This window comes from Hermetia illucens, chromosome 2, assembly GCF_905115235.1.
Source record: "Hermetia illucens chromosome 2, iHerIll2.2.curated.20191125, whole genome shotgun sequence".
Classification (NCBI taxonomy): Eukaryota; Metazoa; Arthropoda; class Insecta; order Diptera; family Stratiomyidae; genus Hermetia; species Hermetia illucens.
Window position 1 is genome coordinate 151,031,233 of NC_051850.1, and position 1,153,433 is coordinate 152,184,665.

Genomic DNA, 1,153,433 nt, shown 5'->3' on the forward strand with positions numbered 1-1,153,433 from the left:
TAAAATCCGATCAGATGTTCAGTTTTCCACCCTTTTTCTCCCGTAATAGAAAGGATGAATGATAAAGTCCTTTCTATTGATATGAATTTAAACTTAAAACAAATGGCGCCCAATGTGGGCACTAGGGCGAATAAGGAAAATTGCATTTCCACAAAAAGATTTTGAATGAAAACGTGGGGGTTGGCGACGACATACCCATACGCGATGAACTCGGGTTACCAATCGCATACGCATATGTGTGAGCTCACGCATCAACGTGTCATAAACCCAGCAAGTTTATTAAGTATTAAACTCTGCAGAAGTGATTCATTTATAGGAAAACGTCTCATATTTGGTATCACCACCAGATCTAGTCTAATGTCATTTCCCACGCCAGCTTTCATTGAGAGCGGCTCGGGACCCCAAACCACAAAACCCACAGACCTCTTCCACCGGCGGCTTAGTTGCGCGAGAATCACATCTGAGGCCGCTCGTTCTTCCGCGGAAGGCAGCTGAGTTGATCTGCGCGGTTTCTAGCGTACATCGAGTGTCACTTTCGATGCCTTCAATTCCCGCTGCGCCGAGGAACCTGTAGCCACTTCAAATCCCACGATTCGCACGCTGCATGCAACTTACGCACTTGCATCACCCAAACTGCAGGAATCTCACCAAGCACGTATCTGACCGGAACCGGATTAGAGGGAAGATAACGAATCGATCGGTCCGCTGGGCGCGCGATCGCGTTCAACTTGAAAGCGATCTGCGCGAGTCGCTTTCAACTGCGCCTGGGCCGTGGGTTTCCTCGCGTAGATTTTCATTCATTCATTCGAAAATTCAGAAACCAGACAGACGCCCAGTCGGAAGGTCGTTTCGTCTGTCTGCATCTGGGTTCCGCGAGACTTCTTGTTCCTCGTGCATCGGATAAAGCTATCTGGCGATCAGTCTGCGAGCAAAAAGTTGCATCTGCCGGGTCGGTTTATCTGCGGTTTCCTTGCGTACTTTTTGCAATTCGTCACTTATAAATAAGAGCGGACGCACGACAAATCAATTGCATGTGCTGCCAGTGCAATGCAACATATGTTCGGGCGGATGTGGCGTGAATGACCGTCAAATTGATCGCAATCTTTTTTGCGTTAGATCGTGCGACAAACGAATTGGTTGCATCAGCGTTGCGGTGGCGTTGGGTGCAATAACCGTTACACTCGCGTGTGTGGCGGGAAACCTTCAAGATCGGTTTTCGGTTTCGATTTCATCTTGAGAAATTTCCAATCCTGCTTGCAGTTCCAAGTGATCGATCGTGTATCTTAAATGATTTTAGATTTGTTTACGGAATTTTGCACGAGACCCTGTTCCATGCAGTTTTGAGAATTTTGGTCCAGACATTGGCATTAGAAGCACGTTTTCTTTCTCAGCGCGAAATTGCTAAAAATAATTTTACGAGTATTCAATGGATCGAGTGTCCCGTTTGTAAATTTAGATTTTTGAAATATCTTATCTTCTAAGTAAGCGTTTTATCGATTTTTCAAGGCTTTATTTGAATACTTTTGTCGGTAGTGATTCTTGTTATTCACGTCTGCAGGCGAACTGTGTAAATAAATGACCACTGCAAGTGTATATGGGCCAGAAGTGAAATAAAATTGGATAATAAAAGAAGTGTTGAGGCTAATCTTGCCGTTTCTTGAATTGATCTTACAGAAGCACCTATCGCCGAGTTTTTTTCATGCCATTGGTAAGTACTCATACACAGGTCTACATAATTTTAATTGGGATCAGGACTGGCACTTGACACTCTGAACGCAATATTGCTATTAACAGCATTTATCGAAATTGTCCGTGCACGAATTTGAAAAATTGCATGCTGACATACACGTTTTTATTAACGATTTAACCACAGGGCCCCCGACGAAATTGCTTGCATTTAAATTAAAATAAAACGCAGTAAATTTGATTAAATTTGCTTCGTATTGAATTTATTACATCGTATATTCTATGCTATTGACGATTTGAACAGTATCATTCAAATGACCACCGGGGTTTCTGCGATCCGTTCACACCGATTTCCAAGGACCACTCAGCGTAACAGGTGGTATAGTAGCTCGGTGGCTCGTTTGTTATGGTCAAATCCAACACCATTCTTGGAGTAACTGGCGTAAACCTCTGACTTAATATATGTTTATACCTTCAAAGAAAATTGTCCTGCGGTTTTAAATAAAAGTAATCTAGGTGGCCAAACCTTAGAGTAATTTGTTGAAATAACTGGGCTATAAATATTTCAAAGAATGGACCTAAATTTAGGCCAGCATTCTAGCCATTTGCGTGATTATTGATGACAATATGGCTTTCATTGATTTTTGAATATAAAAAATTAAACAACATATAATGATAGCGGTCGCTACTCACAAAAATGATCCATATTTCAAAGTTCTTCTGAAGATATGGAAAATCCTGTCAGCAATGCAAAACAGGTAGTTGATGGAACCTCATAAATCTTTAGAAACCTCGACATGCTCCATTAATTATTATTTTCCTTACTCACTTGCAATGACATTTGGTTGGGCGATACCAAAGACCGTCAGGATAGGCGGAAGTCAGTCAACAGGGCAGAGCTATCTCAAAACGCTGTAAATAATTACCATGTCTCCCGTTGACATATATGTACTTGCGAGCTCCTAGACAAGTCAGGCTAGGGAATGCTGCTTTATTCGCAAGTGTACCTGTAAAATCAACTTCGCCATCTATTTAAGTTTTTAGGAAAACTCTGCCCTCTTAGTTGAATTTAGTCAACTTGAATGGTTTTTCGGTCTATCATATACGTACTTGTACATACATATATCAGTACAGATAGCGCCCAACGTGGGGTCAGACATTTCTTGGGTTCCGGGACCTAAATTCCCTTTCTGGCAAATAAGTGAACTGGCGTGTTCCTGGTCCAAACATCGATATGTCGAGCATAGAAATATTCCCGGCTAGGCTGCAGATGTACTTTTTAAGATTTTGTGTAAACACAAAACCTTATTCAAATTGGTTTAATGTCTGTCTGTCTGTCCGTCATACGCTTTTTTCTCGAAGACGGTTATAGCAATTGACACCAAAATTGGTAGAAAGGTGGAAACTACCAACGCTCACATATATAGTGAGTTACATCCTTTTACGTTGAATTTAAGGAGGGTGGGGGGGGGGGGTCCCCATACATACAAAGGGTTGGGGGGGGGGGGGGTGTAAAATTTCATTTCATCAAATATAGTCATGCGGGATATCAAATTAAAGGTCTTGGTTATTACATTTCGAAGCCGGTCTTAGTTTTGATATTTGTTCGAAAGGTGGGGAGTGCGGGGGGTTGAAAGTGACCATTTCTTTAAGGGGGCCATTCTCAGAAACTACCCAACCGAAAAACTTGAAAAAACTCAGGAGGCTTCCACTATATGCTCCCTGAGATCCGAAATACCTTCCAAACCGATATCTGTTCAAATAAAGTTATTAATAGGTGGCGACGTCAGCACCGAGAACGAATCAACCAACAACATCAAACCGCACTGGTCAAACGGGAAGAATAAGGATAGGAGAACACAACTTTGAGACCGTTGATAATTTCTCCTATCTAGGGTCGAAAATCACAACCGATAACAGCTACGATGATGAAATCCGCGCACGGTTGTTGTCAGCCAACAGAGCCTATTTCAGCTTACAAAAACTGTTCCGCTCGAAACGTCTCACCATAGGGTCAAAACTTTTACTGTACAAGACTATGATCTTGCCAGTCCTCATGTATTCCTCGGAAACTTGGGTTCTTAGCAAAAAAATTGCGAACTCTTGGCCGCGTTCGAGAGAAGAATCCTACGAAAAATGTTTGGCCCCCTACAGGAAGATGGATGATTCCGTAGCCTACCCAATGACGAAATCTATGAGCGATACCATGACCGTCCGGTTATGGATAAAATCCGCCTCAATAGGTTACGGTGGGCGGATCACTTAATCCGTATGGATGAGGATGATCCCACCCGGAAAGTCTATAAGGGCAATATCTATGGTAGAAAAAGAAGATGAGGCAGACCCTAAGACAGCTTTTAGGGATATCGAATTGGTGGACCTCGGCGCAAAACTCGGATGTATGGAGTTCCTTATTAAGGCAGGCCTAGACCGAATACCTGTTGTTGCGCCGTTGATGATGATGAATAGTATATTATCATACTATAATTTTTTATAATTGACTGGAAACCCTTCCCCCTCCCCCCCCTTAAATTCATCCTAGCACGAAATTGCAGTGGTGTAGGCTATAATGTAGAGCATGACCTTACCAAGTTTGGTGGAAATCGCAATATTACTAACAAAGTTGTAATACGTCAAAGTTGTTGCTTCTTTGAAAATTGAAGACTATGAATGTCAATAACACCCGAAAGTGGATACTCCCACATAATATATGGATATATTACGCGCTACGTACTAAGAAATATACAACACCTTTTGTACCTGAAGCGTCCAGCTTCGGGTTTCCCGACTTGTTTGATTTAGGTTAAATTCTTCGAATTTGCTAATAATATTAAACTCGCGTATGAGGTTGACTGTTATCAATACAGGGCTTTCCATCAAATGATTTATTTAAATCGCTTTCTAAAAAATAGAGGACAATGGATTTTTTAGCTATGTGACACGCAGCTGTCATGCACACGTCGCTCCTCACAACTTCTTGTTTTTCTTCAGCCTATGTCCCGTTCACAAGCGGGGTCGGCTCATAGTGATCGGCTTCGTCATTTTATTTTATCAAACGCCTGGATGTAATCATGAGGCTTTTAAATCCCCATCCAGGGTATCAAGCCACCGTTGTTTCGGCCGCTTGGTCGCTTACGGTTGACTTCGATGTTCAGATCAATATTGGCAAGTGAATTCTCGTTGGCGCGAACTACGTGACCATACCATCGAAAACGCCTCTCTCGCAGTTTTTCCACGATCGACGTGACCCCATACCGATCGCGGATATCCTCATTTCGGATGTGATCAAAACGTATTACGACACCAGTCCAATGCAACATCTTCGTCTCCATTACCGTAAGATACCGTTCATTGTCTTTATAGTCGGCCAAGACTCAGAACTATAGAGAGCGGCAGACGGATGTCATTGCGGTAAATTTTAAATTTGAGACGTTCGCTGATACGTCCATCACAAAGAACACCAGTTGTGGAATGCCACTTCATCCGGGTCGCATTAATGCGCGAAGCAAATTCATTACGCAGTTCTCCATTGGCTGGTAACATTGACTCGAGGTATTTAATTCGCTCACTTCTGGGCAGGTTACTGCAGCTGACAGCACTGAGCAATTTAAATATTCGTGTCAATGCTACCAGCCAATGGAGAACTGCGTTATGCTCCTCGCATAGGGAAACACAAAACCTTTTATACCTGAAGGATCAAGCTTCCGGTTTCCCGACTTGTTTTGTTTTTCAAGCGGTTACACGCTTTTTCCCCAGAAGCAAGAGTTCCTAAATTTTATTTTCCATCCTACCTTGCTTTTTTGGTGGGTAGGGTAGGTGAATGGATTTACGAAGACGCTGTTGGACTCCCGTAACGGTACGGTATTGGATTACCAACTAAGCACTTTTCCGTCGCTAAAGAACTAATATGGAACTTTTTACCGCATTACTTTCGGCTAGCCTTCCCGCTTCCCCGGCTTAAGAGACCTTCAAGTTAGGGAATTCCTTCTAGAAACGGGTGGAGAGAGAAAGAAGAGAACTGTGAGTTCAAAAAACCACCTGCTATCCGGCCTCTCCACGAGTCGAGCTTGATCCTCTTCGCAACAAGAATAACCCGAACGTAACGCGTAACACGCTTCATTTGTCAGCATTCCTTAATTTCTCTGAGAAAATGTTACCTAATGAAAGCTCCCTTGTATATTCATAAAGTTTTCGTAGAATTCCACCCCACTTTCCACCAGAAAGAAAAGGTGTGGCATCATCTACACTCTCGACTCACTTAATCTGACAGCAATGTATGTTGTCCGGATAGCTCAGTGGTTAGAGCACTAGGCTGTCATATGGAAGGTCGCCGTTCAAATCTCGCTGGTGGCAGTGGAATTTGCATCGTGATTTGACGTCGGATACCAGTCGACTCAGCTGTGAATGAGTACCTGAGTCAAATCAGGGTAATAATCTCGGGCGAGCGCAATGCTGACCACATTGCCTCCTAGTGTACCGTTACGGTCTTGAATGAAGTGCTCTAACACACTTCAAGGCCCTAATCCAATATGGATTGTTGCGCCAACGATTATTATTATTATTAATGTACGAGTATGTTGGATACCGTGACCCTATGACTATAATTCCCTAATGGGCTACACCACATAAAAACCGGGCTTCACAAACAACGTAGTCGAGCCGTGCGGTCATATAGGATTCGCCCGTGTATTCCAAACGGAAGTATTGGCGACACTGGAAGCGGGCTAATGAAATAGACAGACTCTGCTCTGCTCTTGGCAGAGCCCCGAAGGTACAGTCTACTTCCTGCTGGCGACTGTTAATGGTGGAGTCTCACATTACTTAGCAGCCGCGCACCTTAGACGGTCAAGGCTCATCAACTGCACCAAGTCAAGGTGAATGCATACCAGATTATGGCAGTCTGAACTAACCTACAGCGGATCATACCGCCAGACTGGTTTTGCAAAGAGTTGCGACTTATTTAGTGTGTGATGCCGGTTTTCATAAGCAACCATCGAGCTTTCCCCCTTGCGTTTGTACATAGATTTACGTTCCATAGGAACAAGGACATTGGGAATCACTCCCGCAATCACAGCCGATTCAGAGTTAGCGCGACAGGCAGATGCCATTCGCAAAGCTCTTGCTAAAGCATTTACGATATATCTCCTTGCCCAGAGAAGCAGTCCTAGAGCAACACAGACTGTATTGCGCTTGTAACAAGGCGCTGTCTATTAGATGTGGGATTCTTTACGTTAGCCATTAGCCATTTGATTGCTCGCGGCTTATCTTTGATTCGAGTATTAGTTCAAGGTACTTAACCGTGGGTTTTGACTCGATTATCAACTCGCTGGTTGATATAAGCCGCAGGGTCCGATTTTGCGAGAGCAAAGGTGAAACCATGAACAATCAACAATTCGCTTACCCGTCGCATCAATATGCCAAATCAAATCATGAGCGTAACCGAGCGGGTGCGACTCTTCTGGCGCATTGAATCTTAACACACTATCGTAACAAGCGTTCCAGAGGTCCGACCTTAAGATGGATCCCTGTACTACTGATGAAGTGATCTCCTGGTTCTTTAAAGTCTCACAAAACGGGGAGTGATTTCTAACACAATAGCTCGGCAGGTGGAATAATTTGTCTGAGGTGCTTAGCATGTCTTTTTTCTTTCGCCGTTAAAGGCGTTTCTGACATCAAGCGTTATGAGGAACACTACTCGTACAAATTGGCGGCTGCGTTCCTCAGCTTAATGGATTGCATCCAGGACTTCCATGAGAGCATCCACCGTGGATCTTCCTATTCTAAAATCAAACCGTCTCGGAGGTAAGTTCCCAGTAGCAAATATCAGTTCAGTGAGCTTACTCCTGGGAAGCTTTTCGAGTTATTTCCCGGTCGAGTCAAGCACACAGAACGGTCGGTATGCATCGGTGGTAATCAGCGCAACTCTCACCACCTTCGAGCAGGAAGGAAAACGTCTTGTTTCAGGCAAGCGTTAAATATAGGGATACCATCTTAACCTGGCACAAGTTTTTCGTAGATAAAGCTGGCTCTTCCGACTCTTTCATAGTGAAAAATGGGCAATCCTCTTCCCCATCCAGGCCGCTGTCATCTATTCGTACCGGATATACAGGGAATTATGCCCGCCTTAGGTATACGGATTTCCAGCTGCACGAAGTGTTGTTTTCTCTTAATCTTCTTCGTCTTCTTGTTTTCACCAGTAGAGACTACCTCGGTGGAGTCTGCTTCAGATGAGTCTTCTTCTTTTCGCTTTCTTCCCAATTCCCTTTGCAATGAACTCCTATTTGCTGTATGTTTGGCGCTCACGGTGTTCTCAACGGAAATGCGGTGGCGTTTGTTTTTCGAGCATTTTCTGTTGGTCTCGATGTCCACCTGTAGAAGGAATTCTTCCAGCTCCATTATCTTGTTTTTCATGCCTTTACCCACGCTTTTCTGGCATAAGGTGGCAGATATGCATGCGCCTAACGCTGCGTCGCATTTTCTGATAAGACTTTCCTTTTCGGCTTCTGCAAGGACAGTCGACTGTATTCTTCCGAAACCATCTGCTCACTTTCAGCGATTGAATCTGCGCCCCTTTCCGAAACAGCAGCACTGAATGGTGCTGAAGTCGTGGTTCCTACCGCGGGTGTCGCATTATTTTACGAGTCTTCTTCTTAATTCGACTGTGTGCATCCCAATGTCTTATCGGGTATTTCAGCCAAGCTGCCTCTTTCACGGTATACTGCAGCGAGCGATGCATTTGCTGCTGCACTCAAACTCAGCTAACTTTTTCTCCGTCCCTACTATTGCATCATTTTAATTTCTTTCTCCATGCAAATTGTACCAGTACTTCGTGTGCAAGGGAGTGAGTCGCAATGGCCAGGACCTGCGTAGATAAAACCCCTACCATAGTTCCTTGAGGTCTGGCCTATGCTTAGCTTATCTCAATCGGGGCTACCAGTTCAATGCGCACTACTCGACCGGGGTCAGTAAGGGGCTGGCTCCTGATTCATGCCACAATTACAACCTTGGCAGAGCTAGGCTCAGACTACGCCTTGGAGGTTGGCAAAGAGTTGTTGTGCTGGTAAACTGATGCTAGTGATTTGCATCCCTTCGTATGGAACTTCTTAGTTTCCAGCTACTGCAATCCAATCGATCTAAACAGTTTTCTAATCCTGGCGGGAGGCAGCTTTTATTATGTTTTAGCCTTTACTTTAATATGTTGCTTCAGCCATTTCCCTGCCATTTACAGGAAGTCTTTCGCTACTTTTATGGCCGACTTTGACCTCCAACATCAATTTCCCTCTCGAAAATGTTTGATCAGCTCATCAGTACCGGGTTTATTTCTACTTCGCTTTTGGAAATAATGATCAAATCTTTTTGTTTTCATCAACGTTGCTCCACGCCTTTGCGCTTTTCTTTCGGCCGTTCTTCACGTTCATACCCACTTGGAGACCCTATCTCGCCCATCCTGTTTTTCTAATAAATTGTCTTCCTTTTACATTTTGTAATGTTCCAAAAGATATCATCCCGAAAGAGAGGCGGATGCGGCCGCAAGGCTCAGGCACTCCTAAGGCACATTGCAGTAGACACAGACTCCATGTCCCAAAAGATATGCTTGTTCTTTTTCGACTACTCTTGTATGCTTTTTTTGCACTTTAAATTTCGAGGATGCGTTATTCCTTTCACTCGCTCAGAGTAGGGATGAATAATTCGTGCCTGAATTTTGTTTTTTTGTCCTTTTTCTGTTCTCTCTCTTCAATCTTCTATAATTGATAATCTCCTAGAAATTTCAATGCGATTTTCCACTTTCACTGTCTCTGATTTCTTCCGTTGGCAAACCGCATGGACCTAGCCGTAATCCCCACGTCATCTTTCTTCTAGTGTGGTGACTCTCTCATCAACGTCAGTCGGTTATTTCTCACCCTTTAGGATTCTCTTCGGTGCTTTTGATGGGAAAATTCTAGAAACTGATTACTCTCAAACACTTTTTTCTTGAGACTATTTGTAGCATCCATAATCGACTATTGAACAACTGCACTGCAACTCAGAGAAGTCGGCATCCAGCAACGTGCAGACTCTCCCCTATAAGTTATACTAGAGTCCTGAGTTCCCGAATCATAAGTTTCATTCCCATTTCTTTCCTGATTATTATTTTCAGATTCCTTCCTTCCCTTGTACCACCCCAAAGTCCTCTTGGTCTATATGCCAAAGATGTGGAAAAAGTGTGTAAATTTTGTCTCTCTACTTTGTGGGGTATCATAAATAAATAATTTGGTAAGTACTGTTAACACCAAAAAGAACCTCCGAATCATAGTGGGAATTCTCACTGGTCATTGTCGGCTGAACTACCACCTAGGGAAGCTAGGGATATCTACGGACACTGCCTGCAGGTTTTGTGAGGAGGAGGACGAAACCTCTATACACGTCCTGGGACAGTGTCCGGCACTTGTGCAAAGTAGGTTGATACATCTGGGAGAACACTTAATACCAGATGCAAAGCTGAAATATCTGGAAGTGGGGAACTACTAAAGTTCCTAACGGTTACAGGCCTGCTTGAGATACTATGATCAACAGGTACACTGTAACCAGTAAAAGGGGCACAATAGTTCTTCAAGGACGCGGTGCGACTTTCCCTTAACAGAATAATAATAATAAGTACTGTTAACACATCTTGAAAAGCAACGTTGATGGTTTGACAAGAACGGACGGCTATCAATCACCTTGAGAAACTGTCCAACTGAAAACTTGAAAGTAATCAAGGAAGTGCTTCCGATATCTTCTGGATTAAAATAAATTCAAATTAAGATCGAATGAGAGAACGGGAAACTTTTGCTACCTGAACCACCCAATCTATTTTCTACAATATCTATTTAATTATAAACATTTGCAACTGACATAACTAATAATATCTATAAATTTGTGGTCAGACTCCTACGGCACACATTTTGCTTCCAATCCGAAGGTGTTTCCATTGGCATCCTATCAATTAGCAGAAGTTCTTCAATAATTTCTTTATAAAGGCAACAAGATATGCTCAAACGCCAAGATAGTCGAGGCTTTATTACCATATACTGTAAATGGCTGGCATTGTGTGGGCGCCTAGAACCACCTGAAACAAGATCTCATAAACCTCCAGAACGACCAGCAGAAATCGGACATTCCGAGAAAAGATATTCCTCCTTCATTTTGTCTCTGTGTTTCTGGGGCCAATTACATGCCGAACATCTGTTTTTCGGAAAAGGAGGTCTACTAAAATTACACCTTATTACAAATGAATATGAATTTTAAAATATTGTTCCTGTTCTGCCAGTGATTTATTGGCCAATTAAAAGCGAAATCCTCCCGAGTGGGGCGAATGTCTTCCGAAAAAGCCACTTCACGGAATATTTTACGAGTAGTCGTAAAAGTCAAAATTTTTGAGCTTAGTGGTATCTTAAACATCGACACTGGTCGCACTATTGATGGAATGGAGCCTTACGAGTCAAACGTACTATATTTACCAAACTACTGGATATCAATTCAATATTGAATTCAGGGGAAGCTATATTTAGGCTGGACCCTGATTGCCAAACCGTCAGAAGCCGAGACGCCGTCGTATCTTTCTGTAAACAAATCAGTGCAAAAAGATAGATGAGAATATTCACCAGAAAGTCAGAGGCCGGCATGGCTTGGAGGTAAACTGTGAAACATGTGCAGTATGAGAACATGAGCGAAAGCCAACCTTGCTAATTTCGATGCGCCCACAACTGAAATATATTTTTGCTAATTCTACCGATTTACCTTGTAAATTAGGAAAAAATAAATAAAAGATACGCGGATTTGAAAAGTGTTTGGCATGCGCAAATAAATTATTCTTTAGTTTTAGTCTCTCTGTCATCTGAACGATTGGCGTATTCGTATACTGCAAATCTGGAAGCCAGAGCGGAATGTAGGAGGTTTCCTGTTTAATTTGGCGATCAACTTCATTACTACATCGTGGTAGATGGAAGCTACTAACGAAGGCTGTTAATTAGCACCTGTCGTGTTACTTCCAGGAATATGTATCTTGTAAGCATAGAATCACTTCGACTATATTTAAAAGTTCACTGACTTCAGAAAGTATTCGTTGCAGCGAATTACGGTTCCTTATGTTTATGCTGAAAATTTCGGGACCTCAATATTTTTCTATTTGAAAATGCATAGTTTAGTTTAGCTTACTGGGGGGCCGCAGCTCCGAGCACTCAGGCCATTGTTAGGCCCATTGTACTATCCCTGTAAATCACTTATTCAATGGCTTCCCGCCTATGGCGTTCTTAGGCTTTAGCGAATCTGAGAACATTCTCTAGAGGCAGAGAGTGTTCAGATTCTTCGATGAAGAAAACCTTGCCTAGGTGTCTTCGTTTGAGATTTGAGGAGGCCAGGTAGCTGCATAGAAAATGCAGAGCCGTCTCCTCCTCCTCCTCATATTGGCTGCACATAGCCCAAACCACCGCCCAATTTTTTTCCATATGGTAATTTAAGGAGCAGTGTCTCGTTAAAAGCCTTACTAGGGTTTTCGTGTCCCACTTCTTAAGGAACAACAAAAATGCTGCTGTAGTAACCCTAGGCTCTTTCACAAGGATTTTTGCCGACCGGCAAGAGTCTAAATTTCTCCACTCGGCTGCGTGAATCCTTACAATTTCACCCTTCAGAGTAGACTTGACAGTAGATGGTCGAATTCCAAGAGCTAGTTCTGGCCCCACCATTGTCTCCACTCTAACATGTGAAGGATATAACTGATTAGATTCCATGCTGTTTTGTCGCATCCAAATTGCCACGAATGAGGCAAAATTGACGGCACCTTCGATGTCCATGAATACGCCTCAGGCGTATTCTTTTTCGGACATTGCCTTTTCCATTTTTGCCGTAAGTTCATGGAGTTCTGTTTCCATGCATTTGCCTTTCTGGCAAGCGTGTATATAGTGAAGTGGCCACTTAGGAATATGAGTATCGCTTATGAACCGATCTATTAGTCTTTCTAGTCCTTTTAGTAGAAAAGACGTTAGACTGATCGCTCGGGAGCTTTTTGCGTCTGCATAGGTGGGTTTCCCTGGTTTGGGAATGAATAACACCTTCACATCACGCCAGTTAATTGGAATATAAGCCTGTGCTAGGAATGCACGATATGTATTCCGAATGTGTAGACTCAGGGCATCCATTCCCTCTATTACTAGCGCAGGGATGATACCATCCGGACCTGTAGGCTTCTATCTATGGAACGAGTTAAATGTCTATTTTACCCGCTTCGGTGTTACTACTTTGCATGCCAGATTCCAGTCTCTCGGTTGAGGGTTGTATGCACTTGTTGGCCCCGAGATGGTGCACTTCAAGCAAATGGTTTGCCGTTTCTTCATCGCTTTCTGTTTACCCCCGTTCTTTGAGCAGAATCCGCTTCAGCTTTGAGGTTGCCTCAAAAGCGTGTCCATGATGATCGTTTAGCCGATCTTATGCTCCTCTTTAGAAGCTTCTGTGCCTCTTATAGCGATTCCAGCTAGCATCTGAATCATACTTCACTATTGAGGAGCATCCTTGTCGTTCTCCTCTGTTTTGCCAAAGAAGGGTAAAATACCATAGTGGAACTCGACACCATGGTGATTTATCCTTCTTTGGCATCTTGAGTGGACAGCTTTTTTCGAATGCTTCTCTCATGCTAGTTGTGATCATCTGGGTTGTCTTCTCAATTCCAATAATGGATTTGGTGCGCTTCCCAGGGATCGTGACTTGGGCGCTCAATACTATTTTATACATCAACCCATCTGTCTTCCGCGGATTCCCAAATGGAGTGGGTGGAGGTGGATCCATGCCCATTGCGAAATGAATGCGTCTGCGATCCGAGAGTGTGATATCGTTAGATACTCTCCACTCTCCGACAAGAGCCGCGATGTCAGTAGAGGCCACCGTGATGTCGATGACTTCTTGCCTGACCTTGTTGAAGAAAGTAGGTTCATTACCCAAATTAAGGATCTGCAAATCGGTTCCTACTAGATACTCCAGTGGTCTCGATCCCCTTGCATTGATGTTGGAACTTCCCCAGCATATGTGGTGAACGTTGCCATCACATCCTGACGAATGTTCCACTGGGAACGTCTTCTGCGTCAAATATGCAGAGGACCATAGTATCTCTTTATCTCCCTGTTGACTTTTTATGGTTTAGCCGATATGGTGTCGCCATCAAATACATCGTTAACCAAATTAGCCTGGAAATCGTTTGAGATTACCATGCAGGAACGGGGTCGATTACTGCCATTGGCAAACAACAGGGCAGCATGTTGGAAGTTTAGTCCCATGACTACTCCAGCAACAACCCACGGTCTTTGTATGAGGTATATGAAAATGCATAACTATTAACTCCCTTTTCTCTCACATTTAAAAGTGTAGAAAGTGGTATGGCGTAAGCATTTGAAATACTTTTTCACTTTCCAAATTTTAAATGCAGCCTGCCACTAGCATTCTTCATCAGTAGTTTTGTTAGGTAGATATTTTTTATTTCCTAACCAGTGAAATGAGATATCTCATTTCAAGCAATTCTGCAAGACAACAGGAGCTACGATGAACAGTTCCACAGGAAGGTTGTCAGCACAGTGACTTTGCCTCATGTGGGTGGCCGAGATGATTTCACTTACACTGCGCCTCCCGCAAATTGTTACGACCAAATGTATGACATTTGCCTTCTAGCATCAATAAAGATCCTCAGTTTGCTGCGATCACCTCACCATTTTCATTATGGGCTTCAAGACCTTGATTCCCCGTCATACCTTCGAGGAAGCTGTTACCAGAACTCACTTTGCTGTCACCTTTATGAAGTCTATCTTGGACGCCGTTAAGTTGCTCATAGATAGCCACCTTTTCCTTTGCATCGAAAGTCTTCGTTGGTACATAACGCTGTACTATTTAGATGTTGCACACTCTGAACCAGTATCCCGAACTGACCACCATGACATGACAGCGCGCCTTGTAAATGTAAGTATTAATCTGGCACCGGATACAAGTTTACCTCCCGAAGAACCTGTTGTTGCAGTTTAGGGAGTTCTCCAACCGAAAGATACACGCGAATATTCTGAAGATTTTCCTCTTCATCTTCATCTGAATTGGATGATATGTAGATGAAGAAACATCAATCCTGAACAAACCACCAAGCAATCAATTGGGGATAATCTCATGGTATGAGTAATATCGAGTTTTTGAAATTATAAATTATAACTCTGACTGTCGCATTGATATTACGTCCGTCCACCTAAATTACCACCCACGCAGCATACTTTTTCAGTATACTTCTAAAGTAGTATTTTCGATGTTTATCCTTATTTCTCTCAGCTGTTTTCAACATATATTTCTAATGTACGTTTTCTAGACCCGCTTTTAATTTAGAGTGATTTCCCCTCAACATCCTGTTTATTCAAGCCTGCGCTTCCTAGTGAGTTGAATGGATGATTTTCTCAAATAGAGTGTCCTTGTTTATAATCCTATATATTACTGTATTATCCGCATAACCTTTGACGCCTATCCTGGCATTGGTTAGTTTTTCCAAAAGCTTATCTATTGCGACGCTTTGAATTCGCTATAGTAATGCATCACCCTAAGGATCACCTGGGATTGTGAAAGATTATGGAATTTGTACTTATTTTACTCCTCCGGAAGGCCAGGGTATTCTCAATTCCATTCCAGAAAAAAGCATTCCATATTTGCCTGTGCGATGTGTTATCGAAGGCACCTATTTCTAGTACAGCTTACTTCTCTGGCCTATTTCATGACCTGCCAAAATTTTCTGAAATTATCCCGCTTGTATATGGACTTTTATTCATTGTGCATGTTTTCTTGTACCCTGATCAGTCCCCAGTTTGTTCTGAACCGTTTAAGAACCTTCAGAGATCTGTTCTCAGTCTAGCTGGGTTCATATTTCATCAAATTCTTTGATGAGGTAACAGTTGTAACCAGGAACGGAGCCCCACTTGCGATCTATGATGAAACCTAAAAGCTTGGAACTTGGATAGCTTCGAGAATTGCAATTAGAAACTCTGAAAGGCACATATATTTTTAAAATTGATTTCTAGGATGTTGCAGGCAGTCGGTTTTTTGTAAGTGGTATTCCAAATTACGTCTCATGACAGAAGACCCTAGATCTACTTCAAGTGTATCCAGCGTTCTTGACACAGCAGTATTCCAATTTCTTTCTTGGAAATTTCCCCCGCCATAACTGTAGACTCAACAACCAGAGGTTTGATCTGGTAGGACAGGAATAAAGAGAGTTCTCTGAAAAGAAAATTTCCGATTCGGTTGTTCGCTGCTGAACCTCCTTGATGGAGATTCTATCTGACTGAGTTTGGCACAACCAATTGCGGGATAGAGCTTTTTGAATTTTTCGCGGTGTTGCCTTTCCTTCCAACGGGAAATGCTTACCAAAAAGTTGGAAATTTTTATTTACTGTCTACCTTGTTATTTCCTCAACTCCGGCTCAGGGCTCTCATTTCGGAAGATCATGAAGCTTACCCGCTCCCCCATTTCTTTCGTTGCTACTTTCGGAAGATAGACGGCCATCATGTTTATCCGTGGCATATTTCTAATAACAAATATCAATTGGATCGCTAGGAAATAAGGGACTATGATCTTCAACCATAAATACATAGGTTGCGGTGGGCGGGTCATCTAATCCGCTTGGCAATATCTATGGTAAGAAAAGAAAACGGAGCAGACCCTGTCTGGGATGAAGCGATGGTGTACGTGAGGACGCCAGACAGCTTTTAGGTATTCGAGCTGAAGTGCAGTTTAATTGTCTAAGAAGTGAACAGGAAAAACTTTTGTCACTAAAGTGTTGAATCGTGCCTCGTTCCGGACTCGTTCCATACTACTCTCACTCTTGCTACCAGAGGCTTCCTTCCTTGGCTAGGGAGGGTACCATTTGGCTTTTGCACCATCAAAACCTGTTTTCTTCCTAACGTCTCAGAGACGAGCTGTTTGGTAGTCTTTGTCCTCGGATCGATCTAATTCGTCAGTTGGGGTCTTCGGGAAAGGGCAATGTTGGGCTCGATGCCGCCCCTTGTATAAGGCTTAAGAACGGTCATGTTTTACAGCTCTTACTATGTACCTTATGATTCGGTCAGGTATCAGTGAGGTGGTATTCGAATACAGGCTGACCCCCTGATTGCTGACTATCCATTGGGGGCGATTCGCATTCGCGGAGATCCCCCCGAATGTGAACTTTTCTAATGGGCTAGGAATAGAACTTTTTATATAAAAGAGCGATTAATAGGAACCCGCACATGATAATTTTCAGCGACCGGCCCGGTTTTTCGGCACATTTCCTGTTTGTATGGATTAGCGACTGGGTAATTCTCGCTAACTGCAAATCGAGTGCCGACCATTGATTCATTCCTTTGGATAACATACGTCTACCGTGAATCTCCTCAGGGTGGCTTTCTTTTTCACATTTCTGGATTTTTTTTGGCCTGTTTTGGTTGCTGGCGCATTTACTCTTGGGAACGTCCTCCTTAAACTTACATTCCTTGCCTTGCTGGTTTGACACCTTCTCCATTTTATTGAGGAAGTTGAATTCAGTTTTTATGAGATTTACTCAGTTTCAGCGTAAAGTCCTTATTCTGTGAGCGATTCCTACTTGCGCTCGTTGGATGAGATTCGAGACTTTTGTTTGGAACCACTAGTTACCGAACTTGTCAAAGAATGCCAATATACGTAGAAGGTATCTTTTTGGATTCACTATTATTTTCAGATTAGTTTTGCCTTTTTTTTGAATCTTTGAAGTCACCTTTTATTACAGGTTTTCGCAGAAAGGTCAACCAATCGGCTACGATTATGATTGGTTTTCACCTTGTTTGTTCTCTGTGGGGAGGCGAGTTTCTTCTTCTCAGTAGTTGGCTAGCAGTCGAAGAACTATCCCATCCACTTTTCCGAGTTCTTTGTCCTTCATATTTTGGTTGGGTTGGGTTTCGCGGGTGATGATATCACTTGTCGCTTGAGAGACTTTCTCCACCCATTGCTTTAATATTACGCGACCTAACATTTATTACCAAAGAACGGATATCTTAGGGGTGTTTCACCTTACCTTAGGATTATATATCAGAGAACAGGTGAATAGCACCAAACAGAACCCCCCGTAACGCCGCTTCCTGAGCTCTTCCCCAACTCCACCTGTGCCAGATCATCTGGTCATCTATGATCCATACATTTCCAGCTCTGACCATGTAATTAATTCTAAAGTCATTTTTATTTCTTTTTATTTTGACTATCAGCATGTTAAGAGGCTTAATTAAAAAACAACACGCTCGTAGGATGGAATTCATTCACTTTATTATAGGAGCACAATCCGCTCCAGTGTTAGATGTGCTGAGATACCGCCAAACCGGTTCCTCCTCGTACTCCTCGAATTACAATCATAGATGATGGCTGGCACGCCGCCTGTCTGCAGAGCTGACTTTTAAGCTAATGAAGCTGTCAGATCTGAAATTAAGCTTAATCTGAAGATATATTAAATGATTTTAAGAAAAGCTAAAGTACTTTCCGTCGTTTTTTTTCATGCTTTGTAAACTCTTCTCCGGAACACACTGGAATGAAGAAATAAAATTGGAAAAAAAACGCGGATGAGAATGAACTGGGTGCTTGCCTCGTTGACACCTCGAAATTACCCCAACTATCTTAAGATAAAGCTTTTTTGATGTATATAGATTAAGATCAAACCGCGGCATGAGGTCGCATTCAAGATAATTAATTATTTAATTAATTTAACGGACATGTTGAAAATTTAATTATTTCTTCGATGAAGTTAGTTATTCATGTCTACGGCGCAATGAAAAACTTTAGACATTTTAGATCGGTGGGAAATATTTTTTATTGTAATAAATTACAAATGTAGGTTTTTGTTACCTTGTGTTCTGTTTGGGGTCCAGATGTTTCTCATGTTTAATTGGTGATAATTTTGGTATAATTTGATCTGATAAATATTCATTGGTTAATTGATATTGTGTGCGGAAGATGTATCTTTTCAAATTAAGATATTTTATCTACTTCCTTGATTCCAAACCGGGTGTACTCAAAATAGCATTTGGCAAATATCAAGGAATTTTACATCTTACTTAATTGGAAAATATGACAACGATTTCGTCATCTTCTTAGTTATCATGATCTCGGCAGATGCATTATTCTACCAATTATTGGTGCTAACTACTATAGAATTATTTTGTAGTCAGTGGTTCATCAACTTATGGTAAAGTTTAGGGACAGGGAATCAATGTGCAATGACTGCCAACGAGGCATTACTTCCCCTACGTTAAAAAGGGAAAAAAGGGCATCACGTTTCTGAGCACGATATATATTCGCTATTCTTCACTATCTACATTGGCCCTCATCAAGAGGCTTTAGTCCAGGGAAATCGGCAACAGATTAGTTTTTCTGTTACCTTATCTTCTTACTCCACTCTGCTCTTTCAACATCCATCTTCCTGGAGATTTTTTTAGGAGTCTCGGTACACTTTCAACTCTTGCTTGCGCGAAAATCACTTGTGCCGTAGTATATTCTCGATAGCAAATGTCGAAGATTTGTCTCCGTAACTTCGTAGAAATTCGAAGGAATCACGGTTCTGAGCGATTCCGCCATATCCTCCGTCAAATAAGCCACCAGTAGTAGACCTGGCATTGCCATTTTCTTGTTTACTACTCACCTTTTCTTTCCCTCTATTGGCCTCTATTAAAGTATCAAGCCTTCTCTGAGATAAATCGGAAACTATTTAGCTTCTGCATCACTGAAACCCATTTTTTTCCTACCATCTGTTATACCAACATCGCGTTATTCATCTGTTATGGTTTTAGCCAGGCTATATTTGTTTTTGACAACTCTGCAGCCTACTTAGTAACCCTAGCCCAATCTGCGAGGACAGGTAAAACAACCAGGGTCACTCTCTATATCTTCCACCATCATGAACGGTCTAAGATAAGATGATGCTCTACCAAGCATATTTCCTAACTTGGCCTTCGAAAAAAGTGATCCATGATGCTGATATAACTACCAGAGACATTGCCCTCTTCAAGTCCACCCAGCTGCTGGTTTGTGCTGGCGATATTAACAAAATGGGAATAACAAACCGGAATATGAGCGGCATGTGTTCTACATGGTAATGATTGTGCCAGTCTGCACGTATTCCTCGGAGATATGGGTTATTAGCAAGAAAAATTGAAAAATTGAGCGATGCCATAGGCCAAAATGTTAGGAATATAGATACGATGTTTGGAGTTCCTAGGCCTAGGTCGGACTCTGGTTGTACTGAATGATACTGGAAAGTTTGGCTCAAATGTTATTATTATTAACAAAATTATACATAGGTATACGGATATACGGTTATCGCAAATCCCTATATGAAATATATCAGCCACAGTTTCGTGCGATGGTTTTCGGTTGCTGACAAAGAGCCTTAACTCCCTCGACGATTTTTCGAGAAGCTTGCCCTCTTCCTCTACTGTTAAGTGCCACGCAGTTGCAGAGCAACCTACTGTGGGTTCCATGGCATGACATAATCCGCTTTCCCATCAACACTTTATTAGCTATTTTCTGAGACCGTACCAGGTACGACGAAGCATGAGTTGATGGAAGCTTGGTATTTTCGAATAGCAGTCGCGTTCACTTTTCATGTGCATGTTTGAAATGAGTGTTTAATAGTAGCATATTCAGATTTGGGACAAACCAGCGAAGGTGATCCGCACATTACCCATATGTCGAGCGACATCAGTTTCGGTACCGCCGTTCGCACAAACAACGCTACCTTTATAGAAAAATTGTTCAATGTCCTCGATGTTTTGTTCTTCTATGCAAAGTGGAAGAGTAGGATAATCGGTCAGACCTCGAACCTTGGCTTTGTTAGTGTTTACCTTTCCGACTTGTTTGCTTCCTTCTCCAAATCCATAGCTATTTGGGGAAGGTCCATGACCCAGTGAAAGTCGCGGTATTTAATGAAAAGTTACACTGTCCATTGAACCTCTCCACGCACGATAATGTAAAGAAATTTTGTTGATAACAAGATGCATCTTTGGCGAATTTCGTTTGGGTTTCAAATTCCTCCAAAATTTTACGTCATCTACTACAACACGCAACATTTTGGGTCATCATATGTCGCTTTGATAATAGCCATTAGCTTCTCTGTTTCAAAAAAAAAAATGAAGAGGATGTGGAACACTCATGACATGTGACTTTAACTATTTTAACGATCATCCCCGTCTTTCGCTCACTAGGAAAGCTTTGAGATTCCCTACATTTGCGAATGAGTGGAAGCAACAGCCCTGCAGAAGCTGCAGTACTGGCACGAAAAAGTTTTACAGGGAGTCTCTCCTGAGTTGTACTTGTACTCATAGAAAGCATCCTTTCATTCTGTATCAGCAGCAATCCGACACCATTTCGCATGTACCATAGCAGAGTGCCACAAGGTGAGGAAAAAGGTTTCTATCAGAAATGGGATCTTTCCGGAGAAGAGTGCTTCTTGCATTAGCCGGTAGGAAAATTCTATCATCGGATTCACATCTACTAACATTAAACTTTTCGAAATACAAATTGAAAATTGTTACAAGAGGGAGAGGAATATTCTCCCGAATCTTCTATTTTCCTTCATTAAGGCTCAGAGTGCCCAGCCCATACCAGCGAAACTTACGCTCAAGGGAGAAAAGAAACCAGTCATAAACAGTTTTCGATAACCGAAGGTCGTAGCCCTCATTACAATTTCTATCCTACTTCTGTAACAAGACAGCTTCGCGCAGGGGCGGTAATCTCCTACTAGTTTGGCAATTACTCTCGCACGTCGCGACAATGATTGCCATACCAATAAGCGTAGGCATAATAATCGCAAGGATTCCATAACCTTTTAACCGAATATGGCCGCTCTAATTACTTAACAGTATTTGTGAAAGGGGACCTTTGACTTCCCTCTATATTCACTATCTTCCTCTACCCGAGTTGGAGCTGACAATTCAAAATTCCCCAAGATAATTTCAAAATATACCCCATTTTTAGCACCATAACTTTTTAAAGGGGATGACCGCCGAAATTTTTCGTCCCGACGTGAGAAAGAAGACCTCTTGCCTCTCCCTTTGTATCCGCCTTTACCCTACGAAGATAGAATTAAAAATTAAAGCTTACCATTTTAAAATGAAAATAACCCCACTTTGGGGTGCCATCATTTTTCAAAGAGAAATGGACCTCACAAATCTACAACGAAGTCACAAAGAGAGACTTCTACCATTTTCCTGGATATTGTCCTCCCCCAGACGCAGAGAGGTTAAAAAATCAAGCATAATAATATCAAAAAACACCCGCTTTAAGAGGTCATAACTTTGGAAAGAGGTTACCGCCACGAATTTTACCGGGGTAGAAGAATAAAGAAATTTCTCACTCACTCCGGGGTTCTCCTCATCTTTTTATTATAATATTGTTCATACCCTCTTTATCTTTTCCTTTTAAGTGGGGTAGGGTTGGCAAATCAAAGTTTATCGCAATAATGTGGCGGAGCGAGCAGCTTGCATGTCGAACGCACCCAACTGACTTCGAATTCATTCAGTGTTTGCTGCGATGCTTTTCCTTTTGTTTCGTTTATTTGGATGATGTTCTGGTCGCGTCATCGACTGAGCTCGAGGATTAAGAAAACCTCAAGTGTATTTTCAACGTCTCCTCGGGGCCCGCCTAGTGAGTGTCATTGAAAACACAAATTGCATCGCGGATGAGATTCCTCGACCACCTGATTACCCCTGAAGGCATCCAATCCCAGCTAGCTAAAGTGTAAGCTATTTCGAGCTTCTTGTTTCCGAAAACAATTGAGGATCTGAGAAGGTTCTTGGACATGTTAAACTTCTAAACTTCCGCCTATTATCAATAGAACCTTAACGCTTACCTTTTTGGGCCGAAGACCAAGGACCCTCGCCTGATTGTGAGGAGGATGTCCAGGCCTACAAAGAAAGCGTCCCCTCGCCAACTTCGCCACTTCAGTTTTACCAGCCACTTCTGACATTCAACAGGTGTCTGGAAAAGTTAACGTAGTTGCTGACACTTTGTCAAGTGTTGCAGAGGCCAATATCATCAACATAGGATCGCGATGATCAAACGACTATCCTGAGCGACCGAAGACGATCTAGAGGGAAGAGCTATCCCCAAAACCTAAAAAGTTGGCGAAATTGACCATGAAGGTACGCCCGTCCCAGGTTGCGCGCCGTTTGTAATGGCTAAAATGGGAATGCGATGGTCAAACGACCATCTTGAGTGGCGGAATACGAACTAGAGCGAAGGTAGCCTGTTCCGGTTCACCACTTTGTTTTGTTGTGTCGGATGGAGGATCAATAGATTCTCAACATAGTTCCTGGTTAGGCTCCACCCTCCCAGTTTTAGGTTTCACGGCTTTTCTCCCCCGGAAGCAAGTATTCCTAAACCTCAATTTCCTTACCCACCTTGTATGGTAGAGTTTCCTGTCCTATACTTGGTAGAATATCACCAGAACTAGTCGTTTATTATGTTGACTGGCCGTCTCGTAGGTCATTGCCTCCCAGAAAGCTTTGAATATACGGACCCTCTGCTGAAAGGTATTGCCGTCCAAGCTTCTGAGAAGTGTCCTTCCCTACCTTTATGTGGAACGGCTTTCTCTTCGTTTCAGGAATTGAAAAATTTAATATTCTTTCTTCTTTGTCGGGATACCCTCCAGAATAATAGCCTGACGATGTCGAGGAAGGGAGGGAACCTCAGAAGCTGCTCAAGAAGCTCTCAATAAAAATCGAATTCCCATGTTTGTGTGTGTAGTTATTTTTAGGATCCGGTGCTGATCCACGCACCGGTATAGACCCGTGAATTTTGTAGAATGAGACGTGAGGGATCGAAGCGCTCAAGGAACTCCCACACATCCCCGAGCCTGGCTAGCACAGAGGCGTGCAAGCACGTGTCGATGAAGGACACCGCTGGAGCTTCAGTATTTGCGTGCGGACCTTCACGGCCAATTTCGCCAATTTTTTTGGTTCTTGGGATAGCTCTTCTCTCTAGGTCATCTTCGACCACTCAAGATGGTCGTTTGACCATCACAATTCCGGAACAAGGATATTAATTTTTGGGCCAGACAGTTCATCGCATGCCAGAAGGGCAAGAATACGAAACATGTGAGGAAAGAAGTAGGCGTATTCCCTCAGTTCATCCCGCTTTATTTGGCCCTTGGCGAAACTCACATGGTTTTAGGTATTGCCTCACAATCATCGGTAGGTTCACGCGGTGGCCTGAGGCGATACTTCTGAAGGAGATTTTGGAAAATTTTGGGCCGACGCGCTCAGTCCCGAGTGGATTTCACACTTTAGTGTGCCAGCAATTATAATCACCGACCAATAAATGCAGTTTGCGTCTCCCCTCTTCTCAGAATCCACACTCCTCGTTTCAAACGATCCCCAGTCCAAAGCGATGGTTGAAAGGTGGTACAGGACGCTGAAGGCAGTACAGTGGCCCTAGACGACCTTTCTTGGACGCGAGCCGTGCCACTTTTTCTACTTGGTCTCTAGATAGTTAATTTCGAGGAATTTGCTGCGAGACCCGTGCATTTGGTATACGGGGAGAACCTGAGACTTTTCAGCGAGCCTCTACTCAACATTAGTTTGGAAGTTAACACCACCGGTTTATTGCGTCTACTCAAGGACCCAGTGCCGGAGCTAAACCCGCCACCACCAAAAAACGTGGCTGGCGTGCCCAGATATCTCGACTCCTGCGCATGTTCTAATTAAAATAGGTGCTTCCCATAGGACGATGCACGCACAGAGATCCTCGATTGAGGGCCATACCATTACAGTCTCAAGGTTGGAGGTTTCGAAGATAGAAAGTCAGGCAAGTTAGGAAGCGAGGAAAAGTAAGTCGGAAAAAAGTCAAAGTGAAGATTATTGTGTTTCTTGGTAATAGTAATTTGTAGTAAAGTTTAAGCTTTATAAACGGCATTAATGTTGTGACAATGATATGAAAATACTCCCCCTTTGAAGAAAAAGGGTTTGCGGGAAAGGATCTCCTGCTTCTCCTTTCCTACCTCATTTTCTGCCTGCGAGTGTTGGGTTCAAAATTAATCCTGACTATACCTTTTCAAGCCCGCGACAATTTTTCAACGAAGTTGGTGAAGGGTGGGGGGATTCTGCCCTTCCCCGTAGTCTCCCCACCATTACTCTGTAACCTAGTAGGGTTAAAAATCTAAACCGCCACGATGATATAAAAAAAATACTTTGCTATAACTTTTGAATTAGGAGGACCGTCACGAGTTTTTATCGGGATTAAAGAAGAAATAGTCCCCTTCAACCCCTCTCCCTCCTTTAAAATCCTCACCTCCTGGGATGGGGCAGAACATTCAACTTTCACCGAAATGTTTTTTCTTTTTAGATATGCATGCGCATACATATCCGTACTTCTAAAATATTAAATGAATTCAAAATCTAGACATGTTTCCTAGTTCAGGACGTTGAAGCACTGTTACAAAAACGCTCGTCATTAAAAAATGATTCATGATTCTTTTGAAACCCATTTATTCTCAATTAGAATTGAAGAAATATTGAATCATGGGGTCATCAATTCCGGGACGCTACAACCCATTTAATTCTAAGTCACTCAAAACAGTAATTATCCACGGCATCATATGTTAGACACTGACAAAAAGTATTCCAAGAAGGCTGATTACGTCTTATGATTGAGCAAACTAAGTCTGCCAGAAATACTTCCTAGAATATTTTTAATCACAAGTTCATAGGAAGCTTCAGTGAAAGCAACGTTGGAGTATCTAAAATCCAAGATTCTCTTTCTCAATAAATTTGCTTGGATAGTAAAGAATCCTCGAAGTTGCTCCAAGCGAAAGGTCAAGCCATGTGTGAATGTATAGCCATATGGGTATATGGCTGCGGATAAGACCCATAAATTCTGAAAAGCCTTCATTATAAACGCATTTGTGTACGTTCTTAACTCAACGCGCCTATCATGTTTCTTACCAAGAAATTGAAGAAAGCAAAAAAGAAATTTTCTAAAAAGATCTTCCAAATGGACCCAATACCCGTCAACGTGTACTTGTTCAAACATATGATGACCATATAAGTCGCCGTGTCCATAAATCAGAAATGCATGGTCACGGAGAGGAAAATTTTGATTGACATGCCCTGAAGAGTGGACGCTGTTGCAGTCCGGTCCAGCTGTATCGGACTGGACTTTTGCAGTCAGCCCGGCGACAACCAACGCCTGAACAAAGTATGGGCTGAGTAAGCGCTGCATGACACCTGAAAGGTAAGATCTCTTAAATGGAAGAATAGTGTAGGCATTTATGGACTATGAATGGAACTCGTACTACGGGTCGGACCGTTGACGGTCCAGCCAGTCATCAGTGAGTAAAATAGCGTAGGGACCAGAATGGCGGGACGGATGTCGTCGCTTACCGCGGGCTACCCAAGATTGCGGAGGTGACGAATAGGGTTGTCGGTGGTAGGCTATCGCAGTGCTTTGAAAAGTTGCAGACAGGTGCAAAATTGATGCTACGGGGAGGCTACTGTCCCTCTACTTCAAAGTCTTTAAATTTGGGCCGACACGTCTGAACCCACTGGCCAGCATTAATGTGCATGCATCGATCTTTCTTAGTCTTTTTAACTAGTTCTCCGCAAATATCTGTTCCTTAGTATGCATGCAAGTCTACACTCAATGTAACACCGCCAAGGCTGAACTGGTCATAGGCGACCACTCCACCTTTGTAACTGAAAACCTAACACAGGAAATCGGAAAAATTATGCAATTATTCATTGACTAAGTGTCCAAAGGTGTTTTCCGCTTGACTGGTGCATTAGGATTGAACTAGAGTAAATAACAGGTGCCAGAATTTGAGGTCATACCCTCAACCGAGCTGTCACCCAATTATAGACAAATCACTGAAGCGACAGATACAAAGTTCGAAAGATACTTTGTCTGACTGAGTGCTCAAAGGTGAGATAACACACGTAGACGGCAGGGAAGGTGTTAAGTGGTTGCTTCCATTGTTCGATACCACGGTGCATCGCCGTCATAACATGCTGCTGCGTTCTGCAGCCTGCACTCACTCGCTATCAGTAGGCGCATTAAGTTCTTAAGTGGTAAGTGGACAGGTAAACAGTCGCCCACTGCCTCTCGCAGCGGATTTAGAACGTGTTTGGTGACAGTTTATCACTCGGCGGTTTGACCATATTTTAAGTAATTGACCATTTCACGGGGCGAGTTTCGATCTACGGATGCAGGCGATCGGATAAGCCAACGTGCACGTGACAATTAGCGAACAAGTGTGTTTGTTTTATTGATTTTTATCTGCAATTACGATACGTACAAGGTAGCCTGTGTTTCGGGTCGGATTGTATGTAAATTATATGTTTGAGAATGTGATAATTTGCTAATAGATAGTTTGCGTCTGTGGTAATTGGTGATTGGTACTCTCATGCTAATTAATCCAACGGGTAAGTGTCCTGCTTTAAGATACTTGTTTTTGTTTGTTGATTCCAAGGTATGAGCAAAGTTCTAGCAGAAGTAGCGAAGTATGTTAAGGGGTGTGAAAAGGAGGCTGATGGAGCTGCAATAAGTAGCTCTGCTCATCAGCGGAATTTATCCCTTCTTGCGGAATATGAGGGATATACGTTACATATGAGTCTAGACCTATACGGGCTATCTTTGGCTATCTTTGTTTACAAGGTAAAGAGTCGACATGTGTATAGGGACAATGGGAAGTGTGCCTCTAATAACCCTAAAAAAGTGCCATTTCCTATTATCACGTCTGCCGAGAAACTATTTTTAGTGCACAAATCTGGGCTGGGTGGTCAAAGGGTAGTATAGGTCCCGGGGCGAAACGTGGATTGGTACCCACGATGGAGCATAAAACCTGGGAAATGCCTGCTGAACCAACACCAACAGCTCTACTACCAAACCCTATCTCCACCTCCACGTGGTGACCGCTGGGAGCTCTTTCTTGACGAAAAGCTGCAGATGGAGAAGGATGAAGGCGAGTCTCCCGCGCCTAAAAACGGGACAAATTGTACCAACGGGTCCTCCAGGTTGGGGGTTGGGTAGGGCTGACAACCCTACACGGAAAACAACCTGTTACGAAGCCACAACAGGAGCCTCGGATAGGACGGATATTAAAACGACGGACCCGGCAACGACAAAGGAACAACGATTTGCGCATTTTCTCATGGAACGTGCGCTTCCTGTACAGAGATGAAGCTGATAAGCAGCTAGCCGATACCCTGTCCCAATATAGGGCTGATGTAACAGCGTTGCAAGAGATGCGATGGACAGGGACCGGTTTCCTGGAGAAGAGCCACTACACCATATATTATAGCGGCCATCCAGTGAACCATGTGCTCGGAGTAGGTTTCTTAGTCAGCCAAAAAATGAAACCTGCTGTTATCGGCTTTGAAAGTATAAGCGAACGGCTATGCACTCTGCGCTTGCGAGGCAAGTTTAGAAATATAAGCCTCATAAACGTTCACGCCCCTACAGAGGAGACTGCAGAGTCGGAGAAGGATACCTTCTACGAGGCAGTAGAAAGAACCCTAGAAGCCTGTCCCAGATATGATATCAAAATCATACTTGGGGATTTTAACAGCCAAGTAGGGAAGGAGCCCGTATTCAGGCGATACGTTGGCTCCCATAGCTTACACGAAAAAACAAATGATAACGGACTGCGGACTATTCAATTAGCAGGGTCACACGAAATGGTTGTTGGAAGTACCTGGTTTGCGCGGAAAGCAGTCCACAAACATACGTGGGCCTCTCCAGACGGGAACACTTTCAACCAAATTGACCACGTGTTGATCGAACGCCGCCACCTCTCAGCCTTGATGAATGTCAGAACATATAGGGGGGCCAATATAGACTCGGATCACTATCTCGTTGGCATGGTGCTCCGAGCTCGAATAACAATACCACCTAGAATCCCCTCTGACAATCAGGTGAGAGTGAACACTGAAGCCATCCACAACACAACCCTCCGCGACACCTATAAGAGGGAAATGGATGCCGTAATAACCGCAGTCAATAGAGGACCTGGAGATGAAGCATCAACTAATGATCTTCACAACCACCTGAAGAACGTTATCATGGATACGGCCACAAATATACTTGGCCCCAGCCGCAAAAGGAGTCGGAACGGCTGGTTTGACGATGAATGTAAGCTAGCAACGGAACGGAAGAATGCCGCATACCGAGTAATGTTGCATTCTCAAAGAACGCGGGCACGCGCAGAGACTTATCACGAACTCCGTCGAGCGGAGAAGCGACTTCACAGACGGAAAAAGGAAGCCTGGGAGAACCAACAAGTCTGTGAACTAGAAAAGTACAGGGAGCAACCGCACCAGGCGCGGAAGTTTTACCAACAAGTCAGCAGGATGAAGCCTTATACACCTCGATGCTCATCCTGCCGAGACAAAGAGGGAAATCTGATTTCCGACAGAATGGGCATATTAGAGCGATGGGTTGAGTACTTTGATGAGCTACTGAACAACCAGAACATCGGCGAGTTGGAGGTCCCGCCAACTGAAGACGACGGACAAATACTGCCACCACCAAGTTTAGGAGAAACAGTCCGTGCAATTCATCGGCTAAAAAATCATAAGTCGCCAGGAGCCGATGGAATTACAGCCGAATTGGTTAAATATGGAGGCGACCAGTTACACCAAGTGGTTCATCAACTTGTGCTCAAGGTATGGGACAGCGAATCAATGCCTGACGATTGGCAACGAGGCATAATCTGTCTCATACATAAAAAGGGAGATATCACACAGTGCAGCAATTATAGCGGTATCACGTTGCTGAGTACCATCTATAAGATATTCTCCACTATCTTGCTAGGCCGGATAGCCCCATACGCCCAGAACATCATTGGCCCATATCAAAGAGGCTTCACTCCAGGCAAATCAGCAACAGATCAGATTTTCTCTCTGCGGCAGGCGATGGAAAAACTGTTGGAATATGGACAACAGTTGCACCATCTGTTCATCGACTTTAAAGCCGCCTATGATAGCATAGCCAGGGTAAAACTGTACACGGCCATGAGAGAATTCGGTATCCCGACGAAATTAATAAGACTGACTAGGCTGACCCTGACCAATGTGCGAGGCCAGATAAAAGCAGCAGGATCACTCTCAAGACCATTCGACATCAACAACGGTCTACGACAAGGGGATGCGCTATCATGCGTCCTCTTTAACCTGGCCCTCGAGAAAGTGATCCGTGATGCTCAGGTGAATGCAAGATGTACGATCCTCTTCAAGTCCACCCAACTACTGGCCTATGCTGACGATATCGACATCATGGGAAGAACCACCCGAGACGTTCAAACTGCGTTCATCCAGATCGAGCAGGCGGCGCGAGATCTTGGGCTGCACATCAATGAAGGCAAGACAAAATACGTGGTGGCAACGTCAGCACCGAAGACGAATCAACCAACAACATCAAACCGCACTGGTCAAACACAAACACGAACAAGAATAAGGATAGGGGAATACAACTTTGAGACCGTTGACAATTTCTCCTATCTAGGGTCGAAAATCACAACCGATAACAACTACGATGATGAAATCCGCGCACGGTTGTTGTCAGCCAACAGAGTCTACTTCAGCTTACAAAGACTGTTCTGTTCGAAACGTCTCACCATAGGGTCAAAGCCCTTACTGTACAAGACTATGATCTTGCCAGTCCTCATGTATTCTTCGGAAACTTGGGTTCTTAGCAAGAAAAATTGCGAACTCTTGGCCGCGTTCGAGAGAAGAATCCTCCGAAGAATTTTTGGCCCCCTACATGAGGATGGACGATTCCGTAGCCTACACAATGACGAAATCTATGAGCGATACCATGACCGTCCGGTTGTGGATAAAATCCGGCTCAATAGGTTACGGTGGGCGGGTCACTTAATCCGTATGGATGAAGATGATCCCACCCGGAAAGTCTATAAGGGCAATATCTATGGTAGGAAAAGAAGACAAGGCAGACCCTGCATAAGATGGAACGATGGCGTGGGCCAGGACGCCAGACAGCTTTTAGGGATATCGAATTGGTGGACCTCGGCGCAAAACCGGGATGTCTGGAGTTCCTTATTAAGGCAGGCCTAGACGGGATACCGGTTGTTGCGCCGTTGATGATGATGATGAAATCTGGGCTGACTGTTCTAATTCGGAAGTATTTCCCAGAAATTCATATCATAATCTACATAGATAATCTACATAGATGACCTTCGAGCCGATATCTTTCATGGTACGTCAAATATCAATTGCTCAAGAATTACGTCATCGCTTGATGCTAGTCTAGACGGTATTGTTTGTCATCAATCATATTATACACCCACCTAATGAATTTATCTCGATGTTTATTGCTTGAGGTGTCTTAGTATGGGGAAAGCATTTCGTGGTTATTGCAATATATTTCTCCATGGGTGGCTATGCCGTTATAATATGTATATACATATGTATATAGTCATTAAGCCCTACTCTACGAAAATAAGTTACTTGATTTACAAAAGTAAATTTTAATGTCTTTCATTTAGCAGGCGGATATCAATATTTTTATATAATCACCAATTCGTGGACGCTTCCTGTAAACCGTGATAGTATTCTTCCCAAACCCTGCCTGTGTCTATTTCATGTCTACTTCACTCAGGTAAGAGCAAATTCTACGTATTTATCTGTTTAGAAGCTCATGTTCCTTAAATGGACCTTGAGTAAAGGAAATAGGAAGGAATTATCATGTGCGATTCTGGTGAATAAGGTGTGATCGAATTAAAGTTTCAAAGGAGACTCTATGAATGAGCGCTTACTTATTTGCCCAACGAATCTAGTCTTGTCGTCCATAGTTTTCATCCGATTGTCAGTGAGAATCTTACGGATAACTCGTATTGTTGGTTGGTTTAAAGTGAGTACCTGCTGCGTAGGCATAACTCCGCGGTTCTCTTTGAACACAGACTGATTTGACAGTTGCAATCAGAATCCTGCCGTAACTGGCATCGCGGTACTGATTTATAGTGAGTACGTGTGGATGTGAAACCTGCCATAATTATAGGCTTGTAGAGCGCAACTCCACATTTGATCCCACAAGGAATTCTGTCAGGAATATGGGCACAACCACAAGCACCATGAAAATCCCGCTAGGGGTCCAACCGCAAATAACCGGGCCGGAGGCACATTTTCATAGAGCACATACCTTTAGGGGATCATTCTGGGTCCCATGATACCTGATAATCTCCTTTGAGGTTTCTTGGCAAGAGTTACTTTAGATGAATTTCACTGCAGAGTTGGGTCTAACCGTCATGCTCGGATGCGTGAGCAGGGCACTTCCCAATAGATTAGCAACAACATTGCTAAATATTTCATTTTGCAGAAGTAGGGAACCGCCTGCTTTCTAATTCATCAATGACTGTTCCTCGTCTTGCTTAAACTGCGCTGCCGTTTGTCGTATTTCGGATTTATATCAATCATGAGTGAGCGTTTGGCAAGAACAAGATATGAATTGTTTCTGACTCCTCAGTGTTGCACAGTAACACAATCAGGCCCACCATCTTGGGTGAACCATGATCTAAAACGATCTGAAAACACAAAGAAATTTTCTGAGGCGATTTCAATGCCGTCCATTAGGGACCCCAATCGAGATACCAAGTTAGGTAGTCCCCGACCACTATCTTCCTCCTCCCCTCATGATATAATGGCACATTTTGACTTATGGGCTGCTATAATGAGTAATTCATAAGAACGCACATAGCGTGGCGGTCCTCAAAGGATCAGAGAGAGAGAGATAAAGAAAGTATAGTTGGAATTATTCCACTACACTAAATCCTACGTGATCTCTCTTGGTGGCAGCTACCTTAACAATTGCATGCACAGCGTCAGGGCGTAAAGTTAATTAGTCAGAGTAAATCAAATACTTGCCTGCACGCTAAATATTGGCACCCTCACTGGAAAGACAGAGTAACTCGTAAGTGCCCTTCAGAGAAGCGCATCGATATCTGCGCTCTACAAGAAAACCCAATATAAACTTCTCTAGTTTGTTAGTCCACACACTCAATATTGTTTGCCATTGCCATCTCAGAGGGTTTGTGATAAAGCCATGATCATGTCCGAAGTGAAGATATTCGTGATAGATATGAGGTTGTACCGATGCTGAAAGAATTGCGAGGGAGGCGTCTTCGATGGTATTGCCAAGATTGGTCTGAACATCGATGACAAATGACCGGACGAACCAAAAGCGGTGGTGCGGAGTATGGGGTTTCCACCCTGCTACGCCATCCACACAAATTTTTTTTTTAGTGGTAGAACGGAAATGCCCAAACTCGACTCTCAATCACCCAGATTGCCGCCCTTAGTATTGCATACAGTTCAGCCTGAAAGACCGCTGTATATTGTTCCAAGGCCTGCTTCCTGCTTTTACTCGGGAGGTAGACTCCTGCTCCAAAACCCTGTTCTGTTTGTTGCCATCGGTGTGGAGGGCTCCCATATATCCCGCACTCTTCTAGTTCCTCCCAGTTTTCTCTACGTTTCAGGATAAATTCATATCCTCTACCAAACGGATCCATGGGGATCCGAGAATCAGAAGGCACTATTAAAACTGGATCCTGTTCTACCGATAACTCTTCCAGTGTTCTGTGCCCCCCATGTCCACTGTTTCCTCAAAGATCTAAGCCAATAACCATTTAAAGCTGCGTTGGATATAGTGCTTATGGCACTGATGCGGCTATTTCTCCCACCTTAACCTACCAAACTACAGATGCGTGAGCGGACAGCAACGTACATTACTACCTAAAGTCTGAATACCCATATAAAGGAAAAGGCCTGCCTTCAGAGTCCATAAGCTATGAGAGCTCGTTTCACATTTTTTTAAAGAAGCCTCTTGCTTAGAATAACCCCCAGTTTTTCACTAATTCGGATAGTGTTTGCAATTCGCATAGAGGGGGCACTAAAATTTTCCAGCAATCTCTGAATGTCACCAGAGACGAGCTGTTGAAGGTAAGTAAAATCCCGCGTTGAAGGACAGTAAAATCCCGCGTTTGAACGGTATTCTGAATAAACCCCTTAATCTTGGCGAGAAAAGTAGGTCGCATATATTTGCTGATCTGGATGCAATCGCGAGGCTTTTAAATCCCCATCCAGCGTATCAAGCCACCGTTGTTTCGGCCGGATTTTTGGTCGGTTATCATCGACTTCGATGTTCAGACTAATCTTGGCAAGCGAATTTTCGTTAGCGCGAATTACGTGACCATACCATCAAAGGCGTCTCTTTCACAGTTTTTCCACCATTGGTGCAACCCCATATCGATCGCAGATATCCTTATTTCGGATGTGATCAAAACGTATCACGCCACTAGTCCAACGCAACATCTTCGTTTCCACTACCCCAGGATGTGTTCATTGTCTTTTATAGCCGGCGAACACTACATATGTCTGCCTTGAGTAATTGATTCATGTATAATTGATTAAAAAACTAAAATAAAATGTTTCCCAACGACCCCCCATTTATATGAATTCATTTTATTGTGGTATTGACGAATTGATATGCGATTATGATGTCATAAACATTTTATAATACACGAAATTCACATAAAATATGACAGTTTCCCCTTCTATAACAATGTATTTACTTCAAACTTCCCACAGGCATAGAAGGCATCAATGTTGTCCCTTATACCACTGCCAAATTTTGTACTTCTAGCATGAACTTAAGGAGTTTCTGGCTAAATTTCTTAAATATGCTATTATTAATTTGATATGTGCAGATATCGAAATGGGATGTATTTTGAGGACTAGATTTGGTTTAGATACACCACTGTGATCTTTTTCAGATTTCTGGAATGTTACACTGTTACACTTTTGGTGGTCAGTTTTTGAGCCCACACTCCTAAATTTCACCCGATTATGGCACCAATTTCAAAAAGTACTAATTGAACTCTTTCATTTGATAACCCACACGGTCATATTCTGTGAAAAAAAATTGCACACCCCTTTCGCATGTGTGGGTAGCCCCCCCTTAAACTCAACATAAAATGGCGCCACTAGCTATATGAAAAGAGATTGACAGACCACACGTTCTCACCAAATTTCGCGACAAGCAGTCTAGCCGTTTTCTAATAAGTCGGGTGTGACGTAACGTAGGTACCTGTCGTGAGACTTAATCCTACGGTCCTCTTAAGACACGGATTGATTTTGTAACCACAATCAGAGCCCCGCTGAGACAAGCAACAATGATACCAGTCTATACCAAATGCATGGCTTATCATTCGTACTGGTTGATGTAAGACCTACCTAAATCTCTACCGACCTAAGGAGTACGGCACCCGTGTTGAAACGCAACACCACGCCAAGGCCAGAAGGTCTCTTCTCGCTTGAGCATCACCGCAACCCCCGTGAAGCTCCCACTAAGGGGCAACCGCTAACAACCGAGCTGTACTCTCATACAACGGGAGTTCACCCGAAGTATGAGAGTCCAAGAGCTATCCCGGTTCCCATGCTACCAGTATACCCCTGGTAAGGTTTCGTGGCCAAATTGCCACTTCAGATGAGTCCCCGTGCAGACTCGGGTTTGATCGCCCTAATTAGTCCTTTGGAGCATTCGCCTACTGTATCACGGCCGACAAGCCAAAATGAATACAGCGTCTCCCGGTGCCACCACTATGGAGGTTCTCCTCGGCCACTTGGTTTTGGTTCAGCCGACAGGGTTGCCGTTCCGTCTTCCTCACCGCCATCTCTGAGTACCAGGATGTGACAGACAGACAGAAAGGTAGACGGACAGGCAGACATCAACTCAGGGTGCTTTACAATAGATCGCAGGAAGAAGAAAGAAAACCCGAGGAAAAGCCGAACATCCCTGCCCAAGTGACACCAAACAGAAGGTCGTCGACCCTCGATCAGGTAGGAGAAGCGCCAAAAAGGAAGGAAGGCGTCTTGATCAGGCCAACAAACGGAACTAAAATTTTAGAGGGAGGAAAACATGTACCCAAATTGGGAATACCGAAGCGAAACCAAAGGAAAATAAAAGTTTACGTAAACGTGTAACCATTGATGCCATCAAAATTGTTACTGGCTTGGCCGAAAATGCAATTCACGGAAGGAAGAGTACTGGCGACACCGGCTGCGAAGAATGCATTCAACTCGGCCAATTATTTTTTGACTTTAACTACTTGCAAGAGCGGATGTTCTGGTATAATATTCGCTTAGGAAAAGACGCCTTAAGTGTGTGTTCTGGCATCAGGGTCGTCTCAGATGATGCAGCTTTCGTCATCTCGGGATTCCGCCGACTGACATCGAGATGATGAACATATATAACGGCAGGTCCATCCCTTCTTTATCGCAGGTGAAAGATGCCGAAAAAGGGAGATCCATAAGCAGATGACAACAGCGATGGGACCAGTTAGAAAAGGGTCGTTGGACTGAAGGGAAAGCATATAGAGATCAATTATAATCTCACCAAGTTTCTCACCGGCCATAGAGGATACCGTCAATACCTGTACAGGTTTAAATTGATGAAAAAACAATTTACACCCCCCTTTTGCATGTATGGAGACCCTCCCTTAAATTCGTCGTAAAAGGTTGTAACTCACTGTATGCGTGAGGGTTTACAGTTCCCAGCTTTCTACCAAATTTGGTGTCAATTGCTATAACCGTCTTCGAGAAAAATGCGTGTGACGGACAGACAGACAGACACACGAACAGACAGATAGTAAACCGATTTGAATAAGGTTTTGTGTTTACACATAGTACATAGTTGTAGGATTTCTCCAGGAGAGGCCACTGTATTACGATCCGGACGGTGGCCTAAGACGTATGGAACAATTTATGGGGTTCCACAAGAATCGGTCCTCAGTTCTCGGCTGTGAATAACAATGGATGGAATTTTGCAATTGCAGCTACCCAAAGGAGTGACAGTCATTGGCTTCACAGACGACAACGGAGTGACAATCTTGGCGCAAGATATTAAGGAGATCGAGGTCCTCACAAACGAAGCAACTTTTGAAATCAGATCTGCTAGTCTGACACTCGCAGAGAATAAAACCGAGGTATATTTGCATCCTCGACAAAGCTCAGGATTAGCAAACACATTGTAAATTCGCAATTAATGCTTAAATACGTTAGAGTCATGATTGACCAAGAAACTGAAATTCAAGCGGGATTTTGAGAATTTAACAGCAAGGCAAAATGGCAAAATGTTACCGCACCATAGGTCGCCCTAAGCAAAGTCGTTGGTTTGTTATCTCGAGGTCTGTCAGCTCAATATTGCTTTATGCTACAACATAAGGCGAAGATCTTGGCGAACGAAGACCGACGTCTCTATGACTTAACATATGCAATCGACGGGCCCTGTAACTATCGTCGGCAATTAGCACTAAGTGACGCTATTTTGGAGTGACAAAAGATATAACATGATTCATCTAAAGGACGCTATACTAGCGGGATTATCCCAGATATCTCAAAATGGATCAAACATAGGCACGGTGAAGTTAACTACGACCTAAAGCATTTCGTAAGCGGACACGGGCATAGCTCACCATGTTACCCAACGTGCGTAATTAATCCGGAGGATGTGGTGCATGTTCTTTTTAACTGCCAGGTTCGCCGCACACATGGCGGAGGTGTAATTTAGTGTCGGGGCGCTCTTGTCGAGAATATCGTGGATCACATGCTAGCCTCTGAAACAACTTGGAGGATGATGGAAAAATTAATGAAGTGTCACCATACAGACGAAAACCCAGACACATCCCTTCAGCGTGGCTGTTGATCGACCTCTTGACATTCGTGCCTTGACAGGCCCGGCGTAGTCCACGCCATAATCCAAGAATGGCGGGCCTGGTGTGATCCGGACTGCTGGTAGATCGCCCATTAGCTGCTGCTTCCGTTGATTTGTGTACCTCACGCAGGTAATACACCGATGTATATCGTCGCGTATCACTTTCTGATAATTCAGAATCCAGTAGTGCTTCCCTAATAGATTACGGACTGCCGTGGCGCTATCATGAAGAGTGTACTTGTGTGCTTTACGAATAATTAATTGCTCCCGAAGTAGTAGAATCGGATGTTTATGATCTTCGGCGATATTTGCGTTTCTATGTCTACCCCCGACCCTCAACAAGCCCTGCTGATCGACGAATGGACGTAATTTTCTTAGCCTTTTCTGCAGTAGGCCGTTTTTCTTAACCGCATCAATTTCTTCCGCTAAGGCTAATTGTTGGGTAGACAAAAGGAGACCTAGCAAAAGTAAGCTAACTCTGTCCCGTGATGTAGTACCTAATGATGGTTTCAGGGGATAGAGGGGAGTGGGGGTGGTTTTAGTGGGTAAAAATCCCACACTCTGACGTGCTCAGGCTAGAGTCTTTTGAAAATTTCCACCTCATTAACAAAAAAACCTTAAAAAGCCGGAAAGGAGAGATCCATAAGTAGATGACAACAGCGATGGCACCAGTCAGAAACAAGTCGTTGGACTTACAGGCTGACCCCTGCTACCAGGGAGTGGTTGGATCAGTTGGAGATCAGTTAGGTCACAGAGGATACATCCAATACCTTTACAGTCGGGGGTGGCTTTTGTAGGTAAATTTCCGCAACTATGGCGTGCCCAGGCCAGAGTCTTTTGAAGATTTTTCCACCTGCTCAACGTGAGATGCAAGCTTTTTAAAGTTGTTATTGTAAACGTTATAAATGAGCGTGGGTTGCAATTTTTGGAGTAAAATGTCGAAATTTGAAGCATTTGAAAGTAATTCAATTCGCCCGTTTTGCACTACTCTTTTACAATGGTCCGTACTGAACCATTCAATGAAAGAATAATATGAAACAACATAATCAATACTTGGATTATTTTCCCTAAGAAGCAGAGTTAGTCTATATTGCCAGTAACCGAGTACGAAGATTCTGATAGCATACCATGCCCACTCATAGGGTCGACCAACTAAATGTACTTCGTAGTACTTACTTCATTTATACTCTGTTTACCACGCTGACGAAATTTTCTCATGTTTCTGCTCAATTAGCGAAGTGCTTTTCCGTTTAAGTTTATGACTGAGCACATATCACATCAAAGGCTATTAAACTGAAATTCTATTTTTCGACACTTCAACTGTGAAAACATTCTTGAACTTCCGCATAACAAGGGCAAGGTCATATATTTTTATTCGAATTCTAGCCTCCGCAGACAACATGTGTAAAATTGAACTGATTACGCTAACAACTGCCTCTCTGTGCTCCATTTACATATCGTATTGTACCTATCTAATGAGCCCAATAACGATCCAGCTCCAATCATAAACAGAGTTTACAATCAAAATACTTCAAAGAGATTCCAATGAAACCCACTGAAGTTGCTCGCACTTAATCAATTAAAGTGTGAATAACAGCCCACATGTGAATTTTTCTAAATTTTAATTTAGGGGCTAATAATTTTCTTTATTTGCCTTTATTAAGTACTGCGAAATATGCCCTTAAGTAAACAAATTAGCTGGAGTACGGAGCCAAGTAAAGCAAACATACCTTCGTAAGCAATACCAATGAGTTCTCAATGTTTTTTGACGACGTCTAATTAAACATGATCTCCCAATTTGTTTACATACTCCACGAGGAAAAGATTTATTCGAGACTTAAATTTTCAAGATTTTTTCTTTTGATGCTACAGATCTAAACAGCGGATTATGAAGATTTGATCGGAATGCTTGGAATGGAGTTGGTTGAAAGAACAAAAGAGCCAACGTAGAAAGTTGGATGAATTATATCAGATGAGTGGCAGAAGCGAGTGTGTTTTGAGAGGTAATGATTTAGTGATTCCCTGACTTCAGATCGTGTACAATTGCTTGTACGACACGAGCTTCGATTTCGAAATGACTATTCAATTCCAAACAGTTCTTTTGTGCAAACCGACTGGAATGCTGCACGGCATTGCATAAATGCACATATCCATTTCGAGCCGGTCCCGTACCTTTCTTTCCAGCCCATAATGCACTGTGCACTTGAATATGCAGTCGTTCATCAATTTAAGTGAAACGGCATTCATTCTTTGACTCATTAGGAATAATTCAGATCCGAATCTTGACTTCCTCTTCCTTATTGGACTTCGACCATGTATTCCGGTCTCGCCTTTTTTCCAGCGATCACAACGTATCAGTCAGGCCGATAAATATAGAATGGATCAAGTGGATATTTCAGTAGCTTTTCCCAATCAAACAATGCTAAATGGCTCATCTTTCTTCATCATCATCATCATCATAATCCAATCGAGATGTGACGAAACAGCTGAGTGATGCTATTCTGGCCGTATTTTCTGTTTATAGTGGATACCGACTGCCATCCTATCTTTTTTTAAAGCGCAGCTACTTCATGCTATTGACCTACATTTTCCATAAATCCAAAACAAAAAAGATAGAAGGAAGAAGATATTCAATAAATATCTCGTGTTGGATCCACATCTACACCATAATTTGCATCTAAATTGATTTAGTGGATCTCTAAATTTATCCAAATCATTTATAGGTGCGGCATAGAAGAATTTTTTCTTCATTCTCAGTTTTCCGTCGTGTCTTCTGTGTGGTTTCTGACTCGGGGCTGGTTGGATTCACACGACGATCTGGATGTGCTCTTGGCTTGTTTTATGAAAACATACACAGATCGGAAAAATATTTTGATAAAACCTTGATTTTCCTCCGCCCTCTCGTGCTCGATAATTGTCCATTGAATCTTTTTTCTTCTAATGTGCTTCTGTTCTCGTATATGATTTACATATGAAAGATTCTGTGGGAAAATCGGTAACAAATGGGAGGTTGGCTCAGTTGCCAGGTTACTCTACATTTATTCAGGAGTCGGTATTGAACTTGCTCTCTATGTACGTACTGTTCGCGAATCATTGGAATTGGCCTTTAATCGGTGAATTGAACCAAATGAATTTGGTCGGAATGATGCTTCATTGTGCCCAAGCCTGACCTAGAAATGTTTGCCTTAATTGATATTGGTTTCGGAAGTAGCCATTAACATTGGAAATTTGATAATTCGAGTATCGTTATACAACGCTTCTGTTGAGACCTTGTCTAATGGAATGCGAAGTAGCCTCTGTTGCTCGGAATGTTGCTGCAATGAATGTCTCCCGTGTATTTCGAGTCCGATTGGTCAACTGTCGAAAGGGTATATTCTAGTTGGACGGCTAGTCATGAGTCAAGTCAATTCTATGTATCAACTTATAACACATCATCTTGATTTCGTTTCTCATTTTCACAATTGTTCTTAATAAACTGACTGAACTGACTTCAATGTGATATTCCCTCTTTCTTTTTCTTCAGCCTTTGTCCCATTCATTAGCGGGGTCGGCTCGTTGTGATCGGTTTCACTATTTCGCTCTATCGAATGCCTGCGCGAATCAAGCCACCGTTATTTCGGTCTGCCTTTTGGTCGTTTACCATCGACTTCGATGTTCAGACGAATCTTGGCAAGTGAATTCTCGTTGGCACGCAATGCGTGACCATACCATCGAAGACGCCTCTCTCGCAACTTTTCCACGATCGGTGCAACCCCATAACGATCGCGGATATCCTCATTTCGGATGTGATCAAAACGTGTCACGCCACTAGTCCAACAGCATCTTCGTCTCCATTACCGCAACACGCCGTTCATTGTCTTTTATAGTCGGAAAACACTCAGAACCATAGAGAGCGACTGGACGGACGACATTGTGGTAAATTTTAGATTTGAGACGTTCGTTGATACGTCGGTTACAAAGAACACCAGTTGTGGAACTCCACTTCATCCATTTTTGGACAAGTTGCTCGAGATCATTTTTCCTATTAGATGCTAGGAAAACATCATCTGCATAAAGCGGTGTCAAGAACAAAGAGGAGTGGGGAGAGGGCGCGTCCTTGATGAACACTAACAGAGATACGAAGTGGTTTTGATACACCCGTCATACTTCGAGCATACCTCGAGAAGCTCCCCCCCAGAGATATTTTATTGCCGTTTCTACTCTCCACTCTCAACGTTCAGCAACTCGGTTGATGCCTTGCGAGGATCCTTCATGGCACTGCATGATAGTATTTAAAAGCTTCAAATTGACTATTTAGAAACGTTCATCTAGGACAGAAGCAACTCTTCAGATCCTCTGGGGTTCGGGTCCTAATTGACCACGCAATTTTTTTATTCGTGGAACTAACTCACGCGCAGTTAAGTGTATTCTGTCTAAGCGGACCGGCTGCCTTGAACGCCAGATTGCTATTCCAATTCACGTGAATGTGCTTAAATCCCCTCCCCCCTTCCACGATTTTCTGAGAAGCTGCACTTATTCTCACTTATTATTCTTATACCAGATCAGATGGTCCGTACACCGACTAAATTCTTTAGTTCTTATTCCCCAGGCCAGAATACGTCGACAACACAACGCACACATGAATTGATGAGAGCTTGGTTTCGAAGTAACAGAGCTAATGTTAATATAGCTGTATTTTCAGGATTTGGACAAAACAGCGAAAACGAGTTCGTCGCCTTTTCCAACTTGCGTGGGAATTCCAGCAATATAAGCTGGACATTTTGAGCCTAAGCAAAGTAAGATGGTGTCATTCTGGGGAGCACTCTTTTCCTTCTGGCCACACTAATAGCAATGTGCTTTTTTACTCTGGAAAGCCAAGTGGTAGTAGAGGTGCTTCTGACTTCTATCATAAGGTGCACTCTCTTGATCTGGGACCGGTTTCTAACTACAAGATTGCGGCCCAGGTTAAGGAGCATTATAACTGTACCATGCTATCCACCAGCAGGGACTTCCGATATAATAAAGAAGGATGCTTTTTAAGTGCAATTAAAGGCAACTCAGAGAGGCTTTTGAATATCACCTTCAGTGATCGTGATGGGTAATCTGACAACTTCTTGTACGGACATGTGATGAGGAAACACGGTCTTGGCGAACGTAACGGTAACGGTGGGAGGTTCGTGAATTTCTGAAATTTTCACCGCCTTGTCATTGGTAACACATTGTTCAATCGCAGAGCCTATAATAAGGTCATTTGGGTTTCAACTGTCCAACACCGTACGAGCAATCAGATTGACCACTTTGCGATCAGCGATGGATTTACGAGTTGTCTTCTGGATGTGCGCAACAAAGGAGGCGCTAACATCGGTCTCAAAAGGGATAATCTGCTGATGGTGACATACGTTTGCTTCTCTCCGGGCTGGAGAGCTGTAATTCCTTAAATTCTTCCTAAATTCGGACGGCGTACTAGATAACCCGCCTGAGTATATCAATAAGAATTGGGAAGCCAGCAAAAATGCTCTTTTCTCGGGTCATCGGCCACGTCCTGAATGGGCGTCATAAGATCTGGCTGACTGCAGAGTCGTGGAAGTGGATTGATGATCGGAAGGGGTTGAAGGCTCTGATGACCGCTGCGAGTGATGGCAGTCGTGATGCACTCGAACTCCGATACTGAGCGAAATCTCGTAGCGCGCACCGTGACAAGAGAAAATATACTATTGCGCTGGTCAGGGAAGCGGAAAATGCTACAGAACGTCAGAATGCAACGATACATTTATAAAGTATACCTCATCACGAAAGAATTTGCATGTGGTCTCAAATCTTTTGATGGGCCTGTGAAGGACGTCAACGGTCACTTTTCATCCACAATGATGAACAACTGAAGACGTGGAAAGAACACTTCACCACGGCTCTTAAGCGTATCACATCCGACGAGGTTTTCCTCTTGTGAATGAAATGGCTAATCGACGTAACATGCGGCTACGGCCTGTTCTTCCAAGTAGAAGTGAAATCATTTCGGCATCAACGTACTCAAACGGAGTAAAACCGCTGGGCTTGACTGTCTCCCCGCACAGTTATTTACCGTTACACCTGCACTTACTGCTATACTTTCATTCGTACGGAAATTTTGGGAATTCATGACTTTTCCCAGAGAGTGGAAGAGGAGAATGATTTCCAAAAAGGTCACACGTAATGAGTGAGACAATTCGAGAAAGAGATGTGTGCTCCCTGCAGGTGGAAAGATCATAGCTAAAATATTCCTAGAACGTATCAGAGAACATCTCGAAAGCTCGACAGAGAACAGACTAGATCCTCCTACATCAACACCCTTAATATAATAATTTTGGAATAGTACACGGAATTTAGATCTTCGCTTCACTTAGTCTTCACCGATTTCGAAAAAACTTCCGACAGCGTGAATAGGAAGTGTATCTGGTGTGCGATGACACCTTTATCAAACACCTCGACTATGTTGATGACATCTGTTTGCTCTCTCATCGGGTCATGAATCTTCCCCAAATGACTCTGATTTGGAAAGAGAGGAAGGTAGAATTGAACTGAAGATAAACACAAACCCAACCAAGGTTCTCAATCTGATGGGTCATCGCACTCTACCTATCTGCATTAATGGGAAAAACATCGAAAGCGTCGATCAATTTGTATATCTAGGAAGCGGGGTTTCTGCCGACGGCGGTACTGAACTAGATGGCGCCTAACGCATTAACAGCGCTAGATTCGCAAAATCAAGTCAAGACTAGTGTTCTTTCTGGGAATACCACATGAAAAGTGAATTTCACTGTTAAACAATTCCAAGGTGTCGTCAATACTTATCTGCGCCGTATCATCGAAGTGAATTGACCCGACGGTATCTTAAATGAAGAACTAGGTCAGCGGACAGGCTTGGCATTTGTGCGCACGGTGATCGGAAGTGGCAGTGGATAGGTCACACATTAAGGAGAGGTGACAATTGCATTGTTGGCCATGCCGTGGAATCCATTCTCCCAAGATGGCCGACAAGTGGGTCACTTCAAGAACACTTAGCGCAGAACAGTAGAGGAATAGTGCGAGCGCCTCGAGAAGTCGTATAATGTCGGTGGCAAATCCAACTTGGACGAACTTTGTTTTGGACTTCAAATTCATCTGAGATTTTACCTCGATGGAATTAATTATCCAAAAAAAAATCGACAAAATAGCAGCGAAGGGGGAAGAGCTCACTGCGTTTTGGAGTAGCGCAAAAACGCGTCGCTCACCGCTGCGATGAGTAGTACGCAGTGTACGAATGCGGATAATCCCTATTAAGTGCTACAGCTGTGGACACACATCAGCGACTTGCCAGGGCTCGACAGGAGGACAGCATGCCGGAGATGCGGTCAGGTAGGTTACCAAGCGAAAACCTGGAATGAAAGCGAAAATTGCTTTCTCTGCCGCAGGCAGAACCTGGTCAACTAGGTGAATGAGGACCCGCGGGGACTTGGCGGAAAATCGGGGCTATGCCGAGGCCCTGTATATTAAAATCGAGGAGGCGCGCAGTACTGATGGTATCTCAGCATAAGTTTATACGTTCCACCAACGGCCAGACTTGCTGCTCGAGGCGTTAAACACTTGCCTGAATTAGAGCATTTTTCCTTGTCGCAAGAAGGTGGCGACACTCGCACTGATCCGCAAGGGAAAAGGTGACCCAAAGCTGCCGGCTGTACAAAAATCGTCGTGTATGCTTGACACAACCGGGAAAGTGCTCCAAAAGCGATCCGCGCTGCCGTGGACTTATCCCCAAGGTAGTTCGGGTTCAAAACAGGGAGATCCACAGTGGATGCTGTTATTGAGGTCGTGGATGCGGCACGCAGCCGCCGATCTCGACGCATAGTGCTCCTCATAACGCTTGATGTCAGAAATGCCTTCAATTCTGTAAGATGGACAGATATGCTAGGCACAAGATAAAACTCATTCCACGTGCCAAGCTATATCTTACGGATATTGAGCGATTATCTGAAAGACCGTTCCCTGCTCTATGAAACGCTAGAGCGCCAGAGGAGGATGTAAATCACGTCGAGAATAGCACAGCAATCGATCCTAGGGCCGGACCTCTGGAAACCTTCCTACGATAGTCTGCTGAGACTAGATATACCCGAAAAGTTGTGCCTGGTAGGTTATATAGACGTCGTTGTGGCAATTGTTTCCGGGCGCACTGTTGAACAGGCGCAAAGCGGACTTAGCATATTGATGCGGAACTGGATGAATGATTGCTTATGGTTTCATTCTTGCGCTGGAAAAAAAACGAAGTAGTCATCTTGACCAGAAAGAGAAACCCGTTCGTGCGTCCCTTATCGATCGGCGAGTTAACTATAGAGACAAAATCAATGGTTAAATAACTTGGTTTAATGCTCGACTCGAAGATGAGCTTCTTCGAGCAAAGCAACGCAGCAGCGGAGCCTGGGCCTTGGGTCGGCTAATGGCGAATGTTGAGAGCCCTATATCTACTAGGAGACGTCCTCTTATGTGAGCAACGCGCTTATCGCACTGATAGTGATCGCGGAAGTGATCTCCGTTGCCTTCCTTGTCAAGAAGCGTAAAGCTATCCACAGCCGCAAGGGCGAAAACTCAAGAGAGGTGGTTGTCCGTGAAGAACGTCAACGCCCCCTTACTGAGTGGCAACTCTCTTGGCAAAATGAGCGAAGATGCAGATAGACTACGCGGAATCTCCTGATTGTGTGGATTGGACTGGCGGGCGACGCTGAACACACTTTTTTCCCTTGTGCAAGGTGGGACTGCTTTCGTCAGGAGCTTTATGCAAAAATGGGGGTGCTCTCTCCAGACAACATTGTCAGAGAGATGCTGAGGAGCGCTGGCAGATGGAGTCGTGTTACGGATTATGTTCGGGCTCTTCCTATTGCGAAGAAGACTGAACTCGATCGGCGGAGTTACCGGAAGGCAACGGCTTCCCTGAGCTAACAGCTCTCTTCCTCCCCTCCCTTGGTGAAAGGATTTCCCTGACTTGAAGGCTCCCAAAGCCGGGAGAGCGGGAGGGCTAGCGCGAAGTAATGTGTCTAACGGTGCCAGGCTAGTTCTTTGATGATAGGGAGGTGTTTAATTGGTGGTTCGACGACGTACAGTTGCGAGAGTCCAGTTTTGAAGTTGTTTGTTTCAGCAATGTTCTCAATCCCAGAAACATATATGAAATGGATAGTCATTGACTTCAGCCTCTTAAGTTAGATAACATTCAGCTCTTTCCTGGAAAACGAAGTCTGCGGCCCAACCAATTCCATTATAGCAATCAAAATTTGACGGTGCGATACTGAGTTGGTTGAATGTTAGCCTTTAGATCCTGCTGTTATGTGGTTATCATTCATAGTGATAAGTAATGGATTCTAGTCTCGAATAGGAAATTAATATTAATACGATAAGGAAACTGTTCAGATGTCCGACAAATTAGTGTATAGAAGTATATCATTAAAATTTAATTACAATCCATCAAAGGATACTGAAAATGCATCATGGTAATAATCTAAAATCTGATCATGGGTTGTTATGATATAAACATTGTATCCAAATAGCTTCCGTCCTCGAAAGCCCCATTCATCGGCGAGGAATGCCAATTATTTAAGCCAACGACAACGACAGGATTTGCTACGACCTATTGTTTACCAAAGATCACATTTTCGATATTTGAAAATGGAAATATACGACCTGATCTTATGAGCTTGATCAAAGGGTCTGCCTCTAAATGGAACTTCCAGTATAATCGACTACATTATCTCTTGTAAGACCGAAATGCAATTTTTTACGAACGAATAACTTCAACCCATTATGGTTGTATCCTACAGTAAGAACATTCATTATGGCCAGACACCGAAAAGTATCTTGAAGAATGGAAGGTTACAGTGTTGCCGGAAAAGATAAAAGTTGGCAGCTCATTTCAGGGACGACTAAGGTATTTTGAATTAAAGGGTAATCCTAATTCAGTTTTTTTAATAAAATTTAGAACCAATAATAGTCAGAGTAAAAATCTTCAGAAAATCTAACCTTGCTGGAGCTTAAAACTTGTCGATGTATAACAAACAGGACGTTTAGAAAAATAGGTTAGTCGAAAACTCCAAGGCTCTGATTCTGAATAGCATACACTGTTCCTTATATATTTACCATCAAACCATTCCTCCCGGCAGTAATTCCATCAGCGAATCCCGCCGTACAGAAGCAGCAAACCTGCTCCTTAAAAGGAGATGATGTTAATGTTTTCCCTGTTCAGAAGACGATGGGAACTAATAAACCAGTAGTGGTCAGCGACAGCGTGCCCAATTTCGTCGCTTATGCACTTGTACTATATTCTACACAGTATCCCGCATAACATCTCCTTTGTCCGTTGCTTGTTACGTCTGTTGTGATTGTCTCGTTTACTGAGCCGGACCATGGATATGGCGGATGAATGTCTATAAATCAAAGTATGTTGCAAGTTGTTATCGATTGATTGAGGTCCGCAGAAGAATTCCCGGGTTGACAAGAAACCCATCAGGTTGCCAATTATGGATCAGCAATTTGTTGTATTTGGTTAGGGCTGCTCCATAATTCTGCAAATGGATGGTGGCTTTCGAGATTGTCTTTCACATCGAAACTGTGTTTGAAATTTCGATAAGTCTTGGAGCAAGCTGTTAAGGAGGAAGACAAGAATTTGAAATTGTAATCCTATTCGAGGTTCATGGTGGATTCTAGGAAATCATTAACTTTGCGGCATTAGAAGAAGAAAATGAGTTATTATATACCCGTTTGGGGAAGACTTGGCTGGAAATGGAATCACTTAATATGCCAGTAAAGAACGTTCAATGATAGGATAGGAGCTAAATGTTTTTATATTGTAAATATGAAGGTTCAGAAAATCGTGTTAGTTATGTTGTGGGACGACCAATGCATGTAATATACTTGAAAACCTAGGCACATTAAGTCCCAAGTTATTAAGTTCGAGATTTAGTTTCAATCAAAAACCGTCTTATTGAATTCGACCCCAATTTTGCTTACTTTCCTCTGATAAAGCAATCCAACCCGTTCCTTCATTTAGCCTCCTAGTTCTTCCTTTTAATTTCTGGGAGTTAATAAAGAAAGGAATCTAGATGAACAGGCTATATGAAACCCAAAGCACCCATCAACTCTTTTTCTCAGGAGAACTCCACTGGGGACGTCCATAGTGGAACTCCTACAGCTCTCTACTTTACCAGTAGAGTCATTGTCTGACGTTGTTAAATTTTATTCATTTTACCACTTTGATCCTCTACTGCTTGCTCATGGGACATTAGTGAGGGATAACGCGTCAACCGCACCTATGTTACTGATGATTTTTGGTAATGTGCTTTACTTCCTCCCTAAACCTTGTGAGAAGTTTCTTTTCTTCCTTTGAACTGAGCAATATAACTCTATAGTGACTCACTCGTCGACCATCCTAGAATAGTGGATTCCATCCCACGGCATAGCCCGCAATGAAATTGTTGCCCTTCCTTAATCTGTGACCTATCTACTGCAATTTTCGTCTTCTGATCACCATGTCGATAGGTATCTGACACGTATTTCAACGAAGTATTTCGTTTGATATTATTTCAGACCAGGGTACCCTAGTGCGACGCATTGATGATATTTAGTTTGAAGTTTTTGAGTAGCAGTAGCGGTTTCAATTTGAAGTTAATTAGAAATAATCAAAATTCAAGATTTTGGCCAAAATAGCGAAAGTGAACGTTGTCGAATGCGGGGCCATCGTCCGTAGAAGTCCGTTGATGCAAATAGAAAGCGTATAATAACTTATTAGACTGAGATCCTTGACTTTGCTGCTTCAGTGGGGTCATCTATACCTCCTTTTTTGGAGCTATTGCGCCAAGGTTCACGAATCGGTAGAAGGCAAACAGTGTATATGAAGTGTTTAAGGAAAGATGATAATATGATATTAGCTTCTCCGGAATGTCTTTCTTTCGCAGAACACTCCAGATGCACACCGTTTTGACACTGCCGAAAGTTTTTTCCAAATCGCATATGCGGAGGAGGATCGGAAACTAACCCGCTCTACTTCAACCAAGCTTTCGAAATGCACTTTGTTGAATTGTCATAGTGAAGCCGGAGAATTTTCTCCAGGATCTTAACGATTTTTTCCTCCTTACAGCGTCTAGGGAAGATGTCAGATTGCCAGAATTTCTGGGAAAACTAGAGCAGCAACTCTACGGAAATTTTAGGGGCTGCGGGAAATAGTTTCGGGGGAAGATTCGTTTGAGTGAGATGGTGGTAGAAGTCCATATCTGATTGTTACGGTGACGAATCATATTATCGACAGGAGATGGGATTTCATCGAATGTTATACAATTATGAATGATTGGGAAATAAACTTTTCACCTATTTGAGTTATTCACGATCTTGACGTTGCTCGGCCTACTTCTATCTCCAAGTTCATTCGTGATAGGATATACGGTAGCGGAATCTTTGTTACTTGCAGTACCTTCTAGTTCCCTACTAATTGAGACGATATAATTCCTTTTACCAGCGCGTATGCTTCCCTGTATTTCTCGTACTTTGTAACGATGGTGGAGCTCTACTCTTGCGACCAACAGAGCTTCCAGTTTCTTAGGTTCGTCGAACCATCTAAACGTCTCTACAGTCCGCTAAGTTTTCTACTGTCCTTTTTGAATGTGGTTGGCAAATTTTCCCGGGCCAAAGATAAATGTGCTTTTGATGTTCTTCAATATTCACCTGCACTCTTTTGGTTATGCAAATAAACCTGATGTCTACGAAGACGTGATAAATCTCCTTAGATGTCCGTTGCTGCGCAATGGCACCTCAATTCTCAATTCTACCAGGCTCAGTGGTCCAACAATGTGCAATATTTGACTGCAATATATATATAGATTTTACCAAATTTCCTACCGTTATTGCCCTGCTTTGTCGGTATTGGAGAAGTTTGAAGAATGAATAAGTCCGTTCCATTCTCCGATTTACGATTTACCTACACTGACTCTACTCTCTCCGTTTTCGCGTCAGCATTGGTGTCTGAATTGACAAGACTTTTACTACCTCCTGCTCCCAGTATTCCTAAGTGTAAATTTGAGGGATTTTCTATTCTAACTATTCAGAATAACCCACCTTTCTTCTTCGCCCAAAAATTACCATATTGCTTTACGATAAGAGCTTCCTAGCTTGACATTATCCTGTCTTCAAAGAAATCGAAATTACGAACCGTCCTTCCAAAATTCGTTCCATTTTAACAAATAACTACTCTTATTCGCTATCGTCAGTGAGGTTAGCTTCATCTTTACGCAGAGTCCTATACTGAAATTTCTCTTAGTCATACGAAAGCTTCCTTTTTCACTTCAGTTCCATTATCCAAATGTTAACATAAATAAGGGATGTAGGTCTGAAATTTAAGGAAGGTCAACAAGGTCCGGATCTCCTTTACTGCCAAGAACCGCGAATTTCTATATCATTGACTCAATGGGTCGCGTATTTGGTTATATTTTCCCCAATAGCTTCCTAAATGATCTAACAGTCGTTTCGCATTGCCACTCAATTCACTACTGAACATCATTAGCTCTGCTGAATTAATATTGGTGCTATCAAAAACCGTGTTGAATAGATTTCTGAACGACTTATAGTGACTAACATCTCTCTGAAATATATAGATTATCTGGCGCTGGTGGACTGGAAAGCCAATTTTCTATTGCGGGGGGTACATTCACAACGCCAGGATTTGACGGTATTGGCATAACAATTTCTTACGGAAGATTGTAGTCCATTGTACTGCATGTACCCCAATTTCCTAGAGCCGGACCTAACTTACTACTAATTATTTTTGACCGCAACACCATCCATGGCTGTCGCCTGCTCAGCATTATGGTTCAGCTCCTCCAGCCTTGAAAGTACACCTTTCAAAGTTTCTCCACCGTTTGCTTATGGGTTATGACTGATAAGACTTTATAGTCTCTTCGTCGCCGAGTACACGGACATCCTTTTGAAGACACTATCCAGCCCCTTAGATTCTCCTGGATCGAACTTCCCACAATCGCTAATCTTGCGTGGACCCGACTGATAAACTCTATCGCCTTCGGCTAGCTTGTCGTTGGCTAATTAACTGAAACTAAATTTAATCCCTACAGGAATCTTAATTTTATTCTGAAGTTAGGAAAATAGAAACAGATAATCGCAATCCGTTGAATACTTATCTAAACGTGCGTTTCCATTCTTCTAGTCCATCCTGCTGCTATTATATCTTCCTTTAGTACATCTGCAGGGTAGTCGTCTAATCTTGACCGACTAGAGCCCTTGGTCAGCTTTACAAAGAAAGACCTGTGCAAAGCGGCATAATAGTTTGATTTAAATAAAATCAGTTCTACTCTGAGAATGGAACCGAGTATTCCTAGAACAGTTGTGTAATTGCCTAAATATTTCTGGAAATAGTTAATTAACCAGAGGTGGCCATTTCGACACTGCTCAAATAGGTTATTTCTGATTATGTTACGTTATTGTTATTTGTTGCTTTTTTTGGATTTTACTCATCAAATAAATTTTTCACAATAAAAACAATATTAACAGCTCTTCTGCTCCACTTTATAATAATTCTAATTTATTCCATATTTTACAATTTATCATGAATTTACAAAAGGGTTTCTTTTTTTGCAGGTGAAATGAGATAGCATGTAAAGCAGCAAATCGACAGTCGAAGCGGACATATTTCTACCCCATAACGCACAACTGTGATATTATTATGAAGTTATTAGAAATATTAGTTATAGTTCTTATATTCGTGGCTGTAAATGTAAGTACCATTCACTTGTATCACCTTAATTGCATATTCGTTTCTAAGCGGTTCTATGAATAATTTTTCATGTCGCTTGTTTTGGTTCCGGCGCCAAATTGGAACTCCGGGGGTGATATTTTTCTGTCAGCAGGAATAAGCTCTATGTATAAGTCAGTCAATAAATCCCTAGAGAATTTAAGCGAGGACAGCCATAATTTCATAGAGAATTCTTTTGAAAGGCGTCGTCTCCCCGACGACTGTTATCAATATCTCGAAGTTTTAGTTGAACCCATAACATACCATTTCGACCAAATCGGAAATTGAAAGTTTAACACTTCAGATATGAAAGATTTAGTGGTTTTCATGTACTTAAAGGGAGAAACCTCCAGAAACCAAAGCACAAAGAACAACATAAACATCCATGATGGGACCGGGATTTGAACCTAGAGCGGGGAACGTAGGAACCTGAAAAGTTGATGTCCGACTAACTAAGCTATCTTATCATCTGTAATCACCATTATTGATTTCATTTGAGGAGAATAGTGAGCGACAGATTTCATATAGGGGTACTATGATGGCTTTTGGTTGTGTAGTACATTTCCAACTCATCAATTCAGTTTTGCATGCAATGAAGTTTTCGACCTTTCTTAAAGTATGACTTATCTTCTAATCAGGCAGACCCTGCCTAAGATGGAGCGATGGCGTAGGTCAGGACGCCAGATAGCTTTTAGGGATGTCGAATTGGTGGACCACAGCGCAAAACCAGGATGTCTGGAGTTCCTTATTATGGCAGGCCTAGACCGGATACCGGTTGTTGCGCCGTTGATGATGATGATCTTCTAATCAACACGTCTATTGATACCTAGCCCACACGACGGTCCGTTCTTCATTTGCAATTGTTTCAGACCAGAATATCCAGAATTGATGAGCTTGGAGCTGTCGAACAACAGTTGTGATTACTTTCCGCGTACTGTCTGTACACATATAGGAGCCCAGAGAGAACTTTAGCTTGAAGGCACATTAACTTGATTTTGGTGTTAAGCAGGCTGTCTTTCCAAACGTGGTCAAAGTCTAGGATTTTGAGGAAAAATGATATTATCGATTGAAATGTAGACCACAAGGTCTAAAAGGTTCTAAAAGGATTTAGAAGGGAACTAGCCTGTTCACTGATTAAGCAATCATCCTTCCAATTGTAGGAAGAATAGAAACGGCAACCCGGCTGTCTCATTCTAGATGGGCGTATTTTTTCAAAGTCTTAAAAATCATCTCTTTCTCCTACTTCCTGCGAAATTTCTCGAACTCCCTAAATTTGCGAGCAAGCGGGAGTAGTAGTTTCGTAGAAACAAGAGATGGTTGAATTTGCAGAAAACCATAAATTTTTTATCATTATCATTATGTACCTCAAGACCACATTTCCCCACCATACGTCATAGCAGGGAGTTGTCAGCATTCAGATTGCCCATCACGATCACAATGTGGTAGTTCAAGGGAAACAGTAGGAGTCACTCTGTATTGAAACCACTGTATGTATTCTTTTGATTATGTACTGTATGTATAATTTTAATTAATGATTATTATTTATTTTATTTTTTTTTTTAACTTTATTCAATACAAACTTCTGCTATGAAGGAATTTGCTAGACTGTAAAATTTTCGTTTTTCCACCGGCCTCGTGGCCACTCCTGCGCCTTTTCCGATTGTCGGCACGCCGCACTGCCAAGATGGTTTTGTGAAACATCGATCTCCTGTTTGTAACCTTCTAGCCTTTACCACCTTCATTGCTAAATGTCCCAATTCACGGGAAGAAATGCACTTCATTTATATCGATTTCATTACGTGAATCACAAAAGGCGCCACTCCAAACATGTTGTTTCTTATCGTTTCCGCAAAGGTTTTTCGTGGATACTCATCCCACTTCTTCTCTCATTCTTCTGGGGTTCTGCAAGGCTATATACTAGGTCTAGAAATGTCCCTAATTTTTATTAATGACTTTCCCTCCTTCCTCACCTGCCCGACCCTAAATTATTTGCTTGCATTTCATCCGGCGCGGGTCACTCTTTTGGACGATAACTTAGATACTCCGGGGTGTTTGTACTCTGCGAACATACTGAAACTAAATGTCATCAAATACTATTCAATCCGCTACTCGCTTCACTCCGTTCCAATATCATTTTCCTAGTCTTCTGATGGACAACTCTTATCACTTCTGAGCTTCTTTCAAGATCTGGGTGTAACCTTTGACCACCAAATTCGTTTCAGAAGCGATTTCGTCGATATCTTTTCTTATTCTACATTCCTCCTCCGATTTCACCTCAATCCAGTCTTTCTCAATTCTTTCATTGGGAAGATTTTTGAATATTGTTCTCTAATTTGGTTTCCCTTCCGGAACTTTCACTGCCTCGCTGTACAAAGCAAATTCAACCAATCCTTCTTTTCTGCACTTTTCCCCGTGGGGACTATTCTTCCCCGCTCCAGTCTCTCAATCTCTCTTATCTTCAACAATGATAAATCTTCCTTCATATGTGTACCCTTTTCAAGTTCTGTAATTGATTGATGGATAGCTTTGCCCCTATATATAGCATAGAAGCTTGATAGCTACTGTCCGATCCCGAAATTATTCCAGTCTTGCAAGGCTCCTTGGACTCTGTCTCTCTTTCTATTTTTAGACGAAGATTAAACCTCTTACTTGTTTGCTTCTCCCACTAAGGGCAATACTTAATTGGAGATTCACGCGTGCTTCTCCAACTAAGGACAATGCTTAATAAGAGATTCACTTTTCTATATATTGTTCCTTAAATTGCAGAACTGGTTAGTATCAACCCCATACCGGTTTCGACAAGCGATTTCTGCGATACAAAAGAACACTACCGCATAAGGGGGGAGGAATGTTTACTATAGTCCATCATCATATTCTTGTTTTTTTTTCTTTTTGAACCGAACGTGAGACCATCTGCTATCTAGGATCGAAAATCACAACCGATAACAGCTATGATGGTGAAACCCGCGCCCGGTTTTTGTCAGCCAACAGAGCCTATTTCAGTTTACAAAAACTGTTCCGCTGAAAATGTCTCACCATAGGGTCAAAGCTCTTACTGTACAAGACAATGATCCTGCCAGTCCTTATGTATTTCTCGGAGACTTGGGTTCTTAGCAAGACAAATTGCGAACTCTTGGCCGCGTTCGAGAGAAGAATCCTCTGAAGAAGTTTTGGCTGTCTACATGAGGATGGACGATTCCGTAGAGTACATAACAACGAAACCTGTGAGCGATGCCATGACCGTCAGGTTGTGGATAAAATCCGGCTCAATGGGTTACGGTGGCGGCTCATTTAATCCGTATGGGTGAGGATGACCCACCTCGGAAAGTCTATAAGGGCAATATCTATGGTAGAAAAAGAAGACGAGGCAGACCCTGCCTAAGATGGAGCGATGGCGTAGTTCAGGACGCTAGACAGCTTTTAGGGATATCGAATTGGTGGACCTCGGCGCAAAACCGGGATGTCTGGAGTTCCTTATTAAGGAAGGCCTAGACCGGATACCGGTTGTTGCGCCGTTGATGATGAATATTCCCTTTAAACCTCTAAGTATTCAGTAACTGCAATAAATTTTTCACATTAAATAATAAATGCGTCAAAAAAGCAATCTCATTTTAACCTAACTGCCATCATTTGTCAAAATTCTAGCGCTTCAATTCAAAGACCTTTCCAACCCCGTATGATTCATTCAAAAAACTCAAACATTACTCATTGGTGAATTGGTGGGCCTCGACGCAAGACCGGGATGTCTGGAGTTCCTTATTAAGGCAGGCCTAGACCGGATACCGATTGTTGCGCCGTTGATGATGATGATGAATCACAAGATTAATACTCACGAATAAGTTGAATTCCCCAAAAAAAAAAACCTTCTGTCAACGCCAATCCTCCTTCTCCCAAAGACACTTCACCGCTGGTCCTCCAGACTCACCACTTCAACTGTGCTTACCTCGCCACCGATCAGCTGTTCTTAATGAGAACCGCTCTGCATGCCACTACCTTTGCCTTGAATTCTCTAGAGTTTATGTTGCAGCGACATGCGGGTGCGCCTACGGATGCGGCAAATCATTCCCCTCTGTCAAAATTAATTTTGCCCGAATGCATTCAATAATGTGCAATCTGCGGCAAAAATTAGGATGAGTCTACATTATGAAATGCATTATTTAGGCAAATTAATTCAGAAAGAGACGAATAAGATTCCGCTCCCGTCGCAAAGCTGCGGTCACTACGACCTGTTATATGGTTACAATCGCGATCTATCTGCCTGTCTGTCACACGCATTTTTCTTGGAAACGGTTATACTGATTGACAACAAATTTGGTGGAAAGGTGAAAACTATGAATGTTCACGCATACAGTGAGCTACGTCATTCTATGTCGAATTTAAGAGGGGGGAGGGGTCCCATATATGCAAAAGGGGAGTGCGAATTTTTGTTCACCAAATATAGTCGTATGAGGTATCAAATAAAGGGTCTTAATTAGTGCTTTTGAAAGCTGGTGTCAGTTTTGATATTTAATTCACAAGAGAGAGGATCTACTCAACCCAAAAATCTGAATAAAATCAGAAAGCTGCCGCTATATGGTGCCTAAACTCCGAAATACCCTCCATACCGATATATAATACAATTAATAATAGTTCATCCTAAAATCATGAAATATATGCTATAAAATACATAGAGCACAATCCTGCCAAGTTTCGTGAAAACCGCACTATTACTAACAAAGTTATATTAGATCAAAATTGTCGCTTCTGTGCAAATTCAAGACTTTGAATGTCAGTATCGTGCGAAAGTGGGTATTCTGAAATAATAGATACATATAGATTACGGTCTACGTATTAATGGGACAATGTCCACTCAAATATTTTTATATAAGGAATACACAACCCCTTTCATACCTGAAGCGTCCAGCTTTCAAGTTCTATGTAGTGTCGACAATTTGAGACATTTAGGAATCTTCCACGTAGCATTGTTGCTATGGTTTTCAAGAACATATTTCCTTTCCACACAAGTATTCACTTTTAATGATTGCACCACTTTGAAAGATAATCGAGAATGTAAATTAGAATCTATAATAACTTGAATACTGAAATCCTAAAAATTAACTTGGGAAAAAATTCAAAAAGACAAATATGATTGAAATCCTACGTACAACCTCAAAACATAAAAATATTAAAGATACACTTGTTAAAGAACACTTCAGCCACTTAATTAAGATTTATTCAAAAACAAGATACAATAAATTATAAAAACGATTCTTTCCCGAAATTCAAGTCATTTGTATGGTTACGAGGGTACCGTCGCGTCGTAAAGATGCCAATAAAACCATGGTCCCATCAATTTCAATCTACATTTTCAGTTATGGAGTGTTTATTAAGTTATAGGTCATGTTTGAATTACAGCCAGAAACCATAGCATCCCAGCATACATAGGGAATTCGAGAGCACCCACTGTTGCAGGCGGCGTACTCGTATTTATCTTAATTCGTGATCGAAATGAATCTCTGTCGTGTTCCTTTTGAGTTCACAGATGGACACGCGGTACGACGTGAACTCACGCATCGACCTCTCTTTTGGGCAATAAACCAAGTCACCTACTTTCATCAATTATTCAGTTACGAACAATTTTATTGATTTAAATAGTCTTAAGTGTTTTTTAATATTTCTGAATTGTATCGGTTTGTAGTTTTCGGAGCATCCATGAATTGACAGCGGCCATTCATGTCCGTGTTGTAAAATTCTAGAAATGAACATGACGACAGATTCTGCATCTGTAACATTACTAGAATTCAGTGGGATGAGCTGCATGGGGATAGGAAAGATATCGCGAAATCTAGTATAACTGAAAATCACCAAAAAGCGAGAGTGGAATCTACACAAGCGAAACGGATTTCGTGCTGCATGGTATCAGCATTCACCACATCTTATAGTTTCTAAATTTCGCAGACTACGGGTACATACATACTTCACCTATTAATTATCTTGATGACTCTGTAACCCGTGTACAAAGGTGGTTTTAAGCTGCGCACCGTCGCTCCATTAACTGCCGAAGAACATGACGACCAACCACATGGTTTACGCCCTTCGACTCTGGATTTATTGTGAAGGTGATAAACTTTTCCGATTTCACCAGTGAAATTATCATTTTCGTGTTTAGCTGTCTGCTCGTATGGGGTACAAGTGCAGATGTGTAACTGCATTCATGTGCTCCAATGTTTACAAACTATGCGAGAAAACATCCAACAAATAAAGATCGAGTTACAAAAGAGCCATTACTTGCGGCGCTTTATAGCTTTTCCGTGAAAATTCACAGTCGGAGATTTGTTTATGATCTTGCAAATGATTCCTGAATCTGATTTAGGGTCTTTTGAGGTAATTATAGAGGAGATTTTGAGGTTTTAATATTCTAAGGTATTATCCTTATCACTTTTTCCATTATAGGCTATTATCTACTAATCATCTTAAAGCAAGTTAAATAAACGAATCAACGAATCATTTACCAACTAGGGCTCATCCCCTTAACCATATTTTTCCCGAGATAAGCCCATGCAAGTATGTGAGATTCTAATGAATATCTTATAATCGGAATTGGTCACGGAAATATCTGCTAACAGTCAATCATAAACTTCCTCGAAGGGGGCTCTGCAGTTTCATTTAAAACCACAGGTTTGGATGGATTTCAACAGCTGACTGGCATTGAAAAAATTGCAACATTATTCGATATTGAACATCAGCAATACAAGTTACACCGTCATATCCATTCGCAAACAAAAATGTGATAAAATGATCCTTTTTTGACAATGGACGGCACCAAACAGTATACTTAAGTCGGTCTAATACTAATAATAATAGTGCGCCGGTTTTGCGCCGAGGTCCATTAATTCGATATCCCTGAAAGCTGTCTGGCATCCTGACCTACGCCATCGTTCCATCTCAGGCAGGTCTACCTCGTCTTCTTTTTCTATCTTAGATATTGCCCTTATAGACCTTCCAGGCTGGATTATCCTCATCCATACGGATAAAATGACCCGCCCACCGTAACCTATTGAGCTGGATTTTATCCACAACCTGATGGTCATGGTATCGCTCATAGATTTCGTCATTGTGTAGGCTACGGAATCGTCCATCCTCATGTAGGGGGCCAAAAATTCTTCTCAGGATTCTTCTCTCGAACGCGCCCAAGAGTTCGTAATTTTTGTTACTAAGAACCCAAGTCCCTATGGTGAGACGTTTCGAACGAAACAGTTTTTGTAAGCTGACGTCTGACGATGCGTCTGAGTTGTAGTCTCCTATCTTTATTCTTTCCGTTTGACCAGTACGGTTTGATGTTGTTGGTTGGCTGGTTTTCGGTACTGACATTGCCACCATATACTTTGTCTTGACTTCATTGATGTGCAACCCAAGATCTCGCGCCGATAACCGCCTTCTCGATCTGGATGAAGGCAGATTGTATACCTTGGGTCGTCCTTCCCATGATATCGATATCGTCAGCATGAGCCATTAGTTGGGTAGACTTAAAGAGAATCGTACCTCTTGCATTTACCTCAGCATCATGGAAGACTTTCTCAAGGGCCAGGTTAAAGACGACGCTTTATAAGGCATCCCCTTGTCGTAGACCCTTGTTGATGTCGATAGTCTTGAAAGTGATTCTGCTGATTTTATTTGGCCTCGCACATTGGCCAGGGTCACCCCAGTCAGTCTTATCAATTTCGTCGGGATATCGAATTCTCTCATGGTCGTGTACAGTTTTACCCTTGCGGCTTTAAAGTTGATGAAAAGATGGTGCAATTGATGTCCATGTTCCAACAGTTTTTCCATCACTTACCGCACAGAGAAAATCTGATGTGTTACTGTGAGTGAAACCTCTTTGATATGGACCAGTGATGTTCTGGGCGTATGGGGCTATCCGGCCAAGTAAGATAGCTAAGAATATCTCATCTTATACTCAGCAATTTGATACCTCTATAATTGCTGCACTGTGTAATATCTCCCTTTTAATGTATGAGACAGATAATGCCTCTTTGCCAGTTGCCAAGCATTGATTCGCTGTCCCACACCTTGAACACAAATTAATGAACCACTTGGTGTAATTGTGTGCCTCCATATTTAACCAATTCGGCTGTAATTCCATCGGATCCTGGCGACTTATGATTTTTAGGCCGATGAGTTGCACGAACTGTTTTTCCTATAATTGGTGGTGGCAGTATTTGTCCATTGTCTTCAGATGGCGGGACCTCCAACTCGCCGATGTTCTGGTTGTTCAGCAGCTCATCAAAGTACTCAATCCATCACTCTAATATGCCCATTCTGTCGAAAATCAGATTTCCCTCTGGTGCAGTTGCTCCCTGAACTCTTCTAGTTCACAGACGTGTCACAGACTTGTTGGTTCTCCCAGGCTTCCTTTTTCCGTCTGTGAAGTTGCTTCTTCGCTCGACGGAGTTCGTGATGAGTTTCCGCGCGTGCCCGCGTTCTTTGAGAATGTATTACTCGGTATGCAGCATTCTTCCGTTCCGTTGCTAGCTTACATTCATTGTGAAACCAGCCGTTCCGCCTTTTTTTGCGACTGGGGCCAAGTATGTTTGTGGCCGTATCAATGGTAACGTTCTTCATCTCCAGGATCTCTGTTGACTGCGGTTATTATGGCATTCATTCGTCCTTATTGATGTTGCGGAGGGCTGTGTTGTGACTGGCTTCAGTATTCACTCTCACCTGATTGTCAGAGGGGATTGTAGGTGGTGTCGTAGTTTGAGCTTGGTGCACTATGCCAACGAGATAGTGATCCGAGTCTATATTGGTTCCCCTATACGTCCTGACATTCATCAAGGCTGAGAGATGGCGGCGCTCAATCAGCACGTGGTTAATTTGGTTGAAAGTGGTCACATCTCTTGCAACGCTGTTACATCAACCTTATATTGGGACAAGGTATCGACTAGCTGCTCAGCGGCATGAGAAAATGCGCAAATCGTTTATCCGTTTTCGTTGCCGGGTTCGTCGTTTTGGAATCCATCCTGTTCGAGGCTCCTTCCGTGGCTTCGATTTTCCGTGTAGGGTTGTCAGCCCTACCTGACCTCCAACCTGGATAACCAGTTCATATATTTTGTCTCGGTTTTAAGCGCGGGAGACTCGCTTTCATCCTTCTTCGTCTGCAGTTTTTCATAAAGAAAGAACTCCCAGCGATCAACATGTGGATATGGAGATAGAGTTTGGTAGTAGAGGTATTGGTGTTGGTTCAGCAGGCGTTTCCCAGGTTTTATGCTCCATCGTGGCTACCAATCCATGTTTCGCCCTGGGACCTATACTACCCTTTGACCGCTGGGTAGTTTAGCCTGCGGTAATTCGTGAGTATTTCCTCTATGATCCTATGGCTGGTAAGGTTTAAAGAATCTTGAAAGAGCTTCAGTTCGTATTTCGCCGGAAGCACCCTGGATTGATCTGGTCTTGATAGGTTCGCTAAAACTGATTTTTTGTTTTCAACAAAACCTCGGATTACTGTCTGTCCGTCTACCTGTTTGTCTCTCTGTCTGTCACGCACTTTCCTCAGAAACCGCTTTACCGATTAACCCCGAATTTGGTGGAAAGATGGGAACTGTGAGCGACCATTCATGCGCTGAGTTACATCGTCCTTCTTGGAAGTTAAGGGGGTTCCGCATAAGTGCAAAGTTGGGGAGGGGGCAACATTTTTTCACCGAGTGTAGTCATGTGGGGTAACACATGAAAGGTCTCGGTTAGCACTTCCCAAATCTGGTTCTGAAGTCCATTGCGAAACGGTGAGAGTGAGGGGGTCATAAAAGAGTCACTTAAATTAGGGGCCATTTTCAGAAACTACCGACCAAAAATATCTGAAAAAAATTATAATTCTGCCTCTAAATGACATCAAGGCTCCGAAATACCCTCCTTATCGATATCTCCCAAAATAAAATTAATAATAGTATATTAATATATTTTTAAAATTTACGGCGGACCTCCTTTAAGTTTCCGACTTATTCCTTATTTTTGAAGCCAGGAATCTTTTTCTGGTTCTATAGAGATTTTCTGGTCTATTTAACGACGTTTCTGCTCCTTTTCTAGCTATTCTGACCCGCTGCCTCATTCACCAGCCACATCTTATTGTACGAGCCTAGCGTCATACCAGTCAAGAGTTCACCAAGTTGGGCTTGAGTGAAACGATATCCGGTGGTCGGTTAAGATTATAATATTCCACTTTTCCCTCTGCTGTAAGAGATCCGTCAGTGTGCCAGATGATCAGTTGATTGCATACCCTCTTTCTGAATCGTATTTTAAATTTCTTATGAAAATGAAACTTTTGTGGGATGCTATTACTCGGTATCGCTAATTCAAGATATCTCTGTTCTCTGTTTCCCTGAGGATGAAGAGAGGTCAAACCCAGGAAGATTTCTAAAAGCGCCGTTAAACATATCCTCATCGTCCCAGTGGTACAAATACAAATCAGTCTTTCAAATTTGCGTAGTTTCCTGAACATTGTGACAAGTTGGATTCTGTCACATAGGAAGTTCTCATATTTATAAAAGAAAATCCAAGAAAAGTTTCTTTATACTTTACCGAAATTATTTATTAAAAATATGCATATTTCGGTGACCACTTGTCGCCTTGTTCAAGACTTCCACTACTGTTTTCAGTACAAAAGATATCTGACAAATTGGTCTGAAAAGGATGAAAAAGATTTTTTTAATCCGTTCTCGAAGTGAACACCACTTTTGTCCGCCTATATACTCAGGGTATGTATTCCAGGGTATACTGCCCTTTACCACCATCATGAGGGAGCCTCAAATCATTTCCCCCTTCCCTTGGAGCAACGCTGGAAAGACACTATTAATTCCAGGTGATTTAGATGGTTTAAAAGTCCCCATTGCCCATCATATTCTATCCGTGAGCATAGTTCCTTTGTTAGTCCCCAATTTTCCTTCTTCCTTCCTCTGCTTATTATTCTACATATTAGCATAAAAAAAAGTAGTTGCACCTTTCCTTCATCAGCTTAACGACTTGTTCCGGTAGCATCCGAGTGTCGTAACCTGGGAGGTAACTCTCGAGTACTAAAATGGAACTTATAGACCCATGAGATCCCTAATTAGAGAAGCAGCTAGACATTTAAATTTGGATGTAAGAATTGTGACACCTCTCAAGTTTTCAGCAAATTAGGTGCACTTATATTCTTAGTAGAGCGCCAATCTGCTCGGGGAAGCCCAGAGTTCTTAAACCAGCATTATTCCAGTATCATCCCTCGAAATTGCAAATGCAGCTTTTGCATAGTAAAAGTTAACCTCAGTCGTCCTACGACTGACCTCTGTCTCCAATTACGCGTTTAGTTTCTCTCCAATATCGGACTATGGTTCCCCGTGCCCTCCGAGGTGTAGCCTACCAGCATAATAGCTGGTCGAAAGTGGCACTCTATCCCATCTGAACGAATGAGCATTTGCTTCAAAAAGGAACTGGGTAGAAGCCCTTCCTCACGCTAACATATTTAACCCTGGGCTCTGGCTCCTACTTTCACAGCTAACCTATCTGTTTCCTCCTTTTTCAAATTTGAGTTTCCTGAAAACATTCCCCTTCGGTTAGGTGATCTTTGCTATTCGCCTTCTTCTTCTTGAGGAGGTCTTCTGGTTCCAGGCCATCTTTCAAACAGCATAAATACCGTTTAACGCCTGTGTGACTAAGGCCTGGTTTGTTTTTGACGTCTAGTCTGGGGCACATTTCTGCTATACCCTGCCTTTTTATCATGAAACTTTTTTGATTACGGTCTTCTCAGCTGATCAATATTCAACTTGACACTGATGGTTACATGTATTGCAGAGATGTAACTCCGTCAGATGCACCACTGAGGTAAGTGTGAATGATTACCACTACTGCTCTTGGTTTCTTCGTAGTTTATATTCTACAGGTCTTCCTTTGGTTGCCAATAGTTCTTAAATAACCTAAAACTGTTCTGAAATTGGGATTATTCCAGCGTTGGAGACATATCCTGGACTGTTTCTTACTAGTGGCTTTTAGAAAGGCCGCAGTCACCTCAGATAAATTTGGCCTCCTTCTCTGGTAGAGGTAACGCCCCTCGTTTGCTAGAAGATCAATAGATATCTCATCCCTGAGATGGTACATTCCGCTTACATACTGCATACTCTTGGCATTGGTGTCGAACTTACCTTCTATCGGTTCAAAGCGTCTCATACTGCTCCCGGGATGGATTTCAAACATTTCGGATAAACAAGCTGTGACAATAGTTTTGCTTCGTTCGTGCTAGGCATCATACTTGCTACAGATGAACATGAAACGCAAGCACCCTAGTACGGAACTTTGAGGAACACCTGCTAAAACAATGTGGTCTTTGTTGTCCATTTTGTAAAGAAGAAGCTCTTCCTAAAGCTAACTAGCTACATCTTTAGGATCAGAGTACACTTTGCCTAACACTTGCTAACTCAATTAAAAAAATCCCTAGTATCTAGTATCGTCAGCATGCAGCAGTTGTCAAACAAAATTACAATGGAAGTCCTATCCATAACCATTGTCATTGGATGCAATGTAAAACGAGCTCGCCAACATTTTTACTGTATCTCCGATATATCACCAGTTAGTTGGAAGAGCTAGAGCGGCCTGTTGTATATCATCCCCTCCAATATACCAGATGAACTTGGGGGCTTTCAAGGCAAGGCCAACGGCTGCCTCTACTAAATACATTCCTTCTACTATGCATGATTTAAGTGTGCTTATAAACTACTTTAGCTTGGTTTTACTATCCAACTAGAGAGTCTTTTTTCAGGTTTTGTGTAAAACAAAACCTTATTAAAATCGGTTTACTGTCTGTCTGTCTGCCGCACGCATTTTTCTTGGAAATGCTTGTGGCGATTGATACCAAATTTGATGGAAAGATGGGAACAGTGAATGCTCACGCATGCAGTGAGTTACATTCTTTCACGTTGAATTTTGGGGGGGGGGGGGTCTTTTTTCGCTAAAAGTAGTCATGTTGACTATCAAATGAAGTTCTTGAGTAATACTTTTCGATGCCGGTGTTAGTTTTGACATTTGTTGGAAATATGGAGGGTGGGAGGGGTAGAAAGAGATGATTTCTTCAACGGACCTATTCTCAGAAACTACCCAATCGAAAAATTTGAAAAAAAACCAAAAGGCTGCCATTGTATGGTGCCTAGGCTCTGCAATACCCTCCATACCGATATCTACTCAAATAAAGTTAATATTGAAATGAATTGTATTGAGCGTAAATCCGCCCATACTTTGGGGCAAAGCTTGGCTAGAGAATAGTCTCAATCTTTAAGCAACTTATAGTATGATTTAAACATAGACAAATTACCAACAAAAAATGAACAGGGAGATGAGTAAATACTTTGGTGTTTTCTTATTCACGGAGACGAAGTTCAAGACAGCGATGTTAATGCTCACTATTTTGTGCAAGTTCTCACATCAAAACGAGGAGGTCTGCACCATTTGAATATTTAGTAGGGACCGAACTACAAATACCCAACTTGTATAATGAATATACTTTCTTTCTTGAGTTCAATAACGATTAAGTCGGATTTTTTTTATTCACGCCCGGGTCTGGTGGCTTATTCACCCTTCTTGAGAAAGTTTCGGCAATTTCGGCAACATCGCCATTCGCGGTGTTCCACCGAATAGATATTTGTCGGATATTCAAACATTGGGAGGACCTGTTTATCACTTCCAAGGACATGTACTAGGTATTACTGTCCGTTAAATCTTTCAGTACCCGCCATAGTCATCAATCCTAGCAAAGGTCACGACAAGGATAGTCCCTCGTAGCCCGGAGTGCTACCTATATCTAGGACAATAAGCCTCTATCTAGGAAAATAATTCCGAAATTTGTGTGCCCCGAGAATCTAGTTGAGGCCTGCACCATTCGAGGGCTCCGGCGATCAAGTTTCCGCCAGCTTCAAATTCCCGTTCGTGTTTCGAATCTCGTTCTCCAAAGCGCTGTACGTATTCAGAAAAGTGGACATAGATTCGTTCGGTATGAGGAAATCGCTGAAAAAGACCTTCCCCTTTTATGTTAAACGTATCTTTTATCCAGATGAGAGTATTGCCAGATACACCGACATACCACGAGGTGAGCTCTTATCTCGGTACTGCTCACTGAGGAGCATCAATTCAGTTCTTCCTTCTGGCACCATCTGCTCCATCAGGTAATGAGCGCTTGCAGGATGTCGATCATGGTGATCGACTTCCACTTTTGCAAAACTTCTTTGAGGACCTGTCACTGCCTGGAACCAGGAATATGAGCCATATCTTCTTTTTGCAGACCGTGATCCTTGCATGGGTTCGTTACAATGTAACACATTCTTTCCTGCTTTCTTCAACCCCTGTTATATGCATATAAGGCAGCGAGTCGAAACTGTCCTTCGCCTTACCCTGCAAGTGACCCACTCGATCTTTATTTTTTCTCGGAATGAAGAACTTGGCTCGATATCGTGTAAGTGACGATGCCAACGGTTAATTTTTGTCCACTGGAGTTGACAGATGTAACTCCCACCTTGAAGTTGCTCACATCTGAGTTATCCACTTTCATCACTTCCTCCACCTCTTCCGTGTTCGTGAGAGAGTTCGAGGGTTCACTTGGGTTCTAGGCTCCAGTGCCTAGAATGATCTGGACTCTGGAACGTATTCTTCTTGTTAGTTTTCATTCCAATTTCGGCAAGTATACTGCCGGTTTGATTCCGCCGGATGATTTCAACGTTTTCCCCAGGGCATTTAAATTGGTCGTTGTTGCAAATTTCTTGAAGAACTACCGCGAAAGATCTCCTAGTGTTTTGCTTGATGAAATAGGCTGTCCGTTTGGCGGTGGTTTGCCCCTCCTCTTTTCTCTGGCGCGGTGTTGTCGTAGTTGACTTCGACTTTGCTGTAGTGGGGTCACTGCCATTGCTAACTAACGCTGTCGTTGTTGTAATTTGGCCTTTTTTCGATGCCTTTTGGTTATCATCTCCCGGAATCCTTCTAACTTGGAAGATTTTTGCTGTGTTTCATTTTATTAATTGTCTACCCCCATGCTGAGGCTGAGCATTTTGCACTGCTAGGGGTTGCATTAACCATTCGCTATTTCCTCAGCTCCTCTTTACCGGTGTTCCCGGCGTTTCGCTGGCGTTGTCGAGTAATGTTCACGAGTTCCTCTATCTCTAATCATTATGTCATTCTTGATATCCGTACTTCGTTGCAAAATGGTAGTGTCCTTCTTTTTCCGAACGACGACCCCATATTTGAGCAGCCTCTCTTTCTCTACCCCTGCCTTTCGTCTTCATCTTTTTTCGTGGTTCTTTTTCCGAACCCGAACACGTCTCTCCATTTTCGCTGCACTATTACCGTTCACCCACTTTCTCGCTATTAGTTGTCTTCTTCGCCGGGGCCTTTTGGTAGGTGACCGTCATAGCTCCGTGCTTCTTGCAAAGGAATTTCTTTTAGAATCTTCCATTTTAGTTAGTTAGGATCAGACGCTAGTCAGGAATCGACCACAACTGAATCTGCAAAATAAATAGCTCTGAATGTACTTGCAGCTCTGTTAAGATTATTATCAGGTCGGAGGTAGCTGTAACATTAACCTAAAAGGTGTTTCCATGAGATGTCACTATGCTATAGTGAGGTAACAGAATGCCTGGTCATGTGCAACCTATTCCAAATCGTTTCCCAAATCATAAGTCCGTGCAATGCCGGGTCGTCGTGCTTATCGCCGCTCACGTTAGTTCAACACCAGAATGACTGGACTATCCGTGACTACCTCTTGGGAGGTGTGCGTCGACTTAGTTCGGAATAAACAAGGATCATTATCATCTACTGACTTTGCCCTCCTGTCCAAGAGATGGTCGAATAATATGATATATATCTTTCCATGTACACCATTGCTAGGCTTTCACGTTCTTTCCCATTTCTCATTCACTTCCTAGACTTGGCAACGTATCAAAGTCCGAAAATTAGACGTCCCAACACCTGCAACTTTCTATCACATAATTATGCAATGCACCGCAGTCACCCAGAAGCAACAAAGAATGCAGAAACTAGGAAAAAGCAATTTCGATAGAATCACCCCTTTCAGAAAAGCATAGCATATAATTAAAGCCAACAAGGGAACTACTTCCCGCGAGTTGTATTGAAATCTCATCTGCCACTTTTGACCTGTTAAGTAATTACTTGTATGCGTCTTCTAGGCTACAACCATGATTCCATTCCAAACAAGAAGTTGTATCCCATAGCGCTCCAAATGTGGGATGTTGTCTCATGTGCTGGTTGCACAACTGCAGCGTGCATTCGGAGAACACGCCGAGATTAACATGGATTGTCACGTTCCATGCGGTTTAACCCGTTCCTCATTTGCACTTTCTTCGCACTCTCGTTTCTAGTTTAACCAAAGTTAATGGTCGGTTTGCAGATGGCTTGTAAGGAAGTGACCTTAATGTGATCTTCTAGTTATGAAGTTTGGTAAGAAATACGCCGATGTGTTTATGCGAGATTTCCAACAAAGTTTTAGGTATCTTTATTGAAAAATATTCCTTCAAGAAGCAACCAAGAGTACCAGGGTTAACTCATCAAATCACGAACTAGTTAGAGTTTTATCAAAACAATATCTTAAAGAAGATGAAATTCATTCCGCCTCCCATAGCCAACCTTATTGGATCACGATGCTGCTGCTCTCGGAAACGTTCCAGCGTTCCCGCGGGCCAGACGATCTGAACCCTTCAACACGGGTCCCGAGGAGTGAAACATATGATGTAGAACAAATTAATTAGTCATGCTTGGGGTTTTCGCTCAATCTGTTCTTAATCATAATTGTAGCCATTTATCTTCACATCAATATTACAAACGCTCGCAGCATTCAAAATGGGCCGTCCGTGGATGATTGCTGACTGGGGATCTGGAATGCGAGATTGGTCTCTTTTGAATTCCCGGTACGCGACTTTTCGGGCCTTACAAGCAATGGTCGGAAATCCACTAATCAATTAAAGTGGTCGTCACATATGAGCTATTAAAGACATATCGGCATGATTAATTCTGAAGAAGGCTTAGAATTCAATGGAACAACAATCCGAAGACGACGAGTTGGTATTATGTCTGGGGAGAGTTGATTCATGGGGCTCGCCTTATACAAACATGACTGTCTGGATATGATATCTTTTCGATTCCCTGAGCGTCCAATAGGTCTAATTTTCGAAAATATGTGTCCATGCAATAAAATTTTACACAACAAACCATAAACTATTCAGCGTGGTCTCCAAGATATCGTCCATTGAAATGTAAATATCTTTCGACTGCACTAGGATCGTGATTGAAATTTTTATATCAAAAGGTAAGCAAACAATTATTGAGGAATTATCATAATTTTACAATGTCGTTCCTCGACGTAAAATCTAAATACCTAGCTGGGATGGCCAAGTTATTTTTAAGTGGAATTCAAAAGCAATTCGTCTGGGGTCGAAATTTTTGCAATCTATGACTTCCTAAATTGGCCAAGTCATCGATCTCAAATAGAATCAATAAAGACTGAATTGAAGCTCTCTCCTCCAGATAAATCAGTCTTCTAAGGCCCCGATCCGCGTGGCATTCACTTGGTCAGTGCGAGCAGTTTATTTGAAATGAATTTTAATGGCACATTGTTTTTGAGCCCGATATAATCATCGACCATCATGTCGTCGGGGGAAGAGTTGCATTCCATGGCGCATCGGCCGGCGTCAATGAAATACGGAGAGTTTTATGAAGCGTAGAATCGAGGCAGGATGCAAATTAATTGTTATGATCATGTCGGCTATTGTTGTGGTAGCTGCGAATAATTGATAGTTCGGCTTAAGTGCTAACAAGACTTAACAGCTGCAACATTGTGGGCTGATAATTGATCGTAATTCTGCGGTGGTTCATATATTCTGAATTAAATGCATGTCGGCTTGTCTACAATTAGATATGGTTAATGTCAACGAGTTTGTCATATTTGATTATCGAATCGAGCAGCTCACAAGGTTTAGATAACGCTGATGAATGTGCATATAAAAGGAAGTGGGAGATCGAGAACTTTGTTCTCATGCATGTCAGTCCCATCCTGGAAAGAGTGTTGGGTCCAGTAATTTGCAGTTGGATTTTTAATAGTCCACTGGCTGGATACTACGGTTTAGTCCCGAGCAAGGCATTACATCCGATAAGGAAGTTGAGTAAATTTTATTATGAATTGTTCGTAGACAACCGACATGTGAGCGCAGCCAGATGGACTTATTTATAGTAAGGCTTTCCTGTCGTTTAAGAACAGAAATTGCTATTTGAAAAGTCAGTTTTGTCGACACGATGGACAGTCGCTAGAAAAGTCGCTTTATTGTAAATACAGATGATGGGATCGTTAGGAGTATTTCTTTTCTTCATGTAGTGTTTGATTTGTGGTGAAAGTCCCAATCACTGGAAATAGGCCATCAGTCCATGGCTGCATACCAATTTGCATATATTTCTTTCAATAAGGGGGGAGTCGGTGTCATCTAGCAGATACAGCCAATCTCCGGCTTTTTTCTTTCAACCTTCCATTTTGTCCAACAAACCATTTTTTCCTGCAGTATTCATTTATCTTCTTTAAATATTTCCAGTTTTCATAGAATCATCGGAATATGATGCCGGAGGAGATAAAAGCTGTTGGACGATCAGATCAGTCCTGGAGTTAATGATTCAAAAAAACTGGGATCGCTTGATAGTTGTCGGATTGGTCTGTTCTGCCTCTACTGGACACAATACGTTTGGGGGCGGGATTATTTGGAAATTTTCCATCAATTGTTGAGTCCTGCCAATCATGGTTTCTGGCAAAGAGCATTGGATGTTTTGCATTCTCTTTCAGATCTGAATTTTGTAATCTTCTCTCTTGCCCTTAGAATACCATTCATATTTACAAAGGGATGCAGGGATAACTCACCTAGATTTCGGTACTGATTTCCTCCTATCTAAACAGTCAATTTCCCCCGTAAAGAATTTTTGTTGCACCAGCTTTATGATACAGTCTCGGGGACGTCGTAATTCCTATGGATTGGAACATATCTTTTGAGGAGCGTGAAGATTGCAATTTTCTGCTAGGCGCGAACAGTAAACCACTACTCTTTGTTGCCCCGAAAAGCTGGAAAAACGATCACTTGTCGGAGTAACTGTTTTTTTTGGTGACCAGTTATCGTTGCATATTAACCGTTCTAGACCCTTTCTATGAATATAAATGGTTGCCATTTGTACCTTAATGTGGGGTAGTGCGTTAAGTACTTCTAAACATTGGCGGTTTACAGAAGTCTGTTCTAGCTCCGTCCAGGGCTTTCCTCCATCTCCACTATTCTTCTGCAGGTGTTCTTGGGCGACCCCCTCGTCGGCCATATTAGGATAGTGGATTCCACTGCATAACGTGGCCAACAATATCACCCTTTCTTATCCACATCAATAAATATACGGATAATTGGCTTATGCGCAATTGTCGCGCTCAAGGTGGCTGATCTTCTTTGAAATCTTGACGCTTAAGTTCTTTCGTGATGCGGTATACAATTCGGGAATCATTACTATCTGCGGCAGCTTTTGCTTCCTTGACCAGCGCAATGCCAATGTCACGCCACTTACTACGCTCGACTTCCCACAATTGGGCATGATATCGTAGCTCAAACATATTAGGCTTATCAACACTAGTTTCCGTGTTTTCGTAATAGATCTTGTGACATCCCTTCAGCTTTGAATGAGCGTCTGTTCATTTGAAGGTGTGTGCTTTCAAATTGCCTTGAAACAAGTTTGTGAATCCTGGATACTCTGTTGAATATGTATGAGTGACCGTTCACGGCGGAAGCCCCCATTTTGGAGTGATGTGGAGAACAGTGATACACTGGAACCCCACAAATTTGAAATATTGATTGCCGCAGTAGAATGTAATGCGATTGCAAGCGTTGGCTGTTCATTCTTTCCCCTTGAAGGGAAGGCATTGTTGACTGAGAAATGATTCGTTCTGCTTTTTTTTTCGATCCTTGTTTAGATGGATCAGAGAGTGGTGTCTCTTCTTGTAACAAAAACCTCAATGTTTTGATTTATATAGCTTAGATTTGTCATTGGGAAGGGGTTTTTTTTCTTGACAGCAAATGGTTGGCATTCTGTTGGTTTCATTTCTTAAACTTCCTCACATTTGTGGACTGCATAGTCTTTGCTGCTCAAGGCCCAAAATTTTAAAACTAAATCATCGTTTACTACGCAGGAGTCATTAGCCACAGAGGAATTTGGATCGTAAAGTGAATGTCGTATATCAGCTATTTGAGCTGTGAATGAGTAGCTAGGAGGAATAATCCCAGGCAAGCACAATGCTGATCAGATGTTCAGTCCAAGTGTTTTATAACCGACGTCCAACAATTCGATATCCTTAACAGATATTTATTATTCAGACCTACGCTGTTGCTCCATGTGAAAAAAGGTCTCCTACATTGTCCGCTTTTTACCATAGATATTGTCCCTATTGGCTTTCTGAAATGGATTATCTCACTCGTATATATTTCAGGACATCTTCTCCCTACACACCATCCCGTCTTCCTTATGGGAACCTAGATAGGCTCACATCTCGTAATTTTGCTTGGAAAGAAGTTAAGCCTCCGGACTGGCAAGGTAATCGTCTTCAATAGTAGGACCTTTGATTCTATAGAGTTATAGAGTCTATAGAGGAAAACAATTTTTTTTTAAACTAAAATATTTTCTCTTGGATTCCAATAACTGCACACAGATTTCGTCACCATTTGACCAATTTGAAAATTTAATAGGTCCAATTTCGTGGTGTTGCTGTCCTTGTTTTCAGTACTGACGTTGCCACTACCTATCTCATCTGGTTTTTACTCGTGTGCAGCCTAAGATTTTTGCTCAACCGGAATAAAGGCAATATATTTACAGTTTTTCTGCATAATGTCCACGATGCCCCGGAATTTCTCTCTACGCTTTAGGCGTAGTGATTGGCAATACTTTGTGTCCGCGGGTTCGCAACCGGTGCATTATTTAGTTCGTTTTGTTCTGTGACAAGGTGACGAGAGTTTTATTTGGAGGTAGGAAGCATTGGTTCATTTTCTTACTTGACTTCTTTCAATATCTCTATTACCCTCCTTTCCATTCCCTATTTCCTATTCTGACACATATTTTAAAATATTAATTTACAAATAATCATCAGTTCAGTTTTCTTTTGATACTTTTATTCACAAAATCCTTTCATCTTTTAAACTTTGCGAAGCCCTAAAATTCATTTAAATTTTTCCAATAATAACAATGAAATATTCAAATATTTAAAAATAATCATTTACCATTTTTGTTGTTGTTTTCGCCATTCGGGATAAGGTAAAATTTTATGCATACAAATGCTGGGATACTGCGGGGATCTCGTTGTTGGTAGGAAGATGCCGGTTCGATAAAAGACGATTTGACACCAAATTTAAAAAAAAGCATTGCCGCCTTTGTTGTCGTTCCAGCGGTAAATAAATTCTGGTTTCACTATTCGGGCCAAAAATTAATTAGCAGTTTTCCTTTTCCTTTCCATTATGCACCGGGCACTGAAGAAGGGATCAAGTAGTTCCCGAAATATCGATATATGCGGAAGAAAAATTACTTCTTGCGACGCCTGGTTGCCAGGATGTGATCCATCGTGGATCTTCCCTCCTGATCGCAGCACTCTTTTCTTATTTTCAATTTTATTTCGCGCATTAGGTTCGTTTTAGGTTCTGGTATGCACCAATATAAGGATACGTGAAGTCTTGGTAAATGAGACGTGGGGAACTGAAGTGTCCGAAAGGGTGAACACATTTTGCGATAGCTAACAGTGTTTGAAGTATTTCTTTAGAAATATTTTCTTGCGGAGTCTGCACATAACCCAATCTTCCCCGCGGTATACCAGCTGTCTACATATCTTCATATACTTTGTTCATTCTTTTTATGGCATTCTGTTCTACATTTCTAGAATTTAATTGCTTTTAGCTCAACATAAATATCCCTCTCCCAAAGTTTGCTTATCTAGATTCTTGCATTCGATTGTTATTTTCAGGCTCTAATTTCCGCAGGCACAGACATTGGTTTGACACAAGTACAGTTGTTTGACTGAGAGAGAGGTTTTTCTGGATTAGAAATTCACCCGAAGCGGACATTTGTCAAACACAGACACACACTTTTGTCTGCCTGACAGACGAGTAAATTGGTCTTTTTGTTGTCTAAGGTAAACAGAGAAGTTTTCCTAAGCCAAACATACGAGTAATTTAATACGAGTGTATTTAAAAAGTATGCCTTGGAAATACACCACACAGTATTCTGTAGTGGCGTGCGTGTCGTTCGCAGTGAGCGTTGATCCCTATGGTTTTCAAACCATGCTTAGCAAGCGGTTACATTTGCCCGTCGTTTTGAGTAGGTGTTGCCTAGAACTTTTATATGATTGCTGAGCAATTTACCAATGTAATCGGAACTCAAATTCCCCTCTTATTTCGACAGGAGGGCCATCGATTTATTCTCAAAACAAACTTGCCTGGAGCGGTTGTTCCCTGTTCATTTCGAGTTCAAAGATATTGTTGGTTTTCTTTTTTCATTCACGCGCTTCTCCGCTTGGCAGACTTCGTAATATCTCACTACTGATGTTGCCCTCCCATGAGATTACTATTGTATATTGACCGGTGTACAGAATTTTACCATTCCATTTGCAGCTTACAATCATCAAGAAACCAGCTATTCTGACTATTCTTGCAACGAAGACGAAATATACTTGCCGCTGCGCTAATGATAATGTTCAGCATCTATTAGCTGTGCTTACTGCTAGGTTGAATTTCAAACAAGAGGCGTGTAATATCAGAATGGTTTTGGCAAGGATGATGCCAAATGTTGAGAGACTGCGGCGCACCTGTAGCCAGCTTGTAGCTAGTGGTGAATTTTGGGAAAATGCACTACATACCGCATACAATGCTTAAAGGAAGAGTTCGGTTTATTGAAGTGCCTTAAAAGTGTTCTGTGAGTCTCCGACAAAATGGCTTATGCAGTCACGGCAATCAATTCCCACTATGATGGTATTCTGGAAGAGCATATCTTCTTACATTGTCCTGGATTCGCAGAAGAAAGGAAAAATGTAGAGAAGTCATTGGAACTGGAATGCAGTTAACCACATGGTAGGGCGGATTCTGTCGAGTCGAGAAAGGCGCGTTTGCAAATACAATCGATAGGTGACAAAAGAGACTAGAGCCATGTCCACACCGGGACGTAATAATCTACAGTGGAACCGCGGGATAGTGAAGAGGAATTAAAGGGTGATTATAATCCCACACGCCGCAAGAAGAAGATTTCCGCTTAAGGAAAAAAAACAGACAGAGAACCGACTTTAATAAAATTTGCCACAGGATTCTGCTTGCTAGGGTAAACAAAACAGACATTTTCTTTTTATGAATATTTTCTGCTACCTTCTTTCTGGAGAGGGATGTTAAGCTGATTCCGTAATACTTTCGGATCCGAAGCTTGTCAAGTTTTCATTTTGGATGACTTCTCAGGATTTTATGGGAGATATTTTGCCCTTAATATGGTAATTATATAGGACCTTTTAAGAGAAAACCAAATTTGATTGACTCTAGTGGAAAAGTTGAAAAGTCGTGTAGTTGGCTTAGTTAGAGGCATAAACTTTTGTAAGTGAATCCAGAGCAAAGATTAAAATCTTTTTGCATCCATTATAAAAGAGATGAATGGGGACTTTCCACAACTGAAATGATCTCTGTGGAAATTGTTTCCAAATAAAGCTACATTCTATGATTGCTCATTCACCTTACGTAATAACCGAGTGCATTTTTTCAATGTAAGTCATTTCCAAAGACAACATTCCATTCGTCGACACCGTCAAGTTATTCTGATCGACCTATTTGTAAGTTAACTTAATAAATGAGTGCATTCAAAAAAATGCACAACACAAAGCTATTCAGTTTCCAAGATAAAGTGTTGTTATTAAGGTTTGTGATTATGGCGACTGCACCCCTAAGTTATGTACATACTTATAAGCTACCATCAACACAATCAATAGAACAAATTTCATAACAAAATTCTTCCATCGAATGGAAAAGTTAGATCAAGATAAATAAATCCAGTGACAATTTTCGCCTTCTTCGGAGGCTTGACTTTGAATTCCGCTCGAAAATGATATATGGGTTTGTGCACTATAAATAGTTATTTGACTTCTGATTTTGCCTTGTTATAGGATCATTAGTTTCACTTTGGTCGCAATTGAATTTCAGTTTTTGCGACATTAGAGGCGCTTTTATTCAATTTGTTGAGTTGTAGGAATTGGGTCACAGAAATTTCATAACCCAAAGTGAACTCCGATTATTTTGTGACTATTTTTGGAGAGTTTGGACGGTTGAAAGGTCGTTGCTGTTGGAAGGTTTTAAAAATTGTGGTCAATTTGTGATTTTTTAAAAATTCTCCCAATATCTCCCAAGATTTTTATCCGGTTTCGAAAAAATTATAAGTAAAATAATAACAGTGAAATAAGGAAGATCGGTAAAACGCCGACGTAACTAAATCTCGATGTTCATTGTTCGCTTTCTCCGATGCCTTTTTGTAGCATACGCTTCCTGAACTTTCTTTATTTCAATTAAAACTGTCACCATTGTTATCCGAGCTTCTAGCACCACCTCTTCAACCAATTCAAAGACAGAAGATTATTGAGATTGTTTTCCTGTGAACCAATTGGTATTCAGCAAAAAAGGGATCATATAGGAACAAGAGGAACATACAATTCGCTTTTGGCTTCTCTGAAGACTAAATTCTAGTTCGCATCACTTTCCCATCACAGTCGAATATCATGTCAAATATATGGCATGCCGGAGTGACGAAAAAGGAATAAGAGGATGAGGTAAATTGTGTGTATTTGCCTACAGTGAATATTTTGAGAAGATGATCCAACACTAGCGGTTATCGTCAATGCTAAAGGACGGATTCAAAACGATCACTTAAGTGACACTGGAAGACCAAACTCGGCAAAGGTGAAATGAATGATTTGATCTGAAATGCCCGGAAGCTAGCGGCAAAAACTAAACTGGAAAGTGAAACATCATACATAGAATACAATACAAACCAGCATAAAAATTTATGACAAACTTCAGTAATTTAAAAAAAAAAATAGAATAATAACAAAACTACAAACATTGACGGGAAAGAAATATTTATGACCGAGAACAACTGTCAGTACAGATGAAATGGAGCAATTATCGGTAACATTAGCGATATTAAGACCAATACGATACAGTAGTTTCATCACTTTCTCAATACCAACATGGTCGAAGCAACCATTAAAAGGTTCAGTTCATAAGTGTCCATCCAAGGCCGACCGAATTAGCGAGGGCGTGTTTCATAACCGTGTCTGTGTTGTTCATCAGCTATCTCTCATGGAGCAAGTCTGGGGAGCTCTTGTAGTGACCGTGGTTTTATGACACATAAGCCATCTTGTCCCTTTATTGTCTTAAGTCTAGGCACTACAGAAATTCATTTGTCCTTTCCCTACTACGCAGTATTTTTATGATTCTTTCTCATCATCGCGTTTCCAATATGCTAAACATTATTGGGGCTCTAGATTGAGAAAAAAATTAATGTTAAAATATAATAAGTCGGGAAACTGGAAGCTTCAGGTATAAAAGGTTTTGTGTTTCCTTCTGTGAGGAACGATGAGTCCATGACAGTTCCGTTCCATTAGCAGGTTTATTTAAGCAGGTTTCGGAATGGGACTTATTTTGAGCCCTAGATTTAATATGAGTGTTTTCCACAGAACCTTAATGATGTTTCGAAATATTCTCCTCTATGCTGTTGCAAAATTTGATACTACTATGATGAACTTTAGGGGGTTTTCCAGGCAACTTCAATAAGTTGATAGTATACTTCCTACTTACCTATTTGAGGAGATATCGGAATTGGACATAATTTGACGCCTAAATTTCGTATAACCGCATCATTCTGATTTTTTTTCAGATTTTTGGGTTAGGTAGTTTCCGAAAATGAGTCTTGTCTCACTTAAAGTGCGCACATTTTGGTTCTTTATTCGCGCACTTTACAATGTGTGTTAAAACTAATTTCAGTCTCGGAAAGTACTCACCGAGGCCTTTCATTTGATACCCCACATAACTATATAAGGTGAAAAACAATTTACATTCCTCCTTTCAATGCATGGAGAGCCCCTTTAAACTGCACGTAAATTTACTATGGACCCTTTCTAATTGTCATGCTATTACCCCTGCCCCCTCCCCTCCCCCTCCCATGTTGGCCTGCAATTTCATGTATTTTATCTGAGGATTTCCTCTCAAACATTAACAACGCATTTATCTGTGTCACATTTTGAAGCTTTCGCCAATACCAAACTGTTAAACTCGGACGTAGGGTCTACTTAAAAAAGCTTTGGTGGCGGTGGTCGGTGGTAAATTATTCTGAAAACCCACCAAGGATTCCCCGCGACACCGTACGTTTACAAAATGGTATACTTTTCTTGGTTTGCACCAGACTGTGTGAGAACGGCAGGACATCTTGGGAAGGTATGAGAGATTTAGGTACAATACCTGTAAATGACACACTTACTTACATCGTTTTGTGGTCCCAAGCCCAGAGAAAGGAAGGGGATTTGAGGCAGTGTATTTTGTGGTATTCTCAGTAAAATAAAAATAAAATGCGGAGATCAGAAAAAGAGATAAATAAATTATAGTTGGGGTTATTCCACTATGCTAATTCCTACGGTCCCACGACTCGCCGACCAAAGAAACGCATTCAATGGCATTACAAAAATGATCATGTCATTTAAAAAGCCTTGAAAAAATGCTAAATCGTTCACCTTAGTCGACACAGTAGGATGGGCCCCGGTCAACGTCGAGAAATGGGTAAAGGTTCTTGAAGCAAGGGCGGCGTCAGGTTGTAAGTAAACTACTTGAAAGCAACTTAATACGTGCCTGTATGCTATGTATCTTCACTGGAAAATCGATGAGCCACGAAGGGTAGATGGCGGGAATAGTTCGAATAGATTTCAAGGGAGGAATTCGTCCACCCTCTGCTTCCACAAGTACTGCCGGCGATTAGAGCAATTACTCGTAAACTCATTAGTGCCACTTAAGTCGACGAAGCAATCTCACGAATGAAATCGGTGAAGGCTACAGAACCTGACGACATCCCAGATGAGCTCTAGAAAGATAAAAACTGGGACTCAACAGTTATGTTCAGTGAGTTCTTTAATCTGGTTACTGAGTAGGGTAGAGCACTACCGTTCCAATATACGAAAAGAAAAATGCTTCAGCAGAATATTCAAATTACCATCCAATCCGGTTTCTGTCCCATATCATGAAGTGTTTGTCAAGACTGGAATGCAAAACTTCAATGCAATACACGCTGCGCCGCATAGCCCTCTCTATATTGCATTTCTGAGAGAAGGCGTTTGTCCGTGAGCTACACAAACTCATCTGATATGCTCTGCGGTAAGACACCGGCCCAGAGGAACTATGTAATTTGCGCTAATGAAAACTCATTTGTCGACTGCACATTGGTCTGAATATCGAAGTCGATTGGAAACGACCAAAAAGCATTATATGCTTGATGATGATTTGACAGTTTCGCGACTCTATCCAGGGCATGCTATGGCCAAGTAAAATGGGGCATACAAACAAGAAGAGTTGAACCCCCAACTGAACGGGAGAAAGACTGAGGAAGACCTGTAACTGGCAATATTATGGGAAACTACAACCATCTCCTCGATTTTCTGAACCAGTGGTTCATAATTCACCCTTTTCTCTAACAATTCCCGCTCAAACCTACTATTATTAAGGATAACAACATCAATAATTTACGTGAAACGACTCGGGTTGTCAAATAACAGAACTATCGAGTACTTTCTGCGGCTCATATCAGAGGAGGTCCGAATTCTCTTTCTATAATCAACCAATTTTTGTGTTCAAGGTTCTGATGAATCGTTTTAATTACATAGTCAGAAATAAGATGGTCCTAAATATCTAACGCTAAATCACCAGCCAGGATTGTTCAATCTTTCCTCAACTCTTGGGAGGCATTTTTCAACCAAACCCACAGCTAGTGGTTCCGTAAATTGCACCCTAACTGTCTTAAGATCCTTGCAAAACCACATTGATCCTAAAAAGACTACTGGTTTCAACTTCATTTAACTCCGTGTTTGTCACGTCGTATCCGAGAAACTCTTACTATCCAAGGTGCAATAATACTTGGAGGACAAGGTCTGGCATGAAGGCTTCTTCTACAAAATCGAGAGAAAAAATACTTACGAATACCCATAAAATTCTCGAGTCGTATTTGACTGACAGCAGATTTGTTATAAAAAAAAAAAACTTTCACCTCACGAGAATCTAACATCAAATCGGGAGTAACCCAAAGTAGTCTCCCCGGCCCTCTGCTTTACTGGAAAATACTGCGAACCATTTACTATTGCTGACGATACAGCGGTACTCTGCGAACCTTCGAATCCTAGTGTTGGATGTCGAGACCTCGAGAATCACATGAAAGGGGTTGAGCATTGGTTGGCCCTCGGGAGAATCAAAGTCAACGAAACAAAGTGTAATCAAGTCACCTTCACATTGAAGAAACGAGCATGTTCCCAGTTCAGCTTAACTATGTATATGTAAGGAAGTAAAATACTTGGGAATACACCTAGGTAGAAGGTTTACTTGGAAGAAGCATACTGAACCCCAAAAAAAACTCAAGTCAATTCGAGGTTCAAAAACTTGCACTGGTTGCTCAACAAATTTTTGAAGCTGCACTCGGAATTCGAAGTAGCCAAACAAAAGTTATGGTGCACAACTTTAGGAATCTAGTCACACTTGAAATGTCCTTCACGAACTAAAGTAAGTAGCTGTCAACTACTCTGTATTCCCGAACGTTGGTGTAGGACGTAGACTGCTTTTTAGATTTGATATCTTTTTGTTATTTTCTATTTAGTAAAACATTTCGAAAATCAATGTAGTTCAATACATAAAAGAGATGTAGGGAGGGGACTTCAAAAAGCACGTCTCATTATCAACAGAAACAGAAGAGGTATCTAAAGAGGATGTGATCTATCGTGAATCTTCCGGCTGTCGAGCTACACACGGCCGAGCCGGAATTTTTATTTTCCAAACTTCTCGAACTTCTCACAATGTTCTCCGTTTAGTGTTTCAAGTTTTGGTGCGGTCACAATGTACCGGATTAAGGTCACGTGAAGTACTAAAGTGCCAAAGAAACCCCACGCCCACTTTTCCAATCCCAGTTTACCACAGGCTTTCGGCTGTGCAATTCACTGTTGCACTAGTAGATGCTGACGAACCTACACGGTTAATTTTGTAATTTTTTTTAGGTTTTTTTTCTGTCTGAGGGGGGTCCCCATTCATGCAAAAGGGGGGTGTACAATTTTTTTTCATCAAATATGTGGGGTATCAAATTAAAGGTCTCGATTAGTACTTTTCGATGCCGATCTTAGTTTTGACATTCGTTGGAAGAGTGGGGAGCGCGGGGGGTTGAAAGTGATCACTTCTTTAAGGGGGCCATTCTCAGAAACTACCAAACCGAAAAATCTGAAAAAAATCAGGAGGCTGCCACTATATGGTGCCTGGGCTCCGAAATACCTTCCATGCCGATATATGTTTAAATAAAGTTAATAATAGTATATTACTACAATTTTTTGTAATTGGTTAGAAACCCCCCTTAAGTTCATCCTAGTACCATGATGCAGTGATATAGGCTATAACATAGAGCATGATCTTACCAAGTTTGGTGGAAATCGCACTATTACTAACAAAGTTATAATACCTCAAATTTGTTGCTTCTTTGAAAATTGAAGACTATAAATGTCAATATCACCCGAAAGTGGATACTCTCACATAATATATGGATATATTACGTGCTACGTACTAAGAAATACACAAAACCTTTCGTACCTGAAGCGTCCAGCTTCCGGTTTCCCGACTTGTTATATTTTAGGGGTAGCTCTACCATCGGCGTTGACAATGATCAACGAACCATTGGAGAACTATCGAAACCATTCATTGTGTCATGTTCTCAAGCAAGGTATCAGAACTCACCTTAATATAGTGTTAAAACTCCCATAAGGTTACAATACTTGTTCCAGAGAGACGATGAAAACTGACAGGTCTCGGTTCTAAAGATCACCCTTTAAACGTGTGCAATATTCCCTTTAAACGTCTAAGTATTCAGTAACTGCAATAAATTTTTCACATTAAATAATAAATGCGTCAAAAAAGCAATCTCATTTCAACCTAACTGCCATCATTTGTCAAAATTCTAGCGCTTCAATTCAAAGACCTTTCGAACCCCGTATGATTCATTCAAAAAATTCAAACATTAGTCAACGAATGTGGTAGCTAACCAATGAATAATTCATTTGATAAGAATCGCATCTATAAATAAAATTTTACGATTTTCCTGGAAGAAATTTGTTTAACATTTTGCAAAATTTAGAATGATGAAAATAATAAGAACATTTATCTGCTTTGCTATTCACGAGAACCAAAAATATCGCATCAGGAAGAAATTTGGAGGCTCGAGCATCACATAAATTACAAAGCACTTAAATTATAGGATTCGTGCCAAAAATTTACTATAAACGTGGCATCATTTAATACTCGACAATTTTAATACTTTAATTCCATTAATAAATCATTACAAATCGGTCAATAATTCGTCCACCGACCGGCCAACGGCCAGTCTGAATCGAAAGCCTTCGTGCGACATTGAAAATGTCCATAAATTCATGAACTGTGAAAGTGAAAACAATTTGTCTGGAAACTTGTAAAACAACATGGTTTATGATATCCGGGATTTTGTGTGAAATTTTTGCTTAATTTTAATAGTTAGCGAATGTTTGGACATGTGAAACATGATCTAGAGCATGTTGAGGTGTGAAAAATATCTTAAAAGATTTGGCGCCGCTGTTTCGTCAATTTTATTAAAATTTTAAGATATTTCGCATTCTTAGAAATAAGTTGCTGTCGCATTTGTAAGAATGAACATTAGTAACTATGACTGTTTTTAGGAGCGAACGCATGCATGCGTCGAATACTTATCGCAAATATTTCATTTCAAAATCAACTCAACTGAATGACGAAAGTATGCACTTCTTGAACTCCCTCATGGCCGTAGATAATCGCAAAACATTGAGAATTACAGTAAACGATTTGTCCTAAAACATCGTCATCATAGCCAAGGAGAAAAAAATATATAACTTCTGCAAGTTAGGTTAAGATGAAAGATTGGGAGCGCAACTTCGAGCCCTCAGGCTTTACACTAGACCTATTGTACTACCCTCTAGCATCATCTATTAGACGGCCTTCTGCCAGAAACAGAGAGCGTACACAGATTGTTCATTGAGAAAACCTTTCCTTAGGCGAAGGTCTGAGGAGGCCGGGCCATATAATACAAGGTCGAGTTCTTTTCTTCCTCATAACCTATGCAACCTCTAATATTACTACTCGTCTTCGTCGCATGTTCATGGCAATATGGCATCAATCCTTCCAAGAGGACAAGTCTAATGGAATCTCAGTCATCCAAGGAACCCTTGAACTGCTGGCGAAAAGCCTCACGAAAAGAGGTCCACTCGATTCGTCCGACAGACTGGTTGTAGTTCCACTACCACTATCTGTTGCTATATTTTTGAGCAGGGTGTGTACATGATCACACAGTAGATATAAAACCCCCTGTAGAGTTGAGTGAATCAAAGCTCCACGCGGAAAGGGGTAGATGTTTCTGTGCCATCAAAAGCCAGCTTCAAGGATGCTATGATTGTTTATACGCAATCTACTATACGGTCCATCCCAAGGACAATTCATTACCGTCCGAGTCATCATAATTGCACATATAGTCAAATCGGAATCTGTCGTTATGTCCGTAAAAGTTCTCGGATCTGGACCTATCTTCGAGTCTGTAAAAATTGTCATTTCTACGTCCCTCTTCATGTCTGTCTAATACATACGCGATACTAGTTGAAGAATTCTTGCTTTGAGGCTTGATGCACTGAGTACGTTTTTGGCATCAAGAGTCGAAGGTCAGACAATTGCTCTCGAACCAATCAATTCAATCAATTCAACTCATGAAGCCATACATACGTCCTTCGCCCTTGCATCCTGCGTGGAAGGACCAACCCCACCCACAGGATCACCCTTTGTGGCCTCGTACTACCATCAATTGCCGCGGCGCGCTGAAGGGTCAAGCTCAACCAAGCTCCATTGACCTGGAGTGAACGTGGAAGGAGGAAGGCGACGCTGGTCATCTGGTTATCATTTTTGTTATGACATGAAACCGACCAAAAGCAATCAAATAGAAGAGCAATCATCAAAATAATTAGCAATAATCATAAATTGGTAAAAGGCAAAAGAAACGACAAAATCGGCCAAAAATAAGAAAATAACCAAAACGGATATATCAAAAGCGTTGAAATGAAATAACCCAAAAGCAAACTTCATTAAAAATATTGCAACTGGTGGAAAGATTAGATGAGAAATCAAAAGGATGGCAAAAAGATAAATGCTTAATAATCGAAATAACCGAAAGTTTGAGGACTCTTCCTCTTTCCCTAAATTTTCACTCTCAATTCACAATCTGCGGAATACCATCCATCCCCCAAAACTTGTGTCCACCAAGCGTTGGGAAACTTCCGCCCAAGTGCATTTTCAGATAGGCAAAGGTCAATCGAGACGCTCCTCCTCGCAGACTGTAAAATAACCTAAATCAAATCAAAAGGAATCGCGAGAATTCAATCTTCGACGCTTCTTCACATTCCATCAAGGCTTCGTTTTATCCGCACTGAAGCTCCAGCGAATTTTGTAAATTAACGCGTGAGGGACGCGCGGGGAAGTGACAAGCAAGCGCTTATCGACGAAACACTTCGGTGGAGCTTCAGTATTTGCAAGCAGACCTTCATGGTCAATTTCGATTTTTTTAGGAACTTGGAATAGAGCTTTCCCATCTTAGTCGTTTCCGGCCACTAAGGATGGTCTTCTGGCCGTGTCATTACAAACTTAAAAAGGTAGACATCTTCCTTGATTCGACTTCACCTTAAGAATCTCCTGATCCTAACATAAATCTTGCTTGCACCCTGGTGGCCGCCAAATCTGGATTTTTTGACACGCTATCATCCAAGAGCTTGGCGGGCTGGCCTAATCTTCCAGAGGACTGCGCCTAATTGACCACTTCGCTTTCTGAGCGAATCAGTACCAAACAATCGCACATCCCACTCTCCTCGCGGTCATTACTCACTGACCTACTTAAGGCATCTGCATTTTCTACTGAAGTTCCTGCCTGATAAATCACCCTGAAATCGTACTCCGACAATTTTTTTCTGCTGTCCTTTGCTTTTTACGCTTCGCTAAGCGGTTTGTAATCCGTCACAACTTTGAATGGTTTTCCCAGCAGGAAGCATCAGTAGTTATTGACAATTGCATAGCCAGAAGCTATCGCTCCATCGTACACAAATTTTTCTCGGCCGCGTTAAATGTGCTACTAGTATACGTAATCGACCTTTAGGGGTTAACCGCTTGCATCCACTACTGTGCCCGGATAGCTCAGTGGTTAGAGCACTAGGCTATGAAAGTTCGCGATTCAAATCTTGCTGGTGGCAGTGGGATTTGCATCCTGTAGTATATATTACGATATTGAATGAAGTGCTCTAACCCCTTTTAAGGCCCTGATCCTATCGGATTGTCGCGCCAGCGATTATTATTATTATCCGCTACTAGCGTGAGTTTCTTCTCGAAATTCGGGTATGCTAGCTTAGGCGTGGAAGTCAGTCACGACTAAACTCCTTATTCTGAGTGCATGTGAATTAGGTAAGCTACTACTTCTCCAACCCGTCGAAGACTTCCTTTAAGCAAATGCTGTTTTGATGCCAAACGGCAGTTTCTTAAATTGCACATGATACTAAAGTAAACTCATTGCTGTTTTCCCTCTATCCGCTTCATTGATCAAAGCCTGGTGATAGCCCTGTACCTAGTTTAACATGAACAAATTCCGGGAATTACCAAGTTTATCGGGAATACCATCTACCCTTGGTACGGCATTGAGGCGAGCTTAATATGCAGGTAGCAAAAATACCCACCGGAAACTTCCTTCACTCTGTTTCAACTGTTTCTACAATCACCCGGTTCTATTATGTCGTTATGGAGCCCCTTATTAAGTTATTTCCAGCACTCCTTCCAGTAAGCATGCGGTATTCGACACTGAGGCTTTTCTGCCATTGTCGCGTCTGGCACTAACGTTGTGGGAAAAGTATTGACAGGGGCAGATGTCAGCTTTTCCATCGATGGCAAGATTATGTTGTCAAACTCAAGATAGAGTTGAGTTATCGTATCCTCATTCTGTGTCTGATAACTCCAAAACATGTCTGAGCTTCTTAAGTCTTGCCGACCTTCCCTGTTTTTGCTGCTTCGCCCCTGAATTGTCAAGCTAATAATCTATGGCAATAATGACCTAGTTCAGACTTGAGTTAATGAGTTCTTATGTCGTTCTCATTGCGTTTACCATTCCCACAAAAATCTTAGTGTCACACGATTTCACCACCGCGTTATCAAAAAATATAGCTGGCATCACCTCAGCTGCAAACAAACTGTACCGCCCTTGAATGGTACAGTCATTTCTTCAATGTTTTTTTCCCTTGGGCCCAAAACTATGACCCCAGAATCGTCTGGGTCTCCAACCGTTGAACTATAACCGCCTCGTATTTTCTTCCTTCCTCAATATCCGCCACTGAACTCACTCTAACTAACCAATCAAGGTCACCAACTATTTATCATCTTCGCAAACCTTCTCTTCAAACAACATTTTCAATCCTATTTATTCAAGATCACCAATTTTTTATATCATTTTGACATTTCGGCCTTTGATTCTTTCCCACTCCTTGTTGGGAAACCCTCGACTACTTCCCAGTAGTCATTACCATCATATCATATACTAAACTCTCTTTATCTTTCACAAATCTGGAAAAACATTGAACTCAACATCAGGAAAGGACTACAGAGCTCAATAACTCTTTTTCGTCCCGATATAACACACTAATACTAACCCGCTTTCTTACATCTAATATTATTACTTAATTAAATTACATACCGCCGCTATGTCTACAAGGAACAACAGACTCTTTCTAAAACCCCAAATAAAGGGAACTTCGCTGATTAACCTTCCATCCAGCTTCGGCGTTGAAAATTCCTCTTTCAGAATTCCGCATTCTATTTTCTCATTTTCAAGGGAGGCGACTACTAGTTTTTTCTCGGCTCCAATTCCGTTAGATACTTACGATACAGAAATCACAGTAAGATCTACGTCCGTCCCGATGTGGATTGAAAAAGGAACCGTCCGTCTTTCCTGAATTTCTTTGCTGCGTAGAATGCACCGTCGTATGCCGTACTTTTTATACTGGGGGCAAAAAGGTTTAATAATGTACACAACAGCGATATGCCTGCATAGTTTTCAAAGTAGAATTTGTCACCTTTTCTATAAATAGGGCAGACACTTTTGTGTCAATCTTCCAGTACAGTACTGTCAGACTAAATAATGTATAAGAGCTCGTGAGGCTTCATAACCATCGGCGCATTTCTAATGTTTAGCAGCTCCGCCTATATCCCATCCACACCCTGCGCTTTTTTGTTTCTAAGCGCTTTTAGTGCATCCTTGCCTTCTTCGAATGCAGGTGGTGTGGCGGATTCATATACGGCCTCTGCTCATTCGTTGTGTGGATGTTGGGTTGTTGCATTGAGTAACCCCTCCCAATATTGGGTCCATCGATTTCAGATTCTCCGTTCAGTCCTGCGAAAATCTTGTTCTGGACTACAATCCTGCTTTTTCATCAAGTTGTAACGGGATCTTAAATTGTATGTCTAATCATCAGGACTAAGAATACACTCAAAGTTTTCCATGCCTGTCGTAAAAGACCTCTAAGGGTACAGAAATTGTGGGTTGTAAGGCTGTGGGTTACTAGTCTGACAGTTTGGAAATATTACTATTAGCGAAACGTCAACAACACCTCGGAAAGGAACTAACTTCATGCACACGACCTTTGACTATGGAAAACGGAGTATGATTGGTTTCTCGAATGTGTGCATGATCCTCGACAATGGTAGCGAGGGTCCTCAGAACGGTCGCTTTCTCCAACTCGAGCGAGAATTTCAACAACATAAGGTGATCATTCTGGGCCTAAGCGAAGTATGATGGTGAGACTGCACAAAAGTACTCTAGAAAGCCAAGTAATAGCAAACGCGACTACGGCCACCACAAAGCCCGCCCTCTTGAATTGGAAGCCGCTTTCTGAAAGGATTCTGACTGATTGCGGGCCAAATTAGAAGTAATACATTTGTACAGTGCTATGAGCAGAAGCTTCCAATATAACAGAGAAGGATACTTCCTATGAGCAATTAAACACAGCTTACGAGAGGCTTTCTAAAGATGACGAGCGGTAGGTAATTTGAATCTCGCGGCGGGTTCTGAAAACACCTTGTGTGGCCATGTGATAGGGAAACACGGTCTGAGTACGGACCGAATCGATAATTGTCGGAGGTTTGTCTATTTCTGTAAACTCCACCGCCTCGTTATTGAAGACATATTGTTCGAGCACGAAGCCTACCATAAGGTCTGTTGGGTTTCAACCCACTGACACCGTACTAGGAATTACACTGATCACTTTGCAATCAGCTGTAAATTTAAGAGTTGCCTTTTTAATGTGCGTAATAAAGAGCCGCTGACAACAGCCTCGAAAGAAATCACCATCTGTTGCTCGCTTAAACTCGCTTGCATTTGGCGTCCACCACTTCTCTCAGGGTGGAGGGCCGCGACCAACAAATTCACCATAAATCGTTTGCGTGATCCAGCTGTCGTTCGGCAGTGGGAGAGTTATCTTATTGAGAACACCCCGATGATCATTGGACCACCATGGACCACCAGTAAACATATACTTTTCTCGGGTACTACGCAGGTCACTTCATAAAGGGGTATCATAAGATCTGGCTGACTGCGGAGACGTGAAAGCGGATCGATGAACGGAATGGATCGAAGGCTCGACCTACAATACCGAGCAAAATCGCAGAACGTTCAAGGTGCACCGTGACAGAAAGGAATTCGTTATTACGCTAGCCAGGGAAGCAAAAGATGCCGCGGAAAGCAGAAGCGCATACTGCATCAACGCATCTCCGCAGAACTATTTATCACCATACTAGCAGCTTCTGCTTGCAAATCTGCCACTTCTACTTATATATAAAACAGCTTCTCGAAAGCTCGGTTGACACGTTAACGCCTTACGGATCATTTTGGAACAGTGCGCGGATTTTTGATCCTCGCTTTACCTGCTCTACATTGATTTCGAGTAAAGCGTTAGGCAGCGTGAACAGGAAGTGTATCTCGCCTCCTCTGTGCAGGAGTTACATTCCAGAAAAATTAATGGCTATTATCAGAGTAATATATGATAGCCCAAAAGGGCACGTGCTGCTCACGAGGTAAAATCTCAATGAAATTTGATGTTCAAAACGGAGCCCGCCAGAATTGCATCTCATCACCTATATTATTTCTTCTTGTTATCAGTGGCCTTCTTCATGCTGCCTTCTCTGACGGACGTGGAAAATTTCATTGGACCATGGCATCTTTCCTCAAATACTTCGACTACGTGGAAGATGACTGTGTGCTCTCTCAACATGCCATGGATCGTGGCGGAGAGAGGCAAATAAAGTTGGACTGAAGATGAACACCAACAAAACCAAGGTTTTCAGTCTGACGAGTCAGCATCACCTCTCTCTAGCTGCATTAATGGGACGCGCATCGAAGGCGTCGATCAATTTGTATATGTAGAAAGCTGGTTTCTATCAACGGTGTGACTTTAGTGTCATTCAACGAGTTATTAGCACTCGTTTCACTGTCGCTGCTTTACCTAAAATCTAAAAATACAGTTACCAAGATCAAGTTGAGATTGTCCTATGCTAGTATTTTTTCTGTGGTGCTACATGGGAGTAGTGCATGGAAAGTGACCACTACTGTCACTCAAAGCTCCAAGCCCACAAAGTCTGTCTGCGTCGTATCCAAGGAGCACACTGACCTTTTGCCATTGCAAACGAAAAACTTAATCGTCTCAAAGACAGAAGTGGCAGCGGTTTGGTCACACATTAAGGAGGGGCGACAATTGCATTGCTGACTACGCCACGCAGTGGAACCCACTCTCACAAGAGCACTGGGCGCAGAGCAGTAGAGGAAGAATGTGGGCATCTCGGGAAGTTCCGGGAAGACTTGAAGCTCATTTCAGCGAACCTCAAGGGATGGCACGTAGATGTGGTTGACCCAATACCCCACAACGGAGGAATAGCAACCAGCAGTTATCATCCATTATTTATTAGGAAATTAGTCGATGAGGTTACCATGCTGCCGTTGCAAGCAAATTCTTCAGCCTGTTTGCGTTCTCATTAATTGTATTATGCAGATTATTGCCCTGAGTGGTTCCACGGTGGACCAGCTCTATTCTGATCTTTAGATAAAAGTTACCGAGTATTATTTTCACGTCTTTCTAGGGTAATGAATTAAACATTGATTCGTCTTTTTCTGACGAGTCCCTGTCACCCTCGCCCCCGCCATTCACCCTCTTTCATACGCTGCTTCGCTGCTTCTCATCTAGAAACTACCAGAGTAGAGGTGAGAGTAAGCTTTGGTAGAAGGGCTGTAGGTGTTACATCATCGTACCTTACCCAGAATTACAGTGCCGAATCTGAAACGTATTTTACCGTTCAGTCCCTCTATTTCCTAAGGTTGATCAAAATAGGTTTTGCCAATTTTTTTTTCACTGCAAGTTCTGTAGAGAGATTTCGGGTCCGAGTGAAAATTACACAGAAAAACTGACCCCAAGGTGAAAACTCCATTACTCCATTTTTTATTAAAATTTCTATTCCTCCTGGGGGAATCAGAATCAGATACAGATAATTTAAGTTACTATAAATAAGTAATAGGATTCCAAATGATCCCAGAATTCACTTAATTTAATTTCTGTTTTTTCGTCCGGAATTGCTATGCTAGTTTTGGAACGGCCAAAAAGCATGCACCATTCTATTAACCTATTTATGTTAAAAACGAGTGTGAGCTATTTTTCAAGCGGTATTGAATCCGATGGGAAAATCTAAACATACTTTTATGCGGGAAACCGAATCGCATATGCTTCCGGATAATGTTTGATTTATTAGGCCGTTGGGAATCCTTCTTCCACTTATACTCGTACATTGACCGAAAATTGGTGTTTCGCAACAGTGCATTTGGCCTGGCCACATGCACTAATCGCGGAAACATATTGTTGGGCTGAAAACATCAAAAGAGACAGACTCCATTGAATGCTGAGGAAATTCACAGCACATGTACACCCCTGCCAGAAGCCGCGTAATGAAATCCAACTGAATGAAAAACAGTTTAGTACTCATAATTGCCTAATAATTGCATGTATAAATATTTACTGGCGTAAATTCGTTTCAAAGCACGAGCAAAATTGAACCTATGAAACATGTGTTAAACACAGAAAACATATCCGACAGCAGAGTCAAGCCCTTTTTAATTCATTGAGGGTTATTTTTAGTTGCTTCCATCTGCACACGAGAGACAGACATTTATAGTTGCTTTTTGGTATTAATATGCTCCTCACAATGATATTTATTGCTTACAGACATCGCGCGTTCAAGATGCCAAGTCACAAATTCGAGACGAGGTGCGACACGCTATCGGAAGACCCCCCAGACCACCAAGTCGCAAGGAAATCGCCGAAATAAGACATGATATAGGTCATCATCACAATTTGGATCAGCCGAGAAAATGGAGCCACCGACGCAGATTGGGAACGTATTTTACGCCATGGACAAAATGGAGTGCATGTGATCCATTGTGTCGACAAAGTCGCGAACGATATTGTCGAAATCGTCGGAAATGCGGTGAGACGAAGCATAGTGAGGAAAGGAAGTGCTCTAGGTAAGGATAGGTTTTAATTTTGACATCTCCGTTATGGATTCAAATCCATTTAAATGCACCTACTTGATTTGCCACGTTAATTAACTCCAGAATAAATGACACACCAAATATCTCCTAACAGATGTCATCCAGACCACTCCTTGTTCGAAACCTCAACCTTCAACTCACATTACACAACCTCCCCGCCACATCGAATTCCCGTGTATGAGGAAGTACCCAAAGTCGAGCAAGAGCCAGATTACATAGTCAAAAAATACAAAAAGAAACGAAAACCAATTGTCATCGAAGTCGAGGACTATGAAGACTTGGAAAAGGAGGAAGAAGAGGACGAAAGCGACCTGTACTTGAAAAAATTCAATAGAAGACAGGTGAAATCAATTAGGTCTAAGGAATGGAATGGCGATTTCCAAGTCTACGATCCCGAAGTAGCGAATGCATTTGATGCGATCATTAGCACCGGGAGAAAAGCTCTTCCTCAGGATTCTTCCTTTGAATACGAGGAAGAGTCAGACGTGAAGGATATAAATGGTCCGGGAGAGTTCAACTTCGAATATGATGATGACTATGACGAAGGAAGGAATTCGAGCCGAGTTCTACCCAGGGAGAAAGCCGTTTTCGAGTTACCACCGAGACATCGACGAGTTTATTCGCGATGGAGTAAATGGACCAAATGCTCGGCCAAATGTACGACAAGGAGATATAAGTAAGTATCTTATTCAAAAATACTTTTTCGATTGATTTTGTTTATTCAAACACTCGATGATAAGAAAATATAAAACAAAAATTATGCGAGCCAAGGTCAACTCAGTTTACTAAGCAAACCTAAATGCTTGCTCCCTGTCCGTCATCACAGGTGGTTTGCTTATTTTCTAAGCAACACCCAATCCTTACGCAAACTTAATAAAAGCTGCAGACATTTCATTTCAATGAAGACCATATGTGGGCGCCCATGGGAATCTATTTGTAAATTCACTAAAAAATACTCAAGTTCAAAGGTACTCTCACTTATATAACATTCAACATAATGAGTGTTTCTGGAATTGATAACAATTATTCCAAATTAACACATTATTTGTTCGAAATTAAATGAAAACACAATCTTATCTTGGAAGCAGACCTTCTGACGTCCCGTCGCGTCTCCGCTGAAAATAGATGGAAATTTAAGTTATACAATGTCAGTCAGTATTGATAACTAATGTACTTCGTTACATTCAACTAATTTGAAATAGTTAGTGGGTCAAAATCTGACACCGCCTGCCACATAGAAGAAGATTATTTGTAAGTTTTCACATAGCATAATGTTAAGATTAATGAATTACTGCGTGAATAATAACATCGGAAGCCAAATTTTAAATTAAAAAATTAGTGATAAGCTCATGATGGTATTTCTGGCTTGAGCCGGGTAGGTAAGTAGGTTGAGACGAAGGAGGAGCATTAGCTCCCAACTGCAAGGTCTCATATGTAAAGCCCATGTTGCTATCTCCTGGCGTCTCTATTCAGACTGCCTCCAGCTGTCATGCTGCCTGGTTTTTGAGAATCTAAGGACTTTTCCTAGTGGTAGAGAAAGCGCCGATTCCCCGTTGAAGAATATTTTCCAAGATATTTGGGGAAAAAGGACGTAAAGTGGGGGACTCTCTCGTCCTCTTACTCCCATTGGTTACAGATAGTCAAGCCCATTATACCGAATTTATATAAGCGATGTGCCCGTGTGTATGGGGTGAAGGAAAACCATAGCCTCTGAGCACTCAGACCGTAGTGGTCCATTGCAATCAATGCCCTCGTTTAACAGATTCGGTCATGTATGGCATGATTTCCGCTAATAAATGCGATCTTACCCACGGCTCTTGGTGTACAGAAGCACAAAAAATCTGACGCCTTATGGGTCCATAGGCAAACAGCCACATAAGAAATGCTCCGTGGATTCCTCTTCATCATTACATGATTCACGCGTATCATTTTTTGGAATTCATATCCTGATGGATAACAACATTATCTCTGCATGTCTTCCGGCTTTTGGACAGGACAAACTTTTGCATAATGCTTGTTTGATTCTGACAGAAAAAGTTTGGAGTATCTAATTTTTCGCCACTTGTCCATATGGAAAGGTTGTTCCCAGTTCCTGACAACAGCATCAGTAGCGTTGGCTAACTGACACCCCAATTGCTGGTTTGAGTCTCGGCATTGAACCCGGTTGAACTCTGTTTTGGTAAGAGATCCAAGATTTTCTATCTCTCTATCCAGGGTAGTTCCACCGCATTGAAACTAGATATAGAGTTCAAACGATTTCTATATTCCGATTTTTGTTGTGATCAAAAGACTGTTCAACGCCTTCAGGGCAGTTCGCCTATCGTCGCAGATCGCAACGTGGCTGTAATTCACTCTCCAATCAACCAGGTTGCTACTTTTGAAAAACTGTTCAGTTTTTATCCGAAAGGTAGACTCTTGCTCCAGAACCTTCTTCTGTTTTTGCACCATCGGTGTAGAGGACTAAGCACATCCCGCCACACACTCTTTTGGTTCGCCTTAATTTTCTACACATTTGAATATAAGTCCCCATCTTCTACCAGATAGATGTTTGTGGACCTGAAAATCAGAGTGCATCACAAAAATTGAATTTAGTTCTCCCAATATTCCTTCCACTACTCTGCACTCCTCGCGTCTTCCCAAACGAATTAGTATTTGAGTTGTCTTCATTGCAGTAGTCGAATTATATAAATCTAAGGCTGGGAATTGAGCATTAAGAGCTATACTAGATGAAGCGCTCGTGGGACCGGTAATACGCAGATATACAGTTCGTTGCAAGGAGGCTTGAAAACTCTTTTCATCATCATCATCAACGGCGCAGAAACCGGTATCCGGTCTAGGCCTGTCTTAGTAAGGAACTCCAAATGTACCAAATATAAATCCCTAAAAACTATCTCACGTCCTGGCCTACATCATCGCTCCATTTGAGGCCGCGTCTTTCTTTTCGACCAAAGTTATTACCTTGTAGGATCATCCTCACTCTTATATAGGATTATCCTCACCCAAATCTATTAAGTGGTCCGCCCATCGCAACCTATTGGACCGACAGTCATAATATCGCTCATAAATTTCGTCAATATAGCCTAGGGAGTCGCCTATTCTCCTGTAGGGAGATCCAACTTTCTTGGATAATTCTTTTCTCGCACACGGCTAAAAACCTAAATTTCCAAGGGATACATGAGGACGATTGCACAATAAAAGCTTTGATCATATGGTTAGGTGTTTCGGGCCGAATAGTTTTTAGTGAGCTGGAATAGGCTCTGTTGTCTGCTAACAACCATGAGTGAATTTCGTCATCACAGCTGTTATCGCTTGTATTTTTTGACCTTAGACAGAAGTAATTATCGACGAATCCAAAGTTGTGTCCCTCTATCTTCAATGTTCCGATTTCCGCCTGCTCGATCTGGATAAAGATAGTTTGTACCTCCCGGGTTGTTAATATCCTCAGCATAGAGCAGTAGTTGGGTGGACTTGAAGAGGAGGCATCGTAGATTATTATTTTCAGGGCCAGGTTAAAAAGGATATAAGGTATCCCTTATTCACTGTTCCACACCTTGAGCACCAGTTGCTGAACCGTCTCCATATTTAACCAGTTCGGTTGTAATTTCGTCGACTCCTGGCCACCAAAAATTCTTACCTCGATGAATTGAACAGATGCTTTCTTCCATGCTTGGTGGCGTATCTCCCCTCAACGGAGTTCGTGATATGTCTCTCGCTAGCCATAGCGGGCAGCTTCACGGGGTTCGGTTCGCATAAATTGATTTTCACATAATGGCATTACGCTGGTTGCGTCAACATCACAAGTTTCTATTTCTCCTGCTTTTCCTGATAAGGGAACAGTAGTGAAAATTTCTTTCTGTACTAAGTGCAAGCTTTCCATTGCATTAAAGGGTATGCCTTCACACACTTCCCCTGGGGGGAATCATGAAGCTAATGAGGCCTTGAAAATCCGCATCGACTTGACTGGTAGTGGATTTGAGGTCTGCGACTCCTTACAACTTAGAAATGCAATATGCTCAGATACGTCTTTCTTTTTGGAGGTGAAAATTTTCAGGACCACTAGCACAGATACTCATGTCGATAAGTCGAACTGTGCCCGCTAAAACGACTACATAAATCCGGTTCTATTCACCAGAGACAGACCGCAAAACATTACCCGCAGTTTGTACATCGCTCTAGCTACCTCTCCCTTCGCCTAGAAATTACATTCGCGACCATGTTCTTCTCGTTTCTTCTGCCTTTCTCAGCCTATGGATCCTCCTTACTATCTAGTCAACTGCATTGCAGTTCTCTTAACATGCAAGTACTGCCAATTAAGCTTGCCTGTGCTATGCTCTTTCGAATGGCTCTTCTAGAGTTTCCCTTTCCTCCTTTGGACAATGGAAGAAGACATACATCCAACTGGGACAGTTGGGTGTACTGTCCAGTATAAAGCTTTGCGCTATCTGCCATGCACTGTGAGAAATTGCTTAAAATTGTAATTGATCTCTCCCTGCCTTCTCTGCGTCCACACCTTCACACTGGGAATTAATCTGTCAGTCCATTGACCTTTTTCCTTTGTTCCTACCGTTATTGTCATTTGCTCAATGATTCCTCTCTTTCTTAATTTTTTACGTGACGATCAGTTGAAGGAGTAGGCCTTTTATAGATGAGCGTTACCTTATCGGCCAGAATATCGATTGGCATCATTCGGGTTCGGGACGGTTCTGAAGACAGAGCACACTGTTAAGGGCGGTGTTCCTCTACACCAGCAGTAAAGAGCCACTCCAGCTCTATAAGGAGGCTGCGGGTGCATCTCAGAACCCCCATACTTGACGCCATCCTTGCCAGGACCATGCTGATATGTTATAAATATTACCACCAATAATCGCTCTAAGGTATTTGTTTTCTGGTTTTGAAGTGAGCGGCTATGTTATGCCCCTCATTCTGATGTGAGCGATCATAGGACCCTTCGTGATAAGCACGTCCTTTGCTTTTCCTTCACGATAGCAGCCTTACTCTGTGTACCAACCGTACTGACAATCGCCTATCAAATATAGAACTCAACCCCAATATATTCATTCCAAACTACTAGTGACAATGATACCCTGCCCAAAACACCTTTCGTCCTGCAAAGGAAACAAACAACCAGTCAACCCGGTCTACCGCAGCACCATGCTGTAGGTGGATGAACCGGGTAATGACACCTTTGGATTGCTGTCCTGAAAGCCTTTCAGGATGACAGTCTAGTCTTCGAAGAGCGATCTCGCCGTGTAAACCATAAAATAGGTCACTAGCTTCACTACAAATGTCTAGGTAAAATTATTACATCAAATTTGTCCGACTGGAATAGACTGGACTGTGAGGTCTCTGTAGAGATCCAGATTTTCAGTTATCCTGTTGCTTTTCTTAACAGCTACCAGGAAGAAGAACAAAAAGAGTATATTTCCTCGGTGGGAATCCACCTGGCCATGCACTCCGCCTAATATTGTAAAATATAATGTATAATCATGTACTTTATCTTCAACGAACCACAGTAGCGGATCTACTTTTTCTTTGGCCTTTGTCAAGCGGAGTCGACTCGTCCTGATAGGTTGTGCCAATTTGTTCTTTCAAAGGCCTGATGTGGATGCAGTCGCGAGGCTTTGAAATTGCATAGAGCATTGTATAGGGCACTGGACGTTGGATGTCTCGTGTGACAGTGTCCATAACAAGAACAAAGAGGAGTGGTGAGAGGGCGTTTCCTTAATGAATATCAACAAAAACACGATGCGGCTTTGATACACCTGTCATATTTCGAATTTTACTTTTCGGATTGTGGATAAGTAATTGAACCTAGCGCACGAGTTCTTCTTCCACAAGGTGATGTTGTGTAGAGTATGCCAGTCAAATGCTTTCTCCAGATCCAGAAATGCACTGTAAAGAGAGCGATGCTTCTCACTGTGTTTCTTCATGAGTAAGCGTCAGTGGTTCTGCAGTTTTTGACAAACCCGTATTTCGCGAATGCGATACTGAAGAATGCGTGCAAAAATCTTGCTGGTATGGGACAACAACCGGATCGGACGGTAATTTGAACATTTTGCTGGACTTCTTTTCTTTTTCCACATTGGAACTGTGGTCCTTTTTTTGTGAGTCAGATGGTGTTCTACCTTCCTCAATAGACCGATTGAGGAATTCACCGAGTCGCAGTGTGGGTTCCAGCTCTTCGGTTTCAAGACCTCAGATGAGATGTCGTCAGGCCCTGTTGCTTCCCACAGTTTCATTTGTTGTTATCTTTACTTCCCGGTTGCCATTCTAAGTAAATTGGCCAGCGTTTTATAATCAAGAAACTTGTGGTAGAGGTACTTTTTTCGCAGACCTCCTTTAAGCCAAGTATATCGGTTGATGTACCGCTTGTTGATCCTGAATGTTGCATAGGGCGCTTTGTGGATCATGTCTTTAAATTGGTGCCACGATTCTTCTATAGTCGTAATGGTTGGTAATCGCATAAGTTCGATGATTTCTTATTATTATTATTCTGTTAAGGGAAAGTTGCACCGCGTCCTTGAAGAACTATTGTGCCCCTTTTACTTGTTATAGTATACCTGTTGATCATAGTATCTCAAGCAGGCCTGTAACCGTTAGGAACTTTAGTATGTTCCCCACTTCCAGAAGTTTCAGCTTTTCATCTGATATTAATTGTTCTCCCAGATGTATCGACCTACTTTGCACAAGTGCCGGACACTGTCCCAGGACGTGCATAGAGGTTTCGTCCTCCTCCTCACAGAACCTGCAGGCAGTGTCCGTAGATATCCCTAGGTGATAGTTCAGCCAACAATGACCAGTGAGAATTCCCACTATGATTCGGAGGTTCTTTTTGGTGAAGTTTAAGCAATCCTTTGTGCGCATGGGTTCATATCCCCCAATAAGCACCCTGGACTGCTCCATCCCTGGTAGACGTTTCTCTTCGTTTCTTAGATTCATAGCCATGAAACCGTTTCCGATTCCACAGATGATTTCTTCTTTCTTGTCACAAAATCGCCACCATTTAATGCGCTGCGGGCCAGGGCGTTCCTCCCGCTATTTTATCGGTGGCTTGATTCGCAAGAAGGTGATCAACGGCCGACACTGAAGTGCAATGGTCTCTTAGGGAAAGGCTTTGCAGTCAGTGACGGTGGTAAAATGTCGCCGTTTACCAAAAGGATGTTCGCAAAATCGTTCATATGCTCGCCATCCCCATTCCGCGCTCCAAACCCCTTTCCGCCAGGGCCGTTTGCTTTTTCACCCACATGATCATTAAGGTCGGTTGAAATGATGATATAATCATCCGCAGGCACGTTTCAGATTTTTGAATCGAGAAGTTGCCAGAAGGCAACTTTCTCGGCATCAAGTCGACCTGTCTGTGGTGCGTGCGCGGTGAAGAAATGAATAGTGCGATGAGCTAATATAATGGTCAGCTTTATCAGCTGGTCATCAGTTCGTTCGACTTCTTTAACGGCATCACTCAAACCCACAGAAGTAGTAATGCCAATGCCGTATTGAGTGTGCGGGCTATCAAAATAGAGAAGTTTATAACCGTTTTTGCTCCGTTCGCGTTCTATGTCGTAGCTTTTGGCACCGTACTATCGGATTTAAGAGCGCAGATATCAATGCCCCTTTTCTGAAGGGCTCTTGCAAGCTCCTCGGTCTTTCCAGTGAGGGTGCTAATATTTAGCGTGCAGACACGTATTTGATTTGTTCGGACTAATTTCCTTACGTCCTAACGCCGTGCCTGCGTCCTGTCCTAACATAAGAGGAATTATGTTTTCATTAATATTGGGAATCACATCATTGGTTTTAAGCCTCCCAATCCCACATTGATGAGAAGCGTTAAAAATAGACATGTTACAAAGTGTAAGATATACTTGCAGCCTACACAAACCTAAAGAGAAGAGCAGGAATGGTGATTTTCCTCGGGCCCAAAATTTTCGCCGGGATTAAGGTATTCAGCCAGTCCGGGTTCCTCCCTATGCACCTTCCGATCGGCTTCCGTTTTTTTCTAAACGCCACTAATTTGTTTGACAAGAGCTTGTGCAGATTTGTAAAAGAAAGCCCATATTATCGCCTCACATAAAAATGAAGTAGATGTTACATTCGCCGGAAAATATGGCTTGATATTACTCCCATATTCCATCTCCAAAATTATTTCAACGGCTGCGATCAAGACCGTAAATTATTGGGTTGACACCACCTGAGCAACTCTTTATCCCAAGATGGAGCTTACGGGTCTGAATTGAAAGAATATCCTTAGCTGCTTGGGTTGTCAAAAGGTAACTTTGAACAAAACTTCTCTGACATATGATGGACAATGATCTGAAAGGACACATTGAAACCGTAAAGGTTTCTCAAAATCTTATATTATGACTCTTTTTCCTATTGTTAATATACATACGATAAAGCAAGGGCAAATGTGACAGGAATAGAATGAAGGAACGATCGATCTCAGCAACTTGGGAAAAGCCATTGGACTGTGACACTGATCCCATTTATTAGGGATTAAGTTGAACGACAAAATGAAGAAATTAATTACTAGTTGAAAGAATTTTCATTGTTTATGAAGGGAAGAAGGGGCTGAAAGAAGCTCCGCGTCTGTTGTTACCTCCATTGATATTTCCGTTACCTTTTAGATACCTGCCTTTGAGGTTAATTTAAGTTCTCAAAATTATGACTATTTAGATTTTCAGTCTTTCTATTTTGCTAGAAGACAAAAGAAAATAAGCCAATTCTTTCTTTTTTTCGTTTAGGAAATGCCGTATCCGCGAATATTGTGGCAAAGAAGTACTTCGTGAGATAGCCTATTGCTACACGGAAGGAAGTTTCTGCCAAGCTTGGGTCGAGTCTCAAGTCCACAAGACGCCCCCTTTCGACTTGAAGCCTGTGGCTACAAGCCGAAAGGACGTTGTCAACTCAAATGCAATTGCCAGTGATTACATTCTTAGTGGAAAGGGCTACCGTGGTCCAGAATATAGCCCCCTCAAACTAAAGTGTGGAATTTCGTTAGTTCGAAGCAGTCGACGAAATAGCATCAATAATATGTTAAAGATCATTGGAGGCAAAACTGCCCGGAGGGGGCAGTGGCCTTGGCAAGTGGTCATTTTCAATAGGTTCAAGGTAAGATTATAACTCTCTCTGCTATCAACTATGTTTCGCATGATGCTCACCATTTTAGTAAAATTCTGTCGCAGATAAAAAACGGTTTTTTTTTAATAATTTATCTCGTATGCGGTCCTATTTAGGAGGCATTCTGTGGAGGAACACTTATTGCGCCTAACTGGGTGTTAACTGCAGCACATTGTGTACGCAAAGTGTTATACGTTAGAATCGGTGAACATAATTTAGATGTCAAGGACGACTCCGAGATCGAGATGAGGGTTGTCAAAAGTATTAAGCATCCCAGCTACGATAAGAAAACTGTTGACAGTGATGTAGCCCTTCTAAGGTAGGTGAAAGAGCGGAAACCGCTTTGAATAAATAATCATTTAACACTTCAGCTTTGAGAGCAATGTAGACAGCTATTCTTCCTACACATTCCAGTAATTTCGCTATGAATAAAGTTTTGTATTTATCTCCTCAACGCAGACTTCCAAAATCCGTCAGCCCAAGCCAGTGGATAGGATATGCTTGCATGCCGAAGCCATATCAACCTCTTCCCAAAAATATCCAATGCACTGTGATCGGTTGGGGCAAGCGACGAAACCGTGATCAAGCCGGGACCAGCGTCTTAAACCAGGCGGAGGTTCCTATCATTTCAATGGAGAACTGCAAGGCTGTGTACCATGACTACACCATTACCAAAAACATGTTCTGCGCCGGCCACAAACGAGGTAGAATCGACACATGCGCCGGCGATTCAGGCGGACCCCTCCTCTGTCGCGACTCCACCCAGCCGAATCATCCTTGGACCATTTTCGGGATTACTAGTTTCGGCGATGGTTGTGCGAAGAAGAACAAATTCGGAATTTATGCGAAAGTTCCAAACTATGTTGACTGGGTATGGTCAGTGGTGAATTGCAACGGGAATTGCAAAACGGGGACTGCCAACCGTAAACTCGGGTGAGACGATGCGCGAGGAACTCTAACGACTAACGAATCAAAGAATCTCTCTCTTAAAAGTGCTTTAAACATTTCCAATATCAAAGTAGAATATTAACTCTTTAAGACTATTTATTTCTTACTTTTGTAACCGTCGAATTGTCGGGGGGAGACACACGCGATAAATTTTCACTCTTTTCTTTTTCCATTGAAAAATTTGAGCTAGAAATTTTGTGCAATCGGATCAGAGGCAGCTATCCTTCATCAGACAGCCTAACTACTCAGCTCCGTCCGCTTTCAGTCAAAGACCAGAAGAGCGTCCTCCGATATTAAGGACTATCTCACTATTTATAATTTTGTTGACTCTCGCTTTTGTTAAAAAAAAATGCGAATCTTTTGCTTCTTACATAATGTAAATACGAAAATACGTAATTTAAATCGAAAAGCAATAAATACTGCAAAAACGATGATAATTTCTAGACTAGAATCGAATCTTTTTACTCAAGCACAATTTAGAGCCAGTCGTTTCAGATAATGTCTACTTCTAATTCTAATGATCATTTTCTAGTATTTTTTAATACTTGTACGTAAGGCATGCAGGATATTTTAGCATTTGTATTTATATGTAAATATTGCAATAAAGTGTTGAAAACTTCGATGAATCGTTTTGCGCTTATTTATCCTTTTTGGGGCAGAACAGTTGGAACTATGCTGGCGAAGGTAAGTACTTAATCAGTTTCTTTGGAGAGCAGCATCAGGGCGGGTTTTCCCTGATACTAACTCGTTTAAGCTATTGAGCCACCGATCAATGAAGAGAAGGTATTCCCGATGGTAAGTTTATTAAACTGAGGTATCTAAATTGCAGGCATAACGAGAGATTGGAGAAGAGGTAATTCCCCGCGGACCCGAGGCTTTTCGGACCTGCAGGAGAAAAAGGAAAATTAATAAATTGGAAGCTTGTGAGTTTACATAATTATCTAACTAGCTCAAAATGATTTGCCATATGCCCCTTTTCACCTAGAGGAGAAGATTTCTATTGCCGTGCGTTGAGTATAGCGAGCAGCAGATTAGGTTAGGCTTTGAAGTGCGTTGTCCTTATCCTTCGCCACACTTGATATATCAGAGCGCTAGGCAATGTACCAATGATCAGCAGCCCTTCTGCTAGGACTTTTAGTTCTTATTTAATGGTCACTTGCAACATTGATGCAAAATTTGTTGTTGTTCTATTTGTCACCTGGCACACGGCAGGATGCATTGTAGAATCGAGGGTGGTTGAGGTGCGGAAAACCAACTAGTCCTGAAATAAAAGGTTGTCTATATTCATCTACCGAGAGCAGACCGGGGACAGAAAACACTACCAAGATAGACAAATTAATCGGCAGTCTCGATGTTCTGGGCATTAATATAGGTAGCTCTTCCTACCTAACCTGCCATCACCAGTTAGACTAAGAGTCCTATAAATCCAAAGCTATTTTTCCAAAGGCCATGATTTGACGAGATATCAAACAGATTTCGTTAGTGTAATCGGGGTGTTTGAAAAAATCGGTCATTAGTGTCCTCAACTTTCTATGGACCAGGCATTATGGAGAATATCACCGGTAATAGGTAGGAATTGTATCGTCGACAGAATACAACCTTGCCAGGCACCACTTTTGAACTTTAAAATGCTTCAAAATTTGACCTCATAAACATGGGATATTTCACACCATCAAATGCCGCTCTGATTGTAGGATAAGTTTCTCCAAAATACCCCTCCGGCGTAGATCATTCCAGATTCACTTCATGTTCACGTTACCGGAATCTTTCTCAAAATCGAAGATGAGCAGGTAGTGCAGAGATGTTAACCCCATATGATCTTCCGAAGGGCTCCTGCTCTTTGTTGATGAAGCTTTCCAGGTGTTTCTCGGTGTGTATCAGGACGGCCTTAGGTATTTATGATGCGACGAGACGGAGTACGCAAGTACCGCCTCAGCAATTACCATCTTTGCCCTTCTTTGGAATCTTATATATCCCTTGTTCCACCCACAAACGAAGACCGCAGATTCGCAGGATTTGTGGATGAGTATAGGTAGCAGCTCTGCATAAACTGCAGGGATAATTATGTACAGTTCTATGGGAAGGCCGTTAAGCCCAGTATCCTTGATCTATTCGAATGCATTAATGGTCGAGATGATTTCTCTTCTATTTGTAGGAGCAGTTCCTATCCACAGGTTACATGACTAGTCATTTCATTCACAACTGGTGGAACTTCACCGGACATTACAAGGTTAAAAAATGGTGGTGCTCCCTTTACCTCTTAAGCAGCTCCCTCACAAGACCATCGAAATTCTGGCGACCACTTTCGTGATGCAGTATACCGTAGCTGAATCATTAATATTTGCGGCAGACACAGCTTCCGAACTGTCAAATTTGCATGCCCTGTTATCACAAAAAAATAGTTAGTCCTGAAACGCAAGAAGCAACATCTCAAAAGTGACATCGACAAAGAACAGGGTCTGCGTTAACCTGTGCCACCCATATCAACATCCTGCAGATCATTGTGAAGCAGTTTGCGGAGTTTAGATTCCCGCACTTACTATACACTTACTACTCCGACAGGGCTTATAGGGAACGTCGCTGTGGTACCGTATTTAGGCGAGGTATTCCACAGTTCGTGTCAGGATAGCTGAGTGGTTAGAGCACAAGGCTGTCGTGCGGACGGTCGCGGTTCAAATGTCACTGGTGACAGCGGGATTTTTATCATGATTTGATGTCGGATACCAGTCGACTCAGTTGTGAATGAGTACCTGAGCCAAATTAGGGTAATAATCTCGGTCGAGCTATTATTATTATTATTTCAGAGTTCTTAGTAGCTATTGGCAAAGCCACATCTAATGGCGCCAAAGGCTACTTTCAGCATTGAGGTAAGATTTCAAAGAAGCCAAATAAGTCGTTCGAACTCCAAAAAAAGCCCTCGCAGAGTGCCAGGTTGCTTGTATCGAGTAGTAACAATTGAAGGAATGTACAGGGTGCGGCAGCATAACTTCCTTTTTTCAAAACTCAATAAAAACTATTGTATGCATCGGAAAATATTTATTTATTTTTTATAATGTAGGTACATGTCTAAAGTTTTTATTTACATTGTTTTGAAGATCAAATCTGTTAGGTGACGTCCCCCATTCTCCATACATTGCGTAGACCAATTTCTGGCGTTTGTCATGACTCTTGTTAGCATAGCAGGTGTTATGTTGGCAATTTCTTCTTGGATGTTGGTCTTCAAATCTTGTAGGGTTCTTGGACGGTTCACATAAACACGGGATTTCAAAAAACCCCATAGAAAAAAATTACAAGGGGACAGATCGGGAGAGCGTGCCGGTCATTCCAAATCGCCTCTAATTGAGATAAGGCGCTCTGGAAAGTGTTCCCTCAAAACAGCCAACGATGCTCTTGAAGTGTGTGTTGTTGCACCGCCTTGTTGGAACCAAGTGTCCCCCAAATCCAAATTTTCAAGCCGTGGGAAAAAAAAATTATGTAGCATGTTTACATACCGGTCCGAATTCACTGTCACTGTAACCTCATTTTCCTCAAAAAACTAGGGACCAATAATTCCAGCTGAGGAAATTGCACCATACTGTGACTTTGGGTGAATGCAAAGGCTTTTGATGCAATTCTCGAGGGTTGGTGTCAGCCCAGTAGCGCATGTTTTGTTTTTTAACCGACCCACACAAATGAAAATGGGCTTCATCGCTAAAAAAACAATAGTACCCTCGGGAACGGCATCAAGAAGAAGCTCACACGCGTTCATCCGAGAATTGAAGTTACGTTCTGAAAGTTCCTGCACTATCGCCATCTTATAGGGATGAAAATGAAGATCATCACGAAGAATTCTTCTCACAGAACGATCGGATAGTCCAAGGGCAGATGCGTGTTTGCGCGCAGAACGCCCTGGCGATCGCAACATTGACGCTCTCACTGCTTCAATGTTCTCAGGTGATCTAACGGGCCAAGGGACTCCAGTTCTTCCTTTTGTCGCACTTGCAGTTTGTCTGAATGTAATGACCCATGTAACAATTGATTTGCGGTCTGGGACGGGAGCCAACGGGGCTAAATTAAAGCGATTCCGAAATGCACGCTGTGTTGCAATAACCGAACATCCGCTTGAAAAGTAAACCTCAACGGCAAAGGCATGCTACTCACTATTCCAACGCATGATGGCGATTGAACCGTGTCGGGACAAAACTTTACAGTATCCCCTCTTGAACGAGACCACTAGCGCTCCGTTATGACATCAACTAACTGAGTGGCGCGCATTTTAAAAAAGGAAGTTATGCTACCGCACCCTGTATATGGGTAGTATCGAACCACCCTTAAGAAAACCATTCAAAGTAGATAAAATTTTAAACCTTAATATTAAAACTGCAGAAGGCAAACGTTAGTTCAATCCACGTATTGAGTGGTCCTTCTAGGTACCGAGAGGGTATTCACTTCTTTGGTTGATATCATTGCTTAAGGAGTGCATCAGCTGCACGATCGATCAGCAATGATAGCGCCTTTTGATTTTGTCGACCCGGGCTCGTTTCCCATTTGATGATAGATGCTTATTTTCATCCTTGTTTGGCACTGTATGTGCAGCCTATATTCCACAAAAGAGTCAACGGAGATTTGCTGCGATTCCGCAACATTGCAGGGTTATCTGAACTACGCCAAGCCTACAGACGAGAACTCTGAAAGTAGCATTTTAGTTTTTCGCAAAGATATTTTCCAAATTAACTCAATAATTCCTTCTGGCTATATCGTGCTTGCTGGAGGTTTATTTAAGCGATTTTAGTGCCGACCATTCACTTCATTATAATTTGAAGTCTTAATTTATTGTCAGAGTATCTTCTTGGGACATACCATTTGTCTCTAACCTGTAATCTGTCTGGAACCTTAGGACGTGAAAATTCATATCGTACCCTCACCAAGCCTCAAGCACATATATCTCTTTACTACCTTCCATTCTTTCAACTTCAATTATTTTGGCCTTCTTTAATCTTGATAGGGTTTTTATCCTTTCTCCAGTACACTCCTTTTTGGCTTCTTCTCATGAACGGGAATGGGATGCTAACGAAGCTATATCTGATGCCGATGGCGTGGAATAATTTTTTTTTAAAAACAAGGCAATCAGAAGTGGGGCACATAATTTTCACCTTGGAGACCGATTTTTCAGCATAATTTTCACCTGGGAACCAGATTTTCTCTCTGCGTACCTATGTGGTGCACAAAAAGTCAAATAGGTTTACCTACCAATTTGTGACCTGAACATGGAATGGTCATTAATTTGCAATGTCCTAAATAGTTTCCTAGTGTCACCTACCGTTTAGCAACCCTCCGATTTTCCTCCGGCTGGTTTTTGAGACCTTCTTCTACCGATTGGAAATTTATCTCTTCCAGCCCTTCGTTGTTCTCGAACTTCGGAAGTAAGCTGCTTTTCTCAGCTTTTCTCTGCTTTTTCGCAGTTCCACCAATTTCCCTACCTTTTTGTTTCAGCGGTTCTGTCTTTCTTTCCTCCCGCCTCGTAATTTTATGTCTGTTTACTCGGATATAATCCTAAGTACTTTTCTGTTGCTTTTTCCTAGTTCACTTCTACGGTTTGCATTTTCCTCCCTTGGCCTTCCTGGGCATGATTAATAATTAAGGTTTTGTGTAAAACAAAACTTTATTCAACCTTCAAAGGTGTAATAGACAGACAGACAGTAAACCGATTTGAATAAAGTTTTGTTTTACACAAAACCTTAATTATTAATCATGCCCAGGAAGGCCAATGCCCAGGAACGCAGAAACGGTTACGGTTATTGATACGAAATTTTGTGGCAAAGTGGGGCATGTGAATCGCACTGCATACAGTCAGTAACATAGTTCCACGTTGAGTTTAAGGGATGTCCCCATACATGCAAAACGGGGGTGTAACTTTTTTCACCAAATGTAGTCATGAGGGGTATCAAATGAAAGGTCTCGATTAGTGGTATCAAATGAAAGGTCTCGATTAGTGCTTTCCGAAACCGGTATTAGTTTTGACATTGGTTTCAAAGGGGAGGATTACGGGGGCCCCAAAAGGATTAGGTACTTCAAGGACCTACTTAACCCAAATATCTGCAAAGAAATATAGTGATCTACGGACATGGTATCTAGGCCTCACAATGCTCTTCGTACCGATATTTGTTTAAATAAAGTTAATAATAATATATTACCAAGTTTATTATAAGTATATTTTCTAGAAATTGACTGCGAACCCCCTTAACTTTATCCTAGAATAATTAAAGTTGTCACTTTTGCGCAAATTTCTTGCATTCTGAAAGTCTTACACTGTCAGTATTACACTAATATGAATTGTTCGACAAACTAAAAGTATAAAGATTACGAGCTAGGTACAAAAGGGACCACTGTCCGCTTAAATATGTTTACATAAGAAATATTTAAATCTTTTAATATCCAAAGTGATTACCTTCCGGTTTCCTAACTTGTTTTAAAGGTGATTTTCATCAGAATATTCATTAAATTTGCCTTACAGTGGAACATGAACAATTTAAATAATTTAGGCTCCGTTTAGTAGTTGCCATCATTCAGGATAAATTAAACGACTGTAGGTGGTTGCGGCCGCTTTAGCAGATTTTTGTTGAAGCACGTACATTAAACGCACCACGATATTTTGTTAATTTCAGTTTCGCAACTTTCAACCCAACTAGGAAATTATCTGTTTATGCAGTTAATCTCTGTTGCACATGTACAAGACCAGTGAGCACGATTCGACATAAATTTGAGCCCCAATATTGTAAATCCTCCGTTTGAATATGGAACAAATAATTTAAGACCAGATGTAATGGAATAAGAGTGGAGTTTATGATCATCATTCAGACTTACAAGCCATTTCTGCTACTCAAATTCACGCACTGCACTTCTCGGCTACATTCTTATATAACATGTGCATGACATTAATTAAACGCTGTAACTCCTTGTAATCGAGACGCAAACGACGGATTAAATGTGATTCTCACACATTCGAGTTTATATCGCGAATGATCACAACAGCAATCCACATATCTCCATGGTAGTCCTCTAATCGGTAGTGTCTGAAGTGCTTCAGTGTTCAGAGCTAATGAACGTTGCAACGATGCCGACCTAAATTCAGAATGGACATTTATTATGCAATATTGATTATAAACGGTTTGTACTTCTAGGGTAATTCGCAGAGGATTGAGATTTTATAGTAAACATATTGCGAATTATTGTACATTCTCTGCCACGCTTCAATAGCCACTTGCCAAGAGCCGCACGATCTAAGTAGTCAATCGGAATGAAGAAACAAGCCGGGAAAGTACTAATCTAGGTCTTTCATTTGATATCCCACATGAGTATATTTGGTGAAAAAAAAATTACACCCCCCCTTTTGCATGTATGAGCCCCCCCTCCCCCCTTAAATTTGCCGTAGATTGATGTAACTCACTTTATTCGTCAGCGTTCACAGTTTCCACCTTTCCACCAAGTTTGGTGTCAATCGCTATAACCTTCTCCGAGAGAAATGCGTGTGACAGACAGATAGACAGACAGACAAAGAGACAGACAGACAGTAAACCGATTTTAATAAGGTTTTGTTTTACACAAAACCTTGAAAAGAAATGCATACCCCTGAGAATACTGCCCAGTGCAATTTTTGGATGTTACTTAGTTGAAGAAGGAAAGAATCTTTTCTACTAAAATTTTAATGGCTTCTCTAATAAAAGGTAAATACTCAGATCCAGTCATTTCGATGACTCAGATAGTCGGTATACTCCATGACAGTTGCATCGTTGGATGCTCTACCTAAAATATCACACGAGATATTATCTTATTTGTATGTCTCCATTTCACTCCTTTGAGGAGTGTAGGAAATCTATCTTCATTAACCGTCCGCAAAGTGGTATCCGAAAAAGGCTTGCTTGTCATCGCTCCATTTCAGGCCCCGTCTCTTTTTCTACCAAATTGTCCTTATAGACTTTTCGGTCATTCATAGACTCACAGTTTTCAATGAGATTGGGCTTCAGTTTCGTTATCACGGTGAAAAGTCTATAGCAGCGGAATAGCACAAAGATGAACACAAAATTTAATGACGACCGAGATTCGAACCCGAGGCGACGAGATCGAGGAGCTGACGAAAAGTTTACCTTAAACACGTTTTTGTATAATTTAACGTTATTTCAAAGGGAAGGTCATATACTCGCAGTCTCTCAGTCCGTGACTTGCAACTCCCTTCTACACATAGACTTCATCACATCATGTTTTTGTTTTATCTAGCAACAGTGAACAGAAAGCTGCTTCATAAGCCCCAATGATGTTCACAATTCAAGAGTTGTAAGTAGACTGACTTCTCCACGACCATTCTTCTGAACTTTGAGGGGGAAGATCACTTCGGTAAAAGAAGAAGATACTTAAAGTAGCTGAAGCCCTTAGTGGCTTTCGTCTTCCAGGTAAGACTCTGTAATTAATTAGCACCGGCGGTGATTGAGTGCAAGGACATTATGATGATTCAACTGGCCGTGTCGTGGCAGTACATAGCTGCGTATTTGTGACATTGTTGTACTGTTGATCATCATCACCATCATCAACGGCGCAACAACCGGTATTCCGTCTAGGCCTGCCTTAATAAGAAACTCCAGACATACCGGTTTTGCACCGAGGTCCACCAATTCGATATCCCTAAAAGCTGTCTGGCGTCCTGACCCACGCTATCACTCCATCTTAGGCAGGGTCCGCCTCGTCTTCTTTTTCTACCATAGATGTTGCCCTTATATTGCGCGATTGGTATAAAAAAAACTCGATGGTCCGAACTAATTCCCTCCTTATCTGGGGTTTAATTCCGTGTTTTTTTAATCGTTAGTTCGGTAGTTAGCTTGACAATTTCAGGACCAGCTTCGTTAAATGGGTTCTTGGTGTTTCTTATGTCTAACCTTACTTTCGCGATGCTTGGGTGGAGTGCAGTATAGAGCTTGTCAGGTAAGTCAGTCACAGTTTGTAGCGGTTGGTCATCTTTTGACGTGTCACCCTGAAGCGCAAATTCTGGGCCTCTCACCCATAGCTTTCACATCTGCGGCTCTGCAATTACAAAGGAACTGGGAAGGTCCTCGTGACCCATGAAAGGGCTTTCCATGGGTTGTCTCGTTTCTACTCTTGACTGGTACTCAGCCGCTTTATTATTTAATCACGTCAGCAATTGCATAAGCTACCTAAGATGATGTTGCGGACTTTGAAGATATACCGTGCCGCATCGTGATAATTTTGAACCGAAATTCAAAGTCGTGAAAATCTCGATGAACTACTCATCACGGTCGTAGTTATACTCGTATCTGCAGGCGTGTGACGACCTTTCGACATCTTCAAGATTGAATAAACTTCAGATATCGGTTTAGACTGCCCTGACTTTTCAGCTGTGTAGTTTCTAGGAATGGCCTCAACTGATATCGTAAGTAATACCTGCTTTGTAAAGTACTAATAAAAAAAATCAATCAAAAATTGTATACCGTCCTTTACATGTATAGGAACACCCCTTCAACTCAATTTAGGATAATGTTATTCATGCCTTTCACCAAATTTCGTGTAAGTAGGTATCACCGTTTTAGAGAAAATCTGCGTGCGGCAGATAGACCGATTGGCATGATGTCAAACGTTGGTGTACCCTTTCACTGAGGAGGGTATTACTAACCAGAGTGTATATCCGCACATACGTTAACATTTTCCTCTATGAACTTTATCTAAGCGTGACAAGCCTTCTATGTTTCTATGTACCTGCGGAAGCAGTGTCGTGGGCTCCGCTATTTGGCATAACATTTATACGCTCTGGAGAAGACATGCACCACAATAGCAGAGTACAGATAAGTTAAAAGGAGACTCCGATGAACAGAGGCAAAGTGCTTCTGGCAGCACCTAGAAGACTAGGTAAATGAGGATCCTTGAGGACTCGAATATTCACTTGTCAATCGGAAGATGGGGGCTCTACGGAATCCCTGCAAACTCAGTACCGACTACATGGACTGCATTATATAGAGAAAGGAGACCCTGAGCTGTCGTCTGCATGCAGACCGCTATGTGTACTTGACATAGTAAGGAAAGTGCTCCAAAAGATCATTAGGAGTAGACTCACTGAAGCGATTTCTGCTGCCGGAGACTTATCCCCAAGGTTGTTGGGCTTTAGAGCTGGAAGATCCAGGGTGGATGTTGTTATGGAGGTCGCGGATGTGGTTCATCGAGCCGAAACACACAGACGCCGATTCCGACGGTTAATGCCCCTCTTAACGCTTGATGGGAGAAATGCCTTTAATCCTGCAAGATGGACAGATATGCGAGGCAAATTAGCTGGCTCCTGGTTTCAGCGTTGCTTTGAAAAAAAAAAACGGAGGCAGTCATCTTAACTAGAAAGTGAATCCCAATCCTGCGTCCCATATCGATCGGTGAGTTGATTATAGAATATAGATTAATAGCAAACAGTTAAGTGTCTTGGTTTAACGCTCGACTTGAAGACGAGCTTATTTGAGCAAATCAAAGCAGCGATGAATAAGGCTGAGGTTAATTTCGAGCGTTGAGGACTTTATATCAAGCAGTCGACGTCTTCGTGTTGGTGCGAAGATATGGGCTGGTGCTCTTGGGAAGAAGGTGTAAGAACCTTCTGCAAGTACAGAGACCGAGACGTTTGCTCCAGCCTATCGCACTGTTTCAGAACCAACCGTGATGATGATCACGGGAGTGATCCCCTTTGTTCTTCTTGTTGAAGTATCTACAGATGCAAAGAAGAAGTCTAAAGAGGTTGCTCGTGGAGAAGGACAACGCACAATAACTGAGTGGCAAGTTCATTGGCAAAATGAACCTTATTAGCAATTTGGATCCGTGGTTGAATCGAAAGTATAATCAGATTCATTATTTCCTTACCCTACTTCTGAATGGACATGGAGAGTTTCGGCCTCACTTGTACGAAATTGGGCGCGCATAGAGGAGCTCTGTACAGACAACATGGTCAGGGAGATACAGAAGAGCGCTGGCGGGTTTTTCTTGTTGCGAAGAAGATTGAATTCGACCCTTCACTGGTCGAAATGACAAAGAGTTTTTTAGGGAAAGAATTGCATAATTTTAAGACTCCCTAATCCGGGAAAACGGGGAAACCTACTCGAAATGTGTCAAACGATTCGAGCTAGTTCTTTGATTACGGGGAGGTGTTTAGTTGGTAGTCCAACGGCGTACAAAAAAAACTTACCCAAACATTAAGAGTCGCTAGTGCATTCCGAACAACGTCAGACAGAGGTGCTTTCATAATTGCGGAACGGTGTGTATCAACATTCTTACTGTGGAGATGCAAAAATTGTACAACTGAAAGTTACCCGGTGGCCATAATGGCGAAGAGTAACGACGGGAGGGTATACCGCGCATAATCAGGGTGCAGCAGGAACGTTGGGACAATTCTCACAAATAGAGCTGGACGCACAGACTGACTACAAATATTCAAATTTAGGTTATACGCTGCTATCCACTGTCAGTTGACCCTGTTTCTCAACGGGAATTATGTATACCACCGGAATTGTCCAACATAAACATAACGATTCCCCTTTTTTCTTGAATGTCGCAGTGAATTTCGTCGTCTGGAGTAGCCAGCAATGCAATTGTCGACTCTCCTTAATGTGTCACCTATCTACTGCCAGTTCCGTCTTTCTATCACATCGCATACGAGGGTGAAGCCAGTGCGCCGATCAAGTTTTTCGTTTGAGATAGTATCAGGCCAGCGACGAGGGCGGATCTAGGGCTGTTAATACATCGGGCAACATGTAATTCTGTGCCGCCGTCGGTAGAAACTAGCTTCCTAAATATATAAATTGATCGACGCCTTCGGTGCTCTGCCCAATTATGTAAATAGGGAGAGTGTCGGACTGGTTTTGTTGGTTTTTATATTCAGTGCAACTCTACTTGCCTCTCCTTCCAAATCCAGAGGAGGAGAAAGATACCATCGGACATTGAATTCCTCCACGTCTTCCAGACAGGACAGCATGAACCACGTCACTAATAACAAGAAGAAGTAATATCGGTGACAGGATGCAACCCTGGCGGACTCCACTTTGGACCTCAAAATCCTCTGAAATTTGCCCTCGGTGCAGCACGCGACATTTTGTATCATCATATGTCGCTCTGATAGGAGCTATTAGTTTCTCCAGGATGCCCCTTTTTCATAAAGGAGATGAGGAACCTCAACAGGTGTTATTGGGTTATGTATTTTGGTGACGTGTTCTTTACACCTCTTCATCATCGTGGACGAGAAGTCAACCGTTGACGTTCTTCAGAGGACCATCGAAAGATTTGCGACCACATGTAAGCTCTTTCGTGAAGCAGCATACATTTCTGAAATCATTGCGATCTGTGGCATCTTCTGCTTTCCTGACCAACTTAATAGCAAATTCTATTTTGTCATGGCGTACACTACGCTGAACTTCTTGGGATTTCGCTTCGATTTCCTAAATCTAATGCCGATCGCGAAGAGGCTCTGTACTCGAACAGTGTGTCACCGATGACGAGACGGTGGAAATTGCAGAAAGCCGCGAACCTACCACTATTACTGTTACGGTCGCCAGAGCGTGCTTCCCCATCACATGTCCGAGCAAATTCATGTCAGATCCCACCTTGGCATTCAGATCACCTTTATGATGCTTCTCCTGAACCGCGTTTAATTACTCATAAAAAGCATCCTTCTCCACAACAGCGGACGTCCCGTTGATGCACAGCATTGAACAACTGTAATGCTCCTTAACCTGGCCCGAAATCTAGCAGTTAGAAATCTGTCAGAAATCGGCTCCCAGGTTAAGAGAGTGCGCTTTGCGGTATCCGGCAAAAACAACCCGACACTGGATTCGCGTCTGCTACCACTCGGCTTTCCAAAGTACGAAAGCACATTGCTGTAAGTAGGAGAGGAGTACTCTCCGAAGTCCCACCATCCTACTTCGTTTAGGCACAAAACGTTCGGTTTATTATTAGCGAGCATTCCACATTCTGCGGACCCTTGATGAAACCTTTCAGATGAAACCAGCATTTTCCAACCCTCAAGGTTCATCAGAATATCTGTAAATCCACCTAGAGAAATTGAAAATTGGCTTCTAAAGCAGGGAATTCGGTTGTCATATCTTTGGCCCCCTGAAGCGACTAAACTTTTCTAAGGTGTAAATCGATTTATCGAATTGTCCCACAATATACCGACGTGAGGAGAAGCATCATTGGCTTCTAAATAAAAATAAAAGCCTCGAATATAAATACAGCGTTAAATTGGCCGTAAGGAATCCAATTCTGGAGTTCAATTTGCACATTTGATATCGAGCTCTTAAGGAAAAGCCAAACAATAGTCCAATGAACAACTTCCGATATTCTTTGGTACATTAAAGATACAAATATTCTTTAAGGACAATAATAGGAAAGGGAATACCATTAAATATCTGTCAACGATGAATAACTGAACTTGTAGTCCATTGGGTTGTCCACCAATATCGAGTCTTACTCGGTGTCCCTTGGCCGGCAAAAGATTTTGTAGGAGTACCATACCTTGGATTTGGTCGAAAGTTCAGCTGATAACAATAAAACAACCTCCAGTATCGTGTTGAAGATGTCGATGAAAATACTAGAAAAAAGTATCGAAGTCGTAGTCACCTAGGGTAGAACAGTTTCCACTTTAGAGTCTTGATCACATCAACAAGAATGTCACCAGATTTTAATAGTACATAAGTTGCCATTCTCTCGAATAAAGGCGAAAATGACAGTAGATAGGTCCCTCATTAAGGAAAAGGGAACTTAAGTTAAAGTAGAATCTTGTGATAATTCTTTCACTTGATACTATATTGCGAAGGACTTTTAAACGAGGTGTTAATTTCTAGAGAGGAGAAATCTTTAAAGCATGCAATGTTGATAGTTGCACTGAAATTCAAAGCTGAATGATCAATGTGAAGAGGACTCGGACCTCCGATAATTTTATATATGATGCCAAGAATGCGTCTCGTAACGAATGAATTTCCATTTCAAATCAATCGTTCAAAACCACTGCCGTTGCCCCATAACTCACTATCTCATATTGAATGATCGCACATCTTTGTGCTCATTTGCTTGAGCCTCCATCTATAGATGCTTACATCTGTTGCCAACGAAAATGTCACTAGCAAAAAGTTATGATATGTTCTTTCAAATTTGACAAAAATTTATGGATAATGTCGGAAATTCTCACGACTCTATGTTCAATAAAATCTTTTATTGGACTTTTATGTGCCGTCGGCTACATTGAATCCATTCTATGTGATAAGCATCGTCTGAATGACCAGTCATATTGAATCAAAGTGCAACCGGTGTCCATTTGCTGTTGTTCTATGGCAGCTGGTTCCAATATCTGAATGAACTCATTGATATGTGGGGTAATCATTAGCATACATACATTATGGATTCATACATATGGCTACGATATATACGACGTGTTCAATTAATTAGATATCTTTCCTAGATGCACACGAATCTTAGCATTTAAGTAACCGGTTTTCACCGATGATGATTGGGAGCTGACGTTTTTGTGGCTTTTCTTATTCACTAATTATGATTTCATGTAGGCGCATTGATATTTAAAATAAATAACACTCAATCAAGTGGGAGCGATTAGCACTCATAACAATTTTGAAAACTGAAAGTATCATCCATTATGCTCGCACTCAGAACTCAGTCCGCAAGGAACGATATGCGATTGTAGCTTCACAGAAATCGTAATATTAATAGAGTATGAGCAGGTGAGGAAAGAAGGAATGCGATTAATGGAAAATAGAAATAAAAAGGAACTCCAGTGGATCCTTGTGGAACTCCAGAAGAAGGAGGAAGGAGCAGGATGCTCACCATTGAAAGAAACTGTGCGGAATCGGCTAGAAATGTGACTTTTTCGCTGTGATCATCATTCGTTTACGTATCTCTTGAAGATTTTACTGTTTGAGATTAAAGATAATAAGGCACTCTTTCACAAAGGTTTAAAAAGTAGCACTCTTCTTTAAAAATGTTTAAAAAATAGCACTCTTCAGGATTTTGTTTGAAAATTATTACCAGAAGGCGAAAGACGTTTCCTTTGCTTTTAACTAGGAAACGTTGTGGAAGCCCATCGGGACCAGGTCTGGTATTAGCGTCAAATTTAGGAATAAAGTGCTCAAACAACAAGGGAGTAAGGAGAGTAAGCGAAGAAGGAAAAACAAAATAAGTAACAAGATTGTTGTGGGAATTCACAGTGGTACAAGCAATAAGAGATGGAACTGGAAATCATGATATAAATGACACTCTTGGACATCGGACTGAAGTTTGCAACAACAAAGAAACAAGAATCAAAAAAAAATTTACAAGGTGGATTTGTGTTCGTTATAATTCATACAAATGACGTGTTTTTGAATTAAGGAAAGGAAGCAAATACCACCTTGTAACCACTTCGGTCACGCTGCTATGCTGTACGAAACCGCAAGTCATAACGAATCAAAATCTACCTTCCGACATTACCAATCAACAGCTAATGACATCGAGGAAAATGACACCTGGAACCTCAACAATACACAGGAGAGAAAGATAATCATGTGGTTCACAGGGAAGAAAGTTTACTATCATACATAAAACTGTACCAATGGAAAGGAACTAGATAAGAAAATGGAAATCGTTTTCAGGTTTTGTGTAAACCGTTATTAAAATTGTTTTACTCAGTCTGTCTGTCAGTCTGTTTGTCAATATGTTACACGCATTTTTCTCCAAAATCGCTGCACCGATTCGAAAGAAATTTAGTGAACACATGGAAACTATGAAATACCAAGCATATAGTGAATGAAAGAAATTTGCGTAAAGGTTAAGGGGAGACGTAAATTTTTGCTTTTAAGACCCCCGTTTGGTACTTCATTAGTTGAAATCTCACTGGTTGTAGGGACATTTGTTATCATGATTGGATTCCGTATACCAGTCGACTCAGCTACGAATGAGTACTTGAGTCAAATCAGGGTAATAATCTCGGGCGAGCATAGCGTTAAGGTCTTGAATAGAGTGCTCTAAGAAAGGTAAAACAATGTATGAAGCCGATCGGAATCTTCATGAACAATCTATTTTTAAGGCCGAGTATTATAAGCAGTCAACATGAGCTCCGATAGGAAAACCGCTGCATGCGTTCATCGGTGAAATCGTCATAGCCAAGCTATGAAAGAAGTTGGCTTCGACTGGTTTGATGGTAAGATTTTGGAAAAGGTAAGTGGATGACATCTGAAGAAATGAAGTAGAAAATACGCTCAAGGCATGAGACTTATAGATCTACAGGAAACCGACGGGTACCAAACGAGTCATTTCCAGCACTTTGCTCCACACTCATCAGCACTAAGTCGACTTTTTCAACTACATGATACACCAGATGCTAAGCGGGATTCTTGGAAGGCGGAGACCAAACATATTTGGGATGCTACCAAACTAAATGAATACGCTGTCCATACCATCAGCAGTGTGATCACAAAATCGAAGAGGACTCCTTAATGGCAAGCACTCACCAAACTTACTCCAGAACAACAGTCCAAAAAGAGATTAATATAATAATAATCGTTGGCGCAACAATCCATATTGGATCAGGGCCTTGCAGTGTGTTAGAGCACTTCATTCAAGATCACCAGTGAGATTTGAACCGCGACCTTCCATACGACAGCCTTGTGCTCTAACCACTCAGCTACCCGGACACAAGAGATCAGCTTTGCAATTTAATCGAACCTCCCCTCCACTGAAGTGAAAACTGGAGAAGCATGGTTTGAAGGTCATTATCAGCAACAAAAACAGCCAACTCAAAACGTTCTTGGGATCAGTCAAGAACCCAATCGAGCAAATGACCAAATCTGGGATACACAAGATTCCCTGCGACCATTGCAACAAAATATGCATCTAACAGTTGAGAATAAAAATGGAAACACGTCTGGCCGAGCACCTGAAAGAGGCAGAGTTGACGGGAAAAAAGGGATCGACAGAGTTGACGTATTTATATAAGATTATTGAAGCATTGGAAAATCAGCCGTAATTGAAAGTATGAATACATAAATAGGTCAAATTAAGATTTCTTTTCTAATTCGCTTTTCTACCTTTTATAGAGGCGACAAGTAATCCTAGTCCTAGTCGAGGCCTAATATGCTTACTTACAGAGAATACAATTTCTAGTAAAGCTAAAATTAGCTACGTGGGTGATTGAAGAGCCATTGCAGGGCTGGTGCATTACGATCTACATCAAAAGCCAAGCTGCATTGAGGACATCGAGATTTGATCTCCTCAAAAATCATTCAGAAATGTAGAAATCATTGGAACTCTATATGTAGATTCAATACAGAGGACCTACTCGGGCTACATGGTTACTCTATCTCAGATGCCTTAGAAATTTCAATTTTCTTCATACAGGATGGGAACCAACAATTGGAATGTCATTGGAATTGCTAATGCAAAAACTGGGAATAGGCCTTCTATAAGGATACATGACAGACACTAAGAGCCGCAAAACACATCAAAAGTTTCCCTCAGAACCAAACAAACTGGAAGCTTATTCCGTCGAAAAGCAGGCAGAATTGCAGAACTATTATATTACGAGCATTCTGACTGCCCATAATTCACTAGCTAAGCATATGTTCAGAATAGTAATTTTACAAGATGATACGTGTCCATCATGTAATGAGGAGGGGGCATCCATGAAGCCCCTTCAACGTTAACGCATCAGCCATAAGATTTTTTGTGCAGATGTGCTCCAGTTACAAGAGGTAGCATCACACCTAGCAACACATAAAGCTAGCTGCAGCCCACACTATCGTAACTTGACCTATAAACGCGGTAACAGCAGCCTGCATTGTTTCTGTTGAGTCTATGGTACCCTGATCAGCGTGTATTATTCAATGCGTATTCCACTTGGGCTGATAACAACTATGTGAAATGCACTGGAGATTGCGCACTTTTCATCATGAAAGAGCTAGAAGAAGCACTCTTTGAAAAAAGAAGACGTCGTGGCCCAACTGTATCCCGTCAGCAGTACACAATCGGCAGAAAAAAGCAATGGAGACACTGAATTACTTTGAATGCTTGACACTGGCGGGAAGATGCTCGAAAACCTCAGGAATAGATTTGCTAGAGCGCTACGTGCCACCAGGAACTTATCCCAAGCTAGTTCCGGTTTAAACCCTGCTCTATAGTATGAGGCGCAGAATTCGGATCACGTCGCCAGTGGCACAAGGGTCCATCGTAAGGTCGGATCTCTGGAACACTTCCTACGAAAGTCTAGTAAAGCTCGACATGACGCCTGGTTGGTTATACAGATAACGTTGTGGCACTTGTTGCCTGAGGCTCGTAGCTTCGTGATTATCAGGGAGTGAAGTCAAGCTTAGAGGTTGCTCCTGAAGAATGAATATACTCAGACCTGTCGAGAGGAAAGTGGAAAGGATTTCCCCGCGAGCTTACTTCTCTCGGGGTCAACAATGAAAAAAGAAGGATAGTAATTGGTTCCGTACAATTTTCACCAGTGCCTGATTTTTCCGCCTAATTTTTTTTCAGAAGGTGGGATAGGATTCGTCATTAACCAATTTAATCCAGACAATATTATCATAGCTGCTTATGGTGAGGAACACAAACAAATGGAGCTGTATTGCACATTATGTTCAGAGTTCGTTTCTTGCGAAAAATATTGAGTTCGAACGCGAAGAAACCGGACGGCAGGCACTCCTTTAAAGTGGCAACTTCCCTTCGTCCATACCCGTGAAATCTGCCGACTTCTATGTTTTGGTCCCTTTCAGCCATTTACATAACAAACCATCAGTGTATGATTGACGCGCTATCAGAGTTCCTTTCAACTACTTACAATATTTGCCTCTAATATTAAAGAAGTTTTCTAGTATCCCATTGTCGACCACTTCGTTGTCTTCACATAAATGAACACTAGGTCTTCCTCCTCCTCGGGTTTTCCTGACAGCTGAGGAAATGAGTGAATTCACGAGACTCTTAACTGATTTCGCCTCAAACTGTCGAACCAAATCTCTCCTGCATTGTAGAATCATGATTTGGACGTCTTTTTCAATACCAAGACTACCAAATTTAAAACTCTTCTAAGATTAACCAAGATTCCAATCGACAAATGGCCAAATCTTGGAAATACGAAATTTCGTGCATCCGTTGCAAAAAAGTATAAATCCGCCGGACTGGATGGAAGTCTTAAACATACCTCAGTGAGCACCTGGAAGGTTGTCAGAAAAAAGTGATTGAAAGACTTCAAATCGAAAATGGTGGAATATATTATCTTGGTGAACCACGGTATCCATAGAGGACTTAAATTAGTAAAGCCCAAAAAATAGATATAAAATTGGATGGAACAGAAAGTATGAAGATTTATAAAATCCTTGAACACCATTTCTCACCAATGGTCAGAGCAACTGGTATTCCCGTCTGTTCAGATTAACAGGGACCATACTGAAGACACCAATTATAACACCCCTTCTATCGACCAAGTAAAAAATCGGGAAGGAGGTATTAATGAAGGTTCAATTACGCTTTGGAAAGCGAAGATCTTGGGACCAACAATGTGGCTTAGTAAGTTCTTCAATCCGGTTATTGAGGAGGATACAATATTATTCGACTAGCAACAAACTACCACCGTTCCAATATGGAGAAAGAAAGATAATCCCCCAGAATGTTCAAATTACCGTCCAAACCGATTGCTATCTCATATCATGAACATTTTTGTTTTAACAACCGTATTCGAAACATCATTCAAATAACTGTGCGGCGTGTGGCGGGTATAGTAAAACCGTTTGGGTTTCTGTTGGTAATCATCAGGGAGGCATTCCACATTGAGTGCCTGGTAGACTGCTTTATGTAGATGATATTTTTCTAGCGTTTCATAGCAACTTGTTCAAGAATAGAATTATCGCCTCATGCAATACGGTCTCAGATTTGAATGAAACTGGGTTTTTGACGACCGATCCCCATGAAACAGGCACTATCACTATCAGTAGCAGTGACCTGCCCAGAACTGAATGATTTAAGTATCTCGGATCAATGCAATCTGCCAATGGTGAACGCTGTTATGAAATTACTTGACCCATTTGCCCAACTTGGATGAAGGGGCATTTTTGTGATTGACGCATCCGCAGTCTATGGCTCTAAGTGTTGGCTGACTATAAAAGACAATGAATGATGCTTTGCAGTTATGGGCAGACGCGTAACATGCCATGATCAAACCAGAAATGAGAATATCCGCGATAGATATGGGTTTACACCGATCGTAGAGGAATTACTTGGGAGGCACCATATAATTTGCGCCGATGAAAAATCAATTGCTAAGATTGCTCTGAGCATCGAGATCGATGAGAAACGACCAAAATGCTGGCCCTAACAACGTTGGCTTGATATAGTGATTTGAAAGCCTCTCGACCCCATTCAGATTAGGCTTATGAACAAGAAAAATGCATAATTAATCGAGAACAGGTTTTAATATGTTAAGATTAGATCTAGATTCTTCCACCTAAACCTCGTATATTTCTCCACCTTACAAATCAAAGCTACTCATCTCTCGAGTCTGGAGCCGTCTGTGTGGGTTCACCCTAATACTCCAGAAAACTAAAATGTTCAGATGTAAAAAACATATCTTCCCAAAGCGCATTCTTTTGTAATAACGTAATACGAGGAAAGATTGCGTCAATTGATGCCCAAATGCAGGAAAGTTATTTTCCGCAAATATAACATTCGAATTGGAAGCAAACATACATTCCAATTCAAATCCAAGAGAAGCTAGTCAATCGTGAAATGACTACTGTTGACTGAAAACAACCCATTCCGATTCATTCGCTGTATTGGATAATTAAACGCTTCGAGTAAATAATTACATACAAACATGCCACCCAAATGGCAGTAATTTCAATTGTAAGACTCTAATTGTAACAGCTGCCATTCGTGGACAGGTTAATGCACACGAGCCACAATCTGATGAAATGCCGATTGTGCAGAGGAAAAAGTGTATGGAGACCCACCGATGCGAGACTTCCAGCAAAGTACAATTGTCTGACCATGCTACATATTTAATAGGTTCATTAGGGAACATGCATTTCAGAGATCATGTCAGCCATTGATACGACGGAGACATTAGGGAAAATTAACTATTTGACCGAAACGTACTCGTATTGTACAAATCAGGTATCTTTTTGCAATGGTTGCAATCAGCTAATTGAGGATATGCAGAACAGAATGTAAGTGAATAGCAATACAAGGCTGGGGGCTCTAACTGAGTGGATAATTTCTGAGGCGCCTTTGGAGAAGTTCAGTCCAATTTAGCGTATCAGGGAAGCAAAATACGAGTAAGTGTTAAAGGGCTCACTCATTGGAAAACCGGAAGAGCTTCTAATTTCCCAATATTCAAAACTCTTTTTGGGTAGGTGAATACGTTTACGCACAAAATGTTCTCGCAACGGTACGCGTCCAAACCATCAACTATACACCTTCCAGCCGTCACAGAACAAGGCTGTAATCGTCTGTCGCATTACCTCCGACTAGCCCTCCCACTCTCCTGCCTTAGGAAGCCTTCAAATCAGGGAATTCGTTTCAACAACGGAAGGGTAAAGGAGGAAGGGAACTGTTTGTTCAAGGAACCTCCTACCCTCACTTTCGACTCAATCTTCTTTGGAACTGGATGAACCCGAATGTAATGCACAACACGGTTCCATCCGTGCTCTTGCGCCTGTATATGGCTTTACGCTCCTTCTTTAGCAAGAAAGACAAGAATCACTCCGCGATCATTATCACAGTTGGTTCAAAGGCAGTCAGATAGACAGATCTCACCTGCAAAACTCCCCATCTCTGTAATTCCACAAGGTGCTTCAAGACACCTTCCTTTCAAGGGCATCAGCCCATTCCTCCGGCCTGCAGAGCCGAACAGACTGCACTGCACTCATTAGAAGACTTCGCCTGATAGATGCCCTTAGCCGATACTTAAGAAAGAAAATCCAGCTGCAATCCTGTCCGATGCTACTTTGATTTGCTCGAAAAAGTTCATCCTTGAGTCGAGCCTCAATCCAAGGTACTTGACCATTGGTTTAGGCGCGACTGTTGACTCACCGTCTGATATGGAACTCAGCGTTGGTATTCTTCTTTTAGTAAAGATGACTATTTCAGGTTTTTTTTTCAGTGTGAGACTGAAACCGTGAGGATGGATGACTGCATCCGGTTATCCAACGAATCAATATGCCAAATCTACTATTCGCCTGACCTTCAAATGTCTCATTGATCAGGAAGCGCTCTCAGAAATAATCCCTCGATATCCGACTCGTGGAATAAATTGTCCAGTGTGTCTAAAATGTTTCTACATCGTTCGGAATTAAAGACATTATTCACAGCAACCGTTACGATGAGCACCACCTGTCGAGACCGACGGTTGTGTGTATCAATTTCATAAGGTGCATCTATGACCTACATGACATCATCCACCACCTACTCTAAATCTAAAGTTGAAATATGTTTCAGCATGTATCGGTTCAACGGATCTGCTCCTGATGAACTTTTTTAACACTTTCCGACCACGACAAGCATACAAAGTGATCGCCACCCTCCAGCGAGAAGAAAAAAATATTCGTTTTCAGCAGTAGATCTAACGATGGTGGAGCACAAGTTTATATACTTCTGCCGGGATACCATAGAGTGCTGGTGCCTTCCTCTTTTTCCTAGAGAGGACTTCCTCCAACTCTTTTATGGAAGAAAGCAGGCAATGTCCGGCGCCTTCCACGCTGGTGTCACCAACTCGTTTGGGATATACAGGAAATATTGTAGCTCCCATATAATACCGTTCATTATAATAATAACAATAATATCGGCATAGGAAATCGCACTAAATCTTAAAAGCAATGTTGTGCCCCTTACTGGTTATAATAATAATAATCGTTGGCACAACAATCCATATTGGATCAGGGCTTTGAAGTGTGTTAAAGCACTTCATTCAAGACCGTAACGGTACACTACAGGATAGTCTGTAGGAGGCAATGTGGTCAGCATTGCGCTCGCCCGAGATTATTACCCTGATTTAACTCAGGTACTCATTCACAGCTGAGTCGACTGGTATCCGACGTCAAATCACGATACAAATCCCACTGCCGCCAGCGAGATTTGAACCGCGACCTTCCGTACGATAGCCTTGTGCTCTAACCACTCAGCTATCCGGACTGTTACTGGTTATAGTATACTTAAAAACTATAGTATATCATTTAAAACTGTAACCGACAGAAACCTCAAAGTGATTCAAACTAGCATCTGGTAATGAATATTCTCCAAGGCGCCTAAACCTGCTTTGAACAAGTGGCGGACACTGCCACAGAACATGTGTGGATGTTTCATCATTCTCCTGACAGGGCATTGTCTGTAAGCCCGTAGATATCCCTAGCTTCCCTAGGTGATAGTTTTGTCTGTACTGACCAGTAAGAATTCCTACTATAATCCGGAGGCTCCCTTCGGTGAGATTTAAACAATTTTTCGAGCGCTTGGGTTCGTATTCCCCCTTGAACACCCTGGACTGTTCCATTCTAGGTAAGTTCGCCCGGTAAAGTTTCCTCAGCCGTTCTTGTTCATTTTTCAATGTCGATTTCCGACTGCACAAACTGGCTCTGGCTCGTATAGCAGCATCGCTGCTCCTTTCTTGGCCAGCTTGGCCGCTGACCTGGAACCCAGAGTATCCAGACTTTGTTGAGGGAGTCGAACGTGTTCAGTTTGTTAAGGCATTCCCATACAAGTTTGGATTTTACCTGGTAGGACCTAAGTGCCTTAAAAGCCGCTTGGCTGTCGGTTAGAACAGCAATGTCCTACCCCTATAGTTTCTTTCGAGGTGGAAGAAGACCGATGTCTATGGCATATATTTTCGTCCGAAATCCCGAAATATGTTCGTATGCTTAGCCTTTGGTTCAAAACCCATTTTCCGTGGACCAATGATCCCGGAACCTGCTTCCTCTACAGTAAAGGATCCGTCAGTGCACCAGATAATCAGTTGTTGGTTGTGTAACTCTCTGGCTGTTGTGCTGAGTTCCGTTCTGTGTGCCCAGATTACTGCTCCATTGGTCTTACTATTGCAGTATATATTATTACACCCAAGGTTCTTGCGCCAGCACTATTCCCATGTTATCCTTGGAACTCGCCCTTGCAATCACTATAGATGCAGATTTTCCATGGTGGAGATTTACCTGGGCTGTTTTAGTGCTAACCATCGGCTTTAGGAAAGTAAACCATCACCATGTGTGCCCCTGGTATGTCATCCCCACCATAAGTCGATAATTCTATTCCCTTCTATTCTGACAATTTAGGACAATTAGGAAGTCCTGATCCGTGTCATCCGTCGCGCAGAATACCAATATAACACCTGGTCGAAAACGTATGTCGGTAAACACAAGCTTCCTATTCCATCCCTCACACATCTCCTTGACAATGAGATCCGGAATAATTTTCTGCTTCTCACAAGTGAGCATTTGCTCCGGAAATACTTTCGACAGAATGACCAGTCGAATGCTTTTTGCCGCGTTAGCACCTGCGATGCTGAGGTCTGTTTCCTTCCTGACGTCTGATATCCTGACCTCAGATGTACCTCTCGTCGTCCCCGCAGTAGACCAATATTGATCCTGGCTCAACTTAACCTTAACCACCCAACTTCTTCCTTCTTGGGTGTAGTCGCCTGGCTCCAAAGTTGCGGCAATATCCCTCCCCATGATGGGCCAGTTTGTGTGCGGTATGGGGTCCCGCTAGTTTATTGTATGTCGTATTTGTGTCTTTTTTTGTACTCATTTAAATCTCACGAGAATGGGGGTATGGCCGTAGTACGGTAAGGTCAAACTTACTCACTGAGGTGACCAGGTGTCATTGAGACTCTGTTCAAATACAGTTAGTTACCACCGACTGCAAACTGAGCAAAGGGCACGGTTCGCATAACACCCTAGATTGAGGGAGGTGTTTTTCGACTCCTCAGTCTAAATCCGTAGCGTTTTGTTAATAGTAGGTTCACCTCGTGCAGAGTGTGGTTGTCACCAGCCACTAACGGTCTTGGTGGACAATAGGCTTGGCACATCAACCCCAAAGACAGATATATTGGTTCCCTCATGGTAGAATTCCGCATCAGCCTATTCTGCAGTCCACTCCTTGACCCTCTATTCGACATTCGGCGAACAAGGTTTCTGGAGGGCTATCATTTTTCGGGTTACCAGTTTATAACCGAGTCCCTACGGATCCCCATTTGCTTCTTTTTTCTGTGGAGATCTCTTTTGACTGATCCATTTTCTGTCACTGTGCTGCCTTCTCGCACCCGATCATTTCAACGTTATGTCAAACAACAGAGCGTAAGTCACTCCTTCCGAAGCTCGGCAATTCCTGCCTTCCACCAATATGTAGAAGCTATGTAGAATATGCCCTCCCGGACTAAGCATCTTCGCAGGTCGTGATCCGGTCCATAACCCAATTAACGACAGTGTCAGCTTCAGTGCCATCACCCCCGGAGTGCTTTTCAGTGTGGCTCTGCCCATTCCAAGAGCTTCTACGAATCTCCCATTGTTCAGTTTCGTGACGTTCCATAAGCAGGAAAGCATACGGCTGGTTCATACCAGGAGGTAGCGTCATTTCAACCGCGATGTTTTGATGGTTGCTTACCGAGAAATCTTCTAGAACTCGTCTCAGGTCCACCAGTGATTCCAACGTGACAGTTATGTCGTGAATGGTTCCTTTGCAACCTGGGCGCCGAAACATTGGCATAGATGCAGTGTTTAAAACCATAGGTCCCCCTCCCACCCTTGGGCAAGAGCCCTCAGGCAGGTGCCATCCCGAACCCAGATAGCAGCGGCACCTGATAAGTCAAAATGCCGTAAAGCTGGGTCCTTGTTCGAGTATTGTGCATTGATAAGCACTAGATCTATTTTTATCTGCGCAGCGAACGACGCTGCACTCTAGCGTGGCAGCAGGAAAGCACCTTTTTTGGTGATGGGTGTATAAATTGCTCTGTATTTCAATAACGATACTATCGAGCTGGAAACATTACTACGCATGGTCAAGATATTAATAAATATGTGGTGAAAAATTCGTATTTGTACCTTTGTCCAGTTCGTCACAACAAATTTCTAAAAAAAGCGAAAAAGAATGACCTTCACACGGGATGGCGCCCTTAAGTCTACAAATCTATATATGACAGCAATGGAAAATACCCGAATCCAAAAACGAGAAGAAATTCAAAAGAAGCATTGGCTTGGCTACAGCAATGCCCACATCTCTAAAATATTGGGGGCTTACAAGAACACCGTGAAAAATGATTTTCCTCAGAAAAAAAAAAACGTAGAGGATAGGAAAAATGGTGAACCAACGACACCTTCTTCAGAACGGAAAAGCTAGATCCGAAACGACCAAAAATAAATCGGGAGGAGGTACGCGCACAGTGAAGCTGTTGAACGACTTGAAGGGTACCAAATGGGGTCGAAAAGCGTATAGACAGCGTATGAAATTCCTCTTCATTTCTTAGAATCATACCCAAGAAACAATTTCCGATTCCGCAGAAGGATTCTGGCCCGCGTAAAGGCATCCCTGCTCCCTTCTTGGCTAGTTCGTTCGCTGCCTCGTGTCCTTCCAACCCAGCATCGTCTTGCTGGATGAGCCGAGCGTATTCAGCCTCGCTAGGCATTCCCATACCTGTTTAGAGTGCACCTGGGTGGACCTAAGTGCCTTGGTCGCTGCTTGGCTGTCGGTGAAAATAGCAATGTTCTGCCCCCTGTAGTTCCTTTGGAGATTAATCTGTCTATGGCGTATATTTTCGGCTACGACATGCTAGTGCAGCTACCCACTGGCTCGAAGTACATTTTCTTTGGACCAATGTCACCGGCACCCGCTCCTTCTGCTGTCAGGTATCCGTCAGTGTACCAAGTAAACAGTTGCCCCAGCCACGCTCTCCCAATTTGCCTTGTTACTCCAACGTGTCTCAAACTTCTTATCAAAGTGAAATCTCGTTGTCATGTTATCCCATGGTATCAGTGCTTCGGGATACCCGCTAGAAAGAATATCAATCTTCCTTAGATTTAGGCAGCTCCCCGCTTCACTGATACTTCCACCCATCCCGAATATTGCCTTCCTTACCTGCATCTGTGTGTGTAGATGGAGAGGGGTTAATCCCAGAAGGACCTCCAGGGATGTCGTTGGGTATGTCCCCATTGCCCCACTCTTACGGAGCGATGTCCGGCTAGCCCTTGGTATGTAAAACACTGTCACCAGACGCGTGACGATCCTTGGAGAAACCCCCCCCCCCATTCTTTTGGTGCGTATTCATATTTGCTTTATGACCTCAAGAATTCGCAGAGGTGATACCAATCCGGACATTCACGTTCAATGCCTCTTCTATTTCAGTATTTTCTGTGAGACAGTCAAAATCTCGGATTTCCAGAGAGCACGTTTACTCTAGGCTAAAAACCCGAGTCTTTTCTTGCAGCGGCCCCTTGACCGCCTCACATAGCGTAACTTCATTTGTTGCCTTCGCTCCTGATTTGACGAGACTGCACCATACTCCGGTTCCCGAATGGAAGGCATTTGTGCTACACTGTCTTCGGGCTTCTTCATATAGCGAATCTTAGGTCCTTCGCAAATGTCTTGCCTTCCGTCTGTTTGATAAGCAGAGCTGACGATCTATTAGTCCTTTCTTCGGCCCTCTCATCGTGTTCTCCTTTTGGGCCCTGCGTGTAGTTTCCTTCAGATGCCTGTTCTTTCTTTCGCTTTTTCCCCAGTTCGCTATGCAACTGACAATCTGCGGTCTGTTTGGCGTTTACAATGCTCTCAGCGGAAAATGCGGTTGCTTCCGCTTTTCATGCATCTTCTGTTGCTCCTTACGTAGAGGGGAATACAATCCAAGAATTTCTCCAGCTTCATTAGCCCATTTTTTACAAATTTAACATTTTTCTGAAGGAGCCTTGCAGACTGCCGCACATTTTATGATTAGCCTTTCTTCTTCGGCTTTTGCGAGGACAGTCGACTGTACTCTCACTCGGCTTATATTCAAAGTTATCCTGCCAGTTACTGGGATTTTTCTGGAACAGGGGCACTGCAGGTTACTGGAGTTCCCGTCCCTGCCATAGTCTTTAGGTGGGGCGGTGTATTACTGGGTGTTTCAGGTCTTGTTGTTGTGGCGAACGGCGCGTTTGTAGGCTGCACCGAAACGCAGCCAACTCCTTCTCTGTCCGCACCATTAAATCAATTTTGTAATTGTTTCTCTCCATAAAATATCCAAAACGTGCGGGATGATACGATGAACTTCACTTCAGCAATAGTAGCCACGTGCCGCATCTTTACCATAACTATCCTCAGTTTTGGATATTATACGCAATTTCGGATGGAAATGCTCAAATGGCTAATTTCCATCATCACGTTTTGCGAGGCGCCGTTTCTGTCCCCAGAACCAGTGTTTCCTTCAATGTATGCTAATCAAACAATGAAAATTCTGGCCAGAGAGTCAACGTTCATCAAAAGAAATGTACAATGAAAAATGATTACTTCCAATAAATTTAAAGTGAAGATTCATAAAATTCCAAGAAGTACCTACACTTACCAGACTAGAATAGAATCGACGCTTAGTAGGCGGCCCCTAGGTTGCACGCCTTCCTTCCATCCTAGTCTCGTCGGTGACATTTTTAGGCACCGTGCATGACGCCAAGGCAACCATTGTTGTAGGATGTCTTAATATTGCACTCGTGATTCAAATGCCGTATGGACTGCCTCGATTTAAGTGACTCTTAGGAGCAGCCTTCGTTGAATGCTAATTGCAATCCCTGTGAGGTCTTACTGAGCAAAAATAAAGCTCGCTTGGCGCCTGGCTAACAACATCAAAAATATGACCATTAATCAAATTTATGGAATTCCATTCAATCTGTCACGGATGAATTCGGTAGCCATAGTCCGTTTATTAAAAATGAAGCATTGTTGTTAGAGCTTAGTCACAGAATAATCCGGAGCTTTTCATGTGAACCGACACCATGTTCGCATTCTGTGCCACCGAAAATTAGAGGCCATTTGTATTCATCGCCACACTTGCACCCACAGTTGAAACAACAATTTAATAGAAATGAGACATGCAATGAAATATTGCAAGTGTTGAGTGCATAATTTACAACTGGCGCCCGTTGAAGGAGAATAAATTCAGAACGTACTCGTGTGCAAGAAGCCTTACCTGATTTAGAAATCCCGGCCAGGTTGCTCAGAATTTCGATGCCAGCCAAAATGCTTGGCTATGCAGGTGCCTTTTTTGTAAAAACCGTTGACGTTCGTTGCCCAAGTAAGTGACGCAATTACTAAAAAGAATATCCTATTCAAGAACATTGGCGCCTGGGAGTTTACCACGAACCTCGAATTTTCTCACTGTTCGCACCTTATTTTTGGTCAAGGTTCTTGCATTGCTGGGCTGGCATGATTTGTTCTGACCATATATGTAAGACGAGATAATCGCTCAAAGTGACGTTCTCAAGCAATGGCGCCAGTAATTATTATCATGAGAAGTTTTTTTGAAGTACCAGTTACAATACTCACATGACATATATCACATGCAAAATGATCCTTCCTTATTTTTAATGAAGGTGACGCATTTGTCTAACTCACTCAGACAACATATGCGATTTAGCGTAGGATTGCAGAGCGTGTTTTCCTGGGGGTAGGTTTTATCTTTTTATCTTTAATGCAAAAGATTCCAGGTTTTCCTTCAGCATTATTAAGTCATCTACGGGCTGACAAGAGGCAGAACATACCTACATAATTTCATTCAGTGCTAGAAGAGAAAGAAAGCATCGAGCGAGAATTAGTAATGTAAAACAATCGCTAGTGGTGGTCCAGGTGCAGCAAGCTTTTAAAAGAAATTCTTCCCGAAGGAGGTCAGTGATATTGAGATCACTTCCCATTAAAGCGGCGTGAGTTCCATACATATATATATATTTATTTCCGACTATAAGAGACCGACAATGAGGGAGGAATAAGCCAAGCAATTAGCACTCCTTTATCAGGTGGAGTAGCCAATGTTATCATGCAGGAACTGCTTGAATGTATCGGAAAAAAAGATTTTTGAAACATGCGAGTTTACCAAGAATAAAGCAAGTCGAGAAGCAGAAACTCGACACTTCAATGTGACACAGAGAGATAGACAGACAGACAGGCTTTGCTAATCAGCAAAAGAAGGAAAAACACGACCGTAAAAATTAAAGTTGGTGAAAAAACAATTTACTCCCAAGAGTCGCTTAAATATTTGGGAGTAATGATTGACAAAAGACTCAACTTTAAAAAACACATTGAGTGCGCTGCAACTAAAGCATCTTCCATCGCTGTAACGATCTCGAGGATACTACCGAACATTGGTGGACCAAGACAAAGTCGACGTCGTCTTATTTTAAGGGTAGTTAGTTCCGTGCTACTCTACGCAGCTCCAGTTTGGGCAACCGTTCTGGAAAACAAATCAAACTGCGGAAAACTAGGAATGGCGTATCGGCTAAGTGCACTCCGGGTATGCAGTGCTTATCGAACGACATCAGGAGAAGCAGCATATGTACTGGCAGGGACAATCCCCATAGACATCTTGGCGGATGAAGGTCGGCGTCTCTACGACAATATATATGCGATCGGTGAGTCTATTGTACTTCGACGGCAACTAGCACGGCGAGAATCCATCGCAAAATAGCAAAAGAGATGGAACGAGGCACAAACTGGCCGTTGGATCTACCGTATCATTCCACACATTCGAAGATGGATGGAAAGGAATCACGGGGAACTAAGCTACGAGCTAACACAGTTTTTAAGTGGACATGGAGGTTATCGGGCTTATCTTTATCGATTTGGACACGACGAGTCACCATGGTGCCCAAGATGTGGTAACGTGGCTGAGAATACGGAGCATGTTGTGTTTGAGTGCCCAAGGTTTACAGCACACCGAACTAGGCTGGAGGCGATCGCAGACAGGCGCTTAACACCTGAAAATATAGTGGAGTTTATGTTGGAATCAACGGAGGCTTGGAATCAAGTGGTAATTGAGCTGAAAATGATTCATGAACAGCTAAGGCATGAAGAACTGCGAAGAGAGCAAGAAAGGGAGCGAACAATAATGCGCCGCAGTTAAGAACTGATCCAGCCCCACGATGCAATGCTTATAGCAGTCCCATGGGGAGAGTGGAAGAAGAAGGAGGTGGTTTTAGTGAGTAGAAGTCTCACATAACTGTTTGGCAGGAACAAGCAGTAGGTTTTGAACCTTTCCACCTTCCAACGATGAAAAAAAAAAGACAGACAGGCGAACAGACAGACAGACAGACAGGCGAACGGACAGACAGACAGACGGACAGATTATTCTTCTTTTTTCTTTGTTTTTGTGTTTGTTCATCTCTGGTGCATGGACGAAAATGGCTATGGGAAGGACACTCAGAAAATAAAACCAACATGGACGAATTGGGGAGGAGTAAAGTTACGGTGCAGGGACTCGGAACCCCAGTATCGGCGACTTTTGGGAATGAGCAAGCGGGCTCCTGGCCCATCGATATCCCTCGACCGCAATGCCTCGGTGGTTGACAACTTGGCAACCGAGGCATCTAATGCTACAAGTGTTTTAGATTTCGAGAAGGATGTGTCCAAACGAAGCACAACTCTGCCAAGAACACCAATTGCAAAGGCAAAGAATGATGGGCTGAAAGGGGATAGCTGGCCAAAAAAGGCGATTTCGACACCCATCGGATCTGATCAACAGGTACTCCAGCAGCAGCAAATAGACCCATTCAGGAGAAGCTCATCAATTTTACGATCTCCTCCAATACCAAAGCCGGCAAAGAAAAAAGCTCATGGGAGCTCAGCAATTGCAAAAGGTCAAGGATTCAGTAAAAGGAGTTATCTGGCCAAGACTCACCGAGAACAGAACCCTGTCCCAGAAGAACTACCTTTTATGCAGGTTGTGACTAAAATAGTTGAGCTGTGCGAATTCATCAAGTACAAGCAGAACGTGCACCAAGCTATTAAGAACATGGTGAGAGATATCAGGGTGCTTTACAATAGGTCGCAGAAATAAGAAAGAAAGCCTAAGGAAAAGCCGGACATCCCAACCCCAACAGTGTCACAGGCGATCCAAGTGACACTAAAATACAAGGTCATCGACCTTCGATCAAATAAGAGAGTGCAAGATAAAGAGAGCTTTGGAGAATCAACAAACTCCAAACAGGAAAAAACGGGTCTTGACCAATCCAACGAATGGAACTAAAAGTTCAGATGGGCCCAAACTGCCCAAAATAGGAATGCCGGCTAGCGAAGCGAAACTGAAGGGAAATAAGAACGGTGGTTCGACTAAGGTCGTGAACTAAACAAGGAACAAGAAACCAACGGTGCCAATTTGCCCAGAGGCAATTGGAATCTCCAGCGGAGGACATCTAACGTATGTGGAGATTCTGAAAACGGTTAAATCTGACCCCGATCTAAAAGGCCTAGGCAGAAATGTCATCAAAATCCGGAGGACCCAGAAAGGGCATCTCATGTTTGAGCTGAAAAAATCCAGCGTGGGAAAAACTGACGGCTTTCGTAACCAAGTTATCAACTCACTTGGGGAGAATGTCGCGGTTCGTTCCCAAAACATGAGGTCTACATACAGTGCAAGGATCTCAATGAGATAATATCCAGAGAATAGGTCTGCCCTGCCTTGAAGCAAAAATTCAACTTGGAGGAATTCAGCGAAGAATCTATTTTGAGCCTAAGAAAAGCTTATGCGATACTCGAACGGCCACAACGCGACAGCCAGTAGAGTCAGTGCAGAAGTTATTGGCCGTGAGGAAGGTTTGAGTTGGATGGTTTGTTTGCCGACTAAGGAAACAGAGCTCTTTAGAAAGGTGCTACAAATGCCTAATATTTGGACACTTCGCGAAGGCATGCACTAGTGGCATCGATCGGTCCGATCGATGTCGAAGGTGTGGGCAGAAAGGACATATTGCCAAGGAGTGCAATAGAGACCCCAAATGCATTTTGTGCGAGGGAAAGGAGGGACGGGATAACCCACATATTGCCGGAAGCGGTAAATGCCCGGAATTTGAAAAGGCGTTAACTGCAGGAAAAAAATGACGTTAATACAAATAAACCTCAATCATTGCAGGGCGCACAAGATTTGCTCGCGCAGACCACTTACGAATCCGCAATGGCGATTGCTATCATTAGTGAACCGTGCAGAAATCTTGACGGTGGTGTATGGGTCACAGCCATACAATATAGCATGGGTCAGGTGGCAAGTGACTTTGTGTGGACAAAAATAAGCGATATATTCGTATACAGCTGCTACGCCCCACCGAGCCTCACATTGCCTGAGTTTGAAGACCTGTTAGATGATCTTGTTCACGACACAGGAGGACGAAGTCTAAAGGTGGGGGCATCGAGTGGGGCAGCAACTAGACTAACGCAAGGGGGGGGGGCGTTTATTAGAAGCATTCGCCCAGTTGGATGAAGTTCTGGCCAACGAAGGTAATGTAAACCCTTATCGGAAAGGGGGATCTGGTCCAATTGTATATCTGACTTTTATCAGCCCTGCGTTAGCACGTGACATGTCCTGGCAAGTTAGAGAGGACTTCACGTACAGCAACCACCAGGCAATCACTTTTGAACTAAGGACCGAGTAACAAGGCAGGAGACCCGCACCCCAGAAGCGGAAATCCAAAAGAACTCCAGGATGGTCCAGACGAACGGCTCAGAGGGCAATAGGTAGGATCGATCAAGGGCAAAAAAAGCATGCCTACAGGGAAGCCCGCAAGAACTTCAAGCTTGTCATCCAATGGAGTAAGAGGGAATGTTTTAAGGAGCTCTGTTTAGAAGCGGACATACATCCGTGTGGTAGCGCCTATAAAATCGTGACAGGACGATTCCGAGACCGATCATTTCCACAGGTCACGTGCCCTATGCTCTTGTTAAAAATAATCCATGGGTTATTTACTCAACAAGAGGGGGGATGTGACGCTGATTCCACCAGCCGCCAGGGGCGAGCTTCTGTAGATCTGCTGTCGAATAGGCGACAGCAAAGCCCCGGGTCTGGACGGCATACCGAATAAGGCCCTCAAATTTACCATCAAATGTAGACCGGATACGTTCGCAGAGCTGTTCGAAACGTCCATGTCCGAGGGTATCTTTCCTGCACCATGAAAGCGACAGAAACTGGTGTTGCTGCCTAAGGCTGGTAAACCTCCAGCGGAGGACCGTCCTCCCACATGTCTTCTAGACACTATGGGGCAAATGTTGAAGCGGGCTATTTATAATAGATTGCTCTCAGTCGCCGAGAGCCAAGCGGGCCTTTCGGATAGGCATTATTATTATTCCGTGAAGCCAGATCAACCATTGATGCCATTAAAATGGTTATTGACTTGACTAAAAGTGCAATTCATGGAAGGTGTTGCACCAGCAAATATTGTGTGGTCGTGACCCTGGATGTGAGGAATTCATTCGTCTCGGCCAATTGGAACCTTATACGGAAGTCTCTGGCGACTATTGGTGTTCCCACCTACCTCGCCGCTATTATCGATAGCTACTTGCAAGAGCGGACACTCTAGTACAATACCGATGATGATGATCATCATCATCAACGGCGCAACAACCGGCATCATCCCGGTTTTGCGCCGAGGTCCACCAATTCGATATCACTAAAAGCTGTCTGGCGTACCTACGCCATCGCTCCATCTCAGGCAGGGTATGCCTCGTCTTCTTTTCCTACCATAGATACCGATGATTGACCCAAGAACTACATTGCCTCAGCGGGTCTCCCACAGGGCTCTGTACTGGGACAACTACTGTGGAACATCATATATAATGATGTGCTTTACCTTCCGTTTCCAGAGGAGGCCACCGTGGTGGGTTAAGCCGATGATATAGCACTAGTTGCGGTGGCAAAATATCTCGAGGCTGCTGAATTGTACTCAACCGAAGCAATCAGTGTTATTAAGGCTTGGTTAGAGAGTGCTGTACTGGCACTCGCGAAGGAAAAAACGGAAGTGGTCTTCATTACTAAGCGCCGCAATTACGTCTGCCTTAGAATCCAGAATCGTGTCATCACTTCCAAATCAGCCATCAAATACTTGGGGGTGATGATAGACAATTTTAAGCACCACATAGAGCATACTTGCGAAAAAACATCCACCACGAATATGGCTCTGGCAAGGATAATGGCGAACATAGGGGGATCGTAGCATACTTGCAGGCTGCTCATAGCCAGGGTGCAGGGTGGTGAGTTCTATCATGCTGCATGCAGTCCCAGTTTGGAGAAAAGCACTGCATGTTTTAGGTAATGCGCATAAACTGAGTACGGTTTACAGAATAACAGCCTTAAACCTTTCTTGTGGAAGGTTGGATGGGATTTGTCAGCAGCTCTCTCCAGACAACATTTTCGAGGAGATACTGAGGAGTGCTGACAGGTGGAGCCGTGTTGCCCATTACGTTCGGGTCCTTCTCATTGCTAAAAAGATAGACTCGGCCGATGGGGGAGCCGGATTGCAGGGGGTTCCTTGAATTGACGGTTGCCTTCCTCTTGTCCCCTCTCGTTGGTGAAAGGAATTCCCTGATTTGAAGGCTCCGCAAGGCGGGAGAGTTCGGGGACTAGCCCAAAGTAATGTGACAACGGTCCTCTCTGACGATGGGGACGGGTTTAGTTGGTAGTCGGACGACGCACCGAACCGGGAGTCCAACACTGTGTGCGTAAATACATTCATCTACCCTACCCCAAAAAAAAGGACGCACTGCAACTTCCCTTAACAGACTAATAATAATAATAGGGGCCACTGGGATCGATTTCACCTCTGTTGTTCCTCTGACAACTGTTATGGTCTCGCGAGCTACGTTTTAATATCGCGCATCAGAGTGCTTATTATGCTCTGCACTTTAATGAAATTTGCACAGTTGTGTATTTATCATGAGCTGACGATGTTGTAGGTACTCACACTGTTTTTTTCTCAAAGTATGTATTTATTGTATCAAACTTAACATTTTTCACTTATTAAACAAAACATAGGTTTAACTATTGTTTTTTTCTGTTTTTTGCTAATAAAATCTAGTAAATTCTTAGCTAAGACCTTCATCAATCTTCTTTCCATATATTTATTTTTATGTGTGTAGGACGTCCAGTTGGTTGCTAATATTATCATTGGAATTAACCATGTTTTGGCTATTTCGCTTGTCAAGGAAGCTCGATCAGACATTTTTAGACCAACATAAAAGCAAAAATTTGCAATAAAATGTTATAAACGAAAGTAAAAGCTCCACAATGCTATGTCCGGAAACCGCAACTTCCATTAGTGTTTCCACCTTGATATTGTTTTAAGGCGACGAATGCGTAATTAGATTATGTATACAAATGAATCTTTGTCCGTCTTTTATCTTTTATGAGACATGGTCGTAAAAAAATTCAATCCAACATGTCACTTCTATCAATAAAATACATATTTTATTGTTCAGCATCCTCCAAATTAAGATATTTCACTTAGTGGAAATCCATTAGTAAGCTAATAATGAATTTTCTTCGACGCTCGCCTACAGATACATCTCATAAGTGAGCTACAGTTAATCAAGTTGCAGAATTATGGATGTATGAAAACTCCTTTGTAGTCCATGGGGATGTGTTGATTAGGGGCTATTAAATAAGACGTATTTTCTCCGGTAATTTGCGTTTACGTCCAATTACCGTTCCTGGTGTTGGTGGAGATCTTGACCGAAGTGAATGGATGAAAATCCTTTGGAATATTATGCGCACTGCATTCAATTACCTGGCAAAAGATTTATATCTGATTTCGACCCCAGTTGAAAAAGATGCATTGTTAAATATAATTTACAATTACTTCTTTTCAAAGATAATATGTACAATTTAGGGTAATTGATATATTTTCAGGTATTCATTTTAAAAATGAATTCCAGGACACTATGAAAATAGGAAAACTTAAAAAAAAAACCTAAAAATGGAAATAAATATGTTATCGATAATAACACCACTTTTAATTAAGTCAGGACTAAAGATTTTGACTGGGGACTTTAAAAACGTGATGACACTATTCTGGTTGAACTAGTTTTGTTTGATGTTGAATTTTGAAAAAAAGGATAAAATCCTTCTGAATTTAAAGTGCTCCTTTACAAAATTTTGTTTTTTGTTACAGATGACCCACTGGTGAAGTTTCTCTGGATTCGAAACCCTCTTGACCACGGATATTTATGTTCGTTTTTATGTTGTCCCACTGCTGTAAAAATTATTAATAACAAACGGAAAAGAAACTTTGTATTTTCTAGTATCCGTACTTTCGCAGCATGTATGTAGCTCATTTTGCTCGCCTTTGCCCTGCAATGAGCTGAAAACAAAATTCATTTGCTTGTGTGTGGCATTTTTTCTTTTCCTCTAATCTAGTATTCTTTGACACGTCCATTATCCTCCATTCAAATTCACCAATCCCATTCCAATTACACAAAGCCATTAACGTATTTTAAATACTCCCTTACAAATAACCATTTTAATTCCTTTTAAAATCCACTCACTTTTAAAATCCCTCAAAATCCTAAAACCTATTTAAATATTATTCAGTTATAATAGCTACATTTTCAAATATCCAAAATGATCATTAACCTTTTTTGTTGTTGTCTCTATAAATTGTATGACTCGGCCATGTACATACTTGCCAATACTGTGTACAAATAAACGATTTTTGTATATTCGTCTGGGGCGATTGCGTATATGAGGATTGTTTCGAAAACAGTAGATCAAATGCTGTATGAAGGATGATTGGGTGTGCATTCGAGGCCTATTCGTGGAAACTATCGCTAGCGCTGCTTTTTGGTTCTGATGGATTGCAGTTTTGGGAGGCCCAACTCAGGTTTATTTTTTAGCCCTGTTGAGAGTAAAAAATGCATCCTCGGATCTTTTATTATGGGATGTTTTTGGCTTTTCTAACGGTGAGGATTAGAATCACATACCACAATTGATTGGTCGAGGTTGGTCGATTACAACGCAGTGCAACGGAATCCTGATGGAAAAATTTTAACTAGTGATTCGCACTTTTAATGCTTTCATCTGCGGGAGACTTGAAATTTCGAACAATGTTCAGAAAGCGTCCTGACCAGGGCGGATTGTACACGAGATAAATTTCGATTCACCAAAGGGGTATTTGACAAAACGGAAACGGAGACTAATTTACATAAAGTGTGATTGTTTTTTTATGCCATGAATCGAGTGCCGATTGACTAACTACAATTTTCAAAAAATTAACACTTTTCGCTTATAGTTTTTTATGTAGTTGTTGTCTGTTCGCCTGTCTATCCGTCTGTCTGCCACACACACTTTTCTCAGAAACGATTATACCGATTGACACAGAATTTGGTGAGAAGGTGGAAGCTATGAACTCCAAGCACGCGGTGAATTACATTGATGTACGTTGAACTATTTGTAAGGAGGGGTCTCCATATATCGTAAAGAAGTGTTCAATTTTTTTCATATGAGATATCAACTGAAAGGTAGTACTTCGCGGGGGTCCGAGAAAGGACAATTACTTTAAGGACTCGTTCTCAGAAACAAGCCAATCGAATAACCTGAAAAAAATTATTTTCTCCGAGCATAAGGTATCTAGAATTCAAAATACTCTCCCTTACGATATTTGCTCAAATAAAGTTAATTTTTTGAAAATTTACTGCCAACCCTCAAGATCTGAGAATAGTAGATTTGCAGTAAGATATCTAGCTTTTTTCCGGTTTCAGACTTGTTATTTATTTATTTCCAGTTTTAATTATTATTGGTCATATAATAATTATTCTAATATTTTACTCCTATTCATCTAATTTATTTATTTTATGCTGGTTTTCTTGGCTTTATTTTACTTTTTTGATTTTATCTTTATATTTTCTTATTCTAATTTATTAAGTTTGACCATTTATTATTTGTAATTCACATTAACCCCATGGATGGGTCCAAGGACACGTCAACTTTGATCAATGCCGTGGGAGAAGTTGAAGTGTCGAAAAGGACCCTTCCCTTCATATCCTTGAACGTGACTAGCACGTGCAAACGCGTGTCGACAAGACAATTCAGTGGAGCTGTAGTAGTTGCGGAAGGACGTTCACGGCCAATTTTGCCATTTCTGTAGGTGGTTGTGTAGCTCTGCCGTTTCAGTTAGCTTCGAGAAACTCCAAGGTTCTTTGAATCATCGTTCAATTATTTAATTCACAGGATGTCATATATTCCACAAACGAGTGAACAAGATTCATAATAAGGAGACTATTCATAGGAAATTCCAAAACAGTGACTTCACTAGCTGCTCAGATGGCAGACGTATATGAAGGGACAATTGTTTCACAAAATATCGATATATGCCTATTAATATCAAATACTAATGAAAGAGAAACAAAAACCGTCTAGCCATTTCCACTAATTTGATCGCTAGAAAAACCGCAAGAATGCCCTTAGAAGAGTAAATACTTCTTCAAACTTACATTGTGATCATAATGTAATGGGAAGGCTTTTTGACCCCGTCGCAAACCAGACTGCAACTATTTGGAGTGTAAAATTACGCCAAATTTTAGCGGAAATCCAGAATGTGCGTGTAAATGCCAATTCATCATCATCATCATCAACGGCGCAACAACTGGTATCCGGTCTAGGCCTGTCTTAATAAGGAACTCCAGACATCCCGGTTTTGCGCCCAGGTCTACCAATTCGATACCCCAAAAAGCTGTCTGGCGTCCTGACCTGCCTCGTCTTCTTTCTATACCGTAGATATTACCCTTATAGACTTTCCGGGCTAGATCATCCTCATCCATACGGATTAAGTGACCCGCCATCGTAACCTATTGAGCCGGATTTTATCCACAACCAGACGGTCATGGTATCGCTCATAGATTTCGTCGTTATGTAGGCTATGCAATCGCTCATGCTCATGTAGGGGGCTAAAAATTCTTCGGAGGATTCTTCTCTCAAACGCGACCAAGAGGTCGCAATCCCTCTTGCTAAGAACCCAAGTCTCCGAGGAATACATGAGGACTGGCAAGATCATTCTCTTGTACAGTCAGAGCTTTGACTCTATAGTGAGACTTCGGGGGCTTAAACAGAGTGGAGAGCGACGGTGACGCCATCTGTCCGCTGCCGCCACATCACTCCGCCCCCAGATGAAACCGAGGGGTTTCAGCGACCGAAATTTCGAATGCCGCGAATCCTGCCGCGCCACAAGACTTTTCGACCGGAACAGTTTTGTAAGCTGAAATGGGCTCTGTTGGCTGACAAAAACCGTGCGTGGATTTCATCGTCATAGCTGTTATCGGTTGTGATTTTCGACATCTCTACCTCTGACTTCATGTTTTTTTAATTGACGGATAGAGATGACATCAGTCTCTAAACTTCGTTCTCGTCTAGTATCCACGAGCACTTAGCTTCATTTTCACAATTTTATTGGTTTCACGTATTATCGGCATAAACAAGTTCTTTGGAATAAATCCCGCAGTTTCTTCCAGTACAATAATATTTATTAAATTAAATTAATTAAATTTATAAATAAAATTATTTGAAAAAAAACTAAAAACATTAGCAACGATAAATATCTTTAAGTATTTATTGGACACACTTCCGTCCAACCTAGTATAACAAAATTTTGTATTACTCCTCGTAAGTGATTGTTTTCCAAAAGTTTTAGAAGATACGGGCCCTGTGACTACGTGCGGAAAGGGAATTTCAAACAGGATATCTTAGAAGCGTTTTTCCTTGGCTTTGTGGTCTTAGTATTTCAAGCTCCGGCGCGAAATGTTTTTGTGACATAACAGTGGCTAAATCGTCGAGAAAGACCCCACCTACTCAACCCCTTTTGTAGAGTGTGACTAGAAAGAGGTGTGAGAGCCCATGCCGGCTGGACCCCTCAGTAAAGCTACACTTTGCTACTGGTGAACTTAAACGGTAGTCCGTCGACTTTGGGTTTTGAGATAGCGTTATGCTAATAGTTGACAGTGGATTACCCGGATGGTGACCTTGGCCATTCCACACCCCCTAGCCCACTACAGGGATATAGCATTTTCTTTTTCCATATATCTGTGCAGGGTGTCAAATAAACAGTCTTCATTTGTACGTTCCTGAATAGATATTAATTTTGAAGTTCGTTGCAAAATTGGGGAATAAATGCCCAAAGGAATAAACTTAAAATAAGGCAAGCGTCATGTTCAAAAATTACACATATGAAAAATTTTAAAAATGTTACCATACATCTTATTATTAACATTTAAAATATATTTTATTTGAGTCTAATTACGCGGTATTTCTAGCCATTAAATTATTTAAAATAATAGAAACTTGTTTTTCCTATTCGCTAGTGTTAATCTATTGGTCTTCCAATTACCGATATTTCGGGAACCACTTGGGGGGGGGGGGAATAACCCCTGGATGAATTTTAGCAAGAGGAGAGGGAAGGTGATCTGCAGGGATGACCGACCTTTGAGGGTTGTGATGGAACAACAATTCTATTGTCCTCCACAGGTTTATATCCGCCTTAGGGCAGAGCTCCTTAAAACATTCCCTCTTGCTCTGCTGAATAGCGAGCAGAAGATTTTTTCAGGCTTTCTTGTGTGCATGTTCTGTTGGCACCACATCGATCCTACTTATCACTCTCTGAGCAGTTTGTTTGGCTCATTGGCAGACTGATCCAAGAATGGCCAGTTCATAATTCCACCAGTAGTTGGGGCTTCAATTGGAGAGTGCGGATCTCTCCCTGGGGCCACTCCCTTTAATAGGTTGATCTAACTACATTTCTACAAAAGTTTTCTCATTACTTGCTCTTGTAAACCAGCCTGATATCGTTAACAGTTTTGTGTATCCTGTTTTCCTACCATGTGGCTCTCTGGCAAAAATGAAAAATTTTAGATTTGCAGTGGGCAATGGTTCGTTTGAACGGGAAAGCGACCAAAGATTCACGAAGTGCAAGAATTTTCACGCTACGGGGCCGAGAACGCAAGAGATCGCGGGAAATCCTCGGCCAGTGATCCTAGCGGAAATCGAGAGAAAATGAAAATTTCCTCGACCCCAGAGTTATTAAATATTGGCAAAAATTCCAAATCGTCCGTTTGCAGCGGGTAATGGTTCATTTAAAGTAGGTGGGGACCCAGATTCATGAAATGTAACAATTTCCACGTTACAATGCCGGGAACGCGAGATATCGCGGAAAATCCGTGGCCAGAGGAGTAGTTCGAAAATAATGGCTTGGTGATCGCTGTGAATGTAGTTCTCACTCAAGTGCCAGGACATACCACGCACCAAGGTAGGGCTGACGAAGGACAGATCAACCATTGAGGTTAAACACCACAACGGTGTTTACATTATTTTCGTCGGTTAGAACTGGATTTACCTACGCGAAGCCCCTAAATGACTTCGGCCCTTTGCGTTTTATTCCTCTGCTTTCCCATTCGAGGGCCGAAGCATTAAAATCACCGGCAATCACCTTCGGACGTCATTACTTTGCGTAGTTAACAAGATTGTCCTCCAACTCGGATAATGTGAGACAGGGTAGGGCGTAGCAGCTTTAAACGTACATACCGCTTATTTTCACCCACACAAAGCCACTGGCTAACTAGTCCATGGTTCATTGTACAGTTTGGCCAGCACACACACGCCGGTCCACCGGTTGAATTTGTTACGCATACGTACCATGATTTCTATGGTTTCTATATGATTCACTTATGATGGCAATATAGATCTCATATTCGTGGGTGGTCTTCTCAAGTATGTCCTGAGCGGCCCTGTAATGATTGAGATTTATTTGAATAAACGTTATTTTTTATTGCAGTCAACGCCAACCTACCTTTCTTTCGAGCAATGGATGGATGATACTTGACCGAGATCCTTTCACTATATACGGATTTCATGCTTTTGGGCCCGTACTATGGCATTCTCACCAAGTGAGTTCTTGACTTGGTTGCGAAAGCCGTCTGTTTGGCCCAAGCTGGATCGGATCTTGATGGCATTTCTACTATTTGACCTTTTTTACAATCTTGGTGTATGACAAATTGTCCTTATTAGAGGTTGCAATTATCGCAGTTTTACTTTCTTCTTCACCTTTTTTATAACGAACTTAGCCCGTCCACCATTTCTGTTCCCCATAGGTTTCGCGTCGATTGCCAACGGCCGCACTTGGGATTGGGGTTTTGGAATGCTATGCCCAAAACGAGGAGTCCGTGGACCAAAAAACGTGGGAGTATTTTGCTCTTCATTTGGTCCGGATCAACATCATGTGGATGTGGACTTGGGATCCCCCATATCCCAAACAATAACCTTTAGCTTTAGCTTAGCTTAGGCTCAAACTATTGGCGTTTTAACTTGAATAAAGTTCGCAACCTTCTCGTATTTTTGCGATTATATAAAAGAGCGTTTTTTCACCTGTTGCCGCTTTCTGTCACGCTGCTCCAAGGGCAGAGGTGAGGCAGCGTCCAAAGAGTTGCCCCTTCCCTGCATGAAACCGTTAATCCTTGTTTTTTAGGATACTTTTAATTCCGTTCTTTGGAACTGCTCATGTGCCTTTTTACCTCTTAGATGCCTACAGGTTCCCTAGAGGATCACCATCCTTCTACCGCAATCAGTGTAGGCTTTTAAGAGAATTTCATTCTACTAGCATTGACGTCAATTTTGGGGCTTAAAAAAATGGTAAATCACAGAACTTGCAATCAAATGATAACGTTCGTGTAATTATGTATATTCATATCTATGTAATACAAAGCTTCCAAACCAAATAGACCCCAAAATTGTGTTAATATTATTCAAACCGAGTGAAACCCCATTGGGATTTCCTATTGGGACAATAGCTTGCAATGTTTATTACCATCGACTGGTTCGCTGATCAATTATGTAATCGTTTAATCATGATGTATTGTTGAGACGTGTAGGCAGGGCATCCTTAAACTCTGACCGAAATCATTTAGACATAACAATAAATTCTGCGAGAGATCATCATCGCCGCGGCACGAGACTGGCACAAGTCAAACCATATCTTCTCAAAGTGCATAATGATAGGCTCTCAAGGGGCGCAACGTATATATCCGGCGGCGGCAATCACTGAGCTTGATGAATTACCTGTCACTATTTATCCCGACAAGCAGAATTTACATTGTAATCACAATAGTCTGGGAAGGAACTATGCAACGAGGTGGCATTGTGCACTAAGGCTGCATTTCACGCTACACTGAGGACTAGTGGAATTGGACTTCTATTGTCATTCAAAGTTACTCAGCCCAAGATGGATATTACTTGGAGTTTGTTTACGGTTAATTTTCTTCAAATGTGATTACAAAGTACGCACCACCTACTTTGCATATGATAATTCACGTAATTGAACAAGTTACCATGCAGTTTACTTACAAGTTCAGGAACTCGTAGTTATGTAGTAACATGAAATCAATCTACTGGGGTTGAACGCTCAAGAGGCTGAAGTCTAGGAAATGTCGGTGATTATGCCGAACAAATTTCCAACAAGTGGAAATGTAGAAAAGTTTTCCACGTTTTTTCCCGGAATTGATGATAATACTTGAGAAATTCAGCTAATATCATCGTTATGCATGGAGTAAGCGGGTTCAATTTTGTCGCTTCCATCCACGCTTTCTAATGGAATCTAAATAAAATCAAATACAATTGATTTTTTCCCGAAACGGAATATATTATTTATTTGTACGTACGTTTTTTGGGTACTATTCTGCTCTATAAATATTACATTTAACATTGGGGTCTTATAATCGCTAACAGATTACTTAATTCAAAATTGTGGTGACATCAATGTTGTCCGGTGTCTACACTCACCCAGAAACTTGGATTGCACGTTGCCCGTGATGTGGTTCCATCTATTCCCTTCTGGCTCCCTTAGGATCGCCAAGCTCTTTTGCGCGTCCAACTTCCTACTGTTCCTGGATTCCTTAATGACTTCTACCTTATCCCATGTGATGCTATGTCTTTCTTCAATCATGTGCCGTGCTATCACAATCTGGACATGTTATTTTACATATTTATCTCCCACTGTATTGATGTTTTAATTTGCGGTACCTGGGGGATCCCAACCTGCTTTTGAGCTGTTAACTCCTACTCTATGGCACCTTGTCGATGTTTAGCCCTTTCATCGGTTTTATAAGTTTCGACGAAGCCGCAGAGTATGGGACTTCTATTCTTCTTTTCCCTTCCAAGTTATTAGCGAGGGATGTCATAGTCCCTATTTCTTGCCGTTTCGCCGTTTTACACAGTCTTTCAATAATTGACACTTGGAAGCCATTCTTCACTCCGGTGTCGATTATATAGTCATTTGCTTTCTTAAATCTTTCAGCCCCGAGGGGTACGGTGAACAATCGAAACAATCCATACCATGATGGAAAGGGGCCATTTTATGTGATTGTGAGTGATTCGAATTATCTGGTACCATTCGCTGCATGTGCAGGCATCCTTTAGACAGCAAAAGAAAACCCGGTATTTTATTTAAAAACAGTAAAAGGAAATGCGGTCATAATAGTGGAGAAGACGGGCAATAATGTTCGAAAAACTTCGGACGGGAGGATACTTTGAATTGAGGAAAGACCCTCATTGAGAATCCAGCCAAGCTTTGGAACTCCCTTTCACCCTTTTCGACTGACATATTCATAGACAAGATTGAGAATGATCTATATTCCAAACACCTGCTCCAAAAGATCTGGTTAAAGTATGTAGCTTACATTTTCACATTGTCCATGAAGGCAAAGTGCGGAGATGCTGGAGGTCCTGAATAAGGTACATCGCAACCTTAAATTCACAATGGAGATAGACGACAAGGGAGAACTCCCGTTTCTTGATTTAAAGATAATTAGAGATAAAAAATTGATCTCTTTTGATAACTACAGGAAGCCTACACACACGCCGCGAATGATAGCAAAAAATTTGAACCACTCACACTCACATACCATGATCCATCGATTGTTCACCGTGCTCCCCGTCATGTTAGTGATAGCAAGCCGCAGGGCATGGTGTCTTAGAACCAGAGCCGAGCTCGTTAGACCAGACTTACAAGGCAAACATCTTCACGGAAAAAGTCCTCCATATAAAATAATGCATCGCTAACGCATATTTCCAAGTAGAAAGCCGTCCACTGCTGCAATACTGAACTGGCCAGGTTTCCATCGATATGCCATCGAACCAGACAAGTGGCTCAGAGAGCTGCAAGCAGGACCGATTAAGTCTAAAAAAGCACGCCTCAGAGACGGACATAAACCCGTGGGGGAGTGACTAAAAATTTTGTAATTCAACAACTAAGAGACTTCCTATCTCTGCAGTTTAGTGACGAATTCACTTTCAAAAAATTATTTAAGGATTAGGCCCCAACCAGAAAGGGATTGTGGCGTGGCGCAAATATCTCTGCATGCTAACGCAATTTCGTCATCACCTGCAATTCAATATCGGCGAACAAAAATTCCGACATAGAGGGGACACCGACAAGAAGATAGAAATTCTCCAGCACGATGGAGTCTAGGCCAAAAGCTGTGTTTTCAAAGCACGCGCATTGAAGATGACATTTCCCGCATCATTAAAATGACCGAAGCTTTTCCTGCTGCCTCGGGCGAACCATTCTTCTATAAACTAAATATCTTTTAGACACAATGAAGAAAATGGATAACCAACAATTACTCCCAGTTGCTAATAGCCAAGCAGGCCTTCCAAATAGACAGTATTGGCTCCATTCCTTCAACCATTGATACCATCAGATTGGTTTCTGGGTTGGTCCTAAATTTAATTAAGAAATACATTCACCTTGGCTTGGTAGATAGGTGGTATCACTGGCCGCTCTAAAGATCCCAATTAGGTACGCCGTTTTGATGCCAAAAACTGCGGTGAGCACAGATAACAGAATCTAGCCCAGTCATCTCTTCTGAGTCCGTAGTGTTTACGAAGGATAGCAGCTCACCCATCCTGCAATCAGAAATCTCCTTGAGGTCCCCGAAAAAATTACTTACCTTCGCCGTATTCATATCGCAATTCTCTACCGAACGGGTCCTATTATAAGAGGGCCAAATCCTCTTGTACTTATCGCAAGTGGTGAGTCTTTGTCACCTGAGATCAACGGCTATAAAGTAGTGCGAAACTCCACCCTTCACAGTCGCCAGTGGTTGGCTGACTGCGCTCACCGAGGGACTGTTAAGAATAGAGCCCCGCCAAGACATTCCATCGACCCGTTCATTCCTTTCTACGTTCCTTGGACCGGGAACCGAGAAGGGCTCTGAGCGTGCCCCCAGACTGTTCAGTGTATTCCTACGTTGCCTCACCAGCCTGGAGTAACTCATCACTGAGTTCAAAACCTTAATGGCCCGTTAGGGGCTCGGATCATGCGCCAGTCTTCGACAGGCTTCTAGTTTGCCAGTAGTTTCATTTAGCATACACTGTCGAATTACGAAAACACATTGACAAATTGAAGAATAATACGGAGGTTCCCGTAAACAGCTTGTATTCCCAGCTATATTGCTACTATCCTCAGCAACTATAAAGCACAAAACGTCTTCGTTTTTTACGCGGTACCGGAAAGCGATTATGAATTATGCCCAATTAGCAAAGCATCATATCACTACCTCCGAGCCAATTATCAAACGGTGATAGACGTAAAGTTCAGTTTTAAGCAGCGCATGCAGTATGTTCGCAACAAAGCTTCAGCGAAGAAAATAACTCTGGTAAGGAGCGTGGAAGAGTCCATAGACTCCGTACCCTTTTGCTCTATATAGAGCCAGTTTGGGGAAGGGTAGTGCAGACTTCATATACCGCACATAAACTGAATGGAGTCGCGTTCAGTGCAATCTCAAGTGATGCAGCATTCGTCATATCGCGAGCAATGTCCACTAAGACGTTGGCCAACGAGACGATGAACATATATAACGTGAAGTCCATCCCGCCTTTATCAAAAACGATGCAGAAAAGGAGGGAAAATAGGGGTAACAGCGTTAGAAATGCGCAGAAAAGAGTCATCTTGTCATTAAAAAGTGGTTGGGACGAAAGCATATTCAGAATTCCTCGGGATGTGTATAAAAACGCTTGATGGAGAAATAAATGGGTTAATGCAGGAAGGCTATCGGCACGCTATAAATTGACAAACCGCACGTAATGATGAAATTGGGCATCACATCGAATTTCTTTTAATAGTTGAGCGTTAATCATATGTGAAAGTTCATTCGTGTCTTTCTCTCCCTCGTCCTTTCTTGCTCTGTTTTTTTTTTGCAAATACCTTAAAATTGTCAGAATCGATATAACCTCTTCGATTTTTTGTATATGACTAAGGTTGGGGACGGGTCGAAAGCTCATAAAAACGTGTTTTTCGATTGATTTTTTGGTTTGATATCTATTTGCTTACTTTGATTGCACTTAAGAGGTTGGTACTAGCCCGCACGTACTCAAGTAATACTAGGGACGAGAATGTCGACGAGATCCTTTAAACACTTCAGTCCCTTACGTGCCATTTGACAACAATTTCACGTGCCCTTATACCGACGCTTGAGTTCGCACTAGAACCGGAAAAACGTTCAAACATGGGACATCGGGTGTACCTATCAAAATATAACACGCAAACTAAAAATGAAAATAAAGACAAAAAACTGCAGCCATAAGACTCCGGACCCAGATGTCGCGATCGAGAGGAAAATTTCATTAAGGATCACATCCCCAATCAATGCTTCTCCTGCTTCAAATGTTCAAGACACACAGCCTTTGGAATTCCCTCCTTGAATAACTATAAGTTAATATGTTAATTTTTACGTGATATGAATTACTTAACTTTAGGCAGTTTTCTAGTCCTTACACTACTGAATTTACCTTATTTATTAAACATCTCGGCAGTGCAATGGTTGAGAGGGTAAAGCGTCAGCCTCTCAACCTTGTTGTTTTGGGTTCGAATCCCAGTGGTCATGGGTACCTGAATTCGTCTTGTATTTGTCTCGTTGCTGAAAGCTTATCACTTGTAAAGCGTCAAGTGTGATGATAATGAAACTGAAGTACACTCTGACTATGTGCGTGCCCTACACTCCACTGAAGAATAACAAACAAAGTTAATGATCGTCTTTGATATGTTGAAAAATTTAAATGAATTTCAGAGCTTCGTGGGATGCTAAAAAGTGAGAGAATTTTGTAAATAGAATTGAAAATAAAAATTACAACTTAAGTTAATATTTTAATATAAGTGGAATTTGGTAAGGAATTATAAAATTAAAAGGATGGTGCTGAAAGTAGTTGAATAGCAGACAAGAAAATATTTTGTATATAAGGAAATGAATCTCTCGTTCGCTGGTCACAGGATAAAAAGAGCAAAATGTTGGGAACGATGAGAAGCCATGCACACTACACGACACTTAAGTTCCGTTCCAGGCATCTAAGATTTTGACTAAAGCAAGGGCACCCAAAAATCCACCCCCGTAAACAAAATCTCCCATGCTTACCTGGCTCATTGAGCTAGTCTAACCCTGGAATAATCCTGAATTTTATTAATAGCCCCACTTCATCTCTACATAACTCAATCAAAAATATGTAGTTTTCATAGCGGATTTTACGGAGTTACCGCTTAGAAAGCTTAGTCAGTACATCCGTCTGAAATTCATGTTTTCTGAAGTCATCATATGGAAGTTCAAGAACGTAGACAATATCAACAGCCAAGGGAATTAAGATGGCCACAATGAGTCCTTTGGGAAATTATTAGGTTGTTGCAAATGAAATGGCCGTTTTGGTACTAAAATTTGAAACGACTGTAAAGCTTACAAAAATTTATTTATTTAATCAAAATAGGTGGCAGTCGATTCAAAACACTTCTCCCTGCGAGATTCAAGAGCATGTATGCCAGTTTCGCAGAAGTCCAACTGTTGGGTGTTGATAAATTTTAACAGCCTCTTCGTTCCTAAATTGTTTTTCCGTCAAAAAATGATCCAAATGCTTAAGAAAGTGTTAGTCGGTTGACGAAAGGTCGGATGAACATGGTGGCTGAGGCAGAGTCTCATACTGCAATTCGTTCAACTTTTGAGCCGTTGTTCTGGATACATGAGGTAGTGCATAGTCGTGAAAGAGTATCACACCATCTCTGTTGACCAATCTTGGCCGTTGGCATATACCGGTTTCGGTATATGCTTTGGTGGCTCATCAGCATCTAGCCATTGTGCTGATCGGCGACGTTTGTCGTATAATATCCACTGTTCATCACATGTGACTATTTTGTGCAAAAAGAGATCGCTTCTGTTGCAGTAGAGTAAAGAACTGCAAATTTCCATTCGAAGCGCCATGTTTTGCTCCGTAGGGGCACGCGGAACCCATTTGTCCAGCTTTTTCACCTTTCCAAGTTGTTGCAAATGCCGGGAAACTATCGAATAGTGTACGTCCAGTTTCTCTGCAATGTCTCTCACAAACTGACGTGTGTCGGAATCGACTAGCAAACGCAGCTTGCCGTTGTCAATCGATGGTCCTGGATGTCCACGTGACTCACTTTGAAGGTTTACGTCGCATGACCGAAATTTTTCGAAACACCACCGTGTGGTTCGTTTGCTTACCGTATCAGCTCTAAAGGCGCTGTTAATATTCCTGGTTGTCTCCGCTACTTTATGACCGAGTTTGAACTCATACAGAAAAAGTATACGTTCTTGGCTCTTTTCCATTCTTTTTTCCTTTTTACTCACTGCTATCATAACGACGGCCAAAACTGAAATGACTCCTTGGTTAAAGGTAGGACTATTTATACTTCATTATCCAACAGTGCCAACTGTTGGTGGTTTGAGTAAAATCGCAACTAACTTCACTTGACTGCCAAATCGACCATTTCATGGTCAACAACCTAATATAATGCAGGGACTTCATAATAATTAATAAAACTCTTTGATTCCATGTAGCTTTTGCACATAGTCCGGGGGTTCCGTACATATCTTATATAATCGGTGCTTTTCTAACTAAAACTCGAAACCATCAAACATTTCAAATCATCGAAGTCTAAATCAATTATTTTTATGCAAATCCCCCAGTAAATAGTCTATTCTACCTTAATAGTACCTAGAAGCAAACTATTTAATACACGGATCTCGATCTCGCAGTGCAACCATCCAAGCAAAATTAAGCTAATCTCATGTGAATAAGTACCCACGAATTGGCTGGCGACTTATAGGGCATAAATAGCTGAACCCAATCTACAATAAAATTCTTAAGTAAGGTTCGTGAATTGCGCAAATCAGATGGCTTTGAGCTTATATTGCACTTTGGAGTTCATTTATTTTTTATTGATAGAACTTTCAAGCGAATTATGTCAAGGAATAACATGCCCATAAATCCATCGTATAGCAAGCCAACCAATTGGGTCGGGTAATTACCGTACAATTACAGTCTTTACGGTCTTTAGAAGGCACGGATAGTGCTAAAGTGGTACATTCATCTACAGATCACCTGTATGGGATTCGCATCTTGAGAATACCCAAATTAAAAGTGATTAGCTTAGGTAGAATAGTTAAAAGTGCTCTCCTATCTCATTGCAAGAGATGCAACCCGCATAACATCCACCCACCTATGATGGTCGGAAAAATAGATACATTGCATGACCTGACCATAAGCTCCAACTGTGAGATCCCCCTTAGTATACTGTACCCAACACTGAATGCCTTAAATACAAATTGCAAACGAGCTTGCAGAAACTTAGAGTGCGAGTACTGATAGTAAACGTTTAGACGATGCAAGTGCAAGAATTTCTTAATGAGTTTTTAGGGTGAGGTCTTAGATTATACTCCCATAAACGGACGCTGAATATTAGATAAGTGCAGGCTCTATCACAAAACTAATCAATCAATCGATCAGAATTTCAGTTTGGAATATTTACACACTTAATAGTGAGCCAGAACAATAATAGTGCAATTTGCATGTTGTACGTCGTTATACGAAGTGGAGCGCGATAATGATGCATTTGTAATATTAATTCCGATCAATTTTTCAGATAACATCTATTTCTGCTCACATTCTGAAGTGCATTTCCACTTAACATGCAGCAATTGTAGGGGATTCAATATAACATAATAATTGGATCATGGTTAGGCATTTGAATTCAAATGAATAATTCAAGACGGGATCAATTGTAGAAATAACCAGGGAAACACAAATTCCTTTAATGCGATTTTCCCAAGTTGGAGTGAAAGTGGTGTCTTGGCTGTTACGTTGAAGAATTTGGCCCCATGCCCTATTCATAAGGAAAGGTGCCTTACTCAAACTGCAGACCTGCTAATAATGGCGTCTGGGATTATATTTCTTCATCGTTCTATCGTCCTTGTAGGCGTTTATATCTATACCAACGCCTAAAGTATAAAATATTGGGTTGGGGAAAAAGAAATGTCGTATTTGTGATCGAAATTTGAGGCTTTATTTAACATACTTAGAATTATCCGATTTAAGTCAAATATTCGCCATTTTGTTCGCAAACTTGTTGCCATTTAGAAGGCAATTTCATTATCCCCACCTTATAGACCCCACCCCTCCCCCCCCCCCCTCCTTATTTGCAAAAAACTCAAACAGCCAGTTTTCACAAGCCTCTTTTGAGGCCAACTAGCACTATGAGCGTTTTGTATGGACCGGAAGAGATGGTAATCACTTGGTGCCAGGTCCGAACTATATGGTGGGTGCGATAGGACATCCCATCCGAGCTCCCGTAGCTTCTGGCGGGTCATCAAAAATGTGTGAGGCCGAGCGTTGTCCTGGTGGAACACAACACCATTCCTATTGACCAATTCTGGCCGCTTCTGGTCAATCGCCTGTTTCAAACGGTCGAGTTGCTCCCAGTAGAGGACCGAATTGACGGTCTGGCCACAGTTGAGCAGCTCATAGTGAATGATTCCCTTCCAATCCCACCAAACACTCAGCAAAACCTTCCTGGCCGTCAATTCGGGCTTGGCGATGGTTTGGGCCGGCGCGCCGTGCTTCGACCACGATCTTTTTCGCTTGAGGTTTTCATACGTGATCCACTTTTCATCACCAGTCACCATCCGCTTCAAAAATGGGTCGAATGCGGTCCAAGAGATTTTTTGCGTCAACTCGTGTGATACCCAAACATCTATCTTTTTTTGGAATCCAATCTTCTGCAAATGGTTCCAAACGGTTTTATGGTCTATACCCAGTTCCTGGCCAATCGAGCAAATACGCACATGCCGGTCTACTTGGATAATTTCGACGATTTTGTCGGTTTCTACGACGATTGGCCTACCAGTACGGGGTGTATCTTCGACATCCACTACACCAGAACGAAATCGATCGAATCGCTACAGTATCGGGCACATAAACTTCACAAATTTTTTCGGCCGCCTTCGTTGCATACTTATCTTGAAAAGTACTAATAATAATAATAATCGTTGGCGCAACAATCCATGTTGGATCGGGGCCTCGAAGTGTGTTAGAGCACTTCATTCAAGACCGTAACGGTACACTAGGAGGCAATGTGGTCAGCATTGCGCTCGCCCGAGATTATTACCCTGATTTGACTCAGGTACTCATTCGCAGTTGAGTCGACTGTTATCCGGCGTCAAATCACGATACAAATTCCACTGCCACCAGTGAGATTTGAACCGCGACCTTCCGTACGGCAGCCTTGCGCTCTAACCACTCAGCTATCCGGACACGGAAAAGTAGACTTTTAGTTTGATACCCCACATGACTATATTTGATGAAAAAAAATTTAGACCCCCCTTTTGCATTTATGGGACCCCCCCCCCTTAGGTTCGACATAAAAGGATGTAACTCATTGTGAGCGTTTACAGTTCCCAACTTTCTACCAAATTTGGTGTCAATCGCTATAACTGTCTCCGAGAAAAATGCGTGTGAGAGACAGACAGACAGACAAAAAGAACGACCAACAAACGGACAGACAGACAGTAAACCGATTTTAATAAGGTTTTGTTTTACACAAAACCTTAAAAATGAGCAGTCCTTAGTCAATAACTGTCAAAGTAAACTTTTATTCAAAAGATCCAGCAGTGCGGAATGTGTACAGCACAGCACAGACGAGAGTATTCATACTATCCAGCAAATAACATGTCCAGGAAGAAATCATGAAATGCAGGAAATCAAAGAGATTAGACAAGAACAAATCGCGATGTTGACGAAAACCGTCAAAACGCTGGAATTAGAATTCAGAGCAGCGCTGCCATCTTTAAATGTCCAAGTGCCTGCAGCGCAACTGACTACAATAAGATTATTGGTGTCAACAGCATCTAGCAGCAACATTCGAATAGTGATCGATAATGTTGTCGAAGATCATATGGAAGTGAAAATGATTGAACAAGAAGATGGTGATCGATTTAATTTCATTCGACGTCGGAATCAGGTTAGTGTAAAAACTATCAGTGCCCCAAAGGCAGTATCAAGTTCCCCTTCTCAACCTAATCCTATTAAGCCTAAAATGATCCAGCAATTACAGGGTATAATATCAACGTACCGAAATTTTTGAAAACCCTCCAAAAAAAGGTCTTAAGAGGTCCTTAAAAAATACTCTCATCTTTGCGGAGTCAATTGATGACCACATCAAAATATCCATGCTCATTAGAGAGCAAGGGCTCCACGCCACCACTCGAACCTCTCCAACTCTGAGAACATGTTTCCAATGATCAGGGAAACAGAGGGTGAAGATTAACTAAGATATGTCTGAAGTAGCCGCGAAGCACCACCAATTAAAATTACGTTCGGTTGCAAACTTTTTGACCAGGTTGGACAAGACTCATCTCGGTCCGGACTTTTCGTAGCCATTTTCGAGCCCTCCCAAAGAATTCGTGAAGCTGTGAAAGTGAAATACATTCTTCACCAAAAAGTACCCTTCGTTAAGGCCAGAAATGAAGAAGTGCAATGCTATAACTGCCAAAACTTCGGACACATTGCCCAAAATTGCTCAATAGTGCACAGATGTATAAAGTGCACAAAGAGTCATTCGTGTGGGAAATCCCCAAAACCCACGACAGGGGTACTGTATTGCTGGAAGTGAGATCAAACTGGACATCCAGCTAATTATCGCGCATGCTTAACCTATAAAGAAATAGTAACTAGAAAAGAAGCTGCCAAAACCTAGAAAACCAAAAAACTTTCTCGAGTCAAGCAAACTGTGGCACAGCAGCACAAAGGTTGAACAGTCCCGGCATTTCATACGCTCAAACCGCTAAGAAAGCAGTTTCTATAACCACAACCCAACCTATCCCTATTTCAACTTCTACAGCTTTCAAACAGTTAGTCGAAGCCCTTACTTCCGCCCAAACAAATGAACAGGGGCAATTCGCTGGCCATGAAATGCATCTTGAATTTATGCAGTTAAATTTCGTAACATTCAACCCTTCAGCGCTGGCCTCACATCCCCAACGTACTACAGCCCAAGTTTTGGTCGATTTTCTGAAAGCAGAATTCTATTGCCTTTCCGAGACACACCCAACAGTAGGCATAATGTAAAATTCACCGGATATAACATTATCCGAAATGACACCAACAGAAGGAAATCGTCACCGACAATCTGATAACCTCTTCCACTGTGGCAGCGCTAGCTAAAACTACCGACAATAAACAGATATTAATAGTCTCTGTTTACATAAAATGCAACTTTCCAATGGAGCAACTGGAGCATGACTTAAACCTCATGGCCGATCTCCAGTTAAAATTCAATTACCTTATTTTTAGTGGCGACTTCTATTCAAGGGTGGTCAAAGGGTAGGATAGGTACCAGGGCGAAAGGTGGATTGGTGCCCACAATGAAGCATAAAACCTGGGAAACTCCTACTGAACCAACACCAACAGCTTTACTGCCAAACCCTATTTCCACCTCTACGTGGTGATCACTGGGAGCTGTTTCTTAACGAACAGCTGCAGCGGAGAAAAATGGAGGTGAATCTCCCGCGCCTAAAAACGGGACAAATTGTACCAACTGGTCCTCCAGGTTGGGGGTTCGATAGGGCTGACAATCCTACATGGAAATCCAAAGTTACGAAGCCACAAAAAAAGCCTCGGACTGGACTGATAACACAACGACAAAACCGATAATGACAACGGAATAACGATTTGCGCATTTTCTCATGGAACGTGCGCTCCCTGTGTAGAGAAGGAGCTGCCAAGCAGTTTGCCGATCTCCCGTCCCAATATAGGGCTGATGTAACAGCGTTGCAAGAGATGCGCTGGACTGGGACCGGTTTCCTAGAAAAGAGCCTTAACCAAAAAAAAAACCGGCTGTAATCGGCTTTGAAAATATAAGCGAAAGGCTATGTCCTCTGCAAATCGATACAAATTTAGAAATATAAGCCTGATTAACGTCCGCGCCCCTACAGAGGAGACTACAGAGTCGGAGAAGAATACCTTCTAGAGAGACAGTAGAACGAATAATCGAAGCCTGTCCCAAGTATGATGTCAAAATCATACTTGGGGACGGAGCCCATATTCAGGCAATAGGTCAGCTCCCATTGCTTACATCAAACCGCAAATGATAACGGACTGCCGATTATTCAATTAGCAATGTCACACGAAATAGTTGTTGGAACTACCTCGTTTGTGCAGAAAGCAGTCCAAAAACAAACGTGGACCTATCCAGACGGGACCACTTTCAACCAAATTAACCACGAGCTGATCGAACAGAACACTATCTCGTTGGCATGGTGTTCCGGGCTCCACAACATCACCCAGAATCCCCTCTGACTATCAAGTGAGAATTAACACTGAAACCATCCACAGATCAGCCCTTCGCAAAACCTAAAAGAACCCGAAGAACGTTATCATTGACACGGCCATAAACATACTTGGCCCCAGCCGGAAAAAAGAGTCGGAACAGCTAGTTCTACGATGAATGTAGGCCAACAACGGAGCGGAAGAATGCTGCATACCGAGTGATGCTGCATTCTCAAGGAACGCGGGCACGCTGCGGAGACTTACCACGAACTTCGGCGAGGGGAGAAGCGACTTCACATACGGAAAAAGGAAGCCTGGGATAACCAATAGGTCTGTGAACTCAAAAAGTACAGGGAGCAACGGCACCAGGCAGTGTAAGCGGAAGTTTTACCAATAAGTCAGCAGGATGAAGCCTTACACACCTCGATATTTATCCTGCCGAGACAAAACGGGAAATCTGATTTCCGACAGAATGGGCATATTGGAGCAATAGGTTGAGCACTTTGATGAACTACTGAAAAAGCAGAAGATCGGCGAGTTAGAATTTGTTGGTTGGTTAAATATGGAGGCGACCAATTACACCAAGTTGTTCATCAACTTGTGCTCAAGGTGTAGGACAGCGAATCAATGCGTGACGATTGGCAAAGAGGCATTATCTGTTTCATACATAAAAAGGGAGATATCACACAGTGCAACAATTATAGAGGCGTCACGTTGCTGAGTACCACCTATAAGATATCCTCCGCTATCTTGCTAGGACGGATAGCCTCATACGCCAAAAACATCATTGGCCCATAACAAAGAGGCTTCACTCCAGGCAAATCAGCAACAGATCAGATTTTCTCTGTGCGACAAGCGATGGAAAAACTGTTATGGACTGAATATGGACATCAGTTCCACCATCTCTTCATCGACTTTAAAGCCGCCTATGATAGCATAGCAACTGTACACGGCATGAGAGAACTCGGTATCCCGACGAAATTGATAAGACTGACTAAGCAACAGGACCACTCTCAAGATCATTCGACATCAACAACGGTCGACGACAAGGGAATGCGTCCTCTTTAACCTGGCCCTCGAGAAAGTGGTCCGTGATGCTGAGGCAAATGCAAAAGGCAAGTCCACCCAACTACTGGCCTATGCTGACGATATCGACTTCATGGGAAGAACCACCCGAGATTTACAAACTGCCTTCATCCTGATCGAGCAGACGGCTCGAGATCTTGGGCTGCAGATCAATGAAGGCAATATAAAGTATATGGTGGCGACGTCAGCACCGAAAACCAACCAACTAACAACATCAAACCGCACTGGTCAAACGGGAAGAATAAGGATAGGTGACTACAACTTTAAGACCGTTGATGATTTCTCTTATCTAGGGTCGAAAGACACAACCGATGACAGCTACGATGATGAAATCCGGGCACGGTTGTTGGCAGCTAACAGAGCCTATTTCAGCTTACAAAAACTGTTCCGCTCTAAACGCCTCACCATAGGGTCAAAGCTCTTACTGTACAGGACAATGATCTTGCCAGTCCTCATGTATTCCTCGGAAACTTTACGAACTCTTGGCCGCGCTCGAGAGAAGAATCCTCAGAAGAATTTTTGGCCCACAACATGAGGGTGGACGATTCCGTAGCCTACTTAACGACGAAATCTATGAGCGATACCATGACCGTCAAATTGTGGATAAAATCCTGCTCAATAGGTTACGGTGGGTGGGTCACTTAATCCGTATGGATGAGGATGGTCCAGCCCGGAAAGTCTATAAGGGCAATATCTATGGTAGAAAAAGAAGACGAGGCAAACCCTGCCTGAGATGGAGCGATGGTGTAGGTTAGGACGCCAGACAGCTTTTAGTGATATCGAATTGGTGGACTTCGGCTCAAAACCGGAATGTCTGCAGTTCCTTATTAAGGCAGGCTTGGGCCGAACTACGACGACAATAGCAGCACCAAAGGAAAAGACAAGGGGCAAGCCACGGTCAGAGCCCAACTCCAGAGGACAAAAATTGGACTTTGTATCAAAAGCGTGTCAAACCCAGGCACAGAGCGAACACTTGCGAGTCGGAAAAATACTTTGTTCTTTGCAAGAATCGTCATGTGCAAAAACAGAATGTCACTCATACTCTCGGTTCTGGACAGTATCAGTGTCTTCAGAGAAAAGTTGCAGAAGGTGAAAAGTGAAGCACGGTGATCCATACCCTGCAAGCGAACACGCATAGGAATGGAACTGCTCAAGACTTGGGGCAGATGATACAAGAAAGAAAAGCTGACATGTTGCTCATCAGCGAAGAGTGCCGAAATAGCCTGACTCTTCCTTTTAGCAAGACTTTCCCCGTGTCGACTACCCTAATCGAAAATTCAAAGATAGAGTCTCCCTTGAAAGCCTCCTCCTTTTCGTAAAGCGGTATAAATTCAGAACAAAACTACACATTAGCATCGAAACCTATCTGCCGCAATACAACACAGAGAAATGTTTATGGCATTCTCCCACATACTAATGATCACCTACGAAAAGAAGATACAATCCTTTTCCTATAAATTTTCATTAGCCATCGATTTCATGAATTCCTTTGATATGGAGTTGACTCAGCTTTTCTAGTGATACCTATGAATGGATCCACTTCGGATTTCTGATCAAAGGGAAATTCAATTGTGTTCTTTCCTATAACTCAATTAACTCGGTGCTTCTCACAAGGAAATGTTTCCCATGGGAAAACACTGAACACATCAACCACAAGACACCATCAAAGTCCTGATTTGTGTCTTCTATCAAATTTATAGTTGGGTCGATTGCTAGCCGCCGAAAATACCATTCATCCGTTAACACTTTGACATTGTACCAATTGCTGTTAGGGACGACATTCATGGGTGTATAGTGTTTCCCGCAAGTAAAGGTTATCTCAATATTTTTTCCCTTGACAATGCTCCTTAAGTTTTACGAGATCTTCTAAATTTAGTTCGATTCTGTTTACGATTTCCCATCTTGCATTCGTTTCCCGTTTTCCCTTGCCACTCACCATGCTTCGCGGAACAGCAATAAAACACCAGCGGATCCTCTAAAAATAACCCATACTCGCCGGGTACCAGTCCAACTCAGCGTCACAGCACTCGAGTCCCTTCAAAGCGGTCTGCCGTCTCCTCCTTCCATGGCAGCATCTTCTGAGATGCAAATTAACCGCGTTACGGGGATGCTATCAAGCGGCAAAATTGCAGAGGCGGATGACGAGGAAAAAGGAACAAGACCGTATTGTGTTTGAGTTTCCGAGGATATTTTTAGACCCCAAGCGTATCAAAAAGACGGGAATCAAACGATCTGTCGATTTGGACGTTAGTGTGATTTGAAGAATTTTTCAGAAGTAATATTTATTCGAGGCTTGGAAGGGGGAGGGGGCGTTTTACGTGGGAGCTGGAACTGTTTGGAAGCAGCAAATGCGTGCAACAATTTCCATTCATATTCAGTGGTAAACAATGAAACCACATTGAATAATGCCAGCAAACAGGCCACATGTACCGAATGTAATCGTTTGACGGCATTAATTCAAAAGTGGTCAATGGACTGAAGGAAATTCGCAGACCGATCAATGTAAAATTTGCAAAATTAGATATTCCAGTTGATTGGATCAAGATTTACCTCTTGAGTGTCTGTCCGCGATTTTCTAATATGTCCGGCTGGCTTGAGTCATTAACTTGAGAACTTGAGAATACACTCGAACCATCTTTAATAAACTGTGCATTTTGAATCTGGAGCAAATACCCAAATTAATCTTAGCCTTTTATTATATCTTGTTCTGCAGATATCCTACGAAATCGGGTATCTATAACTCTCACTGGCCCTACAGACGATACCCACACTTCAAATTATTTCCAAACTTCCTGAAATTTGTACATCATTCCCAATTAATCCTTAATTGAATCTAAAGTGCTCGATGACACCTTCCTGCCTACATATGCACATGCCAAGCGAGCCTGCCATCATGAGCCTCCCCCGCATTCTTAGGATTTATCTTATGCAGTCCCGAGCGGCTGAAGATCATTTTACAGTAAATCGACACCAATTATGAGGTGATCCAAATTTAGAAGAACGCCTAATAGGTTGTCGGGGAGCTCGTAATGACCTCCAAATTGCTCGTTTTAGGAGGACTGGAGCAATCATTGGGATTATAAAAATGACTACGCTTACCTTCCTCGCATGTTTGGATATCGTCGCTATTCTTGTCAGGAGTGCTAGGTATAAGCCCTGAAAAAATATCGTCGAATCTGGGCTATTTTTACGGAGATTTCATTAGAATAGAATTGATGGGATTATTTTTATAAAAAATGTTGTTGGCCATTCTGTTGAATCTATAGAAGGGTATTTGTCTTGAGCAAAACTTCTGTCGTGAAAAACATTCAAGCCCAGGACACCCTTTATCGATGTTGCACTTTGAATAGTAACGCGAAAACGGCTGGCGTATTGCTTGTAACTGCCTAGAGTGTAAGATACCATCCACTTCTGGTTTATGTTTTCTTGGAAAAACTTTCTAACGCCATCAAAAAGCACTTACAAAAATGAAAAACAACAATAAAACAACAACAACTCCGCCGAAGCCGGTCCCAAGCCCGGTTGTAAAAGGAGAAGGGATGGATAGCTTCAGTCTGAATGGCTTTACGCGACCACAGCGTCTCAGGGGGTAGCTGAGGAAAGTACAGGAACTTTGCAGTCTTGCAGATTACTCACTGAGGAAGCTATCTCAACACCTGGCAGTTAGGTATAAAATCCAAATCCATCCCATGCAAAGAAGGAGAAATTTGACGTCCGGTACGGATAACCGGCGGGAGTCGTCTGACTTAGTGACTGGGTCGGGCTCCTGTAATGGACAGCACGGCGTCGAAACAGCTAGTCGTGGGGCAGTTCGGCGTCTAGGCGCCACGACGACCAGGAGCATAACTCCGCCTGCTGCAGTTGTTTCGCCACAATCTGTGGCGACCACGTCAGTAGGCTCGCCTAGACAGCGGATGAAATGGACTGAAGAAATGAATCTCTTCACCATCCGCTCCTACTACGAAATAACGGCGGGAGCGGGTACAACATCTTACCGCCCATTATTGCACTAGAGATTCTTCGAGCGTTCCCCCAATTCGCGCACGTGACTGCGAGTCGCAGACCGGTATCACTTCATTACTCCCAGCGACACAATGCCGGCCACCATCAGGGAGCGTGTTCGACTTGAGGTTATCGGGGAAACTGATGACCGAGAGTCGATGGGGGCAGAGGCGGCGGCATCAACAACACCACGCCGCACTGCAGTTAACAGTTTCAGTAGTCGCCGAAGCACTCTTCTCCACCGTCCAGCTGAGCTTCGGCTGAGGTTCAGGACGAATTCCAAAGAGCGTGTATAGAATTTTTTCAACGCGCCCTTCGCAGAGCTCGAAGTTTACTTTCATTCCCCGATTCCTAGGCTTTGCCGAAATGATAATGCAGAACAGCTTGGTCCTTTTAACTTCCCTATTTTAAGTAGTTTTAAACGTAGGATAAGTTTTTTGCTTTCTCCTCCTCCTGAGGACAATAATTAATTGGAATTTACTCTGTTTGTTGTCCGTTAAATTAAATAAATAAATAAATAAATTCTCGGATATGGACCCTTTTCATAGATTAGGTATTCCCAGGCTCTGTGCATCTCCAGCAACTCCGGGAATTCTATCTCAAATCAATGATGAGATTGCATCTCGGCTGTGTGCTGACATGTCGCTGCTGCAACTACAATCATTTGTGTATTGTGGTGCAGTTACGGCTGTCAGCTTGCACGGTCAGAAGATTCGCTTTCGTGTTATTGGTTTGAGTGACCAAAGAGATCCACCATGGAAAATTTGTCTGGAACGTCGGCGGGACTCACTACACTGACTTAGATCAGCACTGGCAATGCCAGCAGACGGGTGAGAAATAAAGTGCAGAAGGTTTACCGGAACTATGCCATCCCCAGTAAGACACCCGTAGTTGAAATTCAGGGCAAACTAAAACAGAAACTTTCTGTCATATGCAGTCGGTTACGACGGTATGGTGAAAGTTATTCCAGACGTGTCCAGAATGCAACATACGCGAGGAACCAGCGGAGCTTTTTCAGATCTCTCAACGAATCCCAACAGAGCGTCCAGACAGTGCAGCTTTCGGTGACGGAAGCGAAAGAATATTGGGGTGGACTTTGGGGGTTACCCGCCCAGCATGCTGAGTGAATCACCGCCGAAAGTTGGCACGCAGTATAAATGAGGTCATGAGTCGGCCTACCTTATCCCTAAGAAGGACACGGTGCAGGACCCCGCAGACACAAGACCGATTACTTGCTTACCAACCCTCTACAAATTCATTACGTCCATTATTAGTGGAAGAATGGATGCGCACCTCGAGACCAACAACATTCTGTATGAGGAGCAGAAGGGCTGCCGAGTTGGGCCAAGGGGTTGCAAAGAGCAACTCATTACCTACTCGGTAGTTGTAGGACAAGCAACTAGAGCCCAAAGAAACCTCTTTAGTTGCTGTATCGATTATGCCAAGGCTTTTGATAGCGTTCCGCATACCTGGCTAATCGATATCCTACATCTGTATGTAAATCAATTGCGAGTTGTGTATTTCTACACACCATTCTGAAATCTCGACCAACAGCCAGCACAGCCAGATTTTGCAGCTCGCACAGTAGTGAGTTGAGCAGCATACTACGCTGAAGTGGCGAGAGCACACCTCCTTGAGGGCAGCCTTTCGCCGCTTCCGTTGTTAATTAGTGATCAACACCCACTTCAGCACACAACAATCTCTGCATTAGCATAGCGTAGATCCACTTTATTAGAGTTTCGTCAACACCATGCTCTCTGGAGGCATCACAGAGCTTTTAGAAGGGCGCACAGTCAGAAGTTCCTTCAATGTCCACGAACACCCCCATCGCGTACTTACCCTTCGGAGTTGCATCCTCTATCTTTGAAACCAAAGAATAAAGAGCAGACTCACAGGACTTTCCACATTGGTAAGCATGTTGGTTTCCATTTAGTGGGTGCGACCATAGCGCCTTCTCGCGAATGTGGCCCTCAATCAGGCTCTCCAGACATTTCAGCAAAAATGATTTTAAGCTGATTTGCCTGAAGTTCTTTGGATTTGAATAGTCATCTTTCCCAGGCTTTGGTGTGAAGACTACCTTCTCTTTCTGGCAAGAGGAAGGCATGTAGCCCAGAGCAGGACATCCTCGAAAAACATTTCTTAAAGGTTGCTCTAAGTGCTCCATACCCTCCTTTACCGTTGCCGGATTGATGCCATCCATGCCAGGTACCGTCGGGTTTGCTAAGAGAGTCCAACTTGGCCGATTCATCCCTTTTAAGGACCCTACACAGCCTCGAAGCCTCTCTTTCGCTTTCCAGTCCCTCACAGTACGCTCTAAAGGAGTCTCGTTTCGAACACCCAACGAACCTCTTCACGCTGTGAGTTCCTGAAATTTAACCAATCTTCGTTCTTATTGATTTCCTGAGTTTTTGCAGTTCCCGGTTCCACCAAGGAACCGTTTTACCGCTTTGGCCTCGAGAAATAGGAGAAGCCTCTTCATACCACTCTAAAAGTGTGCAGTTCAGAGTTTTTAATTCATCTTCCAGCGCCAAAGAAATCCATAGCCGCCTAGGGAACTGTACTTTATTGTCAAGAAGATCATTGAACTTTGTCCAATCCGTTTTCCGCCTTTGTACTGCAGACTGTTCCCCCGCAATTGTCAGATTAAATTCTAGGTATCGGTGATCTGACAGTGAGACCTCGTCTAACACTTGCCAGTATGTAATCAACTCTAATACTTTTGAGGTACAGATTGTTAAATCAATTACTTCGCTTCTTCTCGGCCCTACGAACGTAGGGGCGCACCCTACGTTTGCAATCATAAGACCAGCTGAAGTGATGAAATCAAATAGCTTCTCTCCTCTTGGATTGCATTTGCTACTGCCCCAACAAATGTGTTGAGCATTCGCATCACAACCTATGAAAAGTTCGAGACCACTTGATTCTGCATACCCCACCAGATCCCTAAGCTCTTGCGTCAGTAGAGGATACAAAGAATCATAAGGTAAATAAGCAGAGGCAACTATGATGTTTTTCCTCTCGCCATTTACCTGATATTGTATGATGACCATAGCTAAGTCCTGGGAACAGTACTGTCTCAGCATGGTCGCCTCTAACCGTCTTGACATCAGGATGCAAGCTATCGGTCTTATGGATCTTTCATCGTAGAAGGTCCTAGCTCCCTTTACTGATCCAATGCCACAGATTCTGTTAAATCGAACCCACGGTTATTGCACCAGGAAGATGTAGGGGAAACCCTGCTGCTCTGTCATTCTCGCTACCAACAGGTAGGAGGGAGCTTTGGCATGCTGCAGATTGATTTGACCAAAACTTTATGTTTTTCGACATAAACTTAGTCTATTATGTTATGGAAAACAGTTGGAAGCATATGCGGCAGTCCGCGTGTGATGGGGTTTCCCTCACACCGTACCGCCAGAGACTCGATCCCTTCGTGTTTGATTTCTCTGAGAAAAGCCGCACTTGGAGGTATCGCCGTTCCCATGTCCTCATCCATGAAAAATCTCATCTCAGCATTCGTCTGTTTTTCACTTGATTGGTTTGCGGTGTCCGGTTTGCATAGATTCGATCACTCGAACTGGCATCAAGTCAGTTCCGTTCATGTCTCTAGTTTCCCTTTCTTCCCCCCATACGGAAGTTCCGCCCTTGTATGCACTATCCTCCGCGCGCAGCTCCATTGTGGGAAAGCGCACCGAAGATGCTGCAATTTGCTCTATATTGGGTGAATCGAAGACCATCATTGTTCTTCGCTCTCAAAATGAAGATGATGCCCTACAGTTTCCTGATATGACTGAATTTCAGTCTATCTAAGAAAATGTGGAACACCATATGGTGACTTCCCCTGAGCCCATTCAGACTCTTTCGGTCCAGTTCGAATACCAAATTGAAACCCTCCACGTTTGTAGATTTGTTCTTCCTGGCATTCATGAACTTCATGTTCTGTCCTGCGTAGCTTAGCGTTCACAATAGTGAATTTGGGCTGACCGCCGGAACTCAAAGCCGGGATTACCTGTCTTAAAGTGGCTCCTTTAAGGCAGCCTCGTCAGTGCACTCCAAATGGGGAAGCCCATCGCGAAAACCTTGATTGCTAAATCGTGGCTTCGTTCCAGTTTCCGACATTTTTTTGCACAAGCATTCCCGGAGGATGGTAAATTGTCCCTCTGACATTTTGCCATCCTCGGAGGAAACTCCCACGCCAGCAGTCAGAACAGAGGTTGCAGCTTGCGCATACGTCCTCTTCCTTTCCGCCTTCCTGTCCGTATTCCTATGGAAGGGACCAGATTCATTGAAATCTCCCTCGTTGATTTGATCACCTCCCGGCACACCGGTCCGAACCCCCGCGAGACGCGTGGATGTAAGCCTTGGTGCGGAGCTCAATAAAGCGGATGTGTTGGCCTTACGCTTCTTGCACGCATTACCGCTGACAGAAGAGTCTGGTGCATCCAGTGTGGAGCTTACCAGGATTTCCAGTTTATCCCCACCTTCCGCCGGAGATTCCGCTTCATTTTGTCCGATTTATCTCCTCATTCCCAAGGTGCTTCATCTTCCCTCGCAGTGCTCTCTTCTGCTTGGGGCCTTTTCAGGTTCACGGTGTCCGGGTCGCTTGGATCCATTTCGACATACTGGCATTAATCCATGTCACCAGCTTCCCGTTCTTCTCGGTAATGCAAGCTTTCCACTGAGTCGGAAAGCATGCCTTCTACAGATTTATCTATAGGGGGGTATGAGTGTGGTGAAGCCTCCAAAATCCGCGTGGATCCGGGTGGATTCGAAGTCTGTGACTTCTTACCACTTGGAGAGTTTATACCCTTCGTTTCCATATTCATATTTTGGATATATTTAGTGCAGTAGTAAACTACTACAGACTCCTCCACCACGACAAGGTGGTGTCCGAGGGGGAGTTCGTTATCGGTACTGGATCTAGGATCTTTTTTCTCTTTATCTAATGGATTTGCATTTTACCCGCAATTACCAGGCGTGGTGATAGTTTCCTCAGTGAGTAATCTGCAACACTGCAAAGTTCTAACACTTTCCTCACCTACCCCTGAGACGCTACACTGGCGTACAGCTATTGAGACTGAGCTGTCCATCCTTCCTCCTTTCACAACCGAGCTTGGGACCGGCTATGACGGAGTTATTCTATTATTTCCTTTTCATTTTTGCTTGAGGATACTAACAATCTCTAATCTCTAAGTTTTGATTTGAAAACTCCCTTTCTCCTTCTTTCTCTCTAAACCCGCATAAATCACTTCAACACGGGGCATCCTCCAGGCTAATGGTCTGTCAGAGCAGAAAGGGAACCGCCAAGGTTGCGCCTCATGATACATCTGAAGCATGAGAAGCATCGATTAAGGATGCAATCTGTCATGGATCGCAAAACTCGCGTCTCGAGTTTACGACTCCACATGTGCGGTCGAGCCGTTATTTTTTAGAGCAATGCGTTGGTAGGTACACGTAAAGTTTTGTAAAACGACAAGAGAGGCAAGTAAGGGCGTGTCGACGAAACATTTCAGAGGATTTTCAATATTGTTTTTAGGTTTTTGAGATAGCTCTCCTCTCTTAGTCGTCGCCTTCCACTAGGGATGAGCTTTGAGATTTTCTATGAACACCGGAATGTAGTTAATACTGGATATAAAACAATGCATTCCCGGATGTCTCAATACATTAAACCGAAAAATGGTGGCAAAGCAAGCAAAGCAGATATGAAGCCCGGGCCAAACAGCGCTTCACGGCGCACCAAACAGCACAAACCTTGCAAATTCGTTCTAAATAAGAGCAGGGAGCTTATCTTCAGTGACGCCAGAAAATCGTAAGTCCTTGCAGAATTTTTTAAGTGACAAATCAACGCTCCTCCGCCGCCCCGTCTTTTCCGTTCAATATGTTCGTTCTAAGGGCGTTCCGATTTCATGACAGACATAGAAAATTTTCAGGCATGAATACTGGACTTTTACTTAAATCTAAGAATACTAACCATCAGTCAAGCCTTACGAAGATTCCATCAGTTTCTAGCATTTGCCTGTATCTAAATTAAAACTGATTTAATTACGTCCTGCTTCCAACGATTTCAGCAATTTCATCTTCTATTCGGTCACTCAACCGAAGACGTGAACCAATCGCCCGGTAATGCAGTTCTATTATCTTCCGTGTACCCGAAAGATGTCCCCATAACCGACAAATAGATACCCACGTAAACAAATCAAGATTTGACATTTTCTGATGGTAAATGACATTTCTTGGCCACGGGGAAGTGAGGGGTCCTCGTTTTCCAGCAACGTTTTATCTAAAAAAGTCTCTCGAGGTGGAATATTGCTGCCTCCAGTAACATGGGTCGAATAGCAGTCACTAGTCATTTAGTACAGGAGAAGTTGGGTGGTTACGTTGCCGAGAAAAAGTTTCGGTTTGGCCTCCTCATCGGACAGGTAAATATTTACCACGCAATTATCTCGCCAATTTGTCACGGAACCTTGGTGTCGTCACTTCCAGCCGAGCTCTGAAGGAAAGGATTATATTGTGTACGCGACACAAACCCAGAACCATGTCGGTGATCTGTACGACAGCGAGGACCAGAGGAAGTCGATCGTCCAGGAATACACAATCGAAACGTTGGATCCGCAGTTGCTGGTGAATCATGCGGTCGTGGTGACCAGGATGATCCCTGGCTGTTTCTTCGTTCAGGGTGAGTATCTAGAAAGATTTCCATTGGGATGTGCTTATTATATACGTTCCCCATCGCAGGCATGTTCGTCGTCAGCGAGGTGAACATTTTCCAAGACGAGGTGGCAGCGAAGAAGGTACGACAGTGCGTCCTGGAGATAAATAAGTAAATAGTTTCCATCAATATGGCAAGGAATAGGTGTGAACTAATGGGATTTAAATAGGATTCTTTCAGATAACTCGATTTTCCGGAGCAACACGGCGAAGTATGACAATGGCGATAAATTGATCCTGCATTGTCCCCCGACGGGTCAGTGGACATGTCGCACGATGAATGTAAACGAACCGTAAGTTTCTTGCATAAATGTTATTCTTTTATTCTTAGTCCATATATCCTCATGTTTCTAGTGTTTATTTCCTCTTTTGTGGTTTCACATCTAACAACGTCTGCCAACGCGTAGTTTTTACACGTAAATTATCAACTTCAGTCTTGTTGCTAATTTCTGTCAGTTAGTGTCGCTGACCCTAAGTGGAAGCCGCTGTTTTGGATTACCAGCATCCATCAATGGCTTACACTGTTTCGAAATCTGCCTTGAACATGCCCAAAAGGAAAAACGGTCACAAAGAGACGAGTCAGTTTCCCCGCCCCCTGTGCGTGCCTCCAAGATGTCCGAAGCCCACAGCTCCAGCTCCTGTTGAAAAAGTCCCCTGAAACGAAAGGGACGCGCAGATAGTCACTTAAGACAAAAGCATCCTTTAAAAGTTCTTTCCAGTTTAATTTGACAAGGTTTTTCGCCTAGATGAAACTAGCAAACGCCTGGATGGACTCCACTTTTTCGAAGCGATCAAAAATGTTAAATTAAATGGTCCTACCGACGCCAGTAAAATCGGTTTCTTGCATTTTTGTGTCACCCTTCACATTGTTAAAAAATGTGGATGATTTTGTCAAAATCGAAAAGTTGAAAGAGCAAAGCTTGAGAGCCTTTATTCCTCAAAACTATGTTTATCGCTTCGGATTTTAAAGAGAGTTCCGACACGAAGAAGTAAATCCTCGAAGGAACCCTCTCCTCAATAGAAGTTGTAAAAGTGCAACGATTAAACAGAAGAAATCGGGAGAATCCCGAGGATTATTTTCTGTCTTCTTTATCTTCAGCCTTTGTTCCGTTTATAAGCGGGGTCAGTTCGTAATCGGATTCGCCAATTGGCTTTATCGAAAGCCTGATCGGGATGCAATCGCGAGGCTTTCAATGCCCCATCCAGCGTATCAAGCCACCGTTGTTTCGCCGGCCTTTTGGTCGCTTCCCATCGACTTCGATATTTAGACCAATCTTCTAGGATAGGAGATAACAAAGCTCCGGGTCTGGATGGTGTGCCGAATAAGGCCCTTGAGCTTGCCGTGAAATCCAGACTGGACATGTTCGCTGAGTTGTTCGAAGCGTGCATGTCCGAGTGGATATTTCCTGCATCATGGGAACGACAGAAGTTGGTGCTACTGCCTAAGGCTGGCAAACCTCCAGGTGAGCCAACCTCCTACAGACCTATTTGTCTTTTAGACACTGTGGGCAAAATGCTAGAGCGGGTAATCTATAATAGATTACTCTCGGTTGTTGGGAGCCAGGGAGGTCTCTCAGATCGGCAGCCATTGATGCCATCAAAATGGTTACTGGCTTGGCCGAAGATGCAATCCACGGAAAGGGCAGTACTAGCAAATATTGCATAGTAGTGACCCTGGATGTGAGAAATGCATTCAATTCGGCCAATTGGAACCTAATACGGGAATCTCTCGCGAAGATTGTAATTCCCGCTTATCTTGCAGCTATTGTCAACTGCTATTTACAAGAACAGAGGCTTTGGTATGACACCGATGACGGACCCCAGGAGTACGTTGTCTCCGCGAGTGTCCCACAGGGCTCCGTACTGGGCCCATTGCTGTGGAACATCATGTGCAACGATGTTCTTAATCTTCCCCTTCCGGAGGAAACAAAGATGGTGGGCTACACCGATGAAATAACGCTGGTTGTGGTCGCAAAGCATCTCGAAGATGCGGAGTTATACTCATGCGAAGCGATCAGTGCTGTTAAGGGTTGGCTAGAGAGTTCTGGTCTGACACTTGCGGAGGAAAAAACGAAAGCGGTCCTCATCACCAAGCGCCATAAAAGAAATTATGCCCGCTTTCAAATTGGGAATCATATCATGACTTCTAAGCCTGCGATCAAATACTTGGGAGTGATGATATACAGGAAGCTTAGCTATAAACAACACGTGCAGTATTTTTATAACAAAGCATCCACGGCGAGTGTGGCCCTGGCAACAATGATGCCGAGCGTGGGAGGGCCACGGCATGCCTCTAGGTTGCTTATAGCTGGGGTAGTGAGTTCGATCCTGCTCTATGCAGCTCCAGTTTGGGGAAAGGCATTGCAGGTTACATTTAACGCTAACAAACTGAGTTCAGTCTACAGTTGGACAGCTTGCTGCGACGTTGTGCAAGACTTGCTAGTACCACCCCTGATGTTGTGCAAGACTTGCTAGCTTCACCCCGATGCATGCTATCTTTGCCATTACGGGCGAACCTCCCCCCAAACACAGAAGAATGATTCTCAATGCAAAAAAAAATCATCAAATTAAAAGCTTACAATAGGAAAGCTTTTGAGAATATCTATCCAAACCTTGAAGCTGAAAATGGTTACACGCACTGTTCAAGTGCCTTTGGAAACATCTTTCATTAGATCCAACCCCATCGAACACTCACCAAGCCCACCAAAATCCAAACCACATTGCAACACAGCGCTCCAATTAATCCGTCTCGGCCACAAATTGCACCACAATGTTGCCAACTTGTGGATGAGCTCACAAATCGTGGCTTCCATCTGCTTGAAACTGATGCAGCACGCTCGGCGGACTCCACAGGCAATGATGTTGTTTCTTCTATATCTGGGGAATGTTTACTTTTCAATGTCGGTGAAGCTTCGATCCTCCCTGCTGATGCCTCAAACACGAACCGCTGCAACACATGCGGCGAAGTTGAAACTACACAGGATACATCAGTCTCTTCAACCATAACCTTTTTGGAAACAAAGGTGAAACAACATCATCTTCCACCTACACAACCACTAAATCGATATGATTTCACACCAGGCCCAAATAAAAACACATGCTCACAGACAGATATGTAGACATAATCTAATGGCAGTCACATCAACCAAATCAAAATTATAGACATCGACAAACAATCAAACAATAATTCATATATTAATCGAAAAGTTACTGATTCCCTTACTTCGCTGATAGTAGATTTTCACAAAAAGGATTGAGAGAATTTACAGTATTTATTGAACGGCGAGGGAGTCCTTTATTATTTTTTTAGGTTTAAATTCTGATAAACTGTACTTCCGAGACATCACACTGTGGCACGTGTGAGGGCGCGCGTCTGGTAGTTGATGATTTTCTTGGTTGAAAGATTCTCTATCCGGGTCTGGAACAGGTATGCATTTATAACTCTTGAAGGCGGTACCTGTTCGTGTTAAATATTATATAACCGAACAACCCTCATGGATTGCTTACTTTTCCAATATGTGACCTGAGCGAAAAGGAAGAAAACGTGAGACATCGATGACCACGGCTCAATCCAAGCCGTGGTCATCGATGTTCTGTTGAGGGAATGCCAAAAGTGTAGCGAACACCAGCTGGGGTTTGGTGGTCCCAAACCCTTGGACGGCTTGTGGAAGCAACACAACCTTCTGCGATTCCTGGGTTTTGAGGCTCAGACAGAAAGTCGTTAAGGGCGAAGTGGTGAGCAGCTTTCGGTAGGAAACGAAAGTAATAAAATTACTATGCCCAAGAATCCTCTGAGGTCTTTTACCGTCTTAGGCAGTGGAAAGTGACAATCGCTTGTAACTTATCTGGGTCGGCTTGAAATTTCATCTGCGGTTAAAGGAATTTGCATTTTCAAGGTTGAAAACTCGACCAGCACTTAAAAATGCCCTTGGGACATGCAAAATGATCGGCCTCGATGGAGGATGCGATCAGAGCATCATCCAAGTACCCGAAACAGAAGTCCAAGTTTCACAGTGTAGAGTGGATGAATCTCTGGATTTCACATGGCAAAAGATATCTGCCAACTCGAAAAGTCCAAAAGGCATGCAAATGGTTGTCTTTGGAATGAGATACCAGTCCGGAATCTTGAGAACCAGATGAAGTGTAGGTGACCAACAGCTGCTAGAAGCTCTATATACACATAAGGCGTTGTTGCAACTCCTTCCGCGCAACAGCAAAATTCTGGGATGGTAGAGGACCCAAGAAAAGAATTAGGAAGCCAGTAGTATTGATGTGGTGCTGAATATCATACTTAACTGGCTGAAAGATATTACATTTAGTTATTTGCGGAGGAATGCGCGAATACGTGGATCGGCAACGTCCTCAGAAATAATTGAAAGAGTGTTATTTTCCCAGACGACATATGAGAGGTAGTAGGGTCTATCAGACACTTATGCTGCCTGTCCAACAGCAGCGATAATTACGCAGTATATATGCGGATGCTGATGTTCGCTGAAATGAAGCGGTACGAAAAAATCCTATGCAAGTCACTTCCATTTGTCTGTAGCCGTAAGTGCTTATGGGCGTCGTGCTGCCGTTATTTTTAGGTGTTGCGAAATTCAGTCGCTACAGTCACAAAAACTTCGCGTTCTCTGTGCCAACCTTGCCCACACTCAACTGCTTCATTTCCCGGTTCTCTAAATTGGCGAGGAGGCAGACGAGCAGCAAGCCTGTGACTGAGTCAACACCAAAATGGCCAAACGGAAATCTCCACAAGGTGGCACCGGGAAACACTGTATTCACAATGGTTAGCTAGTCTTGATGCAGTCGACGGATGTCCTGAAGTCTTGCACATCGACTAACAGCAGCTCGGCACAAGGCCATTGGTAAAGTCGTCAAGTGGTAGATTAATGTACTATAACGCTTTACATATTGGGATCATTTACTTCTTTGAACACAAATCAACCATTGGTACGGACATGCTGGACCAATAGCGCGAATAAACTGAGGGATATATGAGTGTTCGAGGGAGAAAGGTGAGTTTTGACAAGTCTTGGGTATCGTACTGTGTAACCACCATCATTTCGCGGTATCCAAGAATGCCACAGCGACCTCCAATTTATTGGAGGACGGTTCATCGGTTTATCCGGGTACGGCATGAGCTGTTCGAGCTTGGAATGCCTTCCGAATCCAGCAGATCCCTAAAGGGATTGAACGGACGGTTAGGAGGAATCTGTAGCTAACGCATGCCTCAGTGTTGATGGGGGGTTGATGCTTCGTATGCGCTCAATGGCGTAGTTGGACTCGAGGTGGCTGTGGTGTTAAACAAGTTAACCTGCTAGATTTGCACTCCCAGTGAGGGTCTCGGTAAGGGCGCACCCTTCGAGAATCTTCCATCCGTCTCTTCAAAAGGGAAGTTTGGTCGAAAGATTTAGGCATTCCCATGGCGCGTGCAGTAGACCTGCTTCATTTCCCGTAGCAGTTGGCTGGGAGCACATTGGAATGTGCGCACGTTCCTCGATAATGGTAGCAGGAGTTCTCGCTTTCTCCAATTCGAGCGGGAATTCATATAAGATGGTCGAACTCTAGAGTATGCTTCTCCCTTTTGCGGCATTGTGATTTTGCACTCTGGAAAGCCAAGTGGTAGTAGACGCGAATCCAGTATCTGATTGCTTCTGACGGCTAACGCAAGGCGCGCTCTCTTGACCTGGGTGCTAGTTACTAACAGACTTCTGACTACAAAATTCCGACCCAGGTTATGGAATATCACTGTTATGCATTGCTATGCACCAACGGAGATTCCGCAAATCATTCTTCTCCACTACATCTTCCGATAGGATGATTTCTACGAGCAATTACACGCAGTTCAGGAAAGACTCCCTAAAGGTGTGATCGTAATGGGTGATTAGAATGCCAAGGTGGACTCTGACAATGCCTTGCTCGGGTTTGTGACGGGGAAGCACGTGAATTACTGCAACTTCCACCGCTGTCATTGGTGACACATTTTTGGAGCACAGAGGCTGCCATAAACTCAGCTGGATTTCAACTAACCGACATCATAAGGGCAGTCAAATCAACCACTTCGAAATTAGAAGTAGATTTAGGAGTTGTCTCTGGAATGTGTGTAACAAAAAAGGCGTCGACATCAGCCTCGAAAGGGATCGCCATCTGGTGGTCGCTTACGCTCACTTGCGTGTTGCATATGCCATTTCTTGTAGGGTTAGGGAGCTGCGATCCTCCAAGCTGAACATTGACCGCTTGTATGAAGCTGTTGCTCGACAGTGGGAGAGCCATCTTGTGTGGAAGCCATCGAAAATGTTCTTTTCTCGGATGCTACATGGAACGTCAGCTACATCCTGAAGGAGCATCGAAAGATCTGGCTCACTGCGGAATCCTGGAAGCAGATCGATGATCGGCAGGGGTTGAAAGCTCTATTGACCGCTGCGAATGATGGCGGGCATTTCACGCTCGAACTCCGATATCCACCGAAATTCTTTCAGGGTAATATAACATATGGCGTGAGAGGACAGAATTTGCTATCGTACTGGTGATGGAAGCAGAAGATACCCCAGAACGCAATGATTTCAGAACCATAAATCGCATCAAGAAAGAGCTTGCATGTGATCGCGATTCTTTCGATGGTTTTTTTCGTCTGCTACTTGTAGCCTAGCCTAAAATTAATAAACAAAGGGTAGCTTCCTCTAAACTACAATTTTTGGTTTTAAATATAAATATATACTTCCTACCTAGCTTTGTACTGATGAAGGAAATAAGTCCCGAAATATATATTTACAAAAAAAGAAAAAGTTGACTGATGGTGTCGTCCAGGGCAAAGACAACTCATCAGACGCATGATGAGCTGGAAGACGTGGAAAGAATACTACATCGCGATTCTTAACCGTATCACAAGGTTCCTCCTCTTGTGGACGAAATAGTTAGTCACCGTAATTTGCGTATACGGACTGTTGAGTGCCACAATTGGAGGGGTATCTGCTTACTCCCTGCCGTCGCAAAGATAATAATTAAAATAATCCTGGAACACATCAAAGAACATCTCGAAAGCTTGATCGTCAGAGAGCAGGCTGGTGTCCGAACCGGATCCTCCACATTTACCACATCAACATCATACGGATCGTTTTGGAAAAGTGCGCGGAATTTAGATCTTCGCTGCATCTGCTCTTCATCAACTTCGAGGAAGCTTTCGATAGCGTAAACAAGGAGTGTATCTGGAGTTCTCTACGCAAAAAGGACATTTTGGAAAAACAAACAGCCATTATCAGAGCAACATATGATAGCGATCAATGCAAAATGTCATGCGCTGCATCGAGGTGAAATCTCAGAGTCATTGATTTTTGGTTCATTCTGTCATCGATGTTATTTCTTCTTGTTGCCTGGTGCGGAGGACGGGGAGGGATTCAATGGACTGACATCTTTCCTCAAATACCTCGAATACGTTGATGGCATCTGTTTGTTCTCTCGCCGGATCATGGTCCTTGGCCAATGGCTCTGGATTTGGAAAGGGAGCAAGTAGAGTTTGACTGAAGATAAAAATCCATGAAACCAAGGTTCAGAGCATCGAATGTGTTGATCAGTTTGTGTACATAGGAACCAACGCATTAATAGCGCTATATTCGCTGCCTTGTCTAAAACCTGGAAATGTAGTTATCTCAACACCAAGATCAAGTTGAGTCTGTTCTGTGCTCATGTTGTCTCTGCGTTGCTATGTGGGATTAGAACCTGGAAAGTAAACTCCATTGTTGTTCAAAAAACTCCAAGTCTTTCTGAACACCTGCTTGCGTCGAAATTGAAAATCGCCTCACTAACTCACTGTGCCAATGCTCCCAAAACCAGTTAATCCTCCCTTTTGTACTGTGATCAATAACAGAAGCGACTTGTTTTTCAAAAAGTAATCGAAGGCAGTAAACCTTATCTTAAAGGACAGTTTTTTTTTACTTTTATTTGAAAATTTATTTAAATGTTTAATTCTTTCAGTTCAGCGTCATTTAAACCGGCCGATTGGAAAGTGTATGACAAACCAGTTTCGTGGCACCTCTTCGAAACGAACTACGACATTGAGGAAGTCTTCCCGCTTTTTATCAACAAAAAAACTGCGAATTTAGAACAAAACTTCCTGGTATGCTTTATTATTGTCTCTCTTCTTCAAATCACTTCTAATCAATCACCATTTCCAGTTATCTCTGAAAAACCTCAACTCGTACTTAGAGAGCAGCGCAATATTCATTCATCACGATCATTCTGAGGACAATGTCCTACTGGAAGCGTTGTTGAAAGTCAGGCGTGAAAAAAAGGAGCAATCTGAACACTTTAGGTCGACAGTTTTCTTCCCGGCAACAATTCCCGACCCCGATCTAGGGCGAATCATTAAAGTTTACGGCACGATTCGCTATAGTGGCATTGTATATTCTCGCATTTGGGCACATCCCAAAACCGAGATAAAAGACGTCAAGGACTTTATACGTAACGATATACTACGTTCGTTGGCATCACGTGTTCAAATCTACTGCGACAGTTTAACGGAATCGAACGTCCACGAAGGATCTTTCATTGTGAGCGAGCCACCACGTCGTGTTTTCATAAAAGTAGCCGGAACAGGCGGAATCGAGTTTTGTGAGTACTTATTCCGTGGAGAATTGCCGGAGATTGTGGTGGATCAAGCCAAGGAAATGCTGGATTTGAAAATAACTACAAACGACGTGGAGACAGATATCGAGGCACTGCCGGTCTATGAGGATGAGTTGTCGACGATCTCTGACGAATCGATAACGTCTACTAATTCGCTGTTGCCCAGGCATGAGGTTCGGAAGAATATGTATTTAGCGGGAATTTTGGGTGCATTGGTCGTCCTGATTGTGTCACTTATCGTGCACTTCATTCGATAGCATGCGTGCAATAATTGAGGAATGCTAGGCAGATTTTGATATTTAATTTTGTGTTTTCGTTTCTTTTTCTACTTTTATTGCTTTTTCGGTTGCTAATTGTTTCCTTGTATGTCCAAGTACCTATGGTAAAACGTGAGATTCTATTTGTGAGAATATTTTTAAAAGGAACCTTTTGTAATAAAATAAATTGTACTATGAAATATGAAACAGTTTTTTGGTAATTGTTCCCTTCAAGAGTAGGAGGCAGTGATAGGCATTTTGAGTGATTCTCTTTAAATCAAGATGAAATCACCCAAGTTGGACTCGTATTGTGATAAAGACGTATGGCTGCCTTTGTTGCATTTTTTATATAAAGAAGCAAATGAAATTTCAATTAAATGGTTCTGTTCGAGAATGGGAGAGCTGTCTCAATCTATGACGATGGGAGCATCCCCACGGGGAATTTTATAGACCACCGAGATATTAAAATAATCGCCACAAAAATGTGCGAGGCGAGATAAAAGCAGCAGAATCACTTTCAAGACCATTCGACATCAACAACGGGATGCCTTATCATGCGTCCTCTTTAACCTGGCCCTCGAGAAAGTCATCCGGAATGCTGAGGTAAATGCAAGGGGTACGATCCTCTTTAAGTCCACCCAACTGCTGGTCTATGCTGACGATATCGACATCATGGGAAGAACCACCCGAGACGTACAAACTGCCTTCAACCAGATGGAGCAGGTGGTGATTAGCACGAGATCTTGGGCTGCACATCAATGAAGGCAAGACAAAGTATATTGTCGCGACGTCAACATCAAAAACCAACCAACCAACAACATCAAACCGCACTGGTCAAACGGGAAGAATAAGGATAGGAGATTACAACTTTGAAACCGTTGATAATTTCTCCTATCTCCGGTTGAAAATCACAACCGATAATACCTACGGCGATGAAATCCGCGCACGGTTGTTGGCAGCCAACAGAGCCTATTTCAGCTTACAAAAACTGTTCCGCTCGAAACGTCTCACCCTAGGGACTTGGATTCTTAGCAAGAAAAATTGCGAACTCTTGGCCGCTTTCATGAGAACAATCCTCTGAAGAATTTTTGACCCGGTCACGTGAAAATAATTTTCCTGGCCGCTTTCCTGGTTTAGATGTTCCAAGTTGAAATTTCAAATTTGAATCTTCAGGCTTCGGCCACGCAAGGTAAATTTATTGCTGTGGTTGCCTTGCTCTGTCGCCCTACATGGCAGGCGAATTGATTTCTAGGAAAAGGAAGGAAGAAGAAGAACAGGTGTGGTGATGAATGGTAGGTGGTGACTGAGCGTCGTTTTTAAGGTTTTGTGTAAAACCCCCATAAATGCAAAAGGGGGGCACGCATTTTTTTTTCACCAAATATAGTCATGTGGGGTATCAAATGAAAGGCCTAGTACTTTCCGAAGCCGGTCTTAGTTTTGACATTTGTTGGAAAGGGGGGGAGTGCAGGAGGTGGAAAATGATCATCTTTTGAACGGGCAGCTGCAGCTGTTTGGATCAAGATAACCTAATATTTCGGCATGTTAAACGGTTAATCGTAAAACTAAAAAAGCGGAGCCTCAAGTGGGTTGCCCGGTTGTGTACTTAGTCGTTTTCCATTCGTCCTATTTACTTGTGTTGAGACGTCCGTAAAGCGGATAACACTCGATGGCTTGAAATCAGAGGGTCGCCGAACAGACGTCCATCCATCAGCAAATACCGGTCTGAATAGAATGGACCTAGGCTAGGCCGCCCGAATGAAATTCATGGTTCAGACATAAAATCGAGTGGCAAAGGAGATGGTAAACCCCGCTGAGGTTAAGTCCTCGAACAAACGTTTTCAAAATACAACACAATTATTGTTATCTCAAGCTTGGCTAAACTAGAGTAAATGTCCGCTCTAAAATCCTGGGCAGGGTACGGCATGTAATGAATGTGCTACAAGATAACGTTTACTCTCCGAAATCCTTGGAATATAATGATCTTATTTTTTTAGTTATAACATAACAAATTACTTAACAGAATCTCATTATCGATATGGGAAAAGTAGCGGAGTAAGTAACCATATTATATTTTAGGAAGTCATTGAAGCAAAGGGAATCTTTCCCCATTTGAAAGCTCTTCAGAAAGACTGTACGAAACATTGGAAAATGTTGCTATATACCAAGCAGGAAAGTGGAAAAGATACTTATTATTGAATTAATTTTCTTTTTTATTGACATTTAATACATTTATTGAACATAATTAACTACATTTATATATGAATTTAATAAAGTAAAATTTTATCAAATACAAACGTAAATTCTGAAGGAGCGAAATTTGTTAAAACCTAGTAGAGCTCGCATAAACATTAAATAATTTATTTGAATTAATTGAATTAAGATAGGTAAGGATATACAAAAAAGACAAAAAAAATCCTGCGAGTACTTTGTTGCACCTTATATACATATTTTCTACATATCAATGAAGTACAATATATATAAAAAGGATAGTCACGAGTAAAAATCAAGTTGTTTGTGCTCTAACCTCCCCAGGAAAGCGTCGTTCCTTCCATTTTATTTAGGGTTCCTTCCATTATATTGGAAGAGACAGGGCGCAAACGTTTAGGTTGGGGTGGGCTGCCGTAAGGCCACCATATTATCTGGCCTCTCATGGTTCGGATTCTTCAACACTTTTTTGTATATCACAAAAAAGTAGTAATTTCTCCATTCTTGGTTTCAATACGATTGTCAAACTAACGCCAGACCTGTTTGGGGGTGTAACAATTGACATAACATTGTTTTCCAAAAAGTCTCATATCAAACATACAGACAGATTATCACAGTTTGCACTAAAAACCTACTACCCAAGATCACAATTGTTTTCGTATACCTTCCTCCGTCAACCAATGTATCTAGCTTTCGCGCAGAAATCTACAAGCTACTTCAATTTTTGTAGGGCAGACCAAACGTTGTTCTAGTTGGTAATTTCAATCCACATTTCCAAACATGGGGTGATACTATCAATTCCTCCAAGGCTCAAGTTCTTTCAGAACTCTTCTTTGGAACAGAGTTCCAAATTCTTAATAATGGGAAACCTACTTCCACCATCCCATCAACAAAGCATGGAGTCCTTTCTCGGTTCCGGACCTAGCAATAATGAACAGCCCCAGCTTAGGATTGATGTGGGATACGCTGATAGTCAATATCAGCAACAGCTACCATAGCCCAATCCACTTCTACCACCCAAAGTTCAGAATCCTATATAGCACGCAGTTTACTAAAAACAATCTAGTAAACACTTCCCACAGAAACAAACAGTATAACGTCATGCCTACAGCCTACCTTTCCCATTAAAAACAACTGAACTGCTTGTAGAACCCATGGCTAAAACCTTTTTTCGACGAAAAGTAACGTTGCTACAAAGTCTTCCGTGTCACATCAAATCCAAGGAATTTTAGCTTATTCAAAAACACTTCAGCCGAATTTGACTAAAAAGTCCGGGAGGCTCAGCCTCAGCATTAGAAATCCAAAATTCAGGAAATAACCCAATCGTCAAATCTTTTAGAATTCTGGACCTTCATCAAACGAATCCGGAACTCCTCGCAGGAATACGAATGCAACGGCAAATATCTTGATCTGCTTAGGGCTCATTATCATCTATCGTCGTGACTGCCTCCATCTGAGCCAACTTCGGCTAGTGTACCTCAACTTTTCCACTTGCGGATCTGATGAAAATATTTTCTAAACACGTTTCCTTATCCGCCCCAGGGGTGGATGGCATTAGACCGGGGCCGCTCGTCGCTTAGATGTCAAAATCGGCTCAGAGCTGATCTTTTCCCGTCCATCTCGCGCGGGTTAGGTTTTTGTGATTTAGCCCCCTCCTTTATTAGGCCGTTTGACAGTTTAGCTTCTTTGGGATTGAAATCTTCGGTGGTATCAATCCGCCTCGTGACTTCACGTCTCTATTAGAATACTTTACCCCGGGTGTGTTTAGTTTTGTTGACTCATGATTCAAAGCACGTGACAAAATCTCTGTGTCCTGACAGGGAGATAATATTAGAGAATCAAGAACCGCCGCCCTCATCTCACCGAACTGCTAGCATTCGGGTTAGTTCCAGTACGTGCCATCCAGTTGCATTATTGCGTATTATAGGGCAGAGTCGGTGTTTACTATTGGCAAACATGTTAGGGGAGTTTGTTTAGCGTTGGTGACTGCGTTAGAGCCAAGGTTATGCCGCGCTGGATTCTCACCGTAACAATACCCTACCGTCTGGTTGAGAATAAAATCCCGCTTAACAGATTGTTGTGGGTGGATCCCCTAATCTGTATGGGTGAGTGTAATCCAGCTCGGAAAATCTATAAGAGCAATATCTATGGTAGAAAAAGAAGACGTGCAGATCGTGCCTCAAATGGAGCGATGACGTACGCCAGGATGTCAGACAGATTTTAGGGATATCGAATTTGTGGACCTCGGCCGAAAACCGGCATGTCTGCAGTTCCTTACTAAGGCAAGCCTAGACCGGTTGCTACGCCGTTGATGATGATGAATATCATGTGGTTCAACTTCGGTTTTACTGATTCAAATGTCCTATTACTTGATCTCAGCCCCGTCCCTCCACGAGTTTCCAGATATCTTTGTTATATTGGGTAAATATTTGGTTTTATTTTTCTTATTTCCCTGACACCTTACACTATTGAATAGTAGGCACGTCTTCAGCTCAAGGTTTGGAATCTACAACTATTCTTACACGTGCTGACGATTGCCCCCGCCTTCTTTTCAACTTTATTTACAATTGCGAGGTTCTGCTTGTAATGCCCCTAGTTCGTGTGACTTGGTTTGCTCTTGGGATCGATAACATCCCGCTTCTCACTTTGGAGACTTACACTTTGGGTCTTCAACTTATCAACAGTTTGTTTCGACTATAGGCATTCAAGATATCTTTATTCGGTATAATTTTGACCCTCCCTGATCTTGCTAACATACAGAGTGCCATCATCGAGTGACAAGCGCTATCGTAGCCTGAAGAAATTCTGTAGTGATTCGCGCACTTTATTACTATATTGTCCATATAGCTGCTTATGAAGTGAAACTCACTGGAAGGTTCGCCTCCACACATCAGACAGAATAGAATTTTGCACTTGCGATCAAATTTTCTGTCGGGTATTACCAGCGTAACCTTTATAAGACTTAGCGTTTCCTAATAGGTTCTCTCAAGCGCTATTGAACTATCGGATCTTACCTTCGGGAACTTCGTCTTGGCCGTTTAAAGTGAGTTACTGAACTGCCGCCTGTGGCGTTTTTGAGTCAGACCTTCTTCAAGCAGTGCGATTGGCATAGTATGATTATAATTGCATTATAATTGGACTTAAGTTTATATCTTTCTGTCTATATACAAGTAACAGGTGTCTCCTTATTGTACCGGGCATAGCAGCTCACCTAAAGATTCTTGTTGTTATTTGTGTGCAATACAACGCTGAACTGAGATCTGTTCCAACGACAGTGTGGAACGTGGCAGGATATTCGAGTACTTAATAAGAAGGAACATATCTAAACACGGATGTAGATATATCTAATAGTGCAAATAACGTAGTTCTCCTTGACTACAAAACCATGAAACCTTTAACGTCTAACTTTATAAAAATATGGTAATTTCGACCACAAAAACTGCCTCCGTAATTATGCTTAAATGTGAACATATCAAATTCCAATAACATTACCAAGTGAACCAAATAAACGACAAATTGATTTGAAAGACCAATTTGTCAATTGACCCTGAAAATCGGTTGGTTCACTCATCAAATCAAAATTGAATGACCATTTTGAACCGTTTAGCAAAGAGTCGCAGTGTTTGCTCTCCGTTGTAAAAACACCTAAGGTAGTGTTTTCGGAGGAATTAAATCAATACCCGCCGTTAAACGCGGGCGCCAAGTATGGGTGGCGTTTTTACTTCCACGGAGCTAATCACTCAGATTCGACCTTAGCATAATTAATTTCGTGACAAAGCAAACCACCTACTTTAGAAGTGCCCAGACCTTTCTTGAGACTGCCCATGCAAGTGCAATTGATTGAAAATATTTAGAGAAAATAAAAGTGCTCAAGCCTGATTGGGACACCTATGGTACCTGCCGATATGGCCAATACATGGGTTGAGTTTGTTTGGAATGGTTACCGATTTTCAAGTGTTATTGGATTCACAAAAAGCATAGGACTAATTAGAAGCTGCAAGCGAGTAGGCAGGCGTAGTTCCATTCATGCATGGCGCGGGCCTATTGTGATGGGTTACTTGGAATGAACTTGCAGGGGGTCTTTAACAAGGTAATTGTTGGCAAAAAGTAATATAATTTGTGTCAATTTCGGGGCATGGGTTGACAATACTCTCGCAATGAACCCCGGCGTTTATTCTACCACAAAAAGTTGCAGACAGTATTTGACTTTGATGGGAAGTTAGCAGGTTTCTGTTTTTGCATTTCACTTTTTACTTAGAAAAAGATGTCTTGACTTAAGTTTGATTGACTTGAAGGATGTGGAGTATTGACTTTTAGACCGGTAATATGACTCACATTAGGTCACATTTCAAAGTGCAGCAAAAAGGTTTTTTGCCAAGTCGCCCACAGCCTCTAAATTAAAGTGGTTAGCCTCTAATAATTAGCAATTTACTAGGAAGCCCTGTGCTTTAGTTGTTGCTCTATTACTATGTTAGGGTACTTTTTCTCAAAGCGGCTAAGCTTCGTAAATGTTCCTTTCTTTTCAGGGATGGGGAAGAAGATGCCGACGTCTTCAAAATAGCTTTGGATTTTGAAATATATCGGTAGGTATTTTCTTAATTATTTACTGGTGAGTCAAGCTGAACAGGACAGGGGCTGTCCTCTCACTATTTGAAATCGACCTACGTTGGAAGCAGGTCAGCTAGATTGAATTTTAACTTGGAATGTGGTGATATGAATTAGCCTTGATAGGAGGGTGAACGAAAGGATGAGTTTGTATAAATAATTGCACCCCATAATGTCCAATGATTATTTACCTAGTCTCAATAGGATTCCTACTTTCATCCTCGTTAACTATAAGCCATACAATCTCCCTCCATCTCCATATAATCTTCTCCAAAAATCTCGAAGATGGCTACTTTCGAAAGAGGCTCTCATTACCCCTACCTTCAAAAGCAGAGACCCTACTTTAGCCACCGTTCAATATCTCTTCTCTCCTCTGGCTTCAAAATTCTCGAGTGGTAAGTCAAAGACTCACTGATCCCGCATTTCGGTCACCTCATAGTGATGAAGCAGCATACGTTTGTGAAACATCTTCATCTGCTTCAACTTCGTTCCTAAATGCCATAATTTACGATAGGAGGTACACGCTAACTACACCGATTTCCTCAAAGTCTGTTGACCACAATATTCCCTTCTCCAAATTCTCTCTGTCCGGATAGTGAAGTGGTTAGAGCACTGGGTTGTTATACGGAAGGCCGCGGTTCAAATCTCACTAGTGGCAGTGGGATTTGTAATCGTGACTTGACGTCGGATACTAGTCGACTCAGCTGCGAATAAGTACCTGAATCAAATCAGGGTAATAATCTCGGGCGAGCGCAATGCTGACCACATTGCCTCCTACAGTGTCCTGTAGTGTGCCGTTACGGTCTTGAATGAAGTGCTCTAACACACTTCAAAGCCCTGATCCAATATGGATTGTTGCGCCAACGATTATTATTATCATCACTTGATTCTCCTTCCATCTATCAAACCGTTCTTGTAGAGTTTCTTTTCATTTCTCCTTCATTTGGTGTTCCCAAAGGTTCTATACTTAGCCTCTTGCTATTTAAATTGCTCGCCTTTTCCAACCCTAACGAGAATTCCAAAGATAAAAGTTGGGCATTATGGGCCTAAGCGAAGTAAGATGGCGCGACTCTTGAGAATATTCCTCTCCCTCTACTTTATTGGCAATATGCTTTTGTACTCTGGAAAGCCAAGTGGCAGCAGACGCGAAGCCAGTGTCGGTTTGTTTCTGACGACTATGCGCTTTCTTGACCTGGGAGACGGTTTCTGACTGCAAGATTCCAGTCCAGGTTAATTAGGATCACAATTGTACAGTGGTATGCATTAACGGAGACTTCCAAAATAGTGGAGAATGATGCTTTCTACGAGTCATTACACGCAGTTGGGAGGAAACCTACTAAAGGTTACATTGTGGTCGTGATGGGTGATCTGGATGCCAAGGTGGGCTTCGACACCACCTTGCTCGGGCTTGTGATGGGGAAACATGGTTTTGGTGACCGCAGCTATAATGAGGTTTGTGGGTATCTGCAACTTTTACCGTCATTGGTGGCATATTGTTCAAATATTTCAACTGTCAGACACCATACTAGCATTCAGATTGACCGATCAGCAGTAGATTTAGGAATTGCCTCTGGATGTGCGTAACAAGAGAAGCGCTGACATTGGCCTCGAAAGGGACCACTATCTGATGGTCGCTTACGTTCGCTTGCGTGTTGAGTCCGACACTTCCTAGAGGCTTGGAGAGCTGCGACCCCCCGAGTTCAACGTCCTTCGATTGTATGATGCAGCTTTCGCTCGACAGTGGGAGAGCTATCTTGCCGATTGGATGGCGGATGCATTGAGTAACCTGCCTGAGGATATTGATCAGCCGCCATCAAATATGCTACACAGCTCGTCTGTCACGTCCCAAAGGGGCGTCATAAGATTTGACTGACTGCGGAATCGTAGCAACGGATCGATGAACTATAAGCTTTGAAGACTCTATTGGCCGCTGCGCGCGATGGCGGGTGTGACCGTTCGAGCTCCGACACCAAGCGAAATCCCGACGAAAACAAGCAGCAGAAGAAGTGAAAAGAATACTTCTCCATGGTTCTTAACCGCATCACATCCCCTTAAGAAATAGAAGAGAGAGAGAGTTATTTGTCGCTATTCGTGCAATCACTGCTGATCTGCCACTTCCTTTCCAAGAGAGTGGAAGAAGATTCGTTAAGGTTCCAAAGAAGGACGCCCGTTTCGAGTGATGGATAAAATAATCGTGGAACGCATCAAAGAACATCTCGGAAGCTTGATCGAGAGCAGACTGGTTTCCCTCCGTACCCTTCTGGAACAGTGTGGGGATTTTGGGTCTTCGCTTCACCTGCTCTTAATTGGCCTCGAGTAAGTTTTCAGCACAGTGAACGGGGAGTATATTTGGCGTGCTGTACGCAGCAGGGCTGTCCGGAGAAATGAATAGTTATTTTCAAAGCAGTATACGATTGCGAAAAATGTTACGTGCGTCATCAAGTTAAAATCTCGGAGGATTTTGAGGTCCAAAGAGAAGTTTGCCAGGGCGAAACAGAAGCAAATAATTTAAATTTGTCTGCGTAAAGCAAATACCGGACGATAGAGGGGAGGTCTTTAATAATCCTTGGGGAACAACAAAGGAAGGACATAAAAAACGAGATGAGTAGCTAGAAAAAGAAACTCTGGTGAAACTGTTCGATATGTAGAAGGTGAGCCATGAGATAATTGAGGAGGGGAAATTGAGTAGAGAAAGTTTGGCGAGGAGATTATTATGGTAATGGTAAGGGTAATAAAGGTCTCTTTCCAAAGATAAGAAAATTAACACTCTTCAAGACTTCTGCTGAAGATTCTACACAGAGGGAAAGAAATGTATTGTTTATAGTTAACAAAAGTGAGGTTAGGAAGCCCATCGAGACCACCACCACCGAGTCCGACATTGGTGTCAAAATTACCAATGAGGAACTCAAATAAGGAAGGGGTAAAAAAGGGAATGGCAAAAGGTTTGGAGCAGTCTGCAACTAGAAGAAGTGTAGAGGTTACAGTGGTCGAGGGAGTTAGCACGAAAGATAAGTAGGAATAGTGTAGGTTGCAGGATTGTTGTGGGAGCTGGCAATGGAGTCAGCAAAATTCAGCGGGGTTAGGGGAACAACGAGTGTGAGACCAATGGTCGATTGGTATCCAACCCACACCGCCAACTTCTGATGCGGTAGCTTAGCGCTACCATCTCTAAACCATCCTTAATATAAAGAAATGTTCAGTAGCTGGATCGGGCCCAAAGAGTTTGAGCGCCATTCGATTTGAACACACTGGTGTAGAGTGAGGCTGGCTTCAGTGGTGCAGCTTGGTGGAGCAGCATCTTTCTTAGATTCCCACCGACATCCATAAAAACCCATCTCGATACTTGTTAATTAAAGTTAATAATAGTGCATTATTTGATTTTGGAAATTTACAGAAAATTTATCTTAGACGTGCATTTCGCAACAATATAGAGCACGATCCTGGAAATTTTGGTGCAAATCTCAATACTTGCAACAAAGTTATAGTAGGTCGAAGTTGCCTCTTCAACGTTAATTTGCTGAACGCAAAGGCATATGACATATGCAAAATGTCAAAAGTGTTAACCTAATTTTTATGTTACTCGTCGCAAAAGAGTTGTGAGAAGTAGCATTTCACCCCGTGGGATATGAAACACATGCAAACGAACGCCCGAACATGCTTAAAAGTTTAGGGTCAAATTGGGCTGCTCTGTGATGGATTATTATCAAGCAAAATTTAAATAATTTTGCAGAGGGCACTTCTTAAGCAACCAAAGTCGTTATTTGCAGTCAAGCATTCCATTAAAACAAATAAAGTCGCTTCCTTGAACCTCATTTCGTGAAATCACAATTTTTCAATCAAATCACTGCTCTCCACCCTACTGACCTATTTGCGCCTTCAGCATTGAGGCAGAACAATATTAAAGATGAGAGTTATATGCCAAATGACCGGGAGCATTTGAACTGATTAACCTATTCAGCAGCATTCGATCTTTGTGGTGTGGCGGCCACTAACCATCAAAGCTTTCAAGGCGATGATTAGTTACAATTTCAAGTTCAATTTTTCTTCCAGACACTCGACCTCCGACTAATTGAAAAGCAATTGTACCAACACTTAGCCTGTGTACATCCATCTCAGTGAAGATGCAAGCGGGGCTGTAATTACTGTGATATACAAGGTTGGCCATTGGACACGTGAATTGTTGCCTTAATTAACATAAAGATCATCTTACGTACCGATAAGCCATAAATCTTGAGCACAGTGCGGTCTGAGGCACGACTTTACCACTTTAATTGATCAAATGATCCATAACGAGAATTAATTTCAATTATGCAATTGCTATCGCATTACACTCGTTGAACCTCAGGTTAAAATCAACAATAATAGCATTAGAATGTCTGGCATAGTATTCGGAACGCTTCGTGCGCGTTTCCATTCATCACAGTTCCAATTTCCATCGCGCCACAGTTGCAGAAACTACTGGTAGCCAGCATTCAAATTATTATTAGGAACGAGCGTGCGCTGTTTACGGTGTGATCAAGCTTGGCAGGTTGATGAAACACTTGCGCTAACACCTGAGATAGGTTGGCTTTAAATCATAATAACCCGGCGACAATGGCTTCAACTATTTAATGAGCACTGACTGAATTCCGCCATTGAGCTGTTAACTTGGGATTGTAGTTCAATGGGCTTCACCATGCTCTTAAGAACTCTTTGAAACATTGAGCCCATGGGACGGAAACAATGGTCTCCTAGTTAGCCCACTCGGCTCGAACATACACCTATCAAGCCACTTTGAAAAACTTTGAGTAAAGACCTTGCAGGTTCCATAGTCGGTTTCTAGATGCTCAATCATCCTGGGGGGAGTTGCTTCATATTCTCTGCCCACATTATCCGCAACTGCCTCATCAAACCCCTCAGCATACTCAGACGTTTAGGAACGCATTTCAACTCCAGTCCTTTTCAAGCGTATTTCACTTTATTGGCCTCATAATAATAAATTGTTGGTTTATCACGACCACCATACAATAAATTATTATCTGGAAAAGTTAAATATTATTAGATTGAATTCCAGCTTTGTGATGTTTGGCTCGAATCGTGATCGGATCTGCGATAACATTGAGAACGTCGTTTAATATGACAAATTGTAATAAATTTACCACACGCTCCTGTCCCATTGTCTTACGGATATTCTATTCTATTCGGTAAGTGGCACACTTTGCTTGAAGTGCCACTTTCCTCAGTCATGATAACGTAAATCGTGTAAAATTTCCATTGAATAATTATTAGCTTTCCTATTTTAAACGTATCCTTGCAAGGTGCTATTTAGGTAAATGGCCTATTACGGAGAGTTATTTGGGTTGTTCTCTAAAATACGTTTACACGGGAATTTTAAAACTACGGGAATGATGCGGATTGGATGTCATCTTCACACACTACTTCAGAGGGGCCTAGAAAATATTTGAAGACCTCTCCTAAAGTTGTTAAGGGAGACCATAGCTTTGGGACATATACCAAGCCCAAGGACTCGGGTAAAAGGGGTTTTCATCTCTCAGACCTATTTGCCAGACATCATTTGTATGGAAAACAGCAAAGGAGATCTAGGACAGCTACATTACAACCAGCGAGAAACGGATGCGATGCTATAAAAATCGAAGAAACAGCCAAGTGTGCGTTTTTATGTGTCGAACATGCTTTCCACACATCACATTCAGTCAAGGGACGTCACACTGTGTCCTAAAAGAGCTATTATGTCCCTTTATTGGTTATAGTATACCTATAAGCTAAATCATGTCGTTTAAACCTTAAACCGACTAAAACTTTACTACTTCCATGAAGCCACCTCTGTTTCGGTCGGCTTCTTGGTCGCTAACATCGATTTCGATGTTCAGAACAATCTTGACGAGTGAATTCTCGTTAGCGAGAATTACGAGGCCATACAAACTGGGCGCCTCTTTCACAATTTGTCCACAATTCGTCCGGATATCCTTATTTCGGATGTGATTAAAGTATGTCACGCCACTAGTCCGACGCAACATCTACGTCTCCATTACCGCAAAGACGTTCATTATCTTTTATAGTCGGCTAATACTCCGAACCATAAAGGGCGTCAGGACGGACGACATTGCGGTAATTTAAGATCTGAGACGTTCGTTGATAAGTCGATCACAAAGAACATTACTTGGGGAACAATTTCATAACGCAGTTCTCCAATAGCTGATAGCATTGACTCGAGATGTTTAAATCGTTCAGTTCTGGGCCTGTTTCATTGGGATCAGTCGTCAGAAATTTACTTTTATCCAGATTCAATCTGAAACTGTGTTGCATAAGGCGATCGTTCCATTTTTGGACAAGTCGCTCGAGACCATTTTTGCTATTAGATGCTAGAAAAACTTCATCTGCATAAAGCAGTGTATAGGGCCATGGAAGTCGGATGCCCCGTGTGACGGTGTCCATAACAAGATCAAAGAGGAGTGGTGGGAGGGCGCTTCCTTGGTGAACAGCGATGTAGACAATGACCCGATTGAAAAATTCACTGAGCCACAGTCTTGAGTCCCAGTTCTTTGCTTTCCAGAGCTCCGATGCGATCTCATCAGATATTAAGTATTTTCCCAGGTGCCTGACCTTACTTTGCACAAGTTCCGGACACTATCCCAGAACATGTGTGGAGGTTTCATCACACCTCTCCCAGAATGTACGTGTAAATATCCCTAGCCCTCTACGTGACAGTTTAACCTGCAGTGACCACTGAGTGTTCCTACTATGATCCGAAGGCTTTCCTTTGAGAGATTAAAACAATGTTTCGAGTGCTTGGGTACCCCCCATCACCTCCCTGGACTGTTCCATAGCTGGTATTTTCACCCCATAAACTTTCCTCAGTAGTTCTTCTTCATTTTTCAGTGCCGTAGCCATGTACTCATTTCCAGCTCGACAAAATGGCTCTGCCCCTTATAGTAGCGTCACTGCTCCTTTCCGAGGCAGCTTGTCCGCCACCTCGTTGCCTTCTAACCCAATATGACCTGGAACCTAGAGTATTAAGACCTTATTGAACGAGCCGAGCTTTCAAAGCGCGTTTTTCGTGAACCAATAATCCCGGCGCCTGCTCCCTCTGCCAAAAGGAATCCGTTAGTGTATCTGGCAATCAATTGTTGGTTTAAGCCGTATGTCAATATCACGCTTGCCCAGTTTGGCATATTGGTCTAACGTGTTTTAAGCTTCTTATCGAAGTGAAACCTTGTTGTCATATTATCCCTTGGTGTCAGTAATTAGGTTTCTCGCCTCACTGGTAGTCCCAGATATTCCGAATACCGGCCTCCTTGCCTGTATCTATATTTGCAGATGTAGAGGAGTCAATCCCAGAAGGGATGCCGGTGGGCAAGTTCTCATATACTGTGTTTACTTCTTGAAATTACGCTGGTCAAAAATCATCCCGAGTGACCGGGAACGACCTAGAGGAATTTTTCACCAGCGCACTCATTACAAATGGCGCCCAATGTGGGGCCAAAGTTTCCAAGTTCCAGGTTCCTTGAATTAGTGGAAGATAGCCTATTCCGGCTCAAAGCTTCGTTTTCTTGTATCGGATTTTGAGGTGCTCTGAAGTGGCGGGGAGGAAGTCGGGGCGGCAACCCTGTCGGCTGAACCAAAACCAAGTGGCCGAGGAGTACCTCCACGTGGTGGCACCGGGAACCCCTGCATCGCATTGGTTTGCCGGCCGTGATGCAGTAGGCGAATGTTCCAAGGCCTAATTAGGGCGATCAGCCCCGAGTCTGCACGGGGACTCATCTGAACTGGCTTCGGTCACGAAACCTTACCAGGGGTATACTGGTACCATGGGAACCGGGACAGCCCTTGGACTCTTATACTTCGGGAGAATTCCTGTCGCATGTGAGTACAGCTCGGTTGTTTGCGGTTGGCCCCTTAGTAGGAGCTTCATGGGGGCTGTTGGTGATGCTCAAGCGAGAAGAGACCTTCGGGCCTTGGTGTGGTGTTGCGTTTCAACACGGGTGCCGTACTCCTTAGTTCGGTAGAGATTTAGGTAGGTCTTGCATCCACCAGTATGTAAAGCCATGTACTTGCATAGACTGGTACCGTTGTTGCTTGCCACAGCGGGGCTTTGATTGTGGTCCCAAAATCAATCCGTGTCTTAAGAAGACCGTAGGATTAAGTCTCCACGACAGGTACCTACGTTAAAACCCCAAGTACTTTGTTCCACGCTAGGCTTCACGTGCACTTGCGTTCATCTTTAAAGTTTTGGGTTCAATGCCTTTTTCCCCAGAAGAAATTCTCCTTCTCACCTTGTAGAGTAGAGTTTCCTGGCATACCCCAGGTAGTATATAACAAGAGCGTTGCGTTTATCCTTGAGATTTAGTGTCTCGTAGTTGATTGCCTTCCAGAAGACTCTAGATCTACGGGGTCTTTGCGGCTATATGCTGAAAGGTATTGCCATTTGAGAGTCGCAAAATTTAGGAATAGAGGAGCGCTCAAGTTTATTTTTTTGCTCTGTGGATTACTTGATTCTTTCTTTTATTTATCTCTTTCCTTTTTTGCTGGTTGAGTTTTCAGGTTTGAGCTGATTAAAACTTGTCTAGTTTTGGAGGCGAAATGTCTCATAGCGGACGTGACGTCGGTCAGGCCGAATCCCTACGAACGGGGACCAGCGTGCGAAGTAGCGCTCAAACGCGACTACTGTCGAAGACTCCAACAGAGGACACTCAACGAGGATCTTCTAACACGGCAACCTATGTTAGGAAACCGTACGATGTGACTCCGGAATCGCCGTCGGTGTCGTATCTAGAAGCCAGATTGATGTCTAGGCTCAGCTTATTCGTCAAGGACGTGTTGGAGGAGAAGCAGCGCGCACATAATTACAATTCGTAAGTTACGTGGATGGGTCGGGATCGCTAAGCCGTTCATAAAATCGTTAAATGTTCGGCTCCAAAGCGTCCCTTGTCGGAAGTGGATCCAGCAAAAACTTTTTGGAAAAGGGCCAACCAGGATCTCTACGAGGACATCAGGTAAGTCGTTTTGCTACGACTGTGGAACTCCAAACATGATACCGCCACAATGCCCCCGCTGCGCGCTCCCAAAAACTGGAGGACTCGTTCCCTTGGGGAAGAGGTCCTAAATTTCCCGACTACCAGTCCGTCTATCGTGTTGAAGAGGTATTCTAAATATTAAATTTAAAATTTGTAATGACTAATAGACTCTCCCCGTCGATCGCGGAACTCAAGTCCGATTCCATGCACACGGCCGAGCCGTTTTGTTTATTTCATTTCCAGTTTTAGATCGCCTGTTGTTCATTCCGATTGGTGCAGTCGAATTTTCATGTTTGTGTGAACCCACGCACCAGAAAAGACACGTGAATTTTTGTGAAATGACACGATAAGGGATGGAAGTGTTCGAAGGACCCCCTCCCCATTCCCGAACCTGGCTAGCGTAGAGGCCTGCAAGCACTTGTGGACGGAGCACTTCGATGGAGCTTCAAAATTTGCGCGTGGCATTCAGGCTCAATTTTGTCATTCCTTTTTTTAAGTTTTCAGGATAACTCTCTCCTCTCGGTCGTTTCCGGCCACTCAAGATGGTCTTTTGACCATCGCAATTTCTATTAGTCATTACAATATATGCTAGCCAGTCTTTGAAGTTTGTGCTGAGTTCTGTTCTGTCCGTCCAGATTACCGCCCCATAGGTAATCATTGGTCTTTCTATTGCAGTTACGGTTGGCCATCCTGCCCGGTAAGCATGCTGGCATCAATGTAGGGAACTGCGCATTAGAACGGTAGTTCTAATATAGTTGTTTATGACGTTCTCTACCGATTAAAATACGAAGGATGTCAGGTAAATTGGTCCGAAAGATTTAGGGCGAATAAGATCGATTTTAACTGGTTTCGGAATATAAACGACTTTGCCCGTCTCCATGCTATGCATATCCCAAGGCTATATTGCCCCTTATCATTCTTAGGAGGGATCCTCAGACGATTTTTAGGCCCTTCTAAGGTAATGCTGGGAAAATGCTACCTAGTCCGGTTGATTTCAGTGGTTTGAATGTTGTCACTGTCAATTTAATTCTGGCATATCTCTTTTCGTAGTTTTCAAATCACCCCCTTCTGTCAGTTGTTGGGATGTTAAGTAGAATGCCATGCCTTCCGCCGTGGAGTGGGACTCCGAAAAAATAGTTCTGAGAAGCAGAAGTACCTCATGCTCCTCATTTTTGATAAATGTCCCATCTTGCTTCTTTAGACAGACAGAAGATATTTTCTTTGAGTTTAGTTTTGCTTCATCCCTTCACAGAATTCCTTGAAGTTGCTTTCTTTTGCTTTTGTGATCACGTTGCTATCCGTTATTAGTGCTCTTTTGCACCTCTGCCAGTCCCCGGTTTGTTTCGCCCAGTTGAAGAGTTTTCGCCATGCTGACTAGGTTCCCATTCCATCAGGGTATATTTCTTGATGACTTCACCATCTTAGCCGGATAGGTGGCCTCATATACGTAAACGACGACTCTGTTGAGGTCTCCCATCACTGCCTCTAGCTCTATTTCCCTTCTTATGTCACCACTGCCCTGTAGACGAGCTATGTTTCCACTCACGTGTCTTGTGTAGGAGTCAGAGTCTGTCCTCCTGAGATTCATTATTATTCTACTTTCAAGTTGCTTTCAATGTGGAATCTGATTATTTTGTGATCCGAGATAGAAAGCTCATCCGACACCGTCTAATTATTGACTAAGCCACTCATCAAAATGTTCCCTTGAGTTATGTTTTGCATCTCTTGCCTAATGCTCGTCACGAATGTTGGTGTGTTCCCTGCGTTATGTATTTCTAACTTATTACTAAGGATGAACTCGAGAAGGTACTCACCTCTCCGATTAATGTCGCTACTTTCCCAGATCTCATGGTAGTCGCTGCCAAAGCATCCGATAAGAAGTAGTAGCGTCAGTATAACGATTAATTCTGGTGGGATCCGGGTGTCGTCTCCTGAGATGAAGTCTGATGCCACAACTGCCTCTCGAGTTCATCCCTCGGCTTTCAGTCAGAATTGGATAGCGACGAGGTTTCCAGTTAGAAACTTTGAAAGGCATAAGTGTTTGAAGCCTCTTTTGAGATGATGCAAGCTCCTGGTTTTTCACAAGAGAAATCCCACATTATTTGGATGCCTCCTCCACGCCATGTTTTTGAGCCAGCATTATTCCAATGTTATCTTTGGAACTTGCCCTTACAATTTTGCATAGTGGAGGCTTACGTGGGCTATTTTATTGCTGACCATTAGCTGTGTTCTTGCTTTGAGCTTCTTCTTCCACCGACATGGCACTTCCCTGCGTTTCGCTGTCCGACGTGAGCCATAGAAAGTCTTGGTCAAGGTCCTCCAACTACTCTTCCTCTTCTGTGAGTAGCAGATCCACTTCCCTGCTCGTTCTTGCCCTTTATGCCTCTATGGCGGTTCTTTCAGGGACCACGGTAAGCTTTCCACCCGATGTGTCCTCTGAAGTATCCTTCCCTATTTGAAATAATAAACACTTGCTTTTTCTATTCGCTAGTGTCATTTATTGATCTTGCAAATACCAATATTTCGGAAACCACTTCTTCCCTTCATCTGTGCTAACAAGTTCCTCGTCGACCAATAAATGACACTAGTGAATAGATAAAGCAAGTTTTGATTATTTCAAATAATTGACCGCGTAATTTCACTCAGATATCCTTCTTTGGTTTCTCCCTGTGCAATCTACTACTGTACTACCAAATCTGTAACCGATGAGGCGGTTACGACTTTTAATTGCTTGCTAATATCCGCCATCTACCTATATTCTCTTCGCTTCTAAAAACTCGCCATAACCGTATGTGGAGATCGATATTTTGAATGAGTCTCAACCGCTGCGGCTTTGGGAAAATAAACCGTCACCATATGTGCCCCTGTTTTATCATCCCTAGTTAATGTCGACGGTTCTGTTCGCTTTCATCCTGGCAAGTTAGGGACTAAGCCAATTCGCCGTATCCTCCGTCCCGCTATCTACCTGCATAAGACCTGGTGGAGAGGATATGCTGGTGAACACGACCTTCTTATTCCATCCCTCATAGATCTCCATGACGATGAGTTCCTCAATTATTTTCTGTTCCTCACGATTGAGTATTTCCTCAGGAAATAATTTCAGCATCATGGCCAGTCGAATGCTCTTTACTGTATTAGCATAGTTAACGGCGGATTTCCTGGTCCTGCCTGCGTCTCTGGCCGCCTTGAGATTCCCTCTCTCTTGGGTTTAGGTTTCTTGGGAGCATTTTCCTTTTGCGGGCTGCTTTGAGTTGCTCCTCACTTCCTTGGCTCTGATGCTGGAGACTTAGGTTTGTCCTGGGCCTCCTTTGCTTTCAGGCCTTCCTTCAGATAGCGCAGATACCATTTAGCAACTGCCCCACTGATGCTTGTTTCCTTCCTGACGTCTGATGGTGGTCTCAGACGTACTAGCCTTTGCAGTAGGCCAATATAGACTTTGGTTCTACTGCTTGGCTTCCTTTTCTTGGGTGTAGTCACCGACCTTCTAGTATTACGGATGGGCCCGTTTGTGTGCGGTACAGACGCCCGCTTATTTGTTGTTTGGTTTTTTATTTTATTTTTTTAAAACAGGTGTCATTCCCACTAGTATGGAGGCTACGAGGTCCGCCGCGCCATAATGCCCGTAGCAAGATAATATCAGGCTTACCCACTGAGGTGGCCAGGCATCAGTGAGGCTCCGTTCGAATACAGTCAATTACCCTCAACTGCAAATTATCCAATGAGCACTGTTCGCATAATATTCTGGATTGGGGGAGGTTTTTTCCGTGGTCGAGATCCGCTGCGTTTTGTTAATAGTAGGGTCTCCTCCTATAGGATGTGACTGTCACCAACATTCTTGGTAGGTTTGGCTCCTGGAGAGCGACATATCAATCAAGGAATAGGTTCGCTCTCTGAAAGTTGTATTCCACATTTGTCTATCGTGCAGTCCACTGCTTGACCCCAAGGAAGCAATATGTCGCTCGTCGAAATTAGTGCGGTGCGCCGTAAAGCAGATGACGGAATCAGAACCATCCAATTCCTAAACAAAAAAATTAAATTTGTTAATTATTCACTTCTTCACTCATAGATAAAATTTAAATTTATCGTTTCCCATTTGATACTAACATAAATAACTAATATTCTGCGATATCTGTAGAAGCATTTCTGAAGATCATGTATCCGTTGCCAGTGGCTACAATTAACGAAAATACTGGCAAACGTGTAGTGTACACACTTCTTACACGAGTGGCATTTGCTCCCCATTGCCACAAATTCAGTTAATTACAAATCTAATGACTAAAATGAGTACTTCGTGGAAACTTAATTCTAGAGAACCAGATAGTTTTCACCTTGAACGTCGGTTCAAACATTACCATCGTGTTTCCTAACGACATCCTCCTGCAACCAGAAGGCACGTTTAATTATGTTACAAAGAGATCAATAAAGAACGATATGAAGAACACCTATCTAGAAATCCAATCGAATAAAGGAACTCCAAGGCAATTATTTGAAGTTTTCAAACCTCATCGTTATTTCCATCCAAGTGTGATGTTGGGGCCATTAGACCATTTAAAGAGGGAGTCAATTTTGGTGTTGGAAATTGCATTTTGCAGCTTTTAATTTAACTGGTCCTAAGATATATCTGGTTTTTTTTTTCAAAAAGAAAACGCGAATTGCACTTTCTGCATTATAACTTATCTTTCACAGAGGTTTCCAAGTTCAGACATCAACCTCCCTTTTGAATGACAATGACTTGGTTCAAACAACTCAACCGCCACCCTTAAGATTGAATGACGGGAAATCATTGAAACCTATCGAAATTTATATTGGAGTCATGTCGCTGTAACATCGCGTTTCACTTGCCATTATTAGACATAAATATTGATAAATTGACAGGTAAACCATAGTTTTATCTAAAACCTAATGAAGTTTCATGCATGAATCAATACATATGACAATCTACGCGTGTATATTACTATAAACGAGGGATATTAGGTCAAAGCAAAAGTAATCTCTTGTGTGGGTCTTATCAATAAATTACAAAAATGAGCATAATTCATTTGCAAAATTGTGTTGTGAGTAATGATTTTATCATAACTGAGCACCGTAATGTACAGTAGATTAAACAAATTGCTTTTATCGGATTCGCTAATACATTTCATCATTTAGTGTAGTACAAAAACTGTCAATGAAAAATACTATCCGTTTTGAATTATGAGCGATGGAAGTTATCATGAAGTTAATATGATTTAAATATTGTTGTTTAGCCAATTGTCATTTTGATAGAGACTAAATGCTTTCGCCCACATAAGCAATCTTCATAAGAATCTTTCCAGCAAATAATAAATCCAAATAAGGGTTGGAGAAAAAGAAATGTCGTATTTGTGATCGAAATTTGACGCTTTATTTAACATACTTCGAATTATCCGATTTAAGTCAAATATGCGCTGTTTTGTCCGCAAACTTGTTGCCATTTAGAAGGCAACTTCATTATTCCTCCCCCCCCCTTGACTTGGCGATGGTTTGGGCCGGCTCGCCGCCTTTCGACCATGATCTTCTTCACTTGGGTGATCCACTTTTCATCACCAGTCACCATTTGCTTTAAAACTGGGTCGAATTCGTTCCGTTTCAGCAGTGCATCGCAGGCGTTGTTTCGATCCAAGAGATTTTTTTGTGTCAACTCGTGTGGCACCCAAATATCCAGCTTTTTTTGGAATCCAATCTTCTGCAAATGGTTCCAAATGGTTTTATGGTCTATACCCAGTTTCTGGCCAATCGAGCAAATGCTCAAATGCCGATCTATTATACTTGGATGATTTCGAAGATTATATCGGTTTCTACGACGATTGGCCTACCAGTACGGGGTGTATCTTCGACATCCACTACACCAGAACGAAATCGATCGAACCAACGCTGTGCTGTGCGAATCGTTACAGTATCGTGCCCATAAACTTCTCAAATTTTTTCGGAGGCCTTCGTTGCATTTTTACCTCTCAGGTAGTAAAAACGTAAAATATGACGAATTTATTCTTTGATGGACTCTATTTTTGACTTGCTATAACTTGAGACTGAAACATACGATCACAACACTGTCAAAGAGACGTTTGTAGGACAGATTGTCGTCTTCAAATCGCCGTATAGTATGACCCGATGGGATACGTACAACATAAGATATGTTTAAGTGTCGCCATCTATTGACAAAATACGACATTTATTTTTCCCCAACCCTAATGTGTAGGTCAAATTGTTCGCGGGATAATTCATTTACTATATTGAACTCTAGTTCGCCAGTGTGCGAAGCATCTCTCTCAAATAACCGGAATTCCCAATAGGAGCCTTCGCGAGCATCTACCACTCGATTCCAAACTTCAAAGTTTTCTTCGTTTTGGTCAAGACAATCTAATTTAGTACGTATCACTTCGCCCTGTGAGTTGGGGCTTAAGAATACACTCAAAGCCTTCCCTGCTTGTTGTAAGAGGCGACTAAAAGGGATAAACATTTGAGGCTAGTCTCCGTAACATGGGAACATGGACTGTTTCCCGAAATAGAAGAGAAATCATTTAGGCCGCCAATGCACTCAAACAGAGTAAAGCCGCTAAGCTTTATGGTTTCCCCGCAGAGTTATTTATCGTTAGAGAGTGGAAGAAGGGGATGATCGATTCCAAAGAACTGCACCCATCGCTCTACGCAGACTCGCATTCCGGAAAAACTATTAGCATAGCGGAATGTCACGTGCTGTGCCGACTTAAAATCTCAGAGGAATTTAAGGTCCAAGCGGAGTCCGGCAGAGTTGCATCTTTTCACCGATATTATTTCTTCTTGTTATCGACTTCTTTCATCAAATACTTCGATTACGCCCATGACATCCATTTGCTCTCTAACCGGGTCATAGACCTTGGCCAAATGGCTCTGGGTTTGGAAAGTTCTCAGTCTGACGGGTCATCGCAATCACCCTATCTGCATTAATGGTCATCAAAGGTGTTGGTCAATTTGTATATCTTGGATGTGTGACTTCCGCCGACGATAGTACCAAGCTGGATGTTCCAACGCATTAACAGCGCCAGATCTGCTTTTGCTGCTTTATCAAAAAATATAGAAATGCAGTTATCTCATCAAGATTAAGTTAAGACTGTTCTGTGCTAGTGTTCTTTCATGGAACTCCAAGCGTTCGCGAGTACCTCTCTGCTTCAAATCATCGGCATACGTTGGCTTGATATTACTATTATACAAACTATGAATTTGGCCGGCGCATAGGTTTAGCACCCGTACGCAATGTGATAGGAAGGCGGAAATGACAGTGGGTAGGTTACACATTAATGAGAGCGACAATTGCATTGCTGGTTGCGCAATGGAGCGTCAGGCGGTTAAAGGGTATTATAGGTTTCAAGACGAAGCGTGAATTGGTACTCACAATAGAGCATAAAACTGAACCAACACCAACAGCTCTACTAACAAATCCTATCTCCACCTCCATGTGGTGATCGCTGGGACCTCTTTCTTAATGAAAGCTGCAGATAGAGGAGGATGTAGACGAATCTCACGGGCCTAAAAACAAATTGTACCAATTGTTCTTCAAGGCTGCGAGTTGGGTAGGACTGATGAACCCTACGCCGAAACAACTTGTTATGAAGCCCCAAAAGGAGCCTCGAGCAACGTACGAAGGCAAGGAAAACGGAATAACGATTTGCACATTTTCTCATTGAACGTGCGCTCCCTGTACAGATAAAATGTTGGCTAGCAGTTAGCCGATACCCTGTTCTAATATAGGGCTGATGTAACAGCGTTACAACAGACGCACTGGACAGGGACCGGTTTCCTGGAGAAGAGCCACCACACCATAAATTATAGTGGCCATTCAGTAAATCATGTGCTCGGAGTAGATTTCTTAGCCAGCCAAAAAATGAAACCTGCTGCAGCTACAAAAGATGTAGGAACGGCTGATTCGTCGATGAATGCAATCTAGAAACAGAACGAAAGAATGCTGCATACCGAGTAATGATGCAGTTTCAAAGAACGCGGGTCCACAAACAGAAAAAGAAAGCCTAGAGTCGAAGGAATTACGTCCTGGTTAAATATAAGCGGTAAGCGGTTCATCATCTTATGCTCAAGATGTGGGATAGCGAATCAATGCCTGTCGATAGGCAACGAGGCATTATCTTTCACATACATAAAAAGGGAGATATTACGTAATGCAGCAATTATAAATATATCACGTTGCTGAGTACCAGAGGGATAGCTCCATATGCCCAAAACATCATAGTCAGGCAAGTGAGCAATAGACCAGATTTGTTCTGTACGGTATGCGAAGGGAAAACTGTTGGAATATGGTCATCAGTTGCACCATCTTTTCATCGACTTAAGGCTGCCTATGAAGGTAGCGACGGTAAAACTGTACACGGCCTTGAAAGAATTCGGTATCCCGATGAAATTGATAAGATTGGCAAGGCTGACGCTGACCAATGTGCGAGACCAGATGAAAGGAACAGGAACACTCTCGAGACCATTCGACATCAACAACGGTCTAAGACAAGCAGATGCTCTGGCCCTGGAAAAATGGTCAGTGATGCAGAGGTAAATGCGAAAGGCACCATGTTTCTTAAATCCATCCTACTACTGGCCTATGCTGACGATATCGACATCGTAGAAAGAACAAACCGAGATGTACAAACTACTTTCATCCAGATCGAGCAGGCGGGGCGAGATCTTGGGTTGCATGTCAATGAAGGCAAGACGAATATATGGCGGCAACGTTAGCACCAAAAACTAAAGAACCAACAGCATCAGGTGGCGCTGGTCAACTGAGAACAATAAAGATACGAGACTACAACTTAGATACCATTGATAACTTCTTGTATCTAGTGGCGAAAATCACAACCGATAATAGCTATGATGATGAAATCTGCGCATGGTTATTGGCTGCCAACAAGGTTAAAGCTCTTACTGTCCAAGACAATGGTGTTGCCAGTCCTCCTCCAAGAAAAATTGCTAACTCTCGGCCGTTTTCGATAGAAGGATCCTCCCAAAATTGTTTGGCCTCTCGCATGAGGAGCCTTTTATTCGCAATTGTCTGTGAATGCTCCAGGAGGGGGGCGACAATAAGCTTCACAAAAGGCTTAAGTTATTGGAACAGTAGTTTTTTTCATAGTCAGCCGTAGTCTTCATTGTAATTGAATGCGGCTTTATTGCGATCGATTCTCAGTATTGATCGATCTCGTCGTGAGCGTGCAGCTTCACTACTTTGCCTATCTTGTTGTTCGGAAGTTACAATAGCTCTGAAGATATACGTTTTTGCTCGAAAATTTGGAAATCATACATCACGTTGTTGATATGTTTCGGACCCTCTTAAAGTGAAAGCTCAAACTCCCAGGCTGTTAAGTCATGAATGCCGCTTTTCTCATTTTTCAGCAGCTCTTGAAATAGGGGCTCAGATTCGTTCCGTTTCTAGTCGGTAGTCTTGTTGCTAAGATATTTCAGCAGCTCTATTGGTTGCCGTGTATTTCTGTTTTACCTCCCAATGTTCTAGTTTTTGGTTGACATTTTCAATGATTTTCAGAATTTCTACAGCATTCTTGAGGGAGTAAACGCAGTTTTACCGCTTCAAACCCGATGAAAACTCGTGGCGATTCAAAAATTCCAGCGCTTAGAAACTTTAGGCGCCACAAATAGTGTAAGATTTGATTTGCCAACCACGCCACCTGAAGGAGAGGAGGTAAACGGACAAGGAATAAGAAAGTCCCTCCTTTCTACCCTCGCGAAAAACCCCATAAGGGTGACTTCAGCACCATGCAGCGGGGCTACTTTCGTAACCTTAATAAACTTATCTTTGGGACAACCATCGTTGCGATGTGCAGGGGAGATTGCGGATAGGCCCTTGTCCCTCCAAACCTTTTCGTACAGCCTTGGTATTGGAAGAACACTAGGTAGTCCCCCTTCGTAATCTCTCTTGCACATGGCGACGATGATTTACCCTCCAATAAGCTTGTTAGCGTTTCGAAAATAGCCACTATTTGGGTCGCTCCAACGAAGGATCGGAGGTGCTCAAAAGGTAGTATAGGTCCCCACGATGGAGCATAAAACCTGGGAAACGCCTGCTGAACCAACACCAACAGCTCTACTACCAAACCCTATCTTCAACTCCAAGTGGTGACCGCTGGGAGCTCTTTCTTAAAGAAAAGCTGTAGACGGAGATGGATGAAGGCGAGTCTCCCGCGCCTAAAACGGGACAAATTGTGGTTCTCCTGGTTGAGGGTTGGGTACATCAAAATACAAATGATGCGAATCATTCAATTAGCAGTGTCACACGAAATGGTTGTTGGAAGTACCTGGTTTGCACGCAAAGTGGTCCACAAACATACGTTGGCCTCTCCGGACGGGACCACTTTCAACCAAATTGACCACGTGTTGATCGAACGCCGCCACCTCGCAGCCTTGATGAATGTCAGAACATGTAAGGGGGCCAATAAGACTCGGATCACTATTTCGTTGGCATGGTGTTCCGAGCTTGAATAACAACATTATCCAGAATCCGCTCTGACAATCAGGTGAGGGTTAACACTGAAGCCATCCACAACACAACCCTCCGCGACACCTATAAGAGGGAAATGGATGACGCAATAACCGCAGTCAACAGAGGACCTGGAGATGAAGCATCTACAAATGATCTTCACAACCGCCTGAAGAACTTTATCATTGATACAGCCACAAACATACTTGGCCCCAGCCTCAAAAGGAATCGGAACGGCTGGTTTGACGATGGAAGAGTGCTGCATACCGAGTAATGTTGCATTCTCAAAGAACGCGGGCACGCGCAGAGACTTATCACGAAGTCCGTCGAGCGGAGAAGCGACTTCACAGACAGAAAAAGGAAGCCTGGGAGAACCAACAGGTCTGCGAACTCGAAAAGTTCAAGGAGCAACCACACCAGGCGCGGAAGGCGCAAGTTCTACCAACAAGTAAGCAGGATGAAGCCTTATACACCTCGATGTTCATCCTACCGAGACAAAGAGAAAAATCAGATTTCCGACAGAATGGGCATATTGGAGCGATGGGTTGAGTACTTTGATGGACTACTGAACAAACGTAACATCTGCGAGTTGGAGGTCCCGCCAACTGAGGACGACAAGCAAATACTGCCAGTATTAAGTACAAACAGTCCGTGCAATTCATCGGCTTAAAAATCATATCACACAGTGCAGCAATTATAGAGGTTTCACGTTGCTGAGTACCATCTATAAGATATTCTCCGCTATCTTGCTAGGTCGAATAGCCCCATACGCCTAGAACAACATTGGCCCATAACAAAGAGGCTTCACTCCAGACAAATCAGCAACAGATTAGATTTTCTCTGTGCGGCAGGCGATAGAAAAACTGTTGGAATATGGATAACAGTTGCACCATCTATTCATCGACTTTAAAGCCGCCTATGATAGCATAGCCAAGGTAAAACTGTACACGGCGATGGGAGAATTTGGTATCCCGATGAAATTGATAAGACTGATTAGGCTAACCCTGACCAATTTGCTAGGACAGATAAAAGCAGCAGAGTCACTCTCGAGACCATTCGACATCAACAACGGTCTACGACAAGGGGGTGGCCTATCATGCGTCGTCTTTAACCTGGCCCTCGAGAAAGTGATCCGTGATGCTGAGGTAAATGCAAGAGGTACGATCCTCTTTAAGTCCACCCAACTAGTGAACTATGCTGACAATATCGACATCATGGGAAGAACCAGATCGTCAGGCGGCTATTGGCGCTGCACATCAATGGAGGCAAGACAAAATATATGGTGGCAACGTCAGCACCAAAAATCCACCAACCAGCAACATCAAACTGTGCTGGTCAAACATGAAGAATAAAGATAGGAGGCTACAACTTTGAGACCGTTGATAATTTCTCCTGTCTAGGGTCGAAAATTACAACCGATAACAGTGACGATGATGAAATCCGCACACGGTTATTGTCAGCCAACAGAGTCTATTTCAGGTTACAAAAACTGCTTCCCTCAAAACGTCTCACCGTAGGGTAAGAGCTCTTACTGTACAAGACAATGATCTTCCAGTCCTCACGTATTCCTCGAAGACTTGGGTTCTTAGCAAGAAAAATTGCGAACTCTTAGCCGAGTTCGATAGAAGAATCCTCCAAAGAATTTTTGGCCCCTTACATGAGGATGGACGCCTACATAACGACGAAATCTATGAGCGATACCATGACCGTCAGGTTGTCGATAAAATCCGGTTCAATAGATTACGGTGGTCGGATCACTTAATCTGTATGGATGAGGATGATCCAGCCCGGAAAGTCCATAAGGGCAATATCTATGGTAGAAATAGAAGACAAGGCAGACCCTGCCTGAGAAGGAACGAGGGCGTAGGTCAGGACGCCAGACAACTTTTAGGGATATCGAATTGAAGGACGTCGACGCAAAACCAGGATGTCTGGAGTTTCTTACTAGACCGGATACCGGTTGTTGCGCCGTTGATGATGATGATCCCATAATATCCGGAAGTAGGAGCTTTGTTTTCTGATCATTTCCGGTAAGGAAACCATATTGGGTGAATACTAATTGTTGGTGATGCCTATGGTGGTAGATATACCCGCGACCCGCACCTAATAGCAGTCAAAGTATTGACTTATTTTTATATTCTATATTGTAGAAGTTAGATACGAGAATTGTCTATCAGCATTTTAATGAATGTTCAATATAATGGATATTAGAAAATAGATCCTTCCACTGATATAATTTGTAGGACCTGACTCGTGCTTGACTATTTGAGAAAACAAAATCAATGAATACAGTATATGTCGTTCATTTATTGTCTAGAAGACACAAGCCTAACTGTCCCAATTGGAACCTAACTATTACATCAGATTTTCAACAAAGTACATAGTTGATTTTATCTGAGCATTCCAAGAAAATTACTCCTCAATCGTTCACACCTCAAATCACCCCGACCTAAAAGGCGTCAAGCGCGTGTTAAGATTTACAAATGCCTCATAAGATACATTCATTGTCGGCAACCGAAGCACCATAATGTCCTCATTGAGCATTTCATTGATTTGTTTGCAATTAGAAAAGTCATCTGTGATAACATCAACGAAATTAATTTGCAATACCACATAATCAATTAAAATTTGCCGAGAGCTATTTTGCTTGTTTAACTAATTTATGCTTTGAGATGAAATTAACTCTTTCATTTGTTGTGAAATTGTGAAAAAATTACTTTTGATTTCTACGGGTGGTATTTCGTTCATAGAAATAACATTTAAGACAGTAAATTGATAAATTTCTGATGAAGAAATCCAAACAATAGCGATATAAGTTACACGTGTATGTTTTGATATAATTCGGTTGATTAAATAATAATTGAGTAATGTTAAGAAATTCCAAATGTATCTATCAATTGCAGGAGCTATCTTCCACTGTAAAGGGTTAAAAACATTTGATTGTATCTTTTGGCTCCCATCCGCCGTTGCGGTTGCAGTTTTGCATACAATCACTTCTATCAACAAAAGATAAGCACAGTTCAACGAGGTTTCAACGACTACTAATTATTTAATCATACAATATATTGAAAAAGTACCGCGAGTATGTTTACCGACATTTTAATTTCGTTTCCAGCCTAAGAATATTAATTCGAGTTAGAAATAAGATTACTCATGTTGGCAGAGCGCCTCGGCGGTTACCATGAATGCCAAAGAGTGAATTGTAAACTATTTTATCGGATTAGAATGGAGTTTGAATTTTTTAACTGAACTGAACCATTTCATTACAAATATAGTTCCAGTTGAAATATCCCTAAAAGAGACAGTTGGGAGTGGTCAAACCCAGCACACGCGGAAGTTAATTGATTATGAATTATATTCTGAAATATTTCTTGGTTTTGACCCGATTTAGTTGCAAATGGGCCTTACCTTTCAATGCAAAATTCAGAAGTTTCTTTTGCTGTTTGCTTAAAATAAACGGCATATTGAAATTATTGCTCTTAGTCTAACTAAAGGTCTTGATTTATTTTCTTGTGCTGACCAGGAGGATAATTTCATTTTATGGTACTAAACACTCCCCTTCTGTTATTAATAGCCGTTTTTACATTTTTATCTTTCAAATTCCAATTTCAAATTTGACTATTTGCAGTGAAAAATTTAGTCATGATCCTAATCTCCCGCAGTCTTAAATCCTATTGAACAATTACATATATATATATATACTTTCGGAAGCAGATATGATTATTGACTTTTCTCTATATATTTGGCATCACAATGCTACATACATGACTATGTTAGCTTGCAATTAAATGCATTTTTAACTAAAGCATATGTAGACAATAGAGAATGTAGGCTTTTGATGCTGCGAAGATGCACTACAATATATGCATTTGAGAAAGTGCAGCCTGTATTTTTTTTATGTCGGGGGTGGTGCATTGTTCGTGCAGAAAATAAATTGGCCGACCACCTAATCGGTGAAGAGGAACGTGGTTAAACGAGGAGGAGTGCTTTGTGCCTATTTCAATGTAAATTGTAGTGTGAATTTCTGGCGAGAATGAGTTAATAAACGATGCGTAATGGATTTTTATATTATTACTTGCGCATACGTGGCTTACATTCATCTTAATGCTGATTTCACAAAAGTTTTTATTTGGGCTTTGAACCAAGGAATAATTTTAATGTTTATCAATAATGCATTAACGATATTCAAAAAAAAAAAAAAATACGTAGGTAGGAAAAAGAGAAAAATCTGGAGAATGCAATCGTTGGGAGGTTGAGTATGAATCAACGGTGTAACGAGGTGTCAAATATGTGTTTGATTAGTTGATAGTTGTTGTCGAATCTGCCGTAACGGTTTTATATATTGCCAAGCTGGTAGATTTCTTGTTTTCTCCGCATCAACGGTTTTTCTGGCAAAAATCGAGAAATTCTGTTCAAATTCTGAGAGAATCCATAACTTGTGCATTGAATTTCAAAGATAAGGTCGACATAAGACAGTTTTACATGGTACTGCGAAGAATAAGAAATAAGCAAGAAATTATGAACAATATTTATAGCAGTTATGCAGTTATGTTCGCGTAATCGGGTTTGACGCCACATTACAATAAACACAAAATGGGCCATCCCGAAGACGGTATGTTAAAAGAGAGACCGCGTCCCAAGCCTAGTTGAAAGCTTCGAGCTGACGGCTGTCGCCGGGTTTAGGTAGTTCGAAGTTACGATATTGTCCCCAAATTTAATACTTTGAATAACCAGAGTTCACAACAACCAAAATCATGAACATATGACCCTCTTGAGATTTTGGCTGCCATCGTTATATTTCTTTTGCGTGTTCGGTGTTAATTAAGGTATTTAAATATTAGTGGCTCAATAAATGAAGGCTATCAATAACTGTTTTTTTCTTATATATTTAACTTTAACACAGTTTAACACGAAATATAAGTATTAAAATAAATTCAATCTTTAAAGTTTCTTAAGGAGAATCCATTCTCTAATAATTCATGATAGCGAGACATATTTAGCTACGAGGGTAGTTCAATAAGTCTTCAGAATAAAGTGTAAAAACAATTTTTTTGAGTAAAGTTTCTTTTTAATCTTTCAACATAATCTCCTTGTAGCTCTATTCACTTGGTCAATCGTTTTTCTAGTTTTTTTAATCCTTCAGAAAAGTGTGTTTTCGGAAGTTCCTCAAAATAAGCACTTATAGAGGCAATGACGTCTTCGTTGTCCGTAAATCTCTGTCCACTGAGCCACTTTTTCAAGTTTGGAAATAAGAAAAGGTCCCCGGTGGCTAAATCTGGTGAATACGGTGGGTGTTCGACCAACAAAGTTTAATTCTTCAATTTTAGCCATTGAAACGAAGCACGTGTGAACTTGGGCATTGTCGTGATGAAAAAGAATTTTTTTTTCGCCAAATGTGGTGGCTTTTTTTTTAATTTCTTCTTTCAGCTTATAATAAGCTAATAAGCCCTTATAATGATACATAATACTCACCAGTAATTGTTTTACCCTTTTCCAAATAGTCAATAAGGATAATCCCACGGGCACTCCAAGAAACTGTAGCCATAACCTTACCAGCTGACTTTACGGTCTTCGTCTTCTTTGGAGCTGGTTCACTCATGCCGATCCACTGTTTTGTCTGTTCCTTCGTCTCAGGGGTGTAGCGGTGTATCCACAGTCACAAACCGACGAAAAAATTCCTCAGCATTCCGACTTATGCGCGCCAAAAGAGCCCCAGAGGTGACCACTCTATTTCGTTTATTCTCAGCTGAGAGCATGCCTAATTTTTCATGTATAATTGAAAAAAACTGTACCTATTGATATCCCTGTGGCCACAGCTAACTCGCGCACTTTTAATCTTCTATCCTTCAACACCATATCGTGGATTTTATTGATGATTTCGGGAGTAGTCAGTTCTAGGGGCCTTCCTGAACGTGGTTCGTCACTTGTTGATTTACGACTACGCTTAAATTCATTTACCCAATTATAAAGCCTTGCTAAGGCGGGGGCAGATGTGCCATGAACCGAGTCTAATTCATTTTTTATCTCATATAGAGTTAAGCCCTTTAAATGAAAATGTTTTATTAGCGCTCTGAACTCGTTTTTTTCCATTTTTTTTAACAAGCAATTTTTTTTTTCAATTGATTATAAAAACACGTAAACTCAGAAGATGTGAACTGTGACTGCACTATATATCTAGTCGGGAGTGGCGCTGACTAAAAACATATGATTTAGGGCGATTCGCGCGCCATCCGTTGGTCATTCTAAGGACTTATTGAACTACCCTCGTATTAGGTTGGTCAAGTTTTATTCTATTTGATTCCTTGACTTGAAAGAACCTCCGCGAGTCGGCGGACAGTCCAGTAGAGCTATTGTTGGAATTGCACTGCAACTTTCGGCCATTTTCTTTAGGTGTTGGGATATGTTGGGATATCTCTGCCAACTTATCCAAAACTCCTACTAGCGAATTTCGTGATGTTCAATATTTTCATCCACCTCTTTTTCATTATCACGAAGGTTGAATACTGTATTTCATTGGCTAAACTTTGTAATGAAGCGTTGAAAGGAAAATGCACATTTAGCCGGATGGAGATGCCTAAATGGATAATGCTTATTTAACCATTCCTGATTCGTAGGCTGAATTTATTAAAAGTAAACTTTGAAAGGTGCATTTTTCGCGTCTCCCGGTCCAAGGCAGCAAGACTGCGAATACAAAAGCATATCCCATCTCACCTGGAGACTTAATTGGCCGGAACCAAAATTTAAAAAAATTCTACGAAATTTCTATGCAAAATAAACCCCAATAGTAGTGTGTGATTACAAAATTTATAGTCCCGGATTACATATAAAATGTGACTCGATAATACTCTGTTTCATCGTAAGCTCCAACGAATCACGATACCAACTCCTGAAAACCGATAAACATATCTAGTTGCACAGGAGAATATCACAGTTCCATATGTGGGATTGCTTTTTTGGAACTGTCATATGGCTCGCGCTCGAGCTCCCATTCCTCTCTCCTTCCCTTTCCCGGCGGATTTCTCCTGCTTAACCTTCCTATGAATGGCTGTGATCGCCCTTTTCATCTCGATCTAAATCTTTTTTGATTTGCACATATGATCCATAATAACTTCGGGTATTAAGGGCGTGTCCGGTCAAAAGCTTTTCTGTGGTCCCGTTTGATTCTGTATGTCCACCAGTATTTTTTTGATTCATTCCACTTCATCTGCCATTCCACTGTAGAGAAAAGATTTTTCTATGTCCTATGCACCATCATAAAGATATTATCCTCCTTATGCCCTGCCCTTTACGCCTGCAGCTTTGTCAAGTATTGTTTGGTAAGCACAGCAGAATGCACTTTGGCGATATGTAATTTCCATTTATCTTCTGTTTCCTTATTTTCCCAGTGCATTTGCCCACACACTGAATATAGTAAGATTGAGCTAAGCACCTTGAAGACAAAAGGCTCGACGTTTGGCCGCCTACATTTGGCAGCTTTCTTGGCATCAGTGCTCTGGTGTAATGTGTCTTTATAGACGATATTTCCGTTTATGCTTTGCAAATGAATGACAGTCACTCTTCAACCAAATCTTCATGGCATAAATGGTTTTGTTCGCGTAAATCTCGACCTTTTCAAGAAGTTCAGCTCAGTCCAACATGATCCGTGAAACCAACGGCGGTGATCATAACAGGGGCAGCATTTATCCTCTTTGCGTGGATCCTTAGTAATGTAAGGTAGTGAGTGATTTGTCCGTACAATTTGTAGAAGGCACATCGGACTGTCCAGTTTCATCCAAGGGCGTATTTGGCTCGGGAAGGAGCGAAAAGTTCATTCGCTGTGCGGGATATGTTCTTTTTAAAAGTATGCGGTTAACGTTTGGGCAAACATATTTGGCACTTCCTTCACTGTTGCCTTATGAACTTTGTTCGGGACATTTTCCACGCCAGTTACCATTGAAACTTTTACGAAGACAACTTTGACAGTAGGAAGATAGGCACAGCACTCACACTTTATGAAAAAAGATTTGCCACGTGCAAACAATCGCCGTAACTTTCAATTAATCTAAACAACTGGCCAAATGATAAGGCCTTTGGCATTGTACTTTGTAGTAGAACCTCTGTGATATTATCACCTTGTCAAACCCGCTGACTGCTTACTTTTCAGTTGTTTCCTGGGACTCTTCTATCGTAAGAGATAACAACTGAGGATAAGTACACAACATATGTTCGCCCTTATGAAACTGTTTTCGTGGATTTTTAACGTTCCTCTTTTGACGAGATTTTGGTATGTTCATATTGCCGCTCATCCGCTGATGATTGGAGCGTCCTTTTTGTCCTCAAGTACATTCTGGAACATTCCTACATTCCTAAACACCAAACATTTACTCTTGCGTTTGTTGTAGGTGTTGTCAATATATTTTATTTGTTTACCGGGCAGACAATTCGGTTGCTTTTGCTACGATCCATAGCAATTTGACTTTATCTTCCATATTTACGGCATCGTTCGGATTTGTCCTGCACTCTGATACAATTTTCGCAGTTAAGACAACGTATCCTTTTAAAGATATTTGTTCTTGCAGATGGCAGACAATCCTCAATCCCTTTGCTGGCAGTGCTAATACTTACCGCAAAGTTGGGCGAAGGCTCACCACCTGTGTCAAGTGAAGAGGGACAAAACCCGATCGCGAAGACTGCTGTGCCAGATGCTATTAAATGCGTGCAAAATAATGGCGGTCTGGTTGGCTCATAGGGCACCATGCCGCTAGGCTCGGTATACCCTACAATTCGCACTGCCGAAGTTACGGAAAAGAGGGGAAAACCTAGGCTATGGACACTAGCTAAACCATTTTCTGGGGACCTCAGAGAAATTTCTAGTTGCAGGGTGGGAGAGTTGCTTTCTTCCGTGAATTCTATGAACTGCCTCTGAAGATCCGAGCCGGCTGGATTCTCCCCTCTTACTCTCGTAACGATAGTCACGATCTTAGGAGTTTATGGTATCAAAAGGCGCGCTGGAGTGCTATTTGGGCTCCTCAGAGCGGCTACTGATCCCTATTATACCCACCTGCAAAGCTATACACATTTTCCCTTCTGTAGAAATCGGATCGAAGTCCTTGGATTTGATCTTATGCAACCTGTCTAGACTTTGTGCAGAAAGTGAACGTAAATTAGTTCTCTTTTCCTTGATATTATGGAGCTGGCATATCTTTTGCAGTTTTCAGCCTTATTCTAAGTCGAGCCTTCAATGTACTTACTGTCTTTTTCTGAAAAGGCTGGTAGTCTTCTATAATACGGCTTGCTTGTTTGTCATGGAGATGTTTTTATTTTCATTTTTCACTTCTGATTTCCTTGAGATGGTTTTTCCCTATAAGCTCTTTTAGTAATTAACAGACTTTGATTTTGAGTGAAGTGGCTTAGCGCCAGCATCTCAATCTCTTTGTTTAGTGTTCAAACCGCCTGAAATGAGCTCTTCCTTATTTGTCCTTTTTTTTAGCTAAGCCGGAACGTGGAATCTTCCAGAGACATCAGCAAAACCGCTGACATAGACGATTCGTCGGCGTAAATCCGCGTTAAACCACACCGGGGCATCCTTTAACCGCTCACTTCGCGGAACTGCCGTTAGGTATTCCTTCACGGGGCCGGCTGGTTAGGAATTATACTGCTATTTCTGTGTGGGTGTCGCTCGGCTTTCCTTTCCGCTATACGGAGCTCTTTTTGGACATTAGTTACGAATGTGACTAATTCCTACCATTTGTCTTCTGCTTGAAGCATGCGCTCCACCAGGAGATACACGCTCGGAATGTTGATCTTCCACGCCGCAAAGCGACTGTAATCTAATATTGTTTGCTCCGCGAATTCTCCCTCTCCTGGGCAGGTTGGGGATGTTAACGAATTGTCATGTCCAAATCTCTGTAAATATTTGTGGTATCCGCCGTGACCACATAGAAACTGTGTTAGCTGGTAACTACAGGTTTGGTGGTGACGATTGACCCACACAAGGCTGCCTTTCGTTGAGCTACCCCATCGGGTTTGCCATCTCACTCATCGATGATACCCTTTCTTCGCTCTTGATCTTGATCTAGCGGTGTCATTCTCCTGATGTAAATGGCATCTCTTCATTCAAGATGCCTACCGGCAACAGCCTTACTATAACTAACGCCGCGTCGTCTGATGTCGTTCAAAAGTAGCAAATCGTTCTCAGGGCATATAATCTGTACGAGCGCGATAGGCATCTTCTGATTTCCTTAGTCGTTAATGCCCCAGCGCATATAAGAGCGGCATAGAGCAAGACTGAGCTAATGTCTCGAGAAAGCAACACTTTACTGAAGTATTTGGGACCGCCAATGTTTGGCAGCTTTCGTGAGAGTGCTGCCTGCAACAGTACTGCCTTTTTCTAAACATGCTCTAAACCGCCTTTGAATCTGAGTCTATTGTTGAACACCTTAGTATTTAACACTCCCCTTGCTTCTTATGGTCTGACTTTTGGCCATCTTGTTATCAGCATAGCATGGAGGGTGGAGTGTTCATTCGGATGAAGGACGTTTTGATTGCCGATCCGTTTAATTATTCCCTCCAGTATCTTCTCCATCGTATCTGGAAGACTTATTGGGCGATATGATGATCGCTAGGTTGTTTGTTTCCTTTTGGCAAGAAAACCAAATGCTACTGTTTCCATTTTTTTAGGGAACGTCCTTTCATTGAGGCATTTTTGCATTGCTTAAATAAATATGTCTGGTCTCGCATGGGCGGCAGTTTTCACTGCTTTATTGGAAATACCTTCAGGTCTCGGTGCTTTTTTTTCCTTAATTTGTTTGCATACTTGCAGCAATAATATTGGGTGATACGCGGTATGGTCTCTAAACTAGCTGCACCGATTGCTTCGATGACTGTGGTCGATCTTTGCGGGAACAGTGTCGTCATTATTGATGTCAGCATTGTCGGACCAATTACTTGCACTTGCCCCAGGGGTTTACGTCAGCTGTGTTGTTTTTAAAGCTTCTGTTTTTGCTTTGTTTGGTCGCTTTCTACGATTCGTGTTTCAATTGTTTGAATGTAGAAAGCAGCTCCTGGAAAGCCAATTTTTTCCTCGTACATTCGATGATTTGATGCAGGTATTTCACTCCACCAATAGTATGGTAAGCTTCTTGTGCTGGGAACTCTTCTCGGCATTGCGGCATCACGCGCGTTGACAACCGACTAAACTAGCGGTTGGGTCAACTTTTCTGTTAATCCTTTGTACATACTGACCGAATTCATCACCAAGTCAAACGCATCTTTATCGAAGACGCTATCCTTCTATTTTGGACCTGTCAGTTTGGGATTCTGCACCATTCTGTGCCCTTTAATTTTGAACATTATTGCCTGATGATAACTGTGGGTGAATTTTTCACTAACCCACCACCTCATCTTACGCAGAAAGGAAAAGCTGGTGTAAGTGATGTAAATGATAGAACCTATAAAGGCTTTACGATGTGTGTTTGTCTCGCCTTTATTTGCAATTCTTAATTCCAAAGACAAAAACGCTTGCGCATGCTCACATAGCTACATGCTTGATTTTCTCATGAATTTTGCTTTGCTGATTAGAATCACACCCGCTCTCTCGTCTACTACAGTTTATTCCAGGAGATACTGAGCCACCTCGTAGACATTGAAGTTTATCTGTATTACCTTCATTCGTCTTCGTCTTTTGTCTGATCTTTGTTAAAGAATATATATGATGGTGTTTTATTTCAGTCCTTCGGCTTCGCTGCCACCTCCGCATCTCCTGCATAACTTGGAAAGATCTTTCTCATTTTGACAATGTTTGGCAAAGTGTCTAAATTTCAGACATTTGAAACACTTTGTAATCCTCGCCTGTTCGCGGATGCGACATCCAGTCAAGCCTATTTTTATCTTTTCTGTTTCCTTCTTTGTCTCTAATGTTACTGCTTCCCGATTTCGAACTGAGAGCCAGTCGCTGCAACTATGTCCTCTTTGTAGTAATTTCATCGATGTCTTTATATTCGATGGCAATACGAGAGTTAGGGTTCTAGCTTCTGCTTCTCCGATGGTCCTTCCTTGTGTCCTTGTCTGTCACACGCGATTCGTGAATAGCCAACAACAAGTGAATGATAATATTTTATGTAGGGTTTAAGGGGGATTGAAATGGGCCTAGTATTCAGTAACTACGTAATGAAAAATTCTGAAAATAAATTTGAAGATGCAACAGTAAACCATTTGTTGTGTACAATAAAAACTACTTAGATGTGGTTCAATCTTTTATTGTAGAAGTTCATATCCACATTGTAGTATTGTGACCTTCTTCTTTTCCTTCAGCCTTTGTCCCGTTCACAAGCGGGGTCGGCTCGTCGTGATCGGTTTCCCCATTTGGCTCTATCAAATGCCTGATCTGGATGCAATCTCGAGGCTTTTAAACCCCCATCCAGAGTATCAAGCCATCGTTGTTTCGGCCGGCCTTTTGGTCGTTTACCATCGACTTCGATGTTCAGACCAATTTCGGCAAGTGAATTCTCCTTAGCGCGAATTGCCTAATCATACCATCGAAGACGCCTCTCTCGCAATTTTTCCACGATCGGTGTAACCCCATAACGATCGGGGATATCCTCATTTCGGATGTGATCAAAACGTGTCACGTCATTAGTCCAACGCAACGTCGATCACAAAGAACACCAGTTGAGGAACGCCACTTCTTCCAGGTTGCGTGAATTTCATAAGGGAGTTCTCCATTGGCTGATAGCGTTGACCCGAGGTATTTAAATCGTTCAGTTCTGGGTAGATCACTACTACTGGCAGTGATTGTGCCTGTTTCATGGGGATCGGTCGTCAAAAATTCAGTTTTGTTTAGATTCAATCTGAGACCGTATTGCATGAGGCGATCATTCCATTTTTGAACAAGTTGCTCGAGATCATTTTTGCTATTAGATGCTAGAAGAACATCATCTGGATAAAGCAGTGTATAGGGCGCTGGGCGTCGCATGTCCCGTGTGACGGTGTCCATAACAATAATAAAGAGGAGTGGTGAGAGGGCACTTCCTTGATGGACACCAACAGAGACACGAAGCGGTTTTGATACACCCGCCATTGAACTGTACTTCGATCGTGGTAGAACAACTGAAACCAGCGCACGAGTTCTTCTGGCACTAAGTTTTGTCGTAAAGCATACCAGATGAGTTCGTGTGGCACATATTCAAATGCTTTCTCTGGATCCAGAAATGCAATGTAAAGAGGGCGATGCTTCTCACGGTGTTTCTCCATGAGTAACCATGTATTGTGTCCACTTGTTGTAGTTAAGGCTAGGATAGTTTGGCGGCGTAACCGGAGCTCTAAACACTCCAAGGCCCAATATACTGTCTGTAGGATCGCCTACTTAACTGCATATCTCCTTCCTGCGGTAACCACAGGCTTTTGCGAATGTGAGAATATCTCCAGAGGAAAGAGTACGGAGATTCTTCACCGAAGAAAACCTTTCCCAGATATTTTCGTCTAAGAACATAGTAGGCCGAGCAACTGCAAATAAAATGCATCAGATTGGTCCATCTGGATCTGGGGTTTGAGATGAGTGATCATCTTACGGGCATTAAAAACAGATTTAAGCTTATTCCGCACGGTTTTTTTGAGGTATAATAATCCAGGATCGCCAAGAAAAAGGGTACCACCATCCTCACTGTGCCTTACTGTAAGTTTTCTTTAATTGCATAAGACAGTAATTCTAGGAATCTTAGATATCAGTTTGAAAACCAACCTTTATTTCAAAAGTTTGGTATTCATCGGATTTTAATGGCCCCGGTTCCTAGAAAATCAAAACTATCCCTTAAAATCCTATTGCAGCTACATTTTATAATTAAGATGAAATTGTCTGAGTTGATTAGCACTTAATTACTTTCCTTTGTTTCCAATGAAAGGACAATCAAGTTCATGAGCTTGATAAAATTATTTCTATTAAATGTATCATATGTATGTACCATATATCTGTACACATGTATATCAAATTGTTCAATCCTCAACCCTTTTTTTTGCCTAATATGAAATTCTAATCCGGATAAAAGCCTGATTAATTCTGTGGAATTGTGATTGCAGGAGTATGTAATCGTATATTATAAATGCATAAATATACATGTGTACATGAAATCGTATTTATTAATGAATTTAAAGAGAAATACACCACATGCCATGCCATTTTCCAGACAACTCGTTCCACTTGGACGTGTATTCCTTGAGCTTCTTCAGCAAGTTTTCGATTTCAAAATGACTGATCACGATGTCATGTTTGCTGATCACTCTCGGCATGTCACGTCTTTTAAAACCATTATTTCTTTCCGAATGTATGCATATATAATAAATGTAATAGCGCCGTGTTTATAGCACAATTAGAAAAATGGATACGTAACTAGATGCATATGAAGCCATAGTAGGGGCCGATCTGCAGACAAGGTTTCTGTTTTATCGGAAGTAATGGAAATACTCGGTACTGGTGAAAGTTAAAGCTTCGTTTTCACTCCCTTTCTTACCACATGATTTTCTCTTAAACAAACTGATAATGAAATCTTGAAAACAAATACGTAATACTTCCTCATTAATGGTTTTAACTAACGTCACGACATTCATGTGCTCCTTAACCTTGAAAAGCAGATTTTAGCGTAATGATGAATTTAATGGACCCAACTATCGTTACAACCAAATGTAAGTCAGCTCTCATACTGAATCTAAGTGGTTAAAGTCGGAAATATGTAGTACACTTACAATGTATTGATTTTAGTTCCACTTCAAATCAGGTATTTGGATGGCCAATTAAAATCAAATTAATATAATTGGTTTCATGGGTTTGCTAGTGTAAATCAAATGTACCTTCACCGTGTGCTATGGAAGGTAGATTTAGAATTCTAAGATAATCTTAATTAGCAGTTTGAGCACAACTAATATGCCCGTCGATATTTATTTCTTGTTTTATGACTCTCAGTTTCTTCTAATTTGCAGCGGAAAGCCCTTCACCTTTTTAAAATTGGAAGAATAGAAGAAAATGGTTTTTTGGAGCTTTTGCGATTATTTAGCAAGTTTATATTCGCGGAAGTTAGCTCTTAACTTTTCAGTATCCAAATTGTCGATTTATGCAGCAAATCTCTGTTAAGGATAGTTCGAACCTAGTCTGAAAAAGGAGCGAAACAGGAAAGGGAGTATCGCTAGTAGCCCAGATGAGTGAGAAACATGCAGGCGTTTGAAAGCCTACTTGCAAGTGAACACGATGATATGCTTCCGCATTGAATACAATACTTTGAGGACATATTACCAAGCAGATTTTGGTTAGTTTAGTTATCAGTAAGCCCCACAATGTTCGGTGCGAAGACAGTAAGAAATCCGACTTTACTGTTCTATCCAAAGTTTGAAAATGCAATTGCTTCTATCTTCTTCTTTCTCTTCAGCATTTGTCCCGTTCACAAGCGGGGTCGGCTCGTCGTGATTGGCTTCGCCATTTGGCTCTATCGAATGCCTGATCTGGGTGCAATCTCGAGGCTTTCAAATCCCCATCCAACATATCAAGCCACCGTTGTTTAGGTCTGCTTTTTGGTCGTTTACCATCGACTTCGATGTTCAGACCAATCTTGGCAAGTGAATTCTCGTTAGCATGCATTGCGTGACCATACCATCGAAGACGCCTCTCTCGGAACTTTTCCACGATCGGTGCAGCCCCATAACGATCGCGGTTTTCCTCATTTCGGATGTAATCTAAACGTGTGACGCCACTAGTCTAACGTAGCATCTTCGTCTCCATTGTCACAAGACGCCGTTCATTGTCTTTTATAATTGGCCAAAAGTCAGAACCATAGAGAGCGACTGGACGGACGACATTGCGGTAAATTTTAGATTTGAGACGTTCGTTGATACGTCGATCGCAAAGAACACCAGTTGTGAAACGCCACTTCATCCAGGCTGCGTTAATACGTGAAGCAATTTCATAACGCAGTTCTCCATTGGTTGATAGCGTTGACCCAAGTTAATTAAATGGCTCAGTTCTGGGCAGATCACTGCCGCTGACAATGATTGTGCCTGTATCATGGGGATCGATGGTCCAGAATTCAGTTTTGTTTAAATTCAATTTGAGACCGTGTTGCATAAGGCGATCATTCCATTTTTGAACAAGTTGCTCGAGATCATTTTTGCTATCAGATGGAAGGAAACTTCATCTGCATAAAGCAATGTGTAGAGGGCTGGACGTTGGCATTCCGTGTGACGGTGTCCATAACAAGAACAAAGAGAAGTGGTGAGAGGGCACACCATGATGAACACCAACAGAGACACGAAGCGGTTTTGATATACCTGCCATACTTTGAAGTTTACTTTTCGGATCGTGGTAGAGCAATTGAACCCAGCGCACGAGTTCTTCTGGCACGAAGTGTTGTCGTACAGCGTACCAGATGAGTTCGTGTGGTACACGGTCAAACGCTTTCTCTAGATCCAGAAAGGCAATGTAAAGAGGGCGATGCTTCTCACGGTGTTTCTCCATGAGTAACCGCACAGCGTGTATTGCGCCAGTAGTTTCGCAGTTCTTAACAAATCCGGCTTGATTCACGGTTATTTTAACGATTTCGCGAATACGGTTGTCAAGAATGCGTTCAAAAATCTTCATGGTATGGGAAAGTAACCGGATCGGACGGTAATTTGAACATTCTGCTGGACTATCTTTCTTTTTCCATATTGTAACAGTGGTACTTTCTTGCCAGTCAAATGGTGTTCTTCCTTCCTGAATAACCCGGTTAAAGAATTCACTGAGCCACAGTGTTGGGTCCCAGCTCTTCGCTTTCCAGTGCTCAGATGCGATGTCGTCAGGTCCTGTTGCTTTCCCCGACTTCCTTTGTTTTATTGCCTCCTCGACTTTAGTTGCGCTGATAGTTGAGCCCTTGAATGTTTAACGTAGGTACTTGTCGTGGAGACTTAATCTTACGGTCCTCTTCAGACATGGATTAATTTTGTGACCACAATCAGATCCCCGCTGAGACAAGCAACAACGGTACCTGTCTATACCAAGTGCATGGCTTAGCATTCATACTGGTGGATGCAAGAATTACCTAAATCTCTACCGAACTAAGGAGTGCGGCACCCTTGTTGAAACGTAACACCACGTCGAGGCCCGAAGGTCTCTTCTCGCTTGAGCACAACCACAACCACAATGAAACTCCTACTAGGGGGGCCAACCGCAAACAAACGAGCTGTACTCACATACAACGGGAGTTCACCCGAAGTATGAGAGTCCAGTGGCTATCCCGTTTCCCATGGTATCAGTATACCCCTGGTAAGGTTTCGTGACCAATTTACCACTTCAGGTGAGCCCCCGTGCAGACTTGGCTCTGATCGCCCTAATTAGGCCTTTGGAGCATTCGCCTACTGAATCACGTCCGGCAAACCAAAGTGAGTACAGCGTCTCCCGGTGCCACCACTATGAAGGTTCTCCTCGGCCAAATGGTTTTGGTTTGACCGACAGGGTTGCCGCCCCGTCTTCCTCACCCCAACCTCTGAGCACCAGTTGCGCTGACAGGTGGAACTGGTCCAAATGTCGGCAATGATTGTGGAAGTGGTGGATGAGTAAATTCTTCAGTTGAAATCTGCTCGAAGTATTCTCGCCATCTATCCGTTGCGGCTCTACCAACGGTCGCGTTCAATGTCGCAGCTTTTGGCAGCAGACCATCGGGTTTCTTGCAGAGCGTAGATATCAATGCGCCTTTTCCGAAGGGCTCTTGCGAGTTCCTCGGTCTTTCCAGTTAGGGTTCCAACATTTAGCGTGCAGACACGTATTTGTTTTGTTCGTTGTGTGCGGACTAGCTTGTTTACGTGCTGACACCGTCCATGCGTCAAGAACCCTTGGCCATTTCTCAACAGGACCGGGGCCCGCCCTGCCGCGTCGACTGAGGTGGACGCCTTAGCATTTTTCCGAGGCTTGTGACTCAATCCGATCATCATGTTTGTAACGACATTGTATGCATTTTCTTGATCGACCTGTCGCGGGGCCTGTCACCAAGAGAGATCAGGTAGGATTTAGTATAGTAGAATAACTCCAACTATACTCTATTTGTCTCTTTCCCTGATCTCAGTATTTTATTTTTGTTTTACTGAGGATAGTACAGAGTACGTTGCCTCAAACCCCTTCTCCTTTACTTGGGCTTGGGACCAGCATACTACGTTAATAGCATGAAATTAAATGCAATTGCTTCTATATCAGTATCAAACTGAGTCTGTTAGGTATTTATGTATTAGCCTTATTATCTGAGGTGGCGGCGAGGAAGACGGGGTAGCAACCATGTTGGTCAAACCAAAACCCAGTGGCCAAGGAGAACCTCTATACGGTGGTTATAGCGATTGTCCCCCTAGTGGGAGTTTCACGGTGGTTGTGGTTACGTTCAAGCGAAAAGAGTCCTCCCGGCCTCAAATATGGTGTTGCGTTTCAACACGGATGCTGTATTCCAAAGCTTGGTAGAGACTTAGGTAGACCTTGCATCCACCAGTATGAATAAATTGAGCCATGCGTGGCTCTGATTGTCACAAAGTCAATCCGTTTCTTAATAAGACCGTAGAATTAGGTCAGTTTGAACACTAAGCCACCAAGAGGTAACTGATATCATATATGGAATTATAATATTTGTTAAGGGAGGTAGCTCTCCGTGCTAAACGAACTTTTGTGCCCATTTACTGGTTATAGTATATCTAATAACTGTAGTATGTCATTCAAACCTAAAACCGATAGGAACTTTATGATTTTGCCTACTTCCAAGTGTTTTAACCTGGCATCTGATATTAAGTATTCTTCCAGGCACTTCAACCTACTTTGCACAAGTACCGGACACTGTTCCAAAACATTTGTGGAGGTTTCGTCACTCTTTTTACGGAATCTGTAGAAAGCGTTCGTGAATATTCCCAGCTGATATAATTTAGCCTACAGTGACCAGTGAATATTCCTACATTGATCCGGAGGCTCTTCTTAATAATAATAATCGTTGGCGCAACAAACGATATTGAATTAGGGCCTTGAAGCGTGTTAGAGCGCTTCATTCAAGACCGTAACGGTACACTACAGGATTACAGTACCCTGTAGGAGGCAATGTGGTCAGTATTGCGCTCGTCCGAGATTATTACCCCGATTTGACTCAGGTACTCACTCATTCACAGCTGAGTCGGCTGGTATCCGACGTCAAATCTTGGTGAGGTTTAAACAATCATGCGAGCAATCAGGTTCGTATCCCTCTATGAGCACCCTGGACTGTTGCATTTTCGGTAGGTTTGTCAAGTCTAGTTTCCTCAGCTGTCCCTTTTCCCTGGGTCGTGGTCATGGACTTATTTCAGATTCCATGGAAGGGTTCTCCTCATTCTCCATATAGCGGCTGATCAGCTTGTGCGCCTCACTAACTTCTAACCCAATGTGGCTTGGAATGCAGAATGTTCAAATTTTATTGATCGTGCCGAACGTGTTCATTTTTCCAAGGCAGTCCCATACCAACTTAGAATTCACCTATTTGGACCTAAGTGCTCTAATAGCCGCTTGGCTGTCAGAAAGAATAGCAATGTTAGTTGTAATATAGTTCTAATATGACTTTCTCTAACGTGTTGCGAAAAAATCTATGTGGGACAACTTTTTCTGAAATATTTGATATGAAAAGATTATTTTTGCCTTTGGTATATATTTTAAGACAATGCGACCCCTTACTATCTTTAGGAAAGATCCTAAGATGATTTGTAAGCCTTTCAGAAATAGTACTAGGAAAATGCCCTCTACTCCGGGTGTGCTTTAAAAGTTCTGATTGCCCATCTTGCTCTGGGTACCGAGCACACCTCTTTTATTTTTTTCCTTGTTGGGGTGTCAGGCAGGGTGTTGCTGCCTTCTATCGTGGGATAGGATTTCGGAAAAGAGTTCTGTGAAGCAGATTTACTCTGTTCTCCTCATTCTCGGTAAAAGTCCAATGTTCATTCTCCAGATAGACAGTCTTGTTTTTGACTATAGTTTTGCATATATGCTTATGTAGTTTGTTCGATACTTTCACAAAATTTCGTGAAGCTGTTTAGTTTTGCTTCCCTGTTCGCGTTGCAACACGTAGTCAGTGTATTTTCAATCTGGAAGTGCTTTCGGATCTCCGCTCCCATTCTGGCAAGGTTCCTGTTTCACTAGGGTGCATCCCTTGATGACGTTACTGTCTGAACCGGTAAGCTGGCCTCAAATCTTTCAATGACGACTCTGTTGATATCTGCCATCATTGTCTCGAGCTCAATTTCAATCCTTATGTTGATGAGCTTTGTTGACACTGATCTGCCTTGTCCAGTCTATTCTCCTGAGGTTCTTAACAATTCTTTCTATTATACTTCCAAATTGTTGTTGTTGTTGTTAATGTTAAATCTGACTATTCCTTCATCCGACTTGAAGCCCGACAGCCCGTTCATCAGAATGTTCCCAGAGTTATGACTATTACCTCTGGCATGGTGCTATTCACGAATGCTGGTGTGTTTCCCATATTATAATTTTCTAGCTTAGTATATGGTTGGCTTTCACCTTGGGATATAGCGCGCTAACCATATCTACGCGGCATCGCCTGCTGTTACTTTGAATGCGCTTCAGCTCTTCCAAGAACTTTCCGAGACGCTCGCACTCAGCCTGTACTGTTCTGCGCCAAGGGGGCACTCACCCACTCGTCGCTATCTTAGGCGAGTCGATTCCACTTCGGGGCATAGCCCGTAATGCAGGGGCGACAAGTCCCTGCTTAATGTGTGATCTATCCACTGCCACTTCCGTCTTCCGGTTACATCCCATACGAGTGCCAAGCTTGTAAGCCTACTAAATTCTCCTTTTGAGATTTTGTCAGGCCAGTATACTCTACTAGACCCATACAGCAACATAGAAAGAACATTAGTACAGAACAGTCTCAACTAGATGTTGTTGTTGAGATAACTACGTTTCCAGATTTTAGACAGGGCAACGAAAGTGGATCTAGCATTGTTAATTTGTCGTGCAAGATCCAGTTCGGTGCCACGCTAAGCAGGAACCACGCTTCCAAGATATACAATTTGATCGACGCCCTCGATGTTCTGCCTATTAATGCAGATAGGCAGAGTGCGATGACCCGTAAGATTGAGAACCTTAGTTTTGTTGGTGTTTATCTTCAGTCCAACACTATTTGCCTCTCTTTCCAAATCCAGAGCCTTTTGGGCAAGGTCCATGACCTGGTGGGAGAGCAAACAGATTTCAGCAGTGTAGCAGAGGTGTTTGGAGAAAGATGTCATCGTCCATTCAATTCCTACATGTTCTCCTGAGAAGACAACATGAAGAACGTCACCGATAACAAGAAGAAATAATACCGGTGAGAAGATCTCACCCTGATGGACTCCGCGTTCCACCTCAAAGTCCTCCGAGGTTTTGCTTCGGTGCAGCGCGTGACGTTTTGTATTGATTGCCATCATATGTCACTCTGATAATAGCCATTAATTTCTCCGGAATGCCAATTAGATGCATTCCCTGTTTACGCTATCAAAAGTTTTACTGAAATCGATGAAGAGCAGGTGCAGCAAAGATCTACATTCCGGACACTGCTCCAAAAGAATCCGTAAGGTGGTGATGTGGTCGTTGCAGGAAGATCCGGACGGGACCTAGCCTGCTCTTTGTCGATCAAGCTTTCGAGATGTTCTTTGATACGTTCCAGGATTATTTCTGCTATTATCTTTGTAATGGTGAGGAGCACGCAGATACCCCTCCGATTGCAACACTCAAAACAGGTGCCAATTTTTGGAATCTTCACGATCATCTTCTTCTCCCACTCTTTGACAAAGCTCGCGGATAATCAAGATTTCCTTACGAGTGGAAATAGCGAACCTGCAGTAACTGCAGATGCAACGATAAATAACTCTACTGGGAGACCATCAAATCCAGCGGTTTTATCCCGTTTAAGTGCATTGATGACGATGGTGAATAACCATTTCATCCACAAAAAGCGGAACCTAACCGTATGTAATACGATTAAGAACCATGGTGGAGTGTTTTTCTACCTCTCCAGTTGTTCATCATCGTTGATAAGAAGTTGACCCTCCTGCACAGGACTATCTAACGATCAGGTGATTGTGTGTTTTGCAATGGAGCTGGAGTGGACGACGCCCCCAAACATTTTTTTCATATGGAAGGGGTGGGATTCGTCGGCATCTCTATTTCAACACAGTCTCCAGACAACATTGTCGAAGAGATGCTGAGGAGCGCTCACAGGCGGAGCTGTGTTGTGCATTATGTTCGAGTTTTTTCTTTACAAAGAAAACAGAGCTCGACCGACGGCAGGGCCGGATGGCAGGGGTTGCTTGAACTCACAGTTTCCTTCCTGTTTTCCCTTCCCGAAGACTTCGTAAGGCGGGAAAGCTCGGGGGCTAGCCCCAAGTAAAGTGACAAGCGATTGCAAGCTAACTCTCTGACGATACGGAGGCGTTTATTTTGTAGTCCGACGGCGTACCTTTGTGGGGGTTCAACACTCCGTGCGGCCGCGGGGACTCGGTTACAAACTGGTAACCCGAAAAATCGGGGCTCTGCGGAAACCCTGTTCACTTGAGGCCGAGCAGATGGATTGCATTGTAAGGGCACTCTTCCCTGCGCACCCCGTATGGGATGATAACGTCGGCGGGGGGAGCGCAGAGGACTGCCCACTTTTCTCTATAAAAGAGTTGGAACAGGCAGTCCTTTCTATGAAAAACAAGAAGGCGCCAGGGCCCGATGGTATTCCAGCAGAAGTATACAAACTGGTACTCCAACACCGGCCAGACCTACTTCTTGGCGCATTCAACGCTTGCCTGAAAGAGGGTATTTTCCCTGCTCGTTGGAAGGTTGCGAGACTTGCGCTGATCCATAAAGGGAAAGGCGACCCCGAATTGCCGTCTTCATACCGCCCACTATATATGCTTGACACGCTGGGAAAGTGTTCAAAAAGCTCATCAGAAGTAGACTCACTGAAGCGATACGCGCTGCCGGTGATTTATCTCCCCGGCAATTGATGCTGTCATGCAAGCCGTGGACGCCGCTCGACAAGCACAGGCACATAGCCGCCGAACTCGACGGGTGGTGCTCCTTGTAACGCTTGACGTCAGAAACGCCTTTAATTCCGTAAGATGGAAAAACATTCTAGGCACACTAGACAATGCTTTCAACGTGCCGAACTACCTCTTACGGATATTTAGGGGCTATCTGCGGAATCGCTCCCTGCTCTATGAAACACTAGAGGGTCAAAGGTGGATGGAGGTCACGTCGGGGGTAGCACAGGGATCCGCCCTAGGGCCGGACCTCTGGAACGCTACCTATGACTGTCTACTTAAACTCGACATGCCAGAGGAGTCGCGCCTGGTCGGCTATGCAGATGATGTCACAGCGCTTGTTACTGGATGCACTGTCGAACAGGCGCAAAGCAGACTCGGCATGTTGATGCGATGGGTTAGCGGATGGATGACTACTCATGGTTTCAACCTTGCACTGGAAAAAACCGAAGTAGTCATCTTGACTAAAAAGAGAATTCCGACCCTGTGTTCCATATCGTTCTGCGAGTGGATAATCGAGTTAAAATCAGCGGTAAAGTACCTCGGGTTGACTCTTGACTCAAAGATGAGCTTTTCTGAGCAAATCAAAGCAGCAGCGAACAAGGCTGCGGCTAGAGTTTCAGCGTTAAGTAGGCTAATGGCAAACGTTGGGGGTCCTACGTCTAGCAGGCGACGTCTCCTGATGAGTTCAACGCAGTCTGCCCTGCTCTACGGCGCAGAGGTATGGGCTGACGCTCTTACCAAGGAATATCGTAAATGCTTTGCGGGTGGCGTCTGCGTACCGCACTGTCTCTGAATCGGCCGTGATGGTGATCGCGGGAGTGATCCCCGTTGCCCTTCTTGCCAAGGAGCGTCAGGCCATATACAAGCGCAAGGGAGATGAGCCAAGGGAGGTGGTTGCTCGCGAAGAACGGCAACACACTCTAGACGAGTGGCAGCTCTCGTGGCAAAATGAGACTAGAGGCAGATGGACTGCGCGGTTTATCGGCAACTTAGGTGCGTGGCTGAATCGGAAGCATGGTGAGACTGATTATTTCCTTACCCAATTTTTAAGTGGGCATGGAAGTTTTCAGTCTTACCTGCACAAGATTGGAAAGGCGCGTTCTCCGGATTGTGTGTTTTGCAATGGAGTTGTGAACGACGCCCACCACACTTTTTTTTCTTGTGGAAGGTGGGATGGGGTTCGTCAGCAGCTCTATCTAAACACAGGGGATCGCTCTCCAGACAACATTGTCGAAGAGATGCTGAGGACTGCTGACAGGTGGAACCGTGTTGGTAAGAAGATAGAACTCGACCGGTGGAGGCGCCGGATGGCAGGGGGTTCCTTGAACTGACAGTTCCCTTCCTCCTCTCCCCTCTCCTGCATTGAAAGCTTCGCAATGCAGGAGTATTCGGTGACTAGCCCGAAGTAATGTGACAAACGGTTCCAGGCCAGTTCTCTGACGATGGGGAGGTGTTTAATTGGTGGTTCGCCACGTACCGAATCGGGAGTCCAACACTGTGTGCGTAAATGCATTCACCTGCCCTACACTCCCCCCCCCCCCCGCGCTTGGCTAGGACAGGGTCATGCAAGGGCATCTTAACTGGACACTTTAGTCGAATTTCAGTATGTATATATGCGGGCGGACCTTTACAATCAATATCGTCATTTCTTTAGGTTTTTTTTAAGGTTTTTCCTATACGTCAACTTCGATGGTCTTTGCTCGTTGTCCAGTCTCTACGGGGTGTTAACGGATTTCATAATTCAATCATAAATCGTTGGACAAAGCTCATAGCCAGTAAATCAGTTCACTTTTAACGCTTGTTTAGTGTTTCTGAAAGATAATAAGATGCGAGATTTGAAGTTAGTCAATCTCTATTTCTTCGCTTTTTTCGATACGGAGGAAATGCTTTGAGGGAATTCTCAAATGCAAGCCACTTAATTTCTGTCCTAGAAAGTGCGCTACGACACATTGCCACTGCAAGTATACTTGACAAGTTCCAAGTTGATGACCTACAGATTTCTGCCTCTTAATCGCCTTTTATGAAGAGAAACATCATAACACTATGAAGAGGTCTGCCCTCATCATCACTGCTGCGGACATGAGTAAAATTTTACGATCCATGAAATTGGCGGCAAGCTGAGCTAAATAGCGACAATCAATTAAATTATTATTTACTTTTATCGAGCATTTCTTGACAGTGCCATTGACCATATTATGCACGTAAATCGCACACGATTCAAAGGCTTCCCGCTGATGTGAAAACTTCATCTACTACTTGTCTAGATGCACGACTACTTAATCATTTGATAAAATCGCAAGTAATCTTAGGTCAATTGAAAGATGATATCCAATTCAAAACCACTTCAAACGATATGCATCCAGTAAGGTATCGCCTCTGAACTTGAAGCCCGAGGCAATTCATGAATTCTCGGGTTACATGAAATAAAACCATCTTTTTTGAAATAACACAATGCGTCAGTTTATCAATAGAGAAGCATCTGAAATTTTAAATAGATATTTTTTGTTGTGTTCCTTTACGAAAGATTGCCCAAGACTTGTTGTCAATGACTTTGGTAGAAGATCATGGAAAAAAAAATCTCCTTCGACGGATGTAAAATTAAGATGTATCTGAAAATGGTAAGAAATTATTATGGAGAAGAAAGGTTTTTTAGGTTGTGTTGAGAATCTTTTTATAACGTGATTGACTGCCGAAAATATTATTTGCTTATGAACCTGTAACACGAACACCTCCCGGATATAGCCAAGTAGAGCCGGCAATTCGAAAATTTTCGCTATTAGTCATTAGTATAGAAGTTTGTCGCAGATAAGATCACTGATCAATAATTTTGAAAACACCTTCAACTGTTCTATTTTTAGATTAGGATTCGGCTATTTTCATTTATCAAAAGAGGTCTAAGTTTGGACACGCAATCTTTTCATATTTATCTTTAGTAATAAAGAGGTGTTATTTCATTATATCAATGAAAGATTCTTTTTAACTCCGCCATGCTATTAACATAGCATGCTGGTCCCAAACCCAGGTAAAGGAGGAGGGTTTGAGGCAATCTGAGCCTATCCTCAGTAAAACAAAAATAAAATGCTGAGGTCATGGAAAGAGATAAATAGAGTATAGTTGGAGTTATTCTGCTATGCTAAATCCTACCTGATCTCTCTTGGTGACAGGCCCCCCGACAGGTCGACCAAGAAAATGTAATAATTTCGTTACAAACATGATGATCGGATTGAGTCACAAGCCTCGGAGAAATGCTAGGGCGTCCTCCTCAGTCGACGTGGCAGGACGGGCCCCCGTCCTGTCGAGAAATGAGCAAGGGTTCTTGACGCATGGACGGCGTCAGGACGTAAGCAAGTTAGTTTGAACACAACGAACAAAACAAATATGTGTCTGCATGCTAAATGTTGGTACCCCAACTGGAAAGACCGAGGAACTCGCAAGAGCCCTTCGGAAAAGGCGCATTAATATCTACACTCTGTAAGAAATCCGATGGTCTGGTGCCAAAAGCTGCGGCATTGAACGAGAACGCGGTAAAAATGGCTATAAACTTATCTATTCTGGTAACCCACACACTCAATATCGTGTTGGCATTGCCATCTCAGAGGGTTTCCGTGATGCCATTAAAGAAGTCGAACGATTTGATGATCGGCTGATGAAGCTCACCATTATATCAGCTGATCGCACTATTCACTTCTTCACCGCGTACGCAACACAGACAGGTCGACCTGATGCGGAGAAAGATGCCTTCTGGCAACTTCTCGATGAAAAGACCTGTCACGTGCCTGCTGACGACTATATAATCATCGCCGGCGACCTTAATAGCCATGTGGGTGAAAAGGTAGACGGCAATAGGTGCCAGGGGGAAAAGGGGTTCGGAGTGCGCAATGAGTGTGGCGAGCGTATAATCGATTTTGCGGACACCCATGACCTTGTACTTACGAATACATGGTTCATCAAACGATTGTCTCATCTTCCTACATTTTATAGTGGGAACAGTAAAACGCAAATCGACTATATTCTCATAAGACGCCAACATTTTACCACTGTCACTGATTGCAAACTCGTTCCCTATGAGACCATCGCACCTCAACATAGGCCGCTCATTGCCGTCCTTGAAATTAAGCCACCGATAAAACAGCGTGAGGACCGCACTGGCCCGCGACGCACTAAATGGTGGCGATTTGGTGAGAAGAAAAAAGAAACGATCTCACTCATACAATTGCCGACCATTACGAATGTGGAAGAATCATGGAACGAAATGAAAGACACGATCCACAAAGCGGCCTCTGCAACCCTCGGGGTCACCAAGCCGGGTAAACGGTACATCAACTGAGATATTTGGCTTTGGAATGATGATGTTGAAATGAAGGTCCGTGAAAAGAAACGCCTCTACCACAAATTTTTCAACGATAAAACACCTGCTAATTGGCAAATTTATAAGAATGCCAACCGTGAAGCAAAGAAGGCGGTCACTGTCACCTGGGCGAACCATTTCAAAAAATTTTTTTATAAGATAAACGGGATGGCGAGAGAGATCTGTATCGACTTGTTAAAAGCCTTAATGAATACACACAGGATATCGAACACTTGCGTTAATGTTGCGTTAATGACAAGAACGGTACTTTGCTTACCAACCGTCGAGCCGCAATGGATAGATGGCGAGAATACTTCAGCAGCTTCCAACTGAAGAATTTGCTCATCCTCCACTTCCACAATCATTGCTGACATTTGGACCAGTTCCACCTGTCAGCGCAACTGGTGCTCAGAGGTGGCGGCGAGGAAGATGGGGCGGCAACCCTATCGGCCAAACCAAAACCAAGTGGCCGAGGAGAACCTCCATAGTGGTGGCACCAGGAGACGCTGTAATCACTTTGGTTTGCTGGTCGTGATTCAGTAGGCGAATGCTCCAAAGGCTGAATCAGGGCGATCAGACCCGAGTCTGCACGAGGACTCATCTGAAGTGGCAAATTGGTCACGAAACCTTACCAGGGGTATACTGGTACCATGGGAACCGGGAAAGCCCCTGGACTCACATACTTCGGGTGAACTCCTGTTGTATGTGAGGACAGCTCGGTTATTTGCGGTTGGCCCCTCTAGTGGGAGTTTCATGGTGGTTGTGGTTATGCTCAAGCGAGAAGAGACCTTCGGGCCTCGACGTGGTGTTGCGTATCAACATGGGTGCCGTACTCCATAGTTCGGTAGAGATTCAGGTTGTTCTTACATCCACCAGTATGAATGCTAAGCCATGCACTTGGTATAGACTGGTACCGTTGTTGTTTGTCTCAGCGTGGCTCTGATTGTTGTCACAAAATCAATCCGCGTCTGAAGAGGACCGTAGGATTAAGTCTCACGACAGGTGCCTACGTAAAACACCATGGGCTTCACACTGTCAGCGCAAGTGGTGCTCAGAGGTTGCGCTGAGGAAGACGGGGCGGCAACTCCGTCGGCCAAATCAAAACCAAATGGCCGAGGAGAACCTCCATAGTGGTGGCACCGGGAGACGCAGTACTCACTTTGGTTTGCCGGCCGTGATACAGTAGGCTAATGCTCCAAAGGACTAATTAGGGCGATCAGACCCGGGTCTGTACGGGGACTCATCTGAAGTGGTGAATTGGTCACGAAACCTTACCAAGGGTATACTGGTATCATGGGAACCGGGATAGCCCCTGGACTCTTCGGGTAAACTCTCGTTGTATGTGAGTACAGCTCGGTTATTTGCGGTTGGCCCCCTTAGTGGCGGTTGTGGTTGTGCTCAAGCGAAAAGAGACCTTCGGGCCTTGGCGTGGTGTTGCGTTTCAACACGGGTGCCGTCCTCCTTAGTTCGATAGAGATTTAGGTAATTCTTGCATCCACCAGTATGAATGCTAAGCCATGCACTTGGTATAGACTGGTACCGTTGTTGCTTATCTCAGCGGAGCTCTGATTGTGGTAACAAAATCAATCCGTGTCTGAAGAGGACCGTAGGATTAAGTCTCCACGACAGGTACCTACTTTAAACACTCAAGGGCTCAACTGTCAGTGCAACTGAAGTCGAGGAGGCAATAAAACAAATGAAGTCGGGGAAAGCAACAGGACCTGACGACATCGCATCTGAGCACTGGAAAGCGAAGAGCTGGGACCCAACACTGTGGATCTGTGAATTCTTTAACCGGGTTATTCAGGAAGGAAGAACACCATTTGACTGCCAAGAAAGTATCACTGTTTCAAAATGGAAAAAGAAAGGTAGTCCAACAGATGGTTCAAATTACCGTCCGACTCTGTTACTTTCCCATACCATGAAGATTTTTGAACGCATTCTTGACAACCGTATTCGCGAAATCGTTGAGATAACCATGAATCAAGCCTTATTTGTCAAGAACTGCGGAACTACTGACGCAATACACGCTGCGCGGTTACTCATGGAGAAACACCGTAAGAAGCATCGCCCTCTTTTCATTACATTTCTGGATCTAGAGAAAGCGTTTGACCGTGTACCACACGAACTCATCTGGTATGCTTTACGACAACACTTCGTGCCAGAAGAACTCGTGCGCTGGGTTCAATTGCTCTACCACGATCCGAAAAGTATGGCGGGTGTATCAGAACCGCTTCGTGTCTCTGTTGGTGTTCATCAAGGAAGCGCCCTCTCACCACTCCTCTTTGTTCTTATTATGGACACCGTCACACGGGATATCCAACGTCCAGCGCCCTACACACTGCTTTGTGCAGATGATGTTTTCCTAGCATCAGATAGCAAAAATGATCTCCAGCAACTTGTTCAAAAATGGAATGATCGCCTCATGCAACACGGTCTCAGATTGAATTTAAACAAAACTGAATTTTGGACGACCGATCCCCATGAAACAGGTACAATCACTATCAGCGACAGTAATCTGCCCAGAACTGAGCGATTTAAATACTTCGGGTCAACGCTATCAACCAATGGAGAACTGCGCTATGAAATTACTTTACGCATTGACGCAACCTGCATGAAATGGCGTTCCACAACTGGTGTTTTTTGTGATCGACGTATCAACGAACGTCTCAAATCTAAAATTTACCGCAATGTCGTCCGTCGCTCTCTATGGTTCTGTGTGTTTGTCTACTATAAAAGACAATGAACGGCATCTTGCGGTAATGGAGACGAAGATGTTGCGTTGGACTAATGGCGTGACACATTTTGATCACATCCGAAATGAGGATATCTGCGATCGTTATAGGGTTGCACCGATCGTGGAAAAGTTGCGAGGGAGGCGTCTTCGATGGTATGGTCACGCAATTCGTGCCAACGAGAATTCACTTGCCAAGATTGGTCTGAACATCGAAGTCTATGGTAAACGACCAAAAAGCAGACCTAAACAACGGAGGCTTGATACGCTAGATGGGGATTTGAAAGCCTCGAGATTGCACCCAGATCAGGCATTCGATAGACCTTAACGGTGAAGCCGATCACGAGGAGCCGACCCCGCTTGTGAACGGGACAAATGCTGAAGAAAAAGAAGAAGAAAAGAAGAATGAAAGATTCTTTTTCTTGACGTGACGCGAATTTATGTAGATTGTAATCCCACGCATGTAACTGAAAATTGTTGGAAAAGAGACCAATGAAAAAGTTAACAATAAAATGATGACTACATCATTGAATAGTAAGATACTGTAATTCACCCATAACTGAAACCAGTTCTAGTCATTAAACTTTAGAAAGATATCAGTTCGTGCCTAGAATATTTGCGACAATTCACGCTGAAGTAAACAAAACAAACCCTAAGCGCCTTATCCTACCCCCGATCGTAGAGAAAACCAATAACGTAAGACATTTAATTTGAATCAAATCAAACGCCGCGCCGTAAGTCAACAACCTACCCAACACTGACCATCTTAGAATTTCAAGTAGCACTTAAGATATTCTCAGCGACACACCTTCCATACGTAATCACTTACATCGAACTGAACAGGTGGTCGGTCAGTAGGTTCTATGGAGCTCGGGGATTAATTAATTCAACTAATCCGCACTACGTGCAAGTGAAATAATCATTAGAATTTCCCCATCAATTTCACTTTGCGGATTAACCCAGGATTTATTTTCGGAAAATTCCATTATCCAAAACTGACCAGAATCCGTTGCTGTGGGGCACGGGAGTCACAGTGGGTAGCGAATTCTGAAACAATAGCTTCCTCCAAAAATAGAGACCGGATTTTCCATGGATTTTCTACAAAGATTGTGATTCTTAGCGTACTATTGTTTGCAGATTTGATTATCTCATTAACGGGTGTTGAGAATTTATTTTATTTTTCAGAAATTCCACTTCTCACCTTTAGTAAACAATTTGCAAATATTTGGCGAGAAAAGTAAAGGTCATCGTGGTAAACGCTTGGAATGGTGGCACTTTTTGATATGCTAATTTCTGTGGTGTAAAGTACGCAAATGATTTGCAGCATCTACTTGTCTTCCATTAGAAGTTAGTGGAGATGAGAACAATTGCAGTCACAAAGGTCAAACAAATTGACGAAATTTTCCCGGTTCATATCGAAAAGGTCATTTATGTAAATTTTTTTTTGTGCCTGGATTTGCTACAATAGAAGAATGGAAGCCAATTGGGTTCATTTCAGTCCTGCTAGTAAAATATTAGATTATTTCTAATGAATTTATGGGAATAAGAGGATTAGACGATCATCTTAAATGCCCGAAAACGACCTAGAGGGGAGAGCTATTCCAGAAACCTAAAAAGTTGACGAAATTGACCGTGAAGGTCCATCCGCAAAGACTGAAGCTCCATCAAAGTGCTCGGTCGACACGTTCTTGCACGCTTCTGTGCTAGCCAGGCTCGGGAATGTAGAAAGGTCCTTTGAACGCTTTGATCCCTCACGTGCCATTATTATAAAATTAACGTGTCTTTTCCGATGCGTGGGTCATTTCATATTTATTTAGACTTGCTCTGTCTGACGTTTCGTTTGAGTTCAAGATGCGTCGTCCTTATGAAGCCAGATCACCTTAACTTCATTCTCACTGAAATGTCTGGAGAGACTGGTTGATTATCACATTCGGCAAGAAGGCGCTAACGTCCCACCCAATAACTGGAAACCATCATGCTTACCAGCGTGGAAAGTGCTGTGAGTCTGCTCTTCATCCGGTTTCAAAGAAGGGTGTGTTGGTCGACACTGAAGGAGGTTTTGACTCTGCCTCCTTCCAAAAACTTCGTGATACCGTCAGAGAGCTTGATCTTGATTATACTTTAGTTAAGGAGTAACACCACTATAAAGATCTAAACAAGTCGGGAAACCGGAAGCTGGACGCTTCAGGAATGAAAGGTTTTGTGTATTTTTATAAAGCGATTTGAGTGTGCATTAGTCCCATTAGAACCTAGCACGTAATATATATGCATATTATGTAAGAATATCCACTTTGGGGTGATATTAAAATTCACCATCGATATCCCTCGACTGCAGTGCCTCGGTGGTGAATTACTTGGCCACTGTGGAATGGAATACTACAAGTAGCCTGGAGAAAGAGATATTTAAAAGGAATACATCACTCCCGAGAACATCTGTTCAAAATACAAGGAAAGATGCCCCATAAACTGCTCATTCATTAGCCCATAGTGGGGTGGCTACACCTGGTCGAAACATGTCGTAAAACTTAGTGGTTGATCCATTTAGGAGGAGCTTGACGATCCTGCGATCTCCTCCGAAATCAACGTTGATGAAGGAAAGATATTAAGGAAACTCCTAAAGGCTAATAAATACGGAAGCGCCCAGTGCGAAAACCAAGCAGAGGAGCAGTGTCAGAATACGGACAAATCGTTGTTTGCCTTCCTCGGAGGAAAAATAATCGAATTGTCCGAATTCATAAAGGACAAACACAATATGCACGAGGCCATCAAAAACATGATCCGAGCCATTCGGGTACTGTACAATAGTGCCAAGGAAAAAAAAATGCCTTGAAGTTATCAGGCATCACACAGGCAACACAGGCGTTAAGCTTGAAAAGAGGAATAGAGAGGGGCGGACGATTCATTCGGGTCGTCGCTGGTTGGGAAAAGGCAAAGGCCTCTCACCGGCAAAGGGGAAGGCAAATAAAGTTACTGAAATCCTGGAAACTGCAACACTCACTCCAATCGACTGAAAGGAGGTAAAGCCCCAAGAAAGAACCAAAGTTGGTGGACAGAAAAATGCCACACATAAAAGAAGATTACGGCCTCAATTAATTCTTATCGCCAAAAAAGGTGATATGACTTCTACCGATATCCTCAGAAAGGTCAAATCCGATCTTGAGCTGATGGACCTTGGAGAAAATGTCAGCCGAATCAAAGGCTTCCAAAAAGGAGATTTGATGCTAGAGCTAAAAAACCTTCGCCCAAAAAGGTAGAAAATTTCCTCGGCAAGGCGGAGAAGTCTTTAGGAAAAGAAGCACAGCTACGGGTGAGAAAGTAAGAGATTGTTATACAATGTAAGGGCATTGATGAAATCATGACCAAGGAAGATATTTCCGACGCCTAAGAAAAGCAGTTCGGACTACTTGGCTTGGAAGACTCCACTATCAGGGAAGTGAGAGAGATATACGAAGGCACCCAAACGGCAACTATAAGCTTACCAGTTGAAGCAGCGTTCAAACTGCTGGCGGCTGGTAAAGTAAAAATAGGTTGGCTCGTTTGTTGACTCAGGGGCAGGTGTCCCTCAAGCGCTGCTTTAGATGCCTGGAATTTGGCCACATAGCGGCGAACTGTACCGGTGGCTCTAACGGTCAAAAAGTAGCAGAAAATGTGGGAGAGAGCCATATGTTTAGGGAGTGCAAGGCTGAGCCTGAATGTATGCTTTGCAAGGCGCCGACTGTCGGCATGTTGCAGGCAGCAGCAGATGCCCAGTGTTTAGAAGAGCTTTGGATGCAGTAAAGAAATGAAGTTAATACAAATCAATCTCAATCACTGCGAGGTAACGCAAGACCTTCTGTCGCAAACCATGTATGAGAAGGGAATCGAAGCTGCCATAATCAGCGAACAATGTAACTGGCAAGGTGGCAATGTAAGCGTGTGGAAATCAAGCCATTCAAAAAGTGATGGCGTTTCCAGTTGGATTCGTCAGGGCAAAAATAGCTGGTATCTACGTATATAGTTGCTACGCCCCACCAAGCGCGACGATAGCAGAATTCGAAGGAATGCTACATATGCTAGTCTCGGATGTAAGAAGTTGAAACCCCAATATCATAGCGGGTGATTTCAACGCGCGGGCTATGGATTGGGCAGTCGCACTACGAACACCAGGGGCTGCATCCTGCTCGAGGTTTTCGCGGAGCTAGACCTGGTGCTTACCAATACGGGAAATGTTTCCACTTTACGTGGGACAGGGTCGGGCTCAATAGTCGATCTGACATATGTGAGTACCACATAGGCGAGGAGAATGGCATGGTTTGTCAGTGAATATTATACTCACCAGGCAATTTTCCTGCAGATCGAGTATGAGCAATGCGGCGATGTGCGTTGGAAACCAGGGCTGGTGCGTCAAAAAGTTTGAAGAGGATGCATTTATAGAGGCCACTATCACGGTCTTCCGGTTACAGAAAAGGTAGAGCAAATGATGGGACGCATAACGAGAGCTTGCGACGCTACTATGCCAAGGGTGTGGAACGAAGAGATCCCAGAGTTACGGGATACATGTTTTCGAGCTAGAAGGATCTGCCAACGATCTAGAGGAAGAATGGACTTCGACGAGAGACGGCAGGTAGAGAGAGGGCAGGCAGGGTGTGAACCTTCGAGGAAGGCTGAAGCAAGCTATACGGACACCACAAGTAACCTGCCCGCATATTTTGCTCGATATAGTGATGCCTCTCTTCCCCCCGGATAAAGGGGAGCGCGAATAATACAAGCTAGCAAGTCTACACCATATCTGCGGTAACTGAGGTGGAACTTGCGCAAATTTGCCGGAGAATTAGTGATAATAAAGCACCCAGGCTGGATGCTGTTTCCAATAGAGCCCTTATCAACGTATTTGAAACACGCATGGTAGAAGGAGTTTTCTCCGACCGGTGGAAGAGGCAAAAACTAGTTTTGCTCCCGAAGTCGAATAAGCACCTAAGACACCCATCATCATACCGACCGATTTCCTTCATCGACACGGCAGGAAAGATGCTCGAAAGGGTCATCTACAACAGACTGCTCCCTATCATCGAATATAAGGATGGACTGTCGGAGCGACAATTTGGATTTAGAAAAGCCCATTCAACGATCGACGCCGTAGATGTTGTTTTGAAGCTGGCTCGAGACGCGTCAAGGGACACCTGGACTATGACTGCGAGAAAGCGGCAAATACCAGCGTGTCATTAGCGCGGAAGATGCCTAACATTAGAGACCGAAGATACAGTCGCAGATTACTTGTGGCCGGAGTGGTTCCCTTCAAACTATTATATGTGGCACCAGTTGAGGAGGAAGCACTAGCGCGTAGAGTAATCGGAGGAGGGTAAATATGAATTACCGCTTAGTGGCGCTAAGGGTGTGCAGCGCCTTCAGAACAAAATCAGGCGTCGCAGCGTGGGTTATGTCGAGAATGATCCCGATAGACTTTCTGGGTAGTGAGACACGCTGCCTGTATGAGAAAAGGAAAATGAATCCTCCTGAAAAGGATGCAGAATACCGAAAGGCAGTAAGGCGAGAGTCGCTGGAGAAGTAGCAGCACCGGTGGGATGACTTGAAGAGGGGTCGCTGGACTCACCCTTTGATTCCCCGTTTTGAGTAGTGGATCTAGCGACGACATGGCAAGATTAACTACCATCTGACGCGATTCCTGCCAGTTCATGTTGGTTACGGGAAGTATCAGCAGCAATTCAGGCTGGATGATTCTCCCTTTTCTCTGAATGTGTTCCTGTTCACGATCTGGCGCACCCAGGCATTCGGACAACGAATCCGTTAGTCACCGCAAAGTATTTCTGACCGTCCATGAACAAGGACATTAATTATTGGGCCAGACAGTCCAGAGGCATCTCCAGTAAATGTCAAAGAAGAGAGAAGACAGCAAGTGCCGTCTGAGGAAGGGGAGGTATCAGATAAAAACGCGATTTATCGTGGATCTCCCTTCTTCAATCGCGATTTTCAGGTCAGAAGCGCATGATCGAGCCGTTTTCTTTTATTGTTCACTCTAGTTTGCATTCGCTCCAAGATCTACAGATCAGATTAAAGAACACGTGAAATTTTTGTCAATAGCGGGTGATGAACTCCAGAAAACCCTCTGCACTCTTGAGTCTGGCAAACGCTGTTCACGGAACACTTCCGTGCATTTTAGTACTGGCCGACTAGCACGGTCCATTTTGACCAATTTCCTCTGGGTGTTTTGGACTGCTCTAGCCATAGCCAATCTACATCTGGGTTCATTACATTGCCCTGAGTTAAATATTTCAGTCCATCCTTAATTTCTCTTTCTACATCAGGTCATACAGTATCATACAGGTTTTCCTTCCCCTTTTTTCCTTCGAGTGAGCGTTAAAAGAAACAGGAATAGTGGGAAAATGTGGAAACATTCAATTGGCAAGACATTGCTCTTAGGATTAAAGAATTCGGTTATCGATAGTTTTATGATTAAAGGCGTTTTTAGAAGGCAGGACATGAATACGCTACAGCATCTAAAAAGAAAGTCCTACTGCGCTGGAATTCAAATTTTGTAGGCATAAAAATGGGAGGAAATTGGTTATAGTAGGTCATCGATCTCCATAGATTCCACAAATATTTCATGACTCAATTGACGAAACCCTTCGGCTTCCTTACTTCATTGAAGCTAAGGGTACACTGCTTGATTTAATCATTATTGTATAACAAAAACGGTATCTGATCGGCTGTCATTTCAATCTAATTTTGATAGAATATACTAAGGAAACTAATACTTAAGTTAAACGTTACGTTACACCGTTTTGTCATCCGTTTATAAAGTGTGACTGCGGGTTCCATTTCCTTTGATCTCTATTTTGATATGCATCTCCAAAGTTGAGCACGACTTTAGCATTACATGTACCAATTAAGAGGAAAGAGCAGTTGTGACACTGCAACATATTATTCCGATATTATCTCAGCAATGTGGCTAATTTTTTCTGATCCCACAAATTATTATTGGTACTCGAATTACGATCGAATCTAGGTGAAACTGACCATTGCAGCTCTCATATTAATGCTTTGTGACTTATTATGCAAATTTGCAGACAAATCTTAATCTTTTCAGATCGTGTGGTCAATAGACAGGTGCTACTTGCAGTAGTTCATGTCTGCTTAGTTTTCTAGACAATTGGGCCTTTTCTATTGGGGTCTTGCGCTGCATATAAATGAAGTGCAATGTTGTAACTGATTGTTATTTTTATCAAGTGGAAATAACCTTGAATTTGTGAACAATGTTAAACAATTTATTTAGTTCAAACACATTTTGCTTTTGCTGGGTCAGACACTTTTACTGGAAATACTTTTGCAACCCGGCCAATGTCAATTTTGATGTTGAATCAGAAGAGTCATGGAATCAAACCTAGTTTAGGGATGCGCAAAAAGTAACTTAGACGCCTGCAGCTTTTAAGCTTATTCCATATTTATCCCATTACTTGATTATGTATAAGGAGTGCAAGGTGAATTCACTCAAGTACTGCTATACGACCTTGACTACCCTCGCCCTTTCTTAGGCTGTTTTTAGTCAGTACTTCACAGAATTCACAGTTTTCAATGCCGAAATCTCACCTCTTGCGAATGTATGGTAAGTGATCGTCCTGAAAGTTGAGATCCAATATATATTTTTTTTGTAAATTGAAAGAGTTCTGACTATTCTTGTTTTTTCAGCCTTTATCCCGTTTACAAGCGGAGTCGGCTCGTCGTGATCGGTATCCCTATTTTATTTTATCAAATGCCTGACCTGGATGCAATCACGAAGCTTTTAAATCCCCATACAGCATATCAAGCCACCGTTGTTTCGGCCGGCCTTTTAGTCGTTTACGCCGCTCATCGTCTTTTATAGTCGGCCAATACTCAGAGCCATAGAGAGCAACAGGACAACATTGCGGTAATTTTTAGATCTGAGACTTTCGTTGATTCGTCGATCACAAAGAACACCAGTTATGGTAAACTTTAAAAATGTTGATATCTCAGCACCAGGTCGCAGTTGCTCTAGCCAAAATTCCTTGTGCTTTTATATGCTTTTATTGCGGATAGGTCAAACTTTAAGAGAGGGCAATAGCTGCATTTTTTGCGAAAACATGAAATGAATCCACCATCCCAGAGATGTCGACAAATGGGTTGCCTTAAAACATAAAGCACAGAACAGTGAAGGGGGGGTATTGCCTTCTCGGAAAGACCTGGGGAGAGCTGAAGTACATTTCAGCGAACTGGTGATGATGGTGCGTAGATACTCTATGCTCCTTTAAAGAAATATTGGCTATCATATTTAAATCCCAGCCGTTCACTCCAGATTACATCCAGAGGAAAGTAAAACTTTGATTCCTGGTCACTTTCGAATTCAGTGACTGCTCGATGGACTCCTCTTGGACGACCGCACGCAATGGAAAGCGTTTTGCAACTCTTTTATAGAGAAAAGTGGACAGTCCTCTGTACTCTCCGCGCCAGGAATACCCTCCAGCGCAGCCCCACCGCTTGCAAGAGTTTCGCCAAACCTCCAGGTGTTCACTTTCGCGACGTTCCATGCACAGAAAGATCGCCGAGGTGGCGCACACCGCGAGTTTGTGTCAACCACTTCGAAGGCAATGTATTGATGGTCGCTTGCCGAGAAGTCTTCCAGAACTCGCCACCCGTCCTCCAGCGAGACCAGCGATTCCGACGCGAAGGTTACGTCTGGAATGCTTTCCTCGCAACCCGAGCGCCGGTAGATCCGGTGTTTAGAACTACCAGTCCTGCTCTCGCAGCCATTTCCAAAATTCGTTTCCCTCTCGAGTCTGCGTGAGCTGTGCCCCATTCAAGTGCCCCAGCATTGAAGTCACTCCCGACCAGGATCCGCTCATTTGTGCCTAAGATAGCGTCCTCCAAAACATCCAGTTTGCACCGAAAGTTCGGCATTGTCTTACACGGCGGACAGACACTAAAAAACGTTATCCCTGAACACAGAGTCCAGACAAAGCCGTCCCCTCGCCTCGAAGGGTGCCGTCCCGAACCCAGATAGCAAAGGTACCTGATATGTCAATGTGCCATGAAACTGGGTCCTTATTTTGGTACTGTTCATTGATGAGTACTAAATCAGCTTTGGTTTGCGTTAGCAACTCGTGAGCGGTTGCATTCCGGTGAATATTGATTTGTAGGATGCGAATCATGTTGACCGCGTCCTAGCTCTTTCCAATTTTGCGCTGAAGACTGGATATCGCCCGAGGCCGCAGTGTGCGCAACGTTCACATCAGTCACGCCATGGTCCCTGCAGAGGACGCAACTTTCCTTTTCATTGCAGGTATTTCCTTTATGGATTGACCGCATTTACGGCATGTTGCCTTTCTGTCAGGTCCCCGATAGGTTGCAGATGTATTCCCATAATCCAAACATCTACAACATTTGGTTGGGGCGGCCCGGATTCATATCCTACACACTACCTACTGAATTCTTATTTTCCCCGCTGTTCAGGAGCTTCCTCGCATATTGCTCGGCAGCTTCCACCACAGCACCAATCCGGACATTGGTTACCTCCGGACATTCGTGTTTGATGGCCTCTTCTCCCTCGTTCTTTCCTGTGAGGCAGTCAAGATCTCGGATTTCCAGAGGACACGTGGGTGCCAGGCTGGAAACCAAAGTTGTTTCTCCCAGAAGCCCCTTAACTGCCTCACAGAACGTAACTTTATTTATTGTCTTCGGGCCTAGTTCGACTAGGACTCCACCACCCTTCGTTTTACGAATGGAAGACACTACTGTTCCGTTATCTTCGGGTTTGATATTCTAACTGAGGACTTCGGCAAAAGTCTTTTGGTGCTCCGTACTTCGTGTCTGCCTTAATTTAAGGCAGAGGTTTTTCTGATGGCGCAACGTGTTGTTGTCTCTTGTTTCTCTTCGCTTTCTTCTTTTGAGCCCAGGAGAGTACTTGAGTGAAGTCTCGTTCAGATGTCCCTTCCTCCTTTCGTTTTTCCCCCAGTTCGCTTTGCAATGGGCTGTCTGCGATCCGTTTGGTAATCGTAGTGTTCTCGTCGGAAGGCGTGGTTGTTTCTGCTTCCAGCGGATTTTCTCTTACTTTCCATGTCCGCCTGTAATATGAAATCCTGTTCGAGAGCTTCTCCAGTTTCGTTAGCCCATTTTTCATCCCTATGCTGACGTTTTACTGGAGGAACGTCGTAGATCGCATGCGCTTCACAACTGTCGCACATTTTTTAATAATCTTCCTTCAGCTTTCGGCAGAGTAGTCGACAGACCTTCCACTCGACTTATATTCGAAACCATTTGGTTAGTTTCGGCAGTTTCCACTGCAATCATAGCACTGCAAGGTAAGGTCTGGGTTCCTGCCTCTGTTGTAGGTGCCGCATCACCTGCGAGTCCTTCTCTCCGTCTGCGCGTCCCGGTGTCTCGTTGGGTATTTCAGCCTTTGTTGCGTCCTTCCCTGGACGCTAGGGTGAGTGTTTGATTTATTTTTGTTCGCCATTTAAGATGCGCTGGTAACATCGTGTGCAAGGGAGTGCGCCGCAATAGTCGGGAATGGATATACACTCGGGGACAAAGCCCCTACCCCAGTTCCCTGAGGGTTAACCTACAATTAGCTGATCCCGCAACTCACGGATGGATCAGGGCTCGTTTGGGACAACGCGGTCTACTAATGCCGGTTCAATACACACTACCCAACCAGGGTCCCGAAGGGGCTGGTTCCTGATACACGCCACAACTACCACTTGGGCAGAGCTAGGCTCACTTTACCCCATCGACGTCGAGACGGAGTTGTCGACGGCTCCAGGGACTTTCAGTGTGTCCCGTGCCGTGGGGCATCTCGGGGACACCACTCCCCGTATGGTAAGCGACCCATTAAGGATCGTTGCCCATCGTCCTTATAGCAGTAGATTACTACACTGGATGTGAAGAATTGTATCCACGCTATATAGACGAAGAGATCTCCTGAGTCTGGTAACAAAAAACCTTCTAACTAAAGCAACTCACAACCTACAAAGATAGAACTTTCATACGCCACCTTACGAACCCTATTGAAACAAATGTCTCTCTGTAGAGAGAGCAGTCATACGAGAATCTTCAGTTTTAGATACGGTGTTTGACCACACAGTATAAGCTGTTTCGCATAATAGCAATTCCGCGGTTTGACTGGATGCTTGATTAGTATCACGAAAAGTATTTTGATTTCAGTGCCTCAACAAAGTCTTCTTTTGTTCTCTCGAGGCCATAAACGGCATCAATGGGATCTCTAATTGCACTATTGATACCATATTTGAACTCTTGAGCAAAGCGACTTGCCCGATGCACCCTGTCTCGAAGTACCGGGCAATCAGGAAGGAGTTAACAACGGAAAATAGCTGACCATATGTCACCATCGGAACTATGATTATCTCCATAAACTACAACGAACAGTGCCGTAGGCTTGCTTTGAAAGGTGTCGCCATTATATAGAAGGAAGGCAACTGTATAATCCAGTCCTACGGTATGCACTCACAATCAACATTTTCGGAGGTAGGGATGGTACGTTCGACCTTCATGAAGACAATATCTACCTGGCGTCTCGGATCTTTCCGAAACTCTACTGCAGATAGAACTCACGCAAATCGAGGGGCTACAAGTGGGAAATCGTTTAAATAGGTGTGTCAAGAAATAGTAGAATGAGGAGGACTATGTAGTCTGATGGCAACAACAGACGACGATACAAAAACTAGTATAGTCGTCTTAGGCTTTTTCCATTCCGTTTTCTAAGTAAGACTGAGTGAAAAATATATTCACCTCTTCTGCGCGACAAGTGTCTGCTTCAGCCGAGGATAGTAATCTAGGCATTGAACCATCACAACGGTTAAAAACTGACACCACTTATGTTGACTGGATTTTGAATTCCCCTTCCTACTGAAACTATGTTCACCCTGCTTATACATAATTGCTAGGTAATATTTTGGTGGTCAAAGGGTAGTATAGGTCCCAGCGCGAAACGTCGATTGGTACCCACGATGGAGCATAAAACCTGGGAAACGCCTGCTGAACCAACACCAACAGCTCTACTACCAAACCCTATCTCCACCTCCACATGGTGACCGCTGGGAGCTCTTTCTTAACGAAAAGCTGCACACGGAGATGGATGAAGGCGAGTCTCCCGCGCCTGAAAACGGGACAAGTTATACCAACTGGTCCTCCAGATTGGGTAGGGCACGGAAAACAACTTGTTATGAAGCCACAACAGGAGCCTCGGACTGGACGGATTACAAAACGACGAACCCGGCAACGACAACGGAATAACGATTTGCGCATTTTCTCATGGAACGTACGCTCCTTGTACAGAGCTGTTGAGCAGCTAGACGATACCCTGTCCCAATATAGAGCTGATGTAACAGCATTACAGGGGATGCGTTGGACAGGGAACGGTTTCAGGCGATACGCTGGCTCCCATAGTTTACACAAAATGCGCGAAAAGCGGTCCACAAATATCCATGGGCCCCTCCAGACGGGACCACTTTCAACCGAATTGACCATGTGTTGATTGAACGCCGCCACCTCTCAGCCTTGATGAATGTCAGAACATATAGGGGGGCCAATATAGACTCGGATCAATATCTCGTTGGCATGGTATTCCGAGCTCGACTAACAACACCATCTAAAATCCCCTCTGACAATCAGGTGAGTGTTAACATTGAAGCCATCCACAACACAACCCTCCGCGACACCTATAAGAGGGAAATGGATGCCGCTATAATCGCAGTCAACAGAGGACCTGGAGATGAAGCATCAACAAATGATCTTCACAACCGCCTGAAGAACTTTATCATGGATACGGCCACAAGCATACTTGGCCCCAGTCGTAAAAGGAGTCGGAACGGCTGGTTTGACGATGAATGTAAGCTAGCAACGGAACGGAAGAATGCCGCATACAGAGTAATGTTGCATTCTCAAAGAACGCGGGCACGCGCAGAGACTTATCACAAACTTCGTCGAGCGGAGAAGCGGCTTCACAGACGGAAAAAGGTAGCCTGGTAGAACCAACAAGTCTGTGAACTAGAAAAGTACAGGCAGCAACCGCTCCAGGCGCGGAAGTTTTACCAACAAGTCAGCAGGATGAAGCCTTATACACCTCGATGCTCCGATTTCCGATAGAATGGGCATATTGGAGCGATGGGTTGAGTACTTTGATGAACTACTGAACAACCAGAATTTCGACGAGTTAGAGGTCCCGCCAACTGAAGACGACGGACAAATACTGCCACCACCAAGTTTAGGAGAAACAGTCCGTGCAATTCATCGGCTAAAAATCATAAGTCGCCAGGGGCCGATGGAATTACAGACGAATTGGTTAAATACGGAGGCGACCAGTTACCAGTTACAGTTACAAGTGGTTCATCAACTTGTGCTCAAAGTATGGGACAGCAAATCAATGCCTGACGATTGGCAACGAGGCATTATCTGTCTCATACATAAAAAGGGAGATATCACATAGTGCTGCAATTATAGAGGTATCACGTTGCTGAGTACCATCTATAAGATATTCTCCGCTATTTTGTTAGGCCGGATAGCCCAATACGCCCAGAACATTATTGGCCCATATCAAAGAGGCTTCACTCCAGGCAAATTAATAACAGATCAGATTTTCTCTGTGCAGCAAGCGATGGGAAAACTGTTGGAATATGGACATCAGTTGCACATTCTTTTCATCGACTTTAAAGCCGCCTATGATAGCATAGCCAGGGTAAAACTGTACACGGCCATGAGAGAATTCGGTATCCCGATGAAATTTATAAGACTGACTAGCCTGACCCTGACCAATGTGCGAGGCCAGATAAAAGCAGCAGGATCATTCTTAAGACCATTAACCTGGCCCTTGAGAAAGTGATCGGTGATGTTGAAGTAAATGTAAGAGGTACGATCCTCTTTAAGTCCACCCAACTACTGACCTATGCTGATGATATCGACATCATGGGAAGAACGACCCGAGACGTATAAACTGCGTTGATCCATATCGGGCAGGCGGCTATTGGCGCGAGATCTAGGGTTGCACATCAATGAAGGCAACACAAAATATATGGTGGCAACGTCAGCATCGAAAACGAACCAGCCCACAATATCAAACCGCACTGATCAAACGGGAAGAATAAAGATAGGAGACTAAAGCTTTCAGACCTTTGATAATTTTTCCTGTCTGGGGTCGAAAATCACAACCGATAACAGCTACGATGACGAAATCCGCGGACGGTTGTTGTCAGCCAACAGAGCCTATCTCAGGTTACAAAAACTGTTCCGCTCGAAACGTCTCACCATAGGGTCAAAGCTCTTACTGTACAAGATAATGAACTTGCCAGTCCTCATGTATTCCTCGGAAACTTGGGTTCTTAGCAAGAAAAATTGGTAACTCTTGGCCGCGTTCAGGAGAAGAATCTTTTCAAGAATTTTTGGCCCCCTACTTGAGGACGGACAATTCCGTAGCCTACATAATGACGAAATCTATGAGCGATACCATGACCGTCCGGTTATGGGTAAAATCCGGTTCAATAGGTTACAGTGGGCGGGTTACTTAATCCCTATGGATGAGGATGATCCAGCGCGGAAAGTATATAAGGGCAATATCTATGGAAGAAAAAGAAAACTAGGCAGACCTTGCCTGATATGGAGCGATGGCGTAAGTCAGGACACCAGACAGCTTTTAGGGATGTCGAATTGGTGGACCTCGGCGCAAAACCGGGATGTCTGGAGTTCTTTATTAAGGCAGGCCTAGACCGGATACCGGTTGTTGCGCTGTTGATCATGATGAGGTTTGCTTCACGTACCAGAAAATCGGACGGTTGACTGGGAAGTACGATATTTGGTTCCTGAAAACAATGTCCACACTATCGTCATCGACCATTATCACAAAAATTTTGTGAGCTCCCCGCCTGAACAAAGTTTTCTTATGATATCCCGAGGTTATAAAAGGCATCAATGAGATATCTAATTGTACTATCGATAATATAATATATTCGAACAAATAAATAAATTGACTTGGAGGAGAAATTAATGGCGGAAAATGGATAACCATATTCCGCTATCGGAACAACGATTGCTTTCATAGGCTGCAATGGATAGCGCTGCGAGTTTGCATTGGAAAGTGTCGGCATTATACAGTCGGATAACAGCTTTATCACCCAGTTCGAGGAAAGGGACGCATTTTCCGAGGAAAGGAAAGTATCTTTGGCCTTAGCGAAAGCCATACCGCTCGGAAAATAAAATGTGGTTTTCACACTAGCCACTACAAATTCACCGAGGTCGGGAATCAAATTCTTCTACTACAGGCCGAGATCGTCGAAATTATTTCGTTTATAGTGCATCGCCACCATCTGACCTCCACCACTGCTGGCCTAATTTCTTGACCTATTATCAACGGGTTGGTTGCAACACTTCTGTTACTTTTTTATCATCGCTCTAGAATCTACAGCAAATAGAGAAAATGGAGACCGAGTGGGGTTAAATTTAAAGCCTTTATGCTTTGATTTATGGGGACAAAGCGTAGATGGAAGACTATGGAATGTAGTGTGATGGTCACTGCAGAATATCCTACATAATCCCCGTTCTCGGCTTTGAAATTCCTCATCACAGGAGCGGAAAATTGATGCACCTCTCCTACGCATTGTTGTATGCAAGTGCTTTAAAGGAAGATTAGTAGTCGGAATTACCTCACCGGTTCAAAATTAACAACACTTATCTTGACTAGATTTTAAATTACCCTTCCTTCTGAACCATGTGGGCTCTACTTTACATGATTGCTAGGTAATCTTTTAAGGGATTACTTTGCATGACCTTAATCATTCAAAATCCAGCTGCCCATTTCTTCTTCCTTTTCAAAACGCGGAATTCTGAGCTACCAAAAACTCCGACATTAAAGCATGAAATCAAGTGAAGATGAGCTCCAATTATTAAGTAGCATTACTCATTGTTCGTTTTCAAATCGGAAACTCATGCATGAATTGAACCGACTCCAAACAAAGCGCTACCGAAAATTAATAGTTGATGTCTTGAAATAACTTAGCGGTATAACATTGTAATCATCTTCAAGAAACATTACGCATTTTTTTTCATTACCGCATAATTTCTGCGTTAACTGCCGCACTGGCCAACATAAAAAGCAATGGACGTACGCATATCATTGGAATGCTCACTTTCCAAAAAAACTGTTGCTGTAAACAATTACATAAATCACTGTGCACACGCCAACTTCTTTTCATTATTTTTTGTTTCGCTATGGACAAGTGCACCCTTGAAAATAATTCGAATTCAACAACATCCAAGGCGATTCTGAAAATCCGATACTCGACCCATTCATTTTTCATGATTTCAACTTCAACTCCAACTTAATCCAGATATAGGTGAGCAAGTCCTTCTCTTCTTTTGTTACCCGATCACCTGTTACTTGTTATGCCCGATAAAAAGATACAGCTTGGCTCCTACTCGGGCTGGTTGCAAATGCTTCTTACTAATTACCTACCTTGAGGCTGCCACCGACAATGGCTGGGAGACGAAAAAATCTGCGAACCGGAAGAAAATTAAGCAAAGACATTTACATCAAATAGTTTAATTAGAGGAGATTTATTTTAGTGATTACATAAAGGTTTTTAAACAATCTTTTGTGGTTCACACTCGCATATATGCGCGGTGGTGTGTGGACTTAATCTGGCTGCAAGGGGACATGCGATTAAATTCAGATCAAAACTAAGTATTGCAGTTTACCTTCGGCTCCCACTGAGAATAAAAGCAAATAAAGTTCTCTTTGAATTATGCATTAGTTAGTGTTTACTAATGACATTATTCAAAGGTAAGACCTCTTTGTTCCTGCAAAATGTTAATGAATTAATAATTCAAATTAAGACGCGCTGACATGTAAGCTTTGGGGAACAGAGATCATGGTTGCAAACGTATATTAATGAATGCTGAAAAAAACAATAAAAATATCTCATAATATTTTTGGTTTATATTTTATGGCTTGGATTACAAAATGAGGTAACTTTGAAAAGTGGCAACTACAATGGCTGTTAATATTTTTAAGGGTGATATTTCGTGACTTTGATACGAACCCCATCTTGTCATCTTTGTGGATTAATATATGGGAGCCAATAACATCCAGAAAGCGCTTCAGTCATGCAGCTCCTACGGCAGCGTTTAGTGGGTTTTCTCTAACATTGACAAAGCTGTAAGTGGTCAGCGTCTTTTAAAAATTGGATGCTAGCCTAAAAAGAAAGGTGGACCAAAAAGTGCAAGAAAGTTTCTCTCCAATTGGCTCGGTTCTTATTTTTATCTTTTGTTCTTGAAATGAGAGAGTGCATCTACTCGATTTCGAACTTTATCAGTTTCAGAATAAAAAGTTACTTTTAAGTTCTGTTTATATCAGCAAACTGTAAAGGGCACGCCTTGTATTTCTCTATGACTTCGTCATAAGCGGCGCTATTATCAGTTCAGGTAATAACACTATAATTGAGAAGTTTCTCCCTTCCCAGTGATCATTCATTTCTTTAATCAACTACTTCGAACAAACCTTAAGTGAATAGTTCAGAGTTTTATCGTTGCACGGATAACATCTAAAGTCAAATTTCCGAATTTTATTTCTATCCACAATGATGATTGCGGGTCACCCCACAAGAAGACAATATTTGCTTACTTGCTGGGTTGTTGAATACCAGCTTCAATATGGTTTAATAAAAAGCTATAAATAGATGTTTGAAAATTTATTTTTAAAATGGACCTGTCTGTCTGTCTGTCACACTTTTCTCAAAAACGGTTATATCGGTTGACACGAAATTTGTTAGGAAGGTAGGAACTGTGAACGCCCACACATGAACTAAGTTACATATTTCTACATTCAGTTTAGGTAAGATGGGATCCCCATATATACGAAGGAAGTGCACAACGTGCAGCAAGGACCATCGCAGTCAACAGTAGAAGAATAAAATTATCTCAGGGAACCCTCAAAGTACATGAGGATTGTCGATGAAACTCAATTAAAAATATATAAGCAAAGAGTTACAAAAGTGATCCAAAACGTGCAGGCTCCTATTTTCTATGGGGTCGATCGGCTGCCCTCTCCACAGAAGAAGTAAATTTGGCAGGTATCATCAACTAGCCATTGCAGTACACGCGTCAACATAAACATTATCCGGGTGACTGTAATCTTTCGACTATAAGCGTTGAGTAGTTGGGTTATGTAGCATCAATTCCCAAGTGCCTACAGCTAAACCACGGTCATGCGCCTCTTGGAAGTTATGTAGAGTACCTACATGTAGATGCGTTCTGTCGGACTTATTGCCATGCTTCGAGAATGCAAACTCTCTCTTCGTAGGCGGCTGTCTCCTCTCCTTATTCAACTTTTCGTAGATATATATTTTGGTCTCCGCTCTGTAGCATGCAGAATAATTCCAATAAATTTTGCTGTTATTAATACACAACTTGTATAGCCTTCAGGTGCTGCACTTTTACTAGGTGCTTACCGTACATTTGCTTAATGAAGACACCAGCTCACACTTCGGAACCTTAGAAAAGAACGGATCGAACCGTGCGTATAAGCGATTAACCTTTATGGAACGCATTTGCTAGCTGATATTTCAAATGCAGTCTCCTCGTTGCGTCCTTATTCATATTGAGATGACGGTACTATCGCGGTTGCTTAGCATCACCTTTACCAAAGGCTGCACGGGTTTTGTCTCTAACTAGCTCTCGCCAGCAACGTGCCTGCTTACTGATTGTGAATTTCAGATTTATCTCGGCTTTACCTCAGACGCGGTGTACAATGTGGTAAATCCTGAGAGAGTTCCTTCCTGTCCTGCAATACACGGGTGACTACCTTGGCATGATCTCCTTTTGAAAGATAGGACATCAAAAAATCCTCTGATAAGGCTTATTATTGAATCGCCTCAGCAGCGCCTGTTTTATCGACTTTCGGATCACTTATTCATCTTGTGAAAGCTCTAGATAATTTAGCTTCGTAAATTTTTCCATAGTTTCACCATGTACCAAACGTGAGGACATTTCGAAAGATCCTTTCTGCTTCGAAAGAAATCAAATAGTGAGCACTGACCGTGCAAAACTTCCACTTTTTACCGGTGCACTAGCATTAATCGAAGATAGTGTCTTTGCAGCCAAGGCGTTGGAACGTTGTTGGAGTGATATCGAGGGTTAAGACAGGAAGTCCCATCCCAGTAGCCATTTCTAAAAAAAGTGTGCCACCCGAAAGTGGTATCCGGCGATGGTATCTAGCTTCAACATACTCTTTACTCAACATAATATTAATATTAATACGCAGCGGATGAAGTGGACTGAAGAAATGAACCCATACATCATCCGCTCCTACTACGGAATAATGGTAGGGGGCATTCGTCGAGCGTTTCCCGCAATTCGCGAACGTGACTCTGCAGTGAGTCGCAGACCAGCATTTTCGGAAATGGATCCTTTGCATAGACCAGGTATTTCCAGGTTCTATGCATCTTCAGCAACTCCAAGACTTCTATCTCAAATCTGTGCTGATATGTCGCTGCTGCAACTACAGTCACTTGTGTATTGTCGTGCAGTTACGGCTATCAGATTGCACGGTCAGAAGATTCGCTTTCGCGTTATTGGTTTGAGTGACCAAAGAGATCCACCATGGAAAATTTGTCTGGAACGTCGGCGGGACTCACTAAGGCAGGACATTGCTAGATTGATTCAGATCAGCGCTAGCAATGCCAGCAGATGGGTGAGAGATAAAGTGCAGAGGGTTTAACGGGACTATGCCATCCCCAGTGAGACACCCGTAGTTGAAATTCTGGATACACTAAAGCAGAATCTTTCTGTCATATGTAGTCGGTTACGACGGTATGAAGAAAGTCACTCCAGACGTGGCCAGAATGCAACACACACGAAGAACCAGCGGGGCTTTTTCTGATCTTTCAACAAATCCCAACAGAGCGTCCAGATGTGACTCCCATCTTGAGGTTGATTAATTCCGTTTCAACGCCTTGTTAACGTCTCATCATCAATCCGTCAGTCCGAATCGTTTATTTCGAAGGTGCATATGGATTCGGAGCAAGGAACAAGTGCTTTCAGTGCTTGAATCCTATTAACTGCCTCATAGAATATTTTCTTGTTAGTACTCCCCAGGTTCGTTAAGTACAATGTCGAATTGAGTGCACTAGATAGATTTACCATTTATCCCAGCGTTTTCTGGTGCCTTTTTTGGACATTTTTCAAAGGACTTCCACAAAAGACATCCCATCTTTTCACTTGCTGGACGGACCTCTGCCCCTTCTATCTTCTTTTGATGAAGTTTTCGCTGCATTTTCATCTTTTATTGAGATTGCTTGGTTATTTTGGTTACGACTTTTCAGAAGTCCTTTTGCCGCTCATCTCGTTTCATCGTTAGCGTGTTCCTTCTACGAGCCGAGTTTTGCGCAACGAGGAGCTGCGCTAGCAATTTACCTTCCTTTTTTCGATTCTCATCTGCGGTGTTCCAGGAGCTTTTCTTTTAACGTTTTGGAGATATTTTGCTGAATTCTGCTTTCTTTTCTTAAGATCACTCTGTGATTGGCGAATAGCCTCTATTTCTCTGGTTTCATCCTCTAAATTCAGTCCGCCCTCTCCGTGGAGATGACTTATGTTGTTAACGGGCTGCATTAGAATGTGGTTTTAAAAAAAAAGCTCTTACTGTACAAGACTATGATCTTGCCAGTCCTCATGTATTCCTCGGAAACTTGGGTTCTTAGCAAGAAAAATTGCGAACTCTTGGCCGCGTTCGAGAGAAGAATCCTCCGAAGAATTTTTAGCCCCCTACATGAGGATGGACGATTCCGTAGCCTACACAATGACGAAATCTATGAGCGATACCATGACCGTCCGGTTGTGGATAAAATCCGGCTCAATAGGTTACGGTGGGCGGGTCACTTAATCCGTATGGATGAGGATGATCCCACCCGGAAAGTCTATAAGGGCAATATCTATGGTAGAAAAAGAAGACGAGGCAGACCCTGCCTAAGATGGAGCGATGTCGTGGGTCAGGACGCCAGACAGCTTTTAGGGATATCGAATTGGTGGACCTCGGCGCAAAACCGGGATGTATGGAGTTCCTTATTAAGGCAGGCCTAGACCGGATACCGGTTGTTGCGCCGTTGATGATGATGATTAGAATGTGGTACTCACTTTGGGATACGTAGAAGAAGGGCTGTCCACTGATTGTAATCGGATAAAAAGTTTTCGATAAATTATCCACAGAGAAGAGAGTCTACATAACTGCAATGAAACAGCAAGGACTAGCAATGTGAAGAAGTTAGAAGAAGTTACGCAACTCGTTGAAAAAAGAAACATTCCGGATTATAAATATGATTTGGCCGAGAACAAACGACGATATGCTCTAGGTTAGTCGCTGGAGATATTCCAGCATTATATCCAACTCAAATTTATTGGTATAAAAAAGCTAGGAGGCATGGAAGAGCCTGATCTTGACTTTGCCAGCTAAAAGCCGTTGCTAGAACATTATGAAGCATGTTTGCATAAGGGGGTTTGGAAGTAGTTACTAAAGGTTCTACAAACTTGCGATTCAAAAAGGCATGCAACTCTTGGCGAAAGAGGACTAACTTTCTTCTTTGGGAATAAAACATATTTACGCTGAAATCCAATGGCTACAACTAGCAATGTCATGGTGTCTCATCATTCCGGCGAAGACATATTTAATGATGATATAGTTATGAACGATGAGCGATGGGTTTAGTACTTTGATGAACTACTGAACAACGAGAACATCGGCGAGTTGGAGGTTTCGTCAACTGAAGACGATGTCCCAAAAGGAATACGCCTCGGGCGCATTCATGGACATCGATCCTACCTCCAACTATGCGTAGTCACATCGATTTGTGGTAGCATAGATGGCTCGATTATTGAGGGGGATACATCGCTTGCCTTTCTGTGTCATCGCCTTGAGTTCGAATCGCAGTTATCGACTTATCACAAGGATAGCATTAAGTTTGACGGTAATGAAACCGAAGCGCAGTATCGCAGTGTCGGATGTAAGGGCGGAATGACAGGTGCCCCATATTCCATGAAGGAGTGAACAAGAGACATACGATGGCTGAATGGAATTAACCCGCTATAAATCAGCTGTGGTCCTCGTAACGTTTACTGAGACAATATGTTCTACACTCGGCCCACATGAAGGGGTTCTCCGTCACTTGCTATGGGTCTTGGAGGACATAAACGTCATTGCGCAGGCATTTCCGGACATTCTAGCTGGCAAGTTTGCTTACACAGTATGTAATCGTTTGAAAGCAGCTTCGCTGAAAATTCACAATTATCCATGGAGGTATAATGGATTCGTGTCGAACGCTAGGCAGTGTGGACTAGTTATGGTCGTTCCGAAAGTTAGGTGAGGCAACCACCACTCAGGAATAGGAATCACGCTGACCTAAACTACCAAATATAAAATTTAGAAGAGCACCATGACTATAAAGTAATGTGAAAGCATCAGAATGGGAATGTTATCAGAGCAATCTGCAATTGCTTTGGTACTATAGAACTCCGGATTTTTCTCACCATAGGATCATCAAATGTTTCCTAAAGGGCCTATTGCGATTTATATATGCATCATATTTTAGTCGAGACTGAATTCTGTTAACACGAAGAGGCTGTTGCCACAAGTACAAAGGCTCGGCTACCTAAATGTTACTGCAACGATGAAAACTATACCACCAAGACCACTCGAAGCCATCTTAAATCTTAGCAGTGGTAACCTGCCAATCATTTGGAAGTGGAATGGAATGTAGGTAAACGACGCATATAGGTTAGATACCATTTGTACATGAAAAGATGACACATAGTACAGTCGTTCGTCGACCTGGAAATCCCTGGATAAACATCTGATGGGGTTCATGTCTGCTGATTATATGGTTTTCAAATTTGTATTTGAGAAAACATACCCTCCTGTAATCACCAAAAAAGAAATGATTGACAAAAATGATGATAATTAAGGAACGTTATAAGCACTAAATCGCAACCCAGTTGATTTGTAGTTGCCCACAGCTTTCCAGATTTGGGTGCTAGGGTAGTCGAATATAGTTGGGAAAGCAAAATCTAGTAAACAAGGGTCTGACTTCACAAACATGGGACTACTCTAAAGCGTCAAGTTACAAAGATTCGCACAACGAAATGGAGAAATATGAATTTCGGCCAGTAGGCGAACATCTTTGTGAAAAAATTGGAGCCTTTCTAGCAGCAGTTTCATTGTCCCTTGACATGGACATGAAAATGCTAGTAGGCCTTCTAAGGGGATGTTACTTTTTAGATTACCATATCGAATAAATTGCGCCGTGACCTCGGCTATATGTAGTTAATATGTGGAGGGGAAGATACTACAGAAAAGTCTGGAGGATGTTACAAAATTCTTAAAAGCCTGCGAACACCAAAGGTAGGAGGTCGTTGTGTGAATTTGTGGCGGAGCTAACAACTTTTGGACGCAGCGAAAAACTTTCAAAGATTCATCCATTCTGAGCTGCGGAACCTAAACTTCTGTTTCGTATATTTCGATGATGTTTTGGTTGGTCTTCCTCTGTGTCCGAGCATTTAAAGCACTTTGAGCGCATTTTTCAACGTCTCCTTGAGGTCAGCTTAGTATTCAACGTTGAGAAGTGTAAACTTCTACAATCGCAGGTGAGATTCCTCGCTCACCTGATTACCCCTGAAGCCATCTCACCGGACCCAGTCAACGTGCAAGCGATTTCGAGCTTTCCGCTCCCAAAAACTTTTAAAGAACTGAGAAGGTTCTTAGACATGTTAAACTACTATCGCTGTTTCTTGCCCAAGGTCGCCCGCCATCAGTCGATCCTTAACGCCTTCTTGTCTGGGCCGAAACCCAAAGACTCGCGTCTGATTGTATGGTTCCCAGAGGCTGCCCAGTCATTTGAGACCACCAAGCCATAGCTGGTGGATGCTGCACTTCTGGCGTTCCCTCAGCAAGATGCACCCTTACCAGTATTCATCGATGCCTTAGTCAATGCCGTAGGTGCTGTCCTTATCAGTATCCCCTTGAAGATAGGGTGTTCACATAATTCAGGGACTATAAGCCATTCACTTTTGCTTTAAAACAAAAGCCCAAAAAAGGTTCTCTTCGCCAAATTCGGCATTTGTGCTTTATCAGCCAGTTCACTTCCTAAATTCAACATGTGTTTGGAAAATATAACGCGGTTGCGGACGCTTTATCATGTATTGCAGAGGTCAAGATCCCCGCCTTCGTTGATTTTCCTACAATCGCCGAGGCCGAGAAGGACGACGCAGTTCTTCAGCGCTTGCGGATCAATTCCAAATACACTTTTTGGGAGTTTCCTATCTTCGGGTTTATATCCAGTACATACTGTGAGACCTCAGACAAGGGACTAAGGCCATATATTCTGGCCGATTTCCGAATGGAAGTAATTCACGGCGTTCACGATCTGGCGCACTCAGGCATTCGGAAAACGGTTAGTCACCGTGAAGTATTTTTGGCCGGTCATGAAAAAGGAAATTAATTTGAAGTGCAAAACTACAATACATATGAGGAAAGAGGTAGAACCAAGCATTTCCACATAATCCACCTCGATTTAATTGGCCATTTGCGAGACTGGCACGGTTTTAGATTGCCTCACAATCATCGATAAATTCACGCGGTGGCTTGAGACAATACCTCTAAACGACATTACCTCACAATCTTGTATTGAGGCCCTCTGTCGAGAACGGATTCCACTCTTTGGTGTGCCGGCAGTTATAATCACCGACCAGGGAATCTGTAGTTGGAGAATTAGAATTAGGCAAACTTCTTGGCTTTAAACGGACAGCCACGTACCCCCATTTCCAATAGGATGCTGGAAAGGTGGTACAGAACGCTTAAGGCCGGCATAATGGCCCAAAACGACCTTTCTTGGTCGCGGGTCCTGCCACTCGTTCTACTTGGTCTCCGAACAGGCAATTGCGAAGAATTTGCTGCAAGTCCTGCGGAGCTCGTATACGAGAAGAACCGGAGACTCGTCAGCGACCCTGTTCTCGACATCATGACGGCTACCGGTATGATTCGTCTGTTCAAAGACACAATGCCAAAGCTAAAGCCGGCACCACGCGAAAACCATGGTTGACATGCCCAGGGATCTCGAATCCTGTCTTCATATCCTAGTTAGGGCGGACAAAAACACTTTTGATAATATTGGAAGGTAGAGAGAGTGACCAGTCCATAAGAAGTAACCTTGTTCGCGTAAATCACCTAAACTGATATATTGATTGTATTTTCTTACTAGTACCAACATTTTTCATTAGGAGAAGTCACGAAACAAGCAGCTAAGATATCTTGGAGAGCTTCCTATCAGTGCTTAAAACGTACCATGAGAAACCCTACTCCGAAATTGTTTCAGAGAACAATTCTTGGCTATTTACGTAGGTCACACCAGAAATCCCCCAAATATTTTATCAGTTCTGTTAAAGGACTTTTGTTCTAGGTAATAACATTTACAAAAAACATTGGGAATAATTGCACGTGGATCTGTAATTTTGTGAATTAGTGAGGATAAAGAAGAGATCAAATTAAAAAAAATCTAAACGAAATACAAAGTAAATTCCCGAACCGCCTTCCCTGCAATAACACATGAATAAATAAACACAAACAAGACCTTGTTAATGTTTTATTCATGACTCTTTATCTGCGCAATCAGCTACGATTGTATTTCCCAGCTGGCCATATTTGAAAGAACTTTCATTTTTTGCTTATCGTAACCTCCCTTAAAGAGGTTTTCATTTAGGAACATTTATAGTGGATTTAAAATTAAGCACACAGAAACAGATATGATTTACAACCAACTTGAATCCTGTGAAGGAATCATCAGTATCTTTAGGATGATAGGATATTCCATGCGAGGTGATTAACTCCAATGGAAATAACTGACAAGGAAAACCTTTTTGAAATATTTAGGTTCAGGCGATCGATTCACTTTATAGCAAACGATAGTAACTTTGAGTCCTTGTCATTGGGACAAAGATCAATTGTAGAGTGTTGGTTACTTTTGATTGGTGCCGTGCTGTAATCTCATGAATCATGAAATCCTTAAAAAAAGACAACCATCAAAAACTGAAATATGTTAGAAAACACCGCTAAGAGATTAATAAAAATTTTAGTCATTCTAAATGAAATTTGTCTCTTAAATTCCATCACAAATTCGATCAAATGACTTTCATTACAAATATCTTCATTTCATCACTTTCAAATCCAAATCTTTGTCTTACGTCGCTAAGTGACCTTACATTATGTCATGCTGCTTTATTGTTAGATACACAAAAAGCATAACAATTTAAATGGTCATCAAGCAAATAGTCTTGTAATTGAGTCAGTTGAGCAATTCTGTTGAAGAATCAATGACCCTGACTTCAACCAGTGACCTCAACTAGGGCCATTACCAAAATTCAGGTGGTTTTACATCGACGCTAACATCCATGCACATGTGTACTTTAATCTAGATACATGCATGTTCGAAGTGCGGTGGTTTTTCTCAAGAAACAATATTGCTTACGATGTTAGCCATATGTTGTGCCTTATTGTCTCGCTTGGTCTTCCCCATAAGTGGTCCGCAAGTGGTCACCAGATAATGTTTTATGGGCTGTCCATCTAAAATCTAAAACAATTGTTTACTACAATTATTGTGTGGGTCTTACAGAAATGGAGCTACTTGATGCTACCGTACTTACTTAACCGCAAAGTATGGTAATCCCCAGCCAGATTTCCATAAATGACAACAATGAATTTGCAATTGGCGATGTTATTGTTAACCCTTGTTCCTGAGTTACATGGAGACGTTGTTACCATTTGAAATATTTTCGAAACGTACTTGTTTTGTTAAGTAAGATTTGGAATGATAACGCTTAGATCAAAGGTGGTATGAACATAGAATAAAAGAAATTTGAAGATAATAGAGTCAAACCTATTGCTCAAAGTTGCTGCAATCTGATTTTATGTGTATTTAAAATACAAGTATATTGTTTTTTGTTTAAGAACGGATGTTCAAGACACGCACTCTTCTATCATTGCCATTTGTAGCTCAGTTTATATTTGGACTTCAAGCAAACAAACTGGATGCACTCTACGCAGTTACTTATTAAGGTAGTATTCTCCCACAACATCCAGAACCGACAGACGGCAAGAGAATTAGACTTGGTAGTCTCAAGTGTCAAGTGTATCAGTTAAGATATAGATAAGATTAAGTTGGTCCAAAATTCCTTCTGACAGTCATCATTATCTCCCAGAAGACAAGTCAGCCTGGAAAGAGTCTTCTTCACTCATATTTCTACTCATTTTTCCCCCGCTCGACAAGCATCGAAGTTGTTTAGGATAAGTGAGGGATCCTAAGTCCATATCCACTTGATGTGGGCCGTTTGTCCCTGTGTAAGGCTAAGTCTAATATCTTAGTTAATCGATTTTCTTAATCGTAATTTCCATATCCGAGAAATACTGCAGCTAATTCGACTGTTTCTCTAGATTAAGCTTCGTCCAGCGATCGTTTTTCGTTATATGGCTCATCATTCACCCCCATAGTAGTTCTGTGCAGCACCGCAATTCTTTCTGTTATAGTAGGAAGGGCTCCAACTGGCATCCTTCCCAACATCCCATTGATGATCGCAATAGACTGCTACAGCTATTATCAACCTATGCTTCTCTTCGCTTCACCCTCCACCAATCCCAGGCTAGACATTTCTACACCTTTCAACAATATTCTTGATTACGCCAGAGAAAACAACCAGCTCATCTCCGGCACCTCTTTTGTGTGTGAAGCAGACAAAGGATTACATCCCTGGCAGTCTGGAGGCTTCGAACAAAGTCGCATATCCCCACGAACATGACGCCATTGCCTACCCAACGATCTGAACGCTTTTTTCGCCCAACATTCTTTTTGGATGCATGAGTTTTTCATCAAATCTCGTCATTTTCAGGAAAATTTCTGCGCCGCCCCTCTATTTCACCGAACTACGTGAGCTAATATTTTGTAAGCTTGAAAGGTATAAGAATGAAGCTTTTGCACATTAATCTGTATGTTATGGCTTCACATGATAGACAGCTTGATAGCTATTAAGCCCACTCTGCGTGCTGAATTCGTCTTTTCGTTTTGTCTATTCCCTTATAATACTGTTTCTCTGCCAAACGAACGTTCATTTGCTAATTTTGTGAATATTTCCTCTGATTCATCTCAGATTTTTCGGTTTTTTTTGTCTCTCTTCCCTTCACTGTTTATGGCGATTTTGACCTCACTATTCTTACTCGCGCTAAGGTTTTTGGCTTTCTACTCCTCCTAAGGGTCTGTTACCATTCTCCTGGTTGGTGTAGCTTCATGAACATCCACTCCGTTGTCCAGTTCATTCTCATGAGAAATCATTTAAATCGCTCTCTAGATTTTTCTTCTTTAACTATGCTTTATTTTTAGCAATTTCCAGATGCTCCTCCTTATAAAGCTCTTGATACGCATTATCTTTCAAATCGGTCGTTTTGACTACCAAGTTATCACAAACCTCTTAAGGACTTCAGAGAAATCTTTAATTGCAGGGTGGCTGCATTCTTTCTTGAATGCTACGGACTGGCTCTGGAGGTCTTACCCGGCGGAGCCCTATATCCCTTGCTTTTACTACAGCAGTCATGTCGTTGGGAGTTTGTGACACCAAAACGATACACCCCAGCGCTAATTGGTCTCATCGAATCGGCCACTGATACCTACCTAGTTACTTCAAAAATCGCCTTTCTCCATTATTTCCATACATCGTCTCTCCTTATATCAAAATTCTTGTGGGAGACGTTAACTGGACTGGTTGCCGCTTGCCGGCGAACTCATGACTAAAGAATGACCTGTCTTTGTGAAACATCGATCCATTGCTACTAACCTATTAGATCTCAACAACTTAACCTTTTCCAGTCAGTTTCAGGTTATTTCTTTTCAAACCCGCCTCACCCAACACTCCTCTGTCATTCATAATAATTGGCTTCCTGCTTTTCTAACCGATCTTGCAGCGATTCTTTTGATGGTATGCATCCCAAAGTGTGATTCAAAATCTTTCATGATTAATTTTTTTTCGTAGGAGGGCCAGACATTTCTTGATTTAGCGCAGGCGGTGAGCCTTTGCCAACTGGAATTAGCGGCTGTCAAATATTGCGAGCAGATTGCATTGTTCACATTCAGCTGCAGTGTGCAGCTTGCGCTTACTGAGGGACTGCTAAGAGCGGAGCCCCGCCTGGGTAGCGCAGTCAGCCTGCTCACTGTTCTCTACGTTTCGTGAGCCCAGAGGAGGGTAATTCTGAGCGTGTCATTTAGACTATTCAGCCTGAAGGATGCAGCCACTGAGTATAAGGCCTTGACGGCAACTTGGTTGCCAATCAGAATGAATATATTATATGTGGCTCTCGGATCATGCCCCACCCATCAGCCTCCAATATCCAGAGTGCCTCCATTTAAAATACATTGGCGTATTTTGGAAAACTGTACGATTCATTTATATTATTCGGTTCCGAGAATACTCCAACTTCGATTCCGCATACCATCTTTGACCCGTTGGTAAAGAACATCGTGTCGAACTCCGCAATTCATCGCCGGTTTTGCACTATGCTCACGTAGGAACTGCCACTCCTTCTTATACTTAACTTGCTATTGGTGTAATTCGATGCGAATATTCAGGGCTCACACTTCATCAAAGATATTACTATGGCCGTGGGACTTTGCTACGAAGCACACTGACCCAAGAAGTCTGACACGCTCACGGAGAAAGTCTACCCTCAGTTCTGTATTTAGTCTCCAATTGAACTTAACATTGGATGAAAGTGTCAATCTCTATCTGTTCAGTCGTGGCAAGTGGAATGCAGATATCTTTGTTTAGGTAGTAAATAGTATCAACCACATTTTGGTTGGTTTTATGCCAGGGATGTCCAGAATGTAGGTATTCAACACAAAAAGAAGGGACCAACTGTTCTTCGGTGTTTTATCTTCTGAATTTTTTTTGTTCAGAAGATAAAACCCTGAAGAATGTTGTTGAGGATAAGTGATGGATCCTAAGTCCACATCCACTTGATGTTGGACCGGACCAAATGGAGAGCAACTTACTCTCACGTCTTTTTGGTCCACGGATCCCTCGTTTGGGCCATGGTACCCAAGCATTAAAAAAATGTAGGGCAAACGGTTTCGTCCTTAGGATCCCTCACTTATCCTCAACAATAATTTAGCTTTAGCTTAGCTTAGGCTTGGATATAATTCGCACCCTTGGCGTGTTTTTCCAAATATATCAGGAGCGTTTTCCATCTGTTGTCACTCAAGGTCACGCTGCTCCCAGAGCAGAGGTGAGGCAGCGTCTGACGAGTTGCCTCTGCCCTGGACAAAACCGTTTGTCCTATATTTTTTATTGAATTAGATACCTTTGGCTAATAAAAAAATATTTTCCAAGGCAATATTTAAGACTTCGGCTACTAAACTATCTCCTAATTCAAACCAGGTAAAAAATGCTACAGTGGAATTCAGATTGAAAAATGACCCAGAAACAAGATCTAGTCAGGCACTAGAAGACCTCCTCCCAACCGTCTTTATTCTTCGAGCTGGGCAAACGGAAAATTAGTGCCCTTATTGCAACATGTTCGAAGAGAGGCTCATCTCTATTGTCGATTTCTGAGTTGCTCCAAAATATATGCCTCGCTAGTGCGAGGCCTATCAACAGACTGGGTTTTTTTCAATACAATACATCAGATATGGTAATTCTTCTTAGGATGTTGATTAGTCATAATTCAAATAAGGCGGAGAGATATACATGTTTTCCGCCTGTTCTAATCTGACCATGGTTAGGTCACTAGAAATCAGGTCTGGAGCCAAAAAGACGTGTAGGCACTTGTTCTGAAGGATATATGCTCTAATATCTGCTTTGGTTGATAATCCGGCTTCTTTCGATCCATTACTCCTGTATTAGTCGATGTCTTCCACACGGAAGTAGTCCATCTGGTTAGTCAAGGCACACTTTGAGTGGATCCAAGTCATCCTTCGGCTTTCTAAGTGATCATTCGATGTTCATCTGGAGCTCCTCCTTCTTAATCACTACCCAGTTGTTGATGGGGATCTTGATGTTTTGAAGGCGTATGGTTTGAACGATTCTGACCTTTTCCAGCCGGGTTTTTGGTCACTGGATATAAGGTTACAGATACTGTAGGAATCTAATAGGTTAACTTTCAGACGCCGGCGCTGAGAAGACCCTGGAGAGCTGATTCTCAAGTACTTTAATGTGATACCCACAGACCACTTGAGAGGAATCAAAGAAGAGGATACATCCCTACAATCCTCGCCTGCTGTGCCGACGAAACGCAATGATTAAAGCCTGGTCCATACTTTTGGCCAACATCAATATTAAAGGCGCAACAACCGATATCTGGTCTACGCCTGCCTTAATAGGAAACTCCAGACACCCCGGTTTTGCGCCGAAGTCCACCAATCCCACATCTGTAAAAGCTGTCTGTCGTCTTGGCCTACGCCATCATTCCATCTCAGGCAGGGTCTGCCTAGTCTTCTTTTTCTACAATAGATATTATCCTTATAGACTTTTCGGGTGAGATTTTCCTCATCCAAATGGATTAAGTGACCCGTCCACCGCAACATATTTAGCCAGATTTTATCTACAACCAGACGGTCGTGGTATCGTTCATAGCTTTCGGTCAACGCCACCCGTAAAGCACTTACGGAGGCCGTGTAGCTCATGCTCCGTTAGTCCGTCATTGCTATCTCCTTGTTTTTACAGGTTGCTTCACGGCTGAAACCTTGTAAACTCTTCTGATCTTACTCTCACCAATTTATTATAAGATCGGTTGCGTTATAAAGTGGTAAGTTTCGCCGTCTGCTGGTTTTTCAAGCTTTTGTTATTATATTTCTTCTTACCTGGTATTTAGTAATATGCCCTTTGTCCCCCTCATATGCAATACCGGTTTCCTTATTGTTCGTAATCTTATTCAGAATATGGATGACGTTCTTATACTGGATACTGAGCAGAGCTGTAAAAGACATCAGCTTCTTCGCTGGCATTCTTGTCAATTCTCTTCCCTAGAGTAACTTCTGATGTGGACGATGTGGACGGTTCGCGGGCAGGAGTGCTATTGCTGGTATTCGCTACGCCCACTTCGACGATAGCCGCCCCGCTCTAGCGGGTTTTTGTTGTCGATTCCAACACAGAGGTACTAGGGTTGGTACCCTCTGTATTGCCTTTAGCGGTCAATGCCCCCCGACTGGATGACAGCAGTTCGCCTTTCGATGATGTGCTCGGCATCCGCACTTCTCCTGCTTCTATAGTGGTCTGTTTTATAAAATTCGAATCCATATCTTGATCCTCCGATTAATCCAGTGAAAAAGTCCACAGTAATTAACCCAGTCAGCAAGATGTGGAAAATTTGCATACTAGAGACTAAGCTCCCCTTTGGCTTGACAGCCTACAATATGCTGTTCCATCTTTGCTTGTGGTCAGTCTGTCTGCCATAGACAGGGTGAACTGTTCCGGGCTGTTGCTTTGGTTTATCCTTAACCTGGTCCGCTTACCCCTAAAGCATGATTAACAGGCAAACAGACCCTTGTCTATTGGATGAACCTATTTCCAGCTGGACCCTTCACATTTGTGACTCGTTCGAAGGCAATTTACAGCAGCTACCGCCGGAAAGTCCTTTGGGGGCTTGCCCAATCGGCGACCTTAACTTGTAATGCAATCGGACTAAGCCACCGATTGACAGATATTTCTTGATAAATTAAATCTTCTTTAAGTTTGAAGAATTACGACCGATTCCAAGTTGAATGTGAAATACATCGACATAAGGACAGGCGCATCATCAAGAAGATTCGGTGCATCACGTACAAAGCTTCAACTGAAACGATTGCGTTTGGTCGGCTGACACCTAACGTTAGAGGTCCCATACCCAATAGGTGTTATTTGCCAACATTCTTTCCAAAGGTTGTGACATTTAGGTAGGTTCCTTCAGTAAGCAGCAAGCCCCCGGCGCAGGTTAAACGAGGATGAGCGTTGCCGGTAGCTTCCACCTATTGCACGGTTTCGGACCTGGGGGTATCTGTGATTTCCGGTCGTTTTGCGCGCCGAACCTGGGTGATTTATTTACCCTGAGAAAGGTACGGAAAACATGGAAGTAGTTGGTCTGGAGGCGAGGGTTCGGGAAGAACTGCCGAACTCATCAGAGACGTGCGACCGTAGCTTAGCCAGCGGCACGGTGAGATTTATTGTTACTTAACCAAACTACTCAGTGAACATAGGTATTTTTGCGTTTACCTGCCCAAGTCAGGAAATAGTCGCCCGACTGTATTTACTGCTAGGGGGATGGTTGCCGATGCACGCCTGACTTTTTTCCGAAGAGGACGGAAGCGTCATCGCCAATGCTTCTTCGTCGAAAGGGGTCAGGTTCTTCTCGCAACGTGGCTAATATTTCCTGAACTACAGGGGATGTGCTTCTAAATTAGATAGTACTAGGCGGACGTATTGTGACAAATTTTCCCAGGCGTGTGTCCCAAGTCGCTGCAATATAAATTGCATATGTAAAGTTTATCTTAGATACTTTATATTCATAGCAGTTCATTCTCTCGTTTAGCAGGCAGATCAGTAATAAACTATCAAATATTTTCTTCCAATGACGTGGTTCATGGATTGATAAACGTCTTCAAAAATCCCCTGCATTAATTTTCGTTAATGGTTTCAAAACCGGTGAAACGAGAAACAGAGGTCAAATATTTTGGAATTACGCTAGACCAAAAATTACTCTGGAAGACACATGTCGGAAACACTTGTCGCAAAGCCACGAGGGCTCTGATGACTTGCAGATCCATAGCACGAAAAAAATAGGGTTGCAGCCCGAAGATACTACTTTGGATATATACTGCAATAGTAAGGCTAATGATTACCTATGGAGCGGTAATCTGGGTAGAAAGAACCCAGCTCAGCACACAAGCCAGCGAATTACATAAGCTCCAAAGGCTGCCTTGCGTGTGTATCAGTGGGGCAATGAGGACATGCCCAACGGCATCCCCGGAGGTTCTTCTGGGATTAGCCTTCTTTCTAGGCGGTATCCGGAATTACTGATACCGAGGGATAACATGATAACGGTTTCACTTCGATAAGAAGTTTAAAACACGTTGGAGTAACAAGGCGAACTGGAAGAGCGTGGCTGCGACATACGGCTTAAATCAGCAACTGATTACTTGGTACACTGATGGATCCCTCACAGCAGAGGGAGCGGGTGCCGGTGTCATTGGTCCAAGGAAAATGTGCTTTGAGCCAATGGGCAGGTACACTAGCATATTCCAGGCGGAAATATACGCCATGGACAAATGTGCCTCCTTTGGTCTGCAAAGGAACTACAGGGGGCAGAACATAGCTATTCTCACCGATAGCCAAGCAGCGATCAAGGCACTTAGGTCCAACCAGGTAAACTCTAAACTGGTATGGGAATGCCTTGAGAGAGTGAATACACTCGGCTCGTCCAACAAGGTCTGCATACTTTGGGTTCCAGGCCATGCTGGGTTGGAAGGCAACGAGGCAGTGAACGAACTAACCAAGAAGGGAGCAGGGACGCCTTTACACGGGCTAGAACCCTTCTGTGAAATCAGAAACGGTTTCATGGCTATGAATCTAAGAAATGAAGAGAAACGGTTGAGGGAACTATATTGGGCGGGCCTACCAGGGATGGAGCAGTCCAGGGTGCTTATTGGGGGATACGAACCCATGCGCACAAAGGATTGCTTAAACCTCACCAAAAAGAACCTCCGAAGCATAGTGGGAATTCTCACTGGTCATTGTTGGCTGAACTATCACCTAGGGAAGCTAGGGATATTTGTGGACACTGCCTGCAGGTTTTGTGAGAAGTATGACGAAACCTCTATCCACGTCCTGGGACAGTGTCCGGCACTTGTGCAAAGTAGGTCGAGACTTCTGGGAGAACACTTAATACCAGATGCAAAGCTGAAACATCTGGAAGTGGGGAACATACTCAAGTTCGTAACAGTTATAGGCTTGCTTGAGATACTATGATCAATAGGTACACTATAACCAGTAAAAGGAGCACAATAGTTCTTCAAGGACGCGGTGCGACTTTCCCTTAACAGAATAATAATAATAAAAACCGGTGAACATTTATATTCTCGAGCATCGTCTTTTCGGAGAAGATTTAATTCTCTGATACCACTCCTTACTCTACGCGGCATTGACTTGTTATCCTAAACATCAACATATGTTAGCATTAGCTTGACATGAGGTATACTCCTTATTTACGCAATCAATTTCCAATCCACTCTCAAGTATATTTGAAAAGGTGACCACCGCTGGGCTTTGCAAATAGTAAATTCACCATGAAACACTGAGTAAACCTAGGGTTAAACAAACGGCAAACAACAATCTTATTCATCGTCCATTCGACCTTCAATGGCCTTGACTTAGTTATAATACACTTTTGATTTCAAGTCGACTCAAGCTTAGCTTTGAGTCTCAAGCTCACCTGAGTTGAGGTATGCATGCGAAACCCGTTCGTATCTGTGAGTCAGAGTTCTGTTCAAGTGGGCGGCCAGGTATAGCCTCACCTGTGAAGCTCGGCGCACTGAAGCTCACCTGAGCTTACCGCTGGAACAAGATTAAGATTTGTCTGTTAGAACTATCTAAGCCTTAAAATACTTTAATCTAGAATCTGAGTCTATTTTAAACTCCCTGTACTACACGTCTACCTGACCCGCAGGCGAAATGTTCAAATAACGAGCTTATAGTATGTCTGTCTGTCTGCCTGTGACGCAATGTTGAGCACATAAAACCGATGACATGTACCAGATATAATGCTCGTAAGCTCTAGTTGCTTGCATCCGCTTGGGCATAGTAAGAACCAACGCGAATCACTTTAATGCCGCGGAATTCGGACTTTTTCCCAAAGTGGATTTCAGCCGGAACCGATGGAATTCCCAGCCGGGCGTGCTGTTGAACTTTTCCATGTAGTTCCGTTAGAACTTGAGAAGATTATCTTTCAGTTCAGAGGTTGGACAACTGAGATATGAACATGTTCTTGAAAGTGATTGATTAATTTGATTTTGATTAGACAGGAAATTAAGTACGGATTAGATTGAAAGTACATAGCAGTAAAGCAAACATCCGTACTTGGTGTGCTTGGAATTATACTTGCCAGGCGATGTCTTCGCACTAAGTCGTTGCTATGCAAGCTTTCCACTTAACCGCTTCAAAGCGACTTAAGTGCGACCTATATTAAGTGACATTTTCCCTGTTCTAAGCATATACCATTTCCTTCTAAATTTACCTATTTTCATCTAATGGATAGTCATAGGAAAGTTTTTGAAACACTGCTAATATCCAATGCACAAAATAGATACAATTCCCGGACCATACCAGCTCAGATATTACGTAAGAACATCAAAGAAATGAAAGCTGGTAATTGACCTACTACACTATTGTATTCGAGTTGGATAAAGCTACGGAGTTTGCTGGTACGTAAATAGGGTAACAAGCCGGATTCGTATTGTCCGCAATGAGTAGCCGGATTAAGATCAATTACCAAAGCATCAAAACATAGTAGATAATAGATTGATTATATCAAATGAGAGTTTTTAGTCAAAACCAATAGATTCCTGGTAGAAATGATATCCGTATGACCCATCGTTATTTTTTCGAAGCTAATAACAATAATTGTGATAATAATACCGTGACGAGGATGCTGTCATGGTATTTATTTACTCATTTTAGTTGTATGAAGTATAATTGTGATGTCCTTGAGTGACCTATGGTAATATTTCAATTTAAGTCAGTCCGAAAGGTTTTGAACAATAGAAAGATTAGATCAGATCGTCTCATAGAATTTAAATTTTAAGAACTATTTATTAAAATAGTTCTGAGAATATTTTACTAAAAAATTTCTGGGAATTATTTACTAAAAAAATTGGAAATAATGCAATGAAATTTTTTCCATAAAGTGCTTTTATCTTTTTTGCTTAAAAAGTCCCCATTAGAATGAGGATTGAAAGAAACCTGATACGATATTTTGACTATCAGTAGGGCCTTTCTTATACTGATATGTTTGTTTTTTACTTCAATTCACATCGTTAATCTTCTATCTTTATTTTCTTGGAATTGGAACATTATTTTTAAGTAGATCTTTTCTTATCCTAAGAAAGTTCAAGCATTCGTTTCGAAGATATGATTCTTGTTTTTAAGGTTTTGTGTTTACAGTATTAGAATCGGTTTACCGTCTGTCTGTCTGTCTGTCTGTCCGTCCGTCTGTCTTTTTTTCCCCCCGATTGAATGTGGAAAGCTTCAAAAGCTATCGCAGGCTCCTGCCACACGGTTATGTGGGACTGTTACCAACTAAAACCACCTCCTTCTCCTTCCATTCTCCCCGCGGGGCTCCCATTTGGTATTACGTCCCGGGGCTGGATCAGAATTTATTCTGCGCTCATCTTAATATTCGTGTTCCTCTCGCGTTCATTCTTTCGGATGACTTCGTCCTGCTTAAGCTTCTTTCCGATGGCTGCAATCACTTTTCGACTTCGGCTCATATCTCCTTGGCTTTCACCATAAGTTGCATGATATTTTCGGGTGTAAAGTGCTCCCCAGTTGTAGTTTCTAATGTAGCCCTTTGGGGTTCGAATCTGGGGCAATGAAAAAAGACGTGTTCTGCGTCCTCTGCAAGATTTGGGCACTATGGGCAATATGGCGAATCATCTAGCCCAAATCGATACAGGTATGCTCGATAGCCTCCGTGTCCGCTCAAGAATTGAGTTAAGTCGAAACCTACTTCGCCGTGGGGTTGCTCGATCCATTTCCAGATATCCCATATGATTTTGTGAGTCCAGCGGCCTTTTTCTGACTCGTTCCACTTCTCTTGCCATTCCGCGACAGTTTCAGTTCGTGCGAAGTGTGGCCGACGGGCAGGAGATTCTCCGGTGAGGTACGTTCGGTCATAAAGTTGTTGTATGTCTTTCGCCAGAATCTCAATCGGGACCATTCCTGCTATCACGCAAGCTGCTTCATTAGATATTGTTCTGTAAGCGCAAAATGTTCGGAGTACACTTATGCGATACGCAGTTCCAATCTTTCTCTTATTTGCTATATTTTCCAGTGCGTCTGCCCCTACTGGGGTTGCATACAGTAGGATCGAACTGACCACCTTCGAAATAAGGAGTCAACGGCTTGGCCTTGGGCCACCTATATTTGGTAGCATTCTCGCAACCAGCGCTCCGATGTTATATGCTTTGGTTGCTGCACCCTCCACATGCAATACGAAATTCAACCTCTGGTCAATCATTACACCTAAGTACTTAAGTACAGGCTTGGAATGAATTGTTTGCGTTCCAACTTTGATCTTCATGGAAGTGCACTTTCTCTGCTTGGTAATAAGTACTACTTCCATCTTATGCTCTGCGAGCTGTAGACCAGCATTCTCTAACCAGGATTTAATCTCATAGACTGCTTCATTTGCATAAAGCTCGACTTCTTCGAGAAGGCGTGCAACAACCGCCACACCAACATCGTCTGCGAAACCAATGGAGGCCACACCAGTAGGAAGGTCTAACGTCAGTACCCCATTATACATAATAATCCACAAGAGTGGCCCTAGGACAGACCCGTGTGGAACTCCGCATGTCGTTTAGTATGATTTCCTTCATTCATCTGATTCGCAGCACAGAATCCTATCGATCAGCAACTCGGCAACGATACGCACCGGGTACTTCGCCACGCCTAAGTTGATTAGGCACTCAAGTATCTTGCTCCATCTAGCGGAATTGAAGGCATTCTTCATATCAAGTGTAATCACTGCACAACATTTGCCCTCGTCAAGTGCGGTCTTAGCTGTGTTAGCTACTAGGACAAGTGCATCCGTTCTAGACCTCCCCTTTCGAAAACCGAACTGATTTTCGGAGAGACTATCATCCTTTTCGGCAATTCGAATTAATCTGTTATAGATTACTCGTTCGAATAGTTTGCCAGTATTATTTAGAAAGCATATCGGCCTGTAGGACGAAGCTTCACCCAAAGGTTTGCTTGGCATGGGAACTAGAATTAATTTCTGCTTCTTCCATTGCATAGGAAACGCTCCTTCTTTAAGGCATGTGCTGAACGCCTCGGCAACCATATTTGGAGCTATTTTGACTGCTGCCTTGAGAGCTTGATTGGGGATGCTATCCAAGCCAGGTGCTTTATTTCCAACTATTTTATCGGCATCTTCGAGGACCTCCTTTTCGCTTACCATGGGAACTTCGGCGGTGTCTACCTCGACAGTGGAAAGGTTAGCGGTACTCACATTCTGTGGGAGAAGATCCGTTACTATTTCATCAAGCAGCGTAGGGGAAGAGATCGGTGGGGAGCGTTTACTTTAACTTTTGATATTATGGTTCAAGCCCTACGATCCCAGTTGGGAATACATTCTGTCCAGGAGCGAGATATTCTACGGCTGAGAAAGGCATATGGCGGCACACAAACTGCGTCCAGAAGTCTAACACTTGAAGCGGCCAAAAGGGCTATCACTGCCAGTAAAGTTCGTATTGGCTGGGTCGTCTGCCGACTACGAGAGCAGATAACTCTGAAAAGATGTTTCAGGTATTTGAAATTTGGGCACGTGGCGAAAAAATGTACTAGCGTTCACGATAGGTCCGACCTGTGTCGTAAATGCGGAAATAAAGGCCACATTGCAAAAGCCTGCGAAGAAAAACCCAATTGTCTGTTCTGCAGCCAAATAAACGACATTGACAGCGCCCATATCACAGGCAGCAGAACATGTCCGGTGTATAGGAAGGCGGTCGATACTATGCGCAAATGAGGTTCCTACAGCTAAACCTGAGCCATTGCCAAGAAGCTCAGGACCTACTCTCCCAGACGATATTGGAAAACAAAATCGACGTTGCTATTATCTGCGAGCAGTACAAAAATCTGTCCGTCACACGCATTTTTCTCGAAGATGGTAACAGCGATTGACACCAAATTTGGTACAAAGGTGGGAACTGTGAACGCTCATGCATTCAGTGAGTTACGTCCTATTACGTCGAATTTAAGGGGAGGTCCCCATACACGCAAAAGGGGGGTGTACAATTTTTTTTCATCGAATATAATCATGTGGGGTACCAAATTAAAAGTTATAATACGTCAAAGTTGTTGCTTCTTTGAAAATTGAAGAAAGTGGATACTCTCACGTAATATAAGGATATATTACGTGCTACGTACTAGGAAATATGCAAAACCTTTCGTACCTGAAGCGTCCAGCTTCCGGTTTCCCGACTTGTTTTTCTTCTTGAGGCATTGATTTGCGTTATATTGTGCCACTAGATCTGAACCAGATCACAACTTGCACTAATATACGTTTTGATGACGTAATAGGTGATGGTTAATCATAAGATAAATTAATAGCTTGAAACTTCATGGTTTTAAGGGTTGACCGGCGAATAAAGACAACGAACGATGCATCGCGATAATGAAGGTTAAGATGTTCTGTTATATCAATGAATACTATGAATATGCCCGAAAGGAGCGTATGCACCCATCGTGAAAACATTGCGAGAGAACTCACCGCTTGAGATTGGCTTGAACACCGAAGTTAAGAGGAAACGGCCAAGATTTCAACTGAGATGGGATACCGTGATACACAAGATGGTGATTTGAGAACCCCTTGACTCGCACCAGGACCAGTTTTATGACGCTTGGGCCCATTTCTACCCAGCTGTTCGATACCGGTAATGGAGAAACATACAGGTATGGTTGGAAGCGATTATATTTGCAAGCAGCAACAGTCGCCATAATTTTTTGCTCTGAGTGGGACTTGCAATGTTTTTCATTTTCCAGGACCGGTCGATGACCTAATGGAATAGGGGCAACTGGTAATGTGAAACAATGGATTCGCGGGTTTCCTCTGTAATAGGCAACCTTACAATCATCTGATCTCTGAGTGAGAGCTGGCTTCTGTACGGGCATGGAATTCAGGGTAGCTGAAGTCGGCTTCTCAAGAATTAAGGAATGAATTTAATTGAGATTTAATTAATTTCTGGGGTTGACGGATGTGGAATAGAGTTAACACTCACATTAACTTTGGTAAGGTTATAAATCATTAAGGCATCGTGATTACGTAGGAAACAACAATACTTTCTGTAAAGAGAGGTGTTTATTTGATACCACGTCAGAGCCCGAGATGGAACAAGGCAAAGTTTTTGGCTTGAAAATTATTGACAGAACCTGATATATCGGCGGAGGAAAACATCAGTGTCGTTTAATGACTCCAGTCCCAGAACTAATATTGGCAATCTTCCCGTGTCCATTTCAAAATGGTCTATAGAAATTTGGCCCTAAGCAAAGTGAATTCCAGTTGTGTCATCTAGTATTGGCATGCATACACTCATCATCATCATAAATGGCGCAACAACCGGTATCCGGTATAGGCCTGTTCTAATAAGGAACTCCAGACATCCCGGTTTTGCGCCGCAGTCCACCAATTCGATATCCCCAAAACTGTCTGGCGTCCTGACCTACGCCATCGCTCCATCTCAGGCAGGTTCTGCCTCGTCTTCTTTTTCTACCATAGATATTGCCCTTATAGACTTTCCGGGTGGGATCATCCTCATCCATACGGACTAAGTGACCCGCCTACTGCAATTTGTTCAGCCGGATTTTATCCACAACCAGATGGTCGATAACACGATAGATTTCATTGTTATGTAGGCTACGCTGTCGTCCATCCTCATGTAAGGGACCAAAAACTCTTTGGAGGATTCTTCTCTTCGACCACGGCCAAGAGTTCGCAATATTTTTTGCCAAGAAGCCAAGTCTCCGAGGAATACATAAGGACTGGCAAGATCATTGTCTTGTACAGTAAGAGCTTTGACCCTATGGTGAAACGTTTCGAGCTGAATAGTTTTTGTAAGCTGAAATAGGCTCTGTTGGCGATCTGGATGAAAGTATACTGTACATCTCGGGTTGTTCTTCTCACGATGTCGGTATCGTCAGCATAGGCCAGTAGTTGGGTGGACTTGAAGTGGTTGGTGCCTCTCGCGTTTACAACGGCATTGCGAATCACTTTCTCGAGGGCCAGGTTAAAGAGGACGTGTGGTAGGGCATCCCCTTCTCTTAGACCATTGTTGATATTGAATGGTCTTGAGAGTGATCCTGCTGTTTTATCTGGCCTCGCACATTGCTCAGGGTTAGCATAGTCAGTCTTATCAATTTCTTTGGGATACGGAATTCTCTTATGGCTGTGTACAGTTTTACCATGGCTATGCTGTCATAGGCGGCTTTCAAGTCGATGGAAAGATGGTGGAACTGATGTTCACATTCCAACAGTTTTTCCATCGCATTGACGTACAGAGAAAATCTGATCTGTTTCTGATTTGTGTGGAGTGAAGCCTCTTTGGTATGGGCCAATGATGTTCTAGGCGTATCGGGCTATCTGGCCTAGCAAGGTAGCGGAGAATATCTTATAGATGGTACTTAGCAACGTGATACCTCTATAATTTCTGCACTGTGTGATATCCCCCTTTATATGTATGAGATAGATAATGCCTCTCTGCCAATCGTCAGGCAATGATTCGCTGTTCCACACCTTGAGCACAAGTTGATGAACCACTTGGTGTAATTGGTCGCCTGCATGTTTAGCCAACCCGGTTGTAATTTCATTAGCTCCTGGGGACTTATGATTTTTAAGCTGATGAATTGCACGGACTGTTTCTTCTAAGTATACTTGGTGGTGGCAGTATTGGTCCGTCGTCTTTAGTTGGCGGGACCTTTCGCCGATGTTCTGGTTGTTCAGTAGTTCATCAAAGTACTCAACCCATCGCTCCAATATACCCATTCTGTCGGAAATCAGATTTCCCTCTTTGTCTCGGCAGGATGAACATCGAGGTGTATAAGTCTTCATCCTGCTGACGTATTGGTAAAACTTTCGTGCCTGGTGCGGTTGCCCCCAGTACTTTTCGAGTTTACAGACTTGATGGTTCTCCCACACTTCCCTTTCCCTTCTGTGAAGCCGCTTTTCCCCTCGCCGGAGTTTGTGATAAGTCTCTGGGCGTGCCCGCGTTCTCTGAGAATGCAACATTACTCAGCATGCAGCATTCTTCCATTCCGTTGCTAGCTTACATTCATCGTCAAACCAGCCGTTCCGACTCTTTTTGTGGCTGAGGCCAAGTAAGTTTGTGGCCGTATTTATGACAACGTTCTTCAGGTGATTGTGAAGATCATTTGTTGATGCTTCATCTCCAGGATGTCTGTTGACTGCGATTATTGCGGCATCCATTTCCCTCTTATAGGTGTTGCGGAGGTGGTCTTATGGGTGTTGTGGATGGCTTCAGTATTCAAGCTCACCTGATTGTCAGAGGGGATTGTAGGTGGTGTCGTAATTCGAGCTCGGAGCACTATGCCAACGAGATAGTGATCCGAATCTATATTGGCCCCTCTATACGTTCTGACATTCATCAGGGTTCGAGAGGTGGTGGCGTGCAATCAACACTTGGTTGAAAGTGGTCCCGTCTGCAGGGGCCCACTTATGTTTGTGGACCGCTTTCCGCGCAAACCAGGGACTTCCAACAACCGTTTCATGCGATACTGTTAACTGAATAATCAGCAGTTCGTTATCATTGGTATGGCCATTTTAAGATTTAAATTATTATGTCAAAACATAGCCATGGTTCTAGAATTCTTGATGGAAGACTAGAGTTTGCCACACTTTATGTAAGGGATTTTGACTTTCGTAATTTTTTCATGATGGTTAGTGTGGCTGTCGGCGTTGACCACTTAAAGAAAATAGAGAAGTTGATTGTTAGTGTTGGTCAGTAACGGCGCAATTCTACTGAAGTGTCCCATTGCCAAGCGTAGTTTTTGTTGGTTAGAAACCCAATTTGGGGTGAAGATTTCCTCATCTATAAAAAGAAAGACAGACAGACATTTTAGAGAATATGAGATTTTAATAAGGTTTTGCCGTGAGCTCCTGATCCAAATGCCAGGCTCAAGAGGGAAGATCCACCCTGGATCAATCACCAATCGATGCTTCTTTTGCCCTAGATCCCTACCTTGGTATTTTAGAAGCAGAAGAGTTGAAGGTTTTCCTTTGCCTCCACGGTTAGACTGTTGCGCGCATTAAAGCAATGAAGCACAACTAGTGAAGACTAGGAGCTTTGCAATCATTCGATCATGGAGGAAAGGTCCATGCGAACTAGGTGACTGTTGAGTTCTCTGACTTTTATCACTTGACCCCAATGATTTGATCCATAAGAGGTTGCATCTTCTCTACAATGATATTCAGTTAATCGAAAATTAGGTTTTTAGAAAAGAGGCAGAAAATCCTTCTTTAGGGAATCCTTTACAATCGCTCAAGACAGCCTTCCATACATGCTCCAGTGGGTCCTATATCAAGGTGCTGAAACGGGGGATTAAAATTCAGAGCATGTGGACAGAATTTCATACAATTTGAAGTCGTGTAGCAAAAATGGAAATACAAATGAACAAAATAAGGAGAAGTAGACTTACCATGAGAAACTCAGCGATGTCAACTTTGATCAATCTGTCCATAGGATGTCCTGAATGCGTATCTGCTGCACGCGCAAATGGAGTGTTCGCTGGCTGCGTACAGAAATGTGAGGGGCTTCGAAGAGCATTAGCATTGAATAAGATCTGAAAAAGGTTTGTATGGAGCAACGAAGTGTGTACGGTTTGTAAGGGAAGCAGGTCTGAATTTTAATTCTGTAGATCCCGCCTTTTGGGGTGTTGATCGTTGCTCACGATATACGCCCTCATAGAGTTTAGTTCCACATTTCTTTTATTTGCTTCTGCCTTTTAAAAACCTCCTATTTCCCATGTGTGGAAATGCGATGATTCATCTCAAGTGGCTACGATTCATACTTAGCATCCTACCAACAGATTTCCGACCTGTATTCGATATATCAAACAGTCTATCGATAAAATGAATCTAAGTATATCTCAACTGCATCCACCATTTCATAACTTTTCTCTGTAGTTCATATCGATTGCATAACCATCTCGTGCAGTGTTCAATCTTAAACTTTACAATTGACTCAATTGTAAGATATTTTTATTATTTGCCGATCTAATAATTGCCTAGACACGAGACCTGTCCACGTTGGTCATGTACCAGAAATGCATTGACCGTAACGAGTGTGAGTTTCCAACCGTGCAAGAAGTGATCGAGACCTAATAATAAAACCGCTGAGATGATATACTATATGTGCCTACGTGTATAATAAAAGAGATCAATAAGCCTTTCTCACCTGGCAATATTTTTAATTAGCTCAGCTCAGTGGTTGATCGGGTTACGAACATTATAAGTTGCCGGTGCACTATTGAAACTGATCAGGTGTAGATTGGAATTTTAAGTGGAAATTTTATGCAACTACGCTAATTTAAACGAGTGATCTAATGAGGGTGGCGTGGTTACTCTACTTTGAGAAGAATTGCTTTAAATTAGGTCAATAGACTGAGAAAATTAACAATCGGTTATTATGATCAGAAATACGTGATCTGGGAAACCTATGAAGCTTGAGAAACTTTATAATGGGCGAGAGTGCACAGAAGAATTTTAATAGAACTCTATAATATTTCTTGGAGTTTTATCAGTCTAAAGTCTAAGTCTAAAATAATGTAGTAATTCCCGAGACAACTGTCGATCGGGAATTGAAATTTATTTCAAACTATTGGATTCAAATGTTCTAACATTTATTGATCTTAGTTTAATTTCTAAGTTAACCACTACTCTTCTCTCTCCATTTAGTGGATAACCTGGAGAGATCTGATAAGAAAATTTATAAGATCGTAGGATAAAAGGTATTCCCAGTTAAAACAGCTGCTTACCGCAATGTCGTCCGTCATGTCGCTCTTCATGGATCTGAGTGTTGGTCGACTATAAAAGACAATGAACGGCGTCTCGCGGTAATTCAGACGAAGATGTGGCGTTAGACTACTTGCGTAGCATATTTTGATCAGGAGTGTTCATATGGCCGCGTAATTTGCGCTAAGGAGAAATTACTCGGATTGTCTAAACATCTATCAACTAAGCGATCGAAAGGACGACCGAAACAACGGTGGCTTGATATGCTGGATGCGGATTTGGAAGTCTCGCAATTGCAGCCAGATCAGGCTTTTGATAAAACCAAATGGCGAAACCGATCATGACGAGCCGATGCCGCTTGTGAGCGGGACAAAGGCTAAAGAAAAGGAAGTATAGAGTGATGTCAGCTTCCTTCTTCTCTTTTCTATTATGATTGCGGGCGGGGAGGAAGACCCTTTTCATCATCATCAACGGCGCAACAACCGGTATTCGGTCTTGACCTACCCTAATAACGAACTCAAGATATCCCGCTTTTGTGCCGAGGTCCACCAATTCGATATCCCCAAAAGCTGTCTGGCGCATCCCCTTATCTTAGACCGTTGTTGATGTTGAATGGTCTCGAGAGTGATCCTGCTACTTTTTACTGGTCTCGCACATTGGTCAGGGCCAGCCTAGTCAGTCTCATCAATTTCGTCGGGGTACCGAATTCTCTCCTGGCCATGCAAAGTTTTACCCTAGCTATGCTGTCATAGGCGGCTTTAAAGTCGATGAATAGATGGTGCAACTGATGTCCATTTTCCAACAGTTTTTCCATCGTTTGCGGCATAGGTAATCACTGGCCTTACTATTGCAGTATATATATAAAGTAGTATCTTCGGGCTGCAACCTCATCTTTTTCCTGCTATGGATCTACAAGTCATCAGTCATGTGTTTTCCAGAGTAATTTTTGGTCTAGCGTAATTCCCAAATATCCACCACTGTTTCTAGTTCCAGTTTGTTCCTGATGTCACCGCCCCCGCGAAGGTGGGCAATGTTGCTGCTCAAGTGCGTTGCGTAGGATTCCCAATCCGTTCTCCTGGGATTCCGTATTATTCTTTCTATTTAATTTTTATGTAACTCCCCTCAGTGTCGAATCTGATTATCCTGTGATCAGACATAGAGGGTTCATCCGATACCCTACAATTCCTGATCATTCCGTTCATTAGAGTATTTCCTAGAGTTATGTCTAGTACTTCTTGTCTGGTGCTGGTCACAAATGTTGGAGTGTTTTCTAAGTTATATATTTCTAGCTTATTGCTAGGAATAAATTCAAGAAGGTACTCACCTCTACGATTGGTGTTGCTGCTTCCCCAGACATCGTGGTGGGCATTGGCATCGCAACCGAGAAGAAGTTGTAACGCCCTCTTCTCGCAATACTTCGTCACTTTTGCGATTTGTCCCGGTGGGGCCCGGATTTCCTCTCCTGGGAAGTATCCCGATGCCACGATTGCTTCTCGAGTGCTCCTCCCGGCTTCCAATGAGACTTGGATAGCCGCAAGGTCCCCGGTTAAGAAGTCTGAAAGATATATGTATTTTAAATTACGTTTAAGAATTATGCAAGCTTTTAGTTTTTCACAAGAGGAGTCCCAAATTACCTCCATGCTTCCTCCTTGCAGCCCGTGAATCTGCCCCCGGTACACCCAGGGCTCCTGAGCCAGCACTATTTCAATGTTCTCCTTGGAACTTGCCCTTACAATTACTGCAAATACAGCTTTCGCATGGTGGAGGTTTATCTGGGCTATCTTAGTGCTGGCCATTGGCTCCGTTATTGTTTGTAGCTCTTCTCCACTGTCGGAGTGTTGTCCCTCTCCTCCAACATGGCGTTTTCCTGCACATCGCTGTCCACCCTGAGGGAGTCCTAGTCCTAGGCCTAGGTAGTTTAGCTTCAGCTCTTCACTGGGCAGCAGGTCTACTTCCCTGGTTGATCCAGTCCTTTCCGCCTCTATGGCTTTCGAGACTTCTTCGGGGACCTCGGTATGTTTTTCACCCGGTGTCTCCTCCGAGGTATCTTTCCTTGGCTTTTCCCTGTGCACATGCACGGGTATGTTGCCGAATCGGTAGTTGATATGGCAATTCCGACGTTTAATTACTTCCTGGGATCGGTCATCTACCCCGATCGTGAGGAGTTTACTCTTGCCCTCCACCTTGCTTCTAAAGACTCTTCATAGTCGAGTATGAAGATCTTCATTCTGAGCGATTAGGGGGAATATAAGGTCTTCCGTTTCTATTGTCGCGGCTTTTGGCGGAAAAACTGTCACCATGTGGGCTCCTGGTATATCATCCCCAGCACATGTTGACAGTTCCACCCCTTTCCAGCCTGACAATCAAGGAGCTATGGCTCTAATCCATTCTGAGGTGTCTTCCGTAAACCAATCCACCAGTATAAGGCCTGGTCGAAAGCGTATCCCGGTGAACACCAGTTTCGAAGTACATCCCTTGCACATCTGCCGGACAACAAGGTCCTGAATGCTTTCCTGCTCCCCACGAGTGTGTATTTGCTCGGGAAACCTTTTTGGTAGTATGGCCAGTCGAATGCCCTTGACCGCACTAGCATAGCTAATGGCGGGTTTCCTGGGTTCAGCCTTCACTCCTGACCTGCCCGGGGTTTCTCCTCCCTTTGGTTCAGGTTTGGATTTTTTGGGAGCATTCCCTTCAGGCGGGCTGATCTCTGCTGCTCCCTGCTTTCTCGGCTCCGGTAGAGATGGCTTAGGTATGTCCTGAGCCATCTTAAGGGTCTCTTCCCATTTAGCACCTCAGATCTCACTGAGACTTGTCTCCTTCCTGACGTCTATTATATTTATCTCAGACGTGCTTTTGCTGGTCCCTGCTCTATGAGCAGTAGTGTTCGTTGGCTGTTGTCCACGCAGTATACCAACGTTAACCTTGAATCCACTGCTTGACGTCCTAACTTCTCCCTTCTAGGGTGTAATCACCTGACCCTCAGTAATTCAGAGATGTGCTTCCGCCTGATTAACCAGTTTTTGTGCGGTACGGGGTCCCGCATTGTTGGCTTTCGTTTTCTTTTCTTTTTTTTGTACTCATATGATTCCCACGAGTATGGGGGTTAGGAGGTCTGCCGTATCATATCCTCCCATAACACGGTAAGGTCTAACTTACTCACTGAGGCGACCAGGTATCAGTGAGGCTCTAGCAGGTTGACTTGTTCAACATCAAAGCCACCCCGAGTTCAACTTCACCGTTGAGCGCATGCAAAGCATGCCTGGACCGCTGCTTAACTCCCAGGCATGCGTTCGTTAAAGATTCCTCCTAAGGTGATGCAATCGTCCGTTCAATTCTTTTAGGGATCTGCTGGATTCAGAGTGCATTCTACGATGATGATGACCGCGAACCACTGAAACATGAGGCCAAGAAGAAGTGAAGTAATTGGCCTAACAATCTGCACTTCAAAGTTCACAACTCTGAAAGGCGAGTACGGGATAGGGGTGTTTGATGGTGCTCCCTTTCAAAAGTTCTATTATGTAGCCAGAGAGCATGGTGTTGATGAAATTTTAATTAAGTGGATCTATGCTATGCTAACGCGAAGATTGTTATGTGGTGAAGTGGGTATTGATCGCTACCTAACAACGGAAGCGACGAAAGGCTGCCCTCAAGGAGTTGTGCTATAGCTACTTCTGTGGAGTATGTTGATCGATTCACTATTATGTGAACTGCAAATCTGTCAATACACGGTCAAGCTTATGCGGATAACGTGGCCATGCTAGTTGTTGGCCGAGATCTCGGAAGGGTGTGTAAAAATGATTTGATTGACAGTTGGTGCCTCAGGCATGGTCTTTCAGTAAACCCAAATAAAACCACAATGGTACTATTTACAAAAAGGAGGAAACTGAATAGTATTTGCCTTCTAGAGATGAGAGGTACAACCCTTCAACTCTGCGAAGAATTGAAATATCTGGGAGTTATTCTAGACAAGGAGCTTCTTTGGAGCAAACATGTAGAAATATGGGATGAAAGAGATGAAACAAACACCCTATGGGCTGGTAGGCAGACCTTTGTCTCGACATGGGGACTTAGACCCCAGGTAGTTATTTGGATATACAGATGTTGCTATCATTAGGCCGATGTTAGCCAATATATCTGTAGTGTGGTGGGTTAAGGAAAAATAAATGGGTTTTCGTTGTAAACTAGCCACACTACAAAGAACTGTGTGTCTGAGAATCGCCGGTGCCATGAACACGACATCCGGCGCAGCTCCGAATGCACCAATCAATTTGCAGCCCTTGGATTTGTTTATTCAGAGCACTTGAATGAGAGTAGATCATAAAGTAGTTCGATTCGTTCTTTGGGGAAACAATGGAAAAGGGGGAGGGGGCACAGAGCATTGGAACAGTTATTGGGAGAACTGAATCAAGTTTTGCAATGCCTTTTCATTCTCGGATCCCCATACAACTCTTTGGCAGAAGATATGAAGTTATATTGAAAGGAGGAGAAAACTGAGAGGAACCAGAAGGATGCGTGTCAGGATATACTGTCGTTTTTTACACCGACAAAACCAGAAAACGGTTCTGGAACTGGAGTCTACCTCTCGACTAAAAACTAGAAGTGAGCTTTTCGTTTGGAACAATATACAACGGTCTTTCAGGCGGAAGTGTATGCGATCCTAATGGCGGTAACCTGGATGATATACGAGCGGTTGAAGGGCAGGCGCATCGCAATCTGTGGCGATAGTCAAGCTTCATTAAGGGAGTTGATCAGTCCTTTGATTACTTCAAGAATCGTTCAGGAATGTAGAAATCGTTTGAACTCTGTTTCTAGATGCAATACCGTAATTCTGGCTACTCGACCATCATGATGTAGAGAAAAATGAAATCTTAGATGCTTTAGCAAAAGAAGGTTCAATTTCCTCCATACCCAGATCTGAACCGGCAATTGGGTTGTTAGAAGCATTGGGACTGTTACTATCAAAAACTGGGAACAAACTTCTCGTAATGACAGGTTGTTGAGCCTTAAGGCTGCTAAACACATCTAATTTTTCCTGTCAGAACGAAACAAATATACAGCAAAGTTTTTGTTGTCAAACAGCAGGAAAGCTTGCAGAAGTACTTTGGGCATTCTGATCAGATGATTCAAATGAGATTACTTAAAGTTACGGTAGCTAACTTCCAGTCGAGGTTGTTTGTGCTAGAGAATGTCTTTACTTCAGAACTGGGGATATAAGCTTTAAGAAGGGTTTTCAGGATTCCTTTTTCAGTTTTCTGTGTAATGCTTCGAGTGTCTACAAAGTCGTAGTGAAATTGACCTGATCTTTATCTAGAATCTCTTCTTCTTCCAATAATCTCTCCATTTCCTTGGGGAATCTGCACCACGAGTATCCTTTGCTATTTTATTGGATTAGATGAGTGTTCGGTTATGTTACTCACCACTCGCTTTTGGTCCTCGTCCTATTCGTCCTTATTTTCCATTGTAGGTTAGGAAAATTATGCTCCGGCCAGCCATATTATGTTTTTGTTAGGGATTCTGCCCTGTTTAGGGCAAAGCACCCAATTTCTCAAAACTAAATTTGGCTTTGATCGAAAACTCAGCTCAAATAAAATCATTTTATTTATTCACAGAAATAAAATTCAAAAAGTAGATATAATGATGATTGCAAACTTTACAAGGATATAGTTAGTATTTCCATTCTGCGTTAAGATCATTGAATTGAACAGAGCCATTCAGAAACATTCCAACCCCTTCATTCGGATAAACTCGATTATACCCAGCAGATATATTTTGGCATAATTGAAAAGGCCACAAAAACAATATTTTGCGAAAATAAACACATTTTAAAGCCAAGCATTGTTGTATTGTTCGCTATCTAACAAGCCGCTTAAGAACATAATGGACCTGTGCTTAGTAAAAATAAAAATTTTCACTGAAAACCTGTTCGAAGGACAGAATTCGACCACTGACTAGGCGAGCAACCTTCATTAATTTTTCTATTTCATTTCTTAGTAAATAACTTAAATGACCGTCGCGATCTTTAGATACTTATATTTGTGGAGAAAAGAAAAAAAAATCGCGGCGAATCGTAGTTAAATAGAATAATAGAATTCATCACAATCGCCTCGCTGACCCACGATGAGGTGTGCAATTCAAGGACAAAAATTTCGGTTGAATCAGGTGAGTGCCTTGCACTCTTCTTCAATTTTACTAAAATCATTGGAGAGTCCATTCATGGCAAACTGCGGAAGAAAAGTTCACTATGCGTTGTAGCCTCGGTGGGAATTAATGAATCAATAGAGAAAATTCAAATATCATTTGATGACGAACTGTGGTTTATTTTGGATTTCAGAAAATTCACTATGAGTAAATGAAATTCAGTGAAAAATAATAATAATAAGTTTCGAAGCAGAAAAACTGCTGTTGCTAATTTCTGAAGTGATTGGGGCCGTGGTGACGTGGTGACAAGTGACATTTTAATGTCCATTCGATTAGGCAATTTAGGGTGCGGGGAGAGGGAAAAGTATTCAACCTAAGTGCATATTACTGTACGTTTACTGGGAGATACAGTACTTTCTACTTTTCCGCTACTCGTATTTTGTCCATCTTTAGGTTAACTTCTAGGCGAATTGGATTGGATCTCAATTCTGTTGGGTTTGCTATCATATTTTTACTGAATTATGAACTTTATTTTTACTAACCTTATGGTCGATGTTTTCGATACTGTCTTTCAACATAGAAATATTTATTTATATGCAAAGCAGACCATATTATTATGTCGATATCATTTTTTGTGGAAGATCGAGCAAAATACATGGTGGCAACGTCAGCACCAAAAACCAACGAACCAACAACATCGACCCGCACTGGTCAAACGGGAAGAATAACGATAGACTACAACTTTACACCAATAGGTAACGGTGGGCGGGTCACTTAATCCGTGTGGATGAGGATGATCCAGCCCGGAAAGTCTATAAGGGCAATATCTGTGGTAGAAAAAGAAGACGAAGCAGATCCTGCCTAAGATGGAGTGATGGCGTAGACCAGAACGCCAGACAGCTTTTAGGGATATCGAATTGGTGGACTTCGGCGTAAAACCGGGATGTCTGGAGTTCCTTATTAAGGCAGGCCTACACCGGATACCGGTTGTTGCGCCGTTGATGATGATGATGATAATTTTTTGGGTAGAGCAAAACCTTATTAAGATCGGTTCAATGTCTATCCGTCTGTCGTACGAACTTTTTTAAGAAATGACTGCATCGATTAACATCGAATTTGCTGGGGAGTTGAAACTGTGAGTTACATCTTTCTGCGTTGAGATTTGCCCTATTACATGTAATGGGACGACTGAAATTTTTTTTGTTCATATAGTTGTTATCATAAATAAAGATTGACAATGATCAAAAGACCATCTTGAGTTGCCCGAGAGGACCAAGAGGGGAGAATTATCCCGAAAACCTAAGAAAGAAAGCACGCCGCAAATATTGAAGCTCTATCGAAGTTTTCCATCGACACGTGTTTGCACTCCTCTGTGCTAGCTAGGCTCCGGAATGTGGAGGGGGTCCTTCGAACATTTGGATCCCTCACGTGCCATTTTACAAAATTTCACGTGTCGTTTACGGTGCGTGGGTCTACGCCGGATGCTGAAAACAAGAGAAAATCATAAATACAGGAATTCACGTGCACTTATCGAAATAACATGACACGAGCTAAACCTGAAAACAAAAAAAAAAAAAAATTAATGGCTCGACCGCCCGCGTGGAGCCGTAAAGCATCGGAGTCGAGTGCAGCGATAGAAAAGGATGATTCACGACTGATCGCATCCTCGATCAATGTTCTTCCTACCTAAGATGTTTAGTGATTCCTTGGAGGTTTTCAACCTCCATTGGCATCCTTAGTCCATTCTATTGGATACGCCGCTTGGTTAAATGGGTTCTGCGGGGTTAAGGAGAAGAACGGAAGAAGGGAGTCCTCAAATTGAAGAGGGATTTAGTTAAAATTTGAACTAAAAAATATATTCACCAAATAAATAATAAAAGCTAGGACATGCAATTCAGTGTTCACAAAAAAAAACAAAGAAAATACCGGTAAATTATAACAAGAAACCGAAAACTGCACGCTTCAGGTATGAAAGGTTTTGGGTATTTCTTTTATAAAAACATTTAGGTGGACATTTGTCCTGTTAGTACCAAGCACTTTGGTTTTAATACTGACATTCAAAGTCTTGAATTTGCTCCAACGCGACTACTTTAACCTATTATAACTTTGTCAATAATAGTGCGATTTCCACCAGGATCATGTTTTATGTTATAGCCTATGTAACTATAGCCTATATATAAGGAGGTTTTACATTCAATTACTAAAAATTATAGTAATATACTATTATTAACTTTATTTGAACAGATAGTATAGAGGGTATTTCGAAGTCTACGCATTATGTAGTACCAGTCTCTTGATTCTTCTAAGATTTTTGTGTTGGGTAGTTTCGGAGAATGCATGTGATAGATAGACCGACAGAACCGAGTTTAAAAAAGGAATAACTGAAAAATTAAATAAACTGATATCAAATCAGCACTGGCAACGCCAACAAACGGGTGAGAAATAAAGTGCAAAGAATTTTCCATCCCCAGTGAAACATCCCTAATTGAAATGCTGGATACACTTACGCAGAAACTTTCTGTCGTATGCAGTCGGTTACGACGGTATGGCGAAAGTCCCTCCAGATGTATTCAGAATGCAATGTAAGCGAGGAACCAGCGGATTTTTTTCCAATCACTCAAAGAATCCCAACAGAGCGTTCAGACAGTACATTTTTCGGTAACGGAAGCGAGAGAATATTGGAGTGGGCTTTGGGGGCATCAACTTGTATGCTGGTACTAACAACCACCTTAGAAGCCTGTTGCGAATCATAGACATGTTGGACCGTGATATTCGGATGAAATTTGGATTAGACAAGTGTCGAATTCAAACCATCCCCAAAGGTCATCCCGAGCCGCATGCCGGACATTGCATTGGTGATCTCAACATCTACGACCGAGACAGACTTCTACAAATACCTGGGAATTCTGCAAGGAACCCATGCTCGAGTTGGTGATCTGAAGGATGCTCTGCTGTCCGAATTCCTGCGACGTATGAACCTAGTGCTGAAGTCGCACCTCTCGGGGAAGTATGAGATAGGTGCATTGAATGTATTCGCTATCCCTTCATTTGCTTATGCATTGGGGATATTGCCATGGACGAAGACCGATCTGGAAAACGTCCAGGGGGGGATGTGGACTACTATGCAAAAATTCCGAATGCATCATCCAAGCTCTGCTGTGGAGCGGATGAATCTGCCTCGTCACATCAGAGGTAGCGGCGTGGTTGACGTGATGGGACAACATCAACGCCAAGTCGACTCGCTATGCGCTTATTTTTACAGCAAAGAGCAGGCGAGCGGTCAAAGGGTAGAATAGTTCCAGGGCGAAACGTCAATTGGTACCCAAGATGGGAATGCGAAACGCCTCCTGAACCAACACCAACAGCTCTACTACCAAACCCTATCTCCACCTACACGTGGTGACCGCAGGATGAAAGCGAGTCTCTTCCGCCTAAAAACGGAACAAATTGTACCAAATGGTCCTCCAGGTTGGGGGCTGGGTAGGGTTGACAATTCTACATAGAAAACACAAGTTATCAAGCCACAGAAGGAGCCTCGGGCAGGATGGAATTCAAAACGACGAACCCGGCAACGACAACGGAATAACGATTTGAGTATTTTCTCATGGAACGTGCGTTCCCTGTACAGAGATGTAGCTACCAAGCAGCCAGCCAATATAAGGCTGATGTAACAGTGTTGCAAGAGATGCGTTGAACAGGGAGCGGTTTCGTGGAGAAGAGCTACTACACCGCCATTTATTATAGTGGCCATCCAGTAAACCATGTACTCGGAGAAGGTTTCCTAGTCAGCCAAAAAATGAAACCTGCTGTTATCGGTTTTGAAAACATAAGCGAACGGCTATGCAATCCGCATTTGTGAGGGAAATTTAGGAATATAAGCCTCATAAATGTCCACGCCCCTACAGAGGAGACTGCAGAGTCGTAGGAGGATACCTTCTACGAGGCAGTTGAGCGGACCTTCGAAGTCTGTCTCAAGTATGATATCAAAATCATACTTGGAGACTTTAACAGTCATGTAGGGATGGAGCCCGTATTCAAGTGATATGTCGCCTCCATAGGTTATATAATAGGGAATACCAACGATAGCGGTTTGCCGAATATTCTGTTAGCAGTTTCGCACGAAATAGTTGTGCCTGGTTTACGCGGAAAGCGGTCCTCAAACAAACGTGGGCCTCTTCAGACGGGATAACTTTCAACCAAATTAACCACGTGCTGATCGAACGCCGCCGCCTATTAGCCTTGATGAATGTCGGAACATATAGGGGGCGAAGATAGACTCGGATCACCATCTCGTTGGGATAGTGCTCCGTGCTCGAATCATACGATGGACAAATGGTAACACAACCAAGCATAGAAGAAGCAGTTCGTGTAATCCACCGGCTCAAAAACTATAAGCCGCCAGGAGCCGATGGAATTACAGCCGAATTGGTTAAATATGGTGGCGACCAACTTCACCAAATGGTTCATCAACTGATGCTCAAGGTATGGAGTAGCGAATTAATGCCTGACGACGATCAAAGAGGCATTATCTATCCTATACATAAAAAGGAGGATATCACGCAGTGCAGCAATTATAGAGGAACTACGTTGCTGAGTACCATCTATCAGATATTCTCCGCTACTTGCAAAGAGGCTTCACTCCAGGCAAATCAGCAACAGAACAGATTTTCTCTCTGCGGCAAACGATGGAAAAACTGTTGGAATATGGACATCAGTTGCACCATCCCTTCATCAACTTTAAAGTGGCCTATGATAGCATAGCCAGGGTAAAACTGTAAACGGCCATGAGAGAGTTCGGTATCCCGACGAAGTTAATAAGACTGACTAGGCTGACCCTGACCAATGTGCGAGGCCAGACAAAATCATCACTCTCGAGATCATTCAACATCAACAACAGTCTAAGACAAGGGAATGCTCGATCATGGGTCCTCTTTAACCTGACGCAGCAGAAAGTGATTCGCGATGCGGACGTAAACGCGAGAGGCACAATCCTCTTTAAGTCTTCCCAACTACTGGCCTACGCTGATGATATTCATATTACGGGAAGAACAGCTCAAGATGTACAGTCTACCTCCATCCAGATGGAGCAGGCGGCGCGAGATGTCGGGCTGCCCATTCATGGAGGCAAGACGAAGTACATGCTGGCAATCAACATCGAATCGCATTGGTCAACCAAAAACAATGAAGATAGGAGGCTACAACTTTTAGACCGTTGAAAATTTCTCCTATTTAGGGTCGAAAATCAATACCGATAATCGCTACGACGATGAAATTCGCATGTGCTTGTTGGCAGCCAACAGATCCTATTTCAGTTTACAAAAACTGTTCCGCTCTTACCGTAATAGACAATGACCTTGTGTTGAGGAATAAGCTATTATTCGGCGGATTAACGGCGGTGTGTCATAGTAGCATCTTGGATATGATCTTAGATCGAAAAGGCTAGACGATCATCGTTTCTGGATGAGGGTTTTCGTACTAGCTATTTGGTTGAATGTAATTCTGTGGCTCACAAGCATCTATAACAAAGCCCCTCATTTTCGTTTCATCGCACCCTTCTGAAGGAAAGTAATACTCAGGGCCTATCTATGCGTCTGTTACCAAAGGTACGGTCCAAAGCTGGGTTTTCATCGTCCATTCGAACGGGGAAAGCTACGTCAGTATTTTTGAACTTTTATTCTACTTCTTCGAATTTTTTCACAAGAAGGCTCTGATGGAAAGGATAGTAGCTCGGATTATCCTTTAGGACACGTTGCGCACTCGGTTTGCTGCAGAATAAACAAATCACTATTGGTTCTAACTATTCTTTTTTTGTTTCGTGCTTTGTTTCATTTTGAGGCATTCTCCGCAGAATCAATCGAATTTAACAAAGCTTCAGGATATTCTCCTCCTGCTTATTAGTGGCCTGATGTTTCATATGGAGGCTTTCACCAATGACTCAGGATTCACGAAACATGAAAAATTATAAGCAAGAATTAGATGGCGCCGCAGTTTAGCTAATAATAAATATCGAGCCGAATTCGATAGTGGTCTCAGCTAGGTATTCTGATATCTATTTCACGTGTCGAACAGTAGATAGTAGGTGCGACATCCAAAAAGTAGATGGGGCAATAGAAAGTAGTGAATCGAATAAAGTTTTGCAAATACATGAGTGGTGAAGACATTTAGGCCTTTTATGCAAGGGCATTAGCTTGTATTTGGGTCCCGGTGAAAGTGCATTGGTTCTCTTCGATGTCGTTTTTAATAGGACAAATATGTGGGCTTTGTAAAAGAAGTATGTACATACGATAAAGATCCACCTAGATTTCCCAAACTAGCTACTGTGGAGATACTGTATTACAGTAAATAGGGCCGTTGTAGAGGTACTTTCAGGTGTAAACCGCTCTAAGTAGTACAGCTTAATCTTTCGCTGACTGTTGCCACACAAAGCCCTTGCCAAGCGCTTCCAAGATTGCAAGGCCTATCCCTCTCTGCTGATATTTGTATTTGAATTGGGACATTTGAAATTAGTCGCGGTGATTTCCATGATTACCGCATTTTCTACGCTTCCCAACTTCCTCCGTTTAGAGCCGTGTCGGTCGAATCATTGACCCTAAGTTCCTGAAAAGGCAGCTCGATCTTGACTTACATCCAAGTTCAAAACATGACGAAATTCCTGGCATCTAAAATAATTAATGTAATCGACGTGACTCGATGCGAGCGCTATGAGTATCTTCAGGTAAATCCGGCAGGCACAGTGATTAATGAATGAGCATTATACTCAGGTACGAGTAATTCACATCCGCACGTGCACAATGCCCAGCAATTGCGCTAAAAACTTTTGCTCAAAATGCATGCGACGCGTCTTCGGTGGTCAATTCGTAACACATTTTTTTCGTTATCATTGAATCAAATGAAATTTGTATGTAATATGGCCCGGTGAGGGTTAGCCGGACAATAAAACAATACAAATGTCCCATAATGGCGCGCGTAATGGAGTAATTGTTATTCAAGTGCATTGATGATCTTATTGCCATGTAATATTTGTTTGTACGAGGCTCCGCCGATCGGCAATACCATTTTATTTTCTTTGGTATCAAGTATGAGTGCTACTGGAAAAAATGGTAGGCAGGCTGCGTTTAGAAGCTCATTTGCTTCGTACAATAATTGCATAGAAATGAAAACAATAGATTTCGGTATGGTGTTCGGTGAAGTGTTAGTCGGCGATTTCTTTGAGGTTCTTGCAGTTTTTTGTAAACGGCAGAGGTAGATGGTACCTATCTGCTTACGGGCATCGCGAATTAAAAAAAACTCCAACTTATAGTCGCCATCGAACAGGACAAATAATTTAATCTCAGCTAATTAAAGATGTTTAATTCCTTAAACGCAATAGTGAAAATAGTGTCCCGGGTCCTCTGTACCTCGAGTTTATAAAATTTTCGAATCGACTATTTGAGTAAAGTGTTTACGCGGTTATCCATCAAATGGTGTTTAACATTTCTTTTACAAGTGGACCATAATAATTAATCTAATTCAAAATTCTCTTCTGCCGACCACGAGTGAAGATTTTTTGTGCAGTTTGTGTTTATTGTTTGAATATTTGTTGAATCAGTTTTACTTACTTTCCACCACAGAAGTGAAAGATATTGATCAAAACTGAATAGTGTTACTTCAACGACCTTCACGATCCGATTTCTACACCGCTGAATTACCATTAAAGAAGGTAAGTAAGATTCATGGTGCATTATATTATTGGGACTAGTAACATATGATTGAACCTGAGACCATGAAATGGGTACTTGGTTGGAATTACGGAAAGTCAAGATGGGTCTGCGTCTTTAGTGTCCTGAAATGTTAATTGTTCATCTTTACTAGTGATGATTCTAGGGCCAAATCTCTAGCACGTGGCTTAGTAGCTGGAATTTTGGGAGGAAAAGTTAATATTTAAAACATATCTCAGAAATTGTATGTTTCAAAATTATGTAAAAATTGTGTGTTTGAACAATTTTTGACCATTTTTTAAGGTTTTCTGTAAAACAAAACCTTATCAAAATCGGTTTACTGTCTATGTGTCTGTCCGTCTGCCTTTTTTTTTGTTTCCGGCGTTGGAAGGTGAAAAGCTTCAAAACCTACTGCTGGCTCCTGCCACACAGTTATGTGAGACTTCCACTCACTAAAACCACCTCCTTCTAATTCCACTTTTCCCAGGGAACTCCTATAAAGTATTGCGTCGCTGGGCTGGATCAGCTTTTAACTGCGGCTCGTTATGGTTCCTTCGTCGTAGTTCCTCCTGCCTTAGATGTTGGTGAATAACTTGCAGTTCTTTTGCAACCTGGTTCCAGGCATCCGTTGACTCTAGCATGAACTCCACAATGTTTTCGGGTGTTAAACGCCTGTCTGCGACCGCTTCTATTCTTGTTCGGTGCGCGGTGAATCTAGGGCAATCAAATATGACATGGTCCGCATTCTCAGCCACGTTACCACATTTTGGGCAGCATGGTGACTCATTGTGACCAAATCGATGTAACTAAGCACGCCGTTGAATTGCGGTAGACTCCCCAGCGGCATACGTTTTGTCGTAGAGTCGCCGGCCTTCATTCGCCAAGATGTCTATGGGGAGCATCCCTGCTAGTACATATGCTGCTTCTCCTGATGTTGTCCGATACGCACTGCATACCAGGAGTGCACTCAGCCGATACGCCATTCCCAATTTTCAGTTCATTTGTTATCCAGAACAGTTGCCCAAACTGGAGCTGCGTAGAGTAGCATGCAGCTGACTACCCTAGAAAGCAAAAGACGTCGACTTTGTCTTGGCCCACCAATGTTCGGTAGTATCCTCGAAATCGTTACAACGTTAGAAGACGCTTTAGTTGCGGCGTACTTAATGTGTCTTTTGAAGTTGAGTCTTCTGTCAATAATTACTCCGAAGTACTTGAGCGATGGTTGGGAGTAAATTGTTTTTCGCCAACTTTGATTTTCACAGTTGTGCTCTTTCTTCTCTTGCTAATGAAAACTACTTGTGTTTTATGTTCAGCAAGTGAAAGGCCAGAATTTCTCAACCAGGAATTGGTCTCCCATATCGCTTCATTTGCATAGATCTCGAACTCGTCTTAGTGCTTTGCAACCACTGTTATTCTGACATCATCGGCGAAGCCAATCGTTGGCAAGTTATCCGGAAGGCGTAGCGTCACCACTCCATCATACGTAACTAGCCACAGCAAGGGACCTAGGACAGAGCCCTGTGGCACCCCGCAATTCGTCGGGAATATTTTTAGCCCATCGTCCGAGTCGCAGTAAAGTCTTATCCCGAGGAGAAACTCAACTACAATGCGTACAATGTACTTCGGGGCCTGTAACTTGTCGAGTGCCTCAATAATTTTTTTTCCATTTTGCACTATTGAATGCATTGTTTACGTCGAGGGTTATTACTGTGCAGCATTTTCCTGCTTGTATTGCAGCCCGAACCAAATCAGTCACCATGCTGATTGCGTCGACAGTTGATTTCGCCTTATGAGATCCGAATTGTTTGTCGAAAAAGCCTCCTTCCTTTTCCGCAACAGCGAGCAATCTGTTGTATATTACTCGTTCAAATAGTTTGCCAATGGTATTGACTAGACATATCCGTCTATATGAGGAGGGGCACCCAGTAGTTTACCTACTTTCGGTATGAGTATGAGCTTTTGTAGCTTCCATTGCTCGTGGAATTCTCCTTCCCTAAGGCATACCGTGAAAACTTGAGCAAACATACCTGGCGCTGTCCAGGCTGCTACTTTCAGGCAATATTAGGGATTCCATCCGGTCCTGGAGTCTTTTTTCAGTCAATCTTTTCGCTGCGTCCAGAGCCTCCTCATTTACCGCTGCTGGAACTTCGTCGGGATTTAAATGGACTGCAGGAAGACTTGTGCAGTTCACATCTACTGGGAACAGAGTGTTCACTAAATTCTACAACAAGTCCGGACAAGTAATCGGTGGGAGTGCTCGCCTTTTAATGATGACATCACCGACCTGTATGCGCTACCCCATGGGCCAGAGTCAGCTTCAGTGCATGTTTGAAATGTTCGGATTTGTTCTTTACGATAGCTGCTTGCAATTTTTTCCTCGCAATATAAACTTGTAGCTCCTCGAACTTAGGTCGATTTCTTCTACGCTGGGAAGGTCTCCTAGCTTTGAGGCACACTTTCCGGCATTCCTCAATTTATAAATACCATTAAAGACTAGGATTTCGCCTTCGGAAAGTGCTACGTCGAGGCATAGCGGCATCCATGCCCGCTGCAATTTTTTCATGACCTGTGAAACTTTTTTTGTGCGTTTCCCGATAGCAATGTATCTTCCAGAAGTACCTCCTTGAACATTTCTGTGTTGGAAAGTACCACGTTCAAGCGTGAGAATGTCTCCAGCAATATTCGTCCTCTTGCGTTGGTTTCTGTGCTATTCCATTCTTCTTCTGCCCATGCGTTGATGTCGCCGGCTATTACTTTGGGATTGTAGCGACTTACATTGAAGGATAGTTTCTCCGGCAATGATGCGAATTCCTCTAATGTGAGGCTCGGTGCTACGTAACAGCTATAGATGTATATCCCTCCAATCTTGGCAGGGATGAACCCGTTCTCTGGATGTTTTTTTCGCATCTCCTATAGCTTAACTTCCGCAGTTCCATATCGCCGCCTTACTGGTTTTGTCTGCTATCCATACTCTGCCTAGCAGATTTTCGTATTGTTCGGATACAATGGCAACGTCGACGTTGTTTTCGAATACGCTTTGGAAAAGTAGGTTTTGGGGCTCTCGACAGTGATTCAGTCAGTTGCATAAACTTCATTTGACCTTATTTGTGAACACCTTTCTGAACACTGGGCATTTACCGCTGCCTGTAATGTGGGCGTTGTCACTATTTTTTGCTTCCACGTAGAATGCGCACTTGGGCATTCTGTTGCAGTCCTTTGCACGCTTTTACATCGACTTTAAGGGGGGTCCCCATATATGCAAAAGGAAACCTGGTCTTAGTTTTGACATTTGTTGGAAAAGCGGGGAGTTCTCGCGGTCGAAAGTGATTATTTATTTAACGGGGCCATTCTCAGAAACTCCGGACTCCTCCTGGCTTTGGGAGCATTCAGACCATGGAATCTCTTTCACTAACGGGAGGGGAGGGGAGGAAGGGAGTTGTTAGTTCAGGGAATCCCTTACCATCCGGTCCCTCCGTCGGTCGATTTCAATCTTCTTCGCAATAGGAAGAGCCCGAACATAATGCACAGTACGATTCCCCTCTTCAGCATCTCTCTAAAAATGTTGTGTGGAGAGAGCTGCCCTGTGCCTGCATAGAGTTGCTGACGAAAGCTGTCCTATCACTCGCAAGAGAAAAAAGTGTGTTAAGCGTCGTCCACCACTTCATTCCAGAACACACTATCAGGAAATCGCAGCTTGCCATCCATCTTGTGCAGGTAAAACTGAAGATGGGTAAGGAAATAATCAATCAATCAATCAATCTGCGTTCGGTTCAACTACGAGTCTAAATTGTCGACGAGTCGCGCAGTCCATCTGCCCCTTGGCTCATTTTGTCAAGAAAGTTGCCGCTCGGTAAGGGTGCGTTAACGTTCTTTATGGCAACCACCTCTCTTAAATTCCCGCCCTTACGGCGGTAGATAGCTTTGCGCTCCTTGGCAAGGAGGGCAACGACGGGGATCACTCCCACGATCACCATCACGGCCGGTTCGGAGACGCTGCGATAAGCAGACGCCACTCGCAAAGCTCCTCGTCTCTGCACTTGAACAAGGCGCTTACGATTTACCTCCTTGTCAAAAGCAATAGCCCATACATCCGCTCCATAGAGCAGAACCGACTGCATTGCTTCCATTAGGAGACATATCCTAGTCGATATAGGCCCCCCAACATTCGCCATTAGCCGACTTAAGGCCGCGACTTCAGCTGCAGTCCTGTCCGCTGCTACATTGATTTGCTCGAAAAAGCTCATCTTCGAGTCGAGCATTAAACCAAGGTATCTAATCGCTGGTTTTGACTCTATAGTCAACTCGCCGATCGATATGGGGCGCAGGGCCGGGATTCTACTTCTGGTCAAGATGGCTACTTCGGTTTTTTCCAAAGCAAGGCTGAAACCGTGGGTCATCATCCATCCGCTTACTCGTCGCATCAGTATGCCAAGTCTGCTTTGCGCCGGCTCAACAGTGCATCCGGCAACAAGTGTCGCAACGCCGTCTGCATAACCGACCAGGCGCGACTCTTCGTGCATATCGTGTCTCAGCAGACTTTCGTAAGAAGCGATCCAGATGTCCGGCTCTAGGATGGATTCCTGTGCTACTCTCAACATGATTTCCATCCTCCTTTGGCCCTCTAGCGTCTCATAGGGCAGAGAGCGGTCTTTTAGATAATCCCTCAATATCCGCAAGAGATAGCTTGGCACGTGAAATGGGTTTTCTAGTGTGCCTAGCAAATCAGTCCATCTTAGGGAATTGGAGGCATTTCTGACATCAAGCGATATGTGGAGCACCATCCGTCGAGATCGGCGGCTGTGTGCCTCGGCTCGATGAACCGCATCTACGATCTCCATAACAGCATCTACTGTAAATCTCCCTGTTCTGAACTCGGACTGCCTTGCGGATAAGTCCCCGGCAGCGCGGATTGCTTCAGCGAGTCTACTCCTGATGAGCTTCTCGAGCACTTTTCCAGCGGTGTCAAGCATACACAGCGGTCGGTATGCAGACGGGAGCTCCAGGTCTCCTTTACCTTTATTGATCAACGCGAGTCTGGCCACTTTCCAGCGACAAGGAAAATTGCCCTCCTTCAAGCACGCGTTGAATACTTCAAGCAGCAATTGTAGCCGTTGGCGGAACACCAGCTTATAAACTTCCGTCGGGATGCCGTCAGCGCCTGGGGCCTTCTTGTTTTTCATAGTGAGAACCGCTTCTTCGAGCTCTCTCATTGTGAAAAGGGATCAATCCTCGACACTTTCCGAGCTATTTACATCAACCCGTACAGGGTATCTGGGGAATAATGCCCGCACAATGCGGTCTATCTGGTCGCGAGGTTTGCTTTTATTTATAGCGCTGCGGAGTCTCCTTTTTGCTAATCTATGCTGTGCCTTTATGACACAGGCCTCCTCGTTGGCGTGCAAACGTTGTGCCAAACGGCGGTGCTTGTGACACTCCTTCCGTAGGTCGGCAATTTCTGCCGTTCACCAGTACATAGAAGGCTTATCGCGCGTTATCAGGTTCATCACTGAATTCACGACGGTATCAGTTGCGACACTACTAACCCCCGGAGCATCCTCCAGCGCAGCCCTGCCTGCTCCAAGAGCTTCGGCGCACTTCCCGATGTTCACCCTCGCGCCGGCAAATAGCGTCAACCACTTCGAACGCGATGTAGTGGTGATCACTTGCCGAGGAGTCTTCTAGTACTCTCCACCCGTCCAGCGATTATGCCAGAGATTCCGACGCAAAAGTGATGTCAGGAATGCTTCCTTCACAGCCTGGGTGCCGAAACGTTGGCGTGGATCCGGTGTTTAAAACTACGAGTCCGGTTCTCGCCGCCATTTCCAGAATCCATTTCCCTCTGTAGTCTGACTGAATCATGCCCCATTCAAGACCCCTAGCATTAAAATCACCGCCTACCAGAATTTGTCCCTCCGTGCTCGAAACGGCGTCCTCTAGAGCATCAAGCCGGAGCTGAAAGTCCAGCGTCGTCTGGTTCGGCGTCAGGTAAACGCTAAAAAACGTTATTCCTAAACATCGGATCCAGACAAACCCGATCCCCCGGCCTTTGGCAAGAACACGAATTCGAACATCATCCCGAACCCAGATGGCAGCGGTGCCCGATAAGTCGAGATGCCATGAGGACGGGTTCTTTTTTCGGTATTGCTCGCTAATCAGCACTAGATCACCATTTACTTCCGCAGCGAACTGTACTAGCAACTGGTGAGCAGTTACACTTCGGAGCATGTTAATTTGTAAAATGCGGATCATGCCGTTCGCACCCTAGCCCTCTCCAATTCTACCCTGAAGATCGGACACCGTCCCGAACCTGCAGTGTGTGCGACGCCCTCACCAGACGCGCCACAATCCTTGCAGAGAACCCAACTCTCGCTTTCATTGCAGGTCTTCGCTTGATGACCCACTTGGCCGTATATCCGGCATGCTATCCTCCTGCCTGGACCCTCTCAAGTTGCTGACGTGTGTCCATAGTCCAGACACCTGTAGCACTTGGTGAGGACTATCCGCATTCGCACCCTGCATACTACCCATCCGATTCTCCCGCTGCTAAAGAGTTTCCTCGCATATTGCTCAGGGACTTCCATCACGGCCTCGAGCATTTATAGAGGTGATACCTACTCGGGCAATACAGACCTAGTGATGCCTAGCTAAATTAGGACCCCATAAGCTGCATCTTAATAAAAGTTAAGGTGGGATGATTATCAGGTAAGGTTTGATTCTTTCTGGATTGTTCCTTCTATCCTGGATGAAATTAAAATATGAATAATATGTGACTTCACTACTTTAAACGATATTTATTTAATTGTTTTTACAAACCCATGGACTCAGATAATGAGTCCCGGTTCAGAATGGCTAAAGCGACGGATGTTTCTTTCATTGAACGATAAACGAACGGAACTCTTACTTCTTTTATTGTTAATTTGAGCATGAAGCATTTAAAAAATTTCATTTTGGGTTATCCAAAGTTAGTTATTAACCCGTTCTGGTTACGTTACAGAGTTTCAACAAGGGTGGGTTTTCGAATCAGCTTGAACCACAAATATTTCCAATTAATAGCGTTCTTGACTACTTTTCCGAAGAGATTTAAGGTTACTAAAGTCTTTTTATCGTAAAACATATCAGTTTTCCAATAAATGAATCAATTGCAGAACTTAAAGAATGCCCTCCACTCTCGGGAAATTGTCATCGTATAAAGAAGTCTCTTTGCAAAAGAGAACAAGGAATGCCTATGGATTGCGTTTGATTATTAAGAGTTATTACTTAATTAATTTGCTGGAAAATACATTTAAAAAAAACACTTTTTGGAAAAAAAATCGTTAAAAGTGCAATAAGTATTCGAAACTCAATCAAATATTGAGCAAACCTTGATCAACTAGTAAATCACATGTCCTTCGTTTTTTATAGATTTTACACCATCTACTTTAGCTAATTACACAGTTAACAAAGCTGAACAAATACTTCCTAAATTGAATCTTATATGTTGTGGGAAAATTGAAAGCACATATTAGTAACTGTAGCGTATAATGATACGTCTGAATGATGATGTGCGTAATAGCGCCTCATGGTTCAGTGGTTAATTAGATGTTTCGTAGCTTTGTCAAGATTACTACTATAGGCTATAAGTGAAAGTCAGAAATGTTTTTTCGAATACAATATTTACGAGAAGTTTACTTTTGTTAAAGCCATCATCGGGGAAGCATAGATAATATGTAAGAAAAGAATTCCCATGGATCAGCACGTTTAGGGCTTTCAATCAAAACACTCACCTCATGATAGATCAAAATCTTAATTGCAGAGGATTCTATTTTTGGCTACTCATCAGCTTGTCTATTTATAACACGCGATTTATGGTATATAGAAATTGTTGCACCTACGGGCATGAACTTTGATGCATGCATGAAGTAAATTGTATGATTTTACGTTCAGTTCCAAAGGACTCCTAATACGTGTGAAAAGAGGGTGTAATATCTTTAGTACTTTGTGGAAAAAAATTTCGAACCCAGGCAATGGCAACTCATCAGACGCTACCTCACCTCTACCCTGGGAGCAGCATGACCGAAGAGGCTTGCAGGTGTTACACACTCCCTTTTATGATTCGCAAAACACGAGAAGGGCGCGAATTATATCCAACGTAAATCCGCCTACAGTTCAGGCCAAAGCTTGACCGGAGCTTAGGACTCCTCAATCCCTAAAGGATATAAATAGTCAATCTTTTGTTTAATCGATTGAGGAAGCTGTGTCCGAATCCATTGATATTGAACCTCATCAATTGGGATATGAGGCAGTGTATGAGGAGTTGCTTCTATTGCGGACGAAATTTTTGAAACGCTAGATTGGGTGTTCGTGCTCAAAACTGAAAGGTGCGCTTTTTCCTCAATTGGTCCATATCAGATGGATTTGTACTTACAGTATGTCAAGTAATTCTTTGCAAACGGAAAATAACTAGAAATATTTCTGTTTGACAGATGGTAAAAAGCAAAATAATACATTTTTTGGTAATTTTTTAAAGTGTAATGTTTTATTGGAATATTAGCTAATACTTTACAAATAAAAGAACATAAAACTTGTTTCGAGTAAAGATTGAAAGCGTTACAAATAAAAAACTACATTTCTTTCAGTGTCAAATAATTTTTTGCAAAATACATTATTGAATAAAAAAGTGAATAAAAAAAGTAATTAAATTAATATTTTCATTCTTAATATTTAGTATGGAAACCCTTAGCATCAAGCACAGCCTGCAGTCTCCTTTTCATAGAGGATATCAATTTTTTGACATCGTATTCGTTTGGTATATTTTCCCATTCCTCCTGAATAAAGGCTTTTAACTGCTCTTTTGACTTCGGACTTCTCCTTGCAACTCTTTTTTTAAGATGAGCCCACAAATTTTCGATTGGGTTCAAGTCCGGGCTGTATGCTGGTGTATCGATAACTTTCGCACAATTATAAAGCGCCCAAGATCTACACAAATACGACTTATGTTTAGGGTCGTTGTCTTGGTATAGTTTGAAATTTAATTTATTACGATTACTAGGATCGATAAAACCAAATTTTGTGGCACTTTGAACCAATTCTGTTTTCAGAATATCTAAATAATACTCTTTATCCATTGTTTCGTCAATAAATCTTAATATGCCTACTCCTTTTGATGAAATGCATCCCCAAACCGTGACCGACAATTTCCCGAATTTTACTGTTGGTATAATATTTTTATAACATAAAGCTTCAAGAGGCTTCCTCCAGACTCTATTTGGGCCCTCATTGTAATAGAGCATAATTTTAGTCTCATCGCAAAAAATAACGTCATCCCAATATTCGATGGGGTATAAAACATGCTCTTTTGCAAATGAAAATCTTTTATTTATATTAAATGTTGATAACAGCGGTTTTTTCCTGGCTACTCTCGAAGAATATTTATGTTCTAAGAGTACTTTTCTCACTGTTTCATGTGAGATTTGAACTCCACAATCCTTTTCTAGTTCAACAGCCAACGATCTTGTGGAAGTGTAAGGATTTTCATCGATTTTTCTTACCTCTCTAGGAGTAAGCTTATTCGGCCTTCCTTGTGAGCAACGTAAATGTATCCTATCTTCTTTTTCAGCGCGATTTATTATATTGTAAACGGTTCTCAATTTAACTGAAAACATTTCCGCAAGCTCCTTTGCAGTTTTTCCTTTACAATAATGAAAATACACTAACTGAATAATATTGTCGAGTGTTCTGCTTCCAGGCATTTTGACTTTAAAAAATTTTCAATGAACAATCAAACAAAATCCAACCGATTGCAAACGGATTTCACTTTGAATGCAGCAACATAAACATATCAATGCGATACCGAATAATACCATCTAGAATTCTGGAGAATTCTGTCGCTATATGCATGCGTGTACGTATTACAGTGTGTTTTGCAAAGAATTTTTTGACAGTGGAAAATGTGATCACGATTACTTTTGGCGTATTTACATTGCCTTTTGAAATGAAGTATATGTGTTTATTGTGTAAGTAGGTGATTGGCAAACTAACCAACAATTTCCCTTTTTTAAACTTTAAGAATTTTACCATTTATTCATTTTATTTCATATCGAAGTGAAATCTATATAACTGTTTTTTCTTTGCAAAGATTTTCTTGACATACTGTATGTCTCCTTCAATCAATGAAGCGTGAGTTAGCGGTTGCGATCTGCTGGATTGTAGTATCCGCGGCTTTGTAACGTGGACAGTTTTTCATTCACTATTTCTAAGAACAATGTGATAAGAGAGTGTATTTAATAATATAATATATTTTTAATTTTTCTCCCGTTTTAACACCTTTTAGCCTTTTCAATCTACTCCTCCCAATTTCATAATTCCCATCCCCTTTTATATCCCACATTTAACATTTGAAATGAAATTTTTTTTTTAAAACCTTCCTTAGCTTTTCCCTAAACATAAAAATCCATTGCCCTTTTAACAATTCCAATTTATATTTAATAACAATTTTCTAAAAATGCAAGCGGGGCCGGGCCAGGCAAGATTGATCCTTCCACTTGCATATAAATTTGTCCAAGTTACATATCAATGAATGTTGGCACAACAGTTGACCTTGATTGAGGACAGTGGAAAAATTTCTTTTGATTTTCGCTTTTGCTGCGCCGACTTGAAATTTGAAGTTCAAGGTCAGGGTCAGCAAAAGCCAAAATTAGCTGAGTTCGGACCGGCTCATGAAGTTTGAAAATTGGTTAGCTGGATTCTGCCAAGAATTCGTTCTGGGCTTGGCATTATGACCACCCAAAGTAGAATTCTAGAGATGAAAATGAGAGAGAATTTGCCATTGTGTAGCTACCATGATCCGCGAATCGAAAAACCACAGGACAAAATCAGGTTGATGCTAATTTCGCGAAGTTCAAGTGTTTTCTGTATTAATCGGCAAACGCAATAATTTGCGAGTTGGATTGACGAGTTGCGTCGATTATAAAATTAGAAGATTGGCACATCGTGTGTCACTGAAAATATCGATATGTGAGTGAATGCGTTCAGGTTTTTTGCGCCGAGAAGGTTAGTTTTCACTATATGACCTTGGTTCATATTCTGGACTATGGTTGAGGTGAAATACAAGTAGGAGACTAGTTTCTGGAGTACTTAGAGAGATTTGATAGTGTATTAATTAATACGGTCGTGTAAATATAAGCGCCAGTCGCCAGGAGCCGATGGAATTACAGCCGAATTGGTTAAATATGGAGGCGACCAGTTACACCAAGTGGTCTATCAACTTATGTTCAGGGTATGTGACAGTGAATCAATGCCTGACGATTGGCAACGAGGCACACAGTGCAGCAATTATAGGAGTATCAGGTTGCTGAGTACCATCTATAAGATATTCTCTGCTATCTCGCTAGGCCGGATAGCCCCATATGCCCAGAACATCATTGGCCCATACCAAAGGGGCTTCACTCCACGCAAATCAGAAACAGATCAGATTTTGTCTGTGCGGCAAGCGATGGGAAAACTGTTGGAATATGGACAACAGTTACACCATCTATTCATCGACTTTAAAGCCACCTATGATAGCATAGCCAGGGTAAAACTTTACACGGCCATGAGAGAATTTGGCATCCCAACGAAACTAATAAGACTGACTAGGCTGACCCTGACCAATGTGTGGGGCCAGGTAAAAACAGCAGGATCACTCTCAAGACCATTCGACATCAAGAACGGTCTACGACAAGGGAATGCCCTATTATGCGTCCTCTTTAACCTGGCCCTCAAAAAAGTGATCCGTGATACCAAGTTAAATGCAAGAGGTGCGATCCTCTTTAAGTCCACCCAACTACTGGCCTGGCTGACGCTATCAACATCATGGGAAGAACCATCCGAGACGTACAAACTGCCTTCACCCAGATCGAGCAGTCGGCTATTGGCGCGAGATCTTGGGCTGCCCATCAATGAAGACGAACCAACCAACAACATCAAACCGCACTGGTCAAACAGGAAGAATAAAAATATGAGAATGCAACTTTGAGACCGTTGACATTTTCTCCTATCTAGGGTCGAAAATCACAACCGATAACAGCTACGATGATGAAATCCGCGCACGGTTGTTGTCAGCCAACAGAGCCTATTTCAGCTTACAAAAACTGTTCCGCTCGAAACGTCTCACCACAGGGTCAAAGCTTTTACTGTACAAGACAATGATCTTGCCAGTCCTCATGTATTCCTCGGAAACTTGAATTCTTAACAAGAAAAATTGCGAACTCTTAGCCGCAATCGAGAGAAGAATCCTCCAAAGAATTTTTAGCGCCCTACATGAGGATGAACGATTCCGTAGCCTACACAATGACAAAATCTATGAGCGATACCATGACCGTCAGGTTGTGGATAAAATCCGGCTCAATAGGTTGCGGTGGGCGGGTCACTTAATCCCGGAAAGTCTATAAGGGCAATATCTATGGTAGAAAAAGAAGACGAGGCAGACCCTGCCTAAGATGGAGCGATGGCGTGGGCCAGAACGCCAGACAGCTTTTAGGGGTATCGAATTGGTGGACCTCGGTGCAAAACCGGGATGTCTGGAGTTCCTTATTAAGGCTGGCCTAGACCGGATACCGGTTGTTGCGCCGTTGGTGATGATGAAATATAAGCACGAACATTTCTGTAACGAACGATTCGTTTACCAATTCCGGGATTCCAAGTGAAGGATATTTCAACCTTTTTCTTTATTTTATTATTTTTTTTTTACTTTGTCCTTTTATTTTATTTTTTAATGTAAATTATTAGATATTTTTTTGTTTTTTTTGTTTGCTCTTACTACTTACTACTTACTTATTACTTATTTTATTCTATTTTGTCATTTTACTTTACTATTTTATTTTATATCTTCATGAAATTTTATTTTATTTATTTATTATTTTATTGTAATCTCTCTTTGATTTGAGCACTTGCTTTCCCCTTGTTTCTATTGTAACCTAATTTAGGAGCATCCTCCAACAGGATGACCTGTGGATGCCAAAGCAGGGCGAGAAGCTCAAAAACAGCGCCTGTTAGCACCTCTGAAGCAGGAGAATAATCGACTCAGGATGCGATCCACCGCAAAACTTCCCTTTTGATTGCAGCACTTAAGGCTGTAGTTTTACGGTCCCACGCGTAGTCGAGCCTTAATTTTTTTTTGTTCCTTCAATTCCTATTTAGTTTGCGCGTTAATCTTTCGGTAGGCACGCACGAGTTCCCATGTTTGATGAATTTTCAGGTTCCGATTCGAAAACACGCATCGTGAAGTTTCGTATAATGTTCAAAGGACGGACTCTACATTTCCGAGCCTGGCTTATATAGCGCGGTGCAAGTATATGGGGTCCTTCATTGTAAATTTTTTCATCTTTTAGAGGTTTTGAATAGTTCTTCCCTCTTGGTCGTTTCCGGCCACTTAGGATGGTCATTTGACCATCGCGCAATAGCCTTTATATATAGTAATTTTATTCTTTTTGAAGAAAAGTGGCCTTTCTACTTTATGTCATAAAAAGGGTCAATAATCACCCAGTCTCCTTCGGACGGAGTGAACTGAGCAGTTAGGTTGAAGGCTCACTTCCTTTGCGTGGTGCCCCACAACTGACGTTCTTTGTTATCGATGCATCAATGAAGGTCTTAAATTCGAATTCTACAGCGGTGTTATCATGCGTCCTCTTTAACCTGGCCCTAGAGAAAGTGATCCGTGATGCTGAGGTAAATGCTAGAGGTACGATCCTCTTCAAGTCCACCCAACTACTGGGCTAGGCTGACGATATCGACATCATGGGAAGAGCCACCCGAGACGTACAAGCTGCCTTCATCCAGATCGCGCAGGCGGCAATGGGAGCGAGATCTTGGGCTGCACATCAATGAAGACAAGTCAAAAAATATGGTGGCAACGTCAGCACCGAAGACGAATCAACCAACAACATCAAACCGCACTGATCAGCAGGAAGAATAAGGACAGGAAAATACAACTTTGAGACCGTTGACAATTTCTTCTATCTAGGGTCGAAAATCACAACGGATAACAGCTACGATGATGAAATCCGCGCACGGTTGTTGTCAGCCAACAGAGCCTAGTTCAGCTTACAAAAACTGTTCCGCTCGAAACGTCTCACCATAGGGTCAAAGTTCTTACTGTGCAAAACTATGATCTTGCCAGTCTTCATGTATTCCTCGGAAACTTGGGTTCTTAGCAAGAAAAATTGCGAACTCTTGGCCGCGTTCAAGAGAAGAATCCTCCGAAGAATGTGTTCCTCCGCAATGACGAAATCTATGAGCGATACCATGACCGTCCGGTTGTGGATGAAATGCGGCTCAATAGGTTACGGTGGGCGAGTCACTTAATCCGTATGGATGAGGAGGATCCAGCCCGGAAAGTCTATAAGGGCAATATCTATGGTAGAAAAAGAAGACGAGGCAGACCCTGCCTAAGATGAATCGATGGCATAGGCCAGGACGCCAGACAGCTTTTAGGAATATCGAATTGGTGGACCTCGGCGCAAAACCGGGTTGTCTGGAGTTCCTTATTAAGACAGGCCTAGACCGGATACCGGTTGTTGCGCCGTTGATGATGATGATGATGTGTTATTCACTCTGCCGTCCATATGGTTCTGCGGGTTGGTGGAGTATCCTAGCCAATGAACGACGCCTTGCATTAAGAAAGATGAAGATGTTCCAGTGCAACAATGATGTAATACACTATGACCATATTCAAAATGACGACATTCGCAATCGATATAAACTGTTGATGTTATGGTACTACAATCGCAAGGATTAAAAATATAATTCGTAAGAAGCAAATTGAAAATAGGTTTTTGGCGATCTATCTGAATATTGAATAACATTATTAAATAATTGTCTTCAAAACAGTATTTAATAACAGTAAACATTAAATGGAAATAGCGATTTAATAATTTTTGAGATTTGTTTGCTTGAAGAAAACAGTAATTTTGACTAAGGCCATCCAATCCAACTCGTATCTAAGATTTTGACCATCCACTTTTTTGTACTAATGACAAACCCTATCAGTCGAAGTCTCTACTTTCCTAGCAGAAGGCTGGCTCTAAATCGGATCGCAAGTAATGGTGTCCTTCAAAATCACGAAAGAATCATAATTTTAGAGAAATGCTCTAGGAGGAGAGAAAAAGAGGTCCACGTTTGTAGAAATTAATGCAGATGTTGCTTCATTGAAAATTCGTTTGAAAGGACATTGAAGGAGAAGGGAAATTTTTTTCAACGTGGTAACCATTTGCAATATACTGTGAAAGTTGAAAATACCGCTAAAAACAAAACCGAGATTAGTTGGAAAATTATGCCATGAAGTTTATCGATTGGGTGCCCGTAGATCGGGAGATGTTATTTTACCTTCATCTTCTTCAAGCTGTTCTCGGTGCGGCAATTCTATTGTTCTTATTGTACCAACAGCTCAAGGACGAAATATAAACCTCACCATGATGAGCAAAAAGTAGTCTACTTCAAAATCGTCAATGCAAGAAACTTCAATGATATTTGTTTTCATCACCTTTTAGGGGAACAAAAAGAAAAACAGAAAACAAAAACGATATTTCAGTGCTATAATGGAAAATGCTACCATTCATCGAGAAAACGAGATTAAAGAACCTCCTCCCTACTTATGGCAGCTGAATCCGAGAGAGGAGCATTTTTAAGGTTTTGTATAAAATAAAACCTTATTAAAATCGATTCACTGTCTCTGTTTGTCTGTCTGTCACATGCACTTTTCTCCAAAACGGCTAAACCGATCCCAACGAAATTTGGTGGACAGATGGGAACTATGAAATCCCACATATATAGCGAGTGTCATAAATTTTGGTGGAGTTTAAAGGGAGGCTCCCCACACATCTTCGAGAGATCTCTCATTCTAATTTCTGCTCAAATGAATTTACTAATAGTATATTATCAACTTTTAGAAATTGACTAAAAAACTCCCCTTAACTTCATCCTAGGTGTACTAAATTTTGTATCGGAATAGGGGACAGCCTCGTGCATACACATGCCAAGTTGAATCTAAGTTCAAACTTATCAACTTTGTGCGAATTAACAGCATCCTAAGTCATACAAATAAAATGCTGACGTCATAACTAACGAGAATAATTGGCATTCGAGTGAAATGTTAAAATTCCATTCAAGAAGAATCTAATTCTCCCTAGCCCTTTTTTATATTTTATGTTGGTTAAATTCTTGGCATTTGGTAATAATATTAAACTCAGAGTGTGAAGCGTATGAGTTTGATTATTATCAATACAGGGCTTTCTATCAAATGATTTATTTAAATTGCATTCTAAAAAGTAGAGGGCAATGGAATTTTGAGCTATGTGACTAGTCGCTCCTCACATCTTTTTCTTTTTCTTCAGGCTTTGTCCGGTTCACAAGCGGGGTCGGCTCGTCGTGTTCGGTTTCGTCATTTTATTTTATCAAATACCTGGTCTGGATGTAATCGCGAGGCCTTTAAATCCCCATCCAGCGTATCAAGCCACCGTTGTTTCGGTCAGCTTTTTGGTTACTTATCATTGACTTCGATGTTCAGACCAATATTGGTAAGTGACTTCTCGTTAGCGTGAATTGCGTGACCACACCATCGAAAATGCCCCACTCGCAATTTTTCCACCATCTTCGTCTTCATTACCGCAAGACGCCGTTCATTGTCTTTTATAGTCGACCAACACTCAGAACTATAGAGAGCGGCAGACGGACGACATTGCAGTAAATTTGAGATTTGAGACGTGCGCTGATATGTCGATCACAAAGAACACCAGTTCTGGAATGCCACTTTATCCAGTTTGCGTTAATTCGTGAAGCAATTTCATTACGCTGTTCTCCATTGGCTGATAGGATTGACTCGAGATATTTAAATCGCTTAGTTCTGGCAATGGCAGTAACCTGCCCAGAACTAAGCGATTTACATATCTCGGCTCAATGCTATCAGCCAATGGAGAACTGCATTATGCTCCTCACATAGGGAAACACAAAACCTTTTATACCTGAAGCGTCAAGTTTCCGGTTTCTCGATTTGTTCTGAAATCAAAACGTACTGGAGGATGCCCTTTCTTACCAATTAGTCCATATGAGATGGATTTGTACTCATGTCTCCTTCAATCAATGACCCATTGACCAAATTTCTAGGTTAGTATCAGTATCCCAATTCAACGAATGTTTTAAACTTTGTGTAACAGATCATTACTGTTAGTAGTGATTTTATGTTCATTTTGCAATAATCTAATCATTGTTAGATTTAATAATAACGGAAAAGGTGATGAAATCTGTATACCTCACGTGTTGGGTTTGAATATCCATTACATCGAGGGAACTTTCTTCGCATATCAGACACTATAATTTATGACTCTTCCTTAACAATTTTTCATCTACCAAGAAACTTCCTCTAAATGAAGATGCATCATCACATTAGCTAACCAAATCGACGTAAGTCCTATCTTCCTCACTTGATCAGATAAACAATCAAGAAATTTCCCTAATCGGCTTAATCTAATATTAACAATGTACACGCAATTGCATATGCAGACAGCCCAGCAGACATTTCGAAATGAATGTTAATCTGGTGCTAGCGCCATTTATCAAACAAAATCAACACCGTAGCGCCACAAACCATCCATGATGAAATTTAGTAGCCAAAATGAATTTGTATACTTTGACGTGTATTTAATTTATGATTTGCGCGTGTAAATATGAAAAGATGTCAATCATTTGATCATTTCGCTTCATTAAGATATGGTTATAAGTCACGGTGCGGACAAGAAGTGTGCAAAATTTATTTAAGTCACTATTGCCAAATGGTCTTATACTAAGAAATGTATTTTTTGACCAGGCTTTGTGGGGATTATTCATATTTCTTTCGGAATTCACCTTGAGGAAACAGCGTGGCGTATGGTTTTATGCTTGATTAGTACATTAATTTGCAAAATAGAATTTAAGTCTTTAGATCTTAATCAAATACCAAATGGCAACCTAACAAGTCAAATTAAAATACAATTACTGGGTTTGTGAAATTTTATAAGAATGAATATTTCATTGGGAGCATTTAAAGGACACTACATGATCAGCTTATGCCGGAGTTCAGATTTTGATAAATCTAAATTAGCAGCTATTTCGTCAGATTGGGTTTCGGAGAATATCGGGCGGAGAAAATGTACGTTGACCCTTTTTTGCTTGTATTTTAACTAGCTCTGGTCACATATTGTTGAATGCACATAGCCGCATCGGTTTACCTAGGCTAGAACAAATATGCATGCATTTAGCCATGCACAAGTGTGAGTCTTTTTGCTTCCGTTGAGCCGACTTGAATTTGAAATTCAAGGCCGGCGTCAGTGAAATAAAAAATGAACGAAAATGAGGACCGGCTGATTGGGGAGACAGCTGATGAGCTTGAGATGGGGTAGGAAGATCGTTTTTGGTCTTTAGAATAATAGGTTGTGGAGTTATGGGATTGGTCGTGGATCATACTTTACCCGAGTGAACATTTTTAATACGTTTTCGAATAGAAGTCGCTAAAATCCTAAATATAAAGATCTTTGAAAGTTTCTGATTTTAGTAAATTCATTCAATGTGTGGCTTTCCGTGTTCCGAAATTTCGTGAGGCGAATGTTTTTCTTGGGCCCCGCGTTGCCGAATCCGAGTGAGGGACCCAGTTCATTATTGCGCACTGCCCTGCTGCACTATATTGCAAAGAATAATATTGAATCTAAAAACAGGCAACTTTAGTGGAGAGATGGAAAACATTGAAAAACAGAACTTTAGAAGCGGAATTTCCTTCTCAGATTCATGCATATACTGAAATAAAACACAGACCTATTTATTCATTTAAAATTACTGGTTCCAAATTGTCCGGTGATACGATTCCGAACCGGAATTCTCTGTCGAAAAAGCGAGGCCATAAAGTTCCGTTGTAGTGACTTGTCGGCTTGCTTCCCAGGATTTAATTATTGCTCATTAGTCATCCGCAAAAGATTTGTAACAATCAAATAATGAAGATCCTTCGGTGATATTCAGCGAAGCCCCGATGAACGTAAACTATCTTTTTTCCGCGAATTATAACGGTAAAGACTACATACGGCCGTACGTACCCTTTTGTTGTTCTATATGCAAGCAACAAGCAACAGTGAATAGAGTCTTGAGTTTTCTTGAGGAAGGATAGTCGAAGTCTATGATCTGTATTTGTTCTTGTTTGTTCATCCGACACATCATTTCAATACAGCGACATCTCATGTCAACAGGAAAGAGAAATATTCTTAAGAAGAAGTGCAGAGAAGATTAAACAAGTGAACACTAATGCACTTCGCCCAAATTTTTAATTGTTACTTGAACTCGTGAACAAAAGAAAAAGCAACTATGTGTTTACTTATAAAAGGAAGAAACGAATGTGTAAAATGGCATTGTAATCATACAGATCTCTGGATGAGATTTTTTTCTTCCTTTTTGGTTGCGGTATTCTTCTGCTTTGGCTCCTTGGTTATGTGTATTTACCTGCAATTTTCTTTTTGTAGCCGTAATTTTATTTTAATATTTTCTTTTACATTATATTTCATTTATATTTTTATTTTCTCATATAATTTTTTTATTGATTATAAGCTGGTGACATGAATTGAAATTAGCACTCTAGCTCCCTTTTCTCCTCCTCCTCCTTAGTCAAATTTTTGCACAAGGGACATCCTCCATTACAGTGGTCTCAGATGTCAAGGCAGGGCTTAAACCTCAGAGGCCGCGCCTCACAAAACATCTGAGGCAGGGGAAACATGGATCGAGGATTAGATCCAACGTGGATCCTCCTTTTCGATCGCGGTACTCGGGTCCGGAGTTTTACGACTCCACGAGCGCGGTGGAGCCGTTTTTTTAAAACTCTTTTATTTCCTGGATTAGCTTGCGTGTTGGTTATTTCTTTAGGTTCGCGCGAATCTCCTTGTTTGATTTGTTTTCCAGGATCCGGTGCGGACCCACGCATCGGCGAGGACACGTAAAATTTTGTATAATGACACGTGAGGGATGGAAGTGCTCAAAGGAACTCCCCCCACATTCCCGAACCTGGCTAGCACAGAGACGTGTCGACGGAGGACTTCGATGCAGCTTCAAAATTGACGGCCGAACCTTCACGGTCAATTTCGCCAATTTTGTTTTGAAGTTTTTGGGATAGCTCTTCCATCTAGGTAGTCTCCGACCACTCAGGATGGTCGTTTGATCATCGCTATGTTCATCCGGTCATTGTAGTTTCAAGAAAAATTGGGCAAATTCATCTGTTTTTTATGAGAGCAGCGTCTGATGAGCTGCCTCTGCTTTAGACTAAGCCTCGTCTATTTTTTTGTTGAAAATGTTATTAAAAAAACGTGTTTAATTTTTTTTAACGGAAAATCATTGATAATTGCAGCTTACACCTAATCAGCAGTTCCTGCACCATTGAGCAGACCTTATTTGTAAATATTTTATTTTTGTTCACCTACTTCATTGCTTCTTCCGAGGAGTCAAAGCCAAATGGTTCGCAGGAGAAAGAGCGCAGAAAATCATTATAATTATATCTTGGAATCTTCATGAGGTTCTAGAAAGCACCTTAATTGACCAGCTCGTGGTTGATAATTTTCAATCCAAATGGTCTTTTCGGCCATTTTCAATCTTTATAGGCATAACGCTACCAAATTTCTTCAAACCTTTCAGGCTTGGTTCAATATTGTTTATTTTTGTCCTTCCTTAAGGGGTTACAGGAATCGATTTTTTTATTGGCTTAAAAGATAATTTCAACTCTGGAGAATACGCTACGAATAGGCGATAAGTGCAATTTCGAACAAAAAAAAAACAATTTTTCGATGGAATTTCGAGTTTCTCCTATAAGGAGAGGTTTTCCATGAATTTGGGGCTAGTTATACTACTTGTAGTCGAGCATCTCAAATTCGACAGGCTTTGGGAGAATTGCAGCAGTACCGCGTTTTTATATATATCTTTACAAAAATTTACTGGAATATATTTAAGCATATACGTAATAATTGCCCCCACTTGTTTTCTTCCACGGGTTTTTCTTCCACCACAAAAAAATACCAAAAAATCACCTTTTTTCGGGCTTTTATAGTGGGCTTATCCGTTTACTGGAATATATTTAAGCATATACGTAATAATTGCCCCCACTTGTTTTCTTCCACGGGTTTTTCTTCCACCACAAAAAAATACCAAAAAATCACCTTTTTTCGGGCTTTTATAGTGGGCTTATCCGTTAAATAAATAAAACGAATGCTTGCGGTTTTGGATATGGCTGCTATTAGTTCAATAATGGTTCGGTATCATAGCCAAACCTTGGTGCCGAGTACCAGTCCACTCAATTGTGAAAAAGTGCCTGAGTTAAATTAGGGTAATAACCCCGGGTGAGTGCAACAGCAACCAATGAATCCCACTCCGGCCCCCAAGGCACCGTTACGATCTCAACATGAAGTGCCCTAACATACTTAAAGGCCTAGATTGAAATCGATAGATTAGACTGTGTATCCTGAAGGGGGTAAAAATGATTTTAGCTGCTGAGTGCTCCTCGTTTTCATTTGCTTGCTTATCGATAGTTTGAGACATTGGATGCGTTCCTCATGTTTCACTCAAAACCCAAAATACTATCTTCATTTTTTTGCCAACTGCAAAAATTTCTTTTCCTGATCAGTCTAGTTTTGATAGGCCCTTGCTATTATATTTTTAATTGCTTTTAAAGAGCCGATTTATCGGGTCAACTTCGGGTGTCCTTCAAAGAACTCGACAAAACTTCGAGTAGCTTGGCCCAGTCGCAGTTTTAACATTTCTTCTAACAGCTTGTCGACTAGATTCACTACACAAAGGAGTTTGAATGTGAATTATATAACGAATGTTAGTGGTGGGAGTGGCCAAAATAACGGAAGAGTTAACACAAAAAATACGAAAAACGACGAAAATTGGCCGTGCAGATCCGTTCGCAACTAAGTGTCGACGAATTGAAGTATTCTGTTGACACGTACTTGCTTACCTCTGTGCTAGCCGTCTAAGTAGTTGAAGAGGATATTGTACTATTCGGTAGGGAGAAGGGAATATATGTTTTGCTTAAAGCCCAGATGCCAGACTTTACCAAAAGCTTATGCCACATCTGAAAACTATGTCACACAGTTTTTTTTGTATCAAGACCAATTTTGATTTTATCATGTTTGCTTTTGTAACCAACCAAACCAACTTGAGGTTCGGAATTATCCTTTTCTATCTTAGTGGTACAAACAAAAGTCGAGTAAGAATTGGTCAATGAGTTTCGATAGTATCGGGAGAATTGCGATTCCACGTTGATCCCATCTTGTCCCGATTTTGCGGTCATCATAATGTCGGCCTCTTTCTAACTTTCCTGATAGTATCCATTACGAAGGAGAGGGGAGGTTTTAATATTTTACTTATTATAAGGTCATATCCCGGAACCTTGTTTCGCCTCAGCTTTGGGCTTCATCTATTTATGGTGAATGTCACCCATTTTTCACCATCAGTGTGTTTAATGGGAACTTCAGCTTCTTTTGTTTTTTTGTTTCTTGCAATTATTATTCTCCCTGTCCTCTCTGTTATTATTCTTCCAAAAGTAGCTCCAACTTATTTTTTTAGTAACACCATCTGTGGGCACTTCTGCATTAGGTGATTTTTTGCCATGTTCAGCTTTCCTTTTGTTTGTTAAGAGTCCCATTATGGTGTTGCTGTATGCAACTGCTAAGCTGTCATTTGTGTTGAGTAATAATTGGGTTAGTGCCTCCACGGAGTTCTTGATTGAGTTATTTAAATATTGCAGCGTAGAATCGATATTCTCGTTAGATCTCTAGAAGTCTGATTACAGGCCAGAAATTTATCCCATAGAATTTGTTGCCCTTAACGAGCGGGCATGGTTCAGCAAACGTCAAACGAAAGCTTTCTAGTGGATGCGGCTTTCGATAACTGAGAAGACGGTTAACCAGAGAAGAACTTAGGCTGGTATTGAATGTTGGTATTGGAAGCTGTTTGCTTCTTGTAGTAAGTAAGTCGCGATCCTTAAATGGATAACAGAGCGATGGTATGCAAAAAAGCTGCTTCGATTCTTCACTGCTGATTGTAGGGAATGCTTTGGCACACTATAGGGTGTCATTGGATCAGGACCTTGAAGTGTGTTAGAGCACTTCATTCAAGACCATACCGGCACTGTAAAGATTACAGTACTCCTGTGGCAATGTGGTCAACATTACGCTTGTCCGTGATTATTATCCTGATTTGATTCAGCTACTCATTCACAGCTGAGTCAACTGGTGCCCGACGTTACTTCATGATACAAATTCCACTGCCACCAATGAGGTTTGAACCACGAGTTTCCGTACGACACCTTAGTGCTCTGACCACTGAGCTATTCGGACACATAAATATTTATAATTAAAGGACATTAAACTCGGGAGAATTTTACCTTGTTACGAATTATGCTTTGCATTATTATCTTTGGTACCATCAACATTCTAGCCACTCTTCTATGGTCCTGTAGGGTTGCATCTATTTTAACGTATTAAGGGTCCTATGACTAAGTTGTACGCTATTATTCATGGCATTGCATAAGGGAGGCCTAACACATAGCCGTGCGATACTCTCGGCAGAATCCCACAATTGTCAGATCGAATACAACACAAAATCCTTGTCAAAAGGTAACTTTGTACGAAGCTAGCTAACGGCTCTCTCACAATTTGTCCCAAGTAGAGCAGAGAACACTACTGCATCGATTGAAGATCGAGCTTGACGAAGCTTACATTGTTTTCCTAAGAGGCCATTTCAATTTTCGATGATTTGAATGAGCGTGTTAAAAATTAGTCTTTCCAGAATTTGTCTACTGCACCCAGAACTCTTTCGATCGATTATTAAGCTTTATTAGCAAAACCAAAACGTATGGCTGTTTCGAAGTCTTTAGCAAATGTTTCTGTTGGGAACGTCGTCTAGGCCCGGCACCTGGCCATTTTCTCACAGAAATTATTTAGCTCCTGTCCCATAACAGCGGGTATAACAAAGCCATTGACTTATATTGGAAACGGCAAACGTTTTGCTTCATAATGAGGGAAGTCTTCGATAATGTGTTCATTTTATAATTTGATGCTGATTGCCGAATATTAAATAGGAAAGGTACTTTGACCGTGAAATTCATAACATTTTATTTTCTGCCTGATAAAGGCTCCTGTACCTCCTCGGGTTTTGCCACTTGGACGCTTCGTATCATAAAACTTGTAACCATTAATTCTGAAGTTATTATTCCGACAGCTTTTTCTAGGAGATTTTTGCAGCCCTAGTCTGAATTCGCTAACACCATTGCTATTTCTCGATTAGTACTTTAAGAAACAGAACTCAGATTTGGAAATTGTAGCAAAGTAGGGAATTAAAAAAGTTCAAATTCGATGTGAGATAAGAATCATTCACAGGAAATAACCAATCCAAAAATCTAAATAATCATGACTCCCTCGAAATATATATTATATATATCATCCATTTTTAAAAGAATAATAGTAGTCTATTACTCTGTCCCTGAATTTTTCTGGAAAGTCCTCTTGTATTCATTCAAGGATTACAAACTTTTACAAACGAAGGCATGGAGAATATTGGAAAGTTGAAAAGAAATCATATCAACAATAACGTAGGTATAGTAAGTCAAACTTGTTTATTTCGTGTAAATTTTCTGAATATCAAGGAGGCAATGCTAGTATCGCATAGCATGACGTATTAAATTTATATTTTACATTTATATACAAATGGAATGATATTGTAACGACATATTACAAATACCAAATATACAAAACCTTTGATAACCGTACCGCTTTTCCAGTTTCTGACTTTTTATTTTTTGGCTGTGCTTCCTGACGGTAGAGTGGTTTCGTTTGTTCAAATCTGTTCGACAACGAAAACCATAGCCAAAACCCGCATGGCCTTTATTTTGATTCATATCTTTGGTTCGCACTAATTTCATTGCCGATGTATTAACCGCTGGGTATTACTATCACGACGTAATCAAGGAGGGCGTGGAGTCACCTGCAGGGGGTTCATCTGAAGTGCCGCTTGCCACGAATGTCCTTAGCAACTGAGATGGTTTTTTGACAGCATATACTCAAAAGAATTCCAGGAGGTTTTATTTTCTGTCCAGTGATTTGCCGTTGGTCCCTTTTGGCATGATGCTATCATGATACTTGTGTTTACACCCATATCGCGAACAGAGCTCCTTACGGGTTTAAGCCATTCAGATATCCTACTGTATTTTTCAAAGAAATTTAGAATCACATATTTATTAGCCGGAATGTCGACATATTCAATATTATATCGAAGGTCGTACGTTAATCCATACTCAGAGGTTAAACATATGTACACATTCCTATAGGCACCCGTAAGATAGCACCAGAAAGGATATCGGCTTAATTTTTTTCAATTTGCAAGTCATCTTGTAGGTATTCGTCAAGGTGATCAATATTTTACTATTCGAAGGTAAATTTATGACTTAATTATAATGGAATCCATTCCATATTTATAGTTTTATCTCTGGAAAAAAGATAGTCCATAATTAATTTGTTGGAAAAATTCAGGCAGACAGGAAAGATGATTTTTTTATGTCCATGTTTACAGCTCAAACATCGTTTCCGATAGGGATTAAGAGTTTATTTCAATCAGTGAGCAATTATTATGACTAATCGTCCTTGGCTTAATGCCACATATTTCTCACTTTACTCACGAGGCCCAAATGATTATTTCACCTATCACGCGAAGTTCTGAAAAAATCTTTCAAATTTATTCTTCCGTGGCTTCATTTGCATTTGAGAATCCAACGTACCATTGAGGGTTTCCTATTAATTAGAACTTTTTATCCATCTGCAGTTTTTTTCTTGCTAAATTCTTAGGTCATAAGGGAAGTGATTTAAATGTCTTAAAATGAAATCTTATCGCGGAAGCTTTCATTTGGAATTTATTAGAAATTTAAACAGCTGTCCGCTGTTGGCGAATTAAGATTTCCAATTTTGCAAAGGTCTATTAAATTCAAATTGGGTGTAAAGTCATTAAATGTTCACTGAAAGCGAAATTCTCGAGGAAGTTCTACAGATTTTCTTTGTTTAATAGGTTGGAATGTTTGTATTCAGAATTTTAGGAGAGAATAATTTATAACTAGACCTTGGTGTTAAGTGAGTAGCATGTTATGTGGACAGTGATTTATCTCTTCCTCTTAATTAGTCTCTTGGGTATACGTTGAAAATGTGACTTTAATTTAATAATTATAGTCTGGTGTGTTTTAAATAGTTTGCATTATTTAAAACATTCTGAACTAAAACGTTTTGCTGCATCTGAACCACTGACAATTTTCAAAAGTCATAGGTTAATCATTTCCTTCAGTAAATTTGGTTAGCATTTTTTGGAATTGCTGGTTCTTTCCATTGCATTGAAGGACAGCAGATTCATTTTCAAATCATTCTTTTATGGACGGTGGAAGAGAAACAAGTTTTTGGGGTCTATCCGCATATAAGCGAATTAAATACCAGGAAAGCCTAGCAGATAAAAGTTAAGGTTTTTAACTCTTCAAAGGTTACTGAAATTTGGGAAATGTACTACTAACTACGGCATTAAGTTTGTATCAACCTCTTTGCACCAGTTTTGTAAGTTGGCAATAGTTCCCATTGCACTCTGCCGGGAAATATAATTAAAAATAGAAAGCGCCTTTGCTCTGCAATGAGCTAAACGAAGAGGGCATTTCCTTGTAGGCCGCATTCTTCTCTTCCCTCCTATCTAGCGTCTTTTAGCACCTCAATTGTCATCCTTTCAAATTCCTAATACCCAACCAGACTTCACATGACAGAAGACTTTAAGGTATATTAAACCTCAATTTATAAATGATCATGTTAATACTATTTTCAAATCTGTGATTTTGTTTTGTGATAAAACCCTCTCACCTTTAAGTTCTCTGAAACAATAAAACCTATTTCAATTATAATCCAGAAATTTTCGAACATTGAAAAATTATCATTAAACTTTTTGTTATTATTTTTCCCTAAATTGAATGGCCCGGCCATATGGATCGTCACACAATTGTGAAAAATTGATGTATTTGGGAATTAGAAGAAAGTACCACAGGACTTGCATTTGTTCTGTTGGCGAAAGATGGTGCTGATTACGGAATGATCAAAACGAAATTTTGAAGGAAAGTACTGCGGATGTTATCTTTTTGGTCTTTTGGCGAGTCGAAAGGAAAGTATCGAAAAGTGGCTCCATGTATATATATATATCATTTTCTATCTGTATATATCATTTTCTATACACGAGAAATTGGTTTGATTCGTCTCAAGACATGAGAGGGACTGTAATATCAAGAAGGGAAGTTGCGCTGCGCCCTAGAAGACTTGTTGTGTCCTTTTCACTGGTTATGGTTTAATACATTTCCTACTTTTAAGTATAATATTTTAAACTTGGCATCTGGTATTAAGTATACTCCCAGGTGTCTCGACCTGCTTTGCATAAGTGCCCCGGAACATATATGGAAGTTTCGTCGCAATCCGTATAGAACCTGGAGATACCTCACGTCATTTTGGTAGCCCATGCACTTACTATGGTATGGACTTTGCCATCTCAGCATACTGTTAAGTATATTCCTTCCTAGTGTACTCGTTCGGTCTACAAACGTAGTAAGAAATCGAACGATTCGATGACTAACTAATGAAGAAAACTACTGTTTCGCCAGACCGCAATTCATTTCTTTACCGCGTATGTACCACAGATAGGTCAACATATGGTCGAAAGATATGCCTTCTGGTAACTGCTCAACATATAGACCGGTGGCGTAGCTGTCGACGATTATATTACCACAGAAATAATCTCAACAGTTTTGTCATAGAAAAGACAGATGGCAGCTTGTATTTCAAACATTTTTTAGCTGTATCAGCAAGGATGACCACGTGAGCCTCATTATTAATGATAACCAAGTGGTGCTATAGTTAGTGATGCAGCTTGACTATCGCTACAGATTGCAATGCGTCTGCCCTTCAACCACTCGTCAATTAACCAAGTTGCCGCCCTTAAGGTTACACCTACTTCAGGCTGAAAAGTCGTTACATATTGTTCCCTTCTCGTCCACTCACCTGAGAGGTCGACTCCTGCTCCCGAATCCCGTTCTGTTTTAGATCCATCATATAGAAGACCTCAGGATATCCTGTCTGGATCGTCCCACGTCTTCTTTTCAAGATCACTTCATATCTTCTACCAAACTGATGTATGGGAATCTGAGAATCAGACGGCACTGCGAAAACTATATTCAATTTTCACAATAACTCTTTCAACGCAATGTACTCTTTACTTCGGTCATTTCCCCATAGATCTATAAGAAAAAAGTATATGAGCTGCCCTCATTGTGTATGCAATGAGCAATATCCACGGGCTTGAAATTGAGAAACGCATCCACAGTTGCGCCAGGTTTTGTGCTTATGGCACTGGTAATGCCCAGCCACAGAGTTCTTTGCAACTTTAATGTTTCACCGTAATGATAGCAACGTATATCCGTATTACTAACAGATGCCTAAGTCCCATGTCGAGGCAAGGCGTGCAGGCACAACCCATACGCTGTGAGAGCTCGTTTTATCTTTCCTCTACATGTTTGTTGTTTCCTCTACATGCTTCTAGTCTAGAAAAAGTCCCAGATATTTCACTATTTCGAAGAATCATCTCCTCATTTCGGGAAGGCAAAGACCATTTACTTTCCTCCTTTTTGTGAATAATATATGCATATATCGCTGCCGCTTACTCTTTAGTGGGGTATAGCTCGCAATCTTGGTTACTTGAAATGCGCTTCAGCTCCCCCCAATACTTCTCGAAATGTCCGCACTCCTTCTCTTACGGTTCTGAGCCAAGTGGTGTTAGGGCGACCCACTCGTCGGCCATTTTCAGAGACTGGATTCTACAGCATGGCAATGCAACAGTCGCCCCTCCTTAGTGTGTGACCTATGATGATGATACGATGGAAACAGTTGGCGTAGGCTTGTGCTTTCGAGTGGCAGCGGGGGTCACGACATTTTGCGCCATCATATGTTGCTTTGATAATACTTTCTCCCGAATGGCCCTCCATTGTAGAGTACGCAGGTACACTCCCGAAAGCTTTCTCGAAATCGATGCACCGAAGACGAAAGTTTTCAAAATGGTTTTTGATGCATTTCATAATTATCTTAGCGATTATCCTTACGACCACGGTGAGCACGCAGATACCGGTCCAACTATTATACTCACAACAGCCCTTCTTTGGAATTTTAAAGATCATCTCCTCCTACTCTCTGGAAAAGTTATCGGATTTCCTTACGAGTGGAAGTATTAGATATGTAGTACCTGCAGGTACAGCGTTGAATAACTCTGCGGGGGACGGTCAAGCCCAGCTCTATTCCGTTTGATTGCATTGATTGACAAAATTATTTCTCTTCTGCTTGGAGGAACAGTCCGTATACGCATGTTACGGTGGCTATCCATTTCATCCGGAAGAGGAAGAACCTGTGATTTTATTTGGATTCTTTTTCTCTTCCTTCTCTTCCTCAAATTGATATATTGATCACTCTTTCAAATCCTTTTGCTACTCTCTTACCGGCCACTTTTTCTCATGTCGGAGCCCAATCCAAGACCGGTAGTCAGTATAGGTCCCAGGGCGAAACGTGGATTGGTACCCACGGTGGAGTATAAAACCTGGGAAACACCTCCTGAAGTAAGAGCAATAGATCTACTACCAAATCATATCTCCACCGCCACGTAGCGATCGCTGGGGGTTCTTTAAATGAAAAACTGCAGACGGAGAAAGATGAAGCCGAGTGTTCCGCGCCTAAAAACAGGACAAATTGTACCAACTTGTTCTCCATGTTGGGGGTTGGGTAGGGCTGGCAATCACACGCGGAAAACGGATGTTATGAAACCACAGAAGGAGCCTCGGACAGGATGGACTTTACAACGACGAAACCGTCAACGACAACGGAATAACGATTTGCGCATTTTCTCATGGAACGTGCAATCCCTATACAGACCCAATACTGCTCAGCAGCTAGCCAATACTCTGTCCCAATATAGGGCTGGTGTAACAGCGATAAATGGGATGCGTTGGACAGGAGCCGGTTTCCTGGAGAAGATTCGCTACACCATATATAATACCAGCCATCCAGTAAACCATGTGCTCGGAGTAGGTTTCTTAGTCACCCAATAAACGAAACCTGCTATTATCGGCTTTAAAAACATAAGCGGAACGTTCACGCCCCTACAGAGGAGACTGCAGAGTCGGATAAGGATACCTTCTACGAAGCAGTAGAACGAACCCTGGAAGTCTGTCCCAGATATGATATCAAAATCATACTTGGGGATTTTAACAGCCAAGTAGGGACGGAGCCTGTATTCAGGTGATACGTTGGCTCCCATAGCTTATATCAAAATACAAATGATGACGAACTGCTCATAATTCAATTTGCACTGTCACACGAAATGGTTGTTGGAACTACCTGGTTTGTGCGAAAAGCGGTCCACAAACTTACGAGGTCATCTTCAGACGGGAGCACTTTCAACCAAATTGACCACGTGTTGATCGAAAGCCGCCACCTCTCAGCCTTGATGAATGTCAGAACATATAGGAGGCCAATATAGACTCAGATCACTATCGTCTAGAATCCCCTCTGTCAGTATACAGCACTCGGCAACACCTATAAGAGGAAAATGGACCGACGCAATGACCGCAGCCAACAAAGCCTATTTCAGCTTACAAAAACTCGAAACGTCTTACCATAGGGTCAAAGCTCTTACTGTACACGACAATGATTTTGCCAGTCCTCATGTATTCTTCGGAGACTTTGGTTCTTAGCAAGAAAAGTTGCGATCTTTTGGCCGCGTTCTAGAGGAAAATCGTCCGAAGAATTTTTGACCCCCTACATGAGAACGGACGATTCCGTAGCCTACACAATGACGAAATCTATGAGCGATACCATGACCGTCAGGTTATGAAGAAAATCCGGCTCAATAGGTTCGGTGGGCGGGTCACTTAATCCATATGGATGAAAATGATCCAGCCCGGAAAGTCTATAATGGCAATATCTATGGTAGAAAAAGAAAACGAGGCAGACCGTGCCTGAGATAGCGCTGGCGTAGGTCAGGACGCCATATAGCTTTAAGGGATATCGAATTGGTGGACCTCGGCGCAAAACCGGGATGTCTGAAGTTCCTTCTTAAGGCAGGGCTAGACCGGATACCGGTTGTTGCGCGGTTGATGATGATGATGAATCGAAGAGCAGTCACTGATTGGATGTCAAAGATCGTGCTTTCAGGATGTCTGACTTTGTAATACGCTCCTCTTATGCCAATGACTTGATCGAAGTCTCCCTAACTATTTTCAACTCCCTTCTTTTAAGTTTCCCTGAGCTACTGAATTTGGTTCCTTTCTCGCAACGGTGATCATCTTGCCCTTGGAAAAATTTAGCGTCATTTCGCTCCATTCTTCTTCATTATAAAGAACTTCCCCGATGTGAACCATCTTCCTAACCTAAAACTGTACACACACTTACCGTCCAGCTTCGTATAGCATATGTGACCCCGAAAGGGTCGAAGTGCTTTTCGCAAAGCGCGAACTTCATTGCTACTCTCCAATTCCAAGGATATGTCGGAGCTATAATGCATTATAACTTATTTTCGTTAGACTCTTAGTTTTCTACTTTAGCCTTAGTCTGATTCAGAATGGAGTCGGCTCGTTTTGATCGATTCCGTCATTTTGCTCTGTCAAAGACTTGATTTGGATTGATTCGATAAGCTTACAATGCAACATCAAGTGACCCTTGCTTCGGTTGGCTTTGAAGTCCTTTCCCATCGAGTTCAACTCTTAACCAATCTTGACAAGTAAACGTCAGCACTAATTAGATGCTCATAAAATCGAAGATGCCTCTCACAATTTGTCCATTATCGACACAACTCCTTATCGACGACATCCATAATCGAGCACTGTGATATCACCATTACTTCGAGGCGCCGCTCATTGTCTTTCATAGTCGGCCGATATTCAGAACCTGTGAAACCTCATGGCATGCATGAATCTCCGTAAATATTGCTGGGATGTCCATCGTTTATCTATTTTTCTCCTTTAGTGCATTGAGCTGTCCATATTGGGGCTATTTTAATCTTCAGACCACATATTGATATCGCCAGCTATAATTTTTGAATGATGTTGACTTGCATCGCAAGCTACTTTTTGTAATAATCTGGCTTGGCTTTTCTTCAAAAGATTAAGGTAGCATAAGCATATGATAGCATTTTATTAATACAAATGTAAACTATAGAATGTGAGAAAGGACGATTTTCAGGAAATCAAAAAATCACCTTTAATTTATTAGTGCCTCAAATGCAATCGACGATTTGTATGAGAAAAAGAGAAGTATACCCCTCAATTTGGCAGAAACAGCTCAGAAGAAATTAGTGCTAAGTACTTAAATTCGATGGTTTCCAGATGTGTCAAAACAAAGCCAAAAGCCCACGTAAATTGACTCACCAAAGCAGCAGGCAAAAAATATTTTTGACGGTCATTTTTTATGTCCTTGTAAGAAATATAAAACCATGTCCAACTCCCTTAAAGCGATGCTTTCCATCATCGTGCGATCTTAACGGTTCCCTGGATAATAATCTCATTAAAGCACTTATTCACATAAATATTTTGTCAAGGTAGCTACTGCGTGAGCAGATACATTCATAATTAAAAAGAATCTTCTATAAGTTACTTGGTTTCGTTGAAGTAAGTGTCCAAGTACGTAACGAGCCGGATACAGTAAATAAGGTCTAATTAACCATTACCTGGATCTATCTTCGTTGAAGGACGAATAAGCGGAAGATTTCGTTGGATCTGATTGGTACTCTGGAGACACAGAGACCTAGTGATCTTGATGATGGACGCAGTGATTCCATGGAGGTCACTCAACACGGGTAATTAGTTTGTCTTGTTGCGCTATGGGATTTGTTTTGCACACTTTATTTGGATAATTTAGTAACACTTAATTTACACATGATGCAAAATAAAGTCAGTTGATTTGATCCGTAAGTAATAAATCGCCTTTGAACAATGGCATTGAAGGTCTTTCTAATATAGTCATTATTGCGTTGATATTATCAACTAGTTAGTGTGATTGTTGTATCAATTACTGGTAATAAAATTAATAGAGCATTTGAATGTTGTCTTATGTCAAACAATTATATTAAATGTGATTGCCATTTTCCATAAATATCTACCATTTGGCAAACTAAAAGAAAATGGTGTAAAAAATTGAATAAGTGACCTCGTTATAATTAGAACTTTTTTGGAGCTAATCGAAATGATTTCTTCCTAAGAGCAATGAAAAGTTGCTTTCGTTTATTGATTTGATTTTTCTATCATTTACTTTTTATTTAAAAACAAATTTTTGGCTAATAAGTGAGTATTTTCACCCAACAACAAAAGATATTAAGTAGCTATTCAACCGTTCTAGAGCTTCGTAGAAAAAAAATTGATTCATTTTCGGCCTGTCTGACTTCGCTGTCATAAGCTTGATTCATCAAGCAGTCAATCTATACAATCTATCATTGGCCCTCAAGTTTTCATTTACCACAGAACATACTATACTTGTTGTACGAACATATTCGTTTGTAACTAGAAAGTAGGTGAACAATTTTTGTCACATTCGATAGAGTACTTTCTGCTGATTTGAGGCATTTGATTTCGCAATGGGCAGCGTTCAAAGTTGACACAAATATTACATCATATTTTGTTAACTCAAGTAGCTGAAACAAATACCGCAACGGTGTACTTGAAAAGCTTACAAAGGTTAGCTCAATTCTTACGAAACTACTGATTTTTTTTAAATAAATCCCATAAATAACCAGATATAAATGTGAGAGTTGGAACTCCACCAAGTGAGATTCTTTTTTCGTTTTCTGTTATAATTTCTTATCTTCTTTTACGTACATATAATATAATATTTCACCTTCATTAACTCAGATTATTGAGAATTTTTGTAGTGAATTAGGTGCTTGGAGATGCACACAATAAACATTCAAGGTAGAGCTACATATCAAGCAAACCAAGATATTGGAGAATGTTTTAAGTTCAGATCTGCCAGAATTTATATTATCTGACCGCTAAAAAATTAAAAAGTACATAATAAGTGTATTCAGCGAAGGCTGTGCTTCACCACTCCCAATACTCCACTTTTGGTCATGCCAAAGTGAGCTCTCTCCACCTCCACGTGGTGATTGCTGGGAGTTCCTTCTTAATAGAAAATTGCAGACGCAGAAGAATAAAAACGAGACTCCCGCGCTTAAAAATGGGAAAAATTGTCTGTCTGGTCTGTCTGGTCGTCCAGGTTGGGGGTTGAGTAGGGCTGACAACCTTACATGGAAAACCAAAGTTACAAAGCCACGGAAGGAGCCTCGGACAGGATGGATTTCAAAATGACGAATCCAGCAACGCCAACGGAATAATTATTTCCAAATTTTCTCATGGAACGAATGCTACTGAGTAGCTAACCAATACCCTGTCTCAATATAAGGCAGTGTTGCAAGGGATGCGCTGGACAGCTTGCAGAAGAGCCGCTACACCATATATTATAGCGGCCAATTTCCTGGCTAATGTGCTCGGAGTAGGTTTTTAGTCAGCCAGAAAATGAAACCTGCTGTTATTGGCTTTAAAAATATAAGCGAAAGGCTATGCACTCTGCGTTTGTGAGGCAAGTTTAGAAATACAAGCCTCATAAACGATCACGCCCCTACAGAGGAGACTGCAAGGTCGGAGAACGATACTTTCTACGAAGCAGTTGAGGGAACACCACCCAGAATCCCCTCTGACAATCAGATGAAAGTGAATACTGAAGTCATCCACAACACCTATAAGGGGCAAATGCATGCCGCAATAACCGCAGCCAACAGAGATCTTGGAGATGAAGCATTAACCAATGATCTTCATAACCAGCTGAAGAAGGTTATCATTGATAAGGCCACAAACAAACTTGGCACCAGCCCCAGGACAAGTCGGAATGGCCGGTTTGACGATGAATGTAAGCAAGCAACGGAACGGAAGAATGCTGCATACCAAGTAAGGTTGCATTCTCAAAGAACGCGGGCATGCGCAGAGACCTACCAAGAACTCCGCTGAGGGGTGAAGCTACTTCACAGACGGAAAAAGAAAGCCTGGAAGAACCAACACATCTGTGAACTCGAAAAGTACAGGTAGCAATCGCACCAGGCGCGGAAGTTTTACCAATAAGTCAGCAGGATGAAGCCTTACACACCTCGATGTTCATCCTGCCGAGACAAAGAGGGAAATCTGATTTCCGACAAAATGGGCATATTGGAGCGATGGGTTGAGTACTTTGATGAGCTACTGAACAACCAGAACATCGGCGAGTCGGAGGTCCCGCCAACTGAAGACGACGGACAAATACTGCCACCAATAAGTTTAGGAGAAACAGTCCGTGCAATTCATCGGCTAAAAAATTATAAGTCGCCAAGAACCGATGGAATTACAGCCTAACCAATTTGAAGGCTACCAATTTCACCAAGTGGTTCATCAACTTATGCTCAAGGTGTGGGGCAGCGAATCAATGCCTGACGACTGGCAACGAGGGATTATCTGTCCCATACATAAAAAGGGAGATATCACACAGTGCAGCAATGATAGAGGTATCACGTTGCTAAATACCATCTATAAAATATGTTCAGCTATATTGATAGGCCAAATAGCCCCATACGCCCAGAACTTCATTGGCCCATAACAAAAAGGCTACACTCCAGGCAAGTCAGCAGTAGATCAGATTTTCTCTGTGCGGCACGCAATGGAAAAACTGTTGGAATATGGACATCAGTTGCACCATCTCTTCGTCGATCTTATAGCCACCTATGACAGCATAGCCAGGGTAAAACTGTACCCGGCCATAAGAGAATTCAGTATCTCGACGAAATTAATAAGACTGATTAGGCTGACCCTGACCAATATGTGAGGCCTGATAAAAGCAGCAGGATCACTCTCGAGAACATTCAACATCGACAATGTTCAAGGACGGGGGGATGCCCTATCATGTGTCCACTTTAAACTGGTCCTGGAGAAAGTGATTCCCCATGCAGACGTAAATACGAGAGGCACCATCCTCTTCAACGATATTGACATTATAGGAGGAACAACGCGAGATGCACAGTCTAACTTCATGCAGATCGAGTAGGTGGCGCCAGATCTCGGGCTGCACGTGGTGGCAACCTCAGCACCAAAAACCAAAGAGCGAAAAACATCGAAACGCACTGGTCACGCGAAAACAATAAAGATAGGAGAGTACAACTTTGTGAGTGAAGTGGTGGACCTCGGCGCGAAACTGGGGTGTCTGGAGGTCCTTATTAAGGCGGGCCTAGACCGGATACCGGTTGTTGCGCCATTCATAATGAAAGCGACTTCAAAGAACGTGCACGTCGGTTTAAAAGTTTGGAGGAGGAGATTCTCCGGTGAGATACGTTCGATCGTAAAGTCGTTGTATTTCTTTCGACAGAATCTCAGTCGGGATCATTTTCTGCTATCACGCAAGCTGCTTCATTGGATATTGTTCTGTAAGCGCAACATGTTCGGAGTACACTTTCTGCTCGATTCATTTCCGCATATCCCATATAAGGATATCCCCTATCTGCTTGTCTTTCCGTCTACCTGTCTGTCTGTCTGTCTGTCTGTTTGTCTGTTACATGCACTTTTCTCGGAAACGGTTATAGCGATTAATACCAAATTTGAAGGAAAGGTGGGAACACTGAACGCTCGCGGATACAGTGAATTATATCCTTCTACGTCGCATACATTCAACGGAGGAGCGTGAATTTTTTTTTTCATCAAATATGTTATGTGGGATATCAAATGAAAGGCCCTGATTGGTACTTTAAATCATGAAATCGTACTATTACTAACAACGTTATAATAGGTCAAAATTGTTGCATCTGTGCATTCTCATCTAATATATGCATATTCATTACGTGTTTGATACTACTGGGGCAAATATCCACACCCGTGAATCATCTGTAAGAAACACTGCATACACTACCCGACAAATTCAAAAAATTTGAAAGGTGAAGAAGCTTTATAAATGGGTTTCACATGAACTTATGGAGCAGAACATGGCATTTCGAATGGAAATTTGTAGTTCTTTACTCTCGCACAACAGCATTTCAAATCAGGAGAAGTAGGTATTATTCGACGATCGTCCCAAATCAGCCCAATGTCTAGATGCCGATGAGGATCTAAAACATATGACCCAACAGGGCCCTCACGCGAAGGAGGTAATGGGGACTATTTAGTTGTTTGGTGATTTGCAGCTCGAGTTATCATCTACTCTTTTTTGCAACGCAGTGCAACCATTAATCCACAGAAGTGCTGCGCACAAGTCGGCGAAATGTGTAGCGAATTAGATATGGATAGATGGAGTGATATTGTTTCGTGACATCCAGAATAATGGTCCAAAATTAAACGAATTTCATTATGAAATTTTGCCTAATTCACCGTATTCACAAACCTCTCGAGAACCCACTACCACTTTTCAAGGTTTTGTGTGAAATGAAACCTTATTAGAATCGAGTCGGTGTCTGTCTGTCTGTCTGTCTTGTTTTTTTCTGTTGCCGATGGAAGGTGGAAAGCTTCAAAAGCTACCGCAGACTCCTGCCACACGGTTATGTGGGATTCTTACCCACTAAAACCACCTCCTTCTCCTTTCACTCTCCCCGCGGGACCACCATTTGGGGGTTGGATCAGAATTTATTCAACGATCATGTTAACATTCGTGTTTCTCTCGCGTTCATTCTTTCGGATGACTTCTGCCTGCCTAAGCTTCTTAGCGATGGCTGCAATCACTTTTTCGACTTCGGTCCACTCCGCTGTGCTTTCACCCTAAGTTCCATTATATTTTCGGGTGTAAAGTGCTCCCCGGTTGTAACTTCTAATGTAGCCCTTTGGGCTTCGAATCTGGGGCAAGGAAAAGAGACGTTTTCTGCGTCCTCTGCAATATTTGGGCACTTTGGACAAAATGGCGAATCATCACGCCCAAATCGATACAGATATGCTCTATAGCCTCCGTGTCCGCTCAAGAATTGAGTTAGGTCGACACCTACTTCACCGTGGAGTCGCTCGATCCATTTTCGGATATCGGATTCCATTCCGCGACAGTTTCAGTTCGTGCGAACTATCGCCAATGGGCAGGAGATTCTCCGATGAGGTACGTTCGGTCATAAAGTCATTGTATTTCTTTCGCCAGAATCTCAATCGGGACTATTCCCCCCCCTAGCTGCTTCATTAGATATTGTTCTGTAAGTGCAAAATGTTCGGAGTACACTTATGCGATACGCAGCTCCAATCTTTCTCTTATTTGCTATATTTTCGAGTGTATCTGCCCCTACTGGGGTTGCATACAGTAGGATCGAACTGACCACCCTCGAAACAAGGAGTCGACGGCTCGGCCTTGGGCCATCTATATTTGGTAGCATTTTTGCAACCGGGGCTCCGATGTTATATACCTTGGTTGCTGTACCCTCCACATGTAATCTGAAATTTAACCTCTAGTCACTCATTACACATAAGTAGTTAAGTACAGACTTGGAATGAATTGTGTGCGATCCAACTTTGATCTTCATGGAAGTGCACTTTCTCCGCTTGGTAATAAGTACCACTTTCGTCTTATGCTCTACGAGCTGTAATCAGGATTTAACCTCATAGACTGCTTCATTTGCATAAAGCTCGACTTCTTCGAGAAGGCGTGCAACAACCGTCACACCAATATCGTCCGCGAAACCAATGGAGGCCACACCAGTAGGAAGGTCTAGGGTCAGTACTCCGTTATACATAATAATCTACAAGAGTGGCCCTATGATAGACCCTTGTGGAACGCCGCATGTCGTTTAGTATGATTTCATTCCTTCATTTGATTCGCAGCACATAATCCTATCGATTAGGAAGTTGGCAACGATATGCACCAGGTACTTCGCCACGTCTAAGTTGATTAGGGACTCAAGTATCTTGCTCCATCCAGCGGAGTTGAAGGCATTCTTCACATCAAGTGTAACCACTGCACAATATTTGCCCTCGTCAAATGCGATCTTAGCTGTGTTAGCTACTAGGACAAGCGCATCCGTTGTTGACCTCCGAACTGATTTTCGGAGAGACCGTCATCCTTTTCGGCAATTCGAATTAATCTGTTATAGATTACTAGTTCGAATAGTTTGCCAGTATTATTTAGAAGGCATATCGGCCTGTAGGACGAAGCTTCACCCAAAGGTTTGTTTGGCTTGGGGACTAGTATTAATTTCTGCGTCTTCCTCTGTGTAGGAAATGCTCCTTCTTTAAGGCATGTTGTGAACGCCTCTGCAAACATATTTGGAGTTATTTTGACTGCTGCCTTGTTTCAGTTGTTTTATTTCCAACAATTTGATCCGCATCTTCGGGGACCTCCTTTTAACTTACCATGGGAACTTCGGCCGTGTCTACCTTGACAGTGGGAAGGTTAGCGGTACTCACATTCTGATGGAAAATGTAACACACATGTAATTTCTTCCGTATCCAGATCGGTTTCTATTTGGCTGACTGCATCTTCTGGCCTTGATGCAGGCCTTGCGGCATTCTCCGATTTCAGAATTCCACCAAAAGTCCAGAACTCGCTTCTAGGGTACAATATACCTTGGCATGGATGGGTCACATGCTCGCCGCAACTTTTCGCCGATCAGTAAAGCCTTACTTTCTGCGCTTCCTTCAAGCGCTGTATTTTGCTGCAAAACTTATTCGAAAATCTCCTCGTCAAACTTATTAGCTTTCATTCATTTACCATGCCTGATAGTGTCTAATTCAGATAGATATATTCGTACATTAAACCATCCGTGTGCGATGGCATAGGCCAGCACGCCAAACAGCTTTTGGGGATATCGAATTGGTGGATCTCGGCGCAAAACCGGGATGTCTGGAGTTCCTTCCTTCCTTATTAAGGCAAGCCTAGACCGGATACCGATTGTTGCGCCGTTGATGATGATGAAAGAACCATCAAAATTGCCTTCGGTATACAAATTTGTTAAAAAGATCCTTTTATTATCGCTCAAAATTCTAGTAAGAAATTAACGATTTTGTCCACAGTCCACCTCCCCCAAATTTAATTTCCTTTACCTGGAATCAACACTATTATTTTTTGTGATTGAAGCTTCACCCATGGAGCTCACGGAGACATTTGCGCCTTTTGTACATTTCGCATGTGGATTTGCATTTACCACACACGCGGATATACCTAAATCCAATGAACTCAAGAACTACGTCCAGACTAGCCTCGACATCGAAAAATATACGTATCTAGATTGTTAGAATACCAGCAAGTGGGAGTTTCATTGTTGCTAGGTGGTGTTACTGGGCCTTAATTATTCCAATATGAAGAATGTTCAACTTTTAAAAGTCGACTTTCAGTTCGTAGAAGCCAATTGTATCTTACAATGTATAAGGCAGAAACTATTAAGATAATCTTTTGATACTAAAAACTTCTCCTCCGTCATAAATAAGATTGCGAAACCCTGCTTGCATGGAGCACTCAGACCGAAGTTCGGGGCAGTAGTTGCTTCTCGTTTTTAAATGCAATAATCTCGCCTTGAATAAGAACTTGCTGGAACTTTTTTGTTCAGAACAGGATTCACTTTAATAGATTTCACGAACGGAAGAAAAAATGCAGTCTACATCCGTGGAAAAGAACCATTTCTTTGGATGGTTTACGTTTCCCATTTATTAGGAATATACAGATTACGTACGATCCCCGTCATCAATTTTATGGCTTAGCAAAGAGGTGCAATATTTTACGAATGCCAAACGGATCAGGTATTAATCTTGTCATTCAGCATTAGATGCTCCCAGATAGTCGCAGATAGTGCTAACGAGAATATTGCGTTTTTTGCCGATATGCATTTTACTTATTATGATTTATTATTGAATCTAAACGAAGCCATTAGATGTTGCCAGCGTGTTTGTATTGTTGTTTTGGTTTTCTTCTCACGTATTGTGAAGTCACTGGCCATTATCGCCATGCTGAGATGGAACACTTGGCTAACGACCAACAATAATTTCTATTGGCATTTGGCCTTTTCAATTAGAAGGTTTTCGCAGTACACTGATATGGAATTGCAATTTATATTTTTATTCGTTTCTGATAGGTAAATAACACAACAATGTGTTCATGGGGGAAAGCTACGGGATGACAATGAGCGCGGAATTAAAGTTCAAAGTCACGGCCTTCCTCGTTATTATATTTCGTGTCATCTAATTCCAAAGGTGATGGTAAAGTGAAGTGGCTAGAAAAAAAGATAATTTACACTGCAAACATAGGTATAGAATCAGAAGAAACAAAACTGATTTTGAGATTGAATTATTACAATGATCTTTTTTGAGTAAAGGTAGCTCAACAAGAGATCATGGTTAAGATTTATTGATTCATTTAGAAAAATGAAAAAGTTGGTAGAATAAAAGATACTACGCAGCTCGTTAGAGCTACTGGAACATTAAGACCCGCCATTTGATGGTGAAGGACTCGACATTCAGTGATGAAAAAGACATACTTCCAGATCTATCTATGATAATGATATTGATATCTTGGTATGAAAAAAATCAATTATTAGCTGGGTGATGTCTTTATTATCATGCTTGCTAATTTCATTTCATTTGCAGTACTCGTTAATGATACAAACCTCGGTGAAGTCCTACTTCGGTGAGGTTGATGAGAATATCTATATTCTTTCTTCTTTTCCTGTATTGTTGAAAATTTGAAATTTCAAGAAATATCTAGAATTACTGAAATGTATGTCATCTCCACGAGTAGGAGTGGTAAGCACGAGACTATAAGCTGAAGTGGAAGAGTCGCCATTCGGTCATGGCCGCTCTCGCCCTTTCTTGGTTATTATCGCATCCGCTGGGCACGCCTATTCCTCGGTGCCGACAGGAACGTGAAGCGGGTTTCAAGTATAGCTCCATGGCAGCAGACGGACGTCATAACGGAAGTGAGGCTCACTGTTTCTCCCAGTCCAGCTGTCAAAGAAGACCATCTTAAACTTGTTCTTCAGACTCTAGGACCCTATAGGGGTTTTCGTATTACATCAGTCCTCATCAGAACCTGGGTGTAGATTTCGAGCTCCCTAGGAGTGCTAATTGCGCGTGACGAGATGACTTCAATTTGATCATGGTCTCCCGTACCAGGCGCAACAATCTAGTTTCTCCAAGACCATGTTCATTGTCGAGGATTGGGGGGTCGTAACACCCCCCCGCCCCCAACACCAGAATAGCAGTGCTGGCAGCAAACTCTTCACGTTGGGCTGTATGGAAACCAAGCAAAAGGAAGTGCAAGGCATACGAGCAAGATGGATCGTTGTGCACTCTAATGGCGGGCTTCAGCGTCCAATGCCAACGTTTCTGTATTCCATGGGACTGCGGATGCTATGCAGTCGACCGCTAACGCTTGAAATCAAAGAGTTCTCTGAGATTCGAACTGCATTCCCTGGTCTGTGATTAAAACGGTAAGGATACCAAAGCGCGGAATCCACTCGCAACAATATCCTTCAGAGTTATTGTCTTAGGCTACCGTATGAACTAATCGTGAGACAGTACTCGCAAAGGGTCTACAATGGCAAGGACCATGGTGTGGAAACGTTTTGCTAATCAAGGGAATATACCTACTTCCTTTTTAACATGCCTAGTGACCTTACACCAGAAATAATTGTTAGAGGTTAGTCGGTTGTGTTGGTGCATTGAGAGAAATACTTCTATACGGAAAGCGGTCAGAATATATGGCCTAAGTCCTTTTGCCGAAAAATCAATTATGGCAAGGATGTTGATCTCTGAGATCCGCGACAAAACGTCAGCGACTAAGCTGTCTTTACCGGACACATGCTGAATGTCCGCAGTAAACTGGCTAATAAAGTTCATGTGTTGAAGTTGGCGAGGGGATGCTTTGTTGGACTTTTAGCTTCAGGTGAAAGTGAAGGACTTATGGTCCGTGAACAAGGTGAACGACCTACATTTAAAGGAAAAACGGAAGTATTTGATTTAAGCGGGATTCAACTGCTTCGAGAAGAAATCCAACGGCTGTTAACTTCGGCTCACCTTCACCTGGCGAAGACCAGCGCCTACTAAGATGTCAGAGGTATCGACGAACATAGCTAGTGATGCATACTGTTGTGGGAATGTCAAAAGTGAAGCTGCGCCAGCTGGTGTTTGGTAGTTTCAAATGCCAAGACGACTTCTAGTTTCACTCAACCTCCCTCGATTCTTCGGTTTTAGGACCAGACAGGAAGGTGTGAAGCAAACCGTGGTGGTGAGCGATTTTGGGCAGAAAATGACGATAATAGTTTGCCATAACCAAGAACTTTTTGAAGTCTTTTATCATCTTATGCAGTAGAAAGCTCACGATCACTTGTACCTTATCCGATTGGAGAATTTGCACTTTTTAGCCTTGAGAACAAGACCATTCTTAAAAATGCGTTAAAAAATGCAACCAGGATGGGTCAAATTCTCAGACACAGTGGAAGAGGCGACCAGAACATCATCCAAGTAAACGTAACAGAAGTTCATGTTTCGTAACACAGAGTGGATGAATCTTTGTAAGGTTGCGGAAAGTTTACAGAAGTCACCCATGTGCATTCAAAGTGTCCGAAAAGTGTGCAAATTGCTCTCTTTGGCATATCTTCGGGCTACAGGGATTTGGTGACATGCTTTGGCAAGATCCAAAGCGGAGAAAATACGACAGTTTGCTAAATAATCCGCAAAGTCTGTGATGGGAGGAATGGCTTGAGAATTCAGGCCTCTATTACACTCACAAGTTTGCCATTCGCGATTACGATTGGGGACCAGATGGAGTAGAGATGGCCAACAGCGGTTAAGAGGTCTACATATACTTTCCTTAATGAGTTTATCAAACTGTTTTCGTACAGTAGCGAGTTTCCAAGGTAATAAAGTACGCACCGTCGAGACGATCGTCATAATCCTCAAAAATAATGGAAAGAGTGTTCTAGCAGGTTGACATTTTCCCTGACGACCTAAGGGTGGTTGTAGGGTTTAGCAGGGACCTATGCTGCATATCCATCAGCACCTCGTATTGACACCGGAAGTTGGCGCATAATATGGAGATACTGATGTCCGCTAGAATTAAGCGCCATGAAAAACCTCATGTCTACTTGCATGCAGTTGTAAGTATTTATAGGGGTGAAGTTTGCTCTCATCAATTTTAGTCCTTGCAAAATCAAGACCGAAACCTCCGCGCTCGTGATAGATGTAATTTTTTTTCTCCAAATGTATGGCTGTGAGGTGCCATTTAGTTGTTTCTCAAATAGGTATTAATTTCGACATTGGTTCAAAATAAGGGAGTAAAGGGTATAAAAGTCCAAACTTAAAATGAGACAGAACTTTTTCATGGCCAGAGCATTGATTCTAGAAATAAAGTTTAATCCGTTTCTAAATTCCTAAAGGATTTTTCAACTGATGGATGGACTGTCCACCGCCGTCAATGCAGCTTGATTATCACTAAAGATTACGATGCAATTGTCCTACAATTTCTCGTCATTTACCCAGGTTATACCTGTTAGGATCACATACAGTTCAGCCTGAAAGACTTTTACTTCCACCCATTCTCTTGGGACTCCCTGGATTCCTCTATGTTTCAGGATAACTTCACATCTTCTACCAAACGGATCTATTGGGACCCGAGAATCAGAGGGCATTGCGAAAACTAGATCTAACTCTCTTAATAACTCTTTCAATGCTCTTTGCCCCACGTTCATTGTTTCCCCACAGATCTAGTCGATGAGCTGCTCCCATTCTTCTTCTGTTGCTTGGTAGTATTCAACACTCACTTCAGCACAAAGCAATCTTTGCTAGATAGCATAATTCCACTTAATTAAAGTTTCATGAACACCATGCTCTCTAGTGGCATCAAAAAGCTTTTGGAAAGACACACACGGACACCTCCATCCCGTACTCGCCTTTCAGAGTGACGTCCTCTACCTTTGAAACCAAATAGTGACGAGAAGACTCACAGGACTTTGCATGCTGGTAAGCATATTACAGTATTATCCTGATTTGGCTCAGGTGTTCACAGCTGAACTGACTGGTATCCAACTTCGACGAGCCCCAACGCTCTAACAACTTGAGCTATCCGGACATTCACCTCTTAAAGACTTTCAAGTATGAAGACTACTTTAACCTTCTACCAAGAGGAATTCATGTAGCTCAGAGCAAGATATCCGCCAAAAATATTTCCTGGAAATTGCTCCATACCCTTTAAGATCGCTGGATAGATGCCATTTATGCCAGGTGTATTGAAATGTTCAAAGGATAGTGTAGCAGCTTTCGCTTTTTGATTGATAACCACAGTGATAATCAACTTCATCAACGGGGTAACAACCGGTATCCGGTCTAGGCCTGTCTTAATAAAGAACTCTAGACACTTGCCACTAATTCAATATCCCTAAAAGCTGTCTGGCGTGCTAACCCACGCCATCGCTCCATCTCAGGCAGGGTTTACCTCGTCTTCTTTTTCTACCATTGCCCGGCTGGATCATCCTCATCCATGCGGATTAAGTGACGCGCCCCCCCCCCCCGCAACTTGTTGAGCCGGATTTTATCCACAACCAGATGGTCATCGCATAGATTTCGTCGTTATGCAGGCTACGGAATCGTATATCCTCATGTAAGGGGCCAAACATTTTTCGGAGGATTCTTTCAAGTTCAAGTGTTTAGAAGAACAGACAAATCGCCTCCTTCCAATTCTGTTACCTGTTCTCTCAGATAATATACTTCCAACAAAGTTTCCACAGGCTCAATTCTGGAGTTCCTGAAAGTTCCATTCGATATTCTAAGAGAGTCCAACTTGACCGAATCATCCCTTTGAGGGACTCTGAACAGCCTTGAAGTCTCTCTTACGCCTTCCAGTTTTCCATGGTATGCCCTTGAGTCTTGTTTTGAACGTCTTACGAGCCTCTTAACCAGTCTTCGTTTGTATTGCTTTTACAAGCAGAATTGCAGGATTCAGAAGTCGTCGGTTCTACCAGGGCACCGTGTTACTACTTTAGGCTCGGGCAATGTGAGAAGCGTCTTCAAACCACTCTAGAAGTGTGCGATTTAGAGTTTTTACTTCATCGATTCAGAATTTTCAGTCGATCTCCAAAGGATTGAATAACGTGCGACGTTTTCAAAGGATTCTGTCTTGGTATTATTTTCTGCCAGCGATAGTCAGACTAAATTCTAAGCAAAGGTGATCTGAGAGTGAGGCTTCGTTTAGCACTCGCTAGTCTCTACTCGATTCTAAAAACTTTAAAGTGCTGTTTCTGTTTAAGGATTGAGGAGTTCTAACTTTGTATCCACTTGGTGTCCGACTGGACCAAATGGAGAGCACATTACTCCCACTCTTTACGGTCCAGGGACTTCTCTTTGAGGCAGCACCTGATGAGTTGCCTCTGCCCTGGTACGAAACCATAGCTGTCCTCGTCCCTCTCTTAATTTTGGTGGTTGGTGTTAAACCTAAAAAGACCCAAAGGACACAAAGAATCATAGGGCACGTAAGCGAAGGCAACTATGACGTTTTCCCTTTTCGATTAATCTGGTATTGTAAGTTGACTGCAACTAGGGTCTGAGAACAAAATTGTCCCAGCCTGGTTGCTTCTTACAATGTTGGCATCAGGACATAGGCTGTCGGTCATGAGGATGTCTTATCGATAAAGACCCTAGTTCATTTACTGATCTAATACCACAGATTTTGGCAAGCCTGTAATCCCCCCTCCTTTACGTCTGAAGTTTCCTTCTGCCGAGCCTTTCTCTATCATTTTCTGGAAGAATGAGGCAACAGTTCAGATTATGCTTTTACTAATACTTCATCCGCATTTGAATATTGCCAAAATCAGTTATCTGTTATGTATTAAGATTGCAAGTTCTTATAGAATAAAAAGTGAAAATAAATAAAATAAATAAAGTTCATGGTGAGACTCCAGTGTTGCATCTGCTTAAAAAAATGTACTGCCATCTAGAATTTACAAGAACTGCGTGATTCACAAATTTAGAAGTTGCGCGAATCGTTTTCATTTTAATCCTCGGCTCAACTCTCCATTGTACGAATTACAATACATTGAATGCACCTAACGCCAATTTTGATGAAACAATAAGTACTTTCTTTCCGCATAGCTCTCATAAACTTTGTGACATGTAAACGGTTTCCACAAGTGTGGCGCGTAGGACGTCTTCAAGCCTCAAAGAGCCCGGAACATAGTAGCCAGGCTAGAAAAAAACGCTTTCGTAAAAACTTCTAGTCAAAGGAAAAAATCATACACCAGCGTGTACCAAGCACCGAACTGTGAAGTCTTCATCATCAATACTTGAAATGATGTTCTTAAATCCACGAGTACACTCCAGTGAAGTTTTAGCATCTAGAATAACATTTCTCGAAATAATTAGATACCTTTTATCGGTTGATGGCGATCGCTCATCACCTCAAGATATTCGATTTTTTTGTCATTCCAAAAGGCATGTTGAGTGAATTTGTTAGTACAATACGTCATAAATCATTTGCAATTTAAGATATTTATCAATAATTTCATAAGAAAGAAAACTACATGAAAAGAATACCGAGAATGATTTAACGCACTAAAAATAACTTTACAGGCGCTCCTCATTCATCCTACTATGAAAAGTTTGGCGAATCTGTTAATATGTACATATGTATGCTGCAAGTTAACAAAGTAATGAAGAGTTAAATAAGAAATTAACAAGTACACAATGTGCAAAAGAAATTCGTTACAATATATTCCAGTATATAGGTACATCATGAAATTGAGATTGGATGAAATGCAATTTTTTCGAATGAATTGTTATAAAGTTTGGTGGATAGTTTTTGTTGGTCAAAGATACAAAGATACATTATGCATTATATAATGCCCTTAACTGGAGTGGTGTCCAAATGGACCCCACCGTTCGCATTTTGGCTCTAATATTTATATATTTTAACTTACGCGCACGCTGATCTAAGTAATCTCATTACGTCACGTGCTGCGGTGGTTGACGAACGTAGGGCGGATCTTCTTTGTTAGAAGCAGAAATACAAATGGCTTGAGGTGCAAACCCCCACGATACCAGTTATGTAAATTCTTTCTAATTTAAATTTATAAATATTCTTTCTGTTTTTTTCATTAATTTAAAACAAAAATTTCACGAAATGTAAATGTGCACGCAGCACATGTATTTCTGGAAGAAAAGTTTGATTTCGAGAGCAATAATGTCCTCAGTAAAAGGACTATGTGATGATGAACTTATTAGTGATAGAACAGAAGTGGGGAATGTTAGTTGCTCGAAGGACGGTGTAAAATAATTATCCATGTGGATTATTTTTACAGTACAAAAAGGAAATAACACGTGCAGTATGAAATGTAATCAATATATTAATATCAATATACACATAGATTAGTTGCCACCATTTATGTTCGAAAAACATATTAAATGCTCGGCGATGTCCTGATTTCAAAAGTCAAAGGGGAGTCTATGTGCCAGGGCGAAACGTGGATTGGTACCTACGATGGAGCATAAAAACTGGGAAACGCCTGCTGAGCAAACACTAACAGCTCTGCTACCAAACCCTATCTCCACCTCCACGTGGTGACCGCTGGGAGCTCTTTCTTAATGAAAACCTGCAGACGGAGAAGTATGAAGGCGAGTCTCCCGCGCCTAAAAACGAGACAAATTGTACCAACTGGTCCTCCAGGTTGGGGTCGTATAGGGCTGACAACCCTACACGGAAAACCGATGTTACGAAGCCACGAAAGGAGCCTCGGACAGGATGGACTTTATAACGACGAACCCGGTAACGACAAAGGAATAATGATTTGCGCATTTTCTAATGGAACGTGCGCTCACTGTACAGACCGAATGCTGCTGAGCTGCTAGCCGACACCCTGTTCCAATATAGGGCTGATGTAACAGCGTTACAGGAGATGCCTTGGGCAGGGACCGGTTTCTTGGAGAAGAGTCGCTGCACTATATAATGTAGCAGCCATCCAATAAACTAAGTGCTCGGAGTAGGTTTTTTAGTCAGCCAAAATATAGGGGGGCCAATATAGATTCGAATCACTATCTCGTTGACATGGTGCTTTAAGCTCGAAAAACAACACCACCCAGAATCCCCTCTGACAATCAGGCGAGAGTTAACACTGAAGCCATCCACAATACATCCTCCGCAACACCTATAAGAGGGGAATGGATGCCCCAATAACCGCTGTCAACAGAGATCTTGGAGATGATGCATCTACAAGTAATCTTCACAATCACCTGAAGAACGCTATCATGGATATGGCCACAAACATACTTGGCCCCAGCCACAAAAGGAGTTGGAACGGCTGGTTTTCACGATGAATGTAAGCTAGCAACGGAACGGAAGAATGCCGCATACCGAGTAGTGCTGCATTCTCAAAGAATGCGGACACGCGCGGAGGCTTCTCACGAACTTCGGCGAGCGGAGAAGCGACTTCACAGAAAAAGGAAGTCTGGGATAACCAGCAGGTCTGTAAACTCGAGCAGTACAGGGAGCAACCGCACCAGGCGCGGAAGTTTTACCAATAAGTCAGCAGGATGAAACCTTACACACCCCGAAGTTCATCCTGCCGAGACAAAGAGGGAAATCTGATTTCCGACAGAATAGGCATATTGGAGCGATGGGTTGAGTAGTTTGATGAAATCGGGACAACCAGAACATCGGCGAGTTGGAGGTCCAGCCAACTGAAGACGACGGATAAATACTGCCACCACCAAGTATAGAAGAAGCAATCCGTGCAATTCATCGGCTTAAAAATCATAAGTCACCAGGAGCCGATAGAATTATAGTCGAATTGGTTAAATATGGAGGCGACAGCTACACCAAGTGATTCATCAACTTGTGCTCAAGGTATGGTACAGCGATTTAATGCCTGACGACTGGCAACGAGGCTTTATCTGTCTCATACATAAAAAGGGAGATATCACACAGTGCAGCAATTATAGTGGTATCTCGTTGCTGAGTACCATCTATAAGATATTCTCCGCTATGTTGCTAGGCCGGATAGTCCCATTCGTCCAGAACATCATTGGCCCATACCAAAGAGGCTTCACTCCAGGCACATCAGCATCAGATTAGATTTTCTCTGTGCGCAAAGCGATGGAAAACTGTTGGAATATGGACAACAGTTGGACCATCTATTCATCGACTTTAAACCCGCCTATGATAGCATAGCCAGGGTAAAATTGTACATGGCCATGAGAGAATTCGATATCCCCACGAAATTGATAAGACTGACTAGGCTGGCCCTGACCATTGTGTGCGGCCAGATAAAAGCAGCAGGATCACTCACAAGACCGTTCAACATCAACAATGGTCTATGATAAGGGGATGCCCTATCATGCGTCTCCTTTAACCTGGCCCTCGAGAAAGTGATCCCTGATGCTGATGTAAATGCAAGAGGTATGATCCTCTTTAAGTCTACCCAACTACTGGCCTATCCTGACGATATCAATATCATGGGAAAGATGACGCGAGATCTTGGACTGCACATCAATAAAGGCAAGACAAAATATAAGTGGCAACGCCATCACCAACGACATCAAACCGCACTGGTCAAACGGGAAGAATAAAGATAGGAGATTACAACTTTGAGACCGTTGATGATTTCTCCTATCTAGGGTCGAAATCACAACCGATAACAGCTACGGCGATAAAATCCATGCACGGTTGTTGTTAGCTAACAAAGCCTATTTCGGCTTACAAAAACTGTTCCGCTCGAAAAGTTCACCATAGGGTCAAAGCTCTTACTGTACAAGACAATAATCTTGCCTGTCCTCAAGAAAAATTTCGAACACTTGGCTGTGTTCGAGAGAAGAATTCTCCGAAGAATTTTTGGCCCCCTACAGGAGGTTGGACGATTCCGTAGCCTACATAACACATAACATAAAATCCGGCTCAACAGGTTACGGGGGGGGGGGGGCGGGTCACTTAATCCGTATACATGAGGATGATCCAGCCCGGAAAGTCTGTAAGGGCAATATCTATGGTAGAAAAAGAAGGCGAAGCAGACCTTGCCTGAGATGGTACAATGGAGTAGGCCAGGACGTCAGACAGCTTTTAAGGATATCGAATTGGTGGACCTCGGCGCAAAACCGGGAATGTCTAGAGTTCCTTTTTTAGGCAGGCCTAGATCGGATACCGGTCGTCCCGGCTGTTCGAGGTGCAAATCCTTTTTAGAATCCCACCGGCCGTTGATCCGCTCCTCATGCCGCTACACTCGCCTTAAACTCCGAGAGTTCATGTTGCAGCAACATGCGCGTACCCCTACGGATGCGGCAAATCATTCCCCCTGTCAAGATCAATTCGCCCGAATGCATTCGATAATGTGCAATCTGCGGCGAACATTAGAGTAACTGCATATTATGGAAAGGATTATGTGAGCAAATTAATTCAGAAAGAGGCGAACGGAATTCCGCTCCCGTCGCGAAGCCGCGGTCACTACATGGCATCATGAGTGGACAGACTTCGAAAGCTTCTCTTATACTAGTCAGAATCAGATCATCTGGGTTCTTAATTCCAGCAATCGGTTTGATGCGTCTCCTAGGGATTATAACTGAGGCGCTAAGTTCTGTTTTGTTTGTCGCCTAATGTTTCTTACATGGATTCCGCGATGGAGTGGATGGACGTGGATCCATGCCCATTACGAAATGAATGCGCACGTGATCCGAGAGCGTAGTATCGTTTGATACTCTCTACTCTCCGACAAGAGCCGCAATGTCGGAGGATGCCGCCATGATGTCGATGACCTCTTGTCTGACCACCTTGTAAAAAGTGGATACATTACCCAAACTGAGAATCGGCAATTGGGTTCCTACCAGATACTCCAGTAGTCTCAATCCTCTCGCGTTGATTTTGGAACTTCCCCAGCATATAGGGTGGGAGTTAACATCATATCCTGCTATTATTCTCATGCATTTACTTTTGACATATTGATAAGATCTGAAGAATGTTCCACTGGAAACTTCGTCTACGTCATAAGGGAAATACGCAAAGTACCTTAGAATCTTCTTATCTCCCTGTTGGCTTTTTATGGTCAACTTCATCGTTCTGGTGTCCCCATCACATAAGTAGTTAATCAAGATAGCTTGGAGGTCTTTTGCTGGATCCATGCAGGAAGGGGCAGAGGCATACAACAAGTCAGCATGTGGGAAGTTTAAGCCCCTAATTGCCCTACCAATAACCCATGGTTCCTGTATGGGGTATAGTTTAAATGTATAAATCTAAACGAATAGCTTTTCTAACATATTCAAATCCGCTTTATACCTGTGCCTCCAATAAAGAGAAATTATTTTATTTACTTCCAAATTAGAGATATTTTTTTTGTGTCTCATCAAAACTGTGCTACAGTTGCTTCGCACTATAGTTAAAAGTAATTTACGATAAACATTGTGGTTTCACTGCAATCAATTAGATTTTTGACATAATCGAAACTTTTGACTGTTTTGGGGCGAGCGTTCTAATGTGTCTAATTGAGGAGGAGTTTGCCAAAAAAATCTAATGATATCGAATGGTCTGCAAAAAAAATTAAATTCTACGATTAAGTGTAATCGATTGGAATAGTGGCGGATACTCGACAATAGATGAAGAAGAATAAAAAGTTATACGACTTTTAAAAAAAAAATTTCGAAAGAAGCGTTATGTTGCTGAGCGGATTATGAACTTATTATGTTTCTTAGCGGTGATATTGCTTTATATTTTTTTGCTAATTCAGTGGATAATCATTTTATCAATGTGAGGAGCATATACGGAAGCTATCGTCAGTTCTATTTCTAACAATGAACTCATCGGATATCTAAGCGCTAAAAAATTACTGAAAAGGTAAACTTGAATTGTATCCTAATTGATGGATTAATAAAATATTTGTTTTTGCTTCGAAACGGTTTTGAAATAAAAAAAGTAGTCAGATGTACTCGAAGGTTTAAGTGGGGTCACGCTGGTTTGATTTTAGAAGAATTCGGCCATTTAGCAACACAAGAATTATATTAGGTACTGAAAATTTGTGAGCAAATTATGTGTTTGTATAAACATAATTATATGTTATAATGGCTAGAATACTGAGGGATATCTCTGCTCTCTCCATGTTTTCCGCCACAATAGTTTAAGGACTTTGACTTTAATGATCAAGCCTCCTCTAAAGTCTCAGTATATTACTAGAGCCATTTTCACACCTTTGTATAAAATTAACCCTTATCAAAATCGGTTTCTTTTTTTGCATAAACGGTTATACCAATTGATATAAAAATAGGTGAAAACGATGATGTTGGATTTAAGAAGGCGTTGGCCCTTAATGCAAAAAGAGTGTGTAACATTCTTTCGCCGAAAATTGTCATTTAGAATATTGTGTAGTATTGTTATAAAGAGTGGCCAAGAATTCATCCTCTGAAATTACCCAAAAATCTAAATAAATGGGTTAATGATGTCTTTATATGGTAACTAGGCCCTTAAATATGCAACGATATCACTCATAACTTTGAAGACGAGCCTTTTCATCAAGTTCGTACGGTATTTTATGCTACCGCCTATGGCACCTTGTAGAGAGCCAATTATTAGTAGAGATAATGGTTGAGAGGGAAGAAATTACTAGACTAATAGATGAATTTCACGTCTCGAAGGAGTAAGCAAAACCCCTTTTCAGATAAACACTTCGTTGACTTTGTTGCTTTGATTTTTTTGTCTAAGTCACCATAGGTCTTGTCCATCTCACAGAAATAATTAATTTGGATCTTTCTTGATCGGCGGAGTTGGAGATTCGATCGACCCACATTTTTGCAAGAAAAATTCCTAAAGATTCCCAGTCCCCTGTAATATCTTCTTAGTCTACTATGATCCAATATGACAACATTGTTATTGAGTGAACATACATATCATATATCGTCTTTGACTTAAGTCTAACAAAGAAAACTTAAACGTAAAAACTTAGTTAATCATAGTCGCTATGAAACACAATGGGTTCACGACACACACGCGCCATCGATATCAATTCCCCCTAATGCGCTTCAATCTCCTCCTCATCTCCTCAATCTCCTCCTTCATTGTCTTCCGATGCGTAATTTTAGGACGACATACTTGTCAGCTGTCCTGGGGTAGTAGGTTCCATTGCATTAAATAATCGGCAATGGACCCATCCTTAATGTATAACCTATTCAAGGCCACTACTGCTTGCGGGAATCTGCCCTGAATGCTGACCAAGCTTTTCATTAGTTATTATCTTAGACCAGAATACCCCAATGCTATAAAGCAGACAAGAATTGAAAAAAAGATTAGAGCTCTTGAGTAACAATGGCGGTCATTTTTTGCTTACTACTCCAATATAGTACCATAGAGAATGGAAACATTGATCTTGATGGTGTTTATCTTCTGTTAAAATCTACCTGCCTCTCTTTGCAAATCGAAGCATGTTGATCCTCAAATCGAAAGCGATTAGACTGATGAAGGTACTTGAGGAAAGACGTACTCCAAATACACTCCCTTTCAAAAGCCTTCTCGAATGAATGAAGAACAGATGAAGTAGAGATCGGAACTGTACACACTAGGCCAAAGTGATCTGCAGGGTGTTGATGTGGTCAGTGCAGGATGATCCAGTGCAGAAATCATCCTACTCTCTGTCGACCCAGCAGTCAAGGTCCATGATATAGTCCAAGACGATTGCAGCTAACATCTTCGCGAGAAGAGGAAGCACGCACATATCTCTCCAATTGTCGTCCTTTTTCATAATCTTAATAAACACCTCTTTCTTTGGCTCTCCGAGATTTGCAGAAATTTTTTTTTTAAGTGGAAGTAATAGCTCTGCGCAGACTCCTCAAGCTGCATGTACGAATTACGCAGAAATACCATTAAGGCCGGTGATTTAATTTTGCTTGAGCGCTGTGATGACAGTGAGTTACATTCTTTTACGTCGAATTTAAGGGGAGTCCTCATACATGCAAAAGGGGATGTAAATTTTTTTTCATCAAATATAGTCATGCGGGATATCAAATTAAAGATCTCGGTTAGTACTTTTCGAAGCCGGTCTTAGTTTTGACATTTGTTGAAAGTGATAATTTTTTTAACGAACCCATTCTCAGAAACTACCCAACCGAAAAATATGAAAAAAAACCAGGGGGCTGCCACTATATGGTGCCTAGGCTCCGAAATACCCTCCATACCGTTACCTGTTCAAATAAAGTTAATAATAGTACATTACTATAATTTTTAGTAATTAACAGGAAAACCCCCTTAAGTTCATCCTAGAATCAAATGCAGCAATGTAGGCTACAGCATAGAGCATGATCTTGCCAAATTTGGTGAAAATCGTACCATTACTAACAAAGTTATACTAGGTCAAAACGGTCGCTCCTCTGCAAATTCAAGACTATGAATGTCAATACCACTTGAAGGTGGATATTTTCATATAATACAATATAAATATATTTTACGTGCTACATGCTAATGGGACAAATACATACTCAAATCTCTTTATAAAAGAAATACACAAAACCTTTCATACCTGAAGCGTTGAGCTTCCGGTTTCCCGACTTGTTTTTACAGTACTCACAGGTCCATCAAAATGCTTACGACCACCCTGAAACTTTTTCGTAATGGAGTATACGCTAATAAAATCATTGCCATTTGCGGAAGCTCCTGTTTTCCTCACCAGCGCAATAGTAATATTTCTTTTATGACGGCGTACACTAGCCTGAACTTACTTTTTGAAGGAAACAAAGCTCAAGCGCGACGCATTCACATCCATTGACAGCTCCCAGCCCATTTTGGGGCGTGCTTGAAAATTTCATTCAAACCAAAGACAAAGGCCCTTATGATGGCGGTCTAGTGCTCATCAATATTCTCGGGTGAGTTGTTTTAGTTTGTGCTGTTTGACGACAACCGGATGGTGGATACGTGGGGCGGCAGGGTAGCGGTTCTTTGCCGCTCTGCAAGCAGACGCAGTAGCGACACACAAACAGAAATAAAAAATCATCAGATGATGTTCTATTTTGAAGCAGATGTCAGCGCCTCTCTTGTTACGCACATTCAGAAGACAACTCCTCAATCTATTACTGATCACGATACGGTCGACCTTCCTAGATGTTCATCACTGATTATTCGAAATATTCAGATCAGCCGTCACGGTGACAAAGTCACCTTTAGAAAGCCTTTTCTGAAATGCTAATAGAAACCATCCTTCCCACTATATCGGAAATCTCCGTTGGTGCGTTGGTGGTTTAATCTGGGCAGAAATTTACAGTGATGACCCTGTCAGAAATCATCCCTCAGGTCAATAGAGCGTGTCTTGCAGTGACCAACAATAACAGCGCGACACCAGATTGGCGTTTGCTACCCTTAGACTTTCCATAGTACCAAAGCACAGTCCAATAAATAGGGGGATAGGGAGGGGAGAGAAGTACTTTTGAGAGTTTTTCCAGGGTGCGCACGTTCTAAAACCGTTTTCAATAGCCAAAGGTCGTACCCGTGAAATCACTCTATTCGAAGCGTTGCTGACATTTCGGTAAGAGCAAAATTTTAAAAATTTCTAGTTGACATTTCTCTATCCTATTTAGTCCCCTTTTACGACAAGCAAGGAATATTTTGAGTGAATTCTTAAACTTCAACTTACAAGACGCAGGTTTAACTTAGTTGCATAATAATACTAGACGCTGAAGTTGATGACTGCTTGATGAATCTATTGATAGGAGGGAAAACTGAAAAGAAAACCCCACGCCATTATGTGTTGGTTAGAAGGCAGGGATGCGATGAGAGGAAAGATTGGAAAGCGTAGGCGGGGGAAGGTTTGAGTATTAACGATGGTGATTGCCACCCATCCCAGAGTTTTGTGTAAAACAAAACCTTATAACGATCGGTTTACTGTCTGTCCGTCCGTCTGCCTGTCTGTCTGTCTGTCAGTCAGACGCATTTTTCACGGAGATGGTTGTAGCGATTCATACCAAATTTGGTGGAAAGGTGGGAACTGTGAACTCTCAAGCATACTGTTATATCCTTTTACGTCGAATGTAAGGGGGTGTCCCATACATGCAAAAGGGAGCGTAAATTTTCTTTTCACTAAATATAGTCACGTGGGATATCAAATGAAAGCTGTCGATTGGTACTTTACGAAGCCGGTCTTAGTTTTGACAGTTGTTGAAAAGGTGGGGAGTGCGGGGGATTTAAAATGATCATCTCTTTAACGGACCCATTCACGGAAACTACCCAACCGAAAAATCTGAAAAAAATCAAAAGACTGGCACTATATGGTGCCTAGGCTCAAAAATACCCTCCATATCGATATCCCTTCAAATAAACTTAATAAGAGTATATGACTATAATTTTTAGTAATTGACTGCAAAACCCCGCTTAAGTTCATCCTAGCATCACGAAGTAGTAATATCGGCTATAATATAAAGTATGATCCTACCAAGCTTGGTGGAAATCGCACTATTACTAAGAAAGTTATAATAGGTCAAAATTCAAAACTTTGAATGTCAATATCACTTGAAATTGGATATTTTCACATAATGTAGGCATATATAACGCGCTACGTACTAATGGGACGACTGCACACTCAAATGTATTTATAAAAGGAATACACAAAACCTTTCATACTTGAAGCGTCTAGCTTCCGGTTTCGCGACTTGTTTTTGGTTTGGATGGAAGTATACTTTAAGGACCGAGATTGATTTAACTCATTTTTCAAATCTTGGGGAGATAAGTCTAGGTTTGCGATACACGTTTCAGCTTTCATAAACGTTTTGAATGAATTCTGTGAAACAATCAGCAACATTGGCGATATTACGTATTGAGAGCTGCTTTTGGAAGTCCGAAATTAGTGGAGATGGAAGGCGGTTGATGCCACCGGCAAATTGACATTCAAAGATTATGGGGTCGTTAACGATAGAAATAGCTTCCAGAATAGGAAAGGTGTTTATACTAAGAACTGCCTTGATATAAGGGGCCTAAAATACTTACAAAGGCTGGAATGAGAAATGTTTCGTGATTAAAGAGAGTTATCTGCGCATTTATGGCTTTTTTTAATGGAGCAGTAGATTGAGACCACCTTAAAGGTGCTTCTTGAAGTCTCCAAGGTAACGTTTGTTTGTTCGCAGGAGGGAAAAGTTGAGAAATTATTAATTTATCTGATGTAAAGGTTGCCATATTCCCGGCTGCAGATGGGCTTGGAAAGCGCTCATTAAAACCAGTAAAGATTAGAATTATCGGGAGAAGATCTTTGCCTGTAGTGCAGCTTTGTTTCAAAGAGCAAGACAAAGTGAGGCTTGTGCTCTTCCAAGAAGAGCTAGAATTCTTGCCTACGGTCACTAACTGAATTAACTTTTGATTCACGACATACTTCCAACGGCTATGATTGGTAGTAGCGGGTTTTAATTAGCGTATGAAACATTTCCAAAATCTGAGGAAATTTGGCTTCGAACAACACTATGCCACTCAGTCGAATTAAGAGAATGATTATTGCAGTTTTCATGGTGTTCCATGTCAGACTTCAGGCTTGAGACTAGTGCATATTTCTATCGTATTTCACGCAACGGTAATCTTGGATGCAGCTTGTAGTTGCGAAGTCTATACTTTGGCGATTCTTACACTAGAGCAAAAGTTTGTTGTTCGAAAGGGATAACGATGAAAGCACCACCTCGTATCTTTACGGGCTGATCATCACAGAAGGCAGTATCGTAGGTAGGGTAGGTAGGTAGGTATCAGTGGCCGCTCCGAGGGGCCCAATTAGCGCTTTGGTGCGCCGTTTTGATGCCACAAACTCCTAAGACCGTGACTGTTGTTATAGGAACAGGGAAGCAGAGTCCAGCTGGCTCGGATCTTCAGAGCCAGCCCGTAGCATTCATGAAGGAAAGCAGCTCTCCGACCCTGCAGCTAGAAATCTCACTGAGGTCCCCAAAGAATGGTTTACCCAGTGTCCGCAGCCTGACTCGAGCCAGAGCTGGGCAATCGCAGAGACCTTATGCATCGCGAAGGTGCGGTCTAAACATCCGATAGTATGGCGATGTTTGCTCTTAAGGGAGAGAGTTAAAAAAAAAAATATTTTCCTCAAGGAGCTCCTTTGTTACAGAATAGCCCCCATAATTTTCATGGGGGTCTGGTAAGGAGGATAGTCCTGATGTTTTAATTAAGTAATCAGTAGGGATTGATTTGGACATGAGGGTCTTACTTTGCTCGCATCCATTCGGTTGCCTTGCGGATTGGCGACTTTGACTTTTGGGATGAAACTAGGTCTAGCGATGATTTTTTGGTTGACTGTTATTCTCTTGGTAGTAGGTTGTGGCAACTTGTGAAGGAAATAGTTGATATTGCTGACGTTTCGAGAGCACTGGTATGGAGATATTATTTCACTACTTTTCTCATAAAGTTTGGTGCAGACCGGCTCCTGGTTTTTGCTTCATGCCGACGTCCGGAATCCTTACCGCGGTCGGAATCAGTCTTGAGTAATAAAACTGACTTGGTTGCCACGCCAACTTTCGTGGCTGCTATTATCTTTGTGGCTTAAGCGTAAAGAAAAGATTTTGTATGGTGTGCTCCTCCTACAATTGACTGAAAAGGAAAAGGTAATTTAGCTGGACAGTATTATTTCACAGTAAAGCAATCGTTCGACTAGAGTTGTTATGTTTGGCTGTGTCTTATTAACATTGGTATTATGATGGTTCGATGGCCGATTGGTCGACCGTCACCACCTCGATAACGTTGCTCCAGGTACTACCCCCCTGCTATGGGTTTACTATTGAAGCGCAGGACAATTAGAAGTAATATCGAAAAAAATAACATTTTCCCCTGGAAATTGTATGGATGAATTACATCGCAAAAAAGAGTGAACAGGATACATATTTATATTAGTATTCAATGAGTTGTGTCAGAGTAACTACATAGTTATTCCTTCAACAATATATTGTGCCTATTGATGCGTTTGAAGAATGTCTTTCCTGAGGCTGCACCTGACCGAGTGTTTTCTGCTAGCATAAGAGTACGAAACCCCTACTCTCACTCATGGGCTGAGAAATTTTTTTTTTCGGAAAATGTGCTTTTGGCATAGTTGTTTGTTATTGACCTTCTTTTGGAAGTTTCATAGTGATTGTGATTTATTTGTCTGTCAACTCCGATGACTTATTTGTTTGCCAACTCCTCCATTTGTGTGGAGTTTGAAGCTGTGCTTAATAAATACCGAATAGAACTAGGATCGGATATAATTGAATACATATATTCTTTCAAAAGTTTGATACACATGGTAGTATTACCCTTCCTTAGAAAAGAAATGGGCTGAATTCACACCCCAATTTCACGCTCTCATAAAATGTGAAGAAGCAAGGTGATAGTTGGGGAGTTAGAGCACTTGTCACTCGATTTCCTTGACTTGGGGTCGACTCCCAGCCTCCAGGTTCATCTTGTGCTTCGATGCACAGCATTAAGTGCGATGATAATTAAACTGAAGTAAAGTCTTACTGTGGCGATATCCTATACATACAAACCCTTCGGTTGTTCGCTTTTATATTTTCGACCAACATGTTAGCGTTTTGGACCGTAAGAACAGCGAGAAAGAAATATTATTATGCCTTAAAAAGCAGATGATTATTAAACACAGCTATGTGATTGACAATAGTGGGACCCTCTACGTGTTCTATTCAAATGATGTAATAGCTCCTGCGAACATACGCCAAGTTGAGAAATATTAATTTAAGGTTTCTTTTGTCTATTACAATATATTACCTTTATTGACCACTTCGACAAAACTTAATACGACCCATCAAAACTGCTGCCAGAAAATAATAAATCATATCCGTTTCAAGAACATTCGTGATTATAAGACATCATCTAGTCAAACAAACTAATACTCGTATTGTGAAGTAAATCAAGGTAGCGCAAATATGATACATATGTACTCAAAGTTGTTCACATTGTACTCATATGTGTCTAACAATCACGTAAAATATTTACTACAGTATCATAACCTGTGCTTCGTCCAGTGTGTATTTCTCGGCAAGCAAGGCATCAATCAAAATACGATTATAATTATAAATTCTGAGCACATTATAGAGAACCAGAGGAAAAGACCATTCCTATGGAACCAAATGTTACCTTACTTTGCTACTATTTGATAATTGACTTTTATTGAGCTATTGATTACCTTCGATATTCACCTTTGTGCTTTAAACTGGATTGTTTTGAACAATGTAATGATCATACGTAAACAGGTATACTTTATCGCCGTTAATATATTGTGTGGTATTGAGGTAACAAGTGTGGAAACCGTCATGGAGCCTTTGAAAGATTTCAATTAAATCGTTTATTTACTCTCTGATCGCAATCGTTATCTTTTTACTGTCATCGAAAAGCTTTGCTCGGTTTCTCCGGTTTAAGTGTGGAAGCTAAGAAGAATTTAATCGGATCAATGTCAATGTCGTTTTCAAGACCATGTCGAGGCTATTTTCAACTCTTTAAGTAGATCTCTATTCTGAGTATTAGGAATTGTGTTCTGAACTAACTTGGCATCAAATTAAGTATAGAAAATTCAATCATGACAAGAACCACCTACTAAGGTCAGCCCGATTCCATAGAATAGATCTAGTATGTGTGCCTTCAATTGGTAACGGGTGTATAGTAATTGGTAATCCTCTCATGAAAAGTACTAATTTGATGTACAATAACTTTGTTGTTTTCAATACTGTTACCATGAAATTTTCCAGTATCATGCGATATATAACCAGCTAATTTCAAGTAAATTTCTAAAATATAGTAATATACTATTATTAACTTTCGCATACATGGGGAGCCCCCTTGAAAATCAAAACAAAATGATGCCACTTTTTGCACGTGTAGCGTTTTATAGAGCACGTATCCTCACCAAACTTCGTGATGATGGCTGCAGCCGTTTCGAAGTAAATCTGTGACAGACGGGGAGACAGGCATGCAGACAGATGGACAGCCGGACAATGAGGGGTTGCCAGATCTTCCACCAGGTGCGTCTTATCGTGCGAATAAGCGAATTCCAGATAATGTACGAACATGCACTTGAATGCATTTGGAGGTGTGTGTGCATGCGCATGTCTATGCACTGGTGAGGTATATGGAGGCAAAACGCCTCCCGTGGGGTGATACCCAGAAGAGAAAATCAAAAATCCTTGGTATATGAAGACTGGTTGGCAGTAACTGCGTCTCTGGCACATCCTCATGCACCAGTTACAGACGCAAGCTGGTACGGTAACCACCTGTATCGTCTTCTAAGCGGACTTCTCACCCGTACGTGTCAGTGGGACGCCGATGTTCCTCCCAGCATGGGCGATACGGCGACCTGGGTAGGTTAAACATTTCCTGAGGGTTTCAGAATCCAACACGCCACTTTGTCTCAATCCCGAGATGGGTAAACCGCGGTTTAGTGGAGGTATCACGCCCTAAACTGGGGAAACGCCTGAGGAGAAGGAAACTATTACTGAAAGCCTACAGAATTTTGGCGGCTGTCTACCGTTTGGTAGGTGCGCAGTTCAAAGAGGGGAAAGGACGGCTGGATGAATAGGACCTTCTATAGAGTATTGGGGTAGCGGGAGGCGAAAAGCTGCCGACGGCTGGGTCCGTGAATGCCTGTGCCTCAATTTGGGATGAATACCCCAACAAAAAGATGGATGAAGGAAACAAAATGCCATTATTATTCAAGGAGAAAGAGGATGTTAACGCAATTCATGTTGATTATGGGACCATCGAAGTAGATACTGCAACAAATGATAAGAAGGAGGAAATAAACCTAGATCCCTTTAAGCGAAGTTGTAAAATGCTTCGCTCTCCACCCAAGTCCGTTAAGACGGAAGGACGACCAGGTATTGATTGTGATGAAGACTGTACCGGGCCCACCAAAGAAGAAGCCGTGCATGCAACGACGAGAGAACCGATTGGTGAGTTAGGCTCGACGAACCAACGCTCAGCGAATACAGGACAGTTACAAACTCCTACGGTAGCCCCATTGCGACAGGCATCTATTGCTACCACTCAAACAAGTTTGGAGGACACAAACCACCGAGGAGGCTGTTGCTAGTTAGAGTGTGTTCATCCATTTTACTGTATGTAGCACCCGTTTGGACAAAAGACCTTAATGTTCAGGCGTAAAGGAGAAAATTATCTTCAGTGAGTGCGCCATTTTGGCCATCTTGTTTGAGTGGAGGGACGTTCTGTGCATTGGAAGTCAAGGAGACTTTTAAGTCGTCGTCGCTCCACTCAAATAAAATAGCCAACGTCGTCTTCCGTCAAAATTCACTTTGCCTAAACGAGTGGTATCTATACTGAATGTGTGAGTTACAATCTTTGAACTGCACCAACTGAACAAAATTTGCAAAAATCTGGTCTGGATGTTTTCAAGAAGTGCCACTCCCTCCCCAGTAAAGTGGTTTTCGCCAACACAATACAAATATTTTTTGACAAACGGCTATAGTTTCGTCTAGGGCCGAGGAAGCTAATCTGACGTTATCCCTGCCTCTGCCCTGGGGGCAGCATTACCGAATTTTTTAACAGATGTAGTTCGTCATGGGCGCAAATTATATCCAGGGAATCCCCCCCCCTCCTCTTAGTAAAACGGCCCAAGTAGAAATAATTTCTGTTTGGAATCGAAGGAGCCCTTAGAGAAACTGCCTCTGACTTCCATAATCCAAAATTCCCCTTTTAGACTTACACCTAAAGTTAAAATTTTTGTTTTTCAGCCGACTACAGTTTTCTTTACTTATCCAATACCACAGATTTGATTAAAACGATCCCATGGCTCTTGAATCAGAAATAAATAAGGACAGTCCTGCAACTTTGGCAGTTTCACTGCCAGTAGATAGGAAAAGGCTTTGGTGTACTACAGGTTATTTTGATTGATTCTTATATTTGCAGACATAAGTGTAATCTAATATGAAAACCCCCGCTAACTGAAAAGTCTGCTGCGCTCAGTGTGGATCTCACCGGGGTTGCCTGCTTGCTCTCAACTTCCTCAAGTTCCGCTTTCTTCCGTCCGATTTCTCTGGATATCCTCACACTTGATGGTGTAGCCCACGTCCTCATTTCCAAGAAACTTTACCTTCTTTCATAGTGCCTTCCGTTGTTGTTGCCTGAAAACCCTCCAAGGTTCATGATGTATACGCTGCATGGATCTGTTTCCACATGCCGGAGTTAGACCAGTGGCGTCCAAATCACCATCTCCCCTTTCGTCCCCTTTTCTTGGTAGAGGCAGACGAAAAGTTACTGACTGCAAGCCTGCGGTCCCTTCTCCTTTGTGCCTGAAGTGCCGTTCAGCCGAGCCTTCCTCTCCCGTTTTTTAGAAGAGTTAGGCAATAGTGTTACCGACAGGCGGCCGTAGTCAGGTTTCTAGCTCCTCTCATTAAGGGAGTTGCTGTACTATCCATTCTGGCTGACCGCGCTGTAGACACCGAGTGCTGGTTTTCCACGGAAGTGGAGATCCTGTCTTTCACAGAGTTCTCCGTGAGGGAATATGGATTTGGCGAGGCCTTCAAAGTCCATGCCTCGGCTACGACTTAGTTTCGGGGTGGATTGAAAGTCTGCCTATGATAATTTAGAATTCGAACTCGAGGCAGCGAAGTTTGAAGACTGACCAACCCAACCCAGTACCATGGTCGACTAGGACTAAATATTTGAAAATGAAGAAATAGGCAAATGATAGTTTCATACAAATCGGGAAAGTAAGCATATGCAAAATAAAGTCTGTATGAAAAGATAAATGGATACAGATAAAATTCAAATAATTGTAGATGAAGAAAAAAATGTATAAGCTAAATTAGAACGTTCAAGTGATAGTCGTCGTTTGGGAACTTCGAGAAAGGTGATGTGATTTGCTAAAATAATGATGATGACTTCTGACGAATTAAAAATTTGTAAGTTCTTTTAATAGAAGAGCAAAACTAAAAAATGGTACATTTTAATTGGATGAAATAACCAGATGTGACAAATCCATTTCTACACTTACTTCTTTACCCGGAAGAACCTACACAAATCAACAAGTAAACAAGTAAGTGGGTAGAGCTCGTTCCCTCTTGTCCAAATTTGTGAACCAAATCAGTTGCAATAAATGAGCAAATTGTGGCAAATCAGAGTAAATTTAGGTGATGAGCTCAATATTTTTCAATTAAGTCGACATCAATGATTTTTACGAGTGAAAACACACTTTAAATTTTACATCTCAATTTAACTCAATTTAACGAATGTCTTGTGATATGGCCGCCAAAATTTTATTTATTTCCTTGTCCTATTAAATTTAATATGGAGCACATTAACTTAACAAAACGTTTGTGATGATAATCTTTGAATTTCAATAGAAATAGAAAATTGAATTCCTCTTCAGAGTGGACTGAGATTTTCACCAAAATAGGAAAAAGCGAAGTAGCAAAAAGAGTCAACAGATGCTTTGTCGGCATTTACACGATTGTTTCGTTTTAAATACAATAAAAGCACTGCCATCGTTCAGAATACAAAAGGAATAAAAATTGACTTGTATTAGTTTTCCTGTGAAATCATATTCTGTTATCATATTAACATTCTCAGCCAAAGAGAAATTGTGTAATGCTATTCTCGTTCCAAAACAAAAGACTTAGGCGAGAAACCTGCTTTTAGCGCGTGAAATTATATACAATGGAAAACCTTGTAGCGATGTAATGTTGCGACTAATAGTCCACTAGGTTACTTGCGACCATACATACTGTTCATTTTAATTCATATTAACAATAATCTGGCAGCTTAGCATGTTTTAAAGTTGTTGCGGTTATGCAACATTTGCAGCAAAGGCAATTGAGTTTATGCCAATTATGATTTCCTAAGATAATCTTTGTGTCTTTACGTTTGTGCTGATTTGATTAAGAATTCCTAGACAAGCATAGTAGTATGTCCGACAACATGTATCTATATGCATATGTACAATGCGAACTTGTTAATGTGTCTACATGCAATTAAGCGGTTTAGTGTGGTTTTAATAAAAATCTACAGCCGTGATGATGTTCGGTAGATATTGATTGCATGGCGGAAAATTATTTTTTTAAGCTGGATATGGTGGCTGCTGACGGTGACACCTTTTCGTAATAATAACTGCCGTGTGATTGATTCGAACGAAGGTTAACGAGATATTGCTATGGAGAGACTTGTAGGGTTATGTGTAATATTTCAATATTTTGAATTTTACGTCCAATTGTTTAATAAATGTGTCATACGATAAAAGAATAACTTATACTTCAAATATAGTAGTTGATCCACCAGACCTGAAACGCATCCACTGAAGAAAGATACTGATAAGAATTATTTAAGCTTATTTTTTTTATGTAGGGAGGTCAAATGCATTTATGCGTAAAGTGCTGGACTTCTATCCCAAACAGACTACCGGTTGACTACCCCCTGGTCTAGGAATAGGCTTATTGTTCAGTGTATGGGCTAAATTCCGTGGCTCAGGAAGTCTCTGCTACCCTAGCATTTCTCATACCCATCGTCCTCTTTTTCACCTTAAGAATGCCTTGAATGTAATGGGCCACTCTGTTCCACGGGTCCTCGGCCTGCAGCATAGCCTCAATTATGCTGCCCAGGGATACTTCCCTTCCATCGAAAGGTATCAAGCATTATTCACCCTATCCTTGCAACAAATGCTATGATTTCCGGATTGGTTGCAGATAAGGCTCAAAATACCCATCCCTGCTAGTTAAGTAATAGTCAACCTTGTCATGCTTACAACTGAACTACCTTCGCACGTCTTTGATGAGATGCGCTGTTTACCTAACCGATTTTCTTTTCCGCGATTGCTGCCATGGGCTCTCTCTTTACAAATGACTGCTTTCTTATCTCTTTCGCCTTTTCTGAGGTATATAAACCTCCGCTAAGTAGCATGGAAGGCGATTGGAATATCTCCTGCTATCACGATCACCGCTGGCTCTGAGACAGTATTATACGCACAAAGCGCCTCGCTGTTATATTGACGATGTGCTTGCGGTACATCTCCTTATTGAAGGAGTCAGCCCATACTTGGAACCGTAAAGAAAAACGGACGCATTAATCAGTATACGTCATTGATTGGATAAACGACCTTCGAAATTGGAAATTATCTGGTGAATTGCAAACATTCTTGCCGCGGCATTGTCTGCGATGTTGTAAATCAGCTCAAAGAAGCTCATCTTCTTCTTCATCATAACGCCGAAGTATTTCAAAATCGGCTTTTACAAGTCCATGGCTTCACCAACCTTAATAGGAAAGGCTATGGGCACCCTCCTTTTGATTAGGGCAATAACTTCGGCTTTCTCCAGAGTTAGGGAGAATCAATGATTACCCATTTGCCATTTACTAACTCGGCGCATTAATATTCCCAGTGTGCGTTGAGCTTATCCAACCGTGCGTGCAGCAGCCAGTACCGCAACATCACCTACGTATCCGATCTAACGTGATTCATCAGGTATCTCACTGTAGCAGACTAGTATTAGGAGTTCTAAAGGTCATAGCCGAGGAGAGATCCCTGAGTCGCCCCCCCCCCCCTTGTGACCTTCGTTTTGAGCTTTTTTCATGGGTCTCATAGAACATGGCGCTGCCCAAGCATGTGACACCACTTCATAGAATTGAATGCATTCCTTACGTCTCGCGTCACAAGGAACACCGCTCACTAACAGGGGAGACTGAGTGCCTCAACTAGTTTCACCGCTTAGGCCACTTCCTCAATAGCATTAATTGTGAATCGTCTCCCTTAAAAACTATATTTTGTAGGTGAAGTAGTCGCCGTAACAGGTATTGCATCAGTTAGTCTTAGCTTGATGCGCTTCAGAAGTAGTTTCCGCGCTATGTTCAACGTACTGACGAATATCGACCGCGCCTCGGAGTCACCTGTGCCCTTCCTTATCAGCACAAGCCTACCTACCTTCCAGCGAGAAGAAAAAACACCCGCTGTCAAACAGGCATTAAATGTTCTGAGTGATAAATCCGGCTTATTATTGCATACAATTTTCACTAATTTACTGCAAACTAACTCTGGTGCTTTTTTGTCATTCATGGAGAAGAGCGCTTCCTTTAGGTCCTCTCCAATGTAGAGTGGGCATTACTCAGCATCCTCCTTTTGTCGACAGCGTCAGTTCATATGGGGTGAGAAGAAAGAATGGCGGCGTGATTTTTCTACATTTTCGCTGCTTCTATGAAAGAGCCTGACCGATGGGCACCAAGTTCTTTTGGTAACCTGTTTTACCCAAGGCTCCATGGCTCCCTAATGTGCCTAATTAGCAGCCAGCGGCATGCGCACTGCCTGTTGGTTTCGTGGCGGAGTTTTGTTTTTTGCCTTATTATATTCTGCAGATCTCAAGGTCACCTCATCTTGGCCTTTTGTGCGCTGACCAATTTTTCGAAGTCTGAGGCACTTACCACGTAGACTAGCCATTTGAGTCGACCAAAAGTATAACTTCCCGTGGCGGAGTCTGCTTTTAGGCGCCCATCTTTTGCAAGATGTGGTGATATAATTAATTATTACATGTACCAGCGATTCAGTTGCGCCCGGTTCATGTGTTATATTTCACCTCCTGAGGGAATTTTCCAATATCGATTTTCCCGATGTTCTGGTTCCGGTTAGTACTTGTAGGACGTTAGAACATTGGGGAGAGCCGTTAATTATTTCGAGGAAAACTTACTGATGATCACCGAGCATGAAATCTTCGAGTACCCTACATCATTGCATTCTTGGCGCTAAGGAAATCATATCAAGGATTACGTCAAGGATAGTGCCCTCACAACATATCGGACAATAAGTTCTGCCCTGGCGACCATCTCTAAATTTATGTGCCACGAGAATCTGGTTGATAGCATTAAAGCTTCCTCCAACTAGAACCTTCAAATCTCGCCCTCTAACGCGGTGAGCCTATTCTGAAAAGCAGACATAGATTCATTGTGAGCCATTTTTATCGCTTCTTCCACCTTTTCTATGTTTGTGAGACAATTTATTTCACGGGTGCCCATGGGTTATAGCCTCGAAACCACTGCTTTCGTGCCTAAGATGCCCTGAACTGTTTCAAAAAAGGCATTTTCATTATCTGAGTTTACCGAATAGATTTAACGTCTCCCCAGCAGCAGCAGCAGGTTTGGTGTTGTTGCGCGCTTTTCGAAGAACTCCCGCGTCCCTTCATTCAGCTTGGTGAGAATGACCTCTAACTTTTTTTGCCCGCAGTTGTCATCGTAGGTGGCCTCAACTCTGCTACAGTGAAGTCACTTCCGTCGGTCTTACCTTACTCTACAGTTGTTGAATTTTCGAATTTTTTCAATGCTGCTAGGTCCGTTTGGTTGCCAACGCGCGGAGTTCTTTTTGCTGCGATTTTAGCAACAAATCGATGTTGTTTTTAACTCGTCTCCTTTGTTTCTACTCTGGTGGACTGAGAGCACCGTTTTTCATGTAAGTGGGGGCTCCGCTAGAGATTCTTCGGCCGCCTTCCAGTAGTGCCGCTGGTGTATAATAAGGTCCCGGAGCTCCTCCATCTTAATTATGCCATTTTTGACATCAATAGAAATATTTCACCGTTTCCAGGTCCGTGTTTTCCGGTGAGATGATCTGCGTTTCCGCAAGTCGTCACTCTTTTTTCTCGACAAGAGGTTATCACGCAGCTTGGAGCTTGCTTTATTTGAAATCTTCATCTACTCGAAAATGCTAAAAAAAATATATCTTATGCCTTGAAGGACACCACATCCCCTTACCGAAACATTCCTTTTACTGTATGCTTGGGTTTTTATAGTCTGTATCTCAAATTTCATGTGAATAGGTGCAGTCTATTTCCAGAAAAGTGCTAACAGATGGATAGATAAACTGTGAACCGATTTTAATAAGGTCTTAAATCTAATCTTAAATTTTAAAAATACCGGCTCAAAAATGCAAGCCAGAAAATTGAGATCCGGGCTTCATAATGAAGAGGGAGGACCCACAACAGATCGCGTCATCAATCGATATTTCTCGTGGCTCAGATCTAAATGAGGCACCGTCTTTGTTGCCGCCATCCACGATTACTTGCTTCTGCAAATTCATAAACTCCATTTGAATTGTGAGGATTAATGCTCATTTCGTCACACTCTGTCAGAGGAGTAGAAGAATTGAACCCAGTTGTTGTCAAAAATAATCCCTTACCGATACGTTTTGATCCGCAACTAGGAAAAAAAACAGTCATGTACCTTTTCAGTGCGATTATTTCAGAATTAAAACAGCTTTTAGCCTATTTTCCATGGGAATTCATTAGGTTCTTTCCAGTTCTGAATGTCACTGAAACCCCCTTTGATAAATACAATTAGAAGGCATGGTTTCGCTATCAAATATTGTTGCATCATCTTTTCGTCGACTTTAAAGCCACCTATGATAGCATAATAATAATAATAATCGTTGGCGCAAGAATCCATATTGAATCAGGGCCTTGAAGTGTGTTAGAGCACTTCATTCAAGAACGTAACGGTACACTACAGTGCACTATAGGAGGCAATGTGGTCAGCATTGCGCTCGAGCCAAGGTAAAACTGTACACGGCAATGAGAGAATTCGGTATCCCGATGAAATTGATAAGACTGACTAGGCTGACCCTGATCAATGTGCGAAGCTAGATAAAAGCAGCAGGATCACTCTCAAGACCATTCGACATCAACAACGGTCTACGACTAGGGGATGCCCTATCATGCGTGGTTTTTAGCCTGGCATATCGACATCCTGTGAAAAACAATCCGAGACGTACAAACTGCCTTCATCCAGATCGAACAGACGGCGCGAGATCTTGGGCTGTGCATAAATGAAGCCAAGATAAAATATATGGTGGCAACATCAGCACAAAAAACCAACCAATCAACAACATCCAACTGCACTGGTCAAACGGGAAGAATAAAGATAGGAGACTACAACTTTGAGACCGTTGATAATTTCTCTTGAAAATAACAGCTATGACAATGAAATCCGCGCACGGTTGTTGTCAGCCAACAGAACCTATTTCAGCTTACAAAACTGTATCGCTCGAAACGTTTCACCATAGGATCAAAGCTCTTACTGTACAAGACTATGATCTTGCCAGTCCTTATGTATTCCTCGGAGAACTGAGTTCTTAGCAAGAAAATTTGCGAATTCTTGGCCGCGTTCGAGAGAAAAATCCTCCGAAGAATTTTTGACCCCCTACATGAGGATGCACGATTCTGTAGCCTACATAACGACGAAATCTATGAGCGATACCACGACCGCCTGGTTGTGGATAAAATCCCGCTGAATGGGTTGCGGTGGATTGTCACTTAATTCGTGTGGATGAAGATGATCCAACCCGAAAAGTCTGTAAGGGCAACATCTATGGTAGAAAAAGAAGACGATGCAGATCCTGCCTAAGATGGAACGATTGCGTAGGTCAGGACGCCAGACAGCTTTTAGGGATATCGAATTGGTGAACCTCGGCCCAAAGCCGGGATGTCTGGAGTTCCTTATTAAGGCAGGCGTAGACCGGATACCGGGTATTGCGCCATTGATGATGATGTTATGATCAATTTATTTCAGACCAGTGTCGAATCCAAGCTATTCGCAAAAATTATCACCAGCATATTGTTTTTGACCTCCAAATTCAAGAGATGTCCGAGCGAGACTCTAGAAATGTCTTGAAATTCTGCAAGGAACCCACACTGGAGTTGACGATTGAAAGAATATTCTGTTCTTGGAGTTTCCTTGATGCGGAAATAAAATCTTCAGGGAAGGAGCAAAGAGTTAACTTACTACCCTTTCACGAGCATTTTCATTCGGAATATTTCCTTAGATACAAAAGATGTTAAAAACATCAGGTCCTCCTAACTTTCCCTTTGAAGTCCCCAAACGATCAAATGATCCGTCGCTTAACCCAAGAAGAAAGAAAATCCGCAAGCGACAGCCTACATTCTAGTAGTTTGCTAACCTGATGAGGAACAAAGGGAAATGCCAATATTTACACACATGGCTTGATATTCCATCCCCAAATGCTTCTCCATTGCAAGCGATGGTATGCTAGGCAAAATGCACCTAATTGTATGCTTCCATAAGTATTCTAATTGCATTATGATGATGACATTACAAAACAGCAACAGACCATTCCTGGTTTAAAATGCGAAATAGACAGTAAGGATATGATTATTAAATTCGATTTAGGGTTTCAGGAGATTTAAATATTGTCGTGTTTTAAATTGTGGAAAATGCTGTACATCAGGAAAAGGAAAAATGATGTATACACTGAAATTAATTTCCTCACCGGCAGAATATGAAAGAATGAAAAAACAAAAGCAATTTCATGCAATGAAATGTAGGAAATTGGAAAAGCAACTGGTGATTAACAACGACGCAATTACAAAATGCCGAAATGTAGTATGCGAACCGCCTTTTAATACTTCTAGATGTAAAGTTCAATTCTAACAATAACTGACTGAGTTTGATTATTTTAGTATTGCCCAATCTTCGAGTTTATTACGAGCGGTAGCTACTTTTTGGTCCCTTTTGTCGAAGGCAGAATCTTGCCATGACGGAAGTCAAAAAGGGACATTTTCTATAGCTCGAAATGACTGCCCTGTAAAAAAACATTTTTTTATTGGAAATTCAAGGCAAATATAAATTTAAAGGGGAATTAAAATGAATTAATCAATTCGATACCTTAACGTATTAGTTATTGCCTTGGAATTAAATTTAAAATTTTTCAATTCAACATGATTTCAGATTAATCAGCATTTCTTTCATTAATTTAACTTCACAAACATTGCATAATGTGGCTATATTTCCTCCTGTATAATAGCTTTATTATTTTGATACATCCATCAGAGACCATGAAAGAAAAAGGATTATTTTGGACGCTTTCTACCTTAATGTGCCGAACCTAGGGAAGAGAAGATGATCATCAGCACTATCCCGCCTTAATATAAATGTACCAGCATCAGTTGGGCACTAGCCGATGCTTGACCATTTCGGTTTTTGGAGAATTTTGTTTGTAATGAAATGAATCTGCCTGCCGGGCTGCGATTGGGATTAGCTGTCATTAACGCTCCTTTCCTGTTAAAGATATTTTATTGGGTAGACAATTTTAAGTGAAAGATTTGCCTTTGAAGATATTTTCCTTTTTATTGGCTAAAAGTATTTGGTATAGAAATACGTATTTCGGGGACCAACTGTCCTCTTCTTCAGTGTTTTATCTTTACTATTTGGGTTTTTTATAGCTATTCCTTTAATTATGGTATAATATCTTAATCATGACTCTATTCGTCTCCTAGTCTTTCCTCAAAGTTCCACCAAGGTGGAAAAATTGCTGCTCATGTCCGTATTTGGCTTTTTCTCGGGGGAAATTTCGAAATGTGGAGGCTCTCGTAGGAGGCTAGTTTTCTAACGTTGTTCACTGTCTTCAAAATATTGGCGTTGTCCAACCACATTATATTATATGTCTAGCAATCGCGGAATTTATGTCTGGGTTATTCTTGTTTTTAGCGGATCCGCCTTCTTTTATGTGTTTTAACACCCTGGTGTGAACCAGCCGTTTTGTTTGCCCTATGTAAATCTTGTCGGAGTCTGGACTGGAAATCTTCTAAATGCCGCTTTTTTTCAGTTCAACATTTTTTGTCCTTGACTGATTGTAACCGGGTCCTAAGTAGGTATCGTCTGCTGGTCGAGGTGACCCGGAATCCACGTTTGTATAGCCGCCTTTTGATGTTCTGCGCCCGACTCGAGTCGGATAATATTATCCATTGCCTAGGTTCTGTGTCCGTCACCGGGACGAGTGTTGAAAGTTACTGTCTTGAGGCCTGGTGTAGTTTCTTTTTGATCCGGTTTTCGATGAGGTTCCTGTGGTATCTGTTTTTCTTGACTGTTTCCAGGATGTAGTTCATTTCTTTATTTCTTCTCTCCTCATGTGACCATCATGTGAATCATAAAATTCTATGATGTCTTCTTATGATGGAAATCGGGGTTTGAGGTGTATGTGATGGTTCGTTGGCGAATTCAAAATCCATTCAAAGGTATTTTCTTTTCCTTTCAGATCTCCATGGTAAACTCGGTTACCCGGTTGAATTTCTCGAAGGTTGTTCCTGCTTCTTCCCTTTTGATGATTGCTAATACATCCTCCACGTATCGGATCCATAATTTCGTCAGTTTTCCAATCTTTTTGAGTTAATTCTCCAAGTTCGTCATGAATACCTAAAATAACAGCAGTGGGAGGGGTTACCCATTGCTGCCCCGGAGGGTTTTTAAAAAATTTATTCCTGAGTGTGAAATAGGATTCACTTATACACGTGAAGGTCAGTTTCTTATACACCTTAGCCTTTTTGTTCCATTCGGATGAGTATTTGTATTCGGTAAGAAAGGATACTAATATTTCATTACTTGTATCCCATTCCCACTCCTCTTCGTTGAGTCTCACGATGACTTCTCTGCTTTCCCCACTGCACGCTTTCATATTTTAAAGTCTAACCTTTCGACTTCTTCCAAGAGCACTTCGCAATATTTTGGGTCGGTGGATTCGTTGTTGCTAGTATCTCTCTGACTTCGTTGCCTTCTTTGTGTATTTAGGGGAAGCTTATCTTCTTATTACTTTTTGCGTACTAAGTCGTCGTATGCTCCTTTGTCAATGATGACCACTGCTTTTCCTTTGTCTGTTGGTAAGTAGAAAACAGGTTCCTCTTTCAACGCTTTAATGGTTTTGTGGTGGCTGGACGATGCTCTTTTACTTGTGGCCATTCGCTTGACGGGGGGTGATTCCTGCCTCGATGTCAATTACGATGCCGGCGAAGTTGAAGAGAGTGTGTTCGTTGGATTTGTTGATCACATAGTTGGGTATGAATTTTTCCTTCGTTTTCTGTATTACACCCTGGTTTGCTTGTGTTGTGGTGACTTTAAATGAATTTTAAAATATTCTACAGACGTAAACACCCTACCTCAGAAGTGCTTCATTAAATTTTGTTGGTCTAATTGTCACTGGTATCTCTTTCACAATACCTGCTTTAGTAGGTTGTCATTATCTTACCTGCTTCTTCATGGCGGATTTAGGTTATTGTAACATTTGCCCTTCGGGGATGGATCTGGGATATCTGCTTTTGGATTTCATTAGCGTTTCATTAACGATTTACTATAATATCACATTTGACATAGACTATCGATTAGCTGGCTGTTTGTCCAAGCCCTATCCAATAGACGCAGTAAAAACTTAGCCATCAATCATACATTTCATTGTACTCCTATGAACATGTGCTGATGCATCTGATGTAATGAATGAAAATCGCCAGCTGTGAGTAATGTCAATTGTATTTCCCAACAGTTTATAGTATCAATAATGTGTAAATATATCTCCTATTCCACGAACTCTATTCGTAGTTTTGTTGTCAACCATCGCACCCTTCAAATTCGTTAGCAGATTCATCGCGTGTCACATAGAAAAGTTTATTTAGGGTTTATAGATTCGCACTGGAGATAAATAACGTTTCTGAAGAATATCTTTTGTCGAATTTCTTTATAAGTCCATTGTTTGACTCCAGGCATCCATTACAAACGGCCAAATGACCGGAAATTTACTTTTACTTTTACTGTGTTCTGACTCGGTAGGTATGCTCGGTGTCAAAAAATCGAAATTTATAAAGTAATAATTTAAGCTCCATCCGGATGTTAAGCTTCTTTAAATCTTCACTACAAGAAAAAGTGAAATGGTGAACAATACTAAAAGCTTTTATTGTTCGCGCTGACGTTGAAGATAATTTTGTATTTCATACGACCTGTTAACTTTGGGAGAATCTCCGAAAAAGAACTAATGGTCACTTTGTGTCTGGTCCTTTGTTCTGCTTCTCCAAAAAAGTCATATCTGCACGAGATAAATCCTCTGTCCGGACCCTACGTTCCAAACCATTCTTCAAACAATTCGTTATAAATTTGGAAACACTATCAAAACGGTTGAGCGGATTTTCATTAATTTTTTCCTGAAACACCTCATGGTCGGAGGTAGATAATGTCGTGGAGTCGTAAATCGTGAATGATGGACACAGTGTCCTGCAGATAAATTTCAATAACAGTCGCCCGCGGAGTCTTTCTTTGACAACATTCTGCAGAAACCATGACTTTGGGCCTTTTTTTGCTCAAGCACAATAAACATTTACTGTATGGACCATTTAACCATCAACCGTAACTTCTTATTGGAAGAACGAATTTTCGGATGCGGGCATGATGGCGAGTTGTGAGTATAATTGCAAAAATTTTTGAAGGTGAAGCAGTTCATTAATGCAAAAATTCCAAGTGGAATGAAAGCAAAAGTAAGCGTAGCTAACAAGGATTGAGTCAGGTCATCTCTTGGTGTTTTGTATCTTAAGTATTATGTCTTAAGTAGATAATGATATTTGCCGTAAGTTTCGGTTGTTGTTGCTATTGTAACTGTGCTGCTGCTTTGTTGATTGCTGTTTGGAGTTTTTATTGTTGAAGGCTACTCAGTTTTTCCTAAGTTGGATGGGTACTAAAGTGGATCTGCTCACCCATTAGCGGAAATGTAGGTATTAAGTAGATGTTCCTATTATCTTCATCTTCACAATTTTTTGTTCTGGATCTGTAACTTAAATGTTAGCAAAGATGATGTGAAATAGATTACCGGCGTGAAAGAGCACTTGAACAAATGTGTATAGCACGGAAGTGGAGAATGCAACTCACAGCAGCCGATTTGTCATTGAAGTATGTAGTTAAGGTGATCTTCCGCACGACAAAAGATAATGTCACAAACATGCAGCATCCACAAATGCCACTTCTAGAAGTAGCTCACTTCAAAATGTTTGAGAGTTAAATACTGACGACCACTATAAATGCACCGAGAACTGAAATTGCGTAATTGGTGTAGGTGTACTTGCTTGAAGCAAGAGGTAATGAGTGAATGAATTCCTGGTAAACTACTCAATTTGACTGCAGTTAACATTCTTCTGAAATAGCCGTGAGTTATCCGGAAATATTTCTATCATCAAACAAACGAAGAATGTTATTTACTTCGTTAATTGCAAGGGTGCAACTATGTCTTATAATTCATAGCTTAGATCATACGAGAATGGTATTGCATAAGCTAAAGTTTTATTTATAATATAAGTAATGCTAGTCCCGATAAGGTTATTAACCGGGTCATCCACACTACTAAGATACAAAATTAAATAAAACATAAATTGACCTTGACGGCCTGCTAGCACTCAAATGGCAGTCGAAATAGTCAGCCTAGCTAGAAGGGATACTTTTTTAGTCCTTCAACAATATTCTACAAAAAACCATATTTATAATGCCGAAGTCTTTCATTAATGAAGCTTATAAGAACAAAATCTATTGTAAACACGTGATCTATTTTTATTTCTAGGCGATTGGAAGCTCTCCAATATAACATATAGAACCTCGGTTTAATCGTCCGTTCTCCTGTTCTTCGCGGTCAAGGGGTAGTATACGTCCTAGGCTGAAAGCAATCCCCACGGGTGGAAAGTGCTGCTGAACCAGCACCAACATATCTGCTTCCAAATCCTATCTACACCTCCACGTGGTGATCCCTGGGATTTCTTTCTAAACGATAAACTGCGAGTGAAGAAGGATGAAAGCGAGTCTCTCGTACCTAAAAACGAGACAAATTCTGCCAATAGGTCCTTCAGATAGTGAGTAGAGATGATAATCCCACAAGGCAAACAATTGTTATGAAGTCACAAAGAAAAAGGGCAAACTATTTGCGTATTTCCTCATAGAACAGGCTCACTCTGTAGAGAGTGGAATTTGCTTAACACCTAGCCGACACTTCTTCTTTTTCTTCAGCCTTTATCTTATTCACAAGCGGGATCGGCTCGTCGTGATCGGCTTCGCCATTTGGTTCTATCAAATTTTTGATCAGAATCGCGAGGTTTTCAAATCTCCATCCAACGTATCAAACCACCGTTGCTTCGGCCGTCCTAATATAAGACTGGTGTCCTGGCGTTGCAAAAGGTGAGTTGGACAGGCACCGGTTTTCTGGAGGAAAGCTACTATACCTTATATTATAGAGGCTTTTCAGCAAACATGTGCTCGCAGCAGTTTCTTTCTGCGTTTGAGAGGCAAATTTAGAAACATAAGCTTCATTGCCGTTCATAGCCCTATAGAGAAGACCGCAGAGCCGGAGAAAAATACCTTGTAGGAAGCAGTGGAACGAACCCTCGAAGCGTCATTGATAGTACCTGATTTGCGCGAAAAAAGATCCTCAAATAAACGTGCGCCTCTCCAGACGAGACCATTTTTAACCAACTCGAATAAGTGCTAATGGAATGCTGTTTCCTCTCAGCCGAGATGAATCTCAGAACATTTAAGGGATGAATGAAAAGATGACTCGGATCACTATCTCCTTGGCACGGTGCTTTAAAGTTGAATAATAACACTATTTCGGATCCCCTCTGACAATCAGGTGGAAGTCAACATTGAATCCATCCAGAACAAAGTCCCCCGTAATACCTACCAAGGATAAATGGTAAATTGCGGAACGATTAGTTCGTTGATGATTGCAAATTGACAACGTAATGGAAGCGACGAGAGGCTTCCTAAAAATGATATTGTGATCGTGATGGGTGACCTGAAGGCCTGTTGAGGAAGCATTGGCACATTGTTCGAGCACAAGGCCTGCCATAAAGTTAGTTGGGTTTCAACTAGCTGACACCGCAAGAGTTATCAAATTGACCACTTTGCGATTAACAGTAGATTTAGGAGTTCTCTTCTAGATGTACGTAACAAGAGAGGCGCTGACATCCGCTTCCAAAGGGATCACCATCTGATGGCCACTTGTTTGTTGCGTCCGCTACTTTTCGCAGTGGGAGAGCAATATTGCTGAACGGACGGCAGATATATTGAATAACCCGCTGAAGATATTAATGAGCATTGGAGTGCTATCATAAATGCTCTTTTCTCGGATCCAACGCAGGTTGTTGGCCACGTCTCAAAGAGGTGTCATAAGAGCCTGGCTGATTTCGGAATCGTGAAAGTGGATCGACGAACGGAGGGGATTGAAGTCTTTATTAACCGCTGTAAGTCACGTCGGGTGTAACGTACTCGAACTCCGGTGCTGAGCAAAATCCCGAAAAGGTCAGCGTGGTGTACGTCGTGTCAAATTGAAGTTTGTTATTACACTGACCAAGGAGGCGGCAGAACGCAATAATTTTGTAGGTATACACCGCATCACAAAAGAACTTTCATGTTGTCGCAAATCTTTCGATGGTTCTTTGAAAGACGTTAACGGGGGACTACTCATTCACGATGACAATAAACTGAAGAGGTGGAAAAAATACTTCACCAAGGTTCTTAGCCGTATTATAACCGGTAAGGTTTCCCCTTTTGTAGATTCAATGAGTAGCCCCCGTAACATGGGAATACGGATCGCTCTTCCAAACAGAAGAGAAATCATTTCGGGCATAAACTCATTCAAACGGAGTAAAACTGTTGAGCTTGGCGGTCTCCCAACGGAGTCGTTTACCGGTATTACTTCCACTCGCACATAAATTTTGAGATTCTCAGAGAGTGAAAGGAGAGGATGATCGTGAAGATTTTAAAGAAGGGCATCCGTTTTGAGTGTGAGAATTGAAGGGATATCTGCAGGGAGTACGCAAAATATCCTGGAATGCATCAAAGAACGTCTCAAAAGCTTGGGCAACACAAAGCAGGCTGCATTTACCTTATCGACACCCTACAGATCATTTTGGAATAGTGCCCGAAGTTTACATTTTTGTTTCATCTGCTGAACACACTGTGTTTAGCGCACGTAGGAGATGCATTCCGGGGAAACTAATAGCTATTATATGAGCGGCATATAATGTCGCTGTATGTCACGTGTTGAACTTAAATCTCACAGGGTTGTATCTTGTAACCGATATTATTTCCTCTTGTTATCGTTTGGTCCGGAGGACATGGAGGAGTTCAATAAACTATGACATCTTTTTTTAAACACCTCAACTACACTGATGACATCTAATTGCTCACCTGACCGGGTCATGGAATTTCCCCTCCGGATTTGAAAAAAGAGGCAAGTACAGTTGGACTGAACATAAACACCAACAAAACCAAGTCTGACGAGTCATCAAACTATCCTCATGTGGCTAATGGGCGGAAAATCGAAGGCGCTATCAATTTGTATATCTAGGAAGTGTCAGTTCTGCCGATGACGGCAGAAAAAGATGGAGAGATACAGATAGATAGAAATGAAGTATGTTAGTAGTTCTAGTGTTCTTTCTGCGCTGGAACATATATGGGAATAGCACATTGAAGTTGACCCCCACTGTCACCCGAAGGTTCCAAATTTTCCTCAATACCTGCCTGGGTCATTTCATCGGAATACGCTGGCCTGATACTATCCCGAACAAGGGACTTGATCTATACACAGGTGTGGTACCCGGACACAATGTGATCGGAAGGCGAAAGTGGCAGTAGATAGGTCACACATCAAGGAAGGAGGAGGGGCGACAATTAGATTGTTGCCTACAACAATAGCGGTGGAGTCCGGGTATATTGGGAGGAGTTGAAGCGCATTTCGCACAAACGATGGTGTATAGGTGCGATACCCCCCCCCCCCGCCCGGATGTTCTATGAACAAGTCAGCAAATCGATTTTCATTCTGTTGAAAGAAAAGAGAAAATATGATTTCCGACCGTATGGGCATATTGAGAGTCGTAAAATTTATCGACTTAACAATCATAAGTTGACTGGAGCTAATTGAATTACCGCTGAATCGGTTAAAGGTAAAGACGACCTCTAAGCTGTTCATCAATTTGTGATTGAAGTTTGGTGCAACGAATCAATACCTGATGTTGGGCTGCCTTTGCAAAACGAAACAATTGGTCGAGAGTCCACACGAGTTTTCCCTTTCTGCACACATGGTATACCATCTCACCCGCCTGTGTCCTTGTTGGGTTCTCCCGACGGTACCACTACCTTTCTGCCCCTAACGACGTAATCGGAGGAAGCCACAATTCGTATACTGTCACTGTAACGGTTCAACCGAACTGATTGCCCAATTTAGCTACCAGACCATTTTAGTATCATTTATCATTTTATTTTTTCAATTTCCAAACAATTGTAGTATTTTTACTACTACTTCTACTACTCAGGTTAGTAATATTTTTACTTTTCTTTCGTTATATTTCGCCGCTTTTTTTAATTTTTACTATTTTTGTTGTTCAACAGTTTAAGTCTAAATAGTCGATCATTATTAAATGATTTCAGCTTAGTTTAATCATTTAATTTTATGATCCCTCCCTCCTTATTCCCCGTGGAACTCACATAGTTTAAATACAACAAACAGTCAGCAACTTAAAAGATCGGAAGAGGATCCTATAGGACGCGCCATGCTGTCATATGAGGTAAAAGAGACGTCAGTTGCGAATACTCCCTACTGAGACTCCATGTTTCACAAAGGAGGAGGCAACACAGAACTTTGAGCAACTTCTCCGGCGAAAAATGAATTTTCTCGGCTCATGGTCTATTTCATACTACAGACATTATTTTGAAAGGTAACTTTCAATTGGTCCCAGTTACATAGATAGCTAACATAGGCAAATAGCGTTGAAGCCAGCCCCAGTTTGTCTAGTATTTTTAACCTCCAGTTTGCGCGACCACGGTGAACCGAATTCCAAACAAGATCCATGATCATTATTATACATACATCGCAAATTAGGTTTACTGAAACTCCTATTGCAGTTTGTTTTCCCAGTCACTTTTACGATTTATTGGCCTTAAATATCTTGAGGAGATTCCATTTGTATTTTCTGTGTCACTTCCCTGCTTATCGTCTTTTTCTCCTTCAGTACATTAATATAGGGGAATTATCAAGCCCGAAAAGCCATGATCATCTATCTTCTTGCTAAATGAGAGAGGTGCTACTTCTTTTTATTCTTAGTATGGTATTATTTTCCAAAATGTTCTCCCAATTCAGCGCTGTTATGGGTAATCTTGGGTCTCTGGCTACTATAAAATTTAAGCCTTTCGTATAGGGAACACTATGCTCGTATACATGCGCACTGTCGAAATCAATCAGGAGCAAGAAACTTTTTGGTAGAGCCTTTTTAAGGTTTTGTATGAAACAAAACCTTATTAGAATCGATTTAATGTCTGTCTGCCACACTCGGTTTATTCAGAAGCGGCTGAGGCTATTGTTACGAAATTTAGTGACGATATGTGGTCTGTGAATCCCTTCACATATAGCATATAATGGCGCCATTTTCTATTGGGATGGGGTGCTCCCCATACATGCGAAAGGGGGGTGTGCATTTTTTCACAGAATATGATCATACGGTATATCAAATGAAAGGCCTAAATTAGTACTTTTCGAAACTGGGTTCATTTCTTATATTGAGTGAAACAATAGGAAGTAAAGGCTGAAAGTGTATGCCCCCAATAATATAACACGTTTAGTTCTCGGAGCGTTTCTAGCCGAAAAATCTGAAAAAATTCACAATCTAGGCCTCAAAATACATTTTATTCCAATATACTTTCAAATCTTACTACTTAATAATAAAATATTATTATATTTTAGAAATTTACCCAAATGCCCTCTTAAGTCCATCCTAGTACAAAATATCATTACAAGTAATAATATAATACACAAATTTGACAAGTTTAGAGAAAACCCAACTATTATTAACAAAGTATTGAAGGCCAAAATTTTGCATTTCACGTGAATTTACCGTAATCTACGACATGCACGACGTCATCATCATATGAAGTGAATTTTTATGAACGGGGGAGTTGGATATATCAAGGAATGTTTTGAATTTTTAACTGTTGGCGAATGGAAAAACGTACATAGGAAATTTCTCAGACAGGATGAACATAAAACCTTTATACCCGAAGCGTACACCTTCTTCTTGTTTGTTTCACTGACCTGATTCTTTCTGATCCCTATTAAGATTCATCTAGAGGTCAGTTCAGAAAACTTTGCTTCCCCAATCGAGGATTTTGTAAACTGCATCATTATATGTTTACATTTATACACTTTTGCATTATTTTCCCGCAGTCAATAAGCACCTACAAGTCGAATAAGAAATTTACAACAAGCGGAGACTAATTCCAAATATGTCGTTTAGAAGAGATACACCGATCTAATAATAGAAGCATTCAGAAAACCTGATTTAAATAAAATTTACATATTTACGTACAAATGCTATACAATGACCACTGGTTAAATATATCTGGGGATTTTTCACCTCTCTGCCGAGCTTTATTATGGTTCCACCTGTTTGACTACTTTATATTTGTCAGATATCCTTCTTCCTCATATATTTGCAACTAAATCGTCAAACTTTCCCAAAAATTGGGTTTTCCTTCAAGTCCGTGATTTTGTAGTATAATTTTTTCCCGATTTTTTACTGAGTAAAGTTTTTATACACTTGCGGACATAAAAAATACCCATGCTGCATAATTTTAACAACTTGTGTTTACTAAATAGATCCCAAGATATGAGAATTATAAATTTTTTTAATTGACTTTAATTATCTAAGCTGAATATTGAAGGATATCAAATCGAATTTATTTTTCTAGAGTTACTTATTTGAAGCGTAAGGCGAACCACGAAAGATAAAGTGTTATGCATGAGTTTTTACCTTAGAACTGAGTTGGTTTTATCGTGAACCTTAATGCAAGTCTAATATATGGAGTAACCCAAATGGTCCATGCAAGATGATATAAAAATAATTAACACATTAAATCCTAGTATTTTTTCCTGTTCCTAATAAGATTAGCAACAACTTCTACATTGTCTCCCTCGTCATCTTTTTTAAATACACCACCACATCCAGATTTGCACCTATTTTAGTGTTTCCTTCTGTTATTGACAACTGAGCGTGGTTATAAAAATATTATAACTCCTCTTTGTTAGTATAAACATTTGTATCTTTCCTAATTATTGCAATGAAACATATTTTAATTAACTAATTTATTTTTTTTCCAGGTAATGCAAAAATACAATTTTTTGAGGAGATATCAGATTACATGTTAGCACTCCGAAGAGGTACTTAGATATCTGTGTATAATGATAATCACCATTAAGGATAGGATATAACAACAAAAGCGTTCTTGTAATTAAATAATTGATAAATTAGAAAAATTCCGTGTTATATTGTATTGATTATTTTACTTTCATTTTTTCCTTGTATGTCAGTCACATTAACCCCCCCCCCCTCTTCCAGAACCACCGTGCTTATACCCACCCCCGCTGTTCTATACAGCATGTTTCTAGGACGGCTCATTCATCGGGTGACATCGGGTAGTAGATTTCATTTTACGGTGAAGCTAACACGTAACAGCTAAAGTGTGACTTATGCAGTTCCATTTGCGTCTTCTAATCATGGTGTTTAGCGGCACCTGGACTAAATAAGAACATCGTTTTTTAACTCGCCTGCGGCAGGCCAGGGTACCTCAACGTTGACAAATGTCAAAATGGGGTTTGAGCTTTCGAGAACATTGGTGATTCATATTCATGTATTATTCGCCGGGTGATGGTCTGAAGGTGCTAGTATTTTCGGATTTTATGCAAAAGAGTGAAGGTGAATTTGTCGCTGATAAGGCATTGGATAATATCGACTTTTGTACCACCCTTAACAGAAACAATTCTACTAAGATAGTTAGGAAGGGTACGATGATCCATCAAATCAAGAGCCTTGGTTTTGTTGGGGATTATCTTCCTATTCATGACTCGCTGAGGAGCTCGATAAAAGATGGCATCACCCATTGAACCAATCGGCAATCATAGAAGGATCGAGATCAGAAACCAGCCTGTTCTTTGTCGATTTAGCTTTCAAAGTGTTTTCTGATAAGTGCTAAGATTGTTTTAGCTATTATATTTGCGGCGGCAGCAATCAGCCAAATGCACATCCAATTGCACACACAAGACAGGTGCCATTTCTCGGAAACCTCCGGTTCCAAGGATTAATTCCACAAAAATTGCAATGTTGCGGTGAACAGGTCTGCTGGAAGGTCCCTTCCGGTGACTTTACTACGTTAAACCACTTTCGTTATACAATTAATTCCACTTTTATTTCGAGAAGAATCTCCTGTTTGCACAACAGAAGTAGAACTTTAATCGATGTTGTACGGTTAAGAGCTGTTGTAAAATGCTACTTGTACCGCTTCACCTGGTTATGGATGAGACCTTTTTGAGCGAAGCATCGAAAGATGTATGTTTCTAAAAACATTCTTTTTATTGGCAACTTCTGCTGTTGATTAGCACAATAATAAGAAAATTCAAAATATCATGGCACACGCTATGGAGCAGCTCTCCAGATTAACCGTGATACCAGTGCAGCACAACATTAGCTTTTAGTTTTCATATAGTCGAATAATAATGGGAAAAGGAGAAAGGACCGTTTGAGTTAAAGAGATCTGATTTCTACCGTTACAAATAGATACAGACGCAATACGGACGCAAATGCAAGCTATTATCCTCTGCTTTAGGTTTCCTTTTAAGATTTTGTCTATAACAAAACTCGTTCAATGTCTGTCTGTCCGTTTATCTGTTTATCTGTCATACCCTATTTACCCGGAAACGATTGAACTTATTGTTATCAAATGAAAGGACCAAATAAGAACTTCTCAAAATTGGTCTAACTTTTCATATCAACTAGAATCAACTAGAAAAACGTTGATAGCTTAGAGATGTCTTTCAATACATACAAACCGCTTCGGTCACGGTGCTCCCAGAGCAGAGGTGAAACAGCACCTGGCAAGTTCCCTTTGCCCTGGTACCAAATCGTGAATCCGTCTTCAGTTTTTATTTGGATAAACTTATTTTTTTATTCAAAATTTAACTACTGCAGCAAAATTATGGATTTTTCCATTAATATTCAATATTATGAAGTTATCCGTCTTGCCCTACTCTTTATCATAAACATCTCTGCTTGACAATGTGCCCCTTGCATCAAATACTAAAAATTCAGAGTGAGATGTTTCGCAATTAATCGAGAACATGTAAAAACGAGGCCCGTTTTCTGTATAACTTTCGATTGGAAAGTTGAATAAAAGCCAACGTTTCTGTACGACAATGAACGTGAAAGTTAGCATTTTATTCTTTTTACTTAGGCGGAGGGTTAAGCAGTAAGTACTTCTTTAAATCACTCAGTTAAAATAGTAACTTCTTACTAAAAAGCAAAGAAACTCATTCAAAAATTTACTCCATTGAGGATAGCAGTGAGATGAATATAATATACTCCCCAAGTCAGAGTAACTGACTCGTCTTGTATAGAATATGCATGTTTTCGTCATCGAGTATCTGCCGTGCTGGAAGATATCTTCGGGGTATTATCTGTCTATTATAATGATGCAACCAGAATACATGCCCCATCCTTTGCCTTTACATACCATCTTCGTAACTTACTTATTTTGGTCATGTAGGCTACCTGCCTATTGCCTTCCCCCCAAAATTCAGAGCGCATATGTAGATGGTTATTGTGGTTAGAATTTTCATTAACGTACCGAAACCTATCGCAAATCAATGTATTAAGGAATTCATTCAAAAGATATTTCGTTCAACCTCCTCCTGTAAGTATTTATTTCATTAGTTAATTTTTTTTCGATTGATCCGGGCTTGCTAGCTACTTTGAACCTATGTACTTGCTACTGTATCAGTTGTGTTTAAACTCACTCACTTACTGCTGTCATATGTAAGCACCTCCTTGAGTTCACTCAGCGTGGTGCTGGCAGAAACTTAGTAACGGGTTGCTTTATTTCTGTCAAGCTCTCTTCCCTCCAGCGCCAATATGACTTCGAACCGATTTGTCCCCTTCACTTCTCTTAACACTCATTTCCCCAGCCCCAATTTGAGTTCCAATTGGTATCTTCTTTCAGAATCCCATCATTTTGTCTACGCCTTATACTTGGCATTTTGACAACAAATTAAAATTGAAGCAACTTTTGGCGTTCCGAAAGGTTCTCCATTTTTTATTCTTTTTATTTTCAACTAGCTTGTATGTGTCTCTACAATTAGGTATTACTTGTATTATCCTTCCCACTGCCACCTCTTTTGTAGCTGACTCCACCGAGTCCTATTATATCTCTTATGGTTTAGCACCCGCTTTTATTGGTGTTAATGAATCTTCTGAATTTGCAAACGTGAATTTTACGACCGAAATGAAGATATTCCCGATCAATATTGTATTGCGCAAATAGTAGTATATGGCCATTGCTCCACCAGAATTTCGAGAAAAGGAGCTTAATTTGTGTTATCTCTAGTTTAGAGGAGGTTGGTATTTACGTTGGTGTGTCTAGGTGCTAGGAAAATGGCCACAAAGATGGAGAATCTTTTGGAAAACTTTAAACACCTGTAATATTTGACCTCTAGTGCAGGCGCTGCAATGTGTGAACCGCTTAGTGGGTGGGTCACCAATTATTAATTAAACAATTTTAATTTATTTATTTTCATTTAAATCAATTCAATTTAATTCTAAGTCTAGAGAAATTGCGTAACAAAAAGACAGTTCCTTGTTTTATAATTAAGATACACTGTTAGAGTTTTTTGTTTTAATATTAATAATAACGACCAACACGGCCGGCAGCTGGCTGTAGACCGATTCGAGCCGGGTTCCTACCCCGAACTGCTGGCTGTTATCCTGCTACCGACAAGCCGGATGAGTTTGGAGTTGCTCAGTCGTGGTAAATTGTGCTGCGCTACTTTGGTGTGGAGGTCGGGTGAATCTCCCCTAAGCGGCCCACACATTGCAGTGCCTACATGAAAGTGATACTTCGACATTCAAATATTTTTTTAGACAAGACAAACCTGGGGCGGCAAACTTCCGGTTTTCAACTTGTTTCTAAGTAGGCATATTTTCGCTCATATGGATTTCTTGAAATAGCCACAGTTTACTGATTCACGGGTTGACATTCGTGGACCAAAAAAATAATGAGTAAGTTGCTCCTCATTTGGTCCGATCCGACATTAAGTGGATGAGGACTATGGACTCCATAATAAAAAAGGTGTTCAGCTCAGGCCAAGTTTTGGCCCAAAGTATGGGCAGATTTACGCTCAATATAACTCGCATACATGTCGTGTTCTGCGAATTATATAAAGGAGCATTTAACATCTGCGGGCCGCTTCGTTCACACTGTTTTTTGGACTCTTTTAACTGAGAAACTCGGGCATTAAAATAACACGTGCTCTGCGTTGTCTGCGATGTCCGGGCACACACATCATAGAGGTATGCTCGATAACTTCCGTGTCCGCTCAAAAGTTGCTTTAGGTTGAAACCCACTTCGCCGTGGCTCGGTTAAACAGCTTCGATTATAAAGACGTTGTCCTTCTATCGCCGGAATGCCAATTGGGATCATCCCTGCTATCACGCAGGCCGTAGGATATTGTTAGATAGGCGCAACATGTTTGCACTGCAGTTATGCGATATGCAATTCCAATTTTTCTTCTATTTACTTCCTTTTCGACGGCTCGGCCTTGGGCCACCTACATTCGGTAACATTCTCGCCAGCAGAATTCCGGCGTTATATGCCCTAGTTGCTGCACTCTACTCATGCAAATTGAAACGTAGTCTCTTCTCAATCATTATGTATTGTCGATGTCCCTAATTTGATCTTCATAAACGTACGTTTCCTTTGCGTAGTGATAAGTAACACTTTTGCCTTATGTTTTGCAAGCGATGAGTCTGCATTCTCCAGCCAAGACTTAATGTCGTAAACTGTTTCATTGGTGTAAATCTCAATTTCTTCGTGGAGGCGTCTAACAACCGTCAGCCCAATGTCGTCAGCAAAGCCGATAGTAACCACGCCGGTAGGGAGTTCTAACGTCAGCACTCCGTTATACAAAATTTTTCACAAGGGTGGTCCTAGGATGGACCCTTGTGGAATTCCGCATGTTGTTTGGTAAAATTAAACTCCTTTATCTAAATCAATTAAATAGACGCCAATAATTCGCACCAGGTACCTCGGCCCTCCAAATTTAATTAGGGCCACTAGTATTTTGCTCCATCTGGCGGAATTGAAGGCATTCTTTAAGTCAAGTGTTATCACTGCACAGCATTTGTCCTCTTCGAGGGCGGCTTTAGCTATATTAGCCACTAGGTTAACCGCATCGATCGTAGATATTTTTTTTTCGAAATCCAAAGTGGTTTTTAAAGAGACTGCCTTCGGCAATCGGATGTAAACTTTTGAAGATTATTCGTTCAAATAATTTGCCAGTATTATTTAGAAGGCATATAGGTCTGTATGATGATGGTTCACCCAGAGGTTTGCCTGGCTTGGGTATGAGAATCACCCCTCTCCCCTCTGTGGGCAATGCTCCCTCCTCACGAGGTATGGTAAATACCTCGGTAATCATATTTGGCATCATATTCACTGCTGCCTTAAGGACTTTTTGGGGATACTATCCAAGCCAGGAGTCTTTGAAAGTTTCCTCTTGAAACCTGATACAGCTGTCTTCCGGAAACAATTTATTTTAGTAAGTTGCTTGATTTCGAAAATTATGGCCTGATGAGGAAGGGGGCTCCACATACATGTGAAAGGAGGGTGCACATTTTTTTTTTCACAGAATATGGTCATGGCAGGTATCAAATGAAAGGGTTCAATTACTACTTTCCGAAACTAATACACACTAACTAACCCGCCTTTACGTGTATCCTAGACGTTCATCATAAGTTAAAATGCGATACACAATTTTGAAAAATTCGAAAAAAATCCAACCATTATTAACAAAGTTATTGAAGGTCAGAGTTATGTATTTCACGTGAATTTGTCCCAATCTAAGGCGTGGATAACGTAATGATCCTTTATATGATGAGTTTTGACCATCATTGGGATAACAGGGAGTAGAAAGGAAAAAAAGGATGGAAAAGGGCCAAGAACGTATACTTTTTCTGTATGAGTTCAAACTCGGTCATAAAGCGGCGGAAGCGACCAAGAACATTAACAACGCATTTCGAGCTGATACGGAAACCGAACGAACTACACGGCGGTGGTTCGAAAAATTCCGGTCAGACGACGTAAACCTTCAAAGTGAGCTACGTGGACATCGAGGACCATCAATTAACAACGACGAGCTGCGTCAGTCTGTGAGGGACATTGCAAAGAAACTGGGCGTACACTATTCGGCAGTTTTCCGGCACTTGCAACAACTTGGAAAGGTGAAAGCTCGACAAATGAGTTTCACATGCCCTTACGGAGCAAAACATGGCGCTTCGAATGGAAATTTGCAGTTCTCTACTCACCCGCAACAGAACCGATCCCTTTTTGCACAGAATAGTGACATGTGATAAAAGGTGGATATTATATGACAATCGTCGCCAATCAGCACAATGGCTAGATGCTGATGAGCCACTGAAGCATATGCCTCCTTCCGATCAATGCAAAAACGTCATCATACGAGCTCTCTAAAAAAACGACCTATCTGAATCCACTCTACAGAATAAATTCATTTCAATCAAATTTTAAAAATTAAAAGATAATAAACGAAAAGAAATATTTTTTTCTACAAAACAACAAAATCGTGCGTTACCATGGTGGTCACCATGACATCGTAACATCAAGCAATAAAATGGTCATTATGGCCCAATTAATTTTTATTCTAAAAATAAACAAAAACTCAGAGTGATCACTATAAGTTAATATTTCCATAATCTTTACTCTTTGAAATGGTCCAACCGACTCAGCATCTAAAATTGTCGAATAGAAGCATTGACCCACCAAAACTTTTTTCCCGTTCCACAAAAATTGGCCACCCGTTTACATTTTTCGGGAGAATCGCGAAAGATAATATTATAACTTTTAAATACTCTGACTTATTCACACAATCTATTCTCTCCCAGTTAACTGCATCTGATACGGGAACTGCTGGTTACATGTCATAATTTTCAATTTAACGGACCACGATCAAGGTGTTCTATTCCAGTTGGTGCATTTATATCTTTTTAAGGTTAGTCACGTAACTCAATTATAACTGCATCTGCTGAAGCGATTAAAATCCCAAACCAAAAGAAACAAAGGTCTTTAGCTGAATAGGATGGGAATGTACCTTAATAGCAGAACATCTATTCAGCTAAAAACGCCATAAATTGTAGTTAAGATGTGCATATCAATTAGAATACAAACTTCTCTTCAGAAAAGTGTGCAATATTCACCTTTTTTAAAGCCAAGCACTCCAGAAAAAAGCATAACCCATAAAAGTCCCCAATATATTTATGCATGAAGTGAATGTGAATCTGATGAGGAGGAATTTTGCACAAAAAGCGGTCAAATCCCGAATTCACCAGGATGACGTCTTTTTAATTAATTTAATTGGATCTTAAGATAAAACTATAATATGGACTAAGCGAAGATAATTTTTTACTTTCAAAATAGGCCAAAAGTGCTATTTTCTGGCGGTTTCGTGACTATCGGGCATCAAATTCTCTGATTTTGGTTTATGCAAAAATCATCAAGAGGTATCCAAACGTAAACAAACACTTTTTTACTAGCATATATTACAGTTAAACGCTTTGGAAAACATAAGATTAAAGATGGGAAGAATAAAAGTCAAGAAACGCATTCCAGACAAGGTGATATCATAATGTTTGTTTGCTTGTTTAGCGGACGAGTGTAATAAAATAGAAGCTTTAGACCTGATTTAAAATTGAATGAGTATCTTAGAAATTTTGAAAACTTGGGAATAAAAGATTTAATCAATTTCATTAGAATGACAATCTTAATGTGCGGCCTGAGTTTCATTTAAGTCTAATTTACAAAAGGTCAAACAGTTTCTATGACTAAACTTTACTTATATTCAACAAATAGGTTGATAGAACGATTTTAGCGTTTTGGATTTTGGACTGTGACGAAGCAAATCTTTAGATCGTAGATATTTTGATGTGTCAATATTTGCACTAATTGGAAGTTTGGACTTTGGGAACCTTTGAATATTAATAGTAGCAATGATTTTACATTGTGTGTATGACCTAGTGATATTCAGGGAATATGTCGCTTCGGATTCCAAAGCTTACATATGAATACCAATGATAACGGATCGTGGATTCAGTTGGCAGAATTACACAAAAGTGGTCCACAAACATATATGAGTCGCTCCTGACGGGACTACTTTCAACCAAATTGAACGCATTGATTGACCGCCGACACCTCTCAGCCTTGATCAATGTCGGAACATATAGCGGGCCAATATAGACTCGGATAGTGCTCCGCGCTCAAGTTACAACACCGCCTAATATCTCCTCTGACAATCAAGTGACAGTGAATACTGACGTAATTTTGACATCTATAAGAGGGAAACGGATGGACAGATGAAACAACAACAAATTATCTTCACAACTACATGAAGGGCGTTATCATTGATACGGCAACAAAAGTACTTTGTCCAAGCCTCAAGAATGCCGCATACTGGGCAATATTGCACCCTCATAGAACGCAATGACGCGCAGAGGCACCAAAAAAGGAAGCCTAGGAGAATCGACAGGTCGGTGAACTTGAAAAGTACGTGGAGAAACCACACCAGGTGTGTAAGTTTTACCAACCTCATACACCTCGATGATCATCCTGCCGAAACAAAAAGAGAGATTTGATTTCCTACAGAATGAACATAAACATGTTGGAGTGATGGGTTGAGTAAATTGATGAACTGTTCAACAACCAGAATATCGGCGATTTGTAGGTCCCGCCAACTGAAGATGACCGACAAATACTGTTACCACCAAGTAAGAAACAGTCCGTACAACCCACCGGCTTAAAAACCATAAATCCCCAGGAGCCGATGGAATTACGGCCGAAATGGTTAAATATGTCAATTTAAGATGCATGAAAGTCCACCGAACTACTGGACTACGCTGACGATATTAACATTATGGGAACAACAACCCGAGATGTACCATCTACCTTCATCCAGATCGAGCAGGTAGCGCGACATCTCGGGCTGCACATTAATGAAGGCAAGACGAAGTACGTGGTGGCCACGTCAGCGGCGAGGAACACTGAACCAACAACATCGAATTGCACTGGTCAAACAAAAACAAAAAAATAGGAGACTACAACTTTAAGGCCGTCGAACATTTCTGCTATCTAGTCGAAAATCACAACCGGTAACAGCTAAGATGATGAAATCCGGGCACAGTTGTTGCCAACAGCCAATAGAAGCTATTTCAGCTTATAAAAACTGTTTTGCTCGAAACGTCTCACCATGGGATCATAGCTCTTACTGTAGAAGACTATGATCTTGCCAGTCGTTATGTATTCCTTAGAGACTTGGGTTCTTAGTAAGAAAAATTGCGAACTCGCGGTGGAGGAGGAATTTTTGGCCCCCTACATGAGGATTGACGATTCCATAACCTACATAATGACGAAATCTATGAGCCGTACCATAGGTTGTGGATAAACTCCGGCTCATGAGGTTACGGTGGGAGGGTCATTTAATCCGTACGGATGAGGTTGATCTAGCCCGAAAACTCCATAAGGGCAATATATATGGAAGAAAATGAAGACGAGGCAGACCCTGCCTGAAATGGAACGATTGCGTAAGCCAGGGCCAGGACGCAAAACAGCTTTTAGGGATGCGAAATTGCTAGACTTCGAGGCAAAACTGGGGTGTCTAGAGTTCCTTATGAAGCCAAGCCTAGACCGGATACCAGTTATTGTGCCATGATTTATGGAGGATTCTTCTTTGCCTGTCTTTAGGAATTAGGGTATATCAAGTTTGCTCGACGGGTTAGTCATCATACATAAGCCAGGGAACGGGCTAAAAAAAAATAATTTGGGATCGCGCCCCCTTTCTTTTGCGCTAAGCCATTTCTTGGGGAACGCGCCGATTACATTTCAAGCAAAGGTATAAGTCAATTGATATTATTTGAAGTTGTTCCGACAGTCAAGCAGCGTATTGATCCATTGTAAAGATTCACTCAGCCGAGTGAAGAAGTTTGAGCAGACATAGTTTTTGTAAAAACCCTTGAAAGTCTTCATCTGTAAGAGGAAGATACATTAATAGGGTTTTGTTCAACAAGGAGCTTCTATTTGTGGTTTCCTTTATGAAGAAGTCATAGGGAAGATCGCGGTTCGAATCTCACTGGTGGCAGTGGGATTTGTACCGTGATTTGACGTCAGATACCAGTCGACTCAGCTGTAAATGAGTACCTGAGTCAAATCAGGGCAATAATCTCGGGCGAGCGCAATGCTGAACACATTGCACCTACAATGTATTATAGTGCACCGTTACGGTCTTGAATGAAGTGCTCAAACACACTTCAAGGCCCTGATCCAATATGAATTTTTGCGCCAACGATTATTATTATCATTTATGAAGAAGGCAGCTAAATAATAGTCTTCATGCCATGCCATGTCAAGATGGGTGACGAATGGTCGCCACAAGGATACTTAGTGCAGAAGAGTAGATGACGAGTGCAAGGGTTTCGGGAAATCGTGGGGGCGGGGTGAAACGCATTTCCGGTAAACGTGAGCGATGGCGCGTAGGCCTAATTGACGAGCTATACCCCGCCAAATGGTGAAAGGCAACCATACTGTTAAGTCCACAACGACATTTGTATACAAAATAATCTCTGGATAGCATAACAAATATTTGAATAATTTGATCACTGAGCCAGAAGTGGAACTTTGAAGGTCATCTCTAAGGAAAAGCAGAGATGTCTTGGCTGAATATACAGCATAAAATTAACTAATTGGTCTATTTTTCTTTCCAAGAACTGTTGAATGGAGGCATGCTGCTCTTGACAGCGGGCTGCACTTATTGAGGAAAAACTGAATCCTATGGTCTTTGGTTCACAGGCCGCTCATCGTGGATGGCACTTATTTTTTTTTTAAGAAAGGGACGACTTGTGGCTTCGTCGAGCGCAGAGGCAATTAACCACATGGTATTCCACCCCTGTTCTGGCAGTAGTATTATCGAAGTGGTTAAAAGGATTGCCCCCTTCTCCTAATTTATCTGGTCCGCCATCAAGTGGATGGTGTCTTCAGGACTCCCTCAACGGCAAGACAAAATTTTAGTTATCCTTCGGCTGGCTCAAACCTGAAGTTGTTAGTATACATTAACATGTATTCGCAGCACTTTTCAAGCACTTTAGAAAGAAAATCTGGTTAATCAGTGATTTTCCTCGCTGAGATCCTCCCTGTTATTCTCCGACTATATTTTGGGAAAGGTTTCAGCCTCTTTTCGATAATTTTTGGCAATACCTTACAAATCGTGCAATGGAAATCATATTAGCATGTCAGACTTCTGTGAAAATTTTCTGGTAAAAATTCTCTAGTCCAGATGATGCTCAAGGGTTCATACAGTTTCAAAGTCATAGCTCTATTTCTTGTTTTGAGTAACTCTGCTGATATGCATAACATCCCATCTGCAGGTCCACTGAATATAAGCAAAGGGAAGAAAGTGTGCGTTTCTGATTAATTCCCTTTCATTTGTTATGGAGCAATTTCGAGGGCAAATACAATACGCCTCAAAGTAACTTACATATAAAAGTGGGATTATTTCTGAGCATGCAGCCTTATTTACTCTTCGTTCTTCAGTTACCTTGATGTATCCTGCCACATTGCAGTAGTATTTGCATTTAATAGTCCCGTTTGTCTTCTATGACCGCTTGAGTAAATTTGACAATACTGGAAACTATTCATCAAAAGCTTAGAACCAATTGTCATTGTTGTATAACAATACGATCGCAGCCTTTGTAGTGATGTATCTATATAAAATCTTGGCCCCAAAATACATCCCGTTCCGATATCAGCTCAAATAAAGTTAATAATAGTATATTACCATATTTTGGAAATTTACTGGAAAACCCCCCTTAAGTTTCTCCTAAAAATTCTAAATCTGGCATATTGCGGAATGTTTCGTATTCTTAGTTACAAATGTACGAATGGAAAACGTGCCTAGTGAGTTAGTTACTCACATAAGATGAACACAAAACCTTTTACCTGAAGCGCCGAAAAGCAAACCGACCCGTTCGACAGCTCACAGAGGTTGGTCTTCTAACAATAAATACAACAGGACATTCAAAATATTGCTCAATCAATTCCATTCCACTAACAAGTCGGGAAACCGAAAGCTAGACGCTTCAGGTATAAAAGGTTTTGTGTTTCCCTATGTGAGGAACGACGAGTGCATGACAGTTACGTGTGTATGTAGTTAAATATTCAACTCTGCCCTATATCTTCAAGATCCATTTACACAAAAAGTTGATGTGGAAAGCACTGTATTAAAAATAGTCAACCTCATAGGCTTCACACTAGGAGTTCAATATTATTCGGAAATATGAAGAAATTAACCTACAACAGATACAACAAGTCGGAAAACCGGAAGCTGGACGCTTTAGTTATGAAAAGTTTTGTGTATTTTTTTTATTAAGCCATTTGGGTGTGCGTTTGTCCCATTAGTAGCTAGCACGCAATATATGCGTATATTATGTGAGAATATCCACTTTCGCGTGATATTGACATTTAAAGTCTTGAATTTGCACAGAAGCTACGACTTTGACCTATTATAATTCTGTTAGTAAAGATGCTATTTCCTCCAAACTTGGTAGGATTATGCTCTATGTTATAGCCTACATTGATGCTTGATACCCCACATGACCATATTTGGTGAAAAAAATTTATTATAAACTCACAGCTCCCTTCCCCTACACGCCCCTTTTGCATGTATGGGGACCCCCCTTAAATTTGACGTAGAAGAATGTAACTGACTGTATGCGTGATCGTTCACAGTTCCCACCTTTCCACCAAATTTCGTGCCAATCGCTGTAACCGTACATACACGTGAATAGAGGGTGCAATTTTTTTTCACAGAATGTGGCCTTGTGGGATATTAAATGGAAGTGTAGTGCCTAATTTATGTAGATATATTTGTACATTGAACATGCGGTATTCAATATACGATCAATTTGTATATGTGCATGAATATGTACGGTATTCGGTCATAGGCAATGTTTGGTTAGAATGAGTATAATATCTACGTCTCTAATTTGCACGTATTTCTTGTAGTTTGAAAAAAATATAAAGGCATATTTTGGGTTTTTAGCCATATACATTTGTTGAGAGGAAAAATGTGCGAAAGTTTCTCGCATAAGATGAACACAAAACCTTTATTCACGAAGCGCCAGCTTCCGATATTCCGATTTGTTTTAGTTAGTTAAAGTAGACGCAAAAAAATTCCTAAAATGGTTGTTAGCGTTGCTTGAGATTTACTGCTTAAACGAGAAACATTTGGCATTTTAAAGAGCAAGTGGGACAAATCCCGGGTGCGGATTGTTAAAGCTGGACCTTGGTGACAGTGCTTCATCAAAATCACCTAAATCATAGATAAAAAATGCACACGCATCATATCATCACAAAGTTTAAGTTTTTGAATGTATACAATCACCTCAATAACGATATTTTACACAGGGGCGGACACAGGAACATACAGAAGCCTCACCGCTATCAATTCCTGGGAATATCCTTTAACTCGTTCCTCATTTTCCGAGAAGGTTGCACTCTTCTTCTACTGTTCTATGCCACGTAGTTCTAGGGCGGCCCACTCGCCGGCTCTCCTGGGATAGTTGGTTTCATTGCATGGCATAGCCTGTAATGTAGTTGTCGTCCTTTCTCAATATGGAATCTATCTGCTGGCACTTCCACCTTTTCATCCCCAACAGGTTATTAATTAGTTTTTTAGTTATAAATTTCTTCGGAATGCCTCCTTCGTGATTCCCGATACACTCCCTTTTCACAATGTTGAAAGCTTCTCGAAATCGATGACGAGAAGAATCAGGTCTGGCGATGTCTTATTGGGGCGGGCCGACAACTTCATCTATACCAATTTTTCGGTGGCCCAGTCGTCATCATCATCAACGGTGCAACAACCGGTATCCGGTCTAGGCCTGCCTTAATAAGGAACTCCAGACATCCCGGTTTTGCGCCGAAGTCCACCAATTCGATATTCCCAAAAGCTGTCTGGCGTCCTGACCTACGCCATCGCTCCATCTTAGGCAGGATCTGCCTCGCCTTCTTTTTCTACCATAGATATTGCCCTTATAGACTTTTCGGGTGGGATCATCCTCATCCATACGGATTAAGTGATCCACCCACCGCAACTTATTGAGCCGGATTTTATCAACAACCACACAATCGTGGCATTGCTCATAGACTTAATCGTTATGTAGGCTACGGAATCGTCCATCCTCATGTAGGGGGCCAAAAATTCTTCGGTAAAGAGGAAAAGAGAAAAGACAATGATATTGCCGGTCTTCATGTAGTCCTAGGAGACTTGGGTTCTTAGCAAGAAGAATTGCGAACTCTTGGCCACGTTTGAGAGAAGAAGGAGAATCGGGTGGCCCAGTGCTTATCAATATTTTTCGGGTGGGTTGTTTAAAGTTTCTTCTCTGCTGAACAACAGTCAAATCGCGGGTGCGGGGTTCCGTTTTGAATTTGAGATGCCTTAAGCAGACACAACAGCAGCATGCAAGTAAAGATAAGATAATAATCCCGATATCCGCATAATTTTTGTAACACCTATTCAGCATATAATTCTTAAATCGACTACTCATCGCAATGAGGTCGATATGATTAGATGTTCTTTGCCCATAAGTTGAACCCGACTGAACTTGTGTGGCAGAGCCTGCGTTAAAAGGGTGTACCGACTATAACGAAGTGGTTAAAGTGGTGGAAGTCTACAAATATCCCAGCAAGGTGTTGTCAGAGCCCGCCTTGTCGTTCAAGTCACTCATCATTATCACAATGTCACCTTAAAGAAGCCTCTCCCGAAGTGAATATAGTTGCTCTTAGAAAACATCCTTCTCCTCTTCCTCTACAATGGAAGTCCCTGTTGTTACATAATACTGTACAATTGTCATATCATTAACCCTGGACCTGAATCTCGCAGTCAAGATCCTGTCAGAAACCAGCTCTCAAGTCAAACCGATTTGTCAAATGTAGAAATCAGTATGGGCTTAAAATATCCAGAACATGTCATGAAATGAGCTGCAAAATCACATGTAGGTGTGGTAGAAACGGAAGATACGCGACATAACTAAGGAGATTGTTGGCCTGGACATAACAACGATAACACAACACTTAAATGCCCCTGCAAGCAATACTACCCAGGACAAAAAAAAAGTGTACGTCAAAAGCCATCCTTGGGGATGACATGCATTTTTAAGCCCTTTGTGGGTGAAGCAAATAGTGCTGGCCACACAAATGGGTCGCCTGTAGAACTATTCCCTAAAACTAATCAATGGAATATGCAAATAAAAACAAGTAATTCCGCTACAATAGTCGAAATTGTAAAAAATTATTTTCGAGTTACTGGCTAAAGTCTTACGTTTCGATATTGCACCCTCACAGTCAATTCTCTTTTCCTCTCGTGCGTTTTTCTATTGATTTTTGGCCGTCCAGGAAGTTTATACCATTGCTATCGCAATCGATGTTTATCAGGAAGATTAGTCAATTATAAGAACTGATAATTAACAATTTTCTGTATGTAAAATTCAAATAAATTTTTCTGTGTTGACAAATTTTAGCCCGGCAAATTGTCAAGGCAAAGTACTTCTTTATGTTTGCTATGTCTATCAAGAAGAAATGCCCCCTACATAAAAAATTTCGTAGCAAACAATCCCAAATGTGGAGAAAGATATTCCCTAAGAGTTGACATTGTTCATTTCCTGCTTTTACTTTCATTACTCAATGAGCAAATTAAATATTTATTTGGTACTTACAAGAAAGCAATTATTGATACACAGCTCATTGGTTTGTCTAAGTAATTTATCCTAATCTTGTTGTAAATATTTGAAAACGTTCGATTTTTCGACAAAATTCCCCACACTTGCCGATGCATACCTTCTCCAAGATCACATGAATTATGTTAGACTATTAAATTATGACGTATTTAGCGTCTTTTCGAAACTGTATCAAGGGCGTACGTGCGACATATTATATTGTATGGGTTTATTGACAGAAATCTGCAAATACTGGATTTCAACATCAGTAGAAGGCAAGGGTATCTCCGGTCCACATGAACAATAAAACAGCAAAATCGATAAGATTATTAACGAATTACCATCTACGTATGTCCATTAATCCAAGCGTATTTTCCACGAGCCAGAACAATGTTTTCGGTATGCAGAGATATAGTATGTACTTGAAAGTGGTCACATGTCCGTTTAAAAATAAACTCGCAAACCAGGTAATAATATTGTCAGCTGTGCCTTGGTCACAGCATTCCTCGACTTGCCAGCATCCAAGACATTCATCCGGATCACCAGCTAAACTTTATCCATGTTCACATGCATACATTTATGATATAAGTTTGTCATGTTGCTAACTTTCGAACGATACGTGACAAATATCTTGAACTTGCCCTTGAATGTGTTCATTTGCAATGTCCCTCGTATTCTTGACTGCTATGTTGTCAATCTAGTGGTGGACATTAATTTGCTAATTCCCTTTCATTGGAATTTTAATGAGTTTAATGCATGCCAGATTTCAAATATATGCCGAAGATTGCGATAATGTTGAGTTGGAAAATTGATAAATATGGGGATGAGAAGCAATTAATAAAAATCGATATTGCGAATTGTGTAGGCGGTAAAAATGTTACTTTCATAACATCGAAAAGAACATATATCTAAAAATACTTATTTGGAAACAATTTAAGATAGCGTTCATTGAAACGGCTTTGTTACTAGAAAAGTCATTAATTCTCTAGGTAGTATCTATTACCTTCAGCCTTGAATTCTAATGCAAGTCATATATTATGTCCTAGAAATTTAAATCCAGAATATAACTTGGCTGAGTAAAGGATAAATCTTCCGAAAGCGGGTAAAAAGGATCCTTTTCACCCTAAATCTTTCAGACCAATCTGCCTAACATCGTTCGTTCTCAAAACGGTGGAGAAGGTCATAGACAACTATATTAGAACTAACGTTCTAAAGCGTAATCCCCTAGATCACTGTCAACACACTTACCGGGCAGGACGGTCAACTGAAACTGCTCTGTATCAGCTGACAGAGGTACTACGGGACGCCATAGAAACAAAAGAAATTGCACTGTGCGCGCATTTGGATATCGAAGGAGCATTCGACAACACATCGCACACAGAGATACAGGATGCCCTGAGCCGCAAAGGAGTGGGAAACACCCTGGCACTCTGGATGGGCAAAATGCTAGAAAGCAGACAAATAGAGGTACAAATAGGTACAAATTCTTTTATCATAAACACCACTCAAGGCTGTCCACAGGGTGGAGTACTATCGCCGCTGATGTGGAGTATGGTAGTGGATGAACTCCTGGACGTGTTAACTAATATTGGAATACAAGTCCAGGGCTACGCGGACGACATTGTTCTAATCTGTAGGGGCAAATATGAAGATACCCTATGTGATAGAATCCAAACGGGACTAAGGTTTACTAGTGCCTGATGCAGGAAGATGGGACTGCGGATCAACCCAACCAAAACCACCATGGTACCATTCACTAGGAGGCGTAAACTATAAACATGTTAACTTCATTTGAAAATGGTTGCTCAAAACCCGTCACTCTTAAAATCTTCTGCAAACCTAAATCTTATTTAGAAATTGTTCTATTATATGTTATGGAAACTTAAATGACCCCTGACTTCTTTTTGTGTAATTAGCATTACAATAGTATGTACCTTTACATACTGGTATGCCACCGATTACATTTCTGTCTAACGGATCGGTAGAGGCAATAGAGAAACATTTATTGAAACATGTATTGTGTAACAAGCGCAACGTGGAATTTTCGTTGTTGCCCGCGGGAATCAAAATTTTCGATTATTGTCCGAGAAAGGGAACATGCTTCCTTGATTTGGAAGCTCACCGACAATAATAATAATAATAATCATTGGCACAACAATTCATATTGAATCAGAGCCTTGAAATGTGTTAGAGCACTTCATTTAAGACCGTAACGATACACTACATTATACTGTAGGAGGCAATGTGGTCAGCATTGCGCTTGCCGGGATTATTACCTTGATTTGACTCAGGTGCTCATTCACAGTTGAGTCGACTGGTATCAGATAGTCACGATAACAAATCTCTCTGCCACCAGTGAGATTTGAACCGCGACCTTTCGGTATGACAATCCAGCCCTCTAACCACTTAAGCCATGCGGATACCGCCGATAATACACCACTAAAATCGGAGGATACTTTGTTATGGCTGATGATGTTATGATCCGGTGCTTATCATTTTAAAGGAGTAAGCTTTGCGAAGTCCTGATTTGCCCACAGTTAGATCGGCTCTAGCCAAATAGTTAAACTATCAGTTAGATTTAAATGACTTTGAACCGAGATTCGGAAGAACGATGAAGAAGAATGAAGATGAAGAAGAATGATCAGCTTAGGGGACAGGAAGGGTAAAAAAGAAGTCAAGGATGGAATGTAGTGGCTCGTAGAGTGCAAACTGCATTAAAATTTCACAGGCACTGAACCCAATTATCGTCAAGCTCCAATATAAAATTGCCCCATCTCATCTCTAGAATGCGGGAAATGGGAAAAGGCGTTCTCGAGCTTATAAAAAGGATAACGCCTATCGTACAGTAAATACCTCGCTGTTTCCTCAGGCGATTTCAATTCGAAAAGCGAGAAAAATGACTTTTTGACTATTTTGATACCAGTTAAGCAACTCTACTATCTAAGGAAGAACTCTCGAACGGAATAACGTTTCAGCTGTTCTACGCTTCGCTTAAGTTTGCAAGTATATGTTTAATTCAAACGCTTATACTATAAATATAGGGTTGAGGAGCTAATTAAGTTCGATGATAGCGTACGTCACCATTTCCGTACTGAATGCGTCTAATATCACGAAGTAGTCTTCCCATTTGTTTATTTCCATGTCTGATTGTAGGTAGTCGATCACTGATCCAATTAGTTCCGGGTGAATGTCCAATTGAAACTACCATACTTAAAAAAAAGACAAGGGAAATGGAAAGGAAATTCATCGAAAACTCCAGACAACATGGAAAATGTTGTATATCTAGGAAAGCCGATTAAGCTTTAAGCACTACATTTGTTCCCTCATAATTTTATAGGAATTACAACCACCCTCATGAGACACAAGGGACAAATTTCTTTGATATCTCCTGCGAATCGTACAAATTTCTATTGTTGCTGTTACGAAGGATAATAACTTTTTTTTGACTGGTTGCGGAAGTCTTAAAAAGAGGCTGCTATATCAAGTTGGAGCAATATGTGGGATACGCGCCCAATAACCCCCCCGTACGAGCCCCATGACGTATTACTTTGCGGGAAGGGCTCTAATCTATACCAGCACGGTTAGCGTCTGACACGCTTTTCGGGCTCGTTCCAGTTCAAAAAGTTTCTTTCTGCAATTCAATTTTTCTTTGACTTCAGCATCTCCTCTAAAAGGATGTGAGGTCCGATATCTGCATCGTTCAGCTTTCTTCTCAACTCCGTCAACCTAGGACAATAGAACCTTCGAGTGTAGCAGGGCATTCAGAGCAGTCGAAGCGCTTGTCCAGTCGGAATCGATGTAAAGACTTCCTACAATCATAAGGAGCTGTATCAGGTGCTTATAGTCGATGCATTTCTCAGTAGGGATCCAACGACCGTTCCCGAAATCAAACTACCCTTTGCTGCTATCTCCTTTACATATGTATACCGTGGAGAAATTTGCCTTCCTTCTCTGATTCGATGGGGTCATGCGCTCGACAAAACATAAAGTCTCACTCAATACCTACACGCACTGCATACCCTTAGCGCGACTACTCGGTACTCCGAACTTACCCTCCTTCGGGTCACAACGTTATACAATCCTCCCATCCAGGTAGGGACCTCATATAGTAGAATGGATTTCACAAAAAATTTGTAGCAGCTTGGCAAGCAAGTGATCGATCTTGTCTTTGCGGTGACCTCTGCACTATAATTTTTAGAAAGAAGTTGGATAATCCTCGTAGGGTAATTTCAGTGGTCGACAAATGGTCTAATATATTCTATACACCACCTGACCATGTATACTGCCAAGCTTCTTGTATCAACCTGATTAAGGCCAGGGTCTCTCCAGTTCTACGCGTTATAAATGACACGTCGGACCGCTTCTTCTGTAAGATTCAAAAAAGTCATGCCCGGACTAGTGCCAGTAATCTGCTTGACATCCTGACTGGATAACACCCACAGTCTACCCCCATATTCTTTTTGCTCCGCAATCCAAAACTGTCCTTTCTGGCCGCCCTTTTGGGATTCACTAGTTCAACGGGTACAATGCATTCTGATCCAGACTGAAGTGAATTTCGCCGTACCACCGCAACTGATTGCGTGTAACAAAAATATTCTGCTTAAGTATGTCCAGACTTTCAGCTACTGGTATTCTAGGGATCATTTGCCCGATCTAGATGCAGTCGTGAGGCTTGCAGATGTTCAGACAATTCTGGGTGAGTGAATTCTCGTTAGCGCCAATTACGTGACTACGCCATCGTAGCTGCCTCTCTCGTAAATTTTTTCACAATCGGTGCAACCCCATATTGTTTGCAGATACCCTCATTTCGGATGTGCTCAAGACGTGTAACGCTACTATTCCAACGCAACATCTTCGCCTCCTTTAACGGGAGATGCCGTTCATTGTCTTTTATAGTTCGCCAACCGTCAGAATCATAGAAGGTGATATTTAAATCGCGCCGTTCTGGGCAGGTTACTGCCACTGACAGTGATTGTTTTGTAGGGATCGGACGACAAAAATTCAGTTTTATTTAGATTTAATCTGAGACTATGTTGAATGAGGTGATCATTCCATTTTTGGACAAGTTGCTCGACATCCGCTTTACAATGAGTCGCTAGAAAAACATCATCTGCATCAAGGAGTGTATAGGGCCCTGGACGTTGGATGTCCCGTGTGACAATGTCCATAGGAAGAGAAATTGGGATAATGAACGGGTGCATCCTTGATGAGCACCGAGAGAACCGCGAAGCGCTTTTGATACAACCGACACACTTCGAACTTTACTTTTCGGACCGCGGTAGAGCAATGTAGCCCAGCGCACAAGCTTCTCTGATGAGATGATGCGTTTATGTGGCACACGGTCAAATGCTATCCTTACATTCAGAGATGTTCGATGCTTCTCACGATGTTTCTCAATGAGTAATTGCGCAGCGTGTACAGTAATTTCCTTCTTAACAGATCCCACTCGATGCACTGTTATTTCAACCATGCCGTGAAGACGGTTGTTAGCAATGCCTTCATTGTATGGGACAGGAACCGAATATTCTGCTGGATTGCCTTTGACAGTAAACCGATTGTAAAACACAAAACCTTATTAAAATCGGTTTACTGTCTGTCTGTCTGTCCGTCTCTCTGTCTGTCTGTCCGTCACACGCATTTTCCTCGGAGACTGTAGTAGCGATTGACACTAAATTTGGTGGGAACTGTGAACGCTCACGCACACAGTGCATTACATCCTGTTACATCGAATTTAAGGGGAGGTCCCCATACATACAAAAGTGGGATGTACATTTTTTTTGTTCATGTGGGGTATCAAATGAAAGGTCTTGGTTAGTACTTTCCGAAGCTGGTAATAGTTGTAGAAATCGCATTATTACTAACAAAGTTATAATAGGTCAAAGTCGTCACTTTCTGGGAATTTCAAGATTTTGAATGTCACTATCACCCGAAAGTGAATATTCTCACATGATACATGCGTATATTACGTGTTGCGTATTAATGGGAAAATTTCGCACTCAAATGTCAAAATAAAAAATATACACAAAACCCTTCATACCTGAAGCGTCCAGCTTCCGGTTTCCCGACTTGTTTCTATATTATCCGCCTCAATAACCGAATTGAAAAGCTCACTTAGCCACAATGTTGGGGCTTTTCGCTTCCCATAGCTCAGATGCGATGTTGTCCTGTTGCTGTTTACCAACATTTATTATGAATCAATCACCTGCTTCTGCAACTGGATGGTCAATTTCTCCACTTTTCTTTAGGCTTTCAGGATAGCTCTGCCTTCATTTCAAAATTCATTACAAACTTAATAACAACGTCTTGAATTTTAGAATATTGCATTAAGGCCAGAAAATGAATAAAAACACTTTTGGAAAGCCTTTTGAGTGTGGAAAAGAGAAACCTTTACGATGGAGCAGTAGAGGAAGTTTGGGTGACGCTTATAGATACTCTGAGAGGATGATTGATAAATAATAGGAAAGACACAGGAGACGGTAAAGTCGGCAACAACTCTACTATTCATCGATGACACTATTTGCTAGTGTAAGTCTTCCTTCATGCTTTTACATAATTTGCCCTTATTATATCAGGTTTATGCGTCATCAGAATAGAATCACTTTCACCTGACCTCTTCCTTTACTTTCCCCATTGTTATGTGTAAAACAAAACCTTATTAAAATAGGTTTACTGTCTGTCTGTCTGTCCGTCACACGCATTTTTCTCGTAGACTGTAGCAGCGATTGACACCAAATTTGGTGAAAAGATGGGAACTATGAACGCTCATGCATACAGCTAATTACATCTTGTTACGTCCACTTTACGGGGAGGTCCCAATACATACAAAAGGAGGGTGCACATTTCTTTTCACCAAATATAGTCATGTGGGGTATCAAATGAAAGGCTTGGTTAGTACTTTCCGAAGCTGGTCTTAGTTTCGACATTTTTTGCAAAGGCGGGGAGTTCCGGGGGGTCGAAAGTGATAATTTACTTAACGGGGCCATTCTCAGAAACTGCTCAACCAAAAAATATGAAAATAATCAAGAGGCGGCTATTATATGGTTGCTAGTCTCTGAAATACCTTTCATACCGATATTTCTTCAAATAAAGTTAATAATGGTATATTACTATAATTTTCAGTAATTGGCTGCAGAGCCCCTCTTAAGTTCATTCTAGCACTTTTTACAGCAATGTAGGTTAGGGCTTGATTCTACCAAGTTTGGTAGAAATTGCACTATTACTAATAAAGTTATAATAGATCAAAGTTGTCACTTCTTTGTAAATTCTAGATTTTGAATTAGAATATCACCCGAAAGTGGATATTCGCACATAATATATGCGTATATAACATGTTAGGTACTAACGGGGCAAATTCACACTCAAATGTCTTTATAAAAAAATACACAAAACCTTTCATACCTGAAGCGTCCAGCTTCCGGTTTCCCGACTTGTTTAGCTTGCGTTGAGGCTTGAATCTCCTATAAGGGAAAATGTTCTCTGTGCCCATGTCAATCCCTTATTTCCATGCATTACTCACTTAAAAGACTTTGGTCAATCCAGCTTCTCGCTCTACTACGAGCGCAGATAGCAGCCTCCACTGTATAGTCACACTCCGAGTTGTAAGTCTCGAAGTCTCGGCGAAAAATCAAGAAAAAAATAGGAAAATAATTGTAAGAAGAACCTATCAAGTAAGTGATTGTACATGTAATTAGGTTGTTACGTGCAATCAAAAAAGCAAATAGTCCACAATTACAACTTCCAATTCGGACCACGATTTCGACATAAAAGCGGGAAATGAAATTACTTTAAAGAACAAGATCAACATTACAAATTGGCCAAAGAATGATAATAAATTTCCAAAAAAGGCCAATAAATCTAAGTTAGAGTGTTTAATTCCGAACAGTTACTTGCAATTTCAACCGATACGAGGCTAGAGGAAGGTCAAGCTGGGAGCGGTCGAATAATCCGATCACTGCACTTTTCCTTTCTGCACTGCCTTACACCTCTTTTCAGCGGAATGTTTCCGTAATCTCTACAATAATGTCTACTACAATGTATACTGTCATGATTTCTACCGTGTTAACCGCTGCCATTTGCCCGTATGAACTCTAGCGCCTTTAACCGATGTTTATAAAAAAAGACTACCAACTGCATACCCATCCCTGTTTCCTAATCAGACAAAAACGTGCAGTTTGCTGGAAAATGCAAGTTTACGCTGCAAAGGTCACTAATTACAGGTCTCACACAACAGTGACACATTGTCAAGCTTGCAATTTGCACAGATACATAATTACAAGTCGGCTCCGTATTGATGGCGTTAAGCTTCGCTCGCATGGAAGCTAGAAGTTGGTATGAGGACGGCGCCATACCTTCGGCTACCAACATGTAGGATTGGAGTATCTTTATACATTACGGGTGCCCCATGGAATGGTGGTAAAGTTGTTTTGTGGGTACTATGGACACTTAGGTTTTCTGTTAAATATAGTATGAAGTGAAGCTGGAAAAGTCTACAGTAGGGTTCAATAATATTTTCTTGGATTATTTCCGTTTAATTTTGAGTTGATTTTTGAAGATTGGTATGAATTAGGTTAAGTACTCTTTCATGAAGAAATAGCAATCAAGAGCTACGTCCAAACTTTCTGGGAATGTGGAGGAAAAAGAAATATTTTCATTTATCTACATCCTTCTTCAGAGTGCTAGTGGTCTAAAGTGGAAATCCTTCCACTTTTCTACCGTACTCAATCCTTCTGTTAAATAAAAACTGAGGCAAACGCTTGGATTTTAAATGCTTAATATGTTCAGATTTTTATTAGTGAACCTCAGCTGAAAGATACATGGCGAAATGTGCGTGACATGCACGCAACATGCATAGTTGTGCTCTGCAAATAGCGCTTGGTTACTACCAAAAAAGTCAAAATATTTTCGCACATCAGTTTTCACTTGCATTTCACAGGCCTACCTGGTAGGCATGCTTCGCAAGAGAGGTCCGACTTTGGCTTGAAGCCGCGTTGCTCGTACATTTCAGCTCTTTTTCCCAACATCTCGGCACTCTTTTGAACAAATAGTTGGCGCAATGTTTTCATGGTAGCGTACTATGGTATGGTAATGCATTTCGATTGAAAATATTTTTTAGCATTTCTTTTCATATATCTTAGCCGGCATCGGTTTGGTACTAGTTAGTTTGAGCACAGCCTCATCGGAGTGTGCGCTTTAAGAAAAAACCTTAAAATAACATTTCGACTAACAAACGGACAAACAAACAGTACCGCGCACTTGTGGCAATATGAGCTTCGCATCTTAAAGTTTGCAACAAATCATAGTTACAATATCGTTGTTTTAACGTATTTTTAGATGGTTTACATACGCGAAATTTCGTAACTTTTCTGTTCCGACTATCGGGGAAGTAGACGCGAAACAATTTGTCGCAGGTTTGAATCGCTGGAGTTTGTTTAACACCTTCTCGATGGAATACTAACTGTCTCTCGGCGGTGCATAGTAATTGTTCGTCCGAAGAAAAGTTATATAACTTTCGTTTGTAATTATCTTTACGCCTCGTTTTTTCGTACGGAACAGAAATTAACTTTGAAGTCGAAGATTTTGTTTCTGGTGCATGATAGTGATATAATAATAACGGAAAATATTATAACACAGTAGAAAATTTGAAATTGGCCTTTGTATTGCGATATCACCGAAATTAAGTCGAAGAGTGCTTGGCAGATAATTGTTGTTGAAATTGTTTTCGAAGAAAATAGTGTTTGTTTATAAATCTAATTGGCTTGTGAAATTGGAAATATTACAATTGTCTTATCATTTTATTCTGAATATAGAGTTTTACTGATTAACGACGAGTAATTAGTAGAACGCAACCAACACATTCTGAGCATGGATACCAGGAAAGGATTAAATTCAAAATTAATGCAGGTAAGAGTTGAGAAAGTCGGTGATATTGATACCAATTCTGCTGAGTTGAAATGATTAAATTTAGAATAATTTTATCGACCCATTAAAAATTAGCTCTTTTTCTTAGAGTCGAAAAACAAACTTCAATTTTGGCTTAACCCGAAAAGATTTTAAATCAAAAAATCAGGAAGAATCGGCAATGATCCTAACGGCAGTATGTTATATCTCATTGTTAAGATAAATGACATTTAGTAAAAACTATAGTTTAAAACAAGGAGAAATCAAATTAGAAGATTTTGGTGACAACTGATTGGTGGTGAGAAAACTCCCCAACTTATTCTTTAGGCCTAAACAAATTTTGGAAAACTTAGTATTTAAAAAATTCATTTTATTGAAATACGGTCAAGAAGCATGACGTGGTATAATTTTTGGAGCGAAACCTAAACACTTAATTTTACTTACGAAAAATGTGTGAATTGCAAATATGTGAAGGTCTAAAGCCTAGCTTAAGATCAACCGGACATAAGCGCTCTTAGCAGGCTTCTGTACATTTTGAAAAACTTTTCTGGTTGGATCCATCTAGAGTACTGATTCTAAAGGTCACGAAAACTGTGCTTTTTGCTAATCATAGTAAGACGGTGCGATAGTTGAAGGTAGAGCGCTAGCCTCTCAATATTGTTGCCCGGATTCGAATCTCAAAAGTTAGTTTGATTGATATTTAGATAGGTGGGGCAAGCAGTTCTTATTACCATAAAGCCAAACGAAAGCTAGTTAAATATAAAATTTCGTTCTACTTGTTATTTTTTGTTTCGACAAAAATACTATTGAAGTGATTCAAAAAGAAATAACTTTAGTCTGGACGAAGAAGAAATAACGGAAGGTGCCATTTTTTAGATGCAAATGTTTGTTTTTCAAATGTAACTGGTAGATTTCGGCGCTAAACCAGGATGTCTGGGGTTCATTATTAAGACAGGCCTAGACCGGATACAGGTTGTTGCGCTGTTGATGATAAAGTGTAATTATAGAAACATTATTTTTCAAAGTGGGTAGAGACCTTTTGAGGTTGACTACCTAACTTCCGCCAAACAGACCATACTTATCTTCTAACTTAACAAGTCAATCAAGTACTTACCAGTCAAGTACAATAACAACACCTGCATCCTAAAAAGATAAAGAAAAAGACCCTGCCTTAGATGAAGCGATGGCGTAGACTGGAATGCCAGATAGCTGCCAAGGATATCGAACTGGTCGACCTTGACGCACAACAGAGAGATTTTGAAGTTCCTTACAAAAGCAAGTCTAGACCGGGTATCGATTATTGGGCCGTTAATGATGAAGCAAATTAATAAACATTGACAAGGGGATGACAGAGCGAAAATAAATGTTGTTTATTTACATTTTTCTTGTATTTTCCTCGGCTATCCGGTAATAAATACCAAGGCGAAAACTGGAGAAAAAAATGTTAACTTGTAAAAGGTTTAAACAACTAAATCAAGGAAAGTAAGAGCAAAAGTCTTAAAGTAAAGAAAAGATAAACACAATTTTATGGTTTGAAATACACTTTATTAGTTTTTGATAGTCTCCGTAAACATCAATGCACTTGTTCCAACGAGATACCAATTAATGAATTCCATCCCTGAAATAAGAATGGGAAGGGCTCCAAAATACGTTTCCACAACTGTTATAAACTCATCATTTGAAGAAAGATGCTTTCCATGCATAATTTTTTTTATGTATGGAAACAGATGGAAGTCGCTTGGGGCCAAAACTGGTGACTGCGGTGGATGCTCCAACAATTCGAACTTGAACTAATGGATTTTACCCATTGTGAAAATGCTCTTATGACACAGTGCATTCTGCTAATCAGGTCTTTTTCTCACGAACTTTTCCCTTTTCCAACTGCACTGGTCAAACGGGAAGAATAAAGATAGGAGACTACAACTTTGAGACCGTTGATAATTTCTCTTGAAAATAACAGCTATGACAATGAAATCCGCGCACGGTTGTTGTCAGCCAACAGAACCTATTTCAGCTTACAAAACTGTATCGCTCGAAACGTTTCACCATAGGATCAAAGCTCTTACTGTACAAGACTATGATCTTGCCAGTCCTTATGTATTCCTCGGAGAACTGAGTTCTTAGCAAGAAAATTTGCGAATTCTTGGCCGCGTTCGAGAGAAAAATCCTCCGAAGAATTTTTGACCCCCTACATGAGGATGCACGATTCTGTAGCCTACATAACGACGAAATCTATGAGCGATACCACGACCGCCTGGTTGTGGATAAAATCCCGCTGAATGGGTTGCGGTGGATTGTCACTTAATTCGTGTGGATGAAGATGATCCAACCCGAAAAGTCTGTAAGGGCAACATCTATGGTAGAAAAAGAAGACGATGCAGATCCTGCCTAAGATGGAACGATTGCGTAGGTCAGGACGCCAGACAGCTTTTAGGGATATCGAATTGGTGAACCTCGGCCCAAAGCCGGGATGTCTGGAGTTCCTTATTAAGGCAGGCGTAGACCGGATACCGGGTATTGCGCCATTGATGATGATGTTATGATCAATTTATTTCAGACCAGTGTCGAATCCAAGCTATTCGCAAAAATTATCACCAGCATATTGTTTTTGACCTCCAAATTCAAGAGATGTCCGAGCGAGACTCTAGAAATGTCTTGAAATTCTGCAAGGAACCCACACTGGAGTTGACGATTGAAAGAATATTCTGTTCTTGGAGTTTCCTTGATGCGGAAATAAAATCTTCAGGGAAGGAGCAAAGAGTTAACTTACTACCCTTTCACGAGCATTTTCATTCGGAATATTTCCTTAGATACAAAAGATGTTAAAAACATCAGGTCCTCCTAACTTTCCCTTTGAAGTCCCCAAACGATCAAATGATCCGTCGCTTAACCCAAGAAGAAAGAAAATCCGCAAGCGACAGCCTACATTCTAGTAGTTTGCTAACCTGATGAGGAACAAAGGGAAATGCCAATATTTACACACATGGCTTGATATTCCATCCCCAAATGCTTCTCCATTGCAAGCGATGGTATGCTAGGCAAAATGCACCTAATTGTATGCTTCCATAAGTATTCTAATTGCATTATGATGATGACATTACAAAACAGCAACAGACCATTCCTGGTTTAAAATGCGAAATAGACAGTAAGGATATGATTATTAAATTCGATTTAGGGTTTCAGGAGATTTAAATATTGTCGTGTTTTAAATTGTGGAAAATGCTGTACATCAGGAAAAGGAAAAATGATGTATACACTGAAATTAATTTCCTCACCGGCAGAATATGAAAGAATGAAAAAACAAAAGCAATTTCATGCAATGAAATGTAGGAAATTGGAAAAGCAACTGGTGATTAACAACGACGCAATTACAAAATGCCGAAATGTAGTATGCGAACCGCCTTTTAATACTTCTAGATGTAAAGTTCAATTCTAACAATAACTGACTGAGTTTGATTATTTTAGTATTGCCCAATCTTCGAGTTTATTACGAGCGGTAGCTACTTTTTGGTCCCTTTTGTCGAAGGCAGAATCTTGCCATGACGGAAGTCAAAAAGGGACATTTTCTATAGCTCGAAATGACTGCCCTGTAAAAAAACATTTTTTTATTGGAAATTCAAGGCAAATATAAATTTAAAGGGGAATTAAAATGAATTAATCAATTCGATACCTTAACGTATTAGTTATTGCCTTGGAATTAAATTTAAAATTTTTCAATTCAACATGATTTCAGATTAATCAGCATTTCTTTCATTAATTTAACTTCACAAACATTGCATAATGTGGCTATATTTCCTCCTGTATAATAGCTTTATTATTTTGATACATCCATCAGAGACCATGAAAGAAAAAGGATTATTTTGGACGCTTTCTACCTTAATGTGCCGAACCTAGGGAAGAGAAGATGATCATCAGCACTATCCCGCCTTAATATAAATGTACCAGCATCAGTTGGGCACTAGCCGATGCTTGACCATTTCGGTTTTTGGAGAATTTTGTTTGTAATGAAATGAATCTGCCTGCCGGGCTGCGATTGGGATTAGCTGTCATTAACGCTCCTTTCCTGTTAAAGATATTTTATTGGGTAGACAATTTTAAGTGAAAGATTTGCCTTTGAAGATATTTTCCTTTTTATTGGCTAAAAGTATTTGGTATAGAAATACGTATTTCGGGGACCAACTGTCCTCTTCTTCAGTGTTTTATCTTTACTATTTGGGTTTTTTATAGCTATTCCTTTAATTATGGTATAATATCTTAATCATGACTCTATTCGTCTCCTAGTCTTTCCTCAAAGTTCCACCAAGGTGGAAAAATTGCTGCTCATGTCCGTATTTGGCTTTTTCTCGGGGGAAATTTCGAAATGTGGAGGCTCTCGTAGGAGGCTAGTTTTCTAACGTTGTTCACTGTCTTCAAAATATTGGCGTTGTCCAACCACATTATATTATATGTCTAGCAATCGCGGAATTTATGTCTGGGTTATTCTTGTTTTTAGCGGATCCGCCTTCTTTTATGTGTTTTAACACCCTGGTGTGAACCAGCCGTTTTGTTTGCCCTATGTAAATCTTGTCGGAGTCTGGACTGGAAATCTTCTAAATGCCGCTTTTTTCAGTTCAACATTTTTTGTCCTTGACTGATTGTAACCGGGTCCTAAGTAGGTATCGTCTGCTGGTCGAGGTGACCCGGAATCCACGTTTGTATAGCCGCCTTTTGATGTTCTGCGCCCGACTCGAGTCGGATAATATTATCCATTGCCTAGGTTCTGTGTCCGTCACCGGGACGAGTGTTGAAAGTTACTGTCTTGAGGCCTGGTGTAGTTTCTTTTTGATCCGGTTTTCGATGAGGTTCCTGTGGTATCTGTTTTTCTTGACTGTTTCCAGGATGTAGTTCATTTCTTTATTTCTTCTCTCCTCATGTGACCATCATGTGAATCATAAAATTCTATGATGTCTTCTTATGATGGAAATCGGGGTTTGAGGTGTATGTGATGGTTCGTTGGCGAATTCAAAATCCATTCAAAGGTATTTTCTTTTCCTTTCAGATCTCCATGGTAAACTCGGTTACCCGGTTGAATTTCTCGAAGGTTGTTCCTGCTTCTTCCCTTTTGATGATTGCTAATACATCCTCCACGTATCGGATCCATAATTTCGTCAGTTTTCCAATCTTTTTGAGTTAATTCTCCAAGTTCGTCATGAATACCTAAAATAACAGCAGTGGGAGGGGTTACCCATTGCTGCCCCGGAGGGTTTTTAAAAAATTTATTCCTGAGTGTGAAATAGGATTCACTTATACACGTGAAGGTCAGTTTCTTATACACCTTAGCCTTTTTGTTCCATTCGGATGAGTATTTGTATTCGGTAAGAAAGGATACTAATATTTCATTACTTGTATCCCATTCCCACTCCTCTTCGTTGAGTCTCACGATGACTTCTCTGCTTTCCCCACTGCACGCTTTCATATTTTAAAGTCTAACCTTTCGACTTCTTCCAAGAGCACTTCGCAATATTTTGGGTCGGTGGATTCGTTGTTGCTAGTATCTCTCTGACTTCGTTGCCTTCTTTGTGTATTTAGGGGAAGCTTATCTTCTTATTACTTTTTGCGTACTAAGTCGTCGTATGCTCCTTTGTCAATGATGACCACTGCTTTTCCTTTGTCTGTTGGTAAGTAGAAAACAGGTTCCTCTTTCAACGCTTTAATGGTTTTGTGGTGGCTGGACGATGCTCTTTTACTTGTGGCCATTCGCTTGACGGGGGGTGATTCCTGCCTCGATGTCAATTACGATGCCGGCGAAGTTGAAGAGAGTGTGTTCGTTGGATTTGTTGATCACATAGTTGGGTATGAATTTTTCCTTCGTTTTCTGTATTACACCCTGGTTTGCTTGTGTTGTGGTGACTTTAAATGAATTTTAAAATATTCTACAGACGTAAACACCCTACCTCAGAAGTGCTTCATTAAATTTTGTTGGTCTAATTGTCACTGGTATCTCTTTCACAATACCTGCTTTAGTAGGTTGTCATTATCTTACCTGCTTCTTCATGGCGGATTTAGGTTATTGTAACATTTGCCCTTCGGGGATGGATCTGGGATATCTGCTTTTGGATTTCATTAGCGTTTCATTAACGATTTACTATAATATCACATTTGACATAGACTATCGATTAGCTGGCTGTTTGTCCAAGCCCTATCCAATAGACGCAGTAAAAACTTAGCCATCAATCATACATTTCATTGTACTCCTATGAACATGTGCTGATGCATCTGATGTAATGAATGAAAATCGCCAGCTGTGAGTAATGTCAATTGTATTTCCCAACAGTTTATAGTATCAATAATGTGTAAATATATCTCCTATTCCACGAACTCTATTCGTAGTTTTGTTGTCAACCATCGCACCCTTCAAATTCGTTAGCAGATTCATCGCGTGTCACATAGAAAAGTTTATTTAGGGTTTATAGATTCGCACTGGAGATAAATAACGTTTCTGAAGAATATCTTTTGTCGAATTTCTTTATAAGTCCATTGTTTGACTCCAGGCATCCATTACAAACGGCCAAATGACCGGAAATTTACTTTTACTTTTACTGTGTTCTGACTCGGTAGGTATGCTCGGTGTCAAAAAATCGAAATTTATAAAGTAATAATTTAAGCTCCATCCGGATGTTAAGCTTCTTTAAATCTTCACTACAAGAAAAAGTGAAATGGTGAACAATACTAAAAGCTTTTATTGTTCGCGCTGACGTTGAAGATAATTTTGTATTTCATACGACCTGTTAACTTTGGGAGAATCTCCGAAAAAGAACTAATGGTCACTTTGTGTCTGGTCCTTTGTTCTGCTTCTCCAAAAAAGTCATATCTGCACGAGATAAATCCTCTGTCCGGACCCTACGTTCCAAACCATTCTTCAAACAATTCGTTATAAATTTGGAAACACTATCAAAACGGTTGAGCGGATTTTCATTAATTTTTTCCTGAAACACCTCATGGTCGGAGGTAGATAATGTCGTGGAGTCGTAAATCGTGAATGATGGACACAGTGTCCTGCAGATAAATTTCAATAACAGTCGCCCGCGGAGTCTTTCTTTGACAACATTCTGCAGAAACCATGACTTTGGGCCTTTTTTTGCTCAAGCACAATAAACATTTACTGTATGGACCATTTAACCATCAACCGTAACTTCTTATTGGAAGAACGAATTTTCGGATGCGGGCATGATGGCGAGTTGTGAGTATAATTGCAAAAATTTTTGAAGGTGAAGCAGTTCATTAATGCAAAAATTCCAAGTGGAATGAAAGCAAAAGTAAGCGTAGCTAACAAGGATTGAGTCAGGTCATCTCTTGGTGTTTTGTATCTTAAGTATTATGTCTTAAGTAGATAATGATATTTGCCGTAAGTTTCGGTTGTTGTTGCTATTGTAACTGTGCTGCTGCTTTGTTGATTGCTGTTTGGAGTTTTTATTGTTGAAGGCTACTCAGTTTTTCCTAAGTTGGATGGGTACTAAAGTGGATCTGCTCACCCATTAGCGGAAATGTAGGTATTAAGTAGATGTTCCTATTATCTTCATCTTCACAATTTTTTGTTCTGGATCTGTAACTTAAATGTTAGCAAAGATGATGTGAAATAGATTACCGGCGTGAAAGAGCACTTGAACAAATGTGTATAGCACGGAAGTGGAGAATGCAACTCACAGCAGCCGATTTGTCATTGAAGTATGTAGTTAAGGTGATCTTCCGCACGACAAAAGATAATGTCACAAACATGCAGCATCCACAAATGCCACTTCTAGAAGTAGCTCACTTCAAAATGTTTGAGAGTTAAATACTGACGACCACTATAAATGCACCGAGAACTGAAATTGCGTAATTGGTGTAGGTGTACTTGCTTGAAGCAAGAGGTAATGAGTGAATGAATTCCTGGTAAACTACTCAATTTGACTGCAGTTAACATTCTTCTGAAATAGCCGTGAGTTATCCGGAAATATTTCTATCATCAAACAAACGAAGAATGTTATTTACTTCGTTAATTGCAAGGGTGCAACTATGTCTTATAATTCATAGCTTAGATCATACGAGAATGGTATTGCATAAGCTAAAGTTTTATTTATAATATAAGTAATGCTAGTCCCGATAAGGTTATTAACCGGGTCATCCACACTACTAAGATACAAAATTAAATAAAACATAAATTGACCTTGACGGCCTGCTAGCACTCAAATGGCAGTCGAAATAGTCAGCCTAGCTAGAAGGGATACTTTTTTAGTCCTTCAACAATATTCTACAAAAAACCATATTTATAATGCCGAAGTCTTTCATTAATGAAGCTTATAAGAACAAAATCTATTGTAAACACGTGATCTATTTTTATTTCTAGGCGATTGGAAGCTCTCCAATATAACATATAGAACCTCGGTTTAATCGTCCGTTCTCCTGTTCTTCGCGGTCAAGGGGTAGTATACGTCCTAGGCTGAAAGCAATCCCCACGGGTGGAAAGTGCTGCTGAACCAGCACCAACATATCTGCTTCCAAATCCTATCTACACCTCCACGTGGTGATCCCTGGGATTTCTTTCTAAACGATAAACTGCGAGTGAAGAAGGATGAAAGCGAGTCTCTCGTACCTAAAAACGAGACAAATTCTGCCAATAGGTCCTTCAGATAGTGAGTAGAGATGATAATCCCACAAGGCAAACAATTGTTATGAAGTCACAAAGAAAAAGGGCAAACTATTTGCGTATTTCCTCATAGAACAGGCTCACTCTGTAGAGAGTGGAATTTGCTTAACACCTAGCCGACACTTCTTCTTTTTCTTCAGCCTTTATCTTATTCACAAGCGGGATCGGCTCGTCGTGATCGGCTTCGCCATTTGGTTCTATCAAATTTTTGATCAGAATCGCGAGGTTTTCAAATCTCCATCCAACGTATCAAACCACCGTTGCTTCGGCCGTCCTAATATAAGACTGGTGTCCTGGCGTTGCAAAAGGTGAGTTGGACAGGCACCGGTTTTCTGGAGGAAAGCTACTATACCTTATATTATAGAGGCTTTTCAGCAAACATGTGCTCGCAGCAGTTTCTTTCTGCGTTTGAGAGGCAAATTTAGAAACATAAGCTTCATTGCCGTTCATAGCCCTATAGAGAAGACCGCAGAGCCGGAGAAAAATACCTTGTAGGAAGCAGTGGAACGAACCCTCGAAGCGTCATTGATAGTACCTGATTTGCGCGAAAAAAGATCCTCAAATAAACGTGCGCCTCTCCAGACGAGACCATTTTTAACCAACTCGAATAAGTGCTAATGGAATGCTGTTTCCTCTCAGCCGAGATGAATCTCAGAACATTTAAGGGATGAATGAAAAGATGACTCGGATCACTATCTCCTTGGCACGGTGCTTTAAAGTTGAATAATAACACTATTTCGGATCCCCTCTGACAATCAGGTGGAAGTCAACATTGAATCCATCCAGAACAAAGTCCCCCGTAATACCTACCAAGGATAAATGGTAAATTGCGGAACGATTAGTTCGTTGATGATTGCAAATTGACAACGTAATGGAAGCGACGAGAGGCTTCCTAAAAATGATATTGTGATCGTGATGGGTGACCTGAAGGCCTGTTGAGGAAGCATTGGCACATTGTTCGAGCACAAGGCCTGCCATAAAGTTAGTTGGGTTTCAACTAGCTGACACCGCAAGAGTTATCAAATTGACCACTTTGCGATTAACAGTAGATTTAGGAGTTCTCTTCTAGATGTACGTAACAAGAGAGGCGCTGACATCCGCTTCCAAAGGGATCACCATCTGATGGCCACTTGTTTGTTGCGTCCGCTACTTTTCGCAGTGGGAGAGCAATATTGCTGAACGGACGGCAGATATATTGAATAACCCGCTGAAGATATTAATGAGCATTGGAGTGCTATCATAAATGCTCTTTTCTCGGATCCAACGCAGGTTGTTGGCCACGTCTCAAAGAGGTGTCATAAGAGCCTGGCTGATTTCGGAATCGTGAAAGTGGATCGACGAACGGAGGGGATTGAAGTCTTTATTAACCGCTGTAAGTCACGTCGGGTGTAACGTACTCGAACTCCGGTGCTGAGCAAAATCCCGAAAAGGTCAGCGTGGTGTACGTCGTGTCAAATTGAAGTTTGTTATTACACTGACCAAGGAGGCGGCAGAACGCAATAATTTTGTAGGTATACACCGCATCACAAAAGAACTTTCATGTTGTCGCAAATCTTTCGATGGTTCTTTGAAAGACGTTAACGGGGGACTACTCATTCACGATGACAATAAACTGAAGAGGTGGAAAAAATACTTCACCAAGGTTCTTAGCCGTATTATAACCGGTAAGGTTTCCCCTTTTGTAGATTCAATGAGTAGCCCCCGTAACATGGGAATACGGATCGCTCTTCCAAACAGAAGAGAAATCATTTCGGGCATAAACTCATTCAAACGGAGTAAAACTGTTGAGCTTGGCGGTCTCCCAACGGAGTCGTTTACCGGTATTACTTCCACTCGCACATAAATTTTGAGATTCTCAGAGAGTGAAAGGAGAGGATGATCGTGAAGATTTTAAAGAAGGGCATCCGTTTTGAGTGTGAGAATTGAAGGGATATCTGCAGGGAGTACGCAAAATATCCTGGAATGCATCAAAGAACGTCTCAAAAGCTTGGGCAACACAAAGCAGGCTGCATTTACCTTATCGACACCCTACAGATCATTTTGGAATAGTGCCCGAAGTTTACATTTTTGTTTCATCTGCTGAACACACTGTGTTTAGCGCACGTAGGAGATGCATTCCGGGGAAACTAATAGCTATTATATGAGCGGCATATAATGTCGCTGTATGTCACGTGTTGAACTTAAATCTCACAGGGTTGTATCTTGTAACCGATATTATTTCCTCTTGTTATCGTTTGGTCCGGAGGACATGGAGGAGTTCAATAAACTATGACATCTTTTTTTAAACACCTCAACTACACTGATGACATCTAATTGCTCACCTGACCGGGTCATGGAATTTCCCCTCCGGATTTGAAAAAAGAGGCAAGTACAGTTGGACTGAACATAAACACCAACAAAACCAAGTCTGACGAGTCATCAAACTATCCTCATGTGGCTAATGGGCGGAAAATCGAAGGCGCTATCAATTTGTATATCTAGGAAGTGTCAGTTCTGCCGATGACGGCAGAAAAAGATGGAGAGATACAGATAGATAGAAATGAAGTATGTTAGTAGTTCTAGTGTTCTTTCTGCGCTGGAACATATATGGGAATAGCACATTGAAGTTGACCCCCACTGTCACCCGAAGGTTCCAAATTTTCCTCAATACCTGCCTGGGTCATTTCATCGGAATACGCTGGCCTGATACTATCCCGAACAAGGGACTTGATCTATACACAGGTGTGGTACCCGGACACAATGTGATCGGAAGGCGAAAGTGGCAGTAGATAGGTCACACATCAAGGAAGGAGGAGGGGCGACAATTAGATTGTTGCCTACAACAATAGCGGTGGAGTCCGGGTATATTGGGAGGAGTTGAAGCGCATTTCGCACAAACGATGGTGTATAGGTGCGATACCCCCCAGTAGTATAAATATGTATGTTCTAATCCACTTTCATATAAAAATCTTGCGGTTTTGAGACGGCATGTATGTTCGAATCCAGTTTCATATGAAAATGTTGTGGTTAGGGGCGGCCGGTTTGGCGCGTGCCGGGGGCGACTTTTAGGGAAGCGTAGTTCGTTGGGCGCCGTCCGCGGGGGTTCGGGGATCCTCGTTCCGGGCCGGGGCGGGTTTTGTTTAGGTATTGGTCGGTTCGTTGACCGTTGTTTTGAACTCCCTACAGTAGTATAAATATGTATGTTCTAATCCACTTTCATATAAAAATCTTGCGGTTTTGAGACGGCATGTATGTTCGAATCCAGTTTCATATGAAAATGTTGTGGTTAGGGGCGGCCGGTTTGGCGCGTGCCGGGGGCGACTTTTAGGGAAGCGTAGTTCGTTGGGCGCCGTCCGCGGGGGTTCGGGGATCCTCGTTCCGGGCCGGGGCGGGTTTTGTTTAGGTATTGGTCGGTTCGTTGACCGTTGTTTTGAACTCCCTACAGTAGTATAAATATGTATGTTCTAATCCACTTTCATATAAAAATCTTGCGGTTTTGAGACGGCATGTATGTTCGAATCCAGTTTCATATGAAAATGTTGTGGTTAGGGGCGGCCGGTTTGGCGCGTGCCGGGGGCGACTTTTAGCGAAGCGTAGTTCGTTGGGCGCCGTCCGCGGGGGTTCGGGGATCCTCGTTCCGGGCCGGGGCGGGTTTTGTTTAGGTATTGGTCGGTTCGTTGACCGTTGTTTTGAACTCCCTACAGTAGTATAAATATGTATGTTCTAATCCACTTTCATATAAAAATCTTGCGGTTTTGAGACGGCATGTATGTTCGAATCCAGTTTCATATGAAAATGTTGTGGTTAGGGGCGGCCGGTTTGGCGCGTGCCGGGGGCGACTTTTAGGGAAGCGTAGTTCGTTGGGCGCCGTCCGCGGGGGTTCGGGGATCCTCGTTCCGGGCCGGGGCGGGTTTTGTTTAGGTATTGGTCGGTTCGTTGACCGTTGTTTTGAACTCCCTACAGTAGTATAAATATGTATGTTCTAATCCACTTTCATATAAAAATCTTGCGGTTTTGAGACGGCATGTATGTTCGAATCCAGTTTCATATGAAAATGTTGTGGTTAGGGGCGGCCGGTTTGGCGCGTGCCGGGGGCGACTTTTAGGGAAGCGTAGTTCGTTGGGCGCCGTCCGCGGGGGTTCGGGGATCCTCGTTCCGGGCCGGGGCGGGTTTTGTTTAGGTATTGGTCGGTTCGTTGACCGTTGTTTTGAACTCCCTACAGTAGTATAAATATGTATGTTCTAATCCACTTTCATATAAAAATCTTGCGGTTTTGAGACGGCATGTATGTTCGAATCCAGTTTCATATGAAAATGTTGTGGTTAGGGGCGGCCGGTTTGGCGCGTGCCGGGGGCGACTTTTAGGGAAGCGTAGTTCGTTGGGCGCCGTCCGCGGGGGTTCGGGGATCCTCGTTCCGGGCCGGGGCGGGTTTTGTTTAGGTATTGGTCGGTTCGTTGACCGTTGTTTTGAACTCCCTACAGTAGTATAAATATGTATGTTCTAATCCACTTTCATATAAAAATCTTGCGGTTTTGAGACGGCATGTATGTTCGAATCCAGTTTCATATGAAAATGTTGTGGTTAGGGGCGGCCGGTTTGGCGCGTGCCGGGGGCGACTTTTAGGGAAGCGTAGTTCGTTGGGCGCCGTCCGCGGGGGTTCGGGGATCCTCGTTCCGGGCCGGGGCGGGTTTTGTTTAGGTATTGGTCGGTTCGTTGACCGTTGTTTTGAACTCCCTACAGTAGTATAAATATGTATGTTCTAATCCACTTTCATATAAAAATCTTGCGGTTTTGAGACGGCATGTATGTTCGAATCCAGTTTCATATGAAAATGTTGTGGTTAGGGGCGGCCGGTTTGGCGCGTGCCGGGGGCGACTTTTAGGGAAGCGTAGTTCGTTGGGCGCCGTCCGCGGGGGTTCGGGGATCCTCGTTCCGGGCCGGGGCGGGGCGGGGCGGCGTGCGTTTTTGTTGTTGTTGGATGTCATGTGCGTATTGCTTGGGTGATGGGGAATTGCTTATCAGGTTGGCATATTTGGGAGCGTGTGAATATTAGACCGCAGGTGAATATGTAGTAAGTTTGAAAATGATGGTTTTTTCTAGATTTTAAATGTACTTGGCTGATTTGTTTGTTGTTGTTGCTGAGGTTGCTGATAAGAGGCGATCGTTTGGGTGCCATGTGCTAATTGTTTGGGTGACGGGAAATCGCTTATCAAGTTGATGTATATTAGGGACTGTGTGAATATTAAACCGCAGGTGAATATATTGTAAGTTTGAAAGTGATGTTTGTCAGTTGTGAAGGAAGATTAGAAGTGTTAAGCGATAAGCCATGTTTTGGATTGAGCGGTTATCGCATAGAGATAAATATTGTATATGTGAACAAGTATGGAAGAGTTTTAAAATTATCAACGTGAAGATTGATTCGGGTTATCTGGAGGTTTATATGACACCTGAGGATGGTTCAAGGGGGCTTGTACTAAGCTTAAGGAATGGAGAGGATTGCAAACCTGGAAATTTCGATACGACATTTACATTTCAAATCTGGCAGCATGTTAAGATTGAAGTATTTGGTGAGTGGGATGGTGATGAAGGGAATAGTGTATTTTTATTGCAACTTTGGTGTTGTTGTTTCAGGTAATGGTGAAATTACTATAATGGGAAAAGTGTTGCCAGGTTTGACTAGATGTAACACGAAAGGCCGATATCCGAAGGGTTGTCCGTTCAACGACATAGATGGTGGTGATGATGTTGAATGGGTGCAAAAATATGGAATAAATGAATTTGAAAAAGGGGAAGAGGAAAGAATTAAAGAGGTTCTTCGCCGAAATGGAAGTCATCATGATTATTATGGAGATGATATCATACGAATTCAGCGGGAGTTTGATCGATTGATTCGAAGAAAACAAAATAAAAAATCTTTATCGAGTAAAATTATTGCAAAAGAGGAGGGGGAGAATGGAAGATCTAAGAAAACGTTTCGCATAAGGAGTGGTTATCTGGAGGCTGTTGATGAGGGAAATCTTGAAGTTGATTTAGCTGAAAGAGAATTTTAAATAGTCAATGATAAATTTTGAAATGTGTGTATATCCAACCTGTAAAATTTTACGTTTGTTTTCGTTGTGGGGATAAACATGCAAAATAAATAAAAAAAGATGATTGTTTTTTTTTTTGTAAATATTTGTTTATTGTTCATTCTTTTTCTTTATTATATAAGTTTGAAAGGCTTTCACTTGAGGATATTTATAGATGACATGACAATGTGGTTTTGAACAAAACCATCGAGACTTCAAAATGATTTCCTCAAATGTGTGTCCTCGTGTTGCGTCATCCCACTTTGGGGGATTTTTTAATGAGAACTTGAAGGCCTCTAACTGCAACCGATCCTTTAGGAAGTACACATCGGCATGATGAAACTTTTTGCTGCCGATCCATGCAGCTAAAGCGTGATGCTGCAATTTTGGCACCTGGTACTCCCTTTGTTCTTGCTGCTGCTGCTGTTGCTCCTGATTTCCTAACATATTGATGTTTAACGAACTTTACCAGCTGACTGACTGATTTTAAAAGGTTCGTTTGGTTTGGTTTAGTAAAATGTTTCTTTATCAGAAACTATATTCATGTTCGGATATATGCAGTTCATGGGAATGAAAATATTTAACCGCAGATAATTGTGTTGTTGTAAATTTGAAACTGATGGTTTTGCGTGCTTTAATATTTACTAATGTGAAATAATAATTTTGACGATAACGATGACGACAGGAAATATATGTAACCACATAAAATTGTTGTTTACGAAGAAAAAAAAACAACCGCACAAACTGTTTTCCTGAGAACGAAATATTGGACTACTGGTGATAATAAATTAATATAAATAGTGGACTTTATGAAAAGATTTTGTTATAAGTGAAAAGTTGTCGCCAACGATGGATTCGATAAATGAGTTATTGGGCTGCAAACCGCTCATTTACATCAAATCATCAGAATTGGAAGTGGGAAAGCGCTACCACATCACTGGAGGCGAAAGAATGGAAACACGGTAAGTTAAAATTTAAAATTAAACTTTTCTTCTTCTGCTAAAAAAATTAATATATTTTTTTGTTTTTATAGATATGGACAGGCCATCGTTGTAGATTTGGAGGGTACTATGCGGCTATTTTTACCATCGCGCTACAGTAAATGTAGCGATAAGGTGTTGGACGACTTCAATGCGGGGAAGTTGTCCTTAAGTTGCAGCGGTGCGGCCAATTCCAAAAACTTGGAATTTCACCTACACATATAGTAATAAAATATATATATATATATATATATATATTTTAAATAATAATAATAAAACTTGTAAATTTAGATTGTCACAATTTATTATTATTAATATTCACAATAAAGAAAAATTATTATATACAATGAAACTTCTTTTTTTATTATTACATTTAATTATTATTTTGAGTTATAAATTTTTTCAGAAGGAATGCGTTTTGTAGCGCGCAACATCCGCTGTGGGCATTACAGCGTAACATGTCGGGATAATTTTGTTTCAGTGATTTTAGATTCGGACAGCTGTGATCTTCCACATTGAATACTAGTGCAATATTTCCCAGCAAATCATCCAGCCATTTTTTCTTCTCTGTTCCTTTGACGTAGATGGTTGTATTTTTCATGTTTAGAAGTAAATATTCTTTCACTTCCCAAAATGTTGTTAGTCCACCTTCCCATTTCAATCCATGATGATTTTCGTATACCCAGTGTGCCTGGGATTGCAGCTCTCTTGATAGTGTTGAAAAACTGAAGGGAGGTTTCAGTATAAAGTGTCGATGAAAATTTTCGTTTACATTTACGACAGCTAACTCTTTGATGATGAAAGCATTGTTGCATCCTCTAAATCCTTGCATATCGATAACGAAAATCATCGTCATGGTGATGAAATGGTGCAGTTTGCTTGCGTGCAGAATGTAAACGTGATACTGGATTAACATTTATAGTTTCCATAGTTTTTATACAAGTTTTTGAACTGAAGAAGTGAGTGGGTTGTACTCTATCACACGATCATGTAGGAGCAAGCAGTAAGCTGTTGTTAAGGCAGGCACATCTACAGATGTTTTCATGTCTAACCTTATGTCCACTGAGCCAGATTTCATGGATTCATTTTGACGTGAACAATCAATTACTATAATTGGTGCAGATTCCTTATATTCGCTTCGTGAAAGTAGTGGCTGAGGTTGTACACCGTAATAAGATTGTTGAAAATTGCAGTACATATCATAGAGAAGAGCGAATCGATCACGGGAAAATTTAATATTCATATCGTCATAAGGATACGATTCGGAGTTTAAATGTATTTTGATATTTGTTAAATCACAGTGATCAAATTTGCTGGCATCTTTGTCTTTGAGATTTTTTCGATTTGTCTGTAAAGCTAAAATAACATATCGAGGTTTTTCGAGTTGACCTGTGGTTTTCACATTCCACACATGGTCTGTTGTTGTGGGTAGAACTGGATATTCGTACAGTTCCCAATTTCGAAAGCTTATTTGAATCGGATGTCCCGATTCAATATATTTCAACATTGACAATTTTTCAGCGCCATCGGGATTAACATGGGGCACCTTCCACTGTAGTTTAAAAATTTTGATGTGTACATTATCAGTGGATGAAATAAATGCATTTTCATCGCTTCTTGTGCGAACCAAAATTAGCTCGTGTTTAGCGTTTACAATAATTTTCTTGTAGTCCTCGGCAAATCCCAAAAGTTTTCTTAGCGGAATAGAAAAGTTGAAGTAACCACTTGACGGTGTGATAGATTCGTTCGGTGACCAAGCGGCATTATAAAGCATTTTACTTTCATTTTCATTAAGTGATACATAATTTTTTAACGTCGATGTTATTCCCACATTTTTGTTTCGATCGATTTCTACTCCATTCAGTTCATATCTTATCTCATCAAATAGGAAAGCTACGCTATTATTCGTCAATTTAGCTAGTGCTGATATTGTTCCATCTGTTTTAGTTAAGGCGCCTTCAATGTAAATGAAACTCTGACTCGGCAAAATACACAAATCCTGTTGTTGTATGGGTATTCGGATTTCATCACTGGAGTTGTATGATGATAAGAATGGAGAGTAGCTATGGTACTCGATTTTTGATATACTATTATCAAAACTGATTTTACGTGTAACGTTCAGGATATCGCTCATTATTTTTGTTTCAATTTGAATCCCAATAACTTTAGATACTGTTTATTTTGCAATGTTAATCGCGGTCTAGCTCGTTCGATTTTTCTGATTGAACTGGTTCTATCTACATTATCGGGCAGGTATTTATCATCGTTATATAGCAGCATCCTGGGGCTTCAAATGAAGTCTAATCGTTATTGTTTCCCCTTTGAAGTTTATTATATCTCCGTTTTGATCAATCAGCTTAAGAGTTAGCGTGCTTATTCGTTTAAGGCTTACCGGTAAATAAATGACGTTACTAGGAACCTCCACTATTTTATAACCTGGTCCTACTTCAGGTGAGAATTCATGGATTGTGTGTGAGGGAATATTGTTGATGTAAGAATTTCCAACTATGTTACACTCAATCCGTATTACGTTCACTTTACTTATACTCACAGGTAGATCAGAAGTATGTTTTTCATTGATTTTCAATTCTCGTTTAGCGAATCCCAACAATTGACCAATGGATCTTTCTTCATTGAAGTAAATTGGAGCATTTGACTTTATTTCACTTTTGAGTGTATTATTATTAGCCTGTATTAAAAGAATTATTTTGTCATTGATCTTCGCTAGTTCTTTATACAGATAGTTGGCAATATCATCAATTTCGTACGATCCAATGGGTATTTCTATAATGTGCTTCCCAATGTGAAATAAATTATTTTTTTCATCCACGTTAGGTATAGAATTATATGTTTGAAAATCAACAAGTCCGCATACGTAACCACCTTGTAAATCGATTGGTGGAAAATATTCAGTTGTAAGAATGGATGAATTTCCACTTAGAGTTAATGTAAGTGCCATGGCAGCATATAAAACAATGATTGATTTTCAGTTTTAAAAGTATTTATATATTTACATAGATGCATTGAAAATTTACAAAAGATTGTACAAAAATTTCAAACATAAATGTCCACAGTTATATGAGTCGTAGCTTTGATATGCATTGTAGTTGTATTTTATATTAGAACCTAGATAATCTATTAGCTCTTTCGGTGGAGGTAAATTTCCAAAACTATCAAAGTATTCCACATATCGATTCTGTTTTTTGTATGCTACCCAATGAGTACCAGAACCCTGCATATTATCCAGATTTACAATACCACATTCGTTTTGCTTTGCAGCTCCCCTCGGTAAATTATTTCGCATGAAAACTCCTCTGAAGTTTGACAAGAATCTGGCGAATCTCTTTAAATCATTCTCATTTAATGCTCTCTTGGGTAGCGTTTTTAAAAGTTTTTTGAAGCAGGATTCAAAAACAACCCTAATCCTTTTCTGTACGGTTTTAAATGCAATCCTCGACCTAATGTTATCTCCTCCATTTTTTGGTTATGACGCTGTTTTTCTTCTAAGGTCTTTTTGGCATTGGTAGCATCATTAACAGCTTTCGCTATTCCCGCAGCTCCACCTGATAAAGCACCAATAGCAGATAATCCTGCGAAAAGAGGAACTAGAAAAGGTAGAACTCCACCAACTTTAGGAATGGGTATTATCCTTGGAGTCTTGAGAGTCTTCTTCCGTCCCTTTGTTATATTCTTTGCAGCAGCTAAGGCTACTTTAATACTCGCTTTCATTGTGTCGGGTTTCTTTCTTTTGACAATCCTTCGGACTTTGGAAACAATTGTTCCAAATTTCGGTTTATTCTTCATTCCCATTCCTAATTTTACTTTAGCTTTCATCATGTTGGTTACAAGTAGTGCGTTAGCTCGTTCTGACAATCCTGCGTCTGCTGATCTGACTCGTTGCCATGCCTTTTCAGCTAATATTTTATCTAATATATGACGATCAGCCGTTTCTTTAAATTTTGAATATCCAATATCATGCTCTTTACAGGCTTGATCCAATAAGTTTATTCCTGGATCACCTCTAGCAAGCCGCTCGCTTAGTTTTGTACCAGGACCACAGTATTGATAACCGGGTAGATGCAGTTCAATTGGAAGTTTATTGATTAGGGTATTAATCACACCTCTTCCTTTCACCGCTTTTCGTGTTGTACTAGTATATTTATTTTTATGATCAATCATTTTATAGTGACCGTTCTCTTTGCGTCTATGTATGCGTATAATCCTGCTCGGTTCAACAACTCTCGCAGACTATAACACTTTTTGCAACAACGTAATTACTTTCAGTCTGGTTGTTTAGTTGCACTGATAATGCGGTTTATACAACAACAACAAAGGTTGGTGGTGGAAAACACTGACATTACAAATGAAAGCTGTATAGCTAAACACAGCAATTTATTGCCTAATAATATTCGGGGTATTATTACGGGTCCTTCTAACTGCGGCAAAACTAACGTTATGCTTTCTCTATTGAAGCACCCAAATGGTATAAAATTTGAAAATATTTACATCTACTCGAAATCATTACATCAACCCAAATATGAACATTTGAAGCAGGCTGTTAAAGCTATTTCCGGATTGGGCTTCTATACATTCTCAAATAATAGTGAAGTGATTTCGCCTGAAGAAGCCAAATCTGATTCTGTTTTCATTTTCGATGATATTGCCAGCGAGAAACAAGAGAATATTCGATCATATTTCTGTATGGGACGACATCATAATGTTGATAGCTTTTATCTGTGTCAAACATATACAAGAATACCGAAACACCTTATTCGAGATAACGCAAATTTTTTGATTATATTCAAACAGGATGATATGAATTTAAGACACATTTACAATGATCACGTAAACACCGATATGACTTTCGAACAGTTTAGAACCATTTGTGCTGAATGTTGGAATGATAAATATGGATTCTGTGTAATTGATAAAGACAGTTCTTTAGAGAAGGGTCGATATCGAAAGGGATTCGATATATTCATAATACTATAAAAGCAAATCCACAGTATGGAAAGAGCCCCACATCTATTAAAAGCATCATTACCAACTTAGCAGTTCAGGAGCAGTTCAAAGCAGTTCAGGAGCAGTTCAGGAGCAGTTCAGAGCAGTTCAAAGCAGTTCAAAGCAGTTCAGAAGCAGTTCAAAGCAGTCCAGGAGCAGTTCAAAGCAGTTAAAATCAGTTCACGAACAGTTCAAAGCAGTTCAATTCAAAGGACCAGTTTGATGCAGCTCAATAGCTGTTCAATACAGTTCGATAACAGTTCAATACAGTTTGAGTGCAGCAACAGTGAGGACAGTTCCAAACAATTCAAAAGAGAAACAACAAATCGATTTAGGTGCTGCAAAAATCAGTTCAAAATCAAACTAGAACCTATTGAAAGAATATTTCAAAACATTTTAGATATATTTCGAAATTTAACCGATTGCATCCGTTTGCATAAACAATGAAAAGAACAAAGCTTGACAAACAGTTGCTAAGTGATATTGTAAAGACAACCGATTCAATAAGGAAAAAATATCAACAGCTGAAAGCTAACAAAGCCGGAACAGAGATTCAGTTGGAAGAAACATTTAAGCCCATCACGGAACCCCTCAAAGAATTTGTTAAAAAAGCTAAAGTATTGCAGGAACAAGACATAAAAAAACCAAAGATCAAAGAAGAGTCTTCATCAGCTCGTATTAAATGTAAAGATGAGGAATTAAAGAGAGATCGTGTCTATGAAGAAAATGAACACATTTTTGAAACCCCTAAGTCAAAGGTTAACCGGAAACTTAACCTCACCAACACTTCTTCTTCTTCTACAAAAGCTGTTCGCCAATATGTTGCCACTCCGGAAGGACAAGAATATCTGGGAGAATACCTGAAGCAAAATCATTTTTCAGATATTGCTAAGCAATATCTAGATATCTATGTAAATCAACCATCTGTAATTGACAGTGTTTATGGGGTATATAGGGATGACAATAATGGAAATCAGTGGAAAATAGGAAATTCAGATTTCGCAATCGATGATAATCATATAATTGTAGATGAAAAATCTTACATTGGAAGTCGGGGTTTATATGAACTGCTTTTTATGAAGTATCCAGATGAAACAATATATTCCGACGATGATTTAGAGAATTATAAAAGTATTCTTCTACACTCTAATGCTCACAGGCGTTCTTATGACAGTAGCAGTCAAATCAATGGAAATCGAAGCTTTAAATATACAAGAATAATTTCTAAATTGTTAAATAGAAAAGAAGGAAAAGGGTTAACACGAACCCCTAATATTAAATGCAAAAACCCTAATTTAATGGAAACGTCTAACAAACAAATTGACTATATATATTGGGATGATCCCAATGAACTAGTAAGTCGATTGCGGTTACTCATTGCGTCACAGCAAGCCGGTCACAATAATCATAACAATGAAATTATATCAATCATTGAAGAATTGAAAGAATCACAAATAATAGAATAAACACGCAGCTCACATCATTTATTAAATGGGTGTTGATAAATTTGGTCGATTTTCAAACGATACTGGAGGAGGAAAACGTGGTTTGCAAGGACTTCAAGGACCCCCGGGTCCTCAAGGTCCCCAAGGTCCTATAGGTCAGCAGGGGCCCTCGGGTCCCCGAGGTCCGGAAGGAAAACCTGGTAAGGATGGCCTACAAGGTTTGCATGGTGCGGGATTTAATAAAACGGAAAGCGGTGATTACAACATCAAATTCAAACAACTCAAGAATCTTGGAGAACCCGTTGAGGATGCTGATGCTTCTACAAAGAACTACGTTGATATTAACATTGAGAAACTCAAAGAATATATAGACAGACAAATTCAACTTGAAATCGACGAACTTACAAAACTATAATGATGATGACAGTTCAAAGTCATACCTTGAAAACAACAACAACAAATACAACTATCAATCATATTACGAAATTCAGTTCATTCTAAAATGAGCAAACGGCAAGTAGTAAACGAATTACATAGGTCAGCTCGAAAAAATTTTAACCGACGACGAGTCATAATTAAAGGGTTGGATGACTTGTGGCAGGCCGATTTAGTTGAAATGGGAGCATATGTTAGCGACAATACGGGGTTCCGTTTCCTTCTTACGATCATCGACACGTTTTCCAAGTTTGCGTGGACGGCTTCCATCAAAACAAAAACGGGTAAAGAAGTTGCTATAGCAATTGAACAGATTCTCCAACGAGGACGCATTCCTAAAAACCTACAAACAGACGACGGAAAAGAATTCTACAACAAACATTTTAAAAATGTTATGACAAAATATCAAATAAACCATTATTCTACGTATAGTCCACTGAAGGCATCAATTGTTGAACGATTCAATCGTACCCTAAAGAATATGATGTGGAAAGAGTTTAGTATGAATGGAAACTACAAGTGGATCAATCAAGTCGATGATATAGTTGACGCCTACAATAATAAAAAACACCGAACAATTAAAATGGCTCCGTCTGCTGTGAATAGTTCCAATGAAAAATTACTCCTGTCTACCGTATACAACAACATTAAGGTGATGGGTCCATTTAAATATAATGTGGGTGATCATGTTCGAATCAGTAAATACAAGCATGTATTTGAAAAGGGCTACACACCCAATTGGACCACGGAAATTTTCAAGATTCGCGAAATTCGTATTACCAATCCCGTTACATATCTATTAGAAGATTACGAAGGAAATAAAATTGAAGGTGGTTTTTATGAGCCTGAACTATTGAAAGCTGAGCATCCATCAATTTATCTTGTGGAAAAAATATTGAAAAGGAAAGGTAACCAAGCGTTTGTGAAGTGGCTAGGGTTCTCAACGAAACACAATTCCTGGATAAATACCAAGGATATGATATATTAAGATTCACAATGAAACACTGTAATTTTGATTGAAGAATAAAATTTATTTATTAGTTAATCTTTTGTAAAACTGAACAAGGTTTTTCATTTCATTTATTCTCCTACGAACACTATAACATTCACAAGTGTCTGGTCCGCATTTTGCATCGTCATATGCCCACGGGCAGCTCACGTAATGTTTTCCAAATTGGCTGACTTTCTGCGACATTTCAGCGTATGGTTTCAAAAACGTATAGCTGCTTATAAATTGGTTAAAGTGCTCCGTAAGAATTAGCAATCTGTTGGTACAAAAAAATTGTTTCAACTCCTCAATAGAACGTTGAAGGTCGTCGTCCACATCGTTGTTATTTTTATTCGTCGTCGCCATTTTTTTAATTCGTTGTGCACAGGTTCGCGGTTCAAGCAATACTCATAGAATAGGTTTGCTTCATTTTCTTCAAGTCCAGAAATTCTATATTGCTCCTATAGTCTGGATCTGCCTGTTTTATATACTCAACCTCGCCATTACTGAGTATTCTTTCGGTTTCGAACTCATGGTATTCATAACATGCGATTTTCAGTGAGCGCATGGAATAGTTGCTATCATATGTACATCGAACTGTTAAAATTTTGTCATCATCAAACTCTAATTTAAAGTGCCTGTAAAAAATATTTTCGCTCTCGATAATTCCAGCTATTTCCATTTCCTTCTTAATCAAAGCTTGCCGAAATCCTTCTATTGCTTCATCGACTGTAACATATCTTCTAGACGGTTCTGTTGTTGTTGTTGTTGTTGTTGTTGTTGACGTCGACGTCAGCCATGATGATGATGAAATAGCAACATCGGCATCATTTTGAAACGACGTGTTCGTTTCTGTTGAAACTGTACTAACAGTCATAAGTCGAAAAGATAATGTCACTTGCGCTGTATTGTTATCAGGTAGCACGAGATTAAACGCTAAATTGTTTGTACTTTCGTTGGTATTAAGATTCACCACTGGTAATGGGCTACCTAAAAGAAAAGGCACACCAAAACCTAACACAAGAAGTATATCTAAAAACTTCATTCTATTCCAATCGATTTGCGAAAACCAACTAATTGTATATTTACCATCATGAGATCTATTTATACTGCTCTGAACGATTGAAATTACCTACCCTTTCGGCTGCTCCTATTCCATAAAAAGAGAGAGAGAAAGAAAACTTTTTTTTCTAGTCTACATTTATTTATTATTATCATATGAATCATTTTATTCTAGTTTACATCCATTCTTATATTAAAATGTCCCCAAGCATATGTCCTAACCCCGTCCTCTCTTATGAATCGCTTATCATCTAAATAGTTTAATGCAATTTTATTAATACATTCTGTATACAAATTATGCATCTTAGACCTAAATATAAACATGCTACCTCTAAATATTTTTTTTCTAAATAGACAATCCCGATAATCATCTAAACTTAAACCATCCATTATTATTTTCTTAACTCCTTTGGCTTTTTTAACAAAACCGTCATTTTCTACGCTAAATGAATACATTTTAGATCTTAATCCTATAAATTCTGTCATTATCTTTCCATTATTTTCATCTTTCATCAAACCCAAGACTTTAGCATTTTTTTGAGGAATATTATATATATTATCGATAGCATATTCTGATGTATCAAATTGTGTATCAATATCAGACAAAATATCTTTGTACACATCTTCCGTTTCGATAGTGTAAATGAAACTGTCCGTATCCATGTAATTTAGAATGAGCTTATCATTATACTTAGGTTTCATATAATGATAGTGAAAATCATACATTTTCAGTTTGGATAGATCAAGCACAGTAAATCCCAAGTAAATTGGTTTGTCGTAACAAGTAAATACTCTATCCATTTGGATAGCTGCCATGTTTGGTGTAAATACAGCTGCGCTGTGAAAATTGGGTTTTGAAATAAGCACTCGAGCGCCTGAATGTCTGCCTCGACTCTCCCAATCGGTAACAATTTTTACGTCCTTTCTTTTGTCAACGTTTTCCATGGTTTTGCCATAAACTGCATTATTCAAAAGTTTGAAAAAATTTTTCTCGAAAGGATTTTTACTCATTTTCCTGTAATGGGTATTTAAATCGATATATTCCTTCAACCAACTGGATTGTTTAAACTGTAAAATCCTGTAGATGCGAGTCAGTTTCAAACCATTTTGAATGCATTGCTGCAGATTCCGATAGTGGATAACATATTTTTGCTTGTCTGTTAAATCCACAATCAGTTTGTTAGTTTTCGAATTATGCGGGATTTTATTTTCTGGACATAATGGCAAATCATTGTGCTCATCATGTTTTGATATTGGATACTCCAAATCAACTTCCAATATGTATCCAATATCCGAATCTGCTGCAATATTCAAAACATCAAAATCAACTATATTTTCAACCCACTTGAATTCAGCATAGGGAAGCGGCTGTGACATTGCCCATCCGTATAGATTATTAGCATCTACATACATTAAATATTTGGAAGGATCCTCTTCTTTATAATTTTTCATATATTTATTATTTGCAGTTGAATGGCGATGCGAACATTGCGTAATACCCCCCCTAATTCCTCTTTTCACAAAGTGATGCATTTCGATATCTGTAAGAAGCTCCAGTTTTATGGATGTAATTTTAAGCATGGCATCCCATGATAAGCCAGGAGTCGTATAATATTGACAAGGATCAAGTCCATATATATTTTTACAAACATTTCGAAAGTTTTCAAAAACATCTGTTAGAAGCAAAACATCTGTTTTCAGATACAACTCCAAATAGTCCCACATAACACCACAATTGAATTGCTTCCAAACATTGAGCGCATGTTGATAATCTGCTTCTTTGCACTCAGTGTTTGACATCTTATTGAAAAATTTCTCTCGAGATGGTAGAGAAGTTTCATTAAGTCGATCCCAAGAGTTTATATATTCATAAGGAAACACACCCTTTCGCGTAAGAAGACTGAATTTTTCGCCATCTCCATATACCCCTGAAACAGTTTTCAAATCTTTATGAGCCAGATTGTTTACGAGTGCATCAAGACTGCTATGCATGAATCTGAACGAATCCAAAAATCTTAATTCAATGGTTTCAGAATCATTAAGGGGTATTTTTTTGGAAAGCGACACGTACAGTTCCTTATTAATGGGTATTATTGAAATATCTCCATCAATGCTTGCCAGCTCCTTGACAAACAAATGACAATCATACCCTGAAAAGTTATGAAATAGAATTGGGAAGAATTTAGGAATCTGAAACAAAAGATTGCATGAGCTATGAGCCGGACCTCTATACTTTCCGGTAAAGTGGCAATGTTCGCGAACTCTATCACTATCCAGCGTTTTCTTACAAATGCAACATAGAGTTGCTTCTCTTTGCGTTTTTTCCTCATCTAAAGTCAAAGTATTTGACGATTTGGGTTTCTGAATATGATTTATATAGAGCCATTTTAAATCAGATACTAACGAATTAATAAATTTTTTAGGAGAATCTGGTCCCTTGTATATTCTAAACCTATCTAAATTAGAATTGTAACAACACTTAATATAGTAAGCAAAAGCACACGGTATATGCTCTTGAAGAGTTGTTGTTGACGCTGATGCTGGATCCGGCTGACAACTTTGAATATCTTGAAGTAGACATTCGAAATCTGCATAGACTACAAAAGGCACATCTATTTGCCTCTCGAAATGTCTATACTCCAACGTTGATTTCTCCGGGGACACCATTTTCGTGACAATTTTGCTGCAATCGTTTTCATGACTCTTCAGCTTTTCAGTTGAATAGAAATGCTGAAGACATTTGTTACATATAAATATTTTTGAGCAGTGCGATGTTTGTTGCTCTCGTATTAATCTAAGAAAAAAATAAAATATATGAAAGGCTCTGAAAGAAAGACTAATCTGTTATATTCTCTTACCTTGACATATCTTTAATCCAAATGTAGTGGTTTTTTTCTCCAAATTGCAGCAGCAGCAAGTTGATGTGGTGCACCTTTTCCTCCTTCGACAGGTGATAGGGACCCACAATCTTTTTCATTTCTGAATCATACCCGAATAAATTGATGCTGATTGAGGGATTCAGCTCCTCGAACACACTAATGTCTTTCACTTTAAGGGGGAAATCAAGCCCCCAAAAGTTTATAATTCGTCCATTTTTTAGCACTATTACACTATCTGTGATATCATCGATTTCATATGATGATGTTTTTTCCAAGTGAGTGTTCACGGGGTATAGGGCAGAAATGATGCTCCACTTGAAGCAATAAATATCTTTATTTCTTACATTCACACATGCACGTTTTTGGGCTATATACTTTGGGGATGGAATAAAATTCGTTCCCCGCAGTGGTTTGAACTCATTTAGGTTTAATTCGCAATGCGTTAACCTCAATAAAGCCCATCCACTGTCCTTCTCCTGAAACCCTTCCATTTTTTCCACTATTTGAGCCGTCATATTGTTAAACGCGGGCTCTATCTCATTAGCACTTAATATTGCATGCATTTTGGTATTGAAAGACTTGATGCTCACAACACTTTCACTGTCCTCATCCATTATTTTTATAAACTCCGCGAAAAGTTCAATATTAAATTTGAATGCCATGCGCTGCTCTAACGCATTACGAAGGTATTCCATCAAAGGAGCCTCCATCCTCTTTAAAAACTCTGTAGCATTCAAAAGAGCCTCGTCCATGTTTTCGTATACCAGGGTTTCGATCCGGTTACCAAAACAACCTTTCACTCTTTTCAGGTTGGCATCAATTGCCTCGGTCGCGTTTCGCTTGTGCGAATTTGTTCGCAGATGAAACTGCCACGACGAACTCCCTACCTCAATTTTACAAAATTCACAATACATAGTTAATAGATTTAGTTAATAGTTAATAAATTTTACGAAAAAAAGTTTTATAACCCCCCGATAACAATCAATCAATCAATCAATCAGTTTTTTGTTGTTTTTATTGTCTACAAACACTTTGTACGCGCGGCAACACAAACACAGCCAGACACACACACGCAAAATCACTTTTATCTTTATTATTATTATAACTTCACGTAACTTAACACGCAAATTCCAATTTATACCGACGGCAGCACACAATCAGTTTTTTTCTAGTTCGTTCGTTCATCCGTATTGACTTGCGCGAATTCGTTAGAAATTAACGTAACTCAACTATTTATATTAGTTTATTTGATAAGCGATTTCCATCACCCCAAGCAATACGGACATGGTACTCCAACGATTACCACTTATCAGTAACCACAAGAAAATCAGCCCGAGTACATTTTAATCTACAAAACCATCACTTTCAAACTTACAATATATTCACCTGCGGTTTAATATTCACACAGTCCCTAATATACATCAACTTGATAAGCGATTTCCCGTCACCCAAACAATTAGCACATGGCACCCAAACGATCGCCTCTTATCAGCAACCTCAGCAACAACAACAAACAAATCAGCCAAGTACATTTAAAATCTAGAAAAAACCATCATTTTCAAACTTACTACATATTCACCTGCGGTCTAATATTCACACGCTCCCAAATATGCCAACCTGATAAGCAATTCCCCATCACCCAAGCAATACGCACATGACATCCAACAACAACAAAAACGCACGCCGCCCCGCCCCGCCCCGCCCCGCCCCGGCCCGGAACGAGGATCCCCGAACCCCCGCGGACGGCGCCCAACGAACTACGCTTCCCTAAAAGTCGCCCCCGGCACGCGCCAAACCGGCCGCCCCTAACCACAACATTTTCATATGAAACTGGATTCGAACATACATGCCGTCTCAAAACCGCAAGATTTTTATATGAAAGTGGATTAGAACATACATATTTATACTACTGTAGGGAGTTCAAAACAACGGTCAACGAACCGACCAATACCTAAACAAAACCCGCCCCGGCCCGGAACGAGGATCCCCGAACCCCCGCGGACGGCGCCCAACGAACTACGCTTCCCTAAAAGTCGCCCCCGGCACGCGCCAAACCGGCCGCCCCTAACCACAACATTTTCATATGAAACTGGATTCGAACATACATGCCGTCTCAAAACCGCAAGATTTTTATATGAAAGTGGATTAGAACATACATATTTATACTACTGTAGGGAGTTCAAAACAACGGTCAACGAACCGACCAATACCTAAACAAAACCCGCCCCGGCCCGGAACGAGGATCCCCGAACCCCCGCGGACGGCGCCCAACGAACTACGCTTCCCTAAAAGTCGCCCCCGGCACGCGCCAAACCGGCCGCCCCTAACCACAACATTTTCATATGAAACTGGATTCGAACATACATGCCGTCTCAAAACCGCAAGATTTTTATATGAAAGTGGATTAGAACATACATATTTATACTACTGTAGGGAGTTCAAAACAACGGTCAACGAACCGACCAATACCTAAACAAAACCCGCCCCGGCCCGGAACGAGGATCCCCGAACCCCCGCGGACGGCGCCCAACGAACTACGCTTCCCTAAAAGTCGCCCCCGGCACGCGCCAAACCGGCCGCCCCTAACCACAACATTTTCATATGAAACTGGATTCGAACATACATGCCGTCTCAAAACCGCAAGATTTTTATATGAAAGTGGATTAGAACATACATATTTATACTACTGTAGGGAGTTCAAAACAACGGTCAACGAACCGACCAATACCTAAACAAAACCCGCCCCGGCCCGGAACGAGGATCCCCGAACCCCCGCGGACGGCGCCCAACGAACTACGCTTCCCTAAAAGTCGCCCCCGGCACGCGCCAAACCGGCCGCCCCTAACCACAACATTTTCATATGAAACTGGATTCGAACATACATGCCGTCTCAAAACCGCAAGATTTTTATATGAAAGTGGATTAGAACATACATATTTATACTACTCCCCCCCCCCCCCCGCCCGGATGTTCTATGAACAAGTCAGCAAATCGATTTTCATTCTGTTGAAAGAAAAGAGAAAATATGATTTCCGACCGTATGGGCATATTGAGAGTCGTAAAATTTATCGACTTAACAATCATAAGTTGACTGGAGCTAATTGAATTACCGCTGAATCGGTTAAAGGTAAAGACGACCTCTAAGCTGTTCATCAATTTGTGATTGAAGTTTGGTGCAACGAATCAATACCTGATGTTGGGCTGCCTTTGCAAAACGAAACAATTGGTCGAGAGTCCACACGAGTTTTCCCTTTCTGCACACATGGTATACCATCTCACCCGCCTGTGTCCTTGTTGGGTTCTCCCGACGGTACCACTACCTTTCTGCCCCTAACGACGTAATCGGAGGAAGCCACAATTCGTATACTGTCACTGTAACGGTTCAACCGAACTGATTGCCCAATTTAGCTACCAGACCATTTTAGTATCATTTATCATTTTATTTTTTCAATTTCCAAACAATTGTAGTATTTTTACTACTACTTCTACTACTCAGGTTAGTAATATTTTTACTTTTCTTTCGTTATATTTCGCCGCTTTTTTTAATTTTTACTATTTTTGTTGTTCAACAGTTTAAGTCTAAATAGTCGATCATTATTAAATGATTTCAGCTTAGTTTAATCATTTAATTTTATGATCCCTCCCTCCTTATTCCCCGTGGAACTCACATAGTTTAAATACAACAAACAGTCAGCAACTTAAAAGATCGGAAGAGGATCCTATAGGACGCGCCATGCTGTCATATGAGGTAAAAGAGACGTCAGTTGCGAATACTCCCTACTGAGACTCCATGTTTCACAAAGGAGGAGGCAACACAGAACTTTGAGCAACTTCTCCGGCGAAAAATGAATTTTCTCGGCTCATGGTCTATTTCATACTACAGACATTATTTTGAAAGGTAACTTTCAATTGGTCCCAGTTACATAGATAGCTAACATAGGCAAATAGCGTTGAAGCCAGCCCCAGTTTGTCTAGTATTTTTAACCTCCAGTTTGCGCGACCACGGTGAACCGAATTCCAAACAAGATCCATGATCATTATTATACATACATCGCAAATTAGGTTTACTGAAACTCCTATTGCAGTTTGTTTTCCCAGTCACTTTTACGATTTATTGGCCTTAAATATCTTGAGGAGATTCCATTTGTATTTTCTGTGTCACTTCCCTGCTTATCGTCTTTTTCTCCTTCAGTACATTAATATAGGGGAATTATCAAGCCCGAAAAGCCATGATCATCTATCTTCTTGCTAAATGAGAGAGGTGCTACTTCTTTTTATTCTTAGTATGGTATTATTTTCCAAAATGTTCTCCCAATTCAGCGCTGTTATGGGTAATCTTGGGTCTCTGGCTACTATAAAATTTAAGCCTTTCGTATAGGGAACACTATGCTCGTATACATGCGCACTGTCGAAATCAATCAGGAGCAAGAAACTTTTTGGTAGAGCCTTTTTAAGGTTTTGTATGAAACAAAACCTTATTAGAATCGATTTAATGTCTGTCTGCCACACTCGGTTTATTCAGAAGCGGCTGAGGCTATTGTTACGAAATTTAGTGACGATATGTGGTCTGTGAATCCCTTCACATATAGCATATAATGGCGCCATTTTCTATTGGGATGGGGTGCTCCCCATACATGCGAAAGGGGGGTGTGCATTTTTTCACAGAATATGATCATACGGTATATCAAATGAAAGGCCTAAATTAGTACTTTTCGAAACTGGGTTCATTTCTTATATTGAGTGAAACAATAGGAAGTAAAGGCTGAAAGTGTATGCCCCCAATAATATAACACGTTTAGTTCTCGGAGCGTTTCTAGCCGAAAAATCTGAAAAAATTCACAATCTAGGCCTCAAAATACATTTTATTCCAATATACTTTCAAATCTTACTACTTAATAATAAAATATTATTATATTTTAGAAATTTACCCAAATGCCCTCTTAAGTCCATCCTAGTACAAAATATCATTACAAGTAATAATATAATACACAAATTTGACAAGTTTAGAGAAAACCCAACTATTATTAACAAAGTATTGAAGGCCAAAATTTTGCATTTCACGTGAATTTACCGTAATCTACGACATGCACGACGTCATCATCATATGAAGTGAATTTTTATGAACGGGGGAGTTGGATATATCAAGGAATGTTTTGAATTTTTAACTGTTGGCGAATGGAAAAACGTACATAGGAAATTTCTCAGACAGGATGAACATAAAACCTTTATACCCGAAGCGTACACCTTCTTCTTGTTTGTTTCACTGACCTGATTCTTTCTGATCCCTATTAAGATTCATCTAGAGGTCAGTTCAGAAAACTTTGCTTCCCCAATCGAGGATTTTGTAAACTGCATCATTATATGTTTACATTTATACACTTTTGCATTATTTTCCCGCAGTCAATAAGCACCTACAAGTCGAATAAGAAATTTACAACAAGCGGAGACTAATTCCAAATATGTCGTTTAGAAGAGATACACCGATCTAATAATAGAAGCATTCAGAAAACCTGATTTAAATAAAATTTACATATTTACGTACAAATGCTATACAATGACCACTGGTTAAATATATCTGGGGATTTTTCACCTCTCTGCCGAGCTTTATTATGGTTCCACCTGTTTGACTACTTTATATTTGTCAGATATCCTTCTTCCTCATATATTTGCAACTAAATCGTCAAACTTTCCCAAAAATTGGGTTTTCCTTCAAGTCCGTGATTTTGTAGTATAATTTTTTCCCGATTTTTTACTGAGTAAAGTTTTTATACACTTGCGGACATAAAAAATACCCATGCTGCATAATTTTAACAACTTGTGTTTACTAAATAGATCCCAAGATATGAGAATTATAAATTTTTTTAATTGACTTTAATTATCTAAGCTGAATATTGAAGGATATCAAATCGAATTTATTTTTCTAGAGTTACTTATTTGAAGCGTAAGGCGAACCACGAAAGATAAAGTGTTATGCATGAGTTTTTACCTTAGAACTGAGTTGGTTTTATCGTGAACCTTAATGCAAGTCTAATATATGGAGTAACCCAAATGGTCCATGCAAGATGATATAAAAATAATTAACACATTAAATCCTAGTATTTTTTCCTGTTCCTAATAAGATTAGCAACAACTTCTACATTGTCTCCCTCGTCATCTTTTTTAAATACACCACCACATCCAGATTTGCACCTATTTTAGTGTTTCCTTCTGTTATTGACAACTGAGCGTGGTTATAAAAATATTATAACTCCTCTTTGTTAGTATAAACATTTGTATCTTTCCTAATTATTGCAATGAAACATATTTTAATTAACTAATTTATTTTTTTTCCAGGTAATGCAAAAATACAATTTTTTGAGGAGATATCAGATTACATGTTAGCACTCCGAAGAGGTACTTAGATATCTGTGTATAATGATAATCACCATTAAGGATAGGATATAACAACAAAAGCGTTCTTGTAATTAAATAATTGATAAATTAGAAAAATTCCGTGTTATATTGTATTGATTATTTTACTTTCATTTTTTCCTTGTATGTCAGTCACATTAACCCCCCCCCCCCTCTTCCAGAACCACCGTGCTTATACCCACCCCCGCTGTTCTATACAGCATGTTTCTAGGACGGCTCATTCATCGGGTGACATCGGGTAGTAGATTTCATTTTACGGTGAAGCTAACACGTAACAGCTAAAGTGTGACTTATGCAGTTCCATTTGCGTCTTCTAATCATGGTGTTTAGCGGCACCTGGACTAAATAAGAACATCGTTTTTTAACTCGCCTGCGGCAGGCCAGGGTACCTCAACGTTGACAAATGTCAAAATGGGGTTTGAGCTTTCGAGAACATTGGTGATTCATATTCATGTATTATTCGCCGGGTGATGGTCTGAAGGTGCTAGTATTTTCGGATTTTATGCAAAAGAGTGAAGGTGAATTTGTCGCTGATAAGGCATTGGATAATATCGACTTTTGTACCACCCTTAACAGAAACAATTCTACTAAGATAGTTAGGAAGGGTACGATGATCCATCAAATCAAGAGCCTTGGTTTTGTTGGGGATTATCTTCCTATTCATGACTCGCTGAGGAGCTCGATAAAAGATGGCATCACCCATTGAACCAATCGGCAATCATAGAAGGATCGAGATCAGAAACCAGCCTGTTCTTTGTCGATTTAGCTTTCAAAGTGTTTTCTGATAAGTGCTAAGATTGTTTTAGCTATTATATTTGCGGCGGCAGCAATCAGCCAAATGCACATCCAATTGCACACACAAGACAGGTGCCATTTCTCGGAAACCTCCGGTTCCAAGGATTAATTCCACAAAAATTGCAATGTTGCGGTGAACAGGTCTGCTGGAAGGTCCCTTCCGGTGACTTTACTACGTTAAACCACTTTCGTTATACAATTAATTCCACTTTTATTTCGAGAAGAATCTCCTGTTTGCACAACAGAAGTAGAACTTTAATCGATGTTGTACGGTTAAGAGCTGTTGTAAAATGCTACTTGTACCGCTTCACCTGGTTATGGATGAGACCTTTTTGAGCGAAGCATCGAAAGATGTATGTTTCTAAAAACATTCTTTTTATTGGCAACTTCTGCTGTTGATTAGCACAATAATAAGAAAATTCAAAATATCATGGCACACGCTATGGAGCAGCTCTCCAGATTAACCGTGATACCAGTGCAGCACAACATTAGCTTTTAGTTTTCATATAGTCGAATAATAATGGGAAAAGGAGAAAGGACCGTTTGAGTTAAAGAGATCTGATTTCTACCGTTACAAATAGATACAGACGCAATACGGACGCAAATGCAAGCTATTATCCTCTGCTTTAGGTTTCCTTTTAAGATTTTGTCTATAACAAAACTCGTTCAATGTCTGTCTGTCCGTTTATCTGTTTATCTGTCATACCCTATTTACCCGGAAACGATTGAACTTATTGTTATCAAATGAAAGGACCAAATAAGAACTTCTCAAAATTGGTCTAACTTTTCATATCAACTAGAATCAACTAGAAAAACGTTGATAGCTTAGAGATGTCTTTCAATACATACAAACCGCTTCGGTCACGGTGCTCCCAGAGCAGAGGTGAAACAGCACCTGGCAAGTTCCCTTTGCCCTGGTACCAAATCGTGAATCCGTCTTCAGTTTTTATTTGGATAAACTTATTTTTTTATTCAAAATTTAACTACTGCAGCAAAATTATGGATTTTTCCATTAATATTCAATATTATGAAGTTATCCGTCTTGCCCTACTCTTTATCATAAACATCTCTGCTTGACAATGTGCCCCTTGCATCAAATACTAAAAATTCAGAGTGAGATGTTTCGCAATTAATCGAGAACATGTAAAAACGAGGCCCGTTTTCTGTATAACTTTCGATTGGAAAGTTGAATAAAAGCCAACGTTTCTGTACGACAATGAACGTGAAAGTTAGCATTTTATTCTTTTTACTTAGGCGGAGGGTTAAGCAGTAAGTACTTCTTTAAATCACTCAGTTAAAATAGTAACTTCTTACTAAAAAGCAAAGAAACTCATTCAAAAATTTACTCCATTGAGGATAGCAGTGAGATGAATATAATATACTCCCCAAGTCAGAGTAACTGACTCGTCTTGTATAGAATATGCATGTTTTCGTCATCGAGTATCTGCCGTGCTGGAAGATATCTTCGGGGTATTATCTGTCTATTATAATGATGCAACCAGAATACATGCCCCATCCTTTGCCTTTACATACCATCTTCGTAACTTACTTATTTTGGTCATGTAGGCTACCTGCCTATTGCCTTCCCCCCAAAATTCAGAGCGCATATGTAGATGGTTATTGTGGTTAGAATTTTCATTAACGTACCGAAACCTATCGCAAATCAATGTATTAAGGAATTCATTCAAAAGATATTTCGTTCAACCTCCTCCTGTAAGTATTTATTTCATTAGTTAATTTTTTTTCGATTGATCCGGGCTTGCTAGCTACTTTGAACCTATGTACTTGCTACTGTATCAGTTGTGTTTAAACTCACTCACTTACTGCTGTCATATGTAAGCACCTCCTTGAGTTCACTCAGCGTGGTGCTGGCAGAAACTTAGTAACGGGTTGCTTTATTTCTGTCAAGCTCTCTTCCCTCCAGCGCCAATATGACTTCGAACCGATTTGTCCCCTTCACTTCTCTTAACACTCATTTCCCCAGCCCCAATTTGAGTTCCAATTGGTATCTTCTTTCAGAATCCCATCATTTTGTCTACGCCTTATACTTGGCATTTTGACAACAAATTAAAATTGAAGCAACTTTTGGCGTTCCGAAAGGTTCTCCATTTTTTATTCTTTTTATTTTCAACTAGCTTGTATGTGTCTCTACAATTAGGTATTACTTGTATTATCCTTCCCACTGCCACCTCTTTTGTAGCTGACTCCACCGAGTCCTATTATATCTCTTATGGTTTAGCACCCGCTTTTATTGGTGTTAATGAATCTTCTGAATTTGCAAACGTGAATTTTACGACCGAAATGAAGATATTCCCGATCAATATTGTATTGCGCAAATAGTAGTATATGGCCATTGCTCCACCAGAATTTCGAGAAAAGGAGCTTAATTTGTGTTATCTCTAGTTTAGAGGAGGTTGGTATTTACGTTGGTGTGTCTAGGTGCTAGGAAAATGGCCACAAAGATGGAGAATCTTTTGGAAAACTTTAAACACCTGTAATATTTGACCTCTAGTGCAGGCGCTGCAATGTGTGAACCGCTTAGTGGGTGGGTCACCAATTATTAATTAAACAATTTTAATTTATTTATTTTCATTTAAATCAATTCAATTTAATTCTAAGTCTAGAGAAATTGCGTAACAAAAAGACAGTTCCTTGTTTTATAATTAAGATACACTGTTAGAGTTTTTTGTTTTAATATTAATAATAACGACCAACACGGCCGGCAGCTGGCTGTAGACCGATTCGAGCCGGGTTCCTACCCCGAACTGCTGGCTGTTATCCTGCTACCGACAAGCCGGATGAGTTTGGAGTTGCTCAGTCGTGGTAAATTGTGCTGCGCTACTTTGGTGTGGAGGTCGGGTGAATCTCCCCTAAGCGGCCCACACATTGCAGTGCCTACATGAAAGTGATACTTCGACATTCAAATATTTTTTTAGACAAGACAAACCTGGGGCGGCAAACTTCCGGTTTTCAACTTGTTTCTAAGTAGGCATATTTTCGCTCATATGGATTTCTTGAAATAGCCACAGTTTACTGATTCACGGGTTGACATTCGTGGACCAAAAAAATAATGAGTAAGTTGCTCCTCATTTGGTCCGATCCGACATTAAGTGGATGAGGACTATGGACTCCATAATAAAAAAGGTGTTCAGCTCAGGCCAAGTTTTGGCCCAAAGTATGGGCAGATTTACGCTCAATATAACTCGCATACATGTCGTGTTCTGCGAATTATATAAAGGAGCATTTAACATCTGCGGGCCGCTTCGTTCACACTGTTTTTTGGACTCTTTTAACTGAGAAACTCGGGCATTAAAATAACACGTGCTCTGCGTTGTCTGCGATGTCCGGGCACACACATCATAGAGGTATGCTCGATAACTTCCGTGTCCGCTCAAAAGTTGCTTTAGGTTGAAACCCACTTCGCCGTGGCTCGGTTAAACAGCTTCGATTATAAAGACGTTGTCCTTCTATCGCCGGAATGCCAATTGGGATCATCCCTGCTATCACGCAGGCCGTAGGATATTGTTAGATAGGCGCAACATGTTTGCACTGCAGTTATGCGATATGCAATTCCAATTTTTCTTCTATTTACTTCCTTTTCGACGGCTCGGCCTTGGGCCACCTACATTCGGTAACATTCTCGCCAGCAGAATTCCGGCGTTATATGCCCTAGTTGCTGCACTCTACTCATGCAAATTGAAACGTAGTCTCTTCTCAATCATTATGTATTGTCGATGTCCCTAATTTGATCTTCATAAACGTACGTTTCCTTTGCGTAGTGATAAGTAACACTTTTGCCTTATGTTTTGCAAGCGATGAGTCTGCATTCTCCAGCCAAGACTTAATGTCGTAAACTGTTTCATTGGTGTAAATCTCAATTTCTTCGTGGAGGCGTCTAACAACCGTCAGCCCAATGTCGTCTGCAAAGCCGATAGTAACCACGCCGGTAGGGAGTTCTAACGTCAGCACTCCGTTATACAAAATTTTTCACAAGGGTGGTCCTAGGATGGACCCTTGTGGAATTCCGCATGTTGTTTGGTAAAATTAAACTCCTTTATCTAAATCAATTAAATAGACGCCAATAATTCGCACCAGGTACCTCGGCCCTCCAAATTTAATTAGGGCCACTAGTATTTTGCTCCATCTGGCGGAATTGAAGGCATTCTTTAAGTCAAGTGTTATCACTGCACAGCATTTGTCCTCTTCGAGGGCGGCTTTAGCTATATTAGCCACTAGGTTAACCGCATCGATCGTAGATATTTTTTTTTCGAAATCCAAAGTGGTTTTTAAAGAGACTGCCTTCGGCAATCGGATGTAAACTTTTGAAGATTATTCGTTCAAATAATTTGCCAGTATTATTTAGAAGGCATATAGGTCTGTATGATGATGGTTCACCCAGAGGTTTGCCTGGCTTGGGTATGAGAATCACCCCTCTCCCCTCTGTGGGCAATGCTCCCTCCTCACGAGGTATGGTAAATACCTCGGTAATCATATTTGGCATCATATTCACTGCTGCCTTAAGGACTTTTTGGGGATACTATCCAAGCCAGGAGTCTTTGAAAGTTTCCTCTTGAAACCTGATACAGCTGTCTTCCGGAAACAATTTATTTTAGTAAGTTGCTTGATTTCGAAAATTATGGCCTGATGAGGAAGGGGGCTCCACATACATGTGAAAGGAGGGTGCACATTTTTTTTTTCACAGAATATGGTCATGGCAGGTATCAAATGAAAGGGTTCAATTACTACTTTCCGAAACTAATACACACTAACTAACCCGCCTTTACGTGTATCCTAGACGTTCATCATAAGTTAAAATGCGATACACAATTTTGAAAAATTCGAAAAAAATCCAACCATTATTAACAAAGTTATTGAAGGTCAGAGTTATGTATTTCACGTGAATTTGTCCCAATCTAAGGCGTGGATAACGTAATGATCCTTTATATGATGAGTTTTGACCATCATTGGGATAACAGGGAGTAGAAAGGAAAAAAAGGATGGAAAAGGGCCAAGAACGTATACTTTTTCTGTATGAGTTCAAACTCGGTCATAAAGCGGCGGAAGCGACCAAGAACATTAACAACGCATTTCGAGCTGATACGGAAACCGAACGAACTACACGGCGGTGGTTCGAAAAATTCCGGTCAGACGACGTAAACCTTCAAAGTGAGCTACGTGGACATCGAGGACCATCAATTAACAACGACGAGCTGCGTCAGTCTGTGAGGGACATTGCAAAGAAACTGGGCGTACACTATTCGGCAGTTTTCCGGCACTTGCAACAACTTGGAAAGGTGAAAGCTCGACAAATGAGTTTCACATGCCCTTACGGAGCAAAACATGGCGCTTCGAATGGAAATTTGCAGTTCTCTACTCACCCGCAACAGAACCGATCCCTTTTTGCACAGAATAGTGACATGTGATAAAAGGTGGATATTATATGACAATCGTCGCCAATCAGCACAATGGCTAGATGCTGATGAGCCACTGAAGCATATGCCTCCTTCCGATCAATGCAAAAACGTCATCATACGAGCTCTCTAAAAAAACGACCTATCTGAATCCACTCTACAGAATAAATTCATTTCAATCAAATTTTAAAAATTAAAAGATAATAAACGAAAAGAAATATTTTTTTCTACAAAACAACAAAATCGTGCGTTACCATGGTGGTCACCATGACATCGTAACATCAAGCAATAAAATGGTCATTATGGCCCAATTAATTTTTATTCTAAAAATAAACAAAAACTCAGAGTGATCACTATAAGTTAATATTTCCATAATCTTTACTCTTTGAAATGGTCCAACCGACTCAGCATCTAAAATTGTCGAATAGAAGCATTGACCCACCAAAACTTTTTTCCCGTTCCACAAAAATTGGCCACCCGTTTACATTTTTCGGGAGAATCGCGAAAGATAATATTATAACTTTTAAATACTCTGACTTATTCACACAATCTATTCTCTCCCAGTTAACTGCATCTGATACGGGAACTGCTGGTTACATGTCATAATTTTCAATTTAACGGACCACGATCAAGGTGTTCTATTCCAGTTGGTGCATTTATATCTTTTTAAGGTTAGTCACGTAACTCAATTATAACTGCATCTGCTGAAGCGATTAAAATCCCAAACCAAAAGAAACAAAGGTCTTTAGCTGAATAGGATGGGAATGTACCTTAATAGCAGAACATCTATTCAGCTAAAAACGCCATAAATTGTAGTTAAGATGTGCATATCAATTAGAATACAAACTTCTCTTCAGAAAAGTGTGCAATATTCACCTTTTTTAAAGCCAAGCACTCCAGAAAAAAGCATAACCCATAAAAGTCCCCAATATATTTATGCATGAAGTGAATGTGAATCTGATGAGGAGGAATTTTGCACAAAAAGCGGTCAAATCCCGAATTCACCAGGATGACGTCTTTTTAATTAATTTAATTGGATCTTAAGATAAAACTATAATATGGACTAAGCGAAGATAATTTTTTACTTTCAAAATAGGCCAAAAGTGCTATTTTCTGGCGGTTTCGTGACTATCGGGCATCAAATTCTCTGATTTTGGTTTATGCAAAAATCATCAAGAGGTATCCAAACGTAAACAAACACTTTTTTACTAGCATATATTACAGTTAAACGCTTTGGAAAACATAAGATTAAAGATGGGAAGAATAAAAGTCAAGAAACGCATTCCAGACAAGGTGATATCATAATGTTTGTTTGCTTGTTTAGCGGACGAGTGTAATAAAATAGAAGCTTTAGACCTGATTTAAAATTGAATGAGTATCTTAGAAATTTTGAAAACTTGGGAATAAAAGATTTAATCAATTTCATTAGAATGACAATCTTAATGTGCGGCCTGAGTTTCATTTAAGTCTAATTTACAAAAGGTCAAACAGTTTCTATGACTAAACTTTACTTATATTCAACAAATAGGTTGATAGAACGATTTTAGCGTTTTGGATTTTGGACTGTGACGAAGCAAATCTTTAGATCGTAGATATTTTGATGTGTCAATATTTGCACTAATTGGAAGTTTGGACTTTGGGAACCTTTGAATATTAATAGTAGCAATGATTTTACATTGTGTGTATGACCTAGTGATATTCAGGGAATATGTCGCTTCGGATTCCAAAGCTTACATATGAATACCAATGATAACGGATCGTGGATTCAGTTGGCAGAATTACACAAAAGTGGTCCACAAACATATATGAGTCGCTCCTGACGGGACTACTTTCAACCAAATTGAACGCATTGATTGACCGCCGACACCTCTCAGCCTTGATCAATGTCGGAACATATAGCGGGCCAATATAGACTCGGATAGTGCTCCGCGCTCAAGTTACAACACCGCCTAATATCTCCTCTGACAATCAAGTGACAGTGAATACTGACGTAATTTTGACATCTATAAGAGGGAAACGGATGGACAGATGAAACAACAACAAATTATCTTCACAACTACATGAAGGGCGTTATCATTGATACGGCAACAAAAGTACTTTGTCCAAGCCTCAAGAATGCCGCATACTGGGCAATATTGCACCCTCATAGAACGCAATGACGCGCAGAGGCACCAAAAAAGGAAGCCTAGGAGAATCGACAGGTCGGTGAACTTGAAAAGTACGTGGAGAAACCACACCAGGTGTGTAAGTTTTACCAACCTCATACACCTCGATGATCATCCTGCCGAAACAAAAAGAGAGATTTGATTTCCTACAGAATGAACATAAACATGTTGGAGTGATGGGTTGAGTAAATTGATGAACTGTTCAACAACCAGAATATCGGCGATTTGTAGGTCCCGCCAACTGAAGATGACCGACAAATACTGTTACCACCAAGTAAGAAACAGTCCGTACAACCCACCGGCTTAAAAACCATAAATCCCCAGGAGCCGATGGAATTACGGCCGAAATGGTTAAATATGTCAATTTAAGATGCATGAAAGTCCACCGAACTACTGGACTACGCTGACGATATTAACATTATGGGAACAACAACCCGAGATGTACCATCTACCTTCATCCAGATCGAGCAGGTAGCGCGACATCTCGGGCTGCACATTAATGAAGGCAAGACGAAGTACGTGGTGGCCACGTCAGCGGCGAGGAACACTGAACCAACAACATCGAATTGCACTGGTCAAACAAAAACAAAAAAATAGGAGACTACAACTTTAAGGCCGTCGAACATTTCTGCTATCTAGTCGAAAATCACAACCGGTAACAGCTAAGATGATGAAATCCGGGCACAGTTGTTGCCAACAGCCAATAGAAGCTATTTCAGCTTATAAAAACTGTTTTGCTCGAAACGTCTCACCATGGGATCATAGCTCTTACTGTAGAAGACTATGATCTTGCCAGTCGTTATGTATTCCTTAGAGACTTGGGTTCTTAGTAAGAAAAATTGCGAACTCGCGGTGGAGGAGGAATTTTTGGCCCCCTACATGAGGATTGACGATTCCATAACCTACATAATGACGAAATCTATGAGCCGTACCATAGGTTGTGGATAAACTCCGGCTCATGAGGTTACGGTGGGAGGGTCATTTAATCCGTACGGATGAGGTTGATCTAGCCCGAAAACTCCATAAGGGCAATATATATGGAAGAAAATGAAGACGAGGCAGACCCTGCCTGAAATGGAACGATTGCGTAAGCCAGGGCCAGGACGCAAAACAGCTTTTAGGGATGCGAAATTGCTAGACTTCGAGGCAAAACTGGGGTGTCTAGAGTTCCTTATGAAGCCAAGCCTAGACCGGATACCAGTTATTGTGCCATGATTTATGGAGGATTCTTCTTTGCCTGTCTTTAGGAATTAGGGTATATCAAGTTTGCTCGACGGGTTAGTCATCATACATAAGCCAGGGAACGGGCTAAAAAAAAATAATTTGGGATCGCGCCCCCTTTCTTTTGCGCTAAGCCATTTCTTGGGGAACGCGCCGATTACATTTCAAGCAAAGGTATAAGTCAATTGATATTATTTGAAGTTGTTCCGACAGTCAAGCAGCGTATTGATCCATTGTAAAGATTCACTCAGCCGAGTGAAGAAGTTTGAGCAGACATAGTTTTTGTAAAAACCCTTGAAAGTCTTCATCTGTAAGAGGAAGATACATTAATAGGGTTTTGTTCAACAAGGAGCTTCTATTTGTGGTTTCCTTTATGAAGAAGTCATAGGGAAGATCGCGGTTCGAATCTCACTGGTGGCAGTGGGATTTGTACCGTGATTTGACGTCAGATACCAGTCGACTCAGCTGTAAATGAGTACCTGAGTCAAATCAGGGCAATAATCTCGGGCGAGCGCAATGCTGAACACATTGCACCTACAATGTATTATAGTGCACCGTTACGGTCTTGAATGAAGTGCTCAAACACACTTCAAGGCCCTGATCCAATATGAATTTTTGCGCCAACGATTATTATTATCATTTATGAAGAAGGCAGCTAAATAATAGTCTTCATGCCATGCCATGTCAAGATGGGTGACGAATGGTCGCCACAAGGATACTTAGTGCAGAAGAGTAGATGACGAGTGCAAGGGTTTCGGGAAATCGTGGGGGCGGGGTGAAACGCATTTCCGGTAAACGTGAGCGATGGCGCGTAGGCCTAATTGACGAGCTATACCCCGCCAAATGGTGAAAGGCAACCATACTGTTAAGTCCACAACGACATTTGTATACAAAATAATCTCTGGATAGCATAACAAATATTTGAATAATTTGATCACTGAGCCAGAAGTGGAACTTTGAAGGTCATCTCTAAGGAAAAGCAGAGATGTCTTGGCTGAATATACAGCATAAAATTAACTAATTGGTCTATTTTTCTTTCCAAGAACTGTTGAATGGAGGCATGCTGCTCTTGACAGCGGGCTGCACTTATTGAGGAAAAACTGAATCCTATGGTCTTTGGTTCACAGGCCGCTCATCGTGGATGGCACTTATTTTTTTTTTAAGAAAGGGACGACTTGTGGCTTCGTCGAGCGCAGAGGCAATTAACCACATGGTATTCCACCCCTGTTCTGGCAGTAGTATTATCGAAGTGGTTAAAAGGATTGCCCCCTTCTCCTAATTTATCTGGTCCGCCATCAAGTGGATGGTGTCTTCAGGACTCCCTCAACGGCAAGACAAAATTTTAGTTATCCTTCGGCTGGCTCAAACCTGAAGTTGTTAGTATACATTAACATGTATTCGCAGCACTTTTCAAGCACTTTAGAAAGAAAATCTGGTTAATCAGTGATTTTCCTCGCTGAGATCCTCCCTGTTATTCTCCGACTATATTTTGGGAAAGGTTTCAGCCTCTTTTCGATAATTTTTGGCAATACCTTACAAATCGTGCAATGGAAATCATATTAGCATGTCAGACTTCTGTGAAAATTTTCTGGTAAAAATTCTCTAGTCCAGATGATGCTCAAGGGTTCATACAGTTTCAAAGTCATAGCTCTATTTCTTGTTTTGAGTAACTCTGCTGATATGCATAACATCCCATCTGCAGGTCCACTGAATATAAGCAAAGGGAAGAAAGTGTGCGTTTCTGATTAATTCCCTTTCATTTGTTATGGAGCAATTTCGAGGGCAAATACAATACGCCTCAAAGTAACTTACATATAAAAGTGGGATTATTTCTGAGCATGCAGCCTTATTTACTCTTCGTTCTTCAGTTACCTTGATGTATCCTGCCACATTGCAGTAGTATTTGCATTTAATAGTCCCGTTTGTCTTCTATGACCGCTTGAGTAAATTTGACAATACTGGAAACTATTCATCAAAAGCTTAGAACCAATTGTCATTGTTGTATAACAATACGATCGCAGCCTTTGTAGTGATGTATCTATATAAAATCTTGGCCCCAAAATACATCCCGTTCCGATATCAGCTCAAATAAAGTTAATAATAGTATATTACCATATTTTGGAAATTTACTGGAAAACCCCCCTTAAGTTTCTCCTAAAAATTCTAAATCTGGCATATTGCGGAATGTTTCGTATTCTTAGTTACAAATGTACGAATGGAAAACGTGCCTAGTGAGTTAGTTACTCACATAAGATGAACACAAAACCTTTTACCTGAAGCGCCGAAAAGCAAACCGACCCGTTCGACAGCTCACAGAGGTTGGTCTTCTAACAATAAATACAACAGGACATTCAAAATATTGCTCAATCAATTCCATTCCACTAACAAGTCGGGAAACCGAAAGCTAGACGCTTCAGGTATAAAAGGTTTTGTGTTTCCCTATGTGAGGAACGACGAGTGCATGACAGTTACGTGTGTATGTAGTTAAATATTCAACTCTGCCCTATATCTTCAAGATCCATTTACACAAAAAGTTGATGTGGAAAGCACTGTATTAAAAATAGTCAACCTCATAGGCTTCACACTAGGAGTTCAATATTATTCGGAAATATGAAGAAATTAACCTACAACAGATACAACAAGTCGGAAAACCGGAAGCTGGACGCTTTAGTTATGAAAAGTTTTGTGTATTTTTTTTATTAAGCCATTTGGGTGTGCGTTTGTCCCATTAGTAGCTAGCACGCAATATATGCGTATATTATGTGAGAATATCCACTTTCGCGTGATATTGACATTTAAAGTCTTGAATTTGCACAGAAGCTACGACTTTGACCTATTATAATTCTGTTAGTAAAGATGCTATTTCCTCCAAACTTGGTAGGATTATGCTCTATGTTATAGCCTACATTGATGCTTGATACCCCACATGACCATATTTGGTGAAAAAAATTTATTATAAACTCACAGCTCCCTTCCCCTACACGCCCCTTTTGCATGTATGGGGACCCCCCTTAAATTTGACGTAGAAGAATGTAACTGACTGTATGCGTGATCGTTCACAGTTCCCACCTTTCCACCAAATTTCGTGCCAATCGCTGTAACCGTACATACACGTGAATAGAGGGTGCAATTTTTTTTCACAGAATGTGGCCTTGTGGGATATTAAATGGAAGTGTAGTGCCTAATTTATGTAGATATATTTGTACATTGAACATGCGGTATTCAATATACGATCAATTTGTATATGTGCATGAATATGTACGGTATTCGGTCATAGGCAATGTTTGGTTAGAATGAGTATAATATCTACGTCTCTAATTTGCACGTATTTCTTGTAGTTTGAAAAAAATATAAAGGCATATTTTGGGTTTTTAGCCATATACATTTGTTGAGAGGAAAAATGTGCGAAAGTTTCTCGCATAAGATGAACACAAAACCTTTATTCACGAAGCGCCAGCTTCCGATATTCCGATTTGTTTTAGTTAGTTAAAGTAGACGCAAAAAAATTCCTAAAATGGTTGTTAGCGTTGCTTGAGATTTACTGCTTAAACGAGAAACATTTGGCATTTTAAAGAGCAAGTGGGACAAATCCCGGGTGCGGATTGTTAAAGCTGGACCTTGGTGACAGTGCTTCATCAAAATCACCTAAATCATAGATAAAAAATGCACACGCATCATATCATCACAAAGTTTAAGTTTTTGAATGTATACAATCACCTCAATAACGATATTTTACACAGGGGCGGACACAGGAACATACAGAAGCCTCACCGCTATCAATTCCTGGGAATATCCTTTAACTCGTTCCTCATTTTCCGAGAAGGTTGCACTCTTCTTCTACTGTTCTATGCCACGTAGTTCTAGGGCGGCCCACTCGCCGGCTCTCCTGGGATAGTTGGTTTCATTGCATGGCATAGCCTGTAATGTAGTTGTCGTCCTTTCTCAATATGGAATCTATCTGCTGGCACTTCCACCTTTTCATCCCCAACAGGTTATTAATTAGTTTTTTAGTTATAAATTTCTTCGGAATGCCTCCTTCGTGATTCCCGATACACTCCCTTTTCACAATGTTGAAAGCTTCTCGAAATCGATGACGAGAAGAATCAGGTCTGGCGATGTCTTATTGGGGCGGGCCGACAACTTCATCTATACCAATTTTTCGGTGGCCCAGTCGTCATCATCATCAACGGTGCAACAACCGGTATCCGGTCTAGGCCTGCCTTAATAAGGAACTCCAGACATCCCGGTTTTGCGCCGAAGTCCACCAATTCGATATTCCCAAAAGCTGTCTGGCGTCCTGACCTACGCCATCGCTCCATCTTAGGCAGGATCTGCCTCGCCTTCTTTTTCTACCATAGATATTGCCCTTATAGACTTTTCGGGTGGGATCATCCTCATCCATACGGATTAAGTGATCCACCCACCGCAACTTATTGAGCCGGATTTTATCAACAACCACACAATCGTGGCATTGCTCATAGACTTAATCGTTATGTAGGCTACGGAATCGTCCATCCTCATGTAGGGGGCCAAAAATTCTTCGGTAAAGAGGAAAAGAGAAAAGACAATGATATTGCCGGTCTTCATGTAGTCCTAGGAGACTTGGGTTCTTAGCAAGAAGAATTGCGAACTCTTGGCCACGTTTGAGAGAAGAAGGAGAATCGGGTGGCCCAGTGCTTATCAATATTTTTCGGGTGGGTTGTTTAAAGTTTCTTCTCTGCTGAACAACAGTCAAATCGCGGGTGCGGGGTTCCGTTTTGAATTTGAGATGCCTTAAGCAGACACAACAGCAGCATGCAAGTAAAGATAAGATAATAATCCCGATATCCGCATAATTTTTGTAACACCTATTCAGCATATAATTCTTAAATCGACTACTCATCGCAATGAGGTCGATATGATTAGATGTTCTTTGCCCATAAGTTGAACCCGACTGAACTTGTGTGGCAGAGCCTGCGTTAAAAGGGTGTACCGACTATAACGAAGTGGTTAAAGTGGTGGAAGTCTACAAATATCCCAGCAAGGTGTTGTCAGAGCCCGCCTTGTCGTTCAAGTCACTCATCATTATCACAATGTCACCTTAAAGAAGCCTCTCCCGAAGTGAATATAGTTGCTCTTAGAAAACATCCTTCTCCTCTTCCTCTACAATGGAAGTCCCTGTTGTTACATAATACTGTACAATTGTCATATCATTAACCCTGGACCTGAATCTCGCAGTCAAGATCCTGTCAGAAACCAGCTCTCAAGTCAAACCGATTTGTCAAATGTAGAAATCAGTATGGGCTTAAAATATCCAGAACATGTCATGAAATGAGCTGCAAAATCACATGTAGGTGTGGTAGAAACGGAAGATACGCGACATAACTAAGGAGATTGTTGGCCTGGACATAACAACGATAACACAACACTTAAATGCCCCTGCAAGCAATACTACCCAGGACAAAAAAAAAGTGTACGTCAAAAGCCATCCTTGGGGATGACATGCATTTTTAAGCCCTTTGTGGGTGAAGCAAACAGTGCTGACCACACCAATGGGTCGCCTGTAGAACTATTCTCTAAAAATGATCAATGGAATATGCAAATAAAAACAAGTAATTCCGCCACAATAGTCGAAATTGTAAAAAATTATTTTCGAGTTACTGGCTAAACTCTTACGTTTCGATATTGCACCCTCGCAGTCAGTTCTCTTTTCCTCTCGTGCGTTTGTCTATTGAATTTTGGCTGTCCAGGAAGTTTATACCATTGCTATCGCAATCGATGTTTATCAGGAAGATAAGTCAATTATAAGAACTGATAATTAACAATTTTCTGTATGTAAAATTCAAATAAATTTTTCTGTGTTGACAAATTTTAGCCCGGCAAATTGTCAAGGCAAAGTACTTCTTTATGTTTGCTATGTCTATCAAGTTGTCTCTATACAAGAAGAAATGCCCCAACATAAAAAATTTCGTAGCAAACAATCCCAAATGTGGAGAAAGATATTCCCTAAGAGTTGACATTGTTTATTTCCTGCTTTTACTTTCATTACTCAATGAAGAAAAACAAATATTTATTTGCTATTTACAAGAAAGCAATTATTGATACATAGCTCATTGGTTTGTCTAAGTAATTTATCCAAATCTTGTTGTAAATATTTGAAAAAGTTCGATTTTTCGACAAAATTCCCCACACTTGCCGATGCATACCTTCGTCAAGATCACATGAATTATGTTAGACTATTAAATTATGACGTCTTTAGCGTCTTTTCGAAACTGTATCAAGGGCGTACGTGCGACATATTATATTGTATGGGTTTATTGACAGAAATCTGCAAATACTGGATTTCAACATCAGTAGAAGGCAAGGGTATCTCCGGTCCACATGAACAATAAAACAGCAAAATCGATAAGATTATTAACGAATTACCATCTACGTATGTCCATTAATCCAAGCGTATTTTCCACAAGCCAGAACAATGTTTTCGGTATGCAGAGATATAGTATGTACTTGAAAGTGGTCACATGTCCGTTTAAAAATAAACTCGCAAACCAGGTAATAATATTGTCAGCTGTGCCTTGGTCACAACATTCCTCGGCTTGCCAGCATCCAAGACATTCATCCGGATCACCAGCTAAACTTTATCCATGTTCACATGCATACATTTATGATATAAGTTTGTCATGTTGCTAACTTTCGAACGATACGTGACAAATATCTTGAACTTGCCCTTGAATGTGTTCATTTGCAATGTCCCTCGTATTCTTGGCTGCTATGTTGTCAATCTAGTGGTGGACATTAATTTGCTAATTCCCTTTCATTGGAATTTTAATGAGTTTAGTGCATGCCAGATTTCAAATATATGCCGAAGATTGCGATAATGTTGAGCTGGAAAATTGATAAATATGGGGATGAGAAGCAATTAATGAAAATCGATATTGCGAATTGTATGGTCGCTGAAAATGTTAGTTTCACAATATCGAAAAGAACAAATATCTAAAATACTTATTTGGAAACAATTTAAGATAGCATTCATTAGAATGGCTTTGTTACTTACTTCCCAGATAGATGCATTGTTTCAGTAACCAAATTTTCTATGTAAATCTTATTTTTTCAAAAACAATCTATACTTTTACAGATTACTTACAGTTTGAGGAATAAGCATTCACACTCAATACAAGTTTTTATATAATTTGACTGACCATATACCAAATACTAACAAACATAAAACATAGTTGGGGTCACTTGATAAGCCATCTTCCAATTTATCACTTTGTGGCAAAGAGATGATGGTTTACTTTAAGCTGTTCCGCTGAAAGCGATAGATGGTAAACCTTTCCGACCACCACACGCCATTTCCGACCCACACGCACGGATGCGGCCTTGCTTTTCTCTTCAGGAATCAAAGTGTTGAAGACTCAATCCACATTCCCGAAGTAGCTGGCAAAAAGCTGGAAAATATTTAGACTGGTTGACAGTTTTGAATCATGGATGAGGCTTGAAAAGAATGTAGAAGTATAACACAACAAAACTGTCAGTAGGATAAGCACTTGTATGATTTTGCGGTATTTAGTTCAGGTACGCAGTCTTCTCTCTTCCTCTTCATTTAAGAAATTGTCACTTCCCTGGAACATACAGTATTTCAAGTTCCAATTGATCGATCTAAAAGATCAATCTGGAATCGCGAAAAGTTACCCTGAAGCAACATGGCGGAATGGGAAAACATGTATAAGGCTGAACCCACGCCATTTCCCAAATTTTTCACAAACTCAGATTAGCAGGTGCAATAAATACAGAAATTATGACTAGTCCTTCTTTTGAATTATAGTCTCCTAAGCCCCGGATAAAGTAAAATAGGGAAAATAGGAGATGCCAATTTGTTCAATAAAATCGCGCGGAAGAATAAGAAAGTAAGGAGAACAACATCGGCACACGGAAGCACGACCTCTTCTATTTCATCAGCCTTTGTCCCGTTCACAAGCGGGGTGGCTCATCGTGATCAATTTCGCCATTTGGCTCTATCAAATGCCTTATCTGGATACAGTCCTGAGGCTTTTAAATTCCCATCCAGCGTATCAAGCCGCCATATTGATCGCCAATATCCTCATTTTGGGTGTAATCGAAACATGTCACGCCACTAGTCCAACGCAGCATCTTCGTCTCCATTACCGCGAGATGCCGTTCATTTTCTTTGATAGCCGGCCAGCACCAGAACCATAGAGATCGACAGGACAGATGACATTGCGTTAAATTTTAGACTTGACACGTTGGTTGATACCACGATCACAAAGAACACCCGTTGTGGAACGCCACTTGATCCAGGTTGCCCTACAATGTGAAGCAACCTCAGAACGCAGTTCTCCATTGGGTGATCGCATTGACCCGAAATATTTAAAACTCTCAGTTATGGGCAGGTCAGTGCCGCTGTCAATGATTGTGCCTATTTCACAGAGACGCGAAGTGGTTTTTATACACCCGCCATATTTCAAACTTTATTTTTGGGACCTTGTAAAGCAATTTAACCTAGCACGTGACTTCTTTTGTTACTAGGTGTTGCCGCAGAGCATATTGCAGATGAGTTCGTGTGGCACACGATGAAACGATTTCTCTAGATCCGGAAATGCAACATAAAGAGGGCTATGCTTCTCACGGTGTTTCTCCATGAGTAACGACGCAGCGTGTATTGCGTCTGTAGTTCCGCATTTCTTAACAAATTCGACTTGATTCACGGTTATTTCAATGATTTCACAGAAACGATTATCAAGAATGCGTTCAAAAATCTTCATGGTATGGGAAAGCAACCGGATCGGACGGTAATTTGAACATTCTGCTAGACTACCTTTCTTTTTTCATATTGGAACGGTGGTACTATCTTGCCAGTCAGACGGTGTTCTTCTTTCCTCAATGACCCGATTAAAGAATTCACTAGCTCTTTCCTTTCCAGAGCTCAGATGCAATGGCGTTAGGCTCTGTTGCTTTCCTCGATTTCATTCGTTTTATTGCCTCCTCGACGTCAGTTGCGGTGATAGGTGGAACTGCTCCAAATGTCGGCAATAATTGTGGAAGTGGAGGCTCAGCAAATTCTTCAGTTGAAATCTGCTCCAAATATTCTCGACGGTTGGTAAGTACCGTTCTTGCCATTACCGAAACAGAAGTATTCGATATCCTGTGTGCGTTCGTTTTGGCTTTTGGCAGATCATTCTCGATATTCTGAATGTCTAATTTATCGTAAAGATCTTGTAATCGACCGGTAGAATGACGGCGATCGCTTACTTTGCTTCCCGGTTGACATTCTTATAAATTTGTCAACTGGCCAGTGTTTTATCGTCGAGAAATTTGTGGTATAGGCGTCTCGGGACCTTCATTTAAACATCGTCATTCCAAAGCCAAGTTTCTCGGTTGATGTACCACTTACCGGGCTTGGTGACACCGAGGCTTGCAGAGACCATTTTGTGGATCGTATCTTCAATTTGGTCCCATGATTCTTCTACGTGCGTTCTTCACTTTGTTCTATCGGTGACTTGATTCATAAGGCGGCAATCAACGGCTGATATTGAGGTGGGAAGGACTCATAGGGAACGGTTTTGCAATCAGTGACGGTGGTAAAATATCGGCGTCTTATGAGAATATAGTCGATTTGCGTTTTCGTTTGATGAACCATGTATTCATAATTACAAGGTCATTGGTGTTCTTAAAATCGATGATATGACCATTAAGGTCGCCTGCAATGATGATATAGTCATCAGCAGGCACGTTGCAAGTAGAAATTGCTAGAAGGCATCTTTCTCGGCATCAGGTCGACCTGTGATGCATACGCGATGAAGACGCATTTTATTTTCGTTTGCTGAGGATAGCACAAAATACGTTACCTCATACCCTCCTCCTTTACCTGGGCTTGGGACCAGCATGATATGTTAACAGCACGACCCACTGTTTGTAATTTCGTTAATTTGACTGTAGCATCAAAATACTTACTAAACATAAAGGTATCTGTAATATAGAGGTTAATCTTGTTTAGAGGCAAAATGCAACTGTTCGGAAGGTATTTTTTTTCCTAGATTTCCAAAATTCTGCGAATTTAACGATTGCGGCAGCGCTTCTGTGCTAAAATTTCTCTAACATATTTAAAATATCATACTGAAACCCTTAAACTCTGGAATTCACCAAATCCTGCAATCAATTCATCATGACCAAGGCGTTTGCTCCAAGGAGCATATTTTTCCCGAGCACTGCCCACGGTAATCAGACCATTCTTCGGATAATTAATGAGTTCAAATGTGCAAATTCTGCCTATTCACTCTATCTCTTCGTCGCGGCTTGTTGGCCTGTTGGCTTGTTGGATATCCTGACTGCATCCGTTTCACCTTTGGATAAACTAATACACATCTCTTTTTTCGTTTCTACTCTTCATTTACGTTCCAGCGCTCTCGTCACTAAAATTTTGTCTCACAACAACCTTATTTAGTTGCTAGCTCAAAAAATGAGAAACCTCTGGAAGGAAGTTGTAGCTGATGTATCCTTTTCACGGTTATATAATTGAAAAGTTTCTTCAATTGGGAGCGTTGAACGGCCGAAGAAATTGTTTTTGCCTACCGTTCACACCGTTTTTCTGAAAACCGTCTTTTCCTATGGAGTGTACAACCTGTCATAGTCCCACGGGGTTCCCACATTCGAGAGAAATCTTAGGCCCCTTAGACACAATGCCCTTACTCGATTTCTGGACCCATATTACCTTCATGGGAGGCCTATTATCGACTTGAGTAGGACTGCTTGAGAGATTCGTTTTTGATACGCGGTATTCTTTTCTTTTCCTGCAACGCAGAATGTTGTGTCATTTCAACCATCTCATTTTTAATTTTCTGTATCCCATCTCGACCTCAAGATATTAAACTTTAACGACCCCTAAATATTTAGTTTTCAATAAATATGAAAATTTTTGCTCAAAACCCGTCACTATTAAAATCTTCTGCAACCCTAAATCTTATTTAGAAATTGTTCTATTATATATTATGGAAACTTAAATGACCTCTGACTTCTTTTCGTGTAATTAGCATTACAATAGTATGTACCTTTACATATTGGTATGCCACCGATTGCATTTCTGTCTAACGGATCGGTAGAAGCAATAGAGAAACATTTATTGAAACATGTATTGTGTACCAAGCGCAACATGGAATTTTCGTTGTTGCCCCCGGGAATCAAAATTTTCGATTATTACCCGAGAAAGGGAAAATGCTTCCTTGATTCGGAAGCTCACCGACAATAATAATAATAATAACCATTGGCACAACAATTCATATTGAATCAGAACCTTGAAATGTGTTAGAGCACTTCGTTTAAGACCATAAAGATTCACTACAGTACACTGTAGAAGGCAATGTGGTCAGCATTGCGCTTACCAAGATTATTATCTTGATTGGACTCAGGTGCTCATTCACAGCTGAGTCGATTGGTATCAGACAGTCACGATAACAAATCTCTCTGTCACCAGCGAGATTTGAACCGCGACCTTCTGCTATGACAGTCCAGCCCTCTAACCACTTAAGCCATCCGGACACCGCCGATAATACACAATTAAAATCGGAGGATACTTTGTTATGGCTGATGGTGTTATGATCCGGTGCTTATAATTTTAAAGGAGTAAGCTTTGCGAAGTCCCTATTTGCCCACAGTTCTATCGGGTCTAGCCAAATAGTTAAACTATCAGTTAGATTAAAATGACTTCGAACCGAGATTCGGAAGAACGACATGAATGATCAGCTTAGGGGACAGGAAGGGTCAAGGATGGAACGAAGTCGATCGTATAGTGCAAACTGCATGAAAATTGTACAGGCACTGAACCAAATTATCGTCAAGCTCGTATATATAATTGGCCCATCTCATCTCTAGAATGCGGGAAATGGGAAAAGGCGTTGTCGAGCTTATAAAAAGGATAACGCCTATCGTACAGTAAATACCTCGCTGTTTCCTCAGGCGATTTCAATTCGAAAAGCGAGAAAAATGACTTTTTGACTATTTTGATACCAGTTAAGCAACTCTACTATCTAAGGAAGAACTCTCGAAGAGGAATAACGTTTCAGCTATTCTACGCTTCGCTTAAGTTTACAAGGCAATCGTATATGTTTAATTTAAATGGTTATACTATAAATATAGGGGTGAGGAGCTAATTAAGTTCGATGATAGCGTACGTTACCATTTCCGCACTGAATGCGTCTAATATCACGTTCTTGAAGTAGTCTTCCCATTTGTTTATTTCCATGTCTGATTGTAGGTAGTCGATCACTGATCCAATTAGTTCCGGGTGAACGTGCAATTGAAACTACCATACTTAAAAAAAGACAAGGGAAATGGAAAGGAAATTCATCGAAAACCCCAGACAACATGGAAAATGTTGTATATCTAGGAAAGCCGATTAAGGTTTAAGCACTACATCTGTTCACTCACAATTTTATAGGAATTACAACCACCCTCACGAGACACAAAGAACAAATTTCTTTGATATCCCCTGCCAATCGTACAAATTTCTCCTTGTTCTATTGTAGCTGTTACGAAGGATAATAACTTTTTTTTGACTGGTTGCGGAAGTTTTAAAAAGAGGCTGCTGTATCAAGTTGGAGCAATACGTGGGATTCGCGCCCAATAACCACTACGCCCATTACTCTTTTATCCATTTCCTTGTAGGAGGAAAGACTCTAATCTACACCAGCACGGTTAGCGTCTGACACGTTTTTAGGGCTCGTTCCAGTTCAAAAAGTTTCTTTTAGATTGGCGCTTTCTGCAATTCAATTTTTCTTTGACTTGAACATCTCCTCTAAAAGGATATGAGGTCCGATATCTGCATCGTTCTAGGACAATAGAACATGGCTTTCCTTCGAGTGTAGAAGCGCATTCAGAGCAGTCGAAGCGCTTGTTCAGTCGAAATCGATGTAAAGACTTCCTACAACCACAAAGAGCTGTATCAGGTGCTTCTAGTCCAGCCATTTCTCTGTAGGGGTCCAACGACCGTTTCCGAAATCAAACCAACCTCTGCTGCTAGCTTCTTTACAAATATATACCGTAGAGAAATTTGCCTTCCTTCTCTGATTCGACGGGGTCATGCGCTCGACAAAACACAAAGTCTCACTCAATACCTACCTGCCCCCTCCTTCGGGTCACAACATTATACAATCCTCCCACCCAAGTAGGGACCCCATATAGTAGAACCCCTGCAGTAAGAAGCTGTCGACAATATTTTGCCTCCGATGTTAAGCAGCAACCTTGTTTGTTTGTTGCCTTCTCTTATGCATAGTGCAAAAACCAATTATGAGTCAACTTAAAATCGATCATTCTTCGGGGTGTTTCGCAACTATAACTACTACTAGGTCCGCAGCAAAAGTAGCCAAAGTTGAAACTTTTAAAATGCGATCGTACATGACATTCCGTAGAAAATTTGTAGCAGCTTGGCAAGCAAGTAATCGATCTGGTCTTTGCGGTGACCTCTGCAGTATAATTTTTAGAAAGAAGTTGGATAATCCCCGTAGGGTAATTTCAGTGGTCGACAAATGGTCTAAGATATTCTATACACCAACTGACCATGTATACCGCCAAGCTTCTTGTATCAACCTGATTAAGGCCAGGGTCTCTCCAGTTCTACGCGTTATAAATGACACGTTGGACCGCTTTTTCTGTAAGATTCAAAAAAGTCATACCCGGACTAGTGCCAGTAATCTGCTTGACATACTGACTGGATAACACCCACAGTCTACCCCCATATTCTTTTTGCTCCGCTACCCAAAACTGTCCTGTCTGGCCGCTCTTTTGGGATTCACTAGTTCAACGGGTACAATGCATTCTGATCCAGACTGAAGTGAATTTCGCCGTACCACCGCAACTGATTGCGTATAACAAAAATATTCTGCTTAAGTGTGTTCAGACTTTCAGCTACTGGTATTCTAGGGATCATTTGCCCGATCTAGATGCAGTCGTGAGGCTTGCAGATAATCCTCCAGTGGTTCAAGCAAGCTTCGATTGCTCAGGCTGGGGCCTATTCCCATCGGCTTCGATGTTCAGACAAATCTGGGCGAGTGAATTCTCGTTAGCGTCAATTACGTGATCACGCCGTCGTAGTTGCCTCTCTCGTAAATTTTTTCACAATCGGTGCAACCCCATATTGTTTGCAGATACCCTCATTTCGGATGTGCTCAAGACGTGTAACGCTACTATTCCAACGCAACATCTTCGCCTCCTTTAACGTGAGATGCCGTTCATTGTCTTTTATAGTTCGCCAACCCTCAGAATCATAGAAGGTGATATTTAAATCGCGCCGTTCTGGGTAGGTTACTGCCACTGACAGTGATTGTTTTGTAGGGATCGGACGACAAAAATTCAGTTTTATTTAGATTTAATCTGAGACTGTGTTGAATGAGGTGATCATTCCATTTTTGGACAAGTTGCTCGACATCCAATGAGTCGCTAGAAAAACATCATCTGCATCAAGGAGTGTATAGGGCCCTGGACGTTGGATGTCCCGTGTGGCAGTGTCCATAGGAAGAGAAATTGGGGTAATGAGTGGGTGCATCCTTGATGAACGCCGAGAGAACCGCGAAGCACTTTTGATACAACCGCCACACTTCGAACTTTATTTTTCAGATCGCGGTTAAGCAATGTAGCCCAGCGGACGAGCTTCTCTGATGAGATGATGCGTTTATGTGGCACACGGTCAAATGCTTTCCTTACATTCAGAGATGCTCGATGCTTCTCACGGTGTTTCTCAATGAGTAATCGCGCAGCGTGTACAGTAATTTCCTTCTTAAGAAATCCGACTCGATGCACTGTTATTTCAACCATACCGTGAAGACGGTTGTTAGCAATGCATTCAAAAATCTCTATTGTATGGGACAGGAACCGAATATTCTGCTGGATTGCCTTTGACAGTAAACCGATTTTAATAAGGTTGTGTTTTACACAAAACACGCACCCGTTGGGGAGTTCCATCCCCATGTACTCGAGGAGGGCGAGCAGACCCGAGTCTGCAAGGGACTCATCTGAAGTTGCTCTGCCACGAAGTCTCACCGGAGGGATGGCCCTCTGAGAGCATATGCGCCAGGAGAATTCCTGGAGGATATGTTCTCGGCCCGATTATTTGCGGTTGGCCCCCTAGTGGGAGTTTTATGGTGGTTGTGGTTATGCCTACATCGCGGGCAGTGCTCCTCAAAGCTCAAGCGTGGAGTTGCGCTGTACAACTCGGGTGCCGTACTCCTTAGTTGTGGCAGAGGTGTTAGATAGGCCTCGCATCCACTGGTATGAATGCTGAGCCTGCACTCAGTATAAACCAGGACCGCTGTGCTTGCATGGCGGGGCTCCGATTGTGGTCCCAAAATCAATCCGTGTCCGACCGTGGGACCGTGGGATTATGCCTTCACGCCAGGTACTCACGTTAAACCCCCAGGACTAGCGATTGACACTAAATTTGGTGGTTAGGTGGGAACTGTGAACGCTCACGCACACAGTGCATTACATCCTGTTACATCGAATTTAAGCGGAGGTTCCCATACATACAAAAGGGGGATGTACATTTTTTTTCTTCATGTGGTGTATCAAATGAAAGGTCTCGGTTAGTACTTTCCGAAGCTGGTCTTAGTTACAGAAATCGCATTATTACAAACAAGTTATAATAGGAAAAAGTTGTCACTTCTTTAGAAATTCAATAGTTTAAATGTCACTATCACCCGAAAGTGAATATTCTCACATTATATATGCGTATATTACCTGTTGCGTATTAATGGAAAAATTTTGCACACAAATGTCTTTATAAAAAAATACACAAAATCTTTCATACCTGAAGCGTCCAGCTTCCGGTTTCCCGACTTGTTTCTATATTGGAACGGTAGTGCTTTCTTGCCAGTCAAATGATGTCTTACCCGCCTCAATAACCGAATTGAGAAGCTCACTTAGCCACAATGTTGGGGGCTTTTCGCTTCCCATAGCTCAGACGCGATGTTGTCCTGTTGCTGTTTACCAACATTTATTCTGAATCACCTGCTTCTGCAACTGGATGGTCAATTTCTCCACTTTTCTTTAGGCTTTCAGGATAGCTCTGCCTTCATTTCAAAATTCATTACAGACTTAATAACAACGTCTTGAATTTTAGAATATTGCATTAAGGCCAGAAAATGAATAAAAACACTTTTGGAAAGCCTTTTGAGTGAGGAAAAGAGAAACCTTTACGAAGGAGCAGTAGAGGAAGTTTGGGTGACGGTTATGGATACTGTGAGAGGATGAATGATAAATAATAGGAAAGACACAGGAGACGGTAAAGTCGGCAACAACTCTACTATTCATCGATGACACAATTTGCTAGTGTAAGTCTTCTTTCATGCTTTTACATAATTTTCCCTTATTATATCAGGTTTATGCGTCATCAGAATAGAATCACTTTCACCTGACCTCTTCCTTTACTTTCCCCATTGTTTTGTGTAAAACAAAACCTTATTAAAATAGGTTTACTGTTTGTCTGCCTGTTCGTCACACGCATTTTTCTCGTAGACTGTAGCAGCGATTGGCACCAAATTTGGTGAAAAGGTGGCAACTATGAACGCTCATGCATACAGTTAGTTACATCTTGTTACGTCCACTTTACGGGGAGTTCCCCATACATACAAAAGGAGGGTGCACATTTATTTTCACCAAATATAGTCATGTGGGGTATCAAATGAAAGGCTTGGTTAGTACTTTCCGAAGCTACATTGGTTAGTACTTTCCGAAGCTGGTCTTAGTTTCGACATTTTTTGCAAAGGCGGGGAGTTCCGGGGGGTCGAAAGTGATAATTTACTTAACGGGGCCATTCTCAGAAACTACTCAACCAAAAAATCTGAAAAAAATCAAGAGGCTGCTATTATATGGTTGCTAGTCTCTGAAATACCTTCCATACCGATATTTCTTCAAATAAAGTTAATAATAGTATATTACTATAATTTTCAGTAATTGGCTGCAGAGCTCCTCTTAAGTTCATTCTAGCACCTTTTACAGCAATGTAGGTTATAATATAGAGCTTGATTCTTCCAAGTTTGGTAGAAATCGCACTATTACTAATAAAGTTATAATAGATCAAAGTTGTCACTTCTTTGTAAATTCTAGATTTTGAATTAGAATATCACCCGAAAGTGGATATTCGCACATAATATATGCGTATATAACATGTTAGGTATTAATGGGGCAAATTCACACTCAAATGTCTTTATAAAAAAATACAGAAAACCTTTCATACCTGAAGCGTCCAGCTTCCGGTTTCCCGACTTGTTTAGCTTGCGTTGAGGCTTGAATCTCCTATAAGGGAAAATGTTCTCTGTGCCCATGTCAATCCCTTATTTCCATGCATTTCTCACTTTGGTCAATCCAGCTTCTCGCTCTACCACGAGAGCAGCAAAAAGTCCACAATTACAACTTCCAATTCGGACCACGATTTCGACATGAAAGCGGGAAATGAAATTACTTTAAAGAACAAGATCAACATTACAAATTGACCAAAAAATGATAATAAATTTCCAAAAAAGGCCAATAAATCTAAGTTAGAGTGTTTAACTGCGAACAGTTACTTGCAATTTCAGCCGATACGAGGTTAGAGGAAGGTCAAGCTGGGAGCGGTCAAATAATCCGATCACTGCACTTTTCCTTTCTGCACTGCCTTACACCCCTTTTCAGCGGAATGTTTCCGTAATCTCTACAATAACGTCTACTACAATGTACACTGTCATGATTTCAACCGTGTTAACCGCTGCCATTTGCCCGTATGAACTCTAGTGCCTTTAACCGATGTTTATAAAAAAAGACTACCAACTGCATACCCATCCCTGTTTCCTAATCAGACAAAAACGTGCAGTTTGCTGGAAAATGCAAGTTTACGCTGCAAAGGTCACTAATTACAGGTCTCACACAACAGTGACACATTGTCAAGCTTGCAATTTGCACAGATACATAATTACAAGTCGGCTCCGTATTGATGGCGTTAAGCTTCGCTCGCATGGAAGCTAGAAGTTGGTATGAGGACGGCGCCATACCTTCGGCTACCAACATGTAGGATTGGAGTATCTTTATACATTACGGGTGCCCCATGGAATGGTGGTAAAGTTGTTTTGTGGGTACTATGGACACTTAGGTTTTCTGTTAAATATAGTATGAAGTGAAGCTGGAAAAGTCTACAGTAGGGTTCAATATTATTTTCTTGGATGATTTCCGTTTAATTTTGAGTTGATTTTTGAAAATTGGAATGATTTACGTTAAGTACCCTTTCATGAAGGAGTAGTAATCAAGAGCTACGTCCAAACTTTCTGGGAATGTGGAGGAAAAAGAGATATTTTCATTTATCTACATCCTTCTTCAGAGTGCTAATACTCTAAAGTGGAAATCCTTCCACTTTTCTACCGTACTCAGTCCTTCTGTTAAATAAAAACTGAGGCAACAACTTGGATTTGAAATGTTTAATGTGTTCAGATTTTTATTAGTGAACCTCAGCTGAAAGATACATGGCGAAATGTGCGTGACTTCCACGCAACACGCATAGTTGTGCTCTGCAAATAGCGCTTGGTTACTACCAAAAAAGTCAAAATATTTTCGCACATCAGTTTTCACTTGCATTTCACAGGCCTACCTGGTAGGCATGCTTCGCAAGAGAGGTCCGACTTTGGCTTGAAGCCGCGTTGCTCGTACATTTCAGCTCTTTTTCCCAACATCTCGGCACTCTTTTGAACAAATAGTTGGCGCAATGTTTTCATGGTAGCGTACTATGGTATGGTAATGCATTTCGATTGAAAATATTTTTTAGCATTTCTTTTCATATATCTTAGCCGGCATCGGTTTGGTACTAGTTAGTTTGAGCACAGCCTCATCGGAGTGTGCGCTTTAAGAAAAAACCTTAAAATAACATTTCGACTAACAAACGGACAAACAAACAGTACCGCGCACTTGTGGCAATATGAGCTTCGCATCTTAAAGTTTGCAACAAATCATAGTTACAATATCGTTGTTTTAACGTATTTTTAGATGATTTACGTACGCGAAATTTCGTAACTTTTCTGTTCCGACTATCGGGGAAGTAGACGCGAAACAATTTGTCGCAGGTTTGAATCGCTGGAGTTTGTTTAACACCTTCTCGATGGAATACTAACTGTCTCTCGGCGGTGCATAGTAATTGTTCGTCCGAAGAAAAGTTATATAATTTTCGTTTGTAATTATCTTTACGCCTCGTTTTTTCGTACGGAACAGAAATTAACTTTGAAGTCGAAGATTTTGTTTCTGGTGCATGATAGTGATATAATAATAACGGAAAATATTATAACACAGTAGAAAATTTGAAATTGGCCTTTGTATTGCGATATCACCGAAATTAAGTCGAAGAGTGCTTGGCAGATAATTGTTGTTGAAATTGTTTTCGAAGAAAATTGTGTTTGTTTATAAATCTAATTGGCTTGTGAAATTGGAAATATTACAATTGTCTTATCATTTTATTCTGAATATAGAGTTTTACTGATTAACGACGAGTAATTAGTAGAACGCAACCAACATATTCGGAGCATGGATACCAGGAAAGGATTAAATTCAAAATTAATGCAGGTAAGAGTTGAGAAGGTTGATGATATTGATACCTGTTCTGCTGAGTTGAAATGATTAGATTTAGAATAATTTTATCGACCCCTTAAAAATTAGCTCTTTTTCTTAGAGTCGAAAAACAAACTTCAATATTGGCTTAACCCGAAAAGATTTTAAATCAAAAAATCAGGAAGAATCGGCAATGATCCTAACGGCAGTATGTTATATCTCATTGTTAAGATAAATGACATTTAGTAGAAACCATAGTTTAAAACAAGGAGAAATCAAATTAGAAGATTTTGGTGACATCTGTGACATTCTCTAGCAAAGAAAACTCCCCAACTTATTCTTTAGGCCCAAACAAATTTTGGAAAAGTTTGTATTTAAAAATAAAGATACACTTATAGAGTTTACGGACATGTAAATTCATTTTATTGAAATGCGGTCAAGAAGCATGACGTGGTATAATTTTTAGAGCGAAACCTAAACATTTAATTTTACTTACGAAAAATGTGTGAATTGCAAATATGTGAAGGTCTAAAGCCTAGCTTAAGATCAGCCGGACATAAGCACTCTTAGTAGGCTTCTGTACTTTTTTGAAAAACTTTTTTGGTTGGATCCATCTAGAGTACTGATTCTAAAGGTCACGAAAACTATGCTTTTTTACCAATCATAGTTAGACGGTGTGATAGTTGAAGGTAGAACACTAGCCTCTCAGTCTTATTGCCCGGATTCGAATCTCTGAAGTTAGTTTGATATTTAGATAGGTGGGGCAACCAGTTCTTGTTACCATCAAGCCAAACGAAAGCTAGTTAAATATAAAATTTCGTTCTACTTGCTATTTTTTGTTTCGACAAAAATACTATTGAAGTGATTCAAAAGAAATAACTTTAGTCTGGACGAAGAAGAAACAACGGAAAGTGCCATTTTTTAGATGCAGATGTTTGTTTTTCAAATGTAACTGGTAGATTTCGGCGTAAAACCAGGATGTCTGGGGTTCATTATTAAGACAGGCCTAGACCGGATACAGGTTGTTGCGCTGTTGATGATAAAGTGTAATTATAGAAACATTATTTTTCAAAGTGGGTAGAGACCTTTTGAGGTTGGCTACCTAACTTCCGCCAAACAGACCATACTTATCTTCTAACTTAACAAGTCAATCAAGTACTTACCAGTCAAGTACAATAACAACACCTGCATCCTAAAACGATAAAGAAAAAGACCCTGCCTTAGATGAAGCGATGGCGTAGACTGGAATGCCAGATAGCTGCCAAGGATATCGAACTGGTCGACCTTGACGCACAACAGAGAGATTTTGAAGTTCCTTACAAAGGCAAGCCTAGACCGGGTATCGATTATTGGGCCGTTAATGATGAAGCAAATTAATAAACATTGACAAGGGGATGACAGAGCGAAAATAAATGTTGTTTATTTACATTTTTCTTGTATTTTCCTCGGCTATCCGGTAATAAATACCAAGGCGAAAACTGGAGAAAAAAATGTTAACTTGTAAAAGGTTTAAACAACTGGAACGTTATAACTAAATCAAGGAAAGTAAGAGCAAAAGTCTTAAAGTAAACAAAAAATTATCCGACATAAGTACTAGGTTGTTCAATAAATTTTGCGGTTTGATAAGAAAAACACAATTTTATGGTTTGAAATACGCTTTATTATTCAGTGTAGTCTCCGTGAACATCAATGCACTTGTTCCAACGAGACACCAATTAATGAATTCCATCCCTGAAATAAGAATGGGAAGGGCTCCAAAATACGTTTCCACAACTGTTATAAACTCATCATTTGAAGAAAGATGCTTTCCATGCATAATTTTTTTTATGTATGGAAACAGATGGAAGTCGCTTGGGGCCAAAACTGGTGACTGCGGTGGATGCTCCAACAATTCGAACTTGAACTAATGGATTTTACCCATTGTGAAAATGCTCTTATGACACAGTGCATTCTGCTAATCAGGTCTTTTTCTCACGAACTTTTCCCTTCAGCTCGTCTTAAAGGTCACAATAATATTCAGAATTTATTGTTTGCAAGTAATCCACAAATAAAACTCCCTTCGCATCCCAAAAAACTGATGCTAACACCTTCTTAGCCGATTTCTGACCACGAACTCGTTTTGGAGCCGAAGAACCAGGTTCACTCCACTGGTTAGTCTTTTGTTTTGATTCAGGATCATGGTAATAGGCCCAAGTCTCATCTATAGTGATGAACCGACGCACAAAATCCCCTTTCTTCTTTCGAAAACGCTCTAAATGTTGCTGAGAAAATCACACTCGAAAATATTTTTGTTCCATTTTTAGCGAATGCGGCACCCATTGTGAAACCCAGTCAAAATATTGCTTACACTGGCCAATGAGATACCTAAAGCTTCTACAAAATCCCTTCAGCCACTCGGTGAATTTCCAATATGATACCCTGTATTTTTTCTACAATTTCTGGTGATTTTAGTTATGCTTTTTTTCTCTTAATCTTTCCTAAAAGTTCCACCAAGGTAGAAAAATTGTTGCCCATGTCCTTTTTTTAGCGTTTTCCGGGGGGAATTTTCGAGATGTGGAGGCTCTCGTAGGAATCTAGTTTTCTTACGTCGTTCACACCCTTCAAAATATTGGCGTTGTCCAACGACAAACGGTGTCCCTGCTCTATTATATGTCTGGCAACAGCAGACCTTATGTGTGGGTTATTCTCATTTTTAGCGGATTCGGCCTTCCTTAATTGTTCTAACACCGTGGTGTGGACTAGACGTTTTGTTTGCCCTTCGTAAATCTTGTCGCAGTCTGGGGAGGAAATCTTATAAATGCCGCTTTTTTCAGCACATTCTTTTTTGTCCTTGACTGATTGTAACCGGGTCCTAAGTAGGTGTCGTCAGCTGGTCGAGGTGTCCTGAAATCCATGTTTGTGTAGCCGCCTTTTGATGTTCTGCGTCTGATCCGAGTAGGTTAACGTTATTCATTGCCAAGGTTCTGCGTTTACTTCCTGGAGGATTGTTGAAAGTTGCTGTCTTGAGGCCTGACGTAGTTTCTTTTTGATCCGGTTTTCGATGAAGTTCCTGTTGTATCTCTTTTCTTCAAGATGTAATTAATTTCTTTATTTCTTCTTCTCTTTATCCTGTGAATCATAAAGTCGTATGCCGCAATCTTATGGTGGAAATCGTCTTTGAAGGTGTATGTTATGGTTCGTTGTATCTGGGTCGATTTCCTGTAGATGTCGAATTCACAATGCCCTCGGATTATTTTTAAGTTCAGGAACGATATATCTCCTTCCTGTTCCCATGTGTCCGGTTAAGTTTCTCGAGGATCGGTCCTGATTATTCCGTTTTGATGATTGTTAATAAATCGTCCACATATCTGATCCAGTGTCTCGGGAACGCCCCAGCTTCCTCGAGTCCATTCTCCACATTCTCCAAATACCTTTCATAGCAACGGTGAGAGGAGGTTGCCCATTGCTGCCACGGAGGCTGTTTCATGAAATTTATTCCTGAATGTGAAAATACATTCACTCATGCATCAGAAGGGCCAGTTTTCTATACAGTTTAGCCTTCTTCCTCCATTCGGATGTGCGTGATCCATTTTTCGAACAAATATAGAGCTTCCTTCATGGGTGTTTTGCCTTTTTTCGAAGGAAACTTTTAGGAAGGACTAGCAAAAAACGCACATACGTTCATATGAACAGTGTACCAACAAAACAAAAAAAATTAGGGTAGTAGCAACGCCAGGTAGTTGTGTACAAAAAGTAAAAATTATTAAATAAATCGGACAAATGAAGTCAAACAGAATAAGAAACCGATTAGAGAAAACTCCAATAACCAAAAGCTTTCATTACCCCTATGTTGAACCCTCATTTCTACAAATGAAGTCATTGTCGCCAAAAGCACCCAATGTCCCTACGAATTATAACAGTTGGGCTGTTGTTGTTGGTTTGGGTTGTTGTTGTTGGGATTACATAGAAAAAAATTTATTTGATAATTTAATTTTATTATTCAATATAGTTGCAGCGAGGGTGACACAATGATTATAGATGTCAAACAATTCTTCGATACCTTTTTTATAGAACGATTTGCCTTTAGCCTTAAAATAGGCCTCACTTTCACCTTTTCATCGGCGCTAAATTTCTTTCCAGTAACCATTCTCTTGAGATCTCAGAATAGGAAAGAGTTGCTGGGGGCCAGATCTGGAGAAGAAGAGACGAGACGAGACCAATTCATGTAATTTTATTACCGTTTTTATTGATTTGTGACACGGTGCACTGTCTTGATGAAACAGCACTTTTCTTTAAATGGGGCCACCTTTTTCGCAATTTCATCCTTCATACGCGCCAATAGTGCTTTATAATAGTCGCTTTTGATAGTTTCACCCTTCTAAAGATAATCGATGAATATTATACCATACGCACCCCAAAATGTTGATGACATAGCCTTGCCAGCCAACTGTTGTGCCTTTGCATGGTTTGGAGTCGGCTCATCACGTATAGTCCACTCTGATGACGATCGTGTGAAATAATGGAGCCAAGTTTCGTCCAATGTCACATATCGATGAAAAAATTCAGATTTTTTATTGAGAAAGAGCTTCAAACACTGCTCAGAATCGTCAACTCGTTATTATTTTCATCGATTGTGATCTCACGTGGCACCCATTTTGAAAAAAAGCTCTCTCATACCTAAACATTGTAAAATAAGTCCAACACGTTCCTTTAATATCTATAAAGCTTCACTTTGCGGTCATCCAAAGAAATTCTATTTGCGTCGCTAACAGCCTCTTTGGCGCGTCCCCTGCGGACATCGTCATCGGTGCTCATTTCGCCTCGTTTAAACTAAGCAAACCAATTCTCAACGGTTGATTTTCATGATACAAAGTCCAAATAATCTTTATCTAGCCAACCCTTGGCTTGAACAGTATTTTTTTTTATCCAAAAAGCAATGCTTTATTAACACACGAAAATCCTTTTAATCCATTTTCTTCAAACCGATGAACGTTGTTTCACTCAAAATGCTCTACCCCACAAACTAATAGTCCGACAGGTGTCAAATTTGTACACATGTCTTTTGAAAATTAGGGTTAACCAAAAATCACATGCATTTAATACTAGTTACGCTATCTGTGTGTTAACTTACGAACTTTTCAGCCCACTATCCTTACACAAGAAATGTACAAAACCTTTCATATCTGAAATGTCAAGCTCTCGGTTTTCGACTCGTTGAAATTTTTTATAAATTTGAAGTTTTACATTAATGTTTTTTAAATCTGACAAAAGAAGTATACCTGAATATGTAAATTAGCGGGTATTGATCGTGACCCTCATTACCTTAATTTTTGATGGTCAATAAAAACAGTCGCCCTTTTTAGGAAATTATGGTCTCACTGAGAATTAGGAAGAAAAGTAGTAGTGGTCCTCAATTTTGTTTTTTTTTCTTTTTAATTTATCCATTCCAATGATAAAAGAAAAGAGAATTTTTTTTCCGCTAGCTATGCCAACTATCATAGATATAGCGGGCTGAATGTTAAAATAGCACTGGTACGATAGAAAAGCACTGTTAAAAGCATTGTGTACTGTATTCGGCTCGCTTGTACCGACTGTATGAAAAATTGAAAATTTGCTATTATGACGGTGTTTCTTATCCTTTCTTCTAATGGAACAACTTTTGTAAGAGGACAATTTATTGCGTTTAACTCCTTTAAGGATGGAACCCGCATTAGAAGGCTTTTTTTCACATACTTTTCTTTCAGATATTTTTTCAAGTAAGAAAAAGTAATTAAAAGTCTATCAAATTTAGACATTATGTTGGTATTATTTGGCATAACTTTTCGGATTTCTTGAAAAATTTAAGACAAAAATGAAAAAGTTACACGACATTATTTTGCTGGAGGTCGTAACGAAAGTTCTGCAACTGTGGGACGTGTAGCGACTCCAATTTTTATCTGAAAGCAAAGATTTTAATTTTACATCACTGACTAATTTTCTAAGAATGTGAACCTTAATGCAGTTGAAAATAGTCAAAATAAAAATTTTGCAAGTGTTGAAAAAATATATTTCAATTTTCACCACTTTTATTTCACTAATTATGCAAGAAAAAGGACACCTAAAAATATGATATCATCCGAAATTCAGAATGATCCGGTTATTACCTTTTAAGATAGAATTTCCGCGAATGTGACAAACGACTTGTTTGAAAAGTCGTCTTTCGAATATGAAGCCATTTATAACTCTTAATTTCGAACAAAATACAGTTATAGCAACTACAAATGCACTCGCGCAAGGGACGCGCTATCTAATTACTGCTATAAAATTTCATCAGGACATAAAGCGACTACCCCCTGGACAATCTGCATAATTTTAAAGCCCTGGATCCTACCACCTCAATACCTTCTTTGGCCTTGATGTATCGTATAGGGAAAGGAGTTTCTACCCTAATATATATACCAGCTCATTTGTATAGTGTATACTAGTTGGTGGATAATGGGTCCTCAGTACTGTTCCTTTGGTTATCTTAAAATATCTATCACTAAATGCGAAACAATTTTTTGACACATAGATCATATTTGGGACAACTTTAACGTGTCGAACTTCTTTTAGTCCTAGCTCATGGTAGTTTTCGTTTTTAAGAACAAAAGCAGTATAATGGTTCCTATATGCCCTTACGTATAGTTACTAGATGCCACCCGCTTTCAGTTAAGGTTTAAGTTAATGTTTACTGTTATTGTTGCTGCCATTCGTCCACGTCTCCATTAGGAAGCTTCAGCTGTTCTTCTTGTTGCTCGATGACGTTACAGAACGTTGTTTGTTCAACTCATGCTCCTGCCAAAAAACGCTTCTGTTTTCCTTTACATCGACTTATTGCCGACCACCGCCCACACGTTTTTGCGTGAACTTATATTACCATCTACTGATCATTATAAATTGCATGCACCCAATGCCTGAACTGCACATCCAGTTTACTATTGAGCGACCAGTAGCATACCAACAATGCTAATGAAAAAAAATTTCAAACAAATATTTTTTATGCATTGGTGACATTAGTACAGTTAGGATGAGGGTAAACATAGAAAATTTTGCAAAATAGATTTCAATATTATAATTCAAACTATAAGTTGAATATTAGGAGTTTGGCGGAAAGGAAATCATACAAATGCTATGTTCTGGAAGGAGAAGTAAATGATGCCAAGTAGATGTATGTTTCCGAAGATTGTGAAGTTGTCTGATGGGATGGTGGCATTTCTGTGAATGACATAAATAATAATAAAATCATGTTAGCGTCAGTTACAGATATGAATGTAGAAATTCTCACTTTATTGTAGCTATTGTTTTTAGGATTTGACAAATATCGACCGCAAACCTGATGATTAATTAGAATCAAAGTTCTACTACTGTAATTACCAAAAAACTTCCTTCTCTTAATAGAAAGATTTGATTTTGGAGATATTTTCCTTTACTGGGTTATAGTATTTTGAAATGTATACAAATACGTATTTTTCTCTTACTTCACTTTTTGTTACCTCGCTACTGAATAAATCAAAACAAGTGGCCTAGACGTGCCTAGACGTTGACCTGAACCTCTCGACTTTTATCTTGAATTTTGCGGTGATTTGGACATATTCGTTACTGCGTATTTTATCAATAATATCTCTTTACGATATTTTCCACAATAATCTTCTTATCATCAATACTTTTGACTAGAGTTTCAATTGAAAAATCGACGTAGAAAGGCCGATATTCAAACTACTTGACCATCTGAATGTCACTAGGACATTGGGCTAGATATGTTTTATTAACTGCTTCATAGATCTGATCGCATTAAACATTCGAATTAGAATTCTAATGAACCTCATCGGTTTTAGCCTGAGAATTAAACTAATTTAATAAACTACGAAAGGAAGTCGAGTTAGATTTAGGTGAGTAGCGAGTAATATGAATAGATGAAGTCGGTTGGGGACTGCTAATTCTATTCCACATAAGCACATCAGCTTACTCACTGCCTAAATTTTCTTAATACAGTGGTAGGTTCGAGGGAACTGTTGTAGCTAATTGGTTAGTCAAAGAAAACTAGCTACTGTAACTTCTGAGTGTAATTCTGCGGTATTTCTAGCGATTAAATTATTTAAAATAATAAAAACTTGTTTTTCCTATTCGCAAGTGTTAATTTTTCTTTTGCAAATGCCAATATTTCGGGAACCACTTGTTCCCTTCATCAGTGCTAACAAGACTTTGACCACCGAATGCTTGAAGAAAAACTCGAAAAATCTACATTTTCCTGCACTTTTTCTGCTAATTAAATTTTTATTCTTTGGCGATGTTCTGGCAAAATGTTTTGGTATTATCCAATTTTATTCGTATTAATTAAATTAATGCACGGGAAGCAAATAATCTATTTTCGGTATAATCCACAAGGAGATAATATTTTAGTATTTAAGAAACAAGAACAAACGAAGTGTTCCGTGTCGCGGTTGGGAACAGAAGAGACCGACTTATTTCCATGCGGTCCTTACTGTCCCAACCAACGGCACTTTTTTACCGCTGGCTCTCCACTTCCCCGGTGCGTTCTGAAAACGCGTGAGTGGAGAGTTTCCACGTTCAGCGCCATCTACCCGTCCGCATCCGCAACATCCGAAATAAATTTCGAATGCTGCAGATCCTGCCGCGCCACATCACTCCGCCCCCAGACGAAACCTAGGGGTTTCGGCGACGGATCCCCGAACTTCGTTCGCCGTTAATCCACAAAGCGGACACGACGTTGCTTCGGGGCGCACACGGGTTTCAGCCTGGCCAAAGAGACCGCCTTTTTGTGACCACCGATCTCGAGCTGGAAGAAATGTTCTCCCCTCTCGAGAACGCGGTACGGGCCCTCATAAGGAGGCTGCAGCGGCTTCCGGACGGCATCCGTCCTGATCAGCACGTGCGTGCATGTGTCCAGTTCCTTGGGCGAACAAGCAGGTATGGACGAGTGTCGAGTGGGTGGTGGCGCTTTGATGCGTCGGAGATTGTCCCTCAGCAGACGCACCAACCCCGACTCCGTGAGACCCGATCTCTTGTCGAAGACCGGATCGCTTGGGAGTCTTGGGTTCTCCCCGTAAACCAGCTCCGCGGGGCTGGCAGCAAATTCCTCTCGGCGGGTTGTACGAAGGCCGAGAAGGACGAGAGGCAAGACTTGAGTCCAGGACGGGTCGTCGCGTGCCATAATGGCGGCTTTCAGCGTCCGGTGCCAACGTTCTAGCATCCCATTGGACTGCGGGTGGTATGCAGTGGTCCGCTGGCGTTTAAAACCCAGGAGTTTGCCTAACTCGGAGAAAAGGGTGGACTCAAATTGCATTCCCTGGTCAGTGATGATCACTGCAGGGACGCCAAAGCGAGGTATCCACTCTCGGCAGAGGGCTTCGGCACAAGATTGCGCCGTAATGTCCTTCAGAGGTATTGCCTCAGGCCACCGCGTGAACCTGTCGATGATTGTGAGGCAATACTTGTAACCGTGCGAGTCTCGCAAAGGCCCTATTATGTCGAGGTGTATTGTGTGGAAACGCTTGGTAGTGCGGGGGAATGAGCCCACTTCTTTCTTTACATGCCTGGAGACTTTACACTTCTGGCATGCGATGCACTCTCTGGCCCAGGAATTGATATCCTTGTTCATGGAGGGCCAGAAGTATTTTCCGGTGACTAACCGGTTTGTTGTCCTGATGCCGGGGTGCGCCAAGTCGTGAACTGCGTGGAACACTTCCTTGCGAAATGTGGCCGGAATGTATGGCCGAGGTCCCTTTTCCGAGTCTTCGCAGCAGAGCGAGAGGTTTGAGCCGAAGATGGGCAACTCCCGAAATTTGTATTTGGGGTTGGACTTGAGGCTCTGAAGTGCTGCGTCATCCACTTGCGCCTTGGCAATAGCCGAGAAATCGAGTGAGGCGGGGATGTTGACTTCGGAGACACGAGACAAAGCGTCAGCAACAATGTTGTCCTTCCCGGACACGTGCTGGATGTCTGACGTGAACTGGCTTATGAAGCTCAGGTGTCGAAGCTGACGAGGGGACGCTTTGTCGGGCTTCTGTTTCAAAGCGAACGTGAGAGGCTTATGGTCCGTGAACACTGTGAACGGCCTGCCTTCTAGGGAGAAACGGAAGTATTTGATGGACAGGTATGCGGCGAGCAGTTCGCGATCGTAGGTGCTGTAGTTCCGTTGAGCGGGATTCAACTGCTTCGAGAAGAAGCTCAACGGCTGCCAAACTTGGTCCACCTTTTGGTGAAGGGCAGCACCTACTGCGATGTCAGAGGCATCAACAAAAACGGCTAGGGGTGCATCTTGATGAGGAAATGCCAAAAGTGTAGCATCAGCCAGTTGCTGTCTGGATTTATCGAACGCGCAGACAGCCTCTTCAGACCACACAATCTCTCGTGTGTCTTTTGTTTTGGGGCCAGACAAGTACGCGTTCAAAACGGACTGGTGATGGGCGGCCTTGGGCAGGAAACGACGATAAAAGTTTAGCATGCCCAAGAACCTCCTCAACTCCCTCACTGTTTTTGGACGCGGGAAGCTTGTTATTGCTTGCACCTTGTCTGGGTCGGGCTGTATTCCTTCAGAGGAAATGGAGTGGCCGAGGAATCTCACCTGTTTTTGAAGGAATTTGCACTTCTCAACGTTTAAGACTAAACCGGCCTCAAGGAGACGTTGAAAAATGCACTCGAGATGGGCTAAGTGCTCAGACTCAGTAGAAGAAGCGACCAAAACATCATCCAAATAGACGAAACAGAAATCGAGGTTTCGCAGGACTGAGTGAATGAACCTTTGAAAGGTTTGCGCCGCATTGCACAATCCGAAAGTCATTCGGGTGAACTCGAAGAGTCCAAAGGGTGTGCATATTGCCGTCTTTGGAATGTCTTCAGGAGCTACTGGGATTTGGTGGTATGCCTTGGCTAAGTCCAAGGTCGAAAAGATGCAGCAATTCGCGAGGTGATGCGCAAAGTCGTGGATGAGTGGAATCGGATATCGGTCAGGAACAGTCTGTGCGTTTAGCCTTCTGTAATCCCCACAGGGACGCCATTCGCCATTTGGCTTAGGGACCATATGTAAAGGGGAAGACCAACAGCTGTTTGAGGGCCTGCAGATACCCTGTTGAACAAGTTGTTCAAATTCTTTCCGCGCGATAGCCAGTTTCTGGGGTGGTAGAGGACGCACCTTTGAGAAAATCGGGGAACCAGTAGTATTTATGTGGTGCTGCACATTGTGCTTTACTGGTTTCGAGAGACTACATTCGGTAGTTATCTGGCTGAACTTTTGGAGGAGTGTCCGAACACGAGAGTCGGAGATGTCTTCCAAAAGAACGGAAAGGTTATTGTCAGCGTGAGATACCATTTGGCCCGACGAATTTAGTTTGGTTGTGGGGTCTATAAGGGACTTATTTTGCAAGTCCACCAGCAACCCATAGTGACACAAGAAGTCTGCGCCTAATATGGGGAAGCTGACATCCGCCAGGATGAAACGCCACGGAAACGTCCTACGCAAGCCAAGACTCACGTCCACTTGCCTGTACCCGTATGTATTGATGCGGGAGGAATTTGCTGCCGCCAGTTTGAGGGGTTGAGGAAATAGTCGATGATGCTGGGGTACGGGAAGAACCGAAACCTCCGCACCCGTGTCGACGAGGTAGTTGCGCCTGCTGAGGGGGTCGAAAATAGTTAGGCGACGTGGCGCTGCGCTCTGGGTGGCCGTCGCCAAGACCCCCCGCGGACCTAGTTTTTTGTGGTAGGCGCGAATTTGCAAGGTAGCGTACATCTTGTCGCTTTATCTCCGAAGTTACGATGATACCAGCAAATACCCTGGTCCGCAGGCTGTCTTGACGACCTGCTACCCGAACGCCCTTTTCGTGTGGCAGACCGTGAGCGAGCTCGCGGCCTGGCACTCGAACGCTGAGCGTCCAACGTCGCCCGCATGTCGGCCACGCTGGCAGTTAAGGCCGCGATCTCGCGCCGTAAGTCGCCGACCTCATCCGACGGTGGTTGAACGGCCGCTATGGTTGGGCGAACGTACACCTCCTGTACTTGATCGGCCGTTGCTGCTAGTTCCTCCAAGGAACCGGAGACGCATGCTAGGATCGCCTGGGTGCCCTCCGGGAGCCGACGCAGCCAGAGCGACTTGATCAGGTCGTCGCCGATCTTGCTCCCACCCAATTGCCTCATTTCACGAAGCAATTGGCTGGGAGTTCGATCACCCAACGTTAAACCCGCCAGCAAGTGGTCTAATTTTGCCGACTCGCTTGCCGACAGGCGCCTGATCAACTCGCTCTTGAGCTGAGCGTACGATGCCGACTTCACCACGTCGGACACCAGAAGTATGGACTCTTCGTCCAGGCCGACCACCGCGTAGTTGAAACGGGTCGCGTCCGATGTGATGCCGGACATTTGGAACTGTGCTTCCAAATGCACGAACCACAGCTCGGGGTTCCGACGCCAAAACGGAGGAACGCGTACGGCGAGGGCGGTCACTTGTGGGTCCGATGGGCCTGCCGCGTCTTTATTGTCAAACGACATTTTCCTACCGAGAAGTACGAGATTGTGATGCAGACGCGGTGAGTTTATACTGAAACGCGGTGAAATTTACACCGACACGGCAGGCCGCACCCACAAATGCACGCACGAAACGAGAAAAAAGAAAACGACGACCGAAGCGGACGCTCTCCAGCGCAGACCAAAAACACCGGGAAAACAGAACTTGCGAACTTGAAACACCTCAACGCCGTCTCTTGCAGCGTTTTTTTGGTTATTATTGTCACAATTTAACTTTAAATATAATTAACAATTAGTGCGATAATAATTTCACTTAATTTAGCACTTTAACTAATCTTCACTTGATATAACAATAAATAATAATAATAATAATTAAATAAATTTGAAATTGATATTACTAGCTGTCCTCGACGGCGGCGCTGGTTTGAATTCGTCGGGCTGTAGCTGCGGCGTTGGCGGTGCTAGGGACGGCCGTTTGCTGCTGTTGTCGGGTATAATTGTCTGCTGATCTTTGTGCTGCTTTTGCTGGGCAACTGGCTGACTGGACCCGTAGACGGACGGGGATGTGTGCGCTTATGCGAAGTGCCTGCCTATGCCCGTCGTAGAGTGCGGAAGGTTTGCTATGCGACGTTATTTACGTCGTCGGCTCGTAGCACAATTGTATTGTGCGTAGAAAAGATGTTGATGAATCGCAGCTATTTCCTGCCCTTGGTGGCCTTTTCGTCTTGATGGTGGCGATGATTGTGGCGGCGGCGCTTGTGCGTTTTCCTCGACGGGCTCTAGTATCGGGGTCACCACTTTGGTATTATCCAATTTTATTCGTATTAATTAAATTAATGCACGGGAAGCAAATAATCTATTTTCGGTATAATCCACAAGGAGATAATATTTTAGTATTTAAGAAACAAGAACAAACGAAGTGTTCCGTGTCGCGGTTGGGAACAGAAGAGACCGACTTATTTCCATGCGGTCCTTACTGTCCCAACCAACGGCACTTTTTTACCGCTGGCTCTCCACTTCCCCGGTGCGTTCTGAAAACGCGTGAGTGGAGAGTTTCCACGTTCAGCGCCATCTACCCGTCCGCATCCGCAACATCCGAAATAAATTTCGAATGCTGCAGATCCTGCCGCGCCACAATGTTACGACGGACACCCTAATAAAGAAATCCCAACAAAATTGATTAAAACAGGTCTAATGAATCCTGAGAATAAGTGTCTGCAGTTTGAAAAATATGAACTCGAGAAAAATGCATGTAAAGTTGTTTTTACTACCTATTTAGATAATATTTAGAAACAAGTCGTGAAACCGGAAGCTGGGCGCTTCAGGTGTGAAAGGTTTAGTTTGCTTCTTCTGTGAGTATATTTGAGTGTAGAACTATCCCATTTGAACGTAGCCTATTAAGAATATGCATTTACCATGTCAAATTTAGTACTTCGGGTTGTAAATTTACACGGTGAAGAAAACTTTGAGTTACTGTAACTATGTTACTAATAGTATGATTTTGATCATTTAGGGATAATATGCCTTATATTATATTTTATACTACTACCAACTTTTATAACTCTGGGATAAACTCAAGGGGGTTTTACTCAATTTTCCCAAAAATATGGGAATATACTATTATTAACTTAATTTGAACAGATATCGATATGGAGAGTATTTTGAGGCCTGGACACCATATAGAGGCAGTTTCGTGATTTTTTTTTTAGATTTTTCGGTTTAGTAGTTTTTGAGAATGGGCCCGTTAAAGAAATCGTCACTTTGCACCCCTCCCACTCTCCGCCTTTTTAACAAATCTCAAAACTAGGGCTTCGAAAAGTACTAATTAAGACCTTTCGTTTGATACCCCGCATGACTATATTTGGTGAAAAAAAATTTTACACCCGCCTTTTACCTGTATGGGGACCCCCCTAAATCTCATTGTAGAAGGGTATCAGTCACTGCATATCTGGTGGTCCACAGGTCCCACCTTCTCACCAAATTTCGTGTCAGCCGGTATAGCCGTTTCTGAGAAAAATGCCTGTGACAGGCAGACAGACAGACGGACAGACAGACAGACACAAAAAAGATAAGTTTATTTTTTTATAGTTTTATTAATTTGGTATCCTTGGATCATACAAAAGTCTCTTTTTTTTGTTGGGCCACTTTTTTTGGATGAACCTGCTTTCTTCGTTGTAGTTTTTTCAGCCATTGCGATCCTCTCTTCATATTTTTGTACCAATTGGACAGCCCATTATGTTTGGAAATTTTAGCATTTTTAACATTTATCCATTCTTTATTGAACACGACCAGTAAAGTATGGACACCCAATTTTACGATTTCCTTATCCGTAAATGTTTGTTTGGGAATGATTACTCAAAGCGGCTTGTTATAGCATTCGTTGTTATTTTGAGTCTGAGTGTAATTACGCGGTGTTTCTAGCGATTAATTATTTGAAACAATAAAACTTGTTTTTCCTATTCGCTAGTGTTGACTTTTACTATGCAAATACCGATATTTCGGGACCCACCCGCTCGCATTGGTATTTTCGAGAAAACGACTCTGAAAAAAATTGGTAAACTTTACCATAGCACCACCGCGGATGATCCGAAATAAATTCCTTCAGGACCGCTGATAACAGTAAAATGATTTTAGAATGCCTAGAATTAACTTCCGGGAGTAGACATCCATGCGATGCAGATATGCACTTTTTTTCCGAATATAACCATCCAGGATAGCAGGGACCCGGTTAATTTTCTAAAGCAGTTCCCAGTTTTGAAGTTGATTACAACAGGAAGGTAATGGAAACTAGCAAATGCAGACTAGGCTCAAGCTGAACCAATAAATCTAAAAAAATCAATAAATATAAATCGTAGATTTCAAAATAGACACCGCTCCGATATTTCTTAGTGACCCTCCCAAAAGAATAAGAAAAAAAACTTATATATGATATGTTCACACGGAGGTAAGAAGGTAACAATAAGGCAGATATTCCATACCTCGGTGCTATTTTTTGGATGGAAAAAAACCATCACAATCTATCGAATGCGGGAATACCTTTTCCATATTAGATATATCCTAGAATTATCGGTATTAAAACGTCAACTAACACGAACATAATGAATTTCTCATCTTCTTGAAGGCTATTATAGGCGGTGCCATGCCCAAGTTAGGCGAGTGCCAATCATTCCATATCATTCCTTCAGATTCAAATTACGGTGACATCTACTAAACTATTTTTTCTTATGTAGTTACCAACATTACAAGGTCAGTGCTTTCAGACATCAGGATAACCGAGCAGTATCATGATTACCTGGTAGTCCAGATCAGTTAGGAATCAGGTTAATTTGCACGACTTTAATTTATACTTTGCCTCAAAGAAGGACCCACTTGAAACCATCAAAATTGCACCTGGGAATAATGGCACCATAATCTGAAATCTCACATTTTTAGTGCTTTCAAGCATTTCTCATATAGTCATACACATAAATTACAATTCAAACCCTACAGAAATGGCCTTTCCGTCATTTTCAAAAATAGTTAAGCTCAAATCGGTTCTTGGCCTCCAAGATACCCAGCATAAAGACCGTGACTTCTGAACAGTCGCTGCGCTGTTGGCATCAATTAAATACTCCTAACGTTTTCGTGATTTCCCCGGCGGTCGCTTTCCTTGAGCTCTCCCGCTCAGAGGGTACTTGGGAGCTCTTACTTCATCCATGTACTCCATGTGGCCATCATATTGTGATTTAAATAACTTTATTATAGCAGCTTGGTCATTATATATGTTTTGTAACCTAACTAATCCTAGCGAGTTCTGTACACCTTTTTCGATTTCAATGCCAAAAGGACTGAGAAAAGTGACACATTTGCTACCGCTACTGCTCAGTTTGAGCAACGGTATCCATACACTAATGGTTGTACTTTCCAATCATCAGTTGTGTGACAGTCATAAATTTTGTTTCGTTTCGTTTTCACTAATTCTGAAACTGACCTTTTTCTTTGCTGACTCCTGGTCAAGAAATGTTGATTTCGCAGCAAGCCAGGTTATCAATGTTATTCTACTGCTTAGATCGACTGGGTGAGTAGGGTTATTGGAGTACTAATTTGAACAGGAAGGAGGCTGACACTTTCTTTTCTTAGGCCTGAGTTAGTGAGATTTGTTCCTCACAAATATTCTAGAACGTGAATATGCTCCTCTTTTCATTGTTTTCGCTACAAAGGCGAATAATATAATATGGATCCACTGGCCCAAAACTGCTGACTATACTTCCCAGGATTAAAAAATTCTGCATTTCATGATAATCAAAAGATTTTAAATTCTTTCCTTTCCTTGGTTGCTTTTTCTGGCACTTCTTATCGCTTTGACATTTCCAGTTTTTCCTCTTTAATGAAGTTTCTAACACAATTATCCCCTCTGGTTTCTTAACAGTCGCAAAAATATGCCTGAATAAGATGTTCATCGTAATGGAACCGGCTTAATAGAGAAGGGCTTGTTTGAAATCGGAAAACGTTAAGTAATTTACTTCCTCATAACTAAACTCCTTTTAGTTAGGTACTTCTGTAAAAATCCTCAGTGCTTTAGTTTCTGCTCATTTTAGTTCCCCGAATGACAGAAGTCATCTTACCAATTTCTGCCTAGGTCAACCCAAAATCCAGCACGTAATTTTCCGAAAATATCCCAAACGAACAGGTAGGTCATCCCCAGATAGAGTTTGTTCACTTATCCTACAAACTAGTTTCAAAGGTATGGTCAGTACTGGTTCGACCATATACAATGGAACCAGTATCTTATTTTGATTGCGTCATTCATTTTCATTAATCAAACGATTTGCGGCAACATGTACATCTTTGGGAATCAATGCAGTAAGACACTATCAAAAAATCACTCAATGCAACACAAAAAGATTTAGTTGTATGTAATTGCCGCAGACTGTTGACATGGTCAGATACTTTTAAAAAGTGAATGACACTCAAAAATTTATATGCGCGTATTTTTTGCTCATTGAAGCAATCGCCACCTTCTCATTGAAGAGTGCTTACGATACACGAATAAAAACGAAAAAATGTTCAAATTTCAGGCATTCAATTCAATTGGTCTTTTTTCATGAATCCACCTCGCATTGATTTTATTTAAATTTTAGTTTTGCTGTCTGGTCTCGACTCAGAGCAACAATGTCGTCATTATCAGACAGGATTGGTTGATTCAAAGTTACCGGATCCTTTCATACTTTCGAATGAAAAATTCGGTGGATGCATTGCAGACTATAAATGCATTAGTCAGGTTTTTAGGTGATGTAAATTTAGTAGTTTTAAACCACTTTACTGTTCATTTTAGTATCTTATCGTGGATTTCAAAATAAGCTCGGCTTTTTGCAAACTAATTAAGCTATTATAATCTGGTCGAAACACATGCACCTTTTCGAATGTAATGTCTCCTCTAAACGGGACAAAAAGTTTACCCAGTCATTGAATAGTTTCTTCACATTTTATTGTATTTTTTGCACTCTATTTTGCATGATATTTATTTATCTTAATTAAAAACGTCAGCATTTCATCTCCTCAGAAATTAAGTTAGTATCTATCCATAGAAAAGTTTCCATGCACTTAGTGTGCAAACAATAGTGAATAATTCACTTTGATATGAAACGATTTAATTAATTTATGATGCAATTTAACTGGAGCTGCAGCCTTGACCTACATTCTACCATCCACTTTGTGTTATTTCTGTGTTGGGAGCGTAAAATATTAAGTAAGCTATCAGAATTGTTAAATAGAGGTTGGCGTGAAAGTCGTTTTGCGATTTTATAGGGGCATTTGAGTCGGAAAGCAAAGGAGAGTGAAAACAAGAGTTCGCAATTAAACTACAATTCATATGGAAATCGGTGAATCTTCAGTGCCAAAGTTTGCTTCCTGGTTTGCGCAATATGTGTCGTCCTCTGATTGATGGAGCGGATACGTTATTGATTCGGCAATTAATTTCGATTCCTTTTGTGTCAGCAATCAATCAAGTTTGAATTCTGAATGAAGGTTAAAAAAACCATAAAAGACGAAGACGCGGTAATGTGTTTCAGATATGCAATTTCCATGGATGTTACATCAAATCAATGTTTGTTTGTAAAATATTTTATTATATAAAGCGAACATATCAACAATAATTACATTGTATAAGGTACGCATGTAACGAATTTGATTATTCGCAGTGCATGGTGTAATTTTTTACTGCTCGGGCTCAATCAACCTTTTCTTACGGTCACTTTGGGTCTATATGACTCCATCCTTATGTTAAGAAGCTAATTGTTATTATGTATCTGGAATGAAGTAATCGTAGATAAACGAAAATAAATCTAGTTTTATGTATGCCTTCAATTGAACACTTCATCTGCTATAAGGTGAGCTTCAGTATCAATAACAGTGATATTTAAGCTTGGTTATTTATCTGTTTTCCAACATTAGCAATTGAAAAACCTGGTATTCACCATTAGATATTTTTAATGGATCTATCAGTAATTTTGAGTAATATTTTTATTACTATTTTTCCATATCTCAAGTCAGTCATTAGCTTTGTTATTATATAGTATTTCCAATCTTTTGTGAGGGGCTTTTCTTTAAAATTTGTTGCACTCAGTTCTTCAGACTGGACTTAGAGTAACTCAATCTCTCCTGCTGCGGAGAAATCCCGATCAGGATCAGACCTTGACTTGCCAAATACATAAACTCTGATCATCCCCTTTCAATCACCGCATCAGTTAATATTTTTCAATACACTACATCGGGGTTTCTTTGGTTCGTGTGGGCTGGTGCGAGCTCATGAGTTTTCCAATTTTGCGGACGTTCTATAAATTTTCAATATTTTTACACGTCTGTTTTAGATGGCAAAACTCTTTGGTGGAATACCCTCGTTCAAGGATTGCTTTAAGACATTCCTGTATAAGGTCTTACTCGGTTTTTTATGACGGTTAGGTATGAATAACAAATGAAAGGTCATTTCATAGCTGTCGCATAGAATGATTTTAACTATTCTTCTTTTTCTTCAGCCTTGATTTATTTCATTGCTAAATTGTACTCTTACATCGGTTCCATGTCTACGAAACCCATCCTCACTTCCTAGATTCGAAAAACGCGGCTGTTTCTAAATTGTATTCACGACACAGTTGGGGTTTGTTTTCCGGTTTATCTATTCATTTATTTACTAAACCGAGAGCAACTCCAGCTATGAATTGATTCCCAGAGCAACATGGAAACCGCATGATAGAAGGCTACCAGCACCTCAAAAATCCTTTGAGTTTGGACGTTTTAGACTGAGCTTTCTTCCTTTTTAGCCTTTGTCCCAGCGAAAAACTCTCAAATCACCGTTTAGTGTGTGAAGCCAAAGTTATTTTGATCAGTTTTTATGATTGTTTCCCATCGACTTCAATTCTTAAACAAATCTTAGCAAGAGGATTGTCATCAGCGCCAATTTCATAGCATTTTTTCACGATCGGTGCAAGCGGATATAGATTGCGAGTATCCTCATTTCCGATGGGATCGCAGCGTGCGTTCAAGATAACATCTTCGTCTTCACTATCGCGAAGCGGCGATCATTACCTTTGATATTATGCCAGCAGTCAGAACCACAGAAGGCAATAGCGCGAATGACACTGCCAGTTGTGGGACGTGACTTCATCTTCAGGTTCGTTGGCCGATACCATTGGTCTAATAAACAAAGTAAACTCCAGTTACTTGTTGCCCTCAGAAAGAGGGGAAAGCAAGAACCTTAACCTATGATTAAAACTTAAAAGTTTAAGGGACCAAGCTTTAGTGCCACAAAAATTTGGAATTTATTTATAATAAGTAATAACTCAAAGTCAATGTCATCATCACCCGCCATCCTTACCTCATTCAATGAAATATGATATGGATGATGTCTGGTGTGAATAGAACTGACGTACAAACAATACTAAAGAACGTTATCGGCGACTTTCGCTTATCATGTGCAAATGCACTAAACATTCCGCGTATACACAAACGAAACTTGATCTGCATACCGCCTGGGAACTGATTAATGTAAGAATTGCGGATAGTACGGTGAGAAAATTAGATTTGGAGTAAAACGATTCGTAAGCAACTTTTCTTGTATAAATAAACTTAAGTAATTTGCTAATAAACACTTGAACTCAATCACGCCCTTTTCGTTAGTGGAGTTAAGCGATCTACGCTGCTCGGACCAACTCTTCCCTAGACTTCCAAGTCCTTCCACCGCCAGGGATTAGCTACACGTGAATACCACAGGCAGTGCAGCCTATTAGACCAGAGGAAAGTTTGAAAAGTATGCATAAATCCAGATTGGTAGAACCACTGTAGGAGGTTCATAAGGCGGAGGCAGGAAGGGTAGTCCACATGAGGAAAAGTATTTCTCTTCAATGAAGAATGAACCAAAAAACCACAATTAGGGGAGGGTGGCCAAATCATGGAGCAATACTCATGGATACTTCTCACGAGGGAGTTGAAAAGTGTCAAGAAGAGTTGAATGGAGTCAAAATCAGAGAAGCCCGATAATTTGACAATCCGATTGATGGTTTCGAGGTAGTGGGTATCGAAGCGGAACTTATTATCAAAAGTTACTCCGAGACCCTGAGTGTAGTTCTGACTTGAAATTGCCAAACATTAGCAGAGCTCCAGCAATCCAGAATGTCTAGGTTTTATTGAGGGGAGACACAATTCATAGAGTAAACAGTCACAAGTAAGAGTGGTGAGATCGATGATAAACAATAAAAATAATAAAGGGTTCGGAATAGAGCCCCGCGGATGTCAGAGGAGGTGGAAAAAGGAACAGGATGTGCAGCCATTAAAAGAGTTGCGGCAGGATCGGTACAAAGGATAAGACGAAGGTCATGTAGCGTCATGAAGTGATATGGGAACGCTGAGATAGGTGAGTTTGAACATAAGTATCTCCGGGACTGTATTTCCGAAGTGTTGAATGCTAATTTCTCTATTTCTTTTCTAAATTATATTAAGTTTTTAAGGGTATGTGGGAGTCCTGAGTGATCCATCTATTTGATGGCGAACCGTTCCAATTAGAAGCCCTCTGTTCTGAGCAAGAACCCTTCTTTTTATAAAAAATAGAAGGTTTGTGGTTTCGTCCAGTCCAGAGGCACGCTACTTCTAAGGCAGAGACAGAGGCAGTGTCTGATGAGTTGCAGTTGCCTTTGTCTTGGACGAAACCGCAAATCGTCTAGTTTAATTGATTTATGTTTTTGGGTGTCCTCCTCCTTTTGCCCTTCATTGGCAACAATCCATCAGGAATATCATTTGGATTCATGAGAATACCCGGCCCCATACTGCTCACTTGGAATGCAAACAAGTACGAGCAAAATAAGGAGGAATGCGTGAAGGTAACTAAGTATCCTATGAATCATCGGATGTGGACAATGAAATTGGTTATCATACCTATCAAAAGGGCAAGGGTTCAATTGATAAGCGCCTTTTTCTCAAATAATGTTATGGAGCGCAGTCAAATGGCCCAAAAATTTGTAAAGGGAAAGGTTGAACTGAAAGTAAGTCACGCATTTTTAATATGAAGAGCAAATTGCAATTCAATTTGGGGACACTCAGCACAGTTATGTTTTAACATCTGCATCTTCTGCGAAATTAATTTGCTAGTAGTTTAAAGAATTCCAGTCATGTTAGTTGGTGTCCGTAGTTTTCTGAAGATTTCCTGATTTATATGCAAAGCTAGATCCGAGCCAGCTAGACTCTGCCTCCCTGTTCTCATAACCGCAGTCATGGTCTTAGGAGTTTTTGGCATCAAAACAGCGCACCACAGCGCTAATTGGGCTCCTCGGAGAGGGCACTGATACCTACCTACCATGCAAAGCTAAAATACTTCTTTACTTTGCGACTCTGCCAAATAATTGGCTTTTACCTTTCTCAGATGTTGGAATTAAATTTATTAAACTATTCGTTTTCTATTTAAAAAAACATTGGAAACTTATCAGAGTAAAGCAGTCTAGACGCTGCCGACTGCCTTTAGTCACCACTGGGTAAAAAATTATGCAAGGCACGAAAGGCTAAACGGTCATTAGGACGTTGTATTCTGCAGTGGCATCCTCCAGATTGGAGAGGTGGGGTCGGTCAAGATTATGCCCCTTCTAAGTCCCGGTCATGGGAATGTAGCGACTGAGCAGGATGGCGGATTGACCAAGAGAGGCTCTGCTTTTGTCGTCCTTTGATGGGCGCGGTCTGTGTTTCGGTGGCGACTCTTAATGGTAAACTCTACTCGCACTACTTAGCAACAGCGGACCTTAGATGGCAAGGCTCTCTATCTGTGCCAAGTCAAGAAGGATTTGCCTCACTTATAACGAAACCCGATCGCGAGAACGCCTGTAACGTAAGCTTGCCAAAGTTGCTAAGAAAAGGGAGAACCCCTCTAGCACTTCCTTTCGATTCCCTATATCTAGTAATCAGGCTGCGGACACGAAGGACACCATTCTTTTGGAACCTTAAGGAGATGTCTAGTTGAAAAGGGGGAGGTACTTTCCTTCGTGAATGGTTCGGGCTGGCTTGGAAGATCTGAGCCGGCTGGACTCTGTCCCCTTGCTTTTACCACCGTCGTCATGGTCTTAGGAGTTTGTGACATCAGAACAGCACACCACAGCATTAATTGAGCTTTTCGGAGAGGCCACGGACACCTATCCCAACAAGTTCACCGAGAGGATGGAGGAGAAGGAGCCAAGCCAAGCCTAGGATTTTCTTGTGGGACCGGAATAGAGAGATCAATTATAAAATTTGAGAAAGGCCGTCTGATTTTTGCCCTGGATCCGGCTTTTTCTGCGTACCACTAGGGTCAAGCCATTCCTCAATATTAGGATCTCTGAACTCACGCAGTTTTCAAAACTCATATCATCGCTCTTACTAGTAATTATATGATTCTGCCACTATCACATACCAAAGTTTTGTATTCACATCGCATATGAATCGAATGGACAACCCCCCTAACCCCAACAGAACGCGATAAATCCTCTGAGTATCTAAATTTAAATTCGTTTATGCTTTGTAAATTTGCCAGGGCGTGTTACATGCGTGGCAAATGCAGCACTACAGATCGCGATTTTCCCCTATTCTATTTGACAAGCATATATGCTGGTACGTTCTGAGGTCTCCTATATTTTCCCTTTGGCGGGAGATATTCCCTCAAGACAAAGATTGTAGTTATAATCTTCTCCTAAATAAGAGGAGGGAAATAAAAATTAGGCACGAATGGGTGGCCTAAGATGACTCTTTTCGCAGTGTTTCAGTTGCCACCTTTTCTCTCTCCATTACTAAATGGCCCTAGGATTCCCCATTATCAGGCTTTACTGCCCGAATTCTTCCAGCGGCTAATGGTATCTAGTTCTTATCGAAAGCTCTCTATCCTTCGTCAGTGGACTGTCCTCCTGAAGAATACAAGCCCTAAAATTCAAAAGCAAAACTTTCGGGGTAAACTCTTTTACATCTAATAAAAATGTGAAGTATCTGTGTATAAGGAGCACAACCTCTATAGGTGCGAATTTCGTTTGCCTTTGCCCCTCAATACTTCGAAGACTTCACTGATGATTAAGATATTTCGGAAGATGAATTTCAAAAAGACTAAATCATAAAAATCATCCATTCTTGTTCGCCGACAGAGGTCGACTATGGACCTATTCCATATATGATGGAGACACTCGGAAAGGATACGTAATGCAGAAACTCACGATCGGCAGACTCGCATCCATCTTTCATGCTTGAGTGCATTGTACGAATCTAAATCCAACTGAAAGCCATATGTTCAGATACAAATTCACCTTCAGACTAGGAACCGGACGTGCATGCTTGAAAAATTTCAAGAATTTCACAATCGTACATGAAATGCACGATGTGGAGTTTCAAAAACGGAAAACTGCTGCCGCTGCTGGCAAACAACGACCTGTTGCCCACGGTCTTAGCATTTACGAATATACATTTGCGGATATTTCGAATGAGAGATATTTAATTGTATTTCCATTGTAATATCTATTCATACATTCGAATAGAAATATCATGTTTCATTTATCTTATTTTATCGGGCAATGGATTTATGTTGAACCGACAAGTGGTCAAAATAGTTAACGTACAGAAACGTGTTGGGCCAATGGTTTGGCACTAATGCCATTTCAATTGCACAATTCGATCGTTAATCAATTGTTTTCCCTGCTCTTGGCTATACAAATGTTATTGTTATCAAACATTTAAATCAAAACCATTTTATTGTTTTAATAAGTCCGCAAGAAATGGGTGGAGGGTGATGCAATTTAAAGTTCATTTCAGTGCGTACAGAGCGGGGACGGAATTTTCGAATGTGTAAAAACGATTTCTATACAGAAACCGTACTTCTTGGTTTATGGACAAGCAGATCTTTTCGTGCGATACTTGCTAATCTTAATAGAAATTTACCTTATTAAATTGGAATACAATGGAGCTGCATTCCACTCTATATTTTGTATCAGGTGCTCATCTGAGGAAGAAATCGGGAACATTCATAATAGAAAGTTCGCTAATGAAACACTTTTACTTAAAACCTTCACTGTGGATCAAAGAGCCCCGAAATCGAAATTTTTGGCTATATTACATTAGTATCCGTTTCCAGTAAATCTTTCATTCCAATTTGTTGCAAGATCGCATATATAATGCTTGATTAATACCACCAGCAATGTGCGGCGTTTCTACTGTCAACAGTCAAATAACTTCTAAAAAGATATAATGAGATAAACTATGCGGTCAACAAGATGTATTCGAATTTCCAGTAGGAATTTTAAAAGAACGCATCTCAATTTTCGACAAAGGAGATGTTAATTTGATGGGGATACCCCTTCCTTTCTAGTGAACCAGGATAAGTGTGAGCCTGGTAGCTCCGAATTTTTAATGGTCAGTGCCCTTTTGTCTTTCAGGACATATTAATACGTCACTTTTTCTATGATGATGAATGTGAAGGTATAATATAAACAAAATTTGAACAAGCAACTAAAAATCAGCTCTGGCATAAAACACGAGGAAAACATAATATGGGTAAAGAGGCATGCAAGGGGTGAGAACGAAGACGGGTAATGAATGAAAGCTCCTTTGACTAGTATCGATGGAGCAACTAACATGCTCCGAAATATGCACTTTGGGCCATGATAGAACGGTTTGACTTAATTGAAATAATAAAACTTGTTGTTTCTTTTTCGTTGGTGTGGATATTTATTCTTGCAAATACCGATATTTCGGGAACCACTTGTTCCCTTCATCAGTGCAAACAAGTTTTTCTGGACTTGTTTGCACTGATGAAGGGAACAAGTGGTTCCCGAAATATCGGTATTTGCAAGAATAAATATCCACACCAACGAAAAAGAAACAACAAGTTTTATTATTTCAATTAATTAATCGTTGGAAACACCGCATAATTTCACCCCGGTTTGACTTAGCAGTAGATAAGTAGCAGATAAAATTGTGTGGAGCATGATGAAAAGGTTTCTCTAAATTAACAAGGGCACTGTAGAGAAGGCGGTGTTTTTGGCAATGTATCTCCATGAGCTATCACACAGTGTGGAAGTACCTTCCAACACAATACATACAGATACTTGACAAGCCTGGCTTAGTTTATGTTAGTTTTATGTGAAAGAAGATGCAAGGTTAAGTTCAAAAACTTCTGTACACGCATAGTAATATAGTATTATATCCAGGACTTAATCCCCTCACAATTGTGCTTCAATTATTATCCGTATTTTAAGTGACGACTACTTGTTGTTTCACTACCGCAATTAGTAATTGGGGTAGTGGATCTGTTTCAATTCGGTTTAGTTATATCGTTCGATGTTTGGTCAGGAGCCTTAAGATAAGCAACCCACTTCTCCACATTATTACGCATCATTTTCTAAGGATAGAATACTTGGCTCTAGAAAAACTGAACCGCTGGGGTAACAGCTTGTCAAAATGTAGATCCTCCAGTGTTAACATTAGGCCAAGATTTCATCATAAATAATCTATCCTATCATTATGATGGAAGCACTTTCTGACTTTCCACTTTGCACTTCCTTTTAATGCCCCTTATCAAAACATTATACCCTTCTCAAATACTTTTAAATGTATCTTCAGATCCCTCTGCTGTTATCCTTGTTCAGGTTACCTAGTCGTCAAACTCTAATGCAAGATCAGTTGTACGGCCAAAAAAATTTTTCCTTAGATAGCAACTGCTCGTAGTTTGCTAGTGTTTGCAATGTGCATATAATTGACCATAATACCAGCAATAGCACAATAACAAAAGCGGATAATCTTTTATTTAACATTAATAGTTGATAAATTAAGGGCACGAGAGGTTTTCCAGTTCAAAGCCCTCAATTCCACTAAATGTGGGTTCGGACAAGAAAGGAGAGAGCTAGAAATTTAAGAGAAGGAAATAAAAAAATTGCATTTTCTGAAAGAAATATATGCTAATTGGACAAAGCTAAAACTGAAAAAAATACAGGAATCCTGAAGAAAAGACAAGGAAATCTTTTGATTTATATTTAGTTTGTTAAACTACACCAGTGTAATCTACCTTAGTATGAGCTGAAATATAACAATCACAATTTCCTTTTATTTGTAGGTGAATAGTCGTCTTTGTTCCTCTTTTTAAGGAGAAGCATGAGATTTTTTTAAGCATATTCCTTTATGAATGAATCTTTAATTTAAAATTGTATCTAATAAGAAATTATCAAAACTTACAACTTGGGTACCGAAGATATCCCTTCTAAAAAATGGAGGTGAGAAGGGGTATTTGAATATTTTATCATTTTTAAAGTTTTCCCAAACTATTACGGTTGCTTCATTCTTTTATTGAATAAATAGAGCGTCTTAGGTCTACAGGTTTTGGCGCTTTTTGAACGATAATTTGCCAGGTTGTGTTCAAATTGCAGTATTAGGGGCTTGCTTCCCGGCTTCCTGTCAGTTGACGTATATACCTAAAATTAAATACATCCTGCAATCGTAAACGGTAAAAGCAACATTAGTACTGCCAATTAAATTCCTATTGCCGTTCAAAGAGTAATGTTTGCTCGGCGGACGATATCGCCACTATATCGTCCTCAGTATGCGAAATACTTTTCAAGGCCTTTGGCAGGATCTGTATGGGATTCTTCATATCACCCTGATCTGCACCCGATACGCTTTTCTGATAGCGGGTTAGTTTCACGCCTTTTTGGATACGGAAATGATAACCAATATACAAAAATGCTACCACATAGAGTGCGAGCGCTGAATAACACAGGAGCCCAAAAGGCAGGACAATCGCAAAATCAACCGCAGTTTCCTTGTCGCTTGCAGGAACACTGTCGTTCTTCGCAGCTTGGAACATCTCTTAATGTAGTGACCAGGAGCTGTCAAGGTTGGGTGTGAGCCCCACAAGTCGCTTCTTAAAACAACTGAGGCTTGAAGATGAATGAGGTGGTAGCTGCAATTCGTCATAGATTTCCTTCCCTTGCGGCTCTGGGTTCTAGAATTTTATGGTTCCAAAATCGAGCCTTCATTGTAGTATCCTTCCCAATTTCATATCGCCTCGTTTTGATACTTTAAACGATTTCTTCTAATTTTTATTCAGATTTTCACCTTCGAGGTGGTTTCAAATGGCGTGTGAGGGACTGAAGTGTCCCAAAGGCACTTTTGTTTTTACATGATCAATATTGGGTTAGAATCTTTGGAGTAGTCCTGTAGCTCCGATATTCCGGCCTATCCACATACTTGGATGTACTATGAGCCAATAGACATCGATCGACAACCGAACTGTAAAGAAAAACTTCGCACTCCATTTTAAGCATATTTAGTTTTTACCTTCTCTGGATTTCAATATGTCTTTTCATGTTAGTTGTCTCCCTAAATGTAAAACCAGATTTTCGATCCTATTAAGGAGGCGTCCAGATTTCCCATAGGAATAAGAATATTACTTTGATTATTTCTGGAGGGCATCTCGACTCTGATTTGCCAAGTGGTTAACAATTTCCCTATTCAATTCAAATATTACTATGACACGCGAAACGCAAATTTAGATTCGATGTGGTAGTATATTAAAATTGATGGTATAGTAAAGCATGTTTCACTTTCGTACCGAATTCTAAATTTATTTCCAAAAGGAGGGAGAGGCTCTATTCTACCCTGGAACAAGAGATCTATTTGAAGTCTTCAAAGAATTATTTATCTAATGCAGCCTGGCACTACCTAAAACTGACAAATTTCAAAGGAAATACTTGAGGCTTCCTCCCCCGTCTCCGCACTTTGGCAGTGCGAATGATAGGGTATGCCGAGCCTGCCTGCATGGTCCCCTATAGGGCGTGGCTCGTGCAGATGGCCATAATTCTCTCCTAATCCCGTCTGGAATACAAACTCGCGCCATAGAGTCTTATTATAGATGGATCAAATCATACTCAACTTGACTCAGTTAAGCGCAAAGCCCCGCCTGGCCGGTCCGTCAACCCCATCACTTTCCGGCATGGCTTGCTTAATATTCGTGCTAGTATATCATCCACCACACAAGTTGTGGCATTGAAGCTCTCTCTTTGCTTTTAGGGCTAATGACAGCATTGTAGGGATTGCGGAATACACAAACACCCTCTAGCCCATAATACACCTTTATATGGCGAAAAGTTTGGCATTTTTGGCTTTGCACAGGTCAATTTTTTTATTCATTGATTCAAGAAAAATTTTTAACTGACAGATATAAAATTACTTCCCTAACTTTGAGAATCCTCAATAACCTTTCTGAAATTACTAGTTTCATGGAACGCCTTATTCAGTTACTCTAACTTATTGATGAGGATTTAGTTCTTTCATTCTCGAAAGTATGTTGGCAGTAGCTTATATTGTGGTGAAGTATTGCTTTCGTACTTGATTCCCTGCCAAGGAAAGCAAGCCTATTGTTGCTATTGCTGGCTTCAATCGGTTTGGCTATTTTAGGAAATTTGCTTTTGTCGTTTATTTATTTTGCACCTCGTTTGTTCTTGGCCACTAAGCCAATCCTACCTTAACTTGTGTGTTCACTTTTTTTATTATCCTCGTTTCTCTCCTTACATATTTTTCGTCACTGTAAAAAAATATTCTTTGCCGAAAAAGCCATCTCTCAATGAACCTACTCTGGACAGGATAGATATGAATCTTTTCGATGCTACTGTATAACGCTGAAATGGAACTCGTCCAGATACAATATTATTTTCACTTCGAATTTGAATGAGATTTAAAATTCGCGAAAAGAACATCGACATTGGAGTTAAATCCTACACATAGTGCCAATGATCCGTGGCTTGTCCGGAGTGCTTGAGACGCCGCGGGAGGGTTAGCTTTAAATATTGACTGCATCAATGTTATATTGACTTACGCGGCAATGAATGGCGAGTGGTTCATTTAAATTCTAACTAAAGAGAACTAGTCATCATCAATAATCAACGGTGCAACAACCGGTATCCGGTCTAGGCCTGCCTTAATAAGGAGCTTCAGATATCCTGGTTTTGCGCCGAGGTCCACCAATTCGATATCCCTAAAAGCTGTCTGGCGTCCTGGCCTATGCCATCGCTCCATCTTAGGCAGAGTCTGCCTCGTCTTCTTTTTCTACCATAGATATTGCCCTTATAGACTTTCCGGGTGCAATCATCCTCATCCATACGGATTAAGTGACCCGCCCACCATTACCTATTGAGCCGGATTTTATCCACAACCGAACGGCCATGGTATCGCTCATCGATTTCGTCATTGTATAGGCTACGGAATCGTCCATCCTCATATAGGGGGCCAAAAATTCTTCAGAGAATTCTTCTCTCGAACGCGGCCAAGAGTTCGCAATTTTTCTTGCTAAGAACCCAAGTTTCCGAGGAATACATGAGGACTGGAAAAAGCATTGTCTTGTACAGTAAAAGCTTTGACCCTATGGTGAGACGTTTCGAGCGGAACAGTTTTTGTAAGCTGAAATAGGCTCTGTTGGCTGACAACAACCGTGCGCGGATTTGATCATCGTAGCTGTTACCGGTTGTGATTTTCGACCCTAGATAGGAGAAATTGTCAGCGATCTCAAAGTTGTATTCGTCTATCTTTATTCTTCCTGTTTGACCAGTGCGGTTTGATGTTGTTGGTTGATTCATCTTCGGTGCTGACGTTGCCACCATATATTTTTTCTTGCTTTCATTGATTTACAGCCCAAGATCTCGCGGCAATCACCGCCTGCTCGATCTGGATCAAGGCAGTTTGCACGTTTCGGGTGTTTCTTCCCATGATGTCGATATCGTCAGCATAGGCCAGTAGTTGGGTGGACTTAAAGAGGATCGTACCTCTTGCATTTACATCAGCATCACGGATCACTTTCTCGAAGGCCAGATTAAAGAGGACGCATGATACGGCATCCCCTTGTCGTAGACCGTTGCCTAGTGCCAAAGATAAACCAAATGCTGAAATTGCTTCCTCAGGCTAGCATAACATTTCTTTAGCAGCACATCTATAGATTGTGCAGTCATTGTAGCATAATTGTCCACCATTTGTTGGTACTAACCACACTTTCCAAAAAATCGCCGCAGTTGCCTGACTGTCTTCTGTTGTGAGAAATCGGCTATAGCTAATACTCTCTAAGAATGGTTCCATTACCGATAATGGGGTCATGGAAGTTCCTTCATAACAAACTCCCCCTTTCGTACGTTCAAACGAGTCGCTAGAAGACATCTTTTAGGTTTAGGTAATCTAGCCTCCGGAAGACTGTTGAAGATTACTTCCATCAGAGACATGCGAATATGTATCACTCACAGTGACCTTATTCCCCTTTTATGTATCAACGTTAATACGAACTTTAACTAATTTCGCCTCAAGGGTCACCGGCGAGGAACAGGTCATTTGTGACTTAATAATAACTCCCTATCAATCACCACATAAAAGAGTTTCTCGATGACGGGAAAGACTTGAAAGTGCCACCACATAGGACCTCCGACATTGATAGCATGTGTTGTTTTGTGTGACTTTTGCCCCTTATCGTCAATGCCAGCAGTTAATGACAGCGTCGATAGTAGTTTGCTCAGAAATTTACATTAGAATGAGAATCATGAGGAAATGTGGAAAAAAATCCATCTACGTTTTGATTAAACGTAGTCCCTCGGTTCACCGCAGGCCGCACTTTTTCTGGTTTGATGCGCGGTCAAGGCGTTATAATTTTTTTATGTGTTCAGTGTTAAATTCTGTCATATAAATAACATCTACCAGTCTGCTTCGTACATGAACGAAGAGTCAGTTTTGGTGCTACTCTTCTTTGCGCCGTGGATAAAACACGTGATTTTTTTCTCTGGTCGCGCAAGAGAGGTTGGAATACTCAACGGCCCTGCCCATATCCCCGAGCCCAGTTAGCATTGAGGTATGCACGTGTTACCGGGATTTTCAGTTGAGTTTCAAATGGGTACTGATCGACCTGTAGGGGCAAGCGAAAGGAACAGGTGATCCCCAAAACATTCACATTTAAAGCAAGATAAACAAGATAAACTTTAATAGTGAAATAAGAGGTTCAAACAAACAACTAAACAGTTAAAACATATTCCATTAAAGTATTAATATTTAAAAAGGACCCCGACCACATTGAAATTTTAAATCAATTTGAAAAATATGCCTGAAGGATGAAATGCCCAATGTTCACCAAACCAATTTCTGGTATCTTATCATAAGTAGTCACTGCAAGTATCCAAGTAACATTAGTTCCAGCAAATGATGCCAGAAAAGGAGTGTCAGCTTGTGTGAATCCCAGCCTATTTAAATAGTATTTTCCAGCAGGAATAGGGCAGCAGCGCTTGAGGTTCGAAAGTTCCTCAAATTTTTTCAACACGATAGCGACTACTGGATGAGTTAATTGATAGCGTTTAATTGTGCAGATTGGAAAAATCTTATTCAGTTTGAAACTCATGCGATTTTTGAAGTATCCTTCTAACACTGTTCTCAAATGAGGTGCGTTCAAGGCTTTCTTTATCAGTATGTCGACATCTAAGAAATGTCGTGAAGGATCAAGAACTATATTCGTTTGAAGGAATTCCGCATTGAAAGTTTGGCTAACATTTGTATATATGATACGCGACACCTATAAAATTAATTTACAAATTTTAATTGTCTGTCTGTGCTGGCTTATGTACATTCTTAACCTACCTTTTTTGGTAAAGTTTTACTGATTCCAAGAGTAATTGCGAAGAGAAGTCCATAAAATATTCTCATGGTTGGTTCCTATTTACATCAAAACACTACTGAATCAATTAAAAAATTGTTGGTGAGGGCAACGGAGCTCACATTAATGTCACATCAATGGCAGACGATGGATCAAGTTTTATTTTCAGAAAGTAATAATTACATGCATGCAAGTTTTTATGGAACATTGAACGCGAAATTATAATTGTTAACAAATGGAATTTTATAAATATATTCTTCGGTCTAGGAATCTGAAAACGCTTAAGTGAGGTATCTGTGATTGTAAGCTATCAGTGAGTCAAGTAATTACCGATGCTCTGAGGTATGGAATTACCACACCATTTAAACCAACATGAATACAATCTTCTCCCATAACCTACCCCTGAACCATGGGACCCCATGGTCAGTCAATAACTTTTCGAACAGATAAATTTTATATCTGTGATAATCTGGGAAAGTAATTTACATTTTACCTGATATGTAATAAAACCATCATCATCATCAACGGTACAACAACCGGTATCGAGTCTTGGCCTGCCTTAATAAGGAAATACTGACATTCCAGTTTTGCGCCGAGCTCCACCAATTCGATATCCCTAAAAGTTGTCTGGCGTTCGGGCCTACGCCATCGCTCCATCTTAGGCAGGGTCTGCCGCATCTTCTTTCCTACAAAATATATTGCCCTTATAGACTTTCCGGGCTGGATCATCCTCATCCATACGGATTAAGTGACCCGCCCACCGCGATCTATTGAGCCGGATTTTATCCACAACCGGACGGTTATGGTATCGCTCATAGATTTCGTCGTTATGTAGGCTACAGAATAGTCTATCCTCATGTAGGGGGCTGAAAATTCTTCGGAGGATTCTTCTCTCGAACCCGGCCAAGAGTTCGCAATTCTTCTTACTAAGAACCCAAGTCTCCGAGGAATACATGAGAACTGGCAAGATCATTGTCCTGAACAGTAACAACCTTCAACCTATAGTGAGACGTTTCGAGCAGAACAGTTTTTGTGAGCTGAAATAGGCTCTGGTGGGTACCAACAACCGTGCGCGGATTTCAACGTCGTAGCTGTTATCGGTAGTAATTTTCGACCCTAGATAGGAGAAATTATCAACAGTCTCAGAGTTGAAGTTTCCTGTTTTTATTCTTTCAACTGGACTAACGTGATTTGATGTTGTTGGTTGGTTGATTTTTGTCTTGCCTTCATTGATGTACAGCCCAAAATCTCGCGCCAACCGCCGCTTGCTCAATCTGGATGAAAACAGTTTGTATGTCTCGGGTCGTTCTTTCCATGATGTCGATATCGTCAGCATAGGTCAATAGTTGGATGGGGGAGGAGGAGGATCGTGCCCCTCGCATTTACCTCAGCATCATTGACCACCTTTTCTAGGGCCAAGTTAAAGAGGACGCATGATAGGTTATCAGTTTTGTCTTAGACCGTTGCTCGAAAGTGATCCTGTTGCTTTTATCTGGTTTCGCACATTGGTCAGGGTCAGCCTAGTCAGTCTTATCAATTTCGTCGGGATACTGAATTCTCTCATGGCCGTGTACAGTTTTACCCTGGCCATGCTATCATAGGCGGCTTTAAAGTCGTTGAAAAGATGGTGCAACTGATGTCCATATTCCGACAGTTTTTCCATCGCTTGCCGTACTGAAAAAATCTGATCTGTTGCTGATTTGCCTAGAGTGAAGCCTCTTTGGTATGCGTCAATGATTTTCTGCGCATATGGGGCTATCCAACCTAGCAAGATAGCGAAGAATGTCTTATAGATGATACTCAGCAACGAGATGGGACAGATAATGCCTCGTTGCCATTTCTAAGGCATTGATTGAAGGAGCTTGAACCAGGTGCTGGGCAGGAGCGGGACTCCGGAGGGCTTGGTTACTGAGATGCTGGAGTCCAAGGAGAAGTGGCATGCGGTTATCTCCGCAATCATCCAAATGCAGGAGGAGTTGCTGAAGGAACAAAGAAGGAGGAAAGCTGCAAATAGGAGAAGGATGAGTGCCTATGAGCAAGCCTACCCCGTGAAGTAATACCTCAATTGTGGTCCCGCGGGACTGGGGCTGGAGAGACCGGGGATGGTTTTTAGTGGGTGTGAATCCCACACGCGCCCGCTGTAGTTCCGCCGTTCGGGCGGCGGACGTGTCTTTCTAAGATTTTCCACCTCCGTGTACACACACAAAAAAAAAAAGGCATTGATTCAATGTCCCACACCTTGAGCATAAGTTGATGAACCGCTTGCTATAATTGATTGTCTCCATATTTAACCAATTCGGCTGTAATTCATTAGAACTCCTGTCGGCTTATGGTTTGTAAGCTGATGGATTGCACGAGGTGTTTCTTCCATGCTTGACGGTTGCACCATTTGTCTGTCGTCTTCAGTTGGGAAGACCTGCAACTCGCCGAGATTCTGGTTGCACAGCAGTTCATCAAAATACTCAACCCATCGCTCCAAAATGCCCATTCTGTCGGAAATGAGATTTCCCTCTTTGTCTCGGCAGGATGAGCATCGAGATGTTTAAGGCTTCATCCTGCTGACTTGTTGGTAACACTTGCGCCTTCCGCGCCTAGTGCGGTTGCTCTCTGTACTTTTCAAGTTCACATACTTGTTGATTCTCCCAGGGTTCCTTTGTCCGGGTATGAATTCGCTTCTCCGCTCGGCGGAGTTCCTGATAAATCTCTGCTTTTGCCTGCGTCCCTTGAGAATATAACATTACTCGGTATGCAGTATTCTTCCGTTCCGTTGCTCGCTTATATTCATCGTCGAACGAGCCGTTTCGACTCGTTTTGCAGCTGGGGCCAAGTATATTTGTAGCCGCATTTATGATAACGTCCTTCAGGCGATTGTGAAGATCATTTGTTGATGCTTCCAGGCTCTCCAGGATGTAATAAAACCACTACGACAAAATATAAAGTTTGGCAGTTAGTAATTTACAAACGATTCTCAGCATAGTATTTTGATACCTCGCGTTAATAGTAGCTTTGCCAGGAATTCTACGGCTACAGATACTTCTTTTCTGATCAGGGCATTTGCAGCCCTGTGTGTTATTGTCGACTACGTCAATATCCTTTCACTGAAATATATGCCAGTATTATTGAAAATCCGAAACGAAGCTTGTTAAATTAAGAAATACTTCATCATTTATCATCATGATGTGGATAAGGAGGCACTTTTAATCAAATTGTTCCCGAAGTACAGTATACGTTTCTAAATGAAATACTTTATCATCAAAAGGAGAAATCTTGAAAATGGGAGGTCGTAAACTGATTCGTGAAAACTATAAGGCTAGGGTGAGTTTAAAAACATTTTAAGGAAACGGCAGCGATGGTACGTAGGCATGGTTGATGCCTTATGCCCTACATAGGGGTCTGCATCAAACAAATATAGATATACTATACATTTTCTACAAAGTATTCACTGAAACTATGAAGAAGAGATCGATTTAAAACTCAAATACAGACTGGACCAAGTTTCTAATCGGGACCTTCCATTTGATACCCCACATGACTATATTCGGTGAAAACAAAATTTACACCCCCTTTTACATGTGTGGGAGGACCTTCCCCCCCCCAAATCTCAGCGTAGAAGGATATCACCCACTGCATGTCTGGGCGTTCACAGTTCCCACCTTCTCACCACATTTCGTGTCAATCGGTACATCCGTTTCTGAGAAAAGCGCGTGTGACCAGATCTCCCATCAGGCGCCCCCAGCTGGCGGATTGGGGCATACCTATTGATGTGTAAATATGTGTTCATGCATTTTTCATTTCTGACTGTGCATGGGCTAGTGTTTGTTTGAACATAAAACCACCATGAAAGTCGAGAGAAGGAGGAAATTTATGGTGAAGGGGCTTGGAACCCCAGTACCGTCAGCTTTTAGGAGTGAGCAAACGGGCTCCCGGTGCCGATATCCCTCGACCGCAGTGCCTCGATGGTGGACAACTTATCCACCTTGGCATATAATGTTACAAGTGATTTGGATTTGGAGAAGGAAGTATTCACGCGAAGTACGACCACACGGAGAACACCAGTAACAAGACCAAACAAAGATGAACTGAAGGATGATCGTTGGACAACAAAAACCGTGATGACACCCACTGCATATGTTCAAGATGCGCGACAGCAGGAGGTGCTCTAGTTATATCTTTGAGGGATTAACATGAGCACCTGTCTGGACAATTTAATCCCACGACTTTCTTAAGACACGGATGAGACAAGCAACAACGGCACCAGTCTATACCAAGTGCATGGCTTAGCATTCATACTGGTGGATGCAAGACCTACCTAAATCTCTACCGAATTAAGAAGTACGGTACCTGTGTTGAAACGCAACACCACGCCGAGGTCCGAAGGTCTCTTCTCGCTTGAGCATAACCAACAACCCCCATGAAACTCCCACTAAGGGACCAACCGCAAATAACCGAGCTGTACTCACATACAAGGGGAGTTCGCCCAAAGTGTCACGGTTTCCATGATACCAGTATACCCCAATTTGCCACTTCAGATGAGTCCTCGTGCAGACTCGGGCCTGATCGCCCTGATTAGACCTTTGGAGCATTCGCCTACTGCATCATAGCCGGCAAGCCAAAGTGAGTACAGCGTCTCCCGGTGCCACCACCATGGAGGTTCTCCTCGGCCACTTGATTTTGGTTTGGCCGACAGGGTTGTCGCCCCGTCTTCCTCACCGCCACCTCTGAGCACCGGGCTGGGGTACATCACAACAATGACGACCACACGCATCTTTGGTGACCCGTCAAAAATTATTGGAACTTGGATGAGATATACTGGCCTGACATTATGCAATCGGATTTCCACTTCGTTCAAAATTCCTTGAATCGGCTAATGTTAAGTTCAGATCAGGTGACAAATCAGCACATTCTTTATTTCAGTCGTTAATCTTCTTCTTTATGGAAATAAATCGGGAAACCGAAAGCTGGACGCTTTAGGTATGAAAGGTTTTGAGTATTTCTTTCATAAAAACATTTGAGTGTCCATTAGTATATTATATGAGAATATCCACATTCAGTCTTGAATTTGCAAAGAAGCCACAACTTTGACCTATTATAACTTTGTTAGTAATGGTGCCATTTCCACCAAACTTGGTACGATTGTTGCATAGTCTTAGAATGAGCTTAATTAAGGAGGGTTTTGCAGCCAATTACTAGAAATTATAGTAATATAATATTATTAACTTTATTTGAACAGGTATCGATATAAAGGGTATTTCGGAGCCATACACTGGCAGCCTCTTGATTTTTAATAGATTTTTCAGGTGGATAGTTTCTGGGAATGGGTCCCTTAAACAACTTTCGGCTCTCGCACTAACCACTTTTTCAACCAAGTTCAAAACTAAGGCCGGCTACCAATCAAGGCCTTTCATTTGATACCCGAAATGGCTATATTTGATAAAAAAAATGTACACCTTCCTTTTGCATGTATGGTAACGCAGCTCTTAAATGTATGTATGATGTAGAACTCACTGTATACGTGAGGGTTCACAGCTTCCACCTTGCCACCAAATTCAGTGTGAATCGCTAGCACCGTCTCCGAGAAAAATGCGTGTGACGGACAACCAGACAGACAGACAAACAGCAAACCGATGGCTTGTTACTTAACTCGAATCTTCATACCTTTCGTGTTGTGGGGCAGTAAAAATAGCATTCCTGTGACCTGTAGGTCCTTCACAAGAATATTCGTCTCTCCATTTGGCTGCTTTAGTCTTTCACAATCTCTAGATTCAAAAGAGTCCTAATAACGGTGGGTATGACATCAAATACCAGGTTTGATTATACCTTTTATTGAGTTGGAAGATGTATGAATGCATATATAAAATACATACAAATATATTGCCTTCTGGTTTGACTCTACAAATTCATAGCTATACTGTATGCATTGAAACCATCCAAGATTTCAATTCATTTGCGACATGCATGGTACTATAAATGAATAGAAACCAAAGCGAATATCTTACATTTCAATTCAGTAAATTCTATAACGTAAATATTTATTTTCGTCAGCCAACCTTACAAGCTCACGCTGAATTTGCCATAATCCACATAATCCTCATTAACGAATTCAAATGATTAAACGCAACAATCCGAATGTGGCTTTTGATACGCTTATTATTGTCCATGTTGATTTCAACATGGATTTGCTAACAATACCCTCTCGGCTATAATCTTCATTTGTTCAAATGATTTAGCGCTTTTTCGAATGTCTAAGATCAGTTTTACTTTGTATATTTCCTAATATGTTGTTTGCCTATATCACGATGTGCACCATCGACAGTGAGAGTGATGTTTACCATGTGTACAAGAAGTAATAATTTTTGTTAGCATGCAACTGCGAAGAACAGACCATCTTTCTTGGTTTGTATCTTTTATAGTGGTTTAAGCTTGGGCGTTAGTTTAATGGACAAATGGCTGAGAGACGCAACAGTCAATAGGTCAATAAGCTCAATGCAGCGTACGGAAACGAGATGGCATGCGGAATAGATGCAAAGTTTACAATAAAAATAAATCTTTGTTGAGGATAGTAGAAGACTTTCATTGCGTTTTAGATGTTTCTCATTGCAGTGCCTATTACTCTCTGTTAAAATGAAATGCAACTTCCTATTCAATAAAGCTTAATTCATTGAATGGTCCAACGAATATCTTGCCAGTTTTTATAGTTAAACCACATAAAGTATGTTAAATATTTTGTATTGCAAAATCGGTTGATGAAGTTTCTAGCCAGAGATTTACAATTGACCGCTAGAGGATTGGGATTATTACATAAAGCAAATATTCTATTGAAAGCAACACCTTACATATAACTTACAGATTTACTTGGGTCCACATTTATTAGGAATTTCGAAAAGTTGAACAGCCGACTTAGCATCCAGTTAGCATGATACTCTGGTAATCTCTGATAATAGCTATGAGTTTCTCCGGAATGCCCCTCTTGCGTAGAGCACTCCAGATAGACCCTCAGTTCACGCCATCGAAAGCTTTCTCGAAATCGATGAAGAGCAGGTGAAACGAAGATCAAAATTCCACCCACTGTGCCAAAATTATCCGTAAGGTTTTGATTTGGTCAGTGCAGGAGGATATCGAGTGGAAACCCGCCTGCTCTCTGTCGATCAAACTCTCCAGAAGTTCTTTGATGCGTTTCAGGACCATTTTAGCTATTACCTTTGCAACGGCAGGAAGCCGCAGATACCCTTTAAATGTTCACACTCAAAACGGGTGCCCTTTGGAATCTTAACGATTATCCTCTTCTTTCTCTCTTTGGAACTGTTTTCCGTACGAGTGTTGGTAAAAGTATCCAACCAGGATATGTTCTTGGCACTTAAGCCGCCTCCCAAAATAAGAAACCATGATTTGCCAGCTGGCCGGGATGGTCTCCCTAGCAGGATTTATTTGTAGAGCGGTGATTTGGATCGAACTTTTGGTTGAGACAATAGGTGGAAATGACGTATCCTAGCTGAACATTGTTTTAATTGAGGCGATAGCGAAATTGTGGGGTTAGCGGAAAGGAAGCGTTGTGATACAACGAATTTGTTGGAAACCAGTATTGCAATACAAGGTATGTAGGTCTTTCAGTAGGAGGGTGTCGGTCTGGGCGCAAATGATTGAAATTCGAAAAAGCGGGCCTGTAACAGCAGTGCAACCAGGTCGGTGTTTGCCGATGAACAATTAGAACTCATGTCTACGAGCACTCAATGATCCTAACATTGATGGTTGAACGCCATTAGATGGTTGTAATGGTTCGTGGTGTTGAATTACCGCTACGTAACACATTGGCCTAATGAATGAGCGTATTTTATCACAGTTATTGTGGAATTGTGGGAACCGTTTCTCCACAAGCAGGTTCTACGTTGCAACGTAGTCCTCTTAATCTCTCAGAAGGATTTGCTGATTTGTGTTTCCTGTTTTTTAAAGGAGAAAGTTATTTTTATGTTTCTCTGAAATTCCCCACTGGTTCACTGGTATTTGGAAAAAGCAAGTGTTGGACCAGAAAATAAAATCGAATATTTGGAGAGGTCAGATAAGCTGTTTACAGCAAAACAGTTTGACTTTCTAAGGAGTTTCGATGTTGCATTTCATGATAGGACATAAGGACCTGAAGATACCGATTGTACGTGGGCCATACGGGAGTCTACCCGATATGAGACGTCTTTAACGGTTGGGATGGGGGTGTTGCGGATTTTGAGAGATAGGGTATAAACATCCCCCCACGTTTTCGGTGTAAAGTGGGTATCTCCGTGGCACAAGATGGTTTCGAATTTTTGGGGATTTAGAAACAGCTTTCATTTAGAGGCAAATTGGAAGACGGAAATTGAGTTGTTGATATCACAGTGCTTCTGAATGTGGAATTTTATAGTCCGCTCGAAGATTTTGGCCGAGGAAGATCGGATCGCGTTAGGCCTGCAGCTATCAAGATTGAGAGGGTTTTTGTTTCTGTTGGGAATTAGGGCAGTGGGAGCACCCTTCCAGTCGGCGGGTAAGTGGGTGTTGTAGAGGCTGTTATTGATGGTTGAGGATAGAATGACGGAAAGATTTAGGGTACTATGAAAAGTATTTTATCTAGTCCGACTGACTTTTAATTTTTGGATACGGCATTTGAAGCTGCTACGATGCTCAGAGTAACAAGATGGAAGGCTGGCATGTTTTCCCGATGTTTCGGTTGGGAGAAGGTGCTCGTGCTGGTTTGCTTTGGTAGAAAGGATTGGCGAGAAAGGAGGTTGGAGATGCACTCGCTGACTTCGGTTTCAAAACGCTAGTTGTGGAAATGTATGATGCATCGGTGCACTTGGAGGAAGCCAGAACTTTCTCAGGGATTCATCTTTTCAGGGACCGGATTTCATCTAGGAAGTAAAGGGTCTTCTATATTTGATATGCTCAAGGATAACACTGGAAGGAGAGACCAGATTGCGACAACTGAGAGAACGAGTCTTCAGTGTATGGACGAATTGTCATATCATGACTTGGCTTGCTAAAGCATTGTTTTCAAGGAAAGAGAAAGTGGCGGGATTTTGGATGACGGCAACATTACCGGTAATGAGGAAATTACCGGAGCAGAAGTGGGCAAACCTTTAGTTTAGTTGGTGGAGAGGGCTGGGCAGTAGTGGGATAATTCGATGATGGTGTGTGATTTTGTGAGGAATCAATGGAAGCTCCCCGTTCTGCTTTGCTCAGACATGGAACCAGGGCAAATGTCTAGCATTTAGGTTTCCGCCAATTATGAGGGACCAAGGCTTGCTGAGTGTATGTGTTGGGAAGTTACAGAAGGAATAAGTTTTCGCAGGTATCGTGGGACTGATTAGGATGCTATGAAGACCACGGAAGACAAGGTTTGGAAGGAGTTGTGGGTGATTTCAATTTTTCGGATATGAGAATAGCAGGAGACAGGAGTTTCTTTGCGTTTCTTTTCGTCACTATCTGGGTGAGGCCCGGACAATTGCGGTAGTCGGCTGGGTGGCCGTTCCCGGTACGCCTGATCAATGTAGCTGGCCGGACTTGATGCTGCGGTAGTTTAAGTGACAGTTTGAATCAGCTTGAAGCGGACAACTACATCCTGTATCTCGGCTATAGCAATGGGTGCACCCTTCACGTTTCATTACAGCCGCAAGTTGCATCGGAGTCACTCTCCGAAAACATGAAGACCTCAAACGTGGTGTTATCGTCAAAGCCAACGAGGAGGTTATGGACAGTTTCTCCCCGCTTTTTCCGGGTAACAATGATTAAAGGGCCCTCCATTGGGGTGCACTTATTTTGAGCCAATTTGAACTGTTTTACATTATATGTGCAACTGAAATGAGTTCGCGGACGGCAAGACGGAATTTAGATTCTATTTTTGTTGGCCTAATTCGCCGACACACATACTGTTGAAGATGCTGAATTGTACTTCCGATACCACTTCTGTGCACTAATGTTTCGATATTACACTATTACAACTCCGATCACGCGACTATTCGCCCGAAAAACTCATAACCCTACATTTCCAGTTTTGTCTAAATATATAAATACAGACATCAAAGAGGAAAAGTATAAATACACCCTCCAGCTAAGGCGAGGGATAATGAAATACAAATACTCACAAGCTAGACAGGAAATTGAGGTAAAAATTGCTACATATGGGTACGCAAACAAAGGTAAAATCACTCTTGCAACAGTAAAATATCTAAGAGTGCAATGTGAAATACCAGGCTAAAGGATCATTTCTTGGGGGACAGGCTGTCTTGGTTATAAGATAATTTCATTCATTTCCGTAATACTAGATAACCTCGCCGATGGTTACCTCAAAGGATTTATGGCCTGTACTACTTTATCCAAATTGCGCAAAGACTCGATCAAGGAACTAGGGGAAGCACATCAAACTGGCTTTTGCAGAAATCTATCTAGAGCCGTATATAATTTCAGCACCTCGACTGATAAGAGAGTATAACTTTAAAACCATGATAGATTTTTCCTATTCACAGTCAACTACGACGGCAGCAAGCACACGGTGGTTGGCAGCCAACAGAGTCCATTTCAGTTTACAAAACTGTTCCGCTTGAACAATCCCATCGAAGGGGTCAAAACTCCTCCTTCAACAATGTCAGTCCTTATGTATTCTTCGGAGGCTAGGATTCTTAACAAGAAGAACTGCAAACCTTTGCCGATGTTTGAAAAGAAGAATCCTCCGATAAATTTTTGATGATTTTGTAGTCTAAATGACAATGAAATTCATGAGCGATGCCAAGCTCGTCTGGCCATAAATAAAATCCGGTCAAAAAGGTTGCGGTAAGGATAGATGGGTGGGTCTTTATAGGTGAGAATGATCTTGCCCCAAAAGTGTATAGAAGCAATTTTTATGGTAGTGTAAGCTAGAACACGAAACTGCTGTATGAGATATCTAATTGAGGCCCCTCAAAGTAAAGTCATGATATTTCTATTTCCTTATCTGAGTAGACCTAGGCCAAACACCAGTTGTGGAGCCGTTGATGGAGAAGGTTCTTGTCACCAATGTACCTAAACTTGCCTGTAATCTGCATTTGACCAATGGAAAAAACACCACGAATCGTTTACTTATTCATTTCGATATTTTTGCGCTACAATTTCAGATAACCGTTTCTTGTGAGTTCTGATAGAAATTGCGAGAGAGGGAGAAAGAAAAGGTCCTGGAAATAAAGAGCTATAAAACTAGATATAACGTACTATATAGTTTAATGATTTTCTCTTTCATTAAACTATATAGTACGTAGTACTAAAGTAGTACTAAAAAGTTGGAAATTGGAAGCAGGTTGCAAAAACGGATGAACTGAACCACCAAGCACCATGTCGCGATGAAGAAACGTACATTGCTACCGGAAAGTCTTCACTGTCTTGTATTATAACATCTGCTTTCTAGTTTTGCACTTAATCTTAGGTACAAACCAAGGCAACGATAGCAAAGGACTAACGCTCAACCAACTCTTTTCAAAGCCTTCTTCTTGTTTCCACTTTAGATGGAATTGTTACATATTTTAACTGTTTAACTGTTTCTATAAAAGTAAATTCATAGGTCGTTTGCTTCCGAAGGTTACAAATGCAAGCACGACTTCCTTTCTCTTATCTCTCCCTAACTAATTCTTACAGAAAATTTGTCTTGTGTTTGTGCCCCAGTTCTTTTCGTTTACTTAGAGAGCTTCAATAAAAATTGATAAATTATAAAATCATGCTTATATGGCCACCTGCTGAATATGTGGCCTTCGCTTTCATTTTGAATAAAATTAGTATCATAAATGCAGTTCCATTGTATCTAGACAGAAGAAAAATCAAAATATATTTCCATCTAAAATGGTATCATTTACCTCACATCAGGAGCTTTACTTAAAATGGGAAATATTGTTAGCAAAGAAATCAAATTAAAAAATATAAACCACGTATAAGGTCAAAACGAGCTTACAAAATGTTTCTCAAATTAAAACTAAAAATCAAAATCACTCTGACTGAGAATTAAGCGCTTTCAAATAAAAGTCTAATTTAAATGATGAAGGAAATTATCAGTTTTTTTTGGTACTCATTAGCAAAATTGAGCTAATGGTTGGATTTTTTTGTAAACTTTTCGTCACCCCATTTAGACACAATTTCTTTGTTCAATTTCAAATCAATAGGAGATATACGAATGATCAGATAAGCACATTTTTGATTTGCCTGCACTTGAATAAAGTAGCTAATTAATCAAACTCGAAAGCTTAGTTACCACATGAAGAACAATCCCAAATTGATTTCCACACCATCTCCAAATTGAACTCCAATTGAAATGGAATGCATGTTGCGAGAAAAACAATACAATGTCTGCTGAATCATGGATCCGAAGAAAAAAGTTTCGCCTGTAATTCTTGCAACAAATTCCTCATCGGAATCTCCTTATAAAGCAAATCGATACGCAATCTGTGTTGGAATAGTACGAAGAGAATGATTTATACATTTCTGTAGATCATACTATTGCCAAACCCTTGATTATAATATGCGTAATTTACCACGAGCGCCAACGTGGGAATCAATTTGCACTGAATTTGGAGTTTTTATTTGATTTCAAGTTCAACGATTATCCAAGAAGGGATTTATTCGTACCTGATTGTGTCAGACGTGCGTGAGATGTAGTGGAGAATGACCCACATAGATGTGTTACAACAGAAATGAAAGACTGTTGATGGTTATGTTTCTTTTATGATTGATGACCATTTAATTTTTAATTTTAATAGAATTGACGGATTTGGGTGTTTAGTAGCAGTTACTTAATGAGCAGGTTTTGTCAATAAAAACCGGCATACACAAGTATAAATAAAGGCAAGATAAACCACCAAAAAGATGTGATAATTCACCGTACTAAAGAATTTTATTTCTCTATTCAATAAACGTGTATACATACGTATGGCTGATTACGTTTTTATTATCTATTTAATAGCGTTAAGTCACTCAATTGCATGTTTTTGGTGAGCCTGCATGACTTTAATAAAACATCAATGTTGAGCAAGATATTATTTGTAAAATGCTGTATACCGGCAACTTATTCGAAGAATTGGAAAACGAATACCCATAAAATGTTAATCAAGCCCTTCTTTGACTACAACTCATACGAAATCCACATATGTGAAAAACAAAAGACTTAAGCCAGTAACCCGTTTTTTATGAATTCGTTCTATTTTATGAGAAAGCGGAAATTATATTTTAAAGATTTATATATTTACTGGTCAGTACTTATAAACTAATAATATAGACCTGCAAAGAATTTCTGATTAAAATAACGATAACTGTAGAAGCAAATGTAAAATTGAAAAATGCAACGATTCCTTCAAATGTTTAAAATTTGAACCGAATTGGATTAATTTAAACATTTTATATCACGAATTATACGAGAAAATTTAAGGTTTGATTTGGAGTTTATAACGAAGAAATCATGCTTCTTGTTGGTCATATGTCAATTGTCCTTTAATATTTCCTGTTCACTCTTGAGTGAGGTATAGGGCATCTACATAATCTCTGAGTTATTTTTGTTTTTTTCCTTTCATTTTTCAATGAGGCTATGCTTCATTTTCCTTATCATCACTATTAACGCTATGCAAGTGACAAGTTCGTAGAAACGAGGCTATCCCAAGAGGTCCATTTTGACTGGTATTCGACCCCAGTGCGACGATATCGACAGGCTTACGCTCTGTCCGCTATCCATCGCGTCGTCAATAAGTCCTTTCGCCAAACTAAATTCACCATCAAAGTATTTCAAAAGTAAACAAAATTATTGAATTTTAAATTAAATCAATTCGCAATAGTTTCAGAAGCCAACTTTACAACAAGTTGTTTTGTCTCGTTTAAATAATAACAGGTTCCTTGGTCTAGACATTAACAGGGCGATATTATCGCTTAGCACATCTTGTAAAGTAGGCATTGTCAAAAGACCGTCAATTCATCCTCCACTCACCACGATTTTCTGAACTTATAGTATTCCAAATTATGGGTGCAAAGTTAACAGTCAACAATGATTAATGAACATAACAACATAAGTGGAATCGTTGCTAAATTCCGACTCAATTGACTTCGACATTTTATTGTAAATTGAGTGTTTGGGGTCAACCTCTACAAAAAGAAACAACAAAAAGCAAATTTATTTTCACGATGTACATTGTGAAGATTAATGACAGTGAATGCATATCGGAAAACATTATAGTTTACACTTTTTGAAGCTTAAACTATTTACCAGCCTTTCAACATAAACAACAGGTCATACCGCTCTCTTGTCATCATCAAGACATTCAGAATTAATACTTTTATTGCTTCATACTAAAATGTCAGTGGTACTGACCCGAACCTGGTAATATCGCATTCTATGATGCTCTAGATGTAGCGTATTCCTTCATCTTTTACTTTAGGGTGGGAAGTCAACCCGTAAGAAGTTTAAATTTTTTTGGCTTTTTTTGGAATATTTTGAGGGGCTGAATATGCCCACAGTGTCCACTTTTTCGCCACATTTTTTTTTGTTTTTTAAAGACATATTTATTTGAATGAATCTTTCTAAAATAGAAATTAATTATAAGGCCTATAAATAAGTTCTGTCGGTTTTTTCTTTAAATTTGAAGCTTTATTGTGAAAAATTGGTTATACATTCATTGTTCAAACTATTGCCCATCGCTAGCCACAACTTTCTTCCATCTTTCAGACAATTCATAGATACCATCGCGCCAAAAATTGACCTGCTTGGCCGCTATCCACTCATCGAGCCATTTTTTGAGTTCGTCGTAATTGGAGAAGTGCTGGTCAGCCAAGCCATGCTACATCGACCGGAACAAATGGTAATCAGAAGGAGCAATGTCTGGAGAGTACAGCGGGTGGGGTAGGACTTCCCATTTCAACGTTTCTCGATAAGTTTTAACGGCCTGTGCAACATGTGGACGAGTATTGTCATGTTGCAAAATAACTTTATCATGCCTTTGCTGGTATTGCGGCCGTTTTTTCTTGAGTTCGCGGCTCAAACGCATCATTTGACGTCGGAAGAGCTTGCCCGTGACCGTTTCGTTCGGTTTTAGCAGCTCATAGTATACCACACCCAGCTGGTCCCACCATATACACAGCATGATCTTCTCACCATGAATATTCGCTTTGGCCGTCGATAATGAGGCATGGCCGGGGTATCCCCACGTTGCCCGACGCTTGGGATCATCGTAATGGATCCACTTTTCATCGCCAGTAACTATAATATTTGATGCGGAAAACCCTTCCTTTCTTGTCGTTGGAGCGGATGTTTGCACGTGAAAAAACGGCGTTCGACGTCTCTTGGCTTCAGTTCATACGGAACCCAATTTCCGACCTTTCGGATCATTCCCGTTGCTTTTAAACGGTTGGAAATGGCTTGCTGAATGATTCCAAGTGTTTTTCCAAGTTCTTCTTCCGTTTGCGATGGATCTTGGTCGAGCAATGCCTCTAATTCTTCATCTTCAAAAATTGTTGGCCGTCCGGCGCGCTCTTCGTCTTCCAAGTCAAAATTGCCACTTTTAAACCGTCCAAACCACCTCTGACACGTTCGTTCAGATAGAGCATGGTCACCATAAACTTCCACCAAAATGCGATGACTTTCGGTTGTTTTTTTTCTTCATACTGAAATAATGAATTAGAACTCCCCGCAAAAACACATTATTTGGTACACAATTGGCCATTTTCGTTGATAAAAAAAGTATTTTTGTTTACACTTCAATTAAATAATTTATACTGACGTTTGTGCCTATTGACAGTAGCTTTCCGATGAATGTTTGGAAATGTGGATCAATGGAATAAAAAACAAGCTACGCCATCTATTGTGAAAACCGACAGAACTTATTTGTAGACCTTATAAGTTTTCACATCTTATAATAAACTAGAGACATATTCCTCAGATTAAATTATTAAAAAAATTCAAATTGTATGGTATTCACGTGCCACGTTTTGTTTGTCGACATTCTAGAATATTCAACTAACACTAGGCTGTTGCAACAATCTCCTGACTAAGGAGTTAAGATGGGGAACTATATATTCTACTTCATTCTGTTGACCCCTCAACACCGTTGGTTGAGACCTTACTGTAATTTTGTCGGTTCAGAGTGAAAGTGACGTGACAGCCCTAGGTTTCCCAACTTTGTGAAACCTCCAGTGGATTTATAATTTTTTTGACATCCGAAAAGACTTTCTTTCCTCCAGTGCATTCCTTTTCTCAGAGAAGATTCTTTGAACTTGTTCGACTATATCATACTTCTCTCGAAAGCCAAACTGGTGCTGAGGAATAAATTTGTTTTCCGCTAGATACAGTGAGGCTTTTTAAAGTAGTAGTTTATCGAACAACTCTGTGAGGATGGGTAATTGACTTATGGACCTGTAGGATGCAAACTGCGTTTGATCCTTCCCACGTTTAGGAATCATTGTTATTTCTAAAAGTCACCAAACCTTGGGGTAATAAGCGAGAGGTAGAATTCCGTTGAATATGTCAGTAACGTGAGTAATTCGAGCCCACCTGCTCTTTAACGACTCGAGCAACTTGTTTAGTTCTAAGTGAAAAGCTTTCCTCCGGTGTAACCATAGATATTTTCGGAAGTCTTTACTACATCTGCTGTAAGTGAAGGAGAAATACCTTCTTCCATTTGTTTTGCAAAAGCTGCCCCTTTTCCGGGGTCACTTCTTGAACAACTTCCGTATCCTGTTCTCAGTGGCAATTCGCATTGAGCACGCTCCTTTGATCTTTTCGTTGCTTTCCACGGATGATGCAGTAGACGATAAACCTCACAGCTAGCTTTAAAATTCCTGTTTCCCTTGTTCTGTTGTTTTATGGAGCGACCAACTTGCTGCAGCTAATTATTTTTTAGGTCTGGAGATTTGAGAGTCTGCATTGCTTCCTCAACTTTCGCTTTACTTGGACCAGCTGTAGTATGCTACGTGGTGTACTATTATTTAGAATATTGCCGATGCATGGACGTGGGGCAGCGAGCTTTATCCACTTCCCCTATAGTTTTCAAGGGACCATTGATTTGCAAATGAACGCTTATATGCTTACGAAAATTAAAGCAGTTCGTTGATTTGACAGTTAATTTCCTACTTTTATTGCTTGTTATAGGTGCGCTCGTAAATGTCATTGTCACGGGCGAGTGCCTCCCGCTTTTAATAACACAAAAGTCAATTAGGTCTACGATTTGTCGTAGATCTGTTGACCAGTTGATCTAGTATTTCGGGGTAGCACGTACCACTTGGGTCTTCGTTTTGGAATGATCAGTCTGAATTCGCAATGAGTCCCCAAAGGGAAGAAATTTATCCCCCACAATGTTACAAAATTCTTAAAATATTTGGGAAGTTAGTTTAAGGGACGACGGTAGATTACAGGGATGGTTACCTCGCTGGTCCACTATAATATTTATGTTGCTTGAAGTTAGTCTCTGTAGTAATCTTCTAAAAGATAGTGCTTAAGGCGGCATCTAATTAGTATTCCGGCTTTCCTTTCCGGATCTGAGTTTGATTACGCCTCGCTTCTGCCATCAAGTTTTGCATCAGGACCACAAAATGGTTCATCGTTTGATTCAATGTGAGGATTGTGGGACTAGGCACTTGTATTTGCTTGGCTTTGAGATGCGGATTTTATAACGCCAGTAAAGCGTAAGCTTTGCTATGTTTTTGAAGCCTTCAACCGAAGATGTGCTGTTGGGGATGATATTTGTCTTTTAGCGTTGAATTCGTTGTTTCTGGCTTTTGCTTAATTCCATCATTGACTGGTAAACCTCTGCAGTTAGCTCTCTCTGTTTTACCAATTCATCATCATCAACGGCGCAACAACCGGTATATGGTCTAGGCCTGCCTTAATAAGGAACTCCAGACATTCCGGTTTTGCGCCGAGGTCCACCAACTCGATATCCCTAAAAGCTGTCTGGCGTCCTGACCTACGCCATCACCCCATCTTAGGCAGGGTCTGCCTCGTCTTCTTTTTCTACCATAGATATTGCCCTTATAGACTTTCCGGGTGGGATCATCCTCATCCATACAGATCAAGTGACCCGCCCACCGTAACCTATTGAGCCGGATTTTATCCACAACCGCACTGTCATGGTATCGCTTATAGATTTCGTCATTGTGTAGGCTACGGAATCGTCCATCCTCATGTAAAGGGCCAACAATTCTTCGTAGGATTCTTCTCTCAAACGCGGCCAAGAGTTCGCAATTTTTCTTGCTAAGAGCCCAAGTTTCCGAGGAATACATGAGGACTGGCAAGATCATTGTCTTGTACAGTAAGAGCTTCGACCCTATGGTGAGACGTTTCGAGCGGAACAGTCTTTGTAAGCTGAAATAGGCTCTGTTGGCTGACAACAAAAGTGCGCGGATTTCATCATCGTAGTTGTTATCGGTTGTGATTTTCGACCCTAAATAGGAGAAATTGCCAACGGTCTCAAAGTTGTATTCTCCTATCCTTATTCTTCTTCGTGTTTGACCAGTGCGGTTTGATGTTGTTGGTTGATTCGTCTTTGGTGCTGACGTTGCCACCATATATTTTGTTTTGCCTTCATTGATGTGCAGCCCAAGATCTCGCGCCGCCTGCTCGATCTGGATGAAGGTAGTTTGTACGTCTCGGGGGGTTCTTCCCATGATGTCGATATCGTCAGCATAGGCCAGTAGTTGGGTGGACTTGAAGAGGATCGTATCTCTTGCATTTACCTCAGCATCACGGATCACTTTCTCCAGGGCCAGGTTAAAGAGGACGCATTATAGCGCATCCCCTTGTCGTAGACCGTTGTTGATGTCGAATGATCTTGAGAGTTATCCTGCTGCTTTTATCTGGCCTGGCACATTGGTCAGAGTCAGCCTAGTCAGTCTTATTAATTTCGTCGGGATACCGAATTCTCTCATGGCCGTGTACAGTTTTACCCTGGCTACGCTATCATAGGCGGCTTTAAAGTCGATGAACAGATGGTGCAACTGTTGTCCATATTCCAACAGTTTTTCCATGATTGCCGCACAGAGAAAATCTGATCTGTTGCTGATTTGCCTGGAGTGAAGCCTCTTTGGTATGGGCCAATGATGTTCTGGGCGTATGGGGCTATCCGGCCTAGCAAGATAGTGGAGAATATCTTATAGATGGTACTCAGCAACGTGATACCTCTATAATTGCTGCACAGTGTGATATCTCCCTTTTTATGTATGAGACAGATAATGCCTCGTTGCCAATCGCCAGGCATTGATTCGCTATCCCATACCTTGAGCACAAGTTGATGAGCCACTTGGTGTAACTGGTCACCTCCATATTTAACCAATTCGGCTGTAATTCCATCTGCTCGTGGCGACTTATGAGTTTTTAGCCGATGAATTGCACGGACTGTTTCTCCTAAACTTGGTGGTGGCAGTATTTGTCCGCCGTCTTCAGTTGACGGGACCTCCAACTCGCCGATGTTCTGGTTGTTCAGTAGCTCGTCAAAGTACTCAACCCATCGCTCTAATGTACCCATTCTGTCGGAAATCAGATTTCCCTCTTTGTCTCGGCTGGATGAACATCGAGGTGTATAAGGCTTCATCCTGCTGACTTGGTGGTAAAACTTGCGCGCCTGGTGCGGTTGCTCCCTGTACTTTTATAGTTCACAGACTTGTTGGTTCTCCCAGGCTTCCTTTTTCCGTCTGTGAAGTCGCTTCTCCGCTCGACGGAGTTCGTGATAAGTCTCCGCGCGTGCCCGCGTTCTTTGAGAATGCAACATAACTCGGTATGCGGCATTCTTCCGTTTCATTTCTAGCTTACATTCATCGTCAAAACAGCCGTTCCGACTCCTTTTGCGGCTGGGGCCAAGTATGTTTGTGGCCGTATCCATGATAACGTTCTTCAGGTGGTTGTGAAGATCATTTGTTGATGTTTCATCTCGAGGTCCTCTGTGGACTGCGGTTATTACGGCATCTATTTACGTCTCACCTGATTGTCAGAGGGGATTCTAGGTGGTATTGTTTTTCGAGCTCGGAGCACCATGCCAACGAGATAGTGATCCGAGTCTATATTGGCCCCCCTATATGTTCTGACATTCATCAAGGCTGAGAGGTGGCGGCGTTCGATGAACACGTGGTCAATTTGGTTGAAAGTGGTGGTGGTGGTGGCTTTCCGCGCAAACCAGGTACTTCCAACAACCATTTCGTGTCACCCTGCTAATTGAATAGTCCGCAGTCCGTTATCATTTGTTTTTTCGTGTAAGCTATGGAAGCCAACATATCGCCTGAATACCGGCTCCTTCCCTACTTGGCTCTTAAAATCCCCAAGTATGATTTTGATATCATATCTGGGACAGGCTTCGAGGGTTCGTTCTACTGCCTCGTAGAATGTATCATCCTCCGACTCTGCAGTTTCCTCTGTAGGGGCGTGAACGTTTATGAGGCTTATATTTCTAGACTTGTCTCGCAAGCGCAGACTGCATAGCCGTTCACTTATGTTTTCAAAGCCGATAACAGCAGGTTTAATTTTTTGGCTGACTAAGAAACCTACTCCGAGCACATGGTATACTGGATGACCGCTATAGTATATGGTGTAGTGGCTCTTCTCCAAGAAAACCGGTCCCTGTCCATCGAATCTCCTGTAACGCTGTTATATCAGCCCTATATTGGGACAGGGTATTGGCTAGCTGCTTATCAGCTTCATCTCTGTACAGGGAGCGCACGTTCCGTGAGAAAATGCGCAAATCGTTATTCCGTTGTCGTTGCCGGGTTCGTCGTTTTAAAATCCGTCCTGTCCTGTTGTGGCTTCGTAACAAGCTGTGTTCCGTGTAGGGTTGTCAGCCCTACCCAACCCCTAACCTGGAGGACCAGTTGGTACACTTTGTCCCGTTTTTAGGCGCGGGAGACTCGCCTTCATCCATCAATTTTTCGGAACTAAAGTAGCGTAAATTATATATTGGCTCCATTTCGCCGTTCCTAAATTTGATTCGATCAGGTATAAGTTGCACCCGATAAGGCGGCCGGGGAATTCTATTATATACCGACTTCACCTAGAATTTCTCTTTCCTTTAAGGCTTCCCTAATTTGACACTACTGGTGATGGTTGTATCTGTAGTACATTTTACCTTTTTCGTTGTCGAAACTGGCTATCAACTTTCTCTAGTTGTTTTCGTCGTGTACTGGTACTTTTGTTTCATGGAGGGAGCCTTTGATGAGTCACAACTCCCTCAAAACAGAAAAAAAATAGCTCGTTGAAGCACAAAGATCCTAGTTTCTGGATAAGTCATTGAAATTTGACAGGCAAATTTTAAGCTATTCTACTTTTCGGTTTTTAACAGGCAGTTTTAAGAGAAATACGCCTAAAAGTCAATACCCGAACAGGCGTTGCAACACTTCGTATATTTAACGCTGTAATTTCTGAACGACTTCAAATATTGGCTAATCATTTTATTCAGATATTCTAAACTATATCAGAATATATGTGGCTGAAGTAACCAAAAAAATGATTCCTTGAACTCTATAGACAATATAACCCTCCTAGATTAATACGGCTAGCTATTGTCACGCGAAAGAGTAACGGTTTCCAGTTTAAGCCTGCCTTAAAAGGAACTCCAGACATCCCGGTTTTGCGCCGAGGTCCACCAATTCCATATCACTAAAAGCTATCTGGCGTCCTGACCTACGCCATCGCTTCATCTCAGGCAGGCTCTGCGTCGTCTTCTTTTTCTACCATAGATACTGCCCTTATAGACTATTCGGGCTGGATTATCCTCATCCATACGAATTAAGCACCACCAAAGCATTATAAATAAGTATACGGTTCCAAACATATTCCCGTGAAAATTAAGTAATTCGAGACTTGACAGAATTTTAGTAAATCATCCTGAGAAGTTCATCAACACTATAGAGAAGAAGTTCAACTCTGTACTCTGGACTGAGACTGTCTCAGACGACCTCTTGGACTTGTGAATAAATTAAAAAATAATAGCTTCTAGAAATCCCTAGTTATTGCGCACCGTGTGCTTGATAGTCGCAAGGCAGACAACCGAGCAGTGCCCAAGTGATGTTGAATACCTGACCTAACAGTATACGAGGGCAGCATGCCAAGTTGTTCAGCATAGTCTGAGATCAGATACTAGCTAATTTTATGGTTGCCATAATCCACTGTGTAGGGTTTAGCGCTACAAGCATATCTACGCACTATCGCTATCGGTTGCTGGCAACTCCTCTACGATTTTCTGGCTGGCATACACCTCGTAGTTTTAGGGGATCCACTCGTCCGTCATTCAGTGATAGTGGGTTCCATTGCATGACATAATTTGGGATGAATTTGTCACCCCTCCTTGGTGTGGTACCTACCCACTGCCACTTGCGCCTAATCAACACGTCAATGTGCATGGCCCGTATTTTGGTACAGTTCTTCGCAAGTTTTTTGTCTCTGCGCGGAACACGGCAATGATATCACCCATAATAAATAAATATTGGGCGCAAGACTTATTACCCTAACAAAGGAACTAAAAAGGAAAAAATTATATATTAAAAATATTGATTATAATTGCCCCCCCCCCCCCCCCCTTTCGCTTTTCCTGTTCACGGTATCCTGTCAACAACATTCCTGTAATTGAGAATCCGCTCTGGATCTTTCAATTTTGAGAAGTATTTTCCCACATTGTGAGTAGCACAATAGTATATATTTTAGTCTCCAGACTCTTGTAGGATTCTCCGCAGTTTTTCTGAAATGAATTGAACATATTTGGCTGACAGGTACTCGTTGTGTTGCTTAGGGAATTCGATATCGATTCGAATCAGAAAACCATTCTTCAATAGGATTCGAAACAGAGATGAGACGAAAGTCCCCACGAAACTCCGCGATATCTGATGCCGGTTTTATTTTATGGATTTCTCCTCCCGGAACAAGTGTATTTAAATATGGTAGTTAGTGGCTGGGATATTTTTCTGTTAAATCCTTCATTGCAATATCTGCCACCACAGCTAACAGTGAGCTCTCCGTTGGACGTTCAGTGTCATTCACTATGCAAAAACTTAAAATTTCTCTGAATCGATTCTTGAAAAGGTTAGTCTGATTAGTGGTTATGTCACTGGTGGGGATGTTGGTAAATAAACTTAGCGTATCGAGCCAAAATCATTATCTCTCCAATCCAGATGGTTAAGTTTCCATTTTTCCTCGAATTCCATTGAATTTTTGAACTTAAAATTCACTACTACGTGCTTCACGCAATGATTTTTGAGAGCACATATGTGGGACTGCCTACGTTTAACACATATAGTCTCAACAGTAAGTTTGCCTGGTGAACCTTCGGAAGTCCATAAATTTTGGACATTAGAGCTTTGTTGTGACCCGATGAACAATGGCGAAATTGTTATTAGTAGCGAAAGCTCCTCCTATAGTACACGGCGGAGACTATTCTGCATTTCTTGTACCTTTTCACGTTAAAAAACTCCAGTCCGTGGCCCTCACAATTACTCATAGCGATCCATAGAGCTCACAGCCCCCTACATTGCTTATGCAATCCTCCCCTCCCCCCTAACCCCCAAATTATTCCGCTTTTACGCTTCTGCATTCAAGCAGGTTTTGTAACGGCCTTTTGAAACATGGTCAACAACCTTTCTTACATCAAAGAAAAATATATTTTTGATGGCGGTGCAATCATCATCATCATCAACGGCGCAACAACCGGTACTCGGTCTAGGCCCGACATCCCGGTTTTGCGCCGAGGTCCACCAATTCGATATCCCTGAAAGCTGTCTGGCGTCCTGGCCTACGCCATCGCTCCATCTTAGGCAGGGTCTGCCTCGTCTTCTTTTTCTACCATAGATATTGCCCTTATAAACTTTTCGGGTGGGATCATCCTCATCCATACGGATTAAGTGACCAGCCCACCGTAACCTATTGAGTCGGATTTTATCCACAGCCGGACGGTCATGGTATCGCTCATATTATAGATTTCGTCATTGTGTAGGCTACGGAATCGTCCATCCTCATGTAGAGGACCAAAAATTCTTCGAAGGATTCTTCTCTCGAACGCAGCCAAGAGTTCGCAATTTTTCTTGCTAAGAATCCAAATTTCCGAGGAATACATGAGGACTGGCAAGATCATTATCTTGTACAGTAAGAGCTTTGACCCTATGGTGAGACGTTTCCAGCAGAACAGTTTTTGTAAGTTCAAATGGGCGGTGCAATCCTCATCACTATTTTCAATAGCGGTTGCAGTTTACTAGCCAAAAAAATTTGCAGGCCATTGGACAATACCCGATGGACCGTATCAGTGTTAGGTGACGTAGTAGCGACATTCACGCAGAATCAGGCGATTACCAGATGATGGTCTTTTTTGAGACCGATATCAGCATTCATTTCGTTACGTACACTTAGAAGGCTACTTCTGAATATACTACTGATCAGTCTGACTACAATTATGCTGCCTCAATAAAAACCAACTAATTGGTGGCAGGCTCAGAGTTCGAACGCTGACAAGGAGGAAGTGAAATTGACTATGCCTCGACGTCATATTCCTCAGAAAAATGTTATTAGAGTCCATCTTGACATTCGGATCCATATTGAAAATTTCCTGCACCATTACGATGCCAAGGGCGCAACTGTACCTCATTTCAGACAAATTTGTCCGGTCACAACTCCATGTATCTCCATCGAAGTCTGCTAGCCTGTTTGGATATGTGTTCAGGGTCCTCGTCACTCTCTAACTAACATAACAAAAATTAATTAATTCAATGCACGACGCATAGGGATTTCGACTGGGATAGGTCGTAAAACCCAAAAGAAAGCAGGGGCTAAAATACTTAAGAGCTGACAGTCAAGCGCAAGAAGAAGCAAAAGATAAAAAAAAGGTCGCCGAGAGTATCATAGGCGGTTGATGTGAGGGGAAACATCGACAGATGACATCCTGCCTTTCACCGCAGCCTCCAATGACTCGCAGAATCTAAGGGCATCTTCCTAGCCAGACCTCCTACGGGAATCTTTTCTTTAACAATATTTTCGAGGAGCCTGAAGGAAGCACAAACTACTATAATTCACTATAATGTGTTGCACAACCGCATTTGTTCAAGCTAATAAAAACGAAGCCGGCCATCGGAAAACTTTGCGAAAAAAAGACATCCAACTGCTAATTTCAATTATAGTCAAGTGAATTCAACGTTCCAAATCAAATAAATCAGAAGTAAAAAAAACCAACAATAATGCTCCAAAATTCGATTTTTCTGTCATGTTTGATTGTGGTAACCATTATTTTCCTATAATTCAGAGCGTAATCATTACTTGCTTCTTTCAACATCCAGCAGGCGGTAAAAGTGAACCACACAAGGTAACAATTAGAGAGTTTAACAATCTATCCATTTCCAGAGCGCTCTAGGGCTCGTAGTAGCCCAGCTGAACATATGCTAATGTGTCGTTGGTTAAAATCTATCATATCAATTTATCGCGACTGTTTGTTAGCCAACAAAAATGCTAAGATCCGATTCTATTATCATCATTGTCAATTTCCTATTCAATACCACACCACGAGTTCCGGCTCCCCTAGATTTTCCTTCGATTTTCTATTTTTAGTCTATGATAAGAACTTTACGTTCGTCTTCTTTTTTTCCTGGATATTCGCTTTATTCTTCTTTGGGATTTCATGATTAGCTCCTTTCCATATTCCTCTACTTGATCGCTACAATCTACTCTATCCTTTCATTTTCTAAAAGTTAACTATACCCCTTGAACCCTGAACCCCAAAACCTTGTTCATATTCAACTTTTGCGCCGGTCAATTGTGCTCGCCCCACGCTTCACTTCCTCGCAAAGTAATTTTTTCCTTGTATCGAAAAACTCACACCTTTCATGTATCCTAAGCTTTGTTTTTCATTCACACATCAAGTTGCCAGTATATTTGCCATCAGCCTGTTAAACCAAAGTATCTATTAGCTATCTAGTTGCCCTTAGTGACAGCAATAGCAACACTAATGACAGTAAGAGAATTAAGATGGATGGATTTCGACCGGATACAAAGGGATAGAGATGCAACAGAATATGGTCGAAATATTATACTTACATACCTACTTTTTTGGAGTAGATTGAGTTCTAAAAATGAAAAAAAAAATGAGAAACAAGTGACCATTTAACCCTTAAAAACGTCACCAACGCATCTGCCGTTACTTTTTTCTTTTCCATTTCTATTTTAAGCTATCGGCTTTATATTCATTTCATTTGATTTTAAAAAAATTCAGTATGACAGTGGCTACTTAATTTTAAGAACGAAAATTTGGAAACCTTTTTTCAACTAAAGTTGCATAAAATCTTCTATTGATCAGTTTAACGTGTTAGCTTATAACTTGAGATTTTGTAGGTGAACAATGTAGCCCAAAACTCTTTCTTTTTAGTTGCAATGAACATTTTTGCACCGTTCGCTAAATACAATGCCTAATAGTTTTGTTTCCAATAATCAGTTTGTATTGTGTTATCTATCCGAAAACTGGTTCAAATGTTCGTGTCCGTATGAGGGTTCAACACGTAATTCAAAATTGTTTGAGTTCACATTCGAAATAGACTAGAAAACCATCACCTGCTTAAAAAATTAACCTATCTATTCGCGAATTACCACAATCGGAAATAGCAAATAGTATCTAGAGCTCGTAAGATAGCAGTATTTAGTACGCACTTATGTTATTCAATACTCTTCAATAGTGTTCATTGCCACTTTGCACTAGACTAAAATTAAAGGTAACATTTTCAACATTGCATGCATTGTTTTCGTAATTTATTCAGATCAAACAAAGAGAACTTGAAAACATAAAACACGTTTACAGGTAGACATTCCGTCAACAATCGGCATAAAAACCTGCAAATGGAAAGATTTCGCATATTCCGTCGACTTACTTCATATTTTTATTATTCGCTACAAAAGCCTACAATTCAAATTACTTCCCACAAGTTTCAAAAATGACTTATTCCGTAATTTTTGGATTAATTAGATAATGTTTTTCTTATTTCACAAAATTTGTCTCTCATAAAAGAGATTTAATGTCGAACTCTATAAGTTACAATTATGTTGAAAGTTGTTTAATGTTTGGGTGAGTTCCATTCAAGTCGTGAACATGATATCATATTGCAACAATGCGTCCCATTGAAACAAATTTTCGGGTGAATTCCGTGCAAATTTTGCTGTTTTGGTGTAATTTCTTCCTTGAGTTGGATAAGCAGATGAATGACTCATACAAGAAAGTATCTGAAATTTGAATTAATTGATGCAGCGAAAATATCTCAAGTTTTAAGCCCTTCACTGGCAAATCGCAACCGCTGCGCTGCAGTTGCAATAATACTTAGTACCGCATTCTTTTAAGAAATGCATAAAGTCGGTGTTAAATGTAGAAAATTACCAATCAGCGTAGAGAACTGCTGAATTACAACTGCAATATCAGCTGGAAATTATTAACCCTTCCTCTTGCTAGTATGAAAATATCTGCACTTCGAGATGGTCCCCATTATTTGGACTCAAAATTAATGATATTCTGCATAACTAATTAAGTAAGTTAATTGTTACTTTTTTATACACGAAAAAGTAACAAACGAACTTCAAAAGGCTATAACCTCCGGCAAAAGTGTTGACCCATTTTTCCTAAGGGTTAACATCTAGGAAGCGAGACAGATTCAATTTACTTCGCTGGTTAGATACTCGACCATTTCGCATTGTATTTTATTTAATGTTATGCCTTTTCAAATTAAATTAGCATTCACATTACCGTATACAAATGTGCCTCATTGTCTGGTCCATTGGCTGCCTTACAAGCACTCAAGATAAAGTTCCGGGTCTGAATGTCTCAACTTGGATAAGACTACTTAGAGTTGGTCTCTTTACATGAAATGCCTTAATTTTATAAGATAACAACGGAATTATGCAAACGCATACACTGCATGTATAATGTGGAACGCAAGGGTATGAAATTGCATTAGATACGATTTGTTATCATAGAAGCAAATCAAATGATCTGCATGGATTCGGTTTATATGATCTGCAGCAGGAGAGCTCGAGTGCTTTCATTAAATGAAATAGACCATTACACGGTAGTATACCTCGGATTGAGCAATCATATCACTTGTTAGACATTCCGCTGCACAGCAGATTTAAATCGTTTTTTACAAACAAATTACATATATATTTGTCTCTCTTGCTGCAATCGTTTCATAATTGCATTGATCCCATTAGGTGGAAGTACTGGCACTTGCAAACAATTTAGATTGAAAGAGAATGCAAGTCAAATAAACATTTACGACTCACTATTATTTCTATGCCACCTTTTGATAGTTTTGGCATTATTCAAACATCTATTCGTGGTTTTCATACTTTGAAAGGCAACGCTTTGGCCAATCTATAATTCCAATCATACCCGAATATGTTAGCAATGAAACCAATGTAATAGCAATGAAGAGAACGTCCTATGGTTTCATCATTCAAATGCGTTACTTTGACTTTGTTGTCATAGGCAGGTAAAAGAGATACACCAGCCATGCAAATACCTATCAACTCTCTGAGAACTTCGATGGAAATTTAAGATTTTCATCAACTATTTTATATCAAACCAAAGGAAATGGATATCTGAATTTCGCATGTTGTTAATATGTTGATCGCGGTAGGGTCCAGAAACCAAAATGGTCTGCTTTTCTCCATTTCGTTTCAGAGATGTTTCTTCGATGCCGGTGGATTATTGTATTATGCTTGACCACACATTTGGCTATTTCGTTACGGCATCATTATTATGTTACAATTCTCCCTGGTTGCGCTCGACCCATCTCTCAATACACGGGATCAGTGTATGGATCCTGCGGCCCTTTTCGGAATGATCCCACCATTGCTATCATGTCCTGTACAGCTCCTTCCTAGTGGCTTTTAGGAAGCCCGCAGTTACATCGGCCGGATTCACCCTCTTTCTACGGTAGAGACAGTGCGCCTGATTCGCCAGAAGATCCAAGGGAATCATTCCCGCGAAGACACACACTGCCTCACCTGATACCGTCCTATATGCACTGCACACCCTCAGCACGATTGGCCGGTATGCCGAACTTACCCTTTCTTGATGATGTTATCCAGTGTGAAAGCCCAGACAGGAGCCGCTAATAGCAGGATGGACTCTGCAATAAGCAGCCGGCGACTAAATTTTGCCCCTCCAATATTTGGCATCATCCTTGCTAGAGATGAACTATCCTTTGCTGTCTTTCCGCGAGCATAGTCCAGGTGCCCCTTAAAGCTTAACTTGGCATCGATCATTACCCCCAGGTGTCTAATGATCGACTTTGAAACAACCTCGTGATTATGAACCCGGTTTTGACAGTGTTATTTTCCTGCGATTGGTAATAAGGACCGCCTCCGTCTTATCTTCCGCCAGGTCCAATTTCACCATTTGAAGCTAGGCTTTGATAACATGAATGGTTTCACTTGCATAAAGTTCTACGTCCTGGTGGTCTTTCGTAACTACTATCACTGCCAGGTCGTCTGTAAAACCAATCAATATTGCCTCCCTTGGCACGCGAAGGCCGAGCACACCATCATATATTATGTTTCACAGCAGAGGTCCCAGTACGGAGCCTTGGGAAACACCTGTTGTCACAACATATTCCATCGATCCGTCGTTCATCTCGTACCAAAGAAGCCTCTCCGAAAGGTAACTCTCGATTATCCGAACTAAGTAATCCAACCAAATTTGGCTGAGTTAAAGGCATTCCTGACATCCAAAGTCACCACCGCGCAGCACTTACCAGCGGCCGATGTCTCCAGGGCCAGGTCCACAACCGTTGCAATTGCATCAACCGTGGGCTGGGCTCTACTAAACCCATACTGCCGCTCCGATAGACCACCCGCTAGCTCGACGAACAAAAGTAGCCTGTTGTATATCACCCTCTCCAACATCTTCCAGATACTTTCTAAAAGACAGATAGGGCAATGTGAATAGTGTGCGCCAGGTGGTTTTTTTGGGCTTCGAAGGCAGACCCAACCTCTGCCTCTTCCGCTGAGCGGGAAACACTCAACCATGCATGATTCAAATGTGTTTATGAACCACGCGGTTCTGATTTTAGCAGCCAACTTCAAGACTTTGTTTGGAATCCCGTCCAATCCCGGAGCCTTATTGTCTCCAATTCGTCCGCAGATCTCCCGTAGTTTCGGATTGCGATTATTTTGAACAAGAGTCGCGGGTATGTCACTTGGGGTAATTTTTGTCCACGAATCTTGTTCATTACAACCTTGTAAGCAGCGCTTCATGGGTTCGTATTTGCTTCAAGGCACAACTCCTTGTATCAATTCCAATTACTTTCCCGTATATCCTTCTTAAGGCTATTACGAAGATCTCAGTATTACTTCTTTAATTGCCGATGTTTTGGTTTCCCTCTATTCCTTTAGCAAAGCCTCCTTTCTCACAAACTTGTTCAATAGCGTAATTTTTTGGTTCCATCAGTAGTTTGGTCTCCAACTGTGACGGAATTTGCGTCACGGCATTGTAGAGTCGTAGGCCTTAGTTACCCGTTGACATAACTGGCCCACTTTTTCCAGCGCGGTTCCCTTTGGATCGTCCCTCGGCTTTCCCACTTTAAAGGCCACACGTTGAAATCGCAGGTAATAATTTTGGGGCTATGGTCTCTAGAGTCCAACACCAAGCCGTCTAGCATTTCCTCATATTGCGCTAATGTTGCACTAAGAAGAGCATAGCAGCTGTAGATATGGACGCGGTTGAGTTTCGCCTGTACAAAGTCAGCTCTCGGGAATGCCATTGTTTCTTGAATGGCTTGCCGCCCACATGTTCACATCGCTGCGTTTCTCGATGAATCTTTCACCCACGTAGCCCTAACGTAATTTCGGTACGGTTCACATATTACCGCCACGTCCACAATCGACTTTCGAATGGTGTGCGAGAGCAAGTCTCGAGCTGCCTCGCAATGGAAGAGGTTGATTTCAATCAACCTCGTTTAGCCTGATGATTAGGCTCCCTCCTATATGCTTGGCATCTGCTACCACCGGTCATCTACTCCCGTTCTTCCTTTGCACAACATGCATTGCGGATCTCCAGTCCAGTTTTTGATAAGGTGGCCCTCTGCTCCACATTTATTGATTCTATTGGCGTTTTTGGTGCCAGTTTATATTCTTGTGTGAATATATATCTTTTTTGTGAGCGCAAGGTAAAAGTCCTTCAATATTAATTTGCTACAGCATCAGTTTATGAATACTGGAATCGATGACTCTCTGAACCTTAACTTTGTGACATACAATGACTATAAGAAACAGTTTTGTCTATTCTGAACAAAAATGGGCTAAACCAAACATGACAAAAGTCGTTGCACACATTGCTGAGAAAAAATTGACTTTATGAAGCATAGCTGCGCTACCTCAACAAAAAATTTTAATAACGAAGAGACTAAGTATCCCAGAAGATTATTATTTTCTGAGTTCTCACAATCTCGGCAGATGCTGGCTTTTACCTAATACTAACACTAAGTTCCAAATATTTGGGCTCGGACGACCCTACCTACTTAATAGATAAAAGAGCGCTGGTGCTAATGGTCGGTGGTAGGTAAGTGAGACAAGTGAGTCAAGAACTCCTCGCAACATCGAGCACGTATGCAGAATGGTATATTCTTGCGTGATTTGAACCAGACTGTGTGAGAGTCCCTGAACCTCAAGGGAAGCCGTGAGCGATTTAGGTACAATACCTGCAGCTGACAAAATATTATGGGAACTGCAACCACTTAATAGACAAGGGGTAGCTTTCTCCAAACTATAATTTTTGGTTTTAAACGTAAGAATATATTTCGGGAGCGACTTACCCCCTTCTTTAGTACAAAGCTACTTTCTCGAGACGCCATTTTTTTTTTGATTGCCCAAGCCAGTAGCTCATATTGCGCCTTCGGGATAGCAGCATCAATAATATACGCGGAGCGACCCATCATGTCAACTAACAGCACGTCAGGCTTGTTGTGTGGAATATGGCGATCAGTTAGAACTTGCCGATCCCAATACATGCTTTTAACAGAACTATCAAGTGCTGCCTGCGGCTCATATCGAACCGAACATGTTCTCTTGATCAGCCCATGCGTGTATGCAATGTTTTGATTAATCACCTTATTATTATTTGGTTTGTAAAAAAAAAAAACAAAACAACGTCAAGCTCAAAAAACTCAACGTTACCGTTTCGGACATCAAGCAGATTACTTCAAATACACCTTGAGATGAAAAGTTCGAGTTTCAACAGCATCAGATCAAACTTTGAACTATAAATATAGCAACAGGAAAGGAATTCACCTTTTAAAATTTCGCTTTTTAGCCTTTAGGTTTTGCAGTCAACCGTTGAAATGCTATCTGTAAAAATTTGGCTTCAGTTTCCTGGCTATTGTACGACCCACTGTAAAGTAGCCCTTCAGAAATGTATCCCTTTGATGTATCGTTGTAGTCCTTTTAAAAGGAAACAAATTAAGGTAAAATTGTTGTGTCGTAAAGCTGAGACCCTATGTACAGATGCAATTAATTTTCAATTACTTTCTGAGCAGTATGGCTCTGGAGCTGGTTTAGTCAGTAAACCATAGCAAAACTTCACAGAATTTCCATTCAAACAGGCATTGTGACCAATGAGGAATGACTGTGAGCATACAGTTCATCCCAGGAAATCTTCAACGTGCTGATCAAGTTGGTAGGTCCAAATTAGTCTACTGGGCTTCGACAACTGTTTGGATAAACACCAAATGTTCTGTTTTGGGTACAAGCCTGAATGTATAAAATGCTGCATTCCTGTCCCTAGCTTCAATCATTCGAACATTCCTGCTTCGAGAGAACGCGGCTTCAAGGGTGTTACGATTACGTCCTCTACGGTATGACACTACAGTGCTCATTAAAATTACTAGCGCAAACATTTTGTAACGTAAGCTCGGATATTTTGTTAAAATAAAAAGAGTGAAATCATCATTAGGATTAGTTCTTTCTGCCATCGTCTTCCCCTTGTTCACCACGACTGCCCTGAACCACCTTCTCATTCAAACCCTTTCCGATTCCTCCAATATCCGGAAGATCTGATCTTCTATACCTCCACCAAAAACAACCCATTAAGCGAAGCTTGGTTGAATTCTTATTTAGACGAGCTTCACAAATCCTCTTCTTAATGGAAACTATTGGTAAATATTGGTAAACCCCCAGAAATTCAAAACCATCCTGTTTCATGGAAACATCCGCTTGACACCAAAAATGTGGAGGGACATCTCTACTATTTCCCTCAAAATCCACAACAGTCTCATCCCTCAGGATAATCATAAATTACCGTCTGCTCCATGTACCTCATATCACCAAGGCATTGACAGTGTAACCGATGCTATCAAATCCCTATGCCCTATCATAACATACAACATCCAAACTCCCCAGAGGGTTAAGCTTTTTTGCTACAAACAGTTTATCGATCCCCCCTCATTTTCAGCTTTATTTTCTGGACCGACATTTCCCCATCCCAAATGGAACAACTCCAATACCAAGAACGGAAAGTCATCCGCCACTGTTCTAACACCTTCAAAAACAAAGACCGATCTCCAACCAGATCCTGTATGACTCCTGCCAAATTCCTCGCATCGATGCCATGCACGCAACTTTCTCCCCAAATGCCAATCTCATCCAAACCTACTCATTACCCAGGCCATTCAAATCGAAATTATTGAAGGGAACCTTCTGGGAACTTATCTGTTTCCCCAATTGCTCCTAACATTCCAATCCCAAAACCGACTTTTTGATTCTCAAGGTAGAGTAGCCTTCTGCACGGTAAAAGGTAGAATAGGTAGAATTTTACAAACCCTCCCATCATTAGCACCCATCCCGTTTCGTCCCAAAACAGCTCCCGCATGCCCCCCACGCTATCCACATCCACATCCCAAATTTATTACACAAAAACATCTCTACAATGATCATTTAGCTGATTCTATTTTCTTCTGTAGCGCTGCTTGGACTCCCTTCTACTCACCAGTCTTCAATTGACTTGACTTGACTGTTCAGAGCTCTGTTGTGGAGTATTTCTCGTCTTTGCCAAGTTAATTCTAGGTTCTGCAAAGTTTTTTCGCCTTCTGTGTATCGAGACTACCATCTGACCCTTTGAGACCAGCTACTCTTGACGAGAGACACAGTGCGTGCGTATGCCAACCCAAGCCTCTAAGATAAGAATCTGCAGTCTTTTTTCTCACGTCAACCACACGTACGTCCCATCGTTCGTGGTTACCTGAAATGAGCTTTAACTCCCCCTACGACTTTCTGAGATGCCTGCATTCCTTTTCTACTGTTCTGCGCCAAGTGGCCTTGGGGCGATCCACTCTTCGGCCATTTTGGGAGAGTAGATTCCACTATGGGGCGTAGCCAGTAATGCAATCCACTATCACTTCCACCTCTTGATCACATTGTATACGAGTGGCGAGTGTTAGCTTATAATAGTATCATGCCTACGTACTCCGATGAGACAACTCAGGCAAGTATGGCGAAGGTTTGGAGCTTTTGAATAACAACGGGGATCACTTTCCATATGCTACTTCCATATAGAAACACAGATAGAATACTATCAGAGAACAGTTTCAATTTGATTTTGATGTTTTGGTAAATGCATTTCTAGATTCCAGACAAGGCGGCGAAACCGGATTTTGGTTAGCGCATTTTTGTTAGCAGATTTTCGTTGATGCGCCGGACAACATCCAGTTCCTAGATATATAAACTGATAACGCCTTTGATGCTGTACCCATTAATGCATATAGGTAGAATACGATGACCCGTCAGACTGAGAATCTTGGTTTTGTTATTATTTACTCTTCAGTCCAACTCTACTTGCTCCCTTTCCAAAGTCAGAGCCATTTGACCATGGTCCATGAGCTAGTGAGAGAACAAACAGATGTCATCGCTGTAGTTGAAGTGCTTGAGGACTAAATGTCATAGTCTACTGAACTCCGCTACGTTTTCCGGAGGAGGCAGCATAAGAAACGCCACCGATAACAAAAAGAATCGGTGACAAGATGTAACCTTGGCGGACTCCGCTTTGGACTTCAAAATCCAGTGAGATTTTATTTCAGTGCACCCCGTATTCTTTTCACTTTTTCACTAGCTCGTCATCGGGTGGATAGAAATTTATATCCTTCGTCGGAACATCGAAAGATTTGCGATCGCAAGCAAGCTATTTCGTGATACGGTATACACTTTTGAAAGCATTGCGTTCTGGGCACTACGCTGAACTTCCCGTGATTTCGATCGGTATCGGAGTTCGAGCGTGTCACGTCCGCTATCGCTAATAGGACCTAATGTTCTACTCAACGTTGCCTTAGAGGTGCCTAAGCCTTGCGGCCGCACCCTCCCCCCCCCCCCTTAGGGGATAGCATGGTTTAACGAAGGATTAATCCTACGGTCTTCTTAAGACGCGGATTGATTTTGTGACCACAATCAGAGCCCCGTTAGACAAGCAGAACGGTACCAGTCTATGTCAAGTGCATGGCTTGGCATTCATACTGGTGGATGCGAGCATCACCTAAATCTCTACCGAACTATGGAATACGGTACCCGTGTTGCTACGCAACACCACGTCGAGGCCCGAAGGTCTCTTCTCGCTTGAGCATCACCACAGTCCCCATGAAACTCCCACTAGGGGGCCAACCGCAAACAACCGAGCTGTACTCAGATACGACAGGAATTTTCCTAAAGTATAGGAGTCCAGGGGCTACCTCGGTTCCCGTGGTACTAGTATACCCCTGGTAAGGTTTCGTGACCGAAGCCACTTCAGATGAGTCCCCGTGCAGATTCGGGTCAAATCGCCCTTGCTAGGCCTCGGAGCATTCGCCTACTGCATCACGGCCGGCAAGCCAGTGCAATACAGCGTACGGTGCACCACGTGGAGGTTCTCCTGGGCCACTTGGTTTTGGTTCAGCCAACAGGGTTGCCGCCCCGTCTTCCTCCCCGCCACCTCAGAGCACCCGCTATCGCTAACAGCGAACCTTCAACCCCTTCCATCTATCGATCCGCTTCCACAATTCCTCATCCAATCGGATCTTATGACGCCCCTTCAGTACATGGCCGACAATTGCCTGCGCAGCACTCGAGGAAAGAGTATTTTTGATGTAGGGCCCAATACTCATCAATATTCTCCAATCAGCAAAATAGCTCTCCGGCTGTCAAGTAAACTGCGTTGATAGAAGACGTCCTTTTCCACTATATCGGAAGCCTCCGTTGGTACATTAGATTATACAAATGTGACGCTCCTTAATCTCAATCAGACTTTTGCAGTCAAAAGTCTCCGGCTCCCTCGTCAAGAGAGCACCTAGTAGTAGCCGTCGAAAACAACCCGACACCGGATTCGCATCTGCTACCGCTCGGCTTTCCAGAGTACAAAAGCACATTGCCACAAAAGAGAGGGGAGTACTCTCCTCAATCCCGCAATCTTACTTCGCTTAGGGCCATAAGGCCCAGTTTATATCACTGGAATTCCCGCTCCAGTTGAAGACAGTATGAGTAATGACATTGTTGGCATTGTAGGCGATCATTCTATTGATCTTCGTCGGTTTTAAGTCGGTTTTCCGGGTCGCTCCTTTTTATTTCTAGGCTCTCCAATGAGTCCAATAAACATAAACATAAGTTTATCGCGGATTGGGTAGAATTTAGGATGAGAGAAGGAAGGAGGATTCCCTCTCTTTCTGGACCTCTTTCAATTGCTTGCATTGAAAACATGATTAGGTAACATTGGGTAACAGCGAGGTAAGGGAGAAATATTGTTGAAGTTTAAAGCAATATAAGAATACCTTACACTACTGATTTAAACATCCAGTCCGGTACCAGTAAATTCCACTGCCCAAGCAAACGCAAAAAAATAGAAAAGTAAACATCCCTGAGTCTTCTTCACCTTAAGATGAAAATAGGAGATTCTACAAAGAGTTCATTGTACACTCATACTAGCAGATATCAGGACTATCTAAGACTTTTCCTTCCTTTGCATACTAGTACCTGTTCGAGGAATTCCCTTAACCAAATGCTTTTCCCACTATAATGGGAATTATTCAACGCAAGCCCAAACCCCAACATTAACCTAACCACAGACAAATAGGCCAAAAAGAGGATTTCGAATTTAGGTTCCCAATGATGATGTCCTCCAAATGACTCAGTATTGCCAGTTCCTATCGGGTGTATATAGTAATCACCACGTGAACAGAACCGACTATACAAAATGCAATAAGTGATAATGGGAAAGAAGACTAGATTTTGTATTCTAAATGCTGAATTAAGAGTTTTCATTGCTCATACACCGGTATTTCGAGGACTAGTTGTCCTGTTCCTTCGCGGCATTCGAAATTTATTTCGAATGTCGCGAATACCAGCGGACAGATGACGTCACCAGCGCTCTCCACTCAGTTCAGACCTCGCTGTAAGATTGAAGAACAGAGTAGATGACGAGAAACGTCAGATCAAAAAAAGAATAATAATAAGAAGAAAGACAGTTGGCAGTCATTGTGAGAAGAACGAGTTTTGTGCAGAAAGAAAATAGTTACGGGCGGAAATCAGTATAATTTCTAATATCTCGGAGTTATAATAGGAGTACTTTTTTGAAATTGTGTATTGAACTTTGTTAAATACGAGAACTTTGTTAAATACGAAAAACATGTCAGAAACCTATTTCAAATTATAAAAGAATTCAAGCTCCTAAATACTTCCTTGGGGATTGCGTTAGCATATTTGATTATATCATGCCGTACTAATAATTAATGTTTCATACTGTTTATGAAAAATGGAAATTTTAGCTAATTAATTTCCCGTAGTTGCTATTCTCAACTTCCGTTTCATGACCTAACTTTGATACTTTTGCAAGTTTGCAATTTGATAGACGTTAATTTACTAAAATGCTAGGATTATATTAATATTAATAATATTTAATTTAATAATATTTTTTTCTTTTTTTTATTTCAGGTAAGCGAGTTTTTCAAATAATTTAGAAGGCAGTTTCTTTAAAACCTATTTAAAGAGTAAGTAAGTAAATGGTAAAGGAAAAACTCACTTCAATAATCGAAAGCAATTAATATATTTAGCAAAGCAATTTAATATTTAGAAACATTTAATCAGTGTTTCCTGTTCACTTCTTAGTGGAGTATAAGGCATGCACACAATCAGATTGTGCTTCAGTTTCACTATCATCACACTTAACACTGTGCAAGTGATAAGCTCACAGTAGCGTGACAAACACAAGGCAAACACAGACATCCATGATGATTGGAATTCGAACCCAGAGCAGCGAGATTGCGAGCCTGATGCTTTACCGCCTCAACCATCGCGCCGTCACTCACTAAACTGTAGGCAATTTTCTGTAGCTAATGTACAATTAAATTTTCCCAGAATTCTTAAGCACTAATTGACTCTATATGAAATTGGGTGAACTAGATTTCATAAAAATATTTAGAATAATTTCTTAAGATATTGCATAGAAAGGTAGAATTATCCTTTTTTGGATAGTGTCTTTTGTTTAATTTAAAAAAAATATGTATCTTGACAAACAGTTCATATTCAATTGGAGCTTCCAACAGGCTCATCTCTAATGATAGTTTCAAGGATGCTCAAAATATTGGATCAGATTAGCCCACCTCAATCCTTATCAACTTTGATAATACCTTCGGAATTAAAATGATCTGTTATTAATGCGTTGCCCAAATGTGGTGGTTTCACACGTTGAATGGAATGCAAGCGTAGAACGTGTAGATTCTGCGATTTGCTCAAGGAACATATAGAATCTCTTACATGTGAGCATGAGTACTGAATCCCTGGGTGGAATCCTTTCTTTTAACCGAAAAAATTGATGCCGAATAGACCATAATATCAACGGTCCAAGATGCTACATCCCCTGGAGACATATCATTAATGAAGCGATTATGGCATCGTGAAATGCCAGGAATTATATTTCAAAATCAATATCTTTTGGTTTTGTAATTCAAGGATCTTGCGCAATTGGCCCAAATTCATTTATCTCTATAAACTGAAAATTAGTATGGTTGCGAAGAACGCTGTCCAATCTATTGATTTTTCACTGACTCCGAAAGTTGTCATTTACACTGGATTTTTTTTTTAGGCGTTGGTCGACATGTACCATCAACTTTAACAAATTTCCCAATTTGCAAAAAGGCTCTGTTACACTTTAATTTAAAGCACTCTGCAAAATGGACTTACGGCCGAAATTAATCACAATTTATTGACGATCAGGTTCCCGTGTAAATCACTTTAAATTCCATTCAGATGTCCAAATGTATTCATCTGTAGTTTAAAGAAGGAATACTCTTTCGCAACAAAACCATCATCCCACATATTTTTCATTAATTACATTATAATAGTTACTACAAATTCAATGCTTTTCAATCAGATATCATGTCCAATGATCAATGGACATGATATCTGGTCGAAACTATTCAAATTTCAATCATTGTACGGGTGAGCGAAATCAATGAATAATTGAAACGTTATTTCGTAAATTTACGACTTTTATGTAAAATTAATATTTACTACATTATCTATTATATAAACACGATAGTAAACACGATAGTACTGATCCAAGAATATTGAAATTCAATGCTATGTCAAGCAGTAGGTGGGTCACACCTCGAAGCGTATAATTCGTGTCTAAGACTACTAAGCTGTTTTTTTATGTTAAGTTTTCAACACGTGCATAGCAGGGGGTCCAATTAATATGCTCCTCAGCATTATGTACGCACGCAGTATGACGGCGCCTTAAAAAATGTGTAAAATATCAAACATTGTAAATTTTTAGTAATATACATGAATTGATTTTATGGGGTCTGTGCGGGAATCAAAAGAGATCTATAGTCGAATTAATTGTTTTACAGCTTCCGAAAAAAAAAGCTATTCTAGAAACTACACTGCATGGGGCTATGAAAATATACTCGGTGATTATTCTACTTGAAATCCTATCCAGATCAAATAAAAATTAGAAATAGTATAACATGTACATTCTCACTGGTTAGGCTTACTACACTATCGTTTTTTATTAAAATCGGTTCAATGTCTGGCTGTTTGTCTGTCACACGCACTTTTCTCAGAAACGACTATACCGATTGATACGGAATTTGGTGGGAAGGTGGAAACTGTGAAAGCCCAGACATGTAATGTAGTGACATCTTTCTACATCGAGATTAAGGCGGGTCCTCATATATGTAAAAGGGGGATGTAAAATCTTTTTTCACTGAATGTAGTCCTGTTGGACATCTAATGAAAGGTCTTGATTAGTACTTTTCGATGCAGGTGTTATTTTTGACATTTGCTGGAAAGGCGGGCAGTGTGACAGGTCGGTGATGACTTCTTTAACAGACCCATTCTCACAAATTGAAATAATCAATCAAATCATCAAGCTGCCTCTATACGGTGTCCGGCGCTAAAAATACTCCCCATATCGATATCGGCTCAAATTAAGTTAAAAATAGTATACTACTGTATTTTTAGGGAAATTGAGTAAAATCCCCTCCCCCCCTTAAATTTATCCTAGACTTATAAAATGTGTATTAATATAGATTCTAGTATGAAACATGTTATCCCCAAGTTTGATCAAAATCATATTATTAATTACAAAGTTACAGTAGCTCAAAGTTGACTTTTCCCTCTAAATTTACTGCAACCCATGTACTAAATGTCAATATCACAGTGGTAGTAGTCTGACATGCTAAATGCATACAAATAACGGGCTACGTACAAATGGGATAGTTCTGCACTCAAATATACTTACAGAAGAAACAAGCAAAACCTTTCATACCTGAAGCGCCGAGCTTCCTGTTTCCCCACGTGTTTAGGCATGCGAACGCTTCCACAAGCAATGCTAGCAGCAGTATTCACGGTTTTATTACGTGCAAATTCTTTAGTTTCTGCTTTCTCAGGTGCCGAAGATTTACATCTTTTCCAATCACAAAGCATTTACACTTCTTTTTCCCACTCCAATCTGTAATTCCTTAATCTCGTTTTAACTCCACAGTAAAACAAATTAACGTATTTTTGATTATTCATTTTAAAAGATCACTGCATTCTTTTTTCGAAATCTTTCCCAAAACCCGGCAACCTACAAATCTTCCCAATATTATATATCTTCTTAACCAGAAATTATCAATTTCTAACAGTTAATATCGTAATATTATATACATGTCCGGATATGTCCATTTGATCGTGCAATTAAGTGCTTTTTGCCTAGCAGGTCGATGTTGGCAATGGAGAAACTATGCACTGTTGCAAAATTGCCGAGCTGCAATCTGCAACTTGTGATTATTGTTATTGTGTGAGCCCAAAATGTTTAGTCATTGCCCGAGAAGAGGCATATTATTCCTTCTTTCAGTTGCTCGGTCGATGCTCGACTATACAGAAAAGGGTAGCGGAAGTTATAGTGCTATCACACGTGCAGATCATTTCAGGGAGAAATTTTATGGGGAAATTTGCGAGTTAGTGGAGACACTACCGGGTTCTCTTGGACACCTCCTTTTGTTTTTGACTCGGTTGCCGCAGGGAGTCACAATAATTGAGCATCGCCGAGGTAACCAGCGTAAAAATATTTTGAAATTAGATACACTTCTCCCCAACAAATATACTTAAAATATACATAGAATAAGTTATTTGCAGAAATTTGTTTTATAAGAAAAGGGGAATCAAAAAAGTTGAAGATTATAAGGGTGAAAGGTTATAATTTTTAATATGTATAATGCTATTGGAAAAAAACCTGCAATTTCACTGGCACAGAAACAATAGGAAGCTTCGCCATCAGTAATTTGAAATAACCTTCACCTTGAGAGCCCTCAAGACCCTAATGTCGCGCTTCATTGACATCTGAATCACGAGAGCCATTATTTTGGGATATGACATGTCGCAGATCTTCACTCTGGATTGCGACTCCAAACACTTGGCAGAGTGTATACTTCCATTTTTCCAAATTTAGCTTCACTTGCATTTTTCAGGTTTTTCAGTAGGTTATTGCGATGTTCCCTATTTAGTATGCCAGGCTCTGGTTTGGTTTTTACATACTGCATATATGACAGTTGGAAATTTGGTTAAATTTAGTTTAGTTTACTGAAGGGAGCCGCAGCTCCAAACACTCAGGCCATTGTTAGGTACTATCGCCGTAAATCGCGTATTCAATGGCTTCCCGCTACGGCGTTCGCAGGCTTTAGCGAATCTGAGAACATTCTTCAGAGGCAGAGAGTGTGCATATTCTTCATTGCAGAAAACATTACCAAGGTGTCTTCGTCTGAGAACTGAGGAGGCCGGAAAGTTGCAGCTCCTCCTGCTAACATCGGCTAAACATAGCCGAAACCAGCACCCCAATCTCTTCTATATGGTGATTTCAAGCGTAGTGTTCCGTTAAAAGCCCTACAAGGGTTTTCATGAACCCCTCAACAACAAAAATTCTCTGGTGACCCTAGGTTCTTTCACAAGGATTTTCACCTGCTGGCAAGAGTTCAAATTTCTCCACTCGGGTGCGTGAATCCTTGCAATTTCACTCTGCAAAGTAGACTTGAGAGTAGATGGCCGGATGCCACAAGCTAGTTCTGGCCGGCGAGCCAGTCTGCCACCCTCCTCATTACTAACGATTGCCCCGGTATCCACATCAAGAATGCTTCGTTCAGTCGACCAAGTTTCAGCAGCACCTGATGACAACTCTACACCAACTGGCTTGATATATAATATCATTACTATTTAGTGCTAATAATGCTCCCCGACTGTCGAAATGGCATATATCTCCGCCTGGAATATCGTCGTCATTTTTCCGATGCGTCGGGCCAGTTTCGCAATTGGATTCCTCGAGAGCACTCCTGTCCCCGATCCGCCTTTCATGACTAACCTGTCAGTGAAGATTATTAAGTCTCCAATCTGAAAAGCCTCATGGCCATTAATCGATCATTCTTCTCTTTTGGTGATTACGACAGTGTATGTCTTTTCAAAGACGAACCTGGAAACCATAAGATTGGCCAGCTTCAGAGCTACCAGATGCTTCTGAAGGAATTTCCAGATAGACGCATGACCGAATGATTGGCTGCCTTTCCACACTCCAATGGTATCGAGTCCATATGCGTCGTTGGCTGCTTTCCGTTTCACCTCTAAGTGAATGGAGAATGGCGCAGCCGGCGTAGTACTTATTGCTCCAGTAATACTTAGACAACCGAGACTCTGAATATGCATTACCAGCTTCCTGTTATTAGAAAAGTTCAGTGTCGGCCACCGGACGATGATTGAATACATGAAAATGGTTGTTGTTATGTTCCTGAATATGGTGCTTCCACATTAACTTAAAGTCGAAATATACTCTATATATAAATGTCTTGCAGCTGATGATGATCCTACGACTGATAAGTACAGTCACCACTTTACAATGCTGCAAATTTATTTGGGAAATATGGCACCTCATCTACATTCTAAATGAAGATGCTAAGGGCTGCGCGTCCCTTTCAATGGTTTTAGGAGCTGGCACTTATAACGTGACGGTTCCTAGCCCGTCGTAGAGCCGGCAGCCCGTTTGCTCCCGAACTTTCTTCACATCGGGTTCGGAAACGCCGATAGTGAGAAAAGTTCCCGGTCTATCGGCTCTCTCTCCCGTTTTTGCTGCCTGGCACTATCCAGGTGGTGTTGAAGTTATTCTAAGTACTAAATTGTCCCAAAACCTCAGCACCATTACGTTCTTCTTCTGGAAGCTAGAGGATGCACTTTTTGAACGGTGGCAGTTCAGAGACCCTTTTTAGGGTTAGTCGCGCACCCTCACATACATTGTTAAGCAAGGACCAGTACTGCCTGGGCCACTCTTTCATGCTTTCGTCGACGAAGTTTAGCCGTAACATTTTACGGTATACACCAACCAACTCAGAACGAAGCTTAATGCCTTACAAGGATGCAGTATTTACAGGTTGGAGGAGTTTCCTCCTAAGTTGTTTGCGTTGCTCAGTATATAAGTCATATAAGACCTATCCATCAGCCTCGATAGCCGTGGCTGCAAATGAAGACCTAGCCACTGCCGGCCGACCCCTCTTTGCTGTCTTTTGTATCAAAGAGTTGGGATCTTCCGAGCACCGCTGCCACTTCGGCTGCCCCTTTGCCTCAGGTACGAACGAATCTTTCCTTTCAACCTTGGCACAGCCCGTGGATTGTGATTTGCCCGGAGGCGATTTGAGCAGAAGCGGGTTGCTCGAAGGCAGTTTACCCAAAGCCGGTTTGCCGGAGTCGGTTTGCCCGAAGACGGTTTGCCCAAAGGCTGGTTGCTGTCCGTAGACAGGTGCTTACTTAATGGCAAGGCTTTAGCCTCAACAAGTGGCACTGATTGAAGCCCGGGGGGCCCGCTTCGGCTCGTCCGTTAAGGAGTGGGTCCCAATTATATTGGTTCCCCATTGAGTAAGTGGAGAATTTGAGTCTAGATTCAGATTCTCCATCGGTGAGCTTACGATTGTCCCTTTCATTCGAGGTTGAATCGTCACCATCAAGATTTAATTTTACTTTTTTTATAGGTTTCTGTTTTTTGCTTTTCTCATAATTGGCTACCAAGGCCTCAGTTTTATCGGGGAAAGTAAGTCAATCTCGGCAGAGCTCCCTTTTGCCAAGTCGATGGTAGTTGAAACTGGGGGTTGCCTGGTACCGAAAGTTCATCGTTTACGGCCACAGTTTAACCCCTATGACAATTCAGCCCTCAGCACGGTAGTCACACCTTGGCTTGGGGTTTTGATTATCGCTTGGTTTCAGGTGGCACCTCACGTTTCCCAGAGGAGCTTCCTTATTGAGTTCCCTCACCACATCGAAGGAGTAAAGACATGAAAAGGACTAAAGTGTTCAAAAGGGCGTTTCCCTAAATTCGCGAACCTAGGTAACGTAGAGGCTTGCAGACGTATATCAAAAGGACACTTTAATGGAGCTGTATTTAAGTGCTAGCGACCTACATGGTCAACTTCATCACTTTTCTTCTTAGAAAAACTCTATCCAATGCTGGCTATTCCCGATATATTCAAATCATTACATAAGTTGTACTGCTATAACATAGTCTCATGTACTACATCAAATGAACTCGCTGTACTCGTTACTAAAATAAACAAGCACATTACCTTGAAAGGATTGACGGCTTTCTTGGATTGTAGCCTATAATTCTGGTCTTTCCCATTGATGATGAAAACAGCGTATTTTTTGTATAGCTGGCGATTTAAGTCAATAAATTGACATTAATAATCCATTTATAATTACAAATCCATTTCCCTTTTGCCCAACGATTAGTTAGTTTCCCTTTCCGCCGGCTGGCAAGACCTCTCTGCTCAGGAAGTGGTCCCAATGGACCTTGTTCAAGAATTTTGCTGATGTTACTATCAGTACATACACTTAGTATCAGTATTTGGTAGGTATTGTAAATGAGAGTACGTGAATCCTCATCAGGGAAAAAGCGAGACCTAAAGTTTTTGAGAAGATGGTAGACAGGGTCTGGCTGAAAATCTCAGGGGATGTTGACAGTTCTTGCATTAAAGATATCGCAATGAAGCGATAAGGGATTTTATCACATTTAGAGCAAGATATATCTTCTTATAGGAATTAATTTAAGAAAATTACCGTTGAATGAATAAAGGTCAATGCAATAGCTAAATAAACATAGAATAATCGAAAGTGTCACAATTAGCGTCGTCAATAAATCAACAAAATCTATTAAATCAACTTCCGTTTGAAAATGTTGTCGTAAATTACATAGAAAACAATGCAATAATTTATCTATAGTATCTTTCTCAACCATTTACATCCATATTTTCCGAAAATATCTAAATAATCTTTCGAGCCCATCAGTTTTGTCTACACATCATTCAGTTTCTCATTTCACCTATATTTCAATCAATTTTCCATAAATCAATGGATACTCAATCCCAATTCAAACGATAGGTAATGATTTCCATAATTTTCTAAATTTGCATACTAACTAGAAAGCAATTCCATTAATCAAAAGGTTGCTGAAGTGAAAATGTCTGGAGGCATTTCAAGCCCAAAAACTTTCTCATAAATTTCAAAGAATTTACAATGATTCTTTGGAGATTGAAAAATGATGTCGGTTTATGATTAGATGAAACAATGATGCTTGAAATAAAACAATCATTTTCCCACAAATAGTGATAGGTAATAACGGATTTTGGAGAAATTGCGTCCACTTGTGTTAAGCATGCTTAACTGGCTACTTAGATGTTTTGCGAAATAGAGATACATCGTAAACTTTGGAATTTTACCTATTCCAATTGAAATGATTTTGGAATTTTTATGTTCATCCATGGGAAGCGTGATTAGAAGAGGAAAAACAGCCAAACGGGATACACGTGAAGGAGGTCAGAGTATCTGCGTTTTCAGATGATTTTTATGGACCTGTTTCTCAGTTACTTTTAAAAATTAAATTCCGATTACAACTTTTTTCTTTTATTTTTGCTTTTAAAAACGTAATACAACATATCGTTACACACAAATTTGGTTCTTTCTAGATTTTTTTTAAATGAATATATCAAGAGACTCAGCTTTGCAACTCTACAGATATTTCCCAAATTTTAAAAAACCATAACATAACTTGCATTTCCTTCCTGGAAATTCTCCAATCCCCTCTGTTCTTTTTTAGGAAACTTATTGGGAGTTTGTTATATATTCTCTCAAATTTCTATGCCAGTTTGTGGAGTGACACATAAAAACTTGCAGTTGTTAGCACTGACGAAGGGAACAAGTGGTTCCCGAAATATCGCTATTTGCAAGAATAAATATCCACACCAACGAAAAAGAAACAACAAGTTTTTATTATTTCAACTGTATTGTTTGTCCATACGTTTTATATACTTCAGCCTATGAAAACAATTTCATTTCTTGCTCAACGAGAGCTAATATCAAAGGGTCAAATACGAGCTATCCTTTTGTCGAAGCTAAACAAACTCCTCGGCTTCAAACGCTAATAGACAACCGCGTAGTACCCGCAGTCCAATGGGATGCTTGCAAGATAACATAGGATATTGAAGGCCCATAGTAGCCCTCTCTTAGCCGCAATTTCTGCCACTCGTTCTACTTGGCTTCCGGACAGTATTTCCCGGAACTGCTATGGATTGTCTTATTTTCGCACACTATTCTAACTCTTAAATTTGGAGTGAGCCATCTGAGTAGTAGCAACAGTTGACATATTCCACACAAGTACCCAATGGCCACGGGTTTTAGGTCACCTGGCTCATTAATTGACCAACTATATCATCTACACCAACTGTTCCAATGTGTCGCAATGGTTCCAAGCGGCCGTTTCACAGCCATATTTGAAGCTTACGACCAAATCCCTGTCGCTCCCGACGACATTCCAAAGACAGTAATTTCCCCATCTATTGGACTCTTCGACTTGAAACGGATGTTATTTGGCTTTTCGTCTACTTGGATGAGGTCCTGATCGCATCTTCCACCGAGTTCGAGTATTTGGCACATCTCGAGTGCATTGTTCAACACCTCCTTGACAAGTGCAAATTTCTCCAGCAGCAAGTGAAATTTATAGGCACTAACGACATTCAAGTCAACTCCGACAAGGTGCAAGCGATCGCGAGTTCTCCGCTGCGAAAGGCGGCCAAAGTCCTTAAAGGGTTCTTGAGTATGGTAAACTTCTACCGCCGTTTCCTGCCCAAAGCCGTTCACCGCCACTTAACGCATTCCTGTCTGGTCCAAAGATTCACAGCAGGTTGTGTGGCCTCCAGAAAACGTCCAAGCGTTTGAAACGACCAAGCAACAGTTGGTAAACGGTATTCCTTTGGTTTTCCCTCATCAGGATACACCCCTAGCCGTGTTCGTTGATGCTTCAGACATCGCAGTAGGCGTTACTTCACCAGAGGATGAAACAAAGCTGGCAACCGTAGGGTTTCTTTTCAAAACAGTTGAATCCCGCTTAACGGAATTACAACGCATACGTATCTGAGCATCAAGTACTTCCGTTTTTCCCTTAAAGGCTGGTCATTCACCATATTCACGGACCAAAAGCCCGGCAAATGGTCACCTCATCAACTTCCGCACTTCGCCAACATCAGCCAGTTTACAACGGACATTCCAAATTTGTCCGGTAAAAACAACCCAGTCACTGACGCTCTCCTCGGATCCGGGGATCAACATCCCAGTCGCAATCGACGACGCAATTCTTCGAAGGATGCATTCGAACTCCGAACACATTCCTCTCTTTATTGCAAATTTCCTGAAAAAGGAGCTTGGCCATATATTCCAGGCGCTTTTCGTAAGGAAGTCTTTCGCTCGGTGCACGATCTTGCGTACACTGACATTTGGACAACAAATGGGCTTGTTTCCAGCAGCATCCATGAACAAGGACGCAAACTCTTGGGCCAGAGAGTGCATTGCATGCCAAAAGTGTAAAGTCGCTAGACATTCTAGAACTTCCACAGCGCACGGCTACAAGTATTGCGTCACGGGCATTTATCGGTGGCTTGAGATAACACCTCTGAACGATATAATAGCACAGTCATACGCCGAGGCTCTCTTTCAAGAATCGCGCTTTGGTACTCCCGCCGTAATCATCATAGACCAGGGAATGCAATTTAAATGTGTTTTCTTCTCGAAGCTCGAAAATGCCAGGGCACAATAGCATACAATTCGCAGTCCAATGGCATGCTAAAACATAGACATCGCACACTGAAGGTAGCCATTAATGCGTAAGATGAGCCGTCACAGATCTTGCCTTTCGTCCTGCATAGCCTCCGTATAGCCGTCCACGAGGAGTTTGCTGCCAGCCCTCTTGTGCTGATGTACAGGAAGAACTTATGACCCCCCCAACGACCTGATCCTCGATAAAAGATACCGGATTTTTGCGCCTAGCGCGAGAGTCCATTCCCAAATAAGCGCGCCTCCGCCATCTCATCACACGCTGCCGGCTGTCCACTCCCCTAGGGAGCTCGAAGTTTGTCCCCACGTTCTGGCGAGGACTGATGCACTCCTTAAGCCGCTGCAGCCACCATACAAGGGTCCTCGAGCGTAGAGAGCACGCATTGAGTCTGGGAGAGGATCTTCTTGGCTAGTCTGAAGCTTTTCTTCCAGGAGGCAGATGGCATTAAAAGAAAGCGAGAGTATCTCGCCCGCCAATCGACCGCAGTCCAATTACCCCGCCACGATTTCTCTCGCCGAAACCTCCTGGCTTCAGCTGGGGGCGGAGTTCGCAATTTATTTCTATTACCGACTCTGAGGCTACTTTGACGTTATAAACTTCTGCAGCTTGAGGCCTTGACTTATTTTCTTTTGTGTAGTAATACATAATTTAAGCAAATATATAATGTAATTGAAATGACCGAAAAAGGACAGATTTCATTTCACATAAATTGAGCACCTCCGCTTTCTACGCTGTTCACTTACTACTTTTACCACTATCACTTCGGTTTCTTGGTCCTTTCTTAGGCTGCACTCATATCTTATTAATTTCTTGCCCTCGCTCTCCCTTTCCTGCAGATGACCGGTCATAGGCTTATCCTGGCTTAGGTTTTTGTTAATAAAAACTAGTAGGCTCTTTCCTATCAATTTCGATACTTAGGTACCTCAATGCTAGTTAGTAAATTGTCATTAGTTACGTGATCTTATCGCCAAAGACCCTTCTCTTGAAATTTTTCTACGATTGTTCTGTGTATTTTTCGTTTCTCCAGGTGCCAAAAAATAATAGTGGATAACTACAGCTGTAGACCACCAAACAGTCACCATTACCTTCTTCAGATAGAAGCTCGGTTTCAGCGTATGCTTCGGTGGCTCATCAGCATTTAGCCGTTGTGCTGATCGGCGATAATTGGCGCATAATACCCACTCTTCATCACTATTCGGTGCAAAAAGGGATCGCTTCTGTTGCCGGAGAGTAAAGAACTGGAAAATTTCATTTGAAGCGTCATGTTTTCCTCCGTAAGGGCATGCGGAATCCATTTATTGAGCTTTTTCACCTTTCCAAGTTGTTGGAAGTCCCGGAAAACTATCGAATAGTGTACGCTCAGTTTCTCTGCAATGTCTCTCACAGACTGATGTGTGTCGGATTCGACTAGCAAACGCAGCTCGTCGTTGTCAATCGATGGTCCTGTATGTCCACGTAGCTAACTTTGAAGGTTTACATCGCCTGACCGGAATTTTTCGAACCACCGCCGTGTGGTTCGTTCGCTTACCGTATCAGCTCCAAATGCGCTGCTAATGTTCCTGGTCGCCTCCGCTGTTTTATGACCGAGTTTGAACTCATGCAGAAAAAGTGTACGTTCTTGGCTCTTTTCAATCCCTTTTTCCTTTTGATTCACTGTTATCACAATGATGGTCAAAACTGAAATGACTCCTTGATTAAATGTAGGAGTATTCATACTTCATTATCCGACACCAACAGCACCAACTGGTGATGGTTTGATACAGCAAAATCGCAACTAACTTCACTTGATTCCCAAATCGGCAACAATCGGGGGGTACAACAACCTAATATTTAAATCGTTCAGTTCTGATCAGTTCATAGACAGTGACAGTGCCTGTTGCATTGGGCCGCTCCGATCCCCGCCCAGTACTCTGTTTTATTTAGATTCATTCCAAGGCCGTACTATGTGAGGCGATCGTTTAACATTTGGACAAGTTGCTCCGTTGTGAGTCATTGGATGTCCCGCAAAATACCCCCTGGGTAAAAACGTGATAAAGTGGAGTAAAGAATTAAATTTCAAGACATCAAGACACAGTTCTGGAATTGTCAAGATTTGTGGGTCCACAAGAATTCGCCAAGCAATAACACCTTGAAGAGAACGATAACAGATAATGTATGCACGGGAAGCAGCTCATATTCTTGTTCAAGACCAGGTTGAGCGTCTAATCAAGTGTACAAATATAAATAATGCTATATCCTTTCCTTTACAAATGCAAGGCAGAGCTGTGTATCCCCCTGGGTCCGTGTTCTCTCTTTAAAGCAATACCGTTTCATAACTTTTGTTGCTGTATCATGAACCTTTTCGACTATGCTAAACTTTTAAATTGTTATCAGCCGGGCCTTTGTACAGAAGGTGTTGTCTCCGTTTGTTCTTAATAAGATAGAGGGTCTCATATTCAGCCACTTTACCTTTTTGAAACTCTTGAAACTAGTCCTGTTGGATCTTCACCTTCTCCTAGTTAGAGGTTCATTAGCTCCTGCTAGGTGAAATTTGGTAAAGGATTGATCCATACAAACATCCGTGATTTTCGAATCATATTTCGTGAATCAATTTACTAATACCGATATACGATGAGTGGAACGATTTATTGCAAGTAGCTCCTAGTCTTTACTTTATTTACTACTCCAAGCAGGACAAACGTAATCACTTCAAGTTACTGCAGAGGTAATTGCACATATGACACTTATGTGGATTTCCCCTTCACCGATATAGATGAAAAGCGATGACCCAGGTTAACTCGTTTGTTTGATCTTGACCATGACTCTTTTTATCTTTCAGAGCAAAAAAAGATGAAGATGCGCAAGAATATGTATTTAGGCCACGAATTATAATAGCAGCATACATTATTGTTGACTGATGCATTTTTCCCCTTCCCTTCAACATAATACCAAGATTGCATTTTTCATGGATAGAATAGTATTGAACTGAATATCTCCTGTCAAATTTGAAATATAATAATTTGAAATTCTACAGATTGCATTTAACCGCAATTTCCATGCAAATAAGTCTCGCAACACATGATACAGCCACACTTCAGCACAGAAATTAAATGCATAAATTTCTATAAGTTTCATATTCAAATCTTATCGATTTATCAAGTATTTATACAGTTATGTGATTTTGAAGAGATATCTAAATTTACGAACATGCGCTTGTCACGTTGCCAATTAATTAGCTTACATTAACCTAAACTCAAATTTATAGTCTGCTCGAGACTTAGTTCCGCTTTTCTAGTTACTCAAGCATAATTTTCACATTGATTATGAGGTAGTTTGTAAGGTGTCCATAAGGTATGAAACCTCGTTTATAGCTATCATAAAATTTATAGAGATTACTCGATTCAATATATCTTTTAATTTTTAATGTTCGATCGACCCAATTCCCTATAAATTTCCAAACTTTTTTTCTACTTGTCAACTTGAAAATGGAACTTTGATGCAAAATCTATTGGAATTTCAAAAAGAAAGCCGGGGACTGAAATCCGTGGTTGGTTATCTAAATTTTTTGTTTTATGATTACGAAAATTTAAGATTTTTGCATCAGTGTTCTAATTTTATAGAGTGTTGCGTATTTGCATAGAGAAGGATAGAAGATACAGCATATGAAGAGATGGTGGTAATGATGACGATAAAGATACAACATATATCGTGCTAATAAATACTCTGAATTAGACTTTAGTTTTTTTATAGAAAGCAAATACCGGTGGGCTTCGCTAACGATAAATGGTGCGCTAATTTTTTATTAGGTGAGGGATTTTGAGTCGAGTTTGAAATAGGTACCGGCCGACTGATCAGACACATTATCTAGAGCAGAATCTTATGCTGTGATATACATATAATTAGCATAAACGCCTACGTGGGGCATGGTGCGTCCACCATTCCTGTGCGATATAATTCTTTCATGCTGTGATGCGTAGCATAAATTAAAGAAGTTGACCTATATTATATAATGAAGTCAAACTTTCTATAAATGATTCTTTTAACTCTTGTCTTTTTCCCTTGCCCTATTTCTCCATCTAGACTGCGTGCATGTCAATTAAAATTATTCGCAAACTGCCTTACTAAATATTCAGATTGAACCCTGTTGAATACTCCCCCACTTTGGCAAAAAGTAGAACGAACAAATGCGAACCGAAATACTGAATATGCAATAATTCAATAAAAAATTGTTTCTTTCCACCATATATATCCTTATTAAGGTTTTGTGTAAAATAAAACCATATTAAAATCGGTTTACTGTGTGTCTGTCTGTCCGTCACAAGCATTTTTCTCGGAGACGGTTTTAGCGATTGACACTAAATTTGGTTGAAAGTGAGTTACATCCTTGTACGTTGAATTTAAGGGGGTCCCCATACATGCAAAAGGGGGATGTGAATTTTTTTTCATCAAATAATGTCATATGGGATATCAAATGAATGGTCTCCGTTAGTACTTTTCGAAGCCGGTCTTAGTTTTGACATTTGTTTGAAACGTGGGGACTGCGGGGGGTTGAAAGTGATCATTTCTTTAACGAACCAATTCTTAGAAACTACTCAACCGAAAAATCTGAAGAAAATCAGGAGTCTGCTACTATATGGTACCTACGCTCCGAAATACCTTTCGTACCGATATCTGTTCAAATAAGATTAATAATAGTACATTGCTATCATTTTTAAATTGACAGGAAAGCCCCCTTAAATTCATCCTAGAAATTTGGTGAAAATCACACTACTACTAACAAAATTATAATAGGTCAAAGCTGTCACTTCTGTGCAAATTCAAGACTTTGAATGTCAATATCACTTGAAAGTGGATATTTTCACATAATATATGTATATATTACGTGCTACGTACTAATGGGACAAATGCACACTCAAATCGCTTTATAAAAGAAATACACAAAACCTTTCAACATGAAGCGTCTAGCTTCCGGTTTCCTGACTTGTATTTTGTTTGTTGAGCAACAAACTTTTTTTTCTTGCAAAAAAGGAGAATTCCTATGGGCTGCCCCAAGCATAAAAGAAAAACTTTCCTAAATGCCGTGATCTTACCATGACAACTAATGCTATTGAGTATAAATGGCCCCTTTTAGCTGCTTTCTCTAGCCATTTTCCTACAAATTAAACAAAAGCTATCTTTCACAGATTCCGTTATTTTTGGTTTTGGTTCCACATTTACAAGAGGTTTGGCCCGTATGCAGTTGAATACAAATGCTAATATTAATATCCTAATTCATTCCCTGTCCATTAGCGAGCAGAACAATGAAGATGAGTAGACTCATTCTATGTCACAAGTGTCACTCCTATTGACAGTGGCTTTTGACGTTATTCAATTTGCAGTCAATCTAAAGATTTCATTATCCGCGAATAATGTATGACTGAACAGTTGGTATGGACTGTCAGTTACTATTGAAACTTGGCCAACTAAACGAAACACTGTTGGTAATGACGTAGCTGACAGATTGCAAGAGTTCCCAATGTTGGAATCATAGCTTGCATTTGGGGAAAGGACATTCACTTACAAGCCTATTCTGAAGAATGAAGTTGATGGGTCACTACTCCCCAAGGAATCACATGACGTAAATCAAAGTGCTACTCTAGGCTATATACATGTAGCCAATATGAAAAAAAAGAAAGAGACGACATCATATGCAACTGTCCGCCCCCTATGGCCTTAGGTAGAAGTACTTCAGTAAAACTTTCTTTAACGGAGAATATTAGGACTGTCTACCCCTGGAAACCGTTCTCAGATTCGCAAAGCCCCTTTTCAATGGGTGTTAACAAACTAATCAAATAATGTCCTAATCAGTGCCCCTTTGTAAATCCCCCTCTTTAAGTACAACTTTATGAAATTCCGTCGACCATTGCCCATTTGGCAGATAAAAATACGTGAGCGTCTTTTTGGAAACTCAAGTCCCATTCATTTAATATACACGTGGCTTAATTCAAGGTGCGTGGGGTTCTATAAAAGTTTGAGGAAATCCCGAAAAATGATGAAAACTAGCTAAAATCAAGAAAACCCGTACATGAGGTCGGAACCACCCTCATTCGATGCTCCTTTAGCTTTCGGGGTCAGTGGGATGAGCCTTATGCCACAGCATCTTTTGGCTGAATAATGTATAGATGTCCTTTTTCAAATGAAATAAGGGAGGAAATAAGAAAAGGAGAAGGAGAAGTATCATCAAATTGAAAAAAAACGTATTCAGATGAAGGAATTATATGAGATTCAGTCAGGTAAAAAAAATAATAATAAATGAGAATATTCAGGAATTTCCTAGAAAAGTTTTCCTGGATCCCTTCAGAATTTTAGAGGATGGTGACATCTATTCGTATTTCAAGCCATTTCATTCTTTCTTTCTTTCTTTCTTTCTGTACTTCTTACAGCAAACCAAAATATGTTTCATTTGCTGCAAAAAGAATAATCCTATGTAAAGCTACAATGATAATAAATAATTATAAAAGGAAAATTGGTACAATAGATTGCCGTGACACAAAATTAAGAAGCTGCTGACTATTTCATCTTGCTAAATTCAAGTCCTGCCCTCAGCTTTCTCATCACATTTCGTATTATTCACAAGATTAACAAACAAATTGTCCAGGCGATATGTTGGCTCCCATAGCTTACATTAAAATACAAATGATAACGGACTGCGGATTATTCAATTAGCAGTGTCACACGAAATGGTTGTTGGAAGTACCTGGTTTGCGCGGAAAGCGGTCCACAAACATACGTGGGCCTCCCCAGATGGGACCAATTTCAACCAAATTGACCACGTGTTGATTGAACGCCGCCACCTCTCAGTGATGAAAGTCAGAACATATAAGGGGGCCAATACAGATTCGGATCACTATCTCGTTGGCACAGTGTTCCGGCCTCGAATAACACTTAGAATCCCCTCTGACAATCAGGTGAGAGTTAACACTGAAGCCATCCACAGCACAGCCCTCCGCAACACCTATAAGAGCGAAATGGAAGCAGCAATAACCGCAGCTAACAGAGACCCTGGAGATGAAACATCAACAAATGATCTTCACAATCACCTGAAGAACGTTATCATAAACACGGCCACAAACATACTTGGCCCCAGCCGCAAAAGGACTCGCAACCGCTGGTTTAACGATGAATGTAAGCTAGCAACGGAACTGGAGAATGCTGCATACCAAGTAATGATGCATTCTCAAAGGATGCAGACACGCGCGGAGACGTATCACGAACTCCGTTGAGCGGAGAAGCGACTTCATAGACGGAAAAAGGAAGCCTGGGAGAACCAACATGTCTGTGAACTCGAAAAGTACAGGGGCAACCCCAGCAGGTGCAGAAGTTCTACCAACAAATCAGCAGGATGAAGCCTTACACACGTCGATGTCTATTCTGCCGAGACAAAGTGGGAAATCTGATTTTCGACAGAATGGGCATGAACTACTGAATAACCAGAACTTCGGCGAGAGGTTCTGCCAACTGAAGACGACGGACAAATACTGCTAAGATCAAGTACAGAAGAAACAGTCCGTGCAATTCATCGGCTTAAAAATCATAAGTTGCCATGAGCCGATAGCGACCAATTACACTAAGTTGTTCATCAACTTGTGCTCAAGGTATGGGACAGCGAATCAATGCCTGACGATTGGCAAAGAGGCATTATCTGTCTTCTACATAAAAATGGAAATATCACACATTGCAGCAATTACAGTGGTATCACGTTGTTGAGTACCATACGCCCAGAAAGTCATTGGCCCATACCAAAGAGGCTTTACTCCAGGCAAATCAGCAACCGATCAGATTTTCTCGCTACCGCAAGCGATGGAAAAACTGTTGGAATATGGGCAACAGTTGCACCATTTATTCATCGACTTTAAAGCCGCCTATGATAGCATAACCAGGGTAAAACTATACACGGCCATGAGAGAATTCGGTACTTTTACGAAATTGATAAGACTGATTAGGCTGACCCTGACCAATGTGCGAGGCCAGATAAAAGCAGCAGGATCGCTCTCAAGACCATTCGACATCAACAACGGTCTACGACAAGGGAATGCCCTATCATGCGTCCTCTTTAACCTGACCCTGGAGAAAGTGATCCGTGATGCTGAGGTAAATGTGAGGGATACAATCCTCTTTAAGTTCACCCAACTATTGACCTACGCTGACGATATCGAGTCTGCAGTCTGCCTTCATCCAGATGGAGCAAGCGGTGCACATTAATGAAGGCAAGATGAAGTACATGCTGGCAAAGTCAGTGCCAAAACCAAAAGAACGAACAACATGGAATCGCACTGTCCAAACGGGAAGAATAAATATAGGAGACTACAACTTTGAGGCCGTTAAAAATTTCTCCTATCTAGGGTCGAAAATCGGTTATTGGCAGCCAACAGAGCCTATTTCAGCTTACAAAACTGTTCCGCTTGAATCGTCTCACCATAGAGTCAAAGCTCTTACTGTACAAGACAATGATCTTTCCAGTCCTCATGTATTCCTCGGGGACTTAACAAAAAAATTGCGAACTCTTGACCGCGTTCGAGAGAAGAATCATCCAAAGAATTTTTGGCCCCCTACATGAGGATGGACGATTCCGTAGCCTACACAATCACGAAATCTATGAGCTATACTATGACCGTCAAGTTGTGGATAAAAGCCGGCTCAATAGGTTACGGTAGGCGCGTCACTTAATCCGTATTGATGAGGATGATCCCACCCCGAAAGTCTATAAGGGCAATATCTATGTTAGAAAAAGAAGACGAGAGATGGAGCCATGGCGTATGTCAGGATGCCAGACAACTTTTAGGGATATTGAATTGGTGAACCTCGGCACAAAATCGGGATATCTGGAGTTCCCCATTAAGGTAGGCCTAGACTGGATACCGGTTGTTGTGCCGTTGATGATGTTTGTGTTTTCTTTCGCATTGATTTTCGTATTTTCTTTTCTCTTCGCTTCACTATCAGCTCACTTTTACACTTCTAAGCTCTTACCTAATTACCCTCACTTTTTTTCCTTGAATCTAATTTTACTACCATTTGGTAGTGGTGCTCAAAAGCATTATTTACATACATACCTGCGCATTAGTTTGAGCTGACTTAGTTTAGCAATTTCGTTTCTAAACATTCACAAAATTACGCACAGCATTACCACAATAAAGTGACAAAAAGTTAGTGACTATTTTCAAAAAGAGGCACTTGCTAATTATAATATTACCATTGAAAAGGGTTTGGAATAAACATTTTGAAACAAAGTCAATGTGAATTTTTACAAATGAGTAATATTGTGAATTCAGAAATGGATACCGAACTAAGAATTTGAATTCAGGGAAGTCATAAAAATGCAATATTAAATTTATAGAGAAGGAAAGGTAGTGAACAATTATTTGCATTTACCATACAAGTTTGGGCTGGGAGAAAACTATATTAAGATGAAGGTGATTCGCCGAATTCGCGCAAACTGAAGTATTTTGAATATATCTGACCATAAAATAATGTTACCAATTGTAATGTTCTTGCTTTCTGAGGCCAAAAAATAAACCCTTCTATTTTCTTTCCAGGTAAGCCAACTACTGGTGAAGCTCCCTATTACATATTTATTTAACTTGAGGGTACTTCATCGTTTCTTAAACCAACATTAGCAGAGAGGTATGAATACTTCCGCATTACTTGTTTAAGTTAAGACTAAACAAAGCTTTGACTATAAAGATATTTGTAATTCATTAAAAGCGATCATCAATTTGCTTACCTGTGTACGCCTGGAGACGGGTGCAGGTCCAAGATCTATTATTGAATGGTTAAGGCAAGGTAGCTTATATATATATATATATTGAAAGAAATAAATCTAAATAAATAAGCTCGGATATAACAATATTAGTCGATAGGGCAACATTTTTTCCTTCTTTCATTTTCCTCGGCATCCTCTAGTCATAAAAACGAAAGATACTTCTTGATTTAGTATGAGGTCAACAGGAGTAAAGGAGGAATGAAAACCCGACAGGCCAGCCTTCCTAAGACTCACAGCACTCAAGTTTCGGGCTTTACGGCCCTATATTCACTTTCGAGTCGATATTTTGTTTTATTTTTACATTCTCATTTCCTAATTTCCCGCATATATTCTTCGTTAAATTCCTGCGATATTCCCCACTGATATGTTAGGTTCTACTGCGGTCCCATGCACTGTGCAAAGACACGTGAAATGTTTTCAATGAAAGTATGAGAAGAACCCCACCTTACACATTCAAGAACCTGCCTAGCAAAGACGCATGATGCCCATGTCGACAGAACAGTATTTGGGAACGCCCTGCTCACCTTGGTAACTCGGATGGTCTCTTATCGTTTACTGCCTGAGCTAGTCGAGCACAAAGTTGAAAAACTAATGCATTCCTATCCGGCACAACAAAATGAAGTCCACAGGGTCAATTAGCTGAAACCTAACGACTGTCGGATTCCATCTTGAGCGGTATTTATAATGACGCACATAAAAATCCATTTAATTTTTCTTTAAATTTTCAATGTTCCGTCCTACAAAAAAAAGGCTAAAAACCCCCGAACATGGTGGGAAATGTGGTAAAACGGGTGGGGGACGAAGGAAGTAACGGGTGCTAGTTTTCTGGATGAAAGAAAGTATCGAGCATCGAGTGGCTACAGGTGCAGTGGATTTCTCTACTTTTCCTGCCGACAAAGGGTTACCACGTTTTTACTAAATTTGGAGAAGCTGATTTACGCGGAGAAAAATTCATGTAAATGAAATGTGAGTGTTAAATTGACAGGGAAATGAAGAATTTGTCTGATCGCTTAGCCCGAAAAGTGAGTCCTCCCCAAGAAAATAGACGCCAAGATCTAAACCAGTAAAAGCACCTTAATCACCGTCAGGCTTACATTTCAAAATTTTATGAAGACGCTAAAGGGAATTTGATGAATTTCCAATACTAGACTTTTCATTTACGGAGTTTCCTTTTCGCACATAAATTGCATCCAGCAGAACTTATTATTAAGGATCATTTCAAATATGCGCTAAATATCTTGCTATATCGTGGATATCCTCTGAAACGATATAGATACGGTTGAGCGTCGATGCTCGATACGTTTGAGCGCCAGCTTCTTAATCTGGTTATTCCGAGTCCAGGACCCCGTTCGTCACGAATCTCTATGTTTGTCTTTGTGCTCTCTCGCCAAGGTAGGCTTATCTCTTCCTACACTCCACAAAAGAGTAAACTGCGTTTATACATACACATGTACGCGGTTGCCATAAACCACGTAATTTTTCTAAAATGGAATAAGAAGCAGATGAAGAAATAATTTTATCTGTCATTATAAACTATCTCGTAAAATGAGAGTGAACCACATTTTGAAGTTTATTTTGCTGGAGTTGCTTTTTGATCCTTTTCCAATTTGCACATAACATTCGATAGATTGGTTGGCTGATACCACAGCTTATTAAAAATTCATGATAACATGCAGTCGCCTTTCCATATTACAGTTTCTTTCAAGTTCCTATATTTCCTATTTAGAATGCAGCCTTAAAATTCTAATGATTCTAGCGAGCTACCCTCCATACTCTCTTAAGTTCAATAAAATAGATATCATCCAAATACCGAGAAACTGGTCAGCAATATTCTCAACCAAATGGGTGCTTTTTAGTTCATAAATTGAATATATTTCTCAGTATCTTTCATTTTAAATATCGGAAGCGATTCAGACACAGATGTTTTTTGTTCTTTTATCAAATACTTCATTTAAAACGAGCTAATAGTTAATAGTTTACTATTGACTTCTCAAGGTCCAAGCTTGAGTATGAAGTAATTAAAATTAAATAAATTTCAACGATCATGATTCTTTTTTACTTAATTGAAACTTAAGATTCAACACGATAGATTAGATAAAAGATAAGGCGAGGTTTTAACGTTTTACAAATCAATTACATCAACCAGTAATGGACATGCTCAAAATACGAACGTAATCTCACTACGCATTTCGAAAATATCTAGTACCCAATCGAAGTCCAGGTGAAAAAAATCATTCAAAACAAAACACCTGGCGACCCCTCTAAATAAAGTATTTTAAATGGAGAATATTTACATTTATCTATTAAATACATATGAAAATGGCACATATATACATACTTAATCCAATCTGAAGCGGAAAACAAATAATCTGGTTTTAAATAGTCACTTCTGCATTCTTCCTCAAATTTCATGCAAACATTTCAAAATTCTTTTGAAATTGCATTCATGAAACTTTTTGTAATATTTCCATCTTTAATCGGATTTGTGCCAGTTGTGATTTCAAATGCAAGCTTTATTTTTTAAAAAATGTTTAAATATTTAATATAACAGTTTTTCATTCATCCAAATTTTAAATTTCGTATGAAAGAATTTGCAATTCCATGAAACAGAAATCTGGTGAGAAAAATGAATCCATGACTAATAAAAACACAGAAAAAAGTAAACGAAAACATCTAATCATTCCGGATCTAAAATATGGAACACATTATCACTTAATGACTAATTCTTGAATATACTTTGAATTAGTTCGATGATATCAATCGTTCAGAACCCAGACAGAAATTTGATGGGTGAATTGTGTCGTTGAAATTTATCGCGGATTTAATCTGCAGTTTACAGTTGACGACTTTCTGAATGTTAAAGGAATTGGTGGAAAGGTGGAATATTTATGGATACTCTTTATAAATGACTCTGTAAATATTCAAATCGTGTAAACCATCATGTTTGTTACTGAATGTCTGGTGACCTTTCGTCCAACTAATGTGGTGTGAATAATACAGACTAGAAGACACTAACAATCAATAAATTTGGATTCAATTAAAAGATGACGCTCATCATAGATTGGATCTTAATTTGAACATTTTCTCCAATCAACAAATCCAAACTCGGATTTGTTTTAAAGTGACATTGTTCTAGGAGACTATCCCAACTCCACCAAAACATTCTGAAAGCATTCATTTGGCGATTCATATCGATTTCTAATATTAAAACAAAGATAAAAAGAATATGATTCCGGTTAATACACGGCATCTTGAATTAATTTTCTGTATCAATATAATTTTCTGATCAATTTTGCATATTGAGACTATTCTTGTAAGAATTTCAAGAAGCCCAAGCGGATGTAAAGCAGACCCCCCAAATTAGCCATAAACTTTGATAATGATATGCTTCATTGAAAACATTTTGGCACTTATTAGCAATAAACTGTTGAGAGCTAGATTTTGACTTTCTTTAATTCCGACAACAATAAATAACAATAGGCCCAAAGCGCGTTTATAAATTTGTGCTTTAAAACAATAATGGGATGAAGCACGGAACTATGAAAATAGAATTAACAGCGTAATCAAATCAGAAAAAAATTGGTTTCGAAGAATTCGAATCTTCCAAAATCGCTTGTAAATTTATTATCACCAATATATCATGAGGAGGGCGTGATTTATTTAAAAGAATTCCTTTGAAAAATTATAAGGTGTTTTTGGAATAAACACTTCGGTGTCGTAAAAGCGTTTAATTATATGTAGCCGTGAGTATATTGAACTTAGAATTTATGTTTTTGGTTTGATGTTCCTTAATTTCAATTTAAAATCTAAAAACTAAGCCACGAACATAATTTATGTAATTATGAGGAGATCAATTTGAGTGCGGTCAATTTGTAGGACACGTGGAAAATAATTACACATTAAAACCGGGTCCACATGGGGCACATAAACAGAAGCCATAGAATCGATTCGCTACCCTTGAAGTAATAAATATTGTTAGCATCTCTGAATTTGAACAAACTATCTGTAGAATTTCAGTTTAGGCTTGATTTTAATGAATAGGAAAATTGAAAATCATCTATCCAAACGGATTAATCAAAGTCGGCATGAAAATTATTTAGCCGCATTGCGTTATTTTTCATTCCTTCACGAAAGTCATTCAAATTTTTAAAGGGCTTTTTTGAAAATGCTGTCATTGAGTCTAGCATCTGATTCGTCAGAAACTGCTTCGAGATAGATAGATAGATCTTTCCATCAGAGGAAGCAGCTCAAACCCACGGAGGAGAGTTTCGATAACCATCATCCCAAAATTAGAATGGTTACAACTTTTGGAGTGCATTGAGCATCTGAACTTGCAAAGGCAAAGAGCCAAAATTATCTCAAGCATAATGCTGATCATTAAGATAAACCGTAAAACCCAAAAACTTCATGACAAATAAAACTGCTTATAGTATCAACTGAAAAAAGAACATCAGCTCCCATACCAATCTCGGAAAACCTCCAAAATCCTCGGCAACCTACATAAACACAGACGATTCCGACGTCTGTATAATGATGCTTACTCAATAAACTGTAAAGTGACTTGATTCGAATAGACAAGAACCCCCCCCCCCCCCCCCGATAGCCCTTAGAAGCAATATCGTTGGTAGGAGATGACGACTATGCTAGAAAGCGGAATTTTTCGGGAGTAATGGAATGGACGACCTTGACCCGATAGCGGGACACTTGAAACTTTCGATTGCGACATGCCCAAGCCGGATACTAGTTGCTGTGTCATAGAAAATGTTGATAAAAATTGATCTAACTAGAAAGACAGCTTCTGCTCAGTGACACGTTTGCAGATCAGAAACATTTTCTTAACTAGGAAGCTCCTTTAAACACCTCCTTTTCAACTATGCAACGGGGATTATCGACTATGTAAATGTCCCTACTAATGCAATCTACTATCAGAGTATCAACTGTTGGTACTTTCCATTGATTATTGATAAGTAAAACTTATCGTACCTAACACAACAAAAACAAGTCGGAATACCGGAAGCTCGCGCTTCGGGTATAAAGGTTTTGTGTTCATCTTATGTAAGAGACGCACATTTTTCTGTCCGTATATAGTTACAAATCCAACATAATCCTTCATATTTTTCCAAACTACGAGACATACGTACATATTAGAGCCATAGATATCACGCTCATCCTAAACAAACAAACTGCCTATTTCCGAATACCGTACACATATATGCACGTATCTAAATTTATCGTACCCATATTTCCGATTTACGTCTTATATCTAACTGGATTAGGCACTACCCGCAAAGTTCATTAGCACGCATATATTATATACCTACATACACACATGTCTGGTTGACAAATAACTAAAAAACTAAAACAAAATAATTGTCTGCGACCCAATTCATAAGAATTCATTTCGTTCTGGTATTGACGAATTGATATGTGATGATGACGTCATGCAGGTTGTAGAGTGCACGAAATTCACAAAAATTTGTAAAGTTTCACCCCCTATAACTTTGTTAATAATAGTTGGATTTTCTTCAAACTTTACCAAACTGTGCATTATATTCTTCATTACACGCCAAATTTTGTACTTCTGGGATGAACATAAGGGGGGGTGCCGGGTAAATTTCTAAAATGTGGAAATATACTATTATTAACTTTATTTGTGCAGATATCGGAACCGGATATATTTTGAGGCCTAGATTTCGTAGAGATGCACCACTGTGATTTTTTTCAGATTTTTCGGTTGGATAGGTTCTGAGAACGAGACCTGTTACACTTTTTGTGGGTCATATTTTGAACCCTCACTCCCCTATGTTTCATCTAATATCAAATATTGAACCAGATTCGAAAAGTACTAATTGAGACCTTTCATTTGATACCCTACATGGCTACATTCTGTGAAAAAAAAATTTGCACCCTCCATTCACATGTACGGGGAGCCCCCCTTAAACTTAACACAAGATGGCGCCACTTACTGCATGTAAAGGGATCACCAGATTACATACTCTCACCAATTTTCGTGATAATCGGTCTAGCCGTTTCCGAATAAATCGGGTGTGACAGACAGACAGACAGACAGACAGACAGACAGACATACAGACAGACAGACAGACAGACGGACAGACGGACAGACAGACACCGTCTCGATTCTAATAAGGTTTTGTTTCACACAAAACCTTAAAAAAATGAAAACCAAGTCAGTCGAGGCTACTAGAAAAACACGTTGATTGTTACTCTGATTTTCCCTGTACATATTACTATTAACATAGTATGCTGGTCCAAAGTCCAGATAAAGGAGGAGGGTTTGATGCAACGTACATTGTACTATCCTCAGTAAAAGAAAAATAAAATGCTGAGATCAGTTAAAGAGATAAATAGAGTATAGTTGGAGTTATTCCACTATGCTAAATCCTACCTGACCTCTCTTGGTGACAGGCCCCGCGACAGGTCGACCAAGAAAATGCCTACAATGTCGTTACAAACAAGATGATCGGATTGAGTCACAAGCCCCGGAAAATTGCTAGGGCGTCCACCTCAGTCGATGCGGGAGGACGGTTCCCTGTCTCGTCGAGAAATGGGCAAGGGTTCTTGACGTATGCACAGCGTGAGGACATAAGCAAGTTGGTCCGAACAAAACAAATACGTGTCGGCACGCTAAATGTTGGTACTCTAACTGGAAAGACCGAGGAACTCGCAAGAGCCCTTCGGAAAACCCGCATTGATATCTGCGCTCTGCAAGAAACTCGATGGTCAACATTGAATGCGAACGCGGTAAAAATGGCTACAAACTTTTCTATTTTGGTAGCCCACACACTTTCCGTGATGCCATTAAAGAAGTCGAAAGATTTGATGATCAGCTGATGAAGCTCACCATTATATCAGCTGATCACAGTATTCACTTCTTCATCGCGTACGCACCACAGACAGGTCGACCTGATGCTGAGAAAGATTCCTTCTGGCAACTTCTCGATGAAAAGACTTGTTACGTGCCTGCTAATGACTATATCATCATTGCCGATGGTAATGTGGGTGAAAAGGCACACGATAATAGCTGCCATGAGGGAAAGGGACTCGGAGCGCCCAATGAGGGTGACGAGTGTATAATCGATACAGACATTCATGATCTTGTACTTATGAATACATGGTTCATCAAACGATTGTCTCATCTTCCTACATTTTATAGTGGGAACAGTAAAACGCAAATCGATTATATTCTTATAAGATTGATTGCAAAGCCATTTTCTATGAGACCATCGCACCTCAACATTGGCCATTGATTACGGTCCTGCGAATTAAGCCACCGATAAAACAGCATGAAAAACGCACTGGTCCACAAATTTCCCGACGATAAAACGCTAGCCAATTGGCAAATTTATAAGAATGCCAACCGGGAAGCAAAAAAAGCGGTCGCTGTCACCCGAGCGAACCATTTCAAAAATCTTTACGATGAACTGGACACTCGGGATGACAAGAGAAATTTGCATCGACTTGTCGAAAGCCGACAACAACGCACAAGGCATAACGAACACTTCGATTGTTTTAATGACAAGAACGGTATTTTGCTAACCAACCGTCGATCCGCAACGAATAGATGGCGAGAATACTTCGAGCAGATTTCAACTGTAGAATTTGTTCATCCTTCACTTCCATAATCATTGCCGATAGTTTGAGCAGTTTCACCTATCAGCGCAACTGAAATTGAGGAGGCAATAAAACGAATGAAATCGGGGAAAGCCACAGGACCTGACGACATTGCATCTGAGCTCTGAAGAGCGAAGAACTAGGACCCAACACTGTGGCTCAGTGAATTCTTTAACCGGGTTATTCAGGAAAGAAGGACACCATCTGACTGGCAAGAAAGTACCACGGTTCCAATATAGAGAAGAAAGGGTAGTCCAACAGAATTTTCAAATTACCGTCCGATCCGGGTACTTTCTCATACCATGAAGATTTTTTAACATATTGTTGACACCATATTCGCGAAATCGTTGAAATAACCGCCGGATTTGTCAAAAACTGCGGAGCCACTGACGCAATACACGCTGCGCGGTTACTCATAGGAAAACATCGTGAGAAGCATCGCCCTCTTTACATTGTATTTTTGAATCTAGAGCAAGTGTTTGACCGTATACCACACGAACTCATCTGGTATGCTTTACGACAACACTTCGTGCCAGAAGAACTCGTGCGCTGGGTTGCTCTACCACGATCCGAAAAGTAAAGTTAAGTATGGCGGGTGTATCAAAACCGCTTCGTATCTCTGTTGGTGTTCATCAAGGAAGTGCCCTCTCACCACTCCTCTTTGTTCTTGATATGGACACCGTCACACGGAGCACTCAACGTCAAGCGCCCTATATGCTGCTTTATGCACATTATGTTTTCCTAGGATCTAATAGCAAAAATGATCTCGAGCAACTTGTCTAAAAATGGAATGATTGCAACACGGTCTCTGATTGAATCTAACAAAACTGAATTTTTGGCGACCGATCCCCATGAAACAGGCACAACTATTGTTAGCGGCAGTGATCTGCCCAGAACTGAGCGATTTAAATACCTCAGATCAACGCTATCAGCCAATGGAGTACTCCGCTGTGAAATCGCTTCACGAATTAACGCAACCTAGATGAAATGGCGTTCCACAACTGGTGTTCTTTATAATCGTCTGTCCTGTCGCTCTCTATGGTTCTGAGTGTTGACCGACTATAAAAGACAATGAACGGCGTCTTGCGGTAATGGAGACGAAGATGTTGCTTTGGACTAATGGCGTGACATCATTTGCCAAGATTGGTCTGAACATCGAAGTCCATGTTAAACGACCAAAAGGCAGTCCGGCAACGATGGCTTGATACGCTGGATGGGCATTTTAAAGTCTCGAGATTGCATTCAGATCTGGCACTTGATAGAGCCAAATGGCGAAACCGATCACGACGAGCCGACCCCGCTTGTGAACAGGAAAAAGGCTAAAGAAAAAGACGAAGATCGCTGCAATAAGATCAGCGCGAATTAACCTTCATCAACCAAGAAGGTTGAGCTACTTAATCTGATTTTGGAAACTGGGGAACAATGCAGGCCGACATCGGTACATGCTTGGTGGACTAGCTCCTCCTTCTCCCGGAGATTACACAGGACTCTTCACGTTTATATCTCTACACGTCACTCTACAAAATTAAGTTAAACTCTGCCTTCGTATATATTAAAAGACACTTTAAAATTGTCTTCTGACAACTCAGCCCTCAATATTGTTGGCACAGACAATTACTTTTATTTGAAGGGAAGAAAACAGATGTGGCAGTTGAAGATACAGAAATTCTCAATTAAAACGCAGTCTCTCAGAGTTTTGGGATAATATGCAATTTCTTTTCAGACTAATTAAATGAAAAATAAAAAGATTGCTGAGACTAGGAACAACACTATAATCCAAACAAGGGGGTCAAACACTTTTCTCGACAGGTCTGTATAGGCGCGAAAGTTGGGGATGATTAGCCATAAAAAAATGCTACTACTGGATACGCAGGCTATTTGACCCGGACTGGTACTGGCGCTGACGAACTTTGTACACTTTTTGAGCGTTGTCCTCTACTACATTTGTGTTGAAGGCGGAACATTTACAATAGTTTGTAAAGTGGCCAGTCGCTCCGTATTCGACATACTTCGATCAAAGCCTGGCTTCTTTGGTGCGCACGATTAGATGGCATTTAGGAGCACCAGAAATAGATATTAGTGGTGATATCGTCTAACTTTCCCTTATTTCGGACCAAGGATATTATGGAAAGCAGGTTGATTGTGCATTAGATGTACGAGGTACGAGTTGTGCTTTCGAATGCAGCGGACATACGCCGGGATCGCCCTTCACCTCTGCAAAACTTACTCTACTTTCTATTACACTAAATTAGTTTTAGTAAAGTGCGACTGCTATGGGCGTCTCTATGCCCTTTGCTCAAATTAGTATACGCCGCGGTGAATCCGTTCCATACTATAATATTGCACCCTACATAATGACCCTTAAAATTAGTTTATGAATTCAACGCCAGCACAGCAAGCAAAACACTGCTCTAATCCGGAGTTCACCTACGCCTGGATTAGAATTAATCTCTCCAAGCACATCATATTCCTCTGTTTCTTATATCGCAGCCCTAATTCATCTGATGCCGATGCTGAACGTTTCTTTGACGCACTCTCTTCTAGCATTGATCATTTGACCCAACAATTCCCCTTGTCTGAAATCGTCATTGCGGGCGATTTCAACGTGCAAAATGTACAGTGGCTCAGATTTTCAGCTACCACAATCCTGGTGGGAAGACATGACGATCTTCTGTGTGAGTCTCATAACTTACGGTAACTAGTGAATTGTCCAGCAAGAATCCCTGATAAACCAGGTGAAAATGTCCATCTCCTGGAGTTTTCCAAATCGTCACACCCTGAGAAGTAAACAGTCTGTGTACCAGTGCCCTTAGGGGGTTCGGACCACTGAATTGTTTCTACAAAATTTAGTACCACCTCTCTATAAAAAAAAGCGCCCTTATTCCACCAAGCGCTTAGTGTGGCATTACACCTAAGTCAACTGGGCCAGATTTAACAGAAACACAAAAGTGGTAAACTGGTCTGTGGTGTTCGCTGTGAAGAAAGTGGACTTCTCATGCGACAACATGAAAAATATAATTCAAAATGGTATGCGTTCACTCATCCCACATAGTTTTAAAAACCCTAAATCTTCCACCTCGACTTGGTTTACAAGCGATTGAAAAATAGCTATTGATGGGAAAAAAGCGGCATACTCCGGATATAAAAAGTACCCATCGGGATAAATAAGGCAAACATATATATCCAAAAATAACATCTGCAAGTTCAATAAAATAAAAAAAAAATAAAATGTTCACCAACCAAAGGGGTAGCAAACATTTTTGGTCCTTTGTAAAAACAGTGAAAAATAATTTCGCAAGCTCCTCTGTTTCAGCTCTCATATATAATGATAAAATTTTCAATGAATCACTGGAGAAAGCCAATTAATTTCTACGAACTCAAACTTTCCACCTTCTTTGCAGAGCTATCTCAACATACAAAGTTGCGATTCTCATCAGGAACCTTAGCACTTTCGCATAAGGGGAGTCTTCAAATTATTAGCCAAGCTCAATGTGTCCAAATCTGCCGGTCCTGATGGTATCTTGCTGCGCTTCTTCTCTGGCTAGACCTCTGCGCAAACTTTTTCATCTGTATTAGGCTCAGGGTATCTTTCCATCGGCTCGGAAAATTTCTCATGTCCAGCCCATACCTAAAAAAGAAAAGACTTATGGTCCCTCCAACTAGCGACAAAGCACCATTAACTTCAATTCTGTGAAATTTTTTTGAAAAACTTTATATTAATGACCTAACTGTACCCAAACGACCTTACCAATAACAAGCAATACGGATTTGGTTCTATACCCTCGACCGGTGACTTGATGACACTTCTCACTTCTCTTGTCTTTGATATTTCGAAGGTTTTTGACAGAGGATGGCACCCTGTCCTCGTAGCAAAACTTCGCGCATTTGGTTTTGATGACTAGCTCGTCAAATGAATTGAAAGCTTCCTCAATGGCCGTTCCATTCAAGCTGTATTGGACCGCGTTGAATCTGTCTTATCTTCATTAATGGCCTATTAAATAGCACTTTCAGCCCAATCCACAACTTTGCTAATGACAGCACCCTTGACTTAGCGTATTCGTTTGATTCGTTGGCTGACTCTCGTTTTAGTACATTGCGTGTCAACTGCAAGCACTTCTTTGTGTCATTGAATGAGGACATATTGTCTATTATTGATTGGGGCAAGGCAAATCGTATTCAGTTCAATGCTTCTAAAACTCAATGTTGTCTGGTTTCGAATAAACTATGTGCTCCCTCTCCTTACATGCTATGCCTGTCGATGGCAGGAATATTCCCGACTCATCCTCTCTCAACATACTGGGTATTAACATCTCTAGCAAGCTCAGCTGGATCGACCACGGGGTTTTTGAATCGTTGCAAAAAATATTTTTCCCCATTGGGCCTAGCGCATATCTACAAAACTCACGGTAGATCTACAGTCAAATACAACTCTCACACTCGGGCGGGTGTAGGTATAATTGCACTATCTGCTCTTGAAAAAGTTCAACGAAGAGCTTTTGAAATCATCGGTAATGCAAACATTACATCACAAATTGAGCCCGTTGAGCACAGACAAAATGTTGGATGTCTTTCTCTCCTCTCACTACTTCCGGGAAATATCAGGTCTTATCCCTTGTAGAGCCTCTCCCAAACGCAACACTCGGCTAAGGAGCCGCCCCCATCACCATTCTCTAAAGGTTAGTGCTAGTCGCACCGTGAAATACCACGAATTCTACTTATTTCGAACTATACGAATGTGGAACAGATTAAGATCTTCTGTCTTGCTGTCTAACTACAACATGCCGATGTTTAGGCAAGCAGTGCATCGCTACTTCCTTCACGCTCAACTCCTTCCCCATTCCAACCCCTAGCTTCCTTTCTCGTCGCCTGACTGAATAGGCTGACACTGACCAATGTGCGAGACTAAATAAAAGCAGCAGGATCACTCTCGAGACCATTCAACACCAACGACGGTCTAACACAAGGGGATGACCTATCACACATCCTCTTTAACCTGACCCTGGGAAAAGGGATCCGTGATACTCAGGTAAATGCGAGAGACACCATCCTCTTTAAATCCACCTAACTACCGGCCTACGCTGGCAATATATGTCAATATCGTCAGCATAGGAAGAATGACCCGAGACGTACATACTGCCTTCACCCAGATTGAGCAAGCGGCGCGAGATCTTCGGCTGTACATCAATGAAGGCAAGACGAAATATATGGTGGTAATGTCAGAGCAGCACCACAGAACGCAACAGCATCAAATTAACTGGTCAAACGAGAATAATAAAGGTAAAGGAGATTACTTTAAGATTCTTACTGTACAGAATAATGATCTTGCCAATCCTTATGCATTCGTCGGAGACGTGGGTTCTTAACAAGAAAAATTGGTCTGCATTGCGCTCGGAGTGATACTACTTGTGGATAAAATCTGGCCCAACAGGTTGCGGTAGACGGGTCACTTAATCCGTATGGATGAGGATGATCCAGCCCGAAAAGTCTATAAGGGCAAGAGGTAGAAAAAGAAGAGTGATAACGAAGACCAGGACGCCACACAGGGATATCGAATTGGTGGACCTTGTCGCAAAACCGTGATGTCTGGATTTGCTTATTAAGGCAGGCCTAGACTGTATACCGGTTGTTACGCCGTTGATGATGATGATTTTTATTATTTATTTATTTTTACTTTATTCACATATACCGATATTTCGGGAACCACTTATTCGTTACAAAAAAGTGATGGGAGCCCTGGATGAAGACATTCGGTTCCTTCACTTGTGTTTGAAATACAAAATCCCACCCAAATCACAGGTCCCACAGGTAAAAGTACCACCAGTACTATCAAACTCGAACAAACAAGAATCTTTTGTAAGCCAATTTTTTATATAAATTCGATCAAATGTTTCCATGTTCCCATTTAAAACTAGCCAAAGAGATCGAGGTAAGGAAAGAGGATATGTTGTTGAATGCGGTAGTTATTGTGGAAAAAAAGGCCTACGGTGCGACAATGTTGGATTAATTTCAGACGGGGATATATTTTGAATTAAGAAAAGATCATTTCCGAATTCAATTTAACGGCTGGAAGATGTACGGTACTGTCTGAATAAAGGGTCTACTTAAGATCCACAAAACTGGCAACGAATTCCAGGAAATTATAGGCACTATAAACTAGCCCATACAAAATATCTGATAAACGGCTAGTGTCGTGATGTAGAGATCTCATTTCCAAGCATCCCGGTGAAGGAGACGTTTCTCTATCTGGAGCAGCGGTTACTCAGAAAAAATGTCACATCCTTAACATGAAAATGGACAACCGGAATGCTCACGAAACTTGCACGACTTTTAGATGTAAATTCTAGAAAGGAACTTGGCATGGCATTAGGGAAACCGCTTTATTTTTCAGCTATAATAAAGATATTTCTAATCTGTCAAAAATGGATTTAGAATGCTTGGTGAATCTTAAAAATTAGTGGTAGGATTCCAGTTTTTGCAACTTATTTGACCTCATTCTGAAGATTCTATGTCTATTTGTTATAGAGCTCTGGCCCTCGGAAAAATTTCTTCTCACTAAAATTATTACAAAATTAGTGCCATCGCTCAAGATTGGCTGAAATGTGCTTCAGCTCCGCGACTTCTCGAGACGCCCGCACTCCTTCTCTACTATTCTGCGCCAAACGCTCTTGGAGCGATCCACTCGTCGGCCATCATGGCCTCAGTTTAGGCACCACTTTCTACTTCTGAATCTGTACCAGACCAACATCGTGTAGCCAGATTGCTTTATATGAGTACAGCCTCATATCCCTAAAATTTTTTGCCACTACATTCATCTATACTTCGAGCAATTAAACGAAAATACAGTTCTGCTCTATTTCTGAGTTGTTCGACTGACAGTTCCGTGTCTCGGCCATTACCTCAGCAACGTTTCCACCGTAAATTCAGCATATGGGATAATACTTCGGCTACACCGACACCCCAGAAATAATGAATGTAGGGTTTCTGGCCACTCTGCTAAAGTGTGTAATACAAAGCAAGAGTCCTTTTAATGCGAAAACCAAAGGGTCTCCAAAACAATATGGTTATAAGGACAGACTGGGAGTATCTCCCTCTGATTGAAATTTTAACAAATGCAATATATCTTAGGTTTGCCCGATGCATATCTCAGGGCTTTGTATGTTTGGTGATCTTCTCTGAGGAGTGCTTTGATGCTAAATTCCTTATCAATATGTATTGACTTCATGGCTCTTTCCGCCTCTATCTTTTTCATAACCTAAATAAAAGTTTGGTTTATTTGCTTCAAGTGCACGTGGCTAAAACCATACTTTACCATATTCTGTGTTTTTGTTGACCTGAGGAGGAAACACTTCTTTCAACTATGAGTTAATACTTTAAAGCATCTGCCAAGAGTTGTATTACAAAACCTCTCCATTATTACTTCTACAGTAACAACATCAAACATATTTTTTACATTCCGGTCCAGATAAAAAAGATGCGTTTAAATTGAGGTCAGTGGATAACCGAATTTTCTAAGGCACTAACCTTCAAACCTCGATTTCACACGCCTATTTCTTTATGCCTAATAAAATATTCATTTGCTCAAAAGCGAATATGAATAGTTAACCTAAACAAACAAATTATCGCCACTTGAGAGTGTAGTTTCAATTATTCCTTGCAACGAAATGACAAAACTTATATTCAATGTTACCGTATTGCCTCACGCTCCACATATTCTCACTCATAACAGCGCTCCAGTATATTTAGACAATGCACTCTTCTCGAGGGTGATGAATGTGTAATAATTAAAGTTCTTTTAATTACTCGTCAAAACACAATCCAGTATGCGTACGTACGAGTATACTTCTAGTATTTGCTTTCATTATATTTGCTGAACAATGCCCGCATTCAAGTGCGGTAAACTCTCTCATCCACGGTAAACACAACAATCAAGTCGAGTGAGCACTAGGACGCATATCTAGCATGCGGCTAGCGGCTTGGAGCTCACTTTGAAAAGAAGATACGAGTATCTAACAGCTGACTAAAGTCTGAGAGTCTAAGGCAAGTAAATCCAGGTAAATGCACTACTGCACGGTTTTATCTTCTAACCATGACCTTGGCATAATTATGCAACCGTATATAATCGAGGTAGCAGCAGTCTCGTTTTATCTTCGCCTCCAAACAACATATGTAACGCTTCAACAACAAATAACAGACAACAGCTAACTTTCAGCACTCAGGTGATGACTCCGAGGAAAATATCCAGCGTGCATATCTCCTACCGTGCGACTGCTACGACAGAGATGCCGGTGCCTATAATGACCCCATATATAATCACATATCACATGGTTTTTTGCTAGCCGCCATGTGAAGAAATCGGAATCCTATTCGCGACATGGTAGCTAGCGTAGAACGCGAAATGTCAGTTGTGCTAGTCTTCGCAGCAAACATTGCAAGAACAAATAAACAATGGGAGCTCACCGCTCTGAGGCGGACATGTGGGGCTGCTGCAGACAGTAGCAGTTGAATTGTTACTTTTTTCCTTCAGCATAAATATTTCGATTATTGTTATGGAGTGAATAAGCAGTCGGAATCGCAGGTGGCAATTTAACGCTAAAACAAACGAGATTGGATGCTTATGCTGTGATGAATTTGTTAATGATTTGTTGCAAAACTTCTCTGCATTTTTGTGGCACTCAAATTTAGTACATGTGACATAACCAACATACGTTACTAAAGTTTAAATGGAGTTACTTAATACTTTTCCTGCCACAAATAGAATCTTTCTTTGAAGACATCCGAAGCCTAAACTAAAATATTCAATCATTCCAATACAAATTTGAATTGTCACCAACTCCATATTTTTCGAAATTATGCTACAAATATGAACCTACTATGGCTACCAACAGGTATTAACAGAGCCTTCTACTTACACGGAAGTTGAATAAAAAACTCTGTGAGGACACGACCCCCACTACGCGATTTTCATGCTTCATTTAAAGTTTGTACACAAATAACCGGCATAGCTACATCGTAGATCAGGCCATGCGCCTCTGATGCACATATTTATTTCGGCAGCTAATCGCTCAGATATAATTTTTTTTAATAAACTTTAGCCTCACGGAGAATATCAGCATATTCTCCGAATGCGGTCAAAGCCATAAATTGGGTTAACATAGTCGATTTTTAACTATTACTGAATGTTAAATTAATGGATTGGAATGGAAATCCATCTGTAAGGATTTTTCAAGTTGTTCCTCTTATTTGTCGAGGATGATAATGACCCGATAGTCAGCCCAGTTTTTTGAGCAATTTGTCTCCCTATTTGAAACTTAACGATTCAATTGAAGCTTGGCAGAAGTATTTAGGAACTACCAGGCAGTATCCTATATATCGCAGACTAAACGGTCCTAAATAATTCTTTTCCACAGTAAAGCTGGGAGCCGCTAGTCCAGGCCGCTATGTTGGTCAGGATAGAGATACTTGCTTTATTGTTGAATGCCGCAGTAAGGTTGACATAGACATGACATATTTTAAAGATGATAAAGTGCAAACACTACGGCAGTATCCTCCCAGTCAATCCAGTGAACTTTGAAATCGGGGGATATCTATTAGACTTTAAGGGAAGTTTTGTACCTTCAGTGTGACAACAGCCAATTTCACCAAAAGCAATGAGACATTGGTGTCAGTCTTGTACAGATCTAGCTTCACATTTGTTGAAAAGTAAGTCACATATCCAAAAGTTACTATAAAGAACAGTATAAAAACCAAAGTAAGTAGCCATCAGAAGAGGAATACAAAAATCTATTCTTCTTCGTATGGAATCCGAAAGCCAAATGCTGATAAAACAACAAGAACGACTATAGCCATTCCTCAAAGTAGATTCAGGTCATGTTCATTATTTTTCCCGGTAAGGAAGAAATGATGATAAAAGACCCAAAAAAAAATAATTACCATGTTATTTATACAGCATGCTGGTCCCTAGCCAAGATCAAGTGTGAGGCAATTTGCCAAAGCACGTACTATCCTCAGTAAAACAAAAATAAAATGCTCAGATTAGGGAAAGAGATAAATGAAGTATAGTTGGAGTTACTTCACTACGCTAAATCCTACCTCCCTTGGTAACAGGGGGACCAAGAACTGTGACATAGAATGCGAACTCGATAAAAAAAAAATTAACTTCTTTATTTTGGTAGCCCGCGGACTCAATATGATCTTGAAATTGCTATTTCTGGGCATTTCCGTTACGTCATTAAAAAGCCGAACGATTTGATGACTGCAGATGAAGTTCACCATTATACATTTCAGCATATCACACAATCTGTTTCTCCACCCCAAACACACCACAGGCAGGTCGACCTGATGATGAGAAAGATGTCTTCTGATAACGTTTCGATACCAAAACCTGAAACGTGCCTGCCGATGACTATATCGTTATTGCGAGCGACCTTATTGGTCATGTGGGTAAAAACACGGCAAAAGGTGCTATGTTGAAAGTGTTTGGTGCACAGAACGAGGGTGGCGAACGTATAAATGATTTGGAGGACACTCACGACTTGTATTTGTCAATCCATCACGCGATTGTCCTATCTTCCTACATTTTATAGTGCGAACAATAACAAACAAATCGACTGTATTCACACGCTGATATTTTATCGTCGTCACTGACTGCAAAGCCATTCCCTAAGAGAGACCTTCGCCCCTCAAAAATTTATTCATCCTCCACTTCCACAAGCACTGCCAACATTTCGGGGAATTCCATCTCTCAGCGCCACTGAAGTTGAAAAAGCAACAAAACAACGGAGAAAGCAACAGGACCTGCAGACGCCGCCTCTGAGCTCTGAAACCCGAAGAACTTCGACCCAACAATGTGGCACAGTGAATTCTTCAATCGGATTATTCGGGAAGGTAGAGCACCATCTGGCTAGCAAAAAAGTACCACAGTTTAAATATGGGAAAGAAAGATAGTCCAGCAGAATGTTAAATTTAGCATCCGATCCGGTTTCCCATGTCATGAACATTTTTGAACGCATTCTTGACAAGCGTATTCGTGAAATCGTCCAAATAGGCGCGAATCAAGCCGGGTTTGTCAAAAACTGCAGAGGTACTGACGCAATACACGCTGCACGGCTACTCATGGAAAAGCACCGTGCGAAGCATAGCCCTCTTTACATTGCATTTCTGGATCTAGAGAAATTATTTGCCACACGAACTCAGATAAGTTATGAGTATGCTCTACGAGAGCACTTAATGCCCGAAGAACTCTTGCGCTGGGTTAAATTTCTTTAGCACGATTCAAAAAGTAAATTGCGAAGTGTGGCGGGCTCACCAAAACCGCTTCTTGTTTCTGCTTTTGTTCGTGAAGGAAGCATCTTTGTTCTTGCTGTGGACACTGTCACGGAATATGCAACGCCTAGGGTCCAATGCCCTGCTTTATTTAGATAATGTTTTCCGAGTGTTTAATAGTAAAAATTATCTCGAGGAACTTGTCCAAAAATGGGATGATCGCCTCATGCAACAGCCTCTAAGACTAAAGCTGAATAGAACAGAAGTTTCGAGGACCAACGAAGTCGATGCTAAGAGCCCAAAAAGCCGGCCGATACAACAGTAGCTTACTATGATGGATGGGGATATAACAGCCTCGCAACTGCATCTGGATCAGCCATTAATAGAACAAAATGGAGCAGCCGATCACGACGAGCCAAACCTGCTTGTAAACGGGGCAAAGGCCAAAGAAAAATAATAAAAAAAAAAATCGTTCACAAAAACCATCCTGCCATGTCAAATACCCAGAGCAGCCATTACCTACTTCGGAACTTTCTTCATATTGGTGAAAAGATCTATGACGCAATAACAGGATAGCTCGCTTAAGAGGTTTGCCAGCTTAAAATACCAAGACGCACTTCTGCCGCTTCCATAATGTTGCGAAGATCTCATCGGAAATGTTTGCCACGCAAAACTTGGCAAGCATCTCTTCATTGCGATTGCGAATGTCTTATTAGGTTTTTCCTTCCTGGCTCGAAACTTTGCTTTTTTCAGTTCTGGGTATTTTGCACAAGCAGCTGTAGCTGCCATACGATTCTTCCTTTCTTGCATAAAACATTGATTTGAGGTTCTGTTGCACTCTCTGGCAATGTTCCCATTATCCCCCCAACTTCTGGATTGATCGGACCTATCAACACATTTTTCGTGATTTCGCGAAGTATTCATATATGAGCAGGTGGCCGACTAAACTCCGGACTCATTGGAATCCGCCCTTCTTCGCCCTCTCGTCAGACCTGCTTAAAAAAGTTAATTAAAAATATATGTAACTATAAACTATAGGACTTATTAGCACTGATGAAGGGAACAAGTGGTTCCCGAAATATCGGTATTTGCAGGACCAATAAATAACACTAATGAAAAGAAAAAACTAGTTTAAATTATTTCAAATATAAATAGTTGAAAGTCGTTGATGTGCTTCTACCCCCTCTTCGGCATTTAGACGTGGTATACTTTAGTAAACCTCAGCAAAAACCTAGCTTATATCGATCACCACGATAAGTTAAATAAGTTAAATAGTCTCGAGGCTGTCAATGAACTTGTTCCTCAACAGAAGCAACGCTGAAGCTGTTGAGGAACTGGAATAACGTTGGCGAATTGTCCTTAATAAAAATATCGCGGACACCTAAAGCGGTCAACCTAAGACCATTGTTGTAATAGTAGATAGGTAGGGAGAACATCTATCCAGTATGGAGCTGGTTGTCTTAGAAATGCAATCCTTTGTGAATCATACCAGCCATATCAGCCATCTAACAATAGGCAAGGGTTCTGTATCCTACATAATGTAATTGCATAATTCAACGATAGTTATTCGCATTTCTCCACGATAAACTTTGGCAAATTAACGATCATTCGAGGTCAATCATCTGGTTCAATTGACACTACTTTACCAAAATGCGCAGCTTGCACACAACCCAACCCCTTATCTCGGGGACCAGAGCATACACCCATTTTCACCCCATTTCTTTCACTAGGGCCTAATATTGAAGGATATTGCTAGCTACTTTCAGATCACCATTAGGTTGGATCACCATTAGGTATTAGCTAGGTCTCCTTTCTTCTATGGGCGGCATTCATATCAGCAGCTTACTAACCTCTACTGCTTTTTGAAGTTTACCCCGGATGGTTGCGAGAATTTATCCTCTGGATAAAATTTCCCAATGTAGGCAGTTTTCCTAGAATTCACTCCATTTCCTCCGGGCATTTGGAAGAATAAGTGCGTTGGATCCTCCGGGACCCCATTGCAATTTCAACAATTTCAACAAATTCAATTAGGTGAGGTACTGACGGTATCCATGGCCCGTTAGAATCTGGATCGGATTACAATTGCTATTGCTATATGTACAGTGCCTCTCTCTTTCGGTATTTTACACATGCGATAGAGGAGAGATGGGCTTGACATTATATACCTTAGTTGCCATCTCGTCTCCCAAAATTTCAGCTGGCATCATTCCCGAGATGATGAATACCGCATCATTTGGGCAGTCCTGGAGGCAGAACGCACCCTTAGAGCTGTGCTTCTGTAGACCACACTCAGTTTGTACGCATCACATGAAACAGAGAGTGCTGTTCCCCGAACTGGAACTGCATACACCTGCAACTATGCTACATTCGGTGTCATTTTTGTTAGAGTCATACCCGTGGTGAATGCTTATCGTAAGTGTATTCAATGTGTTGCTCAAAGTTCAGGTTTGCACCTATCATCACTACCAAGTATTTGGGGGCCGGCTTAGAAGTGATGATATGACTCCTAATTCTAATTTCTATTACTGCGCTTGATAATGAGGATCGTTTCCGTTTTTTTCTTCTGCAAGTGCCAATCCAGAGCTTTCTGACCAGGCTTTACAAAAACAGATTGCTTCGCATAAGTACAACACAGCATCAGATGCAATGTGTCCACAAACACTGATATATCATCGGCTTAACCTACCACCGTGGCCTCCGTCTGTCATGCCCAATTTATTCAAGTATAAGAGGGCGGGGATTCTCCATAAATATATGTGAAAATGTGATGTAATTTGTTTTTCAGAATATGATCATATAAGATATCAAGCCAAAAGGCTTAGCAGTAGTGCTTTTCAGAACTAGCCTAATTTTCCATATAAGCTGGAAGATAAGACAATTAGGACCAAAATATGGGTACCATAAGGTGTAGTAAACCTCGTTCCCAGAACCTATCCAATTAAAAAAATCTGAAAATAATCACGAAGGCGCATCTTCATAATATTTAGGCCTACATCCCATTCCGTTATTTACTCAAATATAGTTAACAGTGGTATGTTACTATATTTTATAAATTTATCATAATCCCCCTCTTAACTCCATTCTAGAAAAACGGCACGAGCGTAGAGGATAACACAGGGCATAATAATGAACATTTTCAAGGAAACCCTACATTTACTAAAAAATTACAATTAACAAAGTTGCAATAGTTTCCAATTGAGTGTGAATTTCCCGGCCCGACCCGAAAGGTATCTTACATGGGATATAGGTACATATCCTATGTAAGATACATAAAAATCAACATCAATGCCACAATAAAGAGAACGGGTTGTGGTACGGAAAACCCAGATACACCACGAGGCTCGTAAAGGAGGGTCTTAATTCAATTTTTTTAGCTTTTCTTTATTTGTATATCACCCTTAGTTCCTAGAGGCGATACGTACATATACGTACAGTGTCTATATATAATATAAGTGCAAGGGGCTCGGTTGGAAATACTCCGATGCTTATGATCAACCTAGGATAGGACTAGAATCTAGAACCTGGAGCTCAACAAACCACTCAAAGAAGCAATTTCCTTTTCTGAATAAAGAAAACCTCTCACTTATGAAACGAACAAATGGTACCCTTCATGCGACGATTCAATCAAATATTTAAGTTGCAGATAGAAACGTCTTCTGTTTAAAGATTGGTTAATAATAAACTTCAGTCCCATATGTCGAATTTCATCTAACTATATACATTCCTGGGATACAGGCGTAGAATTTTATATAGACGGGCCAAATGACGACGCTTGACACGTATAGCACAATTTCAGCTAATTTTTTAACTATATCAAAAGAATTATTTTTGCATTTAAAAAAAAATATCTTGAGCGATATTTTAATTTCTTTTTCAACAAATGAAAAACCTTCCGCTTCTCGGGCGAATCTAGCCTTCAAACGAGCTTCGAAATATTTTTGAAACACCATAATTTAATACGAGTATAACACAGGTGCGGTGGTGGTTCATCATTTCAAAAGCCGGGAAATAAGCCAAATATATAACCTTCAAATACAGCAGACATTATCAGCCCCTGGTTTTTTTTCACTGTATTATTATATCCATCAAGAAATTGACTATAAAAAAATTTAGAAAGATATCGGCATCAATACATTCAATACAACCCATTCAGTTACCAACTCCAACTTTGCATTTCAGACTGTCTAACCTTGAAGCATAAAACAAAGAACAGCACAAAGTATCATTCAAGAGATGCTCTCCACTCTTGTTATCAAAATGGAGGAAGAAATCTCACTACATTGCATCAAAGACCTTAAGCCCATTGCCTTTACCATAGCTATAGCCAGACACAATGCAACACCTATTTCTGCAGACAAGTGCCTGATAGTGGCCACAAATAGATTTACGTGACCGCGAGTTAACTCGCTCCAGAAGTAAGTTGGGTCTATGTAAGTTAACATCAGACATTTCCGAGAGTGCAATGTCCGACAATTGCACTTTAGAAAGTATCACCCTGTCAGACAGAATCAAGGACACAACCAGCCAAACGATTCTTGAGGACAATGGCACAAAAATCATAACAACATTGGACATAAAACTAGAAAGAAGAGATAAATCGATATGAAATGTATTTAAAGAAAAATTATTACTATAGGAATTAGCAACCAATTAGTCTAATGAGGTCTTAAAAAGAAATTGGTTTGCATATTGTTAATCATCCGTTTCAAAATATTAGTAAAAATTTCCACGTTACCAAAAATCATATGAAAATTCATTGAACTAATAAATCGGCAATAATATGTATGTTATTGGATGTAATAAAATTTCAGAAACGAAGCGAAAGACTGCATTTACTTGCAACCTTAAGCTAAAAACAATGCCACAAACAGATTACAACCATCAGAAATAGAGCAATCTGACTCTGTGAGGCTATGCCCACTGAAAATGTTGAATGCTCGTGGACTTGAACTAAATTCTATAAAAAACATAAATATAACAGTAGATTTAATACTACCAAATAAGAAATGAACATAAAAACGACTTATTGTTATTCTTAACAGTGCGAGGCTATTTCAATTGTGCAAGCTAACCAACATCACCAAGAATTCACAAATATCATAAAAATAGAAAATAAACTCACATAACAGCCAAGAAAAAACTGAGAGAAATATACTTCGATAGCAAACATACAAATTACAGGTAAATTGAATACATACTCGTATTAACTGAAAAATTCGCATGCCAACGGCACCAACAAAGAAGAAAAGAAAAAAAACTGTAGCAAGGTTGCTCCTGTTTTTTCTTCGCGCAAGCAATTGAATGAAATGAACAATCATTTAGTCTACTTAAGTGTGGTTTATTGTTATAATTATGATTCGCTTGGAATAAAACGGTTTAATATTTCTTCAGTTTAGTTAACAGAAAAGTAGGAATTGGAGCAATTAATTACCACATTGCAATTCTGCTAGTTGGTTTAAAAATTCTATTACGATATACATAAATATTGCTGTGCAAAGTTGAGTAGATTTTTGCAAAATTTATAAGTATTTTGTAAAGATTTTGTAGTAGTTAAAGTTAAGCAGGAGAAAGGAAAAGTTTCGCAGTAAAATGTTTTTTTAAGCGGACGTTATTAATTTATTAGAAAAAATTAAAAATATGAACGATTAAAATATTACGTACTGATTTGCACCAGAAACGTTAAGCACACAAATTTATTAGAGTTTTGAAAGAAATTAATTTGAAATTTTGTGCAATTGTTAAAAATAAATTAATGTTGAACGCTGTGGTTTTCAAATTTTCTGCCCATGAGCATGGTAAACTCAGATCGATACCATATTTCTCACAATAAAATAAACTTACTAATAATTCAACTATCAAACGAAGGCACAAAAAGTACTGTCCTTCATAATAAAAACTCCCCATTTATCTAACAATAAAATCAAATCATAAATTATTTTAGCAGCTCAGCAAAGCAAAAAAGTAGAATTTAATGAAATATAATTTTTAATCTAATAGTTAGGAGAAAAATAGTTAACAAATGGATAAAATCAATCATTTAGGGTAATTGGTACCCAAGAAGCGCAAAAACAAGCTTTGCAATGAAAGGAAATACTAATTTACGATAAAAATCATTCAAGGATAATCCCATATACAACACTTCCATGCGGGCTATAATACTAAACGAATATTTAGAGAAAAGGAATGCAAGCCTACGTTAATAACGAACAGTCAATTCCTGATAGGAAAACCGCAATAATAAGTTATAATATTATTGCAGCTGAAATTATACTGTTCATTTGTTCATATTAGTTTCCGGGTTACTCGCTTAAATCTTTCGTTTGAAATTCGTTTGCTGAAAATTTGGATCGGTTTAGTTTTTCTTTTTAGGACATGCACAAAATTGTATCTGACAATTCAAAACGAAACACAGAAACAAAATCATACATATATATATAATGTCACTTTAATGTATTAAACACAAGAAATAAGAACATGTTCGATATATTCTTAAAAGTTTTCCTTCAAATTTCACAACATTTCAAAGTTAAATAAGACATCATATAACTTGAAAATATGCATATACCATGAAGGTAATGTTCATAAATTTATGAATTAGGAAACCCACAAATTTCCATAAATAATTCATAAATCTGAGCATAATGAATATCAAATTTGCCTTTGTTTACTGTAAGTATGCATCGATGTATTCATAAAAATGAATGGTTTGAAGAAAATTCATGGCCAAATGATTTCAATAAATCTTATACTTTCACATATAATTTGAGCCTGCATTTTATGTTGTCGACAGCATTTTATTAAGTAAATGATAGATAACAGAAATGATACAATATTTGAATAATATAAAAGCGAAAACTTTTTCCTTTATCTTGTAACATTCCTTTTGTTTGTTTAAAATTATTGAAAGTATTTTGCGCGATGTTCTAGATCTTCCTCTACTGAATACTAAAGGAAAGAATCTATCAATATAAAGATGTGATTTAGATTAGGTTTGTATAAGGTTTCACTACTTTTCCAAGTGAAAACCCTTTCACATTCCACCGCTTCAGTACCGTTAGCCGTTTTATGCATACGATATCTATCTTCCCAGAATATGTCCTACTTGTAGAACAATAACAACAACCAAATGGGAGGAAAATTTATGAACCTAGAAAGATATTAATGAAAGTCCTTTCACTGCAGTATTGACGACATCATCGTAAATATAGACAAATAAAATGTGTTGTAAATATGCAGTACCATAAAATCATAAATCATGAGTCGGAATGGAATTTTAATATTTCATTTGAATGTCAACTATTCTCGTCAATTATGACGTCAGCATCTTATTTGTATAGTTTAAGATACAGTAAATTCGCACGATATTGATAAGTTTGAAATCCTATAACATTGACACTAATAGCCGGATTTTCATGAAACTTGGCATGTATATGCATGAGACTGTCCGCTATGTCGGTACATTTTGTACTCTTAGGATGAACTTAAGGGGGGTTTCTCAGTCAATTTTCATAAGTTGGTAATATACTATTAGTAAGTTTATTTGAGCAGATATCGGAATGAGATATCTCTCGAGGCTTAGCTTTCACATAAGTGTTTCACACAAAACCTTAAAAAGGGCTGGAGAGAAGTAGATTCTTTATAAGTGTGACATTAATATTTCACGCGAACGCCAATCCCGTTAATGATGACGTCAGCATCTTATTTGCATGGGTTTGGAAGCAGTTGATTAACACGAAATTGCTAAGTATGAACTGCTATAACTTTGGCGTTAATGGCCAGGTTTCCATGAAATTTGGCATTGCATGCCGATACAAAATTTGGAAGTCCTACGATGAATTTAAGCGGGGTTTTTCAGTAAATTTCCAAATATAGATAATATACTATTAGCAAGTTTATTTGAGCATATATCGGGATGGGACATGTTTTGAGGCCTTGATTTCATCTAAGCGTACCACCGTGATTTTTCTTAGATTTTTGGGTTGGATAGTTTCCGAAAATTAGTCTTATCTCCCTTTAAGTGCGTACATTTTGACTCCTCACTCGCGAACTTTGAAATCCACGACAAAACTAATATCAGCTGGGGAAAGTACTAATCTAGACCTTTTCATCCGATACCCTACACGACTATATCCGGTGAAAAAAAATGTTGAATCCCCCTTTAAACTCCACCTAAATTTATGGCACTCGCTGTATGCGTGGGATTCAATAGTTTACATGTGTTCACCAAATTTCTTTCCGATCGGTTCAGCCGTTTTGGAAAAAAGTGCGTGTGACAGACTGACAAACAGGCACAAAACCTTAAAAAGCAGCGATCAGAAGCGGGTAATTCACCAATGCAGTGAAAACGAGTATAACACCAAATCACAATAATTCCATCAGAAGGTGGAAACTTTTGGAAGATATATTAACAATTATTTGGATTCAGCTTACAATTCCCGAGCGAATGGGGATGTTGACCTTTTCACTTGCATGTAAGCTTGCCAAGGCTGCATATTGAATGAATGCAACCGCAACGTTTTGCTTCTGGCTAGGACAAATGTTTTTATGCATTTTATAATGAGAAAAATCGAATGAAATTTTTGCTTTTGCTGACGCCAATTTTGAATTTGAAATTCAAAGTCGGGGTCAGTAAGAGCAAAAATTAACGGGACCTAGACCGGCTGAACAAGACAAGATATTGCACTTACTTCAGCACGATCCAGCTGGACCGCTAGCCGAGGAAACCTGTTTTGTGGGCAACCGCGATGTAAGTGTCGGGGATTTTGTAGTGGACGGAGGTAGAGGCAAAAAAAGTGAGAAGTTGGCTTTTTCTGTTCGGTAACAAGAGCCTGAAAATCCGAAGGTAGTAAAAGTGGATCGCGAGGAAAGTCAGGAGGCTGGAGGAATTTCTTCTTTTTTTGTTTTTAAAGTTTAGTTCGCTAATAGTCTAAAACGGGCGCATAAAATATTGTGCCTAAAATACAATTACTTCCGGGAAGGTGGAAAAAAGGAAGAAGCTTCGGGATTTTTTAACCAGCTGTCTGATGGAAGAAGCTACAATCGGCTACTAATTAGTGGTGACCTCAGATAGATGTCAGCTTCGATTTTCTGTTCACTTACACTAACACAACGTTCCTGCGACCCTTTTATCTTATTTTATGCCTGGCTACATGGAATCTCTCGTTCAATGCCCTCTTAAATGAAAAATGTTCAATTTTTTTAACTGACGTTAAAGAGAAAAAACATCAATATAGAACCGGTCTGTGAAAAAATAAGGAATACTCTCAAGTTATTTGAAATAATTAAGACTTGCTTTTTTTTATTCAATAGTGATACTTATTAAGTTTTCAAATACCGATATTTCCGGAACTACTTGTTCTTTTCATCTGTGGTAACAAGTCTACTGCAGACTAGAATAGAAAAAAACATGCCTTAATTATTTGAAACTAAATAAGGGAATAACTTGAACTGATTTGGGTACTACCCGCTTCAAAAAACCAATGGTTGATCGCTAAGGCCTTCATTAATTTTTCGTCGAAGCACTAAGAAACAGCAACGTTTCTGATAACCGCCGCGCTGATTTAAAGTAGAACCTCTACGAATGTACAGTCGCAATATGAAGTTATTGCCAAAAAAAGTGTTCCAAAAGAGCTCCTTATCCTAATTCTTGCGGTCTACAGCTGTTTTTCATTCATTGGATTAGCTATACTGGATAAAATTTGAGGTTCGAAGGTAGGATTGGATGAAAGACAATCTTTACAACTGGATGGTGCCATCACCCGATTTCACGACAAACTTTTGTCTTTTGGAGACTTCAAAACCCTTAAGGCTAATATTATTAAATTCTCGCGAAAAAAACATTCTGTCAACAGAAACCGATAGTACAGTACACACTACCAGAAACAATATTAAAAGTATGCCCGAAAAATATGTGATTTTCACCAGAAGATAATTTACTTATCACAAAAATGATCGTTTTATTGGAAACCAACCAATTGTTCCTTTCGAAGAAGCCAAATAAATATTTGCCTTGGAACGCTGTTCAAATCTCGCTGGCGACAGTGGGATTTGTATCGTGATTTGTCGTCGGATACCAGTCGACTCAGCTGTGAATGAGTACCTGAGTCAAATCAGGGTAATAATCTCGGGCGAGCGTAATGCTGACCACATTGCCTCCTACAGTGTTCTGTAGTGTACCGTTACGGTCTTAAATGAAGTGCTCTAACACACTTCAAGGCCCTGATCCAATATGGATTGTTGCGCCAACGATTATTATTATTATTATTGGAACGCTTGGAGCCTTTTAAACAACGTTGTAGAACCACCGATATATCAAAGTCCTTTTCTTGGTACACCAGCAGGAAAAAATATTTCTAACATACTTCGTTTTTGAACAGCATTTTTGAAACTTGATGATGATGATGCCTCGACTATAGAAGAAATTGTTAACTTATTTCGAGCGTAGCACAAGAAACGTGCGTTTGAAATGGTGGCACATCGATTGCATAGTTTAACCTCGTTATTTATTTTGAGCGCACTTCCTGCAAATCCGCTTGCAACATGAAACGAAATGTTACTTTTTTAGCTATTCTTTACTTTTAATAGATTTTTCTTCTGCCAGTGGCCAAGAAAAACATGTTTAGCCTCCAGATTAAACTTTTGTTACTAATGTAAGATGAACCTTGTTATGCCGCTGCTCCAGCTGCAGACATCTCTTTCGTTTTTTATACCAAAAATATATCGAAATTCACACCATTAAACTGTGCATGCAAAGATAAAGAAACCGGCAGAAAATCGAGCAGACAAACAAGTGAACGGCCGATTTTAATAAAGTTTCATTCTACACAAACCCTTAAAATGTTTGTTTCCCGTACTTCTAAACTAATCACATCATTTCTTTGTGCATGGAATAATTATGAGTGTAGATGTAGACTACGAAATTATTGATTTATTGATTCCAAAGAGGTTTGTAAGAACCTTGACAAGAAGTCCATATATAGACAGAAGTACTATGGAGTTGATAATTCGATTGCTACTATCAAAGTCACTTTTTACACTATGGAGTTGTATGTGGCGTGCCATGGCATAATCTCAACAAATTGTAAATCCAATGAAGAGTCCGACGAGGCAGCAATCTCTAACTCCTCTTTCCTTTTCTGGGAGTAAAAACAAATACAATGGAGAATAGAACAGACCCACAAACTTGATATCTTCTTGCTCTCTCTAGGAGATAGTGAGTCAAAACAAACTACTCGAAGTGTCGAAGCAGGCAAATCACCAACTGGATGCTCGCCCCAAAAAGAGCTATCCGTAGACGAAAAGAAAAGGAAGAAAGTTTCTCCCCAGTGGGCCCAATCGGTCATCAAGTCGGTGCAAACTGAGTACTCCCTTAATCGTAACCATAGAAAAGAATCTAATGGAGCCGAATTTTAACTGCCAGTAAAGTCAATGCTCTCAGTTTCAGGTCATTCAACGCGCATCGCCATTGGTCTAAATTATAGTGTTTCTTTTTTATATTCAAACCACTTTGCTATCTCTCCTTAAACTCAATAATTGAAAAATCACTATCCTGCAGCCATGCCATCTATTTGTAATTTTCAGGTTGTTGGAGTACCAAAAAATCCAAGTTGAGAACAGCCCTTAACATTTGAATGGAATAAGAGTTGCAATTCTACCATGCTAATCTTACCGTCAATTATACCGATTGTCTATTGTCTGTGAAAATCCACCAGGAAAAACTCATTGCATTGAGTCTCTGCAGGAATAGATATAATAAGGAAATAACGGGTGCGAGAGAGGCGTATCGCCTGCTGTTTTAAACGGGAGATCATCAAAAAAATAATTTTGATTTCGACAATTTTGTGAGAGGCTTCTTTATAACAGGAAACATTTTGATGATCCTTCTTAAAGAATCTTCAATTACCTACACCTACCTACCTATACTAATTCGTCTGAAATAAAAACCAAATTACAGTGAAACAGTGTTTCGCCTGGAAAAAAAACATCAGATTCTGCGAGACACCTTTCAAGTTGGCAGCAGTTTATGTAGTTTCCTAACTGATCCAACTTTCCTTTCCTTGTAGCCTTCTAGCGAGAGAAGAAGTTATCCGTAAGCAGATCCAGTGGATTAAAAGCAAAAGCCCTCTCTTCAGATCTCCATTTTCTACTAACCCAAAATGCTACTTTGCTGTAGGATTTCATGCTTATCAAGGTTTGTCTAAATCTATCTGTGCACATATCTTTGCAAAAATTGACAAACAGAGTTGTGAAGAAAAAATTCAAACTTGGGGTGAAAGTTATACCGGCTTCCGGAGTTATAAAATTACTATAATTTTCTTAAAGTCTCTGCTACTGGGCCTCTGAGAAAGTTTCCTTGCAGGAAAATCACCTCCTTTCTCCTTCCTTTCTGGATGAGCTTGTCAGCAGCTTGAAATGTTCATCAATAAGCAGAACTGCATCAAATTCATGGATGTTAAGTAATTCTATTTTCATCTGCATCATAAAAAATGCTTCGACAAATCTGTATACTTTGACTTTACAATGTTTCAAGTACACGTAAAACATATTAGGGCGTAGTCACATATTTTGCAACTTGGGTGCTTGCCACAACCGTGGAAGCATGTTGTTTTCCAACTAGTTCGCTCCGCTATTAAGGGGATGGTGGACTTGTGTGATACCTACCAATTTAAGAATCCATATCAGAGGGCTGATAAGTTTTAGTTATCCAGCAAGGTAGTGTGCTGATGGTCACTACCCAATCCGCTAGAACTTTCATTTCCAACAGCTCTGATGCAAAGTTTAATCGCAACCAATTTACAGGCTTCCTTGCATTCCGCGAAAGCCATACTGTGACATGACATAAGGGCTCAGTTTTTAACATGTCTTCTCACATGGACTCACCCTTCTTTTCCCCTTGGACCCAGTTTTTTTCGTGTACGGCCTTTTGGTAATAAAATACATTTTTGAAATGCTCGGCTCATGCTAGAAGCAGTGTGTACCACCAGCAGTTGGACTAGCTGGTAGTGAACATAGCGTGATTTGGGTTCCAACGAATTATGATTATGTCCAACTCAGTTCTACCCCTTTTTGTCACTTTTATGATACTAAAGTGCAAACCCAACGAAATTAAGGTCAAATAAAAACATATAAAAGAACAACACAATATTGTAGTCTACTGTTCAGCTTAACAGTTTAAAATTATTGCCCAGTCCAAGGGCAGACAAACTTCCCCGTATCAGTGTTTGTTTAGCCATACACTTATATCGCATTGTATTTTAATTTAGTCGATTCATTAGCAAGAATTCGACAGCATTGTTCGTTGAACTCACGCTGCTAATGGAAGTTCCAATTATTATCCGTTATTTTGGTAAAATCAGTCTAACAAATTGCCAAATTAACTCCAAAAAGAAAATGAAAAAAGGATAATTTTCGTAAGGAAGCATGTTAACATAAATTATTATTATAAGTGTTAAATTTGAGCTTCAGTTTGAAATTGTGTTCGTTTCTCATTATTAAGTACGTTAAGTATTAAAATAATTCTACCGTAACAGACTTTTGTATGATGTTAATAATTTAACCGTTCATGCGTATAAATAATAAGTGAGAAAAATACGATGAAGTGCCGACACAATGAACAAACAAATATTATACGTACCAATTTAAGAATCCAATTATTGAGTCTCCCACCCGCTGAAGGAACTTCAGATATTCTTTTAATTTACGAAATACAATACTTACATAAACGTGACTAATCAAGATCAAGTTTTTTTTATAGCAAATTCAATTTCCCAAGCAAAAACTCGGCCAAGATGCTCTAATATAGAGCAGAATGTAACATAACTTATTTGCCATTTTTGAAGTGGTTTGGTAACCAGTATTACATCCTTGTTCAATTTAATGAACAACGTTGACCCTGACTTATCAATGGCATTAATTTGGCCTAAATTTGAGTAATCCTGCAAGAATTTCTAGTAGTAACTTTTAGTATTTATCAGGTACTTTTCAAATACATACAATTAACGTTTTCGAGGAAACAGATTTGTAACTTTATATGATTTTTCTAGACTTCCTAAAGAAGATTTTGAAAAACAGTACCCATTTACTCCACCATTGCATAACTTCTAATTAATTGCAAAATATAATGATTCCAAAAAAAATAGCGCGCAACTACGGACACACTTCGAGGCAACGACCTAATTTTCTCGCTAACATGCAACAATCCCAGCGGTCGCCGTCAGACACTAGCTACAGGCGATCACCATAAAGAATATAATAATGTGAAATTATCAAAAATTAAGAAAAAAAATATGCTAATATACATCCTGTAATTTTTAGTCCATATAGAAATAATTGTATTATTTCAATTGTAACTAGAACATTGACTCAAATTTTGAACAATTCGAACTTAGATAACGGAAGTACTAAAATCCTGTTTGGGAAGGCGATATTTAAACTACAATGACCTATAATGAATTTCTATTATGGATAAGATGGAGTGAGAAAGTGGTGAGTGGACGTAAATTTATCACTACGGAAAACGTTGTTTACAGCGGTCACTGCACCAGTCTTCTTCGTCGTCTAAGAAGAAATTCATCGAGAGAGCTATAAGGACATTACATAACATTTGCAGTTACTATTTTGTTTTTCTGTAATGAATGGGATTCTGAAATTAGTTTGGAAAATTTCGAAGCTAGTTTGCAAATTTTTTGAAATCGTTTGGAAAGTTTTGAAATTAGTTTGGAAATTTCTGAATTTTCCAATCAAATTCCGATTTTTTCTAAATTACCTTCAAAATTCATCACCGTGAGAATTGATTCAGCTCAGTGAAGAAGGGTGCTTGACACTCCCTTCGGGCCTGCAAATTATATTCCCTATGACATTGATGAAGCATGTTCTTCACCTAAATCGAAAAGGACGTTCCTGTTGGGAACAAGAAGGGATATGCTTGAAAATTTGTTGAAACAAATAACATGGGAGTATCCTGCGCTGCTTATTTCAAAGTAGACGCATTGTTTCCTTGTTGTTGTTTGCACGATAAAGACAACAGGATTGCCGGGCTGAGCATCATTTCGAATTCTAAGAGGTTGAAGATAAAATAACAATTCCCGTTCAACTGGCGCCCAATCGATATACCTCATGACTAACTCTTCCTATTCCGAAGACTTTCATAAGAACTCATCCAAACAGTCTCGGTAATTGCTTTTTGTGGTGTACTCAACTTCCTCAGGACATTCTAAACGGTTACCTCGTTGAAAAAACTTCCTTTAACTCCCCAACGTTTTCGTCAGATAAACAATGAAATCAAGATTTCTTCCAACGTGAACGACTTTTTCTCCGACTTTTACCGCACCTTTTTAGTATTTATTATTCCTCCTTGGTGCTGCAAGACATCTGCAAATGACGTTACTTACAAACCGATGTAGAAATAGTCTTCTGTTATGAAAATGGACATCACGGCTGATACGATTCCAGATCTTGGAAGATAAATTGGAACCGTTAATCGATTTAAATTAATTTTAGCAAAGTGCCTCATTCAGAAGTATTATTTATCAAGCAAACAAATTCCAATGGGGGCCCGCGGACCACAACCATCAAACTAAGTTGCTTCCCAACTGGTCCGGTTCCTCATCAGGTGGGTGGTGGACTTAGATTTATTAAAGCCTACTTTGAATTTATTTCCAATTATATTTTTAGTTGTTGAAATTGTAATATCATAAAATCTGAGGCGCCTCCCCGATCACGAATATTTTCATTTCGGATGTGATAATGGGTGCTATACCACTGACCCAGTAGAACATCTTTGCCTTTATCACTGTGAAGCACCGTTCATTGTCTTAATAATCCAACCAGCAATCAGAACAATAAAGGCCCACCGGGCAGACAACGCTGCGGTAAATTTTGGATCATTAATTCGTCGATAACGAAGTTGTAGAGCCCCATACGAAGTTAGTGAACCAACCTTGAAGTTAACTGCCCGAAGAAGAATGAGCGAATAGCTAATCTTTTGATGGCATGCCAAAAGGAAGCGCAACCACTGAGGATTATTCAAAGATGGTCTTTAGCAATTAAAGTCACTTTAGATTACAAGGATCAGGGTTCGATCAATTGGTTCATATTTGCCATTTACCCCTTGGTGGGGTATAGCGCATCAACCACTTCTACGGGAAATATCTTTATTATTTGGTAGGTTTAATTTTAACCATCAAGCGGTAGTATGTCACAACGTGGGATAGAGACGGTATAAGGTAGAAACCACAACCAACAAATACCTAAAAAGATGGCGAAATTGACAGTAAAAGGCTGCCCACAAATATTGAACTCCATCGAAATGTTCCATCTTCTTTGCCTCTGTGCTAGCCAAACTCGGGAATCTGTGGGGGGGGGGGGGTCCTTTAAACACTTTCGACAAGAAGGATTGTTCATAGAGGTTTCGTTCCTAAAAGTTTCCAAGCGATACATAACTGGGGACTATTGAATATTTAAAAGTCATCATAATTTCTTTCCTGGACCCATTCTCAGAAACTACCCAACCGAAAATTCTGGCTGCCAGTATATGGGGCCTAGGTTTCGAAATACCCTCCATATTGATCTATTCAAATAAATTTAATAATGGTATATTACTATAATTTCTAGTAATTGACTACAAAAGTTCATCCTTAAATCACGAAGTAGCAGCAATATAGGCTATAACAGAGAATATTATTTTACCAAGTTTGGTGGAAGTCGCACTATTTCTGACAAAGTTATAATAGGTGAAAGTTGTCGCTTCTGTGCAAATTCAAGACTTTGAATATCAGTATTACGCGAAAGTGAATATTCTCAATAATATATGTATATATTACGTGCTAGGCATTAATGGGACAAATGTCTACTTAAAGGTTTTTATAAAAGAAATTTATAAAACCTTTCATACCAGAAGCGTATAGCTTCCGGTTTCCCGACTTGTTCTTTATTCTTTTTCTTTGTTTCTCTTTTTTTGATGTTGTGGCAATTTCTAATGAATTATTAGGTCTTAATCTTTCTGTACACCCGCGTCAATCTGTCTGTTGTTTGTTTGTTGAACTTTCAGGTTCCGATGTGAACTCACACATCGGTAATGGGCACATGAAGTTTTGTATAGTGAAACGCGAGGGATCACTCATCAAACTAAAATAATTTTACTACCATTTAGAGCCAACTCCTGAATCAATTCAATGGTTAACTTCTCTATGAACTTATGCCATTATTCATTCTATCTAATCTATTGGGACGACTTCTTTAAATAGTTCACTTACATCACAGTTCATTTTCTACCCAATTTTTAAAGTTTATCGGGTCGCATACCCATGAATTTTATCCAATTAGCTCTGCACACACTTGCCACTTTCACTTTCTTTATCAGATATTTACGCCGACTCTTCCAGCGACTTTGTATCAGTTCTTCACCTTCCAAAGACCAGAACGAAATCTTCCTTTAAAACCAATCATTCATCACAAAAATGAAAGACGACTCTGCCTCGAGATTTCACTCTCTGTGCAAGCCACAAATCAACTCCTCCTCACGCAGCAATGTTTCACCGGAAAAATTCGATTTCTCCCTCTCTCTATGATATCAACCAGCTCCTCCGCCGAATCCAGCTGATCAATTCCTCGGCCCCATTAGCCGGTCCAGATCCCACTAATTCTTCTTTTTCTGACCCGACCATGAGCTTCAAATTCCAGGACGATCCCGCAAAAGCAAAATTAAATAAAACTTGTCCCTTTTTCAAAAAAAAAAACGCTAACAATGACCCATCCGAAAACAAACGACGGCTAGAGCATGCACCAATAATGTATAATAATAATCCTTTCGCTACGCTGGAATATAGCGCTGCGAAAGCAACAAAAATATTCCAACCAGAATCAGGACCTACACTCGCAATAAGCAATATGGGCAAGCTTATATGCGAGCAGAAAGGACGATGTACGTTTTGCCCGATCAATGTGAGCTTACAACAAAGGGAATTGTTATTGTGCACAAATTGATTTTTTTTAAAGGAAATAGTTTTTATGGTTTAGGGGAAAGTTACTAATTATTAGTTTTTTTTTAATGAATAAACTTAATCATTAATATAATGTTAAATGTTGCATATAAATTAATGTCGGGATGGAAATTAGGAAATTAAAAGGAGTAAAGGAGTAGTAAGCTAAAGGCTGTTAAAATATGAGAAAACGAAGAAATATTGCATATCATTGAATGTATTCTCTCCTCACATTGTCACATGACAAGGCGAGAGAAATATTTCATCTATCACAAACCCAAAGGCACTCCAATGAGAGACCTATAAAATCCTGGTCGTGATTTAAAGTGGCTTCATTAAGTTTACGCCCTTCTGCTTCTGTAAGTGCACGTTCCCTGTTTTCCGCCCACAAATCATTGTTGCACCTCATCAAACTTGAATTCACAGCATATAATTTTTTAGACCAACAAAATATTGATGAAACTAGGTTTAGAAATGTTGATGAAAGTTGGATTTTAGCTACTGACTTAATATCGAAGTAAAAAACTCTTCTTTTTCTTATGCCTTTGTCCCGTTCATGGCTCGTCGTGATTGGTTTCGCCATTTTGTTTTATCAAAAACCCCATCTGAATGCAACCGCGAGGCTCTCAAATCCCCATCCAACGGTCTTTTGGTCGCTTATCATCGATGTTCAGACCAGTCTTGGCAAGTGAATTCTCATTAGCACGAATGACGTAACCATACAATCAAAGATGGATGGAACCTTATACACCACGATGTTCATCCTTTCGAGACAAAGAGGGAAATCTGATTTCCGACAGAATGGGCATGTTGGAGCGATGGGTCGAGTACTTTGATGAGCTACTGAACAACCAGAAAATCGGCGAGTTGGAGGTCTCGCCAACTGAAGACGACGGACAAATACTGCCACCACCAAGTTTAGGAGAAACAGTCCGTGCAATTCATCGGCTAAAAAATCATAAGCCGCCAGGAGCCGATGGAATTACAGCCAAATTAGTTAAATATGGAGGCGACCAGTTACACCAAGTGGTTCATCAACTTGTGTTCAAGGTATGGGACAGCGAATCAATGCCTGACGATTGGCAACGAGGCATTATCTGTCTCACACATAAAAAGGGAGATATCACACAGTGCAACAATTATAGAGGTATCACGTTGCTGAGTACCATCTATAAGATATTCTCCACTATCTTGCTAGGCCGGATAGCCCCATACGCCCAGAACATCATTTGCCCATACCAAAGAGGCTTCACTTCAGCCAAATCAGCAACAGATCAGATTTTCTCACTGCGGCAAGCGGTGGAAAAACTGATGGAATATGGGCAACAATTGCACCATCTATTCATCGACTTTAAAGCCGCCTATAATAGCATAGCCGGGGTAAAACTATACACGGTGATGAGAGAATTCGGTATCCCGATGAAATTAATAAGACTGACTAGGCTGACCCTGACCAATGTGCGAGGCCAGATAAAAGCAGCAGGATCACTCTCAAGACCATTCGACATCAACAACGGTCTACGACAAGGGGATGCCCTATCATGCGTCCTCTTCAACCTGGCCCTCGAGAAAGTGATCCGTGATGCTGAGGTAAATACAAGAGGTACGATCCTCTTCAAGTCCACCCAACTACTGGCCTATGCTGACGATATCGACATCATGGGAAGAACTACCCGAGACGTACAAACTGCCTTCATCCAGATCGAGCAGGCAGCAATAGGCGCGAGATCTTGGGCTGCACATCAATGAAGGCAAGACAAAATAGATGGTGGCAACGTCAGCACCGAACACGAATCAACCAACAACATCAAACCGCACTGGTCAAACACAAACACGAAGAAGAATAAGGATAGGAGAATACAACTTTGAGCTTGTTGTTGTCAGCCAACAGAGCCTATTTCAGCTTACAAAAACCGTTCCGCTCGAAAAGACTCACCATAGGGTCAAAGCTCTTACTGTACGAGACTATGATCTTGCCAGTCCTCATGTATTCCTCGGAAACTTGGGTTCTTAGCAAGAAAAATCGCGAACTCTTGTCCGCGTTCGAGAGAAGAATCCTCTGAAGAATTTTTGGCACCCTACATGAGGATGGACAGCCTACACAATGACGAAATCTATGAGCGATATCATGACCGTCTAATTGTGTATAAAATCCGGCTCAATAGGTTACGGTGGGCGGGTCACTTAATCCGTATGGATGAGAATGATCCCACCCGGAAAGGCTATAAGGGCAATATCAATGGTAGAAAAAGAAGACGAGGCAAACCCTGAATAAGATGGAGCGATGGCGTAGGCCAGGACGCCAGATATCTTTTAGGGATATCGAATTGGTGGACCTCGACGCAAAACCGGGAAGTCTGAAGTTCCTTATTAAGGCAGGCCTAGACCGGATACCGGTTGTTGCGCCGTTAATGATGATGATGATACAATCAAAGACGCCTCTTTGGATCTTCATTTCGGATGTGATCAAAACGTGTGACGCCACTAGTCCAACGCAACATCTTTGTCTTTATAACCGCAACACGCCGTTCATTGTCTTTCACAGTCGACAAACACTCAGAACCATAGAGAGCCACAGGGCGGACGACATTGCGGGAAATTTTAGATTTGAGACGTTCATTGATACGTCGTTCACAACGAACACAAGTTGTAGACTGCCACTTCATCCAGGTTGCACTAATGCGCGAAGCAATTTCATAACGCATTGACCCGAGATATTTAAATAAACAGATCATGTTTCTTTAATTAAATCTTTGTAGTTGTATTTGTTTGCCCCAAGGCGGCGCATTGGCTTTTTACTGATGATGGGTTAAGTTCTCCTTCCCGAACAAAATATTTGACATCATTTTTTTTTAAGTAATCTAACTAAGCTAGTAATCACAACCCTTCGGAGTGTCAGCTTTGTATTGTAATTTGTATTTGGCATTGGCAAAAATCGTCTCTTTAGTAAATTTATATTACGCTTATTTGCGCTTGCAATTTAAGCCAAATGTAACCTTTCAAATCGCAGGAATACGAAATATATTCGGAAATGAGCCATTTTTTAAATAAGTAAACATCGTTTCAAATTGTAGATGAACAAACCGTTTCTAGACCTAAACTCACTTACTTTAGCAATCATCCACAAATGTGGTCTCCCATACGATAGCTAGCAGCATTATTTCCTGTAAGATGGAAAACCTTACCTAAAGTACAGTTCATATATACTTCAAAGATTTATAGTTTCCAATGGACGGCTGAAAGGAAGGTACATTTTGATTTACTGGCACATTCTATTATACATTTTATGCGTTCAACCTGTAAAGTGGCTCACTCGCCTAAAGGAATTGTAAATGTCAGGCCCCACATTTCAACTAATGCAATTTCTGATGTGATGAAAGATGATCCGTGGGTAGATTTCAGTATAGGCTAGAAATACTTATGAAGAGCACGGGTTCAACCATCTTAGAAAATTGAGGTTCAAGCAGCTTTTTATTCTTATTAGGTCAAAACAAGCAACAATCTTAGATTCGCTCTACACATGCACACGATATTGTAACCCAGCAGTAGTCCCCCTTTCAATGATTCTACTTTCATTTGAACTTCAGCTTTTTGACCTTATAAGATATCTTTGATACATAAATGCTCAGTACCTCATGAATGATCAAAGTATGATAAAGCTCCAACGTGTGCCTTTTATAAAAGAGCAGCGGCTATCTCATCTAGATATATCCCCGATGACACCAATCTAAGTATGAGAATTTCAATCTCTCTCGCATAAGGTCACTACTATTTCTCACAAAATATTTCAGGTTTCGTAATAAATCAAATTTTCGCGGTGGTATTTAACATGCCTTCCAGTTATCTTGTTTCCTATTCTAATCAACTTAAACAGCGCGAAACATTACAAAATCGACTCCAGGTAATGGTCGGATTACTTTCAGATCTATTAAAGATAATTTCTTCAGTTCGGACTACATTAGATCCGCAGCTGATACGTCAATAAGCTTTTACAACTTACCATGAACAAAAAACAGATTCATTTGATTGATACAAACGTATATTCACAAGATACCTACCGCGGTCGCATGGAAATAATTGAGCTGAACCTGTAACGAGGCCTACATTTTACCTATGCATGGTTTTTTGTTCAGGCCTCCTTTAAACTAATATGTATGCATGGCAAACAAAGCGAAGAAAATGAATTGATAGCAAAGAGATAGTACGCCAAGAATGAAGGAACCTGTTGGCGCGGAGATAATACCCACCGCAGAATAATCCTCACCATCCGGTTACTGGTCCGCAATCTAACCGCGAAAAGATTGAAATGAAATCGAAATCACCTGTCGGCTATACGTGAGGTTACTTGCGTGTATCTCGCACCTATGTCTGGCATCTGCAACGACGGGGCCGGTAATTGAGCGAAGTTCAGGTATCTTAGCTTTGATTGTTTTTGCTAAAGGTGCAAAATCGCATGATAAATTCGTTTTCGACGCTGGTTGAGTTCTTGCTCCGGGGTCCTCCCTCAAGACCGGTATCGGTTTTAAAGTTTATTTTATTGGCCTGAGGTTAAGAAATGCCTTCACTTTGTGTAAGTATCACATCCCAGGTTCCCGGTGCGATAGAATTCTACGCCGGGGAAGGTCAACCAGTATCACTCTCATGGAGCTTTTTTTTAATGAGCTACGATTGTCTTATTGCGAATAATGAACTGAACTAATTATACTTATCCATAGGATACAGACAGATGTACGGTCACAGCATCAGCCCAGAAGATATACACGGCACACGCAAAGGTGAAAATTATTTAGACATATTATGCTTAAGTGCCTTTGTATCTAGTTCTTTGGCAAGTTCCCGGACAAGCTACAGATTTTACGAATGGATGGTCGCCGGACACATCAAATGGGCTATCAATGATGACGGCAGCGTGGGTATGGCTCCGTAACAACACTAACCAAGGAACCGGCAATCTTGTTGTCTGTGGCGACGGCGGTGTTCTGTGTAATTTTCCCAAATACCAACAAAGAAGATTCTAAAAGGCTTCCAATCTAGAATGACAAGATCCGGGTTCTTTGCCCACTTCTGTTTTATGTGCATCCGATGAACGCAACATTTTTTCAACACCAGACTTTTACTGGACTTTAGCTGAATGTGTGTATACAATTATTACCACGTTGTGACTCAACAGATATTTCTCAGATAGTAAATTGGAGTTTGGGTCTTCGTTCCAAGCCTTCTTTATTTATAACTTTGCCGGGATTGTATGCCAAATTTAGATTTTTTTCGGCAATTTGATTTTGGTTTGGAAGTAATTTACTACGAGTAGCGGTCGATTGAAAGGCTTAGCACGAGGGAAAATATCTGGTTATTTATTTTATTCGATTATTGTAGAATAAAAAACGTTGCTTGACAACCAGCATTATAAACTGATGAGTAGTTCTACTGGGGCATTCCTTCACTTGCTGTGGGGTTGAAGCCTACATAAAGTAGTAAAACCGGATTTTTTCTGGACGAAACAAATCGGCAAATCCCCGACATATAAATTAGCAAAGAAATGGATGGAAACACTTTAGGGATTTATTTTTAAGACGACAATTTTTTTTCCACCGAAGTTTAAAATTTGTTTAGACTTATTTCGATTGTATCAAATTACTATCTGTTAGTACAAATAATATTTGCAGCCATTGTCACTTTTTCACCCATAGTAACTCTTATTTTTTGTCAAGAAATACGATATAGGATCAAATGTGGAGAACTTGCAACTAAAGTTAACACCCATCGAACTATGCTCTTTGAAACTTGAACTATACTCTTTGGAGCCGGGTCTCAGGCAGGATTATAGATATGGGAATGGAGACTTTTCATTGTAAATGAACAGGATTCTTTCCGTGAGTAACTCAGGGGAATGATAGATATATTTTTTTCATGCTCCGATTTATGGCAGGAAGCACGCCTTTAATAGCCTGGAAATGTGAAGTGGTAAGCAGCAACTTGCTGAAAGATCAGTCTGTTGTGTTTAGAAAATACGTTATCGATACCAACTACTGTGGAGTTCAATAACCTGGCACACAGCAGGATCCAAGCCTGTTCTGATGAAAATCTTAACGATACCAATGGATGACGTAAGCAGGTCTGTCAATGTATTCCACACGTTTTCATGATCAGTACACATTTGTGAGTGAGGCTCTAATAAACACACTATATAGTCAGAAACATTTCCATATTTCTAACGTGCATTAGTTCTAACCTATCCATTCTTTCCTAAAAAAGAACATTCTATAAAAGCCAAGAGACTTAAATGGTACAAGCGGATTCCTGCATCTCAAAAAAAGATCTCCAGCTGAAAACAGTCCGCAGATAATTTACTTCTCAAAATTTACCAAATAGTCTTTCACGGAGTTGACCGAAAATTTAATTGCGATGACTGACTTTTCAAAACTTGTTTGGATTTTTACAGAAATTTCACCCTGATGCTAGCGAAGAGCCCTTTGACGAGTACCGAACTTGATTCTGCTAGTGCATCCCAGGAAAACTAAAGCCCCTGCTCTTGGCTTTCAAGCCTTCGCCACCAATTTTCAAGTCGCTGCGAACTTAGGACTCCTTAATCCCTAACAAAAAAAACAGCATTAGAACTAGCTGAGCGGAGGTCACTGTAATCGGCAGGATCATTATTCTGTTAAGGGAAAGTCGCACCGCGTCCTTGAAGAACTATTGTGCCCCTTTTCCTGGTTATAGTGTACCTATTGATCATAGTATCTCAAGCAGGCCTATAACCGTTAGGAACTTCAGTATGTTCCCTACTGCCAGATCTTTCAGCTTTGCATCTGATAGTAAATGTTCTCCCAGATGACTCGACCTACTTTGCACAAGTGCCGGACGCTGCCCGAGGACGTGTACAAAGGTTTCGTCCTCCTCCCCACAAAACCTGCAGGCAGTGTCCGTAGATATCCCTAACTTCCCTAGGTGATAGTTTAGCCGACAATGACCAGTGAGAATTCCCACTATGATTCGGAGGTACTTTTAAGTAATCCTTTGTGCGTATGGGTTCGTATCCCCCAATAAGCACCCTGGACTGCTCCATCCACGGAAGGCCGCCCAGTATAGTTCCCTCAACCGTTCCTCTTCATTTCTTAGATTCATAGCCATGAAATCGTTTCCAATTCCACAGAAAGCTCGTGTAAAGGCGTCCCTGCTCCCTTCTTGGCTAGTTTGTCCGCTGCCTTGTTGCCTTCCAACCCAGCATGGCCTGAAACCCAAAGTATCCAGACCTTGTTGGACGAGCCGAGTGTATTCAGTCTCTCAAGGCATTCTCATACCAGTTTAGAGTTCACCTGGTTGGACCTAAGTGCCTTGATCGCTGCTTGACTATCGGTGAGAATAGCCATGTTCTGCCCCCTATAGTTGCTTTGTAGATTAAAGGAGGCACATTTGTCTATAGCGTATATTTCCGCCTGGAATATGCTAGTGTACCTACCCATTGGCTAAAAGCACATTTTCCTTGGACCAATGACACCGGCACCCGCTCCCTCTGCTGTGAGGGATCCGTCAGTGTACCAAGTAATCAGTTACTGGTCGCAAGGATATATTTGACTTATGTAAAAACCTTACAGTAATCAATTTATCCCCATATGCACAGATTCATGGAGGTTTCGTCCTAATTACCGGAGACACAAGGGCAACTTAGCTCTCCGCAGAAACCAATAATGTACGTTATTCGTTGGGGGTGCTCTCTGCCTGTGGAGTAAAATACTCCTCCTACTAAATGCTGACTCAAGACAATACAAATTAGATCGACAGACGAAGGAAAATAAACAACAATGGAAACCGTGCATGTTGGAAAGCACTCTTGATCTGAGTGAAATTATGCGGTGTTTCTAACGATTAGTTATCTGAAATAATAAAAACTTGTTGTTTCTTTTTCGTTGGTGTGAATATTTATTCTTGCAAATACCGATATTTCGGGAACCACTTGTTCCCTTCATCAGTGCTAACAATCCTAAGTCCTAACGAAAAACAGAATTTTTCCTTCCGCCATGTAGTCAATTCTACACATCACCAACGTCTCGATCTTGATTGAATCCATCAGCATTAGTTTTCAAGCCTCCTTAAAGAAACTATCTCCTTCGCCACCTGCAGAGCCGAAGACCATGATTATGACTGAAGATTTACCGCTACTGTTTCGCAGAAACCATCCTGAAACGGATGAAAACGAAAATTCATCTTTTCTGAAGAACCCTAAAAAATTCTAAACGATGGAGGCAAAATCGAACTGTAAACATGCCTTCAATAAAATGTTGAAAGAAGAGGTTAAAGTGGAATCGTCGAAGCAGTAAAAACTTTAATCAGAAATATATTCGGAGTCCTAGACCTTTGATTTTAACAGCGGGTTGATGAGGTAGCTCCTCAGGAATTTACACGGATTGAAGAGCTTATCAACAGATGAATAGCAAAAAAAATTTTAAAAGAAGCGAAGTGAAGAATTCCAGTAAACCCAGAGAACAAGAAAACGGAGAATCACATCCTTTTTTGCACACATTGATGGCACAGATGGCATCAACCTCCTTTTTCACCTGTTCTATTTTGTGATCACTTATTTTTGGAATGGGAATCTGCTTCAATTTCTTTACCATCACACAGAATACTCTGCCGAATTCCCACAGCAGCTGAACAGCACAAAGATTGACACAGACATTGTAGTGTCCGGGTCTGTGCAACAGGTACCGTGCTTCCTTTACCTTTCCCAGAGGCAATCAAGGAGGGAATGTAGCTACTAATATGCAATATTCTCCCCATTTCTTCCATTTTTAACAACCCTTACCACTTACCTTACCTATACTGGTCCCAATTTCCTTTTTCTCTTCCCGACATACAATTACATCCACCATTAAAAATTTTAAGAATCAATTATTTCATTATGTTATTTATCAAAACCTTTCACCTGTTACCTCTCCCTAAAAATTCTAAAAATTAAATTTTATATTTATCTACAAATTGTCAATTTATATATAATAAAAATCTTCTAATATTGCATGGCCGGTCAAAAAGGAACATCGACCTCGTATTTAAACTTGACCGATTCATAGATATCGCAATGCAGGCCTAACGGTTGGTCTGTTTGAGCCGAATAGGGATGAATTTTCTTTGCAAAGATTAGCGAAGCCGGGGATCGGCTGATTATAAAAACAGCTGATGAACTGGACCGACGATCTTCAATTGGTAAGCGAGTTTTGGACAGTGAAATGGTGATTTCAGAGAAAGTGCCTGCGTTGTTTGAAAATTTGTAATTTTAGTGAAAAGTAGTGAAATCGGCTCACCACTGGAATGTTAATGCGGTAACCAGAGTGGGGCCCAGTACAACTGGTGCCTATCATGGTGATAATAATTTACAGATGGAACGCATCAATGTCTACTGTAATGAAGCATCCGGCGATAAATACGTGCTACGTGCCGTATTGGTTGATTTAGAGTCCGGCACCATGGATTCAGTGCGTCAAATTTTTTGATCAGAAAATTTCATATTCGGACAATCCGATGCTGATAATAACTGCGCCAAAGGGCACTACACAGAAGGGCTGAATTAGTTGATTGAGTATCGTGGAAATGAAAAATTATTTTGTGCCGGTAATTAGTGAACATCAGATGTGATCCAAAGGAGGCCCATTGAACGGGATCGCGCGCGCGACGACTTGGTGCCTCTATATTCAGTTTTATTCTGATTTTTCTGGTAACGAAAAGAGTTCCGCTTACGGAATTTAGCGAAAAATAAAAATACAGATTCGCTTAGTTGTCCACACTGGAGAGTGTACAGCGGGAAACGTTGTGCTTTCGCCTGCTGATATTCAAATTGTGTCTGCTGTGCTGCTCCCTGGCCAAGACAATCTGCTCTCGGCACCGTTCACGACCAGGACAGCACAAGTAGTACTAGAACTAAATCCTTGCGCATTGATCGCAGAAGCAATCACAGGAACGGAAGGACTTGCAAAAAACAGTTTAGTCCCTCTAACCGCTAAATATTGAAGCATCCTCCAAGGGTATAACCACAGTAATTCAGATTGAAGTATCCAAGTTGGATATTAAACAAATTTAAGTGTTTTCATGTGATATTTATTGCAGCCAACAGCAAAAAAGCCAAAAGTAACCACCAAGAAATTCTGAATCCCTTAAAAGTCTTTGGCCGCGTGAAAAGTGGATCGATCAAAGATTTTTTTTGTAGAATTTCGGCAGACCGGCATGCAAAACGAAAGGATTGCGAGTTCTTATCGTTGAAACGAAGGAAGTAATGTTTTCTTTATAAATTTTTCAAACTTTGTGTGCTCTACAGTTGACAAAATTCGAAATAATTCAAGTACAAATCAAAATTTTGGGATGATACTTACAGTGAACTTCTGTTATTTGTTGTTATTATGTTAGGTTGGGGAAAAAGAAATATCGTATTTTGTCAATAGATGGCGACACTTAAACATATCTTGTGTTGTACTTATTGCATCGGGTCATGCTATACGGAGATTTGAGGACGACAATCTGTGCTACAACTGTCTCTTTGACAGTGTTGTGATCGTATGTTTCAGTCTCAAGTTATAGCGCGTCAAAAATGGAGACCACCAAGCAAGAAATTCGTCATATTTTACATTTTTACTACCTGAGAGGAAATCAATGCAATGAAGGCGGCCGAAAAAAATTGTGAAGTTTATGGGCCCGATACTGTAACGATTCACGCAGCATAGCGTTGCTTTGATCGATTTCATTCTGGTGTAGTGGATCCCGAAGATACACCCCGTACTGGTAGGCCAATCGTCGTAGAAACCGATGAAATCGTCGAAATCATGCAAGTAGACCGGCATGTGAGCATTCGCTCGATTGGCCAGGAACTGGGTATAGACCATAAAACCGTTTGGAACCATTTGCAGAAGATTGAATTCCAAAAAAAAGCTGGATGTTTGGGTGCCTTACGAGTTGACGCAAAAAAATCTCTTGGACTGAATCAACGCCTGCGATGTACTGCTGAAACGCAACGAATTCGACCCATTTTTGAAGCGGATGGTGACAGGTGATCCCGTGCGATAACCTTAAGCGAAAAAGATCATGGTCGGAGTGCGGCGAACCGGCCCAAACCATCGCCAAGCCCGGATTGACGACCGGAAAGGTTTTGCTGTGTGTTTGGTGGGATTGGAAGGGAATCATCCACTATGAGTAGCTCAACTATGGCCAGAGCCTCAATTCGGTCCTGTACTGTGAGTAACTCGACCGTTTGAAGCAGGCGATTGACCAGAAGCGGCCAGAATTGGTCAATAGGAATGGTGTTCTGTCCCACCATGACAACGCTCGGCCTCACACATTTTTGATGACCCGGCAGAAGCTACGGGAACTCGGATGGATGTCTTATCGTACCCACCGTATAGTGCGGACCTGGCACTAAGTGATTACCACCTATTCCGGTCCATCCAAAACGCTTGTCTGTTGTTGTCTTCAAAAGAGGATTGCGAAAACTGGCTGCCTGAGTTTTTTGCAAATGAGGAGGTGAGGTTTTATAAGGGGGGGGGGGGGGGGGGACAAGTTTGCGAACAAAACGGTGCATATTTGACCTAAATCGGATAATTCTAATTATGTTAAATAAAGCGTCAAATTTTGATTACAAATACAAAATTTCTTATTCCTCAACCCAATATATAGAATCTGAAAGGAAATTACTGGAAAAAGAAAGTAATCACACCGAGCTCTGAGTGGAGGAATTTTATGTTTTTCTCAATTCTGTTTATTTTTTCTTTGTATTTCACTTCCAGATTTAGCTCATGCGTTTTTCATTTCGATAGGCGCATGCGAATCTCCATGTTTGAAAATTTTTCAAGATCCGGTGGAGACCCATGCATCGCAAAAGGCAAATGACACGTGAGAGAACGAAGTGCTCGAAAAGGGCCCCTACATTCAATGAAGCTTCAATGTTTGCAGGCGGACCTTCTTGGTCAATTTGGCCGTCTTTGTAGGTTTTCGGAATAACTCTCCCCTCTTGGTCGTCTCCGGCCACTCAAGATGGTTTTTTGGCCATCGCAATTTCAATTAGTAATTACGACATCCATAATGAATCGGGATTCGGAACCAGGGAAACGAGGTGGAGAAGTGAAAGCTCAACCAACTCGACTCACTACCATTGATGTTTTTAGGCCCACTATCTTCTTCCCTCACATCAAAATCTAGCAGAAAAAAATAACCTGTGGTGTCCGTCCGCTTAGACCTAGGTTTTTTAAAAGCTGGACACTCAGATTTTTCTAGAGTACGTTACCAAATTTTATTCAAAACCTTCTAATGCAAAACCACAAAGTTTTATTGACAAATATTTCCAAAATCCTATAAAGTGTGCCTTACGCCACCCACCAGGGTCTCAATTAAATGTAGTGAGCATTTTCGAGCAGAGACAAATTGCCCACACGTTTACAGCGATTGTAGCAACCGACGTGCTATTACTAAAAGATAAAGAATATCAACGAAAAACGCGGAACTTTTTCTTCCTGGCATGCAATTTTTCTAAAAAGTGGAACAAAATTAGATTACATCGAGCAAAATTTGAAATTAACTATTACGCCGACTCGAATTCATATGTAATTTGCCATTGCATAAAAAAATAAACGACCCCTGGTCTGCAGAAATTAAATTGCTATATGGGATCACCTGCTGCTATGCTCACTATTTACGGTTCACAGCTTAAAAAAATGCACATCTTCATGAACTATTTCTAAATATTTGTCGTCATTAAATACGCGTGTCTACACTTTTTGCAAAAAACCAAATCAAATTAATTTCTGTTATTAATTTCTTTCAATAATCTAACGAAAATCACGTGTCACTCATCACGTAGCTTTTATTCATATTTAACAACATTAACTTAAATAGAAAAGCGCGTTTGTGAGAACAAACATTTATTGCAATTAAATTATGCTCGTTAAAATTCATATTGGCCAATTAAAATAATCTTCAAAGCGTGTGGATTGACAATCTCAGCATTATATTGAAAGTTTTATGAGGAACAGGCAATTGAGATAATAATCACCAGCGAAAACGGACCCATTAGCATTGATGCTATCCTCCCATAATCAACCGCGGCTAGAGAATAAATATTTTATAGTTTTTATACGAAAAACAGATTTTTTATACAAAAATTTACTTTTCAAGTGATTCGATTATCACATGTTGTTGGTGGATACGTCCTTGCATTGATCAGAAGTTGATTGATCGATTTATTGCATTAATAGCATCAGCGATAATCGCACTCCGCTTTATAAGTGTCGATCTCAAGGCGGACATTAAACGTGAATTCGTTATAAACCAGATTTAAACTTGCGAACAAGGTGTAAATTGATGCGCATTAGAATCACATGGGTGTGCATCAGATTTGATAAAAACTATTTTCCGATCTTTATATTGTTTTGTTGTTTTGGAATGTGCTCGCACGTCATTTGGATGTGATTTCCTCTATATTTAGCGTGAGTATGACACGCGACGCGTGAAATGACAAATAAGACTACGATTTGAATTTTCAAGGTTCTCATTCATAATTCAGTGTTGATTGAGACTACCTGATGCATAAATTCGTAAGGAATTCAAGAATTATTCCGCATTTGCACCTATGAGACATTGAAATTGGAGGTTAATCCTTCGCGGACCTTCAAGCTTAATCTCTTGGGCCTTGGTTTCCACACATTGTAGAAGGGCGACAATTCTAACTCCCGGATACTCATTTAATGGCTATCAATCCAAGAATCTAGTACATATCAATTATAATATTATAACTTAAAGTGAATGTAGTTTGAATCATTGAATAATTAAGTTTTCAAAGTAGACGTCCATTACAGTGGAAACAGACATATCACTTATGCAATTACAATATATGGTATTTAACACGCAGACTACAAATATCGACTACAGATTTATCCATGTCCTCTGATTCATCTTTTAATAATTTGAAGATAATGCTACATTCACTGCAGTCTCATTCTTAAGATTTTTTTTGTTGGCTGATGGTTCCGAATGCAGGACCTGGGCGATTTCATCAAACGATGCCTCGCGCTTCTGCCGAATATTGTTTGCTCCAGATTAGGTATTCCTCCAAGAAAAAAATGGCTTGTGAACTACAACGAAAAAGTTAGTTACTTCTCAATTTAAATGGCGAGTTCAGGACCACTCTATTCCCAAGCAAAATTCTAGATTCACTTTTAAGGTTTCGGTTTCATGGAAAACATCAAAAATATCGAAAACCACATTTTGGGAGTTTAATCCACAAAAACCACCTCACTTCACTCACTGTACCCCACGGACCTATCTATAAACGTTACATGGTGGAAGGTATTCTGCCTTGCGAGGCTACTTCTACGGTGATAATTACCTCTCCTCCCATCACTCTTTCGTAGGCGCTAAAATGAAGCGCCTCTTAAATACCGCTTATGGTACCTGTAATAAGTGGCACCACACTTCTTGGGATTCGAGCATTTAATTGCAAACAAATCTCGGGCAAATCAGAAGTACATATTCACTTAGGTATTGAAAACAATTCAGTGGTTAGAGCGGTAGGTAAAGGTCGCGGTGCAAATCTCACTGATGGTACCACACTCAGAGGATTAAAAGATGGATCCTTCAAGTTAAATGAATCACTCTACAGTCTGCCTTACAGACAGCCGCACGCAAGGGACGCGCCTGCTTTTTGCTGTAAAAGTAAGCGCGCAGCCAGTCGACTTGGCGATGATGTTGTGCCGCCACGTCAACAACGCCCCTATCCCCGATGTCACAAGGCCGGTTCATCCGCTCCACGGCAGAGTTTGGATGATGTTTTCGGAATTTTGACATAGTTGTCTCTATCCACAGCTAGACGCTTTCTATTCGGAATGCATAAGCCAGTGAAGGAATAACGAATACATTTGATGCGCTTATTTTATTCTTCCCCGATAGATGCGATTTCAGTACCAGCTTTACACGCCGCAGTAATTCGGACAGCAGAACATTCTTCAGATCTCCAACTCGAGCATGAGTTCCTTGCAGAACTCCAAGATGATTGTAGAAGTCTGTCTTGGTCATAGTTTCGATGTGGAGATCACCAATGCTATGTCCAGCATACGGCTCGTAATGACCTTTGTGGATGGCTCGGATGCGATACTTGTCTAATCCAAACTCCATCCGAATATCACAGCTGAACATTTCTACTATTCGCAACAGACATCTAACATGGTCATTAGTACCAGCATACAACTTGATATCATCTAAGTACATCAAGTGTGTCAGTTCGCACTTAGCATCCTGTCGAAAGCCTTGACATAATCGATATAGCAACTAAAGAGGTTCCTTTGGTCTCTAGTTGCTTGTCCTAAAACTACCGAGTCGAAAATGAATTGCTCTTTGCAAATCCTTGACCCAACTCGGCAGTCCTTCTGCTTCTCGGACAGAATGTTGTTGGTCTCGAGGCACGCATTGACCCTTCTAATAATGATGGACATTATGAATTTGTAGAGGGTTGGTAAGCAAGTGATCAGTCTTGTGTTCGCGGGGTCTTGCAACGTGTACTTCTTAGGGATAAAGTAGTTAATCCCCTCAGTAAGAAAAGGGTGGAAATTCCTCCGGCCTACTCATAACCTGATTAATGATGTGTGCCAACCGACCATGGATGCTGGTGAACCTTTTGTACCGGAAGTTCTCTACCCGATCCAGACTTGGGCACCTCCAGTTCGTCGAGCTGTGTATGGCTCGTCGAACCTCCACCTCGCTAGCATCCGCAAAATTCATGCCAGGCTTAGTAGCATGGCGGGTGCCTTCGGGGGTGATCCACTTAGCATGCTGGGTGGGTAACGCCCAAAGTCTGCTTTAGTGTGTCCAGAATTTCAGCTACGGGTGTCTCACTCGGGATGGCATAGTTCCTGTAAACCCCCGGTACTTTATTTTTCAGCCATCTACTGACATTGCCAATGCCGATTTGAATCAGCGTAGCAATGTCCTGCCTTAATGAGTCCTGCCGATTAATATTATTATCCACAGCGACAAAAGGGCGAATTTTCATGTACAAAACTATGTAAATAGGAGTACCATTAGTTTTGTTCATACCCAGTCAAAAACTACGCCAACATGCCAACGTATACCTCCACGGCTGCACATAATTGAAAACAGGATATTTAAAATCGGCCTGTATTTGCACCTTGCTTTGTGAGCATTATGTTAAGGTTCTCGCAATGCACTAATTGTGCGCGTTCTCTTCTCCCTACGCTTATTATGATCACCATGTAACTTCCAATCTTCAGCCAAAATATCGATGCGCGTCAAATCGAAATCAGAAATGCGGAAACAACTCTTTGGGCACTAAGACCGTATACTGTCAATGGTTTGTTTTTGTTCACCTTAATTCTAAGGTAATAAACACCTTAATATAACCTCAACCCCAACCACAATATCGTCGGCATAGCTTATAAATGTAGCTTGGCTTAGGAGTTTTATCTGTTGCACCTGGTCATATATCGACCATAATAATGAGCCTTGTACCGATGCATGAGAAAAAGCTGATTATCAAATTCTATATTCAACTGGGCCTACGTCGATGCCATAAACACGCTTCCTATCGACGAAATAATCCCTGAGGGTTAGTTGAATATAAGTAAACACATCTTACTGAAATTTTTGTTTTAAGAATTGAGGGATTCCTAAATGCGCCATCCGCTTAATGGCGGACGGGACCAGTTGGAAAGTAACATGCTTTCTCGGTCGTAGTCCACGGAACCCTCATCCTTGGGCAAGCACACAAGTTGCAAAAATATATGACTTGCGGTTTCGTCCAGGGCAGAGGACAGCGTCTGATGAGTTGCTGGACGAAACCGCAAGTCATACATCTAACTGGTTTAAAGATCTTATAATATTGCGTAGAGTTCAAAATATAGCTCATATCGAGCGTAATAACTTTTCGTATGGCCCAGCTAGCTTATTCCTCCAATTGCATTCTAGGTACTACGGCGAAACCCGTAGTGTTGCTCCGATATGCTTGCAGCTGTCTCTAGAATTTCTTCTAGAACTGAACTCTAGACACTTTCCTATGTATATGGTTCAACAAACAAATTAGATGGTACAAGAATAGTTCCCCAGGTGATTTACCACCCTTTGGTGGCAACATCAGCACTTACCAATTTCATTCCTCATTGAAATTGAAAATGAACCAATCCAATTCTATCACTACCGAAATATTCCGTGTTCCCTTATGATCGCAATAGTTGATCTGCCTTAATGTGAAGGCCGATTTGTCACCGCCTTTCGTAATAAAACTGTGGACTTGAGCTGCATTTCCATTCAACTTAGCAATTACCATTCTATAGGCTCCTCTCCACGGGTTGATGTCCACCTGTTCGCAGGCTTCTTCGAATATATTTTGTTTGTTCTAATGAATTACTTTTCACAGCCTTACCTGACAGGCTTTGTTACCCCCGTCTGTGCAATCTGCCTTTTGATTTCTCCTTCTTGCTTGCGAGAATTGTACTCTATTTCCGTTTTTGTCATTTTACCACGTTAACCGTCTTCCAAATCCACTGCTTGGTCTGACATGACCTTATTTCTATCAGATATACCATTCACCTGCTCTTCATTGCATTAAATAGTATACCACGGCACTATGGATGCAATGTTTGCTAATTAGTCACTTTCTTCATTACCGCACTGCTCACAAAAGTAATAGCTACGACTGAGCCCATCCTATCTTTGCGGAATGTGCTTATATTAACGAACAGGCCAGGGACGAAAAGCTTCCGGGAATATCAAACTCCTTTAGTTTGGTACTTTGCTTCCCCACTCGATAGACCAGGCATTGCGGTGGCAATGAGGAATTTTGGCTTGCTTTTAACACAAGTTCATATGACATTCACTCATATTCCACCTTCTCGCGCTAGGTAAAGCATAGCAGCTATATACAGGAATCTGGCTAATTTTGGCGCTTACAAATCCAACCTCAGATGTTGCGGTTAGTTCCTCGAATGCATGTCTTCCTATTGTCCAAATTCTCCTCGTTTCACTTTTGCCACATTGCCTTGTACTCTGTATGGCTCATAAATAATCCCCAAGTGTAGTTTTTTGCCATACCGTCTGCATCGACCAGCGCTATAATATTCGCTTGTGCAAATTGTTTTCCAAATATCTCAAATAGATGCCAGAAAAAAACTTTCTCTCTGATCCAAAAGATGACCTATCAAATTTTGACTTTGTCGGCTTCCAGCAGCTTGTGTATGTATATAGAAGATAATGGCTGATGGCTGTCATTTGGGTGCGTCCATATGCTTTTCGCAAGTTTTTTATTGGGTGACCGTCCCGTCTGGAATTTGAAGTGAATTACTGCACAAATTCCCTCCATATGTCCTCCTTTGGCGTAATGTCGTCGATATACTTCCACTTAACAACTGTCTGGTGTGTGAATATACGCACTTCCTTTTTTAAGGATCCACTTTCAAGGTTCTCGAAATTAAGTCCTTTCATCTGCGGGTTGTGGAACTCTAGGAGAATTTCCCTCTTCTGCGGTTTTCTAATTCTTGTGACATTGCCAAGTGGATCACTTGGTTTCGAATCTCCCTTAACCTTCCGCAGAACCTCAGTATACGACAGGTCACTCTTACTCTCGATAACAATCGTGTCTAGACGAGACTTCTGCTTCTTTGGAACTACTGCACTTTTTTGGTGTTGGAAGCTTTACTTCACTATCCTCCCTCAGTCCCCTGTGCCTCTCTACGCCCCTCCCACTTTAGGCTTATTTGAGTGGTTTGCTCCATGTTAATGGAATTTCACAGTTTGTAATAGTCCTATTTTCATTGACACGAGAAACCCTATCTGTCCATGGACGTTCTGTAATGGTCGTTAAGGGTTCGGACCATCGCTTTAATGTAGTGGTGGACATTATGCTTTCCCTCGATAAATTCATAGATCATAACCAGGGCTGAAAATATTTTTTTTTTTGAGAATTGTTGGGTCCTAAGTCAGCATCAACTTGATGTCGGACCGTCGTGGCACTCCTCCCTCCACCATTGTGCTCTATGAGAAGTCCTATCCCTCTAGTGGTCCTTTCTTTTTTTTTTGAACTTGTGACTGTCTAATGTTTCGAAGGCTTTCAACGATAATTTCCCCTACAAATCTCCTAACTCAATTATTTCGAAGAGTTATTTCCACTAAATCGCGATTCACTTATCCCGGGATTAAGCATGCTAGATTCTGAAACACACAGGAAACGTTCACCTCAACCTATTAACTACAGTGCTACTCGAACAGTCTCATCGACCATATGGGGAAAAACAGGGATATGCTTGGCTTATAGTAAAAGAGAATTGAAAAGAATAAAAAATTTGTGTGGCAGCAACCTGTAAATTTCATAACTGCCTTGTCGCCGAAACTGCTATTACGAGCCAACTAAAGGCTGACCTCACAACTACAATGTTCATCATCATCATCAACGGCACATCAACCGGTATCCGGTCTAGGCCTGCCTTAATAAGTAACTGCAGACACCCGGTTTTGCGCCGAGGTCCACCAATTCGATATCCCTAAAAGCTGTCTGGCGTCCTGACCCACGCCATCGCTCCATCTCAGGCAGGGTCTGCCTCATCTTCTTTTTCTACCATAGATATTGCCCTTATAGACTTTTCGGGTGGGATCATCCTCATCCATACGGATTAAGTGATCCACCCACCGCAACTTATTGTGCCGGATTTTATCAACAACCATACAATCGTTATGTAGGCTACGGAATCGTCCATCCTCATGTAGGGGGCCAAAAATTTTTTGGATGATTCTTCTCTCCAACGCGGGCAAGAATTCGCCCTACAACTACAATGTTGGGCTATCATAATGGGTTTATGACTGGTTTCCAAGTTTCTCGACAATGATATCGTGGGTACCAAGAATGCTCGCTTTCTATAACTGGAGCGAAAATTACGGCGATATAGACTGGATATTCTGGGCGCAAGCGAAATTAAAACATAGGACTCCGGAGTGTGCCCTTTCTCTCTCTCTCTCTCTCTGATTCTCTCGTTCTCTCTTGCAAAACCGTGTTTGTGTTCTCTGGAAAATCTAGTGGCAGTAGATGTGAATCTGGTATCGGGTTAACGCTGTCAACTACCGCCGTGCGCACTGTTATTACTTGAAGTCCGAATTTTGGCAGGATATTTACTAACAGTTCCAGATTAAGGAGCATAACAATTGTGCACCATGTTGCCCTCAAGTACTCGAACTAAGCAATTCATATGAAGTGGCTCTTACCACAAAGCTACACCGAAGGTTATCGAAAGTGGGGGGAAGAGGCGGTCCTGCCCCTTTCTTGCGACCAAAGTATTAGATAGTCCTCAAATCCATTGGTGTGAAAGCTGAGCCTACACTCAGTATAGACCAATGCAGCTGTACTAATCATGGCAGATACCTACAAGGCAGGCACTCACGTTAAACCCCCAAGACCTTCAGTACTATGCCCCAGCAAAGTTTTGTGATATAGAAAACAGATAGTTTTCTTCTTGTTCAATAGAGGCTTACTGAAGCCGATATTGTAATTGTTACCTATGATCTGAATGCAAATGATCCGGGATGTTGTCGAGAGATACGGTCGCGGTGGAGATAACAATATGTACATTTCTGCATCTTTCACTGCCATGTCATTTGCGGCACATGATTTGAATCCCATTGATATCATACCATAAGGTCAGATGGGTTTTGAATGACTGGCAGAAATGGTAAAAAGATCGATTATGTTGCAATTAGCAGTTTATTGAGGGGTTATCTTCCGAATGTGTATAAAAGAAAGAGTTCTGACGTTGACTTCAAAGGAAACCAACATAATTGTCACTTACCGCAGCGGACGGCAGAATCTTCCGGAGAATATCGATTTTCAATTGGCTGCCATCAAAAGTACCTACTATTTCATCTTGAAGAAAAACTCATTCCTAGATCACTTGGAAATATTGTCGACCCAGCCCAATAGCAGAACCCACAATTACCGAGCATATTACAGCTATAACGGTCGATTTTGAACCACTCTCAAGAATGTGGCTCTCTTAAATTGTATGTATGCATCCACAGGAGATTATATTGACCCAAGAGCTTAAGGTAAATTTCGATCATAACCATCGGTTTTTTTTTCAATTGGACTTTACTGAAAAAGGAAGTATATACTAAATTTCTCCAAAAGTAGATTTTTCTGGATGGTATTGTTAAAAAAAACGAATTAACGTATCCGAAAAAAATGTAAAATACATTAGGGTTTCATCTCGAAAGTGCTGTTCAGGCCTAATTCTTTCAAAGTGATACCTACTGGCTAATAAAGTTAAGGGAGCCCGCAAACACTCCAGGCTAACCATACATTTTTGGAATACATTATAACTGGTATCAACTGCCAAAGACGAATTCGTTTCACAGTCAGCTTTTTGAAGTTTAAGTTTGGTGACAGGCTCATTTTCCAAAGCAATCTTGCCAATTTGCTACTTGGCTCGTCCATATGTATGAGAATATCTGATCTTTGTCCAGGGGCTAAAAGTTTCAACGACTTTTCGACTATTCATCTTGCAATTACTGAAACATTGGTCGATTTATGCAAAAAATTCATGAAAAATCAACTCCTAGGCGTCTGTTCATGCAAGCGATTCCCGGGCAGACAATTAGATGATGCCAGATTCCGTAAACAATGACATCGAATATACTTCAATACCACATACAAATTTCATTAATATCTTGAAGTTGGGTTCCTTTATTTAAACATTTAGTTGGGGCGGGGGCGCATGTAATGAAAAACTCTAAACGACAATTTATCCTCAGTGACACCAATACGGGGTAATTGCACAATTATAAGTTCTATCAATTGCCGGCAAATGGCAATCCTTTTTAAAGAGCAGTGGAATGATGTATATCCAAATTCCAAGTGAAGCAAAACTTTCAATAGAACCGAAGTCAATATGTTAATACCCACCGTCTTTTGAAAGCAAGTTACTGGCTTAAATCTTTCGTTTTGCAAGGTACTAAATTGAGTGTTTGAAATAACTCAAATAGAAATAGAAACATTCACATATATACCAACTTGGATAGCGAAATAGACAGCCTTGGTTGCATTTCTTCCATCTTTCCACATTTTCAATATAAAAAAAATTGGGTATTGCCTTTGGTACTTTACAACATTGCTGATATCTAGACAAGTAATCCGATTCGTCTCATTCTTGCCGATGGTAAGAATGAACAATGGATTGGATTTTTCAAAGTAAAACATATTGTGTCTGTAACACAATATTGTTAAGACCTTAGAGCTTGTACAGCCTTCACTTTATCGCAACCAGAGCAATATTTAGTGCTCCAATAAGTTAGTGTTTGCTAAACTGTGTTTCATGGAAAGAGTATAAACACAAAAATATACGAGCATATTCGTTCGAGAGTGGAATGCATTGCATACACCCAACAATAAAAGAGTAGAAGAATAAAATTGATGTTAAATAATTAATGATACAATTTTAATTTTATTTAGAAGAAAAAATGTGGTGTTTCTGTAAGTAAAGGACAGTGTTGGCGGATGAAGAATTACATAAAGTGAATTTGGACCTAACTTCTTTTAGTGATTCTCTTAAAAAAATAAAGTTGTAGATATCTAATCTAATCCAGCAGCAATAGAAGCTTTGGAGAATTTAGCTAGATACTAGAGAATCTTATTATCAAATGTTTCTCATTGATCAACAGCACATTTGACATATGTAAGTGCTCCCACTGTTTTAGACCAACCAATTTTTGGCATTGCATGTGTTGCGTCTGTTGTAGCTTATCCCTTAAAACTATGACTTTTTTGAGAATTTAAATGTTTTCAATTTAGATCATCGTCAAATATTCGCTATATTCGTTATTTCTAGTCCCTAACGACGCTGTATTAGTTTCATTTTCTATGGAACTGTTATTACAAACAACTGTATAACCATATATCTACATGCTGTGTGGAACTGCAGGTAGCTCCGCTATAATTTCAGAAGCACACGCCAACCCCTGAAGATAGTTTTAGCTATCATACCAACATGAAAGCAACATTGACATTTAAGTTCGTTTCTCAGCTCCACTTAACTTCTAAGGTGGATACGCGCTGCACGGTACATACATGCTTCCAACAATGTTTGCAGTCGTTCCTGCAGTGCCCGTTCCCATTGTAACCAACTCTTTTACTATTATTAACTAGTGTATGCCTCAGGTGAAGGAGTGTAACTTACAAGTCGGTGGTCAAGAACTAGATCGAGTTGTTGCTTTCAATTTTCAAGTGGATAGATTAGATACATTATTTAAATGAAGGTTTTGCTTTGTCCGACACTATGGTGTATGAGCATTCAGTGATCAGGTAATGAAAATACTTGGAAAGTGTTATTACTTCTGATTTATGATTTAATAGCATTGAATTTTATGGATTTGCGTAATATATACATTTTTATTTGTATTTTTATTAGAGCAATATTTTGCGTGGGAAAATGTAATGGGGACTATTAATAAAATTAATATAGTACACCTAGTGTTGCGCAGAGTCTCGTGTTAGGAGTAAATATAATCGTTAATTAAAGAAATCTGGTTCAGTTATTTTAATTACTTTATTCATAAAGCTGAGAATGAATAAATGTGCTTACTATAATTATATCGTCTAGCCGTAGAACATGTTCGTTCACACTAGAAGGAATTCCTCAACCAGTCGTTATAGAAATATTTACAGTCATTCGAACTTTCAACATTATCGTTGAGGATATTTGTATTTAGAATTTAGAGGAATGACTGCTGCTTGGTTATTTAACGTAATCGCTGATGAATAATAAAGAAAATTGCTTTGTATCATATTGTATTGACTAACTCTTCCACAGTTTCATAAATAAGGACCTCACATTCTATAACTATAGAAGAACTTTGCCACGTCAATTGGACTAAGTGGATCTATATCCTGTAGAATGAAATAATTTTGGGTCTCAAGTGATGGAACCACCATGACAATATAAATGTCACTCAAGAAGACTAGACGAAGATTAACGTGCTTTTTGGTTTGGATCAATTTAAAATGCTGTCTAACAAGAGTAATATTCTTGTAGGGATCATTTAATGATATTTTGAACACTTCATCTTTCAACGCTCAGAGTCTTGCAGAGTCAATAGAGCGATGACCCTTTTCACAAAATATGCTACATATGAAGGGTAGGAGAACGAGGGAAGCCTCAACGGTGAAAGGCTGCATTTCTTTATTTTCACTCAATTCTTAGCGACAGTGGCAAACTTACTGCAGAGGTGTCAATGTCTTCATTCGAGATGCATCAGGATAAGCACTGCGAGAATCATTGAGTATATTTCTATATGAGAACACATCCGCGAATTTTTAATCGATAGGCATAGATAAATGTAATTGGCCCTAAGGCACTATTCTCTAGCAACACGCTTTTTAATGTTTTGTTTAAAAAGCAACCTTATAAAAGAGTTTATCTGTTTGTCTATTCGGCGGTACATCTGCTTGTCTTTTTTTAAAAAAGGAAAAACTATTAAAGACAATGGTCAGGATTCGCCACTGTGTAAGATTTTGAACCCCTAAAAAACTATCCTCAGTTCCGTCCATGACTCATGAAACCACCATTAGGGCGCAGCGTTGATACCTTCTAGAAAGGTTTACTACATCTAACCATAAACTTGCGGTGTTTCTTGCGATTAAATGCTTTGAAATAATTAGACCGTTTTTATTTTTTCGCTAGTGTTATTTATTTTACCCGCATATACCAATATTATAGAAACCATTAGTTCCCTTCATCAGTGCTTCACGGAAGGACGTACAGGATCAATTTAAACGTGTACAACTACTGGTGATATTCTTGATGCACGTGAGAAGTTGAGTGAGGTTACAATTGATCTGCTAATGTTTTGCTTTCCTGGATCGCAGGGATCAGTCTACATGTCTACTAACCCTTTCTGGTCATTTTCCTCTTTGTTTCGATCTATTTATAAATATTTTCCTTTCGATATCGTTCGCATGTGATAAAGGAAAAGATTCCACATTATATGGATAATTAACTAATTCATTGTACATTGTACTCCTTAAAGATACGCCTAATACAGAGTGCGGTCAGACAACCATAAAAAGAGCATACTCATTACGTAACTTTTCGGCGTGATACCTTCACGCTTTCTTCTAAGTAACTATCGAAAATAGCAATGAAATACCTGGGAGTACCAATCGTTGCCAGTTACCTGTGTGTAACACTTAATTCAGGGCACTCAACTATTGGAGGCAATCTATTGTACAGGAGTATAGATCAGAGGCTTACCAGTCTTAGGGAACCATACCAGCTTTTACGGCTTTCATGATGAGAAAAAAATCCCTTCTAACATGCATGATTCAGCTTTAATTTCATCGAGAACTTAAGGGCCTTATTCTGCACGTCGTCCGGACAAAGAGCTTTGTTGCTCCCTATCTTGCTGCAGATTTCTAGTAGCTCGTCTTGAACAACCTCTGAGTCACTGTATTCTCTAGCTGTTTCCCCATCAGTTTTCACCGCAAGTTAATGGAAGGAAGGTTGCATCTTGGCATAGTCACACCTTCAAGGATGTTTGCCCACCCGTAATCTTTGCATACGAATCTGATATTTTTTCCTCGTTTTCAATGTGCTATTTTGCTGCCCTGTGACTCCCTCAGTAGTTCAAACAAATCGGGAAATCGTAAGCTATATGCTTCAGGTATGAAAGATTTTGTGTATTTCTTTTATAAGGTCTAGGCACCATACAGTAGCAACCTCTTGATTTTTTTCAGATTTTTCGGTTGAGTAGTTCTTGAGAATGGGTCCCTAAATGAAATGATCGCTTTCAACCACCCGCACTCCCCACCTTTCCATCAAATGTCAAACTAAGAACTAAGAAGAAATATTATGCGCCAATACAATGCTTAGAAAAGTCAGATTTACAACTGGGCTTGAATTCCTCCTTATGTATGGGTTTACTTCATATTTCGATAATAATAATAATAATAATAATAATAATAATCGTTGGCGCAACAATCCATATTGGATCAGGGCCTTGAAGTGTGTTAGAGCACTTCATTCAAGACCGCAATGGTACACTCCAGTACACTGTCCACCCGAGATTATTACCCTGATTTGACTCAGGTACTCATTCACAGCTGAGTCGACTGGTATCCGATGTCAAATCACGATACATATTCTACTTGGGCAGAATTAAGGGTTATTGTCTCCCCAAAAGTACTGACCATTCTTTTGGAGAATTAAGGTATATCTAGGCTTGATTAAGCACTTGCTTGGGGGCTTTTTCCTTTCAAGCTTGCTGGTGGGCAGAATTAATGGTTGTTCTGTCCCCAAAAAACTTCTTTTCGGACACCACTTTGTCGTGGTGCAGGAGTCTGTAGTAGTTTACTACAATACTAAGGGTGCCGAAAACATGAATATGAAAACAAAGGATTTAAACTATCGAAGTGGTAAGAAGTCACATACTTTGAATCCACCCGCAACGATAAGCAATCATGTCGCGGCTGAAGCCGGCCTGGAAGGAAAGTACGGAAGCGAAAAAACTTGAAATCTGACTACGGCCGGCCCGTTCGCGGTACTACAGCCAAAATCTACCTGCAAACAGAAGAGGAAGGCTAGACAGAAGGAACTTCTGCCACTAACGAGGGCAAACTATAGGCTGAATCCTGCCATTCAGAATATTTTCTTTCACCCTTACCAGGAGTAGCGGAAGAAAGGGAACGCTATTAACGCTATTATCGCCGGTATGTGGAAATGAATCCAAGTGGCCCAGACACCATGAACCTGGAAAGGCCCCAAGCCGGCAGCAGAAGAAGGCACTGCTAAGGAAGGATGAAGCACCTTGGGAATGAGTACATGAACGTAGCTCCAACACTAGGTGCGGTAATGTTCAAAGAAATTAGACACAAAGAAGCGGAATCTTCAGCGGAAGGTGAGGATAAACTAGGAACCCCTGTGAAATCTACACTTCTGATCTAGACTTTTCAGTTAGCGGTAATGAGCCCAAGAAGCGTAAGACCAACACATATGTAGTGGCCAACGCTTTATTGTGCTCTATACAAGGGCTTACATCCACGTCAGGAAACCCCGTCACATGGGGACCGCAATATACGCTTCTGTCAGTTTTCCATTACATATTAGACTAAGTTCATACCTAAAGACATATAGATTGGTAAAGCCAACCTGCAGCATGCTAAATCCCTCTCCTATCTGCTGGCAACGAGGCTGACAAAGCTGCAAGACTGCCTCTACATTTTTCTGGTGCAAGAACCCATGGGTTCGATTTAATCTGTGCCATTGGATCAGTAAAGGAGGCCAGGATCTTCTACGATGAAAGATCCATAAAGCCGAGGGCTTGAATCCTTATGTCAAGATGGTTAGAGGCAACCATGCTGAGACAGTTCTGTTCCCGGGATTTAGTTTCGGTCATCGTACAATATCAGATTAATGTCGAGAGGAAGTTGCGACGGGTAGCATCACATCCACTAACTGAAATCCTGCGATACGTTAACGAATTCAGGATATTCCGGGGGAGTTGGGCAGTCCTTAAATAAACAAATAACTATTGCAACGGGGGTATAAATTTACAAATACACCCCCAATCTGGAAAAATGAAAAAATATAACGGTCAAAAAAATAAAGAACGAATTTTCCTTTCAAATGCAACATTGATGGTACCACAGATGAAATCAATTACCTTTCAGGAAGGAAGGGGGGGGGGGGGAAACAGGTGGACATCGAATTTTCAACTGAGTGTAACCGGTACTATGAAGTGGCGAGGAGGTAAACGGAGCAGCAACCCTGTCGACTGAATCTACACCCAAGTGATAGTTATTTGGCCCCATGGGAACTGGGATAGCCCTCCGAGTTCATATGTCTCCTAAGAACTCCTGGGGTTCTCGACCCCACTATTTGGTGTTAGTTTCATAGGGATTGTGGTGACGTTCGCGTCACAGACATAGCCCTTCTGCTTACAAAACGGGGTCACAAAACTAATCCGTGTCTTAAAAAGAGCGTGGGGCCGACACGGCAGGTATTCACGTTAAACCGACAGAATGTAACTGAATAAAATTGACAACTACTCCACAAGGACTGCCTCTGCGTGAACTGAATTGTTGTCCTGCCCATCATAGAATATTCTACCATATCGACGCCCAAACACCAATTTATATATACTGAAAACTGTCCTCGCTAACTGCTATACACCTTGAAAGGTGCTGGGCCCCGACAGATCTAAACGACCTTATACGATTTTTGTTCTTGCAAATTCACCATAGTATAAAGAAGGCCAGAAAGTGTATAGCAGAGGAGTACCCTCTGGCTACTACCGATGTAACCGAAAATAGGGTTCGATGCGTTTTCGTTTGTAATACTTCATCCTACGTTTTAGCGTGTAGAACATTTCGGTACTGGTGGCAGAACTTTGCGGCATTGAGCAAGTCATCACAAAGGCGAAAAGGGAAACTTAAAGAAAACGGCCGTTATCACAACCCAAAAATAATATTCTTAAAGGAAATCCTTTCCTTTTCTCCACCCCTAATTATAATACTTAAACAATTCTCCAAAAACTCCAACTCCAACTTAAACAAGGTTGCTACTAGTCTTCCTGCTATCAAGTAAAAATATCGTTTTGTGTTTGATACCGTGAAAATTGATTCCCTGCACATAAACACGGGTATAATAACTTAATGTATACATTATATTTTATGATTTAAAGGAAATTCAATCCAAACCTCAATGTTTCATGGAAATAAATATTTCTAATTTGTTTAAAGCATTACCGCCTTTCTGTTTTACTGTGGAAAATACTAACATTTATGTATGATAAGTAATTACCATGGAGACATGTATCATTGTACATATAATTGTTAATTTACATATCCTCACGCATTCATTGCATTGAATTCATGTAGAGTTATGCAATATGGTCTACACCTTAAATATGCGCTTTTCTGCCGCATTGTGCTCAAAATGTGCAATACATTCGTTATTCACACCCACCAACTTGAAATGCAACCTTGCTCAATACTTAGCCAGAGACCGGACTCGTGAGAAATTCATTTGCATTAAAGTTGCACATTTTTTGAATGAGACGAGATGCATGGCTGAAGGTGATGATGACCAACGGTTCCATTCATCAAATTCATTAATTCAATTCTGCATTTCTAACTGGAACAAATTATTACACTGAACCCTATTTTACCTTGGCCGGTCGTTGTGCTATCACGCACGTAAAACTTGATGAAAATTATTCATACGTGCATATAAAGTTATATAAAGCGCTAATCATTGATCAAGATCACGGGCCGCGCACCTACGAGCTGCACATGTCTAGTTATTGTATGTATGTTACCTGGTTCAAGTGATATCACCCGGGAGTTTCTTAACACGTGAGGAAAGAAGTGTGTTCAAGTATTTGCATAACAGCCATGAGTACCATCTATGAGCGATCTGCTATCTTAGAAACTCCTCTTGATGTAATGTGTAATAATAATTGAGATGAAAATGCAGATACGCTTTAATTGCGCTAATGCTATTCAGTTTAAGAAATTATGTTTCAAAAGGTGTTAAATGGATTCGTTGAGCTTGCCCTTATGCCCTGAGATGCTGATGATTCGACCATTGCGCAATTGATACTATACAAGGTTTTAGGAGTTTACGTGTCTTTTGAAATGGATAAATGATCATGGAAATTATCTAAGTCAATTTTGAATACAGTCAAAAGGGCGCTCAATAGAGCTCCATAAAAATCCTTATCAAACTATCAAACAAAAAACTGGAGCTCATATTTCTGCAAAAACTGTAAAATGCAAATACCTTTTAATAGATTGTTCAACCTGTTACCTGAGACGCGTACTTTCCGCCAATTTACCGCAAAATGCTCCGCCATGAGTCCACAAATTTACACAATTTCATCGGAGAAATTTCCACCAATGTCTACCTCAATATTTTCACATTGATCTTGTCCAAATCTGAGGTGCAATAATGGCCAAGTTGAACTTGGCCCAGCTAGCCAGGATGGGTGTTATTTTGGCGGTATCTTTTCAATTGCGCAATGTTTTCAACAATTATTGTTGAAGAAAAAACTTTCACTGTTGCATCCAACGAGAGATGATCGATTGTGCGGCAACTGTGATCATGCCGGCAAACATAGTTAAGATGACTTCAGATCTACACAGAAATGCGGATCGTTTTTGATGCGCGAAATGCTTTATTTTAAGCTTTATCGTTTACTGTCATAATATTTGATGCGGGTAAAACCAGGTCATGAGATTTTAACATATTTTTGGAAGTTATATAAATGTTGAGATTAGCCTGATTCGGAAAATTGGCTGAAGTAAGAAAACTGCTGCATACCGGGTAGGAATGTTCATGACTAAATATGATCTAATGCTCATTGACAAACAATGTCGATAATCTCCAAATACCCAGTTGCATCATGTAACCATATGTATCTATGTATCTTTTCTGAAAAACACAATAGACCATAGATCATAATGCCGAAAGGCCGGTCGATGACTGTTTGTCTTATTACATAAAAATTATTTTCCATTTTTAGTTTTCAACAAATTTCCCAAATTGAATACAATACAATATGAGTACGGTAGCCGCCTTATTAAATATATTAATTGGTTAATTTATTAGATAATATGCTTTTATAATATTTTAATGGCATTTATAATATTTTTTATGAATAGGGAGATGAAGTACATTAACGCACAGAGTACCCGTTCAACTAAACTACTGACAAAACAACCACCGCCTTTGCATCTAGGACAGTAACCTGAAACCGTTTCAGGCATGACATCGACATATGTCTATTCTGTTTAGGAGCACACAACATATTGTACAATGTGGTACCCTATCCACATCCTCCTCAGGGTGGGCACCATACGTTGAATTTACGTCTTCCCTTCCGAAGCAACCACTTCTTTGTCCTGCTCACCTAATCTATACATATACTCCGCAGCGTGAAGGATCAATAAAGTAACCCTGATTCCAAGACAATGTGGTACGTGGACTTTATTTACAAAGATCCTCGCCTTACACCTGGACTAGGCGCTTACAGTACATCTGCTTTCTAAGGCCACCAGTTCTAGCTCCAAAACTGCACAGATGATTGGAGAGAACTGATCCATTACTAAACGATGAACAACGAAAGTGGAACCTTAAATATTGGCTATCAGCCACTTTAACACTCTAATTTTTTCAGAGGCGATTCTGTATTCAATCATTTACCAACTGATTCATGATACTACAACTCCCATATAAAGTAGGCTTATTCGACAGAGCATACAGTAAAATCAGCAGACATCTTGATCCACAAAAGACTATCAAGGGGGTCAACGAGAGATCTCTCAGCCATTGCTAAAATTAGTTTCATTTTCCGTTGGGGCCTCATTGAGTAAAACCCAGTTCCTTAGATAGTCCTCCACTGCTTCAAACATGTCAGGCGAACTCACAAATTTCAAAGCGTTCTTTATATCCAACTTTAAAAATGGCTTCAGTAGTCAAAAGTGACAACTGTGTACTATGTACTGATCGCTCACCCTTAAACCATATCCTTGTGAAACGAAAGGATTGTTTTTTGATAAGGGGTAAACCTATTATTTTTATTTGCAGATATCGATATTTCAGGCGCCAGTTGCAGTTGAGTTGAAGGGAGCAACTGGCTCCCGAAATATCAATATCTGCAAATAAAAACAATAGCATTGTCCCTAATCAAAAAATAATCTTTTCATTTCACTGAAACACAGGACAACCAACAAGTTCAAAGCTACAAACCAAACATATTCTTGTGTCAACATCTCGCACACAGCACGAATCAAGTCTGTCAGTCTTTGCTTCATCAGCTAAGTACCTTTTCCAAATTATCCAATACACTGGGACGATGGTACGCTGACGGTAACTCAGGAACCCTTCTGCCAACTTTCGAACGGGGAGGAAAATACCCACTACTAGTCATACATACACTAACCGCGCTGAGTAGTAAATCTTATGACTTATGACTAAACAAAAACGACTACACTTTGCTGGAAATGGCTCCTATATGGTGAGCAGGAAAAATACTTGGATGATTTCCTCTATTTTAACTTTTATAAATTAGAGTGATTATTTGGCTTGATACGCTGGATGGGGATTTAAAAGCCACCAGATTGCACCCTGATTAGGCATTCGATAGAGCCAAATGGCACAACCGATCACGATGAGCTGCCCCAGGGAATAACTTCGCAAATTGCCCTCGAAGAGGTCTGCTTTCGGGCACTGAGACATCTCAAATCGATGGATTCAGGCCCACTGTTGAGCCTTCTAGTCACTTTCTTAGCCGTCCTCAGTTACATATTTCGAGGTAGCATCGGAAAATTCACCTACAACAATTTTCTCGACACACCACCTGGTAGTTATTCGGCTGATGTCAAGAAATTGAGAGGAGCCCTTCATTATATCGAGGAAATGAACTGGTGAAACTTGGACGAGCAATCGAAAGCCGGTGATTGTGCGGTCTCAACAAAAACGACGGAATATTGAATGCTATCGTTATTAAAAACGATGATTCTGTCCTGACAATTACCTCTAAGACTCGCTTTCCGAAGGCTCTGGAGTTAAAGTCTCTTCCAACTAGGATTCACCCTCCGTATTTCCAATCACATGCTTCAAGATGTCAATCTTTTCCTGAAAACAGGCATAACCTCAATCAGTATCAAGTAAGCTCTGAAAACATTAATTCCTACACAACGAGCGCAGATGAAGACATCCCCGAACTCGTGAGTTTACATATCTTGAATTGAACTAGAAGTAGTACCAGAAACATCCGAATACCAAGTTATAACTGGACACCACTCGCAAAGGAGCAACAGTTCAGCTCTCCTCACAAGTACCGTCTACCCCATCACTTCATAGACATTTGTACTCCTGTGAGCATTCGCTTATCACATAGAATCATGCTGCTTCGTTTTTCACTTTCTGCAGCGCCTCTTTGAAAACCCATCATCGCCCTGAAGCAGAAACGTGAGCCACATCTTCTTTCCGCATACCACGAAAGGAACATAACTTTCTTCTGACTCGCAGATTTTGGCTTTTTACCCAGGCTGTGGGGCCCATTGCACATCCCAGCTTTGTGCCTGTAAGTCGAGCGTTCTACACACTGTGTCTAAACTGCCCACCTCCGTATCTTGCAGGTGAGCCACACGGTTTTATGTTCGCACCATCGATAAGTTACATTCCGCCCTTCTCTGAGACGCGTTCAATGGCCATTTTTTCTCCTACTGATTTGGAAAATTTGCCATGCTTATCTCAATGCTACATGTAGGTTTTATACTGTAAACGAACGCTTTCGCCTCCAGGATGATTTACCCTAGTACGCAGAACGTATTTCTTTCTTCGGTCCTCGATTCAAGTTTGGCAAGTATACTGTCAGATAGATTTCTTATAGAATCCCCTGGACTGCCTCTCAGACCATATTCTTTTCATCAGTCCTTGCTCGGAGTTTGACAAGCATACCTCCTGATAGACATCTACCCCAACGTGCTCTGGCTAAACACTTTTGGAGTAAACCTCCCATAGTTTAGGTTGATGAAGCAAAGCCCTAGTCTCGTTGTTTTCCCCTTTTTTTTGATACGACTGTGACTTCCTATGGGAGGTCGATTAATGACTGCTTCTTACATAGGGTATTTCTGATCGTTAACAACTAGTAGAATTCTTCCTGCTGCATCATTGACGGCAGGTTTCCGTCTTTTTTCCCTCGCTTCCATTTATCAGTTCCCTGTTTCCTCTGCGACTGGCGGAGAGCCACATTTTGCACAGCAAAGAGTTGCTCTAATGAAGTGCTTTTTTATCAGCTTCGCTTTGACAAATTCAGAGCTTCCTTCATTTTTAACCCCCAAGGGGGGTTCCGCATTTATTAAACAATCTTTCATTGCACTCCTCTGTAGGATAAAGTGCATCCTTTCGGGTGAACTAACTTGCACCTCCAAATGGTTGACAGCTACACCAATGTTTTGTCCGACAAAAGTATATTATGTGGCCCCGATCTCTCCATGTACTAGGGAAACTTCTTTTCCAACCTTGAGGACAATGACATCTCTCCGGTAGTAAATGCGATTTACTGCTGGTTCTCCTGCTGTTGACGGTTTTATTGCAACTGTTCTATCTCGAAGTAACAAACAAATTGTTTTTATGAATGTTCCAATTAAGTTGATCATACATTAAATTAATTAGCTTATATATGTGAAAGTCGCCACGTTGAGGATATAATTCACGAAGTGTATCTAATCAAACTTCTTCAAGATTTTCATTCCTCAGATGGTGTGTTTCAACGACAACGGATCAATCCAATATAATGGAGAGGATGTTTCGTCCCTGCCATGACAGATACTTTCGTAGGGGACAATGACCAGTTATTAGAAATAACCTTATTCTAAGTTTGCTTAGATTTTGGGTTTTTGGCTGTTTTAATCCACTATTAATTCTGTAGTAATTTATTATATCTATAGCCCACCGAAGCCTCCGATTAAAGAGCTAATGGCTTGAACTTCCAATCTCGTGCGGGTGCCACGGATTTGAGTTTGTAGCCACCAGTCTCACAGATGGTGTTTGGAATCCCATTCTTGAAAGTTAATGCCCTCATATTGCCATCTATACACTTCTGGCTTGCTATCCACTTTAGCCTTATCTCCTTTTTAGAAGCCAGGGTTTTGCTAATGTTCCCATACCAACTTACATATCATTGTTGCAAGGGCTTTAATGCCGCTTGACTACCAGAGAGAATGTTCGTACCTCTTTCATAGGTTCTCCCACAACATTTTTTTGCCTACATGGTGACATAGGCGTCATGGTATATAATGTCTCGGGTTCACCCCATGCATCCAAGTCCAACAAAGGTGAGTATGCTCCTACTAGCATCCCTAACGCAGAGGCTGATGAATCTTTGGAGCGAGGGCAATTTCTGCCCAGCTTGCTTCTGCATACAGCACTGAAGAATTTTTAGAAAACATTTTATGTCTAGAAAACAATCTCTTGTGAATGTTCTTCTTTTCTATTCACACAAGCCAGAGGCATCCTTTGAAATTTGTAATGGTGTCTCGAAACGTGCTTATCAGTGCTCCTGTAATTTCACACTTTCAGTACCAAAGTACGTAGTTTATTAAGAGAAGTGTTGGTCCTCTCTTAATCTGATGAAAAGGCAGTCACAATCCGAAAGACAAGTTTCCCACGCCGGCTATGGAGTATCTCAATGATTTTTAAATTAAGCGTTATGGGAATATGTTTCAAAGCAATGCCCTGGGAACCAATGATGTATGGGTTAAGGGGAGGGAGGATTGATCTGTTCTGCTTCAACATTTTTTAGTTTCATTTTTCCAATTTGGGATCTGCTGAAGTTTTCTTCCTATCAAAGTATATCGATTGAAATTCATCGTAGTTGCATCCTGCTCAAAGAAGCACACACTAATAACTGTTACTCGTTGAACATCACCCTCATGAATTAACGGGAGTCTTGAATTTTCTCTCCATAATTTCGGCCAGGTTCAGTTTCCTTATATCCCTTGGTGTTTTAGTAAGTTTATTTTCACCTTGGAAATGGTGTGATCCGGCGAGAAGGTGTGCTTCGTTACCTTCGATCTGAAATCTGTCGATCCCCTTTTTCGCAAACTCTGCTCTTTTAGATGTCCCCCCCCCCCCCCCTTCGTTCTTATCTGTGCGATATTTACTTTCTTGTAATAGGTGAAGGAAATTTTGTATACTCCAGATTTGGCTATTTCGCCGATTGGGTTTTGGGAAATCCTAGAAGCGTCTAAAGCTGGTTGTTCCTACAGGTCTTCAGTTCTCGTGTTTTCTGTTTTCTCTTCAACAATAGGTCTAAAAATGGTAGTTTCGTTATTAGAGAATTGAGTTTGTTTTCAACGTTGACTTCGCAGGTAATGACACAAATGTCATCCACATATTTCTTTCAAAATCTTCCAGAACCTAATTTCATGCCTCCAGCCATTAACATTGGAGGTATTTTCAGCTACTTACTTACTATTAGTCGTTAAAAGGAAGAAGCTTCGTTCCAACTTATCTTTTTTCAACTTACCTATTCTTTGTGGATTGCTTTGTTGCTATTCATCCAATTTCTTACTGTTGCATCCAGTTTCTAACTAGAACAATCGTTTTTTTTGGACGAAATACTCAGAAAACGAGCTTTCACTTCAGGAGACACCACTTCGTTTTCCTCGAACTCCGCTATCAACTGAAGGACTTCGGTGACTTCTTTTGACTTCTTGACGAATTTCGCTTTAAACTATTTCTCCATCTGAGTGTAATTTACGCGGTATTTCTAGCGATTAAATTATTTGAAATAATTAAAACCTTGGTCTTGCAAACACCCATATTTCGGAAGCCACTTGTTCCCCTCATCGAGACTGGTTAGCACAGATGAAGGGAACAAGTAAAGCAAGCAAATTTTAATTATTTCAAAAGTTTCTCCATATCCCGGAATTCATTCACTAACTGTTGGGGTGTTTGGTGCGTTGGGAAAATTTCCGCGAAGGAGATTTTCCTTATCCGTTTGCCTAGTCTGTAGATCTTGGGAATCTCTTTGGTCCTACGTAGTAGTTGATTAGCGATGCTCCTAAGATTTGACTAATGACTTTGTCACCATCATCTTCTACCGCAAATGCAATATGAAATTCTGTTATAAGACGCTTCTTCGTGGTATACTATGCAAAAGCGTTCGACATTGCAGGAGTGCAATCCCATATACCTTAAATGATACTTGATTTTACAAGACAAATTTTTTGAAGTGTAAATGACGCCTGAGCAAAGCAGGGGGAAAAAAATTAACACTTATTTTATATATTCATATTTAAAAAACATATTTAAAGTGAAGAGGTCACATTACTTTTCAAATAGAAAATTGAAAAATGATAATTTTAGTTGCTTTTGAAATATTGACTGAACTTGGTTACCTTCTCAAATTTCTGAGGATCATATAATCGTATAATACACACGTGAGATACACTCTCATTAAAGCAGTTTTTGGAATTTTTAAACATCCAGACTTTTGGTGCTTTATATTGTATGGTAACATGAAACAGTGAGAATTTCAAAGGCTTAAACTTTGTAGAGTTAACATACGCAGTAATTTATGACGGTCAATTTTCACTGAGTTTTTTTTTTGCAACAGTAAATCTTGCAAATCTGTCCCTCCATAAAGAAAGATTAATTGGCTAATAAATTAAAAATAAAATTGAATGAATTAGGAAAAATGTATGCATATCACTAAAAACCCATTTTTTGGCAAACAATTTTACTAAATTCGTGGCAGGCATGGTAATCTGATATTCAGTTGGAAAAATTTAATTTCTGATGAAAGGAAGCCTTGACAAGGACGATTTATCGAAAAATGCATTAAATCACTTCAAAAAAATGTCTTTAGTTCCTCCTAAACCGAGGGCAACCACATTGAACCTTTTTACATGTAGCTTTTTTCAGCAGACGAATCAATCGGATTTAAATATCACATTATTTTGAACAAATTATTTAATTCGCTTTTGCTTCCATGAACTGTGTTCTATTTCTATTCAATTTTGCAGAAAATGGAAAGAACATTGAAGCTAGAATCGGAATATTCCAATTATGCACTACCTTTCTAGCAAGTATTAGTGTGTTACGTTCACCTGCGAGCGGGTAGTTTCTTCGCCAAAGATGAGATTAGATCGTAGAAAGATTAAAGTGGAACGAAAAAAGCAGGGGTTAAGAAATAAATTACCGGCACGGCCGATGAAATTAACAATTTTCCAAAGCAAATTGGCTGCCATTCAGAGCACACCAAATTCACAACTTCTCAAATCAAATTCACCATATTTCTTATGAAATTACCATTTTACCGAATCGAATTCATCACTTTCCAAAGTATGTAAATAGTTTTACACAAAACCCAAAAAAAACTGTGTATCACTTCTAGCATTTTCACATCTAGTTAACGACATTCTAGATGAAATGAACAATCTTCCAAATCAAATTAAAGGGTTTCCAAACAAAATTAACATTTCCCTATATTAAATTTCCAGGATCAAGTTATTTCATAATCTGAAAAAAAAACAACTATGAAAACGGACTATTTTCTCACTTTTCACACGTGGTTTTTCATTTGAATCACTTAGTAAAATTGTTAATTCCATTGGCAAATGTCATTAACTTGTGGTGAAAATGCTGCAGAGTATGTAATAATTTGATTCTGAAAAATGTTAACTTGATTTGAAAAGTCGTGAATTTCATTTGTAAAAGTGTATATTTCGCATGAAATGTCACTAATTTGAGGGGAAAATACTATAGAAGATGAAATTGCAGTTTGAATTTTTGCGCAACACAAACAATTTTTTTTTTTTTGCACTGAATCATTTGCTGTAATCAGAGGAATATTTTAGTTGGACAGGGAATGGATCTTTAGTCGAGCTTTAGATAGTAATACCAGGCGGGCATTTCTAATGTAGAGAAATTATTCTATAAACGCAGATACACAGCCACACGTAGAGACACAGCTAAACGCAGATCGTCTTCCAGTAGAGTCTCGACTGCATGGCAAGCCCGAAATTCAATGACTAAATTTCCCTCTCTTCAAACCCCTCGATTATATTGATAACAAATTAATGCCTTGAAGTTTACCAAAAATTTGATTTTTCTCTAATGAAAACTGTCGAAAATATGGAGAAATAGAGCCATTACAACCGAAAATACGAAAAATGAATGAGCAGTTAGTGCGAAACTTGACTTCACCAAATTAGAAAAAATCCAAATTAAGGCATCGAGTTAATTTCAGTGCAAATTGAAGCAATCAACTTATTACGAAAAGTGTCTGTAGCTAGAGCATGTTTGGAGTATATGCCAAAGGCAGAAAAAGTGATTGAAAACTACTTTCTTTAGTATCATCTTGTTCTGTCGACTGAATAATAATAATCGTTGACACAACAATCCATATTGGATCAGGGCCTATAATAATCGTTGGCACAACAATCCACATTGGATCAGGGCCTTGAAGTGTGTTAGAGCACTTCATTCAAGACCGTAACGGTACACTACAGTATACTGTAGGAGGCAATGTGGTCAGCATTGCGCTCGCCCGAGATTATTACCTTGATTTGGCTCAGGTACTCATTCACAGCTGAGTCGACTGGTGTCCGACGTCAAATCACGATACAAATCCCACTGCCACCAGTGAGATTTGAACCGCGACCTTCCGTAGGACAGCCTAGTGTTCTAACCACTCAGCTATCCGGACCTCAACTCGACTGAATAGCTTCCCATAATATTTTTTAAATAAAAATGTAAACAAAATATTTCCCTACTCCTTTCGCTAATTTTCAACAAAAGTTTATCTTAAGCTGTCTTCCCCGACATTTGGAAGGAGGCACGTATTATCTCACTACACAAAAAGGTGATGCCGCTTTAGCTGGTCACTCCTTTGCTCTGTGTCTAAAATTCTGGAAAAATATTTCAAAGACTGCTTTTCGTCTTACCTCGGACATCTCATTGCTATAATTTATTGGAGTTTATGAACTTTATTGCTAAATCCCTCAATAAATGAAAAGATATGCGTACAATTTAAACTGATTTCTCCAAAGCTTCTGACTCCGTTAATCATATCCTCTACGTCAAGAAGCTCGGTTAGTATAACGCCATCTGTACTCTCTATTGGGTCCCAACTAACAGTTACGTCTCAACTCCTCTATTTTTCTCATCTAAAGTCCTGCAGGGTTCCATCCTTTGGCCATTTCTATTTTTCTTGCTTACTAACGATCTTCGTTCCTTGTTTACTTGTCCTTGTATGAACTTCTTCAGAACTTAATCACCTGCAATCAAATCTCGAGATTGTCTCGTTTGTCCATTTGCTTGGTCAACCTCTTTCAATTATTTCCTCCTATAACGATCTTAGCGTAACAATCGACAGTAAGTCTCGATTTAATTGTCATAATGTTAACATCCTGAGCCGAGCTTGCAGAATGTCTGCTTTTGTTCTTCACTCCACTTACCAATTCCATTCCATTATTCAGTCATTCTCAGTTCAGTTCAGTTTTTTTAAAAAGAAACATTTGCATTTCTTAATATGTCATCTCTTCTTCAGCGCAAACCTCTGGCTGATGCATATGTTCTCTACAAATTAATCCACGATCTAATTGATAGTTTTGAAATTCAGTTCCGAGATTGGCGTCCGTAATGTTAGTGTTTTTGAGGTTCCTTTCGCGGGATCCTGATGCTGCTTTTACACTCCTGTGCAAAGAACGCTTCGTGAATACAGCCACTTCAAGCTTGGTCCTTTGTCTTCATCATTTGATTTATTTAAGAACAAATTAGCATCCGCACTGTTATTAATTTTTAATTTTTTTTTCTTAAGGCTTTGTGTGAAACAAAACCCTATTAAAATCGATTCACTGACTGTCTGTCTGTCTGTCATACGCACTTTTCTCAAAAACGGCTAAACCGATCAAAACGAAATTTGATGCACAGATGAGAAGTATAAAATCCCACGCAGACAGCGAGTGGCATAAATTTAGTTGGAGCTTAAAGGGGGCTCCGTACACATGCAAAGGGGGGATTCAACCATTTTTTTCACGGCATATAGTCGTGCATCAAATGAAAACCCTTGATTAGTACTTTCCGCAATTGATATTAGTTTTGGAGTGAATTGCAAACTGTGCGAGTGAGGAGTCAAAATGTATGCACTTAAAGTGAGACAGTACTCATTTTCGGAAACTACCCAACCTAAAAATCCGAAAAAAAATCATGGTGGTGCGCTTAGAAGAAATCTAGGCCTCAAAATATGTCCCATTCCGATATCTGCTCAAATAAACTTACTAATAGCATATTACCAACTTTTAAAAATTTACTGAAAACCCCCCTTAAATTCATCCTAGGACTTCTAAATTTTGTATCAGCATAGAGGGCAATATTTCGTATATGCGTGCTATATTTCATGGAAATCTGGCCATTAACGCCAAAGTTATAGCAGTTCAAACTTAGCAATTTCGTGCGAATTAACAGCATCCTAAGCCATGCAAATAAGATGCTGACTTCATAATTAACGTGCTGCTAATGTAAATTATTCTCGTTACCTATGAAGTCAGCATGTGAAGTGAAATATTAAAATTTCATTCAAGAAGAATTTAATTCTTCCCAGCCATTTTTTGCATTTGATGTAGGTTACATCCTTGGCATATGCTAATAATATTAAACTCAGAGTGTGAAGCGTATGAGGTTGACTATTATCAATACAGGGGTTTCCATCAAGTTATTTATTTAAATCGCTTTCTAAAAAATAGAGGGCAATGGAATTTTTAGCTATATGACATGGAGCTGTCATGCACTCGTCGCTCCTCGCAAGCGGGGTCGGCTCGTCGTGATCGGTTTGGTCTTTTGACCCTATCAAATGCCTGATCAAGATGTAATCGCGAGGCTTTTAAATCCCCATTCAGCGTATCAAGCCACCATTGTTTCAGCCGGCCTTTTTGTCACTTACCATTGACTTCGATGTTCAGACCAATATTGGTAAGTGAATTCTCGTTAGTGCGAATTACGTGACCACATCATCGAAGACGTCTCTCTCGCAATTTTGTCACGATCGGTGCAACCCCATAACGATCGCGGATATCTGCATTTCGGATGTGATCAAAACATGTCACGCCACTAGTCCAACGCAACATCTTCGTCTCCATTGCCGCAAGACCACGTTCATTGTCCTTTATAGTTGGCCAACACTCAGAACTGTAGAAAGCGGCAGACGACATTGCAGTAAATTTTAGATTTGAGACGTGCGGTGATACGTCGATCACAAAGAACACCAGTTGTGGAATGCCATTTCATCCAGGTTGTGTTAATGTGTGAAGCAATTTCATTATGCAGTTCCCCATTGGCTGATAGCATTGACCCGCTCAGTTGTGGACAGGTCACTGCCATTGCCAGGAGTGAGGGATTCAAATATCTCGAGTCAATGCTATCAGCCAATGGAGAACTGCGTTACGCTCCTCACATAGGGAAATACAAAACCTTTTATACCTGCAGCGTCAAGTTTCCGATTTCTCGACTTATTGTAGTTTTGTTTCTTCTCAGTAATGTTATTTCAATTAAATGAGTGCGTACAATATCTTCTGCATCTTGTACATTTTGAATTAAATAAATAAAGTAAATAAATAATCAGAAAGCCCCATCTGACGATCTGGAGTTAAGGTAGAAACCACCTGCAAACAAAAAAAAAACAAATCTTGTTTTAATTAGAATCTTTAGAATTATTTTATTCTACCAATATTCCAGGAATCACATGCTTCTTCCAACAGTGTGTTTTATACAGACTGCCAGTGTATACACTGAAGAAGGATTTCAAGCTAACATCGATTGAAAGAAAGAGCATAATAAAAAAGGATATTACTATCAACAAAAGCATAACTAACAACTATCAACTCCCAAAAGTAGCAGCATGTTTTCTTCTATTATTTAAATGCTTCTATTCAAACCAAACGACCAATTATTTGCGTCGGAAATCTTACATTTAATGATACCGTACAGTATAATTATCCCAGCCGTCAATAATATGAAAATTTTATTGGAAAACCAGAATTTATATAAAACAAGCTACCAGCTCAATTATTATGCAAGTGTCTACCAGTAACTGCCAATTTATAATTAAAAATACCGTTTATGAGTTCAGTTAATTGTCCTCTTGCAATCACATGTTGAAACTGAATTTAAATCTAACAATTTCAGCCAATACAGTACATTCTTAGCTGTTCAAAGCCGGTTTCCTTCTCTAAGTAATAACTCTGCCAATTTGGATGCATTCTTGATAGTAAGTGATTACCATTAGTTACGTTCCTCCAATTAAAGAGGAATTTTTATTTCCGATATCTTAGCCATTCTGAAATTCCAACAAACACCTGATAGTAATCAATTTCAAGATCAACGGTTGTATTGAATTAAATTAATTCGAGTTTAGTTTTAATATGGGTGAATGGGAGCAAAGCAATCAAAGGACGTTTCCAAGGTTATCAAATAATAAAAATTTATTACCAGCGAGCCGGAAATATTGCGCTCTTAAAATCTGTTAAACCCCAACAAGTGAAAAAAGTTAAATGGTCCTAAAGAATGCTTCCATTTAGAGGGTCTGAATTTTTCAATCCCTTGCATTTGTGGGAAATTAGTGTAAATTTTTGTTTTGAATGTAATACGACCTGAACCAATCTTTAGAATTTGACTTAAGGTTGCCTTTCATAGAAACGTAAGATATCGGAAAACTGAAGAGAGGATGGACATGAGAACAGTCCCCAGAACGCTCAATCAAGTTTCTTACCCAGAAATGAAAAACTTAGTAAAAATCCAAAGAACAACGAAGGCTTATAGATTCGTATTGAAAACATAAATTTTAGAGTTCAACCCACTTGGTATGAAATTAAGAAATTTATTCTGAAAGCATATGAAATAGAGCTTCCAATTGTTGTCATTTCTAATGTCTAATGCCCACCCGCAAGTACCTTTATTTTTAACTGCGAAGCAAAAGCCAGTATCAAAGGTAGATATGAAGAAACGTCTACACAGTGTTATTGCAACGAAGCATGCTCAATAAACTAGGCTAGAGAGCAGAAAAGAAGAATCTTAGGTCCAGTGGTTGAGACTGCGTATGCTGGTAGGTATGGTGCTATGAACAACAGTGAGTTTTCAAGAAGTCTAGTGAAGCGTCTACTCAAAGGTAAGGACAAAGAGATGCGATCTCGGATCAGATAAATGAATTCGGAACACATCGCAAACCATATGCTACATATCTTGGCCAATTCCAAGACGCAACCCCTCATTCTGAAAGTTGAGTCTCCCGGAAGCCGGGATTGAACCAAATTTACTTTAACTTGAGGTTATTCGACCACAACGCTTCGTCGCTGCAGTCATATGCTAATTGAAACCTGCCGCTATTGTTTCCCGAAAGTTCCAACCTTTTACCATTCTGGAGAAAAATCATGAATAAAAACTGCACCACTACAAATCTCAAAACCAAAGATAAAGATAAAGATGAGGGAAGAAGGAAGTGGCAATCAAGTAGCCATATTTAAAGACAGGACGACAAGTGTAGCTTTAGTTATGCTTTTCAGCAGGAACTAACGTCCATGTATGTTCACCGAATGGGCCACATCGGAAAAATTATGGAGGAGTGCAGATAACCTTTTCGGGACGACTTAGGAGGAGATGAACCTTATTGCTTTAAACTTGCAGCGATAGCAAAAGAATATGATTCGCGCACTTCGCCCCATATATGTATATGTATGTAGGTGCACTGCATCCGTATAATTCAGGTGTTTAACTCTTTCTAGGCAACATTAAAATTATTTCTTTAATCGAAATCGAATCGGAAAGTTAAACAATTAATTGTGCAATAAGATGCCTTCTGGAAGACACATGTCGGAAACACTTGTCGGAAAGCCACGAGGGCTCTGATGACTTGCAGATCCATAGCAGGAAAAAATGGGGTTGCAGCCTGAAGATACTACTTTGGATATATACTGCAATAGTAAGGCCAATGATTACCTAAAGAAAGAACCGAACTCAGCACACAAGCCAGGGAATTACATAAGCTTCAAAGGCGGCTTGCGTGTGTATCAGTGGGGCAATGAGGACATGCCCAAGGGCAACCCTGGAGGTCCTTCTGGGATTAACCACTCTTTATCTGCACATACAGATGTAGGCAAGGAGGGCAACATTCAGGATGGGCGGTAGCATGAGTGAGGCCGGGAGCTGCCTAAAACGACGGAAAATTGCTATTCTTTCTAGGCAGTATCCCGAATTACTGATACCAAGGGATAATATGACAATGAGGTTTCACTTCGATAAGAAGTTTGAAACACGTTGGAGTAACAAGGCAAACTTGGAGAGTGTGGCTGCGACATACGGCAGCAGCAACTGATCACTTGGTACATTGACGGATCCCTCACAGCGTACGGAGCGGGTGCCGGTGTCATTGGTCCAAGAAAAATGTACTTTGAGCTAATGAACAAGTACACTAGCATATTCCAGGCGGAAATATACGCCATGGACAAATGTACCTCCTATAATCTGCAAAGGAACTATAGAGGGCGGAACATAGCTATTCTCACCGATAGCCAAGCAGCGATCAAGGCACTTAGGTCCAACCAGATGAACTCTAAACTGGTATGGGAATGCCTTGAGAGACTGAATACACTCGGCTCGTCCAACAAGGTCTGGATACTTTTGGTTCCAGGCCATGCTGGGTTGGAAGGCAACGAGGCAGCGGACGAACTGGCCAAGAAGGGAGCAGGGACACCTTTACACGGGCCAGAACCCTTCTGTGGTATCGGAAACGGTTTCATGACTGTGAATCTAAGAAATGGAGGGAGACGGTTGAGGGAACTATATTGGGCGGGTCTATCAGCGATGGAGCAGTCCAGGGTGCTTATTGGGGGATACGAACCCATACGCATAAAGGATTGCTTAAACCTTACCAAACAGAACCTCCGAATCATATTGGGAATTCTCACTGGTCATTGTCGGCTGAACTATCACCTAGGGAAGCTAGGGATATCTACGGACACTGCCTGCAGATTTTGTGAGAAGGATGACGAAACCTCTATACACGTCCTCGGACAGTGTCCGGCACTTGTGCAAAGTAGGTCGAGACATCTGGAAGAACACTTAATACCAGATGCAAAGCTGAAAGATCTGGAAGTAGGAAACATACTAAAGTTCCTAACGGTTATAAGCCTGCTTGAGATACTATGATCGATAGGTACACTATAACCAATAAAAGGGGGACAATAGTTCTTCAAGGACGCGGTGCGCCTTTCCCTGAACAGAATAATAATAATAATAATAAAATGCCTGCCTCAACGCCTACATCCTGCGGAGCAGCGTGACCGAAAGTGGCGAGAGGTAGCATTCAGCAGAGACCATTCTAGATGCAAACCAGGCGGTTTCGATCAATATAATTCATACCTTTATCGGGTTTTGAATTTAACAAAAAGAGCTAAATATCACCTGTCTCCGTTTCCGGTCACGCTGCTCCGCAGGGTAGAGGCGTTAAGGCGGTATCTGATGAGATCACATTTAGCCTTTAATAGAAACCGACCAATGCAAAAACCAAATAATTATTAATTGTGGTTTGCAGTTTCCGTCTCCACACTTATTCCTTTTCAAGCACTTTCGGAAGCAAGAAATGGCTGCAAAAATACATATCACTGCCTTTCATCCTAGCGGGGTTATTATTCATAATAGAAGTCAACCGAAATCATCACTATGAAATATTTTTTCCGTACTGCGGCTCGGATGTGAAAGTGCTGATATAATCTCTAGTAATCTTGAAGACCCTACTACATAAGGCACCAAAATGTTAAATGCCTCCTGTTAAGTAACACATCTTTTCTGTAAGAAGATCCTACCCATTGTGTCCTCGTCGTGACACATGGGCAATGTACTTTCACAACCTAGCTCGGAGGACAAACACAAAGTGTTTAACATATCAAAATTAAACGTCTAGTTAGCTTGCGATCTAAAAGCCTATCCGTAAAAATTAATACTGTTCAAAGACCACATCTAATAGATGGACCACATGGCAAGAATATCGATATATGCATTTTCATATGGAACTTGCGTTCCCTCTGTAAAGTTCAAGCTACAAAATAGCTAATAGGGTAATCGACGTATAATGATAATATCACAGGGAATGCGATAAACAGGGCCTGGAAGTTTAAATCAAACAATAAATGAAAGTCAATGTACCCAGCTTATATTAAAAAAAAATCCGCAATATCAGGCCCATCCTTACAGGATAGCCTACCCCAACTTTTTAAGAAAATAGAACAAACTCTTGTGGTACTAGGAAGAAGCCTATAATCAGGCAATGTGTGGTTATTTGAAGTATCTGATTCGCGCAAAAAATATCCAGAAGATTGTGTGGATATCTCGGAAATACTGTAATCGTAAGAACATAAAGGGTAATCACAAATGATATAAATTGTCCTAAAGCTGAAGCTACGATAAAAGACGTCTAGAAACACCAAGCATACATAGAGGATTATCGAACATTTCGACGGGCTGAAAACGGCTTCATAGATAAAGGAAATTTAGGAGAGCCGATTAAGCAACAAATCCAAGAAGCTGCAGGCGCAAAAGTTCTAGCAAAGTAAAAACGAGGAAGGAAGGGTACGACGGAATATACGCCACGATACGCCCCCAGCCGAGATAGAGCTGACACCCGATCAAATTGACATATACGCCTGCTGAGTAGGAGATCCCATCAGCTAAAGTCAGTGGTATACTAAACTTTCAACAACCATAATGAAAGCAATTTACGCAACGCATAAATTGGGAATTAAAAGTCACCTGGATCTGATAGCGCACTTAACAGTGTTGTTGTAGTCATTATTTGTTCCACATTGGAAAAAAGGGGATGTCGCCATATTAGAAAGAGGTATCACGTTGCTGAGGATTATTTTTAAAATATTCTCCTCGACCATACTTGAGCGGATATCCCTATAGTCTAGAAGAGCAGTGGCCTACTTCACAACCGAAAAATATTTATCGTAAAAACCAAGGAAGTGACTCTTCCTTCGGTAGAGCCAGAAGGAACTACAAGAATTTGTTACGAGCCAGAAATATGGCGGTCTAGTCATGAGAATGAAACTTGTCTTGAACTTCAGATTACCGCAGGCCAAGATCTGGCGCTGGTGGTTACCCCTCCTCCCCCAAAACACCTTACTAAAATCGGTTTGCTGTCTGTCTGGTTTTCTGCCTGCCTGTTTGTCTCTCCGTCAGTCTGTCTGTCTGTCACATGCACTTTTCTAAGGAACGGTTATACTGATTGATACCAAATTTTCTGAGAACGTGAGAACTGTTAACGTACACACATACAACTAATTACATCACTCTTTACCAAATTTAAGGGGTAGTCCACATCGATGCAAAAGGGGATGTAATTTTTTTTCGCCAAATATAGTCATGTGAGATATCAAATGAACGGTCTCGATAGGTACTTTTCAAAACTCTTTCATGGACCCATTCCCAGAACTTACCCAACCCAAAAATCCTACAAGAAATCAGGAATCGATCACTATATGGTGCCTAGCCTCAGAAATACCCTCCATACCGATATCTGTTGAAATAAAGTTAATAATATTATATTATTAATTACTATAATTTTTAGTAATTGACTGCAAAATCCCCGTTAAGTTCATCCTAGAACCAAGAAATGCAGCAATATAAGTAAGCTATAACATAGAGCATGATCCTTTCAAGTTTGTTAGAAATCGCACTATTAAGTTATAATAGGTTAAATTTGTTACTTCTATGGCAAAGTTTATATTTTGAAGTAATATCATATATGCATATACATTTCGTGCTTTGTACTAATGGGGCAAACGTAGAGTCGAATGACTTTATAAAGGAAATACACAAAACCTTTCATACTTGGAGTGTCCGGATTCCGATCTCCAGACCTGTTGTCAATTTTTTTGGAATTCTTGTTGTCTTCCGATTAGACCGTTCTTTCCTTGATAATCGCAAACTTTCGATGAAAAATGGTACATCCGTGGCCCATAAGAGTTTAGTGTCCTTCCGATTCTCGTACAATTGTTTACAGTGTTCCTATTCCGGGGAGAAGGAGAGTAACTAAAAATAGTGGCGAATTTCATAATCTTCTTTTGCAACTACGAGTGGGACCATGTTGCTTCGGATTGGATATGCTGACGGGATTGTATGTGTGTGTTTGAGGTGGGGGGAGGCAAAGCCTCTGAGCACTCAGACCTTAGTGGTCCATTGTACTCGGTTCCCCAGTCTAACGGAATATCCCGGATTCGTTTATGTATCGCAGGATTTCCGTTAGTGGATGTGATCGTGAACGTGCCAGTTTTCTCTCCGTTTCAAGATGTCATCATATCTTCTACCAAACAGATCTCAGATCCCCAATCTAAGAATCAGAAGGCATTGCGAAAACTAGATTTAGTTCTCCCAATGACTCCCCCAATGCTCTGTGCCGCCCACGTTCATTGTTTACCCATAGATCTAATCGAATTAGTGTATGAAGTTCTCTAATTTCAGTGCTCTGAATAAACAAATCCAAGGGCTGCAAATTGAGTAATGCATTCAGAGCTGCGCCGGATATGGTGCTCATGGTACCGGTGATACTCAGACACACAGTTCTTTGAAGTGTGCCTAGTTTACAGCGAAAACTTTTTTGTTTCACCTAACCCACCAAACTATGGATGCATAAGCGAACATCGGCCTAATGATAGCAACATATATCCACATTACTACCTGAAGCTAAGTCCCCATGTCGAGGCAAAGGTCTGCCTACACAGCCCATCAGCTGTCCGAGCTCGTTTCATCTTTGTCTCTACAAGTTTGTTCCAAAGAAGCTTCCTGTCTAAAATAACTCCCAAATATTTCACTTCTTCAGAGAGTTGAAGGGTTGTACCCCTCATCTCTGGAAGGCAAAGACCATTCAGTTTCCTCCTTTTTACAAATAATATCATTGTGGTTTTATTCGGACTTACTGAAAGTATATGGCTGAGACACCAACTGTCAATCAAATCAACGGCGCGTTATGTATTTCTACATACCATTCCGAGAGCTAGCACAGCCACGTCATCCGCATAAGCTTGAACGTGTATTGGCAGATTTTGTAGTTCGCATAGTAGTGAGTTGATCATCATACTCCACTAAAGTAGCGCTAGCACACCTCCTTGAGGGCAGCCTTTCTTCACTTCCGTTGTGAGGTAGCGAAGGGGTTCATATGATTGGTAAGCACAAGAGATTCCAATTGCAATTAATATCAAATTTTTTTGGACTGCGATAAAAACACGGAGTGTGACGAAAACTCAACAGAGTACATTCACACAACCTCACGTATATTGTTGCGAAGTTGTTTTTTTAAAGCCTACTCAGCGGCATAATGTTGGGAGAATATCCGTGTCCATCATCAGATGGCATCCAATTGGCGAAGAAATCTTTTCGCTAGTTAAACTTAATAAAATTATAACCTAGATTTTGAAATGAGGCTCACGAAAATTTTAATTTGAGAGCCTTTTCTTCCCTCTTAACTTCTGCAACCCTTTTCAAAGACTCACAACTATCAAAAACAACAAAGACCCTCTCCGTAAGTTAGGCATTGAGATGGAGATCGCCTGTGATAAAAAAACATTAGATGAGGATCTGATCAGTCTACCACTGCCTTCGCGATCGCGTTATTAAAAACAAAACCTTATCAAAATCGGTTTGCTTTCTGTCTGACTGTCTGCCCGTCCGTCCGTCCGTCTGTCTATCATGTCCTTTTCCTCAGAGACAGTTACTAATATTGAATTGGGTGGAAAGGTGGGGACAGCGAATTCCCTTCCCTGCAGTGAGCAACATAGTTACACGTTGAACTTAAGAGGGAAGAAAAGTGGAGCGTTAATTTTTTTCACAGAATGTAGTCATTTAGGGTATGAAATGAAAGGTCTTGATTAGCACTTTTCGAAAGTTTGACGCTGGTTTCAAAGGAGAAGCATGGGGTTCCGAAAGGGGTTTCGAGGACCCGTTTTCGGAAAAAAACCAAACCGAAAGATCTGTCCATGCATCTAAGCCTCAAAATACTCCACATTATGATATTTGCTCAAATATTTTATTTTGATAGTTTACTGCGAACTTCTCCCCTCCCCCCCCCCCCCCCCCCCCCCCCCGCCCCCTAAGTTTATCCTGGATGGATCCATAAGTGATGTAGACTTTAATAATTAGCATCATTCTGAAAAGTTCGGTGGAAATTCAATTACTACTAGCATAGTTGTAGTAGGTGAAGGCTGCCCTTTCGCGTTAAGTTATTACCCCCCCCCCGTCCCCCTCCAAATATCAGTACCACATAAAATTGAATATCGGGTATATTCAACACAGGCTGCGAGGGATATATAAGGCGAACCAACGTGTAGCCAAATATTTTTACATCAAAAGTGAAAAGTGAAGCGTCCAGGAAACCCGTCCACATTCTTGAGCCCAGTTAGCACAAAAACATGCATGCATATCTTAATAAAACTCTTCAGTGGAGCTGCACACAGGTGCTGACGGAACTGCACAGTCAGCATTCTCCATAGGTTTTTACGATCATGATTGACTTCTGGTAATCCAGATGATCTGTGTTAGCCATCCCGACAGCTACGTCTATTACTTATGTGTGTTTCTCATGAAGGTACACTTCGGTACTTATGGGTTCCATTGCTACATAGATGGTAGATAATAGTGTGTTTGAATTTAGTGTGCCAGATTCACTTTAAAATCATACCGTATTCAACGATGATCTAGGAAATTCCATTCCTCACAGTCGCCAGCTCCATTTATGAAACTTATTGTAACTCAAGAGCAATTTTATCCAGGAGCAACTTTTGGATAACATGCTTTTTTCGAAGAAAGTTACCTTATAATGTATTACATTATTTAAAGGGAATAACTAGAGCAAGAAACAATTTTCCCGCGAACTTACATAACAATATTTTCATGCTACTTGCTCTGGTTTAATATTTTTTTTTATAAGTATGACATGAAATTAAAGTAAGCCCAAAGACTATTAATATACCAACATGTTTTCGGGAAAACCCATCACCCATGGTGCACAAACTAAACTGGTTGCGTCATTTCAACATCAGAAGACGAAGACCTCTTTAATCTAACTAAAATCAACATAATAACATTCCAAACGCAGCCTTGACAAGGACACTAAAGTTTCATCGAAGACTGTTGTCCAAAAAAGCCCTACTTGGAAAGATATTCTAAGCTTCAATCTTATAGAAATCATAGAACATAATTAATAGACTAACATTAAAGTGTGAAAACCCAACATTGGATAGATAAAAAGTAACGAACTCGCATCCACTTGTTTTAAATCTAAATTTTTAAGTCCATTGACCTTGTAATTTTCCTTGCTTTTATTAAGAAAACCGATGTCTACGCTGGAACATGTGATAACTTCGCTCGAAAACAACAACAACGAATGAAAACAAGACCAGACAAGATGAATAAGACAATTAGAATATATGACTTCATTATTAAATATTGTAACAAAACATCTTGGTCTCAGTAGTATCTTGCGACGTATTTGTAGATTGAATCAACTAATTAACTCTCGCACGTGTCGAAATCAGGTTTCCATTTTACTAGCTAATAGTACTTAGTTATCGCAGAACCCTAATTCTATTCGCATCCGTAATAGTCTAATTGAAAAATTAGGTTTAGGCACATCATGATGGATCATATTAATTTACGCATTCTGTTAACGGACAATCATATTTCGCAGGTAATCTATGATAGAGTACCTGAGGTCAGTTTTGTTATGGAAAAAAATCTACCTCTAGAAGTGTTATATTACAAATAGGCTTTCTTTAGACCCCATGCAGAGCTCAAAAATAGTTGCAAGAAGAAAGCCGGATTTGATTTTATAGGTCGTTTGCTATTTGGTTTTTTTCCTGTCAAATCATTACCAGCGATTCATGATCTTTAGTAAGAAACTTCTAGTTATTTATCTAAATGATATGCTATATCTCACTGAACCAGTTTCAAAATGTTGTAATCAAACTGACAATGACCTTGTCATGTCTTTCGTTCTTTTCTGAAATTAAACCATTGAGAACATGCAGAACATTGCAAAAAGTGAGTAATTCTACACATAATTTCCTAAAGTCGACTGCAATTTGTATCTTATCTGCAAATTGTTTAATTTCGTTTTTATAGCTTCATTTCAATTAAACCGCAGTCGTAAAAACTCAGAAAAAAGTGAATTTAGGAGCTGTGGGAGCTCAAAAGATTAAACATTTGTAATTCTCTTGGATTCGGAGGGTTCTGTAAAGTCCTCTAATAATAAATAGAAATTTCAGTTTTTTAGTTAGTTACTATTGCGATTTTTATAATTTCAGCATGAATTTTATTTTTATCAAAAATCAAAGGGAATCCATAACTCCCTTAAAACTTTGAGATAGTCCAACGTTATTCCGCTTTCTTTCCGCAGCATCTCTTACCTTCTCTTTGATATTCGACGTTCTCCTTTTTTACCTTCTTACCCATCTAAAGATGAATTTATTATTTCTATTATTTATTGAAATGCCAAGAAGATCATTCCAGCTTGTAATCCTTTGTCTTATGTAGCTCATCTAAACTATGTTTTCGAAATTATTTTTAGGAACGACGAATTCAACCAACCCATGAACTATGCCGCTTTATCACTTCATCTATAATACGGGCAAGCTAAATGCCCCTAACCGATCTCAGTCTATTTTTTGTTGAGGATGCTGGGAGTTCTGAGTCCACACCCACTTGGTGACGGACCGGACCACTTGGGAAGCAACTTACTTCCTCTTATGTAGTCCACGGAGTCCTCTTTTTTTGCGTTAAACACCCAAGTTTTTTAAAAAAGAACGAAAAAGTCGACTGATGGTTTCGTCCAGGGCAGAGGCAACTCATCTCATTCTATTGTTAAACACTTTGGAACTTTCACATGTCAAACCGGACCCCGGCTCGTCCCCAAAGGGCTGGAAAGGTCCAAGACTTTCCGAAAAGGCCCAGAGATAGAAAAAGACTTCCTCAAAATTCGGTAAATTTGAGTTTTCACCCTGTGTCCCGATTTGTCCTTAAGGCGCTTCTGACGATTTCTGACACTTTGAAACAAGGGATACCATAAAGATTTGATACTCCATTACCTTAAACGGCACATCGGATTAGTGTCCAATAAAATAGAATAGTTTCACGTAGAAATTCATATCAGATAGAGAAACATAAAATATTGCCCGCTTGCGAAATTACTGGATAATTTTCAATCTAAATGGTTATTAATGAGACCTCAACGAAGACCACCATAGCATGGGGAGGATGTTTTATGTAAGAGTGGGCTATGTTGCCTCATACTTGTTTAATCTCCAACCAAATTTCGTCTACTTGAAAAGTGCGGTCATCTTTATTGTAAAATCTGTATATTGGACCACCATTATATGTAGATCCCCGTTCTTTGCAGATGATTCCAGAAGACAGTGACCTGTTAGTAGACCTATCTGGGGTTCCATTTTAAGTTTTCTTAGCTTCAGTTCTTGGCCGGTTTTAATCCGCCATCCTTCCGGTAGTTTTTTTTGCTATGTATATAGGCGAAAGAGGCCTCCCATCGATGGGCTAGCTGCTGGACTTCCCAATCTCATATAATTCTCACAGCTCCGTCTTTGCCGGATCTAAGTTCAAACGCCGGTTTGCAAATGCTGTATGGAGCACTCATTACTCTATACCTCTACCGCCAGGACTTCAAGGTTATGTTAGCATTCCTAAATCAATTGAGATCTGATTTGAGATGACGCGTTCAATATTAGTTTACTAGCTCAGAGAATATGGATATGGCACATTAGCACTCCCTACTAAATCACTTAAATCTCTCTACATAGATTCTCTCTGACGTGCAGGTTTATCGTATATACCTTCGCTTAGGAACAGTGGACCTAGGAGTTGTGACATGTCACACCTCGGGTTCAGTCCATATTTTTTGGTCCGGTATTCCTGTATTTAGTGTTAGATCTATCTGTGCACCGAAATATATAGTTCCTCACTCCAATGTTCTTCGTCCTCTCTAACTATCATGGCTTCGATTTTGGAATCGAAACAGTATTTTAGTGATACGCAATTACATCAAATCTCCGGGTTGAGTTTGTCACTTTTTTGGTGATTTTACTATCCCAAAATGCAACAAGTGTCAACAGGAACATGTTGCTCAAAGGAAGCTCATACGCTACAAGCCCCGCCTTTTTTTGCTACAATGTCCAAGGGTTATTTTCTAAGCGTAGAGCTTATTCTTTTCATATTCGTTCCTTGACTTTATTGCCGGGAAGACTGAGTTATGAGCCTTATATACTTGTCGGATTCCACGCTGAATTTGGTTTTGCTCATTTTAATCTTTGTACCGCGACCGTGTCATTGTCGCAATCGAAACGTGCCCAACTCTTTATCAAGCATTAAAACCTTGTCATTACCCCATGTCTGCTTTTGTTGCTTTTGTCTAGAAATTTCATTTACAAATCTGAAAATCGCTTTCTAGGCTTCATAACATTTCACATCAAGCCATATATTTCGCCTTTGCTACGTTTGGTATCCCGATCACACTTCAGTAACTATTTCTCTAATGCTGACCATATTTGTTGGGTCCATCGGTGAAATGAGATAGTTCTCCGAATAACCACACTGAGTGAAAATAAGTATTCGTTAGCTAATGCTCTTTTAATTTCGTTACATCTAACCTCGACCTCAAGCTACTTTTCGTGTTTTCATTTTTGACCCCAATAGGATAATGGTCAAATTGCAATTTGTCCTATCCTGTGATACTAGGGTGCTGGAGTAAAGTGTCGTCTGAGTGTGCTCATGTTGCTTTGTGAATCTATAAATACATTGTCTACAATGTGTATCTGTACGCTATATAAAGCTGTCAATATTACTTTCAAATAGCATATGACAAGATTTGTATTTCACCGTTAAACGCCAATCGTTGACGCCCTAAACCTGGCACTTGACCAATGAATTATATGGTTGCCATTTACCCCTTGTGGAGTATAACACGTTAACCATGCATACGCGCATCATTTGCGGTTACCTGAAATATACTTCAGCTCCTCCTCGACCCACCCGTCGGCATCTTTACAGAGTGGATTCCATTGCATGGCGTAGCCGGTAATGTAATTGTCGCTTTTCCTTAATGTGCCACTTTCGCCTTCCGAACACAGTGCCTATGAGGCCTGTGCGCCAGCTATGTTCTTCGTTTTTGATAGTATCGGGCCCGCGTACCCCGATGATGTGACGTAGACAGGTCTTGACGAAGGCTTGGAACTTTTGAATAACAGTGGGGTTCACCTTCCATATGCTGCTCCAATAGAGCAACACAGAAGGAACACTAGCGCAGAACAGCCTCAACTTGATCTTGTTATCAAGATAACTGCATTTCCAGGCTTTAGACAAAGCACCAAACGCGGATCTAGCGATCCTAATGCATGGGGCAACATCCAGTTCGGTGCGATGACCCGTCAGACTGAGAACCTTGGTTTTGACGGTGTTTATCTTTAGTCCAACTCCACTCGCCTCGCTTTCCAATCAAGAGCCATTTCGCCAATGTCCATGACTCGGAGGGAGAGCAAACAGATTTCATCAGCGTAGCAGAAGTATCTGAGGTAAAATGTCATAGTCCATTGAAATCCTCCAGATCATCCTTTCAAGGCAGCATGAAGAACCGATAACAAGAAGAAAAAATATCGGTGACAAGATGCAACCTTGACGAACTCCGATTTCGACCTCAAAACCCTTCGAGATTTTACCATGTGGAATTTTGCGTCGCCATATGTCGCTCTGATAATAGCTATTAGTTTCTCCCGAATGCCACCACGGCGAAGAGCACCCCAAATACATCCCCTCCCCTCTCGCTTTCTTGAAATCGATGAAGAATAGGTGCACCGAAGATCTAAACTCCGTGCACTGTTCCCCAATGATGCATAAGGTATTAATGTAATCAAAGTAGTAGTATCCCGAGCGGCAATCAGTCTGCTCTCTGTTGATTAAGCTTTCGAGATGTTCTTTGATGGGTTCCAGAATTATTTTAGCTGTTACCTTTGTGCCAGCAAGGATCACATAGAAACCCCTTCAATTATCACACTCAAAATGGGTTCCTATCTTTGAATCTAAACAATCATTCCTGCCTTCTATCTTCTGGGAAAGGTTTCGAATTCCCAAGATTGTCACATGAGTGGAAGTAGCAGATCTGCAGTACTGCAGGTGCAGTGATAAATAACTCTTCTGGGAGATCGTCTAGCCCAGCGGCTTTACTCCGTTTGAGTGCATTGACGACCGAAATAACTCTTCTGTTTAAAGGAACAGTCTGCATCCAGATATTACGTTAACTAACCATTTCAGGAACCTCACCAGATGTGATACGGTTGAGAACCATAAAGAAATTTTCTCCGTCATCGTCGATGAGAAGGGGACCATTAACATCCTTCAAAGGACCATCGAAAGATTTGAGACCATATGCAAGCTCTTTTGCGATGAGGTACCCATTGCGATCTGCGGCATCCTCCGCTTCTCTGATCAATGCAATAGTAAATTCTCTCTTGTCAGAGGGTACACTACGCTGAACTTTTCGGGATTTCGCTCGGTATCGGGGTCAGCCAAATCTTATGACGCCCCTTTGTGACGTGACCGACGACCTGTGTTGTACCCGAGAAAAGTGCACTTTTCTATTTCTGCCCAATAGTTATCTATATATTCAGGTGGATGACTCAGTATATCTGCCGTCCAATCAGCAAAATAGCTCTTACAATATTGCGCGACAGCTGGATCATACAAGCAGCCAATGTTGAACTAGGGTGGTAACAACTCTCTAACCATGCGGCAAGAGTCGAACGTAACACGCAGGCGAACATAACCGACCATCAGATAATGATCCCTTTCGAGTCAAATCTCAACACCTCACTCGTATGCATAGTGGTGACAACTTCAAAAGCTACTGCCGATCACGAAGTGGCTGATTGGATTGGTGGTACAGTGTCGGTCAGTTGAAACCCAACTGACTTCATGGTGAGCAATGTGCTCGAACAATGTGCCACCAATGACGAGGCGGTAGAAGTTGCAGAAATCTACGAACCTCATTCCATTGCCGTTGTGTTCGCCAAGACCGTGTTTCCTCATGACGTGCCTTAGCAAAGTATCGCCAGAGGTCATCCTGGCATTTAGATCAGCAATAACGATCACAATGTCACCTTCTCTGAACGGTGTTTAATTGCTGGTAAAAAGCATCTTTACCCACTATTATGGAATTATCGGCCGGTGAGTAGCATTTTACAATTGTGACGCTCCTTAACCTGCAAGAGGCAAGGCAAGAGAGCGCGCATTGCCCATTTGCGTCTGCTGCCACTTAGCTTTCCAAAGTACAAAAGCGTATTGCCGCTGGAGGGACAAGAGTACTCCCCAGAGTTTCACCATATTACTTCGCTTGGGCTCAGAATGTCCAACTTATGTTGTTGGAATTCCCACTCGAGTTGAGGAAAGCGAACATTCTGAGCCTCGCTACCGTTGCCGAGAAATGTGCGCATAATCCAGAAGCCAACTATAGTGCACTTTCGAAAACCAAAGGTCGTAGCCCTGGGGTCAGCTTCTATACAAGTCGCTGTTGATGTATCGATACCAATAGACTTCCAAAATTTGCATGTTGCTAGCCCACAAATAGCTATAACTTGTAGCCACCTCTTACGACAAGCAAGGAAGACTTTGTGTATTCTTAAGCCCCAACTCACAGAATGACTAGTGAAATGGAAACAATTGGCAATGGGCAATGGGGTAATGAATACAGAAAAGGCAATTATTCTCATGCCGAACTTCCTGCATAGAAAGCATGGATAATACAGCAAACAAAATAATGATCAAGAGTACTAAAAAAATAAGCCAGTTCGAATGTTTTAGTACTATCCACAGGAAAGACTACCATCTTCGCTCTTACCGTTGTAATCCCTATGAACAGAAACGTTGCTCGCAAACTTGTCGAGAATTATCCCCCTTCTTACCTTATTTCCTTAACGAGGTCAACGAACAGCACAATTATTAGACTTCGTCAACAAATAGCTAAATTATCGGCAAAAGGTACACGTCATTTACACGGGCTTTTTTAAGGCCTTTGACCCTGTTAATCACAAGGTAGCTTTGTCCAAACTTATCCGTCTTAATATTCGCCTGCCACACATTACATGGCTCGCATCTTATCTCTTCAACTCTTTTTGCCGAGCTTCATTTGATGGTTGCATATCCCATTTCTTTTCCCCATCGCCCCCCCCCCCCTTTCTCCTCTCTTAGGGACGAGATCTTAATTGGATTATCTCCGTTTATTGTGTTTGAATAAATTTTGAAAATATGACAAGATTGCTGATCGTGTCCACCTTCTATGAAGCAATTTAAAAACCCCAAATAATTAATTTAAATTAAATTTCAAACGACATAGTTATTATTCTTAATTATCTGAGGAAATATAACATTTTCTTGCCTACAAACCAGAGAAGGTTGGCAACTTGTTCAAATCATTATTTACAAAACAGCTACTCCAGCTATAGAAAACTCAAGGAAGGCAGTAAAATTTCAAATCTAAATGCTAAATTATGCGTTAAGTAAGCCTTTATTCCCATGACAATGAATCTGAAATGTAGGATCACTTATGAAACAAGCAAAAATAAAATGCCAAGGAAAGCCCTTCTTTCGGACACGGGAGAAGGAAAAAACGTGCTAAAATTTAACCAAAAAATATTATAAAATACTAAAAAAAATTATATATTTTCCGCTGACTGGTCAATACATCACGCAGTCAAATTAAGCTTCCTGACTTTAAATTCAGGCAATTCAAGACAAGCTGCCGACTGGCAAAACTCCAAAGCTACGAAATTTGTCGGAGCTCCAAACCCTCAAAAAAGACTCATTTATCATTCTCTTTTAATTTTTTAAATTTCTCCACACACATACACTCTGAAACCATCAAAACATATCAAAACAATCATAAAATTCAAATTACGATATATGAGAATAGAACTGAGACGCCGATGACCTATCTAATGACCACCATTAGAAAAACTTAATTAGCTTCTGGCGCCCAGCGGCTCTCTTTCGGGTCATCAAATATATCTTTTTAGCCAAATTAATTCAAAACTAAAATCTTCATGTTTGTCCGCCATTTTTAAGACTATTCGAGTTGACTTTAAAAAATTGTGACCATTTAAAACCGAATATAACAAAAAAGCAGGAACTGATAAGAATGGAGCAAAACGCCAGGAGTTCTCCCTCTTCAAATATCATTATGAACATAAAATTAATTAATTTATTTTTTTCCTCTATCTTTATGCAATAAGAGTGAATATCTTAATTATCTTCAAATCCACTAATTCACTGTATTTTCTTTGAATCATTTCAGGTTTGTACAACATCAGAACTCCCACTACGCCTAACTGAAAAAAGCCTCAGTTTAATTAATTAGATTGAATGCAAAGGCTTATTTATGTGTGTTCCGGTAGGTGTTTATAGTAAAGTGAAAAATAATCTCCAAAGTCCTTTTTGCATAATTTAACATTCGAACGCAATCTGTTAAAGTTCGACTTGAAAACCACATTTTTTTTCTTTTAACCGGTTCCAGGTGCTTTTAATTTTGAAATTTAAAATCTTTTAATTTTTGCGCGATAGGATTATCGGAAGCACATGCTCATTTCAATTCAGATAATTTTGATAACTTCAAATTTTTTTTCCCTATATGATTTGTATATTAATTTTTATGGCAAATATATTGATATCAGATAATGGTTTGAAATACCGTATCAAATTAAGGGGTGGTTATGGCTTCAACCAAGGCTAGACTATGCTTAAGCATGACCATCAAAAACGTGTTTAATTTGGAATTGTTTTACGTTCAACAAATTAGTGAATGTTTTTGTTTATAGTTCAAATGGATATTAAATAAACATTATGTCAAGAAGTGGACGCGGGAGCCATTTCATTGATTAATCTATGCAAAGATTCTGTAAATGCTTTTTATTTTTAATTTATTGAATGTGCCCAATGACTTTTATAATTTAATTTGAAACTTAATTTGATGAGGAATAGTTTAAAGTTTCAAATTCATTAAACGGTGAAGTATCTTCTGCAACCACTTGTAACGGACACGGGAGTGAAAATACTCAAAATGAAAATCAAAGGCAAATATTTTCAACCAATAAGGGAGTGCTGGAAAATTGGTATATTTTTACCATTCAAGGTTGCGAATACCCATTGACACACTCTTGCTTGGATCTATGCTAGTTAGTTCGGGAGAATAGATAGGGTCCTTGGTATTTCATTCTATCAGACGCCATTGACAAACTTCACGTGTCGGGAACCGGGGGGAACCCGAATGCCAGAAAGTCTCCGTGTATCCTCGTCTGATTCGTTGATTCATTGTCCGTCTATCCACCTTTTCTTAATCGTTGAAAAGTGGAAAGGCTTAAAACCTATCATTGTCTCTTACCTTGCCCTGGCTGTGTAGGGTTTTTACTCACTAAATCCACCTTTTTCTCCTTTACGTAGTCTACAGGACTGTCATTTCGGTATTGTCATTAGGCAGGATCAGTTACGAAATGTGATTCGTGTTGTTATTTATCACCCTTCTCAGAAGCTCTTACTTCCTACACATATTGCAGAAAGCCTTCATTAATTTTTCTACCGTCCTCCAAGTTGTTTCAGAGGCTAGCATGTGGTCCACGATATTCTGGGATGGTAACAGCGCCTTTGTCTTTTAAGGTTCTGTGTAAAACAAAACCTTATTAAGATCGATTCAATGTCTGCCTGTCTATCTGTCACAACCGATTTACTAAAAAGCGGCTAAACCTATTGTTACAAAATTTGGTAAGAAAGTGTGGTCTGTGAATCCCTTTACATATAGCAACCGGCGCCATTTAATGTTGAGTTTGAGGGGAGGGGACGTTTTTTTTCATCAAATATGAATAAATGAATGAAAGGGCTCGATTAATATTTTCCGAAAATGATCTTGTTTCTTTCCCTGTTTCATACTGGGTGGAACGTAGAAGAGTGAGGGCTCAAAATGTGTACCCCAAAAAGTGAAGCAGGTCTCGTTCTCAGAACCTATCCAACCGAAAAATCTGAAAAAAATCAAGATGGTACATCTCTATGAAATCATCATATAACATCATACTCCGGACAGACATATGTGTACATGCAGGTATATACACGTGCTAATGAAGTTTGCAAGTAGTGTCTAATTCAGATAGATATATTTGTACATTAAACCAGCGGTATTCAATATACCTACTATACACGAAAATATGTATGCTAATGTTCACGAAGTAGAGCAGAAATATGGGTGCGATCAATATATATACGCAAAGCGCGAGCTACGCCGTTGGACTACCCAGTCAACACCTCCTCTTCATCAGAGAACTAGCCTGAAACCGTTTGACCCATTACTTCGGGCTAGCCCTCCCACTCCCGGCATAGGGAACGTTCGGTCGTCTTTGCAACAAGAATAAGCCGAACGGGATGCGCAACATGACTTCATCTGCCAGCGCTCCTCAACATTTCTCCAAAAGCGTCGTCTGGAGAGAGCTCACATATGTCTGCATAGAGTTGCTGACAAAACCCATCCCACCTTTCACTCGAGAAAAAAACGTGTTTGGCGTCGTCCGCTATTCCATTGCAGAACAGACAATCTGGAGATCATACCATACCACTCGAATAGTGTGGCTTGTCGTTCTGACAAGCACAACTCTTTCAAGTTTTCGTTTGTATGACTGCAAGTGGCTTTACGTTCCTTGGCAAATACCCAAGATCGACATCACGGTCGGTTCTGAGGCTGGGTGGTAAGGAAAGTTCCCCGTCTCTGCACTAAGAAAATTCATTTATGGTACATTTACCTGCCAAAGACATCAATCTGTGCCTCCACGCCATAAAGCAGAACGGACTGTATAGCTCCCATTAGAAGGCATCTCCTGGTAGATATAATTGACTCATCATTCGCCATTAACCGACTCAAGGCTAAGACACCACCTGCAGCCTTGTTATTTGCTGCTTTGATGTGCTCAAGGAAACTAATCTTCGGGTCCAGCATTATATCAAGGTGTTTAATCGATGATTTTAACTCTATAGTCAACGCGCCAACCGATATGGAACACAGGGTCGGAATTCTCTTTCTGGTCAAGATGACTTCTTCAGTTTTTCCAGTGCAGGGCTAAAACCACGAACAGTAATCCATCCGCTTACCCGCCGCATCAATATGCCAAGTCTATTTTGCGTCTGGTAACAATTGCCACAACGTCGTCCCCACAACCGACTATTCAGAATGTCGAATATTAACAGAATATCGTAGGAAGGGTTCCAGAGGTCCGGCCCTCCCAACGTGATATGACATAATGATTTCACCTTGGGCCATCTACATTCGGCAACATTTTCACCAACAATCTAGTAACTCCAGGTATTTTGGATCCCAAACTCTCAAGATGTGAAGTGAAGTTCAATTTTAGGTCTATCATGACTCCTAAGTATTTGAGCGCTGATTGCGAATATGTGGTTTGTTCTATTAAATTAATAATAATCTCCTATTATATAAAAACGGAAGTAGTTTTTATGCACATTCGTTTGTGACCGATGGACTCCGAAACCGTTCAGCCGATCATCATGGAAAATGTTTTAGTCCCATTCACGCTGTTGTAGCTTGCCACTAGGTAGCGCTTCGGCAATTCAACTTCTACTCTATTTATTCAATCTCCATGGAAATTGCAGTGAAAGTAGTATTTTCAACGCCATCCTCGTGCAGGGTGCAAAGTTTATCCAGAGGGATAGGGGCACACCCCCCGTTATATTTTGATGAAAGTTCTACACGGTCCTCCCGCCCCTAAAAAGCTATGTTAGTATTTTAATTTTCAACCGTGCTTACGTTAAGGGGAAGCGATGAAGGGGGTATGCAAGAGAAAGTGGAAGACCCCCTCTATAACTCCGTTAAAAAGTTACGAAGGCCATCTTCGCGTAAAAAGTGATGGTGCCCAAATTGCAGCTATTTTCATGTCAAAAGGAAAGGTTTAACTTTGAACCCATCTCCTCAGGCGGAAAGGAGAGTATACTCAGAGTAGCGGGAAATCTTCTGTCTCCAAGCCCGTTAAAAAAAGTGATGGTCCTTGATATGATAATGATGAAGTTCGATTTGTATGCGCCATCCCCTGGGAGGAAGAAGATAAAAGGAAACCGAAAAAGAATAAGAAGGTGCCCCCATTTTAACAACGTCAAAGAAATGTGGCGGACATCCCATGTTCAAAGGTTATAGTGCCCCGAAAAAGGACTATTTCAGCAACATTAATATGCTTATTGGTGGGGCAATTATCGCCACAGAAGGTTGTCGCCCAATGCCCCTCCAGCCCCCATCTACATGGGCGCCGAAAAGGGTGGAGGTGCAAGGGGCAGCCCTCTCTCCAATTTGCTATGCACATAGCGACGATACTTGCCCTACCAATAAGCTTATTAATGCTAGAAAAATAGCCCCGCTTCAGGGTACCGTAGCTTTTTAAGAAGAAGTGATCATTTTGGGTTTTTAGCGGGAGTGGGAAGGAGAGACTTCCTTATTCCTTTTCCCTTTATATCCTCTTCTTCTGATGACAGGGCTTTCAAACTAAACTTTACAATGATGATATCAAAACATTCCCTATTTATGGCGCCTTAACTTTCTAAAAGCGAGTTCCCGCTGCAATTTTCCAACCTCCAGGAGTTTTCATCGGATACAAGGAGGAGAGGATGGGGCTGAAATTCTGAAGATTACTGAAAATACCACTAAAAAAATCGAACATTGTAACACCAACCAGACATGTCAACTGTCATCCCGTAGAGCTACTAGAATACCTGAAAATATAACTCACCACTGGAAGCAGAACGAACCAGAACTATTTAAAGAGCTGCAGACAAATGAAAAACTGAAATACATTTTTTATCAACCTTATATAGCCGCGCTTTGAAGTTTCAGTAAGAAATTACTGATGTGTGCCATTTCTCTGGCGAGGTCAGTTGGCCACCAAGGACTGAACCACTACAGCCACTTCCAACCCACATTGTTGGAGCTACTCAAGAATTTAAACAGTTTTTACACCATATTCGGAAATGTAATGCACGCTTTCGAATATTATTGGAACGACGAATATTATAAAATATGGTAATTGCACAACTACATTTGAAATGAATAGGCAAGTGTATCATCAGTTTGGTTCACTTCTTCTATTACCTGAAGGATATCCACAAGTTTTGCAAATATGCAAGGCAGACAGGGTCTGCCGGATTCAGCTAGTAAAATTATATTCTCTCATCGATGTTTCCTTTCTTTGTTTTGTGGTTAGAACTACTTTATTGTTCTGCGAGTTCCAGACTAGCGTCTTCAAGCCAGGATCTGACTTCGCAAATTATCGCGTTTATAAATACCTGAACTTCCTTAACATCTGGTTCCACGATAGTCACTCACACTACCATCTGTAAAACCACTAATCGTGACCTTTTTGAGGAGTTATACGTCAAATTGCATCATGCATTATTATCCACAGGAGATGATCGAGGGCCGATCCTTGTGGAACCCTCTCAGTTGTTCGATATATTTTGGGTCTATCATCCGCAACGTAGCACAATAGCCGGAATTCTAGGACGATACGCACCAGAAATTTAGAAGTCTCTTAACTGGTTTAAACCTCAATTATTTTGCTCCGTCTACTAGAATTAAAAACATTCCTTACATCTGCATGACAGTAACTACCACGCGAGATTTATTGGCCTCCGTTAGTACTCCGCAATTTTCGTTACCATGCTGACCACATTGACAATAGATACGGCCTTTCGGAATACGAACTGCTTACCTGAGAATGCATTCTCCCTTTCTATGATCAACATAAGCCTATTATGACTCATTGGAACAGTTTTCCGATGCCATGTAATAGGCATATACCCACAGGCTTCAGAATCAACGCTAGCTTCGGTTACTTTCGCTTTTCAGGGAAACTCCCTTCTTGAAAGCATGCTCTAAATGTTTCAGCGAACGAATTTGGAACTGCCTCTTCCTCATGAGTCAGAATTTGCTTCCTTGTAAAACCTCCTGAAGTACTTAGTTTTATTTCTCGAGATGGTTGTCCGCAATTCTTTCGTCAGCATTTTATTTGGTTGTGCAACTCTTCAAACTGCTATGTCAACTGCGTCTCCTCGCTTTCAGGTAGACTTTGCGACATTCCTCAAATTCTGAATTCCACCCGCTTTTTGGATACATTATGGCGAACGTGGACGAATTCAATTGAGGATGACATCTTTCCTGAAACACCAGGACTACGCTGATAACAACTGTTTTCCCTCTGAACGGGTCATGAATCTTGGCCAACTGGTTCTGGATTTGGAAAGAAAGGCAAGTAGAGTTATACTGAAGATAAACGCCAATAAAACCGAGGTTCTCAGTCTGAACCATCGGACTCTCCCTATATACATTAATGGGCAGAGCATCGAAGATGACGACCAATTTGTATACTTAGGAAGTGTGGTTTCCGCCGGCTTTCGATGCCTTGTCTAAAATCTTAAAATACAGTTATCTCAACACCAAGGCCAATGGCAACCATATATATACTGCACTTTTCTAGTTGTGTTTTCTTCTTGTCCTGCGCTTTACCTAAAAGATGTTAGCCTGATGATCACAGTACATATTATACTTCGCTTACCTGTAACTTGATGTTCTTTGATAATGTGTCCCTGATAAGCATAAGGTCTATTACCGTGTTACGGAAAGATACTGACCCCCCTGGCATTGTTTCAGGACTTCCCCAACGGTCGACTCAAGCGTTGAAATCATCAGCTATTATTGTTTGGTTGTAACTAGGAAAGCAGCTATTAATTAACGTGAGGTTTGGCCTGCTGAATATATGGATGCTGCCTACCGTAGCTCTTGTGAGTCCGTCTTCTATGTCTATGCCTTGGTTTCTGCAGGCCCATTTCGCGGTGTAGCGTGATATGTCTATCAAATATCACTATGGTGACCTGTGTTGCCCACATATGATGGAAATATCAATTTAATTTTCAAGGACTCTTTTGGAAAGCAGACCCAGAGATCTTTTGGAAGGATTCCTGTAGGAAATTCATTTACGGAGAGTTGAAATCGTTTTCATGAACACCCAATATAAACTGCTGATTTTGATATAGTAGATATCATGATTTCCACTGCATTCTTTAGCACTTTGGCCCTTGTCTTCGCGTTCTCAGCAAAACTTAGTTGTATCATGCTGTCTATCCATCTGTCTGTCACAAGCAATTTTCAGCTAAACAATTTTACTAATTCACACGAAATTTGGTAGAAAGATTATAATTGTGAAGTCCCACGCAAGCAGTGAATTATATCATATAACGATGGCTTAAACGGGAGCGGATCCCCTACGTGTAAATGAGTGGTGCACAAATTTTGCTTTCCAAATATTTCCCAGTGGGGTATCAAACGAGTAGTATTGATTCGTTCTTTCCAATTAGGGGTACATCAGTTGTGGAAGGGGGAGGGGTACGGTGGTCAACTGAGAATGCTGAAATCATCTTAGTGCCTCCACACAATATCTGCTATTTACGCGTAACATTACAGTACCCTACCCTGACGACAGTATCACATTGAAGTGTATAGTTATCATAGACTTTGCCTGTGCACTACGGGCTCTGCAGAAATGGAACTATCGCCCATGTAAATATTCTTACACAAAAAAAACCACAGTATCTTTCATACCGTCTAGCTTTCGGTTTCCAATTTATTGTAGTTTAACCAATATGGAGACGGTCCTTAGACGTCGTAACCTAGGTACCCTTTGTCTAAGTATTCGGTGTTCCAATAAACTACAATTCATCTCTGAGGGCTATTTACTTCGGTCAGCTTTTCGTTGGCCATCAGCCACAAAGGACTAAATTGTTGCCTTCCAAACAGTAGGACTACATCGTTTACATGTATATGTTAAAATTTAAATACAATTCAAAGTGGTAAAAAATAAATGTTCTCATGGCATACACACCATTATTTACATCGGAATGACTAAATTATTTTCAAAGATTAATCTCGTCCAGAAGTCATAAACGCAAACAACAATTTTCATAAGATCATTGACAGCAATATAAAAACTAGATTACCATGATCAATGTCGCAAATATTCCCCAATAATTAAATGCAATGAATGTATCTGAAATTTATACGAAAATTGATGATAAAAGCGCAATGTTACTACAATTTTTCACATAAGTACGCCTATATCTGCAAAACACAAAGAAAATATTCTTAATTTTGAATTTTATGCACCCGATTACACTGTTTGGATAAAAGTATAATTGTTTAATTTGTGCAACCAAAAGCAATTACAAATGATTGCAATCGTTGTAGCTTTTTCGTCTCTTTTTGTTTTTGCTTAATGTTAATGATCACTTTGTATCTTAATATTGCCGAATAAAACTTTACTTTATTGGCGTTTAAATGCAAACATTTGAATAAATCGTTTCATTGAATAAAGTGATCATATTTCGGATTTTTATAAAAGGAAATGATATCAGTGCAAACTCATTCAATGATTTTTTTGAACCCGGGCGTATGTAATATACAAATAATCAACTTTATTAAATATTGCGAATAAAATTGTTTTGCCAGAGACAGCGTTTATTGGATCTCTCGTGAATTGACAAGTGTCATTCAAATATTATATCAAAAAGTGAAATTGATACATTTGACCTCACATTAACGTTCAATAAGTGTAAACCTTTGGGGAAATTACTTTAAATCATTGGCAATAATTTTTGGAAATCGATTGGATTTACAGGCGCTAATGCTCAAAATATAAAAAAAATACCAATCATCCCCTGCTGATAACGATTTAGAGAATTATAGATGGCCAAAATAAACTTCCAATGGAGGTATTGTCGGCGCTGAGCAATGACATAAGCCGAAAAGATGGAAAGTTTCGACCGACATGGATACCTCGCTTGTTTGCCTCTTCGCGAGGCGATCCAAAAAGTTGGGTTAGGTTATTTTGGTGTGCTGGCCTCCCAAGTCGTTTCAAAAACCGCGTGATTCAAATCCGGTGCAGCCGGCTTTGGAGTTAAAATCCTTATCGAACAGAAGATAGAACTCGAGTAAAATTAAAGATTCTTTCGCGTACGAAAAGGCGAACTACGGAATAGTATTGGAAATTTGTTACTTTTCCAACCACCATTGAAAACCGTGCCATGTTCTTTTAGCCCGACTACCTTCGAAAATATCGCCTTTGCTGATTTTTCCGGTCTAAGTTCCAATAAAATTGATCCTATACAGAATGTTATTCCAGTCCTCCAAAAATTTCTGTAGATTTCCATTACTTATAATCATTTTCTGATACCTTCGATCTTCGGCGCGATCATGAACATATTCCCCATTTTTAAGGTTTTATGTGAAACCACACCTTATTAAAATCGATTCAATGTTTACTCGTCTGTTCATCCATCAAAAAGATCTTATTTCTGATAAGATTTAAAATTTGAACCCATCCTATCCAACTAAAAAATCTGAAAAGAATCACAGTGATGCATCTGTGTCAAATCTAAGCCTCAAAATAGATCTCATTCCTATATCTATGCAAATAAAGTTAATAATAGTACATTACCATATTTGAGAAATTTACCCAAAACTCCCCTTAAGTTCATTCCAGAAATATCCCAGTATAGGTAGTAATGTATTATTATTATTCTGTTAAGGGAAAGTCGCACCGCGTCCTTAAACAACTATTGTGCCCCAGGAAGTAATGTAAGACGTAATTCTGAAAAATTTGAAGGTAGTCCAATGATCCAATGAATGAAATCTAAAATGCATTTAAACTCCCCCCTCCTTTTCGCATGACCAGCACTCAAACACATCTATACTTCTCCTCCCACCCCATGTCATCTTTGGTCGTTATGGCTGCAGTTTTCACTGATGCTGTCATTATTGCATCCTGAATTTCCTTGTCGATCTTGTTGGCAATGAACCTTTCAAATGCAGGCAGAAATGCTTCGCTTGAAAGATCGTTCACCAACCTTCGTGACCATACATACGAAGACGCAAACATACCCCTTCAAAGTATTGGAAGGTCGTTCTTTCGACGTCCATGTTCTGAATGGACCAGCATAATCCACTCTATAGTGCAAAAGGGGGAGGGCTGGCAAAGGTCCCGCGCCCCCGCTGATTCGAATATTTCACACATGTAAGACATCTGTGCAGCTCGTTGTTGCGAATCACCTTTTGATCGTTAAGTACCTAATACCGCATTCTCAAATAGCTTCGAACATTGGGAACGCCACCATGCAAAGTATTGCGATGAGTTTCCCGCATAATAAGGTAGGCGACATAATGGTCTCTCGGCAAGAGAATCGGATGTTTATGGTCGCCGTGTATATCCGCATTTCGTAGTTTGCCTTCAACCCTCAGCAACCCTCGATGGTCAAGGAAAGGATGCAAGTTTCGTAACATCTTGATGACCGTTCGATCTCCTTAGCAAACGCAATCCCTTGTAGTAACCGCAGGATTCTGAGCCGACTTTGCTCGTATTCTACGATGCAGGTTGCCGCCTTCATTCGAGTGTTGAGACGGAACATGTAGGCCAAGACCTTTACCAGGATTGAAAACGTTAAGTATCGCTCCAACAGATTTCCTTGGCCTGCAATGCCGGTGAAGCGACTCTAGTCTTGTGAACTCTTTCCTTATCTACGCCAATGTGATTGTAGAGTCGGACCATCAGACTCATCTAGTAGTTACGTCGACCCCACCGTATGAATTAGTTCGCAAACAACAAAGTACCGTTCAGCTCTAGTTTAGGCAAAGTTACTTTTGCCTTCAGCAGCTTCACCCTGGTCTTGGCGTAAAGTAGGAATGTAGTTGATTTACCACTGGAGTCTATAACCTCAAAAAGCATCACAAAATCCATGAAACTCGCAATGATGATCCATAGAATAATAGATCTATCAGTGAATTCGTATAAATTCCAAGGTTGGTAGTTCTCCTCAAGACGTTTCCATTGCGTTAAAATCTCATCTGATGGAATTTCATCCCAATCTATTCCCGACGCAATTCTCAAAAAAAAAAAAATATTTTCAGCTCTGGCCAAGCTCTGGTCAATAGGGCGAATCTTGTCTAGCGCTTGCATCACTTAGCAAATTGTCGACATAAAAATCTGCCCTTAACTTCTTTGCCGCAAGTGGGAACTTCGCTTCCTCATCTTCCGCAAGCTACTACAACGTTTTGACGGACAAGAATGTAGCCGGAGCTTCTCCAAAGGAAACGGTTGTGAGCACATACTCCTCGACCCGCATATCCTTCGATGGTCTGTATAGTACACGTTGAAGATCCTGATGGCAAGATTGTACCCTAATCATCCAAAATATCTTTTCAATATCAATTGAAGTTTCAGCCCGGAATACAGCTTATCATTGAGGTTCACCCCGGTTGTTGTTTTTGCAGAGGCGTTAAATACTTTTCAAACCTTTGAAATAGAGGTTTCCATCTTGATAAATGGGTTGTGGGGGCAAATAATGCACATCTCTATCTTCCCCAGTAAATGGTCGTACTTGTCGCATGTGGCCCCGATCAACATCTCCTGCAATGCCTTGTGGTAAGAACGTCGAAGAGCTGGATTCCGATTGAGGCACCTTTACTACTGCTTAAAGCAAGCGAACACCTCGTTTCTGGAATTCCTCAGAGATGCAATTGCAGGGTCGTCCTTAAACGATAGAGGTACAGCGTATCTATCGTCTACTTCGCGGACTATTGAAGATTGGTCGCTGACGCCACATTCACTCAAATTGGACTGGAAGCTCGACGAAATGTTCACGTCTACAATCGTCCGAATGGTTGCTGCGTGCACGTCACCAATTACGCTAATTGAGGCGAGAGATGAAGGATGTTTGAGATCCGGAATTAACTAGAGCGCGCAAAACCATGAACTTTCCATTAACACCAAACTGTCGCCAACAGAACTCCGGAAACTTTGTGATCCTTAGTCACATAAAAATTATTACTTATTATGGTACCAAATTTTGTACTGCTATGATGAACTTGAGAGGGGTTGTCAGGTAATATATAATATATGGTAATTTGCTATAATATTATTAACTTTATTTGAGCAGATATCGAAAAAAGATGCATTTTGAAACCTAGATTTCGTACTCCTGTACCATAATGATTTTTTCAGATTTTTCGGTTAGATAGGTTGTTAGAACGAGACCTGTTCCACTTTTCGGGGCACACTTGTTGAAACCTCACTCCCCTATGTTTCATCAAGTATCAGAATTAAGACCAGTTTCGCACTGAGCCCTCTCATTTGATACCCCACATGACCACATTCTGTGAAAAAAAAATTACACCCTCCTTTCACATATATAGGTAGCCCCCTCTCCCGCTTAAATTCAGCACAAAATGGCGCCATGTAGGTAAAGGGCTTCACAGACCACACGTTCTCACCAAATCTCGCGACAATAGCCTTAGTGGTTTCCGAATAAATCGGACGTGATACACAAATAGACAGGCACACATCGACTGAATTCTAATAAGGTTTTGTTTCGCACAGAACTTCTAAAGCTGGTAACGTCACAGACCAAGTATTTTGTCCTCCAAGATGTAACACCTCATGTGGAAAATATAGACCTCCAAATTCCCCTCAGCCGTTCTCGGAGTCGGGTCGTCTTAATCTACTGCACTATTTTGTTCAGCCTCACCATTATCAAGTCGGGAAAACCCACATAAAAACAAAGTTCACATCATTGAAACGCTATGTCCAGTGTTTTCGTGTGGCTGTTAAACGCGGAGATGTCGGGAAAATAGATTTCAGGATATAATTGCGTATAAAATTCTTCAATCAAGGAACTTATCACTTTAAGCGTTAAGTCTAATGACAGCGAAACTGAAGAACAATCAAACTGAACGTGTGAATGTAGAAGGAATTATATCCATAGATGAGCTTTCGTCGCCGAACACAAAAAAATCCGACCTTAGAAAAGGTGATAGAATAGTTTGCAAGGCTCAACTAATGAAGATAGTAGACAGTTTAGTTTAGTTTAGCTAACTGGGGGGAGCCGCAGCTCCGAGCACTCAGGCCATTGTTAGGTCTATTGTACTATCCCCCTAAGTTGCCTATTCAATGGCTTCCCGCCTACAGTGTTCGCAGGCTTTAGCGAATCTGGGAACATTCCAGAGGCAGCGAGTGTGCAGCTTCTTCATTGAAGAAAACCTCGCCAAGGTGTCTTCGTCTGAATTCTGAGGATGCGGGGCAGTTGCATAAAAAGTGTAATGCCGTCTCCTCCTCCTCCTCACATTGGCTGCACATAGCCGAAACCAATACCCCAATCTTTTCCACATAGTAGTTTAAGGAGCAGTATCCCGTCAAAAGCCATACTAGGGTTTTTATGTCCCACTTCTTAAGGGACAACAAAAAATGCCGCTCTAGTGGCCCTACGCTCTTTCGCTTGCCGGCAAGAGTCCAAATTTCTCCACTCGGTTGCGTGAATCCTTGCAATTTCACCCTTCAGAGTAGACTTGACAGTAGATGGTGGGATTCCAAGAGCTGGTTCTGACCCCACCATTGTGGATCCAGACCCTCGGCGAGCCAGTCTGTCAGGCTCCTCAGTACCGGCGTTGTTAGAGTGCCCCGGCACCCACATCAGGAATGTTTCGTTCAGTCGACCAAATTTCAGCAGCACCTGATGACAACTCCACACCAACTGGCTTGATATGGCGTTGCCATTTAGTGCTGATAATGCCGCCCGACTGTCGGAACAGATTCGAATGGTGCGAGCCCTCCATTTTTGTCGCAGACATTCTTCTGCTGCCAATGAAATGGCATTTATCTCCGCCGGGAATATGGTCGTCATTTTTCCGAAGGGTCGGGCCAGTTCTATAATCGGATTTTCCGAGAACACCCCTGCGCCCGATCCATGCTCCATGACTGACCCGTCGGTGAAGACTAATAGGTCTTTAATCTGAAAAGACTCATGACCACTTGTCGACCATTCTTCTCTTTTGGTGATTACGACAGTTTATGTCTTTTCAAAGACGAATCTGGAAACCATATGATCGGTCGGCATCAGACCTACCGGATGTTTTTCAAGGAATTTCCAGATAGACGCATGACCGTTTGATTGGCTACCTTTCCATGCCCCAATTGTATCGAGCCTATATGCGTCGTTCGCTGCTTTCCGTTTCACCTCCAAGTGAATGGGGGGTAAATTTAGGATAGCTTCAAATGCCGCAATCGGCGTAGTACTCATTGCTCCAGTAATACTTAGGCAACCAAGTCTCTAAATCTGCGTTAGCAGCTTCCTGCTGTTAGCAAAGTTCATTCTTGGCCACCAGACGATGCATGCATACATCAAAATGAGTTTTATTACGGATGTATACATACAGTATATCCATTTAGATGAAAGTCCCCAGGTCTTACCTATCGCATTCCTACAGCACCAGAGCAATCTGCAGGATTTCTGATATTGTTCCTGGATGTGATGCTTCCACGTTAATTTAGAGTCGAAATGTACTCCTAAGTACTTGACTGTTTGTGCCAGTTGGATTTCCGCCCCTGCTAAGGTGGGTAGCGTATAGCTGTCCCACCTGACCTTCCTAGTGAACATAAATAGTCCAGTCTTCCTAGCGTTCACCGTGAGTCCATTGCGGAGGCACCAGCTGTGGATTACATGCAGAGTTGCATTCAAGCGGTCATGTACTGTGTCCGCAAACTTGCCGGTAATTATTACGGCTAGGTCGTCCGGAAATGCTTGCCCGAAGACTTTTTTGTCCTCCAGGAGCCACAGCAGGGTATCCATTACCAAGAGCCATAACAGTGGAGAGAGAACCCCTCCATGTGGGCAGCCCCGGAGACTTATATATATATTCCGAATGTGTAGACCCAGGGCATCCATTCCCTCTGTTACTAGCGCGGGGATGATGCCATCCGGACCTGCAGACTTGTATCTATGGAACGAGTTAAATGCCCATTTCACTCGCTCCAGTGATACTACTTTGCATGCCAGATTCCGGTCTCTCGGTTGAGAGTAGATTAGATTTTGGATGCTGCCTGGAAAATGCACTTCCAGCAAATGGTTTGCCGTTTCTTCATCGCTTTCTGTGTACTTCCCATTCTGTAACCGTAAATAACCCAGTTTCTGGCTAAGTTCTTTGACCAGAATCCACTTCAGCTTTGAGGTTGCCTCAAGAGAGTTAGTCTCTTCGCAAAAGTGCCTCCATGATGATCGTTTAACCGATCTTATGCTCTTTTTTAGAGCCTTTTGTACCTCTTTATAGAGTTTTCCAGATAGCGGCTGAATCACACTTAAGAGCACGATTGAGGAGCATCCTTGTCGTTCTCCTTAAGTTTTGCCAAATCTGAACTCCACCAGGTTGTTTTACCATTTCTTGACATCTTGAGTGGACAGCTTTCTTTGGAAACTTCTCTCATGCTAGTTGTGATCATCTAAGTTGTCTTCTTAATTGCAGCAATAAATTTTGTACGTCGCCCAATCTGTCTTCCTCGGATTCCGAAAATCAATGCGTCTATGATCCGAGAGTGTGATATCGTTTGATACTCTCCACTCTCCGATCTGAGACGCGATGTCAGGAGATGCCACCGTGAACTCGATGACCTCTCGCCTGACCACGTTAAAGAAAGTGGGTTCATTACCCACATTTAGGATCTGCAAATCGGTTCCTACTAGATACTCCAGTAGTCTCGATCCTCTTCCATTGATGTGTGTATGTGGTGAGCGTTGACATCACATCCTGCCCCCATGCCTCTACTTTTGGTATATTGGAGAGCTCTAATAAATGTTCCACTGGGAACGTCTTCTGCGTCGTAGGGAAAACATGCAGAGCACCATAGAATCTCTTTATCTCCCTGTTCACTTTTTATGGTTAGCTTACCCGATGTGGTGTCGCCCTCACATAGGTCGTTCACCAAATTGGCCTGGAAGTCTTTGGAGACTACCATGCAGGTGCGGGGTCGATCGCTTCCATTGGCATACAATAGGTCAGCATGTTGGAAGTTTAGGCCCCTGACTACCCCGCCAACAACCCACGGTTCTTCTATGAAGTATACAAATGTCTTGCAGCAATCGATCCGAAGACTGATAAGTGCAGTCGCCGCTTTACAATGCTGCGAAAAGATAGTAGAGAGCTCCTAAGGTTTCTAAATTAAAGGACGCGATGAAGTGCATGTATCGATCTGGATCCCTTACGTCCCTGCAAGGAATAAGAAACTTATGGTGAGAACAAATTTATTTTAATAACCATTCTTACCTTTACTAAGAAAAATACTACTAAAAACAATGCAGCTACTGTGACTGAAGTGTCCACATTAAGCAAGGCTCCAAAAACGAAGAAAATGTGACACTGAATTGTGAAGGAACATAAAAGCCAAACTAAGTAAATAAAATCTTCTATATAGTAACGGATTTCAGATCGTAGTGCTTACAAAGTCTACCCTCTCCCACCAGCCTCCTCGAAAAAACAGGGTACGTGACTGCTATAGAATCAGCTCATATTTAAATTTTCAAGGTAACATCAAGCCCTGACCCACACTTGGTATAATAAAAACCTTCCTATTTTAAAGCCACTAAAGCTACATATTGATAGGAATTCCTTTCAGTAAATTCACCCTTTCACCATGAATAAGCATTTCTACTCAATATGCTATTATTCGCATCATAGTACGTGATACTTACCCCGTGTATGCCTAATGCCGACCCATTTTGAGACTAAGAAATCACCTACCTAATCACGCCTAAATTTCTAATTTTTTTATAGATTAAAACAACCGAACTTAGCTCTTTAGAAACAGCTTTCAAACCAACCCAATAAATTTAAAGAATGGGGTTAATTAAACACGTAAACGCGGAAACATTAGACCAGTTCTATTATTCTTTACCAGCATGAATGAATTACAAGTGTGTCGTAAGACGTGACCTAGAAAACAGCAAAAAACTTTTATCAACACTCGCATGAATTTTCAGTAGCGTAAAAAATCCACCAATCAACTAATCACATTCGATCACGTTAAAATACAAAATTTAAATATCAGCAGTCAAAAAACGCAATTTTAGAAAGCTTCAGATTCCAAACCTCCACATGCAAAAAATAGCATTTGTTTAGGAAAGTTATGATGATCTTGAAAAAATCGCCAAATTAAAAGATATTACCATTAAGATTCATTAGGTCAATGGTGAATGCAATCAGAACAATTAGCTGATTAATCACTGACCTAGTATCTAGGAGGTAACACAAGCCAATCCTAATTACACCAGGGGATAGATAGCAAACCATCTAAGTGAGGTTTCGATTTTTGCTTATAAAGTTAATGAAACTACATTCGAGTGGCTGCTTTTATTGGATAGAGTGTTTGGTACTTGGAGATTTCCATCTTTATGTTACGATAAACAACACTAAATGTCGAAGTTATTCTTTCGCTAGCGATATCTTAACGTGGATATCCTGGTGTTCGTTAAGTTGAACGCAACAATTAAAACAAGGTCAGCCATCATAAGAACAATGACTGCGGGACCTAATCGTAATCAGGAACAGTAACGATCCCGTAACTTTAAAATGGCAAATAAAATGTGTTACTTAATAATTATCTGGTTTATGTTTTATTCATTTCAAATTGTATCAGCCAGTAGTCTAGACAGACTGAGTAAAGAAGCAGCTTCGTCTAGATAAACTTATATCAATTTGACTTTAATTTTTCCCAAAGTAAACTCGTTCTCTGAGGAAAACACTACCAAACTACGACTTGGCTTATAGAAAGATCGAACTGATAATTAATTAGAGCAACGAAATTTTATGTCAGTACCTAATTTATTCGCTTATTCTAAACTAATATCAAAACAATTCTCCAATTTGCTTCACGGCGTGAATGTTGTGTAAAAGATACTCGTAAATCTTTTCAGCTTTATGACGAAAGTAATGCAAAATCAGATGCATGCAAATATCTTGCTATTGAATTTCATAAGGTGGTTGAGTTAATCGCTTGCTTATAAATTACACTTTTTAGTATCTGCAGAAATTAGTTAAGTTTGAGATATATTTTTTGGAAAGTTTACTACAGAGTTCGTTTACAATTCGGTTCCAATCAACCTTTGGGATTCAAGTTTGCCAAAAATGAATCATTTTTATATATAGTGTCCATAAATTTGGAATATCTTTTAGCATCACGGTTGAAACAAACCTTCTCTACTTTTTGTATACTAAAGTTTAAATATCTAAAATGTACATGACGATAGATCAATGATATTGTGCCACGATATATTGAATGCACATTTAAACGGTGTTCGCGATAATAAATGCGAAAACTAATTTATCCTTATAAATATCTTGCTATTGTACGCTCATATTAAGGTACCAGTTTTTCCATTTAACAATATGGGAGTTCTCAACAAATTACCTGGACCTGATAGTGTCGTTTCAAAAATACAATATTTGTTGATCCGTAGCAATGTCCGATACCTGGTCCGTATCATCAAAAGTAATTAACGTCGAATCGATGAAGAAGCACCAGAATATAGTTACTACTGAAATGTAAAGCCACAAAAAACCCGGCAGACGAAGTGCGAGAAATTTAATGGTATTAGCACTCTCAAAGCAAGCGTCCTGTCACTACGTCTAAAGAAAGACTTTTCAGAATTGCATAGTAAACTTCCCTCACTTACTGATTCTGATAGATGAAAATGCCATTTTTCTATTTGTTAGCCAATTTTAAAATCTAGAACTGTAGAAGATACATTTGTTTTGGCCAAAGGATATGATTTTGCCACTACTACCCCAGAGGAATAGGTGCAGTATTTACAGGATTTTTTGAATCCGTAATCAGTAAAGGGTAACTCCTGGTGCAAATGAGATACCGGAGGAACTAAAACAAAACACGGAGTTCGCAGCTGGACGATCTACAACTGATTGATAGACAAATGCTGGGAGTTGAGCATTGAGGTGCACCAGATCTTTGTAGACTATAAGCAAACTTAAAACAGTATAGATCATAGCATAGTGAATAAAATCGCGCTGGGCTTTCAAATCCCACCGAAACTGTTACGAAACTGAACATGGACAGCTCGGAATCCTAAACAAAGATCCAGTCGATACAGAGCTTCAGAACAAGCTCGAGTTGGAAGCAAGGAGACGGTTTCGCTCTCACACTTTTCAATATGGCTCCACGGCATATCCTAAGAATTCCCATCGACGCTAAGGGTCACTACTAGTAAAATCAGCCTAAAATAGTAGCACAATAGCAAAATCAACCTTACTGGTAGCATCATAGCATGCTCAATACCCGAACCCAAGGAATCTTTTCTATATCTTGGGTCGGCGCCAACAGAATGTGGAATCAAGGGTCACCGTGTGGTGGTGGTGGACTAAGGTGAGACAAAAAGTTTTCACCGTAAACTAGCCGCACTTCAAAGAACTGCGTGTCTGGGTATCCTGGCGCCATGAGCACGACATCCGGCGCAGCTCTGAATGCACTACTCAATTTGCAGCCCCTGGATATATTTATTCAAGACACTGCAATGAGAGCAATTCATAGACTAATTCGATTAGATCTATGGGGAAACAACGAATGTGGGGGGCACAGAGCATTGGAAGAGTTACTGGGAGAACTGAATCCAGTTCTTATAATGCCTTCCGATTTTCGTGTCCCCATACATCTGTTTGGTAGAAGATATGAAGTTACCCTGAAGCGTAGAGAGAACTGGGAAGTCCCAGAGGAATGCGTGGCGGGTATACGGAAGTCTTCTACACCGACGGCTCAAAAACAGAAGAGTATTCTGAAGTCGGAGCCTACCTCTCGAATGAAAACGAAAAGTGGGCTTTTTCTTTGGGACAATATGCAACGGTTTTTCAAGCCAAAGTTTATGCGATCCTAAGGGCGGCATGCTGGGTGATTGACGAGCGGTTGAAGGGCAGGCGCATCGCAATCTGCAGTGATAGCCAAGCTGCATTGAGAGTGTTGAGTAGTCCTTTGTTCACCTCGAAAATCGTTCAGGAATGCAGAAACCGTTTGAACTCTATCTCTGGATTCAATATACGGCGGAACTACTCTGGATATCTGGTCACTGTGGCGTAGAGGGAAATGAAATCTCGGATGCTTTAGCGAAAGGGGGGTCAATCTCCACTATGACGGGACCGGCACCAGCAATTGGAGTATCAGTAGCCATGGCTAAGTCTGTTTTCAAAAACTAGGAAGAAGCTTTCCACAATGACAGGTGGCCGAACCTAAATGCTGCTCGACACACCACACTTTTCCTGCCAGAACCAAACATGCGTACCGCAAAGTTTATCCTATCGAAAAGCAGGAGGACTTGCAGGGGTATTGTAGACATTCTGACAGGCCATAATTCACTAGCTGGGCATATGTTCAGAATAAGAATTACTCAAGATATGTCCCTCCTGTAATGAGGAAGCGGAGTCCACGGAGCATTTCCTATGTGAATGTCCCGCCTATCGACGCATCAGGCATCAGATCTTTGATGCCGATGTTCCGCAGTTACGACAGATAGCATCACAGCCACTAACGGAAATCCTGCGATACGTTAACGAGTCCGGAATATTCCGTTAAACGGGGGTGGCGACTACAATGGGCCAACATGGCCTGAGTGCTCAGAAGCTGTAGCTTCTGTCCCACCACACACACACAAGGGTCACCGAGAACAAAACAAAATACATGGCAATTGGGAATACAACCTTGGAAGTATTAACAGCTTCTTAAATATTGTAGCACACGTGATAAAGAATGGCAAGGAAAACGGCAGAATTCAGAAGTCAATAAGTCTAGTAAATAAGGAATTTTACACGGCCCTCTTCTGAAATAAAAGCAAGGGTACACAGGAGAAGCAATTCCACGTATACAAGACTATCATAAGACCTGTATTTTTATTTAGCTGTGAAATTTGGACTATGGCAAAAGCACCTAAAAATACCATTAACATCTTTGAACGCGGTGGCCGGCGGTGTATATTTGATTAGATACGAGAAAAATTAAATTGGAAAATCGGGTACAGTGTGGAGTTATGTAATCCAGCTTTTTGCATTCTAGTCGAACCTCATCAGCTATAGTCGACAGGCTATGTGGAGCATATGGTCAACGCAAGAATCACAAACCGCACGCTAAAGGGAGAAGCTCGATGTACGCGAGCACAACGAATAACTCAAGAAGAATGGAGGGACATAATATATGACCACAGCAGGTTTCTGTTAAGATTTAGCAATTGGAGGACGTGGTCATTGGGCTGACAATTTGGCATTCTGGAGACCAAAGGTTGATTTGGGCTGTCGCGCCATTGATGATGATGTTAAGTTGAGACTCATAAAAATGGAAATGACTTAAGGGCGGAAATCCCTTTAGAATGCGCAAAAGTACAGCTTCTTTGACATATATTTTTCCAAAAATGAAGAGAAAACCTGATCTGATCTGAAATCATAAAACCAAATATTTTCTTGATAAATGATTTCTGGTCGTCGATGAACTAACATCTCCTCAAAATTCGAAAACTAACTATAGAAGTCAGGCCCTTCAAAATTAAAATTGGAATTTTCACGACAAAATTTCGATTATTTGTGGGTTGAAAATGGTCTAAAAATGTTTAGTTTTCAAAGATCCTAGTACATATAAAAAATAGAGATATATAAAACTGCATATACCCTGCAAAATTATTGCTATATGAAGCAAATCAATTCATTAGTTTTTTAGTAATCTTGCACGCCAAATCGAAAAAATTTTTTTCAAGAAAATGCCATTTAAAATTCACTGTCAAGGCGTAGCCGGCTCGACACGAAATGCCTCCAGACGGTATATCTTTCACAATTATGAGAATTGGCTTTTGAAACTCTGGCACAATATTCTAAGGCAATATACCTATCGATTAAAAAAATAAAAAACTCGATTTTTGAAGCAACCAAAGGGACACCCTTTCCACTCGGAACTTTTTTAAAATCAGTTAATCAAGTCAACCAGTGGTTTTTAAGAAAAAGAAATTCGTATTTCGGTTTACAAATTTTCTTTTCGTAAATGCAGCATTTAAGCAGGTTCAGTGTAACTAGAGTAGAGTAAGGTATGACAATGCCGGATGTCTCCTGGGTCTCCCAAAATTATTAAGTCCGACCTCCAACAACCTACCAAGTATTGCGCGTACCTTCTATAAAAAACAAAAATCGGCCTACAGTGCGTTTTCCAACTATAAAATTCGATTAAAAAGCTATCAGTGACCTTTGTCTGATTTATTTTGTAGTAGCTGTTTACCATTAGCACCCCATCATTGCGGACTTCATTGGTGGTATTTTCGCTCAACCGTGAAAGTCTATTCCTAGGGGCAGACTTTTGCAAATTTGTCAGACGACTCCCAAAAGAAGAGAGTCCTTAGCTTCCCCTTTGAATAAGATCTTTCTGAAATATATATGCGTGAGGTTTAAGGAAGTGACTCCTTCTTTCCTACAAGGAAGCCACCACCCCAGTGGATTCGGATTTTCCACCCCTTTTTTAAATAATAATAAAAATGGTGCTCTAACTGCCTTGAGTTCTTTCATGAAGGTTTTCGCCACTGTTCACCCTTCACAACTGGCTTACTAGTAGATGGTTTAGCAGGTTAACTTTAGTACAACTATTGCGGAATCAGGCTTTTGATAACCAATCTAACCTCCTAGTACGAATTGTGCTCCAATTGTCTGGCGCCTACCTGAGGAAAGTTTCATTCTATCGATTGAGAATAGAACTGGTGGCAGCTCCTCACTAACAGACTTGACATGGCGTCACTACTTACTATAATGCCAACAGATGGAACAAATTCGAATCGTTTCTCTTTAGAATATTTGGAATATAATCGCTGGACATGTTCTCCGAAAACAACCCCAAAGGCTCATCTTTTTCCTGTTAGTAGTACTGCTTATTGAAACAGACAAAATAGACAGTAAAGGAACATTGTGTTTTTTTTTTTCGTCGAATGTCCAAGCTCACTGTACGATAATCGCAAAAAAAGGCAACCAAAAAATGCTTGCGGAATCACAAAACACAGTGGTACAACCTTACAGACCAGCCCAACATGAGTACATGCCGTGAAGGCATAGTCCCACGGCCCTCTTCGGACACGGATTGATTTTGGGACCACAATCAGAGCCCCGCCATGCAAGCACAGCGGTCCTGGTTTATACTGAGTGCAGGCTCAGCATTCATACCAGTGGATGCGAGGCCTATCTAACATCTCAGCCGCAACTAAGGAGTACGGCACCTTAGTTGTACAGCGCAACTCCACGCTGGAGCTCCGAGGAGCTCTGCCCGCGATGTAGGCATAACCACAACCACCATGAAACTCCCACTAGGGGGCCAACCGCAAATGGCCGGGCCGAAAACACATCCTCTCAGAGGGCCATCCCGGTTCCCATGGTATCAGATAACCTCCGGTGAGGCTTCGTGGCAGAGCCACTTCAGATGAGTCCCTTGCAGACTCGGGTCTGATCGCCCTCCTCGAGTACGTGGGGACGGAACTCAACGTTGAGACACCAATTTCTTTCAGCAATTCCCCTTTTTGTAATAATAATTTTGAATAAGGCCCACAAACAAGTTAAAATCTGTAAAGACTCTGCCCCGTCTCTCGTCGAAAACTTTGCGGCAATAGGAATCTTTTGCTTACTCAGTGCTCTAGTAGCAGCAAAGAGAGCTCGAAACACATTGATTATCAGCAAATGGCAATTGAAAAAATGGTATCTGACAAATTTGCCATGATATTGGCATATTTATCGCGATATTGACCAGGATCGACCCTTCAAAAAGTCTAAACTGTCTTTAGAAGCAAAATATATAAAAAAAATAATCCAAGCTATTCCTACTCGTTGCAGTTTATGCTGCAGTTAGTGCACCATTTTATTATTACTTTTTAGGATCAGTTTCCTGTTGGGTTCTAATGGCCCCAGCCGAACTTTATTAACTTTTATCGCCTTTCGTAAGTCGTTTCGAATTTTTCAATTATACGAACAACTACAAAGTAGTTTTTCTATGAATTTCCCAACTTTTTTCTGCGTAGGCTCGTCACATCACAAAGTCCTTACAGGGAAAAGATCTATTCTCGGCCGCACGGCTTTGTTTCGAGCCTCTATCTCCTCCTTCACTAACATAAAACCGGCACTTTCGACGGTTTTTGCGCCTCCGTGGCCAATACCTCCTGATTCTCCTGGTGTCTTGCCATGACAACAGCGGCCAAGGCATTTGCAAACCCAACAACGTCTTCTGAGACGAAAAGCAAGAGAACTTCCTCATATATCGCTTTCCATAGTAAAAAATTTAATACTCTTGAGGTCCATCATATCACAAAATCCTCTCCTGCCGGTACTACGCAAGTTAAGTGCCCAGGAATACCTGTTTCCACCAAGCCGTCTTTAATTTGTTGCCAATTCGTGAACGACAAAGCACGTGGTAGGAAAGGGTGCATATCTTGCTAAGAAAACAACCATGATGATTGCATCCACCCATGCTGTTATAGGACAGATTATTATCGTTTTCAGCAATTTACCATCCAATGTCCTAGTGGCTTACCAGGTTTAGGTAATAATACAACTTCGGCTATTTTCACTGAGCGGGAGTATAAAAAGAAAGATTTTCTTCAAAAATCCGATGAATGGTTGCAAAGCAAGTACAAATGCGGAGTGTTCAGAAATAAAGTAAATTGCGCTATGGCTAAAACTACAATAAGCTAGGTCCACAAGGACATTATAATTAGTAAGGCCCTAACTCCTTCTATATCTGCCAGAAAAGCGATGAAAACGTCTAGTTCACTGAAAGAAAAAAAGTTTGCGAAAAACGCTTGTTCTGTGAAATTGAAGGAGAAGCCGCACTACGAACGAGAGTATTACCAAAGCATAAACGACATGCGGCACTACCCTGTGCGTCCTGTCTATACTTTAATGAATTTGATCAAATTGTTAAGCAGTTAAGTCAGGTCATTGAATTGGGTGGAATACTAATAATATCACCAATAATCTAAACGAGCCCGGAAACCAGAAGCTAGATTCTTCAGGTATGAAAGGTTTTGTGTATTTCTTTTATAAAAACATTTGAATGTCAATTTGTCCCATTGTTACCTAGCACGTGTGTCACTGAGAAAGAGGACAACTGGTCCTCGAAATACCGGTATATGAGGAATAAAAAACTCACTGTTCGGCATTAAAAAATAAATTTTATCTTTTTTTCATTGTTGTGCCCCTTTTACTAGGTATAGTGTAGTGTATTAACCATAGTATTTAAAGCAAACCTTTAACTTTTAGGTATATATATTCCCTACTCCCAGATCTTTCAACTTTGCATCTGGTATTAAGTGTTGCCCCAGATGCCTCGGCCTACTTTCCACAAGTGTCAGATACTGTCTCAGAACATGTATAGAGGTTTCAACACACTTCGCCCAGAATCTGCAGGCAGTGTCTGTAGATATCCCTTGCTTCCGTAGGTGATAGTTCAGCCGACAGTGACCAGTGAGAATTCCCACTATGATTCAGAGGTTCTTTTTGATGAGATTTATGCAATCCTTTATGCGCTTGGGTTCGAATCCCCCAATAAGCACCCTACACTACTACATTCATGGTAGACCCACCCAGTATAGTTCCCTGAACCATTCCTCTTCATTTTTTAATGTCATAGCATGAAGTCGTTTCCGATTCTCTCTCCTCATTGCCTTCCAACCAAACATGGCCTGGAACCCAGAGTATCCAGACTTTGTTGAACGAACCGAGTGTATCCAGTCTCTCAAGGCATTCCCATACCCCATTTCGAAATAAAGACCGCTTTTGACCATCTTCATGCCCTTGATATATATTACAGGGCTGCGCTGCCCCTTACCACCCTCTGGATTAGTGCTGGGAAAATGCCGTCTACTCCGAGAGATTTCACTCGTGCACTAACATAGGCTTCAGTAGCAGCCTACTGGAAAGTTTGGTGGAAATCCTATTATTATTACCAAAGTTACGGTAGGTGAAAGCTACTTCTTTTTCGTCAAATTTATAATCCTTAAGAGATAAAATGTCAGTACCACATCGAATTGAATATCGAGATAGTTCAACGTATATACAATACATCGTGTTCCCGAATATTATTGCATGAAAGATCAACAATACCTTTCATACCTGAAGCGCGAAGCTTGCAGTTTCTCGGCTTGTTTTTTTTAAACTAATGGTTCTTATTCGCCAAATGTTCTATAGAAGAATAGCAGCAGGACGAAGGAGCAAGGCAAAGATGAATCGAAATTTGATCCGCGAAAATTGACATTTATGGAGATTATCATGCATTCAGATTTTTCCATACCAATAGCATCGGGGGTGACCTCTGTGCATTTTCTACTTGGAACTGCATTATATTCTGTTTCTGTTCTAAGAATCCACAGCTAATCATAAAATTTAAAACAATAAAAGTGAATAATCATTAACTTGACCCCTGAGATCCCTTTGCATTTTGAGCAAATTGAACATATTTACGCTCGCAAAATATTGAAAGATACAACTATAATTACTCTCCTCCCACTCGTAAACGACTTTAAAAATTTGTCTTTCACAAAGGTGAGCTTGTATTCCCAATTGCCTGTGATTTGCATGCTTTTATTTCAAGCGGCACACCTGTACGATTGTACATGCACTTCTCAATCCAGATTACTACAAATTATACCCATCGTTTAAAAAATACGATACTAAATCCAAATTTATCACTTTTCTTACGCAAAAGCACAAAGATATTTATAGTAGAGTATAAGGTTTGGACGTAAGCATGTTTGCACCTATTGATTTAATCTTTTTTCGTTGGGGTCAACTAGAGATGAGACGAATTGCGAAACATGTATTTTTAATTCTGACGATCTTGGGATTATGACAATCCTGATGCTCTTAAATATCGTCCATTTTCAAGGACATAAAATTGTCAACACCGCTCAATGCAAGAGTTACCTCAACCACGTGGCTCGTTTTTTTAAAAGGCTCATTTCTTTGTTTGAATATACAAAGCCTAAAGAAATTGATATGGTAATCAATCTAACCAAATAGATGTTACTGGAGTAACAAAAAAAACTGACTAATGCGCATATGACGACATTAGCATTCAATTATATCTAAAATATCTGAATATTATTCTAATGACAAGTTCGACATTAGCCTAATTGATACCAAGGTCGAATCAAATTTCAGCGAAAGTGAGATCATTCCTGAATTCCGCAATGTTAATTCTTTTTATGTCTCACCGATTATGTTTCCGACGGAGTCATATTTTTTCATATTAAAAAAAAGCTAAATTTAACAAAATGCCATTCAACGAGGCATTGACTTTTTCTAGCTTCCTCAAGATTCACAGCACGACTTCTAATCTAATAAAACAGCAAGAAAATTTTATAAAATCAAATCTCAAATTAGATTTGAATTTGAATTCTTTGTCCGTTAGACGACAGTAGGTTGCCATTGAATAACAAAATTGTAATTAAATATATAAAATATATTTTTTTGATTTGTTAATTTATAATATATATATAATTTATAATATTATAATTTGTTTTTCAAAATTATACCTTTTTGAAACTGTCTCCAGCAGCTAGCCATTGTCGATGCAATAAAAAATCGTGACATAATAAAATATATTTTTTTAAATAATTTTTAAATATATAACTGCAAACCGAAATGTAAATAATTTCCCGTTCTTTTTTTAAAAAAAAAACCGCAATTAACAACAAAATTAAGAGATGTTAACTTCTAAAAAATGAAACATCAAACATTAACTAATTTGTTCAATGAATATTTTATTCCTTAACTTTGCCAAAACAAACTAAAACCGCTTACTAATTCTTTAAGAACATGTTTTTTAACCGTTTAAACAAGCAATGTCAATTCTCATGCGGAGACAGTAGAACTTTTTCCCCGATGCAGTTCCATTTGTTACTGCAAAACACACATTGGATCAACTATTTTGTACGATTCGGTCACTTACAAACAAGGTGAATACATATTCAAGGTCAACTTGAATATGAACGGATTTTATGTTTTTACCAGAATATTAAAATATAATTTTTATGCAGTTGATTGAATGTGTGAACATCATTGATTCAACAAAAGTAAAATTGATTGTTTTGGTTATGCTATAAATGAAACATACTCTTGCCACTTTATCACTTAATTATGCCCTTTTTATGACGACAAAGCTCAGTAAGTGTCTATTCAAGGTACTTTATCCACGGAGTTTAAGTTTGTATATAATATAATATGTAACATCGTAAATAATCGCTTGGGAGCGCAATACATACGGTGAACCAATTAAAAAGTTGGACAGGTGCTGCGGTACACTTTGCAGTCAAAAATCTCAAAACCCAAACGATATTTTTAAATGAGTTATGAGAGAAAAAATAATAACCCTTAATGGTTGTTTTCTACCGTTATTATTATTATTATATTATTAATCCAATGTTACATATAAAAATTACAGAAAAACAAAAAAAGTGATAATTTGTCGCAGCCAAAAAAAAACTAACTTAACCTGGCCGTCGAGAAAGTGATCCGTGATGTCGAGGTAAATACAAGAGGTACGATCCTCTTTAAGTCCACCCAACTAATGACCTATGCTGACGATATCGACATCATGGGAAGAACCACCCGAGACGTACAAACTGCCTTCATCCAGATCGAGCAGGCAGTGATTAGCCCGAGATCTTGGGCTGGACATCAATGAAAGCAAGACAGAATATATGTTGGCAACGTCAGCATCGAAAACTAACCAACCAACAACATCAAACCGCACTGGTCAAACAGGAAGAATAAGGATAGGAGAATACAACTTTGAGACCGTTGACAATTTCTCCTATCTAGAGTCGAAAATCACAACCGATAACAACTACGATGATGAAATCCGCGCACGGTTGTTGTCAGCCAACAGAACCTATTTCAGCTTACAAAGGCTGTTCCGCACGAAACGTCTCACCATAGGGTTAAAGCTCTTACTGTACAAGACTATGATCTTGCCAGTCCTCATGTATTCCTCGGAAACTTGGGTTCTTAGCAAGAAAAATTACGAACTCTTGGCCGCGTTCGAGAGAAGAATCCTCCGAAGAATCTTTGGCCCTCTACATGAGGATGGACGATTTCCGACCCGGAAAGTCTATAAGGGCAATATCTATGGTAGAAAAAGAAGACGAGGCAGACCCTGCCTAAGATGGAGTGATGGCGTAGGTCAGGACGCTTTTAGGGTTATCGAATTGGTCGACCTCGGCGCAAAACCGGGATGTCTGGAGTTCCTTATTAAGGCAGCCCTAGACCGGATACCGGTTGTTGCGCCGTTGATGATAATGATGATGAAAAAACTTGGACACTTCAAGTTATTATTTAATATCACAACACGTAATATGATTGCTACTCAAAAGGAGATACCGTTATGTTTCTTGTTGTATTTAGAACTTTTGGACTCCCTGACGTATACGACAACGATTAATTCGTTGCAATTATCGAAAGTTAAAGGATCGAAAATAACAATGAGCTGTTGTCCTGCGACTCCAAAGTTCCGATCAATAAATATTATAAAATCATTAAAAAAATAACTCAAACACAAAAAAGACAAGTTTTTTTGTTCATCAGTCAATAAAAAACTTTAAAGAAAGTGGCTCCGTTTTTCTCAAAACAGGTGGTATTGGAACTATAAAAATCTAGTCGGAGCAAACAAAACGGCAGATTTTACGAGACATAAGAAACAACTCCAAGACAACTTCAATATCTTTTGCAAAGGGAGCCTTGGAAGACCGTTATTTTTTATGCCGAGTCTAAATTCAACGTTTTCGGTTTGGATAGCTTACAATTGGTGTGGAGAAGGGTGGTCACTGCCTTAGAAGCTCGTAATATTGAGCCAATAGTTAAACGCGGTGCTGGCAGCATCATCATGTGGGCAGCTATGGCGTCCAAAGGACGGGGATTACTTCATATAAACCAACAAAACGCGCACTAAAATAGATTAACGTTACATACCAAGCCAGTACATACAATGCTTGTCATCTGAGATAATGTTAGATCATTCCAATAATCCAAAACATCGAACCAGAGTTGTTAAGGAATGGATCCTCTATAATGTCAAAGGGACTCCTCGCCAGCCACCTCGGAGCCTGGATTTAAATCTGATAGAACACTTGTGGTCACACCTTGAAAAGGAGCCATGCAAAAGAGAAGTAAAAGGGAAAAAGGTCTTGAAGAATCACATAAAGGATTTCTGGAGATCTATTCCTGCAGAAATTACCGAAAAGTTTTTTTGCTGCCCAAAGCGCTCATTTTTCAGTTTTATCGCTATTTTTCTGTATAAAATAAAACTATTCAAATAAAAATAGCATAGAAATGTATTGTTTCTTTCTAAAATAAGTTATCTAAAAATATAAACTGACTTGAGATATTTGACTTTAAAGTATATTATAGTAACTGTCCCTGTACAGAATGTACTACACTAATCAAACATACGGGCCATTGCTTTTGATTTTAGATAACGTGCTTCAGATTCCTCTAAAACTTTCTGAAATGCTTGCACTCTTCCTCCACTTTTCAGTACTATAAAGAACTAACGTGATCCTAGGATAGCAGGTTATTGTCCTTTCTTAGTATGTAACCTATCCACTGCCACTTTAACATTTTGGATATCTGTCCCCTGCCCGGACATTGCTCATCGTTTAAGGGGGTTTCCTAATGTAACGCTCAATATTTCAAGTTCTTTTAAAGATTTTTTTTTGACAATAAAGATAAATGTAAAATTTTCAAACTTTTTATGTTATTATTGGAGTCTTGAATTATGGAGCAAAATTTTCAGTTAATCTATTTGACAATAATTTCTACAGTATCATCAGACAACTGGTTTGGCACCGTTTGACACATTACTTCTGGCTAGTCCTCCCTTTCTCCTTAGGAGCCTTCAAGTCAGGGAATCCCTTCCACCAAAAGGTGGGATGAGGAGGAAGAAAAATTGCTAGTTTGAATAATCTCCTAAAATCTGGTCCCTCCGGCAGTCAAAATCAACTTTTTTCGCGGGAATAAGTTCCCGAACGTAATGTGCACGGCGGGTTAATCTGTTCTGTTCGTCTTGTGTTTGTTCGCTGCTGTGAGTTTACCATTTGCACAACGTTTAGTTTTATGATAGTGAAAGTGACTGTGAGGATGCCCTATACTCCACCAAAGAATGAACAGGAAACAGTATACCTGCACAAGAAGCTCACCACCTCCTTGTCAAGGACACCAGCCCCTACTGCATGGCACTCATAAAAACATGATTCCTGCAAAAAGAAGGAACCCAACGTTTGCATTAGCTGACTTAACACCGAAGCACTTGCTATGACCTAGTCCGTTGCTGCTTTGTTTTACTCAAAAAAAAGCTCATCCCCAAAACGTGCGTGGATCAAAGGTATTTAACTGTTGATTTTGACTTTATAATCAACTCGCCGATCGACGCGGGATACAGGTTCCGTATTCTCTTTTTGGTTCTGCCAATTCTGCTTCGGGCCTATTCAATACATTCAAGAGGTAACACGACTCGTGAAAATAACTTTCAAGCGTGCCTAATATATCCTCATCTTACGGAGTCGAAGGTATTTCTGACAAGCGTTATAAGAAGCCTTCTTCGCCGAGAGAAACGATTGGTATCCTACCTTGATGAACACCATCAAAAAACATCATAATAGCATCCTCTGTCGCTCTCCCTTCTCTTAAACTGAACTATCTTATCTCCTTCCGGCGTGAAACAGTTTATATACTTCTTTAAAGATACCGTCGAGTACTGGCACTGTGGTGCATGTCTCCAACTAATTGTTTGAACGTTGTGCCAAGCAATTACCGCCGTAGATCAATAGGCTTGCCACGGCTGGGTGCCCCGAAGCATGGAAGCCCCGCAAACTGTCGTTAACAAGTTCGTAACTGAATTTACGACAATGCCAACGACAGCACCACCACGCTCTGAAGTGTGCTGCAGCACGGCTCTAGCAGGGGCTTCTACGAATCTCCCGTACCAATGTCAACTATTTCATGTCACTTGGATGAAGTCTCCCGGAACTCGCTACCCGTGCGCCAACTACACCACTGACTCCAGCGCAAAAATTTCATCAGGGATGCTTTCTTCACTGCTTGGGTATCGGAACGTTGGCGTGGATCCGATGTTGTTTGTCACTATTATCAGCCATTGCCCTAATATCGAAGTCACCTCCAACTTAGATTGTTGTTATACCTTCTTCTCGGTAGGGGACTAGCGCTTGTGATAGACTGCGGAATTATTCTCAACTCAACGAAGTCAAGAACTTGATTTCAATTGGAACAACCTCACTATCAACATATTTAATGTGCGAGATATATGTAAGCACAACTTCACCTGGACCTAAATTTCAAAGCGAACCGGATGTGGTGAGCAATCTGGTTGATCTTTAGTCGGGAACAGGTAGATAATACGAGTAATGCATTCCGAATGTTAATATCTCCACTCCTTACTACAATAGTAAGAGACGAACCGTAAGGCTCAGCAATGTCATCGAGAGCTATATCATACACTGGCTTTTCCGCGTGCTTATCGGACAAATAATGGAAGGAGTTATATGCTTTTATTGGTGAGCACTCACAAATTTGATGATCTATTTGACAGGGATATTTCTATACGGTAGCCTTAGCACACAGGCAACACACCATTCTATAGGGCAGTCGTGTATCTAAAGCGGGCACAGAATTTGCTTGAATTTATTAGTTTGGATGACAGTCGTGCGAGAATCCAACAACTAACGACGAACAAGCTTGCAACATTGCAGGATGGAACCATCGAAACCAGGAGAGTATTGAATGACAATTTTCGGGATCTGCGATGCATATGATGCTTAAAGGCAGATAATTTTCTTTACTTCAATCGATAAAGCCAATTATTGATAGTAACGAAATAGCGATGATTAGTACAATAAGAAGCAACAAGAAGGATAGACTAAAAGAATTAGAGTTATTTTGACACCACAGGACAGAAAATGTTACATTTTGAAAAGGCAAAGTAAAATTTTACTGTGAGAAAATTATGCAATATTTTCCAATGGGTTTTTTTTTTAAATTTTATTAACCCTTGAGGCACAAAAAATAAAAATAAAATAAATTTTGCAAAAACAGTTTCTCAGTGCACACTACATCCTTGTGAAGAGAGGCCTTCCAAAAAAGGTGGATTGATGATTCGCACGAAATGGCGAAAAAGTTGGTCTGAAACACAAGTAGAGATTTTTTTCATTCTATACTTTTGTGGTTATGGTCCGAATCCCTTATTAGACGTTTTCTAGATTGGAAAAAAATGGGGCTAAGTTGCGGACGATAACGACAGCAATACTATACTACTTTAAAAAAAGCGGACTCAAATCTGTCTATTAGTTCTTCAGAAATCGTGCGAACCAGTTCGAAATACTTGGTTTTGAGAAAAACTCATTCAAAGTTTTCAGTTTCATGGGAACCCAGTGGAGAGCATCACAAAACTTGCCTTAAAACTCGTTTTTCATTTCGGATCCGGAAAAGTCCGTAGACACCTAAACTTAATAAAGTGCTAAAAAAAAAAGTTGGTTTTTTGAAAGTGTCACATGCTACCTTAAGTGGTAGGGTAGATCATGAAAAATTATTAAAAAATTATACCACAGCTATTAAGTGTAAATAGTCCTAGCTGTATCGGCTTACTCCTAAAACAAATTACTATTTATGTAGAAATAATGTGATCAAAAATACTTTTTTTTTAATTATTTTATTTTTTATTTTTTAATTATTTGAAATGAATTGTTTCTATTTTTATTTAACACAATTGAAATTATTCTAATTACATTGAAAGGAGTGACCTCTCTCCTCCTGCTTCCTTTACGTTCGAACTCCAGCTGACACCGAAAAACAATTTTCGCTGTCATGGCCGCCACGATTCACACTTGCGTGCATCCGACACGCAAGTTGTTCGTTCCGCCACAATATAATAATTAGATAAAAAGCTCTATTGTTTATTTTGCTTTGTTTGAAGATAACTTACCTTGAAGCCATGCCTTTATTCTTCGACTTTAAATAAATAAACTAAAAACCATTCATCATATAAAATTAACGTAAACTTTTATTAATATCGGGAAAAATTCGAAAAAAATATATTTAAAAAATTTGTATAATACAATAATAGTTTAATTAAATCGGAACACGGGTGCAAAGCTAACCGTTACGACGGGCAATATATTGTTTTGTTCAATTTTACGACGGATGAAAATATAAAAACAGATCTTAATTAAATTTACACTTTGAGAAATCCATTTCAGGATGTTGTTCCATGAATTTCTTGAGCACATCTTGCTTCTTTTGATCGTCGCTAGTAGGCAAACCCATCTCCTTTTGACGCTGATCGTACATCATTTTTTCAACGAGACCACGTGTCTCACCGTCTAAGTCTGATAATTTCGATGGTTCCGGATTGATTTTACGCGTAGCAATCGGTGGATCAGTTGTTATAAGACGATCCCACCAGTTGACTTGGTTGACCTGTGTAGGGAGGAAATTATTCTGGTTAGAACTTTGTTTTGGAAAGGTGAGGAAGGAATAAAAGAAGGAATAGTTTTTTCAGTACATACACGAGAAAATAAGTTATAGATTGAAATGAAACAAATATTTTAAGTTATTCACACGAACACATCGAATGCTTTCCCATGGTTTATGGATTATAAGTCAAATTCAGTGTCTGTTCGTCTATTTATCTACCACACCCAATTCGCTTGAAACAGAATTCCTCACCTACAGTATCATTGCACTGACTTTAAAGCTGCTGGTCAATAAGGCATGATATAGTTGAATTCAGTCTGTATGTATTTGGATGCAGACTGACATGCCTACATTTGGCAAATTTTTTGATAATACTGAAGAACCGCCAGGAGCCGTTCAAAGGAAAATAAAAAACAAAGGAAAACGGTAAACAGATAGATACCGTTTCCATCCCTTTATATTTACATGGTTTCAAACTAATAATCAAGTCAATTTCAAATGCTAATGGTACAACTGGTAAGCCGGGAAAGACAGTGTAACGGTCACATTCAGCTTGTGTTGCTGGTCCCGATACACAACTCAATTCTTAACAATTTGTAAGTCTGCAAACTACATCGTGTACAGCAGCTGATGAGGAGGGAGGATAATACAACCTTCTCAAGAAATTAACCATCCGGAAAGTTTACTCTACACTGTTTCCTGTAACGATTTCCAGGAAAAATCACTTAGTATAATTGACCTTGCTTCTGATACATTGCCAGGTTTAGTTCGACATTTTGGCGCCTTCATCCCCAATTCAATTTCAAAGTATCCTTTGACTCACAATTCAAACAGAAGCGAAATGTTCTTAGTTCATATCGTGACTACATTACTGATTATCCTGTTTTATCAAAAGATGACAGCATGGTGAAGGTCGCCTCTTTTACTTTTCATTGTTTGACAGGTGTTGTTAGGCATTGAGCAATAATCCATCCAAATCCTCTCTTTCTGACACTGCGGTAAGAACGAATATTTTCGATTATCATTGTCTTCATAATTTTTAGATCAATGCTGGCAATCTAAACCGGTTTTAAGTGGTATGCACCAGACAGGCTCTACTTCTGCTCTTAGGGTTTAATTGCATCGTAACAGTTTCTCTCTGCGGCAAGCGATGGAAAAACTGTTGGAATTTGACCATCAGTTGACTATCTTTTCATCGACTTTAAAGCCGCCTGTGACAGCATGGCCAAGGTAAAACTTTACACGTCCATGAGAGAATTCGGTATCCCAAAGAAATTGATAAGACTGACTAGGTTGACCCTGACCAATGTGCGAGAGCAGATAAAAGCAGCAGGATCACTCGCGAGACCATTCAACATCAGCAATGGTCTAAAATAAGGGGATGCCCTATCACGCGTCTTCTTTAACCTGGCCCTGGAGAAAGTGATTCGCGATGCCGACGTAAATGCGAGAGGCGCCATCCTCTTCAAGTCCACCAACTACCGGCCTATGCTGACGATATTGACAACATAGGAAGAGCCCGGGATGTACAGTCTACCTTTATCTAGATCGAGCAGGCCGCACAAGATGTTGGGCTGCACATCAATGAAGGCAAGACGAAGTATATGGTGGCAACGTGGGCACCAATCCCGAAAGAACGAACAACATCGAATCGCACTGGTCAAACGAAAACAATGAAGATAATAGACTACAACTTTGAGACCGTTGAAAATTTGTCCTATCTAGGGTCGAAAATCACAACCGATAACAGCTTTGACGATGAAATCCGCGCACGCTTGTTGACAGCCAACAGAACCTAGTTCAACTGTTCCGCTCGAAACGCCTCAGGATGAAAGCCCTTACTGTAAAAGGCAATGGCCTTGCGAGTGCTTATGTATTCCTCGGGGACTTGGGTTCTTAGCAAAAAAATTACGAACTTTTGTCCGCATTCGAAAGAAGAAGAACCCTCCGAAGAAGTTTTAGAACCCTACATGAGGATGGACGATTCCGTAGCGAACATAACGACGAAATCTATGAGCTACACCATGACCGTCTGGTTGTGGATAAAATCCGGCTCAATAGGTTGCGGAGGGCGGGTCACTTAATTCGTATAGATGAGGATGATCCAGCCCGAAAAGCCTATAAGGGCAATATCTATGGTAGAAAAAGAAGGAGAGGCAGACCCTGCCTGAGATGGAGCGATGGCGTAGATCAGGACGCCAGACAGCTTTTAGGAATATCGAATTGGTGGACCTCGGCGCAAAACCGGGATGTATGGAGAGCCTTATTAAGGCAGGCCTAGACGGGATACCGGCTGTTGTGCCGTTGATAATGATGAGCAGTTTAAACCGTAAATAATCCATCGGACATCCCACTGAGCACCCTACGAGGGGCAGGAGTTTGTACTTGATGCCATAGAGATGTTTCGCTCTTCTTACAAACGGTTGAGCGACATTTAACATTCTTAGAAGGAACCCCCAAATAAAAAAGAAAACCTTTCGCTTTTTTCTATTCAAGTGTACCACAAATCAGAAACCAGATAACCCAGGAATCCAATTTCACAACATAACCCAAGGATCAAATCTATAGTGGCACGGTGTACATGATAGTTCAGCAACAGCTATTTTATCCTCCTATAAAGCCACTAACAATTCGTCATTTCCAACATCATTGGCGGAAAAACAAAGAAAAAACTTATTCACGCACCCAAGACTTTTTATCATGAAACGGAGAAACTTGACATGGCCATTTAGCCTAGTTCCTCATAAGTTGCAGGATAAACATTTGAACACAGTGTCCGTCAATGACTTTTTGTAAAAGGTCAGGACGCAGATAGATTAGCAAAGAGGCTACGCTTCAGGTTCATTTATCGCCACATTTTATATTGTACATGTACAACAGCAGGAAATCACAAAGACGAGCGTAAAGATCCATGACGAACCGGATGGCGAAATCGAGAGGCTGATGCAGTACCGTTGCGGTCATTCTAGGGTTAGTTACTTAGATTAGCAACTTTGGACAGTTATTTTATAGCGTTGTATTTCTCGCATTTCCTTGGTTTAGGTACTGAGCACAAAAGGCGAAGGACTGCCTTCAATAAGCACTGGAAAAGAGAACAACTCTCGAAATTTGGCGTTTACAAGAAAAAGAATCTTTTTTAATTTGACCATTTGAATTACTGAGTAGCATACCACTCTTAAATGCCAAATACAATTTGGCATTTTGTTGCAGTGCAGAGAAATGAGGGATTTCCGCTCCGGAAATTTTAGCAGACAATCACCGTTGGTATGGTCCTTTGATATATACATATTATGCAATATATGGATTGCCTTAGCAGTTTCGAAACAAAATATTTGCCGACCCAATTTTGCACATATAGAACCTTCGTGGCCAGCAAAAAGAGCTTACATCGACCAAAATAAATGCTAATTTGAAGGAATCAGATCTAATACATAAATCAAACAAGTCGCGAAACCGGAAGTTTGACGCTCCAGGTATAAAAGGTTTTGTGTTTCCCTATGTGAGGAGCGTCACGCAGTTCTCCATTGGCTGATAGCATTGGTGTTGTTTGTGATCGACGTATCAACGAACGCCTCAAATCTAAAATTTACCGGAATGTGTTCTGTCCTGTCGTTCTCTATGGTTCTGTGTTTTGGCCGACTATAAAAGAAAATGATCGGCGTCTTGTCTCTTTTACACAAAACGGCCTAAACCGAAAATATTTTCTTACAACAGAAGCCATATTCATACGAGAGTTTCCACGGGCCAAAATCACCTTCTGAGTTCAATACCCGGTCTTACTCGACTTTTTTCTCCAATCACAATGCTCAACTTGATCAATTGTCGTTGACAACATTCTGCTATGATTATTTGATCAGTTTTCAAAAGTTCATAATACAACCATTACTTTTATATCCCGAAGGAACAGTCGGGGATGATATTATACTTTGCAGTGAATATTGATAACTCCTCAGGATTAACTTAAATTTTTTGCTCTCGAAGTGATCCCAGAAAAAACATCTCTCGCAACCAGTAACAATTTGCATCTTTGCATTTCTGCATCTTTCTCAGCACATATGAACGCACCCAAATTGCTTGTCGATAAACGACAAAGTTTTCTGCAGACTTGTTGCGTATGAGCTACATTTTCATCCAATAAAGCTTGCAAATCGGCGTTTGCGGTAGATGCTAGGATACATTTAAGACTCTGATCTGCTCCCAAGAAAACGAACGAACCATTTCTGCACAAAATTAGCGTCTATATTTGTACCGATCAATCCGCTTGGGAGCCATTTTGACCCATTTAAAATGCTAATAAATACAATGCCTAAATTACGCTTTTTCGAAATCTATGCCGTAAATGCTGGTGTACCGAAAACAAATGATGACAGATGATTGAAATATTGCGTTTATTGACAAATGTCAGGGCTAAATGTACGCAAAGTTTTGATAAAACAGGTTCACTAAAATTAACCTTTATCCAAACCTAATCAAGTTGGATGAACAGTACCAGAAACATTTAATTTCAAAACAAATATTAAAATTAATGATTATGATGTTGTTTATGAAAATTACATAATTCAAATATGATTAAATATGCACTCAAACAAAATATAACAATAATTCTGACACAAACAGGACAAAAACAAACCAATCAAACTTACCTTTTCAAATGTGATGACTACGCTCTTATCATCTTGAATCACCCAAACGGATTCCTCGACTTTAACTTCAGCACATAATTCCCCTGAGATTACTGGTGGATGACCTTTCAGGCCAACCGTTAATGTTTTTTTGCCAATATTTACAACAACATCGCGTGCACGAAGATTAAATGACACTTTGAATGGCACTCGAAGCTGCAATTAAAGAAAAGAGAAAATTGTATTTGATCAATTCTGTGATGATTACTGTAATTAGCTTAGCAAGGATAAATATAAAAACCATCCAAGTAATTGCAAATGATGACAAATGCATGATGTCCCAATGAAATTTGCTTAAGATCCGCAAAGATAAAGAAGTTGTTTTATCTGCGCATTTTCAATTTCAATTAAGTTAACCACTCTTGCAGGGAAGTTGTGGTGAGAAGAGGAAAAAATCAAAGAATAATAAAATTTTCACTTTTTTCAAAATGATACGTTTTATAACCATCAAAATAGACATGTTTTCCATGGGCAATATCAACAAACTGAAGATTTTCTTCAAAATTTCCCCAGACAGTAATAAAATAAACTAATCCAACGAGATGTTTAGTTATAGGCCGCAGACGCCGGATTATCATTATCGCCGGAGGCCATGACAATTTAATAACTGCTTCGTAGTTTCTTTTTAATCTATTTTGCATAACTAATTTGTTCGAGTAATTTCACGGGTCCCTAGCATGTCAATTCTAGTTTTGATATTTCTCATTAATTAAAACATAAACAGTAGTCAAATTGGGAATGCCTCAATGATGTCTGTGACTCATTCAAATAATTTGTGATGGAGTGAAGGTTGGGCGTATGCTCAAATAATTAAGCGTGGCATTGACAATGGCATTGTCCACTATAGACGGATCTATGAAATGTTCATTCATAATGAATGAATATGATATAAACACAAGAGAATTAGAATTCAAAGAAACTGGACAACTGTCTAATATGTCAATCAAACAGTATGAATTCTTAAAATAAATTGAAGTTTATAGTTATAAACTTAACATCCAAAATAGAAACTTGGAAAAATGCTAAAACTAAACGAAAACAGTTTCTTACGAATTCAATGATGCTGGTAATATGCGGCCCAAAATATTATATTTCATAGTAGGCACGTGTTCATTTACTTGAATATAGCCAGCTAACTTCCTTAATAAATGTGTGCCATCATAATTACTCTGAAGGGCTTCAAACTTTTTAGGAATAACCCTTAAGAACCATTTACGAAAATGTACCGCTTGTTGGTAGGTCTAAGTTGACCAGGCGGAAATGAAGATAAGCCATTGAAAATTTCCCCTAGAGAATTAGACTCACCTTCAAACATGCCAATTTGGATCCAGAATAAAGACAGTTTTCTTTACGCTGTTAGACCTTTTATATACAATGCATTTTAAGGGGGGAGCTGTAAAATGAATGAATTTTTGTAAAAATGCTCTAGATAATATTACGTTGAAGCAGAAAAAATCGAGATTAAGCTACTTTTGAATGTCGAAGACTGATTTTGTATCATCATCATCATCAACGGCGCAACAACCGGTATCCGGTCTAGGCCTGCCTTAATAAGGAACTCCAGACATCCCGGTTTTGCGCCGAGGTCCACCGATTCGATATCCCTAAAAGCTGTCTGGCGTCCTGGCCCACGCCATCGCTCCATCTTAGGCAGGGTCTGCCTCGTCTTCTTTTCCTACCATAGATATTGCCCTTATAGACTTTCCGGGTGGGATCATCTTCATCCATACGGATTAAGTGACCCGCCCACCGTAACCTATTGAGCCGGATTTTATCCACAACCGGACGGTCATGGTATCGCTCATAGATTTCGTCATTGTGTAGGCTACGGAATCGTCCATCCTCATGTAGGGGGCCAAAAATTCTTCGGAGGATTCTTCTCTCGAACGCGGCCAAGAGTTCGCAATTTTTCTTGCTAAGAACCCAAGTTTCCGAGGAATACATGAGGACTGGCAAGATCATAGTCTTGTACAGTAAGAGCTTTGACCCTATGGTGAGACGTTTCGAGCGGAACAGTCTTTGTAAGCTGAAGTAGGCTCTGTTGGCTGACAACAACCGTGCGCGGATTTCATCATCGTAGTTGTTATCGGTTGTGATTTTCGACCCTAGATAGGAGAAATTGTCAACGGTCTCAAAGTTGTATTCCCCTATCCTTATTCTTGTTCGTGCTTGTGTTTGACCAGTGCGGTTTGATGTTGTTGGTTGATTCGTCTTCGGTGCTGACGTTGCCACCATGTATTTTGTCTTGCCTTCATTGATGTGCAGCCCAAGATCTCGCGCCGCCTGCTCGATCTGGATGAAGGCAGTTTGAACGTCTCGGGTGGTTCTTCCCATGATGTCGATATCGTCAGCATAGGCCAGTAGTTGGGTGGACTTGAAGAGGATCGTACCTCTTGCATTCACCTCAGCATCACGGATCACCTTCTCGAGGGCCAGGTTAAAGAGGACGCATGATAGCGCATCCCCTTGTCGTAGACCGTTGTTGATGTCGAATGGTCTTGAGAGTGATCCTGCTGCTTTTATCTGGCCTCGCACATTGGTCAGGGTCAGCCTAATCAGTCTTATTAATTTCGTCGGGATACCGAATTCCCTCATGGCCGTGTACAGTTTTACCCTGGCTATGCTATCATAGGCGGCTTTAAAGTCGATGAACAGATGGTGCAACTGTTGTCCATATTCCAACAGTTTTTCCATCGCCTGCCGCAGAGAGAAAATCTGATCTGTTGCTGATTTGCCTGGAGTGAAGCCTCTTTGGTATGGGCCAATGATGTTCTGGGCATATGGGGCTATCCGGCCTAGCAAGATAGTGGAGAATATCTTATAGATGGTACTCAGCAACGTGATACCTCTATAATTGCTGCACTGTGTGATATCTCCCTTTTTATGTATGAGACAGATTATGCCTCGCTGCCAATCGTCAGGCATTGATTCGCTGTCCCATACCTTGAGCACAAGTTGATGAACCACTTGGTGTAACTGGTCGCCTCCATATTTAACCAATTCGGCTGTAATTCCATCGGCTCCTGGCGACTTATGATTTTTTAGCCGATGAATTGCACGGACTGTTTCTCCTAAACTTGGTGGTGGCAGTATTTGTCCGTCGTCTTCAGTTGGCGGGACCTCCAACTCGCCGATGTTCTGGTTGTTCAGTAGCTCATCAAAGTACTCAACCCATCGCTCTAATATGCCCATTCTGTCGGAAATCAGATTTCCCTCTTTGTCTCGGCAGGATGAGCATCGAGGTGTATAAGGCTTCATCCTGCTGACTTGTTGGTAAAACTTCCGCGCCTGGTGCGGTTGCTCCCTGTACTTTTCTAGTTCACAGACTTGTTGGTTCTCCCAGGCTTCCTTTTTCCGTCTGTGAAGTCGCTTCTCCGCTCGACGGAGTTCGTGATAAGTCTCTGCGCGTGCCCGCGTTCTTTGAGAATGCAACATTACTCGGTATGCGGCATTCTTCCGTTCCGTTGCTAGCTTACATTCATCGTCAAACCAGCCGTTCCGACTCCTTTTGCGGCTGGGGCCAAGTATATTTGTGGCCGTATCCATGATAACGTTCTTCAGGTGGTTGTGAAGATCATTAGTTGATGCTTCATCTCCAGGTCCTCTATTGACTGCGGTTATTGCGGCATCCATTTCCCTCTTATAGGTGTCGCGGAGGGTTGTGTTGTGGATGGCTTCAGTATTCACTCTCACCTGATTGTCAGAGGGGATTCTAGGTGGTATTGTTATTCGAGCTCGGAGCACCATGCCAACGAGATAGTGATCCGAGTCTATATTGGCCCCCCTATATGTTCTGACATTCATCAAGGCTGAGAGGTGGCGGCGTTCGATCAACACGTGGTCAATTTGGTTGAAAGTGGTCCCGTCTGGAGAGGCCCACGTATGTTTGTGGACCGCTTTCCGCGCAAACCAGGTACTTCCAACAACCATTTCGTGTGACCCTGCTAATTGAATAGTCCGCAGTCCGTTATCATTTGTTTTTTCGTGTAAGCTGTGGGAGCCAACGTATCGCCTGAATACGGGCTCCTTCCCTACTTGGCTGTTAAAATCCCCAAGTATGATTTTGATATCATATCTGGGACAGGCTTCGAGGGTTCTTTCTACTGCCTCGTAGAAGGTATCCTTCTCCGACTCTGCAGTCTCCTCTGTAGGGGCGTGAACGTTTATGAGGCTTATATTTCTAAACTTGCCTCGCAAGCGCAGAGTGCATAGCCGTTCGCTTATACTTTCAAAGCCGATAACAGCAGGTTTCATTTTTTGGCTGACTAAGAAACCTACTCCGAGCACATGGTTTACTGGATGGCCGCTATAATATATGGTGTAGTGGCTCTTCTCCAGGAAACCGGTCCCTGTCCATCGCATCTCTTGCAACGCAGTTACATCAGCCCTATATTGGGACAGGGTATCGGCTAGCTGCTTATCAGCTTCATCTCTGTACAGGGAGCGCACGTTCCATGAGAAAATGCGCAAATCGTTGTTCCTTTGTCGTTGCCGGGTGCGTCGTTTTAATATCCGTCCTATCCGAGGCTCCTGTTGTGGCTTCGTAACGGTTGTTTTCCGTGTAGGGTTGTCAGCCCTACCCAACCCCCAACCTGGAGGACCAGTTGGTACAATTTTGTATAGTGTCGATAAATTTATCATCAGGTTCTCTGCGGGGACTATATCTTGGAAAGCAACAACAGCCACCCCCATCCCTCTGTAATTGTTAACAACCACTAAAGCACTAAGGGGAGGCCGATCCAACCAAAACTATCCACGAAATGATATACTTAAACTTTTTTCAAAGAATCTCATCACGATCGTCACTCAGTGGTAAAAAGTTAATACAAGATCTTTGTGGAAAAATTTTGAATTTGGAATAAAAAATGTTGAAATTGGTTTAGAAAATTCTGAAGTTAATTTCGAAAGTTTGAAAAATTCTGAATTCGGTTAGGAAATTTTGAATTTGAGCAACAGAAAAAGTCGACCCGTCCAATGTCAAAATTCTTTCTCTTTCTTTGGAAATGGCTTTCAGCTGCTCAGAGTTGAGCTGAGAGGGTAACCTCAACACCGAGGATGGTATCAACATTTCTTTAGAAATTTTTTTTGAAGAACTGGATAAAGGTACAAATACACCATATATTTATTAATATCTTGAGCATGCGTAGTAATTCTTCCAGCCCGATAACATAGTTCATTATTGAAATACAGAGAAATTTATACACGCATCAACGTGTGGACTCAACCAGAGTCCGCAAACTAGGATTATTAAAAAATATTAAAAGCTAAATTTTGGTGCCTTGTTAAACTTTTTTTGTAAATTTTGGTGTTTTTTCAAGGCTTTTTTAAGGAATAAAAAACAACTACCGAATGAATTGCATTTATCCTAGTTTGCGGACCATAGAACATGTTCTGAATAAGTCTGACCAGTAATCTGCTATACCTAATCCATAAACCATAGGTTTCTTGAAGAAACACAAGTAAAGTTTTGGCTTCAATTCTTATGATTTTCGCGGAGTCATTCGGACCGATAAATACGTGCCTTATTACGGCGATCGACGTGAACCGGGCATATGACATGTTACCTGTTTAACACTGTAATTTCCGAATATCAAAAAATCACTTTGCCCATATATTCTAGACTATATCTAGATACAATTGATGCAAAAAAAAAATCGATTCATCAAATCCGATACACGGAATGACCCCCTTAAGCTCCTAGACGAGAATGCCCGTCGAGAAATTGACATTGTTATAAAGGTCCATCTCAGAGACCACATCGAAAGGAATGCTATGAGGAATTCCAACAAGCTAAGACAATCTGACTAACAGAATCCGACGAGATAACAATTTGCAATTGATAGTAAAATGAAAAAAAAACCTTACAACTGTCTACCACATATCTCCCGCTCACACCTGTGTGGAATATAAGATATCCACATAGTCCCTTCTTTCACATTGTTAATTTTCTCATTGCATTTGTCAACAAAACTGTGCTTTAGATTCATTATGAACACATAGCAACAACAGGATAAATAAACAGGAATACATGACGCAGCCGGGGTTCGATCTCAAGACCCGAAAGCCGGAGGCTAATGTTCAACCAGTTCAGCCATCATGGCGTTATATCATGATTGACACAATATGCCCCAGATAAACTTGAATTGAAGCAAAAATAATGCAGTATTTCTGAAAGTGCCTTTTATAGTATTGAACAGATTTTTTTCAGTAACTTCCTCCTTCGCCGAGTAGAGTGAGATCAGGGGATGATATTTTCAAAAATTTCTCGGCCGCCCTTCTGCGGTTAATAGGTGACACTAGCTCAACAAAAATGGAAGCTAATTCAGGGAAAGCCACCCGGAAAATAAAAACGAAGAGCCCAACAGGAATCAGCCCATCACCATCCGTCCGACCACCTGGAGGCCGCAGAAAAGACACAGAAAAATTTCACCATGTGGATGCCACATGAAGTGAGTGGTCACCAGCAAAATCGCCGCTAGGAAATCTCGTATTAGTTTTGAAAAGAAACTAGTGTGAAGTTAAACGGGAATGCAACACCCTTGTCTACAGAAAATGATCCTACCTTATCACAAACCATTACACTGTGTTCCAATTGTGAGTCAGATGCAAGAAAACTTTATCCATGATTTGCGCAATGTCCTACACTGACTTTTAACAGTGCAAAAGTCACAAATAGTCGGCCACTTTCAGGATCAAATTAGTCTCGCGATGGAAACATATCTCCTAGGAAATAGTAAATCATGAAGATTTGCACTAGGCACACCTAGTGGACTATCTGCTTGACTTCGCGACTAGGACGAAACTTTCTACATAAAAGAAATCTCTTAGGACATAAAATAACCCAACAGACCGCAGTACAAAGGAACTTAATCTAATTCCATGCGTCAAAACTGGAAAGAGAAATGCAACCAAAGAAAATATTGGAGAAAACAAAATAAGCCGATATGGTGTGTCATGCCGCTAACCTATACGCTAAAATTGAAGGCAAGGTATAACTACTTTTCAGATACCTACAGCTAACAATCTGTGTAACAAAGTTTTGTGTCGGAAAACCTGCTATTATATAGGACAAACCACATCAGAAGCGAATTTTACTAGGAAAAGCTCCATCATTGTATTATCAATTAGCTAATTTTGGGAGACGAAAAGCCGATACGTGGTAGCAATTTTTCCGAGTCCTTTGCATAAGCAATAAGATTCAAAGGCATAGGAAGGCTCTAAAGAGTATGATACAGGAAATACCGAATCCAAAGATATTCACCGCTACTTCTACTGCATAAAAAGTAGACTACAAATTTGCCACTAGACTGGGAACGGTATTAGCTGACACACCTAACCCAAAAAAATCACTTTAGATAATCGGACGTATATTTTACATCGACAAACGCACCCAAACGATAACGGCCATGGTCAAACTAGCATTTAAGTCAACTACTACCTCAGATAATGTATCCTGAATGGATACTATGAGAAATTTATATAAACCACGATAATCCAATTAACACAAGCCGTTCTCGAAATATCTGTATTAGCAGCAGCTTTACTGATAAAAGCGAAGGAAACCTCGTTTTATTGCCCCTTTAACTGAACAATGTCATAATACAATGTAAAAATCTCAACCTCAACTGTACAGGACAGCCAACATATCTACCAAAATTAAGGGCATTATAGAGATAAGCACTACGCGAAATACACCGGCGACCAAAATTAAATGTCAAATTTTCAGGGCACTCCCCCGTCATGCAAACCATAATCATCACAGAAACAGCCAGACATGCAACTGCGATACAGCATCCAGTAGGCACCCGATATGATAGATATGATTCAAGGAGATAACAGGGGACAAACGCGCACTGGAAAAAAATAGGAACACCATAGATACTCCATCAGGAGCAAAAATATCAAGCATGCAGAAAAATGCTTATCGCACATACTGACAACTGTTCAAAAAGCATTATAAGTACTAATGGAACTTCCTATAAGGCTTGCAAACGGTAGAAAGTCAAGGAGTATACCGGAGTGTTTCTCAAAAATTTACAAGGCGTATTTAAATAAACTTTCAAACTAAAGAACACATTTTCCCTTTCTAGTCACAGTGAAAGAATTAAATCAATTTATCAAATCATTGGCACATACCAAAGAGGCTTCACTCCAGACAAATCAGCAACAGATCAGATTTTCTCTGTGCGTCAGTTGCACCATCTCTTCATTGACTTTAAAGCCGCCTATGATAGCACAGCCAGGGTAAAACTGTACACGGCCATGAGAGAATTCGGTATCCCGACGAAATTAATTAGACTGACTAGGCTGACCCTGACCAATGTGCGAGGCCAGATAAAAGCAGCAGGATCACTCTCAAGACCATTCGACATCAACAACGGTCTACGACAAGGGGATGCACTATCATACATTCTCTTTAACTTGGCCCTCGAGAGAGTGATCCGTGATGCTGAGGTAAATGCAGGAGGTACGATCCTCTTTTAAGTCCACCCAACTACTGGCCTATGCTGACCATATCGATATCATGGGAAGAACCACCCGAGACATACAAACTGCCTTCATCCATATCGAGCAGGCAGTGATTGGCGCAAGATCTTGGAAGATCAATGAAGGCAAGACAAAATATACTCGTATGGTGGCAACGTCAGCATCGAAAACCAACCAACCAACAACATCAAACCGCACTGGTCAAACAGGAAGAATAAGGATAGGAGAATACAACTTTAAGACCGTTGATATGATAATTTCTCCTACCTAAGGTCGAAAATCACAACCGGCAACAGCTACGATGAGGAAATCCGCGCACGGTTGTTGGCAGCCAACAAAGGAATTTTTGGCCCCCTACATGAGGATGGACGATTCCGTAGCCTACATAACGACGAAATCTATAGGCGATACCATGACCGTCCGGTTGTGGATAAAATAGGCACAATAGGTTACGGTGGGCGGGTCACTTAATCCGTATGAATGAGGATCCCACCCGGAAAGTCCATAAGGGCAATATCTATGATAGAAAAAGAAGACGAGGCAGACCCTGCCTAAGATGGAGCGATGTATTGGTCAGGACGCCAAACAGCTTTTAGGGATATCGAATTGGTAGACCTCGGCGCAAAACCGGGATGTCTGGAGTTCCTTATTAAGGCAGGCCTAGACCGGACACCGGTTGTTGCGCCGTTGATGATGATCGAATCGAAAGAGGTGGCTAACATCTCTAGAAAATGATTACGCAACTGCCAGCGACTACAAACAACTACCTAACGAAAAAGGTTAACATGATCATTTAGAAGTCACTTCTAGCGAAGATGCCACTCTCTCTTACTGGCAAAAAGTAGAGTAAATACTATTTGTACGGCACACCGTTAAGTTTCTAGATAGAGCTTAGACTTTTGAGAAATTGGATAAAAAGTACCATATGGTACATAAAATCAGAAACATTGTTGCCTGTACGTATAAGGATTGGCAAACAACTCAAATAATAAATTACTGCAACGTATGTAGACAAGGACATTACAGGCGATCACCAATACTTCATGATATGGTTGCCACAAACCTCTATGTGGAACATAATGCGCAACCGCACTTACGAGCCACCGCAGGCTGTTTTTGGCGGTGTCCTCAAACTCCCTCCAGATTTTCCCAGAAGTTTGTACTCCTCTTCTATTCTACGCCATATAGTTCCAATGCGACATATTTATCGGTCATCCTGGTTGCCTTCCACATACTACTCTCAGGGAGAATCTTTGCGCGGGACAGATTTTAGTGTATCCTGAACTTGATTGTTGAGTCTTAAGATAATCGCATTTTTAGATTTCGTACAAAACGGCGAAACCGGCTTTAGCGCTGTTAATGCTTCGAGCGACATCAAGTTCCATGCCACCGTCCGCAGAAACAAAACTACATAAATACGCAAATTGTTCCACACGTACGATGTTCTGACCATTTACACAAATCAGAAGAGTACGATGACTAGTCTGACAGATAAGAACCTTGGTTTATTTTCAGAGGGACTATCTTCTCTCTGCTTCATTACACCTGAAAAATACTTACATTCATATGGATTTAGGAGATTCTTTCATCTTAGATAAAATCGATCTCCAATTAATAAAATTAGCAATTTGATGATGATTTTTAAGGGAATCAAATGCATCGAAAGAACAAACGGTTCCCTTGCTCAACTGGCTAACAAGGTTTGCACACGAGCTTAAATATGATGATCATGGTCAGTTTATGTCAATAATAAGTCGGGAAACCGGAAGCTAGACACTTCAGGTATGAAAAAGGTTTTGTGTATTTCTTTTATAAACAGATTTGAGTGTGCATTTGTCCCATTAGTATGTAGCACGTAATATATGCTTATATTATGTGAAAATATCCACTTTCAAGTGATATTGACATTCATAGTCTTGAATTTGCAGAGAAGCGACCGCTTTAACCTAGTATAACTTTGTTAGTAATAGTGTGATTTTCACCATCATGCTCTATGCTGTAGCCTACATTGCTGCAAAATTGCATGATTCAAGGGTAAACTTAAGGGGGTTTTTCCTGCCAATTACTAAAAATTAGAGTAATGAACTACTATTAACTTTATTTGAACAGGTATCGGTATGGAAGGTATTTCGGAGTTCAGCCAGTGGCAATTCCCTGATTTTTTTCAGATTTTTTGGTTGGGTAGTTTCTGAGAATGGGTTCCTTAAAAAATTATCACTTTCAATCCCCCGCGCTCCCCACCTTTTACACAAATGTCAAAAATAAGACCGGAGTACTAACCAAGACTTTTAATTTGATACCCCACATGACTATATTTGATGAAAAAAAAATTTACACCACCCTTTTACATGTATGGGGACACCCCCCCCCCCCCCCCCCCTTCGACATAAAAGGATGTAACTCACTATATACATGAGCGTTCACAGTTCCCATCTTTTTACGAAATTTGGTGTCAATTGCTACAACCGCATCTGAGAAAAATGCGTGTGACGGCAGACAGACAGATAGACAGACAGTAAACCGATTTTAATCAGGTTTTGTGTTTACACGATCAATTTTGGAAATAAGCTACTCACATTTATAAGAGCAGTTAACACTGGGAGAATCACGATTTGACAAATTGCTAGAGAAGAATCACTATGTAGTCCTTGCCCCAAAATTCCTGTTTATGCAACGCCTAGCCATACTAATCCAGAACCGATACGGAGCATATCTGCTCAGAAGATTTTATATATGCTTGCATGCACATGTACTGACAGGAACTTTTAATAAGCCTCTAATTCTTGTTAATAATCTCCCTTATTCTGAACTACATCTGTAGCTCATAGTTACTATGTTACCATTGATATTTGGAGATTTGCTCAGTTGCTGTTTCGTATTTTAAGTTCAAGTATTTCATCACAAGTCTTAAAATATTGCCTGACATCAAAGTACATTTTATACAATTAATTTTAAAAATAATGATTTATTTTTGAAAAAGTAAGATCATTATTAAAATTTCCATAAAAATCCCCGCATTTGGGTCCCATAAAATTAAATGTATGGGAAACAAATTCAACACCAAAAGACACTCCTCCAATTCACACTTCACCGAACATGATATTGTACTATCCAAACATACGTAACACCAAACATTTCTTCTCACTGGGAGTCACAAAATGTGTTTTTAGTTTTAAATATTACTTAATATTTTTCAAGCTCTTAAAACCAGGAAGTATTCATTTGCGATACTACTTATTTCCATTCATTCACTTGGCGCGATTCATCAGCTGCTCAGCTATTCACTTCTTTTTTTACACACATGCATCCATGCGAACACGACAAACATTCTACTCCATTATCATCATGATATGTGTTTCCTAATCTTTTTTCCCCAATGCTGTCGCGATAGTAGTTATATTATGTAAATAAATTCTTCAATTTCGAGTAGATTTCAAAGGAGCTGAAGGCCGTTTCTAAGTTGTCTACTTGGTGCTCGAAGTGAACAGCATAGTGGCATGGAATGACACGTGAGATTCAATAGTCATTTCGGATAATTTGCATACAGCGTCGGATACTGAATCCACAGACAATTGTTTCATTAGATATTTTCATTTTAATTAAACTTTATTTTTACATGTTTGAAGAGGCTCTTTGCGGTATATATCCATGCTACACATTGACTAGATTGCGAGTATTCATGTCAGTAAGTCGATGGGAATATTAGTGTTTGATTAATGATTTTTTTTAATTTTTTAATTATTCTTTAGTTTTCAAGGGGTTTTATTCGGTAAGGATATTTTTTGCTGGCCAGTAGCAAGTTGAATGCCACTCCATGGATAATTTTTTGTGGGTTTTATTTGAAATATGATAGGGTATAATCTGAACAGTTCAGTTGAACAACGCTGGAGACAGGTACGATTATTAATAAGCGTTACCTGCACAGTGGTAAACAAGTTTGAATTGCAAAAAAGCACAACTAGGCTGGGTGGTGAATACCATGACACCAAATATATAGACTTCACTTTTGGATGAAGATGTGATACGACCCTAATAGATTGTTCATGCGTTTTTAGCAAATACTATCCCATTCCGACACAATCTTGGTTTTTGAATCGAGCAGATAGTTTGGAATACGAAAATTCAACTGCAGGCTTCGTAAAAACAGGGAGCGCACACTCGAGCATACAGCCAGACCCATAGTTAAGCCAACTGATTACCTTCTTATACTCTATTGCTACTTTACCATGAGTCCCAGATGAAGGAAACATTGTGTAAAGTGGCTAAACTGATTAGTTAGTTGTGATACTACAAAATGCAGATAAAGATTCAAGGATTTAAAAGCGAAACTGAAAAGAAATGATGACCCTCAATTTTTCTTGTATTATTTTGAGTTTGGTCAGAAGTGGCACTCCCGTGTATAAGCGCTCAGTCCAAAACTATGATTACAATATGTCGATTATAGCGAGTTGTGCCTAGGAAAGATTTTCTGTTGCTGTTTATTCAGTAATCAATATTAGAAAATTTCTCTAGAATCGATTATATGAATATCAATCGATTCATCAGACATTGTCTAACAGAGTAAGCAGTTCAGGATTCAGTTCTTTTCCTAAACGTATTTCTACATTCGTGGTCGTCCATCGTTTCCCCACAAAAAAACGTGTTTCTATATTGTTTGAACATACTGCTCGTTTAATTTTCCCAAGCACTGTAGTCTTTAATCATCATAAGGAATACACACATTCCTAAGTGGCCACTTCACCATAGGCAACACGCCTCCCAGAAAGGCAAATCCACGGAGACAGCACTCCATGAACTTACGGCAAAAATTGAAAAGGCGATGTTCGAAAAAGAATACGCCTTAGATGCATTCATGGACATCGAAGGTGCCTTCAATTATGCCTCATTCGCGGCAATTTGTGATGCGGCAAGACAGCATGGAATCGAACCGCTGCTAATCAGTTGAATCCTTCACATGCTAGAGTGGAGAAAAATCCACATATCGGTCGGCCAGAAGTCTATTGAAGCAGGATGTTTCAGGAGCTGCCCACAGGGAGGGGTTCTCTCTCCACTGTTATGGCTCTTGGTGATGGATACCCTGTTGTGGCTCCTGGAGGACAAAAAAGTCTTCGCGCAAGCATTTGCGAACGACCTAGCCGTAATAATTACCGGCAAGTTTACGGACACAGTATGTGACCACTTGAATGCAACTTTGCATGTAATCCAAAGCTGGTGCCTCCGCAATGAACTCACGGTGAACGCTAGGAAGACTGGACTAGTTATGTTCACTAGGAACATCAGGTGGGGCAGCTATACGCTACCCACCTTAGCAGGGGCGGAAATCCAGCTGGCACAAACAGTCAAGTACTTAGGAGTACATTTCGACTCCAAGTTAACGTGGAAGCATCATATCCAGGAACAATATCAGAAATCCTGCAGATTGCTCTGGTGCTGTAGGAATGCGATAGGTAAGACCTGGAGACTTTCACCTAAACAGATATACTGGATGTATACATCCCTAATAAAACCCATTTTGATGTATGCATGCATCGTCTGGTGGCCAAGAATGAACTTTGCTAACAGCAGGAAGCTGCTAACGCAAATTCAGAGACTTGGTTGCCTAAGTATTAACATACTGGAGCAATGAGTACTACGCCGACTGCGGCACTTGAAGCTATCCTAAATTTACCCCCCATTCACTTGGAGGTGAAACGGAAAGCGGCCAACGACGCATATAGGCTCGATACCATTGGGGCGTGGAAAGGCGGCCAATCAAACGGTCATGCGTCTATCTGGAAATTCCATGAAAAACATCCGGTAGCCCTGATGGCGACCGATCATATGATTTCCAGATTCGTCTTTGAAAAGGCATACACTGTCGTAATCACCGAAAGAGAAGAATGGTCGACAAGTGGCCATGAGTCTTTTCAGATTACAGACCTATTAGCCTTTACTGACGGGTCAGTCATGGAGGATGGATCGGGCGCAGGGATGTTCTCGGAGAATCCGATTATAGAACTGACCCGACCCCTCGGAAAAATTACGACCATATTCCAGGCGGAGATATATGCCATTTCATTGGCAGCAGAAGAATGTCTGCGACAAAAATGGAGGGCTCGCACCATTCGAATCGGTTCCGACAGTCGGGCGGCATTATCAGCACTAAATGGCAACAACATGTCAAGCCAGTTGGCGTGGAGTTGTCATCAGGTGCTGCTGAAACTTGGCCGACTGAACGAAACATTCCTGATGTGCGTGCCGGGGCACTCTAACATCGCTGGTAATGAGGAAGCTGACAGACTGGCTCGCCGAGGGTCTGGATCCACAATGATGGGGCCAGAACTAGCTCTTGGAACCCGACCATCTACTGTCAAGTCTACTCTGAAGAGTGAAATTGCAAAGATTCACGCAGCCGAGTGGAGAAATTTGAACTCTTGCCGGCAAGCGAAAATCCTAGTGAAGGAGCCTAGGGCCACTAGAGCGGCATTTTTGTTGTCCCTTAAGAAGTGGGACATGAAAACCCTAGTAGGGCTTTTAACGCGACACTGCCCCTTAAACTAACGTATGGAAAAGATTGGGGTAGTGGTTTCGGCTGTGTGCAGCCAATGTGAGGAGGAGGAGGAGACGGCCCTGCACTTTTTATGCAGCTGCCCGGCATCCTCAGATCTCGGACGAAGACACCTTGGCAAGGTTTTCTTCAATGAAGAATCTGCACACTCTCTGCCTCTGGAGAATGTTCTAAAATTCGCTAAAGCCTGCGAACACCGTAGGCGGGAAGCCATTGAATAGGCAACTTACGGAGATAGTACAATGGGCCTAACAATGGCCTGAGTGCTCGGAGCTGCAGCTCCCCCCAGTTAACTAAACTAACTAACATCATCATCATCAACGGCGCAACAACCGGTTTCCGGTCTAGGCCTGCTTTAATAAGGAACTCCAGACATCCCGGTGTTGCTCCGACGTCCACCAATTCGATATCCCTAAAAGCTGTCTGGCGCCTGGCAGTCTTTAGTGGGTAGCAAAAACAGGACTAAGATTGCAGACAACTCTCAGAATTCATCCTTCAAACAGAAATACGAGACCCCATTCACCGAGCTTTTTAAAATCTAAATTCTTATTCTCATTCTACCCAAGCTGTTGATATTAATATTTAAGATTGTTGAAATTTAGATTTAGTGATCGGACTGATAGGGTCTCACAACATATTAAGCAAAAAATGCCTGGTTTTCATCGCATTAGTATGGCAGGATGAAGGGATAAAATTTATCACAAGAGTTACGACAATTATCACAGCAAGCACTGTTATCACCAATCTCCAAAACAGGCTACAATTGAAGCTAAGAGAAGATCATGAGAGTACCTGTAGCGTCCGCTGTTCTCAGGACTTCAGGAATTAAGTGCTCTAACACACTTCAAGGACCTGATCCAATATGGATTGTTGGGCCAACGATTATTATTATTCTACCGCAATGTCGTCCGTCCTGTCGCTCTCTATGGTTCTGAGTGTTGGCCGACTATAAAAGACAATGAATGGCGTCTTGCGGTAATGGAGACAAAGATGTTGCGTTGAACTAGTGGCGTGACACGATTTGATCACATCCGAAATGAGGATATCCGCGATCGTTATGGGGTTGCATGGTATGGTATGGTCATAAAATTTGTGCTAACGAGAATTCACTTGCCAAGATTGGTCTGAACATCGAAGTCGATGGAAAACGACCAAAAGGTAGGCCGAAACCGTGGTGGCTTGATACGCTGGATGGTGATTTAAAAGCCTCGAAATTGCACCCAGATCAGGCATTCGATAGAGCAAAATGGCGAAACTGATCATGACGAGCCGACCCCGCATGTGAACGGAACAAAGGCTGAAGAAAAAGAGAAAAAGAAGAAGAATAATCCTGCGTAGTATTCACCGGTAAGGTAATTAATAAAGATAATTTAACGGTCGCCATAACCTTATTCACCTAAAAAAAATGTTGTTACCTTCTTCGGTTCATCTTTCATTGTTTTCACTGTTGTTTGATTTCAGGAGTGCAATGGTGAGCCTAAGTTTCGTTCACAATGATAAACATACGCACAGATTCGCCCGTGTTTCGCTTGTATTATTATTTTCATGGAGGATATTGCGCGCATATTTAGTTGATATCCGAGCTGTCTCAGTTATCTCGTTTCTGATTTGCGCTTGTTTTTACCACGATTTAATGATTTTTTTTCAATCATTTCCACTTCACGGTGTGAAAAAAATAGGCTCGCTGTCTGTCTGCCCCTCCGTCTGTTACAGCCATTTGCTCGAGAGCAACTGAAGTTATTAAAATTTGATGGAAACGTGTAATCTGCGATATCGCACACGAAATTAATGGCACAGCTTCGCGCTGAGTTTAAGGGGGTGCTCTCCTTACATACTAAAGAAGGGGAAGTGTGGAATGTTAAATGAAAGGGCTCGATTAGCGCTTTTCGAAACTGCTCTAACATTGTACCCACCGTAAAGTGAAGCAGGTCTCGTTCTCAGAACCTACCCAATCGAAAAATCTGGAACAAATAACAGTGACGCAATTTTATATAAATTTACAGGAGCCCCTTAATTAATTCCTTCAGTTAAGTTAGTTAAATCCATATCTATTTTTTCTTGGGTTTGAAGTGGTTCTAGGCCTTTCAAATAGAAATATTTGATAATAGCATGTATCTCTTCTTCTTCTCTCTCTCTCCCTGCTTTCCATTTTCACGTACACAACCAGGGCGTCGTCTTCAATAAGCTCTCAGGCGTATACCAACAGAGCAATCGACATGAAAGTTGGTACACAAACTAGTCAGGGATGGAATTACATATATCTTTTAATCAGGTCAGAAACTTTTCACTTTGGCCTCGTATTAGCAGTGGCAGCGATAGACACAGGTCGACAAACACACTGCCGCTGCCTTCTTACAACGAAAAAGGATAGGCCGCAATCACACGCACTTTACACGTCGAGTGATTTTATTGCAGCAATTCGTTTCTTGATTGCCACAGGTTTGGTTGAACCGTCAATGAAAAAAGGGGCCGCGCAAAGTCCCCCATTTCACCAGGAACTAAAAAGTACATGCAGAGCGAGCAGTAAGAATATAGCATTGGGATATAAATTAAAACGTCTTAATTAGTTCTTTTCGAGACAAATATTAGTTTGAAAATTGAAATAGTGTACAAAGTGGGAGAGTGGCAATGAGGCCACTACAACTGACTGATCTTTCTCAAGATCTATCCAAAAGAAAAAAATCCCAGTCGAAAGTACTAACATGTTAAATTTTTGCCCATCATCATCAACGGCGCAACAACCGGTATCCGGTCTAGGCCTGCCTTAATAAGGAACTCCAGACATCTCGGTTTTGCGCCGAGGTCCACCAATTCGATATCCCTACAAGCTGTCTGGCGTTCTGACCTATGCCATCACTCCATTTCAGGCAGGGTCTGTCTCGTCTTCTTTTCCTACCATAGATATTGCCCTTATGAACTTTCCGGGCTGAATTATCCTTATCCATACGAATTAAGTGACCCGCCCATCGTAACCTATTGAGCCGGATTTTATCCACAACCTGACGGTCAGGGTATCGCTCATAGATTTCGTCGTTATATAGACTACGGAATCGTCCATCCTCATGTAGGGGGCCAAACATTCGTCGGAGGATTCTTCTCTCGAACGCAGCCAAGAGTTCGCAATTCTTGTTGCTAAGAACCCAAGTTTCCGAGGAATACATGAGGACTGGCAAGATCATTGCTTTGTACAGTAAGATCTTTGACCCTATGTGGAGACGTTTCGAGCGGAACAGTTTTTGTGAGCTGAAATAGGCTCTGTTGGCTGACAACAACCGTTTGTAGATTTCATCATCGTAGCTGTTATCGGTTGTGATTTTCGACCCTAGATAGGAGAAATTATCAACGGTCTCGAAGTTGTAGCCTCCTATCTTTATTCTTGCCGTTTAACCAATGCGGTTTGATGTTGTTTGTTGGTTAGTTTTCGATGCTGACGTTGCCAACATATATTCTGTCTTGCTTTCATTGATGTCCAGCCCAAGATCTCGGGTTAATCACAGGTTAATCTCAGGTCGTTCTTCTCATGATGTCGAAATCGTCAGCATAGGCCAGTAGTTGGGTGGACTTAAATTTTTACCCATCCACAAGTATAAGATAAAAAGAGGAAAGGTGGGAATCCCCCGCATGCTTCAAACTGAGATTGTAGCCGATCATACGTAGGAGATGGCGGGGACCATATTAAGTACAATGAAAAAAGATTCCTTCTATAATAAAGAAAGAGAGCCAACCTGTCTGCGTCGTATCATCAGAGAACGCTGGCCTAACATTATCTCAAATGAACAACTCGGTCGGCGCACTGACTAGGCACTCGTATGCGATGTGATAGGAAGACGGAAGTGGCAGTGAATAAGTCACACATTAAGGAGGGGCGACAATTGCATGGTGGGCTATGCCATGCAGGGAAATCCACTCTCTCAAGATGGCCGACGAGTTGGTCGCTCCAAGGGAACTTGGCGTAAAGGACTGCGGGACTGGCAAGTTATGGAGGGTGCTGAAGTGCATTTCAGGTAATCGAGAGCGATGGGGCGTAGGTGTGCTTGACGCGCTATACCCCGCCAAGGGGTGAAAGGCAATATATATATATATATATATACATAATTTGTCCGAATTTTGTCACAGCACCCTCTAGATTTATTGATTTGATTGACTAGCTGAATGATTGTTATGCATTTTAATCTGGAGCCATCTTGAAAATAAAATGTGTTTTAGGCCAACATACAGACAACAAGGAACTCTCTGTGGACCATTTCACTGAAATTAGAAACTACAACATGAGACAGCAGAAAGTGGTATCGCTATAGGGGTTATAGGGCCCAAATTTACAAAATGTAAATCGCTAATGTCTATAGGACCCTGAAATACGTTTGTGGAATTATGCCCTCTGGTTGGATAGCTTGAAGTGATATCCGAACAAAAATGCCTGCATCCAAGGAAAAAATTTGCTTTCATTACATAATCATCGAGGAATGTATAAATTAAGGGATATCGTTTTCCTTCCCCGGCAAGGAAACGTTAAAGGATTACTTAGTAGATCGTTTCGTGATGCACAAAAATTGACCATTTCAAATATTGAGGTGCACTTACCTATTCAAGGTAAGCATATATTTTTGGTATGTTAAATATGATAGGATAGTCGCAACATGCACCAACAAACTCAACGAAGAAGACTACCACCCTCGTGGTTTGAACTGCGCCCAGGTCAGAATATCATTTAGGCGGTGACAAAGGTAAAGAAAAAGGGAGAATATGAGTGCAGAAATGTAAAAGCTAGAAAGTGGCAATTGATCAAAATTGCAGTCGAAAACTATAAAACTATAAGGGAGCTAGCCTTTGAAGGCAAAAAATGGAAGACGAAAATGACAAATTTTAAGAAAGTGAAGTTGAACCAATTCAGTTAAGGATAGAGTTGAAGGTGATTATTTCATAAAACTAATCATCCTCGACTTACGTCAACAAAGAATTACGGAAAGAATGACCGAAAAATACCCCAAGGTTGATTAGAAAAGCATCAAGGAGACATTGACGCGAATAATAGGATATTGAGACAGCGTCAAAGCGTCACAAAGAGGGATCATACTTGACTTACCTTCAAAACAGACTCATCAGATCTCGAGTTCATGCGTCATAGATTGCAAACTTAAAATACACGTCAAATAATCTATAGCCAAATCGGCATGTTTAATCAAATAACGTATTGAAATGTAAATTTCTAAATCTAAACATCAAATAGAAATTTTCAACTATTCTGCAAATTAAAAATTGTCAAAACATGTAGGAAGTGCAACAATACTGAGAATCAGGCTCATAAACCATCTCATCCTGCAAATTAATAGTTCTACTCAACCATACGAAAACATTCCTAGCAAAGAAGATTGAATTAAAATCTTGACGTCAAATATTTGCAATGCAGTTTTCATACCAATCCGACAATAATAAGAAAACCAAAAATCAGTTGGAATAATGAACCCAGTCAAACTCCACATTATTCATATCTTGCGAGGATAAAGCAAAATAAAACAAGCCGGGAAACCGGAAGCTGGATATTTCAGGTATGGAAGGTTTCGTGTATTCCTTTTATAAAGACATTTCAGTGCGCATTTGTCCCATTAATACGTAGCACGTAATATATGCATATATTATGTGGAAATACCTTCTTTCGATACGACTTGAGACTTTGAGTCTTGAATTTTACTAAGAAGTGACAACTTTGACCTATTATAACTTTGTTGCGGTTTCCACCAAACTTGGTAAGATCATGATGTATATTATAGCCTATACTGCGGCTTCATGCTACTAGGATGAACTTAAGGGGGGGATCCATCCAATTAAAATTTATGGTAATGTACTATTATTAAATTCATTTGAAGGGATATCGGTATGGAAGGCATTTCGGAGTCTAGCCACCATATAGTGGCAGCCTCTGCATTTTTTTCCAGATTTGTCGGTTGGGTAGTCTCTGAGAATGGGCCCGTAAAAGAAACGATCACGTTCAACCACCCCCCCCCCCCCCCCACTCCCCACCTTTCCAACAAACGTCAAAAGTAAGAGCAACTTCAAAGTACTAACCGAGACCTTTCATTTGATACCTCGCATGACTATATTTGATGAAAAGAAAATGGACACTCCCCTTTTTCATATATGATGGTCCCCCCTTAAATTCGACGTAGAATTATGTACCTCACTGTATGTGTGAGCGTTCACAGTTCTCACCTTTCCACCAATTGCTACAACCATCTCCGAGAAGAATGCGTGCGACAGACAGACCGACGGGCAGACAGACAGAAAGTAAACCAATTTTAATAAGGTTCAGTTTTATATAAAACCTTAAAAAGGCAAAAATAGAAGACAAAAATGGCAAATATTAACACTGCACCAATTCTCCAGCCCCCACCCTCAATATAAATTTCTCCTGGTCACTCTTTTGTGATCATAAAACGTATTATCCTCCATCTACGTCAAGGAAAAATTACGGAAACAATGATTGCAACTATCTCAAGGTCATCAAAACCGTCAGGGAGACATTGACGCGAATAATAGGATATTGAGACATTCGATTCCAGAAACAGCAAAGTGTCACAAAGAGGGGTCACACTTGTCCTACCTTCAAAACAGACTCATCAGATCTCCAGTTCATGCGTCATAGATTGCAAACTTAAAATACACGTCAAATTATCTATAGCTAAATCGACATGTTTAACCAAATAACGTATTGAAATGTAAATTTCTTAATCTAAACATCAAATAGAATTTTCCAACCATTCTGCAAATTCTAAATGGTCAAAACATACGAGATACATGTAGGAAGTACAACAATACTGAGAATCTGGCTAATAAACCACCTCATAATCCTGCAATTTAATAGTTCTACTCAACCATACGAAAACATTCATAGCAAAGAAGATCGAATTAAAATCTTGACGTCAAATCTTTGCAATGCAGTTTTCCGTTCCGACAATAATAACAAAAGCAAAAACCAGTTGAAATAATTAACCCAGTCAAATTCCACATTATTCATATTTTGCGGGGAAAACGACATCATCTTGTTTTCTTCTTCAAAAAATTTATCTGTGCAACAATTCATGACGCACAAATTGCAGATTTCAGATAATTACTGACCATAAAGTATCTACAAGTATAACATTTAAACATGCGATGAAATTCGAGAAATCGAAATATATGTACTCATCCTTATCCTTGGAAAATACAGTGAATATGCAATATGAGGGTAATGTATTGGCTATAAATTTTGAATCTGAGATCACAACGTGTTCAGATGTCTTCTCAGTAAAGGAGAACATGATTTTGTGATAAAGAACCCAAAATAAAGCGTAGGAGGTAGATACAGATCGAATTAGTAAATTCTGCTCTAATACAATAAATTGATATTGATATGACGATTTACATATTTAACAATGGCAATTGTGTGGATAAATCTGTCTGCGAAAATGTAACAACTATTCTATTTTTTTTTGTAACAATAGATAATTTATTTTATTTTCAATCTGCTCTAATTTTGTTAACGCCCAAACAGTTTTTCCAATGAAACTTTGTAAATATCAACTTAAAAGATACTACTCAAATGGTAGCATCAATTTAGATATTTCCGTTTGACCGAAAAGCGGCATAACTAGATTCCATAACTATCCACACATAAACGATAAACACACGTTTTACAAAGTAGTAAAATGTATCTACAAGATTCCTGCATAATTACGAGTCATCTAATATTCTCGTACAATGTATTTAATTATTTGAAAACATGGAAGATACCGGACTATAAAATTGATACATGAATGTGTCAACGATCCCGAAATGCTATTACGCAGAAACCGATGAATTTTAAATCCATTTGTTGAAGATAAAAATATTGCGGAGCAAATATTAAGATGCGCATGTATAACAAAACTACTCTGTTTGGCGACAGTTTTTTATAAGTATCTGAAAATTAGATCAAATTGATTCACTTTAAACGACTGAAGGGGGATAATATAATGAAAAATATTGGCGAAGAAGAGACGTATAAGTTGATCAAAATATTCGCATCTAAAGTCAATATCTGACGTAGATTCATTAGACGCAAAAACTGATATAATCTCCAGTTTGCACCGAAATGGGTTTATTTGAAACACATTAGAAGAAACTGAAGCCTTAATGAAGACTATATTTGAAAACAAATAGTAATGATTTAACAAAATTAATTAGTTACGTATTAATTAGGCCATCAAACGTACAAAATAGGCAGAATGTTACATTTGGCAAAGTAGGAAGACACTTTAGCAAATTAGTTTACTTTTTCCTGTTCGAATAGATTCCAGCTAGGAAAAAGCACAGCAGAAGTTGGATAGTTTCAAATGCATTCGATTGATAGAAAATCTAAAACTGGATATTATTAAATCTCCCTATGTCGCACGCTAAATTAAAATAAAATTTCAGACGAATTTGAGATCCGGAATTGGGTTCATTGTAACAGACACGTGATAGTAATATTTGGTCTCCAAACTGCCCTGTTTGGTAAACATGGATTAGTCTAACGAACAATCAATCTTTGGATAAACATCTGGTCTAGACTGATGAAATCCGTTTGCACTTTTTTCATGTCAAGATTTAGGGAAGCGTGCAATACATTTAGAACTAGTTAACGGTCATTCTTTTAGAGAGGAATGTTTTCAATAACCAAAAAATAATTTTACTTTCGACACTTTTTTTTTCATTTTTGTTTCTGTCCAAGTGAGAGTAGCGTCTCAGTAAAATAAATATAAAAAGTTTGTAGTTTTTTCCTTACAAAGTCCGAAAAAATTTGTCACAAAATTAGCAAATTATTTATTTTTAATCAGACACTAACTGTCCTATTTCTGTTTTATTGGCGATTAATGGTTTTTGCTACTCAAGATCAGAAGACAATAATATTTATAGGTCTCCTTTACGCTAAAGGCAAACCCATAACTATAAAATAATTTTTAATAATCGAGTGGAAAGTTTTATATTGAATCCGGTCAATGTATCTTAATGTTCTGCATATTTGTCTGAATTCATTCAACCGTTTTCTATTTTATCTACCTAAAGTATTGGCAATAAAGGCTTTTTGTTATCACTATGAAAAATCAATAAATAAAACACATTGAAATATTCGGAAATTTAACGATGTCATTCCTTTTGCTTGGAACGGTTGCTCTTGGATTGGAAGGATACAGTATTAGCATCAAGGGAAATTGTACTACGTTCTAAAGCACTGCTGTGCCTTTGGAATGGTTATCAGTGCAACATTGATGCAAATATGAAAATTTTACTTTTGAATAGGAATCGGTATATATTGATAAGCCTTATTCCCAGGAACTTCACAATTGGTGTATAATTCTGACATGAAAATAACACAAAAACACAAAATCGTGATTAACGATTAATGAGTAAAGTATGACTCATGATTACTGATTAGTGTAAATTAAGCGTTAATCACCATAAATCGATTACCTTTGACTAATCGTGCATCGCGATGAACGATTAATATATATTAATTCAACAGCAGTATTCAATCTTCAATTATGATTAATTATTAAAATAATAACAAGAGCACAAAACATTAAAAAAGGAAACAGTTGATCCGCAAAATACGATATCTGTTTTTCACGAAATTTTCTAGCCAATAAAAGAGCCACACTTCGGAACCCGTTTAATTTTATATAAATCTTGACTAACAAACCAGGTTCTAATTCAAATCATCACCAATTTTGAGCAAATATATTTAAATTACTTCTCACAATAATTTCAAAAAATTTAAAAAAAACTAATATCCCTAAAGTCTAGCACAAAGTGCAAAGTAAATCTTTAAACCATTCACAAGTTACTCAATTTACTGATTAATGACTAACAGCTGACGACTACCATTAATATAAACTGATTAGTTGATCACTTAAGGGAATTAATTGATTAATTCGAGCAACTTTTAACTTGCTTTTAGATTCCAGGTTTAAATTTTTTCTCCGTTTAAGTTAGAAGGAAACAGAAAGCTTAATCCAATAAACTAAACATGGTTCTAAAACGGGGGCCTGTCAATTAATCGACAGACTTTCATTTTGGTAGTCGTGTGAAGTCACCATAAAGAAATATTTTCTTCGAAAATTCTGATAAGTAATCCAGTTTAGTGAAAATTTTGTCAAAACAAATTTTCTAGAAAAACTTGGTTATAGGATTCCGAATATAGAAGAGTATTTTATTGATAGCGTAAAGAAGAGTATCATGTAGTGATATGTCACAGATTTCCCGTGGTCTGGGGTCTTAGTTAAGATTTCAGCGTAGGATACAAGGTTAGATTCCATAAAAACCGTATATTTAAAAATTATTCTGCAACTCTGCCATCCCCTTCAAAGTAATCCCCTTGAGCAGGTATACAGCGATTCCAGCGCGTTTTCCACTCTTCGTAACATTTCTGGAATGCTTCGACTGGAATGTCCGCGAGTACCCTCGTCACGGCCGCTTGGATGTCTGTAATTGACTCAAAATGGATTCCTTTGACCACCGATTTTGTTCTAGGGAACAAAAAAAGTCACAGGATGACATATCGGGCGAATAAGACGGCTATTGCAACACGGTGATCCCTTTAGAGGCTAAATATTGGAACGCGCTGAACGCGGTGTGACACGGTGCGTTGATGTGATGAAGGATCCAATTACGAGCGATGTTTGGACGCAACCTGTTGACTGTTGACTCGTTTTCGGCTATCAAAAAGGGTAATAATCATCGTTTTCACCTTAGATTTACTCATGCGAGCTTTTTCGGGCGTGGGGGTGCGGAGACAACCATTATGAGCTTTGACGATTGATTTCCGGGTCGTATTGGAAAAACCAGCTCTCATCGCCTGTAATAACTCGATCAAGCAGCGTGCGATTGTTTTCGACTTGTTCCAAAAAATCTTCTGCGACGGTCATTCGATACTGCTTTTGTTCCTCAGAAACGTTCTTTGGAACCATCTTGGCACACAACTTTATCCCGAAAGCGCCTGTTAAAATTTATCTCACTGTTTCACGGTTCATACCCAATTCCGAAGCCAATATTCGAACTGCTAAACGCCGATCTGCAGGGAATAGAGCGCGCACACGATGCGCAATCGCGTCGGTCCGCACCTCGACTGGTCTCCCACTCCGCGTCTAGTCTTCCACGCTTTCATGCCCCTCCTTAAACCCTTTACGCCATCGAAACACCTGGGCACGACTAAGATCACTATCACCATACACTTTTACAATTTTAGCGTACGTTTGCGAAGCTGTTTCGCCCAATCTGGCGCGAAATTTTATCACGACGCGTTGCTCTAGATTTCGTTTCTCCATTTTCGTGACGAGCACCACCAACAAACGTCTACTCAACACGACAAAGCAGGGGAACTAAACAAGCTAGAGCGATGGTGGATATATCAATGGAGAGGGGAAGGATGCCGGAGAAGGGGAAGCGAATTTGAAGGTTGCAGGTTTACCACAAGCGCGACAATAAAATCAGTCTCATTAGTTAATTGTCTAATCTCGTAAGCGCTTGATCACTCTTTTTGCGTCGAATTGAACGCATTCCACGAAACGGTAACAATGTTAAAATGGTAACCACTCTTCTCCTCAAATGGAAGAATATTAATGTCAGCCAAGACAGTAGACAGAAAATCGGGGATCAGGGTGAAAATTATTAATCGGATCCAGGATGAAAATTCTGCGCTCTCCCTTTTTATCAGCTTTTTAATAGAAATTTTTACTACAATCGTACAAACGAGGTAGGCAATTAACATCATCATTTCGAGGAATTGCCTGTTTATGATCGAGAGTTTACATGTGTGCCGCTGGACGACCCTGCTGAAACTACAAATCAGCCAAGCAAACATGGGCCCAATTCTGTCCATAAAGATTATTTCAATAACTTTTTCAATAACTGACGATATCGTGTTGCATTGATATATTTGGCCTTTATCACTTTTAAATAAGTATTTTTTTAAAACATCCTCGCAAGAAGGCATTCTAGGACTCATGTAAGAAACGTTGTATGATTCCCTTCTGTGTGAAATATAGAACATCTATACAGCCTCGTCTTTGTTACTATTATTTTACCCTATTTTATTTTTAATGTGGTTGTGCTTCAGTTTTGTTATCACCACACTTAATGCTTGGCAACGAGATCGCTGACGCCCGAACAACAACCTCAGCTTCCAACCCCAATCGACAGCTTCGATCAGGTACTCCCATCGCTTAAAAAACCTTCCTGTCAGACGGCTGCCCGCCCTTTCATAGTGCGTCTGGGAATTCTTTCCTCCATCATTGACTCTCCGCGACTAGGCCATTGTCCATTGGACAACTTCGACTAAGATAGATATACCCAATCGTATTCTTTACAGAACTTAGTTTTCCTTTCCTTCATTGGCCAGAGTTTTACGTATGGGTCCACGTTTTGCACTATTTATGAACAAAGCCCGAAATAAGGTTTTGTAAAAACACTTATTTTTCTTGTAAATTTCACTTGGTGCTCAGAGGTGGCGGTGAGGAAAATGGGGCGGCAACCCTATCGGCCAAACCAAAACCAAGTGGCCGAGGAGAACCTCCATAGTGGTGGCACCGGGAGACGCTGTACTCACTTTGGTTTGCCGGCCGTGATGCAGTAGGCAAATGCTCCAAAGGCCTAATCAGGGCGATCAGACCCGAGTCTGCACGGAGACTCATCTGAAGTGGCAAATTGGTCACGAAACCTTACCAGGGGTTTACTGATACCATGGGAACCGGGTAAGCCCCTGGACTCACTTACTTCGGGTGAACTCCTATTGTATGTGAGGACAGCTCGGTTATTTGCGGTTGGCCCCCTAGTGGGAATTCATGGTGGTTGTGGTTGTGCTCAAGCGAGAAGAGACCTTCGGGCCTCGACGTAGTGTTGCGTATCAACACGGGTGCCGTACTCCATAGTTCGGTAGAGATTTAGGTAATTCTTGCATCCACCAGTATGAATGCTAAACCATGCACTTGATATAGACTGGTACCGTTGTTGCTTGTCTCAGCGGGGCTCTGATTGTGGTCACAAAATCAATCCGTGTCTGAAGAGGACCGTAGGATTAAGTCTCCACGACAGGTACCTACGTTAAACGCAATGGACGTAACTGTAAATTCCACTTGATTTTATCATCGATATAACCGAATATTACGCCTTATTCACTAAGAACTGGATCGATTTTCTTATTTGCTTGCTTTGCTGAGCTGCACATCAAGAAATCAACGTTCTCCACATCCGATTATCATATCTGTTTCTTTTCTTAATACTTTTTCGGACCGAAAATTTTATTTCGGCTTCATTGATTCTAAGGTCGACTTTTTTCACTTCAGATCCAAGAATATTGCTTCGACGTTGTGTATCAAAAGTACCAAAATATTTAGACCATAAGCATTCGCTCTTATGTCTTAAACCTTTTTAATTGGGTGTTGAAGTTATTCATGCAAATTCTTTTGGCCTATTGCTACTGAAGTTGGGAATGGAAGTGGTGAAAGTTGACTGTGCAGATGCGATAACACCTAAGTGCAGTCCCCCCTTAAGCTCATCCAAAAATCACGAAATTCCCGGTTCTAACTTTCTCACCGAGTTTTGCGTCAACAAGTATCACTGCTTCTGAGAAAAGTGAATGTGATAGACAGACAGATTTCACTGAAATTTCGCAACCGAAAAACATTCCGCCATTTCGCTTTCGATTCGACAAAATTAGGACTCTTTCGAACGATGTTGAAATCAAATTGTTCAATTTGCCTTCTTTTAATAATTCTTTTGTCTTCCATGTCACTCGCCTTTTTCTATAGCATTTCTCAAATAAAATCAATCTATGACTTATTGAGGACTTATTCGTACTTGAATGATGCGATAATTGCATCAAATTGCTAAATCATGTATGAAGAGCCTTCTTCAAAAGTTCGTAACCTGAAACTCTTGTTAAATTTGAAGGCTTTAGCTATATCGCCACAATTCCAATTTGGCTAACCAACTGCCAATCAAAGAACTAAAATTACTTTTAAGAAGATTTTACTGATACCACAAAACACCGAGCAAATAGGCATTATGTGTGACCTTATATGAGTAAACAATTAGAAAAATAACCAATTTTTGTGCCCTGGGAAAATCGTTGCAAAATTGATAAAAATGGGGTCATTGTTTACTTTTGTGCGAAATTGGAAACCAAAGTAACAGATCTAGGAGTTCAGACACTTAACACCAAAAAACCTCAAAATGATACTTAACTCTTATCTTAATGCAGCAAATGGTTCTCAACTTTGATCGAGTGAAGATACCCGGACAATGAGGTTTCATATTACTTCATAAGTACGAGGGTTTGCAATTTATTTAGTTAGTTCACGTTGCAGAGACCGCCTTTTACTGAGGGACTTGTCAGAAAAAAATTAATGTGCTTTGCTCCGCAATGTTCATCGTAATTACACTTTAAAAACTACCGTTTACGGCCAATATCAAGAAGATTTACTTGCAATATTTAATTTCAGTGTATCCATAAATAATTGTACTGCACTTAACTGAACAACTTCCTCTTACAAAGGAAGAGAGGTCTTAAACCCAGATGACTTCACGAGAAATCACAAGATCATTGCCATTACCGAAAAAATTAACGACCTTCGTTGAGATTTATTTTTGATCGAAATTAATGTCAACCACACTAATTTGATGTCTGTGAATTCATGATTATGCCTATATTCGCTTGAGATAATTTATTTGTTAGGCTGTAGTGATTTGCAAGTCACTCGATACTCGAAACTCTGCTCATAAGTTTTCAATAAATATTTCACGTTGAATTCCAGCAACAATACTGGAGGTTACAGACTAGGCTATGGGTCTAATTCCAACAAAAACCATATTGTCCATTATTTACAATAAAATACTGTTGAAATCATATAAATATTTGATGAAAATTCTCACAATGTTTGTACACAACAATCGAACTAGTTCGTTAGTGTCAATTTTTCGGTGAACAATAGAACGCAAATTGCTTGTTAGTTTCGTACCTTGACGTTCGTAATCGATTTGAAAAATTATTTCTGAATCAAAAATGTTGTCAACGAAAATTACAATGTCTTGAAAAATTCCATTATGCATCAAAATTAATAGGTGCAATGACTGGAATTCAACATTAACTCAAAGAGATGATTAAGGCGTTGATTAAACCGCATACAGGTTGTAAGTGCCGCCAATTTGGACAAGGTCGTCTAGTGGTAAAATTGTTCGGGAGAAATGCTTGGAAAGATACAACTCAAGGTTGTGTTTACGCTTTCGATAGGTTCACGGGTGCGGATGATATATGAAAAAAGATTTCCTGTTTATTTTGTAATATTTTCTTGCACTCACTTGCCTTGCATCAAGGTGAAGGATACAAATAGTGGAAAATCAACAGCTCAAAATAGCATCCACAATCAATCAGCATTTTTCTCGCATTTTATCATGGGCTATTAGCAAATTTGAAGACGTAGATATATTTTACTAATGTTCGATTATATCGCTTCATTACTTTGTTATCACGTTGGCATCAATGTGAAATGGAACTCACACATTACAGAGAGATAATAATCAATTATTCATCAACATTTATTACTCAACCAACATATGATGACCAAGATATGACCCCTAATTTTATTTTAAAATATTTAAAAAATTCCCCGGAATTGAGAATCCCCCACATTAAAAATGATTTAAAGCGTTCAAACTCGACCATTAACAGGTTACATACCAGCATATGCACTTTGAGTGACACTAATCTGTACTTTAGGAAAAAAACTTCCAGACTGGAGCAGGCTTCACGCCTTCAATAAGTTTGGGGAAGTTTTCTCTATTTCATATACATACGAGTACATCTGTTGTGAAAATAGCAAAGGAATTAACACGTCCATATTTGCTGGGTAGTTCCCGCGAATTTCCGATTCTAATTGAAAAGCTGTTGACTTCTGATGAGTCAGTGTAAACAAGACAGGTTTCTGTAATTCATCGTCAACGTTCTACTACTTTGTAGACATTTTTAATGAAGAAAGTCATGTTATCCGCCCAGCATTGTGTCCATTTGTGAAATTTAGAACTTGTTTAATAAATCGGAAATATTTATGAGAATCTGCTGAAGAGAGTGATTCTGTAAAACCGTTTGAATCATCAGAATAATTATGGAATTTTATACTCACAATTAAGCTGGTAAAAAATAAGAAGCAAATGAAGCTAAGTAAAAATAACGTTACAAACAGTCCAGAAGTGGAGACATCTACCTAATGTCCCTTTTTTGTCATCAGGACTTAACTCCTCAAATAGGAAATAGGAGCGAATTAAAATATATCATACATCACTGTGCCGGTGGAACATTGACAGAACTACAAAATTAATTGGAAAAAATTTATTGTCGGCATTGCATGCACACAATTGTTTATATCAGTAGTGAAGAGGTCAACCAAATGGAATTTTCAAATTAATTTAACGATTTCAAATTTTTGTCTGGATGTTACCGAAATCCCTCCTGCGTTTATCAAATTCGCTACCGTATGATCACTTGCAGCTACCGAATACTGTCCGAGTGTTTCGCCGTGATAAAACGAACTTCGAACAAAATGCAGATTGAATCCACATTCAAGAGAATCATCTTTGACCGTATTCTTAACATCTTGTCGAAATATGGCATATTTTTCCTTTTCCTTCGAAATTCACTTACTTTACTTACTTTCTAGCAATGGTTTTATAATTCTTCTTTTGAATTCCTAAACAATGAATTTAGACAATCCAAGATTCATTGTAAATTTAATTGGGGAAAAAGTTTCATTTGGAGAGCCGTGAATTTGATTTAGAGAAACGGGAATTTGGTGGGGAAAACCGTTAATTTGACTTGCAAAATCGTTTATTTGATCTGGAATGTTACTATTTTGAAGTATAAACGCTATAACATATTTGATTCCCTAAAAATGTTTCGTAAATGTGCTGAGGCAATAAAGGTCCGCTCTCTAAGTTGTCATTAGTTGGAAAACATTGACCTGCGCTATAATTCAAAAAATAAAATAGTATAATTTTTCTATATAATAATATAATTTTCATTGAATTCAACTGCAAAAATTTCGTGGCTCCAATTCAGTAATTCATTAATGATTTTTTCCAAATTAGAGACCAAGCATAAAAGTTCAAATTTATCTCTGAATCTTTATTTGTTTAAAGAAGAACCTCCAATTCAAATTCAAAGACACGAGTTACATCATACAGTCTGACAGCGAGATGTAGCACATTGCACGAACATGACATCTCCAGTAGAGGAGGACATCACCGAGACAAAGACTATGGAAGCTAAGAACTAAGACCATACAAGCTATAAAAGTGGGAAGTTTGATAGAGATGCTGTTATGATTAACATAATTATAGTAGCTCAAAATTCGCCATGGAACGCCATGGAATGTCCTTGTCATATTTAAATGAATACTTCTAAAAAAAAACCAGTTCAGAGAATACCAACAAACGGGGATTTACGAAATTCCTTCACTCTCATGCTAAAAAAACTTGAAGCGCTTAGTTTTCGTCGTTTGGAGAGAAGACACTACGAATAATAACCTAACGAGAATATTTAAAAGCACGAGTAAACCAGTTGCACCTGATGCGGCATTGAATATCCAAGATGAGGCGCCAAAATTCGGAAAAATTATACCTGCTTTTGCGATTATATTTTTTATTGCGAAAACAAAGAATTAATTCAACTATGCTCCACACAAACAAATCCAAACGACTCAAATTTAGGCTTTTGGTGGAGCAGAATTCATTCAAACATATCGGTGTTGTCCCACAAACAATCGATTATCAGAGCCTGATTACAGTCTGTGCATTTTACTGGAAAAACATACGACTTTGCAGGTGATATGGTTGTCATCCGTGGGCTAACTACATTTGCCAGTATCTGGGGTACCATGACATGAAACCACATTGTCGAAAATTTCAATCTTAGAACAACGGAGACATCAACGGGCAGAGCATCGGGGATGTCAATCATTTTGTCTACTTGGTAGCGTTGTTTCTACCGGTAGTAGAATCTAGCTTGATGTGACCCGACACATTAACAGCGCTAGATTCCCCATTCCTGTCTTGTCATTAACACCTTTCTTCGCCGTTTCATCGGTGTAATCTGACCTCGGTAAATCTCGAATGATGTGTTGATTAGAGGCCAGAAGTGGCAGGTTATAGTGCATACTTTAAGAAAGAAAGAAAAAAGTCAATGGATATGCAATGGAACGCACTTTCCCAGAGCGGCCTCAAATTGGGTCGCCCTATAATAAGAAGGCAGAATACACTAAAGAGAAATTGACCATTTTGGGAAGTCCTAAGGGGAGCGGAAGCGCATTTCGTTCCAGAAACGATGGTAACTGGGCGTGGTGGACGCACTTTGCGCCATTTAGGAGATACCATACATAATAGTATAAAGGGAACACCAAGGTAAGTTGCACCGTCCACCTAGATTTGTCCTAGTGGTTTTGCAGAGCATCTACTTAATTTTAATTGTATAAGAGGGAAAACGGCAGATTTTTCTGGATTAAATCAACAGCCGATGACAATTTACATTTCGGGTGTCCGAAGGGATCATACACAGCCAATCTAAGATATCTGAAAAACCTAATGATTTCTGTCGGTGGCCGCCCAGTGCGCTCTTAAGTTATAATTCGCATACATTGTTTCAAGATTGATGGTTTAATATATACATCAAACTTTCTGAACCCTAATCGCGACCACTGGTCGAGCCTTTGACCAAAAACTTACGTTTCCTCAGAGATAAATCGGTTAGAGCGTTATCGGAGTGGAAAACCCAATCCCTACTGCTGCACATTTCAGGGCGACAATTGCTGACTTTTAGATGTTTCAGAACTTCAATGCGGCAAGTTCGCTGTGGAGCCTTAGAAGAGATACTTGTGGTCAATAACACCGTTAACATCAAAGAAAATTGCCAACATAACATTGATGTTTGACCGAACTTGGCGAGCTATTTTCGGGAAAGGGAGCGTTTATTCAACCCACTGGGGAGATTAGATCTTTATTTCAATGCCAATAGTGAATGGGTTTTTGATCGTCCATCATCAGGCATGGAATGAATTTGGTAGCGGCACGGTATAACTTCAACTTTTACGACAAAAATCTCATAACGAGTTTCAACTGATATTCTACACTCTTCAGCAAGCTTTTTAATAGTCCGACGTCGATTGGCCAACAAGTTGTTGAATTTGCCGAAGATATTTTCGGAAATTAGAATATTAACGAATCTTGTCAAATAGTTCAGCGTTCTTAATCGCAATCAAAAGAAGAAAATTGTAAAGCATGTGAGATAAAAGTAGCCGTGAATCTTTTCGAGTTATGTAAGTATATTGCAGAAGCTCCTGAACCGAGCTCACCGAGTTCGAAAATTTAATGAAATCATCACGTATTACTTACCACCACTACATTGCTGGCCTAGCATGTAGCTGTCAGTTCTAATAAAAAGAACCTAGCACTCCTCTGCAGAGTGTAGGAAAATTTTTACTCTCATAAAGTCACACTAAAAAAATGATACTGATACTAATACTGTTAATATTCATTTGTAAGACCCAGAACCATGGCAGTGATAGCCAAATTGATTAACTCCAGAATGCACCCCCTGCGGCACAGGAATGAATTCGCTCTAAATTATTTTAGCAGTGCATAATCAACGAATCAACAACACTGTACTCCACCATTGTAATTTTTTTCAGATTTTTCTGAGAACGAGACCCGTTACATTTTTGAGGCATACATTTTCAGCTCCCAGTCCCCAATGTTTCACCCAATATCACAGATAAGCCAGTTTCGAAAATTCCTTTCATTCGACACTTCACATGACCATATTCTGTGAAAAAATTGTACACCCCTTTTGCATGAGACCCCTTTAAGCTCAGCAGAAAATGACGCTACTTGTTATATGTAAGGCGATTCACAGATCGCATGTTCTCCCCAAACAACCAATAGCCTCAGCCGTTTCCAAATAAATCTATTGTAGCAGACAGACAGACGTTCAATCTTATAGACACAGTTATTGAATCGATTTTAATAATGACCGAAAAAAGCGATCCGTGCACCCAAAGAAACTGGGAAACACTTTCTTCTAAATTGCTACGTCTGTCATCAACTGAATGGGGAGTCAACAATGAAGGAATGAAGAATAAAACAGCGAAAGAATTGTTTTCTTTTAGGGTATTATGTTTTTCGAGTTTTCCAGGTTCGCTTTTGCGTAACTTTATACAAAATATGAAGAGCAAAATCGTTAGAGACGTTTGTAACTCATCGTTTTTGGAGAAAAAAAGATGACAAACTGGTAACTTTATATATGATCACGGCAGGAGATACCAAAAGAAGACTTAATTAATTAGCGGCAGGAGGTACCAAATGGAACTTAACTAATAACTTTATTAAATCCCATTTGGTACCTCCTGCCATGGTAAATTTCATTTTTTCTTAGTCCGCCAATATAAAGTTACCATTAACCCTAATTTACTACCTTTATCGACTGTTTGGATACCATAAATTTCTGCACCTTTTTACTTCATTACCCTTTTTCACAAAGGATGTAAAAAGTAATATTTCCCTCTTCCACACGTATGAAAAAATCAATTCAATAAATTTCGATTTCATGTATCTATACCGGATGCAAGTTCGAAAGTGGTTACGTCAAATACCTACTAGTTAAACTGCCGGAAACTATCAGTTCCATATGAACTCGCATATTCCCATCAGTAAAGGATAAATGCCATGAACATTTCACTTCAAAGTGTCACTGTTCCCGTTGAGAACCATTGACAAACATAATCTTACTGTTGTTCGCTCTCAATATGAATACGACATACTAAATCCGGCAAACTGTTCTCGGTTTACGAGGAAGGAAATCTTCGTACAATAAAACTGAAATGTTAGCATTCTCAAAAGCACTTTCACGGAATTTGATGCCAGATTCGTGAGATTGCAATATCTTATAAAGATTGCGTGTTCATTTCGCTGTGTTTTTACGGCCCCTGTAAGCGATCCGTTCTAACAGAAATTTCAATTAAAAGCGAGATAAAAACGGAAAAAAATGATCAAAGTTAATGATCTTACTTAATAAAAATCGACAAAGATCACTTCCTACATTTTACAATGTCTCCATCGAGAGGGTAAATGACTCCAAACAAGGAAGTGTGTACAAATTTTACCGTCGTTTATTGGAAGTTCAAAACCATTCCTTATTTTATCCAAAATATTATCAGCCATTTCTTTCGTAATTCCTGAAATTTATGCCTTTTGGGTGGACCTAAATATAAATATGAATACATGACAGTGTTCAACGATCGGCATGTGTTAATTTAGTAAGAATGAAAAAATACTCTCGATCGCACTCGTTGCATACACGTTTTTCCTCTTACAACAAAGTGAATCATTGTCATTGACCTTAAAGTGAGAAAGCATCCAAGCGGATGAATTTTTATGGATATGATTTCCCCAGAATATTACTCATTCTAAATACCTGTTAATGATGTTCTCGAGAGACACTGTATGCGGAGGTGTTACGACCAGGATATGAGCAACATAATATATTCGTTACTGTTCATTTAGTTGTGAATAAAGAAGACAATTCAAGACAGAAACATCTGATCCCAGCTAGAGATAGACAAAGAGACATAGATAATCAGGCGCCCTAAATTCAGCATTTATCATATGACCCTCAAAACTATGGAGTTATTGCCTTTAAAAATATTCAATTAGGTGTTAGCCTTCAACACGAAATTATCATTAGAAGCACCTTTAATTTTTTAAGAGATTGTAATCTACCTACAATTATATGTCCAACTGCAAGCTTATGGATGTACTTAGAACTACTCGTACTATCTAACTGCTGTTAACGAGTAATTAATTTAATGATTGCGGAACAAGTCATGCATACTCATTCTGAAAAGGTATATTATGACAATTTTGTCATGGTGAATCTAATAGCAAATGTTTGTAGCGTGAATAGAAAGATACGCTTAAAATATATTAATGTTTTATTCAGCCTAGAAAAGGGAGAAAATCTCAAACTGGTGACGGCAAAGAATTTTGATTATCTTTGGCGACAAGGTCATAAATTTCATTTGAATGTAAGACCGATTCTCCAAACAAAATAAAATAAAAAATAATTCCTTATTTTGGGAAAATATGACAGTCTAAAAAGTAGGTGAACGATATTATTCGAATAAAAATTGAAAAACTAGTCACTACCAAACATCGTGGAGATTCGTTTCTAAGAAATGAATCAAAAGAACTCAATTCCGTGATAACTCTTGTCAACCAAGGTAGACGGTTCAGATATGAAAGGTTTGTGTATTTATTTTATAAAAACATTTAAGGACATTGGTCCCATTAGTACCTAGCAAACTCTTGAATTTGAACAGAAGCGACTACTTCGATCTATTTTAATTTTGTTCGTAATAGTGCGGTTTTCACTAAGTAGGATCATCGTCTATATTATAGTTTACTTTGCTGAAAAAAATGCATGATTTTAGGATGAACTTAAGGGGGTTTTGCAGTCAATTAATGAATGAAATGTGGACAAGCTATAAAAGTTCAATAAAAGGGTTTTATGGAAACACAGGTGCTTTATTTTGCAGGTAGTAATTTTTTTAGCGTAAACGCGACCTTGAAGGATTAGATCAGTTATGTGTTGGTGGTGTGGCACGACAGACAATAGTTAAAAAACAAGTCGGGAAACCAGAAGCTAGACGCTTCAGGTATGAAAGGTTTTGTGTATTTCTTTTATAAAGAGATTTGAGTGTGCATTTGTCCCATTAGAATGTAGCATGTAAAATATGCATATATTATGTGAAAATATCCACTTTCAAGTGATATTGACATTCATAGTCTTGAATTTGCAGAGGACCGACAGTTTTGACCTAGTATAACTTTGTTAGTAATAGTTCGATTTTCATCAAATTTGGTAGGATCATGCTCTATACTGTAGCCTACATTGCTGCAAAATTTTGTGATTCTAGGGTGAACTTAAGGGGGGTTTCCTGTCAATTACTAAAAATTATAGTAATGTACTATTATTAACTTTATTTGAACAAGTATCGGTATGGAGGGTATTTCGGAGCCTCGGCACCATATAGTGACAGCCCTCTGATTTTTTTCAGATTTTTAGGTTTGGTAGTTTCTGAGAATGGGTTCGTTGAAAAAATGACCACTTTCAACCCCCCGCACTCTCCACCTTTTCAACAAAAGCCAAAACTAAGACCGGCTTCGAAAAGTACTAACCGAGACCTTTAATGTGATACCCCACATGACTATATTTTATGAAAAAAAAATGTACACCCCCTTTTGCATGTATGGGGACCCCCCCTTAAATTCATCGTAAAAGGATGTAACTCACTATATGCGTGGGCGTTCACAGTTCCCACCTTTCTACCAAATTTAGTGTCAATCGCTATAACCGTCTCCGAGAAAAATGCGTGTGATGGACAGACAGACAGTAAACCGATTTTAATAAGGTTTTCTGTTTACACAAAACCTTAAAAACGGATAGGATGTCGAATGTGAAGAAAATGAGTGAAGTCGCAAAAGGGAAGATTTTGGGGTTGCGAGCCGAATCTTTAAGCGTGCGGCTACAATAAGTCTGCAGTAGCAACTTTTTTTAAAAAAAAAATACTGAGACGGCCTACTGAGCGAAAAGTAGGATCAGGAGCCCACAGAAAGACTTCTGCAAGTGAAGATCCACTCTTAAAGAGGATTAGTCTTAGAGACCGCATCAAGACGACTGAGGACGTTAGAAGGCATTTTGTTGGACATGGAGGAACACCAGTTTCTACAAGGACTGTACGACGGAAGCTCCAACAGGCTGGGATATGTGCACAGCGGCCCGCTAAGAAATCGCGGTTGACCGCTCAAATGAAACGGAAACGCCTTAAGTGGGCTAAGGAGCACAAAAGCTGGACTGTTGATGTTTGGAAGAATGTGATCTTCTCAGATAAAACGAAGTTCAACATTTCTCGCAATGATGGAATGCAGTATATACACAGAAGGACCGGAGAGCGTTATAACGATGAATGTATTCTACGAACATCAAGGCATCCAGTGACCAGAATGATTTGGGGATGCCTTTTGTATCATCAAATCGGACAATTGGCTATGCTTGAAGGGACGATCAAGACTGTTGATTCTAAAAACATGCTGGAAGAAAATTTGGTACCTGTCCTCGAAGAACATTTTTCGCGTGTGGATCAAATGATTTTCCAAGAAGGTTCTGCTCCTTGTGAGCGAGCTAAATTGGTAAACATAATTTTTAACAGGTAAAGAATTATTTAAGCGAACTGGTGTGGCTACAGCCTTGATCTTATCCCAAAAGAGAACTTTTGGCGCATAATGAAAATGCAGATAGCGAAAGAGGGGCCGACTAATTTAGAAGAGTTAGACAGAATAATCCAAAAAGTTTAGTACGAAGGTATTCCAGCAGAAGTCTTGAAAAGTTTAATCAGCTCAATGCCACGTCAAAATATTGAAAAATGCATTAAATATGTACCAACATTCTCACTTGAAAGATCAAACGTTTAAAGGAATTTAATACAAGTAAAATTTGACAAAGCATCTTTTAATAAACATGTGGCAATCTTTAATGATTTTACCTAATTTTGTTGTTTGTTGATAGCCTGCATATATTCAGGTAAAAAATTTTAAACGCAATAATTCGCGTTTTCGATCTTTGCCTTGCTTCTTAAACTTGGCTTCGGTTATATAACGATTTATTTTAAATTTTTCAACTTGTCCACATTTCATTGCCCGCGACTGTATCAACTTTAGTTGAATAGATATCGTTATGGAGGGTATTTCGAAGCCTAGGCCTCACATAAAAGCAACCTCTTTATTTTATGTTAGATTTTTCGGTTGGATAGTTTGCGAGAATGGGTCCGTGAAAGAAATGATTACTTTCGATCCCCCACTCCCAAGGTTTCTGATAAATGTCAAATGGCTTCGGAAAGTACTAACTGAGACATTCCATTTGATATCCCACATGACTATATTTGGTGAAAAAAACCCATCCCCATGCTTTAGGTAAATGGTATTCAAAACTTTTGTATTTTCCCAGGTTAGCCTTTTAAACATAGGGCCTGCCATATATTTAAGATATCTATTTTTAAATTGAATGTGGCAACTATTATTACAAGGATTTAGTCCTCCTAAAAGATGCATTTAGTAAAAATGCTTTAGGGTTTTCTTTTTGAAATTGATCCTAATATAAAGAAATGGAAGGATCTAGGCTTGCCAATAACATTTTACGGTGCTTATTAGTATTCCAAAACGTACTTGTAAATGGTTTCGCAATCCTCACATATGTGTACACCTTACGGTTGGCGTTTGCACATAACATGTGACTTTTCTAAAAAATGTCATACGTGAATAGTGTTTCTTTGTTTTGTACTCTAACCACAACAAGGAGTACGGGACTATATTCGAAAGAATAAATTCAAAAGAGCAAGATTCAAAAATGAATAAGCTTCATCTAGTAGTACATCAAAGCCGACATTATCATATCTTTGAGATCAAAGAGATCCCAAAGCAGCCCTTAATGGCACTAGTAGTGGGGATGAATCGAGCGAGGTTACAATTATCCATCCGATGGAAATTGTGAGGGCAGCCAAATTTTATTACTACACAATGTTAAAAATTTTTCTTAGGACCAGAAATTTCATTTTTTATTAAAAGGAAACTTGCCACCTGTATGAGAGAGTATGCCCATCTGAATATTCGGGCGGTTTAACAAATTAAAAACCGAAGAAAGTATTGTTAACTGGGCACTGCATATCGCTCATTTCTTTAATGGTACGTTCGTAAACTTGGACGAAGGAGGGCGGAGCTGACATGAACCCAAAATTATCGAGGATAAGCAATATTCATTTTTTGGAAAGCCCTGGAAAACCTGTAAATTTTTCCACTCTGCTGAGCAAGCCAATTACAAAACGTTGGAGAAAGTTGTTGTATTAGGCCGAAGTTCATAAATTCGAGGCAAACCAGAAACCATAGGCAAAAAACACAGGATCAGTTATGAAATTCGCGTCGATCTTTCTTTTTTATTTTTTATTTTTTTTGTGAAGAAATCAACCTCCATCTTTCAAAAATTGATTTTTAGAAAATAACAGCTAAAAAGTACAAATGAAAGTATCAGTTGTCAGCTGAAAATTTTTTTATTAAAACGACTATCATCTTTTACCTTTATCCTTCGAAAATAAATCCTAAGGTAGAAAAAAATTATTAAGGAATTTTCTCAAACTCTAAGCCTGACATCCCAAATCATATTTAATGATGTGACTCATAGTTCTTGGCGCTAGATTAATTTAACAGGCCCGGATTTTAATTTCGGACAGGATTTTAATTGATTCGTGATCTCACAGCATTGGCGATCTGTATGGAACTTTTATGATCATTCATATTTATAATGTCGAATAACATAACACAACGATACAAAAAACACGTGTATTCAGCGGTTTTAATGAATCGCAAATTTGAGCTCTTTTTGTTCCACACCGGAATCTATTTATCTGATCAGTCCATTGTGACGACTTAAGGGGGTCATCCTGTGTGAAGATCCTTTCCCTTCGCTTTTTTGTCGATTTTGTTTGAAGAACTTTTCAAACCGATATCATCGCTCATTATCCCTCATTATTGTGGTACGCAATAACTATCCACCCATCTCCAAAAAGTATTTCTCGAGTACCACGCTAGAAAGCGCCCTGTTCATCTTAAAGAAAAAAATAAATGGCATTTTAACGGGAAGACTATACATACCACTCTTATCAAACTAGGATTATTAAAAAATGGTGAAAGGTAAATTTTCGGTGTTTTCCCGCCTTCTTTATTGTATAAAAAAACGACCCAATGAACCGCAATTATCCTAGTTTACGAATTTTAGAAATATTTTCTGAATAAGTCGTGAAGGTTTCACAAAATTTCGTTAGATAGATTATGGGAGATTTTATGAGCGTAACTAGAACCGAACGCTTATTGGAAACAGGCTCAAGCTCGAACGCCCAGGAAGGGATCGCTTTATGTCCTTGCGAGCGCTACAATCTGCATGTAGGGTATTCATAATTATTTGGCCGTCAGTTCCTTGTACGAATGGATTTATATTTGTTGTGACTGTATTTTGTTTGTAATTAAGAGAAAGATATGTCTTCTTATTCGAAGGGGAACTCTTCAAAAGCGTTTTTCTCAAAATCACTTGTGACACATTTGGGGGAATTCTAACTCAAAAAGTAATGAACAAATCATTATGAAATTTGGGATTCTCGGCGAAATTACGAAGAATATAAATATTTGTAAAGATATATTTTTAAGGTTTGAAAAATTTAAATATTTTTTAAAACCTTCAATTCCTGCATTGAGGTTCACGCTCGTAGGCTATTTTCACCTGCCTTAAGGTTCATGTTGGTAAAAAATAAGTTGAAAATTGAAAGCTTTTTGGTTTCAGATAAAAACTGGAGTATATACAAGTCCCGCGGTTGAAGAACTCTAGTTACGATCTTCAGCATAAATTATTTCACAAAAATCTCAAAAGTTGTCCGACATATGACTAGGATAATATCTAGATTGATTGAATTCCAATTAAATCTTCCCATTAAAAACAAAAAATCTCATAAAAAATTCACGAAATGTGGTTTCTCCCATTAGCAAAACAGATGTCAACTATGAAAATTAGAACAAAATATTTGATTACAGTCAGGTTATTAGGCGTAAAAACCAGATGACAAAAAGCATTGCCACTGACTCCTTATATTCAGACACGAAAAATTTAAGTTAGGTTTATTATCTGAAAGAAAATTATAATTTATTAATTTATATATATATCATTAAATCGTGCTTTGGCAGCTTCTAATACTACTTTTCGCTTTTTTTCAGGTATACAAATTTGAAGGAACAGTTGATTTATAAAATTGACTCGGAGAATTTGATTCACAAATAATATTTTTAAGGTATGTAAACATTCTACGACAAAAGAATGACGGCTTTTTGGTCCAGTTTTCTTTGGAAGAGACCTGTCGATTTATGTTTAGTGCTAATTTTATTGTAGTTTTCACCTAACAACTTATTTGATCATATGAAAATTGAACAATCGTCAAACTCAACAAACGTTAGATACCAAATTTTTCAACTCACGTATATCATCTCAGTGGAGAGGGATGCGTAGACTGTTATGTGATAAAACTGCTTGTATGAACTCATATGGAGAACCAACTCGAAAAATCAGAAATTTTTCTTAAACTTAGCGCCCTTTTAATTAGCAGTTTAATATTATTATTAATGTAATAGTAGATCCTGCAAATTAGACATAATAGGCAGCAAATAGCAAGGCCAATACCACCAACCCTTCAACGTCATTAGCAGGAAAATTAGTAAATTTAATTCAAACTAGAAATGAAATTCAATAATCAAAAATCTGACCCTAGCTTACTGCCAAAAACGGGTTTGACGGTTTGACCGTACTTAGCAGTAGGGATTCTTTCATTAAGATATAAATCAATAATAATAATAATAATGGTTGGCGCAACAATCCATATTGGATCAGGGCCTTGAAGTGTGTTAGAGCACTTCATTCAAGACCGTAACGGTACACTACAGTATATTGTAGGAGACAATGTGGTCAGCATTGCGCTCATCCGAGATTATTACCCTGATTTGACTCAGGTACTCATTCACAGCTGAGTCGACTGGTGTCCGACGTCAAATCACGATACAAATCCCACTGCCACCAGCGAGATTTGAACCGCGACCTTCCGTACGACAGCCTTGTGCTCTAACCACTCAGCTATCCGGACGAATATAAATCAATGCCCTCAAAAAATGTTATCACCACGGCTAATGCAAAGTTCTTTCGTAAAATCAACTATTATTTTAGGAGCATCAACAGGCATCAATCTTCACTGTGGATCCAGGCAATTGAAAATCCTCATATGCATATGAAGTTCCGACTTGTAAAATAATGTCCATTTCCAACGAGGACTCTCAAAAAAAATTTGTTAAGAAGATAGCCACATTGATTTCTATCTTAGAATAAATCGATGATGCAACAATTCAATTTTAAACTTAAGCCTTGAAGCCTATTTCACCCTTTAATTTTTGTTTACAGAAGTTAACACACTGGCGTGCAAGGAAGCAAAGTCAGCATTGAGCTCAGCCGAAATTAATACTCCGATTTGACGACTCAAACACTCATTTACAGCTGAGTGAACTGATGTCCTTCTTCCAGCGTAAAATAAAAATTCCCCTGCAAGACTTGGCAAAAGCGGAACCAAATGCCTCCCGAGAACCTCTTTTGGAGAACTCAGCGAGGCTACAACCTCTATAGCTTTTCAAATAATAAGAAGCACTATGCCTGCCAAGTGAGTTTTACGGACGAAAAGTCACTCCTACAAGTCAAACTTTGATTAGATCGCGGAGCCATATCTGACGTGAATTTTATAATCAATTTTCACCTTTAATTGCCAAGTAATGATCATTGTTTTTTTTTGACAATACCTAACCTTTTTCAAAATCCCATTGATCGATCCAAATAAACTGTAAACTCTATAGAACAGGGAACTATCAGGCATCGTTTATAATTAAAATAAACACCAACAATTCCCCGGAAGCTAGACACTTCAGGTATGAAAGGTTTTGTGTATTTCTTTTATAAAGAGACTTGACTGTGCATTTGTCCCATTAGTATGTAGCACGTAATACACGCATATATTATGTGAAAATATCCACTTTCAAGTGATATTCACATTCAAAGTCTTGAATTTTCACAGATGCGACAGTTTTGACCTAGTATAACTTTGTTAGTAATAGTGCGATTTTCACCAAATTTGGCAGGATCATGCTCTATGCTGTAGCCTACATTGCTGCTGCTGTGATTCCAGGGTGCACTTAAGGGGGTTCTCCTGTCAATTACTAAAAATTATAGTAATGTACTATTATTAACTTTATTTGAACAAGTATCGGTATGGAGGGTATTTCGGAACCCAGGCATCATATAGTGGCAGCCTATTGATTTTTTTCAGATTTTTCGGTTGGGTAGTTTCTGAGAATGGGTTCGTGAAAGAAATGATCACTTTCAACCCCCCGCACTCTCCACCTTTCAAACAAATGTCAAAACTAAAACCGGCTTCGAAAAGTACTAACCGAGACCTTTAATTTGATGACTATATTTGATGAAAAAAAATGTACACCCAAGGGGGTGCATGTATGGGAACACCCGCCCCCCCCCCCTTAAATTCGACGTAAAAGGATGTAACCCACTATAGGCGTGAGCGTTCACAGTTTCCACCTTTCTACCAAATTTAGTGTCAATCACTACAATCGTCTCCGAGAAAAATGCGTGTGACGGACAGACAGAGAGACAGTAAACCAATTTTAATGTGTAAACACAAAACTTTAAAAATGGGGTAGCAAATTTTCACCTCAGTCGATAAATTAATAAGCCATCCTCCTAACAAAATATTAAGTTTGAATTCGCTCCATATTCCTCAGCTACAAAGTATGTTCTACCTCTAACACTTAATGCAATTCCTATTTGAAATCTGACTTCAGAAACAGGCGGCAGACCAATGGATAGAATGCAGACAATGTCAACTTGTCTTGCAACGTAACACCCTGGCTCATTAATGAAAACATGGAAAGATGAACACACGCCTCATGCCTTTCTGATTACGTAACGCACTACTCTTTTTACTACAAACTTACAATCTTCCAATCATCATATTTGCAATGAAAGAGTGTCCACTTGCATTTTGAACACCGGCGAAGAAATCAATTGATACCGGGCTGTCAGGCCACAGTTTCAAGGTTCAGCAAACAACTAGATTTTTATGTAGGATTTCGAACAAGCAAATATGCCATAATCCATGATCTAAATTACTACCTATAAAATGAATTTGAATTAAATTATTCTATGATAACTTCAATAGAATCAAACCAACCGGCTTCACTCCGACAAGAAACATACCAGCAATATTTAGACGCTAGTCTGAGTATGCATTTTCAAGGACATTTTGCTCCAAATTGTTCTCATTGCTAAAACTAATTTACCTTCGCTTTTATATGGATTATAAAAAATGTCTTAGTTGACAACCCAACCCTACTTGCTAACAACGAGAGCAAACTTCTGCAATCGAGGGGACTTATGGAAGCCGCACCAATCTTCTTTCAATGCTGCTATAAATGCATGATTGATGTAAGAAAGTGAATCTTAAATGTTGCATTTAACGTTATATAAATATCAAGTTTAGCAATCAATCAATCTTATTTTAGAAAAAAATGCGAAACTGCCAATCAATCTCTATTAAGAAATAATTGCAAATCTTTTATACTACAAACCAGTCGGATAATGTACAATTCAAATAATTTCAACTAGTATCAGTTGGCAACCATTCCACCAGATGCTTTGCAAATTCAAAATCACAGGTGTCTTGAGTACTCACATATCAGTTACAAGCATGATCGACATATGTATTTCAATCCAAGCCGGGAAAGAAATATCTTGACAAGATGATCATACCAAACTGGATTCCATCTTTTCTTTAAAGCATTGAGTAGTGCTTAAGAGAAATCTTACTTAGTTTTAAGAGAAACCTGAGCGCAGATATTTAGTGGGAGGCTAAGTTTATTGTTTTTCTGTGCAAACATCTTGACTTTATGCATGCGGTAGATCTAAGAGTTCCAACCGGTGCCTGGCATCTATCCAAGTTTGGTAGACGCCAAGTGATCGCGTTCTACGATCGTTCTACGTCAGTACTATGCTCTGACCTTCACTATACGATATTACATCCATACGCTACGTGCACAAGTATAATACACTTCGCGGCAGAGCGGTCAGACGAGAATACCGGACCTACTTAGTATTCAATCAGAATAATATAGATACTAGATACAATTTTTTTCTCTGTGAGATTCAACTTCGCTGTCAACTGATCACCTCGACTTATACTAGATCAAGATTGATTTTGATATTTTTTTTTCTTTGGGCAGTCTTTGTTCTCGCTCCTTTTCCATTTTTTCTGGGCTTTGTCGGTCTGGGTTGTTCGCATTGTAAGTCAACGAACTGTTACGCTATCACATCTAGGAACTTAATATCTGGGAATTCTGAGCATTTATTATCATATTTACGTCTGCGCTCCCGGCAAAAAACGAAATGAGGATTCTAGAAATTCCAATAAAGGTCGTCCGTGCTAAAGAGCCACTGTCACATAATGAATTAATGATCGTCTTTTTTGCTATCGTAAAGATACGTTTTTATAGATCAACCTTTCATCTTGTTGACAAAATAATTTTTTTTTCGCTGCTTCAACAAGCTCTGTTAAAATGTTCACTGAAGAGCACACTTCTAGCGGCTGTTCTGTTCTAATATATGTACATGACAAAGTGGATCAGTTAAACATGAAAAAGAAAAAAAAAGTATTAGTTGTAACCGCTAATAGATTCGGCGGCGTATGGTCAAGAGTATTTAACGGCAAGTTTTATTGGACGTAAAAGACATGTTGTGGTCAGTTGTATGGCAAAGGTTTTAAATTACAGGCGCCGCTTTGAAAATTTCTGGCGTTAAGACGTGCTAGAAAAGCGCTCAAGGGAAACCTGTTTCTAAGAGTTATGTTTGTTAAAAAATCCTGGAAAGTTTTTGAATGACATATTTTATCTGAATCCGGATAAAGAACACAGTTTTCCTCGAATGCTATTTTAAACAAACATAACATAATCACGTCCACTTTTATGAAAATTTTATGCAGCTTTAATGTTTATCGAAAAAAGTTCTGTTATAAAATCCATCAAACTCATCATCAATTAATCAGCAACACAGGAGCCTTGAATGAAAATAAATTTATAGTTCCAAGTGAGTATTTGAAAATTCCAACTGAATCATAATGGCGCATGCTATGCAGACAAATGATGGAATAAGTGTTTTAACCACGCAACTGAGGACATTGGAAAATCATGGTGATGTGTTATGTGAAGGTTTTGGAAATGACTCATGTCGAATAGCCCCTACGTAGATACTAAGCTTTTCATGGCAACAAGTTCTTCTCATTTAAATTGGAAAGCAGATAGGGAAGGTTTGCGGATTTTCCAAAAGTTGTCCGAATCTAAACACAAAAATTCGTTAAGAAATTAACTAACTTTAAGAGGAAGGGGGAAAAGCTTCAGGATGTGCTCACTCTAATATTTTGGTCGTAAGGAATTCCTCCTAAAAAATAAGGCTATTCACATAGTAGAAATGCGGATTTCTGCAAATCTTCCGTTTGCTTAAGCTTATTCCGCCGTTTTGTACATTATCAGTTTTAGGTGCACTCTAATCCGTGGAGACGGATAAGCGGTTCTAAGGTGAATTTATGCTACAGATCCAGCGCAACTTTGATAGTCTTCCAACATGTCAAACTGGGTTTAAGTGTGTTATAAAATCACATAAAGGTGACTTTCTTTAAAACAACTCAGTTCATAATTTCAAATGGAAATAAGTACACACATAAAAGGTGACTTGCGCGTTGACTAGGAAGTGATTTTAACGTTCAAAATAAGCTACCCTGGAATCAAATATATCACAAATTCAAGAACAAAGTATTGGAAGCATTATTCACCCGAAGTGCGCGTCAAATTCAGGAAGAACTTTGAGGATTTTCAAGAAGTAGAAATGTTCAACTGTTTCTAAGGTATAAGCAAAAATAAGGAAATTGAACTTGACTTTCCACTTGTGAATAAACGAATTGTCACCCAAGATAAACAACTCGGGATAGTGAAGGCTGGGCAATTTAGGTATGAAAGATTTCCTCTTTCCCTATGTCAGGAAGGTAATATACTATTATTAAATCTTTTTGAGCAGATATCGAAATGGCACATATTTTGAAGCCTAGATTTATATACACAAGCGCATCCGGATTTTTTTTTAGATTTTTGGTGTGGGTAGTTCCCGAAAATGAGTCCTGTCTAACTTCAATCTTCAACCGGTCCTTATTTTCGGAAACGAATCTGTTCGTAAGACCAATTGACCAAACACTTTTCTGGGTCTTTTGATTTGTTTTTAACAATTGGAAATTTTTATTCATTAAACTCTTTTAATTCTTTTCGTCATATTTTCAGCGTTTTTCACGCAAATGATATCTGTGATTAGAGCAAATATAATTTAAACATTTATCACAACGAACACTGTCCTTATTGTTGTTTCTACCATCTTTGCACGTGTAACAGCGACAATAGATGCCCACAAGTTTGTCCAAAACATCAATGTATGATAGGTAAAGTAAAGTCACGAAACGCCTTTTCTTTGGCACAAAGGACAACATACACGCTCGAAGACCATGTTATTTGGCGCTTCTTCAATTCATCAGCCAAATGTGATGTAAAAAAAATGTCTCTCGATCGTCAAAACGAAGACAACGATTGCTTTTTTTTTGAATATTTTGGGAGATATTGTTGGAGAAAAAATTGGTCTACCTTGTTTATCATTCCACAATTTTTCGACGGATTCACCATTGGAGCGATAACCACCAGCTAGCAACCATACTATGCTCGCATTGTCAGAATATCAAGATTGTCGCATTCATCCTTATACAGACGTATCCCTTGGAAATTCGTCATATTCAATGCAATCTTTTCGAATAAATAGATGGACAATAAAAATGATGAGAAAGGATCAGTAACTTCTGATGCGTTGTTGGGAATGGTAGAAAAAACAGCAGCAAAGAAAAAACTAATTCAATAAAAAATAAAAAGAAAATCACCAAAAATTACCTGATTATGAATCGAAAGAGCGACAACAACTGGACGAACAGTTGGCAACGGACCTTTCGAATATTCAATTGTTTTATTTTTCGACAAACATAAAAGCCGCTGGCTGTGATACAGTTTATTCTCTCAAATCTTGAGACAGATATTCGATGTCCGAATCATCCCCATCATCAAAATCACTTTCAGCTTTATCTTGATCCGAGATTGAAGGTTAAGTTTACACAATTTGACCCCTCTGACGTCAAAACTAAAATCTGCTTGTGAAAGTACTAAGACCTTTCATTTGATACCCCACATGTCGTGTAAATTAATGTAATTATTTTGAAGAAAAGTGCGTATGACAGACAGATAGATAGCCAGTAAACCGACTTTAATAAAGTTTCGCTTCACAGAAAATCTTAGAAATAATCCACTGCAATAACTCCAAGGGTATGAACTCAAAATTCAGCGCCGAAAAACACTAGAAATCGGCAGCATAGAAGATTTCAAAGAAATATTCCACATTTCATCAAATATGAAGGGTTTGGATATCTTAAGTTGCTAAAACCTAGTGAAATGGTCACTAGTGATAGATTTCGATAGTTGTAGATAGTTCGAGCATGAAATGGATGGCCAGATTACAACCAAAAACCGGTTAATATATTGTAGTTTCCCAAAGTGGCCATCCTGGTAGCATCTCGCCTGCGACCCCACATTTCATTTCATTAACATTACATTGTTCTGATACATGCAATCTTATTTAGCTGCACATACTTCATTTTTTTTTCGGAGAAATCAAAAATTGTCTTAATTTGTGGACCGTATAGAAAGATAACCAGCTTTTCCGACATTTTATGCACAATCATCATCATCAACGGTACAACAACCGGTCTTGGCCAGCCTTAATAAGGAACTCCAGAAATCCCGCTTTTGCGGCGAAGCGCACCAATTTATGAACAACACTTTGAAAGAAGAGTTCCTTTCTCATATCCTTGCAAATAAAAAGATATATTTGACAAAAAATTTTATGACTAAAACAAAACAGGCCGACTACGACATATTTGACGATTTCGACATTCCACAAAATTTCACCGCGGTTTTTGCCCAGGGATTAAAATCATATTTGCACGATTAAAAAATATTTAAAGAAGTGGTAAAAAATCGAGGATGAAACTGAAAGAGAAGTTTTCTCGTAATCATCAACACATCACATTTGAGGCCGAAAAGAAATTCCATGAAAATGTTGGATAGTAGCTTCTTTGATTGGCAGCCATGTACCCGCCCCCACCGCATCATAATAAGCAATTCAATTTAATTAAAAAAGAAAAAATAAGACGAATAAAATCTGCGCAAATCGAAGGTAGAAAGTAGCAAAACAGAAATGGCAATGGCTTGGTCGTCATGTGGAAAAAAAGGTCAAAGGTGGACCCAAAAAGAAGACAAACAAGCCACAAAAACAATAGACTGATGACGTCGAAAAAACCATGGGAGGACGAAAAAGTCAACCAATACAAGACAAGCGAAAAAGAAAAATTTGGTTGGTTGAGAGAGAATTCGGAAGAAACGTAGTGATTAACAAAGAATTGCAAATGGAGACGACACAATAAAAAAACATTTTCCCTTAAACAATAAAAAAACATTTTCCCTTATTCCTTTAAAAATCCAGCATTCAATTCGAGTCATTCAAATATATCGGGTTTACCATTAAGAATGCCCTTTTTTAAACTTCAATTAAAACTGAACGTTTAGATATTTTTCATTACATTTTGTTTTTAATTTTCAAGAGAATTTAATGCCAATAATTGTGGAACATCTTTCATATAAAGCAGCGCCACACCGGCAGGACCCAATACGAGAAACCCAATTTTCCATGACTTTCGAGCAAATATTCGGTTCTGTTTCACCAATTGAACGTTCAATGTTGTCGCGAAAGTCGTCAAGTATTGCTGATTTGTTGGATGAATTTAATATATTCCCGAAAAAAGAAGTATGGTGGCGTTAAATCCGGCGGTCGTGGCGGCCAATTGACGGGGCTGTTTTATGAAATAATCCTATTACATTGTAAGGTAATTGTTTCGCCGGCTGTGTAGCAAATCACACCGTTATGCTGAAACCGCATGTCGCGAGTCCATTCCAACGACTTTCTCGAAGACAAAGTCAATCAGCATCGTACGGTAGCGACCACCGTTAACGGTGCAAGTCTTTCCAGCATCGTCGTAAAAGAAATAGGGTCCAATGACTTCGCCAGCATGAATGCCGCTCCAAACAGTCAATTCTTTCGAATGTAAAGGTTTTTCCAATATTTTATTTGAATTACACCGGAAACGACAGCCTCGTTGGTAATCATTTGTGATCTTGTGAAATTCCGCATTCGGAGCCATCTGGTTCAGGATCCAATTTGCAAGCTCACGGCATTTTCGCGCGTCAGACGGCAACAATTCTTATGTGAGAAGGATCTTAAAGGAATTTAGGTCAAGATCCTTGCGTACAACACGCCGCAATCTCATTTGTGAGAACCCCAACTCTTGAGATCGACGTGGAATGGACTTATTCTCATCCTCGGTAACACTAGCAGAAACAGGTCTCTAACCCCAAGATCCAACAGACAAGAACATCAATGTTAAAACCCATTTCTAGATAATGAAACCCATTTCTAAATGAATGGTTATGTAAACAAGTAAAATTACGGAATATGGGACGACCCCAACCCATATAAGGTTCACCAAATTGTGAATTTGGGCCGGCGGTGACATAGGACCATGCTTCTTCGAGAACGATGATGGTCAATGGCGAGCACTACAGAACAATTACAACAAATTTTTCTTCTGGGTAGACTGAACGATATGGACTTGGAGGATATGTGGTCCTAGCAGATCGGCGAGGCGTGGCTCTAGCAGGCCAACCTTACGTGCCACAGAGCGAACAACACGTCTGACATGAACGATGACCTGTAGATTGAGGGTCTGGCTTGCACAGGTAATAAGAGTTGTCCAAAGTTGTGCCATTTGACCCAAAAATTGGCCCACACCCACAAAGTCAACATAACTCAGACCATTACTCAAACTCAGCGGAACTTATGCAGCACATTCAAAAAAAATTGGACCTCTCGAATTTGTATTACCGTGCGAAACCGCGTCAAACATTTGGACGATGTCATTTTTCATACATAATGGCTGACACTCAGGAAACTTACTTTATTGCACCTCAACATCCACTCGCCTTTATTGGAGAACCCATCAAATTTTATCTTGCGTGTTTTTCAAAAACAAAAAATCTGCATTTTTTCAAAGCGATATTTGGTACAAAAAACAAACAAACCGTTGGTTGAAAGGGTAGTCAAATGCTAAAGTTGGCAGATCTATAGCTCCAATGCAAAAAAAAAGATATTCAAAGAATACAAAAGAAATTTCCCAGCACTAAAGAGATAGAAAATCTAAGAACCATATAACCACCTAATTCTCAGCCGAAGACCCTAATTTCTGATTTTGATGTCAAAATTCGGCCAAAAAACTAATATCAATTTTTTTGCTGTTTAATCATATTCCTCACCCTAAAGTGTAATATTACATTGCCATTAGCAAAAGCAATCGCAACATCGCCGAACAAAAGTTAACATCACCGATAGAGAAATGTTAACGATATCACTTTTGTGATAAGCAATGTAATACTCGTACCAAATGTGATAACACACCAAATAATACTGAAATGTATCGTTCGTAAAATACACCGTTCTTCTAGTGAAAGTAGCAGCTGTCAAATGCCAATGCCGATTATCCTTTGCGAATTTCATAGTGTTATCATGGTTGGCTTTGATAGGCAAAAAATGGTTTCGGGGTTGTATGAAACCTTCAACTGAGAAAATATACATACGTAGTTCTAAATAATAATGTTAAGTAATGCGATGCCTGTGTCCTGTCACATCAAAAAATATCACCAAACATCATCGAGTAATATTTTAATGCGTTGAATACATACCGCCGTCTCTAGTGCAGAAGTACGTTACATAAAATCAGGCGAGTGATCATTCACAGGAATCATGATTCCGATCTTTGCATGGAAAAATAAAGCTACGTTTGACTAGTTCTATCTGTTCTAGACCCAATCGCAGTAGATATTTCTACTACTTACATTACACATATAAAAAGCCAGAATATAGCCTGTGAAACGTAAGTTGGTGTAAATATATAAAAATCGACGAAAAAAGAATTCATTAGACCCATGAAAAAACTCCCTTTTTCCCAGCGACCGTGAAGGACATTTAGATAGTATCTAAAGATCCACAGCTCCTGGGAAACTTCATATTTGCAACCAAAATCCTAATACAAGTGTCAATAATGTCATTTGGAAAAGGATCCCAACGACAAATTTTGTCGCCCCGCTACTCAGAAAGAAAAAGATATTGATACAATTGGTAGTTGCAATTGCGGGAATATTTTAGTTCCTGAAGATTAAATGGAGCCGGGCCCTAATGTGTATTAAACTTCAAAACTGGAGTAACCAAGAACTCCGTGGTATGCATAGAAAATCACTTGTTCAACCGATGCGATATCCACCTCCTGCTAGAAAGGAAATGAGAAGTCACAACTCCAATCAACGAATACTTTGAACAAAATGACTTCAATGTGACGAGCACGGATAAATCAGAATCATGTTCGATTTTTCAAACCAACTAGCATGGCCATGCAAGTTCGTGTTGGCGATGGTTTTCGAGTATCTGTTCTTCACTGCTAGCAGATCTAGACGACAAGACGACAGCATTGCTTTGCGGTTAACAGATATCATCTCGAAAATTACAAATTCAACAACAATAGATGTTATTATCAAAAATATTTCGTAATTTTTATTCAAACTTCTTTTTCTGAAGATACTAATCAAGATAGAAGGTTCTACATATTATGAAAAAGATTTGAATAAATATCAAGCAAAGAAATAAATATCATAGCATTAACACCTTTTCGCACCAAGTCAGCCCAACATCAACTTCCTTGATTAACACAAAATTCTTCACAAGGTACACTCATAGTGCCAAGGTCGCTATTTCGACATCATATTATGAAGATATACCTATTTTCTTGGATTTTCCTCAAGACATTGATTGATTTGCCAGGCGACAAGAAGCTACCGTTGTGTTCGCTCGCGCATAGCAATGACTACACCACCAGTGGACAACCGTAACTCCATCATGTCGTCATTGCTTGGAACGAGTTAACTCAATTAGCACTTTGTTGGCACGTAAGTGATTTGTAGAAATGCAGTTTGTCACGTAATTAAATAAGATAAAAAAAATATTGCAGGGTTCTAATATGCCAAAAAAAAAACAGAAGTCAATGCGTTATATTTTCAGGAAATAAACCAGAGCAATTTTTTGTGCATTCAATATTTTGTCAAGGAACTAATCTATAAAAGAGGTGTCCATTAGTTCGTAGAAGTTCTGCACGAACACCAGCTCCTGACTTGCAGTTGCTGATTTTTTTCTGATCCAATTTAAACTAAACTTCCTTAAGCAAGTCGCTTCCTAGTAGCTGCACTTTCTCCAGCCCGTGGCTAGAATATACTGAACAAGCTAACATCGATCTGATCTCACAGATACCCAACAGTCTTCTAACGCAACATGTATCTGGAAAATCTGGCCAGCAACATTCACTTTAACATTTGGTAGCAACATCTTATTTCAGTTAACAGATTCACCTGTAAATATCTGAACTTAACAGTCGTGAAACTACTAGAGATTTAACAGAAGCTTAACATGACTGGTGGAGTGTGGTAAACGTAAAGTTGGTGTAAAAAATTCTGAGAGAAACTGAAATGATCTTATTCTTGTCACGTTAACAGAGCCGTTGGTTTCTAAAAGATACTAAAGCTTGGGTTTTTGTAGCATTGCTATATGTATCAGTACTCCAGATAATATTTGGACTGTACAGCTGAAACCCCGGATGACACCTTGTAGATGTTAAAAGCGGTCTTCAAAAGCCATTTAACAGAGCCACTGGTAAACTCGGAGCAGAGAGCACAAACATTGTGTTTTATAACAAAGCAGCGGGAAGACCCCATGCTTACACTATCCGCAATCATGCAGCAAGATCGGCATTCTAGTGACCAAAGAGAGTATTCTTGGCGGGGGCTTTTCCAGCTACCCAGCATTCTCAATGCGTTGGCTCACTTTATATACATGAATGTTATGTGCAAAAACTGTTGATGACGACGATCTTGTTAATGATCAGGTGAAGATGGTTTATCCAAATCGCTTTGTACATTGTCCGGTTTGTTGTATGGCATAGTCGTCAACTGGGCGACTAGAATGCTTTTATTTGCTTCTACCGCGGACTACTCCGGCTGCCGGTCATGCTACTGTCGTAGTTAGTTTGGCTAGGTTGCCTGGGCTAACTGGTATTGTACATCTACATATGGTTAATATGCATGTGGATATATGTAGATTGTCTTCAATGGCGGTACGAAAGCTGATCGATTAGTATAACTTAAGTTCAGTTCAGTTCTTGATGTTGAATAGATCGGAGCGAATGCGAATGGCTTAATCGTGATTTGAATTAGAATCTGTTCTTAAATATAAAGAAAATTTACTTTTGCCAAGAGAATTATTCGAGTGGATTTCTTTTCGGTTTTTCGCTTTTAAAAAGGTTAAAAGAAAGAAATAGCTATCAAAAGTTTCGTAGGAAATTAAATTAAATAAATAAAATATTTAAATAAAATAAATTATAATTCAAAAATATTTTCCAAAATTTAAATTAAACCAAAATAAATTAAAACAAATGATAATTTTATTCAAGTGTTAAAGTGCATAAGTGATTATTCAATTGAAGTAAAATCAATGTGCTGAATAACATTTTCATGTTTCAACCATCAAATCAAATGTTTAAGTGAAAATTAGAAAACTCAATTCTGTGCTTTTCGAGAACGGAACAAAGTGACTCTAATTTTTTTCTACAGAAGCCACGAAAAGTATAATTTTTAAAAGTAAGTTTCTGACAATTTCAATGATTGTGCAAGAAAATAAATTATAAAATAAAAGAAAAAATATTATAAAACATATTTTCTTTAAATGAACTATGATTGTAAAAATATGGAAGCATCCAATGAAGTATTTCAGAAAATCTAAAATCCAACAAAGTTTATTTTTTAAGTACTTCCAAAAGTGGATTTGATTATAAAAAATCCAACAAATTTTTGTTTGCTTAATGTTATGAAATAAGCACGATCCCTTTCGATTTCTAGCCAACATCAGCTGCTCATAACTATCAAAATTATATCTTAAATGGAAATTATGTCACATTAAATGTTTCACCATGAAAATGATAGCACCCCGACCCGCATATGAAAATATTTCGTCACAACATGCGATCATCTGTAAGTCGCGACATGCAGACAATCTTGTGTCGAGCTTGTGGTCGTGGTCATGTCAAATATATTAACATTTTTTGAGCAGGTCATGGTTACAGTCGTAAGCAGATACTCTCCTTTCGACGAGATAGATCCTAATCTTGGCGCTGACATTAAAGATACAGCAAACGATATGATATATATGTATCATATGATCGCGAAACGGAACTTGGTATTCAAATTTTATCATGCTAAAAAGCAGGTTTTTCTCAGCCAGCAAATGAATTAAGGAGTTGGATAACAGAAGTTTATGATGAAGAAATGTATCTTTTTTGTGTTGATCGTGGTGGATAAAAGCTGTGTGCATGGGTTCTCGTGAATGCAACAGTTGTGTCTCGGTAACAAGTTCAAGGTGACTACGGGCAGACAAACAGAATTTCGTCCCACCTTTTAGAGCCTCAGAACCGCGAAATAAGTTTTCTGTGTTAGATTCGTCAAGCTACAGCAAAACACCCCTTAACATTTAGGACCATCACACCAGTCCGCAGCACGACTCCCTCATTTACATATTAACCATATCAATATACTGAATTTCAAAATTTGACGACCAAAACGAATCGTGCCAAGATAGTGACGAAAATCATTTGAATCTCTGCCTGCTGTGGGAGAGCACTAACTTTGTAAGAAATTCAGTCGTGATTGTTTTTATTTTGACTTTAGAGCTTTTAAATGCCGAATTGTTGATATCGAATTACGGCATATCAATTGGATAAAGGGGGTACACTGTTTACATACCAACATGCCTCAATGGAACAGTTCGATTAATCAGAAGCGCCGGGTTTTTTTAATACCATGCGGTTAGTTAGATTGTGGGATGTGTTGAATATGAATGTGTTGGGAAAGAACAACGGTAGCACGAAAAATCCGATTATGTTGATATAAAATTGACGGACGATACCGGTCTTTTATGTGATGAATGTAAAAGTGTTGGGTTATGTGATATCATAGCCTTCGAATGGGGTTAATGGTTAAGCTCTTTGATGATGATTGAGTGCTATGCAGCCCACAGCAAGTGATTCGAGCTTCTTCAAGAAATTTTTCTTTGAGATGATTTTAAGAGTGATTGAGTGCATTGGAAATAAATAGCGCAATTTGTGCACTGAACCAGTTTGATAATGCACCACAAAACGTGACTGCAAGCAAAATTGGATGGCGAACAAACATCCTTCCAGCGTTAACCGTGATTATAGTCACAAAAATTGTCCGCTAAATATTTCAAGGATCTGAACATACAATCACTGCCAATTTAGTCTATCGCATCACTGAGGAAGAAGAAGAGAACACTATCAAAGGACATCATGACTTAATTATTCTTTAAGTTTAGCTAGAGACAATTATAGTCTGATAAAGGCTTGAGTAGAGAGCCTAGCTTTCATTCAGCATTGATAGCGCCGTTTCGAATTGAATGAATTGAATACTTGTCCCATTTTATTTTGGCGCACCCCCTGACTTTTCTCAGACCAGCATCGACAATTAAGGGACTGAAACTTTGCTTTTACTAGTGAAAACCAGCAACCAGCAAAAATGACTCAGCACAAAAGCCCAAAAAACGCTAACTCCAAGAAGATATTGGCAGCGTAGACATCATATAGTTGAAATTTTAACGGCTTCCCTCCAAGTGATTACAAACTTCTTTCCCCAATTAAAAATGTGAAAACCAAACAGGATCCACCCTCGATTTAGTCGCTTATCAACTAAATACATGTTAAAATCCTAACCCGGATAAGCACCCAATGAATAATCAAAATATTTACCACCCATTTCAGATAAGGAGAACCATCTAGCTCTTTGATAAACGGTCTAAATATTCAAATTATACCGATCGAAAAAACGGTAGCAAATTCAAGTGATAACACTGGCGCTAGGAAGTTATCAAATACCAAATAAAACAGGTTAGACCCACTAATGGAGCAAGTTCCGGCCTAGTTTTTGGGCCTACTTAAGATGTACCAAAATGGAGATCCAGCTACCTATGCTAATTTGCAAAATACTATACTAGCTTCTCAGGAATGACAATTAGAAAGTCAATAAAATTAGAAACTGTCGGAATTTTTTTACGTTAAAAGTGTTTTTTGCTGCTGTTTGTGTGATTGGTTCCGGCAGGTGGGACCGCTGCGGTAGGCGCGGTTACTGATGATGGAAAGCAACACAGTATATTTTATTAAGGCAATTATGTAACAAACAGCTAAGAGTTCTTGATTTCAAGGTCGTTACCTGAATATTTCGGGTGGAGATGATGGAAAATTAGAACGGTCCAGCAACCGGCTTCACAGGTAGACCACCTATGATCTCCACACAGCTGTAACTAACTAAATTATTTAGACAACCGGACCCTAATTTTCATTACACCGCGTCTATGACCGGCTTTTTTTGCAGGCTAGTCTGGCTAATCTGAAGGCGCGTTGACCGAGTCGGTTGACCGTTAGACTCTCAATATCGCTACCTTGGATATAAATCCCGGTTTGTGATGGATCGCTATACTCGTTTTTGTGATCTCCCGCTGCTAAGGGCTTATCAGTTACGCAGCATTTAGATGTAATGACTGAAGCAAAATCTCATCGAAAATTAAGCAAACAAAAAAAGGAGTGAATAGAAAATATGGTAGTCTGAATTTACCAAGTCCAATAGTAGCTAATGCAAAACAAATTATGGTTAATCATGGCATTTTCGTGAAGCCCAGACGAAGAATGCGCGGGGAACTTATTTATAGGAAATGTGCTATAAATACAAGGGATATAAAATTTCTTTCTTGCTATGTCCGCTTTACAGATCAAATTAAATGCTGTAGTGAAATTACCAAAGTCCATAAGAAATGCAGCTCTTTTATATATCTCCCCTCATACTCGTCCACTTCAAGTGGGTTCACACATTGGCTTCAACTTACCAGCCTATAATTAAACAATATCCAGTATTTAGCGTACCCAATAGACAAGCCACAGCCAAAAATATGCTTTCGTGAGTAAACAGGCGACAGAGAAAATTGCTTTTCAAACGAGATCATCAATACGCCATCATCGTCAAGGCTCTACAGAATATATCAACCCTTGCTCTTCAGGATGATACTCCTATAAGACATCAGTCGATCGCCCCCTTTTCAATTCTTAAATCCAAGAATGTGCTGTCTTCTCTGACTAAATCAGCTCAGCACTTTCTTTGTTTTCATACTGGTCTTTGCCCGCTGACTCTCCCTTTTAATACCTTTTTGGTCATCCAAGTATCATCCATAGGTTTCACGCGGCTAGACAAACTTTCGCAACATAAGGTCCTTGGAGATTTCAGGTTCGCCTAATATTTCCTCATTGATCTCCATCCTATTTTGCGCCCATTATTAGTTTGAGAACCCTACTCGTGACTATGTTCAGCGACTTCTCAGAAATTTATGTGAGAGATCCATGTAACGTCGTCGACGTGCCGTTGCCTTTCAGGTCTCTAAAATCCTATAGTCCCCCAGAAATCGTATTTTACTGAAAACAATCTTCAATCGGGAACTGCGTTTTCTTCAAATAATGTGTTGAAAGCTGGTTGTGCCAAACGGATGCCTCTGGAACCGTCTAAAACTGCGCAAATCACAAAGTCCAAGCATTCTCTTAGCATACCTCGCATATAATTGGTTTTAAGATCGGTTTAAACGACGTGGATTCGTCATTTGTTTTCAGATGTTTCCTTGCATTTCTCGGCAGTTGAATGCCTTGATAAGCGAAGTGTTCTATGCTCACCAAATTATATTCGTCAATTGATACGTTTTCTCTGATGGGAGTGGTTTTCCCCCTTAGGTTGGCATAATTTCGGTAGTTTTCACATTTTCACGTTTATTTAAAAAAAACGTTTGCTGATGCGAAGGATCACTACATGACATTCATTTCGTAAGCATATACACTCATTTCGCAGGACTTATATAGCATCGTGTCCGCTGGCAGCTGAATGAAGTGCCTAGAAAGGATTTAAATGCCAGGCTAAAGCATTGCAACTTGTGTCAAACGTATCTGTCAAATTATTGCTGGCCTGTGCTGATGGATAATCAGTATGATCCTGGTAAGAGATGCCATTTTTTTCTAGGATTCCTAGGTCAAGTATTCTCTTATGCTGTATGATTCGGTCGATACTGAAGTATATCTGTTCGAATTTAACGAATATTTTATGAAGGTCGATGTAGATTTCTCAAAATGTTTCACTTGTTTAACTGTAAATAACTGGCCAATTATCAATTTGCCAGTCCGGAAACCTCTTTAATATTCAATTGAGCACAATCTAATTTTTTGCTGGAATATTTTCGCAAACATTTTATGAAACGTGCAAAGTAATGAGACGTCACTACAATTTTTGCATTGCATCCTGTCTCCTTTTTTATTTGACATTTGCCAATGGCTCCAAATGATAAAAACCAGCCTTTACTGCCTTTATGATCCAATGATCGTCTAATTTGATCAGTTAAGCAGAAACATGCCTCACATCATTTATATTTTAGTCCTTGATGATTGCTCCCAGGATCGATTTTTTTGCCTTAAACCATCTGTGATGCACCACTCAGGGTACAGAGGGCAATCTGTGACGGGTAGACGCATTTCAGACTATTCAATGCTTTTTTGCACAAAAATGTCATCAATTTCCTTTTATTCAAACTTGTGGGGTGAGTTGGAACGGATTGCCAAGAACCGATACCGATGATGCGTAGATGTGAGACACTCACACAGGTTTTTTGGTAAATACAGTCCCTCTAACTCGCAGTCAAAGTGTTTACGTTTCTGCTTTGTTAATATTTTATTGGCTGCTCGACGAAAATGTGCATATTTCTCTTTTTTCGTCCTTCTGTTATGGACCTGTCCTGCATTAGCCATAATAGACCTGAACAAATCTCAAACTAGTAATTTTGAATTTCTATTTTGGCATTATTTGCTAATGGCAAATTTTTCTCCGTAGTTTAGCAGGTGAAGCGCTGCTTCGAACCAGAAAAGCCTTCAAAATTTATGCAATCACAAAATTATAACGTGAATTTCCCGTCTCGTACAGGAAAATGAGAATTGCCCTTGTTGTCGAAACAACAACGACCCTCTCTGAGTCCATCAAACCAACGCCTTAATTTTCCTCCATTCATCTTAACATTGAAACTTAACTGATAACTGGAGTCCAAAATTTCTAAAACTTGTTTCCTCCTCTAAATTCATTATATATCGACCCACACAACAATCTTTAAAACTAGTAAGTTCACTATCAAGGCCGTTCATGAATTAGATAAGGCTCGGGCCTCCACGAGCTAAAAATAAATTAGCAATACCAGAAGGATGCACAAAGAACCAAAACCAAAACTAGCAGAAAAAAAAACAATAAAAAAAATATGAAACAGGAAACAAGAATGGGTATCTAAATGTCTTCTAAAATGAATATATGGTAAAAAATCTTTATCCTAAAATTTTATCGGCAATACTAAGATACTTATGGATCTAAAACGAGTTTTTCGAAAAATAAATGTTCTCTAAGGTCCAATTATCTTCATTTGAGATTAGCACTAGGTCTGCCTTATCTCGACCATAAATTTAAAAAAAAAAACTTTAAGCATAAAATGACAAAAAACAGCAAGACAATGACATAAAACTATGATACAGACCTTTAACATTAAGCAGCAAGAAAAGACTACATGAAAAAATATTTTGCCTACAAAATGCAGAGAGAAATTCAATATGAAGCCAAAAAACGAGACTCAAAAACTAGCGTACCTAAACCAACCATTTCAATCTAAAACAGGAGGATATAACCCCCAATGTTCACGTGTTAAAACTGCTGGAAAAAACTATCATATTCAGACAAGACACCCACTGAAGCCAAAAAATATTCTACAACTTTCTAAACTGCAAATCTGCACAGTCAAGGTTGATCCCGCTCTACAAAAAAACGCAACCAGCTAAGGAGCGTAAAATTTGAGCACAAATGGCACTCAAACAACTCTAAAGAGCGCCACTAACAAAAAAGTGATTCTCTACAAATGCTGGCATATTAATTTAATATTATTTACCGGCACATTTGTACTATTTTGAATAGAAAAAAAAAAGATTTATTCACACTACACAATATTATCATAAAAACATGTGACTTCCAGCACGTAGCCAGACAAGACCAGAAAAAATGTTGTTTTTAGTATCGCCAGGAGTAACACGAATTTGTAAATAAATTCAAAAAGATTCATTTTGAATAGGATCCGAGTCAAACTAAACAAAAGCATTCATACCGAAAATATGCGAAGAAGTGAGACTTGGTTAGGTTTTTTTCTTGTTGAGTCATCTTCTATTCTTTCGGAGTTGAATATCAGTTAATGTTTCTTCCAAAAAAAATTAGTTGCCTGATTTGGGTCGCAAAGATAAATGTTCGTGCAATTAAAGCTTCAGATTTTCAGACTTTTATATTTTCCCTATTTTGAATGATTTCCAAAATATTTCTTTCTAAACACCAAGTCCTTGAAATGTTTGATTGCAAAACTAAATTTTTGGCGGAACAAAACTTAATGACCGGTTATACCAATTTGTAAGAGATTTACTCAATTATTAGCAATGAATCAAGCTGACAGAGACCTATCAGTAAACTATTAATTCTAGAATTAAAGCTAAGAAGCATGAAGCATGTTTCAGGTAGCCAAATGGCTGATAAGGTAGTGGCGAATGGAGAAAGATGTAAAAAACTCACGGAAGTTCTACAAAGATACGTGAGTTTGCGATCGAATGAAATTCTCAGTAAAATTTAATTCTTTTTTCTTAGAACAAATTTAAAAATTTAACTTCCGCAAGATTGGAAATAATAGGAAACGAGGTACGACAAGTTTTTTTGGGAAACTAATTAAAAATATACGATAAATAAATCGCTGCGTTACCAAGAAGCAATTAAATGATAGTAGCAATGTAAAAGGATATACGTAGCCAGAAAAAAACGCGTTCAACATGTACCATGCCCGAAAAACAAACCTCTTCCAAAAATCTTATTTGAATGCCAACAAAAGCACGTCTCCTTACTCCCCCACATCAGAAATCAAAATAGTTCAAATGCGGCTAATAACCTCTCTCCACACTTTAAAATTCAAATCATTATGTTACCAACCTGATCGCAGTCATCCACCTACCCCTTAGTCGAAAAAAAATGAAATGTAAGATTTCGAATTTGGAATAAATTTCTCTGAAAGCATTGAACGGGTTTCTCTATGCGTTGACCTTGAATTTCATTAACATCCTTAACGTGAATCAAAAGAATCTTTTTCTCAATTCGATTTTATCAAAATTCTGCAATAAAAAAAGAAATTCTCATAAAACTTGAGTAAAAGCGATGGATTTGTGCTGTTCAGAATGTTTTTGGGACGCGGGGATTTTTTGGTCACAGCATCTTTCTAACTAACCGTTTGAATCTGCTCCGGGTTCATTCTTGCTAGTGTTCAAGAAGTGGCGAAAGATATTTGCATTTCAAAACAAAATTTTTTTTTATGAGTATTGTTTTTTTTGCCCGCAACCAGGTTATAGAGCGTACAATGATGCCGAGCGGATATATCTAGTGAAGACCTGAGTGCGGATAGATTCTACTCCTCGGTTACATTTAGAGAGTTTCGATTTTGTTGTTTTTGTTCATCAGCTCTTTCTTGCTCAATTTGATACGGTGGTGATACGTTACAAGTCTACATCCTGGTTCATATGACGACAGTGAGAAGATTTGATAAAACTGAAATATATTTAGAGAACAAACGAATGGCAATAATTAACCGATGGCGACGGCTTAAAACGGCAGTAAATTAGAAGGCTGGCAATAGATAATAGAGTGTTAATTCTGATGTAGTTTGGAATGTTGGATATATGGCCTAGACTTGGTTTTATGCTTGCTTTGCCGGATAGATGCTGTGATAAGATGAAACCGGTTTCATGGGTGTTTGTGTTCTAAATAGTAAGAGACAGCCTTGTCTTAGACATAAATCAAGGTGACTCTTTTTCCAAGAATATAGCAAATGCTTTGTAGAGAGATTTTGAAGTATACGTGATGTGATGCGATAATGGGTGTGACCCCATTACGTAAATATTGCAGAAATTGCATATTCTTTTATGAAATATACAATCAGAGCTGCAAGAGAAATTTGTTTTTAATGTTCTACTAGCCCTGGGATCACTGAAGTTTGTTCAGCAAATGACATCAATGAAATCCTCTCCCATCCCTCCGAAGATACAATTTTATGATAAGTTAAAAGGGAGTCCCAAAAGGGAGAAATACTAGTATAAATTCCTTCCTTTTCAAACGACAGATATCGATTGGTACTTTATGTAGGCAGTCCCTAATTTTGATATCAGTTGCGATAGTAAGGATTAAGGGATCAAAAGTACAAACTTCAAATTAGAATTGATCCTCAGGAATCACAAAATCAATCAGATCTCGGTCACAAAATATATTATATTATATCGAATTAGGCGAATAATGGTATATTACCACATTTTCCCAGTGCACTTGAACCCCCACCTCCCTTCAAACTAAGATACGAAGTCTGATCCAAAGGTTCCGGGACTTTCTCAATAACTCTCTATTACAAATATGCACAGTTCCAATTTATCCGCTTCAAAGTGCTCACATTGGGAGCGAATACCCTTCTCTGACCGGTGTTCCCACTATTTCATGCATCTCGAAAACTCTGTTTCATGGATGATGATGGGTACTTGAGTTTTGGAAACAACAAGAAGTCACACGGAGTCAGCCCAAGGGTTGTCATCCAGTTTTTGACAAGAAAGTCGCGAATGAGGATCGCGGTGTGACAAGGCGCGTTGTCGTGGTGGAAAAACCAGTTGTCTGTTACCCATAATTCTGGCCTCTTCCGAGGAATCTTTTAGGGTAAAGTTATCAGGATTTGGAGGTATCGATAACGATTGTGATTGTCTCATCTTGTCGGAGGAATTAATGATGGATGACAACCTTCGAATCGAAAAAAACAGTGAGCATCACTTTAACGGTTCTTCACATCTGACGAGTTTTTTGGTTTTGGTTGATTTTTTGACCACTAGGACGACTGCACCTTGTAACGATGATTATCAAGAAGTTGAAAAACATCCAGGGAATGTGCTTTTTGATCCTCTTTAGTCGTGGAATGAACTTGGCTTTGGCTTGAGTCAAAATCTCCTGGCATGACCCAAATGGAATGTCACATTTCTCTGCCATCTCTCGAACCGTCAAATGGCAATTGGAACGCAAAAGGGCATTCACTTTGGCCACACGAAAATCATCAATTGAGGTTGAAGGCCTTCCTGAACGAGAAGGTTACAACAACAAAACAAAATGGAGATTATTTAGGAAGGTTCCCGCTAAAAAATGAGCGCTGAACTAGTTGCCAACGTCAACGTGAAGGCGCACAATTTGAAAAGTCCTAGAACTCCTTGATCAGACCCCGTACAATATTGAAAAGTTTGGTGCAAATCCCACTATCATTAACAAAGTTACGGTGTATTAAAATTGAACTTTTTGTGTGACTTTATTGCATCCTAGAAAAAGGAATATCACCCAGTGATCTATGTACGCTAGCAATCGCCCTCGAACTTGACACAACCCAATAAATAAAATGGATTTTGAAAAAGAAGATTGATTTTCATCCCGCAAAGTTTGTTACATAAAAACATCATTAAATCCGTCATATCTAGAAATCCAAACTGAGAGTTCCAGAAGTGCTTTGGAAAAGCAGTGAAAAAATTAACATTCAATTGGCGTCTCGTCATTCTAACTTATCTACCATATTTGAAAAAGATACTCTGATTTCAAGACCCAGGATTTAAGAAAGTCTGTTTTCAAACACTACAAAAATTCAATTTTCCGGATATTGAAATTAATAGAATGAATTTAATAGTGTGTAACAAACAATGTTTATCATGTCAGCGATTTTTTGAGCAGTTTAAATGCTTCCCAGACAGGCGAGAAAATATTGAAAATAATTCACGTCCAGGTCGCCCTTCCATGTCAATAAAAATAATCTAATTTGATCTGACATTCGGCTGGTTCACTATTTGTGCGACTGTTGCAATAGTAGGATAAGACAAAGAATAATACAAGAAAGTATTTGTGAAAAAAGATGCCTAAACACTTCACAACCAAATAAAAAGAAGGTCGCGAAAATGTTAGTGCTAACGCTTTGATAACATGTAATGAATCTAGACTTTTGACCTACGAGTCCAAAACTAAGCGGAATGAAAAGAGCCAAATTACACCAAGGACCTTCTAGTCTTTGCATGAAAATGCAAACTGAGATTCAAACCGATTATATTTTTGAATATTCATCAGATTCTGTACTTTCGCTGACTTCTTAAAAGTCGAAATATCAATCAATACTTTGATATTTCTGCTCAACTTCCCGAAAGAATAAGAAAACCGCAATCAAAATTATGGAAGGACAGAAGGAGGCAAGCAGCAACATCAAGACAACGCATCTCCTGTGCATTCCAAGTTATCTGTTGAGACGATTATAGTCAAATTCCCAGTACTAAATATTTATCTTACACCCTAACCTGGCCAGCTCGCGGAAACTAGAACCTTATTTAGATGAGTCCAGCCGGCTGGTAATAGTGCTACCTTTGTTTATTTTGTCATAGAAAAATCAATCTAGATTGGGCCTAGAAGAGACCCGAACCTGGCAAATCTAGACTCCGTTGGTTTATGTTGCCTCTTTAATGTCGTTGACCGCAATTGTCTCTAGACAGGCCTAAATAGCTTTCTCTGCTATCGCGGTAATTAACGTCATTCTCCCGATTTCAGACAACAAACGTAATGAAATATTTACATATATTTTAATCATTTCAGGAACAGTATTTGATCTCCAGAGTTATTTTTTTTTTATTTTGATTTCCCGATAATTGGTAATCCTGATATTCAGTACCAAAATATCAGCCCTTTGATCATACGAATTATCGGAATTCTATTGTATTATTTTGACAAAAGTCTTACAAAGAGTGGTCTCTCCTTGTGTTGTGGCTTGACCCAAGAAGTGTGTTGAAAATTGCTTGGAAATCCATGGTACAATTTCTAAGAGAAGTATCGGAAATTAGGCTTGCTGTAGAAAAAAAGGTTCTACGCAGGCATTCGGTAAAATATCGCACAAAGGCCTACTATACTAAATTAAAAGGCTGCAAGTTGCAAGTTGCCTGCCCCCCCTTTTCAATCTCTCCGAACATCATCGTATACCAACTGCTATCCCTAAGGGCAGTATACTGTATCCGATCATGTACCATGTTTCTTTTGGACACGGCTGCAAAAAAGTAGAATGACAAACATGCCATTAACCGATGGTTCAAAAATCTTGAGCACAGACCACAAATTCCGACCCGCAAACGGCAACAGAAATGCTTGATATTCACGTCAGAGGGATTGAGCAATGACTTCCAGCATGGAAAGTAACTATGATTTAAGTCACCGAAAGCGAAAAACTTGCTCATCCGCAATATTGAATAAAGTTGCTATCGCGTAGGTCAAAGGTGTTAAATCCCCATTTGCATGTCTTCGTCATAGCATAGGTAATTATGATGAAACGCGCAACTGAAATGAAGAAAGGCGGTCACCATGCCTTTCATATTGCTGAGAACCTGCCTTGCCTTCCATTGTTGTTGGAACTTGGTTTTTCAGCCGACGCACGACTCATCACCAATGGTCGCTAGGTTGAGAAAGGTGGAATCAATGTTCAGTTTCTAGGACATCCTGTGTAACTTACAAGTTGTTTCCGCTCAATTATCAACAATTTTGATATAAAATGTACTGGGATTCTACTGAGAGAGAATTGAAATTCTTCAGTTAAAACGAAGTGATTACATTCAACCGTCATGCCCATTCCATCGCCTCATTCCCCCAAAACACTTGTTCATCATAGCTGAACTTCAACTGGAGAATATTTGTTAGCCAATGATTCCAGAAAGAGAAACAAATTTAAGAGAATTTTCGACCGTGACTAAAAGAGAGCAGAGTGCAGACTGAGTTGATTCCCGAAATGCAATATTTGTTAAACTTCAACACACATTTGAGCCAAGAACGGAAACTGAAACTACGGTTGAGACTACTTAAATTTTAACAAAATCTGAAGCAGTGACATGTCTGTTCTCCTGTACACGACATTTTTCTGCACTTGGTCACTTATCAACTATGATTTTTTGCTCATGCAAAAAAATAATCAGGCACTAGATAAACTTACAAAAGGCCCTTGATACTTCTGCATTCTTTCCTTTAGTCATTAAAAAAAATTACTGTCGGATACCGTTGGTTTGCTCAAGAATACTGATATCTGCCAGTTTCTAATATTTAACACCTTATATCTTGGTCTGACTAAACAACTTCACTGAAGTCCAAATAATCTGACACTTCTGGTGTAAATTGTTATGATTCCAAAATTTCTTACAAAAGGAGACAATTACTTCAAGAGGTGCATATTGTACGCTTAGTTGAGTGAATGAAGTGACATTGATAAACTGTGGAGTCATGTTTTCTACTAGCTCAAGGAATTCGTTCGATCCAAAATTTACTTTTGTAATTAACGCACTGAAAAGTGACGTACTAGCAGAAATTTAGTTACGGTAGATTCCAAGCGGTAACAATGTACAGCTGTAGGAGAAACGACCTTGTTTACGGCGTCAAAAATTAGCAAATTTCTTTTGTTCTTTTTGTTTGCCTTGTGAGTTGGTACGGTGTCGCAAAATTTTCAATTATGATAGATTTTATGAACTCAGGAAGCAGTAAAAGGGAAACTTGCTTAAAACAACTTACAAATTCAGACCCACCAAGTCATGCTATGGTTTCCCAATTTTTTAACATCACTGCCAAAAAACGCTTCCCAAACCCAGAATTGCCTTACTGAGACCAATGAAAACAATTCGAATCAGGTCGTGACATGAAGAATCAGATGAGCAGAAAGTATCTTCACGAGATCAATATATTTTAGGAGGAGAAGATACGTGTTTTTATAATCAAAGCATTTCTATTGGACTCTTTGATTGAAACAAGAAACTTCAAAACCTATCGATGCTCATCGGTCAATCTTACATCTTTAACCAACCATACAACACTAGCCTGGTTGTATAATCTTACTCCAGAAATATGAGTAAGAATAGATTTTAAGTTTCTCAAATTCCAGAAAATCCAAAAGTCGCGGCAGCTTGTTAAGTTCCATGAGGTCCTGATGATCCAATTATTGTATTCATCTTGTCGCACTGCAACGTTCACTATTTTCCAGGATTCCGTAAAAAGTACGGGTTACTTAATAGACAAATTATTGGAAGATGATATTGTACGACAAGTTATTCGAAGCTCAGGCTCATCAGGATTACAGAAATGTAAAACAAGGGCAATAATAGGCAGATCGTTACTCATTGGAACCTATGCTTATGCTATTCCCATACTTTGGGACGATAACAAATACCACCGCCACCTGAATATCTGCCCACGAAAAATACATGAATGTAATGTAACGGGGCCATATGACTCAGAATGTGACTACATGACCACTGTAGACAAACAGCATAGGCATTCGAAATATCTCAAACAGGCAACTATTAACAACGAGATATATGAGTAACCCGCATTATTTATTCAGTTCACCTAATTGTAATCTGCAACCAAATCAAAAAGAATACGGACTGAATTTTTTGAATGGTAACTAACAAAAAGTACATTTTATACCGGAAGATAAAGCATAGAAGAAAAGATAGACGACCGGTAAAGCTACACAATCGACTTAAAAGGTGTTCCACGCAAAGATCGTAAATCTTTCATTCCGACGGGTCTAGAAATGTATAGAATGGTACCTATAAACTACTTTCGAGAAATAATTGCTAGAATAGAATGAATAGTTGAGATATTCACCTTGACCACTAACCAACCCGAGAGAAGGCGGTCTCCCAAAAGGAGGTCATAACTTGTCAATACAAGGGACAAGTGATATATGCAACTTTGAATGAACATTGTTGATTCATAGGTGAAATATCTTGAATTCAACAGGGCGTAACTACTTCTTGTTTCACTTATTTCACCCGTTCAACATTCCACATTGCCAGAAAGGTCAACGATGGTGCGTAGACGTGGTTGCTGCGCTAGGCCCACGTAAAGGCCCACGATAACCGTTTATAATAATCGTTTAGTTACAAACCATTCCTTAATAACCTTAACAAAAACCGATCGACGATTTATACAAAAAATGCAGATCATATGCGAATACAGCCCACTCATCCCCTCCCCTCTACATCCACCAAGGTGGCATTTCAGGCTTTTTGACCCCCTTCAATGAATTTCAACAATCTCCGCATCATTGCACCAAAAAACTCAATTCAGCACAAACATAATCCACCCCAAACTATAAAATTTTTATCATTTTCAAATGTTAACTAATCTGAGTAGTACCTAATTTTAGCTCACCACAAAGCATGGAGTGTTACACCTCGTCTTTACCATGACGACAAGGAAATATATTTGTCCAAAAACTTATCACCTTTGGGGATTCCCTGAAGTGAACTGTCTCGCATCACGTTGTCTTCTCACTTTCACCTTGTTGGCGAGCACCAGCCCGGTTAGATAATCGGCAATATTGACTAAAAATAGAGGACACCATTGAGCAAATTTGAAAATCGAAGCAATACGGTTCACAGTATGCACATATATTGGCGCGTGGGACTGTTACAATGCCTTTAAATTAGTGGAATTAAGCACATGCAAGGAAGGAAATGCTCCAAATTGAATGAAGTGATTTATTGCCCGTGGAAACTGTGGAAATTGATACTGATAAAAACTATGACCTTGCTTGTCGTGCATCTTTAAGGTGTTATATTTCACAGTTTTTTGCAAATACCGTGAGGAATACACAAAGATTTCTGGAAGAAGTTGTTATACAGAGCTATGAGAGATTTCAAACCTGAATCTCTATCAAGGACGTCTGCACGCAGTTATTTACATGAACTTGAGACAAGAATGAAGCGTAGCCAGACCAATATGAGGTCATACCAGAAATTCTGAACTTATTTCAACATCAAATTGGAAAACCCCTCTATCCGCCTTTTTTTTGTTAACAATTCAATAGAGTCACAAATCAACAAAAGACAAGACCGGGAATTAATCTATCATAAATTCAGATTTCAGTTCAGATAAAAATTCCAATAATCCACTATAGACTCGTAAATACAGAAACTCTATTTACCAGTCAATAAATTTACAGAAGCTCTTTTTGAAAACCCGGTTGAGAACAAAACACACTACCGGCATAAAACCCAACGTAATGCGTACGCAACGTATCACATTATTATTTACTGAACAAGAGTAAAAAGACGACAAATAATAATTGAATGGATAAATAGCGCCAGAGGCCAAAGAAGCAACAATCTGGCACTGACACTGACTCTTGGCGGCTCTGACTTTCCGCCTTGCTCGTGAAATATTGACTTAATCAGAATTTCTGATTAGGCCAAGATTTGTGATTCATCAGATTGGTATTGAATGCGGAAATCTATGATACTACAAGCAAATTGACGTAAATTTTGCGTGGAACGCAGAGTGGTTTTAAAATCTGCATAATGTCCGATGAAATTGCGTTTGAGGGAAATTAATTGGAATGCCGGGAAGAAGTCAGATGAGAATACGGAATTAATGAAGATCCGGTATCAAGTAGAGCAATCTTTGAGGATTCTGCACGATCTCTTTTTATGTAAAGGTACCTATAAATGTTGGAAGTTTGACTAAATTACGATGGCTTTCGCAATCAAATAACGAATTAATGATAAGACCTTAGAGGGCGAGAAATTGAACTTGAAACGCCTCACCTGAATTGGCTTTTCTGCTTGTCTTTTCTTGCTGTATGCAATCTTACTCCAATGAGTGGCACCAAGTCTCTTCATTCAAGAACATAAAATTGATCATCTATCATAGTTAATAGTCACATATCCAAATATTTTTTCAACTTTTTCAGCCAGCGTTGAAACACCTAACCATCATCTCTATTCATGGTTTTTACGCAAAAATGATCAATAGAAATCCACTACCAAACGGGGTAAAGGTTAAAGGTGTATAAAAGCTCAGCATCCCATTTTAAAATTTTTCAAAAATATCGTAATGCCTTTTGTTTGCGAAAACTCGACCAATACAATAAACTCATAGCTTCACATAGATTGCTAGTTAAGGTTCCAATAAAACATTACTGTGTAACTTTCTAGATCCCAATTTCTTTGTTCTCCAAAAATTTCACTTTCATTTAAGAACCAAAAAACGAAAAGGCTGCCTAGCATTCGACAATCTATTATCCCTGCCATATCAAGCCCACTATGAAATGAACAAACATTATTTCTTGAAAAAGTTTATCCCCAGCACCACATAATAAAAATCTTCTGATTAATATCTTTTCGAAACTTATGGATAAACCAATGCAAATAAGCCATCTGGCCACCACGAGACCTCATTTGTCTCATCGAAACCACACCAAGACCTCATTTGTCTTAAACAAAATTGATATCAAAGCTTCTTCAAACTACATTTTCATTCGTTTCTTTTGATATCCTTAATAATAAATATGCAAATACCACTATCAAGAAAATGCTATCTATTATCATTAGAAAATTTTAAATAATTTTTTTTAAATAGTTTTTTGTTCAAACTTCTTTTTAGTCCACTTTCATTTCTATTGACAGCTATCGTGACACGTAAAAAATACTATGAGGATTTATGTCAAGCATAAATTTCGCATTCAAACTTGTGGCAGAAGATAAAATAAAACAACTATTGATTTCTCACACTAAAATAAAAGAAAATGTTAAACTAGTCCAGTCTTTCCTTACCCGTTTTTTAGAGATACTCCAAAAAGACAATTAATATTAGACAATTTAGGTTTTATGAATGAATTTTGTTGCCAGCATTTGGTGGGAATTTATCGAGAAATAAAAGCTTTTAAAAAAAGTATTTACATAAGGGTATCTTGTTGGAAAGATGAAAATTTAATTTCCTCTAAATTTAAATTGGTTCGATGGGTTATTGGTTTTTTTTTCTGTAAATTGTAAATTTTCCCATAAACTTGGAATAAATTGATACAATTTCGCAACCATGTCTAGTTAGAGGTGACCCTTTAAACATTAATTTATATCATTCAGAAAAAAAAACGTAAATGGAGAAAGCTGATTAGTTCAAAATTTTCTTTTTTGGACAAATTTGAAATTTTTCGGATAAATTTGAGATGATTAAATCTAGGGCCGCTTGGAAGTTGGAAGTAATCAACATTTAATCTTTTAGAATATTAACGACTGAAGTTGACTTCAAGGAAGACATAATAGTGAAAACTGACGAAATAGACCTACATACTTGAAGGGCTCTATAAAAAGCTCTATAAAAAATTGATGCTGACTTGCTGGAAGTCTTTTATTTAGTGGTAACCAATGCGGCTCCACTAAATCCACAATTAGTTCCAATACCATAACTTCTGCAAAACTTTTTTTATGAAAATAGTTAATACAAGGTAAAAAAAAGAAGGGAGTTGGAAACCGGAAACTCGAGGCTATAGGTATGAAAGGTTTTGTCAACTTTTTATATAAGATTGTCTGGGCGCAAGATGGCTCCATTTCTGCATAGTTCGTAGTATGTATGGATTAAGTATGTCAGATTATTCACTTTAATGTGATATTCGCATTTTATGTCTTATGGGGCAGTAATATCACTCGAAAGAGGCATTTTTGATATTTTATAACTTTGCTAATAATAGTTGGATTCACGCCAGACTTCCCAGTATAGTTCTCCGTAGTATGGGTCTACTTTATAGACATTTTATGATTCTGGGATGAATTTAAGGGGGGTTTTGGAACAAATTTTTAAAATAAACCACTTTTAACTCTATTTAAGCAGATATCGGTGTTGGGGTATTCTGAAGCCTAGGTAGTTTCTGAAAATGGGCCTTTAATTTAAGTGGTTTTATACCACACATGGCTATATTCAATGGGGAAAATATACTCCCCGCTTTTGATTATTTGGAGCCCCGACATCCCTCAAACTCAACATAGAAAATTCACTATATACAAGGGAGCTCCCATTTCCAACCTTTCCAAAACAGCACATGTTAGCAGGTATAGCCGTTTCTGGTAAAGGTATCCCCCTTAAAATGTACCAGAACTTGATCAAGTTTAGGTCTTTAAGTGGGACAATGTTGATGCTAAATTTTAAAAAAAAAACCGATCCTTTTCAAAATTTTACCAAAAAATATTTTTTTTTAAATTACAAATCCAATTTGTTAGCTGGAGTTTGGCGACCATTCTTAGGTGGCTAGATGTGTTTTTCCATATTTATTCTAAATGCTTCTTGAAGCAACAATCATTTTTCTCCCGTTCTTGTCGGCGGATAATAGGATACCGACCGTTTCTAAAAAAGGGTGCCGCATGTTATTGCTTGCTATTTCATTCCACACCTATTTATAAACTTTCAATTTGTAGCCTGTATTTTAAACTTTAAACTCTTTTATTATTTATTTTCATTTTTTTTTGCTTTTGATGACTTTTTTACTTTCCCCAAATCAAAAATACTACTACTACTGATGTCAGTACTAGTATTTGAGAAATCGATACCGAATGGTCGACGATTTTCTGATTTATATTTTAAATGCTCTTGTTTTCTCGACACTCAGCAAATTGGATCGATAACATTACGTTAAATTGGATTTTTTGCATATAGTATATATCCCCTTTAATGTGCGTTCCCCACCCTGTCAGTCTCTTCTTTTAGCTTTAATTCAAACAATCAAAAAGACGTCTCGCAATTTCTTTATTTAAGCCACTTCTACTGTTTTAAATTTGATGAAACCCACACAATGGATAATGAAAAAAAAGCCAAATTTTATCTTTTAAATCCCGAATAATGAGTTCTTATTCCTCATATACTGGTATTTCGAAGGCCTTCCTGTCCTCTTCCTCAGTGAGTTTTTGTTTTTTTTTTTTCATTATAAAACAAGGCGGAAAAACGACACGCATAACCGAAGAAACGTCACAATGGAATTTAGAAAGAGATGAAATTCAATTTAGAAAAATAATAGAAAGCGAAAGACCAAAAAAATAAATGAAAGAAAAAAAATAAAAAATAAATAAAAAAAAATAAAAACGGATTAAATTAATAAAAAAAATATATATAAAAAATAAAGGCTAAGGAAAAGTATAAAAACCATAATAAAAAGACACTGATTACTCCCTCCTAAGAGACTTTACAAAAACTTTCGGGTGGGATGGATTACCTGAGGACGTGAGCCATACACATTGTCGACATTTAGAAAGCTCGACTATCGAGAAATGCCGAACGACCAGCTAAATTTCTAATTGTAGCTCATCAAGTAAATTATCTATCCCATTCCAAAATAATGAAAAACTTACGAATAATTATTATATATGAACGCATTCTTAAATAAAAAAACATCCAATCGTACCATTTGTTATCAAAAATTTTGGACAACTTATTTAAAACAGTTACATCGGACACTACATTTTGGCATTCTTTTTCCTTCACGATTCATTCGCTCCATTCAATATCGTTCGTTATCAGGATGGGCTCCTGTGCAGGGAAGGGGATCTACACAGTCTATTTTTCGTATTATTATTTTTTTCCTATTTGATTTGGCTCTGTAGTTCAATGTCGTTATCAGAACACTTAATACTGTTTAAGTAATAAACCTATAACAAGAGGACAGCCACGGGAATGCGAATCTAGGACAATGATATCGAGATGCCGATACTCCACAACTCGGCTATCGCATCGTCAAAGTGTTAGGGGTAGACTATGCATCCAAGCAATCCATTGAAAATGATTACACTCATGATTTCTTTATAAGAAAAAAAGACCCTTGGTATGATTACCAAGCATGCATGTCATTCTCCACCCATTCATCCGCATGCTATATTTGTCGTTATTGGTGCGTGCGGGCTTCAAAATCAATGCTACACTATTTTGTTTAACGATTTCAGTTTTAGTTTAAGCCCGAATCAATTTGATGTCGGGCCAGACCAAATGGAGAGAAAATTACTCCGGACACCTCGTTTCGGACTTAGCACCCAAGTTTGCGAAAGGTATGAAGCGAAGGCAGCTTTAAGGTTTCGTACCAAAACAGACGCAACTCGTCAGACGCTGCATCATCTCTGCCTTGGGAGCAGCCTGACAGTTTCATCCAGAGCAGAAGTCCTGGCACTGAATGCTGCGTGACCAGAAACAATTACAAGACATTATTTGCGTCCTTATATAAATTTGACGAGGTATGAATTATACTCGATTCTACAACCGCCTTGTTTTTCAAAGAAATTAAAGTTTATTTTTCTTTAATTAAAGAGCAAACAAGGATTTTATTCCTAGCAATTCTGGCTGTATCGAACAGATCTTAAATATTCCATCAAATGAGTTTTTCGTAGGTGTGGAAATAAAAACCAAAGGGGAAGCATAGAACCTCCTCAGGTTCTGCCTCATAACCCTCCGAACATCTCAATGCCACAGATACACGAAAAGTTGCGCGCTAAGTTCGATAATGGAGTCCTGAAATCGCTAAAGAATCGAAATTAGTCCATGAATCTTCTCTCTGGCGATTGTCCACTTCAATGCGACTTGTGCAATCTGCTGAAATCATCAATGATCAAGTCTAAAAGAGTTACTGCTTCGGATAGGTGCAATGCAGTACGTGAGTTTGCATCGAATACTTGCAAATGCGCATCGAAAAGCCATTAAGACATTTTTGCTACGTGAATAAATTCGATTGATGGGTTCCTCCCTCATGACTTGAAACGAATATATCTAGTACAAGACATTGACATCCGAAATTCAATTGTGAAACAGAAAATGATCCATTTTCAATAATGACATATGATGAATGGAATTCAACTAAGACAATTGGATTACTTACTTACAAGATTGTTAAATGGGAAAGGTCATGAAAAAAAGCTAAATCAGACCAAATCACCTATAAAGTGGATATTCATGCCAAAAAAAAGCTGTCATCAGATTGACGGATTTTTAGTGGAGCTCTCTCTGACCCGACACATAAAGGATGAACTTGAGGATCTAAATTCAAAAACCAACTGAAAAAAGTCGAAAGTCGAGCAGTTTTTCACTTCATGACGATGGCGCATTTCTTTGACAAAAGTATTTAGAATATCACCTGGACGTGTAAATCAATAAAAGAAATTTCCTTTTTGGTAGGATTTCACAGTTCTAAATTTGCAACTTTTCGAGTCAATATGGCAATTTCTGAGAGCAATGTATGTGGCAGGCAGACAGACATTGAATTTTAATAAGAATTGGCTTTTCAAAAAAACTTAAAGAAACTTGCCGCGATAACCTAAACCGTCTTGGCAAAAAGGCAAGATGAGGGTCAAATACCTGATCCTTCAAGGAGAACGATTTTTCTACCGTATTTCGAAAAAATACGTTTGCCGCCCTTGAGAATAGTAAATTCTTCTTCCAGTACCATTCCACCACTACAGTATACACAATAATGATAACGACAATAAAACTGCAGTATAATTTCAGGAACCATGAAATAAGTAATAATAATCGGGGGCAAAATTTTCCTTTATTCGAAAAACGAATAGACAAAACCAATTAAATGATTAATGCAACCATTATAATGAATCAAGAAGAACCTTTTTTTGTAATGCTTACAATTACTTTTTTTTTACATCTGACATCATTTTGAAGAGACTGGTTAGAAAGACGTAAATCCAATTACAGTCATCTTCAAAACAACGACTCAAGAATACCAACATTCCTTCAATCATTCATTAAAGTGAACATAAAACCTACCTGTTTAAGGAAAATAAGCAAAGCCATTCATTCAAATCATCACATGCTTTTTGTCAATCAATATGTCATCAAACGCAAATAGTTCAATATTTATTACAATCGACGCTTTTGTAGATCCAACCCTACAGCTTCATAAATTTGATCCTGTTATTTTTAAACATCTTTAAATTGATAAAAACTTTAAAGCTAAATACGTCGAAAAATTTCTATTTATAACTAAAACAATCTTATCCCATTCTTATAATTTGAAAAGTAATGTGCCTTTGGTCCATTGTGCGATCTCAAATTGAATGAAGCTCTTTATGCATTGCAAACTAACGCGCCGCAACTACGTCAATCTTATTGGTCACTGATCTAATATTACATCCACGGAAAAGAGGATCAAATAATTTACTAATCGCAGATATTAAATATGAAAAAAATTGACGTCATTCAAAGTAAATCGAGCTTCCAGGAGAAAATGTCATCTTGTCTAAGTATCAATAAACTGTTAAAAGCTTCATGGACATCAGGTTTTTTTCGTATTCTATTGAAAAATATATTATAATCGTAATGGAATTTGTTTGAATAGATCCAAATTTAGCAACAAGTTAAATGTATTTTGAAATGATCCAGGAGTGTCAGAATCATGTGATTATCGTGCGAATTTATTGAAAAATCAAGTATTTCTTTTTTACCGGTTGAAGGAAAACAAAAGTGTAAATTAGATGTTGAATATATGATAAAATATATAAAACTATTGAAAAATTGAGTCATAAACAAATCAGTTTGAAATTTGGAGGAAGTTATTCATATAAGATCCACTTCTAAATTGTTCAGATAAAACAGTCTTCTTAGAAGAAATGTAAAGCAATTTTAAAAATAAAATGTCTTTTATTTGCTTAATATTCTGCCGCAAAATAATGCAACAATATTTGTGTCCATTTTCAAGGCCTCAATGAGCACTAACTAAATATCTTTTAATGCTACCTAAAATTGAACACCTCCAATCAATGTTCGAAAATTAACCACCGAAGCATCACGCACTAGTAATCCATTCTTAGTCAAGCATAGAACAACGAAATTGATTCGAACGGAAGCCAGCATAGAATCAGCTACCATAACTTCCCTGCATTGCTCATAAACACACTCGGTATTCTTCCATACGAGGCATGTAGGCTTAAAAAAATGATTTGTTTTTCAGCATAGTCACCATCCATTTCGATGTAGTCTCGAGAAAGTCTACGGGCAAATCCTTTAATCTTTTCCCACCCCCGCCTTACCCTCGCATCTTCGTTCGTCAAAAATCTTTCTTCACCCATACGTACCCTTCAGAACGCCGGAGTAATATGTAGACGCCAAGTGAAATAAATCCAGAAGGTGATTCAAAATGACCCGTCCAAAGGAGTCCTGAAATTGCTTCGAAGACTTAGTCATTTGAGGTCTGGAATTTCCATGTAACAGATAGACTCCTTTTGCCAGGATGCCCACACCTTTTATTTTGAATAATCCTTTGTCTAGCCGCCTTGATGGTCCCCCCCTAACCAGATATTCGATCAAAATTATGCATTTATTGTCCCAAAAGACAGATGATTTTTTCGCTAAAATTATGGTTTACAATTTTTTAGCACATAGTGAAAATATGTGACGCCACCATTAAGATTGCCTTTTGGTTACTGATATGTAGTAGCCAATAGCCATAAAGAGATTTAACATCATTAAAAATGTTAACTGAAGTTTACTCTTCACAACAAAACAGCGGATGACGGCGCTGAATCCACGCTGTGGGAGCCCTAGTGTACTTACTTTCTGGACCTGTCTCGTATCACTTCAGGACCCTTCATTCCTTCCCCTCAAAATGGGTAGATGCAAATGAGCAAATCATTAATCAATGAACTGCTAAGCAGACTTTTCCACAAGTGGACTCATTAAATGCATTCACTTCCACATCCTTTCTAATGTAAATACTGTTTATAGCTCGTCATCGTTATGTATATTAAGTCAGGAATATTTTTGTCAGCAAAGTAATAAATTAGAGATCTGTTCTCTACTATCTAATGCTGTCATTTCTTCTTATCTCTATTCTATCCCTAGAGTATATCTCTTTGGTTAAAAGTCCAAAGAGAAAATTGTTTTATTGTCCATATGTACAGTATTTCGGGAGCCAGCTATTGCCTTCAGTCGGTTTCACGGTCATGGTGTCATCAATAAGTAGTAGCACAGATTGCATAAAAAATAATTTATTGCTCATATTATTACAAAACCTTAATAATTTTCAAAAAAGGATCCTTGTGCTTCAACCCACCGGATACAGGGGACTCGCCAGATATCTGACGCCTACTGCAACTTATTTGCCCGAATGCTGGTGAGAATCCTTGTTACAATGGCTGGGACGCCATCTATGAAGCCGAATCATTGTCCCTTCGAAGCCCTTTTCAGGCGAGAAAAAAGAAGTCCGGTGAATCTATGCTGCAAGGGAGGTAAGGCAATGTGGTTATGCTACACAGCGTCAGTTACTCTGTTATGGTGGAACTTCCACGAAGCGACGGTGTCTAGTTGTAGTTGACTTTTGCAACCGACCAAGCACTTTCACGTAAAACGATGCTTCCACGGTATGCCCAGGAAATAAAATATAAATGACACCACAATGGTCAAAAAAAACAAAAAGAATTTGCTATTTTGAGTGTGCATTATTTCGACTTTTGGCGTTTTATTTGCGTGTGGTACTGGAAACACCAGATTTAATCTCCGGTAACCACGTTAGAGCAAACAAATTTCGGTTCTATTATATTTCAAAATATCTGTTTTGTTCATCACTTAAATTCTAGGGACAAACTTCGCGCAGATTTTCCTCGGTGGCAAATTTTCCGGGATGATGGTTTGAACGGGGCCGTAGGACGATCAGAGTCCAGAAATTGCTTGACTGCCGTGACATTTTTGCCAACCCTTGATGTTAGCGATTGGCCGGCGGATTACCTCTTTTCTAAGAGCTCTGCTCTCTCCCGGAACGGTCTGTTTAACCATATCAAAAAGTGTTTTGGCAGTTTGTTCAGCTTTCAACAAGAATTTTAAAATGTAGCGCTGCTTGAAATTTCGTTGCATGGTGACCATGGTGGTGCTTTTAAATTATTCACAGGAAACAATGCACTAACACTGTAAAGGCACACGAGTTACTGCATAATGCGCGGGGCGGGAGCCTCTGCCTCCTCGTGATGTCCAGCCAATCGGCCTCCCGTTCATCGGTCTGTTTTGTGAACGTTTTCCCCCATACTCGTTCAAGAGCGCTTGCAATGCCGACATGTTTGTTTAGAAAGAATTTATACAAAAGTATTTCTAGCGTGGACAAAGGAACTCAATTTCCTTCGTTGGTAAAATTTTATTTTTTGTGAAAATACCGGTATTTGGGTGACTACTTACTTCCTTCGTCAGTACGGCATTATTTTTTTCCTCTCTCTTTGTCCTCCTATGACACTTAATTGCATATCACCTATCCACGTATCCCTTCATTGTCGAAGAATAGATTGTTTGGGCGAGAGCGATTAGAGAACTTCAACATAAATTCCAAAACGGAGGATCAGAATAATTGTTTCGTGAAGAGAGCCTCAGCCAAAGCCATGTAGACTTTCATTGTACAAAATATTTCTAATCCAAATAATTCTCTAATTTGTCTACACATCTTATCCCCATGATTTGCCAAAATTTTATCTACTGGTCAAAATATGTTCAGGATCAGATTTATGAATATATTTTTGTTTATATTGCTTATTGATAAACGTATTCATGAAGAGGTTTTCATGGTTTTACAATCTAACTAATCCTACAATTTATAACCCTAAAACTTAAACTTATTCCATTTCACCATCCTATCTTGATGGAACACAAATCAGTTACCAACTAAAACCCACAATCCAATTTGCAACAGATATCTAAACTCTTATCATCAAACACCATTCAAAAATAAACCTCTGAGACCTATCCTAAAAGCGATGAGACCATCAACCTTTTTAACCTACACCACGATCACTGAATGATATTGCAAATATCACGGATCTAGCGCCAAATCTTCTGAACAATTGCTTTTAAGACTTTTTTCTTTGTTTTCTTCTTTCCATGTTTTGTCTCAGATAATTTTTTTCATTTAGCTTCTTATGCTTTAGCTTTTTTTCGTAAAACTAACCGGACAATAATTTATATTTTAAGGACCAGTTTGGGTGTTGCGTAATAAATATTATATTACAATATTGGGGGTGCTGTTTGTTTTGCAGATAGACAGAAAAAAAGATAGATATGCAAATAAAAGGTTGACAAAATTAGTTTGGAGTTTTGTTAATGAGGGAGGTGTTGGAAAGGTTTATTGGTTTCAGTAAAAACTCAAAGGAAAATTCCGCCATGATCAGTTTTTTGACTCCCATTTAAATGGGATAACAAGAATTATTATCTTTCTTTGTAAATTGAGGGCAAACCCGGTATATTTTGATTTTCATAGATATTTACATATATTTAGGGAGCACTACAGTTGTAATCAAAGATAGACCCAGAAAAGTATTATTGGAAATATGTGATCTATAGGCGGTGGTTGATTTTTTAAGGATAAGCCTTTCGATCTCGTTGCACCAGATTCGAATCCCGGTCTTCGTGAATGTTTGTGGGCATTTTTTTGCTTATCTCGCTGAACAGTATGAGATGTGATGCTAATAGAACTAAAGCACAGTGTAACCGAAAAGCAAGGAAAAAATACAATAAAAGGAAAGAAACTGTATAGATGTCTTATACACACACACACACAAAGGAGTGGACGAGAGACATACCATAAAAACAACTGTTTTTTTATGAAACTGAATAAAAAGGCTTTCTGGAAGTCTTCTGCAACTTCCATGCATTTCATATTGAAATTAAAATGAATCACGTGACCACAATTACTTCACTGACAGGAGTCGATCCGAGAGACCCAATTGGGTCATGCCAGTTGGACAATAAAATAAAATTAACTCCAGCAATAATTTGAATGATATTGTCTTTCATGTTGTTAATTGACGCTGGTTTATTTATCTAAGGCCATTAAATCACACGATCTTCATTGCCAATAGATATCAACTTTTCCTCCAAAGACACAGCTTGAAAACGTTTGCCTTAATAATAGACTATCACCTGCTGGGTAGCACACTGGGTAATCTTGCTGAAGCCACCGATATGATTATGTCATCCAATCTGGACCAAAAAGTGTTTATAAGTTTAGATATGTAGATTTATGTTTCGCCGGTTTTTTTAAATTTATTTATTTATGTTTCGACTTTTTTTGTATATTTTCACGAATATTGCAAATATCCATATATCGCTACTTTTGAATCACACCTCGAGAAGGTTTTTCTGAATGCGAAACAAAATTCTTTATGAAAAAGCAGCATCCCGGATTGGACAAAAAGCTGTCAAACCAAAAATGTCCAATTAATCCCGATATGCGCTTGGAAGGCCGGCTATATAAACATAACCAAAATGAATCGTCGATGTTCAGAAGAGGTGATTGAAGGATAATAACAGGTGATGACATAACAGCCCACTTTAGACCTTTGAAGTGTGGTGGAGCGCTTCATTTACAGACTACACATCAGTACCCTAGGAGGCAATGGGAATAACACCGCAGTCGCCTGGGAATATTACCCCGATCTCTCTTAGGTGCTTATTTATGTACAGTTGAGTTGACTGATATCTAACATCCACCCTCAACACAAATTCGTCTGCCACCAGTGAGGATGAAACCTCGAATTTCCTTTGCGATAGCCTAGTGTTCCAAGTGCTAAGCTATCCAGACACCAATTAAAGGATTATACGAGCAAATTCTTTACATATTGCTCATACCCTACTTATTTAAAATTAAAACGAAAACAAAAAAATAATTTAATAGATCATAAAAAATATCAAAGTTTCGGAGCGTGATTCTAATCTCAGATCTGTGAGTAATGCGTGCTTGCAATATAATTTTTTTACTTCCTTATAAAACCACCTACATGAGAAGCGGAAAAAACAGTATTGTCTGCAGCTGCTTCCATGAGACTAATATAAATTAATTTGATAAACTTTTTTCTGTACAAAATCAACAACAAGATCTAATCTAGCAACCGTAGAAATAACTTGCTTTATCTGAAAAATTGCGTTCTATCTGATACGCCTCATTTTTTCCTAATATAGACATTTACATAAAATTCAATTTAAATTCGAACAAATGTTGTCAGAATCACATGTTTTATCTTTTTTTCCTATCCCAAGAATGTCGAATATATGGAAAATGAGAGGAAAAACATGTTCAAGCGCTCAAATGAGTTAATTTTTAAAAAACAACATCAAGGTAACAAACTCCCAAGCTTGATTTTTTTTTCTCCAATAAAACACTTATACAGTCATCGTTCGCCGTTTTAGTCATTGTCATCGTCTCATCGCAAATTTATTTAAATGATTATTGAAAAAATCTTGTTGGTAATACTTGATGAAGAAAGAAAAACGGACACGGGCAAAATTCAAGAGCAACTGAAGCAGTGTTCAAAACAAACTGAAGCAATCTTCAAAACTCATTTTTTAAAAATGCAGTTGTAACCGCCAGTTTCAAGAATATTGTCACATTGATCAGAGTTCAGCTGGTCACTTGCTCTGTATCACCATACGGCACAATAACAATAATCACAACTCTTGAAACAATTATCCGCATCTTAAAAACCATGTAGACACCATTTAAGATACAATATTTTGCATTTAGCTACTTCATAAGTTTTCAATAAAGGGGCCTGAAAACCAGTTCGAATCATGTATTGTCACTTTTATTGCCACACCATGTTGTGCAGATCAATGAAGATCGCTGCAGCAATAATAAAGCGAGAAAACAAACGTGGCTTGAAACGACTGCGCATCTGCCATGCCACCTATTTATATGACTGCATGAGAGAATTACATAATATTTTTATTCAAAACAGTATCAGACGGCAGCAAAGATTGCCCATACTTTATCATGAATCACGATTGAATTGTTATATCTTTTTCTGTATTGAAATCAGATTAAATCAGCAGAGAGCGGAACAGTTTGGTTAAGAGTGAAAATTAGCTAATTCATCCCAGACCATTGTTTGAAACTGGAAAAAGGAAAATAAAAGTTAAGGTCAATGAATTGAAGAGCGAATTTATTTTCATCTGAGGGATGTAGCACCTGATCAAGAATATTAAATATAGACTGAATACCACTTGTTGGTCAGCATCAATACAAAAAGGCTTTTTTTGTTCAAAGTCAAGGTGAACCAGCTTCAACATAAATAGGAAGAGATCGAAAGACATATTCTAATATTCTTGTTCTGGAAGTGATCCTATTGATCGTTGGCATTGACGAAACTGTGTCGAACATGCCCGTAACTCACGGATTTCCCAACTCCATTCTATATAGAATACCACACTCCAAGAGCTTCATAAACGCGACCGCAATTCATCACGGCTACTAATTCTTTTAAATGGTATCTTTTCAATGGTGGTCTCCATGAATGTCAGAAAATTAGTGAAAAATAGGTTTAGCACCATTGTTGCTAGTAATTGTCTAGAATCCTATTGTAGCAATAATGCTATAAAATGTTTAATATATTCTAATCAGGTTTATTAAGGTGTTTGTCATAAATTTACCGTACAATAACACTACTTGGAATAGGTATCCATAGCAGAAAGATATATACAGCCAAGCATTAATAAAACGAATTACACATGATTATATGAATGTGAACTCCTAGTTTGACGACCGCCGACTCATTGCCATTAACCGGTACATCTTTTACATATTAATTATATTCTCAGAAGTGTTATTGTTCAAGACACGCTTTTTATCAATATCTACAAAATTTTTGATGAAAATCTAATGAATTTATTAAATCAATGAAAAGTATCAATTTATGATGTAGATATTTAAATTTTTGTCTCCTCCGTTCATCGTTTTACGAATGATAGATGATTTTGTTATTATCACACTCTTAAAAATTAATAGGACCGCATGCCAAGTTAATTGTTCTGAAGGCCGGAATAGAAGTAAAGGAAAAATTTAGAAGGAATTTGATACGATGTAAAACTCGTGTTTGGAATGATAGCTCAAAGGTTGTAACCCTTTGAAATGTAAACAAACATAAATTATAGAAAAATTGTGTCAAAAAATGCGTAAACATATGATAATTTTTGTCAACTACCTACACCGATTTGTGGTTACGAATAAATCAACACTAGAGTAAGGTGACAATGGCAGTATTAAGAAATATTGAAAAGTTAAGCAGAGCAGCGTATTCATTGAATTTCAATTATTGTTTATGAAATATTTGAGATATCAGAAAAAAGACCTTGAAAGAGTGACAGATTTGAATGTAAATAACTAGAAATTTCGATTGGATTACCGCATATACAATACTTGGGGAACCATTGTCGCTTTTTTCAATACACTTTCAATTCTACGGGTAAAATAAAGCCACTGTTCCTAATGGAAGTAAAAAAACTCCTAAAACAAGGAACACTGCCTAAAAGGAAGTTGAAATTGACGCGAAATGTTAAATCCAGAATATTGTGGTTAAACCTTCTCTTATCGAAATTTCAAGAATTGGCAATGGAGGCTCGTATCCGACTGGCTTATCGAAAGGTCGCGCTTCAAATTTCGCTAATGACCGAAGGATTTACCCACTCAGATGAAATGAACCCTGCACATTATTCTTCTTCCTCTGCAGTCTTTGTCCTGTTAAGGAGCAGAGTCGCCTTGCCTTGATCGGTAGCACCATTTTGCTCGGTCATATGCTTACTTTGGATGGAATTTAGAGGCTCTGAAATCACCATCTAACGCATGAAGCCAACGTTGTTTCGGCGGGCCTTTAGGTCCTTTTGCATTGACTTTAATGTTCAGAGCAATCTTGGTAACTAAGTTTTTATCAGCGCGAATTACGTGTGCATACCATCAAAGACGCCTCTCTCCCAATTTCTGTATGATCGTTGCAACCCTATATCGGTCGATGATGTCATTTGTGAACATGGCATGCCACGCCACTGGTCCAACGCAGCATTTTCGTCTCCATTACCGCAAGACGGCATTCATTGTCTTTTGTAGTCGAATTAGTACCTGAACCAAATTAGGGTAATATTTACGGGCTCCCTAGATTGCCTCTTAATGTATCGTTAACTTTATTGAAGTACTCTGACAAACTAAAAAAACCTAAATCCAAATTAAATTGTTGCCTTAAAATTCGCCATTCAAAATGACAAAAAGGGTTGATTTACCAAAATTTCAAGACAATACACATGTGTTATTACGTTCTCTGGAGGTCCTACGACACTGTTGAAACCATATGCCCAATACGTGTGCAGCAGTCCGCATTCAATGAGAAGTGCTCAGTAACAAAAGTGCAAAATCTGAAGCATATGTACATATGAGACCCGCCCAGAAAATAGGGTACTCAATTCTTTTAGTAGCAAAAAATTATATTTAAAATGAAATCACAGAATTTGTTAGTAAGTATCAGTTATTTCTCCACAGGGGGAAACCCTTTCATCAAGGTTGTCTGTCTCTCATCTTTTTTCAGTTCAAGACCTCTTATTTCACCTCCCATCAGTTGAAAATTTGTAATGATTCATGTAAATTTTCAAGGAAGAGGAAATATGAAAGTCTGAAGATTTGACATCCCAAAGGAGTATGTGGGATGGTACAAGCGCCCCACCTTATGAGTATAAAAACACCTGGTTAACGTGAGCTTTGTGCGGCCGACATTGTGTAACAAAGCAAATTCCTTTCGTCAACATTAATCTCTTCGATTTTGAATTGCTGTCTTGATATTTTTATGGCTTTCCAGTGCCGTCCTGCAGTAATCGTCTCCATTTGAGGCAGAAATTCAATTTAAATATCTTTCTCGTTCCCAAGACATATCGACCATGATTTTTTTTACTCAAATTGTTTTTATAAGAGAGGAAACCGATATGGGTGATGACTGTCTTTTTATTACAAGAATGTAAAAAGCCACTCAGATTTCATCGTTCAAACGCAAATCGCTCAAGGAACTCGCAAGGCGTGATGACTCCTGCTGTGCTGTCAGTTATTTTGTGACCGATCTCGGCCAAAACTTTCAGAATCAGAACATTTTTGAAAGCTTTGCAAAAATATCTTTGAATATCAGCCAACGGTCTGCGGACAATTTTCTTAATTTTTTGAGAAACAGTTTCATGGCGTGTTTCAATACTAACTAGATCCTATCAGGGCTCGTTTTTTTAGAAGAACCCCTTGTCATTCAGAGTTGCCAAAATTGACAAAAAAATAATCACAGCAAACAAGTTAACCAGCCAAAGCTATTTTCTAAGTGAAAATGCAGCGGAAAAGAATGCCATATTAAGAGACAAAATCATTTATTGTATGAATTGGATTGGATCAACGGGTACCAACCTAACTCTGCAATTTTTCTTTAAGTGAGTTCAGCAGTATAAGACCTAGCGTTATCATAGTGAAATATGGTGTTAGCTCTATTCACCGGGGGTACGCATTTTTCCGTCAACTTGGTTTTGAGAGGCTCTAGCTGGGCATAATATACACACTTCTGGAGTTAACGTCTTTGCAAAGAAGCCACTACTTATCCCCAGTTATCAAATAGGAACGAAAACTTGCAAATTTTTGTCTATTCCAATGCGAAAGGCGTTCAGGCGGACTTCCTTGTTTCGAAGGGATAAATCGTACAAATCCTAGCAATCAAATTTCACAATATAGCCCGGGGATCAGATTCTTCTTTCTATGATGATACGGCGTACATTAAACCTCTCTGATTCAACAACAGTTAATTTTCGCTTCCAAACTCGTTTGGCCTTCCAGAATGCAGCCGATCTTCGACCCGTCTTGCTACATGAAGCCCCGTGCCAAACACTAACAAAGTTTCCCAAATGGCTTGAACTTGCCTTATTGACAGTTGGAAACGCCTCATTGAAATGATACAAAAACAAAAGACGTGTGTCCCACATGAGTTGAAGTCGAAGGTTAAATTATCGGTGAAAAGCTGGACCAACGACAGGACATTGAATAGCCCGGTGAAAAGTAAATACCGTACAACAATTTTGAACGCAAATCAAAAACTGCAGAGTTTGCCCAAAAAGGCCCCCTGTTATGCATAAGGTCAGATCAGTTGGACTTAATCTATTTTGAGCTGATATAAATAAAAATCTAAAACCATTTGCTTTTAATTGTTTAGGATATGGGGGATCCTAACTCCACATCCACATGATGTTGAACCGGAACACTACTGGCGGTTTAACTTCAATATAATTTCCAACCTTGTCGTGTTTTTACAACTGTTGCCACTTTCGATCACGCTGCTCCCAGGGCAGAGGTGAGGCAGCCTCTGAAGAGTTGACCCTGCCTTGGGCGAAACCATTAGTCCTTTTTGTTTTTTCATATCCTTTTACTTTACTAGAATATTTTTTTTATTCATTTGCAAATATGCAGCGCTTAGGTTTGGATGATCGAGGTGCTCGTGCACTAAAAAAGTCAAGCTGAAATGGAAAGCTCTATCCCGCTTGCTAAATTTACCAGAATCGTACCACCTGATGCCCGCTCATTCCGATCCATGCCGCATGGCATAGTAGCACTTCGGCAAACTACGAATTAGATCGATTCATTCAATTACAAGATGAAAGTTTACAACAACAAATGCTACGAATATTCTTGTTTATTAAAACGCTCGTAGACTACCCCATAGAAGAAGCATGACCAAAAGCGGTTGCCAGGTATTTTTGTCCCCTTATATATCCACAAACACAACATGAATTATATTTAGAACGAAAACCGCCTGATCAAGCCTAAGCCAGCCGTAGAGTTCTTGTTTAAGGATTAAAGAAGGGAACAACACTGGGCAACCATTTTTAGTCAACCTGCTCACAGTGCAGAGGTGCGATAGCATCTGATGAGTTGCCTTTCCCTTGGATGAAACTATATTCCTCATTTTTGAAAAATTAGTACTCTTCCCATAAACGAGTTCAAAGTTTTCAAGCAGAAATCCTAAATGGATCGCAATGGTTCAGAAACTATGATCAATTGATTTCAAGAGGCAATAGTAAAATTGACCCTTCTTAGATGAAGCGATTAGAATTTCGCATCAACAAATTTCGTATGGAATATTTCATAACCTTAGCAAGAGGTGTGCGGAAATTCGATCCTTTCTTGTAGGAACTAAAGACGAATATACCCCACAGGACACCGATCACGAACCTTAAATTCACACAAATTACAATGGACTTTTGCTTGTCCCCCTATTATCCTCTTCTTAGCAAATCAACACGCACAAAACTATGTACACTTTGCTAACAAAAATTGTTGTTTTCCATGATTTTTTTTTTATTATTTATTCCCAATGAATTAATTGGTTTCAACAAAAAGTAGTTCATTTCCATGGACATCTTCAGCTTGTCAGGATCAACACGTGCCACCACGGTAGCCTTGAAGATTGCCAGCCATATTCAATCATAGAAGTGCCTCCCAATCACCTTCAACGCCCACATTTTCCATTCAAAGCTGAGAAAAATTACGTGTAGTAGCGCCTGCTTGAAAATTACATTCAAGCAGGTGCTACTGCTTGAAATATGCATTATTGCAAAAAGCATTGTTGCTGAATATTTAACGGGGCCCCTTTTCAATAAACCCCGATTGCAATGTAAAAAACTTCATTTCCAATGCAACGAACATTGGCGCTGTAACTAGTTCTTAATGTAAGCACGAAAAGGCAATGCAAAAGAGCTACGTTGTGCGTAGTGGACAAGCTACGAAGACTGGCTTCAAAAAAATCGTAAAATGACGTCAAAAAGAACGCAAATTTACTTAATGCAAAAATGCGGATACATATCAGAAACCGGTGAGTCTTAATAGTCAAAAGGGCGTAACGCGGTGGCTATAAATCAACGACACCAACTACTTCTTCTAAATTTCCTAACCTTAATTAAAATTAACCCGGATGAGGTGGAATTGTGATATTTTACGATCCCATTAGTTTGTAACAATGAGATTAGCATATTATGTATTGTCGCATAAGCTCCATATTCATGCGAATTATTATAAAAGAGATCGGAGGAGATCACTCGTGAAGAGGAGCACATCTCAGACGTCCAATGTGCGTCACTAAATTTCGAAAGACTCAAGAAGTGGAATTATTATTGAATAGTAATTAAGCGAAAATGTCAACTGGTATCGAGGTGGATTGATTTTAATAAAGAAGACAATCTTCAATGACTCTGGAATTGTTTTAAATTTGTATGATGCGTCTGGGATGATGACTGCTGTATTGAATGTCATCGGTTGAGAAGCAAAAGTGACAGAACCAAACTAGCGAAAAAATTACAACTTGAAGGAAAAAGGGTCATAATTACAACATAAAAACTACACTTTAGAAAAGACAAACTTCTGTGTTATCTCATAAAAAAACCTGAAGAGACCAACAAATTTGACATCTTTTACTGAGGAAGGGAACAAGTTGTTCCTGAAATATCGGTATATACGTTCTTAAAAAGTTTTTCTAACGACGGAAACAGCGCTCTACCCCACGTGTTTATGGAAAAGAAAATTCGACTCCCTTTCATTATCTAAATACCGTTAATAGGAACCCAGTGGAACGTTATTAACTTAATTTTTGACTAGATTTTTCGTTGCACTCACTTTAGATACATTCAAAGTAAATTATAGCTCTTAAAAAAATGTTCCTTAATTGTTCGATTACCCATCTAGATATGCGTATTTCGGGAACCAATTACTACCTTCTTCAGTGCATCATTGCGCTCAGAAAAAGGTTGGTTCCCAGAATACTGTATACCCAAAATAACAAATTTAATCTAAGTGTAATTTCGCGCTGTTTCTAGGCATTAAATTATTTGAATAATTAAGACTTGCTTTTTTCTATTATTTATTGATGTTGCAAATACCGATATTTCGGGAACCACTTGTTCCCTTCATCAAGAGGACTTGTTAGCACTGATGAAGAGAGCAAGTGGTTCCCGAAATATCGCTTTTTGCTACATCAATAAATAACACTAACGAATAAAAAAAGCAAGCCTTATTTCAAACAAATTTGAGCCAATAACGGAAAATTATGTCTTAATTAATTTATTAATTTAAATACCGAATTACTTTATGATTCACTATCCTCATTGATGATGATATTAGTTCAATGTCCTACGATAGTCAGCTGGACAGACAAGAAATCCTCCTCGTTGAATGCCCGACGACTAACTTGTGACCGGCGGAGATAAGTGTACCCAAATCTTCGAATAGATGTAGGTTGTACAATATTTAGATAAAAGTGACCCAGGATAACCAGGATTTTAATCTAATTGAAGTGATACGGATTAGTCCGACCCAAACTTTATGGAAATGGTTGTAGCGTTTGACTTTGCCTACTAAAGCATAAGCAAAGGCTTACTATGTTGATACTCTATTCAAGAAGCGCAACGGCTATCAGAATATCGATATTTGTACGAAAATAAAAGATCACTAACAAAGGAACGGCATTCTTTTTCTTCAGCTTAACTAATTTGAGGACTAAAAACGTGATAGAAATTCCACATACGAGTCAAAACATTTTTGCTGAACAATACAAAGGGGAGATGTTCATCAGCCAAACATTCATACCAATCGATACGATCTCACACCTCTACTCTCTTTGCACCACCGAGTCGCAAAAATGCAAAATCGTCGGATGGTTGTGACCATTTCTCATTTGACCGGGATGGAGACCTAAATTCAAGAAATGCAAGATTTTCCATTCTGCAATGCCGGGAACTCAAAATATCGCGGAAAATCCATGGCGGGCCGATGCCGGGAACACATGATATCGCGGCGGAAAATCTGCAATAAAAAGGCCTTCCAAAATCGAAGAAACTTGAAAATTTCAACAACTACTGAGTGATAAAAATGGACAAAAATCCAAAATCGTCAGATGTCTGTGAGCGATAAATCGTTCGAACGGGGAATTGGCCCAGATTCAGGAAATGCAAGAGCCTCTGCAAAGCCGAGAACGCAAAAAATCGTGGAAAATCCGAGGCCAGAAGGCTTGGGCAGAATCGAACCAAATTCAAAATTTTCCTTAGCACACAGATGAACTCAAAGAATACGAGGACATCCTGGAGGTTTGCCTCTTCCCTTTTTTAGGGGCCATCTAAATATGGAGTTTTGTTACCAAGAAAATAAAGCAACTATTTATTACCTTTTTTGTTTTGGTCAGGAGGTTGAGGATGTCTTGAATTTGCATAGGGGAGTGTCCCCTCAATTTCGGTGAACAAATCCCTCAATTGTGGGAGAGTGTGATTTTTGGGGAAAAATGAACTTTTTATGCAAAGTAGAGACAATTCCTGAGACACTGTTTTAGCTCTGACGAAATCACAATTCACTTTTCTTAAAAAATTTCAGTTCAATTTTACCTAACTGAAATGTGCTTACACTGAAAATAAAGGCACATTTTCTTCTTAATTGCCGCCATCCGACTTTAAAGGGTAGACGACTCAGGGCTTCCTCAATACCATGAAGGAAGAACTCTGTCGAGTCAGGGCAGGAAAGAACGGAGCCACAACAGCGCAGACGTAAATCATTGTCTGGAGTGATGTTTCTACTCTGGACAGAATCGCAGTTGACTTTTTCTAAAATCGATTGATGGTGCTCAACCAACGCCAAGTTGATTTGTGGAAAAAGAATTTGAGGATTGAATAGCGAGGTCTTCAGATTTAATTGTGACCGGGAATGTGTGGACCATTCTTTCACATTTATTTCGATAGGAAAACTGAAAAATCTAACAACCATAATTCCAGTAAAAAATAGGCAAATGGCTATGTATCTATAATCTGATGGAGCATTGTACTTACGCCTTCAAACTATTTGATACTTCAGCCGAACAGAGGTGCGAAGTCATAAATTAAAACCCAGTGAAAAGCAGATCTATCTTCCTCATATCTACCCATTCATCTAAAAGTACTCACAACAGCTCACAACAGCAAAGTTTATTTGACAGTAAAGGTAACTACTCTCTCTCCTCCTCTAATTTGTTATAAATAATTTATTAAAACTCTTAAACCATAAAAATTTTACTTTCGTTAAAAAAGAAAGCAAAGGCAACTCATCAGACGCTGCCTCACCTCTGCCGTGGGAGCAACGTAATCGAAAGTAACGACAGATGGTAATCGCAAGCAGATAATGGGTACGAGTTATATTCAAGGGAAATCCATCAAAAGTTCAGACCTAAACCAGGCCGAAGTGAATTGACGATTCTATTCAAAAAGACCTAGGTAACGGTAGAGGACCTTTTCCTTTTCTTTTCCTTTTATACTTGTATCAAATCCTTTCTAATAAGAAACTAAATTCTTTTTGAAGATGCTGGGAGTCCTGAGTCCGCACCGAAGTGGTCCGGTCCGTCACCAAGTGGTTTCTGTTCCTGTTTATGCACGTCCGAACTATGTAGGCTTATCACCTATATTTGGACTTGTTACGAAACCAAAGTTCAATCTCATTGCAAACTAAGTAGAAGGAAAAATTGTAATGAGAAAGAAGAAATGGGTTGGGTGCCTGATGCTTCACAAAGGAGAGGCAGAAAACATTTATTAGAGCAACGGGTTTGCAATATCTTCACGCTGCTATTCTTTTACCAATATTAACAGCCATCATTTAAATAAATCACACCTAATTGTGTGTCATGTCCACTTTCCCGGCAGCATAAGACGAAAAGAACCAACTCAGACCTATTACCATCGAACCCCAGATCTTAAAATAAATCCACCAATAAAATATTCACCCATTTTTCAATTAGTCCACCTGCTATTAACACATTAGCACATCAGTCGGCAGGGAGCAATTTAAATTTGCATTAGTGTTCACACAAACCACATAAAGAATTGCAAATCCACCAAACTTGAAAAACCACAAATATGATAATAAAAATCATAAATTCATATTTTAAAGGAACATCCTGTTGGATTTGGATGTTTAGTTGCGGTACATCCGGTTACATTGACTAATTGGGACCTGCAAATTTTGAAAATTTCTAGCGCAATATGCATTGTCAAATTTCAATAGATTTGTTTGGCGTTAAAATGACATCAAACAAGAGAAATCATTTGTAGGATTGATGACACAATAGAGTAGTGGTTTCAAAAGTGCATAAAATATGGATGAAAATGATCAAGTAACAACAACCAGGTGTTTATATAAGAGAAATTAACAATAGACGGATCAAAGACCGCGCTTAATTTCAAAAGGACCCAGAAAACGACCTTACAAATCGTTGTTTAACTCTTTTCACCCGAAATGACGTGATAGATGCCATTTTTATTAGATCATGGCACAATTTATTTATATATATTTTGTGAGACCCGATAAAGTCTCATATGAACGAGAAATTAAGACATAGAAAAAATATGTTTACAAAATGTATATTCCGGTGTTTTAAAAGATAAAGATCAATAAATAAAACACATATGGTGGAAAATATGTTTGCAAAAAGTTCAAATTGAGAGCTTGATTGAGAAAAAAAAATTGAATTAATTTCAAATCATTTATAAAATCCTAAATAAACAAATATAGCCCTGGTGATGCATAGATTATCATACCACGGCTCGTGGAATACTTATCTTTTTCCAAATGATTCTTTTCCAATTTCGATAACATAAGTTACTTATCTATATAAAAAGCTGTTCGACACCAAGCACAAAGATTCTAAAAGCCGGTGATTAACAACGCGAAATGAGCTTAAAACAAATTTGGAGGACGGCCCACAAACATCTACGAAAAAATCCAGACATTTATCTACAAACATAGAATAAGACAGATCATTCTTAACGTTCTATTTCCGCCCCTTGAATTACTATCTCCAACTCTCAAACCATCTGAAATAGCTTTTAACTAAATTTCAGACCACTTTTTTGGACAAAAACAATATTTTTTTTTCTATCTAAACCCTAATTTGTCACATTGTCTGAATTTCAATCACAGATGGTGGCTGCAATATATTGAATTCATCAATAAATACCACGCAATCTTCTAGGAATGCTTTTCAACTAGTAAACTAGTGACCTTTCCTTTACAACTGTTCCTATATTATCACCGGAAAAAAAGTGACTTGCTGCTGACTATCCAAACAAAAACGTAATGAAATCGATCTAGAAAAAAAAAATTAAATGGATACCAAAAAAAAGTTGCAAATATGTTGAATCTTGTGCTTGTTTGGGGAAAAAATGTTACTTGCTCTGGTGGCAACAAAAAAAAGCTGCTAGCAACGAGCTTAGTCGACAAGTATATGCTCCTTCTCACAAGTATCTTCCTTCATTCAATGGAGAAGTGCGGAATTTTCCAAATCAAAACTATGTATCCAACAAGCAGCTAGTAGTTATCTAAATATTCATACATTTGTGTAGGATTTCCAACAGATTTTTTCTCAAGATAACATTGAACTTTGATTTTGATTTGATTTATGAAAACAAATGGATGAAGAAATCAAGTAAAATTTCTTTTTTCTTCGTAGAGTGATAGCAAAAGATATTTTGCATTTAATTATAGATCGAATTACTAACACGATGATTTATGAATAAAAGTCTTATGTTTTGCTACTCTCTTTGAGATGAGGTTCATGTGGATTGGCCATTAAATCAATCGAAAGATAGATGGGATCGAAACCAAGGACGGTTTTTGTTCTCGTTCGAGCGGTTTTGACGTAATACTTTGACCAAAAGTTATGCTACAAAGTATAGGGAAAAAATGTATGTTTTGACTTTCTCTTAATATGGAATGAGTTCCATTCATCAAATCTGTATGAGTAGAAATTAATATGCAGTTACCCAAACGTGACCTCGGCTTAAACAAAAGAAGTCGTAGTAGAGAATGGGAGGCACTAAGTCCAACACTTCTTTTTTTTTTAACAACGAACCAAGATGCGTTACATGCATTTTAGATCAATCGAAAAACATAAGTAATGATTACTTATTATGCAGCAAAAATATAAAAAGTGGATTTTTCCCTATGAAAATGAAAAACCAAAATAGCAGATCCAAAAGTACAATATTATGATTTGCACTTTTCTGAATTTTTATTTGCTCGGTTTTGAAAATAAAAGATATTTTTTTAATTAAAGCATAATTATTTACTTAAGCTACATGACCCCTTATTCAATCAAGACTGGGCTTCCATCCAAAATATCAATAAATGCGGAATAAAAAAACATATTTGCCCCTTAATAAAAAAAAACAATCTTTTATCTTCAAATATTAGAATGGTAAAATTCGAAACAACCTTTCATATCGCTGAACTGTTGCACATATAAAATTATGTTAAGCTGTAATCTCAATTTGCAAATATTAAACAAAAAAAACATATCTCACAATGGATTCAACGACCCACATGAGTCAGAAAAGGCAAAGATGACGATTGGTGATATGCAAATATCGTAGAGACAAAAATTTAAAAACAAAATTAACAAAAAATGTACACGTGCCGCATATGCAACAATAAAAGTTAAAAAGAAAACAAGGTTACAAGCAACAAACTAATCTCAGCAAGATAATATTAGAAATATCTTCGAAACATTATCAATCGAAGATAAATATCATGTTCCCAATCTTTTTGCGCCATGACACAGCGAAAACATTTGGAATCACATCCAATTAGTAGATCCCTGGGAATAAGCAAATCGATATCACCAAAAAGGATAAAAGGGGCTGAAAACTGAAGAATAATGGACCACATATAATCAATCTCTTTCATTCAATTATACAAAAATAAGATTTTTAGCGAAACGAGTACCAAGAAAATGCTGGCAATGTCACATGGACGAAGACGAAACCTGTGTCGACTTCCAAAAACATACAGTAATATCGAATTAATATAAAACTTCAGATAAACTCATATGAATCACGAAGATGTCCTTGAAGAGATTAAATGATGAAGAAAATAATGAAGCAAAACACTTCTGAGGAAAGTCCACCTTAAAAAGAGTTAGAAAAGGACTATGAGAACGCTACCTATCAAATTCTTCCAAATTTCCAATTGATGTCAACCTAAAAAAAAGTAGTACTTGAAAAGGCGATAGCTGACCTGATCCTTGGTAAAGCAACAAGCTATGTGAAAAGAAAAGGAAGGGATTTCCTTTATTGACTATAATTTTTTTTATTGAAACAAATACTCTATTTCGGGAATCAGTTTTTCCGAGCCTCCGTTGTTTTGTTTAAAAAAAAACTGATCCCCAGAATACGGTATCTGTTTTAATAAAGGAAATTGTAGCTCACAAAGGAAGCCCCTTCTTTTTCTTTTCACGTAAAAGACTGGCTACCAACCTCCCTCCAAATATGGCTAATTCAACAACTATGGACTAGGAGAAGTTATATCAAAGATGATCCCAATCATGGTTTACATCACTGACAATACTTCTAAACTCAACCAACCGAGTTCACAATTTCATGACCCAAAAAAGCAACCTATTGGACTCATGCGACCGCAGATGATTCCACTGAACTCCGATAAGCGGACTGAGTTATCTAATTTGACACAACTTAAATCTTTGTGCAAAACTTACTTAAATTTTCTCCGAAAACATCAAAACCTTTGAAGGAGTGAAAAAAAGGGTTGGCTACAATTTTCTTTATTTGAACAAAAGCCTTATTTCGAAAATCAGTTGTTGGAGGCAAACAAGGAGCTGATACACCACATGAAGTCTTTCAATTTAGAAAATGCCACTAAATTTGCTGAGAAACATTTTAGGAACTCATCGACACGTTGAAGTCATTTTCTGAGAATACCTGACTAGGACAAGAGAGCATGATAGGTGTCAGTGGCCGCTCTGAGGGGCCACTTGGTGCTGTGGTACGCCGTCGTGATGCCACAGATTCCTAACACGGTGACTGCTGTGGGAAGGGTAAGGGAAACAGAATGAAACTAGCATGGGTCTTCAAAGTCAGTCCATAGCTTGTACAAGGGATAGCAGCACCCCTATCCTGCAATCACAGTTCTCTTTGAGGTCCCCGAAAAATTGTTTATCTAGTGCCTGAAGAGTGAACTTAACTAGAACTGGGCAATCACAAAAGAAGTGCCTGTGGGTTTCTCCTCCTCTCCGCAACTCGCGGGAATGCAAATTATACGATATCAACAGGGCATACTGAGTTCCTTATTGTGCTTCCACCATCTTATTCCAATGCGATCGCGTAGGGCCTGTTTTAATTTCCTATCACTCCAAACTCCTAGTCTCTATCTTCCGCATTTGCATCTTCATTTACTCAAAATCTTCCTTTGAAAATTATGATGAAAAGTTCTTCCCAATGGACACAGCCTAAAACTGAATACTCCTTCAATTGCAAACAAGTTTTAATTAGATTCTGTAGTCGTTGACCTTAACATTGTACTACTACTTCTGTTGGTAGCAGCTGATGTATCGTTGCGACGTGACATTGAAATTGTTATGCATGGACGGACAAGAACAACTGGTCTTACGACTGATGGACCAGCTGACCGGTTACTGTGAAAACGTCAGAGAAAGAATCAGCTGCGGAAGGTTTGGAAAGTTGCGTGTTTGCGTGCAAATCCATTTCGCGTGTAGATTTGTCAAGGTCGTTAAGAGGAGTATCCAAATTCTTTTATGAGAATTGCATTTCAGGGAATGTATGATAATTGTTCTGAAGGAAGGGACCATCGTTTTGATGGTCCACTAATATGACAATCAGGGACTGATTACGATTATGATAGTGATGAAACCCTGACTCTCAATAAGACAAAGTCTACTGGCAGAAATGTTCCCATATTTTAAAAGATATTGAGGAGGATAAACAGGAAGGTGACCTGCGACCATCATTAACGTAAAGCATACTCAGCGGGCAGGAACTAGAGTGACAGAAGTTGACGATATTCCCCACAATCCAGTGAATATCTTATATTACTTGCTATTACTGTCCTTCCAAGATTGTTAGCCTTACGCGTGATAGGGAGATCCTTCAAGATAATAGAAGAGTAGAGCCAGGATTTCTCCCCCCTTAACCAGATCAGACCGTATTTTATTTTATACCTGTCTAAAAGGTGGCTAACCACATACCACAAAAGAGATTCCTCCATTCCACTTGGAGCAGAGAAAAGCATGATGTGAAGGTGTAAACCTTCCTAAAATTTGTCCAGGATAAGATCAGCTCGTTTTTTTCTGTCCTTTTCTATTAGGTCGCTTAAGTTTTATATCGGTCTTAATTTAGTTCTGAATAACAATCGGCTGGGATAAAAATCTCCAATCTTAGTAGATGCATCTAAGAGACACGTGATCTTTGATAATAGCATGAAAGGGACCGAAATGCTAAAGAATTTGCTCCCTCTTTCCAGACTGGCTAACAAAACGGCAAGCAGACCCATACCGATAGGTAACACTTAAGTTTTAACAAACGTCATAATTCACTCGCCAATACTTCGGTTTCTTTGATAGTTCTACCCTCGTCGTTGACAATTGTCAATTTGGAGGGTCTTTTAGACCATCCTCAAATATTATATTCATTACAAATGACATAGCCACTTCAGCGTTTAAGAAATATGCAACAGGGTCAACTTGAGTACTAAATCAACCAGATAATATTGGTTCCAAACAATCTGGATTCGAGTGAACTGTGACCCACAATGATTCCACTTTTAATTAGCGTCTTTATTGCCCTACCATACCAGTTAATGACGAATATAATATATACTGGAAAACTCTTATATCACCTATGAATCAAAAGAATTGCCGCTACAATTAGAACTTCATATGATCCTTTTCTGCCTCCACTAAATATTTTAAATGTCTTTTTTTCTAGCCACCAGTAAAGTTAACTGCTCTGAGTTCCCATTTTTTTTACATCTTTCCCATCTATTTAATCAATCCTTTAAACAAACCTGAAAAGCAGTATCTGTTGAAAGATTCAGAAAAAAAGTGTAGATGATCAGTCAGATAAGAATGAAACGTATGAGATTAAGTGGCTGAAGAGGAAGTCGTAAAAAAGTGTTACTAAAAAATGAGCCAAGTCAGACTGACGTTTGCAGATGAGGAAAAACAATAGCAAACTCGTTAACAGACGTCAATGTTATTTCCTTGTGATTTAATCTTGCATTTTTGCAAACTAACAACGAGTCGACATCCTTATGTCTTGAGAAAAGCAAGAAATAAAAAAAATATAAAACAATTTCTGCATCTATGTACACAATACAATGTAAGGCATCCTTTTAGATTAATAATAATAATCGTTGGCGCAACAATCCATATTGGATCTAGGCCTTGAAGTGTGTTAGAGCACTTCATTCAAGACCGTAACGGTACACTACAGTAGACTGTAGGAGGCAATGTGGTCAGCATTACGCTCGCCCGAGATTATTACCCTGATTTGACTCAGGTACTCATTCACAGCTGAGTCGACTGGTATCCGACGTCAAATCACGATACAAATTCCACTGTCACCAGTGAGATTTGAACCGCGACCTTCCGTACGGTAGCCTAGTGCTCTAACCACTCAGCTACCCGGACACCCTTTTAGATTAAGTCAATAAAATTTCTACTTGTTCTACTGTTCTACTTGTTGCGGTCAAAATTACTGACTTTACTGATTAAATAAGTTAGTCACAAATACTAAAAAAATAAATATAGAAATTCACCTTCAAGTTACCCTTTACTAAAAAGAAAATATATTTCGAAGGACAATCATAAGCAAATAGTTATCACAAAGCTAAATCTATACTAAGTGACACACTATTAAAATAAGCATTCTGTCTTGCCTTTGCTTTCACCCTAATCACACTTCATTATAATTAACCACTTTCTCTTTCCCTTTCAGATGAATGAAACATGGCATATACCCCGCCCATCCCTAAGTGGATCATCATCGGGCGAACACTCATCGAACAGTAGTAGTAAATCGCATTCGAATCCATCAACAGTTAATCGCAATTCACGATATTTTCGTCAAGGAGGACATACAAACTATGCATACGTTAGCACATACGATATCTACTCAGATCACAATAATGATTATGTGAGCAGATATCCACGAGGATCGTATGACCTTCCAGAACTTCATAATCAAAATCCTATTTATCACACAACACAATCAGCTGCTTCAGCGACGTCTAGTAGGCGATCAAAATCGAATCAAGGACGATCGAGCCCACCAAGTGCAAATGCAGTTGGCGAAAAAAGAGGATCAAGATCGTCACGAGGATCGACTGATAGCAATAGTAGTACACATGTAAGTATTTTCTTGAAACGAAAACCTGACTTTCCGCATCTTGTTCGACAACAAAAAATTTACGATCGTATTCTTCCTCTCCTTTTCCAGAGCGGAGCATCTGAATCACTCTTACTAACAGCGGCGAATCTTGAACGTTTTGCTGCCATCCATAAAAAAATGCCACTGCGCGAGATTGATCATCACGATATAAATTCTCAACAGAACTACGCATCAAACTTTGTCGGATCACCTGCACCAACTTCTGACAGAAATCACGCTTTGGGTGCAGTGCCAAAAAGTCATGATCATCATCATCAACAAAACCATGAGCAATCATCGGCGTCACAAAATGCGGACGCGATAATTGCAATCGATCCAAATCTACATTTCGTCAAAACCAAAGATGTTGACTCCGTGTCAATAGCCAGTTCAACCCATTTCACAATGGTCAATGGAATTGGAAGACCGCCACGTAAAACAAAGAGTGGTATCTGCAGTCGAAGCCATCAGATTACCGTTCTCATCCTTACCATGAGCACGATATTCTTAATAGGCATCCTGTTCGCCGTTTATCTTCTTGAAAGTAAGTTCTTAGAACACCCTCAAACTTACAAGACCTTCAGCTAACAATGTTCCCTTTCTATTACAGTGCGAGCCCGAGGTATGCCTCGATAAGTAACAATCATCTCAGCGAAATCCATTCCAAAATTAGCAAGTAATGCAAATATTCTTCCCCATTCCCAAAACACATGCGCCTCACTCGTATATATATAAATATAATTATTTGTAATTATTTAGCACACAAAAAACAACGAAAACACAAGTATTTTGACCAAAAGTACCTTTTGTGTGAATTTTGACAGGAAGCAAATATATAATTGCTGCAGTGAAAACATCTTAGCTAAATTTACATTTATGTGCTTGTATGTATGTACGCATTTTTCTCAATGTCAAAACTTGCATAAAACTATTTTTTGTTATGTATTTAATGATTTATGACATATAACTAAGCCATGATCAACAAAAAACTATCTAGACATTCGAAATAATCTATTTATTTTCTTCTTCTCGAAATCATTAAATTATTAAATCAATCATGCAGTGATTTTTAAGGTTAAACTAATTCAGTCTCTCTAATCTTTTCCTTTCTGTAATTTATTATTGAAAATAGTAATTAGTAGCAGTTTTTCTACCAAATTATGTGATCGAACAGTTAATTGCAGTCTCAAACTTCAGTCCTCTCCATATTCAATCAATCTTCACAATTGTAAATACAATAGTTTTAGAAATTGTAAACCGACAAACTAACAAATTAACAGAAAAGTTAATATTTACCTTTAAAAACAGAAGCCCAACAAACATATCTTTCGTACATCATAAAACTAAGTATCTCCAACTTATTGTACTTTACCCTCCTCTCATAATTCACCGTTTTTACTTTAAAACAAGATAAATATTGATATTGATTTATTTTATTATGTTTTTAATAGTTATTATGATATGAATAAAATAATCCTCCGTCAAAAATACAAGCGATTGCAGTTTGATGAAGGATTATTTTTTAAAGTAAATACATTTTAAGTATTATCCGTGTATTATGAGTTACAAGAATGTGTTATGAGATATACAACAAATGTTTGTTAGTGAAGCAAACAAACTGAATAATATAAATAAATTAAAAATGATATAATAAAACATAACTGATGTTTTCTTCCTTTTCACCAATTGAATTTAGCTCATTCATCTCATAGAGAGATGACGCAATCGTATTGGCCAATATTATAGTTCACGCCCATGAGAAAATAAAAAAAGTCAGCTCTTAGATGCATTGAAATAGATCAAACATGTTTATAGTGTTGTTAAAATCTAATTAACATTTTATTATTTTTAGTTATTCAAAATTAATATATTTTATTTAACTTATTATTTATTTTATTTATTTTTATTTTTGATTATTATATTTTAACTTTTTATTTTATTTATTTATAACAAAACTTTCTAGTTCTATTAAAATTCGTGATTGGAAAGCCAAATCTCAATTCAATTATATTTCTAAAATTTTTAAATGTCAAAATAAACCGGCAAAGCTTACTTCACACGATTACTCTAACTGGCCCGGTATCGTTCCACCACAGCCTGTACAAGGAGATCCTCTCGAGTGCTCCCCATGCTCGAGTATCTTACATGGTGGTATGGTGGCTGTAGCGGCTTCCGCAGGACATCAGTTCTCACCAAAAATTTGCAAGACGTGCTCATCGCACGTCATAATAGTTGCCTCCAGCGTCCGATGCCAACACCCCAGCATGGACTGCAGATCGTATGCACTTGTCCCCTGACGTTTAAATCCCAAGAGCTTTCCGAGCTCCGAGAAGAGCATAGATTCAAATAGCATTCCCTGGTCTGAGATGATGACGGCGGGAACAACAGAGCGCGAAATCCACTCTCGGAAGAGGGTCTCAACACATGACTGTGCTGTTATGTGTTTCAGAAGTATTACCTCAGGCCACGGCGTAAACCGATCAATGATCGTGAGGCAATACCTATAGCTATGAGGATCTCGCAAAGGACCTATAATGTCGCGGTGTATAGTGTGGAAGCGCCTTGCCAACGTAGGGAATATACCTACTTCCTTCATAGCATGTCTAGTGACTTTACACTTTTGGCATGCGATGCACTCTCTAACCCAAAAATTCGCGTCCTTGTTCGTGGACGACCAGAATTACTTGCTAGAAACTAACTAACCGATTCGTTGTCCGAATGCCCGAATGCCATGATGCGCAAACTCGTGCACCGAACGAGACACTTCCTTACGAAAAGCGGTTGGAATTTTCAGAGATCTCGCAGTAGATGGAGGAATATGAACCGAGGATAGAGAAATCCTTGTATTTGGATTCCGACTGCAGACTCTGAAGAACTGTGTCATCCTCGGACGTGGCTGGAATGTTGATCTCGGAGATCCAAGACAAAGAGTCAACCACTAAGTTGTCTATCCCGGACACATGTTGAACGCCCAATGTGAATTGGCTGATGTAAACTAAGTGCGGAAATTGGCGAGGCAACGCTTTGTCGGGCTTTTGCCGCAAGGCCTTCCCTTCAAGGCAATATCGGAAGTGCTCAGATACAAGGTAATTCACGATCACAGGCACTGTAATTCCGTTGTGCGGGATTTAATTGTTTTGAGAAGAAACCCAACGGTTGCCAACTTTGATTCACACTTGGTTGAAGAGCAGCGCCTACTGCTGTATCTGAGGCATCGATGAACACGGTTAGAGGTGAATCTTGTTCAGGGAATTCTAAAAGAATAGCATCTATTAGCTGTTGCTTCGTGGTTTTTGGCTCTGGAGACCACACAACCACCCGCGTGTCCTTGGTCTTAAGATCAGACAGCAAGGTGTTGAATAATGCCTGGTGGTGAGCGGCTTTGGGCAGGAAATGACGATAGAAGTTTACCACGCCCAAGAAGAATCTTCTTAGGTTAGGGAACAGTCTTTGGCGGCGGAAAGCTAGCGATCGCTTCCACCTTGACTGCGTCGGGTTGAATGCTGTTAGGGATGATGGAATCGCCTAAAAAATTGCACCTTCTACTGGACAAATTTGCGTTTGTTAACTTTGAGAATTGGCCATTTTCAAGGCGTTGAAAAATGCACCCTATTTGTGCCAATTGCTGGGGCTCGGTGGAAGATACGAACAAAACGTCATTCAAATAGACGAAACAGAGTCCAAATTCCGTAGTAAAGAGTGGATAAATCTCTGAAAGGCTTGCGGCGCATTGCACAGGACAAAAGCCATCCGTGTGAACTCGTAGAAAACAAAAGGTATGCAAATTGCTGCCTGTGGGATATCTTCGGGAGCTACAGGGATTTGATGGTAGACCTTGGCGAGATCGAAGATCGACAAAATACGATAGTTTGCCAAATAATGCGCAAAGTCATAGATGACTCGAATGAGGTACCTGTCTGGAATCATCTGAGCATTCAAGCATCTATAATCTCTACGCCATTGGGCTTGGGGACCAGATGGAGTGAAGATGACCAACTGCTGTTGGAAGATCTGCATATGCCCTGCTTAAGTAGTTGTTCGAACTCTTTCCGCGCAATAGCGAACTACTGGGATGGTAGAAGAGGTACCTTCGAGCAGATTGAGGAACCAGTAATGTTGATTAATGTTGATGTGGTACTGGACATTATGCTTAACTGGATGAAAGAAACTACATTCGGTAGTAATGTTGCGATATATTTGGAGTGCACGAATGCGAGGATCGACACCATCCTCAAAAATTATAAAAAGAATTTTGACGTTCGAGTAGGTTGAAATTTTCCCTGACGACCAAATAGAGGTTGTGGGCTCTATCTATATATCTAGGAACCTATGTTACAGCGCCTAATATGGGGACACTGATGTCAGTCAAAATGAAGCGCCACGAAAAGATCCTACGCAAGCAAGACTCACGTCTACTTGCCTGTAGCCGTAAGTTGCGATGGGAGTGGAGTTTGCTGCCGTTAATTCTAGCTGCTGGGGAAATAATTCGTTGGGTCTGAAGACGGAGAGGACTGAGACTTCCGTACCTGCGTCCACCACTAAGGGGGTCGTACACTGTAACGCGACGTGCTAGTGCACTTCGAGTAAATGTCACCGTGCCGCCCAACGAACTCTTTGGAATCACATTAAAAGTGCATGGGGTGGTACATTTTGTGACTTGATCCGCGAATCTACGATGGTACCAGCACACGCCGCAGTTCGATGCGGACCGCGGTGCGCGACTTGCCGAAGGCCCATTTCTGGAGGCGACAGTTGAACGAGTTCGAGACCGCTCTTTCGAATACAAAGCATCTACCGCCGCCGTTAGTGTGACCATATTGTTCGTAAGCGCGGCCAATTGTCTCCGAAGTTCCGTCACGTCGGCGGATTCGCGAGACACCTCCGTTATCTCGAATGTGACGACGTGAAAAACTTTTTGTAGAAAGTCGTCAATGATCGAACGGGGTCCTTACGAACTGCTTCCCACTCGCGTGTTTGAAAGGGCTTTTCTGATAATTAATGGCCGACTTCTGGGATTTGCACTTCTATACTGTTATAAGCACCAAACTGGTCGAAATTGGACGCCAAATTCGTTTCAAGGCAAATGCCCGTCGAAAAACGGCAAATTTCAGAGCTGCTCGGGTGACTGGTAAAAAACTTAACAACTCGTAATCATTTTTCGCTGTATATCCTGCATTCTTCGTTTGCCGACTCCTTACCTTTTGCGCTATTGAAAAATTTAGCATTGCGTGATCCGGGAGATGAAACATCAACAAATGATCTTCACAACCACCTGAAGAAGGTTACCATTGATGCGGCCACAAAGATACTTGGCCGTAGCCGCAAGAAAAGCTAGCAACGGAAAGGAAGAATGCCACATACCAGGTAATGTTGTTTTCTCAAAGAACGCGGGCACGAGCATGCCCCATACGCCCAGAACATCATTGGCTCATACCAAAGAGGCTTCACTCCAGGCAAATCAGCAACAGGTCAGATCTTTTCTCTGCGGCAAGCGATGGAAAAACTGTTAGAATATGGCCACCAGTTGTACCATTTGTTCATCGAATTTAAAGCCGCCTATGATAGCATAGCCAGAGTAAAACTGTACACGACCATGAAAGAATTCGATATCCCGACGAAATTGATAAAACTGACTAGGCTGACCCTGACCAATGTGCGAGACCAGATAAAAGCAGCAGGATCACTCTCAAGACCATTCGACATCAACAACGGCCTACGATAAGGGGATGGGAGGACGCATGCTCTTTAACCTGGCCCACGAGAAAGTGATCCGTGATGACGAGGTAAATGCAAGAGGTACGATCCTCTTTAAGTCCACCCAACTACTGGCCTATGCTGATGATATCGACATCATGGGAAGAACCACCCGAGACGTACAAACTGCCTTCATCCAGATCGAGCAGGCGGCGCGAGATCTTGGGCTGTACATCAATGAAGGCAAAACAAAATATATGGTAGCAACGTCAGCACTGACAACCAACCAACAAACAACATCAAATCGCACTGGTCAAACGAGAAAAATAAAGATAGGAGACTACAACTTTGAGACCGTTGATAATTTCTCCTATCTAGGGTCGAAAATCACAGCCAATAACAGTTACAATGATGAAATCCGCGCATGGTTGTTGTCAGCCAACAGAACCTATTTTAGCTTGCAAAAACTGTTCCGATCGAAACGTTTCACCATAGGGTCAAAACTCTTACTGTACAAGACAATGATCTTGCCAGTCCTCATGTATTCCTCGGAGACTTGGGTTTTTAGCAAGAAAAATTGCGTTCGAGAGAAGAATTCTAAGAATTTTTGGCCCCCTATATGAGGATGGACGATTCCGTAGCCTACATAACGACGAAATCTATGAGCGATACCATGACGGTCAAGTTGTGGATAAAATCCGGCTAAATAGGCTACGGTGGGCGAGTCACTTAATCCGTATGGATGAGGATGATCCCACCCGGAAAGTCTATAAGGGCAATATCTATGGTAGAAAGAGAAGACGAGGCAGACCCTGCCTAAGATGGAGCGATGGCGTAGGTCAGGACGCCAGACAGCTTTTAAGGATATCGAATTGGTGGACCTCGGCGCAAAACTGGGATGTCTAGAGTTCTTTATTAAGGCAGGCCTAGACCGGATACCGGTTGTTGCGCCGAGACAACCGATGACATACAAATGGAACTCAGGTTTTCTAAGTTAATAATATTTTATATACTTTTTTATCTACAACGCATTAAGATCCTAACGAAGAAATACTAACTACGAATTATTAAAACAAACTACTTTTAAGCTCCTTGACCTTTCTGATCTCATCCTCTGATTGATATTATATAAAAAAAACTTAATTGCCTTCAATACAAATAATACATTTTACAAATAAAAACAGGGGCTTATCTGCCAAAATTAAGTCATTTCTATAATCGTTTAGTTAGCTTCGAAAGATTCTTTGTTTTAATCAACTTAGGATAAACAACACTCAACACTCATCAAATCAAAGCAAATCCTCAAAAATACAAATAACTTTTTTATCTGAGAATCTACTCCTTCAAGGAGCCGATAAAGTCCAGATGTTCCTTTGTATATCAAAACAAACAGAAAACCATTCACTTAATAATGACCAAAAACCAACGTTCACGCTTCAATCATATGATCATCATCAATATTCGCACTCCTATTTTTTCGAATAGTTTTTTCTTTCTCTATCTACGTCAGCAATTACAAAAAGGGATGCTTAACAATGCAGGATTAAGTTGTAACTTAGCAAAAATAGATTGTAACAGAATTTTCCATTGTTAATCGAAATCGCATAGTCACTAGCAAAATTGTATTAAAAACGACGGTCAATATCCGCATATACAGGGTGCGCAAGAGAGTTTGCTAGCTCCCGGACATCGCCCCTTTTTGTGGAGACTCCGGATGCTGTGCTGCCTGATATCATAAGCACAACGCAGTGGAGGCTTTTCTAATGGCTTCAATATCGCAGCAGCTATAAATAGCGAATCCCAAAAAAGGCGTACCTTGTTAAACCTGGGGATTATTAAATAAAACCGCACAAAATAAACAAATGATAAAAAACATAATAACGACCTGTCCCTGGAAGCCTGAGTTTATAAACCAATGAACTTCCACTCCAACCTATAAAATCGATAATTTCTCACAACTATTTGCTCAGGCACTTAGCCATATTAAGATACTTCAACCCCATCTTTCAAGTGATGAAGATAGCAAATACCATGCTGTGCTAAGACCCACTTGCTCAAGGTCACAAGACCTGCGTAGAATTCTGCCCACTCATCCACCCTCTTATCGAGTGGCATTAATTGGTGTATTGCCATTTGAAACTGGCATAATTCACGTCTCACATGACGATTTTGGCTTTTGTCGAACGCACGGCCCATGGTACTATTGACGAGGAAGATCGGCCCAGACAAAAGTGACCATTATGCTATTTAGATAAGTACCGTGAAGTGAGTTCGTGTGGTTTTATTTGCTTTTTCTCTTCTGTTGATGTAATAGAACTTTTTACAACTGTTACGTTGGTCTTTTTTCTTTGGTATGTTAAACGACGGTGGCGGCGGCGCCAATTTGGACAGATAAAAGCCTCTCAGTCTCCTGAAACGGGAGATGACGTCAGATGCATGGATTGTAGTGTTATTGTAATTCGTGTCTAATAACATTAGATTTTTCCACTGTCATATAATTTGAAGGAGTCAGGTGGTACGAGTGCTGCGGAGGAGTAATGTGAAATTGGGAGGCAGTCAACTGGTGAGAATTTTTTAATTTCTTTCATAGAAATCTACACAGTAATTGTTCTTTATATACTTTTTGTACTTCAATAGATACTTTTCGAAAATTGACAAGAAATTAAAAAGATTGACCTGACAGAGAGTGTCATAAAACCGGATCCACCATTATATAGTGCTTTACTTTGGCATTGCAATGCATCCAAAAACCATTTCAGCACTACGCCAACTGCAAACGCTGATTAGTTACCCACAATTGGATTAAAATTAATGCATTGCAATAATCATCTATGTCAGAACTCTGTGAATGCATAATGAAGAATACTTAAGAGATACTGGTCGCCAATTCTCATGTTACTTATGCCGGCAGGAACCGTCTTCAATAAGAGTGAAAATCTGCAACCGCTTCAAGTTTCATTCTGATAATTGGATTAATCCAGTTGACAGTGCTGAGCACATAAGAAGCTTCTGTATTCCACCAATACCTGTTTCGGCAACAGACCATTCTTGTACTCGCTTTATTGTCGACTCGGCACTTGTTCAAGTACTGGCTAGCACTTGAAGTTGAGTAACGAAATCAAAAGGAGTTATGAGCCAGCCTTCACTCGCGATAATACATTGAAGAACCCCAATCAAATCAGGTTATATACTAGATGGATGCGATGACCATATAGAAATGTATCTAAGACACCCCGCGGTGCACAAACGCTTAACTCTTGGAAAACTGATTCATAGCAGCTCGTCTCCAATCTTAAAGTTAAGAACAAATAGGATAAATCCTTATGCAACTAGCAGAAAGAACAACATGGCAAAGGTATCTACAATATCAAAACCCACAAACAATACCTGGATGTTAGGAAGAAGGTGCTACTGAAAACATACCATACACTACACCAGTAGCTCAGCAAGCCTGGCGTGTTTGCTTCACCATTGCAAGGCGTAAAAATGCTCATCGGTTAAAACTAGATAACTCAAGTCTCTTAATTTACCACAAAAACAAATGCGAAAACAGATTGAAGGTTCAAGTCCGCAATCTTCATACTCTTCAAATCCGTGAACAAAAGAGTAAAGACGGTGACTGGCAAATTTGAAATGTCGATTGTGAGAAGGGTAAGTAGCCGAGGAAACTGTTGGAAAGTTCGAAAAAAGAAAAATTAAGATCGACAAAGGATTCCTCGGAGTAAAGGTATATCGGTCCAATTTCACAAAAACTAGGGAGTACAGTAGAGTTATTATGTTTGGAATGTTACATCTAATTTTCTTTGGACATCCCCGTTATTGCGTTCATACCCAGTTCACATGTAATTATTTGTATGCATTATCCTTTGCTTTTGTATATCTTCAGAAGAAGGATCGAAAGCGAAACAATTCAAATAGGATCTAGGTCTTCCGTCCAGTCGCGGTATAAATCCATCTCCCATCCATGAGATTTAAACCACCATGCTCCGATGTCGAGCCTAGTGTTGCAATGACTAACCCAGCCCGATACAAAAAGAAGTATTCTATTATTATCACTCAGTGACGTTGTCCAAAGGAATATAAACAGTCATGGCATCGTGTCGTACCGTGCCATTGGCAATATAAATTCAAAAAATTGTCAATTCGGACCGTTGCCAGTGGAAAGCGATCTACACCCCACAATTGGGAACCAGACCAGTAGGAGGTAAGCGGATTAGTGTGTATCTCAGAGGGATTTACAGATTCAGCATTGCAATCCTCAATAAATACATTGGTAATATACTATAATATATATGTATATTTAAAACTTATAGACCTACTACCAGATCCTAACGTGGTAACCAGATTCGACTGGTCAAGAACATTTGATAGGCTTCGAGTGAAAACTAAATTTTGCAACGTTTACCTGATCTACGTATAATGGTCCAAAAAGGCAAGGATGATTCAGTTAAAGACGAATTCTATACCCTCCTCGGTGTCAGTATCTGGTTCACTGCCCTCAAAAGACACATGAAGATAGAGCACGCGGGAAAAGAACTAATTAACCGTCAAACTACTGGAATCAAAGTCTCCACAAATGCTGAACTGACACCGGAAAAAAGTAGTGTCAGTGTAGTGAAAGACGCAATTACAATGGCTGCAGAGAAAACCACCGGCTGCGAACCTTAGCGCAGAACGAATAAAATGCTTAGCGGAAAGTGCCAGTAGGCAATCGACGAAAAAAACGTTGCAAATAAACAATATTAGAAGCAACCCACAAGAGTCTAGCGAAAAAAATTGGACGGTATATCGCTGCCCAAAATCTGCAGAAGGAACAAGCGGAAGCACATAAATGACAAAATTAGAAAATTAAATAATACCTTTAAAAAGCATAATTTACAATCAGCTTAGAACTTGACAAAAAGAATGACAGCAGGATTGCATCCCAAAACCATATTTTGCAGGAACGCAGCGGGAATTCTTATTGTACAGCATATGGAGCAAATAACCGATTGTCCATCATTTTTAGGAGCTACTCAATGCCACAATCTAATTCTCCGCTAATCAAAAGAATAGGGCTATACCGCCGTCAACCAGGCCACCACCTACAATCGAAAAGGTCAAGAATACACTAGAAATACTGAGAAACAACAATAAAATAGAGGTAGAATACCTGCGGAACTACTTAAAGCAAAATGGAGTCCAATTTTTACGGTTTGGTCTAACGAAACCAAAAGTATCATTTGCCCCATTTTTAGAAAAGGTGACAATCTCTGCTCCAAGAACTATAGAAGGATGTCGTTGTTGTGTCATGTTATGTTACCTTCCGAAATAGATCAGTGGATCTAAGTGGTATACTATAATAAAAAATATCTTAAATAGTGGTATATGCGGATAATACAAATAAGGGTCAAGCAGTACCCTGCAGGACAGCCTGACACGAGATATCGCTTTCTGGGGCCAACCTGTCTCTCTGTGAGAGCGAGCTGTCTCTCTGTGAGAGCGAGTTGTCTCTCTTCGAGGATGATATGTAGCTTTCCACGAGCCAAGCATCTCATCTACCAAGACGTTAGTGAGTGGGGATAGCAACACCCTGTACGAGATGACCTTACTATTAACAAAACGCTACGGATCTAGACTGTAGAATCGAAATACACTTCCCCAAACCAGGGTGTTATGCGAATCATGCCCGTTGAATAGTGTGCAATCAGAGATAACTAACTGTGTTCGAACGGAGCCTCACTGATATCTGGTCGCCGCAGTGAGTAAGTTCGACCTTACAGTGCTTGTTATGGCACGGCGGACTTCCTAACCCCCATACTCGTGCAAATCAATTAACCAAACAAGCAGGATCCCGTACCGCACACAAACTAGGCAACCAAGCAGAGGGCAGGGGGGGAAACCCTAGGTAGTTCAAAGGTGAGGGCAGGAATTAGGAAGCCCACCATTAGTTATGCTAATGTGGTCAAGGACATTCGACTGGCTATACTGCTAGAACGTTTCCCAAGCAAATACTGACATGTGAGGAGCAGGAAACTATCGAAGACCTTGTCGTCAGACAGATATGCAAGCGAGGGACTGGGCTTGTGCTTTCGACCAGGTCACATACTGGTTGGCTATGCGAAGGAAAGCACTGCAGAATGGCTTAGGACTATAATTCCTAAATTGCCAGCCTAGGAAGGGGCAGAACTGTGGACATGTGCTTGGGATGATATACCAGGAGCACACACAGTGACAGTGTTTCTTCCCCAAGATCGCTCAAAATGAGGATCTCCATACGCGATTATGGGGAGTCTTCAGAAGCAACGAGAGGAAGAGGGCGATACTCCGACAATCGTGAAGAGCTTCAAACAATAACGGAGCCAATAACCAGCACTAAGGTGGCCCAGATAAACCTCCACCAAGCGAAAGCTGCTTCTGCGGTGATTGCAAGGGCGGGAGGTTGCCACTATGATAACTGTCTGGCAATTTGATTTCTGACAATATCCCGAAAGAAAGTTACTACGAAGTTGTCAACTAAGAATTTTACTCAACTTTGGTAACTGTTATCCGCCGAACCCACTACGACTCAAACTCAATAATACCCAATCGTTCTTACACCTATGGGGACTTCACACAGAGAAACTATTAAGTTTTATATCATGACATAGGTCTGGAGTGCGCGGGCTCTTATACTAAAAGCGTAGTTTTTTCGTATTATCTTAAGGATACTGTCAGAAATTGAATTTTTCATTGCCAGACGGCCCTAACTAGATACCTAACGGTCCAATAAAATGTAAGTGTAGATACGTTATAGTATTATATAAAGGCTGAATTTTATATTGGGTTGGGAAAAAAATAATGTCGTATTTGTGATCGAATTTTAACGCTTTATTTAACATACTTAGAATTATCCGATTTAAGGGGGTCATCCCGTGTGTCGGGTTGGAAAAATCGATTTTTTTTTTTGCATGAATTGTATCTATATATAGTGGAGAATATGTAGGCAAAGGGATTTTCCGATATTCCGAGTCGTTCAGAAATTACAGTGTTAAACAAGTAAGGAGTTTGCAGCCGCGGCTAGAGTACTCCATGAGAAAGAGCATCGAATCTTTTTTTACCTGTTAGTTTTTTACCTGAGCCTTATAAATTCGAACACAGGTATAAATATAAAAAGATGGAAAACCAATCAATTGTCTAAACTTATTTGCTGTTTGGAATAAAAAGGATAATCCAGTCTAGAGTGAGCACTGAAAGGCCTTCAAGCTATATTCAGTTATATTTTGTTGTAACTATTGTGCTGTTTGTGTGTTCAGTGATTTTTTTAAATGGATCGTACGAAGGGAGATCGCTTTAACGTTCAACGTCATACTCGCACTAAAAAACGAGTATTCCATGGGAATCGATACTTATCAGAGAAGAAAAAGGACTTCGCATCAACATCAGCAAAGAAACTTTTAGCAAGCATGAACATGGATGTTCCAATTACGACAAGTTTTGTATATTGTATATTGGATTTTGCTGGAGTTTGCTCCGGTATTTCTGCAAGTTTCTGCAAATAATAAAATATACATGGTAGCAAAAAAGGAATGCGTAGGACATGTCGAGAAAAGAATGGGAACGCGGCTTAGAAATGCAAAGAAGAATCACAAAGACATTGGTGGAAAAGGGGCTGGAAAGCTTACTGATAAAGTTATTAACGACCTCACTACATGGGCTAGCTATTCGTCGACACGCAAATTCGATAGAAGGAATGAAGCAAGAAATTTGGGCAACTTTCTTCCATAAATGCTCTACAGACGAAAATCCTCAGCAGGCGAGGATAGTTGGCGCGAATGGCGCAAAGCGGAAGCTAAAGGAGAACTAGATAGTTTCCACCACGAGAAGGCACCTTTGACAGAAGAAGTTCAAGCGAGATGATCTCTTGAACAGATATTTAGGAGCAGAGACCCAGAGTCGTTAAATGCATTGATCTGGACTTTCGCTCCTAAACACCTTCATTCTGGGGCCAACTTCGTAGAAATAGCCACTTTTCTCGCTGTAATTATTTTCAATGAAGGATTTAATGGCATTCTCAAAATCCTAGTGACAATCAGATGTCAAGTTGGTCACATATGTCAGGTTTATGTCGACCGCCGTAATGAAGCGCGAAGTTGGCGGTCCGAACGACGGTCGACTGACCTCGCTAAAAGAGCCAAAATTGAAACCAGAGAGCAACAATCGGCCTTACAAGACTTTTTTGAAGAAACGGAGGGTGCTCTCTATAGACCAGGTATAGCAGATTAATGGTGGGTTAAAATTTTACTATTGATAATCACATTTAAATTTTCAAATGCGTTTTTCTCGAAACTGCATCTTGCAAATCGGCTGCCACCATAGCTCAAAATCTATCCAACCAAATTCTTTGAAATTTTCACGACTTCTTTTATACATATTTCTACAGTCCGCAAACTAGAATAATTGCAATCGGACGGGTCGTTTTTTTTATCCATAAAAAAAGCCGTAAAAAAACACCAAAAGCCAAAAATTAAATTTAAAAGCCAACCAAAAATTTATTATACCTTTTAATATTTTCTAATTATCCTAGTTTGCGGACCGTAGAATATTGTCCACATTAAAATGCCGTTTAGTTTTTTTTCCTCAGATGAACACAGCGCCCTCCAGCGTGGCAGCAGAAAAACACCTTTTTTTGGAGATGGGTGCATAAATTGACATGAATTCCGAAAACTAGCTACGATATCAAGCTGAAAAATTTATCACATATACTAGAGATATCAATAAACATATGGTGAAAAAATGACGTTTCTATCTTTATTCAGTCCTCCAAAATATTTTTTCCAAAAAAGGCAAAAAAAACGGCCTTCACACGGGATGAACCCCTTAAGGCAAATATGCGCCGTCTTGTTCGCAAACTTGTTGCCATTTAGAAGGCAACTTCATTGTCTCCCCCTCCTCCCCCCTCCCTTATAAAGCCCCCTCTCCTTATTTGCAAAAAACTCAGACAGCCAATTTTCGCAAGCCTCTTTTGAGGCCCAGCTCCAAGAGCGTTTTGCATGGACCGAAAGAGATGGTAATCACTTGGTGCCAGGTCCGGACAATACGGTAGTTGCGATAGGACATCCCATCCGAGCTCCCGTAGCTTCTGGGGAGTCATCAAAGACAGTGAGATCGAGCGTTGTCCTGGTGGAACAGAACACCATTCCTATTGACCAATCTTGGCCGCTTCTGGTCAATCGCCTGTTTCAAACGGTCGAATTGCTCACAGTAGAGGACCGAATTGTGAGTCTGGCCATAGTTGGGCAACTCAAAATGGATGACTCCCTTCCAATCCCACCAAACACACAGCAAAACCTTCCTGGCCGTCAATCCGGGCTTGGCGATGGTTTGGGCCGGCTCGCCGCACTTCGACCATGATCTTTTTCGCTTAAGATTTTCGTACGTGATCCACATTTCATCACCAGTCACCATCCGCTTCAAAAATGGGTCGAATTCGTTCCGTTTCAGTAGTACATCGCAGGCGTTGACTCGGTCCAAGAGATTTTTTTCCGTCAACTCGTGTGGCACCCAAACATCCAGCTTTTTTATAATCCAATCTTCTGCAAATGGTTCCAAACGGTTTTATGGTCCTTGCCCAGTTCCTGACCAATCGAGCGAATGCTCACATGCCGGTCTACTTGGATGATTTCGACGATTTTATCGGTTTCTACGACGATTGGCCTGCCAGTACAGGGTGTACCTTCGACATCCACTACACCAGAACGAAATCGATTGAACCAGCGCTGTGCTGTACGAATCGTTACAGTATCGGACCCATAAACTTGACAAATTTGTTTGGCCGCATTCATAGCATTTTTACCTCTCAGGTAGTAAAAATGCAAAATATGACAAATTTCTTCCTTGGTGGACTCCATCTTTGACGCGCTATAACTTGAGACTGAAACGTGCGATCGTAAAACTGTCAAAGAGACACCTGTTGTCTTTAAATCGCCGTATAGTATGACCCGATGCGATAAGTACAACACAAGATATGTTTAAGTGTCGCCATCTATTGACAAAATACGACATTTATTTTCCCTCAACCCAATATTAGAGTCGCACGTGTCGGCTCAAAATCCTCAAGAAGCCACCCAGCGCGCAATAGACGCAAATATTCAATTGAGACATAACAAGTTTTCTGTCGGAACCAGATCCGGGAAACTACCGATTATTTCTCCACAAGATGGCAGAGATGAAATGGCAAAAGTAGCATTTGTCATTGTGACACTAAGGCAGTGATATGCCTTGGTGCCGTTTCAACGTAATCGAGGATCGAGGGTGATCAAACTCCAGTCTGTACGTGACTTATCTGAAACGGCTCTTGCCACCAAACTTAACCAGAGTTATCTAATACCATGGGAATCGGGATGGCCTCCTGAGAGCATATGCTGCAAGAGAATTCTCCGCCCCTATATGGGAGTTTCATGGTTTGCGTCCACATAATGGGCACAACTCTTTGTAGACTCAATTCGTGAAGTTCCGCTTTACAACTCGGGCTCCGTACCTCTTAGTTACAACAGAGCCCTTGGTTAGGCCTTGCCTTCAGCTTCAACACCTAAACTTTTATTCAGGGCTCCGATTTTGGTCGCCAAATCAATCCGTGTCCAAAACAGACCATGGGATTAGATCTATACTGCAGGTACTCTCCTTAAACCCACAGGACCTTCATGTCCCACTGCCGTAGACTTATCACATACGGCACGGCATTACATATACACAGACTCTTGAAATATGAATCAGTAAAACAACAATAATAAAAAAAACTATGCAGTATAGGGCATCTGCATAGCTTCTTCGGTCAAGAAATGATCAGAAGACAACAAATATATGCGCAGAATTCTCATTGCATATCCTGGCCGGGTCTGATGCCAAAAGAATCCAACTCGAACGATTCGATTGTTAATTGCTTATACGATAATAAATGGGCGGGGCTAACCTATTCTAGCATACCTAGCAATCCAGAAAGCCGAGGATGACATTTCAACGTCTACAACCTATCTTAGATATGAAATTCTGAACCCAAATCGTGTTGTAATAGCAAAAGAAACTTTTATAGAAATCTAGCCAGTGGACTAATAACTTACTCCACAATGGCATAGTTTATTGATTGACTCATCTGTTGACCAGTGTGATGCAAACATAAGCTTTAGATGTTCACAAGCAAACAATACTCATTTACAAATGAAATTCTGCTAATCAAGCCTGATTAATTCTCTAATTCCTCAAGAGACCTTGATTTCAGAAATGTTTGTAATGAACTCATAGCAAAAAACCGCCCAATCTACTAAGATTTCTGCATTTTTTCAAAAACAAACTCAACCTTCACTTTGTGATTTACTTTCAAGACTATTCCACAATAAAAGGACAAATTTACATAAGTATTTGATTCCATCTTTTTATCTACAGATTCCAGTAAACAATTTGATCACTTCGCACTTCCCATTCCCATTAAACTGAACTATAAATATCTTTTTTGCAAATGATACCTTCCTAGATGATGTTAACTATGTAATTACGTTGCAAAGATCTGATCGCCTAATGGGTTGCTTCTACATAAAACAAAGACGTTAATTTCTCGTCTTCCAAAAAGTCTTACTGACCTTTCCTTTGGATCATCAAAAATAAAAGCGTTTTTCTCGTATTTTCTCGGCCCCATGAGGTGGACTTAAAAAAGTTCAAGTTCATGAGTGCAATTCCCGTTTGTCCGTTTATTGCTTGGTCATTGTAAAGCCGGTGGTGCATCACAGCTAGTCCAAAATTATCTAATATGGCTTTCACTTTTCGTGTTCGACTTGATTTATTTTTGTCTCATTTGTGTTAAAGACCTTAGTTAGGTAACAAGTTTGTTCACATTTTTCATGCATTCTTGGGAGATCATGTTTTTTCATAGCGATAGATTGTAGGGTACACAGTAGGCGAAGTGACAGGCAGTTGAATAATATTTATAGTAGTCTAAATGTCTTTTAATTGTTCATGGAAACAATATTCTCATTGGATGAAAAAAATGGGGCTCCGAGCTCTTCAACTCTAACATTTGATTAATGCGATCACCGTATAGGTAGTAAGATCCCATAAAAAATGTGGCGACTGAACCCTTTTCTATTTTTTGGTAGATTTTCCTTATTTGCGAATGATGCCACATCACTTTCAGATAGGACCACTTGAGCCTAATTATTTACCACATTTTGCCCGTGATAGAAATTGCAATAACTTGAAGATAATAGAAAATATGGGCGTAGGCAATCAAAAGCTTCATTGGAAAATGGTAAGAGAACTTCAATGTAAATGGCCGTAGTGCTCCGAAAATTAATAGCAAAATTTGAAGAATCCCAAAGCTAAATATCAATCTGACCATTAGGAATAAAATACAACGACTATCAAATGAAAAGTAAAACGGAGGAGAGGAAAACGAAATGAACCGAGAAGAACCTGCAAAAACGGTCATTTTCAATGTTTTAAACTAGAACCACCTTACCTCACATACATGTCAACATTTTAGCGCCAATCATTAATATTCGCCTGACGTCTACACAGTATAGCCATAAGTTCTGTCAGTAAATTGCGAAACGTCATAGCGAGAGAAATAGAAAACGAAAAATAGTGCCAACACTGTGAACGTGTAATATAGAATCCCCTCTTACCCCCACTGAAATTTCCGACCGCTACAGGTAGTTGTTCGTGAGCAGCGTAACGATGAGGCAAGAGCGCGAAACACGTGACTATCGTTGCCATATACGAGTGGGGAAAGACGGCCCAAAAGATTCATAAAAGAGGCGTCCGAGGTGTGTACAACAGTCAAATATAGTGCAGGATGTGCGTGCAAAAGTTTATCGGAATCCGCTACGTAAACAGAGCTTTTAGCGAGTGAGATGACCATCTCCACGGATACCAGGAGTCATATTTTACGCGACGATCTCCAGTTAGGGACCTACAGACACTGTGAAAGCCATTTACATACGCCTGAATTAAAAGCAATCCATCTTCAGCTATGTAAAAAACTGATAAAGCGTCTCGCAAAAAACGAGCATCACAAAATGCTTTTTACGGATGAAAAATCTTTTCTATCGAAGAAAAATTCAATCGCCTCTGGCAGCCATTTATCGATTTGGATTTGCCAAATAGATGGCTGGGGTCTGGGGAGCTTTTTGCTGAGGCGGAATTCAGGGGTGCACCGGTGCAACACAGACACAATGCTGTATGTACCAGGTGTACTCCTAATTAATTTCCGGTTTTTTGTAAATAAAACATATAATTCCAAGGGAACCGTAATAGTTACTTTATTCGAAATATTTTCCACCACTTTCTACATTTTTTCCCATTTTTCTGGTAATTTCTGAATACCACGCCAATCGAATTGACTGTCTTTGGAGGTGAACCACTCAATGAGCCATTTCCGTCAATTTTTGGTAGGAGTCGAAGCGCTTCTCAGAAACAGCGACTTTCGACTTATGCAATGGTGCATTTTCGTGTAGCAAAATCACCTTCTTCCGTCTTTCTTGATATTCTGGTCGGTTCTCCGCAATCGCTCGGCTTAAATGTTTCATTAGTTGTTTGTAGCGAACGGCGTTCACAGTTTCACTAGGTTTCAGCAGTTCAAAGTAAATCACACCGGTCTGGTCCCACCCCACACACAGCATGACCTTCCCCCCGTAACGATTTAGTCATGCCGTCGATTTCGATGCTTCACCTGGACTCACCCACGATGTTTTGCGTTTAGGGTTCTCCAAGACAATCCACTTTTCGTCGTCCGTAACAATACGGTGGAGAAAAGACTTACTTTTGAACTGTTGAAGCAGCTTTTCTCACGTCACTTTTCGGTTCTCCATTTGTCTCGGTCAGTTCATGCGGCACCCACTTTCCACACTTCTGAATTTTTCCCATGGCTCGCAGACGCTTTGAAATTGCTTTCTGTTGAACTCCCAACGTATCTGCAAGCTGTCGTTGCGTTTGTGTGTTGTCTTCATCCAATAATGCTTGCAATTCGGCGTTATTCAAACGATTTTCGCTTGTCGGACCGTGCGGCGTCGTTAAGGTCGAAATCTCCATTTTTGAATTGCCGAAACCACGTTTAACATGTTCGAAGTGTTAATGTACGATCACCATAAACTTCCAGAAGTGCACAGTGGCTCTCGGACACTTTTTTTCCTTGATTGAACATGAAAAGCAATGCATGGTGCATATGCTCGAAATTCGAACGCCGACATTTCTGACGCGCAATAAAAACTTGCTGGAGATACTTTTTGGGGAAACGTGAACTCAGTTTAGACACTCGACAACAACTAAACAAAATGACAGGTATGTGTGACCAACAGCTACACAAAGCATAGAACGCCATCCATCGAAAAAAACCGGAAATTAATTAGGAGTACACCTGGTAAGGTGATTCACCAAAACCTTGCATACAAGCATGGGCTGATCACGAAAACGGTAAAAACCCCAGGCAATACTTGATAATTCTACTTAAAGCATATATTGGGACCGGCAAGTTCTAATTGGTCACCATATACCACACAACAAGCCTGACGTGGTATTAGTTGACAAGACAGGAATGCCCGCTTATATTATTGATGTTGCTATCAACATTGAACGGAAAAATATGGAGAAGAGGGTGAAGGCTCGGGAAATCAAAGAAATTTGGCGTTTCGAAGGGATGGTTGTAGATCCCACAATATTGTCAGATACAGATATTATACCCAAATCCCTCCCGGCTTCACTTGATGTCCTCAAACTCTCACGCAGTCTGGTTCAAACCATGCAGATTAGCCTACCGCCGGGCACCACCACCAGGGCCCTTTTATTTTTTAAGTAGCTGGGTAGCAGCATCAGTACCTAAATGTTGGCCCTTAGTACTCAAATCCGACATCTGCCGAGATTGTAACAACTCGGAAAATAAAAAAGCATTCAATTTTTTTCTGGTGTTTTATATTTCATTTATATTTATATATGTGTTCGGATAGCTGAGTGGTTAGAGCGCAAGGCTGTCGTACGGAAGATCGCGATTCAAATCTCACTGGTGGCAGTGGAATTTGTATCGTGATTTGAATGAGTATCTGAGTCAAATCAGGGTAATAATCTCGGGCGAGCACAATGCTGACCACATTACCTCCTAGTGTACCGTCATGGTCTTCAACGAAGTGCTCTAACACACTTCAAGGCCCTGATCCAATATGGATTGTTGCGCCAACGATTATTATTATTATATTTATATTTCAAAGTTAATATGTTTGGCAAAATTTTAATATATGTATTTGACTTCGCGCTCCTCTGTGGTTGCTTCAAAAGCATTTGTTAAGATTGCATTTATGCCATCTAAATCCCACAACGCACTCCTAAATTTTGATATGTTGGCCGAATGTTGCCTAGTTGAAAAGCGATTTCATCATTAGTTTTCTCCTTGATCTTGTCCCAAAAAACCCCACATTTCGATTATCCGAATTAGTGTCGATCCCAATTAGTTGCAATAATCGAGATTCTACTATATAAGCTCTGTCATAATGTCGCAACCATCAGTCCACTTGGGGTCTATTCAGACCTGGGGGACCATCAAAACTACCTTGGCCGAAATTAGCCCCACTTCGCGATTTCTTCTTTGACGTATGAATCTGCAAATTCAGCATACTAATACTGATCACTTCAGATCAGGGACAGCTTGAATGGATGTTGTTTCAAGAACTTTTAGGAGTTGTCCACTTCACTGACAAATCACTTTCAAATATATTTTTTTTAGTGTGCTAATAAGATAAAAAAACAAATAAAGATAGCTTTCTAAGAATATTTAAATCTATACTTAAATTAGTTCAGCTATAAAGGTAGTAGTCCCGAGTTATATATAACCAGTGAACGGACTAAATTATTTCAATTATGTTTGACAAAAGTAGTCCGAATCCATATGCTCCGGTGGTCAGAAAAAAAGAAAAGGGAAGCGCGCGCCGGCCTCGCGTCTCATCGCCAGCAATGCAGTTTGTTGTTCTTGCTGAAACTGCTTGAGTTCAGCGGAGAAAGCGGGACATGATCCCGCCAATGGGATTACCGGGCCAACCTGGCGCTTGATGAATGCTTTTTAGAGCGTCCTCCGATTCGACGAAGACCATCAGCCTCGACAAGAAGACCTATTTGGGCCCGCCCCGAACGTTAAGCTTAAAGGAGTGCTCCCGTCGCTCCAGGACTTTAAGGGGGCCCTCGTATGGTAGGTGCAGTAAAGTCACTTAACCATATTCTAATATCCAGCAAAGGGTCGGCGAAGAGTCGCAGACTTTCCCCGTACACCATCTCCGCGGGGCTGGCTGTCAACTTCTCTCGATGAGCTGTGCGAAGGCCAAGGAGAAGGAAAGGCAAGGACTGCAACCACGACAGAGCGTCCTGAGCCATTAAGGTGGCCAACGTTCCAACACTCCATTAGACTGCGGATGGTATGCAGTGGTCCTGTGGCGTTTGAAACCCAGGAGCTTGCCTAACTCTGAGAAAAGAAGAGTAGACTCACACTGAATCCCCTGGTCCGTAATGACGGCTGGTACACCAAAGCGCGGGATCCAGAAGACCTCGACCCATGATTGGGCAGTAGTGTCAGAGATATTGCTTGAGGCTACCGTGTAAACCTGTTGATGATTGTGAGGCAATACTTGAATCCGTGTGAATCTCGCAAAAGACCAATGGTATCTAGGTGGATAATATGGAAGCGCTTGATCGACCAAGGGAATACGCCTACTCCCCTTTTTTACGTGCTGGTTGATCTTACGCTTCTGGCACATGGTGATGTCAGGCCCGTATTTTCCAGTGACTAAGCAGTTCGTCATCCTAATGCTTGGGTGCACAACATCGTGCACTGCATAAAAGACTTCCTTGCAAAAATAGGCCTTGGGCAGGAAACGACGATAGAAATTTAACATGCCCAATAATATTCGCAGATCTTCCACGCGGTTGGCAGAAGAAAGGTTTTGATCGTTTTAACCTTGGCTGGGTCTGGTTGAATTTCGTCCATGTGGCCTGTGCTTCGGTAGGAATTTGCATTTTTCAACGTTTAGAACGAGCCCGGCCCCAAGGAGACGTTGAAAAATGCACTCGAGATGGTTCAAATGCTCAGATTCGAAAGAAGAAACGATCGAAACATCATCCATGTAAAGCTAGCAGATTTATGTTTTGTAGGACAAAGTGGATGAATCTCTGAAATGTCTTCGCAGCGTTGCACAAGCCAACTGTCGTCCTGGTGAACTCGAAGAGTCCAAAAGGAGTGAAGATAGCCGTTTTCGGTATGTCTTCGGGAGCAACAGGGATTTGGTGGTACGCCTTGGCCAGATCAGAGGTCGTGAAAACACGGCATTTTGCGAAAGAATGCCCAAAGTCATGGGTGAGTGGAATAGCGTAATCTCCGCAAGCCCTCCATTTGCCGTTTGGTTTAGGGACCATATGGAGTGGAGATGACTAACATCTGGCGCTAGCGAGTGAAGCAGAAGCGGAAATTGATAAAGAAAAGAGCGAACTCACGCACCGTTGACGCAACAAAACCACCGTAGCCACACAAAAAACGACCCAACGGAGACCTGAGCGAAACCTTCCACTTCCGCCGTCTATTGCAACGCTTGTATGTTTATTGCTGATTTACTTAACTTTTAAAACTTGATAAAAACAATAGAATTAATTAATGGTACGGGCTAACCTAAAATAATGACTTGGTGGCTTATATGATTCCAAAGCTAAACACTGGCTTGGGTACTAACTCGGGAATTTTAGACGAATCGCTGGAAGCTATCGATCTGGCGGTGGAAGTTCACGATGCAGCTGGCTCGACCTGCTTGGCTCCAAAGGCGGCGGCAGCGGCACCCAAGAAACACTTCTGCACGAGTACAACAACTTTCTTTTTGTTGCACCAGAATTTCAACTGGCTGAGGTGATTTCACCATCGGGATTGCAGTCGTAGTTCTTGCCTCCGGTGTGCCGCCATAATTGCATGCACCAACGCATACATGTGTTTGTACATATATAAGTACAAATGTTGAATGCCGCTGGTACTAAAATAGCTATACATTAAACTTACATTGGAACAGGGTATCGGCTAGCTGCTGCATTCGGTCTGTACAAGGAGCGCACGTTCCATGAAAAAATGCGCAAATTGTTAATTCATTTTCGTTGCCGGATTCGTCGTTGTGTTGTCAATCCAGCCCGACGCACCTTTTGTGGCTTTATAACAATTTGTTTTCCATATAGCCTTGTCAGCCCTACACAACCTCAAATCTGGAATTCCTGGAAGCGGGAAATTCGCCGTCATCCTACTCCGTCTACAGCTTTTGGGTAAAAAAGAGCTCCCAGGGGTCACCACGTAGTGGTGGAGATAGGGTTTGGTGGTAGAGTTATTGGTATTGGTTCAGCAGTCTTTCGCCAGGTTTTATGCTCCACGTTTCAACCTGGGACCTCTATTACCCTTTGACCATTACCACAGGCAAATATACAACTCTAACTTATCAACGAAATAACGCAGCGTTTTCAAATGTTAGGCGCAAATATATCTTTGGTCTGAACATCGAAGTCGATGGTAAACGACCAAAAGGCAGACCTAAACAACGGCGGCTTGATATGCTGGATGGCGATGGAGATCAGGCATTTGATAGCGTCAAATGGCGATACTGATCACGACAAGCCCACCCCGCTTGTGAACGGGACAAAGGCTGAAGAAAAAAAAGAAGACTTAACTTTTAAAATTTGATTAGAATAATAGACTTAATTAATGGTACGGGCTAACTTAAAGTGATGACTTAGTGACTTATATGATTCCAAAGCTAAACACTGGCTTGGGTGTTGACTCGAAAACTTTAGACGTTCGTTGGAAGCTATCAATCTGGCGGTGCGAAGGCCGAGGAGAAGTGCGGAAGCTCACGATGCAGCTGTCTCAACCGGCTTGGCTTCAACGGCGAATGTTGCTGTACTCACTGTTGACGTGGGAACGGAAATATGTTGCACGTTGCGAGACCGGCTCTGCACTTGTTCCTTGCTCTGGCTGCCCGCACACTTGGTAATTGTGGGAACGGCGGCGGCTCTGCTACTCGACGAGTTAAAACCAATTAGATGACGGCGCGGCAAAACCAAGCGACACTTCTGCACGAGTACAACCACTTTCTTTTTGTTGCACCAGAATTTCAACTGATTAAGATGTTTTCACCACCGGTAATGTAGTTGTCGTAATTCTTGCCTCCGGCGTGCGGCCAAAACTGCATGCACCAAGGCATACATATGTTTGTACATACATAAGTACAAAAGTAGCTTTACATTAGCCTTATATTGGGGCAGGGTGTGGGCTAGCTGCTGTGAAGCATTCTGTCTGTACAGGGCGCTCCCATGAGTTCCATGAGAAAATTCGTAAAACGTTATTCCGTTTTCGTTGCCAGGTTCGTTGTCGTGTTCCAAGTCCGAGGCTCCTTTTGTGGCTTGGTAACAAGTTGTTTTCTGTATAGGATTATCAGCCCCACCCAACCCAAAACATGAAAGACGAGTTGGTACAATTTGTCCCATTTTTAAGCGCGGAAGACTCGCCTTCATCCTTCTCCGTCTGCAGCTTTTCGTTAAAAAAGAGCTCCCAGCGGTCACCACGTGGAGGTGGAGATAGGGTTTGGTAGTAGAGCTGTTGGTATTGGTTCAGCAGTCGTTTCCCAGGTTTTATACTCCAATGGGTACCAATCCACGTTTCGCCCTGGGACCTCTTCTACCCTTTGACCATTACAACAAGCAAATATACATGCCTAACTTATCCACGAGTTAAAACAGCGTTTTCAAATGTTAGGCGCAATGATTGGAAGTCGGCAAGATAGCAAAGGAATTTTTATATTCAAGGACCTGGCGACAACAAGTGATACCTTCATCCATAACGAGATACCGAACTTAACATAACGTGTCTATCGAACGACTCAAACCTGCTTAAGCGATAGCGAACCGATAGCGTAGATAACCTGCTTTCGACCACAGCAGGTTTCCTAATAATCACCGCCCCAGGGGGGAGATCCCAAAAATCAGTCAAGTTCCCGTTCAACATCCGCAAACTACCAGCAGTTCAATAATTACAACACCACAAATCCACAGCTTTGATTTCTTGGTTTTTCTATTTGCTGGGGGAGGCTGGGTACTCTGGGAGAACCTGGGCAGGTTCTTAGAGGAGACGGGGCTCGGGCTTTAGCTTTTCCTTCTAGTATCTTTTTTGGTAACAGCACAAGCAAGAGAGACCACTGTAGGGGAGAACATCACGAACGCGAAGGCCATGAAAGGAGGAAACTTCTCTCTACTGAACGAAATGCAAAAACTACATGTCGTCGGCGCTATAGACAACCGGCGGTTATCAGTTCCATTGTGGCTCACCGTAAGCCGCATTACTGGATCACTGTTAGCTTGTGGAGGCACCGATGAACCATAAAAACACGCGCTCATCACTTCTTTTGGAATCAACTCGTTTACCCAATTTAGTTAAACTCATTATCCTTTGCAACGGATCTACTGATTTTTCATATATTATGGGTCTCAAGGCAGGATTTATTATAGATTAGGGGAATTAGATTCATTCGGAGCAACGTGTTTGCCATTTAGAAACCCACTTGCCACGATAAATGCGTTCACCAGCTTTGTATTGCGGGAGGCGCGCTTGCCTTTCATTTCATTTGCTTCTTTCTAAGCAATGTTTTGGGGCGAGAAAAAAACATGCTCACTTACCTCGACTTCTTGCAAGGTCTGTGTCCATTTGTAGTTGTCCAGGGTGCACCCGTTCCCTTCATTAGGCATCAATTTCCCTTTATCGGCCTCGTCGACATCTTTATCTTCAGGATCGACAGGTTTGCTAACAGCAGCCTCCGCTGGCGCACCCTTGGCTTGCCTAGAACAATAAATCAACCCTCAAGCAGTGTCCCGACTGAAAATTCACTCTTGACTTACTTTTCACTGTCAATTTCCTTTTTAATCTGTTCAGCCTCCTCGTCCGTTACCTCGCGGATGTGAGACGTGCTCGCCGCTTCCTCTGCTTCTTTCTTACGACGAATGGCCTCCTCCCTACGCTTCTGCTCCTCTTCCTTCTCCTCTTGCTTTTTCTTGTGAATTTCAACCGCTTTGTCGCCTATTTTTCGGAATTCCTTTAACAAAAGCTGAAAACCCGGAACTAACATTATTCAAATTTCTAACCTAAATATGCACGAGAAATACCCACCTTTTCCCATTCTCCGTCCTTTCCACCGACGAAGAAATCAGTCTTGCGGGCTAGGAAACTTGCGATTGTATGCAGGAGCTACGGGAAATAATAAAAAATTAGAAAACCTTCCCCTAAACTCAATTAACCGGCAAACCACCTGCACAACTCCTCCAGGATGTTGTTCGGCGAGCGAAAGGAGGATGTTATCGAATTTGTCAGTTTCTTCGTACATTTTCCAATTGGATAGCGACACTTTCTAAGTAGGACGATGAACCCTTTGCCTGCACCTGTTCGAGGAAATCACTGTTAGACCTTTCCAGAACGTAATAAACAAAACGGCATGCAGTCACCCAGGGAAACTTCAGTGACAAACAATTACTCGCGAAATGTCAACATGTGGGAAATTGAACCACTTAGTGCTAGAGGCGCCATCTGTTGGACGGTAGAGTTAACTAATATTGTTGAGTAGAAATTGATTCAAAAACTACTCAAAATTAAACTGAACAAGTCGGGAAACCGGAGTCAGGACGCCTCGGGTATGAAAGGTTTTGTGAGTTTCTTTTATAAAGAGATTTGAGGGTACATTTGTCCCATTAGTATGATATTGACATTCAAAGTCCTGAATTTGCACAGAAGCGATCACTTTGACCTATTATAACTTTGTTAGCAATAGTGCGATTTTCAACAATTTGGCAGGATTATGGTCTACGCTGCAGGCTACATTTCTGCGTGATTCTAGGGTGAACTGAAGGGGGGTTTTCCTGCCAATTACTAGAAATTATAGTAATGCACTAATATTAACTTTATTTGAACAGATATCGGTGTGGAAGGTATTTCGGAGCCTAGACACCATACAGTGGCAGCTTCTTGATTTTTTTTCAGATTTTTCGGTTGGGCAGTTTCTGAGAATGGGTCCGTTAAATAAAGAAATGATTGCTTTCAACCCCCCGCACTCCCCACCTTTCCAACAAATGTCAAAACTAAGACCGGCTTCGAAAGTACTAACCGAAATCTTTAATTTGATACTCCACATGACCACATGACATGAAGGGGACCCAACCCCCCCCCCCCCCCCCCCCCCCCCCCTTAAATTCAACGTAAAAGGATGTCACTCACTATATGCGTTCACAGTTCCCACCTTCCTACAGAATTTGGTGTCAAACATTATAACCGTCTCCTCGAAAAATGCGTGTGACGGACAGACAGACAGTAAATCATACAGACCTTATGTTTTTGGTTCCGTACTGTGACATTCTCCCCAAGTGAGCTCTTAACTTGAGTTCGGAAGCTATCAGTTTTCCCAAGCTAGTTCTTTCTGTTCAAACATGAGGTCACCCTTTTGGGTCCTTTGAATCTTGCTGACATTTCCGCCTACAGCTTTTAGGTCGGGGTCAGCTTTGACCTTTTTCAGTATCTCCGCGTAGGACAAACTTCCATTGCTGAAGATTACAGTCGTTTCTGGGCGAATTCGCACTTTCTCGATGAAGTGGCATCCAAAGGAGAAACTTTCACTGCCTTGAAGGAACAGTTCAAGTTGAAGGAACTTGCCAAAGAGCCCATTGTGAGTTTGCGGAAAGCCTATGGCAATACTCAAACGGCCACATTACGATTGCCAGTGGACGCCGCGCAGAAGTTATTGGCGGCCGGGAAGGTTCGAATCGGATGGGTTGTTTGCCGTCTGAAAGAGCAGATTTTTCTAAAGAGGTGCTTCAAGTGCCTCGCGTTTGGCCATTTCGCGAAGGCATGCACCAGCAGCATTGATCGGTCCGATCGATGCAGAAGGTGTGGGGAGAAAGGCCATATTGCCAAGGCGTGCAATAGGGACCCCAAATGCTTATTACGCGAAGGAAATGAGGGACGGGATTACCGGCATATTACCGGAAGTGCTAAATGCCCGGAATTTAGGAAGGCGCTGACTTCAATGAAAAAATGAGGTTTATTCAAATAAACCTCAATCATTGTAGGGTCGCTCAAGATTTACTCGAGCAGACCACCTACGAATCCGAGATAGAAATTGCCATCATTATCGAACGCTATAGATTCGACTGGTGGAGTGGCGATATGGGCATGCAGTCGACAAGCCATGGGAGTCAGACATACAGCGGTTTTGTGTGGGCGAAAATAAACGGGGTATATGTGTACAGCTGTTACGCCCCACCAAGCCTGACACTGCCCAAATTCGAGGAAATGGTTGATAATCTTCTTCTCGACGCAAGGGGTCGTAGTTCAAGGGTGATTGCTGGAGACTTCAATGCTTGGGCCCGTGAGTGGGATAGCAGGGATACAAATTCAAGGGGCCGCAGTCTATGAGACGCTTTCGCGCAGTTGGATATCTTTCTGACCAATGAAGGATATGTAAACACCTTTCAGAAAGGGGGGTCTGCCTCAATCGTAGACCTAACTTTTGTCAGCCTGCACTGGTACGTGGTATGTCCTGGTGCGTCAGCAAGGACTACACCCACAGCGGTCACCATGCAATCTTCTTTGGGCTATGGGTGGAGTCACCGGGCAGAAGACCATCATGCCCGGAATCGAAAAAGATATCAGGCTGGTCTGCTAAAGCTCTGAATGAGCAAACCTTCATAGAGGTGTGGTTTTACCAACCTAATAAAGCAGCCGCCTCTACGGAAGGAGCGGTCCATGTGGTTCAATGCATCGCCAAAGCGTGTGACGCGTCCATGCCTAGGAGGTGCCCATTCCCCAGTAGAAGACCAAACTGCTAATGGAATACTGAACTGGTCAGCCTTCGATCAGCCTGTCACCGAGCCAGAAGAGCGGCTCAGATAGCGATAGGCAGAATCGACCACGTGCAAAAAGAGCGCGCCTATAAGGAAACCCGCAAAACCCTCAAGCTCGCCATCCAACGCATCTGGGCTAGGATAGGGATAGCAAAGCTCCTGGTCTGGATGGCGTGCCGAATAGGGCCCTTAAGCTTGCCCTGAAATCCAGACCGGACATGTTCGCTGAGTTGTTAGAAGCGTGCATGTCCGAGGGGATATTTTCTACATCATGGAAACGACAAAAGCTGGCAAAACTGCAGGTGAGCCAACTTCCAACAGACCTATTTGCATTATGGACACTGTGGGCAAAATGCTAGAGCAAGTAATCTATAATAGATTACTAACGGTTGTTGAGAGCCAGGAAGGTCTCTCAGATCGGCAGTATGGGTTCCGTAAAGCCAGATCAACCATTGATGCCATCAAAATAGTTACTGACTTGGACGAAGATGCAATCCACGGAAAGGGCAGTACTTACAAATATTGCAGAGAAGTGACCCTGGATGTGAGAAATGCATTCAATTCGGCCAATGGGAACCTAATACGGGAATCTCTGGCGAAGATTGTAATTCCCGCTTATCTTCCAGCTATTGCCAACAATATTTTTTTTGAGGAAAGCGTGACCGAAGCGGCGTAAAGCCGTCATCGCGTGACAAGTGAAACAGCGTCTGACGTTTTGCCTCTGCCCTGGTAAGAAACCGTAAAGCCGTCATCGCTTGACATTATTGCCAACAGCTATTTACAAGAACGGAGGCTTTTGTATGACACTGATGACGGACCCCAGGAGTACGTTATCTCTGTGGGTGTCCCACAGGACTCCGTACTGGGCCCACTACTGTGAAACATCATGTACAACTATGTACTTAATCTTTCCCTTCGGGAGGAAGCCACGGTGGTGGGCTCCGTCGAAAATATAGCCCTGGTTGTGGTCGCAAAGCACCTCGAAGATGTTGAGTTATACTCATACGAAGCGATCAGTGCTATTAAGGGTTGGCTAGAGAGTTCTGGTCTGACACTTGCGGAGGAAAAAACGAAAGTGGTTCTCATCACCAAGCGCCGTAAAAGAATTTTTTTCCGTATTCAAATTGGGAATCATATCATCACTTCTAGGCCTGTCATCAAATACTTGGGAGTGACGATAGCTATTTGCAACACATGTAAGTGTGACCCTGGCAAGGATGATATCGAACGTGGGAGGCCCACGACATGCTTCCAGGTTGCTTATGGCTGGGGTAGTGATTTCGATTCTGCTCTATGCAGCTCCAGTTTGGGGAAAGGCATTGCAGGTTACATTTAAGACTAACAGACTGAGTGCAGTCTACAGAAGAACAGCCCTAAGGGTGTGCTCGGCATTCAGGACTGTCTCAGATGATGCAGCGTTCGTCATCTCTGGAATGATTGACATCTTGGCAGATGAGATGACGAATATATATAATGCAAAGTCTATCTCTCCTTTATCGCAGACGAAGAACACCGAAAGGGAGAGATCTCTAAATAGATGCCATGGGAACGCTCGGGAAAGGGCCGGTGGACACACAGGCTCATCCTTGCCACGAAGGAGTTGTTGGAGAGACGGCACGGTGAGATTAATTATAATCTTACTCAGTTTCTCACGGGACATAGAGAATATCGCCAGAACCTCTTCAGGTTTAAACTAGATACCTCACCCGATTGTCCAAATTGCGATGGAGTCCCAGAGGACCCAGAGCATGTATTTTTCCACTGTGCAAGGTTTGTGGAGGGAAGGAAGAACCTAGAGGAGACTCTAGGAGAGGTGCTCGTACCAGAGAATCTGGTGCGAAGAATGTCAGGAAGACTGGGATGCGATCAACTCCGTAGTCGTATCTATTCAGAGCAAACTGTGAAAGACAGAGGAGACTAGAAAAGCGCGGTTATGTACGCCGCGTAGAGACGAAAGGGAAGCTAAAATGAGCTGACTCCGGCCCGTTATGTTATTCCGTACGGTGGTTCCACGGGGCTTGGGGGAGGCCCAAGCGTCATGTGGCAAAGTCACGCAGGAGACGCAGGTGACGCCTCTCCAACAGGTGGACGCGGGCAAAAGGAGTAAGGATGGAATAAGTGAATCCCTTGGTGTCCAACAAGCGATCGAAGAAAGTTTGGAGTAGTTCTACGATAAGGGGCCCCAACTTTGAAAAACGAGGAAAAGCTTACAGCCCGTAAACCCGTAGAATGGACAAAGGTGAGCAGCAAAAAGTAGCAGAAGGAGAAAAGGAAGATTCGTCGGAAATAATCATTCCAAGAAAGGAGATATGACCTACGCCGATATCCTTCGGAAAGTCAATGCCAATCCAGGACTTGGGCGGCTAAACAAATCTTGCGAGAGAGTGAAGACAGTGGATAGGCGAGGAAGCAAACGTGAAAGCTCGAAAGCAACATATAGTAATCGAGGGCAAAGACATAGACGAGATCACATCACGAGCTCAACCTTAGCAACCTAGAAGAAAATACCATCAAAAGGATGCAGAAGGCATATGGAGGTACACAGACCGCTATTATTAGCTTGCCGGTAAAATCAGGGATTAAACTGATTACTGCGGGAAAGGTAAGAATAGGTTGGGTCGAATGCCGACTTAGGGAGCAAATATCTCTTAAGAGATGCTTCAGATGCCTCGATTTCGGTCACTTTGCACCAGCATGTGCTAGTGAGCATGAGAGGTCGAGAAGGTGAAGGAAATGTGGAGAAGAAGGCCACCTGATCAAAGACTGCACGGGAGATCGACGGGGCATGTTGTGCAAAGGGAAAAAGGGAGTGGACGACTGGCACGTTGCAGGTGGTGGCAAGTGCCGGCATATAGGAAGGAGCTAAATCGTAAGGTTAAATGAAATTGATACAAATCAACCTCAACCATTGCGAGGCAGCTCAAGACTTACTCTCGCAAACCATTAGAAATTCGAATGTGGACGTGGCGGTGATATGTGAACCGTACCGAAATTACGTTGGAGATATTGCCCTTATAGACTTTCCGGGCTGGATCATTCTCATCCATACGGATTAAGTGACCCCAGTATTTGTCCGTCGTCTTCAGTTGACCTCCAACTCGCCGATGTCATGGTTGTTCAGTTTTCACCAAAATACTCAACCCCCGCTCTAACATGCCCATTCTGTCGGAAATCAGATTTCCCTCTTTGTCTCGGCAGGATGAGCATCGAGGTGTATAAGGCTTCATCCTGCTGACTTGTTGGTGAAACTTCCGCGCCTGGTGCGGTTGTTCCCTGTACTTTTCTAGTTCACAGACTTGTTGGTTCTCCCAGGCTTCCTTTTTCCGTCTGTGAAGTCGCTTCTCCGCTCGACGGAGTTCGTGATAAGTCCCTGCGCGTGCCCGCGTTCTTTGAGAATGCAACATTACTCGGTATGCGGCATTCTTCCGTTCCGTTGCTAGCTTACATTCATCGTCAAACCAGCCGTTCCGACTCCTTTTGCGGCTGGGGCCAAGTATGTTTGTGTCCGTATCAATGATAACGTTCTTCAAGTGATTGTGAAGATCATTTGTTGATGCTTTATCTCCAGAATCTCTGTTGATTGCGGTTATTGCGGCATCCATTTCCCTCTTATAGGTGTTGCGGAGGGCTGTGTTGTGAATGACTTCAGGATTCTCTCTCACCTGATTGTCAGAGGGGATGCGACAAGTTCAGTGCAGAGTCAGAGTCATTCCGAACATTAGAGTGACGTTGAGGGAACACATACGGATACCATCTACCCCATACGGTGGTTGCTACAGGCAGTATCTGTATCGGTTTGGGTTGGATGATTAGACGAATTGTCCTAGACGTGGTAACATACCGGAGGATCCAAAGGGTGTGATGTTTCACTACTACTGGCTACTACTCCGCAATCGCAAAAATACAGAAGGAGTTGTTTGAGGAAGAAACAAAGAGGAACGTTCAAAGGACGAGAACCACGAGTACCTGAAGAAAAAGCCACCCTACCAATTAATATGTAAATGGTGCTCCTGCGAGGCTAGAACTGGAGAGGCCGTTGGTGGTTTTTAGTGGGTGCCCCAGCCCTAACTCCGACGTTTGCATGGCGAATCTGGAGTGGACGTGTTTTTCTAAGTTTTTCCACCTCCGTATATGAACTAAAAAAAGGAAGCCATAACACCAATGGAACTGCTATTTATCAGGAAAGAAACCGTGCCGTAACCTATGCTACCCCGATCTGAAGAGTTGTTTCAGCAGAGGACACACTTTCAATAGACATCCGTTAATAGTCGAACTGCCTAACTTGAAAACAAGAGTAACCTAAAGTATTGCTACTGCAGGAGCCAACGGCCTGGTTAATACTAGGCATAATCCATATCCCAACATGTTTAACTCATACCCTACATTGCTTTCACTAGCTATACATGTTGCCCCTCTGGCGATTTACAGATATCGGATAAAGCTAATATGCTGGTAGGAAGCAAATCGACATCAGTCAACAGCCAATAAATCCATACACTGAATATTTTTTCTTGTCCCAAAATAGATGAAAAACAATATTGAAAAAACACAATGTCCTTTTTTCTAGGAGATATGAACTCAGCAGCAGAGAACCAATTTACATTATTACTAATACCGAAACGCTTTGACCATCTGTAAAATGTTCAAAAACGACATTCCTTTCATTACTCTTTCCGAAAAATGACCCTAGGATATGCTCTGTTTCTGTTCTCCGTTATGTAACCAATTCCCCAAAAAGGACACGAATGACAATCATTTTTTCACAACGAAAAACTGCCTCTTCGACGGTATAAAATACGAGTGTTGCAGAATGCCTCGGGATACCGCAACGACAATAATAATATATTCCGGCGGAGGACACATCAAGTGCCACTGAAAGCACACAGGATATTTCTAAATCCACTACTAAGCTACTTCCACGCGCGTGAAAGCCAGTCAAACAAGGGGGAGCGGAGTGACAGCACCACACGAGATGAAGCAAAGGATCGGAGTTGAAGGATTCAGAAATAATCAATGAATCACAAATGTTGTGAAGTGTAGACAGGCCGTGTTCGCTGAACAATGGAATGATGCGCATATCCTTGAAAGCTCCCAACGGCCAGCAGATGCTGGCACTTTCAAGATATACTTGTGCGCCTTATTTTGGAACTAAATCATTGCGTTGGCGTTCCAGAAGGTATATATTTTAAAAATCGATAGCAAAGGATGCGGGGTAATACTACACGAATTTGTGATACTGTTCCACCCAACCGAAAACGACAGAAACACCCTCAATGTGTGAATGATGAACGTGGAAAGTTTTTGTGTAAAACAGACAAAAGGGATTCGAAGGACATTCTTAAAAGGGAAAGAATCGTTTGAAAGCCGAAAGGTTCACAGTGTCTTTGTTATCCTGGGTCAGTTTCTCGATAAGAGACAGAAAACCCTTGAATTAGAAATAAGGGATACCCAGAAATTTGAGGGAGGTACTAAAGCGTATGTCCTTACTCCCCTGTAGGAAGTATGCAGACGCATCAATGACTTTTGATTTTTCAACCAGAATGGATACAATTCGATCAGAGTCTCTCCTACACGCAGGAATGTCTCCCTTGAACGCTGGAATCACATCCCTGATTTGCTTCATACCTCATGCCAAAGCCATTCCGAGAACAGTAGTCAGGCGACTGCCAATGTGATGAAGGTCACCTTTCTTCCATTGCTTCCCGAATCGGTCGGATGGAAACCACATCGAGTTTCATGGTAATTACTGCTCGGTCAACTCTGAATGGACCAATCCAACGCAATTAGGGTCACACAATGCACGTCGTGTAGTAGGTCTTCTGTTAAATTTAGTACCTTTCAACGTCCCATTCACTATGGAAATTTTCCATTGAGTTCTCACTGTGCCGGGGAAATTGATTGCTTCCAGGACTCGGTACATTTATTTCTGTGAAATGCGAGCTAGAGATGGGCCGTGATTACTTAGGATTTCGAGAGGACTTTGACCTCACGAAATTTGTTTCTTCTTCTCGGCTGACTCCAGATTGTCTCGAATTTAAATCATTCATGTACTCGTACGGTTTCCTCGGTGATGACGTAAATGTTATCCTTCGAGAGAAGTAGATACTTCAGTTTATTGTCGCCGGGCGCTCTCCCACGACCGAGATTTTTAGATTAGATTCCGATAAGTGAATTTTAATATCATTTCAAGGAAGGATTATTAAGTTAGATTGTAGGGAGTGAGTGGACACGAGTTTTAAATGAATTAGGGGAGGACGACAAAGGACGAGCCTTGTGTTTTTGCTGAAGTTTCAAGTTTCTGCGATATGGGCGGATGTGCGTACCCAAGCCTTCCTTTCGTCTAATGACCTGGCAATCCGATTATTTAATCCGATTATTTCCCACGCATTACTTATTAGGGGTTGAACTCTCTCGACCTATTAAGACTTAAGAGTGAATGGACACACAAAAATCCGCTGTTTTGTAATTCTGGAAGGCAAGAACTTTTCATGGGCCTGTGATGTCAAATAAGGCATTGAATACTCCTCCGAACTTTGCCTTTTCGTCGTCAGGACATACTCAAAAGTCATCACCGGTGACAATTGAATTCAGAAAATTAAATTAAAAGTTCTGAAGGTGAAGTTTTTTGCTCGTCAGTCAACACTTCAGGGATTAGTTTGTGGTATATCCTTGTTATTTACGAATCTTTGGTTACAATAGAGGAAACGATTGTCCTCTTTAAGGCTCCGGTGTGTCATCCCTTCTCTTTCCTTTCTTTTTCTCCGCTCTCCCTTACTCTGCGGAAATATGCCGCGCAAGGAGAAAGGTGCGATGCCGCCGCTGACAGTAGTCGCAATTAGGGTGCTTACCTTTTGGCCACGAAATCCGGTTGCGTGGTTCCGCCAACAGGAGCCTCAATTTACGCGACGGGCGACATGGCGGGCGCCACCAGGCTCAACCACGCACTCATTGGTCTCGGCGGACGTGGTGGAGGAGTACTCATAGGACCGCTTCAAGGAGCAGCTGATCCGACGTCTTTCAGTGAGTGAAAAGGTAAAAGCTTAATCACTTGCTGAATGAGCTGACGTTAGGCGACCGTACCCCCAGCCAGTTGCTACGAAAAATAAAGCAGCTGGGTGGGGATAAGGTCGGGTCTGAGCTGCTAAAGTCTCTCTGGCTGCAACGACTCCAGAAGAACACCCGCTCCATCTTGGCCTGCGTGGACTCGGGATCACTTGAGGTGTTGTCCACCACGGTCGACAAAGTACACGAGGTGTATGCGGAGGTTTCCCGAAACGCGGCTCGGCAGGTCGACAAGCTCAAAGGAATGGTAACCACACTTGCCGACGCGGTCACCAAGCTCACAGCGACGGTTGATACTTTGCGTTCGGAGGGTAGATCTCGATCGCAATCTCAGTCGAGGTCAGCTTCCCGAAAAGAGCGTTCGAGTAATCGCACGCCGGGTCCCTCATCGGCCTCGACGATTTGCTGGTATCATCGTAAATATGGAGGTCAAGCGACTAAATGTACTGTTGGATGCAATAACAACGCGACAAAAAGCGATGGCTACTCGAAGCGCAGTACCACGTCACCTTACAATTTTCAACTCTCTGAGCAAGCGTTGTTTCCTGCTCTGAGGTGTCGATTCTCCCGGTACCCTGTCCAATACCACATACCGCGAACCCCTCTCTTATCAGCACTTATGGCTATAGGCATGTGGACGTAAGTCTCGGATTGCGTCGAACGTTTTCGTGGCTATTCGTTCAGGCGGACATTAGCACCCCCATTTTAGGCGCAGACTTCTTGTGTCACTATGGGCTGTTGGTGGACATGCGGAATAAAGCCTCATTAGACTCCGCAACCTCTTTCCAGACGTCAGGGAAAATTTCCACCTGCGCAGACGGCACTCTTTCTATTATTTTCAAGGACGTTGCCAACCATTGCGTTCGCACACTCCTCAGAAAATACCGTAACATTGCCACATTGAAAGTGGTTTCTCCCAATCGGTCAAACACGATATACAGCATCATACAACATCCTAGTTCCCCAATCGTCTCAAAGATGCGTTTTTTTTTACCCCAGAAGCTTGCTGTCCCAAAGAAAGAGTTCAACGATTTAATGAAACAGGGCATTTGCAGACCTTCCAATACCTGTTCGTCCTCTCTACTTAATTTAGTCCTTAAGCCAAACGGCGAATGTAGGTCATACGGAGATTACAGGCAACTGAATGCTGAGACAATTCCCGACGAATACCCCATTCTACTCATCCATGATGTCGCACACTCAGTTACGAACTGCCGTATTTTTACGACCTTGGACCTAGCCAAAGCGTATCATCCTGATATCCCGAAAGCGACTATTTGCATACCTTCCGGACTCTTCGAGTTCACCAGGGTGACGTTCGGATTGCGCAACGCTGCGCAGACTTTCCAGAGGTTAATCCTCTCTGTCCTGCGAACTTAAACTTTTGTTCCGTATATATGGATGATGTTTTGGTCGCTTCTTCGTCCGAATCTGAGCACTTAAACCATCTCGAGTGCATTTTTCAACATCTTCTTGAGGTCGAACTTGTTCTAAACGTTGAACAATGCAAATCCCTAAAGAAGCAGGTGAAATTCCTCGGCCACATGATAACCCCTAACGGAATCCAACCCGACCCAGCCAAGGTTATGGCGATTAAGAGCTTTCCCGTACCAACCACGGTGAATGATCTGCGAAGGTTCTTGGGCATGTAAAACTTCTATTGTCGTTTCTTGCTCATGGCCGCTTGGTGATGAACGGCTTACTTATCTGGGCCCAAAACCAAAAACTCCAGCGAGGTTGCAGGATCCACTGAGACGGTTCAGACGTTTGAAAAGCTCAAACAACAGCTTGTTGGTTTAACACTGTTGGCATTCCATCGACCAGATGCACCCCTGGTTAAGTTCGTCAATACCTCGGACACAGCGGTAGGCGATACTCTTCACCAACGGCCGAATCAAAACTGGCAACCGAGGCTCTTTTTTTCGAAACTATTCAATCCAACTCAACGTAACTACAGCATCTAAGATCGTTAGCTACTCGCCGCATATCTCACCATCAAATACTTCCGTTTCTCCCTTGACGGCAGCCCGTTCACCGTGTTCTTGGACCACAAGTCCCTTACTTTCGCGCTTAAACAAAAGCCCAACAAAGCGTCCCCACACCAACTTAGGCACTTGAATTTTATTAGCCAGTTCACTTCTGTTATCCAACATGTTGTTTGTTATTGTTGTCCTTGCAGACGATTTGTGCCGAATCTCGGAGTTCACAGACCCTCCCGCGTCGGTTATATGGCAATCGCCGAGGCACAGAAAGACGACTTTGAGTTTCAGAGCCTGAAGGCAAACTCCAAATATAAGTTGAAAGAGTTTCCTATTTTCAAACTCTAATTTACCGTGCGAGACCTCAGACAAGGGACCTAGGCCATTCATTCCGCCCGATTTTGCATACCCAGGCATCAGAACGACAAACCAGTTAGTCACTGGAAAGTACTGCTAGCCGTTCATGAACAACGACGCAAACCCTTATCCCAGACAGTGCATCGCGTGTCAGAAGTGTAAAGTCAACAAGCTTGTAAGAAAGGAAGTAGGTGTATCCCTTGGTCGACCAACCGCTTTCACACCGTTCATCTCGACATTACTGGCCCTTTGCCAGACTCTCATGGGTACCAGTATTGCCTCACAATCATCGACAGGTTTACGCGGTGGCGTGAGGTAATACCTCTGACTGACATTATGACGCAATTTTGTGCGGAGACACTCTGTCGAGACTGGATTCCGCGCTTTGGAATTCCAGCCGTAATCACCACGGACCAGCGAATGCAGTTTGAGTCTACTCTTTCTCGGAGTTAGGAAAACTCCTTAGCTTCAAACGGCACAGGACTACTGCATACTATCCACAGTCCAATGGGATGTTGGAACGTTGGCACCGGACGCTGAAAGCCGCATTAATAACTCGCGACGATCCATCGTCGTCGCTATCCTTGCCTTTCGTCCTCTTCGACGTTCTCACAGCCAACCGAGAGGAGTTCATGGCCAGCTCCGTGGAGATGGTATACGGAGAGAATCTCTGCCTCTCCGCCAACCCTATGCTGGACATCAGAGCAAGCTTAAACGACTCCGGCATACTGCGTCTGCTTAGAGATGCGGTTTCGAAGCTGCGGCCGACACACGACAATGGAGGTCAACACCCCGAGGAATCTCGAGACGTGCTCACACATATCCACATTCGGGTGGACGTTCCTCGGAGACCGCTGCAGCGACGATAGGAGGGCCTCGTAAGAGTTCTGGAGCGAGGTGAGCACTCTTTTAAGCTCGACGTTCCATACGGCCCAATTGAGTCTCCTTGTCGAGGTTGAAACCTTTTGATGAGCCGCCGGTCGCTTCAAAAAAGCACCCGGCAAGCGTTAGGTTGGGCCAATAACCCCATTCGCGGGGTCACGTGGTCGGGTTGCTCCGCTGAATCCGCACGATTTCAGCTGGAGGCTGATGTGGGCGACTAACACCGAAAACGGTCTCTGAGCTGCCATCATTCCTTTCTCTGGCTTCCAGAAAAAGGGCTTAACGGTGCTGAGGTTTTGAAACAACTTGATGTCCATAACAACCTGAATACTTCCACCTGGAAAACAGAAAACAGGCCTAATAGGCAGGGCACTCTCTTACCTATCGGCGTTCCTAGCCCGGATATTAAGAAGGTTCGGGAACAAACGGGTTGCCCGCTCTACTACGGGCTAGAGACCGTCATGTTACAAGTGTCGGCTTCTAAAACCATTGAGGGGGAGGTGCAGCCCACGGTATCTTTATCTGAATCTTAGGCGTGGTCAATTTGGTTGAAAGTCGTCCCGTCTGGAGGGGTCCCCGTATGCTTGTGGACCGCTCTCCGCGTAAATCAGGTACTTCCAACAACCATTTCGTGCGATACTGCTAACTGAATAATCCGCAGTCCGTTATCTATCATTGGCTATGGGACCCGACGTATCGCCTGAATATGAAGTCCGTTCCAACTTGACTGTTAAAATCTCCAAGTATGATTTTGATATCATCCTTGGACAGGCTTCGAGGGTCCGCTCAACTGCCTCGTAGAAGGTATCTTTCTCCGACTCTGCAATCTCCTCTGTAGGAGCATGAACGTTTATGAGGCTTATGTTTCTAAATTTGCCTCCCAAACGCAGAGTGCATAGCCTTTTGCTTATATTTTCGAAACCGATAACAGCAGGTTTCATTTTTTGGCTGACCAAGAAGCCTACTGTGAACACATGATTTACTGGATGGTCGCTATAATATATGGTGTAGTGGCTCTTCTCCATGAAACCGGTCCTTGCCCAGCGCATCTCTTGCAACGCTGTAACATCAGCCTTATATTAGGACTAGGTATCGGTTAGCTGCTCAGCAGCATTCAGTCTGTACAGGGAGAGCACGTTCCATGGGAAAATGCGCAAATCGGTATTCCGTTGTCATTGCCGAGTTCGTCGTTTTACTTTCCATCCTGTCCGAGGCTCCGTAACTTTTCTTTTTCCGTGTAGGGTTGTCAGCTCTAGCTAACCCGCCCCGTTTTTAGGTACGGGAAACTCGCCTTCATCCTTCTCCGCCTGCAGTTTTTCATTAAGAAAGAACTCCCAGCAATCACCACCTGGAGGTGGAGATAGGGTTTGATAGTAGAGCTATTGGTGTTGATTCAGCAGGCGTTTCCCAGGTTGTATGCTCCATCATGGGTACCAATCCAGGTTTCGCCCTGGGTCCTATACTACCCTTTGACTTACTGGTACATTAATGTATTAATGACAAATGGAAATTGGGTCAGACTGGGGTTCAAGCCGACCACACTCCTGAACGGAACAAAAGGTATAGAAGAATAGGGTGACGTGGCTCAGAACGGCCAATAAGAAGCAAAAGCTTATTAGGAAAAGGGGAGAAAAATGGTTGATAGTGCCAGCGACCAGGAACAATGGCATGTGGCCGACACGCTATGCTTTCGATAGACCGCTGCAGCAATGATATGTTACCACCTTTTGACGTCAATTGTGATTGTCATTGCAGTTGAATCTGAACATAAAAATTCACTTATCCCTTGAAAGTTTCCGGCGGTACACAGTTTCGGTACATTGTTGGTCCACCTTTTCCAGTAAAGCATTGTACTCCCTGGCTTTACATTATACAATAGCTAATTGAATCGACTGTTGATTGAGTTAATAGGTACTGGATGGATTCCATTTTCATTCACTCCACTAACATCCTCACCATACTGATATGAATGTTACATGATAGCGTCTCCACCCAGAACTAACCTTTAATACACATATTTGGCCTCGAATTTTCCAAGACATGACCTACCAAGGTAAATTTATCTTCCTACCAGCAAATTATTACCAACTATTGTGAAACTTGAACGACCATTACGTGGAGCTCAAATCCTGGCCTGCGTGATTACTCACAAAACGACAAAAAGGACATTGCGGTGAGTACAATAGGAAACAACAGGAACTGTTTACGTTCATAGTGGTATTAGGCCATAATGGAGTTCGGCTCAATGACAAAGGGAAATAGGTGTAGTCGTAAAACGATAAATCATCGGAGCACTATATCCGCGGAAAATTTCAAAAATAGTAGTTTATCGATTTAATAACCCTCCTGCGGTGCGTAAAACAATTTCTAATCCGCCTGCTTTCGTGTAATGCAACAGATAAACAACATCTGGTCCTCATGAATGCGATAGCGGACCTTGATGGCCCTAATCCAGTTCCAGTTATCTATGCAAACCACCCGCAAAATTAAGTACACGCGGAAATTCCATATAACATTTCAGTGTCCCCAAAGCCCCTTATTCTACTCCGTGACTCTCATTTATACTTCATGCCAGCTATAATGGCCGTAAAAATATTACTTGCAACGAAGCTCCTCCGGCAAACGGAATTGCCTGCATATCTCCCATTCGAACGTTTCCCCGGGCACGTCCCATCCCCTCATAAACTGACTGGCGCCCATTATAGCATTAGAGAGAAAATCGCATTGGGAAAGCGCCAGGCTGAATAGCAAACGTCGTAACATACACCCACTTCCCCAGGTCTTGTTTTCTAGGCTTTCTCCGTCTGAACTTTTCGCATTTCCACACAATGTCTTATTGATTTTTCCCTGGTTTATGTAATACAGTAGGAGAAGCAGAAAACAGTTTACTTTACACATTGTACTACACAAATACGAGGGTGTAAGATATACGAGTACATATGGGAGTAGATAGGACATGGTCCTTGATACAACAAAAGTTCGGTCCTTTCGAAATTTTCCCTAACTTTGTCAGTGTTTTTCCTATTATGACGCAACATCACAAAGGAGCTTTTGGCACTTTGCCACTTTTTTTGGTACTGGCAAGTGAACCGGATCTCAGAGGGATGGAATGCGGTAGGGAAAGTACAAGTTTAAGATGAAATCTGTGTTAGGAAAGGTTAAAAGGTGAAAGTGCTTTTAAGCGAATGAGTGGAGAAAATAATGGTATCTTATTAAATCAAGGGGATTATATTAAATGAAACCATTCACAGGATTAAGGATCGATTAAAATCGTCCTTTATAATCAACGTTTTAGATCTGGGGATAAATTTATGCAGAATCATTAAATTTTGAAAGTTATAGTTTTCCATTTTATTGAGATATAGTTTCAAACCAGAATATTTGATTACGGGAGGAAATCTTCAGAGTACATAGTTCTCCGCCACATTGACAAGGCGAACCCCGGCACAAAGTAACCCTGTTCTCTTCCCGGTGGCTTTTTAAAGGAAGTTCGGTTTCCAGGCAATAACTAAAGTAAATAAACCGTTGAAACACATAATGACTTTACCGAATAGTAGATAATAATAACTAGTACTAGCATATGGCGCCGGCTATTACTCACCACTTCGGAGTAGGTATCGTGACTTAAATGTATAAAGAGCCCACCTTGACTTTACACCAAACCAGGCTATTCACTTTGTGTAAGATATCATTATTCCCGTATGTCAACCAAATTTCATGTCAATAGGTGCAACCCTTTTGGAGGAAATTGCATCTGAAAAACAAACAAAGGGAATCCATTACAAGGCAGTGCAAGATGACACCAAGAACGGTGCCCCTATTGAGGCTTCCTCGAAAATAAAAGTGGTGCTCGTATCTGTTTTTTCAGAGGAGTGTCAGGGGTAGTGAAGGTTCTGGGGATGCGAGGCCTATCTAGCACTTCTGCCGCAACTAAGGAGCACGGTATTCGACTTGCCCAGCGCAACTCAAAGCTTGAACCCACTAGAAACTCTCCCTGGGATATAGGCACAAATACGACGACCGTAAGTCTACCGCAAGGTGGGTCAACCATAAATGACCGGGCCGAGAGCACATCTCCCAGGAACTTCCCTGGAACATTTGCTCTCAGTACATAGGAATGAAACTCCCTTGCGGCGTGATGTCAGGGCGTTAACGAAAAAAAAAACGTACAGATACACAGGGACCACAAGCCAACCCTCCGCTAGTTCAAAAATGGGTCATGAGTCTTTTCAGAAAGGATGCTAGAATGCCTTGTTAGTCCATGAAATTATTTAATCGACGACGTAAATACTCAAAAAGAGCGCAAATAGCGAAGACGCTATCAAACACCACGAAGAGCAGAAAATTGAAGATGAAAAAATGCAGCACATGACTATTGGTGCACAACTATTTAACAAAGTTAAGAAGATCTCGTCAATATACTGTCCACCCCGATCCGGTGTTAAAAAGAGGATTTCGCTCGACTCTTCCAGTTCATCGGAAATTCCTTCATTTTAGGAACTGACTTTAACGCAAAAATGGATTCTGGGGATCTAGGTTAACAACATCTAGAGGCATAGCATTATTTGAAGCAGGAAGAGCACAAAAGTGCAATTTCCACTCCAGCGGTAAGCCAAATGTCATTGACTTCTTCGTAACTAAGGGGATTTCAGACGAATACATCCATGTTGTCAATAATGAAAAGATAATGTCCGGACACTCACTTGTTATGATGCTGGTCAACAAAAAATTGAGGAGGAAAGACTATCCTCCCAGGCTGACTAATTGACAAACAAAGTGGGCAATATTTAAAAAGCACATGCAAGAAAACATTTGCATAAATAACCAAATCAGAACTGCTTATTAACTCGATACAACAGGCGGCTTGGAATACTATTACTGCCTATCATGGACTAAATAAAAAATAAACTGAATGTCCTGCGGAGGTTAAGGAACTGTAATAATTGCAGAGAAACGTAGAGCTCGCAAGCTATGGCGAAAAAACTGTGGAAGATCATGAAACCACCCAGATAACAAATTCTACCTATTAAACAGGGAAACGGGCAATGGGTTCGTTCTGCACAGGATAAGGCAGATCTGCTCGCCAAGCATCTAGAAAGTACCTTCCAGCCTCTAGATCTACATCTACGTCTACATGCTTAACGCCTGTTAGTGAAGTGGACCATTGCCCAATACGCCTTGTAAAATTAAATGAGCTGAGGACAGACATTAAAACAAATGTGCTTCCTAATAAGGCTCCTGACTATGAACTTATTACATAGGGAATACTAAAAGAATTGCCAGAAAAGGGTCCGATCAAAATTATTACAAATAATAAATGCAGCTTTCAGATTAGAATACGTTCCTCGTCAGTGGAAAGTGGCCGAAGCTATAATGGTCACCAAACCAGGGAAGGTATCGACCAATGCTGCTACTCCCTACTACAGCCAAGCTATTTGAAAGGCTTCTCCTTAAGAGACTGAAGCAAATCATTGTGGATCGAAATCTAGTACCACCCCACCAATTCGGTTTCCGCGAATAGCTTTCCATAATTCAACAGGTGGGTAGGATCACGAATCTGATAGAAAATGCAATGGAAAAAAATGTTTAGCCATTTTTCTCGATGTCGCGCAGGCGTTTGATGATGTGTCGCGTCAAGGTCTGTTGTATAAATTGCATAGGGATCTCCCAGAAGATTTTTTAAATATGTTCGAATCATCAGAGCGCCTATTCAGAGTGAAATACGAAGGAACCTACTCTGAACTGGAAACAATTGCAGCTGGTGTATCGCAGGGGAGTGTTTTGAACCCGACACTGTTTCTCCTGTATAACATATCCTGCTGTGAAGAAACCAAAATAGCGCTATTTGCAGACCGCACCTCTATCCTTACCACGGATAAAACTACAGAAGAAGCAAAAATTGCAAACAGCTATTGACAACATGTAGCATGGAAAATAAAATCAAACGAAAGCAAATCAGTGTATATTAACTTCACAAACAAAAGGAGAATCCAGTAAAGTCATCATAAACGGATAAGATATGTCACAGGCGAGTGAGGTCAAATATTTAGGTATGACACTCGATGCTACACTCAGCTGGAAAAGACACATCCTAAGAAAGAAGGACGAGCTTATTGCCAGATACAAACAGATGTACTGGTTATTGGGGAGAAATTCCCAGCTAACCATGGGTAACAAGCTGCCTTATAAGCAGATCCTAAGGCCCATATGGACGTACGGCATGCAGCTCTGGGGCTGTGCCAAAGAATCAAACCTGAAGGTCATACAAACGTTCCAGATTAAAGTGCTTAGAAGCATAATAAGCGCTCCCTGGTTCATTCGTAATAAGGATCTTCATAGGGACCTGAAAGTACAGTTGGTTAGTGAAGTCATCAAAGATCAAGCAATTGAACCTAGCCACCAACTACAGTCACAAGAGAATAACGAAGTCCGAAAATTGACTGATATCGCTTATGCAATGGGACGAATGAAAAGAGTAAAACCGTACTACTTGATTTCATAAATGATACCTTCAAATATAAGCTACTATCCTCAGTATCCAGTTCCTCAGTGAAGCCAACTAAAGTGCTGGCTTCACTGAGACCACAGGGTCTTCAACTAATAAAAACGAAACCTAAATATGTACAGAACGATGGAAAAATCTCACTCGTTTTAATGAGTAAAAATCCCACACTCTCAGTAATTGTGAATTCTAAGGTCAGTCTTTTAAAGGTTTCTACCTACCAAACAAAAAAAATTGCAAGAGGAGTAATAGAACCATGCACCGCCAATATGACGAAAATGATAAGGTCATGCAGTTGAGGTTGGGCATTTCCAAACAAGAAAGCTTTGCCAGCAGGCCAGAGCGAGATCTGAATTTGGTGAAAAATCTTCGGAGTAAATTATATAATACCACAACCACCAGAAAGTGGAAACGCTTTAAATAACTTCGCACAGAGCCAGATTTACTTCTTTGAGGTACCTGAAGAAAACGACAAAAAATGAAATAGTACTGAATAACTAAGAATGACATTGAACGGATTCACAGGAAAAGTGAAGATTTAGGTGCCCATCTTAACAGATTTGAGAAACAATGGTATCCAACAATTATTACGCCGTTCATTGGATAAATCGAGTGCCCCTAGCTATTTGAATAAGCTGATCAATCAATTTCAGAAAGGGCGCTTTAGTTTGATACAGGTGGAAGATTTCCTCCATGGAACGGGATGTTCAATGAGTTTTTATTCTTCCTGTAGTGGAGGAGACTACAAGTTTTTGACAAATGAGGTAGTCAGTACCTCGAAAACGTGGCGAAATAAGGCTTTAATTTTCGAAGCTCACCATAATTTCAAAGCCGGTTATTAAGTACCTGGGTGACGCTGGACAGGAAATCCTTTTTTTTTCTGCCTTCCACTATTTCTGTTCTCTTCTCTACCTGCTTTTCTGCCCTTAAGTCCTTCTATTCTTCTGTTCTTCTGTCTTTCTATCCTTCTTTCCTGCTGTCCTTCTGTCCTTCTGTCCTACTGTCCTTCTGCCCTTCTGTCCTTCTGTCTTTCTGTCCTTCTGTCTTTCTGCCCTTCTGCGCTTCTGCCTTTCGTTCCTTCTATCCTTCTGCCTTTCTGTCCTTCTATCCTTATGTCCTATTCTTTTGTTCTTCTGTCCTTCTGTCATTTTGTCCTTTTACCCTTTTCCCCTTGCATCCTTGTGTTCTTCTGTCCTTCTGCCTTTCTGACTTTCTCTCCTTCTGTGCTGCTACCTTCACTATCCCAAGGGGGTTGTCAAACGTGACTATGCGATGAACTGCCCTGTATTAACCTTTGTCACGAAGCCTCACCGAAGATTATTTGGTATCATAGGAACCGGGATGCCTTTTCTGGCAGTCAACAATTACCTCTGCTGCATCGTCCAAAATGATTCTGAAGACAATTCCACCATCAATTAATCATCATTTTTTTAGCGTACTTAATACAGTACGTAATGCAGCTAGCTTGTGGCGCGGCAGGATTCGCAGCATTTGAAATTTATTTCGAATGTTGTGAATGCGAACGAATAGATGGCGCGGATCTATCCACTTTGCGGAGCTCGCCACGGGAGTGGAGGACCGGCGAGAAAAGTGTGCCATGAGTTAGGGGCAGAAGAGAAACACATGAAGCGAGTCTCACTTCTGCCTCTAACGAGCATACGGTAACACGAAGTAAAGAAAGTTAAACATCTAAAAACTTTAACAAATGTAAAATATAAGTTCTATGGTTATTGAATTTAGACTGTCTGTACTTCACTGCAGGATTCTAATTTTTGAAAGCGTTTTGCATCTGGCACAGAAGTTATCAGTTAAAAAGTACGGAGAAAATAGAACTGATTAAGAAACAGAGAGCAAACAAACTAAAATGAATATCCAGGGAAGATTTCGAAAAGAAAGCTAAAAGCTCACGAAACTGGCGCTACATTGACCAGCATAGAGCTCATCACTCTTATACAGTTATAAGGTGCCTGCCAGTACAACTAATATTTGATATCTTCCTTCTCAGTGTCATTCTGCCACCTTAGTGCAAATATGTTCCAGATACTGCTCAGCATAAGCCTCGAGCCCGATATCCTGTCGAGCTTGGGCTTGAACTCTAAGGTGGGTACCGTCCCAAACCCAGATGGCAGCGGTACCTGATATGTCGGGGTGCTATGCAGCTGGGTCTTTATTTCAGTACTGTTCACTGATGAACACTATATCAGCTTTAGTCTTTCTTCTTTTTCTTCAGCCTTTGTCCCGTTCACAACCGGGGTCGGCTCATCGTGATCGGCTTCGCCATTTGGCTCTATCGAATGCCTGATCTGGGTGCAATCTCGAGGCTTTCAAATCCCCATCCAGCGTATCAAGCCACCGTTGTTTAGGTCTGCCTTTTGGTCATTTACCATCGACTTCGATGTTCAGACCAATCTTGGCAAGTGAATTCTCGTTAGCACGAATTGCGTGACCATACCATCGAAGATGTCTCACTCGCAATTTTTCCACGATCGGTGCAGCCCCATAACGATCGCGGATATCCTCATTTCTGATGTGATCAAAACGTGTGACGTCACTAATCCAACGTAACATCTTCGTCTCCATTACCGCAAGTCTTTTATAGTCGGCCAACACTCAGAACCATAGAGAGCGACTGGACGGACGACATTGCGGTAAATTTTACATTTGAGACGTTCGTTGATACGTCGATCACAAAGAACACCAGCTGTGGAAAGCCACTTCATCCAGGTTCCCCATTGGCTGATAGCGTTGACCCGAGTTATTTAAATCGCTCAGTTCTGGGCAGATCACTGCCTGTTTCATGTGGATCGGTCGTCAAAAATTCAGTTTTGTTTAAATTCAATCTGAGACCGTGTTGCATGAGCCGATCATTCCATTTTTGAACAAGTTGCTCGAGATCTTTTTTGCTATAAGATGCGAGCAAAACATCATCTGCATAAAGCAGTGTGTAGGGAGCTGAACGTTGGATATCCCGTGTGACGGTGTCCATAACAAGAACAAAGAAGAGTGGTGAGAGGGCACTTCCTTGATGAACACCAACAGAGACACGAAGCGGTTTTGATACACCCGCCATATTTCGAACTTTACTTTTCGGATCGTGGTAGAGCAATTGAACCCAGCGCACGAGTTCTTCTGGTACGAAGTGTTGTCGTAAAGCATACCAGATGAGTTCGTGTGGTACACGGTCAAACGCTTTCTCTAGATCCAGAAATGCAATGTAAAGAAGGCGATGCTTCTCACGGTGTTTCTCCGTGAGTAACCGCGCAGCGTGTATTGCGTCAGTAGTTCCGCAGTTCTTGACAAATCCGGCGTGATTCACGGTTATTTCGACGATTTCGCGAATACGGTTGTCAAGAATGCGTTCAAAAATCTCCATGGTATGGGAAAGTAACCGGATCGGACGGTAATTTGAACATTCTGCTGGGCTACCTTTCTTTTTCCATATTGGAACAGTGGTACTTTCTTGCCAGTCAGATGGTGTTCTTCCTTCCTGAATAACCCGGTTAAAGAATTCACTGAGCCACAGTGTTGCATCCCAGCTCTTCGCTTTTCAGACCTCAGATGCGATGTCGTCAGGTCCTGTTGCTTTCCCCGATTTCATTTGTTTTATTGCCTCCTCGACTTCACTTGCGCTGACTGGTGGAACTGGTCCAAATGTCGGCAATGATTGTGGAAGTGGAGGATGAGCAATTCTTCAGTTGACATCTGCTCGAAGTATTCTCGCCATCTATCCGTTGCGACTCGACGGTTGATAAGCAAAGTACCGTTCTTGTCATTAACGCAACAGAAGTGTTCAATATCCTGTGTGCGTTCATTACGGCTTTTAGCAAGTCGATACAGATCTCTCTCGCCATCCCGAATCTCCAGTTTATCGTAAAGATTTTTGAAGTGGTTCGCTCGGGTGACAGCGACCGCTTTCTTTGCTTCCCGGTTGGCATTCTTATAAATTTCCCAATTAGCAGGCGTTTTATTGTCGAGAAATTTGTGGTAGAGGCGTTTCTTTTCACGGACCTTCATTTCAACATCATCATTCCAAAGCCAAGTATCTCGGTTGATGTACCGCTTACCCGGCTTGGTGACCCCGAGGGTCGCAGAGGCAGCTTTGTAGATCGTGTCTTTCATTTGGTTCCATGATTCTTCCACATTCGTAATGGTTGGCAATCGTATAAGTGAGACCGTTCCTTCTTTCTTCTCACCAAATCACCACCATTTAATGCGCGTCGGGCCAGTGCGTTCCTCACGCTGTTTTATCGGTGGCTTAATTCGCAGGACGGCAATCAACGGCCGATGTTGAGGTGCGATGGTCTCATAGGGAACGAGTTTGCAATCAGTGACAGTGGTAAAATGTTGGCGTCTTATGAGGATATAGTCGATTTGCGTTTTACTGTTCCCACTATAAAATGTGGGAAGATGAGACAATCGTTTGATGAACCACGTATTCATAAGTACAAGGTCATGGGTGTCCGCAAAATCGATTATACGCTCGCCACCTTCATTGCGCGCTCCGAACCGCTTTCCCCCATGGCACCTGTTACCGTCTGCCTTTTCATCCACATGACCATTAAGGTCGCCGGCAATGATTATGTAACCGTCAGCAGGCACGTGACAAGTCTTTTCATCGAGAAGTTGTCAGAAGGCATCTTTCTCGGCATCAGGTCGACCTGTCTGTGGTGCATACGCGGTGAAGAAGTGAATAGTGCGGTCAGCTAATATAATGGTGAGCTTCATCAGCCGATCATCAAATCGTTCGACTTCTTTAATGGCATCACGGAAACCCTTTGAGATGGCAATGCCAACACCATATTGGGTGTGTGGGTTACCAAAATAGAGAAGCTTGAAGCCATTTTTACCACGTTCGCGTTCAATGTCGCAGCTTTTGGCACCAAACCATCGGGTTTCTTGCAGAGCGCAGATATCAATGCGCCTTTTCCGAAGAGCCCTTGCGAGTTCCTCGGTCTTTCCAGTTAGGGTACCAACGTTTAGCGTGCAGACACGTATTTGTTTTGTTCGTTGTGTGCGGACTAACTTGCTTACGTCCTGACGCCGTCCATGCGTCAAGAACCCTTGCCCATTTCTCGACAGGACCGGGGCCCGGAGCGAACTGTGCTAGCAAGTCGCGAGCGATTGCAATCCGGTGCATATTGGTTTGTAAGATATGGATTATGTTGACCGCATCCTAGCTCTTTCCAGTTCTGCTCTGAAGACCGAACACCGCCTCGAGGTCGCAGTGTGCCCGTTCTTATAAGACGCGTCACGGTCCCTGCATAGAACGCAACTCTCCTTTTCGTTACAAGTGTTCGCCTTATGACCTGCCTGACCGCAATTGCGGGATATTACCCTTCTGCCAGGTGACGTATAGGGACAAAATTATTTGTCGAATCGTGCCGTGCCAGTGTATATAAATACTCAACTTCTGCCGTGTCGCATAGTCCAACCTTTAACCTTTTTGTACGGACGAAGTGTGTCCGTAAAGAAACGATAACTTCATTAAAATTGACCAATGGTTGTTTCTAATACCTTTAATGATTTATTGCGGTTGGTAGTAAATATATTTCCGTGACTTTGTCACGCATTAATTCAAGTTCGTCTCGTGACTTTAAAACACTTCAAAGATAACATTAAATCTATTGGATAGATTGAAGTTGTTATGCAAATGGAAATGGGGTAGATAGGCGGTCGCTAGGAAAAACGCTGGCTATCATATGGATAGTGAACATATTAACTGGCAGTTGCTAGCACCATTATTACGACGCGTAGTCCTCGTAATGATGGTAATCATCATAATCACGGTCATTATATCTACCACCTGAATGTCTACACCTTTGCGGCTCTCATACAAAGCAAGCTCGTCCAACAAGGCCTGGATACTTTGGGTTCCAGGCCCTGCTGGGTTGGAAGGCAACGAGGAGCGGACGAACTAGCCAAGAAGGGAGCCTTTACACGGGCCAGAACCCTTCTGTGGAATCGGAAACGGTTTCATGGCTATGACTGGGCGGGCCTACCACTAGTCACTGTCGGCTAGTAGGGAACTTAGGGATATCTACGGGCACTGCCTGCAGGTTTTGTGAGGAATATGACGAAACCTCTATACACGTCCTGGGACAGTGTCCGGCACTTGTGCAAAGTAGGTCGAGGCATCTGGGGGAACACTTAATACCAGATGCAAAGCTGAAAGATCTGGAAGTAGGAAACATACTAAAGTTCCTAACGGTTATAAGCCAGCTTGAGATATTATGATCAATAGGTACATTATAACCAGTAAAAGGGGCACAATAATTCTTTAGGGACTAATAATAATACGATCGTCTGTGGTACGAAAAACGTTATTGTATAGCATGCGACGATATTAATGAATCAAAATTTATGTTAATTATCAACCGAATGATCTAAAAGCTTAGCAAATTTCAACAATTACTGCATTAAATTTGCGGTTGATGAAAACGTAATATTTATGTATTAAAGCATAGCAGTTGCCACTTTTATTACCTGTCACGAAACCAATATCCATAGTGTGTACCTAAGCTCACTATGATCTTTACGTGCTAGAGAAACTTTGTATGTAGTCAAATGTGATATTTACGGCGCTAAATCTCATTTGCAAACTAATTTGGTTTCCATTCATTTACCTTTTCATTAGCTTCCTTATGAACGATAGTCGTGTGCAAAGATACTGGCATGTAGATATGTGCGAGTATGTATGCTGCACTCATATGTACTACATATGTATCGCTTTATGTTAAAAAGTATGTATGCTGTTGAAGATATTTGTACCTATTATAGGCTTTTTTGTAATACATGTAATGCATCCGTACAGATGTATATAAATCTTATCAAAGTCATACTCCATTAAATGCATAGTAACGCATCAAATCAACTGGAAGAAATCCAAATAATTGGGAATGGTATATTCCTCGCTTCAGGATAACAAATTACCGTGTCCTTATGAAAAGCGAGGAAAACTCGCCAGGACTCGAAATGGTGAAGAACATTTCAATGCGAAGATGCACTCATTTTCCTCGAGTACTGTATGGATTATAACTCCGAGATGAGTGGAATTAGAAAGAATTGCAGACTTTCCTTTTCGAGAAAGCTCCCGAAATTCCAAATTAGGGGAGCTGCACCACAGAGCGTCGAAACCACCCAATAGAGTCTGCTCTCCCATGAAGTGGGAAATCTCCAAATAGCTCCGAGTTACATGAAGCACCAGCAGCGTGTGTGCAATGGCTCCACATTGGGCCCCAACTTCGGTCTGCAGCTGCGTGAAACACGCCGTCCCCTGCTCCGGAGTGCCCGGCAACTCCCAAATCCCTGCGTGACTGATTCCGCCGCTTCACCAAATCGAGGAATCGAGCTCCGAATTCAGCTTTCAGCGGAACAGTTTCATTCGGGCATCGGAAGAATTTAGACGCAGTTTTCTTGGTGAGTGCATCACAGTAGCAATTGGTGCTGTCGCTGTGTAAAACCCAACATACCTAGAGGAAAACTCATTTTCTATGTGAAAACTCTGAGACGAAAATTCTCCCTCGTCGTAGCTGTCGCACTCGTCTCGTCTTTGGCGTTGCCGTTAGCGCAATCACTTACAGATCCGAGGTACTGCGCACTCAACGGAAGCCTCTCAACCATAGTCGGGGCGAAAAAAAAGTGAATTTACTTCTCGAGACCCAGCAGATCGCAAATCTTAAAGACTTAAGCCGAAATCGGTGCAGGCTGTGAAGAATCTAAGCGAACACGGATTCAAGTGCGGGTGGACACTCGGAACAGGGACCTCCAGGACCTCTCAGCAGTCACGTTTCTGCTTCCCAAGTTCGGGCTCGTCATAGTGAAAAAATCCAAGTCACTAGAAGTGCGTGTGCAGTGAGTGTGTGTGGCGGAAGTTGGAAGTTATCCCAGATACACGTGATTATCATCTCCTGGACATTAGACGGTAAACATTTTTGTATCTTTAGATATTTTCGTGTGAGCTTCATAGTGCTGTGTAGGCCTTGCAAATTGCAGACTGCTGGGAGCTTTCCCTCTAGAACTTTCCGTTAGTACGCTAGTTACCTGGGCATCTGGATCCAGCGAGCGATATTATTTTTAGCAGTGGGACGAGAACTTTGAGCCGGAGAAATAGTTCTCCCACGTTGCTGCTACGTGGGACTATTCCACCCTCTGCCGATTGCCTGGGTACAAACTGCATACTCGACCGCTTGTGCAGGACCCTTTCCCCTATTCGAAGAGTTCATCCCCCGTTGATTTGCATTGCGAATTCTTCGCTTTTGCATTGTATTCTTTCCATGCACATATGTACGAGTACGTCTCTATGCCTACCATAGAGCCAGGTCATTGTTGATGCCGCGAAGAGGATTAGCAGCAGAACCGGAGGTTGACTCGTTTTTAATCCCAAAGACGAACCTCCTCTATGTGTGTTGCTATAGTCGAAGACGACAGGGATCGCATAATGAGCATTTAACATACACTGCCGCAGGCTTCATTGAGTTCATTAGAGTTTTTTTTGAAGTTAACATTTTTAGGCTTATAGTTGGGATGGGTTCTGTATGTACATATGCATGTGCTGCCTACATGTAATATGTGCGTCCATAGTCAATATGTAAATTTAAAATTTGCAATTTTTTTTTCGGCAGTACCAACTGGGACTGATTGATGCCTGGGGAAAATTTTATGTTCCTAACAGATTAAGCAGTGTTAGAAGATGAAAGATATTCTCTGGATGCTTAGGGATAATTCGAAAATTAGTTTGTGGCTCTATTTTGACAGTAGTGCATCCTCTATAAAACATTACGACACTTTTTAATGTTGGTCCTCGTCATTCATTGAACATAGGCCTACCGTTGCTGGCTTATCATATTTTATAATAGATAAAAATTATTCAAAATCAAGCGGTGGACCATAAATTGGAGGCATAATATTTCAACTGCAACACAACGCCACAGGTTGAAATTCTTGTTATTTTATTCCCATTTTTCGAGGAAGTCGGAATTGGTTGTTATACAAATATTGATAGTCAAGGAAACCAAATATTATTTCACTCCAAGCAAAGTGCAAAATCCCCAGAAACTACAAAATTTCCTTGAAAAAAGATACGAAGGTGAGCGAAAATTGCTGAAGCAGTAAATCGAGATCGGAATGTTGGGATTAACTTATTCAAGGACTAAAAAGGAAGGAAAAGTCCAGGGATGCTTCTAATGTCTTCAAGAGTATATTTTGTTAACAGTAGCATCCAAGGAAACTTTAAAACTGAAGTAAAATACTGAATAAGCTGGTATTTCTTCAATTATTAGGGATGTCGGAGGAATGGTCCAAAAAAAAAAAGAAATGATTAGACGTAAAATAGGCAAAGGGAAACCCATTCGTTAAAGTAGATTTAACTTTCAACTCAGCATTTTTAGTAGAAGAAAGGAGATACTGTCTTTACAGATAAAAGGCCTTTCTGTCTAGATGAAATACTGGATTCGTTTTCGAGAAATATAAGCTGAAAAACACTAAAATGAAAGACACAAATTAAATAAATTAGTGATGAAAAGCAGCAGTTACTTGACTCAATTAACTGCTGCTATTAGGATGTACAAGTATAATCAAATCAATTAGCCTTTTGCCATACAACTAATAGCTGTTATCAGAGTGACATACGACGGCGCAAAGTCGCACGTGCTATATCGAAGTAAAATCTCAGAGGAATTTGGAGTCCAAAGTTGTGGCGTTCTTGTGCTGCCTTGCGGGATCTAGAGGGGTTCATATTTTCCCAAACGCCTAGACTACACTGAAGACACTGGCCCAGGCCAAATAACTCTGGGTCTGGAAAAGGAAGCAAGCAGAGTTGAACTGAAGATAAACCACCAACAAAACCAAGGTTCTCAGTCTGACGGGTCATTCGACTCTTCTCATTTGCGTTGATGGTAACATCTAATTCGTCGAAAAAAAATTGCTTAGGGTGACCAAATAGCATTGATAGTTTTTCCAATTATTATGTTTCATTAGCGTCGAAGTTATTAATTACATTTAGCTATCAAAATATTCAGTAACCGAACGTGTGGAAGTTATTAAGAAATATTATCGAAATTCCTCGTCAGTTGTAAATAAGCAAAGTAATTTTCGTCGAAAGCTCGATCCTCGTTATGGCTTCCAGTGCACAGGCAATTCGTTGCACCATGGGAGAAGTTTGAACGTGAATACACTCTTTTTGACCTTACGTGACGAACCAGACACAGATTGGTACGAGGAGAAGAAAACACAGCCGTCGTCGCGACCTGTGTCTATATTTAGGGCACAGTACATCTAATAGGCAGTACCCACACTAAAATGCCCCGACTTGCGAATGTGTTGCAGAAGCTTATCTGTACACATCAGAGACGCTAAACAAGGGCAAGGCATAACCTTCGTCAAATCGTATTGGTAGGAGAGAGATCGGCGAGCTTTTGCTATTCTGGTACTAGTGCCGTGCTCTCACATCTAGCAGAAAGTAGTTTCACGTATTCACTTATAAATAAGCAAAAACTTGCCGATCTCACCAATGGATTGGCAAGTCCGGGCGGTATATCAAACACAGCTGATCGGATTTTCGTTATATCTCGCTCATGCTCAAGGACAAAACAATTTGAAATCGTGCGTACCCGTTCTCATTTCATTTTTTGGGGCAAGGGGGAGTGTGGTGGCTGTCTAGTATCTACCTGTGGTTAGGGTCGGTAAATGTCGATTTAACGCTGATCAGCTGAAATGAGTATCGCCCGAAAGTCAACCCGGCTTATTTAAGGATTCGATTTGGATCTTTCCCGTATGAATTTATCCAACGACCATAGACAGAGCTTTGAGAGTTGAAGACTGGGAATGTTGCTCAGAAAATCGGATTGAAGCCAAAAAATGCTCTTCGCGGACGAGGTTCACTTTTGGCTGGGCGATTATATAAATCAATCTAACCTAGACACACTATTTCGTTGGTGCTCTGCTAATGGTTTGGTGGTAAACGTCAGAAAGTGTCACTTTGTGTGCCACACGTTTAAAGGGAGAAATACCTGAGGAAGCGTGAAAAATACGCATTTTTCGAGATTTTTTTAGGAGGGGATAAAATAATCAGATCATTTTAAAATAAAGACAAAAGTTTACTCTAACTTCAAATTAATTAAAAAAAATTTTTTTTTACTTTGGATGTCCAACAAAATGGCGGCGTTAAGAGTAGAATTCAAATGCTTGTTTCTTGCGACATCAAAAAGTGCTGCAGCTGTAATTTTTTTCTTTTGATCCGAAAGAGAAGAAATAAATGTTATTCGTTTACTGACATATTAAGGGAAGGATATACCTATAAAATGATGAAAAAAAGCAAAATTGAAAATTTGGTAGTCATTTTACTTGGAAAGTCAAATTGCCGGCTATTTTTTCGACATATTTGACACCAAAAAAATTATTTACAGAGTTCCAAATTTTAGGTATATCCTTCTAGTTATATTACTGAGAGCAGCCTCTACAAATTTCATTAAAATCGGTCTATAACTTTTTAAGCTACAATACGAGCAGTTTTTGAAAAAGTAGTTTCGAGATCGCCTTTAAAAATAAAAAATGTTAAAACTATTGATTCCACTGACTTACCGATTAATCAGCAATTCTGGGCGCATACAAATATACATCCATTTTAATTCTTCTAAAAACTTCAAATACTTTTGAATCCTTCATCTTAAGAGAATTTAACATTTTGAATGCTTTTAAATCTTTTTGCTTAAACACAGGACCGTAAATGCTGTCGCAGCGCTCTAAACTATATGCGATAATTTCGAAAATATTTAAAATTTCCAGTTATTCTTTGGTCAATATACTCTTAAGATATCATACTTTCGAGATATGCAACAAAATCGATTTTTTTTAAATTTCTAAAGCTATTTTTCCCTTAAGTCCTCGCCCACTTCCTTCTCCTACTCTCTCAACGGACATTCCTTATCATACCTAAATTCCACTCAAAACCTCGAAGTCACTTTAGACAATAAGCTCCGCTTCGACACCCACTGCTTCGAAATCACCAATCGAGCAGCAAAAATGTCAGGCTTTATACTTCGCTCCTCCTCGGATTTTAATTTCATCCAACCCTTCTTAGCTCTCTTCAATTCCCTCGTGAGGAGTACCCTCGAGTACTGCTCCGTGATCTGGTCACCTTCCCGTAACCGTGATTGTATTATCCTTGAACATGTGCAAGGTAAATGCATCCATTTCCTCTTTAAGAAAAAGTTCTCTCGTGTGGACTACTCCTCCCGCTTCCGCTTCCTGAACCTCCCCTTCCAAAAATAGCGTAAATCCTATCTGCATTTATGCACATTTTTTAAACTTTCTTCGGGTATGATGGACTGCCCCGCCTCTAACGACATCACCTGCTGTCCTGCGTCTTATTACACACGTAACGCTATAGTTCAAACAAGACAACGCTGCATGTCACATAAACGACGCAACGATCAAAGTTGTGACCAAAAAATTTAGCGACAGGATCATCTCACGGCGAGTGTTTAACAATGGCAGCTACAATCATGTGACTTGACACCCCTCGATTATTTTCTTTAGATTTACAAATCGTTAGTCTACTCGCATAAGCCTCCACCACCAGAAGCTTATGGAAACCATTTCAGGTGCTATTAACGAAATAATGTAGTACATAGTGCAGGGAGCCATCAAAAATTGGACTGAGCACTTGAAGCACTGCCAACGGAACCGAAGTAGCCATTTGAATGATGTGTTGTTCTACACATAATAGCGTGAATGTAGCTTCATGAAAAAGCCACAATCCCTGTCATTCTTATCTAGTCAGCCAGTATATTTCGGAAGCCTTGTTTTTGCTGACGGTATCATTGCCTTCTCTTGGGAATCCAGTTTAGACTATTTCACTCCTTACTCTCTCTATGGGATTAATTTCTACTGCTACTAAAAGCTCCAACGTTTCATCAATTCATGTCATGTCGTTGAAGAGCTCCTACCTCGGACAATAAGAAATGAAGGATTTCTTCGACTTTTGTGGCAGATACTCGTGAACGTGTTGAGGAGAAGTTGGAAGTGGCTGAGAATGGGTTACACATTTAGAAGGCTCAGAAATACTATCGCGAGTTATGCCGTTTTGAACATCTTTTATCAGAAGATAAAAACACTGATGAAGGGAACAGTTGGTCCCCGAGATACGTGTTTGTTTAAATTAGACACTTTTAGCCAATAAAACGGAAAAATATCTCCCAAGGCAATCTTTTATTTTAAGACTTCGGCCAACAAGTAATCTCCTAATTCAAACTATAAAACATAATTTTTTTTTTATTTTATTTTTTTTTTTTATAAAGAAGGGAGTAAATCACATGCGTGCATTGTTTGATCACAGCTCGGTTATTATTTATCCCACTGACTTCTATCGTACCTCATTTTAGAGGTCTTCTCAAGCACAATTCCACTAGAAGTTACTGATTTTACGTTATTTGACCTTGAAAGTGTAGAGGCGCGAGAAGATTAACGGGGATTCGTCCAAGCTCCGCACCAGAATAATATAATTCACCACGAAGTGAAACTCACCCGCCTATCTGTTGGTATCGGGGTGACAGTCACGAGGCTGGCAGAGCAATGGTGAAAGTTGAGTTGAAATTGAATTGTTAGCAAAAAAAATTTAGCGCAAAAACACTATCGGTCTAAGTTCACCTTAATAAGGAACTTCAAACATTCCAGTTTTTCGGCAAGGCTGCTGCTGGCAGTTGCCTAGAGGACTACGTCATCGGTCCATTTAAGGCAGAGTCTTTACTATAAATATTGTCCCTATTAATTTCCGGGTTGAATCATTATTACCTATATGGATTAGATGACCCGTCCATCGTTAGATTTCAACCACAACAAAATGGTTGTCGGCTACAGAATCATGTATCTTTCTGGAGGGAGCCAATTCTTCGAAGGATTTTCTTTTCAAATGTAGATAAGAGCTCGCAACTTTTCTTGCTAAGAACATAAGTCTTCGAAGAATACATTGGGACATGAGGTTAATTGTCTTGTAAAGTGGAAATTTTAACTCTATGATAAAACATTTTAGGTGGAATGGTCTTTGCAGACTGAATTTCGACCCTAGATACATAGTGACATCAATAGCTAGTAGGACTGGTTTTCTGTGTGCAAAGCAACGGAAGGGAGTCCAATCAGTTGCGCTTGCTCAGGGGAGACCTTGATGAAGACGTACCTTTGAAGAGTGATCACCGTGTTTCTTGTGAATAACTGTTTAGAAGCGTCGTCCCAGTCACCATGCAACAGGATCTCGAGCAACACGTGGAGTTTTGGTTCAAATTTGGAAAAAAGCGCCAAGGAACCCTTTGATACGATTAAGTAGGCCGGTTAAGTGCTTTTGAGTGGCCTAACTTATTTCGAGAGCATACAGCTCCTCGAGGAAAACGAACGCACCCGTCACTCGTCTACATCAAGTGCTGTGTCAAATGTGACGGAATAGATTCAACTTCTGTAAACTCAATCAAGTATCAAATGAGCGTCGTTCAAACCACCGCTGCGAAATAATGGCAATTAGGAAAGTGCGCCGGAAGTTTACCCCAAGAATTTGGAAAGATGGAAAGAATGAGTCGTTTGGAAATTTCAACAAACCTTTTGAAATGCTTTAGAGAAAACCCAAATTGTTTCCAATGTAACCTGGAAACGAGAGGCTGAAATTAAAAATAGCACACAATTGACTCTCGTCCAAAAAAGGTCCGCGTGAGCAAATCGAAGGGATAGTTTTCCCCTTAGATTCTGGTCTCCCTTCTGGTCTTTTTTGATAATCGCAGTATCATTCCAAAGGAGTTTTTACCTCTTGGGTATACCACGAATGGAAAGTTTTACGTGGAAGTGCTCGGTCGGTTGTGAAAGTAAATCAACCGCTTGTGACCAGACATCATCAGTTGGGGAAAATTTCACCGCGACAACGTGTCGTGCCAAATCGCTACGTTTATGCGGGAGCGGCTGGTTCAATATAGGGTTGCCACGTTGATTCACCTTTTTCTTCTTTCGCCTGAAAGGAGTCATAAAAAGTCAACGATTCGAAGACGTCCAAGCCACTGCAACAAAGATTCTTAGGAGCATTCCCACAAATGACTTCCAGAAGGCATTTTTTTGTTGGGAAGTAAGGGATCTTTCCACATCTACTCAATGTCGGGCCGAATCAAGTGGAGGGAAACTTACTTTCACTGTTTTTGATCCACTGACACTCTGTTTTGGGCATAACACCCAAGTATTCAAAAAAGACGAACAGTTTCGTTCAGGGCAGAGGCAAGTTATCAGACGCCCTGGAAGCTAGGAGACCGCAAGTGACAAAAGCTGGGAATCGCTTCTTTTTATACAATAAAAAGCACGACGTGAGTGCGAATTATATCCAAACCGCCAATATCCCCGCCCAAGCTAGACGAAAGCTAAATTTTTTGTCTAGTTTCATTTCTTTGGTTGAATCCAATGCTAATCTTGATTACTTTCGAAGCAGTGGAATCGGAACTTAGGCTACAAAGTGAATAAAAATCGCGGTTCCCTGAGCATTTTACTTCTTCCCACTTTTACAATTTTAGATGCCATTAAAAGCTAAGATACCTGACTTGTAGTTTCCAAAAGAACGCTGTAAATATTATATTAAAAAATATTACGTCTTGTGAGACCGGAACAAATTAACGTAACAAATATCTACGCTGCCTTGACGTAAATAATTCGTCCTCAATTTAAGGGTGAGAAGTGAAGAATACTAAACAAGTTGAAGTCGTAGAATCTTTCTATTTCAGGAAGTAAAAACTAACACCCACTCACTTCATAAATACTGAACATTTCTACTGAGGAAATTACAGTCAGATAAGGAATTTACCTGCCTTCCTCATTTTGACTTCAACATGCTAGATACCAGCAAAGTGGGGCTGTAAGGACAAGTTTTATCATTAAACTCCAGTCAGCAACATTTTGAATAAATCTACTTGAACTTTATACTGACAACGGACGTGACAACACTCATGGTAGATTTGGGAATGTTCGCTTTAATGAAATTCCTGGAAGACTTAAAAATTTTTTTCAGGACATTTGGATTGACTGACGACTGTTTCATTTTGACTCTGCTATTGATTTATTTGACGTCGAGTGGATCTGTTGCGTGTAGTCAGTCAAAGAGACATGATTGGAGAAAGGTATCAGCTCTAGGTTGAATTAGGTTCTTCGTGATTAGTCAAAGGAATAATTTAGGTTGAAATATCTTGTCCATAACTGTAACTATGGAAAATGGTGTTATTAGTTATTAATTTCTCCTTCGTCACGTAGCCATGCCACTTGTGGTAAATTTGATACCCACCCTCCTACAGTGATGGTTTTCAGCCCCAAAGAAATAAGTTAAAAATTACATCTTTGTGTAAAAAAGGAGGTCCGCGTGTGCATTGACCCGTTAGTGAAGAACCAGGATTTACCTGACGGAACCAAAATTAACGAGTGAAAGCCTTTACCTAGGAACAGAAAAATGTTCAAACCATGCATGTCCGACCTGCTTGAGTTCGTTGTTCTTCATCCTTAAATTTGGACTCATGCCAGAGAAAATTCAATGTCCTCGCTCTAATTTGATCAACTTCAAATTGATTGATTGTCTTCCGCCCATCTGCGCCTAATGGCATCGTAGGGTAGTTTTCACGTTATAGTTTAGCTGTTAATCACATCCGGCAGTCATCCAAAAATAAATTTATCGGTTATATTGCTTTCTTTTCGAACGGTCTGAGAAAGAAAGTGGATAATATTGTTTCGAAACTCAGTGGGGGATAATTTCTTCGTCCTTCTGGTAGAAAGGGTTGTCAGTTGGTCGGCTACAAACTTGAGAGATCAATCAATATTATGGGATTTAGACACCCAGTGGTGTTATTCTATCTTTCCTAATGATTCGTAAATGTGCATTAAAAAAGTTAATTTAATACTTAAAAATGTAGCATACTTCGAAGTGTGTTCATTCACATATCAGTGCATGTAATTTACTTAATATACACACTCTAGCCGGCAAACCAATAATGGAACAAACTATCGACCCATTCATTCTCACATGATGAGCTTGCTATTTTAAGAACTATCGGAAAGCATATGAAAAATGAACATGTGGAAAACGAAGAAAACGAAAATCGAATGTGAAACGTGTCTTCTGTCGCTGTAAAAACCTCTTGGCTCGATACTTCTTCAGCACTCACTTAGCGCTTCTACGATGCGCTAAAAGACTGTTCCAGCCAAGTTAACAAATAAAGGAACCCTTAATGAGCCCCATGTCTGTCTTTACAGCCAGCGGAACCTGTTCTCTTTGGCTATTGATTCATCATTTCGTTTTCACCTATTGATTGATTCCACCTGGTCGCGTTACGATTTAAATGCACTTTCAGATATGGATGCACCATAAAATCCGGTTTCGCTTCTTATAGTTTTCTCTGTCAACCTGAAAGCTGATTCAGTGCTATATAGCTGCGTTGGTTATGGATGCTGGCATGCTTCTTGTGGTTCGCAGCTTAAGCATTGAGAAGATAACATACGTACTTTGGTTATTACATCAAGACTTGATAACGCATCAGGTCTAGTCTGCAATGACAGAGCATGGGTTCAGTCGAGCATCATAAATCAATTATAGCGTGCTCTAACCTAGACCGCTCCTAGACTTTCCTAAGAAGTCTATTATTAGGACAGAAATGATAAGAACACGAGCACTATCGAGATGCAAGGCACATAGTCTATCAGGCCATGAGCATTGAATTTGAATAATGTAGAATTCCTTGGTCTGAAGCAGGGGTTCGTCATCATCGCTGCACGATACTGTTGGTTAGATTTGTAATGTGGAGTCATCTCTCAATTCTGTGTCAACTATAATCGCTGAATTATAAATATGGAGAGCTATCATTTGTATTCAGTATTCTGTCATAATTTTAACTTGGAGAATAAAGCCAATTAACTAGCGTAGTTAACTGGTGTTAACTTTTTCAAGCTTTAAGGCAATGCAATCATATTTGTTTGATTGCTATACATATCATTGAATCCGCGATCTCCGTCGAACCATCAAATCAACACGAAAGCGTATTGAATATTATGCTGAAATATGATCCGAATGTTCAGCTCTATGTACAGCTCATACATAATAGTGCAGCATGCAGTTGCCAGTTTTCCGAACTCTACTTCAGCTCTCCCGAGGTCTTCCCAAGAAGCTTACACTCTTGCTCTATCCACTCATCAGTCACTCTGGGATGGTGGAGTCCATTGCATGACATAGCCAGCAATGAAGTTGTCACCATTTCGTAAAGCGTGACCTATCTGCTGCCACTTTTGCCCTCGTATGCCGGCGAAGCTCTTCGTTCGAGATTTTGTCGGGCCACAGAACCCGTACCATCGCGACGGAGAAAGGTGTTAAGGAATGCTTGGAGTCTTTGAGTAGCAGCGTAGCAACTTTCCATGTGCTGCTTCTAGATCAGAGAAAATATTGGCGCGAAGCAATCTCAACTGGATATCGTTGTGATCAAGATCTAGATCTAGCCCTTTGGAAACGTCGAGTAATATTAAGCTTGGTGCCACCGTCGGCGAAAACAATGCTACCAAAGTAGATGAATTGATCGACACCTTCGATATACTGCTCATTAATGCAGAAAGGAAGAATGGAATGGCCAGCCATACTGGAAACCTTGGGTTTGTTGTCTTTGACCAAATGGATAGTTATTTGGTCAAAATTTATGACTCGATGAGAGAACAAACCAAAAATCATTGTTATACCTATTGAAGCCCGCCACGTTCTGCGGCAAGGCAGCATGAAAAACGTCCTCGACAACAAGAAGAAGTATCAGTGTTACATCCCCGTACATCGATTCTACAAATAACATTTTGCCTTATGTCCTTTTGATAAAATCTATTAGTTTCCCTTGCGTAGAGTATTCCGGGCACTCCCCTTGTTGACGCTGGCGAAAGCCTTCAAGAAATTGATAAAAAACAGGTGAAGGGGAAATCTGAGTTCTAAATGATCCGAATTGTGTTGATGTGGTCAGTGCAGGAGCCTTCAAAACGGAAACCAGTCTGCCCTCTGTCAATCGAGCTTCCGATTGGTTCTTTGATGCGTTTCAAGGTGCTTTCACTATTATCTTTGTAACTGCAGGGGGCACGGAAATTCTTTTCAAATTGTTGGATTCAAAAAGGGTGCCCTTTTTCGGAATCTTAGTGATCACCTTCTTCAGATTCCCAGAATTTACGAATGAATGAAACTAGTCACTTTGTAAAGGTTGGAGGAGCTGGAAGAAATAATTTCTCAAGGAGACTGTCAACCCAACCGGCCTTGATCGTGTTGATGGCCGAGATTTCAGTCTTTTGTAGGAGTAGGTGTAGCTTCACCATATATTATACGGTTGAGAATCACGATGAAATATTCCGTCCACCTCTTAAGCTGCTTATTGTCATTGATGAGGAGTCGACCGCCAACGTCCGAACATCTAAAGACTTGCGACCATCTGTAAGTTGTTCTGTGATGTGATGGTACTGAAATCATTGTTTTTTGCGGTAACTTCTGCCTCCCTGCCTATTGTAATAACAAATTCCCTTTTATGGTGGCACACCCTATCGCCAATTGAGCATGTCATCCCAGTCGCAATTAGAGCCTCCAGTTCTTTACAAACACCGATCCGGTAACAAGACAAACAACCATCTGACGATGTCGCTCGAAGGCAACTCTTAAATCTATTCCTTATCGCGATGTTCGCCATCTGTTTAGATGTATGATGCCGGTCAGTTTAAATTCAACTGAGCTTATGGCAGGCTCGGATATTGGAGTTAGCGGACCAATTTCCCCGGATGAAAAAATTAAGTTGCTCAATGACTGGATGTGTTCCATGAATGATGGCATGCTGAGGAAGTGCGAACGGAGGGCTCCGAAACATGTCACGTGGTGGACAAATGCTGTCCACAGTAAGCGAAGAGAAGTCCGCCGCCTGAAGAAAAGATTCTAAAGGGTGTCGTGGTGTTCATCCTTGCGTAAATGTTGACCAACTTAGGCTCATTGAGGCAGTCGAGAGAAGAAGCCTGTAGGCGTCGTCGATGAGCATAGTGAAGGAAGGATCTGCCGGATATGCAAACGTGATCCTATGCTGACATGGCATTGTTTGTGCCTTGTTGGATGAAATTCCTTCTCTGCTATGTTGCGAAATCGACGAGAGTATGGTGAGGCTCAAATCTCCGAAGTCACCTGGCTGGGATGGGATGACTGGAGAGATGTGCAAAGCCATCTGGCGGGCCATTTCATCTCATGTTCAGTGTCTGTATGATTCTTATTTACCGAAGGGTCATTTCCCAACTTTCTGGAGAACCGCCAAGCTTGTTCGGCTTCTCAAGTCATCGGAGAAGCATAAGAGTAATTCTCGGTCGTACGAGGCTATATCTCTTCTCCCGACTTTTGGCAAGGTGCTGGAGAGCATTGTGGTCCAGCGGCTAGGGGTAAAAACATCTTATCTGACGTCGTACAGGCACTACCGCTTCTGAATTGGCAGATCAATCGACAACGCCTTAATGCATCTGACAAATTTGTTGTCCGTTGCATTAGAAAATGCGTCCTTGAAATCTTCGTAAATTTCAAAGGTGTATTTGTCTATATGCTCTAATCGAAAGAAACCGCCCTGATATTACTCAAAGGCAATCTACGTCGTCTGCTTCTAGTTAAGTGGAATGGAGCAAACTTAAAATACCGGAGAAAGTAACCTACTTGATAGTCACAATCGCGGAACTAATGCACTTGCATCCGCATCTGATTGAGTTCAGGACGCGTTTAACTAAATTGGTATGTATGTTGAGACGTGTGGGGTGGTGTAAATGGGATCTAACCAGGAGAGCTGCTTGATCCATGTAGTTCTATCGCAAATTCCGGGCTCGAGATTGGCTTCCACCTAACTGGGCATGATAGCATGAATGAATTTCTTTAACTCTCTCTCCTGTATGGGACAGAATCAGAGGACTGGATTCGTGTCCTCTATGTCTGTTTAGCATACTGTGACATCAGTAATCTACACCACATGAGCGTTTATGTAGTGAACGGCATCTATGATTTTAGCCAGTATCTTCTGGTGACAGAAAGAGTTCCCCGAAGCTGTTTCATCTGCAGTATGATAGGCTAATATCCGTATTGCCCGTGGTGGACAACCACCAGTTCCATGTGTTTTGTGTTAGTGTTGTTGCACGCAGAGCGGTAGTTGACTGGTGGATCTGCGCACTGGGCTGTTTCTAATCAACCCGTTGGAAGTGTCGGCGCTATGTACTCGAAGAGAACGGTCAGACCTGCGTCTGTAATGGGACCCTTCTGAAGGGGCTGTTGCCACGAAGCCTGAAGGTTATCTGATACCCTCTAAGCTGAGAAATGCTCCAGGAGAATTCCTGAAGGGAGTCCGCTCAGCCCAGTTATTTGGGGTTATTGTGTGAGATTAAACATGGAGTTGCGCAGTACAATTCGGGGGTCGTACCTCTCAGTTGCGGTGTTAGATAGGCTGTTGTGGTTTCCAAATCAATTTCATGTCCGGAGATGACCGTGGGATTATGCCCACACAGGAGGTACTCACTTTAAGCCCCCTGGATCTTCATCGCTTGTCTAGGAAAGGTTTTGTCAGAGCCTGCGTTGCCCTTCAAATCCTCATCACGACCGCAATGTTCCCTGTACGTAATTGCCGACACAAAGCCTTTCTGTCCCCTATATGGAGCTCAGGTCTACAAAATCCCTTATATTCGCACTGATGTGATGTGTCCCGGTAAATGCGTTGAACTTGCTTTGCCTCCGGGCAATGAGTCCTTTACTTTCAAAATGTTTCCAGGTATTTAAGCGTCATCAAAAGAACCAAATCATCTTCTATTTGGTTTGCATTTACGGCTTCGATGTTTGGGACCGTTGTCTCCTTGAATAGCCAAATATCAATGAATTTGGCCAAACTGCTTTTTAGACAAATCCAATAAACCAGATTTGTACAATCGCCTCATCAATTCTACGTCCAAAATTTTTATGGTACAAATCAACTAGGCAAAGCTTTACACCAAGAGATCATAAACTTTGTCTTCCACAAGATGTTTCACGGTGTGCTGGATGAAATTCTCACTGTCCTTAGACTATATACTATCCACCGCTCTGGATAGCCAGAAATACGATGTATCTGACAAAATAATTTTCGTTTAGTGGCCTCCAATATTTTTTTGAACCAACTACAACCTTTTTTGAATCTGATTTTCTAAGAGTGAAGGTTTTCCCGCGGGTTTATATAGTCCACTTTATTTTATTTATTGTATTTAGGGATACTTCTAATTAGAAATCTTTAGCTTGCTTGAATCTCAGCAGATTATCGTTTGTGATTGTTCATTTTGACCACACTCAGGCTTTACTTTGATTTTATTTTGTCTCCTATAACTGGTCCATCTCTTCATAAAATTTGTCGTCACGTTCGAACCAGAAATTTATACATAAAGACAGACCTGTAACTTTGCCATTCTTGCCGCCAGTAGATAGGAACAGCCTTTGACATAATGCAGGTTATTTTGACTAACTCTTATGCTTGTAGACATAAGTGTGGTCTAGTTTGAAACCGGGATTACCAGCTTGTCCTCACCCTCCGCTAAAAATTCTGCTTACTTGCGTCTGATTTCTGTGAATATCACTGTACTTGGTGATGTAGCAGTTCCCACGTCTTCATTCCCAAAAAACTTGGCCTTCTTTCGTAATTCCTCCCGTTGCTGTCGACTGGGAGCCCTCCCAGGTTCACGGTGTCCTGGCTGCATGGGTTTGTTTCCACATACCGGAATTAAACCAGTTGCGTACTTAGCACAAGCTTCTTTTGAAATAATAAAACTTGTTGTTTGGAAACACCGCATAATTTCACTCTGAAGCTTCTTTTTCTTCCGCTGAGAAGGTTCTGACAGGTAAGCCTGTAGTCCTTTCTCCTTTCCGGTTGAAGTTTCCTTCTACCGACCCTTTCTCTCCCGTTTTTTTTTTGGAAGAGTAAGACAACAGTATCATCGACAGGCCGGCCGTACTCACATTTCCTCTCATTAAGGGAATTGCATTACTATTCTTTCTGGGTGACCACGCCGTAGACAGTGCGTGCAGGTTTTCCACTGAAGTGGAGAGCCTGTCTTCCACAGATTTCCCCACCACGACATGGTGGTGTTCGAGTGTATCTTGTAAACTTCTCCGTATCAGGGCTAGGTATTTCTTGGTTAAATGAGGGAATACTTCCGTTTCAGGACTTAATCGTTTCATCAGTTGGTAACTGAACTGCTTTCCATTCATATTAAACTTCTTTACACAAAATTTACTATCAATACCTCCAAGAAGATATTTTATAATTTATTTTAAGTCTTTTTGGATTTGTGCAACATTTGTTCGGGGGGCAGATTGACCGAAAGCGGTTCTCAGGTGTTTTTCTCTCCTCTACATAGTATAGCCATAAGTTCTGTCAGTCAAACAAATCTTTATTTCTCACGAAGTACTAAAACAAAACAATCGAAAAGTACACCATTAGAAAAGGGAACATAAAGCTTTCAAACGAAAATAAAAATTTATTCAAAGTGGCCACCGCTACAAGCTATACTTGTATCGATCGCTTCACGCACGGTATGAAGCGGCATTTCTCGAGCTACACGCACAATCCTGACCTTCAAACTCTTCAAATGTAGGTTCGATCGCAGGCAGTCTCCTCTAACTTAGGCCAAAGACTGTAGTTCACAGGATTCAAATCTGAGCTGCTTGAGGCCCATTTATCCGCGGTTATGAAGTCAGGGACATGCGCTAACCACTGCTGAATTATCTTGGCTTTGTGAGCGGGTACGCACCGAAACCGAGATCTTCTCATAAAATACGACTCATACTTCGAGTTGAAACGCCCATTTCCGCGGACATTCGTTTCTGCTTGCGGAGAGGATTGCGACAAACACACTCACGCATAGCATGCACGACACATTCGGACGACGTACGGATCGCGAGCACGCCTCCCGCGGCCTGTCGACCTCATCAGGTGTTTCGCGGTGTCGAGCTAATGTCCTGAAAACCAATCGTTCGTTTACCGGCAGCTTCTTTAACAAATTATGAATCTTTTTCGGCGTATTCCCACATTGGTGGAACGCAATAATTGCGATCCTTTTTTCGTAGTTACCCAAGTTCATCGTGTTGTCGTTCACGCGCCACTGACCTTCGGAACCTGAAAGTCTGATAAAAGTGGGGTATGGTTAGGTACTCTCGGTGCACAGTGCTGCCAGTTCAAAATAATAATATAAGTTCAAAATTCAATTAAGAAGGTTTCTGCCTGAAAATATTGTGGGAAAATAATTCAACGTCTGACAAATCCATAAATTATAATATATAGCATGATGCGTACTATATTTTGAAATCGATCGAATCATAAAAAATCTACACTAGAATCCCTCCCATTCTGAAAAATTGAAATTTGAATCATTCCACAATCCGAATTCAGTATGTTTATGAAAACAAAAGTTTACGACCCGAAAAAAACAAGCTTCTTTTCGTATTGCAAATAAATGCACATTATCAGAAAGTCTATTTTGACCGATAAGAATTATGCGCCCATAATTTAAGGCTGATAAAATCTTGAAGATGCAAATATTTATAACACTCTGCGTTAATAATATACAAAAGGGGAATAAAATTGCTTATCAGAATTAATTTTGTGTGACGACAAAGCATGAAAAAAAAATTATGGAATAAAATAAAATTCTAGATTGAAACAAGGAAAATGTAATTACAATAAAATGATTAATATTGCATAATCCACATAACAAATAGAACATATGTTGAAAATAACTCTTTAAAAATGATCTTTTAGAACGATCCCTCGTATCTTCAACCATATTCGCCATGATGTAGTTATTATTCCTTTAACCTGCCTCATCATTCTTAATTTATTTATCACAAACGGGAGAGGACCAAGATTTACTGCTTTACGATACCTTCTCTTCCAGAAAACGTCAATTGGATGAGATTTCAGATTGGAGTGCAGATTCCATGCGATTTTATTGAGAGTAATATAATGAAGCAGTATACCCTTGTCTCGTGTACCCTCGTTGTTTCTAAAAATGTCGAAAAGGGAAATACATGCTTCATTTAGTAAGTCTTTCAAAAATCGAAGAAATTGACCCCGGGCTGTCACGCGAAAGTTCGGAGTACAAATCTCAATGGTGGCAGAGGGATTTATATAGTGAGTGGCGGTCGAATACCAGCCGACACGGCTATGAATGAGTACCCGAACCTAATCAAGATAATAACCTCCAGCAGGTGCAACGCTGACCACATTGCAAGAGTCCGAACCGGAGATCATCCTTCAAATCATCAACTTGAGCCTGGGTTCCTTGCACAATTCCCAGATATTTGTAGAAGTCCTGTTTCGGTCCTACCTAGAATGTGGAGGTTACCAATGCTATATCCGACATGCGAATCTGGATGCCTTGAATTTGAAACTTGTCCAATCCAAACTTCACCCGAATGTTACGGTTAAACATGTCAACTATTCATAACAGAATCCTAAGGTACCAGCATAAAAGTTGATGTCATTTAAGTACATCAAGTTTGCCCTCTCGCACTTGGCGTGAAGCCATATTTTATTGCAAAACCATACTCTCAAGCAACAGCTATGAAAGGGGGTTCAGTGCCATATAAAACCAGAATTCAATGAATCCCCTTGGAAGATGCCTCTTTGTATGCGGATGGGCTTTGAAGTGTTGATATCCTCAGATGAGCGCACTGACCAGGTGGTATGCCACTCTTCCATTACTGTCGCAAAACTTTATTAGTTTCTGATCAATGTGGTACAGATGAAGGGCATAAATTAGTCAGGTGTGTGGGTGGCTATCAAAAGCTTTGTTCTGCAGAGAGCAGGCAAACTCCGTGACGTGTTCATCTTCTGCTTCCCGGAACTCGGTTAATTCAGTTGCTCTTCCAACTATTCAAGTAATATCACTTCAGTTTGGTATCGAGAGGTTACAAGACTAGAAAATTAAAGGAGCAGTTTGTGTATTCCATCTGTAAGCGCTCATGATCTGAGGAACAACTAGTACCTAGGCATGCTGACCGAGTTTATAATGAGACCTTGACAACATTCACTGGTTATGCTGTGATTTTCTCGGAGGCTAGACCAAAGTTCCCAAAATTAAAGTTTACTTCGGTCTCAAGAGAGGGCAAAAAAGTTAAAATCGAAGATTGCTCGCTCACGCAAGCACAACACACAGACGTGTCATTTGAGAGAACATTTTCTATCATGATATGCTGATCACTGAAATCCCCGGGGTTCTGAAACAGAAACTTTTCTCGTCAAAGGGAAACAACAAATTAAAGAATTTTATAAAAATCTTATCAGCTCCAGTCGGAAAGAAATCTTCATTTATTTCGGCAAGTTTTTGGAGAGAAGTCAACCACTGGGTTCATGTCAACTCCTCTCCAAAACAACCACGTCTGCTGTCAGTAAGAACGATAACGAAATAGAGGTAAGTGGTTGGAAGCGGGGCTTGAAAAAATACATAAGTTGTGGGTAATGCGGTTTAAGAGCACTCTCAGGATAATGGCAAATTATTTTAATCAGATGATTGCTGATTTAAATCTAGTACCATTAGTTTTTAGCAAACAGTTTCTCCTGGGAAGAAATAACGTTTTTCCACGTACCAAAATTTTACTTAAGTTTTTATGTGAACATCTCAAAGTATCTTAATATTCATAAATTAATTACAGTAACTACGTCTATCCGCCAAAAATGAAATTTATCGAAAGCCTTTATCGCTTTGGCTTTTCTTTCCATGCAACATTCGTGGTTTCATAATCATTACTTTTATGTCAAATTAACTCCGGGAAATATCTTAAAGGACTGGGAAAATTACATCGCGAATGCAGATGCAGCCAAAGTAATTTTTATTCAAGGTCTTGATTTTAAATGTTTCTTATTAAACCTTTGTCCCCTTGGGTAGGTCGTCTCGTCTAGATCGAAATCGCTACTTTTCTCAGTCATAAGCTTAGTTCGTTTAGAGTTGGGGGCTCCCGAGTTATCATCAAGTCTATGTAGCCCTCGCTGGGTCTACTTCAGTTCAGCAGAAAATTGACACGAAAATCCGTTCGTAAATAATGGATTACTGTTTTGCAAGACAGGAATTACAGCCGAATTGGTTAAATACGGAGGCGACCAATTACACCAAGTCGTTCAACTTATGCTCAAGGTGTGCGAGAGCGAATCAATTCCTAACGACATTCCATACATAAAAAGTGGTATCTCCTTTTTGCAGTGCTGCAATTATAGAGGTATCACGTTGCTGAGTACCATCTATAAGATATTCTCCGCTATCTTGCTAGGTCGCCCAGAACATCATTGGCCATACTAAAGAAGCTTCACTCCAGACAAACCAGGAACAGATCAGATTTTCTCTCTAGGGCAGCGATGGAAAAACTGTTGGAATATGGCTGCCTATGACAACATAGCTAGGGTAAAACTGTACACGGCCATAAGGGACTTAGGTATCCCGACAAAACTGATAAGACTGACAATGCTGACTCTGACCTATTTGCGAGGCCAGATAAAAGCAGCGGGATCACTCTCGAGACCATTCAACATCAACAACGGTTTAAGACAAGGAGATGCCCTATCATGCGTCCTCATTGACCTGGCTCTGGAGAAAGTGATTCGCGATGCCGATGTAAATGCGAGAGGCACCAACCTTTTCAAGTCCACCCAATTACTGGCGTTGACAATAATACTGACATTATCGGAAAAACAACCCGAAATGAGAATACTTAATACTGACATTATCGGAAAAACAACCCGAAATGAGACTACAACTTTGAGACGATAATTTCTCCTATCTAGGGTCGAAAATCGCAACCGATAACAGCCATGACGATTAAATCCGCACACAATTGTTGCCTGCCAACAGAATCTAATTTCAGCTTACAAAAACTATTCTGCTCGAAACGTCTCACTATAAGGTCAAAGCTCTTACTGTACTAGACAGTGATCTTGTCAGTCCTTAGACCGGATATCGGCTATTACGCCGTTGATGATGATGATGTTTTTTCAAGACAAAAACTTTCCCAGTGCAGCAGTTCTGCTTCTAAACGCTTACTCCAGGGTTCAAACACTGCTAAAAGCAGCATGAAAAAATCCTAACCTTTAGTCACTTCGCAGGCTAAAAAGAAATATGAGGACGCCTTGAAGCTGTCGAGTGTCGTAGCAATCCCAATCCTAATTGTCATTCCAATGATGGGCTAGCCTCCCCTATTGCATAAAACGCTCAACAACTTCGAATTAATGTTCAAAATATCTGTACAATATGATGCTGAAAACCGTTGTCCTTGCAAACTTGTACTAAATTCGAAATGCCCTATTTGGTGATATGGAACACGCCCAGGGTGCTCATGAGGGGATACGAACCCAAGCGCTCGAAGGATTGTTTATACCTCACCAAGAAGAGCCTCCGGATCATAATGGGATTACTCACTGGTCCCTAAAGGCTGAACTATCACCTGGGGAAGCTAGGAATAAGTACGGATACTATCTGTAGATTCTGTGAGGAGGGTGATGAAGCCTCCACACATGTTCTGGGGCAGCGTCCGGCACTTGTGCAAAGTAGGTTCAGGTAGCTGGGAGAATACTTAATACTAGATGCCGGTTTGAAGTTGAGAACATAATAAAGTTTCTGCCGGTTATAGGTTTAAGCGTAGTTTATAGATATACTATAACCAGTAAAGTAATAGTTGTTTTAGGATGCCGCACTACTTCTTGAATATTATTATCCAGTGACTGTCTAACCGGATCCATTTTCAACTTCTTCTGTTTAAAACAAACCATGCATTTGATCCGTGATGCTGACGTAAATGCAAGAGGTACGATCCTCTTTAAGTGAACCCAACTACTGGCCTATTCTGACGATATCGACATCATGGGAAGAACGACCCGAGACGTACAAACTGCCTTCATCCAGATCGAGCAGGCGGCGCGGGATCTTGGGCTGCACATCAATGAAGGCAAGACAAAATATATGGTGGCAACGTCAGCACCAAAAACCAACCAATCAACAACATCAAACCGGACTGGTCAAACGGGAAGAATAAGGATAGGAGACTACAACTTTGAGACCGTCGATAACTTCTCCTATCTAGGGTCGAAAATCACAACCGACAATGAAATCCGCGCACGGTTGTTGTCAGCCAATAGAGCCTATTTCAGCTTACAAAAACTGTTCGGCTCGAAACGTCTCATCATAGGGTCAAAGCTCTTACTGTACAGGGCAATGATCTTGCCAGTCCTCATGTATTCCTCGGAAACTTGGGTCCTTAGCAAGAAAAACTGTGAACTTTTGGCCGCGTTCGAGAGAAGAATCATCCGAAGAATTTTTGGCCCCCTACATGAGGATCGACTATTCCATAACCTACATAACGACGAAATCTATGAGCGATACCATGGCCGCCAAGTTGTGGATAGGCTCAATAGGTTACGGTGGGCAGGACATTTAATCCATATGGATGAAGATGATCCAGCCCGGAAAGTCTATAAGGACAATATCTATGGTAGAAAAAGAAGACGAGGAAGACCCTGCCTGAGATGCAGCGATGGCGTAGGTCAGGACGCCAGACAGCTTTTAGGGGTATCGAATTGGTGGACCTCGGCGCAAAACCAGGATATCTGGAGTTCCTTATTAAGGCAGGCCTAGACCGGATATCGATTGCTGTGCCGTTGATGATAATGATGCATTTGTCTCATTAGTTTTGAACCGCCGCATCGCTGTTTAAAGTGTTTACGTCAATAGGGGATTTGGTTGTGTTACTGCTATAATACGGGTGTGGTTGCGTTACTGCTATAATACGGGCCTTAATCTTTTCTTTTTTATTGTAAATTTTCCCCATTATTCGTGATGTTTCAGTTTCATTATTATCACACTAAGTACTCTATAAGTAATAAACCTATAATAGCGTGGTAAGTACAAAGTCAAACATAAACTTCCATGAGACAACGAGGATTCGAATCCGAAGCAGCAGAACTAGAGGCTGCCATTCAACCAATTCGGTCGTTGCAAAACAATAAAAGTGTCCTTTCGCAGTTTTGAAGTGTCAATTAATTGGTGGCAATTTCGTTAAATCAAGCAAAAAGTACAATCTACAAAGCGGCTAAAGCAACACTCGGGGGCATAAATCCTGGTAAGCGGTTCATCAAACGAAATACTTGGCTTTGGACTGGCTATGTCCAACTGAAGATCTGTGAGAAAAAACGACTCTGACTGAAGTTTCTCGTCGCTGAAACACTGGCCATCTCAGCGCTCTATTACAAAATCGATAAACTGGGCACTCGGAACGGCGAGAGAGATCAACCTATATCGACTCGTCAAAAGCCGCCTCAAATGCCCACAGAATATAGACCACTTCTGTTGCGTTAACGCAAGAACGGTACTTTGCTTACCGATCGACGAACCCCAACGGATAGACGGCAGGAATATTTCAAGGAGATTTCAACGAAAGAATTTATTCATCCTCCGCTTTCGCAAGCACTGATCACTTTTAGAGCAATTCCATCTGTCAGCGAGACTGGTACGCTGAAGTGGCGGCGAGGGAAGCGACTTAACCAAAACCAAGTGGCCGAGGAACATTGTGGTGGTGGTGGCTGACCGTAATGCAGTAGGCGAACGCTCCGCACGGGAACTAATCTAAAGTTCGGGTTACGAAACCTTACCAGGGCTATATTGGTCCCATCGGAACCGGGATAACCCCAGAATTCAAATGTGTCAGGAGAATTATGTTTCATGGGTTTCGGTTGTTGTGGTTGACCTCCTAGTGGGAGTCTCATAAGGGTTGTGGTTATATCTAGGCGGGCAGAGACCTCCAGGTCTCAAATGTGCTGTTGCGTTTCAACACGAGTGTCGCACTTCAAAGTTCTGTAGAGATGTGTAGTAAATGTTAATAAATATATGGTGAAAAATTCGTATTTGTACCTGTATTCTTCACACAAAATTTCTAGAAAAGGCGAAAAAAAAACGGCCTTGACACGGGATGACCCCCTTAAATGTGGTCTGTAAATAGATAGAACTATCATTTCTCGACTATGTCATTTTTTATCATTTGATTTATTAATATCTGCGAGGTTTCAAGTGGTGATTAATAATTTATTTTCCTTTTTTCTTTCAGGCAATAATTACTGACTTGAAGGTATGTTAGATGTACAGCTATAGTTAATTTATTTCTATTATTATTTATGCAACCATTTTGAAGGGTATACATTTTTCAAAGATCTCACGAGTGAACCTTTATTTGGTACCATATAGTCTCAATATAACATCAAATCCACATTTTTGGTTGTTCCTGGGTCAGCCAGTTTTCTTAGAACTACAATCAGCCTTATTCCAAGTATGCGAGCCAAGTTCTCAAATTAACCCCCAAAAATAAGTGATTGTTGTATGGATTTTCCGCGATGATAGCATTGTACTTTTCATTCCTAATATCAATTGCTATCATGACTAGCTGCAGCCTCCTCCCTGCTGTTCGACAAGTCCTTGTGCATATTGTAAACATTGACATTGGCAATGAACGATCCCCATATCCACTTCTGTTATTAATAAATATAATGTGATGGGATGTGATGGTAAGCTTTCATTACAAATATTGAAAATTAATATTGCACGGTAACAGCTTCTACATTGGCGATAAAGCATAATATGCTATTGCAATATAATACCTGAAGTACTTCTGGAAATGCGAGTAGTTAGTACCTCCACACGTGTTTCCAGTGCCTCCAGGGAAAAGCGTAGTCACTGTTTGTACAATCATATCTATCTATATCGACTGGCAACAAACGGGGATCAATGTCAATGCAAAGTATTATAAATAAACAGAACATTCAATATCTTTACACAGCATTGAAATTGAAAAATGATACCAGCGACTTACTCCCGACCTATCGAACAATTATAATGTCCCTTATGTAACCATTCCAAGGAAATTTCTGATTGGTTTTATAATATTTTTTCATTTCTCATAAATTTTTTGTTTGGTTCTTGCCAAATGGGTTTTATCGGGGCAAAAAGGAAAACACAAGACTTAAAATACCAGTTTTTGTTATTCAAACAAATTGGTGGATGTCGATGTGGATAGATATATTTCATAACAAGAAATTGCTTGCTGATGAGTTTGTGGAGGTTGTGCAATATCTGAACTGGCACGAAAAAAAATTCTAATCCAATAAAACATTATTTTTATTGCTATATTTTAAGTCTATAATACAACTGGGGATCCAACAATTGTGTTTCGGGGATATTTATTTCTGTTCATTGTGTATGTTAATTGGAATAAGTATTTATTGCTGGAATGGCTTGAGAGATATTCTAAAATATTAAATGTATTTTTATTTGAGCAAATATTGGAATGGTTTTTATTTTTCGGACTAGATGGGCATAAATGAGCTTCTTAATCTAAATTTTCCATTTGAATATTTTTTTAGATCAATAGTTTTCACCTTTGAGAGCTTTACATTTTGACTTCTCACTTATGTCGAAAACAAGATGAAATTCGAAAAGTATTCACTTAAGTTGTTCTTTACCCATTCTCCATGATTAGATTTAGGTCAAATTACTTTTTGCCTGGTATTCCTCACTTTTGCCCGGGGAACTGCTCCAACACATATTGAAATTTATATGCAGGCATTAACTTTAGTTAACATTTGCGCCAGATGTAATATTCATAGCTCATCTGCATGTAGCTCCAGTTTAAAGCTGTCTGTACCCTATGCCTAATGTTCATTCCTTGTTATAATAACAGGGGGACACAAGCATCTATAAGGTAAAAATTGAACCCAAGGCATGGAAGTTGAGAAGCGATCGCGTTCGTTTCTTACGCCAAAGCAAAGTTCGTCTTTATCACTTTATTTATCTTGTAGATGTTATCAAGATTATCACAAATGGATGTAACGCCTGCAAAGCCGCAGAGTAGAAATATAGTTCTGGTGGGCACACAAGCGAATGACTCCCTCCCCTCAGTTTTCTACCGACTCCTTCTTACTTATCCCCTTCTATACAGTCTAAATTATCTGCAGTCGAATCCCGGATCCCCCACTATCTAGCCCCGAGGATATTCTATCTTGTTGCCGCTGTTCTCGCCATGCGGTTTAGTCAGACCTCCGGATTCAAGAGCCTGCATTCGAATGATGACAAAACAGCAACGATTTCGGGGAAAGCGGCTTTCACATTTTTAGGGTTTTGTGTTTACTGTGTGCCTGGCTGTCTGTCTGTCCGTCACACGCGTTTTTCTCGAAGACGGTTGTAGCGATTGACACCAAATTTGGTAGAAAGGTGGAAATTGTTAACGATCACGCATATAGTGAGTTACATCCTTTTAAGTCGAATTCAGGGAGGGGGTTCTCGGTTAGTACTTTTCGAAGCCGATCTTAGTTTTGACATTTGTTGAAAAGGTGGTGAGTGCGGGGGGTTGAAAGTGATCATTTCTTTAACGAATCCACTCCCAGAAACTACCCAACCGAAAAATCTGAAAAAATCAAGAGGCTGCGACTATATGGTGCTCAAATAAAGTTAATAATAGTACATTACTATAATTTTTAGTAATTGACAGGAAAATCCCCCTTAAGTTCACCCTAAAATCACGAAAGCAGCAATATAAGCTACACCACAGAGATTGATCCTGCCAGACTTGGTGAAAATCGCACTATTATTAACAAAATTATACTAGGTCAAAGCTGTCGCTTCTGTGCGAATTCAAGTCTTTGAATGTCAATATCCCTTGAAAATAAATATTTTCACATAATATATGCGTATATTATTCTTTATGAGCAGCATCGATTTATAATTGCAATCACCAAATAAGCTCGTTTTGCCGACTCATCCAGTTCCGCTTTCATCCAACTTATCCTAAAAAGTTGACAGTAAAGTTAAATCTCGTTTTCCTACAATCACTCGCTTTGCTTTATTCACCGCATATTTTAGCATATTTTTTTGTTGCTCTGTCTTCAGTTCTTTTGATCTTTTGGTGGTACCTAAATGTTTACCGTTTGCAAGTTACAAAATTCTAGCTTTTATTCTCGTTCTTATCGCGTCAATTAAATTTGGTATGACTCCAACAATTTCACTTTTACCAACTATAAATAGGCATCCATAATCCTGGTTTGAGCTTTATGAACCTTTCGCCTGTTTGACTCTAATTGTACATTATACACTTGTTCTTAACACATTTGCCATAAAGCCAAATTTTCCTCCATCAGCAGCCCTAAATGCACCTCCCTATATCATTCATTCATATTTTCACATTGCCTTACATCTAATAATTTTGTTTTTTCTCTGATGACCTTCTCCTACCGTTTTGAAACGTTGCCATCTTCTATTTGATTGTTCTTGGCGTTTTTTCGTTCCTGTTCCCCTTCCCAGTTTAGTAGTGAAGATCTGCTTTTGTCCTCTTGTTACTTCGTGGTTGGTCGCTTTTTAGTGCGGTGCAGTTTCGGCTCGTACTTCGTACGTAACATAAAAAGAGGAAGAGGCAAATAAGATGACCATCTTTTTCTTTTCATGTTTTTAACTTTATTATTTTATTTCACCATTTCTCAGCTTCTCTGGCTTTTTCAAAAAGGCCCACCGTCCCCTTGCATACTCGCCATACTGATCCCCCATAACCTCCACGCCTACTGTGAAGTGAGAAGCGGAATATATAAAAATAATAATATGTTTTCGCCCTTTAGCCCTTAGCTTTTCCAATTTACTCCTTTCAACTTATCAATTCCCATCCCTACATTCAATTACCTTATACATTTAACTTTTGAAATGAGTAATTTTATTTATTTTACACAAAACTTGACAACTGGTTGCTTTCCCCTAAACTCAACAATTTGTTTACATTTGAACCATTCAAAGATTTCTTTTAATTTCCAAATGGTGGAAGTCAATATTGAACGGGGGCAAATGTACGCCACCTCCTTTGCTTGTACCTAAGTTTGGGACGTTGGTGTTGTTTTCGCAACGCAATGTTCCAACATAGTGAAGAGACCTGTTTCCGAGCGAGGCATGGCAGTTGTTTTTTTCGCTGCACTGGCATAGATTTTTAAGTTCAAGGACATGTTTGGGGAATAAAGATTACCGGGACCGGCTGATAGACGGACAGCTAATAAGCTGGACAGGGATTTTGTAGTTGAGTGCTGAGTTGGCGTCTTTGGACGGATATGGTTCTGGTCTTTCGGAAGAAGAATTTGGTTGGGATTAAAAAGAGAGTGAGTTTGTTTTAGTGCTTCAAAGGAAAAAGATGCGGAAAAACAGCTGGTGGCGAAGAGTCTATTAGGATTGCGTCATTTTGAGTTGGAAGAATTCCTTGGACTCTTTTGGGGAAGCAGCGACAACGATTTCGGACCGGAAGCCAGGAATCCGCCGTCAAAGAAAGTGAAGCCATCAAGTGAACCAAAGGAAGATAACGAAGACGGAGTGAATTTCTGGTGGCTGAAGTGGATCCCAGAATTGGATTGGGTGACCGAGCAGCGAGGAAATTTCAACCGGCAATTTGCTTTTCTCCCAAATTCCTGGTGCGGCGAAGTGCTTCAATTTGTATATGAGTGTGTATTATCGAATGCATATTGGAAAACTCAATTTTAAATTTCTTTGGTGCATGTGCGCTCTTGATAGCAGTCTGGTTACTTAATCAAATATTCGGCTGACTATGTGGGCTGATCGGATTTTTTATTGGCACGGAGTAGAATTTATCATTTGGTTAGGGCACATTAGTTTGTGGAGCATGTGGGTCATCTGTGGTTTCAATTTGTCACCATGACATATTTCAACCTTTTCAGCTAAAAACCTTAAGAATATAAAGCCAAATAAAGGAAGAAAATAAATCTTGAAAGATTCGTAACTGAATTTGTCACGTTTTCAAATAATTAGCATAGGCTGAACCAAAAGGGACATCGATCGAGGATGCGATCCGTCGTCCCCTTTGCCCGCGCATTCGGCTACAGAGTTTTACGGCTCTGCGCACGTGGTCGAGCCGTTACAGTCTGTTATATAAGAGCGTGGTCACTGTTATACGTAGATAAAAAATCTGAGCGTCCTGTTTCTTTTTCTATGACATAGAGGGCACCTCAGTCCTTCATGCTTTTTGTAAAAAGTCAGCTCTTTGTCAAATTTAGTCTTCAATTGAGTGGTTTTTCGAAATGACTGCTGTTTACGCCTCTCGCTTTGAGGCAATTTTCCTATGTTTGCATGAAAAAGGACCCAAATTAACGCAAACTGCTGCTGCGAAATATATGGGAAAGTCGAAGCAGTTCGCTAGCAAGTGGATAAATCGCTATAAAAAGATCGGTAACGTTGATGATTTTCCTGATCGCGGAAGTGCAGGCAAAGTCTCAAAAAAAGACGAAAAAAAGATTCTCGCATTGTTCTCGAAAGATCCAACTTTGACTTTACGTGGAGCTGCTGTGAAATTGAAAGGAAAAGGTGTTGACATATCTTACAGAACGATTCGCAGGCACTTGCTTGCCAATAAACTGAAATATCGCAGTACTTTGGAAAAACCAATGTTGAGTGCAAAACACGTTGAAAAACGAGTGGAATGGGCGAAGGAAAACTTGGACCGCGATTGGAGCAACGTATTTTTTTCTGATGAATCCTCCTTCTGGGCATTTCCGAGCATCAAACACGCCTGGACAACCTCCACCAGTAGGATGCTTCAACGGACTGTTAAACACTCCGTCAAGGTCCATATTTGAGGGTGCTTCTCAAACAAAGGTTTCGGTACTTTGTTCTTATTTACCGAGCATTTAAATGCCGAAAAAATGAATAAAATATATCAAAAGGCTTTGTCTGCTAAGCAATGGTATATCAAGAAAAATGAAAGCTGGATCCTTCAAAAGGACAACGATCCGAAACATCGGAGTCGAGCGTGTAGCGAGTGGAAGGCGCAAAACGGAGTTGTCACTTTAGATTGGCCATCTCAGTCACCGGATGCAAATCCCATAGAAAATGTGTGGGCTCTGATAAAAATGCAGCTTCGCAGATGCAAGTCATGCAATTTAGATCAACTTTCTCGACAAATTCGGAAAATTTGGAGGTCTTTTCCGGTAGAATATGCAGAAAAACTAGTGGAAAGTATGCCCCGACGGTGCCAGGCCATAATTGACAATGCAGGAGATTGGACTTGCTACTGAGGTGTTTGCATTGAGTATTGACGACCAAATTATCAATAAATTTGCGAATTTTCGGAAAATCAATTGTTGTTATTATTTAACAGTGTCCACGTTCTTATGTAACAGATTGTATTTTTTTTAGACTTTCCAGTTTTAGCTCGCGTGCTGGGCATTGGGTAGGCTCGCGCGAATCTTTTTTTTGTTAATTTTTCAGGATCCAGTGTGGATTCATGCACCGGAAAGGGTATGCGGGGGATCGCAGTGTTCCAAGGGCACGTCCACCCCCCACATTCCCGGTCTTGACGGTCAGAGGCGAGCAAGGACGTATCGACGGAGCATTTCGAAAGATCTTCAATATTTGCTGGCGGACCTTCACGGTCAATTTCGTCATCATTTCAGGTTTTTGGGTTAGCTCTCCCCTCTTGATTGTCTCCGGCCACTTAGTATGGTGTTTTGCAATTGATGTTTCTACGCGACTTCAAGTATTCCAAAACTTTCATTGTGACACACGTGGAAGAGTTATATAGCGTTTTATCTGAATGAATCGCATGATGGTCTTAGATACCATAAGTTGAAAGAAAATGCCGGTTATAAAATGTAGACTAGTTCTGATTGCTGTGTTTTCCAAAAAGATATGGGCACATATTTTTCAAACCTTCACCAATAATAAGGCCTGAAATTGGAAATAGTAGCTCACGAGAGGGATTTTTTATGCATTGCACATATGTATTTTAAAATTTTAGGTAAGGTATCGGTAGTTAAACATCTAGCCAAGAAAACTTGAAATAGAAATAGAAAGAACAAATAAATGTCAGCCGCCATGTGCTTGCAACCACGTGGCCGCACACCAATGCACAGCATTAACACTAGAGCTAATACGCGAAATTTTTCTCGTGCACGTACCACAGAAGGTCGAACATGCGCATTGATTTTTCTCCACTATAAAATTTCAAATAATGCGCCGGTAAACGAATTTGCTGTATACATGTAGTTTTCGTGCATCTAGCCTTTTTCCTCTTTCATTGAAAAGCCCTATTGTTTAGGAGTTTGCTCTGTCATGAAGTTGACGAGAAGGTGCGAATGGATAGCATTAATCACTTCCCATTAAGGACCCCCCCCCCCCCCCCCTGTTCGACAAATGGCTACCGCAAAAAATTCACGTGTTTACCGTGCATTGCCTTCGACTTCCATTCATCGAACCGCTCTTGGTCAGACTTCACCCCACTCAGAATATTGAAAGATCGACCCTTCAAGTTAAGGGGAGTCAGTCTACAATCTGCTTTACAGACAGCCGCATGCAAGGAACTCGCCTATTCTTTGCTGTAAAATAAGCGCGCAGCGAATCGACTTGGCGATGATTTTGTGTCGCCACATCAACCGCGCTCCTACCTCTGATGTTACGAGGCAGGTTCATTCGTAATTTGGAGATAGTAGTCTGTGTCCGCCGCTGGACGTTTTCCAGATCGGTCTTCGTCCACGGCAATATTCCAAATGCATAAGCCAGTGAAGGGATAGCGAATACACTCAACACGCTTATTTTATTCTTCCCCGAGAGATGTGATTTCAGCACCAACTTCACACTTCGCAGAAGTTTGGACAGCAGAACATCCTTCAGATCACCAACTCGAGCTTGGGTTCCGTGCAGAATTCCTAGGTACTTGTAGAATTCTGTCTCGGTCATAGCTTGGATGTGGAGGTCACCAATGCTATATCCGGCATGCGGTTCGTGATGACCCTTGCGGATGGCTTGGATGCGACACTTGTCTAATCCAAACTCCATCCAAATGTTACGGCTGATCATTTCTACTATTCGCAACAGACTTCTGAGGTCAGTACCAGCATACAACTTGATGTCATCGTATGCATGTATGGATAGGCTCTGAGGTATTGGCACCCTCAGCTGAAGGCACTGATAAGGTGGTGAGCCACCCTTCCATGACTGTCGCCGAAAATTTTATTACTTTGGGATCAATGCGATACTGATGTAGGACATTGGTTAGCCAGGTATGCGGGACGCTGTCGAAATCCTTAGCATAATCGATATAGCAACTAAAGAACTTTCTTTGGCCTCTAGTTGCTTGTCCTACAACTACCGACTCTATAATGAGTTGCTCTTTGCAACCTCTTGAATCGATTCGGCAGCCCTTCTGCTCCTCGGACAGAATGTTGTTGAACTCGAGGGCCGCATTGACCCTTCCACTAATGATGGAGATTATGAATTTGCAGAGGGTTGGTAAGCAAGTAATCAGTCTTGTGTTTGCAGGGTCCTGCACCGTGTCCTTTTTGGGGATAAGATAGGTAATCTCCGCAGTGAGAAAGGGTGGAAATTCCTCCGACCGACTCATGACCTGATTTATGCTCTGTACCAACCGTTTTTATACTGTATACTGGTGACTTTTTTTTTCTTCAGATTTTTCGGTTAAAGAGTTTCTGAGAATAGGTCCGTTAAAGAAATGATCCCTTACAACTCCCCGCACTCCCCACATTTCCAACAAATGTCAAAACTAAGATCGGCGTCGAAAAGTGCTAAGCGACGTTTTTAATTTGATATCCCACATGACTATATTTGATGAAAAAAAATGTACACCCCTCTTTTGCATGTATGGGGCCCCCTTAAATTCGACATAAACGGATGTAACTCACTATATGCGTGATGCGTTCACAGTTCTCACTCTTCTACCAAATTTGGTTTCAATCGCTGCAACCATCCCCGAGAGAAATGTGTGTGATAGACAGACAGTAAACCGATTTTAATTATAAAAATAAAAAAAAAAAACAAAAATGAAAAAGATTTTTTCATAACGAAAACGACGTCTCTCTGGAGTTTTTGATTAAAAATCTAAATAGTCTCTGGTTAATGCACTACGCACGCTATGAATAAATTTGCAGGCCTTCAGCTGTCTAAAGCGATGAAAACTAATTCTATTTCTTTCTAAAAATTCCGATTATTGACAAAAATATTGGCATCGAATCGAATTCTTTTCTTAAGTTTTTCTAAATTTTACAACAGGACACTTTTCTCAGCCGTTTCTTAGCTGGATGTCAGTAATTAGAACATTCATTTCTTATCCAAGAAACTGTCATATTAGACATCCTAATATTTTCCGTGGCTCCTAGTCCATTTTTTTTTAACACAAGCCGGAAATATTATTTAATTATATTTATTTGAATTTCATCGTTTCTGTGGATTTTCCAACTTTACAAATAACATAATAATCGGATTATATAGGGTGGATTTTCCCGAAATGATTCAGTGTCTCAGAATATATCTTGCTGTATATTATGCAGACTTTATGGGGTTAAACACAGCTGAAGTCCTTCCAACGTAACCTAATTCCTTTTAATGAATTAAATTATAAAGGACGCTTCTGGTTTTAATGACTATAAATTATATCCCGAGTCCTGAATTTCAATAAAAGCGATGCCTAACCATCCGCTCGCAAACATTTTATTTCAACCATCTGTGCTGGGAACGATTAATTCGAAACGAGGCTGGAAATATCAATATATACAGTTACTCAAAAAAGTATCCGGACATGACCGTTGTATAGATATTTTCAAAGAAATATAAACAATTGTGGCACATTTGCTTAATGATTATTTGTTATATTTATCTTTGATTGGTTTATAATAAATTTCCAAAAAAAAAAAATTTCTCAGTTTCCGCTTTAAAAAAAAATAGCTCCGCTGTTAAGAACGCTACAAAAAATAAAGTCAAAAAAGTATCCGGACAGAAAGCGTTTGAAGGAAACTTACCCCTTTAATGTAAAATTTAATATCTTGTTGGACCTCCTCGATTTTTTATTACTTCCCTTAGTCGACTAGGCATCGATTTGACAAGTTTCTCACAAAATTGTGGACTGATCGTCGCCCACTCTTCCTTCAAAGCTTTTCTAAGTGTAATTAGACTTGAAATTTTGCAGTTTTGAATTTTTCTTTTCAAATGTTCCCACAAATGCCCTATTGGATTTAGATCCGGACTTTGCACCGGAGTATCTATCACTTTTGGGCAATTGTACAGCCGCCAAAGTCTACAAACGTAGGAGTTATGTTTGGGATCATTGTCCTCATAATAACAAAAATGCTCCATTTGCATTTTCCTTGCGCTTTGAAGTAAGTTTTCCTTAAGGACTGTGAGATGCTGATATTTGTCATATTTCCCATTTATAAACTTTAAATTGCCAACTCCCGCTGCTGACATACAGCCCCATACCAACTGAGAACCACCGCCATGTTTCACCGTGCATTTTAAATTTTTCAAATTCAGCTCCGTATTTTGCTGCCGCCATACAAAGTTACTTCCATCTGATCCAAATATGTTATATTTGCTTTCGTCGGCAAATATAACGGTTTTCCAAAAATCGTAAGACCTATTTATGTGTGCAATAGCAAACCGTAGCCTTTTTTGCCGATTTTGCTTACTTATATAGGGCTTTTTTCTGGGAACTCTACCGTGGAAATTATTCTTTCGAAGAATATTTCTAATTGTTTCGACACTTGTAACTTTACCAAACCTCTTTTCCGCCTGAACTCTCAACTTAACTGCACTTAGTTTGGGGTTTATTTTCATTTTCCGCACGATCCATCTTTCTTCTCGGTCAATAAACTTTCGTGGACGGCCTGATCGCCCTTTCTTATCAAAAAACCGGTTTTTTAAAGCGTGTAATTATTTCATGAACCGTCGATTTATTCACTTTCACGATTTCCGCGATCGCTCGTATCGGTTTATTGTCCTTGAAAAGATCAATAATAACTTTTCTAACATCACTACTAATCTCCCGCGTTTTCCGACCCATCTTTATTAAACGTGTGTATACACAGAAGAATTAAATGCGCTACTAATCAATGTTTAATCACCATGTTAAATCAAAAGACAACTCAGTTGCAATATTGTGCATTTTCCAAGAATTCATCGCTGTCCGGATACTTTTTTGACTTTCATAACAAGCATGTATACATAAATTCTCAGAAAAACAACTGTACTAAAACAAAATGATGATTTTTTTTCGCTCATTCGAAAGTGTTGCTATAAAATATTATTATCTTGGAAAACGAAATTATGTTACTATTTTACAAATCTATGTTTTTCGCATTACAATTCTAAATTAACCATTGTCCGGATACTTTTTTGAGTAACTGTATATATACAGTAAGCTCCAGTCTGCCTCGCTATTCAGTAGGTTTCAAATTATTGCTTTCAGAAATATAAGCCCTTTTATTTATGGGGTAAACAGCTCCGTAGTTTGGAAATTGGAGAAGGCATTTTAAATGGAAGATAAAATAAATATTGAAAAAATAGCAGAAATATAATGCAAAAGAGGTAATTTTGGGATGTTTTTCCTACAATACCAATGACTTTTTGGCTATTTATTTTCGAGCACTAAAATTGTACTGAAAATAGGCAAGTTTTGGCTGGACCAAAATGCATTTTACATTTCATAACATTTCCCCAAAAACCCAAAATAATCCCGAAGCGTTTGTTTTCCTGTACGAGATGTTATGAACAGATTTTGGCATTTTCTCTGAAAAATTAATGGTGGATATCCAATAAACAACCCGAAAATGAAATCACGCAGAAGACTTTGGACTCGAAGCGAAGTTCATTTCCATTCTAGATAATTTAGAACGCAAAGAATGCCTGCATTCCACGCTATTCTGGTTCAGTTTGGTTTTCGTTTCATTTGGAATATTAACGAAATCAGAAAATTATGCACAGTTGGATTACGCTTGCTCAGGCGCTAATGATTCATATGCAAAACTATTACGAAACTTGTGTTTATATTTGCGAACATATGTATGTACATATGGTATGATATGAAAATATTTGTGTCAATCTGCTGGTTTGCATCTTATTTGTTTTACTAAAACGGGAAAGTAATGGCGTGAAATAATGTTATTTATCTCGACAGTGGCTCCGAGTTTGCCAAGGACTTTGGGTTTTTATATATTGACATAGGTGTTGGTATTATCTCTAATTAGCATATTGAATGGTCCTCACCGATTGAGCGACCCCAGAAATGAAGCTAAAATTTTCAGAATAAGAATACGCCAACAGACAAATTAAATTAGGCAAGAAAACTGCGTGATCTTATCTCAATTCATCTTCTCAAAGGGTAGATAGATAAGCTCTTTATATTTAGCAAGTCTTCGGGTATGTTGAGTTGTCACATTCCTTCTTCGAAAACCCGTTTGGATTTCAATTCTTGATGCACCGCATATCCTTAAAATTTCAGAATTCCTCATGACCAGAACTTTTATCGACAAAGACACAATAAATCCGGAGTAAATTACAAAAATTCTTCACAGCCTTAAATGTCCAAATCTGCTTTGGAAGAGGGCTGATGATGAAGCTCTCAGAGATGCGTTATAATGGATATATTCCTTTTTTATCCGTTTTCAGAATTATTCAGTTTTATGCAGAACAAAAGGCTTTCTTTCAATGCAAGAAGATTAAACACAGGAGGAGCAAATGAAGTGTCCGAGGAGGCATAGAATGTCATTGCGTATCCGTGGAGTAGGGGAAAGGTTGCTAACTGGCCCATGACCCTTGTGATTCAGGTATTGGTGTGTCGGTGTGTCGTTGGACCTATAGATGGTTTTCTTGTGTGCTTCCTCATCTCATGTGTCACACCATAAAGAGCTGTGTGATGCTCGCAGCCATGTTCTCGCAACCACACACGGGGCCGAACAACAATGCACTACATCACATACACAACACTAACACTGGAGCTAATGTGCGGAATTTTTGTCGCGCAAGCACCGTACAAGGCTGAAAATGCGCAACGATTTTTCTCCACCATACGGTTTCAAGATGACAATGATTTTCGAACTCGAATAAAACTCACTGGACAATTTTTAGTCTTCAATGATGATATTGCTAACGCAGATTAAACAAGTTAATTTAAAATTAAAAAACATGCTTTCAAAACTTTGTCGCAACAGCTTTCCACTCACAAAACAATTCAATGAACTATATTGGATCCCAAATTCGGATGTGAGGAGGTAATCATATGATGAAAACTCAGAGGTTAGAATGTGAACCCAACGATTCTTCCCTAAGCTAGAATCAGTTGCCCCTCAACATATTTTGCCAACCAACAAGAACTTCAAAAGGGTATTGTCCGATTTATGGTTCAAATCGAACCCGAAAAATGCATTTATTTATGCCTTTTTTTAATAAATTCGTTTCAAGTTCAAATATTTCTGACAGAATAGCAACTTCTTTTATAAAATTCATTTGCAAATTGCCATTTGCTTGGGATTTTACTTTGGACGCAATCATCGTGAGGGGAACGGTCGCTGAAATGGTTTGAGGTGGTGTAATGAGTTGACCCAGAAAATAAAAATTCCCTCGAAAAAATTATTCTGTGCATTGGATTTCAAGTAAAGAAAATTAATTGTTTTTCACAGTGGTGCCCCAATTGGCATGTTTAACCATTGATTGCCATCGTCCGTCCTGTCGCTCTCTATGGTTCTGAGTGTTGGCTAACTATAAAAGACAATGAACGGCGTCTTGCGGTAATCGAGAAGAAGATGTTGCGTTAGACTAGTAACGTGACACGTTTTGATCCGAAATGGGGATATCTGAGACGAAGATGTTGCGTTGGACTAGTAGCGTGACACGTTTTGATCCGAAATGGGGATATCTGCGATCGGTAGAGTTTGCACCGATCGTGGAAAAACTGTGAGAGAGGCGTCTTCGATGGTGTGGTCACGAAATTCGTGCTAACCAGAATTCACTTGCCAAGATTGGTCTGAATATCGAAGTCGATGGTAAACGACCAAAAGGCAGGCCGAAACAACGGTGGCTCGATACGCTAGATGGGAATTTAAAAGCCTCGAGCTTGCATCCAGATCGGGCATTCGATAGAGCCAAATGGTGAAACCGATCACGACGAGCCGAAACCGCTTGTGAACGGGACAAAAGCTGAAGAAAAAGAAGAAGCTTTGGTGTACCTTTAGGCTAATTTCAAATACCCTACTCTTGATTCCCGTCAATTAGACCATTCCCGTCCAGATATACGAATGTTTCTGAGAACATGAGCGGAGTATCAAAACCCAAGAGTTCTCGTCATGTAACCACGAATCGTATTGTTGTTGTTCCGCATCAATTTCACGAGAACCGTGTCGATTTTTGCACCACAGCAGCTTTATACATAATCTTATTTATTTCGTAAAACATATGTCCTTGTAGCCATGTTCAAGCTTGCCGACATTTTATTCATCTGGCTGACATTCGGATTAAACCAGTCAGAGAACCCACAGGGGAGTATTAGTATAATCACACTAGGGTAGCAGATTATTTGAGACCCTTCGGCTAAGGTATGGAGCATAGAAGAGTCTCCGTAAAAACAATGAACACTTTGCTTTTTCTAACGCCACTTCAACGTGATCGCTGAAATGCAAGCGCATATCAGATATTCTACACATTTCTTGGTGGTGATACATTCAATGTCATCCTCCTTTGCGACGACGTGAAAATCTATCCAATTTCTTCTCAAATTCTTATTCATCATCGTCAACGGCGAAATAACCGGTATTGTGTCTAGTTCTCACCCGTTCTCCTTTCTGTCCGCTAAGGACTTTATTTTACAATTTAAACTGGTGTCGTGCGTGTACAAAATTGGATCTTCAGCGGAATTGCTAGTGAACTAATAGATAACTCGTTAGAGCTTAGCAAATATTGCAAAAAGTAGGAGTTGTATTTATTTCTTGCTTTAATCCATTCAGGGAAGGAATTCACTATTGGCTCTGTGGTTTCCATCTGCAAGGAGAAAACCTTTTTCGTACGTCATGATACACGTCATCGCTACGAGATAACTGGGGAACTTTCTCTGCATGAGCCTAAAAGCCCTATCAATGAGACACACTCCTACGTATTTCCTATTGTTGCCTTGCCAGCATAACTGAAACGTTGCTTCCGCAATCGCATTTGGATCGAAATCCGTATCGTGTATTCATCGAATGATCTCTTGTCGTCTGAATAGAGCAAAAGAGTAGAAAAGTTTTGGGCAGGTCACTACCTCTGACAGTGCCTGTTTCATAGGGATCGGTCTTCAATAACTCAGTTTTATTCAGATTCAATCTGAGACCGTGTTCAATGAGGCGATCATTCTATTTTTGGACAAGTTGCTCGAGATGCCACACTCGAACTTTATTTTTCGGAGCCAACGCTAGGTGCTAGGTGTTGTCATGGAGCATACCAAATGAGTTCGTGTGACACACAATCAAACGCTTTCTCAAGATCCCAAAATTGCAATGTAAAGTGGGCGATGCTGCTCACGGTATTTCTCAATAGTTCCACAATTCTTGATAAATTATTTCAACAATTTTTCGAATACGGTTGTCAAGAATGCGTTGAAAAATTTTCATGGTAAGGGAAAGTAACCGGATCGGACGGTAATTTGAACATTATGCTGGACTACCTTTCTTTTTCCATATTGGGTCTGTGATACTTTCTTGCCAGTCAGATGGTATTCTACCGGCCTAAAAAACTCGATTAAAGAATTCACTAAGCAACAGTGTTGGGTCCCAGCTGTTCGCTTTCCAAAGCTCAGATGTAATGTCGTCAGGTCCTGCTGCTTTCCCCGATTTCATTCGTTTTATTGCCTCCTTGACTTCAGTTACGCTGACCTGAAGGTCTTGGAAGTTTAACGTGAGTATCTGCCGTGTAGGCATAATCTCATGGTCCTCTTCGGACACGGATTGATTTGGAGACCACAATAGTACATCGGTACTGGTTTATACCGAATGCAGGCTCAGCATTCATACCAGTGGTTGCAAAGCCTATCTGACACCTCTGCCGGAACTCAGGGGTACGGCACCCGAGTTGTACACCGCAACTCCACGCTTGAGCCCGAAGGAACTCTGCTCGCGATGTAGGCGTAACCACAACCACCGTGAAATTCAAACAAAGGGGGTCAACCGCAAACAACCGGGCCGGAATTCTCGTGGAGCATATGCTCTCGGAGAGCCTTCCGGGTCCCATGGTACCAGATAACCTCCGGTTATCTGGTAGCAAGAGCCATTTTAGATGAGTCCCTTGCAGACTCGGGTCTGATCGCCCTCCTCGGGTGCGTGGGAACGCCACAGTTGCGCTGGTAGGTGAAACTGCTCCAAATGTCGGCAATGATTGTATAAGTAGAGGATAAATAAATTCTTCTGCTCGAAATAATCTCGTCATCTACCCGTCGCGGCTGGACGGTAAGCAAAATAACGTTCTTGTCATTAACACAACAGAAGTGTTCGATATCTTGTGTGCGTTCGTTTCGACCTTTGGCAAGTCGATACAGAACTCTTTCGCCATCCCGGGTATCCAGTTTATCGTAAAGATTTTTGTAATGTTCCGCTCGGGTGACAGCGATTGCTTTCTTTGCTTCCCGTTGATAATCTTAGAAATTTGCCAATTCACGGGCGCTTTATCGTAGAGAAACTTGTGATACAGGCGATTCTTTTCACGGACTGTCGCTTAAACATCGTTATTTCAAGCCAAGTATCTCGGTTGATGTACCGCTTACCAGGCTTGGTGACCCCGAGGGTTGAAAAGGCCGCTTTTTGGATGGTGTCTTTAATTTGGTTCCACGATTCTTCCACATTCGTAGTGGTTGGTAGTCACGTAAGTAAGATCATTTCTTATTTCTTCTCACGAAATCGCCACCATTTAATACGTGGCGGGCCAGTGCGTTCCTCACGCTGTTTTATCCGTGGCTTGATTCGCAGGACGTCAATCAGCGACTGATGTTGAAGTGTGATGATCTCATTGGGAACGGCTTTGCAATCAGTAACGGTGGTAAAATGTCGGCGTCTTATGAGAATATTGTCGATTTACGCTTTACTATTCCCGCTATAAAATGTAGGAAGATGAGACAATCGTTTGATGAACCATGTATTCATAAGTACAAGGAAATGGGTGTCCTCAAAATCGATTATATGCTCGCCATCCTAATTGCGCGCTCCGAACTCCTTTCCTCCATGGCACCTATTACCGTCTGCCCTTCACCCACATGACCATTAAAGTCGCCGACAATAATATAGTCATTAACACACAAGTTGCAGGTCTTTTCGTTATGAAGTTGCCAGTTCTCAGCTTCATCAGTCGGTCATCAAAACGTTCGACATCTTTAATGGCATCACAGAAAACCTCTGAGATGGCAATGCCAACACCGTATTGAGTGTGTGGGCTACCAAAGTAGAGAAGTTTTTGAGCCATTTTTACCGCGTTCGCGTTCTATATCGCAGCTTTTGGCACCAGGTCATCGCATAATTCTCACCCCAGACCGATTTCATTTTCACCCCAGGCTCCGTTTTTCTTTATAATTTTCAATTTGGGCCCAGCTTTTCTCTCTATGGCTCTGCTAACAGCTCATGCTTTACAGCGTTTTCCATCACAATGCAGTTTCCTTGGGCATCGTAAACTGCACTATTGTTGCCGACATCTGCCATACTCGTGACTTTTCCTGAACAAAATATTTACTTGGGGCACATGGTATCCGAATTTCCCGACGAAATACTCTTTAACTTATCCCTCCATCAATAGTTTATCTCGGTCACATAGTACTGACAGATAAGCCTTAAACAAGGAAGTCAATGTGGGATAGTGTTAGTCCTCAAATCTCCGATAAATTGTGTTAACTATTCCTCATTTGTCAGACTTCTGTCTCTGGATGCCACTAGACCAGTGTTTGCCCTATGCCTGGTTTTTTTTCTAATTGTTTTTTCTACCTTTAACCCAAATTTCACGCTCTCTCTGACTATGACAAAGTAGTTTTAGAAGCGTAAACAATGCAACTTATACAAATTTCCACCACTAAACATTCAAAGGCTTCGAATTCAAGATGTTAACGATGGAAAAAACCCATCCGAATTGATCAAAGTTGGGGGGAAAAGTGGGGGGAATCCTTTTGCCCACAACAGTACTTCAGCTCCTCTCACGCCATTCACAAAATTTCACGTGTCCTAGAGTCGGTGCGTGGGACAATGAAATACATAGTAGGGAGTATTGAATGAAATGGGAACGCCACGGTCGCGGAGCCTAAAAAGGGACCATAAAAAGGTACAAAGCTCGAAATTGCCAGTGGAAAACTTGAGGAAAGATCCACCACGGCTCACATCCTCAATTAGCCCAAATTGTCAAAAGGCGGGACCTTGGCATCCTGAGACCATCAAAATAGAGAAAATCTCTCTGTTAATGTGAGTTCAACGGGTGTGAGGGGGTGTTTAACTCAGGAACTCATAACAATTTCTTCATTCAAGACATAATTTAACATGGATAAGGAAAAAAAAGATAAATCGATAAACTTAAAATCTAACATTAATGGAATGAATAGCAAGAAAATAAAAAGTGAAATGAAGACTAACTAAAATAAAAAAATAATAAAAACAATAGAATAAAAATGGACCACGATATAAAAGAAGGAAATAAATTAAAAAAAAATAAATAAATAAAAACTTTACCAAGATTACAAATTTTTATCTTAAATTCATTTCCATTACATAAACATGACTAAATGGCTAGAACCATGGTTTGCAATAAGTGGTATAATATGTACTTTGTTTTCCGTGATTAACAATGTTAAAGCGTTAATTCATTCGTTAGGTAGGTGGGCAGTTGCGGCTATTTTTATGGGTCAGCAAAAACCAACTCGAAAAACTATGGGATGATTGGATGGTAAGCCAGATCTGCGACAGTTGAGGCATAAGTAAACTAATGGATTTTTATCTTGGATTCAAATATTTCAAATTAACTAATTTTATTATATTTATAAAAAGGGTGTTGTTTTCCAAAAAGGACCTATTAATGGTAATTTTAGTTAATAAGAGCTTCACGGTCGCCAATTTTTGTCTTTATTGTTATTTTCCATTTTGCTTTGCTGGTCAACTTCGATCTTGGTTCGAATTTAAATCACTGCTTTGACAATCTCAATTCAGGATTGTTGGTTGGTAGTGACTCCGAGAAAAATATCCAATCCATTACAGAGGACAGGGAAATACTGCATCGAAGTTGGATCACTTCATTAGAAATCTAGTTTCGTGTTGACTTTTCGCTAATTGAATATTTGATCCTTTTATATTATTCCGAAGCACAATTTCTGTTTCATAAGGTTTCTTTCACTTCAAAAGTTTTCTGTCTTTCCAACCAATCGGTCCCACTATCCTAACGCGTGCCACGATCCAACAAATCTTGCCTTCTTCTATTCGGTTTACTCTTGCTCCTTCCAAGGTTCAAAATGCGATTCTCTTGTGACAATCGTGTGACGATGTTCCTTTCACGATCAGGCGATCGCACGTCCATGCAAGGCAAGAAATCCGCTGTACTTTCCCGAGCAAGTTATTACTCGAACATTCACAGCCATCCTCAACGCAGCATTGATCAACTGCTTCACTGCGATGTGTTAATACATTCATCCTTCGCTTTCCCGCATGTCGCTATGAAAAATGCATTTTCTAGCACACAGTATGGGCATGTATATGGCTGGGCAATGCATTGTATAGAGAAAACAATAACAAGAAGAGTTAATGATCATTTTTGGATCTTTGAAAACTTCTGTATCATAATTGAGTTTTAGGGGGAACTTAAAGGTGAGAGGGTTTTGTGATGAAAATTTCTTCCATTTGTAATTCTAAAGGAAATATAAATTAATTGAAAATACTTTAATGACCTTGTGCAATATAAAGTCGGAATGAGCATCAGAAATTTAGTATGAGGATAATAGCCCCAAAGAGTGCTAGATAGGGGGCCTGTTCGCGGAAAGAAAAAGGACAAACGGAGAGAAATACCAAAATCCATGTGGCTACTACAAGTAGAGCTGTTGAGGATCCAAAAAAAACGTTATTTTTTCAAGCTTTTCTTGTGGATTTACGTGCAAACGTTTTAGCAGACCATCTTGTGGCAAAGCTGCCTTTTAACCCTCATGCATGTTGTTATTTCAAAGTTCATATATTCAATAATATAACATAAATGCCGAATTCGCGAACTACGTAAATATGATAGGCCATTCATCAACCCCTGCAAATCAAAAATTCATATTTTGATGAAAATAAATGAGTTACAAATGTAAAATCATTGGAAACATTTCTGAATCAATTTAAAGAAAGACGTGATGTAGCAAATGCGGACATTAATATTCAGGAGTAAACACATTTGAGGCTATTCAAGGTTTCATCACATTCCGCCAGTTACCATACTCCCATTTGAAAGAGCCTCCATTTATAGATTCTGTTTCCGAAGAATAAATGACCAACGGAAATTAACCATATGAAAGTGGCATATTTTTGGCTGAATTTCAAAAAACAAATGAGATTATTGGAAAAATATGTCTGAAATTTTGCTAATGATGCATTTTTAACCTCGAAGCTGTAATTTGTCTCCTTTCCCACATTTTTTCAATAAACACATGTATGTCATTTATCGCGAAGATTGAAATCAACAACAGATAAATTTATTGTATAACATGTCTATATAAAGAAGGCTGCTTTCCTGTAATATACGAATATGTACTAAGTAGAGAGTTAGTTACAATGCACAGCTCTTTGTATATGTAGTTTTGAGCTGCACTGATCTATGTTACACGTCTGAGTAATTGAAAGTGCATTTGAACAAATGTAATCCATCATTTGTTGCTGTCACAATTCTAAATAACATGGTTCGAAAAATATTTCAACTCTAATATTTAAAAGTAAATTGGGACCTGAATTCCAAATACTGGCCAGTGAGTTTATGGACACTAATCATGGTAAATGAGTAGACTTTCCCACTTTTAGTTAACTTTTTATTGAATTGTCCCATCTAGAGTATTTCTGGAATTGTTTCTTTTTTGCCCTAAAAAAGACAATAAATGAGTCTCAGAATAAAGACAGTTTATTAAAAAGTATCTTTTCGTTCAAAATGTTAACCTTAAAAAACTATTTCAGATTATAAAGATGGATTTGTTCTGGAAATGTTAATTGAAGTTTAAATGTTAAATATAGGTGAAATTAAGACTATAAAATATGAAAATAAGACTATAAATTAGGTTTCTTGAAGGAACACATGTAAAGCCTTGACTTCAATTCTTATAATTTATCGAAGTCATTCTAACGTCATTCGGACCGATAAATACGCGCTTTATTATGGTGATCCACATAAACCTGGCATGTGACATTTTACCTGTTTAACACTGTAATTTCCGAATGAATCCGAATATCAAAAAGTCACTTTGCCCATATATTTTACACTATATCTAGATACAACTGATGCCAAAAGAAATCGAGTCCTCGGATCCGACACAGGGGATGACCCCCTTAATTGTTAAATGTGTTGAAAGGGTGAATTTCCTATGCAACTAGAAACGTTGAGCCATATCCCATTCATGGAATTACTACGCTTGTATACGTGGAAACCTTGCTTCCTACAATGCCCTCAACGTATTCATTCTATTAAGATTCATTACTGATAACACAACTGTTGCTAATGATAAACAAATAAATGCAAATTGCAATTACATTCTATTTAGCATTACTCAAACGAGTTTCATGTAATCTACCAAGAAACTGGTGGTTTTATAAACTTGACCTTGACATCAGCCTACTTTGCATTTCCTACATACAAACATATCTCGATTTTTATGTGGAATGCAAAATCCGCTGCAAGTGCATTACTCGTGCATGCATGCCTATGTACGCCGTCGTCTGAAATGCGCTGGCTCTTAATCCAAATGAAATTGATTATTTCCAAGCTATTGGATTTGCTCGGAGTTAGTGGATGCTCGTAGTTTTATATTGCGCAACAAAAATGTAAATTGAGTCAGTTGTAAGTCGCTGGCATTACATGTTACGTAGACAGGAAAGTGCATAGACTGCACCCTCAGAGCAGACTTGCAATTGCGTCTTAGAGTGAACCCTGGATGCACTCGGAAAAGCAACGACACTATGTTAGAAATTAAGTTGCAAATTAGATTATAATTAGCGGATGGCAGTATCTTAAGTAGATTTGATAGATTGGCAGTAAATGTTAACGGTTTTTGATTTATTCGTGCTTATTCGTCGGAATGTCTAGACAAACAGGATTGTTTACTGTTTGGTTTTGGGAAAATTGCGATGCACTTGCCATAATTATACAATGCATTGACAGTATATTGTGTTGGTGCTATGAGAAAAGGAAAAATTCAGGAAGAATATCATTAAATTACAATTCGGGAGCGAATAGACTATCTACATACATCAGTACCATAGGTATTTTCCCTTTGCTCGGCAAGAATTTTATGGCATGTCAGCATGTCTTATTGTCGGCTATCAAGTGACCCAAATAATTATGAGTGATAATACCTCTACACCCTCTATGGGAAAACATGACGGATGAGGCAATAGTTTCAATGCTTTATTGACATTATATCGGAAGTTCCACCCTTCAGTTATGGAAGGCATGATGGTTCCATTTGTGCATTATTCGGAGTGTATAAGCATTAAGTATATTAGCCTCTTCACTTTAATCTGCTGGTGATATTTATCTACATACATGTTATACTTTGTACACCGCCTGTTCAACTGTGAAGTATAGAGCATCGACACAGTCTCTATTTCGTATTATTTTTTTCTGCTATTTCGTTTAGGACTAAGTGGTATTCGAACCTGATACAACGAGATCGAGAGGCTTACGTTCAACCGACTCGCTCATAGCCCTTTCATATGATACTTCAGGATCCAGTGAATCTACACGAAAGATATTTTCGCCTATTACGATCTTGTAGTGAGATTTCCATCAAACTTTAGCAGTTAATTGTTTAGCAGATATGGTATCAAGGGTATTTTTGGGTGTGGATATCACATAGTATAATAGAATTGGACCCCCAGTTCAATTGAGATAATTCTACCATACTATATACAGCCTTAAAGTATCCCTTCGTTAAGAGCAAAGCAATTGACCTGATCGGTTGGGGAATCGGAACTATGGGCTTACACCTCTTCATCCGCTAAAAAGCCGAACAACATGTACTTGAAAATTACCGGCAAGCAGTTAATTAAATTTTAAGAAAAAAAAAAACCAAAATTGACGACAACATTACAAGCAACAACACAAAGCAAGCCTACAAAGCAGTGAAAAGACTGAGGCGTGGGTACCAATTAAACAAGTCGAGATACCAGAGCTAGGCGCTCCGGGTAGAAAGGTTTTGTGTTCATCTTATGTGAGAAACTCTCTATGCACTTTCTTTTTAGGGATTGATGAGTCCTAAGTCCGCATCTATTTAATGTTGGACCGGACCAAATGGAGAGCAACTTGCTCCCACTCTTTATGGTCCACGAACTGATCTTTTTGGTTTAACACCCAAAGTTCATAAATGAAAAGAGGGACGAAGACGGCTACGGCTAATTCGTATCCTTATTGTGTTTTACGAATTATAAAAGGGTGCGTACAACACCTGCGAGCCGCTTCGGTCATGTTGCTCCCAGTGCAGAGGTGAGGCAGCATCTGATGAGTTGTCTCTGCCATGGTACGAAACCATAGCCGTCTTCGTCCCTCTTTTCATCTCTACGATTTTCCATTCGTACATAGCTAAGAATATTCCATAATATTTTGCCAAACTCAAAGATACAGATCTGTACATACACATCAACGACATAAATACTGTGTTCATCCTAAATTATCTATTACCGCACTGAAAAATTGATCTAACGCATCTTCAAGTTTATCTTAGCAGATATCGAAATCACACATATTTTGAGATCTAGATTTCATCTAAGCGCCCCACCCTGATTTTTTTTCGGATTTTTCGGTTGGGTAGTTTCCCAAAATGAGTCCTGTTTCACTTGAAGTGTGTACATTTTAACTCCTTACTCGCGCGCTTCACAATTCACGTCAAAAATAATATCAGAAAGTACTAACCGAAACTTTTCATTTGATACCCCACATGACTATATTCTATGAAAAAAAATTACACCCCTCCTTCGAACTCAACACAATATGGAGGCACTTACTACATGTAAGAAGACTACATGTTCTCATCCTTATATCCTTCTCCGTCTGCAGCTTTTCGTTAAGAAAGAGCTTCCAGCGGTCAGCACGTGGAGGTGGAGATAGGGTTTGGTAGAGCTGTTGGTGTTGGTTCAGCAGGCGTTTTCCAGGGTTTATGCTCCATCGTGGGTATCAATCCACGTTTCGCCCTGGCACCTATGCTACCTTTTGACAAGAAGATATTTGATGAATACCAAGGGGGTTTTTGGACTGGAAGGTCAACCATTGACTAGCTATTTACGATCAATCATGTGTTAGAAAAATGCTGGAAATTCAACAAAATTCGTTGACAATATTATCCGAAATATACTGTACAAAGTAATGCTTGACTTGGGAATTCGAGAAAATCTAGTAAACCTTACCAGAGTAACAATGTCTCACACAACAGCGCAGGTCAGAATCAATAAAAGCCTGACAGATGCGTTTCAGACAAGTGTGGGTTTAAACCAAGGAGATGGGTTGGTACCACTAACGCTCAATCTGGCGCTGCAGCAGGTTATACGAAAGTTGTTTGTGGACACAAAAGGCACGCTACTGTATAAGTTCTGCCAAATCGTCGTATGTGCGGACGATATAAACATCATGGCGCAATCTTTCATATCAGTAAAGGAGATTTTTGCCAACCACGATAAAACAGTAGGCAACAAAGCGAAGTTGGTTTACGAATTAACGAAAATAAGACGGAAATTATGTCACCAACGTAAAAAATGACACTCACGCAGACCCAGAGGAGCGAGATTGAGAGACTGACGCTGACAACAATTTTATATACTTTGAACGAATTTAGCTTTCAAACAGAACCTTCTATTCCGTACTACTGATTTTAAAAGCCAGCTGTATACACAGGAAAGCTCCGAGTATTCAAAACGATAATAAGTCCTATGCTATGCTACGAATGTAAAACATAGGCCCGAACACAAACTTTTGAAAAACTGGTCAATATTTTCGAGAAGAGGTTTCTGAGGAGAATAATAGGAGCTGGCCAGAGAATTCGTTACCCGAGTGCGATGATTAAAAAAGGAACACCTAAACGGGTCACATTCTCATCCAAAATAAATTCAGAATAATGAATGAATACTAAATAAACCAACTTCAAGAAACAAAGCCTCTGAAGTGTCTAATGAACTGCCCGAAAATCTTACCAGGAACGCCTTTTTTTAAGGTTTTGTTTGTAAAACTGTCTGTCTGTCTGTCTGTCTATCCGTCACACGCATTTTCCTCGGAGACGGTTATAGCGATTGGCACCAAATTTGGTAGAAAGATGGGAACTGTGAACGCTCACGCATATGGTGAGTTACATCCTTTTACGACGAATTTAAGGGGGGGGTCCCCATACATGCAAAGGGAGGGTGTAAATTTTTTTTTCATCAAATATAGTCATGTGGGGTATCAAATTAGTACTTTTCGAAGACAGTCTTAGTTTTGACATTTGTTGAAAAGGGTGGGGGTGCAGGGGGTTGAAAGTGGTCATTTTTTTAACGAACCCATTCTCAGAAACTACCCAACCGAAAAATCTGAAAAAAATCAGGAGGCTGTCACTATATGCTGTCTAGGCTCCGAAATACCCTCCATACCGATACCTGTTCAAATAAAGTTAATAATAGTACATTACTATAATTTTTAGTAATTGACAGGAAAACCCCCCTTAAGTTCACCCTACAATCACAAAATTTTGCAATAATATAGGCTACAGCATAGGGCATGATCCTGCCAAATTTGGTGAAAATCGCACTATTACTAACAAAGTAATATTAGGTCAAAGCTGTCGCTTCTCTGCAAATTCGAGACTATGAATGTCAATATCACTTGAAAGTGGCTATTTTCACATAATATATGCATATTTTACGTGCTACATGCTAATGGGACAAATGCACACCCAAATCTCTTTATAAAAGAAATACACAAAACCTTTCATACCTGAAGCGTCTAACTTCCGGTTTCCCGACTTGTTTAAATTCTGCAAACGCACACCTCTCCGCAACAACTCTTTTTAGTTTAGAGATTGAGCGAGTCCTAAGTCCGCCACTAAGTAAGTGGTGGAACAGTTGGAAAGCAATTTATTTCCACGGTTGTAATCCACTGACCCCTTAGTCTCGGGCAACACCCAAGATGCAAAAAAAATTAGACTTGCGGTTTCATCCAGGGCAGAGGCAACTGGGAACAGAGTGACCAAATTGGCTATAAAGTGGTATTTGCTCCCTATATACAATATTCAGGACAAATCCGAGGAATAAAAGCCTAAAGCCCGCTGAGGCCAAACTAGATTTGATTTGGGGTCCCAAATCCAAAACCTACTTGATCGCGGATCGGACCCATCCTCGGCCGGCTTTAGAACTGAATTTTTATTCGGCGGATTTATCCTGAATGTAATTCATGTCGGGTTTTTGAATTTATGTAAGGGAGGAAATACCGCCTTGTAGCCACTTCGGTAAAGCTGCAGAGGTGAGGTAGCATCTGATGAATTGCCTCTGGCCTGAATGAAATCGCAAGTCTAATTTTTTACTCTATTTAGTTCGTTAGCTATACAATCTTACTAATCAGTTAATGGTTAAATTTGAGGAGTGTTCGAAAACCCTAGTATTACTATTTAAGGTAAAACCTGTAGCTGTTCGAAAAGGGTTCATTTGAGATTCGACTTGGAGCTAAGAATAAAGCTGTAAGTCGACTTTGTGTTGGTATGTTTTTAATGAGGACCGGGAACACTGCAGTTTCATCCAGCACCACATCAAACTTATCAGTAATACGAGGGCGGTTCAATAAGTACCCGTGTTTGACCGCAGAGGGTGTTCCTGAGGGAAGTTCGTGTTATCATCGTGTGCTGCCATCTATCCAACGATGGTAAAACAGATTTCAAATTGATTGATAGGGTAGTTTGGATTTGGCAGGCACTCGAGTGAGACCTCTTTCGTGATTTTCGCTAAGATGGAAAAATAACAGTATCGTTTGGTAATTCACTTTTTGTTTTTGGATAAGAAAGATGCGAGGAGATAAAAGCAAAGTTAGATGCTGTTTATAGAGGCACTTCGCCATCTATGAACATAGTTAGGTATTGGTTCAACGAGTTTAAACTTGGGCGAACATTCGTTTTTGATGAAGAGCGACCAGGCCGCCCGGCAGGTATGGTTACCGAGGAAATCATTCGAAAAGTCCATGGCATGATTTTCACGATTGCTCACGGTGGACAACAAGCAGATGCGGCTGTTAACTTCAAAGCAAGCTCCAAACAGGAGCAATTTAAGCGAGATACAAAGGAGGTTTCGCGTCGTGTTGCCACCTTTGATGAAACCTGAATTCATCAGTATACAACAGAAACTAACCAACAATCAAAACAATGGATTTCTTCCGGTGAATCTGGAAAGGTCATGGCGACGTTTTTTTTGGGATGTGAGCGGCGTTGTCCTCATGGATTTTTTTAGAAAAGGAAGAACGATCTCTAGACAATACTACATTCAATCATTGGACCGCTTCGACAAAAATTTGAGGGATACATGGCCGCAATTGGCGAAAAAGAAGGCGCTGTTTCACCATGATAATGCATTAGCTCATTCGCCCGGAGTTTTCGCCTCCATACTGTATGAATTGTAGTAAGTAGTAAGTAAACGGAGCCCACCTCACAAAGCGGATGACCAGAGTTACTTCAACTTCAATGACGAAGACCGATCGGAAAACATCTCCAATCAAGTTTTCTCATCGCTTTCGCAGACAATACACATCTTAATTCTCTGGTTATCGCTATATCTTTCAAGTCTTTTCATAAATTCTGAAACTAAACCATTCATTTCACTCCCGTGCTTCCGGTATAATGCAGGTAAAGGGCGTAATTATTGGCAACTATTTGAGCACATAATGAAAATATTGTCAGTGATAACCATATATATATATATATCATTTCCGATGAGAAACATCGTAACGTGCTGACAAACAGGAAGAATTGGTCGCTTTATCAAATATAAGCTTGCTGAAAAAAAAAAACGTTCCAAATAGAAAGTGACGACCCAATTACTCATTGGGGGGCAATATAAAAATAAAAACAAATGTTCATTGACGTAATGGAAAAAGTAGTTTGAGTTATATATCATTATATAGTATGTGTTAGTACAAGTGCAGGATTCTTACAATCTAGTAAACAAGATCCCTAAACTTGTTTCAAGAGAATGCGACCCTTCAGCTTGTTCAAGGCCATTCATCTGATTGGAACTGCAAGAGAATGTTCTTGAACCTCGTGGCTGCTTATCTTGTTTTTCATTCCTGGCTTTATGGAACAAACTAGTAAAGCTTTTCGCAGTACATTTTCGTAACAATCAGAACTGAAAACTGGTTATGGAATGGAAAATGCAATTGCAAGTCGATTTTGATGGAGGATCGCTCCGTAAGTTAGTGCATCAACTTCGAGGGGTACAATTAGTAAAGACTCTTAATCAAGATCGGGGAACAAACCTAACACAGAGCCTTCAAAGTTTTATCTAAACCCAAAATAATTTGAATCACGTTACAATTAACAGTCATTATCTACTGAATACCGAGAAGGTTATATAGGTACGCCTTGTGCTATCTTTTGTTACCTAATTTTTGATGACACTATGCGTATTTGCCATCACTTTTGATGCAGTGCAAGTGGTAGATATACAACAGGTCAACAAGCACAGCGTCAATTATCTGCCAATCTCTCAAGTTGCCCAAAATAAGATCTGAAATTTAATCTATGAAACGTGGAATCATACAGTTTATTATACATTTCAACTTTTATCCTCTATAACTTCTAATAACTTGGACTGACTCCCAGACTTGTATCTCATATCTGTGGTGAACATGCCACCATTAACCGCAAATACCACTCACAATTCTAAAAACGGAATACTGCGCCGCTTGTGGCTAGAAATCTTAGTCATTTTGAAAATCTTTAGGCAGATAAAATATTCAAGTCCTCATAATAGATTGCAGTTTAGCCACATTTGACGTTTCTAAGGACATCATTCTACTTAAATTCAATTAGATATGTAATCAGATATCCACTTGCAAGACGCAAATAAGTTGAGAAATTCATGCAACGTACAACGTTACCAAGGTGAACTTGTATGGAGGCTTCTTATAGTGTTGTAGAATTTTAATTATTCTGATTAAAAGACTGATTAGATGTAATTAGAACGCATTTTAAATTAAATTGAAAATGATTTAAGATTTTAGATTATGGTGGCACAAAATTCAAGGAGATTGATTGTAAGGTAGAAAGAGGGAACGTTTGGTACGATTATTTTAAAGTGACTAAATTATCTTTAAGAAGAGGACGCAACGCTCTAATCATAGGCTTGCGTTTTATCTATTTATCCACTTGTAATATTTGCTTATCAAAATAGGAATGGGTTCGGCCCTACTTATCGTTCTAAATTAGGAATCATTTCATTCTGATAACAAGAAATTATGGATCAAAAAATACTTTGAACCGTGTGCGGGGTGGCGGCCGGTCGAACTCAAAGCCACGCAGATTTAGTGACTACAAGATATGAAGTATTAGATGGACTGCAAACTAGATGATTTTAAGGTTCTTTGCCTCGATAGTATTGTAATTATTTCACTCACTTTGGCGCACTTCCCTTCGGAGCTTCGATGTAAATTTCCTGACTTACCATATGCTGCAGTACTGCAATACAGAATTGATAGAGGCATAAAACCATACCAAGGGGAAATGATGTCAGAAAAGTACTTAAGCTAATTCACTAACCGCTTGACGCCCAATAAGTAATCTAATTTGCCGCGAAAGATAATCACCAAAAACGAAACTCAGTTATGGTTAGCTGAATAAACTTTAATTGCCAGATAGTATTAAGCCATATTCTCATTATTCTTAAACAAAAAGCTCATGGAATGTGATATAATTCCTTGATAGCACCTACTATACATCATTGCAGTATGGTTAATCAATTTATTGTATGGTTGCTGTAGACCCCTTATGGGTCATAGCGTATCAATCACGTCTAAGCGCCATTGCTGTCGGTTCTTGATAATGTATTATAGTTCAGTTTCTCACCGAACTTTGTGATAAGCCTAAATTCTGCCTCGATTCTCCAGCACCATATAATTCTAGTCCACCCACATATTAGTTAAACTGAATTGGTTTATGAAAGTTTGTAAATTTTAAATAATAATAGCGTCGTTTTTTCTACTAGATAGTAACTCCATCGTAACGGACGTCACTTCTCGCCTTAATCCTTCCTCAGTTTAGTATGTTATCAACAGTCACGATGGCAACTTTTTTCGGATCTTAATGTTGTTTTCTACTTTCTCTTGTTCAGAATTAAGAACAAAGCTTTTCTAGAAACTATTTTCGTACACTTCAGAACATCGCTAACGATTCTTACCTAAGAAAAAAAAGTAACTTCCTTCCATTGCTGGGAGCTATCGTCTCTCGTGTGCTTCTTCTTTCTTCCACCTTAATAAATTAGTAGCTTTATGTGTCAATTCGCGAAAGGAAGTGAAGGATTTTTGAGAACCTAATGTTGACTCATTCCTCTAGCGTTCTAGATATCACACTCATAGTTTGTATCGGCTAAATCGTTCTCTCTTATTTTCACCTGCCTCATTACCTCCTATCCTTGTACGCCTTGTTCAAATCAACCATCGGTCAATAGCCTTATATCAGCATCATCATCAACGGCGTAAGAATCGGTATTCGGTCTAGGTCTGCCTTCGTAAGGAACTCCAGACACCCCGGTTTTGCGCCGAGGTCCACCAATTCGATATCCCTAAAAGCTCTCTGGCATTCTGAGCTTCGCCATCACTTCATTTCAGACAGGGTCTATCTCGTCTTCTTTTTCTACCATAGATATAGCTCTTGTAGACTCCCCGGGCTGGATCATCCTCATCCAAATGAATTCGCCCACCGCATCCTGTTGGGCCCGATTTTATCCACAACCAGACGGTCGTGGTATCGCTCATAGATTTCATCGTTATGTAGTCCACGGAATCCTCCATCCTCATGTAGGGGGCCAAAAATTCTTCGGAGGATTCTTCTCTCGAACGTGGCCAAGAGTTCGCAATGTTTATTGCTAAGAATCCAAGTCTCCGAGTAATACATAAGGACTGGCAAGATCATTTTCTTGTACAGTAAGAGCTTTGAGACGTTTCGTGAGAAACAATTCTCGAAAGTTGAAATAGTCTCCGTCGGCTGCCAACAACCGTGTGCGGATTCCATCATCGTAGCTGTTATGGGTTGTGATTTTCGACCTTAAATAGGAGAAATTTTTAACAAAACAAAACCTTATTAAAGTCGGTTTACTGTCTGTCCGTCTGCTTGTCTGTCTGTCTTTTTTTTGCGGAGGTGGAAATCTTCCAAAGACACTGGTACACATGTTCCAGCGTCGGGGGTTTTTACACACTAAGACCACCCCCTAACTCCTTTCCTCTTCTCCGCGGAATCACCACAAAGTATTTAATCGCCAGGTGGACATGACTTTAGCCTCCCCCTTCGCCCATCGATTGCATTCGCAACCGCGCGTTTCTCATTTCCACTTCCTTTCTTAATCTGCGCTACCATGTCGTTAATTGCATTCCAATTCTTCTGGCATGCAAGCATTTTTCCAATTATATTTTCCGGTACTAGTGTTCCTCTCAAGTCTCCTGTAGGCTCTTCCTTTCTTCAGCGAATCTAGGACAATTGAAGAAAACATGCTCTGGGTCCTCTGGAATACTGTTGCAGCTGGTACAGTTGGGTGAGCTGTCCATTTTAAACCTATAGAGGTATTTACGGTAACCGCCATGTCCCGTGAGAAACTGCGCGAGATCATAGTTTATCTTACCATGCGTTCTCTGTGACCACACCTTGATGCTGGGAACTAATCTGTGGATCCATCGACCCTTTTTCGCCTATTCCCACCGTTGCTGCCACCTGCTTAACGATTCCTTTCGCCGTTTTTAATTTGCCGATCAGAGGAAGAATCGGGTCCATCATAGATACGTGCCATCTCATCGGCTGACATGTCGATCCGCATAATTCCCGCTACTGTATAAATAGCTTCGTCCGAGATGGTTCTATAAGCACCGCCTCTGTTTTATCCTCCGCATCTGTGGAAGACCTGCATTTTTCAGGCACTTTTTTGTAGTAGTGATTGCTTCGGATTAATTTAATTCCACATTCGCCGGATCTTTTGCAACAACAACAACTGCTATGTAACTGGGACATTGAGGACATTATTATACATGATGCTCCACAATAGCGGTCTCAGAACAGAGCCCTGTGGAACACTCGCGGAGACAATGTATTCTTTGGTTCCATTGTTTGCGTCGTACCAGAGCCTTCTATCTGTTAAGGCGCTTTCGACTAGCGCAATTAAGAAACTGGGTACATCAATCGCCCCCAATGACGTCCTTGTAAGGTTCCAACTGGCAGAGTTGAACGCATTTTGCACGTCAAGGGTAATCACAGCACAATAGTTGCTTGTGTCACCCTTTCCGTGCATCGCATTTTCAGCTAAACCAGTGACCAGTTTGATGGCGTCGACCGTTTATAGGCCCTTACGGAAGCCGAATTATCGGTCTGATAAGCCTTCCAGACTTTCTACAGCCAGGAGCAGTCTGTTGTAGATTATTCTCTCCAACTCCCAACCGCCAAGCATGCTTCAAACAACTCTAGGAATAGGTTTGGCCTCGACTTAACAGGCCGAGCGCTTTGTTGTCTACCAGCCTACCGCAAATCTCCAGTACTTCTTCCTTTGTTACTGAGGCATTACAGCCACATCTAAAGATATCTGTAGACTGTAATCCCTTGTGTTCTCCTGGGAAAATAAACCCTGAAAGATTTTCAGTAGGAAATTGGGACATAAGATGTGTGACCTGTTCAATGAGGGTGTTTAGAGCACGAGGTCTGCTAACGCGGGTTTGCTTGTTCGTTTCGGTTGGCCTAATTTGCTTCGGAGCCCGTCTTCAGGAATTGTGGCAATATGCGCGTCCCGCACTCGTTACTCATTAGCGCTAACCAGCAAGCACCACGGAGAGGTGACGGTTCCCCATTACCTGATAAAATTTGCAATCGAATTTATCATTATTCATATATCCCTTTCATCGTCAGACGAGAACTCGTTTTTCTATTTGAATTTTTACTAACTGACCCCGGATACTCAAATATTCTCTTGTCAAAATGCTAAAGATTCCCAACAAAGCTTGACGTTGATGGTTAAACGAACTGTTTTTTCTCCAAAATCTGTCGCATTCGTTGTGCCAAGTGTATAGCGTCGCAATTCATAGGAGAACAGATTTTTCTTTTCAAAATTGGATGTCTAGTAGTTTGTACGATGTTAGTATGTTTCGAGACTAAAGTATCTTCCCTGGACAGGGATGGGTGAATGAAATGGTTTAAGTTCCACGCTTCTGAAAAATTTGGCAAAGAATAGAAAAATTAAAGATGGACATTCAAAGAAATGCGTTAAGAAGAGATGTACAACTTGTAGCTGGAAAAAAGGGTGATTTTAGTGAATTTTTTTAAGAAGAACTATTTAAAATTTCGGATTGGACTTTTAATTATCTAAAAGCATATGCCTTCAAAAATATGTTTTATTTTTTTATTTAAAAATATCAAAAATATACAAGGATAGTGTATATTCCTTAGAGCTCCGTAAAAAAATTGACGTTCACGGTATCAACTGGCGTTTCTTCGAAAATAATCTGAAAAGAAAAAACTAAAAAGATTATAAAATTAGATACTATAATCTCGTATTTGTCATAGCCGATTTTCAAAATATTTATTTATGACGAAATGGCCGCAGTATTGTTTTCGTTTGACCAGTTCGATTCGATGTTGTTCGTTCTTTGGATTTTTGCAGCCTGAAATCTCCAGCCAGCCACCGCTTGCTCGATCTGGATTAAGGTAGACTGTACATCTCGACTTCTTCTTCCTATAATGCCAATATCATTATCGTAGGCCACCAGTTGGGTAGACTTGAAGCCTTGCCTTGAAATGTTAATCGCGCACTTTCTCCAGGGCCAGTTTAAAGAGGATGTATGGCATCCCCTTGTCTTAGATCGTTGTTGATGTTGAATGGTCTCGAAAGTGATCCTGATGCTTTTATCTGGCCTCACACATTGGTCAGGGTTAGCTTAGTCAGTCTTATCAATTGCGTCGGAATACGGAATCCTTTCATGGGCGGGTACAGTTTTATGCTGGCTATCATAGCTATCATAGACAGCTTTAAAGTCGATGGAAAAATGGTTGAACTGATGGCCATATTCCAGCAGTTTTTCCATTGCTTGCGGCAGAAAAAAGATCTGATTTGTTGCTGATTTGCCTGGAGTGAAGTCCTTTTCGTATCGGCCAATGATGTTCTGGGCGTATGGGGCTATCCGGCCTAGCAGCAACGTGATACCTCTATAATTGCCGACTGCATGATATCCCAACTTTTATGTAGGATTGGGATAATGCCTCGTTGCCAGTCATCAGGCATTAATTCGCTGTTCCCCACCTTGAGCATAAGTTGATGAACCACTTGGTGTTGTTGGTCGCTATCTATATATCTAACCAATTCAGCTGTAATTTCATCAGCGGCTTATGGTTTTTAAACGAATGGATTGCACGGACTGTTTTTTCCATGCCTGGTGGTGGCAGTATTTGACCGTCGTTCTCATATAGCGGGACCTCCAATTCGCCGATATTTTGGTTGTTGAGTCGTTCATCAAAATATTCAATCCATCGTTCTAATATGCCCATTCTGTCGGAAATCAGTTTTCCCTCTTTGTCTTGGCAGGATGAGTATTGAGGTGTATAAGGCGCCTGGCGCGGTTGCTCCCCTCCCCTCCAACATTACTCGATATACAGCATTTTTCCCTTCCGTAGCTAGTTTACATTCATCGTCGAACCAGCCGTTCCAGCTTTTTTTTGCGGCGGGGTCCTGCCCTTCAGGTGGTTGTAAAGATCATTTGTTGATGCTTCATCTCCAAGACATCTGTTAGCTGCGGATATTCCGCCATTCATTTCCCTCTTATAGATATTACAGGGACTGCGTTGTGAATGGCTTCAGTATTCATTCTCACCTGATCGTCAGAGGTGATTGTAGGCGGTGTTGTAATTCGAGCCCCCTATGTGTTCTGACATTCATCAAGGCTGAATATAGGCTCCGTCCTTACTTTACTTTACTTCACTGTTAAAATTTCAAAGTATAATTCTCATATTATACCTGGCTTCGAGGCTTCGCTCAACTGTCTCGTAGAAGATATCCTTCCCCGACTGTGCTGTCTCTTCTGTAGGGGCCTAAACGTTTTTCGCTTATATTTTCGAGGCCGGAAACAGCAGGTTGCATTTTTTGGCTGACTAAGGAACCTACTCCGAGCACATGGTTTGCTGGATGACCGCTAAGATATAATGTGTAGTGGCCTTTCTCCAGGAAATCAGTCTCTTGCAACGCTATTGCATCAGCCTTCTATTGGGACAGGGTATCGGCTAGGCAACCACGTCTCATACATGACTCACCTTGGACTCGTTGTTCAAGTGGTAAAATGCTGCAGCTGTTAATGCATTGGATTCGTTCAAACAGACGTATAGTGCCTTCTTAAGGATGTTTTGGATGCCATAAAGCCTATTTATGAAGATACGCAGAAGAACAATGAGAGTTCGAACCAACTTATTTGGAAAATCTCGCAAAATCACTTGAGTGGAACCTCTGTCATCGTTCAGATTGCAGGTTATGTGTCAGTCTGTGTCTTCAATGGAGGCAATGAACGGACGCGATAAACCGAGCGGAGTCCGGAGCTGAGAAACAGACTAAAGAAGGCCAGATTCGTCGTAGACAGGAGCAAAACGTACTTTAGACATCATGATTGGTGATTCATTATGAACTAAGCCGATAAAACTGACATATGGACGTTATATTCCAAATTTTTTGGTGGTTGAAACTTCAAAATATTTTTCCCACAACTCACGTTTTCAAAGTCGGTACCCCTCATAACTATAAAATTACTGTACTGGTTCTTTTAAAATTTTGAACCCTATTTCTTTACGTAATTTAAGCGGTAACGCTGGCGTCTTTTTTAAATTTGTTGTTATTTTTTTTATTTTACAATAGTAAATTAGCAGTTTTTTTTTCGGCAAAAATCGGGTTTTTTCACTTCAAAGTGTTCCCAAAAAGTGAAAACTTGAAATTTCGAAAACCCCTCCCAGCGTTACTTGGGAAAAACGGTCATCTAATGGAACAATTTTGATATTTCGATTGATGATCCAAACCGAGTTACGAGGAACACTGCAATTTTACTTTTATGCAAGAGACTTCCAAATAATTGCTGCCATTACCTTAGTTTTTAATATTTTTTCATGAAAATTTCTCAGAATTTTCTAACTTACTCTAGTTAGACCAGTATTCATCTACAGATGCCCTATTTGGTTTAACTTGAGTGTTTACCAGATGGAGAAAATAAGTATCTTTGAAAGGAAATGTCTGCGCGCTTGCACGGGGCTTAATAGGACTGCTTCGTCAATTTATGAACATTATGTTACTAATGAGGTGATGTATGCAGTTGCTGCTGTGCCGAGAATTGACACTGTTACCGTTAGATTGATTCGGAATCATATAGTGCGATGCGGTTCGCATGGTGAGAACCCTTGAGTTTCGCAGCCGTTCTACCCAAAAGACGGGTATTTCGAGAAAACTCTTACGACAAGCTTCATTCCTCCCGTATCTGGATAGGAACGGTTTAGCTGTTGATTCTGCCGGTGACCCGATTATGTACCATATATATAGGTGAGTCGCCGACAAGAAGATAGAATATCCCCGGAACTTGACTGCGGAGGCTCCGGGATTCGACTGAAGATATTCCAGAGCGTGAACAATTGATGTTAAGCGGGATGAAAAGGAGAAATCCTGATACTGGTGGCTTCTGGCCGTGTTCAGTCCTGCCATTTGTCTCATGGTGGGACTATGTAAATAATATAAATAATATACGGAGGTTGCTTTCACCTCAGGTTGTTATGAATAAAATATTTTATTATATTCAGTTCGCTCATCAAAAAAAAAAAAAATATGCAATATAAGAATATCTTTAAATGCATATATTATTTATTTTATTAGCTTTAAGATAAATAAATTGTATATATTTTTGAATTACCCTTAAGAATAAATTTAAATTTAAGAATTACTTTTTTTAACAGATAAAGTGCAAATTAGGTTAAGATATTTCTTTTACTTTTTTTCTTCGTCAACAAGACGAGTTTTTGTTCATTTCCCGATAACTTACATATTATTTTTCAATTTAATGTATTTTGTTATATTTATTAATAATGAAATTGAATTGGATTGAATTGAATTGAATTGAAATTTATGTCCATGTTTTTGTTTTTTACAGTGATTAAAGATTGAGAAAAGAACTAGGTTTTTCCCTATTCTGTAATTTTTTTTATTTTCTTTGGCATACAATTGTTTCGGAGACCACATGCCTCCTTCATCAGTGCTAATACCTAATTAATTCGGTATTAGCACTGATGAAGGAAGCACGTAGTCCCCGAAACAATTGTAAGAAATTAAAAAAGTTCTTTTCTTAATCTAATAACAAAAAACTTTGAGTGTCCCCATAGGCCATAATGTTCAGTCCATTTTCTCTTGTTAGATTATAAGATTGTTTTTCATTCACTTTTCTCAATTTACATTATTACTGTTCGATATTTGTTTTAAATAAAAATTATTTTGAAAATAAATTAAAAATAAAAATTGATTGGGTGGTTGATTGGTTAATATGTAAATAGATTTCAACGGTATCCTTAAAAAAAAAATCACAAAATCCTGTTGTTTTTGCATGAATAAGCGTTCCTCCCCCTTAAATATAAATAATGTTCATCGGAAAACACGAAATGAAAAATAAACAAGCACGTGGCGTAAGTTTTCTTGAAATGATGTCAATCTTATGCAATTGATTTTTTTGTTCAAGTTTCAATCCAAGAAAAAATTTACACTGATGACAACAAAAACCACTTTTTCTCTAAAATTAATAATGAAATAAAATTTTCCCCAAATTTTCTTTTTCTTCGGGACCAAGTATCTAAACAGATTCAAAAAATCTTGTTAATATGTATATAGACCGAATATCAGATACCATATCTGACATGCACCATTTTCCAGACGTGTTACGTATACACTTCCCTCGACGTCACTTATAGATCACAAATTTTTCAGGACTACAGAAATGAGAGAATCATATAATAATAAATATCATGCTTTATCCCAGGTTTAATGACGTCAACTGTAAATTCACTCCTAATAACAGGAAAATAGTGGAATATTGTAGAAAGAAAATTGTTCGAATTTTTGCATCCATTCACGCTTCGTAACAAATAGCCAATAGTATAACGTAAACGATTGTGAAAAAAAAAATTGGAATAAGGCCAGACCAAATCTTTATCTTGAAAATTCTAGGCATTTAGAATTCTTTGACACTTTTCCTTTTGAATGGAAAAGACATATCTACTCTTCAGGAAACTTTATTTGTCTTAAAGATATGCTGTGCAGGTTTCTTATGTTATGTTTAAAATATGTATACGCTCAAATCGGCACGTAATCTCCACTGAAATAAAAAATTAGCTGACGAGTTGATAGCAGCCACTCATGAACATTTATCTTCAATTTATTCACCATTACCGCAGAGGCAAACGTTCCATGGATTACCATTAACACTTCTGATAGAAAAAGTTAGCATTTAATAACAAGATTATATGCACCATATCCACGTTTTAAAGCTTCGTATCTAAAAAAAGTTTAATAAAGTCACTTTGTATGTTCGGCTAGATGTGTGCCCACCTGTTTGTCTATTTGTCTTTCCATTTATCAGTCTGCTGCACACAATTTATTCGAAAATTATTGAACCGACACAATTAGGTAGCAACAAGGACACTACGAAACATGGAGCTACTCTCCATTACTATTATTTTAACCTTTGGAAGGCTTCTCATGCATGCGAAAAGAGGATGCTAAATTGAATTTTCTCCTGATTCGGTCAAATGGAAGATCCTGATAAGTACTTTTGAGGACAAATCTTATTTTCGACATCGGTTGTGAGAGTGGTGTAGAGCAAGGGACTAAAACTCAAACTCAAAATCTAGCAAAGGATCACATCTAATCCTAACTTGTACACGGCGTTTATATACTTTTCCAAATAAAGTGAATAGTATTTGCCTTCGGTTGGGAAATCTGCAAAGAAATCCCCTTTCATTTCATTTGGGGAATCCGATTTGGGTAAATCGTATTATAAAAAGTAAAAGGTTCCAAGCAAATCTTGCTATTGTTGATAAAGGCACCACAGATTAAAAACACTTTTTCTTTAGGATTTTTTTAAAATATCAAAGTATTATGTCAAAGTGGATGAGATAGCATACCGAGAAATACTATGTAACAACATTTCTAATAACTTATATGAGAGAAATACAAAGTCTTTCGTAACTATCACTCTCCGCTTTTTACTAGTTACTACAGTCAATTGGAATTCCACAAATTCTTGTGCTTATACAACATCACAAGAAAAAACACCACAATTCTCTCAATTATAAAATCTACTTAAACCAATCAAAATAAATTATTTATGGAATTCCAGTTGACCCTTAAACTAAAAAATTTATTAAATGCATGGGTTGACAAGACACAAAACCGTAGAATTCCAGGTACACTGAGTAGGTCTGTCCTCTAGTTGACCTTTCCTCCAACCTGCGAACAAAAAGTATTGTGTATTGTTCTTTTGTGTCTGTCATGTAGCGTCACATGACGCTCAATATTATTTTGTTAACAACACAAACATTTTAATGCAAATAATGGGAGCGTTGCATGCTAACAAACCATATGAATAGCGGAGATAATGTGATGAGAACTTTTTTTACAGAATGAACACCGTGATTATTGATATTAAATTTGATTCACAGTTGAACACTAATTAGAATAATAAGTATGATATCGAAATTATTTGGTCGTGACTTATCATAATTGCAATGCTGGAAAAGTATCTGCTTTGATTTCAAGTTGTTATGATAATTAGTTCCGTTCGAAATATGTGTTAGGAAATATTAGATGTTTAAGGTCATTCGAATTCACCACACGAGATTATTTTTTATCAAATCATCATCATAACATCCAATACTAAACAAAATTCAGTAAAAGATCCATCTTGGAATAATTTTAATGTTAGAGTATCCACTATTCTTTCCTGACAAGAAAGTTATGGAGATCTCGCACCCGAACTTTATGCCAATATTACAATAATTTTTTAAGGTATCAATCTAACCTTTGAAATGAAAGTTATCTGTCAAGTTTCAAAATACCGTTAGAACATATTTTGTACCTTTGATGACTTAGGGAGGATATACTCATCTAAAAAAAATAAAATGTCGGATTGTAAATATTGATGGATTGAATCTCGTTGAAATTATCGGAAGTATATAATTTTATCATTAACGACGCGGTAACCGGTTTCCCATCTAAGCCTGTCTTAGTAAGGAACATTCTGGTTTTGCGTCAAAGCTCACCAATTTGGCATCTCTAGTAGCTGCAAGGCGTCGTGGTCAACACCACCGCACCAGCGGAAGCTGAGCCCCACGTCTTCTTTTCTACCATAGATATTGCCCCTATAGATTTTCCGGGCTGGATCACTGTAACCTATTGACGCATAATCAAAAGGTTGTGATATCCCTGATAGTTTTTTTTACTTTGTAGGCTACGGAGGTATCCATCATCCCGTAGGGTCTACAAATCTTCGGAGGATTCTTCTCTTGAACCTGATCAAGAATTCGCAATTGTTCTTGCTAAAAATCCAAATCTTCGAGGAATACATGAGGATTAGCAAAATGATTGTCTTGTACAATAGAGCTTTGAGCCTATTGTGAAACGTCTTGAGCGAAACAGTTTTTTAAACTAAAATAGACTCTGCTGATTGCCAATAACCCTGCCTGAATTCATCATAATAATTGTTATCGGTTGCGATTTTCGATAAGCTAATATAAATTTTGAGCACTTTAAAATTTTCAGCCTCCTACCTTTATCACTTTCAATCGACCAGTGCTATGGGCTATTGTCGTTTTTATTTTTGGTGTTGACGTTACCTGCTTGTTTTACTAGTGCACAGACCAATACCTCGGTTCGTGTACCCGACTTGGATAAAGAGAATTCATTCAAACATGAATGTAAGAAGAATCTAACCAGTATCAGTAAAGACATCCGCTTTTTAAAATTCTTATCCTAAATAGCAAATAATACCAAAAAGCAAAAGAATCGGATTTTCCAAGACAGTTTTCCGTGGCATGAGAAGCAAACTTGAAAGATTGATTAAGGGCAGCCTCAAAATCCTGTACTCAAAAATGTCAAACATACATAAAGAACCAAACCTTAGCGAACATTGGTAGAGTCTTTGAGGCGAGAAAGCTAAAAAGACGTCTGCGCCAACTAAAAATTAGAATATTTATAGTCACAATCCCATTGCCCAACCCCATAAGCAAACTTTCACTGAAGATCAAATGCACCTTCTTAGTGAAAGGTAAGAACATGCGGTAAGAGACGTACAAACCACTTATATACTGGATGTTGAGGGCGCCATCAAATGCCGAACGAAGAATGAAAAAGAAACTATTATGAAAGCGATTGGGAGCGTTCTTTGACTGACAAGACAGCCAAAAAAAAATTAAAATTGAATTTGAAAACCAGAAGAACAACCCTTCAGGTATGAAAGGCTTTGTATTTGCCTTGTATTAGCATATTTGAGTGCAGAACTATTCCATTTGTATGTAGCCAGTAATGTATTGCATTTAACATGTCAAACTACTCACTTTGGTTTAATATTGACATTTATTGTTTTGGGTTGCAACTTTATCAGTAATAGTGGCATTTTGAGGGGGAGTACACATTTTAGGAATATCATGCTTCATACAATAGTCTATATTACTGCAAATTTTTATGGCTCTAGGCGTCATAAAAGAGGAGTTTTAGTCTATTTTCCAAAAGTGTTGTAACAGAATTTGAGTAGATATGGAGGGTATTTTGAAGCCTAGGCCCCATATAGAGGCAGTTTCATTATTTTTTTCAAATTTTTCGGTCTGCAGTTTATGAGAATAGGTCCTGTAAAGAAATGATCACTTTCCAACCCCCGCACTCCTCACCTTTCCAACAAATGTCAAAACTAAAACCAGCTTCGAACTAACCGAGACCTTTTATTTGACACCTCATATGACAACATTCGGTGAAAAAAAATTGTACACTCACCTTTCGCCTGTATGGGGAGCCCCACTTAAAATTAACGTAGACGGATTTAAGTCACTGCCTGTGTGGGCTTTCACAGTTTTCACCTTACTACCAAATTTCGTGTTAATTGGCATAACCATTTCTGAGAAAAATGCGTGTGACAGACAAATTGACATTGAACCGATTTGAATAAGGTTTTGTTTTATACAAAGGGAGGAATACGATGGCCTGGTAGAAGAAAAACTCAACAATGGTGAAACTTGGAAGAAATCCATTACTATTATAGATACCCATCAAGCGGGCTGGTCACATTCTGGAAGATTGTAAAGCCATCATTGGGAATATTGCAACAATCATTTGAGGAGTACCAAAGCCGGTATTACCAAGAATTCCTATACAAAAATTATCCCAGTGAGGAGAACAAGGAAAAAATGGGGGAGAATTAGTACAACACATTAGTAATCCTAGGGGTCATCTCTGAACATGAGGTAATACTCTCCTTCGATGTAAAAGCCAATAAAAATGAAGATTTATCTTACTTTTAGGATGATCTCACAAATGTCAATGGTTCTTCGTTGCACTGCAAAAAAAAATAAAAGGCAGTATGTACATAGAGCTGAGTGGTTAGAGCACAAGGCTGTCGTGCGGAAGGTCGCAGTTCTAATCTCGCTGGTGGCAGAGGGATTTGTATCGTGATTTGACGTCGGATACCAGTAGACCCAGCTGTGAATGAGTACCTGAGTCAAATCAGGGTAATAATCTCGGGCGAGCGCAATGCTGACCACATTGCCTCCTACAGTCTACTGTAGTGTACCGTTACGGTCTTGAATGAAGTGCTCTAACACACTTCAAGGCCCTAATCCAATATGGATTGTTGCGCCAACGATTATTATATATTATTATGTACATAGAGGTAACAAATGCTGAAAATTTTTCACTTTTAGGGATGATTTTTCAAAAATATTTCAGGCGCCCTTAAGGGAAACCTCCACTTTTGTCTCATTTGCGAGGTGTTTATGGAACACCTTGAAAAGCAATTGGACGACGAAATCCACTTACCTAGGGGATAGATACGATATGTGAGTTGTTGTGTTGCAGGGAGAGAATTGTCAATTTCCGCAACCCGCAAGAAAGGGTTGCAAGGGGAATAGGGACACTGCGGTAGCGGTTGTTAGCAATAACAAGGCGAGGTTGTTATAGTATCCTTTGAACACTTCAAAGTACCCGGCATGGATGGAATCTATCCAACAATGCTAAAGAAGGGTATAAAGCACTAAGAGCAACTTCTTAGAAATATTGTTCGAGGATGTCTTGCTGTGGCCTTCATGCCCACCTCAGCGGCTACACTTCATCGAATTAGCGACAAACGCTAGCTACCAAACAAAATAACCTATCCTTACGTTTGGGTTACGATGGTTTTTTGAGGGTCTTTTTCTTAAGGCCTGGCAAAAATGTGGACCCGGCATAACGGGTCTCATCTTTGTGTTGGCAACGTGATTTAGAGCATGTGCTGGTTCCTCCTTTACATAGATCATAGACACGACATGAGTGTGAATCGTATTAAAAACGAAAACCGCCCTTTTCAGGCTTAAGCCTGGCCGAAGCAAAATCTTATTTATGAGGATCAAAGGGTTCTGGAGGAAATGGCAAGTCGTCTTTTTTAAAAGATCCGTGAACCAAAAAAAAGGAGGGCAATTAGTCTGCATTTAGTCCGGTCCAACATCAAGTGGGTGCGCACCCAGATTTCTCTAACCCTTAAATAAAAAGAAACCGATGTTATTTGCCTTGACAGCCGACATTCGAGTCTTCTTCCAGAACCCATACCAATATGACATTATTACTTTTTGTTATGATCGGGTCGGGTTGGCCTATCTTCTGCAACCTATTCTTACATTGTAACTTGATCCAAGTGGCACTTTCAAGATGCTTGGCGTCTTTTCTCGAAGGGATTATTACTCTTCTTGCGTCTCCTGGAGGCGTTTTTTGTTCATTTTTCGCTTCTTTTTCATTGATGAAATTGAAATTGGTTGCAAAGGGAAGGGAGTGAGAGGTGATAAAGTACCAATTCTTAGAATCTGTCTGTTATCTTCTCCGCCCCCCCCCCCCCCCCCCCGCGATTTTCCGATAAGCTTCCACTCCTCTTCCACTGTTCTACGCTACGTGATTCTCACCAACCAACTCTCATAACTTGCAACGGAGCACACACATTTCCACAATGTGTGATCTGCGAATTACCACTTCCGCTTTCGAATTAACACTTCCGTTCGTATGACGACCAAATTCTTCATTTATTATTGCCTCAGGCCAGGAAACCCCAATAGCATGACGCAAACGTAAATCGATGAAAGTTTGGCTCTGCTTCCACATACCTACATAAAGAAAATATTGGCGCTGAAAAGTAGTTGCATTTCTAGATTTCGGACAAAACAGCAAAAGCAAATTGAGCACTGTTAATGCATGGAGCGACATCGTCCGGTAAGTTCGGTACCACCATTGACAGATCAAAGCCGTCTAAATGTTCGACGCCCTCAATGTACTGTCCATTAATGCGTATAGGAAGAGACCGATGACCAGTTTAACTGAGGATTTTTGTTTGTTTGCCTTCAGTCCGATTCTGTTTGCCGCATTCTTTAAATCCAGGACCATTTGGCGGAGGTTTATGACTATTTGAGGTGTCTTATGGAAATTATAATCGCCTGGAGCTCTCGGGCAACAGTTGCGTTTTGGTGATGCCCAAGTACTCGCTACGAAACGTTTTTCACAATGTATCTGCACGTATTGTCAGAAATCGTGTAATTGAAGCGTGAACATGAAAACGTATTCAGAGCACGAAAACTTTTCCAGAATCTTTGCCCAAAATGATACAGGAGGTCACTTTTCGATCAACACTCGCGCAAAATATAAGAGGCCAATGGGAAGAACAAGAAATTTTATCATCTGAATCGGATGCACGCCAACTTTCGATAAGCAGCAATTGTGGTGAAACTGGGAAAACTGGTAGCACCAGTATATGAACAAATATTTTATTCTCGTTGAAAAGCTAACTAAAACTAGCTTCAATCACATGTTGGTCCCGAAAACACCGCTCCTCCAGCGGTCAGATAATTGCAACGTTGTCCGAGACAGGCCCAAATCCACTAGTTCTTTGTTTCGCTTCACCGGTCGCCCCATCGATTTTTGATGCTTGTAAATGTTACCCCAGATATTCGCAGCTAAACAAGATGATACACACATGTTTTTCCATTGTCGACATTGGTTGGCAAGGTAGAAATGCACCTAATTGCACGCTAGTGAGCGAAAGTACATAGCACTGTCTTATAGAATATATAGAAAGAAAAGTTCAATGATAATTTCAGTGCTCTTAAAATATATAATGGTATAATGGTTAAACACGGTTTAGTTATTGGTAATTTTGAGGTTGGTGGGTTTAAATTAGAATCTTCAAAAAAATGAAGATGCAACTTATGGTTAAGGAAGTAATTTAGGAAATTCTAAATAAAGTAATGGAAATGATAAAAGGTACTATTGAGTAGAGAAAAAGGAAAGCGCTGCATATAATCATATGGATTTTTTCAGCGGGTCGGCACTAGAAAATAAAGAAATTATTTTTTTCATTGTTTTCCATCTTTGGATGACGTGACATTTTTAACTTTGCTATCGGCCTAGTTGAAAAAACGATAGTATAGTAAAATATTATATACATATATTTCAAATTTGTACCTATTACCAATTAGCTCTATGTCTATTTGTAATATATTAATAAACAAATTCGTTATTATCTTTTCAGATACAACGATTAATGTCAATGTGTCTAATTTACAACGATAGTGATATCCTTCCATAATCACGGTAGGTATCTTTCATTCAGAAATTTTTTATCTAAGTGAGCAATATCCCGCTGATGTCGACTTGTAATCGTAAATGTGGCCCATCAAATGATTTGCTATCTACATACAAATGAGGTTTATTCTCAGGACCATCACGCGTGGTGCTACATCAAGCACAACATTTCTTTTTCTCCATCACAAGAAACGAGTACCATATTCAATAAACGGTACGTATCTAATGTCCAGTCTTGATATATTTGTCTATACCCTCTTAAACTTTCAAGGCAAAGATAGGTCGTCGAACCTCTGGAGAGTATATAAATATGTACATACATAAGTGGAAATGAAAATAAGTTTAATTCTTACCAAACAGTTTTAGGAGGTTCTATTGTTCTTTTTTGCTATCTTCAAGTACCACATAAACAATTGAAGTTTGAATATATGAATTTTCACCATGGAAATTTCCACTTTATATTATATACATAATAATTTTATTTAGAACTGGTTCAAATCGCACGTAGTCCAATTTTCAAGAAGGGGTCAAAAAGATATTTCAGTAAAAGATGGATAGAATTGGGAGGCTTGGCTTTGGGGCTTGTGTTGTTTGTCTGGAAAATTTCAAATTCAAATAAATTGACTGTTAAAGTTAACTTTAATAGATCTCAATTTGCAATAATTTTATTTAAATTGTTTTTGTGCGTAAATCACAACGCAAGCAGCCAGTTTTCTAGTTCAGTGATATGATCGTGGAGGTAGTTTTGGTGCTATTCGCCTGGAGCGACCTTCGTCACATGTGATATTCATATGAGGAGATGAAGAGGTCATTATATGGTCTGACGTTTGGAGGCTCGACCAATTTCACCAGTGGTTACCATTAGAATTTGTTTTTGCAATCGTTTAAGGTAGACAATGGGTCAATTACACTTTGTGGTGCATGATTTTAAGTTATTTACAGACCGACGGGGGGCACGTTTCTCCATTAGAGATCACTTTAGCTCTCTTAGGAAGAACATGTGTTTGATATTGTCGTAATGAAATCAGGTTAAGTTTAATTATTAGAATAACACGAGATCGGGGGGTCAGAAGAAGTTGATTCCCCTTTTTGGGGAAAATAATTTATATAATCAAATTGACTTCTAACGAAGGTTATGCGACCCAAGTTTGCACATCAGTGAATATAGCTGATATTTTTTTGAGGGCGTGTTTTATATTTTGGTTAAAACTATTCCAATTGTCTGTTTGTCACCCAATCAGATTTTAAGTATAATATAATGCTGTGCACATTTAAAGTTGTTACTGTTGCTAAGCAGCTTCTTTTTTTATTCATTAACCAAAATGGTCATCAGAAGACGTACACTTTTCCTAAAGAGATGTGGGAGTATTTTTGGTAGAAGTTTGATCATCGGAATCATTTATAGTTTGGACTCACTCGATGATATTTTCAACTAGCGCTAGTTCTATTGAAATATTTCGTTTTAAAGAAGTTGAACCTATTACTTGAAAAAGGTTAGTTGTCAGTTGGACGTTTTAATGGCTATAGAGAATAGGTTATAATTTTGTGACTTAATGCGTTTAACGTTTTAATCCAGGGGTCATCAGCTAAACAATTTCATATTTTACTAGCTTTCCTATACCAGAGAAGGATATAATCGTACCTGATTGTGTCAATTTAATTGGTTTTACTTACAAAAAATCAAGCCTTCCCTTTTAATTCTTTTTGGAAGAAATGAAAAAAGAATCAAAGAAATAAACCACTTTCTTTGTGGCTATCCAGCTCTAGCTAGGGTCAGGCTGCGGACACTAGGTAAATCATTCTTTGAGTACCTCAAAGAAGTCGCTAGTTGTAGGGTGGGGAAAGTTCCTTCGTGATTGCAACGGATTGACTCTAAAGATCTGAGCTGGGTGGAGTCTACACGCTTTGTTCTTACCACAACGATAATTGGGCCCAGCGGCCACGGATAGCTACTTACCTACCTACGGAAAAGGATATTTTCTTTTTCGCTGATGGTTTTTTATGGTATTTTGTGACTATATAAGAGGCTAAACGTCGATTTTTATGTTCGAGTTGTTTTCTTTTTCAGTGGAGAGTATTGCATTGAAGAAGGAACATGCAGCCATTAAATAAAACCTTTAGCGTTAAAAAGAAAATATTATATTTTATTTGAAACTTGATTAGTACTCTGGTACTTTTGAAATCTCATTTTGAGTCCGTCCTACATGTGATTCACTGTATTTCACTCCTTCTGGCACGCAAGTGTTCCTCAATTACACTTCGCGATACTACTTCCGACGAAATGTCTCCTTCAGACCGTGAATCTAGAATAATGAAAGAAGGCATGTCCCGGGTCCACGGGTGGGATACCATTCCAACTGTCACAGTTAGATGTGCTGTCTAGTTTTAACAGATGACCTGTACTTCTCGGCCTACACTGAGTCTGCCCAACATTTGATTCACTGTATTGCAGTCCTCCTGGCACGCAAGCATTCCCCAATTTCACCTTAGCCGCTATTGTCCGGCCAAATGTCCCCTTCAGACTGTGAATCTAGGATAATAGAAGAATACATGTTCCGAGCTCTCAGGGATATCGTTCCAACTGCCACAGTTAGGTGTCTAGTTTCAACATATACAGGTATCTTTCCTTGCCTTCTATGTATCCAGAACTTGATTCTGGAGACCGATCTATAAAGCCATCGACCTGTTTTCATTGCTGTTGCCACCTGCTCAACGATTGCTCCCTTTCTTCGGTTTTATGTGTCTATCAAAAAAACGACTCGTTGAGAAAAGTTCGAGGCATCATTTCGACTACAGCAAAAGCATTTGAGACGATTTTGAGCTGCAGCACAATTTTGAGGTAGTCCTCGTAAACCGCATTAATCTTTTAAGGATTACATGTGATATGCAAAGCAGTTTCCAATTTTCCAATTGGTACTACGTAAAGCTTTATAGAGCTCACCGCACTAAAGGCAGTCTAGGGGTGCGTGCAGTATATGTTGCTTGAAGCTCATCCTAGCATCTATCATCACTCCAAGGTAGTTGATTGTCGGTTTTCAAATGTTAATGCAGTTCCCTATTCTGATATGAGCGGCCGTTACTTTGCGATGCATCGTGATAAACACCGCCTCTATTTCGTCCTTCACGAATGTAAGATCTGCACTTTTCAGCCACGCCTTTATTGCAATGTTTGTTTTCGATAATTACATCTCCGTATTGGCGAATTGTTTTCAACCACTGTTATCCTCTATACAACAGAAATGTTAACGACATTCATATTCCATCCTTTCTAATTGTCGTCCAAGCACAAAGGCCTATTAAACACCTGCGGAGATACCATTCTCCCTGAGTCCATTGCCCGGGTCGTAAAAAAGGATTATTTATACTAGATAGCTATATGCAAGTGTCAGAGACCTCTTTATTAGTCGGTGTGGTTGCATGGATTGTTGATCTGTCTATACAAAAAGCAAGTTGTAGATCTGATAAGCCTCCCAGAGTCTCTTCAACTGGAAGCAATCTATTATAGCCGTAGACCCTCTTCAACTGAAAGCAGTCTGTTATAGCCTATTTGCTCCAGCATTTTCCCAATAGAGATGGTTCACCAAGAGGTTTACCAGCCAAAAAATATTCAAAAGATTCTATTCACCAAACAAGTCTCCCAAATATGTCCGGCCTTGATTTGAAGGCCAGCTTAAAGATTTTCTCTGACGTTCTGTCAAAGGTCGATACTTTGAATCTACCAGCCTACTGTAAATCTCCCTTACCTCGTTCATCGTATTTCGGATATTACTACAACATCTAAGTATCTGGAGACTGTTACTGCCTGTCCTCCAGTGGAAATAAACCCCGCATAATTTAGGCAGAAATTAGAACATTCAATTTGCGAAACTGCCTGACCTATGAGTCTTCCCACTATAATCTTGTAGACGCTTCCCCATTGGGTTATATCCACTTCTGCGTAGTGTAGTTTGAAGAAATTCTGCTTGCTTTGGGGAATAGTTAACGCCTGGTCACTCTTACCTACTGCTCTTTGGGTTGCCCGTCTGGGTCGATGACATGCTGACAGAAGGTCAAACACTTCAACAGTTAAGACCTCTACTGAGAAAAGTATACTGTCTCGGAATCAATGAGCCGGAAGCCATCGCAATGCAATTTATGTCGGAGACGATGGGTTAGTAGGCGCCATATGGACAGTGTTCGCTGACGTTGTAAGATATATCGCGAATTAATAAAGAATTAACAAAAGTCAGGTCCACCACAGAAACGAACCCTCTTTCCGATAGTTAGCCAATATGACGTTTAACTCCAAGTAGGGCTCCAAAAAATAGTACCCTTTTGTAGTGAAATTTTCAAATTTTCCGGCAAATGCATTAACGTCACTGTCAATGACTTTTCATGGTCTTCATCTTTTCACATCCAAGATAACTTCTTCTAAAATGTCCTTGAACTGAGTTAGGCTTGGCAGAGTGTAACAACTGTAGACGAATCTGCCATATAATTTTACTCATACTAAGCAAGCCGCAGGCTGGCTCATACATTCCTCTATGGCTTCGTCACCACATAGTCACCAAGCCGCCTCGCCGTTTACATCGGCTATTTATGAATTATTGGCAGAGTATCTATGAGGTTCACTTATTATAGCCACTACATCTCCGTTTCGCAAGTGGCTTACGTAAGAAAGTCTTGAGCGCAATAATTAAGATCCGTCTGTTTATCTGTTTGTCTGTCACCCACTTTTCACTTTTCATGGAAGCCATTAAATTTATTGAGGTAAAATTTGGTGCACATATGTAAACTAGGAAATGCTACGCATATAGTGAAAAATATGATTTTGTGTGGAATATAAGGGAGGTTCTCTTACAAGCGAAGAGAAGCTGCCTTTGGATTTACATATTCAGAGCACTGTAATGCGAACAGCTCATAGAATAATTTGATTAGATCTATGGGGAAACAACTGACGTAATGGGGACACAGCATTCAGAGGACCGAAACCAGTTTTTACAATGCCTTCCGATTCCCAAGCACCCATGCATCTGCTCGATAGAAGATATGGAGTAAGCCTGAAAAGTAAAGAATACTCGAAAGAATCAGGAGAATATGAGGCGGTGGCTCAAAAACAGCAGGGTTCTGGAGCTTGAGTCTACCTCTCGAATAAAAACAAGAAGTGGTATTTTTCATTGGAACAATATGCAAAGGTCTTTTTGAAGTGTATGCAATCTTAAGGACGGTAATCTGGGTGATTGACGAGCGGTTGAAGGGTAGGCGCATGGTAATCTGCGCCGATAGCCAGCACTCAGGGCGTCGAGTAGTCCTTTGATCACCTGGAAAATCATTCAGGAGTGTAGAAACCGATTAAACTCTATTCCAGGATTTAATACGGTGAAACTACTCTAGTGCTTGGTCACAGTGATGTAGAGGGAAATACAATCTCGATTGCCTTAGCAAATGAGGGTTCAATTTCTCCCATGCCGGCACTTGAATAAGCAGCTGGAATGTCAGTAGCATTAGCTAAGGCTGATATCAAATATTGGGAATAACCTTCTCATAATGATAGGTGGCAGAGTCTGTGCTGCTAAACACACCAAACTTTTCCTGCCAGAACCTGGTCATAATTCACTAGCTGGAATATGTTCGGAATAGGAATTCTACAAGATGATACGTGCCTCTTTCAGGCTGGTGGGGCAGTGCAGAGAGGCGCTGAACCGTCTGGGCGGCACACTCAAGGCGCTCTCCTCTGGGTTCCCGGGTATAGGAACATAGAGGGGAATGAGCGGGCTGACTGATTGGCCAGGCGAGGCTCTGCTCTTGGCAGTCCTTCGACGAATACAGTCGGTGTTCCGCTGGCGCCTGTCGAGGCCGAGTCTACTCGCAATACCTAGCAGCCGCGAGCCTAAGATGGCAAAGGTTTACGAGCTGTGCCAAATCAAGAAGAATTTGGCCCGCTTGTAACATAGCCCGATCACGAGAGCTCTTGTGCAAGACGCGTGCAAATGCATTCAAGATTACGGCGGTCTGCACGGGGCACTGGCCCGTAGGGGACGATGCCGCTAGGCTCGGCATACCCTACAATTCGCATTGCTGAAGCTGCGCAGAAGGAAGGGAAACCCTCATGCACTTTCTCTGCGATTGTCCAGCTCTGGCTAGAGTCAGGCTGCGGACACTGGGTAAACCATTCTTTGGGTACCTCAGAGAGCTTTCTAGCTGCAGGGTGGATGAGCTGCTTTCTTTCGTGAATGCTACGGGCTGGCTCTGAAGATCCGAGCCGGCTGGATTCTGCCTTCCTGCTTCCATAATAACAATTACGGTCTTAGGAGTTTGTGGCACCAAAGCGCTAATTGGGCTCCCGGGAGCGGCCACTGATACCTACCTCCCTACCCCCTTTTGTTGCCCGTCAATTAGCATGCCTACCGCCTAGAAAAAGCTTTTTAATTCACACCAAGTTCTCAGGGCTTCCCAAGAAAACGGAAAAGTAAAGTGTTTTTATTCTAGAAGAAATGCAAATAAAAAGGCTACTCCTGCCCCTTTTTTCTCATAGTAATTCTAGTATATTCTTTGTGGGCGGAGGTCACCTCCGCTAGGCAAGAAAAAAACCTAAAAAATGCTCGAAAAATGGATTATGATTTTTAAATGAAACCACTGATAATAGGATAAGCTGTGTATAATCATATATAGTATCTTGATCCAACAATTGTGTGCATGTGCCCGGAAGTGGCAATTGTATCATTACCAAACTGATAACTGAGTCAAGAGGATCCGAACTGCATCGGAACAAGCTTCGCTCATAAGTTTTGATTTACTATTTTGCTTGTGTCACGATTAGACCCTCCACACAACAGATAGATTGATTTTATTGCTCGTGATCATATTTGCAAATTTTGGGCATATAAAATGAGAATGCACTTTCAGTGTCGATTTAGTCTTTTCGGTTTCGACATCGGTTTGACATCATCATATCTTCATTCTTGTGGTATCTATCGGTACGCTAACCTTCGTTAGTGCTTTTAAAGTTGTGTCGTAGTGGATATTACTGGTGTAGCGTGGTTATCATTAAATTCCGCGTCATCCGTGAACCCGGTCTTTTATTATCCTTTAGTACGGATTCAAGTGTCCTCCTTTTTGGTCCTTCCTTAAAACATTTTCGTCGGTTTATTAGACACTGATTTCACTTTCGACGTTTTTTATTGCCATAAGAACGGGTTAGTGAATAGTTAATATTTTGAAAGTATGAACATCGGAATTGCTATTTGTGTTTAAAATAGAAGCAACTTACCTTGCCAATAAAATCAGGAGAACCAAATCCAATTATAGAAATAAATGTGGATATCGTAGACCCTTTCATTGGGCTACACTTTTCCTCATATATCAAAATCTCAAACTATAGCAAGAATAAAAGGTGTTGTGTGAAAAACATGTAGCCCTAGAAAATATGTAATTTATTCTTCTAGAAACAATAAACGTACACAGTCTCAACGGATTTAGAAAAGTCAATCTCCAGCACAATCACTAAATGTCAGGAGGTCAATTCAGATATTTATCTGTCTATTTAAATAAAAAAAATCGAAAACTTAAAATGAATCCAATGGTTATAAAAAATAATTAAAGTCAGTACAATATTCTTAGCATAAATTCGAGAATTTGACTTTAAGATTGATTAAAATTCATTATAGCAAAATAAACGTCCAAAATGAAAGAATACGTAAAGGACATCAAACGGAATACACAAATATAGTGAAAATTCTATAAAATATATTTGTTTAAAGGGAACATACCTTCATTTAAATGAGTAGTAGCAGACTCGGCAGATTTCTGGTATTCTCTTATCAAAAGTTCAAATGGAAGTGGATGTGAATGGAATTAGAGTTAATCAGAAAATCATCCCCAAAATGCAAATTATTCGACTGCTACCAAATTTCTATGTAGGTTCATTAGCTCTCATAAAATGGATGTGAAAATTCTGCCAATCGTGTTGTTACTGCTCGCAGCTGTTCTGGTATCTTTTGACTTCGAGATACTTCTATACCATCTAGGGCTACCGCATCATAATAAGGTAGTATGACATTAGTGAGAGAAGGACCCTTTCGAATTTGACAGTTGAACTCATTTGTGTCTCTTATTAAATTTTAATTAGGAAAATTTCCAGGATATTTAATTAAAATATTTAAAGATTACCCTCAGGGAAAAATAATTCTAAAAATAATAATACCTTAAAGATATCAACGAATTCGTTACAAAGAACTCTATTTATCATCTTGCTTCTGACTAGTTTGAACATTTCTTGGCTTTCTAAAGTAATAACTTTTTGCAATCTCTAATTTTTAAGTATGGTTACTTCATTCGTGATAGTATTACATCCTTCCAAAATATCCTTTGTTGCTAAGAATTTTCTTCTGATTCTCCTTTTCTCCTCCAACCTCAAGTCTTTTGGTTTGTCTTATATATAGGATGTTTAGTGTATACCTTTTCCCAAGACGGTGAATTTTACTCTTCAGCTAGTTGGTTTGGTTTTACTTCATTCATCTCCTTTTTACTGAAACTATGATTCGAGTAATTTGAAATAGTTCTAATTGTAGGTTTTTCAAATTAAATTCTAAAGATTCTTTGCTGTGAATGATCGTAAAATTCAACAAGGGAAATGTTGCTCTTCCATTGCGGCGTTATCCTGTTGTTAGATTTATCTCATAAACCTTGTACATATGAATGGTGGGACAGGATTTCCCACAGGCGCATCTTATGTATTCTCTTAAAACGTCTCTATAAGAATGAAAGTGAAGTGGTATATTCTTATCCTCACTCTTCATTGACAAGACGATTAATTTAGTTTTATCCCATCCTCTTCTAAGTCATACAATGTAAGGCCTTTTTGACTGGGGTATGTATGCTGATATAGAGCTTTCTGTTTGCAGAATTTTGTAACGGGTTTGGCAAATTCCAAGACTGTGTCTTCCATACTTCTATCATATTCACGTTTGACAATGGCATTTCCTCAGTCCTTCATCCTTTCGCAGCTTCCGAATAAACGATAAACCGTAGCATTCTTTAAAATCTTCTTCATATTGTCCTGTCTTACGCTCTCCACTGCTTCTTTCCATCTCTTCTTTTTTCTCATTCCTGAAATGCTACCGCTGCACATCTTCGTGGCTCCATTATCTAACATTCTCAAAAGGTGACCCGACTATTTAATTTTCTGTGCTTTGATAAACGTAACCAAATCGAGCTTTGGCCTCCCGAGTGCATCGCCTCTAATTATCTCGTTTCAAAGACCACGTCCTCCAGTTAGAAAATGTTAGGATTGATCTGCAATCTGCGTCCATTGGGTGCACCCAACGTTCTCCTTTTGGTCGACTATCATCGGCTTCGCCTTTCAATACTCGTCTCGGAATCCTTCCGTCTTGCATTCGTTCGCTTGGGCCAACCCATTACAATTTCCGGATTTTAACTAGTATCGAAGCTGGTGGGTGGGTCGATTCATACACTTCATGATTGTATATGATTCGCCAGGTATCTCCTTTCTTTACGGTTCCGAAAATTTTTCGATTCATAGTTTATTGCGTCTGTATACTTTTCCCGATGTTATTGTGGAGAGGACCGCATAAAGTGCTTTATTAGCAGTAATAATCCACCTTTAGATTTCGTGTTTCTTAGTTAGATGAATTGGTCCACCTGTTCGAAATTATGCTCGCTCATGTCCTGCATACTAGCAGTGTATTGCGTTTTTTATTCATTGATCCTCAGCCCTACTAAACTCGCTGCTGACTCGAACAGGTCGAATATTTCCTTCGCTTGAAGTATCGATTGGGCACGTCGCCTGCGTACGCTACCAGTTGCGCGGAATTTGTCTCTGGTATCAACTGAGGCCACCTTCCTGACGACGTATTTGGGCACCAAGTTAAAGACGGTGGAGGCGAGACCATCATCATCATCATCCACGTTGCAACAATCGGTATCCGGTTTAGGCCTGACTTAATAAGGAACTCCAGACATCCCGGTATTGCGCCGATGTCCACCAATTCTATATCCCTAAAAGCTGTCTGGTGTCCTGGACTACGCTATCATTCTATCTCAGGCAAGGTTTGTTTCTACCATAGATATTGCCATTATTGGCTTTTTGGGCTGAACCATCCTTATCCATAGAGATTAAATGACCTGCTCATCGCAACGTATTGAGTCGAATTTTATCCACAACCAAACGCTCATAGATTTCCTCGTTATTTAAGCTACGGAATCGTCGGTGAGATCATCCCCTTTCTTAAATCGCGACACTATAGGAGAACTTTGTGTCAGTTTATTTTGCATTTTTACCTGACCCTCGTTGTTAATCATTGTGGCTTTCGCTAATCGGACTAGCTTCGGTGGGATTTTTAACATGAACCTAATTCTGTTCAGAGCATTACGATTTGACAGAAAACAACGAACAGTTGGTGCACATCGGTGTCATAATCCCGGCACCTCTCAAGCACCTGCTTTAATGCGAATATCTGGTCCGTTGTCGATCGTTCGGATCTAAAGCCGCCTTGGTATTCCCCAATGATGTTGTCTGTATACTCTCCCAGTCGTCGTTCGATAATATTCGTCAAAGTGTTATTTAGTTTTAATATCAGTTTATTAATTATTTAAATTGAATTGCTTTTAACTTAAATTATCTAATTGAACTGAGAGGAGTGACCTTTCTCCTCCTGGCACCGTTGCGAACTCCAACTGACACCGAAAAACAATTTTCGCTCTCAAAAATTGTTTTTCGATGTCATGACTAACGCGATTGACACCTGCGTGCATGCGACAGGCAAGTTGTTTGCTCCGTCGCATCAGCGCCACATTTTTTCTCCAGTCGTCAATTATTTGTCCAACAGCCCAGAGTCTGCTGATTAATTTGTAGATTCGACTGGAGAGCTCGGTTCCCCCTTCTTTTAAGAGCTCGGCTGAAATGCCATCGATCCTGGGTGCTTTATTTCATTTTAATATAAACAAGGCTGCCTCTATTTCGCACAAAGTTGTGGGCGCTTGTTCTCCGTTTGCGTCATCCGGAAAGACAAAGGGGTTGAAATGGGACGTCATTGCGTTCAAGAGGTTTTGAAAATACTGAACCCATCTTGCTTTAATTTGAGTCACGTCGCTGATGATATTGTCATTCTGATCTCTACAGAGAGTGGTTCGTGGTTTAAAATCTATCCTAATTCGGCGTTCTCGTTCAAGCTGTCGTCAAGTGTGAAAATTCTTTTGTTACTGAACTTTTGTTATTCTTGTCTGTAGATCTTCTTACCGTATGGTCTTAGTTTGTGACACTTTTCTTCTCTGATTCGGGTTCGTCTTTCAATTAGAAGTCGGTAAGCCTCGTTTTCCTTGTTAATCGATTCCACGCAAGCGTTATTGAACCACTCGTTACGTTCTCCATTCTACATACCTAAATATGTTTTTAGCTGCACTCTGGATACCATCCTTAATTTTTCACTACATTTCATCATTATTTTCCTCAGAGCCAGCGTGAGGTAGTGCGTCGACAAGCGCCTTCATTGTGGAGATGTAAACCCCTTTGTCCTTATCGTTCTTAACTTTTCCACATTGATTTGATAAATCCAGCTCCTGTGACTGTATTTGGCTATTCAGCAGCGCTATTTTCCTCTAACCACGAAATGGTCCGAGTCACAGTTATCACCTCGTTCTCATGTCCAATATGTTTGAGGTAGCTCTCTTTAAGAACAAAACCATTCGCCGAGCAAGTGTTGTCAGCGCTTCGTTGAACCCCCTACCAGGAGAACTGGGTCTAGATAGTTTTTCCCATTTTTCATCCTCCGCCATCTGCGGTTTTGATGGCAAAACACCCAGTGGTCATCGCGTGGAGGTTGGAATGGATAGTAGAGCTGTCAAAATTAAATTTCAGGAGATATTTCACAGGTTTTGTGTTACCCGTGTAGCAGATCACGGTTTCGCCCTGTAATCCTTACTGTCATTTGACCACCGATGATACCATGGTTGCAGAGTATCCTAAACGAGAAACTCACAATCCCTGCCAGTCCGAAGATTCTTCGTAAGGTCTTCCTTTCACAAATGAATTATTTGCTCATTTGATTGAATTTTCAGTTCCTTAGGTAAACGGCTTTAATAATGCTATGAGATATTTTAAGCTTATTTAAAGTAAACTCGTATTTACTGCTGTGATTATATCTCTTATTCCTGCCAACGTGTTTGCATCTTCTGTGGAAAATTATTCCCAAATATTTAAATTCAGATACATCGTCCTACATTTGCTGTTGTTAGACTTGAGGTATTTCAGGGGAAGTTGAATCTCGTCAGATATTTTTTCGATCAATCCTACTTCTGCTACTTTTTTTCCAAAGTTGCGAAGGCTTCTTTCAAACTTTTGACGTTCCTTGAAAGTACGACTATGTTGTCAGCATAAGCCGGAACCCCGGAAGTTTCGTTTGCTTTACTATGGAACTGGCTATTCCTTATAAAATTTAGTCCTTCGACAGTTTGTTCTTCACGAGAGTAAGTTATTCTTTTTCAACTCTCCTGCTAGACTTGGATTATCTATTAATTTTTGGACTTTGTTGTTCTCTCTTCAGGTGGTAACATTTGACTATGTTTAATTGCATGTTTTTTGATGACCTCACTAACCATATGTATTCACAGGTACCTATGTACCTAATTTCGAACGTACCAGGGAGCTTTTATGCGTCCTCGCGCTTGGTTTTGAAAAGTTTGAACAAACTAGTTTGCTTAGTTGCAGTACCAACACTGAATGAATAACTTATCGGTAGTAATTCAGAATATATAAGGTGAATAAGGTAGATTCACCATAATTTGCCTAAGTCCCTTCAGATGCAGCCTTTCAAATAATTTAGTCTTAGTTGGGAAAAGCAATATAGGCCGATACGGTTCAATTTTACTTGGCTCCTTCCCTGATTTAGAGCCCTTTTACAGCATCGGTCATTTTCCTTTGTGGAGGATTTATAGTAACTAGGTTTTCCGGTAATTCTTTCAATATTTTCCCTGTAAAGAGTCTGTAACGAGGAGCTCTCTACTCCCTCTCTAGCTTCAACTATATCGTTGTGTGCTTTTATTCTGAGTGGTCGAGGAAATCCCGAACCTGAGGAGAATTAGCTACTTCTCTGGTCTTTCAGGTCTAGGTAACCTAAAAGCATACCATGCACATCTCGCATTCCAGCCAGTTATTAGCCAAGTTATCTACTCGTTGAATCGATTACCGGATAATTTTTAGCAAAAGGAAAGAGAGAATTTGGAAACAGGCCTCAAACTCGCAATTTGGTTCCGATTGGCTGAGTTTGAGGTAGTCAACCCGGTAACAAATTTCATGGCTTCAATAGTAAGATCGCTTCATAGAAATCAGGCTGACAGTTTCAAAAACTTCTAGGCCATCACACATCCAACGTAGTCATTACCGGCTTCACCAATTTCCCCTCAATGGTTAAAAGACGTATGGAAAGAGGATAGTTGTTTCGGCAGTTTACTATTCCACCAAAAGATTCTCTGCTGGGGAATGCGCATTATGTCAACATTAAGTTGCTTTTTATTCAGTAGAAAGCTTTCTTTTTTTAGGTACCTGATTTAGTCTGCTGCTTTTCCTTTTTGTAAATCATCAGTAATCCTGCAGTTCGAAGTAGTTATACATATACTTCGCCTATCATAGCTAACACAAAGCAGCCTCTCGCCCTCCCGTATGGTGGACCACTTCCTCCTTGTCCTCTCATATCATCTTTCGTTATTAGAGTAAGTCTTATATACCTTAGCAGAGATATTCCAGAATACTTACTGCACGCTTTATATGCGAAGATTCCAAGAAATCTTGCAGTTTTTCGATTTTCTTTTTCTAAGCTCGTTCACCACTCCGCTGGCATAGTTTTGTAATCCTAGACTTCACTAGATAGCTATATATTGTAGACTATCAAATAAAGCATCATCGCTTCCTACTTCAAGGGTTCTGCAATTATTAGTTTACCAGTTTCGCAACTATTTTGTCCATGCTTGCTGAATCGGTCAGTAAGTTATTCGTGGTATTTTCCCCATGATGGGCAGCAGGAAAATTGTCCTCTCATCGGTTCTTAGATTTTTATTCTTATCGAGGCAGATATCGACCCATGGAACAAAGGACAATTTTCGTTTGCTTTAGGATTGATTAACCTTATTATATTTGCAGCTCTCCTTCACAAAAAATTGCTGTTCTTCAGTCTATCAGTTAACTCTAGGAGATCTTCGGGGCGCTCGGCAGACTTCGATCATTAACAATCCAGACAAAGTTGTATCATCAGCTGAGTGGGGTTCATAAAAAATATATTGTCCAATTGTGCTCATTTATTTTCAATCAATTGTTAACAATGCCCACCAATCATACCACAAGTGCATTTCGTAGAAAAATCACCAAAATTCTAGCTGAAAAAAAAACATGAAATAAATTTTATCAACACCAAAATTTACGACCCGCAATAAAGTGTTACATCCTATCTTCGTGTACAATTAATTAGATTTATGACAAACAATATTAGAAATTGTGCCAATTGCGAACGCCGCACTGATTAAATTGGTTCCCACAATCGCTGGCAGGCTTATGGTGCGTGAATAGTATCTTTCGCATTTAGGCATTAACTAGTTTATGCCAGTAATCGCTTTATGGTTATGCAATTCTTTGTGTGAGCTGGTGACGTACATACTTACGGGGGCCTTATCAATATGTTATTTTTAGGTGGTATCAGATCTTTCTTTTTTCCTTTCATTCAGAATAAATTGTTAGCATGTAAATATTAAAACATGCACTGCACTCGTGGTCATTGCCAATGGAACGCATGAAGTGGTTTAATTCCGATGACCCTATCCGCGCTCCGTACAAGTGTACGAATTTTGACTAGTTAATCTAGGGTGATATTGTTAATGTGTTTTTTGATAACTTGGAGGGCTATAGCTACTGACAGAAAATCGTAGGATGGAGGAATTTCACTCAACCTTGATGATTCAGGATTTTCTCAGGTCAATGAGGAGTAATAACCTCTGAAATTAGAAACAGTTTCGGAAATAATATTAAAATTTATTAACGCTGAACTGCGATATCACTTGTAAGAAGTTTATTCATTTTGTAAGTTTCTTGACATTCACCAAAACGGAAAACGACGAAGCGTTACTTTCTAAGGCAAATTGCGGCTTTAGCGACCATGTCCCCCGCGTTTTATCTTGGGAAACTTCGTCTATATATTAGTCTATTGTTATTGAGTTCACGGTGATGTTTTCCGGGTGTTCCGCTAATCTACAAAGCATCACTTTCTTCGAGTTTGGCATCTCCGTATGACACTACGCTATCATCATTCATGGCCAAATCGAGAACCATTCTTATATAGGATATATACATCCTGTAGCAACAACGTTCAGTCAAAGTTTGTGTCAGGTCAGTTCATTGGGCTTTGGGTTTTTGCTTACTATGGACTCTTCTTTTTTTTTCTTACAAGAGTACGCCTCACTTATCAGGAGATTGTTCACCCGGAGTTCTCCCAACGTCACAACTGAATCTTTGATATTGAATACCATCCAGACTAGTTATTATCGCCGTTACGAAGGTGTAATACCAGATGTCCGTTGAAATTTAGTTTGGCGTCGATCATCATCCTTATTGATTATTCGGCTTTGAAGCGATTTTACAGCTGTTGTTTCTAAAAACTACTTCATTAACTTACGCTCTAACATCTTCATGTTGATTCGTGAAGACAATCACAGTTAAGCCTTCCATTCAGATCATCTCATCATCCCTTTACAGCGGCTTAAATTTTATGGGAATGGTAGATTCCATTCTTATTGTCGATTCTCAGGTAAATTTCCACAAGTTCCCCCTTAACCACTTCGAGAAGACTTCCCGCGTTACCTTAAATTTTTTTTTAAAATATCTGCGTGCAAGATGATGGTGCTTATAACGATATCTTTGCGATAGTATACCCCTCAAATACTTTCATAGATTAATTCAGCCTTGCAGGAATCTTTCTGCTTGATCCAGAGTAAGATTGCCTATTGATTGCTGTAAGCGGAGCGATTGCCAATACACTAAGCCATTCTTGACGGCAATGGGGTATACACTTATATCGGATCGACTATTTAGCCTAAACCTCTCCCTTAGAAAGTGGATGCCTTTCCGATGTTTGCAAGCAGCACATATCTAGGTCCATGAGAGATTCGTTCAGAATCCGGCCCTGGTGTTTCTAGTTGGACTGCCTCATTTCACGGCAGCAAAATTGCCAATTGTGATTTAAAGTTCTCGAATTTTCACAATCGAAGCGAATGTAAATAGTACCTCCTTATATTGCGGCACTATTACTCCAGCAGTTACGGCTTGCAAAAGGGACGTTCAAGGTCAGCTTTCCTCTCTTTGAATTTGTGGTCTCCTCTTTAAAATGTCTTGCAATGTTTTTTACCTATCCCCATTGCTGTTTTCTCGCTCTATATTCAAACTCAAGGCGTCTGAAGCTTGGGCGTATGGACATCTACTCTCTAAATTAACAGCCGACCTAATCTACTTATACTTTACCTGCCACCAGTTTGAGCGCTGCTTCTGTTGATAAACTGATGTTTGCAATTTGCGTACCTTCGTTCATCTTCGTGAGATATTTAATTAGATTAAATGAACGAAATTGCCTACTCTACAAGCCGAGTAGTACTATTCGTTCTTGGCAAATAACCTATACCCCCAATAGGTCTTCTGTCTTCCCCCATGAGTACACCGTTTCAGATTGTTCTCGCCCGGATAAAGAGTAGTCTACCCCACGCCAAACATTAAAAAAAAGTTGCTTCCAAAAGGGGTCAATTGCTCACAACCCGGGTTCACTGCTAATATGATTTGCATCTTTTGACAACCAATTTGGAGTTTATAATACATAGATGTCTACCTATATGCCCTTTATGCAAATAAAAAGGGGCTTACTTTTAAAACCCGTTCAGTTTGCGTAACCTCGCGCTCAATTCCGACATCCTTTAAAAGTAAAAAGAACAGTGACTTTGACTGTTTTGTTTCATTGCTAAAATTTTCCAATTCCTGGATATTCTAGCACATATTCTAGTCCTTTTTAAGGTTTTGTGTAAAACTGTTCAATTCAGTTCAGTTTACTGCCTGTCTTTTTTTTATCGTTAGAAGGTGGAAAGGTTCAAAACCAACTGCTGGCTCCTGCTATGTAGTTATGTGAGACTCCTACTCACTAAAACCACCTCCTTCGTCTTCCACTCTCCCCACAGGACTGCTATAAGCATTGCATCGCGGGGCTGGTTCAGTTCTTAACTGCGGCTCGTTATTCTTCGCTCTCTTTCTTGCTTTCTTCGCAGTTCTTCATGCCTTACCTGTTGATGAATCATTTTCACTCAATTATCACTTGATTCCAAGCCTCCGTTGATTCCAACATAAACTCCACTATATTTTCAGGTGTTAAGCGTCTGTCTGCGATGGTCTCCAGTCTAGTTCGGTTTGCTGTAAACCTTGAGCACTCAAATACAACATGCTCGTTACCACATCTTGGGCAGCATGGTCACTCGTCGTGTCCAAATCGATGTAGATAAGCCCGATAACCTCCATGTCCACTTAAAAACTGTGTTAGCCCATAGCTTAGTTCCCCGTGGCTCCTTTCAATTCATCTTCGAATATGTAGAATGATACGGTAGGTTCAACGGCCAGTTTGTGCCCCGTTCCATCTCTTCTGCCATTTTGCGATGGATTTCCGCCATGTTATTTGCCGTCGAAGTACAATAGACTCCCCGATTGCATACATTTTTTCATAGAGACGCCGACCTTCATCCACCATGATGTCTATGGGGATTATCCCTGCGAGTACATATCCTGCTTCTCCTGATGTTGTTCGATAAGCACTGCATACTCGGAGTGCACTTAGTCGATACGCCATACCTGGTTTTCCGCAGTTTGATTTATTTTCCAGAACGGTTGCCCAAACTGGAGCTGCGTAGAGTAGCACGGAACTAACTACCCTTGAATAAGACGGCGCCGACTTTGTCTTAGTCCACCAATGTTCGGTAGTATCCTCGAGATCGTTACAGCGATGGAAGACGTTGCAGCGCACTCAATGTGTTTTTTAAAGTTGAGCCTTTTGTCAATCATTACTCCCAAATATTTAAGCGACTCTTGGGAGCAAAACAGTTCACCAACTTTAATTTTCACGGTCGTGTCTTTCCTTCTTTTGCTGATTAGCACTAGTTCCATTTTATGTTCAGCAAATGATAGACCGGACCAGGAATTGATCTCCCATATCGCTTTATTTGCGTAGATTTCGATCTCGTCTAAGCGTTTTGCAACTACTGTTACCCCGATATCGTCCGCAATGCCAATGGTTGTCACGCCGTTAGCAAGGTGTGGCGTCAGCACTCCATTGTACATAATTAACCACAGTAAGGGACCTAAGACAGACCCCTGTGATACGCCGCACATCATTGGGAATAATTTCTGTCCATCCATTCCAAGAAGAAATGCAACAACGATGCGTACAATGTACTTCGGAGCCTATAGTTTGGTTAGAGCCTCTACGATGTTCGTCCACTTTGCAGTGTTGAATGCATTTTTTACATCGAGTGTCACTACTGCGCAGCATTTGTCATCTTGTATTGTTTGTCTGTCTGTCTGTCCGTCACATGAATTTTTCTCGGAGATAGTTATAGCGATTCACACCAAATTTGGTAGAAAGGTGGGAACTATGAACGCTCACGCATAGAGTGAGCTACATCCTTCTACGTCGAATTGAAGGGGGGTCTTCATACATGGAAAAGGAAGGTGTACATTTTTTTTTCATCAAATATAGTCATGTGAGGTATCAAATTAAATGTCTCGGTTAGTACTTAGTTAGTTAGTCGAAGTGGGTCTTAGTTTTGTCATTTGTTAGAAAGGTGGGGAGTGCGGGAGATTGAAAGTGATTATTTCTTTAAGGGGGCCATTCTCAGAAACTACTGAACCGAAAAATCTGAAAAAAAAAACAGTAGGCTGCCATTATATGGTGCTTGGGCTTCAAAATACCTTCCATACCGACATCTGTTCAAATAAAGTTAATAATAGTATATTACTATAATTTTTAGTAATTGGCTTAATTTCATCCTACCACCGCGTGCTATTATATAATGCAGTGATGTAGGCTATAATATAGGGCATGAAGTTTGGTAGAAATCGTACTATTACTAACAAAGTTATAATACGTCAAAGTTGTTGCTTCTTTGCTAATTCAAAACTATGAATGTCAATATCACCCAAAAGTGGATATTTTCACATAATATATGCATAGATTACGTGCTAGGTACTAAGAAATACACAAAACCTTTCGTACCTGAATCGTCCAGCTTCCGGTCTCCCGACTTGTTTCAATTTAACTATATAGAAATACATACCTGTACATTGTGTTGAACCGACTTGGCTTTGGCGTAGTCCATTTAACACAGTGTCCAGGATGCGCCTGCTGCGACCCAATGATCTCCCACCGCGCCTGATCTCAGTTATTCGAGCAATGTCCGTTGTTAATCGTTCTGTCGTCAAACTCTTTCATCAGAAAAATATAATACAAAAGAAATCTCTTTGGTTAACAATTTCGACAACGACTTTGACTCGGATATGTTCCATGGCGGTAACCAATTTTGAGATAAATCCTCAACGAAGCAAAGTACGCAATGTTCTATAATCATTCGAAAGTAGGACCATTCGTCCTTTTCTTATAACCGAATTTCGGGCAGACTAACTCGGAGTTGCTGTCATGTTTTGACTTAGATTCTCACGTTGAAAAGTCTGGGGATGAAGTCTGGCATATTTTAAGGATTTTTTCAACTCTTCAGTTTCAATTTTTTTAGTTGACGTTGTATAGTATCCCTCGTTCGTTCGACTATAAGAAAGCCTGAAATATCCTATTTTAGCTGTGGCATGTGATAGCAGAATTTGTATCAAGAATTGGCCGACAAATACACAGAACAGTTACTTGATCCATTTATTAACAAATCACATAAATAAAATAATTACCACCTTCATATCGATATCGACTGGCCCATATCCAAGCAAATGCAAGCAAACGTCATCTTAAATAAAGATATTTTCCAACCTAGTTATTCTCGCAAACACTTGAGCCTCAAAGTGAATTGAAATACGCCAGAGTACAACCAGTGCATTCCCCTTTGTGAATTTTATTTCAGTCGACTTTTATCAAAGCCGACGGCCTACGCAGAAATCTCAACGCAATAGTACAATTTTGGCAGAGTATTAAGAGAACTTTGCACTTCTAGCAAAAGCTAGCCCCAAATGACGTACCACCACGAGCGCATTAAGCTTTCACATGCTTCCAGCGTATGATGGAAAATTTTTTATTTTATGGTTGGTTGAAGTTTATGAACAAAATTCTCTTTTATCAATGACCGCAAACTCACCTCGCAAATTTGAGTCATTGGCAGGAGCTTGCCACCTGGGAAGCGAGTTTACGGAAAGATGTAAATCAGCGGTTTTGGTGATAGTGAAAGTGGGGATAAAATGGATAACTTAGTGCTCTCTCGACCGACAAAATCTTCAACAGTTTTGCAATTTCATTCCAGTTTCTTAGTTTTTTACCAAACCGATAAAATTCAGATCAGATTCGGCTGTTATGGCTACGTATCATAATATGTTCAACTTTTTTATACGTATGTATATCTGATTTCAATATCAATACATTCAGGATAAAGTCACGAGGCAGTTTCTTTTTAGAAACAATCCATGGAACAGATGTGCACATGACAAAATTTTACTATAACCGCCGAGTAGGATATTTCTAATATGACAAAATAAAAAAAAACAATCTATGAGATGGGATTGCCCTGTAGTTGAAAAGATTGCAAAACGTTAGAAAAGTAACCGCTATTATATGTTGTATATCTTCTGAGTGTATATCTTATTTCATTACAAATTTCGAATGCTACCTGATACGCATGTCAAAACCAGTTTCATTGTTCTTTCGATATTCTAGATATTGAATAAGTTTCCGTGAAAATATTGATAGTATTATAGATACAACAGTGGGACTAGCCATCAAGTTGTCTTTATTGTGTATGAGTTTTTTTAGGAAACCTCACATTATAGGGAGTATTGGGAGATCCATTAAATAGCGTTTCTGATGCATCTTCCCTGAATTCCTTGGAAAACCGAACTCATTTAACGGAGATACATATAAGCGCGGATTCTGTTGAAATACGAGCTGTGATCAAAAAGTAGTGCCTTTTCATTTTTATCAAAAAATATTTATTTAGTAATATGTATGTTGTCCCCTTCAGATTAATCCACCCCCCGACAAGCACTTATTGGTAAAGCCTTGAACTCTTCCAGCGATACAATTTTTATCTCCTGTACCATTGCAAATCTCCACCCTTTCTTGATCTCCTCAGTTTTACGAACGGGAAAAAATCACAAGTGGCAAAATCCAAAATTCTTTAATATAACATTTCTTCTTAACTTTTTCACCGTTTTCATTAGCTGTTCACGTGTTGGGGCATCCAGAGCGGATTTCACCATTAACCTTTATCACCAGAAAATTGAAAAACTTTGGCTAATTTAAAACGTATCAGAAAATTATGTACAATTATCACTTATGTTAACCAGCGTAAAATTTCTCAGTACCTTTAGTACACTATTTCGCATCAGGGATGTCTACCGAATTTTCCTGAACAACTCCTCGTAGGAACACTGAAGTCCATGACAGATTGAGAACAGGAGTTTCAATCTAGAACTCTTATTAAAAAACTGCCAGCTTCAGCCTGAACAGCGACCACGATTTGACATGCGGAACCGGCGAGGATTTTAGATTCAACACTTGGGTTTGGTAATTGATTGTAACATAATATCTAAAATATCAACCAAGAACGCTTTCTATAAACTATGTTTCGTATTTCACAATCTATAACCCGTTTGACAATTTTGGTACGCGTAGTAGGATACTGTATCTCTTCCTCGTTGTGCAGTCTGCCCTTTCTGCAAAATCGATACAGCACAATTTGTACAAAATACATTTGAGAAAAATACTTAGGCATTACTCTAAATCAAAGGATGTTGATTAATTATTTGTATTTTGAAGGATGAGTAGTGTCAGCCAACTGGCGCAAGTTCCCTACTATAAGTTTTATGGACGCAATTTTAAGATACAATGGCTTGCCACCTATCCTTTCTATCTCTCTATCATAGTTGGAATTTTAGAGCTGTTCGATAGCCAAATTTTAAAATTTTAACTAAACAAATTGTACCTAATAAAGCAACCCCTTCTTTAATTTCATTTCTCTTCTTTAATTTCTCCTCTTCTACGTAAAGCCTAGTTATGGAAATTTGACTGGCGGGGGCTGTGATTGTGTTGTTGCCTTTTTCTATTAGGGCGGAGACATGTCACGATAGAAGTTATGACAGGCTTCAATTCTAATGGTAATCGATGCTTATTGTGCACCAAGTTCGACCTCATTTACCTACCTGATTTATGACTGCTTGGTAAAATACGGACAAACTAAGTCTGAGTGCTCAGGCACGTTCGCCTTTTTTCTCTCCTTTCTTGTTTGCGTACTTATAGTAGCCATTGTAATACGAAGATTAATTTGAGGTGTGGGACAGTGAATTAATGCCTGACGACTGACAACGAGGCGTTATCCGTCCGATAACAAGGGGGATATCACGCAGTTCAGCAATTGTATAGCTATCACGCTGCTGAGTACTATCCATTACATATCCTCGGCTGTCTTGTTAGGCCGGATGGCCTCACATACCAAGAGGATCATCGGCCCATATCAAAGAGGCTTCCCTACAGTTAAATTCTTGAGGGTTCTACGTGAGCACCTGTCTGGAAGACTTAATCTCACGGTCTTCTTAGGATACTAATTGATTTTGTGACCACAATCACACCCCCGCTAAGACAAGCAACAACGGTCCAGTCTATACAAAGTACATGACTTAGCATTTATACTGGTGGATGCAAGACCTACCTAAATCTCTACCGAACTAAGGAGTACGGCACCCGTGTTGAAGTGCAACACCACGCCGAGGCCCGAAGGTCTCTTCTCGCTTGAGCATAACCATAACCCCCATGAAGCTTCAACTAGGGGGCCAACTGCAAATAACCGAGCTGTATTCACATACAACGGGAGTTCACCCGAAATATGAGAGTCCAGAAGCTATCCCGGTTCCCATGGTACCAGTATACCCCTGGTAAGGTTTCGTGACCAAATTGCCACTTCAGATGAGTCCCCATGCAGACTCGGATCTGATCGCCCTGATTAGGCCTTTGGAGCATTCGCCTACTGCATCACGGCCGGCAAGCCAAAGTGAGTACAGCGTCTCCCGGTGCCACCACTACGGAGGTTCTCCTCGGCCACTTGGTTTTCGTTTGGCGGACAGGGTTGCCGCCCCGTCTTCCTCACCGCCACCTCTGAGCACCAGGCTTCCCTACAGATAAATCAGCAACAAGTCAGACGAAGTACATGGTGCTCATGTCAGCAACAAAAACTAAGGAACAAACAACATCAAATAGCACTGACCAAATGAGAATAATAAAGATAGGAGATTACAACTGTTGATAGTTTCTCATATCTAGAGTCGAATATCACAGCCGATAACAGCTTTATCGATGAAATCCGCGCACGGTTGTTGACAGCCAACGGAGCATATTTCGGCTTACCAAAACTATTTCGCTCGAAATGTCTCACCAGAGAGTCAAAGCCTTTACTGTTCAGGTCAATGATCTTGCCAGTCCTTATGTATTCCTCGGAAACCTGGGTTCTTAGCCATAAAAATTGCGAACTCTTGGTCACATTCGAGAGAAGAATATTTCGAAGAAATATTTCATCTAACGATGAAATTTATGAGTGATACTACGATCGTCTGATTGTGGATAAAATCCGGCTCAATAGGTTACGGTGGGTAGGTCACTTAATCCATATTGGTGAGCATAATGCAGCCTGGAAACTCTATGAAAGCAATATGTATAGCAATCTAGCACTTAGGGTTGCATTGTCCATTTGATTTTTACAACGTCCTTAGAATGCATACATGCTGGCCATATACCCTTTTTCTGGTAAACTTATATAATTCCCAGTCGTACTCAGGAGAGTGCTGAACTGATTACTGAAGGTAAAAATTTGGGTTGGTCAAAGACTTAAAAAGGGTAACACTTGCAAGTATTATTATTATTATTCGTAGAATTTACAACAGAAGTCCTCTATTCGCCATAAAGGGTCAAGACAAAGGAAAATTGCACCTTACTTAAAATAGTACTGCATGAGAGGAAAGCTTTCGAGAGCATTTAAAAATGTCGAAAATAGTTGGGGAAAAAAAGGTGAACGTGGCCTAAAGATAGTCGTAGATACAAATGAGGAAAACAATGCGAAGGAGTGTACCTGGACAGAGAAACTATCACTCTATTCGCAGAACTCACTGATATGCAGCGAAGTGCCATCTCGACCCCGAGATTTATTAGTAATTTTTTATGGTGCGTAAATTCTTCAATACAGTATATTAGTGATGAAGAAATATGTAATTAATTGCTCCCAGAGAATGAAGCATTGTGGACGAAAACCACAGCTTGGGCTGACTGCTTCCGTATTCCATTAAATTTCTATCTGGGAGGCAATCACCTTCTAAAGGACGGGTGTCAAAACGAACACAAAAGTAACGAGCTCTTAGGGTATGCTAACGAAACAAGAGAAATGAAAACCGGATAGAATGGGAATGAGGCTTAAGAACATTTGCTTCATTGGAAAAGTCCTATATGGAAATAAAAGAATGCAAGGTCCTCATACATGCAAAAGTGTAGTGTATAATTTTTTCCACCGAATATAGTCATGCCGGATATCATAGAAAAAGCCTTGGTTAGTATTTTTCGATGCCGGTTTAAGTTTCAACATTTGTGGGAGGGCTCGAAGGTGATGGTTTCCTTAACGGACCTATTCTCAGAAACTACCCAACCGAAAAATCTGAAAAAAATCATGAAGCTGCCTCTATACGGTGTCCAGGCCTCAAAATATTCTCCATATCGGTATCTGCTCAAATTAAGTTAGTAATAGTGCATTACTAAATTCTTAGGTTTATCCTAGCGTTATCATTTTTTTAGTAATATATCAGATGAAGCGTGTTATTCCCAAAGCTCAAAGTTGACTTTTCCATGTAAATTTACTGCAACTAAATATCAATATCACACGAAAGTGAGAAGCCTGACTTGCTAAATGCATATACTATACATAACGGGCTATGTTACGTACAAATGGGATAGCGCTGCTCACAAATGTACTCAGAGAAGAAACAAACAAAACCGTTCATATCTGGAGCGCCGAGCTTCCAGCTTCCCGACTTGTTTCGTTTGCAATATTGCCGCGCGGCAACGACGAAAAGTAAAATAGTTTCAAAACAATGCGTACTCAAAAATTTCTCTATGCTTGTAGTGAGTCGTTAGGCAAAATGCACAGCATGCAATTTGGGAGAAAAATACTACATCATTTTAATGTACAGTTTATGTAATGGTATAATTAATAAATGGTATTTTGCAGTTCCCAAAAGTTGACATGGCGTAGCTTCTGACAAAAGTTGCGAAGTGGGGTTACGTTGATTATTTGGAATTGAAATTTAAGCCATGTCGATTGTTGAGGAGAACAAAGGTAATATTGTGTTCGGATGGCTCAAGTGGTTAGAGCGCTGGGCTGTCGTAGTGGAAGGTCGCGGTTCAAATCTCACTTGTGGCAGAGGGGTTTGTTATCGTGACTGGATGTCGGATACCAGTCGACTCAGCTATGAGTGAGTACCTGGTTAAAGTCGAGGTAACATACTCGGGCGAGCGCAATACTGACCACATTGCCCCCTACAGTGTACTGTAGTGCACCGATACGGTCTTCAATGAAGCGCACTAACACGCTTCAAGGCCCTGATCCAATATGGATTGTTGCGACAACGATTATTATTAAAGAAAATATTACATGCAAATCAGAGAATATCTTCGGCGGATCAAAACAAAACAAAGAAAGGCATGGCGCAAAGTTGCCGATACTACAGCGTCGAAAGCAAAAACAGTTTCGCTTTGGTTCGGATAAGTAGCAGCATGCTACAGTAGCTTGTCATATCATCAATCAACAGGTGAAACGGTGTCGTTCCTTTAGAAAGTGACCGATAACTTTACACCGCGCTAAAAATATATTAAGCTAACTGGAAAATCATTAGATGATCATTTTGTATGTAATTTTTTTAATGTTACCTAATTTTTAAACCATTGATTCACTGAAAAAAATTGACATAAATTATTTCTTCTCCGTGGAGTATTAGAAAAATTGGATATATTTGGAAATAGAATGTCAAAGGGCAGAACTCCTATTTTACTACCTAGTTTTTCCTCATACTAAAGTCTCCTTTGGAACCACTAAGGGGGAGGGGTGTATTGTTGTAAAACTTTTCTACTTTTAGGGAGCGTCTGGACATTCAAGGGATCTTCTACAACAACCTATCATGCAACTTTTACCACGAAGAAGAAAATTGTCCATGTGTTTATATACAGATACTAGATATTGGGGTTGGAACCATGTGAGGAGGGGCATATAAAAGTAGACCAATGGCTATTTGATTCTCCAAAAGACAGTCCACATGAACATTATTTTCAATTTTATGGGCTGTACCTTTTAATCGCGGCAAACTTCGCGTGAAATGCGGATGCGTGGAATATGGATGCTAAACTTTAGCCTGAACTTAACAAATTTGCAGGCTCCGCCGGGTTCTGGTTATCATCACAAAATCAATTTATGTCTAAAAGACCCGTGGAATTATGTCAATGTTGCAAACAGTTACGTATAACACTTAGATTGTTATGCTTCTCTGTCTGCTTATCCAACCACTTTATATCCCTCTATCCAGTCCACATCCTTTCTGCCATGTATATTAAGCCGCAGAATGAAACAGGTCTTCTTTTCGGAATGTATCCAACCAAAAAATCGTAACAATAATCCTAGGGCAAATTTATGCAATAATTTGTATATTTGGATAACGAGTGACTTTATAAATGAGGGCAGCCATTAGAGCCATCAAATTACATCATCTCATACAATGGTCAGTTGGCAGCCTATTTCTAGAAATTGTGTGAAATCATCTGCCATTAAATTCAATTTCATCCCAGTTGGACCAGGAAAAATCCAATTACATTGCTGTTTACCGCCCATTATCCGGCGTTGTTGCTTGTCAAGCCTAATCTTCATAAAAGAGTGGTCTGTCGATGCTACCATGCCATAAACTATAACGATCTTCTGTGGATGCGAAAGTTTATTTTAAATCCTTTTTGAATTATTTTCGCTCCTGTTACGACAATTTTCATTGTTAGTAAACATATCCACTCAAAAATGTATTCCTTCCTGGAAGCTGGTTTTTCAACAAAATTGGGGGCCAGTGTAGAACGTCGTGTCAACAATTTTTCGTTGAACACAATGGTGTGCTGGTTATAGTTTTTAGAAAGGTGAAAATCCAATTTGTGCTACGGAGCATGACGAGGAAAAGACACATTTGTATCTTTTGAAACGATAACTATTACGGCCTCTCCTGTCGCAATTTGACGCCTTTTTGGTACTATAGAGCGTAAAATCGTTTGGATGTCCAGATAATGGCTTAACTGGGTGATAGTGAACAAATAGCTTCGTTATATGGTCCATAAAAGCCATGGAGTGCACATTGAATTTTCCCAAGAGGATATGATTTTCTCCAAACTTTCCCAAGTGGGTACTATTTCATTATCAATATTCACACTGTACTAACTATACTGAATGCAAATGATAATTGTAAAGCTTTTCACACATATAACCTAATTAACATTTACAAAATCATATCATTCCAGTTAATGATTATAAGTGGTAACTTGTAATGAGTATAGATGTTGATCATGATCAACCATGAGAGAACAACTATCCCAAAAGCGGACCAAAAAGTGGCGCAAGTAAACAGTGCAGGTGTGCCATGTGAGCTTTGCCATTTGATTCTATCAAATGCCTGCTCTGAATGCAAACGCGAGGGTTTTAAATCCCCATCCAGCGAATCAAGCCACCGTTGTTTCGGTCGGACTTTTGGTTGTTTACCATCGACTTTGATGTTGAGAGCAATCTAGTCAACCGAATTCTCATTAGCACGAATCACGTGACCATACCACCGAAAATGTCTCCCTCGCAATTTTCTATGATCGGTGCAATCACATGACGATCGCGGATCTTCTCATTTCGTATGTGATCAAAACGTGTCACGCCACTAGTCCAACGCAACATCTTCGTCTCCATTACCGCGAGACGCCGCTCATTGCCTTTTATAGTCGTCCAATACTCAGAACTATAGAGAGCGACAGGATGGGCGGTAGATTTTAGATTTGAGACGTTCGTTGATATGTCGATTGAAAAGAACACCAGCTATGGAACCCCACTGCATCTAGGGTACGTAATACGTGAAGCGATTTCATAACGCAGTTCTCCATTGGCTGATAGCATTGACCCGAAATATTTAAATCGCTGAGTTCTTGGCAGGTCACTGCCACTGACAGTGATTTTGCCTGTTTCATGGGGATCGGTCCTCAAAAACTCAGTTTTATTCAGATTAAATCTAAGACCGTGTTGCATGAGGCGATCATTCCATTTTTGGACAAGTTGCTCTAGATAATTTTTGCTATTAGATGCTAGGAAAACATCATCTGCATAAAGCAGTGTATAAGGCGCTGGACGTTGGATGCCCCGTGTGACGGTGTCCATAACAATAACAAAAAGGAGTGGTGAGAGGGCGCTGCCTTGATGAACACCAACAGAGACACGAAGCGGTTTTGATAGACCCGTCAAACTTCGAACTTTATTTTACGGATCGTGGTAGAGTCATTGAACCCAGCGCACGAGTTTTTCTGATACTAAGTGTTGTCGTAAAACATACCAGACAAGTTAAGAAATGCAATGTAAAGAGGGCAATGCTTCTCACGGTGTTTCTCCATGAGTAACCGCGCGGTGTGTATTACGTCAGTAGTTCCTCGGTTCTTGACAAATCCGGCTTGATTCACATTTATTTCAACGATTTCGAGAATACGGTTGTCAAGAATGAATTAAAAAATCTTCATGGAATTGGAAATAACCGGATCGGACGGTAATTTTTCTGGACTACCTTTCTTTTTGCATATTGGAACAGTGGTACTTTCTTGCCAGTCAGATGGTGTTCTTCCTTCCTGAATAATCCGATTAATGATTTCACTGCGCCCCAATGTTGGTTCCCAGCTCTTCGGTTTCCAGAGCTCAAATTCAATGTCGTCAGATCCTGTTTGCTTTCGCCGATTTCGTTCATTTTATTGCCTCCTCGACTTCAGATGCGTTGACAGGTGGAACTGGTCCAAATGTCGGCAATGTTTGTGAAAGTGGAGGATGAAAAATTCTTCAGTTGAAATCTGCTCGAAATATTCTCGTCATCTATCCATCGTGGCTCGACGGTTGGTAAGCGAAGTACCGCTCTTGTCAATAACGCAATAGAAATGTTCGACATCCTATGTGCGTGCGTGTCGCAGATCGATACAGATCTCTCTCGCAATCCCGAGTATCCAGTTCATCGTAAAGATTTTTGTAATGGACCGCTTCGGATGACAGCGATCGCTTTCTTTGCTTCCCGGTTGGCATCCTTACAAATTTACCAATTAGCGGGCGTTTTATCGTCGAGAAACTTGTGATGGAGGCATTTCTTTTCACGGACCTTCATTTAGACATGTTCATTCCAAAGTCAAGTATCTCGGTTGATGTCCCGCTTACATTGCTTGGTGACCCCGAGGATTGGAAAAGCCGCTTTGTGAATCGTGTGTTTAATTTGGTTCCACGATTCTTCCACATTCTTGTTTTCATGGAGGCTGAGCCTTCCTTTCTCGATGAGAATCCTCTCGTCCAACCTGGGCGTCGAAATCCCTTAATACTATTTTCATGTCATTAAAAGACAGTGAGAGCGCCGCCTTTTTCTTCCGTTGATGCATGGCAGTTCACCAGCCATACGTTAAAAAATCTTGTTTTAATACGGATCGCACACAGTCGTTCTTTATTGCTTTAAAGTTAATGATTCGTTCTTTGATTGAGGATGCTGGGAGTCCTGAGTCCGCATACACTTGATGACGGACCGGACCACTTGGGAAGCAACTTACTTTCTCTCTTGTGGTTCACGAATTCCCCTTTTTGGGGAAGCTGCCTCATCTTTGCCCTGGGAGCAGCGTTACCGAAAGTGGCGACAGGTGATAATCGCCCCTTTTTATATGTAATCGCAAACACGACACTTCGGCCTGGTCTAGGTTTGAACTTGGGAGGGATTTCACTTGGCAACAGGTGCCACTTTCAGTCCTGCTGATCCCAGGACAGAAGTGAGGCAGCGTCTGATGAGTTGCCTCTGACCTGGACGAAACTGTCAGTCAAGATTTTTTTTCCTTTCGTTCTTTGAATTTGTTGTCCACGATAAATGCCACCCCAAATTCTCTGCTTTCTACTCGTGAATACTGTTGCTACTTGCAGCCATTTCCTTTCTTGGATTGCCAAGATGTTGATATTGTATCCTGAAATTTCTTTGAGAAGTTCTCATAGAGCTCCGATTCTATTTCGAGTGGGAACGTTCCAAGTTCCAAAAGAATAAGTCATATTCCGTTGCTGAAGTCATTCCCGTTGAATCCGTCCGATCCGAGGCTGTTGTCCTGGTTGCACGGCAGAAGGATATTGCCAGGAGGGGTTGCCGCTAGGACCGTCGTTGTCGTTATCCAGCAGGCACCGGAATGAGGTGATCGTTCTGTTTTCTTGCCTGATATTAAAAGTATGTAAATATGTAACCTATGATTTAGTAATTCATGTGCCTCCGTGACTCCGGAACTACACGGAACCTCGAACGCGGACGCTTACAAATTGTGATTAAGTCACAAATTAGCTGCTTGAAGCTGCATAATAAATGTACTGCAGACAATCTTTATGAAAATTTACTTCAGACTATGGGGAAAAATTCATTGTCTTAAAAATATTCCTTTGAATTATATAACTCTAATGTGAGTTCATTTAAATAAATAAAGTTTGTAAAGTCTTTTCACGGTGTAACATACAAATCACAAATAACACGGCATTTTTAACGACACCACTCGTACTCCAGCGGTCCTCTACTAAATCTTCCAATTTCCAGTTCCAATTTATTTCCTTTGTGAGTCAATGGGATTCTGCCCTCTTTACCAACAACCGAGAAGTCAATAATTTCACAAATCGGGCTTTTAGGGTACGCAGCTGCTTCAAATAATAGAAATGAAAATTTAATAGCAAATTATTCAAAAAGCTGGGCTGAAGTGCGACAAACCATTTTGCACAATACTCCAGCCACTCGCCTGCTGTGACAAAGTCCTTCCCCCTTAACACTCGCTAGGTGATCGATCGACCGACTGAAAGAAAGTAGGCTTCTTGAATTCCATCCGTTTGATCACTACATGCAAATACATATTTCTATATTGCCTGGACCGGTCTGCTTAGGTAAAATGCATCTGACTGTCCGTTTGTATGAAAATGTACATGGCATTGCGAGGCTAAATTATAAAAGGATTAATAATTATTTTTGGGTTCGATGTACACAGTTCTTTCATTATTATATGTTTTGAAGTACGTAAGCCTAGGCTGGGTTAAGGATAAAAAGTGCTATATGATAGGATGCTGCGAACAATCAAATAAATTTTTGTAGCAGACCCATAAACGACAAAAAAGAAACAAAGATGATTCATGCCGTGAAACTGAAGGATACTACAGACATCATCCTAAATACAGAGTTGCGAAAGTGTGTGGAAATTCAGAAATAATCGGAGTATCTATTTCATGGGTCAATGCTACTTTAAGACAATACATATATAACTGCCCTTCATGTGATTATCTTCATTTCGGATTTCTGAAATTCATTATTTACCACTAAAAGCGCATGACCTGCTAATTCAATTTGTGAACCATTCATTCATATTGTTTCAGAATGAATGGGAAACCTTTCAAGTGAAGTAAATGTTGATTGATAGGAAAAGCCACTCACCATGAAGACTGTGGAAAAATTCAGTGGATTGAATTTAAAGCGAAACACGAACACTTCTCGAATTCATCATGAAAATTTATTGATCTATAGTCGCATTTATTTATTGCAATATGGCATGATTATTGATAGAGTGGGGAAATATATTATGTTAATATTTGAAGGATACATATATTTTCTTATTATGCATTATGTCCGAAGTATTTAATTTCGCAAACCGTAGGCTTGTGGAAAATTGAAAAATAACTCTCGCCAGGAACATCCTAAGGCAGTTCTAGAAAGGTTCATGAAACTTCTTATCCTAGGCTTTCATCTAAATGTTCAATATGGATAAGAAAGTAAAGTTGGAAAGCTTTTCTTCTCAAACTGTTTTATTGCAAAAGTTTGGCTGTATGTCGTGTTGAAAATCCAACAAGGGATCATATGGCCGTTCAAGGAAAAGTAGTAAAAAGGTCAATTTATCGAATTATAAACTTTTTCCTGGGCTGATTTTACTTGCATAAGTGAATTTTCAGTATCTGTTCTTGAGGTGCCTTGTGGGGGCTATCCTTTGATGAAAAATCACCTTAAATTTTTTTGGAGTTTTCAATTTGGCCCCGAGGAATCAGAGAATGAGATAATTTATCTTTATGTTTTTTTTCTTTCGTATTTTATAAGGCAGTTAGTTACCTTCTTGTATGATTTGTGAGGCTCGTGTTCCTTGAAGGCATTTATTTTTGCGCAGAGTTAAATCTAGTTTTATAGGTATTACCAAAATAGCTGAACAGAAAAAGTTATTATCTCGTGAATGTATAAGATATAGTCAACCAACGGCTGATGTTACTCGGAGCTTGCGAAGACTCAGCTATGAAAGTTTTTTTTTGTAATATACGGTACATAGACATTTATCATCATGCATTTAAAAAAAGCAAAATTGTGCCTCACAAGAACTCCCTATTAAGAACAATTCAATACAACAGGATACCGCATGCTGGATAACTACACTATATACAACTATAATCTATAGGTTTACATTTTTTCTTTGAGGATTGAAAAATTCTAAGTCCGCATCCACTTGATATCGGACTAGACCAAATAGGGAGTAACTTACTCCCTCATTTTTTGGTCCCCACTTTTGGGCTCAAAAATAACAAGCGAAGACGTCTTCATGGTTTCATACCAGGGCAGTCGCTCCCTAGTTGGTCCGGCCCGACATCCAGTGGATGGAGATTTAGGATCCTCATTCCTCAAACAAAATATTTCCAGCTCTGGCCAAGCTTTGGTCCAATATTGACGGGTTTACACTCAATATAAATCGTAGTCATGTCATGGTCTGTGAATTATACAAAGTGAGCATTTTACATCTGCAGACCGCTTCGATCACGCTGCTCTCAGGGCGGAGGTGAGGCAATGTCTAACTAGTTGCCTCTGCCCTGGTACGAAACCATGAAGCTGTTTTCGCTTTTTATAGAGGTTTACCTAGTAAAAAATCATATTGAGAAAAATAATCCCTTCATGGGCTGGTGTTTCAACACTAACTCATTTTGTAAGGGAGTTAGATTTTATTACAGGATTTGATTAACACTTTCAAAATACCGAATCTGCGAGCTGTTAAAGGCCCAGTTTTCATCATCAACGTTCTGCCTAGCCTGTGTTAATAAGCAATTGCCAGGGATTTTATTGTGAAACCCCTGAATTTCGTAATGCATTTGGGCTGCTTGACTTAGGAAGAAGTCAAGGTGTTTGGCTTTACAACGTCCCTAAGGCCTCCCATCAGGGGTAGCGCCAGAATACTTCTCACAGTTTACGAAAGGCGACAGAACACTTAATCGAAAAAAACCAAAGTTAATACCGATAACAAGGAATTGGCACAGAAAGCCTGTAAGGACTTTGTTCTGTACTCCTTGCGAGTTTCAAGATGGTTGACAGTACTTAAGCAAGGCCGAAAAAAGGTGGTTTGTTGATCTCCTCCGCAAAGAGTACAGAACAAATGAGTTTTAATATGGTTGCAGAGGTACTCCAATCTCATTTCCGTCCAGCTTTGTCCTAGGTACTTCCAGTTTTAATTGCAACTTTAGTGTTTTTCCCTTCTTGTGCTGTAGCTCTGCAGCAATAGCAACTGATCCTTGAAAAAGCCAACAGAACTGGTTCTTACATCAAATCTTGCTTGTCTCCCTATTGAAGGGTGCAATATTTCCTTACAGCTTTTTGATGACGGCTTTACCTCAACCATAAAACTCCTTCCGAATGTAGTTCCAAGCTCACTTATCAGCATCAACCTTCGTATCTTCGACCTTTTTGCAAACTCATGTTGATCACATAATCTTACGCAATCTGATCCTTAACATGTAGCCCAGTAGAACTACCGCTCGTTCTTTGCTATACGTCTGGTGACATCCAAATGCTGATTGGTTACTACTTCATGATGTCCCAAAATGATGCCCGGGTCGTTACTCGTAACACAACCATCAACATTTGTACGACTCTACGCTATTCATTTTCCGAAATGTTCAATACATATCTATCCACTTGCAGAGGATTCCGCTGTTGTGCCGCATCAATTTTAGGTATGCAAATTTTGACGGTTAAATCATCCCATTCTCCTCTTTGGTCCCAGAAATTGATTGTTTCCTTTACTTTCACCACTTTTCCCTAACGTTGCCATACTTGCTCGAAAGTCAGCTCTTGCTCTGTCGTAGCACTCAAACGATAAACTCTACTGGATCTCTCCACGATATCCACTCGCATATCCTCCTTACTTTTCAATTTTCTTCTATTTATCATTTCGCTTTCTTCACAGTAATTACCACCTTTTTCGTGTCCATTTTTCCATCCCTTCTGATTCGTTCCACTTTCTGCGACGCTTCTCATAATTCCGTGTTACGTACCTTCCTCTGCTCCAATCATGGATGCACTCGCTTCTAAAAAGGTGCATACGTGTTACACTTACCAATTTTACAGTTCGGCAAACCATTGTCTTCAAGTCACTAAACGAGTCGTAAACTGTTGCTAGATTCCTTGCCATCCAGCATATGCCTGTTGCTATCTTTGTCCTGAACAGTCTCAAGTTCTTTTTGTCAATTGCTTCTTGCCAGTTCACACTTTCCGTCTGCCGACGTATCACTTCTTGAACAGTCGTCTCCTCCGACTTTGCAGTGTCCTGCATGGCCTCCTGCCATTTTACACCTTCACTTATGACCTCTCCACGGTCTACTGCTTCTCAGCAGTTTGGCTCCTCCTCTTTAGTCACCGCCTCACTGACCCCTTCTTGTGATTTTCGAATATCCTGACTGGACTGCAATTTGTCATCTTCCTCCTGTCGTTTTTGAACTTCTTGCACCACCTTTTCCATCGGCTTTGGAATCTTATTTGGCGTTCTCACGCTGTGTTACTTCCTTCTGTATATGTACTCACTTCCTGATACATCGGCTTTTCATCCTGACACATTAGAGTTCCCTCTTTTCTTTCCTGAAATTCTTCAGCAGAATCTCCCAATCGCTTTGTAGTTTCTATCTTTTCTGCTACTTCAGGAGTACCTTCATACTGCGATTTTTCATTCTCTCGGCACGCTACTACCTGAGCAATTTCCTTTTATTCTTCGTTCACCTCCTTTTCATTTCTTCTAACCGTTGCTTGAATTTTTCTTGTTGTCTTACAAACTCTTCCATCAATTTTTCAGTTATACTCGATAAAGTTTGCAAATTTTCATATCGTTGCCATTTATTACGAAAGTTCCAACAACTTCCTCGGTACTCTCGATAGTCGATGCAGGATCCTGCTGGAATTCACGTGTCTCAACGTTATCGTTATCGTATGAACTAAACTGACTCCGTGGGCGAGCTTCCAGTCCTTTTATATCCCGCGGAACATTCCAGATAGGCATACAAGCACTTTACTAGAGAATTACTTTGCGCCTTTGACAAGGTCTCCTTACTGGCATTAAAGTCATCTGTTAACAATTATCCTAACTGAATATTCGTCCTACTCTCATACAATTTTTGGTGTCATAGATAATTGTCATTACTACGATTTACATTGACGTCACATACAATTTTCCAAAGTGATTTTCGTTACAATATGTATTGACAGTTGGTCCTGAGGCTTTGAGGAACTGCGGCAGGGACAAGCGTCAGCAACTACGTCATCCTTTCCAATGAACTGTCTAATAAAGCTTAGGTGCCGAAATTGGTGAGGAGACGCTTTGTCGGGCTTCTATTTCAAAGCGAAAGTGAGCGGCTTGTGGTCCGTGAACACAGTGAATGGCCTGTCTTCAAGAGGATACTTAATTGCAAGGTGAGCCTTGAAGAGAATACCGAAAGCATTTAAATACAATGTACGCGGTTAATAACTCATGATCGTAAGTACTGTTCCGTTGGATGTCGTTCAGCTGCTTGGAAAAGATGCTCAAGGGCTGGAGTGTATCATGCATAGGGGATGCCGTAAATGTAGTTTCCACGAGATGTTGCTTGGTGGTCAGCCTCTGACGATGACGACCCTGCAATCAGGCGGGATTCTCTGATTTTTAGCTTGAAGAATCAATTGATGGTGCCCGGCTTTAGACCAGAACCGACAGTAGAAGTTTAACATGCCCAAGAGCTTTCTCAGATCCTCAATTCTTTCCGTAAGCAGGAAGCTCGAAATTGCTTACACTCTGACTGTGCCCGGTTGGATGCCTTCAGAGATAATGAGGTGGCCGAGTAATCTGACCTACGATTGCAGGAAATTGTATTTTTCAATCACAATATCATCCAAATAAACAAATACTAACGGTTTCGCAGCACAGAGTAGATGAATCTCTGAAAGATTTGCGTCGCTTTGCAGAGTCTAAAATATTCGGAGAGTTCGAAACGTGTGCGTCTTGCCGTTTCCGGAATATCTTCGAAAACTTCACGGATTTAATGATATGCCTTGACAAGTCCACGGTCGAGAAAAGTACGCGAATACGTGGGTCGACAACATCAGGTCGAGGTTCTTCCAGATGGCCTAACGGAACTGATGGGGTCAACCCATAGTGATACAGGAAGACTAAAATGAGAGGACTGATATCCGCCATAATGAAACGCCAAGAAAGCGCTCAACTAATATCTACCTGCCAGCAGCCATATGTGCGGCTCAACGAGGAATTTGCGGCCGCGAGTTTTAACCATTGTCGTGTCAATTTATGGTTCCAGGATGCGGGAACAACCAAGACTTTAGCACCTGTATCGCGAAGGTGTAAGACATCATAAATTATTAGGCGACACGGTGTTGCTATATACAGGGGCTGGGGCATTTTGTGACCTTTTCGGCGAACTTATCGTTCTATCAACATGCCCTGATACTTGCCGAGGGTCCTGATGACCCACTACCCGATCGGGCTCTAAATAGAGAAGTTTCAATCGTTCTGCGTGTTCTGTCCGCCACTGTATATTTAGTATAATTTGAGACAAATGTGTTTTCCAAAATAAATGATTGTTTTTAGGTAAAATATCTTTCGATTTCACACGAAATCAGAGAATCATTTTACTTCAATTTTCTTTATTTAAACAAATGCCGTATTTCGGGAATCAATTATTCCCTTCTTTAGTATAGCCAACCAAGGAACCAAATTTAGTATTTCAACCTCATTTGACATAGAGTGGCCATTTAATTGGTTTGTTTGGTACATACCTGGATATCTCGGGCAATATCAGCTCCTCACTTGACGTGCTTAAATATTACTCGAATTATTTAGACGGTTGACTATTGACTTTGTGTAAAACAAAACCTTATTAAAATCCATTCACTGTCTGTCTGTCTGCCTGTCTGTCACACGCACTTTTCTCCAAAACGGCTAAACCGATCCGAACGAAATTTGGTGGACAGATGGGAACTATGAAATCCCACGCATACAGCGAGTGACATAAATTTAGGTGGAGTTTAAAGGGGGGCTCCCCATACATGCAAAGGGGGGATTTAAAAAAAAATTTTACCGGATATAGATTATCAAATGAAAGGTCTGGATTTGTATTTTCCGAAACTGATATTAGTTTTGGCGTGAATTGCAAAGTGCGTGAGTAAGGAATCAAAATGTACGCACTTAAAGTGAGATAGGACTCATTTTCGGAAACTACCCATCCCAAAAATCCGAAAAAAATCAGGGAAGTGTGCTTAGATGAAATCTAGGCCTCAAAATATGTCCCATCTCGATATCTGCTCAAATAAACTTACTAATAGTATATTACCAACTTTTAGAAATTGACTGAAAAACTCTCCTAGGAGTACTAAGAGCATAGAGGGCAGTATCGTGCATACGCATGTCAAGTTTAATGAAAATTCAACTATTAGTGTCAAAGTTACAGCAGTTTAAACTTATCGATTTCGTGCGAATTAACAGCATCCTAAGCTATACAAATAAGATGCTGGCGTCATAATTAACGAGAATAATTGATATTCGTGTGAAACATTAAAATTCCATTTACTAATAATATTAAACTCAGAGTGTGAAGCGTATAAGGTTGACTACTATCAATACATGGCTTTCCATCAAATGATTTTAAATGAATTTTTAGCTATGTGACACGGAGCTGTCATGCACTCGTCGCTCCTCACATCTTCTTCTTTTTCTTTAGCCTTTGCCCCGTTCACAAGCGGGGTCGGATCGTCGTGATCGGTTTCGCCATTTTATTTTATCAACTGCTTGATGTGAATGTAATCGCGAGGCTTCTAAGTCTCCATCCAGCGTATCAAGCCACCGTTGTTTCGGCCGGCCTTTTGGTCGCTTACCATTGACTTCGATATTCAGACCAATATTGGCAAGTGAATTCTCGTTAGCGCAAATTACGTGACCATACCATTGAAAACGCCTCATTCGCAGTTTTTCCACGATCGATGCAACCCCATATCGATCGCGAATATCCTCATGCAACATCTTCGTCTCCATTACCGCAAGACACCGTTCACTGCCTTTTATAGTCGGCCAACACTCAGAGGATAGAGAGCGGCAGACGGACGACATTGCAGCAAATTTCAGATTTGAGACGTTTGCTGATACGTCGATCATAAAGAACACCAGTTGTGGAATGCCAGTTCATCCAGGTTGTGTTAATGCGTGAAGCAATTCCATTGCGTGGTTCTCCATTGGCTGAAAGCATTGTCTCGAGATATTCAAATCGCTCAGTTCTGGGTAGGTTACTGCCATTGACAGAACTGAGCGATTTAAATATCTCGAGTCAATGCTATCAGCCAATGGAAAACTGCGTTATGCCCTTCACATAGGGAAACACAGAACCTTTTATACCTGAAGCGTCAAGCTTCTGGTTTCCCGACTTGTTTTTAAATAACGAAGAAAGTCATCCGTATGTATCCTTCGGATTTGCCGCATATAATTGCAATGCAAATTTTGCGTCAACATTGGGCAATTTTTACGTGAACAAGTTTCGAGTTTCCACACTTCCCCTCAATCAACAAATTTATTGAAGCTTCTTAATTCCATAGAAAATCATTGGGTCATTTGATACTAGATTGCATGCGACCATTCAAGTTGAGATGTTTATTGTAAAGTGCGCAAATATTCATTACAAATCTGTTTGCCTATTAGCCCTAATGCATAAATACTATCCATTGAAAATGAAATAAATTCAAGCCGTGACGCTCCGCTCCATTCATTAACCGCCACATTTTCCTACTCGTATTTTCGCATACATAGAATCACGTTGCGTCCCAGTTAAATGGCGCAAAGTATTGCGTTATTGCTGTCAATCTAGTAATGCCTTGTGAAAAAGCTAGATTCAAAGACAGTGGTATTAGCCTCTTAGGTTGTTCAAAAGTACAGTAAGCATGAATTCTCTAGCAAAAATTGTAGTTTCATTTCGTACTTTGGATACTGGATAATTGGGCACTGGGCACTTTTCCTGAATATAGAATGAGAATTTTCCGCAAATAAAAAGCAGGAAATGCGAGTGCGAAAATAGGAAATTTCCAACATACGTACTGGGCTATCAGCAAGAGCCGTACCCAAGAGCACTCCCCATTACTCTATTACCCTCTAAAACCACACAGGGACTGATGACGTTCTTAGTATCTACGTCCGTGCATGAAAAAAACCTAAATTCAATATCAAGTATACACTCAGATAAGAACTCAAAGTATCTGATTAAGAATCTGGGAAGCTCCGTAGCGCATTTACGATTACAATCGCGCACATTTACTGCCACGACAAGTCATTCGCGATAAAGCGCACTTTGCGTTCACATCGTCCCCATCCCGCTACGAAGAATCATGTTAGCCAATTCACTCCCGCGCTTACTAGAGTAAATTCATAGATACTTTTTGATTTGCAAAAGATTGTTCATTTGGTAAAAATATTTAATAAGATTTCATTACTTTCAGCCAAAAGAAAGTCTTCCGATTGTTCGAAAGTTTTCGTGTGAATAAAAGACAATAAATAGCTGGCAAGTGATAAAAATAGAACAAATACTCTGTGTGAAGTAATCCAACCAAAAAGTAGACTTTTCTAATAGTTTCCAGATAGATATCGTGGACATTTGATTAGTTTTAATAATCATCGTAATAATATACTAATAAATTGTGCATTTTAAGTTCTGTATCGGTTAAGTCTCTAATTGCATTTATAGACAGATTAGTTAAGTTCTTGTGAATTTTAAGATTACTTTCAAGTATTCAGAGAGAGTCCACGTATCCATAATCTTACGTATAAGAGTGAAAATAAAATCATCAAAGGATTTGCAATAATCAAAAGAGTCGTAAGCATATAATGGCCCCAACAAATAATCATTTTGAATCGGAATGTGAACTTGATAAAAACAAATCTAAAAGTAGTGAAGATTGTTCCGAAGCTGGAATTTGTGACGTGAACATCAGTGTCGGTAAAAGTAGTGATTGTAGTGACAAGAGCAGCATTGATCTTGGCAATGATGTTGAAATTGAATCAGAATCAGATTCAGCAGAGCAGCAGGAACATGAACAAATGCCCTGGGAAGCACCCAAAGCTCAAGGATTGTACAATCCAGAGAATGAGCACGAAGCTTGTGGAGTTGGTTTCATTGTTGCCATTGATGGAAAGCGTAATCACAAGGTAAGATTTGTGTTTTTATCTAATTATCTAATAATTTCTATTGATAGCGACCCAAAAAATATTTTTTCGCTTCCTCCAAAGTATATTTTTAATTCGTCAAAGGAACCACGTGGGAAGCAATCCCTGCTAAAATAGCGTTCTCTCCTTTTCAAGGACATTTCGGTTCAAAGGCAAATAAGTTCATTCTTTTACATCCAGAGAAACGTTGAACCAAACATATCTACAATTCGAAATGAAGGAAAATTTTTCCGTAACAACCAAGTCATGCCTTTCTATTTTTGAATTTGTAGAAAAATTTTCAAAATTTCACAACACAAGCAGGAGTTTCTTCAACTTTATGATCTTGAACTTTGGTCACCGAACAAAGTCTAGCGAAGCCGCAAGACTATCCATTTATTTGTTCTTTAATTCATTCAATTTTCTGGAGAACAACATTGAAGCCAGTTGGACTACTGCGAAAGATATTTCTTCACATGCTGGTGTTGAGGTATTAAAAGATATCAGCGTAAGCTTCTTACAAAAAATTCAAAGAAACTGTGATAAAATTTGTATACAGAGATTAGCAGCAAAGTTGATATGATTTTTTTTAGAATTTTCAACAAATTTCACTGAGAGATTTTCCGACTATCGCCTCAAGAGCCCATTGTTTCTAGATTTTTCTTAGAAGTTAGATATATGTTTGGAAATGTACGATGTGTGACTGATATTAAGTTTTTTCACATTAGTGAAGAAATCCGGTTATTTTCTCGTGTAGAAATTTGGATATTTTGGCTGTGTGGATGCTTCCAGAGATGGGAGACCCCGCTTGCTTAGAATAGTCGCTCCTATTAAGTGAATATATGTCTCCTGTTCATTACTTTGTGGAATATAGGACATCTATACCGTATATTTTTTTATATTGTTAAGGTTTTGTGTAAAACAAAACCTTATTAAAATCGATTCACTGTCTGTCTGTCACACGCACTTTTCTCCAAACCAGCTAAACCAATCCGAAGAAATTTGGTGGGACAGATGGGAACTCTGAAAAACCAGGCATACAGTGAGTGATATAAATTTAGGGGGAGCTTAAAGGGTGTAGGGTATAAAAACTGATATTAGTTTTGCTGTGAATGCAAATTGCGCGAGTAAGGAGTCAAAATGTACGCATTTAAAGTGAGACAGGACTCATTTTCGGATACTACCAAACCCAAAAATCCGAAAAAAATCAGGAAAATGCACTTAGATGAAATCTAGGCCTCAGAATATGTCCTATTTCGATATCTACTCAAATAAACTTACTAATAGTATATTACCAACTTTTAGAAATTGACTGAAAAACCCCTCTTAAAGTCATATTTGGATTACCAAATTTCCCAGCATAGAGGACCAGCATTAAGTTGATGCGGACTTAGGACCCCATCATTCTCAAAACGAATATAGAGGACCATATTTCGCATACACATACCAAATTTCATAGAAATCTGGCCATTAACGCCAATGTTATTTGGATGAAATATTATAGTCGCATTTATAAAGAATCTACTTCTCCCCAGCCTTTTTTAAGATTTTGTGCAAAACACTTGTGCAATCTAAGCCTCGAAAGTCCCATTCCGATATTTGCTCAAATAAACTTACTAGTAGTATATCACTATTACTATATTATTATTTTATAAATTGACTGAAAAACCCCTCTTAAGTTCATCCTAGGATTACTACATTTTGCACCGGCATAGAGGGCAGTATCGTGCATACGCATGCCACGCCTGAAAATCCGGCTACTAGTGTCAAAGTAATATCCTCATTTGGTGTGTGTGTGTGAACAAAACGTGTCACGCCACTAGTCCAACGCAACATCTTCGTCTCCATTACCGCAAGACGCAGTTCATTGTCTTTTATAGTCGGCCGACACTCACAACTATAGAGGGCGACAGGACGGATGAGATTGCGGGAAACTTGGTTCATTGGTACGTCGATCACAAAGAACACCAGTTGTGGAATGCTACTTTATCCAGGTTGCCGTACTGCGTGAAGCAATTTCATAACGCAGTTCTCCGTCGGCTGATAGCATTCAACCGAGATATTTAAATCGCTCAGTTCTGGGCAGGTTACTGCCGCTGACAGAACTTAGTGTTTTAAATATCTCGAGTCAATGCTATATCAGCCAATGGAGAACTGCGTTTTGCTCCTCACATAGGGAAACACAAAACCTTTTATACCTAAAGCGTCAAGCTTCCGATTTCCCGGGTTGTTATTTACATGCTTTCTATTTGAATTTCAGTGGGACTGTCCACATTAGAGGGCTTGTTTCACGTACTTTTTAAGAATTTGTGTAAAACAAAACATTTTCTTCGCACTCTCCCCGCGGGACCACCATTCCGGTATTGCTTCGCGGGGCTGTTAAGTTCTTAGCTGTTCACTCTTAACGAGCTACTACCGCTTTACGTGGCGTTAATTGCAGTAGCTTCCCTTCTATGCCTCCGCTGCCCTTCTATGCTTCCACTGCCCTTCCTATGTCTCCGCTGCCTTTAGCTGCTGGTGGATCCGTTTCACCATTGCAACTACCGCGTCCCATGCTATATTTGATTGGACCATCTACTTTATCACATTTTTCACCGTTAAACGTGTTTCAAGCTTTCTCCTTGAGCTTTTAAATCTTGGGCATGCATTTTCAGCTGCACCTTAACATATAGGACAATGGGGCGATTTATCTAGCAGCATCCTTGCCAGTGTTGAGCTTATAGTCGCCGCTTTCTGCCCAGTAAGCTGCAAAGTTTAAAGCTCAGCTTAGAGTCGAATGTTACTCCCAGGTATTTTAGCGAAGACTGAGAGCTAACAACATGCGCCCCGATGGAAATTTCTACATTTTTTTGTTTCCGCCGCTTCGATAAATAACACCGACTATCAATTAATGAATATAGACGGTTATATATTACTCGCTCGGACCTGGCCTATTGTATTCAGAAGACAGATAGGTCTATAGGATGTGGGTTCACCTATCGGTTTACCTGTCTTCGGGATCAATAAAAGCTTTTGTATTTTCCACTCTGCGGGGAAGGACCCTTCTTTTAGGCAGTCTGTAAATACCCGTTCAAACATGTTTGGTGCCAGTTTTAGCGCCTTGTTGGGGATTCGATCAATGCGTTCAAGACTTCGTCTGTGGTTACTGGAGGTATGTCTTTGACACTCATTGATATCATTGGGAAGATCGTTCCCGGATGTTGGGGGAACAATGTCGAAATCATCTCCCACAATAATCTAATCTAACTTTTGCCTTTTATTGCTGACATAACGGACTTGTACGCTCCTCCAAATGGATCTGAATCTGCCTCATCAGAGTCGCTTGAAGCAATAATTTTTGCTTTTCGTGATGACCCACTGCAACTTTTTTGTGCCTGTTTATATTCGACGTACCGTTGTTCATACTCTGGCGTGTTTCTTCGGATTTGATTCCGCCATCTGGCCTTCAAGCATTCCGTACGACACTTCGCTTCGAGAGTGTGCACATCTTAGCATGGAAGCGTCATATGCTCGGTATATCTGTTAGAACAGCTGCGATTTTTTTTCTATGGCCGTTCCAGTAAACTCAGTGTTCCACTACAATAACCTCAGAAATGTATCCTCATCAAGGGCTCTTGATGACCAACCTGTTTCTGGTTTCTTCAGGTGAGGATTTGTCTGTCTGTTTGTCTGTCCATCACACGCATTTTTCTCGGAGACGGTTATAGCGATTGACACCAAATTTGGTGAAGAGGTAGGGACTGTGAACGCTGACGCAAACAGCGAGTTACATCTTTTTACGTTGAATTTAAGGGAGTACACATGCATTTTTCCACCAAATATTTTCATGCGAAAGGACGCGGCTACTACTTTCCGAAGCTGGTGTTAGTTTTGACATTTTTTGGAAAGGTGGGGAGCGCGCGGGATTGAAAGTGGTTATTTCTTTAACGGGCCCATTCTCAAGTTCATTCTATAACCACGAAATTTAATGTAATGTAGGTTATAACATAGTGCATAATTTTGTCAAGTTTGGTGGAAATCGCACTATTTCTAACAAAGTGATAATAGCTCACAGTTGTCGTTTCCTTGCGAATTCAAGACTATAAAAGTCAATATCACCCGAAAGTGGATACTCTCACATAATATATGCATATATTACGTGCTATGTACTAATGGGGCAAATGTAAGAAATACACAAAACCTTTCATACCTGAAGCGTTCAGCTTCCGGTTTCCCGATTTGTTTTGGGATTATTTTTTAGGGAGAAAGATTAATGGGAATTCAATCAAATTTGGACATCACTTTAACTTTTAAGGGAATAAGTTGTTCCCCATTTGGTCCGGTTCGACATCAAGTGGATTTGGACTTAGGATCCCGCAATCCTTAAAAAAAATGTGTTCAGCTCTGGCCAAAAATTGCGGTCAATCAAGCGTCAAAACCTATTCGGTGCAGTTTTGAATCCAAAAGTGAATCTAAAGTTGAATATAACAGTTCCGAGTGGAGTCATGAACGCTGTTTTATCGCAAGTCTTTCGCTTTCGCTTGGTGATAACTAGGTCGTAAATCCATGATGTAACGTGCATCATGAAGAAGGTCGTCAGTACGGGGTAATTCGTGCCAATTTGTTACAAAAGGCGACCTTGCCATCTTTCTTGGGAACGAGTGCTTTCCTATTTTTCGATGATTCTTTGATTAAGATGCTTATCCAACTCATCTCCCAAAACTCATTTTCTTGCGAGTGCTATCCTTTATGGTGGAAAAGCTTTAAAAAGTATCTCGATCCGATGTCGCATTTTTTCTCCAGACAGAAAATATCCTCACTTTTATTAAATTAAATTGAACGTAGCAGTCAGTAACAATGGTGCCAGTGATCACAACCTCACATAAAACTGGAGAATATCTTGTTAGGCTCAACGAGAGAGGGAGATTGGAGGGGGAAGGGGTTTCCCTAGCCCACTTTTTTTTCGCGGGTTCGGAAGAAATTTGAATGAAAAAAAAGTGCAGGCGGGGGCTCATAATTTTCATTCCGGGCCCAAGATCCCAGGTCGAATTTCGTAAGATCCCAACGCAAGTATACATATATTTGCAGTGATTAGCGCTTATAATTTTTCAATGATGGGTATATCTTGATAATAAATCAGATCTAGATTTTCCTGAGAAAACAGTTCAGTTATTATCACTTCCTTAGAAATCATGGCGGAGCAGTTTTCACTGATGTCTTAAACTTTTCTGAATACCGTTCAATTAAACTAAGTGAGGTAAAGACTTTGTCAGTCTTTGTTATTCGATGTAAGTTCCATCTCATTTCCTCTGTTTTTATCGAACGTTGTCCATGGCTATTGTACATTAATCACTTTTGACAATTAATCAAATATCTTTTTGTGAAAGAGGGACTAGATTAATGCTAATCCAAAAGTCATTTATGAAATACAACAATGTATATTACCCCACCTTCTGTTTTGTTCGTTACTCTTATGGACTTTGGCTGATAGGATAGGAATAATTCAAAAGGCTCCATACCAACTAGAATAATAATGAACGCCTGCTTCCTACCATTTGTTCAAAGAGTTCGAAACTCGTTTCTGTAATTTATCTTACTTCCAGGTAATGGTGGATTTTTTTCCTCCTTACTTCCTGACCGTGGAAACTGACGGGTTAAATTTGAATTCCAACACTGACGATGGTATTTATTAAAGCCTTTAATCGCACCATTTGTGTGAAATTCTTAGAAAGGGCTACTTAATGTTTCGCTGCTTAATAAGTAGTTCATTCTAACCCCCCGATCGGTACCAAAGAATGGTAATCTGGGAAAACAGGGTGAATTACCTTGAGATGTTTGGGGATATTTTGATTCTAACACGTAAAGCAGCTTATTTCATGGTTATCTTCACACTAAAGCTTTTTATCTTTTAGGGATATACCATCTTCTTTATTCGTTATTCATGCGTTCTCTGGTAATTTCACCTATAAGGCGTAAATCAGATACCATGAAATAAGCAGCCGTAGGCGCATATAATCGTACTATACTATAATAGAAATACGTGCTTAAGCGCGTATATATGTATAATTTTTATTAAAAACATCTGTTCAAATCAGAAATTCATAAGCTAGAAAAGATATAATAACTTCTGTGGGAATGTACAGAGAGTGACAATTATAAGTAACTTAACGTGTAATTTTGACAAGTGCTGGGTTGTTTTGGGCTCGTGTGGAAAGCTTTTAATTAAGTATTTCTCGCTTTTGATAGTTGTAATTACTGAACGATTGTATAGGTATCATTATTGTATGTACATTGGATGGATTTCTCGTAAATGGTTCTAATGTTCATCTTTTTAGGGTTTTATGTGCCGTTATTTGCTATTTTTCCGGATAGCTGAGTGGTTAGAGCGCAAGGGTGTAGTACGGAAGGTCGCGGTTCAAATCTCACTGGTGGCAGTGGGATTTGTATCGTGATTTGTCGTCGGATACCAGTCGACTCAGCTGTAAATGAGTACCTGAGTCAAATCACGGTAATAATCTCGTGCGAGCGCAATGCTGACCACATTGCCTCCTAGTGTACCGTTACGGTCTTGAATGAAGTGCTCTAACACGCTTCAAGGCCCTGATCCAACATGGATTGTTGCGCCAACGATTATTATTATTATTATTATTTGCTATTTTTCCCCGAGGTCCTCTTTCCTCAGCAGGTTATGGATCGCCTTCATTAATTTTTCCATTACCCTCCAGGCTGTTTCAGAAGCTAGCATGTGGTCCGTTTAGGAATTGAGTTAGGTCGTAGCTAGCTTACTGTGCCTTCGTTTGATCCATTTTGAAATATTTGGAATAATCCTGTGAGTCCAGCGTCCTTTCGGTGAGTCATCACATCATTTTTGCCTCTCCAAAATAGCTTCACTTCGTACTAATTGCCGACGATAGTTACAGGGCTCGCCGATTGCATATGATGGGTCATAGAGGCGTTTATCATCATCGTTCATCAAGATGTTAATGGCGACCATTCGTGCTATCACACATGCTTCTTCGTCTGATGTCGTACGGTAAGCGCATGACGTTCGCAATGCACTCAATCGGTATGGGACTTCGATTTTGCACCTTCAATGACGATGCCTAGACTGAAGCTGCATAAATCAAGATGGAATTGACAACCCCCAAGATAAGGAGCCGACAGTTTTGCCTAGGGCTACCTATATTCTTCCTAAAAGTGTAGCAACCCTGGAAGCTGTTGTTGCTAAATTATGAAAATTCGGCTTGAATTTCAGCGTTTGGTAGATCGTGAATCCTAGGCATTTAAGCGTTGGTTGCGAACGTATTATGTATAATTCTGGTCTTTATCGACGTTTGCTTCCTTCATTTGGTGATTAAAACTACCTCAGTTTTATGCTCTGCGAGCATCAGACCAGCGTCTTCTAGTCAAGATCTAATTTTAAAAATAGCCTCGTTTGTGAGGACCTCGATCTCCTCAATATCTTGTGCCAAGATCTTTACGCCTTTGAGCAGTTGCAACTTAAAAATTCCATCATTTATTATCATTTACAGAAAGGGGGGGGGGATAGAGGGGCGATCCTTTTAGAACCCCACAGGTGCATCGTCTGAATTGTAGCACACCGGCTCCGCAACTCATCAGACTCAGGTCGGTTCCTGCTGCGTTGACTGTCTCCTGGCTTTAAGGCAAAATTTGCGAAGTTCTTGAATTTCAGTTTTCCACCGGAAGTTGGTATTCGTTTGGATGGAAGCGTCACATGCTTTCTGAATCCTTTCGAGAACCTGCATTATCTTTCCTTCTGCGTTTTTCATTGGTATCGCCTCCTACAGAAGTATTTCCGGAAACATTGGCTTTGCAAGTTTCTTTGATGTAACACTCGCTACTGCAGTTTCCTTAATTCGCTTTTTCTCCTGTCCTACGCTCGACCTCGCCCGATGGTCGTTATCCATATATTCCGTCTTCCGCGCTATTGCTCGTGTTTTCGATTGCTTGCTTTCCGCAGTTCCAGATTGCTGCTTTGCCGCTTCTGTCTGATATAAGAACACCACTGAGGGGATCTTTGTAATATTCACACATGATGGGCACGTCAATTTTATTTTCTAACAAGCTTTGTGACAGCAGGTCCTGGACTGTCTGGCAATGGTTTAAATTCAGCTGAAGAAACTTCATTCACGAAATGCTGAAACCGTCTTCTTAAATGCCGGATGGTCGATGTTATTTTCCTGTATTTCAGTTTCTTAGAATGTGTCCAAATTCCAGGCATTTTAAACACTTCTATCTGTCCTCGCAGTCGACAGCTCACCCAGCTGATTCGAATTTTGCCTACAGCAGTAGCTTTTTTCGCTGCTTCGAACGGCAAGGCTGTCTGAGTACCGATTGGTATATCGACGTCAAATCACAATACAAATCCTACTTCCACTAGTGAACCTTCCGTACGATAGCCTTGTGTTTTAACCACTCAGCTATCCGGACAGCCACAATAGCCTTGCATTAAGGAGCCTTATCACATTTAACGCAAAGATCGAATCTTGTCTAAGTTGAGTCTCGACTATTGTGGTGGTCTCGTCTAGGTCCTTGCATTCTATCATTCAACGCTGGCCCACTTTTACCTCCGTTGCTTTGCCGTGTTCACAAGATCAGGAGGGAACTATTTGTCCTCACCTTCCGCAAAATTTGTTCATCTGTTAGCTCACTTATCACTGTTATAATCAGCGCGTCCGACCGCGATTTCTTTTGCGGTCTTTCTTTTCTCTCTACTACAGTCCAAACATTGACGCGTGTCTTCGGATGGTCCGGTAGACTTTCACGGGTATGCATGCTGATTGCGGCTGGACCGGTTATGTTTTTAAGGTTTTGTTTGCAAAACAAAACTTAATCCTTTTATATATAGAAAGTAGCGCTATTTTGTGTTAAGTTTGAGGGGGTGTGGAATTTTTTTCACCGAATATGGTAATGTGGGCTATCAGATGAATGGGCTCGATTAGTACTTTATAACACTGATCCTATTTCTGATATTCCAATAAACGTAGGGAGAGAGGGCTCTAAATGGGTAACATATATACCTCAAAATCCGTTCGGTATTCTGACTTATTTTTATTATAAAATATTTCGAGGTAGCATATGCGATTAGAGCTCCTGTTCTTTTTGATCTAAATATTCTTTTGGAGATGATGTATAAAGAAATGTTCTAAAATAAAGGACCATTTTTAATTTTTTTACAAGATAAGTTTTTACATAGCAAAGAAAAATATTTGTTTAAAGTAATTATAATTTCAATAGATTGGAACTTGCCATAGAAACCTTAAAAAGAAGCCTTGATTTTGTTTTGCATTGAGAAAAGCGTCCTTTCAAATATCGAGAAAATAACATTCTTATGTCGCATCTTAAGCAGGAAAGAACATGGAATTTCCAAAATTATCACGGGCGAAGAAATCTTTTGTAACTCCAGAACCTCGTCCATATTGATTTCACAAAGAATATCTACTCTTCTAAGCCAATGACATGAACTGGGGGGACCAGGATTGTCTTATTTATCATAAGTTGCCAGAAGCTCTTGGGATGATTACATTTTATCAATACAACTAATCAATTTAGGCTAAGCAGTTGTAGGGAAAAAGGCCAGATCAAATTTTATAAGAAATGTTATGGATACAATGGAAGCTCTTGAATGAGATTGAATTTCTCAGTCCTCTGTAACTTCATCCAATTTCTATTATTTCGATCAAGACACACTTTCCCGCTAATCAGCAATTCAATTTAGCTGTGAATGGAAGTGAGTTGAATTACATTATACGTTCAGTCAAAAAGATAGGAAAGATACAGTTTCGCCAAAATAAGAAACTTCAACTATGGAAAACCCCCGCTTTATTTACAGAAACTTAGCAAATAAACATGAATTCTGGATTTCATTTACATATGAACCATATATAGATAGAAAAAGAAAGGGAAAAAGGCATTTTTCTAATATGAATTAAAATTGATATCAAAACGTATCGTTGTATTATTTACAATTCATGAATGGCGAGTTTTGTCAAAATTTTCAGTTTCAATAATTTTTGCCGCATTCGGGCTACATGTCACGATATAAAAGTGTCAAATTTTCCACTGGAGAGAGTGGCAAAAGCGGAACGACGCTAGTCTTTTGACCACGGCCGTGGTGTTGTGATAATTCAGACCCCACTAAAGCATCTCAGCCATGATTCGGAAAATTCGCTAAAATATCCTAAACTCCTTAAGTTCATTTTAGAAACTTAAAGAGTAGACAATGAAATTTGATATATGTATGCATGTGTGAAAATTTGAATTGAGAAAAGTGGGAAATTTCTGGGGTCCACAACAGTGATTACTGGCCAGTTTAGTTCAGAACTTATTGAAAAAATCATAAATTTTCAGTTTTAATGAATTTTTTGGCCTGAAGGGCTTACTGTTTTGCCATGAACGCAAATGGTGTTCTTTCCTCCATTTCCGGCCAAATGATGGATGGACGATTTATCCACTTTTAAAGATTTTGATTCATAATAGTATTAGGCAGAGTTTCAAGACATTTTTTAAGCTGTGAATGCATTGTTCTCTTTCTTTCACTTGTTTCTTTTTGTCAAGCGATTAGCGCACGTTTAGCGCATTATGCAAGCCTATCCAAATTTTGCTGATTGTTTTTTAAGGGGTTATGCGAAACAAAATCTTATTAAAATCAGTTCCCTATCTGTGTGTTTTTTCCATGTCTTCGGGGTCTCCATCACAACCTGAACACTAGGATAAGGTAAAACTGTACCGGTACTGGCGGTAATTATCGAAATTGGGCGAGATTACCACTGATTTCGCTCTGTTGTCTCTCGAGTTATTAATAGATGGTAGGGACTGGCCTCTCCAGGGCCCACCAACTCAATCTTGAGGGTTCCCAACGCCTTTACCATATATTTATAGATCCCTTCCTTTCAACGTTCTTCGTCTGCGAGGTGGACTTCACATTATATATGCGCGTCGTATCATATGTCAAGTTGTCATTCGATATCATTCCCAAGATAACGAACACTTCATTATTCTACGTGGTGCTGAAGGCAGAACATACCTTTAGGATTGTTATTCTGTAGGATGCACTCAGTTTATGTGCATACATTTGATCTGAAGTGCATTTCCCCGAACAGAGGCTACATGGGGCAAGATCGATCTGACCACCCCGGCTATACCGTGGCCCTCCTAAGTTGAATATCATCCTTGTCAGAGGAATATTTTGCGACGATCATAGTGTATGTGCTGCTTATAACAGCTTAGCGCCTATCATTACTCCGAAATAATTGACGGCCGATTTCGAAGTGTTGGTATGCTTCCCAATTTTAATGCGGGGGTAATTTCTCTTACGGGGCTTGGTGATTAAGACCACTTCACCTTTTTCCTCCTCAAGTGTCAGTCTAAATATTTCATCGGCGTAATCAACTACCGTGATTTTCTTGGAAACCGAAAGATTAAGTACGTCGCTGTACGTGATGTTCTACAGCAATGGGCCCAGTGTGGAGTCCTGCAAGACAAAGCACTCCTGGGGTCCGTCATCAGTGTCGCACCAAAGCCTGTTTTCTAATAAATAGCTATCGACAATATCACCGAGACAGCTGCGAATAACAGTGCAGCCAGAGATTTCCGCATTAGGCTCCAATTGGCACTATCCTTTCTGTCAATAGCTTTACGGCCACGCGGGTAGCCAATTCGATGGCGTGAATGGCCGTTTTGTCTTTACGGAACCCATGCTGTTGGCGTCGGTCGGTTTAAAATAATCCGTTGGTCTTCTCCTAGAGAATATGCTTCTCCCAGGAATGGACGCATTAGATGCTAGTGCACTACATCGAGTCACATGGAGAGCTCTTTCCCTAGGAGCAATAGGTGTGTCTAGTCGCACCGCCATGAAGGTTTGTTCATTGGAAACTGTTGCAAAGGGGCCTGACGTCGGTTAAGAAAAGGCTGCCTGGCTGTAGTCCTCGTTGAAGTACCACAACATGCCATGGGCCTGTGCAGAACTGACAAAGGTTAGGTGAACAACCAAACCAGACCCCCTTCCGAAAATTGCTTTCACTAGCTTTGTTGAACAGAACTGAGCGTCGAAATCAGCAGCAATCACTTTTTAATTTCATTCCATTTCGTTGAGAACAATATTGTCAAGTATGTCTTCAAATTCAGGCAGTATCAAACTTGGTGTTACGGAGGAGCTGGGTTCGCAACCGCAAATAGTCACATATCTCATACATTACTGTGAAGGTTTCTGTAGGACTCACAATGACAATGTTTTCCTCGGATTTGCATGTAGCCGCTGAAACAAGATCTACTGAGGTTTAAGAAGAAGAAACGGTGCTCAAACTGAAAATGATTCGGAAAGAAAAATTTAATAAATAATAAAATAAAAATTTAGTGGATCGCATAGGTTCGCCGAGGTATTGTATGTGGGTAGAACGCGTTTTATAATAGGTCAAGCTTCAAACGATTGGTAAAAATCTTACTATTGGTAAAAAATCTTCAAGCCCACAATCTGATAGTTTTGTATAAGATGTGCACTAATAAAGTCCAGTATTCTGGGGTAATTCCACTAAAATAAAGGTCATAGAAAAATTTTCTTATCGCAGAACAAGTCTTCAATATCACAGGGATAGTTAGATCACTGTCTTTCGATTCCACTTAGACCAAACCCATGAAGGTAAAAAGTAGCGATTTCTATCCAGGGAATCCCACCCGGCTACCGAAAGGTGCCTGTGAATTTTATTCCTTTTTACTCAGGGTTTTTCGTGCAATCCTGATGAGAGTAAGAGGGAAAGGAAGTGTATTCCCTTCTGAACTTGGAGTTTTTTTTTTGTAGAAATCTCAATGATATAAGGAGAAATATAGTGACCTTCATAACTTTCACCCCGAACGCGGTTTTGCCATATAATTTTAACCCCAAACTCGAATTTTATCTACAACTCTTTAGACCCAATCGAAATGAGTCGTTATACGTTTAGCTACACCGGTGATAGAAGACGTGGCAGAAGATTCGTCTCTTGGCGCATTGCTATGGTGGAAAAAAATCATCATCATTTTCGACCGTCTACAGTGCGTGTGTGAGAAAAGTACCATAGATAATAATAATAATCGTTGGCACAACAATCCATCTTGGATCAGGATCTTGAAGTGTATTAGAGCACTTCATTCAAGACGGTAACGGTACACTACAGAACACTGTAGGAGGCAATGTGGTCAGCTTTACGCTCGCCCGAGATTATTACCCCGATTTAACTCAGGCACTCATTCACAGCTGAGTCGACTGATATCCCATAAAGCCTGATGTTAATACCGTGTGTGTGATGCAGTGCCTTCGTGTGTGGCCACTTGGTTGCGAGCACGTGGTTACGCGGACAGCTATTTATGGCTAGACACATGAAATGGGGAAACACACGCAAGAAAATCATCTAGGCGCCATCGACACACCAATACCTGAACCGCAAGAACACGAGCCAGTAAGCTGCCTGGTCCCTACCCCGCGAATACGCAATTACATTCCGTGCTCCCAAACCACTTAATTTGCTCCTTCTGCATGTAATCTTCTTGGCCGTCGAATTTCCTTCCTTCAAACGAGGGGACAATTCTAACTGCTAACTCTTGATTCCCGAACGTTAATGAGGAATGTAAACTGTTTTTAGATTCAAGATTTGAACGTTTTGTGGTAGTAGCATGCGTATGCTACGTTGGAAAAGGGTTCATTGATGCTATCCACGAATTAGCTCAATTTTTTATTTGCACATATGAAGAGAAGTGCTGTCCTATCTGGACTTTGTGCCATCGATTGAAATATATGGAAGTCCGAAGAAGTGGTGTCATCGGGTATCGGTAGCTCATAATATGGTATACCACACCGAACTGACACCACCAATTGCAGAATATGAGCTGCGAGGATTAGATATTTGACTTTATTGTGGATGTTAATGCATCGCCCGGTTTACCCCACAACTTTCTTCGTTTTGTTCGAGCATCAGCGCACGCATGAGTAAATGCATTTTCACGTACCTTGGCTTCAATCCATAAAGTGCCCCATTTTCTTGTTTCCGAATCATGCTTAGAAGTGGCTAAGTGGCTTCAAGTTCTTCTTGAGTCGGGTTTGAGTCTATATCCAGCCTCCTTGTCCTTAAACTCGTTTCTGCTTGCTAGGACGTTGTCTGTCTACTAGCAACAATTTTCCTGAATGCTGCTTCGATGGTTCCTATTGTGACATTTTCCATTAAGTAAAATAGGAATTGGCACTTCAATTGCTGATATTGCACTGAGAGAATTAGACCATGAACAGTAATTTTACATGTGATAAATGTGACTGTCAAAAATATGTCAAAACAATATATATTTACAAATATGTGGTTTTTAAGTTGCACCCCAATTGCCAACAACTGCGATTTCCACCAATATCGGCCGAGGGCGAATGCCTTATTAGGGATCAGAATCATCAAATGCATCGGTTGCATAAGTATATTGTCAGACTAACACCCTTGTTGAATTGACACTTAAAAAGGCCGAATTTGCTCGAATGACTTTATTATAGCGATAAATGATGTTTGCTGAGGAGCCTTGAAAGCTTTGCTTAGGTTAGGTTGTCCAAATTGACATATGGGTTTGTTCGTGGTTATTTTTCAACAGAAAAAATGCTAAAATAAATTTAATTTTTAAAGATAATATCTAAGGTGCTAACATGCGAGGTCATATTTTCATCATCATCAGCTTAAATTGTTCATATCTAATAACTTGAAACGCAATTAAATTATCACAATCATTTAATCATGACTATGGTTAAAAAGCTAACATTGTGTCGAAAAACAGTCGGCTACATGGCTGCTTCCAAAGAATGATTTTTCGAACAATTTCCATGGAGTCATCATGGGAAATTTTCCAGGTTGATTGGAAATTTTGGGAATTTTTAATAATATAATACATAATAATATAAAAACCCATTAAAAATTATATTAAATCGAGTCACAAAATACTACAAATTTGCTTATCACAAAAAAGTTTGCCAAAACTAATTTGTTGGCTAGACAATTTCTTGTCTAACTCAGATATTTCAAATCTGTGCCAAATTTGGATTCATTAGTTAAATATGCGTTAGATGTAGATAATTAACTAATTAAAATTATTTTTCCAACAGATTCTACGTAATGCCCAGACCTTGTCAGAACGGATGAATCACCGTGGTGCATGCGCTTGTGACAATGACACTGGTGACGGTGCTGGTGTTCTATCATCTATACCACATGAGCTCTATGCCAAAGAAATGTAAGTTGGAATAATTATATTTTCTTTAGATTTATAGACGCACAAATGTCGGGAATCCATATTCTATCGCGGAATGCACCTGCTTCCGCTCATCACTTGAAAGATATTGTTGTTGAATTTGAAGACCAAATGTTTTGGCTAAAGTGGCGGAACCTGAGTTCACTTAGTCATTTTATGATGACCAAAATATTTTGTTGAGAATTTTGCAAAAGTATTCAAATGATGGCAGTACTAGGGATACACTTTGAAGTAGAAAGATGATTCTGTTTGTGTAAAATAGTAGTAAATAAGTTGCATATTTCGAACAATTCAACGAAAAGCCTTTTATCTACTTTAATATAATCTCAATTAAAGCTTCACGTTCCAGTTGCTTTTTATTTATAACTTAGAAGAAAAATCACTTATTCCATATCGAAATGCCCCTTGGCCGTTAGATATATAAGTCAACTACCCCCATAAGTCCAAATTTAATTTATATATTTTGATAAAACTGAACATCCACCAGTCATTCACACTCGCCCCATGCTTATCTTCATGGAATTTTCCAAAGTGCAAAGTCGATATTTTGACTGCAAATAGCGCATGAATTTTATCAAAGTAGGTGCTCCCTGCAGAATCATACAATACCCTATCGGTCATACCACAATATAGATCAACTCTAAATGATTTATGACGATAAGTTGTACTAATTTTACACTTCGACTGCTTCATGCATGAAATCTGAGTATTATCGTTTTACTCTTTTATTCTGCCATATAAATATACAATGGTTGAAACGAATCGATTCGGCTGATTTGATAGATATATCATGCAATTACCGTGAAATATCTGCAGATTTGTCGATATTTAAAGATTGAACGCGTTGCACGAGTGTCCATTACGATTGGACGTGGCGGATATTAGATCAATTGCACATACTCAGCAGAAGATTGCATAAACAATTAAGATGAATTGGGTGGTCATATTTTATATTCTGTCTTTCTTTATGCAACAATTAGGCTAGGCTCAGACTGTTCTGAAAAAAATCATCCGTTGAAAGTACCTTATCCCATTCTTTAAGAAAACTGTAGCAAGGGTTTCAGAGTCATCGATCTGGGGTCTTCAAGGGATCAGGCAGTTAAGATACATACCCTGAAACAACCTATTTTCGTATAAAAACGAGAGATATTTCCAATGAGATATGGATGATTTTTTCAATTTCTCAATGCCAGATAACAAAGTGAAACAAGTGTAATGAAATACATAATTTTGGGAGATATATCAGATTTCCACCTTCAAAAGTGAAATGGTTGCAAAACTACAGGCATTCAATCAAAATTTTTATCAGTGAACTGCGATCAGATCAAAAATAATGTGGTATTGTCATTACAGTTGATAAGATATTCAGTTAATTGGAAATCGAGTTTTCACCGGTTAACAGAAAGCTGCGCAGTTTATATGAAAATCAAACATTTCCATGGGTGGTTTATCATCTGACATGCTTTTTGGCAGTAATCATCTTATATCTTAGAGTGAATAGACGATTTTTGATTACGCAGCGATATGAGCCGTTATCAAAGTTCCCATGTGCAAAATGTACATATGAGAGAAGACACGTAGCATCTCAATGGTGATAGTATACCACGTCAAACGTCAAACTGCAGGGGAAATACTATGTACGCCAAACTGCAGGTGAGATGCTTGATGCACCATCAATCAATTCATCAATTGATTGACGTTTCGAGTTCATTTCAGAGGATTACTACTTATTATAAAAGCACCTGGGTCTGCACTTGTCGTTGAGGCTTTTAAGGCTTTGTTGAAGTCTGCAATTTTAACTTTCTCCTTCGAAGTCTTGATTTAGTTGGCTTAGTTTATTGGGTATTCGTCATGTTTCATCGAAACACAGATTCTTTTGCCGAAAAATATCCTCAATAAATCTCGTAGTGATGCTTCAGTGCTCCTCGATTTGAGTCATCTTTTCAAGAAGTAAAATTTCCAGCATCATCTATTTCCACATCACCAGAAATGGAGGTCGGATATTCTGCTTTATTTATTTGTTTAACGAAAATAATAAACCAAACGAAGCTTTAAAACTGTAATGGGAGGAAAGGTCTAACGTACCAAGCTGTAATAGGCTATTGCACCGAGGAACGAAAATAAGGGAAGAAAGAAAGTCTATCGAGGAAGATTCTGTGTAGTTTTAGATAATGGATTTTTTTATAGGCAGGTGAAATGCATTTATGCACAAAATGTCGGACTCCTGTCTCAGACAGACTACCAACTAAAATATCCCCTGGAGCATCCAGGACTCTGACCCAGAACCGTTTGGCACATTACCTCAGACCAGACCAATTTAGTATAGGAACGAAACCCCATAGATTCAAGGAGCCTTAGCTACCCTGATATTTCTCCTATCCACCGTCCTCTTTTACCTTAAGGATGCCTTGAGTTTAACGTATCGATCGGCCCACGTGTCCTCACTCTGCAGCTCAGCTTCAATTATTGTGTCCGGCGACCGAAGACACCCTTCTATCGAAAGGTGATGGCGATGGTGCTCCCACATTCTGCAGAAGAAAAAGGTGTGGCAGGCTTCATCCATCACATTCTCGCAGTAAATGCAGTGGGGTGTCCCGATTGTGTGCAGGTAAAATTGAAAATGCCCATGCCTGCTGAGCAGATGGGTTAGTAACAGTCAACCTCACCGTGCTTTCGATTGAACAGCGGCAGCAGATCTTTTAAAGATATGCGGTCCATCTTCCTCTCGATTCTCTTTCCTAAGATTGCTACCATGCCCGGAGAGTACGGCCTATCTCTTCACAAGCGACAGCTTCCTTATTTCCATTCGCCTTTTCTGAGGTATATAAGCCTACGCTCGGCAGCATGGAGACCGATCGGAATAACTCTCATCATTACTGCTAAGATAAAGGATACAGGATAAAGGAACATGATGGAGCTCTTAAAAAAAGTATCGGGCAAAATTACATTGAACTTTTTCGAGGGCAAGGCAATCACAGTTCCGAAAAGGGGACTATATCTCGCAACTGTTTTAGGACACTTTGAACAAAGGAGTTAAAGAGTGTGAAGGACGTTTCGGGAAAGGAAAAATCGATAGAGGAATGTAATGAAAAGCTGGACATTTGCAGCGAGATTCCTGACATTAAGGCAGTGCCCGTCAAAGTCGAGTTTATCATTTATAGACCATAAGTGAACCAGAATGCTTAGTTCGACTGTAAAGTAGCACATATAGTAAAGGAACTGCAGCAGAAAAGAGTTTAAGGTCATTGCCATGCATCGGTAAAGCAATCAGTCAAAAATAGTTATAGTTAGTTCAAAAAGGATTTTTTGTGGTACACCAAAAGAAGGGAAAGGATATGCATTTGTTAAACTTCCCTTGGTAGCTCAGTTACCTAAATAGTTGAAACTCCTGCTTCTTTCTCTAATGAGAGAGCAAACGAATAGGAATGACGCCGCTAACAACCGGAGCTGCTGCTTCGAATACTGTGCGATATGTTGCGGCTACTGTAAGCGCAGATGTACGTTGTACAGGCGACTGAAGTAAATCATTGCGTATATCGTTGCCATATAGCAGTACCAAATTAGTATTGATTATGCTTGCTTTGCGTAGGACCTACGCCATTTGCCATGAGCTGGCTTGGTATTACCATTACATTTCACCTTGATTCAGTTATCGATATTTCACTGCCCGTTTGAGCGGGTTGATGACAAAGATAATATCACTGTTTTTTTTAAAGTGAAGCAACCTGTATCCGCATGTTTCGACGACTTGCAATAACATTCACAAGAGATTCAGACTCCTGATGAACTTGAGCATTTCACATCTCGCGAAATAATTTCCACACTGAGCATATTTCACGCTAGTGAATACATCTTCTTGTTCCCAGACTTTTCTGGTTTGAAAGTGTGTTGCTTTTCAGAGAAACCGCCAAAATTCTGAATAGCTTCTACCATTCGTGGCTTTAGCACTTCTCCAAGCAGCTTGCCAGCTAGGTCCAGCATATAGTGGAGTGTATGCAAATAGTTGCGTGGAATCCCAGTTTTCCTTTATGAGCAGGGCCAACTCTTGCTTCTTCTATATTTCTGGAAAACTCCTTTCAATAGGCAAGTCTATGAAGGTTCGCACGTCTCTGGCTTCTGTTGTAGGAAGAAGCCATAAACAGAACCCTTTTCGCCAGTTCGACGACCCGCAAGTTTTCTTCTATATTCTCCTGTTCGATAGTCTAGTGGAAAAAGATTTTGAACGAATCGCCCCGGCTGGTAAGTTTGTCTCTTTTCTGGCCTTGGAGGATGCCATCGTTGACTCAAAGCTTCGATGTAGACTTAACTGTCAGTGGAAATAACTATATATTATATATATCCATAAGAAGTTAGATCACACAGTGTCTTCGCTGATCTACCTTGGAAGAATTTATGAATCAAATCTCCTGCTTCAACTCTAGTCTGTCCTAGTCGGGAATCCCGTAGCAAAGAGCTTAAGCCCCGTAACACCATCAACATCAATGTGTTAATCTTGGTCCCATTGTAATTACTGCTCAGCATGGGTCACTGCACAACAGAACCATAAATGAGGGTGGGATAAATTGTAATTGAGTAATAATTATAATCGTTGGCTGATCAAGGCCTTGAAACGTGTAAGACTACTTCATTCAAGACCGCAATAGTACACTACAAGACTACAGTACATTGTAGGAACCGAAATCTTCATTTTTTACAAAAGACTTTTCATCAAATCACTTTTAACAATTCCCTTTTGAACTTCGTCAAGATTTGATTCTTGACTTTTTGTAGGAATACCGGGAAGACTGTGCCCCTGGGACGTCCCTTTGCTTATGGTCATGGTAATATGGTTGCCTTTCAAATCTGATTGAAGTACTCCGGCCTCTAGCGTAAATACTATCCAATAAGTCACAGACCCTCTCCAATTTTGATTAGAACCTCTTGAATTATTACTATTTAGATGACCTTCTTGCCCAGGAAGGCAGTCAATGTGAATTACTTATGGTACGTTGTTCGTTCAATAACACTTAATTACCTAGGGAACCATAGCTGGTACTATCTTGTCTGGGCTAGGAAATGTATATGGTGACAACATGTTCATTACATAGCTGATTCTTTCCTTCGTGAGAATTGAATCAAAGTTTACTAGCGACCAGAGCTGCCTAATCTCAAAAAAGATACAAAGCTCCCCACACTCACTAACCACAACACACGCTTAATATTTTTACATTAGTGCAGCTAGTCCTGATGGCACCCTTACACATTTTCAGGCAGTCATGTATGGCTGTCAATACTATATTATTATATATTGGATATTTCTCTAGTCATCTTCCTGAGATAAGATAGATTCTCATTACTTCACGATGGCAATGCCTTTGTGCTAGATTTTTTCGGGCAAGAGATTTTAAAGATGACTTTTATTATCTTCACTAAATTCTCAACCAGTCGGAGTGATGGAAAATTTACCTCCAATATTCTGACCAAACTTCTGTAGTTAGCCCTCCTATGTAGATTTTCTAGATCGTTTCGTAACCTTTACCGCAAGGTTCATATTAAGGAGTATCCAATTGTGATTCGAAAATATCTTTAATTGGTCGTCCTTCAGTTCTCCATGCGGAAGGATGAACTTGTGAAGCAGAATGTTGGTGCACTATCTGTGTGACAATACCGATAACTTCGTACCAATAAAATCAAAGTGTCCGGATGGCTCAAGTGGTTAGAGCGCTGGGCTGTCGAAGCGGAAGGTCGCGGTTCAAATCTCGCTGGGGGCAGAGGAATTTGTTATCGTGATTGGATGTCGGACACCAGTCGACTCAGCTGTGAATGAGTACCTGAGTCAAATCAGGGTAATAATCTCGGGCGAGCGCAATGCTGACCACATTGCCTCCCACAGTGTACTGTGGTGTACCGTTACGGTCTTGAATGAAGTGCTCTAACACACTTCAAGGCCCTGATCCAATATGGATTGTTGCGCCAACGATTATTATTATTATTAATAAAATCAAAAATCTACCCATCACTTTCGTTAATTTGGATCAGAACACTGAGAAAGGCATGTATTTTTGTCAAAAAGTGCATACATACTTTCTGACAAAGGATCTATCTGGGCCTCTTTCGATCGACCCCTTTTTCGCTGAAGAGTTATTTTATTGTTATATCTCCTGCAATATATATAGTATTATCCTGTGATAAGACCACATACATGTGGTTCTTTTTGTGAGAAGCTAGCAGTAAACAATGATTCTGGTAGAACGACAAATTTTCATTTCCTGCAGCATTCCGTTATGGGTGTCAACTGGATTGTTGTCTGATCTTGAAAACTGAAATACTTTCACTTTGGTATTCTTTTTCCAGGGCTGTTAAATTGCTCCCTTGAGGCTCTTCCTCCATCCGCAGGTATCGCAGGGTTGTGAAAGTGCAGACATTGGAGAAGCTCATCTTAATCAATTCGTAATTCTGGTAATCATATCCAAGCAACAGATTTCGAAGGAATCGAGTCATATGAAATTCGTTTGGGTTTTATACTTTTCCAAGCGTTCCATGCGTTAGAAACGCATGCCATGGGATGATATGCCATGGTGCTCCTGGATCAATTTCAAAGCGGGGTACTTCTTTTGCCCGGCGCATTGTCAACTATGTACTCAATAAACATCTCAGACAGCTTGATTTTCATACGACGGCGACAGTTTGCCGCTAGTGGAATTGAAAAGCCGCTGAAAAATTTCAAGAACTTATTTGTCTTGTTTCCTGATGAAGTGTCCAAGTTCCCATAACCTTGCACATCCTATTCCTTTGGCTAGCGTAATTAGACTTTTTCTGAAATCGGAGGATTCCAGCTGACTTTCGTTTCTTCCTGTAATAGTTTTGCGAGGAGATTCGTGAGCGATAATTTCGATTATGGTATAGCTAGTACGCCCTACACTTATTATAAGGACAAGGGCAGAAAACTGACAGTCTGTCTTCCGCCTTACTATCAGAAGTCCCGCCAGTCAATGGTTTTACCACGGATGCTGTAGGCAGCTGGCGCCAACTGCGTGTTCCCGATTGTGATCGGCGGCTGTTGCCTTCTGATTACAGGCAAACAATTCGTCCTCCGTTGATGCGCTAGGATCGCCTCTCCTCACCTACTTTTGCTTTTTTTTGTTTTTTTTTTGTAAAATAGAGTCTATGTCCTGCCCTTCCATCTTAAATTAAACCGAAGTTCTAAGGGTATTTGATCACACCAAGGTTTCGGCAGCATTCTATATACCTAAAAATATTCTCACTGGCGGCACCATGGGCCCATTTTTTCAAGTTCTGCGTCGCCATGTTTCCACAAGTGAGTCAGGTGACTGCCACTACATCATGGCCGCGAATTGTATAAGTGGTCAATTATTTTCCCCCGATAATTCTTTAAGTTCTAAGCTTATGGACTGTAGCTAGGTAAGACAAAATACCAACATAATACCGAGAACCTAACCTTTCCGATTTTTTTAAGATTAGCTAGAACAAGCTGGCCGAAATCTATAATGTCGCTAGCCTGATAGATGCAAGCAATCAGTTGTATAGCAACCGTTTCCGACATCTTCACCATAGAAGACATCTGTCATGAAGAATAAAGTGGACACATCTTCTAGGATTTCCCAATTTTTCACCTTCCAATGGCCGAAAATACCCCTTCCATCATGGATAGTTTGAATGCGCTTATGAACCACTCGGATCTGATTGTAGCAGCCAACCTGAGAGTTTTTGACCCTTCCGGTCTACCATGTTAATGACGGAAATACCAAATAACATGCCAAATGAATGATTCAGGCGTCATGAATTGTCAGAGGCTTCTTGAAGAGATTCCGTAATGGATTTTCGTTTGCGGAAAAATTTCGATTATGCTTCTCGATATCGTTTAAGTGGGAATTTTGTGTGGCCTTAAAAATAGAACGACCGCATTATATGAAGATCGACAAAGGAATTGGGTCATCAAAGAGAACCATATGAATCTGTATCTGACAGAAAAAAAACCCCGACTATTCAATGTGTCTTAGTGATTGTTTCTTGATACTGATAAAGCGAATCAACTTCTTTCTTATTACTTTATTTATAAACGAGAATATACTAAGCTCCGTCATAACCTTTCCAAATAACAAGGTCAGTCCTGTATTGGTCAACATATATTTTCCACTTTCTTCACATCTTGTGAAATTGCTCGATAATTTTTTCTTGCTTGCTTATTTTCATATGTTCGGTAATGAGGTGAATGACTCAAAACATAGATTATCAACATGCAAAAAATGGAAAATACGAAAGCAGCGAAAAAAATTATGCCCCAGTTATTATTCTGTGATAAGATAACTAAGTAGTGATATTAGCACCTAATTATTCTTGGCAATGAACGAGGTTATCTTGTAGACGTTTAGCAATTGATTTTTTTCTTATGCAGAAGTTCTGATTTTTTACGTAGAACAGAAATGGGACTGGGTTGAAAGATTACCAGCATTTTGATGATTTTTGTTTAATTTTGATTGATTGTAGCAGGAGTAAATTTCTTCTTTCTTTGGAAGGGACGTTGAAAAATACTGACAAAGGAAGATATGCTACGAAAAAAGAAATTAGATTAGAAGATTAAAAGAAATTTAAATGTGCTTACCGTATAACATCTATCACGTGTTGATTGGGAGGTAGCGATGAGGAGCTCAGTACATAAGAGAGTTCCGAGTTAACCAGGACTTTAAGGAACTTGTCCATGTGAAGGGATCGTTGGGGAAGCTGTGAAATCACTCAATCGAATTCTCTCTCTCTCTCTCAGAGAATATAAAGATGAAAATAACGTCTATCGAGTCAACGTTAAGATTTGTGGGGTTAGGACGTAGGTTAAGTAGTGAAGAGTGATTCCAACCTATCTATGGACTCGATCGAGTGCAAACTAATTAGAGTGTCACGTACACTCCACAGGGATAATTTTGTAGTTTTCAGGTGGAAATATGGTAGAACCGTCCCGTCGTTTCGATTGCTTTCAAGAGTATAAATTGACTGAATATCGTCGATACGTACGAATAAAAAGTAATTCGTTTTTTTTTGAGAATTGTGGGGTCCTAAGTCCGCATCAACTTAATGCCGGACCAAACCAAATGGGGAGCAACTTACTCCCTCTTTTTTTTGTCCAGGGACCCCTAGTTTAGGGCTTAGCACCCAAACTTTTAAAATATGAGGCAATGACGGCTTTACGGTTTCTTACCAGGACAGAGGCAAATCTTCAGACGCTGCCTCACCTCTGTCCTGGGAGCAGCGCGATATTAAGTGCTCCTTTATATAATTCGCAGAACAAAATATGACTACCAATTATAGTGAGCGTAAATTCGCCCTATAGACCAGAGCTTGGCCAGAGCTGAAACTATTTTTTTTTCTAAGAATTGTGGGGTCCTAAATCCGCATCAATTTAATGCCGGACCGGACTAAATGGGGAGCAACATACTCCTTCTGGTTTTGGTCCACGGAAGGGTCCGTTTAGGGCTTAGTAATTCTTACCAACCATTGAGAATCTGGCAGCACTAGTCATTAGGATATAGGGTTGCATCGACAGTGAAAAAATTACGAGGGTGGAGCCTTCGATGGTATGGACATGTAATTCGCACTGATGAGACCTTGCTTGCCAAGATTGGTCTGTACGTCAAAGTCGATGTCAAATGACCAAAAGGCCAAACAACATAAGTTTGATATACTTGATGGTAATTTGAGATTTTCGCGACTCCATCTAGATCAGATCTATGAGCAATCAAAATGGGGTAACCGATCTAAACGCGCCGACCCCGCTGCGAAAAAGGAGCTGATGTTTAACACCTACACACGTATGTACGTATGTCTGAATATAATAAAGCACTATAAATTGCATATATTGTTATGATAATAGGTACCATTTATAAGCATACAGACAGCGCGTGACTTTATTCTATCCCTGAAAATGCTTGAGACGAGTAAACACAATTTGCAGCAATTAATTTCCATAATTTCATAGAATCTCACCTATTATGTGATAAAATTTACATGTGTTGTCCGGTAAATCCCAGAGACTGAACTAGTCCAGCTGTTCCATTAATTATTCATAAGAAAGAGAAAAAATTTGCATATTATAACCATGCGAACACAAAACTACTGAAAAATTTCCAGCGTGCAGCTTGATCTAAATTAAGTCTAAGTTTATTGAACTCATCAAAAGATTCGTTGAATTAATCTTCAAAGAAAAGATTAGACGAAGAAAAATCAAGAAAATATATGTATATCTAAGTATGTAGGAACGTGATTCGTTCGGAATGCAAAAAAGTATAACGTTCTTAAGTGTTCAAGGCCTTTCTGGGGGGTTCTATCAGTGTCGTCAACAAAATGCCTAGTCATATCACAAGAACGTCCGCCCGCACGGCGCTAGAATGTATCTAGAATTTTAAATACTTGCAGAGAGTGATGTGTGATTCGGCTAACAAATGAAATTTATGCATGGCTTTTGCCGAATTCCCCTTTGTAGACCAGGTTCACAGATCTATCGCCTGTGAAGTGCAAGATTTGGCGTTTATTTTTAAGCTTGGAAAATTTCCAAATAGAAATCAAAATGATTGATTATCCCAATTGGTGGATGATTATTTTTTTTACTTTTTTTTATATAGAACACGTGGTTGATATAGGCCATGTTTTTCTGGTTCATCCAAAATTATTTTATTTTGAAGCGGTTTTCAGGAAGTGAATTTAGTAAAATTGGTCAGAAAAATTTGCAAATATTTTTATCTAGAATCTCATTAATCAGTTATTAATTATTTTTTTCAAAGAATAGCCGATATTACAAGAAGGTAAAGAAAAATATTAACAAGTCGGAAAACCGGAAGCTGGACGCTTCGGGTATGAAAGGTTTTGTGTATTTCTTATATAAAGACATTTGAGTGTGCATTTGCCCCATTAGTACGTAGCACGTAATATATGCATATATTATGTGAGAGTATCCACTTTCGGGTGATATTGGCTTTTATAGTCTTGAATTTGCAAGGAAACGACAACTTTGACCTATTATAACTTCGTTAATAATAGTGCGATTTCAACCAAACTTGGTAGAATCATGCTGTATGTAATAGCCTACATTACTGCATTTCGTGGTAATAGGATGAACTCAAGGGGGTTTTGCAGCCAATAACAAAAAAATATAGTAATATACCGTTATTAACTTTATTTGAAAGGATATCGGTATGGAAGGTACCATATAGTGGCAGCCTTTTGGTTTTTTCAGATTTTTCGGTTGAGTAGTTTCTGAGAATGGGTCCGTTAAAGAAATGATCATGAAAGTATGTAACTCATTGTATGCGTGAGCGTTCACAGTTCCCATCCTTTCACCAAATTTGCTGGTAATCGCTACAACCGTCTCCGAGAAAAATGCGTGTGACGGACAGACAGACAGTAAACCGATTTTAATAAGGTTTTGTTTTACACAAAACCTTAAAAATCAACTGAATTGCTAGTTTCCATCGGTTGATAATAGGAAATTAGGACGATAACGCACAAATCCCTCCGAATACTCATTTGCACTGAATTTCTGGTGAATTCAAAAACTCTTATCAAAATGTGCACGCTTATGTACAGTATTGGGCAAAAAAATCCCATCAGTAAGAAAATCTGATTTTTGAGAAAAAATATCGAGCTGATAAAAAAAGTAAATATGAGGGTTTTTGTGTATTGATATTTTGCACTAAAAATAATTCTGGGAGAAGAAAAAACTATTTAAAATTTTTCAGGAGGGACTTTTGTTCAAAATTAGTCTACTTTACGAAAAATAGGTAAATTTGGTTTATGTTTCATATCAATCACAACACTTGTCTAAACAATAAACTCATAAATGTTGAATTAGTATTTCGTTGCACCTGTTTTTTTCTTAATTACGGCTCTTATCCTCGCTTGTATTGATTAAATAAGATTCTGCAGAATATGCAGGTCAACTACATCATTCCACATCCTTAAGAGGATTAAATCAAGCTCATGTTGGCTTTTCGACTTCTGTGCAGCTACCTTTTTCTCCATTAGTGCCCACAAGTTTTCTATGGGTTTTAAATTCGTGCTGTTCCCGGGCCAAGTCAGCTGCTTTACTGAATTTTCGGCCAGAAACTTGCGCACCTCCAAACCAAAAAAAGGTTAAATAATTGGAAAACCTTCAATATTTCTTATAAAACAGCTGGAGAAAATAAAAAAAAATACTACTTACAATATGGGCCCTGTGAAAGGTAGCAGAATCGTCCTGAAAGATGACTCCACTTAAATACTGATATTGCTCTTCAATACAAGGTATCAGATGCTCCTCCAAGATTTGTTTATAGGCTGCACCATTGACTGTTTCATCAATTCATGAAAGTCCTTTCACACCATAAAACGAAAAGCAGCCCTAGATCATCCTGCTCACCCGCTGGTGTACTGTGATTTGAATACCCTCCCCACTGAATCGCTCACCTGATCTTCTCCATACGCGGTGGATCCCATCTGACCCAAAAATATTAAATTGGAACTCATCGGAGAATGTTACAGTTTGCCATTGTTTCAGGGTTCAATTTTTGTGGTCCTTTGCCCATAAATAGCGTTGCTTCCGCATTCCTCCATTTAAAAAAGTGTTCTTTGTGACACGTCGGCCATGAAATCTGCCCTCTATGAGCCTCCGACGAACCGTTGATGCATCAATTTCTGTCCCAATGGAATCCTGGAGCTCTTTTTTAATGTCCGATGAACTTTTGAACCGATCCCGCAGACAGAATTTCCACATCAGTCTGTCTTCGGCTGATGCAGTCTTTCTCGTCCTTCCAGAATCCTGTTTCCGGGTAGTGCACCCAGTGGCCCGGAATTTTTTTTAAAAAGTCAGCACAACGACCGGAATTTGTCGTGTGCTATATTTTTTATGAAATAAGGTAATTATTTCTCCTTGGTCGATATCACTCATTTCACGTGTTTTTGCTATTTTTTCAATTAACGCACTTCAAAAACTTACCACTGCGAGAAACTACAATCTAACGGTACAGCAGAGTTTTGTTGTATAAATACAAATTAAAATAACGAACTTACGAGAGATTATGTAGGGCACACTTAACTGATCGGATTTTTTGCCCAGTACTGTATATCTAAGGATTATACTATGTTATACCATGATTTACTTGTGAATCACTCGTTTTCGATTTCATCTTAAGTGAAAAGAAGAAATTTCGAACAGCTATCATCAACTCATCACAAAAACAATTCGATGAAAGGCCCATGTGCCATCCGTTGATTCTCACAGCATTAAAAAAAAGTTATACATAACTTCCAAATCGCTAAGAACTATGTCTTCTAAATGGCAAAAAATTTGGCGGAGGAGTTTTTGCGACTATGGGAATATCAAGGCTTCAGACACTAGAAGATTGGGGGCTTATATTTGCATATCAAATTTCATGTACTATATTATGGTTTATATTTGTGGAAAATTTTGTGATACTAGAATAAATTTAAGGGGATCCTTCCAGTGAAATTCAAAAATAGACTAATATCCTATTATTATCTTTATTTAAACAGCCATCGGTATTTATTTTAACAGTCGAGGGTATGAAATGGATTTTGAATAAATGCGTCGCCCTGTTTTTTTCAAAATGTCCCGTTGTGTAGCTTCTGAAAATGAGTCCTTTCCACTTCAAATTCGTACGTTTTGAGCTGTCACTTCTACTTTTTAACCGATGTTAATTTTTTCGTAAAATACTAGTCGATGCATTTCATTTGATAACTGACACGACTATATTCGGAGAAAAATGATGTTACATCCCTCACCTTATTATATCCACATAAAATCACAAAAATCATGCCATTCCTTGTATGCATAGAATTTCCCAGTCCGCATAAGTCTACCAAAGTTCGTCCTAATAGGTGAAGCCATTTCCAAATAAAGTGCATCTTACTGACGTAATCCGACTATAATAGGATTTTGTTTTTACACAAAATTTTAAAATAAAGTCTACACAAAGTAATGCGAAAGCTGTTCCTGGATGGAAAGTCCAGGCCAAAAAGGTTTTTTAGTCGGTAACCTTCAAAGACGGCTAATGATGCATTGAGTATTTCACCCGCCTTAAGCATAAAAGAAAGTATGTAAACGTAACTATAAATAGTTAAAAAAAAATCAAAATAGAAGGATTCATTAGTAGATGGAATTACATTCTTAATCACTTAACTACCATTTAGATTTACTGGCTGCTGAGTTTTCCGAGTGAGGAACTATCCAAGAAGTTAATGGTTTGAAAACTTGTGTTAAGCATTCGGCTTCTTCGATTTGTATAATTCCTGATAACATTCAATAATTTTATTTATAGAAGAAGATGTTTTCATTTATTCATCTATTTCGTACAAGCTACACTATATAGAAAAAAAACTTCAATCCATTGTTACCTGAATCTACATCTAGCTTCGTTCATGGTATCTCTAGTTAACTCATCCTGCTGACATCAAAATTCTTTTAGAATTGTTTAATATAATAGATAATCATCGCTTACCGTTATGTAATTCTGTCATATTGTTCAAAAATTTGACTAACTACCTGTATGTTCGACAGATAACAATTAATACTTCGTCTACGGAAGTAGTACGCATTGGTAGGTAAACCAGCTATACAATTTCATCACTTCCATCGAGAGTTGGCGTCGATCATCTTCTTCTTCCTCCTTTCCTTTGTCCTTGCAAAAGCTGGATCGGCTAATCTTAATCCGTGTCGCCATTTCGCTCGGTCAAATATTTGATTTGGATGGAATCACGAAGCTCTCAAATTACCATTCAGTATATCTAGCCATTATTGTTTCGGCCGAACTTTTGGTCGGTTCTCATCGACTTTAATGTTGACACCAATTTTGGTAAATGAGTTCTCGTCAGCGCAAGTTACGCTCGTAATGCTTCAAAATCTTAGATGCTGCTATGATGGGGGATGGCAACATCAATAATATACGCGGAGCGACCCGTCTTGTTAACTAACAGTACGTCAGGCTTGTTTTGTGGAATATGGTGATCAGTCAGAAGTTGCCGGTCCCAATACATACTGTAAGCAGAACTATCAAGTACTGCTTGTGACTCATATCGGTAAACCGGACATGTTCCCGTGATCAGCCCATGCTTGTATGCAAGGATTTGATGGATCACCTTACATACAGCATTATGTCTGGTGATGTATTGCATTGGCGCCATAACAGTGCAGCCAGAAATGAGATGGTCCAACGTTTCTTACGTCGAACTACACCTTCTATACTGGTCGTTCTCCACTCGCTATTTCATGATGTTAAATTTTTCTAAGCTCGGGTGGCGACTACATCCTGAATGGCATACATGAATCCCCTCGTCTCAGCAAAGAGCTCCCCCACATATAGCCATCTGTTCGACAAATGTAAATCGACAAATGGTTGCCAAAGACAATTCACGTGTTTACCATGCATTGCCTTCGACTTCCATTCATCGATCCGCTTTTGGCCTGACTTCACCCCACTCAGAGCATTGAAAGATCGATCCTTCAAGTTAAGTGGAGTCACCCCATATTCTGCCTTACAGATACCCGCATGCAAGGGTCTCGCCTGTTGTTTGCTGTAAAAATAAGTGCGCAGCGAGTCGACTTGACGATGATGTTGTTCCGCCACGTCAACTACACTCCTACCTCCGATGTCACTAGGCAGAGTTTAGATGATGCATATTATTATTAATTTCATTTAAACATGGAGAGTATTTTGAGACCTAAATACCATGTGCATGGACCACCATATTTGTTTCCAGATATTTGAGTTGGGTGTTCCAGTCAATTTCGAAATGTTAGTAATATACTTTTAGTAAATTTATTTGAGCAGATATCTAGATTGTCTAGATTGCCTCTGTGTTTCTACGGACTTTGTTAACCTACTTTCTGTGAAGTCTGGACCAGTTTGGATAAAATAAAACCAGCTAGAGCGTTGCCAACGCTCTCGTTGCAATTACTAAATAATCACTTAACGTTGACAGACAAGCTTTAATAAATTTATTAAAGATTCCTTCAATAAGGATTATGGAATTTTAAAAGTACTTCTAACGTTTCCCTTTTATCCATTTGCTTTTCTGCTTTGGCTACGAATTGGGCAGTATATTTTTTCGATCTAGAGTTTACCAATGCTTCGAATGATATTTGTTTGTTATTTGCTGCTGGTTTCGTTGCTTGGATCTGGCGGCCAATTAGACCATCAATTTGAGAGTTACTCATTTTTGTTTTAATGAATTTATGATTTTTATTTTTTTGAATCACGTCATTCCGTCATATAGCAAGTGTCTATAATTTGATTCAATATCATGAAAATCATTGAAAAATAGATTGAATCAAGATCTCACTCTGTTTAGTCTGAATCAGAATTGTCATTATTGAGCTCGATTTCGAATTAAATTGGCCATCAATAGAAAATTGTTTACGAATGTATTCAGCAATGAAAATATACTAATGACATAACCAACATCATCGTGTAATGGTCCAAACTAAAATTTGACCAAATATGCCATATGATGAGGAGGTTCAAGTCTTACGACTGAAACATTTGACCGTATAATTTAATTTTTCACGGACACCAGATTTAGTAATAGATGCTGTTAATTTGTTTAGAACACACCTCCCTGCCATCATTGATGGCTTCTGCCTATCTGCTCCCAGTTTTTTAGGGCGACCGGAGAAGACAATGCACCAAATATATTTGCTGATACTTCAATGTCAATTTTGAATTTCTTTTTGCAAAGTCTCCAGAGCTTAGGTATTGTTTTAACTACTGAACAAGTCGGGAAAATCGGAAGCTGAACGCTTCAGGTGCAAAGGTTTTGTGTTTATGTAAGAAAACTTCGATATACGTTGCACAATTTGCGCATCCATACCTAAATATTCCTTCGTGTATTTCCCAATTTAAAAATATACATACTGAAGACGAATGTAATTACCATTTTCATCCCAAGCAAACAAATATTTTACATTTCTGTCATTCAACTATCGACTATCGCATCGACTTTTAGTACCTAACCATTTTCACTTTATTGTAATACTGATAAGTAGTGTTTGAGCTTATATATGGAGTACATGCTATATATGTATGTATGTATTATATGTATTAGTAATGGAAAATTTTCATCAAATTTTCCAGTATTGTACCATATAATGTTGTTTATGCCCATACCAAATTTTCTATTCCTAGGGGGTGGGGGTTTTATGACAATTTCTAAAATATAATAACATATACCAGGTGTACAAGCTTAAATCCGTTGTTTTTTTTTTTTTAAGAAAAACACGTTTTTTTATAGGAACCAAAGAAAACTTTATCCAAATTGCTGGTTTTTGCTATCTACACATTTTTTTCATCTCTCGGGTAATTTATGGATACCATGCCAATAAAATTGTTGATTTTTCGAGGCAAACCACGCCATCAAGCCATTTTCGGAAGTTTGCGTAAAAATCGGAGTGCTGCCCAGTGAGCGAGTGGCCCATCGATGAAAACAGATGATAGTCGGATTGGGCCAGGTCTGGTGAATAATCGGGGTGGGGTAGTGTATCCCAGTTAAGCGTTTCTAGGTAGTTTCGAACTTTTTTCGACGTGTGCGACCGAGCATTATCATGGAGGAAAATCGGCTTTTCATGTCTTTGTTGATACTCCGGCCGTTTTTCATTCAGAGCACGATGCAATTTGATGAGTTTTTGGTGATAACGGTGATAACACGCCGCTGATCCCACCAAGCGCACAGCATCGTCTTCCGTCCGAAGCGATTCGGTCTTGCAGAAAATGTCGCTGGTTGGCCGGCATAAACCCACGATTTTTTTCGTTTAGGATTCTCAAGATAAATCCATTTTTTATCACCAGTTACAATCCGATGCAAAAACATCTTTTTTTGTGTCTGGCAAGCCAGATTTCGCATTTGTTTTGGCGCCGCTACATCGGCCTATCGTTTAATTCATGCGGCATCTATTTTCCGATCTTTTGAACCTTACCCATTGAACGTAGATGCATGGAAACGGCTTGTTGGGAGACACCTAATTGCTTTGCGAGCATTTTCTGCGTTTGAGTATCGTCCTCGTCCAAAAGAGCCTCCAATTCCTGGTCTTTAACTTTCCCGGACTTTCACGCACCTTGTCGCTTAGATCGGGTGCTCAGAGGTGGCGGCGAGGAAGATGGGGCGGCAACCCTATCGGCCAAACCAAAACCAAGTGGTCGAGGAGAACCTCCATAGTGGTGGCACCGGGAGACGCTGTAATCACTTTGGTTTGGCGGCCGTGATTCAGTAGGCGAATGCTCCAAAGGCTTAATCAGGGCGATCAGACCCGAGTCTGCACGGGGACTCATCTGAAGTGGCAAATTGGTCACGAAACCTTACCAGGAGTATACTGGTACCATGGGAACCGGGAAAGCCCCTGGACTCACATACTTCGAGTGAACTCCTGTTGTATGTGAGGACAGCTCGGTTATTTGCGGTTGGCCCCCCTAGTGGGAGTTTCATGGTGGTTGTGGTTATGCTCAAGCGAGAAGAGACCTTCGGGCCTCGGCGTGGTGTTGTATATTTCGGTAGAGATTTAGGTAATTCTTGCATCCACCAGTATGAATGCTAAGCCATGCACTTGGCATAGACTGGTACCGTTGTTGCTTGTCTCAGCGGGGCTCTGATTGTGGTCACAAAATCAATCCGTGTCTGAAGAGGATCGTAGGATTAAGTCTCACGACACGTGCCTACGTAAAACACCATGGGCTTTACTGTCGCTCAGATCGAAATCGCCATCTTTGAACCGACGGAACCAGTCTCAGCGCGTTGTTTCCGATAGAGCACCAGCGCCGTAGGTCTCCACAAGCATTCGACGCAGTTTAGCGGCTGATTTCTTCAAATTGACGCAAAAAAGCAGAGCCTCCCGCAAATGCTTCTTTCCGGGGACAAAACTGGACATGATTGTTGAAGAGAAAAAGTGTATTTTTGCTTGAAATTGCTGGTGATATGCACTGACAATTGTTAACAAATGTAGAACTAAAAAAAAAAATATGGCGTGCTCATAGCACGCTTGTACACCTGGTAATTATTAATTTTATTTGAACACGCTGAATGAGTTGTATTTTGAGGCCTAGATTTTATATATGTTGGATAGGATCTGATAACAAAAACTGTTTGATTTTGTGAGGCTCCATGCTGAGCCCTCACTCCCCTGTTTTGCCTGATATCAAATCCGCACGACTTGTACTAAAAAGGACGGTATGATGTATCGAACGATACAGTGCAGTATTACTCGGTGATGTTTAGGTATTACATTACAAAAGATCACTTATCACAAGAGTAATATCATCATAATTTCTCTACTAGCTGATTATGTGGTCATTTTATTATCTTAAGTGATGTTACGATGTTTGGTGATGTTGGAATCGCGCTCGGTGATAGTAATGTGATATTACGTTTTGAGGTGATATTACTTTTGTGATATTACATTCATCACCTATTCATCTCTATATTTGAGAGCTAAAATAAATCAAATATTGCCCAGAGGAAAAGTGTTTTTTTAGATAGCATAGCACTTAGCTATTTTCCTCCGACCGATTTTCACCAAATTGGTAGCCCAATCCGGAACTTGGTCTCCAATCTGTAATCGACCAGGATAGGGGTAAGAATTTATCCGCGATTTCTATGTCTTGAACTCGGGAAAAAAAGACGTTACAAAACTGAACCACAAATAGCGCTCAAGGATATCCACAAATCATTCGCAATCCCCAATCATGTCCTTTTAACAATGATAAAATACTAAACCCTAAGAAATTATCTCCGAACCGCCTCTGTTTGTTACTAATATGGCATGCATTTTTTCCTTATACAAAATAAGCCAGTCTGAGTGGTGTCAGTCCAACCAAAACCAATGGATACAATCAACTTCGTCTGAAATTAAGTTTTATTATCTGGAAAACTCATAAATATTTCACAATCAAAATGCAAGAAACTTCATTCTTACTTTCAAATCATTGGTGTGGCTAGTTGTTACCTCCAGTTGTAGTTTTTTATATGAGAGACCGTAGCAAATGGACAAAAACGCCTCTGTACAACACGCTGCTGTTCTCAATAAACCCCAAGTTAATTTTATTCGAAAATAAGACTTTTCGCCATAACACATAAGGCTAAGTAAATAAAAATCAATTATCGCAATTGAGTCAATAGTTCTGGACGTATAAATTCTCTCATTAGGTTCTGAATATCTCACCAACCGCCGACTTCACCACAGTCTGTAAATGAATTCAGAAAAAAAACCTAGATTACACCTTAATTCAGCTTGTAAACCTTTGTATAATTGCAATTAGCAGACACAACATTCTCAACTTAGTTGCGCAAACGAATTAATGCACAGCCATATAGAACAATTAAATAGTTATTATGCTCGGCATTAGATAGGTTTTAATTTAGATTACATTCAGATCGGCGACGGAGTAGATGCTAAATGAGAAAACACGTGCTCTCTTAGCCAGTGTATTGTATCTAAAAATAGTCAATGTAAAATTAATTGGCCTAGACCTGATTAGAAGTACAATGGTCTTGTAAGATCTAATCGATACGAAGGCGAGAGTATATACAAATACAAAGATAGTAGATGCATCCATGATTAGTACAAGAATTTTATCTTTTGTAGTGTGTTGAATTTATGTGGATTACTACCTGACTCATGTGCTCCAATAGATAATTTTGAGGATTTTCCCAGGTTTCAAATTATTCAATGTTTAGAAGGAGATTAAAAAGTAAACAGTGGTTTCTCTCTTGATAAGAATTGTTTACTTCCTCGTATTGAAGACTTCTCTATTTCACAAATTTTGATAAGAGATACGATGTTTCTAGCTTTTGCTATAGATTAGTGTCTCCTATATGCACACAATGGGTAACAAAAGTACTGGTGCAACCGTAAAGCATCTAAAGGGCCAAGGAGAGAAGTGAAAACAAGTTCGTGGCATCGAGAAAGAGTAAACACAATGACACAGCAAAAGTTAAAAGATAAGACGAATGACATGAACAATGCAGATGATTTGTGGGGAGTAAGATAGCTCAAGCACAGTCAGCCAATTAAAAAGTTAGATAGTTACGGCAATACACTTTGAAGCCAAGTATCTCGAAAGATCGATGATTTTTTTAGATTTATTTTATGCCGTTATTATTATTTTATTAGTGTTATTTTCAACAGAAAAATAGTGATAAAATCAAAAAATTAGCGTTTTGCACAGCCAAGAAAAACTTGGACACTTCAACTGTAATAAAAAGAAAATAAATTTATGTCAACAATTGGGAAAATTAGTATTTGGTGTGGTGACCATTAGCTTATAAAACTGCGAGAAGTCTTCTTTTCATCGATCCTACAAATTCCGCAGAAATAGAACTCCAAACATCCTTTATATGATATTTTAAATCCTTTTTGTTCCTTATCTCTCGTTTTCGTAGCTCCCTTTCGACTTGTGCCCACAAGTGCTCTATAGGATTTAAATCCGGGCTCTGAGGTGGATGGGGAAGAGTCTTTCTGACATAGGAAAGCAGTCATTCCTTAGGTCGTTGTCACGAATTAACATGATATCTGATAGCAACCCCAAGATTGCTATCGTGGTATGTGCTGCCTTAGTATATTAAGGTAGCGCACTTTAGTGAGGTTTTCCTGGATTATATATAGGGATCCTAGTCTTTTAGATGCCATAGCAACCCACACCATGATGCAGCCACCGCCGTGTTTAACTGTTGGTACAATGTTACCGTCTTCTAAAGCAGTGCCTACTCTTCTCCACACCAGTTGCGGGCCAACGAAACCGAAAATGTTAAATTTCGACTTGTCGCAAAAGATAACTGTTTTTCAAAGCTCTTCTGGCTTAAAAACGAACTCTTGAACATATTTAAATCGTTTTTTAATATCCTTTTGGGAAAGGAGTGGCTTCTTCCTCGGAGTATAGGCCCTGTATCCCTCCCTATGGAGAAAATTTAGGACGGTTTGAGGATGAACTGTCACTATACCTTTGTTCTCCAAATTCAGTGTAATAGATACTGCAGTTTTCTTCGAATTGGTCCTTATGTCCCGCAAAATTTGTCTTTTTGTTTGTTCCGACTGGATTTTCGCAGGTCAGCCACTACCTGTTTTGCATAATACACAGTGGACTTTGGCATTTCTATTATTTCAGGTATTTCGCGTACACTTTTATTATTGAAATATTTTATGATTAGCTCTTTTAAGTCACGAGACAACTACTTATTGTCCATTTTCGGGCCTTTACCGCACGATACTTGCAAGGAATTAAGCGTCGCAGTAGATACTAGGAAGCTCAGCACTTCTAGACGCAATAACGGTACTCCTTTTGAACCGCAATCACATTACGTGTTGCCGATATGAAATGATAACTCGAAGTATCCAAGTTTTTGTTTGGTCACGATAAATGCTAACTTTTTTATTGTTCTGTGCAACATAAAATAATAAAAATAATAATAACGGTAGAAAACACATATGAAATATTATTGTTTTCTCTTTCATAACTAATTTATTAATATCAGCTGGTTTTCGAGATATTTGACTTCAAAGTGTATTGCCGTAACTGTCCAACTTTTTAATTGGTTGACTGTATGTGTGTGCAACATATAGTGCATAAAGCCAATAAAAAGTACGATGGTTTTAAAAAAAGGAGATCTCTTTGGCAAATCGTATGCAAATAGTGACGCTTGTTTAAATACTTTAAAGTTACCATAAAATCGCGTAAGGTGGAATTTTCGGTGAACATATCATAAAAATTGTGAGGACGACTGAGTTGGTTGAGCGTCAGCCTCTCGATCCTGTTATCCTGGGTTCTAATTCGGGTTAATCATGGATATTTGTATTCATCTTTGTGTGCTTTTTATTGCACAGCATTAAGTATGATGATAATGAAACTTAAGGGGGTCATCCTGTGTGTCGGGTTGGAGAAATCGTTTTTTTTTTGCATGAATTGTATCTATATATAGTGGAGAATATGTGGGCAAAGGGATTTTCCGATATTCCGAGTCGTTCAGAAATTAGAGTGTTAAACAGGTAAGGAGTTTGCAGCCGCGGTTAGAGTACTCTATGAGAAAGAGCATCGAATCTTCTTCTACCTGTTAGTTTTTTACCTGAGCCTTATAAATTCGAACACAGGTATGGACATAAAAAGATGAAAAACCAATCAATTGTCTAAACTTATTTGCAGTTTGGAATAAAAAGGATAATCCAGCCTAGAGTGACCACTGAAAGGCTTTCAAGCTATACTCAATTATATTTTGTTGTAAGCATTGTGCTGTTTGTGTGTTCAGTGATTTTTTTAAATGGATCGTACGAAGGGAGATCGCTTTAACGTTCAACGTCATACTCGCACTAAAAAACGAGTATTTCATGGGAATCGATACTTATCAGAGAAAAAGGAAGGGAAAAAAGGACTTCGCATCAACATCAGCAAAGAAACTTTTAGCAAGCATGCAATTGCGGCAAGTTTTGTATATTGTATATTGGATTTTGCTGGAGTTATGCGGGTATTTCTACAAATTTCTGTAAATAATAAAATATACGTTGTAGTAAAAAAGGAATGCGTAGGACATGTCGAGAAAAGAATGGGAAATCTGCTAAGAAATGCAAAGAAGAATCACAAAGGCATTGGTGGAAAAGGGGCTGGAGAACTTACTGATAAGGTTATTAACGACCTCACTACATTTTTTGGGCTAGCTATTCGTCGACACGCAAATTCGATAGAAGGAATGAAGCAAGAAATTTGGGCAACTTTCTTCCATAAATGTTCTACAGACGAAAATCCTCAGCATCAAAATTGTCCAGCAGGCGAGGACAGTTGCTGTAAATGGCGTAAAGCGGAAGCTAAAGGAGAACTGGATAGTTTCCACCACGAGAAGGCACCTTTGACTGAAGAAGTTCAAACAGTCATCAAACCAATCTACGAAAAATTCTCACGAGATGATCTCTTGAACAGATGTTTAGGAGCAGAGACCCAGAATAACAATGAGTCGTTAAATGCATTGATCTGGACTTTCGCTAATAAACACCTTCATTCTGTGGCCAAGGTCGCAGAAATAGCCACTTTTCTGGCTGTAATTATTTTCAATGAAGGATTCAATGACATTCTCAAAATCCTAGTGACAATGGGATGTCAAGTTGGTCACATATGTCAAGTTTATGCCGACCGCCGTAATGAAGTGCGAATTTGGCGGTCCGAACGATCATCGACTGACCTCGCTAAAAGAGCCAGAATTGAAACCAGAGAGCAACAATCGGCCCTACAAGACTTTTTTGAAGAAACGGAGGGCACTCTCTATGAACCAGGTATAGTAGATTAATGGTGAATTAAAATTTTACTGTTGATAACCACATTTAAATTTTCAAATGCGTTTTTCTCGAAACTACATCTTGAAAATCGGCTGCCACCATAGCTCAAAATCTATCCAACCAAATTCTTTGAAATTTTCACGACTTCTTTAATGCATATTTCTACGGTCCGCAAACTAGGATAATTGCGATCGGACGGGTAGGTTTTTTTTTATTCGTAAAAAACCATAAAAAAAACACCAAAATTCAAAAAATTAAGTTTAAAAGCCCACCAAAAATTTACCTTTTAATATTTTCTAATTATCCTAGTTTGCGGACCGTGGAATATTGTCCACATTAAAATGCCGTTTAGTTTTTTTCCTCAGATGAACACAGGGCCCTTCAGGGTGGCAGCAGAAAAACACCTTTTTTTGGAGATGGGTGCATAAATTGACACGTATTCCAAAAACTAGCTACGATATTAATCTGAAACATTTATCACATGTACTAGAGATATCAATAAACATATGGTGAAAAAATCACGTTCCTATCTTCATCCAGTCCTCCAAAATAATTTTTCAAAAAAGCCAAAAAAAACGGCCTTCATACGGGATGACCCCGTTAAGCACAGTCTCACTGAAATAAAAATATGAAAAAGGAACTCTTTGAGTGACCTATATTCCACAAAAGGGGGAATAAGAACTATACACATAAAATTGAAAATAACCCGAGCAGCGAGACCGCAGAAGCACAGCGGGATTTAATTCAAAATCTTAATCTTATCTCATTATAACTGGTGCCTGTTTATACCTAAGATACTACTCAACACGACAGCACATATCTCTTAGTTGTAGGTAGGGAAGAAAAAAATTACAAAATTTTGAAAATGGTAAGATAAACTGAGTTATTTAAATTATTCGTTGTGTAGCGTTTATTTGTTCGAAATATTAATACGGAGACGAAGTAAATGTCAACACAATAATGTTGTTTAATTTATTTGGTATTGTTACTGGGTCTTATACGTAAGTACAAATAGATTACATTAAATTTATTATAAATAATATATGTAAATAAGCCCATTCAATCAGTCAATCCCATCATCGCATCTATCCAGAGCTATAGGCAGAAAAGATCAGGAAAGCGCCGTTACGGACGGAACGTGTAGAAGAAAGGAGACCAGCTAAAGTGAGCTAACTCCGCCCCGTGATGATATACCTTATATAGTAGGAGAAGGGTAGGCGTATGTGGCGTGTCTAGACCAGCGTCTTTCCTCAAAAAAATCTATTATATTTATACATTGCATCAGCTTTTGACACTGCCAGCCATGTATGGCGTTTCGTTCTTGGAATTAAACGTTGTTAAACACTGTTTTAATGGAAATGCTATGCTCCCTCACATTCTGCTTTATTATATTCAAAAGGTGTTCAATGGGATCCAGATCTGGGGTCTAGACCGGCTATACTATCCCATTTTCTCTAAACCTATGCATTGCGGGGGACGCTGCCTTGTTGAAATTTAGTGTCACCGAAAATGAACGTTAGTCGAGACATCAAGGCAGTTTCCACCACGATTATATATTTTTCTCTGTTCATCTGACCTTCAAAAATTACCACTTCATCGACACCATTGGCAGCCTTAATCTCCAGTGCATAATACCACTTCCTTCGAGATTGATAGTAGGCACCATATAATCCGAATGATATTCTTTATCGACATGGCGTCTCTCGAAAGTCACACTCGACCTTCCGACCTACGAGAAAGTGAAGTTATAAAATAGATAAAATATTTTAGAGGAAGCCCGAATATTCTATAAATGTTCGCATACAAACTTACTTGAAAATTTGATTCGTCAGATTACACGAGATTTCTCCAATTTAATGTTGTCGAGTCAATTTCATTCTTTGTTTCGCTTCCTTCTTGACTCAGCAGCCCTTAAGACCTGCTTCGACAAATCTCTTCGGATATGAGCAGTAATAGCCTTTCCCTCTTCTTTCGACAGCTCTGCAGCAAGCTCAATAGTATTTGTCTACGATTCTTAATAGGCTCGCTATAAGTCTCGCACTGAGAAGTGGAACAAATTGTTGGCGAAATATAGGTACATGCGAACTCGAAAAAAAGCCACTAGTGGGATGACCAGTTAGACCGACAACCTTAGTTTTGTTGGTGTTAATTATCCATTTGACACTGCTTTCCTCCGCGAATATCCGCGAAGTGGACGTGGTCAGTACAGGAGGATCCAGATAAGAGCCCGCCTGTTGATCAAGCATTCAAGGTAGTTTTTGGTAGATTCCAGGATTAATACTTAAATATCAGGGGTGCCATCTAAACGATTATCCCACTGGAAAGGGTTTCCATATAAGAGTAAGAAGCCACTGTGTAGAAACTACTGGAGCTGCGATTAACAGTTGAATAGCAAGACCGTCAATCTCATCGACTTTACTCCAGATAAGTGCATTGATGGCGGAAATGATTTGATTTCTACCTAGAAGAGCAATTCGTACCCAATTGTTTCAGTGATCATTTTATTTACAAGAGATGGAGCTTCGCCATCTGTTATACGATTGAACTTTGGCCTTCCTGATCCGTGCTATAAAAAATCTCTTTTTGTCATGACATATGCTACGATGTACTCCACGAGATTTGTCGCGGTTCAAGAAATTAAGCCCGTCACGTCCCCCCCCCCCCCCCTCTAGCAACGGAAATAAGAGCCTTCAATTTATTACCCTCATCGATCCGTTTTCAAGTTTTTCAAATCAATCAGACCTTATGATCTCCCCTCGAAACGAGACTAACAGCTTGACTTGCGCAAGAGTGAAGGCGAGTCTATGCAAGTTGCAGAAAGCGACAAACCTCCTACCATTCAGATTACAGTCCTCACAGTTACCAATTGCTTATCTGAGCAAAGTGTTATCAAAGCCCACCGTGTCATCAAATTATCCATCGCGATCACAATGCGTCTTTAGGATCCCCTTCTGAACTGCATTGAGTTGCTCATAGAAAGCCTCCTTCTCTTCTGTATCGGAAGTCTCTGTTGGTGCAACTATTGAAATCTTCCTCACTTTTTACTAGAAGCTTACTTCCGGAGTAATTTCTAGAGTTCCGCCATCTTACATCGATTAACCCCAAAATGTCTAGAGGACTTAACTGGGATAGCCGCTAAAGTTGAAGAAAGCATGTATTCTAAGGATCATTCGTAAATTCCTGAATCCGTTTCCGAAGCGTGAATAAGATTCGTATCCATTTTAGCTGCATTTAACGACAAACAGAATACGGGGCATCGACTTTCCGGCTTACCAGTGTATACTATTACCCGTGGTGAGATTTACCACACCTACATCCGGAGTCACCTAAATGTCCTACCATTTAGATTGTGGTGCTCTTCCGTCTTTTTGGGGGTGGGGGGAGTGGTGATCGTCGAAGCGGAGTTCAAAAATGAAGTGGGTATTAACTGTATTTAAAGCCCTGGTAAGGATTCGCATTTGCGGCTGAGCAATGATAACGGCAACGTGTTGATGTAGTAACCACGTTGTCAGTAGATTGTTTTCTATAGAAGGGATTTATACGTCCCACTAGAAAGAAAAATAGCTAATTTTTTAGGTTCAAATGTATGAATATTATTCTGGCGATACAGCTCTCATCTCATTGATGACATTGATAGCCTACGACATAAAATCATCAACAGTAATATTGAGACATGCGTATATGCCATCATAGATAATTCTTCGTATTTTCGGTCCCGGGGCTAAGATTATGTGGGCCACTCTGTTGTTCCTTTTGCTTACGCTATTTCATTGTGTCTCTATTCCAACCGTTCTACAAAATCTTGGGTTCGAAGTGAATCCCCTGTCTCTTCCATTCAACTCACAGGCCTGACCAACCTAAAAGTACCACACACCCGGTGCATTTGACATTATCCTCGCCTGGCCAGACCATACTGGATATTTTGAAACGTGAACACTGCAGGGACTGTTTAGAATTAAATATTGTGCAACTTCCACATATTGACCAACGTTCATGAAAACTTAATTACTCGGGCAGTGCTTTGCAATTATGTGGCTTGCTGAAGAAGTTCCACAATAGTGGAATCAGTACAGAGCTCTGTGGGATACTCATGCAAACAATATACTCTTTAGGTTCATCATCAGTATCGTAGCAGAGCCGTCTTTCTTCCAGATAGCGGTCGACAAAAGCAGCAACTGGGAAAGTCAGTTGTCGCTCCTTTCCAGCCAGAGCAATCATAATTTGCTTCAGCGCTGTCCGCATAGTGTTGAGAAAAAAGAATGGCTTATCTGAAGGGTTACCAGCTTTAGATACCAACAAAACTTTTTGCCATTACGATAATACAGGAAATATCTCATCTGTAATGTATTCTCCGCACAACTTAGCGAACATGTCCAATGTCGTTTTTACCACAAGTTTCCGGGTCCGAAGCTACTTTATAACTTATCCTATTGTTAATTCCCAGTAGCTTTTTTTGATTACTACGGGCGCTACTTCTTTCTCCCAAGTTCCTTATGACAGTGAAGATCCCCCCGTGCTGAGGCAATAATCCCTGAACGAACTCTATCATAATCCTTCAGAGACCCACCAAAAACTTATTTTCGACTCTGCGCAGAGTCCTTTCAAATTCCCTCCTTGCTTCGCTAGACAGCTAACTGACTTGATGTTCGTTTAAGCTTCTTTGTAGGGTTGTTTGTTCTTTCTTAATAATCTCTCTGGGCAATCGTTTGTCTCGATGGTGACCCAAGCAAAGGTTATTCAATTCACTATTCTATTCAAAGTTAAAAGTTAGGTATTCTGTTTGTGCATAATCTCAATATTGAGCCGGATTTTCTTCAACAGAAATCTCTCTCTGTGTGGGTAGCTAATTTTACCGTATCGATACTAAATTTTGGTGGACCATCGTTTTCGTTTGCCAGCTTCATTGCCATTTTTGGCCTCACAGATTCCCTCGAAGTTAAAATAAAATTAGTAGGAAATCGATGTGGGGATAATCTTCATTAGAGGGTCCGGGGTGGAAATTATGTGGGACCCCTATTGTCCCTTTTTTCATAGAAATTCACGCATTTTCGACCCCGAAAAACTCCAGACGTGAAGGAATCTACGTTTGCCACACCCCTCTGGTCTGGCCTGAATAACTCCTTCTGTTCCCCTTTTCATCAGTCGTAACAATCCGTAATAACTGTTTAATGTCGTTCAAATTCCAAAGAACCTGGATTTATTTTATGGCTTGGTTCGACTAATTGCTAGATTTTTTTCCGGGCGTTTACTGTACTGACAAATTTCTGGAGATTTTTGCTAGATTTGGTCCATAGGAATTACGACATCCATTTAACTAAACATGCTTTCTGTTAAGTGGTCAGAGTGTCGCGGCTCACGATCTTGAGGAAGATATTAGGCAATAATATGGGAATCACTTCAATGAAGCGTATCGTGACTCGAAAACTCAACGAAAACTCAAGATCTTCTTTTGAGTGATGTATTTTATCTATAAAATTCCATTGTCGTTAGTGTGACAATCCAATTGGATCAGGGCCTTGAAGTGTGTTAGAGCACTTCATTCAAGATCGTAAGGGTACACTACAGTACACTGTAGGAGGCAATTGGGTCAGCATTGCATTCGTCCGAGATTATTATCCTCATTTACAGCTGAGTCGACTGGTATTCAACTTCCAGTCTCTACCACCAGTGAGACTCGCACCACAACCTTCCGCTACAACTGTCCAGCGCTCTAACCACTGAGCTATCCGGGAACTTTTTCATTTTTACTTCGTTAAAAAGGTTAGTGTTCGTACCAAATTTTTTAGTTGTAGTTCTTCATGTATTTTTTTGTACGAACGAAGAAGAATAATGAGCGTAGTGGTTCCTTTAACTTTTTAGGTAAATCAAAGTCTACAAATGAAGTAGGTCGTAGCATTAGGATATAACGTGTATCGTTTCTAATATCCCAATGAACAATTTGTAAGTTGAGAGTTAAACAATTTAAATATTTAAAAATTCGCGATAGGGAACCACTTTCTTTCGTAAAATACTATAAGGAAAATCCTACATATATAAAAGGAGTTGAAAAAAAAGTATTCGTTGAAAGGCATCTGCAAATATCTTTGAAAAGAAATTGTATATTGCATTCAAAAGGACACTAAATCTCAATTTTAGGGCTTTCAATTTTCTCCTGAGTATTTGTGACTTTCAGATCAGCGTGAATTTCTTAAAAATTAAGATGTGTGTGGGTTGTTAACGTTTTATTTGAGTACATTTATGGCATGTTCCTACTTCGCTTTTGTTGGTTGGAATCCATTTTATGACTATCCTAAAATCCAATGAACACATTTTGAAGCCATATAAAAGTAACGATCCCACATTGCCTATGTATGCGAACGGAATTTTAAAAAATTCTCATAAAACTCTCCTTGAATTAAATCATGTTTATCATAAAAATATATCTAAGCATCTTTTTCGGCCTTTTGTACCCGAGAGAGCTATTTTTTTTCGGAGGGAAAATAGAATGGATGATTTCATCGAATTTCGCTAGAAATATTCCTCGTTTTAATTTTGAATAGAAATTGATTCCTTGGCAGTAACAGTCCTTCAAATTTTTATGCTTCAACATTAGTTTGATTCTCATATCTTTTTTTTCATTCCAGGGCCGAGCAAGGTATTGAATTACCTGGTAACGGTGATTATGCAACTGGTATCTTCTATCTCGATAAGAGGACGCATTCAGAATCTGAACAAGAATTCGCTGCTTTAGCTGAAAGTTTGGGAGTTACCGTGATTGGATGGCGCACGGTACCAGTCGATACAAATGCAATTGGTGCGGTAGCGCGCAGAAGCGAGCCTTTTTGCCGACAAGTTTTTGTAACCTGTCCACATAAGGATGGCAAGGAACTAGCACGGCACATTTTCGTCTTGAGAAAACGGGCCACTCACGAATTGACAAAGGAAGGAAGACGTTTCTACATATGCTCGCTCTCTACTAGAACAATTGTTTACAAAGGTCTGTTCACCTCAGATCAACTATGGTCCTATTATACAGATCTATCGAATCCAATGTATTCCTGCTACCTGGCCTTGGTTCATACACGTTTCAGTACGAACACCTTCCCGTCTTGGGAGAGAGCACATCCTCTTCGTGTCCTTGCTCATAACGGTGAGATCAACACCCTTCGTGGAAATGTTAACTTCATGAAAGCCCGTGAAGGCGTGATGAAGAGCCAGGTTTTCGGGAAAGATTTGAAGAAGCTCTTCCCGGTTGTTGAGCCTGGCTTATCGGACTCAGGATCAGCTGATTGTGTTCTGGAGTTTCTTGCAATGGCTGGTGAACGATCATTGCCCGAAGCTGTTATGACAATGGTTCCAGAGGCCTGGCAAAATGACAAAACCATGCCCCAGGCGAAACGTGATTTCTACCAATGGTCTGCTTGTGTAATGGAACCTTGGGATGGCCCAGCCTTGATCTCGTTTACTGATGGACGTTACATTGGAGCTGTTTTGGATCGTAACGGCTTGCGTCCATCTCGTTTCTATGTAACAGCAGATAATCTATTGATTATGGCTTCGGAAGTCGGTGTTTATGATACTGATCCATCTAATGTTATCTTGAAGAGTCGCCTCAAGCCGGGCCGTATGTTACTGGTTGATACCGAGGAGAAAACACTGATTCAGGATGTCCAATTGAAGGAGTATATTGCGCGATCTCGTCCACATTCTCAATGGCTGAAGGAAAAGGTAAATAGTTGGTTGGAAATGGTTTTGCATTGATATTAAGCTACACACATTTGTATCTATGGGGTGTACATACATATAAACATAAAAAACTTCACTATCCGTAAATATTTGCTACTCTAGTCATCAAAACACCAGATAATAAGGAAGTTTTTTCAGATTGGATCAGGAAATATTATAATTGACTTCAGGGACATTATCCAAACTCAGTCATTCGGTTATAACATTTATCATAGGAATAACACAGTTATTCACAGAATTTTGGGAAAGGAAAACAGAAAAAAACATATTCCTGATCCGAATCACAGCAAAGACACCCTTCAATGGTTTTATGCAACAATATTGACACTATTACTAACAGTCTGACTATCATATTTCATTCATCCTTTGAATCCTCTATCGTCTGAAATGTTTTATTTGTATTTTACTGTCTCCGTACTACCATTTCCATTACTTCATCACCCTCGCAATCAAAATTACGTATTAATATATCTACATCTTTGCATATATCCTTTTTTATTTTTTGAAAAAATACGTGCTTTGCTACTCATGATAATGATGGTTCCGTCTTTAGATGGTAAGTAGCATGCTGCTTGGTGTACTGATGTCCGAAATTCTGTGATGGAAGCGTTTGCATGCATTACGTTTGCGGTGAGAGTGTATAAGATATGTATAAACAAGGGCTTCCCAATAAGACCGAGTAGAAATTAACCCTGAATTGAAAAAAATGTAGGTGTTGTTGATTTTTGTTTTATCTTCCTGGGCCTAGCCGAACCAACAGTAAGCACACTTCCAGGAAAACGAAACGAGTATTTGCGTGGCATTAGGAATTCTTTGTAGGGCGTGAGGAAGTCGAGAATCTGAGCCACTATCGCCGCCCAAGGACGAGTGTTGGAATTTCAAAAAGTTTCCCAAGATGGGTGCCACGTCTCCTATCGTATCGATATATCATCCGCCAATGTCTATGGTCTATGGTCAAAAAACTAATCCGGTACGGAGATCTTCTTTGGCGCGTCCAGCGTCACTTGTGACCGTTGACAAAACTGGTCTTGTAACTCTCGAAAGCTGTTTCATTTGCCGGAGTCTATGACACTTTCCTTTTATCATTCGAATCACGAAGAAATTCTTTCAGCGGTAATTGCAGATTAGCAGTATTTCGGATGCATCGACGCTAATAATTTAAAATTCGCAGAAAACGTCGTAGCTCGACTATTGTCTCTGGTTTTGTAGAGCAATACGAAGGTGTTTCTTGTGCTCTTCAATGGTTTTCGACATGATGATCATCATCAACGGCGCAACAACCGGTATCCGGTCTAGGCCTGCCTTAATAAGGAACTCCAAACATCCCAGTTTTGCGCCGAGGTCCACCAATTCGATATCCCTAAAAGCTGTCTGGCGTCCTGGCCTCCGTCTTCTTTTTCTACCATAAATATTGTCCTTATAGACTTTTCGGGCTGAATCATCCTGATCCATATGGATTAAGTGACCCGCCCACCGTAACCTATTGAGTCGGATTTTATCCACAACTAGACCAGAGGTCATGGCATCGCTCATAGGTTTCGTCGTTATGTAGGCTACGGAATCGTTCATCCTCATGTAGGGGACCACAAATTCTTCGGAGGATTCTTCTCTCGAACGCGGCCAAGAATACGAGGAATACATGAGGACTCGCAAGATCATTGTCTTGTACAGTAAGAGCTTTGACCCTATGATGAGACGTTTCGAATGGAACAGTTTTTGTAAGCTGAAATAGGGTCTGTTGGCTGACAACAACCGTGCGCGGATTTCCTGATCGTAGCTGTTATCGGTTGTGATTTTCGACCCTAGATAGGAGAAATTATCAACGGTCTCAAAGTTGTACTCTCCTATCCTTATTCTTCCCGTTTGACCAGTGCGGTTTGATGTTGTTGGTTGGTTGGTTTTCGATGTTGACATTGCCACCATATACTTAGTCTTGCCTTCATTGATATGCGCGCCGCCTGCTCGATCTGAATGAAGGCAGTTTGTGCGTCTCGGGTGGTTCTTCCCATGATGTCGATATCGTAAGCATAGGCCAGTAGTTGGGTGGACTAAAGAGGATCGTATCTCTTGCATTTACCTCAGCATCACGGATCACTTTTTCGAGGGCCAGGTTAAAGAGGACGCATGATAGGGCATCCCCTTGTCGTAGACCGTTGTTAATGTCGAATGGTCTTGAGAGTGATCCTGCTGCTTTTATCTGGCCTCGCACATTGGTCAGGGTCAGCCTAGTCAGTCTTATCAATTTCCTCGGGATACCGAATTCTCTCATGGCTGTATACAGTGCCCTGGCTATGCTATCATAGGCGGCTTTAAAGTCGATGAAAAGATGGTGCAACTGTTGTCCATATTCCAACAGTTTTTCCATCGCTTGCCGCACAGAGAAAAAAACTGATCTGTTGCTGATTTGCCTGGAGTGAAGCCTCTTTGGTATGGGCCAATAATGTTCTGGGCGTATGGGGCTATCCGGCCTAGCAAGATAGTGGAGAATATCTTATAGATGGCACTCAGCAACGTTATAACTCTATAATTGCTGCACTGTGTGATATCTCCCTTTATGTGTGAGACAGATAATGCCTCGTTGCCAATCGTCAGGCATCGATTCGCTGTCCCATACCTTGAGCACAAGTTGATGAACCACTTGGTGTAACTGGTCGCCTCCATATTTAACCAATTCGACTGTAACTCCATCGGCTCCTGGCGACTTATGATTTTTAAGCTGATGAATTGTACGGACCGTTTCTCCTATACTTGGTGGTGGCAGTATTTGTCCGTCGTCTTCAGTTGCGACATGATGATGATATCGTCAATGTAACAAAATACGAATTCCAGGTCACGAAATATTTGATCCATAAAATGCTGCGTGGCGTTACGTAAGCCAAATGGCATCACCAAAAACTCGAATAAGCCAGGCGGTGTTCGAGCAGCAGTTTTGGGAAAGTCTTCTTTAGTCATGGGAATTTGGTGGTATGCACAGTTTAGGTCCAGTGTCGTGAACACAGTTTTTTCCAGTAGTCGTTCACTCACGTGGTGAATATGTGCAATTGGGTAATGATCGTAGCCGGCGACTTGAGTCACAATAGAAATGCCGTACTCAGGTGTTTGCAAATTTTGTCCTGACTTTGAAATGGACGTAGTGCGATCAATGAGGCATTTGATCGGTGTGTCGATGTTAGCGATAACAAATAAATATTGAAAGGATCTTCGAAGTCCCAGATTGACTTCAAGCGATTCTTCGCCGTATGTGGTGACCTCCCATAGGTTGGCCGCTTGAGCTCTCCCGCAACAAGTTGGTGTTTGATACACTTGCGAGGAATTACGGAGATGATTGAGCCGGAATCAATCAGAAAACGGAGGTTGTTTCGGCTGTCTGTAATATGTAGGCGGTGTTCTTAAATGCTGTTGCCGTCGCCTACCGCCTCGACGTGCGGCAGCTCAGTTAGTTGTCCAATTTTTTTTTCAAATCGGCACGGGGAACGACACTTCAGTGCTTTTTTGTCGAAGCCGTAATGATAGTAGCACAGTTCCGAGTTACCACTTCGGCGGAAGAACGATTCCTAGCACGATGTCGTCGAGCTTTAGATGTTGATCTTCCTTGAAGGCCTCTAATTGCTGCCTTCCGACCTGGAGAGGTGCTCTGGTTAACTAGACGGCTGTTGATGGTACATGTCTGCTGTGCGGGCGACGTAGACAGGACATTTAGATACGGATTATTGTCCAATATTTCTGCCAGTTTGTCTAGTTTAAGGCCATTGTCACTATCACTCATTGTTAATACAGATTAACTGTGAAAATGCCGATATTGTTAATGCACATTGACTGCGGAGTCTTTTTGTACACAATAAAAATGGCGGATGGAGTCTGAACTTCACAAGGGACGCGATTCTAATTTGTTCATCAGCGGGGGTCACCATTTATAGATATATATGCGAAATTAGCTGTTGTGACAACTTTCTATAAAAATGAAATACGATGATTAAAGCAATTAATCATTTATTTAACAAAGAGATTTAACACATAAAGCCATGCCGGTGGACAATCAAGGGGAGAGAGATCTTCTTCCAAAAACTTCTAGCCGATGGAACCGCCGCTCTGGTGGTTGAAGTTGAAAACGTTTACACCGCTACAATTGGAAGACCACAAGCGGCATCGATTGGAAGTTTCTCAGCGGGCAATCCAATTGGATTAAAATTTAAACTGCGACCTTCCGCTACGACAGCCTACGGCTCTAACCACTGAGACATCCGGACACAGCAATATATACTGACGCAAAATGTCACGTGCTGCATTACCACTATTCCTTTTCGTCCTTGTCGAGAGGACGTTGAAGACTTCAATGGACCATGACATCTTTCTTCATCCACATCAACTGCGCCGGTAACTCACCGAGTCATGGACCTTGGCCAAATGGCTCTGGATTTTGAAAAGGAGCCAGGCAAATTCGAACTGAAGATATCAACAAAACTAAGGTCCTCAATCTGACAGGTCATTGCGCTTTTGCTATCTGAATTAATGGCCACAGCATTGAAGGCATCGATAAATTTGTATATCATAGTAGCATCATCAGCAGAGGTGCCACCGAACTCGATGTTACTCGATGTATTAACAGCGCTGTTTTATCTAAAGTCTGGAAATACAACTATCTCGACACAAACATCAAGTTTAGACTATTCTATTCCAATGTTCTCACTGTGCTGCTATATGAAAGCAGCGAATGGAAAGCGAGCGCCACTATTATTTGAAAACTCCAAGCGTTCGTGAACATTTGTCTGGGGCGTATCATTGGGGTTATCTGGGCCGACATAATCTTAAACGAAAAGTTTCGCCCGGATACGGGCTAACTATCTGTGGAGATGTTGATCAGAAGGCGGAACTGGCCATGGATAGGCTAGACATTAAGAATGGGCGGTGACTCCACTGCTGATCATGTCGTGCAATGAAATGCTAGGACGACGGACGATTTGCCCTAAAAATGCGTGGCGCAGAGCAGTAGTAGAAGACGGTAGGCTTCTCACAATGTCTTGAAGAGAGTTGAACCACATTTCTGCAAGCTGTCAACGATGGCGCGTAGCTGTAGTTGACGTACTGTACCTCGGGACAATGGCAACTTCATACGAGAGGAGAAATGGACATGAAGGGACTCATTAAGAGTATAAATACCAAGTTGTATGCAAATCGTGTATTTGTTCAGTGAGTGATCGTCGATCAGATAAGGCAATCCAGTAGAAAAGTACAAGCATGGAAAAAATCGAGTTTCTCGGCGTGATTAAGTTCCCTGTTGAATTCCTCTGCCATCTCTCCAATCGTCAAACGACGATTGGAACGCACAAGGGCATTCACTTTGGCCACATGAAAGTCGTCAATTGAGGTTGAAGATCTTCCTAAACGAGGGTCACCTTCCTTTGATATTCTGCCTTCCTTGAATCGTTTAAACCACTCGTGACACCGTGAACGACTCATCAGTTCATCACCAAAGGCTTACTGCAGCATTTGAAAAGTTGTGAAATATTTGCCCAATTTATCGCAAAATTTCACGCAAATACGTTGCTGAAAAGTGTGGAAATTTTTGATCAGACTTCGTATTTGGAGCCAACAACACCATCAGTCGCTTTTGGTCACGCTGTTCTGCAAGGCAGAAGTGAAGTCGCATCTGAAGAATTTCCACTGCCCGTGCTACGAAATCGTCAGCGGTTTTTATGTTATCTTTTACTTATCCCGAATAGGTTAATTAAGTGCTCAGGTGTCAATCATGGAGGCTGTCTTCTTTATGAAAATTGAAGGGACTAGCAAACTGGACGGGAAAAGTTCTGTAGCTCTCCCATTCAGTATCTCATCACAACCAAGAATTCTGTGGGAGTTCAACGTGTGTTTACTGCAATCAGCGAATCTATAACTCATCAGATGTTCGATAATTCGATTTTTGTTTTGGAAAAACACTAGCTACACTGTTGGTTTCTAGGAGTTCTACCACTCTTATTGGGATCACCTAAGTTTTGATATTCGTGAAATTGTTATGTTGGCGATTGGCTTGGTTCTTTTTTTAGCAGTATTCAGTTCAGTTCCATTAACTTGAGCTGGGATTTTATATGTGATTGGTTAGGTATTCAAGGGCGAAAACTAGAATTCTGTTTCAATGTAAGAGGAATTTTTGCCGGAGTCGAAAAAATAACATCCCTAGAGTATCCACCAATTAAGTAAGATGATAAATTTTTCAAAAACTGTTATGTCTCCACTGAATTTTGGAGCTGAAAATTTCAAGACAGGATCAAGATTATTTGATTCTTCTACTTGAAAAAAAGCTTCCATTTTCGAATAATGCTTGCTCAGTTAATTTCTGCTATTCGAAAAGCAGCTTCCTCCTTTTCGCTACGTTGGAATGAATTCCTTTCGCATTTTGATACCGGAACATTTCTTTGAAACAAAATTTATTTCTTATTTTGAATTGAATATGCAAACACGAGACTAACTTTATATTTTCTGTGCAACTCTACTTGACTTCGAAATTCTAAACGAAAAGATAACTCTCGAGGAGATGCGTCAATCGGACATTGTGAATGGTGGTGGCCAGGTTATAAATGGAACGAATGGTGTAGTTGATTTGGCAAAGAATGGTGGAGTCCTTGACCCTCGCCTAACAATTTTCGGATACACTACCGAAGCTATAAACATGCTTTTGGTGCCAATGTTTGCGAATAAGTAAGTAAAAGTTTACGAAGTTGGTTACCAAATTACAATGCTTCTATTTTTCAAATTGCAGGAAAGAGGCCTTAGGGTCAATGGGCAACGACGCTCCGTTAGCGTGTCTTTCTAATTTCCAGCCACTACCCTATGAATATTTCAAGCAATTGTTCGCTCAAGTCACCAATCCTCCAATTGATCCGTTCCGTGAAAAGATTGTTATGTCTTTACAATGTCCCATTGGACCCGAAGCAAACCTACTGCATCCTTCCGCTGAACAAGTTCACCGACTTTGGATATCGAACCCAATCTTGAGCATTGCTGATCTGGAAATGTTGAAACGCACCAAACACAGAGGCTGGACGACTAAAGTTCTTGATATCACCTTCCCATATTCGGAAGGGATTGAAGGATATACAGACACGATGCGAAGGATTTGTATTGAAGGCCAAGATGCTGCTGAGAAAGGTGCTCAGTTACTTGTTATTTCTGACCGGAACGCCGGAGAAGGACGAGTTCCAGTTTCTGCTCTCTTAGCACTTGGCGCGTTGCATCAACATTTGATTGAAACGCGTCAACGAATGAAAGTTGGGTTGATCGTTGAAACTGGTGAAGCCCGAGAGGTTCATCATGTATGCGTTCTTTTAGGCTACGGTGCTGATGCTATCTGTCCATACTTGGCTTTTGAATTAGCTGCCGCCCTGCGTGATGAGGGTGTCTTTGATAGGGCTATGAGTGATAAGGAGATTTATGCTGCATATGCTCAGGCTATTGACACCGGTATCGCAAAGGTTATGGCTAAGATGGGTATCAGCACGCTGCAGTCCTACAAAAGTGCGCAAATTTTCGAAGCAGTTGGTTTGGGCCCGGAAATTATCGATCGATGTTTCCGCGGAACACCTAGTCGACTGGGTGGTATTGGACTGGAAACTTTAGCGAAGGATGCCTTCGATCGATATAACCTGACGTACGCACATTTGACACCTGATGTGAAGATCCTGCGAAATCCCGGCCAATATCATTGGCGTCATGGTGGTGAGGCTCATATTAATGAACCTAGTTCTATTGCAAGCTTGCAGGAAGCGGCAGTTCGAAACGATAAGAACGCTTACGAACGGTTCCGCGCTTCAACATTGGAGAGCGTGAGGCAATGTACTTTGAGAGGCCAACTTGAACTTGTTGACGATCGGGAAAAAATTGATATTTCAGAGGTAGAACCAGCTAGTGAGATCGTTAAGAGGTAGTACCAAAATATTTAAGCTCGTTGGACGCATAACTGATATACTCTTTCGTAGATTTGCAACCGGTGCTATGAGTTTTGGAAGTATTTCACTTGAAGCGCATACAACCCTTGCCATCACAATGAATCGTATTGGCGGCAAAAGTAACACCGGTGAAGGCGGTGAAGATGCAGATCGATATCTAGGTACAAACCTGTCACACCGCTATATCGATTTTTCTCTAATTTTGCCATTAATTACAGATGAAGGCACCGAAAACAGCACACGATCAGCAATCAAGCAAGTCGCTTCCGGTCGTTTTGGTGTTACCGCATCTTACCTAGCCCATGCCGATGACCTTCAAATCAAAATGGCACAGGGTGCTAAACCCGGAGAAGGTGGTGAATTACCAGGATACAAAGTGACAAAAGACATCGCACATACTCGTCACTCCGTGCCGGGAGTCGGTTTGATTTCGCCACCACCTCATCACGATATCTATTCCATTGAAGATTTGGCTGAGCTCATTTACGATTTGAAATGCTCAAATCCTAAAGCGAGGATAAGTGTTAAGTTGGTATCGGAAGTAGGAGTTGGTGTCGTTGCGGCTGGTTGTGTTAAGGTGAGTTGCTGAGATGGTCGTTGAATTTATGAAAGAGTTTTCACCAGTGCACTTATTAGGCTTTAACAATTCAACCATAGATTTTGCTAACAATGCTGTATTTCTCTACAGGGAAAAGCAGAACATCTTGTAATCTCCGGACATGATGGCGGCACCGGTGCTAGTTCATGGACTGGTATTAAATCGGCTGGTCTACCATGGGAATTGGGTATTGCTGAAACACATCAAGTTCTTGTACTAAATAATCTTCGTTCAAGGTAAATACGCTTTTCACAAAACTGTTGCATCTCTGTTCTGTATCGAAATAATTTTACACTGAAGACGCCTGGTTTGCCAGATTCGTGAATACTATAAGCCTATAAGGGAAAAAACGGGACACTTCAAAATTCGTAGAGACCTAAAGCCTACTAAAGTTTCGTGAAGGATGAAAAACTCTCGTGATAATCGCAAACGTACACGTGAAAATGAACATTCACGAGACGATGCCATTTCAAATCCGAACAAGTACTTAAGCAAATGAGAAATGCAGAGAAAAAAATGCAACAATAAATGCGTTTGCTTGACGGTGGATTGATTGGTTGAGCCTATGGATAGAAAATACAGTTGGGTTTCCTGTGTTCATTCTCGAAAAATCGTATTTATTCAACAGAAGAGAAGGACGATGACTTTCTCCTCGTTGGATATATTTCTGTGCTCTCGTTGTTGATGAGAATCGAAAGGTTCGAAAAAAGCCCGAAATCACATTAACTAGAAAATAACCCAAATTGAAAGATCGTGGTGTTATGTGTCGATCCGAAATCCGATCCCTGCTTCTGCGCGCGTATTTGATTGTGTTGTCATATGGCCAGCGGTTATTAATTAGTAATTTGTTTTAATTATTCCTTTATATTGTTAGAACTGAAAAGTTTTATGCTCATTGCGCTCACTCTTTTAGGACTGTCGTACAAGCCGATGGTCAGCTGCGTACTGGGTTTGATGTTGTCGTTGCTGGAATTTTGGGTGCAGATGAATTTGGTTTCAGTACAGCCCCCTTGATTGTAATGGGTAAGTAGTACACATGCTAGATAACCTGACATGCATGTTTCAAATTAATCCATGACCTCGATTTCAGGCTGCACAATGATGCGAAAATGCCACTTGAACACATGCCCCGTTGGTATTGCCACCCAGGATCCGGTTCTAAGAGCGAAATTTGCAGGAAAACCAGAACATGTAATTAACTTCTTCTTCATGCTTGCCGAAGATGTAAGTCTGCTTCTATATTTTCATCCGTAATGGACAAATTTATACATTTTCTATCAAACTTTATAGATTCGTCAAGAAATGGCCAAACTGGGTATCCGTAAGTTCCAAGATTTGATTGGTCGTACTGATCTCCTCAGAGAGCGCAAAAACCGTTCATCGAAAGCCGCTCAATTGGATTTATCCTTGCTGCTGAAGAACGCTCTAGAAATTCGTCCAAAGACGAACATCGTTGGGGGCTCAGTGAAACAAGACTTTGGTATTGAATCACGTTGCGATATGGACTTGATTAAATACTTTGGGAACGTTATTGATGGACCTGAACAGAAGGACTCAATCAGCATGCAAATCAATAACACGATGCGCACATTCGGTTCGACATTGAGTTATCACATTGCTTGGTAAGGATTTAGAATGAGACAAAAACCATTAGCCGATCTTAAAGAAAATGTCCTTCCTTAACTTTATTATTAGCGTAATATAATTTGATATCCTTTATTGAAATTTGTAAATTATTTTTAGTAAATACGGCGAAGATGGTCTCCCGGAAGGCAAAAACATTTCTATTAATGTCGAAGGATCAGCGGGGCAGAGCTTCTGCGCTTTCTTAGCACGAGGTGTTAATGTAACACTTGTTGGAGATGCTAACGATTATGTTGGCAAAGGTCTGTCTGGAGGAAATATTGTGATCTATCCACCACCGTCCAGTAAATTTGAATCGCATTTGAATGTGATTGTTGGAAATGTTTGCTTGTACGGTGCCACCCGGGGCAAGGCTTTCTTCCGAGGAATTGCTGCTGAACGTTTCTGTGTTCGTAACTCTGGAGCTATTGCTGTTGTTGAGGTAAGTACTCTCGTCAGGAAAACAGTTGATCACAAATTTTCAACTCATTTTCCATTTATAATCACTTACAGGGCGTTGGTGATCATGGCTGTGAATACATGACTGATGGTCTAGTCGTAATCTTAGGCCTAACAGGACGAAACTTCGCTGCCGGTATGTCTGGTGGAATTGCCTATGTATATGACATAGACGGCTCGTTCAGATCTAAAGTAAATCCAGAATCGGTTGAACTTCTCCCATTGGAGAATGAAAAAGATATTGAAACAGTGAAGTCTCTGCTCGATGAATTTGTGAAGGCTACAAATTCTGTGATAGCCGCGGATCTACTTCAAAATTGGCCAGCGGTCCAATCAAAATTCATTAAAGTGTTCCCATATGAATATCAGCGTGCATTACGTGCTCTCGAAGAAGAAAAGATTGAAAAGGCCGTTCAAAAAGACGTGAAAGCTGTTGAAAATGGTGTTGTCGAGCCCAGCATTAAAGACATTGAGGAGGCTATTCAAGATATTGCTCTGGAAAAGAAACGTGCTGAAAAAGTCCTGGACAAGACTCGTGGTTTCATCAAATACAAACGCGAGGCAAGCATTTATCGTGACGCTACCACTCGGCAAAAAGATTGGGATGAAGTTTACAACTTCCCTCATGTACGTAAATATTTACGAGTACAGGCAGCTCGCTGTATGGAATGTGGTGTTCCATTCTGTCAATCGAATGTACATGGCTGTCCTCTGGGTAATATCATTCCAAAGTGGAATGACTTGATATTCCATGGATCATGGAAAGAAGCTCTTAATCAATTGCTGCAAACAAACAACTTCCCAGAATTCACGGGACGTGTATGTCCTGCACCGTGCGAAGGAGCCTGCGTCCTTGGAATCTCCGAGCCGCCGGTGACAATTAAGAACATCGAGTGTGCCATAATTGATCATGCTTTTGAACAAGGCTGGATCAAACCAGAGGTGTAGAAAAGAAACATTACAAAGCCATTCAATCTCTAACTGTGTTCCATATTTTATTGCAGATTCCTGAAACCCGCACAGGTAAAAAGGTAGCTATTGTGGGATCTGGTCCATCTGGCTTGGCGGCTGCTCAACAGTTGAATCGTGCTGGCCATTATGTAACGGTATTTGAAAGGAACGATCGCGTCGGAGGTCTCCTTCAATATGGTATTCCAACTATGAAACTGTCGAAAGATGTTGTAAAGCGTCGTGTTGACTTGATGGCAGCTGAGGGCATTGAATTCAAAACAAACATTCACGTTGGCAAGGACATCAAAGCTGAAACATTGTTGAATGAGTAAGTATTAACTTTTGTATACAGTTATGGTATTTGTTAGAAAAGTAGACTCTATACCTAGATATAAGCTTTGCGATTGATGTAACCGATGATTTGATATTGCAATATTGTAAATAACAGGATGGAATTGAACATCCACTTCCGTGCAAATTAGAATATGTGCTGGCCCTACTGAGGCTCTGCAGTCCTGCCGCCAGATGCTCTTAATATACCCCTGCACCTCTTTTCTCTGGTTCTTCACATAAAACACGCTGTAGTATGCAATGCTGTCAGACTACTTGTCGTACGGCAATGAATTACAAGGCACTGGGGCATGATCTGAGCCCCAAGCGTAACATAGCTATTCAAATTGCACTACTTAACAGCCGCTGACTGAGAGGGCGAAGCCTCATCACCTGTGCCAAGTCGTGGCGGATTTGACTCTCGTTTAGCAAGACCCGATCGCGAGAGCTATTGACAGACGTGGATTACAGCGATTTGTACGAGGCACTGGTCTATAGGCGACCATACCGCCAGACTCGGCATATCCTACAAATCGCATTTCCGAGTTGCGAAGACGAGGAAAAAACCCCCAGATACTTTCTTTGCGATTGCCCAGCTCTAGCTAGGATCAGGCTGCGAACAGTAGGTAGTCTATTGTTTGAGGAACTCAAGGAGATCTCTGGTTGCAGGATGGGAGAACTGTTTTCCTTCGGGAATGCTACGGGCTAGCTCTGAAGATCTGAACCGGTTGGGCTCAGCGCCCCTTCCTCTTAGCACAGCAGTCATGGTCTTAAGAGTCTACGGTACTAAAACAACGAACCAGAGCGCTAATACCTGAGATATAAATCCTCTTGCCACTACTTTGCCACACCTTGATATGGTTTCTAGAAGATAACTGAGACTTTTCATACCCATTTCTGGATTTAACTATGGTAACTATTGGCAAGTTGTCGGGTACGGTATGGGACCCCATGAGTGCAATTTTGCAAGCGATTTACAGCTGATATCTCCGAAATGGATTTACGGTGAACGTTAGGGAAACTGAATTTGGTATGTTCACTAAGAACCTTAAACTCCACGCTAGCTCCTTCATCAGGGGTGGAAATCTAACAAGTTCAAACAGTTTAATATTTAGGAGTGCATTTTAATTCCAAATTAATATGGAAACACTATCCATGCGTTTTGATGTACGAGTATACGTGAATTGCTTAATAGCTGAGGTTGAAAGCTGCTAGTACAAATCCGAAGGTTCGGTTGTTTAAGCAGAACTGGAGCAATGAAAACTAGCCATCGGCGAAGCTGTCCAAAATGTATCTCCCATTCACTTAGAGGGGAAATGGAAAACTGCTGACAATGCATATAGATTATGTACTATTAGTACTTGGAAAGGCGACGAACCATGCAGCCATGCGTTCAATTACCCGCAATCGAAATGATCTCCAGATTTACCTTTGGGAAAACATTCTCTCTGTCGTCATCATTGAAAAAGAAAAATGTACGCAGGATAATCCTTTGCTATTGCAGACAAAATCATCTTCGGCGAATCGGGAATGAGATCGCCTCGGAGTATTCTGGGAAAATCCGAGGAGGGAACTACCCTTGCTCCTCGGCAAAATGATTCCCATATTTCAGGCGTGTCCTCCTATTGGTAGCCGAACAATGTCAATGGTAAAACTCGTGGAATCGGACCATTTGAATTTGTTCCAACAGTTGAGCGTCATTATCAGGATTAAACATCATATTAAGCCAGTTCGTAGGGAATGGCCATCAGATGCTGCTTAAACTCGTTCTACTGAGCAAAAAGTTAATGATATAAGAGTCACTCCACTTAGGTATCGTTGATGATGAAAAAACTGACAGATTCGTCCGGCGTGGGTTTACCTCCTTCATAATGGTGAGACTAGAGCTGGCTCTTGGGGTTAAGTCAACCACTGGCAAATGTATTCTAATGAACCCATGCGCATTTGCATAGCCGGATAAACAATTTTGAATTCATGTTGGTAGGCGAACTTTTTTGTGAAACAACCAGTAAGTGATGAATTCATCAGCGTATTCCAGGACTTTGATTAGGCTAGGTTTGTTAGTGGATTTATGCTATCAGATGAGTGTTGTGGTCCATTAAACTGAAAGCCAAAAATAGTGCTATTACTATCGTATTGTTGGTCTGCTTCAATATTTTGGCAGAGATCAAAAGAATAGAGATAGGCTGCATTCTTTTTGAGAATGGGAATGATTTGAATACTGTTTCAATCCGCGAAAATATGGGAAGCATGATGTAATGATACATTGAGATATCGAGATTATTTATCGCAGATTTCAGAAAGGAATAGCAAATTTCTATTTCTAAATAGTTTTCCCTTTAGAATCTGTTAAAAATTTTATGTGAAAACAAGAGCTTATTAAAATCGGTTCATTGTCTGTTTGTTTGCCTTTTTTTATGGCTGGCGGTGAAAATCTTGGAAAGATACTTTAGCATCAGGTTGCACTAGCGTGTGGGACTCTCACCCACTAAACCATCCCCATTTTCTCCTTCTTTCATCGCAGAACCGCTGTAAAGATTTATTTCAAAGAGGATAGGCCCTACAACGATCAAGCCTTCCGCTTTTCGGGGGCTTCTTGCATACTCCGGTTTCCCAAGTTCAGCCGCAATTCTTCTGATTATAGAGTTCTCAGACTTCGTCATTTTCCCAATGATATTCTGCATGCTTAAGCTGATTTTTGGAGTGTTTTCCATGCTTCTTCTCTCTAAGAAAAATAGTGGACAATAGAACATGACATGCTGTGGGTCCTCAAGAGTGCAACCACATTCAGAGCAGACGGGAGGCCCATTTAATCTGAATTGGTACAAGTGCCTCCTGTAAGCTTCACGCTCTGACAAGAATTGGGTCAGGTGATAATTAATCACGTCGTGTGGCTGCGGGGGGGGGGGGGGGCTTCATTGTTAGATATCATCCGTCTTAGCGGTAGGCTGGTATTTACCGATAGTTTACTCAAGTAACTCAGCTTCGAAAGCAGGTCTGTTACGTCGATTGTTGAATGAGTTTGAGGAAAATACGATAGGCAATATCTGATAGGGAGAAATGTACGGGCGGATTCTCCCGGTTGCTTTTTGTAGTAAAACTAGTTTTTGCCTCTTTCCTAAGGCCTCCTATGATAGCATAGCCAGGGTAAAATTGTACACGACCATGAGAGAATTCGGTATCCCAACGAAACTGAAAAGACTGACTAGGCTGACCCTGACCAATGTGCGAGGCCAGATAAAAGCATTAGGATCACTCTCGAGACCATTCAACATCAACAACGGTCTAAGACAAGGAGATGCCCTATCATGCGTCCTCTTTAACCTGGCCCTGGAGAAAATGATTCGTGATTCTGAGGTAAATGCGAGAGGTACGATCCTCTTTAATTTCACCCAACTACTGGCCTATGCTGACGATATCGACATCATGGGAAGAACGACCCGAGACTTCCAAACTGCCTTCATCCAGATCGAGCAGGCGGCGCGAGATCTTGGGCTGCATATCAATGAAGGCAAGATCAAATATATGGTGGCAACGTCAGCACCAAAAACCAACCAACCAACAACACGAAACCGCACTAGTCAAATGGGAAGAATAAAGATAGGAGAGTCCTATCTAGGATCGAAAATCACAACCGATAGCAGCTACGATGACGAAATCCGCGCACAGTTGTGGGCAGCCAACAGAGCCTATTTCAGCTTACAAAAACTGTTTCGTTCGAAAGGTTTCACCATAGGGTCAAAGCTCTTGTTGTACAAGCCAATGATATCACCAGTTCTCATGTATTCCTCGGATACTTGGGTTCTTAGCAAGAAAAATTGCAAACTCTTGGCCGCGTTCGAGAGAAGAATCCTCCGAAGAATTTTTGGCCCCTTACATTAAGGTGAACGATTCTGTAGCCTACATAACGACGAAATCTATGAGCGATACAATGACCTCTGGTCTAGTTGTAGATAAAATCCGGTTCAATAGGTTACGGTGGGCGGGTCACTTAATCCGTATGGATGAGGATGATCCCACCCGGAAAGTCTACAAGGGCAATATTCATGGTTGAAAAAGAAGACGAGGCAGGCCCTGCCTGAGATGGATGATAGCGCAAGCCAGAAGGTCAGACAGCTGTTAGGGATATTGAATTGGTGGACCTCGGCGCAAAACCGGAATGTCTAGAGTTCCCTATTTTAAGGCAGGCCTAGACCGGATACCGGTTGTTGCGCCGTTGATGATGATGATGATCGACTCCACGGCCGTTATGAGTTTGGTAAAGTTTAGTTGTTGTGTTCAGTTGGTTGGGCGAAGAAGACGATAGAAGGGTTCAGCCTAATTGCTTGTGTGTCTAAAGTATTGAGCATTAATCAGTCAAACGGAGGTCTGAGTGGTGGGCTTTCAAAAATGGACGTTTGATTTTTGGGAGATTATATGTACGTTACGACAGTGAGTCTCGTAATGCCGCGGGTATTCTTTTTTGAGCTCCCTATACGTGTCATAATTCGATATAATATTGGCCAGATGAATTTCAAGGTATATTCAATTTTCGTTTGTATTGTGCCAGTTGGAATTAGGAGGAATTTGAGAGAGTGATTTAATCAACCGTTAGTTGGCGTTTCTGAAACCAGATGCCGATGGTTCAAATCGAGAATTAAATTCCCATGATTATGGTGTGGCGCAGCAGGATTGGCATGTTTCGAATGTTGCGAATGCGAGCGGATAGATGACGCCCCCGGCGCTCTCTGCGCGTTTTAGAACTCGCCACAGCAGTGGAGAGCCAGCGATGAAAAAGTGCCGTTGGTTGGAGACAGAGGTACCGCGTGGAAAACCAACCGGTCTCTTCGTCTCCAACCTTCACCGAGTACACACGTCTAGTAACCACGTTTTGTAATTGAAATAATTTAAAATAAAAGTAGAAAAGAAAACGTTTTAAATGGTGCTATATTGGAGTGGATACTAAGTGTGGTAGCGTCAAACTGTTCATAAGACCGGCTGGTGTTAGCAAAAAAGACGTGGAGGCCAGTTGTATGCCGTTGGGGGCGTACAATGATATCGTGGTTATCTATAAACTTGTGCCAGCCCAGCAACAAATCTTGTGCATTTGTAGAAGTTGAAGGAGAAATAGTTTGCTTCGCAATTGGAACGTCTTGGGGCGCACCTGGTCCATGAACGCTGTTGCGTTTGATGCATCGGTACTCAAGCTAGAAGATGGCAGATGCCACTTTGTTGCTTTGAGGAGTAGGTGTAGTCTAAGCCATATATTATTAGAGAGATGGTTTTTTTTAGCAGCGGAAATCGTAAGCGAAGAACATTGCGTTGTTCTACACGAGAAGGATTTCAGTTTAATTTGTCTTCTATAATATATTGTTATGAATTTACTTCTACGTACTTATACTGCTGTTACCAATTGTTACGTATTTCCTGTACGTACTTCTGTCTCTGTCACCAATTGTTACGTTCTTAGCTTTACGTACTCGTCACTAGTTACGTTACTTGCTTTACGTAGGCTCGTATCACTGGATTGCGTAGCACTAAACAAAAACCCGTTCTGTAACTTTAATACAAGCGTTTATTAAACACTACATTATATAACCGTACTGTATAATTAATTATAGAACAATTCTTTAACTGGTACAATTGGAGGCGTATTCATAACCGACGCGATCTGTTTTAACTCTAGAACTAGACTGACTTTGTGGGTTTCATTTCATTTCATTTATTTTCTCAATAGTGACTTACAACTAGACAATGATTACTTAATGCTAGCTTAATAACGGCTAATAGATCTTAACGCTATCAAGACGGGTGACTATTACATAGTTTGGCCAACCCGACCTTCTCTGTGATTTACTTTACTTTGTATATTTTTCTTTATATACATGAATCTTGACAACTTTTTTTGTTACGATCTTGGCTTTTCAAAAAACTGCGCCCGCACTAAAGGCGCGAGAAGGTGAAATTTTACTTACTTAACCTAGTTACATATAACTTAACCTAACTTATTTTACCTTAACCTAGCTTAATCTAACATAAATAATTCTTAACTACTATTTACAATGAGCACATTACAATTTTCTGTGCTTATCCTCTATCCACCCCTACCAGGCAAGGAGTTTCAAAAAGGGTTGGGATTTTGGGTCTTAGAGATGAACTCACGATTTGGCAGGGCCTTAAGAATGTGGCCAATGGGGAGGTTTTACCCTGTTGGTAGAGATGCCGAATTAATGGGTTGGGGTGGTCCTCCGTTCTTTCGAAGAACCTTTCCATTATTGTGAGAACGTGTTCTCGAAGTGGTTTGACTTTGGCTCGCCTATACACTTCGGCGTTTTTGCCGATCTTTTTTGTTTTCCAGTTGTAAGACAAGCCTGTGCAATGTCTAAGGATTCGGCGTTCGAATGACTCGCATTTTGCTATTGCTTGGTTGGAGCAAGAGATCCAAGTTGGTGCTCCGTAACAGATAACGGGTCTTATAAGGGCCTTATACAGGGTCAGTTTGGTTTTGGTGCTGAGACCTACTGTCTTGCGAAGAAGATAGTAGATGCTACTGACTGCACCGCGTGCCTTGCTGATAGCGAGCTGAAGGTGGGGTTTGAACTTGGGGAGTTCATGCAGGGTTACTCCCAAGTATTTGATCGAAGTAGATCTGCTCACTGTGGTGTTCCCGATTCTCATTTTCAAGCGTTTAGCTTTCCTATGGATGCCTCTAGAACCTAAGTATCTAGATTTTCTCCTAAAGGTGCAGATTTGCGTTTTCCCTCATTGATCTTGATTCCCCAACTACGGTAGTACCTGCAGAGATTTACAATGTATTTCTCAACCGCTTTGGCTGCCCTGTTGGGGTGGAGGTTCGAAGCGAAGATAAGCGTGTCATCGGCGAATTGGATCAGTTCAACGCCGTCATCGGGGATCGGAACGTCAGCCGTGAAGATGTTATAGAAAGTTGGCCCAGAAATGGATCCTTGCGGTACACCCGACGTTACCGGCAAGAGATCGGAGAATTCATTCCCCACGCTGACATAAAAGAAGAAACTTAACGCAAGTCTAATTATCGGGACAGGGAAGTCATTATCTATTAATTTGTATATAAGTTCGTTTACCCACACGGAATCGAAGGCCTTTTCCAAATCTAACGCACATGCTACTGTGGGTTTATTGTTGACGTTAAGTCTTGAGACGACAGTGTCGTGTAGGTAGCTCAGCGCGTGCTGGGTTCCGTGTTTAGAGCGGAATCCGAACTGGCGGTCAGGGATGACTTTGTTCAGATTACAATGCTGGACTAGCCCAATTGTCCATGCTTTCTCAAACAGTTTGCCAAGGTTGGATAATAGGGAAATGGGCCTGAAATTGCTTGGCTCGTTGGAGGTTCCTTTCTTCCGGATCGCAATAATTTTTGCAACTTTCCATGTGGATGGAAAGTAGCCGTTATTAATACAGTTGTTGAAAACTGCTAATAAAAACTTCAGTGAGGCTCTGGGGAGGTTCTTTATGACAAAGTTCGGGATTTCATCAGGCCCGGCTGACCTTTTACCGTTGAGGTTTCTGGTTAAGTCGGTGAGTTGAGGTAAACTCAAAAAATGTTGCAATTCCGATGGCTTGACTGAGATGTTGGTTGTGGTGAATTTAGTTAGCTTCTTGGAGCTCTCAGAGACGAAGGCCTTGATTGTTGAATTAACAATCGACGATATAGCCGGGTTGTTTTGAGGCGGAGGGGAATTGAGCTGAGTCTCAAAAGATTCCGCGAGAACTTGCGCTTTCCTAGCGTCACTGCAGATGTGCTCCCCGTTCTTGGAAAGAGCGATATTGCGGGACTAATGTTTGCCGGTTAGCCTGTTGATATGCTGAAACATATCTGGGCCGGGTTTAATATCTGCTAGTTTCCTTGTCAGTTCTTTGTTGCGGAAATTCGCCACTCTTTGCCGAATTATTGTACTCAGACAATTAATCCGAGAAAGCAATGCTTTATACTCAGCATTAACTTTATTTCCGAGTTTGTGGAAAATCCGTTTGAGTTTCCTACGCCATATTTGTCTGACTTTCATGTGGAGCATGATATCGTGAGGGACTGAGTTATGTTGTAACTCGTCGACTTTGATAAGCCTTGTGTTTTTGCGTGTAGCAGTATTAATGGCATCTGTGGCCAAGGTGATGGCTTCGTCGATCTCCATGTCTGATAGATTGCGGTCAGTTGCGAGTTTTTTCAAGTTCAGCCTTGGTGCAAGGTCTGCCTTGAATTTATCCCAGTCAGTGTGGGCGAAGGACCTTACGGTGGTCATCACTCGCTTTCGCAGTTGGGAGGACGAGGATAGTTTAAGTTGTACTGCGAAATGGTCAGACATGCCTGGTAGAGTAGTGCAAGATATCACTTGAAAGTTCAGGGAAGTTTCCTCAGATAGGAGGAAGTAGTCAATGATTGATTGGCTACTGGGTCTTGTCGGAGAATCTGGCAAGACCAAATCGACATAGGCTGGCGAGTAAGGGTCTTGGATCCATTTAAGCAGGGTTTCCCCATTTCTGTTGACTGCCGTATCGCCCCAGGAGGTGTGCCTCGAGTTGAAGTCGCCACCGAAAATGAGGTACTTGTACTTTAACTGGAGATTGCCCAAGATCTTAAGATCTTGTCCCAGTTGCTCAGTTAGACAGTTGCATTTGATGTAGACGGAAACTACCAAAATCCGTCTACCATCAGTAGTTTTTACTATTGCCGCCGCAGCGGAAGAGGTAAGCAGGTTTCGTATAACGACTTCCTCAAATTCATAGTCTTTCCTGACTAAAAGGGCAGCGCCAGTGTTGTTGTCGTTCCGGATAATATTATACCCGGTGAATTGCACGTTATGCCTGCTATTGAGGTGAGTTTCTGAAACGCAGTATAAGTCTGCTTTCAGACTGTCGATCAACACTTGGGCAGTGGCACGTTGGGCGTGTGAGATCAGGGACGCGGAGTTAAAGGTGACGATATTTAACTCCATAGGTTCATTAAAAGTTTTATTGCAGCGAATTGCCGCTGCTCGTTGGTGGAGGCCGTCGCGAGGGATTGCACCAATTCGCGGAAGGCGTTTGGTGCAGGGGTGGGAGCAGGTTGTGCTGCCACTCTTGGTGAAGAGTTCCTGGCAGCTTGCGCGTACGATACGCTGGGTCTGACCAAGCTTTGTTACAGTCGTGTCACTGCGTGCTTGGCTCGGGAGCTTTCATTAGCTCTTCTTTGCTTGGCAGCTTCCTTCCTGGCTACCATTTCTTTATAAGCTGGACACCCGCGGTAACTCGCTGGGTGGCCTGCTTGCCCGCAGTTGCAGCAGAGTACTCCTTCGGCTGCAGTCCTCGTGCATTCCCCACGGGGGTGCGCTTTCGAGCACTTGTGTCAAGTCATCTGTGTACAATAGTGCAGTTTTGCGCAATGTGTCCGAAGTTTTGGCAGTTGTAACACTGCACTTCTTCGAAGCTCATGACTTTCTGCCAGGAGATCTTTTGATGAAGGATGTATTTAACCTTCATCACTTCGGTAAGCTCTTGACAGGGCTCGAACGTGGCAATAAATAGTCCCGATTGAGATTTCATCGGGAGGGTAGGGACTTCTCTATGCAGAGCTTTGTCTCTGCGGGTAACCAAGTTCGCCACCGTGTTGAGTTTGAACTCAGGGTGGTCGGCCTGCAGTTCCTGCAGGATGTCCGTTTCCCTGTGGAACCCTCGGATAATTAGGGACTGATTTCGCAAAGAAGGCGGGGTCCTGGTTGTGGCGTTAAGCCCTTGCTGTTTCATGAGCGCGAAGACCTGGGCGTGTTCTTCCGCCGTCTCCGTAAAAATGAGGGTTCTATCCGCCCTCGTGTTTTTTAGGGATGCTTTCAATCCCTTGGCTTTAATTAATCGGAGGAAATGGGGCACGTTTAAATTGTAGCCGGTAATGGCTGGAATTTTAACCTTTTTGGTTTTCAAGGACGGGGAAGGATTTGCGGATGGCTGTGGTGGCTGCGGTAACAATTTTCGCACTAACCTTAAAGCTTTTCCGGCTCCGGAAAAAGTTGAAGGGGTCCTCGTCGATGATGACGTCAGGGAAGGCTGCAGTGGATCCCACGATGTCCATTGCGAGAGCTTCCTGCTGCTCCTGTTGTTGTTGTTGATGCGGTTGCTGTTGTTGATGCTGTTCTTGCTGTTGTTGTTGTTGCTGCTGGTGTCTTCGTTGCTGCTGTACTGGTGCCGGCCCAGAGCGGACCGTCTCCTCCAGCGACGCTAGCTTCTGCTGCACTTGCTTGATGAGCAGCTGCTGGCACTCCAACTGCTGTGCCATGGCCGCTCTTTCACACTTCAGGTCTGCAATTTCCATTTGCAGACCCAAAGTAACTTTGTTGACCTCGGGGCCCGTGCTCCCCTCCTCCTCGGAGGACATTTCGCCTGGGAGTATCACCTTACTCCTCTTGGCGGACATTCTGTCCCCAAGCCCGTCCTGCGTGGCTTTCTCCTGTACTTCACTGAAAAGATAAAAACGTCAATAGTAATTTTATCACTTGGCTATACAGTGTCTCAATAATATTGAGCTGCACTGTATAACGAAAACAGAACGATAGTTCCTTTAAGGTCTGCTTCTCCCTGCAAATGTATGCTTCTCTGTTCGTCTTGTCTGCTTCACACACTACCACACTGTCACCACTCACTATTAACTTCTCACAAATAATTTTCTACCAGCGCCGACGTCTGTTCACTTCGATGGCTCGGAGTGAACTGACTTTGTGGGTTTCATTTCATTTCATTTATTTTCTCAATAGTGACTTACAACTAGACAATGATTACTTAATGCTAGCTTAATAACGGCTAATAGATCTTAACGCTATCAAGACGGGTGACTATTACATAGTTTGGCCAACCCGACCTTCTCTGTGATTTACTTTACTTTGTATATTTTTCTTTATATACATGAATCTTGACAATTTTTTTTGTTACGATCTTGGCTTTTCAAAAAACTGCGCCCGCACTAAAGGCGCGAGAAGGTGAAATTTTACTTACTTAACCTAGTTACATATAACTTAACCTAACTTATTTTGGCTTAACCTAGTTTAATCTAACATAATTAATCCTTAACTAATATTTACAATAAGCACATTACGATTTCCTGTGCTTATCGACTTTGTAGGTGGATTTCCGTCCCTTTTATACCCCGCAGAACATTCCGGAAAGGCATGCAAACACTTTACTAGAAAACTACTTGGCGTCTTTGACAAGATCTTCTTGCCGACATTAGAGTCATCTGTTAACAATTTTGGTGTCTTGGTTAATTGTCATAACTACGGTTTACATTGACGTCACACATAATTTTCCAAAGTAATTTTCGTCACAATATGATAATTTAAATAAGCATATGATTGTTTCCAATAACGTTAGGTAGCGTTCATAAGGTAACGCCTAAGCCGATAAATAATCGTCCTTCATTATTTTACAGTTACGATGCAGTGCTACTCACAACCGGTTCAACATGGCCTCGTGATCTCCCGCTGACTAATCGGGATCTGCAAGGCATCCACTTCGCCATGGAGTTCCTTGAGTCCACTCAGAAGAAACAACTTGGCGGCACTAAAGAAAACATTTCGGCAGCTGGAAAGGACGTTATCATCATTGGTGGCGGTGATACTGGGTGCGATTGTATTGCTACATCATTACGTCAAGGCGCTAAAACCATCACCACATTTGAAATCCTTCCAGAACCGCCAAAATCACGTGCTCATGATAATCCATGGCCACAATGGCCGAAAGTATTCAGGTAATAATGAAAAATAAGATAAGTAAGGAAGGAAAATATTTATATGTGCTGTTGCTCATAGGGTGGACTACGGTCACGAAGAAGTTCGTGTTAAATTCGGTAAAGATCCACGTCAGTATTTGACTACAACTAAGGAATTTATTGGCGAAAATGGCCGCATTACGGGGGTTAACACGATTCAAGTTGAATGGACCCAGAGTCCTACGGGCCAATGGAGCATGAAAGAAGTTCCCGGATCAGAAAAGTATTATCCAGCCGATTTGGTTCTTTTGGCCATGGGATTCTTAGGCCCGGAGAAAACAGTTCCAACTGAGCTTGGTCTTGAATTGGACAACCGTGGAAATATCAAGGCCGTGAATGGCCAGTATGGAACATCCAATTCCAAAGTATTTGCTGCAGGAGGTGAGTTGAACTAATATTTTATTCATGTTCATATTCGTAACGATTTTCTCCTTCTTACATTTTAGATTGCCGACGTGGCCAATCGTTGGTCGTCTGGGCCATTACGGAGGGACGTCAAGCTGCACGACAAGTTGACTCTTACCTTATTGGACATCCAAGTGGGCTACCAGTAGCTGGCGGTGTTGTTGATCCAGCACGAAATGTCTAAGCATCAAAAGATGGAGTCAATCTCTCTTCCAGACGGCAACATCCCACTAGATACACAAGTACACACATGAATACTAATGTTTTGTTTAGATCTTAGCTCCGTAGAATAATTTCTAGATGTATTACGAAGTATCGTTAATTTATTTTATAAAAGTATTGAAAAAGTGAATACAAATGGAAAATCATCTCAGAAAGTAAGAAGAAAGAAGAAAAGATTGTAACAGCTTTTATTTTTTATAGATTTCAAATTTATACACTTTTACGTACACTCACAACTTTGGTTAGAAATTATATGTGATTTGTTTTAAAATAACTAAAATCCATGGCATTTTTAATTTCTTTGAGTTTTTCGAAATGTTTCCGTTTTATATTTGATTTGCTAGAATTAGAGAAAACCGTTCTCCCCCTTCCCCTAGAGACCCTCTTGAAATTCGGATAAGTTGTTGTAGAGCAGCGATCAGGCGATATGTGATATCTTTGATTTAGATTCAGATTTCAGTTCGAAAGAAGCTAATGAAATTCTCAGGAATCCTTAATTCTGGTGTTATCCACTTTCCTTGTGTATCGTGGGGAAAAAATTAGTCAGTTCTTTGGGCCTTCAATTTCGCAGAGGGCAAAGGGGTGCGTATTTCACTCGGTTTGATAAATAGGCTATAGATTGTAACACGCTACCTGCCAAATATATCCAATGCTTAATGTTATTCAAGTTAAATGTGCTACTAGGAAGACGAAAATTTTGTTCTTGCACACCACAGAGCATAATTAGCTGATAGGAGTGCACCTACTTTTAGATAAAACTACCTGTCTAGCGAACTGCAAGTTAGAAACACCTCCCAGAAACCGGCGCCTGTGGTCTTTTGAGTTGCACTGAACAAAATTAATATCAATCAAGCTTAACTCAAAATTTGAAAAATTCCAACAGCTATTAAGGATTTAGATTCAATAGGAGCGACCGCCTGCAAGCTACTTAGTATCTCTTGTATTCCCAGCCTTACTACATATCCAACACTTAGACAGGGTTTCATTCACTCAGCATGGTATCAGAACCTTCTGCATTCACTCAAATCGTCCGTGACAAATTAACTTATGATACAAATTGGAAAACTGTGTCAATTAAGGTAAGAAACCTTGTTACTGTAGAGAGTAAAAGATATAATTAAATCTAACACTGTGAAACAATCGAACAATGATAAATATGATAAATAAAAGAAAAAATACTACAAACTAAAGGAAATCTCAAACTTAAGGAAAAGTGTCGGAGTAGGAGTGGAAAGACAATAACTAGGCGATAAGTTTATTTACAGAAAACTCGAAAGATATTTGTGTGAATTCGTTCATTATTTATCACTTTAAGAAATTACAAATTTATTCAATTATATTGAATGTCTTAAATTTTTGCAATTTTTATATTGCATTCGAATTATATTTGTGAAGAAAGCGAATCAAAGTCAGTCATGTTTTTTGAAAAATTTCGACACCGCACTTGAATTTTATTGTATCGTAGCACAAGGCACGTGAATATATTTATATGTAAGACTTCTCTCTAATTATTGGAAATTCGAAGAATTTGGAGGAAAAGGCAACTATCTAAAAATTCAAATTACGTATTATTGTTCATTGTTGTTCCCCTCGTTCGCTGGAAAATATTCGAACAGATGATATTTTACGTAATATACATATATATATATATTATAACGTTGAGAAATATACAAATAAATGGAAAAGTGAATGGTTTTAGTAGTTTTATTAGTCATATGGGCCCTGCCTATATATTACACACTTGGGTGATCTCGATCGTGGATAAATTAAAACAATTGAATTGGGGAAATTATAATTATATTAATTATGGGGAGCAACAGGGGGTTTGTTGTCCCGTTCTACCGCCTGTAGGTTAATTGTATATCGTAATGAAATTCATTTACGTGGAAATCATATGCGCTAGGTACATCTCATCGAGCCCCTTTTCCAGGTTTGTTATTCTCGGGGTGATATGTTTCTACCATGAGAGCACTGCGGTTTTCATTATACATACCTAATCTACGCAGACATTTCTGAAGCAGGCATTGACCGATTATTAGACCTGTCTGTGTCTTCATTTTAAGTTTATTAAGTTTCAGAATTTCAGCTTGTCGACACTCATTTCAAGGATAGTCGTCAAGACGAAGGCTAACCTAGCCTAGAACCTAATGGTAACTGAGTGGATTGGCCATGCAGGTTGTAATGGGGATTGGTCGGTGATCAAAAGACTATCAGAGTAGAACTCGATTAAGAGGCAAGAGTTATTCAAAAACGTAAAAAGCGTGCAAAATTGACCTTGAAGATCCGCCTGCAACTTCTTAAGCTCCAATCAAGTGTCTTGTTGACAAGGGCTTGCACGCCCCTGTATTAACCGAAATTAGCTTGGTTGATTGGTATTGGCGGTCGCTCCAAGGACGCTAATTAGCGCTGTAGTGTACCATCTGGATGCGACAAACTTTTCAGACTATGACTGCTGTAGACTGTGAAGAGCTAGACTGTAGCATTCACGACGCAAAGCAACTCTTCCATCCTGCAACTAGATGTAGCTGCACTTGTTATAGAATGGTTTACCTAGTATCCGCAGAACTATGAAATCGCAAAGAAAGTGCCTGAGGGCTTCTGCCTCTTCTCCGCAGCTTCGATAATGCGCCATAATCTTGTATGCATTTGCACGCTTCTGGAACAAGACCTCCTGCGATCAGGTCTTGTTGAAGGCGTGACAAATCCTCCTTCGGTTGGCGCATCTGAGGTCCGTGGCGACCTTCGAAGGTTGCTAAAAGTGAAGCCGTGCCTGGCACTCCTTTCCCTCTACGTTCTATGTTCTTATCACCGGAAATTAGAAGGTTCTTCGCGTTTCTGCAATGCCCCACCAGGCTAGAGGTTGTCCTCGTTGAGTATAAGGCTTCAATGGCCGCTTGCCTATCCGTAAGAATGGCTATGTTATGGTTGGGTTCGGATCATTCCCCGACTATCGACAGGCTTCCACACGCGATACTCTGGATTCTATAAAGCTTCGTTCTATAGAACCATACGTTAGGATGGGAGAAACCATGGATATGTACATTTAGAGAACCAACCTCGGGCGCATACCCCACTTTATTGCCACGGTCCTTTATATCCAGGAAGGCAACTGGTGTAATGCTAGTAGCATAACTGTGCTAATCAACTCGAGGAGAGCTGTTTCTGTAAATTTGCCCTAGATATAGGAGAGCTGAGACTTAGGGAAGAGCGTTTTCACCATAGGCGTCATTAAGTGAGTGTCCAGGACGTACTCTAGGGTCTTCAACACGGAAAAAGTGAAGTTAATTGATTGAAAGTCCTCAACGGACTCATGCCGCGACTGCCCGCTTTCAGTATGAAAACTACCAGAGCGTGGTAGGTATCCCAAATGGATACACCTCCGGTAAATCTTACCCAGCTGTGGTACAACTCTTCCTTACTGCTTCTGCAGCATGACTGGCATTATGCCATCTAAGCCTGGAGATTCATATACGAAGAAGTTGTTTATAGCCCAGCCGATCCTGGATGATTACCGATTTGATAGTCTCACACGACTTGGGCTACATACCCTCCAAGCGATGCTCTAATTCACAGTCCGCCTCTCTGGTGGGGAATGGCGTCTGAATCAGTAGCTCCAGAGTTTCATCAGAAGATTCCGTCCAGGAGCCTTGGGCTCCTATGTTCCTTGGACAAAATATTACTGGGTCTAACAGACTCGTTGGTGCTTTTGGTTCTGAGAACAGTCCAACGAGGACCGCCTTTGGCAGTCTTGACGGCCGACATATACTCCTTCAGGCGGTCCTAGTATAGCTGCCAATATTTGTGCCTCTAGCAGATATTGAAGATCTTCGTGTTCAGCTTCCTGAGGCTGGACGAATCTCCCATCACGGCAGCAATGTCTTCTAGCTGTATTTAGCAGGGCACTTTGGAGGGGGTTTCTAATGCCTTTTCCAGGGGACCAAATTTTGAGTTTAGTTTTTCTGTCGTGCGAATATTACATACTGAAGAGTTTGTTCTTGATAACTTCACCAAAATTTCTCCAATCGATCCTCTGAAAGAGCTGAAGACCTCTACACCGATATCTAGACTGAAAAGTACCCAACTATGATCTGAGAAGGTCCGATATTCTCCAGTTCTCCATCCCAAAAATCCCATTGCTGGTTAGAAAGGTGATATCGAAAGTCTCCTACTAACCGTCATTATTCTCCGAGCTGGGGAAGTGAAGGTTGGCATACTACCCCTGTTACCCACGGACAGATTTGTGTTAATAATAAAATAAAAGAGAGACTCACTTCATTCATTAATTTTCGAGCCCCAAAGCGTATCCTTCACATTGGCGGCACAGCCTATCAACAAGTTGGTCTTCTTTGATGCGATCGTGGACCGCAAATCTTGAAATTCTTCTGGCGGAGCTGATCGGTTGTAAGTCATGTAAGCCAAGAAGATATACAAGGTCACCGATTTCGCTTGCTTTAGTTTGATCACGGTTAGGTCGTTGGAACTCAGGTCTGGACATAAAAGGCGTGCAGGTTCTCCCTGGCGCACTGTTATGTTTAGTGTTTCTTGTGTTGGGAAGTAAATTGTGATTGTAAATAAACAGTTTCAATCGTTCTCGCATTCTAAACAATCTCTAGCACAACTATCCGAAACTCCGTACACCGGTGGTGTAGACCCACAACAATAATCCCAGCAGCATCAATTGTTTGCAATACCTGTATACATTGGCATTAGCCCGAGACAAATACAAAAATTCATTTGTCAATGCACAACATAGTACGTACACGTCCCAGTCATGCAATACACGGTGAAAAGCGAAACAAAAGTGAATGAAAAGAATACATAACATTCTGATTTATAATGCCCGAGTTCATTTTTTGTGAAAGCAGTTATTTCCTTTTTTCCGTGATATTTCCCTAATCATTTCACTTACTTGCTTTAAGTGAGATGATGCATTTATCAGAGATTCATGCGTTCGGAAATTAAATTGAAATAAGAATCAAAAAGCTGACTGACGGTTTCGTCCAGGACAGAGGCAACTCATCAGACGCTGCCTGACCTCTGCCCTGGGAGCAGCGTGACCGAAAGTAAGGACAAATGGAACGTGGAGCGATTTCACAATACATGCAATTGGGCAATGCATCAAATGTAGTCATGTGGGGTATCAAATGAAACGTCTCGATTAGTACTTTCCGAAGGCGGTCTTAGTTTTAACATTTGTTGGAAAAGTGGGGAGTGCGGGGGGTCAAAATGATCATTTCTTTAACGGAATTTCTGGAATTTCTAGAATAATGTTCTTGTATAGTTTTATATTTTAATTCCTTAGTCCACTAGTTAGCCTAATATGGAGAAAATGCAAACGCCTCCTTTCTCTTCTCCGCAACCTTCCTCTGGAATTTTCACGCAAATAGCTACTTTCAAATCAAAATTAGACGTACGTAATTAGACGTAAGATAAAACTTCAAGTCTGAAGGTCACCATCCGGGCGAATATCAATCAATTTTTCGGCATCAATAAAAAAACCACTTTATCGTTAATATGGTCCGATTGCTAAATTAGAATTGCATCATCTTTTGTTTTTTATCTTTTATCGAAAGATCTGACATACACTTCCATCCCAATATTGTTTAAGGTCTTGAATGATGTTCGAAATAGATACAGAATCTGCTGCGGTTTGTCTGAAAAAGCCAGAGCCACTGGTTTGTTCCAATTGCATTCATGACACACAAAAAAATCAGCATTTTAATTGACCTCACAAAAGTGAAAAGTGTTCATATCTATATTCTGTTTTGTAGAACTCTGTTCGATTGCACTTATGTGAATTACTTACGATTAAATTTAATCTACGTTAACTCTCCTACACAATCTACTGACTAACGGATGACTCTTTATCTGTACTGTTTGTTATCGGCACTCTCAAAATTGCTGACGGTTTCACCGTCAGGGCAAAAGCAACTTTCCAGACGTTGCCCAACCTCTGCCCTGCAGACTAGCGTGATTAGAAGAGGCTACAGGTGATGTTGGCTCCAAATATATTTATTCACAAACCCGGCATGGGTATGAATCTTATCGGGTCACCGTCAGTTCAGACCTTAGCGGGCGTGAGCCTAAACAAAACCTTTTTGTTGAAAAATTGAGTGGCCGTGAGTCCTGCACTTGATAACGAACTATACTAATTTCTAGGATCAAATGATTCCAACCTTCCAGTCCATGTACCACTCTTTCTTCGGGTATAGCCACTTTTTCCCGCCATGGAATGGATTAGTTGTATTGAGGATGATATCAGCCTTTTTACACAGCCAATTTTTTGTAGGATTTTTGTCTGTTTTCTTATGAGACGTACATCAATTTGATATCCCTACGCTATTGGTTTATCTGAAGCAGTTAGATATTGCATCATAGAATTTCTGCGTTGGGTCATCCTTACGCATACAGAGTAGATGACCTTCCTTTACTGTTCCACTTCAGGTGCCCTTGGGACGGCCCATTCGTCAGCCATTTTGGGCATAGCCTGCAATTCAATTGTCGTTCTGCATTTAGTGCCACGCCAACGTACCCCGGCGATATGATGCAGACAGGTATTGATGAAAGCTTGGAGCTTTTGAAGAACAGTGGAGTTCACTTTTCCTGTGCTATTCGCATATAGCAACATAGAGAGAACATCAGCACAGAACAGTCCCAGTTTGATCTTTTCATTGAGATAACTGCATTTCTAGATCTTAGACAGGCAGCGAAAGCGGATTTAATGCGTCGGGTAACATCTAGTTCGGTACCTCCGCCGGCAGAAACCACGCTTTCTAGATATACAAATTGATCGTTGCTTTAATTGCCCTGGCCATTAATGCAGATTGGGCAAGTACAATGACCCGTCAGGCTGAGAACCTTGGTTTTATTCGTGTTTATCTTTAGTCGAACACTACATGCCTCTCTTTTCAAATCCGGAGCCATTTTCCTAAGGTCCATGACCCGGTAAGAAAGCAAACAGATGTCATCACCGTAGTCGAGGTTTTGAAGAAAGATGTCATTGCTCATTAAATTCCTCCACGTCCTCCGGACAAGGAAGCATGAAGAACATCACCGGTAAAAAGAAGAAATAACATCGGCGACAGGATACAATCTTGGCGGACTCCGCTTTGGACCCCCAGATCCAGATTTTACCTCAGTATAACACGTGTTGCGCCAACATATGTCGCTCTGACAATAGCTATTAGTTTCTCCGGAATCTGCCTCCTGCGTGGAGCACTCCAGCCACACTTCCTATTCACGCTGTCGAAAGCTCGAAATCGATGAATAGCAGCTGCAACGAAGCTCCATACACTGCGCACTGTTCCAAAATGATCCGTAGGGTGTTTATGTGGTTGAGGATGATGCGGAGTGGAAACCACCTTCCTCTCTGTCGATCAAGCTTTCGAGATGTTTTTTGATGCATTCCAGGATTATTTTAGGTATGTAACGACAGGGAGAATGCAGATACCCCTCCAATTATCACACTCAAAACGAGCCCCCTTTTTAAGGTTTTGTGTAAATCAAAACCTCATTAAAATTGGTTTACTGTCTATCATAAGCATTTCTCTCGGAAACGCTTATTGCGATTCATACCTAATTTGGTGGAAAGGTCTGAACTGCGAACGCTCGCGCATATAGTGAGTTACATCATTCTACGTCGCATTTAAGGGGGGCGGGCTTTTATGCAGAAGGGAGGGGGTAAAATTTATTTTCAACAAATATAGTCATGTAGGGTATCAAATGAAACATCTCGGGTAGTACTCTCCGAAGTCGGCCTTAGTTTTGATATTTGTTGAAAAGGTGTGGAGTGCGGTGAGTCGAAAGTGATAATTTCTTTCACGGACCTAGGCTCCGAAATATCCTCCATGTCGATATCTGTCCAAATAAAGTCGATAATAGTATATTACAATAATTTCTAGTAATTGACTGCAAAACCCCCTTAAGTTTATCCGTATTTCATCCACAAGAGGAGGAATCTCACTGGTTGTAATATGGTCAAGAACGTTGGTGAAGTTTACTTTCCACCTCTTCAGTTGTTCATAATCGTGGATGAGAAGTCGACCGTTGACATCCTTCACAGGACCATCGAACGATTTGCGACCACATGCAAGCTCTTTCATGATGCGTTATACAGTTCTGAAATCATTGCTATCTGTGGCGTCTTCTGCTTCCCTGACCAGCACAATAGCGAAATTTCTCTTATCTCGACCTACATTGCTTCTCGCGATTTCGCTCGGTATCGGAGTTCGAGCGCGTCACGCCCGCAGCGTTCTGTAGAGCCTTCAACCTCTTCCGTTCATCGATCAGTTTCCATGACCCTCCCACTATTACCATTGTGGTCACCAAGGCCGCGTTTCCTCATCACATCTCCAAGCAAGGTCTTGTCAGGTCCCATCTTGGTATTCAGATCACCCATCACGATCACAATGTCACCTTAAGAAGCCTCCCCTGAACCGCGCTTAGTTGCTCGTTGCTATCCACCATATCTGGAGTCTTCGTTGGTACGTAGCGCATACAATTGTGATGCCCTTAACTTGGACCAAAATGTGGACCTTGCGGTAGCAGTTAGAAGCAATCCGACACTGGCTTTTCAGAGTACAAAGTGCATTGCCATTGGTGTAGCAAGAGGGAGAGGTGTAATCTCCAGAGCCACACCATCTTACTTCGCTTAGGCCCAGAATATCCAGTTTATATCGCTGGAATTCCCGTTTAAGTTAGAGAAAGCATTCTGAGGACCCTTGTTACCGTTGTCGACGAGCATGCGCACATTTCGAAAGACAAACATACTCCGTTTTCGATAACCAGAGGTCTTCTCCGTGGCGTCAGTCTCTATCCGAGGCGTTGTTGTCGTTTCTTTAGCAATAAAGTTACAAAATTTAGAGTGTGCTACTCATCGTCTGAATACGGGCTCCTTAGTTACTTGGTTGTTGAAATTTCGAGGTATGACACTGTTTCATAAAAGTTGACCTACTACGACTCTGTATTGCCAAGAACTTTAAGGAGGTTCACGTTTTAAAGATTTCTATCAGTCGTTTGCTTGTACAAATTTACAAAGCAGAAGGGAACATGTTTCACTATTCGCTGACTAGGAATCATCTACCGAGCACAGATGGCAACCAACATATATGGTAAAGTGGATATTCTCCTGGTCCTGCCCACCTCTTATACTGTTATTATATCAGTCTTATATTGCTGAACAATTTTTACATTGCGCAGAAATTATATGTTTCATGAGAAAATGGGCAAATCACTGTCGTATTTCTTTACCGGATCCGTTGTTATATCTCTTGTTTAGTCTAGTCAAGTCTAGGTTTTTTTCTTGGATTCATGACAGGTAGTTTTACCGAGTATGGTCGCCGCCCTACACTTAGTCTGTAATTAGGAGGACCAGTTGGCACAGTTTCTTCCTATTTTCGGATAGTGACTCGCCTTGATTTTTTGTTGGCATTTTTCGATTAATCACTACTGGTAATTTGAACTAATCCTTTTGCGCATTTATCTTTTTATATGCCTATCCGAATGCTTGCTTGTTTGCATCAAATCCTCTTTTTATAACCTTAAGATAATCACTGGGTGTTATTTCTTAACTAGAGAATTCCTAAATTAGTCAAGATGAAATAAAAGAAGGCTTTAATGATAAACGATCTTCATCCACTCCTTTTTGTTCTTGTTATGGACGCCGTCACATCCAACGTCTAGCGCCCCTAACGAACATCTTAGATCTAAAATTTACCGAAATGTCGTCCGTCCTGTCGCTCTCTATGGTTCAGAGTTTTGGCTGACTATAAAAGACAATGGACGTCGTCTTCCAGTAATGGAAACCAAGATGTTGCGTTGGACTAGTGGCATGACACGTTTTGATCACATTATCCATGATCGATATGGAGTTGCGACGACAGTGCAAAAATTGCGAGAGAGGCGTCTTCAACGGTATGGTCACCTAATTCGCGCTAATGGGAATTCACACGCCAAGATTGGTCTGAACCTTAAAGTCGAGAAAAAATTAAAGATGACTGACGGTTTCGTCCAGGGCAGAGGCAACTCATCAAACGCTGCCTCACCTCTGCCCTGGGAGCAGCGTGACCGAAAGTCCCAACAGGTGGAAAGACGCTCCCTTTTATCATCGCAAAAACACGACAAGGTTGCGAGTTATATTGGACATAAAACGCCAGTCGTTGTAGTCTAAGCTAGACTAAGGCTGAAGCTAGGTTGTTGTTTAGGATCTGCGGGATCCTAAGTCCCCATCCACATGATGGTGGACCAGACTAAATGAGGAGCAACTTACTCCCACGTTTCCAAACTAGGGATCCATGGACTAAAAAACGTGGGAGTAAGTTGCTCCTCATTTAGTCCGGTCCACCATCATGTGGATGGGGACTTAGGATCCCGCAGATCCTAAACTTAAAGTCGAGGTTTAGCGACCAAAAGATCGGCCGAAACACACCATGGTTTGGTATGCTGTATGAGGATTTGAAAGCCTCGCGATTGCATCCAGATCAGGCATTTGGTAGAACTAAATAGCGAAAGCGATCACGAGGAGCCGACCCCGCTTGTGAACAAGACAAAGGCTGATGAAAAAGAAGAAGATCAACCATCATTTTAATGAAGAGGCAGAGAGGTTGACAATTTAACCAGCCAACCACACAGGCGGGAGGCAATGCTCAAGTTACATGCAACGTGAAAAGTAAACTGGTTCTACGCAATATAGGAAGCAAAATTTCCCAGATAGGGTGGATCCTCTTTTTCAATCCAATAATGCTAGCAGAATTACTTAGAGATATGGTAAAGGATAATTATTTTGCTTTAAAGCGCCAGATCGCTGATAATAAGAAGTAGATAGGATTGTTACTGAAGAGGACTTTTACAAAAACTTTCTGAATCAGTTTTAACAGGACATTTGTGGTCATCAGTGCCCCTGAGTACATGATGGCTAACTGAAAGACAGATTGGGTTTCTCTAATCTGAAAAAAGCTGCTGTTTAAGTGTTTTGCCTCAGGAAAAATCAGTCAAGTGGTATAAAAAGGCACATGACCTATCAGCTTGCAGTAGAGGTGACAGTAAATTTCGCGAATTTGAAAAGTAGAACTTTAGAACTGTTAACCAACTGCCATGCCCATTTCAGACCGAAAAGAAGTCGTATACAAAAGTCGAATTAAGAGTATGATAGAGAATCTTGAATTATAATTTTTCATAAATTTACATTACCACCGTAGGCGGCCCCAAGCCTGTTTAAACGAGGAGGAAGGAATTATAATAATCTAAATGGTTGTACAGTATCAAGACATCTCAGAGTTAGAGGGCAGAAACTTCAGCCAGGATAAGCCGGAAAGCTACCGCCCGCAGTATTTTCTCCCTTAATTTAAAAGTGAATAAAAGGTGCAAAGATTTGTAAGCCAACAACCTGCCAATTGCCGAACTTTCTTAAGGTTCTGAAATGGCTACCATATTTTGGTGGTGGATTGATTATATGGCTGCATCCGTTGGCTTTAATCTACGGCTAATGATCGGATTCTGCAATCTGAAAACGCTCTTTAACGAGGAATATCGAGGCTCCCCAGAATTACAGGACATTCCGGGGTTAAGCGAAGCGAAGTGGTGAAAATATGTGTGCAACTTCTCTGGACTGTATCATTGTCGTTTGGTAAGCTTGCCCGGAGGTGAATATGGTGTTGGACAAATGCTTCTGTATCCGGAATGGGTGTTCTTATGTCCTAGGCACCGATATCCAACAGAAAATTGGCTGCAGAACTCCGATGTAGAATGGAGAATATCTTAATGGTACAGTGTTGGGCCAGAGACTTTCAATTCAGAGCAGAAGAAAACTTTTTATGAGGAGTTGAATGGAGTTCAACAGGGGACCATATCGTGATCATGAGTTATCTTCTGAATGTGGGTAATAAAAAGTGCCTAGAAATAGACCATCATATGATGACTAATTTTGCTTGCGTGTGACTAGTGCGTCCCCTCGTAGGGAACAGTGCATAGACCTTAGATCACCTCCAAACATAGTTTTTCTCGATTTTAAGAAGGGTTTCGATAGTGTTAAAATAGAGTGTATCTGGGGCATTCCGGAGAAAGGATGTTAACTCCATTAGGAGTTGTACCAATGGAAGTTGCTATCGCGTGAACACGGCCAAAGCTGGATCGCCCTAGGCCTAAATGGTGCAGAATAGAAGAAAGAGTGCAGATTTTTACGCAAGTCATGAAGTGATTTAAAGCATATTACCAGGAACTTGTAGCGGTTGCTAGTAGATGTGGTTGGTGGCCTGTGCGCCATATAGGGCCTTATGGCTAACACACAAATCTATCGTCAGAATCTCTATGCAGATAACATGGTAAAACTATTTAATTCCCCATAACTGTAGTCAATTATTTCCTTTAATTTTTTTTACTTGAAAATGATCAAATCGTCCGTCAATAATATGGAAATTGAAAAAAATAAAAAAGGATGCATCCATATGTATAAGTATTTATGTATTGACTATTTCAATCTTCTCAAGGACCAATTCAGCAATAATATGTGCATCCATAAAACTTGTGTCAATATAAAAAATATTAAAGTCGTCGTAGAACTGATGGACGAAAACAACGTCATCAACTTTGCACTATGTATCTTTGGCCCACGTGGGCACTGTGACAATATCCACGTACACCACGCATGAAAGCTTCACTACTCCCTCAAGCAAATATCATGTAGGGTAGTGTAAACAGGATGTGCTCCATGCCACGAATAAACGGTAATAAAATGTGAACATATGAAGCCAACATCCTTAAAGGTAATATTTGTGTGCTGCGAGGTGTGAAACCCGAAGAGACATTGGAATCGGCTATTATTGGATTTTGATGGAATTGTTTATCTTGAATATTAATAAGACTACTTTTGAGATTATAGTGAAAGGAATAGTCAGACAAACATACCTCTAGAAAACATTGACTATGGTGTCGAATAAAAATAACTCTCCAAAGGAGTGGAGAGGAGAAACAATGAATGTCCATTATATCCCGAATAAGTCAAGAAAAGTTCGCTAATTATCATCAGAACTTTTCATCTAAGCTTATAAAATATTTTAAGAGATAATGGGAACCATATTGGAAGGTGAATGCTGAAGGCAAATGGATATGAATAATTGATTGATAAGGGTCAGCTTAGCTAGGTATGTCCTGCGTCAAAAATTCAATGATTTTCTGAAAGATCAAGACGCTGCGAATAGCTAAAGGCGTTCGTGAACATATATACATATATTTATGGTTTACAAATTATAGTTTTCAGTCCTTAAAGTAATATTCAGGTAGAAAATTTCGGAATGATGAAATGCACCTGAAGAGTTAGCCAGGCCCAAGAAATCACAGTAGCACACCTCTAAGTAGGGCATTCGATAGTGTTACTGTACCCCTCCCACCAGCTAGTTTCCAAAATATAATAATATACTATTATCAACTTTATTTGAGCACACATCCTTATTGTAGGTATTTTGAGACCTAGGTATGATGTTAAAACTAATACAGGTCAGGGGTGAAGGCAGGAATCAGGAAGCCCGTCAATGCTAACGCGGTCACGGGCATTCGGCTTGTGGTCAGGCAGATGTGTAAAGGATGGACTGCGAAACTTGTGTTCACCCGGATACGCTTTCGACCAGTATATGGACTGCGCGACGGAAGACACTGCAAAGTGGCTTAGAAGAAGAGCAGAGAGAAGTGCTCAAAACAATAATGAAGCCAATAAGCCCGCCCAGATAAATCTCCTCCATGCTGAAGTTACACCTGCAGTAATTGCAAGGACAAACTCCAAAGAGAACATTGGAATAGTGCTGGTCCAGGAGCCAGTGGTCTGCAAGGAGGAAGCAAGGAGCATGCAGGTAATATGGGACCCCTCTTGTGAAGAGCTTGCCTAATTTTTAAACGTAATTTCAAATATAAATGTCTTTCAGAATTCCTGACTGGAGACCTTGTGGCTATCCAAGTCTCACTGGAACCCGGAGGCAGTCGCGTCATCAGGCTACTTCCCAGGAGCCAGGGTCCCATTGGAGCTAGTCGCTAAACTGATGAAGTACTGTCAGAAGAGAGCTGTCCGGCTAAGACAGTTAAGTCAACAAAAGAAGTAGCAATCTGTGCGTTTTTGGATATCGAAGACGCATTCGACAACTCATTGCACACAGAGATACAAGACGCCCTAAACCGCAAGGGATGTCAAGGGATAACATGACAACGAGGCGAACTGGGAGAACGTGGCTGTGACATACGGCTTAAACCAACAACTGATTACTTGGTACACTGACAGATCCCTCACAGCGGAAGGAGCAGATGTCGGAGTCATTGGTCCAAAGAAAATGTACTTGGAGCCAGGCGGAAGTATACGCCATAGACAGATGTGCCTCCTTTAATCTCCAAAGGAACTACAGGGAGCAGAACATCGCTATTCTGGCTGACACCTAAGCAGCGATTAAGGCACCTCGTCCTTGCCTTGAGAGACTGGATACGTTCGATTCGTTCAGCAATGTCTGGACACTATGGGTTCCAGGCGAAGTTGGGTTGGAAGGCAATAAGGCAGCGGATGAACTGGCCAAAAAGGGAACAAGAATGTCTTTACATGGGCCAGAATCTTTCTGTGGAATTGGAAACGGGTTCATGGCTATGACATTAAAAAATGAAGAGGAATGGTTGAGGGAACTTTACTGGACGGACCTACCAGGAATGGAGCAGCCCAGTTTCCTTATTGGGGGATACGAATCCAAGCGCACAAAGAATTCCTTAAGCCCCACCAAGAAGAACCTCCGAATCATAGTGGGAATTCGCACTGGTCACTGCCGACTTATCAATCACTTAGGAAAGCTAGGGATATCTACAGACACTACCTACAGGTTTTGTGCGGAGTGTGATGAATTCTCTATATGTTCTGGGGCAGTGTCCGGTACTTGGGCAAAGTATGTCGAGGAATCTGGGAGAACACTTAATACTAGATAAAAAGTTGAAAGATCTGGAAGTAGGGAATATACTAAAATTTCTAACGGTTACAGGCTTTCTTGAGATCATCATCATATGGATTAGGTAACCTGCCGCCGCAACCAATTCAGCCGGATTTTATACACAACCTGATGGTCATATTATCACTCATAGATTTCATCGTTATGTAAGCTACGGAATTGTCCATCTTCCTGTGGGGGCCAAGAATTCTTCGGAGGATTCTGCTCCCGAACGCTGATTTTCGAGCCTAGATAGGGGAAATTATCAACGCTCTCAAAGTTATAGTCTCCTATCTTTATTCTTCCCGTTTGACCAGTGGGGTTTGATGTTGTTGGTTGTTTGGTTTTTGGTGCTGACGTTGCCACTATATATTCCATCCTGCCTTCATTGATGTGCAGCCCAAGATCTCGCGTCGCCTGCTCGATCTAGATGAAGGTAGTTTGTACATCTCGTGTCATTCTTCTCATGATGTCGATATCGTCAGCATAGGCCAGTAGTTGGATGGACTTAAAGAGGATCGTGCCTCTCGCAATTACCTCAGCATCGCGAATTACATTTTCCAGGGCTAAGTTAAAGGGGGCGCAACCCCTTGTCTTAGATCGTTGTTGGTGTCCATATTTCAACAGCTTTCCATAGCTTGCCGCACAGAGAAAATCTGATCTGTTGCTGATATGACTGGAGTAAAGCCTCTTTGGTATGGGCCAATAATGTTCTAGGCGTATCCGTAGCCGACCTAGCAACATAGCGGAGAATATCTTATAGATCGTAGTCAGCAACGTGACACCTCTATAATTGCTGTACTGTGTCATATCTCGCTTTTTATGTATGAGAAAGATAATGCCTCATTGCCATTGGTCAAGTATTGATTCGCTGTCTCACATCTTGAGCATAAGTTGATGAAGCGCTTAGTGAAATTGATCGCCTCCATATTTAACCAACTCGGTTGTAATTCCATCGGCTCCTGGCGACTTATGATTTTTAAGCCAATGAATTGCACCGACTGTTTCTTCTATACTTGGTGGTGGTAGTATTTGTCCGTCGTCTTCGGTTGGCGGAACATTATATTCGCCGATGTTCTAGTTGTTGAGCAGTTTATCAAAGTACTCAACCCATCGCTCTAATATACCCATTCTGTCGGAAATCAGAATTCCCTCTTTGTCTCGGCAGGATGAGCATCGATGTGTGTAAGGCTTCATCCGCGCCTGGTGTGGTTGCCCACTGTACTTTTCCAGTTCACAGACCTGTTGATTCTCCCAGGACTCCTTTTTCCGTCTGTGACGTCACTTTTCGGCAGACGGAGTTTGTGATAAGTCGCTCGATATGCGGCATTCTTCCGTTCCGCTGCTAGCTTACATTCATCATCGAAGTAGTCGTTTGGGCTCTTTTTCCAACTGCAGCCAAGTATGTTTGGCCATATTTATAATAACGTTCTTCAGGTGTTTGTGAAGATCATTTGTTGATGCTTTATCTCCAGGATGTCTATTGACTGCGGTTATTGCGGTACCCATTTTATTCTTGTACGTTTGGCGGAGGGTTGTGCTGTGGATGGGTTCAGTGTTATTATTCGAGCCAGAGCACCATGCCAATGAGATAGTCATCCGAGTCTATATTGGCCCTTCTATATGTTCTGACATTCATCAAGGCTGAGAGGTGGCAGCGTTCGATCCACACATGGTCAATTTGGTTGAAAGTGGTCTCGTCTGGAGTGCGCACCTTTGCTGGTGGATCGCTTTCCGAGCAAACCAGGTTGTTGGAACCATTTCGTGTGACGCTGCAAATTGAATAATCCGCAGTCCGTTATCATTTGTATATTTATGTAAACTATGTGAGCCAATGTATCGCCTGAATATGAGCTCCGTTTCTACTTGGCTGTTGAAATCTCCAAGTATGATTTTGATAACATTCTTGGGACAGGGATCGAGGGTTCGTTCTACTGCCTTGTAGAAGGTATCCTTCTCCGAGTCTACAGTCTCCTCTATAGGGGCGTGAACATTAATGATGCTTATATTTCTTACTTTGCCTCGTATGCGCAGAGTGCATAGCCATTCGCTTATGTTTTCAAGGCCGATAGCAGCAGGTTCCATTTTTTGACTGACTAAGAAACCTACTCCGAGCACATGGTTTACTGGATGGCCACTACAATATATTGTGTACTGGCTCTTCTCCAAGAAACTGGCCCCTGTCCAACGCATATCTTGTAACGCTGTTTCATAAACCCTACATTGGGACAGGGTATCGGCTAGCTGCTTGGCAGCTCCATCTCTGTACAGGAAGCGCGCGTTCCATGAGAAAATGCGCAAATCGTTATTCCGTTTTGGTTGCCGGGTTTGTCGCTGTATTGTCGGTCCAGTCCGTGGCTCCTTCCATGGCTTCGCAACAGGTTGTTTTCCGTGTAGGGTTGTTAGCCCTACCCAACCGCCAACCTGAAGAAGCAATTGGTACAATTTCTCCCGTTTTTAGGCGCGGGAGACTCGCCTTCATTCTTCCTCTTCTGCAGCATTTCGTTAAGCAAGAACTTCCAGCGGTCACTACGTGGAGGTAGAGATAGGGTTTGGTAGTAGAGCTGTTGGTGCTGGTTCAGCAGGCGTTTCCAAGGTTTTATGCTCCATCTTGGGTACCAATCCACGTTTCCATACTACCCTTTGACCACCATCATTAATAGGTACACTATAACCAGTTAAGGACGCGGCGCGACTTCCCCTTAAGAGAATAATCATTATAATAATCAGCTAATAGTGCTATCGAAAACTGGGAACAGGCTTCCTATAAGGTCAAGTGACAGAGATAAAAATCCTCTAGACACACACCAGAGCAGGAAGACATGTAAAATGCGTATGGCGACAACGTTACAATAGACACATCTATCTTCTCTATGTGTCATTAGAATTCATGCTTTATCAGGAAATAGTTGGTGAGATTCGATTCATTATTGAGGAACCTTCCTAAAACTAATCTCTGTTCAGGTTCACATTTCTTGTAGCAAGAAAAAAATGAGAAGTTTACAGATTGTTCGCGCGTAGGTACCACTTCTTTTTCTGTTGCTTTCTAGAACAAACAATGAATAAAATGAAGGGGCTTCGAACTTCGAAGTTACGGGAGAAGTGACTATCTCAATCGATTGCTTGATGCTTCGACCCTTTAACGTATCGCTCAGGAAATTATGTAAATGTTTCTGGGATTTTATTATGGTTTAGATTAGAGTGACTTTGTCTCCTCTCTTTTTGAACCCTGGTTTCGTCTGTATCAGGTGGAGACGGGCTTGCTTTGAAATCATGCTCTTTTTTAAGGTTTTGTGTAAACACAAAACCTTATTAAAATCGGTTTACTGTCTGTCTGTCTGTCTGTCTGTCTGTCTGTCTGTCTGTCTGTCCGTCTGTCTGTCTGTCTGTCTGTATGTCTGTCCGTCACACGCATTTTTCTCGGAGACGGTTATAGCGATTGACACCAAATTTGGTAGAAAGGTGGGAACAGTGAACGCTCACGCATACAGTGACTTACATCCCTCTACGTCGAATTTAAGGGGGGGTCCCCGTACATGCAAAAGGGGGGTGTAAAATTTTTTTTCATCAAATATAGTCATGTGGGGTATCAAATTAAAGGTCTCGATTAGTACTTTTCAAAGCCGATCTTAGTTTTGACATTCGTTGGAAGGGTGGGGAGCGCGGGGGGTTGAAAGTGATCACTTCTTTAAGGGGGCCATTCTCAGAAACTACCAAACCGAAAAATCTGAAAAAAATCAGAAGGCTGCCACTATATGGTGCCTGGGCTCCGAAATACCTTCCATGCCGATATCTGTTTAAATAAAGTTAATAATAGTATATTACTACAATTTTTTGTAATTGGCTAGAAACCCCCCTTAAGTTCATCCTAGTACCATGAAATTTTGCAGTGATATAGGCTATAATATAGAGCATGATCTTACCAAGTTTGGTGGAAATCGCACTATTACTAACAAAGTTATAATACCTCAAATTTGTTGCTTCTTTGAAAATTGAAGACTATGAATGTCAATATCACCCGAAAGTGGATACTCTCACATAGTATATGGATATATTACGTGCTACGTACTAAGAAATACACAAAACCTTTCGTACCTGAAGCGTTTAGCTTTCGGTTTCCCGACTTGTTTCTATTTGCTTTAATGGTCACGTAGCATCCAATCAGATGTGTACCTTTTTCTTCGGAAGAATGGCGTTTCTAGATGGATCGTTTTGGCTGTCTTTCAACAATATTCTTACTGTGATTTGTGAATGGGGGTGTCATTTCTTCTGACATGAATATTTTACATTCACCAAACATTTCTTACTCGTATATACAGCATTTGACCATTGTTTCTTTATAGACTTCAACAAGTGTATAACATATGTGCCGTCGACACATAATCTGTCTCAAAGAAAGAACATAAATTGTAGTGGAATGAGAGGTTCACTTGACAAACTACATACATAGCTCATGCAGACACTAATCTGGAGTTAAATACTTCCTACAGCAAAACTAATAAAGTTTCGCCAAATTATGGGTCATAAACATAAAGACCACGCAGCGAAAAACCTACAGATGATACTGAAAATAACCGCATTTCAAAGAAATTGCTTCAAAGGACGTGTTTCTCCTTTAGGTACCAGTGTTAGTGAAGTACAACACGAGATGTGCTATATCCTGCTTCTTGTCGCAAATTCTTTAAGCAACATCTTCACTCCAGCGTTCGCAATAAAGTAAAAGGGGATGTTGTAATCGTAATAATACTTTCAAATATTTCCTAGAAAGTATCTGCGCATATCTCTGAATTATTCTTAGACAATAAGTGTAGCTTGAATTTTAACACCAGTACCAGAAGAATGGGATGAGATTTCCAGGACTATGTAATCTCGAATCATGGAAGTATGGAAAATATCACTAGCGATGTCTTACGTTTAGAGCTTCCAAGGTGACAAATATTAGCAAGTTGGCCAACAGGATTCATCTTTTTAACTTTCCAAACTTTTTTTTATTCCGTAACTAAATATTTTCTTCAAGATCTCTTTTTGCCTTAGCTCCACGGAAGTGGATTGGAAATCCAGCTCTGTCCAAATTCCATGAGAGTTCACTCTAAGGGGGGTGATAACTAAGCCCATACAGAATCGTTGCTGGACCAGCAGCCACAGCCAATTCACAGTGCATTCAATTACGGTTGGATAGTGCGCAAGAATGGAACCAGCGTGCTCCGGGACTTCTTCCTCGTTCCCAGCACGGCGGACAAGTTGGGGGTGTTGTTTTCGTGTATATAAAGCTTTCAGCTAGTGCAGATTCTGCTAGTCGCACTCACCGGAAAAGTAGATACAATTGAATTATTTCCTCCTCTCCTGTTGTGGAACATTACCCAGGAAGGTGTTATCCTACAGAATGTACGATTCGCTGGCAGAAGGACATGAGTAAATCCTGATTAGTGGCTTCGCGGTGTGCATTGTTTTATTGTGTAATAATTGTTGGGAACAGTCTATTCGGCTGAAGAAATTAAGGAAGTTGCAATCGTTGATTTGCCGGCAAAAGTTTGCATTGTGTTTGGAGTATTAGTGGTTATCGTTTAAGTGATGAAATTGACGAGTTAGAAGGTGATTCTTGGGAACAGTGACTTCATGATTAAATATTAAAAGCGGTGAGTAAGAAATTAAGAGTATTTTAGTCAAGTAGTATCACTTAGGAAAGAATAGATGTTGAAATCTTCAATAATAATCTGTATTCTGATGTTTAGTATATACTTATATTGTAGGTCCTTGCTTTGCTATACATATTCTCCTCATAAAACTCAACTGAATAGTGCAGCTCTCAATCAGAAGATAGATAAATGTTGAAGCTTGGATAAACAAATTGAATTCCTGACCTATATTTCCGTCGAAATTATTGGTGCTCATAAAAACCGCGATACAAACGAATATGTTTTGAGAGAAAACAAGTGCATATGCAGAAGTAATGCATAATATATGTATGTTCATTTAGCACGAATGCGAAAATAGTTAGGTGGTTAAAGTTAGTTCTTTGGCTTAGAATTTCAAAGGAGGAGTGAGGAATTTATTCTAGCATGCACTTTTACCAGTTTTATATATAATTGTTGAATCCTTTGTTTTTATATGATAAGTGGTTTCGTCTAGCAGCCGGTTAATTCAAAGGTGCTACCACTTTTGACGGCAGCCACTTAACTTATAAAGTTACGTGAACCTTAAGGGGATCATCCCGTGTGAAGGCCTTTTTTTTTGCTTTTTTTTGAAAAATTATTTTGGAGGACTGGATAAAGATAGAAACGTGATTTTTTCACCACATGTTTATTGATATCTCTAGTATATGTGATAAATTTCTTAGTTTGATATCGTGGCTGGTTTTCGGAATACGTGTCAATTTATGCACCTAACTCTAAAAAAAGATGTTTTTCTGCTGCCATGCTGGAGGGCGCTGTGTTCACCTGAGGAAAAAAACTAAACGGCATTTTAATGTGGACAATATTCTACGGTCCGCAAACTAGGATAATTAGAAAATATTAAAAGGTAAATTTTTGGTTGGCTTTTAAACTTAATTTTTTGGCTTTTGGTGTTTTTTTACGGTTTTTTATGAATAAAAAAAAAAAAAACGACCAGTCCGATTGCAATTATCCTAGTTTGCGGACCGTAGAAATATGTATTCAAGAAGTCGTGAAAATTTCAAAGAATTTGGTTGGATAGATTCGAGAAAAACGCATTTGAAAATTTAAATGTGATTATCAATAGTAAAATTTTAACTCACCATTAATCTACTATATCTGGTCTATGGAGAGCACCCTCCGTTTCTTCAAAAAAGTCTTGTAAGGCCGATTGTTGCTCTCTGGTTTCAATTTTGGCTCTTTTAGCGAGGTCAGTCGATCGTCGTTCGGACCGCCAAATTCGCGCTTCATTACGGCCGTTGACATAAACCTGACATATGTGACCAACTTGACATCCCATCCCCAGAATGCCATTAAATCCTTCATTGAAAATAATTACAGCCAGAAAAGTGGCTATTTCTACGACCTTGGCCCCAGAATGAAGGTGTTTAGGAGCGGAAGTCCAGATCAATGCATTTAACGACTCATTGTTATTCTGGGTCTCTGCTCCTAAACATCTGTTCAAGAGATCATCTCGTGAGAAATCTTCGTAGATTGGTTTGATGACTGTTTGAACTTCTTCAGTCAAAGGTGCCTTCTCGTGGTGGAAACTATCTAGTTCTCCTTTAGCTTCCGCTTTGCGCCATTTGCACCAACTGTCCTCGTCTGCTGGACAATTTTGATGTTGAGGATTTTCGTCTGAAGAGCATTTATGGAAGAAAGTTACCCAAATTTCTTGCTTCATTTCTTCTATCGAATTTGCGTGTCGAGGAATGGCTAGCCCATGTAGTGAGGTCGTTAATAACTTTATCAGTAAGTTTTCCAGCCCCTTTTCCATCAATATCTTTGTGATTCTTCTTTGCATTTCTAAGCCGCGTTCCCATTCTTTTCATGTCCTACGCATTTCTTTTTTGCTACCATGCATATTTTATTATTTGCAGAAATACCGGAAAAAACTCCTACAAAATCCAATATACAATATACAAAACTTGTCGCAATTGGAACATCCATGTTCATACTTGCTAAAAGTTTCTTTGCTGATGTTGATGCGAAGTCCTTTTTCTTCTCCGATAAGTATCGATTCCCATGAAATACTCGTTTTCTAGTGCGAGCATGACGTTGAACGTTAAGGCGATCTCCCTTCGTACGATCCATTTAAAAAAGCCACTGAACACACAAGCAGCACAATGCTTACAACAAAATATAACTGAGAATAGCTTGAAAGCCTTTCAGTGCTCATTCTAGACTGGATTATCCCTTTTATTCCAAACAACAAATAAGTTTAAACAATGGATTGGTTTTCCACCTTTTTATATTTATACCTGTGTTCAAATTTATAAGGCTCAGGTAAAAAACTAACAGGTAAAAAAAGATTCGATGCTCTTTCTCATCCAGTACTCTAGCCACGGCTGCAAACTCCTTACCTGTTTAACACTGTAATTTCTGAAGGACCCGGAATATCGGATAATCGCTTTGCCCACATATTCTCCACTATATATAGATACAATTCATGCAAAAAAAAATTGATTTCTCCAACCCAACACACGGGATGACCCCCTTAAGGGTGAATATTAAGCGTGAATTTTATTCAGTGCTAAATATTTATATGGCTAGAAGTTTCAAGGCTCCCCAACGCGAATTTCTCATCTCATCTTTTCTGAGAAACGAGATTTACCGAAAATTCTGAATTCGAATATATATGAATATGATATGGGTTGGAACAGATGAGAGCTCCTGGAGCAACAGTCTTTCGGGGCGAATGAAGAGAAGAAGCGTTTAACCGGTATTTTTTTTGACATTGAAAAAAATTTTTATTTGTGGTATTCTGGCTCTGATTACACTTATGAACCCAGTCCTGGTCTTCGCCATCGCTCCATCTTAGGCAGGATCTGCCTCGTCTTCTTTGTCTACCATAGACCTGCACACCGTAACCTATTGAGCCGCATTTTTTCCACAACCTGACGGTCATGGTATCGCTCATAGATTTCGTCGTTATGTAGGCGACGGATTTTTCTTTGCTAAGAGCCCAAGTCTCCGAGGAATACATGAGGACTGGCAAGATCATTGTCTTGTACAGTAAGAGCTTTGACCCCTCAACAACCGTGCGCGGATTTCATGATCCAGGCATCCCCTTGTCTTAGACCGTTCTTGATGTTGAATGGTCTCGAGAGTGATCCTGTTGCTTCTATCTGACCTCGCACATTGGTAAGGGTCAACCTAGTCACTCTTATCAATTTCGTTGGGACACCAAATTCTTTCATGGCCATGTACACTTTTACTTTAGCTACGTCATAGGCGGCCTTAAGGTCGATGAAAAGATGGTGCACCTGATATCCATATTCCAATAGTTTTTCCATCGCTTACCGCAGAGAGACAATCTGATCTGTGGCTGATTTGCCTGGAGTGAAGCCTCTTTGATATGGGCCAAAGATGTTCTGGGCGTATGGGGCTATCCGGCCTACCAAGATAGCGGAGAATATCTTAAAAATGGTACTCAGCAACGTGATACCTCTATAATTCCTGCGCTGCGTGATATCCCCCTGTTTATGTATGAGACAGATAATGCCCCGTTGCCAGTCGTCAGGCATTGATTCGCTGTCCCATACTTCGAGCATCAGTTGTTTGCATCCATGTTGACCCTAATACTTGACCATGGCTTCGTTAAAGCCTAGATGTTCATGTGGAGTAAAGCACCTCAAGAATTTTGTTTTCAAAAGTTCAATCACTGGCCGTCGTTTGTACAGTTTGGACCTCATTATTTGAATAAGCGATCCCTTCTCATTGGAGATGAAACCAATTCGTTATGTGTATGTTTTCTGTTTCCTAATACATTTTTTGCAGGTAAGATGGTTGCACTCACTCAAAATAAAAATTCCAATGAATACTTATAAGAGACAAATGAATCAACATAATATATTTAGATTATATTTAAAAATAGAATTCGGCCAATTTTTAAAAGCGGCGTATTTTCTGGATTCTTCAAAGACAACAGTTCATCATAAAAAAAAACAAATATTTTCAGGTGCCATGTCTCGAAATTTATCGTAATTTATGTTTTCAAATTTCTCGGCCCCACAGTTTGGCCTAAATTTGCTCCCTCCCTCCCTGATTTCAGCAGTAGCTGTCAGCTGTCGTCCACAAAAATTATCGGTTAAACCACCCGTGTCCTCGTCTGCACTGCCCTTATCAGTGAGGACACTCGAGTCAGAGGTGCTATGAACAATGGTGTTGATTCTATTGGAAAATCTTCATCATGCACTCTTTCCAGAAACTAAATGGCTTGGAAAACCATTACCTCTAACATCATTCAGTAGTCATGAAAGGGAGTTTAGTGTCATGCAAAAAAAAGGGGACTCAACGATTCCCCTGGAAGATGTTTTTCAGTATATGGATAGACTCTGAGGTATTAGTAAACTCAGATGAGCGCACTGATAAGGTGGTATGCCACCCTTTCATGATTGTTGCCAAAAACTTTATTAGTTTCGGATCAATGCGATAAAGACTTAGGACACCAATTAGCCAGGTATGCGGGACGCTGTCGAAAGCCTTGGCACAATCGATATAGTAATTAAAGAGATTTCTTTGACTTCTAGTTGCTTATCCTATAACTACCGAGTCGATAAAGGGTTGCTCCTTACAACCCCTTGATCCGACTCGGTAGCCCTTCTGCTCCTTGGACAGAATGTCGTTTGTCTCGTAGAAGGTTCTTGATAAATAGACGGAAAAAAGAACCACTTCGCGCAACCACTTTCATCAAAATTGCGACGTCCAGAATCGGAATTTGGCTGACTCCAATTCTCTCATTCCATGAACCACATCCTCCAAGTTGATCCACTTTTTCTACATGCAAAGGCTGCTTAACATGTTATTCTAGCTTCAATTCAAATAAAAGAGATTTCCAAGTATATGTACATATGCTGGCTGGTTTGGTTGGTATGTATTTGATATTTAGCTACTAAGTCGTGTTTTACGAGCACCAAAGGTTGAAATAACATGGAATAAATGTCGATTCGCTTCGGATCATCAGTAGCTATTTCGAAAAAAAAAAATATATGAAATAATCTTACTTGATTTTCAACAATCATGAATGTCGAAAAGGAAGGCCAACGTCGCAAGTCTGACAAGTTCTTTAGCGACATTTGACTCTGGGACAATGATGTCCAAAAGAAGTCCCTCAAAAAAGCGCGACTATAACAACGCTGGCTTATAGGAAGATTTACAAAAATTTCCTCTAAGCGGCACTAAGTGCAAAGCATTTAGGTTCGGACGATCCTACCTACTTAAAAACTAAAGGGGCGCTGGTGGTGGTCGCCGGTGGTAGGTTAATGGGCGAATTCGTTGGGAACTCCCCGCAACATCGAGCACGTATGCAGAACGTCTGCTTCTGCATGGTTTGAACCAGACTGTGCGAAATCCCCAGAACATTAAGTGAAGCCTTGAGGGATTTAGGAACAATACCTGTAGCTGACAATATTATGGGAACTAAAAGCACCCGCTCGAGATGCCAAATTTCTTTGGTTTCCCGAGCCGGTGGCTCATGGTACACCTTCTTCTCCACGTATTTCCGTTCGATGTTGCCGTTGTGGAAGATAGCAACATCAATCATATACGCGGAGCGATCCGTCTTGTCAACTAACAGTACACCAGGCTTGTTATGTAGAATATGGCAGTCAGAACTTGCCAGCCCCAGCTGTATGCAGAACTATCAAGTACTGCTTGGGGGTCATATCGATAAACCGGACATGTTCCCTTGACCAGCCCATGCTTGTATGCCAGGTTTTGATGGATAAATTTACATACAGCATTGCGCCTGGTGATGTATTGCACCGGTGCCATAACAGTACAGCCAGAAATGAGATGGTCCAACGTCTCTAACTCCGAACCACATATTCTGGACTGGTCGTTCTCCGACTTTTTATAAGCTAGGGTGGCAACCACGCCGTCCTAAATGACACACATAAACCCCTCCGTTTCAGCAAACAGCTCCCCAGCACACAGCCATTTGTTCGACAAATGCAAATCGATAAATGGCTGCCAAAAACAATTCACGTGTTTACCCTGCATTGACTTCGACCCCACCCTAAGGATTGAAAGATCGATCCTTCAAGTTAAGTGGAGTCAGCCAACAGTCTGCCTTAGAGATAGTCGCATGCAAGGGACTCGCCTGCTCTTTGCTGTAAAAATAAGCGCGCAGCATGTCGACTTGGCGATGATGTTGTGCCGTCACGCCAACTACGCTCCTACCTCCGATTTCACGAGGCAGGTTCATTTGCTCCACGGCAGAGTTTGGATGATGCATTCGAAATTTGGACATAATTGTCCGTATCCGCCGCTGGACGTTTTCCAAATCGATCTTCGACCACGGCAATATTCCGAATGCATAAGTCAGTGAAGTGATAGCGAATACATTCTACGTGCTTATTTTATTCTTCCCCGAGAGATGCGATTTGAGGACCAGCTTTACACGTCGCAGGAATTCGGACAGCAGAGCATCCTGCAGATCACCAACTCGAGCATGGGTTCCTTGCAGAATTCTTGAGTACTTGTAGAAGTCTGTCTCGCTCATAGCTTCGATGTGGAGGTCACCAACGCTATGTGTGGCATGCGGCTCGTGATGACCTTTGCGGATGGCTTGGATTCGACACTTGTATAATCGAAATTCCATCCGAATATCATGGCTGAACATGTCTGATATTCGCAACAGACTTCTAAGATGATCGTCAGTACCAGCATACAGCTTGATGTCACCTAAGTACATCAAGTATATCAATTCGCACGTAAGCCATATTTTATTGCAAAACCATGCCCTCTAGCATCATTCAGTAGCCATGAAAGGGGGTTCCTTTCCATACAAAATCAAAGGGAACTCAATGAATCCCCCTGGAAGATGCCCCTCCGTATACGGATGGGCTCTGTGGTATTAGCACCCTCAGATGTACGCACTGATAAGGTGGTATGCCCTTCCATGACTGTCGCCAAAAACTTTATTAATTTCGAAACAATGCAATACAGATATAGGATATTTATTAACCAGGTATGCGAGACGCTGTCAAAAGGCTTGACATAACCGATATAGCAACTGAAGAGGTTTCTTTGGCCTCTAGTTGCTTATCCTACAACTACGGAATCGATTATGAGTTGCTCTTTCCAACCCGTTGAACCAACTCGGCAGCCCTTCTGCTCCTCAGACAGAATGTTGTTCCACTAATAATAGACGTTATGAATTTGTAGAGGGTTGGTAAGCAAGTAATCGGTCTTGTGTCCGCGAGGTCCTGCACCGTGTCCTTCTTAGGGATAAGGCCGACTCATGACCTTATTTATACTGCGTGCGAACCGACTGTGTACGCTGGTAAATTTCTTATACCAGAAATTCTGCACCCGATCCAGACCTGGGCCCCTCCAGTTCTTCGAGCTGTTTATGGCTCGTCGAACTTCCTATTCGGTAACATCTTTGCAAAATTCATGCCAGGCGTATTTGCATGGCGGGTGCCTTCGGCGGGGATCTACTCAGCATGGTGGACGGGTAACCCCCCAAGTCCACCCCAATACTCTTTCGCTTCCGTCACCTTCCGACGCTTTGTTGTGATTCGTTGAAAGATCTAAAAAAGCTTCGCTGATTCCTCGCGTATGTTGCATTCTGGACACGTCTGGAATGACTGTCGCCATACCGTCGTAACCGACTGCATATGACAGAAATTTTCTGCCTTAGTGTGTCCAGAATTTCAACTACGGGTGTTTCACTGGGGATGGCACAGTTTCTGTAAACCCTCTACACTTTATTTCCCACCCGTCTGCTGGCATTGTCAGTGCTGATTTGAATCAGTCTAGCAATGTTCTGCCTTAGGGAGTTCCGCCGACGTTCCAGACGAATTTTCCATGGTGGATCTCTTGGGTGACTCAAACCAATAACGCGAAAGCGAATCTTCTGAACGTGCAATCTGATTATCGCAACTGCACCACAATACACAAGTAAGACATATCAGCACACAGTCGAAATGCAATCTCATCATTGATTTGAGATAGAATTCCCAGAGTTGCAGGAGATGCATAGAGCCTTGGAGTACCTGGTTTATACAAAGGATCCATTTCCGAGAATTGTATACACGATCTTTGGAATTCGTCCCGAACCTCAGCGGAAACCTCAGCTGGACGGTGGAGAAGAGTGCTTCGACAAGTACTGAAACTGTTGCCTGCAGTGCGTCGTGGTGTTATTGATGCCGCCCCCTCTGCCCCATCAACTCTCGGTCACCAGTGCTGGGATTGTGTCGCTTCGAGTTATAAAGCGGTACTGGTTTGCGACCTGCAGCACAGTTACGTGCGCGAATTGCGGGAAACGCTAGATATTATTATATAATTAAATTATTACCTCCTTCTTCCATTTTAAAGAACAGATTATGCACCATGCATCGTCCGAAAATTCCGGCTAACGTAAGACTTTGCTCTGATTGCTCTGTAAATTGATTTTTTCGGAGCAACATTGGCGAATATAATAGAACGTTTAATTGATCTTATTTGTAGCGACACCGAGTATGGCCCGAGTTAACATTGCACAAAATGCTTCTTTGAGCGACGAAAATCTTTGATTACCTGGTTCGATAGTCTATAATTTAAGCCTTTGTAGATCTGTTAATAGGCAGTGTTATAGGGAAACGGAAGTGGCAGTAGATACTTATTAAGGAGGGGCGGTAATTGTATTGTTCGCTATAGCATGCAGTGGAATCCACACTCCCAAGATGGCCGATGTCTGGGTCGTCCCGACGGTACTTGGTGCAGAATGGTAGAGAAGGAGTGCAGGGATCTCAGAAAATCGTGGAGTGACCTGATGCGCATTTAAGGCACCCCCACGAAGGGGTAAATGACAACTATATATAGATCGGTTAATGACTAACTACCGCCAGCAGCATTCTTGTCGGAATATATTACAAATAGCTTTAATTTCTGCACACCGCCTCTCGTAGTGCATATTATATATTGTACATACACATATTTTCCCAATTTAATATCAAAGGAAATAAATTTAAGTATAAATAAATATGTAATAATGATATAATAGATTTAATACAGCCTCATCATGTCAATTTTGTGTCGAGGATATATCAACCATTTGACTTATCGTTCTCCACCATTATATTGACTTATCTAATCATTACTTTTACTGTCAGAATGGGAATGAACTTTATCTCCATTGGATTTGATTAATTGGCCTTTGTCTGTCCTTCCCCAGGAAATTGATTTTGTCTATTTTTTGCTATCTTAATCAGGGCCTTATTTCAAGCTGCTAAATTGTTCTATTCTTGTTATTTAGAACTCTTAGCACTTCCTTATGCGAAGTAATCGAAGTTTAGGGATTTTCTCCTGTGTTCATGTGGTGGCTTCAGTATTCTTCTGTTAAGAGCATCATGTGCACGAAGAATTTACGCATTCTCTGCCTCTGAAATATGTTTTCAGATAGGTGATTTTAAGGAATAGTACAATCGACCTAGTAAAAGGCATGAGTTAGTTGTGCTGTGTCTTTTCTCAATGTTTCATTTTAAGTTAACCTTTGTATATTCATCAAAATATTTTGTATTCTGGATTTCTTTCCTCACCAAAGTGTTTGGTAAAAGACGAGGTAATATTTATAGTTTTTCTCATCGGTAGTTATACATTTCAACTATGGATCCAACGGAGGAACCACTCCCCTCTCTAGACAAAGAAAACCATCAACTTGGCTGTGAATCAACAAAAATATGCAAAAGAATAAGAATCTTCAAACAACGCCTTAAAAATGTCGTTACGGAATTCACAGGACATGACAGTGAAAATTTTAGTACCTTTGAAAATTTTACGAAATGGATGCATAAGCCGACGGATGCTGCGGCGTTAGGAATTTTTAGGATGCTTTACGGTAAATAAATTTGATCAACCCCTTTCCACGTTACTAAAGGAATACAAAGTTATTTTTAACTTGTAAACATTCTTTTCTTTTATTTTTTCAGGCTTTTGCATGTTAGTAGATATTCCAGAAGAACGTGGTGGTGGAAACCTAGATTTACGGTTTGGCGAACCAAAGCATTGCCACTTTCCGCTCTTCAACTTCATTAAGCCATTCCCATTGCCATTTATGGGTATTGCTTACTTTGTAATGTGGCTGGGAGCGCTTGGAATCATGTTGGGATACAAATTTCGAAGGTCGTGCTTAATGTTTTTGATTCCTTATGCATATGTATTCCTATTAGATAAGCCAGCGTGGAATAATCACAGCTACTTATATGGACTTTGTGCTTTATTATTACTTTTCACAGATGCCAATAGATATTGGTAAGAGTTGGATAATCCTATCCAAACTTTAACTACATAAACTCATCACTCTCTGTTCCTTAGTTCCCTAGATTGTCGTAAGCTACCTCAAGCCGAACAAAAGGTTCCGTACTGGAACTATTTCCTTATAAAGTTCCAGTTCTTCTTATTATACTTTTACGCTGGCTTGAAAAAGATGACCTTCGAATGGCTGTCGGGATACGCAATGACCAATCTTGGCTACCATTGGGTATTTACTCCATTCCGGCTATTTTTGAGTGTGGAATTGATTGAGCTACTTATAATTCATTGGTTCACTGCTGTTTTCGATTTGACTATAGCTTTTTGGCTCACCTACGAAAAGACTCGTTTGGCAGCTACACCGTTTGTAATAAGTTTTCATCTGATGAATTCAAGGCTTTTTACAATAGGTAAGTTCAATTATTTTATTATATTTACGTACGCAGTAGCGTTTATCAAATATTCTTAGTAGTAGCTTTAATTTATTATTCTTAGACGATAAGGGAGAGCCTAGTTTCAGGATCTAAAATAATTTGCGGTTGCTTCCCTAGCTAAGCTCGAACGTTATTAGTTTGGAAAGCAACACTGTTTTAACTAACCTTAAACTTTTCTACGCCTTTCTACAATAGAATAAAAATCCCTGTGATGCTTTTCGTGTAGTCTACATTTTTTCAATTTGTCAACTTTATATGCTGGCACAATTTGATTTTTTAACATATTGCGTTAGACAAAATTTTATTCAAATCGGTTCAGAGTTTTTCTATCCGACTTCTACTTCTTTATTTATCTTTTCTTTTTAATTTGAGGAAAATCTTTCATGGATAAGCATAGGGAATCAATCATACCTGTGTCGGAACCCTACCAGCTAAAAACTACCAATTCTCTACAATCTCTCCGCGGGACTGTCGTTCTGCTATTGCTTCACCCGGCTGCTTCAGTTCTAAATTGCATCTCCATGCACCCATTTAATTCCCAGAATTTTAGTTGCTTTTACTTTGACAGCATTTTTTCTACTACATTTTTGTTCAATATCAGCTTATTTCAGCAGCTGGTCTAAGCGTTTTACTGTTTTTATCACAGCAATCCACGCCGCGACCGGTGCCAGGATATCTTGTACATACTGCTTTACCCACCGTTAACTGGAACTCTAAATCCACCTCAACGTTGCTCTTTACGCTGAGCAGGTTAACATAGTCCGTATTTTTCGCTACGCCTTTAAGTGTGGAACAACATGGTAATTCACATGAATAAAATCAATAAAGATATTTTCTACACCAACCAGTCCCTTTTAGGAACTATGCCAATTCCCTTCGCAGTAACTGTCTATTGGGTCCACAAGCTTATGTGTCTTCCAGCCATTATTTGCCTGCATCTTTCCTATTTGCTACGAAAACATCGAACACGCTCAATTTTCTCGATTACACTCTATTGCCTCATACTATTCGAGTACAGACAAAGCACTTTATTGGCAATAACACCTTCCAGAATTATCGTCATCATCAACGGCGCAACAACCGTTATCCGGTCTAGGCCTGCCTTAATAAGGAACTCCAGACATCCCGGTTTTGCGCCGAGGTCCACCAATTCGATATCCCTAAAAGCTGTCTGGCGTCCTGGCCTACGCCATCACTCCATCTTAGGCAGGGTCTGCCTCGTCTTCTTTTCCTACCATAGATATTGCCCTTGTAGACTTTCCGGGTGGGATCATCTTCATCCATACGGATTAAGTGACCCGCCCACCGTAACCTATTGAGCCGGATTTTATCCACAACCGGACGGTCATGGTATCGCTCATAGATTTCGTCATTGTGTAGGCTGCCAGAATTATCCCTACAATAATATCCATCATTCTGGGCATCACACCCAATTTACTCGAAAACGACTAAACCTATTGTCACGAAATTTGCGTTGAACTTAGGGGGACTTCTAACACAAGTGAACGCATTTTCCTCTTTCAGAATATCGCTGTGTAAAATTTGATACGTTCTATTAGAAGTTTAATGCAAAATTGTTTATATAAGTACATGCATAATATTACATTACATTACCACAACCGGTAACCGGTCTAGACCTGCATTAATAAGGAACTCCAGACATCCCGGCTTTGTGCCGAGGTCCACCAAATCGATATCCCTAAAAGCTGTCTGGCGACCTGGCCTACGCCATTATTCCACCTCAGGCAGGGTCTGCCTCGCCTCCTTTTTCTACCATAGATATTGTCCCTACAGACAGAGCTGGATTATCCTCATTCATACGGATTAAGTGACCCGCCCACCGGAACCTGTTGAGCCGAATTTTATCCACAACCAGACGGTCATGGTATCGCTTAAAGATTTCGTCGTTATGTAGGCTACGGAATCGTTCATCCTCATATAGGGGGCCAAAAATTCTTCGGAGGATTCTTCTTTAGAACGCAGCCAAGAGTTCGCAATTTTTCGTATTAAGAACCCAGGTCTCCGAGGAATATAAGATAAAAGCTTTGACCCTATTATGAGCCGTTTTGAGCGAAATAGTTTTTGTAAGCTGAAATAGGCTCTGTTGGCTGACAACAACCGTGCGCGGATTTCATCGTTGTACCTATTATTGGTTGTGATTTTCGACCCTGGATAGGAACAATTTTCAAATGTCTCAAAGTTGTAGTCTCTCTATCTTGATTGTTTTCGTTTGATCAGTGTGATTTGATGTTAGACGTTCTTTGGTTTTTGGCGTTTCCAGCATTTGAAATAATATAACTTGTTTTTTCTATTCGCTGGTGTAGGATTTTTATTTTGCAAATACCGATATTTCGGCAACTACTTGTTTCCTTCATCAGTGCTAACAAGTCCACCATGTATTTCGTTTTGCCTTCATTCATGTGCAGCTCGAGACCTCGCGCAACTTGCTCGATCTGGATGAAGGCAAACTGTACATCTCGGGATGTTCTTCCCTTAATCTCAATATCATCAGCGAAGGCCAGTAGTTGGATGAACTTGAAGAGGATGGTGGCTCTTGCATTGACATCATCGAATCACTTTCTCCAGGACCAGGTGAAGGAGGATGCATAATAGGGCATCCCCTTGTCTTAGACCGTTGTCTATGCTGAATGGCCTTGAGCGTAATCCTGCCGCTTTTATCTGGCCTCGCACATTGGTCAGGGTCAGCCTAGTCAGTCTCATTAATTTCGCCGGGATACTGAATTCTCTCATGGTTGTGTACAGTTTTAACCTCACCATGCTATCATAGGCGGCCTTAGAGTCGATGAAAAGATGATGCAACTGATGTCCACATTCCAACAGGGTTTCCATCGCTTGCCACACAGAGAAAATCTGATCTGTTGCTTATTTGCCTGGAGTGAAGTCTTTTGGTATGGGCCGATGATATTCTGGGCGTATGGGGCTACCCGACCTAGTAAGATAGCGGAGAATATCTTATAAATGATACTCCGCAACGTGATACCTCTATAATTGCTATACTGCGTGATATCTCCCTTTTTATGTATGGGACAGATAATGTCTCGCTGGTACAAATTCTATGGAAGTGGAGCACTATCGCCGCTGATGTGGAGTATGGTAGTGGATGAACTCCTGGATGTGTTAACTAATACTGGAATACAAGTCCAGGGCTACGCGGACGACATTGTTCTAATCTGTAGGGGCAAATATGAAGATACCCTATGTGATAGAATCCAAACTGGATTAAGGGTTACTAGTGCCTGGTGCAGGAAGGTGGGACTGCGGATCAACCCAACCAAAACCACCATAGTACCATTCACTAGGAGGCGTAAGTAGGATCACCTGAAAGCCATAACTTACATGATATGGAGGTGAAACGAGAAACAGAGGTCAAATATTTGGGAATCACGCTAGACCAAAAATTACTCTGGAAGACACATGTCGGAAACACTTGTCGAAAAGCCACGAGGGCTCTGATGACTTGCAGATCCATAGCAGGAAAAAAATGGGGTTGCAGCCCGAAGATACTACTTTGGATATATACTGCAATAGTAAGACCAATGATTACCTATGGAGCGGTAATCTGGGCAGAAAGAACCCAACTCAGCACACAAGCCAGGGAATTACATAAGCTCCAAAGGCTGGCTTGCGTGTGTATCAGTGAGGCAATGAGGACATGCCCAACGGCATCCCTGGAGGCCCTTCTGGGATTAACCCCTCTCCATCTGCACATACAGATGCAGGCAAGGAGATCAATATTCAGGATGGCCGGTAGTATGAGTGAGGCGGGGAGCTGCCTAAATCGAAGAAAGATTGATATCCTTTCTAGGCGGTATCCCGAATTACTGATACCGAGGGACAACATGACAACGAGGTTTCACTTCGATAAGAAGTTTGAAACACGTTGGAGTAACAAGGCAAACTGGGAGAGCGTGGCTGCGACTTACGGCTTAAACCAGCAACTGATTACTTGGTACACTGACGGATCCCTCACAGCAGAGGGAGCGGATGCCGGTGTCATTGGTCCAAGGAAAATGTACTTTGAGCCAATGGGCAGATACGCTAGCATATTCCAGGCGGAAATTTACGCCATAGACAAATGTGCCTCCTTTAATCTGCAAAGGAACTACAGGGGGCAGAACATAGCTATTCTCACCGATAGCCAAGCAGCGATCAAGGCACTTAGGTCCAACCAAGTGAACTCTAAACTGGTATGGGAATGCCTTGAGAGATTGAATACACTCGGCTCGTCCAACAAGGTCCGGATACTTTGGGTTCCAGGCCATGCTGGGTGGGAAGGCAATGAGGCAGCGGATGAACTAGCCAAGAAGGGAGCAGGGATGCCTTTACACGGGCCAGAACCCTTCTGTGGAATCGGAAACGGTTTCATGGCTATGAATCTAAGAAACGAAGAGAAACGGTTGAGGGAACTATATTGGGCGGGCCTACCAGGGATGGAGCAGTCCAGGGTGCTTATTGGGGGATATGAACCCATGCGCACAAAGGATTGTTTAAACCTCACCAAAAAGAACCTCCGAATCATAGTGGGAATTCTCACTGGTCATTGTCGGCCGAACTATCACCGAGGGAAGTTAGGGATATCTACGGACACTGCCTGCAGGTTCTGTGAGGAGGAGGACGAAACCTCCTGGGACGAAACGTCCTGGGACAGTGTCCGGCACTTGTGCAAAGTAGGTCGATACATCTGGGAGAACACTTAATACCAGATGCAAAGCTGAAACTTCTGGAAGTGGGGAACATACTAAAGTTCCTAACGGTTACAGGCCTGCTTGAGATACTATGATCAACAGGTACACTATAACCAGTGAAAGGGGCACAATAGTTCTTCAAGGACGCGGTGCGACTTTCCCTTAACAGAATAATAATAATGTCTCGCTGCTGTCCCACACTTTGAGCATAAGCTGATGAACCGCTTGGTGTAACTGGTCGCCTCCATATTTAATCAATTCGGCTGTAATTCCTTCCTTCCTTCCTGGCGACTTATGGTTTTTAAGCCGATGAATTGCCCGGGCTGTTTCTTCCACGCTTGGCGGTGGCAGTATTTCTCCGTCGTCTTCAGTTGGCGGGACTTCCATCTCGCCGATGTTCTGGCTGATGAGCAGTTCATCAAATTACTCAACCCATCCCTCCAATATGCCTATTCTGTCGGAAATAAGACTCCTCTTTTATCTCGGCAGGATGAGCATCGATGTGTGGAAGGCTTCATCCTGCTGACTTGTTGGTAAAACTTCGGCGCCTGGTGCGGTTGCTCCCTGTACTTTTTAAGTACACCGATCTGTTGGTTTTCCCAGGCTTCCTTTTCCGTCTGTGAAGTCGGTTCTCCGCTCGACGGAGTTCTTGGTAGGTCTCTGCGCGTGCCCGCTTAGTTTGAGAATACAACATTACTCGGTATGCAGCATGCTTCCGTTCTATTCCTAGCTTACATTTATCGTCGAACCAGCCGTTACGACTTTTTTTGCGGCTGGGGCCAAGTATATTTGTGGCGTTTCAATGATAATGTTCTTCAGGTGATGATCATTTGTTGATGCTTCATCTCCAAGATTTCTGTTGACTCCGGTTAATGCGGCATCCATTTCTTCCTTATAGGTGTTACGGAGGGCTGTGTTGTGGAAGGCTTCAGTATTAACTCTCACCTGATTGTCAGAGGGAATTCTGGGTGGCGTTTTTATTCGAGCTCGGAGCACCAAGCCAATGAGAATCCGAGTCTATATTAGCCCCTCTATATGTTCAAACATTAATCAAGGCTGAGAGGTGGCGGCGTTCGATCAACACGTGGTCAATTTGGTTGAAAGTGGTCCCATCTGGAGAGGCCTATGTATATTTGTAATCCGCTTTCCGCGCAAAACAGGTACTTCCAACAACCATTTCGTGTGATGCTGATAATTGGATAATCCGCAGTCCGTTATCATTTGTATTATGATGTAAGCTATGGGAGCCAACGTATCGCCTGAATAAGGGCTCCTTCCCTACTTGACTGTTGAAATCTCGAAGTATGATTTTGATATCATACTTGGACTTCTAGCGTCCGCTCAACTGCCTCGTAGAAGGTATCCTTCTCCGACTTTGCAGCCTCCTCTGTAGGGGCGTGAATGTTAATGAGGCCTATATTTCCAAATTTACCTCGCCAGCGCAGAGTGCATAGCCGTTTGGCTGACTTAGAAACCTACTCCGGTACCATGGTTTACTGGATGGCCGCTATATTATATGGTGTAGCGACTCTTCTCCAGGAAACCGGTCGCTGTCCAACGCTTCTCCTGTAACGCTGTTACATCAGCCTTATATTGGAACAGGATATCGGCTAGCTGGTTGAGCTTCATCTCTGTACAGGGTCGTTGCCGGGTTCGTCGTTGTATAATCCGTCCAGTCCGAGGCTCCTGTTCTGGCTTCATAACTTCGGGTTTCCGTGTAGGGTTGTCAGCCCCACCCAACCCTCCACCTGGAGGTCTAGTTGTTACAATTTGTCTCGTTTTTAGGCGCGGGATACGCGCCTTCATCCTCCTCTGTTTGTAGCTTTTCGTTAAGAAAGAAAATCCCAGCGGTCACCACGTGGAGGTGGAGATAGGGTTTGGTAGTAGAGCTGTTAGTGTTGGTTCGGCAGGCGTTTCCCAGGTTTTATGCTCCATCGTGGGTACCAATCCCTGGGGCCTGAGATATATTCCAACGTGAATTCAGAACGCAGAAGATGCTTGATTTCAGTGCCTGAGAATTGCTGCCCAAAAGGTCAAATTGGGAGCTTTAGCTGACACAAATTTAACACCCGAAAATATTCTGCAATACAGGATTGAAGTCGAAGGAGTTATGAATCATAATCGAAAAGACGGTACCCTTAAGAAGCCGAAGTAAATAGAAAGATAAGAGTCACTAGGAAAAGGAAGGAGAAACGCCAATATTGATAGGAGCCGTAAATATTATACATTTTAATTCAGACCTTGGACGTAATAACAGACGATGGTCCCGGGTGGACAGAGAAAGGAGGGAAAGCTGGCTTCATTGGATAAGAATAGTATCAATATTCTTGACGGGAACTAACGAAGCTTTCAACTTACCGAAGGAAACAGGCAGAGAGACCGACATTCAATTACACAGTCTATGAAGTTTTACAGAAAACCTTCAATGATGAGCAAAGTGCTTTCTTCGCGGCTTCATGGTAAGCAAATTCTTGTTCTTCTTTATCCGCTGATGCCGAGCTGGTGGAGAAATTTATTTACCTGCCCGCAGCATTTCTCTTTCTATCCTACTTGGCCTTTTTAATGTATTCCTCGACCTACCTCTAATTTTGTACATCCCATTTCGACTTCATAGTATGAGAAATTATAAATATTTATTTTAGGTTATCAATTTAATTTAGCTTCTAAATTTAACCTCTAAATTCAGCAACAATAGAACCTCCTGAAACTGTAAATCCTATCTCGATGAGCGTTGATCCCTCCATTTTCTAATAGTTATCATCGCAATATTGTGTACATGCCCATGCCCGCGCGTAATTAGGTGCATTTCTACTTAACCGATTATTGTGCGTACTTGGGTGTTAAGCTGAAAACGAGGGGCCGGTGAACAAAAAGATGGAGTTTGGGGAATCTCTCGGATACTTAAAACTGTTTGTAATCGCCCTTGAAGGAAATTACCAACATGATTATCACCGCTATTGAGCCTCCATAAGACGTGGGAATCCCGGTTGCTTCCATTTCCACCACTAGCGCGCTTGACCCTAACTCATTGTGAAATTCATATATTAATAACGAGTGGCATTTTAGATTATTATAGCCGGAAGATGCCAGAGTGGAGCGCGAAATCCAACCATTAGCATCAGAGGTAGGCGAAACATAGATCGAAAATACGATCTGTTGTGCAACATCCCTCTCGATTGCATCATTCTTTGGATCGAGAATTTTCCGGCTTCTTGCGGTCAAGTCCTTTTTAAGGTTTTATTGGAAACGACCGCTTACACGTAAAAGATGGGTGCAAAACTTTGTTTCACCGAATATAGTCATGTGGGGTATTAAATGAACAGCCTCGATTAGTGATTTTGGAATCAGGTCTTAGTTTTGATATTGGATGTAAATAGAAGGGCTACGGTGTCCGAAAAGGGTCAATTAATTCAAGAACCCGTTTTCAGAAAAAAGTCTGAAAAAAGTTTTAGTGGTCCATGCACATGGTATCTAAGTCTTAAAATATCGTACGTTAGGATATTTTCTCAAATAAAATTAATAATAGTATATGATCATTTTTGAAAATTTATTGCGAACCCTGCTTAAGTTCATTCTAGATCCGTAAAATTAAGCTAAGTTATATAGGTTTTAATATAAAGCATTATGTTAGAAGTTTTGGTGGAAATCCTAACATAATTAAAAATGTTTTAGTAGGGAAAAGTTGCCCCTTACGTGTGAAATTACTGCTTCCTAAGAATTAAAATGTAACTATCACATCGAATTAAATATATATAAGTGTTTGCTTTGGAAATTGCTCTGAACGTCAAGTGTAAGCAAGAATATATTTAGATAGTTTTGTTATCGATCGTTGCATTAATGCCCTCGATAACTAGGCTCCTTCCAACATTCCGAATATTTTATTGTAGCTTATTTCCGTATTATTTTTGTCCTTCAATGATTAACTAAGCATTTTGAATAAAAATAATCTTGTTATGTTTCTTTCAGGCATGTTCCCTTGGTTGTGTTTATGTGAATTGCACTTGTTTTATAATCTGAGCTGGCCCCGAGAAATTCGTACCAGGCTGAAGTCCCTATTAGCCACGCAAGAACAACGAAAAGAAACAGATTCAAAATCAAGTGCAGTTACTAACACGAATTCTTCTGAGACTTCACTGAAGAAGGAAGAAGTTTTTGGGGATCAAATATCGGATTCTTCTAACGCTTCAACAATGAAAGAAGAAACTTCTAAGAAAGAAAGATCAAATTCTGAAAACACCTCACCAATGAAAAAGAAGGCTTGCAAAGACCAAACTTCCAAAAGATCATTCGTGGATTCTTTTCGCGTCATACTTATTCTCTCTTATTGTGCCATTCAGTTATTCCTGCCATACTCGCATTTCATTACCAAAGGATATAATAACTGGACAAACGGAGCCTATGGTTATTCCTGGGACATGATGGTCCATGCCTATGATACGCTATCAGCTTCTGTGAAGATTGTAGACAACAATAATGGAAGAGTGCATTATTTGGAGCCTTATGCTTTTACGGAATATGACAGGTGGACAAAACATGCCGATATGGCGAAGCAGTATGCGAAATGCGTAGAACGAAACCTGATCAAGGATTTCGAGGAGAATCCCAAAACTCTTTTGACATCGAAAAATTTTTCCATCTATTTTGATATTTGGTGTTCGATGAATGGACGTTTTCAGCAACGAGTTTTTGATCCTCGCGTTGATTTACTGAAGGCTAAGTGGTCGCCTTTTGAGCAGACTGAATGGGTCTTACCTGTCATTAAGGAATTAAATAATATGCGTCCAATCTTAGGAACTATAACACGCGATGTTCTGTCATGGAGTAACCATTCAGATTGTTTATTTATAGCCGACTATCCTGGATTAACGTTGGAGAACTTCATCTCACCAGATTTGACGAACGTCACAATGACTGTGCTCCAAGGTGCAGTTCATTATGAAGTGATTGGTGACGACCAGGAGTCAAGCTGTCCTCTGTCGATAGGACCTGGACAACGGTTAAATATCTCCCCAGGGGAATTACATCGAGTAGTAACGGTTAGTAAAACACCTTCCTGCTATATGTACACATTCCTCAACCAAACTATGGCTGACATGGGAATTACGTTGCATACATCAACGAACAAGCGAATCCTTCCCCTGTGGGAAGAATTTCTACATCGAGCGCATAATTATAAATCTTTTTTCTATCATGTGGGGAACTCATTTTTATTCCTAGTTTATGGGGTTCCTATGCCTCTGCGAATACGTGAACGCATGTGAATGCCTTACAGAGGGAGAGGGCTGAATCGGGTGTGGCAAGTTGACGCTGTGGTCATCTAGCCTTAAATGGATATAATCTATTTATTTGGGAGTACAAGCCCAGAAACCATATATATCCTTTATGTGTCTAGATAGGTTTCAAAGGAGGGCTGCCTCCGTTATCAGTTCGGAGACATGAAATAAGCACAGTTATAAGTTACAAAGAATTCGTTGCACTCAATTAATTCATTTACTCCAACACTTAATCTGCTTGATTGACATTATCGTAATTTCGAGTTTCCTAGACTCGATTGTTGTCTAATTATAACGAATAACTTATCAATAAAATGTCATAATTAGTTGCAAATAATTCATTTCATTTAACTTAATACAAAACTTTCGAAAAAGGAATTGTGCGGTTCAGTTGTGGAGCAGTCAAGAAATGAGAATTAATTTTATTTTTAAAATTGAACGATCGTGATTGCTTTTAAATTAAGTGTTTGTCTGATGTACTTATTGACTTGTTTTTACATAGGGTAGCCTCAAAATATTTATTGAATAAAAATTATTTTAAAATGGTATTTGGTTGGTGTGTTATTGATTTGTTTGAGAGATCCTAGTAACCTAAATATGTTGCAGGGTTTTCAAATTATTTAACGAAGCATAGATGGTATGCCTAAACCTTCACAATTGGTATGCATGGCCTGATAACCACATGAAGATGATAATTGGACCGTGAACTATGAGATGTGAAGCCAAAAGTCAAAAACTTCTCTCGGGAGTTATTCTACTTCTTCCTCCCCTCAACGAACTACAACACTAAGAGCTCAAGTGCGCTTGGAATGGAGCTAGAAAGAAGATTATTTGTACATCAAAGTGACCCAAAGCTAAGAAGGGGAAAAAGAATTACTAATCGTTACCTTTTCTCACTGAAGAGTTAACAATAAACTTGAATGGGTGGATTGAGCATGTAAGCCCTACATGAGATAAAATTGCCTCATGTAATTAGGCCTGGTGAGAAGGAACAGAAAAGAAGGCATTCCACCCGGGCCCGAAGTTTTTTCTCTGAGGCTCGGAATAGAAATTTCAATGAAAAAAAGGATAATTGGAAGCTCCGCGCAATTCCCACCCCGCGCCCAATTCTTCCCACATTGTTTTCACCCCTGATACGGAGTTTCTCTCAACTACTCTGGATGTAACACATATATACTAAGTGTTATATGCTATCATCTATCATACAAAAATGCCTTGACAAATGGATTCAACATTGCTCTGTTCAATTCTGGAATGCCTAATCCTTGTTCAACTTTGAGCTCTTCTAAACGAAAGAAAACTTATAAGAAGGAAGGCGCTTATTACGGGTTCCAAACCAAACAAAGGATAATAATATGGTTGCCATTTACCGCTTGGTGGTGCATAGCGGATCAACCACACCTATGCGCAAGTTCTCTTATGGGACCCATTCGTCGGCCATCTTGTGAGAGTGGATTCCACTGAACGGCATAGCCAGCAATACAATTGTCGTCACTCCTTAATGTGGGAACTACCTACTGCCACTTCTGCTTTCGGATCGCATCGCGTACGGGTGCCAAGCATGTCCGCCGACAAAGGCCTCTATTTGAAATAGTATCAGGTCAACGTATCCAAATGATGCAACAAAGGCAGGTATTGACGAAGGCTTGAAATTTTCGAGTGACAGTTGTGCTACTCTCACATAGCAACACAGAAAAAACACTAGCATAGAAGAGTCTCAACTTGATTTTGGGGTTGAGATAACTGTATTCCCAGACAAGGCAGTGAAAGCGGATCTAGTGCTGTTAATACGGATGTCGATTCAGCTTTGAATGAGTACCTGACCCAAATCAGGGTAATAATTCCGGACGAGCGCAATGCTGACCACATTGCCTCTTACAGTGTATTGTATTGTATCGTTACGGCCTTAGATTAAGTGCTCTAACTTGCTTCAAGGTCCTGATCCAATATGGATTGTTGCGCCAACGATTATTATTATTATTAACATCTACTCCGCTACCACCGTCGGCAGAAACCACATTTCCTGGATATATAAATTGATTAACTCTTTCGTTGTTCGTTGAATTCGCCTTAGATAGGCAGAGTATGATGGCTCGTCAGACTGGGAACCTTCGCTTTATTGGTGTTTATCTTCAGTTCAACCATACTGGCCTCTCTTGCGAAACCAGAGCCAGTTGCCAAGGTCCATGCCCCGGTGAGAGAGCAAACAGATGTCATCAGCATAGTCGAGGTGGTTGAGAAAAGGCATCATAGTCCATCGAACCCCTCCACTTCCTCCAGGCAAGGCAACATGAAGAACGTGACCGATAACGAAAAGAAATAACATCGGCAACAAGATGCAGACTGCGCGTTGGACCTCAAAATCCTCCTAGATTTTACCTCGGAGCAGCACATGACAATTTGCATCATCATATGTCGCTGTGATAATAGGTCTGGAATGCCCCTACTGGGTAGAACATGCTAGATACAATCCCTGTTTACCTTATCGAAAGCTTTCTTGAAATCGATGAAAATCAGGTGAAGCGAAAATCTAAACTCCATGCACTGTTCCAAAATGATCCGTAGAGTGTTAATGTGGTCAATGCAGGAGAATCCGGAGCGGAAACCACCTTCTTCTTTTCGATCAAGCTTCGAGATGTCCCTTGATGCGTCCTAGGATTGTTTTATCTATTATTTCTCCACTCTCTAGGAAAGGTTTTGAATTCTCAGATTTCTGTACTAGTAGTAGGAAGTAGCAGACTTGCAGTAACTGCAAGTGCAGCAATAAAAAACTATGTGAGCAGACCACCCAACACAGCGAGTTTACTCCGTTTGGATGTAATAATGGCCGAAATGTTTCCTCTTCTGCTTGAAGGAACAGTCCGTATCCGCATATTACGATGACTAGCTATTTCATCCATAAGAGGAGGGACTGCATCTGCTCGTCATCTTTGATAAGAATTTGGGCGTGATTATCCTTCACAAGGTGATGCAGCACCATAGTCTCATCGTAACAGAGTTGGCAAACAACATGGAGTCATAGTTGTTGCGTACTTAACGTCGCAGCGGTCAGCTTTCAAAGATGGTCGACCACGTCCCGAAGAGGCATCATCGATGATCGATACGCTTCTACGACTCGCCAGTCACCCAGATCTTATGATGCTTCTTCGGGACGTGGTCGACCATCTTAGTCAGTGTAGCGTGATTAGCGAGATAGCCCTTCTACTGTCGAGGGACATATGGATGATACAGTCCATCACAAGTCTAAGCAAGGTGTTGTCAGAGCCCACCTTGGTGTTCAGATCACAATGTCACCTTTAGGAAAACTCTACTGAACAGCGTGCAACAGCTCATAGAAGCTCCACTATATCGGAAATCACTTTCGGTGCATGACGCTGTAAAATTGTGATGCTCCTCAACCTGGGCCGGGACCTTGCAATCATAAATTTGTTAGAAACCGGCTCACAGGTGAAGAGAGTGCACTTTGTTGTAGCCACCAACAAAAAACCCCGAGACCGAAATCGCGTCTGCTACTAATCGCCTTTCCATAGTAGAAAAACATGTTGCTACTAGTGTACAAGACAGGGAGGAGTATCCTCCAGAGTCCCATAATCTTACTTCGACACAAAATTTCCTGCTTATATTATTGGAATGCCTGCTTGAGTTGAAGAAAGCGCGTATTCTGGCCCCCCTCGCTACCGTTGTTGAGGAGAGTACGCATATTTTAGAAACCAATCATAGTCCGTTTTCGATGGTCAAAGGTCTTCGGCATAAGTTCAGGTTTCGGTATCAATAAAGTTTCAAAATTTGCAGGTTGTCGACTCACCCAAGCAGGTAACACTGAGTATATTCTTCAGTGCCAACTCACCGGGCACCGCATTGGACTTTATAAACTTGGGGGGAGCAAATTGCGGAGAGCAAAAAACACCGATTGTTTCAAAGATGGAGTGTTTGGTTTCATAGTTCCTTTTCAGAAGCTAAATAAAGAGGGTAAACACAGCAGCATCCTTTTGAAACAACACAATCCGATGATATTGAAGCTAATGCAAATACTCGTATATCCTGTATCCTGTTCCCGCTAGGAACCCTAGAGGCTAGGAACCTTTTTGGTATACCGACGTAGCCCAGTTACTCTCTCCTGCTATATAATTGCTAGAACCCCCTAAAGCAAATAGCAAAAGAAATATCGAAAAAAATGTATCTCATTTCTAACTGTATTGAAAGTCGCCTTCTCCAACTTGGACGGAATTCCCTCTTTACCTGGCAACCGGGTGCATTTTGACTACTTCATGCTTCCGATGCAGAATAAGGAACATCAAAATAGTGCAGTGTTACGCAGTAACCTAAACTTCTAATGTAGAGGAAAAGAGGATCCTAAGTGCTGGTTTTACATCGAACAGCTGACCTTAAGATGAACGATCTAATGAATGACCAGCCTTCTTGGGAAGAAGGTAAGTATTTCATCACCACAAAGCTTATTAGGGTCACAGTTTATGAAGGGTCTAAATTCCCTAATGCCATTGGAGGAGAAAGGTGCATTCTGTAAGCAACTACATCTGGTACTGGAAAGGCTTCCTAAAGATGGTATTATATCGTGATAGGCGATTAGATTGTCAAGTAGAGATCTGGAGCGATTCAAGTTGTCAGCAAGCCTCAACGAGTCGGAAACATATAAATGGGTTGCTGAAATTAGGCTCAAATGATGGCTGCGAGTGGATAAAAAAAAATTAGCATGGCGGCTATCAGGGAAGCAAAAGTTGCCGCAATAACATATAAATATTTCGCAACACAAAGGACGTTGCAGGAGGGATATTAATGGCAAGCTTTCAGTTATGGTGATGAGTAGTAGAGTAGAAGTTCCAATTCTCGTGAAGACAATGGTCATCATCTCCACCATCAACATATTCAAGCTTTCCGCTCCTGCGAATTTGGCAGAGCTATTGCTCCTACTTATGTAAAAGCCCAAGAAATCTGTGATCTTTTATCCTTTTGCTTACATTAATAGGCAAAATATCACTGGTAGTACCAGATTCCTTAGCTCTTGCCTGGTGGAAGGCACAGAAAATAATAGTGTAGATATACAGAGGCAACAATGAGGTTTCTCTGAAGGAAAAGGCTTAATTTGACCAACCTTTATGTTTTTGACATAAACACACATTGTCCTATATGAGACCGAAGAGTCTGCTACATTCAATATGCGTATAATCGGGGTTACCAGCTTATCCCTTTACCTTTCACCGAAGGTTCTGCTTCCTTGCGCCCGACTTATCTGGGCAATGTCACACATGGTGTTGCAGCAACTCCAATGCCATCATTCCCGAGGAGCTTCGCTTTGTTTTATAGTGAATAGCTCTGTCGACGACTGAGAATCTTCCCAAGTTCAAGGCGTCCGGTCCGCATGCATCCGTTTTCATATATCCTCATTAGACCAATTGTGTTCATATCATGAGCTTAGCTTTTTTTCGCATTTCTTGGTAGTGGCGGAGAAGGTTGTGAGAGGAGAGGTTTAGATTTAGCCTGTAGTTCTCCACCCCTTCAATGTATAAAATTTCCTTCAATTGTACCTTCCTCTTCTTTTTTCTGAAAGATTTAAGCAATAGTGGCGCTGATAGACCTGCCATATTCAGGAATCAATTTCTGTCTTTAAGGGTGTTCCTGTACTCGCCTTTCGGGCGAAGTAAAGAGCATGCTTCCGCCGACTACTTCGTGGGGAACATAGATTTGGTGAGACCTCAAAAATTGGCGGCTCGACCACGACTTCATTACTCAAGGTCGCAGCTGGATTTGAAGTCTATGACTTTTACCATTTGGGGAGCAGAAATCGTTAGCTTCCATATCAGTGTTTTGGACACTTTTAATGTAATAGTGAACAGATTAATATCCAACAGGTTTCTGCACCACATTAAGATGATGTTGGACGGAAAGTCATCGAAGTACGCGTCGATCAACAAGTGGAACTGACAGTGAATTAGTAATATAACGAGCAGGAATCATTACGATATTAGCTACGCTATGCAATAGATCCATAATCACAAGATGGGTGACAAGTGATTCGTCCTAGAACTATGCAAAGCAAAGCCTTGGGTTGAACTAAATTACATTGCCAGCAATATAAAACGATGTCGCGTAGGTTTGGTTGGCGAACTATACGACAGATTAAGGTCCATGGCAACCATACGCAGATTCTTATGAGGTGATACTTCTTCCATGCTTGCCGCACGTGACCAAATTATTATATAAAATATATTCGTATTATCGAAATTTCGGCTCAGTTGTCAATAGACATCGTAGCGAAGTGAAGAAAAAACAGGCGCCATAGCGGCCAGAGTCGATAAAGATTCAGAAATTTCGATTCAACGCAGATAAACTGAAGCTCTGGCCAGAGCGGCTTGCCGACGCTGATACAGACAAAGATTTTCTGATTAATTAAATATCGATCATTAGTTGATTATTTTACATAAAAACTTTAGATATTGCTGCTGAAAAGTGCAGTGGTTCTTTGAGAGCAAATTTTGCGATTTCCTCCATAAATGTCCATCAACCATGCGCAATATTCTCAAAACTTTTTAAAACACGTGCATTTGATCCTTAATATACTTTTTTATTTTTCGTTAAATGTAACATATACATTGTGAAATTCTTCATCGTCCGCCGCCATAGCTCGCTTTTTTATACAATTTGTACATACATATTTATTTACAACGAATCAGAAGATTTTTTGTTCTTCACTCTACAGAATAAAACCGGTGGAAGTAAGTCAATCACTATACAGTTAAAAAAATAAAGTGTTTTTCAAGATTAGCACATGATCCATGAGAAATAACAAGTATTATAACAACAATTTCTGTTCCTTTTCCACTTAAATTTACAAGGAAAAATCCCGGATGCTTCACGCTTTCAAAGGAACGGAGAATTTATTTTGGGTTTCCCAGAGTTTCGCATAAAGGCCACTCTTCCTTAAAAGCTCCGCATGTGTTCCGCGTTCACCAATTCGACCACCGTCCAGGACGAAGATTTCATCAGCATCCATTACTGTTGAGAGACGATGAGCTATGCAAATACTTGTACGACCTTCCGTGGCACGATGAAGTGCATTGAGGATATTCTGGAATTGAAAAAAATCATTTATGCATAATTTAAATTGTGAATTATAAATTCTGAAAATAGTTAGCAGCTATTTTCAATGGTGTCCGTATGGTTTAGTGGTTAGAGCGAGCGAGCGTTAGAGGCTGCGTAGTATGTAGAAGGCGGTTCACTGGTGGCAGGGGGATTGGTATCGTGATTGGATGTCGGATATTAGTCGATTGAGCTGTGAATGATTAAACCGGATTAGGGTAATAATCACGCGCGAGTGCAATGATGACCACATTGCCTCCTATAGTGTACTGTAGTGTACCATTACGATCTTGAAGGAAGTGCGCTAACATGCTGCAAAGCCCAGATCCAATTTGATTGTGGCATCAAGAATTATTATCATATTCAATAGTATTTGTTCATATAAGCATGCAAACCTGTATTAGCCATAATGATTGAGATAATGAACAGCTCTCCGCTCAGCTGAAGTGCCCGCGACTCTCATTTCCAATAAAATCTACCAATCGGAAAAATTTGAAACACATTTTTTAAACGTATAATTGAGTGTAGAATCTGCGATAGAATTCGATGCAAATTCCTTTGAGGAGTGACCTATTTAAAGGAACAAGATTCAAAGGAAATCTCGAAGAGAAATAAAGAAATAATAATAATATTCTCATGTCCAATTCTCCATGTGACAAGTAAACAACAAACGAGGATAACCTAGAGCTATTCATAATTGTTTCTTACAAATAGACTAAGAGGCAAAGGCCATGTTAACCTTTGCATTCTGGTTATTATTTAGAGACAAGTGCACATAGTTCAGATGAATCACAGCAATAACAATCTACTCTTCAACAGTTTGACAATCTTTTCACGACCGCTCCGAGCTGATTTCTGTCGTCCTACCTACACCAGAGGAGATCAAGAATGCGTTACAAATTTTGAAAAACTATAAACGGATGCAGTGGATGAAATTCTATCAGAGTTACTAGAACCTGGACAGAAGACTTCTTGCCAGATGATTGCCGAAAAAGTGTTATAAAAAGGAAGCCCACCGCTGCTGCGAAAATTATGGATGCTTTTCTTTAATGTGGCTCAGTTACAAGGTTCTATCTAAAATGATGGAAAAAAGACAAGAACCTTAACATACATCAGTATCATATTTGACACATGTCAAGGGATTTTTCATATATATTTTCAATATTGGGAATATAACCTGGTTGACTATCAGGTCTTTGTAAGCTTCATCTGCAGCTATGTAGAAAATATTCTCCAGTTTCGGGTCTAGTCAAAATTGGTCAGACTTATTAGAAGGACAAAAAACAAATCATGAACCTTGATGAAAGTACGAGACCAGTTGGGGAAGTTTTAGGATAGATCCTGGGCATAAACAGAACAATGATATGAAATATTAATTTACTCCGTGCTTTGGTTATTAGAAAGAAACGGATAGAATGATAAAGATGATAAAGCCAGTCAAGCGCTACTAAGTTTTCCAGAATGGAGGACACAGTCCTACACCGAGACGAATAGAGATTAATTCTGCAGGAGGCTAAACACCTAATAAAGAACTTCAGACATCCCGGTTTTGTGCCGAGGTCCACCAATTTGATATCCCTAAAAGCTGTCTGTCGTCCTGAACTACATCATCGCTCCACCTCAGGCAGGGTCTGCCTCGTCTTCTTTTTCTACCATAGATATTGCCCTTATAGACTTTCCGGGCTGGATCATTGTTATCCAAATCGGAACCTATTGAGCCGGATTTTATCCACAACCTGACGGTCATGGTATCGCTCGTCGTTATGTAGGCTACGGAATCGTTCATCCTCATGTAGGGGGCCAAAAATTCTTCGAAGGATTCTTCTCTCGAACGCGGCCAAGAGTTCCCCGCCACCTCAGAGCACCTATGTATGGAACAGATAATACCCCGTTGCCAGTCGTCAGGCATTGATTCGCTGTCCCACACGTTGAGCATAAGCTGATGAACCACCTGGTGTAATTGGCCGCTGCCATATTTAACCAATTCAACTGTAACGGCTCCTGGCGACTTATGATTTTTAAGCCGATGAATTGAACGGACTGTTTCTCCTATACTTGGTGGTGGCAATATTTGTCCGTCGTCTTCAGTTGGCAGGACTTCCAACTTGCCCATGTTCTGGTTGTTCAGTAGCTCATCAAAGTACTCAACCCATCGCTCTAATAGGCCAATTCTGTCGGAAATCAGATTTCTCTTTTTGTCTCGGCAGGATGAGTATCGAGGTGTATAAGGCTTCCTGCTGACTTGTTGGTAAAACTTCCGCGCTTGGTGCGGTTGCTCCATGTACTTTTCTAGTTCACAGGCCTGTTGGTTCTCTCAGGCTTCCTTTTTCCGACTGCGAAGTCGCTTCTCCGCTCGCCGGAGTTCGTGATAAATCTCCGCGCGTGCCCGCGTCCTTTGAGAACGCAATATTACTCGGTATGCAGAATTCTTCCGTTCCGCTGCTAGCTTACATTCATCGTCAAACCAGCCGTTCCGACTCTTTTTGCGGCTGGGGCCAAGTATATTTGTGGCCGTATCAATAATAACGTTCTTCAGGTGGTTGTGAAGATCATTTGTTGATGCTTTATCTCCAGGTCCTCTATTGACTGCGGTTATTGCGGCATCCATTTCCCTCTTATAGGTGTCGCGGAAGTCTGTGTTGTGAATGGCTTCAGTATTCACTCTCACCTGATTGTCAGAGGGAATTGTAGGTGGAGTCGTAATACGAGCTCGGAGCACTATGCCAACGAGATAGTGGTCCGAGTCTATATTGGCCCCCTTATATGTTCTGACATTCATCAAGGCGCAAACCAGGTACTTCCAACAACCATTTCGTGCGATACTGCTAACTGAATAATCCGCAGTCCGTTATCATCGGTATCCCTATGTAACCTATGGGAGCCGACGTATCGCCGGAATACGGGTTCCGTCCTTACTTGATTGTTGAAATCTCCAAGTATGATTCTGATATCATACTTGGGACCGGCTTCGAGGGTCCGCTCAACTGCCTCGTAGAAGGTATCCTTCTCCGACTTTGCACTCTCCTCTGCAGGGACGTGAACGTTTATGAGACTTATATCGCTAAATTTGCTTCGCAAACGTAGAGTGCATAGCCTTTCGCTTATATTTTCAAAGCCGATAACAGCAGGTTTCATTTTTTTGACTAAGAAACCTACTCCGAACACATGGTTTACTGGATGGCCGCTATAATATATAGAAACCGGTCCCTGTCCATTACATCTCTTGCAACGCTGTTACATCAGCCTTATATTGGGACAGGGTATCGGCTAGCTACTCAGCAGTTTCATCTCTGTACAGGGAGCGCACGTTCCATGAGAAAATGTGCAAATCATTAATCCGTTGTCGTTGCCGGATTCGTCGTTGTAAGATCCATCCTGGCTGAGGTTCCTTTCGGGGCTTCGTAACATCGGTTTCCCGTTTAGAGTTGTCAGCCCTACCCAACCCCCAACCTGGAGGACCAGTTGGTACATTTTATCCCGTTTTTAGGCGCGGGAGACTTGCCTTCATCCTTCTCCGTCTGCAGTTTTTCATAAAGAAAGAACTCCCAGTGATCACCACGTGGAGGTGGAGATAGGATTTGGTAGTAGAGCTGTTGATGTTGGTTCGGCAGGCATTTCCCAGGTTTTATGCTCCATCGTGGATACCAATCCACGTTTCGCTCTGGGACTTATACTACCCTTTGACAAGCCATTACCCATTAAAAATGTCAAACAGGTCCAGAGACAGGATGAACAGCCTCAGACAGAATCAATACCACGAAAACGATCGTACACACGAATGAATGACTACCCTCTTGAACCCTGGAATGTTAGATCACTAACCAAATCTTGTATTTAAAACAACATGTGCGTCCCCAGCTGGCATTACTTGCAAGCAGATAGATAACGTTCTCATCATCAAAAGATGGTCATTCAGCATCCTCGACGTGAGATCATATCGAGGAGCAAACTGCGGTGCTGTACCTCAAAGGCCCACGAAAAAAAATGGAGGTTTTAAAGCTAAAAGAAAGATTCAAAAGCGGAAAAATTCAGGGGAGAACTATTAGGCCCAACCCTATAGAATTCCACCCGGAAGACAAAATTTGACAGCTCTGAAGTCTCTAAAATGATGAAGCTTCAAAAGCTGCGATGGGCTGTCCACATTCAACCTATGGATGATACTCGGATACCTAGAAGCGCATCCAAAGCGCCCGAAAGCGCTCTGCAGATACAATGCATCACTGCTCGGAATTCTAAACGGAGGGACACAATCAATGGATAGGGATGGTTGGCGGAAGGCCATCCTGGAGGCCAAAGCCCGAAATTGGCTGAAGAGCCTCGACGACTTGACTTTCATCGGCTATAGTTTCTAGGACCAATAAGCTTTTCGCGAGTTTGGCAGGTTAGTTGATATCAAGCAAGTCACCAAAGAAATTGAGCTTCCTTGGGAAGTATCATGCGTAATTCTATAGCACCAATGAGAATAGTTGCTTATGAGATCCAATGGAAAACTATTTCGATGGATTGCCAAGGAAGACCTCAAACCGAAACCGTGTTAACTGCAAAAAATCATCTTTCAGCGGCTACTAACAAGCAAATAAAGCTTGAAAAATATCAACACTTTCTCTGTCCTTCCGCACCTTAAGCACGTGAAAAAGTATTTTCACAGATGGAGAGTTATTCGAGCTGAAAATCACCAAAACGTTAGAAGCCTTCTGTAGGCGCCCCTGGAAAGTCAGCCGTTATTGAGTACACAACTTACTAAATTATATAAGCTGGAGTGAAATGTCATATAAAACATGTTGACGTGGTAGATGTACTATGTATTGGTTTACCATATTAGAATATTATTAGGTGTTTCACTTACCGATTCCGTAATTGAATCCAAACTGCTTGTAGCCTCATCGAAAATCAATATTGGACAATTCTTTAGAATCGCACGCGCAATTGCAACTCGTTGTTTTTCTCCACCAGATAGTTTAAGACCTCGTTCGCCGACCTGTGTTTGATAGCCGTTTGGCCATCGTAAAATTGATTCGTGCAAGTCAGCCATTTTTGCGGCATGCTCGATTTCTGCTTGACCTTTCGACAAATCACCGTAACCAATATTATAGCCAATTGTGTCGTGGAAAAGAACGGAATCCTAAAGGTGAGAGAAAATTAACATGGTACATTAGTATCTACTGGAAATATTTATTGATTATATAAGCTGCAGTTACCTGAGGCACAATTGCAATCGATTTGCGCAGGCTATCGAGATCTACATCGCGAATATTCTGCCCACCAATCTTTATCACACCCGTATTGGGCTCAAAAAATCTATATAATAAACGAACCATTGATGATTTCCCTGAACCGGAACCTCCAACGAATGCTATCTTTTTTCCAGCTGGTATGGAGAATGACATTCGCTGCAGGATTGGTTTACCTTCTTCGTATTGGAATGACACATCTGAAAATTCGATCGTTGCATTGTCGGGCCCAATGGCTAAATATGGAGCATTGGATTTATTTGCGATTGCCGTCTCAACATTCATTAACATGAACATTGAACGCATGTCGATGAGGGCTTGTCGAACTTCTCGATAGACACTCCCCAAGAAACCGAGTGGTATGGACAATTGGAAGAGGAGCCCATTAACCATAACCAAATCGCCAACAGTCATATTTCCTTGCGCGATCTCTTTAGCGGCGAGAACCATTATTGTACTCAGAGCTGCACTGAAGATTGCGTTTTGACCGAAATTCAAAAGTGCCAAACTCGTACTTGTTTTCAAACTGGCTGCTTCGTATTTTTTCAGAACACGATCATATCTTGTAGCTTCATAGTGTTCGTTGTTAAAGTATTTTACAGTTTCGTAGTTTATTAAAGAATCAACTGCTTTGTTCCCAGCTTCATTTTCTGCTTGATTCATGAACAGACGGAATTTGGTCCTCCACTGTGTCACCCCTAGGGTGTAAGCCGCATAAACTCCTACGCAGCCCATTGATACTCCCGCAAAAGCTGCTCCGCACTGGAGTTAATAGTAAATGATATGCTTTCGAATCAGTTCAATACATTTACAAACTTTACTTAGATACCTTAAGGCCAAGTATACTGGATACTAAAGCTAATTCGAAAATTGTCGGCACGATATTGAAAACCATTGCAGTAAGAACGAAGTTTATACCACGTGATCCTCGGTCGATTGTCTGGAAGAAGTTACAGTAATTGTGTCGATAATTCCAACATGTCTTCTATTTTCAACGATTTAAAAAGAGGAGTACCTTTGATAACGCTCCAGTTTGCTTCGATAGATGAAAGGATAAGTCCAATTGGTGCAAATGTAAGAATACGTTTGTTGCGATTTTACGAATTGAATGTTGAGCCACCTTCGCAAACACTGCGTTCCGCAGTTCATTGAACCCAGCTGCTCCTGCTCTTGCAATACCATCTAAGACAACACGTTATGAACTTATGTATGTATATACGAGGAGACACATTCCCAACCCACTTACATCCTATCAATAACGAAAGAGAGAGCGCCATTGCTGTTTCCGGAGCTGAATTCATGTTAAGCACGTTCAAAGTATCGATTCCCTCTTTGAATAGAAATGGAACACACACGTTAAGCACCTTCGATCCTATCAACAAGCTCAGTGAAATCATGACTCTATCGGATGAATAAAGACTGAAATATCATTTTCGTCCATAATATCGAAACTAACCTCTTTTTAACCATTTCGTCATCTTTCGGCCATATATACGCCATCATAGCTTTAAGCATGTCCTGCGATGTTACTTCGGGAGCATTGATATTCCCTAGAGACTCTCGCGCTATAGATGCTGTGCCTGGATGAAAACAGTATCGTACAGGCTGCCATACACCTAAGAAATAACTAATTCAAGGCAATATCCCCCATAGTTTCACAACGAGTTGATAAATCAATCAAAGCAAGAAATAACAAACATGAGGCAACAAATGAACTATGTATATGCATGTACATATGTAATAGAACAAGATTAGCGAAAAGTGGGAAAAGGGATACAACCTGATTAGTTACAACACTACATAATTTTCTTAAAAGCTAATTAAAGCTATTCAACATGAAAACTCAACGCATACAACTTAGAAACTTTCACTTGTCATGTGCGCAAAAGGCTAGTGTATTTGTTGGCATTGCGTGAATACTTTAGAGACAGCATATTGTGCAAGGTGAATTGTGTTACCTGTCTTCTTGCGATTTCTTCCAAAAACATTACCCAGGACGGTTCCGCCAACCGGCGAAAATTTTTTCACCTTCCGATGCTCATTTGAGTCGTTCGCCGAAGCTGATGCGGATGTAACCTTGGCGGAGAAGAGCTGTGAATGGAAATATAGATTTATTACATTTAATAATATGCAAAGTGAACATTTTTAAATACTATAAATTTTGGTTTTTATTTGTTTCAGGGAATGATTATTGGAACCTAAGGATATGATCAGCTAGATTGAGTACTTTTGAAGGAAGAAGCCAACATTTCTGAAAAGAATTATTGCATATTTCAAGAAGGGAGGAGGAGCTTAATATCACCATACTAACTGATAATGGGACTTTTAGGGTAGAGAAATGAAGAGATTCTGATCAGAGATCCATCTCGGATCACAGCTTTTCAGCCCGAATTTCACTATAAAGGTTTTTTATCCTTTCATAGACTCCAAGAGGATCAACTGGAGGAACTTTGGTCAAGTTATCAAAACCAAACTCTCCGTTGCTCCGACGCACTGAAGTTAAATGCTGAAATCGTGTTTAGAGTTTCCTGCGCAGCAAATTGTGGCGTGAAGAGATTGTCACTGTAGTGAAACGAAAATGTGTCCAATCTCAGGAGGCTGACTAGAGAGGTCTTCAAAATCTGTAGTAGGCATAAATACTGGCAACCATACAAGAACAATCTGAAGAGGTCTAAGTTGACCACTAGAACTACCGATCTTGGCTGGATTACTGTCAGAAAATCGAAAGTATCAGCGATTATACGGGACTCAGTAAGATTTTTGCCAATGGACATCAAATCTCGCAAGGCTTCTGGACCGAATGATCTGGTGTTAATCGGGACGCACTTCGCTTAGAAGTTATGCCAGCGCCAATCGTTTGAGAATATCGAGCAAGTAATCACGAAGATAAAATCAGCTGAACTACAAACAGTTTCTCCGTAGATAAATTTCCGCGCCTAAACGGCATAATAACAAGAAATATCGGGACTTTATTTCATTAAGATGCACTCCTGGAGATGTATGCATGTAGGGCGTACAGACCAATAATATCCTGTGACAAATATGGAGAAATATAGAATATTGCAAAGAAGATTGATCTCAAAAACCAGCTAGATATGTCTTCGTACGCAACGGTGATCCGAAAAAACACTTCAATCACTATACCAGACAACCAGTCAGTCAAAAGCTCACTGTGAAAGAGGACAACTGGTTCTCGAAATCCCGGTATATGAGGAATAAAAACTTATTATTCAGCAATTAAAAAAACAAAATTTGTCTTTTTTAAATGATAAAATAAGCCAAAAAACTACATACATAACTGAAGAAATAACCACACCAGAACCCACATTAGGTGATCAGTAGAACAGAAAAACATTTAAAAATTGATATCGCCTGACAAAATATTACTGCGTCCATCAATTGACTCGAATCCGCATACGCGATAGCCGACGTTACTGAAGTGAACTCGATTTCGGATCCATAGCGGGACACTATCGTGATGTTAGCCCCATACCAAGGAAACAACTGCAGTATCAAACCTAATGAAATCCGAAACATATATATCTCCTCACCAGGAGAACTACAACATTTGATGTCCATAATCGCAGCAAAGAAGAGCTAACCCTTGATAGGCAAGATGCACACTTTGGAGCAGCTCGGAGTCATTGGATAGTGGCAGTCCTACTTCAGGAACAGCAAGAAAGGATTGTGCCGTGACTTGTAGAGATTTACCGGAGCTGTTTTTCTTTCGGATATGTACGGCACCCATGGAGCCTCACGCGCCTGGTTTCCATACCGAAAGCGGGCACTTGTCCACGAAGGACTTTCGGCCAATCAGTCTTCTCCTCTTCGTGTTGAAGGCGCTAGAGCGCGTCCTGTACATTCACTAAGAACGGTGGGCGGTCTTAGACAAGAAACGACAATATAAGTTTTGAGATCCTTACGGTTTTTGGAAGTGGGAAGCTCGAAATCGTTTGCACCTTGACTCGATCCGGTTCGATGCCTTCAGTGATAATGAGGAGGCCGAGGAATTTTACCTGTGATTGTAGAAATTTGTACTATTCAACGTTGAGTACTAGACCGGCCTCCATGAGAAGTTGAAAAATACACTCGAGGTGTCCTTAATATTCAGACTCAGAGGAAGACGCGACCAGAACATCCAAATATACGAAATAAAAGTTGATGTTCCGCAGCACAGAATGGATGAATCTTTCAAAGGTGTGCGCTGCGGTGCACAGTCCAAAAGTCATCCTAGTGAACTCGAAGAGTCCGAAAGATATGCATATTGCCGTTTTCGGAATGTCTTCGGAAGCTACAGGGATCTGATGCTATGCCTTGACTAAGTCCAAGGTCGAGAAAATACGGCAGTTTGGGATAGAGTGCGCAATATCGTGGATAAGCGAGATGGGGTAACGGTCTGAGCATTTAGACATCTATAGTCGCTACAAGATCTCCATTCGCCATTGGTCTCTAACCATGTGAAATGGCGAAGACCAACAACTGTCTGACGGTCTGCAGATACTCTGCCTTAAAAGCTCTTCGAACACACCAGAATGGCCTGTGTGTTCTCCGGAAGCCTCTGCGGCCACAAAGGCTGTAGCAGCTCAGTGCCAACTTCGTCACCAACCAACTGCTTAATTTGACGCAGCAGTTGACTTGGCGCACGGTCAGCTGGCGTTAGCTCTGTCAGTAAGCGGTTAAATTTAACTATCTCACTTAATGACAGGCGTTTTACGAGCTGCTCTTTTAATTGCCTATAAGAACAGTCGAGCCCGACCAACGCGTAATTGAAACGAACGGCATCTGTTGCTGGGCTCCTATGCCAAAATGACAACAACTGTACGGCCGCGGTAGTTACCAAGGGTATCGTTTCGTAGAAACGAGCAAACCAGGAGAGAAAATGCGCAAGTGCAATGAGGGGAGTTCGAGAACCAAAGAAAAGAGCGGAGGAGAAGAAAACGGTTTTAGGCCATACCTTGCGGCGTTCTCTTTTTTTATGCTAACACTTTCAGGCAGTGACGACTCTCGCGACCTGACGTTATCTTTTACTTTTACAAAAAAATATTCATTCAATAATATAAATTTATTATCTGCTCGGGCGACGGTTATTGAAACTGGTGCTGCTGGTCTCCCACGTACTGTGTCCTGCTCAAGAGCTTGAATAGCTTCTTGCTCTTCTAGGTATTGCTCAGATTTCTTAGATGTAGTGGGTCTAGTGGCCCTCCTCCTGCGATTCTTACCCCTAGATCTGTTTCTGTCGTCGTAGTTTTATATTCTCCCATTGGCATTATCGTTCTCAGCGTCTGCTGCTTACTTTTCCATCGTAGATCTCGTTCGTGAAGAAGGAAGTAATCGTTTCGATGTCACAAATTGTTTTTCGATGTCGTTGCCAACTCGATTCGCACTTGCGCGCGTGCGACACGGAAGTTGTTCGCTCCGCCACACCATCACTCCAGTATTTTGGTTGATGCTGATAGATTAAATTCTATGCACATTAGGCAGAAGCAAGGTGAAGTTGATGGCGTATGCTGATGACTTGATGGTATTGGGGTCAGGGATGTTTCTTTCCGTTATGAGTGAAATCATGGAGGACGCGTTATGAAAAGTGTTCCTGTAGGTTGGAAAATCCCCACTAGGCATAAATCCTAAAAAAACCAAGCTCATGCCATTTATCACCAAGTCAGTACCCGAATTCCATCTCCCGCGGCTAAATGGATAAAGATTGATTCTCTCCTCCAAGTAAAGTAAAGTATCAGGGTGTGATTCTGGATCGTAAGTTAAATTAGAGACTTAGCGTAGAACTGAAGGTTAAAAAGGCTTGTATAGCAAGAGGACCTTTGAAAGGAAATCAGGTCTTTGACTGAGGATGGTTCTTTAAATGTACCCTACCATGGTTCGTCCTATCATAACGTACGGTTAAATTATACATCGTGCTTGGCGCTGAGCGAGAAGTACAATAAAGCCTAGCTTAATATGTGCTACTGGAGCAGTCCTGCCCGAGTAGCTGTTCTCAATGTACTTCTACGCATCCTCCCAATGGACCTGTATCGTGTTGTGCTGTCAAACCACATGAGTCGAGATGTTGCACAGCGAAGCCCTAAGGTCACAGTAATATCCTAGACGAAGTACCACGAGAACTCTGGGGGTTCCCAACGCACTTTGCCATACGCAAGTCGGCCTTCACGAAGAATTCTACTGTGGGTTTTCCAACCAGGGCAGAGCGGTGGACCGACTTGATGCGATATAACGACACAGTATTCTTAATCGAGAAATCAAAGATGGTCTGTGGAATCAGTACGAGATTTTCTCGCAAATAAATAGTGTAGCCGAGTTGAATGGTTTCCTGTCCCATCTAAGTCCCAAGCGTAAGATAGTCACTCTGGCCGACAGTCGGTCAAGGCTTTGTACTCGTTAGCGACATTCTGAACCGTCTGACAGTCAGATAGAGTCACATTTTTCTGGGTTCCCGCTCCTTGATCTGCGCCAAATCAAGGAAAATTAGGCCCACCTACCGTATTCCGATCGAACGACTTTTTGAGGACCTCAAACATCTTTTGTCGCAAGGTAGGAGAGGTGCTATTCTTCGAGAATATTATGGGCTGGTTCTCTGTCTTGCTTGTTTTTCCTAGAGTGGTCATGATATTAGAAATTGGTGGCGTCAAAACGGAACACAACAGCGCTAATTTGGCTCTATGGAGCCACTACTGGTACCCACCTATTCTTTTCAGTTAGTCCTTTAGAAAAACAAAATGCTAAAATCTATTTTGTGCTGCTTGCTCTCTTCTCATTATGTTCACTGTAGCCTCAGCAGTTATTGATCTAAAATGTTAAAGACAGAGCTTGCAACATTTCCCACGATATTCAGTGTTCCGCAAGGAGGAAGGGAAAGAGGTCTATCCAGTTTTCAATCATCTCCGCTCATGCGCGAAACGTCCAACTTATAAAGCTTGGATAAAGCGAGCATTCTTTCGGACCTGCCGAGGAGGTATTCCATTCAAAAGACATTCATTAAATTCTTGACAACTTATCCGCTACACTTGTTGATTTCTCAACTATTAATCGCAAAAATGGGAATACATTTATTTAGTTGACACTTAATATTTATTGGGCACTTGGTGAGCGATATTTAATAATTACACAAAAATTTGCTTAAATACGAAATACACTCTTTCAGATATCCTAACACAACCTCTCCACTCTCAGTGCGTGAAGTGAAGTCTTCTAGGCCTTTCAGAAATTTCTCATACTCCTCCAACTTTAACTGGACTAAAGTCCTAATTTCGTCGTGAATCAAACTTTCAAAGTGTTCCGAAGACCCGAACGCCACTTGACTTAGCACATTCGGAAAGACGGACTCCTCTACAAGCAACAAGTACAAGGCAACGACTAGATTATGCGATGGGCCCTCGTCACGGTGAATAAACATTTGCTGGTCGAGGTTGTGGTCCCTAATGAACTTGAACTTGTTCCGGTGTCCAACTACATTTCGAGACTTCATCAATAGTTCGATATCGGTCAAGGCCATCTCAAAGAAGTCATGCTTGTTTCCGGGAATATAGAAACCATACTCAACTAAGAGTTTAGAGTTTGGCAGTTCGCCGTAGTTTATGAAAACTTGTTCATAGCGGGAGTATCCTCGCTGAGTGTACAGCTCGTACTGAAACGGCTCGTTGGACGTTATTTGCGAAATGGTGTTCGCTGAGTCCGAATGGTTCAGGAGATCGATAAAAGGAGCGAGTGCGAGTTTTGGTTCATCTTTTATCAAGCGAAGGAAGTACGAATTCGGCACCCAGCCGACTACCACCTTCGGGTCGACATAGACGCATCGTGAATTTACAGCGAAATAAGCCCACTTGAGTTGATCCAAACCAAATATGTTTGGGAACAGCGGAGAACTGCAGCACTCGCATACAGCAGAGGTGAACTCCTTGGAGAGCAGCTCATAGAAGGCCTTGATTTCTTGATTTTGAGCTACAATTTTCTCCAAAATAGCATCAGGAAGGAAATGGAGTTCCTGTTTCGCACAGAAAAAGGGATTTGTGAAGAATTCAGGAATTGTCGTCATGTAGGTCTGGTGCTGCGACTGCGCCCGATGTTGATGAAAAATAACATAGAATGCCAAAAGTCCTTGGAAGCTAAGTTCTTTCTGTGGGAAGTTTTCCACGGAATTGAACAGCGCATTGAAGTCCGGATCATGTTCCAAAGTCTTCAAACTGATAAGACAGTGAAAGGGCACCCTAATTAGAAGATCGTTTGGATGCAGATTCTGCTTGGAGCACAAACCTCGCCCCGTGGACTGAAAGGTGCGGACTGACAACCGAGACTCATTTCGCCAGCCTGCTCTGCCCAAGTATCTGTGCAATTCATTGAATATATCTGAATCGCTGTCTGCTCCGCTTTCAGCTCTACGTTTCCTAATTCGACTCCTAACTCTGTGCGTTCTTCCCATTTTTAGTAGCGGGAAGTCGTCTCTTCCAAATTACGTAATTTCGGGTTCTCTACGCGTTCGAAGGGATCAATTCATAAGCTGAAATCAAAGATATCTCAAATAAGATATTTCCCCAAGATTTTCCACTTATAAAAGCAAATCTTATCTAAAGAATAGAGATAGTGTAGCAGCTGTTCCGGACGAGCTGTGCCCACGTATTCCCCTCGAACGCGGGGAGAATACCCAATGCCTGGATGATGCGATGATTAGTCAATTGGAACTTTTCTGCTTGTTTTCATAGCAATCTCACTCTTAATTTAGATACTTACTCGTTTTGATATGAACTTGTAGTCATTGCCAACAGAACGCAGATGGGATGGAGAAGAATTTAACTTACAAAACGCGGAGAATTTACGAATTAAAAACAAATTTCTTTGGTAACCGAGCTTGGCAAACGTCACGAACTGTGCCATTATCGCGGGTGTCCGAAAAAGTGACAGCTGACAGGTCGGGGATCAAAGATGCGTAAGAAATCAGCTGACTTCAACTGCAGGAAAATTTAGTAAATATTCAAACCGTGTGTGGTAGATAAATGAGAATGGTGTGAATAGTAGTTTTAAAAAACGATTTATAACGCGCACAAATTCCAGAAAATCACTGCATTCTTTGTCCTAAAACACAGTTCCTGGTTTTTGGACACAATAAAACTATGATTCCTAGATATATCGGATGACTTAAATCTAAAACCTTCCACTTTCACAAGATTTGTGAAGTTCCGCGGTCTTAGCATACCGCCATCATCATCATCAGCGCAACAACCGGTATCCGATCTAGGCCTGCCTTAATAAGGAACTCCAGACATCCCGGTTTTGCGTCGAGGTTCACCAATTCGATACCATACCATGTTGCATTCAATTTAAAGCATTTATCGATTTCATGGGTTTTGTCATAGCTGAAATCAAAAAGAAGGACCTTTTTTAAGGTTTTGTGTACTGTCTGTCTGTCTTTTTTTTTTATGAGGTGGAAATCTCTTCAAAAGTCTCGGGCCTGGGCATGCCAGAGTGTGGAATTTTTACCCACTAAAACCACTCCCGATGAATCATGTAATTGATCGCATCCCATTCTTCCTGACAGGCTACCATTCTCCGGACAAAATTTTCCGGTGATAGCACTTCACCTGGAGTTTCCTCTAGGTTCCTTCTTTCTTCCATGAACCTAGGACGTTGGAAAAATACGTGCGCTGGGTCCTCTGGGACCCCGTCGCAGTTTGGACAATTAGGTCCGGTGTCCAATTTAAACCTGTATGGGTATTGACGGTATCCTCTATAGCCGACTGGTCTCATCGCTGTTGCCATCTGCTTATGGATCTCTCTCTTTCGGCTTTTTTCACCTGCGATAAGGGAGAGATGGACCTGGTGTTATAAATGTTCATCATTTCGGTTGCCAGGATGTCAATTGGCATCATTCCCGAGAGGACGAACGCTGCATCGTCTAAGACGGTCCTGAAGGCAGAACACACCCTTAAGGCTGTTCTTCTGTAAACCGTATTCAGTTTATATACATTGTCTAAAATCTGCAGCGCGTTTCCCCAAACTGGAACTGCATACAGCATGATAGAACTCACCACCCTGGCTATGAGCAGCCTGCAAGTATGCCGCGGTCCTCCTACGTTCGGCACCATCCTTGCCAGAGCCGTACTCGTGGTGGATACTTTTTTGCAAGTATGCTCTATGTGCTGCTTAAAATTGAGTTTTCCGTCTATCATCACCCCCAAGTATTTGATGGCAGGCTTGGAAGTGATGATCCGATTCCCGATTCTTATGCAGGCGTAATTTCTTTTGCGGCGCTTAGTGATGAGGAGCGCTTCCGTCTTTTCCTCAGCGACTGCCAGTCCAGCACTCCCTAACCAAGGCTTAACAACACTGATTGCTTCGCTTGAGTACAACTCAGCATCCTCGAGATGCTTTGCGACCACAACCAGTGCCACGTGGCCTCCTCCGGAACCGGAAGGTTGAGTACATCACTATGCATGATGTTCCGCAGTAGTGGGCCCAGTACAGAGCCCTATGGGACACCCGCGGAGACAACGTACTCTTTGGGTCCATCATCGGTATCATACTACAGTGTTCGCTCATGTAAATAGCTATCTGTAATAGCGGCGAGGTAGGCGGGAACACCAATCGTCACCAGAAACGTTCGTATAAGGTTCCAATTGGCCGAGTTGAATCCGTTCCTCACATCCAGGGTGACCACCACACAATATTTGCTGGTACAACCCCTTCCGTGAATTGCATATTCTGCCAAGCCAGTAACCATTTCGATGGCATCAATGGTTGATCTGGCTTTACAGAACCCATACTGCCTATCTGAAAGGCCCCCTTGGCTCTCGACGACAGGAAGTAGTGTATTATAAATAACCCGCTCCAACATATTCCCCATAGTGTCTAGAAGACATACGGGTCTATAGGAGGACGGTTCCCCTGGTGGTTTGCCAGCCTTAGGCAGAAGCACCAGTTTCTGCCGCTTCCACGGTGCTGGAAAGATACCCTCGAAAAGCTCCGGGAACATATCCGGTCTACATTTGACGACAAGTTTGAGGGCCTTATTCGGTATGCCGTCCAGACCCAGGGCTTTGTTGTCGCCTATTCGACTGCAGATCTCCAGCAGCTCGTCCCTGGTGACTGATGGAATCGGCGTCACATTCAGGGGACGCTGGAAAATGTTAGTACCCCGCTCTTGCTGGGGAAATAACCCCTGGATTATTTTCAACAAGAGCATAGGGCACGTGATCTGCGGAGATGATCGGTCTCTGAATCGCCCTGTCACGATTTTATAGGCGCTACCCCACGGATTTATGTCCGCTTCCAAACAGAGCTCCTTGAAACATTCCTTTTTATTCCGCTGGATGGCGAGCTTGAGGTTCTTGTGGGCTTCCCTATAGGCCTTTTGCCCTTGATCGATTCTATCTATTGCTCTCTGAGCCGTTCGTCTGGCTCTGAGGCAAATCGATCGAAGACCGGCAAGTTCACTATTCCACCAATAATTGGGTCATCTTGCGGAGAATGAGCATCTCCTAGGCATCGACGCGTCACACGCCTTAGAGATGGTTTGTGTAACATGCCTGCTTTACTAGGTAGGTCTAGCCACACTTCTATGAATGTTTACTCATCCATCGCTTTTACAGACCATCCTGGTGTTCTTTTGGATTTCGGCTTCCGGGGTGCTGGAATCCTGCCTTGTGGCTCCGTCCTTAGTTCAAGTCTGTCTGTCTGTCCGTCACATGCATTTTTCTCGCAGACGGTTATAGCGATTGGTATCAAATTTAGTACAAAGGTGGGAACTGTGAACGCTCACGCATACAGTGAGTTACATCCTGTTACGTCCAATTTAAGGGGGGGGGGGATTTTTTCTTCATCAAATATAGTCATGTGTCGGTTAGTACCTTTCAAAGCCGGTCTTAGTTTTGATATATGTTGGAAAGGTGCGAAGTGCGGGGGGTTGAAAGTGATCATTTCCTTAAGGGGGCCATTCTCAGAAACTACCCAACCGAAAAATCTGAAAAAAATCAGGAGACTGCCACTATATGGTGCCTGGGCTCCGAAATACCTTCCATACCCATATCTGTTCAAATAAATTTAATAATAGTATATTTTTTATAATTGGCTGCAAACAGTTTTTGTAAGCTGAAATAGGCTCTGTTGGCTGACAACAACCGTGCGCGGATTTCATGGTCGTACCGGATGCTTGATCTGGATGAAGGCAGTTTGTACGTCTCGAGTGGTTCTCCCCATGATATCAATATCGTCAGCATAGGCCAGTAGTTGGGTGGACTTAAAGAGGATCGTACCTCTTGCATTTACCTCAGCATCACGGATCACTTTGTCGACGGCCAGGTTAAAGACGACCCATGATAGGGCATCCCCTTGTCGTAGACCGTTGTTGATGTCGAATGGTCTTGAGAGTGATCCTGCTGCTTTTATCTGGCCTCGCAAATTGGTCAGGGTCAGCTTAGTCAGTCTTATCAATTTCGTCGGGATACCGAATTCTCTCATGGCCGTGTATAGTTTTACCCTGGCTATGCTATCATAGGCGGCTTTAAAGTCGATGAATAGATGTTGCAATTGGTGTCCATATTCCAACAGTTTTTCATCGCTTGTCGCAGAGAGAATATCTAAGATCTATTGCTGATTTGCCTGGATAGAAGCCCCTCTGGTATGGGCCAATGATGTTCTGGGCGTATGGGGCTATCCGGCCTAGCAAGATAGGGGAGAATATCTTATAGATGGTACTCAGCAACTACTTCTATAATGTTCATCAGGAAGCAATAAAAGCAACCTGCTCTGTTCATCTTTGACTTGATGAAAACTCCCTGTCCGTCCGCCGCCTTTATTTCAGCCCTCGACGGCTATTATCTGATGACCAATATCCAGCCTACGATATCTTTCTATCATCATCGAGACTTGAACTGTGAATTTCCATTGCTATAACCTAGTAATCCGTGACTGAATCGAAAGCATAGTGAGATTGACTATTGCCTTAACAAACTTTTAAGTGGGTATGGAGGTTTTCAGTTTATCTACACAAAATTGCGGAGGAATGATCTCCTGATTGTGTATTTTGCTATGGAGTGGTAGGCGACGCGGATCACACATTTTTCTCTTGTGGAAGGTGGGATAAGTTCCGTAAGAAGCTTTGTGCAGACACAGGGGAGCTCCCTCCCGACAACGTTCCATCTGTCAGATGTCGAGAAACATAGGCAAGTGGAATGATGTTGCGCATTACGTTCGAGCTTGTCTTGTTGCAAAGGAGATTGAGCGCGATTGGTTGACTAACGACTACCTTCCTTCTCTCCCGTTGGTGAAAGAAATTCCCTGACTTGAAGGCTCACTAAACCGGGAGAGCGGGAGGGCTAGTCCGAAGCAATGTGTTAAACGGTTCCAGAATAATTCTCTGATGACCGGGAGGTATTTGGTTGATAGTCCGACGATGTACCGTTGCGGAGTCCAACACTCGATGCACAAACGCATTCGCATACCCTATTCTAAAGAAATCTAGTATTCTAATCACTAATCCACTCCTACACGGAAATACCTCAATTACTTGTAGTGTGTACAATATTACATTCTGTGTCAAACATTCTACTGTCAGGATACTGTGTTCTGTAATTACTTTCATTACTACTATTTGCTAACTAGGCTTTGAACAAATTTTCTGACAAGATACTCGACATTTTAATATTTACCTTTAATGTAAACACGTTGCGAAAATTTATTCTACAAATCATGGTTCCCTCTCCCATGAACAAAATAACATTGTGCTATGGACCAAACGAATGCCTAGGAGTATACAAACGCCACCCTCAACGCTTGAACAGATTAACAAGTAAATACCTTTGGGTAACAATACAATTTTATTTCGATCCTTATTTTCAGCTGTTTTGACCACTCTGGGATTCGAAGTGAGCCTCGAACCAATCAATGACCGGGATCGTCTTATTATCAAACTCAATGGCGAACCGATATTCCGTTGTCGATTAAGTTTTTTGAGGTGAGATAGTAATGTCCCGTAAAAGGATGGCTTTTGTCACATAATTCCTCCAGGTACCAGCCCGACGCTAAGCATGATGAGACTCTCTCCCGAGCGGTTTTTGCCGCCTTAGAAGCCTGTGCAAGATTTCAATTGGCCATTGCACGAAGAACCCATTGTGTCTAGTCTCGAAGATTTGGAAATGTTAAAGATTGAAAAATTGTTCAATATAATTAGTATAATGTCACCAAAAATATAAATGTTAATATCACAATATTCGCTTGTATCAAAATTCAATTTACAAAATTATTTGCCACAATTATCGGAACACACTTGGCTCTGCTTCATCGGCGTTTTTTAGGGTCGTCATTGGTCAGTTGGTCAATTTCATATGTTAGATCGCATTCAATAACTGAAACGTAAAAAAGAATTTTTTCAGTGACATTAGTAGACTTGTAATCTGAAGAATACAAATGAAATAGTATATCGATGGTTCAAGCTCGCTTGACGCAAACAGTAAGTTGGTTGAACGTCAATATCTCGGCTTCGTTGCCCTGGGTTAGAATTCCACTTGTTATTAATGTCCTTGTGCTTGTCTCGCTGTTGTAGGTTTATCACATGCTCAGTAGTAATTAAGATGGTAATGAAGCATATAGGAAAAATAAAAAAATAGGAGGGAAGAGACTCTGGGGATTGGGGATGCCCTACTTTACGGAGAAGTGGAGCTCAGCCGACGGGAGTCTTCGCTCCATCTGGTCGGGTCCAAAGTAGAAATTGGAATCTATATAGACTAGAGGATCAATGCCCGTTAACAGTATCTATTTATGAGTCCACTATATTAATAAACACTTTGGTGTTGATATTCTTTAAACAAAGATGTTTATTTAGTGCGTTTCCGTATGTAGAAACGTAGTTTAGTAGAAAAAGTATCAACATTTACCACACAATTTATAATATTAACTGTGAAGCAGGCGGAGATTAGTGTTTTTCTAGATGAAACGGTCATTCAATTTAAAAGATTTAGCCTATATATATAAGAGGGGAAAATGTCAATTCAAGTTGTTTATTGGCCGTAGCTAGGATCATCTCATATTGAATAGTATTATCCAAAACTGCGCTATGGCCAAAAATATGAGCAACTCTGTTCAGTTTGGCGCTGCCAACATAGTTGGAATGATTTATCGTCAAATTTTTGCGTAAGAACTCTACCTGCTTTGCATTGGATATGTGATGGGGAAGTGCCGTCTCGTTGACCGTAACAAGAATGGTGAAAAGTTCGTGGATTTCATCAATGTTTACCGCCTTTTCGTCGTTTGCATACGAGCACTGGGGGGCCTGACACAGCGTCAGTTGGGTTTTGCCGGAGTGAGTGTGTATTACAAAAGGCATCTTGACATCGACCTCGAAAGAAATCTTCGTTTTATGATAGCTTATTTTCAGGTGCTTTTACTTGCAGGCGGACAGAGCGTCGGTTTCTCAAACTCAATAGGGGTCGTCCAGCAGTGGGAAAACTTATGACAAAGTAGCAATACTTCGGTAATTTTCGAATGTCTGTCAGGAGTCCTTGAGATAGATGTGACCCATCCAGAGTTACTTCCGTCTTTTGGTCAACACAGCAAAGATTATCTGGCCGGTACGTCAACGAAGTCCTTCGTTTGTTACTGACTTAGACCAAGGTCGTTCGACGATATGAACCAGCCAGAAGTTGATAGAAGCTTGGTGCCATTCAGTAGCAGTGATGGATACTTTCAATCTACTACTCCTGGCTAGTTAGGCAGATAGAGCATTTGTACGAAGGAACTTGAACTTAACGTTAATATTGAGATAGTTGCTTTTGCAGATTGTGGGCAACGAATACGAACTTCGAAGTGTTAATACGTTGAACGAGATCAAGTTTGGCCTCGCCTCGCCGGCAGAAGCTACGTTTATGAATTGTTTGGCCCCCTAATGCCAATAGAAGGAGCGCGATGACCCATTATGAGAGCTTTGGTCAGGATTTATCTTCAGTCCGATTCTGCTGACGTCCTTTTTCCAATGCAAAGCTATTTAGCCAAGATTGACTACTCGGTCAGAGAGCAAGCATAGAAACAGGGTAGTTAAAGTGTTTGAGGAAAGATATGATCACGTCACCGGTAACGAGAAAAAAAGTATTCGTGACAAAATGCAAACCTGGTAGATTTCACATTCGAGTTCAAATTCCTTTGAGATTTTATTTCGATGCAGCACGTGAAATTTTGAACCATCATATCTCTGACAGTAATTATTAATTTCTCCGGAATGCCACTCTTAAGTGCGACATTCTATCTGGAAGTTCTGGTGAGCTCAGAGCGGTAAAATTCATCAGGGATCCCGCTAACTTTGCTATCCGTCTCAGGCGGGAAGTTGACTATACTACTGCATCCAAAAAGTAAGACCAGCTTTCATGTATTTCAAAATTTATTTAAAAATTCTTGCAAATCTATTTCGCTCTCTTCAAAACGATCCCCTTCGAGGCTTTGTGGGATGGTTTTCAAATCGCGTAGCGATCCATGTAATATCTCTTCTAGCATTTCAAAATTATTTGCCTGGTCGAATTTTCGGCGAAAAAATTACGAAGAACGAGTCCTCTTTCTTGAAGAAATTGGGTTGTTTTGGCGCTAATTGAGACTCTACATGTTTTAGGCCCAAAATGTCTTTCAATGTGGTATTGGCAGACCCCTTCGAAATACCAACAGCATCAGCAAGGTCTCTAACAGTTATTTAACTATTGACAAGCAAAGTTCTTCGATTTTCTTGACTTGTTGTTCATTGGTAGAACTTGATGATCACTCGAGCATGGTCGCCAAAGGCATCTTTAACGTCTCTGCATCCGAAATTCTATTCCGCAGACAAACATCTTAATGCAACCTCTTTGCACAATATAATTAAACCAATCAAAAAAGCCAATAAAATTAAAAATAATGAATGCTTTGCAACTTACGGAAACTTACCTGGCCATACGGAAAAGGCTACTAACAGCACCGAAGAGTCCATTTGGACGAAGATAGAACCAAAGAAAAGTTGCAACAGAGAGCCTGGCCGGAGCTGCTGATAATAACCAAAACCAGCAAGGCGACGTACGCGGAAATCTTACGCAAGGTTCAAGCAGATGCTTCCCTGACTGATCTGACTGCAAATATCACGCAGATAAGATGTAAACAGAAAGATATTGGCAGAACCGAATTCAGTTCTTACAATGTTTTCTGACTCTCCGGTCCCTATGCATCTATTTGGTAGAAGATATGAAGCTATACCGAAGCGTAAAGAGAACTTGGATGTCTTCTACACCGCTCAAAAACAGAAGCCGGAGTCTACCTCCCGAGTCTTTTCTGAGGCACAATATGCAACGACTTTTCAAGCTAAAGTATAGTATATGCGGTCCTAAGGGCGGCAAACTGGATAATTGACGATCAGTTGAAGGGCAGGTGCATCCCAATGTGCAATGAGCACCAAGCTGCATCGAGGGCGTTGAATAATCCTTGATCACCTCCAAAATCGCTTGAACTTTATGTCTAGATTCAATACAGTACCCAGAGTAGGGGTACCTGGTCACTGAGTGTAGAGGGGAATTAAATCTCGGATGCCTCAGCAAAAGAGGGTTGAATATCTCCCATGCCAGCATCGGAATCAACAATTGGAGTATCAGTAGCATTGGATAAGGCTGTCTTCATAAACTGGGAACAAGCTTCCCATAATGACAAGTGGCAGAGTCTAAATGCTGCTGAACACACCAAACTTTTCCTGTCAGAACCAAACATGCATACCGCAAAGTTTATCATATCGAAGAGCAAGAAGACTTGCAGGAGTATTATGGGCAATCTGGCAGGCCGTAATTCACTAGCTGGACATATATTCAGAATAAAAATTATTCAGGATAATACGTGTGCCTTCCGTAATGGGGAAGCGGAATCCACAGAGCGTTTTCTATGTGAATGCTCCGCCTATTGATGTATCAGACATCAGATCTTTGGTGCCGATGTGCTCCATCCAATAACGGAAATCCTGCGAGATATTAACGAATATAATGGGTCACCACGCTCTGAGTGCTTAGAGACTATGCTTCTCCCCCACTACAAACACAAACACACCATAAAGTCTGAGATCTGCAAATCCTTGTAGACTGTATTAGGGATACAACCAGTGATTGTGCTACTGGTCTTCCTATAGAAGCAGTGAAAAGGCGATTGCACTAGGTAAAATACGTTTTGGATTGGGTGGTCTGCCGGACACGTGAACAGTCTCAATGTTTCGACGAAGAGGTTTTCGATTACGTAATCCCAATTTCTGGGGAATTTCAGAAATCGAGAAATGTCGCGAAAACTGCTTCAATTCTAGGAGACGCTCCCTGTACAAAAGAGATCAGATTGAGTCCGAGGAACTAGAATGCAACATAAAGACGCGATGAAAAAATTGCAAATAGCTATCAAACGAGTGATATACAATAGGTTGCTTCCAGTTGAAGAAATGGAAGGAGTCCTTTCTGACAAGCAGTTCGGATTTCGTAATGCCAGATCAACCTTCGACAGAATATGGTGCTGGTCTAGCACAGGCTGCAGTAGATGAAGACAAATGCTGTGCAGTGGTATCACTGGGTGTGAAAAATTAGCAAAATGAAAAGCTGTATTGCGACTCCAACGATGGATTGAAAATATTCCCGACAGCTTGCGATGTGCCAAAGGGTTCTGTCCTAGGTCTTTTCCTATTGCTAATTATGTATGATGGAGTGTCAACAGTATGTCTTTCCAACAGCGTGACAACCATTGGCTTTGCGGGTGATTTGGATTTCAATAGTAGCAAAACGCCAAGCAGATTTCGAGATTTACGTAAACGAAGCGATATTGGAGATAAATTCTTGGTGAGGAAATTCCGGCCTACTACTGACTGAAAATAAAACAGAAATAGTTCTAATCAGCAAGAGAAGGACGGAAACAATCGTGAAAATTAGAGTTGACGAACAAATAAATTACTCCCAATTAGCGCTTAAATCTTGGGAGTAATAATCGACAAAAGGCTTAGCTTCAACAAATACATTAAATGTGCAGCATCTAATGCGTCTTCCATCGCTATAACGATCTCGAGAATATTGCCGAACATTGGTGGGCCAAGACAAAGCTGACATCTTCTTCTTACAAGGGTCAGTTTTGTGCTACGCTACGCAGCTCCGGTAAAGGCAACTGTGCTGAGGAATAAAATAAACTGTAGGAAACTAGGAATGGCGTATCGGCTAAGTGCACTCTGTATATACCGTGCTTACCGAACAACATCAGGAGAAGCAGTAAGCGTATTAGCAGGAATGCTCCCCATAGGCATCCTAGCGAGCGAAGGCCGGCGCCTCTGCCATAAATTGTATGCAACCGGGGAGTTTGGTGCATTTCGACGGCAGCTGGCACCGCGAAAGGCGAATCACAAACTAGTCGTTGGACATACAGCATTATTCCTGACATTCAAAAGTGGATTGGACGAAGCCACCGGGAAATAAATCACGAGCTGGCACAATTCCTGAGCGGACATGGATTTTATCGTGCATACCTACGTCAATTTGGGCACGATGATTCACCACACTGCCCAAGATACGGTAATATGGCTGTAAATGTGGAGCATATTGTGTTTGATTGCCCCAGATTTACAATGCTTCGGGCGAAATTGGAGACTGTCGTAGAGAGGTGGTTAACACCTGAAAATATTGTGAGTTCATGCTGGAGTCAACGAAAGCTTGGAAACAAGTCAAGTGTTAGGCAATATCCACGAGCATCTTAGGCAGGAAGAATTCCGAAGAAAACAAGAAAGAGAGAGAACCACAACGAGTCACACTTAAGGACCGACGCACAGTTAAAAGTCTCGCGACGAGATCAGTCCCGCGGGGATAGTGGAAGTAGAAAGAAGTGGTTTTGGCGAGTAAGAGTCTCACATAACTGCATGGCAGGAGCTAATAATATGTTTCGAACCTTTCCACCTTCCATCGAGGAAAAAACAGGCAGTAAACCGATTTTAATGTTGAAAAAAAAAACCTTCAAAAGCGTGATGATCGAGGTGAGATATGTATCAGATCCAAGCCCTTAAATGCATCTTATTCCGTTATCTGTTCAAATAATATCTGTCCCCACTGGTTTTATCAGATGCTTTCTTTTCGAAGTCATGGAGTTTTGGCGCCGATGGACGGGGTGAAAACCATGAAAACCACAATTTCTTGCGCTTCAGGTGCTTGGATCCATTTCTTGGCCTCGGGCCATAATTCGGTGCATTGCTTTTCTATCCTCCTTTAGTTCAGTTGACGGGACACATATTTTCCTGCTCTGTAGATCTCCCTCATGGCAGGTAGATGTCGAGCTTATTCGCCAGTTTTTACTGACTTGACTTGTAATCCTGGTTTAATAATGCTGACAAAATGACGTTTTCAGTTGATTCTTCTCTTGATTGAACAAGAACAACAACATGTGCCGTAAATGCTGCTTATAAGAGATTATACGAGTTGTAGTCATGAAGAAGGGACGCAAGGCTTTTCATACTCCAAGCGTCTGGCTTTCGACTTCCCAATGAGTAAAGTACTTCAATCTAAGGACAGCCATTTACAAAATGAAATAATGTCTCGGATACGTGAACTGGATTTAAGGATTAAATAAATCAGATTAAAAGTAAAATACTTACAAAAGGTTCGCTTGTCTTCTGTGCTCAATGGGGTTCGCTTGGGTAATTTTTTCTTCACATCCGTCATAAGGATGTCTAGTGGAACATCTGAAATACAATAGTTAAATTATTCGAAGCGAAAATACATGTATAAAGCCAAGATTCCGATTACAAAAGTGTCAAGGTTTCACATAAAGAGGATTTTGGAAGTCTCCAGGTTTAACAAAATGATAGCCACTTCGAGTACGGAAGTTTAGGCATCCGCGTAGATATATTTCTACCTCATTATAATTTTCGGTATATGTACGTATCTTCAAACTTTGCTCATTACACTTACCTGCATTCAATGTGTCGGTAGGGGTTCCTGCTTCTTCAAAATTCGAATGGGGCAGTGATGAGGTACCGGACGTTGACTGAGTAGATGCTGCCATCACAGGAGAATCTGAAACTGTTGCCTGCGCTTCTGGAAGAGTGTGTGGTGCAGTTGCGCCTGAAGTTGATGTGATCGATTCTGACCTTGGAGTTGGCTCTGATGCTGCTGACTTTGCCACTGCTCCTGAAATTGGAGTTGTCGTTGTAGTTGTACCTGAAGGCGCAGTGGGTTTCGGTCTTGTAGCTAACCCAGATGGGTTGGGACTTGACAATGAGGTTGGTGCTGATTTCGAATCTGAATCCAATTTCTTTGAAGTGGGTTTTGAGCCTATATTTGATTTTGATGCGGTTTCTGGTATTAACACTGTTTGTGATCCTACTACTGCTGGTTTGGCGGAGCTGTTACTCAGCATTGTGCTTGTCTTTGACTCAGCGCCTGGAGTTGAGGTTGATGTCGATCGTGTACCCTGAGTTGGCATTTCTTTCGGTCCTTGATCTGGCTTAACTGTGGTATTTGACTCCATATTCAGTTTTACATCTGCTCCTGATGAAAATGTAGACGTTGGCCCGGAACTTGGTGAACTTGACTCTGGCTTAGTTGGGCTGGAATTAGACCCTGCGCTTGGTTTTGATTGTGCATCAGGGGTTGGTTTTGTCGTCGGCCCTGGACTTGATGTTGTGCTTGATGGTACTTGCGTCCCTGCCTGTGGTTTGGCTAGGTTGGCACTTGGTCCTCCACTTGATTTTGGGGCTGGTATTGGATCTTCCGGTGTCTCAGGATAACTTGTACCTGGTTCACCTGAAGAATCGTTGGGTGAAGATGGAACATCACTTTTAGTACTACCACTGTCGGATTGTTTATCTGATTCTTTTTGTTTCTTAGACGCCTTGTCTGTAGATTTAGGTGGTGTTAGCTTATACTCTTCCCCGACCACACATGACAATACGCGCTCTAATTCATAATCGTGTTGTTTTTTGTTTCCAGTTGCTGGTGCAGAACTTGGATTACGACCAACATAGCTTTAAAAAACAAATGTGAAAGAATAGGATTTTAAAATGTAATCTTTTAACAGAAATTGTTTTAAATTCCGATTATTTGTGGTCAGTTCAATTCAGTCTGGAAAAAATATTCCTTTAAATTATCTCGCTCAAATCTCTATAAAACGAACCAAAAAATGCGTTGCGGGATATACTGAGGCCGATGTTTCAAAGCAGAAGCAGCACTATACCCTAAAAACGAGGAGTAGACTTTTTTCTTGAGACATAGAACAATCTTTCAGTGGCTGAAGAGCAACTTGACGAGCGCATCGAATAGTCAAAACTGTATTGAGCAGTTTTTAATAACCTCGAAAATTGTTTGGGAATGTAGCAAGCGTTAAAACTCTTCTAGATTCAATACAGTGGAACTAATCTGAGTACTAGGCCACTTTGATATTGACGGAAATGAAATCTCGGATGGAGGCTTCGATTTCTCCCCAGCAACGATTACTGTTACTTTCAGGAACTGACAAGTGGCAGGACCTTAATGCCGCTAAACTCGAAAATCAAACGATGATGACGTGCAGAAGTTTTGGGGGCATTCTGAAGGGTTATAATTCACTCATAAGGGCCTATGACAACAATTCGTGTGGGACATATTTAAAAATTGGGCTCGACTTTTTGAACAGCATAAACAAGATATTATGAAATTGTCCCAAGCTCCCCCAGTCTGGCTACCATAATACCATAGGACTACAAGCAGCCCCTGAAAAAAAATGGAAAATCTTGGTAGAAAAAGCAATCGCAGCAATAATAGTCCACCGCCTTGTCATTGGTAGCACATTGTTCCAGCACAGAGCCTGCCAGTTTCAACTGACCGACGCCGTAAAAGCAATCAAATCGACCACTTCGCGATCAGCAGTTGATTTAGGAATTGTCCCTGGATGTGCGTAACAAGAGAAGCGCTGACATCGGCCTCGAAAGGGATCACCATCTGATGGTGCATGTTGCGACCGCCACGTCTTGCATAATTCAAGAGTTGCGAACGAACAAATCCAACATCTACTGCTTGTATTATTCAACTGTCGCTCGACAATGGGATAGCTATCTTGCTGACCAGATGGCAGATACGCTAAGAAACCCGCCTGAGAATATCGATGAGCATTGGGCTCGGGTGGTAACGTTCCGCAGGGGTGACATAAGATTTGGTTGACTGCAGAATCGTGGAAGCAGATTAATGAACAGAAGGGAAGGCTCTATTGACCGCTTTGAGTGATGGCGGGCGTGACGCGTTTCATACTGAGCGATATCCCAGGAAATTAAGGATAGTGTGTGACGTGACAAAAGAGAATTTGCTATTGCGCTGATTAGGGAAGCGGAAGACGCCACAGAACGCAATGGTTTCAGAAGTGTATAGCGTATCACAAGAAAGCTAGCATGTGATCGCAAATCTTCCGATGATGTGGTAAAGTACGTTAACGGTCGACTTCTCATCCACGATAACGGCTAACTGAACACGTGAAAAGAATAGTTCATCACGGTTCTTAACCGTAACATGAAATGGCTAGTCATCGTGACATGCGGATACCGGCCGTTCCTCCAAGCAAAACAAAAATAATTTTGGCAATCAATGCACGCAAACGCAGTAAAGCCGCTGCGTTTGATGGTCTCCCGCGGGGTTATTTATCGCTGCACCTGTAGTTACTGCTGACCTCCCACTCGTACGGAAATCTTAGAAATCTGAAAACTTTCCCACAGAGTGAAAACAGGGATGATTGTTATGATTCCAAAGAAGGGTACCTGTTTTGAGTATGACAATTCCAGGAGTATCCGCGTGCTGCCATTGCAAAGATAATAGATCAAAGAACACCTAAAAAGCTTAATCGGCAGAGCGTAGGCTGGTTTCCGCTCCGGATCCTTCTGTATTGACCACATTAACACCTTACGGATCATTGTGGAACAGTGCATGGAGTTTAGATCTTCGCTGCCTCCGCTCTTTATCGATTTCTAGAAAGCTCCCAATAGCGTGAACAGGGTGTGTATCTGGAGTGCTCTACGCAGGAGGGGCATTCCAGGGAAACTAGTAGCTATTATCAGAGCGATATATGATAACACAAAATGCCACGTTCTGCGCCGAGGTAAAATCACGAAGGATTTGAGATCCAAAATGAAGTCCGGCTGGGTTGCATCTTGTTACCCATATTATTTCTTTTTGCTATCAGGAACGATCTTCACGCTGCTTTGTCCGGAAGACGTGGAGGAGTTCAATGGACTACGACATCTTTTCTCAGACAGCCCGCAAGTGGCCGTGGATAGTTTATACTTTGAAGCAGGACAATTGCATTGCTAGCTGCGCCATACAGTGGAACTCTCCCAAGAACGCCAACGAGTGGGTCGCAGAACAGTAGACGAGGAGTGCGGGCATCTCGGGAAGTCCTGGCAGAGCTGAAGCGCCACTGTGTAAGAAAGCTAGGTTTTGGGTTCAGTTATCTACAGTTGATGACAATGTAGTCAGACTAGCAATCACAACAGCATTTGGGTAATTTAAATTCATTCCTATACATTCTGGATTCCGAGACATAGCGCGTGACACTGCGAAAATGCCCAAGACTAACCTTTTTACAAAAGCAGTATATAAATGCAGAGATTCGCAGAAATGATCATTTTCTACAACTGATATCTACAGACATCAACTTCATGTGTACATATGTAAGTATTACATTTTTAAGGTTTTGTGTGAAGCAAAACCTTATTAAAATCAGTTCAATGTCTGTCTGTCCGACTGTCTGTCACACCCGATTTACTCGGAAACAGCTGAACAGATTGTCACGAGATTTGGTGAGAAGATGCAGCGAGTGGCGCCATTTTGTGTTGAGTTTTAAAGGGGGCTCTCCATACATGCGAAAGAGGGATTCAAATTTTTTTCACCGAATATGCTCATGTGCGGTATCTAATGACAGTACTTTTCAAAACTGATCTTATTTCTGATGTTGGATGAAACATAGGGGAAGCAGGGCTCAAAATGTGCACTCCAAAAAGTGAAATAGGTCTCATTCTCAGAACCTACCCAACCGAAAAATTTGAAAAAAATCTCAATGATGCAACTATCCGAAATCTAGGCCTCAAAATACATCCCATTCTAATATCGGCACAAATAAAGTTAATATAGTATATTATCATGTTTTAGAAATGTACCGCGAAACCCCTGTTAAGTTCATCCCAAGTACAAAATTTGAGATCGCAATTCTGTAAAGTTTGGCGGCAATCCGATTATTATTAAGAAAGTTATAGAAGGTAAAATTTTCGCATTTCAAGTAAATTTATGGCACCCTAACACGTATATGAGGTCATCATCATATAAAGTGAACTTATATGAACTGGGGACGTTTTAGTTTCCCTTTTTTAGCTTTTTTAAGTTATTTGAATATCAGCGTCAATTACTCGAGGTAGATATGTGTATGTATATGTACTCGTATGTGCTAATAAAGCTTGACGTACAAACTGCCTTCATCCAGATCGAGCAGGCGGCGCGAGATCTTGGGCTGCACATCAACGAAGGCAAGACAAAGTATATGGTGACAACGTCAGTACCAAAAATCAACCAACCAACAACATCAAACCGCACTGGTCAAACGGGAAGAATAAAGATAGGAGAATACAACTTTGAGACCGTTGATAATTTCTCCTATCTAGGGTCGAAAATCACAACCGATAACAGCTACGATGATGAAATCCGCGCACGGTTGTTGTCAGCCAGCAGGGCCTATTTCAGCTTACAAAAACTGTTCTGCTCGAAACGTCTCACCATAGGGTCAAAGCTCTTACTGTACAAGACTATGATCTTGCCAGTCCTCATGTATTCCTCGGAAACTTGGGTTCTTAGCAAGAAAAATTGGGAACTCTTGGCCGCGTTCGAGAGAAGAATCCTCCGAAGAATTTTTGGTCCCCTACATGAGGATGGACGATTCCGTAGCCTACAATACGACGAAATCTATGAGCGATACCATGACCGGCAGGGTTGTGGATAAAATCCGGCTCAATAGGTTACGGTGGGTGGGTCACTTAATCCGTATGGATGAGGCTGATCCCACCCGGAAAGTCTATAAGGGCAATATCTATGGTAGAAAAAGAAGACGAGGCAGACCCTGCCTAAGACGGAGTGATGGCGTAGGTCAGGACGCCAGACAACTTTTAGCGATATCTAATTGGTGGACCTCGGCGCAAAACCGGGATGTCTGGAGTTCCTTATTAAGGCAGGCCTAGACCGGATACCGGTTGTTGCGCCGTTGATGATGATTCAAGGGCTAGGTATCATCATCATCAAGACAAGGGCTAGGTATCGATGCCACTAATCTTGAGGAGATATCTTTGAAACTTTGGCCATAGCTGCCAGTGAATTTAAGACTGCTCGCGGTACTGGCAGAACATTATGCATCTGCAAGACGATTTGAGCTTATGCCTCAATACCCCAGGACCACTAGTTATACGTGAGGAAAATCGCATTACCCTACAATAATTGACAGGTATCCACTCTCACCAGATGATAGCCCCATACAAGAGGCTACTGTTGCAACTACCATCCGAGCATTCTGCAAATACTGAATGGATAGACGTGGTATACTTCGCTACATCACAATGGTCATATTCGGACAACAAATCTGACAATTACTATGGCAAACGAAGATGCATCAAAATTTGGCACTGCACATCATGGATCGTTTTAAATTTAAAAAGTAAATTTATTTGAAGTATATAGTTAAAAAAGCCCAAGGACCCTCTTCCCGCCCAACCGGACCGAGGGGCGACCAACCTAAGGATGGGCTGAAGGCAACATCCAAAGGCCCGCATCACAGCGATGATGCGTTTTAACGCAAAGTGTGTGCGACCATGCGAAAATGTATTACTACATCCCGATTGTCGCAAACACTTCAGCCAATGACGCGGAGGTTCTACACTACAGAAACATGGATCTTATATCGAAGACAGTGCGGATCAAGATTGAAACCCATTAGGTCAGATTGTTACCGGACAGGACTCTTCAGACTATAGCACAGGTTGCAGGGATAACCGCTTTTTGCATCTCCATGTATAGTCCAGCCCTAAGATCGAGCGTTTTCAGCGCTTTATGTAAGTTCTGCGGGACTAATCCCGTCGCTGAAATTACTACTGGGACTACTTCGATCTTTTGTAGTCTCCAAGTCTGCTTTATATCGTCTGCCAAGGGGCCGTAGTTCTGGATTTTTTCGTGCTGTTTTTCAACAGTGTTCCAGTCCAACGGTACGGCTGCATCGATTATAAAGCTTATGATGATTAACACTGTGGTTAATGGCAATAGTGTGATCCCACAGTAGTTTGATCCGATCATTTTCCAAGATTCTCTGCGGAGTATACTTATAGTAAGGATGGTAGGTTGCCACTAAGTTATACTTCAACGCAAAGTTTTGATGGAGAATCTTGCAGACGGAGTTATGACGATTGGTGTACTCGGTACCGCTCAACATCCTGCACGCAGATGTTATGTGCTGGATGGTCTCCTCTTCACAGTTGCATAACCTACAACTGGAGTTGGTGATTGAGGAGTCGTGAAGAATGTACCGTTTATAATTTTTTGTTGGGAGCGAAGCATCCTGAATTGAAGTTAGGAATGCTTCGATCTCATAGAAAAGTACACCATTTGTCAACCATTTGTTGGAGGCTTCGATGTCAATGCCTGACAACAACAAATTTTTGATATGACCTCCGTGAATGGGTTTCTCTTTCCACATGTCGATCTTCTGTTGGACTGAACTTGACATGGGATCCCATTCTCTGCTTCTCAAGTTCAATAGAGATAATTTACTATCTACCATGACGGTAGCCTGATGTATTTGGCTAGGTGATTGTTTCTCATAGAAAAACTCACGAAGAGAATGCACTTGATTGTAGTGCAACGTTTGTAAATCAATACCCCCTTCCTCCCTGATGATATGGGATAGTGATCCTCAATTTTTCGGCAGCTCTATTGTGCATGTTGTTGTTTGCAAGAACTACCCTTACCCGTCTATTGACAGATTCTAAATCAGTATTACTCCACTGTATCACACCGAAAGTGTATAGAAGGACGGGAATGGCGAAGGTGTTGATTGCCATGATTTTATTTTTCCTGTACAGCTCAGCTTTAAGGACAAGATCCAGACGTCGTTCAAATTCCCCCAGCAACTTAGATTTGATTATTGCCACAGCAGGTGTTGTTGCCTGCAATATGTCGAGGTATTTGTAGACGTCGTTCGAATTCATACCCTCAATTCGGATGTTATTTTGGCTGTATCCTTCGTTGTCGGTGTGTTTTCCCCGAACAATTGTTTTCATGCGCCATTTTTCCAAACGCAACTGCATGCCGATATCCCTGCTGAACTGGATGATGACGTCCACCAAGGAGCGAAGTTGGTTCTCGTCTTTGGCATACAATTTGATGTCGTCAATGTACACTAAATGGCTTAATGTACATTTCGACAATATGCCATGCTTGACTTGGAATCCGTATTTGTTTTCATGCAAAAGATGGGATAGTGGATTCAAAGCCAAACAAAACCACAGTGGGCTTAGAGAGTCGCCTTGGAAAATGCCACGCCAAATTGGTATCTCTCCTGATGTTTGTGAGGATTCCGATAGCTTCGTGCTCCAATTCTCCATTACTGTTCTCAGAAGAAGAACGACATTCGGGTTGATTTTATACAAGCGTAACACTTGTAGAACCACGAATGTGATATAGAGTCAAAGGCTGATTTATAATCGATGTAGGCTGTCGAGATATTTCGTTTCTGATGGACAGCCTGCTTTACAGCTACCGTATCGATTATAAGCTGTTCTTTGCAGCCTCGGGAGCCTTTTGCGCATCCTTTTTGCTCCTCACTGGTGGCAGTGGAATTTGCATCGTGATTTGACGTCGGATACCAATCGACTCAGCTGTGAATGAGTACCTGAGTCAAATCAGGGTAATAATCTCGAGCGAGCGCAATGCTGACCACATTGCCTCCTAGTGTACCGTTACGGTCTTGAATGAAGTGCTCTAACCCACTTCAAAGCCCTGATTCAATATGGATTGTTGCGCCAACGATTATTATTATTATTATTATTTTTGCTCCTCAGCTATCAATTTATGAACATCAAGATGTTTTGAGATGTTCGCGCACAGAACTGAAGTGAAGACCTTGTAGATGGTAGGAAGACAAGTAATTGATCGACATTTTGAAGGACAAGAGGCACCCTGTTCCTTGGGGATGAGGAAGGTTATCCCCTTGGTGAAAAATGGTGGAACTAAATCAGGATCGGCAATCATCTGATTAAATTGATTTGCCAATATCCTGTGAGTGCTCTTGAACCACTTCCGCCAGAAGTTGTGAATCTTGTCAACTACTGGCGCCTTCCAGTTACCTGCTTTGTCAAGGGCTGCTTCTACATCGACTTCAGTTACGTCAGGCATGGTCATTTCGGGGAGGGCCTCGCATGAACGCATAAGGTGTGGGAGCCACGCTGCTTCTAAATTGCAACGGCTGGATTCGCTCCAAACACTTCTCCAGAAGTTTTCTGCCTGATCCAGATCGAGGTTACTTTCCCTATCTGAGTTGGTGAGATTTTTGTAGAATCCCGGTTGGTTCTGGAAGAACAAGGTGTTGTCTGTCCTTCGCTGAAAGCTTTTCTGATACCTACGGATGCGATTGGAGCATACCGCAAGTTTCTGCTTCAGCACCTCGAGGATTTCTTCGATTGGCATATCATTGGACAGATGGTAGTTTCCAATGATGTTCGCAGCGCATCTGTGCACTCTTGGTGATGGATTTCCAAGGAGTGCTTGCGTCACACGACCAATCTCCTTTCTCAAATTTTCGACTCTTTTGTTGAGTCGAAACACCCAGAACGGTAAAGTCCTTCTGCGCATACCTCTGTTATTCGCTCTAAGATGTTGGTTATGGAGACGAATAACCGTGGCAGCTGCAACGTAAATCAGGCTGTGAACCTCTGTAGCAGTAATCTCGCTAGCCAAACGATCAGCCAAAATTCTGTCAACGGCAGCAATGATATTAGTAGTTGCCGAAGTAAACTTCAGTTTTGGGATCTTTGGCCTAGCGTCTGGGAGAATCTCAGCATACTCTGTGAATGCGACCTGGAATGCGGTCAAAGCCTCATTATAAATTGGGTCGACATCCCCAGTTACTAAGCTTCTCCTGACTACTGGATTCATGGAGTGCCTTACAGGTGGAGTACTTGTGTCACTCCTTTGACTAGTCCGGTAATTTGATGACTCCAGCCCGAGCTCAAGTGAACCCTCTTGAAAGATTTGTTGCCTAGTTGGTAAGGCAACTCGGTTGTTATTCACTATCACCCGGTATTAATTGACAACGTTCTGCTCCGCAACATGACTGAGTTCCGGGAAGCGGGTTATGAACGCATCATGTAGTCGATGTGTGTACCCTGATGGATTCTGTTCCAAATCCGTGGCACGGTAATAGGCGCGGACGATAAATTCGTTAAGTTGGTTCGTCCAAACCATAGGACGCCTAGGTGTCCCGTCCCTGGTGGTTGACGGCATAACCGCTAAAACATCCAAGGACGAAGAGCCGCTCTGGTGTTGTTGAACGACCCTTAACCGTGTTGGGTACTGTCTTCGTCTCCCTGGGGTCCTATTAAAAGAATTTGAAATATTTTCCCCAATTCTGTTCCCACGAGTGTTGGGGAGGCAGTCAACCCTGCAACAGAGCCCCAATGTTGCAATGTCCCATGGTTACCTCAAAAGGTAGGGAAGGTATTTGGAGGGGAGCCACTGAAATACAGTGTAACGTTACTGCAATTCATTCGATAGGCGCGTCGATCCCTTCACCCCGGATTACGGGTTTGTTAAGGAGGTTTACTCCCCCTGAACGGGAAGAATCTGTAAGGGAGGACGAACACAAAGGGAAACGTTCTGCTTGTCCGCGGCTGCTTATTTATAAGATTAACTTGCGATATTCGTAGCTGACCCAGTGGGGCATGTCATTATCCGCAACCCATGACACGCACCTGGCCGCATGCAGCTCTGCGTTTGCAACTCAGGTGAGAATAAACCTGGTACGCCAGGTATATATATATATATAGCAATGCAGACGAAAAGTTAAATAAAATTAAACTGAAAGAAAAAACTAAAATTAATCAACTGGCCTTTAAAGGTTCCCAAAATTATTAATTTACATTAATTCTAGAAAAATTCAAAACAAGACAATAGATTATTATTAAACAACATTTTTTCAAGACATTATTTTTATTAATAAAAATGGACACCACAATATTCAATTATAACTACCTATTGATAAATATAACTGGGAAATGGTCCATAAATCATACTTCATTCCGATCATCCGCAGTGAACATGGTGCCTACGCTACTTCTAGGCCATTGCTCAACGCCAAGAGAAGACTTGATACAGCACCATCGGATTGGTCTATGAAACAGGTTTAAGGTTGCTTAAAGAATTACTCACTGCATGGCAATCAATGGGTAGCGGAAAGACTGAAAACAACGCTGAAAATAAAATTGTGCAGCTGACTTCGATCATTATCAGTCAGGACGAATCTACTGCCTACAAGATTGTTCTTCCTTCCCACGCATCTTTCTACATGCTGGCATCAATCGACTTCTGAAAATGTTTTATACAAACTTTTAAAAGCTGTCAGGTGTTCAGAGAAATACTACATCATTCAATTTGGAATATTTAGTGAGCTGACCGGAAAAAACACATCCTCCAATATTAAACCGCTTGGACCAGGAAAGCAACGTCATACAAAACCTACGGGGTGTCGCGCCTTAAGGTCTGTGGGAAAACTGTCGAACTCGGTATGGGTATCTTTTCTTCAATTGTAATACGTATCTAGATAGGATAAAGAAAAAGAAGAAGAAGATAATAGGGCGCCGCCTTAGGGTAGTTGGTAGCATCACTTCTACATTGGCGTCACGTGAACTTCCAGAAGGTTTGTCAAAGCGCAAGACAAGGGAGTGAACTATTCTCTAGAGTCCTACTCTTCTGACTCGCTTTTACCCTAAATATCTAGTTTAATTAGCTGCACCTCTTTTCCCCTCATCCTTTTTTAGCCATGCATCGTATTTTTTTTCTATTTATATATAGTAGTACCTATATTTTAGCAAAATAAAACATAAATAATTCCAACGTCCCAGCCAATTCTTAAAACACAATAATACTTAACAATACGACCAGAAACGTGTCAAACAAAAAAATAAAAATCTTCTGAATTTCAATGAATTCAGAGGAAACCTGTACATTTGCCAAAAAGATGATTATCGAGTGCCAAGAAATCGTCTAGTCTGCAGCCATCGACCACACTTTTTAACTTCTCTGTTCACCTCTTCCGTTTTGAATTCTTTGGCCCAACGGCGAGGAATCGTCATATTTCCCAGATTGCGCCGCTAGCCATCTAAGTGCCAGCCATTCCGACGATTTTATTTATTGCAAATATTTCTAATAAATTCATAAGTGCAATTTTCTTGTAATGAGAATGCATAGTTTACATTGACGGCGGAATTCGACGAATTCCTGTGTTCAAGTGTTCGATATATACATTTTGGGTGAAGTGCAGTTTATTTAACGAAATACTTGTGCAGGTCATAAACATTTCAGTTTGCGAAACCTTGAAAATTATTGAAAATACAGAGCAAAGATGATAGGAATAGTGATTCCTATAGGGAAAATGTGAGAGGTGGTATTTCCGTCTGGCGCTTACGTAGGAGTATAGGAATTGGGTGTGATGCACTTGGTATTTTTGGTGAATTGAGTTGCTTGAAAGGAAGTGAGACAGCCAGTATTGGCACCCGCGAAATCTGCACAAATATGGTAATGCAGTACCATACCAGTAGTTAGAGGAAAGCATCATTGGAAAATCTCTAGCAAATGATACAATCGCTGAAGCTTTCTCGGCAATAGCTTTAGATTTCTAGCACTTTAGCTTGAGTTGATAAAGGACAAAAAGATTTCAACTTTCGCTAGACCGTTGATATTTTGGGTAAAGGTCGAATTTTCAACCCCATTCCCAGAGGGAATGAAGAGTTTATGATGGAGGAAGGAGGAGTTCCCTCCCCCGCTCTTCAATTCCAATGAAAACTCTTTGCGGTCCCACCCTGATTAAAAAGTAATGGCCCCTTAAATGCAAACAATATCTTTATATCGGAATTGTCTACGTGCCCCCCCAACCTGACGAAGGTACTTACGATGAGGTAATTGATATAATTACTTCCTTCGCAGCTTCCTTAGAAGATGCCAGGATAATTATGTTTGATGACTTCAACCGCCCGAATATTAGGTTCATTTTCGATGAAAATTACAATTGCCTGCTCCTTGTCAATTGTCTTGACCCCATTGACTTCACTCTCATCAGTGCATTTTCTGGCAATGATTTATAGCAAGTTATTCCTACTCCAAATCTAAACGGAAAATGGGTAAATTTAATCTTTACCAATGTTTATGACGAAGTAGCCACCACTTTGTCGAACTAATGACGTCGAGAATATTTTCTCTAACTCTCCCCATCACTCAGCCCTTACAATTGAACTCACCGCCATGGATGCTCCCCTTATCCATTCGTACAATAATGAAATTGTATATGACTTTTTAAATGCTGATTATTAGAGCATTAGAAACTTTTTGAACACCATGGATTGGATCAGTTCCCTTGTAGCCGGATCTAGATGGCTTTGTAGCATCGTTCTACAAGATAATCTTCCACGCCATCAACTATTATGTGCCAAAGATTAAGGAACAGAATAGACTGTCGGAACCCTGGCTTAATAGTAATTAAAGACATCTAAGGAACAAACGGAGTAAATTCCACAAAGCTATGAAAAATGGTTACAACATTAGCGAGGATCTTAAATGCATGATACAATTTCCAAGGAATTCACCGTAGTGGGGTAAAAAAATCATAAATCCTGAGAAATTTTTTGAATTCGACAATATAAAACGAAAGACAACCGGTTTCCCTACTTCCATGTTTAAAAAGGGCATAACTTCTTCCCGCCCACAGGAAATAAATAAAAAATCCCACCGCCTACTACGTTGGCTGATATGATTCCGGCACGCTTATTGGTGACATATTTTTGAGCCATGATGAGATCCGCAAAGCTATTCAGGAGCTCGACGTCACGACAAAGGCCCCCGGCCTCGATTTAATCCCTCCCTACTTTTTAGAGCAGTGCATAGACCAATCGACTACTCCCCTGCATTGGATCTTTAACAAATCGCTCACAATGCGCATTTTTCCATCCATGTGGAAGTCCTCTCATCTCACGCCAATCTTTAAGAGTAGTGACAGATGGTCGGAAAATTACCGAGGTGTTGCTATTTTATCATCATCAGCATCATCCACGGCGCAACAACCGGTATCCGGTCTAGGTCTGCCTTAATAAGGAACTCCAGACATCCGGTTTTGCGCCGAGGTCCACCAATTCGATATCCCTAAAAGCTCTCTCTGTACATCTCGGGTCGTTCTTCCCATGATGTGGATATCGTCAGCATAGACCAGTAGTTGGGTGGACCTAGAGAGGATCGTACCCTTGGCATTTACCTCAGCATTACGGATCACTTTCTCGAGGGCCAGGTTAAAGAGGACGAAGGATAGGGCATCCCCTTGGTCTTAAGAGTGATCCTGTTGCTTTTATCTGGCCTCGCACATTGGTTAGGGTCAGCCTAGTCAGTCTTATTAATTTCGTCGGGATACCGAATCCTCTCTTGGCCGTGTATACTTTTACCCTGGCTATGCTATCATAAGTGGCTTTAAAGTCGATGAATAAATTGTGCAACTGATATCCATATTCCAACAGTTTTTCCATCGCTTGCCGCACAGAGAAACTCTGATCTGTTGCTGATTTGCCTGGACTGAAGCTTCTTTGGTATGGGCCAATGATGTTCTGGGCGTATGGGGCTATCCGGCCTAGTAAGAAAGCGGAGAATATCTTATAGATGGTACTCAGCAACATGATATCTCCCTTTTTATGTATGAGACAGATAATTCCTCTTTGCCAGTCGTCAGGCATTCACTCACTATCCCACACCTTGAGCACAAGTTGATGAACCATTTGGTCTAATTGGTTGCCTCCATATTTAACCAATTCGGCTGTAATTCCATCTGCTCCTGGCGACTTATGATTTTTAAGCCGATGAATTGCACGGACTGTTTCTCCTATACTTGGTGGTGGCGATATTTGCCCGTCGTCTTCAGTTGGCGGTATCTCCGGATCCCCGATGTTCTGGTTGTTCAATAGTTCATCAAAGCACTCAACCCATCGCTCCAATATGCCCATTCTGTCGGAAATCAGATGTCCCTCTTTGTCTCATCAGGATGAACATCAGGGTGTGTAAGGCTTCATCCTGCTGACTTGTTGGTAAAACTTCCGGCAATTTGGTTGAGAATGGTGTTTGTGGACCGCTTTCCCCACAAAACAGGTACTTCCAATAACCTTTTCGTGTGACACTGCTAATTGAATTATCCGCAGTCCGTTATCATTTGTATTTTGATGTAAGCTATGGGAACCAACGTATCGCTTCAATACGAGCTTCATCCCTACTTGGCTGTCAAAATTTTGATATCATATCTGGTACAGGCTTTGAGGGTTCGTTCTACTGCCTCGTAGAAGATATCCTGTTCCGACTCTGCAGTCTCCTGTGTATGGGCATGAACGTTTATGAGGCTTATATTTCTAAATCTGCCTGGCAAGCGCAGAGTGCATAGCGATTCGCTTATGTTTTCAAAGCCAATAACAACAGGTTTCATTTTTTGGCTATTACGAAACCTACTCCGAGCACATGGTTTACTGGATGGCCGCTATAATATATGGCGTAACGCCTCTTCTCCAGGAAACCGGTCCCTGTCCAACGCATCTCCTGTAATGCTGTTACATCAGCCCCATATTGGGACAGGGTATCGACTAGCTGCCTGGCAGCTCTATCTCTGTACAGGGAGCGCACGTTCCATGACAAAATGTGCAAATCGTTATTCCTTTGTCGTTCCCGGGTTCGTCGTTGTGTTATCTGTCCAGTCCGAGGCTCCTGTTGTGGCTTCGTAACTTCGGTTTTCCGTGCAGTGTAGTAGTCAGCCCTACCCAACCCCCAATCTGGAGGACCAGTTGGTACAATTTGTCCCGTTTTTAGCCGCGGAAGACTCGCCTTCATCCTTCTCTCTCTGTAGCGTTTCGTTAAGAAAGAGCTTCCAGTGGTCATCATGTGGAGATGAAGATAGGGTTTGGTAGTAGAGCTGTTGGTGTTGGTTCAGCAGGCGTTTCCGAAGTTTTATACTCCATCTTGGGTACCAATCCACGTTTCGCCCTGGGACCTATAATACCCTTTAACCACCCTATTTTATCAGCTATCCCTAAACTATTCGAGAAACTGATCTATGATAAACTCACTCCTGTCATTGACCCTCTTCTCAACGAACAACATGGATTTCAAAAAGGTAGGTCGACTTCCACTAAATCTCATCATTATAGTTTCTAACTTCCTGTGAATTGGAAAAAGGACACCAAGTGGACGCGTTTTCGTGTTTTCTGGATTACCGCAAGGTAGTGAAAATGTACTATACTATCCGCAGTAAATCTGTTGCAGACTTTCTTCAATCCAAACTAAAATCTCTGAACGTTGGTGTATCCATAATAATCTCTACTTGAACGCTTGAATGGGGTGGAAATTATGCTTGAACATCTGTTATGTTTTTCACAGAAATTTATATTCCGGGCCCTCTAGAATCAGGTATCGCCTTATTTAGCACTCCTTTTTTCTTACGTGTTCCCCATTCACTTTAAATTTGTGAAGCATTACTTCTTTATTATCGAACGGCCTAGTTGCTTCTTATGGTCTGGTTCTCAACCCTTATTTTTATGTATTCTAGTCTTTTTCGGCTTTTTATTATAATGGTTTTGTTATCTGGGAGTACTAATTCACAAAGGGTAACACAAACATCCATAACCAAGCGGAATTAAGCACAGAGCATCCATCGTACCGTCTCCCGAATATATGTGATGAATTAAGAAAAGAACTAGGTATTGTTCCTTATACTGTAAATGTTTTTATTTTCCTTTCGCATACAACTGTTTCAGAAACCACGTGCCTCCTTCATCAGTGCCAGTACCTAATTAGGTTCCAGCCATGACCAACTGGCGTTGGTCTTAGTGTCAGTAGTGTCAGATTATGCTCCAATTAAAAAAAAATCAATCTGCATCGCACAGCAGTCACTGATTTCCAGCATTCCACGTCCATTTAATATGCCGTCGATCTCCTTCTTTCCTGGACAATAGACTGCTACCTTTAGACTTAATCGCAGCATATATATCCCATCATTAGAGCCTTCCAATATCTGGCTCATCGTTGAATTTTCGGCGATCTAAAGAAGTCCGAGTCGAGGGAAAACGGTAGGTGTACTTTTTTAAAGAACAGGCGCGAAATTGATTCTTAGGTTTATTCTTCAGGGTGACCCTCTTCCAGCTTCTTACAACTGCAGTTAGATATAGCATAGGACCTCGTTCCTAGGCCCAAGGGAACCCCCCGTTTAGCCTCTCTAGTTGACAGCAGATGCATTACCCCACGATTACTACAGGAAGATGAAAGCAAATTTGGTAGCAGAGTTGGGGTTGATAAACCAGAGTGCATTCCCCCAATTTTATCTTAATACGCTGCGTCATGCGGAATCCTATGCTGAGACAGAACTGCCAGACCAGATACCTATTGGGGTGCTGGTCAGAAGCCTATATTTGCGACGTTGTGTTGGCTAGCCTACAGGCACGTTACCCACATCAATAGAAGTGGCGTATAAGTTTCTTGGAAAGTCCGGGAGAGAACTGAGATATTTTAAATATTGTCGGCAATGCGAAGAAGTAACTTAAATTGTGAAATAGCGAGAAGTCAGAAGGAATAATGTCAGATGAATAAACAGTTGCGGAACACTATGAAAGTCATTTTCACTCAAATAATCGCATACAGAATGAGACCAATGTGATGATGTTTTGTCGAAACATTCTGCACTCTCGGCTTAGGCCGCATTTCAACTCGTCTACCCAAAGCATCTGCTTAATCTGCATTGACCCGGACAAAACACCAAAATCCGCTGCTATCTCCTGATGATTACACGACAATTGGCCAGGATAATTGCCTTAAATAACCAATGTTTTTGTTAGTGAACCATATCACCAACCACAGTACGGCCCGCGAGATGACTGCTACACAAAGAAAGAATGTTGGTCATGTCTCCAGAATGGTTTCTTCTTGGCAATTACAGGCTAAGAAAATTCTTAATATATACTTTGGGTATTAATCCTCATAGAAAATATTACAATATTCATTCTTTCTAACACTTTCGCCCCTACTTCAAAAAAGGGACTTGGAAGAGTACATGTAATGGAGTAGTTTACAGCAACTGTGAGAAAATATAAAATTGTTAGGTACAGGTTGAAAAATCAAAAGAGGTTTCGTTTCAGGGCAGAGGTGAGGCAGTGTTTAATGATTTGCCTCTGCCCTGGTACGAAACTGTAGCCATCTTCATCCCTCTTTTGATCCGTAGACGATAAAGAGTGGGAGTAAGTTGCTTTCCATTTGGTCCGGTCCGACATCAAGTGGATACGAACTTAGGACTCCTCAATCCCTAAACAAAAATTGTACAGGTAAAATTTTTAAACTTACCCCTAAAGGGGGTGTATAGAGTGGGATGGGTGAGGTCCCCTCTTTTCAACTCCCTTAAAAACTCATGGCCCTCAGTTATTGTCTGTTGGATATTATCATTTTATCATGGTCCATTTTTAATTTTCAACCTTATCCCAAAGGGGGTGGGGCGGGGTGTATGCAGTAGCAAGGGAGACGATAGACTATGCAAGAGGACGAAGAAGGTCCATCTTTTCAAGCACCCTAGAAGAAAGTTATAGTTCATCGAAAACTAACTATTTTTTTAAAGACCAGGGACCGCTATGGATATCTGGCGGAGATAGAAACATATACCATTTTCTCAACTTCCAAGCCTTCTCTACATCCTTCCCCAGTGAAGTTGGAAAATCAAACTATATCATATCAAAATAAACCTCGTTTGAAGCGCCATGACTTTTTAAAGAGAGTGGGGTGACCGTCAGTTTTTCAACAGCGATTGAGAGAGGGGACCGTTCGCTTTTCCCTTGTACCTTCCTTTTAGTCTACGGTGATGGGGTTCAAAAATCAACTTCAAAGTTATTACATGAAAATAGGCCCGCTTTGAGACAACACGATAATTTATAAGGGCGCTGCAACCTTTTAACGGGACTAGAAAAGGGGAGCTTCGTCTTCCTTCTACATATCGTCCCCATCCCCTCCTCCCCACGGAGTAGGGGGTTGAAAATTCAAACTTTACCATGACGATACCTAAAATAGCATATATTTAGAGTTATAACTTTTTAAGGGAGGTTGGCCGTCTCGAATTTTCGTGGGGGTTAAAGAGGAGGTAACGCGCCCTTTCGCCTTCATAAAATCTTTATCCTCACCGGATATGGGGTTAAAAATTCTACCTTACCAATATTTATTTCTGTATTTAAGTGGCAACATCCTCCTAATGAGCATCTGTGCATGTGATACATATATAATAATAACATGCTATGTATAGGCTCCTCCTGTACTAGGAGGAATCCAAAAGTAAGCAAGAGTTATTTATTAATTTTATATACTCGTGGTATTTTTTCAAAGAAGGAATTTCAATTTTTTACTTCTGAAGCCATGTGACATTTTTCCGTTGCTATTTTTTTCGAAATATTTTAATACTGATTTCGAGTTTGAATAATAATGATGATATCTCGAGGAGAAAAACGAAATGAGCATCCTGGGAAATTGTGAAGTTGAACTGTAATTATGTAGTCTATCGGCTTCTAATTTAAGAATATTTATCCCAAGAAAAATTTCCTATCATATCAACATCCATTCAGACTGCTTCCATTAATGCCAGCTAAACGCATTAATGCGCATATACGAGTGTGTACCAGCACACATGAGTATCTATATCATCCACTAGAAAATCATTTCATTGAAATAGTTCTTATGTTTGTTGATGAATACGCTACAACCTGTTACACAACAGAATTTTCGCCAAATTGTCGACTATTTCTTTATGTGAACTTTATATAAGGAATCGCTGAAAATCACAGCAGAAATGAAAACAATACGATGAGCTTTGTAGAAAATAGAAAATTCCACCAGAATGGTGCATGTGTGTAGTATACTATGGTGAACAATAAATTTGTTTATTATATGTAGAGTAGAGGAATGAGGGGATGTTTGTTGTATAAGTATTTTTTATTAGCCAATTTTATTATTTTGATTTTACGTAAAAGTAGTTTTATGAGGGGGAAGGTGCTCCCCTGGGGGATGGGAGAAGGGGATAAGAAGGATATATAGAAGGAAGAAGAAGATCCTCTTCCTTAATCACGTTGTAGAATTGTGGCGGAAGGTTTAAGGAAGACGTGAAGGGAAAAGAGGGAGGTGCTTGCTCTCCAACCTGTTGAAAAATAGTGATGTTGCGCTACCTTATGGAACCCCAAAATTTTGATATCATCAAGTAAAGTTTATTTCCCAACCTCACTTCCAGAGGGGGGGGGGGTAAAAAGGATATGGAGACAAAGAAGTGGAAGGTCCTCCTCTCCAGCTTCGTATAAAACTCGCGGCGATTACTACCCTTAAAAAGTTAGAACATTCCAACAAGGAGCAACTTTCATGACCTCGTTTTTTCCTTCCTTTTTACACTCTCATCACCTGGGGGTGAGGTTGACAAATCAAACTTTACCATAATAATATCAAAATATCCCCAACCCCCTTTCAGGCTTTATAGCCGTTCAAGGCTGAGGAAACCGCTGTGATCTTTCAACAGGGTTGTGGAGGAAAAGGACCTCAAGCTTCCCAACTTCCAGCAGAGGCAGTGTTAAAAATTCAATCTTTACCAATTCTTCTTCCCCAAAAATTTATACCCGCGTGAGGTAACAAACCAAGAGGTTTGGATTAGAAATTTCTCAAGCAGATCTTCGTTGGCGAGAGTAAAGGGTCAAAAAGTGCAAACTTGGAGTGAGAGAGGACTAATTTTTACATACTACCCAATAATCAAAGTCCTACCGGGTGCAAGTAATAAGCTTTGAACATTCTTCGCGAGATATCTTCAATGAGTATAATACATCGCATCATTATCATCAGCAGGGCAACAACTGGTATGCGGTCTAGTCCTGCTTTAGTAAGGAACACCATCCCGGTTTTGCGTTGAGGTCCACCAATTCGATATCCCTAAAAGCCGTCTAGCGTCCTGACCTATGCCATCACTCCACCTCAGGCAGGGTCTGCCTCGTCTTCTTTTTCTACCATAGATATTGCCCTTACAGACTTTCCGGGCTGGATCATCCTAAACCGTACGGATTAAGTGACCCGCCCACCGCAACCTGTTGAGTCGGATTTTATCCACGACCAGCCGATCGTGGTATCGCTCATAGATTTCGTCGTTATGTAGGCTACGGAATTGTCCATCCTTATGTGGGGGGCCAAAAATTCTTCAGAGGATTCTACTCTCGAACGCGACCAAGACTACGCAATTCTTCTTGCTAAGAACCAAAGTCTCCGAGGAATACATGAGGACTGGCAAGATCATTGTCTTGTACAGTAAGAGCTTTGACCCTACGGTGAGACGTTTCGAGCGGAACAGTTTTTGTAAGCTGAAATAGGCTCTGTTGGCTGACAACAACCGTGCGCGGATTTCATCATCGTAGCTGTTATTGGTTCGATCCTAGATAGGAGAAATTATCAACGATCTCAAAGTTTTAGTCTCCTATGTTTATTCTTCCCTTTTGACCAGTGCGATTTGATGTTGTTGGTTGCTTGGTTTTCGGTGCTCGCGTTGCCACCATATATTTTGTTTTGCCTGCATTGATGTGCAGCCCAAAATCTTGCGCCGCCTGCTCGATCTGGATGAAGGCAGTTTGTACGTCTCGGGTGGTTCTTCCCATGATGTCGATATCCTCAGCATAGGCCAGTAGTTGGGTGGACTTAAAGAGGATCGTACCTCTTGCATATACCTCAGTATCACGGATAACTTTCTCGAGGGCCAGGTTGAAGAGGATGCATAATAGGGCATCCCCTTGTCGTAGCCCGTTGTTGATGTCGAATGGTCTTGAGAGTGATCCTGCTGCTTGTATCTGGCCTTGCACATGGGTCAGGGTCAGCCTAATCAGTCTTATCAATTTCGTCGGAATACCGAATTCTCTCATGGCCGCGTACAGTTTTACTCTAGCTATGCTATCATAGGCGGCTTTAAAGTCGATGAATAGATGGTGCAACTGCTGTCCATATGCCAACAGTTTTTCCATCGCTTGCTGCAGAGAGAAAATTTGATCTGTTGCTGATTTGCCTGGAGTGAAGCGTCTTTGGTATGGGCCAATGATGTTCTGGGTATATGGGGCTATCTGACCTAGCAAGATAGAACAAATTGGATAATTTCTTCAATGTCACTACAACCAGGCATAGCAGGTAGCCGGAAAATTGGGGCAGTTTACGCAGCCCATACAGTATCGAATGCAACAGCAAAACGGTGGCTTGAACGATTCCATTCTGGTAATATGGAGGTCGAAGATGAAGTACGATCTACTAGACCAATTGTCTCAGATAAAATAATGGAAATCGTTGCATCAGACTAGAATGTGGACACTTATTTGATTACCCAGGAACTGAAGATTAGTCAGAAAATCGGTTGGAAGCACTTATATAATACTCAATGTATGGGTGCTATACGAATTAAAGCAAAAAAACTTCGGACTGAAATAATGTCTGCGATTCTTTGTTGAAACGTATAGAATTCGACCCATTTTTGAAGTGGCTGGTAAATGGCAATAAAAAAAGAAATATACGAAAACGACAACCGAAAACGGTTAGTGCCCACGCGATGGGCTGACGTAAACGATCGGCAAGCCAACACCCATGAAAGCTTAGTGTATCTTTGGTGGTATTGCGAAAAACTCATCCACCATGAGCTGCTCCTATCTATCACTTAATTCGGACCTCTCCTGTCAACAAATGACCAAATTGAAGTAGGTGGTCGAGCAGAAGAGGCCAGAATTACCCAGTAGGAAGGGCGTTGAAACTAAGAACTGCTTCGGAAGATATCAATCAAAAGTTTTCAGTTGACACCCCACACGGTTATAATCAGTGAAAGAAAAGGTGAAGGTAAGACCCCTCCCCCCCCTATCTTAAACTGAACATAGCAAGATGGTATTAACTGCATGCGTGGAGAGATTCAGAGTTCCAAGTTTTCCAAGACAAGAAATGCTTAGATTTCTCTAGCAGAATACTTGCATCCTTTTCCAAATTCAGAGCCGTTTAGCTGGCTACTCCCAGATTAACTGTTAATTAGGTTACCCAAAGAACGAGAATTGGCGAGCAAGAGAGAAAAAAACGTGAGCTTTTCGACGAGAACTGAAGGTAAATGAAACATACTTAAGCACCATCGTTGTCGATGGTGGGTAAGTGTGGTATGCGCTTTGTCATAGTCTAATTATAACCATATGAATAATTAAAATTGAACTTGAGCCGTAAATAAATTGAAAGCCAGCCGGACTACTGGGTTGGGTCATACGTCAGTTTTAAGTTATCTTGATTGAGACTAGCATTGATAAAGGGAAAAAGACGATTATCAAGAATGAGACTTTTGAATTTAAAAAAAAAAATGGCTCCTTTGGAAACAAAAGTTATACAGAAATGTGTTATGATATTTTTCAAAGATAAGATGTTACAGCGTTGCTTGAATTTCTTGTTAAACCACTGAAGTCCTTCAAATCTTTCATAAAATCAAAACGGAATTATTTCGGAATTAACTAATACTTTGCATTTACTTCGCCTTGATGGTAACCAGTTGCAATGAAGAAAAATCCAATTCAAAACTGAAATTCATTAAAGATAAAGCTCAATTATGGGACGAGGATCGACTGACGAATCAATGGTTTTTAAGGTTTTGTGTAAACACAAAACCTTATTAAAATCGGTTTACCGTCTGTCTGTCTGTCTGTCTGTCTGTCTGTCTGTCTGTCCGTCTGTCTGTCTGTCTGTCTGTCTGTCTGTCTGTCCGTCACACGCATTTTTCTCGGAAACGGTTATAGCGATTGACACCAAATTTGGTACAAAGGTGGGAACTGTGAACGCTCACGCATACAGTGAGTTACATCATTTTACGTTGAATTTAAGGGGGGGTCCCCATACATGCAAAAGAGGGGAGTAATTTTTTTTTTCATCAAATATAGTCATGTGGGGTATCAAATTAAAGGTCTCGGTTAGTACTTTTCGAAGCCGGTCTTAGTTTTGACATTTGTTAGAAAGGTGGGGAGTGCGGGGGGTTGAAAGTGACCATTCCTTTAAGGGGGCCATTCTCAGAAACTACTAAACCGAAAAATCTGAAAAAAATCAGGAGGCTGCCAGTATATGGTGCCTGGGCTCCGAAATACCTTCCATACTGATATCTGTACAAATAAAGTTAATAATAGTATATTACCATAATTTTTAGTAATTGGCTGCAAAACCCCCCTTAAGTTCATGTTAGCAACATGAAATTTCGCAATAATATAGGGTATAACATAGAGCATGATCTCACCAAGTTTGGTCGAAATACCACTATTACTAACAAAGTTATAATACGTCAAAGTTGTCATTTCCTTGTAAATTCAAGACTATGAATGTCAATGTCATCCGAAAGTGGATATTCTCACATAATATATGGATATATTACGTGCTACGTACAAAGAAATACACAAAACCTTTCGTACCTGAAGCGTCCAGCTTCCGGTTTCCCGACTTGTTTATGATCTAATTGATACGTTCGCTTAAAGAAGATAGCAAAAAATTGTTCTCGTTTCAAGCCAATATTTGAAAAAGAAAGATATCAGTTCCTCCTAAAAAAATGTATCCCAGTACCGGTGGACACTAGTCCGTACCAAAAGTAAATCCGGCTCTAGTTGTACATAGAGAAAAAAAAAGAGGAAGGATCCTAAAATTCTTATTGGTTATAGGACTGATCCACATATTATAGTTAATAACCATAAAAGGAGCGTGATATTTCCCAAGGACACACCGCAATTTTCCTTAATGTTGCATCAATATATATATATATAAAATAAATTCAGGGCCTGGCTGCACATTTGCCTGATATCCTTTTTTTCTTTTCCAAAGTTTGAATTTGAAGGTTTTTTGATAGGAGAGAAAGGGCTTTAATTATTTCTTTAATATTTGCAGAGACAAAAAGGCCTCTAGAACAAGTCGAGGAAGCGGAAGCTGGACGCTTCAGGTATGAAAGCTTTTGTGTGTTTCTTTTATAAATACACGATTTCCACCAAACAGGATCATGCTGTACGTTATAACCTATATTGTTACAAAATTTTCTGGTTCTCGGATGAACTTAAGGGGGGTTTTGCAAACACTTACTATTTGAACAGATGTTATGGAGGGTATTTTTGGGCTTCGACACCCTATAGTGGCAGGATTCTGATTTTTTTCAGATTTTTCGGCTGGGTAATATCTGAGAATGGGTCCCTGAAAGAAATGATGACTTTTGACGCCCCGCGCTCCCCACCTTTCCACCAAATATAAAATCTTTGGCTTCGGAAAGTACTAACCGGGACCTTTCATTTGATACCCCACATGATCATATTTGGTGAAAAAAAAATGCACCCCCCCCTGCATGTATGGAGAGACCCCCCCCCTTCAATTCGACTTAGAAGGATGTTACCCACTGTATGCGTGAGCGTTCACAGTTCCCAAATTTAGTGTCAATCGTTACAACCGTCTCCGAGAAAAATGCGTGTGACAGACAGACGGAAGAACAGACAGAGAGTTAACCGATTTTAATAAGGTTTTATTTTACACAAAACAAAACTTTAAAAATCAATGCTATGTCCAAGTTTTCACCTTAGAGAGATTGTAGATTATATAACGAATTAGTACGAGAGCAGGCCACTGGGGACCTTTAGGAGGTACTTTCTTTCAACTATAAGCCACAACAAGAACGCCAAAAGTACTAATTATTTCGCATTCATACATACAACAAAACTATTCTAATGAACCCTGTGCAAAAAGCGCCATATTCCGCATGAACAACAACAAAAATCCTGTAGAGGTAGTGGAAACTCCATTCAATTGGAAGTTATTACCATATCATGGTCACTTCGACCTCGGACGCAAAATTTATTTTTATATTCAAAATCTTCGAAATTCGTCTTAGTCACTTATCATTATTTCCCGCTGTCGACCATCAATGCACTCAAGCATGAGCAAGGCTACTGGGTTTGACGTCCCCATGGGGATCCGTGAAAAACCGAGATTCCGAAAAAAAACATCTCAATAGCTTGATACACAGTAATCATGTTGGGTTCCACTCTGGATTTCGTTGCAATAACCATTGAGCGACATATTATCGGGCAAAATGTTGGGATAAAATTCAAAAGAAATTTGAAGTTCAAAGCGTAGTCTGACAAGGTGGAATTCTGTCGCCAATAATATTTCTCTTTGTTAGCAGTGATATTCTTTATACTGCCTTGTCTGGGGAACATGAAGGACTTGAATGGGGGATGACATCCTTCTTCAAACACCTGGACCACGCGGATGACACCTGTTTGCTCTTTTATCGAGACACTGGCCTTAACCAAACGGCTTTGGATTTATAAAGAGAGGCGAATGGAGTCGGACTGAAGAGTAACACCGATAAAACCAACGTTTTTAGTCTGAATGGTCACCTCACTCTTTCTATCTGCATTAACGGGCAGAAAATCCATTAATTTGTCTACCTTAGTAATGTGGTTTTTCCTGATGGTGGAACCGAGCTGGATATCATCTGACTCATTATTATATGAAAATGGAGATGCCCCCACGCCAACATCTAGTTGAGACAGTTTTGTGCTAATGTTCTTTCTGTGTTGCTCTATGGGAGTAGGGAGTATGTTAGCAGAAGTAGGTTATTCTGCACCCATTTTCTCTCTGTGTTGGTTTGTGGGAGTAGCGCATGGAAAGTGGTCACATTATTACTCAAAAGCTCCAGGATTTTATTAAGACTTATCTCCGCCATGTCGTCGGTGTTACTCTGAACTCAGAAAATCTCAATGCAAAAGCTACGCGCTTGTACGAGCCAGTTAAAGGTAGATTTATTATTTAGAGAACGGACACGAAAATAGTTGCATAGCATTTTACGGAAAGGGGTCAACTCCGTTGCTGGCTACGCCGTGCAAAGAAATCTACCATCCCAGAATGGCCTACGATTGAGTCGCTCTGGCGCAGACCAGTGAAGAATGAAGGCAGGCTTCTCGGGAAGCTCTGGGGGAGCTGAAGAACATCTCGGTAATATCAGCCATCATATGATATAAATATATCTATCCGATTAATTTCGAATCTTGCCTTTTGAAAAAGTTTCAGACCAACAAACGGAAAGCTCATATGAGTGGTTATTATAATATGTCAGCAATTTTCAGTGAATTTTGATTGAAATTTAGTCTGTCGATATGTATTACGTTGTACATGAAGCAGAAAATCCAAGAATAACTGAAACTGCTTACGTTTCTTATTATCTAAATAACACCGGAAATTCTGTTGCAAAAGAATTAATATTACATATCCAGCTGTTTTGTATCATTTTAAAATAGCTCCTCGACTTCCCCTAGTATAAGCGATAAAATCTGCAGAGTATACCAGATATCAAAGATTAAAATATATAAGATCAGTCGCGAATCGCGTGTGTTATCGGTACGCGCAGTGGTACGTTGTTGGAGAAGATGTAATCGTGCCAAAAGGATTGTCCCAAATCAGAAAGAATTCGACTCGACGTCACCAGATATACACGGGAAACATTTGACCAATCAATTAGTGATAATCGAAATTTCTTCTCAATCTTCTATTTATACATCCATTAAGTGAAGTGGCAAACGTAACGAACTTTACCGGGCTAGGCGAAAATTTCGTCTTAAATGAAGAAAGGAAATTCGAAAACAATGACGCAAGAAGAGCATTTGGAAGGTGGCCATCAGATAGATAAATCCGTATACGATCAAGTCAATGAAGTTTCAACTAGCAGCAAAACTTCCGCTAAAAATAGCGGGAAGAAGAATCCCAAGTTGCCCACAAAGATTCAGCAAACCGATCGTCGGATTAACCAGTCCAATAAATCTGCCATCGGCAAAGCATCAGCTAGTGCTAATTCGAAAGTTCCGAAAACTGATCGCGATCGTAACGGTCGGAAAAGTACTACTAAGAAAAGTGATCCATTAAATCGATCAACCGTGGGAAATCGAAACGAATGCGCCAGTGCTAGTATCAATGACAAAAAAGGTGATCCTGAAATGACTATTCTAACGCACCAAAATAGCAGTGATAGTCTACGGGAAACGGAATCATTGGATATTAGTGATAATAGCAAGAATGTGGGTGATACGGTTGTAAGTGTAAACACTGGGACAGAGCCAGATAAAGATAGTATCGGTTTCCCCGAGTCAGAGAAAACCCCGACGGCAATTAACACTGACCTTCAAAGTGATGGGGCTATTAGTGGCAGAGGTCCAACAATTGAACACAAGAACAAAATTAACGTGAACAAGAAAAATGAAGCGGCTGAAGATCAAGCGAAAATTCCTCTTGGGAATTCAAAGGATACTGATGACGAGGAAAAGAAAACGAAAGACTCAATTAAAAAGGGGTCCTGCATTAAGCCATTACCCCCGAGTGATGACCCGATAGAACGCCTCAATGCCTTAAGGGCTAATATATCGAATGCTTTGAAAGAAGTTAAAGCAGTTTTAGATCAGCATGCTCCTCCTCCTCCTCCTCCTGAAGAGGGAAGTGGAAATACTGGAGAAGAGGGTGTTGTTAAATTTCGCTTTGTAAGACGCGATCGTAAGAAAAGTATTATCAAGTTTGATGAGGAGGAGATCATTTGTAATGTTCCTGCGGAGGCTCCTACCACAACTGCTGAGCCATTGCCAGAAAAACCAGAGAGCTCCGTTGGTGCTGAGAGGTCACAGAAGGATATTGATGTTTTTCCAGACAAATCAAATAGTGGACGACTTGAAACTGATACTTCTCTAAACAAAATCAAAGGGGATGAAATTACGCCGAAAAGCGACCTGGATTTGTCTGCAAAAGGCAAATCTGAGGAGGACATGGATGTATTAGCTACGAATATAGAAAGTTCTGGGAAATTCGAGGAAAAGTTAGCAATAAATGAAAATCAGCAGCCAAAAGATCAGAGAACCAATGATAACAGAGTAGAAAGGCAGGATATGAAAGGTGAAAATCATATTCAAAAAGATACCTTAAATAGAGAAAGTAAAGTAGAGAAGGTAAACGTATCTATGCACAATGTAGCTCCGGTAAAATCTGGAATGGAAAACAAGGTAGAGCCACAGAACGAACGAATATTAGAATCAGAGCAGACTGATAAAATGCCAGAAGTTACAATAACCGAATCAAAAGCCGTACCTGAAAAACCAATTCTGGACAAAAAGATTTCACAAGCTGACAAGGTTTCCTCTATGAACAAATTAACTGAGCCGAACAAATCGAGACCAAAAGTTAACGAAAAAGCAGAGACAGCGAAAAAAGGAGAAGAATCAACTGCGAAGAAGGGGCAAGGTAAATCATCCACAAAACCTGTTGGCCAGAATTTTACTGCTGGCATAAAAGAGGCTAAAAAGTGTGAGGAAGTACCAACTTCAAAGCAGTCAAAAGATACACCTAAAAAAATGCTTTCCAAAGTGCAAAATACTCCCCTAGCTCCGTCAGCAGTTAAAGAGACGACTCTTCCCTCAAGTGCGCCAAAACAAATATCCGTGAAAAAGGAACAAACTACAAAGAAATTACAAAAGGACCAAAAAGAAAAAGCGAAAAAGTCATTACAAGAAAGACCTTCAAATTCAAATATAAATTCAGTAGTGGCTCAAAAGCCTGAGAGTGCTAGTATTGTCAAGACGAAAGAAAAAGACATTGAAAAGGTGCCTGAAATCAAGTCAGAAGAAAAAGGAGATACATTTAAAAAAGAAACTGACATTAGTATAGCAGCGGAAGCAAATGTAAGTCCTAAGAAGCAGGTGGAAATATGCGCAAATGTTGAACACAAAGCGTTAGAGATCTTAACTCAAACAAACAAGAAAACTGATAAAAAATCGAGTCCGATGAATGATGCTCCGGTTAATGAGGTCATCAAATCGGTAGACAAAGTGTTACCCAAGAAAGAAAGCAATATATCCACCCAGCAGATTATTAGTAAGCCAGATCAAATTGAAGCGGAAAAGACTTTAAAGAAAGAAACAGTGTCTGCTCCGGTGAAAATAGAGCCGAAAGCCGTTGAAAAGATAGCACCCAATCAAAATGCTGAGAAAGCCAAAGCAACTGTTACGACGAATTTGAAAAAATCACCTACTGACAAAGAAATAACTGTGAAACCGCCCGTGTCACTTCGGGCAAAACGGGGAAGTCTGGTAGAAGCACCTAAAATTTCTCTAAAGGAAAACATTTTAAAACCTAAAAGAGCTTCAATTGGCAGTGAAAGTGACCTAGTGAAGATTGCAGCAAAGTCAAATGAAAATATTCTAAGAAGTTCTATAGTTGCAAATGCAGCTAAAGACAAACCTGCCACAGTGAAGAAATCTACGAAAGGCCATGAGGATGTTCCCACACAGGTGATATCTACAACTGATACTACGGCACCAGTGTCTACCACTAATAAAACATCAGTTCTTAATGTAACTGCACAGAGCGAACCCACTAAGACTACCACTAAGTTAAATAGTGCAGAACTCGAAGTTTCCGCCAATAGCAGTGCAACATTGAAGTCCTCCCCTTCCTCTCAGGCCAATTCTAAAAATGATTCATCAGCGGAAATAATACAAACACAATCGAATGCTATAAACGCGCCAGTTACTCAACCAATTCCGATCAAATCCAATGTCGGTGCCAAGATAGATACTGTACCAAGCCAAACAACTTTAGATGTAATTAAGCCACTAATCAGTTCGGCAGATAAACTTGTATCAAGTGAAAGTGTCGAACTTAGCAATAAGAATAGTGTTGTGGAATCATCTTCTGAGATGACGGTGGTTAAAAAAGATACTGTGCCGAATATTGCATCTAAACAATCCCTTGAAGAACTTAAAGAAAATATGAAAGACAAAGCAAGGATATGTGAACCTCTGGACAATAATTTAAACTTAATTCCAAAAATCAGTGTTGAACCAAAAGTGAAGAAAGAACAATTATCACTGGAAATACAGCCAATAAAACTACAAAATGGTGAAGTGCAACCCAGTGACACTAAAGACCCTTCTCATCATGACGAAACCGATGATGAATCTGTTCCAAAAGTGCCGCATCAAATAGAATCGCGACGTGAAATTCAGTTACGTGAACTCAGTGCGGGCAGTAAACAAACGAAAAATGCTGGAAGCCAAACACCGCCAAAACTTAAGCATGTCCAAAAAATAGACAAACATTTTGAAGAAGCCAGAATAAAGGAAGAAGCAAAAGGAGTTAAAGCTGATTCAACAGAAAAAGTTTTAGTGGAAAAAGAGGCAGAAAAGGAAAAACCAAGTGAAAATTTGAAATCAAAGCCCCCGACTGTTCCAGTTGCCCAGAATCAAGTAGTATCAACGGAGCAGAAGGACACAACTGCAACTACTATTACACCAGCTCTACAAGAAACTCCAATTTCAGAACCAATCCAAGAATCACCTCTGAAAAAAACAATATCCACAAGTACTGAAGACCTATCCGCAGAAACTGAATCTACTGGAAATGAATCCGATTCCAAGAAACCAGAAGATTCGAAAAAATCACGAAAAACCAAAAAAGTCATCATCAAGCGAGTCAAGCGAAGATTGTCTCTTGCGGACGATGCACCAGCGGAACCAGAAATCTGCGAAAAGCCTATTGCAGAACCGCTAGTTCCAGAACAGGCGCCAGAATCTGAACCTGAAGAAGAAGAAGAGGAAGAGCCATCTGTCGAAGAACCTCCCGTGCCGAAAGGACCCAAATCATGCCTAATAAAACGATCCTATGATCCAGGCGATATTGTAATGTATGCCGACCGGGTGAGGAAGACAGTCAAATGGAAGAAGGCAACCGTTCTTGACAAGATCACCGATATCTCGTATAAATTGGAGTTTGAAGATGGAACTCAGAAACCTGCTCATATCAGTTATATCAAGAAATATACAGACAAGAAAGTACAATTCGGAGGAAAAGAGTATTTGGAGATTGACTACGAACAGGAGTATGAATCATCATCTGAGGAAGAACCATATAGTATTTGGGCAAGAGCGTGAACTTCCTATTCATTTGTAAATATGAATATTTCGGTAAAGTAATTATCAATATTTATAAAAAATTAGATAAATTTACATCAAACTAAAATGTTTCCAATTGATGTATATGCGTTACAAAGTTTTATTTGTAAAAATTTTGTAACTTTCCAAAATGTATCTTGTTCCAAATAAAGTGAATTTCTGTTTATACGAGTTAAAAGATTTTGAATTGTTTATAGGTTTTAAAAAGGTTTATCACTAACATTACAGATTTAAATATACACAGTAGACTGAAATGAAATGGGATATACTCGTATCGACTCACTTTCGGAACTAAGTAAACGGGTTGTGCTTTATTATTATTGAAGGAAATCAAGTCTTCCTATCTTACCGTCTAAGAAATCTGCATACATTAGTACAAACTTTACCTTTACATCCTGCTCTTCAGATACAATTTTTTTTGACGTTTATAAGACCAGTTGAAAGTCTAGCCAGGTGTTTTTTAGTCACCTCAAAATTATCAAAACAATATCGACCACCAATCACACACAGAACCAACTCAGCATCTTCTGCAATACAGATGATAAATATTATATTTTAATGAGGGTGTTATACTACCCAAACTTCTGTCAATTTGGCATACACTGGAACTGCTTTATAAGTCCACACTAGCTAATCCCTTATCTCAGAAAGTCCAATACGGCAAATTATATATAGTTCCAATAAAGAAAGGCAATGTGGGCGAAGGATGAAGGTGAGTCTCCCGCGCCTAAAAAATTGTACCAACTGGTCCTCCAGGTTGGGGGCTGGGTAGGGCTGACAACCCTACACGGAAAACAACGAAGCCACAACAGGAGCCTCGGACTGGATGCATTTTACAACGACGAACCCGGCAACGAAAAAGGAATAACGATTTGCGCATTTTCTCATAGAACGTGCGTTCCCTGTACAGAGATGGAGTTTCCAAGCAGCTAGCCGATACCCTGTCCCAATATAGGGCTGATGTAACAGCATTGCAGAAGATGTGTTGGACAGGGACCGGTTTCCTGGAAAAGAGTCACTACACCATACGGAGTAGGTTTCTTAATAATAATAATAATAATAATAATAATCGTTGGCACAACAATCCATATTGGATCAGGGCCTTGAAGTGTGTTAGAGCACTTCATTCAAGACCGTATTAGGTTTCTTAGTCAGCCAAAAAAGGAAACCTGCTGTTATCGGCTTTGAAAACATAAGCGAACGCTATGCACTGTGTGCTTGCGAGGCAAGTTTAGAAACATAAGCCTCATTGACGTTCATGCCCCAACAGAGGAGACTGCAGAGTCGGAAAAGGATACTTTCTATGAGGCAGTAGAACGAACCCTCGGAGCCTGCCCCAGATATGATATCAAAATCATACTTAGGGATTTTAACAGCCAAGTAGGGAAGGACCCGTATTCAGGCGATACGTTGACCCCCATAGCTTACATCAAAATACAAATGATAACGGAGTACGGATTATTCAACTAGCAGTGTCACAGGAAATGGTTGTCCACAAACAAACGTGGGCCTCTCCAGATGGGACCACTTTCAACCAAATTGACCACGTGCTGATCGAACGCCGCCACCTTTCAGCCTTGATGAATGTCAGAACATATAGGGGGGCCAATATGGACTCGGACCACTATCTCGTTCGCATGGTGCTCCGAGCTCGAATTATGACACCACCTACAATCCCCTCTGACAATCAGGTGAGAGTAAATACTGAAGCCATCCACAACATAGCCCTCCGCGACAACTATAAGGGGGAAATGGATGCCGCAATATCCGCAGTCAACAGAGATCCTGGAGATGAAGCATCAACAAATGATCTTCACAATCACCTGAATAACGTTATCATTGATACGGCCACAAACATACTTGGCCCCAGCAGGAAAAAGAGTCGGAACGGCTGGTTTGACGATGAATGTAAGCTAGCAACGCAACGGAAGGATGCGGCATACCGAGTAATAACATATTGCATTCCCAAAGGACGCGAGCACGCGCGGAGACTTATCACGAACTCCAGCTTCACAGACGGAAAAAGGAAGCCTGGGAGAACCAACAGGTCTGTGAACTAGAAAAGTACAGGGAGCAACCGTACCAGGCGCGCAAGTTTTACCAACAAATCAGCAGGATGACGCCTTACACACCTCCATGCTCATCATGCCGAGACAAAGAGGGAAATCTGATTTCCGACAGAATGGACATATTGGAGCGATGGGTTGAGTACTTTGATGAACTACTGAACAACCAGAACATCGGCGAGTTGGAGGTCCTTCCAACTGAAGACGACGGACAAATATTGCCACCACCCAGTATAGGAGAAACAGTCCGTGCAATTCATCGGCTTAAAAATCATAAGTCGCCAGGAGCCGATGGAATTACAGCCGTTAAATATAAAGGCGATCAATTATACCAAGTGGTTCATCAAATTATGCTCAAGGTATGGGACAACGAATCAATGTCTGACGACTTGCAAAGAGGCATTATTTGTCTCATATATAAAAAGGGGGATATCACACAGTGCAGCAATGATATAGGTATCACCTAACTACTGGCCTATGCTGACGACATCGACATCATGGGAAGAATAACCCGAGAAGTACAAACTGCCTTCATCCAGATTGAGCAGGCGGCGCGAGATCTTGAGCTGCACATTAATGAAGGAAAACAGAATATATGGTGGCAACGTCAACACCGAAAACCAACCAACCAACAAATCAAACCGCACTGGTCAAACGGGAGGAATAAAGATAGGAGAATACAACTTTGAGAATTTCTCCTATTTAGGATCGAAAATCACAACCGATAACAGCTACGATGATGAAATCCGGGCTCGGTTGTTGTCAGCCAACAGAGCCTATTTCAGCTTACAAAACTGTTTCGCTCGAAACGTCTCACCATAGGGTCAAAGCTCTTACTGTATAAGACAGTCCTCATGTATTCCTCGGAAACTTGGGTTCTTAACAAGAAAAATTGCGAACTCTTGGTCGCGTTCAAGAGAAGAATTTTTGGCCCCCTACATAAGGATGGACGATCATAACGTCACAACGACGAAATCTATGAGCGATACCATGACCGTCAGGGTGTGGATAAAATCCGGTTCAACAGGTTACGGTGGGCGGGTCAATTAATCCGTATAGATGAGGATGATCCGACTCGGAAAGTCTATAAAGGCAATATTTATGGTAGAAAAAGAAAACGAGGCAAACCCTGCCTGAGATGGAACGATGGCGTAGGTCAGGACGCCAGACAGCTTTTAGGGATATCGAATTGGTGGACCCTGTCGCAAAACCGGGATGTCTAGAGTTCTTTATTAAGACAGGCTTAGACCGGATACCGGTTGTTGCGCCGTTGATGATGATGATAAATGTGGACGAAACGACAGGCTAAGTTTACAGGAAATTTGGTAAAGAAATATGTTCACATATGTATCAACTTAAAAGCAAACAAGCCGAAGTTAATCCTACTGAAATATCTACAGCCCTAAAAGAAAGTCTCGAAATTAGATCGTTCTATAATATTAAAAAACTGATTTAGAATAATGCAGCTTCTTGGAGGATAGCAATTGACGAACCGATGAAATGAAGAGGGCATTATACAGGCCCTAGTTATCAAGAGTTTCCGCCCAGGAAATCATTCCGTAATCACCGTAAGCGGTGAACCTTCCACATCTAAATATCCATTAGAAAAGAAAAACACTTTTGCGAAAAAAATATGGTAAGTAAGCTGTCTACTGTCAATTTCAGGACCATTATGAGACAATCTAAGCCCAACCGTTGTTTTCAACTCTCCGGGGAGACTTGCATCTGCTCAAACGTGTACTTTGATACACCGGATATAACGCGTTTGCCAGTCATGAAAGGCCTTCCAAAAACTATTTGCCGGAGAGCTGTCCAGTGTCTTTGTACAGTGGTCTTAGCACCTTCAATGGGGTCAAATCGTTGTTCCGTCATGGCTCTTTTAAGTGAAGAAAGTCCGGTGGCTGATGCAACTTGGTAATGTCATACTGAGCTGGCAGCTTCCGCATGACCATGGCGGTGTGGAACGGCGCATTGTCGTATTGTAGCTCCCATGAACCTGCGATCCAGCACTTTAGCGTAAAGCTGTGCATTTACGGTTTGCCCAGGAGGCAAAAACTCCTTATGGTTGACTGTGAACATGATTTTCAGATTGGACTTGCTTATCCTGGTCTTTTTCAGACGAAGAAAGTTGATTGTATATCATTCAAAATTTTTTCGATTCTTGGAGGGAAACTTTGGATTTCTTCCAATGCAATTTCAAATATCTGTTAAAATTTACAAATGGAATGCTTTTGGTTAATCACCTCATTTCCTCATTGTCAAATTTTCTACAATGATAGTTTGAACTGTCCCGTATGAAATTCTTGGCAGTCAGACGGATCGATAGCCAGTGATTAGAATCCTACAATGGTTTCACTTGCATCACATTTTCGACAGCCTATGATGTTGGTGACAGGCGATCGGCGCGGCTGTTATTGTCAACGAACTCTCCTCCCTATCAGAACAAGTTATGCCACTCAAAAACACTTGAGTGACTCATGGCAGACAGAGATGATGCCATTATTCACCGCTCCCTAGGAACATTCAAAATTTCTAACCAATCCTTACCGAGTTTACGAAAGCGACGCCAAAACAGATTGACTGGTTTAAGGGCTGCTAATATCATACGTTCGTGATGGGCGTTTATCTTTTAAATTTAAAAAAATGACAAAATATATCAATTTGTAATTTTGACCACCTATTACATAATAAAAAGACAAAATTATGGCTACGATGCAGCACTATTGCTCCAAAAATAAAATGTGTACCTCGTAAAATCCAGCCAAAGATATCAATCAGAAACCAAAATATCAAAGGATTTCTGTAAGTTTTGAGTAACAGATATTGCGTGAACCTCAATTTAGAGAAAATATGGCTTTTCATCAAAATTCGGCCACTTGTCTATTGGAAGAAGTATACCAAAATGTTACAACATCCTGCTCGCTAAAAATTGACGTTCATGTGGAAAAAAATCGGATGAGTATTTTTTCCGAATTCGACGAGCTTTGAAAAAAGATTGAATGAAAAAGAATCTCGCAGTAGCTAGAAATGAGGTAAAATGAGCGCTGAGGAACATAAGAATTGAATGGGCTTTCGGAAGAATCTAATGTCTTTTCCAATCATCCCGTCAAAGTGATGCCGAAAAAGGTTCAATCTTTGCTTAACATTTAAGAAGTGCTTTTCAACCCGACCCTCAAATAACAGGGGAACAACTATAACTTTCGATTCCACAAGATAACTCAAAGTTTCAAAGTTGTCAAAATTTTAAGATCCCCATCCATTCGAAAGACCACATCCACCCTAAAAAGGCTCCTAGTCAGACTTACCGAGAACAGAGCCCTAACCCAGAAGAACTACCTTTTATGCGGCTTGCCGCTAAAATAATTCGAATTCACCTAGAACGAGCACAACGTGCACCAAGCCATTAAGAACACGGTGAGAATAATCAGGATGCTTTACAATAGGTTGCAAGAAGAAAGAAAGAAAACCAAAGGAAAAGCCGAACACGCGTACCCCAATAGTGTCACGGGCGACCCAAGTGATACCAAAGCACATGGTCATCGATCTTTGATCAAGTAAGATAGTGCGAGACAAAGAGAGAAGCTCTAGGGAATCAACAGGCGCCAGAAAGGAAAAAAGGCGTCTTGACCAGTTCAACAAACGGAACTAAAAGTCCAGAAAGGGGAAAACATGGCCCCAAAGTGGGAATTCCGGCTAGCGAAGCGAAACCAAAGGGAGGGAATACCGGAAGCTGGCACTTCGAGTGTTTTATCTTACACATTCACATTTTTCTATTCATATATGGCTGAAAACCTAAAATATTCCGTCATACTTTTTTCAAACTACAAGATATGCCTACATATTGCAGACGTAGATATCATGCTCATCCTAAACAAATAAATGTTATGATGACGTCATACACGTTTTAGAACGCCCAGCATTCACATCAAATGTAAAAGTTTCACTTTATTTTTTTTTAATAATAGTTGGATTTTCTTCAAACTTCCCAGAGTTATGCTTTATACCACTGCCAAATTCTAGCTACTTCTACCATGGACCTAAGGGGGGTTTTCGGCTAAATTTCTAAAATATGCTAATATACTATCATTAACTTTATTTGTGCACATATTGGAACGGGATGCATTTTGAGGCCTAAATTCATCACTGTGATTTTTTTTTCAGATTTTTCTGTTGGGTAGGTTCTGAGAACAAGACCTATTACACTTTTAGGGGTTCTTATTTTGAGCCCTCACTCCCCTAAATTTCACTCGAGATATAGGACCAGTTTCAAAAAGTACTAATTGAGTCCTTTCATTTGATACCCCACATGACCATTTTCTGTGAAAGAACCCTTAAATCTAACACAAAATGATGCCACTTGCTGTATATAACGGGATCCACGAACCAGACGCTCTAACCAACTTTCGTAACAATCGGTCTAGCCGTTTCCGAATAAATCGGGTGTGACAGACAGATAGACAGACAGACAGACATCGACTCGATTCTAATAACATTTTGTTTCACAAAAAACCTTAATAAAAACGATGGTTGGAGTAAGGCCGTAAACAAAACAAGGAACAAGAAACCAAAGGTGCAAATTCACCCAGAGGCAAATGTAATCTCCAGCAAAAGATATCTATCGTATGCGGAGATACTGAAAAAAGGGAAATCTGAACCCGACCTAAAAGACCTTGGCGGATATGTTAGCAAAATCTGGACGACCCAGAAAGAGGATTTCATGTTTCCGCTGAAAAAATTCAGCATGGGAAAAACTGAAGCAACAATTCAAGTTGGAGGAGTTCGAGGAAGAGAAAAGCTTGTGGTGATACTCAAACGGCCACAATGTGATTGCCAGTGGAGACATCGCAGAAGTTATTGACTGTGGGGAAGATTCGGATTGGATGAGTTGTTTACCGATTAAGGGAACAGATCTCTCTAAAAAGGTACTTGGAATGCCTCATGGTTGGACACTTTGCGAGGGCAGGCACCAGAGATGATTTATTGCTAAGGAGTGCAATAGAGACCTCAAATTCATTTTGTTCGAAGGAAAGGAGGAACGAGATAACCGGCATATTTCTGAAATCCGCGATGGAGATTGCTGTTATTAGTGAACTGGTGGTGTATGGGTTTCAGATCCGACTGGTGGAGCGGCGATATGGTCGTGCAGTCGTCAAGCGATACAAGCAACAATAAGCGGTATATTTTTATACAGCTGCTACGCCATACCGAGTCTCACACTGGCTAAATTTGAAGATCTTACTCGCGACGCAAGGGGACGAGGTCCAAAGCCATCAAGTGGGACAGCAAAGAGACTAGCACAATGGGGCGGTGCTTATGAGAAGCATTCGCCCGATTGGATGTAGTTCTGGCCATCGAAGGTGATGTAAATACTTATCGGAAAAGGGGATCCGGTTCAATTGCAGATCTGACTTTTGTCAGTCCTGCGCTGGCTCGTGATATACCCTGGCAAGTTAGCGAGGACTTCACGTATAGCAACCACCAGGCAATCACCTTTGAACTAAAGAAGGAGCCACAGGGCTGAAATCGAAAGCGATGGATGAACAAACATTCATGAGGTGTGGCTAGTCCTGCAAAGTAGACACCTCTATGGATAGAGCCCTCCATGCCTTGTAAAGCATCTCAAAAGCATGTGATGCGTCGATATCTAGGAGATGCCCATTCCCCAATAGAAGAACCAATTATTGGTGAAATAGTGAACTTGCCTGCCTTCCATCGATTTTCCACCGATAAAGACAAACGGCAAAGAGGGCAATAGGTAGGATCGATCAAGAGGAAAAGGAGAATGCCTATAGGGAAGCCCGCAAGAACCTCAAGTTCGCCACTTAACTTAATTTTAAGCAGCACATGGGGCATACTTGCGTAAAAGCATCCGAGTATGGCTCTGCAAGGATGATGCCGAACGTAGGAGGGCCGCGGCATACTCGTAGGCTGCTCATACCCAGGATGGTGAGTACTACCTGGCTGTATGCAGTCCCAGATTAAGGAAAAGCGCTGCATGTTTTAGGCAATGTACATAAACTGAGTGTGTTCTACAGAGAAGGTCAGATATTAACCGCGATAGGACCAGTCAGAAAAGGGTCGTTGGACTGACAGGTTGATTCCTTCAATCGGAGAATTGTAGCTTGCCAGGAGAAATGGAATGCGATCAACTCCATTATCGCAGCAATCCAGGATAAACTGCGAAAAGCAGTAGAAGTGGTTACGAACCCCACGGGTAGACGGAAGGAGACCTACCTAAAGTAAGCTAATTCCACTCCGTGATGCAATACCTAAAGGTGGTTCCACGGGGTAGGCGTGGAGTGCCTAGACCAGAGTGTTTTGAGTGTTTGTTCCTTAAAAAAGAGACCGGCAGACAGACTTCGAATCGATTCAAATAAGATTTTGTTTTACACAAAACCTTAAAAAGGACCGTAGTTCTAATTTAGTATTTTTACAAACAATCCTGTCCAAGTCTCAAGAAGTAGATGCTTTCTACCCGAAGCATCTTAATTAAGATTAATTTCTCTTGAATTTTTTAGCAAAGATAGTCAATGTAGTTACATGATTACACGTGTAATTAATAAAACTAAATTACATGCAAATTCATTCAAGCGAAAATTATAATGGATATTTGAAAACAACATGCTATGCGGTAATGCGACACATCTGTCTTTTCTAAGGTGCCGGGAAAAAAAATTGCATAGAATGGCGTCAGCTCATTCTTTGGGAGTAATTTGTCGCCGCAAGACGGCACGATTTTCATTAAGAAAAAATATAATCAAGGCCAAGTTTATCGTTCAAAAGTACAATTGCAGATACTGGGACGTGCAATTTGATCAAAACAATTGAATTTGGCCCCGACCCAATGAAGAACTAATCAGTTTATTGGCAATGAATCCTTGCCAATTGAGCAATAGCCTTTGACCTCAAACAAGAGAGTGGCTTCCCTTGAACAATCAAAGAACAAGGTTAATCGTTCTTGCAGAAGGAATTGGTTAATTGAAAGTAAATAAGTTTTGTAGTTTTGTTGAATTCAAGGCACTCACAGGATTTCGATCGCTTTTGACGTGATATTGACCGTGTTTCATATTTTTAAATGCGTTAAATATACAGAACTGCATGAATCGGGGTCGTAAGCTGGTTAGAGTAGAAAAGAATTCCAATGGAAGAGGTTCTAAAATAAAACAATCAAAGCAGCCGCTTCCATGTCAGAGCATCTTTACGCTCTATGAATTATTGTCCAGCTCTTTGGCATTCATTTATAAACAAGAAATAAAGAGGAGAAAACGTTCATTCAAAATGTTTAAGAGAAATGATCCTCGGAATTATTCATTCTGCCAATCTAAGAACCAAGAAGTCAACCCGTCATAAGTCAATCATTACCATGCGCTTCTAGCCCACCATTCTGTTGCTTTAATTTTCAAAAAAGAAAAACAAAATTGTATTGCTGGCAGATGAGAACTTTTTGGCAAAAACTTTTAATAAAAATATTTTCACCCCAATTTACTGCCGCCCCCAAAATATAAATGAATTTATGTGTTGCTCTCATAATAACGAAAAATAGCAATAGGAATGAGTTTCCTCTAGTTATCTTTGGACATTTACAACAACAACTGCAATAAATTAAGTATAGTAAGTCTGACCTGATTCAGGGTCTAAAATTGGCAGTAAACTTTTATCGCCATTTCATTCGGCACCAAGTAACATAAATATCTGATAGATGCCTTGTTATTTGTTTTGGCAACAAACTGATTTTAATGTGAGCGCATTCAACGAGCTTGTGATTGAAAATATTAGACAAACCATTTGACTGTCCATGAATTGTTTGAAGGATTCAGCCACGTGGGTATTTTTAAGATTCTTAAGAAGTTAGAAGCAGCAAAGAACAGGCAGACATACATATGCAAAGGCCCCAGTCAATTAGACGAGAGATGTAAGTGACTTTTCTTTCAAACATTTTCCTGGCAAACAATTAGCATTTATTGAATTAAAGAAAACACGCATAAGTGTCCGTTTCACTTTAGACCTTTCCTTTATGCGGAATCGGTGATCAAAGCAAGTCTAGTTTAATTATACGGATAATTTGTTGTTTTAGTTGCCTCTAATATAAAATAGAGAACATTAAAATATTTCGTCTAGTTTCCACGGTTTATGCGAAATTTGTGCTGTTCCAAGGAGACAATTTTCTGAAATTCGTTCTGCTTAAATGAGCGTTTTTATTACCAAACATGAATCTATATTACTACTTTAGTTCACAAAATATGTGAATATCAAGAGCGAAAATAAATGTTCTCTACTTCAGGCAATGTATTATGAACACGGTAATTCAACAGATTTTCATCTAAAATATTCAGATAATAAAATTTTCCGCACCATTCCGTAAGTAATACTAGAATATAACTTAATTTTAATGAGTAGAATTTGCTAGAAGATAATAATAAAATCTTATTATATTTCGAATTCAAAATTAGGTTGTCATATCTGAAAGATATAAGATGAAATCACCATATAAATTTTCTATTATGGGATCGAAATAAAATAAAAATAATAACGAAATATAACTGCTGTATTACGTATATTTGAGGTACAGAGATTGGTCCGCGACAAAACGAATTCTCAGTTGGCAGTTTTGGCAATAAGCTCCAATTCTGGTTAAGACTTCCCAAGAATTTTATCTTCTTTCCCAGTCTTGTGCCTTACCTTATGACCAACGATATCATCTTTGGTCAGAATTTATGTGTAACTCACAACTAACCTAAATCGTTAGTCAGTATCTGATCGGTTCACATGAATAAGATATAGTACTTTTGGGATGATTCCTTCATTTGTAATAGGATTTCACCGTTTTCGCAACTACAACTCCGATACTCTCCCATTCCCTTGTGCTTAAAACGATTGTCGTCTTTCGCTATCCTTGAAAACATCCAGCTTTTTCACTTTTCAGAGATCGCTATATGAAAGTTTCATAACAAAGCTGATCTTGAGCACCTTATCCAAAATTGGAATGATTTTATCATGTAAAACCGAGCAGCTTTCTCAGTTCTTTAAGACTCTAGGGAGCAGATTTATTGCCGCTGGAGAATTCACTGAAGCATACCCACTGAGGATCAAGGTTAGTCTCTCCTAAAGGTTAAATAACTGGTGGTCAAAGGGCAGCATCGGGTTCAGGGCGAAAGGAGGATTGGTACCCACGATGCAGCACCTGGATGCAGCATAAAACCTGGGAAACGTCTGCTGAACCAACACTAACAGCTTTATTACCAAACCCTATCTCCATCTCCACGTCGTGACCGCTAAGAGTTCTTTATTAACGAAAGACTGCAGACCGAAAAGGATGAATGCGAGTTTCCCGCGCCTAAAAACGGGGCAAATTGTACCAACTGGTCCTCCAGGTTGGGGTTTGGGTAGGGCTGACAACCCCACTCGGAAAACAACTTTTTACGAAGCCACAAAAGGAGCGCCGGAGTGGATGGATTTGACAACTGCGAATCCGGCAACGAAAACAGATTAACGATTTGCGAATTTTCCCATGGAACGTGCGCTCCCTGTGCAAATCGAATTTTGCCCAGCAGCTAATCAACTCTCCGTCCAATATGAAGCTGATATAACTGCGTTACAAAAAATGCGATGGACGGGGACCGGTTTCCTTCAGGATGATCACTACACCATATATTAAAGTGGCTTTAGTCAGCCAAAAATGAAACTTGCAGTTATCGGCTTTGAAATTAGAAACGTCAACAGAGGTTCTGGAGATAAAACATACTTCGCCCCAGTCATAAAAAAAGTCGGAACGACTGGTTCGACGATGTGAGCTAACAACGGAAAAATGGTGCATATCGTGAGAGAGGCTTGAGAGAACCAAGAAGTCTGTGAACTCGAAAAGTGCAGGGAGCAACCGAACCAGACGCGCAAATTTTACCAATAAGTCAGCAGGATGAAGCCTTATACACCACATTGCTCCCCCACCTCAAACAAAGAGGGAAATCTGATTTCCGACAGAATGGGCATATTGGAACAATGGGTTGAATATTTTGATGAACTGCTCAACAACCAAAATATCGGCGAGTTGGAGGTCCCGCCAACTGAAGACCACTGATAAACACTGCCACCACGAAGTATAGAAGAAAGAGCCCGTACAATTTGTCGGCTCAAAAATCATAAGTCGCTAGGAGCCGATGGAATTACAGAGGAACTGGTTAGATATGGGAGCGACCAATTACAAAATGTGGTTCATCAACTGGTGCTCTAGGTTTGGAACAGCGAATCAATGTTTGACGACTGGTATCGAGGAATTATCTCTCCCATATATAAAAAGGGTGATATCACACAGTGCAGTAATTATAGAGGCAACACATTGCTGAGTGCCATCTATAAAATATTCTTCGCTATCTTACTAGGTCAAATAGCCCCATACGCCCAGAACGTCATTAACCCATAACAAAGACTAACATAACACTCCAGGGAAATCAGCAACAGATCAGATTTTCTCTCTCCAGCAAGCGATGGAAAAACTGTTGGCATATGGACATTAGTTCTACCATCTTTTCATAGACTTGAAGGCGGCACACGGTAGTATAGCCAGAGCAAGACTCTACACGCCATGAGAGAATTCTGTATTTCAACGAAAATGATAAGACTGACTAGGTTGACCCTGACCAATGTGCGAGGCCAGATACAAGTAGCAGGATCACTCTCAAGATATTCAACATCAACAAGGGTGTAAGACGAGAAGATGCCCTATCGTGCTCACTTTTTAGTTCGGCTCTGGAAAGGTGATTCATGATGGTAAGGTAAATGCGATAGGCACGGTCCTCTTTAATTCCAACTAACTATTGGCCTATGCTTACGATATCGACATCATGGGGAAAACAACCCGAGATATACAAAGTACCTTCATCTAAATCGAGCAGACAGCGATTGGCGCGAGACCTTGGGTTGCACATCAATGAAGGCAAGACGAACAACATCAAATAGAAACAATAAAGTTAGGAGACTTCAACTTTGAGACCGTTCGTAATTTCTCGTATCCTATCCAGAGTCTACATCAGGTTATAGGGCCCATACACTATCAAACAAATTGCGCAAAGCAGGTTATTGCGCAGTAATTTGCTAATGTGCGGTCGCGTTTGCTGCTTTGCGCCAATGTTTGGTGAATTTCAAACATGTTTGAGATCTTTTCCGCAATGGAGATGTTTGCGTTGTGTTGTGTATGGGCATATTGTGCTTCGTTACGCAATATTTTTCTGCTGACGGCTGAATTACAATTTTGGTAAGGGTTGAAGTTTCAACCCCATCCCGGAGGGGGTGGAAAGTTTATAGAGGAGGAAGGGGATGGTGCCCCCTCTTCAAGCCCGGTTAAAACTCGTGGCGCCCATCCCGCTTAAAATGTCATTGGCCCCTCAAAGTGGGATTCCTTTTACACCATCATGGCAAAGTTGAATTTTTAGGCCTATCCCGGTGAAGGACAAAATGGGGGGGATATGTAGAAGAAAGGGAAAGGTTATATTTTTATAACCCCGTTAAAGGACTGCGGTGTTTACTATCCCTGAGGATGAAAGGCTTTAATTTTTAGCACTATTCCCGCAGTGATAACGGATTTCCTCTACCCGCCTAATGGAAGGTATTTTAATATCATTATGGTAAACTTGTGTCCAACCATACTCTTTGGAGAATAAGAGTGTAAAGAGAATATATTGAAGGAAAAAAAGGTCCCGCCTTTCTATTTCCGTTAAAGTTACGGCATCTCGAAAAGGAATTATTGTCGAACC

General features: G+C 40.8%; 14 protein-coding genes and 1 long non-coding RNA gene across 24 annotated transcripts; 9 read left to right on the top strand and 6 right to left on the bottom strand.

Moving 5' to 3' along the window:
- The first annotated feature begins 468 nt into the window (after nucleotides 1–468).
- LOC119649189 lies at nucleotides 469–102,843 on the top strand. Of its 4 annotated transcripts, none has more exons than XM_038051216.1 (8): nucleotides 469–1,278; nucleotides 1,507–1,708; nucleotides 52,039–52,174; nucleotides 91,830–92,128; nucleotides 92,250–92,831; nucleotides 100,894–101,260; nucleotides 101,386–101,588; nucleotides 101,729–102,843. In XM_038051216.1, exons 3-8 carry the CDS (start codon nucleotides 52,124–52,126, stop codon nucleotides 102,204–102,206), a joined length of 1,980 nt encoding a protein of 659 aa, XP_037907144.1. In that variant the 5' UTR covers nucleotides 469–1,278; nucleotides 1,507–1,708; nucleotides 52,039–52,123; the 3' UTR covers nucleotides 102,207–102,843. The 4 variants fall into 4 exon arrangements, with proteins under 4 accessions (XP_037907144.1, XP_037907146.1, XP_037907143.1 ...); XM_038051218.1 differs by having other exon boundaries at nucleotides 469–949; XM_038051215.1 differs by having other exon boundaries at nucleotides 469–1,708.
- Nucleotides 102,844–170,097: 67,254 nt separating this feature from the next.
- On the top strand, nucleotides 170,098–179,682 carry LOC119649549 (protein odr-4 homolog). The gene is made up of 6 exons (XM_038051741.1): nucleotides 170,098–170,314; nucleotides 170,379–170,571; nucleotides 170,631–170,715; nucleotides 170,774–170,896; nucleotides 178,575–178,716; nucleotides 178,775–179,682. The coding sequence occupies exons 1-6, from the start codon at nucleotides 170,219–170,221 to the stop codon at nucleotides 179,480–179,482; spliced, it is 1,347 nt and encodes a 448-aa protein (XP_037907669.1). The 5' UTR covers nucleotides 170,098–170,218; the 3' UTR covers nucleotides 179,483–179,682.
- Nucleotides 179,683–295,362: 115,680 nt separating this feature from the next.
- On the top strand, nucleotides 295,363–799,415 carry LOC119647937. Of its 3 annotated transcripts, none has more exons than XM_038049285.1 (4): nucleotides 295,363–295,517; nucleotides 797,326–797,736; nucleotides 797,827–798,301; nucleotides 798,368–799,415. In XM_038049285.1, exons 2-4 carry the CDS (start codon nucleotides 797,326–797,328, stop codon nucleotides 798,391–798,393), a joined length of 912 nt encoding a protein of 303 aa, XP_037905213.1. In that variant the 5' UTR covers nucleotides 295,363–295,517; the 3' UTR covers nucleotides 798,394–799,415. The 3 variants fall into 3 exon arrangements, with proteins under 3 accessions (XP_037905213.1, XP_037905210.1, XP_037905211.1); XM_038049282.1 differs by lacking the exon at nucleotides 295,363–295,517 and adding an exon at nucleotides 467,391–468,108; XM_038049283.1 differs by lacking the exon at nucleotides 295,363–295,517 and adding an exon at nucleotides 750,682–751,356.
- LOC119648591 lies at nucleotides 419,011–419,734 on the top strand. Its single transcript, XM_038050361.1, has 2 exons — nucleotides 419,011–419,251; nucleotides 419,316–419,734. The coding sequence occupies exons 1-2, from the start codon at nucleotides 419,011–419,013 to the stop codon at nucleotides 419,732–419,734; spliced, it is 660 nt and encodes a 219-aa protein (XP_037906289.1).
- Nucleotides 421,667–422,866, bottom strand: LOC119648592. Its single transcript, XM_038050362.1, has one exon. It carries the CDS (start codon nucleotides 422,864–422,866, stop codon nucleotides 421,667–421,669), a length of 1,200 nt encoding a protein of 399 aa, XP_037906290.1.
- Nucleotides 427,225–427,593, top strand: LOC119648593 (short-chain collagen C4-like). The gene has a single exon (XM_038050363.1). It carries the CDS (start codon nucleotides 427,225–427,227, stop codon nucleotides 427,591–427,593), a length of 369 nt encoding a protein of 122 aa, XP_037906291.1.
- On the bottom strand, nucleotides 429,835–433,420 carry LOC119648595. Its single transcript, XM_038050364.1, has 2 exons — nucleotides 432,522–433,420; nucleotides 429,835–432,457 (listed from the first exon to the last, which is right to left on the bottom strand). Exons 1-2 carry the CDS (start codon nucleotides 433,292–433,294, stop codon nucleotides 429,835–429,837), a joined length of 3,396 nt encoding a protein of 1,131 aa, XP_037906292.1. The 5' UTR covers nucleotides 433,295–433,420.
- Nucleotides 608,725–609,200, bottom strand: LOC119647939. Its single transcript, XR_005248969.1, has 2 exons — nucleotides 609,062–609,200; nucleotides 608,725–609,000 (listed from the first exon to the last, which is right to left on the bottom strand). It is a non-coding gene; the product is annotated as an uncharacterized LOC119647939 (long non-coding RNA).
- On the bottom strand, nucleotides 689,506–825,018 carry LOC119647936 (nuclear migration protein nudC). Of its 2 annotated transcripts, XM_038049281.1 has the most exons (7): nucleotides 824,950–825,018; nucleotides 824,757–824,886; nucleotides 824,618–824,695; nucleotides 824,350–824,555; nucleotides 824,131–824,290; nucleotides 694,578–694,772; nucleotides 689,506–689,937 (listed from the first exon to the last, which is right to left on the bottom strand). In XM_038049281.1, the coding sequence occupies exons 2-7, from the start codon at nucleotides 824,829–824,831 to the stop codon at nucleotides 689,683–689,685; spliced, it is 969 nt and encodes a 322-aa protein (XP_037905209.1). In that variant the 5' UTR covers nucleotides 824,832–824,886; nucleotides 824,950–825,018; the 3' UTR covers nucleotides 689,506–689,682. The 2 variants fall into 2 exon arrangements, with proteins under 2 accessions (XP_037905209.1, XP_037905208.1); XM_038049280.1 differs by lacking the exon at nucleotides 824,950–825,018 and having other exon boundaries at nucleotides 824,757–824,943.
- Nucleotides 825,019–851,481: 26,463 nt separating this feature from the next.
- On the top strand, nucleotides 851,482–1,035,464 carry LOC119650296 (glutamate synthase [NADH], amyloplastic). 3 transcript variants are annotated; one of them, XM_038052932.1, is made up of 21 exons: nucleotides 851,482–852,040; nucleotides 875,243–875,263; nucleotides 921,172–921,233; nucleotides 961,534–962,239; nucleotides 977,343–977,470; nucleotides 1,008,392–1,009,475; nucleotides 1,010,047–1,010,049; nucleotides 1,016,008–1,016,186; nucleotides 1,016,248–1,017,408; nucleotides 1,017,464–1,017,594; nucleotides 1,017,652–1,018,010; nucleotides 1,018,122–1,018,267; nucleotides 1,018,945–1,019,054; nucleotides 1,019,122–1,019,255; nucleotides 1,019,322–1,019,653; nucleotides 1,019,775–1,020,096; nucleotides 1,020,168–1,021,055; nucleotides 1,021,118–1,021,392; nucleotides 1,032,805–1,033,122; nucleotides 1,033,184–1,033,524; nucleotides 1,033,590–1,035,464. In XM_038052932.1, exons 4-21 carry the CDS (start codon nucleotides 961,919–961,921, stop codon nucleotides 1,033,730–1,033,732), a joined length of 6,375 nt encoding a protein of 2,124 aa, XP_037908860.1. In that variant the 5' UTR covers nucleotides 851,482–852,040; nucleotides 875,243–875,263; nucleotides 921,172–921,233; nucleotides 961,534–961,918; the 3' UTR covers nucleotides 1,033,733–1,035,464. The 3 variants fall into 3 exon arrangements, with proteins under 3 accessions (XP_037908860.1, XP_037908862.1, XP_037908861.1); XM_038052934.1 differs by lacking the exon at nucleotides 1,010,047–1,010,049 and having other exon boundaries at nucleotides 1,033,590–1,033,732; XM_038052933.1 differs by lacking the exons at nucleotides 851,482–852,040; nucleotides 875,243–875,263; nucleotides 921,172–921,233 and adding an exon at nucleotides 961,346–961,454 and having other exon boundaries at nucleotides 1,033,590–1,033,732.
- An 18,431-nt stretch (nucleotides 1,035,465–1,053,895) lies between these two features.
- Nucleotides 1,053,896–1,075,561, top strand: LOC119650332 (vitamin K-dependent gamma-carboxylase). Its single transcript, XM_038052987.1, has 5 exons — nucleotides 1,053,896–1,054,348; nucleotides 1,063,943–1,064,189; nucleotides 1,064,281–1,064,602; nucleotides 1,064,666–1,065,012; nucleotides 1,073,709–1,075,561. The coding sequence occupies exons 2-5, from the start codon at nucleotides 1,063,958–1,063,960 to the stop codon at nucleotides 1,075,001–1,075,003; spliced, it is 2,196 nt and encodes a 731-aa protein (XP_037908915.1). The 5' UTR covers nucleotides 1,053,896–1,054,348; nucleotides 1,063,943–1,063,957; the 3' UTR covers nucleotides 1,075,004–1,075,561.
- A 6,013-nt stretch (nucleotides 1,075,562–1,081,574) lies between these two features.
- On the bottom strand, nucleotides 1,081,575–1,096,250 carry LOC119648396 (ATP-binding cassette sub-family B member 7, mitochondrial). Of its 2 annotated transcripts, none has more exons than XM_038050137.1 (9): nucleotides 1,096,078–1,096,250; nucleotides 1,089,300–1,089,432; nucleotides 1,088,798–1,088,921; nucleotides 1,088,588–1,088,742; nucleotides 1,088,357–1,088,523; nucleotides 1,088,171–1,088,281; nucleotides 1,087,309–1,088,103; nucleotides 1,086,957–1,087,232; nucleotides 1,081,575–1,082,099 (listed from the first exon to the last, which is right to left on the bottom strand). In XM_038050137.1, the coding sequence occupies exons 1-9, from the start codon at nucleotides 1,096,219–1,096,221 to the stop codon at nucleotides 1,081,884–1,081,886; spliced, it is 2,121 nt and encodes a 706-aa protein (XP_037906065.1). In that variant the 5' UTR covers nucleotides 1,096,222–1,096,250; the 3' UTR covers nucleotides 1,081,575–1,081,883. The 2 variants fall into 2 exon arrangements, with proteins under 2 accessions (XP_037906065.1, XP_037906064.1); XM_038050136.1 differs by having other exon boundaries at nucleotides 1,088,798–1,088,957.
- A 4,679-nt stretch (nucleotides 1,096,251–1,100,929) lies between these two features.
- On the top strand, nucleotides 1,100,930–1,101,548 carry LOC119648655. The gene is made up of 3 exons (XM_038050431.1): nucleotides 1,100,930–1,101,130; nucleotides 1,101,181–1,101,295; nucleotides 1,101,349–1,101,548. The coding sequence occupies exons 1-3, from the start codon at nucleotides 1,101,031–1,101,033 to the stop codon at nucleotides 1,101,458–1,101,460; spliced, it is 327 nt and encodes a 108-aa protein (XP_037906359.1). The 5' UTR covers nucleotides 1,100,930–1,101,030; the 3' UTR covers nucleotides 1,101,461–1,101,548.
- On the bottom strand, nucleotides 1,101,544–1,120,596 carry LOC119648596 (flocculation protein FLO11-like). The gene is made up of 4 exons (XM_038050365.1): nucleotides 1,120,499–1,120,596; nucleotides 1,108,254–1,109,308; nucleotides 1,107,938–1,108,024; nucleotides 1,101,544–1,101,686 (listed from the first exon to the last, which is right to left on the bottom strand). The coding sequence occupies exons 1-4, from the start codon at nucleotides 1,120,594–1,120,596 to the stop codon at nucleotides 1,101,619–1,101,621; spliced, it is 1,308 nt and encodes a 435-aa protein (XP_037906293.1). The 3' UTR covers nucleotides 1,101,544–1,101,618.
- Nucleotides 1,120,597–1,135,033: 14,437 nt separating this feature from the next.
- On the top strand, nucleotides 1,135,034–1,139,791 carry LOC119648653 (probable GPI-anchored adhesin-like protein PGA55). The gene has a single exon (XM_038050425.1). The coding sequence runs from the start codon at nucleotides 1,135,253–1,135,255 to the stop codon at nucleotides 1,139,597–1,139,599; it is 4,347 nt and encodes a 1,448-aa protein (XP_037906353.1). The 5' UTR covers nucleotides 1,135,034–1,135,252; the 3' UTR covers nucleotides 1,139,600–1,139,791.
- The last annotated feature ends 13,642 nt before the right edge of the window (nucleotides 1,139,792–1,153,433 follow it).

Excerpts from the sequence above, each read along its gene's own strand:
- LOC119647937 (XM_038049282.1), top strand. The coding sequence starts at position 468,070 with ATGGATACCAGGAAAGGATTAAATTCAAAATTAATGCAG. Across the intron at positions 468,109-797,325 it reads TAAATTCAAAATTAATGCAG|ATGAATGAAACATGGCATAT; the intron begins GTAAGAGTTGAG and ends TTTCCCTTTCAG. Across the intron at positions 797,737-797,826 it reads ATAGCAATAGTAGTACACAT|AGCGGAGCATCTGAATCACT; the intron begins GTAAGTATTTTC and ends CTCCTTTTCCAG.
- LOC119648591 (XM_038050361.1), top strand. The coding sequence starts at position 419,011 with ATGTTTTGGATTGAGCGGTTATCGCATAGAGATAAATATTGTATATGT. Across the intron at positions 419,252-419,315 it reads TGTTAAGATTGAAGTATTTG|GTAATGGTGAAATTACTATA; the intron begins GTGAGTGGGATG and ends TTGTTGTTTCAG.
- LOC119648655 (XM_038050431.1), top strand. The coding sequence starts at position 1,101,031 with ATGGTTCCCTCTCCCATGAACAAAATAACATTGTGCTATGGACCAAAC. Across the intron at positions 1,101,131-1,101,180 it reads ACGCTTGAACAGATTAACAA|CTGTTTTGACCACTCTGGGA; the intron begins GTAAATACCTTT and ends CCTTATTTTCAG. Across the intron at positions 1,101,296-1,101,348 it reads TGTCGATTAAGTTTTTTGAG|GTACCAGCCCGACGCTAAGC; the intron begins GTGAGATAGTAA and ends TAATTCCTCCAG.
- LOC119647936 (XM_038049281.1), bottom strand. The coding sequence starts at position 824,831 with ATGTACGAAGAAACTGACAAATTCGATAACATCCTCCTTTCGCTCGCC. Across the intron at positions 694,773-824,130 it reads AGACCTTGCAAGAAGTCGAG|CTTCGAGTGCCATTCAAAGT; the intron begins GTAAGTGAGCAT and ends CTTTAATTGCAG. Across the intron at positions 689,938-694,577 it reads TAGTCATCACATTTGAAAAG|GTCAACCAAGTCAACTGGTG; the intron begins GTAAGTTTGATT and ends CTCCCTACACAG.
- LOC119648592 (XM_038050362.1), bottom strand. The coding sequence starts at position 422,866 with ATGAGCGATATCCTGAACGTTACACGTAAAATCAGTTTTGATAATAGT.
- LOC119648396 (XM_038050136.1), bottom strand. The coding sequence starts at position 1,096,221 with ATGGCACAGTTCGTGACGTTTGCCAAGCTCGGTTACCAAAGAAATTTG. Across the intron at positions 1,088,958-1,089,299 it reads AAGAAATCGCAAGAAGACAG|GTGTATGGCAGCCTGTACGA; the intron begins GTAACACAATTC and ends GTTATTTCTTAG. Across the intron at positions 1,088,743-1,088,797 it reads GACGAAATGGTTAAAAAGAG|AGTCATGATTTCACTGAGCT; the intron begins GTTAGTTTCGAT and ends TTCATCCGATAG.
- LOC119648653 (XM_038050425.1), top strand. The coding sequence starts at position 1,135,253 with ATGAAGAAAGGAAATTCGAAAACAATGACGCAAGAAGAGCATTTGGAA.
- LOC119648595 (XM_038050364.1), bottom strand. The coding sequence starts at position 433,294 with ATGGACGAGGCTCTTTTGAATGCTACAGAGTTTTTAAAGAGGATGGAG. Across the intron at positions 432,458-432,521 it reads TGGATTAAAGATATGTCAAG|ATTAATACGAGAGCAACAAA; the intron begins GTAAGAGAATAT and ends TTTTTTTCTTAG.
- LOC119649549 (XM_038051741.1), top strand. The coding sequence starts at position 170,219 with ATGGGTCGAATAGCAGTCACTAGTCATTTAGTACAGGAGAAGTTGGGT. Across the intron at positions 170,572-170,630 it reads TGGCTGTTTCTTCGTTCAGG|GCATGTTCGTCGTCAGCGAG; the intron begins GTGAGTATCTAG and ends TCCCCATCGCAG. Across the intron at positions 170,897-178,574 it reads ACGATGAATGTAAACGAACC|TTCAGCGTCATTTAAACCGG; the intron begins GTAAGTTTCTTG and ends TAATTCTTTCAG.
- LOC119648593 (XM_038050363.1), top strand. The coding sequence starts at position 427,225 with ATGGGTGTTGATAAATTTGGTCGATTTTCAAACGATACTGGAGGAGGA.
- LOC119649189 (XM_038051215.1), top strand. The coding sequence starts at position 52,124 with ATGAAGTTATTAGAAATATTAGTTATAGTTCTTATATTCGTGGCTGTA. Across the intron at positions 92,129-92,249 it reads GAGGAAAGGAAGTGCTCTAG|ATGTCATCCAGACCACTCCT; the intron begins GTAAGGATAGGT and ends ATCTCCTAACAG. Across the intron at positions 101,589-101,728 it reads AGTGATGTAGCCCTTCTAAG|ACTTCCAAAATCCGTCAGCC; the intron begins GTAGGTGAAAGA and ends TCCTCAACGCAG.
- LOC119650332 (XM_038052987.1), top strand. The coding sequence starts at position 1,063,958 with ATGGATCCAACGGAGGAACCACTCCCCTCTCTAGACAAAGAAAACCAT. Across the intron at positions 1,064,190-1,064,280 it reads AATTTTTAGGATGCTTTACG|GCTTTTGCATGTTAGTAGAT; the intron begins GTAAATAAATTT and ends TTATTTTTTCAG. Across the intron at positions 1,064,603-1,064,665 it reads ACAGATGCCAATAGATATTG|TTCCCTAGATTGTCGTAAGC; the intron begins GTAAGAGTTGGA and ends TCTGTTCCTTAG.
- LOC119648596 (XM_038050365.1), bottom strand. The coding sequence starts at position 1,120,596 with ATGAACCTAATATTCGGGCGGTTGAAGTCATCAAACATAATTATCCTG. Across the intron at positions 1,109,309-1,120,498 it reads ATTATATCAATTACCTCATC|CTATGTTGGTCGTAATCCAA; the intron begins GTAAGTACCTTC and ends TGTTTTTTAAAG. Across the intron at positions 1,101,687-1,107,937 it reads AGAAGACAAGCGAACCTTTT|TTATTGAATGCGATCTAACA; the intron begins GTAAGTATTTTA and ends TTTACGTTTCAG.
- LOC119650296 (XM_038052932.1), top strand. The coding sequence starts at position 961,919 with ATGGCCCCAACAAATAATCATTTTGAATCGGAATGTGAACTTGATAAA. Across the intron at positions 1,017,595-1,017,651 it reads AGATGCAGATCGATATCTAG|ATGAAGGCACCGAAAACAGC; the intron begins GTACAAACCTGT and ends CATTAATTACAG. Across the intron at positions 1,033,525-1,033,589 it reads CAAAGTATTTGCTGCAGGAG|ATTGCCGACGTGGCCAATCG; the intron begins GTGAGTTGAACT and ends CTTACATTTTAG.